Source organism: Peromyscus leucopus, chromosome 2 (assembly GCF_004664715.2).
Source record: "Peromyscus leucopus breed LL Stock chromosome 2, UCI_PerLeu_2.1, whole genome shotgun sequence".
In the NCBI taxonomy this organism is placed as follows: domain Eukaryota; kingdom Metazoa; phylum Chordata; class Mammalia; order Rodentia; family Cricetidae; genus Peromyscus; species Peromyscus leucopus.
In genome coordinates this window covers 105068337-106031142 of record NC_051064.1, presented here as the reverse complement: position 1 = coordinate 106031142, position 962806 = coordinate 105068337, and the positions used below count along the sequence as shown (strand labels likewise).

The following is a 962806-nucleotide window of genomic DNA, read 5'->3' as shown; positions in this document are numbered from 1 at the left end:
TTTTGTATCATATTTAATGTTCATTTGGCTCAAATGAGAAATAAGAACACTTAGTATTTGCCTTTTGTCTCAAGACTTTATTCAAAAGAAGATCTTGAATTTTACTGTAAATCAGTTTAGTTATCAACATACTAGTAGTAATGAATATTGAAGCTCTTTGTAGTTTACAAAACACATTCACATCCATTATCTCAGTTTATTCATCTTAACAGTCTTGGAACAAGTAGAGAAATTGTTGTACTTTTGAGGCTTGAGGACTGAGGCTTGAAGAAGACAATACACCAGACCCCTTACTGGCAACTTGAAGTGACGGCACTCAACCACCTTTGCTTTGCTTTGGTTTAGTTTGTGGTTCTGGGCAGCCACTATGGTAAGCAAATAGATGGTGGGGTATGGGAAAGAGAGAGGCAGAGGGTTCATGTCCTGTGGAGAGAGGCAGATCTGAAGAGGTGAAGGCAGAGAGGAGCAGGCTGGTGTAGGAGGCCTGCTTGCCACCCAGGGCCATGTTGACATCCGGTCCTGAGCTGCTGCCAACGGCCAAGTCTGGGTCTGTGGCCCTACCACAGCCAGTGTCTCAGTCGATGTCCAACGTGCAGGTTCAAGTTACCACTGAAGGAAGTGTAGATGCCCAGAGTCTGGACCCATACCCGAGACCATGTGGGTGCCTGAGAATCATGCTGCCGCCCGTCAGGGTCATACAGATCTGGTGGTCGCACTGCCGCCTGGGGCTGGGGGCCATGTCTGGATCCTTGGCTCCACTGCAGCCAGGGTCTGTGTTGCAGTCTGTGGCTCCTGGTACCATCGAAGGTCGTGCCACTGCACGGGGTCTGGGAGGCCACCTGGGGCTACGTTGGAGTCCCAGAACCACGCTGCAATTGGATCATGCCGATCTGAAAGGCCTGCCCTGCTACCTGGGGCCATGGCGACACCAGGCCAAGATGCCGCTGTTGGCCATGTCTGTGTCAGTGTCAAGTTGCAGCTGCGGTCTGTGTTGATGTCTGTTGCCTGAGTTACCACAGGGTCCACGTGAACCATGTGGTGAAGTAAGAGGGCAGTGCTGAGCTGACCCTACCCTGGCCCTAGGATAACAGAAGGATGATCCCAGCATGGGAAAGCTGGCCCTACCCCCAATAGGAGCGTTGCGCCCCGCAACTTGGGAAAGCTGGCCCCACTCCTCACCACCACCCTGGGAGAACTGGCTCTGCCCCTCACCTGAGGGGGATTGTCCAGTAGCCCAGTCAGACCAACTCAGCTACCACCCAGACAGACATCAGGGCTTTGAGTTGGCTCTCCCCAACATCTACCCCATCTATGACCTGCTGGAGCATGTGAAGGAACAGGTCCCGTGGAACCATTGCCACAGGATCTTCCTGACTTAGGGCAACTGCAGGATCTCCGAGAGGAGTTTCGGCGCGGGTCCAGTATTGATGGTGTGCCAGAAGCCAGAAGCCTTGAACCTGACCAACAACACATCACACAATGAACATTGACATTGTCCAGTGTAGAGCTGGACAAAGGGGAATACTGCATGATACACGGCGGCTCTTAGTGCCACCAAGATGAATGAAGAGGTGATGGAGCAGTGGGAAAGACCGAGGAGTGAAGTGGGTTCTTTTTGTTGTTGTTGTTTGTTTTGTTAGTTTGTTTACTTTTGGTTTTAAGTTAATATTTTTATTTGTATTTTTATCTTATTATTTTTTAGTTTTCCTTTGAGGAGGGGCACTACAAGGTGAAAGGTAGATATGGAGGGACTGGGAAATGAGTGGGATTGGGATGCATGATGTGAAATTCCAAAAGATTCAATACAAAAATTACATTGAAAAATAAAAAGAAAAGAAAACCATTCCCCATTCAACTAGTGATATTCAGAAGTATCCAGAGCCACTGGAGCTGAGGAGTCCTATACTGATGGTAGGAGCATCTTGACACAGAAAGATGTTGCAGTCATATCTAGGAAAGGGCAAGCAACTTGTGCTGACATAAAGTTGTTTCACACATGTTGAGTGTGACCTGGAATAAGAAAATATTTGAGGTATTGTAGAATATTTTAACTATGTAAAGATGTGTTAAGTTTATTTATGCTGCATTTGTTTAACAATGTAAGGATGTGTGTTTAATTATGTAAAGATGTGTTGTACCTGTTTCACCTTGCCTGCCTAAGGCACCTGATTGGTCTGATACAAAGCTGGCTGACTAATAGCTAGGCAGGAGAGGGATAGGGCTGCCAGGCAGAGAGACTAAATAGGAGGAGGAATCTAGTCTCAGAAGAAAGGATGGAAGAAGAATGAGAGAAAGAGGAGGAGAGAACGGGGAAGATGCCCTGGGCAAGAAGCCAGGCAGTCACCAGCCAGACATAGAGAAGCAGTGATGGTAAGATAAATAGAAAGAAAAGGTAAAAACAAAAACAAAAGCAAAAATACAAAAAACAAAACCCTGAGGCAAAACATAGATAAAGAAAAACAGGTTAATTTAAGTTAAAAGAGCTAACCAGAAAAGAGATAAGCTAGGGCCTAGCATTCAAAACTAGTAATAAGTCTCCATGTCATAATTAGGAGCTGGCTGGTGGTCCAAAAGAAAAATCCTGCTACAAGGTATAGAAAATATATTTCTTAGACAACTAAGTTTCTTTTCTAAGAAACTTTTTTACATTTTTGTTGTTGTCGTTCTGTAGTGTGGGGTAGATAGGATTGAGTCTATGTGAAGACCAGAGGACAGTTTACCAAAGTTAGTTCTATGTGTAGATAATTGTATTTCTAAACTGGGGTTCTACCTGCTATGGGTCAGTTGCTTAATGCCTCCCTCCCTTCTAGACTGTAGGCTTCTTGAAGACAGAGACTATGTGCTGGGCTCACCCCACTAACCCACCAATTGGAAATGTAAGAAATACCTTTTGAATGTAAGGATAGAGGAACTATAGCTTCCTTCTTGGAGGTCCTTATCACAATATGGTTCAATATCTTGAATTCCCTCGGAACCCTAAGAAAATATTTTAGCATCAGGGTGGATAAAACATTTGAACTGTAGAATTTATAGAGAACATAAAGTCAGCCTGGAGAGTTCATAAGCACAGCCACAGCTTTCTTCCATTTTGTTATAATAAAATCCATTTCCCCTTTCAATATAAAAAGTAATAACAAACCCCATGCTCACTTTTTTGCTTTTTTTTTTTTTGTTGTTGTTGTTGTTGTTTGTTTTTGGTGAAGTTTGCTATGACTTTGTATGGTAGTGTTCCCACCAGCAATTTGAGAAACAATGTTGTCTAATATAAAGCATCCAAGGAAAAGGTTACAGGGCTCCTTCTGATCACCTAGAGCCCTGACCCCAGAGCCTGATCTCCTGAAAACATCTTTCCCTGTGTGCTCCACTGTGCTTGCTCCCTTGCTGCAGGAGATGCATGCCGTTCTGGTGGCCTCATTGACTTCTCCATGTGACATTTAGGCTTTGCGATCTGTTTGTTCAGGACTTTGTTTCAGATTTCCTCGAAACTTGTAGACCATTTACTAGCATTTTAGCTTTTATGTGGCAAACTCATTGGGCAGTAAAACTAAAAGATTGATGTTTACATGATACCAATTCCTAGATTGAACCAAAATGCATTATGTCCACAAAGTCTGACATATAAAACATTGTTATGAGTCTTAGAAAAGTGAGCGTTTCTTTTTATAAATTGCCAAAAATGTATGCAGCACCAAAAACAACTCATGAAAAAGCCTGTATTTTCAACAAATATGTATTGTTTGTGGGTACATTTAACTACAAAAACTATGGTATTATTAACCCCAAGAAGAAGAATCTAAGTGAATCCTTGGGAGACCTACATATGATCTCTGATGGTAGATTGCAGATATAACCAACCGTCTTATTAAATAAGAAACACAGAACCAATGTAAAAGAGAAAAGAGGTCAGAGCTCAGAGCTCAGAGCTCAGAGCTAAAATCTTACCCTTCCTCCTGCGGTGGTCCTAGCCTTCCGAAAGAGACCTACTTCCTGTGTTTGTCTTTAGATATTTTCTTTCTGCTTCTCATTGTTGTAACCAAACATGATGCCTCATCATTGCTGTCTGTAGAGCTCCAGTCTTCTATGGTATTGAGATTAAAGGTTGTTTCCATGTTGTGTATCTTGAACACAAGATCTACTAGCTCTGCTACAAGTCTGGATTACAAGCGTATGCACCACTGTCATGCTTGCTATGCTCTAATAGCTCTACAGCAACTTTATTTATTAGCATACAATTAAAATCAAATTTCAGTACAAATAAAAAACCACCATAGTAGATGAAGGGATAGGAACAAAGATAAACAGATAGGTTTGGGAGCTTTGTTGTTTTCTTGTTGTTGTTTATTTTCGTGGTGGGGATGGAAGCCAATAAGGCCAGGCAAGCACATTATCAATGAGCTATTCCTTAACTCTTACATTTTTTTTTTTTTATGTTGAAACAGAGTCTCACTAGGTACCCAGCTGGTCTTAAACTCACTCTGTAGCCCAGAGTGACCTGGATCATGATCCCCCAGCCTCAGCTTTCTGAATAGTACTACCCTGCACCATCAGGACAAGCTCAAATTTATTAAATTTTCCAAACTGTACACATGCTTTGATTGTTTATTGTCTTTATTTCTAAGCATTCAAAATGATAACAAAATACAAAATCGATGTGCTGTGCATACAAAATAAAGCTTTAAGTGTCAATTACTGTTTCTGAGTATATCTTAAAACATACACATGTGTGTGCTTATAAACATCAGATTACTCAATTGTTTGCACAGATATGTAAATTGATTCCTTTTTTTCTTCTTCTCTCTCTCTTTTTTTTTTTTTTTAGAAAGGGGCTTATATTAGCCCAGCCCAGCGCAAACTCAGTATGTAGCCAAGGAAGTCTCTGGTTTCCTGATCTCTCTTGCCTCCATCTTCCAACGGCTGAGATCCAGTGTGTACTACCATGTCCAGCCTTGATTCTATTTTGTGAATAAACCACAGAGAACATGGAGTGCAGACACCTCACAACATACTGATTCCATGTCTTTTGGGTGTATACCCAGCAATAGAATTTCTGAATCACATTTGGCCCTGGATTCAGTCCTCAGCTCCAGAAAAAAAAAAAAAAAAAAAACAAGAAAAAAAAAAAAACCTTCCTGAATCACATTTAATATTGGAAAGGAAGCTCTAAATTTTCCACCATAACAGTACCAGCTTTGCACTTCCCCATGAGCAGTGATGCTAACCACATTTTCATATACTTTTGACCATTGTGTATCTTCCTTGAAAAAAATGCGTATTTATTTTTTTGCCTGTTTTAAAATATAAATGACAAAACTTTTGTAGTACACATGTAATGGGTGTGCATGCTACAGCATACATGTGAGGTCAGAGGACAACTTTTGAGAGTTCTCTCCTTCTACCCTGTTGATTTCCATGATCAAACTCAGGTCATCAGGCTTAGTAGCAGGCACGTTGACTAACCAAGTCATCTCCCTGGCCCTCTTTTGACTGTTTTAAAATCAGATTATTTTGATATTGTTTATTATTTTATACTGGTTTTGTCTGTGTTGTGCTATCGAGTTACACATCATTTGCTCATTTTGATTCCTTCTAATAAAGCAGTGTTTCTCAATCTGTGGGTTGTGACCCCTTTGGTAAACCTCTACCTCCAGAGATATTTTCACCTTAATAAGTTATAAGATAAAATTGCAAGTTTAATACCTCAAAGTGATATTCTAGCTAGAACCTACAATATCAATACCAAAAATGTATCTGACTAACACTGAGGTCACTGGAGTATGGTGGAATCATCACCATTATATCTGCCATCAATCTATGCAGAGTTCTCTTTGTGTTAGACGCTGGTCAGTTTTCTTTGCATTTAGTCCTCACAACTACCATCATGAAGTTGGTGGTGTCCACACTTTACAAATGAAAAAGTGTAGTTCTAAGACATTATATGTCTTAAGTTCTCATAGCTGCCTAGGGGCAGATCTGGCCGATCAAATTGAATGCCACAGGCATCTCATGTGAACCTGCCTCATCCACCAGCTACAGGGCATGCCCTAGCCACTTGTCCTGGACAAACAGTACGGACTTAAAACACACATCTACTGAATCCACTGAGTGACTGCTAATTTGAGTTTTGGATTTTATTATTTTGAGGATTAGGATTTCAAAATTTGGCTTTTGTAGGCATATAAGCATGCAGAAGTATGAGTGAGTTTCCTCTAACTTCTTCTGAAGCTGAAATGAGTTAATGAGTTAGCATAACTAAGTCAAGTAGCACTTAACATAATCTATGATGTTCGATAAATAACAAATTAATAATGCCCCTTGCATAGGATTAGAAAATGTTACTTTTTGTTGGGACAAGCTTCCATGGATAAGTTTTCTGTGTATTTTTCAATCTCAAAACCATCCATACATTTGTACTACAGTTTACCAAGCTGGTTGTTACCATAGCTTGTAGGGTTTGTAGTTGATAAAGTCTCCATATGATCAACATATTATGTGATAATTCCAATTGTTAGGGACAAATAATCCAGCCTACTGTGCTTAAATCTAAAATCTTTGGGTCATGGGGCTGGAGAGATGGCTCAGCTACTAAGAGCACTGGCTATTCTTCCAAAGGACCAAGGTGGTGGCTTTAGGATCTGCCATCTTCTGGCCTCCTAAGAAACACATCGCGTATATGCGGACGAAACATCCGTACACATAAAAATAAATTTTAAAGCATTTTAAGTAAACTCCTTGGGTCATTATAAACATTCTCTATATTTGCAAAGATGTTGTAATTACGAGATAATATTAATCAGGATAAACCAGGTTATGCTATTATAACCAAGAATCTATAAAGCTCAGTGATTTTATATAAGGACATCTTTCTTGTTCCTATCTCATGTTCTGTGTAGGTGACAGGCTGCTCTCCTCCATGGTGGACTGACTTAGCAACTAGGCTTCAACATTAGGAATGTGCTGGTCATGGAGAAGAGAAGAGGGAAGGGAGGGGAGGGAAGGAGATGGGGGAGGTAGGAAGGGAGTGGGGAGGAGGGGAGAAGAGGAGAGAGGAGTGGGAAGGAGGGGAGAGGAAAGGCAGAGCTGAAGAATCTCAGAGCTGGCCACGCTTTTGCACTGCGGCCATCTTTCACTTCATTCTTTCCCATCTTTCTTCTTCTCATCCAACCAATAAAAGGGCGAAGCACAAGGTCACAGATTCTTTCAAGGGTCTCTAGGACACGTGTCTTTTAAAAAAGGTCTTAGGGTAATAGTCCCTTTCTGGGAGAATTAATAATGCATATTGACGCAGGAAGTGCTTAGAGGAGAGGTCCAGTTAGGAAGTTGCCTTAATTCAGTGCCTTAATTCAGTCTTCTCCTATTTGTTTGCTCTGGGAAAGTCCTGAGAAGTTGACTTAGGTCTGAATTAGAAGTTGACTGAGCTGTGAATTTCTAGAGTGAACATGTCTCTACTTCTTCTTGGACATGGGCTAGGATTGTTTTTCTCTGTATAAATATATTTATACACAGAAAATCTGTCGCCGGGCAGTGGTGGCACACACCTTTAATCCTAGCACTCAGGAGGCAGAGCCAGGCAGATCTCTGTGAATTTGAGGCCAGCCTGGTCTACAGAGTGAGTTTCAGGAAAGGCTCAAAGCTACACAGAGAAACCCTGTCTCGAAAAACAAAACAGAACAGAAAAGAAAAGAAAAGAAAAAAGAAAGAAAAGAAGGAAGAAAGAAAGAAAGAAAGAAAGAAAGAAAGAAAGAAAGAAAGAAAGAAAAAATCTGTCCATATAATCTTGTCTCAACAAAAAAGCCCAACCCTTTTCTCATCATTTCCAGAGGGTATTTTTAATTTTGTTTTGGTTTGTTTTGGTTTTTCTAGACAGGGTTTCTCTGTATAGCTTTGGTGCCTGTCCTGGATCTCGCTCTGTAGACCAGGCTGGCCCCGAACTCACAAAGGTCCACCTGTCTCTGCCACCACCACCACCACCCAGCTTTAATTATCTCTTGTTGAGTGTCACAGTGTATGTGAAGCGCCTTACTTCGGCTAAGTCTTTGACCGATTTCAGCTTCATATTAAGGAAACTTACACATGGCTGTGGCCTGAACGTTTGTATATATGTATATATATAAATGCCACCTTATGAAATTATAACCTCAAGGTGATAAGGTTAGGAGAAGCCTTTGGAGGATGATGAGACCACAAGGACAGAGACCTCCTGGCTGAGACCAAACGTCTTGGAAGATTCCGCAGAGAGCTGGCTTGCCCCTTCTGCTGTGTGGGGCACAGTGGGAAATCATTAGTCTACAACCCAGAAGAGGGACTTCCCCAATCTGACCATGCTGTTACCCGGTCCTCGTCATTCTCAGCTTCCAGGATGACAAGAAATACATTTCTATGTTTACAAACTTGCCACCTGCTGGTAGTTTGTTACTGCAGTCTGAATGGACCAGGACACATGCAGGCATGGGTGGTGGCACCTGCCTTTGATCCTCATTCTTGGGAGGCAGAGGCAGACAGTTCTCCAAGTTTGAGGCTAGCCTGGTCTACAAAGAGAGTTCCAGGACAGCCACAGCTGTTATAAAGGGAAAAGAGAAACCATGTCTTGAAAAACAAAACAATAGGAAAAGACAAATGCAGAGTACATTGAAGCACCAACTAGAGGGGTCAACCGCCAAGCAGAAAGGGTTAAACGTCCCAGGAACAGGGCAAATGGTAAACTGTGATTGGTCACAAGATGGGAAGATTTTGGTTGTCTTCTCTAATCAAACCTTAAACTATGTGGAAGGAGTGATATTTAGACTTAAAAATCTTAAAGGCCAGGCTGTTTAGATTATGTTATGTAGATAATAAATCACCCAAATATTTGACTGATTTTTTAATGAAGCAATCATTTTATTCATTTGTTTTAATATATTTATAAACTATTCTTTGACAATTTCAAACATATATACAATGTAGTTAAATTATATTTCTCCCCTACTTGCCCCTTCAACTCCATCCCACTCCCAACTTCCTGTCTCTCTTTTTTTTTTTTGGGTTTTTTCGAGACAGGGTTTCTCTGTGTAGCTTTGAGCCTTTCCTGGGACTCACTTGGTAGTCCAGGCTGGCCTCGAACTCACAGAGATCCGCCTGGCTCTGCCTCCCGAGTGCTGGGATTAAAGGCGTGCGCCACCACCGCCTGGCCTGTCTCTTTTTTAACTAACTTAATGAGTTCAATTAGTGCTGCCCATACATACCTGGGTATGGGACCATCCACTGGAGCGTGGTCATCCTACCAGGGACCACACCTTAAAGAAGACTGACTCCTCCTCCCCAGTTGTCATCAACTGTCAGTTGATACTATGTCCATTCAGCAAAGTAATAGTACGTTCCCCTCTAGGGCCTATGAGCTCCACAGTCAAGGGTTCTTGTTCAGGTTTACAGCACCAGCTGTGAATCCCTTCCTGTAGAGCAGACCTTAACTCCAGTCAGAAAAATGCTTGCCTACCCCCATAACATGCATGCCACCATTGCCCCCATGGGCACATCTTAGCAGGTTGGCCATTATAGCTCCTAAGAGTCACAGCTCAGTAAGACTGTGGATGACTTTTCTCCCCTAGCAGCCTGCATAGCACCTTCCAGTTCTATGAAAGTTAGGCAGCAGGGATGGAGCTTCTAGACCAGTATCAGCTTGATTTGTCCAAGTCCTGTGACCTAATTGTGTGGTATCTTCAATAATGTCTTATTGACAAGTTTTGGCAGGCAACCAAAACCAAGGGCAATAGCCCGGAACTCCCCTTGACCAGAAACTCTAGTGGATTAGCCCATCTACTACTTTTTCTTCAGCAACCTGTGGTTTCTGAGAGAAGCATTATCCCCCATGTAGGGTAACTCCAATTAGACTTTTTTTTATATTTAGGAAACATAAAAAGTAGTAGGTTTCCATGGCTTTGTGTCAACCACCCTTAGTGTTGGCTCCTCTTCCCTACCCTCTAACCCCCTCCCCACTTACACACCCCCTCCTATTCCGTTACCCCACTCCATATCTCTTGCATTCCACCGTCTCTCCTCCTGTAAAATCTCCCTCCCCTCAGTGCTGAAGGGTTTTGAGGTAGGAGTCACGTAATCAGATAATTACAGCAAGACTTAGAATTTCAAGTTCAGGAGAGTCCTCAAGCAATCCGACCCACACTCCTCAATTTACAAATGAGAAAAATAGAGCAGCCAGGAGTGAGGCTGCGCATTGGGGGCTCACACTGCTGTCCCGGCTCTGTCCGTCTGTCCGTGGCCAGGATCACTACTCTTGTATCCATTTAGCCACAGACAGGGTTCAGATCTTGGTGTCCTCTCATCCACACCCCAAATTAGGGTGTCCCCTGGAGAGACCCTAAGAACTGCATAAAAAAATGGAGGCAGAGAGAAAAATCTTTAGAATCTAGTGGAGCAGCCAGAGATAACTGCCGTTTTTTTATTTTGTTTTTGTTTTTGTTTTTATTAGTTTCCAGAGTGTATTTATATTTGGGTGGGTAGCTGTTCTGGCCTGTTTTTCTGTTGCTGTGATATAATGTTCTAACCAAACGCAACTTGGGGAGAAGAGGGGGTTATTTCAGCTCACGTTTAGACATCACAGTCCAGCACTGAAGGAAGTTAGGGCAGAGAAGCAGGAAGCCAGCGGGGAAGCCATGGAGGGACACTGGCTTGTTCTCCGGCTCTCTCCTAGGCTCAGGCTTACCTAGCTTTCTTCGAGAGCCCAGGACCACCTGTGTAGGGATGGTAACACCCACAGTGGGTTGAACCCTTCCACCTCAACCAACAACCAAGTTATTAATTCAAGCAATGTCCAAAGGAGATGGAGCCAGTGAGATGGTTCACTGGGTAAGGTACCTGCAGCCTGACAGTGAAATCCTGGACCAGAGTTGGATTCCCAGAATCCACATAAAGATGGAAGGAGAGAAGTGACTCCACAAAGTTGCCCTCTGACTGCCAATATGTATTGTGCCATATGATATGTACTGTGCCATGTGACATGTACTGTGCCATATGATATATACTGTGCCATGTGTGCCTGCACACAGCCATCATACAGACATACACACAGACACACACTCACACAACAATACTAAAAAATAAAATCCAAGAAGAGAAATTTATGAAACATTCACTCTACTGCTCTGTATAGTCCAGAGCTACTCCAAAGCATTTTTCTACTGTATCTTGATGTGCTGTTTCAAAAAATCAGTGACAACTCTTCCTCTTTTAAAGTTTAAAAACACTTATATTTCTGATAAGATCTGTATGAACTTCGATATTAAAGTGGTAAGAACAAGTTTATCACATCTCAAGGCATCAAGCCACAAAAATATGAATATTGTTAGTTCTTTATAAAAGTGTTCTGTTCAGCAAGGTCTTCGCAGACATGGCTGCAGGCCAGTCTGATGGATGAAGGCTGGAATGAAGACACTCTCACTCTCAGAAGGTTCTGGGCTTAGATCGGGGCTTCAGCTGGCTTACCAAAAGAGGTATTTCATTATTTAGCTGTTTGGGATAGACATTTGGCTTTATGGTAACAGGAATGTATGCTGAGATAGGCATACCCAACCCACGGACGTCAAGGAACATCCTAGTCACAGAAATTTTGAGTTCTGAAGAGAAGTCATCTTTCCTAGTCTATTCTGATGCTGAAGTAAGATGACTGCCAAGAAACTAACAACTGTTAATATGTGAAGTAGGACACATGTCATCACTTCACCTCTGTGATGTAGTACCACTGCCAGCATTTTTTTTTTTAAAGGGGTACTTAAATAATTTGTTTTAAATTCTAGATCTGGTGAGAGGAAAGCCAGGAATCAAACCCGGGGCATGAAAACTGCATCACTGTGTGATTTCCCACTGCATTGACACAGAAGCCGCATTCACTCCCTGGAAGCCTTCCTCAGATGGGATCCCCCATGTTAGAGAGATACCAGTGTTGACTTTCCGAGTTTAAAGCTTGCTCTATGTCAGTCAGTAAATGAAAAGTGGGCATTGAAACTTAAATCTTCCTGCTTAGCAAAGCCGTGCATTTCCGCAGCAACTCCGGAGAAGACGCAGCAACACCGAGGGAGGTGTTTGGATGACTGGGTAAACAGCAATAATCATAAAAGCACATCGCTAGCCCTCCACACTGGCACCTTCGTGCTTAGGAAATCCTGCTAAAATAAGGTCTGACCAATAAAACGTCAGGGGGGATGAGTATAAATGGCCCAAGAGGGCGAGGTAACTTCAGACATTCACTGGGTACCGCTGACTGCATCGATTCTCATTCGCTCTTGGGCACTCTCGGGCACCATGAAGGGCCCCACTCTCGCTCTGTTTCTCTTCTCTGTCCTGTTAGCTGCTGCGCGAGTGAGAAGCAGGGAGACCGTGAAGCTCTGCGGCCTCGACTACGTGAGAACAGTCGTCTACATCTGTGCCAGCTCTCGATGGAGGAGACACCTGGAAGGGGCCCACCAAGCTCAGCGAGGTAATCGAACACACGCACCTCACTTTTCCCCCAGACCTATCTTTTAATTCCCCCCCACACACACTAGTTATTTTAGTAGCTATTTCTCTAAGAAATATTGATCTATTTGTGTATCAATGTAAGGGCTTAGTCATCAAAATACACTCCTGAATTTGACCAGAAAAAATGATGAACATGCAACAGTTTAAAAAGTAATGCACTGCTATTCTTTTTTTTAATCTTATTAAATTTTCTGTTCATTTTACATACCAACCTCAGGGATCTGCACTGCTATTCTTTAGTCTTCTGCTTGCAATCATTTCATTGCCTGGGACTTCAGCAAGCTTAGCATCCGTGGGCGGAGCAGTAAAGGCTATAGAGAGGCCAAATAGATATCTGCACAGGGATGATTACAGAGTGTATTAAGTTAGAATTCAGGTAAGGGGCAAACAAGGGTGAAAGGAAGGACCCGACTCAACAGACCACTTAAAAGTACCAGGCAATTTCAAAGGCAACATGTCATTCAGCTTTCCAATGAAGATCATGTGAAGTAAGTAATGTTTATCATTTATCAGTAAGAAAACTGTTTACTCAGCCACTCAGCGGGAGGCCAAGAAGCGAGTCAGATCTATATGCTTCAAGAGCCGAAGTCATTGCCATTACACGCTGCACCTCAAGTGAAGAGACGGCTTCAATAGATCCTTACATTGTGGAGAAGGTGGAATTTGACAGAGGTCCTGAAGGACCTGTCAAATTTGAAAAGTTGGGTGCAGGGCCGAGAGAGCTGGGAGCATTGGGGGAATTGTGAGCAATAGGAAATGTGTAGTTAGAATTCCCAGAGTGCCCGTCAATCTGCTATCACAGCAGTGATGTGTGGACTTCACTGAACTACTGTTTTCAATTCAAGTAACTTAGAAAATGGGCTGGAATTCTTTCTGCTAATCTTGTAATGAACTATGAGGTAAAGGACTGGAGACATGACTCAGTGGCCCGTGCCAGGCACCTCACAACTGTCTATAACTCCAGCTCCAGGGGGTTTGACTCCTTGGCCCATTGAGCACCTGCATTCATGTGCGTGAACATGTGCGCATGACACACACACACACACACACACACACACACACACACACACACACACATCACATACACATAACTAAAAATAATAAGATTAAAAATTAAAACTATGAGGTAAAATTTACTTAAAGTTCTATTCTATTTTTTTAAACTGACAAAAATGGAGTTATATATACCATGTTGATGTTTCACAATGGCTAAATCAGGCTAATTCACATACACATTACCTACATACTTATTTTCTTGTGGTGAGAACAGTGAAAATGTATGCTCTTAGAAATTTCAGGAATGAATACGCTGCTGTTGATAACAGCCACCACATTGTACCGTCCATCTCTTGAACTTGTTCTTCCTGGCTACTTGAAACTCTGCACTCTTTGGCTCCCCTCTCTCCATCCCTGGACACCTAAGTGACCCTCAGAGAGTTCTCTTTTTGCTCCTGTGGCCTTGGCTGTCCAGATCTCTCTTAGAAGTGAGACCACGAAATATTGCTCTTTCTGTGCCCACCTCATGACTCTGCTTGAATAATGGATTTCATTGCCTTTGTTTTCTAAGAAAGATGTAGGGAATGGATGACATACAAATGCTAAAAGTTTCAGCTTGGCTTTAAATGACTTTTGCTAAACAAAAGACTTTAGTAAAGGACTAACAATATTCATGTTTTAGGGGAATGATGCTTTGAGATGTGATAAACTTGTTCTTACCACTTTAATATCCAAGTTCATACAGACTATATCAGAAATATAAGTGTTTTTAAACTTTAAAAGAGTTGTCACTGATTTTTGAAACAGCACATCAAGATACAGCGGAAAAAATGCTTTGGAGTAGCTCTGGACTATACAGTAGAATGAGTTTTTATGTTTCTTTTTTTAGATTTCATTTTTTAATATTGTTGTTGTGTGAGTGTGTGTCTGTGTGTATGTCTGTATGACGGTTATGTACAGGTGCATATGCCACAGTACATATGTGGCAGCCAGAGGACAATGTTAAGGATCTAGTTCTCCCCTTCCATCTTTAAGTGGATTCTGGGGATCCAACTTGGGTCCAGGCTTTCACTGTCAGGCTGCAAGTACCTTACCCAGTGAGCCATCTCACTGGCCCCATCTCCTTTGGACATTACTGAAATGATAACACTCAAACCTTCCACAGGTCTCCATGGTGCTTTCCTTCACATTTTTTTTTTATCACTGATCAATCACTAGTTGGCCAACTGACATTCATTCAGGTGACTTTTGTTTAGTGCTTGCCAGTGTGGATATATGAGTCTCAACTAAATTAAAAAGCCAGAAGGGCTTGAGTACAGACATTGGGAACAACATTTAGATTAAACAACATAGCCCCTGTTTTACTGTCAGATATGGGATGGAAATCCCATCGATCAGCTCTGCAAGGCCTACCCAGGGTTTTTGTTACTGCTGTTCTTCAGCTTCTAGCTAATTAATTACATCTCTTATGGCTAATTATATAGCTTACTGCTCATTATAACTAATATCTCTGGAAACTGCTGGTCATGGAGCAGAGGTGGCTGGCATTAGTTTCTGCTAGCCAATGGACACTGATGTCATTCAACCTCTGTAAAAGGAAGAGTGTGCACAAGCCAGCTCTTCCCGAAGTGCAGGTCTTTGGTGTTTTTTTTTTTTTTTTTTTTTTTTTTTTTGGCGGGCTTCTTTGAGGTAGTATGGTGCCTCTCCTCTCTTACAGCTGAATCAAGAAACTACTTCCAATTCCCAGACAGACAGGAGACATCCAAGGAAACTCTTGAGCACAACCTTCCCAAGATGGATATCTCAGGACAGGAACTTGTTCAAGACCCACAGGCGCCCATGGAAAGGCTTTGGCAGTTGAAGAAGTACTCACAAGTGTCCAAACGAGATCTGCAAACTATGTGCTGCGTGGAAGGCTGCTCCATGACTGAGCTCAGCACACTCTGTTAGGAAGTGCCCACACCCATGGGCAAGCTTCAGCATGCATTTAATTGGTGTTCTAGCTCTGAGTCTGTCACTGCAACCATGGCTTTGGGGTAGACAATCCTTTTCTAAAAGGTCTTGTCTATTATAGCTTAAAGCCAAGAGAAGTCTCTCCTCCCTTTGCCAAGGTCAATCCACTTTTCTTTCTGAATTCTAACTATTGCTTTGAAATGTCAAATGCTGTGCAAAACTGCAATAAAATGTCTGAATCCAAGTTCACTGTGATTCTTTTCCCTTAAGAAATATTATACTGCCTTGTGGGAGACTGGATCTCACTTTTCCCAAGGTTGCTCTTGAGGAGTGAGGCATAGGAGATATTAGATAGAAATATAGAAGAGAGAGAGACAGATAGAAACACAGGATAGCCTCGGGAGGGCCTGGATCAGTATCCACTGGCCCCTTCTGTCTCTTCTAAAGGGTTTTTTATAAGAATGCCAAGGGGTGGAGCAATAGACCTCCCCCTAGCACAGCCAAGTGCAGACTCCTTTCCGATCACCTGGTAATGACACACATGGTCAAGCAATCCTCTAACACAGTCCTATTGGGTAAAGCAAGCTCAGATCTCACTAGAAAACCTTTGTGGGCCTCCATACTGCCCCCAGACCCCGATCAACTCCTGAGGCAGGTGGGAGAGTTGGCCCTGAGGTCATAAGGAAGGGAGATGTGTCCCTGCCCACCACCAACTGCATACAGGAAAGCAGGTCCTGTGCCTCACCTGGGCAGGACAATAGAGCCAACCTCATTGGTAGAGGTTGGTGATCCAGCCCCGAAGTGTGAGCATAGGAGAGAGAGCTGTTCCCATTACCCATCTGTCATGTGGTGGCATGGGTGTGGGAGAGATGCCCTCCCCACCCTGCCCATCAAAGCCTGAGGCAGGTGAGAGAGCTGGCCCTAAGGTCATAAGAGTGGGAGAGCTGACCCTGCCCATCATCAGCTGCAGCACTCTGGAGAGTGACACCCTGGGCATCAGTAGAGTGGCCCTGAAGGTGTAGGTATGGGAGACCTAACCCTGAGGACATGAAAGCAGGAGAACTGCCTGTCCCTTGCTCATCACTGCAAGGGATGAACGTGCTAGGGCAATGCAAGAGAGTTTACCCTGGTGGTGAGGACAAGAGAGAGCTGGCAGGACCAGAACCTGCTACCCAGGCCCAGAACCAGGGTTATGTGTTGGCCCACCTCAACATCCACCCCATCTGTGATCTTCTGGAGTACACGAAGGGACCAGTACTGCAGACTCAAAGCTGTAGGATCCCACAACACAGGGCAACAGCAGTATAACCAAGAGGAGTCCTAGTGAGGGCACAGCATTGATAGTGTAGCAGAAAGCAGAGGCCTCAAACCAGACCCATGACTCTTTGCAGTGAACACTTGCAAGTAAAGATATATGGACGGACAAAAGGGTTTACTGCGTGACTCACTGTGTCACACTAGAGCTTCCATGATGAAACTGATTTTTTTCCTTCTCTCTTTTTTTTCTCTTAAATTTTATTTTATTTTATTTTGGGGGAAGTTGCAAGGGCAGAGGGTAGATATAAAAGGACAGGGAAATGAATGAAATGGAGATGCATGATATGAAAGATACAAAAAATAAATAAAAAGGAAAAATTTTTAATTAAAAAAAAGAAAAAAATGTTATAGGGATCAGAGAGATTTCTCAGTGGTTAAGAGCACTTGCTCTTGTAGAGGTTATGGGTTCAATTCCCAGCAACCACACAATTGTCACACTGTAACCTCAGTTCTAGGAGATCCAATACCCTTTTCTGGTCTTCATTGGCACTCAGTCTGAATGTAGTGCACAGACATATATGAAGGCAAAACACTCATCATGTAAATAATATGTATGTGTGAAAAAATGTTAGAGTCAATGATTAAGGATGCTCCAGCAAAAAACAAAACAAAACAAAGAAAAACCAAATAACCAAACAACCAAACAACCAACCAAAAAAAAAAAAAAAAAAAACATGTACCAGGGACTGGAGAGATGGATCAGTTAAGAACACTGGCTGTTTTCCAGAAAAAAAAAAAAAAAAAAAAAAAAAAAAAAAAAAAAAAAAAAAAAAAAAAAAAAAAAAAAAAAAAAAAAAAAAACATGTACCATGAAAAATAGGAATCTTGCAACCACTTGTTTAGCATGTGAGCAATAGGGCCTGATAATGGAGTTACAGATGGTTGTGAGCCACCATGTGAGTTCTGGGAAACAGACTGCTGAGCCATCTGTCCCACGCCAATCTAGCCAGCTCTTACTAAGGGGGATGCAAAGCCTCCCCTTCCGGTGATGGGTAAGATGGGAGAGACTGCTCTGCTGTCTCCTAGGCAGGAACTATGCCTCTCATGAGCGTGGATGAAGTCTTGGAAGACTGATCATCATCATGCAACTCTTCCCAGAGATTTCTGGGACCACAGCTCTTAGTGCCATCTGTGGCAGGAAAGCAGGGCAGAGAGAGGGGCATGAAGATTGTCACATGAAAGAGATGAATGACTGAGAAAAAAAGTATGTTTGAGTAATGCTCTCCTTCTTGTAGTCTAAGCTACCTTTATTTTGCCTCTGTCTTGCAGAGATAAAAGGACTTTCATTCTTTTTTTCCCCATTTTAAAAGAAATTTTCTACTCACTCTACATACCACCCACAGATCCTACCGCTTCCCTCCTCCCATGTCCCAGCCCTCCCTCCCAAGCCACTCCATATGCCCACATCCCCCAAATCAAGGTCTCCCATGGGGAGTCAGCAGAGCCCGGCACACTGAGCCTAGGGAGGTCCAAGCCCCTTCCCACTGTACCAAGGCTGCGCGAGGCACCACACCACAGGTACCAGATTCCCAAAAGCCTGCCCAAGCACCAGGGATGGATCCCGATCTCCCTGCCTGGGTGTTCTCCAAACAGTTCGAGCCAAACAACCGTCTTCCGTATCCAGAGGGCCTAGTCCAGTCCTGTGGGGGCTTCACAGCCACCAGTCCACAGTTCATGGGCCTCCAACAGTGTGGCCGGTCATCTCTGCACTTCTTCCCACACTTCTTCCCGTCATAATCTCCATGTTCCCTGCCTGCAGAATCCCTCCTCTCTCTCATCAATTGGATTCCCAGAGCTCAACCTGGCACCTGGCTGCGGATCTCTGCATCTGCCCCCATCAGTCACTGGACAAAGGCTCTATGATGATAGCTAGGGTATTCGCTAGACCGGTCACCAGTCCAAGCACCCTCTGGACCACTGTCAGCAGTCCAAGGTAGTGTCACCCTTATGGGTTCTTGAGAGCTTCCCCAGCATCCTGCCTCTTCCTTTGAGAAACCAAGCCCTAGCTGGTGAAGGCATTGTGCCCTTTGATGATTGGCTGTCTTCCTAGATGAAAGGAGAAAGCAGGGCTATCACGAAACATTTTCATCTCTTACACTGGCTGCTGACTCTAGTGGGTTGTTTGTGCTGCTCTTAGTGATACTGTCTGTGAAAGGCATCAGCCGCATGTTGGGTGTTCATTGTGTGTGGTCTGTAAACATCATTGCAGGTCACCTGTAAGGCGTGGATGGTACTTCACCATCAACTTTCACGTGAGAAATGTGTCTCAGTCTGCACAGCGGAGTGGATGGTGTTTCTGGAGACGCAGTAAAACTGTTTAGTGTTGATCAAGGCAGTCTCGCCAAACTTGCTAATATTAAAAATTCTTATTACCATTAGGCATTCCCAAATTTTTTAAAAGTTAGTTTTACTAGGCAGCAAGTTAGATATCATCAGGGAAGGAGGTCTTTGGAGATGGAGCCTCTCCTCCTAACCAGCAGCTTGTAAAACCCAAAGGAAATTTCAAAACTCTGTTTATTGATCAGAGGAATGGGTTCTGAATCATAGTCCCCAGCCTTGATGGAGTTGTCATTCTGAATTCTTTGGAAGGCCATTCATTGAGACCTTCCTAAGCCTTGTAAGCACATGATCTAAGGGCTAGAGAGATGGAGCAGTGGTTAAAAGAACTGGTTGCTCTTCTCAGAGGTCTTGGTTCAATTCCCAGTACCCATATGGCAGCTCACAATCATCTGCATCTCCAGTTCTATGGGATCCAATGCTCTCTTCTGGCCTTTGTGGGCATCAAGCATGCACATGGGGCACAGACATGCATGCAGGCAGATGCGTATGCACATAAAATAAAAACAAATCTCAATAATATGATCTATAAGAGGTTTTTCTTAAAGAATATGAATACAGTTGTCCTTTCAAAAGAAAGTCAATCCAAATGACCCTGTCAATCACCTGGATAGGGGTAAGTCCCTCAGGAAAAGCTGCCTTGGCTAGAGGTTTTATAAGCAGGCTAAACTTCCTGAAATATAAGTCAGATTGAGTTACTGTACCAGGCATACATTTCCTCCTGTGAAGTGGACCTTAAATCCAATCAGAAAGCTGTTAGTTACCTCCATTACACAGCTTGCCAGTCAGTCATTATTATAGCCCACAGAAGTCTTAGCTGGCTAAGACTATTGATTAATCTCCCCCACCCCTCAGCATCCTGCATAGCACCTTCTGGTACTATGAAAGCTATGACCAAAGTGTGTGCTGTCTTGAGCAATAGAGCCTTGCTATTCAGTTTGGGTGGGCAACTGTATCAGTTACTTTTCTATTGTTGTGATAAAAACACCATGACCAAGACAACATAAAGAAGAGAGCATTTACTTGGGCTTATGTGTCCAGAGAGATAAGAGTCCTGTGGCACAAATGGAGGCAGTAGACGGCAGTCATGGGGGGCAGGAACAGTTCTGAACTCACATCTCGAACCACAAACTGAGAGCTGAGAGTGAACTGGGAATGACGTCAGGCTTCTGAAACCTCAAAGCCCTTTCCTAGTAACACACTTCCTCTAGCAAGGCCATACCTTCCAAATGGCAGCAGCAACTGGGAACCAGGGGTTCAAATACCCAAGACTATGGGAGACATCTCATTCAAACCCTCACAGCAACTGAAATCAATGTCATTCACCTGTATTGTTTTTGGGGGGTCTCTGGGAACCCCCAACCAACAACTCAAAGGGAGTTGCCCACATGTGACACTGGGCTTTTTATTTGGAACCTATGGCTTCTAAGAGGAGCATTATCCCCTGTATAGGGTAAATCCAATTTAATATATATTTAAAATCCATACACACACACACATACAAGTGTTCAGGAAGCTTATAAAATAGTAGGTTTTCATATATCTTTTTCAAATGTGCTCAGTTATTTCTCTGTCTCTCCCCATTCTTCTATCTGGCCGAGAACTGGCAGCAAGGAAGTTCACAGGCTGTTGGGGCGAATTGACTACTATTACTTTGCTAAACAGACATAGGGTCAAGCAACCTTCTAAGTATGTGTCTGTGTACCCATAGAGCAGGGCAGCTCTTAGTACTCACCAGAGGAGCATCTTTGTGCCCTGGGTGGTGGTTACTTCAGATGCTTACAGCTGCTCAAAATGCAGAGAGTAAGTCTGCAGAGTGCTCAGCCGTCTACATCATCCTCCTCCCCTCTCTTCAAGGCCCAGAAATACTGTGGAAGATTATAAATGCTAAAGGTTGTACTTTGTGAGCAAAATGTTTTCTGGACACGACAGAAGCATTGCAACCACAGAACCTTGTACAAAACTGAGCCAAGCTCGTGGGCGCACCCTTAATCCAGCACTCAGCAGACAGCGATCTCTGTAGTTCGAGGCCAGCCTGGCTACAAGGAGCTCAAAAGGCAAAGCTACGCAAGAAACCGTCCGAAAAACCAAAAAAAAAAAAAAAAAAAAAAAAAACCGAGCCAGTCAGCATCCCAGCATGGATGGGGGAAGGGACTTGTGAGGCTTCCATCTCTAGCTGAGGAGCTGTTGACAGTTGTGGGATGCTAGGGCAGGGACAATCAGTTTTCTTTATGCATGTGGCCTCTGAAAGGTTGACATGGGAGGCCTCACACCCATGTGCTATGGACAGCATATTAGATTCAATGGGTTACTTAAAAAGAGACAGAAACAAGGATGTGAAGTCAGAAAGGAGCACACGATGGGAGGTGCAGAGTGTAGGAAGAGTTCAAGCAGAAAGTGGTAGAGGGTGAATGTGATCAAAGTACATTGCAAACATGTATATAATTTAATAATAAAATATATAATATTCAACATATATATATATATCCATCAAGTACAGTTTTGCTGCCCATATACCCCATATATTCTTGGATGTGTGGCCTTCTACTGGTGTGTAGTCAACCCACCAGGGGTCACACCTTTGAAACTATTCAATTGCCCAAAATCCCCCAGTTAAGGGTAGGAATTCCTGCCTACATACCATGTCCATGCTGGCATGTTGTCTGGTTTGAGCGTTTGCAGGCCTTGTACAAGCAATGCCAACGGTCCTGAGTTCAAACATGCGACTGCCCTCGGGGTCCTGAGAGCACCGTTTCTTTGCAGTCATCTACCTCCTCTGCCTCAGACACTCTTTCCACCCCTTCTTCTACGGTGACCCTTGAACCCCAGATAGAGGAGATATGATATAGATGTCCCATTAATAACTGAACACTCCAAAGTCTCTCATTCTCTGCACCTTGACCAGCTGTGGGTCTCTGTTATAATTGTCATCTATGGCAAAAAAAAAAAAAAAAGCTTCTCTGGTGGTATTGAGAGATGCACTGATCTATCTATGGGTAAAATGATAAGTCATTGAGAGTCAGCACACACACACACATACACACATAAATAAAATTAACCTTTAAAAAGAAAAACAAAACAAAAACACCAACATTATCTTAAAAGATTATTGAAATAATCTTCCTTTTCCCACTTGATGAAAAGCTGACGTTTGCATGTCAGCCAGCGAAGCACACAGCAGCAGCAGACCAGGATGAGCTGAGCTGGATTTTACTGAGGAAGACATGCTGGGATTGCAGCTGTGGAGCAGGTTGCTCAGGATTGAACATCCCCTTGTGGGAGGGAGGGAGGGAGGGGGTACAAGGGACCGGAGTTCATAAGGTTCCTGAGGCCCTTCCTGAAGGTACAGCGGTAAGTAAATGCTGGGGAGAGAAGTGAAGCTGCAGGGGTGGGAAGGAGCAACTCAGCTACTCAGCTACAGTGGGTTGTCATGGTGATACAGCTGTTTGTAAGTAACCCCTCACATGTCCTAGCCAACAACAATACACTCTTGGGTTCACCAGCTGGATTTTGATGAAGAGTTGTGTTGTGTGTGTGTGTGTGTGTGTGTGTGTGTGTGTGTGTGTCTGTTAGTTCTCTATTTGGGCTTGCACATGTACTTGTTCAGTCTTCTCAGGAAGAGTCATACAACACCTGTAAAAATACAATGCAACATCACTCTGCCTACACATTTTTTTATTATGTAAAAATAGTTTTCGTAAAATACATTATTTGTGATAACATGTCGTGGTTTTATTATTCTTAAATGTTACTATTTAAAATTTCTGTTTTAAATATTAATATTCTCCATATAAACAAAAGCTCTGGAAATTCTGCAATTTCTGAATGTGCAAAAAACATGAGTTGCCAAAATTTAGCTAGTTCAGACTGTTTGCAATATTTGTAATTAAAAGGATACAATAGACAACCTTGTATATCCCTAGGAACGGACTCATTTCTATAGGTTACCTTACCTTGCTCTGGAGGAAAGTGTATCAGTGCTTTAAAATTTTTTTAAATTGCATTTATTTACTTATTGTGTATATGTGTGTGTGCATACGTATATATGGATGTGTGTCTGCTACAGCACACACATAAGGATCAGAGGACAACTTGCAGGAGTCGGTTCTCTCTCTTCACCCTGTACGTCCCAGGAATTAAACTCAGGTTGTCAGGGTGGGCCTTTGCACACTCAGCCATCTTGATGGCCCATATGTATATTTTTTCCAGTATATATTTATTAGTTACCACTTATCATATAATAAATATTTTTTCACCAACAATTATAACTTCGTTATTATAAATATATATTTAAGGATATAGAAACAAAAAGAAGAAAATGGATTCTAGTCTCTTTACTTAAATCCTGTGGGATGCTGTTTTTAGGGGAAAAGATCACGTATGTACAAGGTTAGGAAATGCAAATAGTTCAAAGAAGTATAAAAACAGCACACCCGACTTTCCTCCATTTGCTTCTGAAGTAGTAAGACAACCATGACTAAGAGTTGTATGTGAGCTGGGGTTTAGCTTAGCTGGTCTGGGGCAGGACCTTGGAAATGTGCCAGCTGATAGTCCCCTCCCATCTCCTGCTCTTCCCTCTGTGTCTTTGGTCTTGAGGGAGGATGAAACAGGCCAAATAAAGGTCATTCGCCTTGGGGTGCTCCTTGAATGATTAACATGCCTAGGTGAAAAGGCATTAATCTGACCCCAAATTTTAAACAAAAGAGATAGCTTTCTCTTGCTTTATCACCCACTGGTCATCAGTAGGTCTAACTTAATTGTCAGTGCCTTTTGCAAATGAAATTTCTAGTATCGGTTCCCAATCATTTTTATATTAAAAAAAAAACACTTGTCATTATTTCCTAATAATATCCTTAGATGAATGTGATCTCAGACTGATTTAGGCCCATCATAAGGATTAGGAAATACTTTATCTTAAATTGTAACCTCTACTTCATTAAATGAGTGGGTCCTTACGTGTCTTTCACTTGTGCTTGTAGACAGAGATGCAAGTAAGCACTTTAGCTATGTTTTGAAACAATTTTAAATCTATACTATCAAAGTAAAGTGAACTAAATAGGATATACTTGTTATTAATTAACTTATTAATTAACAAATATACATTATTTTTTCTTTAGTTTCAAAATGATTTATCTTGTATAAATTTACAAAGTAATTTCCCAGTATCTACTAAGCAAAATCAGACTGATTATGCAGTGTGTTTGGTAGTTGGATGATCCACCATCGTTATTTGTTGGAAACATCATCTGTTGGTTATTAACTCAAGTGTAAAGGGAAGCCTGGGTCTCCCCATACTGGTTATACTGGTTTCTTGTCTTGGTAGGTAGAGAAATGGTTGCTAGTAGATGGAGAACCACAGATTTCATTTTAGAGCCTGTATTTAAAAGAAAAAATAGGTGTAGCACAGTTGAGCTGTCAGGAAAGAAACTGAAAGCTACTGCAGACTCGAGAGAGATTTTCAGCATGCTAGGTCTCAGCTCACTCTCTGGAGGTGTGGGCTCATTTTTGAATGAACTCACAAATCCAAATGGGATTGAAGGCAGCAAGGAATGGACAGGGCTAAGCAACATCACTGTTGAGAAACAGGAAAAGTCCTGTGCAGCCTCCAGCCCTCTGCATGGCACAAAGAGAAATCAGCAATGGAGGTAGAAGTTGGGAACAGATAATGCCATGGAAAATGTGGATTTTGAAAGAAAACTGTCATTCAATAATGGTGTTTGAAAACTTGGAAAAAATAATCACAGGTATATTATAGTGATGAGAAGTAATTGTAAAAATATCAGCTCAATCCCATCTTTCTTTCTTTCTTTTCTTTCTTTTTCTTTCTTTCTTTCTTTCTTTCTTTCTTTCTTTCTTTCTTTCTTTCTTTCTTTCTTTCTTTCTCCTCTCTCTCTCTCTCTTCTCTCTCTCTCTCTCTCTCTCTTTTCCTTCCTTCCTCCCTCTCTCTCTCTCTCTTCCTTCCTTCCTCCCTCCCTCCCTTCCTTCCTTCCTTCCTTTCTCTCTCTCTCTCTCTTTCTTCTTCCTTCCTTCCTTCCTTTCTTCTTTCTTTTTCCTTTTTACAGTGCTAAGTATTAAACTCAGGGCCCTGGGTCTACTAAACAAGAGCTCTACAGTGACTGAGCTATATCCCCAGCCCTTGGTGCTTTGAGACAGGGTCTAATTGTGTAGCTAAAACTGGAACTCCAGCTTCTCCAGCCTCAGCCTCTAGAGTACTGGGATTAGAGACTTGCTCCAGAACACCCAGATCTGCTTTAGCAAACACATACCGTAAGAATTAGAGGTTAAGAGGAAGTATCTTTAATAGGTAGATTTTTATTTGCTTACTTATTATTACTATATTATTATTATTATTATTATTATTATTATTATTATTATTATTGACAAGATCTCACATAGCCCAGGCTGGCTTCCAATTCTGGTATAGCTGAGGCTGGTCTCAAACTCCCAATCCTCCTGCCTCTAGCTCCCAAGTGTTGGGATTACAGATGTGCCTTATCACACCCTGCTTTGGCTCAACTATCTTTTTTTTCCAAAAATTAAAAAAAAATTTTTTCTATGTGTATTGGTGTTTTGCCTGCATGTGTATCTGTGCATCATGGGTGTCTGTTGCCCAAGGACGTCAGAAGAGGGTGCTGGATCCCCTGAGAACTGTGGTTATAGACAACTGTATCTGCAATGTGGGTGTTGGGAATAAAACTCAGGTCGTCAGTAGTGTAGAGTAGGCAGTGCTCTTAACCTCTGATCTATCTCTTCAGCTCTGGGTTGGCTATTTTATCTACACTGTCTGTCCAAGTCTTCATGAGAACCCAATCAGGGTCTATTTTACTTTTCAGGAAACAGGCTGAAGGTGTTAGGTCCTTGCCAAACTTACATAACTGTTAAGGGTTAGAAATGACTGAAGTGGTGTGTCTTCAAACCTATGCTTGAAAAGGAGAAGGGAGAAGGGGAGGGGGATGAGGAGAGGAAGAGGGAGAGAGAGGTGGGGAGGGAAAGAAAAAGAGAAAAGAAAGAAAAAAAGAGCACCGCCCCTTTCCCTTAAACGACATCCATGGCCTCTCAGAAGAAAGACTTTAAAAGGGCTGAGATGCCATGCAGGCGGAGTGGTCTGCACCTCTGGCTTGGGAGAGCACTTTCAAAGTTCATGAAAGCCTCAGACTGGTGGGTGAGAACCAGACTGCAGCCTGTAAGAGCATCAGAGAGACTAGGGAAGAAAACCAAATAGCTGTTTGATGTTGAGTTTTCTTATCTATGTTTTATAGCACCCAGAAAGACAGGTCAAATGATGCTCTCAAGAAGGCAAGTGCTCATTCTTCAAGATTGTTACGTTAAATTGTAACCTCTACTTCATTAAAAAAATTTTAATTTTACTTTTTTTTAAAAAAATTTAATTCCAAACACTAATTCTCAGACTTAGAAAATTAATTCATTGATTTCATTTTTAGTGAAAATAAATTTTTTTCATTTATTGCTTCATTTCTGAACCCATGATCTGTTGCACTCTGACCTCCTACTATGTGCTTTATGAAGTCACCCAATTAACAATGACTGTAGTTGACAACAAGCTCTGGGATGCTAGCTTATTTTTCAAGACACTTTACATTTCCTCTGGTGTCTGACAACAGAAAGGGATAATATAGGAAATAGTTTCAATGACGAAAAAGAGAAAGAAAAAAGGCAGCGTATAACTGATAGAGCCCTAGGTTTGGGGAGGTGGTTTCTGGCTGGGTTCCTAGAGCCGGTTATTGGCTGTTTAGTACTGATTATACTTGCTGGCTGATGCATATTTTATAAGGCAGGAGGGAGAAGTGAGATCTTATTTTGGATGTCTGCCAAGTCTAAATCTCTTCCCTTGATGTTCTGGCTCAGCTTGCAGCTGCCTGTGGCCGATCAACTTAACCTAGGGTGCAGACTCAAACTCAGTGTTTTATTTCTCAAGCTCTTTCGGCTGGTGTCTGGTTCCTGTGAACAGGACCATGCGTTTTGCTCCAGGCACTCAGACTTTTCAGCTGCGACCACAAGCACTTCTCTTAGACATTAAGCTGTGAACTGGTCAGCAAGCATGCAGTTAATCCTACAAAACCCTGTGCCGTGGCACCAGCATTATCATTACATCAAGGAAATGCTGCTGCTTTGTAAAACCGGTAATGTATTTAAGGTGCCTGGGATGAGGGGGGTTCAGAACTTAGTCTTCCAGGCATCCAGGACTGAAACTTCACTCTGTGCATTGTTAGGTTCCTTTTGCCTAGCCGTGTAGACCTTGTTCCTGCAATGTCCCATATGACATAGCTTCTTAGAGTCACTTATTCACTCAGAAGAAAGCTGCAAATGTCTCCTTCTGGTCTGCGTGCACTTCCTTACCAGATAGCTACCATGCACCCTTCAATCTTTGTGTGACCTCTTATTCCTTGTAAATCCCTCTAACCGTCCATCTTTTGAAATTCTCCTGGTCTCCATCACAGTCTGGAGGAAGTCTTAATTGCCTTTCACAAAGCCTACCACATGTTCCTTCACTGGATAAAGACATTCTGGAATTTTCTTGTGATAACGTGTTCCAATCTGTGTTGTAATCACATGGTAATCTTCCTGTCTCCCCTTATTGGAGTTCTGGGGTTACAGATGCACCCTGCTGTCATTTCGATAGGACGCTAGTCCTTAAGGGTTGAGATGTGGATTGCTATTTCTGGACAGTTGGGAGTTAGGTAGCACAGTGCACAAAGAGTCTTGCTTATAAGTAAAGAATTTGAGTTCATTGTTAGGTGGTCTATTGCACTCAGTATCTTCAAGCAGGTAAGGCGAGGGAGGGGCAAAAGGCTGGAGAATAGTCAAGAGATTAACAGAGAGAGATCCCAGGAGGGGAGTGGGAGGGAGGAGATGGATGGAGGAAGGCCTGAGGGGAGGGTGAGACCTGAGTTTGCCGAGAAGAAGACAGGGTATTCTGCAGCGGGTGAGTAGGAAGACCGGCATTCAGGAAGAGGAAGCTCGGCTGTTTCAAAATAAAACTTCTTCAAACTTACGGTGGCGTTTCTTTGAAAATTTCCCATCTCAAGGCTCTGTGTGGTGACTAACGCTCTCCTGAAAGTTAGTTACTCTGGATGAGTTCTTACCCTATATCCCCATGCTGCTGTGATTGCTAGAGGTCACCCCTGAACTTATCTCAATTACAGCACACGGCAATAGGCCTGCAAACTACCTTTCTCAATTTAACAGCCTTTGTATGTTAAGGTTTTAGTTGCCAACACAACCTGGAATGGACGGTGAGAAGTGATTCTACTGACTGGAAATTAGAACCCGGAAAAGAAATCATCCCAGCAGCAGACTTTCTCCATGGCAAAGCTGTGTCTTCATCTGACTCGTTCGCACCAAGCTGCTGTGTGATTTCATGGCCTTCGTCTCAGAAAGAAATGGTTGAAAAAGCATACGGTGACACTCGCTGCTCCCTCTGATAATCAAATCCAGATTCCAAACTGGTGTTTGCAGACAGGCCAGTCCTGGTGGTCATTATTCTACATAAGCCCCCTAAAGCATTATCAGAAAAAGCCTAGAGATGCGTTTTAAAACTACATTTGGTTTTAGGGAAAAGTAAACATCAAAACATTTTTAAATTGTGAAGCATTGACTGGGTTTTCCATTTGTTAAAATCTTTCTGATACGAATTACATGTAATTTCCCCCTTAAGAGTGTAATACTGCTAATTCTCTCCATATGTGAGCAATTTGTGTTTGACCTTTAACGAGTGTCCTCTAGGCAGATGACGTGCCATCCTAGAGCAATGCCACAGCGTCATTTCACATGCACACAAAGACTTGAAAGCTCCATAAAAATAAACGACCCATGCTACAAGAGGCATTAGCCAGCAGAAGAGCTATTTCAGCCCTGTAAACTTCAATGCCCATACATTCAGAAACCTCACTGGGTCACTTGAGTGCTAAATTCATAGGAACAAAATGGCAAATACACATGTTTTATTTGTTAAGTTGCCAGCTTTGAATTCTGGGTAAAGGTTAGGCCAGAAAAAGCTACTCAAAGTCACGTGGACAGTGTATATTCAAAGGTAGTGTCTCTTTCCAATGCATGATCTTAGGTGCTACAGACACATTTACTATTAAGCATCATGTATATTTAATAGCATAATGTCTACTTTAGTGTCCTTAAAAGCCTGTAGTCACTTTACAGTTTCCATTATTGAAGAGCCAATGTTCAGTTCTCCTGTAATTTTGTAAAGTGCAAGCAACCCACAAGAGCGTCTAGATTTAGTTTGTAGCCCCATGGGACTATGGTAATTATTATGAAATCATTAATTCTACCTCAGCACTTCCAGCTGTCAGGTACATGTAACAGTAATTGCAGTTAATGAATGCTGCTCAATTTATTAAATGTAAAATGAAAACCAGTATTATTTCATATGCAGCACTGAAGTATATTAACATTTATCATTTTTGTGTACCATGTTGAATTATCCTGTCCTATATATAATATATACCCAGAATATATTACTGTATATTTCTAGAACCTTATCAAAAAGTGGTCCAGGGACTTCTATCTCTCCAACTAAAAGAGAAATCAAAACAATTAGTACCCAAAGTAATATTTAGTCAGCATCTATGTTTATGTGGACCACATTCAACTTCTGTTTTGGAGAATCAAGGTTCTTTCTTGGGCTCCCCTCCCTCCACAAGTCCTCACAAGAGTGATGGAAACTTCCAGTTGTTTGCGATATTCGTCTTGTTTCTTTCTCACGGGTTTTGCCCATAGAACTTTTGTGAATAGAGAGACACAGCCTGTTCGACGATTTTATGATACCAGGACCGTCCTTCTCATTTTCAGTTACTCAAAGTAAACCGCATAGACATTTGCAAGTGCAAAGAGGGTAGAATTTCTGAAAGTGTAGGATGAAACGGTGTCACTTTTAGGATTCCAGAGGCACCTGCTGCCAATAAGTATGCTCTGACCATCTTGTTGTCCAATGTAAACAGTCACAATTAGTTTATACCGGGGAATCATTAACTCTTTGACCCGGGCTTTAATAACCTAGAAATTGTTTAAAAAAAAAAGGGGGGGGGTGGTTAGTCACATTAAATTTTAAAATTGTTAAACACGAAAGAATAATTTGAGAAGGATGGAGGGGACCAGGAGGAGGAAGGCAGGGAGGAGGGGAGTGTAATGACGTGTGTGTGTGTGTGTGTGTGTGTGTGTGTGTGTGTGTGTGTGAAAAAGCCATAATGAAGCACATCACTTTGTAGGCTAATTTAAAAAAAAATTAAAGAAATTTTTTAAAAGAAAATAGCATGTGCATTGTTGGTACTTCCAGTATCTCTCAGAACCATAAGTAAACTCTCTTTCAAGTACTATCCTCATGGGACAGGAATCCAGGGACAAAATAACAACATTAGCAATAAGCTGACATTTTCTAAGATACACAGAAAGCTTGTCATCTGCAGAGCAGAATTCAAGGGACGATTATACCCTATGAAAATCTATATTAAAGATGGCTCCCCTTTAAAGAATGCTGTAACCAAGGTTATTTTTGTGTTTTTATAGCTAATGGGAAAACATTCTGAAATCTCCCGCAACATAACAGAATTGAATATTTATCCCGGAGTTTGTTATGAAAACCAAAGCAGAAGAGGCCATCATAAGTGCACTGTAGTTAGTAAAAGTAGAAATGTATTTAAAGACCAGGATATGTATAATTGATAGCACTCAAAGAAGTTGCTGTGGCAAGGAGAAAACGGTCCTTAAAATGTTGCGTATTTTCCAAAAATAATAGTGAAACGGTTTTTGGTTGAGGCGACAGCTTGTGGTAAAGCACTTGTACAAGTGTAAGGGCCTGAGTTCAAGTCCCCAAGACCCAAGTAAAATTCAGGTATGGTAGTAGGCACTTACAATTAGAGCAAACCTGCAGGGCGATGGGGGCAGAGACAGGACCATCCCAGCTAACCTGGCTTATGCTATGGTGAACGACAAAGAGACACATTCTCAAACAAGGTGGAAATGAAGACTAATACCCAAGATTGTCCTCTGACCTCTACGTGTGCAGTGGCGTGTCTATGCCCAAAGTCTCTCTCTCTCTCTCTCTCTCTCTCTCTCTCTCTCTCTCTCTCTCTCTCTCTCTCCCCTCTCACACACACACACACACACACACAAACATGCACACAAACCATACATACTCATTATACAAATACACAGGATGATTATTTTTTAAGTGTCATGAAATTGGAAAGATGGCTCAGCAGTTAAGAGCACTTTCTGCTCTTACAGTTTGGTTGCCACAACTCACACCAGGCAGTTCATAACTGCTTGTAACTTCAACTCTAGGAGATCTGAAATCCTCTTCGGACCTCTTCCAGCCTTTGCACACATGGAACACATACACCACACACATATATACACACACACACACACACACATACACACAAAAAAAATCAATAAAAATATGAATCTTATTTTAAAAAAGATGTGCAACAGTTTTGTAAAGCAATAAATTAGTTACAAATTACATACATAATGATGGTTTTAGACAAGAGCTTATCATATACAACATGTACCTATGCACATATATAGTGTTTGATCTAATACCTATATTCATAAAATGTAAGTATGCCATTTAACTGATCTCAGATATTAATTCCCCCTCACAAAGAAGAAAGTGGGCTGTCTTTCAGCAAATGCTGTGGTTATAGCTAACACTGGGAAAACTGTACTGTACCTCAGAAATCGTTTTAGTCATCTGTCTGCAGAATTCAGGGTCATATTCTGCTTCTTGTAGATGGGCAGTTAGTACATCTTTCAAAATACGATTGACAGTGGCCACGGGAAAATGTTTCGTGGGACCTGGAGATAAACATGGAATTCCTTTAGAAGTCATTTCTAACCACATCCACCTATCCTTATAAGGTTCATAAAAACAACACTGAAACCTGAAGCCCTTTAGTAATCTGGGTGAACTCCAGCTAAGGAAGCTACAAGTCCGAGTGCATGTCAGGCTTTTCTGAGCGAAGGAGGGTAATACGCTCTGAATTTACTGGGCTACCTGTCGAGTGCAGTGAGTTCTGCTGATCTCAGCACCACAAGCTTGTCCTTGTCAATTGCTGGTGCTGGGTGGCTGCTTACTTCAAAGCCTCAACACTTTCTAGTTGGCTCCTCAGTGTTTACACCCCACCCACACCGTTCTGGTCCATCACACTGCAGTCAGAAAATTTGCTTGGAAAAACCTAGATCTTAAAATGGAATTTTCCTCATGGGGCCTATAGTTGTGTGCCTACTGGTCCTGTGACCTTGTTTCAGCCACCATAACTCCCCACGTGCATGCTGCTCCAGTCTCATGGGCTCCATCTGTCATTTAAAGATGCTTGTGTGTCTTTACCCTTGCCCACTCTTTCAAATGGAGCACCGTTCCCCATCTGTTCAGTTAAGAAATATCTACTCAAGTTTCAATTCTGGCTCAAATGTCTTTTTCCAGGTACTCTTCCCTCTCGTATCTCACTGGGGGCACAAAACGCCTCTCACATCTCCTGGGTAAAAGAGTGGAGGGAGGATGGGGAGGTGAAAATTTGAGGGTGCAAGAGGCGGGTTGGGGGCTGGACAGAGGTGGGGAGTAACAAAAGAAACGTTCCGATGGGGGAGCATTTCAGGGTTAGCAGAAACCCGGTGCCAGGGAAACTCCCAGGAATCCACAGGGATGACCCCAGCTAAGACTCCTAGCAATAGTGGAGAGGATGCCTGAACTGACCATTACTGTAATCATATTGGTGACTACCCTAATTGTCATCAGAGAGCCTTTATCCAGTAACTTATGGAAGCAGATGCAGTTAATTAATAATCAACCAAAACCAAACAACACACGCAAAGAAAACACCTCTCACTTATTCCAGACACATGGGTCCCCTGGATCCCAACCCACTTGAAAACAGCTATAAGGCATACCTGCAATTCTCTCCAGTGAAATCGAAGTAAGATTGGAGCCAGTGAGCTGGCTCAGGAGGTAATGGTGCTTGCTGACAAGATTGATAATCTGAGTTTAACCCCTGAGATCTACAAAGTGGAAAGAAAGAACCAGCTTCTGACTGTCCTCTGGCCTCCCTGTGAGAGCTGTGGTGCACCCAGCATGCTTATGTGCGCAAATGTACACACAGGAATCAATGTAATAAACATAGTAAACTGCTAAAAAATTGAAAAGAAATGTAAGCATGACAGGGTTTTATCCCCGTGAGAGTCTAATTTGATGCTTAGGGATAATTTCTGGTTTCAGTAGACTTAAACATCTTATAGATAATAATCACTGTACAAACAATAGTTACTGTTTACTGATCACATGCTATGTGTCAGGGACTGTAACAAGCATGTATTTACCTTATGATAGCTTTCTGTAGATCTTTGAGGGGACTCTCACAGTTATATCTGTCCCACAGATGGGAAAATAGAGGTGGAAGCCCAGAATCACATAGTAACAGAACTAGGAATGGATGCCCAGATTTATCTGGCTTTAAAATTTGTATTCTCAACCACATCTCATCCATTTTTGATCAAAGCATCAGATAAGTGAGCTTCAGTGAGGTAACCCTGGAATTAGCTGCATTTTCCTTCTGTGATTTGCCCAGGCAACTACATGGCATACACAAGGTGCCACAGCTTGGTGTGTAGAGGCTGGATTATTGTTGAATTGATAAAGAGGAAGAGTCTGAATCAAGAATGCTATCCAATTCTCTTTTAGTAGTTAACATTATCCATATGCCTGTGTCACGTAGGGGCTAAGGGAAAAAGGTGCATTAGAGTTAGGACAATTCCTAGAGGATTTAATGAAAGTCCCCTCTGGGATGTCTAAGAGAGAAAGAAGTCACAAGTGATAGGGTTGTTCCTTTCCACCAGAAGAAGCATGCCACCCCAGGCCTGAGCAATCCAGAAGGGAGCTCAGATTAGATCCCAGGAGGGCTGCGTGGACATGGCTCCCTAAAGAGCACAATGTCCCTTGGCTGAGAGATGTAACCAGTCTGAGATGAAGCCGTGGCAGGGAGCCAGGGAGGTAAAACCTAGGCCTCACACCCCTTTCATTCCTGCGGAAGTTTCCTTGGCTTTCCTCGAGAGAAGTTTACGGCCTATGACTGTAGTCCAGTGAGGTCAGCCTCTAAGGCTCATTAAAGAGAATTTTTATTTTGATGATATAAGAATGGTTTAGTTCAATTTAAATCAGGGTAGGAAAGTCAGACATGGTGGCGCATGCCTATAATCTAAGCACTGGGGAGGTGAAGACAGGAGGATCAGGATTTCAGGGCCAGCCTTGGATACATAATGAGTGTGAGACCAGCCTGGGCTGTGTGAGACTCTGTTAAAAAAAAAAGGGGGAGTGTGTGTGTGTGGGGGGGGGAATCAGGTGGGGAAGGAGTAAGGAAAAGAAAACATGATACAATGACTCTAACAGCTCAAACATCTGTTCAGCAGAAATCTCAAGCAGTTACCAACATGTGGATGACTAGTCCTGATCCCAGGGGCCAGAGACTATCAGAGACAAATTCCCCTATAGCAAGGTGCCCACAGGTCTCTCTGTCACCTTCCTATGGATTTGTATAAGGTGTTCATTGGGCTCTACCCTCTAACTGAGGAGCTAGGGTAGTTGATGTCTTCTGTGGGGAGGGACAGTCTCTTTTCTTTAAGGATAGTTTACCATGCTCCACAGGGTGGTCCCCCACACAGGAGTACATGGACAGCACATATTGGAGTCAATCGGTTATTGGGGTTTGGGGTAGAGGTGGACCTGGGAGGAGGTTAGGGGAAGGAAGGAGTTGGCAATTAAGCTGATCAAAATACGATGACTGATGATATTCTCCGAGACTTAATAAAATATCTTTAAAAATATTTCTACCTGCATACTCTTACGTGAAGTCAAATTTGAAGGTGACTTTCCCCTTCGTGTTGAAAATACTGAAAAATCGTGCCACTTGGTCTGGGCTACATGAAATGGATTCTGTCATTCAGAGAGATACCCCATCCTTTTCCATTCCCACTCCTCCCACCAAGCACTCATATCACGTGACCTTACTTGACCAGTATTATTCCCAGGGTACCCGTTCTGCCTTGTGTTAACCCACCTGTCCTCATTATTGCTTTCAGAAAATGGGTAATTCTTCTAGTGCAGATATATTGGTCAGCACAGTGCTCCCCTGCCTCCTCTCACCACGGGAGCAGCATCTACCCTGCTAAACGGATCCTCTTCCTCTTGTCTTCATGGAACAGGGAACTCTGTCACTTCCAAACAATGGCCCAAGGGTGGAGCACAGGTGATTGGCTCAGGGGTGACACAGCTCTAGGCTGGGCCCAGCAGCCTTTCCTTAAAAGTTTGATTTCAAAGCAGTAGTAGGTATAAAAACAAACCAGCCTCTTGCTTGTAGGAAAAGCTGTGATTTTTAACCCTTAGGAACTGCCAGAGGTCACGCTTCCTCCAGGTTGGAAGGAAGTCAGAAGTAGGGGAAGGAGCCTGGTTCCCAGGAGCTCCCAGGGTCTGCTGCTGTGCCAAGTCCTTTCTGAACACTGCACATCCTTTTAGCTCACAAACATGATTCTGTCCTTAAAACTGTTTTCCTATACAGTAATGAAAACTCATTCTTTATTATATCCCAGTGGTCTTTTCCCTACCCATCCGGAATCATCTGTCACCACGCTCAGGTTGAGCCACTGACATTCAAAGAGACAGAAACAAGGCAAGACAAGCTCCCAAAGCTTCTTAGAGCGACAACGAATGCAATCAACAAACTCTGTCCTCTTCGTTTTGTGACATTTTTCCCCCCTAAGGAGGAAAATGTTTTAGATTTCAAAAGATCTGAAAAATGAGAATAAAACTTAAAAAGAAAAAAAAAAACTAGATTAAAGGGAGAATTGCAAAACCAACAAGCTGTGCCACAACTTCCCCCAACTGGGCTAACAGGAATTCCTCTAAGTCTGGCCTGGTGTCACAAGCCTGTCATTCCATACTTGGGAGGTGCGGGTGGAGGGCCAGGACTTCAAAGTGTCCTTGGCACTGTAGTGAGTCTGAGGCCAGCTGCAGCCATTGGAGACTAAAACGAAACCAAGAAGGAGTTACTTCACATTATTTTGTGCTAGGGTTCAAGGAGATGAACTATATTTTAAATGGTTAGAACAGCGCATACCAAGTCACAAAACACTCCTTAGATAGTGATTGAGGTTGCCGTCTCTTGAAGGAAGGGGTAGAAGAGGATTTGCCAGGGCTCAAAGGCTGCAGATGGCAGAGGATGTAAGTGGGATGCTTGATGCCCCCCCCACACACACACAGAAAGGACCCTAAGGGATCAACAGGTTCCAGCAAAGAAAACTTGATACCAGAGATGGGGATTGAGAAACTCATAGAAACTGAGCCTGAGTCTTTCTTTCCTTCTTTCTCTACCTCCTTCTCTTCCTTTCTTCTTCCCTCCCTCTGCCCCTCATTCTCACCCTCTTCCTCCTCTTCCCACCAATCAATAGTTTCCATCATGTTGGCCCCATTTACTGTCTGTCTGTGTGGTGGCAAAGTTGGCTACTATGGTGAGTGTCCTTCACTGCCAACTTTCCTGGGCTTGGGCTCACCTGGCATGGCATGTCTTTGAAGGTGTTTTTCCAAAGAAGATGAATGGAGGAAAGAAGATTCAATCTAAATGGATGACACCATCCCATTGGCTACTGTCCCAGGCTTAACGAGAAGGGGAAAAGTAAAAAGCCACCCTGTCACCCGTATTTCTCTCTTTTTCTAACTGATCTGCCCACATGTGAGCAAGCAGCCCCTACAGCTGTGCCGTCCTCATCATGAACCTTAAACCACAAGCCACACAAACTCTTTCTTCCTTACTTTGTTTTCGTCTATGATTTTGTCACAGTATGAGAAAATAAACTCAAAGCTCTTCACTGATATGATACTTATAGTCACCATCTCTAAAAAATTTGCTACCTAATTTTAACCTGAGCTCCAGAAAAAAAAAAGCCAGGTGCAGAACCTAGTCCATAAGTTATGGGAATCACATTGAATAAAACAAGAGGCCTTCGTGCTTGGTGATCCCTGGGAAAGTCCTGCCCCTTTTAGCAGCAGTTATAGTGAATGGGAAGCAACAGACATACAGCACCGACTCACACAGCATCCCTACGATCTGCAGACCATCATGTTATTTACACACACAGCAGCCAAGATTCCAGGGTGCTTTGCTTAAATGCCACCTTCCCGGGTACTGTTGAAACTAGTGTTCAAGCTCATATTGGATTCCAGAGCCTGTTATTTTCTTCCATCCGCTCCTCTCTGTGGTTAGTGAGCAAAGGTAAGTGGTGCTTTGTCTAAGAAACACAGCTTCCCTTTCCTATTCTTCTTTCCCCTCATGGACTATATTCATGTTTCACTTCACTTATGGTAGCTGTAATCATTTTGATAAAAAGACAAACACACCGTAACTTAAGATGTGTTTAGATGACGCAGATATGATAGCAGTGGTGGCGAGTTCTTAGCCACTGAACCATCCCTCCAGCCTCAATGATAACAGCCTTTCATGCTAGATTAAGTCTGCTTTTCAAAGCAGCCAGTCAGCTCTACTAATAACTAAACTCTATTTCCAATACTACTTGCTCTTGGGTTTATTTTGCCTGTGAAAGGTACTCATAGGCCTTTAGTAAAGATTTTCTTATATCAACTTGATGTAGTTCTGGCTGGAGGTAGGGGGTGGAAGGGTGCTGGTGATAGTCACCTGATCGGAAGGTCAGCACTGCTGGAACTTTTTTGCTTGAAGAAATTGTAAAAAAAAAAAAAAAAAAAAAAAAAAAAAAAAAAAAAAAAAAAAAAAAAACAAAAAAAAAAAAAAAAAAAAAAAAAAACCCCACAGGCATTTGCATTTAAATTGCTTTGTCTTATTGTGATGGGATTCCAGAATTTTCCTCAGCACACTTTACTCAAAGTCACAGGCTGCCAGTGAGTAAGAACTTTTGGTTGATAAGCCAGGCAGTGGTGGCACACACCTTTAATCCCAACACTCAGGAGGCAAAGATGTGGATCCCTGAGATTGAGGCCAGCCTGGTCTATAAAACAAGTTCCAGGAGAGTCAGGGCTAGACAGAGAAAACCTGTCTCAAAAACAAAAACAAATACCCCAAAAGCCAAACAGAAAAAGATAGAAACTTTGGTTGAAAGTTGGAGAAAACTTGACCCAAACTCAGGTCGCTGACTAGCAGGGCTGGGGGCCAGCACCTGGACTTGGGCATGCCACAAAAGCATAATGGATGGTCGGAACATTTACTGTCCACCATGAACAATGCGAAATGCCACCAGACTAATTCTGGGGCCTGTAGTATTGGAGTGGGGGTGGCAGTCAGCCACCACAATATTCATATCATGTAAATGCCTCTAAAGTTACAGTGTGCTTGGCCTTCTTTTATCTAAGTAATTACAGCTTCTCAAAATGAACGGAGAGTGTGGCCCATGAGAGGGAAGGAAGGAGAAGCAGTGTTTCTTACTCCAATAGTGGTGGGATCATTGAAGAAAACTGGTGGTAAGGTCTAGCAGGGTAGGCTGATGGTTATAATTTTCCTGGGGCTAACAGGCCACAGGTGGAATTACCCTGGTCCACAGAGTCCTTCTTTGCTCTTTGGTAAGTCTCTATGGAATTTATGTAGGCTGGCAATTATATATGAATTCAGATAATCATAGGTAGGCATACACTTAAAGAAAACAAGTAGTTCTGTGAAGAAATGAGAGTGGGAAAAGGTATTTGTTGTGGACTCCACCTGGGAACACAAGGGCAGGTGTGAAATTCTTTGTTTTCAAAGACCCAGAACCTCAATGGCAGTAGATAAACATCTCTGTCAACAGGGAACCACAGTCATCTGCCTCTGCACCGAGGAGGTATTTTTTTTTTTTTTTTTTTTTTCTCCACCATCCACAACATTGATTGGTTTTGAAGGATAAACATCCATGTACATCTCTTTCACACACATGTGCATAGTCGATCCATGAATACCCAATGAACCTGAATTCAACCCTATATTATTATATTGTAGACATTTGTGGCATCCAGAGATTCATTTGAAATTTAGGAAACCCTGTTTTCTGTTTTTGATTTTTTTTTTTAAGGAAGTAAGTTTTGCTTCGATTTTGCAAAGCGAGACCAGAACTCTCACTTACCACAGACCCTCTCAAATTAAGGGGACTTATCTAGGACTGAAGCCAATACCAGGCTCCAGTTAAATTAGCACAGGCCACTGAATTAGAAGTTTAGCGTATGGGCAGCACACCTAACTGGTATGTGTTTTCCATGCGAACTGTAAGGCGGGAGGTTTCATCAGGCCGGCTGGGCTCATCCGTGTGGGACACAGTACTGTGGGAACTGAAAGCAAAGGAGGAAACAATAGTAATCACAATCGTCACAAATGTTAACAACACATAATATTGCTTTAAGGGAGTATGTGTGCATACACAGAATCCACTGAACGTTTCCAATAAACCCCATATAAATAGCCCAATGGCATATTTAAAGTCTGAAACACTTCAGAGATGGGAATGCTGAAATGTAGATAAGTTCCTGGGATGGAGTCTCAGAGTCATGGTGAAAGTCCAGAGCAGGTGCTCCTGGGCTGATCTATGTAGTGGAGTGCATGTTCCAAAAGCCATCGCCAAGGGAGTCCCTAACAAAGACACAAAAGCATATCCCACAGTAAACAAAGCTCACAAATGGCACTTGGGGGTGTAAAAAGAAGCTTACAGTGTTGGGAAACAAATCCGCACAGACAAAGGGTATTATACAAAGCTCACTGTGATAAGTTCCCCCAAATCCCTTCAGAATAAAAAAGAAATGGGAAACTCAGTCATCTATATGGTGAGAGAAACCACAAGTCACCCATACTGTAAGAGTCAATCAATGTCAGCTGCCTTTTCAGTGTGAAGGACTGGTCTCCAAGGCAATCTGAGCTGATCCAGGTGCTGAACGAGAAAGCCAAGCAAGGAGGAGCCCCCAGTGGGCCTCCCGCACCCTGTAATTCAACCTAGCTCAGAGAAAACCAAGTGGGACTAATGAACCTACAGCGCTCTACCCCAGCTTCCCTCCACCTGTGAAGATGGAGGTTAAGACAGATGCCATTTCAAAGGCAATGATGTAACCCCCTCCCGTCACTCTGCCCCCGCCCACTCTGTGTGTGTGTCTCTCTCTCTGTGCATTTGTATCGGTGGATGTGAATGTGTGTTCAGAGTGACTGTTTCTCTGAGTAAAGGCTACCTTTTTGCTCTAATTGAATAACAAAGTGTTATCCAGATTTTGTTTGTTTTTGAGATAGGGTCTTACTAAGTAGCCCTGGTTGACCTCCAACTATGTAGACAAGGCTGGTCTTAATTTTTATTATTATTATTATTAATAAATTAATTATTTTAATTATTGGGGTTTTTTTTCTCTTTTGCTGTCTGTGAGAAGTATAAAATACTCAGTTTGCAGATGGTTGGAATTAGTGGGATCTATAAATTGACAATTCAAGAAAGTCACATTTTGTCTAGTTTGAAAAGTCCTTTCGTACAGTACAGTTTATGGAACAAATTAAAGCTCACTCACAAGCGCCAAGAACATGATGACATTCTGGCTGCCTTTGTCACAATGCATCTTTGTGGTGGCAATTCCACCTTCCTCCTTCTAACACCTGCTTTTCTCAGTTTTCTGCTGCCGTTTGAAGTAGCAACCAACCTGTTAGGCCATTGTGGGTACAGGTGTTATGGGCAGGACCAAAGACGATAGACAGCCCCTGCCTATGAAATGCAACCCAGCTGCGTGGAGATGGAGATTTGCTGATAAGTCTGTGTGCCCAGTACTATGCATGCTGCTTTCAATCTGGCAACACTACCCCTAGCAGCTCTTTCATTTTCTCTTTTCGATGTCCCTCAATAATGTAAAGAAGCCATCACTCGGTCCATGTTAGAGAGAAAACAAATAAGGCCAAGGCCTTCCTGTCACACGCGTAGGAAAGGCAGGCTTTGATTTCAAACATCCCATTTATCTCCCAGGAGAAAAGTCTAGTATGATTTTTTTGTTGTTGTTGTTTTGTTTTGTTTTTCCGAGACAGGGTTTCTCTGTGTAGCTTTGCGCCTTCCCTGGAACTCACTCTGTAGTCCAGGCTGGCCTTGAATTCACAGAGATCCGCCTGGCTCTGCCTCCCAAGTGCTGGGATTAAAGGCGTGTGCCACCACCGCTCGGCCAGTCTAGTATGATTATACCAGACAGAATGAAAAAGGGGCAAGGACCACTGGAGGTATCAATGGCTGCAATTCAGACATGTGTGTGTGCACAGCATGTGGGAGGCTTCTCTGTTTTCTACAGGTGTCACACTAAAAAGTCCCAGAAAACAGAGCTGGTGCACAACTCAAATTAGCTGGGTTTAAAATTCAAAAGGAACCATTATCCTCATTATTGTTCTGCTCAGTGTTACTAAAGGTTAGTAGTCGGTGCACATTATGATATTATTACTATGAAGATTGTGTCTACTGGGTGGCTTACAAAACCCAAAGGTTGAAGTCTGATGTACAGATTGGAAGTTTCACAGGCTTCTCTGTTTTTGAATTATTGAGGATGGTTTCTTGGGGCCTTTTTTGTTTGTTTTGCACGTGTATGTGTGAGGGTGTGTGTGTGTGTATGTGCAAGTGCACACAGATACGTGTAGAAGTTTGAGGTTGGTGCCTGGTGTCTTCCTTGATTCTCTCCTATTACAGGACATCCAGGTAAGTCTGTTTAAGGGGGTAACAAGGATTTATTAAAGTAGTAAAGGGAAAGATACCCTTATGAACACAGAACCAGGTGAACAGCTGCTGTCTGTTCTGCTTGAGAGTGAATGGATCCAGTAGTCTGAATCCACACCAAGAAGAAGGACAAAGAGGAGGAGGAGGAGGAAGAGGAGAAGGATAGGGGAGGAGGAGGAGGAAGAGGAGGAGGAAGAAAAAGAAGAAGGAGGAGGAGGAGAAGAAGAAGAGCGTGACACCCCCCCCCCCTTTTAAGTGATCACGTAGGGGATCAGAAACCACACCCTAAGGCTTCTATCTCAAAGCTAATTGGTGGAATGAATTCCCACTCCACTATCCACCTTACTTATTGAGGCAGGGTCTCTTGCTGAGTTCCCTGGTTCCTCTAGTTTGGCTAGGTAGCTCGCTGTGTGGGGGTGTCTCCCTTCTTTGCCCTCTCTGCCAGCTCCCTAGTATTACAAGGTAGTCCTCATATCCACTTGGCTTATGCATTCTGGGAATCCCAACTCCAGTCCTCATGCTTGGGTGGAGAGGGCCCCACCTGCTGAGCTTCTCCCAAGCCCCCAGGGTCTTTTCCTTTCCGCAGTAATCATGTAAATAGTGTATGCTCATTGTAAAACATGCAAAACCCAGGAAAAGTGGAGAGTAAAATTCCATGTCACTAACCCCAGGGCTTGGATAAACACTGTTAACCATTTACTTCCCCAGGCCATTTAAGCTGCTCTCAATATCCCACTATTACAAGGGAACTCTTAATTACCATGTGGCAGGGACGGTCATTTTCATTTCAGTAATGTTCCTCTCTTTTCTGGTAACAGAGCCCTAAACTGTGGGAAGCCTTCTGTCTAAATGCAAAGCAAATCCTCAGTCCCTTTTTTGCTGCTGGGGTTCTGTGGCTTGTGAACCACTGTGATGCAACCTGAACTGTTTGGGTAGAAAATTGAGAAAGATTTCTCAAAACATAACAACACAACAACAAAACTCCAAATCAACAACTTTGTAGTTAACCAATAGGAGCTTGTCCTCAGTTTCCTTTGTCACTAGATTGTGTGTGATGGTAAGGGTCCCAGCAGCTTCCTGACCTTTTAGATGATGAATCAGAACAATGGGAGCCTCGACCTCTAAACTGACCCACTGGGCTTCTTTTCTGTATTTCTATTTTGTTAGGGCACTATTTTGTATTTTTTGAAAAATGGATTACCAGAAACATTAGCTGTAACTGATACAGACTCTTGTTGACACAGCATCCACTGGAAATACACCACAGTAAGCTTTGTGAAAGGGAATTTGCAGGCAGTGTTGCTGGGGCCATGTATCCTGGAGAAGATCATAGGTGTTTTACTAGAAGCCTGGATACCTTGACCACATGGAGGAAATGTTTGGGGAACCTACCGCTTTCAACATCTTCAGGCTGACCATGTCTCCAGGGGACTATAACTTCATGAAACATTTTAAGAAACTTTAGTATTATTTTTAAAGTGTGCGTCTGTATATGTGTTTGTGTCTCTCTCTGTGTGTGTCTCTGTATGTGTGTCTGTGTATGTGTGTGTTTGTGTGTATGTGTCTATGTATGTGTGCCTGTGAGTGTCTGTGTGTGTGTGTGTGTGTGTATTTGTGTATATGTGTCTATGTATGTGTGTCTGTGTGTGTGTGTGTGTGTGTTGGGGTGGGGTGCCTTCGAGTGTGCTTGTGCTCAGGTACTCATGGAAACCAGAGGCATCGAAGCTGCAGTTGAAGGTGTTTGTGAGCTATTACAGGTGCTGGGAACTGAGTTTGGCTCCTTTGGCAAACCTGTCCATGATCTTAACCACTGAACCATTTTTCTAGCCTGAAGTCTTACTTTTGAACACTGTATTTATATTGGTATGTTTTACAGTATGAAGACTGCAGTGGTCTGAAAGAGAATGTCCCTTATAGTCAGGCATTTGAACATTTTGGTGGCTGTTTAGGGGAGGTTTAGGAGGCACAGCCTTGGTGGAGAAAGCGTGTCACAGGTGATGGACTTTTCGAAATGAAGGCCACACATACTCACACTTTGTTCTCTCTGCTTTGTCCTTGTGGCTCCCAGCGTGAGCTCCCGGCACTTGGCTCTAGCTGCTGTCTCTGCTGCTTGCTGCTCTGCCTCGCTGTCATGATGGACACTTACTCCTCTGGGACCATAAGCTCCGATAAACCCTTCCTTCTGTAAGACGCCTTGATCATGGTGTTTTCTCACAGCAACAGAAAAGGAATTAACACAGGGGTGGGTGTGGAGCCTCCCTGGAGCTAAGCTAGCTCTTTATTCATCATGAAGAAGCAAGGTCTGAGAGTTGGTACATTAGTGTGTGTGTGATGGATTGGAAATGGAGAAAGAAAAGAGAATGAAAAAATACTAAAATAATATAGTCAGCACCTGAGTGAAGACTTAAGGAGGAGATTAAGATATTAACAATGACTGCAGTATGAGCGAGAAACATTAAACTAGGGTCTGGAGAGATGACTCAGTGGTTAAGGGCACTGACTGCTCTGCCAGAGGACCCAGATTCAATTCCCAGCACCCACAGGGCAACTCACAACTGTCTGTAACTCTAAGATCTGACACCCTCACACAGACATACATGCAGGCAAAACACCAATGCAACTAAAATAAAAATAAATTTTTTAAAAGGAACATTAAACTAGAATGTGGGTTAGGTATATTTTTATTTTTTTGTTATTTTTATGTTTTTGTGGACAGATGTTTTGTCTGGATGTATGTCTGTGAGCCATGTGCATTCTTATTGCCCACGGAGGCCAGAAGAGAGTGTTGGGTCACGTGGGACTGGAGTTACAGACTGCTGTGAGCTGCCATATGGGTGCTGGAAATCAAACCTGGTCCTTTGAAAGAGCAGCCAGTGGTTCGTAACCACAGAATCATCCTTCCAGCCCTGTGGTAAATTTTTAAAAATCAAAGAGCTCCCATATTTTAAAAGCAGGGATCTAGCAGTGCCAGTCCAGGACCCAGGCTTACACAAAAGTGCAAACAGTCTGTGTTGATCTGCAGCACCACTGAAGCTACTTGAGTTGCTAAAGAGGAGCATGTGAGTTGCTCATTAAGTGCATTTAAACTTTCAACTGAAGGTGTAAATACAATAAACATATCGACTACATGTCCCGACAATACAAGTGGATGAGATCCAGTTCTGTGATCCAACTTCCCAACGATAATCCTTCCTAACATACAGTCTCATTGCCAAGAGAATGCTACAATCAATTTTATCTTAATTAATAATCGATTAATTGAGAGAAGGTCTTGCTGTGTAGTCCTGATTGGCTTGGGATTTGCCTAGTAGACTAGACTGGCCTCCAAATCTTTGTTCTCAAGTACCAGCATCGGGCATGTGCTGAAAAATCTGATCTAAAAACAGGTGCAATCATTCAACAAACTAATTTCCAGCAGGAAAAGAGAAAGAATGTCTACCTTTTATACAAAGGTATTTTTTTAAATCAAAATGTGTAAATTTCATGTAAAAATCCATGTTTGGAAGTGCATGTACTAGTTTTGAGGACAGAATCGTAATCAGGTTTTTTGAAATAAGAGTTACTGTTTCAAGTGTGCCTTCAGTAAAGTGGGATTTGTCATTAAAGTCATGTGCTGCCCCCCAGTGGATAGACTTCACAGTGCACAGAGAAAAGAAGGTTGTAGGTTCTGTATGGATCTGAGGTTGGTATGTAAAAGGAATCAAAAGAAATTTAAAAAAGAAAGGAAACAAGTATTTATTGCTACAAAGTGTCAGACAGAGTCTAGAGTGATGATAATACAAAAGAAAATTAGACTCTTATGCTCTAGAAAAATGATGTGGGGAGTAAGATTAAAATATACAAAGAAACTGCTTAATTGGGGACTAAGCCTATCTATGGATTTATTTTCTGATTATGTTTAAGACCCAAAGCATGCCAGTTCTTTTCTTAGTGATAGATGGTGTTTCTTGTTCAGAAACATTAATTTTGTAGAAATTATGCAGCTTTATGACATTTTATCCCATTCCATCTTTCTAGAAAGAGAAAGGTTATCGTGGAAACAGGAGTTGAAACTTTTCACAAATTAAAGCAATGAGAGGACAGCAGAAGGTGTCGTCTCATGGGATGTATTTGTCAAGAACAGGAGTGGCTTTCGAAGGACAAAGAATACACCTACCTCTTGTGAAAAGTCTAGCCCTGGCCTGATTGAAGGAAATCTGGAGTGGTGATTGACAGAACAGAGTAGTCATGAGTGTGGGCTAGTGCTCATCTGAGAGGAAGGGAGGTGATGGTCAAGGCCAGGTAATAGAATCCCCTGCAGACCCTGGATGAGGCATAGTTTCAAAGCCACACTGCAATCATGAGAGGTGATTCTGCGGGCATCTGAGCCCTGGCTACCTCACCTCACTGTGAAGTCATCAATGAGGGGTGTGGCGGTCATGACATTTCCAGTGCAAAGGAAACAATTACTCTCCTCCTCTTGTCATTCTTCTTTCTTTCTTGTCCCTTTCTTTTTGTCTTTGGAATAGATACAGACTTTCAACAAGGAGGCTAAAATGAAGCTTGATTCATGCTAAGCACCCAGAGAGATGCTTTCCATAAGCTGTAAATTCATCTTAAAAGTTACCCTGGACTTCATATATACACGGACTCGTGAGTCCAATTTATTTGAAAGCAAAAGGACACACTTGCTCAAGAATTTATGTAATGCAATAATAATGCTCACTCACTGATCAAAATGTTTCCTGAAGGACAGCTTTGTGCCCAGGGTCTATTCTGTCTTTGAAATGTCATATCAGGAGACACAAAAGGCAATTAAGTGCCTTGCCTCTATAGAACTTGCATTTTATTATTTTTAAATGTACTTATCATTATTGTCCACATGATATGTGTGCTGAATAGCCAGATCCACTTCTATCCCCACCTGTCCCTGTAGTGTTTGATATCCTCTCTCTCTGCGCTGCGCTCTCACGACAGGTGCAGAAGGGCACCTTGCTCTAAGTTACACATCTCTGGTTTCCAGTCTGCTTGGGCATCGCCTCCTACTCTGCTTGTGCCCTTTGGGTTTTCCTCTGGACACTGTCATATACTTTGACTCTGTTTAAAACTGTCTTCCTTTTTTATTGTTAACACACAACTCCATATATACATATATAATCTAGCAGTCTACTAACTGTATTATTATTATTATATACTTTGTTAAAATACTACATTTTATTGAAGTTCTATTTATCAAAAATATTTTAGTTTTCCTCTGGTTTAGGTTTTACGTCGGGATCTTGTTTAATATAACTTTCCACTAGGTATGGCGGTGGATAACTATAATCCAAACACTCGGGAGGCTGGCGGAGGACTATGGATTCAAGGAAGCACAGGGTGGTGGTGGTAGTGTGGTGGTGGCGGTGGTGATGGTGGTGGTGGTGGTGCTGTGGTGGTGGTTGTGGTGGTGGTGGTGGTGTGTATGTGTGTGTGTGTGTGTGTGTGTGTGTGTGTGTGTGTGTGTGAGAGAGAGAGAGAGAGAGAGAGAGAGAGAGAGAGAGAGAGAGAGAGAGAGAGAGAGGGTTAAGTGGCCTTACTTCTAGAACAGACTGATTCTCCTGTGTTTTCTTCTACATGCTTTATAGCTTTCCATTCTCTGCCTTCCATCCGGAGTAAATTGGTGTTAAGTGGAACAAGGATCAGCTTCCTCTCTTCTTTACAGTGAGAGAGTTTTCTCCTAAAACAATGTCAGACACAAGAACCCAAACCCTCAAATGTCCAAGGCCATGGTGATGCATGCTTCTTCTCTCAGGGCCAAGAAGGCAGCTGTGTGAGGATCACTGCAAACTTGAGGCCAGCCTGGTCCACGTAGTGAGTGACAGGCCAGCCTGCCTTAAAAAATAATTTATCATTTCCCCATTTAATAGAAATAAATTGGGGTAAAATAGAATCTCCTTTATTTAATCCATAGTTTCACAAAGAAGTGCAGGGAGGCCATTGTGCTTCACTTAGAAAAATGACATTTCAGCTTCTCTAAGCCTCTCTTCCTGGGACAAAACTGTACTGAAGCTTGATGCAGATGGCACTTTTAACACATGCTCCAGCTTGGGTCTTCTGTCTTCTAGCGTTTCCCTCAGGCATCAAAAGAAAGAAGAGCCTGACCTCACTTCTGATGTGAGGGCTCATGGGCTGGAATCCTAGAATAAATTCATTCCATATAAAATGACTTGTCCACTGTCTGCCCAAGCAGGGTCCTACAAAGTCCATGGGGGCAGTGCTTTCCAATTGGGTCATTCATTGAGATACCTAGCTGGCTAGGCAGTGTTCCCAAGTGGCTCTCAGTTTACTGGAACAACAAAGGTCTTTATGCTTGATCCCTTTGGTGCCTTTCTATGGCTAATGTGTGACACACTAGCAGACATGTACGAGAGGCTCACAGTATCGTGGGTAACTAACTGAAGGAAGCCAATATAGTGTAACTGACTGCTTTGCTGGATAACTTCAACACATTCTGGTGGAGAATGGTGGGTGCACATAGTTTTTGTTCCATGAATCATGGGAACAGAGGTTTGCAGCCAAAGACCCTGTGGTCTCCAGCGTCCACCCAAACCCACAGTAGAACCACTGCCTTCTGAACTAATAGCATGTCACATTAGCCATAGAAAGTAATTTGACCTCATGGTTTCTGTTTCCATTTTTAAGGACAGGAGACGAGAACATCTATTCAAATGCTGTCCAATGTCAGCCAGAGGGTGAGTTTCCAGTAAGTAAAACGTCATTGTAAATGCCTGTCTGGCTGCATGAGTAGGCAACCCAAGGTTCTGGTGAACAAAGGGGACAGGGCCACTCATGCACATTACACACAGAATGCTACTTTCTGTGCAATGACAATATTTGGCTAGTCAAAGCTTTTTTTCTATTTGCTAACTCTGTGGTTTCAGAGTCTCAGCATCCTGGAGCTGCCATTTCTTTCTCTGAAAATGGGGCTGATGCCCATATCTGTTTAGTAGAGGAGACACGACCAACATTTCTGGAAGAGGTCAAACAGTGGGAACTTAGAGGTTTGGGGGCCAGAAGCTTCCTGTTGCTGTAGCCTGTCTCTGCTGCTGTGGTCCCAAAGCCAGTGGGGACACTGCACTGAGCACATAAGCCATGGTCTAAAAACTGTATTTATGGATTTCTACCAATATTTGCATGCCACAAAAATGGTGCTCCTTTAAATTTTGATTCCAGCTATGGAATAAGCATTCTTGGCTGGGAAACCATAGCCAGCCATGTTTCCGACTGTACTTGGTCCTTGGCCATTGCTTGCCAGCTCCCCATAACCAGCCATGTTTCAGACTGTACTTGGTTCTTGGCCGTGGCTTGCCAGCCTATTAAAGCTTCCTGGAAGCAGGACTGAGTCTGATGATAAGGACTCGGTAAGTGTTTGCTGCTACCACTTCTCTTCTTATAAATTGTCTGTCTACATGAAAAGCCAAGTTCAGATTTTCAATGGGGTGGATGACAGCTGTTCATGGAAAGTCACGAGCCAACATGTGTTTTAGGTGGGCAGGATAAGGGGGCCCAGCTTCAGAGGCTTCATTTGGCTGCTAAATGCAGTGGGGTTCTTCTTGATCCAAGCTACTCAGATAATTAATGGCTTTATGATCAGTCTGGGCAGCAAAGGCACCATCTTATAAAATAATGTTTCTTTTTTTCTTTAATGACACATAAGAGAATGTTATAAAGCATAACTTGAATAAAAAAGATCCAGTTCTAAAAGCAGATGGCAATGCTTACATTGAATACACATGCAATCTTTCTTTCACAACACAGGAGGCACTTCAAATGTTTATTACACCCAGGATGACAGTTAAGCATCAGTGGCAATGTAGAGGAATGAAGACCTAAAATTCCAGATGAAAGGGCAAATCCATGCTGATCTTATATCACATCCCCAAAGAGGTCTACCTTCATTCTACTTCTTCTTTGCCTTCCGTCTTAATGTGTCTACTGCTACAAAGACAAGTGAATTCACAGTGTCTTGAAGGAGCTAGATTAAAAAAGAAATCAACACATACAAGTCTATGAAGAAAGAGGAGAACAGCATGAGAGACAGAAAGAGCCTCCATCTTAGTTTGAAGGTGGGGGTGGTCAAGTTTGGGTAGTTAGTGAGCTTCCTGAAGAGGAGGAAGGAAAAAGAAAGAAAGCAGGAAAGAGAAGAGCATTTCAGATAAGGAGTGGAGTTCGAGCCAGCAGCGGCCGGGGCCAGGCAGAGTATCCAGAAAGAGCAGGGTATGGCCAGAGGGCAGCATGCCAGCAGGAGTGAGGACGACGGTGCTGTGGGAACTGGAAGGCATCTGTGGCCTGCCTCTTGAGTCATACTCTAAATTTGGGGCTGTATCTTGGCCATTGTAACAAGTTATTTGACCCAAAGGACTCGGCTATTTCACAGTAAAATATCAAGAATGAGGGTGGCCAAGCAAGAGCAATGTAGGAGATTAAATGAGATAATGTTCGGGTCCTGAATGCCCTCCAGGAGATGATTGATAATACTGACATTTAGATTTTGAAAAAATTATTTTGAAATAATTTTCAAAAAAAAAAAAGACGCATCATTTTCGGACACATTGTTAATGTCAAATCGTGTCTCCATGTGATCGCCACTAAGATTTCATAACCTTTCTACTGGTTGAAGACTCATAAGAAGGAGAATTACCAATATCGTAAGAATCGTGGTTTGGAAAGAGTGAACCAGGGCTATGAGATGGCAGTGGATAAAGGCCCTTAGTGACCAGTTTGATGACCTGAGTGCAATCCCGAACACTCGTGCTGGAAAGAGTGGAGCATCTTTCTGACTGTTGCCCCTTTACTGCCACATACATGCCATGGTACGCCAGCTCCCTGCCCTTAAGTAAATAAATATAAACAAGTGTTTTTAGATGACTTTCAACTTTGTTTTGGAAAAGATCAATGAAAGTGGAAAGCTACACTGGTCTTTGAATTTGGGTATTGTTTTAAAGCCAAGGGGACATTCTATCAAATTCTTACTTAAGTGGTCTCGATGAACAAGCAAGCTGCATTTAGGTGGACAATTATTTTTTAAAGATATTTGGAAAAGAACACACGGCTGCCTTGGTGACTCGGGTCTGTAGCATCAGCAACTTGGGTGACAGAGTAGAAAATGGAAAGTTTAAAGCCTGCTGTTGGAACAGAGAGAATCCAACGCCATTCTGGGCAACTTGGCAACCCTGTCTCAAACTAAAACACAAAAGGAGGGCTGGAGTGTAGCACAGTGGCAGAATGCTTACGTAGTGTGCAAGGGCTTCTGGGTTTAATCACCAGTGCCCTAGCCTCAAAAGACAGAGAGGACACTTGTAATAGTGTAGAACTGGCAGCCAGCACAGCTGAGGACTAGAAGCAGGAATTAATCATTGTAGCATCCTTCTGACTCAGGGTGGGCTTGTTGTTCTGTTATACTCAGCTCCCCTATGTCAGAGAGGGAGACTGTGTTTACAGTCTACAAACTTGTGGGCCTGAGAGTGGGATTGTAAACAAGTGTGAGTGTAAATTGAATCACCCTGGTAATAAAAAGACTCAGTTTCCACAACCCTAATTAATTATGGTCTGTTCTGCAAAGCACGATAGCTCCTGCTTCCCAGCCATGAGTTAACATGGGTGTCCTCAACCCTGTCTGTGGCGTACATTGCTTGACCACTGGGTCAGGTCATTTGTTTCATCTCCTTGAGAGTAGTCGTCCAGATGGAATGCCGTGGGAATATTAAAGATGGATTCATTTCACTTTGGCTCACTAACTGTACTGTTGAGAACCAAGTAGAGAATTATTATACAGTGAAAAAAGAAAGAAAACAAATGGAAAATGTCCAATAGTTTGAGAATGATTAACTGATCCTGATTACAAATTCATAAATTATTATATAGCCAGTTAAGAGGATATAGACAAAGATTGAAAACATAGTACAAAATTTGTATTAAATAGTTGCTATGTATATGTACCTACTGATTACAAAAATGTGCAAACTAAAATTTTACAATGTTGAGGAGAATTTAAGGGACTTGTGAGGGCAGCTGGTCTGCAGTACAGGTGGTTTTTGTTTTTGTTTTCTTTTGCAGAGCAAGAGGTAGTTTTCCAAGCAGTAAACCTGCTGCTAGGATCAATGTACTCCTTCCCTCCCTCCCATTTTAAATACGTTCACAAAGACTAAGGGCATATTCCCCCCCATTTCCATCCCTAGGAAAATGTTTTGGCTCTTGGTAAACATTACTCATAGTTGGAGGCTCTAGACATCCTGGTACTCACTGTCTGACGCGCCAATGACCCTCCTTCTGTCGGAACTCGTGATTACTTGGGGAGCACCCACTCCCTCTTTTCCTCAGTGCAGGAAACAGTTTATCTTTAGCCAAGGCCGACATCATAACACACTCTAGGAAAAAACAATGTTGTTTAAAAAAAAAAGAAAGACATGAAAATCTTTTAGTTTCTGTGGCTAAACTTCATCCCAGGTGGAGGACCCAGCTGCTTGTGTTACCCTTTTGAATGGGGACTGAGGTTTCCTGAGAGCAGTGATATGTAGTGTAAGCAGTTATTTTGTTGTGCCAGTACAACTGGGAATAGGTCTTTTTTTTTTTATTTTAATGCAATAGTGAATAGTGTACCTAACTGGCTGTGGAATTATTTTTCTGTACACTATGCAAATTATGCTGTGATTGGTTTAATAAAGAAACTTTCTGGCCAATAGCTGGACAGGGTAAGGTTAGGTGGGAGAACCAGACTAAAGACACTGGGAAGAAGGAGGGTGGAATCAGAGGAGTCGCCAGCGAGATGCCGAGAGGAAACGGGGTACAAGATGAAAGAGAGGTAAAGCCATGTGACAGAATTATTAATAGAAATGGGTTAAATTGTAAGAGCTAGTTAGTAACAAGTCTGAGCTATTGGCCAAGCATCTGTAATTAATATTAAGTCATCATGTTGGTTATTTGGGAACTGGCAGACAGGAAAGAAAAGTCCGCCTACACTAATTCACATAGACATTAATCTGTAGCCAAAATGTTTAACTGATGGGCAGGAAGAAAGTCACCGTGGAAAGACACCATGGGTGTCTGTAGAAAGATGCTGTCCTGAACCGCAAGTCAATATTTTTATTATTACTCTGCATCTAATCTTGGTGTAAGTTTTCGAGTTGATTTTTGCTGTTGTGGCTGTGGAAGGCAATGTGTACGAGAGCTTGTGCTTGGCCGAAGCAGGCAAACTGGAGAGTTCTCATGGGGAAGGCAGTTCTACAGAGTTGAGTCCTGTTTGCCATTGTGTAGGCTACAAGTCTGCTGTAAAACCCGGCCGCCCCATCCTTCAGTGTAAAAACCTCACTTAAAAAAAAAGTCTTAACTGAGCTATGAGGTCAATCATGAGCCTAAAGTAGTCTCAAAAAGGTGAGTTAGCCCTGCATTTCAATAGCTGAGTCTCCTGATGGTCAGAACTCTCTGTATTTTTCCATCAAAAAGCCAAAGCCCCAAGGTGTCTTCCTACACATGCGCACTGGTGAAGGTATACGCACAAGGGCCCAGCCTTGTTGTTTTGTGATTTTGACGTTCTTTGGGAGCTTTTCTAGAAACCATAGAAAGAAATTCGCTTAAAAAAAAAATAGGTTTACTCTAATTTTGGAGAGAAAAAATCCGCCACCTTACGTCATGAATATGCCACCCGTCTCATAAATATTCATAAACTTGGAATTCCACTATGAGGAGCCCACTGCGCGGCTCCTACCCCCTGAGCAGCCTGTGCCCGTCTGTCTTTGGAGTATTTGTTTTGCTCTACTCAATAGTCGTCTGTTTAAAGCGTGACTCCACTGATTCTTCCCTTCCAGAAGAACTAAGAACTGCACTCCCAACTTGAGGGTGTACCCCCACCCCCACCCGGCCCGCGCTTGCTAATTCCGGAGAATTCCTGGTCCCAACTCTGCTTGCAGGCACGCCCTTCCTAGAGAGACCCCAGATGAAGTCCCAGAGGTGCAGTGAGTAGCGGAGATCGCTGACGACCAGCGCTTCCCTGATGAGTCGAGCATCATCCTTTGAAGGTCAAACTTAGGACCACTTTTTCTGGTTCTGTTGAGCTGAGTGCAAAGATCTCCATTTCCCCACATAGGCCACTCCCTCTCCAGGCTTCTGTCCTGGACCCTCTGTCCCCAAGTGCCTACACTGACCTGCTGTGCGCCGGGTGGCAGGCCGGACCACCTGGACCTGGGATCGTCCTCAGTGGAGCTGCAGAAGACTGGCTGCTGCCTTCGGTCTCTCTTGGTCTTGTAGTTCCCGTGGGCACCCAGGCCGTCTCCAGGGCGACCTCCCCAAACACTGCCCAGGCCGCCCCTCCCCGGCTCGGTGGGCCTTTGAGCAGCTCTAGACTCAGGCATACCATCATTACTGTGTCCCGGGGCCTTCCCAGCCCCGCTGCCTTGTGGAGCTGCCATGATCTGACTGAAGATGCGTCCTCAGATTCTCCTCTTCGTACTTCTCTCTCTGCGGATGTCAGGGGCGCTAGTGGGAAACACGGGAGTTTTCCAGGACATCACACCCGAGACACGAAGACATAGGAGCTTACCTGTCCCCTCTTCCCCGAGGCTGAGAGATGCTGTCTGTGCAGCGGTTCAGTTTTATTCCATTGCCCTAACAACTGTGCCACGAAATGACTGTTCTCTCATTACGGAGGTAGTGAACTGAAAACTGATGCTGAACAATGTACTTGGGGCGCACCCGAGCACAGGATCTTTAAACCCTGCTGTGACAGAAGCAGGCTGCGCTCCCTCACTTCCTCGGTGGACTCTTCCCAGACTACTGAAGCTTAAGAAGTTTGCAAGGCGGCTGTTTGGGGTCGAGAGCCCACCTTCTTTCCTCCCTGCCATAGTGAGCACCCACTTAATGAAGAGACCAGACGCCACCCATGGCACACAGCCTACAATAGTGTCCTTGACAAACGCTCTCCTGGTCCACAGCAGCCAGGATGGTAACTGAGCATCCGGATTCCAGCGCAGTGTTCTAAGAGCCCTCAAGCTCATCTCAACCCCTGTTTACACAAAGATAAGAGCGGGAAACAAGTGCTCTTGACTACTACCAGCTACTAGTTAGATCTATTCAGCGATCAATAGCCGCTACCCCCATTTAATCTGCTTAAAGAGCCAGTGATGTAGAGACGCCATTATTCCATTTTATCTTATTGTTATGAGGATATTGAGAACTATGATGTAACCTGCCCAGGCTTCTGGTCAAATCATGGAACTGAATTCCCTCTACCAGAAAAAGCCCTCGACTTTGCCAGAGAGTGGGTTCACCATCCTCTCCCTTAATTATGTAATTATGTTTTCCAAAAATGTAGCTAAAATTTTTAAGATGCAGGAAATAAAATGCTCACAGGTCAGTTTATTTTCATATTTTTCATTTATTTTCCAGAACAAAAAAAAATCACATTTCAATAACAACTTACTCACATTAAATTGCATTTTGAAATGGGAATCCTATTTGCAGTAATGCATCATTATGAGTAATTGCATATTCAAGATTTTGTGAGATGGGTGACTGGAAGAATTATGAAGGAAAGAACATTTATAAAAATCACCAGTTACAAAAAGTGATATCCACACTTTTAATTAACTCATAAGGCGAGAGACATGAAGATGGTCTCGTGGTTATATTCAATCTGTGCAGCTACATTCCTGCCACCCTTGCCCAGTAGAGAGCTCACAGAGGTTCTCTGAGGGAGCAAGCCTCTGCTCCTTTGCTGGGTTGAGCACACAGGAAGCATTAAAGCTGTACTGCAGATTAGGCAATAAGGGTCGGGGGAACACTGTTGAAATGAGCAGGTAGGGAAAAAGACAGGACATTGACTTGTCGACTAATTTTAAAATATACCTTGAGTATTTGAATGCACAGTTTCTTCTGTAAATATTTTATGCCCAGGATGTTTTGTGTGGTGATATACTCAGTACAGGATTATAAAGAGAGTCAGTGTACTTTTGCTACATGGATCACAGATAATTTGAAATAAAGGCCACTATCAGGTCAAAGTACATACAGATAAACATCTTCTTCACTGACTGAATGGATTGCATCATCGTTAGAAACACAGCAAAAATTCTCTGCGATGCCTTTCCTACCTAGTTTCTTATTGTTCAAGAAGAGTAAAACACCAACGGCTTACGCTGCTACTTAGTGGGGATGATGATTCAAACTGACCGTTTCATTCAGACAGGCTTTGCTCTGTGCAAGTGAAAAACTGGTGAGAAATCTTTTCACTTGGAACATAACAGTGTTCAAGCAGCCTAAGATTAGCCCTAGCAATTCCTGCTTGGCATGCAGTGTAGCTCTGCTGGGAGGTAAGACCAAAGGGTCACCATTATAGCTCCTACTGGCTTCCAAAATAAGTTGCCTTTGACTGAGATAAGGGGCAGTGTGGGGTGGGGTGGGTGGGAGAGGGATGCAGCAGGATGAGGAGAGAGAGAGATATAGGGAGAGGCACTGATCTTTTTTGTGCACATTCATCTAAAAAAAGCAGTAATTAAACACCGACTCTTGGAATCAATGCAGCTTTAAGAACTGTCATGATAGGAACACCAGGTTTGGGATCTTCTGAGATAGTCATTTGGTATATTATTTTTAAATAGCTTAAGGTGATGATGAATAAATGACATTCAACATTCATTTTGCCAGAAATGATGTCAATAAGGTAATGGAAACTCAGTGAGTCAGATGGCATTAATAGACACATGATATGCTCAGTCTGTGAAGCAGGAAACTTATGGAGAGCTGTGTCTATCTGCTCATAATTCACAGATCTGAATGGACTAACAGTTGAGTTACATTTAGAAAATGTGTCATTTCTGTCTGGTACAAACACTTTTAAACAAAGGGAACATTTTATATTTGATTTGATTGATATTTTATATTTTATGTAAGAAAATGATTTTCAAAAAAGCAAAAGACAAAACAAAACCCAATACTCAGGGTTAGCCCTCTGTCCATGCCGAGAGAATAGTGCATTGCCTTGGCCTTAACCAAAATATTTTCATAGACTTCCAAAATTTATGTAAAAATACTATCAACATTGCCCAAACAGGATTTAGTTTCTTGAAGTTGTTTAGTCAAATATAACTGAAGATTCTTCACTAGTACTAATTACTTCAAGAATTTGGAACCTCTTCAACAAAGAGGGCCCTGAAGTGTTGATCACAGGTGCAGATCTTAAAAAATTAAAAATACTTCCATGTTGGGTCAAGAGTTCTTTAGACAAGAAAGTTAAAATTCACTAAAAGATACTAGTGAGCACAGATTCACTTCCAATGATCAAAATTCCCTTAAAGCTACAATCTTAGCCTAACTTTCCTTCTTGTATTATTTGATTTACACATCCTTCCATGGAGCTGTGAATTAGAATTAAAAGGGAAGTTTCCTGGAGTTTTTCAAGGGATTCTTATATATAAAAATACCCCTTTCCCAGTTCAGTGACAGTCTAAGTTTTACGAAGACTGTGACAGTCATTGCCCGTCTCTGGAGAGGGACAATTGTGGGATAGGACCATGTGTTTCAGGACACAATGAATGCTTGCTTGTGCTAGTAAAGTCCACATGATCTGGAAAACACCGGTGAACGCAGTTCAGCTACACTGTACTTCTCTTTCTGTAAAACGGCACTAAAGGTCACTTTAATCTGTACTGGCTTGGCACTGAAACCTCTTTTTTCTTATGAGGCTAAAGATGTATTTAGCACAGACAATGTGCTCAAGGAATAAAGGCAGGAAAATCAGAAGGTAAATCTGGAGAATAAATTATTATACCCACGACACAGGTCAACAAGCTGTCTGTTTTGTGCAGCACTGCCTGCTTAAGCACAGGAAGCAGAAACTAAGCATGGGACCAACCAAAGATGTCAGCCTCACTCATCATCTCAACTGACCCCCAAACCTGACGACAGTCCTTCAAGAAGGAATTTCGTTTCAGTTGGATCCTAACAATGCAGTTCTGCTTGCAGAAGATAACACAGCCCCAGAGCAGTGACAGGTGAAACAGGCCTGTGCTTTTGTTTTCTTTTTAATATTTGGAGGTGTAATTGGCGCACTCCTGTCTCACTAATCCTCATCATCATATGGATGAACAGGAAGCATGAGAGAAGCCATATTTAACTCCTAAGTGAGGGAATGGCTTTCTCCATCATTGGCCAGATGAATGAACGAAACCAACACAACACAGAAAGGGAAAGGATTGGGAAAGTCCAGAGAAACTCAAGAGAGAAATGCGTCTAGTGAGTGTGGTGGAGGGGGGCATCGGAAGAGTCTCTTTAATTGGAGTCATTTGGCCTGATTTATTTATTTATACCAACAATTTGACTCATTGGTTCGTGAGAACATCTTGGGGGCTTCACGAGAACATCACATTTCCTTGTATTAAGTTTCTAAGCTATATTCTGGGCCCACTTTGATATTACCAAAAATCTTGCCTTCTGGTGTTAGAAGCTGCTGAACAGAAAAAGTCACATGACAAAATGTATACATTTTGGCTGACTGTGATTTTTCAAAATTCTTCCTCTTTGGGGGAAGAGAAAGCTATAATACACACACACACACACACACACACACACACACACACACACACACACCCCTACCTCTCTAGTGGATATTTGCATATTTTATCATTCAACATTCAACATTCATTTACAACTTGTGATTGCTTTGAGAAAAAGTAAAACATAGCAAAAATTGGTAATTTTTTTTTTCTGGAATGAGGCTAATCTATGCTTATAAAGCCAAGAGTCTATGAAATAAAGTCAGTTTTCAAGACAGTGGTCTGAGTGTCCCTTGCAGCTATTAGAATGAATTGGGGGGGGAACACTAGAAAAAACTGCATTTACCTTTGAAATTAATACTCAAGTCTGCTATAATGTGAGCAGTAAAAAGGGCCCTAGAGATCTATCAGAGCCATGATGCTCAGATTTTGGATGCTTATCAATAAACATATCCTCAAGTTCTATCCCTAGAGATTTATAAAGACTTGCTGGTACCCATGTGCAGTCTGTCTAGGTTCTGAGACTATAAAGGCACCCCAATTTAAATTGCTACTCTACTACTGTTTGGAAACAAAGGGTCCCAAAGGTCATCCTTTGAGAGACATTGGTTCTTTTAAAGTAACATCTTATGAGGCCCATCTATAATCCTGCGAATGCAAACTTTTCACAGTGCCTTTTTTATCTTGACATTCAGTTTGATAATTTTCCCAAAAACGAACCAAATGCAACAGCAAGGTACCCATTCTGTTGGGGATAATTGGGGTCCTTTGGGTCCTGTGTGTCTGTTTGGGGAAATTAATCAGCCTAAGCCTCAATACCATCATTGGGAAAACAAGGACTAAAAAGTATTTTTTACCATTTTCTTATTTTAAATAGAGGTTGAATGAAGCGGTATCTGCAGTGGCTGACAGCTGGGGAGCACTCGCTGTACAGCTATTTTTATTGTGTGGCAACTAACCACTGTGAATACACATGTTCTTAAAGTCTCGAAAGCTGGTGTATGTGGGACAAGTAGCACTGTCAGTCTCCAGAGTCAGAAGGTACTTTGGAGTCCTTTACATAGCCTGAAGCTATGTTTCAGCTTCCAGAGGAGCCCCTCAGTGCTTGGCCACATTCTGCTTTATAGGATTCCAGGCACAATTTTATTAGGGAAATAAAAGTCCCATTAAGTAAAGCTTGAAAGCTACACATGGACTCACTTTCACCTTAAAAGTGAGAGGAGGGCGGGGACTCATATGAGTTCACACAGCAGGCAGCTGTGGAGTAACAAAGGTAGGTCAGCTTCCTCCAAAGGAAGAATTCAAAGCGGAAGTGTGCTTCACTAGGCGGCTCTGACCCTTTGCCGACTGGGAGCAAGAAGAAGTTTATAAAACAGTAAAAAAGCACTCATATCTGCCCTTTTACTTTCCAGTCACTCAAAACCCTTTGCACATGGACAGTCTTCCTTTAGAGGTAAACTGTGTCCTAAATATCATACAGGGAATTATCATTTTAGCGGAAGGTGCATCACATAGTTTTAAATTAGTAATTGCAAGGTCCAGTTATGATAAAATTCAGAGTAATTTAAACAAGAATTTATTTTTTTTAATTTCATAAAAAATATGGGATTTATTTGAAGAGAAAAACATACTTTCCATGTTGCCAAAATAAAACATTTACACTTTCTATCAGCTTTAAAGATCAGAGTGTTTAGGAAACAGCTCTCTGGCTAATCAGAACTTTGTTTTAATTTAGCTCACTGTCCTGCAAACCATCTGGCTATGCGCTAACCCATTTTGTTTGGACAAAAGGGAACCTTACTTGACAAACACTGATAACTGAAACCTTGCCTTGATTAGGATCACATCTCAGGACATGAGTTCTTATCCCACAGTGCTGCAGATGCAGCTCTAACAGGAGATGAAAGCCTACAGGATTAAAACCAAACAGAACACCGGCATCTCCGTCCCTGATATGGGCATATGCTATTTGACCCAGTTTCTGAACCAGAAGGAACCACCCATTCCCCACGGAAGCTCTCATTATTGAGTCTTAATTTTGAGATTGCCAACTGCCATTTCATTTCACAAAAGTCAATTAAGGGATTACAGGATTTCTTCATAGTTCTGAATTTGATTCCTGGAAACATTTGAATACTGTTAGAGACTAATCAAATCTCTATCTTTAATTACATTTTTGCAATATCAATAATAAAATTGTTCTTTGGAAAGAAACACGTGTATTTAATGACCAATTCATTCTAAAGCTATATAAAATAAGATATAAAGAGAAAGACGTGAGAAACAGTAATATTTACACATTTTTAATATGCTTTTGTGTTAATATTCAATATTTTTCCATGAATTGACTACTTAAAAACATTTTATAATCACATTCTAGATAAATTTAGTTTTTCTGCTTCTTACTCTTCATTGGCTTAAGTTTTCATTTCCCCATGTTCCATTAGACTTAAGTTTTACATTTTATTTCTTTATTTTGGTTTTAAAACCAAACTTACTGTGAACAAATTAGTTTGTTCAAAAGAACCTTCAAAGCTAGGCTGCTTTGGGGAACTAGGCAAGAGCCTGTTTTAAATAGTATGAATTATTCCCAGGTAGAACGGATCATCTTGGACATTCTTTTGGTAGCAAGCATTGATTGAAGAGAACATTGATTAATCTACAAAGCTTGCCAGAAAGAGCTGCCAATTGAAATCTCATTGTTGAAGTAAGACTTAAAAAAAATTTAATTTGATTCTGGAATTTAAAGGAGCCGAAGATCTTTGTCAAACATGAGTGAATACAAAATGAAATTCAGCAGCGGACACTACGTACCCCACTTCAGTCGGAGTTCTTTAATAGGAGAGCCTGGAACAGGAGGTGTTCTCTGTTGAAAATAATGTGTGGCTTCCTGGAAGACTTAATCTTTAGACCTCACATGACAATGTTCCGATTCCCGTCCTGTGGGGCACACCCCTGCCCCCACCCTCGCCCCAGAATTGCGGCATTTACTGAGCTTCAAGGCCACAGCTCTGACTCTGCTTTCCATTCCCCAAGAACAGTAAAGATTCATAGTTTTATGCAATGAATCTTAAAATCACTCAAAAAATATACATAGAACAACAAGGTGGATAGAATTTCATTTATAAAGCTTCTTTTTTCCTTCCCCAAAGATGTAAATGATAAATTTAAAATTCTCCTTTTGGATTGAAACAGGGAATTATTTTATTTTTCCTCTAAGGTCCTTACTCTCAGTGTTTTGAATCTTGTGAGTAAAGAAAAAAAATGGGGTACTCCTGGCTGCTAGATGAGACAGGCCCCTCTGATCTGAGCAATTTGTGCAAAAGTGTTAGCTGGCTTAACCACAGGAAATCTTGAAACTTTAAAAATCATGTTGGCTTTGATCTGATGATTTAGCAATCTCCACATTTCCTAAACTGCAGAGATGGGCATGGGGCAGGTGAAATTTCAACATCCTCCGCACTCCTGGATATAATTTAATCTACTTAAACTTTAAATATGAATTGCTTTTCCCTTTTTACACAAGTTATAAAAATAAGAGGCCCTGTTTACACAGTTTGCATTTTTATGAAATTTGCAGTTTGAAAAAAAAGCTTTTTAAAAAGTGGTAATTAATGCTTCTCTTTGAATATGCAGTAACTTTAGAATTTTTTTTTTCCTGAAATAGTTTCTGAATTTAACCCACTAAACTGAAGCTAGAAGTTTCCTTTAGCACTAGAGGAAAACATAGTCAGGAGTGAAGAAAAGTAAGTTTTTTTTTTTTTTTTTTCTTCTTCTGGTTCCATTTAAGGTTCTTGATGTGCGGCACCCCCTTTATGATAACTATCAACATTATATTTAAACTTTATATATTGACAAAATGCACTCTATCTCTGTAAGCATTGTGCCATTCAACAGTACTACTATTAAATTTACATACCACAATTTAAATTACATCCGTTTCAGGAATGAAAAATACTAAAACTCAAGTGTCTAAGTGCCTTACTGGAATGAAGGAACAGTTTACAAATACAATAATTACATTTGAAAACCATTAACAATATTACACCTAGAAGTAAATACTGTAGAACTGATCATCATAGTACTGTGTGGGGGAAAATCCCTGCTGGAAGCCAGGACCTTCCAGTTGGTAGACCCCAAGTATAGATATTGGTTTGTTTTCATCAAACCAGATGAAAACCCGTCTCTCATACAACAGTTCTTCAGGACATGGATCTTCCAAATCCTTGCATGAGATTTTATTAGTTATCTGCCAAGTATTTCCCTGCAAAACAAAACCACAGATCAAAACATTATCCATAAGCTCAATGGTATGATGACCTGTTTCTCCTGTACTACCCCTTGGAACCAAACACTGTGTATTTGGAGCCGGGCGGTGGTGGCGCACGCCTTTAATCCCAGCACTCGGGAGGCAGAGCCAGGTGGATCTCTGTGAGTTCGAGGCCAGCCTGGGCTACCAAGTGAGTCCCAGGAAAGGCGCAAAGCTACACAGAGAAACTCTGTCTCGAAAAACCAAAAAAACCCCAAAACAAAAAACAAAACAACAACAAAAAAAAACAAAAAACAAACAAACAAACAAAACACTGTGTATTTGGGGTGCTGTATTCCTATGAAGTGGTGAGGTTTTCAGGTTTCTAAGTTTCCCACATCCATGGTCACCATTTCTCCTTCTGTAGACAAACAGTTTGCAGAGCCTTCTGGATCCTGCCTAGGTGGGTCAGGGATTTGTCCCTGAATATGGGAAGCTGTCCATATTTATTTCTAACTTAGTTCGTTTGAGAGTGAAAGGGATATAATTAATAATTACATCAGAACAGCAGGTGTAGAAACCAGGACTCAGGGGAAGAGGAAGGGGGAGGTGGTGACATGCTTGCTTATGTGTAAGGCTCTGGGTTTACCCCAGTAAGCCACTGACAAGGGCAATCATCAGGAAGGCCCTGGCTCTCCAGAAAAGCTGTTGTTTGTGCCACACTAAATTCTTGGGCAAACAGTTTATATAGATATTTCCTTCTTCTTCTTTCTTCTTTCTTCTTCTTCTTCTTCTTCTTCTTCTTCTTCTTCTTCTTCTTCTTCTTCTTCTTCTTCTTCTTCTTCTTCTTCTTCTTCTCCTCCTCCTCCTCCTCCTCCTCCTCCTCCTCCTCCTCCTCCTCCTCCTCCTCCTCTCTCTCTCTCTCTCTCTCTCTCTCTCTCTCTCTCTGAGAGTGAGAGTACGTATGTGAGTATCTGAACCTTGGCAGGTGTGTGGGAGTTAGAGACAACTTGTAGGAGTTGTTTGCTTCTTCCATCATCTGGTTCCAAGGAGTCAAATTCAGGTCATCAGGCTTGGTGACAAGTACCTTTATCCACTGATCCATCTCACCGACTCAAAACTACATATATTCTTGTTTTTTAAATATATCATTGTCTATGTATGTATACATGATGTATGTGTGTGTGTGTGTGTGTGTGTGTGTGTGTGTGTGTGTGTGTGAGAGAGAGAGAGAGAGAGAGAGAGAGAGAGAGAGAGAGAGAGAGAGAGAGAGGAGTGAAGTAGCATGTGGAGGTCAGAGGACAGCTGTTCCAAGTTGGTTCTCTCTTTCCACCTCTAAGTGGACTTCTGGGAGCCTGACAATTCTACAATTCAGGAAGCCCAGTTGTTGAACAAAAACCTTCCAAGGAAGCTAATGCTGCTATGCCTTAGGCATGTCACACATTTTTATGTTCTTTCTCCTGTTTTTTGTTTGTTTTTTAATACATTTTCAGGTAGGAGAGAAAGTCCAACCCAAGTGTATCAATCTTGTTTGGCAACACAGCAGCAGGACGCATCCCACTGATTCCAAAATACAGATGAGCCATGTGGGGATGACGGCTCAGCTCAACACAAGAGACAGGCCCAGCATACACAGCCAGAGCCTTCCCATGGGGGTTGCCAGTTCATGTGTACTTCGTTCAGACAACCGTTTGCTTTCTAATGGGATGTGGGGATAGGAACAAGGAAGCAGAAGATGAGAAACCACACTTGGTTCCTGCCTGAGGAGGGGTAGCAACCTCACCTCTGCCAATGAAACGGAAGCTACCCACTCACCTGCAGCAAACCTCTTCTTGATGAGTGAAAACCGGTACCCTGCTCCAACCAGCTCAATGTCACAGCCAGAGAGTGTGCTTCCTTCACTGGTGAACTGCACAACCAACGGGGAAGGTTTGCTTGGGCCTTCGGATAACTGAAATCTTGCCAGCAGGGAGCCTACGCCTTCAAAAGAAGAGCATTATTGCAAGATGGCAGTCGGCAGCATCACTTTGCACATAACCTTGAAATGGCATTTGAGATTAACTGTGCAAAACTGGACAGCCTAGAAAAGCAGTATATTCTTCAGTTACAAAATGATGGTGAGTAAAAGCACCCTTGAGTAATATGAGTGACTGGTTGAAACACAGTCTATTGAAAAACAATAGAATGGTACTTTAACATTTTCAGCATGCCTACATCCTTTTCAACCTATGAGAAGCAGTAGAGGAAAAAAGACATCTATATGGGCTCTGACACAGGATGGACACATGCTTCCTGAAGGGCTCTTCTCTGCCACAAGGACAGTCTATGTAAGGTGAGGTCTTGGTGGAAAACCAAAGAGGAAGGTTCACTAAAAGCTGCTTGCTTTTATGGACGTTAATAACCAAACAGACGTTCTGCCTCTTTCTAGGGCTACATGGATTTGGGTTCATAGTTGGCCGATACCTGTAGGTTATCTCAGATTTAAACCTGTGATTACATTACCTCCATTTTCTGACTTCTGGGAGATATCAGGAATTTTCCATAATATTCTTTGTTGTTCAGCATTCCTAAAAATAAAGCAAAGGGCTTTTTCACATACCGAGGATTTGTTTAATAGATGCCACATTTCCAGATAGTGCTAATTAAAACAAAATGGGTCTCAAAGCGTTTAGCTCTGCCTGACTACTTATGTATACTACATACATAAAGTCTCTTCCTTTCCCTTATTCTAACTAGCCACAGCAGTGTGAGATACACAGAGGGGGATACAGTGTCTAGAACACATCTATCCAGAAAATAGATGTGAAGAAGTATTTGTTAATCGTTTAGTTTAGGTAATGTCCATTGTAGCCAGCTCACATCAATTTTTAAAGATGTATTCTTTATTTTGCTGTTACTAGTGGAAAAACTGATCTCCTCCCTGACCCCAGCAGGCTTGCTGAGGTTTCTTCCCACAGTAAACCCTGGTGCTAAAACTCTTCAGTCCCTTTACTGAAGAAGCCATTTTAGGGGGCAGGGGAGGGGAAGTTTTTTTTTTTTTTTTTTTACCAGACTGCTGGAGGAAGCACAGCCTGGAGCTTGGTCACTCCTCCGTCTATGGGGACCAGGAACTGCACGTTGTTAAGGGCCACTGCAGTGGTCATGGCATCTGTGTTGTACTTATAATCTATTCGCAGGTCGGTGCTCGCAGGCTCACATCGCCAGTTCACTGCTAAGTTCAGAGGCGTGGACTGAATGCCCTGGGCAGACACCTTGCCAAAGGACAGGAGAGAAAAGGTGTTACGTCTCCACTGCTAATCTAAAACCAAACCAGAGGCTGTGATTGGCTCCCATGGGACGGGGCTTACAAACCCAAAAGTTGTGCTACTGTTTGTGCTCTTCACAAACAGGATTCCGGGGTACACTGGAGTGTTCAGGTGCCAGGTGGGAGTGCTGTGTCCTTGGGGTGACTATCGAGGTTACAGCTAGATACACAAGATCAGCTGTGGAAATCTCTACCGCACTTGAGAGGCCACAGTGCGTTTTCTGTACTTAGGGGGGTGAAGTAGCATGTGGGATAGAAGCCAAGGCCATGAGACCAGACACGCTTGGGTGTGAGTTCTGGTTCCGCCACTTAACAAGCTGATTGATTTTGGATAAGTCACTAAACCCACTTAGTCTCAGTTATTTTCTCGTCTGCCAAATAGGAATTATAACAATGTGGCTCATAGGTTGTCAGGAAGATTGGAGGAGAAACAGCATGATGTCTAGTGTATAGAAAGGAAGTGAGACCTTCACACAGGAGGAGTGTCATTTATGTCATATTTGCTCTTCACAACAAACCAGGGAGGCAGACAACACTGGGCACCGTCCTTATTCCTTTGAGATTTGTCAACATAAGGACCCGAATCCAGACCCTCTGCTTGGAAGAACTACATTGTCTGCAGTCTGGTTAGAGCCAATAATGAGGGACTTAGAGCAAGAAAGAGCCAGGTTCAAAAGTTTCATTAGATTAATCATTGAATTACTTCTTAGCAAAAGTTTTATTGCAACTATTTCATGAGGCTATCATACTAGAAAAAAAGTCCAGATTATTTATATCCAATCACTTAAAATTAAAAGGATTAGAACACTTGTGATCTTACCATGATTATGTTGATCTAACTTACTAATAATCTATAATATTTAAAAAAAATAGATTTATTTATTGTTCGCATGTGTGTGAATTTATGCACACCACATGCATGTAGGAGCCAGCAGAGGACAGAAGATGGCCTCAGGATCCCTGGAACTGGAGTCATGGAGTTGTGAGCCACAGTGTGGGGGCTAGGAACTGAAGTCATGTTTTCTGCAAGAGCAGTAAGTGCTTTCAACAGCTTTTAACCTCTGACATATTTTTACAGCCCCAACACTTAGAATCTTAATTAAATGTGCATACATGTTTTAAACTTCATTTTTGGGGGCATGTTTCTATAATTTAAAAATAAAACACCTCGCTTTGTACTTATGGGTACATGATTAATATTCTTCTCACTAGTCCCCACATGGTTCTTGAAATTTTCAGTTGTTTTTTTCTTATAACCACAGAAGTTTCAATAATATTAAAAGAAAAGTTCCTTTTATGCAATAGTAGGCACTTTGGGATGGAACTTTGTAGTGTGAAACATGATAACCCTGACCACGTGAGAGGATTACCTGGTATTTGAGCATGTCCACATTATAATATGTAGCCTGGGGTTTTTGTTCAGAGACTTTCTTTAGATGAGTCATCAAGTTTGGCATGTTTACCCAGAATTCCTTGGTATTGGCATCATTTTGTGTATTATCACTGTTAAGATCAAAAGAAAATCAATGACTGAGCAGCATCTCATCGACACCATCATCTGCACAAGAGATGTCTTAGCAGATGGCCTCTGATTTCTCCATTGCCTTTGACAATCCGAACACAAGAGCATCCCCTGGGTGGTGTTAGCATAGTGCAGTTTGGTGTGGTGTCCCATAAGCCGCCCAGTTCCCACAAGAAGGCTCTGCTCTGCTGCCAGACACTCCTGTGAGCTTCTGTCTATTAACCCAGCAGAATGACAACTGGGTCCTTTGAAGCAATAACTATTTCCTCATCCACACTCAATAGCTCTCCCTACATAATCTTAGTTCAACCTAAACTCATCAGCCAATGCAATTAAGGGGGGAGTAAACTGATTTTCCATTAAACTGGCTTAACTTACAGCAATTTTCAGAAATGAACCAGTTAAAAGACTTGGAGGTACACACTTGTAATCCTAACTTTGAGTAGGTTGAGGCAAGAGGATCACAAATCTGAGGGCAGCCTCAGGTACACTGTGAGAGCTTATCCCGAGATGAAAACAAAACCAAACAAGCATAACAAAAACAAAACAAAAATGTAAAGATTTGGCTTCGCTAACTGAGAAGGATGTAGCTAACACCACCATTCTCCTTTGTCAGCTACTCAGGAGTTCGTCCAAGAACATCTGAATAAAAAAACTCAATTCACAAACGAGACAGCCTTAGAGTTTAGGGTGGTGGTCACAGTTACTTCCAGTAGGAAAGTAGAGTCTTGGCTCTCTAAAAAGCTTGGTATCCCTGACAGCCGGTGTTCAGCAGCCTGTCTAATGGCCACTTGCTTGCTCTACACTGCATGCAGCTGCTTCTTCATCCATGACGAAGGACCAGCTGGGTTCCATGCCCTCTGGGTGCTGCTATCTCATGGGGACAGGATGGTGAATGAACAAACAGATAGGGATTTTTTAATGAAAAGGATGGGGACTTTCCAGGAAAATGGCAAGGGGACATAATTTACTTTTGGGGATGGACATAATTTACTAAAGGGATTACTCTCGATGGCTGGAGAGGGCAGAGGATGGACAGGGGAGGCAGAGGAGCTGAGAGGAAGTGGAAGCCATAGGAAGAAGGGGAGGGTGGTATGTTAGAAGATGGGGAAAGTTAATGCACCAAGCCTTGATGTGTGTGGGGCAGGACTTCACTCATTTTTGATAGGTAGACCAATGAGGAGAACAGACACACAGATCTGAGTAGATGATCAAAGTCAATGGTCCAGGTTGAGATTCTAGAACATGTATCATGTGAAGCCACTGGTCAGCTGTGAGCAAAGAGCATTCCCATAAAGGCCTTGGCTGTAAAAATGTATTGGAGCAGGGCCAGATTGGAGTTAGGGAAGGAAGCAATTGCTACTGCCACAGTCTGGGGATGTGATATTGGTACTAACTCAAGGAGAGATGCTGCAGAGGAAGAGTCTGGGCACTGAAGAGACTTCTAGGTAGCACATCACACTTTATGATGGAGAGGAAGCTGTCAAGAATGACCCCTTTTGTCACACCCACCACAAACCAGTACACACATGCACATCCTAATAAAGACATCATTTCAGGCTTGAAATAAGAAAGTGTGCATTTACAGGAACAAATCCACATGACCGTCCCTAGTGTGACATATGTCAATAATGACCATTATAGTAAAATCATATGTTTCACAGGAAAGGTTTTCAAATTTACATGGAAGAATAGCCCATAGTTGCAATATTAGTTCCTTTAAAAGAGTGTTTCTACAATAAGAAGTTTTTCTATTATTAGGTCCATCACCTACTGTTCTTATCAACTGTTTTTAGTAACAAGTGAAACAGGCACGTGTACATTGTCAGCAATATGGAGTTTCCTTAAATGCCTCTTTAACCTCTTTAGAAGTTGGCCACTAAAGCACACAAATGCATCATATGCAGCTACCCCTTCACACAGCATCAAACACACAAAACTGGAAAGCTAACACACACTCCCGGTGTCTGGGTGTTGAATCTATGTGCACATCTGCATTGTGGTGAGTCAGCCATAGTGCTGTTCTTGCAAGGGAGTACTCCTTATCTGGTCACAGGGTGCCAAGGCAATCACTTCTTTAAGACAGTATGCAGAATCATATTTACCAGCAGAGAAGTTGGGGGTTCGGCAGGACGTGCTCTAACCTGCTGGAATTTATCACCCGAAAAGTCAGAGCAGCTGGGGATGGGTTGTTGGCAAAGTGTCTGGTGATGCCAGCGGGGAAGGACAACACCATTTCTCCCGTAATCTTAACAATGCATCTGAAATACCAAACACATGAGAGGAAAGAGCAGAAACAGGGTCAGTATGCCGGGGTGCAGAGCAGTTTGAGTGGCAACTTAAAACACTCAGAGTTAAAGACAAACAGTTACAATTATGCTCCCAACCACCAAGTCCTTTCCAGCTCACCCGAGAATTTGAGAACTGAGAGTTTTTTTTTTTTTTTTTTTTTTTTTTTTTAAAGAGGCTTAGTTGTAAGAAAATATAAAATATGTTTCTACAATGGGTGGCAATATCAAGAACTAGAACTATGAACTTATCTTTTTGACTATCTGTTTTGGGGAGTAACATATACCCCTCTACTAAAAAAAAAAATCATAAAGAAAAAATGGCCTTAAAACATATTTATTGCATGTGGGTTCGTGTGCACACATCTGTGGCAGTCAAGGGATAGCTTGGGGGAGCGGGTTCTCTCCTTCCACCATGTGATTTCTAGGGACGGAGCTGGGGTCCTCAACCTTGTGGGCAAGAGCCTTTACCAGTTAAGACATCTTGCTGGCCCCAAACTGGTTGGCTATTTTGTTGAGTGTGGTTTGGAGTGTAGAAGACCAGCACAAAGAATATGGGTTGGCCTCACCAATCAAATCACTTAGTCTTGTGATTTTTGCTTACTTGAAGATAATAAATTGTTATCCTTTTTTATTGTTTTGTTTTGTTTTTTTGAGACAGAGTTTCTCTGTAGATTTGTGCCTTTCCTGGAACTCACTCTGCACTCCAGGCTGGCCTTGAACTCACAGAGATCCGCCTGGCTGTGCCTCCTGAGTGCTGGGATTAAAGGTGTGCACCACCACTGCCTGGCATAAATTGTTATCCTTATATCTCACTGGGACTTACTTTAGTTCTTTGAGTAGTGGGATCAGTGTCTTGTATGTACTCCAACATAAAGTTCTTATGTCCTACTTTATTAGTTCTTTAGTCCGTTATTTTGTCTATTTTGTCACAACTATATTAGCCATAGAAATTAAAACATGGTAAGATGATAGTTCAGAAGGAAGAATAATCATTTTTAAAGACTTCATGGAGGTATGAAGATGATAGAGTGTAGTTACTTATAACATAAAATTCCACACATTTGTATGATATAAAATCATTGCATAACCAAGATCCATGCATGTTTCCATTGTCCCCAAGCATGTCTTCCTGTCTTTCTGTAATCCCCCTGGCCCAGTTTTACAGTTCTCCGTCCTAGGTACCTGCTATGTACTTTTATTACTCTACGTTGTTTTGCACTTCCTTAATATAATCTAACAGATCTGTGCTGGGGGTGGGGTTAGACTTTGTTCCTCAGAAGAATCATCTTTAGATTTGTCCATGTAGTTCTGTGTATCAGTAGGTCATTTGTTTTTTGTTTGCTGAATGGATATATCATACTTTAAAAAGAATAATTCAATTCAGCCATTGAGGAATATTAGAATTCTTCCCAGGCTTCATCTCTTACAAAGGTGTGATCAATGTATGCAGAGGTCTTTGAGTGGGCGTGATTCTAATTTTTCTTGCTAGGTATGAGGGAATCACTGGGTCACGTGTTGGGGGATACCTTTCACTTTTAATGAAATAGCCCAACTGTCTTTGTGTTTTCCTTTGCCATGCCCCCTCTCTGTGTTTTGCTTTTCTTCTTTTTTTCCCTCCTTCCTCCCCTCCCTTTCCTTTCTTCTTTTCTCCCTGTGTTTTCTAAAATGGAAAATACAGCTGTGTGTGAGCATCTCTGCATTTCCACATCCTCACCAGCATTGTGCAGAATCTGCCTTAATTTCAGCTATTTGGTGAGTAGTGAGATCTCATTTGAACTTGACTTTAAAGAATGTCTAAGAATATGAAGGTCTTTTTAAAAAGATTTAATTAATCAATTATTAGTTTGTGTGTGTGTGCGCTCACACATGCGAATCCTTGAGTGCTCATACTATGGGGGTCATAGCATCCATGGGGGTCAGAGAAGAACTTGCCAGACAGAGTTGGTTCTGTCCTTCCACCACATGGGTTTCTGGGCGGTGGAGCTCAGATGACCAGGTTTGGCCAAGTTTACCTTCACTGCTATGAGCCGTCTCTCTAGCCCACAACTTTGTTCTTTTTCAAAGCTGTTTCAGGAATGGGTCCAAACAGAATACAGAATCACAGCATCACTTTCAGCATAAGCTCAATTTACAAACTTTCAATTCCAACCCACTGTTTATGATCTACTCTCGGAGACTTAAAATTTAAAAAATTGTTTTTCTTTGCCTACAGCATCAGGTAAAGTTTTGTCAGTAGAGGGCGCTGAAGAGGCAGTGTAAGGAGTTTGCATTATTGTAATTACAGATTACTAAGTTCCATGTTTCTTTGATGTGTTTTTTTTTCTTTAGGAAAATATTTTTGACCTATCAGCATTTGATGTGAATGTCAACGTGTTATATGAATCTGGGTTATTATAAAAACTTAAAAATGTTTTTGGTTGTGAGCCTAGCCTTTAATGGCTGAGCCATCTCTCCAGCCCTGTGGCGCACGCCTTTAATCCCAGCACTCGGGAGGCAGAGCCAGGCGGATCTCTGTGAGTTCGAGGCCAGCCTGGGCTACCAAGTGAGTTCCAGGAAAGGCGCAAAGCTACACAGAGAAACCCTGTCTCGAAAAACCAAAAAAAAAAAAAAAAAAAAAAAAAAAAACTTAAAAATGTGAAATGGAATTAGAAATCAATCACAAATGAAGCATTTACAAAGAATGAAGAAATTTTCAAGTCTGGTGGCACGGGACTCACAAATTGGGTCCTCCCTCTTGCCACAGGCAGCTGGGCTACAGAATTTGCAGCCAGTTCTAGTCAGGAGCTGTGTGACTGTGAGTTTGGGGAGGGCAGGAGAAGAGCATCTCTCCCATTCCACTGTGCTGTGAGGTTGACACCAGCACACAGCCTTTCTCCTGAGCATGCTCTGCATGCAGGAGCTTGAGCTGCTTAATTAATCAACCTACTTGGGCTTCTACACTGTGAAAAAATTTTCCCCCATTCAGTTCAAAGGGCCCTTTCTGAAGCTTGCCTTACTATCCTCATCATTCAGCCTCCTCACTTTGCCCTTTTTCTAGGTTGGACATATGGAGAGATTTTTTTTTTCCTTTTTTTAGAAAATTATGTGGTCAAAATATTAAGTCTTCCACTGCATTGTATTTACACCTTTCCTGTAGATGTAACCAACCGTCTTATTAAATAAGAAACACAGAACCAATGTAAAAGAGAAAGCCAAGAGGTCAGAGCTCAGAGCTAAAACCTTACCCTTCCTCCTGTGGTGCTCCTACCTCCCCGAAAGAGAGCTACTTCCTGTTTGTCTATCTTTAAATAGTCTTTCTGTTCTGCCTTCTCATTGGTTATACACCCAAACACGTGACTGCCTCATCACTGCCTGTAAGTACAGCCCTCCAGGTCTTAAAGGCGTGTGTCTCCAACGCTGGCTGTATCCATGAATACACAGAGATCTACCTAGCTCTTCTACCCAGTGCTGGGATTAAAGGCGTGTGCCATCACTGCCACACTCTTGCTATGGCTCTAATAGCTCTGACCCCCGGGCAACTTTATTTATTAACATACAATCAAAATCACATTTCAGTACAATTAGAATACCACCATACTTTCCCATCCCACTCTGGATTATTTTCACATACAAATATTATCTCCCATCCTAGATGTCTCCACCTGTGTACCTCCTGCCTAGTGCAATGGTTGGTGCAGAGTAGCACCCAGATGAGGGACTGTTCAACTACTACTACTTGAGCACTTCGAGCCTTGTTTTGGTGCTGAAGACACAACAATGGAGAACAGAGTCAAAAATCCAGCTGTTGGGGCTTCCATTCCAGTGGACAGGGGGAGACAGACAACGGACAATAGGAAAAAAGTATGTGTGAGGGGTCAGAGAGGGCTATGGAGGAGGAGGAAGTGAGGTAGGGAGGTTGGGGAGGGGGATGGGAGGAGTGCTGCTTTCTACAGGCTGGATGGGAAGTTGAAGAACCAAAGTGAGGGGACAACTGCTCAGATACATGGATGAAAACTTCACGAGAGAGAATGAGAGAGAGAGAGAGAGAGAGAGAGAGAGAAGAGAGAGAGAGAGAGAGAGAGAGAGAGAACGGGGCATGAAAGAGAACCAGCTCTAGGCTAATGTGGCTTAAATAGAGCGCACTGAAGAGGAGGAGGGACACAGACAAGGCAGGAGGGAGCAAGGCAGACTAGATCACAGAAGGGCAACCAGGCGTCGCTGGACGATCTCCACCAACAGAGCACAGAGCACCTACGACCCCACAGATCCCTGGAAAGTGATTTTCCTGTGAACAGATGAGACTTCGGAGCATGGGGGTGATGTGCTATGACGAGGATGGACTTCAGAGGTGCCAAAGTGGAAGCTGGGAAGACCAATTACATCTCTGAATACATTAGTGAGTGAATGAATTTAAAGCCAGTCAGGAAGCAAGCAGAAGAGGAAACATTGTGTGGTTCTCCCGTGATTTTTCCACCATAGTGTATGTATTCTCTCCACCTTCCTATTCATTTTTTAAGTACATATGCTTCTGTTTTTCTCAGTTTTATCAGCCTCAGTGTTCAAGGCATTGATCAGCCAGTGGTGAGTGGTTCTTCTAATTCACATAATAGGCAATTGTACACATTCTTGGTTCTGACAAGACTACAGGACTAACATGCATGTAATAAGTATTTATCAGCTTTAGCTGACAGTGTTTATGTGCTCCATATAAGCCTCTCTTCTCTCTCCACCATTCCCTCTCTTTCTCTCTGGTCCTGCCTTTCTGGATCAACCCCCGTCTCATAGTGTCTGTTTCTCTGTGTTATTATGGATCTAGAATAAAGCCTGGTTGTTGTTGAAAGAGCCATGACAACGAGAAAGAACGAAAGATCTGGTGTCTGGGTAGCTTTGGGGCTGGAGAAACTAATTCTGCTGGCTTTCCAGAATAGCAGTAGGAGAGTTAGACTTTTTGAGACAGTGTTTCTGAAGGGGAAAGAGGACTCACACTTGGTCATGTGATTTCCCACCTAAAATGTGTTGCTCCAATTATATCTACTTCTTACCTCTTAATAAGATCTGAAATGCATTCTGTAAGCACATCTGTTCCTTCTCATTCCTCTCTCCCTCGATTGTAAGATTCTCTAAGCCCTGTTCTTGTGAGTGAAAAAAGAACCAAGAGCAGTCCATCCTTCACTTAGGTTTTCTTTTTGTTTACTGATGGACCTCAGGCCTATAATTAAACCAACGATACACTTGGTAGCAGTGTGGTGTGGGTGTTTGGTGTGCAGGGTAGAGTAATACTTCTTGCCAGTGGTTTGGAGTTAGAATTCCCTTTGTTACTGAGTATTGAAAGCTGTATATACTCCTGTGGAGGGGGGGCGGCAATTGCACACATAAGATGTGGTTCATGTCTTTAAAGCCAGCACATGGGAGGCAGAGGCAGGTAGATCTCTATGAGTTCAAAGCCAGCCTGCTCTACACAGCCAGCTCCAGACTAGCCAGGGCTACATAATGAGACTGTCTTAAAAAATCAAATGCAATCTAATTTCAGAGAATTTGTAGACTTTATGCATCTGAACCATAGAATTCTTTCTCAGAAGGTAGGATAGTTACATTTAGGGTGTCCTCCACTGCCCCCCCCCGCCCCCCACTAGACAGGACAGGTTCAAGAGGACAGGGGTCCTTATCCCAGGCTTACTTGCTTGGGTCTGCTCCTTTGAAGTAGGCGTTGACGGTTTCTGTGAATGCTGCAGCAACTGGCAGGGTGTCCTGGGCCCCCATAGTGAGAGGACTGGGTCCCCTGGAAGAACCTGTAGGAGATGAAATGCTTCTATTTATTTGGGGCTTATGTGAAAGGCATGAGTACATGGAGCTACAGCTCACTAAAGGATGGGGGGGAGGCTACTACCAAAAAAACCGTGATTACACAGTAGTTGTGCATTCAATGCAAGCACAAGTATTTAAAAGGAAAATATTTGGCTGGTTTATAGACAAACACACTTGACATTGATTCTGTTACTTGATTACAGAAGCAAATCCAAGCCAAGAACAAGTCACAGGGGTTTATAAAGGTCCTGCATGAAGCACGAGGCAGTATTTGCATGACAGTTTGTGCAGCAGGTGGTTAATGGAGAGACATGCTAGTTTCCTATTTCCCGTTAGAGCATTCCACCCCATCGAGTGCTCCGACTGGAAACCCGCATTCCTTCATTTGGAAGAGGTAGTCATGTGGTATTACATAGCTCACGGCCCTTTTCTGCTTTATTTCCGTTTTCAAAAGCGCAGTTGCTCTCAGATTCAACAAGGTCAAGCTCCTTGCCTCAAACAAATGCTACCAAAACGTACATGTTAACTTGGCACAGACAAAGGGACGCACTGCTCACGCGTGCGTGATTGACCCTACCAGCCTCTTTTTGTTCATTGAACACTTGCTGTGTGCCAGGAGAGGCAATGCATGCCTCCCATGAGGTGTTTCACCCCACCTGCCCCTTGGCCTGTGGGACAGGCAGGGAGAGTCACATTTTACAGAAGAAAAAGCTGAAGTTTAAGGGCCTTTTCTAAAAAGATAATACAGTTGTTCGAGCAGTGAAACAAAACATCCAAATCTAGATTTGCTTTCCTGGAAAGCTTGTATTTTTATCATCACGCTGCATGGATTGTCTACAAGAAACATTTAACTACAAATATTTGCTGCAACATGTAACTTCACCAAAGCATAAAGTTTAGCTTGCTGCCTCTGTTATTAGTTTCTAGGCATGGTACTAAACACAGTATCTATGTTACATGCTTGTTGCTTCAGCTTTCTACCAAACAAAGATGTTTATTCCTCCTCTCTTCCAGCATATGCTACATGCATTGGTGTAAACCCATCCTTTCCATGTCTTCCTCCTCAACATAACCTTTCCTGCTCATTCTAGTTCATGACACTCCCCACCCCCAGTTTTTTCTATCTTCATTCAGCTCATAATATCTAGTACTTGGTAGTAGGTCATCAATTAAAAAAAATTATTTATATTTTATGTATGAATGTTCTGCATGTACACCTATATGCCAGAAGAGGGCATGAGATCCTATTATAGATGGTTGTGATTGCTGGGAATTGAACTCAGGACATCTGGAAGAGCAGCCAGTGCTCTTAACCACTGAGCCATCTCTCCAGCCCCTGTAGGTCATTAATTTAATGTATATTTGCTAGTATCATGTGTCATGCCCTAGTGTAGATGGTGAGGATGCTCAAGATGAGTTAAATATGGTCTTTGTTCCCTGGAGTTCAGTATGCAGTTATCGCTATTCTTGTACTCAACAGCATCACCACCATCACCATTATCATTCACACCAGCACAGACATGTCACCATTACTTACTTCCCATTTCCTATGTACCTTATGTAAGTGATAAGCATGATATTCATTCATGATATGTATTACAGGCATCTCCAGCAGTGCTGCCAGGAGATGCTGGAACATCTAGGATATGGGGATCACATGGAAGGAATTTAGATCCTTGGCAGTATGCTCTTGAAGGAGATCTTGAGACTCTAACCCTTTCCTCTATAACTCTTTGTTCTCTGGTCACCATGAGGTAAACATGCCTCCTCTATTACGTACACATTTCTGACATGATATACTGCGCCACCATAGGCCTAGAGCACAGGGCTAAAGAACTGTGATTCCAAATCAACCTTTCTTCCTTTTAAGTTGAATATCTTTTTTAAAAAAATATTTATTTTTATTCATGTGCATTGGTGTTTTGCCTGCATGTGTGTCTGTGTGAGGGTGTCAGATCACCTGGAGCTGGAGAAACGGACATGTGTGAGCTGCCATGTGGGTGCTGGGAATTGAACCTGGGTCTTCTGGAAGAGCAACTGGTGCTCTTAACCACTGAGCCATCTCTCTAGCTCCTAAGCTGAATATCTTAAACATTTTGTCACAATAACAGTAAACCAATCAACACAGGACTAATATTCAAAGAGTTTCTACAACTTGCTCAGTCTTGCCTAGCTGATATGCAAAAATTTTAAGACTGGTACTTAAGTACTTGTGAGTTTAAAATTTAGGTTCTGAGGACAATATTATTTTGTTTCCATAGCGGGTAATTATAGGGCCATTTGGGGCAAGAAAACAATTGAGGTCAATTGGAGTGTGCATGTCTACCGACATCTGCCATTCTGAGAACATGTGCCATCACCCACTGTAGGTCCAAGAAAGGCAACAGTTAGACACATTTACAAATAACAAAATAAGAATAAACAGAAGAAACGATTTTATAATAGTGTTGCTCAAGTTTTCTGTTTCCTCATTAGTTCAGATGTTTATACAGTGACTGACAGATGCTGGAGGACAATGGCTTCCCTAGCTGATGGTAGCAAGAGGGGACTGGGCTGTTACCATCACAGCAAAATCATGGCTTCCATGTGACTGGAACTTGGGAGTTTGGTGAGGGAGTAAAAAACAAAACAAAAAACAAAACAAAACAAAACAAAACAAAAAACAACAACAACAACAAACCTACAACCTAATAGAGTAATTAAACAAATGCTTTAAAAAGTTGGCATGAGAGAAAAAAATAAAACAAAACTGAATGGATGACTGGGAATTAAGTGATGAAGCGTTTTACACAAATACTTTAGAAAACTTTCTATATGAAAACAGACACTAAAATAATTCTTTTGAGACTCTATATGAAAATCCCTGGATATATCTCAGAGCAAAATGCACATGTATACAATATTTATATAATCTGAAGTAGAAGTATCGATGGCTTGAGGTTTTTGGGGGTTCCTGGAACTGAGATTTAGAATAGTTCCTTAGAAAATGAGAGACTCCTGAGCTATCTGATATAGGGGGTTCCACATTTAGATCATGTTAGCTATAGTGTAGTGCATAATTTTATGAGGGAGACAATAACGTGTAGGAGGAAACTTGTCTTAAACATGTATGTGATATCTCTCTCTCTCTCCTCTCTCTCTCTCTCTCTCTCTCTCTCTCTCTCTCTCTCTCTCTCTCTCTCTCTCTCCTCTCTCTCTGTACTTGTCTTGTCTGTGCCTGTGGAGACCAGAGGTTAACATCAGCATGTTTTCTTCAGTCACTTTTCTACCTCATTTTCTGAGACAAGGTTTCTTCACTGAACCTGGAGCTCACTGTTTCAACTAAATCATCTGGCACCAAGCCCCTGGGGTCCACCTGCCTCCACCATCTGTGCTGGAGTTACAGAGGTATACAGAGCCATGCCTGGCTTTTACCTGGGCACAGAGGACCAAACTCAGGTTCATAAGCATATGTAGCCAAGCACTTTGCCCACTGAGCTCTCTCTCCAGCCCAAGGACATGCCTTAAAAAGAAAATAAAATTGATGAGAAATGCAGATGTTAGCAGATAAAGAGAATATTATGGGTACTTTATTTTTGAAAACTACAAAACATTTTAATAGACATGATATTTTTGTGAATAAAGTGATGTGATTTAGGTAGCTAATGGTCTTTCAAAGTGAACTGACAATTACGTCAGACATACTATGCAGGAGCATGAGTCAGTGGTTAATGCTTGCTGAGGAAGAACTCTCTACTGAGTGGTCCAGAGCTCTGTCTACAGACTAGGCTTTTATTATCAGAATTATTAGGGGTGGTAGTGATGATGATGAAGGTGTTAGCAGTGCAGAGATTAGAACAGACATTCAGCGATGACACTGGGTGGTGGCTGGGAGAATGGAGGTTGGCACTAGGTGAATGGGAGCTGGCATCCAGCCTGGGATTGCTTCTTCCTCTGATACTTGTCTAAACTACTTTTGGCAGTAATGATACAATTATAACCATTTGATAGGCCCATTCTGAGGATTAAAAAAAATATAGCATTTAGAATACTGCTCGGTTTGTAACAGCATCAAATTAGCTATTTTATGATGATTATTGCAATTAAGACAATATGGAAGTAATCTGAATGAGACAGGCTCAAGAAGGTTTTAAAATTTTGGGATACTGAGCTGGAACTGCTGAGAACAAAAATGGCAAAAGTAAATATGAAATTATTTATATTAAGATCAAAACATTGCCAAACAATCTAGACGTGATGGTGCATATCTATAATATTAGCATCTAGGAGGCTCAAACAAGAGGATGGCAAGTTGTGGGCAGCCTGGATATATACTATGTCTGTCTCAAAATTTGAAACAAAACAATACATTGAAATTAATTAGTCAAACAATTGTGATTTTGGAAAAAACCTAGCTCAACAGATAAATATGTCTAAAAATAAAACCAACTGAGGGATTTAGTTGTTTAGCTTTCTGTGGTTGGGTTCTGAAGATCTCAGGCAGTTTGGGCTATATCGATGCATATTGTTGGAAATAATGGCTTCACCATCTTTTGTTTAGTGCGTGCTTTGTGGTATAGCTCATGAGGGAGCACCGAACACTTGAGAACTTGGACCAAACTCGAGAATGAGAAGACGAAAGGCTCTGGTTTAGCTCTCCCCTCTGTCGCCTGACTCCTCTCACTGTCCCCTACAGTTTTCTACCCTTGCTGTGGCCACAGCTTGGATGCTGTAATCATCCCTGTGGATTTGATCAATAAAGCCTTGAAAGCAGAAACACATAAGATAAATACCTACAGAGAACCCTTTTACCTTAAAAGATCTACGATTTACAGTTCTATTCTTTCATAGGCTTGTATTTTGCTATTTATAGAGCATTTTGTATTTTACTTTATATTTTATATATTTTTTGCCATTGCAGTCTGGTCCACATATCATTTCTAACAGCTGTTTACTACCTTACAAACCTTTCCCAAACATTAGGTCATTTTTAGGTGGTAATCTAAATTTATCTGTATATTAATTTCCTTTGCACTATTATATAAATATAATTATTTATATTATATATCTTTTTATTATATAATTATAATTATATAATTTCCTTTGCACTATTTCTAGAAGATAAAAAAGAATTATTCTTACAGAGTTGTATAACCAAACTAAATGAAGTTCATTTTTAATCGTGAAGAGTGCCAAGATACGTCACATGGAGGTTATGCTCAGTGTGGTTGGTCATAAGTGAATGCTTCTGTGTCCCTCATAAAACCCCAGGGTCTTTGTTTAGAAAGACTACCGACCAAAAGTGAGATAACGCTAACAGTAGCGAAGAGAGTCAAAGCATGGCCTGAGAGGGTGAAGAGGAGCTTTAAAACTTTAAAAAATATCTGAAATGCTATTGTTATATGATTCAAGGGATCAGATTTTTTAGGACCAAAAATCTGCAAGAAAACAGTGTTGTGACCATAGAGAAGTCAGCTAACTGTACTTCTCTTGGGGGAAGGGCAGACAGTGCACCTTCAGCTTCCTAGCCTATAGTATTAGGTAGTTTGTAGATTGTTGAGGTTGTTACCATGAGAATAACTTTCTAAGAGAGTACAGATGCTCTGAAAACGGTTTCCGTTCCCTGGAGGGTTGAGTGTCCCTGTCACACATACAGAGATTCTCTGTGCACAAGATAGAGGTGGGAACACAAATATGTAAATATAAGACACAGATAAATGAAACACTAAGCACTAATGACTTCAGTAGGAGCATGCAGATGTGGTCCTTTTGCAATTACTCAGTTGACTAAAAGATGAACTGCTGAATGATTACAAGATTAACAGAGGAAGCCTGGGCTCCACAGTCATAGCTCCTGGGTGTGAAGTCTGGGTTTCCACTAGGGACAAGGTATTTGATTTCTCTGTGACTCAGTTTCCTCATCTTCAAAACAGGATCAATAAAAACAGTATATTAACAACGCGCACTAATCATTGGAGGCAGTACTTTTGAAGTCCTTAGTGTGGCACGCACTTGAAGAGCACTGTGCTTTTGCTGCCATGGTTTTGGCCATTGTGAACACTGGTTAAGATTATAGAGCTCTAGGTTCAATCTTTGAATTAGAATAGATTTTGAGGGAGAAAACAAAGGGAGGTCTGGAGGTTTTAGTACAAAAGGAATTTGTAGATTCCTTTCATCCCTCAATTGGTTTTATTTGACTTTTCTATAAATACATGTTTAACTTGGCATAGATCAGTAGATGCCTAGTGTCTTGGTTTAAGTTGCTTGATGTGGTATTTGTATCACAATAGGCTATAAACGTTGTTTGAGTGCATGCTTGTTTTATTAAAATGAACAGACAGATAATTTGAATAATCGAGACCTTTCATTCAAGTGTGAATATCTGAAATTGTTAGGCATTGTGCTAGGGGCTGAAAGATACACAGGAACACATGAGGCATGGCCCTTCCCTTGTGGAATCTATAGTAGAAGGGAATGTAATAGTAACTAGAACTGTGATGGGACAATGCATGGAATTACAGAAGCATTTAATACTGCAATCATTATATTGCTGTTAGCTCACAAGGTAGGTGCAATATTTGTTATGGTAGCTCTTATGTCTGCTTTTCAATAACTTCTAATTCCAAATGCCAACATAAATTTATGCTTTTTATATGTTTTCAAGGGGTAAACAGTCTTAGTATAGTGACTGACTCTTTGAGATGGGGTAAAATTTAGCCCTAGGTGGGCCTCAAGGTGGCTGATGTGGAGGATAAATTTGGATTAATCATCCTTCGAGATTCCACCTCTGGAGTGTCTGTGATTCCAGGTCTGTATGCCATGGTCCCCAATCTACTATAGGTAGTACAGGGGATCAGAACCAGAGCCTCTGGTATGTTAGGATGGCCCTCTACTCTTGAACTATATTGCCAGCTAATGATCTACTCTTAATCCTGACAACATATTTGTAGGGTAATTACCATTATTTTATAGGTGATAAAACAGATTCTACATCATGTGGTAACAGGATAGAAATCCAGCAAGGAAAAAGGGCAGAGCTGGGAGGCAGACCTGCCTGGATGTCTTCAATCATACCATGAGCACTTAAATCAGATTAGGAAGGCGTTGGATGTAGCCTCTGATTGTACATCTGTGGTATCCCTAGAAGGTCCAGCTGTGACCAGTTAGTAGCAGTTCCTGGGTACCAGGGGAAAGAATAATAATAACTAGTCATTTTAGCAGGCCTGCTTTAGGTTGGAGGCAAATGACCTTTATACCTAGCTAGGAGAAAGCAGGGAATGGTCCAGCATAGGGAAGAAGCAGAAAGACTCAGTGCCTATCCGGAGAAGACACGTACATGAGATTTAAAGCCACTGAGTGCACAATGCTGCATATAGGCAGCAACCTAAACAGACATTAATAAAGGACAGTACATTATAGACCATGGAACCATTAACGTGGTTATGTATATTACTGGAGACACAGCAGGGGGATGACATCAGAATTTGTTCAGTTAGATTATTTCACGGTTTCTCCAGAATGGAAGAAAGACACCAAGAGAATGACAGGGTGTGTGTGTGTGTGTGTGTGTGTGTGTGTGTGTGTGTAGGGGGGACTTGGAAGATTCATGGGATTTTTACTCTTTTTGCCCCCCCTTTTTAAAATTTACCTTTTTATTTTATATCCCAGCCACAGCCTCCCCCCATCTTCCCCTCCCAAATCCTCCCCTATCACTCCCTACCACTCACATTTCCCTTCCAGTCCCCTCCTCCTCCATCTCCACCCATGAAAGGACAGGTCTCTCATGAGTATCAACAAAGCACGGCATATCAGTTGCAGTAAGACTAAGCACCTCCCCATGTATTAAGGCTGGGCAAGGTGACCCAGTGTGAGGAGTGGGGTCCCAAAGGCCAGTTAAAGAGTCTGAGTCAGCCCATCCCCGCTGTTAGGAGTCCCACAAGAGGACCACTCATGGGCTTCTTCATAACATGCAATGAGCAGGCCTGCTCTGGGCTAAGTCCTGAGGGGTGAGGGATAAGTAGCAGATGCAAACTCGGAAGATGCTATGGAATAAGCCAAGCCTGGGAAAGGGACGTGCTTCACAAACCAGACTTAATGCTCCATTTTAAATAAAAAGCTAACTTAAACTCTGTCATAAAATGTGATAGTTTTTAAAAATCAAATATCGAAGGAAAGTTAAAAATCAAGAATTTCATTAAGCTATTTAATGACATTTCTTGCCTCCATTCAGAAGTGGTTTAAGACCACCACAGTGGAAGCCACACCTAGGTCTTCATAGGAGGACCCATATCTGTGTTCTGATGTGAGTTGTATTTTCTCCTAAAATATGGTGGTAGATCTGGCCTAGTTACTTTGTGTTTACTCTTTTAAATTAAAACAGAATACTGGGTATATTCTTTTTTTGTAAGGAAGTGTTATCATTTGTGGGGAAAAGGGTTAGATTTATACGTATGCATACATGGATGTAGTCACTAGATGTAGTCAGTTTAGAGACTTCTGTGAGGTTTACAGAGCTATTGTGTATCCAACTTGGTTGAAATCTAAGTAATATTTCCCTCAGTATCAAAAACATACCACTGGAAACATTTTGACAAGACACATCATGTAACTGATACCAAAAGAAAAGCGGGACCTTCCCACAGAACACCTGTCCCCAGTCTTTGCTGTAACTGGGGACGTAACCACACGTGGAAGTCACCAGCTCCTCCCAGTCTCTTCAGCTGAGTTACTAAAATCAACTTCCCTTCATGTGTCTGACTGAATTTTATAACATTAGAACATTATTTCCCTCAACAATGCTTGGAAAAGAAAAAAAAATGTTCTTTGATGTAGTAAGAGTGTGAAAAATTAATTTATGCAGAAGACTGGCTCATAGGTGTGGCTATGAACCTTCTTTGGGATTTAAATCCCATAATTTTGAAAGCTAGGATAAATAGGCTGATTGATACACATTATGGAATAATACTCAGGTATTAAAACACTAACTTTCAAAAACTTCTGGCTGGTTTTCAGGGAAGCTGTTTGCTTTGCAGAAACTTAGAAATAAACTTGGAAAAATAAGTGCAGACAAAATCCTGGAGTTTTTACATATAGTAAAATTGAGCGATCAATGCAAAAAAAAAAAAACCTGTACAAAGTCAAGATTATAAATGTTTAACAAAACCATATTACTGTTACTAACAAATTGTTGATGCCAGTCATGCTTCAAACCTCGGAAGCTTAGATTTGACTTCTGATGGGTATGTGGAAGGCAGTGGCTTGGCTATTGTCTGCCATCGTCGGCTAGCAAACAAATCCTTGTCTATATTTAAGCTTATTTTGCATCTCAAAATCTGTTAAACCAGTGGAGCGTATTCCATTAGATGGCTTTGTGGGATCAAGCAAATGCAGCACTCGTGTGTGTGTGTGTGTGTGTGTGTGTGTGTGTGTGTGTGTGTGTGTGTGTATGTGTGTGTGTGTGTGCACAGAGAGGTGTTTCTTCAAGGGTTTTCAACAAAATTTTAAAAATGTTATCTGTATCAATCTCTGAAAAGTGTGATTTTGGGTAAAATTTTTAGTTTGTGCTTTTTGATATCTTTTAATTTTTACAAGTAAAGTGTTTGAATCAAGAAAGCAAATTGTGACCTATTTTCAAGTGCTTTGTAATGGCCCAGAGGATATATTAGAAGAAGAGGGCACAGAGTTATGTAGTATTTGATAACGTGAGCAAGCCATGGATGCACAGAGTCATAGTCACATGGGAAGTAACAGAACTGAACTATAGCAAAATGATAATGTTGACTTTGGTTAAGAGAGTACAGATTATTTTACTTTTCTCATGTGTTTGCTTCTCCTAGTTTTTTTTTTTTTTTTTTTTTTTTTTAATAAAGTTCATAAGAAATAGTATAAACACAATGAGAATAATTTGGGAATTTTACAGAGGTTTCTACATTTCTAATTTTTATTTCTTGCATGGTTCCTTACAGTTCAAAAATGGATGCTGGCAATTTTGAGCTCTGTTGAAAGGTGTTTTCCCATTGGGGTGACACACGCGAAGGGAAACAAAGGAAGAAAGCTGCCTGGAACTGACGGACTTCCTGAAAGTCTACTATCTGAACGGCCAGCTTCCTTGGCGATAAGCTGTGAGTTAGTTCAGAAAAAGCAAAGGCTATGGATGGGAGGCATCACTACTAACAGCTTTTCTTCCTGGCCTCTCAACAACAACCCAGCTTCACCAGAGCATCCTTCCAAGATGACCCCTGCCCTGCTCCCTGCCAGACTTCCCCAGAGTAACCTTTGTGTGTTATCAGTGGCATTTTTTCAAGCTTCTCCCTCAGCACTTAGGGGAAACAGAAGCTTGTCATCATCATGCTGAACATCAGACGAAGAAACGTTAACTGTGAGGACATATGGTACCTGTGTCACTACTGCCTGCCGACAAGAATAGCAGCCCCTCTCCTTCTGTGTTTCCCGTGTCCTGGTGACTCCTATGCAGAAGGGCAGAAGAGTAAAACAATTCCACCCCGTGCCCCATCTGCTGACAATCTATGCAGAAATGACTGCCACCTGCATGGTGGCAAAATCACTGATGAAATCCTAACAGTGATGACTTAGAAGGCCTTATGCTGAGGATGCCAAAGAAATCCTGGATGCAATGAAGCGATGAATGCACAATTGTTAGTACATGCCTGGTGGTTTTATTGTCCTTCCCGCATTTTAGAATGTCTGTGTTAATAATTATTATAAGGAATAATTACATTTGTGCTTTACTTTACTCTGTGTAAGGACCTTTCATATCCAACACTCTGAGGTTGGTTTGGAGGTAACGCTAATTAAATATGTTTAAAACCCAGATACATGAAAGGCTTTGAAAGGGGAGCTTCTCCTGAGTATCTACATCTCTTTGTGTCACTGGTAAACCTTCTCCATTTTTTATTTATATCATTTCTCCTTCCTGGGGTAGCTAGAGGTCCATAAAGAAGGGTTTTCTCCCTTTTTCTTTTGTAGCGCTGTGCCTCCTACATACAGTCAACTGCTAAAGCATAACCCCAGCCTTTAAAAGACGATTTGATTATGGAAATATGCAACCTAAAACTATGCTGGTCCTTCCTAAAAGACTCAGGGCAAAAATAAAAGCTATTATCGGCCAGCCATTGTCTGAAGCAGGCTCAGGTCCATAGAACAGTGAAGTGGTTTCCTCAGATTTCTTACCTTCCATTTTCTTTTGGGGAGGTTTGTAATTACTTGTCAAATCTGCTAAAAGCCATGATTTACAAATGAACAAGATTCAAGCAGTTTTCTTGCATGTCTCCCAGTAGCTTTAACACAGGAGTACACCACCAGCTAGACTATAAGTCTCAAGTCAGCTTTAGGGACTGGTTCTGGTGGAGGTAGATGCAGAGGGAGGTGACATTATGTACAAGAAAGAAAAAAAAAAACATGCTGTTGTCCATGGGAAGGGAAGCCAGGTAGCAACTCATAGCAGATCATATTGTGGGATGGTTTATGTAGAAGACTGAAGTGCTAGAAACTTCTTGAGAGCAAGCAAGGTTGACACAGAGACAGCCCTGTCACAAGCCAGGGACATGTGAGATTGGACAATGTTAGTAAAAACCGATATTTAGTGAATGTTTTGCATTCACAGTGAACCCATGGCTGGGCTTTCATCCTGCTACAGTGTCATAAGAAAGGTGCCATTATTATTTAGTTTCCAGAGAAGGAATGCGAGACTTAGGTTATAACACATGCTGAGGCGGTAGCTCTAACCCTGAAGGGTTGTTACAGAGCCTAAACAGAACACACACACACACACACACACACACACACACACACACGCACACCACACGCACGCGCACGCGCACGCGCACGCGCACACGCACACGCACACGCACACACACACACACCCCTTTCAGATATGAAACACATCTATTCCACTTCTTCCTTACATATGTAATTGTATATGTGCATATGTAAATATGTATTACTGAGTACACTGATATAAATGAATGGGGTTTTCCTTTCTAATATCTAGGATAAAGCCACCTTCCAGTTACAGTAACACTCACATATGGCATATGACTATCAAAATGCTAATACAGCAACAATTAATAGTATTCAGTGATGATTACCTAGATTTCAATCACTCCTCTCCCTCCACTGCCCTCTTAGGTTAGTGGAGGAGACAGGCTGGGACATGGGTGGAGGCCTCCGAAACACTCTATCTCCTTAGTAACAATATTCTTCCCATGTCAGTGCCACCGTCCTCCACTTGATGTTCGACTCCTGTGCATCACGAAGGCAGGGACATGCGTTTCTTACTGACTGCTGTGTCCCACTAGCTTTTACGTTCCTGGGCACATCTCAGGCGCTCAGCAAATAATCATCGACTGAATGAGCACCGTTGTCGTCATGCTGATAACAAACGCAAAGTACAAAAGCCAAGTGCTACCCATTTGATCATTGTTTTTCCCTACCAGATCCCTATTACAGTTATAAAACATGAGAAATCTTAGCACATACACATCCATTATAATTAACTTTGAGAACCTACACAAAACATAGGAGAGACTCCTGCCTCCTTCCACAGATACAATTGTGAACTAGCTAGAAGCATTTACATCTGAATCTATCTTAAGGAGTATGTTAGTCAAACCCTGCAACATTGACAACCTATTTGAACAGCCATTTCCTTCAATATGGTTTATATATTCCTAAGATTATTATGAGGTAGATAGTGAACTTAACTTTTTTTTTTTTGCTCAAGAGTTCCTGCTATATGGAAAAGAAAAATGAGTATCATATAAAAATAACTCTTTACAATAAAGAAAGAAACACAAATTTAATACTCAATTATTTTTACAAGTTTCTGCGAATCAAAATTTCATTTTTATTTCATGTGGGCAAACAAATACAAACATTCCTTTGGTCACACACAAATCTGGGAGTTTCCATGGGTGAGAGTCAGAAGGGAGAAAAGGCAGAAGTAGGTAGTATGATATAACAGAAAAGGATACACACTCAAGAGAGTGCTGAAGGCATCGATGGACAGCAGGTAGGAAGAGAAAGAAACAGCCCACAATGTCCATGTTAACTTGTGTTTGCAGCCATGGAGAAGCTGGTGTTTATCTTCTGCAGTTTTTTCTTTCCAGTGGTTCAGGTTGTTGCACTTAGAATGTCACAGGCATGAGCAAACAGCAGAGAAGACAGCAAGGCATCTAGGCCATTTGACAGTTTCTACAAAGACATAGCCATTGAATGGCCCATTCACAATTAATCACTGATTAAAACAAAAACGCTATGTAGAGGGCCTAGTCCAGTCCCATGCAGGCTCGACAGCCATTGATCTAAATTTCATGAGTTCCCACTAGTTTGGTTTGGTTGTCTCTGTAGGTTTCCCCATCATGGGAGGCCTTAACTTCTTGTAGGAGGAAACAGAGGGGTGGGTTAGGAGGATGCTGGGGGGGGGGAGAGGAGGGAAGAGGAGGATCTTTGGTATGCAAAATGAATAAAAATTTTTCTTAAAAAACAAACAAACAAACAAACCCGCAATAGAGCAACTTTTCTTGTGGCTGCTGAGTGCAGGCAGACCCCAAGGTTAAACCTTCCTGTCTCTGGATGCAGGGCCCTTCACTCTCAGCAGACTGCACCAGGATTTTTCTTGGGGTAGGGCTTTCGAGACAGCATTTCTCTGTGTAGCTTTGGAGTCTGTCCTGGAACTCACTCCGTAGACCAGGCTAGCCTCTAACTCACAGAGATCCGCCTGCTTCTGCCTCCTGAGTGCTGGGATTAAAGAAAGGTATGTGCCATTACTGCCCGGCTTGCCTCCAGTTTTACAGTCTATTTCCTCTTTGACTTAATCTCAATAGATGTGGCACAGGAACCTCAGTCCTTCTTCCTGATTACATCACCATTGGAGATTTCTTCCTCCTGATTAACAACAGACTTCTCCCTGGGTCTCCCAACCAAATACCAAACAGGCGGGACCCTGCTTAGCTTCTGAGAACAAATGAAAGGAGACCATACAGGGCTGGGGGTGTGGCTGTCAACGGCTCCTTAGATGGCTTCTTATGTTTGAAGGTGAGTCAGCCTTCCCTCCTTTGCCCCATCCTATTAGGTACAGAATGTTGCTGCTTAAATGGTGTTTTTGAGACTTGACAGTAGTGTCAAGTTGGTCCATTCCTGTTTTCTGGACTGTCTACCTAACTTCTCCCTGATTCTAAGTCTAAATATCAAAGATGCTCAGACCACCCCTCCCTCAAAAAGTCCTTACAATTCACCATGCACAGGGATTGCGTTTCAAATTCCTCCTCCAAGCACGCGATGCACTTTAGAATACGGTCTTGAGTTACTTGGCCAGTCTCCTCAAACATTCCTCACTTGCCCCGGGTTTATCATCGCTGAGTACACGCAAGGTATTCCTCATCCCACTTTCGCTCAAGTTACTCTTTCAAACTAGAACACTTAGCTTCCTGAATTCTGGTTCTTAATGTCAGCTGAGGCAAGTCCATTTTCCTCCAAGATGACATCCCAGATTCTTCTCAGCTAACCCCTGTGCCCCTGTGATGTTTCAGAGTTTTACAACATTCCCATGCATACGCTACAGCATGCCTTATGAGAATTACTGTTTGTTCGTTTCTAGAAGGCAGACACCGTTTTGCTTGATCGTCATTAATTCCAACACAGGGAGTTATATCCAAGAGGAGCCATGGAAGAGTTGGACCCACAGAGGGAAGGAACAAGTTAGTGAATCTTTAGCTTTTTTGATCAGTTAATCACGGGCTGCTTCCTTCTTCCTGTCCTAGGGAAGTGTTTAACTCAAGCTTCAGGTTTCAGAGTTGTCTCCATGAAGTAATCCTTCTAGGGCTGATGGCTTTGTAATCTTCCAGTTCTACAGTTTACTTCTGTACCCAGGCAAGTACAATGCACACTCAAGGTTCATCTACTTTCGGAGGGATAAAAGTTTCAGTCTTCAAAAGTAGAAGGCTTCCTTTGCTTTTGGCATATTTTCAATCTGCAGAATTGTGCTCAGTTTCTTTTGAGCCTGACACAGTTCAGGGACCTGTACTTGGGACCATCATGGTCCTAAAAGGAGGAAAATAGACCATGGGACTGAATCTGATGGAGACCCAAGAAGATCCTGGCTTAGTTACCACCAAAGAGCTAACAGATCACATTAGAGAGAAGAAAGATACCAGAATTTGGTCACTTCTCCAGTTTGAATGTAATCTCAAAGTCTGAATAATTAATAATTTTTTCCAGGTAATAGTAGTACTTTAATAAACAAAAGAGAGCTGGTTTTATTTAATTTTCCTCATTATCCTGACTGTCATTCTTTGCATTTTGAAGTTTATAAGACAAAGACTGAGGGACATCAAGTCCTCAAGATTGGGAGGTCTTGCGGGGCACAACAGACAACTGTAGTGATTGGAAACATCACTGTTATGACTTCCCAATAATTCTCTATGAAAGGATTTAATTCCTGACTTGGTGTTATCTTGAAGAAGTTACCCAAATTCCTGCACCTCTGATCACTGTTGGAGATGTGACTAGTAGGAGTACTACTATAGATGGTGGCGTGATCAACCTGAGCTGTGGTATTGGAGTGCTAGCTCAGAAGTGAACCGTGATAGGAGGTAATCCATGAAATCTTGCAGCCCCATTACTGGCAAAGACAGTAAATAGTACCTGGAGATGATGGAGATGATGATGATGATGATGATGATGATAATGATAATAAATAATTCACTATTATGCCCTGCCTGGTACAGAAGCTACCAATCACTAAGCTTTTCCATAACTATTTAATCAGATAGATTCTGACCTGAGTTTTGGGCACTCATGTCCTGCCTAGGAGCCCTCACACACATTTGGCCGAGACATCTTGTTCAAATAAGATGACTAGGACACACTCTGCTGACCATTCATCTTGTCTGCAGCATGTCTGTGTTACAGTAAACATGAATGAGGTAGGGCAATGTCTTCAAAGACCTGAAACCAAGTGGACATCCACACACTCACTCTGAGGGCTTTCCAGAGCCAGGCAACTAGTGAAGAGAAAATGGGAACTAATTCCTCCTCGAATTTCCCTGGTAGCGCATTTGCAGATTTCAATTGCACTTTAATCTTTTAAACAGATTTAGTATGTTAAAACAAAGAAGCAAATGCTTTGTGAGCTTCCGTTATTAACTGAGAGGATTGTGCCATTCATATGCACACCACAGTCAACACACACAATCTCAGAAGGGCAAGGATTACGCTTTTATTTTAAATGAAGACTGACTTGAATTGCTGCTTTTTATGTTCCTACTTTGTTTCGCCATCCTGATAGCTTGATCCTGTGAGTTTTTCAGAGTAAGTACTCATTAATCTTAATGTGTTATTGATAGAAAAGGACCTGAATTAAGTGGTACAATCAGAGGGCCCCTCCCACCTAAAGAACACTAGGAATTTAGCAAGGCAATTGCTTCCCAGAAAACTGTCCACACCTTTCAATTTTCCTTTTGTTTAATGACTTCCAAGTGAGTTAATTAGCCTTTCCAAACTCAGTTTTTTTTTTTTTTTTTTTTATTACAAATCAGGGTAAATAAAAGTGAGTGAGGTTGGGGTATAGCTCAGTGACAGAGCACTCGCCTAGAGGGTGTGAAGCTATAGGTTCAATCCCTAGAAAGAGAGGGGGAGGGGAGGGGGAGTGTTTTCTACATATGATCATGACTTACCAGTGATCAATTAGGGTCATTTAAAAAGCCTGCATACAATGATTGGTCAGACATTTAGAATGCCTTGTCACAGAGTCAACACTAGTCCAGAGAGAAAAGAAAGTCTTTTATTCCAGAGATGACCAAGGTCCTTCCAGAATCATGTTTACCCTCTGAGATCTAATCAGGATCTAGAAAAGAACCTGGATGGGTGACTGGGCTGGTGGGTGGAGTCAGAGCGGGAAGGCTGGGAGAGGAGCTTTCAGTGAGACCCAGACACAGTGTCTCTGGGAATGACCATGTTGGAGGGCTGGGGGTGAGAGAAAACTCTGCCCTGAAGATGGGACTGTGTGGAGGGTGGGCTGAGGGATGCGGCAGGGTGTCTTCCATAAGGGTTTCAAGCCCTGCTCTGCCTGGCTATGAGGCTCTGGAAAGCTGTTACTCAGATCTCATTTTCTTCAGCAGTGACTTGTATCATTGAAATGAGAACCCAGAAGTGCTTTACACACAGTGAGTGCCCAGGTGTTACTGTATTAACTATTTACTGCCTCACTTCTCCCAATGTGTCCCAGTCACCACCATGTTTTATTTTTCTTATCAAAATCATCACCACCTCCATACTATATCGACTACTTATTTCCCTGTTTTTAGTCCTGCATGCTAGAATGTAAGCTCTGTGGCAACAGGGATGGTTCTTTGCTAATGTGAAGTGGTCAGCACAGTGCCTGCATGCATTAAGTATTCAATAGATGTTGTTGAATGGAGAATTATCACCCAACAGTATCTAGGATATAAGATGCATGACAAGTTTTCGTTATGAAATAGCTAAACTGAACCCTGTCTGTAGGCACTATTTCCATGGTACTGATGCTGAGTTGAGTGGAGGAAACGAGTTGGGGCTGAGGCAGCCTGAGAGGCCCTGGAGACCATGTGTTGGATGGATCGTTCCCATAGAACCTGTTAGAGATGATGCTTGAAAGTGAACATGGTTGAAAGGAAGTTACTTCAAGTCTACAGATGAATGCAGAGGGAGGGCTGGAGGTGAGTGGTCATTGGCAATAAGAAGGGAAGCCAGTAGAGCGATCAGATATATGAGTGATGACCACTGTTTACAGTCAGGAGGTTTGACAGGCAAAGCAGAACTAAGAGAACTCAAAGCTGCCGCTACTCGAATGGCCCATGGCCACAGGAAAGTGAAGAACGTTCTGTCGAGATTGTTTCTGAGAAATGTTGGTCCTTAGAGAGAGCTGGGGTTCAGTTAGGAAAGTGAGTGTGAGTTCAGCAGAGAGGCTGAAGATGTAGGGAAGGTGTTCCCATAGCGCCATGCCTACAGGAATAGGCGCAGCAAGCAGGGTCACAGAGGAGAGTGTGACACAGGCGACCGAGATGGTCTGAGACACAAGGAAACTCATGGTGGCAAGGGTTTTTGCTGTTTGATTTTCACCACCAGATGCAAAATGATCTTATCGTTAAAAAAAAAAAAAAAAACCATCCAAGGAGAGTAGCAATATGTTTTTGGAAACATCTTGACATTAAAAGGCGCTACAGGATTGAAACAACTACTAGGCACAGTGATTTGTCACAGAAATAACATTCCCTTCTACTTCAGAATACTTGATGGCTGAAGGAAGACATACTGACATACTTTGTGTGTGTGTGTGTGTGTGTGTGTGTGTGTGTGTGTGTGTGTGTGTGTGTGTACTCATATGCATATGAGTGTTTATGCAGGTGTGTGAACCCACATAACCCACATGTGTACGGGTGTGCTTGTGGATGTAAAGGCCAGTGGTCATTGGTGGGTATCTTCCTCAGGTGCTCTGCACCTTACTTTTGAGGTAGGATCTCTTCTGAACCTGGAGCTCAGCATTTGCCTAGACTGGCTGGCCAGTGAGTCCTTGGATCCTCCTGTTTCCACCACCACAGTGTGGGGATTACAGTGTGAATTGTGGTGCCTGGGTTTGTAGGGGGTTCTAGGTCCTCATACGCTTGTGATAAGTCTTTACCAACTGAGTCCTATTCCCAGCCCCAGGATTCTCTTTTTGGTTGATGTAAAAAGTCACCAGAGAGAAAAAGAGAAACCCTGTTCCAAAAAAGGAAAAAAAAAAAATCTCACTAGCATTTGAATCATTTTCTTTATAAGCTCAATGTAAAAATATATTAAAAATTTTAGTAAAATATCTATAAAAGGTATTTTTAGAAGCATTGGGACTCTTGTACTTTAGAACCCTGGTCTAAGGCTTTTTACCCCATTTGTTAGCAAGTGTGAGCTACTTCATGTCATTTCAAACTAAACTCATTGGTCAGTGTTCATTAGTTACTTGATGAACTGGTCAATGCTCCAACGTTGACTGAGTGACTCTAAGGTCCTAGTCATTATTATAATTTTAATTAAATAAAATTTAATTATAAGAATAGATAATGAACAATGACATTTTAAACAGTATAAAAAATGTTATTCAGAAGTCAGTAAATAAATGAAAAGCTACTTTGAACAAGTGAAGATTTTGACATGAGAACCTTCATGCTCTTTACTCTCTGGATGAAGCATTGAAAGAAAGTACAGTTAGTAAGAATAAATGTGAATAATATGAGTGTCCTCGGGACTCTGTTAAAATGCTAATTCTGTTGAATAGCTGTCCATTTGGAGCATAAACATTGAGGTGAGGCCATATTCTCAAGGTGTTATACGATGCAGCCATTTCTGTATCATTTCATCATGACAATAGAGAATAGTTTTTGCAGTCTTTTCAGGTTTCCCTAGGTGAAAACACCTCAGACTGATCTCTACATATGATGCTCTGTCCTGTTAGTTAATTTCCTGGCTTTCAAAGCTGAGTGCAGACTCTGCTACTGGCTGAGATGAACCAGAGTTAGAGCCTTGCTTGGCAGGTACAGGTCTGCACTGTGCTTTAAGACTTCCAACCCATCCTGAAGCAGATGTTTCCACTGCTTTACTGATGTACCCAGTAAGAAGTAAGAAGGTGCCTGGATATGTTTTGTCTGGATGGTTTTGGACAGGGTCTCTCTAGCATAGAGCTTGCTATTGTCCTGACTGGTTTCAAGTGCATCAGGCTCGGCATGCTGGGATTGCAGGAGTGAAGTGGCCCAGCATTCTCATCTGGACCCTTTCATTTCAGCTGATTAGAAAATTTTGGCGGTCAAAAGTTTGTGAGATTGGCATATTTCTTATTACAAAACTAATGCCCTCAGGAGATAAAGTCCCATGGGAAAAAGGCATCCTCTCAGGAAAATCACCTCGAACCTGTTTTTGGCTTCAGGCCATTTGGCTTCTACATCCACAAGCACACCCATACACATGTGAGCACACACCTGCATGAACATCAGAAAGGGTTGAGGTCAGACCATGTTTCCCTCACCTGTGCAAGCATTAAGGGCTTCTGTCTTATAAGAAAAATTCACTGCGGGGTGAATTTGCGGATTTATTTCATACTGTTCATGTATTTCAGCCATTCTGATTTTTAAAACACACACTCAAGTTTCTGTTGTCATGGAACACAAAGACAAGTTCAGTATTGATATTTAAGGCTAGGGAGGAGAAAAACTGTATATTTTACCAGCTTTTGGCCCTGAAATAAATTTCACTATTTAAAATTATACAATGTAGGACCTTATAGGATAAATCTTTATGCATAAAAATGGCTGATTAATTAGGTAAAGTACTTAATTTCCCCCTTCCCCCCCCAGGTAGTTTAAGTGGGTCATTTAATCAAATGTGCCTCCTGTGAAGATGAGTTAGAAGTCAAACACAGAACAGAAGAGTGCTAACCTTTAACGAGAGTCTAAGAAGCGGTCAGACATCAGGCTTAGAAATCTGGTATTTTTAAGTGTTTCTCTTAGTCTTCCAGAATGGCAAGTTCAACAGGAGTTGCCCACTTTCCTGTGGTCATTACAGTTATAGCAATGGGACGCGGACCGGCCCTCCCGCTAAGGCTCCCTGTTGCTTCTCCTGTTTCTCTGATCCCCTGCGGAGCCGTCACACACACGCGCGGGCACACACACTTACAGTTTACAGGACTGGATTCTCTACCTGGCATGTCAGCTTTTCCAAATTAGGCCAAATGTATCCCAAGCCCAAACGTGCTCAAGTTTGCCACACACACTTGGAAAAGGATTAGGCAAGAGCCTGGTTGACAGAGTCAAGTTCCTTAGCCAAAGAAAGTTCCATTTTTGTTCTGCTTTTAACTGGCCACCGTTAGTTAAGTGACCAGTGTTAACTGCAAATCAGCTTTAGTCTGTTCAATGGGAAAGGTTGAGGAACACATACAAACCAAATTCATGAAATGCTTTCTTTAGTACTCGATGCTTTTCAAGTAGCCATAGCATTTTCAATGGAGAAAAGCAAGACCAGAATTTTGAGGACAACTGGGGATTTGTCAATGAGAATTAAAGACAACGGAGAGGAGACTAGAAATTAGAATCTGGTATGCTATGCACTACTTACCTTCAAAAGTCAAATAAAACTTTCCTCTGTCAAACCAAACGAGGGAAGGCTGTTCATTCTCTGTTTGGCCAGGAGTTGAAGCGGGATGGGGAAGGTTAAGGAAAGGGAGAGAGAAGGACACGATGTGAGTCACAGAGCAGGTAATTAATCTCACTACGGGGGAGGGTGGAGGCTCTGCATGCCATTAGCGTGCAGGAAAAAGGGAAAGGCTGCTAGTCTAGGGGTTTTTGTTGTGTTTTATTTGAGCAAACAAGGCAAAACCAAAGCCATGGAGATTGAAGGGATGGACACGCGTGTAGGTTGCTTGAGGCTAGGCACTTGTATGCACGGGAGCAGATGTCTTCCTGGTCATGCAGGGGTGTTAGCATATTTCAGCTGCATTAATTTGGGCAAAACTGTCATTCAGCAATTGCTGTATCCTTTTAAGTCTTCAATATCATCCCCTCGCTTGTCAGCACAACTTGGGGTTGAGGTTTATATGCAATATTCGCTTAGCTTTTCAACGACAACAGCGTTGCATATCAATTTAAAAGTTCACAGACGATGTCAAAGCTCTCCCATCCCTCTGCTGGAGTCGCCTTAGGCATCCAGTCAACAACACACCCTTTACTTCTGTACCCAAGAGGAGAAGAAAGATTTCCAATGGTGCTTCCGCAGGTTTTTAAATTAGAAAACGGTCAACAGATTCTGAGTACGTATTTACTTCTTCCTCCGAAATTCACACAGCAGCGACACCTCACCTGGCCTGGGCCTTTTCTCTGAGAAACTGTCATGCCACCTGCCGCTTTAGAGTATGTATGCCCACTTAAAATCGGTGCCGTGGCCCGAGTTCCACGATGGACGGTACATGGACAGGGTGCATCTGAGAGGCACTGGGACTCATGAGGTGAGGAGCATGTCCATGAAGCTTCTAGCATTCGGATGGAAAATGGCTTGGATTTGAAAAGGAAAATCTAAGTGTCTAGGTATCGCCCGGCTAGCACCATACCTGCAGGCGTGCCACACAGCCTTTCAAACGAGGGCAGTTTGTCATAAAAGACATCGTCTTCTGACACTACAAACCAAAGAAACATAAACGAATGGAAAAGGAAAACACAAATACAAGTTCCCAACGAAACCGAGGAGCACAGCTTACTGACGGAGGCGGGAACGAACGTCACGGAAAAAACGAAAGACTGTAAGACACTGGGATGAAGGTGAAGAGATGGGAAGTAAGTGATGGGCGTATTTGAGATGATTCTATGAGGAGAAACTGAACCAAAAAAAAAAAAAGTCAGGGTTTAGCATCTGTCAATGTGGTGGGAGTCAGCTCTAGGGAAGGACTTAGATCCCACTGTCTCAGGGAGCCGTAAAAGGCACAGCTTCTCTTTTGTGAGAATACTTCACTCCAATGCAGCTCTCCAGGGACCAGATATGTGTCCATCAACAAGAACCCCAGCACAGCCCTGACAACTCAACAAGGTCACCTGGTATATGCATTATCCCAGGAAGAAAGGGGTTAGCTCTTCACCTGTCCACAAAACAGCAGTATAAACCCAGGTTCCTGCATGCCTTGTGCCTGCCTTTGATAGTTACAGATCCTTGATTTTGAAGTGTTATCATACTGATATCTTTGACCATGGTGCCAACTGTGGCTAGATGTTTATCTTTGGGAATTGGCCACAGCTTTATGAGCTGGGACACTGAACCTCAACTATTTCAGATCTTTAACCAGTCTCCTCATCAAACAATAAATATGAGGAACTGTCTTTTACTCTACATGATTAAAAAACAGCGCCACAGGTTTTAAAGGTGTTATTACAACATTAATATATAATCAAATAAAACTAGGAATGGAGAACCATATTCTTGTTGCAAAGAAGTTAAGGGCAGAAATTATGATCCAACAAACCTTTCATAAACAGTGATGCTTTTGGAAATCATTCTGGTAACCTGATGCCTAGACTTAGGGTATATGACAGGGAAACTTTTCAGTTCTTTAGGTTCTAAGATTTAAGGAAAAAAAAAAAGCGTGTGTGTGTGTGTGTGTGTGTGTGTGTGTGTGTGTGTGTGTGTGTGTGTGTGTGTGAATGTGAATATACATATGTGTGTGTGTGAGTCTGTGTGTTTATGTGTGACTGTGTGTATAGGTGGGTGGGTGGTGCATGTCTGTACCCGAGGAGGCTGGAAGAGGGCACTGGAGTCCCTGGAGTTGATATTATGGTTGTGTACCACCCAATGAACTAAGTTTGCTTAGAACCAAACTTGGGCCCTCTGGAAAAGCAGCAAGCCTTTTTAAGTAAATAAATTAACTAGTTAGTTAATATATTTTAATTAATTAATTAATGGATGTTTTACTTGCATGTATATCTGTGCACCACATATATGCTGGTGCCCTCAAAGACCAGAAGAGGGTATTGGATTCCCTGGAACTAGATTTACAGATAGTTATGAGCTGCTGTGCAGATACTGGAAATCAAACCCAGCCAGTGCTCTTAACCACTTAGCCATCTTTTAGCCTCAGTTTCCAGGATGTTTTTGTTAGTATTTAACTGCACTTACAGCTGCCTTAGAGGTGGAATGATTTAGTGGAACTCTGGTTCCATTGTATGGGCACAGCAGATACAGATGTTTCACAAAATATGTGAAAAATGCATCTTTTGTTTCTATGCAGAATAACTTGACATGAATATAATTTCCCTCCAGAAAGTTTATAGAAGTTAGAATTGCTGTCCACATTGAGGGAAATAGTCTATGTTGCACTGCTTAGAATAAGTCACTTTTACTCAAGTTATGGACCAAAGGAAACATCAGAGTCCATCTGACACTTTTTTTTTTTTTGTTACCCATCGATGGTTACTTTTAATTTGTTACAGATTCCTGCCACATTAAAGATGCAAATCAAAATGCAGAATTACTGCAGGGAACGATTATACTTAACAGGGAAGCAAAACTGCCTGTCTTGTCATCATCTAAACAAACAAACAAAGAAACAGGAGACATCTCACAGTCACTGAAATAAGAAGCAAGTAATAAAGAGGGGGTTTTCAAGGAGAGATAAGGCTCCATTATCTCTTCTGCTACCTCTCATCTGATTCTTATGACTTCAAACACTTTCCTCCGTCCATTAACAGCAATAGATTTCTCCCTCCCCGGAAGTACTCAGTGCAGGTCCCATGGGCTGTTTCTAGCATGGAAGTCCTCCCTGTATTCCCTCTGTTCTAGATGTGCATCTTTTCACACGCTCAGCTTTCCAAAACTAGAGTGTATTATAGTTAATCTGGTTAAAAAAACAATTGTCCCCTGACGCATTTGGAAGCCTTTTGTCTTTCTTGGTCACATATAAAATAATGGTGTTTTTAAAAATCAAATTTAAAAAATTAAAAAATATATAGTTACATAAGAACTCATTATTTGAGGGTAAGGATACACAGACACTCGTGTCTTCTCATCCTGTATTGGGTCCACTGCTCTATGACCACAACTCTTGTAAAAAAAAATTAGTCACACTTAAAGTTCTTTATGGGTGTTTTCTTATATGATTACTATGTGGAGAGTCTGACCTGCTGTTCTTTCATTTTTGGAGATAGGGTCATCCTGCCTCAGTCTCACGAGGCGCTCTATGTAGCACAGGCTAACTTTACAAATTTCAGTTCATGTGTGGTTTTGAGATTGGCCATCAGTTCCCACGTGATTGCTCCAAGAACAATGCAAAGGGCGCAGGGAATGGCGGGAAGGTGTTGTGGAGGTGGGAGGGGATCGCTCAGCCGCCAACTTAAGGAGCTAGCTGTGAGCTGTCCACCTCCTCCAATCTGCTTGTTTACAGTGAGTTGTCACTTCAGGCAAAGCAGAGCCTTTGGAGGAAACCAGAGACAACAGCAGAGAAGGCTGACTGGTCTTTCAGCAGGAGAGTTACTTCCCAGAGAAATGGCTGTCATGTGACCAGAAGCAGACCCAAATAAAGACCGGGTGGTGAGGGCTTCAGTGGGCAGATGAAACCAAATCAAAACAATGGGACCTCACAAAGCAGAGGAGGCTGCTCCTCCACAGGAGGCATTGTGACCAGCTTCCTACAGGGACTCGATTTTCCAAGCCCTCTGTGGTTCCTCTGGAAAGGACACACACTGAGAATGTTGAGGATCATTGTGGCTGGTGGTAACTGGATATTTCTGCAGCAGGAAGTATAGAAAAACATGGTCCAAAGGCATGGACACAGTTCAGAGTCCCTGTGTGTTCAATTTTCCCTGTGAGTCACAGCGAGCTGAAAAGACATGCTGGATGGCCCCTCTGAGGTAGAGTGTCATCGATCTTTGAGTAACAGCTCACTCTTCCTTCTTTGCCCAACAAAGCGAATCAAATGGAGTGCATGGAATGAACGTTCCTGAGAAAGCCCAACAGTAGGATAGGATTTGGGCAACTGACTACCAAACTCAAGGAGATTAAAGAGACAGAGGGTGAAAAAGGCTAGCTGTTACAAAACGTGAACAAAAACAAAAAATCAGAGAGGAATGAGCTAGAAATCTGTTTCTTAAGAAATGACATGAGTTGGAGGGACATGAAAAACCAAAAAGGGAAAAAAATTTACATGAAATTGGGAAAGTGGCTATGTTTTCAATTTATTAATTTAACCCAAACTTGAAGGTGCGTGCGTGCGTGCGTGCGTGCGTGCGTGCGTGCGTGCGTGTGTGTGTGTGTGTGTGTGTGTGTGTATGTGTGCTTGAGACAGGGGAGGTTGGTCTGGCTTAAAGTATAGAATATACAACAGAGCTGAAATTCCCTTTGCGGTTCTTAGAGGCACACCTTCCCTTGGTCTTCTGGGAAAATTGGCATCTGTTCTCTAAGAGAGCTTTTGGTTTTCTCTAGCTACTTCTCAAATGGGTGGTGTGCTCTGCCGTAAGCAGCAGTAGGAGCTGACTGAGCTGAGTGAATGATTCTCCCAAACAGTGCAGAATGGGCCAGGTGATTTACAGCTTGGAAGAACCAGAGGGCAGTGTGGAGAGTGGGGGAGTGAGGTCACAGGACAAGTGTGATGGGCAGTGGGAGAGGCTGGGAGGTGGGAATGGCGGCAAGGCACTCTCTGCGCGGCCATTCTCAACCCTTCACTTTCATCACAGTGTCCACGGAGAGGGACAGGGGCATCTGCTGAAAATGACTGCCTTCCCTCCCCTCCAGGGAAAAGGGACCACACATCACTGAAAAGCACTAGAATAAAGAAAACATTCAAAAAATTTCTCAAGTATCCTAATGCCAATGCCATATTTGTCAACCTCAGACAACCAAAAATGATGAAGAATTGAAAGTTTCGAGACAGTGAACATTCCAAGGTTTTTTGTCTTTTTTTTTTTTTTTAAATCATTTCTGATCTAAACATGCTCTCTCAAAGGGAAATGCTTTTTGTTACAAGGAATATCCAAATATTAGCACCTTCCTTGATGACTTCCTTTGTGAGTCCCTCAGCACGGGACAATGTAAGAAAATCCCTACAAAACACAAGCGTTTTCGAATTCTGTAGACGGTTAACGGGTGTGGCTAAAGCGCTGGTCTCCTTCGCTGAGAAAGTGCTTTCAAGAGAAGAACCAGGTGATAGTAGCAAAGACACAGCAAAATGATGACGACTAGAAACAGGGCCCGGGGAGCTCAGATCCTAAAGGATAGCCAACCAACAGCCACAAAGACACGAAAAGAGAGAGATCATTTTACCAACTGTAGGAGTGGTAGCTGCGCTCAAGGAATTAGTCGACGATATCGAAGAAGTGCTTTCAGCCCGCGCTAAGGGTGCTATTGGAGGAGGGCTGGAAGAGTGTATGGGTGGGCTAAAAGGTCTGGACTGCAGGAGAAGAAAGAGGAAAGTTAGACACAGCCGTAACATTTGGGTTCAGCATTTTAAAACATTTGTTACATTTCATTTATTTTTGTGTTCATGCGTGTGTGTGCATGCCACACAGTGCACACGAGGGTCAAGTGACAGCTGTCTACTCTGGGAGCCACAGAGATTGAAAGCAGGTTTTGGCAGCTGGTGCCTACACTACTCAGCCATCTCGCCGACTGTGGTTTCACTGCCTTTCTTGGCTCTCAGGCCTGGCTATGAAAACTCGGGTTCTTGATGGCCATGGCACCAATGTCACTGAACTGGATTGTACCTATACAAAGCCGGTATGCTGGAGCTGGGGCAGCCATCAGCCACAGCTCTTGCCCTCAGTAGGCACTCCGCCTCAGACGAGCCATCTGCAGGCCTCCCAGGAACTACACTGGTGTATTCCTACATAAAGAGGTTTCCAGAGAATCTGAGTGCTAGGATGCCATTTATTCAGTGGCTGTTGTACAGAGGTCAACGAGATTTACTTCTGGCACAAGCTTCTTAACTGAACCACTGAGGAGACTATTCCCACACTTCAATCATACAATAGAATTCAAGGAAGTGTTAGTAGCACACTGAGAGGCCACCACTCTATATTTATATCACTGAATTCTGCTGCTGACTTATCTGGCGTTTAGGGTCAGAAAGGATTTTTCTTCTTTCAGAGTTTTCCAGTAACTAAGACAAATATTGTAAAATAATACCCCCCCGCCTTCTGAAGAGATTCATATGATAGACCATCACTATTGGCATTTGCCTCCAGCTGCTGCTGAGGAGCTGAAGGCCTAGGCATCGGACTCCTACCATTTTAGACCTTAGCTTGAAAGCTGGGAGAAATCTGAGGGGGGCTGAAAGGCATCCTCACAAGGCAGTGACTTTTTTTTCCCCAGCTGGTCCCTGTGATGCTTAGACCTGAAGTCAAGACGTCCTGTGTTAGGGGACTTGGGGATCTTGTTCTGAGCATGCTAAGGCGGGGAGCAACGTACCACATCTCCAACTCCAGGCTTTCCTGGAGGTAGCTTCGGCCTGGATGGAGGCCGCGGAGGAGGCGGAGGCGGAGTAGTGCTGCTGCACGGAACTAAGGGGGTCGCTGGCCGAGCAGGAGAAGACGCACCTGGAAAACAGGCTGGTGTTAGAGACAGCAGGAAACCCAGGCGGCCAGAAGAACGCGCCAGTGCGGAGCCATGCCCGGCACAGATGCACACTTGCCTTTTTCTCTGCGGTGACTAGACTAAGTCTTTTGCACAGCACATTTCTTTTTATGTCAATAAAGAGAAAAGGGACTCAGTTGATGGCAGAAGCTGAAGCTTATCACCTTGCTGTCATGTGACATCCAATGAAAGGTAAATCCTGGATGGAAGGTGAATTCAGGTGACTCTGGGCTGGGCCGTAGGGGTGGCTCATTTTGACCACGTACACATGGGACTTACAATACATTTTCTTGTTTTTTGTTTTTTGGATTTTTAATTTATGTTCAGAATTTATGTCCGAGATGAAATTGGAAGTTAAAACTTGAAGGAAGATGAATGCTTTTTCCACATTAGATTTTTTTCTTTTTTAAACTCAGGTGAGAGAATTATGCCGTTGACGGTATGTCAACCCCCGAGTGCTAACTTCATCCCTGTCTCAAATACGCAGTGTGAGCAAAGGACACAGCACTACACATCATGAGCCCTTTGTGTGTTGAATCTTTATAACAGAGACACGGCGAGGGCTTCATAAGGAGTGTCCCTGGGAGCCTGCTGAAGTCGGGTTTGTTACTGACCGTCTCTTTGGTGGTTTTGACAAAGCCTCTTGGATTTACTTTTTTGGCTGTCCATGACAAGCATATGAAACACAGATGGTACACGGAGGCTGGCATGCACACTGAGCTCAGTGCTTAGGGACCTGTCTGTCTTCAGTCATAAGTCCGGGATGCATGGAGAACTACCTGGCCCCAGACCTTAGGAGGCAAAACAGATGTTCAGACAGTTCTTGTTCAGAAACCTTGTCACTTGATTAGAAACAGCAGGTTGTACAATCATGCTTTAGAAGAATACTTCCGTCTCCACATTCCTCCCCTAGCTGCCTCCACATTCCCACTACCCGACTAGCTATCTCCACACGTCCCTGCTTCTACATTCCCCATCCCACCAGTTGCCTTCACACCCTCCCACCTCCACATCCCCCATCTTACCAGCTGCTTCCATATCCACCCATCCCCACCTCCATATGCCCACCCTTGTGGCTACTTCCTTTATGAAGCAAGGCACAAAACCAAGGCCACCAGAAGTCCTAGACTAGCACCCCAGTCCAGACTGTGAGATTCTCCAAGAGCTTTGAATCTGAGAAGCAGTGTCATCTCTCATATTAAGAGAGTCTCTGAGGGTTAGCGTTGCTTCTCTTGTTTGAGGAGTGAAGTCTTGAGTGTGTCTCTGCGCTGTTTATACCTAAGCGTAGAGACCCTGTTATTAGCCCCCCCCTTAATGCCCTCACACGCCTCTGCTAGCACCACCAACCATATTCTTTCTTTCATTCTACTCTTACTTTGTTTTACTGGGCCAAGATCTGTGCTAGCACTTCACATGTGTGGCATCATCCCCCGTTTGCATCTCAGTGAAGACGGAAGCTCTTTTAGTGGCATGTCCATGATCAAAAAGCACAAACCATTTGCTAAACCCCAAAGCTTATCTGTCTCCTGAAGCTTCAGATAGACTATGGACTGCCATAATTTGCATACAATGTTTTTATTTTCCACCTTGACAGCTTGCACACATCTTTTGTAATCTAAATGTCCTTAGTATTTGGCTCACGTTCTTTTTTTTTTTTTTTTTTCTTTTAAAGTGTGATTAACAGGCCCACTACAAAGTTTACTTTCAGGATTAAGTAGATGTGATGCCCAGTATATTTATAGAAGACAGATGTGACAGTGTAAGTATAGGAAATATATTCTTAGACAGTAGAGCTTTGTCAGGAAGTTTTCATGGAATTTTTTTTGTGGGGCGGGCACAGGGGTGTTCCATTCAGCTTTAGGACTATCTTGCTATAGGAGTGTTCCAAAATGTCTGCCCACGGGCCATAGTCTTCTGAGTCGAGCTCAGGCAAACACCAGCTTCAGAAGAGAAATTCAAGACCCCCTTCCAGTAATGCTTGGGCTGAGGACTGTCTCCAGGGCAATAAGACTGGGTAAAAGGCTGAGTTTTGGCTTCAATGCCCCTTTCTCATCTGTGAGTGGGATCTTAACCTCTCTGAAACTCAGTTTTTGTGTCTCAAAAAGTTAGAAATGTTCTTCCTTGCAAGGTACTGAAAACAAACCAAACTGCAAGCGCTTCTGAGTTCGCTTTACTCTAAGGTGCTGTATAACACAAGGCAATTGATACTGAAGAGGGCGCTAACGGCTGCCTTTTGATGCGCGTATAGCTAAAAGTAAAAGAAAAACGTTATTAGTTGAAAAGTTAATTCTTTTCCTTTTCCTGTATAGACTCCTTACTTAAGCCACATTATTCTTATCACAGTAATAGAATTGATAGATTATGCAGACAGTCAAGGAAGGTATAGAAACTAAAAGACACACTGATTAATCCCTGCTGGGCAGAGCCACAAGGTCTAGCAGGGCGTGCAGGGCCTGTTGAGTATCTAACAACTGAACCGATGTTCCGCATGCTTTTGTGACATTGCTCACTGGTTCCAAGTGTTATGGTTGCAGGGTCGTATTTAGACATCTCTATCCTCTCTGATTTTCAACCATCCTTTTATTTTACTCTCAAGTAGTGTTTGCTCTCCAGAAAGATGATGTGAAATGCACCGGGTAACCCATTGTTTAAGGCTTAAACATGAGCTACAAGCATTGACAACCTTGGTCCACTCTTGGCCTATTTGCTATTCTCAACCTGCAGTCTCGTCAGTTTCTGAAAACCACATGTGTATGGGTTTTTTCCTTCCTATGTGTCTGTTTGTGGATGGGGTTGGAGGCAAGTGGAGGCAGCGGAGTGGAAATGGTAGAGGCACAGGACATGAAATCCAACAGGTCTTTAGCAGATCCAGGCTCTGCTACTCATAAGGTTTGTGACCAGGGCCAAGGTACCTCTTTGAGCTTTGGTTTTTGGTCAGATGAAGCTAATCACTTTTTTTCCCTGAGATCAGCAATTAATTTGGTCACATCAACCTCTTCTGGCTACTTTTATGCCAACTTGATGCAAGATATAGTCATCTGAGAGGAGGGAACCTCAATTGAGAAAATACCTCCAAAAGACTGGGCTGTCGGGAGGCCTTTAGAGCGTTTTCTTAATTTGTAGTTGATGTGGGAAGATCCAGTCCATGGTGGGTGGTACCACACTGGGCTGGTGGCCCTATGTTTCTATAAGAAAGCCAGTTGAGCAAGCCATGAGGAGTAAGCCAGTAAGCAGCACCCGTCCATGGCCTCTGAATCAGCTCCTGCCTCCCGGTTCCTGTTCTATTTGAGTTCCTGACTTGGCTTCCATCAGGACATGCAAGCCAAATAAACCCTTTCCTCACCAAGTTGCTTTTAGTCATGGTGTTTCATCACAGCAACAGTAGCTTTAACCAAGAGATAACCCCAGGTTGCTCAAAGTCGGTGTGTGTGTGTGTGTGTGTGTGTGTGTGTGTGTGTTATTTTGAATAATATCGTTGAGCAGTAGTTGAGCAGTGTGTTAGTTTCCTGAGCTGGAACATGTCACTCTGAACCTAACTCTTCTCTTTTCCTGGTTCTACACTTGCTGTAGGCTAGCAACATGTTTCTCCTGTGCCTGGGCACACACTCCACATAGACACCAAAGATCAGCGCCTGCATTTCAGTGACATTGTGCTCTAGCTGAGGCTTAGGAACTTTTTGCTTTAAAGAAGTTAAAGTCACTCATTCTTAGGTTCCAACTGTTTTAGCAGCAAGTAACTTCTGAATCATGCTGTGGGTGGGGCCACTTGTCACAGCAGCGGTCACCTGTGCTGGGCATATAGGGGTTCACACATACTTTGAGATGTCTAGGAACAGCTGGCCATACTAGGCTAAGAGCAAAGAAGAGCAGAATTCAAACATCCTATGATTGAGATCCTAAATTTTCATTTGGGGCAGTTTGTCTCTATTGCATCAATACAAGATGAAGGCACACATTAACTGGGACTTAATTAAGGAGATAATGCTGTAAAGTTTCACTTATTCATGGGTTTCACTAGTCAAGTTCAGTCTTCCACTCATAAATCTAACCCCTTAATGCAAGAGAATGTACCTTTAACAGTCTCTATTGGTAACATTTGAAAAATAAGTTCAAATAAGGGCATGAAAGCTAAACACTGAAATAGTAACCAGACTCTGAAAGATTCTAGAACAGAAAGAAGAGCTGCTGTTCCTCACCATGTCAGTGGCCAGTTCACTTAGACATGCCAGGTGACAGGTGAGGGAGAACACAGGTGTAGATCAAACTCGCCCTGTCTTCCCTGACTGTAGAGGTTTGCTTTGAGGAGTACATGATGGTCCACCGTGGGCTGTTGGTGACTATTTCTTGAAATATCCTTTCATAACCCTAAGATCTAGTTCAGGAATAAGAACATGTCAGGAAATGATGGAGGCAAAACCTTCTTTTAAATTGGCAGCTAACTTCTTCAGGGTTGCTGTTCGAGAAGTTGTAAGGTAAGGTAAGAACATAGCTTTGTATCCCAGACAAGATCCTACAAGGTAGTATTGTATGGGAGTAGCTGCTCTAGCCTTCTAGGATTGGAGAGAGAAGTACGGTGTAGCTACTCACTACAGTATGGAGTTGGTCTTGTTTGTTTGTTTGTTGAGAGAGGGTTTCTCTGTGTAACAGTACAGGCTCTCCTGGGACTCACTCTGTAGAACTGGCTGGCCTCTAACTCAGAGATCTGCCTGCTTCTGCCTTCCTGGTGCTGGGATTAAAGGCTTGCACCACCACCACCACTGGGTCTTTTAAGAACACTCTGGAGGACACACAGCACTGTAGGGTTGGTGAGTGTCAGCAGTAATGTGAGTTCAGCCTGTTCTGTGACCAAACGTTTCAGAAGTACCCGAAGAACACAGTGGTCAGGAGTTACAGCTCAGGCCCGGATGAAATCTGAGGGTCTAAATGCCAAGTCTGAAACCATCTAGCTGTTTAAACTGTTTTTGTTTTTTTTTTAATTCTGTAAAATGGGGACATTTAGTACTGAAGACAGGTGGTTGTTGCGAGGCTGAAGTGATATATTTAGTTGTTCTTATTATTGGAAAATAAGCTCTCAAGGGTCTTATGGCAAAGACGCTGGCTGGTTCTGTTTACTGCTCTACTCCCCAGACTTATGTGTTGATTGTTTTCCTTTGTAGGGGAGCTGGGCTGAGCACACTGTCGATCCAGCCCACTCTGACACTCTCAGAATCGTTCACTTTACAAAGCACAGGTGCATTTGCCGACACAGAGCACGCTTCGGAAGGCACTCTGTGGAAAGAGGCGGCAGTGACGGGATCAGGATGGAGGCAAATGCCTTTCCCCTCTGTGACTTTCTAGATCTAAGTCCCTGAAACTTGGTGGCCTCTTTCCAGGCAAATATCAGGGCCTCCTGGAAGATGTTGAGACTGAACCTGCACGCAGAGGAAAGGGACACTGAGGCTCTGACCAGGTGACAGGAGCAACAGCGGAGCATGGGGTGTGGAAAAACCTGGGTATTTCCTTGGCAAGTGTTCCTATCTTTTGACACTTAGAAAACACAAAATGCAGCTTCAAATAAAGATGAAAAGAAAAATTCAACAGGAGAGTTTGCATCCTAAGTCTCATTGCCTATCACTATACCTAGAGGTGGCATGGGGTGGTGGTGGTGGTGGCTGATGAGTCAGAGACCTGATCACGTGACTCAGGTACAGTGGAAGCATGACTCATCCAATGGTTGTTGTCAAGTATCTCCTTTGCAAGCCTCAGCATCCTCCCCCAGACTGTGACTTATAAACGGTAGGGCCCTTGTGAGGTGTCTTACGGGGGTGGGGGAAGAGAAAAGAAAAAGGAAAAGGGGAGAAACCAGACATTTAACCTGTAATCTACTTGCTGTGACATTTATCCTTCTAGAACTTTCTACATTTCTAAACAATGACATCACAGCTTTCTTTATAAGAAACCCACAGCGCCCCCTGCCCCACCTTCTAACTGTAGGGCACTCCTAGGCCTGGGAGTGCAGGACAAGACACATCCACAGACTTGGACTATGACTGGAGCATTCAACGGACCAGAACATGCCACAGGGCCACAGGACACCAGACCAAAGGAGGAGTGGCAGAAGCCCTACAGCCAGTTGCCAGGCAGGAGGAGGGTGTTGCTCACATCGCAGCAGCCACAGCCATTCCCCAGCACACGAAGCACACTCAAACAGAAAGACATACCACTGGTGGTCCCCGTACCACTGCCCGAGCCAGGTCCGGGGGACGAAACCACAGTCCTGTAGGTGGGTGGTGGTGGGGGAGGTGGAGTTGCTCTCTGCCCCAACCCACACTCTTTAGGAGAGGAGATCGTTTCTAAGTAATCATCTTTAATGAAGGGCTGCTCAGCGACTTTCTTCTGGACTTCTTCTAAATTGAGCGGAGATGGTACATTGCGAGGACCGGGAGGCCCTGGGGGACCGGCAGAGCCTGGGGGGCCAGGTGGGCCTGGAGTTGGGGAGTCAGCTGGGATGTCTGATGCAGCTGGTGGGGTCACCACCTTTTCCCTTGGAGTCAACTCTGGAGTAACATGTTCCGGGGATGCATCAGAGAAATGGACCCACTTCTCTTCAGTGTTAACAGCGACAGACTTGGGGGACAACACAGGGCCAAAAATGCTGTCCAGGTCACTGATGGATGGCAGTTTCTCAATTTTGGCCTCTGTGGCTGACTGGTCATTTCCTGTGGTTAAAGTAGTTGATTTAAAATTTTTTTTTTTATTAACTCTTACTATTACTTGTATAGGGGATAGAAGGAGGGTAGAGGCAAAGCTTAGCAGGCATATTGCACCGTGTGAGGTGCCTCCAAGGGCATTCTTTACGATGAAGAAATGCCTTTACTGAATTAAGCACTGAAGGGAGAGGGTAGGCACTCAGTTCAATACGTGACTCATATTTCTATGCTAGGGTTTACTCCTATGGAAGGTAACTGCGGCAGACGCCTCACCATTATTTAAAATGATAAGCATAATACTGCTCTCGAGTGGCGTGTTGTGACCGTTTTGAAAAGCTAGTATCCAAGTCCCTTCAGGCTCTGGAAGTGCAGCCACCCAAGGGGAGGGCATTTTTGAAAACCTGGTCTGCTGAATACACACAACACAGCACGAGATCTGAGCCCTGAAAACCAGCCTTGTCTTTTCAAAGCTTCTCCAGTCTAAGGAGTTAAACAGACTGTTTGGTAAAGCTAATGATAATCTCTGATAATTGAAAAAAACAAAACAAAACAAAACAGGACATCACATTTAGCTGTAGATTTACTTTAACTACACCAGAAACACGAGATTGTTAAGAAGGTAAGCCCACATGAATGTGTACAAACACAACACACTCCACGCACAGCACACACAGGGGATACAGCAAGGCATTTGCTACTGATTAGAAATGTTATATGGATACCTGCGTACAGGGGGGAAGATCATGAAAACATCTTTAGAATTTCTTTTCCCACAAAGCAGAGCTCGTTAATACACTAGTAGTGACTGTAATGTATTTCTTTCTGAAGTATGATACAGAAAATTTCATTTTGCTTAGATATCAGCAGTATATTCTTTTCTACACATATCAATAATAAGAGGAAAATTTAAAAACTGAATCCTTTAGTGAAGGATAAAATATTTGATGATTACAAATGGGAAAATAGTTCTTTTTTTTTCTTTTAAAGCAACAATGAGGTTATTTAAATTAGAAATTGCTGCCTAAATAGCTGCAAGGCACAGCCATACCTCACCTTGCTTGTAAATGACTTATGGGCTATAAAAACTGGCTTGGTATTTCCATATTTCTGATTGGAAAGAGTTAATTTCCAAGGCTGCAAAGCCACACACAAATGGGCTAGCCTTTTGCATGACTGTCAATAATTTATGATTTTGTTGCTAGTAGATTTATTTGTAGCTAATACAATTTATGGAGACACAGGATCTCTAAACAACTGAACTTGCAAAGACCTTACTTACGATGCTTTTGGCAACTCTCTAGTGGGCTTGAGTCAGTATAAATTTTATAAATGACTGTGCCTAGCTTTCTGTTTTTCTGATGAATATCCTGTTCTGTCTCTGTCAAACTCACTAAGCTGCAGGGACAGCCCGGCGTAAAGCTGCTACAGGATTCCAAAGGTGATAAAGAGCCACATTCTAGGGCTCAGGTAAATAAAATCACCATTACTACTTTTGAACTGCTTGTCCAGTAAGACCTGGCAGATAATAAATTGCATGAATGCATAGTATTGATTTTAATACAAAGGAAAAGCTGTGTCTCAGAAATGATAGGTCCAAAATAGCTTACAGCAGTTCCTTGCCATATTTTATAATTATTACCACAGCCTTTGCAGCGAAATGATTAAATATTTGAATGACCACTGGGGAAAATAATTCCTCCAACAGGTTACTGCTCATTCTGGGACCCACTTAAGCTTTTATACCCTAAGCAACCACTCTTGGGTCTACCAGATGGCCTATTGGCTCTTGAAAGATACAAATTGTACTTTGAGACTATTCATTTTCAAGTCATTCAAACGAGAGCCCACAAAGTGAGAGACTGAGTAAATAGTTGACTTTTCATCTTCTGGCAACTTTTTTCGACTTTGTAATCAGTGCAGCCCCCACCATATAAAATTATGCTAAAACAAACTGTGTATGTCTGTGTGACACCTGGGAGTGTACCTTACAGTAAGCCAGCACAGTAAGTTGCAGGGACGTTGAAACCCAACATGAGCACTCTGCCTGTCCGCACAGCCTATGCCTCCTAATGCATCAAGGGCATATTGTCGTCCAAGGCCGTGGATCTGTTTGCCACATCATCTCAGAGCTGTAAAGACCTAGTTTACCTGTTGCCACTGTTAAGGGGGAGCCTGTTCGAGGTGGGGTGGCTGGTACAGTTTTTGGAGGCAGAGGTGGAGGAGCTGCAAAAAGAGAAGCAAAGTGTTAGCAATCACAGTCTTCCCGAACTAAACAAAAAGGTAAAAGAAGCATGATTTGGGCTTTTATTCACACGTCTCATCTTGGAAATGGGCTAGCCACGGTCTATGTTTTTAAGATGGCAATGCCAAGTGTGCTGGCTAATTTTATGTCAACTTGATACAAGCTCTAGTCATTGAAGAGGAGGGAACCTCAATTGAGAAAATGCTTCCATAAGATAGGATTGCAGGCAGGCCTGTAGAGCATTTTTAAAATTAGTGATTGATGTGTGAGGGCCCAGTCCATTGTGGGTGGGGCCACCCCTGCCTGATCTGGTGGTCCTGGGTGCTATAAGAAAGCAGGCTGAGCAAGCCATGGGAAGCAAGCTAGTAAGTGGTACTCCTTCATGGTATCTACATCACCTCTTGCCTCCAGGTTCCTGCCCTGCTTGAGTTCCTGCCTTGGTTTCCCTCAATGGACTGTAATATGTAAGCCAAATAAATTCTTTCCTCCCAAAGTTGTCTTTGGTCATGGTGTTTCATCACAGCAATGATAACCCCAACTAGGACTCCAAGAGACAGAAGCAACCAGATTCCTCCATCTTATGACCATAGGAGTTTTACAAAAGGTAAGATAACAATATCAACATTTTATTCATTCAACAGACATCAAGCCACAGCTAAGTTCAATTCCTTTACTAGGAGTAAGGGGCACTGTGTTGAATAAACACTGGCTGTGTTCTGGAGGAATAGTGATTGATCATAAATCCTGGTAACACTTAGTTCCAGTCCAGGGTGTGACCACAGAAACAGCAAAGGCCCTGAGGGGGCTCCAGGGAGGGGTTTTAAATCTAGTCTGGATAATGTTGCCTATATTGTATCTGGACAGATTTTGTAATATTATGCTTTTAAACTCTTAGCCTATGTGGTAGTTTGAGTATAATTGGACCCCATAATCTCATAGAGAATAGCATTATTGGGAGGTGTGACTTCGTTGGAGTAGGTATGGCCTTGTTGGAGGAAGTGTGTCACTGTGGGGGCAGGTTTTGAGGTCTCCTGTGCTCATGATACACCTAGTGTCTCAGTCAGCTTCCTGTTGCCTTTGGATCAGGATGTAGAGTTTTTCAGCACTATGTCTATCTGCATGCCCCCATGCTCCTGCCATAATGACAATGGACTAAACCTCTGAAACTGTAAGCCACCACCTCAATAAAATGTTTTCCTTTATAGGAGTTGCTGTGGTCAAGGTGTCTCTTCACAGTAATAGAAACCCTAAGACAGCATGTCTTAGGAAGTTAGAAGTGAAGTGAATGGGCCAAAGAATAAGCATTCCCAATAAACACTTTTAAGAAATAAAATCCTAAGATAAAAAAGTACAGCATGTTTACCCCTACCAGAAATTTTGCCCTTATGGATAGGGTTTCTCATTTTATAGATGAAATTAGGAATTATTCTTCCAACAGGTAAATTTTTCTTTTTTCTTAAAATGTGTGTTATTTTTTCACTTGTCATATTTGGTAGAATCAAGAGTTCTCATGATTGTCATAAGCCCTCCCTCACTGTGAACCTGAGTATGGGCCCATACTTTATATCCTAAGGTCAGAAGGAGCCAGGTGGGCCCGAAGCTAGAGAGCCCTGACTAGTCCTCTCTACCCTGGACACCCCAGGAAGAGTGTCTTCCTGACATTACTCCCCTCTCCATCCTCAGTAACACACACACACACACACACACACACACACACACACACACACACACACACATTATCCTGTCTTTCTATCTTAAAGCTCATGGATAAGTAATTATTTAAAATAATTTTATTTTATGTGTATAAATGTTTGCCTACATGTATGTGCAATATATGAGTGCCCATGGAATCCATAGGAGGGTGTCTCCTAATTCTATGGAGTTAGAGTTACAGATATTTGTGAGCAGGCATGTGGGGGCTGGAAACCAAACCCAGGTCCTCTATAAGAGCAGCAGGTGCTGTAAACTACTGAGTCATCTCTCCATCCTAAGTGGTTCTTAATCTTAGCTAGGAGCTGTTGAAAATTATTTCCCAAGTGGATCTTTACCCTGAGAGTTAGGAGCCAATCAGAGGTTTTGCTCCTATCTCATCACCTCTACTAAAAAGTCAAGAGGATAATCACCAGAGATCATAAAATAAACATACCATAAGCTCTAACACTAAAGAGGGGAACTTCCACGGCAACCACAAGGCAAGCAGAATTATTGGATGCCGATCAGTTCAACAGCAGCTATGCTAAGTGGACACATTGCATGTATAGTTCTCTCTAAAGTTCTACTCTTTCTACATAAACATGACTTTTGTTTATTTTCTTGCCACTTAATAAGAAGAGTTTTCTAGGAATAATTTGGATAGCTTAGATATGTAAAGAAAGGTGGCTTTTGTAGCCCAGTCGCATGGAGAAGCACTCAGACTCTATGGTCCACGCCATCTCTGGTAACACCATTCAAAGCTCAGAGGTTTAAGAAAAGCTACTGATTCTTGCTTTCCCCGCCCTGTTTTTGAGAAAAATATTTTTTACAAAGACTGGATCACATGACCTTAGAGTGACAACATTCTCAACAAGTAACCTTTTAGCCTTTCATTCTGAATGCCTTTGGCTAATTACTGTTGCCAGTTTTAGGTACCAAAAGTAAAGCCCTGGGGATGCTGGGTTGGAGAAAGTATTTACTGGTGAGTCTCAATGCATAAAAAAAGACCCATCCATGCTCGGTTCACTTTCCAGATACCTCCTGAAGTCCATTCTTCCCATGAGGATTTCAAGGAGTACCTTCTATACTCATCCGGCTATGGGTGTCTACTAATGGAGACTTTGTAAATTCGTGGGTAACCGGCTTGACCTAGTGACTAACCCAATCAGCCCAGCTAGTCCAACTCACCAGAGGCGAGGGATTTACAAGGCCTTTCAAGGGTCTCCAGTCACCTGGGCTGACACTGCCATACATTTGACTTGTTTTTGTTTTAGTGCCTCTCTGCTAGAGAGCCTGCTTGTCTCGCTTTCCAGGTCGTCTTTCCTGTCTATGGGTCCCTCCTGTCCTTTTTAGTCTCAGGTGTTCACTGGGACCAGCAGAGACCCAGCTAGACTTGCTCAGTGATTGTGTTGTGTGGTTGTCCAGTGCCTTCAGCTCAAGACTTCTGACTTGGACATAGCTACACGGGACGGATGGATGAACAAAAGGTCACGTAAGATGTCAGAAGAGGGGCCGCCTCAAGGCTAACTACACTACTTCCTTTTGTTAATTCACCCCAGCTTGGTAACCTGACCTCACCTGTTAGATAATAATGTCTCTTTTTGAATTCAAATATTATCCTTATAAGAGTTGCCTACAATTTTACTATGCAGTCAGAGAGTAAAATGAGTCAGATACATAACTTACTTCCAGTGGGAAAAGGTCTTGCTAGCTTTGGTGACTCCGTGCTTGGGTTAATTGGTTGGCCTGAACCCCATATCTCAGGCTGATCTAAAAGAACTGGAAATAGAAAAACAGAATTTCTCAGGGTAAGTTCAAACAAGAATCTAGAATTCTGATTAAAGTTGAGCTTCATAACATGACCCCCACACCTTGCATCATCCTAGAAGTTTAATTTAGGAGTGTGCTGATCCACACACTCTTCAGGCAGAGAACAGAAGCAGAAGCATGGTGCATGGGGGAGCAAGGGGGTGTCTGTGTGCATACATGGAGCTAGATCAAAGGAGACTCCAACTCTAACCCACACTTTCTTCCTAGGTTGTCCCCTAAGGACAGTCTGGATGCCACTACACTTACTGTCCCCATTTCTGTACCATTCAGAAATTTTAGGAATTAACTCATGAGCATTTATTTTGTTGTTAGTTGGTATAGTGAAAGATGTCTATGAATATGCTTCAATGTCGAAAATGTCTGCATTCTGTACAGCGGTTCCTATTTTTAAAGATTGTTCAGTCTCTTAACCCTTTACAGCATCATAAAGAGTAATGATTATTCTAAAGATGCTTGTTGAACATTTTAAGAGAACCGGAACATTTTAAAAATTATTATTTTATTTTATCCTGCCTTTATGTATGTTTGTGTGCCATGCCTGGCACCTGAGGAGGCCAGAAGAGGGAGTTGGATATCCTGGAACTGGAGTTTTAGATGATTGTGAGCTGCCTTGTGGGTGCTGGGAATTGAACCCAGGTCCCGTGGAAAAGCAGCCAGTGCTCTTGGCTACTGAGCCCAGGAATCAGAAAATGAATAGTTCTTTAGTTCTTTAGAAGCAAATCAAGGCAATGAAGTATTGGTCTAGGAGCACTGAATCTAACATTGTCTTTCTTTTGGTTTTGATTGTTACTGTTCAGGTGTAAATAAGCAGTCCTTTTCAGTAAGTGCATTGTTATTTGATGTGCAGTATGGAGCGTAGGCAGAATGTGGATTTTATTGTAGCTTCTAGCTTCTTATAGAATCCTGGGCAAGTCATTTAACCTCTTTGGGCCTCCCTTCTGCAGTAGAAAAGGGAGGCAATAACAACCCCAGGAGTAACCGAGAGGACGAAGAGGGCAGTGGGGTGCAAATACATATACACACAAAATGTATACATCAGGCACTCATCTGAGGCCAACAGCTGGTATTTTGTATTTCATTCTCACAGCACCACCATGTGGTAAAAGCCAATGCCACTGTTGGGAGAGAAAAACCAATGACTAGCATTCTCAAACACTTGTCCACACAAAAAGTCCAGGGGCTAAGACCTAATGCAGGCTCAGCTCTTTCCAATCACTGCTTTTCCCTCCTAGGTCCTCGAAGCAACCAACCACAGAATAACCTACCTAAAGAAGTAAAGAGTGAGCAGAGAGGAAAGGGAGACATGGCCAGGGGAAGGGCTGATGTGCTTGGTGCAAATGTCAGAACTTTGCCAAACTTCAGTGGCTAAGGTCAGAAAGACAGACAAACAAGACTCGTCAGTGAGTCCAGATGTATGTCTTCCTCTGTCACAGTTCTCCATGCAAGCCTAAACTCTGTGCTGGGAACAGCATTGCTTCTGTGGGTTCAACATGGGGACCACCTGGATTTAAAAACAACAACAACAACAACAACAAACAACAACAACAACAACAAAACACTTCTATTCTCATAGGAGATATTTCTGTATGCTTATAGAATTCCTTAAATGTGCAGGTTCAGATGCGACACACCAGCTCTCTCTACCAGTTACCTCACAATTACATCATAAAAGACAAAACTGATCACAGATGACTTAATAATACAAATTACACCCCCCCCATTTTGTATAGTTTTGTATAGTTCTAGGTTACAAGAGTAATGCCACTGAGAAGGTATTTAGGAACAGTATTTTTTGTTGTTGTTGTTGTTGTTTATAAATTTGCCTAACTAAATCATTGAAAGCATCCAGGTGTAGCTATGCTACTGAACCATTCTTCATAGAAAAGGAGTTTTAGTTGGTCACATTCTCTGTAGTGTGCTTTGGTTAAAAGTGATGGATGTGTCTTCTAGAGTTTTCTCTTAAAACAGTTATCAGTGAGTTCTTTGGCTTTGTCTGCTGCTTTTCTTCTGGAAGGGATAAGAGCTGGTGCAAGCCCTTGCACTCTGAGATGAAGGTAACCAGTGAGGAGAAGAGGAGCCCCACCACCCTCTTGGGTTTACCTCTCTACTGTTACCAAGAAATAAAATTCTGTCTTGATTACTGTACTTTGAAATCTCTTTGTTACTTTAGCTTAGGCTTCTTGTCTACTTATTATGTTAAGTCTTTGTTTGTTTGTTTTCAAGACAGAGTCTCACTATGCAGCTCCAGTTGTCCTGGAACTCATTATGTAGTTCAGGCTGGCCTTGAACTCACAGAGATTCACCTGCTTCTGCCTCCCAAGTGCTGGGATTAAAGGTGTGCGCCACCATGCCCAGCTTATTATGTATGTGTTAAGGACACTGCTCCATTGGGGCCTAGAAAGTTACCATCTTATCACATATATAGTTTAGAGTTCTTTTAAAAAAGATAGTATTTTTAATTATGTATATGTGTGCCTGTCTATGGGCACATACATGTGAGTGCAGAAGATGCTGCTGGAGTTTAGAAGAGAGGGTTGGATCCCCTGGAGCTAGAGTTGCAGGCAGTGGTGAGCTTTTCAATGTAGATACTAGGAACTGAACTTGGGTTCTTTGCAAGAGTAGCATATGCTTTAACCATATTTCCATAAAAGTGGGGCCATATATCCAGTCCAACTTTAGAGTTTTTAAGTCAAACAACTTTTTATAATTACATTCAATAATGCTTATTGGAAATACATGTATTGGGCATAAATATAATTCTAATATAGACTAGATCTCCTTTGTAAAGGGATGCTTTCTATCAACAAGACATATTTATAGCCCTTCAAAAACCTGGTTAATGTTAAACACTTAAACATTTAATTGTAGAATAAATATTTAGTAGACAACCCAAAACTAATGGCAGAAATGTAGGTATTTCTCTTATAGCATTGCTAAATGATTGGCAATGCTTCCTGGATTGTGAGCTCGCAGACCTGTCCACTCTCTCACTGACACTGCCCTGATGAGCTGGAAAAGAGTGAATACCATCAGAGAGGCCTCGCTACTGAGGGTGAGAAGACCCCTCTCTATTTATACTTCTGCTTACACTTCTCACAGCAGCTCTTGGGCTCAGAGTTTATTTTCCCTGATCAGGATTGGTGTTGATCGACTTTCATTTTTACTGGCCTATTTTCAGGAATGAAGTTGTTAGCCATTCTGGGAATAAAATTTTAAATCCTAAAATAATAGATGCTTTTCAACTAAACTCACAGCACACTTCTACCATGAGGGTCTGATGGTATGTTGACAATACATAATTACATACATTTACTCGAGAGAAGTAACTCCATAGTAGTGCTGTAGACATACAGTTCCATACCTTCTGTCTTCTGTTCATCAAAAGCTGATTCTAATGGTGGACCAAAGAGAGGAGCAAGGGCCAGCGTATCATCTGGAGGCTTCTTGCTAAAACATGCATTTTAGGTAGAGTATATAGAGAGAAGGATCAAAAATTAATGCTCAAAACTGATACACAAACTTTCAAATACTTTCCTTGGTTAAACAAGTATTTGTAATTGTGTACTTAGGCAAGCACATGTGTGTACAAAGCTTCTGTTGGCCTTAGAAAGTATCACTTGAAAGGGTCATGGCGGGAGATAAGACCCTGAGGTCTACTGGAGGCCTGGGTGCAGTTCCAACAGAAACACCATGGTAAGTCTCTACACATAGAAGTGACATATTAGAGATGCCAGTTTATTATAAGGCACCTTTCTGTCACATGAACTCAGAAGACTACACATATTTACTTTTTTATGGTTTTGAGACAGCTTCTTATAAAGCCCAGGCTGTCTTAAAATTCATGACCCTTGTGCCTTTTGCCCCACGTGCTGGGACTACAGGTGTGTGTGTCAACGTGACTAGCCTAAAAATAAAGACCTGTCATTACCTGTGATGGCTAGTTTTTATGTCATAAAAACTATGTTTTGACATAAGCTGGGGTCATCTGGGAAGAAAACCTTAATTGAGAAAATGTCTCTATAAGATTGGCCTGAAGGCAAGTCTGTGGGAGCATTTTCTCGATTGATGATTGATGTGAGGGCCCAGCCCATGGAGGGTGGTTCCACCCCTGGACTGGTGGTCTTAGGTCGTGTAAAAAAGCAGGCTGAGCAAGCCATGAGGAGCAAGCCAGTAAGCAGGACTCTTCATGGCCCCTGCTTCCGTTTCTGCCCTGACTTCCTTTGAAGGTGGACTGTGACCTGAGACTTATAAACCTTTTCTTCCTTCAGTTGTGTTTGGTCATGGTATTTTATCATATAAATAGAAACTCTAACCAAGACATCATCTTATTTCTTTTTTTCTTTTTTTTCCTTTTTCTTTTTTTTGGTTTCCTTTTGAGTCAGAGTTTCTCTGTGTAGCTTTGGTGCCTGTCCTGGATCTTGCTCTGTAGACCAGGCTGGCCTCAAACTCACAGAGATCTGCCTGCCTCTGCCTCCAAGTGCTCTTATTTCTTGTTGTAATTAATGCAATTTAATGAAAGTGAAGCATGGAGCTATTTACATGGTGCCCAGGAAGTTTGTGTTGGAATAAAAAAAAAAAACAAAAAAAACAAAACAAAACTGGGACATTCAGTTTCTAATTTCCTCTTGCTCCCTCCTACTTAATAAACCAGTGATGTCCTAACCCAAGATATCTTAAGAGTATTGAGATATCTCATCTTTCCTCCTGACTACTTGTCTAGATGGATTATTATTACTATCATCATCATCATCATCATCATCATCATTGTCTCCATTCCTTCTCCAGACCCGATTCCCATCAGAGAGTCTAATGATTTTCGTGTGCATGTCATCCATGTGAAGGTTGGAGAAGAAAATGGAGAAGTAGGTGGAGGATGAGAAGACGGAGAATCCAAAGTTTAAAGAGATACAACTATCATTTTGGAAAAAATAACTATTTGTATAATACTTCACTCAAAGAATCCACAGTGAAATACAATTTTTCTCTCTCTCTCTGTCTTTCTCTCTCTCTCTCTCTCTCTCTGTGTGTGTGTGTGTAAACAAAATAGAAGATTCTTTGATAGGAAAGTTAGAAAGTATTATGAAAGTATGTGCAACTATCCAACATCTCTTTTTTAGGGCAATATAATGTATCTCAGATGAACATTCCAGAAATAAAAAAAAACCCTCTTTGTACACAACTCTAGTTTTCTCATCAGTGAGTAGACCATACATTCTGCCGTAGACAAATGCAGGCATTTACCCAAAGGTTCCCCTTTGGGCTGCATACATGAGAAATGACAGCAAATTTGGCTGTAGCTACATAAACTCACATACATGTTAGGCCCTACATTCGCTGAGACCTGGAGGATATTTGCTGAAAAGTTAAAAGTTGGTGATGAATAAAATGCAACCAGTGTCTTCCATGCTCACCTTGTAAGTTCGGGAGTGGGGGTAGAACGCCTGGGCCTTGCGACTTCTTCACCTGACATACAGGACAAAAGACCTGTTTAGGCATATCTTTAGCAGTCCCTTCGGGTGTGTCATATGAGCTATGTTTGGAAACACTTAGAGATTTCAGCGCCATCAGTAAGCAACCTAACATGACAACTGCAAACCAAACCCTCTCTCCTGGCAAGGCAACAGCCATATAGCTGCCATATGTGGTAGGAGTTCTCTGGCATTTGTAAAACCCCATTACCCAAAGAAAAACCATAAACACGCCAAGAATTGAAGATTTGTTCACTGTCGAGCTCGGAGGAACAGCCTATCAGTCTTCAAATGCCCGTTGCCTGAATGGGTTCTGGTTCTCAGTTACCATGGGGGATAATAATCCAGGCCACATGCCCACAGTCCACAGATCGGGTTGGCAGCCTACTCTTTTTTTGAAATGGCAAGAAAATGTTGCAGCTTTAAGGATTAATTTAGATTTTCCTAGGATACATTGTATGTGGCAGGAGGGGTATCGGATACTGTATATGTTAGCCTATGTCATATCACTTTGGTGGACCGAGCATTTTATACCCGTATGTAAGAATGGATACATTGTATCTGCCTTTAGTGCCTTTGGGACATTCCTCCTCTCTCCCCACCTCTAGCTACAGTGTGTCTAATCAAACACATTTGATTAAATTAACTTCCAAGCTTAAAGATGCAGCAAGAGCTGGCAAACACCGGAAGGAAGCACCTGTGTTTTTCCAAAAATACATTTGTTTGGAGAATTTAAGCATTAATTATTCATAACCCAGATACCCTCCATCATAACAAGAAATCTTTGCTGTAAATGTTTGGTTTTGAAAGACTTAAAAATAAATCCCCCAACTGTGCAATTCAAATGCAAACATGCTCCAAGATCCAGGGAACTATTCCTTCTGTCAATCCATACTCTATTTCTGGGAGCTAAGACATACTTACTGGATAAGTTCCTTTTAATTGCACCCTAGAATTAGAAATAAACACTATAAGGCTTAAGACCACAGATATGTTATGTACAATATGTATTATTTCTGTCATTTCAATTAAACTGAACTCAAAGATACCCCAGATTAGGAAAAGGAATTTTGACTCAGTACCACACTGAAGTTGGAACCTGTAGGTAGACACACACAAATCAGTTTTTCATGTCACTCTAAAGTGATAGAGAAGAGGGAGAGAGCAATCTATAAGTCACCAGAATGAGCAAGCCCCTTACCTGGGTGGATTTAGTAAGGGCACAAATTGGTCTCTTACAACTAGGACCCTCTTGAACTTTAGCACCTAAGAATCCAAACTTATTAAATATTTAGTATTTGAAAATTCTAGGATGTATGAGTACTGTCTGCTCCTGGTCAGATGGGATCTTGAAGTAGTTAGCAGAAATAGTCATCAGAATGGATAGGACGTGAATGTTAATGTCTACTCATGTCCCACTGACAGGAGCATTTCAAACAGGAATCCCAGAAAGCTCCATCTTCCCTACCCATTTTCCCCTTTGGCTTCTCCCCCTGCCAACCAGGAGCCACGTCTTCAGTGCAAGGGCCTCTGGCAGGATGCAAACAGTCCTGGCAGAAATAATCCATGCAGGGCACTGCTAGTGCTGGAATCTTGGCACATACTTACTCAGATGGTAGGAAAAGTAACTCAATGAAAAGTTCTGACTCAAAGTCAGAAGCTGTGAAAGGTTCTTAGCAGGGACTCTTCCAGAAAAGTGAGGAACCAGGAGGGCGGCATCATGAGGCAAGGCATCATGATGTAGGGAAGGTGGAAGTTCAAGGAAGTGGTCCGAGAGGCAATCCCTCCCACCCTTTCTCACTGTGGGGAAGGTAGCTGCTGTGTTGTGTTCTCTCAGACAACAATGTTAACAGTGCAGGGCATAGTTCAGTACTCTACAGTAGACTGGCTGTATTTCATCTTTCCTGGAACTGGCAAGTCAGAATTTTCCTGCCCCAGTTTGAATCTATTTATGACAGAGGAACAATTTGAGTCAGAACAGACCCATTAGATGTTTCTTGGTGGATGGCTTAATAGCACAGATTACATCTTCTAGCTTGTTTTGCCTGAAAAATGCAATTTGTTTGGTCTTACCCCGTGTGCCAGATAGAGAACGATCACATTATTAGTAATGAAATAAATACACTGATTTCAACCTGCTTCATTCATTATGGGAGTTTGGATATAGGAGATATAGATACACATGACTGAAGGACGAATTGTTAAAGCAGAGTTGGACCCTCAGATATGAAAGAAGAGACACAGAGTTTCAAATACTGAATTCCAAGATTAATGAGCTGATTGAGGGAACAGGGCCCCACTTTGTACTGGAAGAACTGCAACCTAGCAGATAGAAGATACCGGAGCCTGAACTGAAGCCCTTTAGATCATCTACACTGCTCACTTTATTAAAATGGCGATACCTAAGGAAGCAAGAAGGACACTTTTCCAATATTCATCAAGTACCATGCATGTCCCTTCCTCCCACACACATTTATCATCGGGAGGCAGCAAGGGAGCTCCTGCAACAGTATCACATATACCTCAGCAATGAGGGAGTTAAGCGCAAGCCAGACATGGAAGAAATATACAGAAAAGCTCGGTTTGTTTTGAAATGAGAAAGAATAAAGCAATTACCAAGGAATAGATTTCAATGGCCCACAGCGACAAGCCAGCCCAACAGGAGAGAGAGGCTCATTGTCAGCTGAGTGTGTGGCACAGCCCTTGAGGACCTGAGGCTGCAGCATGACAAATGGGTCTGAGGTGCTGTCACCACAGAGGCCACACCCAGGAAGTAAGCCCATTGACCTCAAGTGACCATGTTTTCATTCCATTAATTATTACTGACTATAATGTGTGCGTGTGTGTGTGCGTGTGCGTGTGCGTGTGCGTGTGTGTGTGTGTGTGTGTGTGTGTGTGCAGACAGGCACATACATAAAATAGTGAATTACTTGTTATTTTGGATTAATGAATTCATTCCTTATGAGTTGTCACAATCTGAGAAATCACCTAACGGCTGGGTTGGAATCATCATATCCTGGCTGTCTGTCTGTCTCTGGAGATGCCATCTTGTAGTTTAAATAGAAAACCAGTAGCTTGTCACTGGGTAGGGTGGTATTTGCCTCAGATAGTAATTAATGACTATTGATTGGCATAAGCTTAGGAACATTTCAGAGAACTTTGTGCCCCCCTCTCCCCTCCTCCCTTCCTCTCTTTGAGATGGAATTTTCCTAAGTATTCCCAAGTGGACCTGCACTCACTATGTAGCCCAGGATGGCTCTGGACTTGCAATAATTTTCCTGCCTTAGACTCTCCGGAGTGCTGGTATTACAGGTCCACACCACCACTGCAGTCATACTTCTCTAAAGGATGATTAGGTAGATGTGGTCACTCCAACAGCAAAGTCTTCTGTATTGCTTTTAATTCTTCAGATTCTTTGACCTGAGGAAAACTGATTTCCCTTTGAAAAATGTGGACTACCAGGATGAATATCATGTCAAAGTTGTCTAAAACAGTGGAGTGTACCTCCCTTTCTCAGGGTGAATTTTGAGTACATATTAGTGTGTACTGATCAAGATTTTTCTTATTTTAAAATTATGTTTTGTGTGTCTGTGTGGGTATGTATATGTGAGTGCAGGTACCTGCAGAGTTAAGAAAATCCCCGGGCCTGGTTATAGGCAGCTCTGAGCTGCCTAACATGTGTTTTGGTAACCTAATTCAAGTTCTTTATATGTTCTTAACAATTGATCCATCTCTCTAGCCCCACATTATTATTATTTCTGAAGAAATTTCTCCTCTTCATCATCATCGTCGTTGTCATCATCATTATCATTATTTTGCCATTAACTTTTGTGTTAATTGCACTTTGGTCCTTGGACACACACACACACACACACACACACACACAACCCCCTATATCACACACCAGATATACACTATGTAGCATTTAATTCAGTTATAGAAAAATGCCCTGATAATTCTAAACTATGCCTTCACATATAGACAGGCAGAATCTCCTAACCACTGAACCCAGTTCATCTGCTCCTTGGACACTGGGTAATCATAATGGTACCAGGAAATCAACCTTGCTACTTCCCCTTAGTAGCAACTTTCTCTACACATGCTTAAAGTTTAAAATGTTGAGAGTTCTTACCGGGCTGCGCCTCTGTGGTCAGCAAAAAGAAAGAGAGAACAGATACCTTGTCAGAGAACGATGGATCAATCAACGGGTGTTAACAGAAGACTTCAAAACAGCTACCAACCATACACTCAAAAGTCACCAGGTTAGAGCAAGACAGGCAGGCACATGATAAGCAGTCACAGAAGGCTTGGGAGAACCCCACAAAAAAACTTCTGTATACAACTTTGCTAATGTAGTGGAGTTGTATGTATCTGTCCATAAGAATAAGACAGGAATGTACAGAATCCTCCTTGGTGATTTATTATAATGTCTTATCAAAAGCAGTTTTTCTTCAGAATATTTGGGAGGGGACTTATAGGCTGTCTAGATAGGACAAATCTGTTCCCATAGACAACCGCATGCGCTAGCACCATTGAAGCCATGAATTATCATAAGTAGAACCCACTCTTTGGATTTTTCTCTTCATTGTTCTTAGAATGTACATTTAAGGGTATGTTGTTTTTTAAACCTGACTTTGGCTTGGTGATTTGGGCAACCTTCTTCTTACAGATAACCCCTGATAAACACACGTGAAAACTGCCTGGCACCAATAAACACTTCTGGACCAGATGATATCTGGGAACACATCACACAGACAAGACTACCATCAGTGTGTCCCAGCAGTCTCCTTTGGGGTCATTCAGCTGCACCAGGAAGGATGCGGATGTAGGGGGTGAAGGAGCTATGCCAAGTTCTGCTTTTAAGATTCATTAGAAGGTAGGCAGACGCTTCCTCAGTAGAGGCCAGGGGCTCAAACACAGGGACAGGCAGGGGGCCTCAGACAAAGATAAACTTATCTTGGGAACAAAAGCTTGTAGCCTTTATACTGGGGAGGCCGCCATGGACATTTAGTTCAAAGTGAGGTCTGAGACCCAGTTAATGAGTCAGCAGAACCGGGAACAGGTTTTAGATCTCTGATTCTGTGATTTCAAGTATGACATTGTGGAGGACTCCTGGAGGGAGTCATGGTTGATGCTGAGGCAGGGGCTATCAATCATCCAGGCATGGTTATTTCCAGGACCAGGTTTGCAAAGGAGGCCTCTGGTCAACATGACTCCTAGGAGTTTAGACTGTATTAATTGCGGGTACTGCTACATGTTCACCCCTCCATTCTTGTAAGCCTGCCTCTGTGTGGATGCCACTCAAGTAGTAAGAACAAAAGGACCCTAATTAGCATGTATCTTTGGCTGAGATTATCATACTGTTTTGAGGGAAAAAAAAAAACCACTTTTATATGACTATTTGGGCTATATTATTGTTTAGTGACCAGATGAAAGTTCTTTAAATAAGGAAAGGTTACATGACAAAAATGAGAAATATTGTAAATAAGTCACTATAAGTGACACACTCGCCCAATATGAGGTTATGATAAATCATTCAAAATAAAATGCAGACTGCAGCCAGACAGACGCAGACCCTTAAGTTTAAGACTTTCTCAGTTTAAAATGTAAACACTTTTAAAATGTTACCAAATGTATTAAGCAACTAAAATTAAGCCATATCTCAATTTCCTATGAGTTAAAAATCTCTATTTCAGAAATTAGTTCATGCTTATATTTTTCTAGTAAAGGGCAAGCTCCTGTGATAACATTTTAGAAACTTCATTTGCAATTTTTTTTTTTCATCAAGGACATGCCATTCAAATTCACGAAGTCTTAGGAGGCTGATTAACAAGAACCCAAAAGATGCAAAGTTGTGTCAAGTACAGATGCGGACAGTTACAAGGTCTCTAATAAGAGCCCCCAAAGCCTTTAGAAGCCAGACATTCCTGGGAGTCAAGTGGAAAGCATGTACACACACACACACACACACAACACACACACACACATCACCGCCATTAAAGATCTCTGCAGGAAAGGGAAGTCGGCAAAGTCATTATCAGCTGGGGTGGGGATGGGGTCTCCGTCTGTTAATTTTATTTATATATGAGGCCCTGGGTTCAATCCGTGCACTGTGAAAGGACAATTATTTTACCCCTTTCTCTGTCAGCTCCCCCAAATTTCAAAAACCACTTAGCATTCTTCTCATGTTCAATGAATTCTAGAGTTTTCACCAAAGGCAGGTGAAAGTAAATTTAGGATGTGGAGCTGGTCTTTTAGAGAGGTGGGGACCATTGTCTAGATGCTGGCAGGGTGGGAAGAGGTCAGGAAACTGGAGATCACCAAGCGCTGCTGCATTGGCCTCTGGGCCCACAGTGTGAGGAGATCTTCCCATTGCTGCTCCCTCTTTAGAGAGAGATGAGGAACTAGATTAAAAAAGGTGAGTTGCTCTAGTTTTTAAAAGTGGGCCAAAATTATAATGGCATAACCAAAAAAAAAAGAAAAAGCAAAAACAAGACACCCACTCAGTTGTGAGAGCCTGCAGGTGGCTAACGTGTCTCTGATTGCAGGCATTTGGATCACACTGAGTGAGTTCTTGTAATATGGGCCACACCTGATTATTCAGACAGAGGCCTGGGGATCCATCTGCTTGTGTTCTGGACAAATTTCCTACATTCGTAATTAATCATTAACTATCTAAATCCCTTGAAAATCTGATGTACCCTGGAGAAGGCTCCGAAGATCAATTTTATTTTCTCTTTGAGATAATCCTTACTTGGTATTTTGAGGATTTTTTTTTTTTTTTTTTTTTTTGAGGTAAGCACTGATATTTGTGATCCTCCTGTCTCTACCTCATCAGCACTGTGACTATATGGGAATTCACCCACGCATGGATTTTTAAATTCTTTTCTATAAGTTCTGGGAATCTAACAAGCACTTTACCAAATGAGCCATCTCCTGAGTCCTCATGTGTTACAGATGTTTCTAGGAAAGAATTAGGACACATCAACAAGAAGTTACTTTGATCCTGGCCGACAGACTGACTTGCTTCTAAATGAGTTAGGGTTAGGGTAAAGTATTTGGCAGGGCTCTGTTTCCGTCACTATTGTATGTGTCAATATTTAGGCATGTTCTTATGAACCACAAGGTCAGCTACACCAGCTAACTCTTGTATCCAGTTAGCCGAACTTCTGCAACCCCATGTGGGAGATAAACCAAGATTCTGCTAGTAATCAATGTTTCATTCACAGGGGAGCTGGCTAAGAAATCAGTGTGATGGACATTAAAAAAAAAGAATAAAACAAACAAACAAACAAACAAACAAACAAAAAAAAACAAGTGAGTTACACAACGTCTTGAAAGCACAGTGAAAGGGAAAACCTGGTTAACCGAGCTATAAGCGCAGCAACATTTCCTCCTAGGACAAAAACCAGTGAAGAATGGAGAGTTCTGGAAGTGTTACCAGCAAATTTGAATGAGAATTGGCCAACTTTGCTCAACTCAGAGGACAATCTAGGGTCAAGGAGAATATATGAAATATAGGAAAGATTACTGAGAGCACCAGCAAGGTGATGTGCATGGCCCTCCATGTGGTCCTCACCTCATGCACATTCATAGAGGCTCAACGTACTTACAATTGCCGATCTTAATTTTTGGAAACCTAAAAAGTTGGGCTGCATTGTGGCAAATTTTATTATTTGGACTCATTTTTTTTGTGTGTGTGTCTCCCATTCTTCCTTCTTAGCGTATGAATTTTGAGTGCTGTTTCCTCATGAGGTATAAATGGAGCCAGTGCACAAGGTAAGCACATGCTCCCAGCATCTCCCTAGTTGAGCTCAGTGGAATAAACCAACTACCTCTTAGTGTGGGCTGATATGAAAGCAACAAACAAAAAGATGTGTTTGTATTTTACACCAGCATTTCCCACATCAGTCTTGGACGGGCATGCTAGGAACATGTTCCCAATACAGGCAACCTTGTAAACAAGAAAACAGATTTTATTTTCTTCTCCTTTTTTCTTTTTAAAATTTGTTTTGTTTTGACATCTATGTTGCTCTAAGATAAAGATGTTATCACATTGTATCAGATTTGTGCTGTTGCTAAAAATCACCTCCAGCACTAGCAAGTAGCACCCAGAAGGTGATTTCTATTTTATTATACTCATTTTGTGTGTCTGCACGTGGGTGCATGCATGCCATGGTGTGCGTGGAGGTCAGAGGACAACGTGTGGGAGTCAGTTTTCTCCTTCAACCTCGTCGTTCCCAGGATTTGAACGCGGGTCATCAGGCTTGGCAGCGAGCACTCGTGACCCACTGAGCCGTTCTGCCGCCTGCAATTTCTACTTTATAAAAAGATCCCTCTTTCCAGTGTCCAGCAATCTCAGGAGGCGGTATTTTGATTTACTGAAACAAATGAAAATAAATAAAACAGACTAATCTGAAATCCTCTACTGATCTCCCCCCTTCTCACGCTGGCTCCACAAACACTCAGGATTCTAGCAGGTTGTCCATGAAAAAAAAAATGAAATGTTCATGGTATGCAGAGGTAGTTTGACCAGTTAAAGTGTAATAAACAAAACCTTGGATGGAAAGTACTGGGCTGTAAGCCTGTGACCCTCTACAAAACTACCTTGTAGCCCACAATAATGGGCAGGAAGTCTCTTAGCAGCCAACGTCCTTGTCCCCAGTGGCATAATTTGACCTTGTCCCGGTTCACAATGTTTGGTTTTAATATTCGAAACTTTGTTTTTGTGTTAAACAGGCATTAGATATACAGCTGGTGAGAATGAATGGAATACATCATAACTTGTCCAAAACACGGGAAGAATGTGTTTTCTCTTACCGGACTTTTCCTCTAAAAGCGAAGGCATGGGAAAGAAAAATAAAGAGCACATGAGAGAGGTGATACACATCTTCAGGAAGAGGCATTGAAGACTCTGATGGACCTCATTTAAAGCAGTCCACTAAGGCAATGTTTCTGCAAATGTATTCTGTTCGTGTCTGACATGGTCACGCCTGGGTTATTGTCTTCCAGATTCTGAGGGCAGAGGCATGGCCCAATGGCTCCATGCAAACACATTTTTAGGCTTTCTTTTCAGTGGCTCACAACGATCAAACAGATCTATGTCTTGAGAACAGGACATTGGAAGTAACTGGAAAATGGCATTGATTCCTTACAGTTAGGCATGGCCATTACAAGACAACTGGAGAATTTTCCAGAAACTAATTTCACTATGGACCCTGACAGTGTCTGTCTCTTCTCAATCCATCCTGGCTACAGCCATCTCTCATGCACAGTAGTACTCCCTGAGCTCTCTACGTGTTCTTCTGGTGTGATTCCACTTCCAGCTGTGTCGGTCCCGCTCTGCTTCACAGTTTCCCCAGGATCACCTTCCCAGACAACAGTCCCTCAACCCCCTCAACTGTCTGTTTAGAGAACAGGATGTGAGCTCCTCTCTAGCATGACGCCTCCCTGATGGCTGCAGAAGCATTTAGCCTCCACCCCTGCTCTGATGCTTTCCTGGGAGTTCTGAACTTATCATCGGCACCCCCTTCATGACACCTCTGGAGTGTGGCACACACTCAAGGCTTCCCTGCCTTCTCTCTACTGTCATCAGCCTCAAGGGCTCCTCCCTCTCAGCCAGTCAAAACCCTTCTGCATTCTTCAAGCCTAGAGGTCATTTTCCCCATGAGACCTTTTCCAAGCTGTCCAGCTGCGCACACACACACACACACACACACACACAAATTCCCTTATCTTGTTTGATCACAGCACAATTCTTTTTTCAAATTAATAACAATCAACCATCTATTTGCTTGGAATTCATCAGCCTCAGGTAAAAACAGAGGAAGATCCTGGTAGAAAGCTTTGCACTTCTGGTCTTGCTCTGTATGATCTGCCATCTCTCCTCACTGAACTCCACAGCCGTGGCTACAAGTGAACTTCCTTGAGCCCCAAACACGTTGCTGTGTGTAATTTGCCCTCATGTTTATGAATTCCATTTTTGGGTCCCTTAATACATTATGGAAATGTTTGAGGCACGGTGTCTTCTGAAATATGGAAATATGAACTGTTCGCTAAGTGAGTCAGAACTGTGAGTAGCCGAGCTATGTGGCCTTACTTGAAGCGGTTCCTTTACCAGCTTTATCAGAATTTCACTTAGCTCCTCCTTGAATGCTCATTTCTCTGCCATGAGTGACTTGGGTGCTCACGCATATTACAGACTCCAGACTTCAAAGACGTGGCATGCCTTTACACACATTACTGGAGAATTATAGGACTACATATCCTGGGTGGGATTTCTCTTCTAACAAACACAAATGCTTCCTAATAGCCAAGAGCTGGGGATCAGGGGGAGGCTGTCATTGGTGCCATTTTTAGATGCAGACAAGTGGTGAGAAGTATATAGAGATGAAAATGATGAGTGTTGACTCTCAATCTACAGACAAACACACCTTTAGGGTTAAAATAGGGAGCTGCAGAGGAGCCAGCACAGTGGAAGAGGCACATCTCTTCCATGTAGTGAAATTATCCCAACCTTTTCTTTGCCTAATGTCTTTCGGCAAGTCACTCTGGGCCTCTATCCTGTATACGGCTCAGGTGATTGCTTTCCTGTAAGACTGTTGTGTGAATTTGAAAGGCAAGCATGATATTGGCAGCTAACCTTCAAAAGAGCCCACACTTAGCACTGCTTTGCCTTATGGGATTGGTGCCATCACTTTAATTTAGTTCTAAAGGTAAAAGGAAGGTATATTGGGCTTCTAAGAACACATGGTTACAAAGGATCTGGAGCTGGGTCCTAGTTTATCTGAGGCCAAGGTGGATTCAAGTCCATTGTTCAGGGCTTGATTAGCATTGAGATGGAGAACAACACAGTCAAATGTCCCAGAGAAAGGATGATGTAACTCATGCCGTCTCCCTTAGCAGGGCTACAAGTAGCTACAGTGTGAACTTCTGCTAGCAATCTTTCAGTTGGGGATTAAGCTCTGATTATAAGGCATATTTATCAGCCCTTTCTAGAATCAAATGCATTTTGTTTAATTAAAATGAGGAGAAACATGAAAACAAAAATGACATGGGGTCCTCTGTCCTCCCTATGTCTCCCCATCCCATGATACAATGGATCAATTCCCCTACAGTAAACATGTTGGTTTCTGGTGTTAGCACCCATCAACACCACTTATGGTTTCTTAATGTGGGAGTTTCTTAAGTATGTTAAAAAAAAAGTATGATAGTTCTATTCAGGGTAAAAAAGTAATGAAGACACTTCTTGGTTTAAAATAAGATAATAACATCAAAGTTGAGTTTTAATTGTGGAAAACAGTAAATAAGAGAATCCAGAAAGAGATGTGTCTCATGGAAAGAGAAGTGTTCCACTGGCTCACATGTAAATGAAGGTGGAACAAGCGAATTTTTGGATTAGAGAAAACCCAAAGGCACAGAAATTTTCTCGTCCCATAGACCAAGAAAACCCTGTTCCTGACTTGCAAGCCTTTCTAACAGGCAGCTCAATCTTAAGATGAATGACTTTTCACAAAACACACAGACCCCTACCCTCCACAGAGACTGAATCTCTATTCCAGATAAATCAATAATGCAAGCATTCATTCACTCACTCAAGTCCGGTCTTATTAAATCCTATAATACTTTTCTTTTTGCACAAAAAGCTAGAATCAGCAATATTTAAAACACTGGAGTAAGCTTGACAGTGGCATATGCAGAAAATACACTCAGAGTTTTGCTGATACTCACTGGAAGTTTTGTGCTCTGTGTATGTTCTTGACACTTAACAAGGAACCAAGCTGTCCCTGGGGATTTGGGACATCAAATACCACAAGCAGGACTGAGACATTACAAAGCCAAGTCTTAACTCACAGGCATTTAAGATTTTGCAAATGCTTATTAACCTTAAAAATAAGGTGGCTAAATTATGAATCTTTTTATTATAATTAATGGGATTATACTTTAATCATTTCTAGCTTTCTTTCTTTCTTTTTTTTTTCTTTTTTAGTTTTTTTGAGACAGGGCTTCCCTGTGTAGCAGTCTTGGCTGTCCTGGAAGTTGCTCTGTAGCCCAGGCTAACCTCAAACTCACAGAGATCCACCTGCCTCTGCCTCCCAAGTGCTCCCATGCACCATGATTTCCCTGGCTTACACCAACCATTTCTTATCATTTGTGACTAGTCGGGTATCCATAAGGAGCAAAATGGTTGTCTATTCATTCACTTGGCCATTAGTAGACATTTCACAAGTACTCAGTAAATACCGGACACTAGTCCAGGTACAGTAGTGAACAACAGACACAAGGAAGCTGCAATGAGCTCCCTTTTGAGAGTTGGGGAAGAAGGTGGACAAAATAATAAATACAATAAATAAGCAGGGTGTTAGTATTTAGAGGACAAGAAACACATTTTTTTTTTTTAAAGTGGAGTTTAGGAACACCAAGTTAGGGTGCTTTGTGATTTCAATAACATGGTCAGGGTGACTTGAGCCGACACCTGAAGCTGGTAAAGATGTAGTACAGCTATCTGGGGAAGAGGTCACAGGGAGACAGGGAGACGTGAGATGAGTGGGAAGAATGGCAGCTGGTAATCAGCGTGTGTGTGTGTGTGTGTGTGTGTGTGTGTGTGTGTGTGTGTGTGTGAAGGGCCGGGGGTGTTCTGGCTCCAAGGGTCATGAGGTTGTGGTTCAGACTATTCACTCTGTTCCAGTGTGACTTAGAGCTGTCACTTATGGACTCTCAGGTATGAGTGTTTAGTAACTACTGCCATTGGCTTTCAGGAGACAGAGCCTTACACAGGAGACAATGCCAGAAAACACAATATGTAGCTGTAACACATGCTACGATTCCGTATTGCTCTCGGGAAGCCTGCTTCGGTTCTCCATGTTAGGAAATATAAAAGCAGGTTCCAAGTAGGGTAGGACGTGGGTAAGAAACTTTAAACAGATGAAACAAAATGAGGTCGGTGCATCTTGCCTTCTGTCTATGCTATCCATAGTGGGGCATGGAGCACAGTCTAACATACGTGGCCCTATTTTTGATACAATTTGAGGGAGTTCCACTTGTGTTTTTCTAAAGCAACAGAAAATTACACTTCCTGCTGGCCCTGATGGCACATGTCTATAATCCTAGCACTCAGTGAGCAAAGGCAGGACTGCAGATTTGAGGCCATCTTGGGCTGCACAGCTCCAGGTCAGTCTGGGCTTCACAGAAAAATCCTGTATCAGAAAACAACCCATCTATCACATTTGATGTTTTCTGGCACTAAAATATAGCCCCCAGAGGAAAAAATAATGGATACTTATTTTTTTCACTATTATCTGAATCTTATACTTTTTCACATGCTATAGAAACTTTTTAAGAGTAAAACTGTTATGGTTTAAGAAAGTAAATTCTAAAGCTGGGTGGTGGTGGCATGTGCTTTTAATCCCAGCACTTGGGAGGCAGAGGCAGGCAGATCTCCATGAGTTTGAGGCCAGCCTGGTCTACAGAGTAAGTTCCAGGACAGCCAAGGCTACACAGAGAAACCCTGACTTGGAAGAAAAAAGGCATTCCAGATGCTTGAAGACTCAGTGTTAAGGATCAAAACAGGATTGGAGCAGAAAAGTCCTGAAGGGAAGTCTCAGAGAAGGAAACACATGGATAAGCATTGATGAAAGAACCTAGAGCCTGTCAGGGCACCAGGAATGCTCTGCCATTATCACTCCATCAGTGGAGAGGGAAACATGGACGACACGAAGTGGAAAACAGCCACGAAACTGGGAACCATGAATCTTTTTTTTTTTTAAAAAAAAAAAAAAAAAACAAAACAACACAATATAAATCCATGATATTATGATTAGATGCTGAGTTCTACATAATTTCTCATAGTGGGACTATTCATCTACCCACTCAATCAATGAGTACTTTCTCAATCCCATCTGTGATGGTTACTATGGTCAACTGGGTTAGATCTGTAATCAACAAGGAAACATGCCTCTGATTGTGTCAGGGAGGGAATTTCTAGGCAGGGTTAACTGGGGATGGGGTGGGGATTGTCTCCCTCCCAATGGGCAGCTGAGATGTTAAGAAGTCTGAGGAGAAAATGGTGGTGCTTTTGTTTGCTGGCTGCCCTTGCTCCTTGCTGGTGAGTGTATCTACCTAGCTGTTGCTACTGCTGCTGCCGTCATTCACTGACCAGTGACTCTCCAGGACCCCCTCTCCCCCAGGCCTTCAGTGCCAGACTGGGACTGATGAGGCATCTGAGTTTTGCCCTCTCCAGCAGGCAAAGAGCTATTGCTGGCCTACCCCTCCCCCATAATGTAAGCTCCTATATCAAGTTGCCCTTTGTAACATACATCCATTCTATCACTTGCATTTCTCTAGAGAATCCAGTCCATGTACTGTGCGTCAGTCAATGCTGCATGCTCTGGAGGAAATGGCTCCTTGGGGAAGACTTAAACTCCCGCCTCTGAGTGCAAGGACAGTTGCCAGAACCATTAGCAAGGGATGCATCCCTCTAGAAGTTAGTTTTACAAATTGACTGCTTCTTCGGAGTTCACTGTGCTCTGACTGTGGCCATTAGCTACCAAAAAGAACTCAGATTCCAGACCCCACAGAGGGAGGACTGACATAGAACTTGAAAGGTAGAAAATTCAGCCTTTTAAAAAATTTCAATTGACATAATTAAAAGCACATAATTCAAGAATTTGCTATTTTTTCGTGCAGCTAGTCTAAGATGTTTATACATCAATAGGTGTCTGTGGTCATCTTCACCGTGATCAAACCCCTAAAACAGATCAGCTTGCCTAAGTCAGTGGAACAAAGTGGAAGGATCCGGAGTCATTCAAGGGAACTCTGTTAGACCTCATGTAGGGAGACAAGAGCTTGCACTCAGCGTAACCTGCATTCTCTGGGGATGTAGTGACTAAGGAGAGGAGGATGAACATCACATACCTTACTCATGTCTCAGACCAAAATGTAAAACAATGCAATGATTTCTCCTTAACAAAATAAGGTAGGCATGGGTGGTTTGGAAATTGAAACTGTGAAAAAGGTCAGGAAACGGAAGCAACAGATTTCTCCAGATGAAAAAAAAAAAATCAGTAATGAAGGAAAGAACCAACACATTTAGACATAGACTGTCTTCTGCAGATAGTTGGTGAGGTATTAAAACATGGAGAAGGGAATGACATATTTTGAAAGAAAATTTTCTATTCATGGTCTCTATCCTTCTCTTTGGGGTCCTGAAAAAGAAAACTGAAACAGTACTGTCTTAGGTATAACTTGCCCTGATGGGTCAGGCTGGAGCCCCATCTAGAGGGAGATCCTCAGACTCCCTCTGGGATCCACTGCAATGTCTGCAGAGGTTTGGAAGTGAGGCATGGAGGCATTAGTACCCCGTGTTTGCTAGCCCTAGTCTAAACCAATCTAAATCGATAGGCCTAAGGTTGACTGGTGAGCAAAATGCAAGCTGAGCATTCACTTCCCAGCTCCGAGTGCACAAGGTCTGTACAGCTTTGAGAACCATGTGGTGTTTAGTCTCTCCTGGTGGGCAGGAGCCTGGAGCTCCCCACCCCCCCATGACTCTGTGTTTTCTACTGAACTCAATGGGGTGCTGAACCTTCTGCCAGAGTGAGGACAGGAAAGGGGGTGGTGTTACCAAGCAGCAGCAAATTTGTGGAGTTTGCTCTCTGGCATGGTAATTTGGGGGCGGAAGGTGGGTGGGCCACCTGGAGTCAGCAATCAGCACCAGACTGTCTACAGTTCAAAGCTATCTCCCTCAACTCATAATTTTTGGATAAATAACTCCATTATGGAGTGCACGTGCCCAAGCACAAGCTCAAACTCAAAAAGCGTATCGTGCTCTGTAATGCATTAATTCCACATGTCTCTGAATTTGCAAGGTTAGGGGAAGGAGGCAGAAACGTATACTTAACCGCCTCCCTTTCCAAATACTCTATGAGCCCTCTTCTTGACTTCACACAAATCCTTCCTTGCTATTTTTATTTCCTTCTGCCTCCCACAAGTCTCTCAACTAAAGGAAAAAGAAAGTGCTGCTGAAGAGAACCAGTTATCAAGGAGCCCCAGCTGGCTGCTCAGGCATACCTGGCCAGTTCTCATCCCTGCCTGTCAACTCTGACCTCAACCCTAAGAAAGCTAGTACTACTGTTCCCATCTTACAGACTGGAGAACTGAGGCTTAGAGTTCAGTACTTGGACAGGACACACAGAACTCATGGCCTGTGCTCTTCCTACTTGCCCTTGGTCTTCAAAGGATGAGCTGGAGATGTGGTTTGGGAGTAGAGCTATCCGTCCAATCTACTCCTGTAGCACAGTGTTTCTCATAATGATGAAGAAGCCAAGATCACATGGGCGAGCAAGCCATGTGTGAGTCAGAACGGGAATTTAGCTTTGACTCACTCCAGAGAAAAATCCCTGAGATGCTGCAGAACTAAATGTGTATGAAAACAAACCTCCTCGGGGCAAGCAATGCAACAAGCCCTGGTTCCCCCAAAGACCAAAGGTAAACAGAGTGACACACAAGAAAAGAAAAGGTCTGTGTTCCACAGAAGCTTTGGAAGCCCAGGTCTCCCCGTGTCAGCTGAGCATGGCTAGAGTGACTCCCTGTGTGTGCCAGAAGGAAAGAGATTCCCACACCAGAGACCCTGGGAGGAGGGAGGGAGCCAGATCACAGCTTCAGAAAACCAAAGGGAGGAGAAGTGGGTTTGGGGGATGGGGAATGTTGGTGTGGGTCTCCTACAAGCAACACTGGTTGAACTATCTGGTGAAATAATTTGGAGAGCAAGGAGGTTTATTTTCTAGGTAGGTGCCAGCCTTCAGGGCAGCTTCTTGATGAAGGACCACACTTGAAATGATTTAGTAAGGCTTCTAGAATTACTGTGAGGGAAAGTTGTGAACTTGTTTCCCCTGTTTGATGCTTAGGCTAATTAATTATTGATCTTGGGTCTAAAGGACACTTGAGTATTTGGGCCACCTAAATATCAGTATTAATGAGTCTTAAAAATGTGGATAGGAGGTGGTGGCGCTTGCCTTTAATCCCAGCACTTGGGAGGTAGAGGCAGGCGGATCTCTGTGAGTTCAAGGCCTGCCTGGGCTACAGAGTAAGTTCCAGGACAGGCTCCAAAGCTACACACAGAGAAACCCTGTCTCGAAAAACAAAATAAACAAACAAAACTATGCTCTAGGCCCTGCAGACAGTTCTAACGACATTGAGATTGTCTCTGACTGTCATGTGCATTAGCCATGAACTCATGTGTCTCTCTGAGAGGCCCCATGAGGTAGTATGAGAATCGTCAGTGCTTATGAGACAAAGAAGCCAAAGACAGATTTTGGAACCTGCCAAGATGACTATTTGAGGGGTGACTCATTTGAACGATTATGATATTATTGCAGTAACTATGCACACATTTTCCTTTGGTTACCTTAAAGAGAACTACATTCAGTAAAATTCAACTGTATATTGAATTCTGCTTTTGCCATACTTTGCAAAGGGATCTTAAAGTTCAGTGTTACTTTATTCTTTAAGAACAAAGCATGGGGCCTGAGAGATGGCTTAGCAGTTAAGAGCACTGGCTGCTCTTCCTGAGGACCCAGATTCAATTCCCAGTGCCCATGTGGAGTTACTGTCTGTAACTCCAGTTCTAGGGGACCCAACAACCTCACACAGACATGCATGCAAAACACCAGTGCACATAAAATAAAAATAAATAAACCTTTAAAAAAAAGAGAGCCAAGCTCTCACCTTGTAACATAGTGTAACGGAGGTGTTCATCTGCTCTGACTTTGCAAAGAGCAGAATGGAAATGACAGTGCACTGGCTGGCTCACAGTGTGCTTGCCATTCCCACTGCAGAGCCCAAGCAAGCACTGGAGTCTCAGACAGGTGTCAACACTCTGCCTGAAGAGCAGAGCTAGCCAGCTGAGCTCAGGGGAGTCGACTTCCTCACCACACCACCGTTCCCTCAGTGGCAAGTGTGGTTTCCATATGTGTTAGAAGAAAGATCAATCTCATCTGTCCAGAATAGAGAATCTGGACTGAAAAGTTCCTGGATGTCAAATCAGATTGGGTGAAGAAGGAAAGTCCAAGGAAGGCAGGAGATGCTGAGCCCTAACTCCAGCTGTGAGCTGGAAATGCCTTCTACACGTCAGGGCATGGAGACACAGCATGCTCTCAGGGCAGGACTAAAAATGTGGAAGCACAGCACCGCTCTCAAAAGGGAGAAAAATAAAAGAAAAAATGCAGAATAGTGATGAGGAAGCCAATGGTTGCAGAGCACCAGTGGCCAGATACTGCTACTAAGAATCTGTGTGCACCAGTCCTTCAATCATGCATTAATTAATTTATGCATTAATAAGCAGCCCCAATTCCACTAAGGCTGGACAATGGAATGCCAAATGAGATTTGCCCCTGACAGAGGCCTATGAGAGTCAGAATCCAAATCACCCCAGGGCTGAATTATGATCTTGAGTTTTCAGGTGAGGAGATATGCCCTCCATAACAGTCCTAGGGCTCATATAAAGAGACATAGGAAGAACCCAGTGGCCAGGCCAGCTCAAATCCATGCCTTCCTTCTGTTACATTGCAGCTGTCTGCTAGTGACCCAAATTCTCAAGCCAAGTATTTAAACAAAAGAACTTCCAGAAGGCACATGGAAATGAAGGCAGTAGCCTTAGGTACCATGGCAACTACTCCCACCTGTCTCCTTCTCCCAGGGCCTTTGGACACTTAATGTCTCCCAAATACAGCTCTGTATTTTATGATTTCTAACACTGTAACTAGGTGGAGGAAGTACGTGAGGGCCAGTATGAGGGCATAGTGGGGTGAGTCATCAGTGACTGAACAGAAGAGCATAAGATGAGGATGAGGGTAGAAGTAGAGAGCAGCGACATCCCACACTGCTCTGTCCTTGGCCTGATCCCATTCACTTTTGTTGACTCACAAGTATTTATTGAATGGCAATGATTCATAAAGCTCTGTGTCAAATGCAGGAGAATTGGGGTGAAGAACAAAATGTGTCATGCATTCCCCTGAAGAAGGGTTGCTTACACCAACTTTGAGGCAGTTAGTTTTCAACTATGCATACCTCAACATTTGCCTCAGCTGCAGAGAGCTGAGTTGTTCAAGGTCATGTCTTACCATGGCTCTTAAGAGCATCGATGATACTGTGGTATAGCAGTTTCTCCGTAGTCAAACACATTGCCTGGAAGCATCATCTAATCTCCAGAGTTCAGCACAGCTGTTGTTGGATGCACAAAATCATTCATCTCTCTCTATCCACAGCATCTCACAAGTGTTGAACTCAAGGTCAGTTGGCAAAAGGAGGGACATTATATTTGCACAACCATAATCGAGGATAAAAATCAAAACACACGTTCAACAATGAAATACTCTGCTTGAATAAGTAATGAGTATTCCTTTGGCCAGGATTAGTGGTGCACACTTTTAATCCCAGCATTCAGGTCTTTGTGAGTTTGAGACCAGCCTGGTCTACACAGTGATACACAGTGAGACCTTATCTCAGATAAAATTACCAAAAAGCAATGAAGACAGAGAGAGGATTCACTCCTATTGCTAGAAGGATGCATACTGACCATACAAGGTGCCCGAGCAGAATGTTGTTTCTATTCAACTTGATGGCAGCTAACATGCAGCATAGTGTCACTGGTCTTTAAAAACTGATGCCTAGACAGTTTTGAAAGGGAACCTCCTACACCTTTCACATGGTTCCTAATAGACTCCCCCAACTAATCTGGGACCATTTATGATGCAGTGGCAGAAGCTGCCAATGTCCTTCTGTTTATCACTTGTTAATCTATCTTTTAGTAACAGAACCAGAATTTTACACTGCCACATGTCTTTCCAGAAGACTACATTTCCCAGACTTCCTTGCAGCCGATCTGTCCGAGGAGGCGAATTATTGTTAGGATCTCAGTGGTAGTGATGTGTACTTTCCGTTTTCCTTCTCCACTTTTTCAAAGTCTAAATAGGGAAGTGCTTGATGATGCAAGGCAGCAACAGCCCAGGAAGGCAGAGCAATGATGCAGACAGGTCCTAGCCTTTTGAGTGACACTCGGGAGTAGGACTCTCTAGGCATTTGAACTGTCTAGCAGTTTTGATCTTAATGTGGGAGAGAGATAAAGCCTTTCTATTGTTAAAGCCTTGTTACTTTATCTCTGGTGAAGCACCTCAATCCCAGTGCTCTACCTTAGACAGATACGAGATCCAAAACAAGCATGGGTGATTTTCATGGCCAGCCTGTTACTGTATTACCAGGAAACTACACCAGGAAAAGAACAGGAATGAATACCCCTCACCTAGGAGTCAACCCCTGTATCGTCCTTGCATCACACACTCTATTTTAATCAAGGGCTAAGATGAGATCTGGATTAAAAATACAATATTTGTTTAATGATGCTGACGGATTTTGCTACTCATTAAAACTCGAGTTTTCACCAGATTTCCAAGCAAGGTGGCAGGTTAGGAGCTGCTCCTTCATAACCTCCTTGAGAAGAGTAGATGAAGGAGAGAATAGACCCTGTTCCAAACAGAAGAAGAGATCTGGAAATTCACAAAATAGGTGAAGCTTGCTGAGAAGCAGGTACACATGGAATAGGAGCTAAGCTGGGCACAGCTTTGGTAGCTGTGCTTCCCAGTGGAGGAGAGGAAGCAGAAGACTCATTTAAAAGGTAAGCCAGGTGACCCTGGAGAAAAGAGGCTGGCAGTCCTACCCCAAGGACAAGCCTCAAATCTACTTGCAGGTTTCAGTGAGGTAGTGATTCCCAAATAAAGGTCAGCAGTGGAGAGGGAGCAGAGTATCAGGTTGGATGAAGATGCACCATGTGACTCAGGCACACATCCATTTTGACCCAGTGGGTCCTACCTTGCCTAGATTCAGTGAGCTTTTAGCTATCTTTCTGGGACCTGTACAGAAAGCCCATTTTCTTATGCAGCCATCCATTCAATCAGGTGGACTCGCCTCTTCCATCTCCCCATGCAATTTCCAAATACCCACTCAATTCATTATGCGCTACAGAGAAGGGATATAAACTTGTTTCTGACATTTAGATAGCTTTTCTTACAATTAAAAGGAAAAAAAAAAGTGACTCAGTAAGTGGAAGGTGATGAGCAAGATGTCAGCTGAAGAGTGAGAATGAAGTTGAAAGGGGTGTTTTACCTCACACTTCCATGACTACAAATCATAGGCCAGTATGAGTTTAAAATCCGTACCTTCCATTGAGGAGGAGAAAGAAACGTATTTCATGCTTTTGTTACGGTAGCAGGTGAATACATGATGAAAAATTACTGAAAAGTCCATTTGCAATGTGTGGGTTACTATTAGCAATCATTTTAGTTGTCACCAACATATGGGATAAATCCCATTGTAGACACTATGATTTGCTTTTTTTTTAAAAAAAATTTTATCCCAGTAAGGCAAAATTTTACTTTCAAAGGATAAACAATTACAATTGTTTAAAAAAGTTTAGTTGGGATATTTTAGAAGCCCCTAGAAAGTGGTTCAGCATTTCCTAATGACACTGTTGAAGGGGGCGTTCCCCGGAGAAGCCAAGAGAATCTCATTATGGGGCTTGCATCTGTGTTCACAGCTATTCTTAGAAGACCATGTTGGCATTTTTCAAACCCCAGGGAGAAAATACTTGAAATATTAGCACTCAGAACTCAGCAATGGAAGAAATTCAGTGGCTAGGAATGGGGAACGGGAGCCTGGATCATGGGAGAAGAAAATTTGAATAATACAAGTAAGGCAACAGCTGTATGTGAGGATTCTAAATTCCAAGAGCATTTAAAACAATTTGAGGATAAAATATTATGAAGAATCTGAGTTTTAGAAACCTAGTGAGATTTTTATTTATTTACTATGATTTTGGAGCATCACAAGGGGGGTATTTTTTGAAAGCAATTTTCTTGGCTTTTGTGTACTTTCATGAAGACAGAAACTAAGATGTGTTTTTAAAACATCACTAGTCAACCTGTGAAGTTACATTCTTTTTAAATTAAGTCTCCTCTGGAAGTAAGTCTGAAAGACTTTTTACTTATTTTTTTCTTTGCTTGATGATTATTAGAAAATAAAAGAAAGCACAATTTCATGCGCTTTTACTAGTTTGGAAGGCACAGGAACTGCAATAGAAGAGGGTAAGAGCGAGTTACTCAGGGAATGCAGAGCTCACCAGATTGGGCACATGCGGCTTTTAGCACATGTGAGAGAACACGGCTCTCTGCCCAACCTCACCAAAGCTTAACATAAGGACTCCACTCACCACGGGTGACGGGGAAAGTGCAATGTTGCCTATTGAAGCCTTCAGCTCATCTACAGTGGCAGCATTCTTAAGGACATCCTTAGACTGCAATGGCTTAATCTTGATGTTGAATTTCTTGTGCGATTCTTCTTCCTCTTCAGATTCACTTGAAGAATAAAAGTGCTTTCCTTTGGTAGGTAGAACACAGTTAAAGACACTTAGCTCTTTCTTCTGCTGAGATGGTATTGGTGAGGACAAGACAAGAATGGCTACAGGTAGACACAGCAAAAGTAACTTCAGATGGCAGGACACCAAAGCCAAATAGAATCGAAGGAGGAAAAGGTTAGGGTTATTCATAAACCTGACTATGAACTCTGAGGAGCACTGGTCAAGATCCTACATTTTTTTTCCTTTTTCTTTTTTCTTTCTTTTTTTTTTGGGGGGGGGAGGGCAGGTAAACTTTGTGTGTCACACCCAGATCATAGACAGGAACTCATAAATTTGTCCCCAGACACTGCAGGCTACTTTAAGGCACACCTGTAGTCCCCAGACACTGGAGGACACTTTAAGGGACACCTACAAAAAGTCTTAAGTGTTTCTGATTTGGCCAGAGTAAGGAAGGTTGCTTGAGTCTTTACGGGGAGTTGGATGGTGAAGACAGTAAAGCTCTTTGCCATTCACTGCAAATGACACTGCCATATTGGGGTTCAGCAGGCAAGGCAGGGTCACAAGTGTGCAGGCTGTTTTACTGCACATTTCCCTCCACCCTGCTGCTTTCTCTCTTTCTCTCGACTAGATCAAGGCATGTGCATGCGCATTAGCCACCAGGCTGTCCCTCTGGGCTGGGTCATCTCTGAGGCCAAGAATAGTAGCTTTGGTTATTTCACTACCTCTGGGAGACTTGAATTTAACTTACTGGTTCCCGAGACAGTACAAATTTACAAAATTTAAAAAGGAAGGATATAGCCTGGTTCCTCAGGTCTGATGCTGTAGCCCTCTTCATCCAGCTCAGGTGAGTTCTGTAAGACACAAATGCACATACATGTATACACATGCACACACACGTGCTTATGGGTAAAAGTAATACTTAAAGAGTAATTGAGAGGAAGTTGGGGGTACATGAGATGCTGGAGGCTGGAGAGGGAAGGGTGGGCATGATGTAAATACAATACTCCTGTTTCAAATTCTCTCTCTCTCTCAAAAAAAAAAAAAAAAAAAAAAAAAGATATACATGCATGCCAAGTGGTTATTTTCCCCAAACAATGAAGACATTGTTTTGCTTCTAGAATCTTCTACTTCAAAATATAGACAAATCTCTTATTTTCAGGGCTGAGGATTTAGCTTTTGGAAGTGAATGCTAAGCAGTCTTTGTTTAAATGTTTGTTCAAGGATATGGTCCTTTGTTCAGGGACCCCAATGTGCTGTCCACAAGAGAGTATCAGGCCTTTCCTACTGCAGAATGTGCCAGGTGACATGGGTGATGGAAAGGCAAGCCATTTGACCTCAGGGAAATGAAAACATGTTCTCAGAGGCAAAAATTATAAAGGAAAATAGCACAAGATAGCAATGTTAGATATTAAAAATGAGGGGACAGCAGCCTTAGTTTGTAAGGGTAAGGGGACTGCTGAAGCCTTTTAAGTGCAGATAGAGAGGGTAGGGTGGGGGTGGGATCTCTCCGCAGTGGTTGCAAGAGCTTGGGGCGAGATACCATGGCAGGAACAGACACTGTGTGACAGGTGGTGCAGGCTGAAGTCACAAGGAGACAGGACTGGGAAATAAGCTCTACGGTGGGGGTGGGGGCTGGTGTCTGGGCAACAGACCACCAGTGACTGTGTGCCAGGGTGGCGCGGTTTTGTCTTGCTAGGGCTGCTGAAGTTTCTTACAGTGGAGCATGTTGGGGACAGAACGGTAAGGTGACTGGAGGCAGGAGAAAGACTGACTCATTGAAAATGTGCCTATCGACTCAGGCATGATTGCTAAGGTTGTGTGCGGCTCCAGTTTTGGTGATGGGATGGGCTGTACCAAGGACATTTGGAGGGACTGATTGTCAATTCTTGGTGTTAGGCGGAAAAAGAGGAGGGAAGTTTCAACAGGAGTCTAACGTTTCTACGCTCCAGTCTGGGGAGGCAGACTTCCAGATGAATCTAATAGCAAAAAGCTATTTAGGGAAAAGTTAGGGAAGATTGAAAGAAAAAAAAAGAGAGTGTGCGTATTGGGGTTCCCATTTCACATCTTAGTTCCTATTATAAAGGTATGACACAGTCTCATTTAATGACATGAAAACCCCACTTGGCAATAGTGAGCTCAATAACCCAAAAGGAAACTAGGCACGATCAGATGGCATGTCAGCATCAGGCTGACGTGGTCCTTGACTCCATGGGTTTTGAGACTATATCCTCAGCCAAGATGAAGGAAGGACCGTGTTTATTGCCCCGCTAAAGTTGGAATTGGAGGGGCAGCATGAGAGATCTCTGATGCAAAAAACAATTTACATATTCTATATGATTAGAAATCTGAGGGTAGTCCAGGTTGGATGAACAGGCTGCTCTATTGTGGTTAATGAAGCATATGGTAATGGTGCTAAGAATTATGGGGGGAGTTTAAATCTCAGCTGGGATCTAACTTCACTCCCTGAGAATCAACTGACTGTCCTTTGACCTGGGAAAAGTTCATACCACATAGCTGTCATCATGTAATCTAGGCTCAGCAGTTAACTTTTTTGCCTCTACATTCAAAGCTGCTTACAAAGAGAACCACCTAGATTTAATTTGAGAAAAAGTATTTTTGGATATAGCTGTGGGCTTGGTATGTTCTTGGAATGTGCAAGCAATTAGCCCAGAGTCCTCGCAACAATGATGGTACTAGGTAAGTGCTGCACGGATTGGCTATTATGGGTCGCGTACAGCTAGTACTTGGAGGGGCCAGGTCTTGAAGCCAGGTTTGATAGACTCTGGTGCTGTGAACCTCACTACATCCTAAACACAGCAGACATTTCCAAACGAAAGGTAGTTTTACACTTATTTCTGTGTCCTCTTATGTATCAAAGTGCCTCAATTAATTTTAAAACTGTCCACACAAAATGTTCTTATACTTACATATCTTTCCCAATCAATCTCTGCATAAAATCCATTTGGTGCTCCATTGCTTTTTTTCTGTAATAAATTTGAAAATAAATTTAGAAGGGAAACATTTGAATGGAAAAAAAAAAACCCAACAGAATGTGACAAAAAACACTCAAGTCTTAGCTGTACTTAGAATGAGCTATCAAATCTAGCACCAGAAAGATAGATTAGTGCATCTTACAGTGAAGAGCACATGGGTGTAACTGGGTGGGAAATATGGTTGCCATGGCACTGAATGAGAAGCCTACGTCCATATTTCACAAGCCTGCAAACCAAGCCTAGCAGAATTCACAGCTAGCTGTTCAAATTTTACTCAATTACTAATGAACTTGTCGGGTTTACATTATGATTTAACTCTCTATATCTTGAGGATTAAAATCATACATATGGATTTTAAATGGAAACCTTTGACCTCTGTGCTGCTGACATACAAATAATTCCAATATACCCAGAGTGTTCAGCTGAATCATTAATTGCTTAAATTATTTTTACCACTGACTGAATTGATAAAATACAAATGAATCAGCTTTAGATCAGTTCATTAAGCTTCTAGTCACTAAAACTCAAGTTGCTATTCTTTCCAAGTGGCTCTTCTTATCAAATTATTAAAATAGAATTTGAAGATTAATGATGTTTTTCCCTTTTCACGCGTCCTGTGCCTCCACTAAGCACACACTATTGCAAGAAGATAGGAAACAAGCATGGCTCTGCGTCTTCCTTATCTAAGTTTTATTTTGGCTCACAATAGAATTGTGACATATGAGCACAAGTACTTGACCGAGTATGTGGTGCCCTCCAGGAGGAAAGTAATAAGCTTTTCTAATTTTTTTGGACAAAAGCACAAATAAGGTTAGTGATGAAAGGTCCATTCAACACCATTCTTGCATTTAGCACACAGAGTGACACTAAGTCATTGAACAACAGCAGACTTCGGAACAACACATATGGTGATACATGGGGCATGAGGACAGGGCCTTTTCGTTTTGGAATCTCAAGCAAGGCCACTTGCACTACAGTGTAGCTGGCAGCCATCCAAGTTGACAAACAGGAGGAAGCTTTTGGCATATGCACAGAGGATTTGTAGAAATCCCCAAGAGCCATCACCACCCACTACTGCTTACTGGATGCTGCCTGGGATTCTAAGAAGAAGCTATGGCTCAGTGAGGGGTATACTTCACAGGGCATAGTGACATGCCACAGATTATCACTACATGAGAGTTCACCAAGCCTCGCACCCAGGAACACGGGGCCTATGCTGACCACTCTCTTCCCCATTCCTTACAAGGCTTACTTATATGCAGACATCATTTCAGTCTTCCCATAGAACTGCCTTCGTGAGGTGTGAGCTCCAGTGGCAGTTTGCCCAGTCTGTCAAAGGTCTTTAAAACCTGTCGTATTAGCTCTGCCTGTGTGCATTATAAGGCTACTGTTGAGAACATGGTCAACAATGTGTCAGTACTCTCTTCTGGAAACAGGCCTGCCTCCTATTATATATATATATATATATACATTGTTCCTGCATTACCAGTCTGTCTGTATATGCTTTTACTGCAAGATGCTTCAGTTCCTTAGAAAGCATATGTAACAACCAAGTTCAACAGAAACTTTGACTTCTAGTAATAGGGAATCAAATGAACAAAACTGACTCCAGAGACACAAACCCATGCCATTGGCATAACACTGCCATCAATCTGCTTTCTAGTTTCTAAATGATTCCTTCATACAAAGGATTGCTACTATAAACTCAATGAAATTAGGTAAGTTAATGAATCTACACTTTGTCTCGTTCTACAGCTTTCTTCTCTGCTAATATTCTCTGTGATTAAAACTCCTCAAATTGAAGATATTCTACATGCTCAGATAAATTATACATATACATATGTACCTCTGACCCCAGATAAGTTTATTAGGGTGCACAATATTTTGGGGAACACAATACCACCATACACAGACATACACATGCATACATATATGCATACACATACACAAACACACACACAGACACACACACAGACACATACATAGACACACACACAGACACACACATAGATACACACACACACACACACACACATGCGCACACACACACACACAGATGTGCATGTGCCCATGCATCTTTATTAGAGGAACTGGCAACTTGTTCTCACTCGTGGTCATTTACTCTAACAAATATTTTTGTTTCACAAGTGAACATTACCAAGTTAAAGGTAAGCCAGGTTTTAACTGGGATTCTTCTGGCTAAGCACAAGGGAAAGTAGTTACTGTTTTTAAACATGGAACAAAGCACAGCTCATAGCTGGTGGCTGTGTCAGCTTTCAACAGGAGACTTCAGAGCAGGGAGGGATGTGGTGTAGAAATGTCACTGGACCGCTGGACCTCAGGCTGAAAGGAGCACCAGCTTCTTGCCAACACCTAAATAGTGATTTTTTTTTTCTTTTGGAATCTGAGCAATACCTTTTTTGTTTTTTTGAGATAGGGTTTCTCTGTGTAGTCTTGGTGCCTGTCCTGGAACTCACTCTGTAGAGAAGCTGGCCTTGAACTCACAGAGATCCGCCTGCCTCTACCTCCCAAGTGCTGAGATTAAAGGCGTGTGCCACCACTGCCTGGCCTGAGTACTATACTTTTATTTTTTTCCTGTTGTTTCCCTTTTCTAAAATTTGGCATCCATCCAGTATAATTTTTATAACCCGAGTATCTGTTTTTGAAGATGACTGACACTCATGGAGATACTCATCTTAATAGGCATTTTACTTTGGTTTTCTTATCACCTGTTTTCAGAGACTGTGGCTAGATCAGTGGTTCTCAACCTGTGGGTCATGACCCATTTGGAGGGAGGTGAAGGACACTTTCACAGGGGTCACATATTAGATATCCTGCATATCAGATATTTACATTATGCTTCATAACAGTAGCAAAATTACAGTTATGAAGTAGCAACAAAGTAATTTTATGGTTGGAGGTCACCACAACACGAGGAACCGTATTAAAGCATTGCAGCATTAGGAAGGCTGAGAAGCACGGAGCTAGATCAATAACTATAGTGATGATTTTTCTCAATTGCACATTCAACAAAGTTTCCACTGTGAATGCTCCAGTTTTTGGTAAGGTCAGCTTACAACTACACAATGATCTTAAAAATATGTGATGTACTGTCAAAATATTATCTTCTCCTAAGTAGATTTAAATCACTCTGTCAACAATCTTATAAGACAACACTGGCCACTAGAACTCCCTGTAAAGATGAAAATACCCTTTGTGCTGCTCTGTATGAAGACACTAAATAGGAGTAGCTACACAGTATTTGAAACCAAGTGTGACCAAGGGGCTGAATTTTAATTAAATAGTTTCCTAGAGCTACACAGCTGTAATTAATACACAGTCTGGCCCAAATTAGCATCTTTGACTCTAGATTTCTTGGTCAAGATCACTGGTTTCCACAAGGCAGGGTCCTGCCAAACTCCTGGTATTATTGCTATAGACGGAGTTTACTTTACCAAGAGCAAGCCAACTCAAATTGCATGTTGATATTTATAGTATCGTCAAAGTCACCTTTACAGACACCTGATTCTTTTTAAAAACCTGAAAGATGGAAATTTCTGTGCTTTGTCTAAGACAAAAGATAATGCAAGTCTTTAGGCTTGATCATCCTTTAAAAGAATAGCTAGATATCATCAGCACATGACGTCTGTATGGTTGATTTAAAACCTGGATCTGGGCAGTGAGGAAGTAATGTGCAGTTACCTTGTTGAATAAATAGTGCTATCATGCTATCATCCAGATATGAGGTGGGGATTTTACTCACTGTTTCTACAACCCCTCGGAAATTTTAAACTAAAGTCTGTTTCCTTACCGAAGCTTTCTTTCCTCCTTCACGCGCACACTCTGCTTTGCTATGGTAGGGTGGCTCGTGTGGGCTGGGCTGCTGGAATTGATTGTGTTCATGTAGAAAAAAGTTGTTAAAGGATCTGTTTGTTCTTCAAGACACATATAAAGAATCACATGGAGTCAGCAAACATATCACAATAGAGACAACCTCTAGACCAAATTGTGCAGCCTACCAATCGTGGCAGGGATTGTAAGCAAAGAGCGGACTTTGGGGCCCATAATGAGGCTCTATTCAGCAGGCCAGTTTGACTAAGCCAAGAGAGAAAGGGAGAAGGTGGAAGATGAGCTGGGGCACCAGGGGCCATTTGGATCCTTATTCAGATGGCACTTAGCCTATAAATAGAGAACAGACATTAAGACAATACAGAAGAGAACTGGAAAACTTCTGATTGCATTTCTAATCTACGAATCAAAAGCATTGCTTTTTTCCTCTTATTGAGGCCTTCCAAAAGGCCAACAGAGACCTACAGGGCACACAGAAGACAGCTCCAGACCTGTGCCCTTTCCTGTCTGCATGTTTAGAGACAAGCAGAACAGTTGTCACAGCCAGGGACTCTGACCCTGGTACCCCAGTGTATTTGTGGAGAATCGGAACTGCTTAGGGAAAGTTCAAGTCTACGGCGTACCAATTAGAGTTTGTCTCTGGGTTCGAATGTGTTGTCACACACAGCTACCTGAGGTCTAGACATTGTGACAAACAGCTCTGCCAGTGATGGATGGGTACACACTCAGCCGGTGAGCAGCAGGACACAGCCACCTTCACACCATGCAGCCTCATCAGTGATGGGCTCCATCAGGTGCTGAGAAACTGAAATTAAGTATGGCTCCATTGAAGCTCGGGCATGGAGTTTTTGGGTACTGACTCCTTTATAAACACTAGCTGAGAACACCTGTGGATGGTGCAAACACCAACCCCAGGCCTTAAGACAGCAGCCAACGGTCTAGAAGCTGTCTCAACCATATCAAAATGGTTTCAGTCCATGATCCAAGATCTCAAAAACTCATTTTGAGTTTAGAAAAAATTCAGGCTGAGATGTCTACATACCAATAACAGAGATAATAGTCCCTCTAGCCCACAGCATTGTGTCTCAGAATTTGGTGGCCAAGCATTTGGGAGAAATTTGAATGTTTTCCAATAGAATTGGTAGCTGACTTATTATAATTTCCAATTATCCATGAAGTTGTATCTCCTCTTTTTTTTTTTTTTTTTTTTTTTTTTTTTGAGAAAATGCACTTATGTTTGAATGTGGCCTTTTCCAGAATAGGTCTTGTGTTATTTCTGGAAGAAATGAAGTAATTCCTCTTTCTTATGAACACGTTTATGGCATTTCTAACTAATAAAAGAGAGCACAAACTGCTAAGAATTGATTTTTCAGGACTTGGGATGGTGCGAGGAAGGCTCAGGGAGACCTGCATGGCATTGGGCCCGTGCCTGCAGCACACGTTTGTGGTCATCTTCAACATTAGGTACCATGGTACATAGTCCAGCAGATGTTTAAACTGGGGCTCCTCAGAAGAGCAGAGACCAGAGAGGTAGCAACAGGGGCCTCAGAGACAATGAGCAGGGGTTTGGAGAAAGAAAAACAAAAACAAAAACAAGCCAGACAAGACTGAGAGAATGAGAAAAGCTAGGAGGAACAGTCCAGTGAGGGCGGAGGAGATGACAGAGCCTGGTGAAGGCGTGGACAGAAAGACAGAAGGACCCAGGGAGAGGACCAAGCCGGAAGCAAAGAGAGGACACAGAAGCGGAGAGTACCTGAGACAGAGTTAAGGAGAGGGCTCTGAGCCAGAAGCAAGAGGTGAGGAGAAGCTGAGTCTTCTGGGCCTTTTTTTTCCCCTGCTGAATAGAGCCTTGATTATAGAGGTCCCCAAAGTCTGATCAATTTCATTCTATTTTTTAAAAACATTTCATAGCAAGAATCACATGAATGCAAAAGGCACCCCAAAGCTGAAAACTCTTAAGTCAAATGCAGGAGAAAAACTCCTGCTATGGCTGCAATTAGCACCCCATTAGGTAGAATATTATAAGGAGTAGTTTTTCAAAATATATTTTTTTAACCGCTGGATTTATTTTAGTTCTCACTTTGGCCCAGGGAGCTTAATGTGTGTCCATTTCCCCCTCAATAACAGCTGTTCTTTTGAACCTTCTGAATAGGCAGCTGATTAGATGGGAAGGAAGTAATTTTAGAAGCCAGGGTAGACTCCAATGGGGATTGGTCTAAGCTGGCATAGCCCAGACCTCTTTAAAAAACAAGAAATCTGGTGGCCAGCTAGGAGTCACTTCCTGCTAAATTGAAACCCGGTGGATGCATTTTTCTCCTTCAGGCTGTAAATTCAGGCATAAGTAGTTTCAAGACCACTCCCTATTTCTGAATTTAATATAGAAGATGTATTTGCAGCCCAGCTACTCAAGGGGAAAGTTTCCTTCAGTTTTATTGGGAAGCAGCTCCTTTATGACTGTGGCGCCGCTGGAGGAGAGCATTTGCCCATGCTGAGTTTTACGTCACTGAACCGGAGAAGAAACAGCAGTCGACGGGAGCACCCCTTGTTCAAGCTGTCTGGCTTTTGATCTACCACCTCTGCGGCTAGTCTGCTTGTGTGCTCTGGGGCTGGGTTTTAGGCGAGTGCAATATATAAAGTCTGACTTGTCGAAGACCACATTTGTATCTCATGCACATTTACTGGAGAGAAATAAAATAGTTGGGCTTTTGAAAAGTCTTGCAAGGGAGAGGAAAGGAGGGAGGAAGAAGGGGAGGCTGAGGAGGAGTAGGAGTAGGAGGGGGAGGCAGAAACTGGCCTTTAGGAAATTTAGGTATAGCATATATTGAGGTGCAAACCCACTGAAAATGGTCATTTAAATACTTACCATCCCATCTCGATCAGGTGAGCCTCTGTAACAGAAAAGAAATGATAGCTATTATGAAAATGAATCATTCCTGCTGCAGTGACTGAAGAACCACAGAAAGAACTGTAAGCCATTATCTCCAGCTGCCCTGGGTTCCTCGGCCATAAACCCAGCAAAAGAAACAAAAGCTACCAGCTGAGCGACATCTGAGTGGGGGGTAGATGCATGTGTGTCAAGCAGGGAAATTCTCATCAAGAACTGAAGTCCAAAGTCACACACTGGCAGTGCTGGACCATGATCCACATAGTTCATAAGAGTCTGAGCCATTCTTTTTAAAAGATTTATTCTATTTTAAATTACATGTGTATGTGCTTGTCTGTGTATGGGCATGTGCCAGTCTGAATGCAGGTGCCCCTAGAGGCCAGAGAGTATGTCAGATCCCCTGGAGTTGGAGTTACAGATAGTTGTGAGCCATCTGACATTAGTGCTGGGAACTGAATTTGAGTTCTCTGCAAGAGCACACTCAACTCTGAGCTGCTGAGCCAGCTCTCTAGTCCCCTTAGTCCATTCTTCTAGCTCCACTTGAAGGATCAGTCATAAAGCATGTATACAGACAATGTATACTCCTTTAGATACCCCCTGTGAGTGATCCTGAATTATCTTTTATGAGGTAAAGCTTTTTTTTTTTTTTTTTCTGGTAGTTTTCAACCAGTTTGAGAATCTGTACCTGCTTCCGTATTTCTGTATTTACATCTCTTTCAATGATAGGATAGGAGATGGAGGTTGGAATTGTGCTAAGTGGCGCCCTCTGCTGCTGAATCCCAGGGTAGCGGTTCCATGGTGGTGCCAGGCTGTGATGCCTGGCAAGTAAGGTGCATCTGGAAGGTCAGACCTCACCATTTCTAAGTTCTGTCACTTTGAACTCATTATCTAACCTGATAGCACAAAGAGTGAACACATACTAATTCCTGACAGCTGATAAGAATTCGAAAGTGTTGATTTTAATTTCGTTTCTTGTCCATTGATGTTTCTTCACTGGGAACACAAACTGCCCACTTGCAGCTACACTGTGTGGTACAACAGTGTAAGCAAATTACTTTTGTTGAAGCAGAAAACTGGACTGGCTAAGTGAGGGAAGGTTTAGTGGTTTGAATGAGACGTTTCCACATAGTCTCCGTCGTTTGAATACTTAATGGAGCTGTTGGGGTATGTTTAGGAGGCGTGGTCTTGCTGAAGGAAGTACGTCTCCGGGGTGGAGCTTTGAGGTTTACACCATTCCCAGTGCCCTCTCTGTTCATGCTTTTGGTTTGAGATGTAAACCCACTGTTTCCTGATCCTGCCACCTTTGCTGTGCCATCACAGACACTAGCTCTTTGGAACCATAAGCTCTTTCGTACGTTGCCTTGGTCACAGCAATTTTGGAACGTCACTAATACAGAGGGGAAAGCCAGAGGGTAGCCACTGTTATGTGGGAACAAAGTTTTAATTCACACAATTAGCAAAGACTGGAATATTGGATCTTGTTTTGTTTTTTTTTTTTTTTTTTTTTTTTTTTTTTTTTTTTTTTTTGAATTTTCTGTTAGTTTGCTTTTATATTTACCATTGTCAAAGATCTGTTGTAATTATTACGTGATCTTGTTTTGTTTTGAAAGACTTATTTATTTTTATTTTATGTGTATGGGCATTTTGGTTGCATGTACATCTGTGCACCCTACGCATGCCTGGTGACTGTGGAAGCCAGATGAGGCTTTTGAATTCCTTGAAACTGGACTTACAGATGGTTGTGAATCTCCATGTGGGTGCTGGGAATTGAACCCAGGTCCTCTAGAAAAACAGCCAGTGCTCTTAGCCATTGAGCCATCCCTCCTTTTCTGGCTAGCCAAGTTGATGTCATTTATATTAAAGTCAATACTGAGGGATGTGAAGAAATTCCTGTAAAGTTGTTGGTTATTTTTCTGGTTTGTTAGATTAGTAAGTATTCTTTTTTTCCTCTCCCCTGTTGGGGTTAGGGTCTTTTTGGTTTACTGTGTGGTCGTGATGGATTCTCTCTTCCCTCTATTTCTATCATAAACCTTACTCTTTCCTGTCCTTCTGTCAGGACTACTTTTTCTCACCCTTCGTATCACAGTCCTTCGAGTGTTTTCTTTGGTGTTGGTGTGGATGTCATGAATTGCCTTAGTGGTGCTTGTCTTCAAATGCCTTTACTTTTCCATCAGTTTCAAAAGAATGCTTTGCTAGATATAGCAGTCTTGTTGGCCGTTATTTACTTTTGGGGTTTGAAACGATCATTCCATGCTTTCCTGGTTTTTAAAGGGTCACCGATGAGAGACCTGGTTTTAATTTGTTGTGTTTGCCTTGTGAGGGTTAGTGGGTTTTTTTTTGTTATTGTTGTTTTTCTTTTTTTTTATTGCAACATTTAGTGTGTGTGTGCAGGCACACACATACACACACTGTGTATTTTGGACATTTTGACAAGATACGTTCTGCAAAGTTTCTTTTCTGGTCATGTTCTCATATTCTACATTCCTCATGTTCAGATGTTCATTGCTCTAGACTTGTGAATTTTCTGCTATAACTCCATTGATTAGATTGTCTATGGCATTTTTTTTTTAACCCCATGGAGTGTCCTGAACATGGGCAAGAGTTCCTGGAAGTTTTGGTTGTATTTATTCATTTACTTTTCTTCCTGTATGTCTGACCTCATCCTCTAGACTTGGTAACCTTTGTTCATTAGTCCTTGTTCGTTGCTGACTCTTCTATTTCCAACATTTCTTTTGTTGGTTTGGTTTTTCTTCAAAATCTGAATTTTCCTCTGTGTTTATGAACTTTCCCTTCATCCCACTGGCTATCATGAACTTGTCTGTCTTGTGTAGGTCCTAACCTGATTTTCCTTCTTCACTCATCTGCTGTTTGAGGCTCCCTGTGCAACTGCAGGAACCTGAGGTCTGGCATTCCAGCCACCCAGACCTTGTTTTCTCTCTCTGAGGAGCTGGGTTAGAGTGGCTTCATTTCTCCCGTGCTTTCTGTTTTTTTTGGTCTGTTTTGTATGTTGTTTGTTGGAATCTTTGTGTACTCCGGTTTTATTTTGTCTGTTGTATTTTATGAGGGTCTTCTGAGATAACTGTTTCTGCTTGGATTCTCCCTCATTACTATTTTGGGGTGGGGGAAGCAAACCACATATATAGAAATGATGATTTACAGCAATCTTGGCATTCATACAGAGTAAAAAAAAAAACAAAAACCTAGAACACTTGTGTCCCCCTAGTAAGGTTCTGAGACAGGGACATGAGGATACTTGCAGAAAAATGGTAGTTTATAGTATTTTAGGGCTGCGAGAATGAATAGTTTAGAAGTAAAAGGGAAGACGTGGAGAGAGTGATGTATGGAAGAGCGACAGTGAGTATGCTGGAAGTGTGAGGAGTAACAGAGAAAATATTACGGAAGAGCCTCAGAAAAAGAGAACAGACATTAAAGCCTGTCCAGGCACTGAGTTACACTAAAAGAAACTAAAGAATGGAGATAAATGTGAATTAAAATAAAATAACAAAGAAAAACAAAAGGAGATAGGAAATCTATCACCAGCTCATACTTCTTCCTAGGTGGGATGATGTGGCTGCCCCCACCCCTTTGATGGTTCTTCTCTGTAGCTGGCTCTGCAGTGGGGAGTGGGCTACTATCCTCAGAGATTCAAACAAGTGAGATGCTCGCCCTTGCTGAGGCGGCTTCTATGCTGGGCACAGCTTCCTGTTGGAATTTCCTAATGGGAGACGACAGCCATCCAATTACACCTCTTCCTGGTGTGCTGGGGGAGCCTCCTTTCCATTCAGGGCATTCAGTGTTTAGGTGGGGGCATGGAGGGCATGGCTGGGCTTGTGTTTACCTCTGCTGCTGGGCATTCTCTTCCCTGGAGGATCCCAGCTTTTTCCCTGACCAATGACCCGTATGCATCAGCTGGACAAGACTGCCCTGTTCAGCACCGTTCTTGTGTTCCCATGCTGCTGCTCATCATGGCAGAGGTGGGGGTGCTGCCTTTCACACGTTCTTCCGGCCAGTCAGCTGTGGCTGCTTGTGGAAGAGTTCAGCTCTAGGTTTCCGTCACAGCTCTGATGGAGTTCCCGTAGTCAGCACTGGCCTGGACTCTCTTCAGCCATAGCGTATTTAGGTTGGAGCCATGACTTTGCTTCCCATCTATTCTCTCTCCAACTTGCTGTTCCTAGGTGGCTGTGCCAAGCAGGGACTGGCACCGTTTAGTGTCTGTTACTGACCCCAGGTGAGTCACAGTGGTTCCATATGTATGTCTGGGTGCTGGTTGGTGGCTGCTCCAGGTCGCTTCCTTATTGGAGGATTCTGTGGGTCTCATCATGTCTTGCTTCTTTCTATTCACTGCTTTGCTTTTCTTCAGTTCACACTCTCCAGCTGCCCTACCACTCCCTCTGTGTGTTTCTGATTTTCCTCTCTGTTCTTTCTCTTTCAGCAATAGACAGACTCTTCTCCTTCACTGGGTCACACAGAAGCAGCTTTTAATTTGCCCTTTTTGCATAAGGCCAAATTTATATAGCAGTCTGTAAGAGAACCAATGCCTTAGACCTGTAATTTCATTTTAATAAGTTTTTTTCCTTTTTTTTAAAAGTGACAGATCCATGATAATGAATGAGTTCTATTTTAAACCTTGTCATTCGAAATGGATGCATGACCTCTGGTTTCAAAGGTTTGTTTCTTATAACTACTGCCATTTCTCTTTGGCTCGTTGTCTGGGTTACAGTCTTTCCTATCTCTGCCTTTTCTAGAGCAGGGCTCTGTTCTCAGCCTTGTTTCTTCATGGCCTTCAGCAAGTTACTAGCCCCACCCGGCACTGATTTCTCATCTCTAGAAGTGAGATATTGTTACTAACCTCATTGAATTAGGTGAAAATGAAGAAGGATATCAGGGCAGCCAAATATTCTGCCACTTAGCACAGACTTTCTTCCTTCCTCTCTCAGCCACTGTAATGATGATCAAATCAGGAAGCTCTGGTTCTTAAACCCATACTCTCTGAGGAGGTTCAATCAGCTTAAGCTGATGCTGGCTGCTACTCTAGCAGGTTGCTTAGCAACCCTGCGCCAGTTGCATCAACAAGGTCTTGATGATTGCAGGCTGACATAGGCATTAGCTAAAGCAAACTGCCACAGCGCTCTGCTAACCCCTTTGTGTTTATGATTCCTTTTCCAAGAATGATACGTGATCCAATTAGAGAGCAGGGGTTCATAAGAAACAAAAGCTTTCCCAAGACAATGTGGCCTTGAACTATCACTGTTGGGGGAACCAGTTTATACTTAATTTGCTCTCCTGTAAGTAACTTGGCAATCAGATGAGAAGTTAAGGCAAGGCACTTGGGATTCTGTAAAGTAATGCCTCATTAGAAGACCTCAGAGAGACACTGGGCATCCGAGGCAAAGCCATGAGGAATAACTTACTTTCATAGACTTGGCAATGGAAAAGAAGTGCTTTGGCTACATGCAAATTAGCCTAGCCTGCCCTGAGGCTCATTTAGCCTCTCCCCCCCTCCTCCCTCTCTCTCTCTCTCTCTCTCTCTCTCTCTCTCTCTCGCAAGAGAGAGAGAAGTTTTTAGCCTTTTTCAGACATCCCAAATCCCTGGGACAGCTATGGAGAGGGCTTGGCTCCTGCTGTGATGGTCCTCTGAGATGCTTCCTGAGTGTCCCACATAACACATGGCACAATGTAGGTGTTGGCAGATGTGGCTGACGCCTCAGCAGTTCAGTGTCTGGCCTTCTAGGGCACGTGGATTTCACCTAGTGGAAAGCTCATTGTCACAGGTGAGGAAACTGAGGCCACGTACAGGACTGCATGATTTCCAAGGTCTTAAGACTCTTGGCTGAACCAGAGCAAAACAGGAATTCAAAAGAGAGTAAGGCATTTATTTTGATGGTTAATATTTAGAAAATGGTAAATTTATCAAGAAGCAATGTAAATTATTTGATCCTCAGAAAAATATTCCTAACTTAACCATTTAGAAACCACTCCAGGACTGCCAGTAAATATAATTTCCAGGAAGTATTTACCAAATAAGAAGCGCAAAATATGAAGAGACTTAACATCTAGCATCTAGACAGAAAGATAATCTTTCTCAATTTGTTGCATCTTTGCCTTACAACATTTCAAGGGTTCAAGGTGACCCACTGGCAAGGATAGAAGGCCCTCAGTTTACAATCTAAGGCCTTTCCTATCTCACCTCATCTACTTACTATCCTTGCCACTCATCACCCCTTTTACCGGTAGCTCTGGACAGGCATGCTCTCTGTCCATTTGCCCTGTCTTAAATGCCTGCCAGATTTCCCGCCTCTCTGCTTTTCCTTTTATTATTTCATCTGTGTGAAAGACATTCTCTCATCCTTTAGAAGGCTGGACTCTAGGCCCTCCTGCCATGAAGCATCAGGCCACATGTGCACTTTCTTACCTTCAACTTTCTATTAAATTCCATTTTAGTTGCTCATCACTATCAGTCTGTACCAGTCAGAATAGAACACAGCTGACACCCACTAAATGTGAAGGAGCCCGGTAGGCGCTTTACATGTTGCCTCATTTAACTGTAGGAAAGACTTTAACTTCTACAATTCTTTATTGATTGAACTATATATTCTTGGATACTAAATGTCCTATGATGATATTTAATATTTAGTTAAAATGAAAATAAAAAGTTATTATTTTCAACACACAAGTGTAATTTTCCTGATTGTTCTCTTTCAGGTATGCTGGGTGAAGAAGGATCCTACTGGATACAGGGCAGGCCACTGCAGACCTGCACTTTCATCCCTTCATAGCCACTGTAGCTACTGGCTGGTGCTCTCCTTACACTGAGCTACGACTGAGATTGTATATTCTTGGCCAGCAAACTTCATGTATGATCTCACTTGTTCAGCTTGAAAATGCATTGAAGTTTTTTGTCAGGGATGAGCTTCAAGATGAACTGAGCCGTAAGGAGAACAACACGCATGAAATGTTCATGGCCAGGGTCTACTGAGGCACACAGGGAATTCATATTTTTGAGTATGATGGCTCAACTACGTCAAAGCATCCCCATGATTGTTTTTGGCATTGATTTCTTACTGAGGTTCCTGTTTATTCTTTACAGTTCTACCTGCCTAATGTTGGGATCTCAAGTAAGAGCTTTGGGTGGCATCTAGGGCATGTTCGTGGGTTGGGATAGGGAGAATCTGCCTGCACATGTATTATGTTATCCTCTTGGGTCAAGTCATACAGGTAACTCAAGAAGTGTAACTGAGTGTTTTTAACCTCACAGCTGACACCCACTAAATGTGAAGGAGCCCGGTAGGTGCTTTACATGTTGCCTCATTTAACTGTAGAAAAAATGTGGTTAATAACCACATTTTCTGCCTCTCTGCATGAAAGTAACAAATTAGATATAAGGTAGTAAAAAAAAGTACATGATTAAAAAAAAAACTGAATATGTGATGAAAAGTCTCTACCTTTTAAAAAGACAAATCCAAGAAGTATTTGTACTAAACAATGACAGTTGACACAGAAATGGGAAAAGCATAGACAGCCAGACACATGAGACTATCAAAAGAGACTATGTAGCATGTGTCTGTCTATGACCATCCACAGCAGGGACTTAGAGCAAAGCTTGCCCGCAGAGGCAAATTGTAGAGTACATACGTAGAGTCAGTGTCCTTTTCTTTCTTCCGTATTCCAAAGGCCTTCCGTGTACGTTTTTTCAGTCCTGTGGGAAAACAGCAAAGGGTCAGAAAACAACCAGAAGCACAGGTGAATGAATCCTGGAAGGTGCAGCCAGGCCCGATGAACTCTACCATGCACACTGCTCCAGAGACAGAGGCTGGGGGACTTCAAATCCAGTGCCCCTTTTTTGCTACAGAGTGAATTCAGGATCAGTTTGGGCAACTCCATGAGACTCTGTCTCAAAGATTTTATTTTTTTAGAAAAAAAAAGTGAAGGAAAAAATGACTAGGGATATTAGGGATATGGCTCAGTGGTCGAGCACCTGCCTAGCACAGACCATGCCCTAGAGCAGTGGTTCTCAACCTTCCTAATGCTGCAACCCTTTAATACAGTTCCTCATGGTGTGGTGACTCCCAACCATACAACTATTTTCATTGCTAGTTCATGACTGTCATTTTGCTACTGCTATGAATTGTAATGTAAATATCGGTGCTTTCTGATGGCCTTAGGTGTCACCTATGAAAGGGTCATTTGACCTCCAAGGAGTCTTGACCCACAGGGGTTCAATCACCAGTTCTGAAAAGAAAAGGGAAAGTTGCTATATAGCTGTTCAATTTGTATATTCAGAAAACAGTGTCAGCATATGTGTGTGCATGTGAATATGTGAAGATGATTCATTACTGGAGTTTCAACAGGTGTTTATGAGGGCCTCGGCAGGGGAAGTTCTTAGACTCATAAGCAACATAAGGATGCCGTAACTGGGAAGGATCACAGGCTTTTCTTAGATTACTGTTATTCATCAGGAAGATCAAGACTTTGCCAAGAAACTGAATCACAGATTTAGAATAGCCATTTCCAGGGTGGATCTGTACTTGAGACTGGATAATCCTAAATCGCAGAGAAGATGAGCCATACTAGGAGAGCTATGCACACCTCTCTCCCCATGTCTCGCCCTGCATTCCCATCTCATCTTTAGCATCAGGGCTAGGTCAGAATATTAACTATTCTCTGAGCATACTGCAAACTGGTACCCCAGCATCTCTTCCTCAGGATCTTCATCTCTGGTTGAAATTCACTGCTTATTTTGCCAGCACTCAAAATTTCAATTCATCCTTGAAGGTAGAGCCCTAATGCCACATGCTGATAGGGCCTGTCCATCTTACTGGTGCTCTTATATTTATGAACATGTCAGTGGTGCCACTCATCAGCGATTTCAGATTCTCTGATGATTGTGAGCCTTCCTAGCCTAGAGGCCAGGGCTGCCCAGTCCTGCCTGCCCATTTTGCAGAGGTATCAGACAACATTTGCTGATTAGAGTTAGGCTCCAAGAAAGTACCAGTCAGGCAGAAGTGAGGCAAGAAGGCCCCTTCCATGCTTATGAACCAAGCCAAGTTTGGGTCTTCCATGCTTACGCCATCAAGGACCTGTTGAGACCTCCCATCTCCTATATGCTCCACAGGTGCACACGTGGCTGGGCTTTCTGATGTTAGCAAGTGCTGTTTCACCATAGAAGAGGCCTGTGTAATCAGAACTGTGGGGAAAGCTGTACTGAGAGATAGGAACTAAAAACCAACCTGATATCGCTGGGCAGGTCGCTTATCCCTATTATCTTAGCAGTTGGGAGGCTGAGACAGGGGGATTGGTGAAAGTTCGAAGCCAGCCTGGATTGCAAAGTGAGGCCCTCTCTCAAAAACAAAAACAAAACCAAACAAAAAACCCAACCAACCAACCAAAGAAAAATATGGTCACTGATACTGCAGGATTTGTTTGGCAGGAAGTACAACCAGAAAAATAGACGAAATCAGGCATTTGCTATCGTCTTTCTCAAGGCCTGTGAGTCAGCCGAGACTCTCTGAGTCACTCATTAGCTGTCTCTAAGGATACTACTCAAATATAGTTTCCAAAATGTCTCTGTGCAGCTCAATTTTGCATTTAATATTCATTCTATTTAAGATGTTTAGATCTTTAAAATGTCAATGCTCTTTTTAAAAACCATTTCCCACACAACACTGTTCTCCATTACTCTTCACATAATAAGTTTATAGGGGAACTGGCTGACATTTCAAACTATTCATAATATTTAGGAATGCTTGCCCCCACCCCATTCCATTTTCAATCCTCTTTGTTACAATCTCTCTCTCTCATCTCTGTTCTGTCTTACTCCCCTCTTGGGACAAATACCATAGTTACATAATCATCATTTTCTTCTTACCATTTACCCCAGGTTTCAGCCTCTTGCTGTTTCCAATTTAGCTTTAGGTTCATGATGATCGCTGTACTCATGAATCACTCCTGATAACTTTAGGGGCACATCACAAAACCATTACTAACTTGTATTTTCAAGTTTTGTATTCTCTAACTCTACCTATAAGAGACAGCACGTACTCCCAAACAGACCAGGAAGTACCCACAAATTTCAGATTTCAGGTAATCCTGTATTAGCAACAGGACCGTCATGCCCTGGACTAACATACTTGGGCAACAGCCAATGTGAAGTAGATCGTGAATGTCCTGAGTTATCTATTTTCCAGGAAAAAGTACACCAGCCCAGAGCCAGGGGACACAGAGTCCATCCCAGCATTGTTTCTGGCTGCAGACCTTGCTGTTGCTTCTGCCCTTTGGGTTTCAGACAGTTTATAACAAGCAACAAGAATAAGAGAAGGAATCACACAATCATAAAATCCTATGCCAACCTAGAGCTTTGGTGTCGCTGAAAGTCACGTTTCTAACACACAGAATACCTGTACACATGGAATATAAAAAGGAACACATAAATATGTGACATGTCAGAAAAAAAGTCACATTGTTAAGTAAGTATTGAAAAGAGGGCCCCTGCGTGACGAGTGGAGAGACGTGAGAAGACTGGGAATGTGCAAAGAAAACTTTGATTAAAGCAACAAAAACATAAAATGTAAGTTATTTATATTTTAATAGATTTTTTTTAAAGATCCAAGCAGGAATAATCATACTACCCCTGCTAAACATGAGGTACAGTCAGTCATGCCTTTTGAGAACTTACCAAAAAATATTTTGGAAAAGTCTCCTAGCAGAAAGAAATCAGTGAGATCGCTTGGTGGGTAGAGGCATTTGCCTGGCACCCCGGGTCCCATGCCAAGAGCCCGTGTTGAGGTTGAAGAAGAGCAGACCAGGCACCCACTCCTCCACCCCCATCCCAGCCCCCCACGATCACAGAAGGGAGAAATGATCCTCAAGGATATCATCAGAATATCAAGGAAGACATTTTGTGTCAGCTCAAGAAACCCTGGGGCCAGCAGGATGGCTCGGAGGGTAAAGAAGCTTGCCGCCAATCCTCACAGCCTGAGTTTGATCCCTGGGACACACAGTGGAAGGAAAGGACCAGCTCCCACAAACTGTCCTCTGGCCCCTACACATGGCCTTTGGAATTCATGTACCCCAACCCATAATCATAAAAACAAATGAATAAATGTGAAACATTTTAAGAAGAAATTCCAATTCTGACTTCATAAGGCCATAACAGTTCCATTGTCAATTTCTAACTAGGACTGTTTTGGGTGTAGAGCATGGATTTGGGTTAATTATTCTTTATTAAGAAAAGGAAAGCAAGAAAGTTTTATTTTTATTTTAGAGATATCCCTCTCCAAATGCTGAGGTCCACAGCAACAGGATTTCCAGCTGTGAGGATCCAGGATGAGAAGAGTTCTTTTGTGAGCTGTGGAATGCAGGACCCCTTTATGGGCAGCCCCCCGAACCACTGTCTTGGCTGAGTTGTGGGGAGCTGGCCTGTGCCCCTCTATCTGACTTATGTCCCAATAGCTTCCTTTGGTGTCTTGAGACAAGCCAGTCAGTTTTGAAGGAACAATATCTAAAGAAGACACACACCTTCTCCCCCCGCCCCCAAGACAGGGTTTCTTTATGTAACAGCCCTGGCTATCTTGGAACTCAATTTGTAGACCAAGCTGGCCTTGAATTCACAGAGATCTACCTGTCTCTGTCTCCCGAGTGTTGGGATTAAAGGTGTGTGCCACCGTGCCTGGCTAAAAATAGACCTTTAAAAAGAGGTTAGAAAGCTTATCTCAATTTAGACCATTCTGAGTATGATACTACTGAACAGTTAAACAGAGCAATGGATATAGAATTTGATGGTGCTGGTCCAAAAGTCCAGGGCAAGGAGGAGTTCCATCATTGAAATACTAAGCAGACACTGTCACTGTGGGCCTTTCTGAAGGCCGGGTACCAGCTGTGTATGATGTCTCTTTAAAATGTCTTACATGGTGTGTGTGTGTGTGTGTGTGTGTGTGTGTGTGTGTGTGTGTGTGTGTACACATGTGAGCTTGTGCATGACTGTACATACAAGTGTATGGGCGCATGTGCCATGAGTGTACATGCAGAGGTCAGAGGAGGCTATCAAGTGTCTCCTTCTATGGTCTTCTACTTCACTGTCTTGAGACAGGGTCTCTCACTGAACTGGAAGCTTGCCATCTCAGCGAGGAAGACTGGCCATTGAGCTCCCAGTTACCTGTTTGTCTTTACTTCCCAGTTCTGGGCTTACAGGCATACTTGCTTTTTACATGGGTGCCGGGGATTTGAACTTAGGTCCTCATGCTGGTATAGTAAACATTCTTAGCACTGAGCCATTCACTAGCCCATGTTAGAAACTTGGTGAAAATGTAGTTGGCTTTTCCTCTTCAAGTAATGAGTCTGAGGGTTGGCTTGAGTAATGTTATAGGAGATAAATCCCAAATCTATGGATGGAAGTGCAACGCTGACTCATGGGCTCTGAATGAACACCATTTCTCCTACCGAGGCGTGCCTAGAGACACTGCAGTTCTATAAAAGCTGTTAACCCCTAAAGATATGTCTTATTATTTAGTTTATATAATTCTGTAAGTAAAATGGAGATGAACAGATGAAAATGTCATATATCCACACAATAGAATATTATTCAGCTCTGAAAAGGAATTAAGGCTGAAACCTGATATAACATAAATAAACCTTAAAAACACTGTGATAGCTGAAAGTATATGAACATAGAATGTCACCTATTATACAATAGTGTCCAGCAAAGGTAATATCCAGCAAAGGTAAATCCATCAACGTAGAAATCAGAGTAGATATTGATAGGGCAAGGTGGAAGGAGGAATGGGGACAGCTGAATGACAGAGACTCTCTTTTAGATGATGGAAAATTCTGAATGTGGATAGTAGTGTTTGTTCTAAGAGACTGAATATGTATGAAATGTGATGAGTTATATATGCTAAAATGACCGAAGTGGAAAACTGTATGTTATGTGCATTTTAGCTCAATAGAAAAGAAATGAAAGAGTTCAAGTCAGGCTATTTTGCAGTGAGAGAGAAAAAAAAGTGAAAGAAACAAGATAGTCTCAAAAGTTTGAGACCTGAATAGTTACATATGCCAATCAACACAAAATCATTTGTTTAAAATGTTTTGAGATAATTTTTGGTGATTAAAAAAATTTGTTATTCTCCCCTGTAGATAACAATGTTGTGTTGTGATGTCAAAAGGGACATAACTGGAAGCAGTTACAAATTTGTGACCTTCACTATGAAGAAAGGTGTTTCCATGAGAATTTGCCAAAAACACACACTTTCCTCCATCAGGTATATATGAAGCTTCCAGAAACACTTTATTCTATTGCTTGCTCCTTTGATCTGGTCTCAGAAGCCCAGAAGGTAAATACCATGATATTACCATTCCATGTGGGGTGTTGATTCTCCTTGGTGAAGGACAGGGCAGGCTTAAAGTCATTTGCTCAACAATCTTAGAGAAGAGGCATATCCACAGAACTGAGAGAATAGTAGTGACGGACGAAGGATGTGGGAGACCAGAATCTTGAAATATGCTCACATGTTTTATTCTTAGATTCCGACTGGGTTGCCATGTTACAGGAAACTTTGGGAAAGCCCCATGTTGGATGCTATATATTATCCGGGAAACTGGGGCTCCCTTTCATAAGATCCTGGTTTATTAATAAAAGAATTTAAAAAAATGGACCCAGAAGGAAGTGTGGGGGCAATTTTAGTAGTTTAAGAAAAACAACAGGGAATGGAAGTCAGTCAGCAAGTAGATAGATGACAAAAAGCAGTCATGTGTCATGGCAGAACGTGAAGAGCACTGCTAGCTTCAGAAAAGAGAAAGCCCACTGTCCAGGAAAGCATGATGATCAATACTGAAAAGAAAAGGAAGACTTATACTTCCAGAGTAACTCTGTAAGGAGGCAGGATTAGCAGAGCTGTAGAGAGGCAGTCCGGGAAGCAACGGTATGGCAGCAGTTTCTGGGAAGGTCAAGTATATTATCTCATTAGATAATTATTCCTCCCTATCTCCTTCTCACGAATTCAGGTGAATCAGATTCAGGGGTGGTCTTCTGGAGAGGTGATAGGGACAGCTGAATAACTTTAAAAAATATTATCTGAGGATTTCACATATGAATGCTTTCCAAGACTACTGTAACAGTGTGGCCAAGAATCTTGGTTTTGTCTGAGTTTAGGTCCCTATAGGGCAAGGGAACACCTTAGGCTGCAGGTGACAGCATGGAGTTGGGCTTCTGTCTGTCACCACTGACGTGTGTGTGTGTGAATTTCATAACCTATGACCTTGATACCAGTAATAACGAAAATCCTATACAGACTATAGAAGAAAAGTATGTGCTTGCAAAACATCAGAAATGAATGTTGTTTGGCACAATACTAAACATTCTAGCCAGCAGCACTAGACAGAAAAAACAACATTCCACTTTGAACTTGCATTCATTCTGAGTCCAAACTTTGTAGTTGCCACTTTCTAGCACTGTTCCCACAGAGATACCAGTGTTGTCACTATTGATGATCACATTCAGGGGAAGAAAAGAGAGCAAAGCATTCTGGCATTGCCTGCAGGTCCCCAGCCAAAATAGAGGGTGCCAGTGAGACAGGGCAAGACAGTGCAGAGGTTTCTTCATCTTGTATTACTGAAGCCATTTTAGGCTTAACTAAAATTTGGTGTTGATGGAAAATCCAGTGGGAAATTACCCAAGTCTATTCTAGGAGCCTGAGATCAAGATGCCCCAGCTAACTTAGCCTCTGTTGTGCAAACCATCTCCTCCAGCTAATTGCTTATCTTAGCTTCTGTTAAACTGCTTCCTTGCTCAAAACTCTCCCTTGCGGCTGCCAAGCAAGATAACTAGGATGTATTTTTTTGCCTTCAAAAACCCCATATCCTAAACACATAGGTCCTGAATACCTGAGTGTAGTCCTAGCCAGCTGGAATAAAGACTTTCAATTGGCAAAAACAAACAAACAAACAAACAAACAAACAACAAAAGAAGAGGCATTTCAGGGTGCAAGGAAGCATGTGGCAGTGACATCTATGGAAAGGATTAATACTATAGGCAGAAAGCCCTGGCTTCACTTCCACGTGGTATCTGTGACCTGTGTGGTGATGTACACTTTTTTTTTGTGACAAGCTAGAAACTGATCTGAATCAACATTTTCACTATAATGAAAACAGTGCTTGGCTTTTTTTTTTTTTTTTTTTTTTTTGTATTGATGCAAATTCCCACATCTGAATGTTTGGGAAACATCTCTTGGTATTTTGTAGTACTCCATATGTGGTAAAAGTTTCAAACTATTTTGTCTGGGTTGTAGACATGGCTCAGTGGATAAAGCCCTTGCTTTGCAGTTATGAGGAGTTTGAATCACCAGAACCCATGGAAGCCAGATGCAGTGGTGTTCATCTAGGAGGTGGAGACAGGTGGGTCCATGGAAGCTGTGGGGCCATGAAGCTGCAAAGGCCTTATAACCCATCTTTACCAGTGACTTTTTAAATGGTCAAAGGATCCAACCCTTCCATTCATTTATTTTTATTACCACAAGGAAATTTGGAATGGAGCAATAACAAAGCAACCATCACCAGCCCAGCTCCTGCCTGACATCCTGTACCTGGGATATAGCTTGGATCCTCCTTCCTGTCATCTGCATCCTGCAAGCAGAGTCTCTGGCTGATGGTTCCTGCTATCATCTGCTTGGGATGGGGGCTTACTCACGGTGTGAGTTGTGTTTACAGCAGTCTCACTACTAATTTGATCTCAAGTTCCTGGTCCCTTGCCTTTACAGACAAGGTGAGCTGCTCTGCTAGCCAGTGCTATCAAGACTGCTGTCAGCCCTTCCCCTGAGGTGGGAGCCAACAACCCTGCCATGAAGCTGTCTGACTGTGCTGTACCTGTATGACTCTGAACCGGAAATTTTACAGCTGTCCCTTCCTGATAGTTTGTTGCATCCTGGGATGGTTCTTCGGGAGCTCTTGTTTCTGCAGCTCCTTCTGCTTGTTGCCCTGATCTGTGTGGCACCAAACCTTCCTTCCAGTGCTCAGATCTGCAGGCTCCTTTTCCCTCTAGAACTTGAGGCTGTTCAGCTTCATGTGTACAAAGGTCAGTTTCATTGTGCGTGAGGGTCTTCCCTCTGTTTTCTAACCCACACTTAACCTGGTTCGCCTGGTGTAAGGCTCATCTCATCACTACTGTTGAAACAGAATGATTTGTTCTATCTCTGGGTCAAGATCTTGCATGGCCTCTATTGCTTCGTGCAGCCACACTTGCCTTCCACACACCATTTTTCTACATCAAAGACTCACTGGGACTTGGCTCTCCATCTCGTGCCTATTCACTGCCAGGCAGTGCTCTTGGATCACGATGAAGCCTCAATTACCTAACTGGGGGCCCGCAGTGCTGTTTTTGTGTCTCTTTTGCAGAGTTTTAAGAAGTGCTGATCAGAAAGATACGTAATCTGAAGAGTTACTGAGACTATCTTGACAGTTTTCATGGTCGCACAGAGACATCCCTCTACAGGATGTACCATTAAGATGAGACACCATAAAGTGAGAAGACATTCCTGCTGTTTCCCTTGTCTCACAAGAGTCCCTGTAGCTCTTGTGCCAGCCATTTGCTGATCTGTCATATAGTTATATCATATACTGAGCCACACTGTCCATTGGTATCTGCCTCATGTTCAACATTGGTATGTTTCTGCATCTCCAGAGTCCTATCTAAGCTGCTTCTTCAAACCTTTTTTGATACATAACAGATGTTCTCCTCATTAGAGACACATTGTGATGTTGCTCTCCATCTTGTTCTTGTTCAGTGGAGATGCCCTGAATGATTTGCTGTCAAAGCCTTTCTGCTGTGAGGATTAGTAATGACTAACTTGGCGTCATCTAAGCCAGGTAACATATATTCTTTAGTGTCTTTCTAAAGATTACACTAACTATATGCAAACATTAGCAATGCCTGAAGGTTTATTCTTTGCATAAGTCCCAGGTAGTGGCTCTTCAAGAGGAATGGATCTTGTAGCCTGAAGGTCCTTTTCCTCATGCTCCACAACAGGTGCAGGCAGGAGTCACTCTGAGACTTGCTTGGCCCAGCCTGGGTGGAAGGGAAGATGCTGTTTGTCTTATAGTGGGTGCACTGCCATGAGGACCAGCATTTGCACCATCCACATGTCAGGTGTCAGGAATCAATTCCTACTTTCTCCCCAGACTACCTACAAAAGCCAGAGATCAAGTCCCCTCCTTTTGTCCTTAAAGACATTCCTTATGATTGGTTACAGGTTAAAAGCAAGTAAGTCCTTTAAATACTTTGTAAAAATTGAACTTGAAATACAAATTATTGTGCTGATTGGTGTTTTCTCTGAAGCACCTGTTAGCTAATTAAAAAACAAACTGAACAACACAAAACATATGAGAACTTTCTGGCTTTAAGAATATACATCAGGGGAGTTAATAAAGTGAGGACATGAGTTCAATCTCCAGATGGGGGGAGGGACCCCCATCTTCCAAAAAACAAACCAAAAACAAATAATAAGGAAAACAACACAAGCCAGCCAGGTATGCACTTGGGACCCTAGTTCAGGAGGTGAAAATGGGTGGATCCTTGGGGCTTGCTGGAGAGAGAATCTAAGAACTGTGTTGTTGGCTTTCCATCTCTGAGTCTTCCTCACCCTGGATGTGAGGCATGGATAGAAATCCAACAGGAAGGAACTACTTTGCCTTGGTCCAAATGCTAGAAGGTAGCAATCATAGTCATGCCCATCACATGCCCTGGGATGTGAGAAGAAATCAGACTGGGCAGGTCACCACACAGCAGCCGCCAAACTGCATTCTATAGACCCCTCTGCCAGACTGAGTCTTGGTTCCTCTTATCCTTGGAATATCTTTCTCTAAGCCTTTACAACTATTCTTGCCTTCTTACCAAAAGGAATGTCCCCTCCAATGTGATTTTTTTTTTTAAATGGAAAGACTTCTAGGAAAATTGAGCTGTGCATTAATTAAAACTAAAGACTATATTTTGCATGTTGAAATCTTTGTGTTTTTCAGTAAACAGAGGGAAGCTAATAAAGGTTGGCTAAATCGATAATTTCTGTAACAAATGGGAATTTTCAGCTGCAGTCTTCATCAATGTCGAGGGTTACTTAAAGGTGAATCACATGTAATGGAATTACTTATTTTCTGCATGAACCTAGGCCAAGCATTTAGTCTCAGTAATAAAAAACAGGCAAATTTAATTGCCCTGGGCATGATGCCTCATGCAGATGGTAACTCCAGCATGGCAATGCGTGTTCATTATGATGACTACGGTACCTCAGGAAAGATGCCGGGGCTTTGTACGTCAGGAATTTGGGAATTGCACTTAGGTCCTCAGACAGGCTAGAGAAGTACTCTTCCATGGAGTTAAATTCCCAGCCCTCCCTTCTGTTTTAAGTACAAGCCAAGCACTGTGCTTCAATTCAGACTGTTCCAAAAAAAAAAAAAATATTACTCAATTCTCCATCTCATTTAAGATAGTCCCTCCCATGATTTTTTTTTTTTTTGATTACCAGGGCTTACACTGCTGCCTAGAATGTGGGAGATGGTTATTAAAAGTGAATGTTAGGAAGCAGAACAAGTTGAGATCAGTGTTTAGAAGTAACCAGCTTGTGTATAGATGCTACATGTTACAGCCATCACTTACATGTTTACTAGCTGCTCTCTATATTTGCAATTTTAACCAGAGGAATTAGTCAAAGTTGGTAGGGATGTCTTGTTTGGTCTGAATGTTCTAGTTTGACATTTCGGTGATCAAAGGAAGTTCTAGGGACCTTTGTACTTGGTAAGCCAAAGCCTGTTTACACGACGTTCTGAGCTAAGCCCGTTGGGAAAAAGCCCAGTGACTGTCCAACTGCAGTGGACCACAGAAGCCTGACATGAACAAACAGCAAGTTCAAGTTCTGTATCTGGAAATTCATGTTGAGGCACTGAAAGGGAGAATCCCAAAGGCAATGAAGAACTTCAAGTTGTTAAACACAGACTTTTTTTCCAGAGAGAAATATTTGACCTTTTAGTGACATAGAAGGAAATGTTAGAAGATAGTCACAGAATACATTTGATACCAAAGGTCAGATTTGCTGGGCTAGTGCTAATGGAACTGGGAGATGGGTGATCAGGATTTGAAGCAGGTGGACAACTTCCGATAAGCTGTCAGCACAGTGCTGGAACTCTCCAGCAGCCTGCTCAGCTGGGAAGAAAGTGGCAGCTTTGAGTCTCGACTTGGGTTCAATGATTTCCCTACTGCCTTCAGGGACAGGCTGCTCAATCTCTCTGAGTCTCCATTTTCTCAGCTGAGAATTATAAAGTTTTTTTTTTTTTTTTTTTAATTTTTAATGCTGTAAGAAATCTGTGTAGGACCTGAATCATACCGGGCATCACTTTCTGCAGACTTTTCTTGCCTATCTTGACGTGTTGACAGTTGTCAAACAAACTCAGGTATTCTAAATGATGACACAGGGGCAGCTAAACACCCGATTCACCATTGCCAGAAGCTCTGCAGCTTTATTTCTCTAGAAATAATAAAAAAAAATAACAGCAAAATTTGAAACTAATCTGAATTTCAAAATCTCCACTTTGCCTTGGTTACAACACACGACAAATCAGAAGTCACTCTCAAGAGACACAGCCACGTAACAGTCACCATAAACATCAAGTGAGAAAGAACAATAAGGAATGTGTGTTTCTGGAAGAGCTAGAAAACGTAGTGTGGATGAAGTCTCTAGCACTGATGACAACTTTATCCGTCAGCCAGTCTTCCTATTGTGACCTGCAAGCCATCCAGTATGGCTCCACAGAGCAAGAGGCATTGTGCATGAATATGGCGCTTCCTACTTCTAGCTTTCCGTCAGCCACAGGCTCTTGCTTAGAGAGCAACATTTCCGATGCTCAAATTTATATAACTCATCCCACTAGAACCTTGATGTATAAAACACTTTCTTTTGTCCTCTCTCTGTCCTTTCACATTTGTTGATTCTCCTTGGCACCTGCAAACCTCCCCCAACCTATCTGTGACATGCGGCATATGGACAGCACTGACTTCTAAGGCTTTGCACAAATAAATTCTGGTTTTGAGGCATAAACAGAAAAACTCAATTGAATTATAACTAATCAAATATCTCCTTTTGAAAGAGAAAAAAAAAAACCCTCATTCAAGCAGAAAATGAGGCCAAAAGAAAGTAAACTGGATGATAACGGAAAATGTTTTTGTAAGCTGTAACCCGAGGTGTTTCATCCAGAGTGGAAGAGGCCCTCTGGTAGATCTAAGATTGGTTACCGTATTTCCCACTCTATGCTTTGGAATAAATGTTTCAGAGGTCAATCGAAAGTGGTTAAGTCTGCCTTACCCAGACAGAAGCTGATAGCAAAGGGAAAGGTGAGATACGGGATGCTACCACATTCCAAATATCACAGGCCACTGACTAGAGTTATTTTATCCAAAGATACAGGGAGCTAACTTCTGAAAAGAAATGGGATTAGTTTACAAATTAGGAACCTAACAGCATGGATAATTCTTTCAGCAGATCAACTGCCAGATAAATAGACACGGCAGTAAAGAACAAACAAAAACATTCGCAAAGGAGTTAAACAGGGCTAGGCAGAGAGATGGCTGTGTGTTTGCTGTCCATGGGTGAGGATGTGAGTTCAGTCCCCGCAACGTGTAAAATGCCAGGGTGGCAGCCTACGAGGCAGTGTTGGTGAGGCAGACACAGGGAGATGGTTAGTTGTTCTAGGTGAGACCTGTCTCCAAACTAACCAAACAAACCCCCCAAAACCAGAGTAGACAGTTCTTAAGGAGTGACACTTGAGGTTGCTATCTGTCCTCCCATGTACCTGCACATACATGTGCACTTGCACACATACACACACACACACACACACACACACACACACACACACACACACACACACACACAGAGTTTAACTCTAGGCTCTCTTGGGAGATTTTAAAGTTTTCTGGGATACATGTGGATTGATCCTGTTTGAAAGACTTATAATAAAATGATCATTTTCCTCCATCTCCCCTCCTTTGGTAACAAAATTCACACATGCAAAAGTTCCCTGTTGTTGTGTAGCAGTTTCCTCTGAGGTTAAGACTGGGACGCTTCTGAGAGTTCTGAAAGGATGTGAAAGGGAAAGGAAACAACAGGGTACTTTAGGGTAGGCTGTTTACAAGGGGAGAAGCAACAAGATGGTCTAAGGGAGCACAAAACAGGAGACAGGAAGTAGATAACTCAAAATAGCTTCAGGAAGTCCCTGAAACTGACCAGATAATCTAGGCTCCTCCCCTTCCTAAGAGTATATAAGCAGCAATGGTTGCTGCAAGTCAATCTCAGACAAGCCCAGATACCTGGAAGAAGCATAGACCAGACTAGCAATCCAGAAGAAGCAGACAGCAGATGAGTTCCTGGAAGAGGCTCAGACCAACTGAGCCCTGGGGAAGAATGCTTTCCAACATGCTGAGTGCCTGCAGGTTACATAGTGAGCTCCTGGTCCCCAGCTTTTGTGAGCTGTTACCCGTGCTGGGGTGGGCGCCAGTGATGGAGCTGTCTCAGAGTCATTCCTGCTCCTGTAAGAAACCCCTCACTCATATTCTGATAACTAAGCCCAATAAGAACCCATTGGTGGGACTGCAGTGGGACGATGGTGGTATCTTTACTTCGGTCACTTCCCTATGTGGGGCGGATAGACATTCACATCTCCCCAGGAACAGTGTTGAACGACAACTGTCAGGAAACTGCTTCTGTTGGATGCCATAAGCCCATAAGGTTGCAAAGAAAACCTGTTTTCTTGTGATCTTCCAAGGAAACAGAACCTTTTTATAGGCATTCATATTTATTACTCCATCTCTTCAGCATTTTCTTGGGTGAAATATTATTTTATATGTATAGATCTTGTATTACAAATATTGAAATACATGCTTGTTATACTGCCAATGATCACTGGATCCTGCACACACACACACACACACACACACACACACACACACACACACACACCACAGCAGTCTCAGAATGGAAATTTCCCATTGCCAGTCAGTATTATTTTCACTGTTTTCCAGTACTGGGCAGGGATGTCTGCTTCACTCAGTGTTTAGTCGTACAAGCTCTGAAGTATGGGCTATCTCTATCTGAAGATCTCTCCACCTTCTTCTCAGTGGCTGATGGAAAAGGGACCTGGGGAACCTCTATCATGTACCAGAAACCCTTCTAAGCTTGGTGGCAGTGTCTTCTATGACTTGTGACTTATAAGATAAGAGCTTAATTTCTCCCTCCTCAACACCCCTTCTCAACAGGTGACTGCCACTCACTTTAGCACCTCCTCATCTACTTTTCAGGTAAGAGCTACAACAACTGCATGGTGTTTGTTGGAGAGGAACATGAGATGCAAATCCTTTTTTAAAAAATTTATTATACATACAGTGTTCTGTCTGCATGTGTCCTTTCAGGACACCATGATCTCATTATAGGTAGTTGTGAGCCACCATGTGGTTGCTGGGAATTGAACTCAGGACCTCTGGAAGAGCAGTCAGTGCTCTTAACCTCTGAGCCATCTCTCTAGTCCCCCGTGATGCAAATTCTTGAGGGTAGAGATTGAGATGTTATCATTTAGATGTAAAGGGCAGTCTTTGAAAGCTTTAGAGTAAAAATATATCAAAAATGTATTTGTTCCTCCCACCAGTAATGTCTATTACCCAGGACCAAAAAGCTCCAGGATAAAGGAATTCATTTGTAGGGTGGCCATTACGATAAGCAAGAGACTAGTGTTTCCTTCATTAAAAAGCAAAGTACTATGATACATAATTATTTGAAAACAAGCATTTGAGTTATGATCTGCATTCATGAAGAAGCACAAACTCCCACTAAAGCACTTAATTTTCCGGAACAGCTGAATACTAGAGCATTTTGTAGCTCATAAGCACTTTCCAGTAGTGGCAGGATGTGTATCATTGTCACCTTTGGCAGTCCTGTGTGATTCTTAAACTCAAATCTGTCAGTTTTGTTACACTTTTGCAATCAAACCTGATATCTGATTCTAGCTTTGCCATGGACTAGCTGTGTGCTATTTTTCAAAAAAAAAAATTCATTTCTCAAGAATCAAAGTTTCTGTAACTGTAAAATATATACATCAAATGACTACAGTAGCAAATGAGAAGATATATTTGTATATAGAGAGAACTAACAGTAAAGTCATCATTTGTATAATTTTTATTATCATTTTAATTGAGGGTAAGAAAATAATAAGCTGCAGAGGTATGTATACACACACACAATGTAAAAGTAAAGTATACAATTCAGTTCCAACAGCAAGGTGTCTTTCTACATTAAACTGCAGGGGGGAGAGAGTTCCATTTCCCCTCACAAGCCTTGTGGTGATGTTACATCTAGCGTTTGCTGTTGGGAAACATTAGCTTTAAGGTTCTACGAATCCTGATGAATGCCTCCATGACCACAAATGTTCACATGGAAAACCGCAAGCAACATTGTTCACCTTCTCATCATTCAGAACCGGTGTCCTGCTCTCTCCAAGTAAAATCCATAAGACCGTTCTTCTCTCATGGGTTGGCAACAAAGAGCAAATTATTCTTGCATGTAGCAAGTGTAGCAACATAAATAGCTCATCACAATCGATGTTTTCTAGAAATCAAGTCTGAATAGAAAATGGAAGTAGAAATCCTTTCTGGAATTAAAACCATTACACATCTGTAGCATAGTTTACTGAATCTTTCCCCTGGAAATTGATGAAGAAGACTTTAGAAATCTTTGTCCCTGCCCCAAGTGACAGTTTTAAGTAAAAATTTTTCTTGGAAATGGACTTTTCACCAGCTTCTAAGAAAACACTAGAAAGGAGAAATAGCATGACATAACCTACCAGTAGTCACTGTGCAGAGTGTTGGCATAGAGGTCAATGTGTGGCTTGGTAATGGATGAGCAAAGCCCAAGTTGAGGGAGATTACAGCAGAAGACCCACACCTAGAAAACCATGAGTCTACATGCACTCATCCCCTTGGATGGGTTCCCTGTGTTTTATCATGTTCCATCATTAAACGTGTGTACATGATAAATAAGTATAGTAATATGAAAAATCCTTCTACTTGCATAAAGAGAAAGAACACAACATATCTGTCTTCTGTAGAACTCTATACTGAGTGGTTTTGTTTTGGTTTTAACACTGTTTTTATTTCTATTTCTCAGATAAATATGTCTCATTACTTTTGAGATGTCTGGAAGAGCAGGCAGAACCCCAATTTATCCGAATAGTGTTATCGCAACAAAGTGAATCACAACTCCAGTGATGCTAGTTACTTTATAGCTGGACTTAGTCTCAGTAATTTGATTATATTTTCTAAATCAGACTCATGCCAGGTCCTTTCTTTATGAGCAGATAGCCTGCTCTTGTAAATCTCCCTTTTCAAACTAGAAATGCAGCTCCGAATTAGAATGATTCAAAGGGGCATAGTTAAACATCTGTAGGGATGGTAGCTGCCAGAGAGGAAGTGGCACATTACATACCTTTGACAACCAAAGGCTTTGATGCTCCTGCACCAGCCCAGAGTGTAGCAGCAGTGTCCCTAATCTCTATGAATTACCGCCTAGGGCATTCATTAATATTCTAAACCAGTGATTCTCAACCTTCCTAATGCTGTGACTCTTTAATACAATTTCTCAGCTTGTCAAGGCCCCAATCATAAAATTAATTTTGTTGCTACTTTATAACTATAATTTTGCTACTGTTATGAATTGCAATGTAAATAACCTGATATGCAAGATAACTCATCTGCGACCCATGTGATCTGTTCAACCCAAGGGGGTCACAAACCACAGATTGAGAAACAATGTTCTAAATAATGACAAATATAAAAAGCACTGTTAGATTGTTTTACATAGTTACAAAACTGCCACTCTTCACCATCAAAGATTAAAGCTGGGCACAGTGGTGCTCACCAACATTTTATCCCAATACTCAAGGGGGCAGAGACAGGCAGATCTCCATGAGTGCCAGGCTAGCCTGGTAGAGAGAGGGAGTCCCAGGCAAGCCAAAGCTACAGGGGAGACCCCAGCTCAAAAGACAAAACCAAAGAATAACCAACAATCAGGTTGTTGTTACAGTTTGAACTTGGAGTAACTCCCACACACTCAGGTTATGTATCCTTGCTCCCCTGTCTGTTATGCTATTTTGAAGGGTGTGGAACCTTTGAAAGACAGAAGTAGGTCATTAGAGGTTGGTCTTCACAGGTTATGCCCATTTCTGGGTATGGCTTGCTTTCTGTTTCCTGTAGGCTGATGTGTTAACACTCTCACTGAGGGAGCTGGTCTGCCATGCATTTCCAACTCTAATCGACTGGAGCCAGAATAAATTCCCACCTTTAAATTTCTATCAAGACTTTGAGTTGGTGACTCAAAAATAATGCATACAGTTCTCATGTTTGATGACTTTAGCTTAATATAAGTTTATCTGTGTATACACTTTGCATGTATATACATGTAACTTTACAGTCATTTCTTAGTGTCTGTGGAGATTGGGTCCAGGATCCCCTTCAGAGATCAAAATTCACAGATGCCCAAGGGCCTTATATAAAATAGTGCATCAACTTAAACTTATTACAACCTTCCTGCATACTCCATATCATCTCTGCATTACTTATAGGACCCAGTACAATGCAAGTACAAGGAGTATAGTCATTATATTGTTTTTAATTTATATTATTTTTGTTACTATATTGCTATCTTTCAGACATATTTTTCGTCTGTGGTTGGTTGACTCCCAGATACTCCCTGTGAACATGAGGGGCTAATGGTATGCACACTGCCTTTTAAAAATACTGATATGGCTAGTGGACCCTTAAAAAGGTCTTAGTTTGTCAATACAAATTCTGTGAACTAAGAACGCTCACCATACAATGTATGCTTGTATGAAAATGTCTTCATGTAACACAATACCACATGCAATTCATATGCACAACAAACACTTTAAAAACAATAAAATGAGTTACTATAACAAGAGTACATAGTCTTAAGGTATTGCAAACACACCACACTTTTTTCAAGCATTGTCGTATTAAAAATGATAGCATCCATTTTGCAGAAGATGGAGAAGTGTTCAAGGCCTATCGGCCTGTGTGTTAGGCACTTACGTTCTTTTTTGCCAAGTGGCTGAAGATAGAGCAATGGGGTACACAACACCAACCATATGGGAGCTGAACTGGCTGCCTGCTCCCTGCTGAGACCCTTAGACTTTCTTGTCCTCCCCTTCCAGTACCCCTGGTCTCATCTTTGCTGTTTGGTTTTCTTGCTAATTATTATAGAGAAGGAAATTTAAATTTAGAAGGAAACAAAAGTATAGCAAGAACTGCCAGTGGTCAAAAAAAAACCCCTGCATTTTACCAAGTGCAAACCTTAAGAGTTGGCTTCTCTCAAACCACTGAAGAGGCTAAAAGGCATCTTTGCCAAAGCGTCCCCTAGTGGAAAGAGGGTGTCATTGCAGGCCTTTCAGGCTTTGGAGACTAGACTCAGCCTTGCAGTCTGGGCTGGGGAAGAAAATGTACTGTTTCCATCTCTGAATTAACTCAGGAGGAAACTTTAGGCTGTGGTAGCTTAGTGTCATGGAGCTTAGTCATTTGCAGAAAAGGCAGTACTTGTTTTGAAGTATTAGAGGCTGGTAGTGAGTTTATGGTTAGGAGCATATGCCAAACTCCAATGAGTTTTAACCAACTTTTAAGAGGGATTTCGGAATGTCTGTTAACTCTATCCAGAAACAGATAGAGTCAAGGTCTAGCATGACATATGGCACAATGCAGGGCTCTAATCCTGTTTTTTTGATGGTGACTATCTTGAAATTTCAGGAAAGACATGCTCATGAAAGTGGTCTCTCTATACCACAATAAACAAGGTTCTTCTCCATGGTGCAATAGCTCTTATTCTCTTTTTGGTCACACACTCCCTTCAGGATTTAAAAAAAAAAAAGCTTTAAATTCTGTCCTCAGGAAATACAGACATGAATGGATATTTGCCAACTTGTGTATATTAAGTCCAGGGAATTTCCAGCCTTCCTAAATGGATCTATGAGTGTCACGACAAGTCCCTTATTCTATATCAATACATCTTTGCATACTATATAATGACATAGAACAAGCCATCATGGCTGAGATGACCCAGATGCACCAAGCATCTGGTGATTCTTCATCAATATTCAACAAGTGACTTCACACCTTGAAGGAAGCAGAGGCTGAGTCAGGCTTAAAACACACACTATTGGTCCTTGGACCCACAGTGATGGATGCTCTAAATTAGAGTCAATCATCCAAGCCCTCCTGTCATGTCTCCCTAGGCAACCTTCCTAATTTTTCCCTGGCTGGTCTAGTCATTCAAATTTCTTTTTCTATTACAAATAGCCACAATGATCTTGCTGGGCCTGAAGCTTTCAAACTGGAATAGGAGGAGAAAAAAAAAAGATAAAAATTCAATTATTGCAGTAACAGAGATAGAGCTTGGCCATTAGTAATGATGATGAAGAAAAAAATAAAAAAACCACAGTTCCTACAGTGAGCTGCTCTAGTGCTAGTCGCCTGCCTCACAGGCCTTATCTAGTCAACCCTTGCATCAGTACTGCTGGAGAGGATTATCCAGCTGCATTTTAGATGCGGGCAGCCACAGGATATGAGAGAACATGGGACTCACATAAAACCTAGGGTTTAAAATGTCACCAAGATTTAATATGAGCATGTCTGTCTCCTGTTGAATATTTTTCCTACTATATAATGGCTTGTGTGTGTCAGGGTGGGTGGTGGTTGAGATCTTACTCTGTAGCCCAGGCTGCCCTTGAACTCATGGAAATCCTGCCTCAGCCTCCCAAGTGCGGGGGTGGTTATAGTTGTGTGCCACCATGTCAAACTCAGATAAAACTTTTGAAGGTGCTTTTTGAGAAAAGGCTGGCCTCTAGCTCCCTAGTTCCTGTATCTCCAAACTCTACCTGAGAGGTCTCTAAGCATGTTGAGATAAAGAGATCTACATGAAGGGAGGGAAAAAAAGGACACACCGTCTAGAATATTCAAGGGGAATCCAACACTGGAGTCAGGTGGGCTTGAGGCACAAAGCAATTGGCAGCATCCAGACCCACTCTGATGCATCTTGTCCCCTGCTAAAACACAGTCCATTGAACCACAGGGACAGGCAGTGGTTCAGGCACCCAAATTTCATATCCTCTTTCTGTTCACCCACAGTCACCAAATTAGCCTTCACCTATGTTTCCTTTTAGAACACAAACAGTGATTGTTATAATTGTTAGAAACTTCCCTGATAAGAATATCAGCTGGTGTTTGGATATAAAGGGGTTGGGATTTGTTGTTGGACTGTATTTTCCAAAGATTCTGTGATATGCCTGGTCACAGTTTCTTTCTTTCTTTCTTCTTTCTTCTTCTTTCTTTTTCTTTCTTTCTTTTCTTTCTTTCTTTCTTTCTTTCTTTTTTTTTTCTTTTTTTTTGCCACCTAAATCTATACTGATTGCCTCCTTACACAGTCATATCCTTTTAGACCCCTCCTGGTGTAACGGCTGTGATTAGTATCCATCCTTAAATTCAAGTACTTAAGTAAAAACTATGCCACATTATAATTCTTTATGGAGATGTCTGGGGAATGTTACATCTCTTTGGTTTTCTCTGGCAACTCCCCATCTATACCCTCTTTCTTTCCTGTGGTCAAAGCATCTGCCAGGCTCAAGGCCCTAAGCTTATGAACGCTGCACATGGGGCTTCTGCTGGAGAACCACTGATACAGGTTATTAGAGGAGAATGCTTTCAAAGTCTAACCAGACAACGTCTTCCAAAGTCACACACACAACGAACTGGATGATGTATGTGGGAAATGGAAAACACTTTGCTATTTCTTATTAAAATAGAACAAGGAGACCGTGACAGGAGATGATGTAGCCAAGTTTGGTAAAGATTAGAAGTCAAGGTACTCTTTATGCCATTGTAGTGATGTGGACTTCAGCCTGTAGGTTATTGGGAAGCAAATGCAAGCTTTTAGAGAAACATTGTCCCACTTAGATTTGTATTTAGCCGGGAAGACGGGTTAAAGAATGAAGATTAGGTTTTGAGATCCTTGAAATCATCAAGTCAAGAATTTTTATGGGCTCCCTGAAATAAGACAGTGCTATAAAAATGGACAGAGAACAAGGGAGTTAAATAATCATAGGAGACACAGCGGAAAGACAACTGTATTGAGCTGGCAGAATAAGGAGAAGTCAGAACCACTCATGGTCAGAAGTAAAGGGCTGGGCTGTGTGGTGATGTATTGTGTCCCCTGATAAAATTTACCTGAGGATCAGAGGAAAAAGCCAGCCATTATAAGTAAACATGGAAGTCAGGCAATGGTAGCACACGCCTTTAATCCTGTTACTTGGGAGGCAGGGATCTGCCTGGATCACTGTGAGTTCAAGGCCACACTGGAACAGAACCAGGCGTGGTGGCACATGCCTTAAATTCCAACACTAGTTAACCATGGAGGTCTGGAGGTCTGTACAGACAGACAGGAAGTGACAGAGCTGGGCAGGAAGAGGAAGTGAGATAGTTGGACAGAGAGCAAATGAGATAGCAGAACAGAAAGGCATATAGGTGTGGTTATACAGGAAGTATGTCTGTCTTTGGAGACTAAGGTGTCAGTGAGGTGAGGTTAGCTTGTGGCTTTTCCTATTCCTCTGATCTCTCAGGTTTTCACTCCTATGTCTGGCTCCTTGTTTTTTATTTAATAAGACTGTTTAGCAATTCGTCTACAGGGCTGGCCAGATAAGGCAGAGCTATTTCAGTTCATACAAACAGTGCACCCGCTCCTTTCCATGAAGTAGATCACAGTTACACAGTGCTAATATATAAACACACACACACACACACACACACACACACACACACACACACACACATGATATTTAGCCCATCACATATTTTGTCCTTTCAATCATTCTGTGCAACAGCGTTATTTTGTTCATTTCATGAATGGGGATTTGAGTTCATGGCCTTGATCAAGGTCATGAAACAGGCAGCTGTAGAGTGAGGGCTCAGATTCAGGTTTAGCCACCTTAATCTAGGAATTTTTTCCCACATTAAACCATATAAAGCAGTTCACTTTGGATATTTTGGGAAGTTCAAATGCTTTAACCCACGCTGTCTACATTGTTCTCCAGTAGAGGAGTCTCATTGTCTAGGATGCTCAGGATGGAAAGGTAGGCTGCTCCTTCATTAATTATTTCAAGACTCAGTCGGCTTCTGGAGCCTGGTGGTTTCTTACATAGAATAATATGTTCCATATGAGACATGGGTCACAATGCTGGGAACAGACCCAAGGAATGAGGTGGATGGTCTTAGTATCTTTGATCAGCAGTAAAGTGTCCCTTTTTCCTCAGTACTGAGTCTTTTCTGATAGCTCAGAGTTATTCTCTGGACACAGAATCTACCTACCTTACCAGGGTACTTAGAAGGTCAAATAAGACAGCACTTATGAAGGGGATGTGTAAGCTATTATATAGTATATCTCACTCATGATATAAAGTTGTTGACTCTATGGTCAGTATGGAATAAAAGGGAGGTGATGAAAAGCTACAAATGTCCTCCAGACTCCAGTTCACCATATCATCATGTTCCAAAGCTGATTTGGGGTTACTTAGATTGAGGTCTATCAAATATAACCATAATGATCCTCATTGTTCTACTTCTTATTTAATTTGGTCTTCATTTCTAAATCTTTCCACAGATATATTTTTCCAAAAAGATTAGGCTCTCCTGCTCTAAAAATTTACACCAAGGTCTTTCTTTCTTTTTCCCTCTGTACCCCTGTGTTGGGGATTGAACCTACAGCCTCAAACATGCTAGCTAAGCAAGTACTCTACCATTGAGCTACCTTCTCAGCCCTAGATTAAGATTGTGATAAAGGTTCTTCTCAATCAGTATCCTAGCTCCAGCATAGTGCAATCTGAATGACTAGTTCTTCTATGTTATACCTAGATTTATACATATCCAAAAGTTCTAGTACAAATCAGGTAAGTAATATTCTTGTTTCAGTCTTCTAGTTTCAGTTTTAAATTTTCCTTGGAATGCCTTAAGCCATTTACCAACAGTATTGCTTATTCTTAAGATAGAAATGCAACTCATATACTACTAACCACAAACTTACTCTCACACAAAGTATGGAATTTTATAAACAAATACTGCAAAGATTGTGAATTACTACATTAAAACATGTATATTATACTTTATTGAATACAAATCTTCACATGTAATACAAATGAACAAAATGCTTTTTATCTCATAGCCAATCTGTAAAATCCTGTGATCCTCTCTTGAAAGACAAAATATTGTTTATTTCTCTTCTTCAGAGATAAACTCTTGCCCACATGCACCAGCTTCTCATTTCTCATCTAAGAAGGCTGATCTATTAGCCTTCACCTACTTCATAAACTGTGAGGTGAACTTGCTCATGTCTCTTTCTCGCATACATTTGTAAAAGGGGAGATGGCAATATACACACAAAGGCCACTATTTCTTACAGGTAGCAACTAGAAACCAGCATGTTCTTTCAGAGAGATCAGTAGCTCATGGCGAGCTTCCTTTGGTCATGCTTCCAAAACTTCATATGTACCCTCCCATCCCTAGGTTCTAGGAAATTCCCACTATTGTTACCTGTCTTTTCATTTATTATTTTATTAATTTTTCAAGTCAATGAGGAGAGCATGCCAAATGGGAGCTGACCACACACTGCTCTCTGTATAAATCATGCACAGAGCTTTCAAAGTTTCTTTGTGCCAAGGTCTTGCCTCTAAGTGTTCAGAACTCTGGGTTTGAAATCAAGGCATTTTATGTGAGAAAGTTCCCCAAGTGATTCTGATGGAGTTGCACCATGGCTCAATGTTTCAGTTACTCGCGTCAATGTCATGAAAAAAAAAAAAAACCTGACGGAAGCAATTTTAAGTAGGAAGTATTTATTTGGCTCACAGTTTCAGGGGACTTCAATCTGTCCATCAAGATGGAGAAGACATGACAGGAGGAGTAGCTCAGTCTGAGTTGTCAGGTGTGTGCAATGAAGTGGCGGTGCACATGTTGGCTGACTCTGAAATAGAAACAGCACCATCCTCCAAAATGCTGGGGGCGGGTGTGTGTGTGTGTGTGGCTCATGCCTTTAATCCCAGCACTTAAAGGGAGGCAGAGGCAGGCGGATCTCTATGAGTTCAAAGCCAGCTTAGTCTACAGAACAAGTTCTACAACAGGTAGGACTACACAGAGAAACCCTGTCTCTGAAAACAAAACAAACAAATAAACAACAACAACAAACCAAAATGAAGCAGCAGAGACAGGTCAACCGGAGTCATTAGGCTATACTCTCAGAGACTCATCTTGGGTGACTCACCTCTGCCTGCCAGGCACCATGTCTCAGAGGGTCCATGACCACCTAAATCACACCGTTATCTGGAGATCTAGTGTTCATATACACAAGCCTGTGGGGCACATTTCAGATTCAATCCATAATACAGTGCTTTGGAAGCTGAGGTCACATGAGTCATGTCTGGGGCCTGGTTTCCTTTTAGCACCCAAGCTTTGACTCTTTGGGGAGTCATTGGGAGTGCTAAGTTCATCATGAGAACATGGCTGCTGCCAGAGACCCTAGAGGTATAAAATCTCCAAAGCAAAGTTCTAGTTTGTTTCTGCACACCACTGAGTCTCAGCAAGGGGCCGTCCTGCTAGTCACATGGTACCCGGGGTACCTTTCTCAACATATGAAGGAATTATTCAGATGTGCTGGACACACCGTATCACAAAGGTGGCATTTACAAGGGAAGTGATCCATGTGCTCATCTAGAAATGCTGCTTTACTTTTTTTAGTTTGTGGCCATAAGAGATAAGCTACATATTCCCCTAGTTAAAAAATACAGAAACCGAGGCCCCGAGAGGTTAAATAACCTGTCTAGGCTTCAACAGGAAGAAGTAAAAAACTTTCCTCTACACTGTTCCTCTTGAGAGTCAAGGAAAGACCAAGGCTGGATGACGATAGTATTTTCAGGGGAAGCCTAAGAGAGAGAGCCATTGGCTCGGTCACATTGGAAGACATCTTTCCGAAAGCCCTACAGATGAAAAGACAGCAAATACCGCACGTGTAGAAGTGCTCCTGGATTTCCTCCTAGCAAGCACAAGAGGAGAACAAACTGCACCGAGAAACCATTATGGTGTGAACAACATTTAAAATAGCTACACATTAAACTAAGGTGAAATATTACCAGGTACTGACTCTTCCAGTCTTATGAAATATGATTATTACTGACATCTTACAGATGAGGCAACAAAAGGTTAGAGGTGCTCAATGGCTCACTGGAAAGAACATTGAATGGTCTCTGAGCATCCAGAGACTAAATCTAGTGCTTGTGTGGCTCTCAGGGTGAGACATCTGTGGAGGGCTGAGCCCAAAGGAGCTTTAATACTGTTTAGTGTTCATTCAGTTCAAACACAGCTCCTTACACCCTAGTGTCCTGTGCGCTTTCCTCATACATACGCAACATCAAATGGGGCAGCAGTTAAAGCAGCCTTTAGAGATGTGATGGGGCTGGTCCAGAGTGTACTTAAAGAACGCTTTCTATGACCTTTCGATTATTTGCACGTTTACTCTGATATACAGTCTCTAATAAGAATCTACTATCCATCCCTCCATCCTTCCATCCCTCTATCCATCCCTCTATCCATCCCTCCATCCATCCCTCCATCCTTCCATCCATCCATCCCAGTTATTCTATCCTCTTCAGTGACAAGGTGACAATCAATGATATTCTCCACTGGAGTCTTGCCTGGTTTGGGCTTTGTATCTGTTCCAAGCCAAAAGTTTTTTTTTTTTTTTTTTTCCCAACTGTGCAAACCTGATCATGTCATGCTTCTGCCTAAGACTGGCAAGTTCTGCCTCTATATGTCCCCTTTCCTGGAGTGGAAAGCATCTCCCATCATAGCGGCTTCTAACCACTAGCTACTTCTGCTACTCTCCCTGGGTCACATGGTTACATCTGCATCCTCCATCCCTCCCAGCATGCCTGTCCAGTCTCTGCTTCCTTCTGCTTCAATCTTAACGATTTCACCTGGAAAACATCCTTAATGTTCAGGGTGAAGCTTAATCATCAGCCCTGGCCACTGAGACTACCAGGAGCTTGTAAACGCCTGATTACTGAGACAACACAAGAGGAGAGCTTCGCCCGTGTGAATGGAGGAGAGGGCCTCTTTGCTTGCTGCTCTCTGGGTCTCCAGTTCCAGCAGAATGACGGACAATGTATATTCCATAAATATTGGAAGAACTAGTTAAAAAGCACAGAAAGTATCGAAGATGTGAGCCATAAAGACAGTTTCATAATGAATCTTCTTAAAAGTTAAATTTCTAGCTTATTAATATGAGCCTAAAGGCATAAAGACCAACTGTTTAATGTGCTTCTCATGAGGATATGTGTTAAATGCCACTGAATGAACACAGAGGAAAACCCCCCCAAACCTGGGGGAAGTTGCGTTTTAAACTGCCTCCTTCAAATGGAGGCCAAGAAGTCCTGTAAAGCTTCTATTAGTGTTTTGTTTTGTTTTGTTTTGTTTGGACTGCAGGTTTTTAACAACACCTGTCCCCCAGAGGGGTAAGAAGATGGGGCAGGCAGGGATCATTTCTGTGAGGGCTGAAGGGAAAAGCCAGATTCTCTGCAGTGTTAAATTGGAGCTTGCTCTAGGTTGAAAACAGATCCTAAGTGTCCAATTCCAGGAGAGGCAGGCTCAGCCATTTAGCTGCAGGAAACTGGAGGAGAGGTTCTCTGTGAGGCCTTGGGATCTCCTTGGATATGGGCCCTGAAGGTGTCTGAATACTGGTTTAGGTTCCATTCAGACAGACCTAACTCACATTGTCACCATATTATCAGAAGCCAGCCACACGCTCTTTTTCTGGGGTAGAATGCAGAGGGACGCCTACCTCTTCCTGTTGTGAATTCAGACAGAAAGAATGCAAATGATTTGAAGAAAGCATGGCTCCCTGGGAGGGGCCTCAAGATGCTGGCCAAGTATGTGAGTGCGGACTCCCTGTGCTCTGTGAGTTCTTAGGCAACCTGCAGCCGCTGCAGCCCCAGGCACATGCCAGTGGTGAGGACTTGGATTAGTCACCAAAACCCCCTAAGTCTGCTTCTGAGAGAGTAAAATTAGGCTGATTGGGATGGCAGGGTGACTCAGCGGGGAGAGTGCTTGCCTACAAGCATGAGGGTATGAATTTAATCCCCAGCCCCTACAAAAAAAGCCAGGCATGGCAGCCTGTATCTGTGCCAGGGAAGGGGAGGCTGGAGGATCTCTGATTCTTACCTGCCTGCCAGTCTAGCCTAAGCTGTGAGCCCAAAGTCCCAGCAAGAGACCTTGCCTCAAAAAATAGGGTAAAGCCAGGTAGTGGTATCTCATGTCTTTAATCCTCAGCAACTAGAATGCAGAGGTGGGTGGATCTCTGTGAGTTCAAGGTCAGCCTGGTCTACATACCAAGTTCTAGGCTAGCCAAGGCTTCCTAGTGAGACTGTCTCAAATAATTAATAATAATAATAATAATAATGAAAACAATAATAATAACAAATACATAGGGATGGTTTAGCAGTTAGGAGAGCACTGGCTGCTTCTCCAGAGCACCAGGGTTCAAGTCAGAGCACTTACAAGGTAGCTTACAACTGTAACTGCAGTACGAGGGTATCTGATGCCATCATGATACCGGCACATGGTACAAAGACATACCTGTAGGCAAAACAGCCATACTAAATTTAAAAAAAGTGTGATGGCTCCTGAGGACAACACCTGATGTCTGGCCTCCATGCACATGTGCACACACATGCCCTCCAACATGAATACACATGCACATTGATCATTCCCATCTTATGGGCTTTTCTTGAGGAATAGAGGTGGTAACATGGGTGACTTTGCCACTCCAGAGCCCTGGTTCTAAGAGATATTTACAGGAGATGGACATACATTGTTTTCCCTCCTGTCTACTGAACGCTGAGGCCCAAGTGACTTGATGAATATGTAGGTCCTTAACAACTGAGTAATTTATTGAAAAAAAAAAAAAAAGACACGTGAACTGAAAGAAAAATAACCTTTTGTATTTGTGACTAAGCACACTTAATGAAGGATGCGTTGGCTTGCTGAACTCTGTTTAGAACTCTGCCTCCCACATTTTCCCTTCCATGCTGATTTCTGTGGTATGTTTGCATCCCATCACAGGGACCATTCAAAGCCCAGATTGCTAGGATATGAAATAATTTAAGGGATTAAATTAAAATTAAAAGTGTAAGTACTTCAAGCACATTCAGTTAAACTTGTCCACAGTTTGCAAAGTCTAGCTTTTGATCAGACCATAAGTCAGGATAGGAAATAGCTACTTATTATCAGGTAAATAAACCATTCTATTTTTTCTAGTTATTATCTTTTTCTTTTTCCTCTCTCACAGTTCTCTGGATGTACAAGCAAAGAAAACCAATGTAAAAAAAAACCCAACTCTTGGCCAGATTTGGTGGTGCATGCTTTTAATCCCAGCACTCGGGAGGCAGAAGCAGGCAGATCTCTGTGAATTTGAGGCCAGCCTGGTCTACAGAGTGAGTTCCAGGACATCCAGGCTGCACAGAGACCATGTCTCAAAAAACCAAGTACTCATTTCTTTTTCCAGGTTGACAGCCACCAGAGCATCGTAAGAAACTGATGAGCTCCTGTACATGGGTTGCCAGTACATAGTGGCCCTTAGAGAAATAACAGAAAGCTTTAAGCTTAAGCTTGCCCAAGGGCTTGCTTTCCTCCACGTGAGCTATTTGTGCTTCTCTTTGAACTCCACCACTTCCCCCTTTCTTTTCTTGCTTTTCTTTTCTCCTCCTTCCTCCCCCTCCTTTCTCCCCTCCCCCTTTTCTGTAGTGCTGGACATTGTACCTAGGCCTCATCCATGCTAGATATGTGCTCTTCCACCAAGCGAGAGTTCTCATCCTTTAAACTCCATCGCCATTGGCCAGCTCCATCTGGAACCCCTTTTCCTTTTTTAAAGCAATGATATAATTAAATGAAAAGCAATCCCACCCTGGGGAATACTTGTTTATGAAAGATAAAAGCATTTCAGTGAGCTCGGAGTTCATGTTTAGAGGAGGAACAGACAGGAGATGGAAAGATGGGAACGCGTAGAGTTCTGGGTCAAGGGCAGCTGATGGAGTCTGCTAGAAAACCCCACATGAGGGGCTGGAGAATCACAACACAAATGCTGAGCTCAGGGCTCCATCCTGTGTCGGTGGCAACTGACTGGCAATGGTGACCTTGCAGACCTGCAGAGAGCTGGAAGAGGGATTCTGAGGGAACATCCAGGCCCTCCAGAAACCACATGCCGTGATGAACAGCTGACATCTGGATCTGCCCAGGGCTGGGCACTGATGGGCAGCGTGGTCGCTCCGTGTTTGCTACATCTCCTTAACATCCTCTTTCCCCATTTCTGAAGTGAAGATAAAGAGCCATAGCTCATATTTTTACTGACTTGTTTTAGTTTCATATTAAAAATAGAAAAGAAAACAAACAACCAAAAGTGATTTTCTTTATTGTTTTAAAGAAGGTTCTGGGGTTAACCAAGCGTTGGAAAAACAGTATTTTGCTACAGAATAGATGACATGGGCCAATTGAGGGGGTGACTACATCTTTGGGGAACAAAAGAAAAATACAGGTAGTTTTAAGGACACAGCCATTTAAAAGTTGAAAAGACGTGAGCAACATCTCCAGTTATTCTAAGGGAACTGAGATACAACTTCTGTAAAATACAGCAGCAGTTCTCAATGCTCACTGAAGAGCCTTAAACATTGTTTAGAATAGTTGTTAGGAGTAATAGAGACCATGTCAAACTACTTTCTAAATATTCGTGTTTATAGATGAGTGCTGTGTCCACAGGTCATCAGAGGATCATTTCAGTGGGTCAGAGTTAACACAGAAACTATAACCTATAAGCTGACCAAAGTGCCAAGAATCTGTGATGGTAGAGTGCTCGTCCTTAATGAGACATCTGTACCACCCCTCCAAGGCTCAGGGACACCTTGAAAAAGGGAGTGGAAAGAATGGATGATCCAAAGTATCTGAGGTGCGAGGGGATGAGACATCCTCCGAACATGACATTGCTGGGGCGCTCACAAATTCACTGTGGCTGCCCACACGAGACCACAGAACTGGGCCTGTGGCTATTTCATCACAGATGGCCGAAGAGGCCGTGAGGCTTCAACCCTCCTTGTGGGTCTATTTTCAGTCGCTAATGTCGTGGGGAGGGAGAGCCCATTTTCTGTAGTGGTGTAGTCTCTGAAAAATCTCCGGTGCTCCAACAAATAACCACCCATCTACAGCAGGCAAGGAACACAGTGGCCACACACGAAGAGAAGGATGAAAAACGGAGGGAGACTTGGTAGAAGAGGGCCCCAGAGGGAGATGGAGAGAATTCAGAGGGTGAGTTCAGGTGAGGGAGGAAAGAGAGAACGTGGCTAAACGCGGCTAAAATGCTATGATTTGTTATATAAATGCATGAAACTGTCTAACAATAAAAAATAAACAAAAGCCACTGAGAAAGAAAGAAAATAAGGTAGCAGAGACCTTATCCACCCTACCAACTCCATTCTAGTGTTATTGTCTTACAGATGTAGCACAGACTCACAATCAAGACCTTGGCATCGTTATAATCTGCCCATCTCATCAGATTTTGCCTGTTTTAATACATGCTTGTATTTTTTTAAACTTGATTTCTAGGAAATATTTAAAAACACTAATTTCCTGTGTATAAAAGATTTTCTTAATTGTATGTGTGTCCCATGAGTGTGTCTGCTGCCCTCAGAAGCCAGAAGAGGACATGACATCCCCAGAACTGGAGTTCTAGATGGTTGTGAACTGAGCCCAGGTCCTCTGCGAAAGCAGCAGTTGCTCCTCGCTGCTCAGCCATCTTTCCAGCCTGTTTGTATTTTTGAAATACAGTTTTTTTTTGTTTTTTGAGACAGGGTTTCTCTGTGTAGTCCTGGCTGTCTTGGAACTCACTCTGTAGCCCAGGCTGGCCTTGAACTCACAGAGATCATCTGCCTCTCTGCACCTCGAGTGCTGGGATTAAAGGCGTGCACCACCACCACTGCCCAGCTTTGAAATACAGTTTTACAACATGTTCATGAACACCAAGAGTTAAGTCATATAGGAAAAGCCTCTTGGGCATCCTTCAGTGACTGCACACACCTTTCTTCTTCCCTTATGCCCCAAACCTCAGGAGCCACTAATCCTCCTTCCATCTCTACATGTTATCGTTTCAGAAATACACAAGTAGAATCACTCAGCATTAACCTTTTAAGATTGGCCTTTGAGGCAAAGCAGAATTTCAAGTGTCTTCCTCTATTGATCTCCACTGTATTGCTTGAGATAGGGCCTCTTCCTGTTTGGGTAAGGTTGGTCCTGGGGAATTTATCAGTGTCTACTCCCAAACATTGGGGTCACATAGATGTGCACAGTTTTTTTTTTTCAGGGGTGCTGGCATTTGAACTGAGGTCTTCATGTCTACAGAGCAAGTGCTCTTACTCAGGGTCATCTCTCTAACCCAAGATTGGCTTTTTAAACAGTTTCATTCCCCTGAGATCTGCGCAGGGTGGTCACACCAGTAGCCCTCTCTTCATCACTGCACTCTTCTGCACAGTGCTTGTTTATCCAATCATACTTGTTGTAAACCATCTGAGGAGGTTAAGGAAGTCAGTAAGTAGAAACGCCCAAAGCACAAACTCTGTACACACCAACCCTGAGTGCGGAACTCAGGAGTTTGCTTAGAGAATGTTCATCATTAGACGTTCCTATTCTGTGATGCTCTGGAGGGTTTTGAAAGTTATCCTTAAAATACCTTAGGCTGGTGAAGCAGTACACCATGATGAGAATAATGTGCTTTCAGCTAAAAGTAGGGGACGATGATGTCATCTTGGCCTGTTTCCAGGATGGCAAATACATCTTGCTTCCAGTACAGATTAGGAGTGACTGGCAGTGGCTGCCCCAAGGGCAGTGATGGAGGGTGAGTTCAGAGGGTGAGTTCAGGCTCAGTAGCATCAGAAACCAGTTGATCTCTCAAGTCTACCACAGGTATCTGTGCCAGGTGTCTGTCATTAGTGAGGCTGACAGAGCTAAAGAAAGGCCATGCCAATGGGGAAAGTTAAGGATTAACATGGAGTTAAAAAAAAAAAAGTCAAACCAAAAATAAAATAAGGTTTAGAGAGACAAGGCTAACTGACTTGCCTGTGCTCTGTTCAGGTGAGAAACTTGCAGTAAACAGGCTGAGTAGCATTGACTCAAACTATCTGGGGAGTGGGACAGGAGGACCTAAGCCAGGAACTCCTACTCTGAATAGACAGATATGAGCTAAGTGTCCCTTTCTGAAAGTGGAAAGTACTGACCAGAGGAGATGAAGGCCACCTTTCCTCCAATAGTCAAGTGCTGGGTAAGCAAGAAAAAGGGTATTTGCTTCTTTACACATCACTTCATGGGTGCTCACAGGACCCTCTGTAGCTACCTCTGAAGTAGGGTACCATTCTATCCCCATTTATAAATGATGGCTGAGGCTTAGAGAAATTTAGGAACCCACCAGGTTAGGAAATGGAAATCCCTGGTGTCTATCTCTATCATCTTTTTTTTTTTTTCTCCCTGGCTCTTCCTTTCTCACCGTAAGGTAAGAAGCAGCAACAGTGCTTTATACATGAGCTGATAAGTTTGGGTACACAGTCACTGCCTGTTCCAAGAGTCCACTCATCTCTGGGTAGTGGCGACAGCAGATGTATCACTGTCCAAAGTTCAGGGCTAGAACTGGGAAGTGGAAACCCAGAGAGCTGTCTGAAGTCACCTCTGAGCTGTGAGCTGACTTCCTCAGCTATACTAAGAGACACAGGCTCATTGCCAATCAGAATCACCGAGAAAGAAGTGCTGCACTGTGTTGTCATATAAACAAGGGGAGGATACACAGCCACATTCACAACAGGTCTAATGAACTGGAACAAATTTCCCCATGGGAGAAGAGTAAAAGGAAATAATTCTAAGAAGTAAGATTTAGGAGCTCTAGATGGGTATAATTTCTATCCCCCACCCCACAGATGTTTATTCCCATTAAATAATCCCACAGATGACCTTCACTTGTAGATCTGATGGTTATAAAAGAACTTCATATTTAAGAATTCACATTGCACTTTGAGGAAAGAAAGACATTCCCGTGATCAGAAAATCATAAATATGTTGCTTTATCTCATGCCATAGAGGGTGACTCACTAAGAATCCTGTATTATGAACCAGAATGTCTGTTCTATTCTTGGATACAAGGTATTATTTAACATACTATATTATTAACATTACAATGTTGCACATTGCAAGTTATATCCACATACAATGTGCACATGGATAGTTATAGCAGCTTTATGCATATTATCCCAAACTGTCTTCACAGTACAACCATAATGTCCTTATGTAGGTAAACAGATCAAGACTATGGTACATCCAGACAACATTAAAGAAAACAAATGAGACACTAAGCCATGGAAAGATAAAGAAAACATCAGTGCACATAACTAAGTGAAAGAAGCCAGGCTGAGAAGGCCACGTAACACACCACATCCTGGAAAAGGCTAACTATGGAGAAGGTGTAAAGATCATGGCTGCCAGGAACAAAGGGGTGGGGTAGGGCACAAGCTACATTTTTCAGGTAGTAAAACAATTCTTTGTGGTTTTATAACATGGACACATACCATGCATTTGTCAAAATCCACAGAAGGTATGAGAGTAGTAGATCACAATGGAAGTGACAGGCTCCCAGAGGTCAGCAGGCTCAGCAGACCCAGCATGCCTTCTTTCCTGCTTCGGGATTTTGAAGTCTCAAGGGCAAAGGGAAGAGGAAGCAAGAGACCTATGTTCTTTTTGATCAACCTTGCCCTGAGACAAAACTCTAAAAAATAGAATCTATTAAAAAGAAAAACGCTAGACAGAGACAGCAAAAGGAGGGTGACTATTAGAATGGGATGGGAGGGAATCTGTGCCCATTGCCTGTCATTTTTGCAGGTTTAGCTGGACCTGAAGAATCTTATGTACTTTTAGCTTAAATGTGTAACTGTGTTAACGAATTGAACCAAGATTTCTTGTAAAGAAAAAGTTAACATACTTGGGAAAGGATCTTGATAAGATGCTTTCAGGGCTTTGGATCCAAGTCCAGAACTCAGGGAGGATCTGGGCTAGAGGGAAGGGACCTCTTCTCCCTCCTGGAATTGTGGAATCAGAGCTCAACTTTAGAGAAAATTCATTAGATACATAAGATTTTGACTTTACTATGAGTGCATATATAATTTCCCCCTGAAACATTTAGCATTTTTTTCTCTCTCCTTAATTTAGAAGCATAGTCAAGTGGCATTTGCAAAAACAAGACAATTGGATTACTGCCATTTGGACTGTAGACAAAGAATATGCTTCAGAGTGCAAGGAGTTCTGATACATAGAACTGACATTATAAAGCCAATAATCCAGATAGGAGTCAATTTTAGTGTGTCCTTGAATCTTGTAGAGATTGACTATAGAATTCTGTAGCAGGAATCTTAAAGGTTCTTATTAATAAAATCAAACCTGAGGCAAGTTATCGGGGTCCATGCTGGTAGATCAGAGAGACAAGACAAGCCACAGCTATCTCACCTTGCCAGATCCTCAGCTGGTCCTGTTTCCTCAGACTGGAAGCTGCTGTGTCCTCATCCCAATGGCTCTCAGCTGAACTGCTGCTCAAAAGCCTGAATGCTTAACCAGCCACATGCTTAACCAGCCAAATGCCTAACCAGCCAAAATCTTCTAGCCAAATGCCTAACCAGCCAAATGCCTCTAGTTTCTTGCCCTCACGCCTTATATATCTTCCTGCTTTCTACCACCACTCCCTGGGATTAAAGGCTGGCTTTCTGGGATTAAAGGTGTGTCACCATGCTTGGCTGTTTCCAATGTGGCCTTGAACTCACAGAGATCCAGAGGGATTTCTATCTCTGGAATGCTGGGATTAAAGGTGTGAGTGCCACCATTTTCTAGCCTTTGTATCTAGTGGCTGTCTGTTCTCTGACCCCAGATAAATTTATTAGAATACACAATACCACCACAGAATTCCTTTAACCAATCAGACAGATGTGGGCATATTCTAATCATTCCTCGGAATGTGTAGGAATGCCTATTTTTACCATCAAACAAATTAGGGTTTATCAGTAGGCCATCTTAGCATTTGCTTGCTGTACTTAAAATTGGATTTTTTTTTTAAAAGAATGATATTTCAAGAACAAGTATGAGAAAATCTTGCTGGAATTTCTTATCCTTATTGGGCTCAACAACATTATTCAATTCTAAATCAGATGGTGGGGGGGCAGGTGATGTCAAGACCTTTTGGCTTAAGATCCCTTGAGGTTTTAATCTAGCCATGCCCATAAGGAACTTAAAATCTGGATGAGTAGGTGACATACTCAGATGAAGCAAAGGCGGAATACACAGCATCCTAGTATGTGATAAATAGCACATCGTGGTCTATAAATGCTGTAGAAATGGTGTAAGTTGTTAGATGATGGTTTAGTTCAGTTTATGAGGGTCAACCCAAGCCTAAAGGATTGAGTATGACATTGATATACAAAAGAAGAAGTGAGAATTTTATAGTCAGGCCTCTAATGACAATTCAGTTAGAGGGTCTTTGCTGGGGCTGGAGATACAGTTCTCTGGTAAGTAAGAACACTTGCTGCTCTTCCAGAGAACCTGAATTTCATTCCCAGCATCCACTTAGGCATCTTGTAACTCTAGCTCCAGGGGATTTGAAACCCTTGGCTTCCTTAGGCATTGGCACACACATCATATACACTCACACAGACACAGACACATAGATATAAATAAAAAACCTCTTAGTTTACACATTCTGATTGAGGAATGTTATCAGATGTTCTTCTTTACTGAGCCCCAGGGAGCTGATGGCCGTCATACACAAAGGGTGAAGCATTAATCAGGGGAGTGTCTGCTGTGGACTTTGGGTTTCCATGTACTGCATGCATTGAAAACTAGATGTTGAGGAGGCATGGAGTCCCACCAGCAGTTCAGGAACTCCCAACCATGGGGAATTCATAACTTAGAAAGCTTGAAAGTTTGGATTTGATTTAAGGACTCTTGCCTATTCTTGTCCAGTGTTTAAATAATTTGTTTTTCTTGGTTTAATGAAAAGGAGAGAAATTGGGGTTAAGAACAGAGGAGATGTCTGTGCCCAAATGGTTTAAGGAAAAAAAAAAGTCTAAAATAGGCAGGTCCTAACCTCTGCAGCAAACATCCAAGTTAATTCATCTCACTTCCTTCCAGTCATGAGAAATTCCTGAACCCTTCATATCCTTTGAGCCTCAAGCTCTGAAAAAAAGATCTCATTTAGCTACAAGGACTCGGTGAAGAAAATGAATGTCAGCATGCTTCCATGTAGAAGAGAACATGAAAGATAATTTCATGTTCACTCAAGGGAGTCTGCTTCACTGTGGGAGAAACTAAAAGTTAGGAAGTGTGGTCCACTTCTGCTCTTTGTATTAGGACATATGATTCTTTCCTTCTTTCTTTTCCCCTTTCTTCTTCCTTCATTTCTTTCTTTCCTTCCTTCTCTCTCCTCTCACTCTCTTCTTTCTTTTCTTTTCTTTTTTCTTTTTCTTTCTTTTTTTCCTTCTCTCTCTCTCTCTCTCTCTCTCTCTCTCTCTTTCAAAACATGATGCTGGAGTTGAGAATCCTACATCTTGATTGGCAGGCAACAGGAAGTAAACTGAGACACTGGGCATGGCTTGGGCATATATGAGACCTTAAAGCCCACCTCCAGAGTGACACACTTCTTCCAACAAGGTCACACCTACTCCAACAAAGCCACACCTTCTAATATGCCACTCCCTTTGGGGGCTATTTTCTTTCAAACCACTATACCTTTCTACCAAATTTTACTCATAAAATCCTAGAACTAAAAAGACAGCATGCCCCCTGTATTTAAAACCCCAAGAATTTATAATAAAGGTTTGTTCAGCCAAGACTTGGATGTAACAGTCTGCAAAGAAACAGGTACAAACCAAATGTGAAATCAAAGAAGCAGCACGTGCCAGAGGCCTGGGAGGACCACTGTGATACAGTGTCTTCTGGACATGTTGGAGCCATGGCATCCACGAACTCACAAAATCAAGCCTGCTTGTCAACACCCAGTATGGACAGGAGAAGGTGCATGAGATCCCACCTGTAACCATGGACCTTTTGGTAGGTGATGGCTCTTGGGGGAAAGGTGTCAGTGTTCTTCACTTGCATGGTCTATAGTAGGCTGCCTATGTTCCAGTGAATGGCCTTACACCTATGTGACAACATTAACTGTATTCAGTACATTACAAAAAATTGTTAGAAGACAAAATTGGAAGGGGGATGTGTGTGGGACTCTGGAGCACTGGGAAGGAGAATGGAAATGGGAGGTGAATACAGTCTAAATATATCATATTTGTGTATAAAATTGAGAGAATATAAAATTTGTAATGGAAGTCAAAGTAAAGAAAAGATGAAAGCTTGTGGAGGTAAACCGCACTTGGAGGGTTCAGACTCACAGACCTGACTTCATGTAAAGCAGGCAATGCTAACTTTAAAAAGTGAAAATTGTCTCTCTTAACTAGTCGTTCTACTATAAAAACCAAATCACAACATAGCATTCGACTGAACACACCTCTACCTTAGAGGCTTTATACTCAAATGTGGACAAATATTGTTTATTACCTGTCCTCTTTTTTGAACATTGCAACACCATGGCTCCACTTTCCTCAACAGTTTAGAGACAGAGAGGGTCCCGTTGTGCAGGCAGATATGATGGAGGAGAGTGAAGGCAAGATACAGAGCTCTATCAATCTATATTTCCAGTTGTTTCATGATAATAATTAACATAGTTCTTAATTAAAAAATAAATGAAGCCGGGCGTTGGTGGTGCATGCCTTTAATCCCAGCACTCGGGAGGCAGAGCCAGGCGGATCTCTGTGAGTTCGAGGCCAGCCTGGGCTACCAAGTGAGCTCCAGGAAAGGCGCAAAGCTACACAGAGAAACCCTGTCTCAAAAAAAAAAAAAAAAAAAAAAAAAAAAAAAAAAAAAAAATGAGGGTTTTTGGAAGTGAACAGAGTGGAAAGGATCTAAATAACAAACAGAATGACATTGCCATAAATACTCTAGCAGATTTACTTTGTGAGTTTAAGGCTAATGTGTAATTCAGATGAAGTGATGTCCCAATGTTTCGCTGTTATAACTGTTTTAAGAAAACAGATAAAAAATCAAGAAGTGTGAGTTTTTGGGCTTCTTGGTGAAGGTTAAGTAAATTGTTGGCCTTTATTGGGAGAACATTCAGGGAATAAATATTATGACTCTTTACAGGGCTCTTTTTTTTCCTCTCTTCCCCCTCTTAGCTATCTCCCTCCCTTACCTTTGAAGAGAATTAACAAAGGAGCAGGAGCAGGGCTTATTTCAGGCAGCTGTAATGTGGTTAATTACACAGGATGGTTGACTCACTATCAGAAGGAGGCTCCAGGGAGCGTGAGAAGATGAAATCCAACTGCAGTTAGAATTGTTCTGGAACATACATATAAGCAGTAGGAATGTAGGAACCCAGCTATTCAAGAATGAAGTAGTTAGGCTAATTCTAGTCTGTTTTGGATGGAAGTTTTCAACTTATCTAGAACTGCAAAGGAAGTGATACAGACAAGGCAGAGAATGGGGGAGAACATGACTGATCTCATCTAAAAATATAGTAACTTTAATAAAAAGCCCAGTGAAGGCACAACAGCAGCAAAGAATCAGTGAACCAGACAATGAAAGAATAGAAACAACTGAATCTGAAGAAAGACCCAAAAGACAGAGGAGAACCATGAAGACAACCAAAAAGGATGTGTGCGGCTATAACCAAAGAGCTCTCTATGTGGTATGACTCGGGTCTCAGAAGAGGAGACATAGAAGGGATGTCTAAAAAGGAATTAAGAGAAATAGTTACAATTTCCCAAATCTGATGAGAAATAAACCACCAATAAAATGAGAGAATTATAAAGGGAACACCTCCTAACCCACAATACCCACACATCATAACTGAATTTCCTAAAGTTAATCATAGGAACATATAAAAGTAAATTCATAAAACTAGAGATGTATGACAGCTTGCTTATGTGGCAAAACAGTTCTAATTATATCCCATCTCTCATCAGACATCATGGAAACCAGAGGAAAGCAGCAAAAATATGTTTAAGTGCTAAAACCAGATAACCACCAATAAAGTTCTCTGTCAGCACAGAATGCAGCGAGCGGGGAAACTGGCGTACAGAAATAAAGGGGAGCTGAATCATTGCATGATGAAAGACTATTGACAAGAGGCTTTGACACGTTACTTCCTAGAGAACAACTGATAGTGTCCCGAGAATGGAAACATGGAACTTCAGCAGGGAATAAAAATCACAACAAGCAAAAATATTAATACATACACCAGGCTTTCCGTCCTCTCTCAAGTTTCACAAATTATTTCTTATAATATAGCAGTATCGCTTATAATAGTATTTTATAATATATAATAATATAGCTTATAATAAAGCAAACTTATAACACTGTCTTATGTGGTTACAAAGCCAAATCTGAGAAATATTTAGAACAATTCTATTCTAAACTGGAGAGGGCAAAAGGACATCACAGAATATAAAGTTTCCACATGTCCTTCAAAGTGGCAAAATGATAGCACCAGCGTACTATGGCGAGTTATGCATATAAAGTATAATAGCCAAAGAAACCACTGGAAAAATTATATAAAGAGATATATCTAATGACATAGAATTCTAAAAAGAGTGTTCAAGCAACAGCCCCCAGGAAGGTGGGAAAAAGAAAACGTAAGCCAGCCAAAAATGACATCCTTACACCATGACACATCAAGAGGGTCGTTAACCGTACATGAACTAAATGTGTATAATAAAAATGGAAATTGGCCAAGTGGTTAAAATATGTCCAATTTGCATGCTGTATATAAGAAACGGACTTCAGTTATAATCGTGTAGGTTGAAACTGAAAAGATGGGAAACTACCTTATGCAAATCTGAAGCAAAGGAGAGCAGGAGCGACTGTGTGGCTAGGAGCTACCGTTGGAGAAGTGATTGGTATGGGTGCCGAGAGAACTGCAATCACAAAAGGGGCAATACCAACCCAAAATGCACATATACAGGAGAACTCCAAAATATATGGAGCAAACATTGATGAAACTGAAAACAGAGGAACAGGGAGGGACGAGCACTTCTCTCAACATTAGCAATATTTCTGAGCAGGACTCTGGGAGACATTATCAGCTTTGGAGTTCACCAGTGCATGCACTTTACTCCCTGGGTACCTATGGGAAGCTCCAAGAGCCTTTTAATTCTTCTGGAAACAGCATCACACACACAAGGGTAGTTACTTCCTCTTACCATCTGCACTAAATGTTAGTGCAGATAATGGAGATACTGATATTTGATTCAAAAATTCAAAAATCTTGAAGTAGAAGCAGGTGGACATTTTGGCCAGAGGTCCAAATTAATATAACTCTACTTTCTAGATCCATTCCACACGAAAGAAGTGTTACAATAGCTCACATCACAAATGTAATGTTTTACGCTCCAAGAGGAAACTCTGGAGAAGAGCATGGAATAAGGCAAACTCAGCTTCACAAGGAAGGACTCTACATATATACAGTCATCTGTCAGATTTGCTCAAATACCCATGAGTATGGAAACCAGGCCACAGGGAAAAAAGGCATTTACCTACTGCTATTATTTACCTGTTTTTGTTGATACTTTCACAGTTCTCTACCTGTATGCATGCTTTGTACAACTTCATATATGTATGCAATATATTTTGATCATATTTATTCCTTATTACTTTCTCTCCAATTAGTCTCTCTCCTATTTTCATGACTGTGTGTGTGTGTGTGTGTGTGTGTGTGTGTGTGTGTGTGTGTGCATGCACATACTGGGGATGGTATCCAGAGTTTACCATTGAACTACACTTTCAATTTTTATCATTGTTTTCTCCAAATTAAAAACATTCCATCCTAAAGGGAAGAGAGTTATCGTAAGACTCAGAGAGCCCAAGAAACGCACAAGGCTCAAGAGGCCCCTCCCACAGTTCATCAACTGCTGGAGGAGAGCCTCCGAAAAGGAGCGACAAGGTAGTCAGGAAGTCTAGGTATGTGGCTTCTGAGTCGTTACCCACACTTGTGTGGACTCTGGTGATGCAGCTGCTTTTGAGTCACTTGTGTTCTGGAAGTGAGCCCTATCCCATGACCCCGTAAGTAAGCCCAATAAACTCACTGGTTCACCAAGCTAGGCTCACAGGTAACTGTTCCTTTGGAACTGTCTATCTGTACTGTGTCTGGGGTGAATAGAAGTTTGTTCACACCTCCTAGGAAGTCACACAACCACTCATTCCCCTTCCACTGTCCTGATACTATTTTCTGTTAAATTTATTAACATATCTTCTTAAGAATTTGCTATCACATTTCAGATATTGCAGAACAACCTGGTGAAGGAAGGCTACATGATAACTTATTGGCGTGAGTGGTTCTGTCTTGTGGGAAAAGACTTTGTGAACAGTGGAGCAGCTTAAATATACCTGTTTTGCCTTTCAAGCCCCAAAGCTGCCTAGGACTATGGGAATCTATTAGGTCTTGGTAGATAACAGGGGCTAAAAAAATTTTAACAGAGGCTGCAGAAGAAATTGTTGCTTGCTTAGGAGATGGGTAGTTATCTTTTGAAATATTTCCTACCTCAAATATTCAGAGATGTGCATCTCTTTAAGGAACTTAAGTTGCTTTGTCTGGGCAGTGGGCAATCTAAACCACATCTGTTCAGCATATGTTCACTCCAAAGGCTAAGTTTGGTACTAAAAATGTTTTTTCCCTTTTACTATCTGCACTAAATGTTAGGGATTGAAGAAATGGAGGTACTAACATCTAATTCAGAAATTCAGAAATCTTAAGCTTAAGTAGGAGCAGATGCCAAATCAACAGTTTCACTTTCGTCTGAAATCCCTCTAACAGTGGCTAAACTAGACCCCACTCACTCTACTTCCTGGTTTATCTCCAGTGTTGCTCTTGGGAATCCCTCTAAGGACTAGACTCCTCTTCCACGAAAAGACTCCACTCAGTCTAAGGCAGGCTTTCAAGTCAATTTATTTCCGAAATCCATGACTAACTAGAGATAAAGATTGTGATAGAGACTTATTGATCAAAAAAATAGGGGTTTAGAATTAAAGGAAATTTCTTCTCTTCTTCCTGATAATATCCCAATATAAACCAGCCAGATAAACAAATGTAAGAACATGCAACAGAGAAATACTTAGCAGACATTAAACAGAGAGCAGGAAGGAAAAGACCTAAACCAAATGACCCTTTCACAAGGGTCGCACATCAGATATCCTGCATATCAAATATTTACAGTATGATTCATAACAGTAGCCAAATTACAGTGATGACGTAGTAATGAAACAATTTTATGTTGGAGGAACTGTGTTGAAGAGTCACAGCATTGGGAAGGTTGGGAACTACTAGCTTAAACAGAGGATAGATAACTGAACATGGCTGACAGTGCAAGAGAGTTTCTTTAGTTCATCTACTTGAGCTCAGAGAATCATGATTAAATATAGTTAAATATGAGCTGAGAAACTTTGGTCTTCACTTTCGAAAATAAAGCTCAGAACTGTCAATTTCTTCACAGTAAAGGCCAGTTATGAAGCAAACAATCAACCTCGGTGTTTGAGAAACACGAGTGAGCATATGAACCAACTAAGGAACTCTATCTAGTAGGATTGCCGAGGCCTGTTCCCCAAAGCTCAGTGAAAAGGGCTTGATCTGAATGTATAAATAATCTTTTTATCAAATCCTGGCGCAAATGGTTAATGGATCACAATCTGACTGACCATTCTGGATACATCTGCCTTTCTTTTCTATACTATAAAAAGAGCTTATGGCTCATCACCTGCAAAGTCATCCTTTAGTTTTATCAAGACCTGTTGGACTTTTTCTAGCATGTGATCACAGCTGGCTACCTTCTTTAAGGGGCCATGCCTCCTGAAGTCTTGTCTCTTTGATAAACAACTTTGAGACAGGGTCTGAAAGGGCACATGTAATTCAGGTATTTGTGAGTCTAATGCATCAGACACTTGATGTGTATTAAGGATATGTGCAAGTATGTGTGAGATGAAATTATTATGGTTATCTAGTTTGCTTTTGGTTGTTGTGTTAAAAACATTCTGACCAGAGCAGTAAGAGGAAACTTAAGGGAAATGGTTCATTTTATCTTACACTTTCAGGTCACAGTGCATCACCAAAGGAGTCACATCAGGAACTCAAGCAGGAACCTAAAGGCAGGACTGCTTATTGTCCCAGGCAGCATTTCCTCTGACCAGGGAACTCACTGAAGCAGAAGAAGTATATAGCAGGAACCATAGAGGATGCTGCCTGCTGGCTGTCACACTCACTCTCTGGTTCACACACAGACTCATGTTTAGCTAGCTTTCTTATATAGTCCAGGACCACTTGCCTAGGAATGATGCTGCCCACAGTGGGCTGGGCCCTCCTCCTATGGCAATCAAGACAGTCCACCATAGAATGTCCATGGACCAACCTGATGAAGAAAGTCAGTCAGTTAAGATTCCTTTCTTCAGGTGACTGTAGGCTATGTCATGTTGACAGTCAATGTTCACTAATATTATGTAATTTGTATTTTTTTTATAAATTGTATTTTTTTTGTAAGTATTCTACAAATGTGTGCTAGAGAAAACATGCTCTCGAGTGACACAAAACAGGAGGCAAGCTGAAGGGGACAGCTCACTTGGCAAAATGCTTGCTGTGAAGCCTGAGGACACAGGTTCGATGCCCAGGATCCATATTTAAAAGCTAGGTGTCACACTGCGCAGTGGTCGGCGCAGCGCTGGAGAAGCAGACACAGGTAGATGACTGCTTGCTGGCCAGCTAGCCTGGTCCAGTCAGGTTAGCCCCAGACGGTCTCAAAAAAACAAAGTGCACAGTAAATGAAGAGGAATGACGCCCAAGGTTGCCCTCTGGTCTCCATAACTGTCCTCTGCTGCATGTGGTTGCACGTGACCTGTGAGATGCATGTTGCACATGTATGCAAGACATAGATGTCATATTGATTTTTTTTCCTAGCACAGTACAACTGCTAGTACTGCTAAAGAGAGATCAAAAGATTTAAGAGTGAGATTTTGTGACTAAAGTTATATTAACGTAAACTTAGATTATGGAAGATGGGTCACTATTTTAAGCTAAACCTATGAACTGATGTCTTTAATCCCTTCTAGTCTTTGACTTTTTGGAAAGAGTTAATCACTTTTACAGAGGCATAAACAGCCCAAGTCCTTTACATCTCTGGCCTGTGAAGTGTGCTTCCCCTCACTTAATCAAAAACTTGGAGCTGAATACCTTTCCTCAGATCACCAGAGAACAATGCCTCTCCATTCACATTACAGCCTGGGACCTGACCCTCTTTCATCCAAAGTGTCCTGGGAAGGAGGCAGAACAGTACAGTCCTATCTTCATTCACTTGTCCATCTGGGCATTTCCCCCAAGCAAAAGTACCTTCCAGCAAAGCCGTTCATTTCCGAAGGCAACATTACACAATACGTGTTTTCTATTACCCCCACCACTCTTCTCATCTGCTTCTCCTCATTAAGCATTTATGAACACTCTTAAAATCAAGATGACCTTTCCCTAGGTTTCCACATAACTCACAACCTCTTTACTGGCTGTAAGAGCTGCAGACTGGAAAGAGCATTCGATGGAGGTTCGGAGACCTGGATTCTGACCCTGTTGCCAACACTAACCTGCCAGTTACTCCTTCTTTCTGTGATGTAAGAGATTTAGAATGGGTCATGCTACTCTGTGGAACACAGCTCAGTGTTCATCCACTTGGAAGCAGATCATCCCCTGTACCAGAGTAATGAGTCACCTGCTTGTTCTATGTTTCCACTGTGACCTCCCTGTGACCCCCCCCACACACACACACCACACACAGTAGGCGATGCGTCAATGCTGCATATCATCCAGGTACTCATTCGCCAGCTCCCAATTCATAGTACACTGATTCTTTGTGAAGCAAATTCTAAGTGATAGCCCATCTCACCTGTTGGAGAAACTATAAAGTCTCTAGTATTTTTTCATGCTGCTGAAGTTTCAAATAAGTCAATACTAAACTTATATTTAACATTATTCATTACTAAGATATCCATTCTTTGGCAAGAAATACAAGATAAAACTCATAATTTGGACTTTTTTTTAAAATGAAGAATATATAATAACTCATTTGGGCAATGCTGAGGATAAGACAGGTAAAGCATTTTAAACTCTAGAGAAAAATGCAGCCCTTTGTGAGTTTTTTTTAAATAGAAAATAAAATTTCTCCAAATTTCCCATACATTTTCTTATGCCTTTTATGTTTATGTTGGCTTAAAAAAAAAAAAAAAAGATCAGAACCGATAGGACCCCACCAATGAAGAAATAGCCACATTTTAACATAAAACTTAGAAACAGTCAACCATTGGTTATATCAGCTCATTTTTACAGATATGTTTGTCACTGTGATTTTATCCTATATGCATAAGGATACAGAATTTTCTAGAGATTTTCAAACATTTTGTACTATAAAGTTTTCTACCCATCCGTTATGGCTAGTTCTTATGTCAGTTTGACACAAACTAGATTTATCTGCAAAGAGGAAACCTCAGATGAGAAAATGCCCCCACCGGACTGTCCTGTGGGCAATGCCTGTAGGGCATTTTCTTCATTGGTGGTTGGCAGTGGGGGAGGGGCAGCTCACTGTCAGCGGTGCCATCCCAGGTCTGGTGGTCCTGGGTTAAGTTACTGGCAGGCTGAGCCAGTCATAGGGGGATAAGCCAGTAAACAGCATTCCTTCAGTTCCTGCCCCCAGGTTCCTTCCCTGACTTCCTTCAGTGATGGACTGTGATGTGGAACTGTAAGCTGAAATAAACCCTTTCCTCCCCAAGTTGCTTTGGTCATGGTGTTTCATCACAGCAATAGAAACCCTAAGACATGATCTACATATTTATTGAGTACCTATTACGTGCCAGGCTCTGGGAATAAAATGGCTAAATGGGACTTCTACATAATTAAGTACAAACAAGAATATCAATAAATGTCTACAGTGTATAGCAGCATTGGGTGTTTTTACTTAGTCAGCCATTACGCCAGCACTACACTGAATATTAAAGACATACTGGGAAGCAGAAATGTGGTGTATATGAGAAGAGAGATGCACAAGTAAAACAGTATGTGTTGTGTCAGGTGGAGAGAAGTGGTTTGGACAGGAAAAAGGCAGATCCGGGTGGAATAAGGGCTTTAGAACAGTGGTTGCTACTTCAAGTGTGTCATCAGGAGAGACCTCTGAGCAGACACTGGAAGGAAGGAAGGGGTGGGGGGTGAGTACACTTTCAGGGGAAAGAGGGATTCAGGGGAGATGGAAGAGCAAGAATTAAGACCATCTCAGGCAGGAACATGCTTTAAAGGTCCAGGAAACAGCAGCAACCCTCATGTGGTGGGGGCAGGTCGAAAAGGAGTCGGAGACAGTAGGTCTTAGGTTATGCCATGGAAGCCACAGCCGCTCCTCTTCAGTGAGATGGAAACCTATTTGCAAGTGAGCTGCTCATGGGCTGCCCTGTATCTTAAACTGATCAGCCTAACAAAAGTCACACATTTGCCCACAATGGTAGGAGCAGCACTACAAACGGAAACAGAGAAGAAAGTTAGGGAGCTAATACACCAGCAGAGAGCAGATTGTGTTTTAAAAGGGTGCAGTTTTGGGTAGAGGGAGTGACTATATTTGATATATACTCTGACACAAGAGATCACAGGATGACTGGGTGACCAGATGCAATACAAGAGACGTGGAGAAGTCTGGGAAGTCTCAAACAAAAAGGAACTATGGGAACAATACCTTCATATACTGAGGACAAGGCCAGAATGGCCGGTTGCATTTAGGAAGAGTATAGAAAAAAAAAAAAGATTCATAGGAGTTAATAAAACTTTATTTGGGGGAGGCTATTTAGGAAGCATGAACAAGGATTTTTTTTTTTTTTATTTCCAGCTGACCAGGTACTGTAAGCCAAGACAGAGGCAGATTAAAAAGAAAGGATGATGTGAGAACCACAAGTAGCCAGCTAGGTCTGAACAAGTGTGGCTTTGACAGAGTTGTGGTCCTGGAGAGCCCTTCGTGTGCACAAAAGAGTGTGGTGTTTATGAGAGCCTGGTCACATACACAGACTTCCGGAAGTGGTCTAGATGAAGCTCATAGGAGGCATCTCCTTTCATCATCCGATATAAACATCATTTTCTGTCCTGTGAAATGCTTATTTCTATCATATTATGTGGCCTTAGAAACTCCCGGCACCAGGCACCCTTTGTTCATGATCTAATGCCCACCACTGTGTCCCTAGTGTTCCAGGCACCAATGTCAGTGCTGGGGGAAAGCAGGGGATGTGGAGCACTGTGCTTCTTGGGGAGGAGCACCGTGGTGATGGGGATGGAGCATAGGACAGTCTCTTCTTTTTCCTTTGTTTCTTAAAGAAAAGAAACAACATCAACAACAAAATGTGGCTAATCCTGTCAGAAGAAAACGCAGAACTTTGAACCTCCAAATAAACGAGTGAAGACTCATTCTCCCCACAGTTTTCATTCATTAGATTTTCCTCCAGATAAACAGAAAACACCTGTTTCAGATGTGCCCACACCATTGGTTTCATCTTCCCCAAAGAAGCCTCCCCTGGTTCTTTCCACTTATTGCTCAAGGTACCCTCACCACCACCAAATGCCAGGGTCACTCACACAGTGGTTTTGTCCAGTTAACTGCATGGAGCTCAGTGTTTGCAGCTGGGCTCATTCAGGACTGTGAGGTTTCTAAGCCAGTCAGCATCTGCCTTTTGCAGCAATACCAATTTAAGAAGGAAAAAAAAAAAAAAAAAAAAAAGACAGAACAGTGCATTACCTGTGGGAGGAATCTGCATATGAGCTCTTTAAGAGATGATTCAAAAAAGGTACAGAACTGAATTCGGTTATCTCAGAATCTGCAGCTTGAGGATTATCTGTTCCTCCCTCTGGCTTTCCTGAGCAGTTAGTCAACTCCTACTAAGAAGGACCTAAGCTTTTTAGCCCATTGATTTCCACATTAGTTGCTCATTGGCCTCATTGAGGAAGCTTTTTAAAGGAACATATCCCGGGTATTCTGAGTCAGAATCTTTAGTTAGGAGCTCTTGAGTGACTGGGGAGCTCGGCCAGGTCACACACACTGGATTTTCCCCATCTCAGTACCCGGATAGCAGGAATTTATGTGTGATGATAAGACAATGGCAACACCACATATGCTCCTTCAAGACCTGGCACCCTGATGAAAGGCTAATTTACAAATGGCGACACGGTATTTGTTTAGAATAGGTCTTCTATCTTACTTTACTTTTTGGGACAGTCTCACTCTGAAGCCCAGGATAACCTTGGACTCATGGCAATCCTTCTGTTTCAGTCTATGGAGTACTGGAATTACAGGTATGAGCCATCATGCCCAGGTTAGAGTGGGTCTGAAAGGGGTACTAAGTCACAGAACCCAACCTCAAAGCTAAAATGAACAACTGGTCTGTAATACTGACTTCATCAAGGGTGTCTTAGGGTTTGGTTTCTATTGCTGTGAAGAGGCATCATGACCAGGGCAAATCTTATATAGAAAAACATTTAATTGGGTCTGGCTTACAGTTTCAGAGATTTAGTCCATTATCATCATGGCAGGAAGCTTGTGGCATGCAGGTAGACATGGTGCTGGAGAAGAGTTCTCTCCTCTCTCTCTCTCTCTCTCTCTCTCTCTCTCTCTCTCTCTCTCTCTCTCTATCTCTCTCTCACACACACACACACACACACACACACACACACACACGTGCCTGCACTGATATCACTTTCCCACACTGCTAAATTAATTAGCTCATCAAATTCAAATTATTAATCCTCTGATCACTTGGAAAAACAAGCCTCTGGACTCCCACTTAGGGTGAAGAAATAGGAGTTTTTCACAATAGTACAGATGAGTGAAAGTAATAAGTATCAGCTGAAATAGCCCCATGGCCTCTCTCCTCTGTGTACTTTGTTTGTACATGATCATTGTGGTTGTGGTCAGAATCAGAAGCCAGGATAGACAAAATTAACAGTCAATTTAAGCATCAGATTATGTTGGATTAAAACCAGAGAATGGTCATCACCTCAAGAAACAAGCAGTTCAGAAGACATTATCTGAGTTCAGACTAGGGGTCACCAGTATTTTCAAAGTGCTCTTTGATGTGGGGGAGGCCCTGGATAATTCACCAAATTAGTCAAGGAGGCTCAAAGATACAAGTCCTCCATATTAGCACGTGCCATAAACCGAAAGGGGGAGGGAGACCAAGAGGGACCACGCAAGCCTGCATGAGGAACCGAGAGTTGAAATGGACCTTGAAGAATGGGCAAAGCATTTAATCAGCAGACATGGGAGAAAGTTATGGTCTCAGCAGCAACTTGAGCTTTATCTGGGGAAAAGCTACCCCAGCCTGTAACAGGTAGCTTGTATATTCAAGATACTGGAGCAAGAAACCCAGGCTCCCTGGCAGCTCCTCTTCTCAAACAAGAAACCTGGAGCGCACCGGTCTGCTCACCCCACCACAGCTGGACTCTCCAACAGCAGGCACAACACAGCTGGCAATGCAGCCCTCAGCAGGCAGCAGTTCTGCCAGGGGAGGAGGTGGGAGGCAAAATAAGACAATCCCCTCCTTGTCTGTTCTGCCATCAGTGGGAGATGATATGAACTGCCCATCCCCAACTTCACGTGCCACATGGTTGATCTGAAGGCACACTCCTAGATCAGCTTGCCCTGTGGTCATCATGCCACTTACCTACTGCGAGAGGGAGGATCTGAAAGCCAGAGGGGAGGAGACACCACTGAAGATTATTTCAACATTGGGATTCTAGGAGCAAAATTAGTAAAGGTGGGAGAGGTTGGGCTGAGATATCTAGGGTTATATATTACAGGCTAGTGAGAAGACCTGGATTGTTTACAATTCCAGGTTGTTGACTGTGTCCACTGGATTCACTCTCTCTAATTCTTTACTGTAGTCCTACACTATCACTTTCATTTTATAAACGAGGACACTGAGGCTTCATTGGTATAGACAAAATAGTTTCATACAGCTTTTAAATGGGGAGTCAGATTTTAAACCTGGGGTGCTGACGCCAGAAGACCCACATTATCTGGGTTTGAAATGGTTTGGGCTGCAGTGGGAAGTGCCTGAGTTATCCTTTCATTTCCCCCAACAAAGAAAGATTTTCCCATCCTTCCTCCTCTTCACTGATTCCAACCTGATGACTCCTGTATTAGCATCAGTTTTACAAGAGGAAAATGTAATTGCTAATCTAGTACATTCTTTGTTAACAGTGTCATCTTTGTGACTCCAGAAGGACTATCTCCCAAGCACCATCTCCTTATTGTGACTGTGAATGCTGAATTTCAGACCCTCTGATGCAAAATGTCAGCAAGTATTGGCTCCCTATCCTCTCTGTGCCCTCATTCCCAGCACCACTCCAGACATGATCTTAGAAAGAAAGGCCATGCAAAGTGAACAAGATGTGTACTGCTCCTACGCAATGTCGGAACTGACCCTGAAGCCTGGGTCTGGTGGCTTGAGTCACTGATGATGAAGGCAATGAATTTCCAAGCACTCAAATGACTTCAGGTTTCTGACTATGCTTTACACATACACCTATATGTATATTTTATTTACTTGGAAGTTTGCCAGAGTCTAGCCATGGGTAGAGAATAAAGCCCATGGCGTGATATTACCATAAAGCACAAAGGCATTAGACACTGGCTATCTAGTGCAAAGAGTGAGCAATGAAGGGGCTGTAGGAATCAGCCCAGACCTTTCTTACTGATTTGTGAAAACTGAACCCCATGGCTTGCCTGACTTGCAGGAGAAGACACACCCAGTCATGTTCAGGATGTCAGTGCATGTGGGCTTGATAGTATTTAAATTATTACAGTTAAATTTATGCTAAGCTTGTTTGAGTCCAATTTTAAAGTTTTGAGATATTTTTTATTCATTTGTGTTTTGAGACAGGGTATGACACATAGTGCAGGAAGCCCGGAAATGCACAATCCTCCTGCCTCAGCCTCCTGAATAGTGGTATCATAGGCACATGTCATCATGCTCATGTCTGGCTGTCAAGACATGTACTCATTGTTTTTCTGGAGTACCAGTGAGTTTAGTTAGGGTTACTTACAGGAGAATGGGGGACTTACCAGTGACTGTGACTATTCTCCCCTCTCTGGTAACCTTTAACCACAAGTGGCTCATTTCTAAACATAACCAGCAGATAGGCTCTGGGGGCACATATACAACTAAACAGTAGGCCAAGTCAGAACTGGGCCTATATAAGTAAATGCCAGATCCAACTTGGGTATAAATGTAAAGTCAAGTAATTATAAAAGTAAAAACCTTGGCCAAATGAAATGCAGCTTTGAAACTGCACTCGACAGACTGTTGTAGTGAGGATCAAAAGTGATTGTTGTTATTTTTTTTTAGTAGCACTCTTATGGGGAATTCACACATGGCTCAGGATGAGTTCTGCCATTATCTGTGCAACTCTTTCTGGACTCCTGGAAAATACTTCACTCTCATTCCCGCCAGCTACAAGACCAAACCTAAAGTATCTACTGAATGATCAGAACTATGGCCACTACATGCTTTCCAAATGCTCGGTGGGTAGCAACTCTATAAACTCTTTTCTCAAAGACATCTTAAAAACTCTGCTTCTCAAAGTCCATGCCTGCCCACATGTGGAAGTATAGAGCTACATCTATTTTGCAGTATAAGGAAGTTCAACACTAAAGGACTAGTGTCACAGCTTATGAAAGAAAATCAAATCTCACATTCCCAAAGAACAGAAAAATATAATCACCAAATACATTTCTTGAGCATTGACAAGCAAACACTGCACTGCATATATACATTGTACATATATATGTACATATATGTGTGTGTATGTGCTATATATAAAGAGTCAGAGTACTCAAAATATAGAATTCTATTGGGTGATGAGTAAAACAAACCACTAGACATAATCACCTGCAAAGGAGGCAGGAAGATGAGCGCAGGGTGATGGGGGAGGGGCAGAGAGAGGTGGGGGCACAATGGCAGGACCTGGCTAGCCACTGTCGAAACAAGTCTTTTCTTCCTGGATACAACCCAGCTCCTTTTCCAAATGTCTTTCGATTAGATGTGCCATGCAGCACAGTGGCACTTGAGCAGAAGTGATACAGGTTGTTCCCAAGTTGGGCAAGGCAGAGACATGGAGATGTCTCTTTTGGTCCTCTCTGTCTTCCAAATGAAGGCAGAGGCCTCATAGGCATTCTATACATAGAGCACTCTGAGACTTTAGAGGTAAGTAGAAGGTTTGAGTCTCCAGATGATTCTCTGATGGGCTCCTGACCCTAGCAGCACCTACACTTAGCCCTTATGCCAAGGAAGAAACAAGCCAAATTAAGGGGAAAGTCACTGAAAGATGTATGGTTTTGTTTTTACATTAGCTGGCATTATTCTAAAAACCACATGCCTAAGCTTAAAAATAAACCAGTTTTATTGAAATATATTGTTAGTGTTTGTAAACCAGTGGTTCCCAGGACATTAACAGAGCTGTGGCACCACCAACTCTATTTAAGTAAATCTAGAACATTTTTATCACTCCAAGGAAACCATAATAGTCTCTCTACATATTCCCCAAATCCTCCCAGCAGTCACTAACTTACCTTCTGTTTTTATAGATTTGCCTTTTCTGGAAATTTTCTATAAATGAATGAAATGATTTAACATGTGGGTGTAGCAAGAATCTTAAAAGGTCTTATTAATAAAAACAAACCCGGAGCCGGGTATTGGGGTGAACAATGAAAGATCAGAGAAACAGAACCAGCCACAGCTAGCCTCACCTCACCGATCTTCCTCAGACTGGAAGCCTCTGAGTCCTCACCCGAATGAATCTCAGCTATACTGCAGCTAAAAGCCTAAAAGCTTAACCAGGCTCTAGTTCATGGTCCTCATGCCTTATATACCTTTCTGCTTCCTGCCCTCACTTCATGGTATTAAAGGCATGTGTCACCATGCCTGAATGTTTCCAGTGTGGCTTTGAACTCACAGAGATCCAGATGGATCTCTGCCTCCAGAATGCTAGGATTAAAAGCATGTGTGCCATCATTTTCTGGCATCTATGTCTATCTAGTGACTGTTCTGTTCTCTGACCCCAGATAAGTTTATTAGGGTGCACAATATATTGGGGGACCCAATACCACCACATGTGGCCTTTTGTGAGGAGCTTCTTTCACTTGACATGTTTTCAAGGCAGAGCTGCTCTGTGGCCTACATCCATGCTTCCTTCTTTGGGTTGGGAATAAGATTCTATCCTTTGGATCCATCACATTGTACTGTTTTAGTAACTACTTAATATCTCATGTGTAACCTTCCATGATCTGCTTCAGTTTCTGTAAAATATCTTACACTTGGAAATGGCCACACTAAAGAGGAGAGTCACTGAAAATCCTGCCTCCCAAGAGCTGGGATTCAAAATGTGCACCACTACCGCCTGGCTCATCCATCCGTTCTTTGTATCACCCACCCAAGCTTTTACTTTCCACTCATGCTAAATGTCCACTGGTTGACTCACGCTCCAGGTTTGGGGGTCACGACGATCCAGATCTTACCAAACACAGTTATCTCCACTGAAAACACAGAGAAAACTTGGAAACACTGTCAGAGCGATCTATACAAAGTCTCCAAGCATGGGGGATGGGGAAAGAAATCTCACACATGGTTTCAAATCTTTAATTCATGAGTTAAGGAAAAAAAAGAATTCACTGTAACCAAATAGCCTGGGAGGAACCTCTGTAAAAACACATTTGGGGAGGAAGTCAGGGAATTAAATCTAATACAAACATATAAACACAAAGGAATTAAGTAGAAATTAAGTATTGCTGGGTCAGGGGAAAATGTTCATTAAAGGAGTCACCCCTCAATATTTTTCCAAAGATAAATGCCAGCTGTTCTGAAAATTATTAAATCTTAATGACAGAATGAACTTGCTGCTACTTTTCTAGCATACGTGTGCCTGGGGGAATTGGATTCACCTGAGCCTGGAAGTCTCAAAGGACATAGTTGGGTTTAGAAAAATGGGTCATCTTTAGAGAAGTGTTTTTCCTATAAGGAAGAATCAGGGATAAGTCAGGAAGGTGAAAAACAGTATGGGGCTCCGTCTATAAAGCAACCAGTGTGGGGAGCCCATGAATTAATTTAAACTTATAAACCAGAAAGAGACTTAAACAATATTATATGAGTGGGCAACTTTTAAAATATAATCATAAAAACACATACCATGACAGAGAATGACAGAAAGTGGGCATGTACATATCAGCTGCCCCACAATTGCCCAGATTCCCCCTTTGCTTAGCTGTTTTGTTTTCATTTCTTAAACTTTTCACTAATGTGCAAGGCAATAGGCTTCATGTGATATTTCATGTATGCATGTACCACACAGAGAACCTCTCAGCTCATCTCACATGATCCTATACCTCCACATACAGACATGTGTTTGCATAGCATGACCTATTTTCACAGCAAAATTAATATTTTATTGGCATCATGTAACCAGGCAGGCTTGCTCTCAACTGTCTTGAATTGCACAAACACCTAGTTTATAGTATATTTGCTCAACTCAGGACCCCATTACATCCCATGCTGCATTAGCTTATAACAAGTCCTTTAAAATATTAATGTAGGGTATCTTTTCTTTACCTTCTTTTATACTATTTATGGAGAAAACCTGGTATGGTCCATGGTGACTGTGTAATATCCTACATTTGTCTGTCTGCTTGCTTCCTTGTTGGTGTCATTTAATTTTTCTTCCATTTTTTAAAATTTCCTTTAAATGAGTAGTTTACTCTAAAAGGCCAAAATATAGATTCAGTTAAAATATTTTTAAATATATATTTATTTTATGAATGTTTTGCCTACATGATGTATATGTTCCACATATGTTCCTAGTGACTGAGGAGGCCAGAAAGCATCAGATGACCTAGATCTGGACCAGGTGGTCATTATGTACCCAAATGTGGGTCCTGCAAACCAAACTTGGGTCCTTTGCAAGAACAACAAGTGCTCTTAACTTGAGCCAGCTTCTCCGGCCCTCAGATTCAGTTTATTTATTTATTTTTTTAAGGTAGGACTACTTCTCAGGTGGCATTGCATATTTTATTTTGTATTCCATTGAGAGATATTGACTAGTTGATTCACGAGTCTAGTTGACACACTCCTAGTCATCTAGTTGACTTGTTCACAGGAATGTAAAGACTGACATGCTTTGTTTTCAAGAAGACGACTCACTAGAACCTTGTGATGATTAACTGTGGTAACCCTAGGCAGCAGTGGGAGGCAGCATCACAGAACTCCAAGAGGGATGAAGTAGATGGGGGAGCAGGCAGGAGTAGCAGGCAAATGGAGGATTCAGATCCAAAAATAATCCTAAGGGCCTAATGCTGTTGATCAGTGGTAGAGTGCTTCTCTACGAAGTGTGAAGCCCTGAGTTTGGTCACCAATACTGCAAAAGTAATGAGTGAATAACTACATAAACTTTAAATGTAATGCCCTATAAAAAATGATATGAGATAGAAATAATTCTGCAATGGGATTATTGAAAGATTGGGAAATATACAAGAAGTTTTCATGGGTGATAAGAATCAAGGTGAGTAAGCAGGTGATGAGGATGCCAGACTACAATACAGGTTCCACCACAGTAGATAATTAGATATTTTTGCTCAATTAGGAGTCCTCAATGCCTAATACAGTGCTTAGCATAGAGTACATATTCAATAGATATTTGTTAAATATATGTATTAACATTTGGTTGAGTGGTTGGTATAGGATACTGGGAATTCTAAGGCAGGGAACCACTTGGGTGTTCACACTTACTAGAGACCAAATAGCTAGGGAAACACAGACGTTTTTTCAAATCTGGTTTGCCCCTAGAGATAATTAATGGTGAATACCTTAGGCAAATGCTTAGGATTAGAATAAATCTCCCAAACAATACAGCCTAAGAATGGCTAGCAAAAACCAAATGAATCTAATTTTATTCCTTGGGAGGCATACTTGGATTATAGGGGTATAATAATCAGTTTTGCAGAACAATTGGGTTTTTGTTTTGGGGTCTCCAAGAGGAAGTTTCAGGAAGTTCCTAGAAATGATGATAATGGGAAGAGTTATACTTAACCAATGATAGCATTTCATAGGGTGAGGTCAGTAACATTACAAACAATCTACCAACAAAACCAAGGCTAGTGTTTTAAAAAGTTAAAAACATCAAAAAGTAATCCCATGGCCAGGATAAGAAAAAAGAGCAATCATGTAAATTGCTAAAGTCACAAGTGTAAGATAGAATATCATCTTGGGCAGATTTAAGGGTAATAAAGGAACATCATGAATAACTGTACTCCAAATTCTGACATTCAAGATGAAATGGAACAATCTTTTTGAAAGGTGTAACCTGCCAACACTCAAGAAGATAAAGATAATCTGGACAGGTACATATATTTTAAAGAAATTGAACTGGCAATTATTAACTTTCAAAAAAGAATACATCATTGACCAAACAGACTCACTAGTGAAATCTACTGAACATTTAGGAAATCATATCAATTCTTTACAATCTATTTCACAAAACAGAAGTAGATGAATAATTCTTAATTCATTTATAAGGCCATAATTAACCAAATACCCCAAATAAGGACTTTATATAAAAAGACCTCTAAAGCCAGTATTTCTCACAAATACAGAATTAAAAAAAAAAAAAAACTCAATTATATAGCAAATGTAATCAGACCCTGTATAAAAAGAATTCTGTGTGGAATTTATACTAAGTATGTAAGAAACTGAGACAATACAATCCATTATATTACCACCCTACAGAAAGCTCACAGGATCATGTTAACAGATTTGAAAAGAGTATCTTTCAAAATCCAGTGCCTATTCATGAAAAACAACCTCCAGGAAACTAGGGCTAAAAGAATGTCTCCTCAACTCAATGAAGGCCATCTACAAACCACATAGCCAACAAGCCATCTTCCTTAATGGTAATATACTTCAAAGTTTTCCACTAAGATCAGATAAAAGGCACTGCTCACTTTCCCTTTGAACTTTGTACTAGAAGTATTTGCTAATGCAATAAGGCAAGAAAGTAAAATAAAAGGTACACAACTGGAGAGGAAATTGAATCACCTGTTTTTGCATGTTTTCAAGTTCAAGCATTCTATAGGAAGATTATAGCCGCAGGCTCATACCCTTCCAGGTGTACATTCATAAAAATGACAGGTACCTCATTCCAAAGCTCCCAAACAACTTCAAAAATTCATTCTTATTAGGCCAGTTTGAGTAACACATGCTTTTCTGAGCCAATTGCTGTGACTGTTTTATTTTTATAGGCACCATTTACTGTTCTACTTAGTCAGTTTTGTTACACATGCTCTGTGCTATGCACAGAATCAGGTAATTTCCATGGGGGAATTTTGAATACTCATTTTTAAAATAGAGTAAATGCATCCTGGGAGGGCAAAAACAATAAAACATCCCTATTTTAGGCAGTATTTTCATAACTATCATATTGTCATTATTAGCACAATCTCACAGATGAAAACCAAGCCAACAACAGGTTTGGTTAAGGCTACTCCTAAATAGTGTTATTTCATTTAGCTAGATTGTGCTCTAGACTAGCACAGCCATTTCTTCCTTCCAAAACCAAAAGAATTCTTCTCTCAGAAACAAGTGGATCTGTTTCTCAGAAACAAAGAGATGGTTTTGGAGGCAAACATAAAAGTATAACATTTTAATTTCCAATACATCAGTAGCTACCCCAGATGTCTCTGAAACCAAAAATGACAAGTGCAATGAGAGTCACCTAAGAAAGCCGAAGGTTCCCGAGAGACAAAGCCGATGGCTCCCGAGGGACAATAATTTCCCATTATTCACATTGACTTTTGAGAAGAGTCCAAGATTCAAACAGCAAGTGAGCTAGCAAGAGTGTGCTGAGGTGGGTTCGCTCCCAACCAGAGCAGTCACTCACGGCCATCCTAAAAATGGGACTGTGGCTGCTTGCTCCAGCATCTTTCCCTTCCCTCCTTCCCTCCCTCACCATTTTGATATTGGTTTGTTGATATATTAAGATGGGGTCTTACTCTATAGTCCAGGCTGTCCTGGAACTCACTACATAGCTCAGGCTGGCCTTTCAAGTGTTGGGAATAGAGGCACCATGTTGGGTTTCCTTCCAAGATTTCTTTCTTTCTTTTTTTTTTTTTAAGCTGACCACTTTCTATTCATAATAGAGACACTAAAACGAGTCCATCTTAATAAAAATACTTGTCTGGGTTGAACCTGACAGAAGCTATAGCAATCTGGAATAAATTACTTGAAATAAATTTTGCCTTTACTAAGATGGACTGGCAAACAGGACCAGAGTGCTGCGCAGAGTTCTGGTTGATTCCACTGGGCAACTCTCACTCTTGGCTTTCTCCTATCAGCTCAATAGGACAGGAAGAGCAAACATGTTTACATTCTGTAAAGACAAAACTCATGAGTACCAGGTTCACCTCCTGGTGCCTACACAGAGTACAGCAGCGTGCTGAATCATAATTAAATGAATGATTTCTTCAATTCAGAAGAGGAGTCCTCTAACTTTTGGGATTACACTGTGATGTATTTTATCTTCCAGAATTCTAAGCCCAAATTTCAGTACTTTCTTCCCAGAAGGATCTCCTAGAGCTATCTCATCCTTTGCTCTCATTTGGAAATGTGTTTATGTCTCATTGTTTCCATGCATAGTTCTTGTCCTCAGTGGAACTTTACCTCTTGTGATATGAGAAGCTTCAGTTCTGGCCACTATCCCATGACTAGTCTGTGACACCTAAGCATGCAGTCCTTCAAAGCTAATCCCTAAGTGTGGCCAATGCTTCCCTCCATAATGTGTTTATAAAAAGAAATTACTGGATGCAGCATAATTTCCTACTTGCTTTGCTTTTTTATTTTATTTTTTTATTTTTAGGATTCCAAGGCTGTATCTGCAACCAATGTAAGAAAAAATGGCAGATGACACATTAATATTATAGAATTATAAGAATTATGATCTTAAGTCACAGAATGAGGCTTTGGTCAGTTGTACACTTAGTATATGATGGTGGTTCTGTTAGGAGGTAAGGAAGGCAGAAAATTCCTATTGCCTGGTGACTTCATACCATTATAATATCATAACACAGCCCATCACTCAGGTAGTTGTGATATGCTGGGATAAACAAGCCTATTGTGTTGCAAGTGGTATGTACACATCACATACACAGCTACATACTTGAGAAATGCCTGTGCTGCTGGTCTATGTATTTACCATACTCTATTCGCCACCACTGCTTTGCTTTTTACTATCAGGCAGGATGCGGGATTCATTGGCAGTAGCATCACACATCTAGTGTTTATTGGGTCTCTTGATTTCATCCTTTTCCCTGGGCTTGTTTTGATCTTGTGTTGTTTTGGTCACAGCACTCCCCAATCAGTCACATGTTGAGTACTCACCATTCAGCCCTCATGAGCAGTAAGATACACTATTTAGGTTTGTGTAGGGCACTATCATACACAGCAGTGGAATCATCACCCATGCATTTCCCAGGATGTATTCACTTTAGTAAATGATGGGCGTTCTGGGTGCCTGTTTTGCATGCCGTGTGCATTTCTTTAGATAGAGTCAAGTCAGGCACAGCTGCTTCTGATTCAGCCTCAGTGACCTTCCTACGCACCCAACACAGTGACCATGGCTTGCTCCAGCTCATACTCTCACTCTCTGCCTGTAAGCAGATCTTAGTTGCAGGTGAAGCTTAAGTCCCTAGAGCATTTTATTAGTATAGCCACAGAAAGGTCAAGGGATCTGAGTTCAAGCCCAGATGTGCCTCTATTAGCAGGTGGGGAAGAAACCTGAATGTCACCATTGTACATCATTGTACTAGCCAGTCAGCAGTAATACTTTTGTTTCCCAGTGATGTCCTTAGGCCCCTGTTTCAAGACTACTACATGACTATGACCATAAGAAACAGGAAACATGTTCTCAACCGTTGATATAATCTGAGCAGTTCTAGGTTTATCAGTTTTTGTTTATTGGGTTTGACTTTAATTTGATTGAAATCCGGTCTTCTGCCCCTGTAAGCTAGCTGCCTGCCAGTGTTCCCAGTTACTACAGTCTGTGTTCCCAGTCTCTGCATGCACTTCCTTTTCTGGCTGCCCCAGAGAGGCCCGCATGTGACAAAGTAGACAGAGCAAATATTAATTAATACTGGAGTAAGAGAAAAGATGGCCTTCCTTCTCCTCACCTCTTCTAAAAAGAAATCCAGTGTTTTAAATGCAGTCCCTTCTCTGAAACTCAGGGGTATTATTTACCATTTCCAGCGGGCAGGGGGAGAACAAACTTTGCTCCCCTTTAGCCCTGTGGAGAGGAAGTAAACAGAGCATTCCATCCAATGTGATTCACAGTTTCCCAGCTGCTCAGCCAGTGGACCCACTGGAGACCGCTAAATCACTAGGATTTTCCCAAACACCCTGCAAGCCAACTCCTCCCTGGTAAAGACAGGGCAGCTGAGAAATGGAGGGAGGGACCTGGGAGGGTTTGTTCTCCCAGACACGTCTGTGTTCTTTCAGCTGCCCACCCTCTGATCGCTGACTAAACACGTTAAAGAAGGTTTGGGATGATCCACTGAAGTCCCCTTCTGCTACAACATGGTATAGTCCCCTAAATGACCCCAGAGGCAGCAAGGCACTGGGCCCTTCCTGACATGAAGCGCTGAAACCGAACTGTGCAGTCCAGTCTGACGACCCACACCACCCCATGCTCCCTCACTCCCTTCCTCCTGGTCCAGTATCATTTTTTTTCTTGTTTAGACTGCCTATTTATGCTAAATCCTGATGGTTTTTCTTTTCCTTTTTTCCCACATTATGCTGATGCTGATGTTTCAGGGAGAATGCCCCTCCTCTAACACAAATGCCAAACATGAAAGCAACAGTTGGGGAAACTACATTTAGCAGGGAAGGGATGGCTCCAGGGAATCCAGGATTGACTCTGGAACTTCAGTATTCTAGAAAACGGCAGATCACTACAGACAGTTGTCACACGGGCCAGCCCTCACCCTTCAGCCTCTCACCCTCTTCTGGATCCCTGCTCCTTTAAAAAGCGTCCTTCCTTCTAGCAAGTCCTGGATAGAAATTGTTCACAACTTCATCTTCTAAAGCAGGTTGATTATTTTTTTCTCACTGCACTCCCACCCTCATTATCCTTGATCATACCTTGGGCTGGCTTTCCACATCTAAGAAGACCTAAAGTGTCTTTAATCAAAGTAAAAAGAAAACAATAAACAAGTACCAAGCTGGGGCTTGCTGTTGGAAGTAGACTGGAACCTACCCAGGCCTCCTCAGTGCCAAGGTGCCTTTCCTGCTTGGAGCATTTAGCTTCAGGACGGCTCAGGCACTCCTTCTGCTGGCGGGCCTGCCCCCCATGCTGTCCACCTCTTCTAAAATTCTACCCAATACAAGATTTGTTTTTTCTCCATTTCAGGGAAAGGAATCCTATCTCCTTGAAACCCTTGTAGAGCCAACATACTTGCTTTAAAATTTCTTGCAATATCTAATGCACTTGGGGAAATGTAGTGAACAATCTCAGACTGTTACTTGTGCAGAGTCTGGGCTGGAAGTTGCTCTGCTCACAACCCATTTGTCTTGTCCCTCAGGTCTGCCAGTACTGCTGAGTGCTTAGCATGGACAGGCTGGCACTAACACCGTGTCAACTAGCAAAGTACTGAGCTTTGGGGGTCCAAAGAAACTCTCACACTTAGTCAAACTGATATTGAAGAGCTGTCTAAGGGTGGTAGCTCCTACTCTGTGAGACTCAAGGTTTTATCAGGAGCAGACAACCAAAGGCAAAGCTGGAGGCAAATTTTAAGCCTGGCATAGTTTTCTTTGCTTTTTAGAATTTCATTATTATTATTTTTTGTTTGTGTGTGTGCGGTGTCTGTGTGTGTGCGCGTGCGTGTGTGCGTGCGTGCGTGTGCATGTGTGTGTGTGTGAAAGGAAGGAGAGAGAGACAGACAGACAGACAGAAGGAGAGAGAGAATATGCATGCCACAGCACCTGTGAGTAGGTCAGAGGACAACCTGTGAGAGTCAGCCCTCTCCTTCCACCATGTGGGTTCTGGGAATCATCTCAGATGCCCAGACTCATGACAACGCCTCCAGCTGCTGAGTGATCCCGACAGCCCAAGCCCACTGCACTTCAACTAGTCTTGTTGTTGGCAGGTTTACTGTGAAGCTGAAAGCAGAACTGAGTAATCAAAAAATATGCATCTATTTTCATTCAATGGGCTTCCCCATGATATTTCATTTGAATAAAATGGCTCTGCTATGTAAAGCTTTAATATGGGACTGTCTCCATTTCATTGTGAGCTTAGACACTGACTTTGCATCTTATTCTTCATCCAGCATCTACAAAGTGAATGAATTTGTAGGACAGTTAATGCCTCAATTTTATTCAATTAAAAATAAAAGTGCCTTATGGTGATATTTCATTTGTACTGAAATGTGATTTTATTTGTATGTTAATAAATAAAGTTGCCTGGGGGTCAGAGCTAATAGTAAGCCATAGAAGAAGCCAGGCGGTGGTGGCACACACCTTTAATCCCGATCACATGACAGACAGATCTCTGTGTGTTCAAGGATACAGCCAGCATGGAGAAACATGCCTTTAATCTCAATACCAACCATAGAAGACCTGGAGGTCTGTATAGACAGACAGTGACGAGGAGGTCGTGTGGTTGGGTTTATAACCAATGAGAAGGCAGAACAGAAAGTCAATAAAAAGACAGATACATAGGAAGTAGGTCTCTTTCTGAGGGGAAGGACGATAGCGGGAGTGAAGTGTAAGAAAGGTTTTTTAGTCTCAGCTCTTAACTACTGCTCTGACTTCTTGGGCTTTTAACTCTGCATTTGGTTCTGTGTTTCTTATTTAATAAGACTGCTACATCTACAGTGCTTTAGAGACTCTACATCCTACTTGCAATTATTAATCCCCTTTAAAACAGATTTCCTAATTTCTTAGGTTCTGCTGTGTTTTAGTGGTCATTTATCCTTACATTTCAAGTCTATTCTGACAGAGGGTTTTTATTTAAATTTTCTTTGAGACTTATTAATTTTTATTTAATGTATATGATTATTTTGTCTGCATGTATGTCTATGCACTACATACATGCCTGTTGCTCTTGGAGGACAGAAGAAGGTATTGGATTCCCAGGAATTGGAGTTATAAATGTGAGCCAATGTGTGAGTATTGGGAATTAACCCTTGGTTGTCTGGAAGAGTAGTTAGTGCTCTTAACCAATGAGCCATCTCTGCAGCCCTCCTGACAAAGTGTTGATGCACTGCTTGTTGGCCAAGCTGCAGGTTGAGAATACAGGGGCAAACCACTCAGTACCAGGGAGTCCACCGACTCTCCCTCCTGAAGGAGTATAAGGTTGAGTCTGTGACAGGTGATGAGAGCTGACTGTCTCTCTCTCTGAATTTCACTGAGAACAGTTTTTTGTAAATTAATGACTTCTGTGTGCTTCCATTTCCTCACCTGTAGAAGTGAGAGAACTGTATTTAAGTGGTGGCTCCCTGTAGGCAGCCAAAGCAATGGCTAGAACATAGTGTTCAATTGCTCTTAGCTATTATTAGCTGTTAGGCTTACAATACTGCATAATCTTCCATGATTACTTTCAGGACCACAGGAAATTTGTATAATTATTGTATCTGCATCATGAAAACCTTACAGGGCACTGACTATATGCTAAGCACTTCCCTGTTCATCTACATTTTCAGCATTCACAATAGCACACAGAGGTATTGCTCTTCTTATCCTCTTTCCACAGATAAGGAAACCAAAGAATAAGAAGGATAATGACCAGAGAAATACAAAACCACAGCAGGATAGCATGCCACTCCAGTTAGAATAGGTGTTCCCAAAAGACAAAAGGTAACAAGTTCTCTAAAGGATGTGAAGAAAATGAGCAGTGGTAATAAAAGTATCATAGTGATTATAGGAAACGATATGGAGGTTCCTCATAAGAAAAAATTAAAAAGCTACACAGAGAAACCCTGCCTCGAAAAACCAAAAAAATAAAAAAATAAAAAAATAGCCACTCTTAGAACTGAGTATGTATCACATAACAAAAAAAAAAAAGAAAGAAAAAGAAAAAAAGAAAAGAAAAAAGAAAAATTTAAAAATAGAACTACCATATGATTCAGCAATACTATTAATGGGTATATATTCAAATCAAGTGAAATATGTAAGCCTGTGTATTTACAGTAGCTAGGAAATGAATGCCACTTGTGTCCATCAATGGTGAATAAAGACAATATGGTCCGTATACACCATGGGATACTATTCAGCTAAAAAATAAAGAAGATTGAAATCTCATCATCTGTGTCAACATAGATGGAATGTGAGATCATCTCTTAAATAATATGAGCTGGAAACATAAAGACAAGTACTAGATGCTTTCATTCACTGGAGTCTAAGGAAGTGACGGGCAGAAGTTGAGAGTAGAATGGTGGTCTAGAGGCTGGGCAGAGGGCAGGTAAGGAAAGGATCATCAGTGCTCACTAAATCACAGGTAAGACAAGAGTAATGACCACACAGTGTGGTGACCGCAGATGACAAGATGACAATGATGAGCTGGACATTTCCAGTGTGTGTGCTTCGTTTTTGGAGACAGGGTTTCTCTGTGTAGCCCTGGCTGTCCTGAAACTCACTTTGTATACCAGCTGGCCTTGAACTCAGAGATCCCCCTGCCTCTGCCTCCTAAGTGTTGGGATTAAAGGCATGTGCTACCACTGCACTCAACATACTTTTAAACTAGAGGTTTGGCAGATAATTGGGTCTTCCAGGAAAGCTATCAAGAAGGTTGTTTTTAAAGTTATTTTATATTCTTTGACAGTTTCTTACATGTATATAAAGAACTTTAGTCCTTTTCATTCCCATTACCCTATCTCATGCCCTCCTTCTTCTAATAAACCCTTCTTTCTTCTTCTCAACAAGCCCCCTGATGATTTTAATGGTGTGTGTGTGTGTGTGTGTGTGTGTGTATGTGTGTGATCTACTGGGTTAAACTGGAGTTGCTTATTGAGCATGGATGAGAGGTTATTTACTGGGCCTTGGGCAACTTAACAGTGGCTACACTACTAAAGAAAATTACATCTTTCGACCATTATCTGTCAGTAGTCCTCCAGGGAGGGGTGGAGCCTGTGAGCCTCTCCCTTTTTCATGATGAAATGTCCATGAGCTCAGTCTATGCTTCTCTTATGCAGAGAGCCACAGCTGCAGAGTTCTTACATGCAACAGCCACACCATATTCAGAAGAAAGTGTCTCTGTCTTCCTCTCCTACCCATGGCTCTTACATTCTTCCCATCCCCTCCCACTGCAATGTTCACTGAGCCTTGGGGAGGGCTGGTGTGATGGTGGTGGTCATAAAGATGTCTTGTTTGGGCTGAGCACTCCAGTCCAAAAGCCTCTGGATTTGGGCCAGTTGTGAGTCTGTACTTAGGCTGGTTGTGTTTTCATAGCTAAATACAAAATGCATTCAGTGTCTACACCCAGGAGTCCCAGCCTGCTGGTGGACATCTAAAGGTTTGAACAAGAGGGTAGGGGTAAGGCTCAGACTTCAGAATCTTCTTAATTTGTTTAGGTTTGAAGTACAAGTGTGCACTGTTGCTTTGTGAGGGTGGACCTGAGACATGCTGAACAAATTCAGCCAAGTCAAGTCAACAGCAGTATCAAACACATAGCCCATAGTCACATCACTGGTCCTTTGCCTTGTGAGGGTGGACCTGAGGAATGTTTAATAATCCAGCCAAGTCAAGTCAACAGCAGTATCAAACCGATACTGCACAGTCACAATCACTGGTCCTTTGCTTTTGAGGGTGGACCTGAGAATGTTTAATAATCCAGCCAAGTCAAGACAGCGCAGCAGCTTCAACCAGATACTTTACAGTCTCCTCACTGCTTCTTTACCTGCACTATAGCTAAGCACCGATGACTGGTTGACATAAGAAGCAGGAGCAAGAGCTAGTTTGGGGGAGTCAAAACAAACACTGATGTCTCAGGAAAGAATCCAGGAAAAGCTAAGAGGAGGTCAGAAAGATAGCTTGTTACCTTTTGTGGAGTTAAGGCTTTCACTGGGTGGTACAAGTGAGGAGACACCGGGCTCCAATCCCCTGTTCATTCTCCCTTCCCCCATCATGCCATATTTCTTCTCTCCAATAGATCCTGGTTTTTTTTTTTTTTTTTTTTTTTTTTAATCCACTCCTCTGCAGTTCCATGTGCTCCAGACCTCCTCTCTGGCTCCAGCAAACACACCCTGATTATTTTCAAACTGAGATAATTACAGCCATCCCATTCTCCTGATGAAGTGAAAGGGCTAGAACTGATCTGTGCCATTTGCATGGAGCTCTGAGATGAGATGGACTATGAAGATGAGCATCTAGATCCTAACCAGAATCCAGAGACACCGCTCTTTCTGCCTCTCTGACAGTGTTTAACATGAAGCTGATGGCTAGGATGATCACGGACATTCTCCAGTGCCGAGGACAGCAGAGCAGGAAGGAAAAGAGCAGTGTTTTTGATGACATTGCAGAGCCATGTACTTAACAGCTCTTGAAGCCTCAATCTGACTCCCTCTGCTCCTTCAGTTGTGTTAGATAATAGATTTCATTATTCAAAGCAGATTGAAGCCAGCTCGGATCCTTCAAGTTATAACACACAGGGATGCATGCTCGTGTGCAGCTGCCTGTCAGTCTACGTGCTAGGCAAACAGGAGAGGTCAAAGTGCTTCTAGGAAAGGGAGTAGTGCTGCCATAAGCCAGGTGAAGCAGGAACTCAGGATCTGCTTCAGCACCAGAGAACGAGCACGCCTATCACCTTAGTACTCAGAGTACAAACCACAAAGAACAGCAGCAGCAGCAGCCGCCTTGGGTGTGAGCTTACTAGAAATGCAGAATCGAAAGCTTCTCTCTAGCAGAAGGCACGAGACTCTGCATTTTCACAGTTTTGGCATGCACATCTTGCACACATTAACAGCAAAGAAGCATTTTCCTAAGACATTTAGACCCCAGAAGTGCAATGAGGACAAGGTACTTCAGGGAATTGTTCCACTTTACTCAAATTTCTTCTCCTCTCCATCCCCAGTTCTTGTGGGAGTGCCTTAGAAGCCATCGACACATGCTGGTCACTTTCCTTTGCGTCCCTTTTGACTAGAAAACCGTGTAGGAATTTGAGAATCGTCACCTGAAGCTCAAGCGTCTTCATTTTCCACCTTGTTTAGACATGGTATCTTGTTGTTCAGCAGGGTATTTGGCAAACAAGCTTCTGGGGTTTATTGTCTCTTTATCTCCCATTTTGCCATGAGCATGCCTGGATTGTAGGATGTGCCACACCACATCCTGTTTGTACTTGGATTCCAGAGGTCTAAACTTCAGTCCTCATGTTTGATGAGACAGAAGCTATTAAAGGCTTTAACTAAGCCAAGGCAACCCCACATCCTAAATCCAGCCATTATCATCAGTTCAACATGTGGTAAGAAAAGCCCGACTGGAGGGACAGGGTGACTCATGGCTGCCAGTCTAGCATGGCGTGTGTATAGTAGGCTCTCAGGGATGGATGTGTAATTTGTAAGGCTTGGCACAAAATGCAATGCAAGTCCTTGTTTAAAGTGAATTATGTACGTGTATTTTTTTTAAGCATTTGGAATCCCAGGTCTTAGGGTAGGGGGAAAAGACTTTGGACTTGGACTCATTGGCCAGCCAGACAAACTTACTTGGCAAGCACCAGGACAATGGGAGGTTTTGTTTCTCAAAAACAATGTAGACAGCATCTGAAGGAATAACACTAGCTGCATTCTAGCCTTTATACATACAAGTCTACCCCCATTTCACACACACCTCTATGCATGTACACACACAATAAAAAATAAATAAATGATTTAGAATCTTATTTATCTTTAATGTTGTATCTAGTATGTGTGTGTATATGTCCATGTTTATGTCCATGAATGCTCCTGAGTAAGTAGCAGTGCATGTGCACCGTGTGGCATTTGTAGAGGTCAGAGGAAAACCTCAGTTGTCTATAAAAACCTGCAGGAATTTGAGAATAGTCACCTGAAGCCCAAGTATCTTCATTTTCCACCTTGTTTAGACATGGTATCTTGTTGTTCAACAGGGTATCTGGCAACAAGCTTCTGGGGTTTATTGTCTCTTTATCTCCCATTTTGCCATAAACATGCTTGGATTGTAGGATGTGCCACACCACATCCAGTTTGTGCTTGGGCTCTGGGGGTCTAAACTTCAGTCCTCATGTGTGCACAGCATGTGCTTTATCCACTGATCCATCTCCTCAGCCCTGATTTGGACTTTTAAGAAGATAATTGTAGAGCATTAAACCACACACAGGGCTCCTCTAAGTATGGGCTTTTGTGTGTAACTTCATAGGCTCTGTGACCTTGAGTCAGCTCATCTCTCAAAGAAAAAGGAGCAGAACAGAGATAAAGATAGTTGCCTCTAATTTTAGAAAACTTCCTATAATTAAAAGAAATCACCATTGATCCAAGTCTTTCTTGACTGAGGCATGGTCGAAATCAGAGGTAACCCATCACGCTGAATATTTATGCACTTCTTCATTCAAATTCTACCGCAGGTGAGGTTGATTGACAGTTTTAAAGATGCAAATTAGAACAAAAGGAATCTTCAGATCAACATGCTCCAGTAGGCAAACTAACACTGTAGGCATGTAAGGGGGCCAAAGATTGTTGTGGTAGACATCCAAATATGTTGCTCATTTGATATTGAATCCACAAAAATTTGTCTTTCACAGTTCATTAATAATATTTTTCTAATTAGTCTTAATTTTACTAATTCATAAATAAAAACTGTACATAGTCTGACTTATACTTCTAATAGCTAGTTTCTAGCTGGCAACATTATTTTGCCTATGTGGATATTTGTTTATTATGTGGCTATTTTCTCCTGGATGAACTTTGACCTTTACTCTTCCTTTTCTTCATCTAATTTTCTCAGAATATCTAATTTAGTCCTGTTGCCAAAGGCAAGCAGACAAACCACAGTGGCCCACTTTCCTGATGTTTTTAGGGAATGCTTAGCTAGCAAGTTCTGGCTAAGAGACCACAGTTCTTTTATAGGAGGGATGGGTAAATCTGCATTCACTTTCAGGCTCAAATTCAAAAGAGGCAGCTCATTTTCGAGCTTGCAGAACCCGGTAATAGTGAGCCATCTTCACATATACATGCATCAAGTCAATTTACCTTCGCAGAAGATTCTGGGGAGGCTACATTTGGCCAGCACAGTTGATTGATTATCTCGGTCTGCCCTGAATGTGGAATTCGGCAATTCCAAAAGTCTCATGTCACAACCATTTGTATGAAAACTTAAAAGTGATGCCACTGATGGAGTAGTTTTTGCTCCTGACAGTCAGAGGAGAAATCTAAATTATCACTACTACCCCAGAGGGCAGCAGAGCATGATGAGATGGAGACAACATGTTACAACTCTCTGCCTCTATTGAACCCCTGCATCCCTAAGAGATGAGTGAACCTAACATGTCCCAGAGGAACCCTGGAAGCCTGCACACTGACTGGTTGATGTCAAGCATTTAGTGTTCACCATACAATCCTGGAGCACAAACGTACTTTAACATGACATTCCTGTGAACACACGACATTCACATGTTCAAGGTCTAGGCTCTTCTGAGAGAGCACTTTCACGGGGCAAAGACTTTAAGCTTGAATAACCAAGAAGGGGACAGTTGAGACATTTTGTTTCGCAAAGCATTTTACTCATGATGGACACACTCAGCCTTTGACAAGGGTGTCCCGGTCCACACACTCCTTTGGGTGAGATCCAGTTGGCATCAGAAGCAGGGCCTCTGCACAAATCACCCCATGATTTGGGATGGGGGTGGGAGACTCCGACACCTCTGCTGTACAGGGTACCAGTGACACAGATCCAAGGCTATGCTTTGCAGGAGGCTGGGCACTCAGCCTGCCTCCCCTAGCTCCATTGCAGGCCTGGAAGCAAGCCTGTCTACGCTTTTGTGAGTCTGAACCTACATCAGGTCGAGCCAATTCAATCAGTGGGGAAACACAAACGGCCACTTCATTTTTATTCAGCTGACCAGAGGCTCACAGTGAAGAGCTTCGTGGGTTGGCATGCCAGGGAAGCTCCTGGAAGCAGAACTTCCTCAGAGAAGGCTCGTCCTACTCCCAGCCATGTGGCCTCTCACAGCTAGATGGTTCCTTTCTGAGGAAAGCCAGGAGCTCTAACTATAATGCAGCTCTTATCACTTAGTGCCAAAACACAAGAGCAGACCCTTCGATAGACAGCTAGGAAACGCCAGAAACTGGGTAAACAGGAGATGAATCTAAAGGGCTGTGAATTGTGAACAAGGTGAAACTGTGCCTGAGGGCTGCAGAAGCTGACTTTGGAGCTGCCCATCAGGCTTAGGATGTTTGGTAATTGCCTGTGCTTTAAAGTGCTCTAGAAGTCTGCATGGCATAGTACTGATGACTGTCCACTCTGTAGCCATAACCTCTGGGTTTACATTCTGGTTTCGGCCATGTTGTGCTGTTCATATTTTGAACAAATAACTTAATCTCTCTGGGCCTCAGTTTTCACGTCAGTAAAGTGGGATAAAGTATCACCTACCTCATAATTTGTAGGTCAATGAGTAAAGTATTGCTGAGACATTCAGACAAAGGTCTGACACATCAGAAGTGTTTTTTTCACCCTGGTCTCTAAGGAAGGTGGCCACAGCTAGCATCCATCCCCCGTGGAAACTTCTTCTTGGTCATTGATATTAATGCTCCTTAAAAAGATGAAAACAAAGCCCCCTCTGGAACTACTCAGACCACAGAGCCAATGCTGGCACTGAGAATCCTGTACTGAACGTAGGCTGGGGTAGAAAGAAGCTATGACAGTCAAATAGTTCCACAGCACTCCTGTGAGCTTGGCATTGCGGCAGGGCCTTGGCACTGGCAAACAAGAGGAGCAGGGCTCTTTTCTGTACTTGGGCTGGGCCTTGAAGGGTGTGAGAAAATTAGATGAAGACAACCGTACAAACAAACATCTTGGTAAAGAGGTGATGTGAGGATGGCAGCCATGGGAAGACAGAAAGCTGATGCTCAGTCAGTGGTTCTCAACCTTCCCAGTGCTTGCAACCCTTTAATACAATTCTTCGTGTTGTGGTGACGCGCCCCCCCCCAGCCCTAAAATTATGTCATTGCTACCTCATAACTGTAATTTTACTACTGTTATGAATAGTGATATAAATATCTGATTAATAATGTAAATATCTGATATGCATGATATCTGATATGGGACCCCTATGAAAGGGTCACTCAACCTCCAAAGGGGTTGAGACCCACAGGTTGAGAATCGCTTCTCTAGATGGTTTTTGTATACTGAAGCCCAGAGATGACTGTGGACTCAGACAAGAGGGGAACGCATAGGTATACACACCAAGGGACAGACAGACACACAGAGTGAAGGGGAACAGCTGGGAGTGTGGGCAGCTTAGAGTCTATTTCAGGATCCCAGCAGTGGCACTGGGTCTGGTTCTATGGTGGGGATGAGAGAAATGACCAGAAAGACAAATGGGTGTGTACTCACTCTAAGTGACTATTAGACGCAAAGCAAAGCATGGACAGATGCATTTTTAAGAGAAAATGGATAGTACTTGGTGGCTTATCACATAAGGGAAGAGGAAGAAAATGTGCTTCAGTGCCCTGGCTGAGTTTATTCAAGCAGTAACTTGGCTTTAAATAGACCCTCTAGACTTCCTCAGTTTAAAGCTAAGCAACGATGAGGAGGGTCTTATTCAAAATGCCACCTCGAAGAAGACTAGCAAGGTTGGAACTGTCACCACAGAGCATACCCGTGGACTCAGCCATGAATTCTTCACATAAGCCATAGGGTCTGACTCTGAGCTGCGGAGAAAGTATTCCCATTTCATGCCACAGAGCATGGCTGTTGGTTTCCTCTCTTTCCTACTGGACGATGCCCCATTTGGACTCTGTAGGATGTCTTTTCTTCTCAAGTTTTGTTAACATGCAGGACAAGGCCACGCACATTAAGCAACTTCCAGAAGAGGATTCTTGGAGCACCCTGGGATTCCTTGGAGGATGTGCTTTGTAGTGATGCAACAAAGTAGGTTTGCTTGCTCCAAGAAGTGCGGTAATGGAAGCTGCAGCGTGACTCGGTACCCGAGCTGTAGACGGCTGCGGCATAAAGCAAGCATCAGTGAGTAAATGAGGCTTGTCCTTGCACAAGATGGATGCCCAGGAGCTAACCAACAACAGTGCTGCTGAGCTCAGGGGCCAACTTCCAGGGCTCCTCCCAACTCCAAAAGCGTCAGAGCCAATCCTGTCATCTTACAGGTGAAGAAACTCCGCCTGTGAGGAGTGGGAGGAAGTCTGTGTGAAGGGCACCCTCTCCTCAGCTTCTACCTGGTTTCCTAGGACTACAAAATGAGCCAACCGGAGTCAAGCATGTGGGTGGCACCCCTGTGCTGTGAATGTGGGTCAGAGGTAAACAAAACTTGGCTGATGTGTTGACCTCCGAGGTCCTAGTGGTAGCCAGCCAGCTCACCTTCCTGTGGCCAAAGGAAGATGGGAAACTCAGAATTGGGAAGTGCCTTGAAGGAGGACTTTTACATTTTCTTCTTTGGCGATGGGTGGTCCTTGTAGTGGCTGGATTGCTCACTCAACCTAACACTGGATTTTCTGTTATAGATTACTAGCCACTGTGCAAATGAAATCAAAACATCAAATCAAATAAGACAGATAAGGTGGGCATCACTGTGGGCCAGGCACTAGCTAAGTTCTTTACACAGGTTGAGTCACTGTTTCCCCCAAAACACTCTCTGAGCTGACATGAGTACTGTGACATTGATTTTTTTAAAATTTAATTTACATACCAACCACAGTTTCCTCTCTTCCTTCTCCCATTCCCAGCCTCCACCTCCTTTCTACCCCCTCCCCCATCCACTCCACAGAAAGGGGCAGGCCTCCCATGGGAGTCAACAAAGCATGGCATATCAAGTTGAGGCAGGACCAAGCTCCTCCCTCTGCATCAAGGCTGAGTGAGGCATCCCACCATAGGGAGTAGGTTCCAAAAAGCCAGCTCATGTGCCAGGGACAGATCCTGGACCCACTGCTAGGGGCCCCACAAACAAAGCTACACAACTGTCACCTCCATGCAGAGAGCCTAGTTTGGTCCCATGCAGGCTCCTTAGCTGTCTGGGGTCCATGAGCTCCCAGGAGCTTGGCTCAGCTGTCTCTGTTGGTTTCCCCATCATGATCTTGACTCTCCTACTTTATATAATCCCTCCTCCCTTTCTTCAGCTGCACTCATGGAGCTCAGCCCAGTACTTGACTGTGGATCTCTACATCTGCTTCTATCAGTTACTGGATGAAGGTTCTATGATGATAATTAGGGTAGTCACCAATCTGATTACAGGAGAAGACCAGCTCAGGCACGCTCTCCTGGAGGAGTCTTAGCTGGGGTCATCCTTGTGGATTCCTGGGATTTTAAAAACCAAGCAAACATGAAGTAGCGGCAGAAAGAGTTCAGTTGTTTGGGTAGCACACTTGGTGGGGTCAGACGCATTGCCAAGCATCCTGGCTCCAAACATGGCAGCAAGGGTGGAGACTGTACAGGAGGAGCAGCACAGACAGGGAGCGGTTGCACATTGCAAACCAGGTCAGAGAACAGAGGAAAAGCCAGAAGAGAGAAGAGAGGGGGACGCTTAGCCTAATAGGCAGGAAGAGGGAGGGGTGGAGGCGGCAAGGCTAACCCAGCCCTGGAAGAGGTGCTGCCAACAAACGCTGTCTGTCATCTCAAAGGCTCTCCAAACACACAGCCAACAAAACAGGCAAGCTCAAGAGCTCAGGCAGGTGACGAATGCTGAGAAACAGCTCCAGGAGAAGGCCCTGCTCATGGCGAGGGACATAGCCACCGCAAGACGGATACCCAAGGGCAGCCTACAGGGATGTCTTGCAGTATACACAGGTCAGAGATCACAGGAGCTGGGACTCAGTCACATCCCAGAGTTGCCTTCCCCGGCCATGCAAGGGACCTTAAGGCTCCGTTTCCTTATTTACCAAAGTGGATGAAAAACAGCCCTCATAGAGTTATGATGAGAAATGGGTGAAGCACATGGGCGCAGATGTTCACAAAGGGCTTTCTTGTACTAACAAAAGCTATTACGACCAGTCCTGAGTGGGAGTGACCTCTGGATGAGGCATTCACTCTCAGAGAGGCCACGGAGGTTTTGACACTGGCTCCCTTCAAGGACATGGGCGCTATCGTTGGAGTTCAATGCTACTGTTTTGTTTTGTTTGTTTTTTCCGCTCAGCTAATGAACTTGTGAGGAGAGCCAGAAAAAACACACAGGTAAAAGAGGATGCTCAGAGTTGTGTTTTTATTTACTGCTAAATAAACAGCATAAATGCTGCGGTACATAAAGCTGGGGAGAGCTGTATATTTTTATACTTTCTAAAATGTGCATTTTACTGTAGTTGTGGAGAAAGGAGTTAAGAATATTAATATCAGAAGTGGGGTTAAGGCACTGGAGGGGCGACTGAGTGGTGAAGAGCACTGGCTGCTCTGGCAGAGGACCCGGGTTCGAACAGTTCCTAGCACCCACTTGGCGGATCACAACTAGTTCCCAGGGAACATGTGCATGGTGCACACACATGCAGAAAAAACACATATAACCCTGAAATAAAAATAAATATTCAAAGAAAATGGACTTAAGCCTTAACTACAATAAAACTATTGATATATCATCAGGAACCGTACGACTTTTCAAACACACAGTAAAAATGACTTTATTTTTCATGTTAAACAAAGGCCAACTGATAACTATATTTCTTATGAAATGCTATAAAGTAAAAATTCTATTACAACCCAAACAAGATGTGCCCAAACATTGTTAAATCCATGACTGGAGAATTGCAGCAAATACTGAGAAAGACATCACAAAATTTATGTGAAATTCCTCCCACCCTCTCCATGCTTTGTTAAAGCTTATGTTAGCACACAATGCCATCACAACCTATAAGGTAAAAATCGGAGAGATGGTGAAGCCAACTGACTAAAAGAACAGAGACAGCCTGGGCAATGGTTCCCTTACTCTACCACCAAGGGCCATTGCCTTTCAATAAGATCTAATGAGAAGATGTAAAGGGACAGAGGACAAGCCATGGTGGTTATGAGCAACCCCGGCAGCAGGAACTCATATCTCCAAGAACCTGTTCCTCTCAGCAATCCCACAGGAAAATCAAGGTCTGCCATGCATGGACACAGTCAACACAAATGCACCAAGGATACCAAAATGTAAGAAAACAGTTTTGTTTGTTTTGGTTTTTTGGCATTAGCACAGAGCACTGGTAAAGTATTTACATCTCTAGGCCAATGGTAACCAAGGATGATATTCTCAATGGGAAGAAATCTACGCCAGGTCTACAACTCAGCCAGAGCAGGTACTTGTAGTGTAGAGTGGCTGTTGTGAGTGTCTCCTCAAATGGCTTCCAACCAAGGGGCAGACACTCCCTTTCTTCTGAAAACTTCCCTGAAAGGTCCATGGCAGTTGTCCCATTGAGGTTCTGATGACATTCATTTAAAGGGAAAGGTGACCAAATCAGGAGCTTTCTAATGGAGAAGTAAGGCATGGGTTGGAACTAAAAATGCTCTCTCTCCTCTCCTCTCCTCTCCTCTCCCCTCTCTCTCTCTCTCTGTGTGTGTTTGTGTTTGTGTGTGTGTCGGGGGGGGTGGAGAGCAGCCCCAGAGCCTGCCCAGACACCGAGTCAAAAACAATGTAGGTGGCAGGAGTCAGGAGCTCCGACACAGAGTGGGACTAAGTACATGTTCTAGCAGCACCTGGGAGAAAGCTCAATGAAAGCTTCCTGAATCAGAACAGGGACAGACCTACACAGCGCGAGTGACAGCAGCCATGATCACAGTAGCTGGGACTTGCTGAGCACACTGGGTCAGGAGGTATGCTCGGCTCTCCTCCTTTGATGACACTTAGTAACTTGTCTCAATCTCAACATCCCAGGTTAAGCCCTGGATTTCAGAAGCCCTCTAAGAACCCCATCCACTACTTCCTTTCCAGTTCCTCCTCACACTCATTGGTTTATCTGTACTAATCTAGCATCAGTTTCACGAAAACTGCAAACACCCCGAGGTGTGCCCACAATGCTTGTTCATCATGTACACCTAGTACCTAATGGTGTTTGGAACTGTCGTAGACACTTGCTGGCAATCTTGTGAACTTGGGACAGATTAGCAAGCTAAGAAGCAGTGGGATGCGCGCGCGCGCGCGCGCGTGTGTGTGTGTGTGTGTGTGTGTGTGTGTGTGTGTGTGTGTAACAGATTTTGACTTGCCTGGAGGCATACAGCCAGTAAGTCACAGAGCCAGGATCTGTCTAATTTCCAAGCCTCTGCCCTTAGCTGCTATACCATGTAAGTAATTGAAGAGAACTAGAGATATTGGCACAAAGGAAGCTGGGAAAGGAGTAACTCCTGCCTACAGGGAGTCTGGTGCAATTTCCTGTGCGATATAAGTGCATTTGACAGCATGGGTCAGCACACAGCTGGGGAGACAGGAGGTGGAGACAGCTGAAGGTATAGTGGGGATCTCAGCCAATGGCATCCAGAGAGGACACAAGAGGTTTTTGTGGAGAAAAGTGGAATATGGGGAGGCCAGCCTCTGTTGACAGCAAGAAACCTTAAGCAACTCTATCTGATCTGGTCAAGGGATGGAGGGTCAGTGAAGAAAGCCATGCTCTAACCAGTGTGCCATCAAAATGACCACCAAAGGACTGAAGGACTTCAAAACCACGTGAAAACGAGCACAGGAGGAAAGTACATGGCTTATTAAATCTCTGCTATCTTCATCTCTTCCTCATCTGTCTGCATGGCTCTGAAAATGCCCAATGTCAGAAACATTTGGGCTAGAAAAAGTTTATTCAATGGCTGAACTAAATCTTCACTTCACCGTGGCTGGGGAAGGGGAACCACAGTCCTTTCCGATTTCTACCAGCTTTCCCACAAACAAACATGAAATTGAAATAAAATGGGGGTATCTGTTACCAATCATAAATTGAAGACAAACCCTCTAGAAAGAAAAAGGAGAGAGAGAGAGAGAGAGAGGAGAGAGAGAACCAGGATGCCATCTGCAGCTGCTGAAGTCCATCCTACATCAAAAGTAATTGTTTAAAGATGCAAATGAGATCATGACCTTCTCCTTAAGCCTTGCCAGTGGCTTTCCATTGCCTCAGAATAAATTCCAGATCCATCCCCACTGCTCGCCAAGCCTGGCCTGACCTCAATCTTCCAGCCTGCCTCTCCCTGTCCTGACTGGCTTCCTTTTCTGCTCATTGATTTTCCTGAGTCCCTAGTCCCTCGTGTCTGCTGTTCTCAATTCTGAAATAGTCTCTTCCTGGATCTCCATGGGTCATGATATGGAGACATTTCAGCTGGGGCACATCTGCTCAGGAGTCTTTCCCAACCATCCAGCATGTGATTCTGCCTTGGGTTTTATTGATTTCTGCATCACCTGAGGTTAAGTTTTTATTTACTTGCTTTGCTAAGCTGTCTACTTATTGCTAATCTTGTGTGTCTTGGACACCTCACATCTAGATGTGTGGCTGTTGCACAGCATTCCATGGTCACCAAGACACTTCCAATGTTGCCAAGCCAAAGGCTGATCAAGAATGTGAAAAGGTCCACTCTGGATGTGGGTGTATACATAGGTTCATGTGTGTGCAGATTCATGTGTGTGGCTGCACTATATGTGCATGTGAGTGGAGCCCAGAGATCAACTTTGGGTATCTTTCCTCATATACCATTCACTTTGTTTTATGAGAACAGGTGCTCTCACTGCCCTGCACTCACCATTTCAGTTAAGCTGGAGCCCCCTGTGATTTACACCTTACACAATGGGAGAACAAGTACAGCCTTTTATCCGGGTCCTGGGGATGGAAGCCTGGTCCTCACATTTGTGTGGTGGGCGTTTTCCTGACTAGGCTATCACACCAGTCCCACTGAGCTCCATTCTTCAGTGAGTCACACTGAATTGTGTTTCCATGAAGGAGAAGGCAAGAGAACTCTCAGGAGAAGAAATCTAGTTTGAATAATTGGATCTGGCATTCTGAGCGAGTAGATTAGACTGAATCCTCTCTACCTATAATCTTAAAGTGGATTCAGAACTATGTTGGGCTTTGTAACCAGGCCAAGGTACATTTTATTTGAACACATTTTCAACTGTATTCGGAAACTGTCTCCCTAAACAGCCATTATTAGTGATAATATTTTTATCCTGCTTAACAATGTTATATATAGCTTCCCTCAATCTAATAAATAATTCAACACAATAGGAAGGTACACACCCCTTGAATTCCAAAAATGAAGACTGTTTGTAGGCTAGAGAGGCAGGCGATGTGGGGAAAAGTTGACAGTAGCAACGGCTCATTAGAGACCTTAAAACTAGTTAATAATAAAAGTTATTAATACAAAAAAAAAAAACCCAAGCCTTTAATGGCAAACAAAGCTTCCAAGATAGAGCAGAAAATTACATCCCCAAGGCTACATTTTATTTCTATAAAGTTTCACGTTTCAAAATACTTCCTATATATTTTGTACTTTGCTCTGAATGACCAGGTGGCAAAGTTAGGGATGCTCAAAATAGTCATCATGATATAGATGAGAACACAGTGATGTGGCAACATGCCCAAGATGCTAGGCAGCAGAGGGAGCGGCAGTAGACTCAGCCTCATGTCATGACTGATGAACAGCAGTGCTAAGAGAGAGTAGCTTTAAATTTAAACAAAATTCTCTTTCCAGTGCTTTCTTTCTCTTTCCACAGTAAATGATTTTTCTAAACCCACTCTGCAAAGCCAGGATCAGAACATGATCTAGAACTCTCATCCCTTGATCATGATAAGTCACTGGGCAAGACCCAAGAATTCATATTGTAATACATGACTTGTTGACATGAGCAATTTCAACTCAATCACAAATTAAGCTCCTGATAATCATCTAAGCATCTCATGACAGGGAAACATTGACATAACTTATCAATCAATATGCCACCAAAAAGAACAACGCTTTCCAAGCTACTTCAGGATCATGTGTGCGATATAAAATAATAATAATAATAGTACATGTTAAATAGTCAATTAATCTAATCCTTATAATAACTCTTTCAGGCAGAGATTATCTTGGCAGAAGAAGAAACCAAGACATGGAGAGGTTAAATAACTTGAAAAAGTTCACATAAAGGTGAAGAAGTGAGAATTTGAATTTGAGAAGTCACTTCTAGAACCCATGGTCTTAACAAGTGCAGACACTGCCTAGAATAGTGGTTACAATCAAATTAATAGAGAAAAAGTCATATGTGTATGTTCACAGGCATATGTGTATGTATACGCAGGCATATGTATGTATACATATATGTATATTTAGAATTTGACACAAAAATATATTTTGACCAGAAAGCAATCAAGAGCTATACTTTATTGAGCATGTATTTAGTATATTAGGTACTGTGCTGAGAGCAGGTTATTTAATCTCATTTAATCTTCCCAAAAGTTTCATGCAGTAGGCTTACTTTACCATTTTGCAGATACACTCAGTGAGATTTAAGAAATTCCAGGTTGTCTTGTCTCCAGAGCCCATGCTCCACACTCAGTAAGCTGTATCAATGGTTGGTATTTCCTAACAGTGATTTTTTTTTTTTTTTGGTAATTTCAATGTTGTCTTTGTTCAAATTTTTGAACAGTGAAAACTTGTTATTCAAAACCAGAGGAAAAACCATTTGAAGCACTGGGCAGACATGGGAGAGACAGTCCTGCATGCTGCTAGAACCAGTGTGGTTCTCAGCCTGAAGGATCCTCCATAGCAGAGGGAATGTTGGAGCTGCAGAGGGGACACGATCCAGGGCATGACTTGACAACTTGAAACCATACAGGAGCCTCTGAAGGCCCCACCGAGCCAGGGGCACTGAGCATTTACTGTGGACCCAGGGGTCTTCTAAATGCCTTGCACAGGCTAAGTCCTTTGATTCTGAGAATAACCATGTGCTAGGTGCTGTTTCTTCTAAATCTGCCGTTCTTTCCAGTGCCCATTCATTCACTGGATGCTACCTGAGTGCTGACATACACCCCACCCTGGGACAATCAAAATGAATGAGGCAGGTTTTAGCCAAGGCAGTCTTTCATTTTTGCACGAGGAACAGGACTGATAGAAAAGAAGTTTGTGCCCACAGAGAACAGCATCTAAAACTTGCTGGACTCTGAACACTGGGCACCAAGGCTGCAGCAGCACTGAGCCCTGCCTGACCCAGAACTGTCATGCCGGTCTCCACAAACCATATAAGCCAATTCCTGAAAGCCAACACCCCCTGACTCTTTCCTCCCGGTTCCTCCTTCCCTCCTCCCTTCATTGGTTTGGTTTCATCTCTCTAAGTAAAGCATACTCTCTGACTTAATTCTTAAAACTTTTCATGTTCAGTGACCACGCCCACGAGTTCATATTCTTAATGAGGAAATAGATCTGCTCTCTTCTCAAGGTTATAGACTTGAGGTTTAACAGAGGTCAGCCTGACCAAAGTCAGCAGTCTCCAGCATGCTCGGTGGCCTTGGTAGTTGAAAAGGAATCTCTCGATGAGCAAGAAAAAGGGACCTCTCACACATGAAGAGGGCACTTTTGTGTGACCTTGACTGATCGGCACCAACTTGGACTTGTTACTATAAAGGGCCGGGGAGAGAAGTGAATGTAAGGGAAGGAAAATAAGGAAGACTTCTGTGTTGCGCACGCAGAGCAGTGAGGGGGACGGACAGCCTGCATGGGGCAGCCTCGCACAGCACATTTGATCTCACAAGCAAGGGAACTAATAAAGGAAGGTAAAGTCTGATTTCCAACCATCATGACAGGCTCCACTGGCGGTGACATGGCTAAGTCGCATCAGGTGAGTTAGTTTGCAGGAAGTTTGCAAGGGTGATCTACAACTCTGAGCATCCATTGGGAGTGAGAAGGCAGGGGCAGGAATCAGGAAGGACTCCAAACACTCAGACACGTTTAGTTCTCTGGTATGTACTTCCACCATCCACTTGAGACATGAGAATCTAAGAGAGACCTGGAGGCTAAAGTCAGAGCACAAAGGCAGGAGCTTCCCCTGCTCGAACGATTAGACCATTTCTTATGATTGCTGCTGTAGTTAGTGCTGTGTAATGCTATGGCCATTTTTTTCATCTCCCTTTCAGTAACTCACTGAAAGCATTTGTGATGTGGGAATGCACAGCTAGACCACCCGCATTCTGGTGTCGTTCCTTCTATTTTTACTCCGGGAAACGGTCCATGGGAGGAAACACAAAGTGATAAGCCATGTGCCAGCTCCAACCAATTCACACAAGTGCCCTGGAATAAGATGTCAAGACAGATGCTGAAGCCAAAGAGAAAGACAGTTGGGATTGATTAACGATGCCGGGCCATGGTCTAAACCAGAGCAGCCTATCATGTGGACGTGGAGCATAAAGGATGACAGACAACGCTAATACATTAAAAGTGGGTGGGGAAAAAATGTGCAAGGCCTGCCTGCAGAGGTGGCGCAGCAACCTTCTCTATGATAGGAAGAGTGGCAGGAAGCAACACTAAGCCTCTGCAAATGAACTAGTAACCACTGGGGCAGAGCCCAGAGAAAACTGCATGTGTCCCAGCCTCTCCCAGATACTTTCCCATGTATTATCACACCGTGCTCTTAGAATGACTCTGGGAGGTGGGGACCGGCTGTGCTCCTACCTCATTCGTGGGGAAGCTGAGGCCAGGCAGTTCCAGCACTCACCCAAGGTCACGCAGCTGGTGGGAGGTTCAAGGCCTGTCCTTCTTTTCACACTCGCTGACAGCAGGTGCATAAGCTCGGAGAGGAAAGTGCTATAAATGGTCACATTGTATGTGCACTCAGTAGAACGATGACCCCGGGGGACACATTCATTTGTGTGTCTTTTGGCAGTCACCCAACCAGCCTCGGCACCTTTGAACGTGAAAGACACCATGGGTTCCCCGTCTTTGTCTATCCACATTTTTGGAATCATGACTAAAATGAACTTTCATTTATCTTCCAGAGAGAATAAAGACCGCCTTGGATAAGTTGCTGCATTTGGCGTGGGTCTCCTCAACTACAAAACGAGGCTGGACCAGTTTGGTTAACCTTCAAATGATGGTGTGCACTATCATATGTTCACGACAATAGCCCAAGCTTTCACAAGATGCCAGTGAAAACTGAGCTGTCCCACTAAGGGAGAAAGGGGCTTTTGTTCATGGTGAGAAGCAGGTTTTCTATAAAATGTTTTGTAGAATGTAAGCTGTGAAAGTTTAGAGTCCCTGGGAAGAGTGACAGTACAGTGTGACCCTTGTCACCATAAACTCCAGGGAAGACAATGAGTGTGACTGAAAGGAACGGAGCTCACTGCTAAGTTAGGGACCTTCTTCAAGCTGATGGCTGACGGTGGCGAGGACCAGAGCCGGGTGATGAGACCAGCTTTCTTAGTTGTGAGGAAATACCACACGGAATCTAAACAGCCTGCTGCTTGCATGTCAGACACCCGGATTTTCCAGTCATACTGTGGGACACAGAAGAGCTCTCACCTGGGAGTCAAAGCCTTAGCTCATGATTCTCGTAGCTGTTCGGCTTAGCGGGTCACTTCATCTCACTGGGCCCCCGTTTCTGTTTGAAATCAGGATGGTAACACTTATTCTTTTTCCCACACAGAGAAGCTGTGGGATTGCAATGTGTGTGAGAAGGTAGTTTATCTCACTAGGCGCCATGCCAGACTCCAGGTTTCTAATGACAGTGACTACAGCTGGCTCCTTTCCTCTGTCATTTTTAGTACAAGTATAGTACCTGACACTAAAGGAAAACCTCCAAGTGGACCTGGAGAAATTTTGGGTTAAATCGTTCACCACTGAATGCGCTGCACCTTGAACAAGTTGCCTGGCAACTAGTATGCATCATATATATATATATGTGTGTGTGTGTGTGTGTGTGTGTGTGTGTGTGTGTATGTATATATATATATATGTATGTATGTATATATATACATATATATTAAAGCATATGCTCATTTGAATTAATTGCTTTAAAATAAAACATTTTATTAATTCTTCGAGAATTTCATACATGCATAATATATTTTGATCATAGTCACTCTCTGCTCCTTCTCCTAACTCTTTTCACATTCATTCCCAAACCTTCCACCCCCTCACAACATCATATCCTCTTAAACAAAAACAAAATTTGTTTTTATAACTCAACGAGTCCAAATTGTGTTGTCCAGATACACACAGATGTGGGGCCATCTACTGGAGCATGGGCAACCTACCAGGGACCACACCCCTAAAAAAAACTCCCGACTCCTCTTCCCCCAGTAGTTATGAACTGTCAACAGCTCCTCAGATAGGGGGAGTGACTTCCACCTCCCTCCCCACTTATGTAAAGGCCTTTGAGACACAGCTGAGAGCTCATCACGTGACAAGTGATCCTGGTTCTGAAAGAGCCTTATCAGAGGTCTGACTTCTCTTTGTTGAATGTGTTCAAGCTTAGCATTATAGCTGAATGCTCAGCTCTGTGAATTTGGAATGATGAACTAAGACAAGCACATGACATACATTCATTTACTTTAAAGTGTGGGAAGAATAAGTCCAAGAGGCACCATTATCAGGCGGTCAGTGTGCTGGTCTGATAATCCTAGCCTCCTAAGGATCCAACTATCATAAGAATGGAAATGTTGATTGGCTTGATCTTGTGCAGGCCTTATACAGGTGTCTCAGCCAGTGTTTTGTTACTGTGAAGAGACACCATGATGATGGCAATCACTAAAGCATTTAATTGGGGGTTTGCTTACAGTTTCAGAGGGACAGTCCATTATCATCACGGCAGCAGGCAATGCAGCACACATGCATGGCACTTGAGCAGTAGCTGAGAGATTGGGCCTGACACGGGCTTTTGAAACCTCAAAGCCCACTCCCAGTGACACACTTCCTCCAACAAGGACATACATCCTGGTCCTTTTATTCCTTCCCAACAGTTCCACTCCCTGGTGACTAAGCATTCAAATATATGAGCCCATAGGGGTCACTCTTATTCAAACCACCACAACAGGCAAGCATAGCTACTGTGAATCCATCAGTGCATTGGTCTTGTCATGTCCAGAAGACACAGCTTTGTTCTGGGACTCCCTAACCTCTGGCTCTTAACAATCTTTTTGCCCCCTCTTCTGTGATATTTCTTGGACCTTGAGGAGAGGGGTGTGATATAGATGTATGGCTTCATTCTCCAGACACTTATTCTCTGTAGTTTCACTAGTTCTATACACAATCTTAATGGATAAAGAAACGGTGCTATACTAGGTTCTATAGGAGACAGGTACATAGATGCTTTTGTCTTCTACTACAGCAACGATGCAAGACTAATCTGTGGCATGCACACAGAACAACAACTGGAGAGTATTACACAACAAAGGGGAAGAGCAGTGTATTTGAGTTAACTGCATGCAGGCATACATTTTGAGCTTGGAGGAAGAAGAGTCTAGCCTCAGAGTTCAACCCTGGAGGGAGAAAAATTCGGGAGAAGTCAATCATTCAGCAGTGGCAATGGGTTCTTAGAGCTGGGAGTTCTAGATATAGGACAGATCAATCACTTCATTCTGTCATGAGGAAACAGCCTGGAATGTAAAGTGATTTCCCCAAGGCACCCAGCCAAGGAGTCCCAGAACTTAAACTCACACTCAAGTATAACTTCTGGAACCACCATACTCTTTATATACAAAAGCCCAAACTACAGAAGTTCAGTGAACACACTGAACTCCTAAGACTGACAAATGCTTTATTTGGAAATAACTTGGCATCTGAAAAAGCTCACATTCTGTGATGCTATCATTGCAAACACCAGCACATTGCTCAAATGTATACTCATTGATATTTATCTCTCCATTTTAAAGCAGAGAAAGGAAAAAGAACATAGGAAGGGAATGGTGGAGGGAAAATGGAAGAAAGGAAGGCACAAATATTAGGGAGGCATCCGGTGTATTGATAAAATGGACTCAGAATTCTTTGCATAGTGCAGCATAATGTGTCTCTTTCCATTATGAATTCATTTCCTTGGAGAGAATCATCCAAGTAAAGCAAGCTCGTGCATATTTGCAAATAAACAATCTCTTTTAGCACTGTATTACACTGTCTTATTTCCTAATTGTGTCATGTTTGTAAGTTTTGAGGCTCTAGTGAGAACATAAATTTGAACATTAATTTTTTTACATGTACCATGGACAACATGTAGATATAAGAGCTACTTATTTATATCTAGTTTTGCTCACTTACTCAATGAACAAATATTAGGCCGCCACTAGGTATGAAAGCTACAGAGGTGAATGTGGTAGACCAGATGCCTATCTTTGAGGGTTTACCTTCAAGCTCTAACTTCAGCTATGGGGACTCAGTGGCCCAAGGTATGTGTTGGGGATTTGGGGATAACATGAACAAAAGGAAATCCTGTTGAGGAGTGGAGGTTTTGCAGGAATCCTAAGAGAATTAGTGATTCTACAAGCTATGAAAAATGATTTTTGCAAAGCAAGAGCTTGGATGGAGGGAAAATTCTATTCTAAATACTAGAAGGCACGTAGTATTATTATCAATAAACATTAGCTGAACCTGAAGAAGACAGCAGGATCATCATGCAGGCTCATGTAGACTGTAGATGTAAAGAGAAATGCAAATGGGAAGAATGGAAATTTCAAACAAGGATGCAGCATAATATAAGAAATTTAAATATAGATGTTTGACATATTAGAAAAACATATAAATGTATGTTTATATATAGAATATATATATACATATATATATATAATGTTTCTAATATTCTACAGAGGCAATGAACCCCAAGAATATTCAGACCCCAAGAATGGAGCCTCATCCCTCCCACATCTACAGTACTTCTCCAGTAGCTAGTTCACTGGTGAATAAGCAATGATGTATCCACTGAAGTAAGTATGGCCAGTGCACGGACAAGCTAGCCCCAATACCTGCTTTCTCCCCAGGGGATCCTGTCCTCACAATACTTGCTGTTCCTTTTTATCTATGACCACCTCTTCACACAGTCTATTTCTTCTCAGGGTTCTAAGACACAAGCTAAAACATACTATAACCTATCAAATCTTATTTCCGACTCCTTTCTAGTCATTTCAGTAAAATCTCTCCCTTTCTTCATTCCATTGAGAGTTTATATAAGGACCTTTCAATTGGACAATGTGTCCTACGATAAAATGGAATTAAGAAAAGGTAAGTCACAAGAATGGAACTGAAAAGTAAAACTGAACATAAAAACTACAGTATTATCACAAGTCTCTAAAGCTTCTTTATGTAAAATAATTTCTGGAGATGCCTTCAAATTTTGTCTCTAGCTCCTCATTTTCTTCTAATTAAGTTTTCTTTGTTAATAATTGACTTAGATAAGTCATGTGGGAAGACTAACAGCAATATCCAGAAGCAATACTTGAAATTAAAAACACATTTCATGCCATCATTCTCTTCTGCTGCGTCACTGTGAGAGCTGTCCTGTTCATGGCAAGTATTTAGTCTTCAGTCTAAAGTTGGGCTAATTGCCATTGATGGACTAGTAGATGACTACCCATTCTCTTCAGAGATTTGAAGTTGCCCACTGGGATTGATAAGAAATAAAGCATCTAGCTGGGTGGCAGTGGCACACACCTTTAATCCCAGCACTCAGGAGGCAGAGGCAGGCGGATCTCTGTGAGTTTGAGGCCAGCCCTGTCTATAGACTGAGATCCAGGGGACACACACACACACACACACACACACACACACACACACACACAATAACTGAAGCGTCTAACAGTCTCTTCCCAACCTGAAGATGGAGGGAAATTACATAAACGACAGAGGGGTATTAAAATCTCAGATGCATGCTTAGATTTATTAAAGTAACTTCACCATTTAAGGGAAGGGAATCAGTAGCATTTGAGGCACTCTCTCTAAAACCTCTGAGCTAACTATAAAATGAGCACTCTTGTTCAAAGGCTTTGTTGCTTTTTTTTTGTAAATCACATCAAAGAATTTTCCAAATAGAAAATTCCATTTCTAGAGTTTACAGGTTTATTGCAGCAACAGATGTTCAGCTAATCTCAAATTGGACAAAATCATCTAAGTAATCATTTGGGGCATAAAAAGTACTAATAAGGAATGAAAAGGCAGGGTCCTACCAGCAGTCATATTTTAAGTAGAGAGAAACAGAATATGCAACTATAGAAACAAAGGCTTGTTTTTCCGTGTGGCTAACATCTCTGCTCTGCTGCAAAGTAAAAAGAAAAAGTTCTTCAAGGTCTGTTTTGTTATATGGACATAAATTCAAATTCCATTCTACCATGGGTATTTTTTCTATGACAATGTATTATTTTTAATTTTTTAAATCTGGAAAAAGTATTATAAAATATTCTATCAAGAATACATCTATGCAGACATGCCTGTGAGTAGCAAATAAATTAAAATTTATTAGTCACATTGAATTGCAACTAAATCCTTAAAAGTATGCTTTCTCCTTTTAAAAACTGTTATACAGAATGAAGCCATTGGCACGAGGAAACTGATATTTGAATATAGCAGCACTTAAGAGCCTGAAGATGGAATCCAAAACAGAGTACCAGGTAGTTCTGCATGGGACAAGAAATGTATTTAATAGCCAGAAATGAAAAGATTCTGAGACCTTAGATTACTTTCAGTTATCTTAGGAAATACCACTTAAGATTTTTAATAATAACATATCAAAGACTAGTCCTTGACTCACTGCCCTAACCATGCTGACTGCATCTTAGCATCACCAATGCACAGACCCAATGCACAGACCCATAGCAGTAGTTCCCTCTGCTTGCCACCTCTTCCTTCAATCCCATACTGCATCCGAGTATCATCATGTAGTTTCCCTCAACAAAGACACAACTCATTATCAACCATTGCCAAAAATTAAAGAATTCAGGCAGCAACAAATTAAGTCTCTTAAAAGATACTACTTTCATAAGAATAACTGAGATAGAGCCACGGAGTCACATACTGCTGCTGAGCTATATAAGGATCCTGCAGTTACGAAGCTGCCTCTCACAGTATTAGAACAAGAGGAAGGTGGTACCATTCCTCATCTAAGACCAGGCCTTCCCAAAGACACTGGGTGAATGAAGCCTATATCATGTTCCAAACAAACACAGACATGAATCTGAACCATGAGCTATTCAGCTAAATATGTATTTATTCCTGTTTCCCACAGAATAGAGGGACTAAAAAGTTGCCCTGCCATGCTTTCTCAAAGCTGTATACAGAAACACTGCAGCAATATAGCAATGTGCATGCACACACACACACACACAACACACACACCACACAAGTACGAACTGCAGCCTCTCCTCTCTAGAACTGTGTTTATGTGCATGACTGCACATGCATGTGTGACCATGTGTATGTGGCACATAGGAACTGGCTGAGAACAGACTATGTAGATGCTCAGTGGTGCAATCTCACAGTACACAGCGGCATTTCAACACAGCTGCCATGGCAGCATTTGGGGCACCTTTTGGAGGTTCCTTAGCTTTCCAAGGTTACTGTGGTATGTGCAACAGCCTGGCTTTCTCTAGAGGTGATTTCAGTGGACATAACTGCCATATCACACCTTCAGAGTAAGAACAATTTAGAAGAGGGATTCTGGGATGCAGCATCAGAAATCTAACAGACATTGCTAAAAAGACTGGCCATGTAATTGGAAGGCCATCGACAGGCAAACAGATTCCTGGTTAAGGCTCCCACCTGTTTTTCCAAGGTCACTGAACAATTATTAGGAGACCATTTAAGCGGGAATTACGGATAGAAAGCATTTCTTAGTTTCATGTGAAATTGGAAAGCAGGGGGCACTCCCCCAAAGGTTCTCTAGAAACAACTGTACCCATAGTGTCCACCTCTGATCCCTACTAGTGTGACGATAACATCCTTCATGGGATGAATTTGGCAAGCTGGCCATGGTGCTACTTCAGCTCCAACGCCAGTCTTTGTTACGAGTTCCCATTTCAGTTTCTGCAGCTCAGATAAGCTTATCTCAGACCTTTGAGCTGACGTTCTGGATGGCACACCAGACCTTATTACCAGGAGAACCGCTAATGAGCATCAGGAAATGCTACCAGCTCCAGAGAACTCATGCGATAGTTTCAAGGCAAGAAGTATAAAAGGACAGGTCCTCAAATTCCCCATGGAAGGTCAGAATTGAATTGGAATGTATGCAGGTGCATTTTAATAGATTCTACATAAAATTTAGCTGAAAAAACATAATACTTCTATAGAGAAGATCCCCCCCCATGAAGATAAATCATATGGGCTTTGAATTGAAAACTACATAAATTATACTCTTTCTGTTTACCTTGCCTTGTTATTCAAAGATTAAATTAATTTTGAATTAACAAAAACTGATTTAATCCTAGTCAAAAAATATTACTTAGCTCTCTGAAAAATGAGATCAGATGCTAAACAGAATGATATCCTGCCTCCTTTTAAGGCTACTTCCCAAAATCTGTGAGCTTCTGCCCCAGAATTCTTCACTCCCTCAAATCACACTAATGACATTTGATGATGATGATGATGATGATGAGAGAGAGAGACATTCATTTCTGAAGAGAGAGAGAGAGAGAGAGAGAGAGAGAGAGAGAGAGAGAGAGAGAGAGAGAGAGACTCATTTCTGCCAAATGAGTACAGGTTACATTGCAGGTTTTGTTGAAACTGGTTTCCTTTTATTTCAGTAAATTTATAAGGTCCACTGACCATCGACAACTAGTAGGCCAGACCTTGACTCAAAAGGCAGCCTCTCTGCTGTGTCTATGGCTGATTTGAGACCCATTATGCACTGGATTCTGCATTTTAAAATCCAAACTGGGTACAACATTTCTGCCTGTCATCTTAGGAAAGGCCAGGAGTTTAGCACCATCCTATAATGTGGAAACCGAAAATCGAAGCCAGCACAGAGCTCCCTGCTTCTTCTCTGACCAATTTGTTGCTTTCTCTAAGGTGATGTTGGCTGTCACTACCTCAGGCTGGAAAGGGCATGTTAGTAGAATAATGTGTATTTTAAACAGCATCTCCCAGGGAAAGTTCCTCCTCACACTTAATGTTACATGTAGTAAGATTATCAGCAAATAATCACTTGATATTTAGCTAAGAGCCATTTCCTTTCCGAACTGGTATGATCCCGATTAAGGAGCCCAGAGGCCCAGGTATTTTTGTTAGAGCTCTCATTCTGCTGCAATTACAGCCCCCATAAAACTCTAGTTTATGAACCAAATTTGTTGCGCCCCTCACTCCAATATTATAATGCAAACCTCAGAGATCAAAAAACATCGTCTAAGATATGTAAACAGTTCACTGACAACGACAGCGTGTAAGGAACTCTGTCGATGACCTCTCCCGTCTAATGTCAATTTCTGAAAACAAGTTTCCATTGCAAAGATTTAACCAGCATGCTTTCAGGAACCTAACACACACACAAAAAAACCTTATCTTTTCTCCCAACTTGTTTGGTCTGCAAGCTTCTTCCTCACTGTCTCAGCTTCCTACAAACACTTGGGCTTTTCTCTTTCAAAGGGGCTGGGAGCTGTGGAGGTTCTGAGCTAGGCAGAAACCCTGTGGTTTGATTCCATTAGTCTAAGCCCTTGGACGGTCGCAAGCAAACTGCCTTCTCTGCTCGCAAAAAGCCTGGCAGCCAGATTCTAGACACAGACACCGGCTGCATGCATTCTTCCATACCGGTCTACCCAAATCTTGCCTGGAGCCAGCCAACCACAGCAGAGGGAATCCTACCTTCCATCATGGTGGCAGAATTGCATTCCTTAATTTCCAAGGAGTCAGAAAAAACACAGGAGGATGTGCTTCCAGGTCCCAGCTAAGTCCTCACAATGTCGCTGCTGAGGTCTGCTCTGCTTGCTGCCAAGCCAAAGGAGACAAGCGTTAACCCGAAAGACAGGCCATGGATGCTGCTGGTGCTGGTGCTTCACCTACAAGCTCCCAGGAAGATGCTGAGAGAGAAAGGCAGAGGAACAGCAAGCCGGCGAGCTGCACCGCCTGCACTGCCTCGGCCAATCCCTTCAGCTCTGGACCGCGTCACATGGTAGCCAGCCTGCATCTCCTGACACAATACCCCCGGAGAGCGCACGGAACCCATTTCCCGTCCCCATTCCTCGCCACCCCCACCGCCTCCCGCTCCTCTCCAAAAACACAGCCCCTTCCCCACCTGGTGACGCACTTCCCCCGCCCCTCCTCGTGGTCCTCGCAAGCCTATTGCGGCTCCCGGGCGCCCGATGATCTCTGAGCTGCCACTGTGACTGGGGACGCCAGCGAGAAAGGAGCCCAGGAAACTGAGCTGCCCAGGGGATTTTTTTCGTTTTTCTCTTTTATTCATTTTTAAAGAAAAAACTTCTCAGTGATTCCAGGTCTTGGCAACACATTTTCACATTTCCATTCCAACCTCATTTTGACCTGAAGGAATTTCAAATGTCAGCACCTGGCCTCTGCGCACATCTGTCATCTGTGGCCGGCTCGTGCTCTCTCTCTCTCCTTGCCCCTTCTCTGTCTCCCTGTCTATGTATGTCTCTCTGTCTCTCTATGTGTCTCTCCCTCTCATTCACGAGAGAAAAATCAATTCGCTGACGTCACATCATAAACAACCATCCCCCAAAGGATGATGCAGAAAAAAAAAAAATTCACCCCAGCTGCCTTGAAAAGAGGCAGGAAATTAATTGCGCATGACATGCCCAAGGGCTGGGAACTGTCATTAAAACAAAGAAACAAAAGAACCCACCCGATCCGGGCTCTGGAATCAAACCGGCGATGCTCCAGCTCATTTCTGGGGCGAGAGGCGGGAGAAGGGGCTGACGGCAGAAGCCTAAGCCCTGGCCGCCGCCGCCGCCGCAGGCGTGTGCGCGCTGTCTCCTCCCACGCACTCGGCTCTGCAGCCGCGACCCCGGGCTGCGGGTCTCACCGCCACCCCCGCCGCCACCGCGTCCTCCCGCTGAGCTGGGCCGCCGCTCGCCCCAGGTGGAGAGCCTCTTTCGCAGCCTCGGCGGCAGCTGCCAACGGCAGCCCCTGCTACGGGCACGTTTCAGGAGAGACGCGCCTTCTGAGATCTTGAGTCGCCTCGGAGCCGAGACGTTCACCCCAGGGGAAATCCAGAGGGAGGCAACCGTTCCAGGTTGCGCAGGAGGAATGGGCGGAGCCCGGGGCTTGGCAACTTGCTGGGGTGGGATCTGCCTGCCCTGGAAGGGTTCAGACACAAGGTCTGGTCGAGTTGAGGGTCTGTCACCTGAGTGCTCTCAAGAGACCCAGGAGTCCTTCAAAGGGACTTCCAGGCCGTTGTCCTGTCATCCTGGCTTTAACAAGGCCAGACAGCCAAGCAAAAACAAATAAATGGAAACGCGGAGAGGAAGAGAGAGACAGAAAATGATGAAGGGAGATGGGAGACTAGAGAAAGGTCTTTTTAAAATGGGGAACAGCAGAATCGGGGCTATGAAAATTTCCTTACTGAAGACAGGTCTAATCATTCATAACACCCTCTCTTAATATTACCCAGATCCTGACAGAGTTCCGTTTCCTTCCAGAGGGAATGTGAGATACTGGTGGCCGTGGAATAATAAAGAATACAGCGAAGGAGGCCAAGCAAGAAGCAAATTAGTCAAAATCAAAAAGCAATTCAGTTCCTTAGCAACTTACAAGATTTTTTTCCCCCCAAGACAGGGTTTCTCTGTGTAGCTTTGAAGCTTGACCTGGAACTTGCTTTGTAGACCAGGCTGGCCTCTACTTCAGAGATCCACCTGCCTCAGCCTCCTTAGTGCTGGGATTAAAGGTGTGTGCTACCACCACCACCTGGCAAGATTTTCTTAATTAAAAAAAAAATAAGCCTTATTGTTTCCCCTCAAGGACACATTTCAATGGCTCTGCATTTCAAAATTAAAGTCTCCTCAGAGATACTCTTGCTTATGGCTTTTTCCACTATGTCTACAAGGCAGTAGAGTTTTGAAAGGAAGAGATTACAAAATAAAACAAGTCTTAAGGACAACTTGATCTGCTCTGAAAAATTCAGTGAGTTATTGCATAAAGGGTGTGTGTGTGTGTGTGTGTGTGTGTGTGTGTGTTAAGCAAATTACTTTAATGAAGGTTAACAACGTGGATGGATACTGGTGTTAAACAGTATGAGATGGAATTGTTTCATTTTCATTGGGGTCTGAGACCCTCGGCCAACCATGCATCTCTGGGCTTTGGTTTCTTACCTATAAAATGGCAATTATAACAATACCAAGTTCAGAAGCCTGTAAACCAGTGGTTCTCAATCTGTGAGTCCATACTCCTTTGTGGGTGAGTGACCCTTTCACAGGGGTAGCTCAAGACGATCGGAAAACACATATAATTACATTTACAATTCATAGCTAGCAAAATTACAGTTATAAAGGAGCAAAAAAAATGATTTTAGGTTTGGGGGTTGCCAGAAAGTCGCTTAGTGTTGTGTCTAGAGGCTTGTTAAGTCCTCCCTGTTAGCTTTGCAGAATTAGTGTCATTGACACCCAAAGGGCTGGCACATGCATCAGAGAAGGTTGCAGTCAGAGAGTGACATGCGCAGAGAGTCCTGTGTGCTGAGGATGGCGGGGGAAAGGCTAGGTGAGGCAGAGGGCCAGGTGTTGGAGATGCCTGAAAGGCTCCTCAGTAGAAAGCAGAGGCAAACAAGACTAATGGGGGAAAATTTGAAAATGATGGAATTTGGGGATAGTTTATGGGGAAAAAATGAATGAACATGGGGTGGAAGTTATAAAAACAATAAGGAACTCTGAATGGGGAAAGTCAGGTGGAGTCTGGAGGTGAGCAGAGGCAGGAAATTCGGAGGTGAAGCAAAGCTGCAGGTAAGGGAGGAGTTGGTCAGCCTTTGCTCCCAGCCCTGGCTCTCCTGAACAGAGCAGACCTCTTGCATTCACTGCAGCTCACACCAGTTTGTGTTAGGATTGCAGCAAGCCTAATAGCTAGGCAGAAAGTGTGCTCGAAGATTCTTTTTCGGAATATAGTTTGAAAGTTTGGACGCACATAGAAACAGTGTACCTATTTATGAGGCACAATGTGAGATATAAATGCATATAGAGCATGTTTAGTGATGAGATCAAGGTAATTCACATAACTACAGTCTCAGTAAATGTGTGTGTATGTGCGACACTATAAATCTTTCCTGCTAGCTGTTTAGAAGTAAACAACTATGAGCAACCACAGCGACTGAACTGTTAGAAGTTACTCTTAGTCGGCTGCTCCCACACACACCTGTTAACCATCTTCCCATAATGCTGTTCTACTTTCTACATCAGTCAAATCAAATATTTAGCTTCCATGTTCGATAAGAATATGTAGTATTTATCTTTCTATACATGCCTGGCTTATGTCACTTAATCTAATATCCTGGAAGCTTGTTCATGTTACAGAAAGTAGCTACGGAGCATTTTTATTACTGAATAATCCACTGTGTATGTATATATATGACATTTTCCTTATCTGTTCATGTGTTGATGGGCTTTTAGGCTGATTCCATATGTTGGCTATTGTAAATAATAACACGATGCATAGGTAGGTGCAGATGTCTACTTAACATACTAGTTTATGTAGTGATATATTGTGTACTCTAATAAAATTTGCCTGAAGATCAGAGGACAGAACAAGCCACTAAATTAAACATAGAAGCCAGGCAGTGGTAGCACATGCCTTTAATTTAGCACTCAAAGGGAGGCAAAGATCCATCTAGATCTCTGTGAGTTCAAAGCCACCCTGGATTACATGAGATTGATTCAGTGTAGGAGAGAAACAGCCAGGCAGTGGTGGCACACACCTTTAATCCCAGTACTGGGAAGGACACACACCTTTATTCCCAGAAGTGATGGCTGGACAGAGAAAGGTATATAAGGCTCGAGGAGACAAGAACTAGAGCTTTTCAGGCTGAGGAGTCCCAGAGGTAAGTGAAAGCTTGTTCCTTTGTCTCTCTGATCTTCAGGCAAATTTTATTAGGGTACACAATATATCACCACAAGTTTCCTTTTTTTTGGATGTATACCCAATAGCAGAACTACTGGATCATATGGCAGTCCTCTTTCAAGTTGAGCAAGCTTTCTATTGTTTTTATAATTGCATTTCTACTAACAGTATGCAAGAGTTCTCCTTCTTCTGCACTTCATCAACATCTGTTATGTTTTTGTCTTATTGTTAATAGACAATTTTAAGTGGCTTTGTATTTCCCTGGTAATTACTGGCATTGAGCATCTTTCATATATTTCCTGGTTATTTATATATCTTCTTTTAATAGATGTTAATTCAGAACATTTGGTCAATAGCTGTTATGTTTATAGAAAAAGACAAAATTGTAGCTAGGATTGCCCTAGAAAGACCAACAAAGAGGTGTGTAGCAAAAAAAAAATGATCAGGTTGGTCCTGAGGCCAGATACATTTCTCTACAGCTTTATCAGCTGCTTGCCTTGTACTCTTTAAAAAAAGACAATGCTACTATCAATTATAAGAATATCTAAAGAACAAAGTTGCACTTCCCATTAAAAATGTACTCAAATACATTGTCAGAAAAGATCAAATACCTTGATTTTGTTTCCTCATAGATTTTTAAAGGGAAATATGATTTTGAACAAGAACATAAGCAACATTTTAGATTATGCTCAAATTTCTTCATTTTGGGGGGTAGCTCTTTCTAGGATGACAAGCTCCAAAGAAAGATTTCTTGCTGCTGAAATAATAGGATGTTTCTTACAAGCTTGAAATCACAGCCAAAAGATCTTGGAAAAGATGGGCTCAGTTGCTGGCTAGCATCAGAGCGCAAACCTTGCCTGGGAGCCCTGTTGAGGATGATAAAGACAGACCCACGTCATACTAGGCTCACAGAGTGTGCTTTTGGCCAGTCAAAGACCAACATCTAGGTGCTGATGTCACTAGACATGGCGTTGTCTTTCTGAAATAAGGTTTGTATTGTGGTGATGATGCTTCATTAGTTATCTGTGATTTAGAATCAGATTCCAGCTGGGTGTGATGGCCATGTCTTTGATTCTAGTACTCCAGAGGCAGAGGAAGGTGGAGCTGTGAGTTCAAGGCTAGTCTGGTCTACATAACAAGTTCAAGGCCAGCCTGGGCTACACAGTAAGACCCTGTCTCAAAATAAAGAAATAAATTAAAGAACAGAAGTCAGATACCTATCATGTTCTCAAAAGTCGGGCTTCTTTAGTCCTTTTTAATTTTAGTATTTTAGGGGATTATCTGTTCCTACTTTTAAAAAAAAAAAAGGAAACAGGGCTGGAGAGATGGGTCTGTTGTTAAGAGCACTGACTGCTCTTCCAGAGGGTTTGGGTTCAATTCCCAGCACTCACATGGCACCTCACAACTATCTGTAACTCCAGGATATAGTTTTAGGACTACAGAAGCAGTAAGGGAACTACTCAGCTCTCTCTCTCTCTCTCTCCCTCTCTCTCCTTTCTTTCCAGTATATCCTCTTTCATAGTACTTTTTCTCCATGTGATCAGGGGTTTAGCTATTATCTATTGACACCCCAATATCTCCATCCAGGAAGGAAATAGAATATACAGTTGTGGAGACTCAGAGGGAAGACTGGAATGGGAGTATTAAATGGGGAGAGGGAGAGAAAAGAGGATACAGGAGAGAATACAGTAAGGGACACTAACAAAGGGCCATTTGAGGAATCATATGGAAATCTACTAGTAGAAGATTCTTAAAATACACACATATATGAAAGAAATCTAAATGGAGTCACCAAATACCAGGGGATACAAAGCCCCAACTAGACATCTTTTACTACCAAGTGACTTTCAGTGCCGGGAATGGGCTATATCTAATTGAGTTGTTGGCCAAACGGGCCCCATGGAAACCCCCAAACAACTCAGGCTATTGTCAAGGCCATTGATTGATCCCCATTAACTGATGGTAATCCCTATTGCTGAAGACAACACTTACATATCTCATTAAATACAGAGAAGCCAAGCGGGTGTCTTGACTTCTACTGACTAGTCTTCATGGTTCTAGAAGGTACTCTGCATGCTACCAGAGGAGAAAGGGAGCCACCAAGTCAGCTACAAACCCTGCAATTTACAATGGTGACCTGCCTCCATGACACACTGGTGCCATACTGGCACAAATGTTGTCTGAGTAAACGACCACCCTCTGATTGGACTTAAGGCCACCCCATGAGAGCGAACCCATGCCTGACACTGCTAGGGTGGCCAAGAACCCGAGACGAGATGGGCTAAGGGAATAGGCGAAGACCAAATGCTATTTTCTTACATTAAAGAAACATAGTAATGAAATGACTGCTAACGACATTCTGCTGTACTTGTAGATCAGTGACTTAGCTCCCTCTTACAGTAGATGGGAAGTGACACAGAGACCCAGCACTGGACAATGTGCAGAGAGTAAGACACTTTGGAACATTCGGTCCTAAATGGAATGTCTTCATCAAACTCCTTCCCTTGGGGCTCAGAGAACTATGGTCAAGGAAGCAGAAAGAAGAGCCAGAAGGGATAGATGCTGCTAAAGAAACCAACACAGACACAACAGGGCTATTGGACATAAGAACGCACAGACACTGTGGCAGCATGCACAGAGCCTGCATAGGTCCAAGCCAGAGAGCATCCAGTGCTGAGAAGGGGAAGTGAACATGAGCTCTATCCCTAAACAAAAAGGAAAAATTAGTTTTCTTCAATGAACCCTTGCTGAGTAATAAACCTCACAGGCCCATGGTCACAGAAGATGATAGATTTTTTTGGTCTTATATTGCTTTGTTTGGATATATATATATATATGTATATATTAGATATATATATGTATATATAATTTTTATGGTTTTTGATTTTGTATTTTTATGCTTTTTGTGTGCATGTTTCTTATGATTTGTCTTTTAAAAATTTGATTTGTTTTTGTTTGAGAGAGAGAGGAGACAGAGACAGAGGACATGAAGTTGGATATGTGGAGATGTGGGGAGGTGAGGAGGATCTGGGAGGAGTTGAGGGAGGGGAAACGGCGATGAGAATATATTGAGTGAAAAAATGTAGTTTAAAAAAAGTGAAAAAAAAAACCGGTAAAAGTGGACTGCTGTGATGAGCATAACAATAACCAGAAAGAATTCATGTAAGTCATATATCATACTTAAACACTTTTAAATACTGTGGTGATATTGTGTCCCCCAATATATTGTGCACCCTAATAACTTATCTGGGGTCAGAGAACAGAACAGTCACTATATAGACATAGAGGCCAGAAAATGGTGGCACACATGCTTTTAATCCTAGCATTCCAGAGGCAGAGATCCATCCAGATCTCTGTGTGTTTAAGGCCACACTTTGGAAATAGCCAGGCATGGTGACACACGTCTTTAATCCCAGGAAATGGTGGCAGGAAGCAGAAAGCTATATAAGGTATGAGGACCAGGAACTAGAGCCTAGTTAAGCTCTTAGGCTTTAATCAGCAGTTTAGCTGAGATCCATTCACAGAGGCTTTCAGTTTGAGGAAACAAGATCAGCTGAGGAATTGGGGATGTGAGGTTAGCTGTGGCTTGTTCTGTTTCTGTGATCTTTCAGCGTTCACCCCAATACCTGGCTCCAGGTTTGTTTTTATTAGTAAGACCTTTTAAGATTCATGCTACAAAATACTGTAGCTTTAATCAGTGATTTGACATACACTGCCAGGATTGGACACCAACAGCGCCAGTGTACTTAGAGCATAACCCACAACAGCATGATTGCCGTGACACTCAGGGTAGCCACTGCAGAGGGAAGTTTCTCTGTGTCCCATCCAGCCTCAGAGTCGGGTTGAATCTCTTCTTAAGTTCTCTCAGGTTTTAGGTAGAAACTCTTGCCCCACATTGGGCCTCCTCTCCTTTTAGGAGGTCACATCAGCCACTGTGCAAGGAGCAACAAGATTCTAGCAGACCAGTAATGCCATGGCCATGTGGCAACATATAGATTAATAGGAATGGGTTACTTTAAGATTAAAGAGCTAGCTAGCAAGAACCTGAAACCATAGGCCATATAGTCTGTATTAATATAAGCCTCTGAGTAATTATTTTATAAGTGGCTGTGGGACCTTGAGTGGGAGAGATTCGTCCAGACTCCTGGGCAAGCAGGACCGGAGAAACTTCCAGCTACAACCACTGCCCTGAATGATGGACTCAGATATGATTTTAACAGTCTAAGAATCTAAACAACAGAAAAAAAAACCCTCAAAATTTCACTTTGTAAATTATGAGTCATGACAAAATTGATAAGAGTAGACTATAGCTTTCCTTGCTTATGATTACTGATGCAAAATTTTTAAGTAAGTTATCAGCCAACATAATCCATAAAACATGACATAATATATCACAATGTATTATCTTCTAATTCTATGAGTAATAAAGATAACTCCATGCTGTGGGATGATTTGTATTCTGTGGAGCCTTCTTGGTTCTTTGTGCATTACCCAGGTCCGTATAGAGATGATTAGGACATGGGCTGAGTGCAGGTGTTTGAGATGGTCTGCACTTGGCTGTGCTGGGGATGGTCTGTATGTCAAGTTGTTCTGATTGGTCATAAATAAAACTGATCGCCGTGGCTAGCAGGAAAGATAGCGGACTAGCAGAGAGGAGAAATAAAAGACAGAAAGGCAGAAGGAGATGATGCAGCCCGCCATGACCAGAGAGCTGCAGCCACGCCATGACCAGCAGCATGTGAAACGCTGATAAGCCACCAGCCACGAGGCAAGGTATAGATTTGTAGAAATGGATTACTTTAAGATATAGATTTATGGAAATGAATTACTTTAAGATATAAGAATAGTTAACAAGAAGCCTGCCACGGCCATACAGTTTGAAAGCAATAAAAGTCTCTGTGTTTACTTGGTTGGGTTTGAGTGGCTGTGGGACTGGCGGGTGGCAGGGATTTGTCCTGACTGTGGGCAGGCAGAAAAACTCAAGCTACACTCCACATTATCTACTAGTGCAATTAACAATCTAAACTTCTTGTCCCGGTTTCATTGCTGCTGTTGTTGTAAAACACTCCTAGGAAAAGTGACTTAGGGAAGAAGGGGCTTCCTCGGCTTTCACTTTCAGGTGATGGCTCACTATTGTAGGGAAATCAGGACAGAAGCTTAAAACCTCACAGCCACGGTCCAGAGCAGAGCGAGAATAAACACATGAATCCTTGCTTGTTTGCTCCCAGAAGTCTTCTTCTCTCTCAAAACTGTTCATCACACACACACACACACACACACACACACACACACACACACACACACACACACAGCCTAAGCCTAAGGAATAGTATAGCCCATAGTGGGCTGGGTCTTTCATATCAAATAACAGTCAACACAATCCCCACAGACGTGCCCATAGGCCAAATCAATGTAAGACTTCCTCTCTGTGTAATTCTAGGCTGTGTCAAGTTGACAAAACTAGCCATCATGCTACCAAAAAGAAAGTCATATGCTATTATCTCTACAGATTTTTCCAAAGTATTATCTAAGTTTTTACTATAGCTCTTATTAAATATATTAAAGTTTTAACAACAACAAAAAAAAGAGATTTTAAAAAAATTTCTGGATGGGAAGATACGCGAATTTCTACAAAAAAAAAAAAACCATCTTATATTCTGTTAAGTGGAGACAAAATAATTTATTTTTCATTATCAATAACAGAGGCCAAGAATAAGACTTAAATATCATTTTCATTATTATTATTTAAAATGTGATACTCTTCTCCAGGAGCTGGTGGTTCATGCCTTTAATCCCAGCACTCAGGAGGCAGAGGCAGGTGGATCTTTGTGAGTTTGAGGTCAGCCTGGTCTACAAAGAGAGTTGCAGGATAGCCAGGGCTGTTATACAGAGAAACCCTGTCTCAGGAAAAACAAAACAAAACAAAACAAAAAAACAAAACAAAACTCTTCTATGGATACCAGCCCCAAAACCGGGAAGAAAAAGCAATAAAATGTTGTCAGAGATATCATTTGCTCATTGCATTGTTTTCTCTGTCTGGGTACATAGGAAGGCTGTGTCTGCCTGTGGATGGGATAACAAGACTAAGTCACAGACAACAGAATTTTCCCGATGTGGATAGCACAAACATCCTGCAGAATTTTCCTATTTTCCTCCCACTTGCAAGGGAGACCTATTCCTGATCACAGAATTCATAGCTCCTCTTGTCTTCTCTTTGGACAGAGACCTGACTGGTCCTTGAAACGTTAAAACACAAGCAAGCTGAGTGTTCACTGTGTCTGTAGCCACCATGTTTACATGTACACACCTGATGAGTAGTCCGAGTCATTGCTATTGCCAAATACCACATGCTGAGTAGTTTATACACGGATTTCTCACCATTTTAAAGGCTGGAATTTCAAAATCAAAGTGCCAGGAGTGTGTCTGGAGAGAGCTTCCTGTTTTGCTCATAGATAGTGCCATTTCACGCATGCTCACATTATTGAAGGGCTGAGTATCCCCGGAGTTTCTTTGATAAGGGAACCTAATACTTTCCATGAGTTCTTTATTGCAAGAGATGAGATATGTAAATAACTTATTGAACGTTTGCTCTAAACAGAGCTGGTGGAAGGTGATGCAAACCAGAGCCTTCACGTGAGAAGTGACAAGTGAGAACTAACTTCACTCTAGATCTAGAAGTTCCCTGTGCAATATGGCCATCCCTGGGCTGCATGCAAAGTGCCTAAGCTGAAAAGAAGTGCAAATATACAATACACTCTGGGTTTAAAGAGAGTGCAAAGCAAAGAGAATATAAAATATCTCATCATTTTATGCTTATAAAATCCAGGAATAGCAATGTTGCTCTACATTTGGCTAAGCAAATCTATTAATTTATTTTAAAATGTATTATTATTATTACTGTGGGTGCACACATGAGAGTGGGGAAATGGGTCAGGAAAGGGTGATGGGTGGTGAATATGATCAAAGTACACAGTACATTTGAACAAGTATGTCATTGTGAAACCCATTGCTTTGTACCATGAACAGACACTTAAAACCTCAGGATAAGCAAAACTAGCTGAATTATATACAAGAACAGGGAGAAAATACAGTGAAATGATAGGAACTATAGTATAGATATAAAATTTTGGCGATAAATTAAAGCAAACAAGAATGACCTCCGCAAGCCTGCAGCATAAAGTCTTGGGGTCGGTCACAAAAGTGGGGAAAAAAATGAACTCTTCAAGAAGCTTGTAGCATAGGGAGGCAAGTGAGCAAGTGATACTGGCAGGAATACAGACCAACTGCAGATGCTCCAAGTTAAGGCATCTCGGTAGACGAAGGAGGGACACATAACACTCTTCTTCCCGGCAGCTTGAACCACCCCTCCTAGCACAAGGGATGTAAATACGTTTTAAATAGTCTTACACTGGTTTATTTTTATTCGATTTTATTTTTGGATACAGCATATCTGTTGCCTAAATTGACCTGCAACTCGCACTGTCTCAGCCTCCAGAGTCTGGGATTGCGGGAACACTCCACCAATCTCAGCTCTCTTCGGCCTGTCCTTATTCAGCCTTTTCTCATCCTCACTTTCCTCTCCAGTTCTAACCTCCTCTCATAGCCCTTGGAGCCCCTGTTCAATGGAAAGTTGAAGAGACACCCATCGTCACCCACTTGTCTAATGTCCACGCTGGTTTTCCTTTGATTTTCTCCTTGACTTCCAAAGCCAGCCTACTGGTAGTCACTTGTCATTTCTGAACCCCCCTTTTGATCCTCCCTCAGCTGGCCAAATAAAGGGGCAGATGCTGTTTTATTTCCCACCTTAGCTCCTGGGACATTCATTTGCTGCTGATGGAAAGTATGGCAGAGGCCCACCCTTCTGTTTGCCTCCTGCTGGATCTTTCACCTGCCTCTCACCACTTCTGCTCAAACTTCCCTCTGTGACCTCAGCAGCTGTCTCACAGGCCTCTCCATTGCCTCACCTCCCCTTTCACCAGTGACTAGGCATCTCTTCTGTAACCAGGACCCCTACCTTACAGCTCCTTGGTTTTCTCAGTGCCAGCAAGCTTCCATGTCTTAGTTACCCAACAGATAAGCACCTTTCAACCTCACCTTTGTTTCTGTTTAGCAGTTCACACCACGTGTCTTCCTAATGTGTCGACCAACCCTTTTCTGGTCCACACGAACCATGTTTTAGTATTAACATATTTTAGATTTTTTTCTTCCTACAGATTTTGATTCTTGAGTCATTTTCTTGGAATTTCATAGGTTTCTCCCTACAATCACCTCTCTGAGTCTTAGAAGCTGATGGTTACAAATGTGTGGTAAGGTAAGAGGGAGCAACATCTCCTTCTTGTGTGATTATTATTTCTAACGTTTTTCTCAACAGTTCGATAGACTTCTTGATAGTCCTTTTCTCATGACACTCACCTAACCTCGATGGAAACACATGTGCTTTCCCTTCCCTTAAGTCTTATTGCACTAATTATATCAGTTTTTAAAAATATATATATCAGTGTCCTCTAGAAAAAAAAGAGCCAAAGAGGCTGAGATATAGGTACATAGATCTTTACATCCTATATCAGTGTCCTCTAGAGAAAGAGAGCCAAATAGGCTGAGATGTAGGTACATAGATCTACATAGATGGATGTAAAGAGATGGAACATGAGACATGACTCTGCAGGTAGAGAAGTTCCATGACCTACAACCTGTAATCTGGAGGCCCCAAAAGCTGGTGACATGTGTGGTTTTAATATAAGCCCCAAGGTCTAAAGACAATGAGACCAATGTCCAACGGCAGCAGAATATTCCACTTGAGTAAGGAGGAAAAACAAGCCTTTCTTCTGCCTTTTGGTTGTATTTAGGCCCTCAAGGGATTTAATGCCACCTTCCCACAGTGTGAGGATGTGTCTGTTTTTACTCTGCTTCAAATGCCAGGATCCTTTAGAAACATCCCTACCATCAACATATCCAGAAATAATGTTTTAAAAACCTTCTGAGTGTAACTTAACCTAGTTAAGTTGACACAGAAAATTAACCATTACACAGCCTAAGTCATCTCTTGATTATTTCATGCCCATTAGTCATTGCTTACTTGAGTACCCAGTGGATAAAGGATCCTTAAGCCCAGCTTGTGTTTCTTGATTGTCAGAGAAGAATCCTTTTGGGGGTTGTGGGGCACAGGTCGGTCATGGCTTAGGATACAGGGATTACTGATCCAGCCAGGGTTAGATGACTCTCTCTTGATCTGTCATTGTGACTAAAGAGGTACAGTCAGCACTGGTAGAGGACTGTTGTGAGGTCTTCACTGAGAAGACCACTCAGGCACGGGTTCAAGCAATAGAAAGTCTTTATTAGCAGGCCAGTGACTACACTGGGTATTCAGGACCTGAGTGCAGTTCAAAGCCTTTCTCAGGGTGGGCTTTTAAGCATGAAAACCATATCCTGAGATGACACACCCTGTTATAAAGAACATTTATCCAGAAGTGGAACTGTAGAAGCCAAAAAGCAAGATTAGTACACCCAGGGACTTCCCCAGAACTGTGGACTTGATGGATTAGATCTTTGTTCTCTTTCTGGCAGCCTACATGCTGGGTTCCAAGGCCTGAATGGTACCTCCATTAAGCCATCAGTTGTGCTAAGGTCTGGGGGCCTGTTACACCACAGATACCATTTTCCCATGAAGGTATGTAATGAAAAAGGAATCTGTAAGCATTGCAGCTTAGATGGAAAGGTATCCTGGCAGTCCTGGGCCAAGGAATACCACAAAGTTACTGTAAGCATAGCATCTTACAGCTTTGCTCCAGGGGAAGGTTTCCCCAGTGCAAGTGAGACAACTCTGCTCTGGGAGGGGCGGGTTTTTCCAGAGAAGTCGTTACAGCTCTGCTCTGCTCCAGAGAAGTGTTACAGCTCTGCTCAGCTAGGGGAAAGTTTCCCTGGTGGAAGTGTTACAGCTCTGTTCTGCTAGGGGGAAGTGTTGCAGCTCTGTTCTGCTAGGGGAAAGTTTCCCTGGTGGAAGTGTTACAGCTCTGTTCTGCTAGGGGAAAGTTTCCCTGGTGAAAGTGTTACAGCTCTGTTCTGCTAGGGGAAAGTTTCCCTGGTGAAAGTGTTACAGCTCTGCTCTGCACTAGGGGAAAGTTTCCCTGGTGCAAGTGTTACAGCTCTGTTCTGCTAGGGGAAAGTTTCCCTGGTGCAAGTGTTACAGCTCTGTTCTGCTAGGGGAAAGTTTCCCTGGTGCAAGTGTTACAGCTCTGTTCTGCTAGGGGAAAGTTTCCCTGGTGCAAGTGTTACAGCTCTGTTCTGCTAGGGGAAAGTTTCCCTGGTGAAAGTGTTGCAGCTCTGTTCTGCTAGGGGAAAGTTTCCCTGGTGCAAGTGTTACAGCTCTGTTCTGCTAGGGGAAAGTTTCCCTGGTGCAAGTGTTACAGCTCTGTTCTGCTAGGGGAAAGTTTCCCTGGTGGAAGTGTTACAGCTCTGTTCTGCTAGGGGAAAGTTTCCCTGGTGCAAGTGTTACAGCTTGTTTCAGCTAGGGGAAAGTTTCCCTAGTAGTGTTACAGCTCTGTTCTGCTAGGGAAGTTTCCCTGGTGCCTCTGTTCTGCTAGGGAAAGTTTCCTTGGTGCAAGTGTTACAGCTCTTTCTGCTAGGGGAAAGTTTCCTGTTGCAGCTGTTCTGCTGGGGAAAAGTTTCCCTGGTGGAAGTGTTGCAGCTCTGTTCCCATTCTCTTCTGCTCCTGTGAAAGTTGTGACAGCTGGGCTCTGATGAAAGTGTTACACTGTCTAATAAACCTTACTGAAGAGATTCACTGGGAAGGAAGAATCCAGAAGGGTGGCTGCCTCTAAGATGAAAAGCAGAAGTAAACTGAACAGAGTACAGAGCTTGTATAGTTTCTTAGGAGAGGGTGACAGAGCTTTCCAGGGTGGTTGAGATTGGTGGAATTTGGTGGCATGATTCTGGGGCAAGCTCAGGGATTGCTGGGATTTCAAGCCCTGGTCCTGGAGTCAAGTTAGATTCAGGGCATTTTTTTTTCCTTGGCTCTTTTTACCCTACAAAATCTACAAGAAAGGACCATACATTCCATTTTTTTTGTTATTTCCTACACAAACAGCACAATGCTAGATATTACATATATTTAAGTCTTCAATAATTATTTTATAAACAGTCTGTGCTTTATTTTGTTACTTAAATCCAGTTTAAAAATGTTTCTTTTTTTAAAAAATCATGTTTATCATGGTTCTCTGTGGATTTTGTTCTTGTTTTTCCCAGCAACAGCTCCACCCATGTTCGTCTGGCTTTTGAGACTCAATGAAAGGGGTAATTTCGTGGGATTATTTATATTCCTACTGGGATTCCCCACCCCCCTTCCTGGGGAAATCAAACAGAATTCTATGCTTCCTTAAATATCCTCTGCTTGGAAAAGCCTGTGTGCCAGAGATAATGAAACTGTCATAGAGAGAGAAGCAGCCAGCTTTACTGACGGGTGCCTGTTTTTCCTATTGCTCTTTGTGAGAGGAATGCAGTCCACTTGTGCCATCGTAATGAAATACTACACGAATAATTTATAACAACACAAATCTATTTCTTAGAGTTGGAGTCTGAGAAGTGCAGGACCACCAGCAGGCTCAGTACCTTCCAAGGGCCGCTGTGTTTCTAAGATGACCTTGTGTTGCTGCTTCCTCTAGAAGGGGCCATTATGGGATGGAAGAAAATGAAGGGTAAATGGTTCAAATGCCGTGTGAAGCCTTTTTTTTTTTTTTTTTTTAAAAAATTCCTTAATCCTATTTATGAGGGAAGTGACTTTGTAATATTATTTTCTCAATACTACCTACTGCTCCAGATATTAAGTTTCTACATGGCTTTTGGAAGGCGTATATACATTGAAACTGTATCGAGTGACAATGTGTTCCCTCATGTTGCTCAAATAAATTTAGGCTGTTCATCTGTCACTTGCAAAGGAATACTAAATGGATCAGCCCACCCCAGGAAGTTCTGGAGTCTAAAACTCAGTAACACTGAGACCTATGAACACACTCAAGAAACAAATGAAAATCAGAACCTGAGACAAAGACAAAAACAGGAAGATATGAGACAGACAGCACCAGAGATGGGCTCAGGTGGCGAGAATGGGATGGGAACCATCCCGGACCACGTGTTCTGAAAGAACTCTACCAACCCGAGTTCTCTCTCTTTTCTAAAGGTTGCTAACAAAAATGAGAATCAAGTGTCAGCTTAGTTCAGTGTCACTGGTGGGGGTTGATGGTGTAGCTCAGCGGTAGACAGTTCTTAGCATGTCTACAAAGTCATGGAGTCTGCAACCCAAAACACAAAATCCCACAAACAAACAAACAAACAAACACACACACCAACAATAACATTCCCCTACAAAAATAGATAAGAGTGGAATCACAGCAATCAGGATTTCATTTGACAAAAGCATTCCTTTTAGGCATTGGGTCTGAAAAGGCCAAACCCATCTTAAAATAGTATTTTCCACAAGCATTCACTACTTTTTTATAATGACTATTAAAACCTAAAAGATATTGTAGGTCCAAAAAAAAAATTCAAAAGGACAATCAAAGACAGCTGAACATGTAATGGACCATATTGGCTGAGGAACTTAGGCTACACAGAACTAACCCCGGAAGAAAAAGTTCCATGGCTCTTGACAAATTTAGTGTCACTGGGATGATGTGCTGGGGTTTAGGTTAGGAGATAATCAATCTGTGATGATAGACCTAGGAGGCACATACCATATCTAATTACTTAGCTAAACACACACACACACACACACACACACACACACACACACACACACACAAAGCTTTCTCACTCTGCAATTTCATTTTGAAAACATAATTTCATAAGCTTAATTTCCTAACTGGGTTTAACTGGATCAGTGTCAAGCAGTCAGCTCTAGAATGTCAATATTTCATGAGTTCACCTTGTGATTACCATAGCTACCAAGGACCTTAGTGCTCTGACCTCTGGAAAGGAGGGGTGAAGGCTCGGGTTGAAGCTTTAGTTAGCAAATCCTTTCCATTTAAAAGCTATAAGCTCCTTGTCCCTGTCAGCAAGCAACCAGAAGGGGCCTTGTCGACAGATCCCATTAGAAGGGGCACTGCTGGGAGCAGAGAGCTGGGAAGAGCCTTGAGAGTGTGTGCTATAATTAAGTCTGACACACATATGCATATGTTCAAGTACAGTGGGTGGATGACATACGTACATGCAGATGCCTTGATCAGCTGAAACTGAGCAGCCTTGCGTACAACAGAGTGGGGGGGGGGGAACAACCCTGAAACTGTTTCTTGGAAATTGTGTAATTGTGGTTCAGAAGAAAGAGGATATCCAGTCCAACTCACAGCAGAACCTACCACCGTTAATACATGAACCATATTTTGAAGAGCTGTTCATGAAATCGATCAATGTATGACCATGATGTAATAGTATTAGTCATGCAACCTATCTACTGAAAGTTAAGGTTTGGGAGGGCTCAAGGCTTGTACACAAGAAGAGTGAAATGATTTACTACAAAAGGACACAACACAAGCTCTCTAATTTTATCACTTGCATAGTTGACAAGTAAACCGAATTACTACATCTGTAAATTGGAGTCAGAGAAGAGTCTTGCTGAAGAAATCAATTCACTTTCAAGGTTGCTTGAAAAATAGTGACAGGGATATAAATCTTATAAAGTAGGAAACTTTGCACTTTCAATGGGATGAGCACATTGAGCTTGAGGACTGGATTGGAAATGAGTATTTCTTTCTGTGACCTAAAGTAACGTAGTGAACTGCTAATTCATTACGTTACATCATTTGCTGATTGTGATTCAGTGTGTTAATTTTATATTGGTGATAAGCTTTGCCCTCACCATAGTTCTGCACTATAATAGATGGGAGTGTATTTGTATCCCCATTCAAATCCCCATTGCTGATCTCTTTCACCTGCAACCTCAGGTATGCCAATAGTGAACCTAATAGATTTCATTTTGAAAACATAATAGCCTGGAGCTATTAGTTTGTAGCAAGCACCAGGAAGGCAGGCTCTGGATGCTGGAGCTTCACCTTCCATTTATCCTGGTCTCTGTACATGATCTACCATTGGTTGTATCACTGACATCTTCATGTGACCTGCTTTTCTGACACTTACTTTGCTTTTTCCAAACAGTTTCCCATGTCCATTTTCTCTGTGTAGGTTGACATCACTGGTCATAACTTCCACAGAGGTTGTGGTGATTGAAATCAACTAGCAGCAGATGGCCACTCACTGTAGTAGTCTGAGTTGACTCAAGATAACTTAACTTCCACATATGTAAGAGGGTATGTCTTGATTGTATAATGAAAATGGGGCTCATGCAAATATGGAGAGAGCTGGAGAATAATATTTTGAATGGCTGAGATCAGAGAATCAGGAAACAGTTACAGTGAGGAAACCCAGGACTAAGGAAAGAACGATGCATGTAGGGGAAAGTTTTCAATCTGATGTGGCTGCTAGGTAAGAGCTTGTAAAATAGTATGGGATCACTTAGCTTAGGAGACAGCAATGGCATTCCCAAATCTCATTTATTTAACACCTGTCTTTTAAACCTTACTTGAGTAATTCATATTGGAAAACTCTAACCCAGAGCCATGCAGGGACAGAGATTCTAGGAACACATTTCCCTGGTCCAAAGGCAAATATCAAGCTGATGCTAAAGTAACAGCAATCTATCTCTCTTTGGAATTTTGGCATTTACTCTATTTCTTTGGACAATATTTAACTCATGAATAATAATTAAAGAAATAATATCATGCTTTTCCTTTACATAATGCAGCCAACTTTTAACAACAAAAGTTTTAAACATCCCCTTTTCCTAGGAAGAGACTCTAAGTCCCATACATTGTTTTAAGGATGTCTAGATAATTTCTATCCTTCTTTAGTTATGTTACACTATGCCTGTGAAATCCTTTGATACAAATACCAAATATGTGAGTGACATATGATTATAATGTGTTAGATGATGTGAGATTGAAGATAGGAAAAAGAAAAGAATAATTCACAAATGTATGCAAATATAAACCAAAACAGTAAAGAAAAATGAAGACAGTCATTATTTTAACACCTGATGATTTGGTTATAGAATATTTATCTTTCTTACCCTTTTCTTGGTTGCTTGTCCTCAGAAAGTGGTTCAGTAGCCTGAGCTCTTTACCTAGCAAATGTCCTTCTTGGAGGACCCTGGTCATCAACAGTCCTGCCTGTATTAGATTTCTATAGCTTTCCCTCATCTTTTGCCATACAGAGATATTAAAAGGTATTCAATTGAATAAAGTTCTAGTCTGATCTCCTTAACTCCCATTTTTCAGTAGAAAACTAATTTCTTTCTGTAATTATGATGACTCTTCTTGTTTTACAGTTGATTTGGTGACAGGAGCTGCCCATAGCAGTCAGATGGCAATGTAGTATTTTATTCATGGTAATTATTGTTATGTTCATGGATGTGAAGAGGTTAGGTGGCATATGAGTATAATCTCAATATTTGGGAGGCAGGAAGACCAAAATTTTGAGGTGAGTCCCAAAGACAAGATTCTGTTTCAAGCAAGAAAGACAGCCAATCAGAAGCCTAGCTAGCCATCCAGCCACCAAATAAACAAAAAGTAGCAAACCAAAATTCTAAGAATGAGAATTACATTTAAAAAGTGTCTTTCTCTTATTTTTTGAGAATTTCATACATGGGTACTGTATTTATATCATTTCCATCCTTTCCTCCCTTCCCAATTCCTCCAGTGTTCCCCGACTCCTCAAATTCATGACTTCTTATTCTTAATTATCAGAAACATATTTATAAATACAATCTGCTGAGTCCAGTTAGTATTGCTCATATGTATATGTGTTTATGACTGATTACTTGGGATTGTATAGTCTATCATGAGGCTCTTCTCTGGAGAAGGTTGCTTCTCCTAGTATTTTTTTTTAATGGGTTCTTATGTGTAGAATGAGATGAGCTATTTCATTTTCACAGTGAGGCTCCAAAATCCATGCATCTGTATATGGGTGAAATAATGTCTCAATAACAATAGACTAATTGATGATTCAGAGAACAAGCGTCATCCTGATGGTGATGGTTTCTGTAAGTCTTATGTTGTCAAAAGGTTGTGTAGGGTGAAAGCTGGGCAGCTGCTTAAGGATGATGGGAAAATACTGCAAGCCAAGTGAACTCTGAGGGCATGAGCTTACCCTGACGTTGATTCATTGTAAATTTGTTTTCTTGGTTGAAGACAATATCTGTATGGATTAATCACACTGTGAATAAGGAGTTCTGTGACTCCACAGATGATGGTTCTATCCAAACCACTCAAGTAATATATATACATATTCATAAATGCTTGTTCCCATAAGAACAAATTGTGACCACCCCATCCCCCACCCCAAACAGCTGCCTGGTCTTCCCTTGGAAAGTGCTATGCTGAAAAAATAAGTATTCATCTTTGCTTTTGTCAGTTTCCTGCACACACTATCAGATTGACACACACACATCCCAGGAAAGCTTTGCCATCTCCCTGAGCCTCATCTCAGTGGGAAGATTTTGACACCTCCCTGGTGGGTCTGAGGCTATGGTCTTTAAAATAGCCACATCCATGTCAAATAATGCACATTCTCCCAGGATTTCACTTACTCAAGGCTTTCTTGTTCCCTACAGTAAAATCTCCTGGCTAAAAAAAAGTCCAGGCCCAGACAGATTCACTGAATAATTCTACAAGATCTTTGAAGAAGAATTAGCATCAAATCCTCCTCAAATTATTCTATATAAGGGAAAAGAAATTAATGCTTCCAAACTCTTTCTTTTTTTGTGTGTGATTCTAGTCCTGCCCTGATACCAAAACCAGATTAAAAAAAAAACAACAACATAGAAAATGATAACCTATTACTTTGATACACATAGACATAAAAATTCTCAATCAAATGCTTGCAAATCACATTTAGACACACAAAAAACATTAGTTGCCATGATCATATTGGCTTCGTTTCTGACATTTGGAATGACTTGGCAGAGATAAATCAATAAATAAAATAATTGACACAGATGAGTCAATAAATATAATAATCACATAAATGGATTCCAGGACAGAAATCACATTATTGTCTCAATAGATGTAGAAAAGGCTTTTGACAAATCCAGCATATTTTCATAATAAAATTCCCAGAGGCTAAAATATAAGGAACATTTTTTAACATAACAAAAGCTATTTACTATAAATATATAGACAACGTTACAATAAATGAAGAAAAATTCAAAGCATTTCCACTAAGATCAAAAACAACAATAAAAACACTATCCATTCTCTCTACTTCTATTTCATATAGCATTTGAGGTCTTATTTATAGCAATAAAAAGAAAAGGGGGATACAAATAGAAAAGGAAGGAGTTAAGTTTCCTTGTTTATAGATGATGAGATTTTTCTATATGTAAGCAAGTCCAACAACTGCATCAGAGAACTTTTATAATTGATCATTTCAGCACAGTGGCAAGATGCTAAATTAGCACCCATAATTCAGAAGCTGTCTTATATGCTAGTGACTAACACTCTAAGAAAGAAACCAGGGGTACAATTCTGTTCACAGTAGCCTCAAAAAAGTACCTTGGAATAAACCTGACAGAGTAAGTGAAAGACTTGTGCAATAAAGGCTTTAAAATACCAAGGCAAGAAATAAAGATACCTCTCGATGCAAACTGATGGGTGAACCGTGCTATAAAAGTTGCCTTAAATATAAGGCGAGCGCTTTGACCCTCTGAATAGGAGAGATAGTCGATTGGCTTGATCTGTTTGGGAGGCATCTAGGCAGTGGTACCAGGTCCTGTGCTCATTGCATGAGTTAGCTGTTTGAAACCTGGGACTTATGCAGGGACGCTTGGCTCAATTTGGAGGAGGGGACTGGACCTGCCTGGACTGAGTCTACCAGGTCAATCTCAGTCCTCGGGGGAGGCTTTGCCCTGGAGGGGTTGGGAATGGGGAGTGTGCTGGGGGGAAGGGAGGGTGCAGGAAGGGGGAGAACAAGGGAATCTGTGGCTGTTATGTAGAACTGAATGGTATTGTAAAAGAAAAGAAAAGAAAAAAAAAGAAAGAAAGAAAGATACAGGAATATGACAAGACTACCTTTGCTTGTAGACTAGAGGAATTAATATTGTGAAAATGGCCATTCTACCAAAAGCAATCTACAGACTCAATGCAATCTCAATCAAAATTCCAATGCCATTCTTCACGAGGGGAAAAAAAAAACAAAAACAAATTCATATGGAACCATAGAAAATTCCAGGTAGCTACAGTAATCTTGAGCAAAATGATTAACACTAGGGGGATCACTATGCCCAACTTCAAGTTATACTACAGAGATATAGTAACAAAAAGAGCATGACACTGGCATAAAAATAAGCACATAGATGAATGGGATAGAACAGGGGGCTGAGGTGTAAGCCTACACAGCTTACCCACCCCTCTCCTTTTTTATAAAAAACCAAAAATGGCAAAAAAAGACATTTTGTGGAGAAGACTACTTCTACAACAAAGGGTGCTGGAAACATTGGATATTTATGTATGGGAGAAGGAAACTAGCTCCATATCCCTCCCTGTGTGCAAAACACATCTTCTCCCTGTGTGCATCGAAGACCTCAACACAAGACCTGAAGTTATTAAACTGCTAGAAGAAAATGATGGAAATCACTTCATGATAAGGCCTCAGGTAAGGACTTCCTGAACAGGATTCACCTGCTCAGAAATAGTGCCAACAAGTGACAAATGAGCCATCATGAAACTAAAAACCTCTGCACAGCAAAGGAAGCAATTAGTTAGGTGAAGAGACATACTACAATGTAGAAAATCTTTGCCAAATATACATCTGGTGAATGATTAATACCTAGAATATATGAGGAACTTAAAAAACTAAATACTAAGAAAACAAACCATCCAACGAAAATTCAGGCCAAATTTCTACCAATAAGATGTCCCTCCCCTCTTCCTGCCCACCTGATTTTCCTGTTCCCACCCCTATCTCCCAGTTCACCTGAGAAATCTATTCTATTTCCTCTTCCCAGAAAGATCTATGTGCCGCCCCACGCCCCCCCCCCCCCCCCCGCCACACACACATTTAGGCCCTCCTCATTACTTAGCTTCTCTGGGTCTGTGGATTGTAGCATGGTTATCCTTTACTTTACAGCTAATATCTACTTGTAAGTGAGTACACACCATGTTTATCTTTCTGGGTCTGGGTTACCTCACTCAAGATGATTTTTTCTAGTTATATACATTTGTCTGCAAATTTCATGATGACTATATTTTTAAACAGCTGAGTAATATTCCATTGTGTATGTGTACCACATTTTCTTTATCCATTCTTCAGTTGAGGGACATCTAGGTTGTTTCCAGTTTCTGGCTATTATAAATAGAGCTGCTATGAACATAGTTGAGCAAGTGTCTTTGTAGTAGGATGGAGTGTCTTTTGGGTATATGCTCTGGAGTGGTATAACTGGGTCTTCAGGTAGGTCAATTCTCAATTTTCTGAAAAACCACCATATTGATTTTCAAAGTGGCTGTACAAGTTTGCACTACCACTAGCAATGGAGGAATGTTCACCTTGCTCCACATCCTTGCCAGTAAGAACTGTCACTTTTGTTTTTGACCTTAGCCATTCTGACAGGGATAAAATGGAATCTCAAAGTAGTTTTGATTTGCATTTCCCTGATGGCTAAGGATGTTGAACATTTCTTTAAGTGTTTCTCAGCCATTTGAGATTCCTCTGTTGATAATTTTACTTAGATCTGTACCCCAAACCTAGTGCAATAAAGCTCCCTGGAATCTACAAAGGCGACCCTAGAGAAAGCTTTTAGTACTGGGGATACTGAGCCTGAACTGGCCAGTCTTCCAGGGGAGGGACTGGAACACCAACCCAGCCACAAAACCTCTGACCTACAATTTGTCCAACCTACAAGATGTGCTGGGGTGAAGGTGGCTCCGTCAGACATAAGGCAGAGTTCTGGGAATTCCGCAGAAGAGGGGGAGGAGGGACTGTAGGAGCCACAGGGGTCAAAGATGTCACAAGTGGCCCACAGACTCAATTAATAGGGCTAATAAGGGCTCACAGAGGCCGAACCAACAATCAGGAAGTCTGTATAGATCTGAGCTAGCTGAATATGTGTTATGGTTATGTAGCTTGGTGTTCTTGTGGGACTCCTAACAGTGGGAGCTGTGGCCATCTCTGACTCTCTTCTCTGCCTTTGGGACCCTTTTCCTCTTAAATGGTTGCCTCATCCAGCACTGATATGAGGGTTTGTTCCTGGTCTTATTGTAATTTGTTATGCCATGTTTGACATCCCTTTATTGAAGGGAAAGGGAGGAGGAGTAGATCTGCCAGAGAGGAGAGAGGAAGGGAGGGATTAGGAGGAGAGGCAGGACTAGGAGGAGAGGAGAGAGGGGAAACTGTGGTCAGGATGTAATATGTGAGAGAAGAATTAATCAATCAATCAATCAATAATAAAAAAGGAAAGGAAATTCAGGCTAAGGACTGAATAGAGAGTTTTCAAAGTAAGACAGAAGTGGCCAGTAAGTACTTTTTAATGTGTTCATGGGTTTGGAGAGATTGCTCAGTGGTTAGGAGCACTTAACACTCTTTCAGAGAACTGGAGTTTGGTTCCCACACCCACACTGGGTGGCTCACAACTGCCTGTAACTCCGGGGGATCTGGTGTTCTCTTCTGGCTTCCTAGCTCTCTTTCTCTGTCTCCCCGCTCCACACACACACACATTGACATAAATAATAAGCAATAATGTGTTCAACATTCTAGGCCATCAGGAAAATGCAAATTAAAACTAATTTGATATTCCATTTCCCCTCAAACGGAACAGCTATCGTTAAGAAAACAAATGAGAATGAATGCCAGTGAGGATACAGGAAACGAGGGATGCATGTCCACTACTGAATTAGATCGACTATGTTCTCAGAAGAGCATTGTACAGTTTTGATACTTACTGCTCTGGTGAGTCATCATATATTTACTTAATTCTTTGATGTCTCTAAATCCTGCGAAGCTGTACATCTCAGGAGAGACTGCTATTTTTGTTTATTGCTACTCCTTTTGTTTATCATTACATCACAGTACCTGACACACAATAGGTGCTCAGTAAATATTTGATGTGGGTGTCACCGGAGAGCATCATGCCATCTCCTGCAAAGCAGAGAACAGGATACACAGGAAAGCATGACATGCCCAGCAGGAGAGGTCTGTTCCAGTGCCACTTCAGTGACTGCCTTGCTAGATGACGTAGACAGGCCACCTGAAAGTCTGCTTCACTGGATAGTGAAGCACTCGTACCCCAGAGAATGCCCATCAAGGTTCTTCTCTGTGTGGTCAAATATTGTACATTGGGTTTTAACTTTGGTGACTGGCATCTTTCCCTAAGCAATAGTAACCAAAGTCAATAGGTCAAGGCAGTTACCTTCTTTGGATTCAAAGTTAGCAAAGTCTTCGTTATTGTATCCATGTGGCCAGTCTTAGTGACTATATTCATGCCTCCATTGTTCTTCCAAGCTGTTGTGGTAGCAAAAGCCTCAGTTTAGAAATTCTGTATATCTAGTTATATTTTTAATCCTGAGTCTGTGCTTGCTGGTTACTTGAGCTTGATGAAATCGCCTCTGTCGGTTTCAAATTCCTCTTTTATAAAACAAGAGAGAAAATAATTTCCCTGTAGGATTACTTGAGGAATAAAATTAGATTATCTGTGTGAGTTTGAGACTCTGGTGGTAGAATAAACTGATCTGGGTTTAAAATGAAGAAACTGAGAAAATAGGAAAAGTGTGTGTGTGTGTGTGTGTGTGTGTGTGTGTGTGTGTGAGAGAGAGAGAGAGAGGAGAGAGAGTTGCTGAAGCTCATAGAGTTATAGCACCTGCTTCTTCATTCTGTCTAGATCCTTGATCTATCTTACCTAGGTCTGTTATTCAAATTTCTAAAAGTTCTTTTAATAAAAACCTGGGGCCAGATATTGGTGTGAATGCTGAAAGATCAGAGAGACAAAGGAACAAGCCACCTCTTACCTCTAGGACTCCTCAGCCTGAAAAGCCTCTAGGTCTATCTCCTCACACTTTATATACCTTTCTCTGCACACCCATCACTTTCTGGAATTAAAGGTGTGTGTGCTTCCCAAGGAAAGGCATGAGATCTCAAATGCTAGGATTAAAGGTGTATGATTCCTAAGTACTGGGATTAAAGGTGTGTGCTACCACTGCCTGGCATCTATGTTTAATCTAATGACTTGTTCTGTCCTTTTATATTCAAACAAATTTTATTAGGGTATACAATATATCACCACATTTTTTCCTTTTTTTTGTCTAAAATAATAAAAGGTTATAACTAATATAAGAAGAACTATATATAATAACTATAATAAGTATATACAATAACTATATACACAGTCAAGATTACATTAACAATGTTCAGTCCATAAACATTGGACAGATTTAGAGAAAATACTCCATTATTTATTTTATTTTGGTGAGTCTAAAATGTTGTACCTAATTCACGTTCTATCCTAACATGCATTACCAACCGAAAACTATCTTTTGATGTCTTTTAAACTTCACACCTCTTTAGTGAGTTTCTTTTCTGAATTTGTTAACAATGAAAACTATAACTATCTAGTCTTCAACTTCATCCCGAGACCTGAGAAGGAAACCAAGCAAGCAGGAAGTGCAAACAAGCAACTTCCAAAAAGTGTGAGAATTGACAGAAACAGCTGGCTGCCTGGACAGTCACCCAAGGTTCCTCTGCAACATTGGGGCATCCATCTTTGGCCTACAGGCCTAGTATATCTAACCGATTTTTCTGTGAAGCAGGATTTTCTGAAGGACTGTCCTACTTTATGTTGGCAAAGTTCGGCAGTCCTTTCTTTTGTGTCCTGCTTGTCTCATTTGGACTGTATACTGTCAGCAGTCAAGGCAAGAGCATTTTCTTGCCTAGTGGCTAATTTTGCCACAAAGAAAATAAACTCCATATGGAGTTTCTTTGATGCCCATCATCTTCTCTGAAGTAAATTGGTGCTGCCAGGAGCAGACATGTCTCATTGTCATTAAAAAAACATCGTAAGTGCCATATTCTGTAGATCTCTGAGGTGTTTAAAGATGACCTGTCTATCTAAAATATAGCTCAAAAATATAGTTTTGACCTTGAAAACATACCTAACCTGAATACAAGTTTGATTGTAATAGGTAACTAACTACTAACCTGCATTTCTTTATATCCTAATTAGTTGGTATCAATAACTTTCAAGGACTAGCAATTTGCATTACATTGTTAAATGAACTGTATAGGTACAATATCTTAAACAAGATTAGAAACTTATGTACAATATGTTCTGACAAAAATAATCTCAAATTTGTATCAATATACAAAATTTGTATACAATATACAAAAAATCTAATCCAATGTAAAATATTTAAAACTAGGAGTTGTTTTTTAAAAGTAGATTTATAATCTATCATTTTATTTTATTATATTCATGTTCTTCCTTTTTTTTTCAGAGTAGATTCAATAATCTACCTTTTATCTTATCATTCCTGTATAATACATTTCTATATTATAGGTCTATCCTGAGAAATTGGGAAATGATACATTATAAAACAGGATCATCCAGTAAAGGAAAACCATTCATCCAGTAGGTACATGGGGGCATAAGCAGTTCTCAGTGTGTAACAAGGGTGTTAATGATACTGGGCATCTTTTAAGTCCAAGAGTAGGGGTGGGGAAGAGCATTCCATCTTGGAAAGCACTGAGTACAACAAACAGCATTTTATACTATCAGGTGTATTTAAAGGGTGTTTTCAGTTAGCTAAACAGCTCAAGTACCTAAAAACAAAACAAAACTCCTCTTAACCCCATTTTCCAACCCTCACTCATGAACTTGAAAATATTTCGTGGAAAATGCTTTAAAGGTTTCTATGATTTATAAAATATGTACATTTTAGGATATTTCCTGGTATGTACTTGAGGGTCTAGCAATGGTCTGTAATCTCACTAACAATTGTGCATTTTAATTTTTCTATCATGTATAAATGTGATGTTTTTACATCTTTTGGGATCCATTATGGTCACTCAAATCATGCATTTTTGACAATTGAATGTGTGATAATCGAGTCAGGACAGTAAACATTGCCATCTCCTTAACTATCAATCAGATTTACATGTTGGAAATTTCATACCATTTTAGGCATCTTGAAACATAGATTATTTTATCTGATAAATATCCTATTGTGTTACAGAAGAACCGGAAGTAATCCCTCCCTGTTATGCATTGGTTCCCCTTATTAAGCTTCTTACCACCCCTCAGCCCCGCCCTTCCTAGTCTTTAGTGGGCAACATTCCACTCCATTCTTTTACAAGACTGTCTTATTTCCAAACATGAGTGAAAGCATATGGTATTTGTCTTTGTGTGCCTGGCTTATTTCACATAACATAATGACCTTCATTTCTACTCATGTGGCTGCAAATGACAAGTTTTCATTCTTCCCATGATTGAGCAATATTCCATTGTGTAAATAAACCCATTCTATCTCTCCATGCATTTATGGAAAGGCATCTGAGCTGCTCACTTATTTTAGCTAGGAATTCTACTGTAATAAATGTGGGAGTGAAAGCATCCTCTTGATCCAGTGACTTCATTTCCTTTAGATACATATCTTGTAGTAGAATTGCCTGTTTCTATGACAGCCTGTAGCTTTTTTTTTATTTATTGAATTCCTGTCATGTTTTCAGTATTAGCTACACTAATTTATATTCCTATCAGCAGTATATAAGAGTTACCTTTTCTCTGCATGCTTATGCTTTATTGTTTAGCCTTTTTGTCATATCAGTTCTAACCAGGATGAGATGATAGTTCACTATGGTTTTGATTGTATTGTCTCTGTCTCCATACACAGATGCTTACCCATTTTCTTCATCCATATCCTCACATCTGGCTGAGGCACTTGACTTATGTATGACATAATTTAGCCCCCCATCTCCAAGAATCCTTTGCAGTGTTCACGGTCCTCTCATCACTGGCTGATATCTAGCGTCATCTCTTTTCCCACTGCACAGGCATCTTTTACTCCTAGCATTGTATGCTGCCTCGGGTAACCAGGGAAACAGCATGGTCATCCGGGAGCCCTAAAGAGAGGTTTGAAGTTCTTTCAATTTCACTTATTCATTCATTTACTTTTATTTTATGTGTATGGGTGTTTTGTCTGCATGCATGTCTGTGCATCATGTGCATTTGGTGCTCATGAAGACCAGAAGAGGGCACTGGATCGCCTGTGGCTGGAGTTAAAGAAGGTGTTAAGCCACCATATGGGTGCTGGGAATAGAATCCGGGTCCTCTGAAAGAGCAGCCAGGGCTCTTAGCCACTGAGCTGTCTCTCCAGCTCCTGTCAGGAGTTCTTGTTCAGGAATGTAAGGTAATATCCTCCATTGGGATGGAATACCGAGTGTATGAGTTTAAACAGGGAGAGAAAAAGATGGGTAAGGAATTAAGTACGTACAAGCAAGAGACTATAAATATTGACTGTGGTTTTTAAGCAGTTAAGAAATGAGAAAGACATTGTATGTAGCACAGGGAGGGGTTAGAGTGTTGGCTAATTTTATGTCAACCTGACACAATCTAGAGTCATTTGAGAGGAGGGAACGAACCTCAATTGAGAAAATGTCTCCATTAGATTGGGCTGTAGGCAAGCATGTAGGGCATTTTCCTAATGAAAAATGGCGGTGGAGGGCCCGCCCACTGTGGGTGGGGCCACCCATGGCCTGGTGGTCCTGGGTTCTATAACAAAGCAGACTGAGCAAGTCATGAGGAACAAGCCAGTAAGCAACAATCCTCCATAGCTTCTGCTTCAGCGCCTGCCTCCAGGTCCCTGTCCTGACCTCCTTTAAGGATGAGCTATGATGTGGAAGTGTAAGGTAAAGTAAACCCTTCCCAGGCTGTTTTTAGTCATGGAGTTTCATCACATGGATTGAAACCGTAGTAACATAGGTAGTGAAAAGGCAGAAGTGGTCCACTGATTGCAGGTGCCTTGAGTCAAAAGGAATGAATTAAAAATGAAGCTAACATACAGGCAGAGAGAATAAATGGTAATTGTAGCTGGGCTGTGATTAATAAGGTCTAAAGGTGGTTAAGAGAATTTGGGCTGTTTTCTTTTCTTTTGGTTTGATTTAGGGAGGTGTCACATGTGTCTAGGGCTGGTCCATGCCCACTTTGAGCTTAACAATTCTCCTGCCCTAGCTGGTGGAGGGTTGGGATTACAGGTGTGCACTATGGGCTCCTTTGTTCTGCTTTTGCAACTTGTGTCTCTAACAAGTGAAGGTTGAAGAAGTGTCTGCACATCTTCTCAGGCACCCTTTAGCTTCATTGGCATTGTGTCCCATTTCTCTGGAATTTCATCCAAAGTTAGACACGTCGAACTAGTATCCTATAACTAATGTATCTCAAATTATATTCTACATACATTATTTTACAAAAGGCAGAACACTGGCCCTAAAGGACCTCGGCAAATACCCATTCAACTCTCCCAATTTGTAAGAGAAGAGGTAGAGAGTGAAATCGAGCTTGCTGGGGTCACAGCAGTACTGCAGAGTTGAGCTAGAATTCAAATTCGTTTTTGTTAATCTGTGTCGAGTCCACCCCACCACACCCCCCTAAGCTGAGGATAGAAGCCAGGGCCTTGTGCTTACTAGGCAAGTGTTCTATCATTGAGCAACCTGTTGTATGAATCCTAAATGGTCTTATAATAAAAAACCTGGACCAGATATTGGGGTAAATCCTGAAAGATCAGAGAGACAAAGGAACAAGCCACAGCTACTTCTCACCTCGCCAATTCCATGAATCCTCTGACAGAATGTCTCTGAGTCCTCAGCCAAAAGGGGTCCACCTGAAAAGGGGCTTCAGATGAAAAAGCTCTAGCTGCAAAGGCTTTAGTTCCTGTCTCCTCACATCTTATATATCCTTCTCCGCCAAGCCATATCACTTAGTGCTGGGATTAATAGCATGTGTGATTGACAAATACGGGTAGCAAAGGCATGAGATCTCAAATACTAGGATTAAAGGCATGTGATACCCAAGCACTGGGGTTAAAGGTGTGTGCCACCACTGCCTGGCATCTATGTTTAATCTAGTGACTTGTTCTGTTCTCTGATCTTCAGGCAAATTTTATTAGGGTACACAATATATCACCACAGCCACCCCTGAAGGTGTGTGCCGCCATGTTCAGCAACAATTTTTTAAAATTTATTGTTATTTTTTGGGAGGGAGGCGGTTCGAGATAGGGTTTGTCTGTATAGCCCTGACTGTCCTGGAACTTTCTTTAGAACAGGCTGGCCTCAAACTCAGAGATCCACCTGCCTCTGCTTCTAGAGTGCTGAGTGCTGGAATTAAAGGTATGTGTCACCACCCACCTGGCCTAAAGACCATGGTTGCCTTAGTTTAAGACCTTTCAAAGTACTTTTGTTAGAAAACATTTTAAATACAGAAGCTTACAGAATTTAATATGTTAATATGTTTGTATTGAATGTGGGTATGTATTTAGATGTGAGAATGAAATATAGAGTTAAAATGCTTCCTCACAGAATTCTCCCCATGCCTCTCTTCCTTGGGCGGGGGTAATCATCATGACAAACTGGGTATTTTTTCAAGAACCTCTGCAGGAATCTATCTCAAAGGAAATAAATTCTGAAACAGTTGCATTTTTTTTTTTTTTTTTTTTTTTTTACAGACAGGGTTTCTCTGTGTAGCTTTGTGTCTTTCCTGGAACTCACTTTGGAGACCAGGCTGGCCTCGAACTCACAGAGATCTGCCTGCCTCTGCCTCCTGAGTGCGTCACCACCGCTCGGCTGCATTTTTTTTTTTTTAATTTTTAAATTAAATTAAATTTCTTTTTTTGGTGAGTTTTAGTTCTTATTAACCTGTGTGGACCTTTAAAGTTAAAAGTTAAATGCAAATGAAGCTCCTTTACAGACCCCGTTGCCCAGGGAAGTTAAGAACATGTCCTTAATGGATCCTTTCCAATGGACGCCCACATTGAAACTAAGCTTTACAGAATCAAGATACGGATTTCAACCAGAAGAACCAAATCTTGTTTTCCTAAGAGTGAAAACGGAGACAAGCGCTTCTAGGTAGGACTAGTTTTGTAGGCTGGTATCCTGCAGTCACATGAAGCTACATGTAGCTCATGTGCCCCCATGCTTGGTTAAATTCCCTGCTATGTGTGGTGAAATCCTGGTCATTTCTGAACAGGGGCAGGCGTCTTTCATCTGCTCTCTCTCCTCTGGCCGGCCATGTAGCTGGTTCTGGCCCCTAGGCGGCAGCCTGAGTAGACAATGGCTGCCCAACACGCTTTGTCCTCAGGAGGGCGCTTGTCTGCTTTTAATACTCAAGCCAAATAGTGTATGTAGGCATCTTGTGTTTATTCCCCAATGCAGATCTGAACAAGTGGAGTTTCTATAGGTTAGCTCTTTAAAAGAGGAAAACGGACATGAAAATATTGACAGGTGCTCTGCTGATGAGAGAGTCAGAATTTCTTTTACAGGTGAAGCACCTAACCGTAGAAATGGGTCATCCCTGTCCCTCTGTTCTCAGGCACCTGGAAGTTTAATATAAGGGGAAACAGCTAGTAACAGGGTGAACTGGAATTTGAACTCAATTGTGTTTGTCTTCAGACGCCACAAATGGGCGTTTGTCTAGAATCTAAGAAAAAAGTTCTAGAGAAAACAATGCAAAAACAACCGTGTAAAAAATGAATTTTAAGCTCCTGTCTATGTGCTCATTCACGTTTCCGTGGACACAAGGAAGACTTTGCAGGTTTGTCATGGGCCTTCTGAACTCATCTTTACTAAGTAGATGCAAGATCCCCATACTGCTATCCATTTCCAGTAAACATGCATCTTCATTTCCAGAAGCATCTAGATTTCCCGTATGCTGTCCCAGTTTCTTTTCAAGTTTTCTTTTGCATTTCATGCAAATGAGCTTTGACTTTGGGGCTTTGGAAACACAGTCATTGCAAGAGTGATAGACATTTAAACTGGTGTATTTCAACTCACGTCACCAGCAACCAACTTTACTGATAGCACTTTGAGGGGCTGTCAAGTCACACATGCCTCTGAAGTACCATGAATATCCAACTGTAGGTAGAACAGATAAATATTTATCATTGGGATAAAATGGAGCCTATGAAATCTGACACCCATTCAGAAAATGTAGACACTTTTTAGGAGAGAGGGACCATAGGCCTGTACTATCATCCTTGGCTCTTACAGGCTCTTTCAGCATATTAAACAACACTTTAAAATACATCATCAATTAATTTTAACTTATACATTTATTTCTATTTAACTTTGCAGAGTATTATTTCTGCTCAATCTTGATCTGTAATATTTCTGACTGTGAATTCATTTGGCTGGAAGCTTATATTTATTTTAGGAAACTGACTCTAACATGTTTTCTCCCATAAGGGGTCTATTTGTTCTGTCTTTGCCCGTCAAACTACCAATATGGGGCTACATTTATATCTTTAACTTAAAGCTTACTAGCTACAAGGGTGGTTTTTTGTCCTGTGTTATGTAACCTTGGGCTTGGGTTTGAGAACTCTCTGAGATCTGTTCTATTCTGGTCTTTCCACTCATGGTCAATTTTGAGAAGACAAATTCCTCTATTTCATCCTCTCAAGGACACTGGCTTTCCCTAAGGACATATGTCTGTGATCCCAGATCAGAAAGGTCATTTCTAGACACTTCCATACTCACATTCCAAGAATGGCCTCTGGTCTTCCAGGTGAAGGATGAAGAACCAAAGACCATCCACATTCAAGTAAAGAGCTATTGGGTTCCTCTTTCTTGCTGGGTTTCTATATGCTCTTCTCTCTGGCTTATTTTGCTCTAACTCAGTGACCTCAAAAACACTTTTATCAAGCCATTTTTAGTGCTATATTTTAGGAGATGTCCTCTCTGCTACTCAACATGTCTGTCAGACATGAACATCTAGGAAGTAGCTCTCCTGAAGGAAAACTATCACCTGGGTACATAAATGTATTTTTTTTATTCAAGGGCTTTTGAGTGTTAAGAAGAAAGCTCACTCAAGGAAAGGAATCATGGGATACTGTTTACTTAGATGAATAACTAAGTGTAGTCTGTCCAGAAGAGTTCCCCTTCAGGCATCAGCTTCCACATTCATTGCTTACCAGTGTAGTTGCGTTTTATCGGCTGTTTCTCTGTCTCTCAAAAATGTGTTTCTTGTTTTTGTTTTGTTTTGAGACAGGATCTCACTACACAGCCCAAAGTGGCCTAGAACTCACAATCCTACTGCTTCAGCTCCCCAAGTGCTGGGATTATAGGTATATGCCACCATGCATCAAAAGCATCTTGATTGGCTAATGGATTATGCTGGTTTCAAGTTTTCTTGTCAGTCAATGAAAATCATACTTTTAAGATATAGTAACAGTAATTATGGGAAATGATAAATTATGGCTAGAGAGGGAAATAATGACTGCTAGTGAATGTTAGTTGTAATAACTGGGATGTAACAGAACTTAAAATAAAATTACTATTGCCCTTTAATACATTGAAGCTTTAATCTATGTAACAGGCATAAATTTGGGATAATAAATGTAAGAAATAAATCCTTACTAAAATGGGTGACATCTATGCTACACTGTTATTATCTAATAAAAAGATGGTTTCACATTTCAACTTGAGGTTCCAGTTCTCTCTCTCTCCCTTCCTCCCTCCATGCCTCCCTCTGTCCATCTCTCCTTCCCTCCCTCCCTCTTCCCCTGCAGTGTGTGTGTGTGTAAGTGTGAATGTAGGCCAGAGGTTGACATCAGCTGTTTTTCTTCATCACTCTCCACCTTATCTTTTGGGACAGGGCCTCTCATTGAACTCATACTCAACAGCCACTCTATGTAAGGGGTATAGAGATGCCCAGTCACCGGTCACCCCCAGCTTCTATGTGAGTGCTGAGGGCTGAACTCTGATCCTCATGCTTGTTTGGCCAGTGGGCACTTTACTGACTAAACCATCTCCCCAGTCTGGGATCCCAATTCTTTTAGGAACTGGAATATATAAGAAATATATTTTAAGCTGGGCAGTGGTGGCGCATGCCTTTAATCCCAGCTTTTGGGAGTCAGAGCCAGGCAGATCTCTGTGAGTTTGAGGCCAGCCTGGTTTACAGAATGAGATCCAGGACAGGCACCAAAACTACACAGAGAAACCCTATCTTGAAAAACCAAAACAACAATGACAACTGCTGTGGATATTGCTCTATATAAATAAAACACTGATGGCCAGTTACCAGACAGGAAGTATAGGCGGGACAAAGAGAGAGGAGAATTGGGGAAACAGGAAGAAGGAGGGAGAGACCCTGCAGCCACCGCCAGGACAAGCAGCTTGTAAAGATGCCGGTAAGCCACCAGCCACGTGGCAAGTATAGATTTATAAAAATGGGTTAATTTAAGATAAAAGAACAGTTAGCAAGAAGCCTGCCACGGTCATACAGTTTATAAATATTATAAGCGTCTGAGTGATTATTTTTTATGTGGATTGTGGGACTGTGGGGCTTGGTGGAACCTGGAGAGAAGCCCTCCAGCAACAACAACAACAAAAGAAATATATTTTAACACTATATGTATGATACTATTAACAATGGTTTCATTTTAGCTTGATACCAATGATATATTATTATATATAAATATATCTATCGATAAGTTTATACATTTTTACAGATCTATAGAGGCAGATAAATCATTGATGTATTAATATGCATTTCCACTTAAATATAATTATTTAGATTGTGAGAATCAAGCATATTTATTGTAGTGCTCATATTCACTTACTTTCTGGTAAAATCAATCATGGACCCAGTCACAAGTAGACGGCTTCTTCAATTATTTCCTATTGAAAGTATGTGTTTGTAAACATATATATGTCCCTTCTACACACACACACACACATACACACATACATACATACACATACACACACACAGATAAGAGCTGGATTAGTTAATTATTTAGTACATGTTTATTTTAAAATTTATTAACTATTGCTAACTAGCCCTCAGTGACAGCCCCATCCATTTACTCTCCCACAGGAGGCACGTGTATGCTTTTTCATGCCCACACCCTTCCCAACATTCCTTAGTACTTGGTTTTTTGCACCATTTGCCTATGTGAGGGTTAGTTTTAATTTGCATTGGGCCTCTCTTTATGCTTCCACTCTGCAAAGAGCTGTGCATGTATTTTGCCCTTTTAAGCAACACAGTTCTTTTGTTCTCCTCACTGAACTATAATAGCCATTGGTGCGTTTTTTTCAGTTATACTCGCTGCAAATATTGGTCCTGGTATAAATGTGTCTTTCCCCTACATTTCCTATTGTCTTTTGTGAACACACATGTTCAGTTTTACTGTAGTTGAGTTATTCCCAGTCTTTCCTTTATGCTGATGATTTTTGGACCTGCCTTAATGGCTCTCTTCTGCCCAAGCACATGATAGTGTCCTATATTCAAGATGCCAAATGTGATCTCTCTAGATTTCAGGCTTTGTTCTATTTGGTAGATATTTTTTAATTAAAAATATTATAATTATTCTTTGAGGATGTCATACATGTTTATAACGTGTTTTGATTAAATTCATTAAATTCACCTTGAGTCCTTCTTCAACTGCTCCCATATCCTCCTCCGAAGCTCTTCCTCTCAACTTCCTGTATGTCCTCTTTTTAACCACTGAGTCCAGTCAGTGCTGCGAGTACTTTGTGGGAATAAGACCATTCACTGTATCTTGGGCAACTACCCAGCTGCATCCCAGAGGGAAACTAACATTCCTTCCTTGATAACCATTAACTGCCCACAGCTCCTCAGCTAGGGGTGGAGCTTTGTGAGCCCCTTCCCAGTCCATGTTGGAATTTTTACTGGCTTGATCTAATCTTGTATATGTAGCCACAGTCGCTGTGAGTTCATACAACGGGACTATCATGCCCAGAAAGCACTGTTTTGCAGCAGTTCTCAGCAACCTCTGGCTCTTAGAATCTTCCAGCTCCATCTTTCCCAATGATCCCTGAGCCTTGAAGGGAGGATGTCTGTTACAAATGTCCCATTTACACTGGGCTCATATTTCCTGCAGCTAAACCAGTTGTGAGACTGTATTAAGCGCCATCTACTGGCAGTGACTGTTTTATGTTTGTAAGAGGTAAGAATTGCATTTCACTTTTTCCAGGCAATTCACCTTGTCCCATCACTTTCACCATGTCTTTTTCTGTCTGTCATCTTTCAACCTTACTGAAACAAGGCATGGTCTCTGTCCTTTCTATCTGATTCCACTAGTCTATGTCTCTGCTATGGTTTGGAGAAATGTCCTCAAAAGTCCTTATGCTAACATCTTAGCTTCCAGGGTGCTTCTGTTTGGAGGTATTGGAATCTTTGGGAGGTGGGTCCTGTTGAGAGGTCCTGAGGTTGCTGGGTATGCAGGCAAAGGAGACTGTGAGACCCTGCTTTCTGGCTGTAATGTCAGCCTTTTTGCTCTGTCACATGATCCACCATGTCATCCAACACCCCCAGCAGAGACTCCAAACAATGGAATCACTCAGTCCTAGACTAGACTCTCAAAACTTGTGAACTATATATACCCTTTCTCTTGTAGATTAATTATTTCAGGTGTTTTGTAGCAGTGATGCAAAGCTAAATAACACAATCCCCTCACAACCTACCCTGCTTCAGTGAGCCTAACTTAAAATAATACACTAGTACTCTTCTTAGACGACTTTATTTCTTTTTCAAAAGTTCTCTTGTGTGTTCATGATCCTTTGCTCCTCAATATAAAGTTACAACAAGCACTACATATTCAGTGACTCAAGCAGGAGAAATGTGTGTTCACACAGCTCCAGAGGCTTGGAGGTCTGGAATGAGGCTTTTGCCAGGCTTGTTCTCTTTTGAGGTCATGAGAACACTATTTGCTTCAGCTGCTCTTGGCTTAAAAATGGCCATCTTCTCCCCAGAGTGTCTTCATGTCGTCTTCTTCTTATCCTTATTTTCAAATTGTCCTTTCTTCTGAAGGTACTTCGGCAGTAGAGAAGTGGCACAGAGAACGGGCATCATGATGACCTTATGAATGGATCAAGTTGATAGAAACACTAGAATTCCCTCTCCACCAAGATGCCAAGCAACCAAGCAGCGAGTCCAAGCAGAGATCTCCTTGAGAAGGTGGCTCTGTGTAAACATAAGGATCAGAACTCAAGTGATCTGGGGCTCTTGTGCTCTCTGCTCACTGTCTCAGTTCTACCCTTGAGAGTGCCTTTCCCTTTTCATAATAAGCTGCCGCTATTTTTTATCACCATCCATGTGTTCTTGGTCCAATTCATTTTTCCAGGATACAAGAACCTGGACATTTCTGTAGAGGTGCTTCAGACCCTCATCCATACTTACTAAAATACTAGTCATGTTGGATCAGGACCTTTATGGATGATCTCTTTTCACCTCCCTGCTGACCCTTTCTCTAAAAGCACTAGCATTCTGAGGTCCAGGGGCTAGAATTCAATGTAGAATTTTAAGGAGAATACATTGGAGCCTGTTACAGAGTGTGCTGGAGTGTTTTGTGTCAGGTTGAGACAAGGTCAAGCCATTGGAGAAGAGGGAACCTCAACCGAGAAAGTGTTTCTATAAGATTGGGTTATTAGCATGCCTGTAAGGCATTTTCTTAATTACTGATTGATGAGGGAAAGGCCCAGCCCACTTGTGGGTGGTACCATCCTTGGGCTGGTGGTCCTGGGCTTTTTATGAAAGCAGGTTAAGCAAGCCATAATGAGCAAGCCAGTAAGCTGCATCCCTTCATGGCCTCTGCATCAGCTCCTCCCTCCAGGTTCCTGCCCTGTCTGGTTTCTGTCCTGACTTTCTACTGTGATGAATGGTGCTTTGGAAGCATAAACCAAACAAACCCTCTCCCCTCACAAGTTGCTTTGGTCATGGTATTTCATCAGAGCAATGATAACCCTGGCTAGGACATAACCCACCAAGTTATATGAAAACCTGGGGTGGGATTTTACTATTCATCTTATTTGAGATGAGGAGCTGGAGGGGATCTGTCATCCTGTTTTTAAAATCTGTGAACATTTACTTAGATCTTTAAATCCTTTTAACAAAAAGTCCATATTTTCTCATAAAAATCTTGCACAAATTTTGATAGATTTATTTTTAGTTTTTTCATTTTAAGTGTCTATACACAAAGAATACTATTAGAATACATGCAAATATATACTTCCCATTTATGCATAGTATAGATGTGTATGTGTGCATGCATGTGTATGTGCATGTGTGTGTGTATGTGTGTGTGTGTGTGTGCATGCATGTGTGCATGTGTAAGTGTGTGCAGGCACACACTCTATGCTTGAGTCTATGTATTTTTCTTCATCTCAGTGTAAGCATCTCACCCTGTGCAGCTATAAAAATCTCAGTGTAATTTTAGGTGTGTGAGCTAACACCTCAGTTGCCTACCCTCCCCTTCTGAAGTTTACATTGAAAATGCCTCTGCTGCCTTCTAAACCCAATGCATACATTTATTAGTTCAGTTTGTGAGGTGGGTTTTTCATTCACAAGCAATCATACACCTTGGAGCATACAATTTTCTCTATAAAAATTATCTGTATAAAAGCTGTATCAGTGCAAGAGGTAAACGCTGATGGTCCAGGGAGCTCATGCAGCCCATAGCTCTCTAAGTCATACTCGCCACATTTGAAGCAACGTTCCAGCAAGACTCCACATTTCCTCAAGTGAGGTCTGTGAAACTGCTCACAAAGGATTCATGCCAGGAATCTGTGAGTGGTGAGGTACCGATTTGACTCTAAATGACGATTTCGGTAAAGAGTGAACATTCACCATATTCTAGGACTCCAGGCATTGTTTTAAAGCATTTTACACATTTTCTCTCCTTTCAGTTCCCACCAACAGCCCTGTGAAAGAGATATTGCTATCTGCGTTTTACAGCTGAAGACACAAAAGTCCACAAAAGACACATCTCCCAGGAAGGATCGAAGCTGCTTGTCTAGAATACCTGGTATCATTTCCTCTATGCATAGTTAAACCATTACAAAGTGTGTTTTTATACTAGAAGGCACTAGAACCTGGGGGAGGTTGTGCTGGTCTGTCCAGTGAACAGGCATTCTTTGAAACCATTGAAAGGATATTTTGGAACAGAGATGGCTGCTGTATGGTACTTCTTGTCTCTTATTAATTCTCTGGCCATCAGCCATGCTGATCTGCTTATTTGACCTTGAACTCTGATCTCACAAGGTCACACATCCTGAAGGAGGGGCCTACCAGTGCTGACAGAAATGACAGTGGAGAGCCATGTTTATCACTAAATATAGCTCCTCTTCCAGATTGCAGTCACGCATCAGAATCTGGGCTCTCTTTCTAGGCTGCATCCCTGCTCAGTCCCACATTTGCTCCTTGCTGGCAAGAAATGGTTTCGTCCTCTCTGACAACCCCAGCACTGTTAGAAACACCCTAATTATCTTTGACTTTGCCACGTCTCAGACCCCAGGCAGTTGACAGCCAGACTGAGAAAGGGTCTCAGCCATCAAGACACACAGTTCTAAAGCCCATCACCCTCTTCCTTGCCACCAGATTGATGACGGTGACTTGCAGAAAGTCGTTCTAGACACAGGCAACTACTCTCACACACAGAATTTCATCTTGAAAATTGCTTTTACTTGTTCAAACACAATTTTACAGCAATGGATTGCTCTATGGCATTTTCACGTGTGATCTATTTTGTTGACGCACATTTTACGTCTTCCAGTTCCCACCACTCTCATCTTTCACTCTGACCTTCCACTCAAGTATTTTCTGGAAGCTTAAGTCTTTCCTTAATTGTATTCTTGATGGAATTATGCTTATGGTTATTTTATTAGCAGCATAGAGTTATTTTTTAGTTCCTTATCCATATACCTAAGATTCAATAACAAATGTGAAAACTTGGAAGATGAAAGCAGTTTTCTGAATTATTAATAAACATATTTGGCTAGTAAACCTGTCCAAAACTGATATAGAGCACATCTAGTCTGAAAAACTCATAAATATGTTATAAATTTTAATAAATGTTAAATATAAACACTAACATTTTATTGGCACTGAATCTCTTAAAATAAAGGCTATGTCCTTTTCAAAGTTAATATAAGAACCTATAGATGAATATTAAAATTTCATTAAAATGATTCAAGTATCTGTACCAATTCTATTTCACTTTTTTATTTTAATTTTTAAAATTACTTTTAACATAATTTTTTATTGATTTTTTTTGGGAATTTCACATCATCTACCCAACTCATGCCACCTACTCATAGGTCCTTCCATATCTGCCCTCCACCCTTGTAGCCACCTAAAAAAGAAAATTAAAAAAAAAAAAAAAGAAAGAGAACATTTGCTTTTTCATCTTTCTCACCACTCCATCACATATTCATTTGTTATAGTGGCCTTGGGAGCTTCATGGTGTCATGCAATCCACCCTTTTGCCTAAACAGCTTTACTTGCAAATGTTCATTGAAATGAGCTGTCGGTTTGGTTCAAGATCTCTGGCCTCTGATACACCATCAATACTGGACCCTCAATGAAACTTCTCTCCAGTATCCCACAATTGTCCCAAGTCATGGAAATTCTGCAGCTGTGGTTCTACAGGAACCCTGGTCCCTTCACAAGATCCAGCAGGTTGTAGATGGGGTAGATGTTGGAGTGGGCCAACTCAAAGGCCTGGATGATCCCTGAGTTGGTCAGTCTGGACCTCCACCAGGACCAGCTCTCCTGAGTACATGGTGAGGGGTGAGACCAGGTTCTGCAAATGCAGGGCCAATTCTCCTTTTGCTATAGTCAGTGGATGGAGTAGTTCTCCCAGGGCCATTGAAGGTTGGCACCAGCTTACCCATGCCCACGGCATTGGGACCAGTTCTCCGGGGTGGGGACAACTCTCCTGCTGAGGCAGCCAGTGAGGGGTCAGATCAGTTCTCGTGTGTCCAGGCCACCAGGGCCAGCTCCCCACTCTCCACTAGTAACACAGGCCATAAACATGAACACAGACAAGAACCACAGACCTAGACATGGCCTTTGGCCACATCTTGGGCCTGGATGTCACCATGGTCTTGGGTGGCAGTGCAGGCCACTCAGATGGGTATGGCCCCAGTGGCAGCATGGCCCTCTGACACCAATATGGACTCAGGTGGTGGCCCAGATCCTGGGCATCCTTACAGCTTAAGATGGTAACATGCACCACTGGCATCAACACAGATGCAGTAGGGCCACGGACCCAGACATGGCCCTCTGGTACCTGGATATCACATGGCCCCAGGTGACAACATAGATTACTCAGAAAAGTCTCTTCCTCACCTGCTTTGGGCCTTCCCTTCCCTTCTTTCCTCAGTGCACAACCCACTCTGCTTCTCCTTCTCTCCCATTTCTCCACCTGTTCTTCATAGTATTGCCTGCCTACCCCCGGGTGAGGGGTGCCGGGCAGGTCTGTCTAAAATTAAATTTCATTTGATGTGCATAGGTGTTTTGTTAGGTGCACCACATGACTGCAGTGCCTGGGAAGGCCAGTAGAGGGCGTTGGTTCTCTTAGAACTGGAATTATAGATGTTTGTGAACTACCATATAGGTGCTGCCTCCCCAACCCCCTGCTGCCATTTTTTTTAAATCTGGAAAGCTATAGGTTTGTCTTGGTTATTTTTCTATTGCTGTGACAAAACACCATGATGAGACCAACTTATAAAAGAAAGCATTTGATTTGAGGCTCATGGTTCCAGAGGGTTAGAGTTTATGACCAGAACGATAGGGAACATGGCAACAGGTAGGCAGGCATGGTTCTGGAGCCGTAGCTGACAGCTGATATCTGTTTTCAAGACTAAGCTTTGCTGAGTGGCCCTGGCTGTCCTGGAACTCTGTCTGTAGACCAGGCTGGCCTTGAACTCACAGAGATCTGCCTGTCTCTGCCTCCCAGGTGCTGGGATCAAAGGTATGCACCACCACTATTTGGCAGAGGGCTTATATCTTGAGACAACAACCACTGTGAGACAGAGAGAGAGCTAACTGGGGATAGCATGGGCTTTTGAAGCCTCAAAGCCTGCTCCCATGGCACTCCTCCTCCAAAGCCCCACCTGCTCATCCTTCCTAAACAGTTCCACAACTTGGACCAAGCATTCAAACATATGAGCCTATGGGGGAGGGGGAGTCATTCCCACTCAAAACACCACAAGGTTCTAAGAAGCCTTTCATGTAAATAATTAAGACGCACATGGAAGGAATATTGATGTTGCTGTAGCCAGTGGATCTCACGTCTGTGAGCTGTAGCCTAGAGAACATGTGGCCCATTATCAAACTGCTTGGTGACTGTGATGGTCTACGTTGATTACTAACTTGAAAAGACCAAGAATCACCTGCTGGAGAAGCCACTGGGTAAGTCTGTAAGAGACTTTCTAGGTTTGGTTACTTGAGGTAGGAAGACCCACCAAGGAGCTCATAAGTACCCAGTGCTAATCTGTGGTTCTGAGTCTCTACTCACTGTAGAAGCCCTCCCTTCCCACCCTACTCCCCTCTGAGGTTCGTACTGCTTTGGCTGTCCCTTTAGCCTCTGGTGCCAATTCCTCCACTTTATGTCCTATCTGTAGAGTTTTCTCTTCTTCAACTAAATATCTTCTAAATAGTAACGTGGGTGGTACTATTTCCATCGGCTGGGGTCCCGGATTGTACAGAAAGGGGAAAAGCAAGTGCCAACCCTCCTCCTTTTCGGCTTCCTGACTGCAGACCCAGTGTGACCAGCTGCCCCGCATTCCTGCCACTGTGCTGTCTACCGTGATGGACCTGTACCCTCCAACTGTCGGCTAAAATAAACCCTTCCTTACATTGCTTTCGTCAGCTGCTCAGTCATAGGAAAAAGAAAATATCTGATACGATACCTAACACTGGAGGCTCCTGAATTTCCTCTTTAGTCTGTGCAGACATGGTACCGGACTCCATCACTCTCGTAGCGTGCACTCGTGGGAAGTGTTCCCTTTCTCCACACCTACAGTGATACAGTGATTTTTGTGGCATCCCGTGGCCATTCACAACATGGAGCATTTCCCATGGCCATCTGGAATAAATGTGATGCTTACTTTTGTTTGTTTATTAGTAGACAAAAGGCAATTACAGGAACTTCTATGAGCACACATAACCTCTCAGGACACCGACTTTAGGAAGAAGGGCAAACAAAGCAGGATATCTGGAAATCAGTTCCTTTAAAGTGGCCCTTGCTTGAGTTCTCCTCAGAATTTTTTTTTTTTTTTTTTTTTTTTTTTTTTTTTTTTTTTTTTTTGAGACAGGGTCTTTCTGTGTAGCAGCCCTGGCTGTCCAGGAACTCACTCTGTAGATCAGGCTGACATCGAACTCACAGAGATTCACCTGCCTCTGCCTCCGAGTGCATGAATTAAAGGCCACTGCCTGACTTCCTTAGAATATTTATAATGTACATACAGGGGTGCACATACTTTCAGGATTGTTGCTCTATGTAACATGTGGTGAGGAATCACTGAAAACTCAATAAAAGCAGTGTAGTTCACATCAGAATTTAGGGAAGATATTTAGTCGAAGAAGAGAAAACATAAAGTGGAGGAATTGGCACCGGAGGCTAAAGGGACAGCCAAAGCAGTACGAACCTCAGAGGGGAGCAGGGTGGGAAGGGCTTCTACAGTGTGTAGAGACTCGGAACCACAGATTAGCACTGAGTACTTATGAGCTCCTCGGTGTTTTAGAGTCACTCAGACTCTAGGCCCTGTATGAACAGCACCTCAAGGAATGCTGGGTAGAAGATACAATCGCACATTGCTTAGTAACAGGGATATGGTCTGAAAAGCGCGTCCTTAAGTGACCTTGTCATGAGAACATCATAGAGTTTGCTTACACAAACTAAGATGGACAGTTGATAAAATATCTTTGAATCAATGTTGTTAGACAGTACAGAACTACGTGTCATATGAGAAATTACATCACAAGGTTTTGGGGTTTTTGTTATTGGGTTTTTTTTTTTTTTTTTTTTTTAGATCTGTAGTAATCCCCATTCAAAAGGAAACTGTCAAGAAATGATGAATTTGTTATTTGTTAGAGTTGTGTATGTTTTGGAAAGAGGTAAAATAAATCATCTCCTAGCCACAAATTATTTTGGTAAACTGGGCTGTGTCAAATACTGAGACTGTGCTCTATGTAAACATCATATCCTTTCAATGTTATATCTGTCTGATTTCTGGAACCTCGAATGAAATCAGCCTCTGGCCATCCCCCTTTTGTACTTGTTTAAAGTCCATTTCTTCTCTCCTGTACCTGGACATTGGTGTCATCTCCTCCTTTGGAGTTGTATGTTGGTATTTGTCACATACATTCGGTATTCAGCTTCATCAGTGTTTACTGCTGGTAGCTCCTATGAACTTTCAGTTAGAGTTTTTCTAAGATGGAACTCAAGTCTCAGACTTCTCTTGAGTGTCCAGTGCAGGACCACCCAGAGTGGACTCAATCAACATTTCCCTGTTGATTCTGTTATCTCTTGGTGTCTTGCCTGTCTTTGTCACCATCTAGAGAAGATGTCTTCTTTCTCCTAGTTCTTTATTACATAATATTTTCCTCATGTCAACAAACACAGAATTATCTAGTAAACATGAGGAGAATGCCAGGAGGTGGAATAGCCCTTTGGCTATTTTAAGGTGCTCTTTTTTCAGTGCCATTGAAAATAGGGTGTCTGCATTATTCCCCCACAAACTTTACTTTTGGCTACAAAATGAACACAGCTTTATAAGCTCAAAGATGAAAGGAGAGTTGGGAAGAGAGGCCTGTTTAAGCGACACTATGCAAAGCACAATTTATATAAACTGCCCACCCTGTCACACCAGCAGTCACGAGCAAGGTAGAGAAAACACAACACACAAACACTAGAAGTCTTTGCTCCTAACAATCCTTTCTTCATGTTTTTCCTAATCCTCCATAATATGCAGATCCCTGACATTTTCAGATAACCCAGCCTATGGAGACTCACTTAAACTTTTTTTCCCCTGGGGAAGTGTATAGGTGCCACCAAGATCAGATTAAGGGGGTGAACTACTTGTCTTCTTTCTCAATGGGTGATTCAAGCTGTGGAATTATTTTTAGTAGCAGGAAGGATGTTTGGCAAGAAGAGTATCCCTTGAAGCCTCTGGCTACAGTTGGGTGAAGCTAAGACCCCTTTCTGCTCTATGTAATGAGGCTATGGGAGCGCCACAGCCTCCTAGTCCGGGGGAAACATTGCTTGCAGAGATACAGAATCCAATAATGACCTGCAACAAGAGTGTGGCCCTGTGCCTAGAGGAAGGTTACAAAAAGTGATAGCAACTTGGTTTTGGGAACTCCCGATCTAGGTGTGGTCAGCTGAGTTTTGGATGCACAGTGGGGAGAAGACATGAGCATTACCAGCTTCCTGGGCTGTGATGCCAAAGTCCTTCTCTTCTACATGTTACATCTGAGGAGGTTTGTAACACAAATTTTAAGTGGTCTTTGAATAAAAAACAAAACAAAACAAAACCTGGAGCCAGATATTGGGGTGAAAGGTAAAAGGTCAGAGAAACAGAGTAAGCCACAGCTAACCTCACCTCGCCAACTCCTCAGCTAATCCTCAGACTGAAAGCCTCTGAGTCTTCACCCCTGAGGGTCTCAGTTGAAGTGCTACTTAGTTCCTGTCTTCTCATGCTTTATATACTGTTCTCTACCCAGCCATGTCACCTCCTGGGTTTAAAGGCATGTGTGCTTTCCAAGCAAAGGCATGAGATCTTAAGTGCTTGGATTAAAGGCATGTGACACCACAGCCTGACTCTGTTCCCTATGTGGCCTTGAACACACAGAGATCCAGACAGATCTCTGTCTCCTAAGTGATAGGATTAAGGGTGTATGCCACCACTGTCTGGCCACTATGTCTAATCTAGTGGCTGGATCTGTCCTCTGATCTGCAGATAAATTTATTAGGGTACACAATATATCACCACAGAGATTTTGATTGACACATTTATTTCTCTTTTCAGTCCTGGGTGTATCCCAGGCCCCTAAATTTGGTGAAGCCATGTGTCTAGGTTTGGTGAGTGGTTAGGAAACAGAATTCTGGATACTTCTGAGCAGCAGCAGCATTTAGGGTAGATGTGAGTTGTGCAGGATCCTTCTTTAGTGAGTTTGGAAACTATCCCTCAAGTGGTAGAAGCCTGGATCCCCACTTGGAAGGTGTCTTAATAGAATGGGTGGCTCATAGCAGAGAAACATTTGTGTTTCATAGTTCTGGGGCTCAAAGTTCATGTACTAAAGCAACACCAGAGCCAAGTTATAGTGAAGATCATCTTCAAGGTTGCAGGCTTTCAGCTCCCTGTATTTTCACATGTCTTTGTAATCTCATTCGAGAGGGCCTTACCTTCATCACCCGACTCCCTGACAATCCTACTTCTCAATGTCTGCATTGCAGGGTAGGCTCTCAATGTAGGAATTCAGGGCAAATGTTCAGTCCATAGTAGAAAAGGGACAGCCTTGGATAGCTGTTTAAACTACAGATTTAATGAATGAGAAACAAACTTTTATTTGTAAGATTTCAGGGCTATTCATTGCCAAAACATAGCCAATCCCATTCTAATACTGGCTGTTTCTATTTGTCCATTTTATTTTATGTACAGTCTGTGGCTACACTAAGTTCCCTTTCTCTGTATTCTATCTAAGCAAAAAAGAAAATCCTTAGGAAGCCATCAACTCTTATTATATATTTTAAAAGTTAGGACATATATACGCTTGAAGCTAAGATCCCTGGTGTTCATATATGAAATAAGGAAGTGGGCTTCACACTTGCATCTTGTCATCTCCATGAATTGTATGCTCATGTGATGTGGTTGCCCTTCCACGGATCCAGGCAAGTGATGCACTTTGCCCTACTTACATTCCTCTTTTATTTATATTCATTGCAGGCTCTCCGTTTCTCGTTGCCATATAAAAAGGCAGAACAAGGAAGCAGCTGCTTTTTAGAGTAGATGTTTGAACCATTTATCTCGTTTTTATGGCTCATTTCATTAAGCAGCTGTTTACATACCACCTATTGTGACCTGACTTGAATCTTTGATTAGAACAATTATTTATAATTGCAAGTCTTAAGCGAATGCTTTTGTAACCAACAATTTGATGGGGTGGGGTATTGATTTTTACTCCCATAGAATTAGAATTAGGTCACTGTCTTTATAACCCCCTTTTGTTGTATTATCCCCTTGCTCCCAATTTACCTTTGAATTATCCTCCCGCCTATTTGTTTTTCCCTTAAAAAATGCTGCTATCATTTTATATAGTTGTCAGAGGACATTTCTCTGTTCTATTTTACTTCCTTTCTTAATATAGCAATTCAGAAATCTCCTCATGGGAAGAGAGAAAATAACTATAAAATGATTAGATGGCTGGTGAGTCAGTAGCCGGCTGAAGGGTTGAGTATAACATGCATAATTTGGACACCCCAATACCATTACCAAGAGAGCTACTTGAACCTTCTCTAAACTGGGCCCCGACAGGGTCATATCAACCATTAGTGAGGGAACACTGTCATCCCCACATTCACACATATGCATAGATGGAATTTAATGGTTTGGGCCATAAGTGGAGTCTTGGCAATTAAATGATTTGAGCAATTGTCAGAGACCTGGAGAAAGGACCTCATAGAATCCCTTGACCCAGAATGTCAGTGAGTCCATGATGTTCCCATAAATGATTGACAGTGCTCACAAGGGGGCTCCAGGGAGCCTTCCTGAATGATGTGAATCCAGAAGGAAGCGCTAAATGACAGCCACACTTGACAGCCTATTACCTGCCCCAAATCAGGAAGTAAGCTTGGCAGCATAAGAAGGATAAAGTACTTAATGTGGACAATGATGGTGGCGACAAAACTCTTCTGCAGAGAAACTGGAGGTAAGTAAGACATAGCATTTCTCTTCTAGGTAAGAAAACTAAAGTACAAAACACTTAGGTCACTTGTTCAATGTTAAATACCCACTTCAATATTTAATGTTAGAGTTTAAAATGGGGACATGTTTGTTATTGGAGTCATGAAGTATATACATATATCTTATAATTATTTACATAAATTACCTTTGATTCCCATAATAGCATCACCGGGCAGACATATCCATTTTATAATGAAGAATCTTAGGCTCAGTTTTAGTGATGCAGCCATGGTCACTTAGTATGATGGTTGACCGAGCGGTCATAGTGTCAACTCAACTGGATTAACAGATGCCTAGGACTGGTGAACACAGTTCTGGTGTGTCTGTGGAGGATCTCCCAGAGAAAACTGGTGTATGGAACATCTGACCTAAGAATGGGTGATATCATCCAACAGGCTGGTAGCCGGGATAGGAAGAGGCTGGCAGAGGAGGAAGGGTTCACTGAGAAGGAAGTCCCTTTTATGTCCTGAGCAAGTGGACCCATCATTGTCGCCACTGTCCTCAGACACCCTACTCCAGCTTCATGCCAGCTTCCTTGGCCTTTTAACAAGTCCAATGCCAGTGGGCCTCAAGTAAACCCCAGCCTCCAGTGAAGGTCAATACCTCTGAGGCATCTAGCTTCTTGGATTGAACAACTACGGAGTCATTGGATGTCCTGTTTGTAGACATCCATTGTTGGACTACTCATTCCCTATCATGTAAACTGGTTTCACAATCTCCTTCTTTCTATATATTAAGATAGATTTCATTTCATTTTATATATATGAGATGTATTTTATTTTTACTTGTGTGTATTGACTTCTGGCCTTAGCACATATACATACACAAGTGCATACATACCTGTAGGTATCCTGTGCATGTGTCCATGTGTGTGTATGCGCGCCTGTGTGTGAACGCACACACACACACACACACACACACACACAGAGAGAGAGAGAGAGAGAGAGAGAGAGAGAGAGGAGAGAGAGAGAGAGAAATATGAAGTAAATATTGGAACAGTTTCTTTCCAGGTTCTTAAACCTTGGAAACTGCCAGTTGTATGCATGGGGAGGAAGGGTCTGCTAGCCTGAAGGCCCTTGTCTGTCCTGTGATTTATGCTGGGGTTTGGCCTGTACTGGACAAATGTCTAATGTCTTCCACAACTATCTTCACTTCTTTATGTACAGAGTCCTTTGCTGGCCACCCTTAGCTTTGCAGTCTATGATCTGTGCAGGTTTCTCACCCTCCTGAAACTCCCAAGATGGAGCATCTGCTGTGGCTAATACTGTAGCTGGTGATCTCTCAAGTGTGTTAGGGGGTGGGAAGCCACCATAACACTGAGCTCTATAGAGGTGGAAAGCTTGTTTTTGTACTTTCAACATCTGTGTGTTCATCAGCCTGCGGGGAGCATGTACCTTGGTGTGGGGCTGGACAACAGTGAGTGGCAGATAGGGGGCTCTACAGGTTGGGCTACCTGCTGATGCTGAACTTCAGTTGATGAGATCTGCTTCCAACCACAGAAGATGGGGCTTGGCTCATCAAGTGTAAAGCCAGCCTCCTGCTGCCTGCACTCTGCAGCTTGTCAGTGTCTCAGCATGCCCCACCCCCTCCAGAGCTGCCTCTCATGGCTGTCTAGCTCTGGGGAGCTAGTGGGTCAAAGTCAGCCTTTCAGACTGAGGTTATTCCTTATCCACAATACCCTAGGGTGGCCGAGTTTTAAAAAGGACTCCCTCTCTAGACAGTGCCAAGCCGCTGCCCTCAGAATTAAAGGGACAAAATGAGCTTCCTCAGTGCTGTTGGCCTGTCTGCTGGAGGGACACTGTCTCAAGAAAACCTGGGAGTAGATTTAAGGCTTGTCCTGATGTCTCTCCAGGGCCACCAAGCTTAGGAGTTTATGTTGTCGAATGGGCTTCTGCTTTTGCCCTCCCAGGGAGTGGAGCAGCTGGAGCTGTGCTCAGCCACTGTTTTCCAGTGTTACTTGGGACAGCACTTTCCAGGGGTCTGCCACAGCGCTCACCAGTTCCCAAAGCTCTTCCCATTTTCTCTTTGGAATATTCTTTAAAAAAAAAAAAAAAAAAAAAAAAAATTCATTATTTAATACGGTGGTCTGCCTGCACGTATCCCTGCAGGCCAGAAGAGGGCACCAGATCTCGTGACAGGTGGTTGTGAGCCACCATGTGGTGGCTGGGAATTGAACTCAGGACCTCTAGAAGAACAGTCAGTGCTCTTAACTGCTGAGCCATCTCTCCAGCCCTGAAATATTCTAATATTTCTTAAACTATTTTTTCTTAACTCAGGTCCCAAGGAGGTAGTTTCTAGTCTTCTGTATTACCTGGAAATCAATCTTCTTTTATATTTCCTGTATTTTGCAATAAAAAGTTAACTTTTTCCTATTGATCATGGCTGCAACATATGCAACAATTGATTCTAATTCTTGAAACATTCATTTACATTTGTGATTCAACCTTTTAAATGTAAGAATTGAAAATCATTAAAAGCTGAGCATGGTGGCACATGCCTTTAATCTTAGCACTCAGAAGGCTGAGGCAGGCAGATCTCTGTGAGATCAAGGCCACCCTGGTCTATAGAGCAAGTTCCAGGACAGCCAAGGCTACACAGAGAAACTTTATCTTGAAAAACCAAAACCAAAAAAAAAAAAAGAAGAAGAAAATCATTAGAAAAAGTCTTGGTTACTCTCTCTCTTCCTCTCTCACTCACTCACACACTATCTATCTATCTATCTATCTATCTATCTATCTATCTATCTATCTATCTATCTATCTATCTTCTACATAGGGAGTTCCAGGCCAGACAAGGCTATATAGTGATATATTTGTATGTGGATCAGGCTGTACTTGAACTCACAGAGATTACATCAGCCTTTGCTGCGACCTAAATCTATGTGTGCCATCACACAAAGCTTCTGGTCACTTTAATTTTTTTCATACTTATTGTAGAAATATTTTTAAATAGAACATACAAGAAAAAAGAAATAAAATTATACAACCTTTCCAGAAGTAAATATTGATAAAATACAAATGTCAACATATGTTTATTTAACAAGTAAAAGAAATTCTATTAAAACTAGGTTCAGTAGCTATGTCTATAACTCCTGCTCAGAAGTCTGAGGAGGTGGGAGTTTGAAGACAGCCTGGGATGCCTAGACAGATCCTTTCACAAGCAGAACCCAAAACAAAGAAAGAACAATGCTATTTGGCTTACAGAATAGGAGAAAATCTTTGCTGCCTTTACATCTGACAGAGAATTAATATCCAGAACACACAAAGAACTAAAACAAAACAAACAACAACAAAACTAAGAAACAAGAAAACAATTCAATTTTAAAAATGGGCTAGACTTATGTGACCGAGTTAGGTGACCAAGCTCTAAGGGTATTAGCTTCTGACACCTTCCCTAGTTCAGTCCCTCCCAGGCTTCTTTCCTCGCCTTGTTTTTCCACTGTGGCCATTGATGAGACCAGCTAAACCGTATTTTAAATACGATTATATTGTTATTATTCTATGATGATGCCATAATGAATATCATCTCTTAAGGTTAATTAAGAATGAATTAAAAATAAAATTGTGGGGATGGCTTGGTTTTCCTCTTCAAGTGTCATTTTAAAATGTTTTTAATTTTTACATTAATATTTAGTTACTGAGGGCCGATATCTATATACAGATACATAAATATCTATAAAGAATTCATTTTCTTTTGGATGCTTATGAACTTGTTTTGCTTCTTCAGTGATCAAATATCTTTTATTAAGTTTAATATTTAAAACTGGGGTAGAGAATTGAGTAGAGTTCTTAAAATAAGGACAAGTAGATAATAGGTATTTTTAAAAGGGTTCAAAATCCTCAGTTATCAGGATAATGCAAACTAAAACTGCTTTGAGATCCTATCTCCCCTCAGTCAGAATGACTTTGTGAAGAACACCAATGAGAGCTAATGTTGGTGAGGATGTGGGGAAAAGTGGACACTTATTCACTGTTGGTGGGGGTGTAAATTGGTGCAGCTACTGCGGAAATCAGTGTGGAGGCTTATCAAGGCTAAGAACAAACTACCACAAGCTTCAACAATCCCACACGCCCAAGGACTATATCCTCTTACAGAGACACTTGTACATGCGTGTTCATTGCTGCTTTATTCATAACATCCAGGAAGTGGAACTGACCTAGATGTCCAATGGTTGATGGGTAGATAATGGAAATGTGGTACATATACACGATAGAATTTTACTCTGTTTAAAAAAAATGAGAAAAAAGAAAATGAATGAAACTGGAAAGAATTATACTGAGGTAACCCAGACTCAGAAGGACAAACTCTGTATGTTTTCTGGAGCCTGTAAATACTAGCTTTGTACTTTTATAGTAGTATATGTGGTGATATTGAGCACCTGTAACGACCAGGAAAACAGAAAGGGACCATTAAAAAAGAGTGGGAGAAAAGAGGTTCTGAGGGAGGGATAATAGAATACATGTGAAATGGAGGGAGAAATATTGGGGATGGAAGAGTTTATGTGGAATTAGGGGTGGAGGTGGAGGGAAAGGAGTGGAAGGATAATAAAGGATAATAAATAAAGGATGTTAAAGAAGCTTTATGGAAACCCGTTTTGTAAGCTTATTAAGATATACAAATTATACAAATTTATATAAATTTATATATATATATATAAAGAGTTTGAACAGAGGCACTGTGCATGGGTGGCTAGTAATCCTCCCCAAACCATAGGCTACTAAATGAAAACCCCAGTGCCATCTGGGGATACCTTTGATAGTCAGTGCAGCCCCAGAAGCCTCAAATCATACAGAACTAAATGATTAGACCCTATGGCTAAAGACACTCTACACTTGGGTTGTTAGAGATAAAAGAGTAACCAGAATTGAGCAGGCAGCTTCCTTCCTGCCACATCGCTTTCATAAGTACCAGACGTGTGCAGGCTGCTGAGGAAAATAATGCATCAATGGTCTTACCCAGTTGTGACCCATATAACTATGATTTGAACCTTCCAGGCATGATGTGCCCACTGTACAATAGTGCCACCACTCTGGTGGGGTAATCAACTGCTTTCTTACGCGATTTTAAGCCTTTTCTACATAAATGCTCTTGTTTTTGGAACTATAAACATGATCAAGAGTCATAGGCTCCAGGGAGAAACTTATGGTTTTGTTAAATGGACACATTGTCAAGCCGTCTTCTCAATATCTGTGATTACTATTCCCACATGTACATTTGAATACATATATATTATTGCCTAGGTTCTGCATATAAGGAAAAACACTTGGATTTTTTTCTGGGATTGTGTGACTTTCCTTAGTAACATACATTCTAAGTCCATTTTTCTGTAAAGTTTTATTTAGAGCTTGTGGTTTATATATTGTGTACCCCAATAAACTTACCTGGGGGTCAGAGAAAAGAACAGCCATTATATTAAACATAGAGGTTAGGTGTGGTGGCACACACCTTTAATCCCAGCATTTGAGATCTCATGTCTTTGCTTGGGAAAGACACACGCCTTTAATCCCAGGAAGTAATAGCAGGAAGCAGAAAGGCATATAAGGGGTGAAGACCAGAAACTAGAGATTTTATACGCTTTCAGCTTTTAGTAGCAGTTCAGCTGAGATCCATTTGAATGAGGACTCAGAGGCTTTCAGTCTGAGGAAGTAAGATCAGCTGAGGAACTGGCAAGGTGAGGTTGGATGGGGCTTGTTTTATTTCTCTGATCTTTCAGTGTTCACCTCAATACCTGGCTCTGGGTTTGCTATTATTAATTATTAATAAAATTAATAATTTTAAAATAATAATTAGAAATTCGTATTACAAGAGCTGAATAGTATTCATATGTGTGTGTTTTGTATGTGTGTGTGTGTTGTGTGTGTGTGTGTGTGTGAGAGAGAGAGGAGAGAGAGAGAGAGAGAGAGAGAGAGAGAGAGAGAGAGAGAGAGAATGCATGCGTTCACACACACACACACGTGCACCAGACTTTCATTTCAAATGGACATGTGGGTACAATAAAACATGTGGAAAAGAGAAGAAGGAAGGGTAAATGTTACGAGATGAGGGAAGACTGACTGTGGATAATAGACACAAGCTGTGGAAGAACACGTAAAACTGATTGTTTTTCTAGTTCTAGTTCTGTCGTGGACGTTTGGTGGCAGTTAAGTGCATAAAGAAAAAAGTCTGAAGGTGAAAGAGTAAAATCCAATGTGAAGCTCCACAGCTTCAAAGTGACAGTTCTAGGGGTGGAGAAGTTCTCTGAGATAAACTTTGGGTCTGGTTAATTTGGGGGCGTGTTATTTTTTTAATTGCGAGGTTTTTTAAAAATAAAGTTTATAACATCCAAAACATACATATTACACCCACTTATTAGTGCCATTCAGGAACTTCATCAGAGAAACTCCCCTTTTGCAGTAGATGGTGGTTAAATCTGAGACTCGTAATTGGACAGAGTGCAAAAACTAAGTGGCCGTTGAGTGCTCGGCTCCATACCACCCATTCCAACGGTCAGGGGACATCAAGGAAGGGGAGGTAGAAAGAATGTTAGAGCCACAGGTGTGCTGCAGAAACATAACAACTGGACATTACATGGTTGCTGAGAAAGTGTTCCTGTGGAAGCACCAATTTTAAATAATTCCTTAGTTTGCAGATGTACACATACGATGCACACATTTTATGATAAGGACATATCATGAGAAGTGAATGCTTTGGTGACTTTTCATTGTGTGACCATCATAAAGTGTGTTTGCACTGACCTAGATTTCATGGTTGTAGGAACATCCCAGACTATACTCAAAAAAACTGAGATGTAACTCATCAGCCATGTGCTGGGACCTTGATAGACTCAAAAGATGAGATAAACGGGAGATAGGAGAAGCTGCTGCCCAAGCAACATAGATTTCTATCTTTATGCTTAACACTATCCGTTACTTCTCTGCCTTTTGACTGACATCAAGTGTAGTAAACCTTTTTTTTTTATAAATAAAAATAAATGCTAATACAACAAAATCATAGCATAATGAATACAAAAGACAGGTACGTAGTCAATTATTTGCATTATCAAGTACTATGTATTACACATTGGTACCTGAAGGGCAATACAGGAAGTTTGTTTACAGCAACATCATCATAAGTACATGAGTAAGGTGTTGTGCAACGGTGTTCTCATGGCAACAGTGTCACTAGGCAATGTGTATTTCCCAGCTCTATTATGGTCTTAAGGGACTAGAATCCTATGCAGGTTTTTATTGACCAAAATGACACTGTGTGGTCAAAGCCTGTGTGAGCATGTGTAATCAGACATGAGTTTTACAGATATATTATTGTACACAATTCTAATACCTTTTAAAAGACAAATGCACCAAGCCAAGATAATTGAGTTAGAGAGTGTTAATGATTCTGAATTGTGGTATTGCTTGCCAAATTTTAAGAACACCATTCTATTAGTTTAGAAGACAATCTCCTCTACTCTTCCCTCAACATTAGAAACCTTGGCAAATTGATAGTCTAAGACAGGAGTCTGTTTCTTTATTTCCATTGCATATATTATTTAAAATTTTACACCTATCTGATAAACATGCTCTCAGCCACTTTTAACATGTTTTTCTTACCAGCTTATAAGATATTGTCTTGCATTAAATAAATTTTAATATAATACTTTATATATATACATATATACATGGTGCTTATGTTTTTTAATTTGTTGCTTTATGGAATTGTTTGTCATGTTTAGGAGTTCAAATTTTTACATGACTAAGTCTATAAAACCTTGCATTTGGTGTCAATGGATTTTCCTATAGGCATTCATATCATCTTTTCTATTTTAAGGTCTCATCTATATTTTAGAAATTCTTTGGTGAGTCTGATAGATCCTTATAATATTGAAAGTGAACACCTATTTTTGTGTTTATCAAAATATTACTGGTGCCTGGCAGGGTGGCTTATGCCTTTAATCCAAGCACTCAGAAGGCAGAGGCAGGTGGATCCATGTGAGTTCAAGGCCAGCCTGAAATGTATAGTGAGTTCCAGGTTAGTCAGGACTAGTGAAACTCTGACTCAATTTTTTTTTTCAATGAAAATTTGAGGAATGGCATTGCCAGTATTCTTTCAAGCAAAAGAGGAAGAGGTGGTTTTTAAGATTCTTGGTTCTTCAGATAACTCCATTAATCAAAAGATCACTGTCATTCCCAAGATGTTTTTAGTAGGGAAGAAAAATAACAGTTGGATGTAGCTTAAACAATGATGGGTCCATTATTTAGCCAGGCGCGTGAAGGTTGGGGCTTGCCTGGCTTAACAGCCAGTGGGATCCTGCCCTACTAAAGCCTCGGGAATCTGCTCTGCTGCATCCTTCCTCCTGTCTGAGGCATCGTTAAGTCTCACACAGCTGCACAGAGAAGCAAAGGGAACGAAGAATCTTCCCCATTCAAATCAGGAAGTGGAGAAGCAAGCTTCTGCTCAGTCTACTGGCCAGAATTACATAACATCCCAGAAATAACTGATCATTGGTGAAGGCAACAGAATGACCGTGATTCTAGATAAACTGCGTTCATTGCTAGTTGCTTCCTGAGAGTGGCTTATGTTTGCTATCTGTTATGACAAAATGCACATGAGATAATTCACTTATAAGATAAAACGTTTGTTTGAGGCCACGATTTGAGCTCCTAGTTTGGGTGAAACTGTTGCGTTTAGATCCCTGGTGTGGGTGAGGGTACCACATGGCCTTGACAGGAAACTCTGATGAAGCAAACTATTATTTACGTCATGACCAGGAAGCACAAGAAGGAGAAGGGAAGTGCTGGGCATCACAGTCACTTTTGACGGGTGGCTCCAATGACCTAAGGACCTCCCACGAGCCCCTACCTTGTTTTTTTTTTTTTTTGGTTTTTCGAGACAAGGTTTCTCTGTGTAGCTTTGCGCCTTTCCTGGAACTCACTTGGTAGTCCAGGCTGGCCTCGAACTCACAGAGATCCACCTGCCTCTGCCTCCCAAGTGCTGGGATTAAAGGTGTGCGCCACCACCGCCCGGCGAGCCCCTACCTTTTTTTTTTTTTTTTTTTAATTTGTTATGTGCAGTGTTCCGTCTGCATGTACATCTGCAGACCAGAAGAGGGCACCAGATCTCATTACAGATGGTTGTGAGCCACCATGTGGTTGCTGGGAATTGAACTCAGGACCTCTGGAAGAACAAGCAGTGCTCTTAACCACTGAGCCATCTCTCCAGCCCGAGCCCCTACCTTTTAAAAGGAACTTCCACCACTTCCCAGTCATGCCAGCCTGGGGACCCAAGCAAATGTGTGGCACCATCCAGCAGCAGTGATGTCTCTGCTTCTAGGACTTCCTCCTCTCTCTCGCAAGAACCATCTTCTGCACTCCTTCCAAACAGCAGAAGATCTGAGTCACACAATCAAGTCATTTAGGGTCTTTATTTAGAGAGAACGCAGCTGCGTTTGCAATCAGTAGAAAGCAGGGGTGAGTCTTAAAGAATGTGAAAGACTCTGCTTGGCTGTGCTTCTGCCACCCGCATGGCAGCTGGCTCTCATACCTGCTCTGAGTGCTTTGAGTTTTGAGACTCTGGCCTTCAAGGTCCTTACCTCCTGGGCTCAGTCCCCAGGTTGCTGGGAGGTTGTTGGGAGGCCATCTGGGGAAGAATTTTAGGTGATTGGAAATAAGCCTTTGAAGGATTTGCGGGATCATTTTTGCTTCCTGGGTATGAGGCCAGCAGACTGTTTGCCACATTCTGGGTGCCATTTCCCCCTGGTATACTGCAGAGGGCTAAAAACACCGTGGGCCTGCCGTGGTGGTGTTAATCCCAGGAAGGAGGGACAGGGAACAGGCTGAAGAGGACAGGTGCTTCTGAAGATTTGACGTGATAGTCAAGGAAGAGAGAGACACAGCAGAGAGACAGGCTTTAAAAGTCCTACACTGAATTTCAAATGTGAACTTGTGCACTGTAACCTCACAGTAACAATGATTTTATTAGCCTTTGATATTAAGATGGATGTTAAAGAGTAATGCCAGTTGTCCAGTTCACTCACGAGGAAGACATTGGTTCTTCTCTGAAAAGTCTTTATTTTGGTTTTTCAAGACAGGATTTCTCTGTGTGGCCCTCGCTGTCCTGGAACTTGCTCTGTAGACTGGGCTGGCCTCGACCTCAGAGCTCCAGCTGCCTCTTCCTCCTTAGTGCTGGGGTTGAAGGCATGCACCGCCTCCGCCTGACATTGAGAAGTCTTTAAAGTTTCATTTCCAACTTTCGTCTTAGCCACTTCTGTTTACCGCGTCAGAAACCACGTACACAGTGTTCCCATTCTCTTTCTCCCTCTTAATGTTGAAGCTGTTCTCTTTCTAGTTGAATTTTGTTTGTTTTTATATTATACCTAGAGCAAATGATTTATACAAATTACATGATTTCTCATTATACATATTTTATGTGAAATGTAGTTATTATTATTATTGTCATCATCTGCATCCATGGTTCTCGACCCACAGGTCGCAACCCCTTTGAGAAACCTCTATCTAAAAAACTATTTTCATTATGGTTCATAATAGTCACAGCATTATAGTTATTAAGTAGCTTTTGAAAATATTTTATGGTTGGGGGTCACCACAACATGAGGGTTGAACTGTATTGAAGGGTCGAAGCATTAGGAAGGTTGAGAACTATTGGGCTACACAAAATAACTTATTTTCAAAGAGGTCAAGTAACTTGTGCCAGTGACACAGTAATCAGGGCTATAACAAGTTCTAGGGGATGCTACAACCTACTGTCTGCCCTATTATTTCTGATGAAGGGGGGACCATCCATCAGAGCAGATTCCAAGTTTAACATTCATACGATGGAGGATGTTTGCCCCATCCTCTCACAATTTTATGATCACCACTCAAGACATGGAAGGTGATAAGGATGTGGATGTAATGATAAGTCAGCTCTAGTTTCTGTTTTCATGGGCCCCTCAGAGACTCCTTAGGAGTCAAGCAATTTTATCTGTTCTGTGTTGTGTTTGGCTATGAGGAAGGTGTGATTGAAAAAAAAAAAACAGTCTTACCAGAGAGCATGATATCTAATCTCTGCATTAAAACATAATCTGTGGTGTGATGGGCAGTTTGGAAGCAAGAACAACCTATGTTGAAGACAGAACCCTGAGAAGCTGGACCAGCAGAGAAAGCAGCTTCATGGAGAGAAAGAAAGGTTGGACATGGGAAGCCTTTGGATTGAAAGTAGGAGGAACAGGGTATTGGGTTACCCTGGAGACAAGAAGATAGCCTTGGGTGCTTATTAACTGCTGTCCTGTGTGAATGGCTAGCTGAGATCCTGAGTGTCTAGGAAACACACAATTACACTAGATAGGATTTGCTTTTTTTTTTTTTTAAGGGCTGCTATGTCTCCAATCTTTTTTTAAAAGTAAATCACACACACACACACACACACACACACACACACACACACACACACACACACGGTTATTAATCCTTACTGTTTGTCTCAAGCCATTACATCCTTCTGGTAGCCAAACTTGATGCCAGAGTGGCGCTGACCCTTCTGACTTCTGTTTCTAGCTTGTCCTTGGGCCATGAGAAGATTTAGTCCTCTGTGACCCTGATGATGACCCCACCCTGAGCCCCAAGCCTGATGCTCTGATCCAAGCATTGCAACCAGTAAGGAAAACTGAGCTTCACAATCAGCAAAGGCCAGTAAACATCAAAATAGCCAAAGGTGCAGAGCCCGGCCTCCACTCCATCTATTCTGGTCATTAGAATGTCTGTGTCTGGAAATCAGAAGGGACCAGAGAAGTGATTTTTTTTTAATGTAGTATATTGCCTTGGTCATCACATTAACTATGAAATATAACTGTTAATTAGTGCTATTGTTAAAAGGCCTCAAGACTTGAAGAGGACACATAAGTCAAGAGTGAATATGTGAGAAATCTGGGCTTTGTTGACTTCTCTTCCTTTGGTGCTTGCTTGCTCCTACACTCTTGAAAATCCTGAAACCTAAATACAGTTCCAATTAAAGCTCACCTTTGCTTTTCTATGTTTTTTTTTTTCCTATCTGTGGTGTGATTGTTAATGAGACTCTGGGCAAACTAGTGTGAAAGGCAAAGGAGGTGACACAATGGGACAATTGTCTATGCGCTAGGGAGGCACTGACCAGAACAGAAAACAGAAAGCCAGGCGCATCCATTCTCCTTGGGCTTTGCCCTCTCTCTCACCACCTCTTTCCTCTAGTGTGGGCATTAGACGTCTCCTGAAGGCCCCTGTGTTACCTAAAGACTGAGCCACAAGGTGTAGCTGTTGGAGATGAGGATCTGTTTAGGTCACGGGGGCAGGATGAAGGGGATTATGGAACTGTTTCCTCATCACTCTATTTTGCTTTTTGGCTCTGGGGTGAGCATGTGTTTCCTAGTTCCTGTTTCTTGGAGGGTGCTCATTGAGCTGTCTTCACTGTTCACTCCAGGGAAGAGGAAGACTGTGGTACATGAGGTGAAGATACTTATCAGGGACCAAACATTCCCAGAAGGACAAAGCCAACACATCTCAGCTTACACTGGAGGGAGGTGAAGTGCTATAGGGCATGTACCTAAGATGAAGAGCTAAGTAGACTTAGTGCAGCCACATGCTCCAAGCCTCATGGTTGCCTCTGTTATGACTCACAGACTTATCTCACCCACGATGAGATCAACACACGGTTTCTTATCTCTTTCCGTCTTCCACATTGTTGTTCCTAGTGTCTAGGACAGTGCCTTGTACTGAGTAACATTTGAAAAATGGACGCTGAATAAGTCTTTTAAAACTTGACTTTTAGGGAGTGAAACCTTCCCATGTCTCCCCAAAGGACCCTGTTCCAAGGGCCTTACGGGACACTGAAGGGTTTCCTGGGCAGTCAGAGCTCTGTGTCTTCTCTACTCCTGACCTATTCAAAACAGCTCTGCTGGGGTGATTTGGTGTGTGCAGCCCTGTGTGCCTGTGCCTGTGCGTGCGTGCGTGCGTGTGTTTGTGTGTGTGGTTTGTGTTGCATGAAACCTAATTTGTTTTTTTTTTATAGTATCCCATAAGATAAAAAATGTTCTGCATTGATCTCTACCCAGGAACTGTTCAAACTAAACTCTTTTCTCCTGCTCCTTCCACTTTCTTCCTCCTCCTCTTTTCTGTCATTGCCCCCTCCTCTTGTGGCTTACCTCTTCTTCACTTCCTTCCCTCCTCCTTTCTTATCCTCCCTTCTTTCTTTCCCTCATCTTCCCCCTCCCTTTCTCTTTTCTTCCACCACATAGATTGTGGGTATTGAACTCAAATCATCAGGCTTGTACAGCAGCACCTTTATCCACTGAACCACCCTGTCAGTCCTGAAAGTAGAGACCTTTAAAGAGTCCCTTTGATGGCTGGGTTTCAGGTCGTTCTCTAAGTCCCCTGGTTTCCTAGGTTTGAGTGTATACTGCTACTATGACACAGATTTACCCAAGCCCTACGTTAGTCATACTGCAAAAGCACTTTGAAAACTTGATACCTGATACATATGTATTTAGTTAACTCTATTTTATTCCCATGCTTTTAAAATAAAAATCTTTTTACTATAGATATAATACCCACCTTTGAAATGTTGTTATGTACCATGCACTCAATTCTAAACTGAAAGGTTTTGTATTTTAAAATGCTCTTGATTCAGCCAATGACGTAGACATCATACCATTTTATAAATAGAGAAACTGAGGGTCAAAGGGATAACTAACATGAGCCCCCCAAATCCCACACTTGGTGAACACCTAAGCCACAGTGTAGAATAGGTACTTTTTTTAACCTCAAGTCGCTGTTATTGTCTGCACACCATGAACAGATGGCCCTTGGTTGCTGTACACTAAAACTTGTGTGGTCAATTAGCCTTACATACCTTGTGTCTTCCATATCCTTTGCCTGAGTTCTGGAGCTGCCCCTCTCCATGTGATTGCAGCTTCTGCCACACGTTTCTGCTGAACTCTCCATTTATTCTAAGAACAGCCTGCTGGATAGGCCAACACTTCATATTGGGTACCCCTTTCTTTTTGTTCCTGGGATCTTGTTCAACCCATTAATCAGAACGTTGCCAATTCTCATGTGGTCTGAAATTATATTTGAATTTGCATCGGTACATTATTTTCTTTTTCAAGTTCTATTGATAACCCAGTGCTCCTTAGTCCTCTATTAATGTCTGTTTATGACACTCCTCTGTAAGTTCGCAACATATCCTCTGCCCTAACATGTTTGAGAAACAGCAGCAGCTTTCTGGAATTTATCCCGAGACTTGGTGCAGCATAGGTTTTCGGCCTATATCTTAATTTTATTTCTCTTTTCTGTATTTTGGTGAGTTCTCTTATTAGCAATTGTCCATTCAAGAACTGAGCAGAACAGCTGCTGTTGATTGCAGCACACCTGGAGATAGCAGCTGTGTCAGGCGGTGCAACCTTGGATTCCACACAAATAAGCAGATAGAAGGCTGCTGCCTAGCTGACAGAACAGGGAAGCTATCGTGCAAACACTCCAGGTCAACTAACTACCTTTTCTTACCTTTGCCTTTTCTGCTCATAACTGCTCTCTTTGTTTGTTTGTTTTTTGGGTTTTTTTTCTTTTTTTTTTTTCCCCCGAGATGGAGTTTCTCTGTGTAGTTTTGTTGCCTGTCCTGGATCTCACTCTGTAGCCCAGGCTGGCCTCGAACTCAGAGAGATCTGCCTGGCTCTGCCTCCCGAGTGCTGGGATTAAAGGTGTGTGCCACCACACGGCAGCCTGCTCTGTTTGTATAATCATTTTGATCCTGTCTTAATGATTTATTCTAGTAGACCCTTGCTCAAGAGCAACTTAGTCTCTGTAGCTCTCTCTGTCTCTCTGTTTCTGTCTGCCCCCTCCTTGCCCCACTCCTTTCTATCATGTGACTGACCATTGCCTGACCATCTCTTATCCAAACAGCTCCATCTGACAAAGTGAAAGAAAAGTAGCAATTGTCTTCTGGTATTACCATTTTCTAAACAAGCAGCTAACCTTTCTCTTTTTGTTTTATTGCTTGCAAGCACATTGAATATTAACATTTTTTTTTTAAGTCTGTGGTGGTTTGAATAAAAATGGCCCCCATAGGCTCAGGTATTTGAATGTTCAGTCATCAGGGAGTGGAATTGTTGGAAAGGATTAGAAGGATTAGGAGGTGTGGTCTTATTGGGGAAAATGTGTCACTGGAGCTGGGCTTTGCTTTGAGGTTTCAAAAGCCTAAGGCAAGCCCAGAGTTTCACTCTTTGTCTGCAGATCAGGATGTAGCTCTCAGCTACTTTTCCAGCACCATGCCTGCCTACATGCTGTCATACTCCCTACCATGATGATAATGGACTAAACCTCTAAAACTATAAGCAAGCCCCTAATTAAATCCTTTCTTTCATAAGAGTTGCCTTGGTCATAGTGTCTCTTCACAGGAACAGAACAGTGACTAAGACAAGGTCATAACTTACTTCTCTAATTACTAAACAAACCCTGTATTTCAGGAAAATACCACAAATGGCATTATCTTGGTTGATAATCTAACTTCTATTTCAGAGATTAAGGTCTATGGAAAGCTGAAGAGGCAAGCAGTCATTGATAAACACTTACTTGGGTAACCAAAGAAGCGGGCTGGTATCAAAAGTTCCATGTTGCAGTTTTATGTATGCCCCAGACTTTATGGTGATGGAATTTCCTTTGTATTTTTGTCTAATCTAAACATCTAGAAACTTGGACTACATCAGTTACTAGGACATGCATCGATTATACATTATAACCTTATTTTAATATTTTGTTCAGAAGTAGATGCTAACTTATTGAGACTTCTTTCATCTCATCAAAATCTACCAGATAGTTTATTTCTATACTTTCCAAAACAAATAAACAAACAACAAAGTGCCTTGTCATCAAGATCACTGATTCAGTTTCTTGATGATGTGTTTATTTCCCTTTGTTGTATCTTCACATCATAAACATTCACTTGTTCATACTGGTTCTTGCTTCATCTGGCCTAGGCAAAGTTTAGGGAGGCCTAATTGTCAGGTTTGGAAAAGATATGGGGGAGGGGTGTGTGGGACAGCATGACGGTATCACAGATAATAAGGGACAGGTTCCAAAAGGAAAAGTGGGTTGAGAGTGGACTGATTTCCCAAATTCTGCTCATCAGTTCTGTCTCCAACTTAAAAGCTATGGGTTTTACATTTGCTAAGAAAATGCACTTTTAGCCGGGCGGTGGTGGCGCACGCCTTTAATCCCAGCACTCGGGAGGCAGAGGCAGGCGGATCTCTGTGAGTTCGAGGCCAGCCTGGGCTACCAAGTGAGTTCCAGGAAAGGCGCAAAGCTACACAGAGAGACCCGGTCTCGGGAAAAAAAAATGCACTTTTGATTTTATATAAAATAAGTATGCTGGCAGAAATGTTTGATCTACTCCTCTAACCCTGTTTATGTTGGCAAATAAAAAGTGTGTATCCTAGGGCTGTGGAGATAGGTCAGTCTATAAAGTGTTTGCTTCTTAAGGACGGAGACCCAAGTTTCGATCTCTAGCTCCCACATAAAAGGTGGGCACCTGGAATCCTATTGCTGGGGGTGAGGTGGCAGGAGGATCTCAGCTGCTTGCTGCCTACTTAGTCTGTGAGCTCCAGGTCCAATAAGGAGGTGACCAACAGAGGAAAACATATGACACCCTCTGGTTTCCATATGCATTCACACACACACACACACACACACACACACACACACACACACACACACACTACATAATTTTAAAGTATGTACTAAGTGTACAATGTGATGATGTGATGTACATATACATTGAGAAATTATCAGAGTTGAGTTAATAAACTCATTACCTTTTACATGTGTGGGAGAATACATAAAATTTCTCTCTTAGCAATCGTCATGTATGAAATATGCTATTGTTCACTATAATCACCATGTCTATGTTAGATAGCCAGAACTTCTTCATCTTAAGACTAGAATTCTATATCCTCTGACCACCATCTCCTCTTGATGAAAAAGGCTCTTGGTCACACTATCACCCCTTAAAGAGAAGAAGACAATTGTATGATGGAGAAATTTGGTCTACCAGTTCCATTCAACTAAATTATGAAGAAATATAACATCTAGAGAAACTGGGTCTGGGGGGCTTTTAACGGGAAACAGAAACAAAAAACATTTGAAGACTGTCTCATAGAAAGGGGATCTAGTTGCCAGCAGGAAATGTTGAAACCTGCTGATTCAAACCAATGTCTAACTTTGAAGGTTTGATCTCATGTGATTCATTTAGTTATCAATCCAGATGTATTCAGTATTATGCAATATGTGTGATATGATTGCAAAGAGGAAGTGTTCTCAGGCTGATTACAATCTAGCTGGATCTTTCATTTGTCACAAATATGCAAATAGACTATGCTATGATATGCAACTGAGAGAGCTTTATCACATACTGCTTCTGCACTGATAGTCTGAACCCTGTCTTTCTCTGTGTGGGTTGAGAGTTTCATCTCTTCTGATGACTGAGGACCTTAGAGAAACATTTTCCAGGTTGTTGCTGATTCTCCCTTGTGTGGGAAAGAAAGGCTCAACTGTTGCCCAGGGAACCTATTGACATAAAAACATATTCTTGCAACTTGTAATAAAGGGAAGAAACTAAATTTCTTAGCGTATGCTCTTGTCTTGAAGTTGCAGCTCTGTTACTCATCTATTCCACTAACTGAGATGATCCTAGAAATGCCATCAGATGAAGGCAATGCATATCTCAGTACAGATGAGGGCAATTTCCCTCCAGTATGCAGGGGCTCTCCAACAAATTCAATGGAAGTACTGCAGATCTGGGTGACTTGGGGTTTCCCTTGGAAACCTGTGATGTAACTGAGATTCAGTCATCAGCATTATAGTGATGTTAGAGGTATTCCTTTAAAATTAAGAATCCCAAGTATTGTGGTTAAGTTATGAGAGTTCCTGAGCATCCTGGAGCATCCTTACAAAATATCATTTCCTACAGCCTGAGACATTCCAGAAGAATTTAGGATGCCGTTTCATGCCATTTGCTGAGAGAGTTCTGTGACTAGAGGATGTCAAACTGCTTTAGGGACAAAGGATAAGGAAGGTCATAGCTGAGTATGTAAACCACTGCTAAAAGCTCTAGGCAGTAATTTTGAGGAATATGCAATTTTGTCTAAACTATAGTCCTGTCATTTTAAAAACAGAAATAATATTTTTCTCAATGTGAACATTTAGAAGAGTAAGCAAGACTTTGTATGTCAACAGGCTATTACAATGCTTAACATATAGAAAGCACTCATCTTAATAATGTGTAGGGTCCCTTCTGGTTTTATGAGTCCATTTAAATCCTGGAAGTGGTATAGAGAATAGTCCTCTTTGCTAGTCTCATGATAGTTCTGTCTTTCTTATGCATGCTGTTCTCCAGGCAAAGACACCATTTATTGCCTTGGAGTATTCTATATTTAAAGACATGACCAGAGGATCTGAAGTCAATGTGAGGAAAACTAAGGTAATGTTCAATATTTTCACCATGGAGTTGTGAATGAGCTCAATTGAAGATGATCTGATTTACTTTGTCTTCATTACTAGGAAAGCAATAACACCTCATTGTCTGCTGGGGTGTTAGGGTTTCTAACACCTCACTGTCTACTGGGGCATTAGGATTTATGTTTTGGCTTTGCTGTAAAGTTTCACATAGGAGCCTATGCACAGTTCTGCAAGAAGAGCCAACCAATTAGAGAACTTTGTTCCTAACTTCCTTCCATACACATAGCTGCAAACCTGCATTAGGGCTGAACTTGCCTTAGGCACAGCATTTATACTTAGAGAAGTCATTTCACCTCTCAAGGTCTTAGATTTCTTATCAGTGAAAAAGAAATGCTAATTAGGCAATCTTTAAAAACCCTTTTTAGTCATAAAAATAACAGGGTTATAGACATTGCCACCAGCACTTTTCCAGAATAAAGAGCAAATACCCTAAAGACTTAGAATCTAATTTTAAAGAGTCCTTTCTTTTTCTCTCTCTCTTTCTTTCTTTCTTTCTTTCTTTCTTTCTTTCTTTCTTTCTTTCTTTCTTTCTTTCTTTTTTAGCAGAGGTGTAGGAATACAGCAATGGAACACATACATTGAAAACTAATAGGGAAAAATAAACATTATTAACTGAAGGTAGAAAAATTCCAAACTTGGATTACATCAACAATCTTGGTCAAATATGTGTGAGGAATTTAAAAAGGGAAAATGGAAAGAGATACATAATGTGTCATGCAAATCCTAAATCATAAAAAGGTCTTCAAGACTAGCCTTGAACTCCAGATCCTCCTGCCTCTGTCTCCTTCAGCAAGTCCTACCAGCCTGTACCACCAGAACCCACATAGCTCCAGAGAAGCTAAGAAACAAGGACCTTAAGAGGGACTCATAGATCACCTTGGGAAGGAGAAATAGATGAGATCTTCATGAGTAAACTGGGAGGAGAGGGCAATAGAGGGGAGGGTATGGGAGATGAGAACATGAGAGAACAGGATGGTTGAGCTGGGGGAGGGTCAGAGTGGGAGAGTAGTGAAAGAGATATCTTGATAGAGGGAGACATCACGGGGTAAGGGAGAAACCTGGTGCTAGGAAATTCCCAGGAACCTGCAAAGACAATCTAAGATTAGACTACTAGCAAAAATGGAGAGGGTGACTGAACTGGCCTATCCTGCTAATCAGATTGGTGAGTACCCTAACTGTCATCATAGAACTCTCATCCAGTAACTGATGGAAGCAGATGCAGAGTTCCACAGCCAAGCACCAGGCCAAGCTCCAGGAGTTCAGTCGAAGAGAGGGAAGAGGGACTCTATGAGAAAGGGGCATCAAGATCATGATGGGGAAACCTACAGAGACAACCAAACCAAACTAGTGGAACTCATGAAATTTAGACCAACACCTGTGTTGCCTCCATGGGACCAGACTAGGCCCTCTGCATAAGTGAGACAGTTGTGCAGCTTGATCTGCTTAAGGAGCCCCCAGGCAGCAGGATCAGGATCCATCCCTGGTGCATGAGCTGGCTTTTTGGAGCCCACTACCTGTGGTGGGACACCTTTCACAGCCTTGAGGCAGGGGTGGGGGTGGGAGGGTGGGGATGGGGCTTAGGCATGCCTCTACTGAATGGACCAGGCTCTGCTGACTCCCCATGGGAGGCCTCACCTTCTTGTGGGAGAGAATGGGTGGGTGGGGGGAAATTGGGGAGGAAAAGGCTAGAGGGGCAGGAGGAAGAAAGAAGGGGTTCTGTGATTGGTATGTAAAATGAATAAAAAATTTCTTAATAAAAAAACCAAAAAAAAAAAAAATAAACAAAGACCACTCTTTAGAAATCAAAAATGCTGAAGACAGCACAGAGGCTTTGACTAAATTTCTTCATTGTTCAGTAGCATAGTTGGGATGAAAAGATATGAAGGTTTTTTTTCCCCCAAGATCACATACTTGATATTGGATACTAGCATTGTATCAGCTAAGATGCTTCCAGTTAGAAGAAACAGGAAATGCTTATTCTAAAGCATATGCCACAATAACAGAATGCATTTTCTCCTACAACAGGAATTCCAGAGCTGGGGCAGGCAGTAAGCCAGGCACGGTCAAGAGAGACTCTTGTTATACCCAACTGCCAGATGTCAGCTTTAGCCTTGGGTTGCATCTTCCATGCTGTCCATATGCCTGGGCACTGTAGCTGTGGAATGATGATGATGATGATGATGATGATGATAAAATGATTTATTGATATTTTATTGCCAATTAAAAATTATTTCCTTCATTTATGGAATAGAAGTTTTATTCTTTGCCATAGGGTTCAACTTCTGTGCTCAACCATGGATCAAACAAGTTACCAGGAAAGTATATCTGAATACTGGCTAGTATAACCTGGGTACCTGACCAGAGCACTTGGCAGGGATTACTATGATTGTCTATGGTTTTTAAAATCCACTTATGGAACATAGATGGGCTCAGTTATTCTGACTCATAGCTACTGGAGAATGGCAAAGGTACAGCATATAAGGAAAGAGGGAAAAGGAATGGATACTGCATAAGCAATAAGAAGAATCGGCGACAGAGGCCAAGGATACCCTATATTTCAGTTCTGTGTTCCGTGACAATTGATTGCTATGAGTGGGAAGAAATATATTCTGGGGCAATAGAGTGCTTAAAAGGGTACCACATTCAAAATAGATACATGATTTTTCTCATTGCAAAATATTGCTGAAACAATCCAAACAAGTCCGGAGAGATAGTGCCATCTGCTATGACATCACAGGTGGATACAGCAGCACATTTCATCTTATGAAGTTGCCAGGGCAACGGAATCCAATTGTGATAGTAGGCTAAGGTGGAAGCATAGAAAATGACATTTTCCCCACTGAGAAAAGCAATTTAAACTGAAGCAGCAGTTGTTAGAGACTATTTCAGATTCTATGGGATAGAATAACCACAGAAAAGGTAAAATGCTGGTACCTCAATGTGTGCTTTTTTCACATTCGTAGATGAGTCAGCATGATTACTAAATCCTTACAGAGTAGAACCTTCTATAATGGGATGAGATGTTCATTTAAATCTTGTTGCATTCCTTTCAACAAACCTCAGATCTGTTAGAGCCGAATTCCCCCCCCCCATTAAATTCTGCCCATCTCTTCTAGCTCTTTTACGTCAACACTTCCTGTGTCCATATTCCACAGAACCTAGCACAGACTGGATAAATACAAATACTAAGGTGTTTAAAGATTGAACTTTATTCATGCCTTCACTACCAAATATAACTTCACTTCTTTTTCATAGTGATATAACCAAGCATGATAATGTAGTGAAGACATAGCTTATAAAGCCGTGTGAGTTGTATTTAAGAAGTGTAACTTACATTGACTTTTTAATGGCTGAGATGTGACTTGGTGCAACTTGGTCTGCCTAAAGGACCAAGCTCCCACTCACCATCTTCACCCAAAAGTCCAGCATGTTCCTGAGGCTCAACACAAGCAATAAAAGAGATGTCTTGTTATCTAGTCCTCCAGAAAGCAAATAGTTTTTGGGTGACTTCTATATGCTGGCCACCCTTCTAGATGCAAGGATGGATGTGAAAGACTTCTGTGTGCAGATGAAGAGAAACACCATGGAACTCAATATCTCTCATGCTGGTATTTTCCTCATATCTCTGTAATGTCACTGTTCATGTCATTCTGTCTGCCAGGACACAAAATCTCCCCATGTCAGATTGTTTATCACTGCTACATCCGCAGAATGTTCTGGGGTTCAGAGTCAAAGTTCCAGAGTTCACGCTGACATTGACCTCTAAAACTTAAAGTTGAACCATGAAAAAGAAATCTTCAGGCAGTTTCATATGTGTAATATGACTTCCAATTAATCTTGGCTTTTAAAAATGTTCATTATGGTTTAAATCTTTACAGTGATTATGGTTTAACATTTAAAACCAAACGACTAAAGGAAAATACCATGTGTTGATATATTGTGCATCAAATAAAGCTTGCCTGAGGATCAGAGGACAGAGCCAGCCACTAGATTAAACATAGAAGCCAGGCAGTGGTGGCACACACCTTTAATACTAGCACTCAAGAGGCAGAGATCCATGTGGATCTCTTTGAGTTCAAAGCCACCCTGGTCTATATGAGATTGATTCAGTCTAGGAGAGAAACAGAGCCAGGCAGTGGTGGCACACACCTTTAATCCCAGTACTTAGGAGTCACATGCCTTGCTACCAGTATTTGGGAGACGCACACGCCATTAATCCCAGCACTAGGAAGAAAGTGATATGGCTGGGTGGAGAAAGGCATATAAAGTATGAGGAGACAGGAACAAGAGAAGCCTTTTGGCTGAGGACTCAGAGGCTTGTAGTCTGAGGATTCGTGGAGATAGGATCGCCCCTTCCATTCGGCCCAAGGATTCGGTAGTGGTGAGAAGTTTCTTTAGTGTCTTGTTCCTTTGTCTCTCTGGTCTTTCTTTCTTTTTTTAAACAAACATTTATAATCATTATTTTATACAGATATAGATATGTAAATACAACATCAAGTTCAGTGGTCCTTCAGCATTTTCCACTTAATTTTTTTTTCTGAACATAAAGACAAGTTATAATTCCAAAGTGTCAGATCTTTCAGCATTTACCCCAATATCTGGCCCTGAGTTTTTATTGTAAGACCTTTTAGAATTTGTGTTACAACATCACATTTTAAGAAAATACATCTGTAGACCTCAGTTTCCACTGAGAATAAAGGAGGCTGAGACTAATATTATTCTTGCAAAAGAATGTTGAATAAAACCATTTTTTTTGTCTTTTCAAAGAACATACATCTGCACATATCTGGAGTACATAGTGTGATAGTTCAGTGCATGCACAGAATGGAAAATAAGATCAGGATAGTTAGTGCCAACAACCCAACATTTGTGTTTGGAACATTTAAGTTCATCTCTCCATAAACTGTGTAAAAGGTTATTGAAAAATATAGTCACTCTATGTGCAGAACACTGGGAGTGACTCCTTTTGTGGAACCTGTTTTGGCACTTGCTACCCAGATTTCTTCCATAATCTACCCACCCCACCATCCTTCTTATTCTCAAGTAATCACTGTTATTCTCCTTCTATTTTGAGTTCAACCTTTTTAACTTCTGATGATGATGAACAGCATGTTTGGGTTTCTGTGTCCGACTTGTTTTGTTTAACATAGTGTCCTATCGTGTAATCAATCCACTTTCCTGCAATCAACAGGATCTATTTTTTTCTATATAGGAGGAGAATAATCCTCTATATGTGTGTATAAGAATTTATTTTTCTTCTTGTTCTTCTTTAACTTTCAGTTTCTTTTGTTCATTTGCCATGAAGTCTCACAGTGTAGTCCAGGCTGGTCTAGAACTCACCATGCAGCTCTGACTGTTCCTGAACACACAGCAGTCCTCTTGCTTCAGTGATGAGATTATAGGCATGAGCTACCTTCCACATCACACATTTTTTTATCCATTTATCAGTTGATGGCTACTGTAAATAGTATGCCAATAAATGTGTAAGAACAAATAACTCTTTGATATGCTAATTTTTAGCAAGAAAAAGTCTAAGAAACCCATATACATACAGACATTTATATACACATAAAAAAGCCAATGAAAACACAAAACCAGAAACCATAATATATAAGCAAAAGATCAGTATTGTTAAAAATTCCCAAAGAAAACAATATGAAACAAACAAACAAAATCTACAAAAATATCACTGAGTTCATTTTGTGTTTGCATTCTACTGCTGGGCATGGGGCCTGTCCTTAGTGTGGTTTATATATCCAGTGAGACTTAACTGGAGAAAACTAATTTTTCCTTTACAAGCATTGTCCATTTGGAGATAGCTTCTTGGTTAGAGATAAGAGGTTATGTTCACTTCCCCCACTCAGCTCGGGGACCCTGTCTTAGTTAGGGTTTCTATTGCTGTGAAGAGATACCATGATCATGGCAACTCTTATAAAGGAAAACATTTCACCGGGGCTGACTGACAGTTCAGAGATTTAGTTCGTTATCATCATGCCAGGAATCATGGCAGCACACAGGCAAACATGGTACTGAAGAGGTAGCTGAAAGTTCTACATCTGAATCTGCAGGCAGCAGAAAGAGAGCAACACTGAGCCTAGCTTGAGCTTCTGAAACATCAAAGTCCATCCCCCATGACATACTTCTTCCAACAAGGTCACATCTACTCCAACACGGCCACACCTCCAATAAACTACTACTTGTGAGTCTATGGGGCCATTTTCATTCAAGACCACCATAGACCCCATCTTGCTTAAACCTGTGCAGGCCCTGTGCATGCTGCCACAGTCTCTGTGAGTCCATATGTGTGTCAGTCCTGCTGGGTCTGCAAGACACTGTTTCCTTGATGTCATTCATTCCCTCTGGCTCTCAACAACTGTTCTCTCTCCTCTTCTGCATAGTTCCCTGAGCTCCAAGGGGAGGAGTCTGATGAAGACATCCCTGTAGCATGAATCTTAGAGGGTCTTATTAATAAAAGCAAACCTGAAGCCAGGTAATGAGGTGAATGCTGGAAGATCAGAGAAGCAGAACAAGCCATAACTTTCTCACCTTGCCAGTTCCTCAGCTGATCCTGTTTCCTCAGACTGGAAGCCCCTGTGTCCTTATCCAAAAGGATCTCAGCTGAACTGCTTCTTGAAAGCCTGGAAGCTTAACCAGCTCTAGTTCCTGGTCCTCATGCCTTATATACCTTTCTGCTTTCTGCCAACACTTCCTGGGATTAAAGGCGTGAATCACCATGTCTGGCTGTTTCCGGTGTGGCTTTAAACTCACAGAAATCCAGATGGATCTCTGCCTCCCAAGTGATAGGATTAAAGGTGTGAGTGCCACCATTTTTCTGGCTTCTATATCTAGTGGCTGTTCTGTTCTCTGACCCCAGATAAGTTTATTAGGATGCACAATGGGGAACATAATATCACCACACATCCCACTTAGGAATGAGTGTTCCAAAGACTCTCTCCGCACATTGTCCAGTTGTGGGTTTCTGTATCAGTTGCTATCTACTTCAGGGGAAAGTTTATATGATGATGGCTAAGCAAGATACTGATCTATGAGTATAACAGAATGCCATTAGTTGTCATTTTATCACTATGTTCCTTTAGCAGAACAATGGTATTTGGTTGTCCCCCTAGGCCCATGGCCTACCTAGTCTTAGATTTTTGGTCACCAAAGCGGTATCAGGCATGGGTTCCTTATCATGGAGTGAGCCTTACATCTAACCAGGTAGTGGTGGTTTGTTACTTCCACAGTGTTTGTGCCCCTGCTTCACCAGAGTACTGTGCAGGCAGGTCAGCATTGCAGATTACAGTTTGGTTACCTTTCTCCTCTTGGAGTGTGCAGAGCAACTTCTACTACTGTGAACACTGATCAGTAGGAACAAAGCCTCTAGTTAGGCCCCAGATCCATTCTCCACTTTAATGAGATGTTCAAGCATTGTCTTCAGCATTAGGGCCTTACCATTGGTTAGTGGAAAGCAATCAATAGCTTTGGCAATAGCTTGAGTTGTTTTGGGATTCCCATAGGGCCCGTTGGCCAACAACTCAATTAAATGTAACCCATTTCTGGTACTGGAGGTTTCACTTGGTGGTGAAAACTGTCTAGTTGGGCCTTTGTCTCTCCTGTTATTTGGTGACTTCAGTTAGATTTCTTTTATCTTTATATGTATTTTAAGAATCTTCAGACCAGAGGAGATTCAAGATGGTGGTGGTCACTGGGGCTCTTGATGCCTCAGGGCTGCCTTTGAGGAGCCTGAGAGACCCACAGAGGCTTCAAGGGGAGACACAATGGCAGAGGATGAGTCTGCAAAATACACAGTCTCTCTGGAATGACTAAAAAAGCCATGTCTTATGGGAAGATGCTTTTAAAAATTGCTTTCATGGACTTTGAAAAAAAAAAGATGGTGGAACAGAATGGCACGTGTGTGTGGCTGAGAAGTGGAACTAGAGATGCACAGTGGTGACAGGCATGGGATCATGGCCGTGGTGGACAAAGGAGCATGTTGTTGTCAAGTAGGGCGAGTCCCCAGCTGCTGGGAGGACTGCCACTTGCCCTGTTAAGAGGAGGAGAGCTCAGGACCCTGCTGCTTCTCGAGAGCTGCAAACATGATAGTTATGCCCAGGATATTGACAGGACGGGCCAGTTCAGAGCCAGAGTAGTGGACAGAAATCTGGAATTCAAGCAGTTCCTGCCACTGGATGAGCTGCCCAACCACACTACCACCCTGACTCTGAGCAACAACGAGATGTCTGAGATGAAGGATGGTTCGTTTTCTGGATTAAGTCTCCGAGAAAGATTTCGTTGGTCCATGCAGCCACTGAGCCAAAAGAGACTGTTGATATATGTGATCTGTGCTGTTGGTGGAAGCCATGCTGAGGTCTGTGGTCTGTGGGAGTCCAACTTCCACCTTTTTAAGGGTTCTTAGGAGGAAGAGAGAGAGTAAGAAAATATCAGATAAAAAGAGAGACCTAGATGACGAGAAGAAAGACAGAAACACAGGATAGCTTCAGGAGGGCCTGGATCAATATCCAACAGCCTTGTCCTTTATTGAAAAGGGCCTTTTATAATATGCCAAGGGGAGAGGCAAAAGACCTCCTCTTTACAAGATCAAATCACACCATACAGTCAAGTGTAGACCCTTCCAAACACCTGGTAAACACACCCATGGTCAAATCATCTCCTTACACAGCCCTGCTAGGTAAAGCAAACTCAGATTCTCTGACCCTGAGTAAGTTCTCACTAGGAAACCTCTGTGGGCTCCCACATGGGCTGTCTATGATCTGTGCTGCCTCCAGAAACCATGCTGATGTCCACAATCTGTGCTTCCACTGGAAACATGTGGAAGTTCATGATCCATGCTACCACAGGCAGCTTTTTGTAGTGGTGTTGATGATGACTGTAGACTCATAACAGAATGAGAGACTTTGAAGGCTTCTGGGACAACCTCTCCCTACCTTCAAAAATGGATAAAGAAAAAGAAAATAGAAAAGAAACAGTCCAGACAGAAAGTTATTGAGGAAAGTCTTTAAAAACTGTGATGCTGAAATGTAGGTCTACACAGTTGATGGCTTCTGGCTGGGAGGTGAAGAAGGACTCAGTGTTCTTTAAGGTGCTGGCTACTGGGAGTTTGACCATGTTCCAATGAGTATATGGGTCACACAAACTGGATTTGGTAGTTTCTTTTCTTTTCTTATTTGGGGGATGGTGCAAGTGTGGGAGGATGGACCTGGGAGGTGAGTGTGATTGGGGTGCACTGTATGAAATCCCCAAATAATTAATAAGAATATTATGTTGCATTGGGAGAATCTTCCACTGTAGTAGGTTTCCAAATGGTTTCTCAAATGGCCCTGAGTGTTAGTTTTCCCTTCTCATATTCCTACCCCTGCCTTATCCCTCCCTTTCCTGCTCCTCTCCATTAATCCTCTCACTCCAGACTTCCTACCTCCAGTCTCTATGTAACTATCAATTCTATTCCTTTTCCTTGGAAGATCCTCCCCTCTCCCTAGTCCTTTACTCTATACCTAACCTATCTGATTACATAGATTGTAGCATGCCTATTGAAGGCTTAAAAGCTAACATCCACACATAAACAAATACCTACCATATTTGTCTTTGGGGTCTGGGTTACCACACTCAAGATGTCTTTTTTCCTAGCTCTATCCATTTACCTGTGAATATTATAATCTCATTTTTATAACATCTGAATAATATTCCATTGTGTGAATGTACTTCATTTTCCTTATCCATTCAGTGTTGATGGATATCTAGGTTTCCAATTTCTGGCAGTTATGAATAGGGCAACAATGAACACGGATGAGCAAATATCTCTGAAGTAGGCTGTAGAGTCCTTTGGATATATGCCCAAGAGTGGTATAGCTGGATCTGGAAGTGAATCTACTCCCAGCTCCCAAGGTAACATCACACTGATTTCCATAGTGGTTGTACAAGTTTGCACTCCCAACAGCAGTGAATAAGTGTTCCCTTTCCCCCATATCCTACCCAGCATGAGCTGTCATTTGTTTGATTTATCTTGACCATTCTGACTAGTGTAAGCTAAAATCTCAAAGTAGTTTTGATTTGCATTTCCCTGTTGACTAAGGTGGTTAAATATTTCTTTGTTTCTCAGTCATTTGTGTTTCATCTTTTGAGAACTCTGTTTAGTTCTGTACCCCATTTTTATAATTGGGTTGTTTTCTTATTGTTCAAAATTTTGAGTTCTTTTTAGATTTTATTGCATCTGTAATTGGCAAACATCTTTTCCCATTCAAGAGGCTGCCACTTTGATCAAAGGAAGGTATCCTTTGCTATATAGAAACTTTTCAATTTCATGAAGTCCCATTTATTAATCATTGGTCTTAGTTTCTGTGCTTAATGGTGTCCTATTCAGAAAGTCTATCCATATGCCAATGAGTTCAAGGCTATTCCCCACTTTCTCTTTTATCAGATTCAGGATATCAAGCCTTGTTGAGGTTCTTGATCTATTTGGATTTGAGTTTTATGTAGGGTGATAAATATGAATCTATTTGAATTCTTCTACATATAGCCATCTATGCTGACCAGCACTATTTGTTGAAGATTCTGTCTATTTTTCCCCAGTGTGTGTTTCTGGCTTTTTCATCAAAAATCAGATATCCTTAGGTGTTTGAACTTATATCTAGGTTTTCAATTAATGTCTATTGATCAACATTTCTGTTTTTATAATAGTAACATGCTATTTTTATTAATATATCTCTGTAGTACAACTTGAAATTGGGGATGTTAATACCCCTAGCAATTCTTTTATTATTCAGGATTACCTTGGTGGTTTGTTTGTTTGTCTTGTGTATGTATGTATGTATGTATATATGTATATATGTGTGTTTACATATAAAGCTGAAAAGTGTCCTTTCAATGAAAAGTTGTGTTGGAATTATGATGGGATTTTGTTGAATCTGTAGAATGCTTTTGGTAAGATGGCCATTTTCACTATATTAATTCTACCGATCCACCAGCATGGGAGATCTTATAGATCTTTTTGTCTTCTGGTATTTTCTTCAGTTTTTTTCTTCAATGCTGTAAAATTTATATTGTACATGTCTTTAACTTGCTTGGTTAGAATAATCCATGTTATTGTTTTTGAGGCTACTTTGAAAAGTATTGTTTCTGTGATTTCTTTCTCAGTGTTTGTCATCTGCATATGGGAAGGCAACTGGTTTTTGAAAAACACAAGCTCTTGACTAACTCCTGATCCCAAGGAACAATAAATTTAAACACTTTTCATGCTTTTCACAGATGATAATGTTAGATTAATTAAACTGGTGGGCACTGAGGTAAAAAGAAAACTTTAGTCTCTGTTGCTAAAACACTGTCTCCAAGGGATCACCAAAGAAGAAGGTCTGGAAAGATTGCAGGATCCAGAATAGGAGGGTTGCTATGAGACTGTGTCTCCTAAGAATTCAAAGAAGCTACATCCATGAAGTCTCATCAGCATGTCTGTCTAAAAAGTCCTGAACAAGGACAACACTGGTAGTCATCCTAACACGGAAGGGGGGAAATCTCATGAGGCCTCAGCCCCAGACCAAGACCTACAGGCAACTGGAGAATGCTGAGATGGGGAGAAATGGTCTCACCCAGGAAAGAGCCCCAAGTACCAAGTGGTCAGCCCTGCAAACACAGATACAAGTAACACTATATGGACTGAGCAGGTGGTACTTATGTAATATGCAGATTTAGTAATATACTATCTATAATATATCATATATATGCATATGTAACAATAATTTTAAAAAGAGGTCATGAATTTAAGAGAAAGAATAAGGTGAGTGTATGGGAGGAACTGGAGAGAGGAAAGAGAAGGGGAAATGATGTAAATTATATTATAATTTTAAAAAAATTATTTAAAAAATCAATTGCCTCTAAAATATCTGTAAAAAAAAGATAACAATCACCTTCTCACCATCAAGAGACAAAGCTATCAATAGAATCAAATTCATAAAAATCAGTTAGCTATTATTATTACTGTAAGTACTGTGGAGAAAATATGAACAACATATATAAACAGTTTGGAATGCCTGAGTAGAAAATTTGAATGAAAAAAAAATCACACCATTCGAAATCCTGAATAAAAATGATGGTGACAGAGATGGTAAAGAACTTGAGTGAATTTTCCAGAATAGTTGATACACTGGGGGAAACCATCAGTGGACCTGAGGAAAATGCCCAACTCAAACACAAAGAGAAATAAAGGAGGAATGACAAAATAGTGTAGGAAGTGAGAGAACAGCAAACGACCCCACATTTGTATAAGTGGGTCGTGCCCAACAGAAGGAAGAATTAGGCAGAAGGCTAATAAGAACAAAGTGTAAAAGTGACAGTTTTACTGTTGAAATCGAAGAATTCTATACTCCTATCCCAGCAATGATAGCACAAATAGATTTTTGATGCCAGTCAGCATAGAGAAGATATATGCAACATAATCCACTAGATTGACAGAACTGACCTTATCAGATCGCTCTACTCAAGAAACCTCAGAATACACATCATTTTCAAATGCAGGTACAAGCCAACCAAGACGAAGCCTTGAGGGGCAGGACATACAATGCACATCAACAAATTTAAATGAATTAAAATCATAGAAATGCCAATTTTCTTATTAGGTTGAAATTGACCTAGAGATCAATAGGAAAATATTTTTATAACCAGGAGAAAATGGAAATTAAACATCACAGTTTTAAGCAGCCTGGGGGTCAAAGAGCAAGAAACAATGCAGATGCAAAATGCTGAAATGTGAATGAAAATACAGATAACATATTTAGATTTATGTGGTACAGCTAAACCACAACTAGAAGGGAAATTTGTGGCATTAAATGTCTGCACATGGCTGGAAAAGTCTCTGGTCAATCATCTAGGCGTCTAAAGGTCCTAAGAAGAGAGAATACACTCCATCCAAAGATAATGGAAAGAAATAAAACACACAGGGCCAGAAGCTGTGAATCACAGATAAGTTAACAGAGGAAACTGTGGAGTGGAAAGCTGGTTCGTGGAGATGACTCCTAATTACTTAGGCAGATAACAAGGAAGCCACACGTAAATGATGCTGGCATCATCTCTGTAACTTACACAAATGTTAGATTAGATGATAAGGGGAGATGTGAGCAAACACCTATCAGCAAGGCAGTTTACATCAGCCGGTTGTTTCAGTTTGGATGAGCGATGACAAAGTGACAAAAGACTTTTGTAGGAGATTGGACTATTCTGTGTCTTGACTGGCATACTGGCTTAATCCACATCTTGATTATAGCATGCATATACTCCTATATGTGTTTGTCAAAACTCATAGGACTATACACTGCAAAGGCTGATTATTTCGATATAAATTAGCTTCTGAAGTTTAAGCTGGTGTGACTGTTTTTCAAATCATCTTTGATGCGTGTAACCATCAGATCTAACCTTTGTACTTTTTCTGTAATTTAGTGATAAAAATACAGTAGGCATCAAAACATTTACTTAAATGTTTTGGATTAGAGATTGGAAGAGGCCCTGCAGACATAATTACTTCCTGCAATGTGGAATGTTGAACTTTTCCCTGGAGTAGATAAAGCACATTCTGAGTAAAATTATTGAAGATTAGAAAGCAGAAATAATAGACTTTTAAAATATACTCTTATTTTTATGTGTTTTTTTTTTTTTTTTTTTGAGATAGGGTTTCTCTGTGTAGCCCTGGCTGCCCTGGAATTCTCTCTGTAGTCCAGGGTATCCTCAAACTGAGAGATACACCTGACTCTGCCTCCTGAGTGCTAGGATTAAAGGCATGGTGCCACCACTGCCCGTCCTATTATTTTTATTCTAAATATTTTTAATTAATAAACTAAGAAATTCTAATGAGAAGAGGAACAATCAAAAACAAAAGTCAGCAACACACCCCTTTTGACTGGATTGCCCACTCATGGGCATCTCGAAAGGCAGCTTCTATTTTGAAGCGAAGACCACAAAACAAAGATCTACTAACAAGTGTGTGCAACTTATCTCTTATGGGTGTGATTCATGATCATGTGTTACTGTTCGTAAGAGGAAAGGTTCAGACTCCTACAAGGGAATGACTGAAAGAGACTAGCTAAGCCACATATACGCCTTGTCACAGGAGGCTTGATAAAGCCTTGTGTGGGCTCATAGAAAATTAGCCATTCAAAATTAAGAAATCAGGTGAAAATTAGTACTTAAAAACATTTTAGATTTTATTATTTTATGTGTATGAATGTTTTGCCTACATGAATGTATATGTACTATTTGGCCAACTAGTGCCTACAAAGATTAAACGAGGGTGTTGGATCCCCTGGGACTTGAGTTCCAGACAGTTGGGAGCCACCATGTGGTTCTGAGAATCAAACCCATGTCCCTTGCAAGAGCAACAACTGCTTTGAAATGCTGATCCATCTCTCCAGTCCCCAGATTTTTATTTTGAATGAAACATCATCTTGTTGATATAACTTTCCATTACTAGACAGGTCCAGGGTCACTCAGGAACTTCAGAAACTACTCCGAATCCTTGGCAATCTTCTTGTTTTTCTCATGGCATGGCATTCACTCTTCCTGCATGGGCACCATCTGTGCCTTTCATTTTCTTTTTAGCTTACCTTATAAGACTTCTTCAGATACCTGCATTTTCATGGTCTGTGTATCATTGACACCCTCAATCTTTTGTTGGAATTTCTACAGTTCGGACACTTATGAAAGAGAGGACAAAGCTTCTGGGGTAGTGCCTTTAAGACATCAGTGCATCCACTCCAGCAAGAATGGGCCAGCACCCCAAACCCCCTAATGTGCAGTGAAAATCAGACACCTTCAAATTAGAAGTCTACTCCAGAGTCTGATCTTCAGGACAGTGGCCATTTTTATGATTCTGATAACCCTTGATCTGTATCCCACTAACAAATTAACAAATTGTCAAGTCAACTCTGCAAATTAAAGAAAGTTTCTTACTCTTTTTGCATTCAAGTCACAATTCCCCTACACATAATTCCTACAAATTGATGGTTTTTTTAGTGCACATACACACACATATATACACACACACATATATATATCTATGTATATCTCTATCTATCTATCTATCTATCTATCTATCTATCTATCTATCTATCAATCTATCATCTATTCAATCAATGTGGGTAGGTATAAGAAATAATACTTTCTTTCCCCCTAGAACAAAATATAATTTCTTCCTTAGGCTAATGCTGCCAACTGATTTAACTTTGTCATGTGAGGGTTTCTTAGTTGATTAAGGGTAAACATCATCACTTTATACTTTCTGCCTAACCTTTTTTTTTTTTTTTTTTTTTTTTAATCCAATATAGCATTTCAGTTTCTGGGGAGTCCTCAGAGCCTCATGACAATGACATAATTGTAGACATGTCATAGTCCCCAGACACTCCCAATTCCTGTTACATTCATGCTCCCCTTGGAGATATGAGAAGCATATTGTTTCCTAGAATCAACACTCCTGTAAATGGGTAATGAAGCTTAGAATCTGCCTCTGCTACATCAGCCTGGGAGCCTCTCACAGCATCTCCTTTCTACCCTTGTAACCACAGTGGTGTTGGAAATCCCATGGGTGCTTGCTGCTGTCCAGTACAAGCAGAAAGCCTAGAAGAGTCCCACCACCACCTCCTTCCAAAGCATCCTGATTTCTCTCTGTAATTACTTTGGAGTGGAACTCAGTGTAAGGATTGGACCTCACAGGTTGTCGTGAAGATTAAGACCGACTGCTCCCTACTGTTTGTGTTTACTAAAGTGCTTAGAGCAGATTTTTTGACACATCAGCCTGATATGCATATAATGTAATAATAATCATACCTAGATTAGCTACTTTTTACTTTTATGGGAAAGAATTACATTAAGATTCAAAAATTGTTCAGATGTATTGAAAAGTAGATTCATCATCTTTTTTTTTTTTTTTTTTTTTTTTTACAAATACAAGTATTGCGTGGATACCTTACCCTCTAACAACTAAAGTGTTCTACTTTATATGCCTACACATCCTGGAGGAAGGAGGGCCTGATAGGTGGATCCAAGCATACACAGGTACAGACTCCAATGAACACACAGTGTCAATTACCATTAGTTGCTGTGATCATTATGAGAATAGCACACTTGGGAAGAGAAGCCCAGAGGACCATGGCACTCTGAGACATCCACTTCTGTTTTCCTCTCAGTCCCAGTTCCACCAGTCTATGGCATCCTTTTTTCAACTCTATTTTGTGTAGCCTGTTACTGAGAACAAGGTGAGTGTCAAGATAAGCTTCCCCTTAAGGTCAGGCTCAACCAATCTTGTCTGCTGTTACTGCTAAATTTAGATGAAGAATGTTGTTTTAAGGACTCTGTTACTTGATAACAAATTGGAGCAAGGGGATAAGGTATTTGACCAGACATCCTTCCCAAAGGATAAACTTCTGTCTGCTGTTTGCCTTCTTAATTAAAAACAGCAATTAAGGAAATGTTAATGCCTCAAGATGTAACTTGTCCCTGCAGGTGTTTATAGTCCAGGGGTACATCTGGTCACTTTGAGTACTGGTTATATATATACACTTCTAAGACCTAGGAGAGCAATTGTTTGAGAATAGAATGCTGTTCTGCTTGGGTAAACTCTGAGAGTAAGGACTGGCTCAGTGAAGTAAGAGCCCCTCTGGTCGGAAGTGGCTGGCTGTTCTTGTTCATTCTGTTCTTTCAAAGTCTCAGTACTGTGCATCATCACAGCTGGTACTTTCCTGGTCCTCTGTGGTGCTCCACTTTAAATCCTGATCTTTCCTATGACTAATAAACCTGTGCAAAGAACCTGTAACATTGTGAATTTGTGAATGTTAAAAGTGTCAGTAAAAACAGTGGAAAGGGGGGCGGGGACGACAACAAGACAGAATATTCATTAAAAATAATTCTTCCTTTACTTTGGCACTGGTTAAAAACTGTGTCAGCACCTCGCCCAGAGAGACACATGTTGTTCTTTTAACAGTCCTGTCAGTCTTATTCCAGGCACTGCTTTTGGCTTGTGTGGTTTGGGGTTAGGGTGAGAGGCTGCTAGATGACTATAGCTTCTATCAGTAAAGATTGGTATATATATATTTTTTTCTTGTAAGTGACACCATAGGGTGGATCATGAGCTGCCCTGGATACAGTCAGATAAGATGAAACCTGAGGTCACAGGGGTTGGAGGAAGCCTTATTCTATCTGATCACAAGGGAGTTAGGATATATGTTTTAACTTTAAACAAAGCTCATAATCTTGTTTGTGAGATCATCAAGAAGTTACAGTTTCACTGTTATGTGACAACTAAGGTTAAACTTTAAGGACGTCAAAACCATGGTATTTACTACTTTAACATTCTTGCTTGAAATATCTCTATAAGAAAGGAACATATCTTTACATAGACAATCTTCAGAGCAAATGCTGATTGTGCTGTTGTTAATTCTCAGACAAAGAGAAACTTCATCTGGACTCTGGGGTGAAGCCTTCTTCCTCCTTTCTCTTTTCATATCCCTTAATTTTTTTTTCTGTCTTTCTCTCCTGCTGAAATTTCAACATGAGACTTTGGTCCCTTAATCTTAAGGGTTGATGATGGCTGAAGATGCAACTGGAACCTCTTCATTGCTAACCAGGGATGGATGCAGAACTTTTCTACCTTTGGATCTAAAGTCTTGACCTGTGGGATCAAGCGGGAGGACAGGAGACAGTTCTAGCTTGGAAAATGGAGGTCTTCATTCCTCAAAGGTCTTCATTCACTAGGAATCTCCTGATTCATTTGGCTCCTCCTTTCTGAAGCATCAGTGAACTAGGGGAGGATGATATTCAGTAGAAGTCCAAGAAAAAGGAACATCAATCATCCACCCTGAAAGACAAGGGCAGCTGAGGGATATGTCCTTCTCAGCCTCCACTGGCCACCCTGTGGCGTTCACTTTTGTGGTATCCTTCTACACTGCTCCATTCTGGCTCTGGTTCAACAGGAACTTGTTCAGGACAAATTATAAGGTGCCCAGAAGAGTCCAGAGTTGTGTCTTTGAAACTTTTCCCCCCAACATGGGTGACAAGCTCACAGAAGCTGTATCATGGAGTTCCCATCAATCTACTTTATAAAATGTATTTCTTTTATTTGACACATATTCAGCTAGGAATCAGCTCAAAACAGAGTCCTTGAGTGGTCATAGTTACCTGTTCCAAAGCAAAATACACAATGTGATTCTGATGAGACAATATAGCTACAGCATTATGTCTTGACTTAAAGCTATGAATTAATGAACTGCAACAGTTTTTTAAATCATCTATGGGTAAAGCAATTTTCTAGGTGTCGAATATGTAACAAGAAGCTCAATTCTTGCAGCAACTATAGAAGCTGCTATGGTCCCTGCCTGAATCACACTGAGACTTTGTTTCTTGCCCCAAACCACAAAGTTAAGAAACAAAAGAGCTAGATGGTGAGATAGTGAGCATTGACCTTGTGAGTCCTTGTGTCTGTATTTACATCCTGCTTATATACCTTATACATTCTATAAACATATGCATGTATTAATCCACATGGGCATTTCTATAGGCGCTCTGGAACATTATGCAAGTATAAATAGTGCAGATATTGACCCTGGGATTTTCTTTTCTTTGGGTGGCAAATATTTTCTCTCCAAAGTTCTCACTCCTTTGCCTTTTTCTCCTAATAAAGATCATACTCTCCAGTGAGCCAGTCTCTGTAATAGTCCTCAGCCTCTTTCGGAAGGTCTTTATCTCTTGAGTCTAATTTACAATACATCCTAAAATGTGAATGGTTTTTGTGGTACTCCACTTTGATTGTCAGCTTACTTGGATTAAGAAACACCCACAAGCATTAGTACCCTTGTTGAGGACATTAGTGAAGTACACCTTTGGATATGTCAGGGAGGGCATTTCCAGAAAGAACTAACTGAGTGGGAAGACTCCCTCTGAATATGGGTGGCACTAACACACAGGAAGGGGTCCCGGACTGAATGAGGAGGGGGGTGCTGGTATTCCCATCCTCTCTGCTTCCTGATCCACTGAGGTGAGATCAGTCTCTTGTTGCCACACCTTCCCTGACATAATGAACTGTAGTCTCTACATTGTGCGTCCAGATAGACCTCCTCTCCTTTAATTTGTGTCCTGTCAGGTGTTTGATCACAAAAAATGAGAAAAGTTAATCCCAGTCTCTGGACATAGCATATCTCTGAATCCTCACCACCCAACCTTAAGGAAGGAAGGTCAGTTAGGCTGGCAAAGCAACTACTTTCTGCCAAGTAGGTCTTACATCTCCCATCTGCTAAGAAGAAAGACATGGGAATATTTGGGATCAAGTTAAAATGACTTTTATCTGGAAAGTCTGGCATGCACATGGAGGGAAAGGAATGGAGAGGACAGCAACAGATTCTTTTTGATTAGACAGATAGACTTAGGAAACACAGTTCATGTCTTCTTAGCTTTTGGTAAGAGACTGGAATGGACCTAAATGTTGTCACTTGCATCATTAAGAGATGAGAAAATACAAGACAATGTCCCCTGAGCTAAGTCAGATGTTTCACTAGGTACTGAGAGAGACAAAAGAACATGAGAGACAAAAAAGTGACACTGTGCTCCTTGGTTTCTTTGATTAAATGGCATATTTTGGTTCAGACCTACATGATCTTTTCCTTTCCCTTTATATTTAAAATTTACTCTTTTTCTACAGAAATAATTTCTCTACACCAGGCACACACTAAGCCCTTTCACAGATCTCTATAAAAGGCCTGGAGGGTTAATATTCTTGCCCTCCATTATTGACAGAAAAGAACTGCTCAGGCAGAGCCAGCAGCTTGCTTGAGATTACACAGCTAATTGGTAGCTGAGTCAAGATTTAGACCCAAAGCCCCAGAGTGGATTGTTCGCAGTATCCACACACTTCCCCATGCCTTGAATGTGACCTTGTTTGGAAAGAGAGTTGTTGCAAATGTAATTGGTTAAAATGTTTTTATAATAGAGTAAGATGAAGCCAACGTGGCTCCTGCCATTTAAGGGAAGCTGAGACACAGAGACAAGCTGTCTTAGTTAGGGTTTCTCTTGCTTTGGAGAGACACCATGGCCACAGCAACTCTTATAAAGGAAAATGTTTAATTGTGGTGGCTCACTTACAGTTGAGAAAATCAGCCCATTATCATCATGGTAGGACGTGGTGTATACAGGCAGACATGGTACTGGAGAAGCAGCTGAGAGTCCCATATCTTGCAGGCAACAAAAAGTGGACTGTCTCACTGGACATGGCTTGAGCATATAGGAGACCTCAAAGCCCACCTCCACAGTGACACACTTCCTCTAACAAGATCACACCCACTCCAATAAGACCACATCTCCCATTAGTGCCACTCCATTTGGGGGCCATTTTCTTCCAAACCACCACACATGCTCACAGGGGGAAAACCCCATGATAACAGGGATAGAGAGAGAGGTTAGAGTGACGGGAATTTCCAGTAATGCCAGAAAGCAGGAAAAGCACACAGAATGCACTCTCCCCTGTGACTGACAGCGAGAGTATGGCCTGCTCATAACTTGACATGGGGCTTCTATCCTCATTGAGATACCATAACTTTCCATAATTTTAAACTGTCCAGCTTGTGGCATTTTGTTACAGTACCTTTAAGAAACTGTTGGAGCTCAGGAGTTATTGCCCCTAACATTACTCATTGACATATTATTAGGTGAGTATTTTCAGAAATTATAGACATAGTAGTTGTGAGATGATTCCACATCTGGAAAGGATATTTTACAACTACAGGTGCCTATGCTGGAAAGAACTGCTCCTCAGAGGGTGTTTATCACCCTAGGGGCTCTTATCTGCTAACAGGTTAATCTTTACTCACCATGTGTTTGCTCATCTCACCTCCCAGTGTACATACAACCTGACCCCACCACTTCCTGGCTGCCCTGCTAATCTGGCTTTTCCTGAGTCTCATGCTAATATGGGACTCCTGAGTATAAAATTAATTTTGTATTTCTCCTTTTAACCTGATTTATATTTATTTAATTCATAACTCAGCTAAAGATTCTAAAAGGGTACATGAAACTTAAATAAGCCCATAATCCTACACAATATGTACTATCACCTGTTCATGTAGAGCTTTGAAAACACAGACTAAAATGTACCAGGAACTCACGATCCTATATTCTAGAGCCCACCACTGTGGGCTGTCTAATTTTACATTTCCTTTGCTCCCTCCACAGGCTAGTCTAACAACTTCTGCCTTTTAAACATATCCAAAGATCTCACTTGCATCTTACTTTCTTCTGTTGCTTGTTTAGCTCTACTTTTTGTGGAATCTGTTTTAAAAATATAGAGAACACCTGTCAAACTCAGACTTCCATTTTCATCGCCATGGCCATCATCATGTCAGCTTATTGTTGCGCAATCACCCCCTGAATCTCTATGTCACAAGGTCTCTGCACTTGTGCACCAGCTTCTACTGGTGTGACTCTAACTATGCTCAGATTTGTTTCCACCATCTATGTCTTTTTTTTTTTCAAGACAGGGTTTCTCTGTGTAGTTTTGCACCTTTCCTGGAACTCACTCTGTAGACCAGGCTGGCCTCTAACTCACAGAGATCTGCCTGCCTCTGCCTCCCAAGTGCTGGGATTAAAGGTATGCACCACCACCTGGCCCATCTAAGTCTATTAATCATATATTCATATATATAATTTCTGGGGCCCAGAATGTCCAAAGTATGGAATGCATACTTCAAAGCATGCACTTTGACATAATGAGTGCTTTAAGTAAAGAATGACAAAGGTCTTTCTGACCCCCTAACTTTCCTGTCCCTCATTGACAGGGGACTGAATCTCAAGAAGGAGCCTTCTCTAAAGATCTGCCCAAAGATAACTCTCAGTAAAGGAGCATGGTCTTAGCAAAATCCCTCTTCAGCATCTCACCCATGAGAGAAGACGAACTCACAGAAGAAGGCCAATACCACATTGTTACAGGCTACTACATGCTCATCTGAGGGCTTCTCTGAGCCAGGCTTTATTGCCCAAGAGCCTTCTTATTTGTATAACAAGACAACCTTCATTTATCTCATGTCCTTGCCATGCACTTGCATAACTTGTAGCTATTTCTCCTCTAGAAGGTCCAAGCTCCATTTCCTCGGTAGCCAGGGATGTTACAGAAACTTCAATTATGCTGTGCATTCCTTCTTTGAGTCTCATAATTTACATACTTTAATGAATAAGGCACATAATTTAGTGTCAATATAGTTTACAGATTCTAGTGTTGAGCCTTTTTAGGGTCTAGAGAGGGCATTTCTTTCCCTATACCAGTTGGGCTGCATGGGAGGTACTTCCTTCAAGTTCTGTTTTCCAATTATCTAATTCTGTCTTCAGCTCTGTTACATTTGTCATCTCGCTCATGAATCACAATTTGTATGTATGTGTAATCTATAAGTCTCATTTAATTCTTTCTAAAATTTGCCTTGGCAGTTTTTGTCTACTCTTGTTTTCAAGCTACTTTGTATCTATTCTTTTCCTTTTCTGTCTTCTAGCCTTCTATACATGACTTTTGATTTTTTGTTTGTTTGTTTCAAGACAGGATTTCTTGGTGTAACCCTGGCTGTCCTGGAAACCATTCTGTAGACCAGTCTAGGCTTAAACTCACAGAGATCCACATGCTACTTCTTCCTGAGTGCTAGGATTAAAGGGGTGCACCACCACCGCCCAGCTACTTTTGAGTTCTTTATCATCAGGTCATTCTAATACCTGAAGTTTTGGAGATTGTCTAGATTTTCATTTGTTTAATTGCTCTCACTTATTCTCTGTGTTTGTTTATTTGTTTTAAGTTGTTAACTGTATCACTGAATGGAATGTGTAATGATCTAAGACCCTAGCTTGGTGCCAACTGCAGTGGCATCAGCACTTTCTTCCAGGCAATCCAGCCCCCTCCCACTCCCCAGGCTCACTCCTTACTCACTACTGTCCCTGTTTTAGGCATTAGTCTGTTACTGTCACTATTTACTCCACAGATTTCATATATTTTCCTTCACTCCAGTAAATGCATCAATGCTTTAAAATCATGTCTGTTGTATCAACATAGCTAATCATCTGATGGTGTTTTATCTGGGGTGTCCTAGAGAGCAGCTGATACACCATTTTCCCAGAAGTTGAAATCTATATACTCCTTTGACAAGTTAAAGACTAAGAACTTTGGTAGTCTAGAACTCTAAGGAATTTTACCTCCATTTTCCAGAGAACCTTCTGGTTCTATAGGGCTAATCTCTCTATACTTCACTTTTCCAGTAAGAGAAGTGAAGGCAAGGGATGAAACAAGTCTTCCACGTTACTTCAGCCATCGAAAAACAAAGAAACGATTAGGACTTTGTACTGGAAATGAAGGCGTTCCTTAATCTTAGCTGGTAGTTTGTGAACTAGTGTGAGAAACAAATCTAAAGGCAATGACGAGGAGAAGGCTGACCTAACAGCTGACTGCTTGGCATGTACAGGTCACCTCAGAGGTCGGGCGAGGGTGCGTGCCATCTCCATATTTTAGGTACAAACTGTAATCCTATTCATCTCAAGTTTGGTAGGTATCTACAAAGTAGAATCATGATAAACAGGAAGAAAACAAAATTGACTTATTGATCCAGTGTTTTTTTGAGTCCTGGATATATAATATCTCTTCAGATACCACAGTATGTACTTTTTAATCTCAGGATGTTTTCTTCAGCAGTACACAGGAGTGAGGCATAATGGTACATGCCTCTAATCCGAGTATTATGCCAAGGCAGGGAGATTGTCAGTTTGAGGTCATCTTGGGTTACATAATGAGTTCAGTGCCAGCCTGAACCACATAGCAGCACCTTGACTCAAAAACCCTAAATCTAGGAATACAGCTCAGTGGTAAAGTACTTGCCTAGCATGCTCAAAGCCATAGGTCTAATCCCTACTGCCAAGTAAAGGGAAAACAAAATGAAAAGAAAAGAGGTAGGTGAAGAGTTGATGCTAATGACCCAGAGCTAACACCTGGAAATTTACATTCTCAGACTGCTGTCAAGTGGGTGTTTATGATCCAGAAAAATTTTGCAAAGCCCTCTTACTCCCTAGAAATGCCCACACAGGGGAACTAGGATCCAAGTCAGTGTTTTCTGGGCCCTAAGATGATGAGGCCACTTTGCATCGTAGGTGAAGGAATGAGAGGAGGGACCTGTCTTTTTGGTAGTAAAGACAGAGTTACTGGCTTCCTTGTAAGGTACCTATAAGAGGAGCAAAGAAGATCTCTATAAATTCAGTACACAGGCTCTTGTAATTAATGTTTGCTACACTGCCAGCTCCTAGTTTGTGTCTAGAAAAATTGAGGCACTTAAATAAGCGTATAGTGATTGGATTAAAAATAAAGAGCGTACACAAGAACCTTTTTTTAGATTTAGGGGCAATGTTGCTTTTTTGCCACTGTGTGGTGCTATAAAACCACTCATGCACACACAAACATGGGCTGTGCCACTTTCTGGCCGCCAAGCAGAGATTCATGCCACTACATTGTTAGTTTTAAAACCACCTCAGTCTATGCACTCCACGGCTTCTTTTTTTCTGAGAAAAGCTAGATCCATTTTCAAAGGTGATGATTGTTCCGGCAACACTCCTCCTAAAGTTGGCTTCTCACTGAGATGGTGTCTGCAGATCTGACACTAGGAAGGCAGACACGTCCGAAGAAGGAGCTTTTGCTGTTTTGATCAGGGGTGGCAGTAGAGATTAGCTAATAGAAAACAAGGAAACCAGTGACTCCGAGATTTAAGACTCTTCTTAATAAATCCCTGTGTGATTTTTTTTCCTTAAGTAGAAATATTCAATCTGGCTGTGATTATCAGGTCCTGTTCCTGTTTGTCAATGACCCAAGGAATCTTCAGAGACCATTCTAGTCACCAAGGTGTAGAGTTGTTGCTGTTAGTGGTGGTGGTGATGGTGTGTGTGTGTGTGTGTGTGTGTGTGTGTGTGTGTGTTAGTGGTTGAATGACAGGTATGTGAAATCAGGACTCCCTCTTCCAATGATTTCAAGCAGTTCAGCTCCATGTTGGGATGGGGTCTGTTCTGGTTTTCTTTTTGAGAACGTCACCCTTCACTAGAAGAACACTAAGTAGGCTACACAGCTCAGGCACCCTGGTGCCCCTACCAGCACTTACTTCTGTAGTTCTAGGTTTCCTGGTTTTCATGGTTGAATCTTTCACTCTTGTCTACACATGTGCATACCATGAGGCTGTGGGCTTCCAGACTGACCTGCAATCAGCACTCTAGATCTTGGCTCACCTGCAGCCCTTCTTCTTCCTCTCTCTCTCTCTCTCTCTCTCTCTCTCTCTCTCTCTCTCTCTCTCTCTCTAAGTACTGTCTTCTTGCTTGTTACTCTTAGCTTTGGCTTCCTGACCCAAATTAAGTCACTACACCAGACAAGGCTTCTGGGGAAGGACTGGAGAGACCCAGAGACAACATGGAAATAGAAGTAATCATATAGAAAAAAATGTCTCCTTCATGTGAGCTAGAGGAAGAATGCATGCAGACACTGAATGTCAAGCCCTCGAGTGAGAAAACATCAGCCTAGGGCAGGCTGTGTGCAGAGACAAAAAAAAAAGGCACAGAGATGGGCACTGAGGGCAAGTGAGAAGATGAGGGAAAATACGTAACAAGTGTGTTCTGAGAGTCCAATATGTGCTGACTCTGGGGACACAGGGAGCTCTGTAATGAAATCTCAGGAGATGAGAAGCAGATATGTAATTGGAAGGCTACCATATCATCTATAAGTGTTCCGAGAGAAGAAGGGATAAAATTCTAGGACAATTCAGAAGAAGCCTAATGTTGGCTGGTTTGAAAGGCTTCCTGGAGGTACTAACATGACTTAGAGGCCAGGCTTACAGTCACTCTTTTGTTTTTTTATTTTTTGTTCGGTTTTTTTAAGAAACAGAACAATGTAAAGAGAAGCCTGTGTAGCTGCGCTTTCCTGGACTCACTTGGTACCCAGCTGGCCTCGAAAAGAGATCTCCTGTCTTTGTTTTTTTTAAAGTATGTGTCTGCCTCTCATTGGTGTAAACCCACATGACTGCCGTCACTGCTGGATGTACAGCCCCTAGGTCTTAAGTTATGCCCATGCTGCTGTATCCTGCACCAGAGCCTTTGGATAAAGTGTGTGCCCCACCGCCCACCTGCTTGGCTCAATAGCTCTGACCCCCAGACACTTTATTTATTACATACATCTTGTTGGTTTTTGTCAGAAATAGTTATGCCCCATCAAGGGCCATTTTCACAACTAATCTTTGCCTTTAGATCTATAATCAGACTTCAGGCTCATTGGTACCCTAGAAGTAAGATACAGAGTATGTGCAATGAGAGACGCACTATACCTCTAAATAATTGAGTTTTCTAACTAACAGAAACAGATATCTGGAGAATATGTGTGGAGATGGATTTTAAGGGTGTGAAGTGATGGAAGAAACACGGAACTGGATCAGTTTATTGATGTGGGTCTACAAGGCAGAGATTTGGCTTTACTATTGCAGCTCATATAGTTTTAAAAGATGCTAAGAGTTTATGTGACTCGTTGGCTAAAGTCTGCATCAAAATGACCTACTGTGAAAGAATTGAAGATGCCTGATATCTCTTGGCTTAAGATTGTTTATGGGATTCAAAAGATCAGAAGGCTTAGGATGATGGAGTGGATTTGCCTATCCTCCATAGTAGCAGGGTCCAAAAGATGTTTCTTCAACAATACTATAGGAAACAGATTTATGGGCTGGGAGATGGGTTAGTCAGGAAATCACTTGCCGTGAAAACATGAAGACCTGTATTTAATCACCAGAACATTTTTAAGCGTCTCATGGCACATACTTGTAATCTCAGCACTGGGGAGGCAGACACAGGCAGATCACAGAGGTGTATTGGCCAGCCAGCCTATTCTAATCAATGAGTTCTAGGCCAACCAAGAGACTTGCTCTCAAAAAACAAGGTTGCTGTTATCTGAGTAACAGCATGTGAAGTTGACATCTAGCCTGCATAGATGTGTGTACACATGCTATGTTATTTGACAAAATTTTCCTGGGGAGATACACACATGTCTACTCATCATAGATAGGAGAGCCCAGGACAAACCAAAGTATGGATACCACCAAAGTCCAACTTGGTGAACCAATGAGTTTTATTGGTGTTACTTATAGGAATATGAATGAGGAGTTACTTACAGGAATAGGGGTGAGGGGTTACTTACAGGAGCAGAAATGACTCAAAGACACCTGCATCACCAAAGCCTAGTGATGTCACTTAGCCTGAGTGACATCTCAGGAAAGCTGGCAATCTGGAGCACATTGCACAGCCTCCAGGCAGCTCAACAGGTTGGAGAATGTCACTTCCAAGTAATTTGCTTGGTTGAAACCTCTTCCAGGCAGCATGGCTGGTTTCTGTTTCCTCCAGACAGCTGGTCTGGTCTCAGAGTCTTCTTTGCAACTTGTCTGAGATGAATTCTCGGTAGCTTACCCCTAGAGGGAAGGGCTCTAGTGAATCTGGTCAGTTTCAGGGATTTCCTAAGCCATTTTTAGTTATTTTCTTTCTTTCTTAAGGAGCTTTCCTGTGGGATGGAAGGTTCAGTCTTGGAGAAAACTGTTATACAGCACAACACAGCACGCACACGGGTAAAAAGAGAAGAAATTGACAAAATTATTACATGAACAGTGTTGAAATTTTAAAAAAGTGCCATGGGGCTATTAAGAGCCTAGATGAGCAAGGTCAGTGTAGTGCAGAACCCCAAAGGCAAAGTAAATGTAATGGACAGCACAGGTAAAGTGATTTTCGTAATGGTCTGACGTGTGTACACTTTTGGCATTAGTCATGGTGTTCCCAGAAATGAAATAGATAGGAATCTTAAGTTAGTTCTTGCTTGATCTGTATAAGCAGAAAAATTCCAGAATGAGTGAATGACAAAGGCTACCTTGAATTATAGCCACAGAAAATCACAACACCTCAACTAATTTCCTCATTTGAGCAAGTTTAGACTCCAAACCTTTTGAATGAAGAGTAGAGCATGTCTCTTTGAAAAGGGACCTTGCTACAAATACTATAAGTTTTATTATTAATTTTTTAACCAAAGAGCCATACAATCTTTTCCTAGGGTAACTGTATATGTGGAAAAGGAATAAGACCGTTGCGGACCTGTTAAAAATGAGGTCTTCATTGGCACTGATTCTGGGATACTTTAAAAAGCGCTGGGGTAGGAACTTATGGTGGTCAAATGTTCAGTGGAACTTCTGCCAAAATCTGCGTCATGACGGGTCCAGCGCGTCCCCAAACTCAGCCTTGGTTATTTCTTGAGTCTAGGAATGCACACTTGTGATAGATATTGGCAGAAAATAAACCTTGGTTCACCGACCCATTGACTAAGGGCTGACAGTCAATAGAAGCCGTTAGAACATCCTTGTGCTTGGAAGATAGTGAACCCAAGCCAATGTCACATCTCTAGAGAGATTCCAGACACTAGTACCACCAACAAGGACTTGAAGCAGGTAGGGATGATGATTTCCACTCTACCTCCTTTTGACTCTCCTCTTTGGCCTGTGTGGAAGACAGACAGATCGTGGAGGATGACAGTTGATTCTCAGGTAATGCCTCTGACAGCAGCTGCTGTGCCAGATGTAGTTTCCTTCCTTGAGCAGATTATCGTGTCTTCTGGTGCCAGGTATGCCACTATTGATCTTTCAAATGCATTTTTCTCCACGTCTGTCCATAAGGACCACCAAGCAATTTCCTTCCAGTTAGCAAGGCCAGCAGTAAATCTTTATCATTTTACCTCGAGGCGATATAATTCTCCAGTCCAGTGTTATATCTTAGTTCACAGAAACCTTGAGAGCTTTTCTTTTCCACATGGTATCACAGTAGTCCATTATACTGACCTGACCAAATGAGTTGGAGGTAGCACCAACAACCACACACACACACACACACACACACACACACACAACACAAAAAAAAAAAAAAAAAAAACCCAAACCAAACCAAACAAAAACCCCCAAACTTCTTGTAAATTGAAGGGTGGTAGATAATTCCATCCAAAATTCAAGAGCCTTCTACCATACTAAAGTTCCTAGATGTCCCGTAGTATGGGTACATGCAGAGATATTCCTTCTAAGGTGAAAAACATGTTGTTAGTCTTGTCTGCTCCCACAACCAAGAAAGAGATGCTTACTGGGCCTACTTACATTCTAAAGGCAGCACGTTCCTCACTTGGATGTGTTATTCTGGCTCATATACCACACGACTTGGAAAGCACTAATTTTGAGTGTGCTCAGAACAGGAGAAGGCCTGTCAACAGGTTCAGGATACTATGCGGAAAGCTCAGCCATTTGGGTCACATGAGCCAACAGACTCGACAGTACTTGACCTGTTAGTGTAGGCAAAGATGCTGTCTGCATGCTACAGCAGGCTCCTGTATGTGATTCAAGATAAAAGTCCTTGGTGTTTTGGAGAAGGACCTTGCTGTCCTCTGCAGACTACTGTTCTACATTTCAGAGACAACTCTTGTCTTACTATTGGGCCTTATCGGATCCTGGAGGCTTGGGAATGGACCAACACGTTATTATACATCCTGAGGCACTATGTATGAACAGCACAAGTAAGTTAGATGGAAAAGTTTCCCTGGTGGCTGTGTATCCTATTCCTCTTGAAGAGCCTCCTACCTGCAAGCATGTACCTATGGCCTCATGGGATGTGCCCTATCAGTTGACTGAGGAAGAGAATACTAAGGTATAATTTAGTGATGGTTCTACATGCTACACAGACACAACCCATAAGTGGACACTCCTGAAGGACAATTTTGAAAGGACAAATCTTCAGAGTGGGCAGAACTCTGGGCAATATAAATGATCATGCATTTTTGAAGAAAAAAAATCAGCCAGGCATGTGATTGTAAACTGACTGACTCATAGGTTATATAGCCAATGAATTTGAAAGGAACATGATTGAAAAATTGGTGAGAAAGACGTTTGTGGAAAGGACATATGGACAGATGTCCTTATATGGGCAGATGTGAAGAAGGTTGTGTTTCCTATGAATGCTCATCAAAAGCTAACCTCAACAAAGGAGGAGTTAAATAATCAAGTAGATAGGATGGATGATCCATTCTCTGTATATAGTCAACATCTTTTCCCAAGCATTCCAGTAATTGTTCAATGTGCCCATGAACAAAATGGCCATGGTAGCACGGAGATAATTCCATTCATATTTGTCTTTAAAGGTACTTTGTAATAAATACCGTTAAACAAATCAGTCACCTCTATAATGAAAACTTCAAAACTCAGAAAGAAATTGGAGAAGATACAATAAAATGTAAAGACATTCCATACTCAGGGGTTGGAAAGTTAATATTGGGAAAATAGCCATTCTACCAAAAGCAATATGTGGATTCAATGTAATCACAAACAAAATTCACACATGATTCTTCACAGAAACAGAAAAAAAAAATGTTAAAATTCTTGTCAGAGTTCAAAAGACAACAGGTATCCCAAACAATCCCAAGCAAAAGAAATAATATTAGAGATGTTATCAAGCCTGGTTTCAAGTGACTCTACAGAACTATAGTAAAAAAGCAGTATGACCCTGACACAAAAGCAAGTATTTAGATCAGTGGAACAGAATAGAGCAATAAGACAAAGCCAGGTAGCTACAGCTACCAAAGATTGGACAAAAGACAGGCTCTTTACTAAGTGTTGGGAAAACTGGGCATGTACAGGCAGAAGAATGCAACTAGATCCCATCTCTCTCCTTGTGGGAAATCAGCCGTTGGGGCTGTAGAGTTGGCTCAGTAGTTAAGATCATGCTCTGTTCTTTCAGAGGAGCTGGGTTTGGTTCCCAGAAGCCATGTTGATGGCTTACAACTACCTAAAACTCCACCTCCAAGAGATGTATGTCACACACATAGATACCCACACATTAAAAAAAAACATAAAATAAAGCTTAAATAAATAAGAGTTGCCTCCAAATGGAGTCAAAGACTTTACTGTAAGATCTTAAACTATTGCAAGGAAAAAAAATCAAACACTTTAAGATATAGGCATAGGCAAGAACTTTTTGAAAAGTCTCGTGTACTCAGGAAATAAGATAAAAAAATTGACAAATGGACCTTATAAAGTTAATTGTCAAAGCTTTGTACAGCAAAGAAAATAGCTAATTGGGTGAATATATAGTCCATAGAATGGGAGAAAAATCTTAGCTATAGATCTGAAAGAAGCTTAGTATCTAGAATATAAAAAACTCATGACATGAGCAGATGGTTCTTAAAAGATGAAACACAAATGTAAAAAACATGTAAAACAATATTCAACCTCATTTGCCATTAGAGAAATGCAAACTAAATATACATTGAGAATCCATAGGTAATCATTCAGAAAACAACAAATGCTGGAAAGGGTGTGGACAGACTAGCCACTACAGCAATCATTATGGAGGTTCCTTAAAAAATTAAAAACAGATGTACTATATGATTGCATATGAGTATTTATCCAAAGGCTTCTAAGTCAATGCATCATGAGGGTACACAAATGCTTACTGTAGCAGTGTTCACAGTAACTAGGTTGTGGACCATCCTAATGTCCAACAAAAGTAGAATGCACTTTTTAAAAGTGTCATATAATTTGGTGGTTTGAATGAGAATGGCCCTTATATATTTGAATGCTTCGTCATCAGGAAATGGAACTGTTTGAAAGGATTAGAAGGGCTAGGAGGTGTGGCCTTATTGGAGGAAGTGTGTCACTTGGGGTAGACTTTGAAGTTTCAAAAGCCCATGCCAGGCTCAGTCTCTCTTGCTACCTGTTGCCTGAGGATCAGGACATAGCTCTTAGCTGTTGATCCAGCACCCTGTGTGCCTCCATGCTCTCTGCTATGATGATAATGAACTATAAGCCTCTGAAACTGTAAGCAAGCCAATTAAATGCTTTCTAAGAGTTACTGTGGTCATGGTATCTCTTTACAGCAATAAACCAGTGATTAAGACAGGTATACACACACACACACACACACACACACACACACACACACACACAGTGAAACTTTTTCAGCCAGAGGGAATCCTGTCATTTGAAAGAAAATGGATGCAGCTGGAGATAATAAAATTAAAGAAATTAAGCCAGTATTAGGAAGAAAATTATCATCTATTTTCTTATATCTGGTTTCTACATTTTATATAGATACATAAGGTCATGGATACACACACACACACACACACACAAACACATACATACACATATCTCACAAAAGTGAAAGTGAAATTGTTTGGAGGAGCAAGGGGAACCATCAGAAAGGAGGGATTGTGTAGGAAGTATGAGGTGGAATATGCTCAATGCATAATTTCTACTTGTATGTCTTTAGATAACAATGCCATTTAAAATGAATATATACAATGAAAGATTAAAATATACAAATAAATGCTGAAAATATTATCTTAAGTTTTTTAAAAATTTATTTTGTTTTCTGCTTTGGCAGTTGCATACATGCAATGCCTTCCAGTACTTTCTATTCCCATTTCCCTATCTCGCTTCTCCCATCTCCTTCTTTTGCTGAAACCTCCTTTTCCTCCAAGACATCCCCCTCCAGCTTTCAAGTTTGTGTGTGTGTGTGTGTGTGTGTGTGTGTGTGTGTGTGTGTGTCCCACTGAGTTTCATTAGAGTCATTTATTGTGAGCAGGTGATGGGGGTTATTTATAGAAACCTGGGTATACCACTGAAAGAAAATGACATCCCTCCTCTAGTCATAAATGGTCCCTCAGGGAGTTGTACCCTATGCACCCCTCTCCTCCATGATTAAATGTTAAATTTTTCCCTATAATACTAATGCTTCAGTTTTTAAAGGCAATAATAATGAACATTTGACTTAAGCAATTGCATTTTTATCCACAAAGGCACTTGTTCAGAATTTTACTAGAATAGCTAGAAATTGAGGGTTTTCTGACTTTGCTCTTTGTATCTCTTTTACCCTCTGCCTTTTTCCTTGGGGTAAATCACTAGGTTGTCTTGATATGTCCACATTATCATCTAGTGCCTCAGTTTCTCATCTATAAAACAGAGCTAATGATTTTGTACTGAAGAACCTCATTCAGACTCAATATATATTCCCTAAATAAACTAATGAGTTGGTTTCGCTAACACTAACGTGCTATCAGAGATCACATCAATGCTCATATTCTGACAGGGACTCTAAACACTGCAGAGGATGTAAAGTATTTCCTGACTTGAACTGTAAAAACGTACTTCCTCATTTCGATAGAAGTGACACACTAACCGTGAGTCAATGCCATGGAAGTGTGTGTTTCTTAGCACCAAAATATTTGTCTCAGTGGTTTTCTTCCTGCCTTTTAGAGTTGGGAAGAATTCCGGGAGCCGTCTAGCTGCTACTGCTGCTCTTTGACATTGGAACATGGTGAAGACTTTGTGATAAACTGCTCACTTAACTTAACAGAGCGAACCTCAGCAATATTGATCTTCCCCCTGTCCGAGCACTGCAACTAGTAAAATTCACCATCCTTAGTTAAGTGTCAATGAAAACAAAAGACTCTAACATTTCATTGAAATTGCTGCTGAGATAAGGTACAACAGATATGAATCTGTTGTAACAAACAAACAACTAGAGGCTGGGCAGTGGTGGTGCATGCCTTTAATCCCAGCACTCAGGAAGCAGAGGCAGGTGGATCTCTGTGAGTTCAAGGCCAGCCTGTTCTATAAAGTGAGTTCCAGGAAAGGCGCAAAGCTACACAGAGAAACCCTGTCTCGAAAAACAAAACAAACAAACAAACAAAAACCTACTAGAGAGGGGTTAGGAGTCATAATATTAAGGTAGTATGGCTACCTGGATGCCTTACTCTCCAACTGCTTGAATCATCACGAAGTTCAAATAAATAGATAGATAAATAGATAGATAGATAGATAGATAGGTAGATAGATAGTTAGAGAGAGAGAGGAGAGAGAGAGAGAGAGAGAGAGAGAGAGAGAGAGAGAGAGAGAAGTAAACAAACAAGCCATCAAACTCAGGAGGATAGGTATATCAGAGAGGATGGGGAAGGCTTGTTTAATATTGGAGATGAGACATTAATGTCAAAAGGAAGGATGATTTTGATTTTCTTGGAAATTGCTGGGCAGTCAGAAGTGAATGAGTTGATAAGATGTTCAGTTGTTGTGGGAGAGACCCATATTAGTCAAGCTAGTCACAAATCACAAGATCCTGAGTCAGGGACAGGGAGAAGCAATTTGTTGAATATAGATTATTTTTCTTTTAAAAAAGAGTCTTGCTATGTAGTACTGGTTGTATAGTCTGTGGTGAGATCACAGGCATGTGTCATTATGCCCCACTTCAGAATATGGAACATTCAGACAAGTGTCAAGGGAGCAGGAGAACATGGTCACAGGGATACTGAAGTGTCATCGAAGCTTCCACGTGCTGTGTGACAGGCTTCTGACTGAAGTGTGGTTTCTAGTGGACAGAGGAAATCCTTCCTGAGTTTTGCCTGCCTACGATGAGAATTATCCATTCCTGGTCATGCCCATTACTGCCCAGCATCTCCTCCTCTGAGCTCCGAGAAGATTCACAATTCAGAACCAGAACATTAGAATGAAAGGATACATACAACAAGGATTCTGTTACTACCATTTGGGGGCAAATGATGCTTTCTGGGAGAATGTTTCCTGTGCAGTGTGGGCTGTTTATCATTATTCCTGGTCTCCTTCCATTGCATATTAGTAAATATATAAAATACATCTCCTTCCATTGCATATTAGTAAATATATTAAATATATATCTCCTTCCATTGCATGCTAGTAAATAGTTCCTCTGAGGTGTTATCCAAAATGTCTCTACACATCATCAAATGCTTGAGAGAGAGAGAGAGAGAGAGAGAGAGAGAGAGAGAGAGAGAGAGAGAGAGAGAGAGAAAGAGCCCTAGGACACTGCACTCAACCATTAATCACATCTTGCATCTGTAGAAAACAAAGGGCAGAAAGAAAATTGCAGATGATTTAGGAGTACTAGAAAAAAATTCAGTGGAAAAAATTTCAAAATACTTATAGAGAAAATAAAAGCACAAAATATTTTAAAATATAATAAACATCACATTTATATCCAAGTTCCAAATACAGTCACTTCAAAATTCAAATGAGAATGTCAAGTCTCATCATCCACTGAGGAGTCTTCACCAACAAATAAAATGCTTTAAGTGGCTACCTACAACACTGGCCAGGACTTTTGATGATGTTCTCTTCAAATCCTTAGTGGAACTGATCAGCAAAGACCTTCACAGACAGAAGTACGTAATTTAAAAAATTAAGTCATTGTGTGAAACCATTGGAAGGATTGCAGAATTTGGAGCTGCAGAGGCAAGTAGAGCAACCTTTTCTAAGGCTGCCCCAAACAACATTTATTTACTAATTTTTATTAAGAGAAAGAGAGAGAGAGAGAGAGAGAGAGAGAGAGAGAGAGAGAGAGAGCAGGTACCAGAAGAATCTAGAACTCCTAAAATTAGAGTTGCAGATGGTTGTGAGTCGCTGGAGAACTTATGCTGGGAACTGAACTGGTATCCTCTAGAAGAGCAGCAAGTACTCTTCACCACTCAGCCATCTCTCCAGCTGTCAGTGTTTAATTTTATGACAATGAAAAAGGGGTTGAAAGACGAGCTTCTGCACATCACATCTTAATATAATGAGGTTCTAATGTATACATTGTATATCCATACACCTTGTAAAGTCAGTTGCCCAGCAGCTAGTGTGAAATCCACTAAATGGGCTTCTTGTCCATCATTACAAACAGACGATTTGGTATATGCAAAGTTAGAAATCCTGGACCAGTGCTTATTTATGGGAAGATCTACAGCCCCCACCAAGTTTCTTCACTCACTCATCCCCAGCTGGCTGTGCCCTGGGCTAAGCTGGTTCCATTGATCTTCAGCTCTACCTAGGCTCTCTGTAGGGCATCCTTCAACTGACTAATAACATGCAGACACAGGAGAGTGCCTTATGACTGCACTCAGAACCTTGTCCCGGAGAAATGCAGGTAATGTGCCCCTTTCCCAGTGCCTTCTCCCAGGATTTCAAGGTAGTCTTTGAATTCCTACATTGCCCGTGATCTCTCTAAGAAATCAGTGATGAGGATCCCCATGGGCACCGCACACTCCAAATACCAAGGGACCCAGTAATTCATAGCACACATGCTTTTCATCGATGGTACCCCACGGTATGTAGGATGGGAAGCTCTGCCTGAGAAAATTCTGTCTAGTTCTGGGTGACCTTCCTATAGCCTAAAGAGGGACGTGACTTACCTCAGGTCAGGCACTAACTTAGAGACAGAGCTAGGGACAAAACCCTAACTCTTGTGTCTGTGTCTCCTGGTACCACACCCCCATGGAGCCTTCATGTCTTGTCTTTATTTTCCTTTCCCATCTTCCTTCCTCCCATTGACGTATTCCCCACAGATCCCTCATGTGCCTCGCCTATTAGTCAGGAACATTGACTTGTACAGCACCGAGTCTAAGCAGGACAGTGTTTCTTAAGCTTTGAGTACATAAGAATGGAACTGTAAAAATAGATGCATTTTACTGCTGTGTGTTTGTGGAGAGAGTGGAAGCAGGAAGAGAGAAGAGTAAGGGTTTATGAAGGGAAGCATGAGGCGGGATTTCTATTGTGTGCCATCTAATCTCTTGGTCTGAGGTCAATGCAGAAGGCTAAATATCAATGGTTTTGAAGGGGCAATAGAGACTAAATGACTACAAATATGTGACAGTCTGAAATAACACATTGTCTGTCTATGGAAAATACAAGTGACCCCATAGCTGAAAGGGCTTTGCAAGTGTTTTCCAAATTCTAGTCTGCATGGAGCCTTGCTGACAGCCTGCTGAACACACCTAAGCAAACTAATTCAAAGTCAGTTGGTTTGATCTGAAGACTGACTGGATTGAGCTTAATAAGCACCTGGGTTATCTCTCTGAGAAACACTGGAACAGAAATAAGACTTTATGATGTGAACATTGCTAAAAGCTGAGAGGAAATTGAACTATTTTACACTTATTTGTGTGTGTGTATGTGTGTGTGTGTGTGTGTGTGTGTGAGAGAGAGAGAGAGAGAGAGAGAGAGAGAGAGAGAGAGAGAGAGAGAGAGAGAGAGAGAGAGAGAGAGAGAGAGAGAGAGAGAGGAGAGAGAGAGAGAGAACCGTGGCATATGGAGGTCAGAGGCTAGTTTGCCTGGGCTGGTTCTCTTCTTCCACCATGTAGTCCCAGGGATTGGTCTCAGGCTGCCATGCTTGGCTGCAGGCTCCTTTATCAGCTGAACACTCTCTCCTACTGTGAATTTTTTAATTAAAAAATTCTGACGTGTATAGGGCAACTACTGTTTAGTTTGTTTGTGCTATACATTTTTCCCAAATGGGTTGGGAAGATGACTGTGCAGTTAAGGGTAGTTGCTGCTCTTCCAGAGGACTCTAATTCAGCTCCCAGCACCATGTCAGGAGGCTCACAACCACCTATAACTCCAGCTTCAGGGGATCTGACATTCTCTTCTGGCCTCTGCACCTATATGCATGTGGTATATATGCATTCCCATTCACACAAACTAAAAAAAAATAACCCTAGGGCTGGGGAGATAGTTCAGTGGTTAAGAACATGCACTGCTCTTCCAGAGGACCCAAGTTTGGTTCCCAGTACCCATGTTGGGCAGATCACACCATCTGTAATTCTGTCTCCAGGGCCTCCAGATTGGCCTCTACGGGTACCTGCACTCACAGATACATACATACATACATACATACATACATACATACATACATACATACCACCCCACCCCCAAACACCAGGCACATACATAGTTAAAACATAAAAATAAAGCTTTAAATTATTTCCTAAGCCGGGTGGTGGTGGCGCATGCCTTTAATCCCAGCACTCTGGAGGCAGAGGCAGGTGGATCTCTGTGAGTTCGAGGCCAGCCTGGTCTCCAAAGCGAGTTCCAGGAAAGGCACAAAGCTACACAGAGAAACCCTGTCTCGAAAAACCAAAAAAAAAAAAAAAAAAAAAAAAAAAAAAAAAAGGAAATTATTTCCTAAAACCCAAATAAGCACCAAGCAAAGAAAGTCCTGCCTTCCTTCTCCTCTTCTCTCTGCTCTGTTTGTCCTTAAGTGGATGTAGAGCATTTGTATAAAGTCCTTGCCATGAATGGAACATGCAGGCCACAGGCTTGTCCTGGTTTGTAGCATCCTCATTGGGAACACTTCTGTGAAATGCCACTCTCAGAGAACAGCACAGAGACAGTGAGCTGCTGACAGGCTTTCTGAATTAAGTCAGTGGCCAGCACTGCAGCAGGGGCATGGCCCCAGCACACAGCACAGGCTGAATTATAGTATAGTCTAGAAATGAGCATATACGCTTATTTCTACTCTGAGTTAACCCTGTTCAGAGGCTCCAGGGGGCCAGTCACGGACACATTCCCAGTGGCATCCCTGCTAGTGTGTGTACTTTGACTGAGAGACTAGGTCTAATTAGCCCTTAGCTTAAATATAACTGTCTTATGTTATACATGTGTTGTGTGTGTGTGTGTGTGTGCGCGTGTGTGAACGTGTATGTGATTTCAACCATCTTACTCATATAGAAATAGAATCAAAATGCCTGAAATCCACATGAAATAATAGGGCACATTTTTACATCTACTTTGAGCCCTGTGAAATCATTGTGAAGAAGGCAGAGTAGATATGATTTGTTTTTCTTGTTTTGAGGAAATATTTAGAGATTCAAGGTGTTATGTGACTTTAAATGGGTTATATTGTCTGAGCTCTGTGTTTTCCTCTTTGCTTGTTTAACCTATAAAATTCCAGTTTAGTCCCATAGCAACAGAATTTCATAATTAAGTTGTCCTAAATCATAAATCTAGAAAAATATCTGAACCTAGATCTCCATTCTCTGACCTCATTGCACAAGCTTTTGGATAACATTGTCAAAAAGGGTGACACCAGAAGTCGTTGAGGACCCACAGATTTTGTTCTATGTGCTGTGGGTAATACATTCCACAAATGCTCTGTACATTGCTATGCATTTGAAAAGCCAGGGCAACTTGTATAGATTGATCCCTCCATGTGGTTACATGTTAGGGTTCTGTTGTCCTGACCCAAGACATTCTCATAAAGCCATGTGCCCAGGGTCTCAGAATGACGGTGTGATGAGAGCACTAGGCGGAGGCATCAGCCTCCCTATAGAATGGTCCACCGTGCCTCAGCAGGTAATGTAAGCCTGCTAGAGTTTTAAGGTGTTCACATCTGGAACCAAAAGGCCTTAATTCAGCCTATTTCCCCTCTTTGACAGTAAATGGAACAGAACCCTCTTTGAAATATCTATCAGACATAAAACTTGCACAGAATAGCAGTCAGCCAAGGTGTGGATTGGAGGACCTCACCCTAGTCCTAGATATCAGGTGACCTTGGGAAGGTCATGTGAGCCCATGAGCCCCAGTTTCTACACTTTGAAAGCAGATACAGCCAACTAACTTATCAGGTATTCGTATAGTTTGAACAGGTCTTGACAGCCATCTGGAGGGCCTGCTTAACTCTGTTGATGGGCGTCATGGTCCTGGCCATTTTGATTTTGTAGGTTGACACAGCCATGGGGCACAAGACTCTGAATTTAAGGGAATACTCTAAATAATTCTTCCAGTGGTGGTCTGTATCAGTGGTTTTAGAAAGTTAGAAATACTTCAGGGCAAAGGACACTTTGAACTCAGGCCGTGTAGATATTTGTTTGTCTCTAGGGAACCAGACACAAAAATGGGTGTTGATGTAGGTGTAACCTCTCTCTCATCTAATCTTTCAGTGCCAGGCCAATTTTATGTGCAGATGATGGCAATGGCTTCCCATTTGAATTCCCACCTCCATTATTCTACCTTTCATTCTCACCCATTATAGTCTGTCCCTCATTATTCTGTCCTTCATTTCTACCCATCCAAATCCATCTATATTCTTCCTAACATTGTCAAACCTCAACCAACCAACTGCTAGCTACTGTAGGATGTAGCTACTGCTAGTCTGAAGGATGAACTCCCAACTCACTAAGTCTCCAAATTCTTATCTTTCATGGTGAAAGATGAAACTTTCTGCCCAGTGAGCCACGTGCAGTGGTCTTCACCTCAGCATGCCTTGCTCCGATCCCTGATCCCTTCCTCCTATCGGGTATGCTCCCTTCCTGCTCTCCACCTACACCTGCTATGGAAATTCTGTTCATCTTTGAAGCCCAGGTATCGAGTCACCTTCTTTATAATGGCCTTTTTTTATTATCCTTCTTGCTTTCAGCAGGTTATTATTCCTTCAACTATAGCCCAGCACTGCCATGTGGACATTTCTCTCTTTTGAATTCATAGTGTGCTTATCTCTGTATCCTCACTCACATCAGTTGGCACCTGATAGTGACTCATTGTGGTGCATTTCTGTGTTCTCCATAAGGCTCTACACAGAGGAGGAACTCCCTTTGGGTGTTCTGTAGTCTTTACTCACAGAAGGCCTGACTGGGTAAACAAGAAATCTAGCATGTCTGGGCTAATTAACTTCTGACATTCTTCTCTGTTTGCAAAATAGAAGAATAAAAACAGGATACTCTGCATCCCAGGATGTTATAAGAAACATTTTTAAATGAATAGTTGTTGATGAAGAAACAAGATGCACAGGTGCACCTGCCGGCTTAGATGAAAACTTCCTTTAACTATTCCGCAGGCTTTCTTCCTTCTGTGAAGGGCTTCCTGACAGACATCCTCAAAAAGACTTCTCATTAATAACTCTAGTGAATGCTACAAAGAGTCGGGCACTCTGCTAAGTACTTCATGTACATTGTTTTATCTAATTTTCACAGACACCTTACATAAACATCACTATTAATCTTGCTTTATACCTGAGGAAACTGAATTGAATTGGAGAGATGAAATACTTTAGCAAAATTGCCAACTGGTGTGAAGCCCAAGTGTGTATAGTCTCATCATATTGTCCTGCTTTGCTGTGGATACCTAGTATCCCAGGGCTTTTTAGGTGTTGCCTGCAAGCCAATAGTCTGAGGAGACTAAATTCTTGAGAGGGGACATTGAACAACCTTTCATATTTGTATCCTCAGTGTCTGGTACATAGTAGCTGTTCCCTGAAAGTTGACTGAGTGGAGGCTGGAAAAGGAGGAATAAAGCATAGACTGTGATATGTCCTAGGTTGGTCATGGTGAGAAGTGATGTTGCACTCCATCTACCATGAAAGAGGCAGAGAATAGAGGGATCTCTTCAGCTACGGTCAGGGGGGCTGAGTGAAGAGGTTTACTGTAAGGCAGTAATGACACATCCCCTGAGCATCCCCATGGTACCCATGACCTGTATAAGCCTCTCATCAGAAGCCAATAGAACAGAGACAACAGAGGGTTAGACCACTTGCTGGCTGCAATCACCTGCATCTGCTTTGATCACTTTAAGAAGAAAGGGAATTTGCTGGGGAATCTATGGAAGCTCACAGCATTTCTACAGAACCAGACTTAGAATCTGTCACACAACTCAACTCCCCGTGGATGAGGTGGCAGTGATACAAGACTCCTACTTAACACCTTGCATGAGATGGGCTACACACTGAGACTCCTAGAGTAAGGAAGCTCAGAGTGTGAGGTATGTAGAATCCACAGTGACAGGCAAGAAAGGGGTCGGAAACACTACTTTTTCAGGGAGTTATAAAGACCCAAGCTAGCTTAGCCTAGAGAAACACATGGCGTATACTTTTAAAAGAAACATTTGAATCACTAAAGGTACAGAAAATGCTAATTTAGATCTACTGATAGCTTCCAGAAACACCACATTTTTTCTGGAGTGCAAAACACTAGGAACACAATTACTATTGAGAATGAGTTCAATGTATCCTGGGGAAGGAAAGGTATTTCCAGCCATTGATTAGTTATTTTTTTTTCAACATTTATTAAGAAGTATAACACGTTTGCATTGTGTTTGGGCTACACACAGAAAACAAGAGATGAGGGGAGAAGAAGAAAAGGAGGAGGAAGAAGAGGAGAAGGAGAAGGAAAGGAGAAGGAGGAGAGGCAGAAGAAGAGGAGAAGGAGAAAGAGAAGGAAGAAAAGGAGGGGGACGAAGAGGAGAAAAAGGAGGAGAGGGAGGGGGAGGAGGAAGAGACTACAATTGCTATCTGGTTCCAAGTAAGAACCTAAAAGCCCTCTGTCCAAATTATTGTCTCTTAGCAAGAAAACAAACAAACAAACAAACAAACAAACAAAACAAAACAAAAACAAAAAACTTCAAGAACTTCAGAACTGTCCTGAAACCCAGCTTCTGGTTTGCGCATGACCCTCCTCCCAGGGGCTCACTGCTCCTTGGAGTGTGCAGATGAATCTTGCCTTGTCAGTGGGAGATTTACTTCAGCCTGGCTCTAGGGACAGGCTGCAGTGGGGTGTGAGGAATGAGGTGCAGACACAGCAGAAGGACCAGTGTGACTCCTTTATGAACACTCTGTGTGCTTCATACTAATGCTTGAGACAGGTACTGAATTCCCAGGGCAGACAGCATACACCGAGGACAGTGTGGATGGAGAGTTGGCCTCCTTCAAATCCCAGCTCTATGCTTCAGGTTCTTAGATGTTAGCCAAGCGCCTTGAGCCCCTTGGTGCCTCAGCTGCCTGTGTTATGTGGAGCTGTCTATCAGTTGTTCTGAATTTCACAAAGCACGGATGAGAGAATGCATGAGAAAAGATTCTTTTTTTTTTTTTCTGCAAATAGGAGTCAGTGGGACTTTTATTTTACGTCAGGGGAGGAAGTTGGCACTCAGCTCGTGGCTATGCTTCACGCTAATCAGCTTTGTGTCCTCAAATTCTGGCCTACTGCCTAGGTTACTAGAGCTCAGCAAATGTTTGTTGATGAAGAAATGACAGAGGGTAGTAATCTTTACTTGGAATGTCTTTGGTATTTGATTCCAAGAACTGGAAATTACATTTGAAGTCATCCGCTCCATGCCTCTGCATCTGGCCATACAGAAGAGGCCATTTGCTGTGGAAAGACTGCTGCTCCAATGACCAGGTCAAAGGACCTCACCGCTGATCAACAGAGTCAACAGCATCAAGGGGATACAAGGCAGAGAAAATCTGGTCCCTCTTCAAGTAAGATACATTGCTTTCAACACAGGCCCTTGTAAGACCCATCACCTTTAAAATAATTTCATCATCTGTATCTTCCTGTTGGTTCATGGGAAACTCCTCTTTAACCAGTACTGCTTTTCTCAACAAATAAACAAATTTTTGTAAAGCCCACATGTTCCTAAACTAGTTGTTTGTATTTTTATGGGAATCTACAGAATGATTGACTTGGGCATATTCCGAACAGTTTAGAGACGTAACTTTAAGATGGCAGAGTTCCTGCATGAGTGTGAAGCCCAGAGAAGTGGCCATCAAATCCAGGGTTAAGGCTTTCCTAGATGACAAGTCTCATTGGATCTCAGTCAGAGAGGCCTCAGTTGCTGCCTGCAACTTTTCCCATGTTATCAGTCAAGTAGAGAAGCGATCATTGGCTCAGTAAAGTCTTGACACACAAATAAGACACTTTCAATGATGTGCTAGAGTGGTTATGAAGATCACTGTAGCCACTCAGATACATCTGTGAAACGTAGTAGAAATGACTTGCTTCTCATTCTGTGATCCAAATTTGTCCCTTGACAAACACTAAATTGATAGCATATATATTGTTTGGAGGGGATCTGAAAATAATTCAAATATATGGTTTTAAGCCCCAACTTCTTCCCATGTCAAGCAATGTACTTGGATTATCATCTGCATTTTCTAGGGTTTTCGGAGTATTGTTCACTCTTTCAAATGTACTAATTTCAAATGACAACACAGGATTCCTCTTCTAGCCTATAATAATCCCAGGTCCCCTGCATTGTTCTATCCTAACTAATATCTGCTATATTGTCAGCAAAGCTAGGGGTCTCTCAATGCCACTGGAGTCTTTCTGAAGGTCAATGGAGGGGCTGGAAGAAGAGGTCGAAGCCTGGCCAGGTGCCAGGTTTGTGGATTGCAGTCATCATCATGGTTTTATCTCTCATGAGAATTGTAAGGCACAAGAACTAGATGTGTTTGATTAGAGAATATGATAGTAGCAGCTGAGAGATGGAGGAAGATTGGCATCCCACGTCATTTTGGGAGGGATGGGGCAGTCCCAAACATCCTGAAAACATCCCTGGGTGGGCCGGAACTCTAAGTCTACACACTGATGTTGTCTACGTGAGCCTCCGAGCTCTCAGCATGGTATATGATTGACTCCTTGGAATGTGACCAGATCATGTCCTCTCACTCACTCAAAAGATAAGACAGGGGAAGCAGTGATGCCGGGTGGGTGGGTGTTGACAGATTGCCTTCCCAATATGGTCAGAGGGGCTAGTAGAATGGTTAAGGGATGTTATTTTTTTGCAGGAAAGACGTGGCATTATCTCAGAACCATCTGGTTGCGGTACGAATGAGAAGGAAAAGGAGGTTGTGAGCATTGGTCACGTAGCCTTGTATTGCTGTTTGCAAACACCAACAATCAAGTCATTTCCTGCCAGAAGGTCAGGGAATAGCTTAGTTTCAGGAAAGAATGGAGCTTCAAGGAACAAGACCAAGAACCTACAGAGGCTGGAGGGACCCTCTGACAAGAAAACTTTGAAATACTGAGGTGTGTGAAGCTTCTTGGAATACAGGCACAATCTCAGGATGCAGTGAAAGTGTGTATCATTTTCCAATTGGATCTTTCCATGAGACGGATTCAGATCCATTCAGCTGAGCTGATGCTAAGAGTCAGGGTCAGATGACATTTATGGCTCCTGTGGCTCATGTTCCACCCATGCCTCTTTTTAAATCCACACTGATGTTGATGTTGATGGAAGGGTTGGATTAGCCCTCAATTTTTAGGTATTGTGATCTTTCACACACACAAAAAAAAACAGATCTGTGGCTACTCCTGAAGCGAGGAAGGCCCATCTGGGTGGATGTTCTCACATAGCAACATCTGGCTGCAGCTGAGCAGTTGCTGTTTCCAGAAGCAACCACATTCTGCTGCCCTACATTCCTCACCGACCACTTCACTCAGTCTTTGTCAGCCTCATGTTTGTGGCTGCTGCTCCAGAACACAAGAGCAAAGAAGACTAGATGGCGTGCACGTGTCCCAAATGCAGCTTTATCCCAGAACATTCCTGCAGAGCGCTGGCAGCACGTAGGCCTTTAATACATATTTGTTTAATAACAGAGAGGGAGGGAACACGACTCTGTCCCAGCAGAGCAGATCTGTGTTTAAACCCAAGCTGTTTGATCTTGGGGGAAGTTATTGAATTGTCTAAGCCTCTGTTTTCCTCATTCATAAAGCCAGGATGAAAACACTCATCCTCTAGGGCAGTCTCAGAGAATAACATGGCCAGCACATAACGGACCCCCGATACACATATATTGAATGCCTGAAAGTATGTTTATTCGAAGGTTTGTATTCTATGGACCTCTGACGAGAATAAAGTAAAAATTCATTTTAATTTAATCAAGTAATCAAGAGAATTGAAGTGAGCTAGAAAGTAATCTCACACTGTGGTAGAAATTTAAAAAAAGCAGTTATCTCACCATAAGGGGTTGGTGGGCAGAGACCAGGGTTCTCCCCTCTGGGCAGCAGCAGAAGTATACAGCAGGAGAGAGGAGGCTGTTGGCGAAACTGTAGGTTAGGCAGACTTGAGAGACAAACATACTTAACACGTATTGAGCACTTTGCTAGGCTCCCAAACATATCGGGGAGCTAACTTTCTTTCTCACAAAAGGAAAATGATGATACCTATGGTGTGAGGTTCCATCCAATAATACACAGGTCAACTATACAAATGCAACATGCTGGCCACATTGGCCATGTACGGATGTTCAGCCAGCGGAGTGTGGATTGCTGAGAGAGGGAAGAGGGAGGAGGCTGCCATCCTGAGCACAGGGTCCTTCATCCTGTCACCTGATTATACAGCTCTCAGGCCATCTGCTTTCTTTTAGGGCCCCCATTCCTGGAAAGTGGGTGAGTTTGCTGGAACAGGAGATCCTGGTGTGTGGTAGCCACAATCCCATCAGTGTCCCAGTGACGGTCAGTGCTAGCTGCTAATGGCCCATCACCATTTTCCTCTTTAAGAATTCCCCTCTCTCGGGCCCCCAACTGGATCAGGCCCTCTGAATGGGTGAGAGAGTTGATTGGCTTGATCTGTTTGGGAGGCATCCAGGCAGTGGGACCGGGTCCTGTGCTCATTGCATGAGTTGGCTGTTTGAAACCTGGGGCTTATGCAGGGACGCTTGGCTCAGCCTGGGAGGGGGGGACTGGACCTGCCTGGACTGAGTCTACCAGGTTGATCTCAGTTCTCAGGGGAGTCTTTGCCCTGGAGAGATGGGAATGGGGGGTGAGTTGGGAGAAGGGGAGGGAGGCAGGAGGGGGGAGAACAAGGGAATCCGTGGCTGATATGTAGAACTGAATTGTATTGTAAAATAAAATAAAATAAATAAAAAGAATTCCCCTCTCTCAACCAAAGGGAGCTGCCTATCCAAGGTGATACACAACCGCTCCCTGGAGGCAGATCTATACGTGGCTACAATGACCAGCAAAGAGCAGAGAGATTCAATGGGGACAATCTAAAGGGCCATCCCAAGTACAGAGGTCCCTAGGGGATGAGCTGAAACGTCTGCCTCACTATAGTCTGCTTCTCTCTCTGCCTGTCCGGTTTCTTCCATCTCTTTTAGTTGTCCCGGACACTGCTTGCCTGGAGTTCCCTGGGCAGAAGCCTTCCTCTTAGTGTGTGTTTCTAGGGAACTTGACCAAGGGTCCTTCAAGCAATTTCAGTGTTAGTCCTTCTGAGCTCAAAGTGTGTTTGGCTTGCTGTATTTGGGTTGAATTGTAAGGAACTGGCACCTGTAATCAAAAAAGGTCAACTATTTCTTCCCGTGACACCCTTAGTATATGCTCTCCTGAGAATTCTCCAGTGAGGACCTTGAAATTACAGTAGATTAAGGTAGATATTTTCTAGAAGGACACCAAGCAAATGTGATACTCATTCTGAGCAGCTGAAAAAGGATCTGGAGCTTGAAACAACGCACAGTCCTGTCAGACATGCATTTCATGAGTCCCCCGGGGAATCTGGATGGGAGATCCTGTCTAGAGGACACAAGTGCAAAGCCCTGAGGCTCCTTCCCCCACAGCAGCATGCAGGCCTGTGGAGGCTCCTTCCCCACACAGCAGCATGCAGGCCTGTGGAGGCTCCTTCCCCACACAGCAGCATGCAGGCCTGTGGAGGCTCCTTCCCCACACAGCAGCATGCAGGCCTGTGGAGGCTCCTTCCCCACACAGCACAGCAGCATGCAGGCCTGTGGAGGCTCCTTCCCCACACAGCAGCATGCAGGCCTGTGGAGGCTCCTTCCCCACACAGCAGCATGCAGGCCTGTGGAGGCTCCTTCCCCACACAGCAGCATGCAGGCCTGTGGAGGCTCCCCCCCCCCCCCCCCCCCCCCCCCCCCCCCCCCCCCCCCCCCCCCCCCACAGCAGCATGCAGGCCTGTGGAGGCTCCTTCCCTCACAGCAGCATGCAGGCCTGTGGAGGCTCCTTCCCCACACAGCAGCATGCAGGCCTGTGGAGGCTCCTTCCCCACACACAGCAGGCCTGTGGCTCCCCCCCACAGCATCGACAGCCTGTGGAGGCTCCTTCCCCACACAGCAGCATGCAGGCCTGTGGAGGCTCCTTCCCCACACAGCAGCATGCAGGCCTGTGGAGGCTCCTTCCCCACACAGCAGCATGCAGGCCTGTGGAGGCTCCTTCCCCACACAGCATCAGACAGGCCTGTGGAGGCTCCTTCCCCACACAGCAGCATGCAGGCCTGTGGAGGCTCCTTCCCCACACAGCAGCATGCAGGCCTGTGGAGGCTCCTTCCCACACAGCAGCATGCAGGCCTGTGGAGGCACAGCACAGCAGCTGTGGAGGCTCCTTCCTGCCTGTGGAGGCTCCTTCCTCCACACAGCAGCATGCAGGCCTGTGGAGGCTCCTTCCCCACACAGCAGCAGACAGGCCTGTGGAGGCTCCTTCCCCACACAGCAGCATGCAGGCCTGTGGAGTTCCTTCCTCACACAGCAGCATGCAGGCCTGTGGAAGCTCCTCTTTTCTCCTGCAAGAGAAATAGACTTGGGTAGATGCTGTTTCTGTCTTAGGAAGAGGAAACTGTCAAAATCATTTGGGACAAGGACACTGAGTATCATCTCTCAGTGCCAGCACTTGGTGGCAGTTTCTTCCCTGACATCAGTGTCTTTATGCCAGGCCTGTCGAGGGAAGCCCCCCTCTCCTGTGGAGATGTGGGCATCATGGCCATTGAAGGAAGACTCCAGATGTCCTTTCAGAAGTGGGAAGGTATGCTCAGCTCCTCTGAGTGCGATTAAAGCCCCTTCAAAAAGCAGTGTGGGAGAAAGGAGCTGTGGTTGGTGCTGGCGCATGCTGTCCCTAGAGACCCAGATACACCAAGTCCTAAGGCTCTGCAGTCTGGTTCACAGAGAAAGGACTCTAGCAGTTTTGAGCACCCTGTATCACAAAGCCACGGAGGCTTAGAGCTGCTACTGGGTCTAGACTGGACCATGTTATGTGTAAGTTTGAATTACTGTCACCAATAGAAAAGATGCCCTCTCCCTTCAGACACCCCATATGAGCTTAGCTTAATACCCGTGGGCATCCAGTTCACACTAAAAGGAACCAGCGGAGCCGACTTCTCTCTTTTGTTTGCCTTTATTGCTGTACATTGTGGCTCACTGAATGGGTACCATGTGCCGCCCCATATACTGCGTGTACACTCCCCATGCTCAGTAATGAGAGAGGCAGCTCCATCACGTGATGAAAGTTTTGTGGAATGGGGATGCTGGAAGAAAAGCACAGCACAAGCAGACTGGGAATGGGGACACAATCTGGTAACGCAGACACTTGGTGGGAAGAGGCAGGTGTTTGAGGCCACTTTAGCCTTCATTGGAACCTCCTATCCAAACACACACACAGAGAGAGAGAGAGAGAGAGAGAGAGAGAGAGAGAGAGAGAGAGAGAGAGAGAGACAGAGAGACAGAGAGACAGAGAGACACAGACAGACAGAGACATAGAAACAAAGACAGAGACAGAGAGAGCAGAAGCAAGATGGTAGCCAAAAGGTGACTAGGAGATGTCTCATGTTCAAGTAAACAGGAACCAGCCCCAGAACACACAGAAGGGTCCTTCCCAGCTAACTCCTTGTGGAGATTTGCATTTTCTTGCTGAAAGGCCTTCCTTGCCTTTCTCTGTGTCTGTAAGCCAGAGTTTCTCCATGTCAAAGAAAACAGATTCTTTGCCCTTAACATTGTCCTTGATTTGAGGGAGTCCCCTCCTGAATTAATCTCTTCAGTCAACAAATGCCTCTAAGGTGGCCTCAGGATTACTGGGGAAAAAAATCAGGCATTGCTCCTGAAGGTGAACCTTTCCCTCAGGATTCCCCAGAAGCTTCCCTGGGGATTTCCCTCCAGATGTGTCTCCTTCTGTGGAACAGGCCAGGGCCTGCCAGACTTCTTTTTCTTTAGAAAGACACTTGAAAAAACGGGGACTGCCTTCCTTTCTCGCTTCCCCCCCCTCTCCCACTTCCTTCCTCCTCCTCCTCCCCCCTTCTCACTTCCTCTCTTGTTCCCCTCCCCATCCCTCTCTCTCTCTGCCTTTTATTTCCTTCTCAGAAACAACACAAAACAAAACAACAAAAACAAAAGCCTTTACCAGACAGAAGGCTGAAGCAGGAGGATTGTGAGTTCTGGGCCACCTTGAACTAAAGATATAGCAAAATCTCATCTTAAAAACATAATAAAGCCCAACATATCTCTTAGATCCGGTTTTACCGCTCTAATATTTATGTGTTTGGGCAAGTTGTTCAGTATCTCCAGGCCTCGGATTCTATCCCTGAGAATGTTGGAAGTGACTTTTAGCTTCCATTTCAACATAAAATCAAAGTTAATACTATACCAACAACAGCAGATAAGACCTTAGCCTCCAGAGTCAGCCACGACACAGCTTGAAGCCCACCGGTGTTTCCCACTTGGGCACCATCTTAGGCCAGAAAAGCCACTTGGCAGCTCTGGTTTTCCAGCACGACGAAGTGTGTGTGATGCAGAGCTGGGTCTGAGCACCCTCAATGTGTGTTTGCTTTAGCTCTAAGCCATCTGCATATGTTGACTTGGCTAATGGGCAAAATCGCTCTGTAACAAGACCCCATAAACCTTTGCCCTCTTCTCTGTCTGGAAGGTTCTTTCTTGTTCCTTTCTTTTAAATGGTCTTTTTAGATTTATCTATTTTAGTTTTATGTGTATGAGTGTTTTGCCTGCATGTAGGTATGTATACCAGGTGCACGTCTGGGGCCTGCAGAAGTCTGAAGTGGGGTTAGAGTCCCTGGTACTGGAGTTATGGGTGGTTGTGAGCCGCCATGCGGATACTGGGAACCAAATCCGAGGTCTTGCACATGAACAGCAAATGCTCTCAATTGCTGAGCTGTCTTTCTAGCCCCCTTGTTTGCTCAACATAAACTTAATTCCATTGCTCCCAGTTTGAGCTCAATTACAAATATAATACAAGAAGAGGCTTCTTGATCTCCAATCTTTTCTTTAAAAATAGGTTGTAAAAGTTATGACTAAGAATATGACATTAAGACAAACATGCTAAATCTTTGTTCACTAGAACAATGGAAGTTTTTTTTTTTTTTTTAAGTACTCAAATGGGTGTTGTCTGTTCCAACTATATCAAATATGAGTCTCTGAGGATGGGGCAAGACAGGATGTGTTTTAAAGTTCCCCTGGTTATTCTAAGGAATGGCTAAGAAAGAGAATCACTATGCTACATCATGAGCCCGAGATCCAGGCCTGACTAATGCACCATGGATGGATTCAGGTAAGAGGTGGATGACGACTCTGAAGCCCTATCATTCATCTATGTTTCTCTAAGTCACAGCTGACAAGTGTGCCATAATAATCTAAATACACTATTTTTAGCCTGTTCCTGATCAAGGCAGTCTAGTGACCTATCAGACAAAGAGCCTCAGTGATGACTCTTTTCATGACTAAATGCTTAGGTACATTCTCCAGGGCTTGGCCCAGCATAATAGTATGAGATTAGCATTGCTGAAACCCAGCGTTTTGGAAAATGAGAAACTGTCTCTTTTCAGTCTTCTCAAATCTTACTCTATACTCTACAAAGAATATTTTATTTTAAAAAGCTCCTCATCTATATGAGCTTTTTGAACCCTCTGAGCCATATTTTGTACGTATTTGGGACTCAATGTGAATGGATGAATCTTAATGCTCTTCCCCCCTATTCGTTACTTATGTCAGTTTAGATTTGTGGACTACTGACTCAGTCATCCCTTTAATAAATGCTTGATGGATGTCAACGCTGTGCCAAGTCCTCTCCCAGAGAAGTTCTCACTTGTAATAAAACCTGGGGGTAGCTGGGCCCAGGGGCTCACTTTTTGCTCTCTCTGAAGAAATCTCCTTTCAGTCCTCAGCATCCGAACCCCTCTCGGTCCACCCATATGAAGCATGGTCTCTCCTTTCCCTGTGCAGGAGTCCCAGGTGGCCAGCTCCGACATTTGTATCTCATACCGAGCCTGTCCCTGCAGCTGTAGTCTGACTTCCATCCTATGCCGTGAGAGATCCGTACAGACAGCCCGCTTGTCAAAACTGATAAATGAATGTGGAGCCCAAGCCTGCCCTCCTCCTCGTGGCTTCAGTCAAGGTCTGCTGCACAGCAGCCAACAGCCATGGCCAACTTGTGTTCTCCAAAACATTGCTCAGAGCCCTGGAAGCCTGATTCGACACAGCCTACGTGCTGCCTGGCAGGTCCCTGTACTAAGAGTTTCTATAGTACACAAAAACCAATGAAATATCTGTTGTGAAAAGGTGAAGTAATTGCCCTTTCTCTTTTTTCCTTCCTGCCCATGCTAAAATTTTTCCAACTTTAAATATTCCGTGATTGTGTGCGGCCGACACTTCCTTTACATATTGAGGAAGTGCCTTACTATGGAGTCTATTATTTGATAGATGGTTAAATGGCTGACCTTCTATAGTTGCTACTAAATGCCTGAAGGTGGGACCGGTAGGTCTCTTTTGCAGCTTTGGGAGCTGAGATGCTGAATCCTTAAGTAAACCGCCTACGTTCCCACAGATACCAACTGGCCCAGTTGTGACTCAAAGTGGTCAGGCTGGTGCCCAGAGAGCTTTCAACAGCTCAAGTCAGACAGCCAGCTGCAGCATGGCATCAGGCCTGCCTCACTGATGAAGAACAACACTCGTTACTGCGGATTCGGGTTGACCCATGGCATGGCATTCTCAGCATTCCCACAGCCACTGATTGGTCACTTAGGGTCAGCTGACTAGTGGGAGACTGATTGACACAATCCACAATAGCACGGGTGCAATTGTATTAACCACAACCTAAGCAAATGGCTGGACATTTCTATAGCTTCTATTAAAAAAAAAAATCTCCATTTTTTAAAATACAAATCCCCACCTTCTCTGAGAAGAAAGAACAATTCACTAATACTCTGCCTTCTTCAACTCTTTGTTATTCTTCTGAGCTCCAGGTCATAGCTCCTGGGGTCACATAGTTAAATAGGAGGTTCCTGAAATTTTAGGTAATAGTACAAAGTTTCCAAACACGTGATGACCAAACATTTACTCAAAATCAGGCATATAATAAATCTGAGGCGTTTCTGGCAATTCCTCCCCACTCATCGCAGTGTGTGGCTTCACTGTAGGATTCTGAGCACACAGGACATATGTACTTTGCCCGAGTCATGGTCAACTTCTGTTAAGATCAGAGCCCCATCTACCCCTTTAAATACCCTGGGATGTTGCTACATGGTACTTACATCCTTTGTGAATAGGTATTCATTGATCATTTAACCAATTTCAGTGTTCTCCCTTGTACTCTCCTCATCCCAGTTCTTGTACACAGTAGGCAAACTGTGAACAAACACACAGATCCACATTTTACAAGTGAAATATTACAGGAGTCTACTACATTACCAGCCTGCTTCATGCATGAAGCACTTAAAATAGGAGACCCAGTCAATAAATAACATTATTTGTCAACTAAGGCAGTGCCTGTGAGAAGGTAGCTGTCTTCCTCCAGAGGACGCTTGGCCACAGGCAAGAACAGGGGCAGGTACACAGGTCACACATGCTTGGAGGGTGGGCTGCGGCTCTCTTTTTCTAGCACGGTGGGGAGAGAGTGGTAGTGCTGGCCTCAGGCTGGGGCTTATACTCCAGCTCTAGTCCTTTGTGGCTGTTCAACGTCATCACGTGACCTTACTTCCCTGGTTTTCAATGTCCTCATACGCTCTTCAAAATCTTCAGTCCCGGGAACACTGGCAGTTCTCGGAGAAAAACTTCTCTGACGCTGTGCTTTTGATCCTCCGAGTCAGGCTGCTCTAGAAAGGAGAAGTTTCTGCCAAGCTGACCTCAGGACACTGGCTGCTCATTCCCAGCCCTAGCTGCACTGTGCCTCGGTCCTTGTCAGAACTATGTGAGGCGATGAATCTCAAGTAGCCATTGACCACAGAGTCTGAATTACTGTTTGAGAAGCCCCTTCCTTCCTTCTGAGCACACTGCACAGCTAACAGGACAACAGTACATTTCTAGAACTTAGGATCAGTCTCTGACGTTGGGGCAGTATACTGTTCTAAGCAATTCCCTCATTTCGACCTGTTTAACGCTCACAAGCGCTCCAGGATGCAAATGCCGGGATGATTACAGTTGGTTTTTTCTTTTGTTGTCAGAGAAAACTTATTTAGGACTCTGTCCGAAGTCACACACCAATGGCTTTATAGTATGTTCCATATGAGTCCCCGGGTGCTGTCTCTCAAGGAATCTCAGGCAATGAAAAGAGCCTACCTAGGCTTTGAAAGGGGAAAAAGCTCTGGTTCTACATTTACGGGGTGATATTGGCCAACTTGGTTCTCACTTCTCTACAATGGGGACAGTATGTTCCATCAGGATAAGAGCCAAGAGTAATGACGAATCTGAAACCCCTGTCCTTACTGGGCATGCAGCAAATCCTTCTGTCTCTCCTTATGCCAGCCCCTGTTCAAGACAATTGGGCTTAAGTAATTTCTCTTCCTTTTATTGAAGTAATCTTTGAGTTTTCTTACCCACAGCCTGGGCAGGGGAAAGAGAACATTGGTTTTGGGCCAGTTCTTCTCAAACAAAAATGATTGATATTGTGCCCACACAAACCTGGAAACTCCCAGAGGGATAAGCCGCATAGGCTCTGACCCAGCAGAGATTTCCCCTAAATTCTACAGAGTTTCAACACACCCGAGACTCTTCAAGAGTGGGACAAGCTTCCAGAAACAGAGGCCAGCGTGGGGAAGGCCAGCTCTACTCACTGAGAAGAGACCCCATCTTGGAGGACAAACTTAGACCCTCCCTCCTGGATGCCATGTAAGAACTCCCATTGCACCCCACAACTCAGCATCCACCCAGTGTGGCAATTTTCAAATAAAAACATCTCTGACATTGTCCTTTTGATCCTCAGAGTCACTTTAGAGAAGAGAAGCTCCTGATAAATTGACCTCAGGACATTGTCGGAACACTCGGAGCCCTGTCCACACTGGATCTCAGCAAGAGACAATGGCTTCTCTCTTCCACATTATTGAGAAGATGCCCCATAATAATACCTGTAGAACACATAGGACACGGACCAGCCTTCAATAGCCCTCCTTGAATGACAATCATGATGGTAGTGGCCCTGCTAGCTGAGGGACCAGGCCATGTGCACAAGACCACACAGCTACAAAGGTTTTGTGTGTGTGTGTGTGTGTGAGAGAGAGAGAGACAGAGACAGAGAGACAGAGAGAGAGAGACAGAGAGAAAGAGAGAGAGAGACAGAGAGAAAGAGAGAGAGAGAGAGAGAGAGAGAGAGAGAGAGAGAGAGAGAGAGAGAGAAAGAGAGAGAGAATTGAAACAAGTGCCCAAGTGCCTAGGCATTCCCAGGCACATTGCCAACGCACAAAGAGGCCTCTTGGATCCACTAAGTCTGAACCTTCGTTTCCTATTGTGTGTGCCAAAAGGGAGCACAAGAGGATCTGTAGTGGGATAAAGCCTGCCCCCATCCCACACCAGGGGTGTGGAACACAGCTCAGTGGTAGTACTTGCCTAGCATGCATGTGTGAGGCCCCAGGGTCAAAGACCAGTGCTAGAAAAAAGAAAGTACTCCCCAATTTTCTTCCTCACCCTACTGGGTTTTCAGGGACCTTAGATGCTTCCTCCACACTACCCTCCAGAAATTCCCCCTAGGGCAGGCACATGCAGATTCTTTTCCTCAATGCTTTAGCTTGAGTGCCCTGTTTTCTAGGCACTGACTCCGGATCTGAGACATCACTGTCACAAGGGTGCCTGTGACCTACAGCTGTCTGGAACTCAGACATGGCACATGTGGTTATGTCCTAGGCTAGGTCAGCATGGCCAGTTGCAGGAGGACTGTGTTCCAGGTCTGTGTGACTGAGGGGGCGGGAGCCCTGTTCCCATGGTAGCAGGTGTGCAGGGGCAGTGGGTACGAACAGCTTGTAGCTATCCGTGCTGGGGAGGGCAGTAGCCTGGGGAAGCCTGGTTCATGGAACAGGGAAGGACGCAGAAAGGGTTTGGGAGGGAAATAGAATTATTTTTCTGCATCAGATCATCTCAAGATCTTATTCAAGAGACTGAGCACCTCAATTGTATCTTCTTAGTGACCAGGAGACCCTTATGTCATCCTCATGGGTAGATGTATTCAGTAAGGGAGCATTCACTTATTTCTTTCCTCTCACAAACGAAGGATCTAGGTCCCCAGAAGATGCAACTGTGTCCTAAAATTAGCAGTAATAATTCAGCATTACTCACGTCTTGGGCACGATGCCATCTTACCTTCTCAGGAGTCCTACTAGACAAATGCTGTTACTGTCTACCTTGTCCACGCAAGGAAACTGAGGCCCAGGGAGAATTAGTGACTTGTCCATCACCTTTGCAGGAAGGATGTGAACACAGGCTCTGTCTTCCGTGCTCAACCGCCACCCACCCGTCTGTAGTCCATGACTTGAGCTGGCAGCTCTCAGCTAAACATCTATGGACCAGGATTACTTTCAGCATTTCTGGAAGTTTTGATAATGGCTGAAAATGCTTTCTGAACAAATCCTACCACTTCCTCTCCTGACTCGCCACTGCTTCACCCCTTCTTCTGCAACGGCAGAGCTTCAGGATGTCCTCCTTGGGTCACAGAAGTGGCGCATGTGCAGTAAAGGCAGGAAGCAGAAGCATGGGCTAGCAGGCTCAACTCTCCTCCAGGATCGACTAGCGGGGCTTGATCTTGGGGCGGGGGGGCCCTGCTTTCTGAGTGGTGCCTCTGCTGGGACACTTGGCACACTTTTTGGCGATGATCCCTTTTTGTCTGCTGGTGCCCACTTTCCATCCTTCCCACTGCTCATTCCTTACTTGATCCCCATAGTTCTCCTTCTCATGGACTTGGTCCATCAGCCGTCATCTTCTACCTCCTGGCACCCAATATTGTTGGTCATGGTCATCTTGTCACATCATATCCAAGCGTTGAGACTTTTCTTTCACCATCCCTTCTGCCCTGCTCTTGAGAGAAAATGCTACCACATGTCATGACTCTGTCATTCAAATTATATTTATTAAATGACTCCCAGCCTTTCTACCACTATATACTTTAGGAGGTGGAGGATCTGAGCATGTACCCAAGAGCCCACATATGTGATATGAGGTGGGGAGAATTTTCTGATTCCCCTTTAACTATATACATAGAGCCTGTTGAGTCCCAGACAGAGGAGCCTGGAATCCACTCAAGGGCCTGGGCAGGTGAGGGCTGGACTCCCAGGCAATAGAACAGAGGTTTGGCCTGTGCTTTCTGTCTTGAGGCTTGCTCACAATGTATTGGAAAATTTGAATTGGCCATCCATGATCCCCCAAGGCACTGGGTGCTATTTTAAAAATAGCTTTGTTAACTTGAGAAATGGAATTCTATTTTTGTATCGGCTTGCTTTAATAAGGTTCATAATTTTCATACATAATTGGGCATTTGTATTTCTTTCCAAATAAACCATTTATTCATTAGCATAATTAATTTTTAGTGCCCATATTATCTTCTTCATAATGATTTATTTTATGAGTCAAAATGAACCATTATAAGTTTGTTGAGAAGTCAATTATCCAAGGCTGAGAATGACTTATACTCTATATACATGGCATGTTTTTCTGCATTTATTGTCTCCTTTAATGTTGCTTATGGTGAATTTTGACAAAAAGACGTCAATGGAGAAAAGTATTGATTAATCTCTTCCTTTGTAGTCTCTTTATTTAAAAAATTATTCTCTCTCTTTCTCTCTGTATATCATATATGTGGGCGCCTGCATGCTGTAGCATGTGTATGGAGAACAGAAGACACCTTTTGGGTACACCTTCTGGGTCTGATTCACTCACTCCACTATATCCATCCTGAGGATTGAAGCATGGTTGCCACCTTTACCTGCTGGGTCATCTCACCTGCTCTCTTTATTTTTAAGTTTAGAAGAAGATCTGTCCTATGTCTTGTCTTAGACTTTTTACCAAGTTAAGTGTGAATAAGACAGAATATGTCAGATAACTTTCTCTAATAATTTATAACCCTAAATTGATCAATTCACTAAGTCTTCCTTACAAAAATGGCTCACACATTAAAATATTATGTATGGAGAGCTCAGTTTATAAGCTTTTGATTCTATTTCATGTGTCCAGTTTCTGAGCCTAAAATATCACCTGTTTTCTGAAAATCATAGCATATAAAATCTTTAATTATCTGTAATTTTTATGTACTTTTTCTTTCAAAAATTCTTTAGCTAGTTTCCAGATTTTTTTCCTTATAAACCCTTTCAATTCTTTCTTACATTTCTCCTAGGCACAAGGTTTTGCTAAAACTATAATTCATCCTCAGTGATAGTCCATCATATCAAATTTTATTTTTTTTTTTTTTTTTTTTTTTTTTTTTTTTTTTTTTTTTTTCTTCTATTTCATCCCAGTTTGATAGTCATCATTATCAAAATTTTATATGTATTTCATTTTACTGATCTGTCTTGTTCATTCAATTTCACACAGTAGCACACCAACATCATGTAAATTACAGTTCTTGCTTCTTGGTCCTTGGTGCAGTTCCCAAGCAGCACCCCTCCCACTTGTCACCCAAATATCCTCAGGCACCACTCACACACTTGTCTGGTGCTTTTCCTGCACCCAAGGCTGGGCTAGGCAGTGGGGCTTAGCAAATTTCATTTCCACTCACCTTTCAGGCATAATCTATCCTTCAGAGTCTTCTAGTTCCTCCAAGCCAGTGAGGATTGAGTGAGTGTGTGTGTGTGGGGGGTTATATGTGGTGTGTGTATGTGGTGTGTGTGTGTGTGTGTGTGTGTGTGTGTAGTTTGTGTAGTGTGTGTATTGTGTGGTATGTGTGTGTGTGTGTGTGGTGTATGTGGTGTGTGTATGTGTGTGTGTTGTGTGTGTTGTGTGGCGTGTGTGTGTGTGTGTGTGTGTGTGTGTGTGTGTGTGTATGTATGTATGTGCTAATAACATTTTCTGGCAGTCTCCATTTGGAGACGTCCTGAATTTGGCAGCATGACTTCCATTTTAATTAGCTTCTCAGGAGGTGTTTACACAATTCATAAGACACAGAAGCCTGTACTGGAAGGGAGAATCCAAGCTCAGAGAAGCCTGGAACCTTGAGTTCAGCTCCCTGGAGCAGCATTTCTGAGAAGCCTCTCAGAAGGGTGCCGGAGAAATGCAACTGGGATGATGTCATCCTTACTATGGACTGGAAACTCAGCTTTTGCTGGAACTCAAAGCAATATAGAGCTGGGTTTAGGGAGTGGGGTGGGGGTGGGAGGCAGCAATATGAATTCCTTCTTTATCTGAAAAAAAAAAAGATTGTGTTTGCCATTACCTTCTTGCATTAATTTTGAATTAAGCTATTGTCTTGATTACTAATTTTGGGGGTGTGTCCTTGACTTTGGCATTTGATACTAGAGTACTTTGCTTTTCCCATTGTCTTCCTGATGTTGTTGAAAATGTCCTCCCTGTAGGTTGAGTATTGCACCCCAGTTCCAAAAATATGCCCATGTCCTAGACTTTAGAGTCTAGGAATGGCAATTTTTTTTTTTTAAAGAAAAGTCTTACGAGTTTCCCTTGCATCATGTTTCTATCTGTACCCCAACCCCCTTTCCCAGTCATCTCTTTTAGTACTCTTCCCCTCCAGCCCCCCACAACCTGATCCCTCAAGTTCTTATCCCCACCTGCCCCCAGTCCACCTAGGAGATCTCTTCTATTTCCCCTTCCCAGGGAGATCCATGCATCCCCCTTGGGCCCTCCTTGTTACCTAGCCTCTATGTCTGTAGATTGTAGCATGGTTATCCTGTACTTTATAGTTAATATCTACTTGTGAGTGAGCACATACCACGTTTGTCTTTCTGGGTCTGGGTTACCTCACTCAGGATGATTTTTTTTTTCTAGTTCCATCCATTTGCCTTCAAATTTCCTGTTGTCATTTATCCATTCTTTGGTTGAGGGACATCTAGGTTATTTCCAGTTCTGGCTATTATGATGAAAGCTGCTATGAACATAGTTGAGCAAGTGTCCTTATGGTATGATTTCACATACTTTGGGCATATGCCCAGGAGTGGTATCACTGGGTCTTGAGGTATGCTGATTCTCAGTTTTCTGAGAAATCACCATATTGGTTTCCAAAGTGGCTGTACTTTGCACTCCCACCAGCAACGGAAAAGTGTTCCCTTTGCTCCACATCCTTTCAAGCATGAGCTTTCATTTGTGTTTTTGATCTTAGCCATTCTGACAGATGTAAGATGGAATCTCGAAGTTGTTTTGATTTGCATTTCCCTGATGGCTAAAGATGCTGAACATTTCTTTAAGTGTTTCTTTGTAATTTGAGATTCTTCTATTGAGAATTCTATGTTTAGGTCTGTACCTCATTTTCTAATTAGATTATTTGGTATTTTGATGTCTAGTTTCTTGAGTTGTTTATATATTTTGGACATAAGCCCTCAGTCAGATGTGGGGTTAGTGATGATCTTTTTCCATTCTGTAGGTTGCCCTTTTGTCCTATTGATGGCATCCTTTGCTGTACAGAAGCTCTTCAGTCTCATGAGATCCCATTTATTAATTGCCCATCTTAGTGTCTGTGATACTGGTGTTCTACTCAGAAAGTTGTCTCCTATGTCAATGTGTTCAAGACTATTCATCACTTTCTCTTCCATAAGGTTTGATATAACTGGCTTTATGTTGAGTCTTTGTTCCCATGAATCTACAAGGATGACCCTAGCTAACTCCTAGCAATAGTGAATATGTAGCCTAAACTGGCCATCTCCTATGATCAGATTGGTGGTTACCCCAATTGTCATCAGAGAGCATTCATCCAGTAACTGATGGAAACAGATACAGAAACCCACAGCTGAACAATAGCATAACCTAGAACCTGAACAATAGGCTGAGCTGGAGAAATCTTACTGAAGAGAGGGAGAAAGGATTGTAGGAACCAGAGGAGTCAAGGATACCACAAGAAAACACAGAGAAACAACCATCCCGGCTCATAGGAACTCACAGAGTCTAAACCAACAACCAGGGAGCCTGCATGGGACCAACCTAAGCCCTCTACATATATGTGACAGTTGTGTAGCTTGGTCTATTTGTGGGACTCCTAACGATGGACTGTCCCTAATGCTTTGGCTGGCTCTTGGAAACCTATTCCTCATACTGGGTCACCTTGTCCAGCCTGAATACAGGGGAGGTGTTTAGTCTTAATGCAACTTGATATTCCATGCTTCCTTGATACCAACGGGAGGCCTGCCTCTTTCTGAACAGAATCAGAGGAGGAGTGGATTGAAGTGGGGAGAGGAGGGGAAGTGGGAGGAAGGAATGAAAGGAGAGGAGGGAGGAGAAACTGTGGTTGTGCTGTAAAACAAACAAACAAACAAACAAATAAAATAAATAAATAAATAATAGATAGATAAAGTCTTTGCAGATATGATTAAGGCTTTTCAGTGGAGGAAAGGTCACAGACACATAGGGGAGAAGAGGTCCCCCATGGAAGAGAAGGACATAGGAAGACAGGTACAGAGAAGGAATGTGGAGGATAAGGGTAGGAAGAGAGTGAAGCACCTGTCCTCTGGAACCGTGGAGGGGAGAACATGGCCTCCCAACACCTGGAGCTTGGGCTTCTAGTTCCCAGTATCAAGAGGAATACGTTTCCGGTGCTGTAAGCCACTGATTCACTTGTTAGGATGCTTCCCTTCACTTAATACAGCCTCAGAGGTAGTTATGTGCTCCAAGTGTTAGGTGCTCCAAAATGTCAAAATGAGCTTTAAGAAGACCCAATGGGGAGGGAGGGAATAAGAGTTTCTAATGGGCTCTCTCTCTCTCTCTCTCTCTCTCTCTCTCTCTCTCTCTCTCTCTCTCTCTCTCTCTCTCTTCCTCAGTTATTTATGAAGTATTTTTATATGCTCTTCCCTCCATCCGTGATAAGCAGCATGTAATGCACAGAACACTAGCTGTATCTCTTGTAGTTCTTGAAGGAGACATAGCAAAACCTGTGACTTCTAACTATCATGCTTACTCTAGCCAGGTACTTTGCCCATGGAGTTATCATACAAGCTTTGCCTACCTTCTGCTTGTCCCAGAATGGCAAGCTAACTAAAGCCTCTTGAAGTCAAAGACAGGGTTTCTAAGTTAATTTTCCCAGTTCTAACTATGTATGTGTTAAAGGAATAAATTAACCCATGTTTTAAATAACAGAACCCAAATGACATTTTGAAAGAAACAATCAATAGCTTCCAATTTTTTGAGATGATAAGCACAGCCATGACTTTTCTAACTTCAAAAATATAACAAGCAGAAATTCCCCCCAAACCAAAACCAATCTAAACAAAACCCAAAACGCAGAGACTGGGCACTGTGCCATAGTTAATTAAGCATATGGACTCTACGCCGAAATCTGTGGCTTTGTGACCTGGCTCTGGTATGCCTTATGTCACAGATTCTAATCTGTAAAACTGGCCTCAGAGCAGGGAAGGTGTAGATGGGCTGTTACATGAAGACTACAGTAAATATGACTAGGAATTATCTTTGCTCCCTGATAAATGACAGACTGCCCATTTGTGAATTTTAAATTTACTAGTAGAAAAAAGAGGAAGTAATGAAATGGAGTAGGAACTTGTTAACTTCAAGCTAAAGAGATGTTGAAAGTTTCCTGCCCTAAATGATGAGCCTGCTGTTTCTGTAGTTGTTTTGAGAATATTTGTCCTTCCCACGCATAGCATGGAAAGCATTATGGCAGTGAGCTCTCTCCTTCCCACACACTCATCAATGCCCTTTAACATGTACTATAGATTCCATGCCATATTGTTTTTATTCCCATTTAAAAAGCCAATTACCTTTCAAAGAGATTTCTTAAACCTGCAAAAAAGCACATATATAATGGTGTTGCCACTCTACTTGGCTCTCTTCATCACTTGATGGTTCATGTTCCCAACTAGTTTCTTCTTGCTTGGTTTCTTTAAGAGTTCCTACCATGGGGGGCCCTCAGACATGTGCACTTTCAACTTTTCCTGGGTTTAAAATCATCCTTTCACATTCACTGAAAAGTATTTTCACTTATTTGATGGCCTTCCCTGCCTCCCCAGTACTTTAAAGACATTGTTCCACTGTCTTCCTGCTTCCATTCATTTTTCTGACAAGAAATCTGTTCACATATTTATCTTTACTGTTCTCTGTAAACACAAGGCTTTCCTTCCTCTGGCTCTTGGGGTGTTTTCCCCTTTATTGTTAGATTTAAGCAACTTGATTATGATGTACTTCATGGATTTTCCTCCAAGCATCTTGTGGTTGGGCCTCACTAAGTCTTTTCAATTTGTGGTTTTATGGTTTTCATCACATTCAGAAAATTTCTGTCATTATTTTTATAGTATTCTAATGTATTGGCTCTGTAATATGAATGCACTGATTCTTTTTGGTTCTATTCCCTGGATGTTAGGAAGGCTGTGAAGTAAAGCTGTCTTCAGAGTGACGTTTATGCCTTGTGGGACATTGGAACACAATGGTCACAAAATGACTAGTTTATTCTTTTTATTTGTTTTTGTTTTTAAAATTCTCTTATCTGGTTTTCTGTTTTGAATTTTGTTGGACATGTGATAGCTGATATTAATTGTCAACTTGACAGGATCTAGAATCACCTGGAAAGCAAGTCTCTGGGCCTGTCTGTAAGGGATTATCTAGGTTATGCTAGCCTCTGGGCCTGCCTGTAAGGGATTATCTAGGTTATGCTAGCCTCTGGACCTGCCTGTAAGGGATTATCTAGGTTATGCTAACCTCTGGGCCTGCCTGTAAGGGATTGTCTAGTTTAGGCTTGCTGAGGTGAGTAGACCCATCTAAACTATGTGTGGCATCATTCCTTGGGCTGAATAGAAAAGAGAAAGCAAGCTGAAACTGTGACCCATAGGCTTGATGTTGCATCATTTTCAGGCCCCCAATATCTTTTTTTTTTTTTTTTTTGGTTTTTCGAGACAGGGTTTCTCTGTGTAGTTTTGCGCCTTTCCTGGGACTCACTTGGTAGCCCAGGCTGGCCTCGAACTCACAGAGATCCGCCTGGCTCTGCCTCCCGAGTGCTGGCATTAAAGGCGTGCGCCACCACCGCCCGGCTCAGGCCCCCAATATCTTAACTTCCCATCATGATGGATACTATCCTAAAACTGTGAGCCAAAACAAACAAACCCTTCCACATTAAGATGAGTTTTTCAGGTGTGTTGTTGCCTCAAGGAGACATGTATCTCAATTTAAATCACTGATTTTCCTTCCTCCAATGTCTAATCTTCTGTTAATCCTATTTGACATTCTTTACATCATCTCCATCACTAACATTTTGAATCCAGGGAATGCAGCATGTCCTCCTTCTAACATTTCTGGGTTCAGAGTCCATTTTGCTTCCTTGACTTTCCTCCTTTCTTTGGGGTGTACCCTCTTCTCAGCACCCTGGTAACTTCTTGTGTATCTGTATTGTAAGCTTACTGACTTTGGTACCAGGAACTTGGTTTCCATAAATGTCCCCTGTGTTTGTTTGTGCTCTAACAAATAAAGCTTGCCTGGAGATCAGAGTGCAGAGGTAGCTACTAGTTAACCATAGAAGCTAGGCAGCTGGTGACACACACCTTTAATCCCAGCACTTGGGAGGAGGAAGCAGGAAGATTAGGAGTTCAAGGCCACCATGAGCTATGCCAGATTGATCCAGTCTAAAAGAGAAACAGAGCCAGGCAGTGAAGGCTCATGCCTTTGATCCCAGCACATGGGAAACTCAAGGCTTTAATCCCAGCACTAGAGAGTTGGAGACAATAACATAAGGTGGGAGGAGACAGGAGCTCAGCCCCTTTCTGCCTGAGGAGTCATAGAGGTAAGAGGTGACGGTGGCTGCTTTACTTCTCCGACTTTCAGCCTTCACCCCAATATCTGACTCCAGGTTTTTATACTAAGACCAACTAGAATTTGTGCTACAGTCCCCAGGGTTGATTTTTGTCACATAGTTGAGTTACTAGAGAACAGTTTCATCTTTCTGAGTCTTGCTTTTGAGATTTTTCATGCGGTATTGTAGTGGTACATGCTGTTTATAGCAAAATCTTGATCGTTCAATTTTTACCAATTAAGACTTGGGAGCCAGATGCTGGGGTGAAAGCCTGCTAGCTCAGAGTCAGAGAAATCACCCAGCTGACCTTCCTCCTCAACCAATGTCCCGGAAAAAAAAAAAAAAAAAAAAAAAAACAAAAAAAAACTCTCTCAAACAAAATACCTTAACTCAATGTCCCTCCCTTCTACTTCCTGTGCATCTCTCTATCTGTCCTCCTGACTCCCTCTTACTCTCTATGGTTTTTTTTTTTCTTGTTCACTTCCTGTAAACTGGTTGCTTGCTCTGCCTCTTGACCTGTGGTTGACTTTTTAAATCCTGTTTATAATAAGCAAAATCTCTTGGATTAAAGGTGTGTTCTAGGGCTGAGCCACACCACAACTAAAAACAGTTTTTTTTTCCAGTAAATAATGCAGTCTTGGGGTTCACAGTTTGATTAAGTGTCCTGCAACAGGTGCACGGTCTGGCACTGAGCATTCTTTACCTGAGTTGTCTAACTGATGCTCCATAATCATGATGCTTTCTAGTCTGGCTGGTGGATGTGGGCATTGGTACCAGTCCCGTGTGGAACCTGTATTCCTGTCTTCTCTAGCAGTTCTTACTCTGCCGGCAGGAGTGTTCTCACACTTAATGTGGTGACTGGCATTCTGTTATGAACTTCAGAGGGTTGGGTCCTCTGAAACTCTCTTTGTGTTCAGCTCCTCAGTGAGAACTCTGGCCATAGGGCTGTCCCCCGACTCCCTCGACTCTGTCCCTTCAACTCAGCAAGTCAGCTGGGCTCTGCTGGGGTTATCACTCTTGTGTACTGAGTCTTGAAATTCTTGAGACATTGACCTGGGAGAACCATGAGGCTCCCTTCACTTGCTGCCTGGGTCACCCTCCTTTATGGACTTCGGTCTAGTATTATGAAAAGCACGGTCGGCCAAGTTTCATTCCTTTGGTTTCAGGCCGGATATGAAGTCTAGCTGTTACTATTTTACAATGCCTAGACATGGGAGGACAAGGCAACTGTTCACACATCCTGTGTTCTGGACTCCCTGCTAGGATTTCATCCTAAATCTGAACTATAGCCTTAGTTACAAACCAGAGTTCCATCCTTGCTCTTCAAAGATATATTGGTTATTTTGGTGTCTCTGTGACTAAGATGCATGGCAGAGAACCTGAAGGAGGAAAGGTTTATTCTGGTTTAGTGTTGCAGAAGATGTTCAGTCCACTGAGGTGACAGAGCTGAGTCTCACCAAGGGCCAGGAAACAGAGAAAGGGACATTTGGGTTCTGGGCTGCATTTTCCCTTTTCATTCCACATGCTGTGTCGTACATGGCACCCACATTCAGGTTAGGTATTCCCCCCTCCTTTAATCTCTGAAAGGCCCTCACAGGTCTCCTCCATCTCCTAGGCCAGTGGTTCTCAACCTTTCTAATCCTTTGACCTTTTGATACAGTTCCTCATGTTGTGGTAACTCCCAACCATAAAATTATTTTTGTTGTACTTCATAACTGTAATTTTGCTACTCTGTTTTGAACTGTAATATAAATATCTGTGTTTTCCAGTGGCCTTAGGCAACTCTTTGGAATGGTTGTTCAACCCCCAAAGAGGTTGTGACCCATAGGTTGAGAAACACTGGCCTAGGCAACTCTAAATGTAGTCGAAGTGATAGTAAAGATTAACCATTATAAAAGAATGTGCAGGGGTGAGGGTGGCTGTGGCTTGCTCTGTTTCTCTAATCTTTCAGCTTTCACCCCAATATCTGGCTCTCGATTTTTTATTAAAACATCATCTAAGATTCGAACAACATAACATGCCAGCAGCAACAGCCGTGACCTTAGTAGAAGTACAGAATTGTGGGTGTCTTCCCGTATGAGCTAATACCAAAGCTGCACTAAACAAACAAACAAACAAACACAATCCTCTACTGGTTTGTGTGCATGTTCAGATTTGAGAGATACCACATTAGCTACTTGCAAAGTTCTCTTCCAGTTCTAAATTCTCAAGTACCCATGAATAGATCATGTGCCTCTCTAAGATCAGAAAAGTCACAACGCATTAAACATAGGTTCTGAAGTAGATTATCGCAACCCCCCCATCCTTGTCCAAAGAGAAAAATGAAAATAGCTAATAATGAGTTAAAAAGACAACTACTTAATCTATTGATATTTATTTTGTTCTCTCTCTCTCTCTCTCTCTCTCTCTCTCTCTCTCTCTCTCTCTCTCTTTCTCATACTTTTGTATTCTGGAACTCTAGATGGTACTTGGCTGGTATCAGATACTTGGTAAACCATTTTTAACCGACTGACCGATCAGTAGACTAGTTAGATGCACCATCCTGCCTGGAATACATAGGCCCCTGAGAAGGATCAGTTAGACATACAGATCTTTAAAAAGGCAAAATATTTTGACCCAGAGGAGCTGGTTCAAGCTAACTAAACAACATTAGTATTCAAAGGAACTTGGTAGAGAGGGGTCTCAGAAAGTCTACTCAATATTCCAATAAGCATTTTTTTTTTTTAACAGTTGAGGAGGTAACTTGGGGAAATGCAATTCCATATAATTACTGCCAAAGAGGGGATTTGAGGAGGAAAGAACAGGCAGATTTGGGGAAAATGACTGTACCAACTTGGACCAGACAATAGCTCAATACCTCAAGGCAGGAGCATTGCCAAATCAGAATCTGCTGCTGCTCAGTTGCTTAGTGGACAGAATCCCCAGGAACTTCATTAGTCATGCTGAACCCCATTTCTTTCAGCTGAGCTGGTGGGGATGCTTATGGTGTTGGGGATAGTACGGATGATGCCATTGGACTCAGAACTCACGTCTTACATTTCTGAAGTCTATGATAATCACAGACATTATCCCTATGAGTGAATATTTCACAGACTATTCTAGTGTTCCAGGATTTGGGGAAGAAAAATGATAAAAACTCATGGAACTACATGATGATAGTCTCTGAAGTATTTGGGTTTTAAACTCATTGAGAAACTGGGTGAGATAGAATCATTTTCTCATAATAAATATGAAAGTTTGGGACCCTTGGATAAAAGTCAAAGGTCACATTTTGATAAGCATAGTAAAGGAAAAATAACAACAAATGGGGATAAGCTGGGCAAACTAAAAACTGCCAGAGAATATTCAAAAATCTTGATGGTAAGCAAGCTAAACAGCACCTCCCACATGTTAGACCCTCCCCCCACATATACAAATGAAAACACAATTAAGGACCGAGGAGTTTTGTAACTTGGGCTAATAGCTGAGAGGCAACACAATTCACAGGCCAACCCTAGGCCTGCTTCTGCAGATCAGAGAGAACAGCTTTGTGAAGAGTAAATGTCATTATGATCTCATAGGGAGAAACACATCAAAGCAACAGAAACTCCCAAACATCCAGCTCTCCTTATGGTGCTGAAATTCCCCCCTCAACCATCTGCTTCAAGAGTAAAGGTCTCCTTCTTAGGCTAAGGAGCCACCACATTTTATCTGGGGACAACAAGAAAAGTCCAAACTGTCTTCTTTCGGAGTACAGTCAAGTCTACTGGGTGGCTTCTCTGAAGCTGTATCCCACTGGTAGTGTGATTGAGCACAAATACCTAGTCTGCAGGACACACAAGTTCATTACCAAATGGAAGTGGAGTTATCACATTTCAGTGTGATTCATTTTCCTCCAACAAATCAATGCTGGGCCATCCTAGCATTCTCTTAATAGGTTTTAAGTTGATTTTAGGAAGTATCCCTCTGGATAGAAAGAAATGCTAAAAGGAAGCCAATGTTCCCTTTTTAATGGACCACATAAGCTATCAATTGAAAGGCTCCCCCTTCATGTTCCTTCTAGTGAACCCACAAATCCACTCAGACCTTGATGTACAGCAGTTTCTTCCCATGGAGGAAGTGGGAGGCTCAGGAGACTCAGGAAATAAACCTCACAAATCCAAGTCCAAACTAACAAGATTCACAAGGTCTCCTGCCAAAGTTATAGACCCAGTAACCAATTGCCTAGAGAATAAATTCCCAATCTGTCGAGTGTCTGCAGGTCATGCAGAGAGCTCCAGGCTTGCAGCTTTCTGCTGGGGTGGGCTTTCCTGTGAGGTAGTCTCTTTGAATTGTTCATGATACTATTGTCTACACTCCAGTAAGTCTCCCCAGTAGACTTAAAGGTTTGTCCAATGGTATATTAGTAAAATTGTTGTGTAGGTGTGTGCCCTATTTGAGCTGGTGAGGAGATGTGTGAGTGAGTGTGTGTGTGCGTGTGTGTGTGTGTGTGTGTGTTGTCTCCTCAGGAAAATTCTTACACAATAGTCCTGTGCCACTCCCTCCTTTTCTGTTATATTGGGAAAAAAATGACTTCTTTAAAAATATGTGCAGTATTTAAATTAATTCTTTGAGAATTTCATATGCTATATTTGTAAGCCTTGCAGCACAAATAGAAAGGGATCCTGGCGGTCGGGAGCCAAGGAATACCGCCAAGCCACTGCAAGCCTCGCAGCTTACAGCTCTGCTCCAGGGAAAGGCTTCCTCGGTGCAAGTGTAACATCTCTGTCCAGCAGGGGAGGGTTCCCCCAGAGAAGTTGGTAAGGTTCTGCTCCCGTCCCCCTGGAGTGTAACAATGGGAATGTAACGACTCTGCTCCACTAGGAGAAAGGTTCCCCGTGAAAGTGTTAGAGCTCTGCTACACTCTGGTGAAAGTGTCACACAACACACCAAACCTCACTCAAGAGATGTATTGGGAAGGAAAAGTCCAGGAGGGTGGCTGCCTCTAGGGCGAGAAGCCGCAGCAAACTGAGCAGGGTAAAGAGCTTACATAGGGTTTCTTGGGTGGGAGGAGCTTTCCAGGGTGACTTGGGATGGATGGATTTTTGTGTTCTGATTCTGGGGCAAGCTCGGGGATTGGTGGGATTTCTTGCTCAGGGGTTGGTGGGAGTCGGTGCTCAGGGATTGCTGGGACTCTGCAGCCTGACTCTGGAGCAAACTCAGGGATTGGTGGGATTTCAAGCCCTGGTCTTGGGGTCAAGTCAGGGTCAGGATATTTTTCCTTGGCCCAAAGGGTCTAGTCAGGAGCAGGGTATTTTTTTTTTTCCTTGACCACTTACACCCTACAGTATTTTTATTGTATTCACACCCCGCTCCTCCCCCATGGTTTCCCTGATAATGCCCCCACCCCTCGTGACACACGCACACGCTTCTAGCCCTCCCAACTTCATGTCCTCTTTTTAAAAAAATCACCCACATAATCCGATTGTGCTGACCATGTGCACTTCTTGGTGTGGGGCTATCCACGGGAGTGGGGTTAGCATGCCAGAGGCCAGACCCTCAAAAAGACTCTGTTCCTTGTAAAATGACTTCTAAGGTTGCTTTCTTCATTAATGCTCTGTACTACTCTACCTTTGCAGGCAGATGTTATTAGTAATCAGGTTTCTCACTGGTATTTTTGGTTTTCTCCTCTTAGCAGTAGCGGATAATGTCCATTTTTATTATTAACATGCTTAAATAGTTCTCACATTTGAAGCTGCCTCCTCTAGTTATCTCTCCATCTCAAGCTCTTCAGGGCATCTTCACTGTGCTTAGCCTCTTACCTTCTTATGTCTAATTTAACGCTTCGCTCACTGAGCACTCGCTACTGGGCCCTCTTGACTGAAAAGGGTCTGACTTCACCAGTGGTCCTCAGGGAGATTTCCTCATGGATCCAGGGGAGATTGCCCTTCTCTATTGTGCAGTCAGGTATGCTATTGTGGACAATTTCCTTCTTAAAACATCTCTTCCTTTGGTAATGGCACACACCTTTAATCCCAGCGCTCAGGAGGCAGAGGCAGGCAGATCTCTGAGTTCGAGGCCAGCCTAATCTACAGAGTGAGTTCCAGGCTACCCAGCCTCTGCAGACACAAAGTACTCCTGGTTAAGTTCCTAGTAGTATGGTTTCTCTTTCTCCTTTACAGATGTAGGCCTTTGTATTACATATCACATACCAGAGTGGCTCAAAGACTAGTCCTGTCCCTTACCCCTTTTCTCACCATACTCTCTCCTTAGGGTATCCCCTGGGGTGCTGGGTAACATAAGAAGTGCTACAGAAAGGCACAGTGAAGCACAGTAGTAAAACACCTAACTTTGTGGGAGAGGAAATTGGAGGATCTCTCTCATAGGAGATCAGGGTTCTACCATGGGTACACATCGGCAAACTTAATGTATTTGTTTACAAAATACCAGAATGACTCAATTGTCAGTTGTATTCTCTACCCCATTTTCTCAACCATACACTCCTTCATTTGAATAGCCTATGGCTTCAGGTACCGTGTGTGTGTGTGTGTGTGTGTGTGTGTGTGTGTGTGTGTGTGTGTGTGTGTAGTTTTTGCAGATATATGTATGATGAATCATAGGCTGGACTGTCATATTCAATTACTTTATTCACATGACCCAGTCCATGTCACAAAGACAACCCTGAATAAAAAAATCAACACACCCCTCCCTGCCAATTGGAACTTCCCTCGTATTTCTTGTTTCAGAGAATGACTTTACCACCTTTCTATAAGTTAAAAAAAAAAAAAAAAAAAAACAAACCTGACATTTGTTTTCAAGTCTTTTCCTCCTTAGTATAGCCCATTGGCAAGAATGTAGTTTTTAAATAACTCCATATCCATCCATTTCTCTTTATTTCCATAGCCTCACCTTGGTCTAAATTACCATTTTGTCATGGTTGGGTTATAGCTTATAATCTGATCTTCCACATTCTTTATTATCCTCTTTAAAGGTGTCTATACACTATATTTAGGGGAGTCTTTCCAGAATGAAAGTATGGTTATAGCATTTCTCTACTTAACAATGTTGGTGGAGTGTTTAAAGAGGAGCAAAATTCTTACCACAGAGTTACATGAGATTGGCTGGCGACACTTCCGCAACGCTGTTTACTGCTCTACACCTTGAGTCACACAAGGCTTCTTTCTCTTCCTCTTCAGGGGCTGTGCTGCCGCCACTACAGGACTTCAGCCACCAGCTGTTTTATAGCCATAAAATGTTTCTCTTCTCCTTTTCCTACATGCTGACCAAGATTGTTCCTCCCTCAGAAAACTTGTGTCAGAGCCTAAGAACATACTAACTTCCAAAAACTGTGTTAATATCTGTCTCCTCAACTGCATCAGCATCTAATGACAGTAAGGCTTTGTTCTGTTTGTATATTTACAGCCAAAATCTAGTAGAGAACTTGGCTTGTAGTACTTCCCCCAAACTACCTTTTTAAATAGATGAACATATAAATAGATATTAAAAAAATACACTTCTACTACACCTGCTACTCCCAGGACTTGGGAGGCTAAGGAAGAAAGATTGACCCACACAGTGAGACTCTGTCACAGAAGCTAACAAACCAACCAATCACACATAAAAACAAGCATCCTTCATGCTCTCTCCTCTTTCCACATGCTCCTACCAGCTCTTGCCATTCCTATCAGCTTGGTGTGTTGACCTCATTCATTTATTTGTTTGTTTGTTTCATTTTGTATGTATGAGTGCTCTGCCTGGCATGTAAGTGTGCCATGGACATACCTGGTGCCTGAGAAGGCCAGAAGAGGGTGCCAGATTCTCAAGAACTGGAGTTACTGATGGTTGTGGGCCACCATTTGGGTGTGGGAATTGAACCTGGGTCCTCTATAACAGCAACAATTGTGCTCAACTGCTGATCCACCTCTCTGGCCCCTTCTCACACTCATATGAGGGCTCAACATGACCCCTTCGGAGAAATGTTCTCTGAGCATTGCTCTCCAGCCCTGATAGAGTCAGGAGCTTTCATGGGGACCTCTACCTTAGCCCTTCTTGTACAATTGCTCATTTTTTTGTTTGCACACCTATTTTCCTGTATCTTCCAGTATACGAGGTGCAGAACAGGCAATATATCTTAGCATAATACCTACGTAGGAGGCCTGTTTGGGCTCAGAAAACCATACTCCAAAGTGAAGGCCCGAGAAGTGAACTTTGTATCTGAGCTTAACTCACCACCTCATTCTCCAAATATCTCCTCCCCTTCCAGACAACCTTAGAATGAAATTCCTCTTGCCATAGGAGACCACAAAAACCAGAATACATTTTCCTAAAGTCAGCCATTAAAAAATAAATATGTTACTTTTATTTTCTTTATCATGTTGTGGAAAGTCGTAAGACATTCTTTTGTATATAACTTGCCTGGTTGTAGTCAGAAAACTCTACCCCAGAAAGGAACCTGGACTCAGAAAAGAAGGGTTTTGAATATTGGCTGATTTCAGCTGATAGAAGAACCCTAACAGACAGGAGTTCTTTTGATCAATTATTACTGAATCGTACCACTTGTGAGATGGTATCGGTATCAGTTAGGACCTTTCATGATGCGCGTGAAAGAGCGCGTCCCCCCTTTTTGACTCTGTGGATTTGCTGATATTCTTCTGTACTCCTTCCATGCTCTGTATTACCCCTTATGAAGCTACATACTTGAGGGAGGAGAACAATTTCCTCAGGATGAAGGAGCTAAGGCCTTATCTAAGAATGCATAGCTGTGTTTACCTGTTAGATGAGTTCAACAGAGCAAAAAAATGTTGGAAGAACCCCTCTGTCATATAAGTGATTTCATGTCCCTAGACACATGGTTTCCCAGGATATTAAAAGGATTTGCCATTTTTTATTATTAAAATTTGGGACCTTTGAGAATTGAGAGAGAACACATTATAAATAATAAGCCTAGCAGTGTGTGATAGGCAAACACTGTCTCACTCTCCAAAGTCAAGCACTAGATTGCCAAACAGAACATCAGTCATATGACAAATTCTGAACAGATTATTAACAGTAGCCATGGAGAGAAGTAACTAACAGAAGTTTGCATGCAGCATGACCTCTTGTCTGTTAGTTAGGGTTAGTAGACAGCACCAAGGATGTTTTAGAGATGGTATAACTACATTTCAGTAAAGTAGTTGAACTTATTTTTCCTGTTATGCTGTTGGCCAAGTCTACCTAATGATGGTGTGTACCTGGCTTAATTTACAGTTTACTCAATGCCCTTGCCTACAGAGAACTGCTTAAGAGATCAGTGATGCTCTGGAAGACAGAGGTAACAAGAACTCCACTCCGTGTCTTGTCCTAATCATCACTTTTATTCATAATATAAGTGAAAATGTTTAGTACTTTATTATCAAAGACAAAGCTCACAAATGCTAAGGAGGGCATGGCATCTGAATGATGAGAATCACAACTCCAAATAATTTTTAGGCAAAAATGAATAACAATTGGTAGTATGAAGATATTTTTTTTCTGTGTATGTTATCTTATTTAGCCATGAGAGTAGGGGATTAATATTAGTTTTACTTGCTATATGCTTGGAATGTGTCAGAAGCTTTGCTTAAACAGCCCATCATTCTAAATAACCTATAGATTTCATGGATCCTTTTATAGAAAAGAAAACTGAAAACCCACTATGTAAAGACCCTTCTTTTTTTTTTTTTTTTTTTTTTTTTTTTTTTTTTTTTCGAAACAGGGTTTCTCTGTGTAGCTTTGTGCCTATCTCACTCTGTAGACCAGGCTGTCCTGAACTCACAAAGATCCACCTGCCTCTGCCTCCCAAGTGCTGGGATTAAAGGCATGTGCCACCACTGACCCTTCTTAAGTTCACAAAGGTGGTACAAGAGTGGGAATTCATGCTCAATTTTTGGATGAATGTAACAGGGAAGTATAAATTTTGCAACAAGCTTCAGAGACTCAATTGTAGAAGGATGGAGAAGATTTATTCCAAGGGAAAAGATGTGGAAAGCTTTGCTTGCCTGTGTGCACCTTGTGAACCATCTAGGGAAGTCACTGAGGTCCCCCAAATGAACACTGTCTCAGCTGGGAGACAGTGCCAGCAACAAAGATGGTCAAGAGTCACACTACTCTTCAACTAACCAAGTACACTCTTGGTTCTGTAAGTCTGAACCTGTCAGTGTGGGTAAGCCCAGGATAAACTGACCAGAATTGTCAAGGGAAGTCACATGAAAAAATCGTTCTGGAAACTACAGCTTGGAAAACATGCTACCTCTCCTTATGGGATTGGCATTCATTCATACATACAGTGGCTCAGACATTATTCTATAATTTGATTCTCTTAATAATCACATGACAAAGACATTATTATTATTAACTCTGTTAGACTGATGAGGAAACTGAGGCACTGAGGTCCTATAGCATTTCTGAATGACTTGGAGAAACTCTGAAAGTCTTATTTCCAGCTTCGACAGAAAATTAAAACAGGAATCACCTGCTGGAATGGTTATTTTTAATTATCAGCTTCACATGATGTAGAATCACCTGGGACAATGAGGGATCATCTAGATCAAGTTGGCCTGTCTACATCAGATTGGCCTGTGGGTATGTCTGTGAGGAATTGTCTTGATGATGTTAAATGATATTGGAAGACCTAGTCTAAAAGTGGTGGTACCAGTCCCTTGGTTTGGATGCTGGATTGTATGAAAAAGGGGAAAGTGAATGGAATACAAACATGCATGCATTCATTTTCTCTTTGCTCTTGACTGTGGATACAACTAGCTGTTTCCAGTTCCTGCTGTCTTGATTTCCCCATGGTGATGGACTGTGACCTGGAATGTTGAGCCAATTAATGTTGAGCCTTTCTTCCCTAAGCTGTCTTTGTCAAAGTGTTTTATCATAGTGGTAGAAATTTAACTAGGATACATGCATTATGTGGGTACAGATGGAAAGGAAGAAGCCAGGGAAGGTGCTATGGGACTACAACTTGATTCCATCACAGAAACCTAAACATGTAAGATATTGAAAAAGGATGATTCTGAGTTCTTTACCACTGGTTGCTTTTGATCAGGCATGGTTTTGGATGTATTCTTTGATGTTGGAAGAGACAGATATTATGATTTACACCCCCCCCCAATTCCATGAGCCTATCAATGTCTGTGAAAGCATCTGTCCTCTTGGAATCAAGAAACACATGTAGAAAGGTTATATTAACTGGCATTTGAGTTCATGAACTCTCCCCAAGTTATTCAAAATGTAGTTTTGATTTGTGCTTTTCAAAGTCAGAGGTGATTTTTCAAATGTATTTGAATATGTATCCTTCCATCTTTGGGTATATAATATATCTAGGTGAAAAAGTTTTGTTGATCACCCATTGTATGTAATCTTCTATCTGATTCTTCCTGTAGTTGTCTATGTTAGTTTAATATGATGAGAAAGTTCAGGGTAAGAAATATTAGTACACACATGCCCATGGTTAGGAACAGTCAAGGAAAAGGCCATGAAAATAGGTTTTCAAAAGGGTTTTCCTCAGTGTATTGTATTCTTTACCCCCAAGAAACCCAAGGAGATGGATACACTCGAAAAGCTATTTCAATAAAAGCTATTTCTTCTACCATGAAATTGTGAGATTGGTTCAATAAACATCACTGAGCCCTCCTCTTCCAAGTGTGAAGGATTGAGTGAGGGAACGGCTCTGAAAAAAGGCCATTGTAACTGAGAGAAACTGAGAGGTGGAGTGCCTGGAGTGTACATTCCTCACCTCTGCCTATGATCTAGTCTCTTATAGTTTTCAATATCCAGATTTACCCAACAAACGTGTGGTGCCGGGAATGTGAGAACAGAGGAGTAAGCACCCAGTGCGGTTCTTGCCCTCAAAGCTGCCATTGGCTTGGATGTCTAAAGTATGGCCTGGTTCTTCTTGAGACTTCTTGTAGGAAATGAGTGAAATTGTGGAGCCCCAGCTGGCCAGGCAGTTAGGTGAGGGGCTGGAGAGATGGCTCTACTGTGAAGAACACTGGCTGCTCTTCCACGCGAGGCCTGACATCATGACTCACAACTGTCTGTAACTCCAGTCCCAGAGTACCTGGTGTTTGCCTTCTTCTGGCTCTGTGGGCACCAGGTATGTATTTAGTGCACAGACCTATGTGCAGACAAAACACCAATACACCTAACATATAAATAAATGAATTTTAAAACAAGAAATTAAATGAGAAGTCAGTGGGAAAATCAGACTAGGACACATCCAGAATTACTGCTGAAAAATTATCACTCTGAGCACACCATGCTAGGGTCACGGAGGGGTCACGTGATGGCTCCAGGCCAACACAGCTCGGGGACTGAGGCAACGGCTCCCTGCACTATCCCTACATTACTATATCACCTGGAGAGAATTAAAAGAGTCTGTTCGGGGTCTCGAGGAGAATAGGGCCCAAACAGTATTAAAAACACATACATTTTTCCATGCTAAGGACTCCCTCAGTAGGAAACAGAATAGACCATGTTTATAACTATAGTTATCAATTATAATTTTTATATAAACTCTTGTAACCAGTTCACTTTTGTCATTGTATCTGATGGTAATGTTCAATCAGAAATAGGGTGGTGGAGAAGTCCTGGCTAAAAACAACAGGCCAGCTTTTGATTTTCTAGAGAAATTTGGTAATGTCCTCTTCCTCAGGGAATTGTTCCAGCATACATTCTTTACTGGATCACAGGCCACTTCTCTGTGGCTAAGTTAGTAAGAACCAGCCACTGATTATTTGTTACTTCTACACACACACACACACACACACACACACACACACACACTCACACACACACACACATACACATGCATAAGCACACACACATACACACACAAGCATACAAACACATACACACACAAGCATACAAACACATACACACACAAGCATACACATACACGTACACACACATACATACATACACACACATGCATACACATATACACATACACTCACATACACACACACACACACTCACAATGACTTATTGTTAAATAATGAGTTTAAGACTTCATAACATTTAAACACCTCTTTTCAGAATACCACAACCCTACCAACAAAAGACTAGACAGACTCCTGGGGAGGCTGTGAACTTCTCCATGTGCTCTGAGGGTTATGGTCTAAGGTGACTCTTTTGGAATCACCTCAGATTTCTTGTGTGTCCAACAAATCAACAGGTTTCTTTGCATTAAGCTAACGTACTATGATTCTGAGTCACTGTTCCAGCTCACCCAGCCCGGCTGAGGATGCCTTTTGCTTACCTAACATGTTAAACTCTTCAGAATTCTAAGGAGGGAGAAGGAAATGATTCAAGATGAACAAAGTGGGTTTTTTTTTCTTTTTTTTGTTAGCCTTCACCACACTCCTCCCTGTGCCAAGGAGCTACGTGAACATTGTCGCCTGAGAAGGGAATGATATGTTTGAGCCTTGGGATTTTTTGGACACAGAAAATCTGAAACTTTAGTTGTGATTTGGATGAGCAAAGAAGCTTGCTTTTTTTTTTTTTTGTGACATCAAGAAGGGGAAGAAAAAGAAAACCCTGCTTTAATGCATTAGAACTGACCACAGAATGAATGGACCTACAATCTCATCTATTCATGCTTTTGTTTATTCAGCTCATATAAAAGTCTCTTAAGAATGCATTTGAGCACAATATATAATAGTAATAATATTATAACATACATCGTGAGAAACTTTTGAGAACAATATAATGTCTACCTGGAACAACGCAGTGTTACAGACATACGAACCCATTGGTCATGCACATTTGTGCCATTTTCTTTAACTATTGTCACAAGGCCGAACTGAAGCATGACACGTATTTTACAGACTGAAACTGACACCAGGAAGAGGCCTAACAAGTGTTATCAGAAGCTTCACATTTGTATAATTTACGACATCGGTTCACATTCTACAATAAAAATTCACATTGTCTCATTGTTTCCTTTCATGATGAATTTGAACATGACTCCCCTGCTTGTGAGCAGTATGGAGGCTAGCTCTTCCAAGTCAGTAGTTTGGGAACACTCAGCATCATCTGTGAGCAAATGTAGTGTTGTTTTTAGAACCAAAGCCACAATTAGAGCAGAGCCCAGTAACAACCCAACTCGTGCAGACAGAGACTTGGAGAGAACATGGGTAAAAACTACATCCCCGTGTTCCCAGCCCCTATCAAACTATACAAAATAAACCTCAGTATAAACCATTTAGTATCTAATATGAGAATCCTGTTTGCAAAACCAGGTCACCAAAGGGTTGAGCAGAACTAGGGACTCAGATAAGGAAAGGGCAGACCCTTGGAACAATGGCCATTCCCGTCCTCCTTGCTAATGGGGCTTCACGTCTCTCTTACGCAACGTTGGGATTATATAATACACAATACAAAACATTACAAGAAAAGGTTGCAACTCTTAGGCAGAGTTTTCTACACAAATTTAACACCACCATTGGCAGGCAATGTTAGAGATATAAATTAATAACTTATAAAACATTACAATATGTACATTATGTAATAAATACATGGTTATAAACAGGACGAGAGAGAAGTGTTAGTGCAGGAAGGCAGTGCAACGGCAGAGACACGGCAGGTTTAGGTTGAGAGTAGTACACGTGAGTGAAGAGAGGCGAGAGGGAAGGGGTGGCAAGTGGTGTGCATCTCCCAGAGGCATGGAGACTGGGACACAGCAGCACACACGGCCTACCTAGACTGATGGCCAACACCACAGCTCCTCCCCCGCCCAGGCCTCCTAGCTTGTTCAGCTTTCTCCATCAGTTTCAAAGAGCAAAGCAGAGAAATTTCACAGGGGAAAATTGCTCCGAGCAGGCAGACATCTAAGTTGCAGGGACCACGGTGGAGTCAGATTGGACAAAGAGAAGGAAGTAGCATGTGGTTGGATGTGCATCTTTCCTGTCTGTTTGCAAAAGTTAACTGGAGTAAAGCCAAAGATATTGCCCAAGAAAGAAGGGAGACTGTTTTCTTTCCTTTTGTTTGTGTTTTTTCCAGAAAGACTCAAAAAAATGTTTGTGTCAGAATTAAACACGTGTCTGTATAGAAGTTGGTACTAAACTCTAGATAGTCAACAGGCATTTCAAAGACACGAAAACATTTTACAAAAAAGGCACACAGGTTGGCAGACAACGGGGTGGGTGAGATTTGTAAATAAAGTTGTGAGTGAGTTCAGTCACCTGTTGGGACAGCTTCCCAACACCTAGTGCAGAGCAAGCTCTCAGCTTGGTGTCCTTTGTTTTCAAGCCATTTAGCTGTGATGGGAACTGCCTCTACTACCACATACAACTGCGGGTCTTCGCCAAGCTTGCAGGCAAGGCAAGGCAGCACGGGACAGCTATTTGCTTCACGGCCTTGTATTCTGGCTCCAAACTCAAGTAACTGGAAAGGCCAGGTGGCCTTTGTCCTGTGCAGGCCTTGGACATGGTAGGCTGGCCCTACCACTCAGCTGGCATGCTTGTCAAGGGTGGAATGTTCTCTTCACACAAAAGGAGATTATGTGTCGATGGGGGACTTGTCTTCTGTCGCAATGTCTATGTCAGTCTCTTCCAGGGAACCCCTGCTCTCTGGGTCGATCACACAAAGTGTCTTTGTGCTGCTGAAGTAGTTGTGGCTCTCTCCTTCTTTTTCTGGTCCTTCAGAATCCTCTTCTTCAAGGGTCAGTTCAAACTGAAACTTCTCCATAAGACCCTGGCAGTCTCTGCTCCTCTCATCCAGGGGTGGGGAGGGGCTCTGGGGTATCATGCTCTGGTACCAGTTCCTATTATCTTCTAGTGTGTCCAGAATGTCTTGAGCATCAGGCTGAACCAGGTCTGCCCAGGTCTCCCACAGTGGATGGACAATGTAGTCAATGAAACCAACCTGGAGGAAAAGAGAACCACACATCTGTTACTGCACGGGCCCTTGAACCAAGCATATTGTCTTCGTTTCTAGGTAAAGAAAGAAGACTAACCAAGGGGACCAATAGATTTTGTTTATTTGAGGGCTTGCTCTATGGTAGGCCCCGTACTATATACAATATGGGCAAACGCCTCTTAATCCTGCAACTTATTGTTGCCCACTGTTTACAAGGGAGGAAACTGAGACTCACAGAGACTAAACGTGGTACGGAGGTCATGTAACTCATAAGTGGTTGCTGTGGCGCTTAGTCTCCACTTTGTCTGATTCCAAAGCCTGTGTTCATCTTATCACGACATACTGTTTTTCCTTTCATGTTTGCCAGCTAAGTCTGGATGCAACTTGAAATGACTTTGACACTACTCAGATTCTGTGAGTCATTTTCTGAAGGAAGCCCCAAATCTGAAGTGTTCTGATTCCACATTTTCTCCCCAATAACTCTAAAATATGCTATTGCCCTCCACTATTCTGGAACTTCTTAAGCCTTTGCTTTGCAGAAGACTGTTTAAAATAAAACAACAACAATAATAGTAATAATAAAATACTTGAAAACAATTCAAACCCTAAACAAACAAATATCTCCTCTGTGGGTATGACTGCTATTGTTTAGGATCCATAGAGCACATAGTCATTTCCATCAGTAGAAAGAAGGAAAATAAAAACAATTAAGCAGTTCCTTTTGCCCATGTGCAGGAGCATAAATCCAAGACCGTGGCTTTGTTGTGCTTTACACAGGAGCTATGCAGGAGCTATGCATCCTGCAGGAGCTATGCAGGAGCTATGCATCCTGCAGGAGCTAGCTAAGTGGCCTGAAGCTGACCTCCCTGTCAGACAAACAGGAAACACTGGGGGTTGGGGCAGGTAGAGAGAGAACAGGCACCACTGAATGAGGGAATGGAATTCCCCTGTCATGGTGGGGGTGGGGCTTGGAGAGATGTTGAGTTGGGATCAAGAGGAAGATGAGCTAGGTTCTTTTGGGGATATGATGTTGTTATCTTTTCACTCTACTGGAAACCTTCCTTTATCAATATTCTGGTATGTGGCCAGTCATTTAAGATATTCAAATTGTGTATATATAAGAACGTTGTTCATATGTGAGTTTCTGTCTCATCCCACCCTGTTTCTATGTGTGTGTGTACATGGTTATGTGTATGTGTGTATGTGTGTGGGGGTATGTGTATGCATATGTGTGTGTGTGTGTGTGTGTGTGTGTGTGTGTGTGTATGTGTGTGTGTATTATATGCTTTTCAGTGGTTCTTCCCTAACTTAATGAACAAGACATAAAGTCAGGGTATCTCTGATCTGCCTTGGTTACAAGAATTTGGCTAGATGATTCAGATACTACTTTGCTCCCCCACTCCCTTTCCTATCTTATCTCTTTATATATAGTTCAATGGATTTTAGAGGCCATTTTCAAAGTGTTTTTCAGGGACTAGAAACAAGCTCCCAAGCATGAACGACTGTGAGTAACATAGCACATCAGTCATTTGCTTTCTTTGCCTGCTTTGCTTTTAGTAAGAAATGCTTCAGACTTCCATGAAAGGTCATCGCTAGTTGTTTATTCTTTGGGTTCTGGGATGAGAAAACTCCCCAGATCCTATGAACTTCTAGTTAGAGGTTTACTTGTTGAATCAGACATACAAAATTTAACAGAGCCCATGAATGAACAGTGTATGAACAGTGTGGCTGATGACATCATAGTACTTGGGGAGACCTGTCCACATGATGGAGAGGGCAACCGGGTCATCAAGAAGTTCGCAAACTGGACCCAAAGGACAGTTGTTTATTTGTTTGTTTTGTCCTTTTTTCCTTTGCCTTACACTGGGAAGATACTTGTCGTTTCATTGCAAAGGTGGGGCTTTTTATCATCTTTGGTCATGGTGACACTGTTTGTCTAAGCAGGCTATGGAAGAGAAAGCACAGAGGAGGAGTTGAACTCCTAGATGGACAGGAGACTAGGAGAAATCTAGGCAGTGGGATAGAGGGTACAGGTATTCATGTGTCCACTGGCTCTGATAAGGTCACGGACAACTGTAAAATTTGCTTAATCCCCCACCTGTGAGGCCATGAATGGAGAAGACAAATGAATAATTATAATGGGATTAAATGTGCAATTGCCTCTTTATCATCACATACACACACACACACACACACACACACACACACACACACACACACACTAGCTAAAAGAAAGGAATTAGATAGAACTCTCCAGTAGTATCATTGGTAGAGTTCATAAAAACATTGAAAAAAAAATCTCAGTATAAATACCTGGGATTTTTCCACAGAAGCTGTGTGTTTATCACACATTGGACTAATCTCCATTCCTCTCTCCCGTTCTTTGTCTCCTTGTTGGAAAAACTCCTCCATGATTCTATCTGTCCATTGCCGATACAATTCCAAGGACTTGGTGGGGTTGCTTAGGTCTGCACAGTGTACCATGTTGCGAAGGACCTGAAATGATCAAGTTTTGGAAAATCCTATAAAACTAAGCATAAATACCACCAGAACATCTTATCCCTCTCATCCCAGTACACTTTGTACCAAGAACATTTTAGTTGAATATAATTACAATCCACCCATCAAAAGAGCAGTATTTCAACGGTGCTGGCCATGGTTGGTTATTTACCATTACAGCCCCCAAAAGGAGCATGTATTTTCCCCGACTGACAGTTTTTAAGTTTAAAAACTGGAAGGGGTATTAAAAGTCAAATTCTGCTAACATTTCTTTCCTCAGTTTGGAAAGAATGCAAAGAATGGCCTACAGTAATTACTTCTAGATGTTCCATGTGCGGAAGAAGACCAGCTGATGACAATTTGTTTAGACCTAACAAACTCCTAGTTGGTGGGATTTATATTCAAATGTGAGCTTTGGGGACCAATAGTCACATATGTTCTGTAACAAATAGACATTGCAACTCAATTTTAGAACTAAGCAATTCAATGAGTACAGTATTGTTTTCTTTACAAATGAAAAGTTAAACTCTTTAAAAATATGCCAAAGGTATAGTAGCATCCTAGGTCATGCAACTAACCAAATTTCTGTTTTCTTTTTCTAAATACTGCTTGCTTTTGTTTGGTTTCCCTTTGTGTTAAAACATCAGATACCTGGATCCGGTCAGTGTAGTTGTCCAGAAGGAGAACACCCGAACTTGTCACCTTTTTGGTTTCTACCATGGTTTTGAGGTCTGCCAGCAGGCTCATATGTTTAGACATATCAGTGGCTAACACCTTGGGTAAAGACAGAATTAAAATTTTTCATCAAGTCAGTCGATGAGAGAAAATGGCAAATGTAAGTGATAAATGCAGGCTAGCATCTTACCATGTCAATCACCATTTTCCTGAGTGTCTGGCGTTGCTTCTTGGTAAGATTCTGGAAGATGTCACAATGTTCCTCTTGTAGCAGTTTGAATCCCACAGCAAGGTGGTGGTTTTCCAACACAGATTCATCATTATACATCAAAGCAAGTTCTGAATCTAATAAAAGAAAAATGATGAAAATAAAAAATGCCATAAAACTGTATAATCCATACACTGGTGTTACTTCAATGTGAAATTAGATATATCTCTTTTTACATCATTTCAAGAGCTATCATCCATAGGTCATTGCATACTAAGGAAGCAGAGCAAAAAGTGATTCTTGGAGATATTACTACATGAGTTTGCTCTTTCATTAAAATTCAGTCTTAAAGCACCTTCTCTCTCTTTCTCACATGAGATGAAGAATTTGACATCAGATAAACTGTATTTTCATTTCAGTTGACAATTTCCTTTAAGTCATCATGAATTTTGTGTTTTGAAAAGAAATGAGATGAAAATGCTGTGAAGCATTATCAAATGTATTAAGATTTTCAGACTATACTCACTTTCATATATGCTCCCATCCTCTGACAATTGTGAGTTCTGATTTTTACAAAAGATAATGTGTTGCTATAAAATCTTATTTTACCCTAATAATGTAGCTTTTGGATGTTTATATAAATATGGCAACTAAGTATGAATACTCTTCTCAAGTATGTTGATATTGAATTTTCTGTTCCTGAGCTTCTGTTTTCTGAGTTTCTATACCAGAAACTGCAATGCTTAGGTACCCAAACTACAACTTCCACTCTGCTCTTTATATATTTTGTTTGACACAGTTTTGTACCCAGGAATATGGTCATCAAACTCATTAAATCAAGTTTTATCTCTAACCAAGAATAACAGCCAATTAATGCAGTACATTCCTAGTGTACACTAGTGGTCTCTCTCATAGACCATCACTTTCTCTGAAGTCAGCCAAGCCCCCTTGTTCTGCTAACATTGTAGTCAAGGGCACAGATTTACTAACATGTTTTATATGTCTCAGTACTATAGATAACTATATTTCCCTTGAGAAACAAATTATCAGCATGCTAAATTTACTAAACTAACCCATGCAAAGAAGCAGGTACTCAAAGTTTATGTTGTTGATTTTTTTCATTAGAAGAATAAAATGTTAAAAATGAAAAAGAAAACCAATGTGCCCCAAGCTTGGGATACTCAGATATTTTGAACATAAAGACAAAGATAAACAACAGAAGGCCTCTTCTAGCAGGAAGCTCATAGAGCACTTTTATAAAACTGCCAGCACTGGATGTCAATCATGACCAAAATGGGATAACAGTATTATCAAGAGCAAATGTACTTGGGCTTTCAGCACATAGACATGGGGCATTAACTGAGACAATGAATTAATGTTCAATAGCATGAAAAATCAAATGGGTTGAGCATGATAAAGCCCTGGGGATAGCTACAGATCCTAACTAGGTCCTTCCCTTGGCTGCACACCAGTCTTTAGTCAAAGCAGTACAGATGGAAGAGAATGTGTGGACCTTTTAATGACCCTTCCTCCTGAATTGTAGAGACCTACTCCAGTGTTCCTTAGGGAGTATTACTTCTATAACATGAAGGCTGCCACATTCAGGCCCAGTATCTCTGTCTGTCTTCTTGGGTAGAGGGACACTCATGGCTTACTAGGTTGTGTAGGTTAACCTCAAAGGAGACTGAGAGTTACTGTCCCCAAGCTTTCTTAGTCTTGATGGGAAACTCCAAATCTGTTATTCTTTCTTTCCATATTGTATTTTTCCAAACTTTTGAGTTGTTTTTAATGGTTTGCCATGACCCTCTCCAAGTTCTCCATGTACCTCCAACCCTGTGTTGACAAGCTAGACATAGTATCCAGGAAAGGCCTGAGCAATTTTCATGGGATGGAGGGATTACCTCATTATTGCCCTTGTTATTACCCATAATGAAAACATTAGGAGGAAAAAAGTGCAGTGAATCACAAAATGATCTGGAATGACTTTGCAGTGGTAAACTCACTTGTGTTGATGAGAAACTGATTGGAGACTCCGGGATGGTCCACATCATGGATGGCAGCTGCAAAAATGGCAGCCAGGATCTCCAGGTCTGTGAAGACAGCCTGTGGGTTTGAAAGAGCCCATTAACTCCACATCCAATGTACCTGTCTCACTCTTCAGTTTCATCTGCTTCAAGTACCACATTTAGCTCTTGTTGACAGAGGCACTGCTGATGTATATAGTAGCTCAGGATGTTGATTTAATTAAGCATAAGACTCTATTTATCACCATAAAGCACAAAGGCAGAAATGGAAAAAAGAACATTACACTGATACTGAAAAACAAGGAAAGTAGATGCATAACTTATTTTTAATAACCACCCCTAATTGGTGAATGCCACAGCTACCAAAGAAGCTGTTCTAGTACTCAGGGTTACTTAATTGCATCTTTTTTTTTTGTAAATGTATTGTACATCTATGGTACTTTTAAAAAAAGGATGAATAGGTATACAAAACATATTGTAACTACTCACGTCCAATGCTGGCGTAGAAAGGAGAACGTGGGTTGACTGGGCCACATCAGCAGCATGCAGGCTGTTGTGATATGCCACATCAGAATGGTAATGGTCTTCTAACGTCATCATGTAGGTTACAAAGGTGTCGGATGAGATTTTGAAGGTCTTTAGAAGGTCTCTTTCCTGTGTAGTGAAATGGGTTAAGGCATGAATAAGTTAATGTCCAAAAATGGGGAGAAAATTACCACAAAAAAACCCCTGAGATATAAAATATAAAGAGCCGAGCTCCTGGATAACCAGTGTTTGCTCTAGCTTCCTCACCTGGAATATGGCATACATGATGCACGTGAGGGGCCGATTATGTGAGTACCCAGCCACGTTGAAAATGTTAAGGCCCCATTTGTTCAGGTCTTCCAGCTCCTGCAATCAAAATTAGAGGAATTTAAGAATAGTAGTTTTATTTTTTTAATGCTTTAAAATATTTTAAAAGATTTTATTTGGATAAAATTGGCTGCCGAGTCTTACATGTATCTGTTTAGAGTGTCTGGTTGCACAAGAATCTGAGAGTGGTGGGCTGGATATTTTCTATGTGGTAACTGCAGGTTTCTATACATTCTTTTGTAAAGAAATGCCCAAGTGTGTTTGTATTTATAAATTAGTTGCTGACCTATACTTGCCAAACACCAGTCTTCAACTGATGCTGCTTTCTAAGGCCGCTCAAATGAGCCCAGGCTGCTGGTCCTGGTCTTCTGTCTCTCCTCTTGCTACTTGATGACCTGTCAGCAACAGCTATATAACTGTGTCCAGGAAATTCTTCCACCCTTTGATTATTATCCCTGAAGTCAGGTCAGGGAGATTCAGCTTCCAGAGTGTGTAGAACTCAACCCTGACTTAGCATTAACTGCCTGGCATGGGTTATAGCTTAGGGTGAATGAGCTACACACAGACCTGGAAGGAACATCATTCAGACCTTTGCTGTGAGATTATTCCTAAAATTATCTGCTTGAGGGAATAGTTTACTTCATTTTTAATAACTTCCCTGGAGTATTAGACCAATGTTTAATCAATTTTTCTCTAATGGCAATTTTCAGAAGGCCTCACGGAAGAAGTTTTGCTCAAAGGAACCTTACTTCATCCTTTGACTAGGCTGCAAGGACCTTAGCAGCATCTGTGCAGCCTCCTACGGAAGGAATGAACATTTTCTGTCCCTTCCTCCACTGCTGGGTTTGGGCATAGGGGTCAGCACTGTCACTGGCTCCTCATGTTATTGTTAGCCCTGCCAATCATGGACGACATTCCCACTGGTGCCTGACACGCTTTCTTCCATTGTCCTCTGGAATAATGTAGCCCAGTCTGTCCTGGGACTTTCTGTGTCTCCCACAACAGGATGCTGTATCCACAAGGAACTCTGCATTAATGAGTCTATACTCAGGACAAAGGCACAGTCTTTTGGTATGGAAGGACTTCAGTTCAGTGCTCCAGCAATGGACAAAAGGGATATATTGGTTTCCTCATCATAAAACTCAACCACAAAACGTATGTGATCCCTCTTTCCTAAAGAGTGAATGGGGTATGCATGAGTGTGTGTGTGTGTGTGTGTGTGTGTGTGTACATGCACACATGCCCTGCTTATGCACACCTTGGCTAGATGATCTTCGTTTTCTGTGTTGACTCCGAAGCGTGAGATGCTTGTGTTGTTCAGGCTTGAGCTGTGCATCAGTTTCTTCACCCCGCTTATCTGGGTCATGAGCTGCTGCTTCTTCTTCTTCTCCCTGTCCTTCTGGGTGGGGGATGGGATCTCCACATCATTCTGCTTGTCTGCAACAGAACAGTGAACATGCTTTTGAGCACACATGTGCCAGTGAGCATATAAACATATTCAGAACAACTTGAACCATGTATATTGGGGTTTAAATTTCACTGGACCTATAGATGGTCCTGAGAAGCAGGTGAGAGTTATATGAGTTGTTGTTTCACATTTCTGCAGAAGTAAACTAAGGTCCAGAGGAGCAAGTAACATATCTAAGAAGTGGCAGAGATAAGACAGACCCAAGCCAGTTTTTCTGTTTTCAGTGTTACCCAGAATCACACTCTTATTTTCAAAATGGAGCATCAATACTTATATACATATTTTTCATTCAAGTGAGTAATGTATTTTTATATATAAAAATGGTCATCACTTGGGAGGTAGAGGCAGATAGATCTCTATGAGTTCGAGGCCAGCCTTCTCTACAAAGCAAGTGCCAGGACAGCCAGAGCTGTTACACAGAGAAAACCTATCTCAAAGAAACCAAAAACCAAATAAATAAATAAATATAAAATGTTCATTAGTGGATAAAATGGAATGGGCCTGTCATCCCAGCACAGAGGACATACAGACAGGAGGACAAGGGTTCAAAGAGCTACATAATGAATTTGAGGGTAGCCTAGGCTACATGAGATCCCATCTTAAAACAAATGACAACAAAATATTCATTGTAAAAGACAGACCCAGTTTAACAAAAGCAAACTTTGTTCTGCTCATTTTATCATATTTCTATTCTTTCTTCTATGTAAAAATTCATATGGCTTCATCCAGGCTCAGTTTAAATAAGGATATATATGTTAGAAAAATAAATGGTTTTGTAACATTCAGATAATTACTTTAAAGCTTTGGTTCATTACCATTTGAGGTTTGGGAAAAGATTATAATTTGATTTCTTCATGTTTTGTGCCTATTAATTCTGCTTATAAATAATAAGGCCTCTCATCCATAATAGGCACTTTAGTTCATAATATGTTTATGTTTATTAACTATTGATAATAATCTCAGTTAGTTTTCTTTTAAATTTTCAAGGTCACTGTAGAGCTAGTATTAGTAAAAACAAATGTCTATCTACATGTAGACTCTTTCCTGTATATTGCTATTAACTATCAACTACTGTATTTCCCATTGTAGGGAGATGAATCCTGGGTGCTTATGAAGATGCATCACCTCTGTCCTGCTACAGGGATGCCTGTGGGTGCAGAAAGGGAATGATTGGTTCCATTGCTGGCCCACTTCTACCTTGAAATAGTTCACTCGGCTTTCAGAAGTACCCACATCTATCTGTGCTTGTCACAGTGAAAATCAGTACGGCAACAACATCCCTGTTTGAGAATGGCATGCTTCCATATGGCAGGCTGGGATGTAGATGATTTGCTTTTAAACTCGTGCAGATGATGGCATCCTCATGTGTCCTCCTCAGGGACATCTGTCTACTTACAGACCCCGGAGACACTCCATCAAAGCAAAGCAAGATGGGGCCAGCTTCACGCACAGCTTACCACCCAGCTGTTGGGGGAGCCTAGCATTTTCCATCCCCAGCCTCCCTGAAAGGCCTCTAGGTGCTCACAAGCCTATAACTTTTGATTAGAAAAGGAATTTTAGTCATTTCTATTAGTTTAGAGGTTTCCAAACTATTTAGTATCAAATAGCACTGAAGAAATTTGAAAAAATTTAAAAAAAAATTACAAATTTATGAACCCCACCCAGCTCTACTAAATCAATATTTAAAAAAAAAAAATTCTCTTGCTGTCTCGATGATCAGAACTTGGGATTTGGGAACAAATAATAATCCCACACTCATTTCTCAGATGAAGTCAGCAACTTGTCTGAACTCAAAGGACAACTCAGTTAACAGATATTTATTCTGTAATTACTTTGTACACAGTGGTTTAATAGCCCAGAGCCCAGGCCTTGGGGTGCCTGTTAAAAATCTTTTGCCTGCCACACAGCGTCTGGTGTGGAAACTATATGTTATTTTAATTTTGAAATTCCCTTTCTCTCTGTCACTTCATTGCTAATAACCACCACTTTTTGCTAAAATGAAAGGTCACAATATCCCTCGCTTTCCCCAACTACCATTTTTCACATTTGGTGAAAAAGGGTTTTATAGATTGCCCAGTGCCTCTGCAGAGTCCAGCACCTCGGGTGGGACCAGCAGCTTTCCTGATGTTGGTTAATTAAAGGTTCCCCGCACCCATGAGTAACGGAGCAGAACAAGTGCTGTGTCTGGAACACGGCAATAAAGAAGAGCATTATTCACAGGGGTACCAGCGACATTCCTGGGTGTTCCCCTAAGCAAGCACTGGAGCAAGTGACAGCCTTCCCTCTTCGGAATTTCCTCTGGCGAGCATTGAGCCAACATGCTGTGGAAACAACCTGAAGCACAGACTCAAAAATGGCAAGAAACCCTCAGTGGAGTAACACTCCCAGGGGGCAGAATATGATGGGGGCACCGCCGGCTACCGCACAGCCAGCATGCCAACAAGAAGCAAAAAACAGACAGGAAAACTGGGCTTATCATTTAACACTGTGAGTGGCACAATTTGGAGTATTTTCTTTGCTAGATCCCAGCATCCTGTGGTTATGAAAATTCTGAAATTATTTTCCTCAAGCCATGAACGTTCTAGTTTTCGAGATGAGATGTTAAGTAAATTTAGAAAGACAATGTTCTGTACCTGTAAACATATTAACTAGCTTTTAATATAATGCTTAAAAAAAAATCTTGTTTTATATGAGTGGTCTCCACCTATACCCTATTCACTTCTCCTGAGGTTAGATATTCTAAATTCCACTTTTCCCAGCAACATGAAAGCTCATTATCATATAACAGTATTAAGTGCCAAGATTGGTCCCGGGCTTGTTGCGTGGCTTTCTGCATCCCATCTGAGCATTGTCTTTTCAGCTGGTAAATCTCGACAAGTTTCACAGATGCCAGGGTTAGGAGATTCCTTCCTTTCTGCACAGCCGGTTTTAATATCCTCTGACTCTTGTTAGAATATTGTTTTTAAGTTTAACTTAAATGGAGATGGTCATCTCATTGTGTTCTTCGATGTATGCCATGTTCAGAACAAAGCTTTTTATATAACTAGAAATTGTTAATCCCTTATTTTTATTTCCAGCCACCCTGATTTCTAAAGAAAAAAAATCCAAAATAGTATCCACATCATATCCTTAAATGGGACTCTGTTTCTTAAGCTCTTAAGAGTTTCTATTAGGGTGGTATCTGGTATTCACTTCTAAAAGCCTGTAGAGTAAGTTCTGCCTCAGAAAAAACATTATCCCAGTGATGTTGGTTAGATTCCTTCATTCTTCTTAACTTCAATCCTGTTTCCTGTACATGAGGAAATTGTATCAGGAGGGTCTTAAAGTCCACTGAAGGTATGACAGTTCACTGGGAGGCCTTATGGGCCGCCAGTGACACTCCCTGCCCCCTAAGACAGAGCTAAGAGTCCCATCCCATGAATTTGTGGTTCAGAAGCAAGCTTTGATTTTCTGTACAAATTGCAAGTCTGGGCCTCATTACAGAGGGTCAAGTGTGTCTCAGGGAAGCTGCTGAGCAACTCCGCCTGTGGCAGACTCAGAATGCCAAAGTTGGACGACATGAAGAATTGTGTTTCTCCTGGGGTTCCCATATTTCAGATGAAGCAGCTGGTGCCTCTTGTGTTTGTATCTTTTTACTGTGTTTTTCTAAGAATCTTCTCATTTGCCACGCACACATTCAAGTGCATATATACACACACTACCCTTCTACTACTAAGAATGAGATTTGAATAACTCTCCTCAAAATTTTTCTCTGGATAATTTAGTTTTTAGAACAATGAGAAGCTAAGTTTTCCTGAAGGAGTGTGCCTAGATACCAAATGGAGTATTCACAGAAGAATAGATATTTGTCTAGTCCTAGGGTGGAGAGTAATGAAACTAAAAACTTATCAGCTCTCCTTCTTGATAGCCAGTGCTAATAAAAAAAAAAAATACTTGAGACAGTAAGTTATTTTTTCTGATCCTTAGAAAGCAGTCATTAGAGAGACACTGGGAAGACTACTTCCATCCTGACCTGACCAAGTGCTCAGAGATTCCATGGAGCTTTAACCAGGACACTGAGAGAAGCTTTAACCCTTAGAGGCCCAGGGATTAGAAAATGCAATGTATATGGAAATAAAAGCACTGACTTTACTCTTCTCTCTTGCTGTCAACACCTGTCAAGTGTCCTGAAAACAGTCCCCAGCTTATGAAAAATAATCGAACATTTCATGAACCAAGATATGTATCTGGGACACTGAGGGGATGATGCCTGTGTTCAGAGATAAAGGAGGAAGCCTGGGGAAGGAAAGGACTAAGGGTTATGCCTTCTCTTTGCTTATATTCCAGCCACCTCTGGAAGACTGGGTATGTTTAAAAATTCCTCTCCTTTGTTCTCTGTCAAAGGTTGTTGCAACTGTAGCTGGGGACAGCAGGTGCTGGAGGACACCCACACATGGTGGGGAAGGCCTCTGCCTGCTCATCTGCAGTTGGCAGATCTGCTGGATGACCATGGGCTGCACAGTAATGCTGTACCGATGAGAAATCTGAGTGATATGCTGTCAGCGTTGAACTGCTTTCGACTGAGAGAAATGGGACTACCTTTTAAACAGAGCTGCAGGCAGACTGTGTTCCATAAGGCAACAAGGCAAAGGTTCATTTAATAAGAGGCTGTGCCAAAAAGGAAGCTAGGATGCTCAGCTGCAAAAACGGGTCATTTCCTTGGAAAAATGGCTGCATAAGCAAGGATATTTCAGAGCCAGCCGAATCAGAATCTAGAGGCTTCCCATGCATTGTTGAGGTACACACATCCCCAATTCTGCAGGCCTCATTAAAGCAAAATAGGCAGAAGAGGTTCATGATACAAAAGTTACCTTGAAGCCTGAGATCAGAAATTCCTAAGAGTCAAACAAGACCCGGGGAATAATTAAAGACCACCCCTGGAAACCTATGACCAGTGTTATGTGTTAAGTACCATCTGCATGTCAGAGAACAGTCAAGGATCAGAATGAGAAGACAATGGTGCTGCTTAGAGAGGACAAGGCCTCTTAGACAGGAAGCCTCCCTACACACACCCAGCATCCATTCTTAAGAAATAACCTAGCAGAGCAACAGTCAAATTATTTCCAGAACACCCTTTCCTGGCCTCGGCAGAGGTAGCACATCCCCCTAAAGCTTTCTGTCTCAAAGCCTTGTTAACTGAAAGAATTGAAAAAAAAAAAAAAAAGAATTACAGTTTTAGAGATGCTGATATAACAGTTGTTGGGCTTAGGCACTGGACCTTCAGATGCTCTGGGGGTCCCTGTAGGGAGGGGTGTGGTAATATGCAGCCATGTAAATGCAGTCAACCAGTAATAGCCTGCCCTCTTCAACAGGTATTATCATTTCAAAAACATTACCTTCCTGTGCTTACTGTTTGCCTTTAGAGATCGGCTTTAGCTCTTATCTTGGATGGATTTGTCTTCTGTGCCTAACCTCACTCCAAATTCACAGGGATACCCTTGACAGGTTGTTGGAATTCACCCTGGAGAAGGTCATTGGGCTTCCTGTGAGTGTCTTACCTAAGAACGTGTTTGAAATGTATTCAGACACCTGGTTCCCTGATCTGCTCATCTCCGAGAGGTGTGTCAGCTCCCGGTTCAGCATCCTTTTGAACTGTGTATAGAGAGAAGAAAAGGCATTAAGTGTCTAGGAAAGAGCAAATGATCACTGTATTTCTAACTTTACTTTCTAGGAACTGTGCAGACCATTTCATTAGATTAACGAAAGCTATGCTACAAACCCTAATGTCCTCTCAATTCGAAATTCATTCCAATGTCACTGTAGAAAAATAAAAGATGTTCTTAAATTGTCTTAATATTGTTGATTTCTTTTGAAGTTGCAAGTTCAGGAAAAGGAATTTTAATAAAGATCGAAATAATTTCACTTGAAAATATTGCTACTTTTTAAAATTGGGAATATTCCCCCAAATATAATTTGAGATAACATATTCAGTGAGAACAGATGAAGTGAAAAGTTTAAGGGAAAAGGAAAGGGAGGGGGAAGCATCCTTTTAGAACACAGTTGAGGAAAAAAAAACAGGCTTGAAACACATTACAGTACATTAAAATATGATGCAATAAAACATGTCCTTATTTCATAGGAAGCCCCAGTGGATTAAATGTATATACAAATTCAATCACTGCTGATACCTTCTACTCCACAGAAAACAGACAGATGTAAAGCATCAGATTCTACCACAGACACATAACACAATCAAATCGACCCACCTTGATATACCCCCAAGATACAGATAACAAATAGTTTGCCTCAGGCATTTTGGAGGCTCTTCTTGCCACAATCCACAAATCCCTTTGAAAGAAGTCAGTTCTAGGAGAGCAATCCCCAGAGGATCAGAAAAACCCCGCAGATCCAGGGGTTAAAGAATCAAAACTTAGAAATGACAAAGCCTTGCAAATGCGCGGTATTTCCTCATCCACGGCAAGCCAGCCCATCGTCATTCACACTCCATTCTTGCAAGAAGCCTATGCGCTCCCTGCTTATTTCCAGGCAGAGGAGAGGAATGAAACCAGCAATTGTACTGTACGAAGGAGCCAGAGCCGGTCCAAACGCAGTCAGCGGGCCGGCTTGAAGCACTCTGTCAGTTATGAACAGTCCTGGTGCCCGGAGGGGCTTCCACCCTAGGTTAGTCCAATTCTGCCAGGGAGCAGGGAATCTCTTTCCCCCGGGAGCTGTCTGCCTGGGAAACAGCCATCTTTTAAAAAGGAGAAGATTAAAATGGAGGAAGCCCCATGAATATTTAAGTAAATCTGAGGTCCTACCCTCCCCCGTTCCAGCTAGGTGTTCTTCAACCCTCTCTTCCTCTGCAGACAGCCCTCTGCAGAAGCAGCCTGACACAGCGCTCTGCTACTGTAATTGCTTCCAAGTGATGGTACATTTGATTAATTGACTCTGGGCTTTTTTTTTTTTTTTTTTTTAACTGGAAAAGGTTGGAACTGTAGCTGTTTTCTGATTCGGCTTCCAGTATACAAGAATTTCTTTTTAACTTGCTTTTGGAACCTTACTTGCCCACCAGCTGGGATGCTGATGCATTTAGCCTCTTTTCACAGTGGAATGAATGAGGATGGAATGAATTTATTTGACTCAAAAAGTATTTCATCCAAAAATGTGCAATTTTCTGCACTCAAGTCAGTTCATTAATATGCTTATTAGATCACATTCAGCAAACGGATTAAATTCATTCAACCTTTCCTTTCCACATAGGATTCCCAAGTACATTAGGAAATAGGAGCTACCATTTGCTGAATGAACAGTGAATTATTTGGACCTATGCTTATTTGATATTTTAGGGCTGTTACATCTTAGAATTCATGTTAGAAACGTTTCATAGTTAGGTTATTTTAGTTTCATTTTAGCAACGCAGGCTAGGTTGAAAATGTCCTTCTTTTCCTGGCTCCCCCGCCAGCCTCTTCCTGTCAGCATTACAACACAGGCAGAGGGATGTCCTGCCCAAGCAGGCTTCACTTCTCCCCCTCCCTCCCCTTCCCCATCCCCAGCCTTCCAGGGAGTTCCTGTCTTCCAAGTTGAAGGATCAGCCAAGCACCATGGCAACAGCCTGAACTTGTAATTGGCTCTCTTTCCTGTGAGGCATTCCCCTTCCAAATGAGCATCCTGTATCTGACAATAGCTTCTCTTCAGGCATCTAAGACTGGGTCAAACCACTGCTTCTCTCAGAGAGCTGCCTTTTGAGGTGAAGCCAGAGCGAATCAGAGTCACTGCCTGTTGGCTCACTCTACCACACACTGTCCTCTGAGACACAACCTCTCTCTTTCTGGGTAACCTTGCTTGCGTATGCGTGTGTTTTCATAAGTAACCAGACATCTCTGAGTCAATCACTTCTGCTTGTAGACTTTACATGTTGAACTTCAGTGTAATTTTGAACTCCAGGTGAATTGTATAAATTCCGAGATTTTTTTTTTTTTTTAAGACATAACTGTCACATGGCCTCTCACCTCAAGCCACAAAACCAGAACTTACTGAAAACTAGGAGGTTAGAAAAGACAGGTTTATAAGTGCTGATGGGTCTGCTGGCCTTTAGCAAAGAAACAAATGTTACTTAAACTATGGTAAAACTATCTTACATAAAAAGCTTAGAGACAGATGATTTCTTCTATAGCTCCCCCCTTCCTCCCGCCCACCGGACAAGACTTAGCCAACTATAACAGTCAAGTCAAGCAATTATCCTCATTTCGGTTCTTTGGTATCTCTGAAATATTTGCAAACATTTTGGAGTCGACGAGGCCTGTGCTACTTCAATAAAGCCATTCTGTCAGGTTTTCAACAGCCAGCTATTGGTGGAATACCTGAAATGGTTAGGCCAAGTCAGGGGGAGGGGCAAGCAAATGGACAAACAGAAAGTCCTTTTATGGTTTTAATCAACTTTCATTCCAGTAGAATAGCCAGGTCAATTAGGATGCATTAGCTAGTCCTCAGGTAACAGTCTAAAGAGGGTGAGGAGGCCTCTTTGGTGGTGTGGTTGGCTACTCTGCTCAGGAGACAAGAGCAGGTCAGAAAAAAAAGATCATATACAGCAAGACACCTCTCCCTACCCTCTTTCCCCCTCTAATTACCTTTTATCATAAGATCCTGTTGGGATACATGGTCCATCAGTCTGTGTGGTAGAGGGTGGTGGTTTTCAGCCATGGGGCTGAGTAAACTACACTCCTATGTCTTTTCAGAGAGGTCAGTGTACTCATGAAAGTAAACAGAGGAATACCATCTCCCTTTTTTCCATGCCTAAATGGATTCTCCTATGATCTTTTTACTTAGGGCAGAGCAATGCATACCAAAAGCAAAGTTTTCCTAAGTCATCCTAAGGTAGCCATAAAATACACATGGTGAAGTATACAAATGGAGGCCATCCAGGGTCAGAAACCAATCTAGACCTTTTAAATGTTGCTTAGCAACCACCACTGGTTTTCCTCAGCAAGGGAGGGCCCTACCACACTGACTAAGGCAATCATTGCTTTCATCAAAAAATACTTATGAAGGGCCCACTTGTTTGGGGCTCTGAAAGACTAAGAAAGGCAGATGTGGCCTTCTAGAAAGGTTAAGTCATAAGGGTAGGGCTGGCCCTAGTGACTGGACAAGCCAAGGACCGGAACTGATATGTTGAGGTGACAGCTGATGGGACACTGGGGGGTTCATGGTAGGTAGGTTTTCAATGTCTGAATTCCATATGGGAGTTGCTTCTGGCAAGCTATGGGTATCCATGACACAGCAACCAACCAAACCTGGACTTTGATTCTCAGTCTTTATGACTTGCTTTGTAATGTCACTTCATCTCTCTTCTGTGAAATGAGAATGACACATAGGCCTCACAACCCACCTTCCCGCCCTCACCTCTCAAGATGGTGTGAGATTCTAGAGCAGCTTCCTACCGCTTGGGCACAGTATTTTCTAGCAACTAGCTCCTCTCAGAAAAATGAAACTCTTTCTATGTTGCTGAGGTAAACAGGGTAAAAATGGAGATGCTTCTGTTTATAAGAATAAACCACGACTAAGGACAGAGGGATGTGTCATAACTCAGAGCTCCCTGGCCAGAGACTCTTGGAGTGTCCCTGTCAACTTACCCAGTTAGCTGCTTCAATAGGAAGGTAAAATGGATCCTGAATGAAACCATGGCCCAAGGACTTGCAGGATTGAAAGGGAATGAATTTATTTACTTCACCAGATGCAGTAGAGAATTTAGAAACTGGAGGGTGCTGTTTCAAAGATAAATGAGTTCTCATGTCTCCTGTACACAGCTCCTATTTTTCTTTAATAATCTGTCCTCACAAGAAAGCCCTGTTAGAGTCTACCTAGAAATAATGTCCCCAGGGGAAATGGCCAAATTCCCTTTTCAACACAGACAAACAAAGTTTGTGAATGAACCCTTAGAACACAAACTTCTCACACCTCCCTGAAGCTGTGTCTGTCCAACACTACATCTACAAACACTGCTGAGAAATTAAAGTTACGTTTTGAAAAGAGAAGGGCTATTATTTTCTATAAGTAACTTAATACTATTTTCCTAGAATATTCTTTCTCTGTAAAAATCATGTCATTTTTTAATGGCCTGCCTTTGATTTATTTAATTTTTATGTTCCCATTATTACAAATGATAAGTAAGTCTGTTGTTTCCTTTGCACCAAATCAAACACAGACCCCTTTTAATGGCGAGAAGCTTCTTAGGAAATGTTTGAAATTAAATTTTGTCATATCACTTCAGTATTCCTTCAGCTTCTGAGCCACTGTCCTCTAAAGTGTTGAAAACACATCTTCATTTTCTATTCCCTCTCGAAAAATGAGCTTAAAATTTGTGCAAAGATCAGCAGGCACTGTTCTGAGCTCTTAGTGACTTCACATAGAAGGGACTATGTTTCTCAGAAAAAAAAAGCCAGAAGGCTGATGATGGCAGAAGGAGCTAACATTGAGTATGAGTATGTGAAACAGCTGCTTTTAAGCTAATCTGGATTTGCTAGTGGTAATTCTACATGATTAAAAATATTATTAAAATAATTGGTTAAATATATACCCTATCAAAGATTAGAAAAAGTCGGTGCTTTTTCTCAATGATAACCTGGTGAAGTCAGTAAGAGAAACATTTTCAGGACGGGAAAAAGGTGCCAAACGGAGGAAGGTGGCCCCAGTCATTGCTCCTGTGGGTGGCCATCTACGTCTGAGCCCAGCTGTGAGACAGGCGCCTTATTGTGCGGCATCTTCCTGTTTTCGCAGTTCGAAACAACTGCCGAAGTCATTAAAGTCACAATGACTTTTTTAGGGACTAACTTTTGACTCATATTTTACACTCTCGTTAGTCATAATTTTATAAGGATTCCCGAGTATCAGGGAAGTGGAGGGGCTGAAAATGCCTCCTCGTGAGATCACAGAATGCTCACAGAGGCAGAGAGATGAGGCAGTGACGCCAGTTAGTGAGAGATGACTGCAAGCCATATGTAATCTCGGGTAAAGTGCATTGACTTCAAGGTCTCTGTTTCCTCAGTCGAGTGAGAGGGTTGATAGCTAAAGTCCTTAATTTTTTTTTTTTTAAATCTGACTTAAAAATAAAACAGAAAAAAAAAATCTGGAGCAAGGGTATGGTGTAGTACTTTAAAACCCTTCATATAAAACTCATAATTTCCACTGTTCTTCACAGCTCAGGTTATCTCGTGCTTCCTCCCTTCTGTCTTCCCACCGTTCCTCTGAAATTCCGTGCCCTGCTTCTTTAATGACATGCTTATCTTATTTGGAAGGCAAGTGAAATAGCACTGAGTGCATCAGTGACTGGATGGAAGAAGGAGTTACACTCATGGCCATGCTCCTTTTGCTGGAGTAGCTGAGCCAGAGAGCACAGTTCCAGGGTGGGTCATGCCTGCCAATAAGTTCTACTGCGAGCAAACTCTGGACTGGGGCACAGGGTTAGGCAATGTTCACCCGCTCAATGGGCCACATCAGAGAGACTCTCTTCTGCAGTGAATGAGAGGGGAGTCATTTCTCTTCCCAGCTCCCCAAGGATGTAGTGATATAAGAACAGGTAGGAATCTGAGGAACAGTGGGCATGAATCCTGTCATTACAATTTTGCAACAAAATGCTGGCGTTTCTGATGAACAAAGCCAGTTCTAGTCACCAGCTAGAAGATGAGTGCTTGCTCAAGGGACGTATGCAAGGCAAGGGAGGGGTAAAACTTCAATGCTTTCATACAGAGAACTGGAAAGAGAGAAGTGGTGGTGGGGGGGCAGTAGACAGTTGTTCACAAGTTGACACTAGGTTCTCCTACTCTTGACGCTGTTTCTCCCTATTTATTCTCTTAACTACTCACTTGCTTTTCTTTTCACAGTTTCTGAAATCTTTTTAAGAGAAAATATGACACGCACTGTCTGAATGCTGAAAATGCTTCCTAACCCTGTAGTAATTCCCGTAAGAATCTTTCCAGAAAGTTCTCATGACCTGCTTTCCTGCCTACGTTGCTACAGTGACATGATTAAATAGACCAAAAAAGAAAAAAAAAAAAATACTGCAAATATTTCTAAGAACTAACATAAATCACAGCATTTTATGCAACATGATATTTCTAAATTATGTATAATGTTTACTACATTATACAATGCATGTTACTCACTATATATATTTATGCTTCTGCATATGTAGAATTGCTAAGTTTGATGAATAAAAATTCAAGATACTCTTTTAAATTTGAAATAATTCAGATGGAACTTTTGGGGCATATGCATATTTCAGATATTACATATCCAAACACCTCACAAGAAGATTCAAAGCTATACTCTACTCATGAAAATCGGTGTGAAAGGCTCTGTATACTTTAGATAATTATGCTTTTCCATACCTTAGTTCCTAAAGAGAGATCTTTCCTTCTTTTGAGAAATAAGAGACCATTAACCATTCTTAGAACTCTACAATGCCATCTTATGTTCTGTCTTCTTCCTTCTAATCTGTCTAATCTGCAAAAGTATTTTGGCAGAATTTGAGTGCTGGGCTAACAGTGAAATACAGCTGACCTCCATAATCAACAAATAAGCAAAATCATTGTAGCAACTGAGAAAAAGAATTAAGGAATCAGTCTTGAGCTACTCTTTTATCCCCCCAAGGTCACAGAATTTTAATATGACTCTAAAGCTGGAGACTAAGATGCTTTTTAAAAAAACATTACCCATCTAGAAGGCATACAATTTACAATATTTAAAAAATAGAAATACTGAATAAGATGCATGGATCTGAGTCTAGAGTCCTCTCCAGTGAAAAACAAAATCTATAGTTGATCCCCAGTTTTTCTGGAGGTAACTACACAAAACAGAGGGGCTTATCACCACAAACATTACTTATTTCTTTTTTTTTTTTTTTTTTTTTTTTTTTTTTTTTTTTTTTTTTTTGGTTTTTCGAGACAGGGTTTCTCTGTGTAGCTTTGCGCCTTTCCTGGAGCTCACTTGGTAGCCCAGGTTGGCCTCGAACTCACAGAGATCCGCCTGGCTCTGCCTCCCGAGTGCTGGGATTAAAGGCGTGCGCCACCAACGCCCGGCTACATTACTTATTTCTTAGTCCAAATACTGGTCATGGCAAACATCCCCAGCCTCTAGTTTTTAAGATAGGATCTTGCAATGTTGCCTGGACAGTCCTTGTGTGTTCTGGTGTGTCCTGCCACACCCAGCAGCCCAGTTCCTTCAAGAACTGATTCCTACTTTCTGACGCTAGCATTGCTTGAGTTATTGTAAAAACCCACCTTCTTAAAATGTCTACTATTTCTGCAGCCATACAGATCTGCACAACTTTTCCTTGAGATTACTATTCTACTGTCCTGAGGGGCACCATAGAGCCTACAATGCATCTGACATTAGTTATATTGTTTTCAGCTAGTGTCTTTCCCATACTCCCTGAGATATATGAGACAGTGGGAGGCTTCAAAGTTACTTTAAGAATCACTCCTTCTGGTTTAACATTTCTCAGGGCCGGGACAGCACAATAATCTGTCAAGTTTCAAGGTCAACTCTGGGGCCTATCAAGAAAATTAAAATCCTGAGCTACATGGGCTTATCGTTTTTTTTGCTTCTGGAAGCATGGATCTTGGCTCTTCTAGTATGTCTCACATCCAAATTGAGAAAAATTTGCTACAGATTGAAGGTTTGAATGAATTTGTAAATGATAAAGGATGAAACCAAGTGTCTCAAGCTATTTCTAGCCTATTAGAAGAGATGGCTGTATTCTGCATGTTGTTTTCCTATGATAGCTACCATAATTTAGACAAGATGGAAGCACACTTTCACCAGAGTATCCTTCAAATGTATAGTCCTGTTGGGATAGAGGCAGTTCCAGAGATGGATGCCTAGCTCTTCTGTGGAGAAGAGGCAATGTTCATTGCGGGGTTGCCTTTTTAATGGACTTGAGTGGCACCAAGGAAGCCTTACCAGAGAAGTCAGCAGCCTCTACCACACAGGATGTAAAGGCAGCTAAATGTTCTCTCAAATCTGGAAATAAACTCCCACACTGTAGTGCAGTCTGAGAAACTGTGCAGAGTCACTGAGCCTCAGAGAGACCAAGGATTCCCACCTTTGAAGTGGGATGACTAGAAATGACATATGTCTGTGACCTAGTGGCCACTCTATGCCATGGTATTTGTGCTTGAAGATAGGACTTATTTCTGAATTTTAAGTCTGAACTCAGGCCTTCCTTACTTTGGGTTCACTATTGCATGAAGGTTTCTTGTGGTTCTTTAGTGCCTAAACTTTTTCTGTTGTTGACAGTGGCTTGCATAACTAACTGCAAAATTCCCACAATATGCGTGATGTGGTGCCATGTCATACAGGTTATGTGTGTGATACATGAGTTACTCATACAGGTGCAAGCTTGCTGGTTGACATTTAGATTGTTCACCAGGCAAAGGAGTGTAACCAGAATTGCAGGAAAGGTAAATGCAGCATTTAAAAATGAAAACCGTAAGTTGAAATGGCCTTATATAGAGACCATACTACCCTCCCCGCAAAAAGAAGCCTGTTTGGAGAAGTCAGGATGTTAGTAACACTATTGATTAATGCTTCTTTAATTTAGCCAATTTCTACTAATTAGGAGACTTCAGAATTCTCCACGTATCAACTAAAGCTAGAAATAAGCACAGACTGCCTGATAAATAAGAATATCTGCACCATGTACGCATTTGCTCTGATTTGCAGAGTTGAAATCAATCTGGTAACATATGAATTAATTGAATATTCTACTGGGGTGAAAGAAACCTCAGCAAAATGCCAGAATGAAAATTATGGTCCAATATTGGTAAAGTAATCAGGTGCCGTGCAACAGAGAGAGAAAGCAGATGATAAGTGCAGACATAACACAAGCTCTTAGGTCCACCCACTCCCAACACCCCAGAAACAAGAAGTTTGAAACAGCAGCCATCACAAGGCTCTGAAGGCTTAGATTCATGTCCATTGAATGCAGACTTTCTGAGAGCATGATAAACCAAATAGTGCCAAACTGAACCAGTCAGCCTTCAACAACCAACATCGAGCTTCCCATTTCTGCTCACAAGAAAGGTGCATCTGCACCTCACCTCTGGGGCAGATTCAGAGTTCTCTGGGCAGTGTAGTTCTGGCTCATCTGATGAAATATGAGAAGCAGAGATGGAAAGAGCAAAGGCTTTCTTTCTGAATTCTTCCTAACAAATATCTACATGTGAAGAACTCATGTTTTATTCATGTTAACCAAATAGATTTACCATACTTTTTAAAAAAGAGGATCTCTTCTTGCCCAAGACTTCATATTCTTTGGCTAAGTTGTCCTATTTTAGTACCTTGTTATGGTTTTTTCTGTGGTAAAAGTACTTTTGTTGAGTTGGAAAGATGTCTCAGTGGGTAGAGTGCTTGCTGTCCAAACATGAGAACCTGACTTTGTATTCCTCACACCTACAGAAAAGTCAGGTGTGGCAGTGTATGTCTGTAATGCTAGCATGGGTTGAGGGGAAAGGCACAGGATGGATCCTGGGATTTATTGGCTAGCCAGTCTAGTCAAAATGGCTTGCCATTTTGGTTCAATGAGAAACACTGTGTATGTATATATACATATACATATATATATATATTATATACATATATTATGGTGTAAATGATAAAGACAATTTATATTGACCTTCAACCCCCACACACATACTCACTATTGAGCACATACAGATACATACAGGTACACATACCCTAAACACCCCCTGAAGCTTTTCTTGAAAAGCAACGTATGACTCTTTTCATTTTGAAAAATTTACTCTGTTAGTCATACAATATGCCACTAGACAACACCCTTATCAAGATTTTAACCATACAAGAGCTATCTTAATCTTATAAAATACTAGTACAAAAGTATCTATTAAAGAACTTATTAAAAGTTCAATAACAACAACAACAGTAAAACTACGCCAAATTCTCTAAAATTAAATGATACTGGCAAACACTTGGTAGCCCTTGTTGAAACAGTCCCAAGGACACTCCCATGTCATGCTAAGAAAGATGCAAATAAGTTTTGTGCAACCAGATCCTGAGTGTTAAAACACAGCAGGGAAAAATTCAGCAGTAGCTCATCCTGTCAAGAACACAAATAATGTACTTGCTTGGCCAAGAAAAATATACCCAGTGTATCAGTCAACATGACTGTATCTCAATGATCTGACTCAGAATGGAGCCAGCTGCAATCATCACAAAGGGCGGGTGTGTGTGTGTGTGTGTGTGTGTGTGTGTGTGTGTGTGTGTGTGTGTTTGTAGCTGGCAAGGTTGAGGACTCTTTAGGGGAGTATCAGGCCAGTTAAGTTTTAGGCTGAGTTGGATGGATATCCAGGGCAGGAGCTAGAATACACTTACTTCACTAGAGAACCATCAGAAGGCCTAGCTTTCCCTAATCAAGTAGACACGTCAAACTGTGCCAAAAACCTACAAAATTCGAGCTTTCTCCAATGCTAGCTATGATATTAGCAGATAGGATGGTAAGAGGTTGGTCTGCAGAAAGACCGGAAAGACTGTGCACACCAAGAGAGGATTTCAACACAGGGCCTGGCTGTGTGACCTGAAGGGGGAGTCTTCCAGGTGGTGAAATGTTGAGAGGAGCAGAAAGGCCTAGGTTTATAAATTCATTCACAAGTGATCATACAAATCTGGTGATCTATAGCCATGGTTTTAGTAAATGTTCTCACACTGAGGATAAAGAGGAAGTTGGAAATCCACCGTGTTGACCAACCAGAGTTAGTAAAAATTTTAGTATGTCTTTTGTAATTTGTCTCTATTCCTTCCCATACTGAAATGAGCATTGGGGTTCTTTTGCAAGTTTCCCTCCAGTGTAAATTCCTTTTTAAATATTTTAGCTTTTAATCAAGTTTTCTGTTTTTTATTCCAATAGCCTAAACATCAAACATCTCTATTCAGTTGTGGATTTGTAGCTTTTCTCTTCATTTCTTATGCTAAGGATTGTATGCTAAGGACTACCACCTTACTCTGTCACATCATAGAATGTAAATAATGCCCAGAAATGGACAGATAGTAAAAGAGCTGAAGTTAGCATGTCAAGAATCCTTTAAACATGAAATAACTTTTCTTTTTTTTTTTTTTTTTTTTTTTTTTTTTCTCGAGACAGGGTTTCTCTGCGTAGCTTTGCTCCTTTCCTGGAACTCACTTGGTAGCCCAGGCTGGCCTCGAACTCACAGAGATACACCTGGCTCTGCCTCCTGAGTGCTGGGATTAAAGGCGTGCGCCACCACTGCCCGGCTGAAATAACTTTTCTTAATAAACATTATATCAACCTAATTAATTCTCCCTAAGTCACTTTATTTTCCCCCAGCATTTCTTCATTCTAAAAAATGAATACATAATTGCTTATTCACATTTATTACAAAATATTTGAATTATTTACCTCAGAATTCTAAATTTTAATAAATAATAAACTCATCTTGAGCCACAGTGGGTAGCTTTTAAAAAAGCTCTATGTTGTGAATGAGATTGACATAACTCAAAATACTTACAAGCATTTAATAACATTGGCATTGTTTATCAGTGGGAAGCTGCCAATAGGACTGAACTAACTCCATTGGGATGTAGGTAACGGGGCTCAAGAATGGGGAACTCAATTAAGTCATGAGAGCTTCATGTTGGGACATTAATTGGAAAGAGACATCATAATGATAGAAAGAGGGTAATCTGAGATTCCCATCTTAATCTCAACTTGCTAGGCTAGCTGCTCTGCCAAGCAGCTGGAAAAATCCACAGCCTGGTGACTTTTTCACTGGGATGTAAACTCTCCAGTTTGCCATCTTCAGTTCCCAACAGACAAAGGGGAGAAATAAGGGGGATCACAATTGGATTTGAAATGAGACCCCCATCTCAGTACTGAAATCCTCCCATTATTCTCTGACTCTGGAGAAGTCATGGAAAAATAAAATTACTTTTCAATGAGAGTATACTTTGTATTTTCAAAGGTTTTTGGATTATATTAGATATTTAATCTTTATTTCATATTGATAAGAAAATAGGTCTTATTTATAAAATGTTTCCTCATCTGTAAAATGACTTCAAATAAACAGTATTTAATTTAAAAAAGTAACAGGAGCACACAAATGCAGTCCCCCCCACCACCACTACCACAGAATACACATTGGGTTTCCCACACTGGGGGGCAGACACCACAAGGGTCTCCACAGTCAGTCAGAGTGCAGTAAATAAGCCTCGCTATGGGAACAACGCCATGATCATGGTATCTTCCCTGCCTGGTAAATACATAAATAGGATTTTTAAAGTTCTGTTCTGGACTGAAAGTTGCAGGATCATGTCTAGCACAACTGTGTGAAACCATAATTGGAAATAAAATGTGTAGAATTTTTTGTTACTTATCAAATTTCACCATCTACAGTGACCAAGGACATTAGTTGTTAAGTCAACACTTAGTCCTCTGTGCAGCACAGCCCATCTAATTCAATTGGAAAGATACTTTTATTTAGTGATGAATTTTCATATTAAGGTGTTAGATGCCAATAATTCTTGTCCTAAATGTATTTTTTAAAATATTGGTTGAATCTTTTTTAAAACATTTCTAGGTAGCTATACTCTGCTTTCATCTACATAATAGTTCAAGGTTATAATGTTTTGCAGTCTACTGAGCAAAGAAAGAGCAATGTGGTCTTGTAAGGCTTTTAATAGCAAATTTATAATTTACTATATTCGAAATTTGGAAGTTAGAAGATGAAAATGACCCCACCCTAAGGTGAGCTTTACATTAATAAACTTGCTACATTTCTATCTGGAAGGGCTTGAGGCTTCCAAAGCAGTCTGTCCTAAATTTGCAATTGTTTTTTGGAAGGGAACATATTGTGACAGCTGAGCAGATGTGCGTGTGGGTTCTAGCTTTAAAGTCTACTCCATGAATAAGCAGAGATCATCAGGTGCTTTCCAAAACAGGCACACAAGAACAAGAGATTCACTATCGTCTTCTTTTCTAAGCGACTTAACAGTTCTTTCTTTGTGGAAGCATTTGGTTACTTTAAAGTAAATCAAACAAAGGAAGTTACAGTAAAATCTCCCAGAGACTAAATAGTTTGGCACCAGCTGAGGGAAACATCACATGCCATAGGGCAAGACAGAAAGGGGCTGGTAGATCCCCAAAAAGAGCAAAAGCGAGTCTGTACAGGAAAGCACACTGACAATTGGCAGGATGCCGCCAAGAATGCAACCCGACTGACCAGCATGAGTGTGCACTGGCGTCTTCTGGCCGGGTATTTTGGTTTTCATAACAGTAAATGATCCTCGCCTGCTGAACCCATTTCACCTAGAAGTTAAATATTTTGGAAGAATTGCGTAAGAACAAGCCTCACCCCCGCTTTTCTTCCATAGATAACAATGGCAAGGAACTCGGTGGGGCTCTAAGTCTGGGACATATTCTCAAAGATCAAACACGCAAAGGCAGGGAAGTATAAAAAAGGAAACTAAATGCTCATTCCATTTCCATGCTGCGAGGCAATGGTTCAAGACCGCTCTTTTCAGTTTATCATGGACTCCTTGGCTATAGTACATTCCCAGCAGCCAGTCAGAGTCACACAGAGGTGAAATTCCTTCACTGAATTCCTCTTGAGAGATTTGTTCATTTATAAAACTTGCAGCTGAATTAATGAAAAGACTGGGTGAACTAGGTCAGAATTCAGTGAAGGAACCAGTTCCTAGATATACCTACCCTTGTAGAACTATTTAGATTAAGCAAAGTATTACAAATCACATTTATTTCAGAGAGCTAGCTTGGATTTGCTAAGTTTTCTTAAGACTAGAATTTCAAATACTGAATCACACTCAAGAATACAACTCTATTCTATAATTGAAAAAAAAAACAATTAAAAAGAGCAATTTAAACAATAATAAACAGACTGGTCAGCTAAATCTTCCTTTTCATCTCTGAAGACAATAAGATAAGAAATCTCTCTGCAATTGGGAGTTCCACAGTCCAAGTAGCTCTGCTACAAAGATATGAATTCTCTATTTTACAGTCAAGCCACATGCATTGGGAAGGACATGCTACAAGGCGAAACTGTTGCCATCATTTGAATGTCAATCAAATCAAATCGATAAGAATAACCCTGATCTCTCTGTCCTTTGCGGGAGTCAGGCAGAGGTGGTTACACAAGGAACTAGGGAATTTGAAGTAGACCACAGCTTTCAGAGAAAATGTTACTATCTGATCTTAAGCTAAGTTATGGAAAACCAAAAGAGCTGGGATTTTGCACACTAATCCGCAAGAAGCAAGGGATGCCTGACACTACTGTTTCCATTTTCATGAGTGCTTATACACCATTGCCTAGAACTATGACAGTTTCCCCCTTTTACCTGTGTTAGAAAGACTGACTGCCTTCCAGCCCAGGCTGAGTCTGGAATTAATGGCTAGACTCGGGGCCAACAAGGTAACTGCACATTAGAAATTTGAACCAGACTAAACCAATAAAGATCTGTGTTAGAAGAACAAGACCTCCCACCAAACACTACATACTTCACATTGAAGAATTGCTAAGCACCTGTCAACTTTCCCTTCTATTTATTTATCTCACTGGGATGCTGACCCTGCTCCCTGATATTCTCCCAGCCTCACTGAGTCCAAAGCTTCATTTGTGGTGTTAGGCAAGTACACTACCACTGAGCCACATCCTCAGCACTAAGAACTAAAGCTGTGTGTTTGTGTGCATGTTGTGTGTGTGTGTGTGTGTGTGTGTGTGTGTGTGTGTGTGTGTGTGTAGAGTTGGATCTTAGTGCCCCGGGCATGGTCACAAACACTCTGCTAATGAGTTACATTTTCAGCCATCGTGCTTTTATTCATTTATGCTAATCAGGTTGTTTCTACTAAATCCCACTTTATCCATCTGTAGATAGTGCCTACTACAAAGAGTCTCCATATATTCAACATGGGTCAAGGACTCAGCTGTGTGTCTACATGCAGCATCTACACCTGTGTGAGTATTGTGGCTGTCTACCATCATAAATTAAGAGTGGATATAAACCACAGAAATAATCTATCCCTTATAATCTTGTTTCATAATAAGGAAATGAAAAGATTTAAAATGATTCAATTGCCCTGGAAAATATTCTCAGTAAAGGCGGAGCTAGAATTTAACCCATGCCTTATGGTCAGATTCTGTCACTTTACTTTGCTGTCTCTATACTTCATAGAAGGCTGAGCAGTAAAGGGAGAGAACTGGGTCAAAAAAAAAAAAAAAAATACGTGCTTCCCCTCCTGCCTGTCAGAACTGATTTTCATTTCGGTCTACCCTCTAAATCAAGATCATTCCTAACATTTGTCAGGGCACATACTACAAGCCTAAATGCTTAAAAATATAAACTGAGCTAGCACCGAAACTCTTAACCTGACAGATAGCCCATCACAGTCTGTAAGGACATTGAGAGCTTCAACTCCCTCAACTCTACACCATATCCTGCCTTCTGTTTGTCTGACCATCGGGGAAAGCTTGGGTGAGGCCGCTGCCACAGCCTGCATGCCCATGTTCCCACACATTCACCCCAGTCCTGTACGGCTGCCTCATGGCTGTCCCTGGGTCCTCGGCATGTATGACCCTGCAAAAGCACATTCACGCGCAGGATCTGGGAAGAAGATTCAGAGCCCTTTGGGCAGAAATGAGAAATTTGGCCAGAGGTCTGGAGGGGACCACATGTATCCCTTGGGTCTGATCAAGCCCCTTCTGTTCAGCTGGAGGAGAATGTGCTAGGACTCCTTCAAGCCTAGGAACCAGTAAAATCGCCCCTGTGTTAAGGGGAGTCCCTCTCTCACTGTTGATGAATCCTTCAACAACCTGCTTCCCTTTGACTGACAGAGTTCCTAGATGAATCTTTTGGCCAATAAGATCTATTTCCTTTCAGTTCTGTTAGGGCCAGCATTTCCCATAGATATTGATTGATCGTTGAGTGGTACAGAAAATGACTCACTCATTAGAGCAATTGGCTTGCCTTGGTCATGATCACCTTCCAGTGCCATACATTCTGGTAGCTCCAGGCTGGTGGAATGGAGTGACTTTATTCCTTCCCTCCCTCTCTCCCTCCCTCCCAAGAGCACAGGCAATTAGTTGGTGCAGGCTGGAAAAATAAACCTGTGTAGCTAGAAGGACTCACTTCTCCAGTGATGGTATCTGTATGTGATTTTAGGATGCCTCAAGAAAGTGCCATTTATCTCCCAGCTGGTGAGGTTCCTTAGCAGTTACTGAAGTGCTATATCCTGACTCTTCAGTCTGAAGGAAGCGTTGGTACCCAAGACTGGACTGTTAAATTTCAGAACATCCATTTTCATCATCTGGGTCCAAATTTGTCCCAGAAAAGCTGCTAGAGAAAGAAAAGGACCCAGGAGGGCCCTGGGAAGGCATCTGGGACTACCGTTAATAATTTGAATGTAGCTGAAGTTGACTACCATGATATGCCCGTCTTTTGACACTCGCCGTGGCAGGTACTAATAAGCCTTGAGATTCTCTTCACCTGAACCCTAGATGAGAGACTATGCATCTCAGTCCAAAAGGGGAAGGAACACCTCCCACTCCTCCCTAGTCCTGCCCCACCTCCCTAGGATTGTTCTGGCCCGTCCTTCCTCAGCCTCTGTTGTTGCAACCCTGTACTTTTCTGACTGCGTCTGTCAGGAAGGCGGCAGGAAATTCTAGTCACCCTCACAGCAGCTGTACCATTCCTCCTATCCTCCTCTGATGACGTGGGTTGGCTTTGGTGAGAGGAGGTCAGGAACTGAGCCACAGTGAAGGTCGGAAAGAGAGGTCATTGTTTATGCTGCGCTCAGGCTGGGGATCCCGGTGGGGCTGTTGGCTTTTCTTCCTTTCTATACTGTTTCTCTTTCCGTTCCTCTTTTTGGGCAGAGCCCAGGCATCCTGTTTTCAAAACAGCAGGCTGTTTTTTTTTCTTTCAGCAGATGAGCTCACGCTCTGAGGCGTTTTTTGCCGAAGTGTGAGACGGCTCTTCCAGGTGAGGAGGCGACAAAATTTGAAACACATCTACTAATGAACAAACCTCAGAGGGAAGGGCTCTGACATGGCTAACCTAACTTGGACTGCTCACTGAGGGGTCCAGGCATTCTTCCCACATCAGAAGGCATGGCCATGCCCTCCAAGCTCCTGCTTACCTGTCCTGCCTTCTTGCCATTTGTATTTTATTAATTTTAATTTTGGGAAAATATTCTCTAACACTAACTCATCTGGCTGTAGGTTTCTCTAAAACGTTGAAACTCCACTTGGCCTATTGATGGTATTTAGGGGTCAAGAACAACCGTTTTTGTTAGGTACAGGAGCAGCCATCTGTCCCCTGTAGAAGCAAAGGGAAAGCCGGGTGCCCTCTGAACCACTCCTTCTGTTTAGGCCACAGGTGGGTCAAGGAAAGTCATAAATAAACAACAAGAAAGCATTGCCCTGCCCAGGTACAAGAAACCCTCAAGACTGCTTGCTTTTCCTCTACTAAACAGGCAATGCTCTACCTCTTCCACACAGGCTGGCACCTATGTTACCCAGTTACACTCCCTTCACAGGACTGTGGCTCTCCCATCTATACTCCGAAGTAAGTCCAGACTGTAAACAAAAGCCTCAGGTCAGCTGTGAAGCGCAAGTAGAGACACAGATTTGATTTTGCAACAATGTCGTAGGTCTTAGTAAGTGATCACTCACTGGATTCTTACGACACACCAGGGACACTTTACTATATGCTTTGGGACCTAAACCTGGTAAGGCATGGCTCGCTTTTATATTGTAAAACTGAGTCTTCAAGGCAGTTAAATAAGTCGGTTCACATAAAAGAGCTAGTAAGTGAGATGGACAGAATTTAAACCATGCATCTCCAGATCCAAAGCTCTTCACATTTTCCCTCCTCTTTTAAAGTGTGCTATATGTATACTCCCTTCCATCTCTGTGGTTTAGTTTTGCTGGGCTCTTTTCAGTAAGAGTAAGCAAAATACAACCAAATCTGACTACTTGGTGATAACTATAACGGTATTTCCAAATAGCTACTCACATAGAAATCTCAGCTAATTTTAGCATTTAAATGTTCGTGTGGAGTATTAGTTTTATTGTGCATCGCTTCATCTCACTTTTCCAGATAATATCGATGAACTCTTTTCTGGTGGTCACACTATATTCTTGGGTTGTTATTACCCAGGATATGCTTGCCATTGTGCTCAGCATCACCCAAGACAACGATCGGAATGGAACGAATCGATGAGCTGAGAGGAGAGACCTTTTTAACACACCATTCTCTTTTTCACTCACTGAATGGCTGCTGTGCCCTGCCGCCTTCCCACCAGGGACCTAGAGAACAGGCGAGGCAGCATGCTCCTGCTTCAGCTAACCAACTGTGCTGCGAGTGGCATTTCTTCACAGTTGGCTCTATTCAACTTTCATTGCTTCCTGCCCAGGACACCCTCAGGGAGGGGTGGAGGCTCAAGGGACTGGGAGTCTCTGGTCTCAATACATATCTCCTTTCATAGTTAGCGATACATTTTAATAACTTTACAAGATAGACAGTGAACAAGGCCAGCACTCAGGACACACACTGGATGTGATAACTAATGGCAATGTGCAGGTTCTTTAGGACTGTTCTTTTCTCCTCTGGCTAGTCCCCTGCTCTGTCTTGGTGTCTCCAGAAGTTCACGTCCTTGATGGTGAAAACTACTGAAAAGATGACCCCAGAATTTTGGATTCACAGGTTGCACCACATATCACACACACAAAAAAGAGACAACCGAACATCTGCTGATGCCATGAAGCAGGCCAAGCCTGTGCGAAACATTCTATGTAAATCCCAAAGTGATTTGGAGAAGTTATACAGTGAAGCCCCCAGCATGGGGAAGCGGTTGGGTTTTACACCAGCCTGGAAAGTCCCTGCTTAACAGGGCGCTTGAGAGAAGTCAGAAAATACTAGTTAAAACCCCAGTGCATCCTGTTTCTTTATCCCCCATCAAGTGGAACTCCAAGCTAAACTTTCAGAACGGGCTCATTTCTGCTCTGTTACGGATCAGTTCATGAGAGAGTTTCAGAGTAAGAAGGACCCCACCATACACACACACACACACACACACACACACACACACACACACACACACACCAACATCTCCTAAGGATGCTCTGCTTCCTCTGCCATAATGCTTTGAAGAGGAGCCAGCAAGCTCTGCTCCAAAGCGATGCTTCTTACCCAGGAAAAGAGGAAGGAGAGGGCAATCAGCGATGGACCTTGGGCTAGAAGGGTAGGTGTGGTACAAAGTTTCTTCCAGCCTGGGAAATGTAAGACAATAGCACACATCTCAAGCTAGAATTGTAGGTGGACTTGAAGGTGAACTCTGCGAGGTGCAGAGTCCAGGCTTTCCCTCCAAGTACACGAATGTGGATACATATATAACTTCTTAACTTCTAACACACACACACACACACACACACACACACACACACACACCTGTGCACACATACATGCATAGTTAAAATTCTGCATGAAAACATGTAAACAAGCAGAAAAAAAAAAAAACTAGCAACAACCTCACTGTATAATGTCAATAAATTAGCACTCTGTGTCCAGATGTTAATTAAACAAATGAGATAATGACAGATAATTAAAGCTCCTCAACACTGTTTTTGTTTTGTTTTTCTGGATATTGTAAATAAAATTTCTCTTTTTCACTCTGGGTGGATTTTAGTTTTAAATGATTTCACCTTTAAAATTAGGAAAAACAAAACCCAACTTTCTGTGGTAGAAGGCAAAATACACCATACACCTTTGTTTTTTCTTTTGATCTCAGGCCGTGTCAGCATCACAAAGGAAGACTTATAAATCCTCCAATGCCCTGCTTCACAGCAAAAATTTGTCAGACTGGAAGGCAGTCTGTGTTCTCATTTAAAAAAAAAAGTGGTGGACCTGCTTTCTCGTCCAACACGTGTATGCTCCACCGATTAAAATGTGGCAAGTCCTGCACTCTGCCCAGTGGACTCAAGCAGATTTCAGTTTTCTCCTAACTGTTTAAAAAGAAAAAGTATCTACAGCTGTCAAAATGATCTGGAAGCTAGGCAGATGCCTGTCACTTATATCCGATACTGCACGAATTCGGAGATTTGTTTCTGAATAATTAACACGGACTAAGAAACTTCAGTTTACTGTAGTACCAGGGCATGAGCAAAGAAAGTGCATGCGGCACTTTGACAAACTTCTCGGGACAGATCAACAGACTGGCTGCAGCCCGGCGCTTCGGTTGTAGTTTAGAGAAAGGGGCACCCTTACCTTGTTAGAAGCCATCTCGCTGACAGAGCGGTAGGTCTGGATGGTCTCTAGCTGGTCTAGGCACCAGTCTAGTTCCTCCAGCGTCTCCATTGCTAGTTTCTGATATGATTCTTCTGCAAACAAACACACAGACAGGTAGTTAGGCTGCAGCGGCTGCAGGCTGGCCATAGCCGAGTCTCCTCCGCCTCGGCTGCTCCCGGCGCCACTGATGGTGCCCCCTTGCTCCTTCATTGTTTGCTTGCCGACGACTCCTTGCTTCCAAGCTCTCTGGTGCTCTGCCCGGGGTTGGCCGGTGCCAAGTTTTCACCCCCTCGCCGGGATGAGGTGTCAGTGATCTACCAAGAAACTTCCTCAGAGGAAGAAGGCGGGAACCTGCGCCCAGACGCTCATCTGCATAACTGTGCCCTAAAACCCAGGGCCCAGCAGAGTTTTCTCAGGCTGCCTCTGCCTTAGTCATCCTGGGGCTCTGTGGGGTGTGTGATGTCATTTCTGAGTGTTTGCAGTCTGGAGGAGAAATGAGGAAGGCTTTCCCTTCTTTTTGCTTTGCTTCTAAGTGAAACCGGCTCGCTATGGCCATGTGGGGGCAACTGTTTGACCGTAGCTGTTCCCAGGCAGGGAACTCATTCATTCTGGGGCAAATGCTCCAGTTGGGTCCCTTTGGACTCAGAGACACTGACCCGGGACAAGTCTGAGGCATAGGCTATTCCTTTCTCTTCGTGGAGTCTCTCCCTAAACTAGAGGTAAAATGAGGTCTCCCCGATGATAAGACTCCAGTCTAGAGAAACTGTCTGGAGTTTTACGTGAACACGTTTATTGGCCTGGGAGTCTTGTGGCTCTTGTTATAATAAACAAAGCCAAGACTTCCCTTCTGGTAGTGCCAGGGTCACAGAGAAACTCTGAACCGGACTTTCAGGTGGAGTCAGATGTGCGCCTTTCCTTTGCACTAAGGCTAGGGGTCTCCTTTGTTGCTTTCTGGAAAATTTTCAAAGTGTCCCATACCAAAAACCAACCAAGCAAACAAACAAAAAACCCCACGGAAAAAACAAAAAACCAATAGTGGGTTCAAGATCATACATCTGGCTAGTGGAACACTTTTTTTTTTTTTCCTCTTCCCAGGACATGACATTCCATAGCCAAAAGTTTGTGGGTCTCAATAAACATTTCAAGTTATTGACTTAAGACCTAGGTTAATAAACACTGAATTCATGTTATAATTTTAGGTGAATTAATGAAGCTTCAGGTACATAGAGCAGGCAGACACTTCATATAGAAGTGAGAGAAAGAGCAGCCAATCGGCACACATTCCAGAACACAGGCGTACAGCAGGCACTGATAAGATACAATGTTCCTGCCAGCTTTAGAATGCTTAGACAGTGGTTTTAAACACGTTTATGAAGAGGCCCTAGTGAGACCACACAGGCTTTCATTATCACATGAAGAATTTTATGTGTGTTGCATCAAATACAACAAGCACAGAAAGAGAAAGAACTGACGTGTGGTTCCAGGGAAAGGGAGTGGCCTGTCCACAGAGGCGCACTTCACAGAATTGGGTATTTGTTTATCCCTGCACTTCAGGGTAAAGAGGGGTTAAAACTCAACATCCTGTATGTCATACGTGAAAACCCACAAAAACCACCGGAGGTGACTCCCTCCATCTACTTTTCCATGCAGACAAGAATTTAGGTGTTTTCAATAAAACTGTTTTCAAGCCAGATGTGCACATACCTTGCCTTTCTTCCTCTTCACTTTTGCAAGGCTGCCTCAACTCCAAAATACTCCTCCCTCCCTCCTTCTCTCTCTCTCTCTCTCTCTCTCTCTCTCTCTCTCTCTCTCTCTCTCTCTCTCTCAGATGTCCCACAGCAACCCTTCCTCCCCAGTTTCCTTAGAGGAGTACTTCAAGAAAGCTTTGTCTGGAGGGACAGAGCCCTCACACCCCCACTCCCTGCCTCCCTCCCCAGCTGCCTTCCACATCACCACCTGCAGCCTCTGTAACTGGGACCAGACATTCAGCAGGCCAGCCAGGAGAGGAGGAGTTTGTGCAGAGCTGTCGGGATCAGCAGATATGCAGAGTGACTGTGAGATAAAAGAGTGCAAGGCATGTTTCTCCACCAAGAGGAGAGGATCTGATTTCCACTCCAGCGTCACATAGAAAACACAGGAGCATGCCAGCAGAAGGGCTGAAAGGGAGACCCTTTCGGAGGTACACCAGGGCACCTGATTGCTGCAAGTGATACATGCACAGTGTTGCTAATGCCAGTGCAGCCTGAGATGTGTGTGTGCCTGGCTGACAGAGCCTATAGCATCTTGCTCCTGCATTCTGCATCTTTTCTTCATCAGGCTAACCACTATGTGTGTGTGTGTGTGTGTGTGTGTGTGTGTGTGTGTGTGGTGTGTGTGTACACGTATATGCATAGTAAAGACTATTTCATCTTGAAATTCTGTTAGATTGGTCACTTTCCAAATTCTTTCTCCCTCATAATAGCTGCTTATGTATTAAAATATTTTTATTAATTCTTTCATAATTTCACATATTGTCTCCATATATATATTTTCCAAATCCTTACCCCACAGTCAAGATTGCATGCCCCGCTTATCACAACGAAGGCAGAGGGCATGGGCACAAGTGGGAGGGAGAGACGTTCTCATACTTGCTACTCAGGGTTGTAACTAGGAAAATAGCAAGTGTAGCTTAGCACTGGCCTCCACCTTGTGGCTTTGTAGCCCTTGAACCACACATGGCCAGGTGTTTGGGACCTGGCAGACACCCAGGCGATACCTGTCCAGATGGAGATGAAATGCCCAGGCAAGCTGCTTGCAGAGCCTTGGGCACTAGTAAGGCAGACGTGCTCGCATACAATGTGGTGGGAAAGCACCAGCTCTGCAGCAAGAACCAGGCAGGCTGGCGTTGTTCTCTTTGAACTCTCACTGTGTGATCTCAGACGCCCATGCCCTACAACTGTAAAAGGAGGGTATGCCTCTTCAAATTATAAAGAGAAAAGGTACAAGCATGTATACAGCGCTTAGCAAAGAAGCTGGGGTTCAGTAGGTAGGGGAGCAGGATGTGGGAGCAGTTAGTTCTGGCAAGCAAAGAAACCCAAAGGCCCAGCATGAGGGAGGACAAGGGTGTGAGGAGGAAGCCAGACAGCAGAACTGCACATTTGGTGAGAGGTTTTTCAGTGAAGAGCTGCAGCACATTTTTGCAGGGCCTGGGGCAAAATGAGAGTGCAAGGCCTCTGGGCCAAACCCTAGGAAAGAGAAGGGGTTGGGGGAGAGCTTGAGCATAGAGTTTTTTTCCTTCCTTCTGCATTCTCTGTCATCCACCTCACCCATGAAATCCGTATTTTAAAATACTTTAAGACATCCTGCTTTCATCATCACTAACTGACATTTTACATTATGGTGGTACCTTTGCCTCAGTTAGTGAATGAATGGCTTGGTGAGTTTCACTTAATATCATGTTCTTTCAGGCATGAGAATACAATGAAGGGAGGCCAGACCCTCCAGGAGACTTGAGGTGCTGCTTCCTATGACTGAGGGTGTGCATACAGCTCACCAACTGCTGGCAACCCCTCCTGCAGCAGCCAGGTTGTTGTGCTTTGCCCAGCCTGGGGAAAGGCAAGGCAAATAGTTTTCCTCATTACGAGTGTTGGGCAAGGAGGTTTCCAGGGTCTTACTTCACAGCACAAGCACACAACCATCTCAGTTTTCCAGTAGAGTCCGAAGGGTACTGCTACTCCTTCACTGAGACCTGCTGGGTACCTAGGTCAGAGATTGTGCTGATGACATTTGGGAAGAGGGAACCTTAATTGAGAAGATGTGCCCATCAGATTGCCTGTAGGCAAGTCTGTGGGGGCATTTTCTTGATTCAGGATTGATGTTGGAGGGCCCACCCAACTGTGATAGGTGGTCCAAGGTTGTATAAAAAGAAAGCAGAGAGAGTCACAGGGAGTATGACAGTCACCAGCATTCCATCATTGAATTCCTGCATCCAGGTTCCTGCCATGCTTGACTTCCCATCTTGGAGTCCCTCAGTGATGGACTGTGATCAGTTGTAGCCAAATAAACCCTTTCCTCCCCAAGTAGCTTTTGGCTATGGCCTTTATCACAGCAATAAAAAGCCTACTACAACAGTGATAAGAAAGAAGTTTGGCCCATGGAGACACTGGCTCTGTTTACCATATTTGTACTCTTGCCAACTCAGAGCATGGACAGCTCTTAACTATGCCCCACCATAAGACTTTGCATAGCACACTCACTCAACTCAGATCCTTCTTGTGCCTGTACCCAGCCTCTGCTGAAGATGGAGGGAAAACAATAGTCACAGGTGATGATGGGAAGAAGGAGGATGGATGGATTCTGGAATGCCAGGGGTCAGAGGAAGAGAATGGTCGAGAGAATCGGGCTGGGGATGCAGCTCGGTGGTAGATAGCATGCGTGCCTAATGGCATGGTCCCATCCATAGTTAATCCTCAGCACCGCCAAGAGCAAGCAAGCAAACAAACCGAACACACCTCCCAAACAAGCAAATCATCTGAGAATCTATCCAGGGGGACAGACAAGTAGCCAGCTTCCATTTGCAAACAACAAGTTCCGAGATAAACTCTGAGCTCCGAGGCAGCCAACATGGGCTCATCTGTGCCCAGGAATCTATGTGAGTACACAGGTTCATTTCCAGAAGGCTGACTCTGTTCCTGTCATGCATAAGATGATCCCGAAGAGAGCAATGCTCTCCCCACAGACACAAGTCTCAAGAACAGGGACTGCAACCATGAATGGTGTCGTACACGCCTAGTGTTCAAAGAGAAGCCACAGGGAAAGCCAGCCTTCTTCCTTTCTTTCTTCAATAGGAAGGCGGTACGTACTGTATTTGATGAATGGGCAAAAAACTGTAATTAATATTTAATCCCATAATGATATATTATATTCAAATAGCTCTTTCTCAAAGGAACTCCACAGTGTTCACTAATCCTTGCAACACCTCTGTGTGACAGACAGGCAAAAGGGTATGATTGATTTATATTAAGGGTCAAGTCAAGGACGAAGTCAGAAGTTGAATCATCAGTGACAATAGTGCCCTCCAGATTCCTGGCAGGATTGGATTTTGCTCTATGCTAAAGAGGATTCAGCTTAGAGCAGAGAAGCAACCGTGTTCCTGAAAATGCTGCATTTAAAGTTACTTCTTACCATGTCTTTTCTACTTAAAATTGCACAATTGCTTTCCTAATGTTGTCAGTTTCAAGTCTCCTCTTCCCTTTTTGGTCCATCTAATGTAGCTCTCAGCAGAGGGAGGCTGTGCAATACTTCCTCAGAAGCCTGGTATGACCTTCACATTCATCTTGCCCCGTGCCTGACCTCAGGCCACTTACCCAAGGTCTACAAAACTAAACTTCTTCACATGTAAAGTGAGGTCAAGTGAACTATCCTGCTCTCCGTGGGAATGTAGAAGAGGAGAATGCACACAAAACAGGCAATAAGCCTATAACTATGGTATATGTTTTGCAAATATATCTTTTTTTTATTACAAATGGGATGCAGATGCATTGTAGAAAATTAGGAAAGGGCAGCGGCGAAAACCTTGACATGATCTGAGTCTCAGCGGTAGATCCCATTGTTAACATCCTAGTATAAACCTTTTCATTTATGTACATGTAGTCACATACAAATACATAGAAATTAAATAAAATCACAATGTACAAATTGCTGAATCACCTTCTTTATTCAGTCATTGCTCTACCTTCCTCCCTGTTTTTATAAATTTTCCACTCACCTATTATTTGGGATCATAGTCTTAATTTCTATTCTTCTAATCCAGTAGTAGTGTGCACGTGTGTGTGTGTGTGTGTGTGTGTGTGTGTGTGTGTGTGTGTGAGAGAGAGAGAGAGAGAGAGAGAGAGAGAGAGAGAGAGAGAGAGAGAGAGAAGAGAGACTAAAAAATAGGACAGACCCAGAGAAGAGTCATGGCAGGAAATGACAATTAGAAACCTATGAGCAGTTATATACAGCTAGCTACTCCCAGTCAGAAAACACTGTAATAGATATGAACAGTTACAAAGGTAGTGATCTGGTTGGCAACAGACCATAGGTTCTCTAAAAACTGGCCCTGCAGTGTAGGGAGCTCAATGTGATCTTATTACCCCCTGACTTTGTGGAGGAGAGGGACAGAGGTTTCCTTACAACCTCGATACTGTCTAAATTGAAACTTATCACTCAATACAGATGAAGAAGTTGAAGTTCAGGGAGGTAAGTGCCCTACCCCCACAAATAAACACGATTAGGAAGTGAAAACATCACAGCATACCCCAAATAGAAGCTTCCCTTCAAATTCGATGCTATCTGAATATTACCCAAATGCCACTCTAGCACAGCTCCATATATACTAGGAAGATGTCTGATAGAAAAGAAGTTCAAATATCTTTTCCCTTATGAGTGTCATGTAATTGAACTCTCTTCTCATGAGAAGGTGGCAACTGTTTGCGTAGTAACTCAAATCGATTAGAAATTACAACATGCACCGTGGAGGGTAAATTTCCTAAACATACACACACACACACACACACACACACACACACACACACACACACACACGTATATGTATATGTATATATATGGTAGAAAACAAACAAATAAACACAGTTACACAAAAGACTTGGAATAAAGTATGATCCAATTTATATAATGCACTAAAGAGGCAAAAATGAATCCATGATGCAAGAAGCAAATAATGATCATCTTGGGGGGTGGGCATGTTGATGACCAGAAAAGACTTCTATGGGGCTGGCCATGATGGAGTCAAGCATGTCTGGATGCTGGTTAGATGATTATGATCATTCTAGGAAAGCTTATGTATCCCTTCACGATTTGTTTCTTTTTGACATTTTGTGTTAAGTTTTTCTTTCAACAAAATCCCATTTAGGGAAAGTCTAGCCTAAAACAAACACATTCCCCCCTCAAATAAAAAACAAGAGTGAGCAGGATTTTTTTCTTCCTTTTTATTTTTTGAGACAGGGTTTCTCTGTGTAGCCTGCCTGTCCTAGAACTCACTCTATAGACCAGGTTGTCCTCAAACTCAGAGATACACATGCCTGTGCTCCCCAGTACTGGAATTAAAGATGTGCACCACTGTACAGCTTAAGAGTGGGATTCTTAAAATGTCTTTGCTTCCCTTCTATGAAGCTATGGCAATAAGCATCTGAACTGAGGCTTCAGTAGGTCTCACACAGCCGAGTGATACCAGTCAAGCAGGAGGTTTTGATGTAGAACCAACTGGGATGCTCCTATTAACTCAAACATCAGCAGTGTGCATTGGAGTCAGACTGAGCCATGTATGAATCCTGCCTGAGCCACTCTCAAGCCATGTGTTCTGAAACAAAAGGCCAGCTCCCCCCATCACATTTCTTCATCTCTTCACTTTATTTGAGGACTTGGGGGCATCAACAGCTGTGAGGTTTAAGCATCATATTCCAAAAACATCTTGAGAACTCTCTTCTGTTTTCTTACCTCCTTCTCTCTCATCTTTGCTTTGCTGAGGGTAGATTGACATGTTTCATAGCTGAATCATATAGAGATATGGCTTGGCTCCAGGAAAAGGAACACAGGTAAGAGTGGCCGCAAATGCTCCTTCTGCTCCATTACTCCAGGAAATGCCTCCTTGGTGCTTGTCTAGATTAAGCTGTTGGTTTTCACCAAACCCTATTGATACACCAGAGCAGTGGCCTATCAGATACCAACAATTGTACATGAACCTGTTCATTAATTTATCCATTCATCAGAAATACACTGAACACCTACTATGTGCCAGGCCTGCTGCCAGGAACCCTACTGATTCTAACACTGATTAAGTTGCCTTAGGAACCAAACTGCCCATGGTGTTGAATAATCAGAAACCTATTTGCCATTCTTTAAATGGTAAGTTTATGGACTTAGAGGCCATACCAGCTTCCTTTCTGTTTTTCCAAGGAAGTGAGATGTATATATTTGTTAGATTCTTTACACTCAGCTAAGGACCCTAACTTTATGCCCAAGCTTCTAGCTCTGTAGATGTCCTTAGTTTGGGTGTCTTGAAAGAGGAGAGGCTAAGTACCTCAAAGTTAGGATGCTTATTTCATTTTTATGTTCTTCTCCATATCAGAATAAATATATGTTAAATATGTTACATAGTTTCATCCACATGGAGATAAGGCTCGTTATTTAAACAGGTTGATGCCATTGGCCTGTTTATTTGGTGATCTTCATTATGATTTTGTTCCTTGTAATTAACAGCATCTTTCTTCCTGTCAAGCCATGGTACTCAAAGCTGTGTATTTAATTTTGATGAATAGTTAATGAAACACACTCATGTTGGAAGGCAACATTTCAGGAAAACATGTGTTTTGAACATTAAGTAGAACATTCTTAGAACAAAGTGTAGCCATTGGAGAACACTTACATGCTTTGCCATGCAATTCTTCCAAAGGCACAGTTGACGAGCCTTGGGTGGGCTTTCTTTAGGCTGGACTTTGTTCATGTGTCTTTACAAATATGGGACATTGAAATTGCTTATGACAGGGACTTCACTCTGGGTGGATTCACGGGAGAGTTTCATAGCCCTCAAGGGAAATAACAGCAGAAAGTAGGTCATTTTGATGCTGCTGTCTTTAGCAACTCCTCAAGACTCCAAGTTACAAATCTCCAATCACAACTAACATTTGTGTATGTAACTTGACAGTTTACCAGGCACTTTCACTTGCATGTCTCATTTTTTCCCTGAAAAATAAACCCCATGGGATAGAGTAATGATGGTGATGTGTAGTTTCCATGATGTGCAAGAGAAAACTGAGGCTTAGGCTCGTCCCACAATTAACCCCAAAGACTTGAAATGAAAGAAAAAAAGGTGGGAGGAAAAGAGAGAGGGAGATAGAGAGAACCTAAATTCTCTGACTCTAAGTCCTGTTTTTGTTTTGTTTTGTTTTGTTTTGTTTTGTTTGTTTTAATAAGCCATGGCCATGTTATAAACACATGGTCACCATTGAAGTTAGCCTTTCTTGGAGGCACACAGACAATGCAAAGAAAGGTCCTGGAGTGCCAGCCAGTAGCTCTATTCCCCTTGGTTCTTGCCCCACCTCCATCCATTACCTAACTGAGAAATCTGCTCTGCAGAGTGACTCTGACTTGTGCATTTGATTGTTAATGAAAATCTGTGCTCATTTAATCAAAAAACAAAACAACAAAAAATGTATGCCTCTAAAGTTAAAGGAACTTAATCATTAGTAGTGATTTAAAACTTGGTCCCTGGAGCTACAGTGCCCTGGGGCTTATGTTCTAGACTCATCTCTTACTGTCAACCAATCTTGAAGAAATTACTTAAGCTCTGTGTGCCCATTTCAGTTCCTCACCCACACAATATGCAGGGACGCTTGGCTCAATCTGGGAGGAGGGGACTGGACCTGCCTGGACTGAGTCTACCAGGTTGATCTCAGTCCTCTGGGGAGGCTTTGCCCTGGAGGAGGTGGGAATGGGGCGTGGGCTGGGGGAAAGGGAGGGGGGCAGGAAGGGGGAGAACAAGGGAATCTGTGGCTGTTATGTAGAACTGAATGGTACTGTAAAATAAAATAAAATAAAAAACAATAGTATCTGTTTATATAAGGTATCTTAACTATGTGCAGTAGAACTAAGAGGTGAGTCCTTCAAGAGGTAAATAAGTTATATGTGTAGAGCCCTCATGAATGGTATCCACAACCTTGATAAAGGGCTGAAGCAACCTAGGCTTTCTGTCACTGCCTCCCAATGGAGGACACATTGTTGTCACCTGCAGAGGACTTTCTTGCCACAAGATGCCATCTTAAGGCAGCAAACAGCTCTCCTCAGACAATGAAGCTGATGGGACTTTCATCTTGGACTTCAGCCTCTCAAATTGCAATAAATAAAATTCTATTACCCAGTTCAAATATTTTGTTCTAGCAACTGGTACACTCTGAAATATTCTCACTTTTAAATTACAGCTGCTTGTGCAAGGGATGATGGTAGCTAGCACTGTCCAGCACTACTGGAGCTGGTGAGGGAGACGTGGGTTTTAGACATCTAAGAGGGAAAAACCTCTTGACCTCCAGAGAGGTGGTATACGGTTGAAGTTCAAAACTCACCATCCCTTCTGATTTTCAGGACCAGAAGCATGACTTTTTATCAGAATGGTTTGAGTTCATTCAACCCAAACTAGTCCTATGCACAAGAATCTAATGACAAGTCAGAAGTTAATGCATTAATAGATGTAGAAAAATAGTTTTATGAAAGGCTTTTAGTACTTTCTGGTCATCTTACCACCAAATTATACCCATATGCCATATGCTAGGTAAGCATAAAACTGGGAGAGCAGGTAACCAAGTGCTTTGAACATTTCCTTTCTTCCAGCTTGATCCCTCAGCTTCATTGCTGAGAGATGTTAGAGTTGTCTTGGCTCCAGCCTTTGCATCTGCCTGCACCTGGCGAGTGCATATTTATCTTTGAGGATTTGGCTTGAAGCCATCTCTTTCCCATTTCCTAAGCATTTTAGGTTGAATTAAAATTCCTTTCTCTGAGCTCTCACAACCCATGCTGACCACTGCTCTCAACTGGCCATATTTTACCCAACTGTTCCTGCTTTTATCACCCCACTAGATGGTGACCTTAAAAGCAGAATATATTGGTGGACTTGTTGACTTGCCCAAAATATCAGAATGCTGGGATATCCATTATTGAAGGGCGAGGGACCTTTGCTGATAATAGTACCAAAGAGAAGACATCAATAATTCTTGTTCCTTGTTCTTTTTCACTAGTCTCCAAATATGCCATGTTCTTTCTTGGTGATTTATTCAGTGTTACAAACAGTAATGAGCTCTGGGTTTCTTTTGCATTCTTGCCTACGTTTTTAGAGTGGCTAGTTTAAAAAATGTGGGGACAGTCTGTCTATCAACAGAAACCTCTACAAAAAGCATTTGGGATCTGAACTCCTCCAACAGCTAGGTTCAACAAATTATTTGTAAATTTCTACGTACCAAATGTTACTAGAATACTCAGTAATGCTTTTAATTGTAAAATTATATATATATGTATGTATTAACTGTAAAAGGTATATATGAGCAAAATTCAGAGACAGCATAGATAGAGCTTAAGAACATCAGGACAGGAGGTGGGGGAGACTTGAAGATGGGGAAGAATGGGTGGGATTTTGAGAGCAGGGACAATGAAGCAAGCAGGGGAGCACATGATGAAAGGGTGGAAGCCAGCCACACCATCCAGTCCCACTTGGGGCAGCAGATACGCCAGTGTTCTGTCTGTCACTAGTACATTTGCCTTTGTGTAGAGTTAGATAAAACTGCAGGGTAATAGTCAGGGGCAGAGCTTGTCCAGGAGAAGGTTTTGTGCTAAACCAAGGAATCTGGCTTTATTTGGCAGGTAATATAGAGCCATTGAAAGCTGTGCATCGAAAGAATGGTATGTGCAAAGTGCTTTATAAATCTCTTAATCCACTTTATAGTTGTCTAGTGCTTTGCAGTTAGGGATTACTGTCTAAGTGTCATCCTTTTTAATCTTCATTGTACTTTAGGGGGAGCACTCTGGTTGTCCCTAAATCATAAGGAAAGAGACTGAAGTTTGGAGAGTTTCAGTGTTTCACCCAAAATCTCTTAACTAGTGAACATAGAACCCAGAGACTTGATTCTAGTCCTTCTGGCTCCAAGTTCTGTTTTTTTTTTTTCCTATACGTAATGAACCTTTAAGAAGAGAAATTGTTGCCTTGATTGTAGCAAGTTGTAATATTATGCAGCAAGGTGAAGGACATGCATGAAGTAAATTGTTGTCAGAGATTGCTATATGAAGCAAAAGACAGGTGCTTAAGAAATAATGTGGTCTCGCTGGGCGGTGGTGGAGCATGCCTTTAATCCCAGCACTCGGGAGGCAGAGGCAGGCGGATCTCTGTGAGTTCGAGGCCAGCCTGGGCTACCAAGTGAGTTCCAGGAAAGGCGCAAAGCTACACAAGAGAAACCCTGTCTCGAAAAACCAAAAAAAAAAAAAAGAAATAACGTGGTCTCAAACAAAGGTGAGTTTCATAGGTAATTGAAGGTTATTTATTGTTTATTATTATCATCATCTTAATTTTAGCTTTATTTTTGTTTTTAAAAAGATTTATTTTACTTTTAATTAAGTATCTGTATGTGTACACACGTGCACACACATGTGTATATACACACTGGTATGCACATGTATGAGTGCAGGTACCAGTAGAGTCTAGAAGAAAGTATCTGATACCATGGAGCTGGGGTTACCAGTGTTTGTGAGTCTCCCATTATGGGTGTTGCGAACTGAACTCCTGTCCTTCTCAAGAGCAGTACAATGCTCATAACCCCTGAGCCATCTCTCCTGGTCTTAGTCTTTTATTTTAGAATAAAAGAAATATCAAGCCAGGCGGTGGTGGAGCACGCCTTTAATCCCAGCACTCGGGAGGCAGAGGCAGGCGGATCTCTGTGAGTTCGAGGCCAGCCTGGGCTACCAAGTGAGTTCCAGGAAAGGCGCAAAGCTACACAAGAGAAACCCTGTCTCGAAAAACCAAAAAAAAAAAAAAGAAAGAAATATCAAAAGGCAGTAGGTAGCAGAAGTATTGTGTCTCCTGTTGAGTTCAAATATGGGTTAGTGGAGAAGAGACCAGTAGCTTTCTGATCTCACAAAACATTGTTAGCTAAAACCGCTTTCATCTGGCTCTAGGGAAAAGTCTACACAGAGCTATCTTGGTGACTCAGGTCACATAGGACTTTAGGCAGGTCATCTGAGAATGGCTTTGCATTTGACATTCCATGTGCCATGAATAACAGAAACCCACTCACACTGTTTTAGAATCTGGGAGTCCTGTTTCATCCAGTATGAGAAGTAGCTCCCAGGGATATCTACTGGGTACCTGAAATGTGGCTAGTCTGATATAAGATGTGCTGCAGATGTAACATTTTGTTTTGTATGAAAAAAATAAAGACAATAGCTCAATACGTGGTTATATTTCATAACAGGTTGAAACAACAGTATTTTAGATATAACTTAAGCCAACTAATTTATTAAAATTAATTGTACTTGGGATCTTAGAGACTGCTTATTGGTTAAGAGCATTTGGCTTTCTTGCAGAATACCTGGGTTCAGCTGCCAGCACCCACATGGTGGCTCACAGTCTGTAACTCTAGCTCCAGTGGGTCTAATACCCTCTTTTGGCTTCTGAGGGTATCGAGGATGCATGTGATACACAAACACACATGCAAGCAAACACTCATACATATAAAGTAAAAATGAATTGTAAAAAAAAATGTACTTACTTCTTTCCATGTGTTTGTTAGAATTTTTTAAATTACCTATGGCACTTTCACTATATTTCTATTGGGCCATATTGTTCCAGAGTATAAGGCAGTAGCTAGAACCAGAAGACTCCAAAGCCTATGTGTTTATTCTGCCGTCAATGCTTTCAAAGTAGTGCTAATGATGGTAAAGACTGGAGCTAAAGCAGTCAGTCCCTGTTTCTAAGCATTTTACATCCATTAGCCAATGTAATCTTTATCCTAATTTGATGAGCTGGATATTATCATAAGAAACAGGGAAATTCAGTAACTTTCTCAAGGTCCCAGACAGAGTAGAGCTGAACTTAACAACTTACTGAGTTTGCCCCAGAGTGATCACAGAGGCTCTCATGGCTCTGTGCTGAGCAAGGAGACATTGTTTTCCCTGCTGTAAGTCAAGCAAGGCTTGAGAAATTGTGTATATCAACTCTTCTGATATCTGCAACAACCGCAGTAAATAGTTATGATCCACCTCCCTACTTAACAAACAAACCGAAGCTCAGAAAGGCTACACAGTTTGTCCAGTAAGTATTGGCTGGAACCCAGTCTCTAATCCACTCTGAATTCAAAGCTGATCCCTAGCACTGGATCAGTTTATGAATTACATGCGAGCTCGCCTTTGGGGCCACTCTGAAGCTAAATTCCATTGAGTGCCTCTTCTCTCAGACTGGTTTCTGGGAACTTTCCTTTTTCAAAATTACTCCAAGAGTCTTTCTTACTCAAACCCAAATTTGGTGCTAAGCATCCCATTTGATCTGACCTTTTTAAACACCATTTTCCTAGAAGTTCCATCCCCTCATTCTCTTTGAGGAGCTAATGAAACTTAATTTTATTTTTTTTTTAACAACAGAAAAGAAGCCAGGCATGGTGGTGCACGCCTTTAGTCCCAGCACTTGGAAGGCAGAGGCAGGTGGATCCCTTTGAGTTGGCTCCAATCTGATCTCCACAGTGAGTTCCAGGCCAGCCAACAATACATAGAAAGACTCTCTCAAATAAAGCAAGGCAACTAATCAACCCCAAACCCTATTGTTTGTCTCAAGTAGTTTCAGGAAGAGCTGGCCATTCATCTCCACTAGATCACTGCCCTCATATCCCATCATCAATCCCAGCACAGGGTGTATGATGCTTCCATTAGGCAGAGGTAATCATAGATTTTAGAGATAAAACAGTCGGTCCCCTTGAAGACTTTCTTAGCCAGCATCTAAGCCTCTCCGGGTTTGTGTCTATGTGGGGGGTGGAGGTGGGGCTCAGAGGTGGTAGACATGAAGAAGGAACACTCAGCAGGAAATTTGGACTCTCAAAGAGTTTAGGGGGTTCTAGATGAGCGGGTAGGACTCCTGGACATGAATATAGACAGGACAAGCCAAGCAGAGATGGGAGACTCGTGGAGTGTGGGTTGAGAAAAGTTAACAGCCTGCCTTTTGCAGCCTTCGTGAGGAGACAAACAGTTGCTTTGTGACAGATCCAGAACTTGCAAGGAGATGTGAAATTAGGGCCCAGGTTTCATGGCAACCCAAGTTGACACAATAGCAAACAAGAATAGTCTGAGAGTCAGAGGAGGCCAACACTGAGTCTGTCACAGCTAGCTGCCTCTCCTTAGGCCACCTTCTCCTTATTTAGTAGTGCTTCCGTGGCTACCCGAGTTCCCCGGGTCTGTAAACGACGTCACTTCACTGAACACAGCTCCAGACTTTAGAAAAACAAAACTTTATATTTCAGCAGTGGTTTTCCTGGCCTTCCTCTCTCTGAGGAGTTTTAGTTCTGATTTTTCCCGGTTTATTCTCGGAGTTTGTAGCCATCAGCTGTACCTGGTCCTTCACTGTGTCTTCCGTTCTAATACAGGGTCTGCTGCAGAATAATGCAGGGTCTGTTTAAATGTGATTAAAGATGTCAGTGTTTGCTTTAAACCAATATTTACCAGGAAAACCTGGCCAATGTAAACGTGCAGGCTAGGCAGAAAATACTGGCTAAAATCAATCTCCCCAGAACACAGACAGACAGACAGACAGACAGACAAGGATTTTAGTGGGTATTTGGGGTTCTGGCAGGCTACTTCTGCCGTTTGACTTTTTTTTTTGCTAGCTTCACACATATATCAACTGAGCACTGATTCAGAACAACCTTAAAACAGAAAATCTAGACAATGTAATCCTAAACTGTTCCAAGTAGTTTTCTCACTGGCCAAGGTTAGGAGTTCATTATTTTTCCACAGTGTTTCTTCCAGCACTTGTAAACTATCGTGTTATCTGGTTTAAAAGGTTCCTTTGAATTAGGAACACATTAAGTTATTTGACAGAGCAGGAAACTTAGAATACTAGCCATTTTTAAAGTAGTTCAAGCTACAGTGTCACTGCAGAAACATAGCAGATATTTTGAGGTTGAGTCAGCTTTGCTGAATTACAGCTTCAATTTTGCAAACTTTTACTTGATTCGGTTTATTCATTAGTTGGATTCACTGAATGAATGAGCTGTGGCTACACTTTGAATGAATTCTAAGTAGTTGTAGTGTAGATCAGGAACTACCTAACCTAGCCAGCCAGCCAAGCAAAGCCCTAGTTGACACTTAATACCAGGTCTCAGGAGAAGACCACAAAGGACGAGATGGAGGAAGATTCCCACCCCAACCCTCTTCTTATGCTGTGACTTCACGGTTCCCATACTGCACTTCTCCTGGGGCAGGGAATGTCGGTCTGAGCTGAGGATGAATGAATGAATCATCTGTAAGAAAGGCCACTGAAATTGCTCATGGCAGCCTTGAGGAGCACCAGCTAAACAGCATGCATTTAATAAATGTTTTCCTCATATACAGATGAAAGAAGATGTATTAACCTGATGTAACTTATAGGGCTGAGTATAGAATTTTCCAGATTTATGGGCAAAGCCAATGTCTGTGTCTGATGGTAATTGTTTGTTGCTTTCCCTAATTCCAACTGTTAAGAGCCTGTACACCAAAGACTGAGGCATATCGAGGCACCATTAAAATGGTGATATTTACCATTACAACCACCGGCTGAGGTTGCATTTTGAATGAAATAATTTGAAAAACAACAACAACAACAACAACAAAACCCGATAAGGTAGATTTATTATCATTCGTTTACAAATGACAGGCTAGTGGAGGGATAGATAGGGGTAGATAGGACAGGAAAGGATCACTGGGTGTAAGGGCCTTGCAGTGGATTGCACTGGGGGCGGAAAGAACCAACTCTCTGGTGGGCGGAAGACTCAGTCCTTGCTGCCCTCAAGAATTATGTGGCCTGGGATGGGCACAGAACATAAATACCGAAGACATAATAACAAGCCAGGTAGCAGTGCCCACAGGCAGAAGGGCAGGGCCCAGATGAAATGAAACGCAGAGAGCAGATAGATGTCACACCGGACTTAGTGTTGAAGAAACACAGGGCAGGCCAGTGTCTGAAATGATGGAAGCTGACTGGATTTGGAGCAGGGACCGCAATCGTGAGTAGGGGGGAGGTGTGAGGAGGAAAACCTGGGGCAATTAGGACAGTGAGTGTATTTAAGGGGGCTCTCACTGGGAAGTGGGTTGGCAGTGCCAGAGCACCCTCCTGTCGGGACCTAGGCTGAGAGCCATGCAGGGTAATAGAGGTGCTGAGGCCAGGATGAAGGGAAACAGTTATGTACTAAGTTAAAAAAAAAAAATTAGATCTTCACAAGCGATGGAGAGCAAGTTGTTAGCGCTCACCACGTTTTTAGCTGTGGAGTGGGACACAGGAGATGCGAGGGAGGGAGGTGACATGTGGAAAGATGTCTGGATGATGTGACATGCCCTGATCCCCGTGTGGCCACAGGACTGAGGGTGGGTCTCCGGCGAATGGACAGAGATCAGTCATGGGATGCCACAGAGGAGTTGCCATATGCCTGAACATGTTTACGGCCTAGCTGCTGGAGAAACGTCAGCAAGGGGTATTTACAGATGATCTCAGCACCTCCTTGCTCTTTCTACATTTCACCAGGCCCCAGTGGGGCCTGTGTGTGTAGCAATAGCAAAGCTATGAGTGATAACGCGTGGGGTGATTTCCAACTCTTCAGGGCACACACTTAATGTGGGAGGTTGCTCTCTCCTCTGAAACTGTAGGCCACAGCACCGTCTTCCCTGATGGAGAAGATTATTCAAACCAAAAGGGCTCTAAGAGGCCGGTCATGTTTTTCTCAACTCTTTGCTTCCCAGGTGGTAATACTTGGACCCAGAGAACAGAACTAACATCCACCGAAAGCACAACCATTCTGCCTACAGTTTCTCCATCCAAGCTTGATGATACTAAGAGTAAACATGACAGTTACCACCACTGAGGTACTTATAGTCCCCAGAGACCATTCCAGGGAGACAGATTGCTTTCCTTGAGTGGAGTTTCCTGGACGAAGGTGCACATTGGCAGGGTTCTGTAGGATGAGTAGGAGTGTGTGTGGCCAGGGAGAGAGGAAAATGGTAAATGCATTCTGAGCAGAGGAAATGGCATCTATCAAAGCAAAGCGGATTGATACTCAGTGGTGTTTAGAGTAGCCGCAAGGGTTGAATGGTCTTGCAGCAATTGAGGATGGTGTTAGAGCATGGCTATTTTATGAAGGTGGGAGAGGGAAGATGTGAGAACAAACACACATGAAGAAGACATTTATATGGCGTGATACTGTAAAGAGTGAATGTCAGGACCAGAGACCTACAGAGTGCCACAGGGGGAGTCGGGGGTCTTTATTTTTAGGTTTTGGGGGCTAGCTATTGGTCTTTTGCAAACTCTCAGCTGCTGCGTTATTGTGAGAGCCCACAGGCAACACAGAAGTGTGTGTCTGTGTCCTGTAAAACCGTCTGCAGAAGCAGGTGGCTGACTGGCAGGACACTGGTTGCTAATCCTGTTTCAGAAAGCTAGGGTATCGTAAGGTTACTGTCCTACCTGGGGGAGACAGGCTTGCAGCCTCCTGAAGACTTTGATCTCCCGACCGAGCAGCCTCTCTCACCTAAGGTTTGTCAGCACTCAGAGCCATCAGCAAAGGAGGAAAGACGGCAGAGTTCACATCGTGCCCGGGCTGACCTGAGGCTGAACAAAACCACTGGGAGACGATCCAGGTGGACCAATGAAATCCAAGTTCTCTCAAGAGTGAGGAGGGACGTAGGAGAATTACAAGAGTTGGGGGGGGGGCGGCATCTCAGTGATGTGAGGCAGGGAAGGTTTGATTTGCTGGCTTTGAAGACAGGAAGTGGCTAGGAGCTGGTGTGTGTGCAGTTCTCTAGAAGATGGGAACAAACGAGAGTGGAAATGTACCCTCAGTCTGTAAAAAGGAATTCAGCCTTGCTGAAACCTTGGTGTGGGATGTTTTAAGTCACTCTCACTGTGTAAATGTTACCTTGGTGACAGAAAATGAACAACACTCCCTGGGCACTCTGAGGAACCCAAACTACCCATAGTGAAGGGTACGTTTCTATGCTACTTCAGCCATCATTTTGAGCAGAGTGGGCTCAGACCTGGAGACAGGGAAAGCAGACCACGTTCCTAGGGTGTTCGGAGGGAGAGACAGTCCTCAACTGAAAGGTCCCATGGGCCCCACAGTCTAAAACCTCTGTGATGCAGAGCTCCATAGGAAACTGTCCTAGAACTTCCCAGGCCTCAGGCTAAGGATTCACACCAGAGGAAGGAGGGAAGGGCTCTGGGTGTGAAGGGGAAGATCAAAGTCACAGAACACACTCAAAGCTCAGAGTGTGGATGGCAGCTACCAGTAATCAGTCCTAACTCTCCATGCCACTGGCAGTAGGCATCCCACCCCACCCTGCCATGCCACGGCATCATTTATTTCACAGGCAATGGCATTTGCTACCTTAGAGTATGTTGGAGAGAAACGAGAAGCTGATCCTGTTGATGTCTGACGAGGACAACAGCAGGTGAATGTGAGCATGTGCCACATATACCCATACACATTCCCATTAGGGAATGGCTTCTGAGGCAGTGGCGGCGGCGGCACCAATGGTGGACTGCTGAGGTCAATGGCCTTGTCTAGAGCGTCTCTCAAGGCACTTGTGATGGCTGCAGGCAGACAGTGTGGCTTATAATCTCCAGGCCACACTGAAAATGTCCTGAAATCAAAGACCCCCCCACATACAAACACCTAACAGAGGACCTTATCCTACATGGATGGACAGTCAACAAGAGCCACAAAGTAACTATTAGATGAAAACAGGTCACAGTGAAGCTGGATCTCAGAGCTGTGATAATTTGACAGATTCATAATTTATCAAACATGTATGTTTGTGTTACCTCAAATCATCTGGAAACCTGTATTCTGATGTGAGTCCTTGCATTCCCGTTTTGGTGATAAAAATAATGCATTGCACACACTGAAAAAATCTACAAAGGTACAATTGTACAGTTTGTCTGAGGGAAAACTGAGTCTCGAGCCCAGGTCTTCAGTTTTTCTGGATGGAATTGAACCATAGTTCATAGCCACGCATCTCTCTTGTTCCTCACTCACTTCAGAAACTTGAATATCTTCTCCATACTAAATTAGCACCATCCAAAGTTCTAGTAACTAAAACAAGATAAAAATTCAACAGAGGAGACAGGCATGCCAATCTGCAAAATGTGATGAAACATTAATATTTAGAGTTGGTTGAATGCCTGCTCTGATAAGCATGATCCTAAGAACTTCAGTTTCCCAGTGTTCAACAGCTCCTGAAGTAGGTGCTGTCTTCCTCATTTTACAGCCAGGGGAGCCTTTTGATTCATTAAGTGTCTACTATGAATCACCAATGATCTCATTTTCTCTTGATTCCAGATCTCACACACTTAGTATGGTGCCTTACTATAAGCCCCGTGGTATAGGTCTACACCAGCACAAGGAGGAAGCCAGGGAAAGATGATTGACAACTCAGGGCAATTAAAGAGGGTGCTCCCTTGAAGGCAGGATATTTGCAAATACTGCCACCACACACAGAAATGTCCTGGTCATATGAAGATGCTCTTTGAAGCAGATCTTTGATCTAAAATTTGAATATTAAAAATGGAGTGGCTTAGACATTCCACTCACAAGCATTTTTCTTAAAAAAGTTGGATGCAAAACATTGGCCAGGGATATCACAAGGAAGAACATTCAAGCCTACTCTTAAGGAGACAGTGGTCCTGTATTTGCACTGAGAGGGTGAGGCAGAATTCTGTCCTAGGAAAAGAGCTCTCACCTAGGAGTTGGGGCAGCTGGGCCTCCCTCCCAGCTTTACTGCCGGCTCACACAGGAGCCTCATAGCTTCTTTGTGTTTTTAAGCTATGCATTCTGGATGTCCAGCCAGGTAATTCACAGAAGTCTCCTCGTTGTGATGGTCCATTACTGTCTCATTCATCTAAGAAATTCAAGGAAGAACCAGGCTCACCTGGGACAGTGAGGTGGAGAGAGGAGGTCAGCTCAGCCCATCAAAAGCTCTGCCACCTGAGCCCTTCCAACCCTTGAACTCTGTATGTGCCTAGTCATCACATGGTGTGTGCTGCCATGTTCCAGGTCTGCTCTCTATCACTAGTCTAGAAGGTATCTCTAAACAATGAAATTGTCCAACACGGGGGAAGCTTGGCCAGTTCCCGGAAGACTTTGTCAAAGGCTTGAACGTAAGCAGCCCTAAATGGCTGCTTGAAGCTAGGGTGCTGTTATTAACATTATGAATTACAGGAACCGACACTATTTATTAGGATAATTCTATGTACGGGTTGGTGTGCCATGAGGGAGGCCTTTTCCCCCTCACAATTACCTACTCCTCCCGGCAAATCTAAGGAGTGTAATTATCTCCATTCTACAAAGAACTTGTGGCTACAGGAGGCTAACTACCTCTCCTGAAGTCACCCAGCCATAGCAGCATGGAAGAGCTTGTTTTCCTATTCGGGCCTGTAGGACCTGAAAGGTACAGTCACTTAGTCTCACCCACTAAGCACCCACGGTGCCTTGCGGTGTGTTACCCTGCATGTTGACCTGCGGTGAACATCTGACAAGATGCACATCCAGGAGGATTCATGCTTATTCTTACCGTACAATTTGCAAAGTGCTAGCTCACATCACGTCATCTGATTATCCAAGTAGTCTGGAGAGAGAAGCTGAGCGTGAACTCAGTTTCACAGAAGAAGAAATAGCATCTAGGGTGGCTATAACGTAGAGGCTTTAAAACCCCCTCACTATACAAATCACGCACTTGTCTAAATTTCCAACCACCCAGGAACATCATTTTCCTGAACATTTTGTTTTGTGTCTTTAAGGGTATTCAGCTATTTATATTTGTATTGCAAGATGCTAACAGAGGGCCTTCCCGGACAGATATTACGGAACAGCAGCTGTTGTTTCCTTAAAAAATTTTCCCTGGACTGTGTGTACATGATTTCCAAACAACTAAGAATAGTGTGATGAATCCTGGTCCTGCGTCTTCATAATAATTGTCTTCTTCCGCTAAAATGACAGTGCACGTCGAACCCTTTCCTGTGTTGGAGGCTGGCACATGAACTGTGCTGAATTGTGTGCCATCTTTTCTGTCTGTAAAGCCATAGTGTTTATAGTATGCCATAGAATAGATCATGTGTAGCTTGCTCAAAATGTTTGGCAGGCTATACGAAGTAAGTGTAATGAAATATTTTCATTAAATATTAGCTGTCTGTGGTATTGTGTTAAATAAGGCCATTTTCATGGAAGTGCAGACTATTTTGAGCACATTCTCCCCCTAACCCTCCACTGATGTGCTGTTAGTCATCTTTGTTCCTCGATAGGTTCACTTCTATTAATGTTGAAAGATCCATACATGATTTTATATGTCTGTATGAAATCTAGGAGCCACACATGAAAGAAAACATGTAATACTTGACTTTCTAAAACTTGCTTACTTCACTTAATATTACAGTCACACCCATTTCCCTGCAAACACCATAATTTTGTTCTTTAAAAAGCTGAAAAAATTCCATGGTATATTTGTAGCAAATTTCCTTTATTCACTCACTTGTCTGTTGACGGACACCTAGATTGTTTCCATAACTTAGCTGTTGTGAACAGTGCTACAGTCAACATTGATGGGTGAGTGTCTCTGTGATATACTCACTTGGAGTCCTTTGGGTAAACAGCCATGACTGGTCCCACTGCATCATAAATCATTTTTTTTCTTTTCTTTCTTTTTTTTTTTTTTTGAGGTCCATAGTGCCTGCGTGAGTTTACTTTCATATCAGCAGTTGTTGGATTACCGCAAACTGTAGTTACAGACAACTGTGAGCCACCATGTAGGGGCTGGGAATCTACCTGTGGCCTCTGGGAGAGCAGCTAGGGCTCTTGATATCTGAGCTACTCTTGAGCCCAATCAATGCAGTTTTAATTTCCATTTCTCTGATGGCTATGTTTTTTTTTAATGTCTTTGTTGATCACTTGCACTACATCTTTCATGTGCTCATTGGCCCATTTATTGACTAGGTCTTTTAATGTCCTGTTTCATGATTTTTGTCTTTCGTATATTCTAGATTATTAGTCCTGTGTTAGATGTATATCTAGTAAAGATTTTCTCCCACCCTATGCTATTTCTTCAGTCCACTATTCCCTTGCCACGCAGAAGCTTTGAAATTTCATGAGATCCCATTTACCAACTTCTTGAAATCATTTCCTGAGCAACTGGTATCTTATCTGAAAAGTCCTTGCTATGCTGTATCTTGGAGTGTTTTCTCTAGTGTCCTAACAGTTGGAGTTTCAGGTCTTGTATTAAGATCTTTGATCCACTTGGAGGTGATTTTTGTGTAGGGTGAAAGACAGTGACAGTTCATTTTATACAGGATATCCAGTGTGGACATCTGAAGAGGCCATCTTTTTCAGAAATTCCTGTGTGTGTAGTTGTATGGATTCATGTATGGTCCATTCTATTCCATTGATGTACATGTTTTTGAGCCAGTATCATGCCGTATTATTATAGGTAGGTAGTATAACTTGAAATCAGGTATGGTGACACCTCCAGAAATATTTTTTTTGCCCAAGATTGGCTTGGTAATCTCTGATACAAGTTACTTATGCTCTGATATAAAATTTAAGATGGGTTTATATTTCTGTGAAGACTGTTACTGGTGTCTGATGGATATATCACTGAATCTGCACATTGTTTTATATAAGATGGCCATTTTCATAATACTAATTCTTCTACTCCATAATCATGGAAGATATTTCCATCTTCTATTGTGTTCCTCAGTTTCTTTCATCAGCATTTTAAAGTTTCCAATTTAACAGTCTTTCACTTCCTTGGTTAAGTCATTTGAAGTCTTTGCTTATTTTGTGAAGCCATGTGATTGGGATCATTTCCATGATTTCTTCCCCAGTATGTTTGTTATTGGTGTATAGAAAGTCTACTGCTTTTGTTTTTAAGTTTTATATCCTACCATTTTATTGGAAGTATTTGTCAGACCTCAGAGTTTTCTGGTGGAGTTTAGGGTCTCCTTGTATAGCATCCTACCATCTGGAAATAAAGATCCTTTGATTTTTTTCCTTTCCATCTATAACCCTTTTATTTTCTTCTCTTGCTGACAGCTCTAGTTAAAACTTTAAGGACCATTTGAACAAGAGTGAGGGAAATAGACACCCTCGCCTTAAATTCCCAATTTAGTGGAAAAGCTATGAATTTTCCCCATTTCATATGATGTTAGCACAGTTTTGCAGCATATACTTTATTATGTTGAGCTATATTCCTTCCATTCTTAGTCTCTTCAAGACTTTTACCATGAAGAGACATTGGTTTTATCAAAAGACTTTTTTTGCATCTATCATAATAATAGTATGATTTCTGTCCTTGAGTCAATTTATTACATTTATCAATGTAATTTATTACGCGTATTAATTTTTCTATGTTGAACTATTACTACATCTCTGGAATGGGGCTAACTTGATCATTATATGTGATTTTTAGGTGCTCTTGCATTTATTTTACAAGCATTTTATTGGATTCTTTTGTACCTATGGTCAACAGGGAGTCTGGTCTAGAATTTTCTTTTGTTGTTCCATTATCTAGTTTTGATACTAGGGTGATCCTGGGTTCTCAAAAACTATTTAGGTGTGCACCTCCCTTCCCTATTTTATGGAAAAGTATGAGAAGTACTAGTGTCAGTTCTCCTTTGAAGGTCTGAGAGTATTCAGTGGTGAATCCGTCTGGGCCTGAACTTTGAGTTTGGAAATTAAAAATGATTTCAATCTTACTGCTGGTTATAGATCTATTTATGTTATTTGTTTCATCATGGTTTAATTTTTTTCAGGGAATGTGCCTCTAGAACTTCATAGATTGCTATAATTTTATTAAGCTTTTGCTGTGTATGTCCTTAGGCCTGTTCTGAGTTGAATAATTATGGCTGTACTTGTTTTCTTAATTCATTTCTAGGAATATTTTTATTTCCTTCTTCATTAGTCATTCAGTAGTATGTTGTTCAACCTCCACAAAATTATGTATGTTGCTTTTAGTTACTAGTTTTATTCCATTACACTCAAATAAAATATTAGAAATAATATTTCAGATGTGTTTGCTGGGAAATTTGAGTTGGTAGCTATTATCTTTCAGAGTTTGAAATATTGAATTATTTCAATATTGAAATTTGAATTATTACAAGTTCTCCCGGATTTTAAACTTTCTGTCAATAAATCTTCAGTTATTCTGATGGCCCTGCCTTTGTATATTGCTTGGTATTGTGTTCTCTTGAAATTCATTTGGGAGTTTAATTAACTTTTTGAATATACTTATAACATTAAAATTCTTTGGCATTTCATGTAACATGGTCCTATTGGAAGATATTACTGTGGGGTTAGTCATTTTTTAAGGAGCCATACTGCCTCAGGTTTACATGTTTCTTGTGTATTTGTGCTGTGGCTTGTGCACTGGAGGTTTAGGTTGTTCGCTGGGTTCTCTTTTTTCTTTCTTTAATCACACGTATTTTTTCAGGGAAGGTGTTTGAATTTTCAGTAAAGACTAGCTTTTAATGGCACCGAAATGTCTTTGTCTCTGCTAGGCTTACGTTTGGTGCCCCAAGCTTGTGCCCTTGTATTCTGGATGCAGAGTACTGTCTGCAAAAGCAATCAGTGTTGAGCCCAATACAGGAAAACTATTCCAGGTGTATCTGTCATCACAGTCGTCTACAGTGAGATGGGAGTCAGGGACAGCAGAATCCCTCGGAGGTTCATGGGTCAGCTAGCCTGGAGTATGCAATATGGCTCCAAGCTCAACAAGGGAAGCCAAGAACTGACTTCCAAAAGTTGTTCTCTGACCTCCACACGTGGGTCACAGCACACACACACACACACACACACACACACACACACACACACACACCACATTTAAAATTAATAATCTCTATCAAAGTGTGTCTTATTATCAACATACAAACATACAGTAATAATCAAATAACCAATAGTTACTCCTTAAACTCTGATCATTTTAGGACATAAAGGAACAATGACATTACAGTGTGCACCAAGATGCTACTCACTAGTTATGAGCAAAGCAGAGTAAAGGAATAAAGCAGAGTGAGACTTGTGATTAGTATTGATGGATAGAAAAAAATCAAGGAGGGAAAAGTAAATAGAAGTGGGAAACACCAGGGGTTGGGGAGAAGAGGGAGAGGCATTTCTGACTAGAGGTACAATGGAAAGAGAGAGGTAAAGAAATGCAATCAGATATGAATCCCGCGCTTCAGGGGACTGAGACATAGAGATCCCACAAACCACACCAGTATATGCTTTTGGGGAAAGATCATTAAAAGGAAAACTTTTTAAAAAGAAGAATAGAGTTTTCAAAAGAAAGAGAAGAGAAAGGAGAGAGAAAGAGGGACAGAGAGATAGAGAGACAGATGCAGAGAGAGAGAGGGAGGGAGGGAGGGGGAGGGGGAGGAGGAGGGAGAGGGAGAGAGAGAGAGGGAGGGAGGGAGGGAGGGAGGGAGGGAGGGAGAGGGAGAGAGAGGGAGAGAGAGAGAGAGAGAGAGAGAGAGAGAGAGAGAGAGAGAGAGAGAGAGAGAGAGGACTGAGCTGGCCTGCTGTCCGATGCTGGGTTAAATAAAAGAAGAATAAATACATGTGAAGGGGAGAGCTGGGTGGAGTAGAGAGCCTTCATGAGGTCCCGAGGGATTGTTGAATGTAGTCTATCTCTTTCGATGTTCCTTTATGGATTTCCCAGGTGTTTGTGATATTCCTGGGCAGCCAGATCACAGATACTGGTCACACTTTTGGCAAGTCCTCTAGGATTTGTGTTGCAAATGCTGTTCTTGCTTCTAGAAGTCCTCTACAAGGTCAAAGTATAGTTATGAATGCTGGTCCCACCAGTGGACAGTCCTTCAAAAGTCAGGTCACAGATGTGCTCGTCAGTCCTCTGAGCAGTTCTCCAGGGGTCCAGTTGCAAGTGCTGTTTTCATCCCTAGATAGTGTGAGGCCAGGTCACAGAGGCTACTCTATATCTTCAGAGACCATGTTGAAAATGTTGGCCCTACCCTAGTGCAGTAATTTGCTGGTCCAGAACTCGGACTCTGAGTCTATGTTTCTCAGCAGACTTTGGTTCTAACCAATTCCCACCTTACTGCACACTGTGGTTTTGATTCAGTTATTTTTTTCCTGAAGTCTAGAGGTATTTTGCCAGCCAGGTTCCAGCAGATAGTCCCATGACACTTGCTCTGAGTTTCCAATAGTACAGTTCACAGAGGTCTGTGACCCCCTGAGTCACTGACTCAGCAGGGGACTTCTAACAGTGGTGTCTGGCTGTTGCTCCAGTTTCTTGCCAAGAGGGCAGGCTCTTGCTAGCCTTCTCCCCCATCCGTCTGCTGCTGCAGGTGTGATTGTTTTTCTCCCTTGTCTGGCTTCTGTTGTTCTCTTTAAAATGTCAGTTACTGAGTGCAGAGCTGACTTTGTGAGGCTCTGAGTCTTAAGTGTGGTTCAGATACTTCTCACTAGAAGGGTGGCTCCCTGGACCATCCTGTCCTTACCTACTGCGTTTGACCGGTTCTGCTCTTGGAAGTTTCCCATCCTGCTTTGCAGATGACAGATTTTTACAGTTGTCTCCCATCTCATCAGATAACAGTCACCCAGTTTTCCTGACTATGCCTGAAGTCATCCAACATCTCGGATCCTTCATCAATGCAATTTTTACAAAGTTTTATAAAATATCAGTGTCTTGTACTTTATATTCAATGAAAGCACATGTAAAATAAAAGCATACATAACCTTTCCTCTGTCTGCCTTATGACTTGGTTTTTCCAATTAGAGAAAGTGGCTAACTTAATCAACGTAATTGCCACGTGCAAAAACAGGGGTAAGGCAAGGCATATGTGTATGGCAGAAGAAGCCATATTCTAAAGCAAGCAGCAAAAAAAAAAAAAAAAAAAAAGATTCAATTTTTGGAAAATTCATGGAGAGGCAAAAACTGAGCTGTGACATTAAAAGTCAAGCTAGTGATTAACTTGGCCAGGTTGGTAAACACAAAAAGAGTCAAGGTTTCTCTGGGGCAGGCTGCTGACGAAGCTACTGATCATGTGATTGTGCTTATTTTATAAAACTCATTGACCTCTATAACGTGTGTGATTTTTTTTCTCTCTGCATGTTTACTATGTTTTGATGATGATTTGAGTATGCCCCAAAGAGTTCATATCACCAACATGAAATCTTAGGGTGAGGCTTGGAAGGAGGTAACTAAGTCACCGAGGGTACTATCCTCAGAAGGAGTTACTGGAGGTGTCCAAGTGCCCTGGCTAGTTCTCTTGAACACTGTTATAATAGAGAATTTCTTCCTAGTGGGATAACATCTGTTTTGAAGGAGTGTAACAAGAAGATCATTGCCAGAGATGGCACCACACTGCTTGGACTTCCTACCTCCAAAAGTGTAAGCTAAATAAAAAAAAGGCTACTTCCTACATCTACTAACCAGCCGAGGGCATTTTATTACAGCAATGGAAAACAGACTGATAGAGTGTTGTATTTCAATAGACAGTTTGTGGGGAAAAGACAAAACTCTCTGATTCCTTGGGCTTTGGCATTTGTTACCAGCCATTTGGTGTTTTTCTCTTGCCCATGCCGTTAGCTTTTTGAACTTATTAACAAAGCATATGCTATCTCTAATTTTGAAATTTCTCACTAAATTTCAGCTATGTGATCTGTCCACTTTTTTCTTATTATTCTTGGCTGTTGAAGGTAACAGTGTGGTTCAAAGAGGACGCTCTATCATTTACAGTGTGAGCGTCCTCAAGTAAGCATCACTCAATTTGAATTTGAGTATCTCTACCTACAAAACTGGGGAACTGTTAAATGAAATAATATGGGCAAAGGCCAACAGAGTGTCTGGCACCCTCATCTTCTTGGCCCTTAGCGTGACCTCATTCTTTCAACACTTTCTCTCCACATCTGCCCAGCCATTATCCAGCATGAATTCCATTATATTTTTTAACAGTGACTAAAAAACAAACCAGCACACAAGAAGACACAGTCATGCGATTGCTTGAGTTGATGTATGTGGTTTGGTATCGAGCTGACAAAGGGAGGATCACTTGCCATAGCTAGTTGTGATAGTTCACTGGATTGGACTAAGAACTGCCTGGTAGAATAGTGAAGCACAGCTCAGGATGTGTCTGTGTTCTGGGGGACTCTGACCCCATCAATGGATGGCAGTGTTGGGAGATGGGACCAGGTTAAAGGAAGTGACCAATGACAGCATGTTCTTGGGGGCAATCTCATGCCCTAGTCCCTTCTCGACTTCCCTGTATCTCTGATTCCCATCCACTGGGGTGTAAATAGCCTCCTATACCACTCCTCAGAGCATGATGACAAGTGTGTGGGGCCAAGCCACCTTAGAATGAACTCTGCACAACTGTGACCTAAGAGCTATGCCAGGTGTTTTGTCATGAGATGCCCCCAACCCGAGAACTTTTGATAATCCCTGCCATTTCCCACACTTTGTTCTCTCCTTCCATAACTGGAAAGCATCAGGGACCAGTGGACCAGGCTTTCTCCCAGATGTACTCCTGTAACCTCGGCAGGGCCTGACACACAGTTTCGCCATCTGCCCACTGTTTCTCAACAGTTATTATCCAAACATTCACAGTGTTCACAAACTTCCACCCCCACTTCAGACTTCCCACTTTATCCAAGGAAAGATGACCCCGAGCAGGCAAAGGGCCTTTGGAATCCTTTTCATGCTTGAGAGAGGGCCTTCCTCATTCATATTTTCCTGGCTCCTCCAGTTTTTGTGCTGTCTTCATGTATTGCTGACGTGGCCTCCCTCATTTATCACATCGTTCTTCAGCCTGGCTCTTGGACCTGCAGACACGTTTATGGCTTTTCTCATCCGGCTTAAAAGTTTTCCTAGAGCCCCTGCTTCCATAACATCCCATCTTTCCCCTTTTATTGTCACCTTCAAGGCAAGCTATTTTAAGTTCCCTTTGTACTTCCTTTCTAGCCCCTCATTTAAGTATTCATAAACTTGCTTATGCTCTCAATATTCAACCACAGCTTGCTCCTCTCCACTTGCCTCCAATTTAACTTATGTGAACTGTATCTCTCTGCTCCATTCTCCTATCTAGCAATGTTATTGTCATTGAGATGTCCCCAGACCTGTGGACTTTATCTGTTATCAAAATGCCAAAATGTCTATATTTCCAACCAAGCACTACATCTCACCTCACAGTTATTCTACAAACTCATGACAAGACATATTGTAGGAAAGAAGTGTTTCATTCAGAGAAAACATGACACCAATTTCCAAAATCAGCGGTTCCACTAGCCCACTAACAGCAAACAAGCTTTTATTCTCTGGATATTTTTTATGCGAAACTAAGGACTGGACATCATCATGATGACTTATTTGGCTATAAAACTCCATCATGCAGTGTTTAGAAGGGATAATCATCATCTCTTTTGCTGACAGTCCACCCCTTCTCCTGTCTTCTATATTGTTATTGACAGCTCATGTTTTAAATGTGACATTATGTTCACTTCTTTGGGCAGTTTTTTCCTGGACAGTGTTCTCTGGGACTCCTTATGAAATTCTTGCAGAAAATCAAGGGCTGTAGTTGGGTTCTAACTCAATGTTTTCTTCATTTCCATGTTTAGACACCATCTCTTTCCACTCAAAAGACAAGAGCATTGTGCACCTCTGCTGTGACCCTTCACCATGCTCTAGGCTGACTTAAATGACTGTTTTACTTGAGGGTAGGGATGGTGCCACCTCTGTACCTAGAAGAGCATCACTAGAAGACAGAGATAGATGGACAGCAAAGGAATGGATTAAGATCATAGCATTGCACTTACATGAAGTTCTAAAATGCCATAGGGGGGCCCAGCAGATATAAGTACATGCTGTGTGACCTTACTTATGAGTTCCATTCTGGAATCCCATGGTGAAAGGAGAAAACTGACTTTGGGAATGTGTCCCCTGATCTCAACATGCATACTGTGGCACATGCATGACCACCCTTTCACACATACATCTTGCACACATGTTCACAATAATAATAATAAGGAAGCATGTCTTTAAGGAATTGCCAGGTAGACAAATTATCAGCAAGAATGCTGGAAAATACCTGTGACAACTGAAGCACCATACTAAGCCAAGCCCAGTGGCTTCAGCTTTCCAGTCAGATTTGGATCCAGAGTAGCTCCACAGGGGCTGGTGACGTTATGCCCAGTCCCACTCTGGGTCACTTTCTTCTAAAATGTACAGTTATTGTATTGAATCAAAAACAAACAAACAACAAAACCCGGGATGCCCAAATGCATTGAAATTTCAGAGAATAGTATGCTTCTTAATTCTTATGTTACAATTATAGTCTTTATACCACAAAATGTCTGGACGGAAATTCAGAAATTCATCTGAAATTCAAATTTAAGCATGTTGTATTTTATTTGGATGCTGTGAAGAAGAGGACTGTTTGTAACCATCTCTAGTCTCCCTACGGTAAGATGTTGTGCTCAGCCACGTTTTGGGGAAGGACAGAGGAAATGGTACTGCTCAGCCATGTGCTCTTTGCCTCTGGGTCTCTCCTCTGACTGGAGCACAAGACAGGTTCATCTAATCTCTCCTGACTTCCCTTCGCCTTCCAAAGCTCCCTCCATAGGTGGCATATCCTGCTACCTGGATGTCTTTTCACCACCTGAGAATACCTTATTCTTTTAGGCACACATTTTATATCTCTTCCATCTCCAGGGAGAAGAAATTTTTCAAGTTCTCGGTTGTTCTCTGCAATCAGAACAAGCCCCAGGCCAGGAAAAGCTTAAATCATCAAAGAATATGGTCTGTGCTGTAATGAGTGTTGTGACCATTGAAAACTGAGGTCTATAGAAAGGAAAATGAATGTGGGTGACTATTGACAAAGAGGCATCCAGGTGAAAGTGGGATTATACCAATGCCATAAAGGGGTGGTTTGGAGAGAGTGGGAACTGAATGAATGGTCTGAAGAAGCCGAGGAGAATTTTCAAATATATGTGATATCTCCCTCAGCTCTCCTTACTGGGTCTTGAGAAGTTAGTTGGGGGAGGCAATGTTGCTTAGAGTCAAAATGCTCCTCAGAGGACTCTGCTAGGACCCTCCCTACCACCTACCATGGAGGATGGATGGGATCTGACAAGGGAGAAGAAATGACATCATCTGTACAGAGTGGTATGAGAAGGGTGTAAATTGAAGAAAAAGAGATTTAGGTTTCAGGGGATGTAAGCACAGAGACAGATAGCTCCTGGGCAAATGGCGAATACAGGGAAGACTTTCAGAAGGAAATGAAATATTGAAAATGGTAATTAGATGCTATGGCTCGTGCTGGGGTCAGGAAACAATGTTATACCAAAGCAGCCTGTGATTTGTATCCATGTTTTAATGGCGCTCAGTCTCAGATCATTTGTGGAAGTACATACTGTAGCGGAAAGTTGTTTCTAAGAGTTGACAGTCTCTGTAGTGAGCACTCTTCGCCAAGATGTCTATGTTTCTTAAGATTCTGCCATTTGCAGAATGACTTTGCTGACATATTGGACTAAGTCATTTCATATGAGTTGAGCTAATTCATATCATAATTATGATCTTGTACTTATTAATTCCTAAGCACTTATGAGGATTTTCATGTTTAAATATGAGATTAAATGATGGATACCCTTTTCACGTGATTTGTGAGTCCTAGACCCTGCTTCTCATCTGCCGTGTTTGCTGTATTCCGCTAACACATGATTCAGATAGCATACACGGGTGTTGTTGTCTGGCCTTAAACTGGTTCCAAATAGGAAAAGAGCTATAAATAACCACCTTAGCAAGTCCAAACGTCTTCCTGAAAGTGATATCGGACCATGAGTGGTCTGATGTGAAATTTGGTTCCCAGCAATAGCACGGGACACATGAGTAGACCTGCTGTCACAGCTACATTCTCCAGTGACTCCAAAAATATCTGCTCTTACCTTTCCCCATTTAGTTACACAAACAGTAACTTCCATTCTTGCCACTCCAAGGCCTGCTTCTGGGAATGAGCTCACATCTTAGGCAAATGACTTGCATTTGGTGTTCAGCCAACCCCCTTGTGGATATAGTAATGTTTTAGAAGTTTGGTCAAACAGTGTAACATTTAGGTTAGGTCAAGGTACAATCTCTCAGTCTATGGTACAGCATTGTCACTATACTTAATAACAATGTGTTGGAAATATCAAAATTACTGAGAGCTCTCAAAAGTTCTTACTGTACAAAATAGGTAAGAATGTAAAGTATATAATAATTATCCTGGCTTAATTATTATATACATAGAAAAACATGTTGTATATCAAAATACATACAATTTTAATTTGTTCATCACACCTTAATAAAGCTGGGAGTGGCATGGGGAGGGGCTTTCAATCACATCCTACCCTTGGAGGTGATATGAATGGGAAATGCTTCCTTGACTACAGTTGATTATAAGTTTATTATAAGATTATTTACTTAAAAAATTATCCATATCCTGCTGTGGCAGATATTGGGGTTACATGGGTGAAAAAACAATGACTTGAGGTTGACTTATTAATAACCAGTCTCAGTGCCTACCTGGGGTTATTTCCAACACAGACAACTGAATGACAGTAGTAACGGCAGTGGTGGCAATCTCTGAGTAGCATGGAAGCCCATAGGATGACATCTGTAACAAAGCCTTGGGTCTTCTTAGGGGAAGTGATTGCCAAGTGACAAACTGAAGGAGATACATGGTTCATGAAGTTGGAGGACAGGAGCCATGAGAAGAGCAGGTGTGAAGGCTCTGGAAGAGGAGAGCTCCAGAGGCCCTGCTGATGCTGACAAGCCAGGTATTGCCCAAGAGCATTCTAGTAGATTCTAATCACCCTCTGGTGTGTTGCACAAGGAAGCAAAGACCTCTGGCTTTGATTCTGCTTTCTGTATTGCCAAACCCTGGCCAGTCACTTCACCTTTTGAAACATCACATTTCTCATGTGTCAAACGATGCTAAGAATATACCGGCAGGGCTTTGTAGGGGCTCAGTGAAACAATGTGTGGGAAAGTGCTTTGTAACCTCCTAAATGCAAGGGATTATTTTTCTAATTCCGGCCACCACCCAGGGCACTCCCTATTTCCATTCCCCGTTGCCTGTCCAGATTTACTCAGCTAATGCAAGCTAATTTTGATATCATCTGCTGACAGTAAGTCAAAAGATGATCAAAAGCTGTAAGACCAGTTTTGAGATTCTCCCAGGCCATATAGCACAGTCCATGCACAATGTCTTTGGAACAGATAACAGTAAGGTGACCAATGGAGAAACTTGTCAAACTGGGAAATCTCTTATTAGTTTTATTTGGCAAAGGGGGAAACAGGTGCAGGGAGGGTCTTATGAGCTGACCCAGCTAGAGGGCAAAGCTGGTTGAGGGTTTACTATGCATTTTCAACATCTACTATGTCTAAATCAAATGGGTCAGTTCAGCTTTCAGGTCTTTCTCAAGCCTTCCAGAAACCAATATGGGCAGTGTACTGCAACTTGAAAGCCATTAACCTCTCTCCTCCTACCATACTGTAATTGGAAAATGCAAAACTCCGGGTTATGGGCTATCACTACCATCCTGATAATCAGTTGGCTGGGCAGTAAGCTCCAAGCTTCTGAAGAAGCTTTTCTCATTGTAAAAGCCCAGTGACCATGTTCTACACATCACTCCAATCACAAACTAACAGAAGGCCAGTAGCAATTCTGCAGGGAAAGGATCCTCATAACTCACATGGGTGGAGCTCCTAAACCTTCCATTTTGAAAAGAGTTGAATCATTGTATGGGTAAGAAAAGCTAGATGGTGGATTTATGATTTAATTATGACATGAAGTGCTCTCATGTCATTGTTATTACTTTATTATATCAAATTTATGTGGTTACAAAAACTTGTTTCTCTTGGGCTGAGGGTGTAGCGCAATGGTAGGACATTTGCATAGTGCGCAGAAGGCCCAAAGTTAATTTCCTGACATCCCAGAAAGGAAGGAAAGGGAAAAACGGGAAAGAGGAAGAAAAAGTAAGATAAAGGGAGAAAGAAAGGGAGGGAAGGAGGAAGGACGGCAAGGAAGGAAGCAAGAAAGAGAACGAAAAGAAGATAAAGAAAAGCCATCCTTCTCTTGCATCTAAAAATTCATGTCAGGCATCTTTTTACTTAATTAAAATGAAAACGAAACACTGCTCCCACAGCAAGAAGACTAGGAATTATACTCTGACTTGACCCACTGCTCACTATATCAAGTGTCTTGGCAAGACTCTAAGCCCTTCTGGGCCTCAGTTTCTTCCTCTGGAGCAGAGAAATAGTACCACTCATCTCTACAAACATTGGGACAAAAAAATGACAAAATTGAAATGTGAAAGTGGCTTGACGATGATAAATCTGTGACTCATTTGACCATAGGCCTAACCTCCTATGAGTTGGAATACATCAAAAGAGAAGGGCTCCTAACATAGAAGGAAAAGAGTGTCCTTAAATTACTAACCATTACCAACTGAAATAAAAAAAAAAAAATCTGCCTATCCTGTACTAGTAGTCTTGTGAATTCCAGAGCTATGTAAAATCTTGATATATTTGTAGTTTGTACTGTAGTCTATGGATGTGCAAATATATATTAGTATCTCAGACAGCCACAGCCCATGTATAAACACATACACACACATATACATACACAATTTCAGCTCTCTTCCTCTCTTTGTTTTAATAGGGAGAAAAATGAAGCCTCTTTGCAGCTAATAGCTGATATGCAGAGTGTACCCATTTAGTGATTATTATTTGTCAACAATGCTTGTTTGGGGACATCAGGTAGAAGAGTTTTAAAAAAAACCTGGAAGACAGCCCATCTGTGAGGAGGCATTTGGCTTCTGAAATAGACTCTGCATGGCCAGCAATGGCTATCTAACCCAACCAAGGCAGAAAGACTTTTCTGGTAGAGAATTACCATCTTAGTGTAACTCAGCTCCTCTGGGAAATCATCAACAGCTAATGTGCAACAAACAGGCCTTGAATACACCTAGTTCATCTTTGAAATCATAGCTACTCAGAATGTTGTTATCTATAAATGTAGGCTAAATGTATAAACAAGAGAGTGGCTAGGCTGGGAAGCATTCTGAACCAGCAGTCAGGCCAGTGCAGCCCATACAAAATCTTTAGCAGGCAGCCCCTCCAAACTGCTTTCCAAGGCAAGTGAAATGAGAAGCTGGGAAGAGACTCTCTCCCTGGCCAGTCTCTGAGAGGGGCGATGGTGTGCTAGACCCTCCTTCCCCTCCCAACACAGTCTTCAGCTCCTTGGTGGGCAAGTAGAAGAGAGTCCAGTCAGCATGGTCCTCTAGGCTACAGTGCAAGAATGCACACTACCTGCTAAGCAGATACTAAGTCAGCATTGCTCACTTTGGCACTCAGTGTCTCTTTTAAGAAAACTTTGGGGGTGGGGAACAGAATGACATTCTACAGAAAATCAATTCCTTGAAGGGAGCCACTAACTTTCCTATTCACTCTACTACTTTTTTTTTTTTTTTTCAGAGCTGAGGACCGAACCCAGGGTCTAGCGCTTGCTAGGCAAGTGCTCTACCACTGAGCTAAATCCCCAACCCCTCTACTGTGTTTTTAATAGGGTTAGTTTGTCAGCCTTGAAAATCTCCCAGGGCTGAAGAAGGCCAAAGAAGGAAAAACACTAGAGAGAAAAATATTCTCTCTGTCTGAGTTTATGTTGTATAGCAAATGTCTTCAACATACATTTAGCTGAGTTTCTGTTTTCACTTGGCAAACAAATTTACTTAGTGTTAAGAAAGTTCTTCAGCAATGGCTGCTAGGAATCCAGTGTCCTCTATTCTCAGACTGTGGAGGCGGCCTGTCACAGTCTGCAGATAACCCATTCTGAGCAGACACTGGGAATGGCATCTCAGATCCCATTGTGCAGAACACGTTCCCTTAATTTGTCAGTGAAGTTCATAAAGTACAAAATTAATACAAACTTCTTTTACCTCAGGTAAGAAAATAATATGGAGAGATGTCTGCAAGCTGACAAAATTGAAAAAGCTCACAATAATACCTTTGTTAATGAGTTGCAGGTTATCTGAAACTAAACAACTACTGGAAATGGGAAGGGCCCAGAATGAAACCCTGGAATATAAACATCCACTAACAAAATGGGAAAAGAGTCAAGGATGCTAGGGAACAATGGATTTAACACAAGATCCAGGAACACCATTAAATTCAGTAATTTTCTCTAAGCTGTAGAACTCAACTCTGTGTCTGTTTAATATATAGTACACGAAGATGTGCTAATGAATATATGATAAGCACGGAGACCAGCTGAAATGACAGAATCAATCCTGAATGTCCAACAGATCCAAAAGCTCCTTTGAGGAAGGCAAACACTGCTATCTCATCTGGTGTGTTGGTTTCAAGAGTTGCCATGCAGGGAGAAGTCTCACTTCTGTTCCCATAAGTTGCACATAATGCATAGATCAAAAATTCCTACATAAGAGTTGGTGAGATGTTTACATGAATAAGAATTGCTATAAATAAGACCCAGCAAAAACAAAGCATTCATTGATTTAACAGGCATGTGCCAGCCACTCTTTTATGGAAACAAATCAAAACCACAAGAGCTCTTGTCCTTATTGAGTGTACAAATCATTTAACAACGTTCATATTCTCCTGAGAACAGCAAGGGAAGGTTGCTATCCTGATGGGAACCTGGGGTTTTATACAACAACTTGCTTAAGGTCACAGAACTAGTAACTGGTAAAAGAGAATTTGAATCCAATGCTGTATATTTCCAAAGTCCAAGTACTTAACTACTTGGCTGTACTACCTCCTATTAACCATAGCAACAACAGATTCTAATGAGGGCCAGCATGCCAACTACCCTGCAATTCTTCCGAATGGAAGCATGCTCTGTTGTTTGTGCTAAAAAGACTGCAGTGTATCAAGAGCTCAACCCACTGCATACCAAGTGCCCACCAACTGAAGAGTCTCTTTTATCCAAAACGTGTTAATCAGACATGTATTAAGTGTTAGACTAGTTCACATTGACATAAAATACAACATAGATTTGCCTTCAAGAAATCTAGCAGGCAAGAAAAGCATGCAAGTGCATTCATTATATCAAATCATAGTGCAATAAGACAGACAAAGGTAAACCCGGGATGCCCCAAAGAGTGCTACAAACACTCACAGGGCCCCAGAGGAGGGGATGTTGACTCCTGAGTAGAATCTTAAGCAGCTAGAATTAGGGAAGAAAGAGGAAGTGGAGTGGGAAGCTACTGACGTGCTCTGGGCAGACAGAGTGACGTGCAGGAAAGTGAAAGACAGCTTGGTGTTTGAGGAATTGCAAGTATTTAGCAGAAAGGAGAGTGTGAGAGAAGTGTTCCTCAACTGTCTGCACCATGCTTTATCAGTGTGTCTGTTTAGAAGGGACTTGGAACAGGATAGACACTGGACAATGTACCGAGTCCAGCAGTGAGTTGTCAAATCTATAGCCAAGTAAAACAACAAAGAGGATAATGGAATAGAACAAAATAGAAATACCAGATGTCACACATATGTCAAAGCTAAGTATTGTTTCACAGGAGATGTGGACATGTGGGAACTGAGTCATGATGTCAATCCTGATTAGCAAGAAGAATGAAGACCTTTAGTCTGTGTGCACTCTGTATGGGGCTGTGCAGGGCCTTTGGGGGACCTACCATCCATCTAGTCCTTCAGGAGACAGAGGCTGCCAGGAACAAATCAGTCTTACTTTCTTAAACATTTTCCATATTTCAGTCCACTAAACATTTTAACTCTCAGGTGGCTATACAGATCAAATCTAGTATCAGGGAAATGCATTTCTGATAAGCCACGATATTCCCACGTTAAAGAATTGAGAAGAAAATATACATACAAACTGAAGTTGCAAGTGATTCCAAGGAAGCTTGAAACCTGTAAGAAGTTCTCGGACTCAGTGATGTTTTCCAGCAAGTGAGTCAGCCAGGAGCAGAGCCAAAGCCTGAGTCACAGTGCACACCCTACGCAGCACCTTTGTCCTCTGTTCCTTCATGGGGGTTTCCCTAGAAGTTCCTTTTGGACTTATCCCTTATTTTCTTCCCCAACGTAGCCTGTCTCTTGCCAGGTTCTCCATTCTTTGATTTTTCCTTTACTGTGTTTCATTTTTTTTTCTTCTTCTGTCCAGTGATCCCAAATCCATACAATATAGACAAAAATACAAAGAAAAAAATATACATAAAACATGTCTTTGAAAAGAAAGAACTTAGGATTTATTTTTATATACATACTACTGACCCATTTTTGAAGTACAAGGGGCAAAAGTGGTTTAATGATGGAAATGGTTTAATGAATACTTCTTAACAAAATTATCTGACTAATGTGGGCTCTAAAGATGAATATAAAATTCCCTTCAGGACTAAAATAAATTAGGTTTGGTGGCCACTGTCAGCAGAGAGCCCCAGAAGGTGGTGTCTAGAGGGGCAGAACACACGCTCCTCTAGGAATAACCATGAGAGGTTGACTCTAAAAAGGATGATTTCCCAACTCTACTGATCTATCTCCTTTAAAAACTAGTTTATCTCTTTTCTGTAAGGTATAAACATTGACTCCCTTGGGTGGAGCCATCACTGAACCACAGACTTTTTGAAGTTGACAGAATTTGAGAGGATATTTGGTTCAGAGTTCTCAAGCAGTTGACTGGAAATAGCACACCTGGCCACCTCAAAGAATTAGTATGAAAATCTCAACCATGAAGCCAACTAAGAGGATTTTGTCAAATTCTACTTTCTTTGGTTTCTTTTACCTGACACACTATATGTAATGTATGCAATAGTACTCAGTAAATATTAAATCCAACCACCTTTTTTTTTATAATATATTAGCCATTTAATAATTAAACCACCTTTAAAGTAGCCGCAAAGGAAAAGAGTGAGAGAAGAAATTAAAGGCAAGAAAAACCCCACTGAACTAGTCTCATGGCTACGAGTCTCATTGCACGGGATGGGTGATCCCCAGAGGTACTTCACACCTCGTCCCCTCTTTCTGTCCTTTTAGATGCTCTTCCAAGACCTCTAGAGCAGGCTGTTGCTGCATGGCAGGATATCTCTCTCAGCAGGCAGAGTGAAAACACAGTGGATTTGTTTAGAATCCCATGTGCTCTTCCCTCCTTCCTCATCTGACCTCAAGAACCCCAGAAAGGTAATTTTGTGAAGCTCTGGTGTATAAATGAGAAAACCTGAATCATTGTATGTCACAACAGGAACCACTAAGCCAAATGCCACAGACCAAATTATCACGTCATCGTCATAGAGGTTGTTATGGCAGGTCTGGGCATCTGGGTCACCAGAATTCTCTATCTGAATTTGTTTCCAGTTCACCCTCAAGGAGAGCTCTGGCTTTCTGCAAACATCAATACATAAAGCTATTCAGAACATACCCAATTTCCTCAAACTTAATATGGGACAGAAAAGCAATAGAAATACTTAGGCTCCTTTTCCAATGATGGAGAGTTAGAGTGGCTTTAGGTGGCTTAAGGTACTGACCATATCTATGGAACAGAGGAAAGGAGGAAGTGAGAGGATTATCTGAGCAACGGGAACTCTCAAAACTGAGAAAAGAGTGCATGATACATGATATAAGTTTTTAAATTATGTCTTTTTATTGATCCTAGTGATCAGAATCCAAGAATACTTCTTTAACTTTTCAGCTCACTCCATTCAGTAACCATAGAGACCAAGGAGTGATCAGCTGCCACAAGCCTGTGTTCTGTGTTTTTTGTTCCATCACATTTTACAGGAACCACATTTTCATATGGTTAGTGGCAAAGGTGTGATTAATATCCATGGTCATCTGTTTCCAAATAATGGCGTGCCTCCAAAGTGTCCAGAATCCTTCTAGACCCCATTTTGCCCTTACCTAAGTATGTGTGACCTAAAATAAATCACATTTATTTTATCTTAACAGTGGGGCCAGAAATAGCCTGCCTAAGAGTTTGTTATATGTGAACTCATAAAGTGCTACTCATGGAGACAGCTAAGGTTTCCATTAGTATTGTAGGGACAGTCAAGTCCATTGGAAGATTTAATTATTGTCATCTTCATGTGGACAGGGCAGGGAAGGAATTCCATGGTCAAAAGACATTTACTCAGTAGTTCTGAAACTCTATTTTATATAAGATTTTAAAATAAAGCATTATTTTAAAGTGTAGATGCCCCAGTGCTTGCACAGAAACTCAAACCTCACATTTAATTTTAGTGAGCATCATTTGGCTCTGATTATGTGTGGAAATAGAGGTCTTCATATGAGCTTTTGTTTACAGACAATCTCACTCACAGGCCATACCACCCATCAGTGTAGTGATATGTTGGTACCCTAATAAAATTGGCCTAAAGATCAGAGAACAGAACAAGCTACTAGATTAAACATAGAGGCCAGGCAGTGGTGACACACACCTTTAATCCTAGCACTCAGGAGGCAGAGATCTGTCTGGACCTCTTTGAGTTGAAAGCCACCCTGGACTATATGAGATTGACTTAGTCTAGGAGAGAAACTGAGCCAGACAGTGGTGGCACACACCTTTAATCCCAGTACTGGGAAGCACACATGCCTGCAATCCCAGGAAGTGATGGCTGGGCAGAGAAAGGTATATAAGGTGTGAGGAGACAGGAACTAGAGAACTTTTCAGGCGGAGGAGTCCTAGAGGTAAGACACGTTGTTGAGGTAAGAGGTGGTAGCTCTGGCTTGTTCCTTTGTCTCTCTGATATTTCAGCATTTACCCCAATATCACGCTTCGAGGTTTTTTATTAAAAGACCCATTTAACATTCTTGTTACACATCAGTATAGACATAGGTAAGCCAGATGGATGGGATGCCCAGATAGTATGTCTGAATGTTCCAATTGGCTTCAATGACCAAGAATTTGTTGTAAAGGTAGGATTTTCATTTGAAATTACATGGTGGGGAAAGATCAGGTTGTGGCTTGTCCCCAGAGCCCATGCTGATTAGCTTGTGCTCCGTCACATGCGTCGGCACATTTGACTTGAGGGGGAAATTTTCCCAACACAGGTCACCGGGCTTGTAAAAAACAACAAACCACAGCTTTTCACTTTACCAGGCTCTCACAAGAAGGAAATATGAATGAAACACATTAATTCTCCAACCACCTCCAATGAATTAATCCCTTATTTAGAGAACATGGGAAAATAGAATCCGGTTTTAATACAGCTGGAAATGAAAAATCATAGCTTTTCTGAGTGAGTTTTGTAGAATGGCAGCCATATATGAAAACATGAAGAAACATGGACTGGCTTGAGCTGGCAAGGATACTTCTTGCTGAAAGAGCCTGCATCCTGGAGTCTGGTTTTTACTCTTCTCTACTTGTACGACTTCTTATCTGTAGGGAAATATTTAATCTGTCTAAAGTTCAGCCTTCTTATCTGTGAGAAGGAGATTCCAAGGAAACTAAGCTTGCTGGTTGTTTTAAAGTCAATGGAGATGCTGTTCAGGAATACACTCAGCTCAGCTCCTCCCACAAGCACATGTCCAGGAAACTTTAGCTAATGCTATCAGATCATACAGAAGCATTGTGTATCAAGTCCAGATTCTACATCTCTCTACATCCATGAAATCTTGACACTGCAGAATGAAGGTAGTAAATACTTGGTGGAAGAAGGACCCTTGCCACTGGGAGAAGCCTGGCAAGGTTGACCAGATAGTGTTTAGCCTAGACCTCCTATAGGTATAAAACTCAAAAGCAGCCAGTCTATTGCTAACATCCTCTGGATGGCTCTGTAGGTGACTCTGCATATTTCTTTCAAGAATGTTACAGTTTCCCCTGCTGAACAGTGTGTGTGTGTGTGTGTGTGTGTGTGTGTGTGTGTGTGTGTGTGCAGTATGCATGTTCCCTGTGGCTGAGTCTACAAAGTCTTCTTTATGAATATGCACTAAGGGCAGGAATGGTAGTGTACTCCATCATTACTCCTCGCATTGGAAACAACCCCCACCTTCCAAGAGCATCAAGCAAGTCAGTCCATGGAAGTGTGATTGCTGAATGCAGAGTAAATCACTTGTATTTGGCATTGAATTCACCCTATTTTCCTTATTTAAGATCACAAATGGACCCTCAACTCTGTCTGAAAGACCCATTGCTCCAATGTTTCTCTCATGTCTTTGTTTTCCCCATAAATAGAACTTAATATACCCATTAAAGTATGAGAGGACTTGAATAAAATTTGTGACTTTTTCTTGTTCTTCTCATTTTTCCATGCATTGACTCCTGATTTGCTTTAATATACTCCAAACGGCTTATGGTGGCCTAAAGACCCCGTGGGATGTGACTGTGCTCATCTGCCATCAACCCCTTGTACTAGACAGCACATTCCATTCCACACCAGCTGTCTTTCTTGCCCCTGCCATCCTCCAGGCTCTAGACATTCTTCTTTGTCCTTCCTTCTAGGATACCTGGTGTCTGTGGAAGTCTGCTTCCTGGGAGACTTCTCCATTCCCTCATCTGAACTCTTTCACCTCTTTCTGTTCTCTCCTGTCTCACCCTCTGAACGTCTTTCAAAGTACTCAACAAAATCACGTGATCTTGCTTATATTGTTTTCCCCTTTTGGTTCAAACAAAGACCATTTCTACTCAGTTACCAATGACTCACAAGATGCCCTGGATCTCTGTTAACACTTTACAAAGAAATGAGTAGCTAAATCAGTAACTAGTCAGTGCTCCTCTAACTGAGCAGTTGGAACCATAGCATGGAAGCAGAGCTCTGTCAAACTTCAAAAGCTGAACCATGACAAGTTCCTCTTCAAGAACCAGGCCTCAGTTCTGAGGGTGACAGTGTCTTGTGACCCGATTCTTGCTCTCACCAATTTTGGTAGATGTCTCACCTACAAACTGCTTGCCCCTGCTGTTTTACCCCTAGACCAGGTACAATGTGTGTTAGTTGAATCCCTCTCTGTAATGCTAGCTCACAAAGTGCTCTTGCTCCTCAGAGACTGGGTGGCACCAATTCGTACTTTTATTCCATTGTATGCACTTATTACAGGCCAGGAAGTCGTAAGGCAATGGAGCAAGCATAGAATGCGTTAACACATATTCAACACTTTTTATGCCTGTTCTATTATTAACATGCATTTATTTTTTTGGAAAACCAATGTTCTATTTACCTTTACTTAAAAAGTATGTTCATAGAGCATACCATGTACCTGCCTAAGAACTATATAAATATTCATTTAATCCTCTTAACAAACCTAAGAGGTAGGGAGTTTATTTCATAGATTGGGGGCCTGAGGCAGAAATGAGTCATTTGATGAATAGACGGAATTAATAAACTGATGGACCAGAATTTAGGCACAGGAAAGAAAGCTGGACTGTTCATCCTCAGCCAGTGCTGGAATTCATCTTTCAACTCCTAAGAAGCAGAGTTGATTATTTCTGTTCTGGGAGGAGGAATGTAGGCTCGGAGGCTAGTCTGTTAGGGTTATGCTGTTAATTTATGTGTTCATAAATATTTATAGCATGCTTATTCAACACTAGACATTGTGCTGGCTTCAAAGATATGCAGTGCTTGGCCAGACACCATCCTCGGGGATTTTATGATTCAAATAATACATGGTGATGGGGGACCCTGACATGGGAACTCATCGCCTCTCTATTATCACTTCTGAGACTTCAATCAAACTGTTGAGTTGCAGATATGAATTCAGCATGCCGGGAGAGGAGGTGGGGCCGCTCCAAAAGTCTTTACTGAGGAAGGAAACCACCACTTACCACTTTCATTGCCCTTTAAAGATAAATGTGTCACATTTCAGTATCATCCTCATGTGTGTTAACTGTAATCTCTTTGAGGACTGAGACTAATTTGGTATTGCTCACAGTGCTCAGGATCTTGTCACACATTGTCAGTATCCAAGAAGGGGCCTTTGAATGACTTGTGACTGGCTGAGTTCTTAACAGCAGCTAACAAAGCTAGCAGTATTAGTTTGGCTATGTTGGGGATTTCTGTGAGCTACTTGAAGCTTGAACATTTAGTTACTATGGCAGTAACACAATAGCTTTTCCTGTCTCTTTGGGGACAGTGACTCAAAGACTAAATGTCATCAAAACCAGAGAGTGTACAGAATTCTCTTTACCAGGTGGACTAAGTCCCATGTATTTCCAGAATCAATATTGTCCTTCTTAAAGATCTCACAGCCCCATACGTTTGTTACAAAACTCTTTAGAACAAGAAGTCCTGAGTGTGACCTCAGATTGTCTCATGTTTATGTTGCTAAAACAGTCCAACTATGAATCCTCACTTTTTTTTTTGTCACCAATGCAGTGGGAAGCACCAGTTTCTAGGTGTGGGAAATGATGAAAACAAATTTAGTTGTACACAGGGCTAACACCACTGTTTGCCAGGCTGTATATTTGTTTTGGGAAATGTGCATTTATTAATAATAAAGTCTCACAATGTGGCAGGCACATCAGGGCCACAATGTATCAGTCATAGAAGGTACTACAGGAAAAACCCCATTAACTCACCTGGGCTGACATCTGCCAAGGCCACAGGCTATGTTTCTTCCTTCTGAGTTTGAACTGCATTTTATAATTACGGGTGAAACGCTAGCTGTGCTCCCTTACTGTGATTCATAACTATTAATCACAACACACTGTGATGGGAAAATATAAAAAAAATATAGAAAGCTATAATTCCTTATAACTTCAGCTTGTGACCCCCAAAGAGGCCCTTCCCCCCTATTTACACAGGAAGAAACATTGACTAATAGGCTTCAGTTACCAGAAGCACGTGGCATCTTCTGCAGAGACTCGTGGCCAAAGGAAGACAAACCACCCTTATTTATTTAAGATTTATTTATTTAACCTGCTGGCGGGGCTGGTTTGTTGGATTTGGTTTTACATCCTGGATCACAAAGTTTATGATGGGAAAGAGTGTTAGCTGTTCGCTGAAGGCAAAGAAGACTCCAGCTCTTTGTCTTTCGTTAATGGAACCTCAGGCTTTTTTGGAGACGTGAAAAGGCAGCAGCAGGAGGAATTGGCCCTTCCTGCCTTCATCTTATATTGCTTCTCATCTCTCTCCTCATCTGGTGAGGCTTCTGGTCCAGCCTAGACCACTTCACAGACCTTGACTTCAATTCTTCTCATGTCTTTCCACTCCATCTAGCCAGCTGCTGCCCAACTCTGAATGGGCTATGAGCTTTTGAAAGCCAACCGCACACTTTCCTTCTATCTCACATAAGATAAATATGCACCCTATGTTAATTTTCATAACCTTATTGTCTTATAGGGAGAATGAAGTATGAACAGTGGCCAGAGGCATGGGCTCAGGAACATGCAGGAGGAGTCTGGCTCCTGCCTCTATTTCTTTTCAGTGAAAATGTCTAGGAAGTCAATATCCTAATTTATAGAGTGGGAATCAAAATAGTGCTTACTTCCCAGATTTGCTTTTAGTGGTTTTAACAATAACATTGAAGATGATTTTATGTATCAATGCTGTCACCTTCCCAAGCATATAATTCAGCATTTTAAAATCAGTTTTACTATGTTGATTAACCCTTGCCCTAATATTATCTCTTATATACACCCATTGGTATTTAGTAAATGTATATTATACCCTACTTTAGCCCTAGGCAAGTAGTATATTGTCTTCCTTCATAGTTTTGCCTTTTGATAATACTTCAAATAAGGAGAGCCATACAATATTACACATGTCATAGCTGACCTCCTTTCCTTACCATCATATTTTTTAGAATCCTCCATATTGTCTACAGCACATATTTCAAGGCTGTTTCTTATTGATAAAGGATATGTCATGGTTTAATTATAACACCTTTTGTACAGTTCCTGACCACTAGATAGGTAGATTGTAATTGAGTTTATTTTAAAAAAATGGTACTGATATTTGTGTTCAAGCCTTTGTGTAGACAAATACTTTAAGTTCCCTCATGTGGCCATTTGGAATTAGAATTGGTGAGCCATGTGGCCTAAAATATGTGTGTGTGTGCATGAGTGTGTATGTATGTGTGTATGTGTGTGTATGTGTACATGTGAGTTAGTGACTGCATAGTGACTCTGTGTGTGTGTGTGTGTGTGTGTGTGTGTGTGTGTATGTGTGTGTGATCTTGAATTTATGATTCTTCAACCTCTACCCTGAGTGTTGAAATTCCAGGCATGTGCCACCATGCAGTTCTGGGGATTGAACCCATGGGTTTCATGTATGATAGGCAAGCATTCCATCAACCATGCTACATCCCCAGGTTTGAATGTTTAACTTTTAAGGATGCCTACTGTTGTTTTAAAGCTTAAGCATTGCACAATAGTAGCCTCACACAGTGATACTCAAGGCGCAACAATTAAAACAAGTATTATTCCTGCTGTTGTTGCTTTTAGGAGGTAGTAAATGAGAAGGATACAGCTCAGAAATGGTTAGGAACTTGCCCAAGATCACATTGGTAATGGATTGATGAAATGGGATCCAACTTTGGATCCAACTTTGGCTCATCTTCTGATTCTATCTGGTTCTGTTTCTAATCACAGTAGTCAATATTGTATCAACTACCTCAAAAAAACACAGTTCCAATGGCACAGTGGCCTGCTAAACAAATGTAAGTGGATCACTGCATGTAGAGGAAAACTCCAGCTTCTGTACTAGGTGTATAAAGTTCTCTGGTATCTTCCCACCCATCTTACTGCCCCGACTCCAACCATGCCCCTCTACCCTGGCTTTCCCTTCTCTTCCTCCACAGATGTCTTCCAGTCCAATAACAACCCTCATTCTTGTGGCTTCTATATGTTTGTGTGTTTCAGCACTATCTGCTTAAGTTTCACTTTGTGAAATTGTACCCATTCCTTAATGTAGAGTTCAGAGTGTATCTCTTCTACCTTCCTCTCCTAATAGCAGAATACCTTTCTTCTCCCAATAGCCTTAGTAAAAATCTGTCTGTGTTTTCCTAACCTGCTGCTCATGATAGATGGTCAGTGAATGTGCTGGCTTGGGTTGGAATGACTGAAAAATTCAACTATAGAACTATATGACCCAGCAATAGAAATAGTAACTTTTAAAATTCAGTAAAGCTCTATTTACAAATTCTTCAGTGTAGCCTCATACAGAGTAATATTCATTCTAGATGATGATAGGATTTTTAGCCACATTTATGCTTCCATGTAACCTTCCTCACGCATATGGCAAATTCTTATCACATTTCATTACATACCAATTTGTGTGTGCTCCACAACACTGTGAGCTCTTCCATGGAAGACATTATGGCTTACTCATCCTGTAGCTGCATTAAGCAACACAATGCTTGATTCATGTTGCAGTGAGTACTCAGTAGGGGCAAATGAGTTAATAAACAAGAGGGTGAGTGATGGAGAAAATGAATCTCTTTCTCTGACACAGAAATATCACAGCCAGGTGATACTCTCTTGTTTGACCTCAGAGTTCTAAAAGAGGCTTAAGCACCTGCATGAAAGCCTCTACTGTTCTCAAATAGAAGAGATATAAATAGGAAATGAACAGGTCAAATAACCTCATTTGATAATATGATTCTATATATAATACTAAATCCTCCATGGGAAAACACTTGGTTTGGAGAAACACTTTCAGAAAACAGCAGGATGCAAAATTAACATAGAAAAATCAGTAACCTTCCTGTGTAGCAACAATCAGCATGTTAAGAAAGAATTCTGGAAAACAGTCCCATTCACAATTGCCTCAACTAATCAACCAACCAACCAACCAACCAACCAACCAACCAACCAACCACTGCACCCACCCTTGTAATAAACCTAACCAAGCGTGTGACTCGCCTCTATAATGAAAAGCTTAAAATACTGAAAAAAGAAATTGAAGGAGGCACAGCAGGAAGTAAAGACCTCCCATGTTCATGGATCGGAAGAATTAATATTGTGAAAATGTTCATCCTACCAAAAGAAATGGATAAATTCAGTACAATACCCATTAAGATCCCAAAAGGATTCTTCACATGCAAAAATACAATCACATAGAAAACACAATCTTCAAATAAACACAGAAGCACACAAGACCTAGAATACTCAAACCAATCTTAAGCAAAATAAATAATGGGGGAAGTACCACCATTCCTGAATTTAAATCTACTCCAGAGCCATAGGAACAAAACCAGCAAGGTACTGGCAAAACAAACAAACAAACAAACAAAACAAAACAAAACAAAAACAAAAACAGTCATCAATGAAATTGAATAGATTTAGATGTAACCCACAAAACTACATCCACATGAGTTTTGAAAAAGAGGCTGGAAATCCACATCAGAGAGAAGACAGCCTCTCCAATGAATGGTTTTGGCAAAACTGGGTACTCACATGTAGAAGAGTAAGCCTAGATTCCTGTCTCGTACTCTGTTCAAAGTCAACTCCAAGTAAATCGAAGATGTTAATGTAAGATCTGAAATTGTTAGAGGAAAAGGGAGAGAAAATACATCCAGATAGCAAGAGACTTTCTGAACAGGATTCCAGTCACTCAGGAAATAAAGCCAAAAAGTGACAAATGGTACCTAATGAAATAAAAAAGCTTCTTATAGCAAAAAGTTAATTTTTTCCAGAATTCTTTCTTAACATGCTGATTGTTGCTACACAGGAAGGTTACTGATTTTTCTATGTTAATTTTTGCATCCTACAGGCTGGGAGGAAAATCTTTGCTAACTGTATATCTGATGGAGGCTTACTATCTTACATATACAGGGAAATCAAATAAGTAAACAGGAAATCAAACAACTGGACCAATGAATGGGCTGGTGAAATAGACAGTTCTCAAAAAGTGAAGCACAAATGAACATTAAATTCTCTCTCTCTGAGCATATATATAATGTTCAGCCTTAGTAACCATTTGCAAGATGCAAATCCAAATGACATTGAGATTCCATGTCACCTTAGTTAGAATGACAGACATGAGGATGCAGCAGAAGAGACATTTATACAATGCAGGTGGAAGTGAAAGCTCGTCCAAGCACTAATGAAATAAGTATAGAGGGTCTTCAAAATTCTTAGAATAGATCTCCCTTGTGACCTAGCTATACTACTCATGGAGAGTTATCCAAAGGACTCCAAGCAACACATCACAGAGGCACGTGCACGTCAATGTTTGCTGCAGTACTGCTCACTACAGGAAGTTAGGGAGCCAGCCTAGGAGTCCAGCACAGAGGAGTGATGAGGAAAAGGTGGTATATATGCACAATGGAATTTCTTTTTCTTTTTCTTTTTTTTTTTTAGATTTATTTATTTATTATGTATACAGAAGAGGGCGCCAGATCCCATTACAGATGGTTGTGAGCCACCATGTGGTTGCTGGGAATTGAACTCAGGACCTCTGGACCTCTGGAAGAGCAGTCGGTGCTCTTAACCTCTGAGCCATCTCTCCAGCCCCACACAATGGAAATTCTTGAAATGGGAAAGAAAAATGAAGTTACATAATTTGCAGAATAAAGTGGATGGACCTAAAGATAACTAGAAAGACAAGTATTAGATTTTTTTTCCTCACATGTGGCTACTAGGTTGTGTCTATATCATATATTCATGTATATACACATGATTTGAAAGTAGAAGTAAACTCATCTAGGGGAGGAAAGAGGAGTAATGGAGAGGAATAGCAAGAAAGAAGAGGAGATGGAATATGTTCAACAATATTGCTTGCATGAAAATGTCCTTACTTAACACAATACCATGTACAGTGAATATATGCAATGACATTTGAAATAATTTGCAAAAAGCAGGACAATGTCTCTTCTTTCTATTCAAGTCCCGAGGGCTTTATTTAAGATAGATCAATTGATTAGTAAATTTACATGTGACCTGCTCCCCTTCACATTCTTTACCTGTTTCTATACAAGAGCCAAGAAGAAAAGGAGAAAGAATGAGAGGAGGAGGAAAAGTGGGCAGAGGAATAATTATTTAATAATCACTCATTAAGTGCTAATGATCAAGGTTCAGTTTCAACTGTGTCAAGACCACTTGGGGGCTGATAAGCACATATAGTCACAATAATAAAGATGACTCAGTCATAATTCTATGACTGGCACTATTTAAATGGTTCTACATGAAATAACCCATTCAATCCTATAATAATTCAGAGATGAAGGATTTAAAAGAGAAGGAAATGAAGATGCAGAGACCAAGGTTTAGGGAAGGCATGAGGAATAATGCTCCTGAGATCTAAGCTGAGGCTATCTGGTTCCAGAATCTCAAGCTTAGGGGGAGTACAGACTTTCCCCTGCTGCTTGCCTAGCCATGTAAGTACATGATGTATGTCTACTACTTAAGGGAATTGGCTACACTCGGGATTGGGAAAATACTAGAGCTCTAATGTGTTGTGGAAAATTGATGTGACTTAATGTTGTGGTAGGAGGGTGTGGAAGAGGACCAAGGTTTGGGGGCAGAGAATATATCTTGGGCTTGAACTCTGAAAGCCCCAGTTACTAACTTATGAGCTGTTCATGTCTGACAAAGAATTACCCATCTTGACACCCACACATGACTGTTTCGGGGTCAGGGGCCATTTTAGCAGTTTGAAGTCTCTGTAAAATTTGATTCTAGAGGCAAAGATCCAAAATAGTGCCAAAAAGACTAAGAATTTGGGAAGGTTACAGGATTTACCTCGAATCATACATGTGGCTGGTGTCAGCAATGAAATGTCAGTTTCCAAAGTTGCAGCCCAGTGCTCTTTCATTTAAGTCACACAGTTTCATCTGAGGTAGGGAAGTTGACAGAACAAATTATTCAAAATGGGACTTTCCAGGGCCTGACTAGAATTGGATGGGTGCCTCCCTGTGTTTCTGCAAGGCACACCCTGGTTTCACTGAAGATCTGAAATCTAAATCTCTCCTTCTGATGTCAGTAGTCAGGGTACCTTGTCGTAAGCAGTGAGTAGCACTCTGTCATGTCCTAAAACCTCTGTCCCACCTCTTTTCCTGCTGGGATAACCTTCCTCAAATCCTCAGTCTTCAATGAAGGGATTTACCACTGAGAGAGAGAGGCACAGTCATCTTCATTGGCTCAGTAATTTCTCTAAAAGGAGAGAACAGCACAAAAGATATTACCTCTAAATTTTTCTCTATTTCTAGAATCTGGAAGCAAAAGCAGATTCAATGTAGTTCAGATGCTGATGAGTGCTGTTCAGAGAAAGCCAGGATTGAACAACTGATATAAGTTTGTTCATGAGAGAGCTTACACCTTTATAACAGGTGCCAGTGGGCATATCACCTCTCATTAAGAGGAGATTAGTGCCAAGTATGTAGGGGTTGGAGCTAAAAGCTAGATTTAGGTCTTAGCTATGTCACCTATTAACTGAATTTGCCTTTGCTATTCATCTTTGCTGAGGTGTAGTTTTATTGGTTATCAAATGGGGTTACATATTGACCTTGTGATTGTCGAGGTTAACAAGATGTAATTCCTAATAGCAAATACCATACTTAGCATATGCCGTGATACCACGTTGACACATCTCTGCTGTACCTTGTGATGCAAGCCACATCTTTGGAAAGAAAGAGCACACACTGAGAACAGAATAGAATATAAATGGATTTATCAAACCAGAGTTCCATACATAACCATTATACAGGCGCTCCTCCTTCTGCATGAAAGGGTCTACCCAAGAAATCTGAGGAGCAGAGCAATAAGTGATCTGGCAACACATCTGCAACGTGGACAGAAGAAGCATTACTACTGCAGAGGAAGAGGAGGTGGAGGTAAATGTTTTCAGAACTAGAGCAAAACAAGTCACTCAAGAACTGAAGAAAAGGCAAGACCTAGGGGCAAAGAACATGGTGAGCTGCTGACTCATTAAACCACAGAAAGCTCCCACAGTTATGTTTGCTCGGTAACTTGCTGAGGCAGCCCTTCATCAGAAGACAACTGGGAGGTGGGGATGGGGGCCTATTCTATAATCCCAGCACTGCTGAGATAGGAGGATCATGAGTTCTGGAATAGCCTGAGCTACGTAGCAAGACTCTGTCTTTAGAAAGAAATAGGAGGGAGGTGAGGTGAAGAGGGAGGAAGGTGGTGGCCAGGTGTGGGATAGTCTGTACTGGCTGCTGTGAACGCTACAGGTGATGTATCCCAGCACTTGTCTGAAAGGAACACACTGCCCTGTGATGTGGTGTGCACCTCTGAGATGTCAGGCTGGGAACTATGGTGAACACAAGTCTAGAAGGAGGTTGGGAGAGATGCCTGATGATTGTGTGTTCTGCAAAGGGCCAGGGGCATTCTGAGTGACAGGAACACAAGACTCAGAGGACACGGGCTGATAAGAATGTTTGTTCGGATCTGAAAAGAAAGAAATCTGAAGGATCATTTTATAAGTCAGGTTGGAATTCAAATATCCAAATTCTGAGAGAGAGTATAGACCTTTCAACCTCAAATCCTATCCTGCTAAACTCAGCAATATGCATAAACAGGACCCTCCAGCCCTTCTAACCTCCCCCAAGACATTCCTTGCCAAATTAACTTGTTCAAGATAACCAATCTCAACTGAGTTTTCAGTAATTGGTTCTGAGGTCCGGGAAGTGTGTTTTTCTAAAGCTGACGCCAGAGGGGTTCGTGATTGGCTGCCCAAGTAGAATGGAAGGTGCGAACAGCACGCTTCTGTGACACCACAGTTAGTGCACATACTGTCTAGGTCTGCAAATACACAGCTGTGCACTTCTGGCCTTACACATGTCCCTCTGGTGTCTAGAACAATGCTGTGAGCTAAGGTTGAACTGAGATGTCAGGCACATGGAAATTTTCATTTCCCTTGACTTTCAATATCTGACTTAGAGCAAGCGAAACATCAATCGAGATTGACTTCTCTTGAGACAGGTTTTGTACTTTGGTGGCAGGTTGGTGGATGCCTGTTGAGGTGTCAACTTGGCTGGGTTGTATTGTATCTGTGACTTAACCAGTGGCCTGTAGCTAATTGCTGTACAGGTATTTTGTCAGCGAGGATGACATCTAAACTGGGAAACCGAAATTAAAGACGCCCCCGTCTATACGGTCCTTGTGTAAACTCAAGATCCGGATCCGAGTCTTATTGATGAGAACATCACCTCTTCCTCCCTAAAAGATACCGTTGAAGGAACACATATAGAGCTGAACAAATGGGTGATGGGGGGAGAGAGGTCATGCCTGGTCCCATGTAAGATGAATGAACTGAGCAGCTACCCACAGCACGCAGAGGGAGAAAGCTTTCCAGAGGCAGCAATTTGAGCTGCTTGCTTTAAGAAGACTATATTGAAGGCAGCTGGGAAGAGTGAGGGCTATGGGGGCAGGAGGGGAGGAGTAGAGGGCCTTGAGAGAAGACAGCTGAGCTTTCTATGAGAGAGGGAACGAAAATGGAAAAGTAGATCACTGGGAGCAGAGACCTATTATGTGGACGAGATTCTTCTCTAGAATCCTTATTTTCTCCCAGGAACAAAGAAGTAACAAACCAGTTTTAGGCACATCTGTGTACATACCCCCAGCACCAGCTGCCACAAACAGACATGGAGGAGTTGCTGTCTGTCAGGGAAACTACCCTGGGAAGCTGCACAAAGAAGTGAAGCCACACTTGACCATCAGTCACCCAATACCTAGATGACTGGAGCTCACCAATGTGTGAAGAGTCTCTTCCGGTGTAGACCCACATGCTTCCTTCCGGTGAGTGTTTACTTAGCCGTGTTAGGTTCTCCTGGGATGGCTAGGTCTTCCAAGGCCCTGTCCTTCCTGAGAATAGGGAACTCAGGGGTTTGGACTTGTCTTGAGCTCCTAGAGAAATAGTTACATAGCCAAAGAGAATGAAAAGGCTCTTTCGTGTTACCAGTTTCTGCCCATGCAGATGGCAGTCTGGATTGTCATCAGGAGCTTTTGAAACTAATTTTACCCCAAAGGCACTGTTTCAAGTTCCCTAAAGTTATAACAGCTGGACAGTTGCCAAGTCCTGCAGGTTGTCTGCCACTGAGAGAAAACTCTCCCTTATCTGGATGTACCCTGACTCAAGGAAGACCTCTTTAGGGCTGACTAGATGGCTCACCTGGTAAAGGTACTTGCTGCCAAGGTTGATAATCTGAGTTCAATCCCAGGTTTCCACAAGATGAAAGGAGAGAGCTTCTGCAACTTGTCTCAATTTCATGAGTGAGTATGCACATGAATACACACACATGTACACAAACATACACACATGCCAAATAAATGAACACCACCAATTAGCATCTATTTATTGCCTTTGGTGTGCCAGGTACTACACTAAACTCTTTACATACAATTGACTAATTCTGGTCTGAAGATGATCCATTGCTCAGATTAGAAAACCAAGACCCAGACATGTTGAGTTATTCATCTGTAATCACAGATAAATAAATAAATAAATAAATAATTAAATAAATAAATAAAAGAAAGAGAGAGGGGGAGGCATGGAGGGATGAAGGGAGGAAGGGAGACAGAAAGAAAGAAAGAGAGAGAGAGAGAGAGAGAGAGAGAGAGAGAGAGAGAGAGAGAGAGAGTAGAAGGATAAAGCACAGAAAGGCTAGCCCAGATCCTGCCTTCTTAATCCCAAGGAGGGCGGGAGGGGCTGGGCTGACCATTATGGTGGAGCAGATTTGGGTCCTGGAAACACACAGGCCCTGCCAATCATTCTACCTTGGGGCTCGGATTGAAGTTTTGTGTTTAGAATTCAAATGATCTCATGCCAGTCTCATTCTCAAAATCTCTTCATGGCTCCCAAGTAAACTGACAATGAAGTTCACACATCTTCCATGGCCAAAAGGTGCCATGCCCTTCTGTTCTCTGCCTTGCTCTTCACTGGGGCTGTTGCAGTCAGGGTCTATGGATGAGGTGCCTCTGATGTGTTGGTTTCTCTCTAAGTGATCATCCTACTAGTTTCTGTTCAGTCTTTAGGGTTCAAGTTCAAGGTCACTTATTGACAAAGATCTCGCTTATGCCTCAATCTACTTCTATCCCCATAACAGACAACAGTGATTAGCGGAAGTGTTAAATAATACTAGGTGCCAGATAGAGTTGTAAATAATTTACATATAAGGACTCATTTAAACGTTACTGTAGCTCTAATAGATTTTAGCATGGTTCCTACTTTCACATGGAAAAAACTTGGAGTAAAGTCATAGCATCGTGTACCTTCCTTCACTGCAGTTATCAAATGGCAGTGGTGCGTATATTCAGGAAGTGTGTGCTGGACTATCAACATCAGGGCAGGGTCTACTGCAGCAGTCTGTGGGTGGGGACAATGTGGCCAGGCCCAAGAGGAGAGAACACAGGCTTTCTTTAAAAAAAAAAAAAAAGTACTTTGTTTTCATCATTTTAAAATGAATGTGTATATGTGTTTGACTGTCTGTGTGTATGTCCATGTGAATTCAGGTGCCCTGAACTCCAGAAGAGGGCTTTGGAGTCTTTGGAGCTGGAGGTACAGGCCCTTTGCAAGAGGAGTACCTGCTTCTAACTGCTGAGTCAGTCCCCACCCTTTAAAAACAGATGTTATTTTTGTTATGTTTTAATTACGTATAAATGTGTGAGTATTTATGTGTGAATTCAGGGATCATGGGCTTCCAAGACACAAAGATCTAGATTTCAGTTCTGACTTAACACTTGTTAACCTGCTATCTTGAGTAAGCCCAGGCTCTCCCCCAAGCTCTCCTCTCAACCCGTGAGTAACAATACCTTAAAAAAAAAAATAGGTGGTAGATAACAGATCCAGAGCATACAGCATAGTGCCACACTAGGAATAGTCCTTACCAGCTCCTTTCCTCTCTTGCTGTGAGAGACAGGCATGTGTGGCTTTGGAAATTTCTCGTGCTAGCTAGACTCCAGACCCTGGAAATGTGAAGACCAGGGTATAATTGGGGATCAGAGACAGCCAACAGAATCTGTTGTGGCTGCCTCTGCTGGTTAAATGAGTCAGATGACCACCATGGCCTCAGTTCACTTTGTAGACATAGCGAAGGAGGGAATAGGAAATGTACACAGAACTCCGTCACTCTTGGTCCCTGTCAACAGCTCTGGCTGGGAGGAAGTCAAGACAATAAACTCGGATCCAGTGAGCTCTGTTGCCTGTTCTCTATTTCAAGGGGACAGTCTCTGCCTTGTTTCTCTTCTCTCCAGTGAGACACTTCCCTGAAATGCTCCGGACTTCTCAGAAACAGTGCATAGGGATCAGCAGCAAGGCAGAACCCATCCTGGCCCCAGCATCATGCTCTTTCTGGATTTGGGAGCAGAAAGGGACACTTAGAAGGCCCCCTTCCTTCCTTTGTTTCCTCCTAGCAATTTTTCCCTTTCATCCTTCTGCAGGCTGAGTTTGACTTACCCTGTGGAGAGGAGAAGGGAGGTAGGGTATGGTATGCCTGAGGGTGCTTTCCCTGTCCCAGCAGCAAGTGAAGGGACTTGCTGTGTTTGTAGAAGAAACCACCACCTTCCCCTGTGCTGTGCTCTGCTGTGGGATTATTCTTGTCTACAAAGGGCAGCTCTGAGCTAGCTTCAATTTCTACTCCCTGCTTAGCTGCCTGGGCTGGAAAAACCTGTGCCCAGAAAGGTGTGTATCAACCCTGGAGGCTGGATTTAAACACAGTTGCAGTGAGCTGTGTGACTGTGCCCAGGCTGTCTCACAAAGTGACAACCTCATGGATTTATGCAAGAGAATGCTCAGATAACTAAGATCTGGCTTATCAGAATCCACAGCCATTTGCCATTCTTGGCAGTTCGGTTTTAAGGGTAATAGTCAGACTCGATATCCTGTCGTGTTTTGTAGTAGCACATCTCCCCGCTGCTCCTCATCTTTCTAATATATGCCTTAGAGAACCTTGTCTTCAATGCAAGATCTATTTCTACATCACCAAATTTTTTTATGGGAAGAAGAGGAATATGTTTGAAACTAAGAAAGCTTTCCTTTGGGTCATACAGCATTCTCATTATCTTCAGGAGACATATTTCAAGACCCTAGGACATGCCAAAAACTGCAGGTCCTGCTGAATGGCCCCGCCTGCATGTGCTGTTTGTTCTTACGCAAATATACCTGTGATGAAGTTTCATTTATAAGTTAGGCAGCGAACAACAAAGCAGAACAGTTACTCTAGTAAGTGAAGATGGGATTACTTGAAGACAGGCATTATGATAGATAGCACCGTATCCAGTCTCGCAACTCAGAGGTAACTGAGGAACTAACGGGCAGGTGGATTGTACAGCATGGATCTGCTGAGTGAACTGATGAGTCATCTGGGCGGGATGGATCAGGATGATACACAATTTCATCACGATATTCAGAAGGGCATGTGACTGAAAACTTACAAATTCCCCTCTCCGTGGAATTTTCAGTTTATTACTTTTGGATCAGGTTGACCAAGGATAGCTGAAACCTTCTAAATCGAAACTGCAGATAAGGGGGAGAGGGTTACTGTATTAGTGTGGATGGGAAGTCAACCAGAACGTTTCAAGAGTGCTTTCTGTTCAGGTTCCCTACTGATACCAGAAGTCCTGGATCCTTAGCTTTCACATGTGGACCATCTGCTATGAGATAGGTGCCAGAGAGGCATGCTAAGGTCCCACGATACACGTTAAAGATTGTAATTCTGGCATTTTCTCATTGTTTTGCTCGTATCAAGTCATTTATTCCTTATAAGTAGCTAACAGGGCATGCACACTTTGCATTCGAATCAGAAGGTAGGGCAACTGAGACACAGTGAGATTAAGTAACTTGTCCCAAGGTCCCAAGGTAGTAGAGGTAGAATTTGGAATGGTACTCTAGCTCACTCATAACTGCTCTACATAGCCCTTTTTATTTATTCTAACCACCATCTTATGAGATAGAAAATTAAAGTGCCCATTTTCCAGATAAGAAAACCAAGTAGAGAATAATTTGTCCGGGAGACTGATCCAGATTTCTAACTCAATTCATCTTGATCTGTTATTAAGTACTTATTTTGTGCCAGGCACTGTGGTGGCACTGAGCTACTGCTATGGTTTAGCATGATAAGCTCCATGTGTTCAGTCATTTTGTTTCTTTCTATTTCTTCTAACTTCGTTACTTCTCTTCAAAGTGATAGAACAGAATTCACTTCACGTGCCTTGAACGTCATATGCAATCTAGGTTAGCCAGGGATGTCAGCACTGTGCACATGTCCCAAGAGCCAGCAGAGAGTTAGGCAAGCCTGAACAAAGCCAAGAAAGCAACTCAGCTCCTCCAATATTTTGGATTCAAGCTTGGGCAATCATTCACTGCTATTTTTTTTTTCATTCCATAGACATTTATTGGGCATCTGTTATGTTTTACATTCTTAGTTGGAAGCATAAAACAAGAGGATTAATATATGAATTTGAGATGCTCATGGTTTAGTAGAGAAGAAAACAAGATATTTCAAGCACTATTTTGAGACTTTGAGATACTAATTAAGAGTTTTTGAGACAATAACTGAATAGGACCTGAGAGGGGCACATTCTGAAGATGACAGATAAGTAGTATCTTAAAGGATAAAGATGCATGTTTCAGATGGAGATGGATAAATTATGTGGTGTTTTTCTAAACACATACTATACACTAGGCCTTAGGACAAGGCTACACGTTGATTTAAATCATCACTCCAGAATTCAAGAAGCAGAAAACATATGCAGACTTGGGAGAAGGGTCAGTGTGGAAAGTCAGGAGGCAGGAGGCTGGCATATTTAGCTCACACAACCAAGCAAGGTAGGAGGGAGGCAATGAATAAGACCAGGACAGAGAAGGAATTGGAGCAGAATTCTGAGGGCCAATAAGCCTGGTAAGAAGCCTGGATCTTAAGGACCAAGAAGACCCAAGTCAGGAAAACAGCCAAAGAACACACATGCACACATACACACAGACACATGCTCTCTCTCTCTCTCTCTCTCTCTCTCTCTCTCTCTCTCTCTCTCTCTCTCTCTCTCTCACACACACACACACACACACACACACACACACACACACACACACACACCACCCCAAAACAAGATGAAATAACAATAAAACAACCTATAACTGGGTTTAGAAGAAGCATTGTAGAACCCAGAAAGAAGGCTGGGTTCAAATGGGCAAAGACTGTAGACAAACCAAACCACTTTGGAAGGTCACCATAATGTTTTGGGTACAGGACAATAAAGTCCTTTAATACAGGAAAGAAGGGAAGACTAGAGAAATGACTAAGAATCTGGCTGTCCTGGGTGATGAGAGATAACATGGGTGAGGGTGACAGTGTTCTCCCAAACTACATGAAAAAGGGACAGGGCCAGAACGACATTGTTGCTAGGTCTCCAGATTAATCAAGTGGGGTTACCAAAAGTTGCAATTGTCTAGTATGTCTATACACCCCTAGTAATGAAGAAAGGAAGGTGACAGTCCATGGAGTGGAGGGACAAGGATTGAAGTGAGAAATGGATTCTACAGCCTGCATGGTAGATGCTGAGAGCCAGATCTGAAGAGACAGTGAAAGCAGTTTTCTGGCTCAGAGCCTCGGTGGTACAAGAGTCCAGGTGTGGGGTGAGTCTTTGGCAGTCATTCCAACTGCAGCTCAGGTAAACAGAGCCATGAGGCATTCCCAGGAAGAGGCAGCTGTGCCCTGAAGGGTTTTCTCTGACAGACCTGGAAGCTGCATGACCAGGCTTGAGGCAGGCAGCAGCTGGGGTTTGGGAGGACACAGGCACGTGGACAGCCGCCTGTGGGTGCCTTGCTGCAGATGAGGCAGCCATGAGAAACAGTTTGTCTTTCCAGCCGCCTCCTCCACCCTTTGCTACAGAGCCTCCATGCCACAGCACGGTGCCAGCTGCAGAAAGATTGATTCATAGGTGAGGGCTGCGGCTTTGAGCCACGCAGAGGCAGCAGCAAATGGCAGTGTGTGTGTGTGTGTGTGTGTGTGTGTGTGTGTGTGTGTGTGTGTGTGAAGGAAACTTTGTTTAAGGGTCCATACATCAAACACAACCTCAGTAGCAGACAATAGTGATGTGCCTAGACAATGTATGCCACTGAATTAACATCAAAATGGGCTAAACAGAGCAAGAGGAGAGACTCCTTTTTCAAAGTGGAGTACCTTCCTCTATGGTCTCAATTACAGGAGATACTTTTGTGTACAAAACATTTAGGCAACAATATCTGGGTGTCTTTTGGAGTCTACTGTAACCAAAGAGAAAGAAAGGCCGGAACTAAAATGCCAAGAACAAAAAGAAACTGTTTGGAGACAGGTCGGCTACAGTGTAAACTTTTCGTTTTCTCTCATAGCAAAACCTGATGGCTGTCTTTGAAAAAAAAAAGTGTCTGTATCTAGGTCCCTGGCAGTGATTTGCCTCTGGGAGGGCCAGCAATCTATTTAATGACTCCATTGACGTCAATCGCATAACTGAAATACTTACTAACATGCATGATTCCAGCTTTCAGGGGGAGGGGGTGGATGGCGTCTCTCAGCAGTGCGAAAACATGATATGGAATCATGAGGAACGGACTTGGCTCTTTCTGCAAGTACTGAGGGACTAGATGCTGCTGGTCCCCCAGATCTCATTTAATATGAGAAACACTTTTCCTGCTAAATGAAGAAATTAATTCTGAACAAGTCAAAGTGGCCATTAATAAGCAAGACATTATTTTTGGCTGTGTTTGCTCAAGGGAAACATTTTAACCATTCACACTTGAGCTGACACACTAATGATTTTGTAGTTACCCATACTTAATTTTAGACATATATGAAATAATTGCAAATCAATGAAGACAGCTCAGTGTTTGTGTTCTGGGGTAAACTTTTACAGGATGTCTATTTTAGACAAAGAAGGTTCTTTCAAACTGTTTAGGGACCTATACTGAGAATTGCCCAGCTTTTCTTGTGTAGTTCTATTCTACGATTTCATTTTGTATGCAGGCTCTTTACACATTCACAGTGTGTAATTACACAGATTGTCCCAGTAATTCAGGTCACACACATCATTCTGAACACTGAAGAAAATGTCTATCATTTTTATTTTCCCTTTTTCTTTTTGTGATTTCCTCCAGGATCTCCTTTATCCTGAGTAGTCAGAACCTTTGATACGATGATTGATCTTATTTCTGTTCGCTCATGCTGTAATCCTGCCTGGTGCTTCTTGCTTAATGTAGAAACCATGCAAAGGTTCGGCTTGTGCTAACCTTTTTTTCTAGTCATCTGACATGGATCGGATCGGCTTTCAAGCCATAGTTGTCCTCAGAAGGCCTCAGAGGGACCTCTGCCTATCTACACCAGTCCCTCTCTCATCCTAGACCCAGGGAGTTTTAGCAAAGCCTTGACTTTCAGTGTGTTGTTCGGGTTCAGAGAGAGTGTACTGAGCCTCTGCTCTACTTCTTAAACAAATTGTACATCTGGCATATCTATGGAGATCTCAGAAACAGTCAAAACCAAGTGAAGACACATGAGGAGTCATGTGGAGAAATGGGTTTCCTGGGAGGAGGCCTCTTCTTCGCTTTATCAGCTGGTAGCATCATCCCTTCCAGTGTGGCCCAGAAGCCTATTAGAAGACACGGGCTCCCCGGAGCCTGGGAAGAACCTTAATTAAGGCTGTTGCTCGGAGAGGTCAGCACATTTCACGCTTTACTGGAAGACTTATGCTTCCTCATCCTATTTCTCCAAATACATTCTTTCCTTGAAATATATTTTAATTGACTCCTGTTGAAAATCACCACAGTTAATGCTGCAGACATTCAAGCTGAGACAGATGCTGTGTCTGCAGCAGTCTGGCCTGGAGACCTCCAGGCAGTTAGTTCCTGCGTTATCTCGTCAGCACGGTTGGTTGCCATTTCGGATGATCCATCAACTTCTGGGTTACTTTAAAAATAAAAGGTCTGTTACAAGTGGTGATCTCCATGATTTGTACTGCCACTGGGACATTTCAGAAAAAAAAAAATATTATCGTAGGACACCCTACTTCACACGTCCCTCTGGCTGTTACAAAATTCTATAGATGATGCATCTTGTTGTAAATCGAGTCATTTATGTGACTCAGAAGTGAGAGTTACTAAGAGCAATACTTCTCTGATCCTTTTGTGTAGAAAAAAGCTCTTCTGCAAAGGCAGTGGCCACTTGGTAATTTATTTTCTCAGTAGGTTCTTTAATTGTCGACATAGTCAAAAGCATGGAGGAGATGCGTGAAAGAGCATAGGACAGAGGGTGTGGGGACAGTGGGACAGTTGTCACATAATCACATGTATGAATACAAACGGAAGCATCTTTTTCAATTATCTCATTTGTTTGCAGTCTTCCATTTTGAATATGGCCAGGTGAAAGAATTCGGGTTCCTGCCTTGCTTTAGACTTTTCATTCTTTTATTCATTTTTCCCTTTTTGTTTCAAGGCTATACAGAAAGAGCCAAGAATTCACGCATTCAAAAGAAAGTGATTATGTGATACAAGTTGAGCTGCCCATGAACCTCAGCCTTAGGATTTTTAACACACTCAAGAGGATTTCCTGTGACCTCCCAAACCTGTGTGCACAGGCTTCAGAAGTACTCATTCTGGGCTCATCCCTCCATTATTATATGGTGGGTGGCTTTCCCACATCATTGGCAAAATGTCACCTTCTTAGGCATTACCCTTTCTAACCTGCATGAACACACTGACACCTGAGCAGTTACCAAATTCACCCCAATACCTTCTAATTTCAATACAGTAAGTGATACAGCTTATGAGAAAAAAGAAGAAAAAAACAGAAGTGAATACTTTCCCTAGACAGAGAGATATTGGCTCATTATTACCTTTATGAGACCATTCCTTTGAATAAAGTCTAACTTGTATGTAGTTCTGGCTAGTTTGACATTTACCCTGTTCCTGCCACGCAGAAATAATTTACCACACTGTGACCTCCAAGAGATGAGAAAGGTGTGTCCTCTGCCTTCAGGAGCTTGGGTTCCAGTGGAAGAGATGCACCACTGAGGAATCAGAGCACATCCCCAATTAGATTGTTGTCATAGCACGGAACAGGAACAATTACGAAAAATAAAAAAGACTGAGCTTTTCTGTTGAGCTCCAAGAGCTGAGAATCACCTTGGTCCAACAGTGGGAGGGAAGGAGTCTCAGACCGAGAGATTGCCTCACCCAGAGTTCCAATTGTTCAGTAACAATCATAGTCCATGTAGGAATCTCACCTGGATTTGGAGAATTCACTTTTACAGAGAATCACATTTCATTGATATGAATGAAGAAGCAGCAGAAGAGGAAGAGGAGGAGGAAAAAGAGGAGGAAGAAAAGGCAGGGAGGAGAAAAGGAAGGGGAGGGGAGGATGAGGAGGAGGAAGAAGCTGCAGAGGAGCCATCTTCTAAATTCTGGCTTCTCCTACTTGCTTCCATACCATCGAAGTCAGTCAGGCTTTGCTGACACAATACACTGTTGCTGGATGTGTTCAGACAGTCATCTTGTACTTCTTAAACCTTATATATCTATCAAAATATATCAGTTCAGATTCAGCACTTCTTAATAAATGCCCCGATTTTCTTTTTATGAAAACTTAATGTTTTATAGCACATTCCAGTGCACCATGCTGTTTGCTCGGAGCCATGGACTTTTCATTCCACTTTCGAGCTTCTATTTAAACACACCTCTTTGTCATATGCTGATAAATATTAAAATAACAGGAAAAATCTGCCTGACTTATTTAAGCTGATAATAAGAACAAAACACGGGATGTGTGTCTCCTCCCTCCTCTCCTAACTGTGGTTAACCGTTGAGAAGATTTTGAAACCAGCAATTATGTAATAATTGGTACCACCACACTCTCTTCCCGAAGAAAACCCAGGACTGATGTAGTTTGCCACAAAGACAGACAAAAACAAATTGCCGTAAGTGGTATTGTCGCATTTTTGCTCCATTGTTTCAAAAGCATTTAAGAAAAACTCCCGTTGCCAAGCTGGAGCCAATGTGCCAATAATCATAAAGCATCTTTCAAACATTGTTTCAGCTAATGAGTTAATTTATAGACCCATAAGCACCATATACCCTCCTGGTATATGTCTGTATTTATTACAAGAGAAAGGAAATGTACTCTAAATACGCAGACTGGTGTCAGGAGCATGTTGGTGGAATTGGCAAACAAAACCAGCAAGGATGCCTCATGCTTAGGCCAATGAGATGAAACAACAGCCGCTTCAGAACAGCTCCTTTGATCTCCCAGCATCCAGCACAGCCACACACTAAGACACTGCTCCGTTTCTTTTTATACCTAACGGAAGTGGCCCATCAGCATGCTGAGGTTTTGAAGTCTGTGGGCAAAACACTGTTTACTTCTTTCTAGTTCATATCACAGGGCTCTGGTGTATATCCACCTTCCTTCATGTCTTTCTTTCATTTTTTTGTTCTCCATTTTTTTCTTCTAAAAGTTTTAAAAGCATATACCATAAATACTTCAGAAGCCAATGAGCAAATGGAGTCCACTGCCTTTGTTCCTTTGTTCAGAAGTTAGTCATTTATAACACTTCTGAGATACTTAGGGTCATCATAGTAGAAGAGTACCACATCCAAAGGGGAAGAAGCTGAGTATTGGGGTGGGGAGGGGGGAGACTAGCACTGTTTAGATGTCAGGTGACTATGGTGAGTGCATCTTAGTTTTTCATAGCACTTTGCTACACTCCCCTGCTATAAGAGTGAGATGGGTTCAAGGGAGCAGAACTCAATGGACTTCAAAGCAGTCACCTGAGTGGTTGCACGTGCTGTGTGACAAATACACATACAAGGGCGTTCCTTCATGGTAGCCTTTCCTCTCAGTAGATTTCGATACAAGAAGAGCAGATGCCCAATATTGAAAGACAAGAGGAGCAAAGATGGATGACCTCTGAGAGAAATGCTTTGTGACCTGGAAAGCACCTTTGGTTTCACTACCTGGCCAGGGTGCAGAGCAACTTGTAGTTATGGCTGATGCAAGACGGGAAACCATTCATGAGCCTTGGGGATCTTGGGCTCACGTAGGCACCCTGTGGGGGAATGTTTGAGGTTAGCACTCCTGGAGTTCACTGGGGTCAGCAAGCTGAGGTCAAGTTGCACTGTTGACATAGGTTTTCTCCCTTCTCTCCTGGAAACAGCAGGACCACACATTGAATTGCAAAGGCCTAGGCACGCACTTTGGAAGTATTTTTAGTTTGGCTTCACTTTGGGTAAAGATCAAATACATCTTTGAAACAAGTCACCAAGAGGCATCCCAGTTACAGTGTGCATATAAATGTAGTTTTGAATAAGAAACACATTTATTGCTTGGGAAGATGGAGATACACCTCCTGGCTTACCTTGCAGGCTGACTCTGGAGACTGGAGCCTGACTAGCAGCTGGCGACCTCCTGTGGAAAAGCAGAAAAGGAAGCTGAGTATGCATTGACAAGCCCCTCACCCTTCCATGATTCCTGATTCCTGAGGAGATTTCCAGGGCATAGTGAGTAATCCAGTGACATAAGGCTATCTCCGGAAGGCAGGCTCCTGGAACGTGGGTAGGTGATTGCAATTCCCTCACATCCAGATGGCCTGGAATTTCCCTCAGCACAGCATCAGGATGCTACAGCTCACCAGGGAGGAAGTTGTTTACCTCAGGTCCCTTGGCAGCCCCTCTACTTCAGGTTTTCTATCATGGGAATCTCTCAGAAAAGTAGACACTTGCTTAGGCCTCACTCCACTTATCAGCATGAATCCCAATTCTTTGAGGACAGAAAGTCACAGCCAGAGGAATTCTTAGAGAGTTATCAGTTCAGGACTCACACTTTTTTCACCTCAGGAAACTAAGATGTTTAAGAGGACAAATCATTTGCCAAATGCCACACACAGTAACTAGCTGCAGTGATCCAGGTTTCTTAATAGAGGCACTGGCTTTTCACAGAGGAAGGAGGGTTTCATTCTTCATCAAATCCTTACACATCAAATCCTTACACCAAGAGGCAAGTGAAACAAACAAACACTTATTCCATTAATAGTGCAACTTTCTATTTGCGTGTATATCTATGTGTGCACAGGTGTGTGCATGTGTGCTTGTCCATTTATGTAGAAATTGGTGGAGGCCAGAGATGAAGTCAAAATGTTTTCCCCAAATACTTCTCCATCTAGTTTTTGAGACAGGGTCTCTCACTGAAGAAGGAACTTGTCTTTCTGGCTAGGCTGACTGACCAGCAAGTCTCTGCCCCTCAGAGTTAGAGCTACAGGAACGTGCCATCATGCAGACTTTTCTTCCTAGATTCTCTATTTTCTTTGCCTGACATTCCCTGGCCCTTTGCTGGTCTAATCATCCTTCTGGTGATTTTCAGAATTTCTCTGTTACACTCTCCCAGATTCCCAGTATATTGCTGGAGTCTCCTTGTAAAGGGATAGAGCAGCGATCTCAAATTCCAGGGTACTCTGCAAGGCATATTAGAATATTTTGCTCTAGCCTCTTTCTGGTATTCTGATTTAACAGACCTAAAGCAGTCCTGCCTCTGGGGTCCCGTGCAATGGCCTGCAGTCAGCTCTGCTCCAGGGTCCTATTCAGTGGCCTGCAGTCAGCCCTGCCTCTGGGATTCTATTGCAGTGGTCTGCAGTCAGTCTTGCCTCTCGGGGTCCCATGCAGTGACTTGCAGTCAGTCCTGCCTCTGGGGTTCTAATGCAGTAGTCTGCAGTCAGCCTTGCCTCTGGGGTTCTAATGCAGTCAGCCCTGCCTTTGGGTCCCATGCAGAGGTCTGCAGTGGACAGATGGGCCTGTATTTCTGACAGGCTTCCAGATGCTGCTGACACTGATGGTCTCACACAGAAGCCCCTTCAGTAGCCCTGATAGCAAGAGTTTGCCCCAACTGTGGAACAACAGGATGTTGCTGATGATCAAGAAAGAGATTTAGGCCAAGTATTTCTGGGTGTAACTGTCCTGACATTAGTGAAGATACCCTAGAGAGAGACACTCGTGGCCCTCCTTTTGGTTATCAGATGTACTAAGACAATGGACCCTAAGAAATTGGAATTTCCCCAGGGGGTTCATGCTGGAAGAGAGAGAAGACTGAGCCAACCAGAGAGTGAGCTTGTCTCTCTGAAAAGATCCACACAGTGCTGAGAACTGGTCAGACCACCTTACAAGACAGAGTCAGAGCTGAGATGATGATTGTGGATCAGTCATGGGCGGGACCACAACTTGACTAGAGCTAGTAAGTTATGGGCACCTCTTGCCTTCTATTTAAATCTAATATTCCAGTGAGGAGCCTGAAGATAGGCTTGTGTATATATGAGGGAGGAGGGTGAGAGTGAACTGTTTTATTTCTCTTCCCAGTGTTGTGACATTGAATAAATCTCCCTTTTCTGCTTTTTATTATCATTTGTCTCTTTAACTGGTGTGTTATGGGTGGGTAGCATGCTACTCACCCTGGGCCCAGGCTTTGATGCTAACAAGCTCTGGTAACACAAATGAACATCAGACTCATTTGGGGAGGTGTTTAATAAATACTTTTCCCATCTCGGAAGAATCAATTTTCATAGGTCTAGTGCAGGCCCTAGGGATCTGCATTTTAAAGTCCTCTTTGCATTCCTATGCACAGGCAGGTGGTCTGAGGGAGAGGCCAGATTCTAAGTGATGGAGAAAGGCATGCAAGGCTGTTGCTGAGGAAGCCTCTGCCTATTGGTCAGCCATGGTAGTGACTTTTATTCCAGCCATCACATTCCCCTGGGGATAAAAGAACTTAGATGTACCTCTTTTTCTATAGCTGCAAGTCCGTGGACAGAGTCCACAGCCACCGTCAACAGACCGACAGGATGAGCCTGTGTGATTGGGTGGGCAAATCCTCATGCCATGATTGCTATTCTCTGCTGGATACTGTGCTTGTCGTTTCTCAGCTTCTTCTCCTGGGAGTGTTATCATTTTGCTTTAGGGATCAGGAGATGAAGACACACACTACAGCACATGCAGTGATTTCTAACTGGCGGGGCAGGATTCAAAGCCAAGTATTTCTGAACTGGAAATGCTCGCTCCTTTCTCTATACCATTTGCTGAGCACTTTCGTGCTACTACCAAGGGCTGTTTTTTGTTTTGTTTTGCAGGAAAGTTGAAGGATTCGATTCTAAACTCCTCAGCCCGGCGTGCAAAGCCTTTTGCATTCCGTCCTCTTCATACCTCTCTAGATTAGGGCTAGACCACCTCTCTGCCTGACAGTGCATCTCAGACCACAGACTGGCTGTGTGCTCTCATGTATTTCATACTTCTCCCTTGTCAAACTCTACAATTGTAATTAAAACTGTCTAATTAGGGTTTGATATAGAACTCCCTAGATTAAAGGTAAACCTTATGTAGGCAAGGGAAGACTTGTTCACTACCGGGTCCTAGGATAGTCCCCGAGAAAGTCTTTATACACCAACTACTCAGTGACACTTATTGAGGGGAATGCCGGATGAACACATGCATGAAAAATTGATGTACACTTTGCTCAGGCCAAAGTTGGTTTCTTCTTTTGCTTTGACCTCATCCTGCTCCTTTCTGGCTGATGCTCAGGCCATTCTTCTGTTGGAGAAACTCTCCCCATACTAAATATCACCTACCTCTGAAGATTACAAATCTCCTTCAAAATGAAACTATATTCTTAATTGAAAATGGTCCCTCATGATGCCATGGTGCTCTGTCTATACCAGAGGTTCATTTTCTAACGTGATGATTCATATGTGCAAACATTATCTCCACCACGGACTCCATGACCTGCTTACAGTAGGATCCCGTCTGACCTCTTTTTCTTTTTGAATCTTTTGTAGGACCCAACAACTTCCTGGCAAGCAGTAGGAATTCCCAAACTACTGGTGGACTATTTATTGACTGAACTGGCCATCGATAAGGAAATATTATGAAGATGCCAACACACTACCTGGATGTCTCGGCTTGCATCTGTTCATGTGCAGTCTTGGTTCCTGGGCTGCCCACTATGCGTGCTTTATCATATTGCTGTGGTGGCTTTGTTGACATCTGGCTCAGTGGCTAACTCATCTGCGTCACTTGGGACTGTGCTGAGGCAGTCCTGCACACACTCTGCTATGAGTGGCCCCTGCCTGCGCTATGTAGTTCCCTACACTTCATTATCATCATACTGTGATGCCACCCCCCATCTGCCCCGCTCGCTCTTCAGCACAATTATAGGGAATGCAGGGAAAGACTGAGTCTCATCCCTAGTCGCAGCCCTGCAGTCTGGCATGGCATTTGAGTGATGCACATTTCACTGCATACCCAATGGGTTCACAGGACAACTGGACTCTGAATCTTGCATATCTTCCAGAGTTCTCTGGGAGGCTTTTGTGAAAGGAGACTGTGAACTAGGTCTTCTTAAGATGTCAGAAATATCTACTTTCTTAGTAGCATGGCTACTCATATTATGCAATTCTTTCCGTAATTTCTTGGAAATTACACATAATGTAAATTCTTTTGTCTTGGAAGTTATTTTGGGAAAGTATGGCCTTTACTGAAAGTTGTTAGTTCAGATAAACATCTCTGTGTAGGAGAAAAAGCAAGGGCCATGCTTATTCGGCTTTATGACTTCTCTTGATAAGTGGTCCAAAAAGGAGGCCCAGTACACTTTAATGAATGGATGGCTTCCGGAAACCACATTATTGTTGGTAAGACAGGAGACTGCCAGCCAGAAAACTGATGGACTCAGGGGAGAACAATCTCTGCTGCCGGGTTTCCCTCAGTTTCTAACTTATGAAAGGATGGGAGGAAGTTCTTTACCTGGCTGCTGAAGATATTGACAGGAATGGGGAAGGTGACTTGGCCACAGTAGTTAATGCTTTCCAGCCTGAATTGTGTAGTGGAGAGAGAACTGGGCTGCAGTACAATCAGGAATCTTCCCAGTCCTGACTCTGGCACCTTCCACTTATGTAGTCCCTGGCAGCTCACCCAACCTCACTTTCTTTCTTACTTGGGGAAAGCAAGCAGCAACTACTACTTCCTGATGATTTACAGTGTGTGAGGTCTTGTATGTGGGGCTCCCATATATTTCCTCACTTACTTGGAGGAAATTTGGCTAGGTATTTTCCATATCTAAGTGTTCAAGATTTTATGATTCTCAGCTAATTTAAACCCCATGCCAAAATATATAAAGCTCTGAAAGACATTCCAGATATACACTAAAGAAGATGGTTATTAATGTTTTTTAAAGAATATGTACCTTCTAATCGAATTATGCCTTTGAAGAATTGCGAATGCAAAGATGACATGGTTCTCTGGTTGTCACACCTATCAGTGATTGTTGACGGATGATGGAGGCAGACATCTCGTTTACTGAGTAGTGAGTACTCTCAACATCACATTGGTCTTTTGGAAGCCATCAAGTGCTTCGGGGAAATGTTTCTGAATTAACAACCCCAAATGAAAGCTACAGTTTTCAAAATTAACTCCTGGGACAACGGAAGTGTAGGTTTTAATTTGCAGCCAAGAAATACAGGCCTGATCCCCCATTTCATTAAGGCGCAAGGAAACCTCCTCAGCAGAAACTTTAAGATTTTCACCTTTTGGGTGGCAAAGCTCCGGCAGACAATGGGCTGCTTTATCCAGAGCAAAGAGCCAAAAGATAAAAGAAACCGTAACTTAGGAGAAGTATAGTTCTATGTGGGAGTTCCTTTTCACATCATAAACCACACTAGCCAGATGTCTCATGAAAACCACTCCAAGGACATAATTACTGCTTAAATGCTACATTCAAGACAGGGAGTGGCACCCTGGAACCCACGTTAAATATCCCAGAAAGCAACTTCTAAATTCCACGGATCTTACAGCTTCAATTGTTAACATAAGCTAATGTACGTGGGTGGGATGGGGGATGCGCTCTGTAGGCCATGTGCACCCCTGGTAGACAATCTCACCTTCACTTCCTTCTCTTATTTGTTGATGGATACTGGTTACCTAGCAGTACAGTGAAAGTGTATCAATGGACCCTCAACTCTCCAACCTACCCCTGCCATACTGCTCCATTTGTGGCTTAAATAAACCCAACACTCAGGTCTTAGGCAGAGCTACACAGAGGCACTGCTCTTCTTGGGGAAGCTCTTGAGAATCTTCCTTTTCTTAAATTTTTGTCCCCCGATGTTGATTATAAAGAGATACTTGAAATAACCAAGCTGGGGATAGTAGCTCACACTTATATCTTCAGTGCTTCAGAGGCTGAGAAAGAAGGATTGCCATGAGTTTGAGACTAGCCTGAGCCACATAGTAAGGTAGTGAGTTCCAGGTCAGCTGGGGCTACAGAAGGACACCTATCTCAAAATAAAAGAATCAAAAGCCTTGAGATAAATAACAAGACTAACTCTATAAAATACAGATGTGGATCTGCAGAAGATCAGTAAATGCAGATGGCTAACTGCTGGAAATATACTCCCTTATAAATATGGCTTGTCTTGGGCCAATGTGACATGATGGGTCATGATTTGAGAGCTGGTCCTCAGTCTGAGAATGATAATGTTTCTAGATCTATTCTGTATTTGAATTCAGGGTCTCAAGATACTTGATCCCTGGAACTTTGTGTGATTCAGAACATACATGGCTATCTAAAGACTCAGTTCTTGAGAAAGTTAAATTCAGCATATTAATCAGCAGGGCTAGGCTGTCTCCAATACTACCCACAGAGGAGGAACACCCACACTCATGCTAACAAATAGCATTGAGAACACCATGTGTACCCATTTCTCCTGGGATCTGTGTAACATATTGGTTTGGCCCCAGGCATCATCATTCATCCCTTCTCCCTGTCACCACCTGTAACATTCTGACTAGGTGCTTCATTCCTAAAGAGACTGGCTTAGTTAATGTTTGCTTTTAGCCTCACTGATAGCCTTCTGTTTCAGAAGTTGCTCCTACATAACTGTTCAAGCCATCCAGGCTTTCTTTCTGCACTTAGAGTACTCAACAGTTGTCCTGAATAAGAGGACACACCATTGAGAGTTGGGATGTTGTGTTCAAGGACAACAGTTGCTCACTAGACGCTGTGAAGTTGGTCACATTCAGGTCATTAATCTCATCCTGTCTTGATTCCTTATCCATAAAGTGGAAGTAATAATATCTGTCACAACTACTGCTTGTGGGTATCATTGCTGAGATAATTGATATGAATACCCTTCTAGGTTCAACAAAGTAAGTTCTCAATTATAATAGCTCACAGCTACTGTGTATATGCCACTTTGAGAAATTTATGAATATTAAGTCATTTAATCCTCATAAAAACCTCATCTTAGAGTTTAGGAAATGGAGACCCAGAGAAGATAATTAACTTGTTCTTGTATATGATTCCCAAGCAGTAGAACTATATGATGTGGCCAACATGAATAGTCACAGAAACCAATTACATGGAGAACAATACACAAGGGTAAGGAAATTTCTAAACTTCCCAGAAATTTTCTAAATAATTAGTGATCTATCTTGTAATAGTTATTCACTCAGAAACACATATTCACACATAGATACATGAGATGTTTATGAAGCATAAAATATGTGTCAGACATTCTACCACAGTCTAGTGATGGGCAAAGATCCATAAAGACAGTGTGAGAGGTTATTAGCATACTGTTAGGCCAAAAGGAGACCACTCAGGCAGGCTTGGCAGGGTCAGCATATTGAGAAAGATGATACTCATCATAACAGATGTCCGGATATGGCCAGGCAGACAGTGGAAGGTAAGAGGAGACAGTTCAGGCAGAGAGAGTCCATGATCAGGATAGAGAGGAATAGACAGAAAATTGCCAGACCTTGGTTGCTGAACACAAGCCCGTGTGGCTGGAGACATGATCTGACTGTTCACAGATTAATCACAGCCACTTCCTGTTAGAACATAAGCTGTGAAAGGGCAGAGACCTTGTCTGTGGGACCACTATGAGATCATCAGTGCTTGGTATAAAGTGAATGACCAATAAGTATTTGTGTAATTGTGTACGTGCATGAATGGATGATGGTATACATGAAATAAATACTGGTGGAATGGACTAATAAATGAATAAACAGGACACAAACTCCAAAACCAAGTCTTTAGGTTCTACATATTGTCTGTGTGTCCCTGTGTGTTGGGAATTTCAGATTTGCTTTCTGATTAGGTTTCAGACTCTGGAATATCTTCATTTACATGGTGAGAAATCTTAGGGAAGAGAATCAAGACTGAATAGAAAATTCATTTGTTTTACACACACTTTTCACAAATAACTTGATGGTAATCTTACACAATATTTTTAATGAAACTATGTACAGCCTATCACTGGAGGCCAGATATGGATCTTTTTTTTTTTTTTTTTTTGGTTTTTCGAGACAGGGTTTCTCTATGTAGCTTTGCGCCTTTCCTGGAACTCACTCTGTAGCCCAGGCTGGCCTTGAACTCACAGAGATCCGCCTGCCTCTGCCTCTCAAGTGCTGGGATTAAAGGCGTGCGCCACCACCGCCCAGCCCAGATATGGATCTTTTAATTCTTGGCATCATATCATAATTCAAAGAGTCTGAATTTTGGATTTTTAGATTAGGTTCAACTCTACTTGTTCGAAATATAACACAACTAACTTTCCACCACCACATTTAACTTAATCTGGATTGTGAGGCATCTTAGATACAATGCATAAGCATCTACACTTGATCTTAAAGACTGGTTCACTGCAAGGCCCAGGCAGGAGAGAGACTTGATCACACAAATAGCATGGAAGAAAATGCACTCTGGTGGGAGACTGCAGAACAGTTGGTGAGAGACCATGATGGGAGAGATTCTGCAGGGGTATGCAACTTCCTCTCCAAGGAGGCTTAAGTACAAACCACAGGACAGTGAGAGGAAAGCCATTGTTGCAAATTCGGCTTTACCCTCCATTTGCATCATCTCCTTTTTCAGAATCTGGATGAAGGTAAACAAATGACATTTGTATAGCTTCAGGGAGACTTTGGAGATAAACAGTGGGTGTCTACTGACTGAAAAGCTAGGAGAGTCAAAGCTTTAGATGCAATGTTTCTTTAACCTACAGTGCATTCATAAGCTAGTTGCTGTGTTCCCGAGGACTCAAGTTTTCCTTCTATAAAACAGGTTGAGTGAATGGGCTTGTGGCCCTCTCCTAACCCCTTCCAAGATCATGGATTCTCTGACCCTCTGAGGCTATGATGGTCTTTGAAACACACGTGAACTTAGTGACCCTTCGACTTTATATTTTCAAATGCCCTGTGTAGTGAGACTTAGCATGGAGGGCAGATTTCTAGGCAATGTTTGTGTTTAGTGTTCTTCTGTGTTTTGGGCTTTTGTGGGAGGAATTGTAACTGCTTACTTGTTGGGAGCTCCATGGAGGTTTGTGAGCAGAGTGAAGTTGTTTCTTACACTTCGCAAGCTGGCGAGAACCTGCAAGGAGAATGTTTCAAAACTGGTTAGGGTCAAAGGACTGCATTTAAAAACCACACTGGTGACAGAGTAGGGATGAGGGTGATACATACATACCTGGGCAAACGGAGTGACGATCAGGTCATCGCCATGCCTGGTGAAAAGAGAAAAAGAAGCAGAACGGATGAATTTCAATTGTAACACACAAGTTACACTAAAGTTTACCAGTGTCAGAAACCCATCTGCTCCAGCAACTCTTCTGCGTGGAAGGATGGCAGGAGCCCATGAACTCCAAAGAAGACACAGCACCCAGATCATGATTCCCAGCCTTACAGTGATTCCGTCTAAAAGCTTTGGCAAGTAAGCGTGTGTCCTCAGGGCGTATATTTCCATTAACCGGCAGGCCCAGAGTCCTATAATTCAAAGTGACTTGTGGATTTGAGTTGCCAAAGCCAGGAAACTCAAATCGGTTGGGAGGGGGAGCTGCCCATAGGCACACTGCGCATTGGAAAAAATGGTATTACAGTCTGGATAAAGGGTAACACTGGATTTCCTGGCTTTTGTTGATCTGAACCACAGCTTTAATACCATTTAAACACAGATTTCTGTCTGGGAATCCCATTACTTTTTGTTTTTAATATACTCTTTTTTCCCCCCTCTTAAAGTACCCAAGGAAAAAATTTTAATGGGAATGTGCAGACTGAGCCTACTAAAGCAATACCTGTGACACTCATCTGGTCCCGCAGAGCCAATTCCGCTCTGCCTCCTGCTTTATCAGCCTGGGCTCGGGACCAGTGAAAGCCGTGCTTGCAGCAATGCACTTTGCGTGCCCCAGCAGCTGCCTTCGTAATCTGCTAACGACGGCCTTCAGAAAGCTCTCTGTTGAAGGTTTGAGAAACCGCATCGGCCACCGTCACAACATTAGGTTAATTTGCTGGCACCCTGTGAATCAGCAACATGGAAACTGATGGCAACAAGCTCCCCTCCCTGTCTGGCCTACCTCCAGTCCTTCATCACCGCGCCAAAATGTGGTGCTTCATCCACCATCATGTGAGGGTACCCCATAATCATTAAGCACCTGCCTGGTACCAAGCACCCTGTGAAGTCAGGTTTCAGAGCTGCAGAGCCCATGCATCCAATACCTACTCTTCTCTGATGAGGGCTTTTAGCAAGGTGCTTTGTTAATGTGGGAGTTTCCACCTTTGTCTTTAGCTAAGGATTCTCTGAAATTTCTTGTTGGGCCCAGTTTGGACAGTGAGAAGAAAACGAAAACAAGCTGACAAGGAGGGAGCCTCTTTCTGTGACTGGCCTTTGTGTACATCAGCTCACTTAACACTGGCAATGCAGCTGTGAGGCAAGCACATTGCAGACGATAACAAGCCAGTAGCCGCTAACTAGCACACAGCCGGTAAGTGGGAGATCCGAGCCCCTTTGCTGCCCCAACTCTGTGCTGCATAGTTGACAAATCAAATTGTGCAGAAACCACAACCTCTCAAGTCAAAACACAATAAGGGAGACCAAAAATATTTTTAAAGTTACAATACGCATAAACACAGAAAGAGAAACACAAATAATGCAATAGAGAAATTAACTATAGGTTAGTGGAACTAAGAAGGGCTTGGCTGAGTCAGTAGTGTTTGAGATGGACTTCTAGGGACATAGTCTGTAAGAAGGCCGAGGTGACAGATGCCATCTATGAGAGAAATGGTAATAACAGAGGATCTAAAATGGGAAAGCAGTGAGCAAGCTCATTGGTGGCTGTTAGAGCACATTAACTATGGCTTATGTAGAGAATAAGGTTAAAAGGTGGCATGCATCTGAGATATGGGGCACAGGGCCTGCAGTGTTGATGATTTACTCAACAGGACCAGGTGGGCCAATGGCAGTCTTCAGTGAAGTGGGAAGTGAGACAGACAGACTGGAAAAGTGTTTTAAAAGGCAAAATGCTGTGGATGCCGTGGGATGGAATGGCAGGGAGAGCCCCAGGAGGGATGGCAGGAGGGTTCCTGGCAATGAGAAAGAGTTGATGCAGCCAAGAAAGGAGCAGGAAATCACATGCTGAAGAGACGCCAGGGATCTCTTCAGAATCCAGCATTTGCTTGCATAAGGAAATAGTATTTTCATTAAAAAAAAAAAAAAAAACTAGCATCAGAGAAAATGGTCATGAGCGGAAACAAGAAACGTGCAGAGGAGTTGGGGGTTTTCATGGTACTCATGGAACTTTGGGGTACATGTTGAGTTCAAGGTGCTCAGAGACACCCAGGTGGCATTATGGACCAGGGAGGTGGTGTGAAGGAGGGTTTAAAACCACAGAGTTAGGCTTCTCAAGGGAGCAGGGATAGTTAGAGAAGTGGCTGGGGACGGCTTTGTTCACAGCACTATATATAGGTAAAGCAAGCCAAAGAAGAAGCTCAGGGCTCCCAGCAAGGGGCTGAAGGGAGAGCCAGAAACAGTTATTACAAATGGCGTGCGGTGACTTGCACCCCAACGGCCTGTGTTTTCATATGGCCAATGTCCAGATGGGTGAAAGATCTTGCTGTCTGTTGAGATTTTTGAGATGAAGCAGGCATGGTTCATAACATGCAAGGGTGAGTTGGAGCGCAGGGATATTGACTTGGAGTCAAGCAGATCTTGTGTGGCTCCTGGATTTCTGGAGTTTAAATATCTGGTGGAAATCAAATCATTTAGGGAGACAGACACACCATCAGGCATAGAGCTGGGGGGTCAAATCGTACAGGGAGATTCAGACACACTACCACACATAGAGCTGATGTTAAGCAAGTGATCTGGAGAGGGAGTCAGACTATAAGCTGACAATTAAAGAGAGGAAGGCCACCATAGCACAATGTTACCGTGGCTTGTTCAGGGGACTTTGGAAGTTGGAAACAGCAGGATATTCAGAAACAGGAGTAGATTGGCAAATTGTCCGCCCTGGCTCTAAGAGCATTTGAGCAACTAACTAAATGTTGTAGGTCAGATGTTGCTAGAGAAATGAACAGAGTTAGAACAAGAATCAGAGAAGAAACCAAACCTTTTCAGGTTACAGAACTATTTTGAAATCATATTGTGCTATTTTACAAATTAGGAATAAACTGAAATTGCAATAGCAAAATATTTGACCACGGAAACTATTTATTTATTTATTTATTTACTTTTAAAATTTCCTAGATCATTAGAGAAAGGCCGTGTGCCTCTCTGGAACAAAGTGAAATATTCAGAACCGTTACACAAGCACCCTCTAGTGACAGAATCAGAACATTACACTATTACAGTCTAAGCAAGAGCCCTCTTGGAATTAAATGTGGGGGTAAAATCTTAACCACAAAACAGCTTTTTAGAAAGCAAAATTGCTGCTTCTTACCACTAGATTGTGAGTTTTATTAATTTACTTTGCATTTCTTTTTAATTGTATGTGCAATTGTCTTGTGTTGGGCTGGTAGTTGATTTCAGCCTGTCTTCTACAGATTAGAAGTGTGGTCACTGGGAACACATATTCTGGCCCTAGCCTGCATTGTCTTGTTTCTCAGATACTTTATTATTACCCATGAGAGTCAGGCAAGCCATGTTTCCGCTTCTTCATCTGCAAATAAGGGTCTGTGAGAAATGTGGTATCTTTCTTGGCAGATAAAAGCATTCTATTTATTTTGCAATGGGCATTGTTAGTGGGCCTTTATTATAGCAAGCTATATCGCCTGTCTGTCTTCTGCCTGGTAACAGCCTCTTTGAGATATGTATGCCTGTCTCTACTGCAGTCTAGAGAACTTGTCTTTCTATTGTATAGTACACTCATAAAATGCTTTCGTGGACATTACTGCAGGTAATAGAAGGAAGTGCCTAATTGTCAGGGAATGATGCAGTCATCTATCATGTTGGCCAGTGGGAAACTTCCCCTGCTTCCTCCCACAATCATCCACTAAGCTCCATCAGTCCCAATGTGCAAATATTTATTACTTGCCTGCCGACTTCTCTGCGCCAGGTCCCTGTTCTTGACATTGCATACATGGGAGGCCTAAGCTGCCCCCCCGCCAGCTGCTCATTCAGTTATGTTCCTTCTTCAGCTCGTCCTTTCTCCTGAGCTGGGTTTCAAACTCAAACACCTCTCGCTGCTCTCCCCTCAGGCCACCGGAGCTGCCCACGGCTTGCCTGCAGCATGAAGAACAACTTCCAGGCCTTTCACAACAAGGAGCCTGTGGCTTCACCAGCCTCAGCTCTCCTCGGCCTTTCCTAAGGCTGGAAAGCTGGTCAGCCAAAGCCTTTTTCCTGTGCACACCCCCCAGCCCTCCTATCCATTCTCTAGCTCAGCTAGACCTCTTGCAGGAGACCACTCACCCTGCCTGGCCAAGCATTCCAAAGGCTCTCTAGTCTTGACTTTATTTCTGAAGGTATTAAAGCCACTAACTGACTTTTTAATCCTTTAGATTTTTAAAGGCACAGAAACTGCCTTATTTATTAGCGAAATGCTCCCATGTAAGTAAACATTCACTAAAAGAAAGGTTGAGCATGGTGTATATTAAAAGCTAGAAAGGCAGGCAAATCAGAGATTAATATTCTCCTTTGGGGCCTCATGTAGTTTTTATCCTGGGTCTTTATACTGGATCATCATCATCTGGACTCCTTGGGTTCAAGACTGGCTTCTCATTCCATGCCCCATGTTTTAATCCATCTTTAATGGACAAAACTGTAGATCCTACCACACCGAGTCTACAGAGCCTAAATTAATGGATATATGTAAAGTACTTTAGCACATGGCACACAGGCAAGGCTTCATCAATGTATGTTTTTACTTACAGATAAGTTGTACCATAACAGAGATCCCATGTCTTAACAGTCACAGTGAGCAAATGAAACAGCTGTGACTCCAACTTGAGTCTTAGATACCACACTGTGCTTTTTGGTAGTCCATCAATAAACAGGTCTTAACTTTAAGTGGTCTATCAGTTGCACTCTTCATCCTGGTTTTTAGGTCACATTTCCCTTGACAACTCTCTAGAGAACACACATAGGCCTTCGTACATGTCAGCTTTTAATAGGTTCCTCTCCGGGGCTTTGCAGATGGGATGACCAAATGGGGAAAATATGATGCCTCCTCCCCTGTGGCTTTACAGGTTGGCTGTTGAAACTCTTTTTGGAGAGCAACTGCTGTCAGTTTATTTTTATTTAATTTTTTTTAAAAAGAAAACTGCTCTTGCTAATTTCCAGTAATTTGGGTTCCCACTGAGAAACCTGTACCACAGTACATGAAGGCATTAGTTTAGAAATGACTACAGCCCAGGAACTGAGCAGAGACCAAGAGATTACCACATCCAGGAGCACAGTTGAGCTTGCCTTTGGGGACCTGGAGAGGACTCTGTCTTCTTTTACTAGAAAGACTCATTGCAATCTATTCTTTGTTGCGAAAAGTTGAAGCCATTTAAAAACTCCCGTTCACATTTTTTAAACTCATTCACCTGCTCTCACCTAACCTGTAAGTCGGTTCCATTGACTCTACTGAGACAATTCATGTAAGAAACATTTCAAAGCCAGCATTTTCCTGGTGCCAGCATTTAACATAGCAGGATTATGCAAAGCTTTTCACTTTTGTCTGAATTTGAATTCATGACTGATCTGTGCTAGACTGGAGGAACTCCAATTAGGAAGGCCATTCGGAGCCACCCTGGAGGCCTTTGCATCAAGGTGCCTGCGCTGCCTTGACCCCTTCTCTTCAGCGAGGTGTCTTCTGCAGAGACAGGAGCAGTGGGAGGGAACGGGCTACTGGTCCTGTTCTGATTTCACTTCTTCCTGCACAGTGATAATCAAGAGAAAGGGTTTTAAAGAGACTTACTTCATGGGGGCGGGAGAGACGCCTCAGTGCTTATGAGCACCAGCTGCTTTTCCAGAGGACCTGGTTTGATCCCCAATGCCCACAGGAATGCAATGCTCCCATTTGGCCTCCACTGACACTGAACAAATGTGGTGCGCAGATATCGATCCAGGCAAAATACTCATATACATAAAATAAAATTAATAAAACATTTAAAATGTTTTATTTATTTATTTATTTTTTTTGTTTTTTGTTTTTTGAGACAGGGTTTCTCTGTGTAGCTTTGTGCCTTTCCTGGGACTCACTTGGTAGTCCAGGCTGGCCTCGAACTCACAGAGATCCGCCTGCCTCTGCCTCCCGAGTGCTGGGATTAAAGGCGTGCGCCACCACCGCCCAGCTTAAAATGTTTTAAAAAATAAAACAAAGATTGCAGTGGAGTCAGATAAAGGAAAATGTATATTCCTAGAACATATTTAAAAAGGTTTTTTTTTTTGTTTTTGTTTTTTGTTTTTTTTTTAAAAGAGCATCACTTTAGTTTAGATGTGAACATCAGTGTGAAACTGAATTTTCCGATGTGGCTCTGACAAAATAAGGTACCACAAGAAAATGGACATTATTTAAACTCTACAGCTTCTCATATGGAGAAGAATAAAGTCCTTAACTGGGAAACACAAAAGATTTTATAGTTATATTTAAATATTTTCAAAACAAAACCCTTTGCCCTCATGCAGCAGAAAGATTTTAATGTATCTTGATATCAGTATTCTGAATAAGGAGGGGTTATTAGTTCACCTGTGCCTTCCTAAGAAGGGCTTATCTTTATTGTGGGAATATGTTCTCCCTACTTATAGTAATTGTCTTTAAAAAGGGAATTTGCTCATTGAGAAGAGTGCTTTCTCTGCAAATGAGGACAAGGTTTAACTCCTCAGTATCAACATAAACTCCTAGGCATGGCTGAGTGTGACTATAACCCAAAGTTTGGTGGGTAGAGACAGGCAGATCTCAAAAGCTCACTGGCCAGCAAGCCTAGTCCCAAACTGTAACCCTTCAGTGTGGTGAGGGACACTGTCTCAAGGCAAAAAGAGAGTAAAGAAAAACTGCTGACATTCTGCTCTGGCCTCCACATCGTCATCCACATACTCGTGTGCATGCAACACAGAGAGAGAGAGAGAGAGAGAGAGAGAGAGAGAGAGAGAGAGAGAGAGAGAGAGGAGAAAGACTAATAGAAATAACAAAGTTAAAAAGTAAGAATGATGCTAGATGGTTTTCACACATTCTTCTTTGTCTCGAACTGAAGCTGGCAATGCTGAATAGGCAAACTTGTAAACTTGGGGGAATGTTTTACTGGTCAGTGAAATTACACAAAGGTAAAACTCGTAACAGGGGTGCTGGTTGCAGAGATACTCAGAACTGTAGTTTCATCATCTGGAGACTAAGCTGGCTTGTAAGTTTTAAATTATCTTCAAATTTAAAATCTCTATATCATTTTTTATCCCACACAAGGAAACAGTAGAATTTAACCTGGAGTTTAATTAGCCTGTTCTGTAAAGGCTGAGTGACCTGGAGACTCATTGTGAGGGTTGGAATGAGTTGAGGAATTAGGAGAGTCAGAATTAATTGAGGAAATACATATATTCCAAAGCTAGCCGTTTGTTTATAAAATGGCATGGGAATGGATCTGTGCTTACTTTGAGCTCACTGTGTTTCCTTTGCTCTCCCATGATAAAATCCAGACTACGTAGGCTTGGCAGTGTCTAAGGTCTGGATGCTAGGCTAGCAGATAGCACGTGTAAAGGAACCTGGCCCTCAGCACATGCCCGTTCAATGTGAGTTGCCTCCTGTGCTCTGGAGGTCAGTGTGCATGTGTGCAACTCTTAAGGAATGAGATCTTGTTTTTTGGGTTCCTTTTTAACAGAGGACAAGAACCCAGTGGACTTTTCCAGACTGGAAATTTTAGGGAGTTTCTGATATTTTTATAACATACAATGTTAAAAGCAATTAGTGTGTGCCCAGAAACCTTTTAAGTCATGGGTTTCAGTAACCAATTTTATTTGGGTTCAGAATTGTAATAAACAGGCAATACAAACCAGTTGTCATTCTTTAAATAAAAACCAGTTATGTGCAATTAGTATCAGCAAAACAAAAATATCGTCTGTGTGTTGGCTGTTCTGTGTCTCATCAAGAAGCCAGGCAGTGGATAAGTGTGAATGGTAAAATACAGGCATGTGGCTGGATAACACCTAAGCTAAATGCCACTGAGCAAAGGCCAGTTAGTGAGAACGCAAGTACCAACCAACATTTTTGTTTTGGTCCAAAGCCTCATTTGCCCACATATTCAAGCGTGCTTTGCAAAATGTGCTAAGTTTTTCATCCCATAAACGATTCAGCAGTTCAGGAAATAAACCCAGTGAAAGTTTTCAGCTAACAGATGTGAACTGAACACTGTGTTTAAGGGTTTTGGTTTGTTTTTACACTCTGGAGACCCTAGTCAAAATTCTGCAAGTCCTTGTTCAGCTTTCTCTGCTTCCTTCCTTGAGTTGGCAACAGTTGCTGCCGCTGCTGCAGTAGGGTTAAGGATGAGGTAGTTCGTGGGGCTGGAACCCAGAGAGGAACAGGAAGGGTTTTACTTACTGCTCGCTTGGAAGTGATGAGTTCCTTGACATCGCTTTTGGTGACAAGTCATAGTCACTGTCGGATCTGTAGAGGAAGGACTCTCTGCGTTGGCTGTGCCCAGGAAACGTGGCGTGAAGCACCAGCCCAGAGGAAGAACTGGCCTGAGGGTCCAGCGGGCTCCGACCTGGGGAAGGGCCATTTTCCACATCAAAGCTGGAAAAGAAAGCAGGGAAAGTCTGATCACGTGAGAACTGCAGAGGACAGTTTGCATACACAGAGAATTTACAGGTGGTGGGCACTGCGGGCCGGGCTCACCCGGTAAAGCTTGCAGAGAGCTTTAGTCTACAGAACAGGTCTTGGTTTTGGTCCTTCCCATTTTGTCCAGAAGAAACTGAATTCCACAAACTTCACTTATTACCTGGGTTTACTCGTAATAAATAGTAACCCAAAATTTGGGCCGAAGGGAAAAGCTCATGACCTCTCAGCAGCCTGACCAACTGTGACAGATTCAGAATGAGAAGCAAGGAGGAAAAAAAAAAAACCTTGTTGATGATGAGCAATTCCAGAGGGGGGTATCTAGCACACCTCTGGGTGCCAGACGAAGATATCATGGGAATGAGTCTTCCTAGCTGGAAGAGTTCTTCCTCACATAAATATCAGCCTCATTAAAGATACAATTTGCATATTTCTGAATGTTTTGGGAACAAAGTGTTATCCTGAAAACACTAGCTGTCTGATTAGAGAGGCCCGGCCTGATATTTAATATTCATATGTAAATTTAGCCACATAAATGACTTAATTAATCTGATAACACCAAATTACTGTCTCAGGCTGCAGAGCCAGGCCTCTGGAGAAGAATACCACCATTGAGTTTCGCAGAAGAGTGCCAGGGAGATTCCGATCAGTGCCCCTCACTCAGGAAGGTGCCCTCAGGCCCAGGGTTATTTTAAAAGCTCTGATCTTGAACACAAACAGGAGCCATGTGGGTTTTGTGCCTTGTTTCTGACCCATCCTGCAGTTGCCCTGGAGTAGTGTGTCCTTCCCACATGTGCTTTAACCATTCCAGATGTGTTCCTTTTGCATCCACAGCTTCCCTTGGTGTCAAATGGAGAGTAACCACCTCTTCCAGTTCCCTCTCAGACGCTCGCTGCTCTGCTGTCGGAGCTTTGCAGAGAGATTGTGAAAGAAGTGTGGGATGTAGAGCTGGAGATGGTCTTTCATCCGGCTCAACCACAAGAGGCTGCTTCCATCATGTTTAACCAGCTGCCACAACCCCCTCACTAATCCTAATCTACTTTGTGTGGAGGGGGTGGGGGGTGGGGGGTTTCTTCTAGTTCTTAAATTTATAAGGTGCTTTCTGATATATAATTTCATTTAATCCTAACACCCGTGCAAAGTTATTTAAGTTATATAATCCAATTCTATTACATTGAAGGTATATACTGAAGGGAAGAAACCATCCATATCTTGTTTAAGGAAATATGCTAGATTACTGGTTTCCCTGTAGTCATTCAGATGGAGGGGACACACCCCGAGACCCTCAGCAGATGCCTGAAAGAGCAGATAGTAGCCAGCTCTATATATACATATGTGTTTTCTTCTACATAGACACACGGATGGTAAAGTTTGTAAATCAGCAATGGTAAGAAAGTCACATTGACTAACAGCAAGATAATTCTAAAACTATACTGTAGAAATGGAGACATGGCTCTGTTGATAAAATTCTTCATGTAAAAACACAGAGAACTGATTCTGGAGCCCCAGCACCTATGTGGAAAACCAGGTGCATGGGCACACCTGTAATCCCAACACTGTGGAAGTACAGATGTGGATCCTGAAAACTCTCTGGCCAGCTAGTCTATGCACAGCAGTGAGCCCCAGGTTTGCCGATAACATCTGTGTCAAGAAATAAGGTGCAGAGTTATTAAGGAAGACATCTAATGTGGACCTCTGTCCTGCAAAAAGCATGTGTACATATGCATTTAAATGAACATGTGCACACACACACACACACCACCACACAAGAATTTATTGAAATAAGAAGTATTATAATAAAATTTATTTAAAACTCATGGAATGTTTATTTCTAGACCTTTCCATTTCATTTTTTTTAACCATTTTTTTTTTTATGATGGACAACTGAAACCACACAAAGACCACAGAGAAGGGACAGCGACTCTAGTTGCCAGAAGGAGCCCTGGAAGACCCATGCTTTCCCACTCCATCTCTTTAGAGCCTCCTCAGGCTTTCCAGGCTTCTCTCATCTTCAGTTCCAGAATGGCATGCTGGGTAATGGAAGGCTGTTTGGTTCCTATCCAAAGGTGTAGTTGGTATGGAAGAGTCAGTCTGTGACCACTCTTGAATGATCCTCAGGGGACACAAAGTGCCACCTTGAATAAACAGAGAGGAGGTAGCAGATGGCCCGGTAGCTGTACTTGTAACAGAAGGAGAAATGACAGAATGCAGGGGCATGATGCCACCATCGAGGCTGCTGATCGAAGCTGCTTTCCGACTCCACACAAGCTCTGAGAGGAAGCTGCACGTGAGGATCCCTGGGTGAAGGGCAGAGCAGGTGCCACAGCAACCTAATATGTACCAGGGCTTATAAGACTCCCCAGACAGAGCATCTCGGAAGCCTAGTGGTCTGGGATGGGCAACTTTCCAAGGCTGCAGGTATATGCGTAGTCCCTTGAACTTGTTTTCTTGCCAACCTGCCTGCCTCATACTTTTTAACAAGTGAAAATATAAAGATGCCCATTGCAAACTTGCCTTGGGAGAGAACTCTACTAGCGTTGAGAAACTAAACTGTTTCTTTGTAGAGAAGGATCTTTTGTTGCCCTCCAAATCTTATAGAGCCTGTATGTCCTGATACTGTCTCTGAAATCTTAAAAATATTTATTTTTTTATATGTATAGGTATTTGCCTATTCATATGTCTTGCACACATACATGCCTAGTGCCCTTGGAGGCCAGAAGAGAGCATAGGGTCCCTTGGGAATTAATTACAGGTTGTAAACTATCATGTGGGTGCTGGGACCTCTGAAAGAGTAGCTGGTACTCTTAACAACAGAGCTCTCTCTCCAGCCTGCTGAACCCTTCTTATTGGCAAAGAGGGCAGATCCTCAAAAGGTGAGACTGGGATAAACCAGTGATCCCAGCCTGAGTGGAGTGAATTTTTAAATTCTGCGTGCAATTGTATTGCTATTCATTTGGTGTACATCTTCACAGCCTTTCGATGCTAAGCCAGCAGAATACTTTTGACAGAGGATACCCAGTTTCCCGAGAAGCTCCAGTATGGCCAAGACCCAAGGGTTAGTGTTTGGCATGCGACAGGCAGTCTCTAGCACGAGCGTTGGGGTCAGTGTTCATGTGGTACCATGAACTATTATGACCATCACTGCTATCTGACCCTGCACCAGCATCTTGCCAACTAGTATGCCTACCAACTTTGAGAACATTTCCCATGAGGTTTCTACCAGGCTCATCTGTCTTCTTTCCCACTATCAGCATCCCTGCTGTGCAGAGGCCAAGTCCCCAGAACACTATCAGGAAAATGAGGGTCTGAGGACGCTCTGTCAAACTTACTAAGCACATCTGCCAGGTGAACTGGAACTAGATTTTTTTTCCTACACAAACTCTTTCCTCTTTGGTTTTCTTTTCTTTTTTCTTTACCCTGTCTAAACTCAAAAGAGAGCTTGCTGGATGGAATTCAGAAGAAGCGAGGGAAGAGGTCTCTGTGGCAAAGAAGCAGTCCCAGTGAGACAAATGGTCTTTCATGCTCCCTGGGGCACTGTTTCAAAGCAACCAGCGCAGATGTACAGCTTCAGAACAAACGTGAATCACTAACCAGACACCAGCCCCAGTCACAGCAAAATTAGGGGGCAGACATCACAATACATCCCACAGACCAAGGGAGTAAGGGGGGCTGTTGGCCAAGAGGGAGACTGAAGGCAGCCTTACCAAGTGAAATGAATGTACCATACAAACCAAAGTACAATCAGGAAGAAAAGCAAATCTGCAAGAGCCAGAAACAAACACATAAACAGGGTCGTTATTTATTTAGGGCATTTTCTGTCTCTGCCTTGATCAGGACACACACTTCATCTTCAGGCTTCTTTAGATTAAAAAGTCATTATATAAGCAGTATAAGAAAGCTCTATAAAACATAGGCAAAAGAAAAGGAAAGCATCATTGCTAGCAGTTTAGTATTTTTCCATCCTGAAATGTATATGTGTGTATTATTTCTGGGGGGGGAATATGTGTGTGGGTCGTATATGTATGTGGGGGGGATACCTCCCAGCATACATGTGTGCAAGGCAGAGATCAATGTTAGATGTCTTTCTCAGCTGTTCTCTACTTACTGACCTGGGGACACATTGACTTGGTTCTGACTGGTGAGCTTCCGGGCTCGGCCTGCCTCCACCCCTCCTCTGCCCTAGCCCTGCAGTTACAGGGAGATACTACTTTTTTGCTTTGGTTTTACATGGATTCTGAGGCTCCAAACCCTGGTCCTTCTCCTTCCATGGCAAGCAATTTCTTAACTGAGCTGTCTTCCCAGCCCCCATCTGAACAGGTTTCATACTGATTTGAATATTGATTTCATAAGGTTTTACTAGTTCCTGCAGCTTCTTGAATTCCCGCTTTCCGGATCCTACTTTGTTGTTCATCCAGCAGCTAGACCACAGTTTTCCAAACAGTTCTCTTACATTGGCTTACTATATCTGTGATTCTAAGTAGTGCTTGTATTTGGTGTAGTTAAAGTTGCAGATGCTTGAATGTCTATTATTCATGAAGTTACGTTGACACGCCAGGCAAATTCAGAGGATGCCACTCATAAATTTCTGACTAGGTGAGTAGGCCATGTGCTTGCATGGAAGGGGTTGCCCATATTCAACATGTGGACTGAAGTAGTTTTAAGTACACCTTTCTTCCAGGATAAGAGATCCCCCCTACGCCCCCAAGAGTCTCCCTCACTTCGTGTGCAGCCCCTCTGCTTGGTTGGCCTGCTTCTCCTGGTCCTGCTGGCTTCGTTTGGCTTAAACAATGGCTTATTGTCTAATAGCCAATGCTTTAACTGCTTCTTTTCTGCTGTGTAGCAGGAGATCTCAGCTCCCCAGGCAGTGGTGGCAGGTCAATCTGCGCATGCCAAGTGGAGTCCCTGTAACTGGAAGCTCTTTCCCACCACTGACACCGGTATAAAGATTTCTTCTAAAATCATCTTGGACTGCCTTTTCCAGTAAATCCTCTCTGGCACCCAAACTGACCCAGATGCCTACCCCTCCTTTACGCTCACTCCCTCACAGTTCTTTATGTGGTACAGTTGCTCTCAGTATTGCCAAGAGATCAATTCCAGGACACACACACCCCCAATGCCGTGCCAAAACTCACAGATGTGGGTGCTCAGATCCCTCATATGAAATGGCTTAGTATTGCTATATAACCTCCATGCTCCTCCTGGGTAACTCCAATTATTTCTAGGTTACTTATAATAAAAATGCAAGACAAATTTTAGATGCATAGTTAAAACAATCTATTCTTCAAGGCATGGTCAGAAACTGAAATTCGTACATGTTTGCTACAGATACATTCTTACCCAACTATTTTCCAGCTATGCTCGGTTGCATCCTCAGAACCTGTGGGTACATTGGGCTGACTACTTCTTGAAACGACTTGCACACCTCTGTTTAATTCTCCATTTATTTAACTGTTTCCTCACAGATGGTCATACTCAAGATAGAAAAATATTACCTGGTTTTGTGTCCCAGACATTTGGGTCAGAATCTTGTAAACAACAGATCTTTTGCTGAAAAGGTTGCCTGGACCAATGAAAGACTACTGTAATGTACTGTAGAACATTTTGACTAGGTTCTTTCTCCTTCTGACTCCTCACCCTCACCCCAGTCATCACCAGCACCAACTTTCGTTGTTTCCTTCACATGGATCTATAAAGGATATGACTTTATTTGATCAGCCTCATGAGGTAATGATGTAAAAGGAAACTTCAGAACAAGCTCAGTTGTGTTTTCCCTGAAACAAGCCTGTGGAGAACCATACCACTGTCTCAGATGTCGGATGTGGTGACACCATTACAGCAGCTCTGGGACAGGCAGGAACCCTCCTCTACCAGTCTTGATAACCCTCTACTAACAGCTGCAACGACCCTCTTCTCATCTTGGCTTTTTGAGGAAAGCGGAGACCGTCGTCAGCCCCACACCTCTGCCAGTGGCTCCTTCCATTCCTGGGAATCTTTGCTAAGCCAGCTCTGGGCTGGTGACTGGAAGGAGCCAGCAGATGGCAGAAGGCACCAGTTTCCCAGGGCTTCCTGGCCTCCAATTTAAGCAGGGCTTGGAGCAGTCTACTTCCTGAGCCTGGAAGGAAAAGTCGGGGATGAAGAAGGGAAGTACAAGGTGTACACGAAGCCTTTGATTAAACCAGGAGCAGCTCTGCCTTCAGGAATTCAAGCTGAACTGGGAGGTCACAGAATGGTCCTGCCGTTGTCCCCAGGGTAGTGCTTTTCTGACTCCCAATTACCTGCGCAAGCCTGATTTCTATAATGAAGAGTCATAAAGCAACATCCTAGGAATAGCTCGTTTCTGAATAAGTAAAAACTTTTTTTTTCAACCCAGCCATTCTCTAGCTGAGTTTCTTTGACTGACTCTAACAAATATCTCCACTAAAAAGACAAACTCTACAAAAAAGGTTTAAACTCCCAGGTCAGCAGAGCTGCATGCTGCCCTGGGGAGTGAGCTCTGCTTTTTCTGTCTTTTTAAAAACGACTCACTGAGCATCACTGCATCATCTAATCCCCAGTTTGCTGGGCTTATTCTTTTTGACCTATTTGAAAGAGGGAAAGAGTGAAGGCTCTACAGTATAAAACTTCATTTGAAGAATCTTAAAGCATGACCTCTTTTCATTATACTGTTATATAATCTGTGCCCAAGGTCCTTTCCTTCACATTCCATTCTCGACATTGAATCTGTCATGTTGGACTGTCTTCCTCAGCGTAGTGACCTCTCTTCCTCCAGACCACAACCTCTTTGAAGCAAGACTTATACCTTAATTCATTTCTGTATCCCTAGAGCTTAGAGTTGACTCTCAAATCAGAACACGTACATGCATGGTTGTTGAATGAACACAAGAATGTCACAGTCGACCTCTCTCATCTGATGAGGCAGATTCATTTGGAAATGTTTGGCAGTCAAAGGTCACATGGAATACTTGAGTAGAGCTGCTCTAAGTCTTCAACATTAACTTTCTTCTCCATCCTCCCTACAGTATTCTAAGAACTCCATCCTGGGAGAGTCAGTGTCTCTAGTCTTTGTATAGGTTATGTACACATAAGGAGACTGTTCATGTTTCAGTTATGTTCTATTAGAAAAAAAATCCCCCATTTATATTAAGACCAACATCGTCTAACACTTGTTAAAAATAACCATTTACCTATTTCCTTGGTTAGTTATACTGGCCAGTACTTCACTATGTTATCTGGTCTTGTAGAGAGGAAGCTAGACAGGGATACACCCTTCTACTCACAATAAGAGTGACCCATCTTTCTAGAACCTACCAGTGGCTTTCTGAATGAAAGATTTAACTGTATAAAATCACAGACAGCATGATGATGAGTCCATGCCCTAGCCAGAAGCAGAACTTCTCTAGGCACAATGACAATAGACTCTTGCGATTCTGCCTTGAGAATCCACTTCTAAACTCTGACTTTCCTTCTAGAGACCATCAGGAGAATTACAGTAGTCAGATCATCTGCACGTAGGAAGCAGTTTCCCATCACTGTGTTTTTCTTCCCCAGGGGTTTTAAAAATTACACTCACTGGCAACAGTCCCAGATAGACTTCACCAGAGAGAGTGTTGGAATGCTGAAGGGCTCTGACCCCAGGGGTCTGGTTTCTAGAGCCCACTCTGTAGGGAATAAACTGAAACAGGGACTCCCTGTATTCTGACCCCACACTTCAATCTGAAATGAATCTGTGAGAGAAAGATTTCTGAGGTGCCTGTAAGATGTGACATCTCATGGACATTTTGGTGGTAGGAAAAAGATTAGTTTTCATGTGTGGATTTGTACTATTGGTGATGGTCATCCAATGAATACTTATTAACCCCCACTCTAAGACAAGGCATGGTTCTTGGCCTGCTATTATAGCAATATAGAAAAGGGTCCCCGAGGGAAGAATTAGCAACAGATAATCATAACCAAAAATGATATTTGGAGATAATGATAAATGCTGTGAAGAAAATAAAGCTTAATATTGTGGCTAGCAGGTCTACTCTATATGGTTGAGAGTCCTCCACTGCCTCCCACAGAGGGACCATCCGCTTTCCTCAGATGGTACTCTCTGAGCTGAGACAGGGCAGGGAAGGTGACAGTGTGTTGTTGGAATCTGACATCTCTCCATTTCCACACCCACTTTAACCAAAGAATTGGGTTGGACGATGGTTACGTTTATTTAGATTTTAACAGTGCTAAGCTGCCGAGTTAGGTTTTTCTCACACTTTCCCTCTTCTGTGAGCTTTACCACCCCTTACAGCTCTACCTGTATCGGTATCCAGGTATTTATTTGTGTCTATCATAGCATTTGTCCAGTGTGACTGCTTTCTATTCATCTGTCCCCAGACAATGGTGCTCTTCAAGAACATAGCACACCTTTGACACACACACACACACACACACACACACACACACACACACACACAGAGAGAGAGAGAGAGAGAGAGAGAGAGAGAGAGAGAGAGAGAGAGAGAGAGAGAGAGATCCAGCCAACACAAACGTAAAATCATAATAAAGTCCTGAGAGAAAATTCCAAATGGTCTTGTACCCGACATCTGCTCATACCTCCCTGCCTCTGTTCTGCAGAACTCAGTCTCAGACTTCTCTGATTGAGAACCAGGAAAAGTGTTAAATACAGGTTTGTTGATGGATAAATAAACTCTGGCCTCTCAGCTTTCTTAGTCTTTTGTTCTTTGTGTGGCTTCTTTCTTATTCTCTAAGCCTTGAACTAAGTTGTCTACTAAATAGTTTCTTTCTCAAACTACTATTTAAACAGATCCCCATTTCCTTACAGCATCTATCATGGGTCTGTACCATTCAAAATTATCTTCCCTTCTTTTCAATTCTAAACCCCAGTAGGGCCATCTGTCACACTTACCAATGGGTTAACTAGCAATGCTTGGCACTTGTCTGGGACACAGTGCTAATTCTGAATAGCCACCTGTCCAGTGGATTAACCAGTGGTTAACTGAACACCGGAGATGTTCTTGGCGATTCCCAGCACACCAAGTTTATGAGCTTCTTAGACTTTTGTTCACTTGGGGAGGTGTTGACTTACCTATTTCTTAAGTAAGTGAGCTTCCACACAAATTCTAAGCAATTCAAATTTAAAATAAAAATTGATGCAAAACTTGTCACAGGTTTGAAATACCATTTTGTGGTTATTACTCTGGGCTGATTTTGAAAGTGAGATTGTTTTTACACTAAGCTTCAGAAGCCATTGGCCTTCTAGAGGCACCAGAAAAATTAGGGGGTCTAAAAGATGTATTCCCATTCCTGCTTGCAAAATGTCATCACTGAACATTTAAGGAATTTTATATTTAAAATTAATTTATATATTCTCTCCGGGTTAAACAGGCCACATACCTCCTTTCTTAGTTGAGGTAGAAGGGGTGAAAAGTGTGGCAGTAACTCAAATAGCAGTCATGAAATTGGAAATCAATGCCTCAGCCTCCGGTCTGCATAGCTGTTAATAGTGTTTACGTCAGTTAACATCTGGCCTCCAAATGTTATCAGTCTTGAGCTCTGCACCTGCAGACAGCCTGACATTTAGATTTGAAATATGTGCTTTGGGAGGAAGAAGCAGTGAGAAAAGGGGGAGAAAAGATATGAGATAAAATGGAAAAATGAGATCCCAAAGTCGCTTCTTCTTTCTTAAGCAGGCTGTATAAAAATCTGTACTTCTTTCTCCCAAAGACACTGAACACACTCAGAGTGCCACACCAGGTACTGGGCACTCAATATATCACCCCATTTCATTACCCTGATTACTTTGTAAGGAACGAAGGAACCTTAAAAAACCTATTTGTTTAAAAATTTAAAAACGTATTTTCTGAACTTATTTATGTGTACCACTTGTATGCCTGGTGCCTGCAGAGGCCAGAGAGAGCCAGAACTAGAGTTACAGAGAGTTGTGAGCTGCCCAATGTGAAGAGACTCCAGGTCTTGGGTAATAACAGCAAATGCTATGCTGAATCATCTATCCAGCCTTCAGGAAACTGCTTCTGAGAGATGTGGAAACTAAGTTTAAAGGGTTTATGTAAAGCTTGCTGACAAGTATTCAGCTATTTGATGGTAAGTCCTGGATTTAAACCCATGTTGATTGCATACATTAAAAAACTGGTCACCTTTAAACATCTATTCTGTTTTCTTGCTTCTACAGATAGATTTCGTATAAAATGAAACCCGTCTCTATGTTCTGAACTCTGTTCTCTCTACCTCAGGACATACTTTTCTCTTTTCCTGTATCATCTTTTCTATTTTGTGTACCAGTAAACTGAACTGGAAGATCTCTATCTAAAACAAACCTACCCCCAACAAAAAATGACATCCGTGAATTCAGCTGAGAATATGAAAATTGGAGGCCTTAATCACCCACAAACCTAAGGTCCAAAGAATGCTAGAGGAAAACCCTTCTGACTGAAAGTAACACTGGATGAAAATCTAGTTTCACATAAAAGAATGAAGGTTTTTAATTATTAAAATCTCTTCAAAAGATCATTGAGTAGAAAGTAAATATTTTAGGATGTGTTGTGAGGTTCATAGATATGTAGAAGTAAATTATATGACAACAAGGGCATGAAGTCAAAGAAGGGACAGATAGAAGTACATGATGAAAGATCCTATAGTATCTATGAAGTGGTACCATATCGTTTTAAGGTAGACTCCAGTAAGCTAAATATTTTACTATAACTCTTATACCTTCCATTATTTTTAAATGAGAAGTTATGTCTAATAAAGCAATGAAAGAGAGAAAAATGGCAACATAAAATAGATAAAATTTCAAAAAAGAAGAGACAAAAAAGAATACAAGGAATGAAACTAAATTTTTTCCCAATGTACTTCATTCCTTATGTCTTTACACAATGACATTCAATCTAACTAAATAGTGAACAGAACAGAAGCCACCCAGCTGAGTCCCACCAGGTACTGTGGCCAAGCCTCAGTCAACCCTAGCTGCCACCAAGAGATTAGACCATGTCCAAATAAAGCAAAAGCCAAACTGTGACCAATCAGGCCATTCCGATCTCGCTTCCATTCTTGGTCCACAGGTGCTACCCGGCCATACTACAAAGTGAAGCCCCTCTGATTTTGAGGAAGGCTGCCTAATATGCAAACTGTTCTTGATGAATTAAATTCTGTTGATTTGTAAAGATAACATATCAATAAAATGAACAGAGAACATTAGGTTTAAACCTGAACATAGTGATAATATTTTCAAGTAAAAATTATCCAGGTTCTATAATCAAAAGACAGATTTTTCCAGGATGATTAAAAAAAAAAAAAAAAAAAAAAAAACATGTCTCAACTACAATGCAGCTTCAAATAAGTCACTTTAAATAGGAAGGCAGAAATAGGTACAGAGGAAAAGATTGCCAACAAATGTACCAAGATGAGGATAATGGAATGAAATAAGAATTGCTAAATTTGCCGGGCAGTGGTGGCGCACGCCTTTAATCCCAGCACTCGGGAGGCAGAGCCAGGAGGATCTCTGTGAGTTCGAGGCCAGCCTGGGCTACCAAGTGAGTTCCAGGAAAGGCACAAAGCTACACAGAGAAACCCTGTCTCAAAAAACCAAAAAAAAAAAAAAAAAAAAAAAAAAGAATTGCTAAATTTGTACAAACAAGTAGGTTTCATAGCTCCAGATACTATCAGGAGTGAAGAGGGCCACATCATAATGATTAAGGAAGAAATCTGTGTGCATATATAGCAATCCTAAATATTTATGCACTTCACAACAATTTCAAAACACATGAGGAAAGATGAATAGATTGAGAGAAGAAAAGAAAAAAATCAGAATTCTAGCCTCAGTGATTGATAAAACAGAGGCACAGTAGCCCAAGGCTGCTACAGAAACCCTGAACAACACCATCAATTTTGACTAATTGACACGGGGAAACATTGCAGTTAGCAATGGTGGGATACACAGTCTTTGCAAGAGTGTGTGGAACATTAACCAAGATAGATGATCTCATAGGCAATAAAACAAATCTGAGTAATGCAAAAAATTCAAGTCATGCAAAGTTTGTTCTCTTCACAGAATGAAATAAAATGAGAAATTAACATTAAGTCCAAGTGTTGAGAAATTAAACATATTCTAAATAGTTCATGGGCCAAAGACCAAACAAAGAAGGAAAAATCAAGTATTCTGAACTGAATAAATATGGAATCTATGTATCAAGCTTCGTGGGATACAGCTAAGGCAGCACTTAAGACAAGTCCATAGCACCAAACATTCTTATTTTTTTATTATAGAAAATAAAAATGTAAATGGCTTTAGCAGCTAGATTAAGAAATTGAGGAACTAATAAGAACTTCAAGTAAGCAAAAGAAAGAAAGGTGGAAATAAGCTCCAAGAAAGAGAGAACAGTATGCTGGCTTGTTTTATGTCAACTTGCCACAAGCTGGAGTTATTTGAAAGAAGAGACTGTCAACTGAGAAAATGCCTCAGTAAGGCAGGGTGTGGGCCAGTCTGAAGTGCACTTTCTTGCCTGGCAACTGAGGTGGGCAGGCCTAGCACACTGCAGGCTGTGTCACCCTGGGCTGGTGGTCCTGGGTTCTGTAAAAATGCTTTGTCTGGGCATTTGTTCCTAAAAACTCTACAGATCTTTTGCTTATATATTATGATTTCCAGTTTTGTCTTTTTATGGTATTTCTGTGTGTGAGAATGTTGTGTTTTTCTTCTTCTATATGTGTTTCTTCAACCTTTGGCCCCTTTTTCTGTTTTGTTTTTTCTATTCTGGTTTGTTTTGTTGTTGTTGTTGTTGTTGTTATCATCATGATTATTTTAGATTTCTGTTTGTTTTCTAATGAGAGAGAGACAAAAAGACAGGATGTAGATTTGGGTGGGGAGGATCTAGGAGAAGGGAAGAGAGACAATCGTAATCATAACATTGTATGAAAAATATATTTTCGATCAAAAAGTTACAAAATAGAAACAATTTAAAACTGTCAAGAAAAGGAAGGAAGGAGTGGGAGGGAGGAAAAGGAGGGAGGGAGGGAGGAAGCAGGTTGAGTAAGTCACAAGGAGCAAGCCAGTAAGTACACTCCTTCACAGCCTTTGCATTGGCTCCTGCCTCCAAGTCCCTGCCCTGTTCAACTTTCTATCTGACTGCCTTGAATGACGAACAATGATATGGAAAAGTAAGTAAAATAAACCTTTTCCTCATCAAGTAGCTTTTGGTCATAGCATTTCATCCCAGCAAATAGAAAGCCCTAAAACAACAAAATGGATAGATACTAGGTTCTGAGGAAGGACTGACAGTCAGTAATGGACACATGAGTCCATTTCTCATTTTAACTCTGTCAACAGTTTTTCATTTTTTTTCTGGTAGATAAGTGCATAAAAATATATTTGACAGTGGGTATATACAATGCAAAGTGAAGCTCAATGGTTTGAGAATGACTTGTTTAACTGTACATATATTCATCAAAAATATATGGTCTTGTTAATATATATATATATATGTGTGTGTGTGTGTGTGTGTGTGTGTGTGTGTGTGTGTGTGTATGTATGTATGTAAATAAAACCAGACCATGTATGGTTAATTCCACTGTGTGATGTTTTTGTTTGCAAGTTATTTATGATTAGGTTTTAATAAATTTTGGAAAAAGAATGAATCTTAGATTCATTGAACGATAAAATTGCAAACATGTAGCTGGATTGGGAGTATGAAAGAGAGAGACAGAACTGGAGAGAGACAAACTCTCAATATAAGGAATAAGAGGGAAAGATGCCAGGGTAGAATCTAAAGGCAAAGGAATGGTAAACAATACCATGACTAACTTTATGCCAATATATTTGACAACTTCTATAAAATGGATAATTTCCTTAAAATTATACAAGCTGCTAATGTTCACACGTAAAGGAAGAGATAACATGAAGAGGCCTGTATCTATTATAAAATTGATTTTAAGGTTTAGAGTTTTCTCACAAGAAGATTGCATGAAAAATTTAAGGAAATTGTACTGATTCTACCTATATTGGAACAGAGAAAATATTTACAACTCAATGCACAAGGTCAAGATTTCTCTAATGTGAGAGACAGACAAAAAACACCCTAACAGGGAAATCTACACAGTGTATCCATATGATATATGTAAAAAGTCTTAACAAATGATAGCACATCCACTTCAATTATACATGAAGATTACTCACAATGGTCAAATAGAAATTATCAAAAAATGCAAGGTTATTACAACTCTCAAAACCAATGCAATTTTTTTATGTTAAAGCCTTGAAAATTAATTGAATAAACATAACTATCTCAGTAAATGCAGAAAAGTCCAGCATCCATTCTAGATTTAAAAAGAAAGTTAATAGAAGGGAAAATTTTTAAATAAATGTTGTGTGAAAGATGTTTGACATCATGCATTTGGGTAAAAAACTGAATTATTTTCCCTTAAAAATATGAAGAAGGAAGAATGATTATTCTTACTATCTATGCTCAGTAATTTGCTGGAGGTTATAAACAATGCTGTGTGAGAAGACAAACATACAAGACATCAACACAGGATGGAAAGACATAAGACTGCCTATTCATAGATACATGTGAAACAGTCATTGCAGCTTTTGTATAGTAAACATCTGGAAACGACACAAGTGAGACAGGTGAATGGATAAGTGACCTGTGATGTGAACTTCTAGTGGATTGCCATGTGGCACTAAGAAGGGATGAACTACTGATGCCCACATCAGTCTAGGTAAATAGTAAATTAATGGTGTCAAGGTAAAGAAGGCAGATAAAAGAGTACCTGTTCTAGAATTCATTTGCATAAAGGCTTTAGAAAATAAATAGCCCAGATTTTTAAGCTATGGGTCATGATCAACATGCAGGTCATATAACTGAATGTGGGGGTTGAGAAAAATTTGGCAACGGCAAAAGATTTCTGAACACAGTGACCAAAAATTAATTCAAAATCAAACATGTAATGGCTCAAGCTGTTCCTGGCAGCTTCCAGCTTGGATGCATCGTGGGACTTCTCTGTAGCCTTGGTTCTGAACATAGAATATATTTACTTTGCATTCCACATGCCATTATCCCATGCAACACCAATGCCACATAACACCGAAAACAAAAAGAAAATGAGGCTCAGGTTTGAGCATTATGCAATGCAGTGTTGTTACTGTTTAGGTAAAGTTTCCTGTTTGTACAGAAACAATCATTTCATTATGGAAAATACAGACTTCATAATTCCCCCACTCTCATTCTTTAGCATGTACCACACTAATGTGACCTTGGATTGGATTGTGTTAGAACGTTTGATTTCTTAAATTCGTAACTTGCTGATCTGAGTTTCACAAAAACTCATTCAATGAATTTTGGCTTTGGATTAGGAAAGAATTTCCAACAGTGTCTAAAATGGCTTTAAATGTATTTGTGCCATTTTGTGCCTATGTGTAGTGGCATTGTTAGCACTGACAATTTAAAATTGCAATATTGATTGACTCTGAAAAAAATATTGAAGATTTTCTATGTCCTGCAGTATCAAATATTCAACCAACATTTAATGTTTCATGTAAGAAAAAACAAGCACACCCATCTCATTAGCATTTACATTTTCTTTCATCTTATTAAATGCTAAAAATATATGTCTATCAAAGAATTTCCTATGATTAATTTATTTATCATTTTTTATCAGTAAATGTTATATAGATATTAATACAGAAGAAATGGGACAGGTCACCAAAAATGGGATATAATGATTGTTTTACAAGTGCATGTGTGTGTGTTGTGTGTGTTTTGTGTGTGTGTGTGAGAGAGAGAGAGAGAGAGAGAGAGAGAGAGAGAGAGAGAGAGAGAGAGAGAGAGAAATCAAGTAAAAGGGAAAGAATGCTGAGGGGAAAAGAAATCAGGAGATGTAGGGTAAAGTACATAAAATAATGTAGGATGAAGTCTGCTGATCCAGTGGAACATGAGGATTAAAGTTAACAAAGTCTTCACATGTTTGAGGTTTTTGTTAAAGGAGTAGATTTTTTAGCTTCTCTTAAAACAAAAATTTTCAGTCACAGGTATGTTAATCTACTTGACCATAGTGACTACTTTACTATCTTGTAGATCCCCACAACACTGCATGTAAGTCTCAAACATACGGAATCAAAGTCATGCAAAAACTAAATCTGCTATTTGATCCCTGGAAAACAGCAATACATGCTAAACACAGTGACCTGACACACATGGGTCCATGAAGAAGCTGCTGGGGTTGCTGCTTTCATTGCCTCAATATCTTTCTTCACCTCAGCACACATAGCCAGTGCTCATGTGCAGTGCATCAGGGGATTCTGATGACGGAGAGGACTGCTTACCCCAAGCAGTGGGCAATTCTTAGCCACGAGCCTTCCCTAACACCAGGGAAATCTGACACATGCGAGTCTTCATTTAGCTTTCAAGGTACTTTCGGATTTTCTGTTTATTTTCTCAGCTTTCCTAGGCCTTTCATCTCTTCTAAAATTCCAAAAGTTGGAAAGTTCTTGAGCTTGGTGCTTAACCCTCCTTTTTTTTTTAATGTATTTTTTAAAACCCTTTAAAACAGCCATCAGTTTTATTTACTTCAATAAAGTTTATGAAGAACATAAAAACTTATGGGGTGGTGGTGGGCGCACCTTTAATCCCAGCACTCAGGAGGCAGAGACAGGCAGATCTCTGTGAGTTTGAGGCCAGGATGTTCTACAAAGTGAGTTCCAGGACAGCCAAGACTGTTACACAGAGAAACCCTGTCTCAAAAATAAACAAAGGGAAACAAACAAAAAACTATAAAAAAATTAAAACACAAAGAACAAGGCATAAGCAAATAACTATGAAGAATTTAGAGCCAGAATTAGCCTTCTTAAAAGTTAAAACTTATCATTCATTATAATAAATCATTTATAACATCCCCCGCCCCAAGTATGACAATGTAAGCAACAGTCATTAATCTATTGTTCATGTGATTCAGTGCCAGGAAGTTGATGTGCAGGAAGGGGCATGTTTGTGTGCAGTAGTGGATGCTTTGTTTCTTCAGCATGCTGTCTCCAAAGCTTTAAACACATTTTGAAAGAATTAGTATTACAGAGAAATATATCCTATACAGTCTATTATACAACATAAGAAAAATATTAAGGATGAAAGGGTAATTCACGTCAGCTTTATTCAATTCCAATTCTTAACAAGTTCATAATTAATATTCAAGGAGCACATTTTGAATGCTATATTTACATAATAGAGTGTGTCCATCTCAGTTGAGAAAGTAACAGGGAGTAAAATGTTTACTAAATATTAATGTTTACAACTGCAACTGTGAGGCTTACTGAATATGTTTTTTTTTTCCTGATTTATCAAAAAAAAAAAAAAAAAACCCAGCGTGCAATTTTATTTTATTACTTTCTTTTCATTTTCACAGCAGTTTATTACTTTTTCACTTCAAATATTTTTGAGGATTTCGTACCATGTGATCTTTTCATCTGTTCAGCAATGGCTCCCTGATATGACGGAAACAGTGAGAAGTAGAGGAAGAATATGACAACTGGACAGTGCAGCAGGACACAAACCCAGAGAACAGCAAAGACAGTTCAAAGGACAATGAATAGAGAAGACTGCTGGGCTCCCAGCCTGCATTCTGGAGGAATCCTAGATTCAGACTTAGGCTGTCCTGTACTATTGTCCTTCGTTCAGGTAGACTCATTATGTAAAATGAATAGTCCCTATAAAGCCATTTGGCATTTGTCCTAGTTAGGGTTTCTGTTGTTGTGATGAAACACAATAGTCAAAAGCTACTTGGGGAGGAAAGGGTTTATTTGGCTTACACTTCCATATCATAGTTTATCATTTAGGGCAGTCAGGGCAGGAACCTAAACAGGGCAGGAACTTCGGGGCAGGAGCTGTTGCAGGTGCCATGGAGGGGTGCTGCTTATTGGCTTGCTCCCCATGGCTTGTTCAGCTAGCTTTATTATAGAACCCAGGACCACCAACCCAGAGGCGGCACCACTCACAATAAGCTGGGTCCTTCTGCATCAATCATTAATTGAAAAAAAGCCTTACAGGCTTGCAGCCTGATCTTTTGGGAACATTTTCTCAGCTGAGGTTTCCATCTCTCAAATGACTCTAGTCTGTATCAAATTGACAAAAAACTAGCCAGCACAACATTGATTTTGCATCTGAAGACCTTCAGAAATGTCATCATTTCAATAAATGGCTTTACGATTGCATTAGTGCTCAGGCAATGTCCCCAGTCATTGGTCATTAGTTGTATAAATTAAATCCTCCTGTGACTTAGACCAGCATCCTCAGAGCTGGTCACAACTTGGACTTCACCAGGGGAAGTGCCTCTGCTTAACTCCCTAGGTGCTGAGGTGAGAAGGAGCCAGGCAGGTTTGGAGGACTGGCTCACCGAGGTAGCATCTTTGAGGAACCCTGGCCATCCTTTCCTTGTGCTTGGCCCTAACACAGACCATAGAAATCCTAAACCGCTGTTACAGGCTTCAACTTTCCTGCCTGGAACATTCTTTTCCAAAGTGAGATAGAGGAGCAGTGCTTTGAAGGGGACACAGAGCTCTCATTTTATTTATTTATTTTTTACTGAAAATCGATTTATACAATATATTCAGACTACAGTTTTCCCTCCCCCAGCTCTCCCCCAGATCCTCCCTACTTCCCCATCCACCTCTTATTTTAAACTGATGAAACTTCATTTTCCTCTTTAGTTGCAATTCCTGCTGAGACTTCCATTCAGAAAGGGTGTTGTTACTTTAAAAAGTCATCTTTCAATAACAGAACGTGTGACTACCTTCAGCTCTAAGCCTGAGGAAACACATTTGCAAAGCATTTCTTCCAACTGCTTCTCCTACAGGTCTGTCTGTTGACTCACAAGCAGTTAAACAGAATGTTTGAAGGGCTGATTTGTTTGACAGACTCATCCACAAATACTTCTCAGCTTTGCCAATAATCCCATTTCCTTGTTTTTAGCTTTTCACAACCCATTCTCTTAGTATGGATTTCCTCTTTAATACCCAATTATCTTAACTGACTGGTAAATTACCTGGTCCAACTAAAACATCACTTTCCGTAATCAAAAGGACAGAGAACTCTTCACATAACATCTCTGGCCCACCTATTTCTGACTTACAGGTGCACATAGTTTTCTGTGCTGCTTCAATAATATGGAATTACTTGAACAAATGGGAGACATCCTCTCAGTAGCCTAGCTATATTGATCATACACTACTTCTCAATTTTATAAGTGAATCACTTAACATCTCCACTATTCTTTCATATTTTTAAAAAATTCTATTCTGAAGGCTGACGGACAAAGAAGCTCACTCATTCCATTCCCTATGCTATTTTACAGGTTTATTTTATTTTAGTATACAATTGGGAGATGCTCCAGGCATATTTATCTAACGTAGGCGGAAGCAGTTTTCATACTTAATGGGAAGATTGTGTGTGCGATAGTTGATTCTCTGTTTTATCCATATAATCACTAACAGTTGTGCTAATGTACAAACTACAAATCTCACTGTTGTTTGGGGAAAACAAAAGAAAAAGACACAAACTCTCAAATAACCTTTGTAGCCTCTGTAGAAGGATTATCACTTTTACTTAGGATTCAGCACAAATTTGAAAACACAAAACAAAACTGAAAGTGGCATTTATCTGTCTTCATCTAAACCTCTAATTTATCACCACCGCCTAGAGTTGGGTTCTAACAGCATGGTCTGGTTTTGACCAATATTTGTATGCCACCTTTGTTGGTCAGTATTTTAACCAAGCTGAGTCTCACACTCTCCCAGCATTGGGCTCACTCACTTGTGATTATGTTCTCCATACTCTTATTCTGTTGTCATCCTCCTGTGGAACAACTTTCCTGGTGATTCCACAGGTTCTAATGCAAGTGTGAGCAGAGTTCGTGATGATAAATGGAAAACCACTCTGCAACTCTACATGGGAGCAGCTACTTAAAAACTTCCCATCTTCTGTTTGTCCAAAACGATCAGGAAATACTCAGAGGGACTCAGGGGATCCTATAAGGAGTGTTAAGTCACAGTTCTGGATCAGCCAGGAGCTTTGCACAGAGGATGACCTGGAGTTTCACAGAAGCTCTGCCCTTTGCCAGCTAAAGGGTCATGGATGGAAAGTTCTCTGAGACAAATCATAAAGTAGTGGTAGGAGAGAAAGTTAAAGACCACTGTGGAAACTAAGTTAAACAACATGTCACACAGCTATTCCCCATAGCTTTCCAGCGTTGACAACACAGGACCAGTGTGGCAGCACACAAATGACTTGTGGGCCTTTTTAGAGGAGGGACTTGATGTTCTACCATTCTGTCTCATTTCTGGACATGCGGTTCCCAAGATCTGTAAATGCAGATAGGTAGAGAAGGCCCAGAAGCCCTCCTGAACATAGGGAAGCTGTTAAAGTGTGAAGCAGAAATTTAGCAGAGTTCATTGAAAAAGCTAAGTCTGTGAAGGAGAGGCAGTCATTGGGGACAGAAGCTCCAGGGTACATAGCCTAAAGCCACAAGGCCGAATAGATTTTTGAAAGGTTAGTGAATCAGGAGGAGCCAAACCATGGGTGGTAGGCATTGATCCCGCTGTCTAAAAGGCTCATATAATCTTCATCTTCTGTCTGGAAGCTAGGAATACCTCTGGGACACAATTATAGTCAATGGAACGTAGGCATGAGCCTTTGGTAGTGGTGTTCCTTTAAAATATTGTGTCAGATTATATTGAAATTGTCATGGGTTATGCATTAAACTATAATTAAAAATTAGCCATAGCACCAAAACCAGGCAAAGACACAACAAAACAAAAAACCCAAAACTATAGGAGAATATACCTGAGAAACATGGATCTCCAAATGCCCAATACAATAATTGCAAATAGAATAGAGACAAACATTGAAAAGTTTATTCACCATGGCCAAGTTGACTTTATCCCTGAAGTTCAGTATATGCAAGTCAATAAATGTAATAAATCATATAAATGGACATAAACAAAAATCATATGATCATGTCAATAGACATAGAAAAAACCTTTAACAAAATCAAACATACCTTTGTGATAAAAGTCTCAGAGAGTGTGGGATTAGAGGGATCATACCTTAACATAAGGAAAGCTATATATGAGAAACTCACAGTAAACATCATGGTGAATTATAGAAAAACTACTTTTTTAAATTATAGAAAAAAAGCAATCCTACTGAAGTCAGGAATGAAACAGGACTGTCCCCACTACTTTTTAATATTGAACTTTAAGCACAAGCTGGAGAAACAAGGTGAGAGTAGAAAACTAGAGTGATCCAAATATGATAAGAAGTCAAATTATTCCTATTTGCAGATGACATGAGATTTTGTATAACAGACCCCAATAATTCTACCAGAAACTTCTAGACATGACAAACAAATTTAGCAGTACAGTAGGATGCAGATTCAACTTGCACAAATCCATGGCACTTCTATATACTAACAGCAAACATACAGAGAAAGAGATAATAGATGCACACCCATCTCAGTAGTCTCAAAGAAGATACAATTCTAGGAATAAAATTAACCAAGGTGAAGGACCTTTACAATAAAAAGTTTAAACTTCTGAAGAAAGAGATATAGAAAGACATAAGAAAGTGGAAAGACACCCATGCTCATGAACTGGTGGAATTAATGTTATGAAAATGACCATTTTATCAAAAGCCATTTACAGATTCATTACAATCCAAATCAAAATCCCTGTAGCGTGAAGAAGGTTTCTCAGGTCTTGCTAGGGCCCTGCATTTGGGACAAATCTCTCCCACGTGCATCCCACAGCCACTTGGTCCCAAATAAACACACAGAGGCTTATATTATTTTCAAACTATGGCCTAATGGCTCAGGCTTCTTGTTAGTTAGCTCTTACATCTTAAATTACCCATTTTTATAAATCTATACTTTGCCACATGGATTACTGGTACTTTTACATCTTGCTTCTTCTGGTGGCAGCTAGCAGCACCTGCCCCACTCCCCTTCTCTCACTCTCTCTCTTGAATTTTCCCACCTGGCTCCATCCTTCCCTGCCATAGGCCAATGCAGCTTTATTTATGAATCAATCAGAGCAACACATATTCACAGCATACAGAAAGACATCCCACAGTAAATCCCCATCTCATTCTTCGCAGAAATAGGGGAAAAAATGTCCTAAAATTCATTTGGAACAACAAAAGACTCCAAACAGTCAAAAAAACATTGAGCAAAAAGGACAATGCTAAAGAGATTACTATTCTGGCTCTCAAGAAAAATTACAGAGTAATAGTCATAATAACAAAAATGGTCCTAGCACAAAAACAGACATGTAGACCAATAGAGCAAAACTGAAGACTCAAGCATGAGTACATGTAACTTCAGCCATGTCATATTTGCCAGAGAAACCAAAAACAAACAGGAGAAAAGAAGGCATTTTCAACAGATGTTGCTGGGAAAATTAGATGTCCACATAGGAAAAAATGAAATTAGACCTGTATTTATCACCTTGCATAAAAACTAACTCCAAAGCCAGGCGGCAGTGGTGGACACCTTTAATCCCAGCACTCAGGAGGCAGAGCCAGGCAGATCTCTGTGAGTTCAAGGCCAGCCTGGTCTACAGAGTGAGTTCCAAGAGAGGCTCCAAAACTACACAGAGAAACCCTGTCTCAAAAAAACAAAAACCAATCAAACAAATACACACACACACACACACACACACACACACACACACACACACACACACACACACACACACACACACACAACCTAAAACTAACTCCAAATAAATAAATGACCTACATGTGAAACCTGAAACACCAAACACTGAAACTACTAGGAGAAAAACCTAGAAAGTACCCTGCAGGGTATAGGTGTAGGAAAGGGATTCCTGAGTAGGACTCCATTTGCCAAAGATTAAGGTCAACATTTGACAGGTGAAACATCATAAAACTAAAAAAGCATCTACACAGCTAAAGAAACAATCAACTGGGTGAAGAATCCAAAGGGGGGAAAAGCAGCCCACAAAAAAAAATGGTAAGAAATAGCCCAAAAAATGTTAACTGTCCCTAACTATTAGGGAAATGCAAATCAAAACAACTTGGAGAGTTCATCTTCCCCTAGTCAGAATGGCAAAGATCAACAAAATAAGAGACAACAAATGCTGAAGAGGGGGTGGGGGTGGGGACAAAGGAGCCCTCATTCACTGTTGATGGTACTGCAAATTGGTCCAGTCACTCTGCAAATCAGAGCAGAGACTTTTCAGAAAGCTAAAATTAAATCTCCCATATGGCCCAGCTATACCACTCCTTGGCATGTGCCCAAGCGACTGGACATCCTACTCTGCAGATACTTGCTCAGCCATGTTCATGGCTGCTCTATCTAAGATAGCTAGGAAAAGGAAACTACCTAAATGCCCTTCAACTGATGAGTGACTAATGGAAATGTAGCACATATACAGTATGGACTACTATTCGATTGTGAAGACATAGAAATTATGAAATTTACAGGTAAATTGATGGAACTAGAAAAGGTCATATTAAATGAAGTAACCTAGACTCAGAAAGATAAATATTGAATTTCTCTCTCACCAGAGGCTCCTAGCTCCAAATCTTCAGATGTGAGGACATAACCTGGATTAACTGAAGAAACCAGGAAAGTAAAATGAGACCATTACCAGGTTAGAGGGTGGAAAAGCCATAAATGTGGACAAAAAGTGACCTTGTGGGGAAATGGGAAAGAAGGGGGCTCTAAATAGGGAGAGGGAGGGAGACAAATATAAAAGGGGATAGGAGGGTAAAATAATAGTAAGGATGTCTGAAAAAGTCAAAATAATCTTGTTATTAGCACCTACTTAAATACCTATAATACATGTGAATTGGTGCATAAACACACACACACACAAATATGCACACACATACACACTTTAAAAAAATTGTCCTATCTTGGATGACAATGCCCCCCCTCAGCAAGAGCCATAGAGTGTCTAATAAAAATCTAAACACCAGGCATGAGAAGCCCTCTTCCAAGTTGTTTGTCATGGTTGTCCAAGAGACTTCTAAAACATAGAATATTGCTAATGCCATTGGTTACCCTTCATAGGTGGAAGGTGTTAAGTCCCTATTGCTTAAGACATCAGGCACTTCAAACACAGGGCCCAGAGGCTCCTTTGCTAGAGCTGAGCTGAATGCTTCCTCCAGAGAACTAGAAGGCACCACACAAGCTTCCAAAGGAGGGAGGCAACCGACAGTCCCACCTTGTTATGACACCTATGAAATTGAATGGCCAACATGCCATGATAACCTCGAGGGTGTAGTAGTGACACACATTCCTTGGCAGTAACCAACAGCTGTCTAGTTGAACTTAAGATCCATTCCACAAGAGGATAATTTTGTCTGGTACTGGAAACCGAGCCAACCACCTAGAGCTGGTGAAGTAACGGCTCTTATGGGAGGACCTACAACTGCCACTTCACTAATTCAGCATAACCCCTAACTATATTTTACGTATTTGTTCTTATACCCACACTAAATGTACTCCTCCACACCATCAAGGGAACTTCGCAACAGAGACCATGATAGAAAACTACAACCAATTAAAATATAGAGTGAAGCCCAGTCCCAAAGAATACACCTACAAAACAACTCCTCCACCTATGGCTCAGGAAACATTGTGGAAGAGGGAGTGGAAAGACTGTAAGAGCCAGAGGATAAGAGAATTTTCTGCGAGATTGTACTTCCTAGAAAGGTTAGAAGCTATGTTCACAAAGTCTCACCAACATGACTGCCTAAACATGAGCTGAACAAGAATGACACCAATAGTCATGCTCACGTGGACAGGGGGGAAAGCCTCAACCCTACACAAAGAATGACAAGTAACTAAAGTAAACTGAGAATGGGAGAAATGATTTTCCCCAGGGAGGACCACACCAATTAGTTACCTACTATCAAATGGTCAGTTCTGAAAACACACACATATAAGTAACATTATACAAACTGAGGAAATTGTACAAAAATGTATGTAACAACAACTAATGAAAAAAGAGGCCATAGATTTGAAAAATATCAAGGAGGAGTATGCAGGAAGTTTTAGGGAGATGAAAGGGAGGAGGAAATAATGTACTTATATCATAAGCTCAAGAAGGAAAAAAAAAAAAACCAGTCATGGTGGATGGTTCACCGTATAGGAAACAAACTTTAATACTTGGAATTCCTTTGGTTTTTATCCTTTCTTCTTTGCTCTGCATAGAATAGGAGCTTGACTCCTGGACCACCAGTAGCAATAATTCAGCATTGAGGTAATCAACAGATAGGCAGAGGAAATGAAGAGATGTTTAATCTTTGGTGACACCACTGAGTGACATAAAGCCTTAGAGTACCTGTCCCTGAAATGCCTGATGCATGAGACAAATGCAGCCTCCAGTGCCTTGTCACTGCAGTGGGGTAGTGTCCATGGTAGTTCAAAACAACCCTAGAGGAGTCAGTTTGCTGACAATGCAGGGGGATGACCAGTAGATCTTTAGTGGATGGAAAAGCTGACTCCAGAGAAACTGGCTCCAGCCACAGTTATACCTCCTATAACAAGCAACCCACTTGAATAGAAACCAATCTGATGTTGCCTCTACAAGGAACATGGCATAATGTAAGAAAAGGGTGAAAAAAAGAAGGGAAAGAGAAGTGATAGGAAGAGCAGTAGCATTGGGATAATTTAAGTTTTAAACATGGCAGCCAGGCTAGCAAAATAGATATCTGGGATAAAGTAGACATTTGAATATCAGATTGAAGAAAGAACAAGGGCACACAGCAGGATATATCTGCTGTATTGGAATAATAATAAGTGGGATAGTGTGACTAGACCAAAGTGTGCAAGGACTATACCAAGAGGCCCTGACAGTAGTTAACACAGAGCCACTTGGTTGGAAGACTTCACAAAACTAGTGAGTAAGAAAGGCAAGACTGATGACGACTATAAAGTTGTAACATCTGAGCAACTAGAAGTTCCAAGATGCTGTCAACTGACATGAAGAAGACAGCAGCAGAAGAAGGTTTGGCTTTGGTGGATAAAGATCAGATCATGTTAAATTCGAGATGACAGATGTCAAAGAAGAGATGCCAAATATACACCAGGATGGAAGGATCTGGATTTCATGGATGATACACACACTCAGGGCCCATTGCAATGTCTCCTACATGGATATGCTGGGGGTAGTCTCTACATGTTTTCACAGTAAAAAATAAGCTTACGTTTATATTCATGCATTTTAGTCTCCTATAGCCCAAGAGGTAGCTGATAATGCTGAAGCAAACAGCTTGAGAAATTTGTCAAATAACATAAAAGGCATATTTCAGAGTATATATTCAACAAATCATGCCTAATACATATTACTTATATTGTATTACATTAAGTATATTATATATATGTATAATTATCTGACAGTTTGATAAACAACTTGTGTGAATTAATGTATTTGATCTTCACAATCAGTCCCTATCAATTCCCTATCTATCTATCTATCTATCTATCTATCTATCTATCATTTATCTATATCTATTTATCTATCATCTTTCTCTATATATTTATCTATCATCTCTCTAAATATATATACCCATCATCTATCTGTCTATCTATCTATCTATCTATCTATCTATCTATCTATCTATCTATCTATCCATCCATCCATCTATGCACCTATCAATCTATCTAGTTAGCTATTGAGAAAGGGTTTGGGTCAGCTGTTCTTGTACTCTTAATCAACCTCCTGTACCAACCTCCTGAATATAAGAGCTGAGATTACAAGTATTCACCACCATGTATGGTTGAGGTATATAAGATCTCAAACTCATTATATGTATGAGCATTCTGAAGTACAGAAACCTGCTAATCTTTCCCAAAGTCACAAAGCTATTAAACAGAAGAATCTGGGTTGAAATAAGGAATTTTTTTTTAACTCTTGAATGTCTCTAACCTCCACACTCTACCTGACTTAGAAACTCAAAAACCTTAGCAGTGATGGGACCGTGCATGATGCCAACTCAACATTTACACACACCTTTCTGATAGGTATCTTGGATCACAAGTTCTTGCAGCCCTCCCCTTCACAGGGTGCAGCACTGTTATCTGCTTAGATGCTGGAGTCGAGTGTTGCCTTTGATTCCCCTTCCTCTCACTTGGCTCGTCCAGTTCCACATCAGCAGCGTCAGTGGCTCTGTGTCTAACATTTGCTCTAAATGTACATTCTACTGTGTTAATACATCTAAATCTCAAGAAAATTGCCATGATGGGCTATCTCAACTTTTTTCAGGAGTCTTTTGTGTCTGTTTTGAGATCACATATACTATGTCATCATGTTACCTAGACTAATATTTAATTTTTTTAAACTTCATCATACTTTAAAATGTCTATAGTACAATCAGAGTAAAAGTCAACACCCCTACTAGAGTGTTATGAATCTCCATGTTATTGTCTTTGTTGCCTTTCTGGTTTCATTTTACACTACCATCCATCTTATATCTACATTTCCTTTTCTTAAACAAATCAAACGATTCCTGCTGTGGGCTTTTGGCCCTTGCTGTTGATTCTATTTGGTACCCCTCCATGCTTTTTCCCAGAGCTGCTTGTTTATATCTTAAAGCCTCAGAGTGAATATCAACTCTTCAGGAAAGCTCTCCTTGTCTTCCCAATCAATACCATCACTGCTGTGCAAATGTTCCATAGGACATCATATTATCGATGCTATTGTACTAGCCATTGTTTATAACTGTTTATCAATTTGTTTATGTGTTCCTGAATGCAGGCTCCTAAACTCCTTTGCCTAACTTGTTACTCATTATGTATCCACAGAAATAGGCAGTAGAGAAATACACATACAACCTTTCAAAGAATTTTGTGGTAAAAATGGAGATTTAGACTTGGTGCAATAAATCAGAAGTGGTGAGGCACATTAAGGTTCCTTAATGTTACATTTGTGTGCTTGAGAAAGGAGAGAGAGAGAGAGAGAGAGAGAGAGAGAGAGAGAGAGAGAGAGAGAGAGAGAGAGAGAGACGTCTTTAGGAGGCAAGAGGAGATGTGTACGGTGGACACTCCGGAAGATTTTGTGATGTGCCCATTAGTTCTCTTGTGACTTAACCTAGTTTTTCAGTAAGAGCTTGGCAAGTGAACATATCTGAGGAGAGTTAAAGAGGGGTAGTCTAAAATAGTTGTTTTGGAGATGCTGGTAATTTATTGAAGACTTGTGGTCATTGATACTGGAATAGCCTGAGCAGCATCATCAGGATTTTCTTCATCCATACTTGACCACTGTTGTGCTGACTCCAAAAATGGAGAAGGTGATGACGACAGAAGCTGGGGGAGCAGAAAGAGGAAGGGGAAAGATGGATCAGGAGAACATGTAAGGAAGACATAGAAATTATGTGAGAGGACACCTGGTCTTGAATATTATTATCGTTTATTTGTTATGTCATTTGGGAGAGTGCATCTGATATATTAAAATTTAAATTATCTAACCTATGAAACAGTTGTAATATTGCCTGCATGTGTCAGAATGTTGCTACAAGGTTAGCAAACACATTTCACATTTTCTTTTATGGAAAATGACACCCACAAGGTTTATTTTTTGGTTTCCAATCATTCATTTTCCAACTTCAATGATATCTGAATTTGCTCTTAAGCAATTTTGCATTCTCTACTGCAGTCAGCTGACATAATGACTAATGAGGTCCTTATGGTCAGACAAGGGAGGGGCCTGTATATCATTTCATATAGGTCAAATGAGGTGCCCAATCCTTGAAATGTAAATACCTGCCAGGAGGAGGAAGGGATGAAAAGATGGTGGAGCCCTCTTAATCCCAGCAATGTCTTCCCTTCTCAGATGGTTCTGTCTAGAGACTGTGAAGCCCTGATTCATCTCCAGGCCCATCTTGGTTACTGCCTATCCTATGCTTGCTTTCTGGGCTTGCAATGACTTTTAGGACACTCAACAATATTTCAGTAAATTCCCCTCTGTGCATGTTAATCAAAGCCAATATCTGCTGTAAGAAACAAAACAACTGCACCAGGTATGTTAGGAGACATATAAATATTGGTGATGCTACTATTAATAGCAATAAAATTAATATGGCTGCTTGCTACTTTTGACAGAAATACCCAAGTCTAGAAAAATAAATGAAGATATCAGCACCAGGACTTTCCCTGGTGCCTGAGAAATATTTTCTACTTCTTTTCCTTCAAAGGTACACCTTTTGTGAGGGCCGCTACTGACCAGCTCCCACAAGCTCTTGACAACAACTTTGAGACATCTTTCTAAAGCTATGAATTTGCCATATTGGTCACAGTAATTCCATGCTTGTGGTATTAAGAAGAGCAGCAGAGGCAAAGGTAGTTTCCAAGTGTAAGGAGAAAGATAAAGCATGTATAAAAATACATCAGCAACTAGAAAGAGCATGCTATCTAATTTATAATGTTGTCGTCTGTCTTAGCACACAAGCAATGTACAGGGCTCCTTCACAGTTTCAATAACCAGTTTTTACAACTAATATCTCCTTAGAAGCCCCTCAATTTCATACTGCATGAGAAGATGCTGACTCACAAGGCACCTGAACTTCATCCCTTAGAACAGTTAGCTGCCTATAGATACTCAGGGAGGGGTGGAGCCTTATGAGCCCCTCCCTCATGCATTATGGAATGTTGATGGGCCGGGTCTTGTGCAGATCTTGTAGAGGTAATGGCAGATGCAAAGAGCTCAGGATTACAAGAGCCACGTCACATCAGGCCCAGAAGACAGAATTTCACAGCATTTCTTTCTATCTTCTGACCCTTGAATTTGTTTTAACCTGCTCCCTTTCATAAGGTTCCCCAGGGCCTTGGAAAGGTTGATGCAGATTCTCCCTTTGGGCTGAGCACTCAACAGCTATTTACCCTCAGCACCTTGACCTGTAACATGTCTCTGCATTAACTGCCACCCATTGGAAAAAGAAGGTTCTCTGACAAAGGCTGAGGGCAGTACTAATTTATGGACACAAACAAGTATTTAGATGGCATTTTGGACAACATGTTTGTTTAGCAAAACGGTATTAGTATTGTGAAGCATTAATATTATACATCTGCCTCTGAGATAAGCTACTGGGAAGAGCTACTTGGCTTTTATCAAGACATACAGTTTAGGGATTTTAAAAATAAACTCCTATAGCAATTCTGAGCTGCACGCCTTCTAAACTTTGCTATTTCATCCATCAATACCAAATGCTGTGAAGCAAAATGGCTATGTCTTCAGCTTTCTATATCCTGGAAAAAAGGATCAGTCCACTTAACAGTGACTGTTTTTAGTTCAAAGTAGAAAAAATATGATTTGATCTTCACAGTTAAAACTTGATAAACAACTTAAAAAATAGATGTCTGCTTCATTTTGTTATATCAAATATTCACCCTATTAATATGGTAAACTTGCTAAGATAGATAAATAATATCTCTGCTCTCAAGAACATTACAGGACACATTCAAAACTTTGACAACAGATTTCTGCCAAGATCACATTTCCTGAAAGGCCAGGAAAAATTCCTAGAAGGGTCATGGAATGATGAAGATTTGCTGGGCCAAGAGTAGTTGGTGGGCACTGATATTGAAAAAGATTGCTCATCTAGGAGGAACATAATGTTTTATAAACAGAGGCTGATTAAGGAGGCAGAGCAATAATTACTGAGCCCAAAGTGTTGCTAGTGAGCCTTCTGCCTTCTCCCACGTTTCTCTTTTTTACATCAAAGATAAGGAAAGGAACAAGGGAGGCAGAGAGACAGAAAAACAGACAGGGATGGATGGGGAGGGAGAGAGGGGAGAGAGAGAGAGAGAGAGAGAGAGAGAGAGAGAGAGAGAGAGAGAGAGAGAGAGAGAGAGAGAGAGAGAGAGAGAACACGAGAGAATATGAATGATTATATGAATGACAAGGCTCACCCTTGTCCTCAGTCTGATCATTGGAGTTGCTTTGTGGATGTGTACTGCCTCTTCCTGCACAATACATGCCTCAGACAGTCAACCCCCATCTGTGCCCACAGGCCTGACAGAGGTACCTAGATTATTCCCAGGTGAATATCATGGTGGTCCTCCAATGTTCTCTTTGCTTTTACTCTCTCACATGTAGCTGATAGAACGTTATCCACTTAATCTTTCTAGAACAAAGAAGCCAGTCCCTTCATCAACATTGTGCAGAGTCTTCCCATCACCCATGTAAATTGTCACTAGTGAATGGATGGTCTCCACAACTCGACCTCTATCTACTTTCCTAGATGTATGTTCATTTTCTTAAAATGGCTAAACAGAATTTCTCCAGTTCTATTTGTATAATTCAGTTTTCAGCATCTGGGTGTTTTACATCACTCCATCTCTTAGAGATCACTTCTCTCCTACTCTTCAAATCCTAGCCATCCTCCAAGATTCCTCTCAAATGCTGCACCCAGAAAACTTACAAATTACATGTTTAACAGTCTCAAATTAATTCAAAACCATTTAACAAATGACGGTATGTGCATAGCACTAGTCATGGAACTTAGGATTTAAACAGTTTGTGCTAAGAGATCCACTACCCAATAGGGGTGTAAAAAAAAAAAAAAAAAAAAAAACAACAACAGTTGACAACATGGATTTACTCAGCAAATATAATTGCTGTAGCTACTAGACACCTGCTACACAGAAGGCTGAAATAAAATTTCTTCCTCATGGTTTTCTTCTCTGGGAGTGACAAGGGAATTACTGCCTGTTCTTTTGTCTCTTTTCACTTTAGAGCCCTATTACTGGTTGCATTTTGAAAAAAAAAATGTACCGTTGTACTTTGAGGTTGGAGATAAATTTTGGAAATGAGATTAAGGGAATAGACTCACAGAGGGTAGAGCTGGTCAAAATTTAGATTTGGAAAAATCCTTTGCTTCCACAAATTGACCAAGTACACTAACTTAAGAAGTTTCAAATATCCTCTTTTTTCTGATTCTGGAAGCTGCACAGTGTCCTGATGTTAGACCCACTGAAAATCCAACCAGTAGGGCTCATCGCACATGTAAATCTGCAGAGAGTTGGGATGAATCTTGGCAACAGGGGTGCTTCAGTGTTAGTTACCTACACTCTACACACCCCAAGAAGTAAACTGAGGCAGAATCAAGAATTAGGAAGGAGAAGACCATGAAGCACATGAACTACAATCCCATTGATTTTGGAATTATTATGATAAGGATACCATTATTTTAAGTTACTGCTGGGCTCAAAGAGTTAATGAACCCTTTTAAAGCTCACATAAAGGGTAAGCCTGAGGGATACTCAGTAACTCAATGTCCATTTCCTTGTTTCAGAATACCGTTTGGAAGGATTTAGAGAAAAGACAGATGATAAATGAACACATGATGTATATTAAAGACCTTCTATAAATCCATGCCGAAGTGTGTCTGTGATCCCTGGAAACACAAATGAATTCACTGGTTATAAGTGAAGGAAGTTTTACCTCATTCACAACTTCAGTTTTTTTTTTCAATTGCAAAATAGAGTTAATATATTGTCAACATCATAGCAATGAACAAGTGATAAATTGTTTGGAAGGTCCCAAATGTACCTTCAGGATTGGGAATATTAGTAGATATTAAATAGTAATTGTGTGAACAAACCTAGGACTCCACAGAGAAATAAAGATTTTGATTAAATAATACTTCAATAATAAATGTGAAACTGATAAAATTAACAAACTAAACAATTTACATCCTAAAAGTCCTGTTGATTATTCTCCATTGCCACTCTCTAGCCTCATCCTTCAATTCACTCCACACCCTTCCTTGTTGCCCTCACCCTCTACATTTGGCTATGGAAACACCAGCCAGAGATGGTGAGGCAGGAGGAGAAACACATCAATACAGTTGTTTCCTTACCCCTGATTCTTGGCACCATTGTCTGGAAGCTGCTGTACTCTATACCACAGTAACTCTGTTCCCATCTCTTGATCCTCAGGACTACCGGTAGTAATCCCTTCCCAGTAATTGGATAGCTCAGCATCCCTCCATTATTTTTAATATTTTCCTTGTGAACAATTGTTTATTAAATGCCATTCACATCCCAGGTGGGCTTGATTTATGGTCCCTGCCTGCTCAATGACTACAACAATGTTTAAGCAAACAGAAGTTATTGCTTTTCCTAACCTTCAAAAATGAATGAGATTGGACTAAATGTGGAATGATGGCATACTCTAAGGGAAGCCAAAAATACCCCTACTCCTGTACCGTCCTCTCATGCTTAGTGACCAGCTGCGGTTTTTAGGTTAGGAAAATACATTTGGAGTGAATGAAAGAGGTAAGAAGGCATGCATAATAAGAATAATTCAAGCCAAATATTTTATTTATCTCCAAAGAAAAGCAACTTATAGCTGGGACTGGAGTCTATGGGCATGACCTCTCTGCAACTCATTGCACTATTCAAGATGATAAGGCTGAAGCTGAGAACATGGTACCCAGAGAAATAATGGTCAAATCCGGAAAGAAGTTGGCAAACCAGTGACTTGATTGCTCCCAACACAAATAGCCTTACCTTTTCTTTGTCAAAAGGAGTTTATTCAGTCTCTATTTCTTTTTCTTACCATGAATCAGTCACTTCAGAAGTGAATGCACCAAAGTCTATCGGAACTAATAATGCTCTGAGACAGTTTTTTTTTCCCATATATGTTAGGACAGCAAGATCAGACCCCAAATGTTTGTAATGTCTAATGATATGATGCACTTTTGATAAAAAGGAATATATTGTATTTAAAGAGTAATTGACTCGATGTACTGAAACTATGCTCAACCAATGTTACAGAGATAGTTCACAAATATAGTTGAATATTCATAGCTATGTTTATTAATACTGTTTTTATAACACTATGGCAATCACTTGTTGCAAAATCCCAACTCTCTGGGAATAAGCTAAGAATAATTTTTCTAATTAAAAAAATTGTACTCTATTAGTCTTGATTCTCAAGAGAAATAGAGCCAACAGGAAATGAAGCTTGCCTACACTAGAGGGAATGACAAAATGCTTCACTCAAACAACCAAGAAAAATGTTAATCTCATCCAGAATCACCCTCACAGATCTGTTCTGAGCCGTGTTTAATCAAATAGCATGCCCAGAGAGCTATGCCTAGAGACTCATAAGTTTAACTACCCCACAGACAAGTTGAGTGGAATGATTGGAGCCAGAAGGGTTTGAGATTTGATTCCTTCCAGTTTTTGGAATATCTGCGTAGAATTTACTTGATTCGAAGATTCCTGGTTTTCAGAGTTTCTGATTAAAGGAGCTCAGTCTTCACTTCTTTCCTCATCTTCCATTTGTTCCCCTTTGATATAATTCCTTAACAACATTGTAGACATACGTCAGAGCTGTGTAAGCATCACTAGTTTCAAGGGGGATAACTGTACCCCTTTAAGTCTCCAGTGTCATATCTAATGCCAAGGTCTTCCCTTTGCCTCACTAGCTAGAATTTTGGCTTTGGTTCTTTCACTCTTTGTTGCAACCCAGTACCTTATGAGATGGGGACAGAGTTTGGTACTTTGTCACCTTTTCATCTCTCCTTTAAAGATATAATGTCCATGGAGCTAGGAAAATGCTAGGAGGACTGAAAAAGGAAGCAGAGACATACTAAGAAACTGACCTGTCATTGCCCAAGGAGTTCTCCCTCGTCTCCCTCTGGCTCATGGAACAATGTGTTTTGATAGAGGATAGACTGCATGGTTTTCCTGTGGCACGTTCAGATTTAGGTAAATTTGTTCTGTCCGGTGACTCTATCATAATTATCTTTGGCCTTAGCAGAAATCTATATCTGTTCTGTGGTAGATGCAGTGCAATTTTATCAGCAAGTAACCAGGACAGCTTGTACATCACACCTTCTCTTCAAACCTCCATGTTAACCTTTGCTGTGTGGGATCACAGAGCCACAGGAATGTAATTCTCCCTCTTTCTAATGAGTCTTAGCCAGAAACTAGAACTCCCATCGTCAAGTCCAGGATTCTTCCCATTGCTGTTACTGCGGCTCTCTCCTCTCCTGCTAGCATCTCTCAGCCTCGGACTTTTGACGAAAGTATTATCTTTGAAGAGTAATGTTTGTCACTGCCTGTCAAGATGATTTGCCCTCAAAGAATATCCACTGGCATGGGTTTATGCTATAATCTTTCCACGGACTGGCTGCCTATGAGATGTCCAAGGCTTTCTGACTGCCTCTCTATACTGCCTGTGCTAAGATTTCCATTTCCTAAGTCTGTCTACTTCTTAAAACTCCATTGCCTCTTTGAAAACATTCCTTTATCTGTCATAGCAAGTTTCTCTTTGTGACACTAGAATCTAGAATCCTTCTTTATATTCACCCACTTCCCCTATGCATTTTCAGCCCCTATCTCCCTCCTACCCCTCATTATCATACACTTGGAGATGTGTTCAGTGCTTCACCTGAGTTTCCTGTTGGAATTTGCCTCTTCAAACCTGGTCATGTGAGAGACAATCACCTTCAGTGTTGGTTAGTTTCTCATGGGACTCTCTGGTCAGTTAAGATTGTTTGGGGTTCCAGTAGTAGGCACTGATTAAAAATCTGAAACAGTATCTATAATGTGCAATGTTTGGATCTATTCAAACCATGCTCCAATTCTGTTTCTGCCATGTAAATTTTGGCTGAATAATCTCCCTAATCTATACATTTCTGATTTGTAAAACAATAAAATTGATGTTCAGATTAAATGAGACAAATTTCATCAAATATAGGACCCTATGGGTTTTAAGACACCCATGACATAAATATTTAACAGACTTTTAGAACTGATATAGTAATATATGAATAAGTCCTCCATCCAATCCTCACCGACCATGTGCCCAGCAAATAGGCATTCACCTTCAACTCTCTCATACCTGTAACATTTTAATATCTCATTGCCTCTGGCCTCTGCAAAAACTGCTCAGAGTTATGAAAACACCCCAGAAAAGGAATGCTGGGATGAATAAAAGATCTGTTTATACATTTGACTTTTTTTTATAACAGTCTGAACACAGGAAATTCTGAATGTGTGCTGAATCTTTGGATTGAGGAGAAACTATATAGAATCAAAGGAGTATTTCTACTTAATGACAGGGAAGTGCTGCTTACCTTCCATTATCTTTTAAGATCTTACCTACTGAGTTACCTGCTTATTTATGTGTAAATTCACATAGCAAGGTACTGTGGTCTGTTCTGGTAACAGTCATTCATTTTGGGTCATTGGTACACCATCAGGTCAGTTCCCAGGACTTTCTTAGCCTCTTTGTGAGGTTGATGATGGGCTATAAGGAGAAAGCAACTATAGGCTAAAGATGGCAGAGCTTGACTGGGAGAGAAAAGAAAAGGAAGAGGCTAGAAAAGAGAGAGAGAAGAATCAAATCCAGGCACAAAAAATAAGATCTGACGGAGTCATTGTCAAGAAAGAGAATCAGAACTGAGTGAATCCCCTCGGGCTTGGAAGTGGTCCATGCCACCTGTGGGTGGTGCCAAACTCCTCACTGGATGCTGTGAGGAGGATCCAGGGCAGGAAAGGAGCTTGCTGCTGTGCTGTTTTCACACTTTGTCCCTGGTTTTCAGCACATGTGATGGTGCTGTAAGTGTCAGCACAGACAAGGGACTCCCTGGAAACGAAGCCGTGACTCAGATGTAATATCAGGATGGGGGGGGGGTCCAAGATTTGTGCCAGCATGACAGGTACTTAATGTGAGCCCAGTACATGTGCCAGGATTAGTAAAGGGGCTCATGCTATGGTGGTGAACACAAAAGAAATGGCATTCAGAGCTTACACACTGACAGTGGGAGAAGATAATGAAAAGAGAAACAGTGAGTAAATTACATAGTATATTAGAAATTAACAAATTTTATGGAAAAATAAGAATACCAGTGTGAGATCAGATAAGTAGTAAGAGAGGAGAAAGCTGGGCTCCCTTGTAAATGTACAATTCAAGCATAGGAGACGTGAGAGAATAATCCACTTGGATGTGGAGATGGGGTAGAAATGGACATACATCGTGCATTTTCAGAACTATATGGAATTCCATGTAGCCCAAAATGAGAAGTAAATTAAAAGACAGATAAGTAATTAAAATCTAAACCTGCATGGCCTTTACTTAGGTTATAAATGATCTAAAAAGTTAAAGGTTTAGTATTGATATAGACAGATTCTCTGATCTGAACTAGAGAGGTAACCTGGAGGTGGCCACAAAGGACAGTGAGGGAAAGAAGTTTAAGTTTTCTCTGTAGTTGAGTCTCATGAGACACATTTTACTATCATCTATTCTGAAAATAAATAAATAAAAATTAAAAAATAAAAGAAGCTAGATGTTAGTAGTAAGTGCTGCCACTTCTAAAGCACAGGAGAAAATATTGATGGAAATCTGAGAAATCTTGCAGTGCCTTAGTCACTCTGGGTCTAGTGGCAGAAAGCAAGGAAGGTGCAGGACACTGCTATGCAGTTGGCATCTTGGGGAGTGTACACATGAGGGATGAAGACTTGGGTTTCCCACTAATAAGAATGAATGTCCACCAACTGAGATGCAGCCGAGCTTCCTCAGGTAACTGAAATGACAGGCTGTCTGAGCAACAGTGTTGTACTCTATGACACACCACAGAACACCATAAGGTGGGGGTAGATTAGAGACTTATGAACCCTGTTCTACTAAACATCACATTAGTACTTGCTGATCATCAGATAACTTGCTGGGTTCCCTTAAGCAATACTTTATTAAAAAAAAAAAAAGTCAAAGTAAACTGAAGTAGCTATATGTAAATGACACCCAAATGATCAGATGAGATACTGCATTCACAAAACTTAGAACAATGCTAATTTATTTGTTATTAATAATCCAACATAATCTATTGCAATCTGCACATTGTTACTTAGTTGGCCTTTGATAGAAGTATAGAAAATTCATCTGTAGGCAGGAAGAGTATTTGAGGCAGATGTCAACAGTAGACAGCCCATGGAAGTCCTCTTCCTATTTACACAATGGATTAGAAAAAAAAAAAAGAGTGGGAGATAAGGGAATGGACTGAGTGTTTAAATACAGAATGCTCATCCAGAGTTTTAGGAGAATATGCCATTTGGTGGCCTGTAGAAGGCTTGAATTTTGCACAACTGAGACGTTATGGCTACCATCTTAGTCTTAGAAGATCACGTAATATCATGTTTATACCATATGTGACTCAGATAAGCCTGTGTCTAGGATGTGTAGCATGCCTCTTATCCCTGAAGTCTGTCGTATGCAGCACAGGGTGCTCTGTCATCATGAAACCTCAAGCACAGTTATAAGACAAAGGCTTCGGGCCCACACATCCTGTGGGTGTTCTGCTGATGTCCAGCTTCTGCCCAACCCTGGTCAGCGGCCTCACTGGAATTTCTTGGGTGCAGCAGTCTGAGGACAAAGGGGAAATGCACTAAGTGCTGGAAAGTGAGACTTGCAGAACTAATTATGGTCTTATCACCAGGAGCAGGAATAGAAGGAGTCATGGTGACAGCTGGGACAGCAGTGCCAGCAGCAGACTGGGAGTGCGATAGGACGTGGGCCACAGTCCTGGCAGGTTCCTAATGTTCCTTGATACCACATGTTTGCCAGAACTCCTTCTCCAGGACTATTGATTGTATGAACTATCCCGTAATTCATGCCCATAAGTGGCCCCTTTTCAAAGATATTTGGGCTTGGTTGCTGTTGCTTGGATCTAAAGAGGCTGACTGAAACAGTGACGGATGGGATTCACAGAAGAAAGGAGAAGACCACCGACCCAAAGAGCTGTGCAATTCCCCTGGCAGGATATACTGTAATGCAGATGGTAGCTGCTGTAAATGTACAACCAAATACATGAGAGAAAACTGCTCACAAATAACGTGAGTTTCAGATATGGGCAGGAGCCCATGTTCTAGTCCATAAGAGAGGGCTGTACTGTAGCCTTGAGCAAATTATGTAGGTAATTGAAAATTGAATCATTATATTATAATGACGTTAAAGAAAATAGCATGTGAAACCTCCCAGATTGGATTAGAAAGTCAATAAATAATAATTTCAATAAATAATAATTTCAATAAGAATTGGATTCATGGTACCATAAGGAACACAAGGGATGTTACACACAGCATTCTTTCTTAGAAAAGCAGGGGTTAGCAGTTCCTTATGTGTAGATTGCTGTATAAGAAGAAATCATCAGCTCTAAAGGCCATTATCCATAAAAAGCCAATGAAGAAGATACGGATGAACCTTATGGGTGGTCTGGCGGGAGACTAATGGATTGTCTCCCAGCATACATTATTGAACATTACCAGGTGCTGCTGAGAGATCCTGAAACTCTAGAGAATTGGAGCATGCTCACTGGTGTCATAAAAGTCCTGGTCTGCCACTTAATATCTGAAAAATTGGGACATGCAAATCTGTTCCTTAAATTTCCATTTTTAATCTGAAAATAGAAATGTATGTACCTCAAAAAGTTGCTATAAAAATTAAATAATATGATACAAGCATAACATTTAGCATTGGCCTTAAGTTATAGCTAATAAATTAATATCATTTCCCTATTGTTTCACTGATCTACTCCTTGAGTTCACTAAACAAAATAGAAAATAAATTGCATTTTATAATATTTATGTGTCTTTGGAGGAGCAAAATGTATGTGGTAGGGACTTAGGAGGCTTATTGTGTGGTTTATTACAGTAAGCTTCTCTGTCAAAGCCTGGGTATTCCATACTGTTAGATATAAAGGAGAGAACCTTCTGAAAGGAGGCTATTGTAACTTCTCTTGACATTACCTGTGTAACCATCCTAGGAGACTCTTTAAGGGCTTAAGCACACATTAGTACCCTGACTCTACTTCTCAAACAGCTAGCTAGAATATGTAATATTTCTAGCCAGTACATCATGCGATCTTCTAGGGTTCCCTTACCCAGTCTCCATGGTTGACACATGTATACTCGGCTGAGTTGTTAGTTGGGGTATGGGTGGTGGTGGAGGGAGTAAGATCACACAGTGTAGAGAATAGTATTATGTAAGAGGGCTTTTATGTGCTCCTCAACTTTCCTATAAGACAAATTTATGATAATTTCTTGCCATTTATGAGCATTGTTCCAAACTGGCAAGAAATATTAAAAGGAGCACACAAAGAGAACACGAAACATCAACAAGCACAAGCAGCTCCCTTGGGTAGGGAGCAGGACTAAGCCCCTCCCTTCTGCATCAAGGATGAAGAGTGAATGGCGGGTGGGATAGAAGGAAGTGTGTGGGGGGAATGAGAGAAGAGGAGGGAGGGGAACAGTGGTTGGTATGTAAAATAAAAAATAATAATAAGAAGAAAACAGAAAAAAACACAAAGGAAGCCACTGCATGTAGGAGAAAACACAGTATGTCATTGCATAAATAAGAGGCTTCCCTTGGGATTTATTTAAAATTTGTCTAAGTAATTGAGTCTTCCAGAAGATAGAAAGGCCACATTTTAGCACCCCAGAAGCTACATAATAATTGGTAAAAACAAATATAAGATGATAAACAACCTGAGATCAAATGTTACAGTTCTTTGTGCAATTCTGAAGACTTAATTTCAGGATATGAAAATACTCAAGGCATATTTAGTAATTATAAGCCAATAAGAAGACCCATCCAGGAGGAATAATTATATAATTTCTGCATGGCTTCATGTGTGAAGCTTAGAGAATGGCACTAAACAGATTCCTCTGTCATTAGGACTGCTGCTGGCGGTGACTCACCATTTTAACCGGGACTACATCACATCCTAAAATAGTGGGTATTCTTGTCTCCCCTTTGTGCATATTAGAATTAAGCCGATTTTATTTCCTAGTAACTTAAAAACCTTTTAGAAAGTTCCCCGAGCTTGTTCCTACTTCTGAGATTATTGTCAGTTATAAGATAGAGTTAAATAAACAATGATAAAACAAGAAGTTTCTGTTTTGAAATGTTTTTCATTTGCCTAAAAGAGCTTGTCTTGTTTGGTGGAAACTTAATTTGTATTCTCAGTGACCTGTGGTTACTTACAACAGCAAGATGCCATCTGTGTAAATAATAGGGGACCAGTTTCGAAATTCATGAGAACAACACATTAAATCACATTAAGACATTTAATTTCATGAGTTTCAATCAATAAATATTACAACAACCCCATTGTGAATGTACATGTTAGGAGTAGGGAACAGTGCCATGAAAAGTGTAAAAATATGCTCACAAATAAGGAAGAAGCAACATGACTGGGCACAAGAGACAACAGAACAGAATAAACCATATTTTAACCCTCTATTTCACAAAGAATTAAGAACTTGTAACTTTCTTTCTATAACGGATACTTAACCAATGATATTACTATTTCCAGCAATAGAGAAAAATAATTACTAAATCCCTTTTGAGTACAAGCCTTGCTAAGCTTTTAACACAAAGTGCATACAGCCTTGGGTTTTTTTCCCACAAAGAAGACAGTGATGGCACATACAAGACCTGCACAGGCTCACCCCGGACACTATGTGTCTCATATGCGTAACAGGCACGGTTTCCTTGGCATCCTCTGCCTCTGACTCCTGCTGTCTTTTCCCCTCTTCTGCATAGACCCCAATCCCCGAGGCACACCTGCATTCTTTGGTCATTGGCTCAGTGTAGAACAAGGATCAGGGGGCAGTGCAAGAATGCCTTTTGTTGGTTTTTCTGGTTGGCCATTTGTGCCTAGCTTATAATTACGTATCTTCTTGTAGGGAATTTTCAGAGTTCCTCTGAAGGAAATTGGATTAGAGGGAGAAACAGAAAGGTATTCCTGAGAGAAAGTGTTCTGGGAGGAGGGGGGTCCATGGGAGGAGGGAAGCACAGGTCTAGGGAAAGAGATTATGTCTAACTGATCCCTGGGGAGTCATGTTGTCACCACTCACCTCCTAGAGCCATGGAGATGGGAGTTTATAAATCCGTGATTTCTGAAACGTTTGCTGGTTCAGTTCTCTCAACCTTACAGCCTTCCCCTCTGTCCCTGCAGGCACTGTGAGTGTACAGAAAGTCCCTGGCAGATGGAAGGACCATGCATAAATGAGTTCTTCAGAGAAGAAATGAGCAGTCAGCCTACCTGAATACAGAAAACTACCAGGGAGGCATCAGGTGGAGACACCAGGAAACAGGATTTGAAATCTGACAAGAAAGGACTATTTACCATTTGAATGACTTTTGGTTTCCCTTTTCATATGCAAAGTAGGACAATTAATAACAGTGCTGTGCTTTACAGCATTATTGCGATGGTGGCATGGGATGATGGCTGTGCAAATGTTTTCTAACCCATAACTGAGCACTAGTCAGCAAATACCACTCCGCCATGAAGGTGAGTAATGTTCTTAACAACACAGGACTTCACACCTGCCACCCATTGTTTCTGTTACTGGTAAAATTAAATTATGGATGAAATGCTAATAATAAGATATTAATTGGAAGAAGCAAGATTGATTTTTTTTTTATATTTGACCTATTTGTTTTAATACAAGGCTCAAGATGAACAATTTCTTGATTGGTATTTCAACAAATTCTTGGGCATGCTAACCTAACAGTGGACTATACCTGCACAAAATAACATGAATCAATTTTTGTATCATTCGTAATGGATTTACTATAAAAATTGCAGGTTTTTTAAAAATTGTACTTGACCTTCATCATATCCCCTTAATGGGGAAATCAGAAGAAAGATACTTTGAAACCTTCAAGAAATCACCTCTCAATGGAGGAATGAAGAGGTTTGGAAGGCAGAATTATTGGAACATCTTTTCCAATCCCCAGGACTCCTTGGGTGCTGTGGACAGTTATTTTCTATCATCAGAACTTTCCACTCCAGTCTGGGCTACAACCAGAAGGTGGTCTATTGGGTGAACATGAATCCATGTAGTCCTTTCTAAAGAATATACATATAGGAAAAAAAGAATTAAACTTTTTGCATACTCATAAATTCTAAGCTGCATTGCTCTTTGGACATGTTTTCTGTCACATGGGTTAAAAGGTCTAGAGTACCAAAGGCCATAGAGAACTTTGTGCAAGTATAGAGAGGAGAGGAAATTCCACAACTAAATCTGATGCTCCCCTTGGCTTTCAAGTCCTTCACATTCTGGTGTAGCATTTCTAAGCTATGTCATTTTACCTATAGCAAATGCACAGACATGTTTCCTTTTAATTTGTTTTCTGGGTGTTTTTTTTTTTTAAGTCAAACACAAGGGAGATTTTTCTTTATACTCTGTTGTTATTTTTATAAGCTTTTTATGGTGCAAATGTACTTCTTTTAAAAACAGAAAAAAATTCCAAAAATTATCACTTGCATTGGAATGAATACAAAATAAGATGTAGAACTCTATCCCAACTGTTTTCCAGTTGCTTAAGAGTGTGGTTTTCACACCAGGATTCAGAAAATACCCCTGGAGTTTGAGAGATAGTGTGATAGTTAAGAACACTTGCTGATCTTGCATGGGATCCAGGTTCAGTTCCCAGCATCCACATTGAGAGTCCAGTGGCTCATAACTCCAATCTCAGGGCAACTACTGCTCTCTTCTAGCTTCCAGAGTCTACATGATGCACATGCAGACAAGATAATTTCAACTCAGCTTTTTTTGAGAACCACAACTAAACACACACACCCAATTTAAAACAAAACAAATGCAAACACCCCTGTACCCAAGCCTCTCAAAGGAATAAAAGTAGGTGCACTGTAGAATATTGGTAACTTGGTTGGTTTTTAATCTCTAAATCCAAGTGAACATTAGAAATATTAATTGTATATTAATATGAAGCTACTGCTTACTTGATTTCCACTTATATTCTTCTTGCACTGCATCTTGCATCAGTCATGGGCTTGATTTAAAAACAAAAAACAAAAAACAAACTCTTTGCAAAGAGAGTAAAAACATTGATTTCCATGGCTCAATTTCTTCATTTAGTTCAAGTACACACATTGTCCAATGCAACAGAAACATGTTTCTTTCTATTTCAGTGAAATGATAGCAAAAGTTAACCTAAGTGTGCAGTAGTTGGGCCTTCCTTTTTGTCATCAAATAAAATGCTAGTGACATTGTGAATTTTTAGGAGAAATCCCAGGTTGTTGGGTTTTTTTTAGTTTCTTCTGTATATTTCTTGTTTGGCTTCTTTTTAGTATAATGAGGGGATTTTGTTTTATTTTTTAATGATCTTTTTAAAGAAAAAATGAATATACATGGATGGAGAAACTAAAATTCAGCCTAGGACTTCTTTGTGATTCATATGTCTCCTCATCAGCAGGAAAGCAAGAGAGGTCATTCTCACAGTATAGGGGCATAGAACTAATTTCAACTTAGTTCTAATTGTGAAAAACACCATTCCTCAGTGTTTTGTTGTACATAAGCATAAATATGGTGGGATAATCTGGTTGATTTTTTTTTCTTATTCCCTACAACACTAAGAACAAATGTTAGTTGAAATGATAGAGTTAACAGCCATAGGTTATTTTACTTTAGTTGAGAGAATTAAGCTTATTTATCATCGGCTGCGGCCAAGAATGTGACTCTAGGCTGAGTGTATAATTAGACACAGTCCTTTTTCAAGTGCAGAAACCTGGAGGAAAAAAACCCACATGCTTTTCAAACACATTTTTTATTCTAAATAAAGAGATCTAATTTAGATCTTAAGTGGGAGATTCGCAAATATCTATACCTCCCAGCTCCATCAAAATTAACTTACCAAGAGTGATATTCCTGTTTGGCAAATTCAAGAGGGACTGCAGCAACCTAAGACATGCAGATCTCAATCTTTGAAATTTGATTTAGTAAAGCCAATTACCAGCCTGCTTTCAAATGACTGTGGTTTCCATTCGCTTTTTGTTATTTTTAAAAATCTCTGACTCCTTCACAGGCTTCTTTATTTCTGTCTTTTTACATTTCTATTTCTGTGTGGTTGTTGTTCTTTTTACTTTCTATTTAGTGACAAACTCTTTCCCCAAACAAGTTTCCAAGATCGTTGTCTACAATAGAAATGTGAAAGGCAAAAGTGCCTTCCAAATTGTCTTTTGCTCACATGGGTACAACTGATTTTTTTTCTCCCTAGAGGTCTGCCGGCCTGAGGGCCATGTCCTCTATGTCTGCAGTTACATACCATCACAAGCCAGTCCTGAACCCCTTCCACACAGCAGGTAGCACCCCTGATTTTCTTTCCCTTACAGGGAAATGTACACAGGTCATGGATGCCCTGGACACTGACAGCATCTCAATCCCAGAGCTGAAGACTGCTGATGTACCAAAGGGCTAGCTTGTTACGCTTCACTGCAGAGGTGAGGTGAGAACAGTGCAGGAGAAAACAGTTACCTACTTCATGGAAGGGCTGGGCCTGAACTCAGGGCTCTTGATTCCCTGCCAAAATTCATTTTTATTTAGCTCTGGCAGGCTGTAATCAATTTTTTTTCTTCTAAATTTCTTTATTCTCTTTTTAAACTTAATTCTGCAAAAAACCAACATATTCTCAGGAATTTACAGCTTTGTGTCATTGTCAAGCAATCAATATCACCCCTGGAAAGCAATTCAATAAAATGCTCTGTCAGAAGGTCTCAGCTACTTCTTACCAGGTCCTTCAAGTCCACCAAACATTCTGAGTTACTATTATAATTTATTAATGCCTACTAATATCCTGGATATTAGTCAGCCACCTCTGCTCAACAAGACAGACAGAAGGACAAGGAGAGAGAGGCAGAGGAATCAATGATGTTACCAAGGACCCAACAGTATGAGGGATTTTTCTGAGTTAGGCAGCGTATTTCTCATTTTACAGAGAAAATTGTGGTGGGAGACACTGCATAGTTTTCCCAAGGATCTACTTGCATGGCAGAAGTAAGAAACCTTGAGCCACTTTGATCTCAGATCTCATTATCCTGAAGCAAATGTTTGTAAACCAAGTTAAAAAACAAACAACCAGGGAAGGGGATCTTTAGAAAGACCTAAGACATCATTGCCAAACGCTCCTCTTTTCAAGTCACTGACATAAAAAAAAAATTCTGTATTATTTCTCCAGCCTTTTGGCCATTTTCTCCACGTGAGAAGGCCAAGTGTTTGAAAGATTCTTTCAATCATGCTAATAACAAATTAAATCAGGGCGATTTAAACCTTTGGGTGATCTGTCTATCAGATCATCGCGATTTTCTCTCCCTCATAGGGAAATAAATGTACATGGGACATGAACACCTGGAAAAATACAAGTTGTTAAGTGAACTGTACTCTTGGTGCTAGGGGTGGCTTGTGATTGGCTATTAAGGGTTGTCTTTATCACAATCAGGTTCGTCTGTCATTCTCAGATTGCCCATCAGCAAAGGCTGTGCACTGAGATTCCAGTAGAAGCCACACACCACTGATTATTCACTTTAAAAAACTCATTTTTTGATAACATTTTAGAAGACACATCACAAGTGGATAATATAAGCTCCAGGTGACAAGAGCAAATCAAACTGCTTTCAACAATTTTTAAATTTATAGCTAATACTGAGCCTTTAAAAATTATTAGCTAATAACTCAAGTTATATTGAGCTCAACAGTTGACGAACTATTTTCATACACATAATTTTAGTGAATGGCAAAAGCACTCCTAAATTTCAAACATTAGGTAAATGTTAATCTATGTTTTCAGTTGGGCTATGTCCTAGAGATACAAAACATTAATTAGAAATATCCTTTGTTCTGAAGGGAAAAAAATTATATTTATAATTATCTCCTTCAGGAAACTATTAGATAAGTAAAACTCAGAAATTGGAATATACTTGTCCATTTAGTCCACTTACATCTAGAGCTGAACCAGAAATTTTGATACCAAAAATTACCCTTGTCTCTGTATAGCAGTGTAAGCAGCAGAAATTTAGAAGAGATCATCATGGGAGTAAAATTTAGAAGAAAGTAGTCATGGGAATATTTTAATTATTCTTATTGGTTAGTAGCTTTTGGCACATGACATTCATAACTTCAGCATTAAAATTTTAATTTATTTTACTTTATGTGTATGATTATTTTGTCTGCATGTATGTATATGTACTGCATATTTACTTGGTACCTAGGGAAGTCAGAAGAGGGTGGTCAGAAATCCTGGAAATGACACTATGTATGGTGTGGGCCACTATGTGGGTGCTGAAAACCAAACTCAGATCCTCTGTAAGAGCAACAAGGGCTCTTAACTCCTAAACTAACTCAGTCTCCACTTTGGAATTGTTCAGGTAATACAGACCCTCTACCTTCTGTTGTTGCCAGCAAAATGTTTCATATTCCTACTAACAAAAGTTATTATAGCAGATGGTTAAAGAGAAAGAGAATCTAAGCTATCATGTCTACATAGTCATTTTTGCATGCCCTGGGGTACAATGGCTAAGTATGCCATTACGTGAGATTCTGAGTCTCATGGCAGAGAAGATGAAGACTCTAGAGTTCCAAGTGTACAAAAGGCAGGTTATTAAAGCTTTTAAATAAAAAAGTAATTAGAAAGGTTTATGAATGTGGCTTTAGGATGAGAAATGGATAATATCTTCATAGCAGTCTTCATGAAGAACAGAAGTGAGTATACCAGCTGTTACTTTTCTTTTTTTTTAAACCTCTTTAGAAAGCAGAAAATGAATTCAAACTGTAGACATAAGTATTTAGGTTATCTATGCAAAATGATTTCTTCTGACAGGTGAGATTCTCAGTTCTTAAACCAAATACACAGGGAAGTTATGGCATCTCTTTTTAAATAAGGGGTTTGTGGAAGGTGGGAGTCTTAATCTCTATTCACAGTTCAAGTGGCATAGGACACCAGGCAGGAAGGTGGACTAGATGGCTACCCAATTTCCTTCAGGTCCCATGACTTTATCAGAAGGATGGGACAGCATCTTCAGTCATCTTTTACCTTCACAGTGATTCCTATTTCATTCTATAGTTATGGAATATTGCAAGATGAGTTATCTTTGCTTATGCTATGGAATATTTGTTTAATGATGCAAAGATGTGTTGCATTCTTTTATGATTCATTTGTTTAACTCTGTGAAGCCATATTACTTTGGCTGTCTAAAATACCTGATTGGTCTAATAAAAAGATGAATGGCCAATAGCTAGGCAGGAGAAAGGGAAGGCAGGGCTGTCAGGCAGAGAGAATAAATAGAAGGAGAAATCTTGGAGCAGATCAAAGAGCAAAAGAAGAGGGAGTGGAGGATGTCAGGGGCCAGACATCTAGCTACACAGCCAGCCATGAAATAAGAAGTAAAGAAAAGTATATAGAATAGAGAAAGATAAAATATCAGAGGCAAAAGGAAGATGCAATCATTTAAGTTAAGAAAAGTTGGCTAGAAATAAGTCAAGTTAAGGTCAGGCATTCATAAGAAAGAATAAGACTCTATGATTTATTTGGGGACTGGGCGGTTGGCCCCCAAAGAGCAAACAGCCAAAAGAGTAAAAACCCAACATTCTATGAAGATAGTAACCAGTTTGTTGCTCACTAAATGAAACATATATGGACTTCTAAGTTTTCTCAGTAGCAAATGAAACACAACAGAGAAGACATGAGGAAGGATGTGACGAAGTGAACTGAAGATATTTTCCCCGTGTAGGTCACTGGGCTAGCAACTAAGAAATGGGCCCCAGAAGAGGGAAGGATTAGGATCACCCAGCTTCAGAACTACGAAGTTGAGATGAAATTCATGGCCTTCAACTCCCTGCACAGTGGCTATTTCATAAAACATGTTTCTCACTGTGAAAGACCAAAATCATACTTGTGAAAGGAACATGTTTCACAATATATCCAGGTGTTTAAGACATCAGAGAAATCACCATGAAATTCCATGTAGAAACCTCTGATTCTCTTCATACTATGGTGATAAAATCAGGTAGCTCCCCACACTGACAGATGTGTACAACAGTCTCCCTGTTTCTATGAGACCACTGCCTTAGAGCTCTTAGTACAGATAAAATCCATATCTTGCCTTATGGATTCATTATGTGTCAACTAGCAATTGCCAATAAATATTGAGCATAAGGTTTAGAAACAGAAAATACTTGACTAACCTCAGCTTTCTCAAGTCCCTTTTAATGGTCTGAGAGACTTTGGACAAGTAACTTAACCATTTGTTTCTTTGTCTGCAAATTGATGGTTACAACAATGAACCAGATTGAGTGATGTAGTATCGTCGGGGACACACAAGCATGACATACTAAAAACTCAGTAAACTGTAGCAGCTGCTACTGGTATCATTTCAGGTACCTCAGTACTGGGCAGTTACACAAAGAGATCCTAAGAGATGACAGCCTTTACATTGATATGAAGCACACAGAGTCTCTTATTGGGGACAATGAAACCTTTAGCCATAGCTATGAAAACCTGTCTCCATTATCAAAAGAAAGCTCTGGAGAATAGTCATTTCCCTTATTTCCTAAGGACTGAACATGGAAGAGAGGCTCCACTCAGTGCAGTGGGTACAGATATGAAGGAGTAGGCATACTTTCCAAGGATGTGTGGCCAGAGTGGACAGTATCATATAAACAGATAAACTTGAGATGCTATCATGCAAGGTGATGGATGAGAGAACCAGGAAAGAGGGTAGTTTGAAGGAATCTACATTCTAAGCAAAAAGGAACAAAGGATTATGAGCATTAAACAGTTATTTTTAACTGAAATATTAGATCAGTGACATGTTGGTACTGGCACTTTAGTTACAAGTGTCTAGACTCCCCTTATAATACATGAATTTTTTTTTTTTTACTATATATAGGAAGAAGTCCAGTGGCAAAACAAAGCAATGATTATATTGAAAGATAAGCTCCCAACAACATTCTTTTAAAATAACTTTCATGAGATTATCAAAAGCATATCATGAATATAAGTATATCGCCACCAAGCTTTGTAAGTAAAATAGTCAACAATTTACCAAATGAAACCCTCTGAAAATGAATCAACTAAAACAACCATTCTCCACTGATTATGAGAACAGTCTATATCCAGGTGGTGCTTCCTGGTCCCGTATCTCATCATACCCAAGCCTGTGGCCTCTTGTTGCTGTGGAACATGGTCTTCAGGTATAGCATGCCCTTGCTGTCTTGAAATCGCAGTATCTGTGATTACCCACAGGAGATCCTCAAATGATTGGGCCTACTAACATTCCCTGGAGGGAGGGCTCATGAGGCATATAAGTCAGAGCATGAGCAGCTCATAAGTGTTCAATAAGGCAGCACAGTAGCTACATGTAAGCTGCTCATCATCCTATAGGTTCACCATGGTTCTGTGGCTAATCCCCCTTCAGGCTCTTGTAGGCACTGCTTCACTCATGCTCCTATAATTAACCCTATTTAAATTCATTGCTCCACCAAACTAGACTTGGATGGAATCATTCCTTTTGTCTGTTAGTGGCAAATTGATGCTTGTTCACATTGTCCCAGGAAAAGTACACACATTGTGCCATGTAGGTCATTGGGCCCCTGAAGGGTGAAGGATTAGGATCACGCAGCATGTGCCAAGAGCCCCTGGAGCATCCACAGAAGGCTGACTTGGTAAAGCAAGTGTGTTTTCCCAAAGGCTATTTGGGTTGATCTTTCAAGCACAGAAACTCCCAGTCCAACTCTGAATTTTCCTCTACTCAAAACATCCACATTTAGTGCTGTGCATTCTCCCTCATGGCATTTGATGACTTTTAGCAGCCTCCTCCATTCCCACTTCTACCTTTACTGAATGAAAGACTTATTTATAATTACTATAATCTCAGACTTATAAGTTGTCTGACAGACAGCGCATACTCAATAATACCTTTCACTGAGTGAACTCTTATGACCCCACTTACTTGATTTTATCTCCATAGCTTTTTTCATGAAACCACAGCCATCGAGAACCATGATTTTTTCCCCTTCTCTCACATATTTTACACACTGTTCTTAATCAATTTTACTAAAGCACAAAGCAGTTTCATTTTCTGGCTGAAGCGTGTAACTGTTTCCTCACAACTACAAATCCCTCACACTAGTATTTACAAAGATCTATCAATGGCCCTTTGCTTTCATCAGATCCCAGCATTGTGATTCAAAACAGCCTTTGTATCTGTCTCTGTGTCTGTTGTGGAATATTACTTTTACTATGTAAAGATGTGTTACATTTGATTATGCCGCATTTGTTTAATTATGTAAAGATGTGTTGCTGTTTCCTCTTGCCTGCCTAAGGCACCTGATTGGTCTAATAAAAAGCTGAATGGCCAATAACTAGGCAGTAGAGGGATAGGTGGAGCAGGTACATAGAGAGAATAAGTAGGAGGAGGAATCTGAGAAAGGAGAGAGAGAAGAGAATAAGGGAGAAAAAAAAAGGAGATGTCCAGGGCCAACTAGCCAGGCAGCTACTGGTCAGCTAGACACAGAGTAGGACATACAGAATTGAAGAAAGGTCAAAAGCTCCATGGCAAAACGTAGATGAAGAGAATAAGTTATAAGAGCTAGTGAGACAAGCATAAGCTACGTCCAAACATCTATAATTAATAATAAGTCTCTGAGTCATGATTTGGGAGCTGGTTAGTGGCCCAAAAGAAAGCCTCCTACACTGTGGACCAATAGCTGAGGAGCCCGCATGGTACTGGACTAGGCTCTCTGGATAAGTGAGACAGTTGTTGGGCTTGAACTGTTTAGGGAGCCCCCAGGCAGTGGGACCAGACCTGTCCCTAGTGTATGAGCCGGCTTTTTGGAACCTAGTGCCTATGGTGAGACACTTTGCACAGCCTTGGTGCAGAGAGGAGGGGCTTGGACCTGCCTCAACTGAATGTATCAGGCTCTGCTGACTCCCCATGGGAGACCTTGCCTTGGAGAAGGTGGGAATAGGAGGTAGGCTGTGGGAAAGACTGGGAGGTGAGAGGAGGGAGGACAGGAGAATCTGAGGTTGATATGTAAAATGAATAGAAAATCTCTTAATTAAAATAAAATCCAATTCCAAAAGAAAAAAAGGAAGCCTCCTACATGTATCCTTCTTGTCATCCCTTAGACCATATAGACCACGTGGCCTACAATGGCTCCGATATCCTTTGCCTTTACCTCTAGAAGCCTCATGAGTCTTTAAATGGTTCTTGGCAATGCCCTTTTAATCCAAACTCATTGTCAGATGTTATACCTTCACCTTGAACCTTATTTTTCTCGTGATATAGGTATATGTGGATCCATGTGTTTTCTCACTTTTCTAAATTTATGAAGTTCAATAATTATTCCTACTTATCTCTTCCCTCAAAGCACCCAACACATGTCAATCAATGCTTAATACCTACCAAAGGTAGGGCATAAGGTTAGATAAAGTGACAATTAAATTTCCTAGAAAATGAAAGCCATAGTGTTTGTGAACTCATAGGAACTGGGAGGATTGAGTTATGTTTGATTGTATGCTGTGAAGTTTGTTGCCTGCATATATGAAATGAAAGCTACTAGGTTACTGTGAGTCCTTCCCAGCTATTTCTGGTGGAAAATGAGAAGAGGAGAATGAAGATCATTCACTTTTTCCCAAGCAGCCAAATTGCCCAGCAGATGAAAAATTAGCATTTGAACATATTTTAACATTAATGTTCAGCCAAGTCACAAACATGCTGTGACAGGATTTAGAAAAGGTTCTTTGTGGGAAGATGTCTGGATGATTAGAGTTTGTCATGCATTTAATGTATTAAGCTGGTAGAATATATATATATATATATACATATACATATATATATAATATACATAACACACACACAACACAACAACACACACAACACAATATATATATATATATATATATATATATATATATATATATTCTCCAAACAAAAGCCCCCTCCTGGAGAGTACTGCAACTCTACTCCGTATTCCTATCATTTTGGAGGGGGCCTGAGTTCAGTACTCTTGATAAAAGTCTGCACCTGAAGAGAGAGGAGGAGGAAATGGAATGGTGTTGGTGCTTAGCCAGATCATTTGGAATAGCCCTGTCACCAGTGAAAGCTGTTTCCTAGGCCACTTTCTGCTTCATTAGAAAGTGGCCTGATTAGAGACAAACTAGATGTGGGTTATGACATCTGAGAGCTTCGGACAAACGTGGCTCATTGCACTATAATCTGATTTCAGAATGGCTTATGCAATTCACATTCCTTGTGGAGGCTTTCCCACATTTCTGGATAACTGATGAATATTTCTTTTCTTTTCTCTTTCTTCCTCTTTTTTCTTGTACAGGGAAGGAAAAAATTCTGCTTATTATTTGAACAGACTAGGGCAGCCACCTCTTTGGAGTGAGGCCTGCATTATGAATCAGTGTTTTTCTGTTTCTTCCTTTCATTTACCTGCTGGTTTACTAGACACCCTAGGCGGCTCTGAAACCTCTCAATGACGTCAATGGGACAGAGAAATTGGAGCAGCAGAGACAGCTGCAATGCACCAAGTCTACTGAGGTTTTATTCTTTTCTCCCAGGGTGACATCTGAGACAGATATTATCAATCAAACCCTTCTGGCTCAGCACCAATCAAAGGCATTTTATCACGCAAAGCAGTAAAAGCTGCAATTAGAACATCGGTTTGGCTTTTTCCCTAGGAATATTTTCTTCATGACAATTAATAATGCAATTAAAACTGGATTAAAAAGGAGAATGCTTACTAAAATATTTAATTAAAATATGGGAGCAATTTTCTTTAATGTTTTATTTAGCACATTATTTAAGAGTACTCTGTATTTTGTATTTAAAAAATTCAAGCACTGAAAGTATCGCCTTTCTCAAAAATCACAAATAAAAGGCAATGTCTAGGAAACATCTACATTTCTTGATGAAGTAACCAAAATACTAGTGACATATCCCACACAGTCTGAGTATCCTTTTAGGAGTCAGTGGCATCAAAAGTCCTGTGACAACCGAATGGAAGAAAACTGTCATTTGGTGAATTAACATCCTTTTTCAAAATCATTAAAAATAAAAACCAAAAAGAAGAAAAGGAAGCCAATTGCTTTTTGTTGTTGTTTAGCACAACATATTATTTGCTGATTTTAAAGTTCTCTTTTGGGAATAGAAGATCATATAATATATTTGATCATATAATAACATATTGAAAGCTGAAAACATACAACACTTAATGATGTTATTTGAAAAAAGAGATCTCTACTCTTTTTTCCTATATTTTTAAAAGAAGCTATCTTAAACTACTAAAGATGTCTAAAGCTCTCACAGTGAGTCTAAATAATAATTTTCTATTTCTTTTTTATTTTATGCTTATTCTCACAGTTCCATATGATAGCTAGGCATAGAACATTGTCACCAGGGAGATGGCTACAGAACCCATAGCAGGCTTGCTTGCCCTTCTCCCTGGAATGCTTGTTGGCTGATTCTGATGATAGCATGCAAACAATGTGGAATGGAGAGAAGATTGCATAGATATGCAGAGGAAGACATCAGTATCAGTCTCAGGGTTATGGAGCCAAACAAATTGGATCTAAAGCCACTAGTTGAGAAAGTCAAACTGGCCGAGGACAGCAGACAAGGCTTTTCAGCAAGGACCTACTATGCTCAAAATATTGCCATCAGCTCTTACACTATTGTATCAGCTAATATCACATATGATTCAAAACAAATCTAATAACAGACCCCAAAATATGAAAGACCATTGTATAAAGACTTAGATTTTTAATGAAGAACAAATAAGAGAGCATGTGCTTATGTGTCAGCACTGAGAATTTAGGCTAGGTAGAATGGACGAGAACAAATACCTTGACAAATAGATCATGTTTACTTACAGCAGGGACCTAAAGTGCTCTTTATTATTTGAATTTAACCAAATAAAGTTTGTTTTAAAAACTCTTCCATGAATTTAGCTGTGAAACAGACAATTTATTCAACTGAGCCTCATAACCAATCCACCACAGATTTCTTCATTTCTGCTTTTAGCATAATAGTATGCAGACAGGCATCAAGACCTAATAGATGTGCCCATATACCAGTTCTGTCTCCTATTAGGTACATATCCTTGAATGGCTTCTTGGGCACAATGTAATGGACTGAAATGACACATGAATAAAGCACCTCAGGTACTCTAAATGTGATCATTGCTATTTTCAAACGTTTGTGTAAAATTGTGTATTACTGTGTTTCAATGCCAAGTAATGTGCTAGTAGACACACACACACACACACACACACACACACACACACACACTCAGCTAGCATCATGAAAATTATTCTTACTTCCTGCAGCTAATTACTACTATCAGTAACAAAAAAAAAAAATCAAATTAGGGCCATTTTCACAGCTGTGGGAAACCAACTCAGAGTCAGTGGCCTGCCAAAGTTTGCTAGTGTTATAAATGATCAAAACACCCAGGTTATCAAGTCCACCAGGACTCTTACTTTCTGACCTTTCTTGAGCTAGGCTCCTCCTTCCTGGCTGCTGGTCCCCTAGTTTATGTCACCACTAAGTATGGCTGCAAGCTTATTAATGTTTGCCCTGCCTTGACCTTAGTCTACTTGATCATCCTTGTAAACCATCAATCTAGCCACAATGCTTCCTGCTCAGGACCTCCGTGACTTCTCAAAGCTTTTTCTGGGGGGGGAAGGGGGGACAAAAAACCTGGTCCCTAGCCTGTCTTGACAGACCTTACATGATACGCAGCTTGATTAATTTCCTAACTTTCTCCTCCTTGTGTGAGTCAGGATTCACCATGAAATCATCTTTCAAGTCTTTCAATTTGTTGCACTGTTTCATGTTTCCATATATCTTCTGCCCTTTTCCTCATCTCAACCTGCTGCTTCCTGTTAATAAAAACTTCTATTAGGGAGATGCTGACCAGACCACAAGCTGTGTTTACTCACATCTGCTTCCTCCCTTCTTGACTGAGAGTAACAACTGCAGGTTATTTATTTCTTTGTCCCACCTAGGCACAGAACACCCTGCTGTTGTTGAAACATGCTAAATGGATCCATGAATGTCACCATTTCTGTTTCACTTGCTATATCTCAACTGCCTTTTGGTGGAACAGGGATTGACTGATATGGGGGACTCACTGCCATAAGTCCCATGGTCTGGTTATTGTTTCCACTGAGAAAATAGTTATTTGTTGGCTTCAAGAATCATGAGAAAGAATACTACATGTTCTAGAATTGGGGTTCAAATAAATGGATTCAAAGTCCAGAGGTGGGGAGACGTTGAAGCAGTTCTGAGGAGGATAATGAGTGCTGACTTCCTCAGCTCACGTCAGGTGGGAGGTGAGGTAGTTTTCTCTGGTAGAGACTGTTGTTGAAAGCAGAGTCCACAGATTCTAAGGGCTCCCTGGCCTTGTAAGATGTGCATTGTGCACCTTGTCAAACCAGAAATGCAATGCAGCTTGAGGTAGGAGTCTAACCAGCCTGCACATCAAGCCAATTAGTCCTTTGTTGACAGCTAGACTAATCCAAATGAGCTGGATGTCTTGAATCATTTATTTACTCATTCATTTAGCAAATATTGATTGACAACTGTACCACTCTAGACATTGTAGATTCAATAGAGCAAATAGAGCAACTTATACTCATTAAGCATCCTTTTTAGTATAGTTTTCCCCTTATAACACAGTCTTTGAAATAATGATCAGACCATGTGGAGTATTCCTTTTGCCAATGGCAGACTTCTTCCCTTTCTCAGCCATACTACTAGGTCTTCTCCATGTAAATTATGTTTCTTACCTTCAGTTTGTTCTATTGCTAGCCATCTTGTGCATTCTCCACTGTCTACTGACAAACAGGGTCACTGCTGTCTAAGTATGCACTGGTCTTTCTCTAGTCTGGAGTTATCCATTTTCTCTTTAATGTTTCTTTGACATAAATGGCTTGCTGGTTGAGTTTCCATGATAAGACTGATGACCACTAATGAATCAGTGACTTTAAATGAAAATAGCAATAAAAAATGAAGGTAGATCCTTACTGTTAGATGGTTGATGGCCATCAATTTGGTACAGAACATGTAGGATTCATTATATAAAATGAATAAGAAGAGCTGTATCTCTTACTTATTTACTATAATGTCTGTATACAGTGTATCTTATATAGTTCCTCTTTGCCCATAGCAAAAATATCATAAAAAATTGTTAACTGCTATAGTAGGCAATCAAAATATTTTTAGAAAAGATCATTAGTCATCAGCAAACTGGGTAATAAATGTTTTCTGTTTATAAAGGTCACAAAAGAATGTAAATATACTCATTAACTAAAATTTAAATATTTATATGCTTATGCATGCTAACTTAAAAGTTAAAATCATTACCAAGAAATCAGTAATTATGCAAATTGCATTTCACACATGCTGAAAGAGCAAGCATTTTAGAGTCATGCAGAACTGAATTTTCATTCAGATTTTGCTCAGTATGGGTTCCAGGAAAATTAACATTATGCAAGCCTTATCTGTAATGCAGAGATAGGAGTACCCATTAAACAGTTTCTTGTGAAGAACAGATCAGTGTACATAAGGGACTCCACCTTGGCATAAGTAGATATTTTATATTTTTAAACAATGCTGTGTATTTTAATTTATTTAGAGTTTGTTCAGGAGAGAAAAGAAAAATCATCAAATGGTGATTTTACAGTATGTATCCTTTTTCCAAATAATACATATGTGTGTGTGTTTGTGTGTGTGTGTACAACACGCAAAGCATGCTCTTAATGCCCTTGTAAAAAAAAGAAATGGTTGCCATTGTGACAAAAGATTATAGTACTTTAATATGTGGATTATAATTCCAATATGTGTCCTACCTTAGAATGTAAATTTTGACCTTAGGAGTGACTAAAATTTTGCTGAAAGATGTTTCCTACTAATGCCCACGTTGACTAGTGTGAAGCTTCATCTAGCTTGTGAGCCATTACAACACGTACCTTTTCAAGACTGCAGGGCATTGCCTGAGCCTTTGATTGATTACTTGGAAATCAATAGAACACCAAGGTCCTTGAGCTGAGGTTGCTAAAATGTCACAGAGCCTGAATATTTAGTACATGTGTGACAGACACATCTCTGAGTTGCCATGTTCTGACTGTAGCTTATAATACTATTCAAAGCCAACCAGATGTCTCAACACTTGGAAACTTTGCTGTGTTATCTTTAAAGACAGCAACACCTTCTTAGTTTACAAATAAGCCATCCTTCAGGCCAAACATTCCAAGAGTAAAAGGGCAAAAGACAGAGGCTTGTTGTATGTCATCTGTACATAGTCATTGAAATTTCTAGATATGAGTACATATCAAGTTTCACAGTTATGCCCCCCTTACTCATTAGTTTAAGCATTTGATCAATACTTGGTAAATGCTAAGTGTTAGTCTAAGCATATATACATGTATAGCTACATCTGTCTATACTATCTATACCTACATAGTTATATTCATATGTCAGTTAGCAAGACTGGAAAAAATTCTGTCTCTAATGGAGCTCACTTTCCATTTCACTGCAGTGAGTGATATGGGAGGTGTGGGAACATACACACACATAAAATGTAGAAGCCATTCTGTAGGTTTTATCTTGGTTACAGTCAGTCATGCCCTTTTCTGTGTCTATCTGGAAGGCCATCCTCACACTCTGCCCCCAGAGACATGAAGTATGAATGCCATCCCCTCTGTGAAGCCTGAGCTAGCTCTCTATGGGGCTCCAAGGAACTTTTATGGCTGTTCTCAGATCATCTTCTTGGCAGGTGTCTATCTCACTAACTAGAGTCTAAGGTCCTCCTGCACAGGGATGTGGCAAGGATGGATCCTTACTAAGTATTCCATCACTGAGACCACTGACCACAGCATGATTGAGGAGCAATCTCAATAATGTCACTTAGTGAATGAACACAGTTTTATTCTAGAATAAAGAAAATGGAAATTAATCATGAGGGTAGCTGTGATTAGGGTACTTCTCTGCATGCTACCTGCACTGAATCATTCATGAACTTAAGCAATATTTTCCTTAAATATTTCCTTGGAGTTAATTTGCATAAAACACTTTAATATTGCTTTACTAAAAACTGATGAGGCAGGCATGATAATTCAAAAATTCACCATTAATTGTTGACAGACATATCAATAAAATAACCTATTGGTATGTTTTATGGCTTGATTGTCTTTTAAAATGCTTAATTCCATCTATGATATCATTTGGATTAGTAAAGGAGCATAGGTGAAATTTTTAGTTCCTCCAACCTCCTGTATATCATGAGGAAATTGAATTCCTGTGCTTTATCCTAAAAGGGGGTGGAGTCAGCCCTCAGACTGACTGTGTTAGCACAACAGTACTTACCCTGGGGAACTGCAGTTCAGGGTAGGAGTAGTCAAAGAGTGGATGAACCTGCAACCTTTAGTCAATACTGAGAGCAAGACCTGCCAGACCTGTGTTTTTATAGGCAGATCTCTCAAATCACTATCAGATTTGGTAATGCTTTGCCAGTTGACCTCCAGTCTCGGGATCTTTGTTGTGGTCAGCTTGGGGAACTTTGCCCTTATTGATTCAGCTGTACAATAAAAAAGGAAGCTATATCTCCTACAGGGAAGAAGGTCTTCCTGCAATCAACTCTCAGGATAATTTTAGATCTTCCACTCAACTGATAGCCTGAGCCATCTGCTTTAACCAGTTTAGAGGTTCTAGGTACCATTTAGACTGAATAAGAACACATTTCTTCTTGCTCTTTTGTCTGCTGAGAAAAAAGGACTTTTGCATGACTCTTCAGGAAAATAATTTCATAGGGTTTGTTTGTCTGTCCCCAATCCAACACAAGGGCATTCATACTTCTTTCTCATGCCTGCCCCCAACCCTTAACAATGCTCAGCTCCAGGTACACAGAGCACAGTGAGTGTGTGCTGAATGATGGATGATTGACATAAGTGCACATTCTGTTTAAGTAGGCTGTGGGAAACTCCATTAAAAGGCAAAGGAAAAAAACATAAATGTAGTTTTTCAAGCATCGTGTACATCTTTATTTCTCACAGAAGTAGGATTGCAGATACTTCTGCTTATTTTTGTGTATGGCTAAAATCTCAAGAGGAGAATGCTATCTATAGCACCCAAAAGAATCAGCTTGGGTGCCTATAAATAAATTAGCTGTTGATTGAAATGGTTTTCTCTTCTGTCTGTACCTACCACTGCCTATCAGCAAAAGATAGTGCATTCAGATTATGTGACTATTCAGAATTCATTGGCTTTTTTCTTCATCACAGAATCCTAGTCACAGGTAGTTTTTTTTTTCCTCCTGATGCTGAGGTTGTTAGAGCAAATGGTTATTTCTGAGTTACAGAAAGGCTGCACTTCACAGCAGAACTACACGCAGAATTATAACCTAATGGTTGTCAGAATTGGCTCTTGCACGGTTTGACCATTAGCTTCTGCTTAGAGTTGAGCAGTGGCAAATCCATTCTGTCAGGTTCTATGGATTTTCTCTTAGTTCAGAGAATAAATATTTACTCATTTCTGGTAACAAATTAGTAACTTAGTTCCTTATGTGAATGGATGTGGTACTCTGTTAATCTCATCATCTGACTTACTGGGTACACTAAGAGTAGGTGCATCCCACTTTAAGGAGTAGCACAGAATAAAGCAGCTGACTATGAAATAAATGAATGGGGTGCACCTTAGTGTGCAAGTGACTCCCATTGTTGAAGGATTTTTTCTGAGATTCCTTTAAAGTTTAGTTCCTGTAGAGTATTAGAATGACTGTTTACATAGAATCAACTGATGTGGGTGTAACTGAAAAGGGAAAATGCAGCTTTATTTGTCATCTGAATTTGCTGCTAGTTGTACTTCAATAGAATATATATATATATATATATATATATATAAAACTTTAAAAGCTAAGTAAGTTAAATGGGTTCAACTGGAATAAATGCACTAACTTGAGCAGTTATATAAAAAGAGATCAGTCACTAAGTGTAGAAAGTTTACAAAGTTTCTCACAAAGGTTTCTAAACCTTCCACTGCCAAAACTTGAAAATATTTTTCCACTTATAATTTAGCAGGATGATTGTGATCCCATTTTCAACTTGCCATTGCTCCACCTCAGAGATTACAGAGAAAGGCAAACAGACTCTTGTGGGTTTAGCAGCACTTGTCTAAATTTTGTCTTGTTAAAATAGAACACAACTCTATTTCTTTGGAAGTACCCTTGGCTTCCATAGAAACCACCCTAACTAGCCTCCGCCTCCAGGCTGGTGTCTCATTGAGCTGCATCCTTTCCTGCTTGAATATACTTGTGGGCTCCTCCTGGCTCTGTTCTGAGGTTCAACCAGCTCGGTCCGCCTTTTCAGTGTTGTTTCAAGCCATCGCTTGTCTTCTTGTGATTTGGGACAGCAGTATTCCTTCCATCCCCAAGTGAATCTGACTCGACTATATGGTGATGACTGGAAGGTCTGTCTTCAATTTTCTGTTTACCTAAGGCTTACTTCTCCACCAATATTCTAGTAATGACTCACTTCTTTGATGACCCTATTGGATTCAAGCATATCTGTGTTGTCAGGGCAAAGCATGCACACGTGTATAACTGTTGTAACACCCAATTTATAGTTGCTCAATTATTTTTGGGTTCATCCTATCTGATAGTTATACAACTTTCATTTCCAGAACCCCAGTGCAGTGGCTGATAAATAGCAAGTGCTCAACACACATATACTGAAAAGATGCATAAATCAACCATTTCAAAAGATAAGTGAAAAATTTAAAAGTACATTGCAGCTAAAAAGAAAAAGATAGGAATTTTCAATCAACAGTGTTAACCAACTTACAGATAAGGTAAAGTAGACAAGATGGGATTTTTTTGTATATGTTGAGTTCTTTGGATCAGATTCTGTGCTAAGTACTTTTATGTCTTATTTAAACACCACAGTCAGCACATCATACCCAGGTTATTTTTTGAGCTTGCTTTTGGGGTGCTTCATTTGTGCCTGGACCTGTACTGATGCTTCTCATTGGGTCCCATTCTTCACAACACTTTAAGACAAGCACTGGAAATTCATTTGCTATCAAGAAAACTGGAGTCCTCACTCACTCCAACTCAAAGAAGCTAGACTTTCTAGCTGTATGGATTGGGTTCATGTAGGCAGTCCTATCTCAATGGACCAATATCACACTCTCTAAACTGTGACCCAGCTGTCCACTGAGCTTCCAAAGGCATTTCATCCCCAAAGGGGATTTGTGATCAAACAAGCTTAATTCAACCTTTCTCTTCTTAAAATACATCCACTTTCTAGAAAATACAATTACATTGTTCACATAGCATAGTTCTGAAATCTAACAAGTGTTTCCTGCCCCTTGCTGTTTCTTGCAGAACATTGAAGTTTTGCTCAGGGAAGCATGTGACTGCCTTAAACTGATACAAAGGAGACAGATAATATAAAAGAGATGGAAGTGGGGTTGCTACTATATGTTGAATTGTTTGGACCAGATACTGTAGTACTTCCATATCTCATTTAAAGGCCGTAGTCAGACACATTTATACTGAAATAGGAGTAAAATAATTCTTTTTTAAACCAATTAATCAAATATCTCTTTAAAATTCAACATTTCTGAAGGAATGATAGTAATTCTAAGTTTCTTTTCCTTGCATGCCTCTTAAATTCTAGAAAAAAAAAAGATGTTATCAGGAAAAATTGTGGTTTGACATATAAGGACGAATTATGTTCAAAATGAAGAATCAGGGTGCTGTGATTCCCTGATTTACTCATCAATATTGCTGAAAGTGAAGGCAGTAAGGAGTTCCAGGCTAGATACTGTGTAGGTCATTATGCCAACCATCCTCTGCTATCCTCTAGAACCACTGTATGTAATGCTCCACTTTAAAACAGATGCCCAAATTCCTTTGGAATAAATGAATCTGGAATTGTTCAATGGCACAAATCAATTCTTATCAAACCAACAAGTATCTGCTTGGCTCTGGTCTGTGACATTCTTTATCCCCCACCCACCTGTAATTTCATATTTCATAAAGCCATTAGCCCTCAAAATGGAGTCGCAGTTCACAGGCAACAGACATATTTTAAACAGCGCAAACTAATTCAAGTCTCTTCTATAGTTCAGAAGTATACAATGAGAGCTTGACTGTATCGTAATAGTAGAGCGGCTTGCCTAGCATGTGTGAGGCCCTAGGTCCCATCCCCAGTACTGCCAAAATAAACAAACACAAAGTACAAGATTAAAAACATAATCTATAAATGACGTACAAATATGTATTTAGGCATGGTTTTAAAAGTCTTCACAGTTTTGTAATAACTGTCCATTACCATCTATCTCTTTTTTTTTTGTGAGAGTTTAACAGATGAAAGATTTACAAATAAAGTCTTACTTTAAAGTTCAAGTCAAGAAAAATTAATATTCACAAACTTCACTCTGGCTTGAATAAGCAGATTACTTATCACTCTGGAAAAACTCTACTCAATTTATTCTGTATTCCTGAAATTAAAACAAAAATCAGAAAGTACAGAACTTTTACTATGCTCAAAACATTGTATAATTTTACCAAGTGCATATTTCCCCCCAAGCATCTGCTTATTCGGAATTTCTCGTCACTCATGTTTAAGTATGAAGCCACCTCCCAGTTCTGCTTGTGAAGTGTCAGATCAGGTTTGTGGCTACAGAAACACCTACCATATCCACGAGTGTCGCCTGGGAGGAGGCAAGTCGCTCACGTGCAACATCCTGAACGCCGATACACTGTCAGCCCACCGCTCAGCAACTTAGCTCATCTCCATGCATTTCCCTGTGTTCTCGCTGCCAGAGTTTCTACTGAGCTCTTTGTCCGTTCATTTTTCTTTCTGATGGCATGCCACTTTCCATTGCAGAGTAGAGATCGTTCCAATATGAGTAGGAATGACTTAGCAAACGACACACAAGGTTGCCGAGGACCATCACGAGTAGCTTCCTTTAGAAATCAGATGAGAAAACTGACGTGCAGCCAAATCAGCATGAGAGCTTCCCGTGGGGTGTGTGGACTGCATGCAGTTTACCTCAGCGAAGCAAAGAATTTGAGTATCCGAAACTGCAGAAAACCCCCTTTAAACAGTATTCATTTTGTCCCTCGCTCTGCATTTTCTCTTCCATGCCCGGTGATAGGTCAGCATGTTTAGGGGTTTTCTTTTAGCCGAAGTTCCCAGTGCTCACATTAATCAAATGAACTCTCTCTTTCCACCCTTTGCATTGCATTTTGAGCTACTGAACTCCCTGTCAGACTCGTTCTGCATTGTTTAGCCTATTCAGTCCACGATGAGAGAACACCTAACACACGGGGTCAGGTTTCCTGAATGACATGTGTTAGACTACGGCCAGAGAGAAACCCTGGAGAGATTTTTTAAGTCCTTTTCATTGCAGAGGATTAGAGAGCAAAGAAAATGTCTGTGTTACACAAAGAAATAACAGTGAGACTGGAATAATGAATTCAACTTTCAGGCTTCGGTGGGCTCTCCTGGCTGCTCTCAGCATGCTGGCGAGCATTTAAACTTCTACCTCTGGCTCAGGAAGCTTAGTCTCTCAGTAGATGCAATGGTTCTTCAAGGCTCAGGATCACCATTAACTCAGCACAGCAAAAGAGATTCAAAGAACCCCCGATTGCCCCAGGGAACCAAAGTGATAAAATAGACACCAAAGACATTCCACAGGGAGGACAGGGGTGCCAGCAGTCTGGATCTTGGGGTAGAATATAGCCATTATTTTACTGGCAACAGTGAAATGAGAAGGTAGGGTTACTTGGTTTCATGTTTTTCTCTTGTTTGGGGCTTTATTCTTATTTATCAACATTTTGCATTCCAATGATGGGGTAATTTAACTGGATCCAAGTTTCTGGAAGGGTTGCCTGATTTATTCTATTTTCCTCCACTTCTTTGCTTCCTAGCCCTCCTTATGCCTCAGAGAAGCTGATCTTAGTAAAGAACTCATTTTCTATGATGGCAACAACTGGCATGTGTATGTATGTATGCATGTATGTATATGTTTATGTATGTGGGAAGGTCAAAGATGAGACGTGAAAACCAGTTTTCTAAGTGAATTTTGCTCTTGTGACCTTGTGTCACGACAGTTTGCCTTCAGAATAACATCCAGAGAATTACTTTGAAACCCAAATCGCAGGACATCCGCCAGTCAGAACTTTGCAGCTCATCTCCACTATGTTCAAAATCAGAACCAAAGTCATGTTAACCTCAAATTCCAGATGTGATCTTGTCATCTCAGCTCTCTGTCGTCGTCCTCCCGCCCCCCATCTCTCTCTCTCGGGTTCAACCAGGAGCTTTTGCTGTTCCTATATCATGCTAGGAATTCTGCCTTAGAAAATTTTCAGTGGCCATTCTTCTAGTTTTTTTTTTTTTTTTAAATGCCCTTCTCAATTAGGAGCCATGGTGCAAATTGATACTCTCAGTACTTGTGAGTCTGAAGCAGAAGGATTGAAGTGAGTTCAAGGCCAGCTTAGACTACAAAGTGAGACCTGGTTTCATAAACAACACCAGCAACAAATTCCTCCAAGCCAAACCAAGTTTCCATTCATGTTTTCTCAAGTCATTGCTCTTATGTCAACTGCTTACAGAGGCTGAGCCTGGCCACCCCGCTCCTGCAGTCTGTACTTGCCTATCTCACCTCTCCCAGCATCTGTCACTAACATACAATTTCATATGCATCACAAATTTGTATCATTGCACAAGGACACCTCGGGAAAGAGAGGGTGCGAGCAATACTGTAATTGTCAGGGTCTACTTTACTGCCTAGCATAATGTAAGTGTTCAATAAATGCTTGCTAAAAAAAATTAATTAATTCATACATTAAGATGAATGCCAGTCCATAGGTTTATGGGTGACAAAACAGAAGATGGTTGGCTTAATGTAAGTGATTTTCATGGAAGCAATATTCTGGGCCAAGATAACTCATGTTCAGGATAATGTGCATGCACTCACATGTAGATGCACACGGAGACCGGAGACCATGTCAGGCATCATCCTTAATATATTTTTTAATTTAATTTTATTTTTTTTAATTTTAGTTTATTTATTTATTTATTTTTTACTTTACAACACCATTCAGTTCCACATAATAGCCACAGATTCCCATGCTCTCCCCCCCGCCCCCTCCCGCTCCCCCAGCACACCCCCTATTCCCACCTCCTCCAGATCAAGGTCTCCCCCGAGAACCGGGATCGACCTGATAGACTCAGTCCAGGCAGGTCCAGTCCCCCCCTCCCAGACCGAGCCAAGTGTCCCTGCATAAGTCCCAGGATTCAAACAGCCAACTCATGCAATGAGCCCAGGACCCGGCACCACCGCACAGCTGCCTCCCAAACAGATCAAGCCAAATGACTGTCTCACCCATTCAGAGAGCCTGATCCAGTTGGGGGCCCCTCAGCCTTTGGTTCATAGTTCATGTGCTTACATTCATTTGGCTATTTGTCCCTGTGCTTTATCCAACCTTGGCTTCAACAATTCTCGCTCATATAAACCCTCTCTTTCTCGCTAATTAGACTCACAGCGCTCCACCAGGGGCCCAGCCGTGGATGTCTGCATCCAGATTCCTCAGACCTTCCGTGGATGGGGTTTATGCTGACCTACTCTGGTGATGGGATGGCCAAACACCCTGATAGTTGTGCCATAAACCCCATCCAAGGACTTAATTTTATTTTTTGAGAGAAAGGTCTCTCACTAAACCTGGAGTCATCAGTTTTGTTACTATGGCTGGCGGATGAGCTCTCTCCTGTTTCTTTCCCCCTAGTGCTGGAGACAGATTTTCCACAGGTGCTGGGATCCAAACCCAGGTCCTCATATCCTCACACTTGTGCAGCAGGCATCTTACCCACAAAGCCATCTCCCTGCCCCAGAGCAACTGTGGCAGGAAAGACTTTGTTTTTTTCTAGTGGCAAGGGAGTCCATCCGTACACTTATTGCGCAACACCAGGGAAGAAGGATGTGCTGGTGACTGAGGTTCAGATAACTTACCAGCTGGCAAGGCGACGTTTGAATACTACTAAAGGATTGCTTTGCGGTGAAAAAGGAAAGATTAAATTTACACAGACTACCTGGGAATCTTTGACAAGAAGTTTTTACAGATAAAATGTGGCTAATACATCACATTATTCACACCAGTTCATTCCTGCAGCCACAGTAACAGACTAGGATTTTACTCTAGAGAAGAGGGTAAAAAGGAAAAGATCACCTTATTTTCTTTTGCCAAAGGGATTAACAAAAAAGCCTGTGCTCCTTTTATTGTAAATAAAACCTTAAAATATCTTCCACTTGCTGTGCAATATTCCTTTATAAAGTATCCTATTTCAGTATATTCACAATTATGTACTGATCACAACTATCAAATTTCTTAAATACTGTCATCATCTCTAAAGAGAGCCAATTTACATCCACTACCACCTCTGGCCCCTTTTCTATCCTGAACACATCACATACATTAAATCATGCAGTATATAAATATATAATATAGATCATATTTGTATACTCATATACAAATATATGTCACATACATATTGTCTTCATACAGCATTGTTGTGATGGTTAGTTTTAATTGTCAACTTGATGCAGTCAAATACCCTTGGAAGAGAGTCTCAATGAAAGATTGTCTACATGATTGGCCTATGGGCCTGTCTACCTTGATTAAATTGATGTGGTTAAGACCCAGCCTACTCTGAGTAGCACCATTCCCTATTCAGGGAATCCTGAACAATGTAAGAAATTCAGCTGGAACTGAAAACCAGAGTAAAGCCCTTTCTCCCATGAATATTTTTTTGTCCGGATGTTTTATCCCAGCAACAGAAATGAAACTAGGACAATTGCCCACGTTCAATATTTGGTTTCCTCTCACTCAACATGAAGGTTCACTTATGTTGTAGTATGTATAAGCATCTCATTGCTTTTTATTATCATAAATGATCTCATCGATGTACATCTCATTTTATGTTGACTGCCACTGCAGTTGCTTCAGCTTTTATTAATGATCACTCACATCCAGGTTTCTGTATGGATACATGCTTTCATATTTTGCTTGAGAGAATCTCAGAATGAAGCCACGAGATTATAGCATAATTATTCTAATGTTTTGAGGAACTGCAACTTTCCTAACCATCATGTAAGAGTTCTAATTTCTCTGTATCCCCTCGAGCATTTGCTATTGTCTGTCATTTTAGCTGTAGACATTTGAGGAGGTGCAAAGTGGTCATCTCATTTTGGTTTTGGCTTGCATACCCCAGATGGTTAGTGATATCCTGCATATTTTTATGTGGATGCTGGTCACTTGTATATCTTCTTTAGAGAAATGAAGATTTAAATTTCTGCTGAAGGCCTGGGGGTGGGGTGGGGGAATAGCTAAGTGATAGAGGTTCAGCCAAATCTGCACAAGACCATTAGCTTGGTCCACAACATAGATTAAGAAACAGAAAGTAGCATGAAAACAAACATTTATTTATTTTCTTGTTTTAAAATACTGGGAGATGTGGGGTCTTATTGCTAGAGTTTCAGTAGTTCCTGGTATATTCTGGAAGCAAGTCCCTTCACAGATGTATGATTTACAAGTATTTTCTCCCATTCTTTGAGTTATTTTTTCAGTTGCTTTTTAAAATCTGTTTTTTTTTTGTCTTTTTACTTATTAATGTTCTTAGATGCAAAGAAAGTTTATAATTTTTAATTTTAAGTCTAGCTGATCTGTCTTTTATTACTTTTATATTTAGCATCATGTCTGAGAAACTGTATTTATACAAGGTAATGAATTTATTTATTTATTCTTTCATTCATTCATTCTTTTTTTTTTTTTTTGGTTTTTTGAGACAGGGTTTCTCTGTGTAGCTTTGCACCTTTCCTGGAACTCACTCTGTAGCCCAGGCTGACCTTGAACTCGCAGAGATCCACCTGCCTCTGCCTCCCTCCTGAGTGCTGGGATTAAAGGCATGCGCCACCACCACCCGGCTCATTCATTTATTTATTCTGGGCATCATAATGTAATCCAGGCTACCTTTGAACTCACTGTGTAGCCCAGGGTGATCTCAAATATGGGGTATCCCTTCTGCTTCAGCCTCCACAGTGCTGGAATTAAAGTTATATGTGTAATCTTGTCTAGTTATGAATATTTATTTACTTGTATATTTTCTTAGACTATCTTCACAGTTTTAGCTTTGGTAAAAAGCTTTGTATCTTTTAAATATACAGTTTATTTTGAGTTAATATTTGCTTGTGATATGATTAAAAGTCCAGCTCCATTCTTTTGCACTGTATGAGATTAGTTATCTTGAAATTATTTTTGGAAGAAGACAACCTCAACCCTTGCCTTTGCATTATCTCTACATTTTGGTAAAAAATACAGATTGATCATAAATGTATGGGTTTATTTATGGTGTTTTGATGCTATTCCATTTATCTCTGTATTTTATTAGTAAAATGCTGTTTTGTTTTGTTTTTATTTCTGAGACTGGGTCTTTCTGTGTAGCTCTTGCTATCTTAGAACTCAGTCTGTAGACCAGGCTGGCCTCAAAGTCAGAGATATGCCCACCTCTGTTTCCTGTGTGCTAGGATTAAAGGTGTGGGCCTCCATCACCTAGCTGTAAAATACCATTTTAATATAACTTTTAATTTGAAAACTCAAACCTCCTAGAGTGTTCTTTTCAGCTTTGTTCCAGCTGTTCTAGGTCCCTTTAATTTCTCTATTAATCAGCTTGTCAACTTTCATAAAAAGAAATTTGTCGTTGACAAGGTTCATACAAATCAACTTTGGAGAGTAATGCTATGTAAACACTTCCATTTTTCAACCCATGAACATGGGATGCTTCTCCACTTGTCTCTTTCAGAATTTCTTTAACAGTGTTCTAGATTTCAGGGTTAAAAAACCCTGAGCATCCTTGGAAAATTTATTTTGAAGTATTTTATTCTTCTTGATGCCATTGTTAATATAGTTACTTTCACAATTTAATTTTCAAGTTGCTCGTTGCTAATGTATAGACTTCCAATAGATTTTACATGTTGGTCTTCCTTTTGAAACCTTGCTCAGCTCATTTGTACTTTAATTTGTTTTCTGGCTTGTGTGGAGGGGTTGTATGTGTGCCTTGGTATCTCTGATGTAAGTTATTTAACGGTGAAAATGACTTAGCTCAAATACTGCAACTGAAGAAAGAAAAATGTTCTTTGAGTTTCTTGAGAGAAACCGACTGACTCTCCAATGGCAGTCTTAGAAAAATGAAGGAACTCCGATCTGCATCTCTCACCAGATGTTACAATGTTAACATTAACACAACTGTAGAAATAATAGCAGGTATTTCTTATGGAAGGGACTATGTTTTTCAAATTTATCTCAGTCTTCTAAATAATCCTGTGAAGCAAGGATCATTTTATACTCATTTTAAAATAGAAACTGAACCTAAGGAAGAACTTAATGAATGTTCATGGCTGCAGTTAATTAATTATCATTGCAGGGACTCACATGTGAGCTACAGAAAACAGGCCTGAGAGGCACAGCTCATATCTGAAGATCTCAGTGTCAGCTGTTGCATTGAGTACTGGCTGGTGTTTCTGGTGAAGTAAACCTTAGCTCCCCATAGCAGTGGTTCTTGGTTCTTTCCTAAGCAATAGCGAGAATCCTCAGGCTTGGGAAAGGTTACGTACAGGAAAACTTTGCTTCAGGATTGCATTTGAAAACAGCTCTCTTTGGCTTTCTATTAAAGCATGTTCTGCAGATGGACAGGATCTTGGTTTCAGGCTTAGCTGCCCCTCAGTAAGCCTTTACTGAACAAGCAGTTCCACTGAATGGTGATCACTTGCAGTACCAGTGGGGTCCTCCACAATCTGGCCCAGAGCAGCTGGCATTGCTTAAAAGGGATAGCACTTGTTTTTGTCACCAACCTTTAAACTTACTACTGTTAAATGACATCAAAAAATTGATTTCACTGTGAAGAATTTTAAGCATCAAAATATGACTCAATTGGCTGAAGTATACTACAGTAAATGCGTTTCTGAACAAAATCCAATTATTTGGAGTTTTGTTTCCCCTCAATCTCCTTTATGAGTGTCTCTTTAATATGAAAAATCAGGACCTGTGCCAATAAACAATATAAAACAACAACAATGCTGATTGTGAGTATTATAGAATCTTATCCAAACAAATGTGCAAATAAAATAGAATTAGTAAATGCAATTTTAGAGTCTCCACAGGACTTATTCGCATATCATTACATTTAGTTGCCACCACTTATTTCCATTTTACAGATAAGGAAACTGATGTTCGGACTCAGTCAAAATAAGCACCACTGTATCAGATTTTATGCCAGGTATTACAGATCCCTATAATCTACCAGTACACCTTATCTACTACTTGAAGCACCTTTTCAGACGAATATTGCTATTTCCATTCTGCAGATGAGTCTGGGGGAGGCTTTAAAGGTGTTTACCACCATAGCAAATAGAAGGCAGGGGAGGATTTAAGTCTAGGTTTGTGTTCTTTCAGCAAGGAAGACAACGACAGCTCAATTCAGGAGATGGTCAGTGACCTGTCTACATGACAGTGGGAATAACTGGCTTCAAGTCATGCTGGATTGGATCTTCTGTCTATTATAAACAAAAGCACAGTTGATAGCTCATTGATTATTATCCTAACAATTCATAATCCTTAACTCTTTCCTCAGCTTATTTAATGCCCTCATCACTTCACCTACACACTATGACTAGAAGTCAGCACAGACCAGAAGCAAATTGAGATTTGTAGTTATGGAAAACTGAGAAGGTAGCTGGCTTTCATATAGCCTGATGCATCCTCTAGCAGAGTTTACTGGATCTGTTAGATACTAGCTCTGGGTGATTGCACTATAGGGTTTGGAGATGCTCCACCCTCCCCTGTGCCATATTGTTAGGCTCTCTCTCTTGCTCCCTAACTCTGTGTGGGGTGTGTGTGTGTGTGTGTGTGTGTGTGTGTGTGTGTGTGAGAGAGAGAGAGAGAGAGAGAGAGAGAGAGAGAGAGAGAGAGAGAGAGAGAGAGAGAGAGAGTTGAAAGGGATTAAAGTCACCAGAATGGCAAAAACCAAAGTACTCAAGTTGCACAACCCTCAGCACCCAACAGCCCTGTGAAATTACAAGTTTGTCCTTGCACATTATTTTTCCAACAGGGATGAAGTGAGGAGGCAGAAAACCCTCAAAGCATCTGAGCAATGATCTCATAGTCAAAACTTGCACTGAATATTTGGAGTGTCCATAGACATTAATGGATCCGCTATGAGTAGGGCATATCTTTTTCATCAGTCAAGAGCACTTGGATTAAAAGTAGAGCCCTTTGATGAGTGCTGCCCATGCATGATGAGTGTGGCGTGGGCACTGGTAAGTACCAAGGGTTTTAAACAGATTCACATTGATTGTAACAAGTTTATAATTTTGTTGCCATAAACTCTGTTTCAAAGACAATGGAATCAAGTATCTAAAAGATGAAGTCATGTGCTGAAAGGTCACAAAGCTAGTAAATTTGAGAGCCTAGCCCAGATGTGTTTGCCCATAAATCACTGATTGTTTATTCTAAAAGAGGTCTGAATGGGAGAACAGTAGATACGTGTCTGATCTTGAGAACCAGGTTGTGGCCCAGCAGCTGTGTGTTCAGGATAGGTCACTGAAGCTCAGTGTCTCCATCCTCAGATGCAAATGATAACAGAGGCTTGTGATGCTGCACACAGATGAGCAAACTGTGCCGAACAGTTGCAGCACAAATGCTCCAGGTTGGAGGGGAAATGGGTAATTTTCAGGAAAACACCTCATGAAGAGTGAAATCTAAATATAAACTGCAAATAATTAGAACTTCTACAGAAAAGGGATTCTAAAAGGATGAATTGATTTCTTATTCAAATAACTGAGTGCTAAACCAGATACTCACTCAGAAACAGTATTCCTGATATTTTAGACTTGGGCAAGTGTTCAAAAGATCCCACAGGGGACAATTTCTCTCATTCAGTCTAAGAATACAATCCAAAGGAAACAAAAAGGCCAAACTCGTGTGTGTGTGTGTGTGTGTGTGTGTGTGTGTGTGTGTGTGTTGCTTTTCAGATTTGTGCAGCCATACCTATTAGTTTGCATGGTTCAGCATTCTAACCCATCGTCAATACAGGCCCTGATATGCTGTATGAATTTTTCTGCACTCAGTGTGAAAGCAAGGGTAAGATGCTTATAATAACCTCTCTGAATGATGACTTTCCAAGACTTAGGGGAGTATATAATTTCAAAAGTGGAGGAGCTGCCTTTTCATCTTCTAAAAGGCTGCTTGAGAATATTTTTTAATTCCTGCCTGACAGTGCAAGCATCCTTTAGGATGAGACTGTGATCTGGAAATAATAACATCTTGATGTTGCAACAGTGCTGCTCTCCGTACTGCTGGAGGGCCACAAGCCAACTTGGCTCATCATGAAGTCTGATACAGGCACCTCCTCCTGATGAGCTTTGTTTTCATATTTAAATAAATCCTAGAGGCACAGTCGGTAAAAGTGGATCTTCAGAGGCACTAAGAATCAATTTGACATTAGAAAACTTTCCATAGAGAAAAGACCATCAGCGGCTATTGACTTGAACCTGGCCATTTTACAAATAAAGAAACTTAGCTCATAGACTTGTGCGAGGCTGCTTGGACAGCTAGAACCTTTTCCCAGTTTTGTAGCTAAGTTAGAGGCTTGTCCCCATTAAAAATGACACTAAGTAGATTGTGTCATAAGCTTAACTCTGCTTACTGAGTGCTATATAAAATAATGGCAATTTAGTGTAGCACACAGAGAAGTAGTTACTGGAACCACACAAACCTGAATTTAAATTTCATTTCATTTCTTAATTGGTAACAGGTAATTTAATTTCCTGTGCTCTAAGGTTTGCAACCATAACGTGAGGATATGATATACTGCACTATTTAAAAATCTTGAATTTGTGAGTGCCAAGCAACTAATTAAAATGGGCATGACCAAAACAGAGGAATGATTGGGCCCTATAATGAAGCCATTGTAATAAGTGAAAGGGTAGAGGCAGTGCCAACTGCAAAGAAGACTGAATAGCAAGATTCACTACTTCCTGGTCCCTACCTCTGCTCTGTCTCTAGTCTCTATATGTCAAGCATGTCAAGCAAGGTCTGCATATCAGTCCAGCTCCTCTACACAAGGGACACAGTCATGGACCATAGCTTAGCCTCATGATGAGAGGGAAGGATGCTTTCCAGCTTTAGTCTTTATTGTAAAAGTCCCATGTGACAGCCTTCATTTGCTCATTGCTAGCCCCATGGCAACTCTTGCAGACAGGAGGTGACAACTTCAAAGTCCCTTTTGAAACCTGAAGTATGTGGATGAGCAAGAGAAACCTCTTCCCTGAGGGGAGGGTGGTGGTTATTCATGGCCATGATAACTACTATAGGTACAATAGGCACCTACTATAGTACCTATAATACTATAGATCTACTATAGGTACCTAACTCAGGAATGCCACAATCAAAGAAGACGATGGACCTAAAATGCCAGGCACCTCATTGGAACACAACAGATCACAGCTGCTTATTTGACTACAGAATTTCTGAAGTAATTTTAAATGTGTATCAGGCAAGATACAGAGTTTGTTAAGAGTCTCCAGGGTAGCCCGTAAGTGACAAAGGTGACACTATCCAAGTGTGCTAGGGTTTAGGACACTAGGCAGAATCCTCCCTGCCACTGGGAACTGACCACAACAGCTTTAAAGCTCATGTTTTCTCTTCTGATCTTCAGTAGGCCAAAATATAAAACCCCAAGAATAGGTTCTAGAAAAAAATACTGATCTCAAATAAGAGTAGGAAGGGAGGCCCACTGGATGGTTTGGCTTTTCAAATAATCACTCTGGAGAAATGACTGCAGAAGAGAGGGTGAGAGTAAACAGTCTAGTCAGTGAATATCCCAGAAGACAAGCCTGGTATTGACGAGGCTTTACCAGTAGAAGAAGAAGTGATCAAATCCCAGGTGCATGTGGATGGCAAGGCCTGCAGACTGGCTGACTATGAAATGCCCAGCCCGAGGAAAAGGCAGTATTGGGAGTAACATGAAGAGTTTAGCCCACACTGTGAGAAGTAGATTACTGCTTGCTTCACAGAAGAGTCTTCCCAGGTCCTACTTTGGGGATGTGAGCTTGAGATCCTTGTCCACAGAGGGCATATGCTGCTGTGTTCACAGATTTGAAGCTGAAGGAAAAGACTGAGGTAGAAGATGTGATTGTGGCAGTCATCAGCTGACAGACAATGTTAAATCCAGAGTTCAGCTAGGACCATCTTGAATGTGAGAGCTGACAGACAGGAACTGAATTATGGACCCTTATGTGTCTGCAAGAGAAGCATCTGCTGAGACTGCTAGGGAATCAGTGGGGCTGACTGTGGGAAGTTAAGAAAAGCAGTGTTTGCAGGAGACACAAACGAATAGACAAGAAGGTTGATCCCAATGACAATCTTGCTAAAAACCAATGCCTGTGGAATTGTGAGCATGAAAATCAGGTTGTAAAGTCAAGACAGTAAACACAGACAGCTCATGGGCATGGGGAAGAGGCATGGGGTTTACTTCAGATAAGAGGTGTGGCATCTGCTGAGAATGCTGAGAACAGAAGCATCAACAAAATACATGTACACTGAAGACAGAGATCCAGTGATGCCCTAGGAATTGAAGTTTGAGCACTATAATAAATGTGTGTTATAAATTCCAAAGGCTGTATGAGAACCAGGTATTTAGTAATAGGAACTAAGTGAACCTTTAGTCTAATCTTTCAAACCTCATCTCACAAAGCACTGCGTCATGTCCCCATTTCCAGTATTTATGATGACATAATAAATGTTGCCCTGATGGCTTCTCATTTGTGCTCAGCTTATAGTAGTTGCATTGTCTTCCACAATAATAGCTATTGAGTGTGAAAAGTGAAGAAGTTGTTGGTGTTCCAATGAGCTCAGCTTTTTCAGCTCCTTTCACTCACTCATGCCTATCAAATCTAAAGCCAGATGAAAATGCAGATGTTACTTGTGAATTCCGCTGTAAGGTTGTAACCAAAGCTCCTACAAAGAAGGTATCAGTGGATCTTGAGACTACCAAGGCATTGTCATCTAAACATGGAATTCAATCAACCTATCTCTTAAATTTATCTTCTCTCTACTCCATCCTTCCCACCCCTCCTGATTCTTCCATAGGCAAAGTCAAAGACATGTAATGGCATCAATTTTATGAATAACATTGATTACAGGAAACTGAGCAAGGGTAGGACACAAAACCAGAGAAGTTGGTAGCAAATACCTTTTTTTTTAAAACCAATTTGGATTCTAAATGCCTTCAGTGATCATAAGTAGGAATACCATAGTTTGATCCCTGTTTGATGACTCTTGAAGAGGAGACTAGTTGGCAGGTCAGTACTGAGAGGAATGATCAGCAGTTGTTACTGTTAGGGCAGAATTAAGTCTTTCCATGGTGGTAGTATTGTATATGGATGAAAGATTTCCTTCTAAAACTCTTGGTGAAACTTAAGCCTCACAGTAAGATATTATAGGTAAGAACAAGTGGGGTCCTTAGAGGGGATTAGAATTCTATTCTCATGAATGTGCCCATCCTTTCCTATAACTATTGAATTGTTGGGTTATATTGAGAATTGGTCTACCATCAAAGTCTTTTAGTCCCACTTGGTCTCTCCCTCATCATAAGATTCTCTGTACCACTTCAAGAATGTCATCAAGAAGACTTCACCAGAATTGGGTCAGAACCTTTAGCCAAAATAAACTACTTCTCTTTATAGTTTACCAAAGATAAATTATGTATTAGCAGCCAAAAACTGCTGAACTATCCAGAATGTGCCATGGTTCCTGGCATCTTGTTAGTTTTACATACACATGAATGCATGTGCGTGCACGCGTTACCCCACCCCCACCCCACACACAGACACACACACACACACACACACACACACACACACACACACACACACTAATCCACTAGTGACAATGGACAAAGCCAACAAGTAATTAGCTGTTAGTTAAGTTAAGGCCAATTAATCAACTAATCAATCTGTTGTTCAGTCCTAAGTTAGTCTTAAACATACATTTGTAGAAGTATTAAAATTAGTTGTCCATGAGCTATCTTGGGGGAAACTATGCTTAATGTTGAAATAGCTTGAGGAGGTGGGAATTGGGAGTGGCCATGATGGGTCATGTGAAATAATGAGGAAGCAGAAATAGTGAGCATAGACGTGAAGAAGTAGAAGGGACATAGAGGACAGGCAGAGCAAGGAGAAAACAGACCAACTCTGTAGAGAGAAGAGACATTATCAGAGACAGAGCTGCTCAGCAAGGGAAAGTAGAACAGATAATAGTGGGCCCCAGTGTTTCCTTAGCTTCTGTCTTAATTTTATCCCTGGTTAGGATGCATCTTACAATTTCAGCCCTGTAATTGGAGCAAACTTATATAAATACGTTTCTTTGCAATCAGAAAGGACTAAGTAGGGAACTCTTCTTTAGCTGCGTTTACTCAATTATTTAAGGCTAAGAGGAAGGAGTCGTGGATGGGAAGGAGAGAGGGGCAGGAGAAGGAGGGGCAGGGGAAGGAGTCTGTGTTCTCATCAGGTACAAGGAAAGAAGTACTGCATCATTTTTGCCTTTAGAAATAAAGTATGCAGAGCAGTCGTTACGCTAGACCCAATGCTGCTAGTTGTTGGGACCTGCAGTTTGCATACTATAGACAAAATGAACGAAAGAGCATGGTTAACTGTGAAATATTTTATGTGTCAATGAAACATGTAGATGGCAACAGAGAGCAGAGTCTAGAAAAGCCCAGGGACAGGATGGTCTCTCTGAGGCCCCTTTTCTTATGCCCTTTCTCTATTTACCGATCAGTTCTCTTTCATCAAGCTGTCCCTTACACATGCTCAGAGATCATTCTAGAGGAGTAGAAAGACAGTGACAGATGTGTGTCACACAGAACTATGTAATTCTTCCACAGATCCACAAAGAACATCCTACTAAGTGTTTGGCACCGTGACCGACGTTGAGACCATAGAGGTGAGAATACATAGTCTGTAAGACCTCGGGCTAGTGGGGAACACAGGGAAACAGCAAGCTGAAAAGCAAGGAAGGGTGACAGTTCACAATGTATCTGGTACAGGGTGCTATGGGGACCCCAAGGAGAATCCCCTACTACCTTGGTCTTTCAGGGAAGGCAATTCAGCTAACTCTTAATGGAGAAAGAAAGGAAGAAGAGAAGGGATCTTGAAAGAGACATCAGCACAGGCATTTAAAATTCCTCCCAGATGCATTTTGTGATAGGTTAAATCCAAACCCAAATAATGAATTACCAGCCTGGCATATATCAGGCATCTTAGCAACTGAGCTATTTTTGGACCTGCTGCCCTCCTTCATGCTCCTCACATCACACCATACACTCTGCTCCCCCACAAGTCTTGTGAGGACAGAACTCTAAGCTCCCTGAAAGCTGCTGTCTGGCTAATGCTGTCTTGTTGGCAGGAGTGCTTAGGTGAGGGGAAGCTGAGGGGAAGAGACTACACCTCTCCATCAGGAATTAACTCAGTCTACAAATACCGATGAACACCCACAGTTTGCTTATTTGCCTTCCCCACAAGACTGCAGTTTCAGAGAATGAGAAGCTCATCTAATTGATCTTTGTATCCTGGGAGACTGGCACAGTACCTGGCCAACTGAGGATAAAGATGGGTACACAAATGAGAATCTATCACCTGTGGGGAACAAAGATATTAAAACTAAACCAAACAAAAAATCATGATGTTCTGGAACAATTCAGGACACAGGGCTGCAAAGAGTTGTCACAAATATATTTAAGAACAATATGAAGCAGAACGATGAGACCTCACACCCAAGAACTGCTGGCAATTCAAAGTATAGTATCTGAATGGAAAAGCTGTCCAGGTTTAGGAAGGCAAAGGACACTTGTACAGGCAGACAAGTAGAAAAATGATACTGGGATGGAAGAGAGAATCCAGGAGAGGATGAAAGATCTAGCACAGCCATCAAAAAGCAGAGAAAAGCTGGATTCTGTACAGAAGTACCAACTAAGAGTGGGCATGAAAGCATGGAAGACATGATGTGGTCAAGAGAGGCTGGAGTTACACGTCAAAGAACCTTGTTACAATTGGTTTTATGTGCCAATTTGGTTAGTTTAGAGTATTCACATAGTCGCTCATTTGAGTTGTGAAGAGGCTGTAGATGTGGCTGACGTCCTCCATCTGCTTTAGTTAAGTAAGGAGCATTATCCTAAATAGTGTGCAGCATCTCATCCTGTCATCTTAAGAGGCAAGGCAGGTTTCCAAAGAAGAAGTTTTACCTCAAAGTGGTAGCACCACCACCTCCTCAAGTCCCAACCTGATAGCCTCACTTACAAATTGCAGATTCAATCCCAGCCTAAGTTCCTGGCCTGCCTAGACTACCAAGGTTTGAATTTACCAGATCCCAAGACTCTATGAAAGAGTTCCTTAAAGTAGTGCCATTGTATACACACACACACACACACACACACACACACACACACACACACACACACACATGCACGCACATACAAGTGTGCACATAAGTCTCTTATTTGTTCTGTTTCTGTGGAAAACCCAGGGTAATATGGGCCTTCACATTGTGTTATAAAGAACTAATCATGCTTAGGTGACATTGCTGTGCTGCTAATGCCACAATCAGTGCTGCTATGCTGCCTGTCCATCTTTGTCTTGTGACAAGGGAGAAGATAAGAAACAGCAGATCTGCTCCTGTCACTGGCAATCCCACAGTGCTCTTGAGTCTCCTAAATTCTAAGGCATTTCAGTCAACAGCCCTGGGAATTACTTCCAGACGCTGAAAACAAAGCTTGTCACTGGAAAGCTTACAAAATGGATTTTCCATTCCCCGGTATCAAGCGGCGCTGCTATGATCACCAGAATTCCCAAACACAGCTCTGTTGCATCCAAAAGTCTTCAAGTATACTTATGTATCAAAACACAACAGAATTAGTTTTGTGTTTTCAAAAAGAGATGTCATCCAAACAGATTTTTATCGTTTCATTTTTATAGCTACTTTGAGACTTTTATGGTGCCTTTTTATGAGAGTTCAAAATGTGTTGCTGACATTATAATATTAATTTGTCATTCAGTAGCATTAACTACAATGAGCATTTATCAGAACTGCACCAGGTGTTGTGAGAAATACAGAGAAATATGATAACATCTCAGCTATCCAAAATGAAGGGGGAAATCTCATTCTAGAGAGCTGGTCTCTCCATTAATTCAGTGAATTATTTATTGCCATGTATACTGTGTGTCATGCACTCTGGCAGCGTTGGGATGAAGAGATTAATCAAGCATAGTTCTTGCCAAGAGTATTTATGAGAGAAAAGGAACAGAAAGATAAACAAAAGTGACCCAGGCTGTGTCACATATTCCTTCCTACTACTTTTTCGGCACAAGAGGAGTCTGTATGGTGAAGGTGATACCAGAGGTGACCCTTAAACCTTAAGTCACCATCTGTCAATTGCACTCAAAAGCACCAGAAATTACGGAGCAAGAGCTTTATGCACAATGTTATGAGCTGGTTGAGAAAATTGGATGATCTTGAAAATTGGATATAGGGGTGTGTTGTCAATCTTAACTCTATGCCTGGAGAAGAGTACCTATTTATATGACCCGTTTGTCATGGATGGTGCCTACAGTGTGAGATAAAAAGTGATAAGAAATAAACAAATCCAAGAGATGAAGCAGGCCCCACATGAGGGAGAGCCATGATTCTGACAAAGGAGATTCTAACAGGCAGGCAGCAGGGAGTCCTTTAGCTCCTGCTACTTTGGCTTTCTAAACTGCATTTTAAGAACCAAACAGTTGTGTTCCATTACACTGCATTGTTCTCTTTCTTGTAAGTTCTTGATCCACAGAACCCTCAACAAAGAAAAAATCCCAGAACCAGGTGGTGTCACTGTGGAATTTTACAAAACTCTTAAAGAAAAATGAACACAAATTTTATCAAACCCTTCTAAAAATTAAACAAAAAAGGGGAAGACTTTCCAATTCATTTAATAAAGCCAGCATTATTCTGAATCCACAAGAAAAATACAGGCTCATATGAACATAGATGCAAACACCAGGATATTAAATTAATAAAACATAAAAAGCATTATATACCATGATTAAGAATACAAAGTTGATTTAATATTTAAAAATCTATTGACATAATATGCCACATTAATAAATATTTAAAAGAACACTTGTCTCAGGTACAGAAAAAGCATATGCCAAATTCCACATCCTTTTATGATAAGAACACCTAGCCTACTAAGAATGGAGTAAAACCTCCCTAGATTATTGAGGCATCTATGAAAATCTAGGGGCTAAAGTTACAGTTTAAGGTAGGGTACTTGACTAGCACATGTAAGGCTCCAAGGAGAGAGAGGAGGGGGCATGGATAAGAATCTCAAAACAACTTACAATGAATTAGAATATGACACTGGCTTATCTAGATATAGGTGTGGTTATAGGCATAGATATAGGAAGAGATATAGGTGCATGTATAGATATAAATGACAGAAGTAAAAGCCCAGAAATCAACTCATGTGTCTATGAACAATTGATCTTCTACAAAAGTATCAAGATAATTCAATGAGGAGAATAAGAGTCTTTTCATTAAATGGTTGCTGAGACTATTGGACAACTATGCATAAAAAATGCACCTAGACTCCTACCTCATAGTATATGAAAATTATCTCAAAATGTATCATAGATCAAAACATAAGACCTAAATATTAAACTTTTAGAAGACAACATAAAAGTAAAATTTCAAAGCTTTATGTTAGGCATTTTTTCTTATATATAATATCAAAAATACAAGTGGCAAAAGAAATCAAAATACTGTGTTATAAATAATACCAAACAAAAGCTGAACAATAACCCAGAGGATAGAAGAAAATACATATGGGTTATATAATGATAACTGGATGTAATTGTGTCCCAAATATATAACAAACTTGATAATTAGAAGAAAAACAATGCAATATTAAGGTGGGGATTTAATTGCTGTTTTTTGAAAAGTATATAATAATAGCTATTAAGCACAGGAAAAGATTCAAGCATTATTCAAGAAAGATGCACTTAAAAAAACATAATACCACATCTCTTATACCAAGTGGGATGGTAAGAATAAGTGAAATAAAATAATAAAGCCACAAGGAATTGTTGGTGAAGATATGGAAATACAAAATATTCACTAGTTTTCTGTGAGATTAACTTGTGCATCCACTTTGGAAAAGTTTGTCAATTCCTCAAAAGTAAACAGGGCTACCATATGACCCATTCATGAACCCCAGAGTGTAGAAACAGTCCAGATATCTGCCAAATGATAAGTGGGTGGACAAAATGTATTATATCCATATGATGGAATACTATTGAACATTCATAAGGAATGGGCCTTGAAGATAATTGTGGAAGATGATCCCAAAAGATCACATATTGCTTGATTTCATTTCTATGAAGCATCCAGATTAGGCAAGTTTATGGAGATAAAATGCAGGTCAGTGGTACCTGGGACTTCTGTATAGAGTGAGTACTGACACATGGTTTCTTTGCAGAACATAGAAATATGTTAAGTTCAGAATCTGGTATTGCCTGCACAATTCTGTGAATTAAATAAATCTCATGATACAGAAGTTGTAACCAGGTATATTAAGAATACACTTTGCTAGCCGGGCGGTAGTGGCTCACGCCTTTAATCCCAGCACTCAGGAGGCAGAGGCAGGCGGATCTCTGTGAGTTCGAGGCCAGCCTGGTCTCCAAAGCGAGTTCCAGGAAAGGTGCAAAGCTACACAGAGAAACCCTGTCTCGAAAAACCAAAAAAAAAAAAAAAAAAAAAGAATACATATATGCTAAGCTGCAGAAAAAGTCAGGCATGAAAGTTATTGAGGGAAATGGAGTTGTAGAAAGAAGAGACTTGCTGAAGAAATCTGTGATCTTTTCCCAAAGAATAGATAGGATTTGGTTAACAAAGGACCATATCACAGAAAATCCCACAGGAAGCTAGCAAATTATCACAATAATGATACAGATGAGATATGATTCCCCCAAAGAAGAGAAAGTATGTTTATTTTTCTTTCTATTGTCTTGTGCTAGACTTCGTGGGATTTACTTTGAGACAGAACCAATAGAGCCTCTGATGATGATATCATATCATTAAAGACACCTGTCCCATTTCAAGGCAGACCTTTTTAGTCTAGCTTCTCTTGCTGAATGATTTAAATCAGTTCCCAAGCAGATACTTTAAGGGACAGAATGAAGTAGACAAAAACTGCTCTCTCCACCCAGAAACAAACCATTGCTGCCGTTTGTAATTTGCTTATTCCATCACAGAGCTGCACCAAATCTAAGCTGACAAGATTTACTGGATTTAGAAAATAGCTTTTACCCTGCACCAGGCATTTGAACCAGAAAAAGCAACATGATCTGTGTGGACAAATGTTCTTTCCTGAACTTGTGTGGTCCCTGGGGGAAGGCTGTGAATGTGGGCATGTGGAAAGTATCTGGTAACATGCACCAATGGGCAGGAACTCAAGGACTGGATCCTCTGCCAGTTCTCCCATGAACTAAAATGGTTATATTGGTCAGGTCAATTTTGAATCCCTTGCAAGAAGGCAGTGAATCTCAACTTACAGGGCTACTAAGTGAGTCAAATATAACAAATGCTGATTAGCTTAGTAATTCAAAACTGGTCTTTGAAGGGTTGGAGAAGTGGCTAAACAGTTAAGAGCACATACTGCTTTTGTAGAGGACTCCAGCTCAACTCCAGCATTCACATCAAGAGGCTCGAAACTGTAACTAAGTTGTTTTGCCCTCTTCTGTGCTCTGCAGGCATTGCACTCAGGTGCACAAACCCAAACTCAAGATATATGAATACACTTAATTAAAAATTTAGAGAGAGGTGGGGGGTCTCTAAAAAATGATCTTGAAGAAGCTCTAGCCCAGTATGGAGCACTTTCTAAGACTACTGATGAGTTCCAGGATGTGATTTGTTTCCCCCTTCCCCATCGGAACTGTTCCACCTCACATTGGTGGGCTCAGTCAAATACCACAAGTGGTTCACCTATTTTAAGGCTTCTACATGGCTCATAACTGGAGTCATATATAAAATCCTTGAAAACATGGACCTGCAGCTGAAAACAAATGTCCAGTCTCTGCAGTGACATACATACAGCTCTGTATCACAGAAGCTTGTCTTTGCGGGGTCAAATGTCATATTGTTTGCAGTAAGTACAGGGACATGGTTAATTTCTTGGAGCACCAGCCTAAATATAATTTGTTTCTTAGGGAGATTTATTTTAGGATACAAGCAAAATTTATATGCCTACCCTTGAGTTTTCAGGTTAGCCAGCAGTTTTGGTGTATGAGGCTTGGGTAGGCATATTTCACACATCTCAGCTTAGAGCTGTGTGGGCTGACTGTAGGTGTTTACAACATATCGTGAGAGTCAGAGCTCAAAGGGTCTAGCGTAAGCAGTGGTCATGGGAGTTGGGCTACAATGCTAACTTGGCTGACCTGTTCATGTAGGTGAAGGTCTAGGCTGAAGAAGTCTGTCCAAACCATGCTGCCCAAGCATAACCCTTCCCTATTTCTTGTTCAACATAGTGGTCTTGATGGATTACCCTGATGCTATGGGATGAAAATGAAGGCAATACTGACCAAAGAAGGTGTTAGAAGTCATTTCCAGGGAGCTGGGTGTGGTGATACATGCCTGTAATCAGAAGGCTGAGGCAGGAGGACCAGGAGTTTAATGCTAGCTTGGGATAAATTGAGTTTCAAGACAATAGAGCTGTATAGAGAGACCCTACTAGAAGGGAGAGGAGAAGAACATTGCAGGGAGGTAGGAGAGGAGAAAGAGGGAAAAAGAGGAGGGAGGAGGAAGGAGAGAAGGGAGGAGGAAGGAGAGGAGGAAGAAGAAGGGGAGGATAAAGGAAAAGAGGAGGGAGGAGGAAGGAGAGGAGGGAGGAGAGGAGGAAGAAGAAGGGGTAGAAGGAAGGAGAGGAGGGAGGAGGAAGGAGAGGAGGGAGGAGAGGAGGAAGAAGAAGGGGAGAAGGAAGGAGAGGAGGGAGGAGGAAGGAGAGGAGGGAAGAGAAAGGAAAGGAGGAGGAAGAAGGAGAGGAGGCAGTTGTCATCTCTGTGAACGCAGTAGTTGATCTATCAAATGCTTTTCTAGTCTTACTGACTTTTGTAAAGCTACATAAACATTGCTATCACACAGAAGCCACATAATTTTGTAAAGCACACATGAAATTTGTTTGTTTGGAGGTGGAATATGTGTGTGGTACATGTATGTGAGTGAAAATATGCATGAAAAGGCCAAAAGGAGGCATTGAGTGTCTTCCTCTATTGCTGTCGAACTTTACTGCCCTGAGGCAATGCCTATACTGAACAGGAAGCTAACAGTTTGGGCCAGAAAGCTCTTGGGACCCACTTGACTCTGTACCCCAATGCTGGAACTGTCGGCATGCATAAAAGCACTTAGCTTTTGATGTGGGTGCTTGGGATCTAGACTCAGGCCCTCACACTTACAAAGCAAGTGCTCTTACACATTGAGACATCTCCCAGAACCCTGAAAATTCTTAATAAAAGCAGGTGTCATTGCTCACTACTACAGTAAGGAAATAGTCAGTAGAACTATAACATCCAGTGTCCAGCAAAGTTCAACCATCCACTGTAGAGGCAAAGAAGGGAGAATCAGGCAGAACAGTACCCTTATTATTTTATCTCATTCTCTTATTTTAAATTTATTTTTATGTGCATTGGTATTTTGTGTGTGTGTGTGTGTGTGTGTGTGTGTGTGTGTGTGTGTGTGAGAGAGAGAGAGAGAGAGAGAGAGAGAGAGAGAGAGAGAGAGAGAGAGAGAGAGAGAGAGATCCCCTGGAACTGATAGCTATGAGCAGCCATGTAGGTGCTGGGAATTGAACCTATGCCCTTTGAAAGAGCAGCCAATGCACTTAACCACTGAGCCATCTTCCCAGCCCCTCATTCTACAGTTTTTAAGGACAGTAATAGTCAGAAATAAAAGTTTCTATGAAATCACTTACCAAAATCTGAAAAAAAAAATCACAGGATTGGTAAAATATATGAAAATGACTTCTAAGGTTCATCAAACTCAAGTTCTCAAGGCACACTGCATGTATCACACAAAGACAGACAGCAGCATGCCCCTATCCCCGCTTAAAGCCCATTTTAACTTTTGTGGTACAGAGGGTTCACAGTACCCGAGGGTATAGTTGGATACCTGGGAGATGCTATCCACCTAATTTGAAGTAAGGGCTATGGATCCAAACAGAGAAATAGTACCCTAACATATTGCTGCAGAATTCCTTCCAGCACTGTCTAAGTTACATTATCAACAAGATTCTCTTGAAGTCGGATAGCATCTGACCAGTGTGGCTTCCTAAGAATGAACCATGGATGCCCTTTCTCCAGCTCTCCTATGTGCCTACTCTGGAACCTGCTTGCTACCTGCCCAGTTCCTTTCATATGACCAGATTCCCAGGAACTTGAGGGCAAGCACTGTGCTATTCTATATTTTTATCTCAGTACCTGCCATGGGGTCTGGCACACAATAGGTAATCAAGAATGTTTGATGAACGTCTGGGAAGAAATAAATTAATGTTCACATTAAACATTCAGGTAGAAGCAGTAGAGTTTAAGGATTGCCACTGTAAGTTATCAGAGCATAAAGAGGTAATATCCCACATATCCATCCACTCTACAACCTGAAGAAGTTAAAAGGTTCATGGGTTTGTTGGTTTGTAAAAGTGAAGGTGGAAGTTTGTCAAAATGGAGTATCCATCTTATGGCAATCATGTCTTTTTAGATAGTATATTTTTCAGTTACTTAGTTGATACACATATGTTGACTTTTATGTACCCTTGAGTCAAGGCTCCAGTGTAAATTACCATGACCCAAACTTCTACAATACTAATGTAGTCAGATTTTTGTTTGGGCTGCCACTCACAAATAACAATACAGAGACTTCTTATTAAGTATGAAAGTTCAGCCTATAGCGTAGGCTTGTTCCTAACTAGCCCCTATAACTTAAACTAACCCATGTATAATAATCTACATTCTATCATGTGGCATTACCTCTCTTTCATCTTGCACCTCCTGTTTCCTCACTGGTTGGTGACTCTGCCTTTCTTTTACTCAGAGTCCTCTTTGTCCCTAGGAGTCCTGTTTAACCTCTCTCTTCCTGCCTTGATATTGCCATTCAGCTCTGTATTAAACCAATCACAGAGACACATCTTTGTACAATGTACAAATAACCAAATTATATTCCAAATTTTCAGAGGCAGCTGAAAATAGGGTACTTTTTTTTTTCTCTATTAAAATTCCCAAACCAGACAATTTGTGACTTATTTCATAAAGCTGTACCTTATTTATTATTATCACATCTATGTGTTTATGATAGGAAGTTGTATGTGATTGCCATGGCACATGTCTAGAGGTCAGAGGACAAATCTGTAAAGTGAGTAAGTTATCTAGTTCCCTTTTAGTGGGTTCTGGGGATGGAGCTCAGGTCATCTGCTTTGCACCACAAACACCTTTATGCACTCAGCCTTCTCTGCCCCCTTGTGACTCCCTTTGGCATATTGGCTTTCATTTGAGCACAAACTTCTTGAGGGAATCCAGCCACATCACGTATTTTTTGTCTTTTTGACATCTAGCATAATCTTGAACATAGAAGGGACACAGGAAATACCTATTGGATTGATCTGTGGATGGCTGTCCTATGAATATTTAATTCTTCAAAGGAAAAGAAAGCAATCTGGAATCCTTTACATAGTGCAGGCTTCAGAAAATCTCGAAAGTTCCATCCTTCTCCTCACGGTTTGTAGGGCTTATAGCTCCCAGAGAGAGCTTTCTTCATCAACTTGTCTTGCTTTTCTCCATGAACCACTGGTGTCCACCAGGATTGAAGTCTGGTGTATCGCAGAAACTTGGGCAGGGTGTTTTAAACAAGTGTGTTTCTCCCTTCACAGCCAGGAGTCTGCAGTAGGCAGCCCAGAGCTCTTACAGTTGCCGGGTCAGGCTCTTTCTCTCTTCTCTCTAGGACTCCTAGCACAAGCCTCCTATCTTCCTAGTCAAGAGATGGCTGTCTGTCTTTGCAAACTGATGAGGAAGACTAGACAGAGAAGTGAAGAGGAGATGACAGTCCTGTCTTTCCTCTATCAAAAGCAAAATACAAAAAAAAACCCTGTAGAATATCTTCTGAAAAACTTGTTTATGGCTCAATCACCCAGACTGAGTTTCGTAGCCGTTTGAGTTGCAAGGTTGTTCTGAGAAAGTAAGGGATTTTTTCCCCCATGTATGCTTTTCTCAAGCTAGAATTAGTGTCCTCATCACAAAGAGGAATGTCCAGCATCTGCCACACACCATCTAGCATTACCCTTCAACCTGGAGGAGTCTCCGTGAGAGGTCCAGTATCAAGGACCTTCTGTTATCACTGTACTGGTGCTGTGCTCAGGAGTCCTGTTGACTATGTCCTCCTGCCTCTCTTCTGTCATGGTCAAATGCTGCCCTGGATACCCTACCTGGTGCCCAACCTTGACCAGTTACTACCATTATTCTTCTTGTTGATGTCAACTCTACGTGTTAAGGCTCCATTCAAATATTATCTACCCATTGAAGCCCCAACTTCTCTTGAGTCAACCCTTTGCTGTGCAAAGAATTCACAAGTAGTTAACTGTGAAGGGACCTGTTCTCCCTCATTAGGAGGCAAATCTTGAAGACAAGAATGGTGTTCTGTCTTTTCTTTTTTTTAAATTGAGCCAGAAGTCTAGGGAAAGGACAGAAAGGGCAGTGTGTTTGTACTAATGTGATATTCTTCTGATTCTTCTAGCATCTTCCCAGCTTCCTGTTCTAATCCAGTGCCTGGCTTCCGTGTGGAGGTCTTCACATTGTGTTCACAGGCTGTTATAAATATCTCTTCATTTTTGCTTAAGACTATTCTTTATGTTGCGAAAAGAAGTTTGTTTAGAGATTTGGCTGGTGGCTGACATGAGTGTTGAAGCTACCCCTCAAATGCTGTTTACTTCCGACTCCTTTCTGAACGCAAGGCTATGAACACACCAATAATTACAAGATGTGATGTGTCAACTACAGAGAAAAACCAAAGAAGCAATTAACTTCACATCCTCTGTCATGACTCATATGTCCTAATTTACCTGCACTCATTTGTCCTCATTTCCTAATATTTATCCTTCTTGTTCTTCTTCTTAGAGAACATGTTATACTATATCCCCATATATATGCTGCTACATATGTCCATGTAGTTTTAACTGGTGGGTGTTTTTCTTTCTTAGTTTATTTTTATGGTGGACAAATGCATTAAAATGTAATTTACAATGAAAATATAAAACCCAAAGCAAAGCTCCAGGGCTTCACAATGGCTGTTTTAACAGCATAGGTGACCATTGAGATGTATAGACTTTGGGTCTGGCTGAATTCACTGTGTGACTTTTTTATTTGCAAGTACTTTACAGGAAAATATTAACTTATTTTTTTCTATAAAAGAGCAACTTTGTATCACTGAATCAAAAACAATGGTGGTACTTGAAGAGAAATAAAATTTTTTTACTCAATGCCAATATTAGATATGTAACTAACAGCTATGTTTCAGTATTTTATATTCACTCATAAATTTTTTCAACACACACACACACACACACACGCACGCACGCACGCACGCACGCACACACACACACACACACACACACGCACACATGCACACACACACATGCCAATCTAGAAGTGGTTTTCTGTGACAGCAGGGTTATTTTTAAAGCAGGTGTTCATGCAAATGAACTTCATTGTGCTTGCTTTCCAATCTTGCACTGTCAACAGAAAACACCGTCAGTGTGCTGGAACACTGCAACAAAAATTTCAAGTTTCTCCTCTGGCTTCTTTATTAGGAAATATTTGCATGCTGGATTCTTGGCCAAGTTGAAGCTTTTCTAATTTTAGAATGCTTTGAGCGAGCAAAGCAATGTGTGAACAAACTGGAGACTTGTTGATGGTTTCCTTGCTACATTTTGTTGTCTTTCTTGAGCTTATTTCAACCTATCCCTACTTCCTAGCTGTTTTCAAGACCTCCTCAAGTCTACAGTGTATTATGTTCCTGTCTTCACTGGAGTAATATCTGACATGGAAGAGAAGCCTGTTTACTGACATGTAGTATGATCTAAGACAGGCCAGAGGAAGGTTATTCTAAAGGTAAATGCTCTAAGATGCTCTTCCTTCAAGTCTTCATTCTCACAGGTCCAGAACAGATAATCTACTCCACTTGACTTTCTTCAGCATGGGAAGATGGAACATACTCTTTGCTCCTAATAGGTTTAGGTTTGTGGAAGCCACAGCCCTGAACAATTGTGGTCATTTTCTAAGAGTACTAACTTCTCTCTCTTCCACTCTAACTCCATCCTCTTCATATCCCACCTTCTTCTTCTTCTCCTTCTTCTTCTTCTTCTTCTCCTCCTCCTCCTCCCCCTCCTCCTCCTTCCCCTCCTCCTCTTTCTTTCTTTCTTTCTTTTTTTTTTTTTTTTTGGCTTTTTGAGACAGGGTTTCTCTGTGTAGTTTTGGCACCTGTCCAGGATCTTGCTCTGTAGACCAGGCTGGCCTCAAACTCACAAAGATCCGCCTGCCTCTGTCTCCCAAGTGCTGGGATTAAAGGCATGTGCCACCACCACTCGGCATATCCCATCTTCTTCTAAACTCCAGAATTCATACATTCCAATACATTCAAGGTACTACCACCAATAGACTCAATAGACAAAGCAATTTTAACAACCTTTGCATTAAAATAAAGTCATCTCTAAGAAGTCTTGCTCAGTCCTTTTTGCCTCACTTAATGTTTTGTTTTTCTGTATTCACAAAATTCTTTGTGTGTACTGCTGGCTCTTATTGCAGCAATAACCACAATATACAGTTGTAATTTTTCCCTCAAAGGTGTTTTGAGAGCTCTATGGACCCTGAAACCTGCATTTTAATTATCTTTTCTTGGTGTTGAGGTCATTGCAGAGAACACAGTAGAAGCTCAACAAATGTTTAATAAATGAACAAAAAGCAATTCTCTAAAATACATATATAAATGCACAGGCATATACACACATACATGTGAGCATTATATTTATCTTTGCTTGGATTGATATCTTTGACAACCAAAATCTAGTAAAATGCTGCATCTGCCAAAGAACAGCATATGTGAAACTACTGTATTCAGACAGAGACTAAAATGTTAATATGATGTTTTTAAATATATCTCACAAGCTTCAAAACAGAGCTCTAAATCGCAAGTGGGTGGAAGAAGTACCAGAACCGGTTTCCACGAAGCTAATTTTCAAGAGGGCAAGAATGTCTGTGAAATCACAGTCAAACAATTAGAGGGATCTACGCTGCACCCATTCCTCCAAGTGAAGATGTAGCCTCCACAGGAGACTGGACTGTAACTAACAGCACACAGATTGGACTTTTGCACGATTATTAAGTTCAATAGTCCTCTGGTGATTTATATATCCTTTGATTTGAATATATTCACAGTCTCTGAAAGCTTTGGGAATTTACAAAAGCTAAATATGCATGAAAAAAAACATAAGGATTCCTATGAGCAGTCAGAAAATACAACTGATTTCTATATTTTATGTTATCGAACAATGCCATGATTTTTTATATTTTTGTACAGTAAAAATTAAGGCATTTAACATATTTTGTGAGATTTTCTTCCACAATGAAAGCCATCTTCAGCTCTTTTGACATTTAAATGATATTTCCTGCAGCTTATGCAATCATGTGTCATTCTTTGCATTTAATTCATGGTTGTAAAAGTTGCACCATGTCCTTTGTTTCTGAGCTCTCTATTTTTAACTCTGGGAGGCTCTGCTGACCTTTCCCAGTCCCCAGCCCTCCAGGAGACAGTTTCTTCAAATGGTTGGTCTGGATGGATTTGGAAAATTGTTATTGTATTGAGGGGTGGTTGATGAGTAGAGTAAACCACAAAGTAACGAAGTGAGCTCCCACCCTTTGCATCATTTTTATCTAGATTAAGATGAACATCAAGAAAAGCCATCAAAGGATAAGAAAGTGTCTATTTCTGGAGGAGTTTCTCTGTTTCTGGCTACCTGTTATGGTGGTTTGAATGAGAAATGTCCCCTGTAGGCTCATGTGTGTGAACACTTAGTCCCCAATAGGTAGTGCTGCTTGGAAAGGTCATGGAGCCCATGGGAGGTGCAGCCATTCTGGAGAAGCAGGTAACCAGGGTCAGACTTGGAGATATTATAGCCTGGCCCCACTTTCCCTTCTCTCTCTGAGCTCCCTGTGTGGGAATGAAATGTGACTTTTCTGCTTCCCAGCTGCCAGACTCATCCTTTGCTCTTTTCTATCATGTCTTCTCTGCCATAGTGGATTGCTATCCCTTCTGCAGCTGGAAGCTAAAAGAAGCCCCTACTCTTTCTAAGTTGCTCTTGGTCAGGGTATTATATCACAGCAACTGAAAAGTAACTATTGTCTTGTTATTCATTTTATCTATATACTTGTCATTTCTGTGAAGTAGAGCCTAGTTTTACTGGTTTGAATTTGCCTCAACAATGGGCATATTGTTTCATTCAAATCTAACAGTACCACCACTTTCATTACCACCAAACTATTACCTGTCTCTGAGTACCTTGAATGGGTTAAGCATATATAGTATGATACAATGAGAATCATGGAGAAAATTATTTTCCTTCAAATCATGTCTACTTCTTCTGGGACTAGGGTTGTGGAGATAGCAGACATCCAGCCCTGGAGCAGATGTGTGTTCTTTTAGAAATAATGACTTCAATGGTTGTTCTGAGTAACTCCCCACATTCCCTGAAGGAAAGTTGTTGACAGAAGGATTTCCAAAAGTGTCCAGGTTTTAGTGCCTCTGAATTTATGACGATATAATATTAAACAACAGAAGGATTTTGCTGATATTATTGAGGTTTCAGACCTTAAGATAGAAATCTGATCTTAGATTTTTCTGGCAGAAAATGTAATTCCAAGAGCTGTTCCAAGAGAGAAAATTCTACTCAAGTAAAAGGGAAAATAGGCAGAACAGAAAAACAGGGAAACTCCAAGCTTTAGAAGGATAGATTTTCTTGGTTTGAAGACAGAAGGAGCAATGTAACAAGGAAAGTGGCCAACATGGAGGAGCCAAGTAACTCTCCTGTTGGGTTTTGGTGAGAAAGAGAGGCTTCAGACACAAGGAACTAAACATGAAGACAGTTTCATCCTAAAGTCTCCGGAACGGAAGACTCAAAAATTGATGTTAGCTTGAGAAAGTGATCCATGATCTATTTGGACTTCTGATCTACAGAAAATGGAATAACACATAAGGGCTGTTCTAGTAAGTCATTTGCTTTTTGGCAATATGATAAGTATTAACCTGGAGATTGCAACCAGATGCTTTGGATCTCAACACAAACTCTTTGCCTCAATATTGATAGGTACATAAATTAGAAATAAAGTTAGTAACTTTTCATGGAAGTCAAAGAGCTTCCACACAAGACAGAGGATCAAGATACTTGACCATTTGTTTATTTATTAGTTAAGTAGCACTAGAGACTCGCACATGACAGGGGGTGTTCTAACTTAGGTTTACTGGAAACAAAAGTCCTAGAGAGATACTTACTGATCCGAGAGGAGTAAAAGTCTAGCTTTCTGATTTGGGTTTAATCTCAGAGCCTATGGGGTTTATATAAATGTATACAAGCAAGTCTACCTGGACTATTTGATCAGTAAATTAAACAATCATTTCCTGGCCTTGAAGATTAGTGAAACGTGTGCCAGCGTGATACAGAAATAAGCAATAATCTTGACAGCTCCAACGCAGCAGAATACTTGAGCAGACTCAATGACTCTATATCGGGTGGATGATACATGAAGAAGTGAATATGAATTTTCAGTTTTGCTTGTAGTCTAAGTCTTACTTTGCTCATTTCCTCATGAAAATGACGGATGGGTATAATTCTGATGGACTCTAAGACAATTTCTATCCTTCTTCAAGCTCCTTACCACTGTCAGATTAGGGAGAATCAAAGCATTTGAATCCTACCTGCAAGACAGTCTAACCCACAGGGGCCTCTCCTTCCAATACTTCTAATTTGGGGGAACTTGCCAGTTTCAATTCATTATGACACTACTATTACTCACCTTGAACCGCTTCATCACCGTGTTATAGGCTGCTTCATTTGTGGAAACCAATCCTTTCTTCTCATTGCTTTCCTTCTTCAAGATGAGCTTCCTGAGAGCAGAAACTGCATCACAGTGGTGAAACTATAAACACTGGGGCTGAGCAGGGCCAGCTCATGACTTAGTATCTCTGCTTGAGTTGGTTAGCTTCACTGGATGGCGAGTGCCCGCTCTAGACTACAGAGATATTGGAGTTTGCCATCCTTGTTGGGTTGTTTCGAAGATTACATTCATTTGTACATGCAAACACTTAGAGAAGTTCCTGGCACAGGATCAGTGCTCACTACATATTGCTGTATCCTTGATATCACAGTGGAATGCCTATGACTGTGACTAGACTTGATATGTTCAATAAATATTTGCTAAAGCTTAGTCATTACATGAAGAGGGGAAAGGTGATAAAAGAGATGTGTAATTTGAACTATTTCTGTTATTTTCTATTTTTACCCCTTGTTTTTTGATGGACTGATAAAGATGATATACAAACATCTCTTAAGACTACTAAATGCCAATTTCCTACAAATCTGGAGACTCTTGATGTAGTACAGACTGTAGCATTAGCCACCTGGGTGACCTCAAGCAAGTCACTTGATGGTTCTGAATCACCATTTCTACACCTCTATGTTAAGCATAATAATACCACACTATTCAGCTCAGCCTTTCTAGTTTCTAAATGAGTGGATTAGAATAAGTGACTCAGGCCAGTGACTCACCACACTCAAGAGCTCCATCCCCAACTTCAGTGAGAAAATTCAAGCAATCCACTGTGATCTCTTCCAACTTTCTGCCACCTTCAGCTTCTGTGCTATGAACAAAGGCATCAGATTGCGTGCTTCTGTGTCACTCCTGTGTTGGAGAATGAGACAGTCCTTCTTCTCATCAGTGGAGACCTCATTACTATGCTCCTGATCCCCTTCCTTCCCATCTTCTATGAGGCTGTGAAGGTGCCCAAAGGGCAGACACTCAGCTTTCAGTTTTCACCATCAGTCATCCACTACATTTCTGGAATCTTTGGATCAGCTTTCATTAAAGCCTGTCTTCCTTCCCTTGTCTGTGACTTCACTTTGATCTTACACATCCTTAGTCTGTTATCTTCCTTTCCTCAAGCCCCTTGCCATTTCTCCGCACATTTAAAAAGATTTGTATATCAAACAGCAAACGATACCCTCATTGCTAAATACAAATTTCTCACCTAAATACTAGCCCTTTCCTACCTGTACTTCTTCATAGCATCTTATAGTCTGATTATGTCCTCTTTATAGTGACATCTTTGTTAATTCTATGATGTTTACTTTCATGGTTCTCCTACACCTCCATGGTTGTGGTTTTTCTGCCTTTTTTCACTTTCCAAATGATAGTTTCCTACAGTAATCTGTCCCCACTCGACTTATCTTCCATTATAAGCATTCTTGCTGGTAGAGAGGAGCATGGGTCGGGGGTGTTGTGTGACTTCATAATCTCAATTACCAACTCAAGTATAGTTACTCATGTGTATTTAATATAGGGCATGAAAATGGCATTCATTCTACATTCATTTTACTTAAAGTCCCAAGTGAATAGATGTCAACTACATTTCAGACTAACATGCTAGCCCTAAGCAGAACTTGAAGTGGATGGGACAACTTAGATTAGTGTGATAAAAATGTACTGAGTGAAATAACAGAGGGATGGGGGTGGGGAAAAGTCATAAAAAAATTGGAAATTACTGACATCAAGGGAAATAAAGTCAGTGTAGCTCATAGACAGTTCTCCAGTGAACCCATTAAGGGTCCACAAGGGGAAGAGTCACTTTGAAACATTCCGAACAATTCAATCCAATATCAGATTACACTGACATCCAACATGAGAGCCAGAGATATACCCTCCTTAACTTTCCTCCCATGTTCTATCTTTTGCATATCTTAAATGTGAGAGGGCAAGAGCTTCGACTTAAATGCCCATTTGAAATTTCAACTATTGTATATGATCAGATATTTTAATTATTTAAATGAGGTTATTTGGAGAACTGAAAGTAACTAAGCATGTATTTGATGCCAGTCTCTCAAGTTGTAAGCCATAAATGTGTCTGTATCACTGGCCATGCTCCTTCTCTGAGCTTCAAACTCATCTTCACAGTGTCTGTCCATGTATCTGCATGTGGATGTTTCACACACCCCTCTAGTTACACATGTTCCATATTAAATTCTTTCTCACATAAACTTGTTCCTGCCTGTGGTTTCCTCACTTATTGACATCAACCATCCTTAATTTCTATGCTGAAGTCAGTATTCCCAAGAGTCAACTCAAGCACCTAGCATTACTCTATGCTGTATACTCCATCCTTACTGTCATCGTGCTGGTTTTAGTCATGGTCATTGCTCTCTTGAACTACTAGACAAGTTTCTTTCTCTGCCTTTGGTCTGAAATCTCGAATCTACTACAGACACTGGGGCCCCTTCATTGAAGCTATGTACTACATCATGAGGTTTGCAGGCAAATGGATGGATCCAGAAAAAATCATCCTGAGTGAGGTAACCCAGACTCAGAAAGACAAATATGGTATGTACTCACTCATAGGAGGATACTAGAGGTGGAACAAGGATGACTGGACTGCTACTCACATCACCAGGGAGGCTACCTAGAAAACAGGACCCCAAGAAAGACACGGGGATCACCCAATGATGGAGAAATGGCTGAGATCTACATGAACAACCTGGACATGAGTGGGAATAATGAAGGGTGAGGGCCAAGGGAAAGAGAGCCTGTGGGAGTGGGAGATCCCAGCTGGATCAAGAACAGAGAGGGAGAACAAGGAATAGGAGACCATGGTAAATGAAGACCACATGAGAAAAGGAAGAAACAAAGTGCTAAAAAGGCCCACAGAAATCCACAAATATACCCCCACAATAGACTGCTGGCAATGGTTGAGAGACAGCCGGAACTGACCTACTCTGGTGATGGGATGGCCAAACACCCTGATAGTTGTGCCAGAAACCCCATCCAAGGACTGAGGAATCTGGATGCAGAGATCCATGGCTAGGCCCCGGGTGGAGCTCCTGGAGTCTAATTAGCAAGAAAGAGGAGGGTTTATATGAGCAAGAATTGTTGAAACCAAGGTTGGATAAAGCACAGGAACAAATAGCCAAATGAATGGAAACACATGAACTATGAACCAAAGGCTGAGGGGCCCCCACCTGGATCAGGCCCTCTGAATAGTGAGACAGTTGATTGGCTTGATCTGTTTGGGAGGCATCTAGGCAGTGGTACCAGGTCCTGTGCTCATTGCATAAGTTGGCTGTTTGAAACCTGGGACTTATGCAGGGACACTTGGCTCAATCTGGGAGGAGGGGACTGGACCTGCCTGGACTGAGTCTACCAGGTCAATCTCAGTCCTCGGGGGAGGCTTTGCCCTGGAGGAGATAGGAATGGGGATTGGCTGGGGGAAGGGGAGGGGGGCAGGAAGGTGGAGAACAAGGGAATCCGTGGCTGATATGTAGAACTGAATGGTATTGTAAAGGAAAAAAAAGAAGCCTGGAGTTACTAGATCCTTTGGTGATTTTTCATCACCCTTGTTTTCGCAATGACACCTGGCATTGAGAGGTTTTCGTGTTCTGTTGATCTCTCACCTATCAACAGCATACCATCAGGCTCTTCTTACTGTACCACTCAGATTAGGAATCCCTTGCTGAAGCCAACTCTGGTCCTCTTCCCTACACACTGTAGTTATCCCTCTTATGCAGGATACAATGACATCCTGTCTTCTTTGTATGTTACACACCACCATTTAACTTCTTGTGTGTCCATTTTTCATTAGATAATATTGATTAAAGGAAGTAAGTGTACTTACTTTATTCATCTACATAGATTCAAAGCCTAGACCAAAATGAAGTATTTGCCATACAATGGACACAAGATTTTTAGAAAGAAAAAGAATGAAGGAAATACAGAGAATCAAATAATGTACAAAACATCTTTCATCATTTCATTTGGCCATATGTACAAAATTATGGAGTAGATATTTTCTATTTCTGTTTTATAAATGTGGAATTAGCCTTACACAGTATAAAACAACAACTTAAGTGAGTCAGGGATACACACTATATATTCCTGGACCAGGATTCATAATTAGCCCATGAAACCACATTGTCATTCTTAGATGCCAATCTAAACATATATGTTAAATAATAATTGAGTATTTGATAATATTAATAGGAGTTTCTTAGGCTCTGGAACATGAAAGAGAGGAAAATTGAATGGATGGGAAATAGAAGAGGGCCATGACGTTTCTGAGAAGAGACGGCCATGGTACCTTTGAGAGCTCAGATGTTTTAAGCACTATGTCTATTTTAGCACATCCTGTTAGAAAGTAGAGCATTTGATAAGCCACCCATAATTGCATTGGTTTATCCAAAGTCATTCTTCAGTGCCAGCTCTGCAACTCCCTGCCCACACTCGATTGTTTTGCAGGCTGAATCAGTCTGTCTTCCCTAGGAAGCCAGTGTGTTTCCGGCAAGTAAACTGTTCTCTAGGTTTTTCACACACTCATCTGTAGCACTATCTCATTCTAAAGAGATCTGCTCCTTTTCACAGAAGCCTCAGAAATCTTTCTCTCTGCTTTTGTCTGTATGACACTTGAGAAAGCAATCCATACTTTTCTCTCTGTGTGCCATTTCCCTTTCCTTTTTCTCTCCCATTGAAGCAAGAGGCAGGCTCTGGTCTTTGTCCAGGTAAAAGTAGGGAGGAAGAAAGATTTTTTTAGGACAGGAACAAAAGAGGCATAGGAAGAGTAGGAAATTAAGCCAGCAGATAGCTTCTTCTCATCTCCTAGCTGGGGTCTTGGGAACAGAAAGGTCCTGGGAGTTGTTTTCTATTAAACTCTAGAATGGAGAGAGCTTCATGGGGTGTCTAAACACATTTGGTCAGAGGGAGCTGGCTTAAGCTCCTTTGGTACCTGTCACAGTACAAAAGCATCAGCAACCTTCCAGATAGGCCCTAAAGAGGCAGGAGGATTAGAACTGAAGGCTTCTTCTCACGATCAGGTCATGTTTTAGGGCTAACGGCCAAACATATGTGGCTGGTCTATGTTCATCCTTGGTAGCAAAATCCAATTGTGAGTCACTCTAAGGGTACAACACCTAACACTGAGTTTTCTACTTAGTAAAAGAACAGAGGCAGGACTGAAAATATGTTAGTGGTTGGAGATGTAGTGTTTATTGAAGTCTAAGCAATAGTCATAACATACATTGGAATCACACCCAATACCTGCTTGATAGTAATATTCAAAGATGCCCATAGCATGAAGAAGTAGGTAGCTCCTCCTGAGCTTTAGAACTCTGCAGGGCACTATAGTGTAAGGAAAATATGGACAGTGCTAAGCAGAAGTTACTCACTGACAGGAAACAGAAGCAATCTGCCTACTTCTGTCTCTGCATCTTTTCTCTCTGGGTGTCCTCCCATGTTTCTCACTTTAAATAAAATCACAAAAACACACAAGGAAGGAGATTGCTGGGTCTCTGGTCTGTTGCTTGCCCTCCAAGCAAGTAGCCCTGCTTGTATGTCTCTTACATTTAGCCATTTCAGAATTGACTTCCTACAATTTGCTGGGCTAGCTATATCTCCTTGTGCTAAAAACCCCATTAAACAAGTTGGAAGATGCTGGTCTTCCATATGCCTTGTATTGAATCATTGCTAAAATGAAGAGGAGCTGCCATTCTTTGCAAACATATACACTACAAATGTAGCCCAGTCTGCCCAAGCAGCTACTTGAGGCTGCTCAGCCCTGTGTATACTGCAGACAACAAATAATATACCTGAAGTCTCAAGGTGCACAATTTCAAATCAATGAGGAACAGACAACAATGAGAATTAAACATTTCAATCCCCTGTCTTTACCAGCCCTTCGCTTCAAACCCCATTTGAAGCCAAGGGACCCCTAAAACAAATCTTCCTCTCTTAAGAAAAGTCAGTTGATTTCTATGCCTTTTAAGACCACCACCACAACAACAACAAGAACAACAAATAAGAACAAAGAGAACCAGCACAGGTAAATCACCATCCCTTATTCCACTCATATCTGTCACTGGTGTGCCAGCCTCTGTCATGTAGATGCCAACATGTATCGTTTAATTGTAAAACCTGCCCTGTAATCTAAATTCTACCATTCCTCTTTACTGAGAGGGGAACTCCACCTGAGAAAATAGCGTTCCATTAGAAAGAGCTGGCGTTGCACGTAGATCTCTCAGACTCCCAACTTTCTCTGTTCTGCCTTCCCTCCTGTATTGTTCACTGTCGGTCTTCTCTTCAGCACAGGACAATAACTAATGTGGAAGGTCTGCTGAATAGCCTCATGATTTCTAGGGCCTCTTGAAGGTCACCCCAATCTTATTAAAACATAAATAAGAACCATTCACTGCCTTGTTTAAGAAAAACCCATCACAAATCCAATAGGATTCTCACCACACACAAGTATAACACAGCAAAACCTCTAGGGAACACTGAAGACAGTCCTACAATGGAAATTTATAGCTTTAAGTATCTACACTAAAAAAAATCAGCAAGTCTCTTGGACAGCCCTGATCAACAACTCAGAAGAGCGTTTCTCATGCTGGTGTTGGGGTATTTGTTAGGTAGGGTAGTCTTTGGCTCTTGGAAGAGCATTGTTAGCCCAGAGAAGAAAGTTTCATTTAATATAATATATATATATATATATATATGTGTGTGTGTGTGTGTGTGTGTGTGTGTGTGTGTGTATGTATATATATATATATATATATATATATATATGCACATATATACCAAGTTACATGTACTATAGGTATTTTTTGGTAGATAGTTAATAGTGGGGCTCCTTATGACTTTTCAGATGTCCTTCCTGTTATTTTACACTCCTTTGTATTCATCTCCCTCCTCAAACATGACAGGCTATTGCTGTTGCCCCTGGTTGCCCCCCAAAGGTTGAAGATAAGTTCTATGATTGAAAATTCCATGAACCTTAGATGCAGTGCCCAGAGACCCCCAAGCTGGAACTGTTTTGAAGGCCTCTTCCTTGAGGATTAGCTATGATGGTATCAGAAGGCATTATGTAAGCTTTCAAATGAGAGATGCAACCAAAAGTCCTACCCTGGTATGGTGTCTGTGAACCACAACAAGCATGATAATTCTCAGGGTTCAACAGTGGTACTTAGTAGTAACCAGGAGCTCTCTAACTGAACTTAAGACATGCTCCACAAGAGGAACACCATGCCTGGTACTAGAAATCTAGCCAACTGCCCGGTGATAGTAAAGTCATAGATCTTAGAGGAAGACTTACAACTACCACTTTACTAAACCAGCACCATCCCAAACAATGCTCTAAATATTTGTCCTTATAGCCTCAGATAAATGTGATCCTCACCTCTTATCAAAGAAACATCTCTTTGTGACAGATGATGATCATTACACAGAATCACAACTAATAAAAACACAGATTTGTGGAGCCCATTCCCCAAAGACACATCTGTAAAACAACTCTGAGACCTAAGTAAGGCTCAGGGAACATTGCAGAAGAGGGAGTGGAAAAATTGTAAGAGCCAGGGGATAAGGGAGTTTGCTGTGAGACTATGTCTCTTAGAAATGTCAGATGCTGCACCTATAAAGTCTCACCAACATGACTGACAAAGCATGAGCTGAACAAGGACAAAGTAGACATGCTAAAGTAGACAGGGGAAAGTCCACAAAGCCTTAACCCTACACACAAAGAAACTACAGGGCACTAAAGAATACTGAGAGTGGGAGGATAGCCTTCCCCAGGAAGAGCACACCAACTAGTTATCTGATACCAAACTGTCAGCCCTGACATACATACATACATGCATCTAGGTAACATAATAAGCAAGTCCTAAACACACACACATACAGGAATACGTGTGTGTGTGTGTGTGTGTGTGTGTGTGTGTGTGTGTGTGTATGTATATAATAATAATTAATGAAAAAAGGAATTTGAAAGAGAACAAATAGGGGTATATGTGAGTGTTTCAAGGAAGGAAAGCAAAGGGTAAATAATGCAATTATATTATAATCTCACTAATAAAAGAAATAATAAGAAAATAAAAGTAAATCAAATTTTTAAGTCTATAGAATGCACAGCACCAAGCACAAGCTTAATATATGGTATATTTTTGAGATCATATAGCTAGAGTTTTCCTGCCTGGCCCACAGTCATGACAAATTTCTCTTACCTGCCAGTCCTACAGCCGCTCAGACCCAACCAAGTAAACACAGAGACTTACATTGCTTACAAAGTGTATGGCTGTGGCCGGCTTCTTGCTAATTGTTCTTATAGCTTAAATTAATCCATTTCCATAAATCTATACCTTGCCACATGGCTCGTGGCTTACTGGCATCTTCACATGCTTCTTATCATGGTGGTGGCTGATAGTGTCTCCTTCTGCCTTCCTGTTCTTTCTTTTCTCCTCTCTGTTAGTCTCACCTAAACTTCCTGCCTAGCCACTGGCCAATCAGTGTTTTATTTATTGACCAATCAGAGCAATTTGACATACAGACCATCCCACAGCACTTCTCCTTTTCTTTTGTTTTTTTTTTTTTAAGAGGAAGATTTTAACTTTTACACATCTCCAAAGCCAGCTTGGTATATCTGGGAATTTGGGTGAAGCTTCTCTTACTACTTCCTGCTGGAGGTGGGGGCGCTGTATCTTATGGGGACACAAAGAAAATTTTAGGATTATGGAGTAGTCCGTGAGGGTGTATCATCTGAGTTAGTTGCCTTGAAATGGTTCTGGATGTTGGATCATCTGGGCCTTGGTGTCATTGGAGACCTTTCAGGGGGTCTTGGCTGGTCAAACCTGATGTATCTTAATCTGGAACAAATCCATAGCCTCTGGCTTTCTGTGGAAACAAAAGCAGAGCCTCCTTTCCAAAGCAACATATCCTTACATCCAAATTTTGAAGTCAAGGTACCTTTAAAATATACATTTTGGCATAACTCAACAGCTTTTGCAATCAAATGTTTCTCATCAGTTATGAATATCAAAGAGAACATAATCCAGATTCTCTGTGTGGTAGCCATCTTTACATGGTTTATTTTTTATATTACCTTGAGCCTATTGCTTTAAACTGCAGCCTTCTAAGCCTGAACCAGCCCTATGGTTGCTGGCTCTGCCCACTTCGGCTTCCCAACATGGCAGTGGTACATATTCCGCCAGCTCTGGGAGCCATCAACTCTCAGAAATAGTGGGTCTACTTTTCTATCAAAGCAGCGTGTAGCCCAGAAACCTCTTTTTTTGTTTTGTACTAGCAAAGGCTAAATCCATGCCACAGCTTAATGTGTCACTTGCAGAGGCCTCATTCCCACCATACTGCAGGTCAAGCGCACACACCAGGAACCTGCCATAGTAGCTCAAACACACAGGCTGCCGCTAACTTGAAAGAAACAACTAGGAACTGTTTTTAGCTCCGCTTTAGTATCTTTTTACTCAGGTTTTAGGTGGAAACTCTTGCCAACACATTGGACACAATTTGTAGCTAGAGTTTTCCTGCCTTGCCCACAGTCAGGACAAATCTTTGTCACCCGCCAGTCCCACAGCCGCTCAGACCCAACCAAGTAAACACAGAGACTTATATTGCTTACAAACTGTATGGCCATGGCAGGCTTCTTGCTAACTGTTCTTATAGCTTAAATTAATCCATTTCCATAAATCTATATCTTGCCATGTGGCTCGTGGCTTACTGGCATCTTCACATGCTTCTTGTCCTGGTGGCAGCTGACAGTGTCTCCTTCTGCCTTCCTGTTCTTTCTTTTCTCCTCTCTGTTAGTCCTGCCTATACTTCCTGCCTAACCACTGGCCAATCAGTGTTTTATTTATGGACCAATTAGAGCAATTTGACATACAGACCATCCCACAGCAAGATTATAATGATGCATTAAGGTACATTCACTAATTAGAGCATGTGTACCACGAGAATGATAAGAATAGGAGGCTGTGCCCCTCTGGGAACAAGGAATATGTGGAAAAACTCTACACTTTATACTCAGCAACTCAATTTGAGCTTAAAACTATTTTTAAAAAATACAATCTTGAAAAAAAAATTTAAAAAGGAAAATATCACAAAAAAAAATGAGAAAGAGTTCCTCAAAATGATGCAACTCAAAAATTTGGTATAACAAGCACAAACCAAATACAAACTCAGTCAATAACAAGAAACAATAAAAATCTATCAATGTAATAGAAACAAATAAAACAATGCAAAGGATCAGTGAATTGAAGAGCTGTTTCTTTGAGAAGACAAAAAAGATTGAGGGACTCTTTATCCAACTAATCAAAAGAAAGAAAGGGAGGATCCAAATGAACATAATAAAAAAATGATCAAGAAAGCATTAAAACAGACACCAAAGAAAGTCAGGGTACTAGGAGTGAATACTTTAAAAACCTGTATTGCATTAAGTTGGAAAACTTAAAAGAAATGAATGAATTTCTAGGTTCAGCCAGACCATCAAAATTAAACCAAGTAGAAGTCAACAACCTAAATAGACCCATAACAAATCAGGAGATTGAAATATTAATAAAAGGCCTTCCAACTGAACAAAATCCAGGGCCAGATGGATTCACAGCAGAATTCTTCCAGACTTTCAAATAAAATCTACAGACAATCTTAAACTATTAAAAAAAAGAAAGATAAAAGAAAATAAACAGAAGAGGCTTCTCAAACTCCTTCTGCAAAGCCAGTATAACTCAAATATTAAAACCAGACAAAGACACAACGACAACAACAAAAAGAAAACTATAAGCTTGTCGGGCATGATGGTGCATGCCTTTCATCCCAGCACTTGGGAGGCAGAGGCAGGTGAATTTCTGACTTTGAGTCCAGCCTGGTCTACAGAGTGAGTTCCAAAATGGCCAGGGATAGACAGAGAAACCCTGTCTCAAAACAAACAAACAACAACAACAAAAAGAAAAGAAAAGACAGAAATAAAACTATAGGTCAATATCTCTAATGAAATATAGATTCAAAAATTCCCAGTAAAATACTTGCAAACAGAAGAATACAGGCATATATTGAAAAGATTATTTACCGTGACCAAGAAGATAGCTTTATCCCTGAAATGTAGGGATGGTTCAATATATACAAGTCAATAAATGTAACAAACCACATAGTGGGCCTTAAAGACAAAAAGCACATGATCACCTCAATGGAAAAGCCTTTGACAAAATCCAACATGCCTTCATGATACTAGTCCTAGAGAATGTAGGGCAGGAGGGAACATACCTCAACACAATAAAAGCTATACAAGAAACCCACAGTTAACATCATCCTAAGTGGAGAAAAGTGTGAAGCAATCCCACTGAAGCCAGGAATGATACAGGGATGTCCACTAGCCACACTCCCTCTCAATATTGTGTTTGAAGGACCAGCTGGAACAGTAAGACATGCAAAGGATATAAATGGGATACAGCTAGGGAAAGAAGAAGCCAAACTATCCCTGTTCGTACAGAATAAAATCCAGATTCTGCTTCAAAGCCCTGAAATGACCAGCTCATCTGTGTCAGCTCTGCTTGCTCTGCTCCAGCAATCCTCCCTCCTTTTTACTCTTCAAAGCTCACCTCATGCCCTCATTGGGTTCTAGACTGGTCTTTTGTTCCCAGGCTCTTCTCACCTCACCACTCAGATGCCAGCTGACACAGAGGTGTTGCTCACCTTTGTATACTTACTGATCCTTTGGGTACTCCTGGTACAATGGAAGGCACCAGTAGGTAGAGAACATGCCTCTCACTCACTGTCCTATCTCTGTGGTTAACAATCATGATTACTACAGGGTAGGCCCTAGAAACATACCATTTGAACTGAGTTGTTACTACAGATTTTGTAACTCTAATCTGAGAATCTGACCAAACTACTCCAGAATCCAGAACTTTTCAGTGGCAACTTGATGTCAGAAGTGGAAATTTTCATGCCACAAAATTTTTTTCACATACAAAATCATTTACAATGTGTGAAATTGTAAATAATAAGATAATCTTTGACAAGTAAGTTTTGTGTTTATAATTGTGATCCATTCTGTAATTAGGTAAGATTTCATTGTGCAAATGCAAGTAAGATTCTGCAATCCATGATACTTCTTTTCCCAAGCAATTCAGATAAAGGATACACAACTTCTACTAGAAGAAATTTAAAACATCTGCTCAATATTTCTTCTCTAGTTAGGAACATATTTAGCACTCACAAAATACTGAAGGTTAACATCATTTACATTATTTGACATATATTTTTTATCACAAATGCTAATTTCTCTTGTATGCATAGCTTTTCTTTTTGCGCGCACGCGTGTGTGTGTGTGTGCGCGTGTGTGCGTGCGTGCGTGCGCCCTCACGCATGTGTGTGTATGTGTGTGTGTGTGTGTGTGTGTGTGTGTGTGTGTGTGTGTTGTACATATACAGACATATTTGTGGGAGCCAGAGGAGGACTTTGGATGCTCTGCTCATCATTCAACATCATTCCCTCAAGACAACATCTCTTACTGAACCCAGACTTGCTGGGCAGGAGTCTTCCAGTCTCTGCCTTTTACAGAGCACGTTAGTTACAGGCTTGTGTGTATCCTTGCCCAGCTTGTACTTAGGTACTCGAAGTGAACTTGGGTCTTTAATCTTGTCCATCAAGTACCCTTAACCCCACCACCTCCAATGTGTTATCCCCTCAGCCCTGTACAATTTTGGTTCAGTTATCTGCTTTTATGACAATTTTTAAAATAGAAACATAATTCTCATAAGCAAATTGTGATTTTTTTGTAATGTCTTACTTTACTCATCTAATCTTTTGTTACATATGGAGAATAATAAGGTTAAATAAATATCTGCTCAGTGGAAGTGACTCATTAGCAAGGTTCCCATAAGACAAATGGTGTAGATGTCTGGTTCTACATCTCTTTACTGGTTCCTCCCCTCTTGTATTAATAACAACAATTAGGCCCGTTACCCCATCTCCAGATTTAGTTCTTTGCAACCCTTTCAACAAATGCAGAGAGCCTCAAGCTATCAGCCTGGGACTGAGTTGATACAATGACCTTGTAGGGCCGTATCTGAACTTGCACCCCACTTCCCATTGCTGAGCTGTCATAATATGCATGGCATTTAGAGACAATGTCTAGATGCCACCAGCAATTGCCTTTGTTGGGTTTGGATGAAAGAAAACCCCTTTAGCTTTAGAGTCCTCATTATAAAAATAGATTTCCAGGGTCTGGAACGATGACTCAATCAGTACAGTACTTTCTTTGCAAGCAGGCGGCCATGATTTCAGTCATTAGAACCTATATACAAAAGCTGGGCATGTACTTGTAATCCCATGATGGGAGGTAGAGATAGGATCCTTGGGTTCCCTGGCTAGCCAGAATAGCCTATTTAGTGAGTATTAGCCCAGTGAGAGACTGCCTCATATAAAGGTGGCTAGTCCTCAAGTGGCAATACCTAAGGTTGTCCTCTGGCCTCTGTGAAGACATCCTCATATGCATAGGCTACCTACTGAGGCATATACATAACATGAAATAGAGTTTCCAGGAAATAGAGTAAGTCATTGAAAGTTGTAAACAAGAGATTTAGTGTCTCATGTGTAGTAGGGAAATTGCACTGAGGAGATAAAAGGAATCAGAATTAGAATGGTGAACTGTGATTCTGTAGCACAAGAGGCTTCAACTGAGTCTGCAAGGACACTGAGCATGGTCTTTCAGTGATGTCCTAAATTGAGACTAAATATAAGCCATATCAACTAGTGATTGGATGCCAGCTACTCTAAGGAGGGAGCCTGGTCCTAGACAATAGTGCACACACACACACACACACACACACACACACACACACACACACACACACAACAATTAATGAAAAAGAGGCTATGAATTTGAAAGAGAGCAGGTTGGGGATCATGGGAGGGGAAACAGTTTGAGTGAGGGATGGGTGAAATGATATGATTGTATTTTAATTTTAAAAAATTACCCAAAAATATGGGCCAAGTAGGTTGAGTTGGACAGCTACACAGCTATGCGATTCACCTCTGAAGACAAAAATTCAAGGACATTTAGAGGTAGAGTTAGGCTGGGAAAAGCGCATTTATAAAAGAAGTCACTTTTGATTTTCAGGCAATAGGGCTACTCTAACAAGATAATATTTTAAAATCATTTCCTATTAGCTGGCCCCATACATGCAATCTGCAGTAAAAACAAAGGAAATGTAATATATCTCTTGAATTGAGCGAAAATCAAATTTCATGGTTACTGTTTTTACATAGTAAGAGTCTTACTGGAATGGTTTCTATAACTTAAATCCCCCCAGGGTTAGATAATCTCTACAGCCCAGAGGTTGAGACAGAAGCTTTGAAGCCAGGCTAGGCTACATAGAGGGTTCAAGAAGGGCTGTCTAGCAAGACTGCATCAAATAGCCACAAAAAATAAAAACCTTCCAGTGAGCGTACTTTCAGTTTTTCTATTTATTTCTTCGTGTGTGTGTGTGTGTGTGTGTGTGTGTGTGTACTCCTGTATGTGGGCGGCTGTTGCAAGTGTGTGAAGATCAGAGGACAGCTTGTGGGAGTCAGTTCTCTCCTTCCACCTTGTAGACTCTGTGGTTGAACTCAGATCAACATGCTTAGTGGCAAGCACTCTTACCCACTATGCCATCTGAGTGGCCACCAGTAAGTATACTTTCAACACTCTGTGCTTATTAACCACCCCATAGGATAGATATACCTCATTTTACAAAGAGATTTTAGTGTTTTGATGTTACCCAGTCAGTAAGGGGCAGAGCTGTGATTTTTAATTTTGACTCTTATGCCATTTTCTGTGCTCTATCATTTCATAGTTACTTTGCATCCTACTTTTAAAATGTATCTTCTCAATGTATAATTACTTAGCTCTTTTGTCACTGTGTCAAACATTTGTGTACCACTTAGAATCTAGGTCAAGGCTGCGAGACGAATAACATGGTGTCTCAGAATTCAAGCATCCCCATGAGCAAGGTCAAGAATATATTAAGACAGATCAGAACAAAGCCTCAGATTTTTGTGACCAGAATACATTTGGTGCAATTTCCTTAGTTTTAATTCAACCAGAAGAGCATGCAAATCTTGGCTACTTGAGCATCTTTAAAATTGTCTTTTTATCAGGAAGCAATCACCTCCAACTTGAAATAAATACCAATAAAAAGGGTGACAAATATTGTTCTTATAACAGGTTGTCTTCTCTCAAGTGAACATCCCGAATAAATGCTATTGAGATTCCAATATAAAAATAAGCTACTGGTCAGAGGAAAACCACATTGTCTCACATTGTACATCTTAGGACTCTAAGCAGGTGATGACCGTGGCAGTGATGTTAATATTTTTTTAATACAAAGTCATTATACAAATAAAATCATCATGATCTGGGAATAATGAAAATAAAATATTATTCTGAATAAAATCTCCAATGAGAGCTATCCTATAACATAGTGTCTCCCTGGAGATTGGTTATGGGATTTTCTTGCAGAAAACATTTTATGTGATAAAAATCTTGTGCATTTGTTTCCTTGGAAACAAACCTTTCACCTTGATTGCACAAAATTTTAAGTGAAGGGAATTTAGTAATTAGGCCTAGAATCTACCTATTTTAAACTAGTGAGAATTTCAAACACATGATATCATTAGAAATAAGTTTGCAACAAAGCCTGCTAAGTTCAGTTGAGGTCAAACAAACAAACTATTGCAGGACTTCAAAGCTTGGCTCTCTGGCTAGCACCTCAGAGCACAGACATAGCAATGTTCAGGAGGAACCTGAACACTTTTATACTTGAAAAGCTTAGAAATCCCTCAGCTAAAATCTGTTTCTGACTGTGATAATCATGTAATAAAGGCAAAGCCAAGAGAGGTATCAGGTGAGTAATGAAAATACTAGTTATTAGGAAGTTTCAGAATGAAATCCCAATTCTGTGATGCCACTAACCTCAAGTCAATAAAGTCCTCTGGAGATAAAGAATAGTGCCTAAAAATCTACATTTTGTTTTCTTCATGGGGAAGGCTTTATAGTCCCACCCTTCTTACTCTTATATCCCAAATCAACCTTCTAGATTTATTGGAGAATGCTCTTCTTCCATGTTACACTTTAATTTAAATATCTAAATTTAAGTGTAACACTAAACCATTTAAGACTAATTCTGAAATCAGTTAAGGCTTATGACTCAAAATAACTAAATTGATAAACATAATCATATGCAAAAATTCCACATTTTATTTAATTTCTATACTTTGTTGATATTCTAGAATGAAGACACTACAGAAGTATATCCATTTTTCTCTTTATTTCACATTTTATTTTGTGCAATGATTTAGATTAAACACTACACCTTGTCTTCAAAGATAAGCTCATGAAAAAATGGTCCTAACACAGACATATAACTTTTTTTTATAAATTATTACATTTTGAAATAATTTTAAATTTAGGAAATCTATAAAATAATAGAGATTTAGTATGTGCTCTTATCTTGCCACTCAGTTACCCATTTGTTAATATGTTGTATATTCATGGTACAATAATCAAAACCAAGTAATCAGCAGGTTCCAGTACTCCAAACTGTCTGCAGTTTGTAAGCCAACTTTTCCTGTCCGTGTCCTTTTCTACTGTGTTGTCCATTCAGTGTCTCAGAGTGAATTTAGGATCTTTAGACCATCATGGTTCCCTTCCCTTTCTTTTTGTTTTATGGCTTTGACACTTTGGACAACCCCACCGTTGTGTTTGAAATGTCCTCAGAATACATTAAGAATACACTTTACAGGATCAGAGTTCCTAGAACATCCTGTTGGGGTTGACCTTGAGCTTGGCCACCTTCAATGGAACCTGTTGCATTTCTCCACTATCAGGTTCGCATGTTTGCTTTTGTAATTTGGGAATACTTGGGGGTAGACCCATCGAGGCTGTGGGAATACCTGGAATTTCTCAGCCGTCATTCAGCAACCGCATCGTCCATCAATGGGTCTTGTCTGTAGCTGTTGCTGCTACTGTTTTCAAGCGGCAGAGTTCAGTTTCTCTCATGTCATTTATCAACTGGAATTCTGCCGAGAGGAGGAACTTTTAAATGTTTTTTTTTTTAATTTAATTTTTTACTGCTTTATTTTTCTGAAATATATACAAGGCTTTAAGAGATTAAAGCCTTTATTTTAAAAAGGCAGGGTGGAATAAATGAATAGCATTGTGGGCCAATAAAATTACAGCTAAGTGAGTTTGGGAGTAAGTAGGGTAAATATTACATTAGATGTTTATGATCCTAAAATTTGTCTGTATTTGATATTTATAATATTAGAATTTTTTTTAGCTCCTGGGCTTTTTTCTAGGGAATGAACTGACCTTTTTCATATTTCAACTAAAATGTTCTCAAAACATTTTTCTGAGGTTGTCTGTCAAATCAACTCACTCATCTGCTGTGTCTCTCTGGGTGTTCCTGGTGTTTACTATACTTATTATGCTGTATTTTCATTGCTGGTGCAATAAACTTGACATCAGGTGCCTTATTTTGTTCATCCTCATATCTCCATTGTTTATCAACACAGCAAAAGACACACAGGATGCTGCAAGGATGGTCTGTATCCTCCATTATCTGTCAACACAGTACAACGTACACAAGCAAGGCTGTGCTGTGTCTCTCAAAATTCATTTTTGGACAGTCAATCCTCAAATTCATATATTTTTATGATAAGAATTTTTGGGAGATAATTGAAATTACATGAGGTCATGATAGTGAGGCCCTATGATGTCATTAATGGCTTACTTGTTTAAAGACAGCATTTTTCTCTGTGGGCTGACCTGGAACTCACTATGTGGCCCAAGCTAACCTCAAACTCAAGACAATCCTCCTGTCTCAGCTCCCTTAGAGCTAAGATTACAGGCATAAGCCACTATGCCTGGATCCCATCAGTTGCTGTGTAAAAAGAGGAAGTGAGACACAAGCTAAACACTTGCTCTCTTTAGTCATGTGATATCCTATGCTATGATATGTTATGGCAATGCTTTCCCCAATACCAAGAAAAGGCTACGAACAATGAGTCAAATAAATGTATTTCTTATCAATTATTCATCACCAGGCATTTTTTATAGTAACAGACTATAAAGTAGACTAAAGCATGAGGCTTAGTAAAAATTAATATTTACTAAAATTTGACTTTTGGGATAGATAAAGACATCGATGAGTGAAAATATCTGCACTCAAAGAGTTAGGTCTCGTGAGAATTCAAAGTGTTACAGACAAAATATGAGGAGAATATATTAAAAGAGTGTTCAGGATTTAAAAAGTCATCTGATTATACCAGAATCATTTAGGCCTTCTGAATTTTGGGTTCTCCATATAATTAACTGATTAGATGATCTGTAATAACTCTTCCAACAGCATGCTCCATCACACTCATATCTATTTGGTTGTCACAGAGTGATGAGGCTGTACACTCCTCTCAAGGTGTCCAATGAAATAAAATTCATAAGCAAGTACACATATTCTTTCAAGTACCAGAACATTTATATTTTATCCACATTGCATCAGAACAAATTTAGATCCTGTTTCACATTACTGTCAATCTGTTAGTTCTTCAGAATGATCATTTTCTATTTCAAGCTGTGACATAAGAAAGCACATTTTTTTTTTTTTTGGTGCCTGGAACAACATTTATGGATTATGCTGGTCCAGCTTCATGCAAGTTGAAGTTGTGGAGCACATCACCTCTCATGAGACAAATTCATAATTGGAGAAGTAAAACTCAAAGCTTAATGGCATCACACAGACTTCCTTTGGTGCAGGACAGTTTTCTTTTAATTTGCAAATGAAATTTATTTCTTGCATTTGCTTTGCCTTTTACATTTCAGAGGAGCTTTCACAATCATGACTTTGTATATGGGGCATCTGATGCCCTTTCATGAGCTTCACAAAAGTTTTGTGTTGCTGTTATCATTATTGCTATATACAGCCTGCAGAGGGACCCAGGGAGACCTGGAGTCTTTCCCCTTACTGTACAAGTCAGTGCACAGAGCTAGGGGAATCTATGGGGATTTCTCGTGGCTACTTGTATTGTAAGTCCTTCTATATGTCCTGAAAGGCAGTTTGTTCTTGGTTCAAAGACACTCACAGTTTAATAGATGCCAAATAAGCACAACATAGTTGTTATTTGACAGACTGTGGGTTTTGGATGGAGAAGGGGAAGGTATCTGTGATGAGGAATTTAATGTCAATATTCTTTTTACCAGATTAGCAGAAGTAGGGTCACATTAAAGTCACATTTTAAAAAGAGCCTCCTTTAAAAATGTTTTCAAAGGAAAAAGTAAAGATTAAGAGAAAGAGAGAGTGTCAAGAAAGGAGGAGGGAATAAAATTTAGAGGGAGGGAAAGGGCATTTCCACCTATGTCCCATGACCTATCTTAAAAATCAAGTGAAAAACTAGTTCAAACATCTGTGCGATAAAAACTCTTGCTTGGGAAGCATGCTGCACAGACAGAGTGCTGGGAAGATATGCACTTCATCCCGGTGTCAGAAATATGACATTTACACACTTCCGTTCAAACCTCTGAGGACTTCAGTTGTCAAACCTGTTGAATCTCCACTTACACAAGCAGATCTAAGTTGCTCTGTCCTTCTGTTCAGCTCACAGAAAGGTATCAGAATTTCAGTTTTGCCAGTTTCAAGTAAAGCCTGCTCACTAGTGTTAGGAAACCACTGACCTTTTCAAATGCCAAGGTGTAATAGGCTGGATATTACCAATAAAAGAAAAGAAGAACGAGAAATAGATGAATGGTACAAATAAAAAGACCTGAAAACATCCCTAAAAAAGAACCCCAAGAATTCCTGGCCTCATCCACAAAAAATATTTCATCACATCCAAGTTCCTCCATACCAGTGAGCAAAGACAAAGTTGCAGGACAGCATCCACTGTAAAGATGATCTCAGGGTAAAGCTAACCCACCTGTCAGCATGATAACATAGTCTGTTAATTATGTGTATCAGGGCTGCATATTTGATGTTATTCTAGGACAAAAAAAATATGTTTACAATATGAAAGCACACCTTGTATATCTAAAGTTTATCAAAACAGGACTAAGTTTCTACTCTCCATAGTTTTAAAAGACGTCACCTCCCATGAGCTTGAATGTGAGGTATGAAAGTAGCAGTTCTGACAAGAGAAATAGCTAGAAGCACTAACAAAGCAACACATGCCAACTCCAGTTCTAAGTGTTCTGCATGCATTAATGCATGGATAGTCTCCTAACCTGTGAAGGGAATTGCGATTGCTATTTTATTATTATTATTATTATTATTATTATTATTATTATTATTCCAATATAAAGAAGAAGAAAACGAAGCTAAAAGCTCTGAAGTTTCTTCAGCCACAGGGAGAGCTGGTATTTTACCGAGGCCATGGAACTCCGTAAGCATTGCTCTTAACTGTCAGGTTGTCTTTAAAGGTAGCAAGGAAGCAGGGAGGGAGAAAGGTGGGAGAGGTGGTGGAGGAAGGAAGGAAGAAGGTAGGGAAGACAGTCACAGAGGGAGGGAGACAGCAAGAGGTGCAGGAGATTGGAGGGGAGGTTGGAAGGTGAAGGGGAGACAGGACAATGAGAAAATCGCTTGACTCAAGCATGAAAACAGCAGTTCTCTCAGGAAGCAGTCAGAGCACTCAACTAATAAGTTCCCAAGACACTTTTAACAAGGTAAAGAATGCTAACACAGGCCGGGGAATGTTACAGCAGGATAAAGAATACTGTATGGAAGAGTTAGACCTGCCTCTGAGAGCTGTGTTCAACCAAATTCCCCCAAGCTACAGAGAGGAGAATGATGACAACTAAAATGAGAGGTTTTCAACCTTGAAACTCTTAAATGCAGATGGGAGGATCCAGTTTTCTTTTCTACAAAGGGAAGCTTAGCACAGCCTTCTTGTCTAACTCTTAGCCACCCTCTCCAGCTCACCCCTACACCCACCCTCAGTTCAGCCAATTGGAATGATTTACTATCTCTTAAAGTTACCCCACATTTCTCCATCAAGGGATCATTTTCTTCATATTTAATCAAGTCCTATCATTTCATTTTCCAAGTCTGAGGTAAATACCCCCTCGCCACTGCAAACTCTCTCCAATGGACCTAGTCAGAAGTCCACTCTACTTATGGGTTCTCTTACTTTGTCTATATCTGTCTTCATACTGATGACTTTCATCTTGAATCCACCACCTGCATAACTCAGTATCTTTTTTCTTCTGTGTGGAGTGTGACCACCCCAAGTCAGGATCACTCCTTATAGACCTCATGGTACTTAAATTCGGTTTCCATATAGTGAACTGAGAGACTTTACATAGACAATCTAATTTGCATAATGCACAGTATAGAGGCATTTCTGAAGTCATTATAGGACAATTTCAGGACATATGTAGATTTGTATAATGGGGACACATATACAATATAAAACTTAAGCTAAATTTTGTGCTTCCAGAGAACATAGTAGAGAAATGATTATGACCATAATGTCTATCTAACCCCCAAATTCAATTGTGTGTGACCACAGAAGTGGTGTTCATGAGTGAAGCCAGACAAGATCTTATGTTAGATGAGTAGAAGCTAGGAAATAAAATGGTGCTACTGCTAAAAACTATAAAAAAAAATATTGAAGTCAGAAAGTTATGTTTAGAATCATAGAAAAACAAGAGTCAAGTCACTTAAAAAAACAAAAACAACAACAACAACAAAACCCCAGGGTTTCTCTGTGTAACAGCCCTGGCTATCCTGGAACTCACTTTGTAGAGCAGGCTGGCCTCAAATTCATAGAGATCTCTGCCTTCTGAGTGTTGGGATTAAAGGCATGAGTCACCACACCTATCTACTAAAGATCCAGAGAATCTTGAATCAGCAGAACATCAGGATTTGTTCAGGTGAGTATTATGACCAGTTTCTGAGGTGAGGTTATTTTATCTGGGTTAAGAAAAATATGCCAATACTGCATACTCTTCCCATTAAAATTCCAAAACATTTTTCTGTCTGTCTGGTCAAAAAGGCAGAAGGAAATTTCAGACAGTGGCTATGCCTGATGGGGAGTCCCTGTAGACTTGACATTCAAATATATCTGATATCAGACTTGATAATTAATTTGAGCATGTTACTGATATCCTGTGGTCTACTTAGCAGCGGGTATGGAGAGTTAAGAAAAAATCAGATTCTGGATCTCAGTATTGGAGAAATGAACACAAATAATGTCACTGTGTACTTACACTTAGGTGTAAGCCCTATGGCAATGTAATTCCTTGCACAGCCTAACACTCTATATTTAATGTTATTTCTTGACAATAGGGGTCTTCAATATTGAATGCACACTTGCATTTCCTAGATAGCTGTTAAAACTTTTATGTTTAGAATAACTTCAGACATTGGGGTTAACTTGATCTGTTGTAGAAACTGAGCAGGGATATTTTTAAGCACTTTCTAGTTGATCCAAAATTAAGCAACACTAGAGAATACTTCCCTACAGTAAAATTTTTGTAGGTTGAACATTAATACCTTACTATTAATACTTATTACATTCATTCTCCATGATCAGACAAACTCAATGGAAGGGAATTATAGAGAGAAAGGTGGTTATGTAAGAGATTAGAGAAATTTTTTGGTACAAAAACTTCTCAAGAGTAAATTGGACTAACATTGTCTAATTTGGGAAGATGCTGAGGCCTAATAAAATTTAATACAGTATTGTGTATGTGGTGCTCTCTCTACAAGGAGTTCCAAAATGGGGTAAGACATGATCTTTGTTTTCAGGGACTTTTCAGTCTATGTTGTTGGTTTTTTTTTTCATTTTAAGCTTACATAAGCTTTATACATCAATTATGTTATTCTTATTAGACTAATAATATACAACTTACAACTCAGGTATCACTACTTCCTACCTGTCCTTGGATTTCATTTTCTCTGAGAAATCAACTCTATTATTTGAAGGTTTGTCTACCTCTTGCTGTACAACCTTAGGTACCTTAGTCTAGCTAAAGGTCAGTTTCTTCATCATTGAGGAAGAAAGCAGAGCTGAGTCTGGGCAGGCAGCTATGACAAAACACCACCACACATAGAGTAGCTCACAGACAATAGAAATTTGTTTATCCCAATCAAAGAGGTTTGGTAGCCAAGGACCTGCTTTCTAACTGGAAATGGTGCCTTCTTCCATGTTTTCATGTGGTAGAAGGGACAGGGCAACTCTCTGGAGTTTATAAGGGCACCAATCAAATTTATGTAGTCCTGGCTTTTTGATGTAATCGCCCCCCCCCAAAGATCCTACCTCCCAGTGCTATGGCCTTAGTGATTAGATTGTGTGATATTGGAGGATTATGAATGTTCAGATCACAGCAGTTCATAATAATGAGAGTTCTTACTTTGCAATGTCATTGCAAATATTAGACAGAATTATATACATAATATGCTCGGCATAGAATCTAGCTTCAAGCAAGTGCTTAACAAATGTTAATTATTATCTGTGGGTATTCAATATAATCAATGCATAATTTATGACCTCTCTTGTCTTGCTCTCTTTATGTTTTAAACTAAGATCTTTTAAGAACCTCTAAAACCTGTTGATTAGAGCACTAATAATAGCACGTGGAAATGAACTCATGTTTATGTGTTTTAAAGGAGAAAAAAAAGAGCTGTCTTATGGAATAGGAATCCCTGTTAATCCAGTTACAAGTGCCACTAAGATAGACATCCAAGAGACATTTCATAATTAGCTGCCTCATTTTTAACTGATGTTTGTGCTCTTCATTCTCTCTGAGCAGCTGGACAATCTAATGCCAAGAATTAACATATTAGGGACTACCTCAATGCGTATTAAATATACGTGTGAAGGATCTTGGATTAGGAAATGATTAAAACTTAGGGCAGCCACAGCAATTTTGTACTCACTTGTCCTGATGAAGCCCATTTTTGTTTTATAAATCATTAGATATTTTCCAGCTCTGCGGGATAATGTAAATTGTTGTTTTCCTTCACAAAGTGCTAGTTAAAGTAAAATCTTGTTGGCAATTATAATTGTAAATTGATCACCAGCTTTGAAATATCAAATGCAAATAAAGCTGCTCAAAGCATAGGACATCTGGGGCAGGCTAGCAAGGCAACTCCTAGTTTGTTCTACAGAGCAAACTGTTCTGGTTGGGTAAACAGATTAACCTTTTTGGATGCTATTCACACATTGGATTCAAACCCTTGGGGAAAAGCACCTTTCAGGGCCAGAGAATTCTAAATGCAAATTGTGTCTCAAAAACTCCACATTGAGTGAGAAAAGAACAGTAAAGAGCCTTGACCATTTCAGAAGCTGCCAGCAGCATGAACAGGCAAACTGCAGTCCCACTAGATTCCAAGGTGGGAAACCTGGCTTGAAGTTCTGCTCTGTTATTTATTCCTGGTGGTATCTTAGGGCAACTCACCACATCTCTGAGTTCGTTTTCTTTGGTAAAGTGAGAAGAATGCTACTTCCTCCACAGAGCTGTCATGGGGGTTGTTATTTAAAAACATGAAGAGTACTCTAAAACAGTTAAAAATGATCAAATATAATAATGCTGTATGTTGGTGCTAAAGGCACAAGATGGAAACACAGGAGATTGAGTAGACAAAGGGAAAACGCCTTATAAACAGCACACAGCCTTCCTGGTGAATCTTGTAGACTCACACACAGGTGTGCCCTCCTTGCCTGTGACTGTTATCTTGACTATGCATATGAAATGGGAACATTCATGGAAGATCAGTAGACAGACAGTAAATCTGATTATCCATTTCAACTGCTAACCTAAGGCATGTTTTTACAACTGTGTTTGTGTGGTTTTTTAACTAATGCAGTAGACATTTTCCAGTGCTCCCTATCATATTGGTGAAAAACAATGACCCACTTCTGTTGTCCCTACAGCCTGAGGAAGCAGTTGTCCACTGAATAATTTCTTCAGTTCCATAATTGTGAATAAAAGCTCGAAATGTAAAGAATAAAATGAAGTGAACCAAGAACAATTGATTGAGAGCTTGGGATAGTTTCTAAGCTATTACCACTTCTTCCTGGGATCCAAATTCCAGGCTTCTTAACCTCTGAGCCATCTTTCCAGCCCTGGGCGAGTGTGTCTTTGAAAGAGCTTGGGACCCTGCCTCTTCTCTCTCCTTTGGTCTCATGGCTGCCATGAACTGAGCATCTTCCTCTGACCCACATGCCCACCATAATGTTTTTCTTTAATACAAGCCCTAAAACAAACAGACTTGCTCATGAGCTAAACTGCCTAACCCTGCACTAGACTTTTCCTCTTTGAAAGATAATAACTGCAGGCATTTAAGTACTATGAAGCAAAGCTGAGTACTATGACGCAAAACTCACAAACTAACTTGAACTATATGAGAGATATTTTATTGTGATGGAAATGATGTAATGTAAATACCAATCTATAGCTATAGGTACTCATGTTTATAGAAGCATTATTCACTGAAGTCTGAAAGTAGATCAAGGCAATCTCTATGAATAGCTGAATGGGTGAGAAAATAACAACTATTATTCAGCCTTAAAAAGGAATGGCATTGTAATTCATGTTACTATATAGCTGAATTTTGAGAACATGGTACTAAGTAAAATAAATAAAATGCCAAAGAAAAATTTTGAATTAACTGCATGTCTATGAAATATTTAGAGGAGTCAAATTGCATAGAAACAGAGCATGTTGATACATGGTGGTTGTTATTTGGAGTATGGTGGAGAAAAAGCACAGTGAAGCATAAGGAATTAGGGTCAGGATGATAAAATATCCTGGAAATGGATGGTGATGACAGTTATACCATAATTCAAAAGTACATGTGTTAGTCAATGATATACTTAAAAATGCTTAAAATTATTTAAAAAATGCATGTGATATTTACATATTTTACCACAATTAAAGAGAAATAGATGTCAATTATTTTAAAACATACAGGATAATTATTTTAAAAGCTACTTCAAAATTTATATCATTTATTAAATTGTGTGTGTGTGTGTGTGTGCACACGTGCGCGCGCACTCGTGCGTGCGTGTGTGTGTGTGTGTGTGTGTGTGTGTGTGTGTGTGTTGTTTGTGTATCACAAAGCATGAGTACAACTTGGAGGACAACCTGTAGGAGTCGGCTCTCTTTTTCCATCCCATGTATTCTGGGATTTGAACTCAAATTGTTAGGTTTAGCCTCAGGCCCCTTAAACTGCAGAACCATTTCACTAGCTCCATAAAAAGGCTTTTTATTAACTTTGGGCATCATGCCTTTCCATGATGGCAAGAATTGTGTCTGTCTTGCATCTGTATGAAGACAGTACCATTTCATCAATCTTAAACAGATAACCTGAAGGTGTTTTATCAGATGATTTAGTCCTCATGATCACGTTCATGGTTTTTATTTGCTTCAAAGTAACTTTCAGCCCTGTCCAAATTGGCTGTCATAGTCAGCTTGTGACCTATCAAATCCATGTATCAGAAGCCTCTACTACAGTGGTAATGCTGTGACATTTTAATACAGTTCCTCATGCTGTGCTGACCCCCAACCATAAAATTATTTGTGTTGCTATTTCATAACTGTAATTCTGCTACCGTTATGAATCATAGTATAGATATCAGATATGCAGTATATCTGGAATGCAATCCCCAAGGAGGTCATGACTCACAGGTGGAGAAACACTGCTCTAAAGTCTATCTCAGTTCTCATCAGAGAGGTGAGAAGCATGGCTGAAGTAGTGAGGACAGCAGTAACTCCCCACCTCCTAGTTGCTTTAATAGAAACAGGCAATCATTGAACTGACTATTTTCCACATATAAAGTTCTTTCATTCTCTGTACATCTCACTCAATTGTTTTCCTGACAACCTTATGAAGTAGACATGATTGCTATCTTAAATGTCTCAGAGAAGTCAAATAATGTTCTCAGGTTTACCCAGATACTATTGTGTAAGCAAAATGAGAACACAAGTGGTTTGATTTCAGCATCTACGCTTTAGCCACCAGGCCTTTTCACTCCTTCACCACAAGGACCATACCACGTATGTTCTGGATGTGATCACACAGTCACATTGATGGCTTGTTTAGTAGCAAAAAACCACATCTGTGGAGTCTGTCACTCATCTGCCTGCTTCTCTATTTTCTCCAAGAGTGGACATCTGTAATGAGGTATATATAATAGCTCCCTCCCAAGTTAGTTAGAGCTGCCTTGATTGTAGATAATGAGGTAGTAAAAAAATCTTCCAGTTACTAGAAATACCCCATTTTTACTCTTCCATATGCAGAAGAACAAGTGTTTATTCTTTCAAGCTCTTATCAGTTTACACCCTTTAAGAAACCGAAGCCTCAAGTAATGATTGAAAAGTCAGGATTTTTTCCCCATGCTATGCATTTTTGAAGTTTTACAATGCTTTTTCTAGAACAATTAGATTTTATGATACTAGGCCCTGCTGTACTGCTGGGAGTTTACATTAAGCCTAATACTCAACTGAAAATATTGACATAAAATTACTTGATCCTTTTGCAACCAGACAAATCTTAGAAAGTCTTAAACTTAGCTTTGCCTTTGAGAACCAAAACAAAAGAAAAAAAAAACTTACAATATTAATGCAGCCTTTAAATTCACCTACAGAACTATTATCTCAACAATGTTTTATATTCTCATATGTAACTGGATAAGTTTCAGAAAAGAAAATTATTCTAAAATGCTCCCAAGACATCTGTGATCTGATTCAGATATATCAGATGTATCTCTACCAGGACAGACTAAAACAATTTCTCAGACACTGTGTTCTAACAACGATGCATTAATTACCTCATCTTTTAATGATCGGGACAGCGATTAGCAAGGGATTTTGAAATATCTTGTTTATTTAAAGTAATTCAAATTTTATTCAGTGCCCACCATCAAAATTGCAGTCAAGACATGGATAGTATAGCATAATGAAATGATGTCAATAGTATAGGAATAGGGACTCTGTACATGGCCAAGGGTCTAACTTAAGGCAAAAGAAAGAGATTGGGCCAGATGATCTTTATTATACTACATTATTTATATTGATTGGCTTGTTTTTTTTTTTTTTTTTTTTTTTTTTTTTTTTTTTTTTTTGTGGACTACACAATATGAACTGAGTGTAAGATACAGATTGCATTGGTTTTCACTGAACAACCAGGGCTCCTCTCCAACTTTACCAAGTTGATTCAGTGTCTACTGTATCACTGCCAGTAATCAGGAAAACATTCATTTCACTCTGAGAGGATCTCCCCATGCCAGCCTTTGTCTCTCTGTTGCAGTTTAGGGAGCAGAATTTTGCTATATAGCTTAGGTTGACCTTGAACTCATAGTCTTCCTACTTTATCTCATGCAAAGAAGAGAGTAAAAACATTGGAAACACCCATTTCATAGCTGCATCCCAGGTCCTTGAGCTCTCAAATGGTAGGCACATAGAGATGAAGCCAGGTGATGCCTCTATGCGGCAGACTGTCTCTTGTGCATTTCTTATGCTCAACAATGTTGATATTAATCCTTAGGGGAGGAACCTTGGTGGCTCTTTCATGGCAGATGACAAATTTTAACAAAGTCAAGTTTACAAACAAGAATACTCTTTAGTCCTATAACTGAGCTAAGTACTTCTGGGGGGTTAGTGATTTTACTTTATCACCAACAGGCTTGGCAGCTGTAGAACATGTCATTTTCATAAAGACCTAAGGGATGCTTCCTTTTATATAACCAATCTCCTGAAAAGGAAACTGTGTGGTATTCTCTGGCCCATGGACCATGAAGAGGTAAATGTTACTATTGAAATTTTATTTTAGGCATGATCCCTAGTAAATTGAATAGAAGGTTTCTGAGTTCCAGGGTTAGCAGTAATTAACTTCATCATCATGAAAATACACTTGGACTCCAGGAATCACATGGGTTTTCTCACCTATAAACTGAAGAAGTGTCTCCTAGTGAACCTGCAGGTTCCTTCTGTATCAGTTTTATTCTAGTAACAAAAGACATGTTTTGTTTTATGAAATAAATTTGGGTGTCAATTCTAAACACATGAAAAGAGAAGCCATTCTAACGTTGAAGCCATTCTAACAGAAGCTGCCCAATAGGATTTTACAATACCTCCAGAGATTTCCATCTAGGTCCAAAGTATGTGATTAAAAGACTTTGATGGTAATTCCCAAAACAACAAAGACACCTAGTACAACAATACCATGTTCACTAACCCAACTCATCTTATGGTCTTATGGTAAAATCAGTCTTAGTGCTTCCCATGAATTCATCCCACAAGTGGCAGCTTCTTACTCACAAAATCGAGTCTGTTTGGGACTAGCCATGTCTTCATAACACTTGAAAATGAGTATTTTTCTGAAAATATTAGAATAAAAATCCCACATTTAAGTCAGAGTGCTACTTCAAGGCAGATACAGTTTCTTTAAAACAAACCCTAAATGACAAATAGTATTTGTATATAAGCCAACTGGTGCCTATTAAATTAAGTATTAAAATCCTGGAGAAAAAAACCTTAACATTTGAGTAAATCAATGAGTCAAGGCATCTTGACTCAGCAATAATGCTTTGAGGGAGGACAGGTAATTAAATTCTACACAGAGGTTACTCTGATCACAGATAATGGTAGAGTTAAAACTTGACAATCCCTAACACAACTGGATAGTAGAGGGAAATTTTAGTGAGACACTAGCAGTTTAAGCTGAACTTTATTAACATTCATATTGTTCACATACTATTTTATTTATTTACTAATTCATCAGCACATATTGTTAAACTTAGGTCATTACCACCTCTGCACCAGCACTTACACACACTGTAATAAATTTACAGGCTCAAGTCCAAGTCAAGTAGAATACAGCTCACTCTGAGGTATAGGGAGGAGGCAAAATGAAAATATGAACACAGAACAATGAAATCCAGGAAGAAAACAAAGCAGATGAAAAGAATAAAGTAGAGGGGCTCAGAGATTAAGAACACTGGTTGCTCTTCTAGTGGATCCAGGTTTCGTTATCAGTACCCACACTGTAGCTCAACCCTAGTCCTAGGGGATCTAGTGACTTCTTTTGGCCTCCAGGGTACTAAGCATGACATTTGCACAGGCAAAACACCAATACACATACAAGAAAAAAAAATAAAGCTTTTTTAAAAAAGTAAAAGAGCAAAGTAGAAAGAGGATGTTCTGATGAAGGAAGGCGGCTAACAAAGGCCTCCCCGAGGCAGTGACATTTAAGCAAGGGCTTGAATAAAGTAAGGAGTGGGTTGGGAGATTGTCTGCATGAGGTACTCTGTGAGTGAGGGGCTGTCGAAGGTGAGAAAGATGTCTGCATCAGTAAAGAATAGAATTATGATTTTAATATGCCTCCTGCTCACTGAAATATTGAAGAAAATGAAAAAAATAAACAATCAACTTATAATCTATCAATTTTCTGAATACTAACTTTTTATCTAATATTGTCAAACCAGAAAAAAAGAAATTGTGTTCTGATATTGGCTTTGAAATACACTTGCTATTAAAGTCGTATGAAAATGCATTCCAGCGGTCTAACTGGAAGTTGCATTGTTTGTTTCACAGGTCCTTTTGCTGTGCTCCTTTCATACTCACACCCCAGCCTCTGGAGACCATCCTCCTGTTTTCTGTCATCTATGAGATCGACTTTATAAAACTGTGATAACATAAAGAGGTAGTAGGACAACAAGGTAAAAAAAAAAAATATGAATCTAAACTACCAACAATGTGTTGAATGGCATATGACTTCTTAATTTTAAGACTTTCAACAAGCTAGGGAGCAAAAGTGATCTAGGTATAGACTTCGTTTTAGGAGCTTGGAAGAAATGAACTACACTGATCCAAATCCTTGTGTCTAAGTGTGTATGTATTTGTGTGTGTGTGTGTGTGTGTGTGTGTGTGTGTGTGTGTGTTAAAGCAGGAGGTATTGTATGTTTTTGTATGGCTTAATAAAATTAAGAGCATACTGTGGAAATATAGCTGGGTGCTGAACAGTTTTGTTGCTGTTTGTCAACTTGACACAAGCTTTAGTCACCTGAGAAGAGAGAACCTCAACTGAGAAAATGCCCACACCAGATTGGACTGTGGGCAAGGCTGTGGGGTATTTTTTTTTTTTTTTTGATTAATGATTGATATGGGTGGGACCATCCCATGGGTCAGGGGCAGTACTGCCCTTGGAAATGTGGTCCTGGGTTGGTAAAGAAAGCAGCCTCAGGAATCCACAGTGAGCAAGCTAGTAAGCAGCACTCCTCCATTGCCTCTGGTTCAGATCTTGCCTCCAGGTTCCTATCTTGAGTTACTGTCCCCACTTCCCCCAGTAAGAGTGTAACTTGAGGGTTATAAGATAAAACAAACACTTTCCTCTCCAAACTGCTTTTGGTTGTGGTGTTTTATCACAGCAATAGAGCCCCTAAGTAAGACAGATGGGAAAGTTAAAAGAAAATGCTTCAATAAAAATGTTTTTAATGTTGTCATTTAAAACACAATCAAACCTTTAGATAAACATTTAGAAATGGGCACATTCACTAGAGTAAATGGAAACCCTTTCTTGGGTGCTAAAGTAAATATTCTTATTCTTGGGACCTAAAGAGAAAAATTAAAAAAATTAACCTCTTGAAGAATTACCAGGAGCTCTGGTATTTTGAACTGCTGATGAGAAGGAAAAATCAGGTTGCATGCTTAATGTTTGGGTTTTAAAGATAATTCTTTTCAAAGTGAAGACTTTCAGCCATGAATGAATAATGAAATAGATTAGCCCTCCCACCTAAAATCATAAAAAAAAAAATTGACCAAATCAATGAATCAATTGATTGCTTCCTTAGAGAAGGTAAAAAACAAAAAACAAACAATAACAACAACAACAAAAAAAATTCCAGTGGATTCAGTAAAAATCAGGGTATAGCCTAAAGGCAGTTGCTAAGCTGCAGTTTAGAGAAGAGGACTCACAACATGAGTTTAGGAAGGACCACAGAGGTATAGATTGCAAGACTTGATGCTAGAGATGAGGGAGATGCACAGTAAGTACACAAGCCTGGGGATCCCCTGGAATTTGGCTGAATATCAACATACAACACAGTGAGAGGAAAACACCATTGCTGAATCTCAATCTGAGTAACTCTGGGAACTCACGTCCAGTTAATCATAAGTTGTTTCCACAAGCTGCTGTTATTATAGGGAGCATCATTAGGAATTATCAAATAGTTACCACCATAATAGTAAAGGTTAATGAGCCCCTGACTAATGATGGCTGCAGACCTGCTTTAACATCTGAAAACAACAAAAAAAGCAAGCTTCAGAAGAATCAAATGTAGTAGACCAGCTGTGCCAGGATAGAGTCTATTACTTTTTAAAAAGTACAACCAAATGAAGAAGCAAACAATTCGAAATATAAAATGTCCATAAGTTCATAAAAATATAGAAAAATAAAGCCCACAAGTAAGAGAAAATCCAAAAATGTAAACAGAAAGGGATCCAATAGAGTGTGTGGATAAGGACCTTTAAAAGAAGCTAATATGAGCTAATATTGCATTCTATTTGATCTGCAATAAAGTGACAAAGAGGAATAGAGAAAAGAAAAAGGCATGGACGACAACACACAACCCACAGTCGAAGTAATGAAAAGACCCCAGGGCATTTTGTTGTCAACAGGTAATCCTGCAGAGGAAAGAGAAAGCAAGACATAGAATCCACTACACAGGAGTATCAAGAGTTCTGCTCTTCTGATTCAGTGAACCAATTAAATTAAAAATAAAAAGAAATGTGCAAGGCTCTGAAGCAACAATTAATCAAAGAAGGAATATGAAAAGAAGCTAAACACATGAGAAGGGTCTGAGCATCATTAGCAATAAGAAAATCACACAGCAAAACTACCATAATGGAATGCCATAGATTATCTGCATGAGTGTCTGATACTAAGTGAGAATGGCCATCCCAAACTTATAAAAACACAAAGAGATTGAAATTCTCATTCATGAGGGAGGTATGAGATGCTTCAAACACCTTTAAAATACAGCTTGGTGGTTTCATCCGAAGTTGAATATGCTTTTTACCATGGCAGGCAGTAATTCCATTCTCAAGTATTTACCCAATAGAGATTGATGCCTGGTCCCTCATGTTCATACCAGACTGGTAAAGTTAAGAATTATTCAAGACCTTGAAACACCCAATCAGATGAACAAATTGGGATGTTTAACCCAACATACCACACAGCAATAAAGGAACAAACTATTGGTTCATAAACCATGAATAAGGATGTGCTTGTCACCAAGCCTGATGACCTGAGTTCCATCCCCAGAACCAATATGGTGGAAAGAAAGGAATGACTACTACAAATTGTCCTCTGGTCTCCATGTGGAAGGCACAGCACTTGTGCAATACAGTGGCAGTGGGAGATAAATAAATATAAAAACAATAGATGAGTGAACCTCATAAATTGTATGATGAATGAAAGGAAACAGAAACAGAAGACTACAAAATATTTTATAATTGTTCTAGAAAATTTGTAGTGAAAGAAAGAATATCTGTTGCTGCTAAGGAGTGAGGTGGTGGAAGGAGATTGACTAAAAAGTGGCAGGAAAGGAATTTTTAGATATGAGGGCAATATTCTACATAACAGTTAACCAATAGAAACATAATGCCAGCCACAAATGTAATTTAAATATTCTACTAGTCACACTCAAAAGGAGACAAATGATGTAATTAATAACCATTTTATTTAATGCATCAAAATATGGTCAAGATAAAGCAAAAAGTTATTATTGGATATGTTTAAATTGAATATGTTTTTATACTTATACCACAACTTGACTAGAGCTGCCCACATGTCAAAGAATAGTAGACCCATGTCATTTTGAACAGAATTGTCCTTATCATGATGATGCTAATAGTTAGGTAATTGTATATTTGCAAAACCTTGGAGGATTGTACAGTTAATGTTAGCAGAGTTTAAAACAACATCAGTTATGGTAGTTGATTTGTGTATCTGTTAATGTAAAAGACCTGTCCTCACATACTTGAGGGCAACACCCAAGAAAGAGAAGTATAAAATATAAAATATAAAAGCAAGGTGATAAACAATCCCTACGGTGTGTGTGTGTGTGTGTGTGTGTGTGTGTGTGTGTGTGTGTGTGTGGTGCATAAATATTATATACATGAACCAATCTCAAAATTTAAAGTTTAACTATAGTAATATCACAGATTCTTGAAGAAATATTGACTGTCTGGTTTTCTGTGAATTTTCACATTACTAAGTCTTTTCCGCATTTTAACTCTAGAAAGATTCACCAGGAAGCCTGCTTTGTGTCCTGGACATTGCACTACTAACCATGTGATCCAGTTCCTCTCAACTTGGTTTCCTCTCAATCATTAATTGCACATAAGATTATTTTATACACTCTGCCTGCTGTGATAGACAGTCTAGACCACTCCTCTTTCCTTACTATATAGTTTTGCAAGGATGAGTACCCAAACTTTGCAAGTAAGGAAACTAAGTCCTAGAGAAGTTAAGTAACTTGCTCAAGATTGTAATACAGAAAACACAGAGGATTCTGTTCAAAAGGAACATTACATTGAAAACCATTGCCTCTCACTGTGAAGTTTAAACTAGATGTTCCAGAAAGTTAATGATGCCAGGGGTACAGAGTAGTAATTAAGAACTCTGATTCTGGACAAAGCATTAGCCACCTCTGCCTTGTCAAGCTGGACTTTGGAAAATCTACTTCCATTTAGCCTCAGTTCCCCCATTTTGTCTAAATACTACAGTCCTGGAGTCATACTGCATCAATTCATTACCTAGTCATCTGTGACCTTTGGAGACTTAGGAAATCCTGCTCCCCATGTTACTCAGTTTTGAACTTATGAAAGAGAGCATGATAGCTTGGGCACAGGATGTGAGGACAAGCTGTACTGCTGTGACTTAAACATGTAGGCTGATAGCCAGGTCTATAAATGTTCATCCTTGTCACTGGATTCCAGGTTAGTTCAGAGATCTCTTCAAATGAGATATTGGGCAACCAATAGAAAACCACCTTTACTCAGACATCCTTACATAAACTATAACATAACCCTTGAAGTTTGTAAATCATGAGAGTGACTTAATGACCAAATGCTATTACTGAAGTTACTTCCCATCCAGATGTCAAATTAAACAAGGTCAGATGTGGATTCAACTTCAGGGACTTGTCAGGTAAGTGAGTGACCTTTGAACACCTCTTCTTTTAACAATGACAGAAAGCTCACTTATTAACTTGAAAAAATCATTAACCATTATTTTTATTAAATCTTGGGTACATCATTCTTCCAACCTCCCAAGCCTGTGATGAGTTTCAGAGTCTATCAGCTTTTTATTCTTCTGTCTTGAGCTCTCTTCCTTATATAAACATCTCTTAGCCATCTCTGACTCTGATCTTACTCCCTAGAAAGCCTTTCCTAGCTCACTCTTCTTCTCTTTCATTTGTTTAACTTTGTGTCATCTCTCACTCCCAGGATGTGGGAGCATTATAAGACATTATAGTGTGTGGTCTGTCTGTTTCTCACAATGTCAAGGGTGTTATTCAGTGGAATTTCTGTATTATTTAGGATTGTACCTGGCATGGAGGAGGATTTCAATTGCAAACTTATTGAATAAAAAAAATGAGCATCAGAGTTCTAAATGATTTCTGGGATCCCAATTCTCACCATTTAACATTACATTATGAGTGTGACTTGCTTTGTTTCTGTTCATCTGGATGCAGATATAAATATGTCAAAATTCAAGTCCATCAATTTCATAATGGTTGTTATGCATGGGGTTTCAAAGATGAGGCAATAGTTAGTTGAACAATTGCATAAACAGGTGTTTCTATCACAAATGGTAAAAGAAAGTGTTTACTTCAGCCACTCTAAGTTTAGTGTTCCGCATTCCCTGGAAACCTAAAATGAGCAGATGAGGATAAACCTTTGCCTTCCTAGTTGCCAAGGGCCAGCCATCTTGATAGCAAGACCCTGACCCAAATGGCCTCACAGAATAGTACAAATGTAATGTGTTACACAGAAAAAAAAAATAGCCAGTTTTAGAGCTAAAGTAAGTTCCTAGATCTCAATCTGCCTCGCTGGTATAATGTCATCCAGAGTGTTTTATTTATAGTAGCTTTAAATATATAGTATCTTTTCCTCAGCCACTCGGTATTATAAAAGAGGGGAGGATAATACCTACCTTCCTATGATGTTGGCTGTCTATAAAGTATCTGCTGTCAAATCATCCTCAATCAATGCTGTTTTCTTCTCCTTCCCCTAGTCCCAGTCTCTATGCCTGGCTATAGGCCACAGGCTTCCAGTCTCCCTGCCTAGATTACTGATGCTCCTATTTGGCCTTCAGTATTCCCTGTGTTGGACCGTTGCCCACTCTGATGGTTAATTTTTGTCAACTTGGCACTGACTAGAGTCACCTGGGAAGAGAGACTCTCAACTGAGTAGGTGCTTCCATCAAAATGGTGTGTGGGATTGTCTGTGGGGCATTGTCTTGATTAATGATGGATGTAGGAGGGTCCAGCCCCCTGTGGGAGGTGCTACCCCTGTGCAGATGGGTCTGGGTTATATAAGAAAGCAAACTGAGCAATGTTCCTCATTGATTCCTGCCTCCAGGCTCACTCTTTGAACTCCTGCCCTGGCTTTCTGATATGATTGCTGGTAACCTACAAGCTTAAATAATCCATTTCTCTCCCAGTTGGTTTTTAGTCAGTGCACAACCAATATGCCAACTAGACCATTCACTAGTATTGTCTGTCCAAATGCCCCATTTACACTATGAGCTATGTTCTCAACTATCTCAGTCATCCAACAACTGCTACCTCAAACCAAGTTCTTAGATAATTTTAAGTATGTTTAATATAGATTGAGGATATTTAATCAGATATTGGAATTCCAAAATGCTCCAATATCTAAAACATTTTAAGTTCTGAGATGAAAAATAAATAGAAAATTCAACATCTGATCTCATACTATAGGCTGCTGAAAAAGCATAGGTCCACTAAAAACAGTGTATCCAATTGCCCACAGCTCGTGCCTAAAAAGTATATAAGAAACATGAGTGGATTTGGTCTTTAGATTCAGGTATCCCAGAGACACCTCATCACATATGTGCAAATATTCCAAAATCCAGATAATTCCAAATTCAACACACTTTTGGTGCTCAGCATTTCAGGTAAGGGATACATCTGCACAATAAATCCCAAGTCACTGATGTTTTGATTTTTTTCTAAGTTGTTCTGGTAAACATTCAATCTGACCCCTAAGGCCCTATGAGAATCATTCTCAACTGTCTGAAATATGTTCTCTGTCTATTAGATCTTTTAGATTAAATTTGTCCCCAAATGTTTCCATGGGTATTATAAAGAGTTAATAATTACTTAATGGGCTCAAGCAACAGTCCTCTCCAGTGCCACTGAAGTCTCTAAAATATGCTTGATTGGCAAAGACATCACAGCATTGTGGAGTCATTTCCTTGAGCAATTAGACCTCTTCTGTCTTCATGAATAGTCTTTCCTGCAATTTTTACGTGTCTACATTTTATCTGGTGCTGACTATTGATAGAAGTTCATTAGAAGATAGTGGAAAATGATGCCATTTCAGGAAGGAAAAAAAAAAAGACCAGGTATATGACAAAGACCTGGAAAATTGTATATATTAAACATATGCTTTTATTTTAAAATATCCATATGATCATTTATTAGTATTATTAATGCCCACAAGGAGAAATTTCATCCTTTTTAGATACTCAGCAAGCAGTAACCTGAAATTTTTGGAATCTCATTCTTTAGGAGGGCTTTCTTCTGTGCTTTTGAAGTTGCCCACAAGAGTTATGTCATTGCTCATAACCAAGGAAACCACAGGAAACTTGGTTGCTAGGAAACTACTGAATTGTCTCCATGAAGATCACCACAGTAGGCTTGGCTTGAATAGAACAGATGTTAGGAAAATAAAATCATGAAGTTGCAGTTAGTTTAAAAAAAAATCCTAGGATGCCTCTTTAATTGCCAGCTAAATCTCCCCACCTAACAAGTACACTTTGTCCTTTTTAAAGGCCATCAGACAGGTTGTATAGGGGGCCACAACAGGGTGCTAACGGGGGCTGATGGTTTGATGGCCCCAGAGTAGCAGGTGAGCCACTGCTCTGTGCACACATTCTTCCTTTTCCCAATTAATCTGGCTACCTAGGGGGAAAGACATGGTGACATGTCACCTTAACTGAGGGGCAGGACTTCGAACATTATTAGACCTATGCATTCCAACATTCTCTGTGTTTCTTCATGGAAAAAGAAAAGTGTGAACTAATTCCCCCCAAAATCTTAGAATTCTTCTGAACTAGTGTTTCATAATGGCTCTGTGCATATGTACATACACATGAAGTTGATCTTGTAGTTTGTGATCCCAGCAAACCCATGCCTATTTGTTTCTATGAGAAACTGCATCATGAGAACAAGAACAAAGGAATGCCCAAATATGGTCAGACACTTGGACCATTTTTATATGTACTCTCTCTCAGAATCTCAGGACATGGGGCCACCTGAAGCTCCCCTCAAAGGCCATGGTTATTTTCCTATGACATGCCCTGTACTCCATGGTCTATTGTAGGTGTATTTGTAGATCTATTTAAACCTGTTCAGAACCTAAATATATTTCCAACATGTACCCTACTGAAGAAAAAATAGACTTTCTAATCTGACCAGACAGTTACAAGAAATGAACTTCCTTTCCTCTTTGTATTGTCTTAATTATCAACACAGTCCTTTCTATTCTCTATATGCATTTGCTTCCTTAACAATCCCCCCTCTTCTATCTGTATGTATATATTTGAAACAGGGTCTCACCATATAGTGGTGGATGGCTTGGAACTCTCTATGTAAACCAGGTTGGTTTCAAACTTAATGCAATCCTCATGTTTCTGCTTCCTAAATCCTGTGTAGTTAGAAAGTTTCCCTAGTCCTGCCAGGCCTCCACAGTCCTGTGGCCTGCTTATAAAATAATCACTCAGAAGCTTATATTAATTACAACTGCTTGGCCATTAGCTTAGGCTTAATACTGAATAGCTCTTACACTTAAATTAACCCCTAATTCTTATCTATGTTTAGCCATGTGGCTTGGTACCTTTGCTCAGTTCTGCCTTGTCACCTTATTTTTTTCTGTGTCTGGCTGGTGACTCCTGACTCTGCTCTTCCTCTTCCCATCATTCCTTTAATCTGCTCACCCCACCTATACTTCCTGCCTGGCTACTGGCCAATCAGCATTTTATTAAACCAGCGTACAAAAGCATTATCCCAGAGCAATCCTGGGATCACAAGAGTGTGCTACCATACCCAGTCTAGTTCCCTTTTCTGTATTAGCCAGTGTCATCATTCTCAAATAATCATCCCTTCCAAATACCAGCCAATTTTGTTTCTCAAAATGAACTTATTGGAACCAACTCCTACCATATCTTCTATTTTCTAAAAGTTGCATTTCCCATCTCTATCCATCAAGGGTTTATTAAATCTTTCTTTGTATGTAAATTTAGATTTTCAGGTTCTATTAGAATGGATAAGGTTTTCCATATACTTTATCCAGTGGGCAACTGTCTTGTGGAACCAATGGAAAGTTTTATTTTCTTATTTTTAGTTTTTTAATATTTTTGTGTGTATACATGTTTTTACCTGCATGTATATCTATGCCTGGTGTCTAGTGAGGCAGAAGAGGGCATCAGTTCCTCTGGAACCAGAGTTACAGCGGTTGCTGGGAATTGAATCCAGGTGTTTTGGAAGAGCAATCAGTGCTATTACCTGCTGAGTCATTTCTCCAAACCCCACTTTGAGAATTTTAAATGAGATGATTTAAGCAGACAATCAGAAAATGAGATAGAGGGAGAAAATGGCAGAGTGATAGATACTATAATAAAGGATTATTCTGGAAGCAAAGAGAATGGCTGAGAAACTGTGTACTCCAGAATATACCTTGATAGAGAAAAAACAGCACCAATAATCCAATGGGTTACAAATATTCGAGAGGCCATGTAATTTTTCTCAAATGCAGTCTTAGCAAGGTGACAGGCTAAGCAATCTTTTTATATGGAACCTCGTATAAAAGCCCTATATTGTCAGTGATAACACAAGAGTTAGGCTATTGATGAGGTATTATCTGTGCAGCTGCCTAATGATGATCTACTGAAAAGGGGCAGTACCTGTGAGGTCTGTACTGACATGGTTTCCTGGTTCTGTCTAACATGGTTTCCTGGTTCTGTCTATGGTACTTGTTTGCTTTTCTTTTGTAGTGGCTACTCAAAGAGCTATTTAGACAATGTGTCCAGGAAGACTAAGTACAGTACAAATAGGAGAGGAATCACCACTATCGGCATTACAATATCAATACATTTAAAAATGAGCAACTTTCTGAAAGAATAGCTGGAGGCTGCAATGCAAAGACAGCTGTTATTCATAAAGTACTTTGGTTATTTTCTCTAAGAATGGCCACCAAGTTCTGACAAATAGAATAGCATTATGTCCATCCTCAAAAGGAGGAAACTTGGGGGGGTCAAAGCTGTGTAGGTTGCTTGCAGCTAATCTACTAGCGACAGTCAGGTGGTATGTTTTGCGTTTGGGTCAGCTCTGTACCCATTAGATTGACTAGTTCATTCTCTGAGAACAGAAATCACAACTTCACTGACTGTCTTAGTTTGCTGTGATTAAACAGCACTACTAAAAGTGACTTGAGGAGGAAAGGGTTTATTTCAACTTACACTTGTAGTTCACCATGAAGCGAAGTCAGGGCAGGAACCTGTAGTTGGGAACTAAAGCAGAAGCCACTGAGGAATGATCCTGGCTTGCTCCCCAGGCTCATGTTTAGCTACCCTTTTTATACCTACCAGAAACACCTGGCCAAAGCTAGCACCTCCCACACTAGGCTAGACCTTTCACATGAATGGATAAATCAAGAATTTTCTCCAAGGCTTGCCTATAGGCCAATCTATTGGAGGCATTTTCTCAACTGAGGTTTCCTCAGTAACTCTAGATTGTGTCAAGTTGACAAACTAACCAAGACAGTAGCTCAGTACAGCAAATTTCATTTCTCGCTCACTCTGAGTCTAAACTGGGTCACATGGGGAGTTCTGCTTGTTGCTATCACTCAGAAAACCTGGTCAATCTGGGCTGCTATCTCCAAAGTTGATGTAACTCTTAAACCTTCAGCCTCAAAATGGCATAGCTTCTCTCTCATCATTTCAGGAACTAAAAGCTAGTCACGTGGCTAAACCTAAGTGATCAGGAAGCTCAGGGATGTAACTACACTGTCCCAGAGAAGAGAGAAGAGAGCCCCAGTGAGTGGTATGGCCTGAGGTTTGGTTAACTTCACCTCATTCAAAGTTCTATGTGATGACACTGAGCAAAGATAATATGGTAGGCTTTCTACTTCATTTAGGCTGAAAATTACAGCAATACAGACATCCTAGAGTAGATCTGCCACTTAAGAGGCAGATATAGAAGTACCTAAGGATTGTTCAGGAACAATCTCTAAATAAGCCACCTCTGTATCAAATTGGCATGTGGAGTGTGTATTAATAGCATCATATGTTATGATTCAGACTGGCCAACATTAAGTCGCTACCAAAACTTGAAAAACCAAAAAAAAAAAAAAAAAGCATCATATCAACTGAAAATACCTGCCTAAACTTTTCTCCAAAGCTACAGGCCTCCTTACTAACTAAATAGATAATGTCTAACTAATTATATGCTTAGACATCCAGAGGTATGTACGATTCTATAAGCACTTCTTGTCCTTAAAACAAGGCCTTCTCCCCCATGTACTTTATCAGTGCAGACATGCACCAGCTGACCCCTATGCTAGGAATCTCAAATTCACTGAATCCTTCCCTGCTACCCTGCCTCAAATAGCCAATCACTACAGCAGTGTCTGTTCAAGCCAATGGTTCAGTTCAAGTTGCAATTCCTCTCAGGCATGCTGGAGACTCCTGCCATAAACTCTTATCCGAACTCCTGGCCACCAATAGGATGCCTTGTAAATACTTCATCCCTGCCAAACAATGCCAGGAGGCAAGACCCAAGCCCACCCGTGCAAATGGGAGACCCTTTACAATAGAAGCATCACACTTTCAGTTGTGTCTTTTGATCTGCAAGCTATTTTCTGATCGCTGAACTACCAGCCTGTCTCCAAAATACTGCGAAAGTTCTCTTCTTCCCACGCTTCCCCAATGCCCCATGTAGAGCTCTTCTTTGTTGGCATGAGAGCCTTTCCCTCAAGATCTGACGAATTCAAATCGAATATCACGTTCCTCAGTTGCATCCCTTTTCAACCGTCTCTGTCATTAGCCTTGTCATATGGCATCAGCACTGTCTGTTCACAAGTCTATCTTCTTCATTAGGCAACATGCTGGGGTAGAACTAACCACCCTAGAGCTTAACCTAAGCCCAAAAGTTTGGGAAGCATTAGGACAGAAATGAGCTGAAGACTCTGCTAATGGGATGGAACTGATGGCAGAGTTCACACATGCACAAAAAGTAGGTTAAGTTTTCAGAGACTAGAAGTAAAATGTGAAAACACTCCAAGAAACTAGTTAATTTATAAAAAGCAAAATGTAATTAACGGGAAAAAAGGCTACTTGCCCATTCACAGTAATTAGAATTCTCTGTGGCTTAAAGGCGCAAGAGAAAACTGAAAGTGTGAAACCACAGGAAGATAAAGGAAGGCTTAGAATGAAAACCAGAACAAATGTCCAGACTTGGGCCGTCAGCCCCCAAAATGTAGCTGATCCTTTACTGCAACAGCCAGAGCCTATATGAAATGTTCAGGTAGCAAAGATACAAAATATTAACATCACACCTGACTGCATGCTGTTTGAGGAATTTTAAATTAGCACACAAGGAAATGTTTCTCTTGAGAGCTATTCTGGCATTTTATATTCACACATTGCAACTGGTATGTAAGACCAAAGCAACATGCTTTTAATAAAATACCCCACAAAGTATGGGAGGGGTGGTTTTTATTACCTTGGTGATAATTCCACTTTTTACCCTTCAGAGTAGAGAGGCATTAAACCCCACTGAGCTGATAAAATAGGCTGGATGAATCCCTATAGCGAGAAGAGCATTAGCAGCGGGATTGCATAGATTTCCTAATGCAAAAGCCTGTGTAGCATTTCATTATTGAAGTTGCCTGATTGCTTTGGTTTGAGCCTTATCCCCAATTCTTTTCTCCCTCTATTTAAAATCACAACAATAAACAAATGAGCTATCACACAACAAACAGCGGCGTGGGCTGAACCGGTCCTCCTCACTGAGGCAGCTGCACAAAGTTGCCATCAAAACACCTGTTTTTCACTTTAACCAAACAAAGCTTGCCTTGATGCCATAGATCCCATCAAGGCCAAGGAAAATGCACACCACCTATTTATTATCTATGCTGATGCTGGTTGGGTGTATCCGGAATCAGCAGAACATTCTAGAGTCTGAGTATCCAGCCACTTTCCTTATTATGGCAACCTAATCCGTCTGTCTTCCTCCCCTGCCAAGGTATTATTTCCCTAGCCACATGCAGTGACATTAGATTTCCATTCTCCCAAAATAGAACTTCCCAGATGCCCTTCACAGGAGTGTAAAAGGCAGGACGTGCTGCTCACTCATATTAAAATTCCCCCCTTCATTAAATTTGTACCTGCTTCCATTATTAAGAGGACTTCTAAATTTCCCTGTCTGCGTTCTCTCATAAAAATCCTTTTTAAAAATTCAATGACTTGTTCCAAGACACTTCATCATCCCATTTCATAAAAAATTTAATGGTGTCTAATCCTCTAAGACTCACTGAAGTTGCTCTGGGTCTAATGCCAGCTCCAGGTCAGCCTAAGAGCAGACTCTTCAATCTGAAACTTGTATGTAGCCTTATTTAGCCCATAATTTAGAGGCTCGTCAAATTTAGTCTACAGAAAAATGACCCTTGGAGTTTATTAAGCATGCACTTGCCCAGGATCTTTAGACCAGGTACCTACTCAGTAGGTTCTGGGCGGCTGGTAACCTCAGGAGGTTCTGTTATACAGAGGACAACTGCTAAGCCAATAAAAACAAAGCTCAATGTAGATAAATCCCCCCCCTCCTATCCTCACTAAACTTCAAATGAGGTCTATCTCAGGACACCTCTAACTGCACCAAGCTGACCCCACACCCACCTCACTCTCCCCTAACCTTATGCAAATGACCCACTCATTTCTTCTGTTTCATGACAGTCCTTCTGTTCGAAGTCAAAACAAAAACTACGAGGAGAATACCAGCCTGATTTGCTGGGGCTTTCTCTAGTTCCCATAAAAAAACAAAACAAAACAAATAAAAAACCTTCTCACTTTAGCCCAGACATAGCACAAACTCCTAAATTCCAGAAAGAGTCTTAAACAGAATTAGATGGCCACATACCTGGAAAAAAAAAAAAAAAAAAAAGACTATGAAACATGCAAGACCTCCCACATCTGATTCTCTGGATTCAGGCTAGCACCACACTCAGCCTTCTGACTCAAATAGTGATTTTTAACAGATGGTCTATTGAGTGTTACTCTCTAAACCCTTCCCCTTAAGCCTCCTAGGGTCAAATTCAGTATGATTGCCCTGGTCCCCACATGAAGAATTGTTCTTACTGAATTTCACTTTGTAGTGATGATGTCACTGGCTAGACTGCACATCATTATATGCAATACTCTTCTGACACTCTTCACAGAAGTCTCTGTAATGACTCTGATAAGAATATTGTTCACTCCTTTATTCAAGTTCCCCTTAATGAGAATCCACAAGGGGAAGTCTCTGTTTGGACTTGACACTGAAAGTAATTTTACTGCTCATAAGGAAATGACTCCTCCTCCTCCTCCTCCTCCTCCTCCTCCTCCTCCTCCTCTTCCTTCTCCTCCTTCTACTCCTCTTCCTCTTCTTCCTCCTCCTCCTCCTTCCTCTTCTTATCACACATACACTACATTTAATGACAAAAGGCTTCCATTTCTACCTTTGATTATTAGGAAACAAAGCTTGTCTAGCATTATGCTGTATCTCTTAGGTCACATCTTGGCAACCTTATCCCCACATTTATTTTCCATTTCCTTTTATACCTATATATCCTGTCTTATTTCTCATGTCTCTTATAAACAATGCTATTTTTATTAATTTTATAATTTAATTTTACATATCAGCCGCGGATTCCCTTGTCCTCCCCCGTCCCGCACCCCCACCTTCCCCCAGCCCACCCTCCCCATTCCCATCTCCTCCAGGGCAAAGACTCCCCTGGGGATTGAGTTCAACCTGGTAGATTTAGTCCAGGCAGGTCCAGTCCCCTCCTCCCAGGCTGAGCAAAGTATCCCTGCATAAGCCCCAGGTTTCAAACAGCCAGCTCATGCACTGAGGACAGGTCCTGGTCCCACTGCCTGGACCTCCCAAATAGTTCAAGCCAATCAACTGTCTCACTTATCCAGAGGGCCTGATCCAGTTGAGGGCTCCTCAGCTGAGGGAATCGGATACAGAGATCCATGGCCAGGCCCCAGGTGGAGCTCCAGGAGTCCAATTGGTGAGAAAGAGGAGGGTTTGTATGAGCGAGAATTGTTGAGACCAAGATTGGAAAAAGCACAGGGACAAATAGCCAAATGAATGGAAACACATGAGCTATTTTTTAAATAAGGCTTCTTGATTCATCCCTGGATGTGTTCATCAATACCTCAAGTTTTAAGGATGCCAATTAATCCTATCAATAACCATCTAGTACAAAATCACCCGATGCTCACTAATGACAAAATTCATCTGAGTGAATATGAAGTAATACAATAAGATACCTAGGAAGTAATACAATGGGATACGACTAGGAAAATATTGGCATGTGTAGAATGCATGTCCATAATGCAAGTGTGAGGGTGCGTTGGTGAATGCAATCACAGTTCAAAGGTAATGAAAACCAATGAAGACAGAGTTCTAAGAGGTAGAACTTGATAAGTTTGACCACAGGGTGGATCAATGTATGTGGTTTTGATAGACTGAGAAAGATATTGGAGATCAAATGAACAGTATGGGATGAAGAGTCACCAAAAGACAACAGGAATTGAAGGGGAACAGACTGAGTTTTAGATATTTGAGTCCTTAATCATTCACAATCATTCTTCTCATTTGTAAATAGGGATATTTCTAAGAAGAGCCTTGATATAATCAAGATGAGTTATGCAAACTATTGGTATAATATCTACCATATCTTACACATTCATAAGTTAGCCATTTCTGTGAAAACAGGGAAAAATCCATGGATTTTCTCCTCCCAGCTGCTGTGACCTCAGAAGATCCCTTAGGCTGGGGACAAATGGTAAGTAGTCTTGTAAGTTAGCAGATTTTTTTGGACTTGATAGAGGAGGATTATGTGAGCTATTTAGAGTTACTAAACAGGGCAGTGATGAGATGAAAGCAGTGTTTAAAGAAGATTAATGTGGCTGTGCAGGAAAAGAGTGAAGGAGAAAATACCACAGGCATGAACACCATCTAGAAAGCTGTATGCTTCCTGGTCACAAAGTGACTAAGGACCGGATGAGGGACGTGGCAGAAGACTGCCAAAGAGAGACTCTGAAACACTTTAAAGGCAATAATGTCTTTCTTAGGGAGAGATTGTGATTGCTATACACAGTGAAGAATGACTCAAGAGTAAAACATAATCATAGTAATTAATCAATGATTGTCCTCTGTTTATCACCTACTAGACACTAGCTATATAGAAAGACAGCATTTCTCTCTTATTCACCAGGGTATAGCATAGTATTTCAAGCAAATAAAATGCTCCTAATATTTCCTATAAACTTAATTATTCAATAATAAAAATAATTTTGTTCTTAGAAAAAACATTCAAAGTACACATAATATTAAGTGTTGTAAATAACAGTCCAATTTATTGAAGATGGTTAGAGCACTTTTCATGAATTATCTTTAGTACTCCAATACTAATTTTATGTAATAAATTATCTTTCATTTTAATCTGGTAAAACAGGTATAGCAAGTTTCTAGTATTCCCTCAAGGTCTCTTAACCAGAAAATGACAAATGCAGAATTGAGAGCTAACTTCCAGATGTGAAGGAAGTAGAAATGGGCTGGGGTAGGCACCTGGTTGATGTGGGAAGTCCTATCAAATAAAAAGAAATAGTGGAAACCACTTAATTTTTGTACAACTTGTACTCCCCAAACACTAAATCTTCATGTGAGTTCCATAGGTAGGCACTGACTTGGGTTACTTAGACCTTCAAATCTTATTTCTGGCTATGATAGTTGAATAGAAGAGAGTCGATGTGAAAAAAACAAGCATAAAAGTCAACAGCAAAAGCCAGACACAGAGCAGCCCGAGGTGCGTCATGTAGTGAGGACACAAAAAGATATCAAATGTCAGGATGTGAGGAGAGATGCCTGCTCCCATGTTCCTTTGATCTAATTCTCTCTTAGTTTTATTTTCTTACTTGTTGCTTCATTTACACTTGAATTCTACTCCTCTGATAATGGGAGTTATAGAATGTATTCACCTATATAGAGTATTTTAGCAGAATCCCCACTTCATAGACACTAGGTAACACTTAGGATGACCTGTGAAATAAGTTGCATATTATTTTAACAAGCAAAATGGGTGTTTTTGAAAACATGGCATATTTTTAGCTGCACACGGTTTTCATTTCCAGATAGAATGTGTCCACTGCAAAGAAAAGAATAGGATTTTATTTTTATCTTTTCAGGTCTCATCAGGATATTTTCACACTTCCATGTCATTGAGCTTTACTCATTTCACACACACACCCACTTCCTCATCCCTTCTCTCCAGCTCTCACTGGTGGGATTTAACTTCTCATCTGTCACGAAGCACAGATTTGTATACCACCAACTGACCAGTAACCATAAACCCAATTCCCATATCTTCTGTTCCTGTCTGCATTCACTCAGGGTTGTCATCCCTTTCTGAGGAAAGTCTGGATGGGTACAGGAACCACCACACACTGAGTTCCACAAGTGGGCTCCAGATGACGTCAGGAGATATTCTCTATGCACTTGCTTCATGCCAGACATGAGAGTAAGGTGTTACCTACCATTATTTTATTTGATGCCTAGAGAAACCCTAGAAAGGACTATTCTGTTCAGGGTCCAGTTACAAATACCAAGTCCATGCCGAACATTTCAAGCTAAGGGGTTTTACTTATGAGGAATTTATTATACAGATTAATGTATGGAAAAACAAATGATAGTGAAGGAATCCAGGTATTGAAAAGGAACAAAAAAAAGCTAACAGTCCTTTAACATAAGGAAGAAGGAAGATGTGTGACTCATAAACCAGAGAACAATCCCAGCGGTGCTCAGAAGCCTCAAGGGCTATGCCCAGCTTCAGGGATCTGAAAGAGTAGAAAGGAAGGATTGCCAACCTCCTTTGTACCTGAAACCAGGAAGGTGGTCCTTTTGCCCACCTCCCATCTTTCAGTTTCCTGCTGGTGCCTCTTATTGTTAGATTAAGCCCAAGAGTCAATTAACAAGAGAGTGTCATCCACAAAGCTCCACTCCAAGCAATACAGATGGTGTCAAAAGAGAAAGACTAGAAGACAAAAGGTAATAAGTGAACAGGTAGTTTTAGCGGTATAATTTCCTCTATTTTTAAAAGAATGGAGGGGGAGTTAATGTTCCTGTGATTATTCACTTAGCAAAGTGAAAAGGTCCAGATTCAAATCTGACCAGGGTTGCATTCCATGTGGTGCAGCCTTGAAATTTTCAAACCTTCTTAAGACAATCTTACATTCCTTGATGACAGATAAGGTGCTTTTGGTACTTTATGACTCTTTGTATGGACTGATTTAATTCTCACATAAGGTGGGCGTGGGTAGTGTATTATTAACATTGGTGAAAACACAACACACTGACCAATGTCACAGCATTCAAATCCAATACTTATCATTTTTATAATCTCTTTCGGGAAAATTATTTTACTTCTCTTTGCACACAATTGATAAAAGCAGAACTCCCCGGGTTAAGCTACAGGAGAATTTATGAATGCTACAAGCAGATGATATCATGTGACTAGAGCAGGCACACTCGACTTTATTGCTGCATGAGAATCTGTCCTCGACAATTTCTAAAGATAATTTCTAATCGCTGTACCATGCTGTAATAAGAAAACCTTCCACAGCACTTAGCTTATGTCAACATTTATTTTATTCATATATGCCAACAAATATTTTACATAGCTCAACTCATTTAATTCTCGGCTCTTCTTCTTCCTTAACCCCAAGGTCTGTTCATTCTCCTTTCCTACGTATGAGTCCAAATTTAGAAGATTTCACATGTAAGTGAAGTCACACAGTATTGATCTTTCTGCTCTTGACTTATTTCTCACAGTGTAATGTGACTCCAGGTTCATCCATGACATCAGTGGCAGGACCTCCCATTTGAAGGCTGAGTAGCCATCTATTGCACATTTATATGCATAAGTACACATTACATTTTCTTTACCTATCCATGCATTAGCAGACTCTTAGATTGTTTCACTGATTGATAACACATGCTAGCGTGAATAATGCTGTATTGAATATGAGAATAGAGAAATCCCTCAACATACTGGTTTCAGCTCCTTTGGGCATATGCCTGTTAGTACGATTGCTGAATCTTATAGTAATTCTATCTTTACCCCCACCCACACCTTTTTTCTTCCCCTGAGGAAACTTTGTACTGTTTCCATAATAGCTATTCTAATATACAGGTTCATCCACACTCAAACCAACACTTTTATTTTATCTTATTTACTTATTTTTGGATTTTTCAAGACAGGGTTTCTCTGTTTAACAGCCCTGGCTGTCCTGGAACTCACTTTGCAGATCAGGCCAGCCTTGAATTCACAGAGATCTGTCTGCTTCTGCCTCCTGAGTGCTGGAATTAAAGTCATACACCACCATGCCTAGTTGTATTTTATTTATTTTTTAAGAAAGACACCTATTCTAACAGGTGTAGTGGTTAGCTGGCTGTGGTTTTGATTTATGGTTCCCTAGTGATTAGTGATGATGGACATGTTTTCAAGTACATATTATTGCCCACTTATGTGTCTTCTTTTAAAAATGTCTTTTTGGGTCTTTTCCTATTTATTTCTTCATTTAGCTTTTTAAAAGTTTAACCTTGTATATAACATATCATGATCGTATTCATCCACTACCTTATCTCCTTCCCACACCTGCTAATCCTTCTCCTCTCAAACAGCTCGCCCTCCACTCCTTCCACTCCTACCCCCACCAACCCTTCTTGTACAGGTAGCCGTGTCTGATGTATCTTCACGGTTGCAATGGCCACGTCATATCGAGAAGACAGAATCTCATAGCACATTTCCCTATCAGCCAGCCATGGCCCACTTTTTAAATTGGGCCATTTGTGTTTTGTTCTTTGCTATTGAGTTGCTTGTATTCTGTGTGCACTTTGTACATTCTTTATCAGAGTCATGATTCCCAAACATTCTCTCCCATTCAGTCGGATGTCTCTTCACGCTGTTGATTATTCTATGGAGAAAAGCATTTCATTTTGGTGGCATCCCATTTGCTGTTTGTTTTGTGGTTTCGTTTGAAACACAGTCTCACTATGCAACCCTGACTGGCCTGGAACTCATGTAGACTAGACTGGTCTGGAGCTCACAGTGATGCACTCACCCCTCCCTCCTCACTGCAGGGATTAAAGGCCTCACCCACCGTGCCTGGTCTGCTTGTCCATTATTTTTGTCTTGCTGCCTGTACTTTTGTGTCACATGCAAAATAAATCATCCCTCAGTCCAGTGTCGTGGAACCTTCCCCACCGCTTTCTCACAGCAGTGGCGCAGTTTTCCTTCTTCTATGGAAGTCTATATGTTTTGAGTTGGGTTTTGTGCATGGTGTGGGTTGAGTTTTGTGCATGGTGTGAGATAGAGGCCTCACTCCACTCATCCACTTGTGAACATCCAGTTTTCCAAGCAACACTTTATTGAACAGACTTTGGTCTGTGTGGTCTTAGCATTTTTGCCAAAAACTGTCAGCTGACCCTAGATGGGCGGGGTTTATTTATGGATTCTCTATCTTTCCACCAGCGGCGTACATTTTGTTATAATCACTGAATAATACGTTTGTACATCAGAGAGCATGGTGCCTCCTGTCTCATTCTTTTGCTCAGAGCTCTTTCATTCAAGATCATTTGTGGTTCTGTATGGCATTAAAGACTCTTCTCTGTTGCTGTGAGAGAGCGACATTGGAATTTGACATGCATTGTACTAATTCTGTGGATTCCCTGTGAAGCATGGGCATTTCAACAATGTTTTGTTCTTCTGGGCACTGAACATGGAGTGGCTATTCATTTGCTCATGTTTTCTTTAGTTGGCGTTTTGTAGTTTTCAGTACATAGTATTTTATGTGAGTACTTTCTGCTGCTTTTTAAAACAGAAATGCTTTAGCAGCACACACACACACACACACACACACACACACACACACACATTTCTGATCTGTGAATGTTAATGCAGTATCCTGAAACTTATTTGATTTATTGGTTACACAAATTTTTGGTGGCATCTTAGAGTTTTCTGTGTATACACACGATCATGTCACCTATAAATAAAGACAATTTCACTTCTTCCATTTCCATTGGACATCTTTTGCCTTCTGAGTCCTGGACTTCTGGGGCTGTGTTAAAAAGAAATGGTGGGGATAGGCATCTTTGTCTTATCCTTACTCTTAAATAAAAAATGATGTCAGATTTTACCACTGAAAATGATGTTACCTAGGAGACTATCATGTGAGCCTTTCTTTCTGTTGAAGTAAATCCCACCACACCTAATCCATTGAGGAGTTAATCTTGAAACAAATGCTGTATTCATCCAAATGTTTGTTTCTGCATCTATTCAAGTGATAATATGATTTCCTTAATCTCTTAGGTTATTTTAATAAGGTGTATCACATTTATTGATTTGCACATGTTGAACCATCCTTACAACCCTAGAATATATCACTTGATCTAAGGAACTGCTCTTTAAATGTTTCTGTTTTTTCTGGTTGATATAGTTTTTGATACATGGTCTCCCTCTTTAGGTCAGGCTCACCTCGAAGTTTGAAACATCTTGCCTCAGCCTAGGATTATAGTTGAGAATTATTGAGCCTAACATTGTAGATTTTCAATCTATATTCTTCAAAACAATTGGTCCATAATTGTTTTTCTTATGCCATTCTTATCTGTCTTTGGTATCAGAATAATGCTAGCCTCACGGGCTTAGAAGCTACCCTCCAATTCACTGTCTTTAGAAATGTTTGCGAAGAATCTGTGTAGCTCTTTCCTAAGTATTTGGCAGAATTCAGCTTTACTGCTGAGCAGCTCTGGGCTTCCCTTTGATTTGAGGCTTTTTATTTCCTATTCTGTCTCTTTCCTCAGTATTAATTTGCTCAGATTTTCCATTTCCTTGTGTTTTAGTGTTGGTGGCTCATGTGTTTGAGTTTTTCCGTCTTGTCTGGTTAGCCCATTTGTTGGTGAATGACTGTTTCTTATGAGCCCTTGTATCGTGCCGGTGGCAGTCACAATGCCTTCTCTTCAGCTACTGGCCTCCTTCATTTTCAGAGTCTTTTTCTCTTCTCTCACCATTGAACTTTATTATTTATCAAAAGAGATGAATTTTCTGAATTTTCTGCTTTTGTCTCTTTACTTCTGTTCCAATCTTTGCCTTTTTCTTCTATTAATTCCAAACTTTTTTTCTTTTTTCCCCTAGTCCCTTAAAGTATATTGCTAGTATGTTTTTTCTTTTTTTGAAATATGAATTTTTTATTATAAACTTCTCTCTTAGGGCTGACATCACAGTATATATAAATTATTCTATGTTATGTTTTTATCTTCATTACAAGATATTTTTATTTTTAGTTATTGATTTTTGCATAGCATGTTGGTTATGCACACATACACACATACACAAACACACACACACACACACACACACACACACACACACACACACACATCTAGTGGGAGGAGGCAGGGGAGTCTCACTACGTAGACTTGGCTAGCCTCAAACTCACAGAGACGTGCATGTCTCTGAGGCATTAAAGGTGGGTGCCGCAGTTTCTCCTCGGACCTGGCCTGATATATTGTTTTAAATTTCCCCTGCTATTATCTTCTATTTCATGCTAGTGTGATCCCAAAAAGGGACTCAAGATGACTTCAATCCTCCTAAATGTTCCAGTATTTGTTTTTGACCTAACACAGAATCTACCCTGGAGAATGCTTCCTGTGCATTTAAGAAGACGGTCCATCAAGCTATTGCTGGTGAAGTGTTCTACATGCCTTCTAGACCCAGTTAGTCTAAAGAAAATTTCAAATTCAATGTTCCTTTATTGATTTTCTGTCTATATAAACTTTCCATTGTTGAACATGGCTATCCAGGTCCTTTCTGTTATAGTATCACAGTCCACCTCTCCTTCATCATGTAGTTGGATATTCTGATATTCTGGTGCATATGTACTGACAATTATATGCCTTCTTGCCAAATTTGTGTATGTGTTTATAATGGAGAGGGTGGGAGATTAATGATGCAGAGGATCAAATTAAGAGTCACGTATTTGCACATGATAGGCCAATGTTCTACCACTGAGATATATACTTTATTATTATGTACTGACTTTCTTTGTAATCCTTTATAATGTGTCGATTAATGTCTCATCTTATTTAAGTATAGATACCATTTCTCTTCCTCAGTTTCTGTTTGCATAGAGTATATTTTTCAATGACTTTATTTTCAGTAGATGGGTTCCTTAGTAATAAAGTCTCTTGTGAACAGCCAGACAATCGAATCTTGATGTATTTTGAGCGAGTCCCCTCCATATATTTTTATTGGGGGATAGAATCTATCTACATGTAAGGTGATGATTGATAGGTGAGGATGTGCCCCTTCCCTTCTGCAATCTGTTTCCTGAATGGGGGAGGGGGGCTTTCTCTGCTTTCTTCCATTTTTCTTTGTCAGAAAATTACCGTATGTATCCTTTGGATGGACTGATTCCAGGATTTTCTGTGAGAAATTCTTTTCTCTCATCATTCTGGAAATGGATTCTATTTCTATTACTTTGACTGAGAAATCTCACAGTGACGACAAGCTGCTCTCTGGGAGGTACCTGTGCTGCTTTTTTGTTAGCGTTGTTGTTGTTGTCTTGTTTTGTCTTCCGTGCATTTTAACAGTTTTAATGATTCCTTAGGCTGCGTTTCCCCACTGTGTGACTACTTCTTGAACATTCTAAGAGGACTTGGGCATTTGGATTTACTTTTACCTCGACCTCTCTCCCCATCACTCTGTCTTCCTTTGCTGTGTCCCGTGTGGTTGTGCCTTGTTTTATGTGACCATGCACTTTGGGCGATAAACGTTTTGTACTTGGCTACACATTTGGTTAATGTGAGTATTAAACTCCTTACCCTTGAAGGCTAATTTTAGTGGAGGAAAAACAAGAATGAATGGGTTAAAAGAAATTTCCTCACATGAAGAAAGTGACCTTGCTGAACGCTTCCTGGGGTTTCATTGGCTGTAATGAAACACCATTGCCCAAAAGCAGCCTGGGGAGGAAAGGGCTTGCTTCACATTCCTCTTCCATATCACAGTTCTTCATTCAAGGCAGTCAGGACAGGAACTCAAACAGGGCAGGAACCTAAGGTTAGGAACTAAAGCTGAGGCCATGGAGGAGTGTTGCCTGCATTTTTTTTTTTTTTTAGTTGTTTGAGACAGGGTTTCTCTGTGTAGCCCTGGCTATCCTAGAACTCACTCTGTAGCCCAGGCTGGCCTCAAACACACAGAGATCCACCTGCCTCTGCCTCCCGAGTGGTGGGATTAAAGGTGTGTGTCACTACTGCCTAGCTCACCCTGCTTTCTTATAGAATCCGGACCACCTGCCCAGGGGTGGCACCACACAATTGGCTGGGCCCTCCCACATTGATCATTAATTAAGAAAATGCCTTACTGGAAGGTTTCTTTTTCCCTGCCTTCCTTCTTTACTTACTTACTTCATTCCTTCCCCCTCGTTCTTTTCTTTCTTCCATTCTTTTCTTTCTTCCATCCCACACAGGGCCCCGAAGTTGCTATTTAGGAAAGTTCTTTATCATTAAGCTACATTCTGAGTCCCCAACACTTCTTTTTTATTTTAATTGATTCTTTGTGGGTTTCATATCATGCATCCTGATACCATCTATCTCCCCATCCCTTCATAACCACCCTTGCAACCTCCCACCCAAAACAAAATTCAAAACAGAACAAAACAAACAACTAAACTAACAAATACACAAAAAGGAAGTCTCAGAACGGAAGCTGTAGTGTGACGGAGTGAGTCACACGGTATAACCTTCAATCCATACATCTTCACTTGTAAGTGTTCCTTGCCATGAGTCATCGATTTGGTTTGAGCCCACTGGTTTCTGCTACACCCTCAATACTGGACCCTTACTGCGACTCCTCTTGCATATCCTGTTGTTGCCCTGTGTAATAGTGATCTTGTAACTTCACATGCTCCTGCAATTCATAGATGAGGTAGATGCTGGGGTGGGCCAACTCATAGCCCTGGTTCTGGGCCTGGGTGGTAGCTCAGTGGTCAGCCTGCCAACATTCCCATATTGACACCAACAGGGCAAACTCTCCAGCATTGTCCCAGTTAGCTCACCCATTGCAACCTGCACCAGGGAGTGAGGCCAGTTCTCCTGTTCTTATGCCCTCAGGGCTAGCTCACCTGCATCCACACCACCAGGGTCAACTCTACTGTTTTGCCCAGGCAAGGTGCACAGCCTGTTCTCCTGAGTGCTGCAGTTGGTGAGATGCAGAGCCAGCTCTCCTTCCAAACTTGAGAGTAAAAGTATTTTGGCTTTCCATTTAAAAACAATACATAATTTTGATAACTATGTTTGAAAGATATGTCAAAGTACATGGTTTATAGTAGCCACTGTCATTTACTGAAAGAATGAAGTGTAAAAATGTATGTATAATTTAAAAAAGAAAGAAAGAAACTGCCTTACAGATTTGCCTACAGCCTGACATTTTCTCAACTGAGAGTCCCCCTTCTCAAATGGCTCTAGTTTTGTGTCAAGGTGACATAAACCCAGCCAGTACAGACCTGTAATGACAATGAGTCAGGAAGCCCACAAAGATGAGAAGGAAATTTCAGAGGTTCCACCCTAAGCACCAGCTGTAACACAAGATCCTTTCTACAATGACAATTTCAAAACACCTGAATACTGGCTAAGAAAGCCAGAGTACCCAAACCACAGGGCTCTGATGTAAATACTTCCTCCAAGTCAAGATCCCTGTGTTATTGCCTGTGGACATGTTGACAGAGACAAGTCCCTCCAATATGTTTTCAGTAGTATGTTAGTTTTTCTCTCATTTTTAGTGTGAATTAAAGTTATCTCAGCAATAGTGTCTGGATATTTGCCAATTTTGTTCCATGGTTATATGTTGAATTTCACTCATCTTTATTAAGCTCTCTCTCTGCCTCTGAGTCTGATATTTACATTGTGAACCAGTACCTATGTTCTGACATCGGTTGGTGTTGTCAAAGTGATACTTTAAGTTCATGTTACTTGTTGAGTATGTTATTTGGTCTATTGCTAGTCTCATGATGATTTGGGGGCTTGCTTAGTAAGGCTTGGGCACAGTTTTCTTGTTGAATTGTAATCACATTCTCAGAAAATGGCAACATCATGACACGGGAGGATAGAAATGTTATGGACTCATCAACCAGCTTCCATTAGTCTCAGAAATGTACCAGTGGAACAATATCATTGTCATTCTTGATGAATAATAAAAGACCTAATGGAAGTATCACTCACCCCAATTTCAAGTTGTACTAGAGAGCTATAGTAATAGAAACAGCATGGTATTCAAATGTAAACAGACACATTGATCAAAGGAATCAAATTGAAGACCCAGACACAAGTCCACACACCTATAGACATTTAATAATTTACAAAGAAGCCAGAAATACACGCTGAAAAAAAAGACAGCATCTTCTACAAATAGTGCTAGTCAAACTGGGCGTCTGAATGTAGAACAATGGAAATAGATCTATAAGTATCACCCTACACAAAACTAAGCCCTCATCATAAAACCAGATACACTGATTCCGACAGAAGAGAGGGTAGAAAATAGTGTTGAACTTATTGGCACAGGAAAAGAACAGGACACTGATAGCACAGGCACTCAGGACAACAATTAATGAATGGGACCTCAGGAGAGTTTCTGTATGGCAAAGGACACCATCATTTTGACAAAGAAGCAGGCTACAGAATGGAGAAAGATCTTTACCAATTATACATCCAGTAGGGGGCTAATACCTAAAATTTATAAGGAACTGAAAACACTGAATGTGAAGAAAACAAATAAAATAATTTAAAAATGGGATGTAGAACTAAATGGAGAGTTTTCAAAAGATGAATCACAAATGGCTGAAAAACACTTAAAGAAATCCTCAACATCAATGCAAATCAGAACTACTTTGAGGTTTCATCTTATACCAGTCAGAATGGCCAAGATCAATTAAAAAAAATGACAGCTCAGACTGCTGAGGTTGTGGAGTAAAGGAAATGATCATCCATTGCTGGCTGGAGTGCCAATTTGTACAACCATTCTGGAAATCAGTGTGGCAGTTCCTCGGGAAACTGGGACTATAGCTACCCCAGGATCAAGCTATATCATTCTTGAGCATATACCCAAAGTATCTTACTATATCTTACTACAGAGACATTTGCTCAACCATGTTCATTGCTGCTCTATTCGTAGTAGCTAGAAATTGGAAACAGCCTAGATGTCCATCAACAGATAGATGAATAATGAAACTGTGGTACATTTACACTATTCAGCTGTTAAAAAAAACAAAATTATGAAATTCACAGGTAAATTGATGGAACTAGAAAAAAAATCTTGCATGAGATAACACAGACCCCAAAAGATAACTATGGTATATATTCTCTTATATGTGGGAGTTAGCTTTTAAGTCTTCGATAAGCATGCTACAATCTTTATAACCACAAAGGTTAGGTATAAAGGACTAGTGAAGAGGGAAGAATCCCCAAAAGAAGGGAAAGGGAATATTTAGTTATAGAGAGATGGGAGAAGCCTGGAATGAGAGGGTTAAATGGATAAAACAAGGGAAGAAGGATAGGAAGGGATTATGGGAAGTAACCCAATACAATCTAATTGTACTTAAGGCCTACTGCATGTGATGGGAACAATGCCTGACACTACTCAGTGGCCACCAACCTGAGACTAGATAGTCCATGGGCCTAGGGAGAACCAAGGAGTATTGCTTCACTAAAGAAACAGTAATAAAATGACTCCTAACAACATTCTGCTATATACCCATAGGTCAGTGTCTCACTCAGCCAGCACCATGCGTTTTTCTCCAGAGTAGTTGGGAACTAATACCAGACCCACAAATGGACAACGGAAGGAGAATGAGAGACGCTGGAAGACTCAGTCCTAAGTGGGATGTCTTCAACAAATTCTTCCCCTTGGGAGTCAAGGAAATATGCAGTCGAGGGCTTAGAAAGATTGTTAGAGCCAGAAGAGGTGGACAACACCAAGGAAACAGTGTCTTCCAAACACAAGACTGATGTACATATGAACTCACAGAGACTGTGGCAGCATTCATAGGGCCTACACAGGTTCAAGCCTGAGGGGCAGCAGAGCTGAGAAGGGGGAGTGGACAAGAGCTCCCATCCCTAACCAAGAAGCTATCTCCAACCGACAACTGCTTGCAAAGGAAAATTAGTTTTCTCCAATGGAGTCTCACTGGGTGTACAAATCACATTTAAGGGCAGGCCTCAGGCCCAGCAGTGGATGGCCAACACAAATTTAACTCAATGGCTTTGTTGTAGATTTCTTGTCCCATTTTCCTTTTTTTTTTTATTTTTTATTTTATCACTCTTTTCTTGTACATTATGGTTTCCAACTTTGTGTTTGTATGGGTTTTGTCATTGTACGTGTGTTTCATGAGCTTTTTCTTTGTTTTATTTTGTATTTCCTGGTTTGCTTTGTGTTATTCTGTTTCATTTGTTTTAATTTGCCTGTTTGTTCCCTAAAGAGAGAGAGAAAGAAGGTATGTCATTGAATGGGTAGAAAAGTGGGGAAGATTTGGGAGGGAATGAGGGAGGGGAAACTGTAATCAGACTATATTGTAAAAAAAAATTCATCTAAAAAGAAAGAAGGAAAGGAAGGAAGGAAGGAAGGAAGGAAGGAAGGAAGGAAGGAAGGAAGGAAGGAAGGAAGGAAGAAAAGAAAGAAAAGCCAGGCAGTGGTGGCACACACCTTAAGCCCAGCACTCAGGAGGCAGACGCAGGAGGATTTCTGAGTTTGAGGCCAACCTGGTCTACAGAGTGAGTTCCAGCACAGCCAGGGCTACACAAAGAAATCCTGTCTCAAACAACAACAACAACAACAACAACTAGAGAGTCATCCTCCAGCCCTGTGCTATGCAAGGTGACACTGGATTTCTTGGAACATATATTGCAGAAACATTTTGGAACATAATGGGCTCTTGCTGCAATTAAAGGCTGTTTAAATTGGAAGTTAATAAACACTAAAGAAATACATCATTTATACTGTCCAACAAGTATTACAACCAAAAATTGGTATATTTTTCTGTTTTTTTTTCTTCTGTGAACAAGGGATCACATTTTCTATTGGAAAGACGACTTCACAGTTTCATAAATTTCACTCCAAAAGCATTCATAATACTTCACTTAAACATTGCCATTCTCAACTCAGTCTCATGCCTCTACTAGCACTTCATTGTATCATACAAAACATTTTTTTCTCCTTGACATTTAGTGTCTTCAAATAATATCAAGGAGCCCATTAAATTTGCCTTTAGTTTCTGCTCAGTCAAGCTGTGCATAATTAACTCCTTTAATCTGTTCTCTGAATTACTCTCTCCATTTCCTTAATCAGTTTGTGGCACATTTTCTGAAGTTTCTTTCATTACCAGTGATTGTTAAGCTGTATTACTTGGGGCTTTATGGGCATACTACAAAACTATGCACAATACATTTGATTAAGTGCTCTGCAGAGTATCTGAGGAGCCATTTACACCAAGTAAATCTGACACATTTCCCATGTAGCCTCTGCAGGAAATGGTCTAAGATGAAGAGTCCAGCTCTCTGGGTCCTCTTCTGTCACCAAGGGAAGGTATGCACCATGCTACGCAACCATGGTTCAATTAGCAAGCAGGTTTTCTTCTTGAGACTGATGCATGTGAGGCCACACTGAGGCCACTATGTACATACACAAGACAGGCTTTCTTTCTTGGTTTCTTCTTCCTTTGGAAATCTCAATGATCTCCTCCTTCTTAGACTGTAGGCATTCCTCCAGGTGTTCATACTCTGCTTCCTGGCCTTAGACTTGTGAGCCTTAGCTCAGTCAGCCAGCAGCATCTTGCCTGCTCTGGCTGCCTTCAGCTTGTGTGTATGTGTTCCATGAGAATCCTCTTGACCTTTAGGTTCAGACTGTGTTATGTGTCAATCTTAGATTCATGGTATCTCCTATGAAGTTGGCGTATGCACATAGGCCTGCCCTTCTAGCCAGCCAAGGGGGTTTTCTGGCATCCAGCCTGGGGATGGACAGCCACAGGCTTCCAGATCATCAGCCTGTCTATGATCAGCTCTGGATCTGTGGGCTGGAGTCAGTGTTTGAGATTTCATTGTTCTCGTTGTGGTCCAACCAGACCTTGTTTTTGCCATAGTAGAGGGCACTACAGCAAAGCCTTTCCTGAATCCTGAGCATATTCGGGGCAGGTTTAATCAGGAATAGTTGCATTTCCTATGCTCTGTGGTTGAGAAGAAAACCTTAAATAGGTTGGGAAAGACCAAGGGAAAATCAAAAATCCAGAGAAAAGAGACAAAAATCTCAAGAGGATGAGAGGGGAACTGGGAACATGTATCCTCATTCTTGATGCCACTTGAAGCAAATAAACATGGCAAGAGAATGACATGCAAACCACAGACTTAGAAATTCATTCCACTTTTTATCACAATGCTTGACCCTTCTAGTCTGTATCTATCCTTTGTTCTAGCATACAGATCCATGCTGAGACAGGGAAAATGGTAGACTCTCTTGCTCAATACCCCCTCAAAATAGCCAACAAGCTGGGACTACCTTGCAATGGGCCTTCCCATACTCCCTACTTCTCCCTCCAGCATCCCAGGATCAAGAACACAGTCTCTTTATCTGCAGCTTGCAGACCTATCCTGTACCCCCAGAACCTTCTCTCTTTCCATTACAAACTATATATAGTAACAAGAGCACACCTGTACACTCACTAAAATCCAAACACATCTTTCCTCCAAAAGGAGAAAAATATGTGTGGACCTTTTACCATTCTGGTTCAGTGACTAAGTCCTCACCAAACCTGGAAGCCCTGAAGGGATCTAACTGCCTGGGACAGGATTAGACATAGGCAGAGACTTTATATTCCTGTCCTGATGCATACCCAAGAAACAAATCACTGGGGAAAGAATCCCAAGGGAATAGAATCACTGTGACTCAATTTTGAAGTTTATAATTTCATCTGGTAATTTTGGCTGTCGACTTAGTGCAGAAACGTGAAAGGATCCTATTAGGTGGGAAATGTGGAGATTAACTGAATAAACTAATACATGCATACAGTCACACCGAAACTCACACTTGAATGTAAATATAAAAAAGGTATTTAGAAAGAATCAAGCTGAGGTGGTGGAAATAACACAAAGTACATGTAACTTTTACCTGTTACAAGTATATGAAAATGGTTCCCATGAGAAGAAATTTCACCTGAAATGACTAATGGGAAGAACAAGAAAGAGCTGTTTCTGGAGTCAGTGGTGCCTGCTTTTTCTCATCATGTGAGCTTCCCCCTCAGAAACAACCTCTGGAAGCAGGGTTTCTTCTGCCTATTTTTCAGCCACAGACACTGCACAAATACAATGATCCCCTGCTCATAGGAAGTCGACTGCCAGGACAAGCATGTAGTATTCCAACCTCAAATGGCTGACAAAATTAAAGTCCCAAAAAGTGTTTGGAGAAATACTGAGCTTGTTTCACCATAGTATAATGAACATTGGTAACAATAGCTTAATATTTGTGTTTCCTTAGTATATTAGTGTAGACTAGTAGCATTAGCCCTAATTTCAATATAAGAAATTGGAGTATATTCTGCTAAGGAAGGGTAAGTTTAAAAGATTCACCTATGCAAAAAAAAATTGATCCTTAGATCATGGGGTAATTGTTTCATATTTAAATTTTTATTAGTTTACCACATATGAACAACAGTAGCATGCAGTAGTTCTCAAAGTTGTGGGTATGAAGAATAAAATATTAGTGGGAAGATAATGTTTGTGAACAGTGAGGTGCTAGTGCTGCATGAAGATTGAGTATGGACAGTCACATGTTGTTGAGGCAATAAAATCTGACAAAGTTTTTGTTGTACTTAGAAAGCACTGCTCCCACTGTGCTTTGCCCATGTCTACTGAGAATATCCATGGACATCTTGAATTAATGCACACTGAAGACTTCTCCCCAGTGTATGTCCTCATGTGGTCTCCAAGGGGGACAGATTTTGTGGAAGATTTCCCATAATCTTGGTAGATTCAGGAGTAGGGTTTCAAACTGTGAGGATTCTTCTGGGACACAGGACTCTTAGCCTTGAGGTCTGTCTTCTCCCATGGGCTCTGTCTCTGGAAGGGGAAACTGAAATGCTTTCTGGAAGTTGTCTTGGGCAAAAAGAAAATGGGAAGGAACTGATGGTCCACCTGAAACTACCTGAGAATCTCGGTCTTTTTCACCACTGGGTGCTGACCTCTGACCTCTGCAGACATTCTGATGGTAAGAGGACACCAGATGGCCATAGTGGTTTATATGAGCATTACTGGGGTCTCTCACAGGTTCTCAAACACAGCCTGGATTATTTAGGGGCTTCTACCTGATCACTGTAGGAAGTCAAGTCACCTATTGGGGTCCTTACCTGAACCCAGCAAGAAATGTGGTCAGGAAAAGAAGTTATCCTCTTACTGAAATAGAGGGCCTGGCTTATAAATGTGCGCTGCCATCTGAGGCTCAAAGGTAATCTGATCATGCACTCTGGTTGCTGTGTGACTGCAGGTCTGGTCCCTAGTGACAGGCATCTCTTGGTGCTACTCCTTGATGGTCTGGTCCAACACAGAAGTAACTAGATGGCCCACATCCCAGGTCTGTTCACCACTAAAAGACATCACATGATCCCCTTCAATAGATGCCAGCTGCCATCCAAAAGAGCATCTTGATTATCAGCAGGGCAGATCCTCTGTCTTCCACACAAGGTAGTACTGTGGATCACAAACAAGTGTTTCATTCCCACTCAGGGTCTTCACCTGGCTGTCTACTTTGTAGACTGTCTCCTTGATGTCATGGACTGCTCTCGCCTGGGAATCAGAGGGAGGTCTCCTGGGTGTTGAGCTCCATCAGCTGAGAGCCTACCATGGATTTAGTCTGGTCAGCAGAAACACCATGCTGGTTCAAAGCAACAGTCTCACTTGGCTCTCCAAATTGGAAATCCTTGTCTTTTCTGTAGTGTGATATTAAGTTCTGGGTGTAGGCAGTCCCAGTGGTACTACAATATGCAGGCATCATCACTGTTTGATTCCTGGTAGGCACCACTGGGCTCTGAGCTGACAAGGGCAGTCTCTACAGGGACAGTCCGAGGAGAGCAGAGCCCTGATTGAGAATCATCTGGAATTTTCTCCTGATCCTTACATGGTTCTGAGGTGACCCTGAAGAACTCTTCAAGTTGCTTAACAGTTTGGGGTAAGAACATGTCACTGAACTAGGTTTTCAGTTCTGAGGTCCTTAAGAGTAGTCAAATATGAAGACAGAGGCTAGCTGCTAGACCCAAGCAGCTACAAAAAGCTGGAGACCAGAGATTCAGAACTGCAAGAACTATGATAAAAGTGGCCTGGGAGAAAGGTACTCAGCTCTAGAATCTGGAGTCTACTTTTAGAGAGCTCAGTAGGAAGCAGGCATGGCTTCAGAGTCCAGCCACAGTTGGCCACAGCCTATGCTTTAGAGCTCAAAACCGGAGGACTTGCTTAAGCTTCTTCTCCCAAGCTGTTAGAATGCAGAAGGTGATTGAATAACCCATTAAAGGACCCAGGAATTATTCGAAGTCAGTACGAACAACAGGAGGAAGCTGCATTTTGGATCTTTCCATCCGTATCACAGTAGCAAGGAGTTACCCGGTGCTATTATGGTGACTTACCTTCAGAGTTGAAGGTACAGAAAGAGAACACCGTTGGGCTAAAGGAATAAGTTATAGATTCAGCTTCTAAGCCAATCAATTTTGCTCTCAGGGGCTGAGTCCCTGTGAAAACACCCAGGATGTGAATTTGTGTCTCATAGGTTGATGGACCATGAAGATTTCCCTTCCTAGACAAGTTTTATTCAATCTGCCTTTGACAGTAGAGCCTAGCATCTGAATGATTTAAGCTCCTCCCACAAGTACTTGGAAAGCAGAGGGTATTTGAGTCACCTAGTCAAGGATTCAGGACTTCTGTGCTGTCATTTCCTGAAAAAACACTGGGTGGTAAAACTCAACATTAGACTTTCCATCCTACCCCAGCCTCAGTGCAGGGTTTCCTGTGTTTGATTTCTATGTGAGAGTTGAGGATGCAGAAACTGCAGAGAGCTGCCCTGCAGAGATTGCTACAGGTGCAGATTTTATTCCTAAGGGCCTTTCTCTCTGATATCTGATGTAAACCCAGAAGACCTGAGTTTCTAGTCCTAATGAACAGTTGATATGCAAATACCATAATCTTGACAGCTGTACTTTTAACCAATTACTGATAGTGTGAAAAACTGAGCATTCACATGATCACATTAGCATGGAAAACAGAGGTTTGTTATTGGTGGTTGATCTGTTTTTTAATCCATGATCTCCCTCTTTATTTTAGGTCAGTCTCACGTCCAATTCTGGAACTTCTTACCTAAGCCTAGATTATAATGGAGCCTGGTGTTTCATGCTGTTCATTCTTGATTTTTTGTATTTGGGGTTTTAAAATTGTGTTTAAACTTGGGATCATATTTGTGTACACAGAGTGGACAAAACTAGCCTTCCTGCATTTTCTGTCTTAGAAATATTATCAGTGCTGCTGAGAATGACTGGTATATTTCACCATATGAAACCCAGACTACCTCCCAGTCCTCCTGCCTCTGCCTCCTGATTGCCTACAGGATTGCAGCCCATAATGGCAGTTTTTGGTGTGTTCTTTTCCTTACTCCAAGACGGATTGATCCCATCAAGGACCAACTCCCTTGGAATCACATGTATGATCAGACAGTTCCAAGATATGCCAAGTGCTCACATTCTCTGTTCATCACTCCCAGAGCTCATTTTTATAAAATATCAGTACTGTCCAATGACACATGTTTGGCCACTGGTCCCTAAGTGTTTCCACCATAATGGCCCTCATCCTTTCCTCTGATGAACTGACATTGTGGCAGCCCTGGAGACCTGGTGATATGCTCCTTTTCCCTCTGTCCATGGAGTTCTGGGTCTCTTAGGACCAGGCTGTTAAGTGTCTATGATTTGCATATGTGACCTCTGACACATGTAGGGCCTCTCAAAGTGTATGCCAGGTGCCCTCAGTCTTTGTCCATCACCACCACAAGGACCAGTTTTAAAGTAGTCAAGCCCATAGTGCCGAACTTTACAATGTCATACACTGTTTAAAGGTGCCTGGCCAACTATTGCTTTCTCTATGTTTTTACCAACACCACTTTAACCCTTTCCTCTGCTTCACTGACACTGTGATGACCTGGCATTATGCAGCCCCTTCTCTGTTTCCATGAGGGTTCAAGTCTTCATGACCAGGTTGCTAAGAGCCTGTGATGGGATATCTGCACATTCCCTGGTTTCCATTCAATCTCCAAACTCAGATGATGATCAGGAAGAGCTGATTGGTTTTCAATTTCTGTATTCCAAGGTATTTGATTTATACAAAACGTCTTTGTCATGAACCTTTACACCTATATAAAGTTTAAACAGTTTCTTTGAACGATAATATTTTATACAATCAAGAATAAGAAGAGCTGAGCAGGTGGTGGTGTATGCCTTTAATCCCAGCACTCAGGAGGCAGAGGTAGGCAGAAATCTAGGAGTTCCAGGCCGTCCTGGTCTTCAAATCAAGTTCCAGGAAAGGCGCAAAGCTACACAGAGACTCTGTCTCAAAAAACCAAAAAAAAAAAACAAAAAACAAAAAACAAAAAACACCAAACAACAACAACAACAACAAAAGAATAAGGAGTAACCCCTAAGTCCTTACATACAACATACCATGGTCTCAAAAATGTATTTTAACTATATAGAAACAGTGAAATTAAGTTTTAACTCAGTGTAACATATATGGATTTCTGAAAATATCAGATGCATGCTCAGAATGCCTGTGTATATATGGCCATGATCTTTTTCTTTTAATACCTCTTACTTTGCTGATTGATGTTCTATGGAAATTGCTTCTACAGATATTTCTGTTCATGATTTTCATAGCCTACAGACCCAGTTTGAGCACAGATGAGAAAACTTACAGCCTCTCCTGCTCAAATCATCTTCAGATAGCCAACACTCTGTGGTCCACTTCCAATGGGCTGTGCCATACTCTATATTTCTCCCTCCATCCTTACCATGCTCAACAAGCCAGCACTTCCCCTAGCAGCTGTCACAAGGGTCCCATGAACACATCATGCTTACCCTCTTCTACTTACAAACTGTACATAGTAAAAAGTGCACACTTGTACACTCACTGAAAATCCAAACACACCTTTCCTCCAGAAGGAGAAAAATCTGTGTGGACCATTTACCATTCTGTTTCAATGATTAATCCCTCACCAAACCTCAAAGCTCTGAAAGGAACTAACTGCCTGGGACAGGATTAGGCACAGGCAGAGACTTCACACTCCTGTCCTGATGCATACCCAAGATACAAACCACTGGAGAAAGAATGCCAAGGGAAAAGAATCACTGAGTCTCATATTTGAAATTTATAATTTCATCTGGTAATTTTGGCTGTCGACTTAGTGCAGAAACATGAAAGGATCCTATTAGGTGGGAAATGTGGAGATTCATCCAGTAAATAATACCATGCACACACTCACACAGAAACTCACACTTCAATGGAAATATAAAAAGGCATTTAGAAAGAATCAAGCTGAGGTGGTAGATATAACATAAAGTACATGTAACTTTTACCTATTACAAGTGTATAAAAATGGTTCCATGAGAAGAAAGTTCACCTGAAATGACTGATGGGAAGAACAAGAAAGAGCTGTTTCTGGAGTCAGTGGTGCCTGCTTTTGCTCATCATGTGAGCTTCCCCCTCAGAAAGAACCTCTGGAAGCAGGGTTTCTTCTCCCTGTTTTTTAACCACAGACACATTGCACCAAATACAATGATTCCCTGCTCATAGGAAGTCCACTGCCAGGACAAGCATATAGTATTCCAACCTCAAATGGCTGACAAAATTAAAGCCCCAAAAAAGTGTTTGGAGATATATTGAGCCTCTTTCACTATAGTATCACAAACACTGGCAACAATAGCTTAATATTTATGTTTTCTTAGTATATTAGTGTAGACTAATAGCATTAACCCTAATTTTAGTATAAAAAATTGATTATATGCTCTAAGGAAGAGAGAAGTTGCCAGGTAATGGTATCACCTGCCCTTAATCCCAACACTGCAGAGGCACAGGCAGGCTCATCTCTGTGAGTTCAGGACAGCCAGGGGCACACACACAAACCCTGTCTCAAAAAGAAAAAAAGAAAGTTAAAAAAATCATTTCTGCAAAATAATTGATCCTTGCCTTTCATGGTAATTGTTTCATAATCATGATTTTTATTAGTTTTGCATTTTAAAACAACAGTGACAGCTAGTAGGGGTTCGTTCTCCAAGTTGTGGGTGGAAGGAATAAACTTTAATTGGGGAAGGTGTTCTGTGCTGGCAGTCAGGTTGCAGTGTTGGATGGTTGGAAATGGCATCTCACACGCTGCTTGAGGTGTTAGATCTGGAAAACATTCAGTTGCAGAGGATACACTGGGAGTTCAGTACCCCAGTTTGGCTTCTCCTGTGTCTATTGAAGGAATCTGAGTTTGTGAATTTGCATGGGCATCCACGTACATTGCACACATAAAGCTTCTCCCCAGTGCGTTTCCTCATATGGTCTCTGAGCTGCAAAGGCTTTGTGTAGGGTTTCCCACAATCTTGGCAGGAGTCGGGCTTCAACTGGGAGGCTTTTTCTTGGACTCAGGGCTCTGGGACTCAGAGTCTGATCTTTCCTGGGGACGCCTTCTCTGGACCACAGGATAATGTGGCATGCTTTCTGGGGGTTGTCTTGGGGTCAAAGGAGAATGGGAAGGGCCTGGTGATCCACCTGAAACCACCTGAGGATCACTTCCACCTTCGGCACTGGCTGCTGACCTCTGACCTGTGCAGACATCCTGAGCATGAGAGGATACCAGCTGGCCAGAGTAGTGTGGCTGGGCACCACTGGGATTTCTCAGGTGATGCTTAGATACAGATATTTTTCCTATAGAGGTTTTCTGGTTTTCAACCTGGGGAGTCCCAGCAAAAGATACATTTTGGGGTACATCCTGCTTACCGCTAAGGAAGGTGGTTATATTGCATTGCGAGCCCCAAAATGTAATTCTCACACATGGCTTTTTAGAAACCTCCTCACTCATTCTTGGTGCCCTCTGACTGGAGTCAAAGTTCTCTTCCCCAGTGACAGGCCTCTCTTGGTGGTGCTCCTCTCGGCTGGTCTGGTACAACCCAGAAGTAACTACATGGTCTTCATCATGGGTCTGTTCACAACTGAATAATCTTACATGGGTCCGTCCAGAAGATGCCGGCTGCCTTTCAGAGAGAACATCTTGATTGTTAGGAGATCTCTTCCTCAGACTTTCACACAAGGCTGCACTATAGGTCACAAAAGTCTCCCTACCACTCAGGATCTCCACTGGGCCCAATTCTGTTTGGACTGTCTCCATACTGCCAGAGACTGCTCTCCCTGGAGAACCAGAGAGGGAAGTCTCTTGGGTGTTGAGCTTTATCAGCTGAGAGCCTGCAGGGGATTTTGTCTGGTCAGCAGGCACACCTTGCTGGTTCATAGCAACTGTCTCACTGGGCTCTCCCAATTGGGAAGGTGTGTCTTTTCTGAAATTTACCCTTGAGTTCTGGGGCAAAGATTTAGATTTAGAATTGGATTTAGAATTAGATACCATCACTGTTTCTTTACTGGTAGGTACCACTTGGCTCTTTGGTGTGCTACAAGATTCAGGGTTCATCACTGCTTCATCACAGGTAGGCTGCACTTGTCTCTGAGCTGACGCAAGCTGACTGGTCTCCACAGGGGCAGTCGGAGGAGTGCATGGCCCAGGCTGAGAATCACCTGGATTTTCTCTCTGGTCCTTCAGTGGTTCAGGGATGACCTTCTGGGGCTCCTCAGGTTCCTCAACTCTTCCAGAATCAGAAAACATGGTGCAGAACTAGGTTTTCAGTTTTGAGAACTTAAGTTCTTAAGAGTAGTCCAATATGAAGACAGACAGAGGCTAGGAGGTAGACCCAAGCAGCTCTAGAATGTGAGCTGGAGGTCAGGGCTTCAGACCTGCACAGGCCGTGATGAAGGTGACCTGGGAGAAAGGTAGCCAGCTCTAGAGTCTGGAGTCTTCCTATAGACAGCTCAGTAGGAAGTGGGCAGTACTTCAAGGTCCATACCTTGGTTGGCCATGCCTTGTACCTTGAAGTTCAAATAGAGAGGATTTGCTTAAGCTCCTCCCCTTTCACTAATTCTCAAAATGCAGAAGGTGACTTGATGACTCACCAAGCACCCAGGAATACCTTCAAGTCATTAAGTCCAACAGAAGGAAGCTGTACTTTTTATCTTTCCATTCACATCATAGTAGTAAGGTCTTAGCCTGATACTTTGATCTTCCTAAAGATTTGAAGGTATAGAAACACAAAACACCTATGCCAAAGGATTAGCTACAGACCCAGTTTAAGCAAATTCATTTTGCTCTCAGGACCTGTTCCTGTGTAAACATCCAGGATGTGAATTTCTATGTCTCATAAGTTGGTGGGCCATGATGAATCCCCCTCCATGACAAGTGGAAATTAATCTCTAGTTTTATTTAGAGTCTACATTTGCATTATTTACATAAGCTCCTCCCACAATCATTTGGAAAGCAGAGGATGTTTGAGTCACCTAGACAAGGATTCAGGACTTCCATGCTATTATTTTCTGAAAAGCCACTATGTGGTAAAACTCAACATTTCACTTTCCATCCTACCCCAGCCTCAGTGCAGGGTTTCTGTGTTTGATTTCTATGTGAGAGTTGAGGATGCAGAAACTGCAGACAGCTGCCCCTGCAGAGATTGCTACAGGTGCAGACTTTATACCTAAGGGTTTGCTCTCTGACATCTGATGTAAACCCAGAACTCCTGAGATTCTAGATCTAATGAACAGTTGAGATATGCAGATTCCATGATCTTGACAGCTACACTTTTAACCAAATTACTGATAGTATGAAAAACTGAGCATTCACCTGATCATACTAGCATTGATATGAGGTTCTTCCTTGTGGTTGATCAATTTTTTGATACATGGTCCCCCTGTTCATTTTAGGTCAGTCTCACCTCCAATTCTGGAACTTCTCACTTAAATCTAGATTATAGGTGAGAGCTATGGAGCATGTGGTGATTTTGTATTTGTTTGTTTGTTGGGTTTTTTGTTGTTGTTGTTGTTCATTTTTGACTTTTCTATTTGGAGTTTTAAAATTTTGTTTATTCTCAGAATCTCATTTGTGTGCACAGGCTGGGCACAACTGTTGGCCACAGGTAGACCTTCAGCCTTCTCTGTCTTAGAAATACTATCTCACTGCTGGTGAGAATGGCTGGTATATTTCACCATATGAAACCCAGACTACCTCCCATCTTCCTGCCTCTGAGTCCTGATGGCCTACAGGATTGCAGCCCACAATGGCCGTTTTTGGTGTGTTCTTTTCCTTTCTCTAAGATTGTTGATGCTGCCAAGGACTGACTCCCTTGGAATCACATGTATGGTCAGACAGTTCCAAGATATGCCAAGTGCTCACATTCTCTGTTCATCACTCCCAGAGCTCATTTTTATAAAATATCAGTACTATCCAGTGACACATGTTTGGCCACTGGTCCCTAAGTGTTTCCACCAACACGGCCCTCATCCTTTCCTCTGGTGAACTGACATTGTGGCAGCCCTGGAGACCTGGTGATATGCTCCTTTTCCCTCTGTCCATGGAGTTCTGGGTCTCTTAGGACCAGGCTGTTAAGTGTCTATGATTTGCATGTGTAACCTCTCACACATGTAGGGCCTCTCAAAGTGTATGCCAGGTGCCCTCAGTCTTTGTCCATCACCACCACAAGGACCAGTTTTAAAGTAGTCAAGCCCACACTGCCAAACTTTACAATGTCCTATGCTGTTTAAAGGTGCCTGGCCAACTATTGCTTTCTCTATGTTTTTTACCAACACCACTTCAACCCTTTCCTCTGGTTCACTGACACGGTGATGACCTGGCATTGTACAGCCCCTTATCTGCTTCCATGGGGGTTCAGGGCTTGAGGATCATGTTGCTAAGTGCCTGTGATGGGATATCCATATAATCCCTGGATTCCATTCAATCTCCAGATTCAGATGATGATCAGGAATAGCTGATTGACTTTCAATTCTTGTATTCCAAGGTATTTGATTTGTACAAAATGTTTTTGTCATGAACCTTTTATATCTATACCAGGTGTAAACAGTTTCTTTGATCATTATTTATTTTATACAATCAAGAATAAGTTGTAAATCCAATGTCTCTATTTAGGCAGCATACCATGGTCTCAAAAATGTATTTTAACTATATAGAAACAGTGAAATTAAGTTTTAACTCAGTGTATCATATATGGATTTCTGAAGATATCAGATGCATGCTCAGAATGCCTGTGTGTACATGGTCATGATCTTTTTTTAATACCTCTTAATTTGCTGATTAACATTCTATGAAAATTGCTTCTACAGATATTTCTGTTCATGATTTTCATAACCTACAGACCCACTTTGAGCACAGGTATGAAAACTTTTAGCCTCTCCTTGTCAAATCATCTTCAGATAGCCAACACTCTGGAGTCCACTTCCAATGGGCTGTCCCATACTCCATATTTCTCCCTCCTCCATTCCCATGTTCAACAAGCCAGCTCTTCCCCTAGCAGCTGTCACACTAGTTCCATGCACACGTCATGCCTACCCTCTTCTACTTACAAACTGTATATAGTAAAAAGTGCACACGTGTACACTCACTAAAAATCCAAACACTCCTTTCCTCCAGAAGGAGAAAAATGTGCGTGGACCTTTTACCATTCTGGTTCAGTGACTAAGTCCTGAAGGGAACTTACTGCCTGGGACAGGATTAGGCATAGTAGGCATAGGCAGAGACTTCATACTCCTGTCCTGATGCATACCCAAGAAACAAATCCCTGGGGAAAGAATCCTGAGGTAATACAATCACTGTGTCTCAACTTTGAAGTTTATAATTTCATCTGGTAATTTTGGCTGGCGACTTAGTGCAGAAAAAGTGAAAGGATCCTATTAGGTGTGAAACGTAGAGATTCACTGAGTAAACTAATACATGCACACACTCACACAGAAACTCACACTTCAATGGAAATATAAAAAGGCATTTAGAAAGAATCAAACTGAGGTGGTGGAAATAACACAAAGTACATGTAACTTTTACCTGTTACAAGTGTATGAAAATGGTTTCATGAGAAGAAAGTTCACCTGAAATGACTGATGGGAAGAACAAGAAAGAGCTGTTTCTGGAGTCAGTGGTGCCTGCTTTTTCTCATCATGTGAGCTTCCCCCTCAGAAACAACCTCTGGAAGCAGGGTTTCTTCTGCCTATTTTTCAGCCACAGACACACTGTACCAAATACAATGATCCCCTGCTCATAGGATGTCGACTGCCAGGACAAGAATGTATATTCCAACCTCAAATGGCTGACAAAATTAAAGTCCCAAAAAAGTGTTTGGAGAAATATTGAGCTTGTTTCACTGTAGTATAATGAACATTGGCAACAATAGCTTAATATTTGTGTTTTCTTAGTATATTAGTATAGACTAATAGCAGAATTCTTTGTTGACTGTCTCATATTCCAAAAGACTGCTCTCCCCGGAGAATCAGAGAGGGAGGTCTCCTTTATGTTGAGCTTCATCAGCTGAGAGCCTGTAGGGGATTTAGTCTGGTCAGCAGGCACACCTTGCTGATTCATAGCAACTGTCTCACTGGGCTCTCCCAATTGGAAAGGTGTGTCTTTTCTCAGATTTACCCTTGAGTTCTCGGGCAAAGATTTAGATTTGGATTTAGACTTAGATTTAGATACCATCACTGTTTCTTTACTGATAGAATCTACTTGGCTTTTTGGTATGCTACAAGATTCAGGGATTATCACTGTTTCATCACAGGTAAGCACCATTTGTCTCTGAGCTGATACAAGCTGTCTGATCTCTACAGGGGCAGTCGGAGGAGTGCAAGGCCCAGCTGAGAATCACCTAGATTATCTCTCTGGTCCTTCAGTGGTTCAGGGATGACCTTCTGGGGCCTCCTCAGGTTCCTCAACTGTTCCAGAAATGGAGAACATGGTGCAGAACTAGGTTTTCAGTTCTGGGGGCTTAAGTTGTTAGGGGTAGTCCTATATGAGAACAGACAGAAGCTACGTGGTAGACCTAAGCAGCTCTAGAATGTGAGCTGGAGGCCAGGGGTTCAGACCTGCACAGGCTGTGATGAAGGTGGCCTGGGAGAATGTTTCACAGCTCTAGAGTCTGGAGGCTTCATACACAGTTCAGTAGGAAGTGGGCAGGGTTTCAAGGTCCATGCATTGGTTGGCCATGCCTTATGACTTGAAGTTCAATCAGAGAGGACTTGCTGAAGCCCCTCCTCTCAAGTTCTCAAAATGCAGAAGGTGATTTGATGATGCACCAAAACACCCAGGAATTCCTTCAAGTCATTAAGTCCAACAAGAGAAAGCACCACTTTTGAACTTTCTGTCTGTATCTTGGTAATAAGGACAGAGTCTGCTACTTTGATCTTCCTTGAGAGTTGAAGGTGTAGTAACAGAAAACACCTATGCCAAAGATTAGCTGAAGATCCAGGTTTTAAGCCAATCTATTTTACTCTCATAACCTGTCCCTGTGTAAACATTCAGAATGTGAATTTCTATGTCTCATGGTTTGGAGGGCCATGCAGAATCCCACACCTTGACAAGTGTTATTTAATCTCACTTTTGGTTAAAACCTAGCATTTGCATTTTTTCTTAAGCTCCTCCCACAGTTATCTGAAAAGCAGAGGGTGTTTGAGTCACCTAGTCAAGGATCAAGGACTTCCATGTTGTGATTTCCTGAAAAGCCATTGTGTGGTAACACTCAACATTACACTTTCCATCCTACCCCAGCCTCAGTGCAGGGTTGCCTGTGCTTGACCTTCATGTGAGAGTTGAGGATGCACAAACTGCAGACAGCTGCCTGTGCAGAGAGAGATACAGGTGCAGATTTTATTCCTAAGGGCTTTGCTCTCTGAGATCTGATGTAAACTGAGAACTTCGGAGTTTCTAGTTCAAATGAACAGTTGAGATATGCACATTCCATGATCTTGGCAGCTACACTTTTAACCAAATTACTGATAGTATGAAAAACTGAGCATTCACCTGATCATATTAACATTGGTATGAGGTTTTTTTCCTCATGGTTGACTTTTTTTTTTTTTATAATACATGACCTCCCTCTTTATTTTAGGTCAGTCTCACCTGCAATTCTGTAACTTCTCGCCTAAACCTAGATTATAGGTGAGAGCTATGGAGCATGTGGTGATTTTGTATTTGTTTGTTTGTTGGGTTTATTTGTTGTTGTTCATTTTTGACTGTTTTCTATTTGGAGTTTTAAAATTTTGTTTATTCTCAGAATCTCATTTGTGTGCACAGGCTGGGCACAACTGTTGGCCACAGGTAGACCTTCAGCCTTCTCTGTCTTAGAAATACTATCTCACTGCTGGTGAGAAGGGCTGGTATATTTCACCATATGAAACCCAGACTACCTCCCATCCTCCTGCCTGTGCCTCCTGATGGCCTACAGGATTGCAGCCCACAATGGCAGTTTTTGGTGTGTTCTTTTCCTTACTCTAAGACTGTTGATGCTGCCAAGGACTGACTCCCTTGGAATCACATGTGTGATCAGACAGTTCCAAGATATGCCAAGTGCTCACATTCTCTGTTCATCACTCCCAGAGCTCATTTTTATAAAATATCAGTACTGTCCAATGACACATGTTTGGCCACTGGTCCCTAAATGTTTCCACCAACACGGCCCTCATCCTTTCCTCTGGTGAACTGACATTGTGGCAGCCCTGGAGACCTGGTGATAGGCTCCCTTTCCCTTGGTCCATGGAGTTCTGGGTCTCTTAGGACCAGGCTGTTAAGTGTCTATGATTTGCATGTGTAACTTCTCACACATGTAGGGCCCTCAAAGTCTATGGCAGATGTGCAAAGACTTTGTCCATCACCACCACAAGGACCATTTTTTCTTTGTTTTTTGTTTGTTTGTTGATGTTTGTTTTGGATTTTTGGGTTTTTTTTTTTTTTTTTCAAGACAGGGTTTCTCTATGTAGTTTTAGTGCCTGTCCTGGATCTCACTCTGTAGACAAGACTGGCCTCGAACTCAGAGATCTGCCTGGCTCTGCCTCCTGTGTGCTGGGATAAAAGGCGTGTGCCACCACTGCCCGACTATAAGGACCAGTTTTAAAGTAGCCAAGCCCAAAGTGCCAAACTTTACAATGTCCTATGCTGTTTAAAAATGCCTGGTCAACTATTGCTTCCTCTATGTTTTCACCAACACCACTTCAACCCTTTCCTCTAGTTCACTGACAAGGTGATGACCTGGCATTGTTCAGCCACTTCTCGTTTCAATGGGGGTTCAGGGCTTTAGGACAATGTTGCTTATAGCCTGTGATGGGATATCCACACATTCCCTGGTTTCCATTCAATATCCAAACTCAGAGGATGATCGTGAAAAGTTGATTGGATTTCAATTCCTGTATTCCAATGTGTTTGATTTGTACAAAATGTCTTTGTCATGAACCTTTTACACCTATACCAGGTTTAAACAGTTTCTTGGATTATTAAATATTTTTATACAATCAAGATTAAGGAGTAACATCTAAGTCCCTATTTATGAAACATACCATGATCTCAAAAATGTATTTTAATTATATAGAAACAGTGAAATTAAGTTTTAACTCAGTGTATCATATATGGATTTCTGAAGATATCAGATGCATGCTCAGAATGCCTGTGTGTACATGGCCATGATCTTTTTTTAATACCTCTTAATTTGCTGATTAACATTCTATAAAAATTGCTTCTAGAGATAATTATGTTCATGATTTTCATAACCTACAGACCCACTTTAAGCACAGGTGAGATCACCTTTAGCCTCTCCTTGTCAAATAATCTTCAGATAGCCAACACTCTGGGGTCCACTTACAATGGGCTGTGCCATACTCCATATTTCTCCCTCCATCCTTACCATGCTCAACAAGCCAGCACTTCCCCTAGCAGCTGTCACAAGGGTCCCATGCACACATCATGCTTACCCTCTTCTACTTACAAACTGTATATAGTAAAAAGTGCACACTTGTACACTCACTGAAAATCCAAACACACCTTTCCTCCAGAAGGAGAAAAATCTGTGTGGACCTTTTACCATTCTGGTTCAGTGACTAAGCCTTCACCAAATCTTGAAGTCCTGAAGGGAACTAACTGCCTGGGACAGGATTAGGCACAGGCAGAGACTTCATACTCCTCTCCTGATGCATACCCAAGAAACAAATCACTGGGGAAAGAATCCCGAGGAAATAGAATCAATATGACTCATCTTTCAAGTTTATAATTTCATCTGGAAATTTTTGTTGTCGACTTAGTGCAGAAACATGAAAGGATCCTATTAGGTGGGAAACGTAGAGATTCACTGAGTAAACTAATACATACACACACTCACACCGAAACTCACACTTCAATGGAAATATAAAAAGGCATTTAGAAAGAATCAAGCTGAGGTGGTAGAAATTACACAAAGTACATGTAACTTTCACCTGTTACAAGTGTATTAAAATGGTTCTATGAAAAGAAATTTCACCTGAAATGACTAATGGGAAAAACAAGAAAGAGCTGTTTCTGGAGTTAGTGGTGCCTGCCTTTGCTCATCATGTGAACTTCCCCCTCAGAAACAACCTCTGGAAGCAGGGTTTCTTCTCCCTGTTTTTCAACCACAGACAAACTGCACCAAATACAATGATCCCCTGCTCATAGGATGTCGACTGCCAGGACAAGCATATAGTATTCCAACCTCAAATAGCTGACAAAATTAAAGTCCCAAAAAGGTGTTTGGAGAAATATTAAGCCTCTTTAACTATAGTATCACAAACACTGGCAACAATAGCTTAATATTTATGTTTTCATAGTATATTAGTGTAGACTAATAGCATTAACCCTAATTTCAGTATAAAAAATTGATTATATGCTCTAAGAAAGAGGGAAGTTGCCAGGTATCACCTGCCCTTAAACCCAACACTTCAGAGGCACAGGCAGGCTCATCTCTGTGAGTTCAGGACAGCCAGGGGTACAACAAGATCCCTGTCTCAAAAAAAATAAAAATAAATTTAAAAAATTGACTTCTGCAAAATAATTGATCCTTACCTTTCACAGTAATTGTTTCATAATCATCATTTTTATTAGTTTTGCAATTAAAAACAACAGTGACAGCTAGTAGGGGTTCGTTCTCCAAGTTGTGGGTAGAAGGAATAAACTTTAACTGGGAAAGGTGTTCTTTGTTGGCAGTCAGGTTTCAGTGATGATTGATGATGGTTGCGAATGGCATCTCACATGCTGCTTGGGGTGTTAGATCTGGAAAACATTCAGTTGCAGAAGATACACTGGGAGGACAGTACCCCAGTGTGGCTTCTCCTGTGTCTACTGAAGGAATCTGAGCTCATGAATTTGCATGGGCATCCAGGTACATTGCACACATAAAGCTGCTCCCCAGTGCATTTCCTCATATGGTCTCTGAGCTGTAAAAGCTTTGTGTAGGGTTTCCCACAATCTTGGTAGGCACGAGTTGGGCTTCAACTGGGAGGCTTCTTCTTGGACTCAGGGCTCTGGGACTCAGAGTCTGATTTTTCCTGGGGACGCTGTCTCTCAACCACAGGGGATTCTGGCATACTTTCTGGGGGTTGTCTTGGGGTCAAAGGAAAATGGGAGGGGCCTGGCGATCCACCTGAAACCACCTGAGGATCACTTCTACCTTCGGCACTGGCTGCTGACCTCTGACCTGTGCAGACATCCTGAGCATGAGAAGCTACCGGCTGGCCAGAGTAGTGTGGCTGGGCACCACTGGGCTTTCTCAGGGGATGCTTAGCTATAGCCAATTTTCCTATAGACTTTTTCTTCCTGTCACACTGGCGACTCACGGCAAAAGGTAGAACTTCGGGCCTACAGCCACAATAATCAAGAAAGGTGAAATTAGATAAATCAAAGCCGGGGACCGACAACACAATTGGCACCGAATGCTCTCGGGAACATACCCCACATGAACTAGGTGCGCTCTGATTGGAGTCCGAAGTCTGGTCCCCAGAGACAGGCCTCTCTTGGTGGTGCTCCTCTTGGGAGGTCTGGTCCAAAACAGAAGTGACTACAGGGGCTTCATCACGGGTATGTTCTCCACTGAAGGATCTTACATGGCTCCCTTCAGGAGATGCAGGCTGACTTTCAGAGAGAACATCTTGATTTTTACAAGACTTCCTCCTCAGACTTTCACACAAGGCTGCACTATAGGTCACACTTGTCTCCCTACCACTCAGGATCTCCACTGGGCCCAATTCTGTTTGGACTGTCTCCATGCTGCCAGAGACAGCTCTACCCTGGGACCCTGAGAGGGACGTCTCTTGGGTGTTGAGTTTCATCAGCTGAGAGCCTGCAGGGGATTTAGTCTGATCAGCAGGCACACCTTGCTGATTCATAGCAACTGTCTCACTGGACTCTCCCAATTGGAAAGGTGTGTCTTTTCTGAGATTTGCCCTTGAATTCTGGGGCAAAGATTTAGATTTGGACTTAGACTTACATTTAGATTTAGACTTAGATGCCATGACTGTTTCTTTACTGGTAGGTTCCACTTGGCTCTTTGGCGTGCTACAAGATTCAGGGTTCATCACTGCTTCATCACAGGTAGGCTGTACTTGTCTCTGAGCTGACGCAAGCTGACTGGTCTCCACAGGGGCATTCGGAGGAGTGCATGGCCCAGGCTGAGAATCACCTGGATTTTCTCTCTGGTCCTTCAGTGGTTCAGGGTTGACCTTCTGGGGCTCCTCAGGTTCCTCAACTCTTCCAGAATCAGAAAACATGGTGCAGAACTAGGTTTTCAGTTTTGAGAGCTTAAGTTCTTAAGAGTAGTCCAATATGAAGACAGACAGAGGCTAGGAGGTAGACCCAAGCAGCTCTAGAATGTGAGCTGGAGGCCAGGGCTTCAGACCTGCACAGGCCGTGATGAAGGTGACCTGGGAGAAAGGTAGCCAGCTCTAGAGTCTGGAGTCTTCTTAAAGACAGCTCAGTAGGAAGTGGGCAGGGCTTCAAGGTCCAAGTCTTGGTTGGCCACGCCCATTGCCTTAAACTTCAAATAGAGAGGATTTGCTTAAGCTCCTCCCCCTGTAGTTCTCAAAATGCAGAATGTGATTTGATGACTCACAAAGCACCTAGGAATACCTTGAAGTCATTAAGTCCAACAGGAGAAAGCTGTACTTTTTATCTTTCCAGTCACATCACAATAGTAAGGACTTAGCCTGATACTTTGATCTTCCTAAAGATTTGAAGGTATAGAAACAGAAAACACATTTGCCAAAGGATTAGCTACAGATCCAGTTTAAGCAAATCCATTTTGCTCTCAGGACCTGTTCCTGTGTAAACATCCAGGATGTGAATTTCTATGTATCATGAGTTGGTGGGCCATGAAGAATCCCCTCCATGACAAGTGGAAATTAATCTGACTTTTGTTTAGAGCCTACATTTGCATTCTTTACATAAGCTCCTCCCACAATCATTTGGAAAGCAGAGGATGTTTGAGTCACCTAGACAAGGATTCAGGACTTCCATGCTATCATTTTCTGAAAAGCCACTGTGTGGTAAAACTCAACATTACACTTTCAATCCTACCCTAGCCTCAGTGCAGAGTTTCCTGTGTTTGATTTCTATGTGAGATCTGAGGATGCAGAGACTGCAGACAGCTGCCCCTGCAGAGATTGCTACAGGTGCAGACTTTATACCTAAGGGTTTGCTCTCTGACATCTGATGTAAACCCAGAACTCCTGAGATTCTAGATCTAATGAACAGTTGAGATATGCAAATTCCATGATCTTGACAGCTGCACTTTTAACCAAATTACTGATAGGATGAAAAACTGAGCATTCACCTGATCATATTAACATTGATATGAGGTTTTTCCTGGTGGTTGATCAATTTTTTGATACATGGCCTCCCTCTTTATTTTAGGTCAGTCTCACCTCCAATTCTGGAACTTCTCGCCTAAACCTAGATTATAGGTGAGAGCTATGGAGCATATGGTGATTTTGTATTTGTTTGTTTGTTGGGTTTATTTGTTGTTCATTTTTGACTGTTTTCTCTTTAGAGTTTTAAAATTTTATTCTCAGAATCTCATTTGTGTGCACAGGCTGGGCACAACTGTTGGCCACAGGTAGACCTTCAGCCTTCTCTGTCTTAGAAATACTATCTCACTGCTGGTGAGAATGGCTGGTGTATTTCACCATATGAAACCCAGACTACCTCCCATTCTCCTGCCTGTGCCTCCTGATGGCCTACAGGATTGCAGCCCACAATGGCAGTTTTTGGTGTGTTCTTTTCCTTACTCCAAGACTGTTGATGCTGCCAAGGACTGACTCCCTTGGAATCACATGTATGATCAGACAGTTCCAAGATATGCCAAGTGCTCACATTCTCTGTTCATCACTCCCAGAGCTCATTTTTATAAAATATCAGTACTGTCCAATGACACATGTTTGGCCACTGGTCCCTAAGTGTTTCCACCAACACGGCCCTCATCCTTTCCTCTGGTGAACTGACATTGTGGCAGCCCTGGAGACCTGGTGATAGGCTCCCTTTCCCTTGGTCCATGGAGTTCTGGGTCTCTTAGGACCAGGCTGTTAAGTGTCTATGATTTGCATGTGTAACCTCTCACACATGTAGGGCCCCTCAAAGTCTATGGCAGATGTGCAAAGACTTTGTCCATCACCACCACAAGGACCATTTTTTGTTTTGTTTGTTTGTTGATGTTTGTTTTGGATTTTTTGGGGTTTTTTTTTTTTTCAAGACAGGGTTTCTCTATGTAGTTTTAGTGCCTGTCTTAGATCTCACTCTGTAGACAAGGCTGGCCTCGAACTCACAGAGATCTGCCTGGCTCTGCCTCCTGTGTGCTGGGATAAAAGGCGTGTGCCACCACTGCCCGACTATAAGGACCAGTTTTAAAGTAGCCAAGCCCACAGTGCCAAACTTTACAATGTCATACACTGTTTAAAGGTGCCCAGTCAACTATTGCTTTCTCTATGTTTTTACCAACACCACTTCAACCCTTTCCTCTGGTTCACTGACACGGTGATGAACTGGCATTGTACAGCCCCTTTTCTGTTTCCATGGGGGTTCAGGGCTTGAGGATCATGTTGCTAAGTGCCTGTGATGGGATATCCATATAATCCCTGGATTCCACTCAATCTCCAGATTCAGATGATGATCAGGAATAGCAGATTGGCTTTCAATTCTTGTATTCCAAGGTATTTGATTTGTACAAAATGTTTTTGTCATGAACCTTTTATACCTATACCAGGTTTAAACAGCTTCTTTGATCATTATTTATTTTATACAATCAAGAATAAGTTGTAAACCCAATGTCTCTATTTAGGCAGCATACCATGGTCTCAAAAATGTATTTTAATTATATAGAAACAGTGAAATTAAGTTTTAACTCAGTGTATCATATATGGATTTCTGAAGATATCAGATGCATGCTCAGAATGCCTGTGTGTACATGGCCATGATCTTTTTTTAATACCTCTTAATTTACTGATTAACATTCTATGAAAATTGCTTCTACAGATTATTTCTGTTCATGATTTTCATAAGCTACAGACCCACTTTGAGCACAGGTGAGATCACCTTTAGCCTCTCCTTGTCAAATAATCTTCAGATAGCCAACACTCTGGGGTCCACTTACAATGGGCTGTCCCATACTCCATATTTCTCCCTCCACCATTCCCATGTTCAACAAGCCAGCTCTCCCCCTAGCAGCTGTCACAAGGGTCCCATGAACACATCATGCCTACCCTCTTCTACTTACAAACTGTATATAGTAAAACGTGCATACTTGTACACCCACTAAAATCCAAACACACCTTTCCTCCAGAAGGAGAAAAATGTGCGTGGACCTTTTACCATTCTGGTCAGTGACTAAGCCCTTACCAAATCATGAAGTCCTGAAGGGAACTAACTGCCTGGGACAGGATTAGGCACAGGCAGAGATTTCATACCCCTGTTCTGATGCATAACCCAAGAAACAAATCACTGGGGAAAGAATCCGGAAGTTATAGAATCACTGTGTATCAACTTTGAAGTTTATAATTTCATTTGATAATTTTGGCTGGCGACTTAGTGCAGAAACATGAAAGGATCCTATTAGGTGGGAAACGTAGAGATTCACTGAGTAAACTAATACATGCACACACTCACGCCGAAACTCACACTTCAATGGGAATATAAAAAGCTATTTAGAAAGAATCAAGCTGAGGTGGTAGATATAACACAAAGTACATGTAACTTTCACCTGTTACAAGTATATGAAAATGGTTCCATGAGAAGAAAGTTCACCTGAAATGACTGATGGAAAAAAACAAGAAAGAGCTGTTCCTGGAGTTAGTGGTGCCTGCTTTTGTTCATCATGTGAGCTTCCCCCTCAGAAACAACCTCTGGAAACAGGGTCTCTTCTCCCTGTTTTTCAACCACAGACACACTGCACCAAATACCATGATCCCCTGCTCATAGGAAGTCGACTGCCAGGACAAGCATATAGTATTCCAACCTCAAATGGCTGACAAAATTAAAGCCCCAAAAAAGTGTTTTTAGAAATATTGAGCTTGTTTCACTGTAGTATAATGAACGTTGGTGACACTAGCTTAATATTTGTGTTTTCTTAGTGTATTAGTGAAGACTAATAGCATTAACCCTGATTTCAGTATAAAAATTTGATTATATGCTCTAAGGAAGAGGAAGGTTTCCAGGTAATGGTATCACCTGCCCTTAATCCCAACACTGCAGAGGCACAGGCAGGCTCATCTCTGTGAGTGCAGGACAGCCAGGGGCACACACACAAACCCTGTCTCAAAAAGAAAAAAGGAAAGAAAGTTAAAAAAAATTGACTTCTGCAAAATAATTGATCCTTACCTTTCACAGCAATTGTTTCATGATCATGATTTTTATTAGTTTTGCATTTATAAACAACAGTGACAGCTAATAGGGGTTCGTTCTCCAAGTTGTGGGTAGAAGGAATAAACTTTAACTGGGAAAGGTGTTCTTTGTTGGCAGTCAGGTTTCAGTGATGATTGATAATGGTTGCGAATGGCATCTCACATGCTGCTTGAGGTGTTAGATCTGGAAAACATTCAGTTGCAGAAGATACACTGGGAGGACAGTACCCCAGTGTGGCTTCTCCTGTGTCTACTGAAGGAATCTGAGCTCATGAATTTGCATGGGCATCCAGGTACATTGCACACATAAAGCTTCTCCCCAGTGCATTTCCTCATATGGTCTCTGAGCTGTAAAAGCTTTGTGTAGGGTTTCCCACAATCTTGGTAGGCACGAGTTGGGCTTCAACTGGGAGGCTTCTTCTTGGACTCAGGGCTCTGGGACTCAGAGTCTGATTTTTCCTGGGGACGCTGTCTCTCAACCACAGGGGATTCTGGCATACTTTCTGGGGGTTGTCTTGGGGTCAAAGGAAAATGGGAGGGGCCTGGCGATCCACCTGAAACCACCTGAGGATCACTTCCACCTTCGGCACTGGCTGCTGACCTCTGACCTGTGCAGACATCCTGAGCATGAGAAGCTACCGGCTGGCCAGAGTAGTGTGGCTGGGCACCACTGGGATTTCTTAGGTGATGCTTAGATACAGATATTTTTCCTATAGAGGTTTTCTGGTTTTCACCCTGGGGAGTCCCAGCAAAAGATACATTTTGGTGTACATCCTGCTTACCGCTAAGGAAAGTGGTTATATTGCATTGCGAGCCCCAAAATGTAATTCTCACACATGGCTTTTTAGAAACCTCCTCACTCATTCTTGGTGCCCTCTGACTGGAGTCGAAGTTCTCTTCCCCAGTGACAGGCCTCTCTTGGTGGTGCTCCTCTCGGCTGGTCTGGTACAACCCACAAGTAACTACATGGTCTTCATCTCGGGTCTGTTTACCACTGAAGGATCTTACATGGGTCCGTCCAGAAGATGCCGGCTGCCTTTCAGAGAGAATATCTTGATTATCACCAGAGATCATCATCTGACTTTCACACAAGGCTTTATTAAAAGCCACAAAAGTCTCCCTACCACTCAGGGTCTTCACCAGGCAGAAAGCTTTGTTGGGTCTCTCCTTGCTGCCAGAAACTGCTCTCCCTGGAGAACCAGAGAGGGAGGTCTCCTGGGTGGTGAGCTCCATCAGCTGAGAGCCTGCAGGGGATTTTGTCTGGTCAGCAGGCACACCTTGCTGATTCATAGCAACTGTCTCACTGGACTCTCCCAATTGGAAAGGTGTGTCTTTTCTGAGATTTGCCCTTGAGTTCTGGGGCAAAGATTTAGATTTGGACTTAGACTTACATTTAGATTTAGACTTAGATGCCATGACTGTTTCTTTACTGGTAGGTTCCACTTGGCTCTTTGGCGTGCTACAAGATTCAGGGTTCATCATTGTTTCATCACAGGTAGGCTGCTACTTGTCTCTGAGCTGACGCAAGCTGACTGGTCTCCACAGGGGCAGTCGGAGGAGTGCATGGCCCAGGCTGAGAATCACCTGGATTTTCTCTCTGGTCCTTCAGTGGTTCAGGGTTGACCTTCTGGGGCTCCTCAGGTTCCTCAACTCTTCCAGAATCAGAAAACATGGTGCAGAACTAGGTTTTCAGTTTTGAGAGCTTAAGTTCTTAAGAGTAGTCCAATATGAAGACAGACAGAGGCTAGGAGGTAGACCCAAGCAGCTCTAGAATGTGAGCTGGAAGCTAGGGCTTCAGACCTGCCCAGGCTGTGATGAAGGTGACCTGGGAGAAAGGTAGCCAGCTCTAGTGTCTGGAGTCTTCTTAAAGATAGCTCAGTAGGAAGTGGGCAGGGCTTCAAGTTCCAAGTCTTGGTTGGCCACGCCCTTTGCCTTAAACTTCAAATAGAGACTTGCTTAAGCTCCTCCTCCTAAGTTCTCAAAATGTAGAAGTTGGTTTGATGACTCACCAAAACACCCAGAAAATTTTTTTTAAGTCATTAAGTCCAACTGGAAGGAGCAGCACTTGGATCTTTCTTTCCATATCTCTGTAATAAGGACATAGTTTGATACTTTGATCTTCCTTGAGAGTTAAAGATATAGAAACAGAAAACAGCTGGGCCAAAGGATTTGCTACTGAACCAGCTTTTAAGTCAATCCATTTTGTTTTCAGGAGCTGAATCCCTGTGTAAACACCCCAGGATGTGAATTTCTATGTGTCATGGGTAGGTTTGCCATCCATAATCTCCCTCCTTGACAAGGGTCATTTAATCTGACTTTTGGGTAGTGCCTAGTTTAGCATTATTTACTTAAGCTCCTCTCACAATCACTTGGAAAGCAGAGGGTGTTTGAGTCACCTAGCCAAAGACTCAGGACTTCCATGCTGTGATTTCCTGAAAAGCCACTGTATGTTAAAACTCAACAGTACACTTTCCATCCTACTCCAGCCTCAGTGCAGGGTTTCCTGTGTTTGATTTCTATGTGAGAGTTGAGGATGCAGAAACTGCAGACAGCTGCCCATGCAGAGATTGCTACAGGTGCAATTTTATTCCTAAGGGATTTGCTCTCTGAGATCTGATATAAACCCAGAACACCTGAGTTTCTCGTTTAAATGAACAGTTGAGCTATGCAGATACCATGATCTTGACAGCTGCACTTTTAACCAAATTACTGATAGTATGAAAAACTGAGCATTCAAATGATCACATTAGCATTGATATGAGTTTTTTTTCTTATTGGTTGATCTGATTTTTAATACACGGTCTCCCTCTTTATGTCAGGCTCACCTCCAATTCTGGAACCTCTTACCTAAGTCTAGATTATAGGTGAGACTTATGGAGCCTGGTGTTTTGTTTTGTTCCTTTCTGATCATTTGTTTTATGGTTTTAAAATGCTGTGTATAAAATGTTGAGATGCCATTGTGTTGTCCAATCTGACCACAACTTCTGAGTTTGATCCAATCCTTGCCCTTCAACCTCCTTCCTATTTAGAAATACTATCACTGCTGGTGAGAATGGCTGGTATATTTTACCATATATAACCCAGACTACCATCCAGTCCTTCGCCTCTGCCTCTTGATTGCCTACAGTATTGCAGGCCATAATAGCAGTTTTTGATGTCTTCTTTTCCCTCCTCCAAGACCATTTGATCCCACTAAGAACTTACTCCTTTCGAATCAGTTGTATGTCATCAGACAATTCCAAGTTATGCCATGTGCTCACCTTTTCTGTTCATCACTCCCATAGAGCCTGGTGTTATAAAATATTAGTACAGTCCAATGACACATGTTGTCCACTGGTCCCTAGATGTTTACACCAACATCATTCTCACCCTTTCAAAACAGACACTGTGCTAACCATTGGTGATGAGACCCTGTACAGCCCTTTCCTTCTGTCCATGGGAGTTCACAGGCTCTCAGGTCCAGGCTGTTAAACTAAGTGCCTGAAATGTTGTGTAGGCATATGCCATGGATTCCCCTTAATCTGCACACTGTGCAGAAACAGATTCAGAAAGTATTTATGAGAAATTTATGGGTTTTGGGTTCCTGTATTCCAGTCTCCCTAGGGAAAAAATAGCATATATAAATTGAACGAAAGTACTTCATCCTGAAATTTTTATACCTATACTATATTTGAAATTGATTTTTTTGGTCATTAAATAAATTTATAGAATCAAGAGTAAAGTGCAACCCCTAAATTCCTATAAATAAAACTTCCCCACTCTGCAAAAATATATTTTGCTGGACTGTGGCAGCCCACAGCTTTAATCCCAGGGCTTAGGAGTCCTGGGCAGCAGATCTCTATCAGTTCAAAGCCAGGCTGGTCTACAGAGCAAGTTCAAAAACAGATAAAGGTATTACACAGAGAAAATTCTGTCTCTAAAAACCAAAAATATCAACTCTCCAACTCCCCAAAAACAAAAATGAATAATTTTAAATTCTTAGGAACAAGTAAAGGGAAGTACAACATGGTGTAGCACTTTTGAATTCTTCACTTCTTGAAGGAGTCTCTCAGATGCTTGGCTCTGGTTATCTGTCTTCTTGGCAGCCATTTTTTGTTTTGTTTTGTTTTGTTTTGTTTTGCTATTTCTCACTCATCAATACTTATTGTAAATTTTTCCTATGGAAATGTGAATCTGTTCCCCTCGTCCCTAGAATCCATATGCTCCTTACCCACAGTTGAGACATAATTTAAACATTATCATCCAAGCAGAAAGTAGAATAGTCAGCACTCTGGGACTATTTTCACAGGTTTTATTGGCACTTTTTGCCTCACTTACACCTTCCAACCAACCCTAGATCCCCACTCTCTCCATCTCTGCTTCTCTGTTCTCCTGGACACTAACAAGTCTATTTTCCCTCCTAGTTTAATAAATTTGTCCCCTCCACCAACAGAGACTTCCTCACTTGTAGTCACAGAATATATACAGTACCAAGAGCACTCCCACATCCCAATTGAAAATCTCAAACAAACTCTCCTCCTAATGGGAAAAAGAAATATCTGTAGCCACACTAACCAATCTGCTTCACACAGGGACTGAGGCCACCCCTACCCCCACCTCCATATACAAATATGTCTGTACCAGAGACATATGTAGAGTTCATAGAATAAACCATACAAGAGCATGCAGAACACATGCATGTAAATATTAATAGAAAAAGACATGCAAAAATATCATAGTCAAGGATTTGAGAAAAATGGATAAATAAGTCCTACAGGACCAAAGTGGCCTCACCAAATAATCTCAATGAGAGAATGCAAAGAAAATTCTGTTGATGGAGTTAGTTATACATTTTACTTTGCTGGCCATGTGACCATACACCTCCAGAAACAGCTTATTGAAGTAGGCTTTCTTCTGCCTATTTCTCAACTATAGACAAACTGCAGTAAATAGAACTGTTTCCTTGAGTCATAGGAATTTGACTGACAGAGCAACCAATTATTATCATACACTAAAGAGAATGGCAGAATTTAAATGCCAAACAGAGGGAAGAAGAATTTGGCCTATTATTTTATTTGCATTGCTGCTGTTATTTGTACTGCTTAATATTTGTATTGCTGCCTTATTTGGTACAATTTAATATGCAATGTGCAAATGTCATTAATATCAATGTCTTCACACTATCTTAAACAAAAGGCATATTAATGGATGCACCTTAATATTGTGGAACACACCTTTAATCTTAGCACTCAGGAATCAGAGACAGGAGGATATCTGTGAGTTCTTGGAAAACAAAAGGATCACCTTTGCAAAATGCAAAATAATCCATCCTAAGCTATTATGATAAATGTTGCATAATCACTATTTAGTTTTTTACACTCACAAACAGCTTTATGCATTTACTGTAAGTTGACACATTTCTGGGTAGGAAGAATTAAGGTTAGTAGGGAAGATGTTCCTTGTGGACAGTCAGGTTCACTGTTGGTTCAGTCTTGTTCTTGGCCTCTCAGATCACCTTGCAGTGATCCGATCCTGCAAAGGTTCTGTCACACTTGCATGGAGGAGGGGCCACTCTCCACTGTGCTTCTCTCTCTGTGCCTGTGAGCTCACCTGATGGGGAGAACTTCCATGTGCAGCCAGTTGTGTTGCACACCCAGGATTTCTCTTCAGTGTGTTTCTTCATATGGGCTCTGAGGGGCTAAGATTTGTGTAGGATTTCTCACAACCCTGCTATGTGCAAAAGTAGAGCATCGAACTCTGAGGCCTCTTCTGCAATCCATGGCTCTGGGACTTGAGGTCTGACTTCTCCTGTGGAAGCTGCCCTGGAGTAAAGAGGACACTGAAAAGCTTTCTGGGGGTTGTCCTGTGGCCAAAAAGGAACTTGGAGTGGAAAAGACTCCGTTCCACATGGGGTCTAATTACTAAAGGAACTCATCAGAAGATTTTGGCTTTCTTCACACTGGGTGCTGACATCTGACCTCTACAGACATTCTGAACTATAGAGCTTGTCATTTGACCACAGTAAAGAGTTGTTTCACAATTGGATGTTGCATCTTTCTCCCATAAAGTGATTGTTCAACCACAGTGGTTGTCATCTGACTCCAGCAGAGAATCTCACCACCAACTGAGGTTGTTATTTGACTCTCACAGAGATGGACACCACTTTCGGCTGGCTTGTGATCTCCATAGTGGGTCAGGTCACCACATGGTTTGTCATCTGAGCCCCATACTACAGGGAACTGTCATCTGAACTCCTTAAGGATTCTGCTTACCCTTTCTGTTTGCTTTTAGTTTGAGTTGAAGCTCTAGTTAGTCATACTCAGAAGTAATTGGATGGTCCTTAGATGGGTACTGTTCACCACTAGAGGGCATCACATGGACCCCTCCAAGAGTTACAAACTGCCCTCCACAGTTAGCCATGTGATTTTCACTCACTGATCCTCTTACTTCCATATATGGATTATTGTGGATCACATGATTCTTGTTAGTAAGCACAGTCTCCTTTGTCTGACTTCGCTGTTGACTGTCTCCTTGCTGTTGGGGATGGCTGTCTTCTGGGAATCAGTGGGGGAGTTCTCAGGGGTGTGGTTGAGCTCTGTCAACTGAGAGCCTGTTTGGATTTAGTCTGATAGCAGATACAACTTGCTGGTCCAATACAACAGTCTCAATTGGCTCTCCAGTTGAAAATTGTTGAATCTTCCGGTTTGTGGTCTTGTGTTTCTAGTAAACAATGAGCCATGGGTGCTACAATATCCAAATGTCATCACTCTGATTCCTCATAGGTTTTACATGGCTCTGAGCAGACATGAACTGGATGGTTCCCACATGGGCAATGAGAGGAGTGCATGGCTGTGGACTTTATTCAGGTGGGCTTTCTCTGTGGTACTCACATGACCCAGAGAAGCCATGGAGACACTCTTCAGTTAGTTACCCCAATTGTGCTGTGGAAGGAGAATATCTTCTTGCTCACCTAAGTTCTCAGCTGTGAGAGCTTTAGTTCCTCAAATGTAGTCATATACAGGAGACAGAGCAGAAGGCAGTGAGAAGGTGAGCTGGAGGCCAGGGTGTCAGACCTTCAGGAGCCAAGACGAAGACTGACTGGGAGAAACTCACACAGCTCGAGTCTGGAGTCCATTTTAAAAAATCTTGGTTGGGAAGGGGGTAGGGTTTCAGAGTTCAGCCTTCAGTAGGTTGTGACTTTTGTATGGTTGGATCTTCATAGCTAGAGTCCCTAATTAAGCTTCTCCAGGAACTTAGAATTAAATGGGTGACTGAATCACCTGGCAAGGAGCCAGGTTTCCTTGAAGTCATTTCTGTAAGTCCCTGCAACAGGAAACTGCACTTTGGATCAATCAATCCACACCATCACTGTAGTTGTGGTGATTTACTGTTCTCTTCTTTGGTGAGGTAGGGACACAGAACATCAGTGGGCCAAATAAATTAGCTACAGATCCAGATATTAAACCAGACAATTTTTCCCTCAGGAGTTGAATCCCAGGGTAAACACTCAGGATGTGATTTCTAGATCTAATTAGCTCCTGGGCCATATAAACCCTAGCCCCTTGGCAGCTGTAATCTCATCAAAATTATTCCTGGTATGAAATATTTAGAATTCTTTTGGGTCACTTTAGCATTGATAATAGAATTTTTCATTTGCTGATTAATCTGATTTTTGATACAGGCACTCCTTCTTTAGGCCAGGCTTAAAGCAAATTCCGGATGCTCCTGCTTCAACCTAGGATTACAGTGGAGAGCCACCAGGTCCTAGGTTTAGTTAATTAAATCATTTATTTCCTTTTTTGTTTTATTATGTATGGACAAATGACCTTGTTAGGTTCCCCAGCTTGGAAAAAACTCCTGGACTCACTGGGCAGTGGTGGTGCACGCCTTTAATCCCAGCACTCGGGAGGCAGAGGCAGGTAGATCTTTGTGAGTTCGAGGCCACCCTTGTCTACAGAGAGGGATCCAGGAAAGGCACAAAGCTACACAGAGAAACCCTGCCTGGGGGGGGGGGGGGACAACCTCCTGAACTCAAGCAATCCTCCTGCTCAGGCTCCCTTGTGCCTAGGGATACTTTCATTCTGAGAATGCTTGGAGTTTTGAGGCAGTCACCCTCTGTGACCCAAACTGCATTCCATTCTTTCTACCCCTGCCTTCTGATTGCCCACAGTACTGCAGCCATCTACCATGACTCCGAGCAAATGGTGGCATTTTTTTGAAACCCAGGTACCCCTCCTAAACCTGCTTGACCACATCAGGACTGAGTCTCTTTGATTTATATATGTGACTGGTGACACAAGAAGGGCATCTCCAAGTCTATGCCAGATGCCCAGAGTCTGTGTCCATCAAAACTACCAGGACCAGTTCTAAAAGACATGGCCATAGTGCCGAACTCTACAGTGTCCTGGACTGTTTAAAGACCTGAGTGATCATTGCTTTCTGTGTGTTTTCACTAACACCACTTCAACCCTTTCCTCTGGTGCACAGACCCTGTGGTAGCCCTTGGTGAACTGGCATTGAGCGCCCCATTCCCTGCTTCTATGGGAGTTCAGGGATCTCAGGACCAGGTTATTAAGTGCTTGTGATGGGGTGGAGTCACATTGCCTGGCTCTCTCTTCAATCTCGAGGGATAGAGCCACATGGACTCAGATGATGACCTTGAATTTGTGGTGGACTTCAGATTTCTGTATTCTAAGCTTTCTTTAAATATATATAACATTTGACTTGTCTAAAATGTCTTTGTCATGAACTTTTGACACCTTGACTTGGTTTTGATGGATCTTGTGAACATTAAATATTTTTATAGAATCAAGAGTAAGGAATCAACTCTGAATCCTATGACTGCAACATACCCCAGTCTCAAAAAAAGTATTTTAACTATTTATGGACAGTAAAAAGAAATTACAACAGTGTATTGTATATGGATTTCTGAAGATACCTACCAGATGCATGCTCTGAATGCACATGTACATATGGCAGCAATCTCTATTTACTCCCTCCTAATTAATTTAATATTTGAGATTTTATGAATTGCTTCTACTGCAATTTGTGTCTGTTCACCTTTTTTTGGCAGTGAGACAAAGCTTTAGACTCTCCTGATCAAATGATCTTAGACTGGCCAACACTCTGGGGCTCCCTTCCAATGGGGTATGTCATCCTCCATACTTCTCTCTTCACTGATCCCAGGATCAAAATCCATCCCTTTAACTAGCTGTTTTCAGACTTGTCTCTTGGACCCACAAAACCTACCCTCTTGTATCTAAAATTGTATATAGCAACAAGAGTACTGGTGTATACTCTCTAAAAATCCAAACAGACCTGTCCTCCAGAAAGAGAAAAATATCTGTGGACCTTTTACTGTTCTGGTTTAGTGACTAAGCCCCTCACGAAACCTGGAACCCAGCTGGGCGATGGTGGCACATGCCTTCAATCCCAGTAGAGCCAGGTGGATCTTTGTGAGTTCGAGGCCAGCCTGGTCTACAGAGCTAGATCCAGGACAGGCAGCAAAACTACACAGAGAAACCTTGTCTCAAAACAAAACCAACCACCCAAACAAACAAACAAACAAACAAACAAACAAAACCTTGAACCTAACTGTCTTGGACATGATTAGGCATAGGCAGAGACTTCATACTCCTGTCCTGCTCCATACACAAGAAACAAATCACTGAAAGCTACAAGGGAAAAATTACAAACTTCTAAGATGAGACACATTGTTTCATCTGGTAATTTTGGCTGTTCACATAGTGCAGAAAAGTGAAAGGATCCTATTAGGTGGGAAAAGTAGAGATTCACTGAGTAAACTAATACATGCACACACACCGAAACTCACACTTCAATGGAAATATAAAAAGGCATTTAGAAAGAATCAAGCTGAGGTGGTGGAAATAACACAAAGTACATGTAACTTTCACCTGTTACAAGTACATGAAAATGGTTCCATAAGAAGAAAGTTCACCTGAAATGACTGATGGGAAGAACAAGAAAGAGCTGTTTCTGGAGTCAGTGGTGCCTGCTTTTGCTCATCATGTGAGCTTCCCCCTCAGAAACAACCTCTGGAAGCAGGGTTTCTTCCGCCTATTTTTCAACCACAGACACTGCACCAAATACAATAATCCCCTGCTCATAGGAAGTCGACTGCCAGGACAAGCATGTAGTATTCCAACCTCAAATGGCTGACAAAATTAAAGTCCCAAAAAAGTGTTTGGAGAAATATTGAGCCTCTTTCACTGTAGTATCATAAACATATTAGTATTATTGTAGTTAGTATGCATTCTAATAACCCAAATAAAAATTTCCTAAATGGCAATTTAAAAGATTCACATATGCAAAATAATTGATTCTTAGCTCCTATATTAAATGCCTCATATTTATAACTTTTATTAGTTTGGCTTTTTATAAACAATAGCATCTAGTAGGGGTTCTCAAAATTGCTGTTAAGAAGAAATACTAGGGAATTTTATTAGGAAAGGTATTGTTTTGGGCCAGTTTCCAGTCAGGATGAAGCTTAAAAGTGCCATCTCCAGTGTTTCTTCAGTTTGTCCAGTCTGGTAAAACTTCTGTTGCAGTACATGCACAAGTAGGGGTCCACCCCAGTGCGCTGTCTCCTATGTCGGATTAGCATATCTAAATTGGTGAATTCCCAATTGAATGGCGGGTACTTATAGTCATCGGGCTTCTCCCCAGTGTGGGTTCTCATATGGTTTCTGAGGAGAGAAGGCTTTGAGAACGATTGCTCACAATAACCATATGCACAGAAATAGGGCTTCACGTTGTGAGTCTTTTTCTGGGCCTTGAAGTATGAACTGTCTTGGGGAAGTTCTCCCTGGACAGAAGCAGAAACTGACACACTTTCTGGAGGTTGTCTTGAGGCCAAAGGAACACCTGAATGAAGTGAGGAATCCCCTCCACTAAAGGAAATCACCTGAGGATGGAGGCCTTCTTCAACTCTGGGTACTGTCCCCTGACCTGTAGAGACATTCTGGCCATGCGCAGATACCAGCTGGCCATAGTGGTTTATCTGGGCACTAATGGGGTCTCTCATCGGATGTTTATAGAAGGTCTGATATCCTTTAATGGCTACCAAGTGATCCTGAAATAAGGTCATGTCACGACTTGGAATCATCTTCTTATCTCCACAAAGAGTGTGGGTAGAAGAGGGGGTTATCACCTGACTGGGATGGGGGGCCAGGCTATAAATGGGAGCTGTCATCCGACCCTCATTGGGAAACTGCTCACCCATTCTGGTTGGCACCTGACTGCAGGCAAAGGTCTGGTCCCCGATGACAGGTATCTCCTGATAGTTCCCCTGGGTGGTCTGGTCAAATACAGAAGGAATTAGATGGTCCATATTGCAAGACTGATCACAACTGAAGGAACTCACATGACCCCCTTCAAGAGATTCCAGCTGCCCTCCAGAGGTAGAATCTTGATTTTCACCAGGGCTGATTCTCTGTCTTTCATACAAGGCAGCACTCTGGCTCACGAGACTCTCATTCCCCCTCAAGGTCGTCACCTGACCACCTTCTTTGTAGACTGTCTCCTTGCTGTCAGGGAATGTTCTTGCCTGGGAATCAGAGAGGGAGGTCTCCTGGGTGTTGAGCTCCATCAGCTGTGAGTCAGCTGGGGATTTGTTCTGGTCAGAAGACACAACTTGCTGGTACAAAGAAGTGGTCTCACTTGGCTCTCCACATTCGAAATCCATGTCTTTTCTGAGGTATGGCCTTGAGTTCTGGGTGAAGGCTCTCCTAGAGGTGCTACAAGATCCAGATGTCATCAAAGTTTGATTCCTAATAGGTAATACTTGTCTCTGAGCTGACACAAGCTGGCTTGTCTCCACAGGGGTAGTCGGAGGAGTGCATTGCCCTGGCTGATAATCACCTGGAGTTTCTCCCTGGGTCCTTACATGGGTCTGAAATGACCTCCTGGGGTTCCTCACGTTCCTCAATTATTCAGGGTTAGGAGAACATGGTACTGAACTAGGTTTTTCAGTTCTGAGAGCCTAAGTCCTTAAGAGTAGTCCAATATGAAGACAGACAGAGGCTAGGTGGTAGACCCAAGTAGCTCTAGAATGTGAGCTAGAGGACAGGGCTTCAGACCTGCCCAGGCTGTGGTGAAGGTGGCTTGGGAGAAAGGCACCCAGCTCTAGAGTCTGGAGTCTTCTTATAGAAAGCTCAGTAGGAAGTGGGCAGGGCTACAGATAGGCCTTGGTTGGCCACGCCCTATGCTTTAAAGCTCAAATCCAGAAGATTTGATGAAGCTCCTTCTCCCAAGATTTTACAATGCAGGTGATCGAATGACCCAGGAAAGGACCCAGGAATTCCTTGAAGTCATTAAGTCCAACAAGAGGAAGTTGCACTTGGGATCTTTTCTTTCATATCACAGTCGTAAGGAGTTACCTGGTTTTACTTTTATCTTCCTTGAAAGTTGAAGGTGCAGAATAAGAACACAGTTGGGCCAAAGGAACTAGCTATACAACCGGGCTTCAAACCAGTTTTGTTCTCAGGAAATGAGTCCCTGTTTAAACACCCAGGATAGGAATTTCCACGTCTCATAGTTTGATGGGCCATGAAGATTCCCCTTCCTTGACAAGTTTTATTTAATCTGCCTTTGAGGGGGAAGCCTAGCATCTGGATTATTTACTTAAGCTCCTCCCACAATCACTTGGAAAGCAGAGTGTGTTTGAGTCACCTAGCCAAAGACTCAGGACTTCCATGCTGTGATTTCCTGAAAAGCCACTGTGAGGTGAAACTCAACATTGCACTTTACATCCATATCCCAGCCTCAGTGCAGGGTTTCCTGTGCTTAACCTGCATGAGAGAGTTGAGGATGCAGAAACTGCAGAGAGTTGCCCCCGCAGAGATTGCTACAGGTGCGGATTTTATTCCTAAGGGCTTTGCTCTCTGAGATCTGATATAAACCCTGAACACCTGAGTTTCTAGTTCTAATAAGCAGTTGATATGCAGATTCCATGATCTTGACAGCTGCACTTTTAACCAAACTACTGATAGTATGAAAAACTGAGCATTCATATGATCACATTAGCATTGAAAATGTAGGTTTGTTATTGATAGTTGATCTGTCTTTTAATAAATGGTCTCCCTCTTTATATCAGGCTCACTTCCAATTCTGGAACCTCCTGCCTAAGCCCAGGATTATAAGTAAGATTTATTGAGCCTGGTGTTTTATTTTGTTTTGTTTATTATTGTTTTGTATTTTTAATTTAAAATTTTGTTTATACACAGGATCTCATTGTGTTGAGCAGGTTGCCCACAACTGCTGAGCTCAAGTCAACTTTTGCCCTTATGATTCCTTTCTTTTAGAAATACTATCATTGTTGGTGAGAATGGCATGTGTTGGGAGTCACAGTGGCTCTATGGCTAAGGTGCTGGTCTGGAGAATAGCTGGTGGTTTTCACCATATTTAACTCACACTCCAGTCCCTCTGCCTCTGCCTCTTGATTGCCTACGGTATTGCAGCCATAAACGACTACTCCCATCCCATAATGGCAGTTTTTTGATGTCTTCTTTTCCCGACTCCAAGATTGCTTGACCCCATTAAGAACTGACACTCTTGGAATCACATGTGTGCCATCAGACAGTTCCAAGTTATGCCAGGAGCTCACATTGTCTGTTCACCACCCCCACAGAGCCTGTTGTTATAAAATATCTGCATTGTCCAATGACACATGCTTGTCCACTGGTGCCTAGATGTTTATACCAACATCATTCTCACCCTTTCCTCCTTGGAACTGACACTGTGATAGCCCTTTGGTGACCTAGCCCTGTATGGCCCTCTTCCTCTGTCCATGGGAGTTCACAGGCTCTCAGGTCCAGGCTGTTAAGCTAAGTGCCTGAGATGTTGTGTAGGCATACTTCATGGTTTCCTGTTAATCACCATGCTGTCTAGACAGAGTTAGAAAATAATTATGAGAAATTTATGAGCTTTGGGTTCCTGTATTCCGATCTCCCTTTAGGAGAAAAATAAGCATATATGAATTGAAATTCATCTTGGAATTTTTACACCTACAGCATATTTGAAATTGATTTTTTGGTCATTAAGTATATTTATAGAGTCAAGAGTAAAGAATAACCCCTAAATTTCCATGAATACAACTTCCCTGTTCTCCAAAAATTATTTTAACTTCTTAAAAACAGGAAAGTTAAAACACGAACATGTTGGAGCAGTTTTTGTTCTTCACTTCTATGAAGAAGTTTCTATGATGCAAAGCTCTGGTTATCTGTTTCCATGGCAACTGTTTTAGTTTGTTAGTTTGTTTGTTTTTGCTTTGTTCCTACTAATTTCCTTATCAACATTTGATATAAATTTTTCCTATGGAAATGTGAATCTGTAGAACCTTTTCCCTAGAATCCATACACTCCTTACCCACAGTTGAGACAGAATTTAAACATTATTACCTAAGCAGAAAGTAGAATAGTCAGCACTCTGGGGCTATTTTCACAGGGTTTCATGGTGATATTTTATTTGTGCTTTAATAAATAAGCTTGCCTGGAGATCAAAGGGAAAAAGCCAGCCATTATAAGTAAACAAAGAAGTCTGCCAGCAGTATCACATGTCCTTAATCCTATCACTTGACAAGCAGGATCTCTATGTGTTCAAGGTCACACTGGAAACAGAGCCAGGTGTGGTGGCACATGCCTTAAATTACAAAACTAGTTAACCATGGAGGTCTGGAGGTCTGGACAGACAGACAGGAAGTGACAGAGCTGGGTAGAAAGAGGAAGTGATGTAGCTGAATGGAGAGAACAAATCCGATAGCAGAACAGCAAGACATATACACATGGGTAGACAGGAAGTAACTCGCATTTGGAAGCTGCAGAGTTGGTGAGGTAGGGTTGGCAGGTGGCTTTCCCTATTTCACTGAACTTTCTAAGGCCTTCCCCCCTGTATTTGGCTCTGTATTTTTTTATTTAATAAGACCATTTAGAAATTCATCTACAGGGTTTATTGGCACATTTTGCTTCACTTATACTTTACAACCAACCCTAGATCCCCATTCTCTCCACCCCTTCTTCTTTGTTCTCCTGGACACAAAGTATATTTTTTTCCTTCTAGCTTAATAAATCTGTCCCCTCCACCATCAAAGCCTTCCCCCACGTGAAGTCACAGAATATATATGGTAACAAGAGCACTCCCACATCCCAGCTGAAAAAAAAAAATCTCAAACAAATCGTCTACCTAGTAGGAAAAAGAAATGTCTGTAGACACACTAACCAATTTGCTTCACACAGGGACTGAGCCCCCCTCCACATACCAATATGTCTGTACCAGAGGCATATGTATATTTCATAGAATAAACCATACAGGAGGATGCAGAACACATGCATATGCAAATGTTAATATAAGAAAACATGCAAAAATATCAGTCAAGAATTTGAGGAGAAAAATGTAAATCTGACTTTTAATATATATAACTGAATAAAATAAATCACACAATACCAAAGTGATCTCACAAAATAGTCTTAATGAGAGAATGCAAAGAATAAATATGCTGTTGATTGAGTTAGTTGCACCTTTTCCTTTGCTAGTCATGTGACCACATACCTCCAGAAAGAGCTTATTGAAGTCGGTTTACTCCTGCTTATTTCTAAACTACAAACAAACTGTAGTAAATAGAACTGCTTCATTGAGTCATAGGAATTTGACTGACAGAGCAACCAATTATTATCATACACTAAAAAGAATGGCAGAATTTAAATGCCAAACAGCGGGAAGAAGAATTTGGCTGATTATTTTATTTGCATTGCTGCTGTTATTTGTACTGCTTAATATTTGTATTGCTGCCTTATTTGGTACAATTTAATATGCAATGTGCAAATGTTATTAATATCAATGTCTTCATACTATCTTAAACAAAATGCATATTAATGGATGCACCTTAATATTGTGGAACACACCTTTAATCTTAGCACTCAGGAATCAGAGACAGGAGGATATCTGTGAGTTCTTGGAAAACAAAAGGATCACCTTTGCAAAATGCAAAATAATCCATCCTAAGCTACTATGATAAATGTTGCATAATCACTATTTAGTTTTTTACACTCACAAACAGCTTTATGCATTTACTATAAGTTGACACATTTCTGGGTAGGAAGAATTAAGGTTAGTAGGGAAGATGTTCCTTGTGGACAGTCAGGCTCACTGTTGGTTCAGTCTTGTTCTTGGCCTCTCAGATCACCTTGCAGTGATCCGATCCTGCAAAGGTTCTGTCACACTTGCATGGAGGAGGGGCCACTCTCCACTGTGCTTCTCTCTCTGTGCCTGTGAGCTCACCTGATGGGGAGAACTTCCATGTGCAGCCAGTTGTATTGCACACCCAGGATTTCTCTTCAGTGTGTTTCTTCATATGGGCTCTGAGGGGCTAAGATTTGTGTAGGATTTCTCACAACCCTGCTATGTGCAAAAGTAGAGCATCGAACTCTGAGGCCTCTTCTGCAATCCATGGCTCTGGGACTTGAGGTCTGACTTCTCCTGTGGAAGCTGCCCCTGGAGTAAAGAGGACACTGAAAAGCTTTCTGGGGGTTGTCCTGTGGCCAAAAAGGAACTTGGAGTGGAAAAGACTCCATTCCACATCGGGTCTCATTACTAAAGGAACTCATCAGAAGATTTTGGCTTTCTTCACACTGGGTGCTGACATCTGACCTCTACAGACATTCTGACCTATAGAGCTTGTCATTTGACCACAGTAAAGAGTTGTTTCACAATTGGATGTTGCATCTTTCTCCCATAAAGTGATTATTCAACGACAGTGGTTGTCATCTGACTCCAGTAGAGAATCTCACCACCAACTGAGGTTGTTATTTGACTCTCACAGAGATGGACACCACTTTCAGCTGGCTTGTGATCTCCATAGTTGGTCAAGTCACCATTGTGGTTTGTCATTTGAGCCCCATTAAGAGCTTGATTACCACTGGTGGTATCCTTTGGTTTGCCAGGTCCTTTGGGGTGTGGAGTCCAGCACCTAATGTACCTCTTTACGGCTCTCCTTGGAGTACAGAGGATGACTGAACACTTGCAATGGAGCCTGAAGGTCTGTATGTCATTTCCCAATATTCCAACATGAGGGGAAACTGTACATTGAACCATTTCTTCCCTATTACAGTACTAGCTGGTGAGTTTTACTAAGGTTTTTCTGGTAGACAGAATTGAGGATGCAGAAACTGAACCTTTTTGCCCAAGAAGTTAGCAACAGATAAAGATTTAAATGCAAAGTATCTTACCCTTCAAAGCTGAGTTCTTAGGTATACTGTCAGGACTTAAATTTAAATCTATCAGCTTCTGAGATATGCAAAGTCCATTTCTTTGGTGGCTTTAAACTAATCAAAATTACTTATGTTATAAAACCTTAAAAATTTAATCAAGTTATGTTTAAAAAAATTTACTCAAACTTGTGATCCTCCTTCCTCAGCCTAAGATTATAGGAGGGTGCCACTTGACTGGTTTGTGGTTTTTCTTCTTTTACTTTTTTTTCTTTCATTTTCTGTTGATGTTTTGCTTTATTTTGGTTTTGACCAGGACTTGTCTAATTGTGTCCAATGTTGTCCAGGTTTGCCTCAATCCCCAGCTAAAGCAATCCTCCCTAAAGTCCTCCCTGAGTCTACCCCTGTCTCTGGTGACAATGGCTAGTATTCTTTTTTTTTTTTTTTTGACATTGGAGACAAATCATTTTATGCAGCCCAAACTGGCCTCTACCTAGGCAACCAATCCTTTTTCCTCTCTCTCCTAAGCAAGCAAGCACCACTAACCCCAAGGCATATTGGCAGGTGTTAATGTCCATCTTTTCCTGTTACTCAAACTGTTTTGCCTCATTATGCACTGTCAGTCCTGAAATTCCATGCCTAACCTCTGACTCCAGTCAGACTGCTCGAAATGTGTACCTGTCACCCAGAGCCTCTGCCCATCCATTCCCATAAGTCCCAATTTTGCAAGGATCAATCCTGTCCAAGGCTTGCCCCCTAGTCTCAAAACTTTTAAGCAATGCCATTTAAACTCATGTTCCTGGGTGAGGTGGCTTTATTTATGTCCTTTCACACCTTCCATAGAAGTTCCAGGGCTTCTAGGACCAAGCTGTGATTCTAAGTGCCTTAGGTCCCTTCAAGGCTGCAGCCTGGGACCTGCTGGCTCATAGCCTGGCTTCTGTTGTCTTCTCCCAAGACATCCAGCCACAGAGACAGAGAAAATAGTTTCGAATAAGTGATGGAATTTGGGAGTCTTGTATTCCATTTCTCCTTTTGAAAAAATAGCATATATGAAGTGTACAAAATGACATCATCATGATGTTTTCACCCTTGCATCATGTTTTTAAAAAAATAATTTTATAATTAGAAAATGATATAAAACCAGAAGCAAAACATATTGTTGTGTGAAATGTTTAAAACTTTTTAGAAATATTAAAAACTACTGTACAACAAGGTTGTTGCAACTTTGAATTCTTCATTCAAGAAGGTATCTCTTTGAAAGCATGACTCTGAATGTCTATGTTTCCATGACAACAATCACTTTTTGTTTCCCATCTTCTAGTTTATTTGCTGATCAATACTTTATGAAAATTGTTTCTATAGGAATGTGAATCTGTTCATATTCTCCCTACCTTAAATATCCACCATCCCCACAGGTAGAAACAAAAATTTAGACTTTCTTGGCCAAGATGAACTTAGAGTACCCAGCACACTTGGGGGCTATTTTCAAATGCTTTATTAACACCAACAGATTCCCACTCTTTCCCTTTGTCTCTTTGCCATTCTCTTGAAGACCACCAAATCCATTTTTCTCCACTCCAGCTTACAGGGCTGTCTCCTCCACCCTTAGAGTGTTCCCTCTGTGTAGTTATAGACTCTAAAATCATAGCAACAAGAGTACTCATGTGTCTCAACTAACAGACTGAACCCCACTCCCATTTCTCAGCACTGAATCGACTCCTGCAGACTTGATTAGGGGTAGGTGGAGGCAGCTGTATCCAGAGGGACTAACAATCATGTTGTATTGTACACACATGAGACAGATCACTTAAAATAATGAGTCTGTAGAAACACAGTGTTTCAACTTTTAAGTTTATCAATTTATCTATTTATTTTGGCAGTCATATAGAAACATAGAATGGTACTATTAAGGGCAATAAATGTGTAGTTGTGAAATATGTAGACTTATCTTTCACTGTACAAACCAACATTAAAAACACACAGTGTGCTTAATCCCAGCACTCTGGAGGCAGAGGCAGGCAGATCTCTGTGAGTTTGAGGCCAGCCTGGTCTACAGAGTAAGTTCCAGGATGGGCTTCAAAGCCACACAGAGAAACCCTATCAAACAACAACAACAAAACTCAAAAAACAAAACAAAACAAACACACACACACACACACAAACCCACAGTACACACAAGCACCCAAACACACACACACACACACACACACACACACACACACACACACACACACACACACAAGTATAAATATAAGATGGCACAGAATAAGTATCATAGAGTTTTAGGGTAAAAAGGGAGCAAATCTAGTTTTTGTTTTTAAGTATTCTATTTTATTTTTAATTATGTGTATGGATACAAAAGTGCAATTGTCAGATGAGTCAGAAGATGTGGGATCCTCGGAAGCCAGAGTCATAGGTGCTCAGAACCTACCTTGTGTGTGTGCTAGGGAACAAACTTAGGTCCCTTGGAAAAGAAACAAGTTAACCTACCCACTGAGCCATTTCTCAAGCCCCTGAGTCTGATTCTTCCTCCCCTCTCCCCCCAGCAGGGTTTCTCTGTGTAGCCCTGGCTGTCCTGGAGCTTGCTGGCCTCGAACTCAGAGAGATCTCCTTGCTTCTGTCTCCCAAGTGAGTGCATCACTGCCACCTGGCCCTCTCTCTTTTTTCTTTCTTTTTTTAAATGGGTTTTTTTTTTTTCATATAATACATTCTGATCAGGTTTTCCCTTCTCCCAACTCCTCCCAGATCTGCTACACCACCCATTCACCTAAACCTACACCCTTTCTTTCTCTCTCATTAGAAAACAGACTATACTTATTTTATTTACCTAAAACAAACTAAAACCAGGATAGAGCAAAACAAACAAACAGAAAAGGATAAGAACCAAAGGAAAAAAATACCAGAAACACAGGGAAGAAGAGGCACACACGTTCACACACAGACAAATCCCATAAAAACAAAATCAAAAACCATAACTATAAGCAAAAGACCTATAAGGTTTAAAAAATAAAACTCCAAAAATTGCATTGAATTTGTTTTGTGTTGGCCATCTAAGTCTGGTTCTTAATAATCACACATATAGGAAATAATACCCCAAAAGAGGAAAATGTTCTCTCGTGGCCAACTTCCCCACCTCCCCCGACAGTTTGTGGGATGCCAGGTTGATTTTGGCTCGTGGTTTCTCAGCCTTCAGTCCCTCTTGACAGCAGAGGGTACATGGCAGCTCTCATCATGGCAAACAAGGAGCAGAGAACTGGGGCTGCCCTGTGTTTGGGCGGCATTCTTCTTTCCTCTTCCTACTTCCTCCAGTCCCCTCCCATGGGGTCTGCCTACGTGTACAGGGGTCCACCTGTCACTCTTAGCTACTCTTCCCTGGAAACTCTCTCAAGGGTGCATCTCAGTGTGCCTCACAGTCTCTTGGATGATCCGACTCTAAATTGAGTCAAGCTGACAATGAAAATTAAATAGTATATTTCATTGCCTCCTAGAATTCTTTTTCTTTCCTGATCCAGGTTTTTCAGTTACCTAACATCAACGCACTTCAATGTCATCATCCTATACTCCATGGAACTCCACTTTATATCAATGACAGTACCTTCATGACCAGAGCCTGAAGCCAAAGGGACAGAGCTGCCTTCCCCATGTTGAGAAAAAAATGACATGAAATATAGGAAGTGGATTTATTTCTAGCTTTAGCCTAAATTGTGGGGACAGTTGGTTTTTATTTGCTCTCTGCTGTTCCCACAGCAGCCATACAATTTATGAATGGAAGCCAGGAAACATACAGAGATTTAGCTGTGGGCCCCAGGCTGGCTCCGCCTCCAGCACTGTGGGATGGGCAAGGAGCTAGGGCTGAAACTGAGAATATTCTTTAAAAAAAAAAAAAAAAATCCTGCTGGGCGGTGGTGGCACACTCCTTTATCCCAGCACTCTGGAGGCAGAGCCAGGCAGATCTCTGTGAGTTTGAGGCCAGCCTGGTCTCCAAAGCGAGTTCCAGGAAAGGCACAAAGCTACACAGAGAAACCCTGTCTCGAAAAACCACACACACACACACACACACACACACACACACACACACACACAAAATCCAAATTTCAAGGGAGGAAATTCTAATTTCCATATTCCATTCCATTTTAGAGAGGCGTGTGCAGTGTATTTCCTCACTAGACTTTTATTATTTTCTTTTTATGAATTTGTTTGCTTGTTTTTGAGACTACATCTTGCTAAATAGCCCAGGATGTCCTAGAAACCTGAAACTTACTGTGTAGCCTAGGCTGGCTTCTATCCCAAGTATTGGGATTACAAGTATAAACTACCACATTCAACCCAGACTTGAATTTTTGGAGAGCATGAAGTTTAAGCCATCCATACTGTTCATGTACAAGTATAGTGTTCACTCGATAAATGGGTAAATTCTACTGAAAAAAGAATTATAATGATAAGCACCATCTAGGAATTAGCATAATGTACAAATAACAAAATAAAATGTGACAAAATGGTACCAAGAATTAGTACTAAATAATCAAGAAAATCATTGACCCCAGAGATGTGCCTGCTAAATGGTTATCTAATCTCAAGTGATGTGCTCTAAAAAAATAAACATACAAACAACATTAAATGGACTCAGCAGGTAGCATTTGTGTTTATTCAAATGCATGTGTAATAAGGATAATTAAAGAATAAGAAGCCATGAATTTGAAAGTAAAGTGATGGCATCGGAGGAGTTGGGGGGAATGATACAATTATATTTTAATTAAATAAAAAAAACTTTTAAAAAGAAATAATGGAATCAGATGGTGATAATTTGAGTTGTGCATTAAAGTTTGATTAGAATTTCATCACACAGAAATAAGTCCCAAAGTGTACTTCAAAATAGGAGAAACATTGTGAGTGGCATCATTTAAACAGGAAGAAACAGAAAGATGTCCAAAGAAAAATATACTTTAATTGGATACCAAAGACACAATAACAGGCATTGTGCTAGATGTTGACTAGAACCAGGCACCAGAACTTTACTTTCTGATTTAGCAGAAACCCAGAAAGAATGGAGCAGGGAGTTATCAGTCATCAAATAGAAATCCCCTTGCCTGGGGCTGGGCGGTGGTGGCACACGCCTTTAATCCCAGCACTCGGGAGGCAGAGGCAGGCGGATCTTTGTGAGTTCGAGGCCAGCCTGGGCTACCAAGTGAGTTCCAGGAAAGGCACAAAGCTACACAGAGAAACCCTGTCTCGAAAAACCAAAAAAAAAAAAAAAAAAAAGAAAGAAAGAAAGAAAGAAAGAAAGAAAGAAAGAAAGAAAGGAAAGAGAGAGAAAGAAAGAAAGAAAGAAAGAAATCCCCCTGCCTGAAAATTAGTCCTAGAAAAACCACACCTGGGTGAGAATGTTCATTGCCTGACATTTCTTCTGGTGTTTGTCATTAGGGTGGAGGCTTCCTGCCACCTGTCCATAGAATTCAAAATTTTAATTAATTTCTGATCTAGTCGAAAAATGCTTCATTTAGGATTTTAAAAAAGCAACACAATTTTCTTTTTATTTCAAGAGATTTAGCTACACTTTGAGCTGGAATTTACTTATACCTAACAAAACAGCCAAACATACCCATATCTACCACGAAATCAAAGCAATCTAGTGACTGATAACAGAAGATGGACCAAGACAGTGAGAAATGTCTGTGTCTGACTTCATCTGAATCTTTGTTCTTTATGATGAATTAGTCTTCTTCAGTGTCCCTTTACACTCAGCATCTCCTTTTAGCTTACATTAAAATAGCTTTATGTAAAGTATATTTTATATTAGAAACTAGACTTAAATTAAAAGAATTCTTCTATATTTTTATCTGGAATTTTTCACAGTGAATTAATTATTGATATAGGAAAGCATGTATTATATTTTCTCAATCCAAATATGTGAGTTGGTTATAAAATATGAAATTAATTTAATTGAATAAGGGGAAAGTGAGTCTAACTCAATTGTAAGATTAATTTCAAATTCAGAACTACTAAAGCTTAGACTTCTAAGGGGGAATTTGAGTGTGATTTGGATTTAAAAATATGAAGTCGGGGGCTGGAGAGATGGCTCAGTAGTTAAAAGCACTTGTTTCTCTTACAGAAGACCTGGACTCAATTCCTAGGACTTACATAGTGGTTCACAATCATCTGTTATTGCAGTTCTTGGGGTTCCAATGGCCTCTTCTGGCCTCTGTGGATACCAGGCATATACACACGTACAGACAAAACATATACACAAAATTAAAAAAATAAACCTACAAATATGAAGTCATTAGCCAGGTATGGTAGTTTATACCTGTAATTCCATCAAAGACAGGTGGCTTTCTGAGAATTCAAGACTAGCCTGATCTACATAGTGAATAGCCACATAGAGAGATCTTGTGTCAGAAAAAAAAAAAATTACAGGCCGGGCGGTGGGTGGGGCGGCGGCGGCGGCGGCGGCGGCGGCGGCGGCGGCGGCGGCGGCGGCGCACGCCTTTAATCCCAGCACTCGGGAGGCAGAGGCAGGCGGATCTCTGTGAGTTCGAGGCCAGCCTGGTCTCCAAAGCGAGTTCCAGGAAAGGCACAAAGCTACACAGAGAAACCCTGTCTCGAAAAACCAAAAAAAAAAAAAAAAAAAAAAAAAAATTACAAGAGTGTGTGTGTGTGTGTGTGTGTGTGTGTGTGTTGTATATGTCTGTGTATGTCTGTCCCTTTCAAAACCTCATCATCTTTATCACTACTTCAGTGGCTGCTGGTGGTAGCTATTGTTTAATTTTCATAGTCACCATAGGACTCTCCAAGGAAGTCTCCTCTCTCCTAGATGCAGCCCCATCAGCCTCTCAACATGGTAGCTCGCACTGTGCCCCTCCTAGGAGCAGCTTTCCCAGAGTTGAGTCTGCCTTTCCGTTTTGTACTGCTTGCTCTTCCATGTTGTAGGTCACTCCTAACTTGGCAGTGAATCAGAAAAATGACCGATCTGGCCCTCCCCCTAAGCCGCTGACTTGTTCCTGCACCTCATATGTCCCCTACTCTAGCTAGTGGTCCAAGCTTTCCTGTGTCAATTTCACTACATAAAAATAGATCTCACATTGTATATTGAACCAAAAAAAAAATCTTGCTAAATGTTCAGAATAATCTTGTGGAGTTTTTTATTATTCTCTCTACTCCACACATAAGAATGAAGGTCAAACATTATGTCTGAAAACACACAGATAATTAGGACTCTGGTCCAAGACTCATAATTCATGTGTTGCTGCCAAGGCTGAGGACCTCAGTTCTCTCCACAGGACTCACATGGGGGAAAGGAAACTGATTCCTACAAGCTGTCTTCTGACTGCCACATGGGAGCAGGGGCACATGTGTGCCTACACCAATGTATACATCATACACATATTCACACACACACACACCACCCACAGGAGCATGAGTACATGTATGCCTACACCAATGCATACATCATATACCTACCCACACCCCCCCACACACACAAAATAAATAAATGCAACAAGTAGTTGTCTCTGAATACACTGCATCTCTTCAGTGTTTCTGCCCAAATCAGAAACTAAATATTTTTCCAGAGATTTTTTTTGCAGTTTCTTTTCTAGAAATCCTAATTGTTGTTTCTATTTTACAACTATATAATGCAAATTTGAGAATAAAGTGAACATAAAAAGAAAAGAACAAAAGTCTCATGAGGAAATACACACACACACACACACACACACACACACACACACACACACCTAATAACTTCATGTGTTACCCTGCCTTCGGTAGGTTATCTGGGAAGAAAGAACAAGAAATGCAATATAAAAGCATTGAAAACCAAAAGTTGGCATGAAACAGTAACTTTTTAGAATGAAGAAAGTCGGATGGCACTTCCATGAATACTTATATTCTGCAGCTTTTGAGGAATATACAAATCCACCCAGAACCTTCTATTTTAATTTACATTTTTCTGAATGTTAATGCCTTGCATCTACATTGCCATGTCAATAAAGCTAGTGTCAACATGTAGTAGTTAAATTCAAAGGCAAAATCAACTTTGTTTGCCAAATAGAAAGATGTCCCATCATTCCTACTTATGTTGAAAAATTATTTTTATCTTTGAACACTTAGGAAATTTGTACAATAACTACTACTCAGCATGTTTACAAAACTCTGGAGGGAGTCTTTTCTTTGCATATAACCAATGACACCAAAAGCAAATATGGACAAATATACAGTGAAACACAGTAGATTCAAAGCACGTTAGGACAGAGCTCATTAGGACAGAAGGACAGATAAGTAAATATTCCCCAATTCACATCCCCTTCTGAATCCCTCTGTATCTACATGACCCAAAAATGTTTGGCTGATGTATAGTTTTAATGGAGGCTGGGAGAAGGGTCGGATTCCTCTCACTGCCAAGAATAGCATGGTGTCTGAAAACATTCAGCATAGAAACTGACAATAAATGCAAATAAAAACATACGCTGTGTGTGGCTATACAAATAATGCAAACTACTTCTAGTTCTGATCCTAATTTTTGTTGCTAGAAGGAAGAACAAGGGCCCCTAAGAGAACATAGGATCAACCACTTAACAAGTCAGGAAGGGAATGAAGCATTCCTTGTGTGAAGATCAGAGGAGGTAAAGACACGCGTAGGTGACAAAAACATATCAGAAGCCCTTTTGTACTAAATTACATGAAAACTTAAGTGGGTATTGGTACTGGAGTTAATAAATGAGCCTTATACAACTGTAGATGAATGTGATAGTATTCACTAATTTCTTAACACCTTTGCTTTCTTCTTCTTTCTTCTTTTTCCTTACTCTTCTCTCATACAATGCATCCCCACCACGGCTTCCCCTCCCTCCACTCCTCCCAGTTCAAACCTTTCCTTGAGCAATGGACAGAACACAGGCCTAAGAGCCTGGGAATGGATGCAATTGTCACTCTGCTCCTGACCAACTAGGTGACCAGGACAGGGTCAGCACTTCTTTTTGATTCCTGTAAAAGAGGTTAGATTAGATCACTAAATAATTCTGTAAGCACACTACGGAGAATAGCAGAGAAGTTCCAGGCTTCAAGGCAAAAGAGACTAATTGAAAAAGGAAGAACAGTGTACAGAAGTCATTATGAGGGCCCAGACAATCTGGTTTGATTTTTCTTCTCTTTGGTTTTGACCCTTAGAAGATAAGCTAGTTTCCAGTCATATGTTTTCCTAAATACCTGCACAATTTCCATATGACCATTTCCATATGTTTCTCATTCGAAGACAGACAGACAGTTTTCTCACATTTTAATGCCTCTAGAACCAGGATGCTGCATAAGATAAATGGCAACTTGCATTCAGGGATAAATGATAACAGCCTCTAATACAGTGGGTCTCAACCTTCCAAATAATGTGACCCTTTAAAGCAGGTCCTCATGTTATGGTGATTCCCCACCCCTAACCACATAATTATTTTCATTGCTGCTTCATAATTGTCATTTTGCTACTGTTATGAGTAGTAATGTAAATGTCTGGTGTCCAGGATATCTGATATGTGACCCCCCCAAAGGAGTCATGGCCCACAGGTTGAGAAGAACTGCTCTAAATAAATCTATTGTTCCATGGATGAGGAGCACTGATGTAAACTAAGAACAAATAGGTTTAAAACTCTGCTTTTGTTTCTCCTAATGAGACTCTGAGATTTCCTTAAAGTCTCCAAAGATTATTATCTGTAAATAGACTTCTTCGCTATTGCTGAACTTTAACCTTAAAGCAGGACATAAGAATGTTTTAGATACTAATAGTAAAATTCCAGATAATTGCACATTTATCATTTAAAATAACCAAAATGGCTAGGAGAGAGAAAAGACTTTGTCTCACTGGAGCCACTGGGTGGATCAGCCATCGTTTAGGGCAGGCTAACTCAGAAGTAATTAGCCAACACAAAACAGACTCAGGCTTTTAGTGGCTTTTGTATTTTATTTTTGTTTCTAAGAGCAAGAAAAAGAATATAGAGTTGGGTGGGTATGGACAGGGAGGGAGGCCCTTGGAGGGTTTGGGGATGAGAAAGAATATGATAAATATACTACATGAAATTCTCAAAGAATAAATTCTTTTATTGGTTTCTCAAGACAGGGTTCTCTGTGTAGCTTTGTGCCTTTCCTAGAACTCACGCTGTAGACCAGACCTGCCTCAAACTCACAAAGATCTGCCTGCCTCTGCCTCCTGAGTGCTGGGATTAAAGATGTGCACCACTACCCAGCCAAGAACAGATTTTTTAAAAAAGAAAAAGTGAAGTAATCAAAATGTTCAGTATATTCTCAAATTTATATTATATAGTTGTAAAATGGAAAAAAACAAAATTAGGGTTTCTAGAAAAGAAACTTACAAAAAAAATAAAATCTCTGGACAAATACTTAGCCTCTGATTTGGGCAGAAACACTGAAGAAATGCAGTATCCAGAGACAACTTCCTTTCTTGTTGCATTTATTTATTATGTGTGTATGGGGTTGGGTGGGTAAGTGTATGATGTATTCATTGGTATAGGCACACATGTACCACTGCTCCTGTGGGGGGAGGTGTAAGTGTATGATGTATGCATTGGTGTAGGCACACATGTACCACTGCTCCTGGGGTGGGAGGTGTCAGTGTATGATGTATGCATTAGTGTAGGCACACATGTACCACTGCTCCTGGGGGGTGGGGGGGGGTAAGTGTATGATGTATGCATTGGTGTAGGCACATATGTACCACTGCTCCTGGGGTGGGAGGTGTCAGTGTATGATGTATGCATTAGTGTAGGCACACATGTACCACTGCTCCTGGGGGGGGGTAAGTGTATGATGTATGCATTGGTGTAGGCACACATGTACCACTGCTCCTGGGGGGTGGGGGGGTAAGTGTATGATGTATGCATTGGTGTAGGCACTCATGTACCACTGCTCCTGGGAGGTGGGGGGGGTAAGTGTATGATGTATGCATTGGTGTAGGCACACATGTACCACTGCTCCCATGTGGCAGTCAGAAGACAGCTTGCAGGAATCAGTTCCCTTTCCCCATGTGAGTCCCGTGGACAGAACTGAGGTCCCTAGCCTTGGCAGCAGTCACCTCTTACCTGCTGAACCATCCCTACAGTCCCAGAGTAATTCTTAGTAAATGCAACTCATAGGTATGAGTTCACACTTAATTAAATATACGGTGTGACATTCTAATAAGAATAGGTGAGCAGAGGGCAGAATCCAACAAGTCAATAACATGCTGGGAGTATATGGTTTCTATGGTCCCACACAGGTACAGGAAAACAGTAGATTTCAAAGTGTAAAAAACAGTAATGCAGGAGGAATTGAGCCAGTGAGAACACTGCCAATCAATAGTCTGGTTTATTCTCTAAATACACTGCATCTCTTCAGTGTTTCTGCCCAAATCAGAGGCTACGTGTTTGTCCAGAGATTTTTTTTTTTTTCAGTTTCTTTTCTAGAAACCCTAACAGGCCCTTGTGACTCCTAGGCTCTGGGCTTGCTGGGGCTTGCTTTCCTATAATCCACCTCCCTTTATTTTGTGTGCATCCATGGCCTTCGATTTGCACAGCTCAGTGGGTGGCCTATCTGCTTGGCTTTAGCTCATTCTCAGTAATGCTGGTTTACTTTGTGTCTCTTCAGACCGGCCTCTTCCCTTCCCACTGTTGGTTGATTGGTGTCTCACCAAGTGTGGCTTCATCTGATACACTAACCACACCTGTAAGCCCCTTCTTCATCAGCCTCGCTTCCTTAGCACCAGGTGGGGTGAGTTCAGTTTTAGCTGGGTCTCTCACCGAAAAAAGCTGGGAAATCATTTTAAGTGAAAGCAGAAATGCAGAGTAAACATACGCTTGGAAATCTAATTCTGTTTGATTAGAACTCGGTTTTTGTCCGTAAGTTCTCATTACTCTCAGGAGAAAAACACAGACTCAGGTTTTAGTGAAGCAGAGGACCATGGTCAATTCTCATTGTTCCCAAATGCTAACTAAAGAGTAAAAGACTTTGTCATTTCAGGAAACTCTGGCAAAATAAACTAGAATGATTTATGTAAGAGCGTCATCTACGAAGGCTTCTGAGTTGGATATTTATAGTACATTTGTTTAAACACATTTAGAAATTTCCTATTTTGAAATTTCAGAAATGTACATTTCAGAAAGGAAAAAAAATCTCATTGTTTGGCTCAGTGCTGGTTTTTTTTCTTTTTTTGGGGGGTATGGGTAAGGAACTGTTCTAGTTTTGATACAAACTAAGTCTCTGAAGGACTTGAAAATAATAATGTATCCGTAGCAGTATTTTAGGTAGTACAACCACAGCCGGAGGCCTTCTGGGACCTCGGGGGCCAAATACCTAGCTGATGCAGTGATACCCAGGGCAAAGGCAAGGAAAGAAGTGAAGACTGCCCCCTGAGGACTGCTGGAGGGGTGAGCAGGTTTGCTAACGAACGCCTGGGCGAGCCCTTCCTTCATGCCTAAGGCTGAGTGAGTGGACCTTCTGGGTTAAGATCTTAAATCATTTTTCTAAAGACTCAACTTTTTCTGAGTTAGGAAGACACCAGGAGACTCTGTAGTACAAAGACAACTTAGTGCCTCAGGAAGTGCAAGGTCACAGCCACGGCTCAGGAAACAGACGCCAGATGCTCCTAGACTGTCACTTTCAAAAAAAAAAAAAAAAAGCCAGAAGCCAGGTGTACATGCCTGTAATTCCATCATTTGGGGATGTGGGGACAGGACAGGGGGATGTGATGAGTCTGGCACATGCCTAGGTTGCCTGGCACATGCCTAGGTTACATGGCAACACCTGCCTCAAACAGACAAGTGAAAACTAAGCAAGCAAACATCAGGTGAAAGTTATAGGTCATGCAGGTCACATGCTCTGCACTCCAGACTTTTAGAACTCAGCTTAAATCATTTGAATTCTTCAAAATTAAAGTCTCATTTTCTCTAAATGCCTTGCTCTGATGCAGGAAGACTTTGCTCTGATCCTAGATTTTTTTTTTTACTCCACATGGGAGCAACATTCTCCTGACATTCTTTGTATACATACTGAATATGTATACTGAGTATGTAACAGGTCAAGACAGAACTCGTGATTTTAACATTTGCTTCATCTGTAGCAACTTCCCTATGAGAGCAAGAGTTTTTAACGTATTTACTGACATTCACTCATGTATCTGCTATCCAACTGATTATTTTAATAACCATTTTTGAGCAGAACTCCAGTCTCATAAATCATTCTGAATTCACAAAGGAAAAAAGTGATTTCTTTTATTGCAAAAAAATTCTGAGTAATAGCATATGCTATGGGTTTGATCTGGATTAAACAAACTCAATATACTATTTGCATCACCCCAAACACTGGATCTTATAACTCAGTATCTGTTAAAGATAACTTGAAACTGTCCCTATCAGAAACACTGGAAGCCATTTATTTTCATTAAGTTTTCATAGCATTCTGATTCCAAGATCTTTTAGAAAAATATCACTCCTGACCAATTAAGAGTTTAATCAAAATCAAGGACTGAGTTTTCTCTGAGCTAATTTCCCAGGTTTGCAAGAGGTGACTTTAACTCATTATATTTGCTAGATTACAAATTGAGTTCCTTCGGTACATGACCCAGTCCTTGATATGCAGTTAAATTTTGACCAGTTGTGTAATCATCTTGTGTCCGTTGAACAGCACATTATTCTAAGGGACTCTCTATCACCCCGTGTAAGAAATAGTTTTCTCTTTCACTCTTGGCTCAGGTGTCTCCTGCTCACCCTTTTCTTTAGGTGAAGCCTTTCCCAGTGGTATAGTGGAGTTACTTCTTCTGGATGCAGCACAGTCGTATATTCTCGAAAAGCAGAGTTGCCATGGTGACCTATGGCAAACAGTAATCAACAATTGTGACCAACAAATGTGCAGAGAGTGGTAGTGATTGCTAGCTTTAAGGCAATGGCAATTAATAATGCTCAGAGTCCCTCCTAGGAGTGGGGAGAGGGTCACTGAACCCTCCTCCGAGATGTCACTCCCTCCTGTCCAGCTGCATGTGGTCATGGGGTGGGTGCTAGAGAACAGGAAACGAGAGTTGACTGGAGACTGGGACGCTGCTGTGGTGAAGCTTTCATGAGTCAGAGCCTGAGCGAGGGATGAGAGTTTTCAGTGCTCCAGCTGTCTTTGAGTCACCCATGATCCTACAAGTAGCCCCTCCCCCATTGTCAGCAACCCCAATGAATGGATTGGTTCACTAAACTGGACTTTGATGGAATCTGTTCTTCAGTCTGTCAGTCCTATCAATGTTACTCTATGTCTCCCCCCACAAAAAAAAAAAAAGAATACAGCACCCAGACTTCTCTGCTTTGGTCACATCCCAATTCTGTATTTTCTCTTAGCTTGGCATTACTAGAGTCACAATTCTACAATTTCAAAATGATTGTTTCTTAAATCATGGTTTGGAAAACAATGACTGGGGTACCTACTGATGAATGAATGGGTAGAATGTTAAGGTGAATGCCAAAGGAGGCAGAAGGCAGGTCATGGCATTGGTTTCTAAGAGAGCAACTTATTGTAATAGTGGAAAGAGTGGCCTGGTGGTGGTGGTGGCAGTGCATGCTTTTAATCCCAGCACTCAGGAGACAGAGGAAGGCAGATCTCTGAGTTCAAGTTTGTAGTTACCCTGGCCTACAGAGTGAGTTCCAGGACAGCCAGGGCTACATAGAGAAACCCTGTCTCAAACAACCAAAAAAAAAAAAAAAAAAAGGTGATTTAGAAAACCTGCCAGCAATTAGATTGTGAGTCTATAGGCAACCAACCATGGCCAACCTGTTTACAAACAAGGACCAGGATATCAGTGCAGTATTTAGACAGCTTTGTAGACACTGAGCTTTAGAGCTTTTGAGAATATGCTACCAACCTAAGAATTATGATAAAGAAAAATGGCTTCATAGAGAGTTACAAAAAATACCAACGCTCGTCCCTTCAACCACCTGTATCAGAATCCCCAAGTATGGGGTCCAGAAACTAATATAATATTTCCAATCTTTAAGAGATTCCAAAGTATTCCAAGAGTTTAGAACCACCTAAAAAGATGTTGTCCAGCCTCTCTTCTTGGACTAACATTTTGTCATTCCCATTAAGAAACTAGACACATTTTTCACAGTTTTGTGACCATTTTAATTTGCTATCTTCCAAACACTCATTACACACAAAACCATTAGGGTGCAAAAATGAATGGTATCTACTTGAAGCACCTGTGCACAAATAAACATTACAAGATGTTGACTTATCAATGTCTTAATAAGGTCAGAAGATAAGCAGCCCCAACAGGATGACCAGCTCCTGGGATGGGGACAGCCTTTTCTCTATATTCATTTCTCAGCAAAAGACTCTTCTGGACTATGAGAATCCTACTGATAAACACGTTCTTCACTGTCCCAGAAAGGGTTGTAAAGAGATCGCAATGAATTATGTATATATCCACAAATTATAGTGCATGATTATAATACAAACAGTTTTAAACAAATGCCCAAGTGCATGCCATTCAGGCTTGTGATGGGTAATTGAAGAGGCACTGAAGCACCCTGCTTAGGCACAAGTGTGTGATTACTTGCCCAAAGCACTGAAAGTGGGGTTGTCTAATACACTAACCGATTTTCTACATAAGACTGAAAGCCCAGTCTAAAGGTACAGTATAGACCATTGTCAGCTCTCTGTTGAACCCTTCCTGACACAGCAGACAAAACTTCCAAGCCACTGATTTCACTGTCATCTCTGTGGGAAACCTGAAAGAATTCCCCCTTTCGCAAACATTACTTCTTCCTAATCCATATCAGGTGATGCAGGACAGGTAGCATTTCCCCGGCCATCTGAGAATGTTTTCAGTGCTTGGAAGAGAATTCTCTAGAACCCCAAACTGTCTCTTCTAGCGTACTTCGATGTCATTCTAGTAAGCTCTCTAAGATGCTAACGGGTCGAGTGACACTTTCAGGTCAGAACATTAGCTTCTACAGTGTCCATGATTAGCATGTAGAATTTTATCTGTAAAGTAGAAAAGTTGTATTTTGCTTTTTAAAAAAAATATAGAGAATATCTCCTTTTTATTTTAATGAAAGTTTTATAGTGATTAGATTTGTAAGCTTGGACAAAATTTATCCCTCTTCCATGGCTTAGGGCATAGAATATTAATAATTACCAAATGCTAAAATGCCAAAATATTCAGCATTTTGCAAAACTAGATGAATAAGCAACCTCCCCGCTCTGCTTCTAAACAAGTGAAGGCCCATTTGGGGAATGAAGTATCATCACTTTTAAATTGCTTCCATATGAACCTCATAATTGTGTCCCTCTCAAGCTGGAGCTAATTAAGAACTTCTAAGGTGGAAGCAGCAAAGGGTACTGCAACGCTTATTCTTTTTTGCTAACACTCGGTCATGCTTCCCTTTCACATATCAGCTTGGGTGAAATAGTACAATTCATACAATCAGATGGTGATACTAACTTGTACCAGTTCTACACTACATCATCTTGCTCTTTGGAACAAAAGAAAAAAAAAACTTACAATCAGGTGAAGAGGTAAAAATATGAGCCAACTCTCTATCCATATCCATCTTTCACGTGGTCTATCTGTCTGTCTGTCCACAGCCTGTTCTGCATGAAACTAGTAAGTCCTTTTTGCTTGTTTGTTTGTTTGTTTGTTTGTTTTTGAGATGGGGTTTCTCTGTGTAGTCTTGGCTGTCCTGGATCTCACTCTGTAGACCAGGCAGGCCTTAAACTCACAGAGATCAGCCTGGCTCTGCCTCCCGAGTGCTGGAGTTAAAGGCATGTGCCATCACCTCCTGGCTATCAGTAAGTCCTAATACATTCCTTTTTAGGATTTGTTTTAGGGCTGAAGAAATTGCTCAGTGGTTAAGAACACTCTTTATTCATGCACAGGGCCTGGGACCCATTCTCAGTACCCGTACAGTGATTCACAACCATTCAGATCTCCATTTCCAGAAGCCCTCTTTGACCTCTGTGGGAACAAGGCATGCATGTAGTACACATTCATATAAGCCAGCAAACATACAATAAATCTAAGAAGAAATTTTAAAAGACTTTGTGTGTGTGTGTGTGTGTGTGTGTGTGTGTGTGTGTGTGTGTGTGTGTGCTGGAGAGGGGGCAGTGTATACACAGGCCAGAAGGGAGCACCAAATCGTCTGGAACTGAGTTACAGGTGGATGTGAGCCATCCAACATGGGTATTGAAACGGGAACTTGGGTCCTCTAGAAGAGTAGCAAGTGCTCTTTACCATTGAACCATCTCTGAAGGACTGAAACTAGAAAGTCTTACACTTAGTAAGAGTAGAGTCTGAACTCACCTTCAAGAACAAAGCACTGACACAACCACTTCTCCATGCTTCATGGACAGTGTTGTAACACAGTGATAAATTCTACAACACCCACTAACTCTGGTCATTGTCAAGTCCAAAGACAGGGCAGAGTTGGGATATGTGATCCACCCTACCCAGTTTTCCTTCTTCACTTGGATAAGGTTAAATTCTGTCATTCTCATATTCCTGAGAATTCTTCTTTTTACTCATGAAAGATCAAATTTCATCTTCATCTGGAGGTAAAAATGCTGTCTCATTTACAAAGGAGACATTCCTGATAAAAAGGACAAAGAACCGAGTTACTGCTGACAGGATGTGCTTCCCATCCCTCTTTGTCAAATTTGTTCACTTCCTTTGATGGTATACAGTGATGTTCTCCTCTTGTTCTTGCTATCTGTGACCCATATTATTCTCTCCTTGAAAGAAATGCAGGAAAGGAAGGACCAGGATGGAGTGGCTTCACAAAGACACAAACTTGCAAACTTGTATCTGGTTTGTAAGCAACCTCAGACAGTTTTTTATATATTCTCCTACAACATAAGGGCCAACTTAATCATCTAGGAAGCTGCACTGCCCCAGGGATGAAAGCAATTAAATAACTGCAAATCTCCTAGTGGCCTTATTAAGACAAAAGTAGTGAAGAAAATTATCTTAAGAATACATCTTATGTGGTAAATACATTTAAAATATTTTTATTTTAATAAGCATGCAATATAAAATATATCATGAGACATTGTTCAGATCTTTTTTTTTTTAACTTGTTCTTGTGTCAGGGTTTCACTCTATCACCTTGGCTGGCCTGGAACTCAATACATAGACCAGGCTGACCTTGAATTCACAGAGATCCACGTGCCTCTGCCTCCTGAGGACTAGATGTAAAGGGATGTACCACCATGCCCTCCTAAGACCTTTCTTCCTTTGTGCTAATATAGCATCCAGCTATATTACATCTGTTGTACATCTGTAGCACCCAGCATTTTTCTTCCTGCACATCCAGTTTGAGCAAGCTGCATTCTAAGTACTCCATCCTCACAGAGGTGTCTGGTGGCAACCACATTAGAAGACATGTTGGCAGTGCCACTTCTTTTGAATGTACTTTAAAAAAATATTTATTGTATTATATTATATTGTATTGTGTTTCATTATATTGTAATATATATTTGAAATAAAAGGATCAATTTGATAGAAAGTAAACACTCCTTGAGATTTGATTCCATCTGTTTTTCTTCCTGCCCATGCCTTTTGTATAATGCATTCAGGGTCAGCAGAAGAAAAAAAAAAACACTGGAAAAAGAATATGCCCATTAACCCTGCAATATTTAATCCTGAAGCCTCCAAACCCTGTGACAAATGAAGCCAGACTGAAAACCACAGATATAATTTGCTGGCTGTGGTCCCCTCTGAATCAAACAAGCACTGTTGACATTCAGGAAGCATGCTATAGTAGTGAAAGAATCAATCTTGGCAGAGCTGTCATTTATGATTTAATTTTCACAGAACAACTCACTTAAAACTGTTTCTGAAGTCAGGATTGGATTCCAAGTGTGTGTCTAGACTTGGAATTCTATTTGGGTTTTTTTTCCTTGCTCACTGCCATTTTGGCCAGAAAATGTTTTAAATTCTACAGGGTTCTACTATAAGTAGTATCTTAAAAGCAATGTAAGAAAGCCAAAAAAGAAAAAAAAATCCATGTTATATGTGGAGATGCTAAAACATTCAAGGATGTATGTATTAGTTTCAGAAAGGCTTTTGCTCCTGAAAATGTGTTTGTGATAGATGTGCTGGAGTGGTGTTGGGTGGGAAGGATGGAAGAAGGGGTCCCTGTGCCCACCTGCCCACCAAATATCCCACTAAAAGGGGGAATCTGGCAGAATGAACCAGGACTGCCCTGTGACAACATAGTCAGGGTTGGACATGTCTCCTATTCTTTGCAGTATCTCCAACATTCAACGAATTTCCAGTAAAACCCACACACTAGACAGCTATCTACTGAATAAGGATCCAAGTTCCAGGTCAGCCCGTGGCACAGTAAGCTGAGGGCTCTGTACATGAAAGCATTTGGGTAGGGGAGGGTGATTTAAGTATTAATTATTACCAATTACTCAGGAGCTGAACACATGTGAATTCAGAACAACAAAAAACATATTTATTAGCCAGTCAGTACACATGCCTTTAATCCCAGCACTAGGGGGAGGGGAAAAGGGGCAGGCGGATCTCTGTGAGTTCAAGGCCAGCCTGGGCTACCAAGTGAGTTCCAGGAAAGACTCCAAAGCTATGTAGAGAAACACTGTCTCATAAAAACAAACAAACAAACAAACAAAAAAAACAACCTATTTATTCTGGATGTCTCATAAAATTAAACACTGTTCCCATATGTTTTGATTGCTACTGTAACAGATCAACTCAGATGTAATGGTTAAAACAACAGGAAGTTATTTTCTTACAGATCTAGAGCGTCATAAATCTGATACAGGTTTCACTGGACAAAAATTAAAGTGTCAACACAACTGTTTTCTTCCTGGAGCCTTGGAGAGAATCCATTTCTGTCTTTTCCCGTTTTGTCTATTTACCAGTTGCTGCATCTCTAGGGCCTCCCAATTTATTGACTAGATGATGTTGGGGGAGGGGAGTGTGTATTTTTTGTAGTTATTTTTTATATTCTAAAAATTAGTCCCCTGACTGATGTGTCATTGGCAAAGCATTTTCCCTTAAGTATTAATGAATCTGCGTAGATACTGCCTCAATTTTTAAAATTTCTTAAACTTCAGCATTCTTACAGGTTCATACTGTAGTTGAGGATATTTCCCTTTCCTCTATCACCCTCCCCTTCTCTTCTTACCTCTCCTCTTACCACTGGTTTCTTTGATCCCCCTAGACAATTTAAATTCCAAATCTAATCTACACATACATGATTTCATGTGGCTACATAAAATCTAGGAACTACAGATGAGAGAAAACATTGATTGTGACTGCCTTCTTCCATCTTTAAAGTCAACAACACTGAATGTGTTCTATAATGAAACTTCTCTCATTACATTCAGGGGAGGTTCTCCACTTTTAAATACTTATGATAAGACTGGACACACTAGGCTAACCCAGGAGAAACAACCAGTATTTGGGTCCACATGCTAAATCCCTTCTTCAGAGTAAAGTATCCTACTCACAGGCTTCAGGGTTGAGGATGTGTTAGTCATTATTTCCTATATCTCAGTAATAAAGTTGATTTATCTATCACAATTTATGTCTCTATCACTCTATCTCTCTCTATATATCTATCTGTCTATCTATCTATCTATCTATCTATCTATCTATCTATCTATCTATCTAGATGCTATTCTTGTTTTTCAACTTGACCACATCTGAAATTACCTAAAACTCAAGTGGCTGGATGCACCTGTGAGGGACCTTTTTCCTTTTTTTCTTTTGTTTTTTCAAGACAGGGTTTCTCTCTGTAGCCCAGATTGTCCTCAGACTCACAGAGATCTGCCTGCCTCTGCCTCCTGAGTCCTGGGATTAAAGGTTTGCACCACCACTGACCCCCTGCTGAGGTATTTTTTTCTTAATTAAATGATTTGAAGTGGGAAGACCAACTTTTTAGTTGGGATCTTTTGAGTTGGGAGGATCCACCTTTAATCCAGATCTTTTTTGTTGTTGTTGTTGTTGTTGTTTTGTTTTTGGTTTTTCGAGACAGGGTTTCTCTGTCAGATCTTTTGAGGTGGGAAATATCTACCTTTAATATGGGCCACACCTTCTGGTGGTAGTCTGTATAAAGGGCATGGAAGAAAGAAGTTTTTGCTCTTTGCCTGCTTGCTCTGTAATTTGCAGGCAAGTCCATCCCTTCACTGGCATTAAGCCTACTTCTTCAGGATTCTGCTGTGTACTGAAAACCAGCTGAGACATCCAGCCTCTTGGAATGAACAACTACTGGATTCTTGGAGCTTCTTTTGGTAGACAGCCTTGGTTGGACTGACTGGTTGGACTACATTCTGTAAGCCATCCCCTTTCTCTATATATAGATTCATTCTATAAGTTCTATTCCTCTAAAGAACGCTAACACACTATCATGAGTAAAAGTGTCCTCCTGCTTTTTCCATGTCTAGATGGCAGTTAATAGCCATCTTCCTCCATCTTCTAAGCAACCAACATAGCAATTCTCTCTGCCATTTTTCCGTCAGCACACACCTTTCTCTCTCTCTCTCTTCCCCTCTGGAAATATCAGCCCCCTGCATAACCTGTCATGCTTCTGAGAAAATTTTATATACATAATAACAATTACAATTTTAAAAAAATGTTGTTTTCCTCAGCTGTTTCTTATTATCAGAGGACTCATCAGCTCAAAAAGCAGTGCATACTAGAATAATAACTTAAGAAATAAGTAGCAGTAAGTATCACCCACAAAGCCAATGATAAAATATATATAAATACTAAAACCCAAAGAATCATGGGCAAAAGTTGAACTCAAAACACTTTTATCCCTATCTCCTTGTCCTGTGGTGCTGCCACCAGAAGTTACTCACATTTCTGTTGACAAAACCAGCAGTTCTGTTGGAGTACAAGTGCCACTATGTTAAAAAAAAAAAAGAAATGTTTCTGATAGCTACCTTTATATGGACAAAATATGCAGCCAATGCTCCCTGTCTATCCAGCAAAACTTCTAATATATCAATAAGTTGAAGAAGTACTTTTTCAGGGTTTGCTGGGTGGATTTATTTTATGCCCCAAAATTTTATCTACTGTTAATGTTCAGATTTCTAACACCCCAGTTTTCTGTGAAAAGGTGTCTTTTCAAAAAGTTAAGCTATCTGTTTGCCTAAACGCTTGATGCTAAGAGGCGTGGGGGAGGGCACCTACACAAATCCCAATACAGATAAAAAATGTGCTGCCACTGAGGGAAGGGGTGGGAAGAATCTAAAAACAACTTACTCCCATCCAGAGTACTCAACTCACTTATCCATTCCTGTGTACATGTCACTTCAGCAGGATATGAGAAGAAACAGCGATTTGGGGACTTCTCAGGGGGAACAGAATGATACTTCTTTATGTAAGACTAATCATAGCTATCAGGCACCAGATACCTAGCTAGTGCTGAAGTGATCCTTTACATTTGTTATCCTCACAACACGTGATAGTTATTCTAATGAAAAGATAACGAGACTCAAAGAAATTGAGCAAGTACTAGCCAAAAGGAATTCCCCTGATGCATATTATACAAATGCGCTCTTTACAAAGTCTACCTTCACTACAATTAATCACTGAGAGTCCCCCTTGTCCATGAAATACTACCTTCAAATATAGAAACTTGAAAAATAGTCTGTCAATGCTAAACTTCTTGTGGTTAAGGTCATTCAATTAAGCAAACTTAATTTAATGTCTTAGTTCCCAGACTACAATCTCTTTTCAAAATCTAAATAAGCAAAGTCAAACTTCTGATATCACTGATGCTCACGTACATCAATCACAGTCTTCAAAACTCGGCTCAATTAATACCATCTCTGCAATGTAGCCATGACAACCCCAGTCTAAATCAATTTCTATTGTCTCAAATCCCAAGGCAGTTTTCAGCACTGTACTACAGAGAGATGAAAATGACTAAAGAGATTGGACGGGATGGGATGAAGGAAAAGTCAACACTGAATGAGGAAGACTGGGGAGGAATACTGTCAGAAGAGACAGCTGAGGGGCACCTGTGGATACTGGATGTTGATGACACACTTTTCAGACCCATGTGGGAAGGGGAGGTTAAAGGAGGTATGCACAGAATAGCCCACAGGAGAAAGGTGAATGCGTCAACCCTGGTTACAAGTTCACAGTGACATGTAAACAATAGAGTCAGTTTTTGAGAGAAACCAAAGTGTAAGGAAAAAAATGAGTGGTTTATTGATGAACTGGGTGAAACTAATTGGAATCATAACACAGATCATAATACTTCCCTAAAAACCCTTAAAGCACACAGTGTGGTGGTGTTAATAATAAGAATATTCTGAACAATAGATGTCTACAAGTTATTTTAAAATGTCACAAGGTACCAGAACACTTCCCAAGGTCATGGACACATTCATCACTGTGATAATAGCAGTGATTCTCTGCACATTGTTCAAACACTGTGACATCACACAGAATACACTAAATACCTGCTTTCATTTCATATTCCAATTATCCATCAAAAAAGCTAAATTTAATAGAATCATAATAGATATATTAGCCTGTGTTGCTGCTGAAGTAAATTCATTGGGTCTTTTGGCACGAAAGTACCTATCATTACATGCTGGTAAATGATGATCGTATTTGTGCTTTTTCATGAAAAATATGATGATGCTAGAAAGGAACAGAACTCACAAGGTTGAAACCTGGACCCATACAACCTTCTGCCTGCAAGACAGAAGACCCAAGTTCTTACAAATGGAGCCCTGGAATCAGCAAACTGTTTCATTTGCTTTAGCTCTGAAATCCCCATGTCACATTTCCTTGTCTTTGTTAATTCACAGGGTCAAGTACTTTGTCTAGACTGAGTCTCAGTTTATTTTTAATACTTATTTTTATTTATTTAAGTTGTGTGTGTGTAGGTGTAGTTGTGCCATGGCCCGTAGGTGGAAGTCAGAGAGCAATTTTAGGAATCTGCTTCCACTGTCTGGAAGGAGGTCCAACAGGGTTGTCAGGCTTGGAAGAAATCAACATTTCCTGAAGACCAGCTTGGGCCTGAGTCTCATGTTCAACATTCACCTACCATATGACCTTGGTTAGATGACTCTATAACTTCCTCAGTTTGCTCATGTCTAAATGGATACAATAATAAATATACAAATCACAACTAGGACATCCTGGGAAATATGTAATTAAAGTACTTACAGCTTCTGGAACATGGCTGGGACACAGCAGACAGAGCCAGCACATTTACTACTGCAGAGCCTAATATCTAAGGATCTGAAAGTGAAGACGATGAGCTCTGCTTTGCAGGGTTACCATGAGGCTTAGAGAGTCTTGTTAGTGTGTGATAAGAGAAACGTGGTGTTTGTTCAACAAACATTTAATATGCTTACATAAGAGCATTTACACAAAATCCAGATAGAAAAATTTGAAGATATTTATAGAAACAGAAACAAGAATAAAAGACTCAACTATTTAAATATCTGCTAAGAGAGGAGGGGAAAATGGAAAATACCCAGGCCATATACTGTGTGACATATTTGGCAGGAAATATATAGTCCTCCCATACTATAGAAGCTAAAATGGGTTTAAAAAAAAAAACAAGGAAACATTTTTCTAGACTGCACTATCCCAATGGCACTTCATCAAGTCTCTTGCCTAAGAAAGACTGAATGCACTCCTTACGTTCCTAGGGAGGAAAGTACCAATGTGACGATGCTGTCCCCCAGGACCTCCTAGACACTCAGAGAAAGCCTGGCTCACACTAGCTTCATCCTGGAGAACTGCTTAGTGTCACGGGATTCAGAAAGTACCTTCTGATTTGACACATTGGAAGCACAGTTACACAGTGACAGAATTACTGTAACTATGCACATCCGTTTTTATGTCACCCTGCACACACACACACACACACACACACACACCACACTCCTCATTACATCTCTGACAGGATTTCACAGTTCTAGGAAACAGCTGTGGCTGAGGGATATGAGGCAGTAAATTGGATTAAAGAAACATAGGAGGAAGGAGTAGAGAAGAAAAGGGTGTGGGGGTGATTCCTCGACTCATAAAGTCAAAGTCCTTTAACACATAAAGTCAAAGAAGTAATATTAGGTCTTCCTGTGTTCTAGTCCCTAGCACAACCCTACCTGAGTCCTTTTAATGCTCTGAGTTCTAACTTTTTCAATTATATGACTGTGTTTCATGGGATTTTGGGTATCTCCATAACCCTTGTAATTACAGGCAGCATCTCAAAAGCCCCGTGTGTAGAATGTGAGCAAACATGTTTATTGGCATTTCTTCCTTTACAAATTCTAAAAGAGTGGTGTAGACAGGTTGAGGTCCTGCTTATGTTTGAAAATTGACGTTGTGAACATTTCAAATAGGAAAAATATATTCATCCACATAAGCATGTCCTTGCAATAAAAAGTCCACTGTGTCCTCCCAAAGTCCAATTCTAAACAGACGTTCAACATGCAGGATGTTTGTTAAGTAGCTTGGTGGTCAGGTCATGTGAAAGAAGTGAGCTCTTCCGCAAATGTTAGGAGAAAGAGAACTATGATGGAAGCCCTATCGACACCTAGGAGACCAACACCACAGACCTTCAGCATCAGTCCATTTTTATAGCTCACCTCTGTCAGCCATAAAAACAGCTGCTCTAAGGCAAAGAATCAGGTGCTGGAGCAACTGAGTCCTTGAAGATCTGTGTTCTCTGTGTCAGAGTACTCGAAGATGTTTGTGGGTAAGTTGGTCTAGAAAATATCGAATTTTATAAAACCATTACATTTTATATTCTAGAAATGGCATGAAGAGGTGATTAAAAATAAAATGTTACATTAGTGACTTATCTTTACTGGATAATGACTGAATAATATCAAAGTGATCAAGGTCTTTTTAAAAACTCAGATGCAATAGTTTAGTCGTATTTTACCCATTCATTTTGGAAGTTATTGTCTATTGATATAAACTATGTGTATAATAAGTTTTTTCTGCCTCAATCATGTCTTAAAACAAAATAAACAAATTATTTTCTTCTTATTCAGGGGAAGCCCGAAGAAAAATCTGCTGTTTCCCTTTCCTCCTAGTCAAATGTGAAAATGAGTGGTTTTATCCCCGATTCCACTTCCCATTTTCCTTCAAGTAGAAAGGTCCACTGCACAGGGCAGAGTTTTAATCTGACTCTCCCACATTCATTAACCCAACAACTGAAATTGCCATCATCCCCCTGTTTTAAAGTTAGGCTAGGCAGCTTATTCAAAATCCTAAGACTAAGAGACCAAGTGCATAGATAACCTCACAAAACTCCATTTTCTTTGTTTTGTATTTTCAAGTTTAATTTTGAAGACAGACTTCAGGATTTAAAACTGGGTCTAAAGGCAACGAGATAGAAATGCCTACTTTACAGGAAACACAACTTTCAAAAGCAGAGAAGCCATCATTTCTTTGTGGCCACCCATGTGTGCTACTATTTGCCACCTCTCCTCTGGGCTTTAAGAATCTCCAGGTCCACGTTGTGCTGTTTCTCTCAATGCAGGACAGATGCACAGCATCTCCCAGTCTCCTCCTTGACACTGCTTTCTCTTCTTGCTTTTCCTCGCCTCGGTTTTCAGATTGTCCTTTGTGTGGTCATGACTAGAGCAGCACCAGTTGCCATAGGAACAGCAATGCTCCCCTCATGGATCTCCAACATCACAGACTGACACAGCGATGCAGGACAGCCCACCACCCCCTTTCATCATTTTTAGTCAGTGAACTTGAAACAAAGAAGAAAAAAAAAAGAAGCAATCTTTTTTAACAAAGGGTTTTCTCTCAGCTGGAATCAATGTTATGTTTCTTGGTCCAGTTAAGACCATATGCTGTATTATCCAAAGGCAACACCTTCAAAGCAGAACACATCTCCACAATTTAGGATCAGTACATGTTCCAGAATCTATAGGATGTTATGAATCTCATACATTGGTGAGAACATTTAATAAATATATATGTGTGTGTGCAGATACACAATTGCTAAATATACATGAAGAAATCACAGCCCATTACTCTGTCTTAATATTAGATATGTATTAAATACTCACAGAGTCAATATAGAAGGCACATTTTGTTTTTTAAATTTTCCTAATTCTATTCCTACCTAAATATGTCATGGTTCCAACAGTGCTTTGCAGAGACTTAATCCTGCCCCTGGCCATGGATACAGTAGATCACTCAAGCTGCTGACTCTTAGTAACAAGCAATAGCTCTCTAATACTGACTTAGATGTGTGCTGTGAATTGAACATAGCAGATATGAAACTGTCAAGTATTCAGTTTGGTATCTTTGTATAAACCACATTCTTTAATTCCTTGAGGCTATATCAGTCTCATAAGTCTTTCTGATGAATCTCAGAATCAAGGACTTTGCCTACCCTCTAAAACCACTACTGCCTTTTCAAACTATACAGCAGGAAATATTTTCATATATATTCTTAGTTGTTGTTGTTGTTGTTGATTGAGGTACTGGAGATCAAACCTAGAGCCTGACAAACTCTTAACTACTAATGGTCAGGCCCACAACCCTTGGTTATTGAGATAGTCTTGCTGTACAGCCTAGGTTTGCTTTAAACTCATGACCTCTTGGCCTCTACCTGCCAAGTAATATGACTGAAGGTGTATGCCACCACCATACTCAGTCATTACTTTTCTTTAATACTAAGCATCAATGTGGGGATTTTGGATATAGTTTCCATCTTTAAGGCAATAAATGAATCAGGATTTGACTTCTATTTTTATAAAACTAAAGGGAAAGAAAGGCATTTGAAAGAGATACATGACAGTCATTAAGCCCAAGAAATGCCAGAGGAAAAAAATCTCTTGGTAGTAGCAACATCCAAACCTACCCTGCTGCCTTCCAGATTTCATGGTGCAGAAGGACTCACACCACCATGCAGTAAGTGCCAATAAAACTCTATAATTCTAAGAGTTGAGATGGTCACTGAAGGGTTGTGAGGAATTATATTCTTTGATGATCATCTTAGGACAAGTGCTTGTTAACATGCTGATTTTGATTGAAGTCAGCCAAAAATATGTCCCAGCTCGCAATAAAAATCCTCTTTACCCACTTCTTCTTTTGAGATTTAGTGTGTGTGTGTGTGTGGGGGGGTGTTCTGCTGTTAAATCCATATTACCCCTATTTGAAGCTGTGAGCTGCCTATACTAACACAGATTCACAGGATAAGCTCCACCCTTATCCCTCCCTGGCAATCAGGCTCTGGAAATGCAGAAAATACATAAGGTCCAATGAGCTGATGGTCATTATGCTCCAGAGTAGTAGCTTTTTATTCATACTAATGGCAATAAATTTCAGATGAGGTCATTAAGAGCAACACCTCAGTTACACACAGGAGGAAACTGAGGCAGAGAGTGAAGTGATTTTTTTGATTGGCCGGCCTTCGGGTTCACAATAGAACTGGATGCAGAACCTAATCCCTGATCCTTGGTTGGTCCTCCTACTTTCAATAGGCAGTGAACATCCTGTCTTTAGATTACTTCACGTATGGAGAACTAGTAAATGCTAATAGTTCAGATGGCCAATAGACTACTGTACTGATCAGCACATATAACAAAAGACTCACAGTTCATTTGTTGGGGTTTGCTATCTCTTCTACTACTGGTGTGACTTGGACATGAAAGACTCCATACTTATCACTGATGGGCTAAAGTGATCTTTTTTGTAAGTCTGTTGACATATCAGGTGAAAAGTGGTCACAGGGAGTTCTTGATGAAAAATATTTGATTTTCAAGCCAGCAAACAAAACCCCACCAGAGTGTGACTGAGAAGACCCTGTGCCAGCCCACTGCTGCTCCTGCATGCACCTTTGACCAAGTCTGCTCACTGGCTCACCTTCCCAGATATACAGTAAAGAACCTGGGAGCCACATTGCTCATTTTGTTACTAAGCAACCACAGACTCCATGGGGTCTTCCCTCTCTAACTTCTTCCTTTGTCACACATATGACACCAAAGGTAATGGTTACATCATCCAGATAATCATTTAAAAGCATACTGATTATCATATACACATTATTCTACTCTCCCAAATCCAACAGCTTCTGGCCAAGATTCGTTATGATCATCCTCAAGTCATAAGAGGATACGGTGGTAGGAGCTATTGACTGCAAGGATTATTCATTGCTATGTAGGAGGAGAGTGGAGCTGATTGCCCCTTAGCTGTCAGGAAACAGCTCATCCAGAGAAACCTTGGAATATGGGGGTGGCTGTGAAGTACAAGTTTACTCATAAATAAAGCGATGCTTGGATGATGAAAGTTTAGTGATCAAAGCCAATGGAAGTGACAGTGGCAGTCACCTACTCATTGTGTTCAGAGGATAGGTGCACTGAGAGAGCACTGAGCTTTCTGCCCAGAGGGACAAGTTGTTGGGATTTGACCAATAAATGAGGACACTGGGAGCAAGTTTGAAGCCAAGGACAGCACCAGTCACGATCCAAAGAACAGAATTTATGTGCTCGATGGAAATGACTCATCTGTCACTGAGCTGCCCGTTAGCCATGTTTACACCCACAGGTGGCCATCACCAGTATTAACAAGATCACAATGGCTAAGGAAATAAGCAATACTTCCCTTTTGCAGGACAGGATAGCCAACCCAGGGGTAGAATGCACTTAATGTTCTCTATCTACTTCTTCAAAGAATCTGAACTTGTCTCACAGATAGGCCAGTCTTAACTCGGTTGATGTGTTCAGTCTCTCAACCAGGTTCAAAAGTTTCATAAAGGACTTATTTCACTAAATCTTGTCCCATTTCCTCCTAGAATGATGGTGGTCACAGGAATTAATACCACAATGCTAATATTTGTTATTCTTTAAAGCAGTTTTAAATACCTGTCTACTCTTAGTTTTGCTAGCTTTGTTCTTCCTCATAAATACCCCAAATTAGATAAAAATGTAATTTAATTTTAGAGGAACATGGACTCATTACTGGCTTCAAGATTGTTCTTATTCTTTCAGGTTCACTATGTCTGAACAATGGCATGGGGTTGAGGTGGTTTAAAACAAAGAAAACAATAAACACTTTAGCTACAATGAATTGGTGTGTGAAGAAAGGTTCCAAACACTCCCTCATTGAATAGCTTCCCTCACTCATATTATTAATAGTTATAGTTGTTACCCTATTCTTAGGTCCAAATATCATGTCATTTGAATCTTCTTAATGAAATATTTCATGTAGATATGAACAAGGCCGAATTTGCAGTAGGTGTCCACAAGACATGATTCCTCAACTGATCACCAAGTACAAGAGCTTCTGGGCTGTACCCTTCTCTCTGAACTCAGATTTTGTCTCATCTATGCCACATTTCTTCATGTTAGAAGACATTAGAACGGACACCTAAGGTGCTCAACTGTGACAAAAGGGGAATTGAGAGAGTTTGTGTCTACTGAGATGGATTGCTTGTCTTGCCTTTGTGTGTGTGTGTGTGTGTGTGTGTGTTGTGTGTGTGTGTGAGAGAGAGAGAGAGATTTGTAGCTTTTGCCATCTTAAAAATCTATAACTTGGTGATTTATTTGCTCCTTTCAAATAAATATTGAATCTCATGTCTAATTTTGGACTGGTAATTTTATTCTTTTTAAAAAATAGATCATGTTCAGAGCCTTATAAAAATCTGGATTTCTGTCTACTGTTCAGAGTCCACTGAAGATTCTGATGCTATATAGAGTTCATTCAATATTCCTCTGACCTGTGTCCTACCCCATCTCCACCACCATCGCCCTGTTCTAAGTGTTTAGCATATCCAGTCCTATCTACAGTCACAGCCTCACTGCTCTCTCTGCCCCCAGTATCAATCCTTTCAAATTCATGCTCTGGACTACTGTGCAGATTACAGTTTAGCTGGCAGACACACCAGAGGTCTTAGCATGGATCCAACCAAGGCTAGTTCCCCAGTTAATGTCAATTCTCAACTATGTAGGATCTGAAATGACCTGGCAAGGGAGTCTTAATGAAGGATTTGTTTAGATTAGGCTGACCAGTGTATATGCCTGTGAGGATTATCTTAGTTGGGTTGAGTGGGAAGACTTACATGGAATGTGGGGGGTTCCATTTCATGAGCTGAGCCTAGATGGGATAAAAAGAAGAGCAGACAATTGCTGCTTCTTGATGACCAATGCAATGTAACCAGCTCCCTGAAGCTTCTGCTACTGTGACCTTCAGGATAAATGGACTATAGCCAGGAACTTTAAGCTAAATAAACCCTCTTTCCCTTGAGTTGCTTTTGTTGGAATGTTTTCTCACAACAACAGGAAATGAAACTAAGACACTGACACAAACTCATTTGGGATCTCAGCCCTAAAACAAAACAAAAACAAACAACAAAAAAAAACAAACAAACAAACGAGGGATACTGTCTCAAGAGTATAAGGCAGAGTGCCCCAGAGGCTAATACCCTCTGGCCTCCTCTGGCCTCCATGTGCATACAAACACATCATACATTGCATACTCCTGAGACTCATAGAAACTCTCCTTCCATGTCCTTCACCTCTACAGTCCACATTACCTGTGCGCAGTCATAAAACACTGTATCTATTTCCATTCTGCTCTTTTACACGGATGCTAGTCATGCTCATTCAGATTTGAATTTACTCTTCAAAGCTTTTTTTTTCAAGAATATCTCTTTGATCAGAACTTATACATGTATTTCCAATAATAATTCACTCATATTATATCCTCATGTCTCTGTCCCCTATGTTAATATGAATGTCTTGGGGGTTGAGCAGGTGTTGTAGACAATCTGTGCGCCGAAAACTAAAAATGTACAACCTGTAGAGTAGGCACTTCATCAATGCTTCATGAACTTCTGGTTACATTATTGACTAAAAATAGGAGATAGACGTCAGGGAAATATATTGCCAGGAGAAACTGGTGCTAAGAATAATTTCAGTAATGCATACTAGGAGAAGACATTTCAGAATGTCTTACAGACTTTGACCACAGAATTTGACATAAGAATGGCTTCTTTTAGGAAATAAGTGTCACCTCTGAGCAGTTAGAGGACTTGGGTTAGGCTTGAAATGGTAGTAAAAGATACACAGCAGTCTAGCACTGTCTTGAGACTTTACAACAAAGAAAAAGAATTAAGGCAGAAAAGAACCAGCCTGTGTAGATGAGGAGTCTTGACAAGCTCTGCTGCAAGACCAAGACACTTAGAAGATTCAGTGTGCCATATAACTGAAACTGGAATACAAGTAAACCCAGTGTACATATTGGCTGGTTACTTTATTACAGTCATAGGGAACTTTAAAAAAAAAAAACAAAAAACGTGATGTCATTAAGAAGCTGGGAAGAAGTTCATTGGGTTAAGAATGCTTAGTCTTTAAGCATGAGGACCTGAATTCTGATCCTCAGCATCCATGTCAAAAGCTGGGTGTGGCCAATGAACACTTGTGAACCCACTGTTGGGGCTGGGATACCAAACAGATGAAACTTGATGGGGCTTGCTTACCAGCCATCCTAACCAAAACAGCAATAACACCCCAAAAACAAGACCATGAGTTCTAGGCTCTGTGAGAGACCTTGTCTCAAGGGAATAAGGCAGAGAACAACAGAGGATGATACCCATTGGCCTCCTCTGGCCTCCATGTGCATACACACCCATACATACTCCAGACACACACACACATACACACACACACACACACACACACACACACACACACACACACACACGCAATAAGAAAGTTTAAACTTTTATAATTAGTTATAGAAAATTGGGTAGGTTAGTTTTAGTTTTCAAAGCTAATAACATTCAGTACCAACTTTATATTTCATAAAAATTGCATCAATACCAGTTAACAGAATAATTCAGTAACTCATGTTTGTGGTAATGCTCCTGTGTTCCAAGAAAAGTAAATTTGTTACTAAGGAAATAATAACTTAAGGCTGGGTAATAGAGAATGTTTTAGGGATGTATTTATCCAATGTTCTAAAAATAAAATCTTTCCCTCAGTGTTAAAGCTCTGTTTTAGTTAGATGCATTATTCATTTACATATCATGAAGTATAAAAGAAATATAATGCAACTTTGCTGGACATAGGACTTTTCACTATACTAATTTCCAAAATTCTTCCTTCTTATTATGAATCCAAGAAGTAGTATCTAATGAAGACAGCCAGTGTTTCCCATGCATACTGAAAAAATAAGTTTGTGATCAGTCCACTAAAGCCATCCAAGTAGCAAGACCTGTTCTAAGTCAACAGATGGAAGCACTGAAAAACCTCCATAGACTTGATTCTTTTTCTCTTTTAAGACATTTTTATCACAAAATGGATATCTAGTTACATAGAAACTTATTCAAAGGAATAATCAAAATATTTAGACATATAAAGACTTTTGCAATAATTTGTTTTGAAAAACAATCTACCAATATTTTGAAGATAGTTCAACCTATTCATAATCTTTGTAAATCCACACAACTGAAAGATAAATTAGTACTCAAATGTAGTGTGGTATATTCAAAGCAAATAAAAACATGTCTGGTTTTGATTTCGGATCCACTCCTTCTTAGTCACGGGACCTTCAGGAACTAAAGAAAGGTTAGAATTGCCGGGCGGTGGTGGCGCACGCCTTTAATCCCAGCACTCAGGAGGCAGAGCCAGGCGGATCGCTGTGAGTTCGAGGCCAGCCTGGGCTACCAAGTGAGCTCCAGGAAAGGCGCAAAACTACGCAGAGAAACCCTGTTTAGAAAAACCAAAAAAAAAAAAAAAAAAAGGTTAGAATAAGTACTAGGCATGGGGGCCTAGAGAAAATTTAAAAATGACCACCAGTAACTTAGTAAGATATTTGCTAGATCCTCAGTGATGCTTAATGCTTTCTCATAATCAAGTGAGAGGCAAGTTTTCTGTTAGTTTTTAGTTTTAAAAGTGCCCTGCCATCGAGGAAGAGCCACAGGCAATTAATGACTGCTGAGAGAAGGCGAATTAGTCTTCCCCAGGGATAAGCCTCCAGATTACTAAATACCTAGTGGTTAGTCCTAAAAACATATACACACGGGCAATACTAAATGGACTCAGCAGTTTACATTTACATAATTATAGTCTCTCTTTTTCACTCACACATACACACACACACACACACACACACACACACATAATTGAAAAGAAACAGAAGTCATGAATATGAGAGGAAGCAATGGGGATAAGGGTATGGGAAGGCTTGGAGGGAAATAAGGAAGAGGATAAACAAAGGAATTATATTTAAAAAAATAAAATTTAAAAAAAAATTATTTTTGAGTCTCTACCAATCACTGGCCCTAGCTATCTGTAGTTTACAATGGTCCACCTTATTGTCTTTTTTGTCTCAGAGTTTATTTCAGAAGGAAAACAAGATTCTTGTGCCGTCCATGGTTCCCTACAGGATGCAGTTCTATTGCCTATGTGGTATGCATTCTGCCTAGGCTCGATGCTAATGTGTAGGTGAAGCATGCCAAATACCACTGCACATTAAGCAGGAGATTAAACTGGATTTCCTGCTCTCACACCCATTAAAAATTAGTTTTCACAAATCTGACTTTCATCGTTTTTTTTGTTGGTGTTGGGTAAGAGATCCAAATTTTCAGGGGAAAGAAAATTCTTCAGGATTGTGGGCAAGTCACTAGAGATCTTTGAAATGTCAGCAGCTCTCAGGTAGGACAATAAGAGGCTTGCATTCTGTGTTCCCCTTCGAGGCTCCATATGGAAGTTATGTAAGCTGAAACCACTAAACCAGTTCAATGAAACCCAAACTGCTGAGTTCTGCACTGCTTTAAAAGAGGCCTCTGTTTCTGAGCCAGCAGGGGCTTGGGACATTTTCCATTTGCTTGAATAGCTGTCATGTAAGCTGCTTGGCCAGTTTAGCGCTAAGATTCAACAGAGATTGATGGAGTTAGGGAAACAAATCCAATCACTGCCTTCTACGTTCTACTTTATTTTATTTCATAACTGATCAAAAATTAAAATTCACAGGGCCTTTCTTTCCTTCTTCTGAGGGCTCCAAAAAAGCCCAATCTGTTCATCTTTTTGTCCCCAAAGCACCCAGCAGCAGCACACCAATTGACCTGTCCCTTGGTTTACTTCAGGAGACATCCTCAAAGTTGGGTTTAGCCTTAACCATCAAATGGCATCAGACATTTTGCACTTCCCCTGAAGAATTTCACATGAAGAAAACAGTCAGCATAGCACATGATACTGTGCAGAACTAACTCACTGCTTGAGTACAGTTTGATTTACTTCACTGCTTCTGGGCCCATCCTACTTTCCTCATTCGAAAAATTAGAAAAGGCATTAGATAGTCATTGATTTTAGGTAATGCATGACAAAATTTATTTTATATTGAAGACAAGTGCATCTACTTTCGCGATCAAAATCCCCAGGTCTTTTTTTTTTTTTTTTTTTTTTTAAATAAAAAATGAAACCAAAAAGCACTTCCTATGTGGACGAGGCTGGCCTGAAACTCACTATTTAGATGAGGCTGGCCTAGAACTCATGAAGAACTACCTGCTTCAGTCTCCCAAGTGCTTAGATTAAAGGTGTGTGCCAACATGCCCAGGATTAATTAGACATTCAGAAGAAACTGCTGTAAGTAGAGATCAGGTCACTAACCATGGAGTAGATCCTTTTAAATGAACTTCTGGTGATGATTTCCTCCAAAATCTTCAACCAGTGAATCTTCACTCCCATTAATAAATCAAATACTTTCCAATGTCAGTAAAATGTCTTGCTAAGCCCAGACTCACCTAAAATTCTTGTGAGGTACTGCCTTCAGAACTATGCCTTGAAAGAAATAATGCTTTAATGGCTAATTAGATATTTGAAATTCTGTGGCTAAAATTGAAAATCTTCGACACTTATGTATTAGGCAAAGCATTTGAACCACCTGAGTCAGACATTATATCCAATTAGACATTTTTTTCTTTTCTTTTCTTTTTACAGGATCTCACTGTATAGCCTTTGCTGGACTAGAACTCATAGAGAACTGCCTGCCTCCGTCTCTCAAGTACTGAGATTAAAGGTGTGTGCTACCATGCCCAGCATTAATTAATTAAGCACCTGCTGTAAGTAGAGGTTGGGCCACTAACCATGGTATAGTTCTTTTTTAAATCAACTTCTGATGATGATTCCCCCCAAATCTTTACTTTAAACAGATACTAAAGTTATTTTCATTCACGTTATAATGATTGGAGAACCAAAACTTCTATGTCTATGCTAAGTTATTTTTGAATCTCTGTGTTCATGTACATGTGCATACATGTATGTGTGTGCATGTGTGTTTATGTCCTTGTGAAAACTAAAGTTTAACTTTGGGTGTCTTCCTTGATTCCTCACCTTTAGTTTTGAGGCAGGATATCTCATTGAGCCTGGAGCATCCTGTTTTCTACTATGCTGGCCGACAAGCGAGGTTCAGCAAACCTGTTTTCCGCCTCCCTAGCCCAACAGTAGAGTTACATGAGCAAACAACCATCCCCAACATTTGACATGTCTAGACATCTGACCTTAGGTCCTCTGCTTACATGGCAAGTTGCTTTGCCAACCCAGTCACCTCCTCATCCTTTAAATCTGAATAACAACATTTTAAGAACCAAGTAGCATGTTTTCGTTATACATATTTTCTAAAAATAATGAAGTCACACTACTGTGACTTAATTTATGTATTTTTAACATTAATGAATTAAAATATTTGTTTACTTATCTAAACAAAGGAAATGATGAAGCCTAGCATACATGCATATGTTGGCTCATTAATTTATGCAGATTCTTCCAATGTTTATGAAATAAATTTCCAAAGAGCAACTTGCTTACAAAATAACAAATTAAGGGACAAAATAACAAATTAAGTACATAGCATGGTCAGGGCAAAACTGAGACATAACTGAGGGAAAGGATTTGGCAGCTGAAGCAAGCAGAGGCTATGTAGGAACACCAGACTGTTGGGTACAGCACCAGCTACTACCATGACTTCATGCTGAATGGTGTTTCATGGATACGCCGTCAACCTGTAACACCTTTCAGGAGGGAAGCCTACATTTACCTTTAGGCAACTGTGGTCACCAAGTCTATGTAGGAAATATTTACCACCATCAATTCAGTTCCTCTTGTTTACAATACTCTAACGTGGGTCACTTCTAGAGAAGGGGTTAGTGTGTCCAACAAGAGATGACTGGAGACTATAGTCAGTCTCTGTCTGCTTCAAGTCTCACCGCTTCCAGAAGAGATGAGTTGAAATTCTTAGAAGAGGAGAGGAACGTTAAAGCAGGAAGGGGTGAACAATGTCATCAAGTGAGCGAGGGTTGACTTCTCCCGCCCTAGCCTTTCCTTGTTCTCTTCCTCCTCTGCTTTCCCAACACGCTGGGTTCCAAATTAACTTCCCAAGGGGACCCTACAAAATATCCCGAGGTCCTCCCTATAAATAGACTCACACTGAACATTCCTTCTTTTCTTGAGCTCTCCCAAGAAAAATTGTCAAAATTATTGTTTCCTAAGTAAAGTTGCTTCCTTAAAACTGAATCTAAAAATGTTTCAAATGCTAGAGAAGTAATTTTTTGTATGTGTGTGTGGCGTATTAAAAATGCAGCTACTTTTGTTCTCAGCTTTTTATCAAATCTCTTACCCATTCTTTATTTTCTAACACTCTGTACCTCAGCACTTCTTAATATTAAAAAGAAATCCAAAGCAAACAACTTTCTTCCGGATGCCTGGCTTATAAAAGAGAAGTGTCACCTGTCATTTTAATTTCTTAAGGCAGCATTGAGTTGTAACAGCCAACCTGCTCCCCTCCTAGGCCTTCTCTTTGGGAATGGGAAGAGACATCCATTTGGTCTCCAGACTGAGCTGAGAAAGAAGGGAGAATTGATTATCATTGCAAGAGACCCTAATGTCCTCTAAAAAAAAATAATAATAATAAAACTGTGCTGTTTCCTCATTCATTGATAGTCTGGGCTGAAGAACCCTGGGTGCTCTCTGCTAAAGGTTTATATATTAGCTACTGGTCTTAGACACAAACATATCAAAAGCACTCTTCCTCCACAAAGTCAACTTAACTAAAGCAGATGAATATACAGTCCCAGGAACAATCTGAAACAATCTGGTGCTAATACTTTCCCTATCAGCAGGATCCATTCCACATTCTATTCTGAAAATACCAGCTCAGATGCTCAGAGGAGAGAAGTTTGGAATTCCAGTGTTTTCCCCCACAACCCTCCACTCACAAGGAAGCGGAGTCTGAATCAGATACTTTTCTAAGCGGTTTACCAGGTTGCTCAGAAAACATTAAGTCAGGTATGAAAAGCAACCACCATTTATACCTACTAACTACTGTACAACAAAGATATAAACATTCACAAAACAGTCACTTTGAGTTGTATATAAACTGTTAAACACTTAACAGATGTGATTTCAATGCCTATCATAAACTTTGCAAGATAAGGTGTGCTGGCTAGTTTTTTGGTCACTTGACACAAGCTAGAGTATTCTGAGAAGAGGGACCCTAAAGAGAGAAAACGCTTCTATCACACTGGTTTGGAGGCAAGCCTGTGGGACATTTTCTTGATTAATGATTTATGTGGGAGGGCCCAGCCACCATGGGCAGTACCCACCATGGGCAGGTGGTCCTGGAGTATATAAAAGAGCAAGCTGAGCAAGCCATGGAGAAGAAGCCAGTGAGTAAGTAGTGTTCCCCCGTGGTCTCTGCTCCAGTTCCTGCTTCCTGGTTCCTCCCTGTCCTCCCTTCATTGTGAACTGTAGTGTGCTAGATGAAATAGAGCCTATCCTCCACAAGCTGTTTCTGGTCAATGTTTTTGCACATCAACAGAAAGCAAAGTAGGACAAGAGAAAAATGATTTAAAATTTTCAGATGCAGAAATGGCAGTTCGGTGACACTGACCTGTGACACTTTCTGGTCACAGCTAAGTGAATCAAATAACATTTAAACCAATCTTTTCTGGCTTCAGAGAGCACAAATGCATATGTTTGAGTGTGGTTAAAGAGACAGGGGGAGATAGATAGATAGATAGATAGATAGATAGATAGATAGATAGATAGATAGATAGATAGATAGATAGATAGATAGATAGATAAACAGACAGACAAACAGACAGATAGACAAACAGACAGACAGGGAGAGCAAGCCCCTCTCTGAATTGGGGAACTTCTGAAACAAAGAATGAAATAACAACAAGTGTCTTGGTACGTATCACACTGAAAATCTAAATCTATTCTTCAGTCTATATCATGTAAAGCTACCTATATTTTTGCTTTAGATATGCAGCTGATATCAACAAAATACATATTGGCTTCTTACAGATCATGAAATCTTTTCTTGATGACACAGGAAGATGCTAAGCAGCACAGAAGATACCATATAGAAAAAACATTTTAAAATTAAGTATCTATTAATGTAGATAATGAGAGAAAAACAATATCTGCACACAGCCACTGTTTCCCAAAGTCTGCCTTAGGTGCTCTATGCAAAATAAACAACAACCTCACAGCTGTGGAGAGTCAACAGTTTTATACAGCTAACAAGGACATACATAAATAATTAATTGTTTTATAGAGAGCACTCTAACAGCAGTAGAAATAGGATTCTGTAGGACTCTGGGGGAACATCAATAACTCCTCCCAAGAAAACACAGCAAGATATTACTTTTGGGATGCTCGCATATTCCATTAAACGTACATGGGGCGAGGGGTGGGGTTGCAGAAAAACAAAAGAATAAAAAGATGTAGCAAACCAGACCCACAAGCGGGACATTTTTATATCTGTACATGGGCATCAAGCTACCTAGATTTGTGGCATCCTCATTCCATGGCTGCTGTGTGTCACAGTTTTCCACCTGCCCTTGTCTTTAGCCCTTTCTCACTGCGGTCCAGCACACTGCCACCATTCTCAAAGCACCGCCCTTGCCACACACTCCCTGCTCAGGAGGCTCTCTACAGAACGGCCTCCAAGATCTCTGTTTCCTTTCCTTCAACTCACCACCAAACTGTGCAGTACCCACATCCTCTCACTTCGTTCCCTCTTTCTACCGTCTCAGGCATCACCCAAAGCCCATCCTTTCCTCTCTATTTCAAACGCTTTCTGGGAACTGAGCACTTCTGCTTAAAGATGTCAGTGGCTGCCAATCTTCAGTATACACAAAAGGGAAGCACGTCTCTTCACTCACACTTGGAATTTTATGCAACTATCACATCATTTCATCATGGATGCCATCTCTGATTCCTTACTCCGGCAATATAATTTTGTAGCTTAATTTCCACCTGTAAAACATGCATTGTGTAGCTTATTATTAAATTATTCTGTGAATATTTAATTAATGCCTATTTAGGAACACACTTCTCTGTTTTCAATCCAGCACAGTAACTCCCAGTGCATTGATGGGGAGAACGTAGAATAAAAGTAATTTCTGAATATGTGAATGGCTGATGATTGGGTATATAAACGGAGTCTATGGCACACATCTCACTGTAGTCATGCCAACATACCCCAATTATATTCCACCTCAATGCCCCTTTCTAATGTCATTTTAGAATGCTGGGAGACTCCTCGATTATTCTACATTTGAATTTTATGTCTTTGAAATTTTTAGAGACGTTCCATAAGTCCTTTTAATTTGTTGATTTCTTCTTTCTGATTTATCTCATAATTTAGATGAAATAAAGATAACAGGAAGATGTTTCCTTTTCAGCAACATCTTTTTTTTTCTTACCTACCGCCTTTTACCTAGTGATTAAAAACAATTTTTAACTGAAACTCAAATGTTTAAAACAAGGCCCAAGTAGATCAGAAAACTACCCCTAGGGCAGAAGACTTATGCCAGGCAGATGGCATGACAGCCTGAAAGGGGAAGGATTTAACCGCTCACCCCCCTTTGCCCATTACATCAGGGTACAGGGTAGAATGCTTTCAAGACAGAAAAGACAAAGCTGGTCCAGTCCAGGGCTTCCAGGGAGCAGATGAATAGTCTGGTCATGGTCAGAACTTGACAGATAGATAGGAAAATCTAAAATGCAGGGAGCTGAACAGAGGTAGAAACAAAAAGGAAAGACTGTCTCTTTCCAGGTTTAGCAACACAGTGCAAGCTTCTAGCCATGTTACCATCTGAACAGAAAAACACAGAGGGAAAAAGAACTAGGTTGTGAGGATTGATGGGAGAGGTTAGAGCAGGACTTCAGAGCAAGCGGGTAGATGCTTTGCCCTTTTTCCACTCTTTCAGTGCTTGGTATACATCTCTATAGTTATGTCAGCTCATGCAACTTGGTGGCACACAGTACGGGGCCAGCCAAACCCAGCAATATTCCATGATATTATATATAAATAAAATTTGTTGTTGAATAATACTAAAATAACAGCTTAGAGTTGATGATTCTTCATCTGCTGAAATGCTCTGAATTAGAGTCCAACTGGGTTACCTTTACCTTTCTTAACCAACACACACACACACACACACACACACTCATACACACTCACACACTCACTCTCATACACACACACATGCACAGAGAGAAACAGAAGCAAGAAAAGGAAACCCTTTTTCCTCTCTTTTTGAAATATGAAATAATTATCTTTCCAACTTTCTTGTTAAAAGAAAATTAAGATATTAGATCTTCATTAAATAACTGCAACTAATATTTTAAGCATATAATACAAAATCCATGGCCTATGTAGGTCTTTAAAGAATGTAAAATAAGACAGAAAGTTACTTCACATAAAAAAGGGAAAAGCCAACATCCAAACCCAGAAAGAGACAGGAGGGAGGTTAGGAAACAGAAGGCAGGTGGCAAAGGAGATTCATAACCCAGGATGAGGGACTCATAGGAAGATCAAGATCCTAGAGCGAGGCTGGAACCTGTGTCACTAGGTTAATGCAGCTGCCACTCATCTGAGCAAGTGACTCATAAGCATCACCCATTGTCTCTATCCCTTTGAAATGCTAATTAACCAAACTAACACTAAAAGCGAATCCAAGATGAACAGGATGATTTGAATGGAAACGTTAAGACAAAATCAGAGGGGTGGACAAGGGGTGGAGAGAGGGGGGGGAGGGAGAGACAGAGCAAGAGAACAGCCTCTCCTGTCTCCCTGGGGTCTCTTGGCTATTGTCTGACACATCTGCCCTTTCTCTGACTGCTTTCCTGATTTAGTCTTGCTTTCAACTGCCTGCTAACACATCCAAGCTGTTTCAAATGGAACTAAAGTAGTGTGTTTTCAAGTATACTACTTCCCAGCAGCACATACCTCCCCCCCCCACTCTCAAGAAGAAACCTTTAAATGCATTCAATAAATTGAAGCATCTTACATAACAGGCCGGAGAGGTAGTTCAGCAAAGCCATTACTCTCTCAGAGCTTAGGGGACTGCTCAGGGAAGACGGCATCGGTGTGGCAAGGTAAAAAACTGAGGTAGGCTGGGAACATGGCAGACGTGCAAGATGGCTTGGCAGATACATGATTGACAGTGTGTCCTTTTCTCACACTGCTCACACTGGCTACCACCTTCCCTTACACTTTTTACCTGGAATGCCGATTAAAAAAGAAAAAAAAAAACTGAGTTGTTTGATGTTGAAATTGAAGTGATGGAAGGCATGTTCTTAGTGGCCACTCAGCACATTAGAGCCTGGGTCACTCCATCTACTTTTTATAGCCCCAATAAAGCATAGCATTTGACAACAAGTAAAGGAAGCAGGGGGAAAAGGGGTAGAAAAAAATGAAAATAACTTCTGATTAGGAATTAAATTAACAATACCACAACATTACAAAGCTCTGCTTTAGAGACTCTGCCCTGAATGAAAAAGAATTTTTATTTTTTGCAACATGCAAGTACTAGATTTGCTGATTTGTAAAATTATTTTAACTTCTTGAGCTGGTTGCCAAAGGCAACTGTACAGAATTCTAAGGATTTTTAGCAGTGTGCAGCACCTTATGGAACCATTTGCAATTTATTACTATAAGATGTTTTCTGTATCTTTACAAAAATCTTACCAATGAAACAAAACTGTACTTTGTGCCCTATACCTTGGAAATATTCAGGTTTTCCATCAAGAACATCACACACCCTGTAGGTGGTGTTCTGTTTACTATCACACTGCCAACTTCATATTGCTATGGCTATAAGGAGTACATACAGCTCAAAAGAGATTGTTAAATAGTGATATCAATAACAATAAAGCCAAACATAGTTCATGGATTACTTCAGTCCCCAGATCAGCTTTCTGAGGTAGGCACTACTTAATCCCATGTTTGTTGAAATGGAGACGAATACCAGGAAGATGAACCTCTTCCCAGAGGTAACAGGGCCAGTGACAGTGAAGGCAGAGTTGATATGCAAATCAGACCTTACTCACTCAGTAGCCCATTTCCTACTCTATCTAGGGTCATTTTGCCACCCACATCTGGATTCTATTGGGGGAGCCACAGAATTATTCTTTTATATTTATTTATTTTTATTTTATGTATATGGGTGCTTTTACCTGCATGTATGTCTGCTCACCATGTGTATGTGCACAGTGCCCTTGGAGCTGTCAGGTCCTCTGGAACTGTAGTTACAGACAGCTGTAGGATTCCATGTGAGTACTGGGAATAGAAGCTACGTCTTCTTATAAGAGCAGCAAGTGCTCTTCACTATGTCATCACCTCCCCAGCATCATGTCAAGGGTTATTAGAATCTGATGAGTGATAGAGAAACATTTCTTCCTATATGCAAATCAGGCAAGCTGCTTGTAAACATTTTAAAACTTGAGTCTAGATGATAATTAGAAAAGAAATTCCTACTGTTAAGAGGGAAGAAGGAACCTTTGTGAACAACTCATCTAGGTTCCCAAAACTTAATGACTTTTTTCCGTGATGGGTTTGAATTATTGAAGAGCTTTGAGCACCAAAACCATATGGGGTTCATCAAGTGCTAAAGAACAAGGAAAAAAAACACAATTCTACCTCTGCATTAATAGCAAATGAACCTTACAGGCAGCTGATCAATAATTAAAAATGAAAACAAGTGCTCTCTAATTTACTTGCAAGCTGCAGCCCAGCTCAGTAATAAAAGAAGGAAGAAAACACACCACACAGACATTCATAAAAATAAATATGAGTCATTTGAATATTTCATTTTCTTTCTAATTTATTAATTCAGTTTTTTATTTAAAATATATGAATTTGATTTCTGTGGTAGGGGTATGGCAAATATTGACCAATGAGAATTAACTATCCTCCCAGGAAAATTGTCCATCAACTCAATCTTTTTCCTTCCTTGATCACATCTCCCTGCCCTCTGACCTGCTCTACAATCTAGGTCTAAAATATAATGTCAGGAAGTTTTTGAAAAGGAGTGTTAATTCTTTTCCACTAGTCCAGGGATAAAGAATTCTATACTTTCACCTACAATTTTCCAATTCTTTGCCTGTCTATTTACATACCTCCCACTGTAGCATGTGGAATCAAAATTCCAATCTGAAAACCAGTTATGGTATAATGTTAGACTCTGTCTTTAGGTGTTTCAGAAATCTTCTGAAATTGGGCTTAATATTTTGTGAAGAGCAATAGAAACAAAACTGCTCCATGGCATTTTTTTTTTTTTATTGAGCTGATATTTCCCATCATGCTCAGTGGGAAGTAACTGGAAAAAGGGTGTTTCGGATTTAAGATAATATGTTGTCAAAGGTATCCTAAAGGAAATTTAAAGTGGTTCATGATTCCATGACTAGATAGAAGGAATTTATTTCATTGTGTTGTAGTGAACCCAATTAAGACAGGCTCTTACTATGGCAGTAATACATTTGTACTTCACACTAATATATGGTTTGTACTTCACATTATAAAGCAAAGGCAGCATTCATGAATATGGCATGTAGGTCAATATTGGGCTTCCATGCTTTTTGAAAGAAGAAACAAAGAACTTTACGTCTTAAATCTAAAAAGCTTTTTTAAAACAATGCATAGTTAGAAAAATATTCATTATTGCAATTTTTATAATATAATTGTACTTATCTCAAAATGCTGCCACTCAAACCCTGTGGCATCAAATTACATTCACCAGTTCAGAGGTGGCTTACTACCAGATCACATATTCTTCAATTGGAAGGGGACTGTAATACTAAAATGGGAAAGGCATTCAAACTAACAGGTAAAGTAAGGGCCAATAACTTGACTGCATTTTCACAGTAACACTAAGCACATGGTAATAGGATTACTCAATGCTAATCTGATGTGCAGCTGTGAGAAGGAAAAGTAAGTTTCCTCTGCCATGCATCATATAGTAATGTCAACAGCTTCACAAGGTGGAACACACAGTCTTCCCAGAGAGGCCGTTTGCCAAACCTGTTTGGTTGTTTTGTTCATTGGCGTGAATAACATGGGATTATGTTAAGTGGATGTTTGCCTGTTGGTTTTGCTTTGCAACCAATGTCTGTATTAGGGGGTTTCCATGCTGATTGTGAAGACTTCTGTGCAATGGCTCTCAGCTGATCCTTATGCTTATGGGGCAAGATTAAAGAAAGAACTCCAGTGAATGCCTGAGTGATGTATAATCAGTTTTGTCAGGCATATGCTAAGTATTTATATGAGCATCAATAATAGCAAACATGTAGTAATAGTATGTTCACTGAGGTCTGAAGTACTGTGTAAGTATTAACTGGAGATATTCATCCTTTGTGCTATTATAACCCCATTTTTTTGTTTTTGTTTTTTGTTTTTTGTTTTTGTTTTTGTTTTTGAGACAGGGTTTCTCTGTGTAGCTTTGCGCCATTCCTGGAACTCACTTGGTAGTCCAGGCTGGCCTCGAACTCACAGAGATACGCCTGGCTCTGCCTCCCGAGTGCTGGGATTAAAGGCGTGCGCCACCACCGCCCGGCTAGTAACCCCATTTTACATACCAAGAAACAAAAGAGAGAAATAGAATACTTGTTCCCTGTTGTCACAGTAGAAACAAGTATGTATGCCCAGGTCATCTGACTACAAGCTGGAGAGCTCAGTTTTGACTCTCTGGTGCAAGTTGTACATTCAGCTAACTAGGACTGCAGGACAAAAGAGATGACTCGGGACATGATGTTAGATCTGAAAAAAGTTTGTTGATATTATCAAGTCCTGACTGTTCTCTGAGGCGATCATGTACCCACAATCCAAAGCCAGGTTAGACCAGAGCAGACAGTGTATTCCTAAGTCTGACCTTGGGCCCTCCTACTGTAATATGATATTAAGCCCTCGAGGAAACACTGCCATTGGTATTTCATTTTCTAGCCCTGTAAAAGTGATGAACTAGACCTGTGTTTATGCCTTGTTTATAAAGCAATAGTAACTAGCTGTTGTGTTAAAATTCTAAGAGTTGTAAGCCTAAGATGGGCGATGAAAAGAAGACGTTTTACTGATCATTAAGACCAAAAAGAACTTTCTTCAACGATTATATTCAGAGACATGAATATCTGATAAGATCCTTCAAAACAAAATTAAAGATTAAAATAATTAAAATAAACATATCCTAACCTTGAGGTTTTACACGATAGGACTTCTCAGAGCTTGGAAGTGGGGTAGAAGCGTACACCATAAAGTGGGCAGAAGACCTAAGAGTGTATTGACCTGAGCAGACAGGATAATCTATGTAGAAGATACTACAAAGGATCAAAACATTTTGTAACCAATTTATTGTAGCTGGGGGCAAAAGGAGGTTGAGTCAAAAGCTGGGGCCTGGGAAACTGAGAGGATAGTGACATCATAAACAGAGTTAGGAAACCCGTTTACACAGCAGCAGTGTGAGGAGTGACGGGTTGGGCTGACTTTGGACCTATGCAGTTTACTGTGTGGTAACCGGCCTAGCAGACAGTAAGGAAGTGTGTGTGGCGGGGGAGGAGTCTTATTTTTCCTATGTGGCTTAACATTTTCCTCTTTATGTATAACTGGGTTCTTTGGAAACTAATTCTTTTCAATAAAACTGCAGTAGAGAGTATTGCCACAGAGTGAATTAGCTTATGTGGCTCTATTTTAAACATGTACTCCTGTACCACTGTGGTGGACTTTTTTCATATAGCCCTTCTATTTTGAAAGTACACAGCCTTCTTCTAAACGACTTGTTTTTCAGACATTACTTACATCACGCCCTTCCTAAAAGTACTTGAAGTTTCTCAATGTTGTCTCAAAGCCTATTTTTTTTTTTAATTTGGTAAGTTCTAATATGTTCCTGAGCCAAATCTTAAATGCTACCATATTGCAATAACTTGACTCCAGATAGAAAGAACAAAGTCACAGCGGACAATAAAAATGCTGGCTCCCAAGAGAGGCTATGGGAGCTAACCAAGATAGGAGTTTCACTTTCTTTTATGTGTTATTTAAAATGTATATTCAATACACGAAGTATTAGAGTGAGCTATTACAATATATGCACAAAATACTACACTTGATCGTAGCCAAAAGGCCGAGAAAAATATGTTAAAATATATCTATCTTATAATAATTTCAGTTCAGTAGTTCACATTTGTACTTTAAAAGATATGTAAGAATTGGAGATGACTCAGTTTTTTCCAATGATAGAATATTTAATAAAACTTACATTAATATTCTTGAGATCATTAAGATACAAATATGCTCCAGTTCACATTTTGTATTTATTAAGGAATTTATCTGTATATCAAGTTTACCCACTAACGATTGCTGTGGAATGCTGTCTTCTGTGTAGGATGTGAGAGCTGCCATTTGAAATCAGGAGCTGTGATTATATTCATGAGAGCCTTTCAAAACTGGCCCACTAATATGCCCTTGTGGAAGGAGGGATGGGCTCATGAAGCAAGGCAATGCATGAGGGGCTTAAGAAATGTACAAAGCCCCACCCCTCTCTGAAGATATATAATCAGTTAGAGTTGCTGGGTAGGAAACTTTTCTTGAGTGGTATAGTGGGCTGTGAGTCATCCATGTGACATGTGGATGAGTAACCCCACACCAATGCTCCTAAAAGTAACCCCATAAATTCACGTGTTCCCCAGAGAGTACTTTCTCTGATCTATCTTTAGTAGACCCTCTGAGTTGAATACACATTTGTCACATCTGCCCAGAAAAAGCCATGCAACTCTAATGAAAAGGAGAATCATGATTCACTTATCTATGCAGCATCTGCACATACAAAAACATTTATTAAGAACATGTCTTCCCACAGAGGGCAAATATATTCTTATTTCTGTGTGGCCTAGAAAATTCCTTATGCAGCTCATATGCCCGATAAATTTTGTTGACTAAATTTGTGAGTTTACCTAGTTGGGATAGCCTCCCTATAAAGAAACTGTAACAATAGATTTGGAGTTACAGAGACAGATTCTAGCTTAATGTAAGAAGTTCCTCAGTATTAAAAATCAGTCAACAATGAAGTTGGTTCCTTGGGGGCAGTGGGTCTCCTGTCTTTGAAAATGGTCAAAAAGAGACTAATGACCAAGTGTCAGGTTACAATACAGCTCGGTGGCTACCTGTAGCAGGAATCTTATCAGGTCTTATTAATAAGATCAAACCTGGGCCAGTTATTGGGGTGAATGCTGGAAGATCAGAGAAGCAGAACAAGCCAGGCTACCTCACCTTGCCATTTCCTCAGCTGATTCTGTTTCCTCAGACTGGAAGCCTCTCAGTCTTCATCCAGAATGAATCTCAGCTGAACTGTGCTGCTCAAAAGCCTAAAAGCTTAACCAGCCAAATGCTTCTAGTTTCTAGTCTTCACGCCTTATATATCTTTCTGCTTTCTGCCATCACTCCCTGGGATTATAGGCTCACTTCTTGGGATTAAAGGCGTGTGTCACCATGCCTAGCTGTTTCCAATGTGGCCTTGAACTCACAGAGATCCAGAGGGATTTCTGCCTCTGGAATGCTAGGATTAAAGACATGTGCTATCACTGCCTATCCTCTATGTTTAATATTGTGGCTGTTCTGTTCTGTGACCCCAGATAAGTTTATTAGCGTGTACAATATTTTGGGGAACACAATTCCACCTCAGCTACCTGATTAGCAAGGTGCAAATAAGATTCCCTCTGAAATGTGTCCAACTCCAAGGTATGGCTATGGTAGATGCATACTTGTAGAGACATCCTGACAATGCTTCAGCAAAAGATATAAGTAAATATTATTGAAAATAATGTTTACCTATATTTGTAACCACTGTCATTTTTCTGTTGTCTAAGTTTCTTTATGAGCAGAAGCAACTATTATACACAGTCTGTGTTAATGGAGGATACTTGGAGAGTCTCTCACTCAGTATTAAACAATGAAGCATTAGGCAAGAACATGAGCAGTACTACATAGGTGGCCCAAGAGATAAAAAGAAACTCAGCCTCACAGAATCCCTATAGTTAACTATCAAAATATGTATAACTGAGGTCTTCTTGTACCAAGCACTTTTCCTCTTTGTGAGATCTCCCCTTGAGTTCAAGTCTTTGGTTAAGCATAGATGAAATGTACTCTTGAAGTACTAAGATAAGAAACAGAACACAGGAAATCATGTTGGAAGGCAAAACTCCACACAGTGCTTAACCAGCCCCATCCAATTCTGATGCACTATTGCTAAGACTTCATTTTCTAAGCATCATTATTAAGTTTATACTATGCCTCATTACTCCTATTACTACGTAACTGGCAATTATTCTAATGTTGGCTGTGTTTGCATGTTTCTTCCCTCCTTTAGGTGGATTATAGGCTATTTAAAGACAGAGGCAGTGTCTTTTAATTGTCTTCCTCTGAAGTCAATGGGATGTTGGTCCTACCCATTCTCCACCTGGAATTCCCTCTCCCTTCTCTGTCTGCTGCCTTTGTCACGGTAGGGCCAGTGACTGAGTGAAGCCTTTATTTCTGTAGCCTTCAGTAACAACTTCCTTCCTTCAACTTTTATGAATTGCACTAATTGGAACTGAGCATATGCCAACTTATCCTTGGCAATATTTCTCCTGTCTCAGCCAGAAACTCTTTCTTCCCTAGAAAGAGAGATTATGCCAGTATGTGAACTCTCCAGGAGCCTAAGAGTCTTCATCGGTGCATAAGAGCGTCTCAAAACTACCACCCATGATCCAGTACAAAGGCAGAAGAGTACAGCTGGATGAAGATGATGTTTAGTGCCACAATCTAGTTGTGGTGTGTGTGGGGGAGGTAGACTGCTCTAATGGTTTTCTATTTCCACCAGAGTGATAGGGGTCATCATGAAAGCCTAGGCCAGGAAGACAAAGGTCCCAACAGAACGTTAAAGATAGCAAATTCAGACATCATTGGGAACTCTCCAATGTACCACTACTCAGTCTCCCCATTCAACAGTAAGTGTGTTTCTAAGTGTTCTATAAATGACACCATGCACTTGAAATCCAATCTCCCTGATATCCACTATGATGCTTCCCAGACACCTGCCTTAACATGAATCCCTGTTGACCAGTAGCAACATTTTCAAATGAAATTTTAAAGTATACATACCTAGTATTCTCAACACTTACTGAAAATGTCAGAGAAATTAGATCTCTGTGTATCAATAAATACTTGCTTCTGATGATCATTTTTGCTTATCTTTGATATTCAAGTATAAGTCTTTTATGAATGACCATTCAATAAATCCCTGTTTACTTGACAGCCTAAAATGAAAGTCCACCCACAATGCTTGAAGAATACCTGGAAATGAAGCAGAAGTACATACTAAGCTCATGCATTTCTCTGAGGGCAGAGTCTATTTCCATAGTCCCCCAAACTAATTTAGACAGGCTTTCATCTTTAGCATCAGCATCATGAAAAGGGCAAAACAAGAAAGAATATAGTTAGAGGTACAAACCACTGTTTTCTTGGTTGCAAAGGAATGCCATAATATACTGGCTTGCTATACTGTAGAGAGGGAAGGATCTGTTAAAATTAATTTTTTTCATTAAAAAATTGACCTTAGAAATTTTCATGGGGCATTTTAGTAAACTATGTGAACTCCAAATCTATTCTACAATACCAGAGATTTAACCTCTAGCCTTCTTACTCCACCCCAAATTTATCCCTCTCAGATTTCTCTTCCCTTTGGAATACCATCCCCCTAAGCACCTCCTGTCTCAAGTCTGAGAGTAAAATGTGTTTCCTATACCTCATCTGTTCAGTGTTCAACAGGCACAAAACCCATTTGGTGTGTTTCATTGTCAGTCTTAGAAGAAGATAAATACGTGAAACATGGGGAAATGAGCAAGTCTACAACAATATCAACTATCCCATTTCTTTGTGTGGTATCCTATAATTCCTATCTTTCTTTTACCTCTCAGCTAGAACACATCATGCTCCTTTCTTTCATTCCTTGTATCATTCCTTTCACTAGTGGTATTATTCTTGGTATTAATTGTTCACAATTATGACTAAAGATTATCTGTGTAGTTTATATCTGACTTAGGTGCTCTTTTCTGCACTGAAGGAAAAGGAATCTAAGCTTGACAGAAGAATGGTGATGTTGAGTGTAATCCAGGGACCAAGTACGAAATGTACACACATGCAGAAGATCAGTACCAGGGAAAGAGTACATGCTCAGTATAGAGCAGTGGTTCTCAACCTCCCTAATGCTGAGACTCTTTAATACAGTTCCTCATGCTGTGATGACTCCAACCATAACATTATTTTCATTGCTACTTCATAACTATAATTTTGCTACTGTCATGAATCATAATGTAAATATCTATGTTTTCTGATGGTCTTAAGTGACCCGTGAAAGGGTTGTTAGACCCCCAAAGGGTCACAACCCACAGGTTGAGAACCACAGCTATATATCATTAACAATGACAGCGAGGGGATGTGCCCAAGCTTCCCCTTCTGAAGCCTTGTTTCTTAATGAACTAGTATTTTGTCCCTATATAAAATAATCAATGATAGTTACCATGGCATCAATATAGCTCAGGTTCTGCTTTCAGGAGCTTCCCTTCCTTAATCCTCACTTGTCCATGAGGAAGCTACAAAGAATCCTTTATTTCATAGGCAAGTATACCCAGACACAGAGAGGTTAAGTAATATACCAGTAGTTATACAGCCATTAAGAGGAGTTCAGACAATTACCCTTCTATGTACACTGAGCTCCTTGATGGAAACATTTTTTCTTATTACCTCCATTTCTCTACCCTGAGAATGATACATGGGATGTAGAAAGGACTTGCCAATTAGGGATAAGTGAATGAAAATGTCAAAACTAATAATGTGGGTAAATCTTAAATACAAAGGCCAATTCTTTACATACCTGCTGTTGTAATGTGCATCTGGACTCTACCCCAAAGGCTATATGCTAATTGCTTGTTCCTCAGTTTAGAGAGGTTGTAGAAGCTTTGGGTGGGGGTAACTATTGGGAGGTTTTGGGTCAAAGAGGACATGCCTTTGAAGGAAATTGTGGGAGCTCCATTTTCCCTTGTTTTCTTTTGCTTTTCCTCATAAAGGTGATAGATTGCCAGGCCATATCCTCCTGCCATAATGCACTATGCCATCATAGAATCAAAGCAAGGAAGTCAGTGAGTCATGAACTGAAGTCTCTAAAACTAAGACCAGATGAGCCTTTCCTCCTCAGAAGTGGATTGTCTAAGTCTCTGTGTCACAGCAGAATTCAGATGAACACAGCTGCCAACTGGAGAGCTCGAGGCTGACTGATCTCTTAGGTATTCTATGCCAGAGGAAGTTCTCTTCACTGTTTCTCTTTTTCCTTCTGAAAAAAGCAATGCTGCCTTGGTCTCTGTTATATATACCATTGCTGTTATACATTGTAACTCAGATAGATGGTCAGTCATGCTGGCTCCATTTCCATTTCTAGAGCATGCCAAGCCTACTCTCTCCTTAAGACCCTTTGGTTTACAGTTTTTTATCCTTACAGGTGGAAATAGTCTATTTAAAAAGATTGGGGCTGGGGGGAAGTGCTTCCAGTGGCCAGACAAGGGCATTGGATTCCTTGGACCTGGAGTTGTAGGTTGCTGTGAATCACCTGACCTAGGTGTTGGAAGCCAATGTTGGGTCCTAAGGAAGAACAAGCAAAAGTTCTCAACAGCTGAGCCCTCTCTCCAGCCCAAAACAGGGGTGGTATTTCATAGTTTATGCTTTTTAATGGCTAAAAACTTTAGCCAGGCAAGTCTCAGCTTAGTCACAACATGTTTAATAAAGTTTCCTAGACCATGATCAACCAATATAGAATGACTCTATGTTCCTGTTCAGCTCAGGAGCTGGAAAATGAAGATCCAACTAAATAAATTCATGTGCTATTGTCAAATAATGTTTTTCCTGTTTATCTTGTTCTTTGGGAATTTTTATCCTGAGTAGCTCAGAGCTAGAAGTAGTTAGTAGAAGGGCAAAGCAGATTGTGGGCATTCTTGTAATCCATGCCCATTACAAAATGCAATGTGATCTACAAGTCCATGACCAACCTGGCAATTATTTATCTGCTTCCTGACTAAAAACAGAAAATGAAAGTATTTTTACATCAAAACTAAAATCTTATAAGAACATGAGAAGCTCCATGATTATGACTTGACATTATGTAATTATGATTCAAAAAAAACAAAAAATAGAAACATTGATGGTTAATCAAAATGGGAAGTCATGGTAAGAGGCTGAGAAAGCACAGGCCAGAAAGCAAAAATAAGTGCCAAGAAACATTCTGTTGTTAAAACCCAACAGAATGTTATGGAGTTGGGGATCTCTTTAAAAATACTTGAGCATATGACTGGGCCCTTGGGTAGTCACCTCCACAGTCACCATTGGCAAGCCTTCAAGTAGCAAAACTAAAAGCACCACCAAAGAAGATGAGCAGGCTTCTTCGTATTTCAATCCTACAGTATCACTCTGACTCTACTTAAGGCCACAGTTCCCCAGCCCAGCAATACTGGGCTAAAGGGCACAGGAGACTCCTCACTGTGGGAGCTGCCCTTTGCACGGTAGGCATTTTATCAGCATCTCCATCCTCAGCCCACTGGCTACTAATAACTAGGACCACTTCTGCCCATCCCCCGCCACAATAGAGCAATCAAGACTGAGTCCAGGTGTTGCCAGTTGTCCTTAGGGGCACAGAAGCACTCCGAGTTCAAAACTCTAGGAATGATTCCTTTAAATCTATTACAGTCTGTACCCAAGTGGAAGAGGAACTGGAGGCTTTTAGCTATATAGTTTGAATTTCATTTAAACGTATGTCCAATTTTTCAACAAATGGTGTTGTGAAAGTTGGCTGTCCATGGGAAGAAAACAAAAGTGTCTTTTACACTGTATGCACAGCTTTGGATTATGTTGTGTTGTGGTGCTTGACTTTTGAAATTTCTGTTTGTATTGCTGACTTGAGTTTTAAAAAAATGATAAATAAATTGTGGGTTGAAATTAGGGCCACAGTTTCTAGATATCATTGCCCTAAACACACATCTGTGAATTTATTCCACATATTTATGCAAAGCAGAATTCAGGCTTTGATGACTGTGAAATCCAAATAACAAACAGCTCTGAAACATGTTGAAGATTGTCTGAATATACTATCATAGCAAATATTTCCTGAAATGTAATTTTTATGCAACAATAAGCATATCCATTTCATTCTACAAGTTCATACACCAGTTGATTATCTTAAATTTCTTTATAGTTTATTATTTTAAAAAAATCAGTTCAAAATGGCTAAAAAATAATCCATCCAAAACTGTAAATCTTTATAAGGAAACATGGAGGGAAAGATCCATGATTTATGGACTTGACAGTTATTTGTAGATTATGAGTTCAAAGGTAAATACAGATAAAATAGAATACATTTTTGATGGTTAGTCTTAAGCATCAACTTGAATGACTGAGAAACACCTAAGTTGGTAAAGCTCGTCCCTGGGTGTCTGTGAAGGTGTTTCCATACTGCTCGATTGGAGGTCTCTGATTTACCCAGTGAATGGGTGCCTTAAAAGTAAGTGTGGGTGGTGCGCAGTTAATCCCAGACTGGAGGAGGGATCCTTGAGTTACAGTGCTACAGTGATGGAAAGTGAAAAGCTAAAAAAAAAAAAAAAAAAAAAAAAAAAAAAAAAAAAAAAAAGAAAAAAAGTACAGTTGATGGATTACTGACAGTGAAGGAAGGTAAGAGGTGGGCCACTGGGGGTGTGTTCTTGGTGGTTCTATCCTGCCTGGGCCCTTTCCTACATTCCTCTTTTCTCTTCTTCCTGGCCACCATCATGTGAACTCTTCTTCTATGCCACGCCCTTCCAGCTGTAATAAACAACATTTCTGAAAGTACAAGGTGTAATAAATCCTCCCTCCCTTAAGATTTTTGTCAGGTTTCTGGTCACAGTGATTACAAAAATAACACAAGTTTAAAACTTCTGTGTGCCAACACACATAACCAGTAGAGTAAAAATATAACTATAGGCTGGAAAGGTATTTGCAAATTGTATGTATTAATAGGATTAATGTTTACAACACACAAAGAACTCTCACAATTGAATAACAACAAAAACAGATCAAGAAGCATGTAAAAAAGTGTATAATGTCATGAATGCTTATAGGAATGCAAATCAAAACCAAATGCCCTCACATATTTATTAAAACTATTACAGAAAAAAGAGGGAGAAAAAACAGCACATATTGACAAGGACACGGAGAAATTGGAGCCCTGGTGCAATTGTCAATTGTCAATTGTCCCTTGGTGCAGCTGTTATGGAAAACAGTATGCCAGCTCCTCAAAATTAAAAGCAGAATTGTAATATGATCCAGCAATTCTTCCAGGCACATGCCCTCAAGAATTGAAAGTGAAGTCACAGATATTTGAACATTCACCTTTATAACAGTATTACTCACAAAAGCCAAAAAGATAACAGCAATCCCAATATCCATAGGCAATAAGTAAGCAAGCAAGCAAGCAAACAAACAAACAAACAAACAATAAATAAATAAATAAATAAATAAACAAAATGCACTGGTTACCAAGGGTCAGAGAAGAGCACAAAGTGAGAGTTGTGTAAATGACACCAAACTTTGGTTCTGAAAGATGAAAAGATTGGACTCAACTGGAGGTTTCCTGCATGAGATTAATGTATGTGACTATCAGCTGGATTGTGTACTTACAGTTATGATAGTGAACTCATATTGTTTGTATTTTACTATAATTTTGCCTTTCAAATACCTGTATCACTGAAGAACAATAAATTAAATAAAGACAGTTCTTCCAAGCCTGAAAGTAAAAATTCCACACCATCATCTTGAGAGAAGCATGGCCTTTCCCTTGGGTCCTAGGATAGTCTAGACTTCTGACGGGAGAGCACCCTCTACATTGACTACTGTTGTGACTCATAAAGTTTGCTTCTGCCTATTTGCACATAATTATTGCACTCATCCTTAATTAAACTGTAAAGTAAGCAAACACTTGAGGAGAGGAAGCTGTGAATGTATATGATGCCTCATGGAGAGAGGGTGACATGTTCTAGAACATGCCTCTCCAAAGAACTGAATAGTTCAAAATTATTCTAGAATTGAATAATTCCAAAGCTAAGCCTAGATACTTGGTTTAAATTCTGGGTTTCCTGTTTTGTTAGCTGGGGTCTTTTTGCCTTCTTGTCTCAATTTCCACATCCTCAAATGGGAGTGCTGATAGTATCTAAAATCATTGAATTGAGTTTGTGAAGCTGGTGGCAAACAACCTGACATAAATGAGGGGCTCATTGATGCTTGCTAGCCACAACCATGAGCTGTGCACCTAACGACATAGCAAAGAACTTCCCAGGAACTATGAACTTTGGATTGCACTGCTCTCAGGGGATCTACCAAACTCAATGAATAGGATCCCCCTTGTTTGGCTACTTCAAGAAATTGTTCAAATCCTTGAAAATACACCTCCATGTGTGATTACTGAGAACAGATTGTGAAATGAAGAGAAACTCTGATGACTGCTCAGTTCCCTTGGCCTGGGCTCAATGCCGTTGCTTCTCCTGCAGCTTTAAACTGTACCAACGCAAGTGAGAAGCATGCCTGTTGTCACAGTGTGCATATGATTATTGTTGTTGGAGGTAAATGCACCATTTCAATCAAGATTCCTAGATTTAAGAAAGAAAGGAAGGTAGAAGAAAGAGATAATAGGGGGGAAGGAGGGAGGAAGGGAAGGAGGGAGGGAAAAATGAAGGAAGGAAGGAAGGAAGGAAGGAAGGAAGGAAGGAAGGAAGAAGGAAGGAAGGAAGGGAAGAAAGAAAGAAGAGAAAGAGGAAAGAAAGGCAAAATCAAACACAAGTCTAAAGTTTAAAAGTATCTGCTCTGTCAAAAACTGGAGTCATGGTTAGAATCACAATGATGCTCTCAGCAGGAGCCTGAGCTGCATTACAAATGTGAAATTTTTTTATGAGGACCAGATGGAAACAGTAAATGTCCAGAGAACTTGAGAACATGTTAAAAATGAAAAATCCCATCCACACACACAATAACTAAGCCTGATGTGTGCTACTGCAAAGCCCAGAAAATATTTAGCACATAAACTCTCCAGGAGATTGTTTTTCATTGAAAACTAAACAGTCCTTAAAGAGTTCCCAACTGGTGACAATTTGGCTGCAAATCTCTGGCACAGAAGTTTAAGATGACAGCAGTAGCTAAGCACAAATTGATAAGACCTAATACTTGATATTTATTATTGTCTTGATATAAGGAAGAAAACAATGGTGAGTTCCAGGTCTCAAACTTGACCAAGACCTTAGAGGTTTTAATTAGTATAAGCTGGAAAACTACATATAAAGTTAATTGTGCTCCTATCAGAATTGTTTTTAAATTCAGTTGTTTTTTTTATTTGCTAATTTCTATTGTACATCTGTTCACATTTTAGAAATATCCTAATTGTTTGACAAATAGATGTGTGTGGGTTCCCTCACAGCCTATAATTTCTGATGTTATATTATTAGATCACTCGCTGACTGCCAATATCCGAATGGCAGGATCGGGACCAAAATAAGTATACCCCAGGTGCAAGGAAAATGCAGCTATCTCAGCAGTGAGATGCGTAAGAACCCCAGTTCCACATCTATTTGCCAGTTGTCACAAGATAGGGACAATAAATAGCCTCTGTCCTCAAAGACGTTAACTTAATGAAATGATGCCTGCTATTTATTACCACACAATGCCCTTCAAATGACATCTAAACCATGGTAAAGACTACCCAAGCTGTTGCTATTGTTTCAATGACCTGGCTGTAGCCCACAGAATGATATCCATGGTTTTGATTAATGTTTTTAAATGGACAATTCTCTGTACATTTACTCAGTGGGTATTGTTTTCATTACTATGTAGGTGACTTGATAAGAACCACTGTTCCAGTGTGAGTTAAAGAGACATAGCTACAATTTAAGAGTAAATATTCACTTATTCCTGCCCTCCAGTGCAAAAGACTGATGCAGCTTTCGATTCATAGAAATGAGCTAAAGGACTCTGAGGCTCTTCCAGCACATGATATTATTGAATAGAGGAGAGGGACAGGATTGATCTCTAAGGGACTGTGAGGACAGTTAACAACGTGATGTCAAAGATTCCTATAATGAAAATGTGCCAGAAATCTATCTGCTGATGAATGAGAATCCAGAAAGTTGTCAAGTTATTATAAAGAGGTAAATAGGCCATAGAAGTTGACCTGTCAGTGAAGTTCCAGATGTGTGAAGAAAACAAATCAATGTCTGCTTTGTGCCCTATGTCAGTTGTCTAATCTGAGTTTGACAAGCACATAGTACGTTTTATATTTGCCTGAGATCCCACAACTTCCATGAACCATGATCAAAATGTGAATTCTTCTTCCTAGAAGTGCCTTCCTGTCACTCATATGTATTCATGTGTCTTATATCACATACATGTGCTAATTTTACACAAAAATCTCCACTTGGGTGGTATAGTGACATTTACCATTTTATCTGTCACATTGTATCTTAAATTCTCATTTTATCTCTCATTCAACTTGGAAAGTCATCACTTAAAAGCAGAAGTCACCTAAACAGTTAGTAATTTATTTATTTCTTTACTCATTGATTCATTCAACAAACAGCTATTAAGTGTTACCATGTGGTCATTCATATTCTTCCCTTGGACACTGAGCAATGAACAAAATAAATAGTCTCCATCTTCGGGAGTTTTATTGTACAGGAGAAGGAAACAAATGAGATAGATATACATCATATGAAGTGATATGGAGATGGATATGAATACAATTATTAATACAGATATATAAATATGTACACCTAACTATGTGGCTATATACATTAGGTGGTGATTAAAGCTATACTGAAGTTAAACCAGGGTTAAGGACAATCAGAACACTAGGGTGAGAAAGATGTTTCATATTGTGAGCAGAAAAAAATAACACAGAAAGGTTCATGTAGAAATTACTTCTCAATAACAAGACATGGCAGATGGTCTTGGGTGCTGCTAACTAGCAAGCTAACTAGTGTGAGTGAGTGGTGTACAAGAAAAGTTGGTGGGAAGTGATCAGGGGGATCAGAGAGGGAATTGGCAAAAAATAGGTTGAGATCAATGAAGTCATAGAGTCCTTGTACATACACGCAGACCCAAGCTCTGAGACACTGTACCATAGGTCCATGAAAAGCAGTAGGGGTGGCCATAACTCTTCAATACATAAAGGAGCAGTGTGGCCACTGGATAGAGAAGTCATTGCAAAAAAAACACATTTGAAAGTCGGAAGAGACTTATAACACGGGGACAAAGTACAAGTTGGTGGTGAGTGACTAGGGGCTGGGGAGATGGCTCAGTGGTTAAGAGCACTGGCTTCTCTTCTGGAGGATCTTGGTTTGATACCCATCACCTACAAGGCCGGTCCCAACCATCTGTAACTCCAGTTCCAGGGATCCAATGCCCTCTTCTGGCCGCCACAGGCACTGCACTCATGCCATGCACAGACAAAAATACCCATAAGAAAAAAATACTCACACACAACAAAATTTAAAATCTTGAAAAATATTTATATAAAAAAAAGAAATTATCAGATTCTAAACTGGAAAGGTAAAATTAGTAGGATTCATGCAAGAGTTCAGGATTCCTAGCCTTAACAATCAGAAAAAAAACAGAATTGCATCTCACTGAGATGGAGACCCTGGAACCAAACTGCAACAGAGTTAAGATGTGATGGGCAAAACCTATGCAATGGGTATGAAGTGCTGATTTTAGCTGTGCAGATATATGCTGGATTCAGAGGACAGATCTGGCAGAAGACAGAACATTGGGGATCATCAGCATACAGATGATGCTCAAGTCGTGTGTCTGAGTCATGGTCTGAGAAGTGAGTGTAGAAAACAATAAACAGAAACCATGTTCTTCATTCTTCAGAGAGCTCCAGCATTTAGAGCTTGGAGATGAGGGCAAGTCAGATGAGAAAACAGAAATTGCAGCCAGTCAGTTTAGTGTAGACACTGATGTCCAGGAAAGTAAGGTAGGGCAGTGCTCAGCCAAGAGGATGAGCCCACACCTCAGATGTGAGTGGGGCTCAGCAGAGCTGGAAAGCTACCCAAGACACCTGGTGCACAGAGACCAAAACCTCCATTCTTGCAATAGCAACAGGAAGGGGGGAAACTGCTGAGGAATTTCTAAAGCACTGACGGCAGGGGAGGGGAGTAGGAGAGCAGTGTGGGAAATTCTGAGGCAAGGAAAAGAAAGTAACAGATGGAGGAGTGCATGGGGCCACAGAGAGTGGTTTGCAAAGCACAGGGGCAGCAGATCTGTGAACTGAGAAATCAATAGCAGGACGGGACACTGGAGACGTGGGGACACCAGGGACAAAGGTAAACCTTGTTGGGTGACTTATGTTCTTGAGCAACTGACCACTCCAGAGTCTGGAGTACTAGCAAGAGACAGTAGGAGGCTATTGTGAGCAGATAACAGATACTTTCCAATACAGGGGAACAAGACAATAGTGTGTTATTAGGAGATGAGATGCAGAGTGTAGTGGGGTGGGGGGTAGACTTTCTCCAGACACGGGAGTCTAAAATCAGAAGCAGGAGCAAAACCAGAAATCATGCGCATTGAGCAGCTGGGTGGTTGACTTGGTGAATGAATGGGTGAACGGACGACTGTAGAGTCTGCTGACACAGAACAGCACCAAGCCTGCAGCAGCCATGAGTCTTCCATTTCCCTCTATAGAAGGGAAAGGCATGAAAACTGTCCTTTCATCTTCCAACACATTTCCCTTTACTTCTACTTTCCAACCTGTCAGATTCTATACGTAGATACCAATGTTTCCCCTACAACGCTTAACACACACCCCCAATAGACCCGTACACCATGCACCATGAGTCAATTATGCTTAAATAGAACAAATTTGCCAGACCTTCGCTGTAAGGAGGCTCTTAACAAGAGGCAAGTGATGCTGCTGGATGTTTCCCCATGGGAGCTAGAGTTCAGTTACAAAGGAGGTGAAGCAGGTTGTGGTCGTTGTCAGAAATGAGTAACTCTAAATCACACCACAAGGACTAACTCTCTCTGTTGCTTAGTATCCTGATTCCCTAGTATCAAAAGCCCCATTTCCCTGTCTGTAAATGGAGAACACAGATAAATGATAGAGGCATGTGATACAATTCTTCTACTCTTGCCCCCTTTTGAATGTGGAACAGTTTACATACTGTTATTTTTGTTCTCTGCCTTGGGAAAGATTCCCTATCTATAGTAGCAGACTACCTGGCCTCCTCCTAGTGTTCCAGATTACAGAGTGATTAATTATCCAAGAAAATATTTACCCTAACAGGAGCAGATTCAAACTTAAAAGAAAGAAATGAAAGTGAAAACACCCTTTAAAAATATCAAACACACACAAATTCTGCAATTCCGTAAGAACATTGAAACGGGGCTGAAGAAATGTCTCAATGGTTAAGAGCACTAGTTGTTCTTGCAAAGCACATGGGTTCAATTCCCAACACCCACATGGCAGCTCACAGCCATCCATAACTCCATTTCCAAAAGGTCTAATGGTCTCTTCTCACCTCCACAGGAATCAGGCACACACATGGTATACAGACATACAGACAAGAAAAGCACTCATATGCACAAAATTTAAAGAAAGTAAGAGAGAGAAGGGAGAGAGAGAGAGAGCCAGAGAGAGAGATTCCCAAGACACTAAATTTTTAACAAAAGCGTTTTCAAGCATTGCATAAAATGTGGGTTGGAGAGATGCCTCAGAAAAGTACTTATTCAGAGGACCATGGTTTGGTTCCTATTACATTTACTCACATTGGGCTTCTCACAACTGCCTGTAATGCTAGTTCTAGGAGATCCAATACCCTCTTCTGGTATCCGTAGGCACCTGCACACACACACACACACACACACACACACACACACACACACACACACCTGTAAGATATAAAATGTACAATTGACTAATACATTTTAAGTAATATATTTTAAAGCTAAGACATTTTTTCAAAAATACACTGAGCATAAAACTTTTTGGAAGACTTATATTTTCCTGAATGCTTATCATGCTTTGCAAAAAACTAGACCACTGTGCAGACACTCATATTTAATATTTATTTCTTCCTACTTAAGGCAAAGGTGGCAGAGCAAGTATAAACCAGACCACAACTGGTAAAATTGCACCTAGCACAAAATGTGCACATATGCCACCTTAAAACTGAAATGTGCACATAGCCACCTTAAAACTGAAAGCCTTTTAGATGCATTTGTTGGGACTGGGCTCCACAAACTACATTTTGATTGGCTATGTTTTTCTGCAAACCAGCACACCTCAGGCTCAGGGAACAGGCCAGAAGAGTGAGTAGACAGACTATAAAAGCCAGAGAATCAGGGAGTTTGCTGTGAGATTGTATGTCCTAGAAATATTCAGAAGCAACACCCAGAAAGTTTCACCATCATGAGCCTAAACATGAGCTGAACAAGGACAACAGACATGCTTACATGGATGAGGAAAGCCTATGCAGTCTCAATCCCACACAAGAACTACAGGCAACTAACCAATGCTGGGACTGGGAGAAATAGTCTCTTGGGAAAGAGCAGATGGATTGGTTATCAAATTACAAACAGTCAGCCCTGAAACTTACAAATAGGTAGCGTTATCCAAGCTGAGCAGGTTGTTTAATATTTTGTTTTGGATATATATAGAGGCTGTGAATTTGAAAAGAGCAGGGAGAGGTATACAGGAGGGTTTTGAGGGAGGAAAAAAAGGAGGAAATGGTGTGCTTATATTATAATCTCAAAAATAAAAAAAATAATATTTTAAAGGAAATATAAAAATTCTCAAAGCCTGTAAATCCCAAGCAAGTATCATACTTATGAAGGCAGTACCTTCAAATTCTGAAGATCTGCACAACTTTATATATACGCAGAACAGTTGCTTAATTTAATCCATCATTTCCTGATAGACTCCTAAAAAGTCATATTTTTATTAATCTATATAGAATCAGAAGCTTGGCAAGATTCTGAGAAGCCCCCAAACTATTTTCTTTTGTTCTATTTTATTTTTCACTGTCACTAAGATTTCAATTTATCTGAGTCGCCCCTTTCCAATGATGTATTCGTGCATTTAAATGAACCCTTTGTTCTAAGCTTTACCTGTCTTTAAATTGGTAGGAGACAGACCCCTCCTGATTAATGATAACGAGAAAAGGAAGTCTTTGTTGGAAGACATAGTAACCTTTATTTCTGCTTCCTTAAATATTCTTGGAAATGACCAGGAAATAAAGAGCAATTTGATTTAAATGTTGTAAAGTCATCTGGATAAAGGTTAAATACAACTTTTCATGCAGTACCTATTAGTCACATGAGCTTGTTATTATCTTTCTGCAGGAAGCATGAAAGTGATATAAAGACTCACGGGGTAGATGACATCCAAACATACCATTTACTCCAGTCATTGTATCCATGCCGTCTCTCACCTAGGCGAGTCCATACAACAGCAACCCTACCCATATTTATAAAAAGAGGTCTGGAGCAATGTCTAAGGTTCTAGGTTTGTTAGCTGAATGTTCAGAATGTACATAGAACCCACATATTCCTGCAATGTTGAAGGCCAGTGTGTGGTAAGAGCACTCATTGTTATCTTCTGTCCAGTAAATGTACTCTTCTCCTCCTACTCAATAATGCTCATTAATATTGTAAATAACTCATTAAAATGGAGATAGTAATTACATTGTATCTATAATTTGTTGATTAGGAAGCGGAGGCTCCTAAAGGTTAATTCAGCAACTTCTCTCCACTCAAGACATAAACAAATAGAAGGCAGTTTGTGAGTGGTGGCACCAGCATTGCTTTGAGCTCTGACTCACAATCTTCGGCTCTCTCCCAGTGCCTCTTGGGATAAATGGTCTTGTATCAACAGGTCACCAGGAAATTAGAGTCTACAGACCAGGGGAAACAACCTCCGAGACATTCTTGTACTTTGAAAATAACTTTTCCAACATTTAGAAGAAAGTTCTGCCATAAGTCTAAAGAAATAGTGCTTTGCAGATGTCTATGTTCACTAGTGGAGAAAAATATCAGATTCAAAAAAAGGACAATGGGAATTTTAATATTGGGAGATTACTTATAGTCATCTGTGGGAATAATGAGAATGATTATATCTTAGAACACACATAGTAACATTTTACATTAAAAAAACATTTTATTGTGGTAAAGACAATTAATACGGGCTCTTCCAATAAAGCAATATCACATGAAAATAAGTAATATCTAAATGATAGGAAAAGTAGGTTTAAGATGCAATACAAGTTGCTAATAAAAACTCACTTAATGAAACTACTGCATAGAATACTCAAATACTTTATATTATGGTAAATATTACATAAACCCAAACCCGAAGTTACACATGCTCTAGACACATGAGTGAACTGATACCTGCTTGCTACTTGTCTTTAGTCCAAGATTATTACTTTACCCACATTATTTCATTGAATTTTCACAGAGTCCTAATGAGACACAAAGAACATTTTTTTTTTCAGTTTTGCAGATGTGGAAAGAGAAAAGAAACTTGGTGGAATGAGATGCCCCAGGCCCCGTGTTTGGTGAAAGATGGGGTTGAAGCGTGAAGGCTATGCCCTTTGAAACTCACCAGCTGATCTCCATGTAATCCTGATAAACAAGAGCATGGTAGAGGAACAACTGTGCCTTATAGATGAGCTTGCCCCAGGAACTGGAGGCTCTGGGCAAAGCAAAGGACAAAATTATCCACGTGAAGTTAAACTGCATTTATAGGTTTCAATGGTAAAATCCCAGTGGGGTATCTTGGACAGTTACAAGCAAGTGTTGGATCTCGTGGATTATTTTTCTCTCCTCTCTGACCTCTCTTTAGGAGGCAAAAATAGATCTGGTGAGGAGATAAAAGATTCCTGGATAAAGTGCTGAGGTAATTATGGCATAAGTAAGCCACAGAAGCACTCTTGGATGCTCCATATTATGACAAACCGTCTAAGTGTATTAATTTTAGAGAGGAATAGAAAGGGTGGCCAGGAAACATTTTGAAATAAATGAGTTTTTGATGACACTGGAATTTTTCCCAGGCATTTGCTCAGAGTCCTATATTGGCTTTTTAGATGCAGGATCCTGAAATAGAGAAAGCATCTTCCTATGTCTTGTGTTTCCTTTTTGCTCTCAAGCTTATTGGAGCAAGTGGATGAGATTACTTCAAAGTGGTCCTCTCCCTGCCTCAAAGTGAATGACACAAATGGCTTTATAAAATATATTGATGAAGCAAATCAAAGCAATAAAATTTCTTGCCAGGGATCTAAGCAATTCACTCTTGGTCTTCAGATAATTAGTTCATTTTATTGTAATTTAGTTTGGTTCATTGGAATTTTACAATTACATGACAATAAATGAATGTTATTTTATTTTATTTTTCAGTATATTGAATGGTCACAGTGTGATATTATAATATATTTCTTTCTAACGTCCCTGTGCATTTTAACTCTCAGATTTCATACATGGAAATACTATTTGCTTATTTGCTTGTTTTTGTTTGTTGAAACAGGGTCTTCCATAGCCTAAAGTGGCCTGGAACTCATTATGTAGCCAAGGCTGTCCTGGAACTAATAGCAATCCTCCTGCCTCACCCTCTCAAGATTTGGATTATAAGCATGTGGTACCACACCCCACTCAGAAATGCTTTGAGATCATGGATTGTGTAGAGCTGAGCCCCAGCTGATACAACACAATTCCTAAGCTAAGGATTGGGGAACATCATAGAAGAAGGCCAGGAAAGATTGTAGGAGCCAGAGGACCAGAAAATCTGCTGTGAAATTGTGTCTCCTAGAAACGACAGGAAAGCTACACCATGACACCTCAAGAGTATGGCTGCCCAATGAAACAAACCCTGAATAATGATAGTATCAATAGATGTGCTAAAGCAGGAGGGGAAATATCACAGGACCTCACCCTAGACAAAGAACTATAGACAATAATGACTGTTGAGAAAGGGCTCCTATGGATGAGTCCCCTGTTTGTTATCCAATACAAAGTGGTCAGCCCTGAAATCATATGTTCATAAGCCACACCAAATGGACACAGCAGGCTATACTTTCATATACTGATGCATATAAAGAGACTATCAAATTGAGAGGGAGTGAGGGGAGACATAGGATAGGTTGGAAGGAGGACAGGGAAGGGTGTAAGTGATGTAATCATATTTTAATTTTAAAATTGTAATTAAAGAAAAAATATCTTCTGTTCTACCCATCAAGTCTGACTATAACTTACATGTGTGTGCATGTTAGAGAATCGGTAAGATAATCAAGCAGAAACATCACATGTGTGACATAGTACATGAATTACTACTATGCCACATACTTTAATGCAATAGATGTCTATTATGTTAGATAGACAGATACATTCTTAAAATTAAATTAAAACTTAAAATTCCTGAGCATAAGGCTCTGTGTCAAAATTTTCAGAACAAATAATGACACTCACACTAGCTGCTTTGGCTTTAGCTGAAGTAGCATACAGCAAAGATTCACGGTAAAAAGTAAGATCAAAAGTTCTCAGTGATAAAACTCACATATAGTGTGAGACATCATATAATGTCAGTTCCAATCCTACAAGCTTTACAGTCTTAGCAAAAAGACTCTGCTGACCTTCTGCAGGAAGGGGAGAAATTTGAATACTGTAAACATCCTCTTAGAAACTGTTTCAAGCACTCCAAACAAATCTTTATCACTAGGGAACGTTATAAAACTATTTCAAATACTTATAACCCTCCATTGCAACTGTTTTACTAGTTTAGCTTTCAAAACTAGAGCCACAAATGAGTCCATAGTTTGTCAGAATGTTAGCAATACGACCTTTGTTGTGTTGCTAACATTCTGTTGTGTTAAGGAGTAGTAGAGAGCTCATCATGCACCCTTTCAACTTTATGAAATTTAAACTTTCTCCTCCTAGGAGGCTCTCCTTGTCCCAAAGAAGTTTCCATCCTTTCCACTTTTCCTACTGTCATTGCTGCTCATGTTCGATGCATATGGTCCTAATGTTACAAATTATCTAGGCACTTCTAGACCTTTATCAAGCATAATGACACAGATCTCTGTCTCTCTCTACTGTCTTATTTTTTTACTGGTTTGGCGATGGGATTTGAAGTACTTGGATGTTATGGCATCTGGTTGAGAATCTCTTCAAGGTTGCCCCCCCCCTCCAATGCTTATATATGTTGTTTGCTCGAAATAGAAATAACACCAGGGTCAAAATGGATCATCCTCATTCTCCATCTCAAGAAATCCCCAAATAGCTTCTGGCACACTGACCTTCCAGAAATACAGTGGGCAAGAAACCCCCTGATGTCACATCATCTCTCCCTTCGTTTCCAATCTGTATAATTTGCAGTAAGTCTGAGCTGTAAGGAGTGAGCTGAGAAGAGGAGGAGGAGGTCAAACTCAACTCTACTGGGGGAACTGGTGTCACAGGCATTTCCTTTTTCACAAGATCTAAAAAGCATTCTTAGCATCTCTCAAAGAGAAGACACCCATGTTCTCAAAAAAAGGCTACCTGGGAAGGTCAACAAATGACTTTAAGTTTTTATATAGTGTTATTCAAGCTAAACAAATTATTACAGATGACAGATGTCCCCAAGCCCCAGGTCAGGAAAACACAGAGAGAGCTATGTGCCAAGTTTCACTCCTCCTAAGGCATTTTCCAGAGGACAAGGGTTGGCACATTCTTCCCCCTGCAAGTTGTGGGCTCTGGCTTCCAAGTTCTTTGAGGAGATCCTATAAAGAGTTCAGACTGCTGTAGCTGTTGCCTGAGTACAGTAAATGTTACTTAAGTACAACATCTAGTTAATTAAAATTCTCATTACCGAAGATGTAAACACATGGGTGACAAGATCACAGAAGATGGCTCCATTCCCACTTCTGGACAGTTCATGATTGAGACCCCCAGCATTCCTAAGCTAAAGCACAAATCATTCAGTCTAGTGCATGAAGACTAGCCAAGTAAATAAGTATTGATTGTTCAGAGCTACAGAGAAGCGTGGCTTTACAGCACTACAGGCTGGGTCATGTGACTTGTACCCAGAGGCTTAATGAAATGGTTCACATTTAAAACACTCACCCCACAGTGAGACGTTACACTGAAACTGAAGATTCAATCATAGAGCACAAAGGAGGAAACAAGACAGAGCTGGGCTGCTGGCAGAAAGGGACCACAGCTATTAAAAGATGAACAGAGCAAAGATGCTTGTAAGATAACTATCAACCAAATTCCTGCATCCCACCCCTGATACTAGGCTAAAGGAAACATAATCTATGAATAAAAGCACGACAGAGGGGTCATATTTACACATTCTTTCATGAAAAATTAGTCTTCCTTGGGCTGTAGAGTGCTTGCCCAGTACGCAAGAAGCCCTAGGTTGGATCCCAGGACTGAATGCAAGGGATATGGTGATACAATACCTGGAAGGAGAGGTAGGAGGAGGAGGAGAAACTCGAGGTTATCCTTAGCTACATAGCTATAGCTCAAGGCCAAGGTGGACTACGTGGAGACCTTGTCTCATAAAAGAAAGAAGAAAATGTCTAACTTTCTTATAAATTCATGGGATACAGAAAACAGGGCAGAATTTGTGCCCTCACCCATGTTGGCAGAGATGGGATGGCAGACAATAAAAGGAAAAAGCAGCAATGTAACAAAGAAGCAGTCTGTACTATATGCTCAGTAATGTTAAGTGTCAAGAAGACAAAGCCCAAGAGGAGCCAGAAAGTGGGAAGTGTACAATTTTGGAAGGCAGGTGAGATGTCAAAGCCTTTCTAGGTTGGTTCTTAAGTAGATGTCAGATTGGAAATAAGCATGAAACACATCACCATCTCCAGCATTAATTTTCAAGACAGAAGAAAACCAAGTGAAGTTCCTCAGAGTCGGAAACATGGTTGGCATGTCCAGAGATAGGAAGGCTAATCAGCTGGTGAGAGGATTAAGAGATGAGGCCATGGTCAATGGAGGCCAGACAGTGTATACCTTATAAACATGCTTAGTCTTTTCAAACTTTTCCCTAAGAACCATGGAAATCTCCTAGCAGAATGTTGTTGTGGCATGACTGTGGTCTTACAGAAGGAAACACCACAAATCCTAGTGTGAAAAACTGAGAGATAATCAAGGAGAGTTTAATGAGAGAAGAAAGCCAGTGGGATCCACAGAGGAGGCTTAGGCTTCAGCAGTCAGGCAACAGCCCAATTCCCCAAGGTCCCTTCTAGCAGGGGCACTTAACCACTTCCTTTACAAGCTCTTTTTACAGTAAGTACTTCCAAAGGTCTAATAGATTGAAGTCTTAGAGACAGTGAAAGGACCGGAAGACTCCATTTATAGACTTACTGACAAAATGCTTGCTCTGATTAAAGAAAGAGACTCAGGCTTAGAGGAACAAGTTTCTACCAGCATCTAATTCTAAGTTCTAGATCAAGGCAGTTTCTGAAAAATCAAAACAGGAGCTTATACTTAAAACAGAGCACAAAGGCTCCTAGTAAACAAGGACAGAACTAACAGGGTTCACCAGACACACCATTCTCCCATGCATCTTGGCTGGGATTATTTAATGCATGCCTACCCTGGTCCTCCTCACTTGGCCAGGCTTCCCTCTTCCCAGATACCTTCTTTGTTCTTTTTACAATAGCAAGTTGTTTTTCCTGTCCCTGCTCTTCTCACTATCCTCTCTCTTGCTCTCTCTTTCTTATCTCTTGCTGCTTTTCCTTCTTTCACAGATACCCCTGGCCATATCCAGTCTGTTTCTTTTTCTCCCTGCTCTGGACTCTTGCAGATATCTCTGGATATTTTCTCTCTCCTATGTATAATAAAAACCTTAATCATGCTATGGAGTGGTCATGTCAGCAGTTTCTTTACTATGCCACCTCACGTATAAGTACTTCACTATTTGTTTCCTTATTAATGTTTTCTTGGCCAGATAAAAGGTTCTTTCTGTTTATTCTTTTCCTGAAGAGTTCCCATTCATTCTTAAGACCCTACTTTAATGACATCTATTTTCTACATGAATTCTAACACAGAGAATGTTTTCTAATGATTCTCATGACAATGAGCAGCACATTTCCATGGCATTACTCACACATCGCTGATTATTTACTAATGTATATGTTCATCTTCCAGCTACTACATGAGTCCTTGAAGAAATCTTTCTAAATTTGTATCCTCTATACCCAGATTAGGGCATTTGGTGAATATTTCTCTCCAATCAACAAACATGTTCAAACTCAAACGTCTCTTAAAAGTTTCCAATATTACTATGAAATAACCAAATTAAATAAAATACTCTATACAGATTCTATTGATTCATTTGAGCAAGTAGGGCTAAACTGCATTCTACAAGACAGCATGTTAGAAGTTCAGCGAAAGCCCAGGCATGTATTATATGGTTTTCCTTTTACTCTCCAGTTGTCCTAGCTTTATCATTAGAGTGTAAACCTTGACTTTGAGTACTTTCATATTTATGTATTAGACACAAATTACACATTTCATGAACATTGGTTAAAAGAAGTCTTCTGACTATAGTTTGGTCAACTTGACACAAGCTAGAGTCATTTGGGAAGAGAAAATTTCAGTTGAGGAAATGTTCCCACCAGACTGGCCCATGGGCAACCCTGTGGAACATGTTCTTGGTTAGTGATTAATGTGAGTGAGTGTCCTGCCCATTGTGGGCAGTATCACTGGGCAGGTGGTCCTGGGTTGTATTAAAAAGAAAAAAAGGCTGAGAAAGCTGCAAAGAACAAGCCAGTAGGCAGCACTACTCCATAGCCTCTGCATCAGCTCCTGCCTCCAGGTTCCTGCCTTGACTTCCTGTCTTGACTCTTCAGTGATGAAGCATGCCTGAGAGTTGAAAGATGAAGTAAACTCATTATTGAATAATAAGATAATTATTCAAGTTCCTTCCAGATTTGGGATTGTGTGAAGATGATGATGATTTGGGTCATGGTGTTTATCACAACAGAAACCTTAACTAAGATGATAAGAAAGTCTTTCAATAGATAGGGAAAACTAAACTGGGAGAAGAAAAATACAAGATTTTTAGTCTCCAATAACTAAAAGCATACTACTTGTCCTTGTAAGCATGGGCAGATAGGTCGTGGTGCCCATCAATACATTTGCTATTCTAGAAGGTGGTAGTTTAGGAGGTGGCCAGGATTCATTGAAGACAAGTACCAGCACCCTTCTTCCTGAAGGAGAGCTGATGACTGAGGAAAGGCACCAGCCAGGAAGAGAAGGTTGAAAAAGTTAGACAGCATCCAGCAAGTGCCAGGCAAAAGTGAGCAAGTTTTATAGTCAGATACTTTACCCAGGAACATTGTGCTTCAGAAACTGTTATCTCATATTTGAAGCCAACGATGAATAATACACTAACCTTAGAATGATACCATCACATTCTGTACCCAGCAAGCCTGAGCAGTCCCCTAATACACAACACACACACACACACACACACACACAATCATATCATCCAACAATAATGCTGATTTTCATCCATTTAGGGAATCATAATTTAAAAAAATTGGAACTTTAGGGTGAGTATCAGAATAAAATAATGAATAATAGAACAAAAATACTTAGAGTAAGAGAAAGAATTAAAAGCTTATATATGTATAACATGCGACCCTGAAAAGAATGCAAATGAAGAACTTAAATAAGATAATATGTAAACATTACAGTAAAGACTTAAAATACAGTAGAAGAGGAAAAATATAGGTTGAACCAGAACTGTTTTTCTTTTCTCCATAGCTACTTACATATGTTCATTTATACATGTTGAATAAGAACAAATAACATGCAAAGAACCACTTGATGATAATCCTCACGTTCAAGCACATTATAGACTTTTCTAAATACCCAAAGAGGGGGAAACAGGATATATACTACATAAATATTAAATCAATGAGTCAGAGGAAGTACTTTTTCAATATCTGTGCTATGAAAAGGTAAAGTGCTGTTATTGGAATTTTTTCTCTTCAGTCTTAAAAGTAGGCCAGATGCCCATATGTCAAAGATGGAGCAATATGGTTCTGCCCGAGGGCCAGAGAAAGCAGTAAGATAATTATTCAAATTTCTTCCAAATTTGGGATTGTGTAAACATGATGATTAACCATGACAAGACATTGAATATCTACTTTTCTTCAGATATTTTAAAAATAATTCCAGAGTCAGATTTATACAAATGTGTAGTAAATCTGTTGTTAGCCCAACTTCACAACTCAGGTCTACAAAGCCAGAGCTTAATGTTCATTCCATCAAAGTAGTAAATCTATAAATAACTTTAAAAAGACAAATGTTCAGAGGATTAAGATATGAACTGTACCCTCTGCATTATTTAGCTTCATCATGAAAATTACTTTAATTTTGTTGCTGGAATCAAAACAACCCAGTCCTCTTGAAAGAAGCCTACTGTCTGCTGTAAAGTAATAACATGTTTTTAGAGACTTCTGAGTATGTATCTTAGGATTTCTAACTTAAGTGCATGGTCTGGAAAATGCCAGTCACTGTTTGGAAAAGGCTAGTCACATTTCATCATGACGAAGAAGCAAGACTAAGGTGCACATGCTTGTGCCTCCTCATGTAACTAGTTCATATATTGAGAAACTGAAGCAGCATGGGGCTTCTAAGATTGGGGGGAAAGTCATTCAAATATATAAGAGACGTGTCTGACTTCCAACAGGGGATTGTCCTTCCTATTTCATGACAATAAATGTGAAAAATGTGAGACATCTTACAACAGATACAACAAAAGACATAAGCATCAATGCATATATTTAATCAGGAGCTGAAAACAAGTTGAGAATCAACTTTACTCAGAGACCTAAAAAGAAGATAATATGCATTGGGAGGAAAGAGGGAGAACAGGAGTCACAGTCATACCTAGAGATGTTTTGGAGTCTGATGATTAGTCAATTCTTTATGCCTATATTGTGTTACATTATGCCAATGTCTTGTTTCTTTTTTTGGCAATTGTGGGAAAATTTGTTTTAACTCATCTAAAAGATCATTTTATTAGCATAAGTAACCTCACATATCATTAAATTGTTCTTTTTGCAACTTGCTGCAAGAAAATTTGTATAATGCATGAGTAAAACTGGTTCTTTAATCATTCTAAAACTTGATTCTTTTGAAAAGACAAAAACCTCTAGTATTTATAGCTCTATGCTTCTATCGCATCAAGAGTCTATTCTAAGAAGAAGAAAGGTCACATTATTATACTCAAGAACCAAAACGCCACATTAATGAAAATATTACCAGAATTTTAAGAAGACTTTCCAGTCTTTGAAAATTGTCTACATAAAATTAAAGGTCCTTCAGATCAAAACAATGATTTAATATTCCCTTAATTAGAAAGACATATGCATCTATTCATTAATTGACTATTTTCCTACCTATGTTCCTTTAGTGAGAACTATACACATACTTAGTAGTTACACCACTCAGCGTATTAGATGTAAAGCCACATGTGTTGGAGGAGGGACAAAGAATGAGAGGACTTCAAATCACCACATACTTTTACATGAACACTCTCTTTCTACAAATGCTATCACCATGGGCACATTTTTGAAAACTTAATCTTATGTACTCTACAAGTAACAGAGTGCAATGAAATAACAGCATGTGATTCATCAAAATGACCAAACAATTCTGCAATAAAGCATGCCACACCACAGTCAGAAGTAAGAATAACTGTGTCATATTTAACTAGGTGAAGTGTATGTTGGCTGAACATTAGCTGTTCCTCAAAGTGAGCCACATCTTTCTATGGGCAACTTTGATTAACCAACACATTGTGCACAGAGCAAGCATACACTCTTCCAGGAAAGGAGGAAGCTACTGAGTGAATATTAATTTTCTAACATTCAGAAGCCTCAGCTTATTACATTAGTTGGCACTCTAGCATGCAGGCACAAAATTGCTGTGGGGATTACCTTAAAAACCACTTCCTGCTTTTATTGCCATGGTCCCTATTAAATAAGGCTGAGGCACAAATACCAATTTGGAAGGACGCCTTAATTTAAAAGAACACATTCCTTCAAAGAAACCTGAAGTGGCCTGGGTTTTACAGGTAAAAATGACTTAACGTTGGGAGTGCTTTTCCTTGAGTTTCCTCCCTGTATTGGTTTAAGGAGGCCATTCTAGTGTTTTTACAGCCCATGTAAATACATGCCAGAGGTAGGGGGCTCAGCTCAATTTTCACAGAGCTATTTAATTCTTATACATGACATGCCTAAAATATACATAATTTTTAAGTAACTTAAACAATTTGGAATCATAAATATAAGTGCAGCTTTGTAAGTTGGAACTTAGTTTCCCTACCCTTGAGTAGTGTAAAGACAAAAGTTGTTAAGTATAAAGCGTATACCCCATAGACATGAAAGAACAACACATTAAGTTAGGCTTTTATATGTTAAGAAATAGATTAGAGTTGAGATGAGAATTTTCTATTCTTGTACCAAAAATATACTACTAAAAATACTCTACCACAGAACAGAGACCAAACAAAAATCTTACTTTTAAAAACTCTCTTATTTCCCCATTTGCTGACGTACATTTTTATAAGCAGTAATTTCAAAAGGTCTTTCCAGCCAGAGGCTGATTTTATCTACAACAGCAGGTAGCACAATGATACTTAAGCACACTGTACCTTTGTGTACTCTTAGCTGACCTGCTGTCTCCCTTCCACTCACACTTGTGGTATGGACTCAGAACAAAACTCAGATGTTCCATTTTCAACCTTTCTAAATCACTGTTGAGAATGCAAGAATCTGCTGAGCACAGGAGATGCCTGTAAGTCCCCTCTTACCATGTATGAGCCACAGTGAAGCGACGTCGCTGCCGGATGCTTTTATTCACCAGCAACTTTCTGAAAAAGCATGGTGAATTCCTCGGTGAACTGCGTGGAGAAATTTTGGGAGATGTAGGTCTGTTTCCTGGTAGCTTCGGAAGCTCAAGTTCCAAGTGCATCTGCTCCTTGAAAGTCTTTATGCAAACCTCGGGTTCAGAACAAGCAGTAAGTTCCTTGGAAGAATTTTTTGCTGTCATGTCTTATGTGGAGCTCTAGCTTTCACCATCCAAAACAACAGCCTCGAACATAGCAGAGACGCTGCCGCAGGGGTAAAGGGCTCCTGAGTCCCAAGACTTTTCGCAGGCTAATTTGGGAAGCTGTGGTTCCAGTCCTGGAGCTGTTCAGAACAAGAGCAGCATACTGGGAGAATGGCAAGTCAGCCTGTCACAAGGAGCTTTATCAGGCTGCCTTTGCCTCTGAAAATGCGCCAAAGTGCTTTCTCTGTCACTAGCCTCCTTGTAGATGAGGCTTGTCTGCAAGTTACACACTGAGACTCACTGAACTCATTCAGCTGAATATATCAACTCATGAAATATTCATGAGGGCTTTTGATAAATCCTTTACATGTTTTTTTTTTTTAAAGAAAACCTTATCAAACAAGCTGTATTAACGGAGACAGTCAGCAAAGCCTGGCCACCCAGTCACTTTCGTCTGCACAAAGGGCAGAACCAGAGTCCATCCAGCCTGTGCTGGTAAAAGTCTTCATTCAGAATTATCTAGCTCGGCAATGCACACAGCAGTGACTCCGCCTATCAAATGCTATTGGCCCAGGATTCTTTAAACAACTGAGCCGTCTCCCCCCTTAAAAATACCCTCTACTGCTCAGATTTGCACTGAATTTCTGAGGCTACTGTCTTTGTCACAGTCAAAACTGATTAAGTCAGGGGTTGCCAAAAAGCCTCAATAAAACAGCTTTCCAGATTCCATTTCTGAATCAAAGAGCCAATTTGCTGAAGTTTTTATTCCCCCACTTCCTTCTCTAGAAGATCCAATCAGCATCAGTATAAAAAAAAAATGAATAGGAAAATATTGGCTTTGGTTCATTCCCCCAAGGAATTTAAAACCTAATTTTTATTCCAATAAACATTAATCTCATTCTTCTGTTTAAGTCCATTGTTTGGGATATGCCCACAGAAGCCAATCTATATTGCATGCAAAGCCTTTTCTGATGGCCAAATCACCCCTAATCTGAAATGGAGGTAACAGCCAGGTAAAATATGTACCCCAATTAATGGACTCCCAAATTAGGCACTGTGCACGTGTTTGTGTGTGTGCAAAGAGATGCACAATGTGTGTATGTATGTGCTGTGTACACCAGAGAGTGAGTTTTCACGTTGTTTGTGAGGAGCACAACTCAAACCTGTAGTCAGGGCATGTTGAAAGTGGATTGTTTCAAACTGGCATTTTTTATTTATTTATTTATTTTATTTTGGCATGGGGACATAGCTTCCATATGTCAAAAGGCACATTGAGATATAAAGAGGGTCATTGTATATATGTTTCTGAGTGCTGTACAATCTGTATTGACAATAGCAGTCACTGGAGGCAGGTTGATCTCAAGCAAATATCACAAAGCGTACTAGGGCTAATCAGCAAGAGTGATAGAAAGGAAAGGCACATACAGCAGGACTTCACTCATACTAATGTGTAAAGCCTTCCTGTGCTCTAAAACCCTTCATATATGCCCCACACTAAAGATGTGCTAAAGGTTAAAAGGCTAAATAAAAACAGACCATTGTCTCTTGTACGAGCAGGGAATCCCACTGTAAGCCTTGGGGAAGTGACTGGAGCTTAAACTACTGATTTCTAAGCAACACTTAAGTACTACTTAAACTACTGACTTCAGAAAACTCGTCAACATTTAAACACCTAACTAAAATGCATTGTGAACAAATGCACAATCATGGAATTTTAGATTGTACTGGATGTCCCTTGTTATGAAAATAACTCCCCAAACGAGGAAACAGACCCAGGGGACTGAAAGGACTCATTCAAGTTCATCCTGGTGATTGACATCACCGCTAAATCCCCAACTCAGGTTTCCTGGCTCCTGGCGAGTACTGTTCAGTTCATTTTAAGATGTGCGTTTGTCTAGGTAGGCCTGAGTTCATGCTCTTGGATGTCTGAAGATATTTTTGAGTGACTTGAAATGACAGATTGTTGATAATATGGAGAAAATGTGGTTAATGCTACCTACTATTTGCTGAATTGTGCAACAAATCTGAGACTTTCACCCAAAATAATAGAATTTAAAACTGGGACATAAGATTATATGATTCTACCATGATTCACAGTAACCTATTAGCAAAAAATAAAATAGCAAGTTGGGTTTATTAAAATTATTTCTCATATTTATTCATTAAAGCTATTTCTCGTATTTATGTTTCTTTTTTTCTTTTCTTTTTCTTTTTTTTTTTTTTCAAGGCAGGGCTTCTCTGTGTAGCCTTGGCTGTCCTAGAACTCACTCTGTAGACCAGGCTGGCTTCGAACTCACAGAGATCCACCTGCCTCTGCCTCGCAAGTGCTGGGATTAAAAGGGTGCTCCACTACTATCCAGCTCATATTTATTTTTCAAATAAATAATAAATAAATAAATAAATAAAATAAATAAATAAACATTTAGGAATTTCTTCTCAGAAAAGATAAAGGCAAATTTCATAGCCCTATATGGCTAAGTATAAATTGAGGTTTTGATAGGAAAATGCTGATCATGTCGTCACTTGATGGCATTCTACACTCCTGCTCTTGCTCTACCAACAGGATCAAAGACATCCAGACCTGCTAACCTTATCTACCCTAGAAGGAAACCGGGGCCACCAAGAGGGTTAACTGAAATGTAAACATTTAAAGGATAATCAGACTGTTTGAAAGCCTGAATTCCTTAGTGGGTGTTGTGGTTTTCATGTTTATAGTGTTTATAGACAAGTGGAGAGAAAGGAGGGACTGCAGTCCCAAGGCCATGTCCTCAGTAGCCTAACTTTCTTCCCTTGAACTTCAGTTCCCCAGGAAGACCACAAGCTGGAGACCAAGCCTTTTGTGTGTGTGTGGGGGGGGGGGGGGCTAGAGGGTCAAACACTGGCATCCTGTGCTTAAAAAGCATCTAATGAATAAAATGGAAACCATCCTGTCTACCTGTAATACTTAGCCCTGGGTACCACAAAAGGAGAAATGAGTAACCCACACTTATCAGTTTATAAGTATATATTCTTGTGAATTACTGCAAATGCCATCTATAGTATGTTTCAGTATTAGATAAACAAATCTGTGGCATCAACATCCAGTCAGAGCAATAAAGAATAAAATTAATTAGTCATTAATAGATGAACGATTATTTCTTATAAATATTGGAGGCAATAATAACAATAGTTTAGTTTTTTTTCTAAGCTGTAAAAAAAGACCATGTAATTGCTACCAATAAAATGGTGTTTAGAATATAAATATATACCAGCATTAAATGTTTTAAAAACTTATCACCCTTTTAAGAGCACAATTTCACATAAAATAACCTTTTATATTGATAGAAATGTAAAATTTGAACTTCAAAAGTTGCCATTGAGTAAAATTTCTTCGAGTATCATTTTCAGTTGACCTTTGTAAAACTAAACAGTTTTTAGAGTCACAAAACTGAACTTTCTGTATTTTAGCACAACATTGAATTCAAAATAACACTGCTATAATTTACTATGAATACAAACTGAAGGTCTGAGATAAAAGAACATATTCAGCATTTTCTTTTTAAAGAGTGTAGTTAAAACCAACAATATTAACAGTTAATTTCTTAATTAAGTCTTTATGTATTTCTCTATCTAGCTCCTTCTTGCCAAAACAATACACCATCTGAGGACTGCCACTAGACTCCATTCAACTAAATTCACATCAATTCCTTTTCTTCAGTCCAAGGCAAGGTAACGAGAAGGAATAATTGCAACAAAAGACTATAGCCTCTTCTGACCAATAAACAGTCAGTATGCCTTTATACAACAGTATCGGTACAAATTACAATTTCAATGCTAAGAAATGGAGCTGGAGAATCATTCTAGCATGATTGAAAGAAACATAATGCACAACAGAATACAAAAATAGCTTCTATTCATCTTGGTAAAGTACAATTAACTGATACATATAAAGAAACTGCCATTGAAATAGCATCACAGGAAGCTTCCTGTTCTACTGAAGTGCTGGTATGTTCCATCATAGGAACAGTTTCATGCCTCCCTTTCATGATAAACAGATGACATCAAAACCATTGGCATCCATTATCTCTAGATCTCAGTTTCTTTGTGCTATATTATAAACATTTCCAAATGAAAAAATGTAAGTGGGGGAAAGAGTGTAAGACTTGCAGGCACTGGAGGTGTTGCTAACAGGTTAAAGACCTTGCTTTGTGTGTTCATGGCCCTGAGTTTGATACCCAGCACCAAACAAGATATAACTATAAAGTGCTGAGTTCCAATTATGGTAGTGTGGCTTATTATCCTTCATTTGTAGAATGTTCCATAGAGGGTAGACAATATCTGTCCACTGAATGTACATTATCTTGTCCATTTTCAAATACAAAATTGCATAATTAAGGAACTGGTCCAGTAGATAACCCCAGGCTTCACACTCTATAGCACTGATGATTATACTCCATCAATGCTACTAAAGAGATTGGTGAGAATACCATAGAATAGAAGATAGAATGCTTGTTCCCAGGGTGAGTCTCTTCTCAAGTACTAAATGTCTTGAGTCTGAAGTAACCACAGCATATTATTTTTATAAGATGACATACAGGATTTGTTTTTATCCATAGGATCTCATTTAATTACTCATCATTAGTAAAGTGGTGTTCAGAAAGCTCAGTTTTCACCTTTGTGACCTGCATCTTGAGGAACATTGTGGGAGGCTACGTCACAGATTATCTCTAGAGGTATATTATTAAGAAACAACTGCCTGTTCCAAGACCTCCAATAGCTTCTCAGAACCCAGAAGAAAACCACAGCAGCCTCAAGAGCCCCACATGCACCTCTTCCCTCTCATTGGCAGTTCCTCTCTGGCCTCACCTCTGGATACGGTCCTCCAGCCTCACTCTGCTCCAGATATTTAGTCTCCTTGTTCATTGACCATGACATGCAAGCTTCCCTTTCCTGACATATCTACATGGTTTACTTCCTCATCTCCTAGCATCTGTCCAGACAGCATGTGTCTGAAGGCCTGCCCCATCATCCCGTTGGACACGAGAATGACCGTCATGCTTCACTTGCCTCTGTTTGTCACTATGTAATATAGTACACACTATTTGCTTGCTGATCTTCCTAGAATTGAAGCTTTATGAAGGAAATGGCTTTATTTTTTTCATCTCTATAATCCCAGTCTGGGAAGAATGCCTACCACATGTCAAGTATTTCATAAATACTAATTGGATGAGGAAATGATTTATCTTTCCAGTGCAGAATAAAATGAGGGAAGAGCAATCAAACTAAAATGGGAGAAACTACCTCTCTTACATTTGAGAGAGCTCATGTTTACCAATTTAATGTTTTTTTTTTGTTTAAACATGTGAGATTATTATTAACTCATTGAGAAGTGCCTACAATGACCATATTTATTCCTCAACCCTCCAAATGGTCCCAAGACTCACCTCCCAGCCTCTTGCTCTGTCATTTTTGATTTATAACCCACCAAGTCCAATTTGTGCTGCTCATATTCCCATGGGTGTGGGACAATCCACTGGATTGTGGGTAACCTACCTGGAACCACACCACAAAGTTTGTCTCCTTCATTTTCCCAATTTTTAAATAAATTTACAGTTTTTACATGAGTCCTTATTACTTCAAACTATGGGCCAGTGGATCTTACATTCTTGCTCATGTGATATTTGTTCCAAAGGTGCACTCTTCTTCCAGGCCTAGTCATATGACATCGGTTTGCCCTTGCTTCATCTTCTTAGACAGTGGTTGGACAATTAGTGGATTATTTAGAATATGACTTTGACAGCAAAAACTTAGTCCTAGGTAACTCTTTAGTAGATTCTTTGTTGCTGAGAGTTCAAAAATTATTAATATAGTAAATGTAGGGTCCAAATTTTTGAGCAATCTGAGGGAGTTACTATATTGCCCAAGTATTTTATTTTCTGTTGCCTAAGTTGCATTTTGGTACCTATGGTCCTTCTTATCCACTTGCTATAATTTCTTTTTTTTAATTATTATTTTCACATTCTCACTTCAGTGTAAAGGAAGAATCCCAGTGTGCTGTATCCTCTGCTGGTTGAGTGGTACCCAGTGGTATAGACTAGCCAAATGCCCTCTGCGCTGTGCTTCCTGGGCTGATGGAGTACTTAAGTACTTCTTGTACTAGGTGCTTTCTGTGGTGGTAGATAACATAGAAGAAAGATGCTAAGGAAGTTTCTCTCTGTTTCCTGGATCAGTGAACCATCAAGTTACGTTAGCAAGGGTGAGTCAGATATCCAAGATGCAAGGAAAGAGTGTGTTCCCAGGGTAGGTATTTTAGAGCTGTAAGAAAAGAAGGTGATTAGGTCCCTAGGGTCATTCCAGTCTGCCAACAAATGGCCTATAGAAGTGATCTCACATCAGTGTGAGGAACTCAAAGACATATTTGGGAAGATCCTTTTCTCTAAAATTAGCTTTTAATTTTTGCTTATGCCCAATCCTGTCAGCCAAATTCACGACGAGGTAAGAAAAAGTGATATAGACTCAGTGTACATATAAAGAGTTTAAGTATAATAATTACCTCTAAAAGCCCATCTCACTGTGATAGCCTAGAGATCAAAATAAGAGCAAAACACAAATAAAAAGGCAACAAAATCAAAGCCACTGCATTTCTCTTAGGAAAAGGATAGCAACAGAAAGGCCATGCCATGCTTGTTTATATTTTCAAGCTATTTCACAAACCAATATTTCTAATCATTGTTCAGTGAGCTTTGAAAGGACGCAAGGATACATATCAAGAAAAATGCTTACCAAATGGGGAACTATGGGGCTGGGGTTTTAGCTCAGTCATAGAGGCCTTGGCTAGCACACACAAGGTCCTGCATTAAATACCCAGCACCACCAACAAAAACAGAAAAATAAACAGTAGGGAGTAACACTGAAACGGCCTCACTTACTTTTGAGATAAACTTAATCACCACAGACTGTTCATTTTTAATTTGTTCATGTAGAAAATTCTTTAAAATCTACAAATACACTGAGGTGTGCTATTTGATGATGAAGAAAATGGAAGCTTGACTACCAGGACTATGCTATCTTAGAATTTAGAAGTAACTCAAATTTAATGTTGTATTATAAGTGTTCATTAGCATATGTAAAAATGAAAGACTTTTCACCTTTTATATGTGAGCACGCTGAGCCTGAGAGCAGAGATTCCAAGAGAACCTGCATTTATGCAGTTGCTACAGTCAGGACCTAAAATAGTTCTATCTCTCACCAACTGCTTCATCCTACAGCTCTACATTCACATTGCCCTCACATCTCTAATCCCTGGCATCACTGATCTGTTCTCCACCATTAAGGTTTTTTTCTCTTCAGCAGTGTTATACAAATGGAATCAGATTCAACCCTTGAGACCAGCTTCCCATATTTGGCATAGTGTCTACAAAATGGAGCCAAGATTTATTAATAGTCCATTCATTTTTTACTTCCTAATAGGATTCTATTATCTCAATGCACCATAATTTGTTTATTCATTGTCTACAAAAGATATTTGGGCTCTTTGTTGTTTGAGGCAATTATGGGTAGAATTTCTACAAAGATGCACCTACAAGTTCTGCACGAACACTTGCATTTGATGCTGTGTGGGACACACAACATACACAAAGTGGGATTCTTTAGTCCGATGGTGAATATAAGTTGATATAATAAAAATATCAACTTGCTTTCCAGAATGAATCTATCACTTTCATCCCCCTGAGAATGTCTGGGCATTCCAGTTGCTCCACATGCTCACCAGCACTTCCTACCAGCGGATATTTGATATAGTGACTAGCACCGGGTGTGCAGTTGCTCGAGTTTACATTCCCCTACTAGCTGCTCCTTAACCCAGGCTCTTGTGCTTGTGATCTGTGTGACCTCTTTCACTAAGCACTCAAGACCTTTTCTCATTTCCAAGTTAGCTTGGATCTTCCTATAGATATGAGTCTTCCTCTGTAATCTGACTCCAGCTGTCTTTTCAGAGCTGTCCTTTAGCGTCCACATACATTCTATCCATAAAAAAAATAAGTTTCTTGTGTTGCTCTTTTAAATTATTATTTTAAAAACATTAATAAACCACATTCTGATCATATTCTTGCCCTTCCTTCAACTCCCACATTCTCCCAACCTCCCTACCAACCTAATTTCGTTTAATGTTCTTACAAAAACAGAAAAAAAAATCCTCAAAACTCAAAACAAACAAAAAACTAATAAAACAAAAAATACCAAAAATGAAACAAAACAACAACAAAAACAATCAAACAAAAACCCATGTAGTTTGTCTTGTGTCGACTACTGCCCTGGAGTGTGGTTGACACACCCCGTGTTGCTCCAACTGGGAAAACTGCAAGAAAACAAGAGAGATCTTGCTTCAACAAGGTACAAGGACAGAACCAATTCCTGAAAGTTGTCCTCAGACACCGGACACATACACTTGCAAGCACGAACACAATAATAACAACAAATACAATGTTTTAAATGATAAACACATATACACACCCCAGTTGGCTACCTACCAACAATAGTTTGCTAGGGCAATCACAGAGAAACACAAAAGAAAGCCTATACCACATTCACAAGCAAAAGTCCCCTGTCTCTGCTGCTGGGTGAGGTGCCATAAAGACCTCCAAACACTAGCTCCAAAAAGAACAAGACCTGCTTGCCCCTCTCCATACTTGGTCACATGGTCTTTAATTTTTATTTGTGAGATTATAATTTAATGACATCATTTCTCCTTCCCCTTTCCTCCCTCCAAGCCCTCACATATTCCCCTTCCCACCCTCCTTCAAATTCATGGCCTCATGTAGTCTCTAACACAAACGTAATCAACAGAAGTTTATTTGTTTCTAGTTCTGGAGGTCAAAAATACAAATACAGTTATTAATGGGTTGGTTCTATCTGTGGATTATGAAGAAATGATGTGTTTTAGGTCTTTCTCTTTGGTTTAGAGACGCTGCTTCTGTCCCTTCCTGTTATCTTTCTTCTATGCATGTCTGCTGCCAAATGACCTCTTGCTATAAGGACATCAGTCACATTAGATTAAGACCAACTATTGTGACTTCATTTCAATTGTATAATCTCGGTGAAGATCTTTTCTCAAAAATAGGCCACCTTGAGGGTTAGGAGGTGGTCTTATGTTTGTCATATTATTACAAATGACAACAGAGTAGTTACTAGATAGTACATACAAACACTAAAGCTCAAGTAATTTAAATGCATATAAAAGTGATTTGGGCTGACAGTTTCAGAGATTCGGAATTGATTAGGCCCATTGCTTTGAACTCACAGGGACATGTCATAGCAGGAATATATAGTGGAAAAAACCATTCACTTTGTGATTAGACATTAAAAGACAGATGAAGCAACATGGGTTCTGTGGTTCCTTTGAGGATACAACCCTAGTAATATGGGAACCTCTCATTAAGTTCTTCTCAAAGAATTACTCACCTCCCAGCAGCATCATGCTAGGAACCAACTTTTACCATATGGAGTTTGGGGGATACTTAAGATCCACATTTTGACAGACTACAACACATGAATCTGAGGACTAAGTGCTTCAAGATGTAACAATCTGTACTTTTGATCTCCCCAATTTATATCCTTCTCATTGGCAAACTACAAACTACAACATCCCATGCCAACATTTTCACATCTATCCATCCCAGCATCAGCTTAAGTCCCAAGTCAAATCTCATTTAAATAAACCAAATAAATTATGCGTGAAACTTGGAAGAAAGTTGTTCTCCATCTATGAATTATAAAAGCAGTTATCTGTTTCCTGAATATAATGATGAGACAGTCATAAAAACGATAATCCGTTTTCCAAAGTGAGATCCTGGAAGAAAAGAAAAAAAGGCTCATAGATTGCAAGTTAGTTCAAAACCAACAGGATGAATTCCATCAGATTTTAAGAGGAGTATTCTCTAGTTATTTTTTTAACTCAACATGTAGCTCTCTGAACATACTACAGAGATAGCACTGGACACCTGAGCCTTAGGCAATCACAGACCTGACACCAAAGAAGCAGCTTTGTTTTCCCAGCCTTGTGCCCTCTGGAAAGTGTGGAAATTGGCAACATTCCCCATCTGTGAGCCACCTTCTGGATCCTTCGTCCTTTTTCTAAAAGATCATGCATATCTGCCGCCTAAGTCCCAAGTCAGCATGGAAGAAAGCTATGGGATTAACTTGCCTCAGACTGCCTCCATTGGCTGTTCAAAACTAGAACTTCCTTGGCCTTTGTGTGTTATTAAAACTCTAGACATTGTTCTTTTGTATTTCTTTCTCTCCTATCTTAACATTATATATACATATACATATATATACACATATATAAATAGAATAGATATATTCTATTTCTAGCCTGATTTACCTTCTAAAGACATCCTTAACATGGATGCTGAGAACTTGTGTTAATCAATTCTGTATCTTGATCACAATTATTACAAACAGTGCTGGGGTTTGAGATCAACACTGACTCCACAGGCTCTGAGTTTGGAATCTCCTTTCTGTGTGCTCCATTAACTCCAACCAGTATTTTGATCTTGTTTTAGAGCCAAGGGACTAAATTATTAATATCCCTACCCTACCTTAATTGCTTTACATTTATTTCTCAGTTCTCAAATGTAGGTAAGGTTTTGGAAGAGGAATGTAAGATGGTACTTCCTGCCAACCGCCAAAATAACATACAGGGTCTCTCTTCCTCCTTCCTGTTTCTGCCTACCACAGCTTCTGAGTTGAGTTTCCAGATTTCCTAACACACATGGGGATTTCTTTGTGTGGCATCCATTAAAAGACATGGGCACTGCCTGCCACACAATGCTGCCAAAGAAATGTCATCTTTATCAAATGTGAACAAACCCAGAATAGGGTATATTCAAAGGAAAAAGAAAAACACCAGCCCCTCCCCCCTTTATTCCCGACCACAGCCTCTGATTACAGTTGTAGATTCCAGCAGATTCTTTACAGCTAAGAAAATGTGTCTCTTGAGGCAGAGATCCAAATTTCTGAATCGTGACAGCAACAGCTGAACGCTAAAGATAGACAGTCAAAACACCATTTTCTGTACATTTTCAGTTGTTAAAAAGCAGTTACAGTACATTATGTCTGAGATATATTGTTTTAACCCTGTGAGACTCTGCTAGGAGAATATTTATAACAGGAAAAAAACTGTTAATTTATGCCTTTATTGTATACATATAGCTTTAAAGATGTCTTTGCTTTTTTTCCCTCAGTGTGACATTTTTAAATGGTGTGTCTGTCTGTCTGTCTGTCTGTGTGTGTATATTTTATGTATATGTATTCATTACAGTAGACTTCATTTTAAATACACAAAACTCATTAAGTGGCACTCCCAACCCCTGCCTGGCCAGCATCTCCCTAGATATTTCTAAGGTTCCCTTTCTTATTTCCTTCAGAAATCCGTTCAAGTCTTGCCCCCAGAGAGGCTGTCCCAGTCCCCTTACATGCATCAGCACCCTTCCCCTCCTCACTGTCTCAGCTCTGTTCATTCTCTACCACTCCTGGGGTTACCTTGCCTGACACCCCCCACTAGAATAAATATACTAGGAGGGCAGAGATCCTGACTGTTTTACTCGCCACGTTGACCCCAGTCCCTGTAGCAGTCCTGGGCATATGATAGATACTCAATAAACGTCTGTTTGATAAAGAAGACAGCATAGTCCAACTGCAAACGTGTTCACTCTGGGCTCCCATGAGGCACCATCCGCCCCATCCTCAGTGGCTTCGATCAAGTACTTAGGCAATTTCATTTTCGTGATCACTGAGGAGAGATGCTGAAAGAGAGTCGGAAGGACCAGCCACAGGCATAAGCCTTTTGACTTAAATTTCAAGGCTCCTTGGGGGCCTTGGAGCCATGACCGCTGAGGTTCCTTTGAATCCTGACCCTCGATACACAGAGATACAACATAGTTCTCTCTTCCTTAGTAGGAATACTTCTTGTGAGATGGAAGACAGAGAAAATGTGAACTTGTGACCTTCCCAGAAGAGTAGCTGCACCACCACCCAGCAGGCTTTGCTTTCAGATGGCACAATGGTAACACTGTGTGCTGAGCAGTGATTCACCGCGAAGCTGGAGCTCCGCCAAAGGCAGGAAGGCAATCTGTACAGAATACTCCATGCTGACATGGCTTTCTTTTGATTTCAGAATGAGAGCAACAGTTCAGGGAAAGGTAAATGCCCAAGTGACACATATCCCTCAGGCAGAAGACCCACCATCTTTGAATTTCTTATTATAGTTTTAAATACTGGAGTTCCCAAAAGAGGCTTCATTTTAGTAAATTAATCAAAATTTTATTTGAATTTAATTTTTACTTGTTGAAAGTAGATGGTAAAGATACCAATAAAAAAGATGACAATGATGATGATAAAAACTAGAGAAACAGTCCAAACACAATTATATTATCAGATGGCAAAAAAAATATGTAGTAATAATGTTTAATGGGATTTTGAAAAATGCCTGCTAAAATCCCAGCTGGATAAAAAGGAAATGAGATGCCAAGGTGCAAGACCTTTACATCTGTATAAAATTCTAAGTGATTCAGTATTCAAAACATTGAGCCTGTTGTCAAGGAGACTATGGGAAGCACAGTAATTCTGTTCTTAATTCTAAGCTATCATTTATACAGTCCAAAACCACGGCATTATAATTAAGAACTATTTTGCCATAGATAACATAGTTTCTAAAGAGAAGTCCGGATGTTTTTATTAATATTGCTAAGCATGAAAAATACAGCAATCTCTAAAGAATCTGCATGTAAAAAAATACTTAAGTGAAAGCAAATTAAGCCCTGATAAACTGAAGCACAATCAAGAAAAAAACATGATTTTAATGAATGATTTATCAGGTGTCTGTGCATTAAAATCAGACCTAAGCCACCTTCTTCATCACCCTTGGGCAACATCTTTAAGCTTTCTGTTTCTGAGTTTCTCAGCCATAGACATAAATGTTCATATCAAGTATTCTACAGAGTAATTTATGTAAATGAACTAATTATAATTTAAATTTTAAATTGCACTTCATTTTCAATTGCAATCTGGTACATATATCTGCACAGTATACTGCTTGCAATGTCTACAGTGGTATTGACATTATCACATTCATTTTCAAGTATTATCTGTAGAGGAAGACAGTCCGGCACACGGCTCCTGAATCTCGTAGTTATCTGCTGGATTTCCATTTGTCAACTTTTCCAAACTTATTTTTCCCCTCCAGGACTAAAGCTTTTTAGGACAGAGGTATATACCTTGATTTTATGAAAATTTGAATATATAATAGTTTTTGAAAGAGCAAGAAACTATGTCCCAATAGTAGAAAAGGTAATATCCAACCTTGTTTTTTATTAAAAGTAGCAAAAAAAAAGAACAAAAGGGGAACAAATAGTTGCTAAGGGATTATTTTTATTAAAACTTTGAAGTACATTCTTAGGCTGTGGTGTAATAATTATGGCATATTAGCTTTCTTATAGAAAAAATTTTGCAGAAAAAGTTTGAGGACCATGAAATTTGGAGTCAAAATTCCCTAATGATGCTCCAGTGCCGTTCTGTCCTGATTCTACAGTCTTTATTCATGCCAGTGGTTCACCCGGTGTGACTCTGGCTCACACTTGGAGTTCTATTTCCCTCTGGAAAATAGCCTGTCCTTAAAGTTTGTTGGAAGAAAGGACCTAGAAATTTTTTTTCTGATAAGCTTTCATGTCACTCTGCTAGATGCAATACCTGTGAACCAGTGTGCCACACCATGCTTCCAGAGATGATTTTATGAAATTCCAGTGTGTATTGAAAGAAGGAGAAAAATGTGCAATTACTAAAAGGAAATGGATGATTAAGATTCCTAAATACAGATTCATTGGACTAAAGGTAGCTTCAGTTACACAGTGAACATGGACTTTTTCAAGCTCAAAAATGAAAATGAGAAAATGTTATCTCATGCCAAGTGAAATATTTGGTTTTAAACATGGAAATAATGGTTAGGTATTCTACACAGCATTACCACTGACCAAAAAAACTCACTCATAGCTAAGGAAAGTCAACAGAAACCAAGAAGAAATGCTCCTTTATGAGTTGTAAACTTATCCTCAGCTGGCTTCCTTCTATAGCCCAAGACCACCTGCCTGGAGAACGGTGCTGCCCACCATTGCCTGAACCCCCCTACATCAATTAATTATCAAGACAGTTATCCCCAACAGACATGCAACAGGCCAATTTGATCTAGCTAATAACTAAATGGCACCTTTCCTCTCAGGCTGTTCTGAAATGGAGATAACGGTTTGTGGGGTTGCAAAATGATTATTGTTATCAATGATTGCCAGGGAAATTAATGGTGGCAACAAAGCAACATGGAGTGGCCCACTATGGTCATGTTAACATGTGTATATTTTCTATGCAAGAAGTTGACTTAAAAGATGCAGTTTTAGTGTTGAGTGACTTGTTGGAAATACCAGTGAGGCTTTAATATGGAATTGTATTCAAGCACCTTGTGATAATCACATGCACAGCCCTGTATATTATTGTTACGTATACCATAATTACCAGTACAAGTCCTCTAAAACATCTCAGAGTTCCTTAAAAACATCCTATTATGGATACTTCTGGGAAGGAGCTCTCTAAAGAAGGATTAGAATAGTAGATAAAAATGATCTAGAATTTTCAGCTGGATGGCATAAATATCTCCTCCCTAAATGTCTTCCTTCTACAGTTATTGCATTGTTTTGTATGTGTTGCATGGGATTGGTCACATCCATTTGATATGTGATTAAGTCTGTCTCCTCACTCAAACTGTGGTCATCTCCTCAAGATAAAAATGTTTTAAACCTTGGAGGTCCTTCCACAAAAACTTTCTGTAATCTTTTACTCTTAACAGGACAGCAATATGTTAAAAATGAATTAACAACAGCAACAAGCTGCCAATTCCAGGGTGTCTACCATGTTCTAGTAGCTTTTCAAATATACTAATCTTGCACAAGGCACGTTTTTACCTCCCACTGAACACTTAGCTCTCTTGCTCTGAGACTCAAACCCCAAAACTAGAAAGAACTGAAGGATTTAACCAAACCCATCTCTGTCGCTTGTAAATTCTTTCTCCAACTAGTACACTATCTCTATAAAGCAATTGCTTTATGGAAGAGCATCTATAAACATATGACTTGTCATTGAGGCTGACTAACATAGTAAATCTACAGGCATTCATAGTTGCCTGTGAATTGCAGCATGTCTCTGTCACCATTTCCCTTTAGTTCAGCTTTGTGTAAATGGGACTCTATTAAGGAATATTTTTGTATAACATCCAGTTAATAGGGAAAGGGTGCAGGAGCTGAGCTTTTTTTTTCCCTAATATAGTCAACTAGCTAATGCCCAGAGTTGGCCAACGATTTTCCTGATAAAAAGCAGATCATCAGCAACACAGCACTTTGCTCCTGCAATGTCACTTAAATGTCATCAAAAGAATATTTAAGACACAGTTGTCACTAATCCAGATTCTCCTAAGGCAACAATGCATGCTGCATAAACATGTCATTTTAAAAATACCTTCTCCCCTCTACTGAAAAGGCTGCTTTGTGTGCAGTGGTTCTCAACCTGTGGGTGGCGACCCCTTTGCACATCAAATGACCCTCTCACAGGGATTGTCTAAGAACAACGGGAAACACAGATATTTACATTATGATCATAACAGTAGCAAAATTACAGTTTTGAAGTAGCATTGAAATAATTTTATGGTTGGGGTCACCACAACATGAGGAACTGTATTAAAGGGTCACAGCACTAGGAAGGTTGAGAACCACTGAGGTAGAGGATGGCTGCATCTAAGCAGGGAATAAGACTAATTTCCCAAACAGCCAAGCAGAGACTCTACATCAGAGCACATCGCACAGGATAAAATCCCCTGCAGAATTTTTTTCTACTCTCAGTCTGCTTTTTAGTAAGGAGTCAAGAGTTTTGGATGATTCTATCACTCACAAATTCCACATTGAACAACTTGGCCAAAGTCACTTCCACATCAGGGTGGCTGATCTACATTATCCTTCCTTGGGGAAACAATCAACTTTACTATAGCTGTTTCCAAATAACTAGGACCATAAAAAGTTACAGGGGGAAAAAAGCCTGATTGTAAAGGCTAAGATAAGTGAATGTTTAAAGTATTTAGCAGTTCAAACAAATAGATGACCCGAATGATAAATCATAATCAGGAATATAGCAAGCTAGAGAACTGAAAATTCCTACTTAGTGGGCCACTCACTGAAGGAATGATCTCTTGGCCTTTGGGAAACTGGTTATTTAAATGGAAAACTGGTACCCAAAGCATATAGCTATCCAACTACACTTCTCCCTCTAAACACAGATGTAAATGGAGGTGCAAGAAACTTTAAAAATAGCTATTAAAATGATAGAGATAATCCAACAAGCACCCAGTATAATAAACTAATAAATCTAATAGAGTCTCTTCTCAATCTAACCAGCCATACCAGCCTGATTTCATAACAAAGATAAGGAACCCTGTGGAGTAAGGCAGATACTTATGTTTCTAAGCTATAAGACCTGACATTTGGAAGCACAGAAGAGAGAAAAAGAAACTATGACCTACTTTGTTTTTATTATTCATAACAATGCTCATTTCAGAATCCTCTCAAATTACATATTGTTTTCATTATAGGCCTATAGCAAAATGTCCGCTGTCAAGATAATAAGGAGAGTTAATCAAATTGGGTGCTAATAATTAATTGCAGTTCGTTTCGGTTTTTTGGTTTTGTTTTTTTTCAAAAACTACTGCTGCTGCAAACAGCATCCTCATTGAGCACTGTCAAAAACCATCATGCTCTACATTATAACAGTCGGACTACATATCACTCTCAGCACTTTCATTTCACTTCGGCTACACATCATTCTTCAAACTATGCCAAGGCTACACAGGTAGCATGACTCTATGTCCACTAACAAATGATTCGGGTCACAGAAGATTCTGCATGAAATGGTACCTTTGGCATCTCCCCAGTATATACATTATTGTTTATCAGTAGAAAAATCTGAATAGGTGCTTCACACTGCATAGAGTTTTGTAGCTGAGAGAGGCATGACTAGAGTCAACATGTCTGATGCTTTCTAATAAATCCAAAGACAGTGTGAAAGCGATATTATATGTAGAAAAAGCAATTAAGTCACTAAAGAGCCAGCTACCATTTTCCAAATAACATAGTTACAATGCTGTGAATTAAAGAAAAAGTCACCTATCTCAATTGCCCAGATGTTAGCCATTGAGGTATTAAGCTGAACATGGCAGGCTTAACTTAGAAGTACTGCCAGATCTCAGTTTTTACTTTCCTCTCATCCCCTAGCCTCCTGCTTTGTAAGACTCAATGACCTCAGGTGCCCACAAGGTGAGTTGCAACCTTTATCCAATGCCTCTTTCGAAACTCTTTAGCCCCCCTCTCTTTCTTCCTCCTCTCACCAACTTGACAATGATCTTTTTTTTTTTTTTGGTTTTTCGAGACAGGGTTTCTCTGTGTAGCTTTGCGCCTTTCCTAGAACTCACTTGGTAGCCCAGGCTGGCCTCGAACTCACGGAGATCCGCCTGCCTCTGCCTCCCGAGTGCTGGGATTAAAGGCGTGCGCCACCACCGCCGGCTCAACAATGATCTTATAAACCAAAAAGATCTGTTCTGTCGGGTCTAGAATCTTTTTTCAGCATCATCTGCTATTTCTCTATTCCCTTTATATAAACAGCCTATAGCAACTAGTATGAGTGATTACATAAATACAAGTATGAAACCATGTGTACTGTATAACTCTTCTACAAACAGCCCCTGATGCACACATTAAACAACAGCATATTTAATCACTTTGTGCATTTAACCGTTCTTGCTAGTTTGTACATTCCAATTGCTCCCTCTGCTTCACGCTAATGAATTCTTCCTCAGTCCAATGTCACTTGATTTCCTACTCTTGGAAGAACTCACTGATACCTCAAGGTTGGTTTTCCACAACCTTTTTGTATTTCCATTGTACAAAATCGGTACCTTTATCACACAGTAATTATATTACGTTATATATTAACAGATGTAAACAAGACCTGCTTTGTCCTAATGAATTTTTTGCTCTATGTCATGCATACTCAAGAAGAATGTGCAATGTGAACAAAATGAAAATCTACAGTGTCCTTAAGTTTCTTGAAGACTGGAATTGTCTGTTACAGCTTCACAAACAGCCCCATTATTTATATACACTGGGAAGATAGAATGTTGTAACGTTCACTATATAGGTATATTGTCACGTGTTGTATGAGCTCACTGAGAAGCTGGCTCTGGAAGCTGGGTAGCTCAGCCTACCATTTCAGCTTCAAGCACATTTGTATCAAAGTGTCTTTCAAGGCTCATGTGTCCAGGGATAGGCTGGTCCTCCCCAATTCTGTAACAGGAAGGGAAGAGAACAGCAAACAGTCACAAGTTAAAGCATTGTGTCCTTGAGAACAACTAGAAGGTGACTCATTTCCAACAAAGGTCACTATTGTTTAATCCCATGCAGTGATGTCTGCAGTGGGAAGGAGAGCCCAGAGGATTTCCAAGGGAAATTAGCTCAGCCATGGAGAGAGAATTTACCCAGGAACTCCAGCTGACTGCTTGAACTCCCCCTGTAGGTTTATGCTGGATGCTGTAAGCAACTAATTAGGTGACATTATCTCTGTTACCATTTGTTCTTTTATTTGGAAGCTTCCAAAGGGGACATTTACTCTGCCCAGTAATCTCTCTATTAAGAACTCTAGCTGACTGCCTCAACAAAACTACTCTGATTTCTTTTGGATGTTTTGTGCATCCAGTTTGATGATTTTTTTTTAGAATATCTATCTATCCACTCATCCATCTATTTGATACTTTTTAAAATTCTGACTTGATATTTGCTTAATAAACTCACCCATTAAAATTTGAAAGTATGGCTAATATAGACCAGTCTTTGGAGACATTGCTCAGATAAAAGTAGATGAGGTATTTGAATGTATCTTAGCTTTTCCACACTACAAGATCAACGTAATAAAAGCAGTCATACTGTGACAAAGTCTAACTATAAATATGTTCACATAATTATCTTCTTTGAATTAAAAATTGGTGATGGTCAGTATTTAAAAATCTCACATAAAAGGTAAATATATGTTGGATAATAACTGCATCAAATCTGACTCATAATATGTTATCAAAATATTCTTTCAAATGTCACTTTAATACACTAAAAATTGTAATTGTTTATAAAAATATGATGTATAAATGAACTTTTAAATAAATATCTGCCATGTAATGTAAAGTGTACTTACAATGCCATTAAAATTTTTGGGAAAAAACAATTTTATACCATTTAAAAGCCACATTTTTAATGCTAATTATCACTTCTTCCTCCAGCTAGTGAGCACCTCCCAAAGCTTCCATAATCTCCCAAATCAGTGATAGCCAGGGACCAATAGTCACTGCAAGAGTCTGTGATGAGCATTTCATACTCAGACCATAACAACAAAGAAATGCAAATAATTATTTCAGTCATTCTAAATCCCACTGTCATATATAAGAATGCTCAATGGTGACAAGTGGCTTCTTTAACAAGAGCAACTTCCCATACCTCAAAGATCTTACTATAGGCAATGAGTAAAATTGTGTGTGTGCCTATTTGTATATGAGAGACAGACAAAGACAGAGGCATACATTTATGCAGGTGTGAGTGTGTGTGTGTGTGTGTGTGTGTGTGTGTGTGTGTGTGTGTGTGCAATTGAGAAGAAGGATCATAACTCTCACTGGAGGAAGGGATTCCAAGCCCGCGTCTGTATTTACTTTGTTTGTTGACCTATTTCCAGTGACAGAACAATGCTGGACATACAGAGCAGACATTCAATAATCCTCTGTGTAATACCTTAGTAAACAAATGAGCTTTGAGAATTAGACGAGAAAAAGAAAGAAACCATGAGGGACCCTCTGGAAATGTAGATACTTCTTGTTGGTCTGAGAGAAATGCCCACTCTTGTAAAATGTCTATATGGGCTGGCAAGATGGCTCAATAGGTAAAGGTGCTTGCTATCAAGCCCAATGACCTGAGTTCAATCCCAGGGACCCAAATGGTAGAAGGAGAAAACCAATTCCCCAAAGTTGTCTTCTGCCATTTACCTATGTGCCATGGTATGTGTGTACACACAATAAATAAACAAATAAATACACCAACAAATACATTTGTAAAAAAAAAAAAAAAGTGTGTAAATGGAGCCACATAAAGTGGAAGCCATACACTGTCAACAAAACAACTGTGGCTAGAGAGAGCCCCAGTCTGTTGGGCCATTGTTCATTACATCACGTCATTCTGTCCACAAGCAGACATAGACCAGAGACTCCCAGGCAAGAAAGGTTCTATCCCTAACAAGTGTGTGTTCTCCTGATAAATGACTGCTGTGTTAGGAACTGTGCTAAACATGGGGATTAACAAGTACATTAGATATAATTGTTGCTTAGTTTGTGGAAAGCTTGATATAGTAATTGGGAACCATCGTAATTCACAATTTTTATTGTTAGAATTTTTCTTGCTGGATAAACTATTTAAAAATATTAAGCTTTACACTTTTGGGAGAAATGGGCATTCACTTAAAAAAAAGAAAGAAAGAAAAGAAAAGGGGACCTGATAACTTCCTTAGAACTATGCACCACTATTTTGTTTTTTAAGCCTATGAAAGTGGCTAATGGGATTTGCTCTTCATAAAATGTGTCTGTGTTTATTCCAAGGAGGCATCCCTCTGTACTGGGTTTATTTTGACAACAGTATGTGCTTTGTGGCTCTTTGAGAAAAAAATCCTGCACCATTCTCTCTTAGGTCTGGTAACCACAGATTAGCCAAAGCTGAATTCTAATTAATCAGACAGTCAAAGCTTTGTTCTCCCTGTTCCGCAGAGGGATATGATACCCTCGCTCTCTGAGCAGGCATCAATTCACGTTGCCCAGGGCATTCTCCTTCTTCCAGTTTTCCCTGCTCACCTTTCCACAGCCTATCCCTAAATAAAAGTATAGGAACTTCTATGTCCCTGTTCCACAAACATAGCACATATACCCACAATTTTGTAGAAAGTTATGTAAGACAGTCCCTTTAAAATCCAGTAAGCTCTTGTGAATGAAGAACACAATCGACAATGTAGATGGAATAATATAACTTAAGTCATTCAACCCAGATACAAAAATCCTGCATAACGACCATTTACAGACCATATTTTTCTATTCTTATATCTAATATGCACAATGCATTCAAACATGATATTTAAAACATTTTATATTTTTTTATTTTATATTTATGAGTATTTTGCCTTTATTTATGTATGTGTACCATCTACATGTCTGGTACCCTTGGAAGTCAGAAGAGGCATTGGATCCACCGGAACTGGACTCACAGATGGTATGAGCCATTAAATGGGTGCTGGGAACTGAACCCAGGTCCTTTGCAAGTACTACAAGTGTTCTTAACCTCTGGGTCATCTCTCCAGTCCCACATTAGTATTTTCTAACCTTAATAATGTACAAAATTGACCGGGCAGTTGTGGTACACACCTTTAATCTCAGCACTCGGGAGGCAGAGCCAGGCCGATCTCTGTGAGTTCAAGGCCAGCCTGGTCTACAGAGTGAGGTCCAGAACAGGCACCAAAACTATACAGAGAAACCCTGTCTCAAAAAAATTAATAATAATAATGTACAAAATCTTTATTCATTAAACCATTTCTTCATAAATATTACCAAGTACCCATCAATATTTTAAGAAAGCCTTGCCATTTTATATAGAGAGTGGGTTCTAGTTTCACAACACACTAAATTTAAAACAGGATTTTCTCTTTCATTCTTCAGAAATATTGTAAATGTATACAAAGTATTTTTATCATATCCACACATATGCCTCCCTATAGCTCTATCCAAGATGCCCCCAAATGTGTCCCTCTCAACTTCATGTCCTCTTTTTAAAAAATTAATTACCCACTGAGTCCGATTAGTGCTGTCCAAATGCACATGGTTGTGGGGCCATCTACAGGAGCATGCACAGCCTCCCACTGGCCACACTCCAAAGAAACTGACCACCTGCTAATGACCCCTCAGCTATGGGTGGGCCTCAGGAGTGGTACTTTTGTTTTGTTTTTGCTGTTGTTTTGTAGTTTGTTTGTTTGGCTTGTTCAGTGTTTCATCATCATTTCAGCTTGGCCTTCCTTCATCGACTTTAACCCTTCATTGAATTCTATTTTCACGTCCTAGATTGATTTGCTTATTTTATTCAACTCTTGGTTGTTGTTCTCTTGGAATGTAGTCACAGCTTCCTCAAGTTGCTTGAACATAGTTATAAACATTTTGAACTCTATGTCTGGGAGTTCTTGCAGGTTGTTCCCATTGGAGCTATCACTGTGTGGTTAGTAATTTTTGGAAAAGCCTCGGCTTGGTTTTTCCTGTTGTTTTTTATTTTGATGCACACCTCGAGTAAGTTTGTTTGTTGAGGTTTGGGGGCTGTTGTTGTTTGAGTCACTTTTCTTTGCATGATGTTAAGGAGATGACTAAGTTGTAGGAGGGTTGAAATGTCATTTTCCTAAGCAAGAATGACATTTATGGCCACAAGTTCCATCTCTTGACTTCCTCTGAGGGTCCAATACTGTCTGTAACAACAACCACTACTCTAAGGCCAACATATCTCTGACTGGTCCCTCCCTGTTGCTGTCTGGTATTACTATCTGTGCTTCCATACCTTACCCTGAGCTGCCTCTGGCCCTGCTCTGGGTCCACACCTTACATCCCAAGTTTCATAGTTCCAGGTGCTCTGTGTCTTACCCTCTCTGGGCTCTAGAGTGTCTCCCCTGAATTTTGAAATTCTTGGCCTTATCATAACATTTTATAGCTTGTCTTATCTAAGTAGCAATATATTTTTAGTATCTTTTCATAGTAGCGAATATTCTAAGATGTGGCTTTAAACACTTGACTAGCCGATTGTGTGGCTTTAAATTAAATCCTGGTCATTTATTGGAGATGTACAGCTCAATTAAAAACTGGGCTGAGGCCAAAAGAAGTGGAATGAGATAGAGCCTAAGAACCTCTGGCCCTGGTTTCTTTGGACCCAGTAGAGCTTCGTTCTCGCTCTTCTCTTCACTTGCTTCATCAATTTCAATGGAGGCCTCCTACTCAGTTTTCAGTGGGTCTTGAACACCCACTTTGGATAACCTGCTGGGTCTGAGGACTGCATGGAACAACAACTCTCAGTATCCTTGTTACAAACTTGAAAGAGAGGATGTTATTGAGCCCAGTCCTATGTTTAGGATAACTTCCACAAGTCAGACATCCCTTTACTACATTTGGGTCCACTTCCACCTCTACTCAATGAAGCATGTATGGAGAAGGTGTCTTACATTACAGCAGCAGACCTCCCTAGACAGTAGGCAAGGGGGCATGCTATGATATTGACTGTTACAGATTTTGTCACAATTGACTACTTGCCATCTCACCAGTACTTCATGCTTTTCCATGTTTCTGGGCCTTTGTTTCTTTGATTCTCTTTCTGGCTCCATTGCCATCCTCCTCCCTAAATGAAACCAAGCCTCTCCTCCATGGTGCATAATGCATAGCACCCCTGTTGTAGATTTTAGGAACCCCACCACATGATTACTAATTTTTCAATTCTAGGGTGACCTTCACTTGGAAACCTAAGTGCTGTATAACCAACTCACTGTTGTGTGTCGCTGAAAGAAAGTAGCTGTTAAACTCTCTGAATGATAGCAAGCAATTACATTCATTTGTCAAGGTTGTAGGGTCTAACCTAGCAGACAGCAAGTACTCAGGAAACATGAATTACTATCATTATTCCAATTATGGTTGTCTATTAAAGAAGAACTATAAACTTGTAATTTTATAATAAATATTATCTCTCAAAGAGACAATGAATTACATAGAGACCCCTATAGTTAGCATGGCTCATCCTGACCTCCTCTCTGGGTCATAAACATGCCAAGTACACTCTTCATTCCAAGGCCCTTGACTATCTGGCCCCTTTTGCTTTCCCGAATCTCTTGGTGGCTCATTAATTACCTCGTCCAGATCTTTGCTCAGGGCTTACCTGCTCAAAGGCAGCTTTCCGAACCTCTCTACAAAGCTGCTCTCCCCAGTCTGTAACCCACAGGCTTATTTTTCTCTGGCAATCATCAAACTTTCTCCATATGGCTGGTGTGTTCTGCATATGCCATCTTGGCAAAGGGAAGCTTCAGGGGCAAAACATTCGTCTCCCTTTTTCCTCATCATTTGGTCTGTAGTGTCTGCAACAGTGCATTCTGTATGTTCTTAACCACAGTGGTTATCTCCATAGCACATGCAAATACTCAGAGGCTTACTGACTTGCACAAACTAGGTAAATGCATGAAGGCAGCTCTGAACCCGAAGCCTCACTCAGAGTGAGGAGTGGCTCTGATGGCTTTATGTTTTCAGTTTGTGATGCCCGTTCACTAGCAATTTTTTCCTTCCTTCTAAACTTCAAGCTTTCTAGAGACACCTAGTGGCCTCCAGGGATACTGCTTAAAATTTCAGAAAGCTTTTGAGTGGACTTTGGGACCCTTTATTGAAAAATACAGTAGATTACAAAATATGGCCCCTTCTCTCTCTCTCTCTCTCTCTCTCTCTCTCTCTCTCTCTCTCTCTCTCTCTCTCTCTCTCTGTGTGTGTGTGTGTGTGTGTGTCTGTCTGTCTGTCTGTCTGTCTGTGTATGAAATATATGCATGTACATATATATATATATATACACAAAAATACACCCTACATACTTCACAGTTCTGAGAAACAGCATTTATTTTACCTCTATTTCTCTTACAGGTGACAATTCTGTGTTCTGGGAAGTTTGTTCAATGCAGCAAACCAGAAAACAGTACAGTGGGACTGAATTCAAGCCTGTGTGACTCCTACAGTGATACAGAACCTAAGGCATGCAGTCCTATGGCCAGAGTCAGGCACTGGCTCAGCATGGCACTAGCGGCCATGGGCAACGACGTCCATGGTAGTAGTAACTATTTTACCCTCTCTTTCTCAAGACTTAGGATGAAATTCTAGCTTACGTATCTGTCACTGGGCTTTAATTTCCTCAGGCTATATGAATCTACTCTGTTACCCAATGGAAGCAAATACCTCCCTCAAGTTCTCAGTTCGTGGGTAAAGTGAAATAACAGCTCTAAAAGGTACAGCAGTCTTCTGGAATCACGTGCCAAATTTTCCTCTTGAGATCAAGATTCTGGGACCCAAGGCATAGATGTAAAGCACTAACTCATCCAATAATAAAATATGGACATGCTGTGGGATAATGCTTTTGTACACTGGTTTAATAAAATGCTGATTGGCTAATAGCCAGACAGGAAGTATAGGAGGCACAAACAGATGAGGAGAATTCTGGGAAGAGGAAGGCTGAGTCAGGAGACGCCAGCCCGCCATGCAGGGAGCAGCATGTAATGGCACACAAATAAAGCCATGGAACACGTGGCAACATACAGATTAACAGAAATGGGCTGAGTTTAAGTGTAAAAGCTAGTCATTAGTTAGCCTCAGCTAATGGCCAAGCAGTTTTAATTATTATAAACCTCTCTGTGTGTTTATTTGGGTCTGAGCAGGTGCTCGACTGGAGGGTGAGAGAGATTTGTCCTGACCATGAGCTGGGCGGAACTAGGAAAGCTTTTAGCTACATGGACATATGTGATGCATTATATTGTGCCTAGGACACCCAAATACATGAACTGGATATAGTCGGAGGTGAGAACTTTTGAATGAGTCAAATTGCTGTTTTGTTCAGTTGCTTGCTGCATTCAGACTATAACTGATGGTGGAGAGGCAGTGTGAGCAGCGGGGGAAACCTGGCTTTGGGTCAACATTGCTGCCTGTTTGCAGGCTTTGTGATCAAGGGCCGAATGAACCGAACCAAGTTTCTGCCTCCCCATCCCTAAAAGTGGGGAAAATAATATCTAGTTTGCAAGATTTTTCAAATGTAAGTAAAGCTGAAGCTTCCAGGAGAAGAGTAACCCACAGCAGTACTTATTATTACTAATCCAAATTCCCCACCCCACACCGTCAAGTGAAGTATTTCCTTGGAACGTGCCAAAACACGTGACTTCAGTTTTCAGCTCTTGCAGACACTTGTGCCATATCTGATGGGAAGCTCGCCTGCTTTGTGGGTTACTCATCCTTGATGTTCAAGCAGGCCTATCTCCTCTCTATTTCCCAGCAACATGATGGGGAAAAAATTGCAATATGAAGGAATTTGTATTTGTAGAAATAGTCATTCTGTAAGTGAATACTGTAAAGCACAGGAGGTTGTTACAGAGTCAGAAACAATGAAGCAAATCTGAAATGTGAATGGGAGCTCATCTGAGGGTAATGCTTTTAAAATTCGTATGCAAATGAAAATTATTTATCACATTAAATAGCCTGTGCATTTAAAGCCACACAACAGTAGTTGGTAGGGCTACAGGAGATAAACAATGCGACCATGCTGCCCCCTAGTGTTGGAAAATAAAACAAGAGACATTCTGCTTATCCTAACTACTCTTATACATAATTACAAACTTAACTTTTCCCAAATGAAGTACTGAACAGCATTCTCACAATCAGAAGTGAGATTCGTGAATTAAACACATCAGTAATACAAACGTCACTTGAGTTATCTGCCTTTCGTTTGTACAGTTCACCCCATGCCTAGACAACCTCTCCTATAACCATCTAATTAATTAACCACAGGCTTGGCTTTATAATGCTTTTGAAAACAAGTAGCTTGAAATTACCTCACGTCCATCATAAGTACACACACACACACACAGAGCTTATTTATTGATGCTGCAGATGCGGTAAGTTTAGTTAAAAGCGGGAAGCGTGCATTAAGGCCAGGATAGGGAGTGTCTGCTGCATGGACCCCGTGCCCACTGCAATGCTCCTCTCTACACTATCTCTGAGACTAGAGGAGCAGTCTGTTGACCTCACTCACTTACTCTGAGAATCATGCTACCGATGGCAGTCACTGACAGAAGACACTGGAGGCAAACGTGAGATACTGCTTGACTGGAAAGGGTGTGTCTATTTGTTGTCTAACCCTGCCAAAGCGTCACAAGTGAAGAGCTGGAAACAGCAATGTATTCTCTCACAGCTCCGGAGAACAGCTATCTGAAATCAGAGCATCCATAGGTCCCAGCCTCCCCAGAAATTCTGTAGACTCCTTTATTGCCTCCACCTAGCTTCTGGTCCTACCTGTGGACCTTCGGCACTACTCCAGCAGCTGTGTTATAGTCTCTGCCTTCATCTTAAGAACATATGCTTCCTGGTATCTGACCCTCCACATGGCATTTTCCTCTCTCTGTTCAGACACTCAGCTCATCAGATTAGGGAATCCACCCTACTCCAGAACAATCTCAATGTGGTCACTGTTATGAGATGGTGAAATAAATGATGGCACATGTTTGATAAATAAGATATTTGATAAACAAGATATATATGATAGTTGGGCCACACTCTAACTCACAAGCCCCTTTTCTCCTATTCCGATTTGGCCATGGGATCTTTCCCCTGTCACTTTTCTTTGCCTTCTCAAGACAGAGTAAGTTCTAGCCTTGTGGAAGCTGCTAAGATATTGGAGACTTAGGGAATAAAAGCTGACAGTCAGTCAGTCATACCTAATAGGCAATTCTCAAATGGAATCAGAGATCTGAAAAGGATAAATCATATCTGAGTGCAGATCAAGCAGCTTTCAATTCTATTAAAAATGACAGGGACCAGTCCATACCCAGGTCTCCACATCATTGTAAGCAGACATATGAGAACAGCATCAATCTTTAGCCACCAGACCCCTAAGGTGGGAGTTTTTCCTGTGAAAGAGGGACATAGAGAAGACTGATCTTACTTTGTCTAGGCAAAAGGGTGCAATCAATTCCCCGATGTCCTGCTGTTTGTCCACAGTCTGACCCGGGTCCTGGTGGCAAGTGTCACATTGGTGCATCGTGCCCAGAAGTCAGGGTTGCCATCATCCAGGTGGAGACATCGTGTTGCTTGTATTCCTCTTTGGGGACCTTGGGTCACTGCTAGATCTGGGAGTCTCTGTCTGACATAATAAGCTTTTTGATCAACATTTTAAATGCCATATTCTGCAGATCTCTGAGCATCTGAGGACTGCCTGTCTATTAAATATGAATGGCTGACTAGCAGCTAGTATTCCCTAAGTCTGCAATATCTTAGCAATTTCCATAAAGCTAGGTCTTACTGTGTCCTGAGAAGGCAAAGAAAAGTGACAGGGAAAGATCCCAGGGCTGAATGGCAATAGGAGAAAGGGGGCTCGTGAGTGAGGGTGCAACCCAACTCTGATATATATCTTGTTTATCAAATATCTTATTTATCAAACATAAGCCATCTTTATTTAAATTTATTTAAATTCTTTAGAGGTATAAATCACTAACTTAGCTTTTGTTAATTGGAACAGATAAATGTAGCAAGGACGAGGAGGCTTACATTCTTAAGCCTGACTAGACCTTGAGTAAGGAGAGTCATTTTTAAGCCATTGGCAATGATGTCTGCATCTATTACCATTTTTGAGGCCCTGTAGCTCTGATCTTTGAGTACAGCCAGATGATAATCCTGAATGATTTATATAGAAATAATAATTTCTTAAGGTCATATAATACCTCTTTGGTTCTGCATAAAGAAGGTCAAGTATCTCATCCTATTGCAGAACCATCTTGGTTAACAAATCTAAATTGCCAATATTGGGTCCAGTTTCCTGGTATATCAATGGGCATTAGGTGGCCAATTTGTCCCCTGTGCCAGGAGGTTTACCTTTAACTTAGCCTTCTAGCCTGTTTTAGGAACAAGGAGCACAGGATGACATATTTTCTTCCATGACTGCTTCAAGCTGAAACAGGGTGCAGACAGTCAGAGTCCAACAAGGCTGAAGGGCTAGTCAAAGGTAAGGAGGGAATTTAGGCAATGGAGCATTAACCAGAAGCATCTGATTTGATCCAGCTGGAAACAAAGAGCATTTATATCAGCTGGCTTGGTCCATATCAGCTTTCACCAAGTCCGTGTCTCACAGGTTGAAGTCAGTAAGTAGCCAATGCCTGGATGTGTCAGTCAACCAACTGGAAGACCACTGAAACAGATAAGACTAGAGACAAGAGTTAAAATTTAAGAATTTATTTGGAACTGTTAGGCCCACAGTCTTAGTAATTGGGAAAGAGAGACCAGGAGGGAGAAAAGTACCATCCTCAGGAATAGAATAGGTAAGGAAAACTCATTTATCTGGAGTTCTTTTGACCTCTGTAAAGTGGATCTAAGTTTTATTATTTCTTTCGATCCTTTGAAGCTTATATGAATTTTTATTTTATAAAAGGACATAAAAGTTTAAGATATATTAGTATTACCAATCAGTATTGAAATCCATATTATAGAAAAGCAGACAATGGGTATTTAGGATCCTACTTTTGAGTCCTAGCAAGATTACAGATTTGGGTTAAAGGATATGTACCATTTTTTGTTTAGAGAGAGCCAGGTACGGATTGGACAGAAATGTCTTTGGCCTGATGAGAAGTTTAAGTTTATATTTAGAAGACAACCAAGGAAAATGTAAAATCCTGAGCTTGTGACCCAAACAGTATCAGAATTGTATTAATGTTAAAATCTGAAATTTTAAAATCTTCATATAATAATATCTAGAAGGGGAAAGTAAATCTGAAGCATTTAAATCATTTATTTATGTTAAGAGACCTAGTAGCGTTAGGAAAAGTAAGGCTTGATTTTTTTTTAAATCTATAAAATGAGCTGGCAAGTTGGCCATATTGCCAGCATGTGGCACCACTGATGCCCTAGAGCCTGGAAGGGGAAAGGATAGGTCTCCAGGCCCCCACCCACACAAATGCTCTAACAGCAGTGGAGGAATGCCAGGCTATGACCAGAGACTCCAGTCCTCCCTCCCCTCCCCACCCCCTCCTACAGAAGGCCCGAGCACCAGACACCCTGCCCATGCTTGAGCCACTGACAGAAAGTGACTTTTTGGCTGCCCTTAGTAAAGATGGTGGTGAGGTCATATGACCTGTCCCTCTTTGACCTTAGCCAAGATGGCACCTGCCTGACCATGTGTTCACATGGTTTTTCTTTTCTTTTCTTTCTTTCTTTTTTCTTTTTCTTTTTTTCTTTTTTTTTTTTTGAAGACATAGCAAACAAATATGGGACACATAAATTCAAGCACTCAAAAGTTAGTCAGAAACACATCCATGTGGCCACCTCAATCATACATTTCCATCCACACATACGAAGTAAACTTTTTTTTAACAGAATGACAGACAAAACTCTGGGAAAGTGTCAGCTGGCCAACTTAAAAAGCCAGAGATAAGAACTTACAGTATAAAGAACAAGCTGTAGGGCTATAGGGCTGTAGGACTGCAAGCTGAGAAGCAGCAGGGTGGGAGAAGGCCAGGAAGAAGCAGAAGATATGGGAGGCATCCTGGGTCCCCTGACCAATAGCAGTGGAGGCAGGGACTACATTCCTCACAGCTCACCCCAGTGCCATGAGAAGCAGCTGCCATGGGCGGGAGAGAGAAAGGAAGGGACTGGAGTGTATAGCCCAAGAATCCTTGGATCTGGCTAATTTCCCATAAGTGAGGCAGAGGGCACAGACTGATGAGCAATTCATCAATCACAGAGCAGGGGCCTGAAGGACACCCGAGGTCCAAGCAAGATGGCACAGACTGTTGCAATGTTTCATTAGAGAACAGGGCCGGAGGGCAGCTAAGCCTGAGGGACATGTGGTTGCCAGTACTGGAACTTGAACAGGACCAAGAAGTGACAGACCACAGTCAAGAAGAGATGAATCCTCACTCATGGGAAATGGCCAGAAAGGGGTGGGGGGGTCTTACCTATTATGCCAGTGTTGGTTGAAGTGAGTGTTGAAGGTTCCAGGGCTCCTGGCGTGTCTCAAACTGCCAGCAGGCAGGAGTAATGCACCAGGAGGGCTTCTGCTGTGGAGCACTAGCACCAATATTATGATATGGTGTGCAGGAGGCCCTGGCAGGTGGAGGTAAGGTGCCCTGCGGTGGGTGAGAGACAGAGATGCCATGCAGACAGTGCTCAGTGAAGAGTTTCATTTGGTGGGGGTAAGAGATGGGGGAGAGGGAAAGAGAGAAAGGGAGAGAGAGGTGCACACCTCATGGGACTAGAGAGAAAGAGAGGGAGGGAGGAGGAGTTTTCTCTTAAAGTGGGTACAGGGCAGGTACCCAAGGGGTGGGCCAGAATGCCAACAGTTGCATTTTCAGACTTTCTCAATCAGGTCGCATTTGTGATATCAGAAATCAAACTTTGATATTTCTTTTGAAGAGACACAATTCAACTCACAATAGCAAGGAAATATTCAACCCCTCTACTGTAAAGTAAAAATTCACTGTTTTACGGGAGAACCCCTTCTATTTTTACCTAAATCTTTCTCATAATCAAGCTCCTAGTGATCACAGAATATCATTCTAAATAAGGAGCTACCTGGTAGGACACCATCAACATGGTTGTCTAACCTAAGATTAGCCTAATAAAGAAACATACCCTAGGCAGCTCAAAACAGAACATTTTGTTTTTCCTGTAGTTTCATAGCCTGGAAGCTTGAGAAGAAAGGGCCAATGTGTGTGGTTGGTTTTGGTGAGGGATTTCTTCCTGGCTTGGTGATGGCTGTCTTGTCACCCTATCAGCATCTAAACTTTTTCCAATCAATATGTAAATGGAAAGAAAGACAGCTCCTCCAAACAACCTCCATTTCTCATAGTGAGGTCTCCACCTTCATGACCTAACGAACCTCTTATTAACTTCCCAAAGTCTCACTTGCATAACCATCACACGGGGGGGGGGGGGGGGGGGGGGGTTAGTCCTTCAATATTAAAAGAACATAATTCATTCCATATCAGGAATGGAATAATCAAAAGGAAACACAAAGATGATTTTTTTTTTTGGTTTTTCCAGACAGGGTTTCTCTGTGTGGGTTTGTGCCTTTCCTGGAACTCACTCTGTAGACCAGGCTGGCCTTGAAGTCACAGAGATCCACCTGCCTCTGCCTCCTGAGTGCTGGGATTAAAGGTGTGCACCACCACCACCACCACCACCACCACCACCACCACCCCACCACCACCACCACCACCACCAGGCTTCACAAAGATTATTATTGTTTTTAATGGACCTTATTGGGTTTGACTTTGCTATGATATTGAGTGTGGTGGTATTGTGTTCCCCAAAAATATTGTGTACCTTAGTAAACTTATCTGGGGTCAGAGACAGAACAGCCACTAGATACAAAGGCTAGAAAATGGTGGCACTCACACCTTTAATCCTAGCACTCCAGAGGTAGAAATCTCTCTGGATCTCTGTGAGTTCAAGGCCACATTGGAAATAGCCAGACGTGGTGACACACACCTTTAATCCCAGAAAGTGAGCCTTTAATCCCAGGGAGTGGTGGTAGAAAGCAGAAAGGTGTAGAAGGCGTGAGGACCAGAAACTAGAAGCATTTGGCTGGTTAAGCATTTGGCTGGTTAAGCATTTGGCTGATTAAGCTTTCATGCTTCTAGCAGCACAGTTCAGCTGAGAGTCATTCGGATATGAGGACACAGAGGCTTCCAGTCTGAGGAAACAAGATCAGCTGAGAAGCTGGCCAGGTGAGGTTAGCTGCGGCTTGTTCTGTCTCTCTGACCATCCAGCATTTCACCCCAATAACTGGCCCCGGGTTTGATATAATTAATAAGACTCACTAAGATTCATGCTACAGTTGAGTAGCTGCTCCTTCCATATTGAAGCATCCCCTAAGATTAGGAAGGAGTAAACAATGTCTAGGAGCAAGGAGATTCCAGTGTATCAGCCACCCACAAGTTCTGTAAGGAACTCCCATGATACAGCTTTCACGGTCTCTCACGTTGGGTGGGATTCCCAGTGATGCCACTGCATTTGAGTTACTTATCCTCCTCTAGGCAACCCCCATATACTCACTGGTTCACTAAGATGGACTTGAGTGCAAGCATTTCTTTTATCTGTCAGTGTCCTCTCTATCTGGAAAAGTTATATGACCCATGTAAGCCCTGTGCCAAGAACTTAGTTAAATCATTCAACATTCATGAGTCTCAGATTTTCAGATGGGGCACAAGGAATGCACAAGAAACATGGTCAATGTGTCATTGTTGGTTAATAACAGAGGTCAGGGTCTCAATGTAGGCATTTGATTCCAGAACTCATTGTCTGAATCGTCCTTCTTCTTGTTGGCTCATAAGCTGGTAATTGTACTTAGATTTGTTATTTAGTTTTTAACCCAAAGTTTTCAAATACTTACAGGTCCTATATCAGTATTTTTCAGTGAGAAGAGAAGTTCATATATAAAAAGGGCATAGGCAGGATTTGGTGCCACATTTTTGAAACTACTGAGTTTAGACTACATAACTCCACATGAATCTACATCCCCAAACCAGCTGTGCCTCTGATCAAGTTAATGTTAAAAAACAAACGTGGGCCCTCTTGCTTAAAAAGACTGAATTTTAATGTGCAACGAAGCATTCAGTGTAAATCTGGAAACTTCTGAATGCCTTGGTCCTGCCTGGAAACATTTCTAGACCTACCTTATGTCTAGTGGTTTAAAGAGCTTTGGGGAGAAGAAGCAAGACACATTAAACTTCTCTGTTTCAGCATCTTTGGTGTTCCTTTCCATGGACATTTTTTATGACCCCACTTCAAAAATATCTGGCAAGAACAAAAATACATAGAGAAAAATTGGGGAGAGAATCCAGCAAACCATCTGGAAAGTGCTGTGAGACACAGGTCCATAGATAACTTACATGAAAATGTATATGACCTGAAAGATCAGAGTTAAGTCCCTGTCCCTTTGAAGAATTGATGAGACCAGAGGGCAATTGGGTAACTTTTTCTGTATTACTGCAGCTTTTTTTAGAATGAAATTATACTAGACTAAAACTTGTGACACAGTATAAATGTCTGAAGTGTAATTCTGGGTGTAAAGTGTAAAGCAGAAAAGAACCATGTTGATTCTGGGTGTTTGTGGTATTAGTTTGGTTTGTTTGCTTTTTTGTTTAATAAGACTGATTTAGGTCAAGCTCTCCCAGGAAATCTCTGACATAGATCTACATGTGGGGAGAAGGGGGTCCATGAAATCCATTCTGCACAGAACTGAGGGAAGCAGGATTTTCAGAGCCAGTGAACCCTGGCAGTCACAAGAATGGCTTCTGTCAGCTCTACAGGAAACATACACTAAAATGGTCTTTGAGAAATATCCAGACTCACAGGCACAGAAGCAGAGATGCTAATGGTCACTAAATAGAAACTGCCCTTTGGGATGTTGGCCTCTTTAAACAAAAACAAGCCAGAGAGGGCAGCTATGATCTACAAACACTCCCAGCTAGAGAAAATAGTGCTTTCCTCCTGGAAGGTCCAGCGGAATGGTAGCAATTCCACAAGGTACACTTTTTAGAACTTAATGTAAGGGATTATAACAAGTGTCACTTCCTCCCCAAAACTTCTGCTTCCCTCAGTATAGAGGCTGGGGCTTCATCAACCTCCTACTACATGGCAGCCATTTCCTGGTACATTGTGGAGCTTGCAAAGCCTGCCTTGCACTATAAGACAAACAAATCATATATAGGCAGCAACTGAACCCATGAATAGTGGAACTGAAGAGAGGCAAAGTGTTTCTTAGGGCTATCACAGTAGCATGTCCACTGGCTACTGACAGGTAGGACCAAGCAATGACCACATACAAAGGTGTCAAAAATTCCAGCACCAAGGTAAAGAATTTTAAAAGCAGTTGAGGCAACAATATGCATAATAAGAACTGAATGGGGGAGGGGAGCTATCCCTAAACAAGTTATTTATACTACCTACTCTAAGGGAACATTGCAGAAGAGGATATAAACAGAGTAAGAGTAAAACAGTCCAGTGAAATCCCATTCTCGAGACAGGATGTAACCAATGTAATCAGAAAACCAGAGCACCTGCCAACACCTGCAATTAATTGCACATAAGGCAGACCCTCTCAACATTCAGTCATGGAGAGAGGAGGGGGGCCTCATGGGACTCTATCTCTTACTGGTGAACTACAGACCACTTATAGGACTCTGGGAGATAGAGAAACTCTCTCTTCAATTTCATAACCACTGGTATAACCAACAGATTCCAATGGATATAGTTCCAGTCTAGAGGCCACAGGGAAAACTCTGGTCAAACCCAAACAACAAAAAGACATAAATGTGGAAAGAGATTAACAGAGAAGAGGGGAGGTGAAGAGGTGAAATGGGGTGTTGTGGAATATTATTTTAAATGTGTTGCATTTGCTAATGCAGTGGAACATTTGTTTTAATGATGCAAAGATGTGTTGCATTCTTTCATGTTGCATGTGTTTAACTCCATGAAGTTGTGTTACTTTTCCTGTCTAAAACACCTGATGGTCTAATAAAGAGCTGAATGGCCAATAGTGAGGCAGGAGAAAGAATAGGCGGGGCTGGAAGGCAAAGAGAATAAATAGAAGGAGAAATCTGGGAGGAGAAAAAGAAAGGACAAGTAAAAGAAGGAGGATGGCACAAGTGGCCCAGCCACACAGCCAGCCATGGGGTAAAAGTGAAAGGAAGAATTACAGAAGTAAGAGAAAGGTAAAAGCCCAGAGGCAAAAGGTAGGTGAGATAATTTAAAGTTAAGAAAAGCTGGCAAGAAACAAGCCAAGCTATGGCCAGGCACTTATAAGTGATAATAAGTCTCTGTGTGTGATAATTTGAGAGCTGGTGGTGGGTCCCCCAAAAGAGCAAAAACAACTAACAGCAGTGGGGAGATGAGAGACGGTGGAGGTGACAGCATTCAGGAAGCATTATATGTGTGAGACAAAAATAAGAGCAAACAAAAAGAGAAATGTGTATAATAATCACAATAAGACTGCAGAAAATATTTCAATCAAAAGATTATAGTCATTATTTAAAAAATAAGACAGATGAGATTGCATATGCATCAAGAAAATGACTGATAGTCTGAAGGTTTTTTCAGGGACAATTATTTAAAAGTAATCACTAGAGAAAAGTGAAAAGCAAACAATAAAATTGAGAAAGATTTTAACCAGTTAAAAAACATCAAAGGAAAGGAACATACACAAGAAAATGAAACAGAAATATAACAAAAGTAATATATTAGCAGCAAGGCCAAAGATTACCAATAATCTCGATAAATATGGATGGATTAAGCTTGTTATTTGAAAGACAGAGGGTGAGACTGATTGAAAAATTCATTCTAGCTCTATACTATGGACAACAGACATATCTGAAGCATAAGGATATGAAAGCTTGGAAAAGTAAATACACTGTCAAAGCATCCTAAAGAAATATGAGTTGGAAAAAACAAAAATAATGGAGTTAAAAATAGCAGTGTTATCATTAGAATGACTGTCTAATGATGAAAGCCAATATATCAAGAAATACAATAATTTTAGGCTTATATTCAAGTAACAAATTGATGTCAAATTTTACTAACTAAAATTGATAGAATTACAAAGACTATTTTTCATCAGAAATGGTGATTCTAACATACCCCTATCAACTATTACTAATGAAGAAAAAAGTGGAAATGTTGAAGGAAATACACACACACACACACACACACACACACACACACACTCACACACACTCACACAATACACACATACACACAAGCATGTGTAGCATTATAGAAGTAGCTAAAGAAATGATCTTCACACACATACAAATTTGTTAAAAGCATTCATAGTAGTAATAAGCAAATCTTGAGAGAAATTGTAAATATAATATAGAACTTGTTTACTAAAAACAATGAAGACAAGGTAGAAATCAATAAGAGGAAATATAAAAACCTGATATATTTGAAAGTTGAAAAACAGTTCTGGTAACTTATAAGGCAAAGAAAGAAATTGATAAAAAAAAATCTTAAATACTCAAAATTGGATTTTACTGAAAACACACAGCAGGAGACATAGTAGAAAGCATTCTCTGAGAGACAGTTAAAACCTTGAACACAGACATAACAAGAGGTAGGTGGCTGGATACACATGAACCAAATATCTAATGTACAGTTTATAAAGGAGCTAAGTTAGTTAACTAACATAAATAAACTGGAATGGTGATTACAAAGACAAAGACCCAGATCAATGAAACAGAAAACAAAGATACAGTACAGAGGCTCAACAAAGGCAAGACAGTTTCACTGGAAGATTAGTAAATAAAGTTCTGACATGATTAACAGAGCACATAAAGAAACAAGGTCATAAATGTGGATGACAGAAGCATGGCTACAGATACAACAGTGAACAGATGGGGGCCTACCATGGATGTAATTCTTAATACTGAAGGCAGTCTTCTGTACAAAGAAAGCATCATATTGATCAACCAAAGCAATTAAAAGAAAAATAAATTAAAAGAGTGAAGATCAGAAAAAGAATATTAATATTAATATTTACAGAAAAAAAATAGCCTTCTGCAAAGTGCAAGGGCAACTTTAGACACGTTGTTGTAAATAATTAAAAGGCAGCAAGGAGGAGATGGATATTTGATTAAAATATAAACCTACTTTCATTATTGCCATAGTCTGGAACTAGAAAGGTGTCCTTTAAAAGAGTAGTAAAAGCCAGAGTGTGGAGAAGCAGATGTTACAAAAGGCATGTAAGGTATAATAGTAAAAATTATAAATGCTTTTTTAAAACCTAAATAAGTAAAGCAATGCACATATCAATGATAGAAGGTTCAAAACCATTAAATTTCCAGCTTTCCACCATGACTCCACAGAGTCAATATGATCACAATCTTCATAAGTTTTCACAAAATGTAATTGATTTCAAACTGTGTGGGAGTCAACAGTGGACCAAGAAGAACTCATATCTGAAGAACAGCAGAGTGAGGGAAATGCTTACAGGTGTAAATTATTAGTTATGTGCACAGACAGACACATGGACCCAACAGGCAGGAGAGGGGGTGCAGCACCGGACTGCTAGGTGCCCAGAAGCCTTCTGTGCCACAGAGAGGACACTTTGAATGGCTGAGTGGAGAGTGGGCCAATAACAAAACCTTAAACTCTCAAAACATTTCTGGAAATATGGAATAAGACTTTTCACATGGATTTGAACAGTATTTCTGAAATACTAAGCATCGACCACAACAGACTGAAAAGATACAGCTGCATCCAGATAAGACCATTATTCATTGACACAGCCATGAAAAGAATAAAAAGAAGCCTGTGAAGAACAGGATATGTTCAGTACATATGTATGAAAAATATTAGCTTTTACATATGTTCTTTAAATGCCTGCAAATTGCTCACAAAGAAGGAATACATGGGAATCTGAACAAAACACCCAAATAGCTTGGTCACCGAAAATTAAAGAAAAACGGCAAGTGAACCTTTGAAAACTGATGAAATTCATTAGTAAGTATGTAAGCACAAATTAAAGCTACCAGATGATTCTAACATACAATGGCTAGATCAGCAAACATTAGGAAGTCTGGCAATGTCAAGAGATAGAGTGCACAGAGCAATGGGAGGTTCTGTACAGTGTTGAGTAATTTCCAATCACTTGGAAAAAATAACTTGCTTACTGTGAGCTTCAAAGTGTGTTTATCCTGTGAGGCAGCAAGAGACACACCAACACTTACCTCTTAGAGAAAAGTTTGTGCATGTGTACATGCCAGCAGACATCTCAGATGGCAGAAATGGGAGTTAGACATAACCTCACAGTCATATAAACAAAGGTAAGGACAGCCTCTCAAAGCTCCACCACACTTTCTGGCAATAATGACTCACAGTTCACACTTTTGCTGGCAACCTGCTGTTATTAGAAAGAAACAAGGAGGAAATCCTACAAAAAGAACTATGACCTATACCTCTCCTGACATTTATATTTGAAATACGGTCATAATGGGAGTGCGTATGTGTGTTGTGCGTGCGCATGTGCGCACACGCTTGCTTTGTGTGTGTGTGTGTGTGTGTGTGTGTGTGTGTGTGTGTGTGTGTGTGTGCACCTGTGGGCAAGTTTGTGTGTTTACAAACCTGCAGAAATAATTGTGTGTTACATCAGCTTTGAGAACATGGAGTGATTTAGTCTGAGGAGAATGATGGAAAAGCTACTTGCAACAGTAATCAGAGTGCTGTCAAACTGTTACTTAAGCCAATATCTTTTGCTTCCTAAACTAAACTAAAAATAGTGTCCTATAGAATACGCTGAGTTCAGTCTTTCCCGACCCTTAGCTGCTCTTGGAAGTAGGTGTGACATTGTGGCAAAAACAGCTCCTCTCTTGGGGCTCATCGCATCATTGATAGCTTCTGCTTCAGGTTAAATATAGGATGAATCTGCTGACAGGTTGGAATGATCCCTATATGAATAAATCACTGAAGAAAACTATAGAATCTTTTCAGGTCTCCTCTTAGAATACCCCACTGGCTATGAGCTAGGGCTGAATGGCCTGTGAATAACAATTGAATGCCATTCCAACACTTATGGGTTACATTTGCTATCTTAGTAACAGTAGCAGATTCCTCACCTAAAATCAAGAGCTTTCCTAACATACTGTGCTCAGCTTCGAATACACTCCCTGTACTCTGTTAGGCCTCAGCAATCAGTGAAACAGGTCTTATCCTCAAGACTACTATGTAATCCAATGAATTATTAAATCAGATATTGCTCGTAATGTCAGAATTATGCACACAAAGTTCAAGCGAGAGTCAGGAGGCCTTTCCAAAAGAAGTCAAGCCTGCGCCAGTTAAAATGCTTCCTAATTAAACCACAGAAAGGATAAAACCCTGCTCATGAGGAGACAAGCTAGTGTACCAAACTACCGATGTGAAGCAAACTTAGTCTGGATCCAAGATCTGAGTACTGCAGTGCAATTTGGGTATGTCGGGTCCAAGGGAAACTCCAATTCCCAAAACTATAGGAGAATCTCTGGCAGGTAGATAAAAGCCAGCATTCCTCAGGAACTTTTGAAACCAGCAACCATCTATTAAAAGGAGATATTTCCCTCATCACTGGATAAAGGACAAATGGCTACCTGTGGTGTCTATTAACATCCCAAAGTGTGTGCTGGTCTCTTGCTCCTTCAGTATCATAAGTACCTGTTACACATTTCAAAATCCATGTTAGCATCCTAACCCTTCTCACCTCCTCCCCTCCCCTAAGCCCCCTCCAGCTCACTGCCCCCACCAACACCACAACTACTCTTTCTTGTAAGCCTGCTATCTTGGCTGTGCTGTGTGCAAGCCCTCCCCCCCCCACCTCCTCTGCTCTGCTCTGCTTCTCTCATGGCCAGGTCTAGTCTACTGGCCGTGTTCAGTCTACCTCTTTCTCCCTCTGCTCTGGACTCTTCTAGATGCATCTGACTATTGTCTCTCTCATGTCTACAATAAACTGACCCCTTAACAATACCATGGAGTGGTCATCAGTTTATACAAGTAACTATTCAAATTCTTTGTGTGTGCACATGTGTGGGTCTATAACCAAACACTACTCTGCCCCTTGTATTATCTTGTAGTCACAATATACCTTTGTTGTGGTGGCCATCTTTTAAGGAAACAGGAGGCAGATACATTTCTGGAGACAGTATACTGTCCTATAAAAAGATTGACACTTTCCCCAGAATCATGCTTCACATCAGAACACATATCATAAACTCTCTACACTCCAGGGAAATACTTCTCTACAAACTGTTTATCCTGGGTGTCAGCACAAAAGGTCATCGAATGTCAATGCTGGAAGGTTTATGGGCTGTACTGAAAAAAAAAATGACTTCTGAGACAGACATGGCTCCAAAGCCTAGATAAGGTAGGACGAAGGTAGAAAAAAGACAAATGAGCTTAATTTGTCCTCTCAGGAAAAAAAAAAGCAAAAACAAAATCCAGAAATAATGCAGCCTCATGTGATAACATACCTCTTCTTCCAGTGGTGTCAATCATTGTTTCCTTATATTTCTCTATGTTCTTGTTCATGGCTCTCAATGTACACTTGGGTTGGAGCAATGTGAATTGACTAGCTGTTACTTTAGTGACAGTTAAATAAATCTAGATCTGGCTACTTTAAAAGAATAATAGAGGCAAGGGAAATGGTGTAGTTAGTAAACTGATCGTCTTGTGTGTGTGTGGGGGGGCAATTTGGATCCCCAGGACTCACATGTGGTAGTCTGTGCTTGTCCTCCCAGGCTGAGAAACAGGATGATTTCTGGGACTCTCAGACTGGTCAGTGTCTAGACTAGCTGTTTCATCAGAGACTGTCTCAAGGTTGGTGAATGGCCTTCCTGAGGAGGACATGCAGGGTGGTTCCCACATGCATGCACACATGTGCACATGCACCCTCACACGTGAACACAAACACATATACATCCACATCCATAAAAGAATAAGAAGTTGTTTTAGTTTTTTTGAAGTATTTACTGAATTACATAATCTGCATGTGAAATATATAGCCAAATTACTTTAAAATAAAAAATCAGAAAAAGAAAGTGGAAAATCTTTACATAAGCATGAAAAGAAGGTACATACATAATTGCACCCAGGATTCCCCTCTGGCTGCTGTAGACTCAGCTCTAGTTTCACATTGAGTCAAAGACTAGAAACAAATTAAATGCCGTACCTCTACTTTTAAAATTGTATCTTGACATCTCATATTTTTAAAACACTGAGGAAACCACAACTTGAAGTATAGGTCTATTTATCAAGACACTAGTTGTGCTGGCTAGTTTTATGTCAAGGGCCATCAGAGAAGAGAGAACTTCAACTGAGAAAATGCCTCCATAAGATTGGGTTGCCGGCAAGCCTCTAAAACACTTTCTTAAGTAGTGATTGATGGGTGAGGACCCAGCCCATTGTGGATAGGGCCACATGGGCCTTGTGGTCCTGGGTTCTAGAAGAAAGCAAGCCATGGAAAGCAAGCCAGGAAGCAACACCTCTCTATAGCTTCTGTATCAGGTTTGTCTCCATGTTCCTGCCCCATTTAATTTTTTTCCTGACTTCCTTGGATGATCAAAGTGATAAGGAAGTGTAAGTCAAATAAACCCTTCTCTGCCCAGATTGTTTTGGTCATGGTGTTTCATCACATCAATAGTAACCCTAAGACACTATCTTAATGGGTTTTTTAAGTAGCAATATATTTGTTTGATATGTTCAAGTTAAATGTTTGATAATTTTCTGTGAGATCATAATGATCGTTTTTCATGGTCTCTTAAAAATGTGGCTATGGTTCATAAACTAATAATTTATTTATATATCCAGATGCTGTATAGTTACATTTTATGACAGTTTAGTTGCTACTGATTCAATGGGATGATTTATTCAACTTGAAAATATTTGAAAAAGAATTGTTCAAGAATGAAAATAACTGAAGAATGATGATGAACTAATCAGCAAACAGTCTATAAAAATTCTTTCTTAATAACATAACTCATGATTGTGCTGAAATGAAGGCAAGAAAAATACATGTTCTGGAATAAAAATAGCAATCTTTTTTATTACTCATTCAAGCATCACTGACCATCCAAACAGCTTCCTGAACAAAACAATCATTAAACTCAATCATCATTGACACTCTGTTAACTCATCAAAAACACATCCATGTCTATTTGAAATAAGTGTTATTAACCTAGGGGACTGTTGGTTTTTTATTGCTACAGTGAGAAACTATACACTTTTAATAGCTCAAAACAATAAATACAGAGATCATGAGGCAGCTTTGAAGTTTCAGAAGTTCAAAATTGGTGAGCAGTGGCACATCCCTGCCACATCCAGTGTGGCTTGGTCCTGGCAATCTGCCTGGGGAAGTGAGAGAATGAACAAAGGGCAGGCACACAGACACAGCTGTAGAACAACTGGAGTCAGGTAGGCTGAGCATGTTCTGATGGGGCTGCACCAACGATGCCACCACCCAGCCCCTCGGAGTGTTTATTATGTGCAACAGACAGGGAAGGGTGGGGAGAGGTAGCTCACCTCAGTAGGAGGCCTCTGTAGGCCTGAAGTCTCAGGGTGTAAACATCAGGGAGTAGGAAGCTGAAGTTGCCAGTTTCTGCACACACTGGTCAAGGGCAATCTTTTGTAAACACTCATACTTGTGAACGCTGTCAATAGTCCTACTTGGAGTAGGTCGGAGGCTTTACTATCCTCTGAGCCTCATGGGTATGGAGAAGGTTTTGCCATTCCCATGGCTCTGAGGCATTGGGTCTTTGATATGACTGTGCCCTTGTCAAACAATACAAGTTCACTCAGGACTTCATCTGTTCTTTACACATTCACTCAAGATTTTGTCTGCTGTTCATACATTCACTCAAGTCTTCTTTGGCTCCCCATGCATTCCTTCAAGGGATCCTGGCCAGAATCCATTCTCTTACCTTCTTCTAGCTTTTAGAAGCCACTGGAACTCTTTACATAATTCCACATCACTCCAAACTTTCCTTTCTCTGTCACATCTGTTTCTCCAACTCTCTCCTAAGAGCTCTCATAAGGTCCTTGGTGATTACATTAAACTGTGTTATCCAGAGCCCATCTCAATTAATCACCAACTACATCTACAAGTCTATATTATGGGGAGTGGGGGTAACATATTCACAGATTGTAAGGATTGTGGGGCCACTGTACTGCCTACACATTATGGCTTAGTAAGATAGTTTTACCTTGCTCTGTAAACAGTAAATATATATGTGTGTTGTGTAGGACTCTTATCTTATACTTTTGGTCCAGGATCTGTAAAATCAGGGACTAATAGGTGAGAGGGAACTTAAGGCAACAAATTAGAATTTGGACTATGGAAACCTGAGATGGAAGGTAGAATTCTTACATTTTAGCCTGGATTTTAAGGACCCAAGAAATGTTTAATACTGCTTCTCTAAATTTCTAGGATAGAAGATGCTCTGTGCCCTGGGGGGGGGGGGGGTGGCTTCAGCAACTAGTAACCGAGACCTAGTGAGGAACTATGACTGGTAATGACTAAACTAGATGATGACTTACTAGTGAGTCAGGTGCTTCACTAAGAGCCATGTTGCATCCTCTAGCACACCCGTCATAAAAGGTAGGCATTGTTACTAGTATTTCACAGAGGCAGAACCTTGATCTTAATGTAGTGAAGTGATAAGTTTACAGGATTTGTGCTTTGAACTCCTAGAATGCATTTCCATATTGTATGAATCACTGTATCTAATTATACAGTATTCTGGGTCTTCATCCTCTCTACTATGGGCAAGCCACTGGGAAAGGTGTTCTGGCTGTGTCATGATAGGAAGATTTAATCCAGCTAGGAAGCATGGCCCCTGGCCAGTAAGATGGTTTCAGAGGTCATAGATAAGAAATCCTCTCCACAAAACTTCAAAGACACTTGAAGCCCTCAGAATCATCTGGGAGAATTCTTAAAGTAAGGAAGGAAAAATAACATGTACATACAAGCACATACTTATAGACCCAAAGAGTTCTAGGCATGTTATTTTTATCAACACATATTACGTGTGTTCCTTTGTGAGATTATATCTTAGATTTCCATAGACACAGAGTGCACACTGACCATATCGTTCCACCCTCCTCCCTCTCTCCTTCCCTGGCACCCTTCCCTGGCACTAGTATTCACAACTGTGTTTTCAAGTCAATTTTTTCCATTGTTAGTTTCCACATCTGAAAAGGAGCATTCAATACTTGTCTTTCTGTGTCTACCTTATTTCCCTTAGTAAACTGTCATCTGGATCCACATTACTGTACAAATGACAGGATTTCATTTTTTTTCTTTATGGCTGAATAACACTACATTATGTGTGTATCATTTTTTTATCCCATTCTCACTATCCATTCATCCACTCATCTATTGATGGGCATTTATGCTTAGGTATGAGACAATGCCAATAACTTTCTTTTTTAAAGTTGTTTCTATATTTACTTTATGTGTATGAGTATTTTGCCTGCATGTATTTATGTGCACCATGTGTGTGCAGTGCCCACAGAGACCAGAAGAGGGTGTTGGATCTCCTAGAACTGGAGTTATAGATAGTTGTTAGCTACCATGTGAGTGCTGGGAATTGAACCCATGTCCACTGCTTATAACCACTGAGCCATCTCTCCAGCCCCACGCTTTTCATTTTTCACAACTTCCCTAATGGTATTAATACACTGGCCTGGAAGACAGCCCTCCAGGAACCATGACCTACTGCAAGTTCCTTAGAGGAAAGAGACTCTCAGTGGATCAAAAAGATGCCTACACATTTTTGCCATCATTTTCCATGAGAGGGGCTCAACCTAAGCTTGGCATTCTGGGTGCAATTCAATAGCCAGAAGGGGAAGATGAGAAGTCCACTCTGTTGCAAAAAGGAAGAGGAGCCTCAAGTTAAAGCAAGGAGTTTGTGTATAGGGAAATAGAATATAAGGTGGAAGAGAATGAGGTTTGTTCAAAAGAATCCTAATGCCTTGAAAATTATGTGACAATTCATGGGTTTGTTTTTTACAGTGTTAACACTTCAGTATGCACCACCACTTTCCATGTGTTTATGGAGCAGTGTGCCCAGAGTTTATGCAAATAGAGAGAAATAGCAGGGTTCTCACTATAATTTCAGTTTTAGAGTCAATGCCTTATTTCCAGACAACCCTGAAACTCTGAGCCAAGGCAGTGTTTTTTTTTTCCTAGATCGTAAATAAAATACTAATTCCTAAAAACCAAAGTGAGAAAAATAGGGAACCAAAATCTTACTTCAACATTTCTCTTGGGTCATCGCTTTTCTCTTTCCTTTCCCACTCTTTCCCTTTCAGAAATAATGCATGTTAGAACAGAGATACTGTGTATTTTATTTCTTAATATGATGTTATTCCAAATGAGAAAAAATAGTTGACCTACCCAAAGGTCACAGTGGGGAGTGAAAATGTCAGTCTAGAAACTCTAAGAATTGGGAGCAGATCAGGAGACGAGGTCTCATTGGCAGGAGGATTCCTCATCCAAAATGGTGGATGAGCATGAAAGATGTATGAACAATGGGCTTGAGAGTAGTTTCACTGAAAGGAGGGAAAAGTAAACATAAACTTCCTGCTCAAGTCTAGTGTTGGAGCAGAAATAAAGACCCATTGAGCCTGGGTAGAGACCCAACATTCCAGTTGGCTGGGCCATCAACTAGCCAAGGGGCCACCCTTAGGAAGATGTGCTTCACTTTAAGCCTGCTAAAGAGATAGGTGGAATAATTATTCCTTTAACTAGACACTACCATTTTTCTTTCCCAGAATTCTCATCTTCTACCACACCCTCTACAAGTTCAGCAGCTCTTGACAACTGTCTGGGTCTGACTGACCTTCTTTTTGAATCCTAATTGAGAAAGCTGCAACTCTCCTTTTCCTGTTCTCTGTCTCTTTCTTTCAGAGTCTAGCTGTAACCTAAGTATACTTCTTCTCGTACTCTGTGTTTGCTTGCTCTTTCTCTAAAGCCCAGTTCCCTGCTATGGGGTGGATGTTCATAGTGATAACTCATAAAGCAGAACTCTTTTCCTTCTCTCCCTATCTTCCCTGGACAGCTGCTGAGATTTACAACTACCTGGCCTGGAATCCTTCTGAAACTCTAATAAAATTTTCCCTGAGTATCCATCTAAACCCTTTTTTGTTTGTTTGTTTGTTTGTTTGTTTGTTTGTTAATAAGACTAAGAACCCTAGACTGGATCTTGGTTTTCCTGGTATCACTCAGGATTTCCAAAGAGCTCTGAGGGATGCATTTCTCCTCTAGCACACATAATAACTCTAAGAATTTGCTGAGCCTTGCAGTTCATACTAACTGTACTCTGTTGCAATGGATGCTGCAAGTGTCTGTTCACTCACATTTCCTCCACTGGTGTTACCATCATCTCCTGTTTTCTGTGAGTAGTAAGGATGGCAAATGTCCCATCTCTATTCCAGAGACATACCCTGCTAGCTGTCTGGGAGACCATACCTCCCTTCGCTAACCAGGGCTAACTGCCGATAACCTGCATGTATAGGCTTATGGACAAGGCTTTGTCCCAGTGTGGGACTAGCTCTGTCATGCAATTTGTCCTTTACATGTATGGTCACAGTGAAGACAGTCTCTACTACACTCCTGTTTGATCTTTTCCCAACACCCCATCTCTCCTTTTCCTCAGAGCACAGTCTAATAAGCCCACTCAAGAATGATCCTTGTCTCAGGTTCTGCACTGGAGAACACAGTCAAAGATGCCTGGCACCACAAAGTGTTCCTAGGCTGCTGACTTGAATGGTGGAAGGTATGGAGTTTGATCATTTCCCAGCTAGTTTACAGTGAGAAGTCTGTTTTTGTTAATGACACAGAGAGTCCTGGATGTCCTGAGAATGCTAATAGTGCCTTTCCCCAATGGTGACCTGAGGTGAGATGTGGTGATACATTGTGTACCCTAATAGCATTTAGCTGAAAGATCAGAGAAGCAGAGCAAGCCACAGCTACCACCTCTTACCTCACCGACTCCTCAGCCTGAAAAGTTCTCTAGAGGAAAGAGAAGTTTCTGCTGAAAAGCCTTTAGTTCCTGTCTCCCCATGCCTTATATACCTTTTCCCACCCAACCATCACTTCCTGGGATAAAAAAAGGTATGTGTACTTCCCAGTACTGGGATTAAAGGTGTGTGTACTTCCCAGTACTGGAATTAAAGGTGTGTGCCACCACTGCCTGGCCTCTACGTTTAATCTAGTGGCTGGCTGTTCTGTTCTCTGATCTCCAGGTAAATTTTATTAGGGTACACAATATATCATCACAGTGAGACACAGATGGAAGGTAATGCAATAACCGTAAAGACAACCTGATTGTTTTAGAGACACGAAAAAATAACAACTACAAGGACTGAGGGGTTGGTTGGCTGTTGCTAAGCACCATAGATTAAGAAATAATGACATGTTCAACTTATTAATCAAGAAATTAAAGCAAACTGTGAGTGAGAGGATGTTCTTATTAGCATTTGAATGAACTTCCTCTGCTTCAGGTGGATGGCAACCATGGCAATACTTGGTTATCTGCAAAGCTTCGAGGAGCCTGAATCCTGAGTCTCTATTAGGGAAGGGGATCTGATCATTGGATGGAATGTCTGTGAAGATAGTTACAAAGCTAGAACCCTGGCGATGCTTTGAGTCCTGTGTGCCTAAAATTGTGGTGAATTCTCATTTAGTGGAAGATAGTGTTAGAAACACACACACACACATACACACACACACACACACACACACACACACACACACACACACACATTACGTTACACAGAGCTCAAGTGAGGCAAGTAGCTTGGATGACATTTCTTGCCCTTCTTAGGATTTACATCACCATCTCATGACTCATGACTATGGTCAGATCTCAATACAACCTGACTTAGGAAATGCAAGGACAGCTTAAGCAAAAAGGAAATGATATGTCTGTAAAGTTTCAGACTTTGAGTCTGGATAACAAGCTACCCTTGGGACCTGGGAGTGGTTTCTGAGGAGAGCTAGACCAAGAGGGGACCGAATGAAAAGATTTATTTGGGCATGTTTTCACCGTGGTGAAACTTCCCAGTGACACAGGATTTAGAATCTTAGGGTAGGGGTATAATAGGCTATTGGAACTGCCTTTGAAAACTTGGCCTGCATGAAGAAATTCGAGGTTCACTGTAGCAAATAATACACTCCATAAGGACTTTAGCATTTAAAGAAGCATGCATGCAAGAATGGCCCATTCTGTAAAGGAGGAAACTCTGTAACTGCCCATATTCCAAAGAAGGCCCAGAAGATAGAGCCTTTATTCATACAGTGGAGCTGGAAGGATACTTGTGTCACTCAAACTCCTGGGGCTAATGATAGGTGGAGGATGATGGCAATAGGTGCAATAATATCTATAAACAGCAGAGGCTGGCAGATAGCACATACCCACTGAAGAGAGATGAACAGAATGACTGCAGCACATAGGGCTTTGAAACTAATCAGCAATCATCAAGCTATAACATGATGGTTCATGTATTATTTATTCTTTAGGAGAAAGGTATATAGGCAACTTCATAACATGTAGTCCCACACCACAAATCTATATGGTATATCCTACTATACACATAAGCCATATGCTCCAGCCTATGGCTCCTAGGCTATAACCCTGCATAGAATGTCACTAGGTAGACACTGTAAGCAATTATGAAACAATAATAAGCACTTGTGTATTTAAACATATCTAGACATGGCACAAGTATAGTAGAAGTACCACAGGACTGGTGGTCCCCAGTATAATCCTATTTAATGCACTACTCTGCAAAAAGAGGGTGGACCATGGAATATTGCAATAAACTAGTTAAGAGATGTAATGTAATAATAGAGCATTTGACTAGCATGCAAAAGACCCTAGGTTCAATCCCCAATGCTGGAAAGAAAGAAAAAAGATGAAGAAAGAAAGAAAGAGAGAGAGAGAGAGAGAGAGAGAGAGAGAGAAAGGAAGGAAGGAAGGAAGGAAGGAAGGAAGGAAGGAAGAAAGAAAGAAGAAGAAAGAAAGAAAGAAAGAAAGAAAGAAAGAAAGAAAGAAAGAGGGCAGAAAAAGAAAGAAGGGAGAAAAGGGAAGGAGGGATGGAAAGAGGGAGGGAGGGAGGGAGGGAGGGAGGGAGGAAGGAAGGAAGGAAGGAAGGAAGGAAGGAAGGAAGGAAGGAAGGAAGGAAGGAAGGAAAAGTATAATTAAGTTAAACTCTTGCAAGCTAGCTAAGCTGTCACTTTGGTTAATGCTGCTGTACCACATGTGATTTATGAGAGATTAATCCAGTTTTAACTACCCAACATGTCATCATTGAACACTGACCATTGTTTTCTCTTTTTTTCCTATCAGAAAGAAGGCTAGAATAAGTTCCCATTCACAGAGACGGACAGCAGTGGACATTGACCATCTTGCCCTGAGGCTATGCTAATTCTCCTGCTGTCTGCCATAATACTATCAGAATAGCCTTAAATGACTAGGACACTCTGCAGAACATCACATTGGCTCACTATATTGAGAATAGCATGTTAATTGTACTGAATGAAACAAAATTGTACTGAATTCAGTTAATCGTACTGAATGAAACAAAATCCAGAGATAGAGGCTTTCATAAAGGAAGTGTATATTTGAAGTTTTAATGTGAGCATCATGAAATATCTTTTCCAAGGTAAAATATTAATTATTAGTTGTCCCTCCAAACTGAAAAAGAGACATGACATTTGGTAGCTGCTTTAAAGCTTGAGAAGCTGCAAATAATAGAGTACCAAAATGACCAGTGTGTCAGATGATACAAAGAAATGGCCCAGAACAACAAAAAAAGATGCAAGATTGTTGCTTATCATGCTACAGTGGTAGCAAAATATGTTCTGCACGATATACACTTTTAGGGCTCTAGATCAAAGCTATGGCATCTGTATCACAGAATACCTTGCTACCTTAGCATAGTGATGTGCAGGAGACAGACTGCATCAGCACATCTATTCCCAATCCTACATCCTTTGACAACATTCCCACTCGCATTAGTCATTGTAGAAATATTTACAACAGAGACTCAGCAAAAGATATAAACCAGGGTAATATTTTTAGAGATAATTAGAGAGCATTTACCAACATACCACAGATTCTACCAGAATCACCAAATCATAGTCAGGTGACTCCAGCAGCAATTCACCACAGGATGGAGGTGATATGGCTGAGACAAAGTCCAGCAGTTCACAAGGTGTCAGGAAATTGAACAAACACAGCCCCACTACTACCTACTACACCCAAGCCCCTTGCCATGTGTCTTTGTCACAACTGTTTCTCCATATTTCACTTCTTTTTACTAACTCGTGGACTGTTTTCTGCTTCCTGTTGACAAAGAAGGAAAAAAAAACCCAAGATTTGTTTGTGGATGAATCAACTTGATATGTGGGTGCAAACCTAAAAATGAATTGTTAATGCATCCCCGAGTAGCTCTGAAAAGCACTGTTAAGAGAAGTGTCCTATATTGGTATAGTTGGTATATTTAGACTAATGACTGACTACAGCTGTGACATAATCCAAACTGGAGGCGTTGAACGAACAGTTCAGGGTAAGAGGCGTGAGTGGACCTATAAGAATGGACACAGTCTATAGGGATGCGTATGTCATGTGTTCATGTCTAGCACTGGAGAAGAAACCAACAGAATGCAATAATAATCAACTGAATAATAATACTGCAGATTGAATAATAATGCAGAATGAAATAATAGCTTCTTGGGGAGACTGATACGAGAGGATTGAGTGCAAGGCCTGCCTGGACTTCAGACAGAGTCCAAAACTAGCCTGAACAACAGCAATAGCAAAGAAAACATTTTAATTGAACTTAATTTTAACAAATTGAAAGAGGAAAGCAAGGAGACTAGAGCTCTGTGGTAAAGCTGGCCTTGTGGTAAATGCATTAAGCCTTGGTTTTGATGTCTGATGTATAACATCGAAAGAAGAATTCCAAAGGTGCCTTTCCCAGTGATTCTCCCCTGAGCCAATAAGCAAAACACACAGCTCAGAAGCAATATGGCCTGGAATCAAGACCATTAGACTCAGAGAGCCTACAGCATGGAGTGTGAAATCATTAATTGTCTTCAAATTGCCAAGCTCCAATTCAATGCCCCACCCTTATCCCATTTGAGGGAACACAGGTTCTTTGCTGGTCCTGATTGGACCTCATTCCCATATAGCAAGGGCAGGTCACACGTGTCACCTCCTCTTGCTCTCTGCACCGCTCCTCTTTTGGTGTTATCTTTCGTTTGCTGTAGAAACTATTTTGGGGACTCCATAACTCTTGTCTATAAAAACACCTTAGAACATCCAGCCCTACCTAAATAGAATGTCTCCATCAAATCCAAAGAAGAGGCAGAAAGAATGTAAGAGCCAGAGGGGATGGAGGACACTAAGAAAACAAGGACCTCTAACTCAACAAGATCTATGTGTATATGAATGCCCAGAAACTGTGGCAGCATGCACAGAGCCTTCACAAGTCTGTACCAGTTGGAGTCCTAGAGCTGAAAAAGTCATTAAATGTCCCCATCCCTACCCCAGAAGCAATCTCCAATTGATAACCACTTGCAAAAGAAAATTTAGTTTCTTCCAAGGGAGGCTCACTGGGGAAACAAACTACTCTTAAGGGTAGGCTACATGTCCAGCAGTAGATGGTCAACAGAAAATGAAATCACTAGCATCTTTGGAGGTTCCTTGTCTCATAATGTCATGTCAGGGTTCTTTTTTTTTCAAATCTTTATATATATTTCTCTCTCTCTCTCTCTCTCTCTCTCTCTCTCTCTCTCTCTCTCTCTCTCTCTCTTACCATATAGGTCCTTTGCACGTGTGCGTACACACACACACACACACACACACACACACACACACACACACGTTTCCAGTTTAGTGTTTTTATGGACTTCCTGAGTATGTGAACGAATGGGTCTTTGTTTCTTGTGCCTTCACTTTGGCTCTTTTCTGTCTGTTTGTTTTATCCTACTGTGATGTGTTAGGGGCTTTTTTGTTGTTGTTGTTGTTGTTTTGTTTGGTTTTTTTAAACCTTATTTTATTATTATCCCTTAGAAGCCTTCTGTTTTCTAATGAAAGACAGAGAGGGAATAGATCCAGATGGAAGGGGAAGTGGGGAAGAACTGGGAGGAGTAGAGGGAAGTGGAATTGTAATCAAGATGTTATGTAAGAAAAAAAAAATCTGTTTTCAATAAGAGGAAAAAGTAAATAACCAATATGAATAATACTTTGCTTTAAAGTGATTTATTAAATTTTTTCTGGAAAGTTAGTTTTTGAGTGATAGTCTGGATATGTATAGTGGTTTGAATGAGAATGTCTTCCTTAGGCTGAGTGACTTGAACACTTGTCCCCAGTTGGTGGTACTAGTGGTTTAGGGGTGTGGCCTCACTGGAGGGAGTGTGTCACTGCAGTTGGCTTGGGGTGTCTAGAGGCTCCTGGACCATCAGTTTGCTCTTTCTGATTCTTCTTCCTGTGTGCAGATGAGAGTGCTCAGCTTCCTGTTGCTGCCAGCATGTCTGCTACCTGTTGCTGCCAGCATGTCTGCCACCTGTTGCCATGCCCCCTCACCATGACTCTTCTCCCCCTGGAACCAGAACCAGAACCAACTCTGTCATTTTTAAAAATAAGTAACAGAAGGAATCCACTAACAGAAGGAAAGATGTAAGAAGATAGGAAAGCCTTAATGTCTTTGAACTTTCCCTACAAGGAAGGAAAAATGCTTTTATTTCATTTTTTAATATTATTTGAATCCTCAAAAGGACAAAGGTTGGGGCTGAGAATGGGAATGGCTTAATGGACCTGGCCGCAAGACCAGCCTGCTAGAGTCCTGGCAGCTCCCTCTGAGGAGCGACTGTATTCCTGCAGGATGCTAAATGAAAGGTGAAAAGTTTTCAAAGTTGGGGAAGTTAAAAGAAGAATATGCTTCTATTTCTCTATGCAGTCCACCCAGGTTGTATAGATACATAGGATGTGGAGGGGAAGTCTGACCTAACAACTCCTGCTACTGAGTGGTAATTCTACCTACATTTTACATATAAAAATGACAATAACAATGTCATCAAAATAGTCATTAATTCCTAGCCACTGTGCTATATACATCAAGAATATTTTTTGTAATTCTTACCACAACTCTGAAAAGTAGGAATTATAACCCTGTTGTTCTTCAGTTTGAAGAAAGAAGGCAATGAAATGGAAGTCATCCACTAAAACTGGACTTTGATGATAGATTACTTACCTTTCCATTGCTGTGACAGAATACCCTAACAATAAGCAACTGAGAGGAGGAAGAGTTTATAGTGACTAACAGTTCCAGAACTACAGTTCACTGTGGTAGGAAAGCATGGCAGCAGGATTGTGAGGCTGGCCTGGGAGTCAGGGAGCAGAGCAACCACTTCCCATCTGGACACAAGGAGCAGAGAGGGAGAGCAGAAAATGGGGCCTTCAAAGCCTATCCCAGTGACATCTCTCCTTCAGCAAGGCTTCCCTCCTAACGATTCCATATCCTTCTCAACAGCACCATCAGCTGGGGACCAAGAGTTCAAACACAGGAACCTATGAAGGATATTTTCCAACCAAACCACAGGAGGAAATTTCTAACTCTGTCTTTCTCCATGACAAATAAAACCCCTTTGTATCCCAGGCCTTGGGCCATCTCCCTGATTCTCACCCAAAGGGGTTCTATGGGAGTTCATTTCTCATATTTATCTTTATATTCTTTCTCTGGCACTGACTCTGTATAACACACATAGGTCTACCTTTATGACTAATTTAGCAAACTGGTAAGGAATTCAAGGTCAGTTTCTGTCCTTGGATTATTGTTGAAGCAATTATAGCACTGGGAGTCATGCCCTCAAGATCCTTAGTTCAAAACAGGCATCAGAAAGCTGCCTAGCAAGCTGATCTAGACCAGCGCCTATTTCTGTAAACACAGTTTTATTGGAACACAGTGACACTTGCTCATTTACACACTGTTGTCTATGGCTACTTTGACAAAACAGCAGCAGTGTTGAATAGTTATGACAGACCTTGAAGCTCACAACACCGAAAATATTTACTGCCTGGCACTTTACAACAAATACTGGCTGACAGCTGGTCTAGACATGGAATTGATGCCATATTCTCAGCACTCTGAGAGGTAAGTATAATTATTTCTCACACATGGTCCTAGGCTGACTTCCTTACCCAATGAACTTCGTTTTTTAAACATAATTTTTTATTGATTCTTTGGGAATTTCACATCATGCACCCCAATTCCGCTCATTTCCCTGTCCCTCCAGATCCATCCTTCACCTTGCAGTGCTGCCCCCCAAAGGAAATTTTTAAAAGAAATAAAAATAAAAAAATAGAAAAAAACAAATAAAAATACTAATCAAAAAACAAACAAACAAATAACACTTTGCTCCTCCATCTTTCTTCTTCATTCATCTTGGTGGCATTGGGAGCTTTGGTGTATCATGCAGTATACACTTTTATCCAAACAGTTTTACTTGCAAACTTCATTGTGTAATGTGCTCTTGGTCAGGTTCAAGGCCTCTGGCTTCTGGTGCACCATCAATACTGGACCCTCACTGAAACTCCTCTCAAATATCCTGCTGTTGTACATAGTCATGGAGATCCTGTGGCTCTGGTTCTGCAGGACCAGTCCCTTCATAAGTTCCAGCAGGTCATAGATGGGGAAGATGTTAGGGTGTGCCAACTCAAAGCCCCAGATGTGTGTCTGGATGGTAGCTGAGTTGGCCAGTTTGGGCCTCTGGGATGACCCACTCAGGTGAGGGGAGCAGCCAGCTCTCCCATGTCCATGGTGAGGGGTGGGGCCAACTTTCCCAAGTGCAGGGGGGCAGCTCTCCTATGAGGGTGGGTGGGGCTGCTCTCCCAGGTCCCACACACATGCCTGGTGCCACTTGGCCTGGGTGGGGAGAAGAAACCACAGGCCTGACCATTGGGTGCCATAGAACCAGCAGGTAAAAGATACACAGTGAACTTTAATCAAGTCAATGGCAGTGGTACTAGCTAGCTGGAGCCCTACTGCCTCACTTCTAGCAAACACTAATCAGAGTCTTCTGCCTCACTTCTAGCAAAACACTCTCATCAGAGTCCTCTGCCAGCCATTCCAGCAGTCTTCGACTGTCAACATCCCAAAAGATTCATTTTCAAAGAATGAATGTTGTCTTAGTTAGTTTCCTATTGCTGTGAAGAGACATCATGACCATGGCAACTCTTACAAATGAAAACATTCAACTGAGGTGCTCGCTTACAGTTTCAGAGGTTTAATCCATTATCGTCATGGCAGGGAGCATGGTGGCATACAGGCAGAGATGAAGCTGGCAACATCTTGACCAGAAGGCAGCAGGAAGTCGACTGACTCACTGGGCAGTATCCTGAGCATAGGAAACTTCAAAGCCCACCCCCAGAGAGATACATTTCCTCCAACAAGGCCACACCTACTCCAACAAAGCCACACCTCCTAATAGTGCTGCTCCCTACAGGCTTATGGGGGCCAATCACATTCAAACTACCACACTTTTAAAAGCTTTTAGTTGCTTAAATTTAAAAATAAATTTAGAGCTAATGATTGAATTTTCTTGTATTTTGTAAAGAATATATTTAATTAAAAGAAAATAATGTTATAAATAAATTAGTAAGATGTATTAGGTGACTATGGAAAACACTGTATAATTTTCAGATCCATGTCTCTATACCACTGACTCCAGCATAAGCTACTGATAGTTGAGACATGGTATATTAGTAATTTTCATTTCTGTGAATGAATATTTAACAAGAATCAACTTAAAAGGGAAGGGCCTATTGTGGCTATGGTTTAAGAAGGGGTACAGTAAATCATGGCAGAGAAGGCATGCTGGTAGTAGGTAGGAGGCTGAGAGGGCTGATCACATTGTATCTACAGTCAGGAAGCTCAGAGTGAATGGAAAGTGGGATTATGGTACAATACTCCAAGGTCTGCCCCAGAGAACCATTTCCTCCAGCGAGCCTGCACTTCCCAAAAGTTTCACAATCTTCCCAAACAGTGCCACCAACTGGGGCCAAGTGTTCAAAAACACATGAAGGGTACATTTCACATTCAGATGGGAGCATTCTGCCCTTGGACCCACAGGCTCATGGTCATTTCATGATGCAAAATTCATTCATTCCAACTTCTAAAGTTCTAGAGCCTTTAACAGCTCCAATACTGTTCAAAAGCCATCTCCTCTGAGATTCAAAGCAACCCTATCCTGGCTACTTTTATGTCAACTTGACACAAGCTAGAGGCATTTGCGAAGAGAGAACCTCAATTGAGAAAATGCCCCCACAAGATTGGCCAGTGGGTGAGCCTGTGATACATTCTCTTGATTGGTGACTGATGTAGGAGGGTCCAGCTCACTGTGTGTAGTGTCACCCTTGGGTAGGCGGTCTTGGGTGCTCTAACAATGTGGAATGAACAAGCCAGTAGGCAGCTTGCCTCCATGGTCTCTGCATCAGCTCCTGCCTTTGTGGCTTCCTGCTTTGACTTCCTTCAGTAATGGACTGTGATGTAGAGCTGTAAGCTGAAGTAAACCTTTTCCTCCCCAGGTTGCTTGTGGTCATGGTGTTTTACCACAATAGAAAATCTAACTAGGAGAAAGTCCTTAACTGTGAGCTTCTGTAAAATAAAAAGCCAAGTTACATACTTCCAACATCCAACATCATCATTTATAAATGAAAGAATGAGGTCATAGTAAGGAAAGGTTGAACCAAGTAAGAGCTCTAAATCCACAAGGATGAATGTCATATCCTGCAATTCTATACTGGGTACCTGGCACTCTTATTGGATCATCTCAGTATCAAAGGACTTACTAGCCTTCCCCCACCCCACCAACTAGTATTATTAACAACACACAACTCCTCCCTTGGACCAGCCCTCCTCCCTGCCTGCAGATTCAGTAGATGCCCCATGACTGGCGTCTCTAACATCCTGGACTTGCTGCTGCAGTTTAGACTTCACCTTCACAGGTTTACCTACTGGCCTTTCAGGACTTCCTTGCAAAGGCTCCAGCCGCACTGCACATTGGATTTCTGGAAGTTTGGCACAAGACTACAAGATCCCCTCAATCTTGCATCTTTCATGCCTTCAAAACAAGTACCGTATGAACAATACTGCCAAGTTCTGCTACCGTCTCCAGAGAGGGCCTAGCTTCCTTGTACAACAGTTGTGGTGGCTTCTGCATGCTGACATTGGGGAAACACTTTCCTAGTTGGCTGTTCTTGAGCAAAGATCCCCTGTAATTACACCCTCAATTTCGTTTCTTTCCTTTCCAATGAATTTGCATTTTCACTGATTGGAGCCTTTGGTGGGTAGGGTCTTGCCTTCAAGGCATATTTCCTATTGCTCCAGTGTAAAACACATTGGTTTATTTTTAATGGTGCTAATCTCTTTAACAGTTACATTTGCTTACCTTGCCTTACAGAGGTAACATTTAAACACCCTTGTGCTCCATTTGTTGCTTTCTTTGTCTGTAGACCAGAAAAGCAGTCAACAGTAGCTTTCACACAACCTGAATATTATCCTATCTTGAAATGTCATCAGTCCTACGTGACTATTTTTCCTTACTTACCTTTTATTTTTTAGTTTCTAATATAATTACAACATTTCTTCCCTTACCTTTTCTCCAGCCAAACCTTCCAATATACCTCCCCCCCACACACACACACACACACTCTCCTTCAAATTCATGGCCTCTTCTTTCATTAATTGTTATTGCATGCATATATGTTTATGTATATAAATAGATATTCCTAAATATAACCCGCTCAGTCCATTAATGTGACTTGCATGTATGTCTTCAGGGCTGACCATTTGGTACTCGACAACAACTTGGTGTGATCTTCCCTGAAAAGAGCTTGTCTCCTGCTCCAAGCTTTCCTGTTAACTTTAGTTCTTTGTGAGAATCTACACCTAGAAAGTCTCACCAACATGAGACTTGCCCAAAAGTGAAATAAATAAGGACACCACCATTAGACATGCCAAAGAAGAGAGAGAAAAGCCCATGGTGCCTCAACCCTATATAAAGTACATCACTTTAGAGTTTAGCCTCACTCAAGTTCTCAGAACACAAGTAGATTCTTTGCCAGAATTTAATAGGATTTAATAGCCTCTAGCCCACTTCCCATTTCCCTGTAGGGTCTGTTTCCCTCTGAGACCTCATGAGATGGACCTTCACTGTCTGCAAGTCTCTAGGCATTCTGGACATCTGAAATCCTGCCAGAATGGCCTGTTAAGTTCTGCTTACACAGTTTCTAGGGCTTCAGTAGCCCACAATTCCACATTCATTCTGCAAACCTGTTTCAAAGGCCTGAGAATCAAATGGTCAGGGTTGCCACAGCAACAGCCCCAATTCTTGGTACCGATTTACCGTACTAGTTTCTTGTTCTATTATTGTGACCAGATATTTAAAAAGAAATAATGTAAGGGAGGAAGGGTGTGTTCTTTTACAATTAAAGAAAAGATGTAGTCCATCATGGGCCTGGGAGGGTATGGTGGCAGAATCATGAGACACCTGGTCACATTGCATTGTGTCGTCAGTTATGTTGCATGTAATGTGTAAGAGGCACCGGCCTACCAAACATCAAGGCCCAACCCAGTCACTCACTTTCCCAGCAAGGGTATAACTCCACAACCTTCCTAGCCAGCATTATCAACTGGGGACCAATTGTTCAAACACCAGTGTAAAGGGGACATTGCACACCCAAATAATATCTGGTTTCTATTTTTCAAAAGGTTTTATTGACTAATGATCAAGAGGAGAGAAAACTAAACTTTGCTGGCTACCTAATAAATATTTTCTCCTAAGCTAAATTTCATATATTGAGTAACCAATTTAATCCTTTCTATAGCCTATGAGTTACGTATCATATCTCTTTTTGTTGTTACAAACAAAGCTACTGAACTTAGATAAGTAAGCATTTTCCAAACTAAGAGTCAAACTTTGATACTTCTAAGAAAAAGGCAGTTCTATGGTTGTTTAAATTTCCTGAGTTAAACACATTTTATATGGTACATATTGTATATTCTGTTATTCAAACTGCTAAATGTTACCTCTAGACCATCACTCGCCACTGCCAGTGGTGATGGATGACCTCAGTGGGCTTCTGAGGAAGACTCCAGGATGATAAAGGGAAACTTGGTAGCTCAGGAAATACATCCTTGTTAACTGATATGGAAGCATTTTAGTAGTTAACGACACATACAGCTTGTCAAGGTATTGAAAAGTAAATCTCAAAGGCTTCAAGATTCTGAACCTGCTGTTATGCAGAAGCACCAACACAATTAATATCTGAGTTATGTGGCTAAGAAAACTGTGGATACACAGGTCCCCTAGAGTTCTCAATGAACAGCTGTCACAGTGATGGCTTTGAGGTGAACTCAGATGAGGAGGAGACAGAACCTGGTGATCCTACAAATTTAAACTCACCTTTCCTTGCAATGCCGGATTATCTTTTCTGCCACACACAGATTGTTAGGTGAGCCCGTCCACACTGCCAGTTGTGAGACCTGAAGTTTCAAGTATCAGCACACACTGAACAGATTTTTAGTGAAACAAATAGATCACAGGCTGTAAGTTTGCTTTATGTTTGACAGTGTTACAAATGCATCCCACTCTCTCCTCCGTGGGCTCTAGGTAAGGCACCACGTTCCTTCCCATCTTAAGAAGCAGATGCTCTGGCCATTGTTAAAGAGATTTTTCACCCTGCTAACCCAAGGGAAAAAAGCTCTCAAGAAGTCAGCAGTCTTGTTTTCCCACAGACATCGACTGCTGTTTTAACAACACAATTGTATTAGAAATAATTGGAAAATAAGATTTACAGTTGCCATTGGCTTTTGAGGCTACTCACCGCTCCTGGCTCACAGTGGTTATAGCAATGCTGGGAAGCGTTGTCAAAGGCAGAGTGGTTGGCCTGGAAATGCCATCTCCCTCAGGGGTCCTTGCCCTTTCGCTCTGCCTCTGGGACAAGGGCGGCAGCTGCAAGTTTCCTGAACAGCACCTCCTGCCTCTCCAGAGGTCAATTCCAAGGGTGTAACTGGAAGAACTGTAGGATTTACTCAAGCTACATTCAAAATAGTCCTTAACATTCTGGAGGAGACAAAGAGAAAGAAAACAAGAAAAGGGTGAAACTCAAACGTCTAAATGACAGAGTTAAATAACCGCCCAAATGATCCAGCTGTCACTGAGGAAGCCCGGATTCATTATCTCACAATCAGATTCTGAAATTGATGCCAAAAGCCTACGAGACAATAAGCAAGATGGGTAGGGGGGTGGGGAGGGGCTGGTTTCTATCTCTCAGTACAAACCTCTCCATTGTACGTTCTTAGAGATCTTTAGATTCAAAGGTAAACTTTACCAGGAGTAACATATGAATTGAAGGGTTTTTTTTTCATTTCTCTCTCTCTCTCTTCTCTCTCTCTCTCTCTCTCTCTCTCTCTTTCTCTCTTTCAATTTGTTAAAATGATGAAATTTGCTAAATTGATAATATATTTTAGAAATCAATTTATCATTCTATTATATGTTAATAAACTATAAATTAATTTGAAGTTACTCATTCAGTGTTTTAAAGCAAAAATTATTTTCTGTGTTAAGATATCAGAGTATTAATAATTAGAGTCGGCTGGTTGTCCCTGTTCCTCTGTATAAACCTCATGGCTGGTAATGTTTCTGTTTTGTTTTGCTATTACTGAATTATAAAAGAGTTCAGATAGAAGATGTACATCATCTGATCCTGAAGAGCCCTATTCACGTCCATGCTGAATGCTGGCATGAATGGAACACAAGCCAAAGGACGGAAGCATTCTGATAACAAGTAAGAGTCTCTCATGCCTCCCATTCCTCTGTGTGAGAGTGGTTCCTGGTACTGCTGGGAGTGGAAATCCCAAATGAGTGTCTGCCTGCTGCACTGTTCTCAGTAACCCAAAGACAGATAATGGTGCCACATCGCAATGGCCACTCAGATCAACCAGCAGTTCAAATGCTGGTGCTTTTACTCTTCTAATGAAGATCCTGTCATTAGGCCAAGGCTGCTCAACTGATGAGAATTCTGTGGTCCTGAACACACTGGTCATGCCAAAATATTACCTGAAGTTTCAGCAAATATATGACACACATTATCACAGTCTCACACTGTGCTTCTTAAGAAGGCCTCTCATGTCACAGATCTCTGTCCTGTTGTTTAACATTTACACTGTCTATACAAGACCATATTCTTGATTCTTCTCTTGGTTCAGGAAGTTATCATATGGTCTCAGATATGCTAGACAAGTGCTCTACCACTATGCTATATCCCCAATATCTCTTTTTAAAATATTAATTATTATTTATGTGTATGTGTCTGTTGAGGGCTGCCAGAAGAGGTTAGATGAGGACATTGGATACCCTGGAGCTGGAGTTATAAGTGGCTGTGAGTGGCCTGATATGGGTGCTGGGAACCAAACTTGAGTCCTCTCTTAACGAGGAGCAAGCACTCTTAACCAATGAGCTTCTTCAGTCTCTTATGACTTTGTATTTTGAGATAAGGTCTCACTAAGTTACCAGGCCACTCTTGAATTCCATGCATAGTCCAGGCTGGCCTTGAATGTGTCATCCTGCCCCAGCCACCTGAATGTTTGAGGTTTCAGACCCAATAGATAAAGCCATACTCCAATGGCACACCTGAACAAGAAAAAATGTAGCAATTTTCAGGAGCTCCCCTTTCTCTGCCTAGAAATGGAATATTATCATATTTTCTTATATTTGACATATACTTTTGAAATATCATCTATTTAAAATTCAATATGAGCACTACTTGATGACAGGAAATTGACACAATCTAGAATCTTCCAGAGAGTGAAATGCACTAGAATGCATCAGAATCAGGTTTAATGCTTAATAATTAGTTGCATACATTGTAGCTCTAGTACTTGCTGCATCCAGGGAGTGAGTGTGTGTGTGTGTGTGTGTGTGTGTGTGTGTGTGTGTGTGTGTGTGTGAGAGAGAGAGAGAGAGAGAGAGAGAGAGAGAGAGAGAGATTGGTATATATGTTTCTTAAAATATTTTAAAACTCCTTAAAGAGACAGAATATACAAAAATCTTAGTGAAGATTAAAGATGACTATGTAAGAACAAACTGAATGCCAGAAATTATAGTCCAACATCAAATATACATGTAAAGAAAATTCAGTTTTCTAGAAGGCAAAGCCTTAACTGTACACAAGAAACACTATCCCAAAGTTAAGAAATGAATACACCATTTAGTTAAATTGACAGACACTAGGGGCTTTCTGGTTAAGTGTAGAGTATTTTTCTCTTTGAGAAAGAGGAAATATTACCAACCATGTTTGACAGCAGTGAATGAACTAAATGGATTCTTGATGCTTTCCACTGGATAGGTAACAAAGTCATACCTCACACAAAAACATCTTCCACATTGTGCTGGTAAGTTTTTGTGAACTCAGCCCTGGCTAGGGTCATCTGGAAGGAGGGAACCTCTGTCAGATTGGCCTGTGGACAAGTCTGCGGAGCATTTTCCTAATTAATGATTGACGTGGAAAGGCTCAGTCCACAGGAGACAGTGACATCCTGGGACTGGTGGTCCTTGGTTGAAGAAGAAAGTTGAATAAGCATAGGAGAAAGCCAGGAAGCAGCATTTCTCCATGGTCTCTGCTTCAGTTCCCTCCCGACTTCAGGTTCCTACCCTGACTTCCTGCCCTGACTTCCCTTTCACAGTGGACTGTGATCAGAACACGTAAGCTAAATAAGCTCTTTTCTCCCCAAGTTGCTTTTGACTAAGATCTTTACCACAACAATTAAATGCAACCTAGGATAGAAATTTATACTGGGATCATGGAGTGTTGCTATGCCAGACCAGACCAGACCATGTCGTTTGAGGAGGACTGTGGAAGTGTTTGGAACTTTGAGCTAGAAAAGCCATTAGTTCTTCAAGCTTAACAGAATGTTCTGTGGGAGCTTGGAAGATAAGAATGCTGAAAATAATGAAGATGGTGAAGGCCTGGCTTGTAAGCTTCAGATGGAAGTTTGAGAGTCCCTCAAACACTCTATCAGGGCTCTTCGTGTGATATTTTATATTATGAATCTGTGCTTTTCTGGTCAGCTTTTGTTGAAAAATCATCTGTGATTAACAAGAGATAGAAACCATGAGAAAGAAAACTTTGCTTCATTGGGACAATTGATGCTTGTTAGCTCGAGATGTGAATAAGAAGAGACCAGCATCAATGAGCTGAAATCTCCTGGGGAGTTTTTCGTTAGGGTCAGCACAGAGACTGTCCAAAGAGAGCCAGGTCTGCTTCCCATGCTGGCAGTTGAACTTAGTAATGTGTTGGAGTCCCCATGTTTTACTGGTTTTGGTGGCATGAGAGCTTCGGGGTTGAAGGAACCCTGGAGGGTAGCTGAGCCTTGGCACTATGAGAGGCCAGGAGAGGCCCAGTGAGGGTGTAACCTCTGCTGCAATGGAAACCCCAAGATTTAAAGACTGTGGGAGAGACTGAACAAGGCACCACATTGAAGGGCTGGAGTCACTGAAGGGGGATCTGGAGAGGCTTTTGGTGGCATATATCCTGTGTTGCAGTGGAGATCCCAGGATAGTTGAGGTGCCACGGCTGAGGGATGACCACCACTATAGCACCAGGTGTGGAATGGAGATAGCCTGAGCCTCTTAGATAAGTTGTATGTGCTGTGGATGGCAGAGTCAGGAAAGTGGAGGTGTCCAATTCCTTGGGAGCCCAGAAGATCTTGAGTAAATACCAGAGGCCAGACACTGAGATACAGGATTTGATTTATAGTTTTGGCTGCTGGCTTGGCTTTGATTGGATTGTAGAAGTACTCTGCTTTTTCCATCTTGGAATAAGAAGTATAAAACTTTTTAATTTTATTTTATAGGAACCCACAGATGATAGACTTTGGATTTTTAGAGAGACCTTTGATAATTTTTAAAGAGACTGAACTTTTTAAATGCCATGAAACTTTTAAAAGTTGTGATGTGGTTTACATTTTAATGTTGACATTAATATGAGACCTTGGGGAGATAAACAAGAAAGGTTATTGTTTAGTAGTGGTGTATGTGTGTGCCAAGTTGACAAGGGGTCAATTGTGCTGGTTAGTTTTTTGGTCAACCTGACACAAGCTTGGGTCATTGGGAAGAGAAAGCCTCAATTGAAAAAAAAATGCATTCATAACTCTGGCCTACAGCCTTTTCTGATTACTGATCGATGTGGGACAGCCCAGTCCACTATGGGTGGTACTGCTTCTGGGCAGATGGTTCTGGCTTGAATAAGAAAGCAGCTGATCAAGCCATCAAGAGAAAGTTAGTAAGCAATGTTCCACCATGGCATCTCCTTCAGTTCCTGCCTCCAGGTTCCTGTCCTGAGTTCTCTTCATGATGGGCTGTGGTCAGGAAATGCAAGCCAAATAAACTCTTTCCTTCCCAACTTGCTTTTGGTCATGCTCTTTATCACAGCAATAAAAGGCAGACTAGGGTGCACACTAACTTGCCAACAAGTTAAAACTTTACAGTTTTGAAGTCATCTCTTGAATAAAAAGAATGTTTTTAGAAGCCCTTGGTGAGTGTGAAAACATATCACCATAAAAAACCATAACTAAACAGCTTTTCAGGAACTAAATTAAATGCTGAAAACAGTATTATTTTCAGAACATTATATGCAGAGCTATTTATAATTACCCCCAAATTCTGTATTTATACTTATAATTCATAGACTGCTCTTCTACCCAAATTATTAACAACCTCAAAGTTGAATTTGGATACTTCTCAACTGATGAACTTGCAACTTATACCTGATTTACCTATTTTTAGTCATCATAATTCTGACCAGCGCTAATGCTACTCATGAATCAACTATCTTTGGGGGAAGGACATTAATTTTAATGTTATCTCTGGTAATCGCAATTTTGTATTTCTTTTCAAAATTCATACTTTCCTAAATTTACCTTATGTCTGAATAATGCTGAAGAAATAACTGCTTTTGGATTCTCCTCATATGCCTGAATAATTACTTATTTAAAAATTCTTATTCTTACCAGCATAATCACAAAGGAAATGTTATCACAAAGGAAAAGCCTTAGTGGAGGCACCTAAATTTGCAAAGTCTTCGGGGAAGAGGGCAAGGGACTAATCTGTATCTTGGTCTCATTTCAAAATCCAGTCAGAACTACTGACATCCCCAGGGTGGCCACAGTGCTGCATCAGCAAGGTTTCACTGCTGCCTTGTGTTTGGTCTGTCACCTGTTCCATCAATTTTGGAGGGTTTATAGTTTTTCCAATTCTCTAGCTGCACTCATGGTTAGAGTATGGGTAAGGCCTTCCCAGAACACACACTGTGCTTCTATTCAGATTCACTCCATACCACTGGCCAGCTTTGAAGGACTTATGACATCAGAGATGGACATTATGAAAAGCACCAAGTGACATTCAGGGTCCCCATCAATGCTAAATGTCATGGTGTTCCACGAGACAATAATAAGGAGTATGTCTTTCAGAAATATGGTTTATCATGAGCAGTCATCACCAATTACAAGAACAGTTTGTCTGGAAGAAACCTCGACCACTTACATTCATGGCTTCCTCTTCTTTGAAATGTCTTCGTGTCCACATTAAAAACATGAAACTGTAACCGGGCATCAGTGTGGACATTTGACTTTTGGTTCTAATACACACATATAGATGTGTGTGTGTGTGTGTGTGTGTGTGTGTGTGTGTGTGTGTGTGAGAGAGAGAGAGAGAGAGAGAGAGAGAGAGAGAGAGAGATATGCACAGTATATAGATACATACACATTGAACTGTGTTATATAATTTATATATTATGTGTGTATATGAAGTTATTATCTTTCCCCCTTTTTTTCACCTGTACTCATAGTTACAGGTTCTTCTTAGTCTTCGGTCATAACCCTCTTTCCTCCTCCTAGGACCTGAAACTCCCTCCTACCCTCTAATCTCCTTAGTCATAATCACAATGTTCAGTTCTTAGATTGCACATCTCACCTCTAGAAGTCAATTTTCAAATACAAAGTAGTGAACACATGTACAAGACTTACCATTACCTGTGGAAGGTCTAGTGCATTTTGAGTGTATAAAGACAGTATTGTAGTTATCCCTTCATGTATTCCCCCAACCCCAAACAGAATGTCTTGCCTGAAGTAAAGGTCTTTTCACTTACTGTTCTCCTCTTACCGAAAATTTTCTCCCAATAATCTTTACAGCCCACTCGCTCACTGCTTACACGTCTTCTCCTCACACAGTCCGTCCATAAATGCTCTCACACACAATCATTCTTTGATCCCCCAACTGGCTTCTTTATGTTGTTAATCCCACCGACTGAGAATAAGACCACTACCACAGTTTAAGGCAAATTTGAAGCTTTAATTAAAATACTGGCCAGGTGGATGGGCTCTGGCCAGATCCATTCCCAGGTCCTGGAAATGGCCCAGAATCAAGTATGGCAAGGGCTTAAGAAGGAAAATTCATAATTTATTGCATTTCCCATCAGGTCCAATCAGGGGCAAGCATATATCCTGACGTACTTCCAGTCTGTGAATCCCCCCTGCCCATATGTGATCAAGCACATCCGGTACAGAAGGGTCAAACAAACTTGTTTAAGGGAGTGAAAAACATGTGACTTGTGATCTCCCATAAACAGCAGCCTCCAGCATTTCAGGAACTATCTGTCCTTGAGCAAGGGGCTTGCAGATCAGAGGCATTTTTGTTTCATGGGTCTCTCAGGCATAGTAATTAAAACTTAAAATGTAACTTTGGCTCTCACAATAGCTCTATCACAGCTGGGCTTGTTTTGTAATTTAACTGATTTCCACCTTCCTTCTGGAAAGTAAGGCCAAAGTGAACAAGAACTTGTACTATTTATTGTTGACTCTCCCTACAAAACCTAGAGCCATATTAGACACACAATGTGTATATATAGTGTATATGTGGTATTGAATGGATATCGAAATCATTTAATAAAGAGTTGATGAGTTAAAATAAATTAAAATATAACAAACTGTGTCTGACCTTTGTGTAAAAGCTTAATTGAAGAGTGTGGTGCATAAGCTATAAGCTTCTGCTGTTCCAGTGAGACAGGAGAGACTGGGGAACACAACGTGGTATGTGCTGTGTCTGAGAGCCTGGGCGGAAGAGGGAAGTGTTGACTTGGCTGGCATTGTCTTTCAGAAATGAGGTCAACTTGGAATTCAAATGTGTCATTTTTAATTTCCTGGGAGTCATATTTAAAGAATCAAAGGAAATAAAAGTTGTCTTTAGCAAATTAGTTTAATGTATCTAAAGTGTTACCATCTTAATATGTATTTTATATAAAAATTATTGATGAAGTATTTTTTCATTATTAATATTTATATGTACATAGATTCACAATCTGACATGGAGCTGGTTTACAGCTCACCCATCCAGGCTGGTGACAGGTGGTTAAGGACTGCCACTCTGGACACATAAGACCTATGTACTATTTACCCACTGTGGTTCTGATGGGGTTCATAGGAAATGACTAACGGCCTTCTTTTCTGCCTGTTTTGCAAATGTCCTCCTCTTTTGACTGTGGTAAATTTCCTCATTCCCTTAGAGATAATCAGGATTATTTCTCTAAAAATACAACGAGAAAGGAAAAAAGATGTTGCGATGGTTAACAATTGTTAACTTGACAGGACCTAGAATCACCCAGCAAGCAAGCCTCTGGGTGTGTCTATGAAGAACTATCTGAATCACAATGACTGAGGGAGGGAGACCCGCCTGGGAAAGCAGGAAGAACAGTTCTGTGGGTTGCAGTCCTGGACTGAAAAAAGGGCCAGGACTAGCTAATCAGTAGCTTTCATCTGTTTCCTGACCAGGGACACAGTGTGACCAGCTGCCTCAAACTCCCACCACCATGCCGTCCTTGCCCCCCATAATCACTAGTGACAATAAATCCTTCCATCCTAAAGTTGCTTTGTTGGGCATTTTGCAGCTGAAACAAGAAAAGTAACTATTACAGATAGTTTGTCTATCGATAACGAGCATTGCTCCACTTTAACCTTTAAAACAAATCAGAATGCTAAAAATCAGTCAGAATGGTGTGTAAATTGTATTAAGGGGCACTGCCAAATTTCTTTTTAAGAAAAAAAAAGATTTTTCCATTCCAGAAGTTTCCCTGTAGACCTTCTAAGCAGGGCACAGCCATCTAAACACAATCGTTCATCACCAGTGTAAGAAATGGAATGTAAAAGGCAAATTTACATCTGTGACTGAGAGCCAAAGACCTAAGAAGAGAAGCAGAACACCACAGGAGGGGCTGATGAAAAGGATAGCATGAGACCAGGCCAACACTACACTGTGAACCCTTTTGGATATCACAGAGTTGAATGTGGAGTTCCTTACTCTGTTCAGGAGCCTTGTAGTTAAAAGAAGAGTAAGAATGGAGAACCATCTGAAAAACTGGGCAATCTCCCACGATACAATTTTTACACCAATTAGAAATAAAATCTTGTATGGGCTTTTCTTCCATCTATGAAATAGGAATTTGAAGGTAAAATGAGTCATGATACCACAGCAAATTCCTTGTTCCTCCGGCTTTTTACAGAAAGCAAGGAATTCACTTATTTTTCTCTTTTCTTCTCTACTTTCCTTTTGCAGTCTGATTAGAGATATATAATTTTGTATCAATTTTAAAGAATAATTGGGTAAGGACATGCAATGAAAGACCAATGAAATGAGTGGTCAGTTGAAAGCAAGGAGGTAAACAATATCGGCCGACAAGAACCAAAGCCATGAAGACTGTATGTTGACAGATTTCAAATGACTTAGAGTTGGGCGTCTTAACCATGATGGACATTCTGGGATTGTTTTTAAACAGTATGATTAGCAGGTTTGAGATGTGACACAAAACTCTGCATTTCTGATGAACATCAAGGTGAGGTCTGTGTTGCTGGTCTGAGAAACACTTGTGAGCACAGGGCCTAGTGAGTGTGTACAAAACACAACCTTCTTAGTGCTAATGACCCTCCCATGGGAAATGGCTTGCAGGAGTTTGCTGTACATGATGGGAAGGTCATTAATGGTGGATGATGGAACAGTGTGGAAAGGTGAATCAGCTCATCTGGCAAAAAAGAAAACTATGCCTACTATCCATTTCCCAGAAGGCTGGGTCCAGGACTGGGGAGGTCTTTGTCATCAGAACATGAAGTCACACAGTGATAGAACTATTCCTACTATCCATTTCCCAGAGGGCTGGGTCCAGGACTGGGGATGTCTTTGTCATCAGAACATGAAGTCACACAGTGATAGTATGAAACACCCTTCTCTGCCTTTGCATGGAATTCTGGAGTAGATTATTCACTGAACAAAGTGCAGGGATGTGGCAGCTGTCCCTGCCACTGCTTACGTCATCTGCAGTTACTGCCATCACACTCCTGCTCTTCTTCATCATAGCTGTGGGAAATGGCTCCTCTAGGGACTTCTGCTGTTCAGTGCAGCTTTGCTGACTGCTGATTAAACCTAGGGGATGAAAAACACAAATGAAAATTCAGCTCTGAATCTATAATTAAATAAAAGCATGTGATACATTCCTTCAACTAACACGGGATATATACAGTACACATATACAAGCAAGTGCTACAATTTAGAAGCCAATTAAACTTTATGTTCTGAAAAGAGAGACTGAAAACATACAAGAAGCCAAGAAACTGGCACAAAGATATTCATAAGAAGAAAATAAGAATAGGAGGTAACAATTATACTCTCAGGTAACCAATGATTATGAAGAATATGACCAGATATGGTGTACATGCCTGTAATCCCAGCACTCAAAGGATAAGTCAGGATATTCTAGGCCAGCCTCAACTACAAGGTAAAGCCTTGTGTCAAAATATTAATAACAATAGTATATATCGGTATAAGACTTTATAATTCAAAAAGTGCTTTCCCACAAAATAAGTCCCACTATTCCTGTATGGTAGAAAACATTGTTATCATGTTTTGGGAATTGAGAGGCATCTCAGTGGTAAAGTGCTTGAGAGAAAGAGAGACAGGCAGAAGTAGAGAGAGACAAAGAGAGAGAGACAGATAGACAGACAGAGATGAAGAGAGGATTGGCTCATGCCTTTTTGCCTAATGAGAGAACTAAATGCTAGAAAAATTATTTGGCCTGAGTAAAATAGCAAAGCCATGTAAGACTCAGAATTTAAAGACTATGACTCCCTGGTACCTTCCCAAAAAAAGCAATCTAATACAAACCAAGGTATAGGAGGAAACGTACACTTAAGGGAAGAAATCTCATCTCAATCTCTACACCAGTTTCAGCTCCTCATATGGAAATAACACAAGGAGTAATTGTGATAGATGACTTCAGAAAACAATACTTAGAAAGAGTGGGACTTCCTGCCTTATGTCACACCAGGCCACTTGTGGCAGACATGATTCACTGCATGACATTTATCCCAGGTAGGTCACTGGAAGAAACACAGAGCCTCAATAGTGCTAACATTTAAGGGAGTACCTCATTCTACAAGCTCCAAAGGAAAATCAGCCAAGAGCTTATAAAGACTACTGAAAGAGGCATGAATATAAAGTCCAGTCACAGAGAAAAGGACAAAAGAATCCAAGGAATTCTGAGTCTACAGAACATAACTGGAAGCAGATGTGTTAAAAAAAAAAAAAAGGAAGGGAGGGAGGGAGGGAGGGAGGGAGGGAGGAGAAGGAAGGAAGGAAGGAAGGAAGGAAGGAAGGAAGGAAGGAAGGAAGGAAGGAAGGAAGGAAGGAAGGAAGGAAAGGAGCCTAGGAAGTACCCATCATGAGATTTTGGCTTCAAAATGTTTTGTATTGTTGCTGAGCTCAAGAACTCCTGTCTGTTTTTCATTCTATATATTTCATCTCTTAATATATGCTTGATGTGAAAATTTGGCTTGTCTACCGTGAAGATGCACATAGAGTAAAAGCATGATAAGACTGCAGCTACATGAGTAGGAATACTAAGCAGTGGCATTGTACAGTCACCCAGGAAACCAGGGTTGAATTCCTAACACATAATTCGACTATATTATGCAGGAATTGGCAGAGAAACTGATGCTACAGATAGAAGTGGGGTGAGAGAGGAGCTTTGCCTCTGTAGGTGTGTAAAAGAGGAAACCCTACAGACACTTAGGTGTTTGATTCAATATGCTGAGGAAAAGAATTCTCTCTGTCTACAGTAATAAATAAATAAATACTATGCTTCTCTCATGTAAACTGAACAGCAGCAGGCAGAAATTTATGGTTTGATTGTAAGGAAGCTTAAAGCTGAACAAAAGTAGATAAGTTCTTGGCATCGTGGAGTTTTAGTCTATCTGATAGTTCTACAGGGCTTATCAGAAACAAACAAAAAAAAACCTTCATACTCCTAAGCTAAATCATTAGTTCAGTTTAGGCCTAAGTGTGAGATAGAGGACTTGATCATACTCAATAAGTCAAAGTCTGTGAAAATGTTAACACAGTAAAGAATATTAAGGGGCATTAAAATGCTAACAGTAGGAACTAGATGAGGGTTACAGATGGTTTTCTTGATGTTGCATGATGAGAAGAATATGTTTAATGGAGATAGTGCAAAATAATAAAGTGTTCAAAATATAAAGGAACCCCTAGCACCATGATATATGAAAGGTAAATAGATTCATGGATAGATGAGATGATAGATAGGTTGATTGATAGGAGATAGATAGATAGATAGATAGATAGATAGATAGATAGATGCATAGATAATAGAAGCATGATAGATAAGGTAGATACATGAAAGACAGATGGGTGATCAATAGATGATAGGTAACTGATAAAGAATAAATTGATTAATGAGATTAGGTATATAGATGATAAATCAGAATTTATTATGTCAAGATTGTAGCATATATGGATGGAAATATGATGAGAAAACTTACAGATAGAAAGATACAATGCTTCAGGAAATTGTTGTTAAATCTTTTTGAGGAGCAAGGGTACTTTTGTCAGGCCTTCACTGTGGAAACATATTTTATATATTTGAATTATTTGAATGATAGAGTTTAGAGTACAAATTCATGTGCCTTTAACAATGTACTCATCCTAGCAAGGGAAAAAAGCAAGATTGCAAATTACATGGCAGTTTACCAAATTACAAGCAAGCCAAAATCTGTTACATTTTTTAAAAAGGCAAATAGGAGAGACATGTTTCTGTGCATGTTCATCTGACAATCTTGGTCCACTGTAGCTGAAAGTTTTTCTGTGTCCTGCCTGGCCCGTGGTCAGGACAAATCTCTCTCACCCGCTGGTCCTGCGGCCCTCGGACCCAAATAAACACACACAGGCTTATATTATTTTTAAACTATGGCCGTGGCAGGCTTCCTGCTAGCTAGCTATTATATCTTAAATCAACCCATTTCTATAAATCTATACTTTGCCACCTGGCTTGTGGCTTACCGATACTTTTACATCTTGCTTCTCCTGGTGATAGCTAGCAGCATCTGCCTTGCCTCTCCTTTCTCTTCCTGTCTGTTTGGATTTTCCCACCTGCCTCTAAGATGCCTTGCCATAGGCCAAACGGCTTTATTTATCAACCAATCAGAGCAACATATTTTCACAGCATACAGAAAGATATTCCCCCATCAGTCCACTCTTCTCTTTCTCATTCCTGCAAGGCTGCTCTGCAGGGATGGTGTCTATGATTCCTTTGGAATACTGACTCTGCATGCCTTCAGCCTAAGGAAAGCAGTCACAGAGACAGAGCCTGTAGGACCGGAAGAAAAAGAAGTCCCTCATGTTGGCTACAGTACAGCGATGGCTACAACACTCCGCTCTAGAATCAGCTCCCACGGGCTTCCCTGAGGGCAGAACTGGAAACAACTTCCCACTGCTGCTAGTTTCAAGGTATCCCACTGCCCATATCTTTTGTAAATAAATATCTCAATTATCTCTCTTGTACTCCCTTCAGGAGGATAGTCTATTACCTTCTAGGGCATTGATGGATAGAGATTTGCTCTCAAAACTTTTCATGGTCTGGGAACATTTTAAAATACCCTTTCCTGTTCCCTCATGCCTAGTATAGTGTCTTGCGTAAGTCGTCACTCTTGTGTCTATAAGTGGGCTCTAAACCAGTGTTGTTCAAGGAATAAACGAGCAAAATCTCTCTCTGCAGTGATTTCAGTCCTCTCACGATGGCTCAGCAGCTCAGTTGTCTCATGTTGCCTTCAGGAAGCAGGAATTGTTTCACATCCTCACTTTATAGGTAGTGGTTTTGATTCTGTTCTGGAATCCTGAGAGATGGAAGGACACAAATAGTGTACTGCTGAGTGTCAATGTCTATTGCCTTTCAACTAGGATGACACAGTGTGATGTTCCCCTTCCACCAGCTTCGCCATGCATGTAGTTGACTCCAGGGATCTCAGGCGAACCGACCAATGAAACAAGCACATTTACCACAAGTGAAGAAGTCAGGCCTCAGTAACAGAGCTTGCCCAAAGTCACACATTCTACTGGTTAGGACCAAAATTCTATTTCTAAGCATGCTTTCCCTCAGATGTGGAATCTAGAAGGAAAAAAAAAGACATAAAAGTAAAAGAAGGACTACATGGGAAGAGGAAGAGGATGTGGGGAAAAAGGAAGATAAGAGAAGGTAATGGGAGTCAAAACGTCAAAATGATCCAAGTATAATTATATGGACTCATTTTCAAACTCTGTCAGCCTAACTGGGCGACAACTGACACCACTACCCAACAGCAATATGGCATGTATGATTCCCACCTTCTTGTCACAGTGAAAGTCATTGTTTCTTGCAATTGATACATACTAATAACAATGTCTAAGTAAGTAAAAGCAAGCCCATTCACCTCTTATGGTAAGCTGACTGGATCTTGCTAACAGCATTTCAAAGTGGAACACATGAAGTGATGCTTTATGCTTTTATTGTGGCCAATGTTGTAAATTAAAGTTAAAGTGATCAATTTTGAATACTTTCATATGTTTCATAGTGTAATAACAAAAGGGGATGATTTAGAAAGATACTGAAATTTTTACATGCCTTGGACTTACAGTAAATATTATAAATAACGGGCTGGATTATCTTCATTTGAAATTATTCTTCCATTGTGACATTTATGTCTCAATAAAGAGACCACTATGTGCTTCATAAAAAGCAAAATACTTAAACCAAAATTAAAAGGGAATTTGGGCAAGTGTGGTGGCACAGGCCTGCAATCTCAGCCAACACGTGGAAAGTGGAGACAAGAGGGTCAAGAATTCAAGGCCAGTCTCAGCTTCATACCAAGTTCAAGGTAAGCCAGCCTGGGCTATATCATGAACTCCTGTCTCAAACAATGAGAAAAAAATTATACATATAGCCAGGCGGTGGTGGGCACGCCTTTAATCCCAGCACTCGGGAGGCAGAGCCAGGCGGATCTCTGTGAGTTCGAGGCCAACCTGGGCTACCAAGTGAGCTCCAGGAAAGGCGCAAAGCTACGCAGAGAAACCCTGTCTCGGAAAAAAAAATTATACATATATATATATATGTGTGTGTGTGTATAAATATATATAAATAAATATACATATATATGTATAATTTCTAAGAGTGTCCAAGATGATGACGATTCTAAAAATTCTCTATTTGTGACACATTTTAAAATAACTTCTCTGTGTATTTCATCATTTAAAAAGTCATTGAAGCCTGTACACCTCCTTCATAGCATTCTACAAGCTTCAAGGAATGAGGTAGTGTTTACATAGCTGGCCTCTTGCCCCATGCTTTTTCTCCACAGAGGTTCAAAGGCCATAGTGAATGAGGGGGTGCTTGCTACCTAGCAGCACTGTGAATTTGACTTTGGCAAGTTAGTTGTTGCTATGAGAATGAGGAAATACTGGGATTTTGATAGACAGTGACAGTCATTTTAAAAGCCCACATCATAGTCATAAGCTAGACCAAGCCACACAGAAATAAGGGTGGTACACAGGGTTCAGAGGAATGGTACTTTCCTCAGCTTAAATGTTATCTTTTATTCTGGAGATGATGTACAATAATTTTGCTTCATTATGTTGTTGGTTTATGTAACGGTCTGAACTTGGCAGAGCTCTGATAGAAATGAACTGGTTTTAATTTTACTCTGATACCACTTTCCATGTGCAATGTCAAATCTGTCTCCTGTCCCCACACAAAGCTCAGTGTGAGTCTACAACCCCCTACCTCCTCACTGCCTTCCCTCACACCTCTTCCTTCCCCAACTCAGCAGCCGGTATATACAACTTACAGTGAGAAGATGGAAGTCCTTCATCTCCCCCCTTCCCTCTCCTCCACTCTTCCACATTGTGACAGGGCAGAATCAGCGACAAGGGGAAATGTCCCTTTAAACCCTTAACTGCCACCTTTCTCTAAGTCCCACCACTTCCCTGACAAAGTCACACTGTGCATTCATGCCTTCTCTGAGCTAGTGTGCAAATACTGGCTCTCCTCTGGGCGTGAGTAGGAGCTTTTGCATGAGGAAAAAGTAATGTCCTGTCTTCTTGGTCCCCACCCTATTGTTCATTTTAAACCCTTACTGGCACATTCCCCTTGCCTCAAAGTCTACTCCCTGGATAGAAATAAAGGCACGGTGGTGTGGTGTAAGCAGCAGTGTCGACTTAACCCAGAGTAGGAGCTGAAGGTGCAAGCCTCTTTGCAGTTATTCCTTATTCCCCTCTCTCTGTCTTTCATTTCGTCTCTCTTCTTCCCTCTCTTTTTCTTACTCAAGAATGCACCAAGAGAGTAGTCAGAAGTCTTCTGCATTAAGCAGCCAATAAAGAAATAAGATGCATCAGGCTTTCGTTGGTGCCTTTCGGCTTCAGGCAGAACACTGTAGACTCTGCTGTGAGACACTGAGACACCACAGACCACATGCCACAGCTTCTCTTCACCGCTGGCTGCCTTAGGCACTGGAATGAGGCTCCCTGGCAGGTAACTAGAAGAGAGCTGGAGCACCCCAGGAGCACTCCCATGAGCACTCCCTCTAGGTAGATGTAGAATCAGTCCTATGACACCTCTTATCAGAATCTGGTGACCAGTTTCAGGGCCACGTTTTGATGAGCCCCCCTCCTGCACTGGTATCCCTCCTCTGCCCTCCTAGACTCTTGCCACACCATAATCTGCTTTCTTCCCTCAGTCCTAGAAGTGGTAGTTGCTTCTTACAGTTAGCAAACAGCGGACTACATAGTGGCTCCTTTATATTTTCATTATCTAAAAACTTTATCATCAGTATATTGATTTAATTCTTTCATTTTCCTAGCTGGAATAGAAATCCTTCCCTTTACTGAAGACATCTCCACCCCTTTCTAGAAGTGGTTGTTCATTTTTCAGTACAGTAACTTATTTCTCTAATGCTTCTCACATTCCTTCCAGACTCCACCCAGAGTCTGTTTAGAAGAGAATTAAGGAGTTGCCCGAGTTAGGTCTGGCATCAGCACCCGCCATACCAGAAAGATGTTCCAGACCACTTTGTGTACAGGACCTCTTAGCCAATGTGGAATGTCTTCATGGTTCATGTTGTGGCTCTTTCTAGTTTAATTTCAGCATTTCAGATGTGGAAGCATCCATAGAGGAGATAAATAACAAAGCAGGGGCATGAGTTTGTTGTTTCTTAACTCAGAAAACTAAAAATCGACTGCCATGCATCAGAATTTTACTGATTTATGAATTATTAATGTCAATACTAAGTAAGTCTTAGCTTTAGAAAATAATTGGCATGAAGTCTAGCTCAAAAAATAGTAAGTTTTCAGTTTGGGCTGACGTCTAACAAAATATGAATGGGGGAAAAAACATGGGGCACAAAAAGGCCTGAATATCCATCTTCACCCCATCTCTAAATCTTTCTAGGAGTACTCATTTACTAAAAGTGAGGTCATTGGTCTCAATTGCCAGACAAAAGAGTTTGGGTATAATAACTATAAACTTTATGAATCTGATAGAATTCCTAGTAATTAGTGGAAATAAGTAGAGATTATAAAACCAGCCCTCCAATAGGAGCTCTGGCTAAATTTGTACTAAGATCCTCCTTTGAGTTGGCATCTACATTCTGGAACTATTGTGTCTGATTACTGCTGCTTTCCAGGTGACTGTGGCAGAGACAAACCAACAGACAAATGTGCTTTCTCTTACGAATGGTTGACGTGCGATGATGCCATTGTAATAGGGAGTAATCAATTTTGAGAAAAATTTACACCGACTATGAATCCTTGACAGTCCTGGTGTCTTGCTCCTATAATGTCAACACTCTCATCACAGACGAAGCAAGAATATTACTGAAAATTCAAAGCAGCTAAGCTACTGGTAAGTTCCAGACCAGCCAGTTCTATACAACAATACCCTGTCTCAAAACAGTAACAACAAAAAGTTCAAAATTACAACAGCTTAGAACATGTACTCCCTATTTAGAAGTAAGTATTTTCTTTCTTCTTTCTTTTCCTTTCTTTCTTTTTTTTTGGGGGGGGGGACAATAATCTTGTTCAATTAGGAATAACCATCAAGGATTTTTTTTTTTGATAAACCACTGAAAATTCTTAAGATAAGAACTGGAACTACTGGCGATGCCTTGGGAAGTCATTAGCAGCACGGATAATGGCATGTTTGAATGCTATCCAGAAGCAAAGAAGCTTCGCTAACTGCTGTTCTGAGCCAGCCCATCTCATAACAAACACTGGAGAGCAAATCCGGCTGTAAAATGGGGCTTTTTGTAAATTACTAGTAGGGTTCAAGCCTAAAGATCAATGCCCATGTTAACATAAAAAAGAATTTTTAGTATATAATTTATTTGGATGAATGTTAATTTCCAGGAATAACAGGACATAAAGTGACTCATTGATTCCATGTTTCTCTTTGCATCAATTATGTTTAATGGATTTCTTAGAGAATTTTCTCTGCAGGAAATGCTAAGTAGGAAAGTCTTAAGGGATTGATTTTTTTTCTCTATTCTGTAAAAAAAAAACTGATACCATTTGTTAATATTTTATATATTAAATTAATATAATGACACAAACTGTTTCTTAGCTACACAGTTTAAAAAAACAAAGAACCTCTAACTCTATCATTTAGTCAGTTTTCTTCTGTGACATGATGCCTGGGGTAAACAAGTTTTAAAGAGGAGTTATGTTGGCTTACAGTGTCGGAGGTGTCAGAGGTTTGAATCCCATTGTCACATGGTCACACTACTTTGAAACTATAGTACCTTAAGACATCATGGCAGGCACTTGGTGGAATATGTACATTAATCTCACTGTGGTCAGGATACAGAGAGAGAGAGAGAGAGAGAGAGAGAGAGAGAGAGGAGAGGAGAGGAGAGGAGAGAGAGGGAGAGAGAGAGAGAGAGAGAGAGGAGAGAGAGAGAGGGAGAGAGAAAGGGCTGGGATCTCAGTCTTCCAGTCATCGGCACACCTAGAACGGCACAGCATCTTCTAACTGGGTCCTACCTTTTGATGATTCCATCATCTCCCAATAGTGTCACAGGACTGGAGACCAAGCTTTTAACACCTGAGCCTTTGGGTAACAGTTCAGATCCAAACTATAGCATTCTGTCATTTTTCCCTCAAAGGTCCATCTCTATCTCACATTGAAATATGTGTTGCCCAAGCATCTCCCAGAGGCCCCTAAGTTTTAACAGTCCTAGCATCATCTAGCATCTCATATGCCCAAGTCCAAACTCTCCTCTGAGACTCAAGGTGACTCAGCTAGAAGCTCCTATAAAAATAATTTACATAATTCCAACAAATAGTGGAATGGAAAAAAATTCCATTCCAAGGTGGGAGAGTAGGAATGTAGAGGGAAAGCAGGCCTAAAACTTAGCACAAGAAATTTTAAACCCAGCTCAATGTCTCCCATCCAGGGCAAATGGTAGCATGGTGTGAGCATCCTATGGCCTAGTTGACTGAAGCCCACACGCACTTTGGGATTATCCCAGTTTATTACCTGCAGTTTCTCTCAGGTGTTCCATTTGCTTGATATCTCTCTCTCTCTCTCTCTCTCTCTCTCTCTCTTCTTCTCTCTCTCTCTCTCTCTCTCTCTCTCTCTCTGAAAATGCCACTGCAGCACTTGCCTCAAACTCAGACCTTCACGTGTCACTTTGTCCTGGACTGTTTGTAGGGACTTCCACCCTGTCACATACTCTGCCTTTAACACCTCCAGAGCCCATGGACTCCTGCATCCTGTGTGCCTGAGAATCACCATGCCAGCATCATGGGGAAAAAAGGTCATGGTCTGCTGCTGCATGACCTGTGCTTGCACCACAGCTACGGTGGCCTCTGAGTGCCACTAAAGCTAAAAACAGGAAAGCAAAGTCCAGGAACAATAATTCCCTATGCATATGTGGAAACAAGGCACACAAGAGCTAGCTTTCCATGGAAAAGCCTTTGCAGTGAGTTTATACCTTGCAAGTTCCAAGCTTGTACTGGGTGAAATCCTGGAAATTCCTGCGGCACCCTCAAGGTACCTTATAAGCCATACCAGCAAAATGCAGGATATTTCTTTTTAAGGCCATTAATCATACTCCCTTTGTCTGTAAATTTAAATACATTCATACTGTAAGGTTTTTATTTAGTTTTATTTAAAACTGCAAGTTTTTCAAACCCATCTGCTTGCTTTCTTGTTCCCGATTCTCACTGTGAATCTGGCTTAAAGAAGCCAGCAATATCCACGCCACCGACAACACTGTGCTGCCTGAAATTTTCTCTCCATTAATTGGTCCACAACTTTTAGGTTCAACATCACACAAACTTCCAGAGCATGCACAGCATGCGGCCAAGTCTTTGCTGAAGTTTTCACACGGTGATGTCTATCCCAGTCCTCCATGGTCTTCATTTCCTTCCAAAGCCGCATCAGCACCGCCCTCACTGTCCACAGGCTTTACAACATCCTGAACTCCTGCCAGAACTGACAGTGAAACGCCACTTCTAATTCTCCAAGCTTCTTCCAGCCTACGTCTCCAAGGTTTTCTGACTTCTTCAGGTAAACCGAATCCAGAGGCTTCTGAACCATTTGGGCCTATGCGACGGCCGTAGAGGGTTCACTTCTTGGTATCAATTTCTTGTTTAAATTCTGTCACCGTGACAAAGCACATAAAACACCTTGGAAGAAGGAACGCTTTATTTTGCCTCACAATCCGATATTTTTAGCGCACACCACTTGATCCTGGTAGTGCCATAATAGGATGTGTGTTTACTTCACGATAGACAGAAGGCAAGTGTGGGCAAACAGAGTCCCAGTATCTCCTCCTGGGTACAACCTCTTTCCCATACCTCCCTCTGCCTGGGTCCTATCTTTTAAAGGTTCCACCACCTCCCAATAATACTGTGGGCTGGGAAGGAAGCCTTTAGTGTATGGGTCTTCAGGAGATGTTCCAGATCCAAATGGCTGTATACAAAACAATGAACAATGATGTTACAAGATCTCACAACATCCGAGGCTTTTCACCTCTTAGTCCTTACAGTGCCTAAGTGAAGATTTGGTAAAGGAAGAATTACAGAATTTCTAGCACTTCCTAAAAAGATCCACAGAAGGTACACAAACAGATGAAAAGCCAAATATAACCAATAAAAAAATATTCATTCCACTAAACATCTCCCTGCTTGTGTCACAATTTAAACCTAGTGCTGTTCCCAGAGCCATTCAGTAATGATTACAAGTCTCTTAGAGCTATTCTTGAACGCCCATAGATTTCACCAACTTTCAACAGAAATGTAAGTGGTCAAATGTACTCCTGATGCGAGGCCCACGTTTCCATCCAACAAGAACCTGAGCCCTTCCTTTTCTATCAGCTCCTCCTAACACAAAACACAAAGGAGATTCCAACACGTGGCCGAAACTCACCAGATTCTACAATACAAAGATGAATACGGCCCAGCCTTTGACCTTAGGAAGCCCACTGTCTAGTTTCCGAAGCGAAGAACAGATGAGTATCTGTTCCATAGTACTATGTCCTTGGCATGTGTCAGGGTCACAGTGCATGTGGGAAGCTCTGTCGGGAAGGGACAACAGGCTTTAGGTGAAGAGATGAATGAAGGCCGGCTCTACCGGCAAACGTTGTGAAGGACAGCTTCATCCAAGAAGCTACAATACTTAGTACTGTGACTAAAGAACAGAGGGAAAAAACCCTTCTCCTCCCACATCTCTTTTCTGGAGTTATCCACTCTACTTCACCCCTGGTTTGCATTCTCTTTATGATTCCCTGTTATTTTAAGAACAATGAAAACCTTCTGTGAAGTCATCAATAATCCAGCCCCCTAGAGATCTGGTTCCTGCTTGCCTCTGGGGCTTCAGCTTCCTGTTCTGGTTCTCTCTTGCTTCCCCACCTTATCTTCTCAATTCACTGATCTATAGTCAGAAAGATTTGTAGTTTACCCAGCATGCCTTTCTTCTCTTGGCACTCCTGTTACAGCACAGTGCTGCCCTGATTTTGCCTGCCTAACTTGTTTGTTCATCTTTGGCTTTGATGCTCTTCCCTCAGTAAAGCCTTTATGGACTCCTTTTCCTGTTACATGACGTTAGCACTTCTTCTCATCCACAGTCTATGTCACAACTGTACACTTATTTTATGAATGCACAGTTTTACGCCTCCCAGATGCACCCATCAAGTGCTGTTAATAACTGATACCCTGCCAAGCAATAGATACTTGATTGGTTAAATATGAGCTTTGTGCTTCCTTCTAGAAGTGCTGAAGCAGAATGCAGAAACATATGATAGATGCCTGGTGAACAACAGTTCACAGATACTCAACACTCCTACCTCCGTGATGGGGAGCGAGTAAGTGGCTTTGTGACAGACACTGTCTCCCATCCCTAACGGAGTCGTCTTATGATTCTCACTAGCTGCAGCTCTAATTTTAAAGCTAAAAGTGCTGAAGAACAGAAAGGGCAAATGACTCACTCAAGCTCACTGAGGTTGGCAGGGTTCACACCAGGCATCGCCTATGTAGACAAAACCAGCTGTTACTTCTCGGGAAACGGAGAGAAGGAAGCCGGGTCAGAGATGACATGGATGACAACTAGGAAAACAAATGGGATTTGAGAGCGAGACACAAAGCAGATGTTTTAAAATGAGAGAGGGGGAGAGGAGGCGAGGAAGGGGGGCAGGAGCAGGAAGGAGGGAGGGGGAGTGGAGATGGCTAAGCTGGTAAAGTGCTTGCTGCTTGAGGACATAAGTGTGAGCTCTAGGTCTGTATGAAGAACAGGTGATCCAAACTAGCAATCCCAGCCAGCACTTGAGAGACAGAGGCAAGCAGATCCCTGAGGCTCCCTGGCAAGTTCCAGGCCAGAGACAGACTGTCTCAAAAACAAAAGGGTGGACATTCCCTGAGAAATGATACCCAAAGTTGTCCTCTGGCCCACACATGCTTGTACACACATATGTACCATCCATACCTAAATCTACACACACATGCATATTGACATACACATATACTCCTACACACTCGTAAAATTTCCATTCTTAGGAATAAGACTGACATGAGAAATTGTAACATTTATAATTGCTTTAATTAAGCAAGCACAGAAAATTTCTGTCTTCCTTTCTCAGAAATAAAAATATACACGTCCCATGAGAAAAATGACAAAAATGTGAAAAAAATCCCTAAGACTTCAAATGAATCTATAACATGATATTTTTTAGTTTAACTTAATTAATTAGACATTAACCCAGGTGGAGATCACTCTCTACTTGAAAGAAGACAACTGATTTGGGGCCAAGCATTCTGCCCTAGCCCTGATAAAGAATTGGGAGATATAGATCTAGGTAGTCATATGAACCAAAGGAGCAATATTAGAAGATGGCAGGAACAGGTGAAGTAGAAATAGAATGATATGCAACACAGGGAAGAGCATCAAAGAGTACAGGAAACACCTTTGGTGCGTGTAGCTTTATGTTAAAAACTACCATTTCTGTTTTTATTTTTAAGATGAAAATTGGGTTTTGCTTTAAGAATGGACTTAACGTGAGTTTGACTATATATATATAGTATACATATATATACATAATATATGTATATATATTATATATATACAAATGTGTATTGACTTTATATATTTGATATATTGGGAATGAAGCCAGCTAGACAGCAGGTGTAAGAGGATAAGAGGATCAGCAATCAAGAACCTCAGTTCTGATGGGCACTCATTCTAGCATTCTGTTTACTATTTAGCTGGGAGAGGTTCTGCCACTTAAATGGCAAAGCTGAAAACCAGAACAAAACCATCCACAAAATACATTGAAGCAGTAATGTTCAAGCTTCATTTCCTGAAGCATGTGCAACTTCTGCCATGGGTGATTTCTTCATTGCACAGATGCAGTACAGAGTTCTTTAGCTGTTGACTTGTCATTCACCTAGTTATTGACACGTTAGAATTAAAGTCCCATCAGTTTGGGCTTTGGTCTACAGACTACAATGTCTATAACTGTCAGCTCTCAATTAAAGGACTATTTTATTTTGAATTTTAAAAGGCTATTCACATCAGGAATTACCCTAACCTTAAAAAAAAACTTTCAAGACAAATAACCTTTTTGTGTTAAAATACTTGTGTACGTACTCAAGCATTCAATCATCCATTCAAATGCCTCCAAAACATTTACTGAGCACTACAGAGAGCTATGTACTGTGTACATACTGAGGATGCATAGTTGGAAAGGAGTGATTTCTTTCCTCCAGGGCTGTAGAGTCAAGGACAGTACTACATGGTAAGGAACAGCTGATGGAGTTCTATTGCAGAGGCATGTGCAAGATGCAGTCATACCACAGGCAGCTATCAGGACTAGGAATGATTTCATAGAGAAGGCAAATTGAACTTTTCCAGAAAGATGTAGAGAGATGAGTTTACTCATATATAAAACAAGATCTCTCTGATCTTCAGTTACCAGTAAAAGATCAATTAGTTTTTAATGAGGCATTTGTTCTAATGTTGCTTCTATTAATTAAAAGCAATTATTTGTTTTCTATATTCCTATTGCTGCTGTAATAATATGTGACCAATATAAGAAAATGTTCAAATGTTGTGTGATTTTTGGGAAGATGGGAGCAGAGGTATTTCTGGAGTTGGCCATAGGCATTTACAGATTCTCCTGTTTATGAATTCTGTTCAATGTGAGCCAGGGCTACACGCAGGAAAGCTGTCTGAAAGGGGGTTCAGAAGATGCTGGCTTGAGACAGCTCTGTCAGGTACTAACCATGCTGCATTCAGTAATTTACTTGACTCTGTGAAATAGTATCCTTATTCATAAAGATAAGGATGTTGCCATCCATCTCAAGGTTATTGTGAAGATAAAACAGTGAGTGCTGCCTGCCAGAGTTCTGTAAGCAGTAGGTCCTCATAAAATTGTCTGCCAGATGACAATCCCATCAACTACTTCAGTTAAGTTTTTCTACACTAAAATACCCTCTTTCAGATCCACTTCCCTCCTAAAAACATTAAAATATCATAGCATTATGTAACTTATTTGGGGCTATTTATACCTGAATTTTCTTATTACAAGAGAATGTCAAAAATGCTTTACAATACAGAAAGGCAGGCTCCAGAGATCTGGACAGGTAGTCAATGTGAATTTGACAAGGTAAATACTACAATCATTTCAAAAGTATGAACTGTAAAATGAGTAAATAACATAATGGTTGAAATGACATTAATTTCAAGTCCTTCAGAATAAGCCTATTCATAGATGATTATAAGAATGTTTTTTCTAAAATACAAATTACTATCCAACTGTGAAGTTACTGTCAAATATTCTTCCTCCACAATTAATGGATGAGAAGCAATACCTATTTCTCTCTTTTACCATAAAGCTGGATATTACCTGGGTCAAAAAAAGCCTTCTTCTTTTCAGATTGTTATTAAAAATAGATTATTTGGACCAGGGAGATGGCTCAGTGGGTAAAGATACTTGCTGCTAAGTATCTGAGTTTGATGACCTGGACCCATATGGTAGGAGAAAACTGACTCCTGCCAGTTGTACCCTGACCTGCACATATACACTGTGGTATTTGCAAGTGTACATGTGCACACTCATGCTCACACACACACACACACACACACACACACACACACACACACACACCTACATACCCATGCATGCACACACAAAAATAATAGTTGCAATTTTTTTAAAATGAGTCGGTTATGACAGCCAATATAAACAAAAGAATTTACTATTGTTCTACTAGTCGTGTTGCAGAAATTATTTAAAAATAGGAATGCAAGATGCTTTTTAGAAAATATTACAACAGGGCTAGAAAGATGGCTCAGAGTGTAAGAGCACTGGCTGCTCTTCCAGAAGTCCTGAGTTCAACTCCCAGCCATTTGGTAGCTCACAACCATCTGTAATGAGATCTGGTGCCCTCTGCTGGAGTTCAGGCATACAAGCATGCAGAAGACTGTATATGGATAGATCTTTATTAAAAAAAAATATTACAGCAGGTCATTAGATATCAATTACAGAATGTCAAGGTCACACAGGTCTTTCCTGCTTATTCTTTGGCAACCTTTGATGTAAGAAAGTATCATATATTCTTTTTTTTTATCTTTTTCTAGATAATAGCAACCACTACTACTGTTTTTAAGCATGCTAAGTTTAACATGATGCTGAGTACGTGAATAGAGAACAACCACGTTCATGCTCCTAGAACCTACAACTGCCTTGTGCTGACTCAGGGGCCTCTCACCATAGCTTTTAATATTTAACTGGAGACAAGACAATATGTAGCTGGAGAATTTCTCTCCAGCTCCCGCCAAGCCCCAGCAGTCCTGACAGCCCACTTATAAAATAAACACACAGACTCATATTATTTAAACTGTTTGGCCTAATGACTCAGGCTTCTAGCTATCTAGTTCTTACATCTTAAATTAACCCATTTCTATTAGTCTATAAGTTGCCACGTGGCACGTGCCCTAACGGTACCTTACATTTCGCTTGTTATGACTTATGATGGCAGCTGGCAGAGTCTCCCTGCCTCAGCTTTCCAACTCCCAGAATTCTTTTCTCTCCTCATCCCACCTATACTTCCTGCCTGGCTCCTGGCAAACAGTGTTTTATTTATTGACCAATCAGAGCAACACATTTAACATACAGAACATCCCACAGCAACAATAGTCTCAATCTTAAACTTTATGAGACAGTCATTAACAAACAATGAACAATAAATACAATTTATTATTCAACAGAGACTGCTAACAGAAGACAGTGTACCTATGGAAGAACTATGACACAGTGCAGAGGCAATAATCACCCTGTGTATTATGGAGAGCACAAAGCAGAGAAGAGACTGACTGAAGATCATACAAGGTTCTAAGGGATGAGTGGATACCACAAGAGTGTTTGAAACATTTGGAAGAATAATCCAGTCTGAAGAAATACCACAAACGATTCAACGTTATTGGTGGTCAGGAGAGTGAAATGTAGCATGTAGACTTCTGAAGAAAAAGATCTGTAGAATGAGGAGCAAGGGAGGACACATTTAGAAAAATGAATAAGAAACATAGCATACTGGTATCTTAAGGTAGTACTAAACCATGAGGACTTTGTTGCACAAAAAAAGGGACGTGGGAGATGCTTTTGAGTAACTGTACACAAAGAATTAAACTGTCTGACTACACACTCTTTTTCCTGCTTTTTTTAGTGTTTTGAGGTAAGCTCTTGCTATATAAACTGACCACAAACTAATGATTCTTCTGTCCCCATACAGGATGGGGACACTTGAATGAAGCACAGTGAGTGGACTAAAAGGATCATCAAAAGGATGGGAAGAGAATAAGGAGAAGGATAATAGTGGTGGGCAAAAGGTGGAAGAAATTTGAGGGAACCCAAATTTTGCAACACAGAAAAGTCAAGCAAAATAAGAATGGAGAAGAGAACAGTGCACAGAGGGAGGAGGTTACCACGGCCTTTGAAACACAGGCAGAAGATAAGAGATGCTTGATTGGACAGGAACACAGGATGAAATCAGCATCTTTCTAGGCCCTACTCTGAAAGCTTAGAGAGTCACTATTGGGGTTTCAAAGTCAACGAACCTACAGAACCAATTTGGGTTAGCTGAGAAGAGATAAAGCCTGAAATAAGTGGCTCGAATGCTCAGCCCCCTAGGAAATATTGTTCTTTTATTTCTGGGACATGTCATGGCCCCACTCCCATACAAACCACCAACAAATACAGCTTTAAGAAAAAACTCACCTTAATCAATGAGTAATAATCAAAACAGAATAGACACAGTACACATAATACCTACACAAAGAAACTAACAGAGAAAAGAGAGGAAACACAGGAGTAAACAAATGAAAGACAAAGAATGTTATATGGAAAATATTGTCATGAGAAAAAGATATTAGCCAAGCAGGTTGCCATTAAAGTGTGTGTGTGTGTGTGTGTGTGTGTGTGTGTGTGTGTGTGTGTGTGAGAGAGAGAGAGAGAGAGAGAGAGAGAGAGAGAGAGACAGACAGACAGACAGACACACCCAGAGACAGAGATACAAGAGACTGATAAGACACACAAAGAGAGATACATATAGAGAAAGAGTGCAAAGACACCAAGAGAGACAGAGAAACAGGCAGGGGGAGAGAGTGAGAGCCTCCGTGGAATAAGATCACAAAGAAGAGACAAAGATGGGAAGAACAGCACCTGGTACCTGAGAACTGCTACAACTTGAACAGTTGTCTCCACCAAACTTCAAATGAAAATGTAACTGCAATGTGGAAGTGTTGGGAGAGAGTGCCTTAGGGGGTTACTAAATACTAGGCATAGGTATTGCTCTTCACCAATGTCCCTGGGAGTGGATCTTTCTCTTTGCTCATCTATTCTCCCAAGTGAGGAGCTGTGCCTTCCCTCCAAAAGGCAGAGCATTCCGAGAGTCAAGTGAAGGTGGAGGCTAGGCCCTGACTGGTTCTTTGGTCTTGGACTTCCAAGCATCCAGAACTGTAATAGCACAAAACAATAACAGCAGTAGACAGTAAGTACTTGTCAAAAAAAAAAACCCACCAAAAAAAGACAGAAATCAACCAAATCAAGGTGGAATAACAAAAGCATCGAGAATGTGCACCTGCAAAGCAGAGCAAGAGGCAGAAGTAAGCAGTACAACCAGTGTGGAGACCAAGGCCAGTGCGAAGAGGCAGCAGGAGAGTTCACAACTGTAGACACCATGATGGCTAGACACCACAGTGCAGAGACACCCTGGGAAATGAAGTTAACGGCCAGCGTATAACCTGTATCATCCCTACAAGGGGAGCCAAACTCTTCTAGGTCAGGACTTGCCTGTTCAGCTGGTGAACATGTTTTCGTTCAAACTTTTTAATATTACCTAGACACATTTTTTTTTACATTTATTTCTTTTGAGGGGGTTCTAGCACTTAAAACACTTTGAGAATTAATTAATTCTTTGAGAATTTCATACACTGTATTTTTTATCCTATTCAACTCCAATTCCTCCTAACTCCCCCACACACGAACTTAATGTCCTTTCTTTTTGTTTTGCTTACCAACTCCAATTTGTGCTCTCCATCTCTTTCTGGCTGAAGGCCCACATAATGGAACATACATGATTGATCTACCAGGGGCCATACCCTTAAAATAAAACACTAACTCGCCCTCTCCCTTCCCTAGAAGCTATCAACTGTCACTGGCTCCTCAGCTGTGGTTTGGGGTTGGTAAGCCTCATCCCCCATCCATGCTGGAAGGCTAACAGGCTTGATCTTGTGTAGGTTATGCTATGAGCTCATGAGTGCAGCACCCCCATCATGTACAGAAGAATTTTTTTTTACTCCAGTTCCTCTCATCTCTGATCTTCAATCTTCCCATTCTTTTCTTCAATGGTCTCTGAGCCCTGGGGAGTGGTGTGATACAGATACCCCATTTGTGGCTGAGCAATCTACAGTCATTCATGTGATGATGCTATTTTCAATGGATGTATACACAACAATAATACACAACTTATCCATTATCCAGACATTTGGTTTGTTTTTGAATTTTTTGCTATCATGAACAAAGCTTCAATTAACAATAAATTACAATGAGATATTTATAAAAACATATACTCTCATTTCTCAGTGGGAATTACCTAGAGCCAGATTTCTGTGTCATATAGTGACTAATTATATGCTTGTGTTTAATTTTAAGGAACCTGCTAAGTTTCTTTTTTTTCTGAGTGGCTAAACTCTTACATACTCAGCAACTGCAGATGGGACTATCAGGTGGTCTGACCACTTGCCCAAACTTACTACTGCTGGGGTTTTGTTCCTATTTTAGCCATTCTAATGGGAATGCGGCAGCACTTTACTATCTTGATTTGAATTTTGCTTAATAAATAACAATGCTGAGTATATATTCATATGTTGATTTTCCACTCATGTTGCTTTCTAGTGTGATTTGTATGTTTAAATTTTTGTCTATAATCTTATATGGTTATTTATTTCCTTACTATTTTGGAGCAATTATTTATATATTCTGAAAACAAACATTTACAAAAATGTATGTTTTAGAAGTATTTTCTTCAACACTGAGGCATGTATTTTGATGATCTTAATAGCGTTTTTCGAGTGAAAGCATTTTCAAGTTTGATGAGTTCCAACTGATTTATGTTGAAAACTTTCTCTATATTCCAAGAAAAAATTAATACACAGAATATAGATGACTTTCTTATGTATTTTTCTACACATATATTTATTTAAGTTAATGCATGTGTTGTCTATGTTTATTTTGTGTTTATTTTTGGACATGCAATAAGTTATTATCCAAATTAAATTTCTTTCTGTCTGTATGCCAGACATCCCACATTGGTTGGGAAAATGTTCCCATTCATCACTGAATTACTTAGGCACTATCCTTAAAGAAGCGCTTGTTCATACATGCCCAAGAATGTAATGGATTCTCCACTTGTCCCATCAGTCTTCAGTGTATACCTCTCTGGAAATACAACATTGAATTGGAACTGTTTTGTGCAAATATTCAAATTCTGTTTTTCATATTGATTTTTTTGTTTGTTTGTTTGTTTGTTTTTTGTTTTTCGAGACAGGGTTTCTCTGTGTAGCTTTGAGCCTTTCCTGGAACTCACTTGGTAGTCCAGGCTAGCCTTGAACTCACAGAGATCCACCTGGCTCTGCCTCCCGAGTGCTGGGATTAAAGGCGTGTGCCAACACCGCCTGGCTTCATATTGATTTTTTTAAACTTTACAAAGACCTTCTCATTTTAGTGTGTTTAGAAATATCAATTTTTACTAAAACTAAGTCTACCTCATCTTTATCTGTAAGTGCAATTTAAGTGGGAGATAGCTATGAGTCATTAATATGCTTGTGGGGGAAAAATATACACATGGAAAGAATATTTCTTGCAAAGAAAGCCTCCTACATACTTCCCTTCCAGAACTACCACCAGCAATCCACCCCTCCTTCCTATGGGAAAGTAAAATAAACCTTTACATACACTCCACTTTATGTCTGAGCTATATTAATATACTCACATATTGGTTATTATTTGTGTACTTGTTGGCAATGGGTATTTTCTTTATATATATAAAATTTAATTATGAAAATTGATGACAGAACTGCCTGAGGAGTGAATGTGAGGTAATGAATAGGGTAAATGTAGGTAATGTACTCATGAAGCCTAACTACATAGACACGGAGGAAAGGGGTAATACTTAGAGACAAAAAGCAAAACAAGGAGATGGCAAGACTCCTGGCACTGCTTTTGCTGGAGACGCGCAGAAGAACAAACTGGTGTGCAGGGAGCGGTGGAAGACAAAACGGTAACAGATGGAATTGAATTGTGAGAACCTCAAGTTAAAAACAAAATCCATGTAGGAAGGAAGCAGGGGATGGAACAAGGGGGGGATGCAATATGTGAGCAAGGAGGTTAAGTGAAGGGAATTTATTCCTTACATGTGCTGCTGTCTTTTTAAAAATACTGTCAAGTAGTAGGGGGCCCAGGACATGGTGACCCTAGGATCCAAAAACTGAGCAAAGGCTGTAAACAGGCTTTAGGGTGTGTTTTATTTTCTTTCTTTCTTTTCCTTTTCCCCCCTGATTTCTTGATACAGTGTAGCCTTGGCTGTCCTGGAACTCACTCTGTAGACCAGGCTGGCCTAGAACTCACAGAGATCTGCCTGCCTCTACCTCCCAAGTGCTGGGATTAAAGGCATATGCCCTACCACTACCTAGTTTAGGGTGTGTTTTCTTTTCTGAGTTTTAACAGTAAAATGAGACCCTGTTCTATTTAAAAAGTGACTCAATCATGATAGCTTCAAATGTTCATATCATCTGCGTTTGAACTGCATAGTATTATGAGACCGACTGGTTCAAAGACTTGGGAACAGATAGCATGAGTTCTGACCTAATTTGGTCACTATCATCATTAGGAAGAATGAGAGCTCTGCAGGCCTCAGCAGTTTCCTCACCAGCAAAGCAACTGTGGCAGATATTTATACCCATGTCTTCCAGAACTACCATTCTGGTTTTGCTTGCCCTTAAAAGGCAAAAGAGCAAATTGGCTTTCATAAGAGTTTCTCTTATGTTCAGGCACAATACATAAACTGAATTCAAAGCAGGATTCATACTAATGAGGACAATAAAGCTATAGTAAATACGCAGGAGACAATCAGTTCCCATTGCCCAGACTTCACAGGTCACAGAGGCATGTTCATCCTATTAATGACTCCTACAGTGGCCTGACCCCTAAAAGATATTATCATTTTCCACAGTGAGAAGTAAAAATAATGTTTTTTTTAATATTATTTATGTTCTCCATCACAACTTACATGGATGCTAACTATGTTTTATGTAGGTACCTTGGAAATTCAGATATAGGATCCATTAAATGGAAAAGCATGTACATCTTACATCCATAAAAACACAGGTAACTCTGGTAGTATTGGATGAACCCAGTCAGTATTTCTTATGCAACTCAGACTCTGACTGAAATAGGAAAAGCAGGCTTTGTAATACCAAGCTTGACCATTTTTATAGACTAGTGCCTTAAAGTGATTCATCAAAGTATCAATAAACTCATACTATAACTCATTAGCCATAATATTAAGTATTAGTGAGACTACCAAAAAGACAAATGGCTAACCCTTAAAATGATAACCATTTCCATCAAACTGACATTTACTTTCATCCAACAACTTAAGCTATGTAAAGTGCATGAGGACACGTGTCCCTTGCTAGATAATATCTTTCATTTGAGCACTTAGTTTAAATGGATGCTCAAAACCTTAATGTCAAAGGAATTGACTAAAAATAAAAGATACAGGTTCCAGGCTCCATGAGACTTCAGTAGTAGGTGAAAGGTAACAAAATGATGTGTGTGTATGATCCACCAGTGACAAGTGGCACTTCATATTCTTCAGTCTCCACATTTCCATGGGGGGGGATTGCTTTTATTTTTTTGTATTTTTTTTCTGTTTATTTTTTTTTGTTATTGGTTATAGGTTGTTTTTGACTTTTTAAGCTATTTTTTAAGTTAATACACAGAGTAGTGGATTCCATTACAGTTTTTAATGCATATATGTCATTGTATTTTGTTAGTATCCATCCCTCTCCCTCACCGCTCTTCCCATTTTCTCTATCCACATCTGGCTAATCTCTATCTTCCTTCCAAGTAGCCCCTCTTCCACATTCATGTCACAAGTATTCCATCTCCCGCGATCTTTCCCCATCTACAGCATTTATGATTTCTTTCTCTCCCGTAGTCCTCCTCCTGGTTTCATTTGGGGGACATTTAAACCTCAGCTCTGAATATAAAATAAAATGGGATACTTTTCTCTCTGAGTCTGACTTATTTTCTTAACCTTCTTGTGAGTTCCACCCCTTTCTTTGAAGCATCATGTTTTCATTCTTCTTTATAACTAAATAAAATTGCATTGTGCGTGTGTACCACACTTTCTTTATTCATTTATTTGTTGATAGACATCTAGAATGGCCTCATTTCTTAGCTATTGTGACTTGTAGAGAAGTCAACACGGACATGTAAATATCTCTATGGTGTGTTGACATGGAACCCTTCAGGGATACACCCAGGAGTGGTAGAGCTGAGACACGTGTTAGTTCTCTTTTTAGTTTTGTGAGGAATCTCCACACTGATATCCATAGTAGTTGTACAAGTTTACATTCCCACCAGTAGTGAATAATGCTTCCTCTTTCCTCACATCTGCATCAGCATTTGTTGCCTTTACTTTTCTTGATGACAGACATTCTAATTGGAGTGTGATGTAATCTCAATGCAGCTTCTGGTTTTTGTTTTCATGATAGTTAATCTTGATAGTCAATTTGACTGGATCAGAAATCAACTAAGAGGTGCAAGCCTCTAAACAAATCTGTGAGGGATTTTCTTAATTAAAGTAGGTTAATTAAAGTAGGAAGACCCACCCTAAATGTGGGTGGTCCATTCTGGTGTCAGCACAGATATAAGGAGGTCCTGGGAAAAAGCTTTTGCTTTCTGCCTACTTACTTCTATGTCTCTTTAGCAAGTTTATCTATCCTGTTTACCCTATTGCTGCCACAGCTGATGTCATTTCCTTTGCTGATGTTGGAACCCAGCTTCTCTCTGGCCTTCCAACATGAACTAGTAACTCTCCAGGAGTCCCCCAGGCCTTCAGTGTCAGACTGGGACAGTTGAGGCACCCCATCTGATGGACTGAGCAACTATGGGATCTTTAGCCCCTCTTGTACAAGACATCCATTGTTGGGTTACTCACACTGCATTGTGTAAGTCAATCTAATAAATCCCACTTTAATACAGAGTCATTCTATCTGTTCTGTTTCTCTAGATAACTCTAATAGGGCTTTTGTTGTTTTATTATTCTGTGTGTATGTGTGTGTCTGACAGAAAACACAAAGGGCACCTCTGCTTTATATTTAACAACCCACTTTCAAGAATACCAGTACCACAAGGTCAGGTACACAAGCCCATGAAAAAGGCTTTAGTCTGTTCACGAAGATTCTACACTTACAACCTAAACACTTACAACCAGATCCTCCTAACTTTATAACAATCAAATATCAACACAAGTTTCAGAGGAGACAACCCATATTCAAACCATAGCGGAGCACCTATGATACTTTAAGTGATCTTTTTCTCTTTTAAAATCTTTATTGAAAAGCATTATATGTATGTGGATGTATACCTAAACATAAGGATACAAGAAAATAAAATACTGAAAGTGCCCTTTATTCACCTTTTGTGAGCTGGCTCTTTTACATGTACACACTATTCTTCAAATAGTTGTCATTAGCCAGAAAATTTAATTTAAAAGCCATTCTAGCCTTCTTTTGATTATAAACCTTTTACTATGCCACTCTTTAATATTAATGATGGTTATTAATTATATAGCATGCCATTATGTCTTTGTCATAATTTTACTAATTACTTGCATATTAATAGACTGTACTATTAGAGAACATATTGCTGAGAATAAAGCATTCCTAGACTTCTAGGAAAAGGCTGACCTGTGGTGTTATATGAATATTCATTTGGATTTTAACTTACATAATAGGTCAATGACAGCACACTTCAATAGCCTTGCTTCTAGAAGTCATCCAACCAATAATAGCAGATCAGGGTTCTTAAGCCAGGCAATGGTAAACAGCTTCACCCTGTGACCATACTTCAAAAGGAAGCCAGTTAGCAGGAGATGGCCACCAGTCATCATTTGCTTACAATATATGTTCAACCCATCACTGAACCTCAGAAGGGCTTCAAATCCCAGACTCAACATCTCCTAAATCTCTCTATAAAAACCAGTCTCATACTTTGCTCACTGGTGCTGTGTATCACAAGCACAGCTCTTCTTAAAAAGGCAACAACATTGGCAGACTTTTCAATATTGAGTGGTGTTTCTCCTTCAATTAATTATCACCAGTGATAACTCATGCCTATAGATCTGCTTTTCCTTTAGATGGCTTAAAAGTAAATTCTCCTGACAGTCCTCTTTAGTTCAAATGGCACAAGGATAGAGAATATTTTGCCATTTTTCTCATGAGTTCTTTTGGTTTATAATTCCACCCCTACCATATAAATATACACATGCCAGCGCCTTCAAAAATATCATATTTTAAAATGTTTGCTGATGCAGTTGGCATAAATTTGTTTATATCACTTTGATTGGTATTTTTGGGTCACTTCAAGGGCACAGATTAGCATAGGCATATAACCCATAAAGGAAAACGAACTTGGAAAGCACAAACCTCAAGGTATTCTACTGTGGATTCTGTTGCTAATAGCAGGTAAAGTAAGACAATTGATGTTTACTATAATTAGTGCATGTACTTTCAAGAAATGGTGTTTTAAGTTGCTCTCTCCATTAAACAGACTCTGTAATAGAGATCAGCATACCATACAATGATTAAAGAGGAATTCTCCAGAGGCATGCCTGTGACCATGAGGGCAAGGATGCTAGTCTGGTTGGAGGAAATGTTAGGCTTTGATACAGTCCAAACAACAACCTCACCCAATGGTTGCCTCAAGTTGGATCTCGGTGACTATACTTTCATGCTTTCTACACCTTCACATTGCTTACGCTTTTAATGCAAGCTGCCCCAGGAAGAAGAAAGGACCTTGATGAAAGCAAATGGCAGAGGTGGTTCTTAAGAGCCAAGCCTTTCATCACTTATGAAGACTGGATCTGTGTGAAACAGTAGAGCATCGTGGACCAACAAGAACATGAAGAGGGAACGAGGGCACTTTACAGAGGCACTCATAGTGTTCCAGAAGCTGACTAAGGGCATTGAAGGACCCCAAAACTAGCAGTAAGGCTGAACTGGTATCGCCCTGAGGCCTAAGTGGTTCAGGAATGGCACAGAGCTGATGAAACCTGCAAAGAACCAGAGTTGGACTTGATGGCATCACCTGCCTCATTCTTAACTACATACCAGAATATAATGTCTGCAGAAACCAAGACATGAGAGCAAAAAAGATAGGTGACAAGTATCCATACCACTCCTCCCACCTATTTTCTTTTGGACTGGCTCCCACGGGTCCAAACCAACAGGAATCTAGAGGGCAGGGAGTACCTTGTCCAGTTTGGACTTATTACAGCAAACCATCCCAGAACAGTAGCTTAAAAACAAAAGAAACTTTCTTCTCATTGTTCTGAATGCTGGAAAATCCAAGATCAAGACACAGGCAGATCTGGTAAAGGCCTAATTTCATGGTTCATCAACTGTGGGCTCTCTTTGTATTTTCTCATGGCAGACATAAGGGAAGGTGACAGGTCTCTCAGCATTCACGAGGCCTCATGACCTAATAGGTTGAGCAAAGTCTTGCTCTCAGTATTATCATCTTAGGGGTTAGGATTTCTAGACATGGTAGATAGAAGTTGTAAATACTTCAGGCCATAACAAAATTTCCAAAAGGCCTTCTCCAGAGAACAGGGAATGGATTAGAGGAAGCAAACAGAATAACTGGTCTTACACTGCATTGGTAGCAACCTGCTCAAGCTTGGAGATCAATTGCCTTTGTCAAGTCTGAGTGAATGTAATCAAGGTGCCTTCACAGTAGCCAGTATTACCACACTTTGCTGGCTGCTCATTAAAAGAAGCTGAATAATTGCTGTATTGTTTCTTCCCTGGCCTGATTTCAAATGTACCCAACAAAAGAACAAATAGACAAGGACATCAACTTTACATGTCTTGTAGTAACCATGCTATATATAAACATTTGGGGAGTAGAAAATACCGATGCTTCAGGGATGACAAGGCAACTGCATTTTCCTTTGTAATTGCATTTTATGAACCTTGTGTAATGAAAGGAAGATACAAATAAGAATAGCAGTGATCGTGTGATGGTCTGTGATAATGAGAACAGAAAAAAGGTAGATACAACAAATCTTCAGAAATTTACCAAGTAAACAGCCCTTGAATTTGGTTAATAATTATTATTCTTCAAATGCCTAAATAACCTTGAACTGAAGTGCAATGGACAAATCTCTTTCCACTTTCTTCTATAGCCATCTACAATCACTCAAGCTGAGTAGTCACTGTACCTAATGCATAACCCCCTTCTTCAATGTTTTGGACCAGGAATGGTAGCTCACAACTGTAATCACAGCACATGGAAAGCAAAAGCAGAAAGATCACCATGACTTTAAGGCAAGCCTGGGATACATAATGGGTTCTAGATGAGTATGGGATAAGAATGAAACCTTGTCTCATAAATATCAACTGTCTTAGTCACTGTTCTATTGTTGTGAAGAGATACCTTGACCAAGGCAACTCTTATAAAAGAAAGTGCTAAAAAAAATCCTTAAAAAAAAACTGCTACTCACATCACCAGGGAGGCTACCTGGAAAACAGAACCCCAAGAAAGACATGGGGATCACCCAATGACGGAGAAATGGCTGAGATCTACATGAACAGCCTGGACATGAGTGGGAGTAATAAAGGGTGAGGGTCGAGGGAAAGTGAGCCTGTGAAAGCGGGGAGATCCCAGCTGGATCAAGAACAGAGAGGGAGAACAAGGAATAGGACACCATGGTAAATGAAGACCACACGAGAAAAGGAAGAAACAAAGTGCTAGAGAGGACCACAGAAATCCTCAAAGATACCCCCACAATAGACTGCTAGCAATGGTCAAGAGACAGCCGGAACTGACCTACTCTGGTGATGGGATGACCAAACACCCTAATGGTCGTGCTAGAAACTCCATCCAACGACTGAGGGATCTGGATGCAGAGATCCATGGCTAGGCCCCAGGTGGAGCTCCTGGAGTCTAATTAGCGAGAAAGAGGAGGGTTTATATGAGCGCGAATTGTTGAAACCAAGGTTGGATAAAGCACAGGGACAAATAGCCAAACAAATGGAAACAATGAACTATGAACCAAAGGCTGAGGGGCCCCCAACTGGGTTAGGCCCTCTGAATAGGTGAGACAGTTGATTGGCTTGATCTGTTTGGGAGGCATCCAGGCAGTGGGACCGGGTCCTGTGCTCATTGCATGAGTTGGCTGTTTGAAACCTGGGGCTTATGCAGGGATGCTTGGCTCAGCCTGGGAGGAGGGGACTGGACCTGCCTGGACTGAGTCTACCAGGTTGATCTCAGTCCTCAGGGGAGGCTTTGCCCTGAAAGAGGTGGGAATGGGGGAGGCTGGGGGGAAAGGGAGGGGACAGGAGGTGGGGAGAACAAGGGAATCCGTGGCTGATATGTAGAACTGAATGGTATTGTAAAATAAAATAAAAGGAAAAAAAATCCTTAAAAAAATAAAAGAAAAGAAAGTGCTTAAATGAGGACTTGCTTACCATTTCAGAGATGAGTTATCATCATGGTAGGGAGCACAGCAGCAAGCAGGTAGGCATGGTGCTGGAGAGGTACCTGAGAGATACAGCCTGATCTATGGCTAGTAGGCAGAGACAGAGACACTAGGCCTGGCATGGGCTTTTGAAACTTCAAAGCCTACTCAAGGGACACACTTCCTCCAGCAAGGCCACACCTACTTCAGCATGACCATATTTCCTATTTCTTCTAATACTCAAACAGTTCCTGGTGACTAAGCATTCAAGCATACGAGCCTACAGGAGGCCATTTTTATTCAAACCAGCACATTCCACTCCCTGGCCCCCAAATGCTTGTAGCCATATCATAACGCAAAGTGCATTCAGTCCAATTTAAAAAGGCCTCATAGTCTTTTAGTCTTAAAGACTGTGTAAAAATCCAAAGTCTCTTCCGAGATTCATGGCAATCTCTTCTCTTAATTCCATGTAAAAGCAAAAGCAAAAAATATACATCACCATTCCAAAAGTAAGGGAAGAAGGCATAGTGAGAAAATACTGGACCACAGAGCAAGACAGAACACCAGCAGGGTAAACTGAAAACTCTCCATCTCCATGTCTGATGTCAAAATGTTCTTCAGATCTACAACTCCTTTCAACTTTGTTGATGGCAACATACTTTCCTCTCTTGGGCTGGTTCCACACCCTTTATCAACTCTCCTTGGCAGGCATCCCAAGGCTCTGGCATCTGCAACATCATGAGGTCTCCAACACAATCAGGCTTCACCTTCACAGCTTCACACAACAAACTCCTTGGGCCTCCATGCAGGAATTCTTCTGTCAGGTGTCAGAACTCAGTGGCTTTCCTTAGTCACGAAGGAATAATTCATAACCCCTTTCCTGCATCCTTCTTGATCCTAGGTAGCCAAACCTGCCAAGTCCTTCTGTTTGCTGGGGCTGGAATCTGGGCCTCTCCTTGATTTGCATTTGTATAAGCTTTTCTTTGAGCCTTAAACTTTCCCTTAATTCTTTCTCACAGGTGGAAGCTTAACTGAGTGGGGCAGTGCCCTGAGGGCACCCCTTTCTTTACTCCACTTAGCACCAGGCTTTTCTTTAAACTTTTTATCTCCTTGAGCACTGGACTTGACGCCAACATTAATTTTCAATGTTCTTTTTCTCCTCAAACTGTACATTTTGTATTCCCCCTGCTTGTTCCTTTTCATTGTAGATCTGCCCAAGAGTGATTGCTAATAATCAGGCGACAGTGTCAATTTTAGACTGTCTCCTCTGCTAATTCCATTAATCCAAAACTCTTCAATTTAGCTTCGGGCAGATTTTTAGGGCAAGGGCAAAAAGCAGCCACATTCTTTGCCAAAACATCACAAGAACAGTCTCTACACCAGCTGCTAATATTCTTCCCCTCTCAAACCTCTTGAACTGGGCTCCCATAGTTCACATCACCCTCAGCACCACTGTCTTCCATGTTCCTATTAGCATGATCCATTAAACTCTACTTAAAGCATTCAACTGCTTTTCTGCTCTAAAGTCCCAAAGTATTCCATATTCTTCCACCAAACAGCATAGTCAGACCTATGACAGCAATACGCTACTTCCCGGCACCAGCTTGGGCAGACCTATGACAGTAATACACTACTCCCAGGCACCAGCTCTGTCTTAGTCGCTATTCTGTTGCAGTGAAAAGACAATATGACTAAGGCAACTCTTATTAAAAGGAACATTTAAAGAGGGTGGGCTTGCTTACACTTTCAGAGGTGAGTCCATGATCATCATGGCTGGAGCTAAAGTGGGAACTCAAACAGGGCAGTAACCTGGAAGCAGGAGCTGATGAGAGGCCATGAAGGAGAGCTGCTTACTGGCTCACTCCCCATGGCTTGCTCAGCCTGCTTTTTTATAGAACCCATGACCACCAACCCAAGGATGGTACTACCCACAATAGGCTGAGCCCTCCCCCATCAATCACTAATTAAGAAAATCTCCCACAGTTTGTGTATAGCTTGATCTTATAGGAGTATTCTCTCTGTTGAGGTTCCCTCCTCTCAGCTGACTCTAGCTTCTGTCAAGCTGACAAAAAAACTAGCCAGCACAACAAGTAAGACTGGAAGATTTAGAATAGGTAAAGCACTTCATCTATATTGTTCTTTGAATTATAAAATATTCAAGTCATCTCCAGATCTCATAGTAATATTTGAAAATAAATGAAGCAATGGGATAAAGACGAGAGTGTAGCATAAGGAAAAACTCAGTTTAGAGGGAATGTCATTGAGCAAACTACAGAGAAAAAATTATCTTTTTCATTTCTAACTCTATTTATGTAGTATTTAGGAAGCCTAACACAAGATCTGTGAAATACTATGTATTATTTTACAGTTTTAGAAAATGATCTGATGAAAAAGTATCTTGATCACCAAAGAAATGCTTATTCCATACACACAATCAACAGATTCCTTTTCTATTTAGTTCTTAATTGCCTTAAGTTCATAATTATCTCCAATACTTTATATATTTTTCACATTTGAAAAGAATAATTAGAGAAAGTCTGTTGTGATGGCCATGATAATTACATTGTACAATATGGTCTATTTTAGAAGATGAATGCTTTAAATTGGTTATTTAAAAGCTGGCACGGTGCCCCTAACATCACATATTATAATGTGAACATGACCCTGCACTACTCTCACTTTTTAAGATTCCTCTCACACACACAAAACTTCTCGGTGATGCTTCGTCAAATTCCAGCTCTAGGCCTGGTGCTCTGGGACTTGGTCCCCATTTTCTCACTTCTGCTTCCTACATTGCTGCAGTTCCTTGGTTCCTCTCTCTGTTAATGCTCCCTTCCCCTTCTCCGGAGTCTGACAAGAAGGGCTATGATCTCCAAGAGTGCAAGGGTGAAAAGGACTTCCCTTCCTGGTTGTTCACACACTTTGCTTATCTGCAATCCAGAGCCCAGCGTTTCCTTTTTGGAATTTCATTCCCATGTTCCCTGCGGTATAAGAGCTCTAGAGAAGCAGGGCTTTTGTTTTGCTGGTCAGCATGCTATATGCACAGGAGTTTGTCATAATAAATGTCTTTGCATATGTATGAAGAGGTGGAACCAAATCTCCCAAAGCATTCAACCTTAAAAGACCTTCATCACCTAAGCTATAAAGTGGGAGCAATTATAACATCTATACTGCTTCCTCACGAGGCTGTAGTTAAAATGACATGAGGTGATACAGTGATAGAATTCCTTTTACCCAAAACATGCACACATATGCTTTCATTAAATCTTTGTCTATTCCTCCACTATGTTGAACACATAGTGCTGTGAACACAGTAAGGAGCCAATCAGTGATAGAATTCCTTTTACCCAAAACATGCACACATATGCTTTCATTAAATCTTTGTCTATTCCTCCACTATGTTGAACACATAGTGCTGTGAACACAGTAAGGAGCCAATCAACACACTAGCTGATTTAAGATGAAGGAAATTCCTCATTAATCAATACTGTAATTCTGTCCTCTTTAAAGTGTGGTGACTCTTCATAACTGTTCTTCCTCCTCTTCACTAGACATCAAACAAACACATCTAACTGGGCCATGCAGAGGTTGAGAGCTAAGGATTATGCCCCTGCCAACAACTGGCCATTACAAAGCTTTGATCTAAGTGCTAAGTATGCTAAATGCCTAGAGCATTCAACTTCCACTTTTCTATTTCCCTCCCATTTTTCATTGACCCAGGGTCAGGAGAAGCACTAATCTTACTGAGCAGTACTGATCCTCATTTTAAGTATTGTATATTACTTGAAGCCAGAATCTGTCTCCTCATTGCGGCTCATTACTTGTCATTAATTATTCACAGTTATCCCACAAGTAATTTCATTACTTATAAATGTGATCTTTTTTTTCCTGAGAATGACTTCAAAATCCTCAATAATTTTGTAAGTAGTCATGTATAAAGGGTTGTTTGTTTGTTTGTTTGTTGTAAATCATGTTTTTTGAAATATAGCTAAATCTGATACACTTATAAAATTGGAGGAAAAATGTTTAACAAGCACAAAGAAAGAAATTAGATAGCATCTTGTGTATACATGATTTCTTAACCATAAAATTACACGTGAATCCAAAACAGCAGTCATTAAGAGAACAGTTTTTTTTCTTTAACTACTCTTTTTTTAGAAGTGTGTTCTTATCTTGCTTTAGTACAATGCTCATATTTTCACAAAGGACTCATATCTGCACAGAAAAAAAAAAGCCTATTGTATTCAGAAGTGAAAAGTCACATTCAAAGCTTGGCAAATTGATTAGTATATTAAACAGACCTCTCGAGGTAGGACTTCAGAGGTTCTATTTCTTGGCAGGCACTATTATGGGGTTTCTGTTGATACTTATAATGGGATTGTCACCCAGTTCAGGTAGGCTGACACACACAATGGAAGGAGCAAAGAAGAGTCTGCTGAAGGCACAGTCAGATGAGAAGTTTGCACCACCAAGGACTGGATAACCACTCCTTTAGGCAAATCTAAAGTCTTCCTTTCCCACCTGGTAACTACTCAGAAATAAAAATAAAATAGAATGCCAATGAACTTGGTGCCAGGAACGGTGCCAAGTGCTATGTATTCATCTTAACAATAACTTGGTGAGATGATTCTCTTTTCTTCCTTTTTTTGTTCTGTTTTGTGTTTGTTTTTGTTTTTTGTTTGTTTGTTTTTTATTTTTTGTTGTTTTTTTTGGGGTTTTTTTTTGTTGTTGTTGTTTTTTGATACATGGTTTCATGTGGTCCTAGCTGGCTTCAAACTCATTATGTAGCTGAGGCTGATCTTGAGCTCCTAGTGTTCCTGCATCTACCTTCAAATGCTAGGATTTACAGGCATGGGCCACCATGCCCAGCTCAAACTCCTTATTTGCATCTCATGAGTAAGGAAACAAAAACATTGAGATTAAACAACTTCACACAGATCCCAAGCAAGCAAGCAAGTAAGGCATGAATCAAAGGTTAACTAGCTAGAACTTCCATCCTTATCTACCACGCTGCACACTGACAGTCAAATGAACTTGCCATTCAGTATGAGGGGAAGAGGGGCCATGTGTCACCAGATGGCAAATAGGAAGTCTGTATTTTAATTCTTACAAGTTGTGATACAGAACTTCAGGTCCAGGACCAATTCTGAGTTTAGTTGCTAAAATATTCTGGCTTCAGGACTTACCCTAACAGCCAAGCTTCTATCTTGTTCTTGAAAGCAAATCTCTACCTTGAACCTCAGTTCTTCAGCCTAGTCTCCTGTCATCATTCCCTATTCTTGGGTTGAAATATTCTCCCCAAGATCCCAGTATTGATCACACGTGGGATTCCTTGATGCTGTTGGAGATCAGTCTTACAGCGTGATTCCTCCTCTTATATCAACATCTCTAATTTGATGCCCCACTGTCTTCTACCTATCTCTACTTGCCTATCTGGCTTTTAGACCATTACAATTCCTTATAGGTGAGTATGCCTTAAGTCATACCATATTGACCATATTGATGTATTCAAAATTAAACAAGGAAAACCTTAGTCATACCAACACAGAACTTGTCTTATTGCTAATAATGTATTTATCTAGTTTAATACACATGATAAAGCTATACTCTCCTTCTATCACAGTAAATCTTATGTATTGATGATTTGAAAGATGAATTAATGTGGTATAAGTATCTGAAACATTTGCTGATTTTATTGTCAGTCTTTACTAGGAGAATCTGTCTTCTAAGTAGCCAGAGGAAAAATGTGTTTATTTTTGTTTCATTTTTAAAGAATTAAACCTTAAATAATCTCTGGATAATTCTAATATATCCTAATACATAAAGTATTTTTAAGCATTTTTATTCCTTACATTTAAGTGTTTTGTTGTTGTTGTTGTTGAGAAAATACTAGTAAAGAAGTGAAAGGTTAATGATAACTTGACATATGATCTATTTTGTGCTCAATAAGCAATACAAGGTGCTACAGTGACTATTCAGGATATGGTTAGAAGATAAAATAGCACCTAAGGGGATGGCTACAATAGCCATGGAGAAATGGTTTGGATACACAAACATTTTATACACCTCCTGGCCTCCCTCTGCAGTTTATTCAGCCTCAAGAAGAATGCACAAGAGCAATGAGTGCTATCTTGGGAAACAATCCTGCCTCTTTCTCATAGAAATTTTCCTGGTTGTTTCAAGTTCAGAAAAATATTGTAAAACCCAAGGAATGCACATTGAATGTGAAAATATCAGGTCTAAAATTGATGTGTGACATATGTAAGCTGTCCAATTATTTACCAGACCCTCCCTTCCCACGACCATGCTCTTGTTCCCAACACCTGTGATGAAAGCAGGTGTGAACTTATGCTGAAAACCACTAATAGCTGTGACTGCTTTTACAGGAGCATTGCATGAGGGGATAGGAAAAAAATCACTAGCTGCAGATTAACATACCAGACATGTGATACAAAATCCACATTGTTTAGACATCTGATACAAAACCCAAATTGTTTAAAATCTGATAAAGGCTTCAGTATTCTTGTGACTAAAATTTAAAATAAACTAGCATAAATGCCATCTCAGAAACTCTAAGAATAGAATTTTTTAGTCATCTATCAATAAACTGTGCAGCTTCTCAGAAAACTGGTGGGTACAATTTACATTAGTGAAAATTAATAAAAGATACTGAAGTTCATAAGGACTTGTCCCCATCAAAAGTTCACAAATTAGTTGTTTTTGTAACCTCTGTGCCCTTCTGGGCTTTTAAAATTTACACAGTGCATACACATGTATACACATCTATCTGTTTCACCTTTTAGAAAATTCTGCACAAAGATTAATTCAAAATCCCTGAATTTTAAACATACTTATTGAGCAACAAGTAACAAAGCCTCTGAATTAAGAGTTTCCCTTTTACATTTATAAATACAAAATCAAGGACACAATATATAACTTTACCCAAGTTATATATAACACTCTTTAGGTACAAATTTTCCTCATAGACTTTCCACAGTTGTAAAGTGACAATCTTAGTTAGGGTTTCTATTGCTGTGAAGAAACACCATGATCACAGCAATTCTTATAAAGGAAAGCATTTAACTGAGGATGGCTTACAGTTCAGAGGTTTAGTCTATTATCATCATACCAGGAAGCATGGTGACCCACAGGTAGACACAGTGCTGGAGAGGTAGCTGAGAGTTCTACATCTGGATCTGCAGACAACAGGAAGGGTCAGACACTGGGCCTGGCTTGAGCATCTGAGACCTCAAAGGACACCCCCAGTGACACACTTCCTCCAACAAAGCTACACCTATTTCAACAAAGCCACACTTCCAATAGTGCCACTCCCTGTGGACCTGTGGGGGATATTTTCCATTCAAACCACCACATTCCATTCCCTGGCCCCTATAGGCTTGTAGCCATATCCTATGCAAAAGTGCATTTAGTCCAACTACAAAAGTCTCCATAGTTCAAAGTCTCTTCTAAGATCCATGCAGTCTCTTAACTGTAATTTCCTGTAAAATCAAAATGAAGAAGTAAATCATATACTTCCAACATATAATGATACAAGATATACATTACCATTCCAAAAGGAAGGAAAAGGAGCATAGTGAGAAAATACTGGACCAAAGCAAGAGTGAAAACCAGCTGGGCAAACTCCAAACTCTGCATCTCCATGTCTGATGTCAAAGTGCTCTTCAGATCTCCAACTCCATTCAGTTTTATTGATTGCAACACACCTCTCTCTCTTGGACTGGTTCCCCTCCTTGTTTGCAGCTTTTCTTAGTAGGTATCCCACAGTTCTGGCACCCCCAACATCTTGGGGTCTCCAAGACAATCCAGGCTTCACTTTCACAACTTCACACACTGACCTCTCCAGACCTCCACACTGTGAAATTCCTGCCACAAGCCTGACCTCAGTGGCTTTCCTTAGTGGCAGAGAGATTCCATAGTCCCTTTCTTATATCCTTGATATGGTTTGAGTAAAACCAAAATTTATTATAAGCCACAGTCATCCTAGGGACCTCCATGCTATATATATATATAGCCAAAGCTGCCAAGTTCTACTGCTTTCTGGGACTAGACAATGGCCCCTCATTCAATTACATCTTCACCACTTTTCTTTTTCGGATGGTTTCCTTCATTGCCTAAGCTTATCTACCCTGGAACTTGCTCTGTAGACTAGGCTGGCCTCGAATTCAGAGAGCTATCAGCCTCTGTCTTCTGGGATTAAATGCTAGTCCACCTGTCATGCTCTGAAACTCAAACTCATTTTCACAGTCTCTGTCAGGTAATAACATGGAAAAATCTCTATTTCTTGTGCAATCTTGCCCTTCCATACTGTTTACAGCCTCTTTCTCAGTGGAGCACAGTAGAATTTTCAGGCAATGTTATGAATGGCAGATCGGGTTGTCTGTATTTCATAGGAGGCAACACCAGATTTTTAGAAAGAATGAGTTTGAGGCAAAGAAAGTCCAAGAAGTCATCTGAAAATTTAAGAATCACAAACCTCTACTAGGCAGAGGTCACTAATGGCAAATTTGGCAATGATAAAAAATTAGAACTAAAAAACCAAAACAAATAAACAGGAAGAAGAACTATGTCTCACATATTTACTTCTTAGTCCTAGGACCCAACTTGATTTAGACATTTGGTATCTACCCTTTAAGTGCTTGTTAAATGACCATCAAACAACTGTCCTATTATTGTAACATAAAACAGCGGGATTTTCAATATCAGAGTCAATAAAGAAACAAAAAGATTTTTACAGAGAGTAGATAACAAGACAAAGAATGCAAACACACACACACACACACACACACACACACACACACACACAATGTCTAGGAAACTAATAGGTACATGTTGCTTGACAGATTGGTATCTGCCTTTCTCTAAGGTATATGATTCTGTCTAAGCAAAGAAAGTGACCATTCCAAACAGTTAAAGGGCTCAATGGGAAAGGTGCTTGTCACCAAATACTGATAAAAGACAAGAAAATAGTTCTTTAATCCTTAATCATCAGAGAAAGACAAATCAAAATGACTCTGAGATATCACCTTACACCTGTCAGAATGGCTACGATCAAAAACACCAATGACAGTCAATGTTGGAGAGGATGTGGAGCAAAGGGAACACTCCTCCACTGTTGATAGAAATGTAAACTTGTACAACCACTGTGGAAATCAGTATGGCGGTTTCTCAGAAAATTAGGAATCGAACTACCTCAAGACCCAGCCATCCCACTCTTGGGCATATACCCAAGAAATGCTGATTCATACCATAAAGATACATGCTCAGCTATGTTCATAGTAGCACTATTTGTAATAGCCAGAACCTGGAAATAACCTAGATGCCCATCAATGGAAGAATGGATGAAAAAATTGTGGTACATATACATAATGGAGTACTACTCAGCAGAGAAAAACAATGAAAGCATGAAATTTGCAAGCAAATGGATGGAACTAGAAAAAAAATCATCCTGAGTGAGGTAACCCAAACCCAGAAAGACAGTCATGGTATGTACGCACTCATAAGTGGATTCTAGATATAAAATAAAGAACAATCAGACCACAACCCATAGAACCATGGAGGCTATATATATAGCATGGAGGTCCCTAGGACGACTGAGACTTATAATAAATTTCAGTTTTACTCAATTATTGAAAAAAAATAGCCAAACGAATGGAAACACATGAACTATGAACCAAAGGCTGAGGGGCCCCCAGCTGGATCAGGCCCTCTGAATAGGTGAGACAGTTGATTGGCTTGATCAGTTTGGGAAGGCAACTAGGCAGTGGGACCGAGTCCTGTGCTCATTGCATGAGTTGGCTGTTTGAAACCTGGAGCTTATGCAGGGGCGCTTGGCTCAGTCTGGGAAGAGGGGACTGGACCTGCCTGGACTGAGTCTACCAGGTTGATCCAGTCCTCGAGGGAGGCTTTGCCCTGGAGGAGGTGGAATGGGGGGTGGGCTGGGGGTAAGGGGAGAGGGTGGGAGGGGGAGAACAGGGAACCTGTGGCTGATAAGTAGAACTGAATGGTATTGTAAAATAAAATAAAAGGAAATATATATATAAATATATATATTTTTATATATATATATATAACCATAAAAAAAGAAAGAAAATAGTTCTTTAACAGAAGTGAATCACTGCTCAGTGTTATCATATAGTCTAGTACATCTGAAGCATTTTTATGGTGTGACACATTATAAAATCCTAGCAATATCAGTATATGATATTAGGACAAAAAGTCAAAGCTGCAAACTGCTGAAGACTCTGTGCCTTCACCTAGAAGTTCAGATGCTCCATCTGTGCCAAGGGCAAAAAGCAGTCACTCTCAGAACAGTCTAAGATGCTCTGGTTATTAATTAGGTCTGGTGTGGGAACTCCAATCTATGAGATAGACCTTAATAACTACAAGAGTCAAAATAGATCCCAAAGTGGAAAAGAAATGACTTTGCTGCCTACTGTTGTGAATCAGCAAAGATCACAAAGACTTGAACAGACCTGGAGTGACTTTTACTAGATACCTAGGATTTCACTATCTGATCTGGCCTTCCTTTGCTTCATACTACAAAAACACTTTCTCTCATAACCAATAACCCATCTTGTGGTCTTATTTAAACATCCTTTGCACTCTTAGTATGTTTAAAAATTTTATTATGAAACTTCAACCATATTAGACACTAGAGAGACTATTGTAGATATTTCCATCATTTGGCTTCAAAAATCATTATTACTTGGGCTGCAGAGATGGATCAGTGGATAATGGGCAAGCCTGAATGAAGACTTGAGTTCTTATCCTGGAACCCACCTAACTGTTGGTTAGGTGAGATGGCCCTTCAGCAATTTCAGCACTCAAAAAGCAGAGAAAACAGTTCCTAGAACAAGTTAGATAGCTAGACTACTTGAATGGATTGAGCTCTGGGTTCAACTGAGAGAGGTTATCTCCACATATAAGATGTGAAACAACTGAAGAAACCTCTCAACATCAACATCAGTATAGACCTTCCATACCCATGCACACACACTTTTGCATCTGACCATACACAAACTGGAATACACACATGCATACATACCACACAAAAAGACACAAACAAAAATAAATGAAATATACTATATAAAACTCTCCACAGACCCATGCAAGAAGAAGAGATAGCATTTACCTAAGGCAAGTGTCTTTGATATGAAAGAAAAGACTCCTTCTCCCCAGAATGGAGAGTCACAGAAGCAAAGCCATAGGAGACAAAGATAAGGACATGCACAAAATCCTTTGTAGATTATTGCATAAGGCTAGAAACATCACAGAGTCTAATCTCAGACTTGATGGCATAGTGAGATCTGGAAGTGTGTTGACTTTCTTGAAGGATGCTTCTCTTTTCATTTTTCTACAGGTCACTCTGCATTTCTGAGAGATCACAGTAATAGTACCATGATGGCAACAACACAGGTTCTCTACACCAGTATCCCAGACCAGAGGACTCAGAGCTGAGCTGTATAACCAGCTTCCTACCCTCTCTTAAGGTCCACAGACAAACAAAACAAGGGCCACACAGGATAGGTTCTTTTTTTTTTTCCTAAAGATTTATTAATTTATTATGTACACAGTGTTCTGGCTGCATGTGTCCATGCAGGCCAGAAGAGGGCACTAGATCTCATTACAGATGGTTGTGAGCCACCATGTAATTGCTGGGAATTGAACTCAGAACCTCTGGAAGAGCAACCAGTGCTCTTAACTGCTGAGCCATCTCTCCAGCCCCCAGGATTAATTAGTTCTTAACTATAATTGGTAAACTCTCTTTTATGCTCCTATCTTGGCTGGTTTCTCACTCACAAACATAGTGACCTTGTTAACAGAAGGACAGAGAATTTATCACAGTATGGCCAGGAACCAATCCTGTGTGGCTCTTGTGAATGAACTGATCATATGAGCCACAACTTGTGATGATACAAGGATGAAAAAAATATGTAAAATTAAATCCATATACTACTTCTTAAAGTTTTGATTCCTGTACACCATATTCACCAATGTTGCTTGCCATATTTTATCCAAGATAATGAACTGTTTCCAAATAAATGTGAGCTTAATTTGCCATATGCTGTATCTCAAAACTATCTGTAGATGCTGCTGAGATGGCTCATTTGTAAAGGCACTTACTGTCAAGTCTGGTGGCTTCAGTTCAGTCTCCAGGACTTGCATGGTGGAAGCAAAGATTTGACCCTTGCAAATATATATTCAGTTAATTGAAACTTGAAGCTAGATGGCCTTCACTGTGGGTTCTCATAAATGACATAATACAGTGTTATTAGAGCTGCAGTTCAGCCATGTGTGGATAAATTGGGCTTCTGTGAGTTGTCCTGTGCACATAACCAGCATCTATAAGGAGGTGCCAAGCAGTCAACATTGGTTATCCGAATTTGAATGTTTGCTGCTGGAGTAAACTCATTTTTAACACTTTTAAAGTGCTTGCTGGCAAACACAATGAGTTACCTTGGGGCTTAAATTAATGTTACCATCGAAGAATGAAATCTTTTGAAAGCAACCACAGATGACAAAATTAGTTCTCCATGGAAATAACCCACTACAACAAAATAGATACCTCTATCTATTTGGAGACTTCCAATTCCAAGCCACATAACCAGTTTTCAAAACCAGAAATATATAACAGAATACAAAAGGAAGCCCTGGGTAAGCTGCGTGCATTATGTAACCTGCCTGCACGACGAGGTTAATAACATAGAAGCATGTAGGACGTCTAGAAAAAGGAGTACCATAAGGGAAAAAACCTGGCAGTTTTTATACAACAGCATCAGGGCAAACAAATACTGTGTCTAGAAGGCATATGTACCTGGTCACTCAGATATTGACTCCAAATAGTCATTTATTGCTATTTCTCTCCAGAATACTTAGTATTTATGCTTAATGGTTAGTTCAACTGTGACCTGGGCCAGCAATTCCACATTCCAGGAAGGATAAAGGGAAAAATAACAAAATATGAATAAGATAAAAGATGTATTGAGTGATGATAAACACTACTGAAAAAAAATCAAGAAAAGATGATCAGCAAGGAGAAAGAATGGCAATTTCAGTAGGTTGTTCAGAAAAGATGTGGCAAAGAAGACTAGACCCAAATGCGCTGGTGCTGAGAAAAGCAATGCAGACTCCCACTGGGAAATCAAAAGGGGAGGAGAGCAAAGGTGTAGAAAACGGAAACGCCAAGGACCCGAGGTAGACCCCTCTTAGTGTGATAGAGAAACAGTAAACACATCACTGCATCTGGATCCAGCATGTGATGGGAAAGGAACGGCGGAGGCTAGCCTGCATGGAGCTTTGTGGGCTGTTTTAAAGAGTGGCTTGTATTCCAGGCCAGATGGACAATCATCAGGTGAGAACGTGGCATTAATATGACCTGACTCACTTCTTAGCCGTTTTCTTTCAGCTGCTCCGTCAACACTAACGTAGGCAGGAGACTGTGTGCAGGTTACAAGGGAGTTAGGGAGCCAGCCACAGCATTCCAGGCATCAAATAATGGTATCAGAGCCAGCACATAGGCACCAGAAATGCCGGCAAGATGCGAGATGGTTGGACGGCAGCACTGACAGGATTTCCCAAGGTACCAAGCTGTGTGGAAGAGACAGTTAGAAGTCAAGGGTAACTACAAATACTTGGCATTATCTCCTAGCCAGGCAGAAACATTTTTAACTGGGGTTGTTACACATTAGGGCGGTGTTTGTGCGTGACGGATAGTGTTCACAGATTTTTATGTGGCTGAGGCAAATACACCTTGAGGAATGTTTATCACCTTGTATGTTGACTCAATGAGCACAGGAACACTTTCAGTTGCTGTCAGTATCTAGCTGGCACCATTGCAGAGAGCACCCAGTATAACAAATGCATGTGTTTTAAACACTAGAGATTCATCTTCTGTCAATATTTAATGAATTGGGAAAATTCTCATTTACTCATAAAAACAAGTTCAACCATACTCTCTCACCGTAAACAAGAGAAAATCTGAGAAATAGATGAAAAACTGCTTTCTGACACAGAAAAAAAGGTACCAAACCAGGAGCCCACAGACAGAAAGGCAGGAAATGCCTTCAATAGCTAGGAAAGGCTGAGGAGAACACACAGCCACACTAAGCGGCAGGCCCAAAGGTCAGGCTCCACACACACACACACAGGCTGGGAGGCAAGATGCTGGGAAATGGGAACGCAGAGGCAGGGAGCAATGTAGAGGGGCTCCAGAGATGTGCATCAGTAGATTCCTAGACTCCTCTGAACTCTGAGATTTCCATATGTGTGGTGGAATTTCACAATCCAAGGCCAGAATAACCAAGACTTTAGAAGCTAACAGCTCCTAGAGACTTCACAGCCAAGAATTGTGGAAGTTCGAACATGAGAACGGAGAGTCTTTAGTGGCCGTTCAGAGTAGTCAGGACAAAGACAAGTTCTGTTCAGCTAACATGCCTCCAGAACAAGGACTCCTCCAGACTTACTCATTCAAATCTAGGTGAAAAGCACTGGGATAATCTACAAGAAATGCAGGTAACAACTAGAAGGAATTAAAGGAAGTGGGAGAGAAATAAAGACCATGCACAATGAGAGACTCACACTGTCTGTATCAGGTGAAAAAGAATTACAAGGAAGAGAAACTGAAAGTTGAGTCTTGCCCATGAACCATATCAGCCAATAAATAAAGCCACCTCTGACCTAAGAGAGAGCTTGAACTAAGCAGGCAATGCTACAGAGCAGATATACTACCACCCAAGACCTACGGAGCATCTATAATCAACCCGGAGTTCTCATTTGAACCAGAGAGCTCAGCAAATCATTTGAATGACTACATGATTCATTTCCCATGGGTGACATGACAGACAAACAAGAAAGAAGTCGGTTCACTAAACACAGCAGAGGCCATAGGGGTTACTGGCTAACTCTCTGTCCTTTCATTCTTTCCAGGTTTGTTCTAGAACAGGCTCTCAAACAATAATTTAGGTTATCGCTAAAGAGCTAATAATGAGGAATATTAAATGTTCTTAAACACTCAAAACAAAACATGACACAAGGCACAGGGAGGAAGAACAGATGGGGAAAATATAAAAACAGAAAGATGGTAGACTGAAACCCAAATATTCCAATAATTGCTTTAAATAGAATTTTAACCTTCCAATTACAGCACAGAGATTATTAAATTTGACTGGACAGCAAGGCCCAACTACATGAGTTTTATTCACCCCCAAGTTAAAATATAAAGACACAGATGAATTTGGTGCAGGGAGGGGGGATGGTTGGGAAAGATGAGCCTTAAAGTTGTAATCAGTTGGTACTTCTGATATAACATTGTCATACCAAGGGCTTCAAACAAAAAAAATATATATATATGATCCCAACAAGAAGAAACATTTTGTGATGAAAGAGTCAGATGACCAAGGGGCAATAGCAATTTTCCACATATGTGCTCCTGGTAACAGACTCCAAAGCACACTAAGTGAAAACTAGCAGAACTAAAGGAGAAGTAATTCCAGTATTTTAATTAGAATATTCAACACTCTTCTCTCAGTTATTGAAAGAATAACCAGTCAGAGAAACTGTAAAAGAAAAATAATAAAGCGTTCTTGAACATTATCAGCAAGTATGCAGAACTGGCAGTTGTAAAACATAAAACCTATGATAATAGCATGCAGATTTTCTTTGGGCATACCTGAAGGATGGTAAGATAGATGCACCATGGGCCATAGAACAATTAATTCCTTGAATAGGATTGCAGTAATTCAGAAGATGCCACATGACTATAATAACCAAGAAATCCTTAGAAAAGAAAACTGTGCTTTATCCAACCTTGGTCTCAACAATTCTCGCTCATATAAACCCTCCTCTTTCTCACCAATTGGACTCCCGGAGCTCCACCCCGGGCCTAGCCATGGATCTCTGCATCCAGTTCCCTCAGTCATTAGATGGGGTTTCTAGCATGACAATTAGGGTGTTTGGCCATCCCATCACCAGAGTAGGTCAGTTCGGGCTTCCTCTCGACCATTGCCAGTAGTCTATTGTGGAGGTATCTTTGTGGATTTCTGTGGGCCTCTCTAGCACTTTGCTTCTTCTTATTCTCATGTGGTCTTCATTTACCATGGTCTCCTATTCCTTATTCTCCCTCTCTGTTCTTGATCCAGCTGGAATCTCCCGCTCCCCCAAGCTCTCTTTCCCTCGACCCTTGCCGTTCATTACCCCCACTCATGTCCAGGCTGTTCATGTAGATCTCATTCATTTCTCTGTCATTGGGCAATCCTCGTGTCTTTCTTGGGGTCCTGTTTTCCAGGTGATGTGAGTAGCAGTCCACTCATCCTTGTTCCACATCTAGTATCCTCCTATGAGTGAGTACATACCATGTTTGTCTTTCTGAGTCTGGGTTACCTCACTCAGGATGATTTTTTCTAGATCCATCCATTTGCCTGCAAACCTCATGATATCATTGTTTTTCTCTGCTGAGTAATATTCCATTGTGTGTATGTGCCATAATTTATTTATCCATTCTTCAGTTGAAGGGCATCTAGGTTCTTTCCAGGTTCTGGCTATTACAAACAATGATGATATGAACATAGCTGAGCAAGTGCCCTTGTGGTATGATTGAGCATTCCTTGGGTATATGCCCAAGAGTGGTATAGCTGAATCTTTGGGGAGATTGATTCCCAATTTTCTAAGAAAGCACCATATTGACAAATAGCCAAACAAATGGAAACACATGAACTATGAACCAATGGCTGAGGGGCCCCCAACTGGATCAGGCCCTCTGAATAGGTGAGACAGTTGATTGGCTTGATCTGTTTGGGAAGCAACTAGGCAGTGGGACCGAGTCCTGTGCTCAGTGCATGAGTTGGCTGTTTGAAACCTGGGGCTTATGCAGGGATGCTTGGCTCAGTCTGGGAGGAGGGGACTGGATCTGCCTGGATTGAGTCTACCAGGTTGATCTCAATCCTCGGGGGAGGCTTTGCCCTGGAGGAGGTGGGAATGGAGGGGGCGTTGGGGGGAAGGGGAGAGGGCAGGAGGGGGGAGAACAAGGGAATCCGTGGCTGATATGTAGAACTAAATTATATTGTAAAATAAAATTAAATTAAATTTTAAAAAAAAGAAAAGAAAACTGGATAAAAATCTTCAAGTAAATGTAGAGTATAAAAATATTTTGTATTCAATAAAGACAGAAAAATGATAGTTAAAGCAGTATTTACAGTAGGAAATTTGGAGTTAAGTGATACAATAAAAAGAAGTGACCCACAAGTCAATATGCTAAGATTTCACTTGAGGCTTGTGAAAAATTAAACTCAAAGTAGATTTAAACACGTAAAGATTAAAAAATGGAAATTAATGAAACAGAAAGTGTTAAAGAGCAGAAAATGGGAATAAATGCAGGTTACAATGTTTTGTAAACATTGATAAAATTGATAAATTTGTATAAAACTGACTGAATAGAATTGAATGACACCCTCAAGTGTCAGTGACCATTTGGAGCAATTGAAACTCGGGCACTGCTGGGTGAGGAACCAAATGGTTTGGAAAACAGGTAGACAATTCCATACAATTCCACTGTCGTGGGTCTACCACGTGTGTCCACTCCCAGTTCAAGCCCACTCACTGCAGAGACGACCGAAGGGGTGGGGCAGCTGCCCTGGAGTCACTCCCTCTTCCAACAACTCTGATAATATGCCTTTATCCTGCTCGAGCCTCCTTTGCCAGAGGCCACAGGGAAGGCCTTGTAAGAGAGGGTTCTAGCAGATGATACAAAGAAAGAGATTTGCCTCTGGTTCTGGCCTATTGCAAAGCACGAAAGGCCATGTGTGGTGGTATTGTGTTCCCCGAAATATTGTGCACCCTAATAAACTTATCTGGGGTCAGAGACAGAACAGCCACAATATTAAACATAGAGGATAGGCAGCGGTAGCACACACCTTTAATCCCAGCACTTGGGAGGCAGAGCTAGGCAGATACAGCCAAGCATGGTGACTCACGCCTTTAATCCCAGAATGCGAGCCTTTAATCCCAGGGAGTGATGGTAGAAGGCAGAAAGGTATATAAGACGTGAGAACCAGGACCTAGAAACATTTGGCTGGTTAAGCATTTGGCCTGGTTAAGCATTCAGGCTTTTGAGCAGCAGTTCAGCTGAGACCCATTCTGGATGAGGACTCAGAGGCCTCCAGTCTGAGGAAACAAGACCAGCTGAGGAACCAGCGAGGTGAGGTAGCTGTGGCTTGTTCTGGTTCTCTGATCTTTCAGTTCACCCCAATAACTGGCCTGAGGTTTGATTTTTTTTTTTTATTAATAAGAACTTTTAAGATTCATGCTACAGCCATGTTTCCTTTTTATGCTTTGTTTCTGTGTCAGCCAGTGGCCAAAAGCATACAACACTTTCCTCTGGAGCTTTTCCCTAGGACAGCTTTGGGGTGCAGTCACACTGTCAGGGAGCATCTCTGTGAACAGCTTGCTCTGGGGAGCACAGACTGGGCTCCCTCAAGTGCCACCTGCTATGCACATTTGGCTATGCATTTCCTGGCCAAAGAGAGGTGTCCCTGGAAGGACTTCCACTCAACCAGCTTCCCTCAGCACCTCTTCAGGATGCTTCAAAGTCAATGGAAGGCCCCTTTATTCTTGGCTTACCTGAGACCCTTTTAGGATGCTGTGGAGATCCACAGAGTCTTCCTAGTGAGACCTTACTCAAAGTCGGAGAATCTGAGCTTCCTTTACCCAGCAGGGCTGTGTAAGGAGATGATTTGGCCACGGGCATATTTACCAGGTGTTTGGAAGAGTCTACATTTGGCTGTATGGTGTGCTTTGATCTTGCAAGGGAGTGGTCTTTTGCCTCTCTGCTTGGTGTATTTTAAAAGGTCCTTCTGAATAAATTTCTGGGCAACTGGGTATTGACCCAAGCTCCCTCCCAAAGCTATCCTGTCTCTCTCTCTTTCTCTTCACTGTCTAGGTCTATCTTTCTATCTGATATTTTCTCATTCCTCTCTCCTCCACCTAAGAACCCTTTGATAGGTGGGAGCAGGTAGGAGCTGGACTCCCACAGACTCCCACAGGATACTTCCTTAAGTTTAAACTGGTTAAACAGTTTCCCTCGGCAACCCAGACAGTAATGTCCCAACTATGTGCCCAGCTAAGTATCTCCTCTTGGACTGCTCCTGGTCTTGCTTAGGGAATCTCTACCTTTCCCCACTTTCTTCTAGCACTCATAAAGGCAAATTTAGTAGGGATCTGTGGGTGAGACTCTTCATGGAAATTCTCTACCATGTAGTGAATCCCTCTGTACCATTTTAAGTGAGTCCTGAATTTTATCCCAGGGAGGGGAATAGACTCATCCTTGGGTGTTTTGAAAGTCTACTGATCCTGTATTCCTTGGAATTTCACCTCTTAATAACCATTTCAGCTATAACTCTGGCTCCAAGATATCTAAAGCCTCTCATCTCCTAGGACATGAACATATATCCTGCCCCTCCAACCATGCACACATACCTAATTAAAATAAAAGACATCTTTCAAAAAGGAATAAATAAATGAATTATTTGTGATATATCAGTATAATAAAATATTATTAGCAATACAGTGAATGGGCTACCAATGCTTGAAACAACATGAATAAGTCTCACATTTTTGAACAAGAGAAAACAGCCACTCAAGAGTATATGATTCAATTGTATATGAAACTTAGTATTTGCCTGGAGTTGCAGGTAGTGCGAGAAGAGTGAGCAGGAGTTGGCACAAGAAACTCTGTGGATAACACAATTCTGGGTTTTGTGGCTGAGGTTCCACTGTTACATGTATTTGTTAAAATGTAACAAGCGATACATTTAAAAATGAGTCAATTTTATCACCTAAGAACTCTACATCATAGTACACTAGTGCACTGTGTGTTTGCTGTTTGACAACCTTGTCCTGCTGAGCACATTTAGATCTTACTGAGTCTCCAGGCATTGTAAGCCAAGGACTTGATGCTATAAGATGCACTGAAGAGCTGCCACTTTCTGCAGCTACCTTTGACACTCTGTGCTTCTGCATCCTCTATGCCCTGAAACATAGGTAAGGGTGACAGTAAAGACGGTGGGCACAGTTGTCATTCACTGGTAGACTATTGAAAAGTGTAGAGAATCACACTTATCAACTCCCACTAGAGATATGAAAGTCAGAGATCTGTGATCTGCTTGTAGTAAGCCAACCAACATATACAACAGGTGACCCATCCTGAGTTCCATTATGCTCGAGCCAAGAATGTGACAATGAGGAGCTCAGCAGTTGAACTCCTGCCTTCTGGACTGGATGCTGGATCTACTTTCACATGCACAGTGGTCATGATTAAGTAACAGCAGTAGTACTTTCTTCATGGTGTGACCATGGTATTCAGAAATGAATCTGTGAAGAGTGGTTCACAAAACAGAGGCCAGATAGCAAGATCTCAGTAAATGTTACGTTGCATTGCTATTATTACCCTCCATACCTTGTTGCAGATATTATCAGGGTTTAGAAATGTGGTCATAACAAGAACAAACAATACTATTTCCCAACAATATGAAAAAAGATTAGGACAGTTATCACAAAACTATAAAATCCACAACAGGTATGTCCTCAATGAGACACTGTCATATCATCACTATATTGTTACATTTTTTCCATTGAATGGATGACAGAGCAGAGTTATTTACTGTATACAAGGGCTACATTTCTATTTGTGTAACTCCAAGTAAAGATTATTACGGATTGACATGTTTTTTAGGCTTATCTGATGAAAGCTAAGAAAATTTTAATAACACAAATTTCTGATTTAAAAAGAGTTTCATGTGTGTCTGATTGCTGAAGTAGAAACCACCAGGACACTATAATTGAAGTGAAATACATTAATAAGTGCCAGGTAACATGGCTAGAATTCTAGAGCTTTCAAAAACATCTACTGCCACCCTTTAAGGCCACAGACTGCAATGTAGGCAATACTCAAACTAGAAAGTATTTCCTTCCATGGTTTGTTCATGATGATATCCTTAGACTCTTATATTCATAACCCATCCTAAATTAAATTAATTCAAAGTTTGTCATCACAGACTCCAGGTTCCTCCATAATATATTCCAAATTTTCTCCTGACTACAGCATGGTTTTTCATGACTTCTCTATGCCACAACCAAATTAGACTATTTCTCTGACTTTCAACATGTTTTAATTTTTCAACTCTGATTATTTTTGTTTCTATATGAAATATTATATTCTTACCCTATGTTTCCCTGCTAGCATATAATTTATCCAGTATTCAATCCAGTCTACTGAAGCTTACAGGTATCCAAGGGAGGGTTCTTGGGGAGAAGTCATTCCCTCCTCTCTCTGCACCTCCTCATTGCCTGAACTAATTGAGAAGAGTCATTTACAGAGACTTTAAATTGCCAACATCCACCCTGCTTAGATGCTTCCCAGGAAAAATTCACAGGCAGACCTATCCTATGCTATCATCGAATTGAGCAAGGTGAAGGAAGACCTGAATTTTGAAGAGCATGAAAACATAGGGACTAAGACCTTGTCTGGAAAAAAAGATTTCAAAAGATGAAAGCCCATTTGAGGTAGTTAAGCCAGCAAGGCTCAAAGTAGCTACAAAGTACTTTGAAGACCAATATGGGACTCACTTCCCCATTCTCTAAGTTCATGAGAAATCACTGGAGATAAACTGGAGGGGTCTCGAATTCTTGTAATAGATGCAATACTCAAGAAAGATGTGCCTGAAGAAGTTCGTGGGTCTAGAGAGTACAAAAGTAAGATCAATCACTGCTCGAAGAAGACTATGTAAGCATTTATGTTATGGACACCAATCCATACTGACAGAGAGCACCAGGGTTGGCTAGTACCAGCAGAAGCTACTATGACAACAAAGGGACTTTCCAGCATCACCAAACTGAGACCAATTACACTAAATATCTTTGCCTTCTTTTCCCTCACTGCAGCCCAACCCCCTCCAAGTTAACAGAGCTTAATCAGTCTCTTAGAGCCAGACTGTGCTCAACCACCTACGATAAATTCAGGGCTACAGCTGTTGCTCACACTAAGGCGGGGGGGACGACTTTGAATTACATATGAAACTGGGGTTTCAAACTGGGTTAAACTAAGTTTTAACAACAAAAAACATGACTAGGAAGCTACAGAATCTACCCCAGGTGTTGTTAAAAGGATAGATTCTGTAGCTTCCTAGTCATGGAATTCAGGGATTCAGGGTGCAGAGTTGAAAAGTTACATTGGAAAAACACAAGCATATCTGTTCAATGAATGTATATGAATGCATATACCTCAACAAATCACTTATAATTGCTTATGCCAGTGGACGGAAGCATACTACAAAGGCTCGCTTCCAAGCTGCCAAAATTGTTAGGCTGGATGTTAAAATATTACAGAGAGAAAGAAAAGGTTTTGCACTTCTAGTTAAAAATACATTATTGTATCATGGAAGGCCTAGTCCAGAAATGGTAGGTGAAGGTGTGTCTACCTAATGGGGCAAAGCACCCCGATATCATTGCCATTTTCAACAGTGGGACTGTTTATGCTGGAGTTACCACTCTGTATGATCGAACATCCATAGAACTCTTCCTTAGAAATCATCTGTGCTTCAAAATTCCTCTACAATTCTGTAATTTAAAAAAAAAAAGCTGACAAAATTGCCTGTAAAACAAGAAATCATTAAGAATCTCTGATTCTTTTGTGTTTTGTTTCAATTATTTTACATTTCAAATCCAACACCAAATGAGTTGTCAGCAGAGTTAGTACTAATGAATACCCAGACTTCCTGGAAAGTCTCCATTTGTCGAAGGAAGCACAAAGATCTCTAGGAGTCCAGCTCTGAGAACACAGTTCCGGGTAATGTTATCACAGCTGTCAAGCACTCACATGTGTGCTACTTTTATTCCCCTTCAAACAAGGATTTGTGCTTGGATGGTCTGGCTAAATTACAGCCGAGCCAAGAACCAAACAAAGAAAAGAAAACATTTCTTTCTCAATGTTGTTATCCCTGCAGCACCCAGTACATCATCAGTGGCCAATAAACGCTCTTACTCTGTAGACTGTTTTAGCTGTTTTGCCCACAGGCTTCAGTCTGTGTTTTTGAAAAAAGCAATTTATGAGCACCAGACATTTGGCCCTTCAGATGTCCCAAGGATTATGATTATATATTGAGGACATGTGGATAAGAAATGTTAGAGATAAATAAATAAAGTCAGTTTCCCTTAGGCCCAATACAAAGTGAAACCCTGGGTGAAGAAAGCAATTCAAAGATGTGGAACTTTAAAAACAAAATCTAAGCCATCCACTCATATACATGCCTTATATGGTAACTTTGTTACCAGACTTGTCTATAACTGTCATATTCCCACTTATGTCATATCCTCAAAAGAGGCAAGTAATATTTAATCTCACTAAGCAAGCATATGTACAGATATGCCGGTTTTAGAATAATTAAATTTAACCAAAAGGAAATTTGAAATTACAGCTTTATTTTTAAAAGTTGGAAGAATGATATGTTTGGGTACAGAACTTCTTATTTGCAAATGTAAGAAAAGAGCAGAGAGAGAGAGAGAGAGAATGCATGTATGTGTTTCCTTTGAGGAAAGAAAAGAGCAGATTCCCATACAGAAATAAGAGTCACCAGGGTGAAAAGGGCACAGGAAAGGATCAAAGAGACACCAGAGCACATCTCTTGAAACCTTTTCTGTGACTTCCTATGGGATACAAGAGTGCTTCTTGCCTGCAGGAAGCTGGGCCTTCTCAACCTGATTTGCAGGACATTGTGCCTTGGGGTGTAATTACTGCATCACCTCTTCATGCCTCTCAGTGTGCCCCAGACCTTCAGCACAATTCCAGTTCCTTCGTGAAATGGATACATCCTATAATTCTGTTCCTGTACATCTCCATTTTCATCTTCTCCCTTTGTCCCATCTACATACACTTTGACATACCTGATCATTCCCCCATATCCATTCCCTTCTAGACATCCATGCCTATATAAATGCCACTCAAGTTCTGAGGATGTCAATGGCATTCCTGAGAAACAGATTAGGAATATACTTCCTGGACTTGCAGACTGCTCTGTGAAAACATAACACACTCATTTATATGTTAGTCCTCTGAGGTCATGAATTTATCTGCAAGAGTCTTGATGTAGAGTCTTTGTTTTTTTTGTCCAGCAAATATGTGCTGAACACATACGATGTACCAACCACCATCTTCAGTTTAGAATAGCAAATCAGATAAACTTTATAGGACGTTAGAGAACATAGCATCTGGTATCGCTCAACACATACATGCTAAAATTTAAAATATGCATTATTTCATTTGCTTAAATATTCTCACTCAGGAGTATCAATGCATGCTGGTCCTTGAGCCTAGATTCACTCAAATTGTTTGCCCTTCAAAGCCTGCTGTCCATACTCTTCTCACGTGACCTAACTTTCCCCATCCACAATGCCCTCAATGATAACTAAACTCACTGCCATGGATTTTACAACACCCACTTCACCCTCTTACTTTCTCATTTCTGTTACTAACAATACCACCCTCCCGATAACCCTGACTCTTTTGCTGTTGCCTTGTTCATCCCCACACTGTTCTCACTGTCAAATCCTGCCACAGTTCTACAATACACACAGCTCTGCTTCCTCTTCTCTGTTCTCTTTTGTCCTCATGAGTCTGTCACTACCCAAGATTTTTCTCTGACCTTTCTAGTTCAGTTCCTTCTGGGAATAGCTCCAGAATGCATAGTCCTGTCCATTTCCCCTTCTGCATAAATCCACAATGCTTTCTCATAACTAAAAGATAATTCAAGCTCTCCATTGACCCTGGTCTAATATTCTGTGATCCCACTGCTCTTTGGTCTGCACCATATGCTTCAGATAAACCAGGAGATGTTCTACTTCATCTTCTCAAGTATGTTCTCTGCCAATCTTTCCTCCCACAATTTGGTTCTTCTTTGCACTTGTTTCTAACCCATGGTTCCACATCTTTCCCAAAGCCTTATTCCTCTACCTACATAGAAAACTCTCCTATTCCAAAAGCAGCAAAGAATATAACAATTAATTACTATGATGCAAACTATCTGTAACTCCAGTTCCAGGAGATCCAATGCTCTCTTCTGGCCTCTGTGGCCACCATGCATGCACATGGTGTACACACATGTACTGAAAACACCCATGCACATAAAATAAGAACAATTTTTTTTAAAGAAAGGGAAGACTAGTTTGATTGCACTATCCCAGGTAGTAGATTATTTGAAGAAAGATATTGGTGTATCTTTTAATATGTTCCTTTGTTTTATCAGTTCAGAATATATAATGGTTATCAATAAATATTCATTAGCTGCTTAATTGGTTAATTATTTTAGTAGGGGAAAAGAGAAAGCAATCAAAGATGCATTGTTTTCTATATAATACATATAAAGGTTTATTTTCTAATTTTAATTTATTGTATAATACTTCCAGTTATTCTAAAGATGATTTTTCAAAGCAAAATAAACTCTAGAAATAATTTAAACCAGAAATTACACTTACTTGGTGGTGGCATAAGATTCTATTAAAGTCTACACCATCTCCATGCAAAAATATATTCTCAAGCATTCTTGTATCATTTTACAGACTATTCTCAACCATTCACGTGAAGAACTCTGTCAGCCTCCATTTCAAAGATGGAGAAATCTCAGGCTCAAAGATGGTAAACCGCATGCACAAGATGACAGGGTATTTTATCCTGAACCCTGCTCTTGCCATTATATTCACTGCATACATGGACTGAAATGTTCAGCTCTGTGTACTCTATCCATAATTATATAATCAGTATCATTATATAATTCTGTATCCTACCAGTATCCTAGCAATTTCAAGAAGTCCCAGATCCATGTTCCCTTTCATTTAGTGTTTTTAAGAAGCCCAAACATGACTCAACATAGTGATTCCAAAATCTCATCTGCTCTCTTTGACAGCAGATACTTGGTTCAATACAAGTAGATATTGATTGCCTTTTATGTGTTCAGCTCTGTGCTGGATGCTGAAAGTTCAGAGATGAAAAATGCACATATAAGATACAGGGCAAACCACTTCATCTGTCCTTGGAGACAGAGAGTAGCTTTAACTCATGCATGCCCAACACTGGGCCTGCTAGCTAATGAGCACTCATCGAGTGTTGCCACATTAACACAACTGAAGAGGTAGGTGGCTTGTCTTTAAATAGCTCCTGTCTCTTGTCAGCATTTCTTTCCTGTCATTTCTTTTTCTAAGACTGAAACATCACTCTTCCATCTTTGGTTTTCTTTCATATTGTTAATATTTAGCATACTGTTGAAAAATGCTTTAGATAAATCACAGCTTTCATGAGATTATTATAAAGGTACAATAATTCACTGAAATGGTGGGTATTTGGGGGGGTGTTGAGACAGGGTTTCTCTGTGTCACAGCCTTGGCTTTCCTGGAATTTACTTTGTAGACCAGGGTGACCTTAAACTCACAGAGATCCGCCTGCCTCTGCCTCCCAAAAGATATGATTATAGGTGTGCACCACCACACCCAGCTCATAGTGGGTAACTTTTTAATGTACTAAGAAAATGGTTATCTTGGAATCCAAGTTGATATTATTTTGATATTATTTTATATATAAACAGCACAATGATATTTTTCTTCTTAATCTTTTATTTATATTAATCAATCACTTTAAAGTGTGTTACACTGGACATGGTTTATTACAGAGGAATTTGTCTTCCTTTGATTCTATTACAACTTTTTTCATAATATATGTATATAAGAGATGATAGAGAGTATCTTTTTATATTAAATCAAAACCTTTACCATATTTATTAAAAAAAACAATATAGCCTACAAAACTATTCATTAACTGAGTTTTGAGGATATAAATGTTATCTCTCAGTATAGCTATCCATGCATATGATTCAGTAATCATCTTTTTATCATTTGTTATTTATACTCTACTTTCACATTATTTCTTTTTCCCTAGGTTATTTTCTTTAATTTTTTTCAGAATTTCAAATATGAGTACTATTTTGCATCATTTCCATTCTCTCCCCCTTCAGCTCTTCTCACATCACCATTATCCCTCTCAAATCCCTGACCCACTCCTCCATAATTACACACACACACACACACACACACACACACACACACACAATACTGAGTTGATTTAGTATTGCTTGTAGGTATATGTGTCTACAACTGACTACTTGGGATGTCTATCATTTGGGGCTAATTCATGGAAAAAATAATTCACCTTCCCTCGGTGGCCATTGTTCATCTTTATTTGGGGTGAGACCTTGAAAAATTTCTTTCATTCCTGTTGGTATGTCATGTTAACTGGCAGTGCAATTGTGCAGGTTCTGTTTAAACAACACTGTTGTTATTTGATGGGTGCCACATCCCTGTCATGTCTAGAAGACCCTATATCACAGCAGGCAACCTGGTTCTTGGCTCTCACAATCTTCCTGCTCCCTTTTCTAACAGTTTCTTGAGCCTTAGGTATAGCAATTAATGCTTACTTTCTATGTTTGAAACAGTTATGGATCTCTGCAATAGTTTTCATCTGCTTCAAAAAGAGTCCTCTTTTCTGAGGCATGAGAGCCACACTTATCTGTGGGTATAAATATAAGAGTTTGGAGTACAGTTAGAAATTATATTGGTTTAGGAAAATAGCAATACTAGGTTCTCCTCTGAGTTGAGGACTGAACTCCTCCCTATAGAGTAGGAGTTAAGCCCAAATAGACAGCAAGTGTTTATCATGAAAATACAAGTGAATTAGACCATTGGTGTTATCTTCTGAGCTGGCCATCGTTGTTGCTTATAGACTCTATAGCTGGGTGGGACTATCAATTGCTTTTCTCCCTTGGAAGCTTGCATAGCACATTCTTATACTGAGACTTATTCCTTAGGTAACAGGTTTCCACGTCAGTTCAACTAGGTCAGTTCAGGTTCGTCTCTCCAAGTCCTGTGTCCACAGTGTGTGGTATCTTCAACAATAGGATCTTTCCTTCAAGAACTGGGAGGCAATGATAATAGCTTTTATCATTTAGGGAGTCTCTTGGGCCTTCCTGACCAACTTGAAGGGAAGTTTTCTATGTGGGGTACTGGACTTTTTTTAGAGAATCTGTGACTCTTGGAGGGACCATTATGACCCAATGTAGCATAACTCCCATTTAAACTGTGTGTGTGTGTGTGTGTGTGTGTGTGTGTGTGTGTGTGTGTGTGTAAGCATGCATGCACATGTGCATACATACTCTTGTATCCTTAAATAAGCTTATAAAATAATATGCTTCCCTATGACTTTTTCAAATATCCTTACCATTGTGCATCTCTCCTTCCTATGTCTCTCTGTATTACTCTCCTCCCCGCTTCCCTACTTAAAGTTCACAATTAGTTTTCCCTTCCTCCTTTCACAGCTCCTGCATCCTCCCATCTCCCTCTCTAAAGCTCCTTCCCCTACCCCATGGTCCCTTTCTACTTTCTCAGCTTCTTCAGGTACTTGAGGTTATATACTCAGGTTCAGGGCTAGGCTCTACAAATAAGAGAGAACATGCAATGCTTGTCTTTCCAGGTCACATTTCCCTCACTCATGATAGCATTTTCCACTTGCATCCATTCACCTTCAAGTTTCATGACTTCTTTTTTTCTAATATCTGAATAGAGCTCCAATGTATATTAGATGCTTCCATCATCCATTCATCAGTCAAAGGACACTTAATATGTTTTCACGTCCCAGCTACTGTGAAAAGAGCACAATGAACATGGCTCAGCAAGCATCCCTGTAGTAGGATACTGAATCCTCTGAGCATATGGCAAGCAGTGGGATAATTGGGGTCACATGGTAGATCTTTTAGCTCTTTGAGGCTTCTCCACTCCGATTTCCAGAGTGGCTACCCAAGTTTGCACAAGTGAATGAGGCCCCCATTTCCCCACACCCTTGTCAACCTCTGCTTTTAGTTGTTTTCTTGATCTTGGTCACACTGACCAGGGTAAAATGAAATCTCAATGTAGTCTTAATTTGCATTTCCCTAATTGCTAAGCATGCTGAACACTTTTTAAGATATATCTTAGCCTGGGATGTTGCCGCTGCAAAAAAAAAAAAAAAAAAAAAAAAAAAAAAAACAGACAGTTCCCTACAAGATACAGGTACAGAAAAGCATTTTCTGAATAGGACTCCATTTGCTCAGGAGTTAAAGCCAACAACTGGCAAACTGGATTTCATAAAACTAAAACGTTTCTGTTCAGGAAAAAGTTAGTGGAGCAATGAGGAAGCCCACAACATGGGAGAGAATTGTGTCGATTATACATCTGACAGGGGAGTAATAGCCAGAATAGAAAGAGAGCTCAGAAAAAAAAATCATGAAAATAAGTCACCAGTTGATAGATGAGCTATGCATCTGAACAGAAGGCTCTCAAAAGAAGAAATAAAGTAGTTAAGACATGTCTTCAAAAGTGCTTTTTTTTTCTGTGTTTAAAATCCTAGCAACTTAAACATCTGACAAAGAAGCAGACACAACCTTGGAAACTGGAGGTGAACAACATATAGATTTTTACCTTAGCTGCTGTTGTAATTTCCAACTTTTAAAGGACAAAGTGAAATCTCCTACCTTAATTATGACCTTGGCATTGCTACTACTTACGACTAGTCTTCAGAAATGTTATTTTCTTTAGAACACTTTTTTAACTTCATCAAACAACACAATGAAATTATACAAAGCATTCATTAGCTTCAGAGGTGCTCTTTTTGTTCCACAAAACCCCCTTTTTTGCACTTTGTCATTTTCAAGCAACAAAAAATCTGAGATGTTATGATTCTACAAGAGTGACTAACGTTAGAGGAGTTTTTCCAGAGGTACTTGGGGACTTTTTCCTGTCTTTCTTCAAAAGACAAAGAAAGCAGGGGAGTGTGATGAAGTGAACTGCTGATACCCAGCCATCTACTTGAGCTGTGCCAACCCCTGGCAAAATCTGTTCTTGCAATAAAGAAAGAGAAACATATATACACACAAATACATAGGTACACACATACAAGCACACAGATATATACCACAAATACATATGCACATACACATACATACACACAAATACATATGCCCAACACACACAAATACACATCACTAATACATACACACAGCACACATACAAATATGAATCACAAACACATATGAACATGCATCCACACAAATACACATATTTGATATGGTCTAAAGGATAGATGCACCAGTGGAACCAAAATGCATACTGTTCTAACCCTAATTATTTCTGCCTTGAAAGCATATATCTCTGCAGATTTTATTTCTGTATGATCTCTAATGTCATCCTCCACAACCAAGAGGCAATTAAATATCTTGTCACTAAGCATTTTGATGTACTAGAGCACACACAAAACAATCAGTAAAATATCTCACCTGTTTTTAAAAAATACTGTCAAATCTTAGACTCTCTCCAGATTGCATTACATAAAGGCTCCACAGATTGGAAAAATAAATTGAGGGACTAGAGAGATGGCACAGTGGTTAAAACTACAGAGTGCTTGCAGAAGCACCAGTTTAGTTTCCCAATATCCATGTATGCAGGAGTGGGCTCACAACCTCTGTAACTTCCACTCCAGGGAATTGGATGCCCTCTTCTGGCCTGCACAGGCACTATAATCCACCTCTAGCAAAAACCAAACTCACATACACAGACACATAATTAAAAAATAAAAATAGCTGGGCATGGTGGTGTAGATGAATTTCTAAATGATCTTATTAAATAAAAAATACAGAGCCAAATATAGGGGTGAAAGCCTTAGAAAGATCAGGGAAATAGGGAAAGCTACCAGCCAACCCTACCTCACCAACTCTGCAGCTTCCAAATGCGATTTACTTCCTGTCTACCCATGTCTATATGCCTTGGTATTCTGTCATCTGATTTGCTCTCTCCATTCAGCTATCCCACTTTCTCTTCCTACACAGCTCTGTCACTTCCTGTTTGTCTGTATAGATCTCCAGACCTCTGTGGTTAACTAGTTTTGGAATTTAAGGCATGTGCCACCATACCTGGTTCTGTTTCCAGTGTGGCCTTGAACACACAGAGATCCTGCCTGCCAAGTGATAGGATTAACGGTGTATGCTACCATTGCCTGACTTCTTTGTTTACTAAAATGGCTTGCTATTTACTCTTATCTCCAGGAAACCTTTATTTATTAAAGCACAAATAAAATATCACCACATTTCAGCACAATATCAGCACATGGTGGCACATGCTTTTAATCCCAGCACTCAGGAGGCAGAGACAGGCAGATCTCTTTGAGTTCTAAGCAAGTCTGGTCTACATAGTGAGTTCCAGGACAGCCAGAGCTACATTATGAGGCTCTGTTTCAAAAAAACAAAAATAAAATCTGCTAAATAAAAATAAATTGAGAAGAAAATAACCTTTCACATAATTAAGTACAACTAATTTATGTATGGAACTAAAATAAAATGTAGTTCATTTTTATTACAATGTCTTATATAACCAAAGAGTAAAAAAGACACGATGGAAGTGTGTTACATTAGGTATGCTTCAAACAATATCACATCCCTTGAGGGCTGTCCTGAGTCTTGTTCTTTGGTTCCTGGAGCATATACTATGTTTGGAAAGAATCTGTGTTCTTGTGAACCAGATATGAAAATTGCTAATTCAGATACTATCCATTTGGATGTGATAAGCATTTTGCCTTTCAAATAAATGAGTGTCTTGGGTAGTATTCACCTGTATCCAGACTATCTTTCACCATAGGAGCTTAATGATAATTGGTGCTTGTTGGTCTATTGAAAGTTTAGAAGAATACAGTGAATGCCTCCAGGAATTGAGTTCTTTATGTTATGAGCAAATTGTACACAAAAAACTGTGATGGTGAGGTAAAAGGAAATAACCCTCTGAGCTCTGCAATCCTGTGGGGAACACGTTTCACTCCTTCTTGCTATGTGAAGGCGACACAGAAGTGAAGCAAAATCCCATCCAGAGAGAAAGTCCTCAATTTCCTTCTCTGTGTGGATCAAGTACATACGCACCATTCTCTACACACCCTGAGAATAATCATCTTTAGAAGATGATAGAGATGGAAACGGTGAAAGGAGCGCAATAGAGATAGAAAAATAAAAGACTTGGAAACAAGAGCTGTAAGAGGATAGTATAGGTGTTAAGCTTATTTGGTGTAAGCACAGACTGCCAGGGCAGCAGGAAACCTTAGGGACTGCTGGTTCAGCCATTTCACTTATGCCTGAAGAAAACTGGACCTGAGGAAGCTATCAGCCTAGTAGAAATGATTACTGGCTGCTAAAGAACAGAATGTAACCTGTGTTAGATGTTGCCCATCAATTGTGGTCAATACTATGTGAGAAAAGTAGGTATGTAGTGGCATTAGAGGTCCCCAGAGGCCAGTCAGATAACCCAACAGAGTAAGGAAGCCAGATACAGGATATCCGGTTATGGGCTGGAAAGTACACAATCCAGCTAGGGAACAGCTCAGTTGGATTTTCACCTTGTTACTCAAGTCTGGTGTTAGTGAATATACTGTGTTCAGAAGCCAAATTGTTTGTGGAAATATGATATGCAATTGCTGGTATCTAATTCTGTTTCTTGAACTGCCATGCAAGCCAAGGCATCAGTGGCCCAGCCACAGACTGCAGATCTCTAACCCATAGATCCTAGACTACTGTAGCACAAAGTTCTCAGAAAATGTTTTTTAATGTGGCAAAAGTAGGTAAAAGGCAGTTCCTCTAGTGGCTTTATTAAGGTAGCCAATGCATTTAAGTGCAGAGGACTTTCCAGTGAAAGCTCTAAGAGGATGAGAGCTTGCCTTCTCTTTTGCTTACTCAGCCTTGATATAGGTCATCCACAACCTGGCTTGTCTGGACTGATGAACAGATCACTTCCCAGTCTCATCTTATTCTTTAGACTTTCAGAAATCTTATTTAGGAGTGTGGGGCAGTTTAAATGTAATTGGCCCCTATAAGCTCATAGGGAGTGGCACATAGGAAGGTATGGCTTTGTTGGAGTGGGTATGATCTTGTTGGAAGAAGTGTGTCACTGTGGAGGTAGGCTTTGAGGTCTTATATATGCTCTTAGCCATGCCCAGAGACTCAGACCACTTCCTGTTGCCTGTACAAGACATAGAACTCTCAGATGCCTTTCCAGTACCATGTCTGCCTGCATGCTGCCATGTCGCACCATGATGATAATGGATTGAACCTCTGAACTGTAAGCCAATTAAATGTTTCTGCTAAGAGTTACTGTGGTCATGGTGTCTCTTCACAGCAATAGAAACCCTAACTAAGACAGGGGAATTAATATTTTTCTGTGTTAGTAGCATATTTCTTTGTTTATAAAAGCTGCAACTGTGCTTGCCCTGAACACAACAGAAAACAGTATCAACTCTTCAGGAACTTGTAAATAACCCAAGAATTGCTCTGGGAAGCTCTCTTTGGAAAACTAGGAGTAATTATTTCTATTAACAAACAAAACAGTGTTAGACATGGTTTTCTATCTATCCACTATACCAATAAAACTGTCTAGGTGGTTACACCAGAAAGCACAAAAATCAACTGCAAACTCATCAATGCCTAACATTGCTGGGTATTTTAAAATTCCTGCTAGACCTGTTATGAACTAGCCATTAATTTATTTAATACGTACATATTTTTGAACACTGAAAACAATAAATATAACAAAAATCTATATCCTTATGGAGCTTAAATTCTAAGGCAGAGAAACAAACATTAAATATTGGTATTCTGATAAATGTTTAACAAGCATGTGCCTAGGGTGAGGCTTTAAGTTACCGAATTTGATAATTCCTAAAGAGTGAATACCCATTGTGTCTTATATCAAGCTACCGAAATGATACCGCAAATGTAATCTTGGGAGAGATGCTCAACTGAAATCATTCCATGTTTCCCTTATCCAAATATAGTAGATGAGACTATGCTTAAGACCTAGGGAAACAGGAAAGAATGGGTTCTCAGAACTATCTGGTTTTATATAATTCATAATTGTAAGTTCAAATTATTTCATAATTTAATATTTAGTGATAGTTGTGCTTTAAAACTGCCCTTTAAAATATCAGAAAAAAATTGAATCCACCCAGCATGCTGCTAGGTAGACAAATAATAATAAGTGGATGAGTTTTTTTAAATAACATGAAGTAAACAATTTAGTGAAGAAAAATGAAGCAGAGATTAGATTTTAAAAAGGTCAAAGTCTAGAAATGGAATGCAATAGAGTGGAAATCAAGAACCCTGTCTACTGCCCCAGCTACCTAGACTGGCCAATCGATTCCACTGGGGCCGCAGTCTTACTGTAGAAACCCACGCTGTCTTTGAGCATTTCTCACACTGAGAAAGTACTTACTTGTAGTGAGCTCAGATCTACCCTCCATCCTCTGCAGCTATGGTCTTCTGTTGCCCTTGTTAAGCATTAGGAGTTTCATAATTGAGCGTCAAGAACCACAGAGGCCTGAGTGTCTAGGGCGGGGACGACCAGTGAAGCTGTTGGACCATTGCAGCTGCTGTCTCCATCAGAGCTACTGTACAATCTGTCTCATTATCTCTTGTAAGTTTTCATTTGAGAAAACATTTTATAGTTAAAAATCTGATTTAAACTGATTTCCATAATTATATAATTTTCCCACCAGTCTGTGAAGTTTGCAGTAACATATGATTAAGTGAAAATAGGACATATTATAAATCATTGATAACAAATGATCCTTAAAAGCCAAATGATTTAACATACAAAAGTTTATTTCTCATACTTGTGAATTGCTAATTTTCTAATATTTTGTTGATTTCTCATACTTGTGAATTGCTAATTTTCTAATATTTTGTTGAATATTCGTGTGTTTATGTTCCTAAGAAATATCTTTCTAGAATGTTCTTATAAAGCTTTTGTCTTGTTTTTGGCATTAAAGTAATTTTAGTTTCATAAAATGAATTGGAAAGGGTCCTCTCATCTTCTATTTTAAGATTTTAAGGAAGATATTGTGAAGAAATAGGACTGTATGTTTTGTAGAATTTACCAGATTCTTTTATTGAATATTTTAAACTAAGTAATTTATATAATAGACATTGAATTATCTAGGGTTTCTAAACTTCTTTCAATGAACTATCTTTTCTGCATAGTTGATGATACAGGCACGCATTTGTTTTACTGCCCCTTACTATTCTGTCAGCGTTTGTGAACGCAGTGATGACAAACCCTCTTTATTCCCAACATTAGTCATTTGTGCCTTCTCTATAGCTCTTGGTCACCCTGGAAGGAGAATTATCAATTACATGGATCATTCTTTGCTTTTTGGTTTCATTAAATGTGTTGTTTCTCTGTTCTCAATTTTATTAATCAGTCTCTGCTCTTATATTTATTCCTTTTTTTTTTTTTTTAAACTAGGACACGGTCTCGCTGTGTGATTACACAGCCCAAGTTGGCGTAGAAACTCCTTAGGTAACCAACGCTGGCTTTCACCATCATCCACCTCATGAGGGTGGGAATTACAAGTGTTTATCATCTTAGATATGTATTTGCTTAGAATGTACTCACTTGGGCTAGAAATTTTAACTCATTCTTCTCTTTATTATTATTTCCCACCAGGGCTGGGGATTGTATGCAAGGCCTCTTGCACAGTGGGTGAGTGTTCTCCAGGGAGGCACACCTCAGCCCTCTCTTCTTTTTCATAGAGGCTTAGTACTAAAGATACACTTCAATACCACTCTAGCAGCTTCTCCAGAATTTTGATATGCTGCATTTCCAAATGATTTCAATGAATTTTTTTTTTGTTTATGGAATAATTTCAGACTTAAAAACAGGTACAAGCCAATACAGAGAGTTTCCATGTACCCCCTGGGATTCCAGTTTCTTCTACTATTAGCATCTTTTTTTTGGGGGGTGGGGGTTCGAGACAGGGTTTCTCTGTAGCTTTGGAGCCTGTCCTGGACTAGCTCTGTAGACCAGGCTGGCCTTGAACTCACAGAGATCCACCTAGCTCTGCCTCCTGAGTGCTGGGATTACAGGCGAGCGCCACCACCGCCTGGCCTACTATTAACATCTTACATACCCCTGTTATATTTTTTTTTCATTTTCAAAACTTGGGAGCGAATATTCATGTATTATTAGTAATAAGAAATCCTGAAAAATATTGATATTTTGATCATTTTCCCATGAGTATCTTTTTTTTCCATTCCAGGATCCTCTCTAGAATACTATATCAAGGTGCCATAGCCCTTTACAATTCTATGGTGTGTGAAGACTTCTTACTCTCCTTGAATTCGATGGCTTCAGTGGATATGAGGGGTGCTTTCCAGATGACTTGGGTGTATCTGATTTTTTTTTTTCATTACCAAGATGGATTTGGGAGATTGGAGGAAAAGTAATCTCAATTTGTCTGAGCATCAGGTACTTGCTCTCTACACAGACCATCAGTGGTTGTGCCAAATTTTACCTAGTCAAGGTAATGCCCTCTGTGGTTCTTCACTGCAAATTAACTGTATTTTTTTATATTCAATTGTTTTGTCAATTAAATACAGTCCACACTCAAGACAAAGAGAATTAAACTTGACATCCTAGAGGAGAAAGCATATTGTAGTTTATGGAAAGTATTTCTGTAACAATTTCTTCAAACTATTCCTTTTTTAAGATTCTTTTTTATTTTAATCATTTGTTTGTGTGTGGGTATATGTATATGAGTGCAGGTGCCCATCCAGTCCAGAATAGGATACTGGATACCCTGGAGCTGGAGTTGCTGGTAGTTGCAAGCTACCCAATATAGGATCTGGGAATCAAACTCAGGTCCTCTATAAGAACAGCAAGTGCCCTCAACCATTGAGCTGTTTCTCCAGTCCTCAATCTATTCCAATCTATTTATTTTTACTCTTATACTCACAAAAGTAATATTCTTGGTTATATTTCTTTTGTACTTTATCCTATAACTGAGAACCTACCACATCATTCTCTTACTTGGGAAACATTTCTCAGCTTTTCTTCCATGAAATTGTTTCTTGGCATTTCATTTCTTGCAATACTACATGCTTCTAGACCATCTTAAAAATCTACTCCCCATCCTAGAATATGCCTCCTCTTTGAGAATTCATAGCTCTCTGTCATGATGTATCTGACAAGAACTCTAAGTTGATTTCTCTCTATGTTTGACATATTAAAGCTTCTTGATTAACCCGTTATGGGAGAGGGAGCACCAAACTGCAGCCCTTGAACTGAATCTATCCTGCATCTTGTCTTCATGCAGCATGGGCTAAGAATGGATTATACTTTTATAAAGTAGTTATTAAATCAAAAGGAAAATAAAATATGATATAGTGACCAGATAACTCATCAAACATTAGTTATTTACCATCTATCCCTTTACAGAGAAAGTCTGCTGCCTCTGGCTCTAGAATATAAAAATAAGTCTGTATCTATTTATCTAATGTATGTTACATTGCAAGGTTGGTCAGGAACCTCAGTGGGACATGGATAAAGTAAAATGACAGATTAGACTATTAAGATCATTTTTCAGGGAAGCATTGAGAAAATTTAAAGATCCAGCTATTTCAGCCCCCACGAGACAACTTTTCCACAGTAAGACATCCTGTGGAGTCTCTGAAACATGGACTTCGCAAAGGAAGCTGCTGTGTTGGTGAAGGGGAGTCAGAAGTCTCTCAGTCAACATGACTATGAGCCTTGAGAATCTGATGCCAGTCCAGATAGAAAATGTGACAAAATTTGAATATGACTCAGACTGCCATCCAGATGATGACACTATCACGGCAAAGCAATCGCAGACATGCCAGAAGAATGTTGTATATAAAAGAATGAGTAAGTAGCTGTTTTAAAATCTCAGAAGAAAAAAAAACACTCAAAGCTCATTTCAGGACAGATAAGGAAAAACTAACCTAGATTTTGTTGAAATGTCAGATCAATAGATTGTGTGGATGAAAATATAAAATAAGGCAGAGGAGAAAGAGAGATGTTTCAAGCAGATTTTTAAGGGAATTTATGAACAGATAATTCTTTCAACATGTGACCCTCAGCTGGGATGCATTCATCTTTGAGTTACAGAAGATCTTGTGAGCAGTAAATAAAAGCAATTCGTGTTTATCTGCACACAGGAATGGTGGGAAGCCTCCCCAGAGCTCATCCCATTGTCCTCCAGGGTCAGCATAAGCCAGTCTCTCTCCTCCTTTGTTCTGCCACTTCAGTGGGTCAGCTTGATGCATTGGTAGTCACAAGATGCCAACTACAGTCCCCAACCCAGTACCTTCTCGGCAATATTCCAAGAAAGAGGGAGAGTGGAGTGCCCACCACCTCTGCTTGTCTATCCCCATCACTGAGGAGCAAGTTGTTTTTCTTAGACGTCCTCACCATCTTTTCCTCAAGTCCTCTGGTTAGGATAGGGTCACGTGCAAGTATCTGTCCTTTAAGCTTCTTTTAGAAGTGGATGGGAGAAAGCATTCCATCATCACCATGAGAGAAAGACTGGGGTTGATGGGCCCAGACTAATAATTCTGAAGATTCGAGGCATCACTAAGAAACATGGTAGGATTTGATCTTATAAAGCTGGTCCTACTTCTTGCCTGCACCCAGCGCAACCCAGAATATTGAAGAAGCAGCAACAAAATTGCATTAACCATGATTAGCAAAAAAGTCTACCAAGAAGGGCTCACTAATGATAAGCTTGAAAGACATTAAGATCCACCTATTCCATCCCCAGCTATATACCAAAAGTCTTGAAGCCAACATTTCAGAGACACTTCACATGCAGATGTCTATCAACAGATAGATGGAGCACAAACAAAGTGTACATACAAATAATGAAATTTTGTGCAGCTCTAAAGATTAAATCACGATTTGGGCAGGAAAATGGATGCAACTAGAAAGCATTGCTGTGTAAAACAAATCAGTCCCAGACAGACAAACATTGCATATTTTCTGTCATATATACAAACCTACATTTAAATTGTGTGCAAATGTGTGTGTGTGTGTGTGTGTGAGAGAGAGAGAGAGAGAGAGAGAGAGAGAGAGAGAGAGAGAGAGAGAGAGACACTAAGCTAGAAAGGGGATCGTGGGAGGTAAAGAAGAGGTCCTAAGGGGGAGTAGAAATACAAAATGTCACGGACTACATTACATGTAAACAGGAAGCAAATTAGGGGGCTAGGGAGAGAAGGGAAGCAGCTGGAGGGAGGGAGGGAGAACTGGGGAAGAGTATGGGGATGAATTAATGAAGAAACAGCCTCATTATCTTATTACCTCCAAAAAGCACCCATTCTTAATACCATAATCTGTTATCTTAGGGGTTAAATTCAAGTGCATGAATTTTGCAGGAATACACAAATTCAAACCTTAGTGAGTGTGAACAAGCGACAACAGCCGTACTGAACAGTACAAATTCTCATTCACAGCTGTGAGATTAAATTGTTACAATTACTTTGGCAAACATACATAAAGTAGCATGCTTTTGTAAAGTGAAGATTTAGTCCAGTTTCAACAACTCTATCCCTCATATACAAGGTGTACAGATACTGCTTAATATGTGCACTTAATCTACACACACGCACAGAGAGAGAGAGAGAGAGAGAGAGAGAGAGAGAGAGAGAGAGAGAGAGAGAGAGAGAGAGACAATTAAAATATCCAGCCATGGGAGAATGAATGAATTGTGCTGAAGTCATCACGGCCATAAATAAGTGAGCCACAGCTGTAGGCCCCAGCATGAATGAATCCCAGACTCATTATTGTGGCAGATTACATAATCTGATAGCATTTCTAACAGGTCCAAACCCTGTTTAGGAAACCACATATCTGTAGTGAAATCTAACGGGAAAGTCAACATTCCATTAAGAATATGAATGACTCCTGACATGAAAGACAAGGGATGGCAGGCCAGGGGACATGGAAGGCATTAGCTGAATTCCTGACATTCGAGGTTTTGAGCTGGGTCATAGATTAAAGTCATTTCATTACATCTTATCTTATATTTTACACTGTACTTGTTTTTTAACTGCTACGGAATTTTCACAGCACAAGTGGTAGATTCTTTTTCATCAACATATTTGAGGATGGGTTTCATGAGTAATATTTTGGGCAGCCAAGATGGTTCAACAGGTAAAGGCACTTGCTAACAAGCTTGACAACCTGAGTTTGATCCCCAGAAACAGTAGAAGGAGAGAACCAACTCCCACAAGTTGTCCTCTGACCTCTACAAGTGTGCTACGGTACACACACACACACACACACACACACACACACACACACACACACACCACAGAGAGAGGCAGAGAATAAATGTAAAAGAGCAACATTTTTCCAAGTCCCATGATGGTTCTCATGTATGCCAGGAAAAATTAGCAAATCAATAATTTGGGGTTACCTAAATAGAAGTTAAAATAACAGTCAATTTTAAGTTTCTCTCTGATGAAAGACAAACAGATGCCACTAACCAGAACTGGAGTTTAGGAGGATAACAGGTCTGGGGAGAAGGGCAGACACAACACATTTAAGGGATAGTAACTTCCACTTAAAACAGAAGGTATTATCTGTCTGGAGACTAGAACTACAGAAACTCCCTTGGGCAGTAGCTTCTAGCTAGAGGAATTATAGTGCACAATCTTTGCTACTTTCCAAAAAAATATGACTGAAGGATGAAATGGCATTATGATTGCATTCTTGAATAAATTACAATAGAGTTGATTAGAATTTACCAAACTTCCCATCTTTCCCCCAAGAAAGAACCATATGCTTCTCTGAGTTGAAAGAGATGACTTGTTGCTATGGCAATCACTTTCCTGCAACCTCAAGCAAGAATAAAATGCCCCACTATTTACAAATCACAAACCACTTCATGATGTCTGGGGGCAGAATGCGCTGGATCCCATTGTGCCTGACCATGGTCATGTTGAAGTTATGGGAGACAGAATGCCTGTACTCTGCTCGGCATTCATCCCTCTTCCAGGAAGTCGTACAACTCAAAGGGTTTATAAACTTTGGCTAGAATACCTGAAGGTTTGTATTTAGACCCCAAGTAGATGGTGGCACTGAGACAATAAGGAAAGCCTGTTCCCCTGCTGGGGTTCCCCATGCAGCACTATTAAACCTGACTAACGTTACCATGATAACTTGGAGCTGGGTATCTTCTAAGTCCAGGTGCTGCAGTTTAGACGTCCACACAGCACATTCAGAGGTGTGGAAACTGTAAGACATGGGGGAAGTGAATGTTATGTCACTGGAAGAGGGGAGGACTGGGAGGGGATGGTGGAAAGCCAGGCTTTCATCTCTAATCTCCAGTCACCAGGAGATGAGAAGTGTGTCTCCACCACCTGTTCCCAGCTACAATGCTCTGCTTCACCTCACCACAGGCACCACAAGAACTGAAACTCTGAGCCAAAGTAAACCTTCCCTCTTCTTAAGTTCATATATCTCAGGCTTTTGTCATAGCAGTGAAGCTAACGTTTACATATCAATGAGAGTCAAAAAGTCTCATGAACATCAATTCCATTCTTTCCCTCTAATATCACTTTTCTACTCTTTCTTAAGAGCTAAAAGTGACTGGATGAGCCATTGTCACTGTAAGTATCTCTGAGAGTACATCACACGAGCCACTATAGTCCATGCTCTGTATGCACCGTTAATTTTAAATCAGTCATCACTCTATTTCTGATGATACATCAGGAGAATAAACCTTTGCCCATACTACATATATACTATTAGTTATTAGAACAAGCATCAAAGTAAATATTCCATCCTCCCTGTGTTAATGAAGTAAGGAAGAAACAAAGAGGTTGATCTTCTCATGTGCTTACAGCTATCACAGATAGACAACAGGCTGAAACAAATCCAAGGGGTAGCAGCCATTTTAAAAACAACCTGGGCCAGGCGGTAGTGGTGCACACCTTTAATCCCAGCACTTGGAAGGCAGAGGCTGGTGGATCTTTGTGAGTTCAAGGCCAGCCTGGTCTACAGAGCAAGATCCAGGAAAGGCGCAAAGCTACACAGAGAAACCCTGTCTCGAAAAATGAATGAATGAATGAATAAATAAACAAACAAACAAATAACCTGGACATGCCTTACTCAAAACCTGTGCTCCTGTGTTACATGCATAACCTCTTAAGGAAATCTACATCAGTCCTGAACATCATGTAATGAGACATTTCTAACTATGCAGCATGTAATATCACAGGTGAGAAACCAATGTTTCAGTGAAGCTTTATTACATCATATTTACTTCATCTATAAACAAAGATTGCTAGAATCTCAAGAAGGACTTGAGTTACAGCATTTGAAGTTCCATGTTTTTCCGTACTGAATTGTTAAGATTGCTCCATCTGTCTAAGAAGCTTAATGGCTGTTCAGAGATAGAATCTATTCTCTACCTTTAAAGATATTTTTCTGTGTATCTGAGAAAATGGAGAACCAATCCTCTACCAAATTCAACAGAAAGAAAAAAGCTGTGCATGGTGGCACTGCCTTTTAACTCCAGCACTCCAAGGTAGAGGCAAATGTATCTCTGTGAGTTCGAGGCCAGCTTAGTCTACATAGTGAGTCCCAGGGCAGTCATGGCTATGTAGTAAGACCCTGTCTCAAAACAAACAAGCAAAAATAAGAAAAAAACAATTAAAAAACAACAACTAAAAAGAAAAAAGAGGGACAGAGGAAGGAAGGAAGGAAGGAAGGAAGGAAGGAAGGAAGGAAGGAAGGAAAGAAGGCTCTTTGAACATCCAACACAGATCTTGACTGCACCTCCATTCCTTCAGTGGACCCCAAGAGACAAATACTGCCACTATCTTTCTGCCTTCTATGTTAGATCATAGTTTGAAACTGTTTCTTATTCTTTTCATTGGGAATTCTTTTCTTATCGTGAATTCTTTCTCTGAAACTATACATTTCTGGCCTCTTCTTCCTTTTTGGTCACACTTCTTCTAATTTCTTTTACAATCATCATAATCAACTCCTAGTTGCTTACAAAACATTTACAAATAAAACAAAACCAAGAGAGAAGGTACAGAAAAGGCATAAAATATCTTAGACTAAGTAATAAAAATAGAAAAGATATTAGACCAACCAAATAGTCACAATCACACACAACACTAGATGTATGTCCCCCAGCCCTTCACTCATCAAGTTCTGAGATCTACAGTGGACCAGACACAGGGTAATGAATAGACAGTAGTCAACAATCATTAGGATCCCTGTGGTCAATTGTACTGCTTGCCAAATTCATTCTTTCCATGATGCTCTTAGTGATGAGGGGGGCAGAGACATAGCTCCATGCTGTCATCCTCAGTAGCTCGAGGAGTTCCTGTAATGTTTTAAGAGCCTCATCTTGGTCAAAAACTCTGGTTTCATGGGTTGGATGCAAAAAAAAAAAAGAAGAAGAATTTCAGGGGCTGGAGAGATGGCTCAGCGGTTAAGAGCACTGACTGTTCTTCCAGAGATCCTGAGTTCAATTCCCAGCAACCACATGATGGCTCACAACCATCTATAATGGGATCTGATGCCCTCATCTGGCCTTCAGGGATATGTGCAGGCAGAACACTGTATACAAAATAAATAAATAAATCTTTAAAAAAAAAATTTCAGGACTAGCCAGTATGAAACCGACTTAGAGTTGTACTGAAGATATTTTAATTAGCATGAGGGTTAAAGGACAGAGAAGCACTCAGAAAGAAATAAGGACCCCAGATCACGGGAGTGGGCTTCTCAAAGAAGTCTCGCTTCATTGTCATTGCTGTCCCCACAGGTATCAGTTCTTTGGGTTTTGAAGTTATTATCTGTAGAGTGTCATTAAGGAATCTCACTGAAATCACAGGGTAGTTCCCAATAGGTACCTGATAGGATTACAATTGATAAAAACGGAAGAAGGTAAGATGTCTTTATTGCAAACAGTCTTGTTTGAGATACCCCCAAAATGTCTGGGACACTGATGAGGCCCTGTACAAGCTCAAGTATGCTTAGGCCTTAAGCCTAGTTCTTGGTATACTAACATAAAATACTATGTAAGAAAAGGAATATTAATTCAGTGTTAGCGGCTTCGCAGCAAATGTTGTCTGGGATTCTTGCTTCTTGTTGGTAAGAAGCTCTGACTAGACTCCCGGGTGAAGGGTTCTTTTACTTTCTCATGTTCTCATAATTGTTCTTGTCACTTGGTTCTCTGCCAATGCCATCTTCACATTTCCCTGCTGTGCTTAGGACTGGTCATGTGCCTTTTTGTGGCCAGTGGAACCGGAGAGAATTCCAAACTCTGTGTATATACCAAGTCGCTTGCCTTTTGCTGTGACAAATGGCAGTGTTCCAGATGACGGCTGCTCTGTCACACTGACCCCAAAGTATCTGAACATTGGCCAGTTATCATGGAGCACTGAAAGCGGGACATTGACATATGGAAGCCACTGAAATATTGGCGTGCTTTATTAGTGCGACATACTCTAGCCCATTTGACTAGTTTGATGGAAGGGAAACTAGGCATTAGGTAAATAATAGCATAAAAAGTATAAAGTCTCTGAGCTTCCAAATATTTACCTGTGTAACAACATGAGGCTCGTAGTTTGTTGCAGATATTTTAAAAGGTGGTGCATGTAAAGATTTTATTCAAGTAAATATCAAACATATACAGTATAACACACCCTCAGCTGGTTGAGAAAGCCATGGTTCTTTCCAGTCATTAAGGGTCTCCCATGAAATAAGTCAAAATTACAGTTTTGTGGTGCTGAGAATACCAGAAAGCAACGGGTCATTGTGCCAGGGCAACCTGAGCTGGTAGCACAAAGCAAGCACAGGAAGACAAAGAACACAAGAGCTGGAGCAAAATAGCACAGAAGAAGGTGCCATCCTGGGAAACTTGCAAGTGATTCATAAGGCTGTGGTTAGGATGCCACCAGAAAAGAGCAAGACACCAGGGGAGACACCAAGCAGAGCCCGGAGAGGGAAGGGTCCACTGTGCCCAGGTGGGAGGTGGGTTCTATGCCACAGGACACTGCTGGGGAATTTTAAGTGAGGGAAATACCACAGCCAGGTTTGCATTCCAGAAACATCCATTCCTTGCTGTGCTGAGGGTGGAAGAGGTTGATGAGGGAGGAATTAGAAGACTGCTAAGGCATGACTGAGATATCATGAGCATGAGACCAACTAGGAGAAGACATGGCTGAAAGGATTTAGCCTTGTTTTCTGAATGCCAAGGATGTTCTGCACTTCTATCTGATAGAAGAAATCTCACTGCCTTATCCAGACGGGCACTTTCCTTAAGCATGATTGCAGCGTGCATAGCCTTATAGAATGTAAATCAGTCACCACAGTGGGTGTCAATTGCAGGAACCGTTTCACAAAAGAGGTTTTATAATATATTTTTGTAATATTACAAACTAGACACATGTTATTGTAAATACAAGAATAAAGATGTGAATGAATTAAGCAATAACTGATCCAATCTCTAAAACACCGATCAATATTCTTATTGCCTACCCTTCCAACCTTTCCCACTCACTCACAATGTGTGAAGCACAAACAAAAGTACACTAAATAAATGTGTATATAGAGTCGAGTCATCATGACAATAAAAGTTATGATAGTATGCACAGGGAGCTAGAGTGTAACACGCCATGGTAGGGAAAGCATATAATAAACATGCTCCCTTGAGTTGGGAGCTTGGGATAGATAAATGGCATGCACATACACACTGATACACACATTCTTACTGTCCAGATCATCTTCTCTGTGACAGCCAAGGCTCAGCTGTTTCAATTTTACATTTTCACTTTAAGCCTTTTGGGGAGGGTGGAATTTTTTGAGACAAGGCTTCTCTGTATAATAGCCCTGGCTATCCTGGAACTCACTTTGCAGACCAGGCTGGCCTCAAATTCACAGAAATCTGCCTGCCTTTGCCTCCGAAGTGTGGTGATTAAAGGCATGCACCCCCACACCTGGCACTTTAAGTCAAATTTAAAGCCCATGTTGCCACCAATAAAAAAATGGACCATTGTGGACTCTCAAAAATGGAACCTGAGTCAACCTAAATCTGTATTCCTGGGCCGTGATCTCAAAACAGCTCCAGAATAAACTGTTTCTTATTTCCTTTGCAGAGGGGGAGGGCAGGGTGGGTAACTAAGGTGGCCACAGTGACTCACACTTATAAGACTAGCACTCAGGAGACTGAGGCAGGAGGACTGCTTTGAGTTTGCCACATGCTAAGCCATATAGAGGGCTTTGGGTGAGCCTGTGCTACAGAGCGAAACATCTGCCTCAAAAGACACCAAAATGAACAGATAATAATTTAAAAAAAAAAAAAAAACTTTTTAAAGTTGCTGCTGTTGAAGAGGCATCCATAGGCACAACCTCCTTACTCTTTCTTACAGGCTAAATCCTCCAAAGGAGGAGATAAGAGTGACCAACTCCCCCTCCCCGGAGATTACTGCAGACACTCTTGGTCTCTTCCTAATTATTTTCCTGGTTGTTCTTCCTCTGGTTAGCAAGGACCTGCTGGCTTTAGATGCCTGCAGATAACAGGGTGCCAGTCTCGGGATTGGGTGCCCAGAAGACGCCTGTTTCTGTTTCCTCAGGGTACATGTCAGCCTTGGACATCAGCTGCGAGTCCACAACCCGAGAAGAATCCGACCCAGTGTTCTGTTTGGCCAGTATATTTAAGGAATATATTTGGTTTTATTCAAATACAAAGTTATTTTTGAAACTATAATTTTAGAAAGATGCTTTTTAGAAAATGTACTTTGTCAAGAGGCTGCTTGTGAAGTGGATTAAATCACACACAAGATTGTACATTGCTTTTATCTAATTTATACACTATCATATTCATTTCCCCAATTCAAAAATGCTCTACAAAAATGCTTTTCATAGATTTGACCATAAGTAGCACAATTTTCTCACATTAGACAATAAGGCTATTTCTCATACTCCTCATTATAAATAGTGCTGCAATTTACATTCCTAGTAAAAAAACATCCACTGTGAGACATCTTTGATTACTACTTTGTCAGACATTTAAAATAGAGTATGAACTGTTTCATTATTATTGATACAAATTAATAATTTGCCTTTTGAGAAAATTGTGACAGTACCTATTTCTACTCACAGTTGTAAAGGTCCTTTTACCACAGATTCTTCAATTTGACTATACCTACCCCCTTCTCTGGCTCAAGCAATTGAATAGCAGAAATGTTGGATCGCTTTCCTTCAGGCTATATATATATAGTTCTTTAATCACTATAAAGAATTAATGTATTTTCAACTGTTTATTACTAAATAGTTATCAGGTTTGAGATAATTCATTGTTTTTTTTTTACCTTGCTTTCAAATACACCTCTCTCTCTCTCTCTCTCTCTCTCTCTCTCTCTCTGTTTCTCTGACTCTCTGTCTCTGTCTTTCTGTCTCTGCCTCTCTCTCTGTCTCTCCCTCCCCCCCACACATACAACTGGGCTCACACACCTGCTGTCCTACATATAGTACATCAATAATCACTAAAAAGAGAACAGAAATCATGCTGATAAAAAAAAATGCTTTCTGAGTGTTGGGGCTGATCACAAAAGAATGCTGGCATTTTGATCACAAGTGGACCTCCTGAGACTCTTCTATACACAGAACACAAACAGCAGAGGCTGTCCAAAAGGACGGCCCCAGGGACGGAGCTGAGCCCTGCGGTGCGGTCTCCTCTTCCAGACTTCTTATGATGACGTGTGTGTGTGTGTGTGCGTGTGTGTGTGTGTGTGTGTGTGTGTGTGTGTGTGTACAGAAAGAGAGAGAGAGAGAGAGAGAGAGAGAGAGAGAGAGAGAGAGAGAGAGAGAGAGAAACCTCTAGACCTAGGATAAAGTGCTGAATGGGCAAACAAGGTGGTAACTGAGCTGTTCCTATGGAGAAACACAGGGCTGCTGAGAATGTTTATTTCTTACAAAGCACGTGTATGAGTTATAAAGCATGTGTGCAAGGTATAAAGCACGTGTATGAACTATAAAGCATGCTTACAAATTATAAAGCACATGTACAGATTATTCTGCCTTCATGTCCTTGACCGAGTTTCTTTCCAAGGGTCAGCATGTCTATTGTTGACTTGCAAATACATTTTCCTCAATAGGAAAGTACACCAACCATTTCCCTGTGACTATTTCTAGCTTTCATCCCAATTTAACTGAGCAGCAACTCTTACTGTAACCCAAGCACTTGGGAGGTTGAGGCAAAAGATTGCTGGGAATCTGAGGCCAGCCTCACTACATTGTGAGTTCTAGGCTCCTTTGGGCTGTGTTATGAAACCCCTCTCAAAAAAAATAAAAAAAAAAAACACTTTTCTTCTGGAGTCATTTCAGATTGATAAGTAGGCTGAGAGGATAACATAGGGTTATCTTCAAAGCCCACATGTATCTTCCCTCTAATGCTTCACACTGCCTCAGTATCTGGTGCAGGCTACTTTATTGTGTTTAGTCTCAGCTTGACATTCCATTTGGCTGTATTTCTTTTTGATTTACAAAGCCAACAGCTTCAATTTCTTCTCCAAATTGACCAAATATTTAGTAAATAATTATGTTCCCCCCCACTGTGACTTGAATTCTGATTTAATCTTATAAATGGCTTCCAGATTTAAACTTCTTAAAAATTAAATTTTTACAAAAGCAGACATATAATATCTAATTTTGGCTCTCAAAGAATGTGCTTTTGCTCAAAAGTGTATGTTGACTGAAGAATGAATGAATACACTTATTCTGGGAAATTCAATATCTTTCATGTAGCCATGTACTTTTTGATTAGCTAGAACAACCATGCTACTCTCTAGCTAGGTATATGAAAACCATATACCATATGAAAACGTATGTCCATGAAATATGGACTGGAAATAACCTAGAATAGCCTAAAGGCTATTCCACAGTAAGTGGATAAACAACTAGAAGTATATCAATACAGCACCAAGAAGAAAAATTAATTGAAAAAAATAGACTGCATATTTAGCCATTGAATAATTTGATTTGTGTAAAATACTAAAAGCTACAAACTGACATACCATGCAAGAAGGCTGATCAATGGTTGCTCCAGGCTGGGCTTGGAGAAAGGAATAGACAGCAAGGCTGCTGGAGGTAACATTTAAGGGTGATGGAAATACCTTATCATGGTGTTCATGATTGAATACCCTTGGGTGCGATTCATCACTGTGAACTTTGAGTATCATTTACTATACTTACAAAGAAGTCAATCAAGATTTTCCAAAAGTTGCAGAGCATATACAAGATAATCTTGGGTTCTAGAAACACAAATTTTATCTTTTCATCACTGTCTTTCATCTTTGAGAATTTCTGTTTTCATTCATTCTTGACAGTCACTGTACACACATCTATGATAAGATATTTTTAAAAATGAATTCAGCTCGAGGGCTGAGGGGGCAAAAGGATTTGGAGAACAACAATCTAGCAAACAAGAGAGAACGCTGCCATCCATCTTCAGCATTTCCATCAGCCAGCAGCTGCCTCAAGCAAAGATCTGGCAGGAAATGTAACCTAGTCAATTTCTGACTGAATTTTCTGTCCAGAGCCCAGAGCATGCCCCAGCCCTTCTGTCCACCTGGCTCTGTGCTCTGAGTGATGCCCAGAGATCAATCCTTGGCCTCCTTCAGGTTTCCTCCCTGGTTTAACCCTGTACTTGATGTTCCCCAAACACTCCATGCATGCTGTAGCATCACACTAGTGAAGACCAGCCAGTCAGCACCGTCTGGGCAGTGTGACATTGTTTTTAAGAGCTTTGTCCCAACACAAATGTAGAATTTCTGAGCATATATGTTCCAAACATATTCTGTTATGCTTCTTCACTACTGTCAAATATTTTTAATTTAAAAAAAAAAAAACTAGTTTTCCCCTTTGCTTTAAAAACTATAATTCCTGCAAATGTAGCCTTTATGTCTTAATATTAATGTACACAGCAACAATTCTTTTAAACTTTGGAGAATCTTCTTGAAAACAATATATTGGTCCATATCATTGTCATTAAGTATTATCTGCGGTTTCCACAGACCCACAATGAAAACACAGGATCCCTTCATGGTTCACTTCTAAAAATCTTTCTCCACAACCACACCCCATGCACTTTACAGATAGACATCATTTTCTATTTCAAAAGCATCTCAAACTTTGCATGTTAAAACACAAAATGCCATCTCTTTACCCAAAATTATACCTCCCCACTGTTCCTCCTTTCTCTGTCAAGACTAACAAAACCCCCAAGTAATTAAAACAGGAACTTTAAGCATTTAAAGTATTGGCTTCTTCCTACACACCTCACACCTAAATAAAAACTACAATGATCTGCTATAATTGGATTATTACGTAAATATAACTTCGTCACAAAAGATTTCAAATGTATAGCTAACGTGACCCATCACATACCTCTCAGTGTACAAAATGAACATCCTCTTCCCTTTTAGTTGGTGCTGACTATGGTTTGGATGAATGTCTCCCAAAGGTCCATGCATTAAAGGCTTGGTCTTCATAAGTTGCTATTGGAAGGCAGAAGAACCCCTGTGGAGTAAAGTCTAGTGGTAGTCCTTAGATAACAGAGGACATAACCTCAAGTGGGACTATGGGGCCCGGTGTCTGTCTGTCTGTCTGTCTACCTGTCTCTGTCTCTATCTGTCTCTGTCTCTCTGTCTCTCTGCTGACTGGCTTGTGATGTACGTGTTTTCCTCTGACACAGCCTCACGGCCCTTGTTATCTGACACCTTCACTAGAGACCTAAAACTCAGTCCTAGATCTCCAGAGCCATGAGCAGAAGAAAACTTTTCCCACTGTAAGTTAACCATCTTGAGTAATTCAGCACAGCAATGTGAACCTGCTACAGTAACCAGTGCTCCAACTGCTCAGCATATCACTCCCGAATGCCCTCTAGAGTCTTTAACTTTCTCCCGTTTCCTAATTTCTTTGTAGTTCCCATATCCCTGTTGTCTCTCTGAATGTACTTAGGTCCTGCCTGTCCAGTCTTTACAGAAAGATCAGTAATCCTTATCCTTGTCCAAACAGTTCCTTGTTTCTGGGTCAACTAAGTTTGGCTGGGATCTTCCAGAGAAGATCTTACAGGCAAAAGAAGGTAAGTAGTGACAGAGAGTAATTGCTGGTTTTGAGTGTGTGTTTCCATAAAAGACTTTAGAGTATAGCTTCCTAGCCAGTATGTCTCTCTATGTAGTGTTTCACCAGAGACTAAGAAATCAAAACTTTCCCCAAAATGTGGACATTTTTTTTGAAACACTTATAACAGAAAGGTCCTCAAAGTTATCCTGACATTTTACAATCCTAGGCATTCGGCACCACCAACACATGGTTAAAATCGACATGACTACAGCCACATAGGATTAGAAGAGATCTGTTCACCTTGGCCCAAGACCAGTGGAAACAGCAGAAAATGGCAAATGTTACCTCCTAGCAATTAATTCAAGTCAGGTGTGGCAGGACACAGTGTCATCCCTGAAGGAAGGAGTCTTGTGGGAGAGAAAAAAATCAAATCAAGACAGTAACTGTTTGAAAGACATCCAGGAACCTAGAAAAGAAATTCGCAAAACAGAAGCTGAAAGCTGAGAGCAAAACCCAAAAATGAGTCAGAGGAAATGCAGCAAAAGGTCAGACCTGGGGAAGGAAGCAGATGATGCCAAACCGGCAGAAGGCTGAGGGCTGAGACCAGGGAGGAGGTGATGCCCCAGCCACTGGGGCCAAAGGAGGCTCTCTGGAGGGCCATCCTAACTCACTACCATTTTAGAGACTAAAATTCCTGACTTAACTCCCCACCAAACCCTCAGTGATGCCAGCACCATCTCATTCAGGGCTGTGGTCCTTGTTTTCCATTTAGCTTTGCTTTTCTACTTCCCTTCCTGACTCCTGTGTGCTTTGTCAGTTTTATTCAGTTGTGAAACTTCATCTTTAAAAAATGGTAGCTTTTAAGTCACATCAGGTAGACAATAAATAATATTTTCCTAGCTTGACTGTGATCAGTGTATGCAATATCACCTAAGGAGAATCTAAACACTCATATTACCATTAATATAAATATAACTTGCAATGCTAGGATCTCTAACTTCTTAAGTTTTTAGCCATGTGTCACACACTATGCTAGGTGATGTGAATATTCACTTGTGAATTCCTGACCAAAATCTATGAGGGATTACTAGCCCCAAATAGATGAGAAAAGTAATGCTAAAAGAGACCAAAATCTTTCCCAAGACACTATAGCAAGTAATAATAAATGGCAGGGATGAGATAGAACCCTATGATGCATCTAATCCCAAAGCCTGCCATCTTAATCACTGTACTAAGCTACACTTTATATAAAAGAGTCTTAAATATGACCTACATAAAGTATGTCATTTGTCTAATGCATATCTGCTAAAACACTGCTGGATCTTACGTACTTTTCTAGTTGCCCTTGGAGGGAAAAGCAAAGGAGAATGTTACACATGCCATGTGCTCCATTACTCTCAAGTTCTACACAGTCCGCAGAACACGATCATTGTCCAAAGTCAGACTCTTGACTTTGAGTCCTAGAGACACAACTCCCCAGAAATGTGGCCTTCAGCAAGTCATTCTCAGCACACAAAATTAATGCAATAACCATATGAGCTCCTAGTGTAAGGATAAGATGAAGTAATGCAAAACTGTAGTTCACAACTACAGGTGACTCCCCGCTCCCCAACAAAGCGCATTTGGCAAAGTCTGGTGGTACTTTTTACATCACAACTTGAGCTAGGTAGGGAAAGTGCTGCCAGCATCCACTTGGTAGAGGATACATGACTGCTTCACTGTCCAAACAGGAACTGTTCTCCATATGTCAATGGTGTCAAAGGTGAAAAGCAGTTAACAGAATGCTAAAAGGCATTTAGTAGGCTCTCCATATTAAAGCACTACATACATGAAAGGTAGTACCGTGTATGTACTTACAGTGTCAAAACAATTAAATAGAAAACACTTGCAAATCTAATTATTTAAAATGCAATATTTTAAGAAGTTTTTTTTTCTTTCTTTCTTTTTTTTTTTTTTTTTTTTTTTTTTTTTTTTTTTTTTTTTTTTTGGTTTTTCGAGACAGGGTTTCTCTGCGTAGCTTTACGCCTTTCCTGGAGCTCACTTGGTAGCCCAGGCTGGCCTCGAACTCACAGAGATCCGCCTGCCTCTGCCTCCCAAGTGCTGGGATTAAAGGCATGTGCCACCACCGCCCGGCTTTAAGAAGTTTTATAAGCCAATGGAGTTTTCAAATGAAGGCTTTGAAGAGAAATGGACCTAGGTTTTAATCCCAGTTCCGTAGGAGGCCAAACCATTTTCTTTGACTCTGTGAACCACTCAATTCCCTCACCTTTAAAACAAAATTAAGCATATATACTCATGGTAAAGATGGTATGAAGTTATTTATGTGTCTGGAACATATGAACTCAATACTTCTTCTTTAAAATATTGAGTCTTAAGCAGAGACTGAAATAGTAATATAAACTCATGCAAATCATTTGACTATCCCTCAGTGGCTGGCATTTTCAAAATGAATACAATAATGTTTTCATCACAGGATTATAGTGTTTTAAAGCATTAGTAGCTTGGCTGACACATGGAGGGTGCCCAATAAATATTATTTACATAATGTCCAGAAGTAAAAAATTGCTGAGTCTTTATAAAGGCATTAAGGTTAAAAATAAACACTGCAGGTTGCCTTGGTTAGAGCATAGCAGAAAGTGTGGACTTAGATGTTCCGGAATACTCCAAAACCTATGAATACACTGTGGTGAAACCCTGCCACTGCATTTGTAAAGGAGGCTCTCCACATCACTTCCTTCCCACCCTCTGCTTCCAGCTTTCAACAAGCATCCTCTGCTGGCTCAGGAATGTCACGATGACTTATCTAGACTGAATGAGAGTACAGCCCTTGGCTGCAGTTACTGAAAGAATAAAAATTGAATTCTTGAGCTACAATTTTAAATGCATTTTATGAACACCAAAATGTTCCACAGCAGTAACTATTCATAAATGAATAGAGCATAAGCCATGGTTTATCAGAAGGCATTTGCCATTCTACCCAGAAGAATGATTGTTAATGATGATTTTATGACCATCTTTGAAAAGAAATGGTTTACCAGGCAAGAATAGCAAAGGAGTTACTCATTTAGAAAATGAATTCTTGGACAAGACAGATTATACCTAAGAATATAATTAATTGTGCTTCAGAAAATACTGTTTAAATTTCAATGAACATAATTAGAGACCATCCAACCCCATGCTACCAATGTTAAGATCCCTTGTTTCACATTTAAAATCCCTTCTCATCAGCTATATGCAGGATTTAGATTTGCTTGTGCATTCTAACAATTCAAGCTAATCACAGGTGTCTATCACAGGTGAGTTTGCTACTCCAAATGGCTTAATGAGTGCATGTACTTCTCTTCTCCATGACATATCTCTGTGATTTGGTACAGTAGATGATCTTATGGCAAACTGATCTATTGCACTTTCTGAGTTTATTTCACATTTCTATGTGTCAAATACCTATCCATACACCACATCACATAATCAAACAATTTTCCTTTCTGTCATGACCTACACATGTTATAAAGGCTTGACCTCTCCGTCAAAAAAAAAAAAATACTACTACTCAAGTTGTCTCTTCCTGTGAAATAACAAATGATATTCCTGCATTAGAAACATTCAACTGATCCCATGGACCTCCTAAATTCAAATCAGCCACAATGGAAAAGGTTCTAGCTTTGAACAGCCATGTGGAGACTCAACACATCAAGAACATGAAGAAGCCAGCAATAAAACCTTCCACATATCCCCACCTGTTTTTGATAATTTTCCTAAAACATGGCATCTTTCACACCTCACCAAGCCGGGATCCCAATGATTTCAGAAGTTCCTGACCACTGTTAAGGTAAAGAACACACCCTTGAAACTCACATTCTAAGCACACCCAGTATTTACAATGGGACTTCAGTCCAATTTTCAAGTGCATCTTTTTGGTCCTTCTCTGTCTGAGCAATTATATAGAGTTCTATTTCCTCTCTATGCCCCACACCTTTCAAATATCTACACTCTTCTTCAGGCTTAGAAGGTCCTCCCTCTGACCTCTACTGACACAAAGAATGCATAAGTCTCTTCTTGTTGACCTTAGATCATAGAGTATAGCCAGAAATTTCTCCAGTCCTGCCTTGCCCAGCAGTCTGGACAAATCTCTCCCATCTGCGATCCCATAGCCACTTATAAAATAATTACACAGAGGCTTACATTAATACAAACTGTATTGGCTATGGCTTCAGCTTCTTGCTAGCTAGTTCTTTCGTCTTAAATTAACCCATTCCTATTCATCTGTATGGTGCCACATGGCCATGGTGTTACCAGTCTGCTGGCATCTTGTTGCTCCTCTGGCGGTGGCTCAAGTCTCTCTTGACTCCACCTTCTTCTCTCTGTATCTCTGCTTGGATTTCCCACCTGGCTGTAAGCTTTCTTGCCACAGGCCAAAACAGCTTTATTTATTATCCAATTGGAGCCACACATAGTCACAGCATACAGAAAGACATCCCACAGCACTTCCCCCTTTCTGTCATCTTTTCTCTAATTTTGTCAAATGCAAATAGATTGGACATTATCCCTGTAATTTACTTAATAACTATTTTTTGTTTTACTATATTAAGGTTAAAACCTTCCTTTTTAATTAAACAAAAAAGGGGAAATGCTGTGGGATAATGCTCTTGTACACTGTAAAGATTTATCACTGGAATTGGTTTAATAAAACATTGATTGGCCAGTAGCCAGGCAGGAAGTGTAGACAGGGCAAGCAAACTAAGAATGCTGGGAAGAGGAAGGCCAGAGTCAGGAGTCAACAGCCAGATCCAGAGGGAGCAAGATGAGAATGCCAAACTGAGAAAAGGGACCAAGCCATGTGGCTAAACATAGATAAGAATTATGGTTTAAGTGTGAGAGCTAGTCAGTAATAAGCCTGAGCTAATGGCCAACCAGTTATAATTAATATAATTTTCTGTGTGGTTATTTGGAAAGCAGCTGCTGGGTATTTGGAAGTTGTTGGTGGAACAGAAACTTCTGCCAACAATAGAGTCTATAAATCACATGAGGATCATACTTTCTGGAAGCTAGGATTCCATCTTGGCACAGATACAGTGGTCAAAGTAACAGTAAGTATAGTGCCTGGAAGGAGTCCAGACACTTAGGTAAGGCAAGGAAAAGGGTATCTGTGGGGCTAAAGTGTATAAGTCACAGAGTTCACTACCCCCCCTCCTTAGACTCCAAAGCAGTAACTACTCATCCTGCTGCCAGCCAGATGCTGGCCACTGCCACCAACCAAGGTGCCATTCCAAGCCACACTGATCACACTATCTATCCTTGGGCAGGTTCTCACTTCAGGGATAATACATCAAATTAAGAAAATTTTCAGACTCCCTTGAACTCAACAAAAATAAACTGAAAACAGCTAAAAGATTACATCCCTTGAATTGACCAGAGGCAAAAAGTCTAGGATTAGCAGGAAGTAAGGGAGTGAGTGATCCCTTTGGTGGATACTTGATGACAATATACATTGGTACAATCTTTCTGTAATGAAATTTTATGTCAAAAAAGCCTTCACGTGTGTATAGCTCTTCACACAGCAATTTTAAGCATTGACATTAGGATGCTTACTAAAGCAGTAGAAAACTGCAAACATGAAACACGGGAGCAGTTGGAATAGTCATCATCAAGAAATAGCTATAAAAAATATAAATAAAAATATATAAGTAAAAATCCATATGAACCTTCACAGAGTTGCTGCAAGTCTGTATTTGTAATCAATTTTGAGTGCAAAATCAAGTTTTGGGGCTATGTGCATGACGTCACTGTGAGTCTACGCAAAGGGACAGCTGCAAAAGTATTCCCACTGTTTCCAGGCACAGTTCACCGAGGTACCAGGGAAGCCTCAGTCAAAATGGTTCTCTTCATGTTTCATCACCTCCCAGTGAATGTTTTCATCATCTCCTAGCAGGAGTGCATTTCCTGCTGCACAGGCACAGCTTTAGAGGGATCCCAGGGACTCTGGACATTTCCATTTCACTTTGAGAAAATTTAAATGTTTCTTTCCCTTGCAATTAAGGTCTATAATAAAGGAGTAAGAAACTTCCTTTTTAAAAGGTGATTAATTTTGGTACTAAATGCATGTATAATTTCTGTATTATTATAGCTCTAAAATGGGGTCACATCTGAAAATAGATGTTACACCTGCCACTGGAAAGACAGCAGAGGCATGGTGGGTGGCCTGGTCTGCACATTCAACAAAACTTGCAGAATGGATACTGGTTTGGCTGGAAAAAAAATTGCAAAAGACAATAATGGAGCATTTTTACACCTAGAAGTCATATCCTTGTGCAGGAGGAATGGGAGCAGTGGGGAGCAGGCATGTTTAACAACACCCACCAAGGAGAAACCACAAAGCAAGCTTGATCAATGTAATGGCTAAGGGTCTTTTCAGTACTGGAACTCATGCTGGTACAGAAAGTGGTTCTGCATGAATAAGCACATGTATGAATGGCTTGAGATTGAGATGAGAGGGATTCTGAATGTGAATTTTAAAACTCTGAATCATGAATATATGATAATGAGCATTTGAAGAATAACTCATCTGACTTACTTTACTGTGTCCTTTCTTCAGACATTCATAGGAGACATATGTATGAGACAGTCCATATTTACTTAGGTTTGGACAAACTCTATCAATAAAAATAAAATTAATCTCCTAAATGGCATGAAAATATTACAGTTCATCACTAATGTTGTCTTAATAATACATAAAATAACAGTATATCTTAGAGTTAAAGAATATTAGATCAGGTGGAATTTAGTCACTGCAGTTCTAGGAAGACAAAAACAAAAGGAACATTTCACATTTCATTGCCTATAGGACTTTTTGTTATTGGCACTTTTTTATCCTATCAGACATGTTCTTTTCATAATCAAGTCATGACTGCTATTTGGCTATTGAAGATACAATGGAATTAAGTCGTATCCTGTTTTTTCTAATTTGAAATGCTAAGTTGCAGTGGAAATTCACTTGAGAATTGATACAATAGCCAGTACACAAAAAATCCACAGTGCTAACAACAATCAGAGACCCATACAACCACCAGGAAATGACCTGTTCCAAAGCACACTACCTTGAAATTTCAAGGTTTTGGTAATAGGACAATACTAAGGATTTCAAATTAAAAACATCACATTCAAAGGATCAAGAATTTAAATAGTAGAAAATTATTAGTGGCTACAAAGACAAAAATAGATGTTACAAATTTGAAATTCAGAAGTAAATGACTCTAAAATTCTACATTCAGAAAAGCTATCCATCAGACATAACACTTCAAAAGTTCTATCCTGAACACATTCTTTCTCATAAAAATTTAAATTATGCACCATTTAGCAATAGAGAAGATTAAACAAACAAAGGAGGAACTGAAGAAACCAGGAAAGAAGGGATATGACACAAGAAAGAGGTTATGAAATCCATAGCATGGCTATCCTGAGCAAAGTATTAGCTGCCCACCAAACCTCTTTTGTCTTCTCTGGACATAGGCAGACAAAAGCTCCTAGCCACTCTTTCAATTGGAGTTTCATCATAAGACTGAGAGATCCAAGCAGTGAAACGAGATTTAAGTGGTAGGGATGTATGCTTCTCTCAGGAATGTATGCCTCTGAAGACTAGGACATCCTCTCATCTTTCATGCCCTGATTAGAGTCAAGTATGCTAACTTTAGAATCCATGTACTCAAACTAGAACTGTCTCTCCTCTAACCAGGGTCCCTGAATGGCTGCAGGAAGCAAAGCACATTACCACACTGAGGCAAAACAGTAGCCCAGAGTTCTTCAACCAACCCACCTTTACACTGTAGATGTAAAGGCTTCATGTGGAAAACAACAGCTGGACTCACAGTGAGATTTGGCAGACCCAATTCTCCAGCACTCACCTTCATCTCTCTCATATCTTCTGCTAAGAGTTCTTCCTTCTCTTCTTATAACTGCTACCAGGAAGGATGGGGCTAGGCTAGGGTACATTTTGTCCCATTCTAAGCATCTCACTGAATTTGACTTTCCTCTTAATTTTCATAAGACAGTCAAGGAAATTATACAATGCACTGCAAAGATCAAAAATAATACAAAAGATCAAAGCCAAAGAGATGGGCCTATGTGTAAAGTGCCTGGCACGTATGCATGAGGACTTGGATTTGAATCCCCAGAATTCACATAAATCTCGCACATTAGCACACACCTAGAATTCCAGTGCTCCTAAGGCCAGATGGGAAGCAGAAACAGGAGAATCCTTGCTAACTTGGAGTATGTAACAGCAAAAACAAAGCAACCATATCTCAAGGCGGAAGACAAGTTCCAACCACTGAAGTTGTCCTCTGACCTCCACATACATGCATATATATACATTTTTAAACAGACACACATTTGTGCGTGTACACTGTACACAATGAGATGAACAACTCAACTTACAAAGTATGACCTCGCCTCATTAACTGATCAGCTTTGTTCCATTTTAGCTACTGTCTCTAGCATCTACCACTTATGAAACCACACCCAAATGTTTATTTTCAATAAATTGCTCAAGGCAATAAGACACAGAGAAAAGCAGTATTCTGTCCATATTCCTACTTCCTGGCCACTTTCACATGTCAGCTTTATGGCTAACTGTTCATCATCTAAAAACTGACATAAGGAAGAAGCATTATTCTTATACAAAGGTACAACTTTTACCATGACCTTGCTGGTCAAGTACCTTAAATACTTTACATCTCAAATGTCTAATGAATTTAAAGGATGATTTTTTTTTTTTAAGGGCTGAAGAGTTGGCTCAGTGGTATACTGTTCTTGCAGAAGATTCAAGTTCAGTTCCTAGCATCCACTACAGGGAGCTCTCACTGTTACCTGTAAGTCTGACTGCAGGGAATACAATGCCCTCTGCTGGTGTCTGTGGGCATCTGCATTTATGTCTACAAACTCAAGCACAGATACACACATATATACACAAAATTAAAAATAGAGGGTTTTTTTCTTTAAAGATGTCCCATCACACAAAGTAATTGATGTGACTATTGGCAGCTCTTTTCTAGGTTTGATATTCAATATCTGTCATTATGATTGCTATCTGAAGAAGAGTTTCCTCATTACTAACCATTTAAGAAACCAAAACTATTTCCAACATCTGGATAAGTCTATTGCTATATTGCATCATTCAATAAATCACCATTCTCTTTCCCTCACAATGAACCTTACCTTTGAGAATCCAATGCACAAAAGTAATACTGTGGTGCTGTGTAATTCACCTTCAAAAACCTGACTCAAAATCCTGAGTTATGAAACTCACATTTGGAAATTATCATCCATCTTCTTGTTTACACATGTATAATGCTATTTTTAGAATTTATGTAACATCCTGCAGAGCAAAATAATGCACTTCATATCCATTATTTCATTTCTCTTGTAATAGCCCTCTGAACTGTGGTGAGAATTGTTGCCTCATCCCATTTTAATGGGAAAAAAAATTAACCAAAAACCTCTATTATACTTCTTGATGTGAATAAACAACTCCAAAGTAGAATGCCATCATTAATTGGAAAATAAAACCTCAATTATTTGGGTATTTTCACCAATACCCTACATGTGAATAGCAAAGTAAAATCACTTAGATTCAGTGAATTTTATTCTTTTCTAAGGTAAGCATCTGCTCTTAGGTATTAATCATACATATTATTTAAAAATGAATCAAAATCCATAGTTATAAATGTGTACAACAAAAGGACAGCATTTTATAAGTATATACTACATAACATGGCCAGAGTCTTATTCCTCAGAACCCCATACTTACATGTGGCATTAATTGCAGGGAAAAAAAAATAATTCTCCTTCCTTTGCCACTGACTACAAATGGATATCCTTCCTTAACTTTTAATGCCCCTTAAAGTAACTGTTTGTTTTATAAAAGTGTAAAGTCAGAAGGAAACCTACATTAACTGGTAAAGAGGGTAACCCACCTTGCTAGACATTTTTCCTAATCCAAATGGGAACATGTTTTCTTCAAGGCTCATTGGTATTCTCCAGCTGTATCCGCATCTTACCAAAGTTAAAGCTAAGTAGGAGGTGTGACTTACAGAAATAGAGTTTCCCTCTTAAAGTTTTGCCCATTGAATAAAATGTGAAATCTCTGCTTGGTAATACAAAACAGAAACTCTTATTTTCATGTTATAAAATTTTCATGTTATTCTTTCTGCAATAAGCAATGGAATGTAAGTCTTACAAATTATCCAAAATTTTCACACCTAAACATCTTCAGGATGAGAATGTTTATACAAATTAGCCAATTTTACAATCTAAGATTGGTAATTACAAAGGTTTGTAGACATTAATCTTATTCTTCAAAAATGTAAAGTGTAAAATCATAACAATTTATATATCCAGCTGGTAATGTGTTGGGGTTTTTTTTCCAGGAGTAATAGAAAACTTAACAAATAGTAGAGTAAACCATTGAGGGGTTTAATTTTTCTTCTGGAAAGTTATGTCTGGAGGCAGACAAGGCTGAGCTGACATGTCTTCTCTAAGACTCACCTAGGATCTAATCTTCATTTATTTTCTCCATTCTTCTAAGCATATGGATCTATGTCTAATGGTTGCAAGATGGCTGCTTACCGATCATAACAAAGTCATCAATGCTTAATGGAACGTAAGAGTTCTAGGACCTCTGGCTGCTTGAGATGCCTGCCTTTCATTCAGACCATCTTCATCATTAGAGTCACTCCCAGCTTCAAGGGAGGCTAGAAAGATGAATAAAGTCATCTTTCCAACTTTTGTAGTAGAAGAGTATGAGAGAGAAATTGAGTGAATGAATGGGAAATGAGTCCAGCTACAGCAACTGCCACACTTCCAAACCAATTCAATATAATGCCATCTACTTAATTACCACTGCCATTGTCCTTATCATGGCCAGCACTAATTATGTTCCCCCAAATGATACAACATGTTGTTGGGTAGATGGGTCCACACATCTCTTATTATTGCACATTTTGGATCACATGAAAATATTGTGTTACTCTCAAATTTTAAAAATAAGTTTCCAGACAATTTTCTCATGAATAATAGTTAATTACATAGAGCTATTTCAAGATTCCCTTGTTTGACAAATAACACCAGGAAGAACCTTAGAGATCAATATGATCTGAAGTCATGTTATGTACCTGGGCCCACACACACACTGGTGATTACTATCATCTCAATAATGAACACAGGACTTTCAATTCTTGGTCCTCACTCAGGGTCACCTTGAAAGCTTCAATCTCTACACTGTTTGGAAAAGTAAAGGACTGTAATGAGAGGGCTTTATTTTATGATTTATGATTTTTTTTGACACTTCCCTTTTTTGGCATTGACTTTTTTGGTCTGGTATAAATCATAACACTGCAAAAGCTATCTTTTCTGGAGGAGTTTTAGTAGTCACAGGCAAGTCAACAGGCCCATCCTTTAAGCATAGGCAGACAGCGTTTTAAGAAGTAATTGGAACTACGTTAACAATTACTGCTCTTACATCTTAACCTCTGAATTCAGAAACAATTATGGTTCTGTGGTTATAATTACCTGGATGCATAATGGAAGAAAGATACAGATACGGTTTTCTTTTCTCCTTCAGAAAATCTTCCAGTAAAGACAGCAACATCACCCGGTGCTTTTTCAGTTCCTAACATTTGATGTACTAGAGAACAGTCTCAGAGGGACACTCCTCTCTGTGCAGAAGGAGAATGGCAGACAGCAAAGCAAACAGGAGCAGATGAAAGAAACTACCCAAGGAGTCCTAAGATTGTGGTGTGTGTGTGTGTGTGTGTGTGTGTGTGTGTGTGTGTGTGTGTGTGTTTCCATGCATATGGGGGAAGAGAAAACAAGCACTGTGGGTTGAGTGCCTGTTTGTGTTTCCCACTGTCAGTCTGTTTGAACATCTGTTAGTCCTGCAACATCCTTCTCACCTACTGGCTCTCAAGAGCCTGCCAGAAAAACATATCCTTCAATGTTCAGTGTACCAATCACCATGCTCAGATCAATTGCCACTGTCCTCAGGCCAAGTGACTCTGATCATAAAAATGAGCCACTGAACCTAAGTCCTTCTTGCCAGCCAAGACAAGCCAGAGTTAACACATGAGGATAACAAAAACCCTTTCTAGAAGTCTTCCCTAGGAATTCATCAATCCTCATATTAGATACAAGTTTGAGCTATATGTTCATTTTTCTAGACAATATGGTCATATGTTTTGCATATTTCAAAATATGCCTATTACTAAAAATAAAAATCACCTTTTGAAGGATGTTTTCTCATCTAAAAGGGGTACTAAGTAATCATACCTTCCTATAAACATTCAGTGTCTCCTCAGAAGAAGCCCATGCTGACTAAAGGAAATGTAACATCAGAAACCAGCAAAACCTCAGAATAAATAAGGCCAGCTGCTAGTGAACTGAAGCCACTCAGATTCCCTTATAGCATCTCAAGGTCTCCATTCTCAGATCACTTTCGGCTCTGAGAAATACCATGATTCTGTGAGCTAGCCCTGTGATACAAACTAGGAAACCAGTGACTGAGAACCTGGAACCTTATCTTTATTCCCTTTGGCATCAGCAAGTACTTGTGCAAATAATCATATTTTCTTCTAAGACTTAAAGTGTCCATTGATGAAGGGTTCTTTTAGCACTTCCCCACAGAGGTGGCAAAAGATTAAAAGTACTAATATTTTTCAAATGCTTAAACATAACTTGGAGAAAAACATTTCAGAGAAAATATCATGCAAAGATTTTTGTCTAGGGTTTCAGAAGTAAGATGTGGCTTGATACTTCAATCTCCAACTGCAACAATATGAATTAACTTAGATAAGAACTTTAAACTGAGGTTTCCATAATCTCTCTACAACAAATACATGTCACGGGGAAATACAGCTGAACTACTATTTTCAATTACATTAATGGATAATGTGGCTAAGGATTTAAGCTGTTTAAAGAGCACGTACTCCATTGCAGACATGACAGTGATCATTCATCTCCCTCTGCCTCCTCTACTAGGCACAACCATAAATCCTGGAAATGATGCCACAGACATTCAACAGAGACTCGAAACAGAGGAAAGAGGCTGGTGGACTGGTTGGTGGCCTCTGGCCACAGGAATAACACAGCAGTGAGGTTTACAGGTGCAAAGTCTCCCACCACTAACCTAGCCATAGATAGCAAACAAGATTCATTCTTCCTATATCTAACTAGGGTTGAGCTAAAAACAGCAGGTAGCCTTAAATGCAGACATGGGAATCTAGTCACAACAAGCTCCAGGGCAGAGAATGCTCCTCATTCCTATAGCCTAAAACCAATATCTTTCTTCACCTACAGGAAACCCCCATCATAAGGCAGCAGCAGAATTCAGAGGAAAGTCCAGATGCACCAAACAAAGCAGGCAGACCATAAGCCACTAGGGATTAAACTGTCACTAAAACTGCTGCCCCACAAAAATGGACCCAGATCTGCATGCTAAACATAAAGAGAATAACTACCTGCTGTAATGCATTATTTAAGGAGGACCCAGAGCCTCCTTACATAACAGCAAAAAAAAAAAAAAAAAAAAAGGAAAAAGTCTCTACTGTGTAGTCACAAACTGAATGGGAAAAATTAACTGATACCAACTCTATGCCTTCCATGGAGAAAGTATATGCTTTATGGAACTATCAAGCTATTGAAGTTCTAGCAGATACCACTGCTGAATGAGCAATCCCAGAAGAATTTCAAGTAAGAGAACAATCTGAAGGGACTTACAAACTATTCTGGTATGATTTTAAGAAATAAAGTAAGATTAGAATCCATAACAAGAGGATAGAAAATCTAGGGAGAAGCAAGCAGATCTGAAAAGATCAAATAGCATTTTTAACCATGAGAGAAGAAATCAGTTCAAGGAGCAAATTAATCAATTGATAAGACATCAGTAAGGACAGGAACACCTATGGAATGCCTCTGGACAGCCACCCAAAGGTCTTCCTAATTATCTGTAATTGGAAGGTGATACAGAGATAATAGATTTGACAGGTGAGAAGAGAGGGTCCAGGGTGAATCAAGTAGGACTTCCACAGGCAGTATTGAATAGAGGCAAGGTGGAATAGGTTCAGATATGCTGTGAATTCTTACCAAGAAACACAGGAATCCTCTGGTTACCTATGCACTCAAAAGCCCATGAAGAAACAGTAAAAGCCAACCCACAAGTGAGACAGGAAAACATCAGGGACAAAGAACCTCCCAGGAGCCAATTTATCAACATTAGTGTCTGGAGAACTGTGTCTTCAAAGTAATGAGGAAAACAATTGTCAATTTTGGATTCTCCTCCCAGACACACTATTACTTAAGGACTGGAATGAGATACAGTTTCAAACAAGCAAAAGAGACTCGGAGATTTCTGTCATCATGAGGAATAGAAATCCAAAGGAAGAAGAGAAACCCAGAAAGCAGAGAAGATTTGGCTCAGGTTAAGTAAGCACTGGCTATAAAACAATCAAAAGACCCAATTATATGAAGATGACCTGTAGTATAAAAACATGGTGGAACTACTTTGCTAAAAAAAAAAATTTGATATCAGAGTATCAAGACGATAAAATTATGAGGTCTTTATGTAGTTCTAGAAAATAGACATTTTCATCCACTGTATCTAAGAAGACAAGAAAAGAAGCTAGGCGTGGTAGCTCACACCTATAATCTCAGAACTTTAAAGGTAGGAGGACCCGGAGTTCAGGCTCTCCCTCAGCTACAGAGTGAGTTCAAAGCCAACTTAAGTTACATGAGACCCTGTCTCAATAATGATAATAATAATAATAATAATAATAATAATAATAATAATAATAATAAATTAAATTTTAAAAAGACAAAATGAAAAAGTCTTAAAAACACATTAAAGTCATGAAAATAGATATGAGATATATAATATTCAAATTAATAGACCGAAAAGAGGATACAGAAACTGTAAACCAAAGTTAGGAAGGAAGGACAAATCATGGAAGGATGGAAGGACAAAGAAGTGTCCTTCAGTGCCAATTGACACCACATCTTAGAAGGTAAATTGATTAAAACTGGCCAAATGAGCATGTGCAGGGGACATTGTCACAGATTAGTTTCTCTAGCAAGTCACCTCTGACATTAAATTATAGTGTGTAGTTTCCTTAAATACTACTTTATTATAAACACATGAGGAAGAACTGCAGGTTGAAGCAGCCCTGAAAAGGTGATGTAAATAAACCACAATGTGAGTCATCCCAGGTGCTCCAAAGTTGCAGGGATCCCTTAGAGTTGTGCTGACAAGTTGATCTTCATATTCTGACATCCATTAGCCACTGGATATGGCCGCTCTAGAAGAGAGTATGTGTGACTGTGAACAACAGGGTCCTCTACAACCCCATCACACCCCAGAGTTTGCAGATGCTGAAGGCATTCACTTAAGAACATTCTCAGAGGTTGAGACAGCAAGTCCTTCCCAGGAGAAAAATTCAGCACATCATATTGTCCACCACACTACTTCAAGGTGCTTACAATTAATGCTCAGGGAAACCATGTGTCTGATAATCCACAACCACTTGAAGTTTGTTCTAAATAATACTGCTTGGGTTTCTTAGAAAGAGCAGTAACTTAAGTTTCATGCTGCATTTTTTTTTAATTACCAACATCCAAATCTTTCTAACTCAAGACCTATTTTATTTCTCTCAAGCCTAAACAAGTAGAATAAAGTCATAACAGCTTTACTCTTTACTCCTCCCCATTTCAAACAGATTGTAAGACCACACAAAAATATCTTTCCCAAGCACATATAGACAGCACCTGTCATTATTAAATATTGTCTCAACCTTGACAAGTGACTCCAAGAACATAAAACTATGTATGATTTACTTCTTGCTCCTCAATCAAAACCAATGCTATTAGAAAAGGAAACAGGCATATCTGAGCAGGTACCCTCTAGAGAAATTTAAGATAATTCATCTTGGCAAAATATGCCAAGTTGGAAATAAATGAAGAAGCCAATCAAATGAGGAAATACAAGTAGACACATTGCAAAATTTCTTAGCTCACAGATATATCAGAAAAATAGAAAGATGATGGATCTGTTTGCTAGACATCCCAAATGTATCAATCATGTCATCTCAACTATCTATTCCTTTTAATACTTTATTTGTTTGGTTTTTTTGGTAAATTTGCAAGCTGACATCATTCTGTTTATAAAAATCAAAAATAATAGAAACCAGAGTAAATATGCTCCTTGCTTCGTCCTACAAATATTGATTTGAAGAGCTGAATAGGCCAATTTTACACTGAAAAATACGTGTTTATATTAAAAGGGATTTCTCTTTCCTGGGATGTCAGAAGATAAATGAGGTACACCGAGCAGAAATCACAACTAAATTTCCTCTACCCAAAATGAAATCATCAGCGTTCTCCACCTTCTTGACAATATATGTCCACAAAATTTCCAGGTCCTTCTTCCTCAGGTCATACATAAAAACATTGGGATCTCTAAATTGGGGGTGGGGAGCTGAAAATCATTGCGTAACAAGTGGTCTTAGCAAAAAGAAAATGATATTATGATCTACTAAAACTGCATGGACTTTTATTATTTTAACTATACATTTTGACTTAATTTGCCTTTTCACAGTGTAGCTAGGAACTTGCAAGAACTGGAAAGTGCTACGCCTCAAAGATGCCTGTGATCTATGGAACAGCTATATCTCATAAAGATCTAAGGTGGAGGTGCACAGAATGCATTTCTGTTTAGTAACATCATACACCTGTGATGAAAACCTAAGATACCTGCATGTAATTTTTTAAATCAGTTTTGCTTTAAAATCAGCCCAGGTATGCTGTGTCATGCGAATGATGAACACCTGATTAAGAACTAGTCCTTTCCACCTTCCTCTTCATACTTGGTCAACACAGTGGCTTCCTCTGGCTCAGGTTTTTTTGTGTTGAGTGTAGCACATGGAAGACAGTGTGTGAGGGAGAGAGGAAAACAGAACAGGGAGAGGAGACAGAACAGAAGTAAGTGAGATGAGGATCAGCGGGTCTCCTGCTCCCCAGTCTTGGAGCTTCTCAAGGCAGCCCAGGCACCAGAGCTTGCCAAAAGTTCTGGGCAGAGCCTTGGCTCTGCAGAGGCTTGGTTAAGCCCGGTTGGGGACCCAGCTACCTAGGTGTGCCAGAGCCTCCTGCTGCAGCGAGCCTGCAAACTCTGGGCAGTTGGCCCCCAGGCACCACCAGCACATCACCGCCCACTCGGGGCTCCGCTCGGGGAATCCTTCTGCCTGGCCACGTCCCTAGGCTCGCTCTGCTTCCCAGGGACTGACTGGCCAAGAGGTCCAAGGGCCGAGCGGCCGAGACTGAGAGTGCCCAAGGGAAGGGCTCCGTGGGAGGACTGGTTCCCAGGGGCGACCAGAACGCGCCGAGGCTGCCATACCGGCCTGGAGGCTCCAGAGACCGCAGTTGGTGCGGCCACGGTGCGGTGCAGCGTGGTGCGGCGCGGCGGGAGGCGAGGCAGCCTCAACCTCAGGCTGCGCTCCCGCGCCAGGCTGCCCCGTGGGCGAACGCTGGAGATCCGGGGAGAGCGACCCGCTGCCTCATCTCAGGATACCGCGGGCACCCAGGCGGGGCCACCAGCCCGCGCTTGAGAAGCTTGGGTACCTCTCCCGCGCCTCCGGACCCCGGACCGCCACCGACTGATCCCCGAGCCGCTGCTCCCCTACGCCTCTTGCTCCAGCACTGCGCGGTACCGGAGACCCGGTCGCCTTGACTGGATGCTGCGGCCACCGAGGCCACCACCTGTGAGCCACCGCAGCCGGGGCCTCTGGACCGTAGCCCTTGGCTCCTTTCCTCTCCCTCCTACCTGGCCGAGCTCTCCGGCACTCCACGCGCACGACCGCGGGGGACTTTTGCAGAAGCTCCCTCACTGCCAGCCGGCGCTCTCTGCAGCCTCCTTCCACCGCGGCTGGAGGATTACGCGCAGCCCTGCGTGCCCATCAGCCGGTGCGGACGATCCCGGGTGGAACCTCAACTCGCCAGCCCCCGCCCCCATTCATAATCCCCGCGGCCGTCTGCCACTACACGCCGCCCCCGCCCCCGTGCTCGTTCCCGCTCACTGGCCCTGCGATGTGTCAGTGGCTCGCTGTTCATCTGCCACCCAGACAGTACCAAGGGCTCCCGCACCTCCTGGCTGCAAGAAAGGGGGATGGGGGCCCCCGGGGGTGGGCGGGTGAAGAGAGCCTGGCTCATCACTCAAAGAGACGGTGGGAGCGCAGGAGCCCACTGCTCTCCTGTTGCACAAAGGACTCCCTGAGGGATCAGCTTTGAACCAAAGGGTCATATCACTGCTGAGGATGTGCTCCAGCAACAGCCTGAGAGAGGGTCCCATAACTTAGGGATGCGTGTGACTCAGCAACAGGCTTAGGCACTGGAACCTGCACTACTGATCCTGCTTTAAGAAAACAGATGGGCGGAGTCCTGCCACCGTGTGTGTGTGTGTGTGTGTGTGTGTGTGTGTGTGTGTGTGTGTGTGTGTGTGTGTGTGTGTGTGTTCCTAGTTATCCAGCTATTCGGTCCTTTCGGTCAGAACGTACGAGGAAAAGAGGAAGCCAGCGAAGGGGTGACTTTGTACCTGGAACTACTAACCCAATCAGAGACCAAACTTTCATGGATGCTTTAGCCCAGCTCTCTATTCATCCCCATGACCTAATGGGCATTTTGCACTGAGCACAGAACATGGTATCAGGGCGGCGGTATGAGGATGGTTGGGACACTAATCCGGATCCCAGCAGCTTGCCGTCTAATGGGAGAAACAGCCATAAAACCCGAAATGGGCAATCTAAACATTCCACTCTGAAACATGTCACAATTGCCCCCAGTGAAGGCAAGTTTCTTTGTGTGAGAAGGAGATAAGGTCAGGAATTTAGAGTCTTTCTGAACTATCCATACTAAAGGGCATCATATAAAGGCTCACCAGGGAAGAGGCGGTAACTTTCCATATTCTTCCCATTGACCCAAACCACACAGGACAGGGGACACCCATACCATCTGGGTGATGGGACTTTACCGACTCCTGCTGTGCACTGTTTCCGCCAACACTACAGGAAAACCCCCAGATCTCCCGTGGTAACGTTGCCAACTGTCCAGTGGCTGTTCTGCTTTTCCGGCTTTTTGCTTTGTATTATATGTCATCCACTGCATCCATTACCTTGAAATTGAGCCCAAAGTTAATAACCCAAAGACAATGGGCCTCTGGAGAGAAGCCAAAAAACCCTGCAATGTCATGATTCTGACATAGTCTCTTTTTCTGAACTACAGTGAGAATTAATTAGCTAGGCTTATTAAGTATGAAGACATCATTGTCCAAAGACACAGTGAATGGGAGCCTAAAATGTGATTTAATCTAAGTAAAATAGAACCAAGTTGAGTCGCATGCTCCCCTTCTCTGGATATTGAAACTGGAAAAATTAGTAGCTACTAAGTCTTTTGAGGTTATTCCATCTTTTTCAGAAAAAAAAAATCAGTCCAAATCATTCTTGTTACAAATAATTAAATAAATTGATCATAGCATTAGTTATTTAAACACTTTTCCTGCCTCTTGTTGGAATTTATACACTCTAACAGAGAATGGGGAGAGATTTAAATAGCATTTTCTTCAAATTTATGCATATTTTACTCATAAACTCCAAAATACTTTCAAAGGTTGCCAAGATCAGTTGCATTTGGCCAGAAGTTGCATGGAAAAGTCCTTAGGGGAAGCAGTTTGAATTAACCAGTGAGACAATAGGAGATACAAGCAAAACAACAGAGTGCCAAGAAATGAAGACCCTATGACAAAATGCAAAAACTGTCTCTCCAAAGCTAGAATAGATGTAATAGAATCAGGAGCAAGGCAGAAAAGAAGTACACACAGAGAGGGTGATGTGAACAGAGGTGCTTGCTTTTCAAGGAACACAGCAAACCTGAGCAAGCAAAACCACGATTCTCAAAGAGGCTGAAGGCAGTATGAAATACAGAGGCTTGGGCCCTGCTTAATTTAACAATTTACAACAAAGTGTAGGCATTTTTGGTTTGAGAATACTAAAGTTACCTTGAAGCTTAACTTAAAGAACTTTCTCCAAAGACTTGTAATCATAAAAAGTAATAATCCACTCAATAATGATTAGTAACATAGAAGAAACTGACCCTGAAAGAAAAAGAGATGGACACAGGATGATACCAAGACATTAGCACAGTTCCAAAAGAAACATCAAAACTTACCAATGTGTACCTGGGAAATGTTCCACAGAGTCGGTACAATTCTGGCTGACTTTTATAGGAATAGGAGGATTAAATGAAGAAGAGGATGGGAAGGCAGGGTAAAGGAAAGAATATGGGCAGAACAACTAACACTAAAGGGTCTTTGAAAAACAGTTTGGAAATCAACTACTGTAGAAACTTTCGTGTGTGTGAGTGTGTGTGTGTGTGTGTGTGTGTGTGTGTGTGTGTGTAAGGAATTTAAATGGAATCACCATATAATGACGTAGACAATTCCCTGACAACATGTCTTATGCCAACAAGCAAAAACTCCAATGCCAGGAATGGATTACATGTTGTTGAATCATTAGCCAAAGAGGTCCCATGGGCACCTACCCACCGCCCCCACTCCCCACCCCAAAACGCAGGCTATTACTCTACATATGATTACTCTATGTAACCCGATGGTAAGGCCCTATGGGAAAAGATAGAACTTACTTATGTCATCAAAACTAAAGAAACTGAGATGGTGCCTCACTAGAAGCTTCTCTCCTACTGACTAGTGTTCGTGATGCTAGATGGTACATTCTATACTGCTGGGGGAGAAAAGTAACCATTGCTTTTACCCAGCTACAAACCCTGCAACCTGCAATGGTGGCTGGCCTGAAAGATACACCAGAGCTGCAGTGGCGCAATGCTGTGGGAATAACCAAACACTTTATGATTGAATTTAGGGCCCACTCTGTGAGATAGAACCCATACCTATCACTGCTAAAGTGGTCAAGATCCTGAGACTACAGAGGTCATGGGCCTGTATGAAAACCTAATACTATTATTCTGCTAAAAGAACATAGCAATATAATGATTCCTAATGATGTATTACTATATGAACAATGACATACTCCTAATAACATATGCCACAGAACAAAGCATTGTTCAGCCCTTGTTGGTTTTAATGCAGCGGCGCAATGTTATTCATTAAGTGGCACTGTTACCATGAGAGAAAAACCACCAGGTGTGACAAAACCCACTGTAAGAATTTTATTGGGAGAAGGGAGGGACAGAAGAGAATGTGATCAGGCCTGTGGAAGACATGTGCACAGAGAGGGGGAGGGGTCAGAAGAAGAGAGAGGAGTCTGTGTCCCACTTCTTAGGGATTCCCTTGCACAAGCGCATATGGGCGCCACACATGTACTTGGATTGTGTGATCACACTGCGTGCAAATTATGCAATCACAGATTACGTAGGATGTAAGGCCCCTTACTTGGCTACTGAACTGTGCATGTGCAGTCATGTAGCTGGAGGCATGGCCACGAATTCCAAAATCACTCATCAAAGAAGCTTCTTCCTACAGGAGATGCTAACTAAGAGATCTACAACTGGGTAATGTGCAGTCGTAGAGTTTGGAACAGTCAGCACTAAATGGAATGTCTTTATCAAATGTTTGTCCTCAAGGCCCAGGGATTTATGCAGAAGAAGAGACAAGAAGATTGTAAGAGCCAGAGATGGTGGATGACTAAGGAAAGAGACACAAGAAGATTCATGCACATATGAACTCACAGAGACTATTACAACATGCACAAGACCAGTACAGGTTCAAACCAGCAAAATACCAGCACTGAGAAGAGGAAGTGAACACAAAGTTTCTGTCATCGCCACCAAGTAGATATTTGCAATAAAAGGAATATGAGTTTTCTCCAATGGAATGACACTGGGTATATCAACCATACTCCAAGATAAGGCCCATGCCCAGTAGTTAGCCTTCACAAAACAGCCTCTCTCTCTCTCTCTCTCTCTCTCTCTCTCTCTCTCTCTCTCTCTCTCTCTCTCCCCCTCTCTCTCTCTGTGTGTGTGTGTAAGTTGTTGTTTTTTTAATCATGCTGTAATATTTGTGTATGAAATGCCTTGCCATATAGATGTTAATTAATGTAGTGTGTAAGAGACATCAAAACCTTGCATGATCATCTTCTTCCCCAAATAAAAACTCAAGTGAGAGACAAGAAGGATGAAATGAGATAATATAAAAAGAATAAGAAAAAGAAAGGAGCTGTCACAGAAAGAAAATAACATTATAAAACACACAAAAGTTATGAGACAGCAAGAACAGATATGAAAGTGCCTTAGTACAAGTAAAGAGATGGTTTCTAAATGATATGAAAGGGTTGTCTTCTTCTGTTGAAATACAGCACCCATAACTAGCATCTGTGAAAACAAACCTTACTGGTAGATCAGTTAAAAAAAAAAAAAAAAAAAAAAAAAAAAAAAAACCTTCCATTCTTGAAACTTCAGGAAAAGGACTTGAACCCACATGATGAAAACAAACCCCATGTAGTAGAAAGCACTGATCCATAAGGGTTGAGCCAAGACACATATTGACAAATCATTGAATTTTTTTCAGACCCTTCTCATTTTTATCATGTTAAGTTACAAAATTTTGAACATAGAGGAAACATTTTAAAGCTAAAAATAGAAAAGGTGAATTTTAAAGGAAAATAAATAAATCATTTTTCTTCGAAGCACCATTCAGAGCCTAATGCCAATGATATAGCATAGGACTATCTCAAGGAAAGACTACAGAACTCCAAAGAGCCTTCCAGGCCGAGCTGCTCATCAGACGCAAAGGGCCAGTTTAAAACATTACAAGTCAAAAAGCATGCCTTGCCTATGAAGGAATAAGTCTGGGAAAATGTTCTATGAGGAACTGCTGGTGAATAGTGAACACACATCTTACTCTAAGACTAAGAATGTAAAAATACGAATGACGTCATGGGCAGGATTTTAGAGCATGGAATGACACAAGTCACCAAACTCAGAAGGAAATGAAAAAGGTGACTGTACTTGTAGTTAGCTCACTGGCTGACTCATCTGGAGTTGCTGAGGTTGACAGTGTCATTTAAGGCTGACATATAAGTGGCAGACTAAGCTTCTGCAATAATATAAAGATAGTCCCTAAGAAATTCAACGTTTAAACAAAATACTATATGGATAAAATGCAGTGTAGAGAATGTATGTCAGTTATCATTGTTTATAACTAATGGTTGTATAGAAAATAAGAGCATTTGACTATTATATAAAGATATAAAAGTACCCACTACAAGTCAAATCTATACCTCAAAACACACTTTTCTAAACATACTTGTGTACATGTATATATACACTGTGTAACAAACATGTGCATACACCTCCTCATATATATTCAAATATAATGAGACAACTATCTCTCAACTGGTAATTAGTTTCAAGACATTTTTAAGGATAAATAAACTGCATTTAAAAAAAAGTCAATGCTCCGTCTGAGAGCTACATAGGAAGATTCAAATTGTAGAAAAGAAAAGGAAGGTTACACATACAAACCCCAACTCCACATATACAGGGAAAAAAGAAAAGAAATGACAAGAATAAGGCAGAAGCTGTGAGAGATGAGTCAGATCAAAACAAATACTGTGTGAGAAAAAAATAATAGTGTATGCAAAACCAAAAGTAAAAACTGCAGTGAAGACGTGAAAGCTGTGAGTGTCTGTGAACCAAGTGCAGAGAACAGCACACTCAAAGCAGGTATTATAGGAGACAGAAAGACGGGCTGAAAGGAAGAAGCAAAGCCAGGAGAGCCTCTTCATGTCTCCAGTCTGAATCTGGGTATAATCACACCCAGTGCCTCAAAAGTGGAGATGGCATGTCCTTTTCAAGACCTAATTTACATCATTTTTTATGAATGTAAAATTGAGGGAAAGAATTATCATTGCTATGGTTTGAACATGAAGGGTGACTCAAAAAACCTCATGTATTGAAGCCTTAGTCACAACCTCGGAGTACTACTGAGGAAGGTGACAGGTAGTCTTGGAGGAGCGTGGCTGGAGGAAGTAAGTCACTTGAGCCATGAGGATTGTATTTCATCCCAGGCCCTGTCTACTTCTCCCTCTGAGGATCAGAACTTTGGAGAGTGTAGGTCAGATGTTTCC

At 41.1% G+C, this 962806-nt stretch overlaps 5 protein-coding genes, 2 long non-coding RNA genes and 1 pseudogene across 42 annotated transcripts; 2 read left to right on the top strand and 6 right to left on the bottom strand.

Annotated features, from left to right (window-relative positions):
- The first annotated feature begins 12288 nt into the window (after positions 1 to 12288).
- On the top strand, positions 12289 to 15562 carry Insl5 (insulin like 5). The gene is made up of 2 exons (XM_028890216.2): positions 12289 to 12463; positions 15218 to 15562. Exons 1-2 carry the CDS (start codon positions 12289 to 12291, stop codon positions 15448 to 15450), a joined length of 408 nt encoding a protein of 135 aa, XP_028746049.1. The 3' UTR covers positions 15451 to 15562.
- Positions 15563 to 29676: 14114 nt separating this feature from the next.
- On the bottom strand, positions 29677 to 54100 carry Dynlt5 (dynein light chain Tctex-type family member 5). Of its 5 annotated transcripts, none has more exons than XM_037202743.1 (5): positions 53994 to 54100; positions 52097 to 52220; positions 39357 to 39448; positions 31814 to 31938; positions 29677 to 30135 (listed from the first exon to the last, which is right to left on the bottom strand). In XM_037202743.1, the coding sequence occupies exons 2-5, from the start codon at positions 52210 to 52212 to the stop codon at positions 29932 to 29934; spliced, it is 537 nt and encodes a 178-aa protein (XP_037058638.1). In that variant the 5' UTR covers positions 52213 to 52220; positions 53994 to 54100; the 3' UTR covers positions 29677 to 29931. The 5 variants fall into 5 exon arrangements, with proteins under 5 accessions (XP_037058638.1, XP_037058639.1, XP_028743517.1 ...); XM_037202744.1 differs by lacking the exons at positions 52097 to 52220; positions 53994 to 54100 and adding exons at positions 43868 to 44017; positions 45992 to 46593; XM_028887684.2 differs by lacking the exons at positions 52097 to 52220; positions 53994 to 54100 and adding exons at positions 43868 to 44045; positions 45992 to 46074.
- A 6273-nt stretch (positions 54101 to 60373) lies between these two features.
- Positions 60374 to 253990, bottom strand: Sgip1 (SH3GL interacting endocytic adaptor 1). Of its 28 annotated transcripts, XM_028887492.2 has the most exons (28): positions 253837 to 253990; positions 252840 to 252962; positions 161270 to 161333; positions 153617 to 153641; positions 152507 to 152590; positions 150716 to 150787; positions 146839 to 146895; positions 144708 to 144762; positions 143765 to 143940; positions 130330 to 130341; positions 125642 to 125653; positions 122434 to 122458; positions 121453 to 121504; positions 119403 to 119488; positions 115898 to 115990; positions 112426 to 112500; positions 109789 to 110286; positions 103424 to 103551; positions 102281 to 102407; positions 97590 to 97655; positions 96602 to 96661; positions 75360 to 75471; positions 69518 to 69673; positions 67261 to 67393; positions 65635 to 65837; positions 65089 to 65153; positions 64402 to 64566; positions 60374 to 62601 (listed from the first exon to the last, which is right to left on the bottom strand). In XM_028887492.2, the coding sequence occupies exons 2-28, from the start codon at positions 252847 to 252849 to the stop codon at positions 62579 to 62581; spliced, it is 2634 nt and encodes an 877-aa protein (XP_028743325.1). In that variant the 5' UTR covers positions 252850 to 252962; positions 253837 to 253990; the 3' UTR covers positions 60374 to 62578. The 28 variants fall into 28 exon arrangements, with proteins under 28 accessions (XP_028743325.1, XP_028743352.1, XP_028743339.1 ...); XM_028887519.1 differs by lacking the exon at positions 253837 to 253990 and having other exon boundaries at positions 109807 to 110286; positions 252840 to 253207; XM_028887506.1 differs by lacking the exon at positions 253837 to 253990 and having other exon boundaries at positions 150716 to 150784; positions 252840 to 253207.
- Positions 253991 to 398615: 144625 nt separating this feature from the next.
- Positions 398616 to 956631, bottom strand: Pde4b (phosphodiesterase 4B). Of its 5 annotated transcripts, none has more exons than XM_028887423.2 (17): positions 956476 to 956631; positions 858766 to 858878; positions 849238 to 849476; positions 518312 to 518506; positions 509998 to 510034; positions 509831 to 509901; positions 500867 to 500916; positions 434896 to 435008; positions 414153 to 414246; positions 408406 to 408584; positions 407088 to 407186; positions 406785 to 406949; positions 406275 to 406374; positions 404254 to 404408; positions 404040 to 404162; positions 403203 to 403385; positions 398616 to 400895 (listed from the first exon to the last, which is right to left on the bottom strand). In XM_028887423.2, exons 2-17 carry the CDS (start codon positions 858808 to 858810, stop codon positions 400530 to 400532), a joined length of 2214 nt encoding a protein of 737 aa, XP_028743256.1. In that variant the 5' UTR covers positions 858811 to 858878; positions 956476 to 956631; the 3' UTR covers positions 398616 to 400529. The 5 variants fall into 5 exon arrangements, with proteins under 5 accessions (XP_028743256.1, XP_028743296.1, XP_028743272.1 ...); XM_028887463.2 differs by lacking the exons at positions 500867 to 500916; positions 849238 to 849476; positions 858766 to 858878; positions 956476 to 956631 and adding exons at positions 488200 to 488220; positions 492127 to 492141; positions 499780 to 499793; positions 788645 to 791004 and having other exon boundaries at positions 434896 to 435039; positions 509850 to 509901; XM_028887439.2 differs by lacking the exons at positions 849238 to 849476; positions 858766 to 858878; positions 956476 to 956631 and adding an exon at positions 788645 to 791003.
- On the bottom strand, positions 426708 to 426883 carry LOC114707770 (annotated as a pseudogene).
- Positions 495220 to 504709, top strand: LOC119087424. Its single transcript, XR_005090871.1, has 2 exons — positions 495220 to 495427; positions 504320 to 504709. It is a non-coding gene; the product is annotated as an uncharacterized LOC119087424 (long non-coding RNA).
- On the bottom strand, positions 612180 to 615207 carry LOC114705561. Its single transcript, XR_003736412.1, has 2 exons — positions 613392 to 615207; positions 612180 to 612730 (listed from the first exon to the last, which is right to left on the bottom strand). It is a non-coding gene; the product is annotated as an uncharacterized LOC114705561 (long non-coding RNA).
- Positions 678935 to 693588, bottom strand: LOC119087423. The gene is made up of 2 exons (XM_037202735.1): positions 690317 to 693588; positions 678935 to 680364 (listed from the first exon to the last, which is right to left on the bottom strand). Exon 1 carries the CDS (start codon positions 692158 to 692160, stop codon positions 690886 to 690888), a length of 1275 nt encoding a protein of 424 aa, XP_037058630.1. The 5' UTR covers positions 692161 to 693588; the 3' UTR covers positions 678935 to 680364; positions 690317 to 690885.
- Positions 956632 to 962806: the final 6175 nt, after the last annotated feature.

What these genes read in the sequence shown, in the direction of transcription:
- Sgip1 (XM_028887492.2), bottom strand. An exon ending in AGATTGATTGGGAAAGATAT is followed by an intron (nt 144,763 to 146,838) that starts GTAAGTATAAGA and finishes TGTGTCTTACAG; the next exon opens with AACTCACCTGAGCTGGATGA. An exon ending in CAAGAAGAGGTTTGCTGCAG is followed by an intron (nt 62,602 to 64,401) that starts GTGAGTGGGTAG and finishes TTTGTTTTGCAG; the next exon opens with GGAAATACTTGGCAGATAAC.
- Insl5 (XM_028890216.2), top strand. Translation starts at nt 12,289, where the DNA reads ATGAAGGGCCCCACTCTCGCTCTGTTTCTCTTCTCTGTCCTGTTAGCT. An exon ending in GGCCCACCAAGCTCAGCGAG is followed by an intron (nt 12,464 to 15,217) that starts GTAATCGAACAC and finishes CCTCTCTTACAG; the next exon opens with CTGAATCAAGAAACTACTTC.
- LOC119087423 (XM_037202735.1), bottom strand. Translation starts at nt 692,160, where the DNA reads ATGTTTTCTGATTCTGGAAGAGTTGAGGAACCTGAGGAGCCCCAGAAG.
- Dynlt5 (XM_037202743.1), bottom strand. Translation starts at nt 52,212, where the DNA reads ATGATGTCGGCCTTGGCTAAAGATAAACTGTTTCCTGCACTGAGGAAA. An exon ending in GGAAAACACATACCAGTTAG is followed by an intron (nt 31,939 to 39,356) that starts GTGTGCTGCCCA and finishes GTTTATCTCCAG; the next exon opens with GTCCCACGAAACATTTTCCC. An exon ending in TGACTAAAACGATTTCTGAG is followed by an intron (nt 30,136 to 31,813) that starts GTACAGTACAGT and finishes AACAATTTCTAG; the next exon opens with GTTATTAAAGCCCGGGTCAA.
- Pde4b (XM_028887423.2), bottom strand. Translation starts at nt 858,810, where the DNA reads ATGATGAAGAAGAGCAGGAGTGTGATGGCAGTAACTGCAGATGAC. An exon ending in CATTTCAAACACGTTCTTAG is followed by an intron (nt 408,585 to 414,152) that starts GTAAGACACTCA and finishes GTTCTGTTGCAG; the next exon opens with ACAAGCAGAATGATGTGGAG. An exon ending in GGAAAATGGTGATTGACATG is followed by an intron (nt 404,163 to 404,253) that starts GTAAGATGCTAG and finishes TCTTTACCCAAG; the next exon opens with GTGTTAGCCACTGATATGTC.